Here is a 1,153,433-nt window from a genome sequence, read left to right as displayed (position 1 = left end):
GTGTGTGTGTGTGTGTGTGTGTGTGTGTGTGTGTGTGTGTGTGTGTGTGTGTGTGAGAGAGAGAGAGAGAGAGAGAGAGAGAGAGAGAGAGAGAGAGAGAGAGAGAGAATGTTTGTAGTTAGTCTGGAAGCTGAGTGATGGGAACTGGACTTCCCTCCTATTAGGTTGAAACTTTTCTCTACTTATCCAAGTAGCTTCTTCAGTCTGAAGAGAGTTGGTACAAGACCCCTGATATATCCTCCACACTGGTTTCACTCCCTCCTGCTCTGAATAGTCTCACTAGATGGACAAAGGACTTGGGGTGAGTGAAAATCCCACCTCTGCAGTCCTTCACCCATTGTCATGAGTCGTTAACAGTGGTATTTCTGATGTGTGGACCTGATCTTTCTGGGGACTGGTGAAAGGGCAGCATGATAAATAAGAGACAGATTATACCTAAGGCTTCCAATCCTGTTGAGTGAGGGATTTTCTATATACAAGAAAGACCACTGTTAACGACTCATGACAATGGGTGGAGGACTGGAATTTTCACTCAACCCCAGTCTTTTTTACATCTAACAAACCTATTCAGATCAGGGAGAAGTGAAACCAACATGGAGAATATATCGGGGGTCTCCTACCAACTCTCCTCAGACTGAAGAAGCTCCTTGGATGAGTTGTGAAACATTTCAAACTATTTATTTTATTTTATTTATTTTATTTTATTTATATGCCGCCCACTCTACCCAAAGGTCTCTAGTAGGAAGGAACTCCAGTTGCCATCATGCAACTTCCAGATAACTTCACCTGATGACTGAGAATCTTCATAGATACCTGTAGGTAATATTTTCAGTTACATAAGCAGTTGGGGCATCCCACTAAGGGGGAAATAGTTGGGACCTTTAAATGCACACGCTCACACACACTACCACCACATTGGGATTCCCACCACCACCATTCCAAGTGCTTTGCATCTTCAGCAGAAATTCAGATGATCATAAAGAGAGCCAAGGCACTCAGCCTACAAAGAGGGAGACGGATGAGAGTGGAGAATCCTAATGTGTTGTTTGTGCTTGCACGAATGTGCATTTCAAAGTCCAGATGTTTTCCATTTGTGAAATATTTTCTAATATTCTTTGGCCACCATTCCCATAATTCACATATCAGAACAGGTCAATAACAGGATCATCACTACTTCCCCTCACTTTCCAGGCTGTCATTTTCTCACAGAAAACCATAAATAAATCCCAGAAGTGGGACCAGATGAAGAAAGGGCAGGCAGAGGCAGGACCAGAGGAAGGAAGGGAAGGAGGGGCTGTGGACTGGAATGCTACTTCCATCACAATGAGTATGAATGATGAAATCACAAATCAGTCCTCAGCCACTTGTGAGCACTGAGATTTCAGACATAATACAGGCTACAAACCAAACTGCATCAAAGCTGAAATGTTCCAATTCAATTCTCCAATATAGTCACACCCTAAGAGCAGAAAGTCACTGCTTTAAGGCAAATTCTAGAAATTCTTTTTTTAGCATTTTATCTTTACAGCTGAAACTTTCCACCAAGTTTTAAGGCAATGTCTGAAGTTTTGCTGCAGGAATGGGGTATGGAGACCAGATGAAAAAAGAGGATAGGATTCCTATATCATCAATAGTTATGCAGAGGAAGAAATTTTAGTAGGTTCAACTTGCATTGAAAGCTGCACCTGTTGAAACTTCCTTGCCTAAGCAACTATGAAATATAGAGGAAACCTGCCCTTTCTTTCATTGGGTCTCCCTAGAAAGGAGACATGAGCATCTCCAGATTTTTCTATAAGTATCATGTCAGCCTGTTTTTATCAACAAACCATGGATGTTAGTGACAAAGGACAAAAAGGAAAGTTGTGTTACCTATCATTAACATATGTATATGATACTTGTTTGCCTATATTCCAGGCTGCTCTCCAGGATCATGATGTCTACACCATAAAGTGACTCACTCTCTCTCTCTCTCTCTCTCTCAACACACACACACACACACACACACACACACACACACACACGCACACACACACACTTCATTCTAATGGTATACACAACTCAGTGTAGCCATTTGTTATGGACAAGAGGTCAACATGAATCACAGTGCAATTTCTAAGCAGCAGTTTTACATCTTAAAAAGTCTCTCTCATTCTAAAATCATTATTACATGTATCAGTTTGTTTTTTAAAAAATATATTCTCAACTTCTGATGCAAAGTGGCTTGAACAAAAATATGCCACTTTATTTCAGGCTGAAAATAGGACAAGTCAGTGCATGTCCCTTCCACCCATTCTGCTACCATGTTAATCCTTTCATGTAGGGAGTTAGTAAAAAGCAATTTGAAATTCAAGAAAAGGAACTCAGTCCTTTTATATTATTAAGCCACCTATCATTGAAAAAGCAAAAGTATAGGTGAATGAAATTCCCTTCAATATTAGATATATCACATCCTAACCCCAAATTAAATACCCTAAGCATCAACAATATCCTATCCCCATTTCAGGTAATAGTTATCTAAGTAATTAGGATAAACTGTAATTCTCACAAGACTATGGAAGTTTTCAGTTCTGACTTGATCACCTGATTTAATGTAAAATTTCATTCCTTTAATGTCGTAGTAGTAAAGAGAGAAGATGTTCCCTGACAATAATTCCATGGATTCCAGTTCAGCATCTTGGCTCAGAACACCTTTTATTAGTGGTAATTCTTATTTATTTACTGTATTTATTAGATTTGTACCCCGCCCATCTAGACCAAAGGTCTACTCTGGGCGGCACATCCCCTACCTTTCCCTCCACAGTTTCATAGGGCTGAACCATAGTCTCTAGTCCCTTAGACACTACTTCCCAACTTGGTCCAGGAAGCACCCCTTTTAGGGAAGACTTGAATGGATGAGCAAAAGAGGTCAGGCCCTGAAGCTTGCCTCTCCAGGGCTGCAGAGATGTCCGGGCTAACATAGCCTTGTCCCCGCACTTGGCTGGAGGGTTATGTATCTGACTCCTGTCACAAGCAAACAAACCAGGTGAGGGTTCTCCTCTCTTGCATCTTCCTACACAACCCTCTCATTCAGAAATAGACAACAACCCTTTGCCTTCCCACTCCTGCCCTTTTATTCTTCTTGATCATGCCTCCCCTGGCTGTTTCCCATCAAGGAACTCTCACTCTTTCAGTTGCATGGACTCCCTCCCACCCAGCCTGATCCTGAAAAAAAACCTACCTTCCTCCTAGCTGCCCAATACCTGTGGGCTGGGGCCAGACAGCTCACCAGGGATGTATGCCTGCACCCACCCGCCTCCACAGGGACATACAGGACATTCTACTGAAACTTCCCTATCATATTTTCAGGAGACGGACAGGGCAGGAGAAAAATCAAATAAATAAATAAATAAATAGATAGATAGATAGATAGATAGATAGATAGATAGATAGATAGATAGATAGATAGATAGATAGATAGATAGATAGATAGATAGATAGATAGATAGATAGATAGATAGATAGATAGATAGATAGATAGATAGATAGATAGATAGATAGATAGATAGATAGATAGATAGGATGACTAATTTCTAAAGCACTATGCATTACCTTCTGCTCTATAGGTAAATGTTCCCCTTGACATTTAGTCCAGTCGTGTCCGACTCTAGGGTGCGATGCTCCTCCCCATCTCTAAGCCGTAGAGCCAGCGTTTGTCTGAAGACAGTTTCCATGGTCACGTGGCCAGAGGGACTAGACAGGGAACACCATTACCTTCCCACCGTAGGTAAGGTAATTTATCTACTCGCATCTTTACATGCTTTCGAACTGCAAGGTTGGCAGGTGCTGGGACAAGCAACAGGAGCTCACTCTGTCGCATGGATTCGATCTCATGACTGCTGGTCATCTGACCTTACAGCACAGAGGCTTCTGCGGTTTAACCTGCAGCGCCACCCCCCAGCGCTTTATAGACTGCAGCAAATGCTTTATGGACTACTGATTATAGCCTATATTTTATAGACTGTGGCCATTCTCATTCTAAAGAAGTGGGAGGAAGTTGTAGATGTTTAGGCATTAATTTCAGCGGCAATTGTTGTCTTTCCTTATAATGACATGGTTGCAGTTTTGTTTCTTTGTTTGTTTAGTTGGTTGAAGAGCATGCTGTCCAGAAATTTTCAAGGCTAAATCCAATTTTCGTCCCAAATAGAATGCATTAAAATAAATTAATGGGACTTGCCACTTAATACTAATGTATATTCAATTTATGTAAATAGTCTACTTGAGTTGGGATTAAAAGTAGATGTTCCTTCTCTTTAAAAAAAACAGCAAAAAAACCCAGCACTGCTTTTTTGCTTGTTTTCACAATAAATTTGGAGCACTTTCGTTTTGCATGGTTAGAGTAGCAGCCTTTTAATGCCACAAAAACAAGGGTGTGTGCTCAACATCCTTGGAAAGACACACAGGGAAATAGCAGGTAATTCCGCAAGGCATTTTAGCAGTTGGTAGATGACCTGACCTAAAAGTGCATAGAGTAATTCCCTCAATTAGCACGTCATTTTTCTGCCTTTGTCTGTTCATTGTTCTGAGGCCAACAAGGATTACAGGCCATGCATTCTCTGGCAATGTTTGTGCTGTGAATCACACAGAGGCATCCCTATTGGAACAAACTATGCAAGTAGATGGGGATCTGTTGAGACATAATACCATTGGGGTTGTTTGAGAATATTTCTAATGCCTCACAATGTGTTAAAGAAGGTGTTATTCACATAACAAGGATGTTTGGCGCTCCTGTGTTGGGCTTCCAGCATAATGCAAAGCATCCAGATGATTTACTCTACAATGTGGGCAAAGGCGTTCTTATCCAGCCTTGCTTGCCGCTTGTCTGCGGCTTGTTAATGTAGTTCTCTTGTAGCCCTGCAGCAGGTATGCTTACAGGGGACCTATCTAATAAGCTATAAACAAGGGTGCATGGCCATTTTCTTGTCTCATTTCCTCCTTTCATTATCTCCCCCCCCCCCCCCGGGGAAGTGTCTAGTTGCCTTAACTCAACAGTTCTGGCACCAAGCTGTTTTTAAAATGATTCAACACTCCTGGGCTGAAACTTGGCTCCATTCCCACCACAGTGCCATCGTGCCAACTGCCAGCACACACTTTTCTGCATTGGTTCAAACAGTCATGCCGCTTGAACCAATGTAAATGGATCTTTTAAAAAGAAAAGTAGAAACGCCAGTGTTTTAGACAAAAAATATTGGGGGGGGGGCTCTACTGGAAACAATGAGAATCAGCCCATCCTAGTCCTGTAGCATTTCCCTCATGTTTTGCCAATGTGGTCACAGCCTAGGTTCTACTGAAATACTATCCCTCCCACTTTTATGTATCCATTTGCCTACCTTTCCAATTTCAGTCATATTTATGCTGCGCAGATGACAGCAAACAGTCTTAGAGTACTGAATTATTGTGTGCCCTCTTTCTTCCTCTGGTCCTCAGTGCTGCTACAAGAAGAGGCCATCCCTGTTTTGCTCCCTTCTTCCCTTTCCGCTAATATATGCAACAAGATAAGTATGATAAGAGACACAAAAGTCGATTACATGTATTGAAAAGTTAAATGTCATAGTCTCCCCTTGTGGTAGAAGTCTGTGACTCAGAAGGCAATGCTGTGGCTCCCAGTCCAGAGAAATCCTTCTGTGGAGGACAAAAAGGCAGTTACCCAGGGATTAGTTAGTGACTGAGAGGTGAAAGTGTGCCCAACCATATCCTTAACAAGCACTTCCACCTTCAGTTTACTGCGGGCTATGTAGGTACTAGATTTTCATCTTCCAGTGCTCTTTATGCCTTGGACTTTCAAACTAGCCACCACAGCCATTGTGGCCATCCTCAGTCTGAAGAAGTTGGAGGAAGTCCTGTGCGAATATATATCTAATCCTGTGTGGCTCAACACAGCAGCCTTTTGAATGGGTAACATTTGGGTTAGCAGCCATCTTGGTGAAGAGTGAGGCCTGAATGGGCAGCCCTTCTGCCAAGAAATCAAAGAAAAAAATTGCACTTCCCCTGCAGAGTGCCACGTCCCTCCTTGTCTCCTGCTAACCTGTTAGGGATGAAGAAATGATGCTGTTCATGGCTCTCTGCCAAGGTTCCACAGCTGGTGTGAAGCAAAGGAGACACTGCCCTGGCATTCAGTTTGAATGTAAGGAAAATGGATCTTTCTTACTAAATGCAAAACAAAAAAATTGAAGAGCTCCTTGAACGTTTAGTCCTAAAGGATGCCAGCATAGCAACTGCACCTGTAGACGTAGGACGCCACAAGCCAGACCACAACAGGGAACCATGGTCTGAAAATGGGAAGTGCAGAGAAGCAAAGGAAAGCTTCTATACTAAAATACTGTCACAAGACCACATATGGCAGCAGCAGTGGCGTATCTGTGCAGGAAGACCAGTTCACCAACTAAGAAAGACTGGGAAGCAGTCAAAAGAGTGGCAAGGTATCGAAGGAGCACTGCATATCCCAAACTGAGATGGTCAGCAACTAAAAATCCCAGACTTGTAGGATATGTAAGTGCTGAATGGGCCAATGACATCACCAATTGCCAGCAGAAACATGCTTTTCTATGGAGGAGCAGTTGCCTGCCGAGCAACCTGAAAACAAGAGACAGTGGCCTTATTGTCACATCTTGCATGTGAAGCATGCAAGGAAGTATCCACTTGCTACTAAACATAGACAAAACTGAACCAGAGCCCATGAAGAAACTTGAAGGCAGTCCAGAATGCATGAAATTCAAACAGGAAGAAGAGGTGAGCTCATAAACAAAGCACATCATTATGAAGCGTCTCTTTGTGAAAGATATACGAAGCAAGGAACTCTTAGAAGACTTCAGAGTATTGACTGAATGGATGTCAGTCGAAGTGTTGACCAAACCATTGCGTAACACCTGGAGTTGCAAGACAAGATGAAACTCACAGACTGAGTGCAAACTTTGTTAAGAAGGGGTGTGGGAAGTACCTAGGTGCACTCAGAAGACAATTACATTAGTGAAATAACTAATATTTGAATCAGGGTTGGCTTCAATTAAACGGCTGTTTTAGGTGACTACACAATGCACATGGGATCCTGGATTTTTTTCCCCTGGACTCGTGTTTTTATGTTTCAGGAGCATGTTAGTTTAAGACCACTGCCAGGGACCATTTATTTTAACTCAGGTGTTGTATCGGGGTAAGGCATCCTTCAGTCTCGAAAGACTATGGTAACGTGCTCTGTATGGAGGACTTGGAACAGCGTCTAGTGTGGCTGAGGAGGCCAATTCGAGAGTGACAATCCCTTCCACACTGAAGACAAATCCAACCTGTCCCCTGTCCAGCTCCCTGGTTTTGCTGCTTTTGTGACTTCCTCTTTGCCTCAGCCTGCTGGGCAAGGGTCTCTTCAAATTGGGAGAGGCCGTGATGCAATGACTGCCTCCAGGCTGAACGCTCAGATGTCAGGGTTTCCCATCTGTTGAGGTCTATTCCTAAGGCCTTCAGATCTTGCTTGCGGATGTCCTTGTATCGTAGCTGTGGTCTCCCTCTGGGGCGCTTTCCCTGCACTAATTCTCCATACAGGATATCCTTTGGAATCCGACCATCAGCCATTCTCACGACGTGCCCAAGCCAACGTAGACGTCACTGTTTCACTAATGTATTCATGCTAAAAATCCCAGCTCGTTCTAGGACTACTCTGTTTGGAACTTTTTCCTGCCAGGTGATACCAGAAATCCGTCGGAGGCAACGTATATGGAACATGTTCAGCTTCCTCTCCTGCCGTGCACAAAGGGTCCAGGACTCACTGCAGTACAGGAGTGTACTCAGGACACAGGCTCTATAGACCTGGATCTTTGTATGTGTCGTCAGCTTCTTATTGAGCCATACTCTCTTTGTGAGTCTAGAGAACATGGTGGCTGTTATATCACTGTTTTACAAATCAACTTGCCCAATGTGCACTCCCATGTCAGGGGAAATTGCTCTCCACTTCTGTGTCACTGTGCTACTTCTCCATGTGGGTGTGCATGTGTTGGTCACTCCTCTGCCAGAGAGGGAGGAGAGGAGGAAAGCTTTTCGTCTGTCAGCCACTGCAAATGAAGGACAGGGAGGCAGGGGAGAGACCAACACAAACGTGCATGGCTCTTGGCATCTCCAACTTAGTTAGCTAAAACTAGTATTTCCATCACCTTTCCTATCCCAGAAATATTAGTGTATTTCTCTAATAAACCAAAGCATTCTTATTCTCCTAAAAAGGAGCATTGACATGATTCCTCTATAAAGGGAGAAGGGTACTCAGCTAATCATCCCAAGTTTCAAAGGGCTGGATCCACAAATTATTGTTGCTCCAGTATCCCTGAGTGTTCTGTTGTTGTTGTTGTTGTTGTTGTTGTTGTTGTTGTTGTTGTTGTTGTTGTTGTTGTTGTTGTTGTTGTGTGCTGTCAAGTCACCTTTGACTTACAGAATGAGTGATCTCCAAAATGTTCTGTCCTCAACAGCCCTGCTCAGCTCTTGTAAGTTCATATCTGTGGCTCCCTTTAGGGAGTCAATTCTCATATTTGATCTTCATCTTTCCCTGCTGCCTTCCACCATTCCCAGTGTTATTGTCTTTTCCAGACAATCTTGCCTTCTCATGGTGGACCCATGGTGGACCCAAAGTAGGACAGCCTCAGTTCCAACATTTTCAACAGAAATAGTTCAGACTTGATTTGATCTGGACCTCCTTGTTTGTCTTTCTGACACTTCAGAAATTCTGTAAATTCATCCATCAGAACTCAATATCACATCATTGCCAGACATTACACTATGCATTGATTGTGTAGCACTAGAAAGAAACTCGAGGGTTTCTAAGCAGAAGACCCCAGGTGTAATATGTGACATCTCCTGTCAAAAATATTAGATATAGATGAAGGAAAGGGCCTCTACTTGATAATGTAAAAAACCCACTGCCAATCAGAAGATTCTACAATAAGTTGTAAGTAAAATGCTATTTAGGTAAAGGTAAAGGTTCCCCTTGACAATTTGTTCAGTCGTGTCTGACTCTAGGGGGCAGTGTTCATCCCCGTTTCCAAGCTGTAGAGCCAGCGTTTGTAGACAGTTTCCGTGGTCATCTGGCCAGTGCGACTAAACACAGAACTCCATTACCTTCCCACTGTGGTGGTACCTATTTATCTACTTGCATTTTTCATTTTGCATGCTTTCAAAGCACTAGGTTGGCAGGAGCTGGGACAAGCCACGGGAGCTCACTCTGCCACATGGATTTGATCTTACAACTGCAGGTCATCTGACCTTGCAGCACAGAGACTTCTGTGGTTTAACCCACAGCACCTGTGAATAGTTTTTGGTGTAACTTACTCCCACCTGTGCAACCAGAAATTGCAGATGTAAGGAGCTTGTAATCTGCTGTGTTGTCCTATACATGTAAATGTATACATTTAAAAGGATTTTTGGAGATGCAGCCATCAATGGCTTCAGGACCACTTTATTAGCTTTATCAGCTTCAACACACCATCAGTGAGCTCTGAAATACAATCAGTATTTCTGCCTCTCCTAAAATATTACACTATCAGCTTGTTTGCTTATTTATTACTTCACATATCTAATTGGAAATTTCAACCTTTCATAGTTTTGAGTCAGTCTCTCTCTGTCACTCACTCTCTCACACACAAACATCCACCAACTCTCCCTCCTCCATCCATCCATTTTCTCCATCCATTTTATACATACTGTACATTTAAATAAGCTTGATGAAGCCCTCGGTTTCTCGCACCTTCCTTCCCTCCTTCCCTCGTTAACTTGATCCTTTCCCTCCTCCTACTTGCTAGCAGTCATCTCTGGCAGAAGCAGTCATTCAGAAGCCCCGGACTGATTGATTGCCTGAAGCTATTCCACAGCTGTAACCAATCAAGCAGGCTTATCTCTGATCTCTGAAAGAACGGAGGATTTACAAGTGCCCTGCTGCAACCAAGGAAGTAACAGGGAGAGGTAGTTTACAATTTGAGGTTTGGCTGCAGAGGGTGGGGGTGGGAGGGAAGGGGACAGTGCTCTGCTCCTTACCCCCAGGATTTTCACTTTTATTCCATTTGGGGTAATTTATTCTCCGACCACTGTACTAATAGAACCAATAGGTTAAAAAAAGTCACAACCGTTTTCAATGTGCAACATTCTCTATAGCCTTTATTTTCTAAACACTAAGGGAAAATGGACAGTAGTTACAAGAAGTGACCAAGAGCTTCACATTTTGCGCTTCTCTTGAGTCACTTTGCAGCTTCTTGAGGACCTTATTCTTCACTCACAATAACCTTCTTATGCACTTCTCGGGTCTTCGCCCGGAGCTTGTTCACTTGGGACTCAGCAATGTCGGCCCGCTCTTCGGCCTCTTCCAGCTCATGCTGAATCTTGCGGAACTTGGAGAGATTTGTATTGGATAGTTCCTCCTGTAAACAGACAAAGATATGAAACCTCTGAAGGCAAATGACTTCTTCAGATTGAGCTGCTCTCAACCATCTGGACAGTAGTTCACAATCATTCTTCTCAAATCGTTTTAAAATGCATAGAATCAATCTAAAAGCTCAAGGACTACAAGTGTATGGAGAAACCCATAACCTGAAAGAGAAGTAGCAACCCTTCAGACCCCACGTATACTTATGGCATGCTTCCAGCAATTCATTGGTAATGTAAGCACAATAGTGTGATCTGCTTAGAATCAGATTGGGAGTGTTTCCAAAAGGGGCTTTTACTGTACAGTGGGACAGCCTGAATAATGGAATATTATAGGGTGCTGCAGAAATCACTGTCTGTTAATTATATAATCTTCTCATACCTATCCTTTTCTTTCTTCCTATTGAAAAAAATTAATAAGGATTAATTATGAAAACTGAAGATTAATTTTCCCCTATTGGTAGCCTTAGGAGCAATCAATCTGGAAGAACCAATTATTATTCAAGAAATTTACATTGTTTACACAATACATAGTAACTGTCAAGGCAATGTGTTTCACTCTATTTGTACTTACAGCCTCCTCAGATTGTCGCTTGTATGCTTTTACTTTGAGTTGTAGTTTATCCACCAGATCCTGGAGCCTCAGAATATTCTTTCGATCTTCCTCAGCCTGAAGGAAGGAAGGAAGGAAAGAAGGAAGGAATGATTTAAAATGCAAGTTACCATTCCATTGTTCAATCTACTAAAACATGTGATTTTTTTCTGAAAGTGCCCATTCTTACCTGATAGGTCATTTCCTTTACTCTTCTCTCATACTTCCGCACGCCTTTGATAGCTTCAGCACTGCGCTTTTGTTCATTCTCACACTCAGATTCCAGCTCACGAACCTAAAATAGAAGAATGAATTTTTTGCACTTCATCTAATATTCTGGTACAAGAATATTACATCTTGTGAATGTGTGTGCAAGTCTTCTGAGATTCCATACCTAACCACATTGACAAAGTTGCTCAAGAGGAAAAAATGGGCACAACATTGGCACAAAATAGGCACAAAATAGACAGAAGTGGAGAATCATCAGGAGAATCATCATAGAGGATTTGAAATGGATACAGGCTATCCATAGAATAATCTTGTATGTACACTATGAGTTTTACTCACCCTGGCCTCCAGTTTCTGGATCTGTTTCTTCCCTCCTTTCAGTGCCAGCTGCTCTGCTTCATCAAGACGGTGCTGCAGGTCCTTCACAGTCTGGTCCAGGTTCTTCTTCATCCTCTCTAGGTGAGCACTGGTGTCTTGCTCCTTCTTTAATTCCTCTGCCATCATGGCTGCCTAATGATACAAGGCACCCAATTTAGAAAGCTATACATGTTAGGTGTAAACAGAGTAATCTTTTCTTAGGAAGTTTCTTCCGACTTACATCAGTGATGGCCTTCTTGGCCTTTTCTTCTGCATTGCGTGCTTCCTGAATTATCTCGTCCATTTCACTTTGGATTTGGGCTATATCTGTTTCCAATTTCTTCTTGGTGTTGATCAAGCTGGTATTCTGTTGGAAAATAACACAACCAAGGTTTTTGTATATTGCATTTGGTTGCTCCAAAATGCCACACATGAGCTTAATTTCTCCTCAGAGTAGCAGGGGGAACTATCCATTCCTGACTGAAACAGACAATAAGTTCGGTGAGGGGTGAGGAACATCAGGCCCCAGGCCTTCCAGAGTCCTTATCTAGACTGCTCAGTTTCCTAGTCACCCTGCCCTCTTCCCCATCACACCACTGTTTGATTGCTTCACACATTCCACAAGAAATTCTGATACATAATGTTTTGCTACTAGAAGGATGAGCTTTAACATGAAGTTCACTGGATTTTGATCCCATCATTTCAACCAGCACATAATGCAGCCTGAAAAAGATTTCCTACCCTTGGTGTAATTATGAAACTTCCTCAACACTCCTGACGAAGTCTTCATTAAGAATCTAATCATATAATTATAGTTAATAACAGCATCATAGTCCTCATTTAAAAGTGATATTGAAATGCTAGGAACATTTTAAATTTTACAATAAATTTTAATAATAAAATTTATTGTACAATAAATTTTAAATGTTCTGATGAAATTTATTGGTCATATAATGGAAATCCAGCTGATGAAATTTATTGTCATCAGGACAAGAAAATGTAGCCTGTCACATTCCAAAAAGGACTGAAGACTTGTACATCATTTGTTCTTAAGTAGAATAGATAATCCACAGCAGCTGTTTGTAGAACAAAGAAATAGTTACCTTCCATCTACTTATTTTGTGCAGTAATGGCTTACTCACATCTTCTTGGGAGATTTCATGAACCCATGAAAAAGCAGATGTTCAGTTACCTGTGTGTGGAGGAGCTGCACACGCTCGCTGGCGTCCAGCAGTTCCTGTTCAGCCACTTTCCTGCCCCTCTCTGTCTGTTCCAGAGCTGCCCGGAGTTCCTCTATCTCAGCTTGCATCAGGTTAGCCCTGCGCTCCACCATGGCCAACTGCTCTTTTAGATCTTCTTGACCACGGAGGGCATCATCCAAATGTAGTTGTGTGTCCTGGGAAAGTTGATTAAGATGTTATGGTCAGGGAGCCCTTGGCAAAGCAACAGTTGTAATTGTTCCCTGGATTGAGAACTAGATATATATCTACGTACTTTTAACAGTCCTTGTGTGTTCCTGAGGTTCTTCATGGCCTCAGCAGCTTGGCGGTTGGCATGGCTCAGCTGGATTTCCATTTCATTCAGATCCCCCTCCATCTTCTTCTTGAGCCGCATAGCCTCATTTCTGCTCCTGATCTCAGCATCCAGTGTGCTCTGCATGGTTTCTACCACCCTCAAGTGATTCCTCTTCAGCTGATCAATCTCTTCATCCTTCTCTGCAATTCTTCTGTCAATCTCAGCCTTCACCTGGGTGAGCTCTAGCTGGATGCGGAGGATCTTCCCTTCCTCATGTTCTAGTGAGGCCTTGAAAGCAAAGAATAAGAGGACACATGGTGGAAGTCTGTATATACTCTGTTTTTTTAATCCATTAGGGTAGCTCAGAGAACAGTGTTTAGGATAAATGCTTCCTGATTTATCCCCCAAAATAATTCCGTAATGATATATGTACCTCAGCTTCCTCTAGAGCAGTCTGGAGATCAATTTTCTCTTGTTCAATCTGCTTCTTCACTTTTTCCAGTTCATGGATAGCTTTTCCTCCTTCAGCAACCTGCTCCGTCAGGTCAGCAATCTCCTCTGTTGATTTACATATTAAAAAGTCAAATAGAAAGCCATTACAATCTCCTCTGCTTATTTACATATTAAAAAGTCAAATAGAAAGCTGCAATTACAAATATGGACCAGCTCTGCTGAATGCCTGTGTAAAGATGATGGCCTTACGTTGGAGATTCTTGTTCTCTCGCTTCAGAGTTTCCAGGTGGTCCAATGATTCCTCATAAGCATTCTTCATCTTAAAGAGCTCTGTGCTGAGAGAGCGAGACTCCTTCTGGGCAGCTTCCAGTTCAGACTGAGTTTCCTCATATTTTTGCTTCCAGTCAGCCAGAATCTACAAAACAAAAACAAAAACCCCAGCAAAAGATAGTTAATGAATTAGAGTGCGATCAAATGGCTGCAAAGGTGCATGCCTGATCACACAGGAAGTGATGCTGTGTGCTGGGGAATCATTCCAGCTCAGCCCCCAAATTTAGAAGCCCCACAGCATGGATCTTGAACAGAGTAGAATGTGTTTGTTTGTTTGTTTGTTTGTTTGTTTGTTTGTTTGTTTGTTTGTTTGTTTGTTTGTTTGTTTGTTTGAATTTATATCCCACACCATCTTGCAACGAAGCCAATCTGGGTGGCTAACAACAATATAAGGGGGGGGGGAATAAAAACATGATAAAAATAAATTAATACATAACAAATAGGGAAATTAAAACAGATGGCAGTAAAGGTAGTAGAAAGGGTGATGGAGAGGATGGTAAAAAGGGAGGGCAAGATCCTGGAGCTCCAGGAAAGCCTGGCGGAAGAGCCAGGTCTTCAGTGCTCTTTTGAACCCATCCAGCGAGGGTGCCAGGTGGATCTCAGTATCTATGGTTGTTCCATAGGCGGGGGCGAACCACCAAGAAGGTCCAGTTTCTTGTTCTTTCCCTCCGAGCTTCCTTCAAGGTAAAGGCCCTCAACTGCCCTGCCTGTAAAGAACGAGGATTCAGACAGATCTGGGAGGGAGCAGGCATTCTCAGAGGTACCTAGGTCTTAAACCTAGGGCTTTTAATGTTATCATCATAACCTTGAAGTCGATGTGGAAATGAACTGGTAGCCAATGAAGGGCGGCAAGAGTGGGGGAGATGTGCTGGAATTTCTTCACCCCAGTTATTAATCTGGCCACCGAATTCTGGACCAGTTGAAGTCTCCACATCAGCCTCAAGGGTAGCCCCATGTAGAGAGCACTGCAGTAGTCTATTCTTGAGATTACGAGGGCATGAATCAGTGTCATGAGTGTCCCCACGTCTAGATAGGGATGCAGCTGGGCAATCCTCCAAAGATGGAAATGGGCTGCCTGGACCACAGATGCCACCTTGGTTTCCATGGTGAGATCTAGGTCCAGGCAGATCACTCTCAGTGAAATATGAACCCTTTGTGCAATGTGCTGCTCTTTACTTATGATCAACAAGACCTTATCAAAGTTCTTCTGCTTCTTGTCTAGAGCTGCGCAGGCTGCATTGGACCTTTCCACATCAATCATCAGGTCCTCCACTTCATTCTGCAACCTCTGTTTTGTCTTCTCAAGAGAAGCACATTTGGAATTCACAGCTTCAACATGTTCTTCAGCTTCCTGGAGACGCTGGGCAAGCTTTTTCCTGAAAAAGTATAAGTACAGCACTCTTTATTGTATATATTTAAGTGTCCTGCATTCAATTACAATAAATCACTTCAACTTGAAAAATGGTGGGGCCAGCCCTAGCTTTAAGCTGATTGAAGTAGCTTAAACCCCAATAGTTTCAATGTGCTTGTTTGTTTGCTTGCTTGCTTGCTTGTTTGCTTATTTGCTTGTTTGTTCTGGGCTGAAAGAGTTGATCCACTGAACTAGACTAGAACTAGTAAAAATAGTAGGATGTGTTTGTCACTACTGATACAAGTCCCATTAATTTCAGTGGGTTTATTCTAGATGGGATTAACACTAGAGGTCCTTGTGCTTTTAGTGTAGCAATGGAAGAGATCCACTTGTGTGGGCCCTTCTGGCACATTTGGCTAACTTTGAGGATTGTTCACATTGATAAGGTGGGATGGGCCGTGGTATAGCCACCATTTGCTGCTCCATCTCTGGCAGCAAAATGTCTTCATTTACCTTGAGGAATGGCATGGTCAATACTCAGAAATCTCAGTAGAAAGAAGCATAATGGTCTTCTGCTCAACTAAACCCAGATTCAAAAATAGCCATTCCCATTCTTCCAGCAAGTACTGTATGTAGCTGTTCCTGTAAATGAATATATTTTCTAATCTTATCCACACAGTTATTTGGAAATCATTTGCCCACTCCTTGTTCCTTACTTGGCCTCTTCCAGTTCTTCAGTCCTTTGAATGGCATCCGTCTCATACTTGGTTCTCCACTGGGCCACTTCACTGTTGGCCTTGGACATGGCACGTTGCAGCTCAGCCTTGGCTTCCTGCTCTTCCTCATATTGTTCTCGAAGGAGGTCACAGTCATGGCGAGAAGACTGCAAGGCGTGGGCCAGGGCATTCTTGGCCTATAGAATTAATATGGTTTTACAGATTGCACCATTTTCAGAGTAGGCATTAGAAAATGGAATTTGTTCTACATAATTCTTAAGCACTCAACTAAGGGTAATCTTGTATGAGAGAGACTTGTTTTAACGAACTGGTAAGGGTCCTGGTAAAGGATGACACTTTTAAGGTGCTACAGTCAATATGCCAGCAAGTTTAGAAAACTCAGCAGTGGCCAGAGGACTGGAAAAGATCAGTCTACATCCCAATCCCAAAGAAGGACAGTGCCAAAGAATGCTCCAACTACCGTGCAATTGCACTCATTTCACACACTAGCAAGGTTATGCTCAAAATCCTTCAAGGCAGGCTTCAGCAGTATGTGGACCGAGAACTCCCAGAAGTACAAGCTGGATTTTGAAGAAGCAGAGGAACTAGAGACCAAATTGCTAACATGCGCTGGATTATAGAGAAAGCCAGAGAGTTCCAGAAAAACATCTACTTCTGCTTCATTGACTACGCAAAAGCCTTTGACTGTGTGGACCACAGCAAACTATGGCAAGTCCTTAAAGAAATGGGAGTGCCTGACCACCTTATCTATCTCCTGAGAAATCTATACGTGGGACAGGAAGCAACAGTTAGAATTGGATATGGAAGAAGTGATTGGTTCAAAATTGGGAAAGGAGTATGACAAGGCTGTATTTAACTTATATGCAGAATACATCATGCGATAGGCTGGACTGGAGGAATCCCAAACCGGAATTAAGATTGCTGGAAGAAATATCAACAACCTCAGATATGCAGACAATACCACTCTGATGGCAGAAAGTAAGGAGTAATTAAGGAACCTTGTAATGAGGGTGAAAAAAGAGAGTGCAAAAATGGTCTGAAGCTCAACATCAAAAAAACTAAGATCATGGCCACTGGTCCGACCACCTCCTGGCAAATAGAAGGGGAAGATATGGAGGCAGTGACAGAGTTTACTTTCTTGGGCTCCATGATCACTGCAGGTGGTTGTCAGCAGCAATGAAATTAAAAGATGTCTGCTTCTTGGGAGGAAAGTGATGACAAACCTAGACAGCATCTTAAAAAGCAGAGACATCACCTTGCCAACAAAAGTCTGCATAGTCAAGGCTATGGTTTTTCCAGTAGCAATGTATGGAAGTGAGAGCTGGACCATAAAGAAGGCTGACCACTGCAGAATCGATGCTTTTGAATGTGGTACTGGAGGGAACTCTTGAGAGTCCCCTGGACTGCAGGGAGAACAAACCTATCCATTCTAAAGGAAATCAACCCTGAGTGCTCACTGGAAGGATTCTTGTCCTTTGATTACATCTGCCGTTGCTGGATATCTATTGGAAATTTCTATTTTAACCCATAATCTATGATATTCCCCGTTGCTTTGAGAGTATTTTTCACCTTACTTTTCCCTTTGATTATTGTTTGTTTGTACCTATGTTTTCCTGTCGTCTGTTCATATGCCAATAAAGGTATCGAAATCGAATCGGAAGGACACATCCTGAAGCTGAGGCTCCAATACTTTGGCCATCTCATGAGAAGAGAAATTTCCCTGGAAAAGACCCTGATGATGGGAAAGTGTGACGACAAGAGGAGAAGGGGACGACAGAGGATGAGATGGTTGGACAGTGTCATCGAAGCTGCCAACATGAATTTGGCCCAACTCCGGGAGGCAGTGGAAGACAGGAGAAACTGGCGTGCTCTGGTCCATGAGGTCACAAAGTGTCAGACACGACTTAACAACTAAACAGTAACAAAGGGTCCCTCACACATGCTTCTGGTATTGTGAAAGACCATAAAAGAAAGCCTTGATTCAAAGTTCACACCTTTATCTCTTCCTCAAGTTGTCTCTTCAGTTCTTCCACTTGTTGAGTAAAAGCTTGCTTGCCTCTGGAAAGCTGGGAGATCAAACTGTCCCTTTCATCTACCTGTCGCGAGTATTCACCTGAAACAAGAATGTACCATAGCATTTGATAATTATGTTAGTATAATTTGTGAGAGTTTTCATTTATTCATCTTCTTTCACTCATGTGATCAGTTCAAGTTTAATACATATATCTTAATAATTATTAGTATCTATTATTATTAGTATTTATTATTATTATTATTTATTGATGATGATGATGATGATGATGATGTAACATCCTGCCAATTCTGACTTATGGCAACCACCTGCATTGTTTTCTGGTTACAGAATACACATAAGAGATTTACCATTCTCTTCTTCTGGGGGTATCCTGGGATTGTGCAACTTGACTACACAGGCTGGATCTTCTCCCAGGAGGCACACTAGGAAATTGACTTCCCAACCTCTGGCCCAAAGCCAGATATCTAAACCACTGAACTATTCAGTCAGCTAAATATTTAATTAAGCAATTCTTTTACATAGTCAAGGAGGCATATAAAGTAGGAGAAAAGATTGCTGTGTTTTTCAGAATCAGTAATATCCTCACAAAACTTTCAGAGTTCCTATTATTTACTTGACCCGTTTACCTGCTTCAGTCTGTAGGCGACCTCTTTGAGCACTCAGGTCATTAATCGTACGCTGATGCTCTTCGTCCTTTGTTTTAAACTCACTAAGCTGGTCTTCCAGGGTGCGGCACATTTTTTCAAGATTGGCCTAAATGTGTACAGGAATGAAAGAATAATGTGAGTTGATTTGTTCCACTAATAGAAGATGATTGGACAAACTGGTGAACCTCACTTCATCATTGCAAATAGAACAATGTCCACCATCTCATGTGAGGGTAAGGAATGAGATGTGCCGTTTGGATTTTATGGGCTCCACCTCTCAGAATTCTCCAATAATTCCCCAGAAAGAAACACCACCATTTTACTTAACTGGAGAACAGCATACCCTAAAGGTCCATGTAGTTTCCCGTTTAAAAAGAAAATTGCCCTCATGTTGCCTAGGTGGAGGCACCCACCACAGAGTCTAATCAGCAGCAAGACAACATCAATCTAAAATGTTGTTGTGGGTTTTTTGGGCTCTTTGGCCATGTTCTGAAGGTTATTCTTCCTGACATTTCACCAGTCTCTGCGGCCGGCATCTTCAGAGGACTGGAGTAGGAACTCTGTCCATGCTCCGTTGGTGTTTGTTGGATAGTATTTATAGCTGTGGGGACGGCTTTTGTCTTTTTTTTTTCAGGAGATAGGGTGATCAGCATGTTTTTGTTATGATGAGGGAGGGGGGGAGAGGGAGAGATTATCTGTCAGTGTGGTTGATTAGATCCCGGACGTGAAAGCCTTCGCGTATTCATTAAATCTAAAATGTCTTTTGTGCAGAGGCATTCCCATTAAAAGCTCAAACCATGTTGAAACACATCAACAATCACAATGGACAGAATCTAATCCAATATAACATTGTATAAATGTCTCTCAGGCATCTTTGTTTCCAATTTTTAAATGGCAGCAACATACCTTTGATTTGGAGACAGACTCCATGTTGCTAGCAAGGTCATCAATCTCCATCTTCAGCTCACTCTTCTCTTTCTCCAGCTTCTGTTTCACTCGCTGAAGGTTATCGATTTGTTCCCCAAGTTCAGCTACACTGTCTGCGTGCTTCTTGCGAAGGGCAGCGGCAGTGGCTTCATGCTGCAGAGTGGCCTCTTCAAGGTCGCGGCGCATTTTCTGGAATTCAGCCTCACGCTTCTTGTTCATCTCGATCTGAGCTGCTGTTGCCCCACCAGCTTCCTCCAGACGCTCACTGATTTCCTCCAGTTCCCTGGAGAGGTCAGCCCGCTGCTTCTCTGCTTTGGCCCGAGATGCACGCTCTGCCTCAATCTCTTCCTCCAGTTCCTCTATACGAGCCTAAAAGGAGAAAAGTAGCCATTTAGAGTCAAAATGTTTTCCGAGATGAACGGATTCATTGACTCACAAGGGAGCTTGACTTGCCTGCAACTCTTTGATCTTCTTCTGAAGCTGGGCACCCAAGGCCTGCTCATCTTCAATTTTGCTTTGGAACTGGCTGATTTCAAAATCTTTCCTTTATGCAAGAAGATATCAAGTGTTATTTTCCAGGTGAACTGCTAAGAGGGATGTGTAGCAGGGTAGCTTCCTAAGGGCTCTTGCACAGAACACGTTACTTACTTCTTAAGCTTCTCTTCCAGCTGCTGCTTATCATTTTCTAGATCCATTAGGGATTCCTGGGACAGTTTCAAATCTCCTTCCAGCTTCCTCTTGGCTCTTTCTAGATCCATCCTGATCTTCTTCTCTTGTTCCAAAGACCCTTCAAGCTGAAGAGAAAGAGATGATAAATATTTTGCTGCTCTAATACTTTACCTCAGAACTGTACTTCTCTGTGTTGTTTCACTCACATCATCCACTTGCTGCTCCAGCTTGGTCTTTGCTTTGGTCAGAGTATTCACTTTGTCTTCCTCTGCCTGCAGGTCATCCAAGGTCTGCTGATGGGCCTCTTGAAGGGCTTTCTTTTCCTTGGTCAGTTTGGCAATGGTCTCATCCAAGACGGCCATCTCTTCTGTGAGGTTTTTGACCTTTTAGAAGGGAATAAGTAGAGCCCACATTGTACTGTATTATCCTGTGCAAATGCCTTTTACCATTTGGCAAGTTTTTGTCAAACGGGGTGTATGTACCTTGTTTTCTGTGGCATGCTTCTCCTTTTCAACCTTGGCCAGAGTCAGCTCAAGGTCATCAATGTCTTTCTTCAGTTCTGAGCACTCATCCTCCAGTTTCCTCTTTTTGGCTGTCAGCTCAGCATTCATTTCCTCTTCATCTTCTGCCCGTTCAGTCAGTTCCTTAATTTTAGCTTCCAGCTGGATCTTGGTTTTGATCAGCTGGTCGCATCTCTCCTCAGCATCTGCCACAGCATCAGATTCCTGAAAAAAATCCATCAGGCTGTTTCCCCCTTTCTATTAGTCTCTTTCTTATTTCTAACAGTGAAGAATGGTTTTAGTAGTGTCTCTGGAAATAATGATACATTTCTTTAGTTTTTTAATGTCTCACTGCCTTTCCAAAATCCATTTCCTGAGTGGATTTTTGCACAGATAATCTTCAGATTCCAAACTGAAATTTATATAAAATATTTATCATTGTTAAAAATAACACAAAGTACTTTTATTAGCAAACTCCTTTATCAAAGCAAATATGATGTATATTAGGTGAACAGTACTGTTGTTTTGAGAAACCACCTTGGGAAATTTTTAATACTCTTTTCCCACAATGAGTACATTATTTTTTTTAATACTACCAGAACACCAGTTTTTACTCCATATCAGACACACCAGTTACAAACAGGCCAAACAAAATATATAAACAATATTCCCAAAAGGGTTTTGTGTATATATGGCCAGATGCATTATACTCACTGCCAGGAATGTGTAGCATATATATTTGAAGATTTATTATATTTATTACATGGAGCTGTAATTTTTAGAAAACCTAAAGGGCCCCAAATATTATCCATGCAACTTTCCTATATCAAAAAGGCAGAAAGTCAACAGAACAAGGATGTTCAGTGTCACAAAGTGTGCTTACAGACTGGACTTGGAGCTGCAGATCATTCTTCTCTTGCATCAGAGACACCAGTTTTTCTTCCAGCTGTTTCCGCTTGGCCTCTGACTTTGCAAGTTCATCCTTCGTTTTTGCAAACTCTTCTTTCATTGTGGCCATCTCTTTCTCTGCCTCGGCGCTCTTCAACAAAGGCTTTATCTTAAAGAACAACTTCATCCATGGCCAGTGCTTGACATTCATGAAGGAACGGATGTTGTATTGAATACTAAAGATGGCTTCTCTGTCAAGAAGAATAAGATATGTATTGAATGCTATGTAGCAGAATAGTCCAGTCAAATGAAACATTTATTATTTATGGCCAAAAGACTTTGCCAACTGTCAGATACATTAAAAAAAATACATGATACCAAAATGACGTTTGCAAATAAAATTCCAAGAATTGCTCTGGCTACAAAAAATTGTAAGAAAAATCCAAGGTAATAAAAAAAACTTGAAGAAGCAGCAAGAAAAAAAAGAATAAAGGAAATCAATGAAATAATAAAATTGTCAGTGAATTAGGGCAGCTCTGTGATAGTTTAAATATAAACTCTAATGACACTTTTACAGAGTCCCTTGAAGCAGGCAGTGCAAAAGGAGATTCCCTATTGATCATGTAATAAAATAAAATATTAAAGCTCCAATAATGGATATATATTACCTACTTTCTGATAGAATCCTAATACGATTGTATCTAGTAATCCTAATACGATTGTATCAAGTAAACAGGAAAAAATAGAATGTAAAATGGGAGATCTATTTTGAGGCCACAATGTTTCTATGTCAGAAGACTATATAATGGCAATTTTACATGTCAAAAGCTATTCAAAAGAATACTGAATTTAAGATTATTTCTCTGTCAGAAAATGCAAACAACCTCCCTCCTGAATTTAACTTCTATAGAAGAGAGAGCACAAAAAAAATAATGCGATCTGAAAAATGTATGGTTTTCAGAAGTCCAGTTTTTAACATTCTAACACTTGAGGTGACATAGTTTAGAAACATAAGGAAATCTGTTTTTAATAGTTAAGTATACCATTATGAATCCAAGCCACAACTGAAGGAAGAGCATATCATGTATGAGTTGAAGTTCACAGAGTGTCAGGAGACAGAACTGCTTTTTACACAAGCAAATGAAGACCCACAAAAACAAGTCATCTGATATTGCTTTTCTTAAAATAAGCACAGGGGTCATACCTTCTTTCCAACATTTTCTGGTATTCTACCCTTGCTAAGAACCCACGACACACAGCCTGTGTACGTGTTATCAGATGAGCCAACTTGTCATCTCTCATCTCTTCTAGAAGACCCAAAAGACCAGCTTTGAAAAACACCTGCAGAAAAGAAATGTTGTTGAATGTCACACTCAATCTCCACACAAGTTTACAAGTTGCTTGCTTGCTTTGGACATATGTTATACCTTAGTATGTCCAAATTTATACTGGGTGTGGTCAATATCAATGGATGCAAGAAGCTTCTCACTAGCTTTCTTGCTGTCAATGAACTGTCCCTCTGGGATGGCACTGGCATTTAAAACCTTGTACCTGCAGAGGAAATAAAAGATACAGATATCTTGTCACTGAATCACCTGCTTTACAAGGAGCAGTTTGTGAACATTATTCACCTTCAAAACAGTGTGAAGGGATTATTAGTACACAAAAATAAACTGCTTTAAAATAATGGTTTATTTCTGAAAACACATTGGGAATGATTGAGAACATATCGAAAAACCATGAATGCTTGATTCATTAGGGAAATCTTTTCTGCGATTCTCATCAAGACTAACAGTACAATCCTGTACATATTTACCCAGAACCAAATCCACCAATTTTGGTAGTGCTTTCTCCCTGTGAGTGGGTATAAGATCTAGTTAAATTCTGTTAGCTGTTTCTGCAATTAAAGCTTTTAAAAAATAACATATGCCATGTATAGCTCAAAGCATTATAGAAGGGCCAAGCTGACCTCTGTTTGAAATCACCATAAATGATTCTGCTGGGGAATCCTTTTCTGCAAATACGGATGCCTTCCAACACTCCATTACACCTCAGCTGGTGCAGCACAAGCTCGTGATCCATTGCACCTTTCAAACAAGGCAAAACAGTAATCAGCATCAAAGGCTGCAATCTGGAGAGGCAAACAATACCACACCTCTATCTGTCTTTACAACTCAAGGTCCTACCTGGTGTTTTGGTTTCATTGGGAATAATGCAGCGCACAAAATGCGGGTGAGTGCTTCTCAGATTGGTCATCAATTTGTTTAGGTTCTCCTGTAGAACAAGACATCAAATACATCAGTGCAACAAACCAAAGCAGGAATCTGTGCATGCGAAGGAGAAGTGTATACAAATAAGTTGGTGGGGAGGATAGCTCGATCCAACATTAGAGACATAGCATTTAGATTCCACTGAAGTTATTATAGTTCCTAATAGGTGCAGCTAATGCTTTATTAGAAGTTTGGGGTGTATAGTCTTCTGCACTTTCAGTGAATAAATAAGTTACTGGTCAGGTTTAGGGTTAGGGTTATCTCCATGTCAATGGGAACATCTGTGATAACAATGTCAAACAAAGGCCTATGTGAGCCATGAAAGAAAAATGGCAGGGGCACATTGCTTTTCGGATTTTATCCTTAACTATTAAGTAAAGTAGAAATACAGAGATGTGTCCTGGAAGTGAAGCCAAGTGTGACATATAAGGATTCAGATTTCTGTGGCTATTCAGTACTTAAGTTTTGATTCTTCCCCCGCACCACCACCACCACCAGTTTTTGACTATCCAAGAGTATTTCAGGGACTTGTATGTTTATTTGAATTATTATTCAAATTTTGCTGACAGGTGTGGACATGTTTTGATTTTAAGTGTGATCAAAAAAGAGACATGATCCATGAATTCAATCTGCCTTAGTATTTCAAGATTATTCAAAATAGCCTAGTATGTAAATACTGAGAAACGGGGGGAATTGGTATGTTTCAATCTTCAAAGAGGAAAAAAATATTTGTTTGTTTGTTTGTTACCCTGAAAAGAGCAGAGACAGTCTGGAAGGAGGAACCCTTCTTCTTTGCAGCTTTCTTGCCGCTGCCCTCTGAAATTGGAAAATTTTAACGAGATTTCAATTTACTAAAAAATTGATCTACTTAATTTCACAAAAAACCCTCCAAGTATTGATTTTACAGTCATTACCAGCATCCGCAGGGCGATCAGCAAACAGTAAAGCCAAAGTCTTCATAGAAGACTTCTGGTAAAGCCCCACCACTGTATCATTCAGGGGGTCCTTGTTCTTCTCCAGCCAGCCATTGATGTTATAGTCCACAGTGCCAGCATAATGCACCAGAGCGAAGTGAGCCTCAGCCTTGCCTTTGACAGGTTTGGGCTTCTGGAAATTAGGAGATTTGCCAATATGTTGATCATAGAGCTTGTTCTTGAAAGAAGTGTCTGTTGCCTTGGGGAACATGCACTCTTCTTCCAGGATGGAGAAAATGCCCATGGGCTGGAAAGAACAATAGAAAAAAAATAAGACTGCTTAGAAATTAGCTGTTTAGAAATACTCAACTATGAAAAAGCATGTCCATTAGTCAATGAACAGTCATTTTATTTTATTTTTTACTTTCATTTGTATACCACTCATATTAGTACCACAACACTACTCTGGGAGGTTTATAATAAAATATACTGTATAATCAAATTAGAAAATGTCATTAAATTAATATGACATTATAGCCAGATAAAAACTAAAGGTACAAGAGCAATGATGGACCTAAACATTAAATAAAAGCAAAAGTAAAAATATGTCACCATCCTTAGAAAATTTCTGCATCCACCCTATGCTGCTCTATGTAATAGTGCATTCATTGGAGTTTCCTGTCACCAAGCTCTGTGTTGGCAGTTGTCCTATAAGCAGAGTGGGGCACTTATGGGAGTACTGTGCATAACTAGTGATGATGCATATGTAACAGCAATGTGCTCTTTTTCCATGGATAGCTTAGCAACATAAAATAGTTCAGAGCATATTGAGCACATGTATTTGTACTGGAAAAATACCTTCTCAATAAGTTCAATGCAAGCAGCCAAATCCATGCCAAAGTCTATGAAAGTCCATTCAATTCCTTCTTTCTTGTACTCCTCTTGTTCCAGCACAAACATGTGGTGGTTGAAGAACTGTTGCAGTTTCTCATTGGTGAAGTTGATACAGAGCTGCTCTAAGCTGTTGAACTACAAGAAGAAGAGACAGATTTTTATTAATGCTCACACTTATACACCCAAGAATGTTTTAGTACCTCAATATCTGAAAACAGCTTTAATATGGTTCTTTGCTTTTTATGGTATATCTGTAACCTGATAACTAGACTGTTAATGAAATCTTTTCATGGTCTCATGTGGGTCTTTTCGCATTCATGATTCAGCAGAATTCTCTATATATTTGACCTAAATTCCAGAGTGGATGCTCCAGGGTTAGGTCTTTATTCTCCAATCACCCTGCCTCATTCATGGAATATTTACAGGTGTCCAGACAGTTTTGAACATCTGATTAATTGCAAAACTATTCATCAGAAGAAACTATTAATAAAGGGGAAATGAATACTTCTTAAATGCCTTTGATCACATTTTTTATTATGAGCTGTTGATCTAGAGGTACTCTGTGCATCTTCCAGTAATCAAGCCTATGCTAGCATTCTTTTAAGCCTCCAATATAGAGAATTATTTCCTTTAAGATTGATTCCAAACTAATACAAATGTTAAGGCATGTTCAAGTACTGTTTGTTTTAGAAAATGAAACCTATAATAGAATTTAGCAGTTAAATCAAAACTACAGCGACCCTATGGGGCTTCAGAAGTGATCACATTTTGATATAAAGTGATAAAGAATGGTGATCTTCTTTCATGCTAGGTAGCATATTGAGCAGCATAGTTTTGATATAGTAAAAAATAATAATAAATATATAAAGAGGAAAAGGCAACACATTACTTCTCCTGGTAATTATACATGTCTGTTGCATGAATCCTTACATCGAAAATCTCAAAGCCAGCGATGTCCAGGACACCAATGAAATATTGTCTGGACTGCTTAGTATCCAGCTGCTGGTTAATACGAACCACCATCCACAAGAACATCTTGTCGTAAACTGCTTTTGCAAGAGCACCCACGTTATTGTACACCTAGAGAGAAAATAATTGCATTATTTACCATACCAGGAGATGAAAAAAACAGAGAAAATTGTTACTACAGTCACTGACTGATTATTGCTGTGCCTGAATGCATTATTGATATTGTGCTGGCAGAGCAAATTAACATTCCGTAGGGCAGTTTTAAAAATGGGAGCAGTCCAAACGAAAACATACAGCTTTTAAATTGGGTTTCGGATCAGCATCAGATTTACGAGTAGCACAGATGTACCAGACAGTCTGCTCTTGCTCTGTGCCAAATTTGGGAACATTTGAGCAAAGGATTTCAATTTATAATTTTTTTAAAAGCAAAACTGTTTCTCCCATTCAGAAATATCCCAGTCATCCCTAGATCTAAAATAGCTCATATAAAATGAAAATACCAGTCCTACTTATCTTGAAAAGAAATGTTTGCTCACATCAACCTTTTTTATTTGGAAAGAAACCAGGGACTAAAAGATTGGTCCTCAAGAACAGCCTTTAAAATGTGAGAAACAGTGATGTTTTATCACACTAGGCATGCATGGGACAGGCTTTCCAGCAAGAGCTTTGCAAATAATTTACATATTTTTATCTTCATGAGCCAGAAAAGGAGATGTTTACAGACCTGCATGGCAATGAAAGATAACAGAAACTGTATCAAAAGACACATTTTCAATAATACTAATACTACTACATAATAAAATGCTGCTGCTGCTGCTGCTGCTGCTGATCATCATCATCATCATCATCATCATATGGGGAATGTTTGAAAGCAACAGAAAATTTGAGAATATTTTGAAAACAACAGAAATAAATAAAGGACCAACACCTGAGAAATATTGATAGAAAGCATGATAATAATTCAACATGGACATGGCTAAAACTGGAGACCCTTAAGAAAGAAACCGAAGGTTTGATTTATGCTGCCCAAGAACAAGCACTCCAAACCAATGTGATGAAAGTTAAGATCCAAGGAGTTAGTGCTGACAACAAATGTCAACTCTGCCAAGAAAAAGATGAAACTGTGTCATACCTCATCTGTGAATGTCCAAAGATTTCACAGACTATAAAACTAGACATGAGAGAATGGAAAAATTAGTGCACTGGGCATTATACAAAAAATATAACTTGCCAGCCTCCAAAAACCTGTAGTAGAGAATGTTTCAGAAAATGAGGAAATCAAGATCTTGTGGGATTTCCAGACCCAAACTGACAGACATCTGGAACATAACACACCAGACATAGTAGTAATAGAACAAAGAAATGTCTGGATCATTGACATTGCAATTCCAGAGGATGCCAGAGTTGAAAATAAAGAATTGGAAAAACTAACAAAGAACAGAGACCTGGCAATCAAAACATCTCGCTTCTGGATGAAACACACTTCAGTGGTCCCTGTAGTCATTGGGGCTTTGAGAACAATATCAAGAAATTTCATGCGGTACTATAAGCAGCTGCAGATCTCAGAAATAAAACTCTCAGAGCTACAAAATGGTAATATTAAGAACAGGATACATACTACACCAGTATTTAACAAATACTTTTAGGTTTTTGGTTAAAACTTTTATCTGTTATATAATACCAATCAATGTTTTTTATAGTTTTGATTGACTATGTCTGGTGTTTTTGAATAAATGAATGAATGAGTGAGTGAGTGAATGAGTGAATAACATACAGACATTAGCTACTTAAAACACTTTAAAGACTTGAAACTAAAAAACAAAAAAGTGAAAGCCAGACTATGCAAAGAATATGACCTAAAAAGGATAACAATTGTTGAAATTCTGGAAAAATTAAAACAATGTTACAGAAAAGAAAACTGAGATATATGATGAACGCTAGAAGCAATATAGAGAAAACACACGTTTTCCAAATAACCAATATTATTCTATAAATCACTAGGAAATGGAGAGCAATATTATTCTATAAATCACTAGAAAATGGAGAGCAAAAGAAATTAGGCCTATGTAAAGATGATGCTTTAAAATTTTGGGAAGAAATTTGAGAAAGCCCAACCACAGATAAGAAAAATGCCTCATGGATTAAAGACATTTGTAAAGAAACGCAAGGAAAACATATGGATGATATTGTAATAACATCTGAAATGATTAAGAGGCAAGTAAAAGTTGTGAAAAACTGGAATGTACTTGGATCAAATGAGCTGCACAGATTTTGGTTAGAGCATCTGACAAGTCTCCATCAACACATAGCAGTGCAATTTTATAACTTACTTCAAAATTCTACAACTGAAGCTGCACATTTCTGATTTAAAAGATCATAAAAATGGCAATGAACCCAGTAATTACTGACCAATTATGTTCAAGCTCCTCACAGTACTTGCAAGATATAATTACTTAATTGAAAACTCCCTATACCATCTGAACAGAAAGGGAACTTCAAAAAGTCAAGAGATCAGCTGTTTATTGATAAAATGATACTAAAGAATGCAAAAAAATGGAAAACAAACCTTAACATGCCTAGATAGACTATAAATAGGCATTTGACTCATTGTCACACAGCTGGATCAATACCTGCCTAAAATTTTTGGGATTAGTAAAAATATTCAGATGTTCTTCAAGAAAAACATGAGAAAATGGAAAACTGGCTTATAGTGATATTCCTAAAGAGGAATATTTCAAGGGGATTCTTTGTCACCAGTGCTGTTTAAAATCTCATTGATTCCTCATGTCAATAATTTTAAGTAAAACTGAATTGGGCTACCATATTTCAGAACAAGCAGGAAAAAATCAATCATCTGTTATACATGGATGACCTAAAGCTATGTGCAAAAAGCTCCGTGGAGATAGAATCACTGCTAAACAGAGTGCAAATATTTAGTGAAGAAATTAAAAAAAAAATGGAATTGACAAATGTGCAGCTCTATTGATACAACATGGCAAATGATGATATAAAACCACTATCAAGTGATGAAGATTATAAATACCTTGGAATACTAGAAGCAGATAACATTCTGCACACAAAAGTTAAAGATATGATGGAAAGAGAATCCACCAAAAAAAATGCAGAAAATTTGAATGGTGGAAATACAATCAAACTCATTCAAATTTGATTTTACTGATACTTATGTTGAATTATTGTCAAGCCTTCCACCAACATTTCTCAGATGTTGTCCATTTAGTGGTTTATTTTTTCCAACTATTTAATTTATGTTCAAATTGTTTCTTATATTGAGCCTTTGTTTCTATTGTTTTCAAAATAATCTCTATTTTCAATGTCTTAAGTAATTTTTCTCTACTCGTATTCATATAATTATTTAGGCTTTTTCCACCCTCCTCTACTACCTGCTGTATTTGCAGTAATCTATGGCCTCCAATTTAGTAAATATAAGATGTCCACATAACTTTTTGTATGTAGAATGTGATGTATGTCCATTAGTTTCCATGTTTTTCAATCCAGTTCTTGTAATTTATTTTGAGTCCAGCTTATTATTCCAGCTGGGTATCTAATTACTGAAACTACCCATGCTAAGTTTTCCTTTCTTCCTACTGCCCCCATCACCATTTTTCCCCACAATATTGTCTTTTCTGGTCAGTTTTTTATGGTTGAACTGCTGAAGAGCTCAGTGGTTTAGGCATCTGGCTGTGGAGCTAAATGTTGGGAGTTTGAGGTCACTGTGCCTCCTTTACACAGCTGTATGTGATGATCCATAGGGTACCTTCCAGCTGTACGGTTTTAAGATTACTGTTATTTGAACAAGGTAGAATAGCCTCAGTTTACAGTTTTTGCTCTAGTGAGAGTTTAGGCTTGACTTGATTGATCCTGCCATTTATCTGCCTTGTGTCCCTGTCTTTCTACAGTCTTTCTGTTAGATATTTTGACTTTGGTTTTCAGTGACAATCTTAGGTAACCCTAAGCCCTCCTTTTAAAATTGTTATTCAAAGGGTGAGGGGACATATTTTGGAAAACATACACACATGTTCATAGAACTTCTGGTCTGATATAGCTTTTTCTTCTCAGGTTGCCTATCACAAGGAAAGGGTTTAGAAGCTGGAATATAGCTTTTTGCTATTCTGTGAAGCAGGCATGGCAACATTAGTTTACTTGACAAGTTAAAGGGTGTGTATGTTTCTCTGTTGTATGTGCTGCCCTAACTTACACTTTTTCTTCACCATTTAAGTCCAAAACAGCCCCTTAAATATTTTGGCACAGCTAGACTGCAGCCACATTCTAGTTGTTTTTGGTTCTGTCCTCCCCCAATAATGTATGTGTACTTACACGTTTGTTTTATAAAGCCAGGAAAATCAGTTCATAGAATCATAGAATCACAGAATAATTGAATTAGAAGGGCTTTATAAGGCCATCGAGTCCAAACCCCCTGCTCAATGCAGTTATCCAAATCAAAGCAGATCTGACAGATGGTTGTCCAATTTTTTCTTGAATGCATCCACCATGAGGTAATTGGTTCCATTGTCATACTGCTCTAACAGTTAAGTTTTTCCTGATGTTCAGCCAAATATCAGGAAATTCTTCTAGGCATTTTGATTCCTTTGTGGCTCCAATTTATTTATTTATTTATTAGATTTCTACCCTGCCCCCCTAGACAGCGTCTACTCGCAATAGATATGTATTACAAGCAATAGATATCTAAAGAACTTGTTCAAGAACAATCCAGACAATTGCTTCATGTTTGGGTGAGAAGTGGTTAACTAGTGAAAACAAAACAAAACAAAAAAGAGCTAGGTCCTGTGACTTTCCCCTTCTTTGTGTCACTTTGTGATTGGCAATGAGCACAAGATCTTGTAGATCATCTTGACTGCTGCTATTAGTGCTGTCAACATTCAGGCTGGGCTTTGCTATGTAAAGTTTGGCATCCTTTTTCCCTGCTGGAAACATGAGCACTATATTGTGCAGCAATGTTTGTTTATATTTTTATCCCACCCAGCTAGTGGCAGAACCACTACTCTGGGTGGGAAGCAAATCATCATAACACAATACAAACAACCCCAATATCACCGACCTAATCAGTAAAAGTGAAATATAGTAACAAAAGATAAAATAACTAGTAAAAAAATAAAGAGTATAAAATATTAAAAATATTAAATACAATAATATTAGGCAGTGAGAACAGGGCAGGTACATAAACAGGGAGGAGCACCATCAATTCACAAGATTACTCTGGGGTAAGGCCATAGAAGGCTTGGGAGAAAAGCTAGGTCTTAACTTGTCTCTTGAAGCCAAGGGGGGATGAGGCTAATTGGACCACAGGTGGGAGCAAGTTCCAAAGTGATGGAGCGACCACCGAGAAGGCCCCGTTTTGAATGGCAGATTTTCAGGCCTCGTTCAGGGCCGCCACCTGCAATATCCCAATTTATGAGGTACGGATGGGACAAGTAGACAGTTTGAGGGAGAGGCACTCAGGTCCTAAACTGTAAAGGCTTTAAATGTTAGCATAAGCACATTGAATTTAGCCTGGAAGCATATCAGGCCATTTCCTAGTGTTTTGAATAACGGGTACGGGAGCATAAAATGCCACATTCATATAATGGAGGTTTTTGAAGAACTGGTTAAACATTACCTGCTGGACAGTTTGACCTTTGGTGACATACTCATTGCCGACTTTGACACGAGGAAAGCACAGAGCTTTCAGGAGATCTGCTGAATTGAGGTTCATGAGGTAGGCAGCCTTGTCAGCAACTGAACAGATATGAGAAAAGAAAGACTCTCACAATATAGAGATACTGATTAAGATCAATGTCAAATTGGATATCAATCTTACAGTATTCGTACAATGGGAAATCAAGGAAGAAATGAGCACCATACCTAGGATTTGTGTAAAATATTTAAAAGAGCTTGCCCAAATGGGGACGAGACAACATCTTGGAAACAGGATAATGTGCCTGAACCTTGGTGCCAATTCATAAACCTATCCTGTTCCACTAAAACATTAAAAATCCTGCACCTAACAAGAACCCATTTTAAGCTGTTTTTGAAATTATTTTTATTGTGGATCCTGGGGTGAAATTTCATCCTGAAATCTGTCAAGAGTTGTTCACCTGACTGTAATATTAAGCTGCCAGAACAGGATTGTTTCTAAGAGGGAGGACTTCACATCTCTCAAAACATTACGAAAGCCATACACTATGGTTTAGTTTCCTCTTTCTTTTGGAGTTTTAAATACACCCTTTTAGAAAATGAGAAATTTCTGATGTGTAAGAATTCTACAGCAAATCTTCTGAATACCTTCCGTGCCGTCTGGCTCAGCCTGCTCCTCACGCTGTTTCTGCTTGAACTTCATGTTCCCATAATGCATGACAGCCCCTGTCAGCTTGTAAATGGCTGTTCTTTCTTCAGGAGTAAAGCCCAGGATTTCAATGGCTTCCTGTCAATTGAATCAATAGTCAACATTCTCTCATAATTTGAGTCAAAACTGGCTCAAAATTAATCACTACTATATTTGGAGGCAGACATTTTAGCAAACTACTTCATTTAACTTAAGCCCCCGCTCCGAGAATGTGCTCCATCCAGAACAACTTTGTGTGACATCATTAGGGGCAATGTCTAGGACAAACATCAGCAAGGCTATTGGGGGAGGGGCAAAAAAACAAGAAAAAGAAAGAGTACCAGAGGGAAACTGCCACTGCTATTTTTAATTCACCCTGAACATTTGTGGAAAGTTTGTCCACACTCTTAAAATTAAAAAAAGGGTTCATCTCCCCAGGTGATGGCATCTGGCCTAGATGCCTTTAAAAGGGGACTGGACAGATTTCTGGAGGAAAAGTCCATCGCAAGTTACAAGCCATGATGGGGATGTACAATCTTCAGGCTTAGAAGAAAGGTACCTCCAAATGCCAGATGCAGGGGAGGGGGATATCAGAAGACAGCTATCTACTTGTCTCGTGTGCTCCCAGAGGTATCTGGTGGGGACACTGTGAGACACAGGGAGCTGGACTAGATGGGCCCTTGGCCTGATCCAGCAGGGCTCTTCTTATGTTCTAAGCCTCCCTTGTTTCTACTAAAAAAGACAGGGAAAAATCAATGCATTTCTCATCAAATTAATGTTCTTTGTGGTCAGTTCTACAGTTTACTTACATCAGTTGCCATCAGCTCTTCCTGATCATTAATGCTGGCAACACTGATCTCACCCTGACTCACAAAGTGATAGTCGTAGGGGTTGGTGGTGATCAGGAGCATCTCTGAATAGGAAGCAGAACCATGGTTTCAGTCTCATCCTTTGCCATTAGAATCTTAGCACCTATTGCCCCCTCCGAAAGAGATGCTTCTTACCAATCAGTTCTGGCTTCTTGTTAGACATGATCTGATAAAAGATGTGGTAGCTTCTTTCAGCTTTTAGCTGGAAAGTGACTCTGGACTTTTCCAGCAGATCTAGGAAAGAAGTGCAGTGTAATCAGCGAAGGAAGGAAGGAAGGAAGGAAGGAAGGAAGGAAGGAAGGAAGGAAGGAAGGAAGGAAGGAAGGAAGGAAGGAAGGAAGGAAGGAAGGAAGGAAGGAAGGAAGGAAGGAAGGAAGGAAGGAAGGGAGGGAGGGAGGGAGGGAGGGAGGGAGGGAGGAAGGGAAGGGAAAGGAAGGGAAAGGAAAGGAAAGGAAAGGAAAGGAAAGGAAAGGAAAGGAAAGGAAAGGAAAGGACAGACGGACTAGATGGATGGATGGACGGACAAGTAAAATCTCTTACATGTCTCAATGTCTGCAGAAGCAAGTTTGCCAGTAGCACCAAAATGGATTCTGATGAATTTACCCTGTAGGGGGAAAGGACGCATAATTAGTACAAAATGGATTTTACTGTAGATCTGCTGCACCATCCCACAATAACAGCAACCATAGGAGAATTATTTAGAGAACTTGGTGTGAGGAAGAAGGGACACATATTAGCAAGTGGAGAGAACTGTGAGGACACCCATCTCTAACATACAGCTCATAGGAGGATCCCTGTAAAGGAATGTGTCCCTTGGGAAGGAAAATTCCCACTGCTTTAGCAAATGCTCAGATGCTGTGTGCCAGCCTGTGGATGTACAGGAACCCTCTCGAACTGCTAAGATCATCAAGCTGCTCCTTCCTCTGCTCTTCCATTCCAGCCAACTACAATTCACTAGCCAATTCCTCTAGTCAACTAGCACTGAGATAGATAGACAGACAGACTTTCAAGGATCTTACCACTCTTTTCTGCCCACATTGTTTCACCTGCCAAAGATACATTCTCTAGCTTTCCTGTTTTGATTCAGGAAATGTAAATATTCACAGATATGTGATGCAACACTCTTTCTATACCTTCTAACATTTTTGGTAAATGCTTTTTCATCTATGGTTCCTAGACAAAACTAAACAGATGTGCTCACTGAAAATCATCATCATCATCATCATCATCATCATCATCATCATCATCATCATCATCATCATTATTATTATTATTATTATTATTATTATTATTATTATTATTATTATTATTATTATTATTATTATTATTATTATTATTATTATTATTATTATTATTATTAAATCCAGGCATTATTATATAAGACTGGTATTATATAACATACAAGTTACTGTAACTAAAAAACTATTTGTTAAATATTGACGCAGTATATGCTGTTCCTAATATTGCTGGTTTCTTGTAGCTCTGATGATATGATTTCTGAGATCTGCAACTCCTTATAGCACTGTGTGAAATTTCTTCATATTGTTCCCAAAGCCTCAATGACTATGGGGACCACTGAGGTGTGTTTCTTCCAGAGGTAAGAAGTTTCGATTGCCAGGTCCCTGTACTTTGTTAGTTTTTCCAATTCTTTATTTTCAACTCTGGCATCCCCTGGAATTGCAATGTCAATCATCCAGACATTTCTTTGTTCTAGAGTGTCTAGAGTGTTATGTTCAAGGTGTCTATCCATTTGGATCCAGAATATAATCTGTGCACATCGCTTTTTGGATTTAATGTGTGATGCATGTTCATTAGTTTCTGTGTTTTTTGATCCAATTCTTTGTTTTGAGTCCAGTCTATTATTCCAGCTGGTTATCTAATTACTGGAATGGCCCATGTGTTTATGGCTTTGATTGTATTTTCCCCCATTTAATTTTAATTTTAAAATTTTCCGCAGTATTTTGATATATTCTCTTTCTGACAGTTCTTTAACTTTTCTGTGCACAATGTTGTCTGCTTCTAGTTTTCCAAGGTTGTCGTGGTTGTTGTTGTTGCTCAAAAACACCAGGCACAGTCAAAAATAATAATAATAATAATAATAATAATAATAATAATAATAATAATAATAATAATAATAATAATAATAATAATAATAATAATAATAATAATAATAATAATAATAATAATAATAATAATAATAATAATAATAATAATAATAGTTGTCGCTGTTGTTGTTGTTGGAAAACACTAGGCACAATCAAATTTATAAAAACTTTGACTGATATTATATAACAGATACATGTTTTAACAAAAAAACTAAGTATCTGTTAAATATTGGTGCAGTATGTATGCTGTTCCTAATATTGCCATTTTTGTAGGTCTGATGGTGTGATTTGTGAGATCTGCAACTGCATATAGTACTGTGTGAAATTTCTTGATATTGTTCCCAAAGCCCCAATTCCATTATTTTAGCTTCTGTTACAAAATTTGTAATCAATTATTTCATTGTCCAGTTCCATTGTTCACTCTCAAATATCACTAAAAGTGCTATTTTAGGACATATTGCTATATTTTGCTTTAATATTTCACTTATCTCTTTAAAAACCAACTTCCAAAGCATATTCACATTCCCACCACATATGAAAGTAGGTTCCTATTTCCTGCTCACATGTCCACATACAGTATATTGGAATATTTTTTGTCCATGCAATCCAATTTAATACCAGTGAAATTGGATTGCATGGACAAAAAAATATTCCATCTCCAAACCAGTTTGTAAAACTTTTCCTTTATTCTTACAGATATATATTTTAAAATTATTTTGTTCCACATTTTCAGTACAGTACTTATTTCCTCTTCCAAATCAGCTTCTCATAACATTTTAATACCTCTTGTTGATTCTCTATTAAAATTGCATACATTTTACTTATCCTTCCTTTCATTCTTCTACTCCAATTTTCTGTTTTCTTTCTGTAATACCATTTCTTCAAATTTTGTAAACATTCAACATTCACCTTTTCTTTTTAACCATTCTCTAACCCAACATTCCAGCTGAATGACATTAAACCACAGCAACTTTTCCATTGCCGGCACCTCTATTTTTTGTTCTGTACTACTCATCTTCTCCATCCAATCTTTTATTTGGATGTTTCCCATGATATTTTGATTAACAAGCTAATTAGGTGTGAGCTGAATAGCACAAGGGCCAAGTGGATACATAGTTGGTCACAGAATCATACTCAGAGATTCTTATCAATGGCTCCTTCTCAAACTGGGAGGAGATAACAAGTCAGGTAGCACAAGGCTCAGTGATTTTCAACATTTTATTAATGACTTGGATGAGGGGGTGCAGGGAATACTTAACAAATGCAGATGACATAAAATTAGGTGGAATAACTAATACCTTGGAAGACAGGAACAAAACTCAAAAAAATCTTGATGGATTTGAGCACTGGTCTAAAAACAAAGAAATTTGACAGGGATAAAGTTCTACACCTAGGGGGGAAAACCCCAAATACACAGTTACAAGATGGGGGATACCTGGCTCAGCAGTACTACAAGGAAGAAGGGTCATGGAATTGTTGTAGATCACAAGCTGAATATGAGTCAACAGTGCAATGTGGCTGGGAAAAGGCAAACAGTATTTTAGGCTGCATTAATGAAAGTATAGTCTCCAAATCCTGTGAAGGACTAGTCCACCTCTATTTTGCACTGGTTAGGCCTCATTTAGATTACTGTGTCCAGTTATGGATACAGCACTTTAGGAAGGATGCCAACGAATGAACAAATTCAGAGGAGGGCACCCAGGATCATCAGGGTTCTGGAAACCTATGAGGAAAGCCTGAAAGAATTGTGAATGTTTATGCTTAAGAAAAGAAGACTGAGGGGAGATATGATAGCACTTTTCAAATACTTGAAAGGTAGTTATATAGAGGAGGGAAAGGATCTCTTCTCAATCATCCCAGAGTGCAGGACATGAAATAATGGGCACAAGCTACCAGAATTCAGATTTAGGCTGACTATCAGGAAAAACTTCTTAACTGTTAGAGCAGTACGACACCTCCCAGTACCTTGGGAGGTGGCGAGCATTCCAATGCTGGAGGCATTTAAGAGAAAATTGGACAACCAACTGTCAGATTTACTTTGATTTGGATTCCTGCATTGAACAAAGAGTTGGGCTCAATGGCCTTATAGGCTCCTTCTAACTCAGTTATTCTATTATTCTATTCTATGATTCATGAAATTAGAAGATTATACAGAGGGATATGATCCCAAGAGGAACAAATCTTGGCAGCTGATGGAGATGAGTGCTGAAGTTACAAGATCTTACTAAAACAAATATTGTTCTGGATGTATAAATTATTATTTCTACAGATGATCCCAAGGGTAGCAGATCATTGGCAGTTGTGGGAGATGGGATCTCCTTCTAGATTTTCATGGGATGTGAACTTTATGTGAGGAGCTGGGCTGAGGACATTGTCGCTTCCATGACAAAGGACAGTGGAGGCATGAAGGGATCCAAGCAAATCTCAGGTTTTCTGACGGCAGATGGCACAGCAAGCAGAGGTGAGAAGTCCTGTGAACTTGATCTATGCTCTTGCAATGGTAGCCAAGGGACAGGACCTGTCCCCCTGGTTAAGGAGAATTGCCTTTATGAAGTCAGTGAATAAAGAAAGGGGCAGAGGTTAGCCGGCCTAACTGGACACAGTTGCTTTTCGTCATTGTTAGAGTACCAGGAAAGGTGCCACGGAGTACAAAGGCATTCACGAATGGATGCTCTCTCAAACACATGAAACTCACAAAACGTGAAGAGTTGTCATTCCTCACAGTCTTGGCATTCCCAAAGGCCTCCAGCAAGGGGTTGGCACTGATGATTTGATCCTCAAGGGTGCCCTGCAGAAGTGTTATATAGTGTATCAAAGAGTTACCAATTTTAAACCAACAGTAATTAGCCAAAAGGAAAGTGTGGTCTTCCTCCAAACAAACAACTCACCTTTAGTTTGCCAGTTTGCTGTGGTTCTTCTTTCTTCTTATCGGAAGCTGCAGCAATTGTTGCAAAATACTGAATGACACGTTTCGTGTTCACAGTCTTTCCAGCACCAGATTCTCCACTTTCAGCAGAAACAGATGAGAAAAATTCGTCAGTCATCCATTGCACTTCACAGCAAAAGTTGCTCTGACTGGAAATTGACCAAAACATACTTACGTGATCAGGATGGACTGATTCTCACGATCTAGGAAAGCAAAGAAACAAGAATGTAACTGATATTGAAATGAAGCATATTCCATTTAAAAGGCACCTGGGAAAGCCTGAAAATCTTAAAAGGTAGTTATTTATCATCTGGATGGCCCATTTCTATTTCTTCTTCCGTTAGGAAATACTGGCCAAAATCCTTTTGAGGTTTTATACTAGAGTGATGGAATTGGCATCAATCTCCTTGGTGAATTGCTGAAAGTTAAGGCATTAGCATCGGCATATCCTGTTGCACACCAGATCATAAGACTCTGCAAGCCACATCAGGTGCCTAGGACACTTTCTTAATTTGGGCAATTTGTCAGTGAGGATGCGGGCCACTGGTTGAACACTTGCTCAGATTATTCTGCATCTATGAAAACTCCACACTCACCGGTTTATTACAAGTCATGTGTTCCAGCACACATCTAGTTCACATATCAGAAATCTGATTCTCACTTCTCCTCTCCACAATTCTTTTGGATTTTAAACCTCTTCCTTCCCTGCAAGACGCCACTGTATGCTGTACCAAACTATAAACTGATCTGAATGCAAATAGGCTAAAAGGGTCAATTAAGCAATAAAGAGCATTCGTAAATATGGTCAAGTGCAATTAGGAGTTAGTATGTTTTATGGGACAACTGAATTGATTTTCCTTTTCTTTGAGCTCTCAGTGTCCTCTAAGGCAACTGGTTATGCATGAAACTTTTTGGAAAGGATATTGAACCTGCCACTGTATAATGGCTTTGATATGGGTTGTGCTGCTCACCAGTTAGCATGAACTGATACGCGTTGTCAGAGATGGAGAAGATGTGGGGAGGGGCCTCTTGACGCTTTTTGCCCCTGTAGGCATTAACAACTTCTGGGTTGTACACTGGCAACCACTTGTAGGGGTTGACGGTGACACAGAAGAGTCCTGAATAGGTCTGTAAAGAAAGGATTAATTCTATATTGGCTTCCTTGTGAAAGAATTATTCTGCATTATGATAGTCAATGGTAAATCTCAAACTCTTCTCACATAGATCATCCAGGCTGCATAACGCTCTTTGAGGTTATACAGGACAGCAGGTTCATGGAGATGGGTCATCATGGCCATGTCTTCAATCTTATCAAATTTGGGAGGGTTCATAGGAAAGACTTGGTCATCCTTAACTGTCACAGTCTGTAAGAAAAGAAGACACCATTCAGCCAACAGCAGAAAGAAGAGAATCAAATGTGTTAACTTTTCTCTGTAAGCTACTCACGTCTCCACCGTCCTTTTTGACTGTGACCTTCCCTGTTTCCTTGCTCTGAATAGTGCCTTTCACAAAGGACTGCTTCGGGTCCACCACAAAGACTGCAGTTCTGGCATCGAATGGCTTATTCTGAGCCTCAATTCTCTCCTTTTCTGACTTTCGGAGATAAGGGGCAGCTTCCCCAAAGACTGCCATCTCAGAATCTGATGACATGGCTGCAGTTTATTTGATAACACTGGTGTAGGAGGAAGAAGAAGAAGAATTGACACAAAGATACCAATTTTTTTACTGACACCAGGCATAATATCCCAAATTGTATCCTAAGCATTTCTTCATTTGAAATGATTGTTTTCTTTGGTAACCCTAAGTCTTTTATTGCCATTTTATAGGCAAGTTATTTCAATCATCCCACTTACTTCCAACAGCATTTGTATGTCAGTAAATCCAGAGCATGCATTAAGCCTTCTTACACACACCAGCAAATAAACCCACACATATTTGGAGGTGCCTCTCAAATAAAATGAATGGGGCAGCCAGCATCCGCAAGGGACGTGCCTCCAAGTGATCAGGGTTTACTTTGGAAAGTGTTACATATAATTTAGCATCACAGAACATAATCACCTTCTCTAGTAACAAATCTGAGCTGTTTTATGCCAATGAAGCTGGAGTCAAAATTAAGCCACTGAGAAACGAAGAGGCATCCCCATTTAGAGGGAAAGCTTCTTATTTCTCAAAACAATTCAGATTCTTAACAGTTCTGAAAAATGAGGAGCTTTCCCTTTAAACCTTACTTGCCTTTGGAGGGGAAAGAGAAAGTTTTCCATTTTTCTTTAATAGTTATTAACTTTCAAAGCATCCCTGATACCTTAGCAACAATTAAAAAGAGATGTCCTGCCAACCAAACAAGAGCCCAGAGGAAGCTTCCAACTAAGTGGCTTCTCCAAAGGGATGGCCTTAATGATAATGAGAAAGCTTTCCTTTTAAAAGAAAGTAATATTCCCACTTAAAGTGAATGAAGATCTTGATCATGCTAAACTGGGTTGCTTGAGGGGCGCCTGACCCAAACCACCCAATCCTTTCATGTGAATGCATGAATCACATACCACACACCTTTACTTACCTTAAGCAACCCTATTTAGCCTGATCCTGTCCACTCCAATTTGGCCATTTAGGCAAAACCCTCTCCCTTTCTGCTTACAGTTGAGTCATCACAAGAAGCTGCCTACTACCGCATCAGAAATCCTAACCCTTTCTTTTGACAGAAGGAATTCCAAGCAGGGCCATCTTCAGCCCTTTCCATGGCACTGAGCCCTACAGAAACTGAATTCAGGGAGAATAAAACTGCTCTCTAAAACAGCACACAGGCTTGGTTTAAAAACTTTAGTCCCATTTGTTATGGTCTGTTGGTGCTAACATTATATAATAATGGAAATAAAAGGAAAAGCGAGTAAAATTTCAGCCATCGTTTAAATTATATACCACTAAAATAATACATAATGGAAGTGAAAAAAGAAGCCAGTTAGATTTTAGCCATCACTATTTCAACTAAAATAAACGAAGCCTCATATGATCACTGGTCCAACAGGCATTTCCAAAAACATCCCATCAGAAATAGTGATTAAAGAATGGTCAAGATCATTGGTATTGTGACGATAAGATCGTTTTCCAGTATGCTGTTTGGAGTACAAATAATGTCAGAGGTGGCAATTAAAAACTAGAATTCCTATCAGATGCTTAGAGAGGAGGAAAACATCCTTTGAGAGCTTGACACAATAGAACATCAATATCGAACACTGTGGACACCATGCAACAAGGAAACTGAATTGAATAAATGCTAAATATGTCATGCAGCACAAAAAACACATAGGATACAGCAACTGCCCCCACACATCAGGTCTGACAGAAGGCTTTTTTTTAAAATTACCCCATCTCCAAGAATTGGGCAAAATCAATCTTACCTCTTGATAATTGAAACGGGTAGTGTACAGGCACAACACTGGGCAGTACTGCAAAATAAAAAGGTTGACTCTCTTGTTGCTAATGCTTTTCATAATGACTTCCAGTGATGAATCAAACTGGCATGTTTGAAATCTACACTGGCAAAGTCAATCCCCTTGCATTGATGGCAAAGGTACTCCAAATGAACGGGCATGCGAGGAATTCAGGGGCATTGCTCCCATCCAGCCCCCCATAATCCCCCACCACTTACCTACTAACTATCTTAAGAAGGACAAGGCAGATTGGCCCTAGACCGTCTTTTATACTCCTGAGTGAGAAGTACCAGCCTCTGTCCTCCCTCCACCCCAAGCCATTCTTCCCTCAAGGCATTTTTGGCTAACCTTTCCCTGTAAAGCATTGTTTGGCAAAGTTGACTAAAGACATAATTGTCATTTGACATGTCTGGATATAATTAGAAATATTTGATGTCCTTCATACTATGTGTGTAAATGCCCTATAAATAATTTCACAACAGTCTTAAAGGAGAGAATCTGGACTATTCGAGAAAGCTAAAGAATGGCATATGGGCTCCTTTGAGTTCTATTGCTGATGTTGTCATTGCTGAATGACCTCCTGGACACTGCTTTTTAATATCACTATTCTGTTTAAGGATGGAGGGTAGATATTAAATGGGGTTAATAATATTACCCTCTAGTTATGAAGTGCTTGGAGAAAATATTTGAAATTAATCCTAAACCTAAAGACAAATTAACCATCCTATTGTCCTTCTAATTATGTCTTGAATTGCTCTTCCAGAATCTTGGCAGAACTGAACGCTGCCATTTAAAAGTTATGTGACTACTGTAATATAGAAGTGCCTGATGAAAACACATTTAGTACATCAGAAAATGCAGGTTTTAGTATACATGGAGCACAACATCACACAATACAACCTATGTATGTACCTATGGTGTAAAGAAAAGATAATGAAGTAGTTATGCACTTCATCAAACAATATAAGAAGTCTGCTGGCCTTTACATCATTACCACTTGCTTGAATGGCTCAGAAACGGGGGTACCAATGGAAGAGTGGGACAGCTGACATTCATCATAGTGTATGAGACAGGAGTAGAAGTATTTATAGGTCCTCCTTGCCCCACCATCATTTGTTTTTTAGCATCACTCATCCTGGCCATCCTATAGGTCCAATGTGAGTCTCACTAGTCAGATAGAGGCCAGATAGGAATATATGTTCTTGGTCAAAAAGAGGTCAAAATTTATTTGCCTATCCTACCTTGACTACCCATGGAACATATGGTTGAATCTGGGCTGGGGCTGTTTTAAGCAGGTCATCACAGCCAATAGACAGAGAATTTAGGGCGGTAGTGGTGAACTCTGCTGAACACCAAAAAATATTGGGAGTTCAATTAGAGGGTTCCTCAGATCAAGAGATTCAAAAGGTGACCAGGGAGGCAGTGTATTGAGGCCACTGTTTTGAGGCCAACTGATGAATCATGAGTTGACCAACTTATGTGCCTGGGAGGACCTCTCCAAGATGGACTGGCCAATGCATGGCTGTAAGCATACTGCAGGCCACAAAGGATTGGGACTCACCCTTACGAGATGGGAGAATTGGTCAGGGAGGATCCCTATGTCTCTCTTTATGATCTATTCTATGCTATTGGAAGGATCCACTGCAGACTGGGGAGTTTAAAATTGTAATTAAAATAATTTGTAGATCTAATTTACCCCACCATGAAATCCTTCCTTTTTATATTTTGGGGAGGGTGTAATTAAATTATTGTATGAGCTTGTGTGTCTGGCACACACAACATACCATGACACAACAGTGCACAGAGGAAAACAACTTTTGACACTATAAGTGTACAATTTAGCAAGAGGAGATTAGTGGTGTTTATTCAGAGTTACTAGCTTTCTCGATGGCTTTCATACCTGGAATGTATGTCTATGACCAGCTAGAAGGCCAAATAAATCATCTCATGGTAGCTGCATCACACTGCCTCTGTGTCAAAATGAACAGCAGAACAATGTTTCTGTAAGCCAAAGGAGGTATTATCAAGAGGAAAATCAAGATGGCAGCAGGGGAGCATGCAGGGGGGGATTTCCCTGTGAGATTTTTTTAAATCTTGTTTTTAGTGAAGGCTGCTGTGCTGTTAGGTTCTCTGAAGCTAATAAGATCATCAACCACTCACCATCTTAGTGTGGGAATGGGGCTTTTGCCTGTGTCTGGAGAATTAAAACTGTCCTTTATCTTATACCATTTTTCTGTTGAGAACCTGCAGAAGGTTTAGCTGAGGTGCTGGGTTAGAGCTGGGGATTGAATTTGTTATCAGAGCGGTGTCAGCAAGATGAATGGCCGCTCTTGGAAGAACGCCCAGCCTGGGACGGCTCCCTCTCTCTCCTCGGCCCAAGCTGCAGACCCCAAGTCAGAGGCCCTTGATTGTCAGAAGCTCTGTTTTTAAAGCTTTGCTGGTTTGATCTATCTTACCGGGTGAGAGACAATGAAATGGATATTTTTTGGAGATGATTCTTGTGGAAGGCAGAGAATGGCTGAGATTATTGTTGGCCGGGAAGCTGAATGGAGAGGATGGAGAAGAAGCTGTGCTGGAACCTCACCCTGCTTGTCTGCAATGGCGAGAGCATTTCAGACATGGGGGCTGCTTTGGATGGTGGCATCCCAGCTGGCTGAGGTTGCTTGGACGCTGAAGATGAGGACAGCTAAACTTATGACCAAGGCAACACCTGAATTTGTAAGACTTTTATCTGCTGTGTATTCCCTGGATCTGTTCGGCCTTGTTAACCTGGTGAACATTGAATGCTTGAAGATCCTCCCTCCCTCCGCTTCCTACAGTGGAGCAGGATGCCTGTTACTCCGGCGAGGGTGCTTCAAATGTACGGGTAATTACGGGCAGGGGGAGATATGGTGTTGGTGCAGTTTTACCTCTCTGAATAAGGATGATAATCTTTTTCAGCACTTCACAACACTGGGCAAGTTGAGAGAGAGGCCACAAGAGTAATCAAGCGGCTTAAGAAGCTCCAGTTTTACAAGCCACAAGACTCTGTTTGACCTGTCTTACCCAGGGATGTGAGAATTTCTGACAAGTTCTTTGAGGGGCAACGGCTAAACCTAAATAGGCAGCAAGACAAAGCTCTATAGTAAATGTATAGGCACATTGGTGGAAATATATTTTTTGCTTTTAGCAAGACAATGGTGGGAGTCAATTGCATTAATATAGAACAACACAGATTCAAATTAAGATATGCTATGATTTCTTTTTTAAACACTTCAGATTAAGGTAGGATACACTAAAATAGGATACACTCAAGCCCACTTAAATTGGTCTTGATGCTGGAGTGTTTGAAAATAATTGAGTAATTTTATTTTATGCAGGAGGCTTAGACAGAATAGTTGTTAGCATGCCTCCCAAAGTTCAAGATCTAGGAATAACCTATCAGTCTTAAAGTAGAACATGGCAAAAGCATGGGAAGTGGCTGAATGAAATATGTGATTCCAAAATGGAGTTTAATCCTACCAGAGCAAGGAGTGTAAACCAACACCTAAATGTAGATTATCCAGAGATCTCACCCAAATCCCCGTGAGATTATTGACTGCATGGTCTGACATCATTTGATACCTTTGCACAGCTCCATCAATCAGCCCAGCAAACAGCATGAGATCAATGCCATTTCCAAGATTCTTCTTAGGAGTGCTGAGAGTCACTGCATAGATCTGAGAGAACAGTAGCAACCCCAGAATTTTAGGATATTACGCTAGGGTTATAAGTGAATAAGAATGGAAGAGTCACAGGTCAGGTTTGCAGGTCAGCCAAATGCACAAAATCAAGAACAGTCAGATATAGAGGAATGTGCTTAAATCAATGTACAGTAATAGAGAAAGAGAGGAAGGAAGAGTGATATCACAACCTGATTCCTATGACAAGGGACTGAAGTTCAGCTTGGGGAAATCTATTGGTTTACTTTCTCTTAAAGGTAAAGGTAAAAGTTCCCCTTGACACTTTTTGTCCAGTCGTGTTCGACTCTAGGGGGCGGTGCTCATCCTTGTTTCCAAGCCATACAGCCAGCGTTTTGTCCGAAGACAATCTTCCGTGGTCACATGGCCAGTGCGACTTAGACACGGAACACTGTTACCTTCCCACTGTGGTGGTCCCTATTTATCTACTTGCAATTGTATGCTTTCGAACCGCTAGGTTGGCGGGAGCTGGGACAAGCGACGGGAGCTCACTCCATCACATGGATTCGATATTACAACTGCTGGTCTTCTGACCATGCAGCACAGGCTTCTGCGGTTTAGCCCGCAGCCCGTATTAACCAAATTCAGCAAACACAGCTGTTCTTGGTATGGAGAGAACTCTGTTGTCTCTGCTTATCAAAGAAGTGCCCGTTCTTTCCATTCTGAGGATGAAGAAATTTGGGGATTTTAGAAGATCCTTAAGAAAATTAATTGAATGGAATTTGTCCTTATCCCTAGCTGGGGCTTCATAAGGATTGATCTGTTGGAAGAGCATCTCACAGTGTAAGCATCCCTCAGTCTCGAGAGACTATGATAACATGCTCTGAATAGAGGTCTTGGAACAGTGTCTAGTGTGGCTGAGAAGACCAATTCAAGAGTGACAACCCCTTCCACACTGAAGGCAAATACTATGTGCCCCCCCCATCCAGCTCCCTGATTTTGCTGGTTTCGGGACTGCCTCTTTGCCTCAGCCCACTGAAGAAGTGTCTCTTCAAATTGGGAAAGGCCACGCTGCACCGCCTGCCTCCAGGCTGAACACTCATATGTCAAAATTTCCCATTTGTTGAGGTCCATTCCTGAGGCTTTCAGATCCTGCTTGCAGATATCCTTGTATCACAGCTGTGATCTCCCTCTGGGGCGATTTTCCTGTACTAATTCTCCATATAGGAGATCTTTTGGAATCCGACCGTCAGCCATTCTCACAACATGTCCAAGCCAATGTAGACGTCGCTGTTTCAGTAATGTATACATGCTAAAAATCCCAGCTCGTTCCAGGACTACTCTATTTGGAACTTTGTCCTGCCAAGTGATACCAAAAATGCGTCGGAGGCAACACATATGGAAGGTATTCAGCTTCCTCTCCTTCTGTGCACAAAGAGTCCAGGACTCACTGCAGTACAGGAGTGTACTCAGGACACAGGTTCTATAAACCTGGATCTTGGTATATGCCATCAGCTTCTTATTAAGCTATACTCTCTTTGTGAGTCTAGAGAACATGGTAGCTACTTTGCCAATACATTTATCCCACTCAACATCTAGGGAGAAAGTGTCAGAGATCATTGAGCCAAGGTACACAAAATCATGAACTGTGGCATCCAGCCTTGTGGCCCCTGCTTGTCCTTCTATCACAAAGGCTCACATCGTGTTTTCCTCTCACTGCCACCAGTAGATTACCTCAATCCACAATACAAACGATGTATATCAGAACACTTGTCTGTAAACAGGAACAGAACTTATTTATTGAAGTGAAGCAGATTGAATTATAACAGAGGTTTCTCAGAGAAACATTATACACAAGCAAATCATTAACAGTTCTCTCAGTACATACTTCTTTTCTCTAGCTATATCATTACCACCTTCCCTACCTATTTTCTTAACCAGCTTTATTTCTCAGTATTTGTTCCCTCTCTCTCTCTCTCTCTGACTAACCAGCCCTTATCTCTGACTCCTCCTTCTCCCACCAAACCTCATGTAGCTGCTGACTCCACTTCTCCAGTCCTCTCGTAGGCTCATGCAAATCAGTTCATGAATATGAATAGCATGAGTGACAATCATCACATGAAAAACCTCCAATTCTTGTGTGGAGATGGTAATAGAGGGAGGTGAGTCCATGCCCTGGCCCATGACTTGTGTTTTCTTCAGGCTGATTGTTAATCCAAAATCTCGGCAGGCCTTACTAAAACAATTCATACGTTGTTGGAGGTCTTCAGCAGAATGGGCAACAACAGTTGCATTATTGGTGAAGAGGAAGTCCCGCATGCATTTCAGCTGGACTTTGGTCTTCGCTCTCAATATAGAGAGATTAAAGAGCTTTCCATCTGATCTAGTCCGGAAATTGACACCTTTTGTTTCAGTTCCAAAAGCATGCTTCAGCATGATAGCAAAAAAGATCCCAAACAGAGTCAGTGTGAGGACACAGCTCTGTTTTACTCCACTTTGGATGCCAAAGGGATCTGATGTTGAGCCATCAAAAACTACAATGCCCTTCATATCCTCATGAAAGGACCTGATGATGTTAAGGAGTTGAGGTGGACATCCAATCTTGGGAAGTACTGTATTTTAAAAAGGCTGTCCCTGCTAATCAAGTCAAAGGCCTTTGTGAGATCTATGAAAGCCACAAAGAGTGGCTGTTGTTGTTCCCTGCATTTCTCCTGCAACTGTCTGAGGGAAAATACCATGTCGGTGGTGGATCTATTAGCTCGAAATCCACACTGTGATTCTGGATAGACTCTGTCTGCAAGCACCTGGAGTCTCTTCAGCACAACACGGGCCAGCAGCTTCCCTACAACGCTGAGAAGAGAGATACCACAGTAGTTATTGCAGTCGCCCCTGTCACCTTTGTTCTTATATAATGTGACGATGTTTGCATCCTTCATGTCCTGTGGTACTCCACCTTCCCTCCAGCAAAGACAAAAGAGTTCATACAGCTCAGTGCTGATGATCTCTTTACAGCACTTCAGTACTTACAATACTTCAGAAGGGAAGTTATCCTTCCCAGGTTTCTTCTGTAAAGACACAAGACTGCCAGTTATCAGTCTGTGAGTAACAATAGCATTGTTGACACAAGTGGCATACTTTGGAATCCATTTAGGATTTCACACTTAGTAATAAGTTAGGTACCCTTCAGTGATTCTTAATCCTATTGAATGAATCTTCAGCACCCATTTCTCATCCTACTCTAGTCCTGTAGTGTTTCCCTCCAACCTCCAAGACAGTCATTTTCAGATCATTCAAAGAGTGTCCAGGTAGACTGAAATGTTCTGAAACAGGTTTTGTGGGTTGCCATTTCTTATATCAGATTTATGACCATTAATTCTTTTGCATCGATATTGTCCATTGGGGGTGTGAATCATAGACTATCTATGGTCAGAGTGATGTACCCAGTAGATCTCTAGACCCTTTGTCATCTTCTGTCAGCTTTGTGAGAAAACCATTTCGGGAAGGACAAGATGATGATGGTCTAACACCGCAACGTGACCCTATGACGCAGAGATGGGCTGCATAGGTTGGAGGCTGCATGTGCCCCAACTGAACATTTGAGATGGTGCAGTCTTCCCCTGTTGCAGTTGCAGGCAACATCCCACCTACTTGTGAGGATTACAGAAGAAGCACAACAAGAAACTGAATGAGACATGACGGCAACAGAACCTCCTCTGACAGTATAATGCCTTGAAAATACAGAGCATCTCCTAGATTTCCAGAGAAATGACGACAAGATGGAAGAATGGAGGCTTTATGTAGTGTAGTGGATTGTGTTGGACTAAAAACTCAAGAGACCTTGGTTCAAATCCCCAGTGAGCCACGGACCCTCACTGATGGGTGGCAGCAATGGTGATGTGCCATGAAATCATTTCCGACACTGGCACTCTGCACACAGAGATTCACAGTGAACATCGGACGGGTTGCTGTGGTGCATGTTGTGACATCAGTGCATCTTCCAGTTCAACAGTTTCAAAATCTCCATTTTTGTCCCCTTCTTTTGGTATATTGCTCTCATCATGTGTGTCATCATCTCACTGCTTTCTGCTTGACTCAGTTTTTAAAGGCGTTAGCACTGCTGAGCTTGGCAGGAGCGGGGTTCAACATAGTGTCCTTGCCTTTCAGGGGTATCTGATGTTCGTCCCTTGTTTGACAGCTCTCCTTTGTTCATCAAAGTGAAACACATGCCTTATTCTGACTTCACCTGTTTTTAATTTCATTAATTTATAGCCTTTCCTGCCAGGACAAAGCCAAGTAAAATAAACTGTTCTGTTCTAGAGTCCAGTTTTGCCTTTTCTGTTTTCGTATAAATTAGGCTTTAGTACATAGCCATTCCATTCGGCTCAGGAGTCTTGTGCAAAATACCCTGCTCGTCCAGAAAGGCTTGTGTGTGGTGTGAAAGTGACTCATCCCCACGGATCATCTGAAATGCCTTTCAAACATATTGCTCACTGTGGCCGCATAATTCTTTAGCATCTCATGTGTCTTACTCTCCTCCTTCAGTACCTCAAGAAATCACCCTTAAATTAAAATATGTTAATATATATCTGCTGTGCCTTAGTGATGGCACATTAAGTGGCCCACACTGGTCACTGTGTATTAGATACAACATCTTACTGCTCCTTCTCTCTGTTCTTAGTGGGAATGAGGGGCTAACATCCTTTTCTGTAATACAGCTTATGTACTTACTTGTCTGTGCTATTTGCGTCACGGTTCACCTTGATACCTGTTGCAAAGTTGTGGTCCTGAAGCATTAGCATGCTGCTGTCCTTTCCAGTACTGAATCAAGAAGGCAAAGGCCTTCAGCACTAAGTACCCAATTAGTCTGGGGTTCGAGTCTTTCATCCACTGTAACCATTGCAAGGGCATGTGGTTGGTTACCAGCAAAAGGGGGGCACCCGACAGGTAGTAATGCAACAAGAAGGTGGTCCATTTGATAGTGAGGGCTTCCCTTTTTATTGCCATGTACTTCTGTTCCCATGGAGGCAGCTTGCAGCTCAGGAACAGGATGGGGTGTTCCCCATTCTCTGAATGCTGGGCCAAAACAGTCTCTAACCCCCTTTTTGAGGTATCTGTGAAGAGGATGAATGGCTTGCTGAAGTTGGTGGGGTGTCTTATGGAGGATGAGTGAAGTCTCCGTTTGAGTTAATCAGAGGCCAGCTGTTCCTTGGCATCCCAGTGCACCTCCCTTGGGACTCTTTTGTGGATGAGGTCTGTCAACAGAGTCGCAATCCCCACAAAGTGGGATATAAATTGTCTGGAGTAGCCAGCTAGGCCCAAGAACCGTTGCACTTCTTTCTTTGTCCAGGGTTGGGGCCAGGAGGAGACTTTGGATGTTTTGTCAGCTATGGGCCAGATTTCTCCTCCCCCTACAGTGATCTCCATCCAGGTTGGCCAAAACAAACATTTGGGCCAGGATGAAGTCTTCTGCTGCCAGGCTCAAACCTGGGTGCAAGTTATGCTGCCTAACTCCATTTACTTCTCAGCCTCCCCTACCACTGCTGTGGCTACCCTCAGGCCCTGCACTAACTTCTCTACGTGCTTCCAGACCTTCTGGAAAAACATGGAGCAAGAAAGCCCTGACCTTAAGCTGGTGCTTTTCTTTCCCTATAGTTACTCAGACATGAGTGGTGACGTAAGGCGTAATGCCCTAATCGACCCTTCCAGGGGCTTGCCAGGTTGGGGTCGTAGCAGGATGGTGCTGCAGCCAGTATTGGCCAAAGCCTTCACCTGTCATTCATCAACCAGCACATCAGCCTTCCAGCCCCTTCCCTACATTGGCCAAGATGCAGTCCATGACCAGGCAGTTTTTGTGAGAATGTCCCTCCTCGCTGCAGGTGAAACAAACTGGACTTTTATTGTTCTGGACTGGAGCAGTTCCTGGCAAGCCAGTTTCTGCTGGTATAGCCAGCAGGATCAGAGTGGGGGCAGCAACAGACCCAGACCAACCATGGTTTTGTTAGTGGGATGGGGCCTCACACTCCAGGGCACCCACTCATGTGGTTGTCATTTTTCAGGGCCTGCTAGAGCTCCCAGATTCCAGGTCTTCTCTATACCCCCAGTAAGCTTCCAGCATGCTGATTGTACTGTGGCCATTGCTACTCACTCAATGGTGATTAGAAAGGACTCCAGGTCATTGTCTGGGGGAATCTTCTGTATCCAAATAGAGGAGGGACTGGATCCATGACATGCATGGAGTAGCCATGGCTTGTAATAGTCCTGCCACTTGCTGCTGATCAAGTGTTCCTGCATGGCTCCGGCAAACCACAGCTTCAGTGTGAGCATCATGCCCTGCACCCCCTTCCATGACAACACTGGGAGTAGTTGCAGAAACAGGCTCCTTTATTGAGCAACAGCACTTTTAAAGGGACAGCAAGGGAAAGCAAACAATTCTAGGTGCCAGGGAGTTAACTTCACTTCTTTCTTCCTTTAGGCGCTGCTCCTGCATATTCATTACTGGGAGGTGTGGAGCCCTGTCTCCTCTACCAGGTCAAGGACCCTTTGCAGGTAAGCCAGGTGAGGGTGCTGGATGCCCACCATCAGGTGTCCGTGGAGGCAGGTGGCAAAAGCTTCCTGAATTACTACAGGTTCCCATTCTGTAACAAGGGAAAGAGACTTTCCTCTCCTTTTTAAAGGTAGGAAACAAAATGTTACACGAGATCTGAACTCTGGAGAAATATTCTTATAATTTAATTGGGAATAGAAATATTTCTCCAGTAATGAAACCTTAGCCCATGTATCCTAATTAAAATTAATTTTAATAGCAGAGCTCTTATCCTCACTGCCTCAGAAAATGTACATGGAATGAAAGGAATCAGATGGTCAGAAGCAATAAGACTTTTGTGATTCATCTGAACTCTAACCAGTATTTGGCTGAAGCAATTAGTCCTTTGGATTTAGAACTATGGCACTGGGAGAGGTCTAATGTTTGGCTGCTAATTCTTACCTCCTTAGTGCTGTGGCATTGATCCGAAGTGCTTGGGCTCAATTCCAAACCTCTGGAAGGGAAGGCAGGTATGTTGAATAATCTTGTTTGAAGAACATATGTACAGTTGAGTTCTATAGGGATGAACCCTTGGGTAGTGGCCATTTAGTGATTCATTGGTTTTGAGTATGTCAGCTAACCCTAGAGCCTCTTCTCTTAGTGCCTCTGTTCCCATTCTTTCTTCAGAAGTACTCCATCAGTGGGGAAAATGAAGCACAAACATCTCTTCAATAACATTTACTATTAGTTGTAAGCAACAAATAGTTGTAAGCTTCTCTGCAATCAGCCTTCACCATAGCCTAAACATTGTTGGTTTTCTGCCTTTGATATTCTGTTTAGTTTAAACACTTGTAAAATTGTTCAATAAAATGGATAAGCCAAATACTTTTCCTTTTATTTTTAATTAAACATTTTGAGTTTTTTGAACAGGTGCAGTCTATGATCACTAGAGTAATTTTTCCACTACTGTAAAGCACATTTATTCCCAAACTGTAAATGTAAGCCAAACAGTTGGTTAAAATTACACTCCCAAAGGTAAGAAAATTCAAACTGCTGCTCTACCCCCACTCCTCACTCAACAGAGGGGCACATTGATGCACTTTTTCTGTACTGTCTACCCCAAATAAATACAGAAGGTGAGCTCTACGATTTGATTCTCTAAAGAGAAGATAACTGTTTCACTTATCTAAAGCTAAGCCTAGTAAATGCAACAAGAATTCCTTCCTCCAAACAAAGTTCAGACACATAAGCTTCTGATGATTATAGAATGGATAGACACATGCTACAAATATGTTGTCCATAGATGTTGACACTGGCTATGCCTACATTTCAGTTCTTCTGCACCAGTAGTGATGCAATGTATAGGGAATGGGATGGCTAAGGGAATAATGTAGTGTTTCCTGAGGTGGAAGGTAAGATAAAAGAAATCAAAGCAAAGCAAAAGCAAAGCGTGCTGCTTATATACTGCCCCATAGTGCTTCAAGCACTCTCTGGGCAGTTTACAAGTTAATTATGCAGGCTGCACATTCCCCACCCACCCCCCGCAAGCTGGGTACTCATTTTACCGACCTCGAAAGGATAGAAGGCTGAGTCAACCTTGAGCCAGCTACCTGGGATTGAACCCCAGGTCGTGAGCACAGTTTTGGCTGCAGTACAGCAGTTTAGCCACTGTGCCACAAGGCTCTTCAACGAGTATCAATCTACTCATACTTTGACTGAGGAGGAGATGATCTGTATTCTGACCTGTAATTGAGGGACCTAACGCCTGTCATGAATTTGATTATGAAAATAGAATAGAATTGTATTTCATAAGATTTATTTCAGAGCTGCAACGAAAAAGCTAGAAATCTGCTTGTGTCCAGGTGCTAATTAGAGAGAAAAATGTGCAAGGTCAGTTCTTCTCCAGCTAAAGAAAAAAAAGTTAAGAAGAGCAAGCTGACCCTTATCTTATCTCAACTCCGATGGACAAGGACATAACTTCTTAATTTAAGAAAGATGGGCGAAGAGAGACAGCAGGAGAAGGAGGGGGACGGAGAAGAGATGGAGAGAGACGACACCGAGCGAAATGCAGCCGACAGAACTTTAATCAAAAGGATTGCGTAAGAATGCTTATTTAAGATCTAGTTAGAAATTTTATTGTTTTCGCTTTATAGAGGAAATGACTGGTGGCTAAGGCTGGGGGTTTATTTTGGAAATACTAATTGACGTTAAACTAAGCTTGTTGAAATGTTATCTTTTGTAATAAAATATAAAAAGACAAATTGTCTGTAAGCTGTCTCCTTGTTTAGACCATGCTACAGTAGTAAATTGGATATTTTTGACTAAGATTGTTTTGATCTGGCCACATTACCATATTACCAAAAGAGGGTCCTAAAGTAAACAAGAGGAAGAGCAGACCTTCCAGATGGTTTATTTAAAATCGAGACAGACTTGGGTGAAGGAGTGTGAAGTCGCCTAGAGCAAAATTACAGGACCCGATTTTGCTGGCATTAGGGACTAATCATTCTGAATCCCTCTCTGTCTCGTGTAAAGGCAGTTCTAAGGAACGCTTTTACCACATGGTGGCAGCGGTGGGATTTGGTTTGCGCTTTGCTCAAGGGCTGAATTAGCGCTTGTAATTGTTTTATGAAGGCAGATGTGTGAGCAAGCAGATACACACTGCTAAATAAAGGACAAGAGAAACTTCTCTGGCGTGAGCTTCAGAGCAAAGCAGGGAAGGTTGTAAATTATTGTGACTGGAGAAGACTCCTATGCAGAAAGCTCAGGCTAAAGTGATGCAAGGAGAGATTCTGCCAGTGGCTTAAGAGTTCTAAGGAACAAGCATTGCGCTGTTTAAAAAGTGCCAGCTCGATTCACTCAGGTGAAGAGTGGCAAAATTGTTTTGAGTGTAGCAGGAGTCTATAAGGAGCAGCCAGGATAATAAAAGTAATTTAAGAGTAATTAAATAAAATTAAAAAAGGAAAATTTCCTACCCCAAGCCAGAGCCAAAAGGATTTCCTGAAGGGAAAGTAGGATTAGTCAAGGCTGACAGTTTAATTGTTTTATTGCTCCTCCCGTGCTTCGGCTAAGGCTGCAGGGAGAGAAGAAAAAAAAAGGAAAAATGGCTTTTAGCAGTCGGTTTTCACTGCCTGAAGTATCAGTAGATAAGGAGATTTTGTCAGCAATGGAGCATAGTTCCTTACTGCAGAGTGGAGCAAGATCAACAACTATTAGTAGATCGCTACAGATACCCAAAGAATTTCATATGAGGAGTGCTGTCACAAGATTTACTGAAGAAGATGCCCAAAGGTTAATGGAAGCAAATCAAGAAGTAGTTAAACCTAAAGTAATGCCAAGAAGGGCACAGCAGTACACTGGGGCGGAGCAAGTTCCTATACAGCAGGACCTGCTAACAGAGAAGATTCTTGTGGATGGCCAGAAGTCAGTCATAGGAAGAGGAATTTTAAAACACACAGATGATCGATTTGGGGCTGAAAGAGCTGCTTCTTTCCAGTTACCAGGTGGATTGCAAACGGACAGATTGTTGACTCACCAAAGAGAAGACGCTGTCCTGAGAGTTTTGGCAAATGATCCAGATGACACATGGTCCAAATTACGGGAAGCAGGACTTCCAGAGGAGGAAGAAGAAATAGTAGAAGCAGTTCAAACGGGCCTGCCTGCCCAAGAAAAAATTCCTAATGAAGAAATAACCACACAGAGGGGAACAGCTGGAGCAGAGGCTGACATTAGTGGCAATGCTGCAGACCGGTCAACTCTAGAGAATAAGTTAGCTGAAGTGATGGCTGATTTATTAGCTTGCCAGAAACAATGGGTGAATGCACACACAGCTAATGAACTTCAAACAAGAAGATACCACGAAATGAAACTACAGATTTTAGAGAAGCAAATTGCTGAGAAACAACAAGCCAGAGACTCAATATCTAACATTGACAGGAGAAACCTACCATATTACCAAGAGGGCGATGACATTTTTTCATTTTTATCACTTTTTGAATCTTCGTGTGCTGATCTGAACGTGCCAACACAATTATATTTAAAACTTCTACGATCACAAGTTTCCGGGGAGTTAGCCACCATTTTAGCAAGAAGTTCCAGCCAAAATTTAACTTGGGAACAGTTTAAAATTTTGGTTTACCAAAGAGAAGGTTTTACACCAGAACTGCTAAGGCAACAGTTTAGAAAATTGAGGAAGACCCCTCAAATGAGTTATTCTGCCCTTGCTGATCAAATAGAGGTGTTAGGCGACCGTTGGTTAGAGGCTGCCAAGGTCAATACATTCAAGGACTTAAGAATGCTACTGTATACAGAACATTTTCTAAATTTAGTACCACCAGAGTTAAAGAGTAGCTTATTGGAGAAAAATTGCACAGACCTCCAAACGTTGGCGCTCAAAACCGATGAATTAATTTCCTTCAAGAAGAGTGAACCTATTACCAGAGGAAGGCCTATTCCAGAAGTGCTTAGAAGGCAGAGTCAATACGAATCCAAGAAGACAGGGGCTCCTGAACCAAGACAGTCTTTTGCTGGAGAGCGAAGAAGCATGGGCCCTAGCCAGACTAGGTCACCCTTGACTTGCTTTCAATGCGGAGGAGCCCATTTAAAAAGGGATTGTCCACGACTGGCGGGATCAACTAATCAAGAGGAGAAGCCAGTTGGCAAAACCCCGTTACCTGCCCCATGGAGATTTCAGCAGACACCCTTACCAGCACCAAGGAGATTCGAGAAGGCACCCATACCAACTCAACGGAAATACAAATCAACAACCCCGAAAGTCAATTATCTCAGTGCAACATCGCTAGAAATACCAGAACAACCAACAGAACCACATGTAATTAATCAACTATGTAATGTGCCACCCCAGAGACAAGGAGGAGTCAATCCAATTTTTTCTGAAACCAGTGAAATGCAAGCAACAGAGCCAAGGATTGTGCCAAGGATAATGGGCTTACAAGTAGCTCAAGTTTCAACGACAGTAAACCAACAGACATCCTCAGGGGAGAAATTTTCAGTGATAGAGCCCAGTAGCATCCTACCGGAAGAACAGTTTTATTGGTCACTGAAAAGTTTTTCGGAACCAGTAACCCTACATTTTGCTTCAGGAGATGTAACTATAAACGCCTCTCGAGATACCGCCGTGGACATTTCTTCGATTAACAAACGGTTTGTGGATCCGGCACTAATCTTAAATAACCTGAGATGTCCAGTAAAAACTTATGGATCCGGAGAAGTAATAGAGAGATTCGTACCATTAATCTACGTGCAAATTAGCTACAAAAATTGGAAAGGCGCAAAATATCTATTAGTGCATGAAGGTAAACCCGATTTCTTGATAGGCAACGACTTGGCGTTTCTTAACCACCAACACACTTTAAAATCAGCTTCCATACAAGCAGTGACACGTGCGCGAAGCAAGGCAATAGAGCAAGTCCCAACTGAAGATAACTCTGAGGAGCAATCAGATGGTCATGTAACGCAACATCAACCCCTTGCAGATGAAACGGATAGTACAACTGAGATAAAAACTGAACCAGAGGATCTACTAGTACCAATGGGATCAGAGGAATTCAAACGAAAACAGATGGAAGACCCTACATTGGATTCTTTGAGGTCTCAAGCCGACAGTTACGCGGTACAACCGGTACAACAAAAAGTAACCTTTTTGTGGGGACAAAATGGACTATTGTACCGAGAATATTTTCCCAAATCAAATGATCAAGCGGAACCAGTACAACAACTAGTCATTCCAAGAGAGTACAGGGAAAAAATTCTACAAATGGCTCACTATAATCCAAGTAGCGGACATCTGGGAATCCAAAAAACGTTAAGCCGGATTTCACAACATTTTTATTAGCCCGGCATTTCCAAAAACGTCAAGGACTATGTTAATTCCTGCAATTATTGTCAAAGAACAGGGAAACGGACTGATTGTACAAAACAAAAATACTATCATGACAAGAAGGCCCGTCACCAAGAGTTTGAAGTGGGTGATATGGTACTTGTACTAAACCCGCTCAGACCTTCAAAATTGGAAGTAGTCTGGGAAGGTCCAGGGGAAATCATACAAAAAGTGGGAAATGTGAATTATCTTGTGAAAATGTTAAATTCATCCAAGAAACCAGTTATGTATCATGCAAATAGTTTAAAAATGTATAGAGACAGATCGGCAATGGTGTATCAGTGTCATGTGGCATGTTTTAAACCAGATAATGATCCTATTGACATGGTAACTAAATGGGGTAAAAGTCAAAAGATTGTTCCTAATAATTCTAATTGTAACAATGTGGGGAGAAAAATCGAACGTAATGTAACAGATCGTTGAAAAATTGTATGCTGATGTAATATGGTTACCTTGAATTTATGGTTAAAATTAACTTGTTTTCTTTTTCTGTATTAGAGATGTATTTAGCCATAAGAAAAGATATATTACTGTTATGAATTTAATACTTTGTTAAGATAAATTTAAGTTCACATGTAGTCTTGTTAACTTTTCATAATCAAATGTTAAGTAAGTATAAAAATAAGAACTTTAATAGTCCTGTATTTTGTATATTTAAGGGGGGGCGTGTCATGAATTTGATTATGAAAATAGAATAGAATTGTATTTCATAAGATTTATTTCAGAGCTGCAACGAAAAAGCTAGAAATCTGCTTGTGTCCAGGTGCTAATTAGAGAGAAAAATGTGCAAGGTCAGTTCTTCTCCAGCTAAAGAAAAAAAAGTTAAGAAGAGCAAGCTGACCCTTATCTTATCTCAACTCCGATGGACAAGGACATAACTTCTTAATTTAAGAAAGATGGGCGAAGAGAGACAGCAGGAGAAGGAGGGGGACGGAGAAGAGATGGAGAGAGACGACACCGAGCGAAATGCAGCCGACAGAACTTTAATCAAAAGGATTGCGTAAGAATGCTTATTTAAGATCTAGTTAGAAATTTTATTGTTTTCGCTTTATAGAGGAAATGACTGGTGGCTAAGGCTGGGGGTTTATTTTGGAAATACTAATTGACGTTAAACTAAGCTTGTTGAAATGTTATCTTTTGTAATAAAATATAAAAAGACAAATTGTCTGTAAGCTGTCTCCTTGTTTAGACCATGCTACAGTAGTAAATTGGATATTTTTGACTAAGATTGTTTTGATCTGGCCACATTACCATATTACCAAAAGAGGGTCCTAAAGTAAACAAGAGGAAGAGCAGACCTTCCAGATGGTTTATTTAAAATCGAGACAGACTTGGGTGAAGGAGTGTGAAGTCGCCTAGAGCAAAATTACAGGACCCGATTTTGCTGGCATTAGGGACTAATCATTCTGAATCCCTCTCTGTCTCGTGTAAAGGCAGTTCTAAGGAACGCTTTTACCACAACGCCGAGAGAGGCCTGGAAAGAAAGAACAAGAAACTGGGCCTTCTCGGCAGTGGCCCCTCAACTATGGAATAGCCTTCCTACAGAGATCCGCCTGGCTCTCTCACTGGGTGTTTTTAAGAGCCATTTAAAAACTTGGCTCTTCAAGCAGGCCTTCCCTCCTGTCAATTCTTGAATTATATCTTTCTGTTATTTCATTCCCATCTTCATCATACTATATTATTGTTTAAATGTTTTATGATTATGATTGCCTACGATTGTGATTGCGATTGTGATATTTTTATTGTTGTTCAATGATATTTTATGATTTTTGTAAGCTGCCCCGAGTAGACGCTTGTATAAATCAAATGAATAAATAAAAATAAAATTAAAATAAATAAATTCTTACTTGGAGGACATTGCTTCTATGCTTTAAATCCAAAGGGTCTTGTTTGTTTGTTTGTTTTTCATTTAAAGATCTGTCCTTATCTGGAAATTCAACCATGGCAACTGGACTTCTTTGTTATTAGGCTGAAATGCTTCTCTACTTGTCCAAGTAGCTTCTTCAGTCTGATGAGAGTTGGTAGGAGACCTCTGATGTATTCTCCACATTGGTTTCACTGCCCCCTGGTCTGGATAGGCTCATTAAATGGACAAAGGACTGGGGGTAAGTGAAAATCCCACCTCTGCAGTCCTTCTCCACCCATTGTCATGAGTTGTTAATAGTGATCTTTCTGGTGTGTCGATGGATTTGAAGAACAAAGGACACTCATTTGATGACCGAGATATACTCATTTTGAGGGAGGGTTTGAAAGAGGGGTCCGGGAGGCCATACATGTGCATATAGAAAATCCCTCACTCAACAGGGGTGGAGGCCTTAGATACAATCTGTCTCCTATTTATCATATTGTCCTGTCTTGTGTTTCTCTATTGTTCAACTGGGTGTCTGCCTTGTGACATGACTTGTGCCAACAAATATTTGTTGTTATAAAAAGGTTTCCACAAAGTGGGCGAGTATAGTCTGTTTGTTTCTGCAGGGAAGACAATAGGACAATCAGTCATACAGCAATTATTGGTTGGCTGGATAGCTTAATTAGTTTGGTATCTGGCTGCAGAGCCAGAGGTTGGGAGTTCAATTCCCCTGTGCATCCTTGAAGCCCCGCAGCCTGGGTGGCTTTGGGCAAACTGCGCACTCCCAGAGTACCCTTGGTAGAAAAGAATGGCAACCCACTTCTGAGTATTCTCTACCTAGAAGACCCTGACAATGATTGCCAAAGGTCAGAATCTACTTGATCGCACAAAATTACTATTATAGAGCCCTTGTAAAATACAGCTGTAGCCATGGTTCATTCCTAGGACAGCGTGCTTGAGATTTTGGTGGTGTGAGAAGCCAGTTAGTGCAATTGCCAATCAGTGACTTAGCTTCCTTGGCATAGATCAGGTCATTGCCTTTTACATGTCATCTGATTAGACAACTGTAGCTAGTTCTGAGGTGACAAAAAACTCTTTAAGCCCTTCAGGCCATTCTGCAGTGAACACACCCTGGAGTAACAGAAGCTTTTAACATTTTCACCCCAGTGTGTAGCTTCCCCTTTGACAAGCTCAAGATATCAGGGTAAGGAGGGGGTGCATCAGGATTGGGAGGGAACTATGATACAGGAAGTTTATATTAGCAGTGGTGATATTTCCTCTCTCATTTTCACCTCAGAAGTACACAAGTTTGAGATTAACACTAAAGGTCTTGTTTGTGACTGATAAGAAGGGTGTCTATCCTTGCATCAGCTCAGTGTCAGGGAGACTGATATCCAGGAAGATATTATTTTCTTTCTTTCTTAAACTGTTGAAGCAGAGTCACACAAAGCAAGTTCTCATGTTAGCTGGGTAAGTTTATCTCTTATCAAGACACCAACTACAAAGTATTATCAAGTTGTTTAGCATATATAATGCCAAACAATTCATAGAATGGTTGTTCTGGGTTTTTCGGGCTCTTTGGCCATGTTCTGAAGGTTGTTCTTCCTGACGTTTCGCCAGTCTCTGTGGCCGGCATCTTCAGAGGACAGCAACCTGTAGAATCATAGCATAATAGAGTTGGAAAGGGCCTGTAAGTCCATAAACTCCAATCCATTGCTCAATGCAGGAATCTAAATCAAAGATCTGATAGACAGTTCTGTCACTTCCTCTTGAATGCCTCTAGTGTGGCAGGACTCACCACCTGGTTAGTTCCATAATTGGTTCCCTTGTAGTACGGTTCTAAAAGGAAGTTTTTCCTTATAATCGAAATCTGGCTTTCTGTAATTTGAACCCATTGTTATGTGTCCTGCACTCTGGAGTGACTGAGGACAGATCCTGCCCCTCTACGGTATGGCTATTTTTCAAGTATTTGAAAAGTGCAATCACATTTCCCCTGAGTCATCTTTTCTCAAAGCCAAACATGTGCAGTTCTTTCAATCTTTCCTCCTAGGGTTTGGTTTCCAGTCCTCTGATCATCCTTCTTGTTCTCCTCTGAACTTGCACCAGTTTGTGTGCATCCGTCTTAAAGTGCAATGTCCAGAGCTTGATACAGTTCTCAAGATGGGGCTTAGCAGAGGGGAACTACTGCTATACAAGATAGCCTTCAATTCTTAACAGCCTTGCAGACAACAAATTTTTCCAGAGGATAAGTTGCCTCAGTGTCATAATATGACACTGCCATATAAACCATATCCAGGACGTTGCTTCAGAATTCCTCATATCTGAGGAGAGTCTGGGTTCCATATCAGTTTTATACTCAGCTACAGGGTCTGTGCCTGAAATAACAGTAAGTACTAAACAGACTCATCTGTTCCGGCTTAAGTTCCTAACAGAGTAACTTTGCAGATCTGATTTCTAGCTCTCATCCTGAGTGATAATAGGTGTTAACAAACAGGGGCCTCCTTGAGATCGTTTTGGTTGATGTCCTTGGATCAGCCATAATTCCAAGAAATGAAACTCATACCATCATATTCCTGCTTCTAGCTCCCTTTTTATATATATTCTCATTCATTTTACCACTTTGAAAGTGCTGTTAATACCTATATATTGTGCATGATGAGAGAGTAAAAAAAGTAAAAATGTCTGGATACAGACGGTGCTTGAATACAGCAAGGGGTGCTATGTTCAAAACAACATTCAAATTAATAGGGGAAGAAAGTTATCCCTTTACTTTTTATGAGGTCTTCCCTTAGCTACTGTTTTTGTAAGGCCAGGAAGGAGAGACAATTTGCCTGGGAAGAGGGAGTCACTGATGGGGCTGAATTTCATTAAGTGTCTGATTATCCTTTTCTGAAAGTTCTCCCTCTGCTCAAACTTATTTTGAACGTGGTACTCCATACACAGTAGTAGTCTTGTGGCTTCAAATTAATTATGAAGGATCCAAAAACGTAAAAGCGTGAAGGGGAGTGGACACCATGTCTGGCATAATTCGTTAACCTTTGGAGCACCGCTCCAGTGTACATAACTTGACTCCATTCAGCTCTGAGAAGGTAGAGCAGTCACATCCGAGGCAGACTGGTGACCTAGAGAAGCACAGCAGAAACGTTTCCACTTGAAGCAGAGTTTCACAACTTCATCTCCTAACAGAAGAAACCCAGGATCGCTCCATCCTCTTTTGTGACATCAGGGAAGAGATCCCAAGACTCCATTTGTACTTGTAGATTCCTTTCCATTCTATTTTAGATGCTTATTGTTTGCCTTAGCAGTAAAACCCTATAAGTCTGAATTATGAAATTAGCTTCCAAATTAGTTTTGTAATGGCCGCCGATGCTGCCCTCCCTATTGAGACTGGGGACCCAAATGCTTTGCACCTCCTTTAGCTTCTTGCACATATATAGATACTTTCCAAAGGGCGAGCAATTCAGGAACCTGATACAGAGAGGCTGTAATCTCCACTGTGCAGCAAGCTTCTGTGCTAGTTAGACTGTAGCTAGAGACTCTAGAAAGCTCAGCTTCACTTCAAGAACTGAAATCACGGCTAGGAAGAATTTAATCATTCTCACCAGCTATACTTTCCTTCTGTTAAAGATAAGGATTTCATACTCTCATCTTTGCTAATCTAGCCAACACAGTGGGGTCTCTCACTTTTTTTAATACTTAGTATTCAGATTGCCGTGGGACATGGTGGCACTGTGGGTTAAACCACAGAAGCTTCTGTGCTGCAGAGTCAGAAGACCAGCAGTTGTAAGATCAAATCCACGCAACGGAGTGAGCTCCCGTTGCTTGTCCCACATCCTGCCAACCTAGCAATTTGAAAGCGAGTAGATAAATAGGTACCACTGCGGTGGGAAGGTAACAGCATTCTGTGTCTAGTCGCGCTGGCCACGTGACCACAGAAACTGTCTTCGGACAAACGCTGGTTCTGTGACTTGGAAATGGGAATGAGCACTGCGCCCTGGAGTCGGACATGTAAAGGTAAAGGTAAAGGTTCCCCTTGACAATTGTTGTCCAGTCGTGTTCAACTCTAAGGGGCGGTGCTCATCCCCGTTTCCAAGCCATAGAGCCAGCGTTTGTCCGAAGACAATCTTCTGTGGTCACATGGCCAGTGCGACTTAGACACGGAACGCTGTTACCTTCCCACCGAGGTGGTACCTATTTATCTACTCGCATTTGCATGCTTTCGAACCGCTAGGTTGGCGGGAGCTGGGACAAGCAACGGGAGCTCCCTCCATCGTGTGGATTCGATCTTATGACTGCTTGGTCTTCTGACCCTGCAGCACAGGCTTCTGCGGTTTAGCCCACAGCGCCACCATGTCCCACGGACACAACTGGACAAAATTTCAAGGGCACTCTTTACCTTTACCTATTCAGATTGCCATCCCCCCCAAGAACTGGCCTCCTATATGCCTTTCCCTTTTCTCACCTCGCAGTGCAGTGATGGAAATGGTTTTATCTATTGGATCTCTCCTTTTCTGTTAAAGGTGGAGGACAGGTCCTCCCTGAAAAGAGCCATAGTCCCATAGTCCAGCACATACTGTATTTTGCATGTGGAATCCCCTGGGTGCAATATGGCATCTCCAAGAAAGGCTGAGAAAGATTATAGAGATACACAGCCAGTTAATATGAGCAATACATAGCCAGAGAAACCAAGGGTCTGACTCAGGATGTGATTTATCTCGTGCTTTGGACCACCTTTGGCACAGTCAGGTTCGATTTGCTGGCAACTACACAATGTATAAACAATTGCAAACCAGCCCAATCCTTTTCCAAGGCAATCCACACCATTTTGTATCACTGGCAGGGGCTACTGTTTTTATAGCACTGGTAGGATCATTCCATTTGAGTTCAATTTCTGGCATGCAAGATCGCTGGGATCAAATCAAAGCAGAACAGGTGGGTGTTTCATGTCACTTGGATGGCAAGCTAGTTCAGTGGTATGCTGCTTTGCAATCAATCCATCAATCAATAATCCAGCATTTTCCTATGGTTGTCCTACCATGTCTTGGTTATGGATCTGCAATAAACTCTTGTCTGCCAAATAGAACATAGATGTAGTAGATCCATTCATACATAGTAATACAGTACATGGTCTCTCTGTTTAAAGATTCTTCTATTTTGTTTTCTCTGTGTCAGAATTCCAACAAAGCACCACTCCTTTACAGGAATATGAAATCAAAGGTCAAAGTGATATACAACTAAATAATGTAAGGATGTAATGTTTTGATGTCATATATATTATCCTTTTTGATCATAATCTATAATCCTGTCATTCTGTCAGGGATTATGCAGGGGTTTGCACAAATCTAATGGCCTCTCGTATAGCTCACAACTTCCAGGAAATGTCCCCAGACGTTTTCCTGGGCCCATGTTTGTTTGTTTGTTTGTTTATTTATTTATTGTATTTATATCCCGCTCATCTAGTCAATTGACCACTCTGGGCAGCTACCCATAAGTGTTACCTATTAGTATTGCTTTATATGGATTGTGTATTTTAACACACAGTTTGTACTTTTCCCTCTTTCACAACTGAAACAAGAATCTAGCAATGAGAAGAGTACTCAGCACATACACTATGTGTGCTTCTAATACCATACATGCTTCTATATGCAGGTGCACATAGAGGACCACTGACTGTCATTGACTTGAAGAAAGCATGTACTGTGTAAGCAGATTGTACAAGATATAAAAGATTGCCCTGTGCTTCTGCACTTGGTCTCACATACTGCTGTTCTGAAATTCTGGACCGACCCATTCAGCATGCCACAGTCATCATGGCTGTGTTTTTTCATCTTGCCCACCTTGTAAAGGTGAACCAGCATCATGCCAAAGAGAGGGTGTTCTCTGTGGTTTTGTAGTTTCTTTCCACAGATGGTCCTGATTTTCACAGGGAGCGACATGTTGAGTTGACCATAAATGATATATGGTTCTCTTCTTTTGTTCGGATACTACTAAGTAACCACTGAAGATACTTCCAGGCATGAGGCTTCTAGTGCTCGTATCAGTCAAAAGGCTTGAACAGCTATGTCCTCTTACCTTCTTTAACAGATTTACTGTGGTAAGAAAAAAGCTGAAAATACAAGGGGAAACCAGGAACGTTATTAACGCAATAAGAGATTGCCTATCCTGTGCCTTAAAATTGAGGGGATCAGGCAGGCAGTTGTACAAGAAAAGCCACACTGGGTGCTTCCAGGCAGGCTTGCTTTCACCTGTTGTTGTCCAACCTCAAGCAAGAACTTTTACTGCAATTCCAGACAACAATGTCTTCCATTTCCTACCCCCTTGTGTTTTCTCACTCCTTCTTTCATCTTTTTTTCTTATGGGGGTGGGAGAACAGTACAGGAAAAAAAGAAGGAAGAGGTGCTGTTGGGTTGATATTGCTGGGAGAGATACATTTGGAGGCACCAAGTCCTTGCTTAAGAAATCTTTTGCAAAAAGCAACGTGCTATCAGGGAGGAAACCTGATTTGGTATGAAAATGTGTGCTCCTAACCTGGGACCAACAGTTCCTTCACAAGCACGTCTCAAAGGAACCAGTTGAGCTATTTTTATGTGTGTTATTATCACTGCTCCCTAGGGTAAGGTTTCAGGCATAGGAAGCTTGTATTTCGCTGACATGTTATTACTTGTGGTGGGTGTTCGGAGCTCTCAAGAGAGTGAGTGAAGACACCATGTGTCTACCAGCTGCCAAGGGAATACGATCTGGGCCAAATATAAGAAGTCTGGGATTTATAATTTGTTGCAGGCATTACAGCTTCATTTAAAGAAATGGTATGCTCTCACAAACTCTCAACTGTGCTTACTCATTTCTCCTTTGAATAGATCCTGCTGTTGCCATATGATGCATAGGACCTTCTTTGGTCAGAAGTATCTTAATATATATTAGGTGTTGTCCTGATTGCATAAAAATAATGAATGCACATCATTTCAAACTAACGATGATGTCAGGCATCGGTCAAGATATTTGCGTTCCCGGTTCTTTTCTCACCTTGAATCCTGTAGGGCAATACCTGCAAAAGGGGTCTTTGAAATGTCATCTTTTGCAGCCTGTGTTCCTCTAAAGAGTAAGAATGAAACTCTATCTCTGGAAAATGTGTTGTTTAAAAACAGTGGTAGATCCTCAGCTCTCAAATGCCAAGCAGATTTGATTTCTTTGATTAAGAAAGGCTACAAATACCCTTTCTGCAATTTATCAGCAAGAGGTGTTGCTGGCAGATGATACTACTGTACACACATTTGAAAAATATTTTAGAATAATTGGAAAATTAGGATAATCATTGTTAAACATAATATTGCTATACTAGCTAATTCACTCTTCGAATCTGTTATTGTCAAGGGCTTTAGTTAAAGCTGAATAAGGATTTGGTGAATGAACTGAGAAAACGTTTTTATCCATAGCTTTGAGAGCCCTTTTTAGTGGAACTGTAGTTCATAAATCTGTCAAGCAATAATATAAATACATTAAATTTCCATAGGTTTTAATGGATCTGGGCTGTACTATTGACTCTGTGGAAATCTCATTCAGTCATCAATGGTTACACTTTATTGTGATATTCACTACTCAGCCAGTACCATTACCCCTGATTTTCTTTGGAAGAGCCAAAGCCTGCACAGCAATTAGCTAAATAAATCCATCCTCAACTCTATTCTACCCTAACCTGCTTGGGACCATTATGGCAGACTGAATTGCAGTGCAAATGAATGGTATCCTATATACCAGTGGTTCTTAACGTGGGCGATAATGCCCCCCAGGGGGCTATTTCATTTTTCAGGGGGGCGTTAGAACAAAAAGGGGCGGCGTGGGGGCGCTGGAGCAGAAGGGGGGCGGTAGGGGGGCACTGGAGCAAGCCAAATCTGTGAAGATGGCTGCAGCCTTTTTACAGTGTGCATGAATATATATTTTCCTCCAATTTTAATTTAGTTTCAGACTTTTTGTCTTGAAATTTTTAGTTCCTGCATTTGTTTTTATGCCCTTTTTATATTTCTTTTTGAGTCTTAAAATTCACTTGCAACTAAATCATTAAATGTTACTTTTTGGGGGGCATTTCATTTTCTTGGAATTTAATTTTGTTTTCAGGGGTCATTGGATTTAAGTGTCTTAAATAAATAAATAAATAAATAAATAAATAAATAAATAAATAAATAAATAAATAAATAAATAAATAAATAAATAAATAAATAAATAAATAAAGATATCATCACTGCGGGGAGGGGGGCGATGATAACTTCCTCAATGGGTCAAGGGGGCGTTTCTTTCAAAAAGGATAAGAACCATTGCTATATACTATATAGAACTTGCTTTGGGAAGACAGCCCTTTCTTTTCTTGTTTCTGTGACTGACATCCTGTAGCTATAATTTATGCCACATGAGGATGATGATGTCATCAGCAATGGTGATTTTTTAGACATTAAAGATTTGTCCTCCGTCCCATTATTCAGGCAGTGACTTTCTTCACCCCTACTCCATCTCCACTTTATTTTAATGGTATATACTACTCAGAGTAGCCATTCATTATGGGTAGGAAGTCAGCAAGCATCACAAGGAACTCTCTTATCAGTTTTATGTCTTAACATTTATTTCATTCTAAAACCATTATTACATGTATCAACTTGTTTTTGTTTTTTTAATCTTCTTAGCGGATGCAGACTGACTTAACAAAAGCTATGGCAGTTTGTTTCAGATTGAAAATAGGAAATAAGCCCATATATTATGTTCCTTATCTATTTTCTGTGAGCATGTTAACTCCTTCAAGCAGGGATTCAATGAGAAAGCAATCTTAAATTCAAGAAAAGCAAACTAACCCTTTCATATTGTTATCACTTGCAGTATCAGTAAAAAAAAAGCAAAAGCACTGGTGACATTGCCTTCATTGTTAGCTCTTTCACATCCTAACCCCATGTAAGGCTCACATATCTTGACAGATTTTGGATTTTTCCTTTAGAATGACTATTGGCCAGATGTAAGAAAGGCCACATACTGTTTCATAGAGAAGTAGTAGCAAATTGAATAAGGGGGCTTGCTATTAAAATAAAATAATATTTTGTTCTGTGTTGCATCTTTCATATTACAGCACATCTTTGTTCATGAAACATTGGCTGAAGTGCATTAGTAAATCACAACAAGAATAGGCCAATTGCATCAGTGCAACCTGTGGCTGAGTTGACTCTACAAATCCGTACTGATCCAGTGTGCTTACTGCTGTGATTTAATAATGGATTTCAGTCATTGCTTCAAAAGGGATTATATCTCACCTTGTTTTCATGTCCTTTCTCCCACTTCTTTTTCAGAGAGGAGACTATGGGAGTGATAAGACAGCAAAATAAAGATTGCATTGGATTGTGCAGGGAAGACTTGCTTCTAGGGTGCAATGTCTAAAATGACTCTTTAACGCAACCCTTCCATCTAAATGCAGTCTAGTCTCAATCGTTTCAGTCTGATCCAAAAAAAGAGCAGTCCTGCCACTGGAGCAAAAAGGTCCAGACTGGGCACAGAGCGGAGTTGTGCTGGTTCATGATCCTGAGAATGCTATTTGGCTCCCAGCAAATAGAGTCAACCAGACCATGCTGATCCCTGAGGGTGGTCTAAATAACTGTCTGATCACACCCTCAGCATCCTTTCTCCCTTCTCCACTCCCTTTCAAGATAAATTCCATGAATAGCAGCTTATTAAAATTAGCACTAAACTGCTTTAAACCAACTACGTCTGATTTAACACTAAATTGTCTGCATTCCATCTTAGGACCTCCTTATTAAATACCTCACCCATCAACAGTATCCCACCTCTATTTCATCTTGTAGTTGGAATAACTAGGATAAGCTGTAGTTCGCAAAAGACATGGAAGTTTTCAGTTCTGACTTGGTCATTAATCACTCAAACACTTGTTGTTGTTGATTAGTCGTTTAGTCGTGTCCAACTCTTCGTGACCCCATGGACCAAAGCACTTGATTTAATGTAAAGTTTCATCCCTTTAATGTAGCGATAAAGAGAGGAGAAGATGGGTGAGGGAGAAATTACAGGGACATACAGGACATTTTAGTGGGAATTTTCTGAAGCACTGTGCACTGGCCAGCATGAAACAGTTGGGCTCCTCCTTAATTTCCTAATTTTCACATAGCCTGCCCTACACTCCCAAACTGGTCAACTGTCTTTAGATGTGATGGAAGACCTTTTTCACACCAGTGTTGAAGTCAGGTTCAGCTGCCAGTCCAGCTCACTTCTGTACATGGAGTGGGAGGAACACTATGACTTTTGCCTCAGGCAGTAAAATATCCTGGGTGGATCCTGTCACTAAAATACACATTGCAGTAGCCAGCTAGAGAAATGGCGATTGATGTGAATTAATATGAATTCATGAAATGATTTGGAAATTATAATATCACTAACAGATTCTATTAATATATAGAAATTCCAGCCAAAATGTATTTATTGACTACAACAGTTTAGCACACAGGTCAGTCTGAAAGAAATATTTTAGTGCCCTCTTACATGAGAAGATGAGCCGCTAGTAACAAAGTATAGTTTCTGTTACCCAAATTGTGCTTGTTAGCATCTCCCAAATTCCAGGTTTAGGAAACGCAATAGGCCTCATGGAAGCAGACCTCATATCTCTTCTTATTTCATAACAGCAGTCCCTTGAAATGTGAGACTGATCGGGGCAGGCTGTGCAAAGGAAGCTGAAATGGAAGTGAGGGAATCCCCAAAAGTCTCCTTTTTTTCAACCGTAGCTCTGTAGTAGGGAGGTGACAGTATACACCAATTACAGCAAAGCTCAAATGTCTGGCTGTTCTAGAAGATCATGCTAAATTTAACTAATGTTCCAAAGCTGGTAGCATCCTGTCCCTTGATATTTCAGGGGCCAAACCCTGAGGCCGTGGACATGTCAATGGGCGGCTCACAAAGGCAACACAGACATTTATTGGGAAAGAAGCACAGGACTGTCTGTGTGCCACCTGATTGTGGAAATGGGCATCCAAGGGCTCTGGGTAAAACCCAACAAACTGATTAATATGGCAATCCAGAAGTAGGATGCAGACATTTTACACAGTCAGGTAGGCAGCAGAATGAATCCAGCAGCTGCAGTGGCTGCCTCAGTTAACACTGGAGCTTACCTGCCTTGTTTATAACATCTATGGGCACATAGAGATTTTTCCCAGCCTTATTCAATGCCATCCCATAAGAAGGAGGCTCCCCTGTAGGCCCTGCTCATGAAAAATGCTGCTCATGCCACAGTATTGGTGCGCCACTGGGCCCAACTGCAGACGTGGGTCAGCTCTCTCCACAGCCTGCCTCCCCTTGCCCCTTGTTTTTTTATCTGTCCTGACCTTGTGTGCAAGCGCAGCACATACACACATACCTTTCCTGCACAGCAGTAAGTGTGGCCGCTGGAAATCAATCAAGATGAGTACTTAGACTCTAAAGCTACCTCAAAACCAAACATCAAACTTTCTCCTCCTCCTGTACTGCTCTCCTTGAGATGTGTTCCTCTGCCTGGAGACATTGGGAAGCCTCGTCGTTGTTCAGTCGTTTAGTTGTGTCCGACTCTTCGTGACCCCATGGACCAGACCACGACAGGCCCTCCTATCTTGTACTGCCTCCCGTAGTTGTGTCAAATTCATATTGGTTGCTTCGCAGACACCGTCTAGCCATTTCATCCTCTGTCGTCCCCTTCTCCTCTTGCCCTCACACTTTCCCAACATCAAGGTCTTTTCCAAGGAGTCTTCTCTTCTCATGAGATGGCCAAAGTACTGGAGCCTCAGCTTCAGGATCTGTCCTTCCAGTGAGCACTCAGGGTTGATTTCCTTTAGAATTGACAGGTTTGTTCTCCTTGCAGTCCAGGGGACTTTCAAGAGCCTCCTCCAGCACCACAAATCAAAGGCATCAATTCTTTGGCAGTCTGCTTTCTTTATGGTCCAGCTCTCACTTCCATACATCACGACAGGAAAAACCATAGCTTTGACTATTCAGACTTTTGTTGGCAAGGTGATGTCTCTGCTTTTTAAGATGCTGTCGAGGTTTGTCATCACTTTCCTCCCAAGAAGCAGGCGTCTTTTAATTTCGTGGCTGCTGTCTCCATCTGCAGGGATCATGGAGCCCAAGAAAGTAAAATCTGTCACTGCCTCCATCTCTTCCCCTTCTATTTCCCAGGAGGTGATGGGACCAGTGGCCATGATCTTAGTTTTTTTGATGTTGAGTTTCAGACCGTTTTTTGCACTCTCCTCTTTCACCCTCATTACCAGGTTCTTTAATTCCTCCTCACTTTCTGCCATCAGAGTGGTATCATCTGCATACCTGAGGTTGTTGATATTTCTTAATTCCATTTTGGGATTCCTCCAGTCCAGCCTTCCGCATGATGTATTCTGCATATAAGTTAAATAAGCCGAGGGACAATATACAGCCTTGTCGTACTCCTTTCCCAATTTTGAACCAATCAGTTGTTCCATATCCAGTTCTTACTGTTGCTTCCTATCCCACATATAGATTTTTCAGGAGACAGATAAGGTGGTCAGGCACTCCCATTTCTTTAAGGACTTGCCATAGTTTGCTGTGGTCCACAGTCAAAGGCTTTTGCATAGTCAATGAAGCAGAAGTAGATATTTTTCTGGAACTCTCTGGCTTTCTCCATAATCCAGTGCATGTTAGCAATTTGGTCTCTAGTTCCTCTGCCCCTTCGGAATTCAGCTTGTACTTCTGGGAATTCTCGGTCCAAATACTGCTGAAGCCTACCTTGTAGGATTTTGAGTATAACCTTGCTAGTGTGTGAAATGAGTGCAATTGTACGGTAGTTGGAGCATTCTTTGGCACTGCCTTTCTTTAGGATTGGGATGTAGACTGATCTTTTCCAATCCTCTGGCCACTGTTGAGTTTTCCAAACTTGCTGGCATATTGGGAAGCCTAATGATTCCCTAAGATTTCAGCTGTTTCCCTTGGATATTAAAGAAGTTACTAATTAGGATAAACATTGATCACAGATACTAAAGATGTTCATTATTGTTTAGCTGCCTGCAACAGACTGAACCTTAAGATTCATCAGTAAGTTAAACTATCTTATTCCAGGGGAGGATATGTTCATATCCACACTTGTTACAGGTTTTTTCCAGGATTTCATATGAAAAAATAAGATGTTATGGATGTTTTGACATTAACCTGAGTGAAATGACTGAGTCATTTTAATGGGTCCACTTGAGTGGGGATTAAAAGTAGATGTTCCTTCTCTTTAAAAAAATATTTTCTTTCTTTTTCACAATAAATTAAGAGTATTTTCATTTCGCATGATAAGAGTAGCAGCCTTTTAATACCACAGAAACAAGGGGGAGGGTGTTCAACATTCTTGGAAAGGCAAACAGAGAAATGGCAGGCAATCTTTCCACACATTTTAGCAGTTGTTAGATGGCCTGACCTAAAAGTGCATAGAATTTTCCCCCCAATTAGCACGTCATTTTTCTGCCTTTGTCTGTTCATTGTTCTAAGGCCAACAAGGATTACAGGCCATGCATTCTCTGGCAATGTTCGTGCTGTGGATGACCCAGAGGCATTTCTATTGGAACAGACTATGCGTATAGATTTGGACCTAACCAGACATAAGACCATTGAGATTGTTTGAGGATATTTCTAATGCCTCACAATCTGTTAAAGAGGAAGTTATTCACATAACAAGGACGTTTGGCACTCCAGTGTTGCACTTCCAACATAATGCAAAACATCCAGATATTTCTGCTACAATGCTGGCAAAGGCAGCCTAAGCTTGTGAGTGTGCTTCCTATCCCGCACTGGAAACAAAAGTCCCATTGTACTTAGCATCTATATGATGTCTATTGACAATATTTTGTTGCATTCTTTAATTAGCACCTGTCTTATAGCTTTCTCTTCCATGTACAACCATTAGTTTTCCATATATTTGAACTATGAATCCGAAGCATTATTGCATTGGGACTTAATGTTTCTAATTAGCAAAATAATAAAGTTTTTACCTCACGTTTTGGATTTTGAATTTCATATTTTATTTTATTTTTTGAACAGCAAATGGCTGAATTTCCACAGTGTACATTTGGTTCTGTTTATGTTTTCTTTGAAGCCATTCTTTTAACCACATTTTTTCGTTAGATATATATCTCATTCTCTCTCCAAGCAGCTGAGATTGACATATTTAGTTGCTACCCAGTTTTATCTTCAAAGTAATCCTATGGAATAGATTTTAATTAAGGCTTAGGAATTTAGGGCCAGTCCATAAATGTCATAGCTAGTGAGAAGCTTGAATGGAATCTTTTGGATTCTATGTTGTGTCACTAAGCACTATAGTATACTGGCTCCAAATTCATCCACTGGAAATTCAAAGTACATACAGTATGAAGCTAAGAGCTTCTGATAGGGGAGCAAAACTGAGCCACCAGTTCTGCATCCCAGCTTCATAGTAGCAGATTGTGACACATCTATTTGCTTCCAAGGCTTCTGACAAAACAAAAATAAATAAAAATACATTCTTGGACTTGCTTTTCTATTTTAGTTCACACTGAAGCTTAAGATACACTACATAAATCAAAGGCTAAACTGAGTTAGGGGTTTTATGCTTCAGGATAGTTGATCCGAAGTGATATAATCATTACAGCGCTGATTACTTCACATAGGCAGCTTGTGGCTAGGGCAGAAGGATGCCACTCTTGAAACCAGAGGGGTAAGGCCTCCCCCATGAGCCTTGAGTCACTCCTACCACTTTTCTTTGAAACTCTTTGAGACTTTCAGGCCACAGCCTGACCTGCTTCTCAGAGTTGCTGTGAGATAAAGTGAGGAAGAGGAGAGTCATGCACAGAATCTTGAACTCATTGAAGGAAAGGCAAAATATAAATGTAAAAAAAGAAACAACAATAAATAGAAGCTTAGTTCTATTAAAAACACATACTTAAAATTGTAATGTTTGAACCATCATCTTAGGTAACCAAATGATAGTCAGTGTCAAGGGTAGGCAAGCCGATCCCATCCAGTTGTTTTGGACTAGAGTTTCCATTAGCACAACAAACATGGCCAGTGATCAGGGATTATGGAGGACACTGGAGTAATTGAGTAATGAATGAATTCTATTCACCTAGTTCTCTCTGTCCCCCCCCCTCTTACTCCTGATACTCTTTCAAGATAGCCTGATTTGAGAAGCTGGTTCTAGGTACTGAAAGTACCAGCTATCAAGGATGCTGGCAAATGTTTGGGTCCGAGTCCCAAGAACGAGTCTTTGGTACCAAGACCTGAGTCCCAACCCCCAAGCCCATAGCCCTATTATAAACAAGCTTTCTTCCCCAGAAAAAAAGGGAGGGATGGTTGGGTTCCAAGTTCTGAGTTGAGTCCGAGTCATTAAAAAGAAAAACTCAAGTCCATGTCAAACTACCGGTGTGACTTAAGTCCGACTTGACAGTGAGTCCCATGACTTGAGTCCCCATCCCTGCCCGCTATCTATTAGAAGAATGGGGTACCTGCACGTCAGCATTTTTCATAGCTCACTAAGGTGAGCATGGCTGGTCTGAGACATTTTGCTATCTGAAAAGAAGGACCAAATGGTGCCGCTCTCTACTATTCTTGCAGTTGATCAGATTGTCTGGTGAATCTTATTCCAACACTGGTGAAATGGCAGTGTCCTCCATTTCATCAGACATCAGTTTGCTATCTTGAGGGTGGCATGAGGCAGAGTGCGTGGCACATGTGCCTTTGTCTGCATTTTGTTCCCAGAATGGGGTAACTTCCTCTCTGTATAGTGATAGGACCAGCCCTGGGCTCTGACATACACATCCCTGTTCAAACCATAAACCATTTATTTATTTGTTTGTTTGTTTGTTTGTTTGTTTGTTTGTTTGTTTGTTTGTTTAATTTAATTTAATTTAATTTAATTTAATTTAACTTATATGCCACCCACTCTACACAAACGTCTCTGCAGGATGCTTGGAAACACTAAAGTGTTTGTATTTTATACCCGGGAAAAAGTGTATTGCTACCTGGGGACTCATAAGAATTTCAACATTCATTTTATTTCCTGTCAAAATGTGGGAGTCATGATCTGACAGTTAAAGAGTAAAACTCCTTTTGATAACACAGACACAAATGTTTACAGTAGAAACAGGCAGTAATTGGTTGTGTACAAATAAGTTAAAACTAAGAGTTACCAGGCCAAAGTCCCAAAATTATGTTGCTTAACATAATAAATCACACTAGAATAGGTCCATTAAATCAATGGGAGTTCACTGAGTCAATTCTTCAGTAAGTTCCGTTGATTTAAATGGGCCTAAATGTAAATCACAACTAGAGAAATCTCATTTGAATCAATGGAATTTATGGAGGAGTTGACTCAATGAATCCCCATTGATTTAGTGAGCCTACTGTAATGTGATTTATTATTCTAAACAACAGAATTTTGGCCTATATTTTTAAGAGTCTAGGGCCACCATGACTGGAGAAACACCTGTTTCACTTGTCCCTCACATCGGCTGCAATACAATTCAGGATATAAGAAGCCGGTCAAGGAAAGAGAGGGATCTGCTGGTTGGTGCCATTCAAGCTCTCTTCCTGTCTAGAAGGGTCCAGCAAAAAAAAAAAAATTGATGGAATTATTATATTTGTGTGTTATTTAGAAAAAATGAATCCCATTGTTTGTGGTATAATTGTGATTTAAAAATGGCCACCCAACCTTCTATTTAATGAGGCATTAATATGTTTCTAAAAAACATTCCCTCTGGGATTTGCAGCTTGCTTGAGTTGTGATCGGCCATGTTTCCAGTATTAGCAGAAATGCCTGCAGGGATCAAGCATTCCCAACAGCACGTGTGAAATGGAATGTACATCACTGGCCTTCACCCCCTTTCCCTGTAACTAGAGAATAACCAAGAATCTTGGCACTGGGTAAGCAAAAATGCTGGAGCCATACTCTTCCACGCTGAATGGCTCATCACTGCACACTTCTACTAAGATTCTTCTTCCAGCCTCCGCACCATGAAAATGGTAAGGCTAGGTTTTTCTGTGCTTAAAAAGCGGTTTAACTGACAGAGTGATGTTGGATTAGGTGACACAATTTGTGGGCATCTTTTCTTTTGCCAGGATGTTGTGGTACTTAGTTGGTAGTCTTGGAGATGGCCTTCTGCACAGTGGATGTTTTCATGGCCGCAATGGATAAGATGGATTTAGATGGAAAACATGGTGATATTCTAAATTGCATCAGTCTTTAATGAACTGTTGGCAAATCATGAGGGTCAGAACCTTGAAGGTAGTTTTTGACCATTTGACCACACCTGTGAGATTGCAGATGGACACATGGAGCTCAGCTGAGCTCTGGATATGTGCAGCATAGTGATGAGTTTGAGATTTTTAAGCAAGCCGTGCTTTCCATATGTTACTGGTGACAGCAAACCTAGCAGGAGATGGGTTTGAAGAGAAATGCATCATAGAAAACAGGTAAAATCAGGATAATGGGATTGTAGAAAGAATATGTCAAACAATTTACCATAGCTAGTAGATTAATAAACTGCTTCCATCTCTCTGCCCAGTATCAGGTATTTCGACACAGGGTCTGAAAAGAGCAGGATGAAGCTGAGACATGCTCACCCCTTATGCATCATGACAGCTGAAGGGTTCCTGTTACACAGCTGCTGAGTAATCTGACAAGGCTGAGACGTCCATGGTGTAAAGAGGAGAAAGGGGTTTAAGCAGCAGCATGGCAAAAAGGACAGGGGTTCCGGAACAAAACAAAGAGAGAGAGAGAGAGAGAGAGAGAGAGAGAGTTTAGCAACCATCCTTGTCTTTTCCATTTTTGCCATTTATTTTACAATGGAATGGAATCCATTTTGGGATGTAGGCAGACTGGTTTGGATTTTAGCTTTGTCTCTGGTTTCATTGGACATCAGTAAAATTATCTGAATCTTCCCATGCTCAAATTTTTGATGTATGTAAATTCCATTACTCCCATCTGACTGTGCAGATTAACTGTGTTAATCATTTCTTTCACCAACCTCCTTATCCTTTTCTAATTTAATCTATTTTGTTTGGGAAAACACACCCATGCCTCAAGACATATCCAAATAAAGGGCTGTCAGTGGTAATCTTTCCATGATATTTGAGGTCTAGAATAGCTTGTATCAGACCAGGTAGTTCTCTCTCTTCAGTTTGTCCACTTTAAAAATCCATTGCATTTGGAAACACCAGTATAATTTAGGCATATTTCTCTCCAAAATGTACTTGTGTTTTATTTCACCTTAAGCTGTCTGAACTTGGAAGAAAGGAATATATAGGAATTAATGGAAGATGTGGCAGAGGGAGAGAAAAAGATGGAAAGTATATCGTAAGAAGAGATGTGTTGTAGAGGTTGGGAGATCTACTCCTCAGACTATAGGAAGCCTTGTGCTGTTGCCTCTGGATCTCAGCTTTAAATAAATAAATAAATACATAACTCCCAGGGTGGGAGTGCTGGGAAGGTCCTCCTCGGTCATGGGTTCAAGTCAGGACTCTCTGTGTGCTGAAACTGGACTTTATTAAAGTAGAGGAATTGAGTACAATGGGAAGTGGTGTGTCTGGCACACCCTATCCTGAACCCAATGATGAGTTAACTTCACTAACTCCCTGCCAAGTCCAGCCCTTGCTAGAGTCCAGGTTCTGTCCACTAGGCTGGATCAGTCCACAGTCCATGGTTGAAGTCAGGTATTTCAGAAAGATCACAGCCAACCAATGTCCTTTAGGAAGGGCTTGTATTGCTAGACACTCACAGGCTCCCCATGTCCCCAAGCCTTTCCTGCCTTCATTGCAATTGCTCCTTGTAGTGCTTCTTGATCTAGCACCCAAAACTAGGTCAGGGTGGAACCTGGATTCCTCTGCAGCCTCCACGGGGACCGAGAGGGTTAGTATTGTTGGTGGGCTGAAGTTCAGCATCCCTTCCTCCCACAATCTTGTTCTATAACAACCTCAGCCTGGTACAGGGGTTTTCCATGCTATCCTCTCCTAGAGAACAAATGCAGGATCCAGCTCCTCCACCACCTCCCCTCACTCCTCTGACTTGAGGGAGATGAGCCCCCTTCTCTCCCTTTGCCTCCTCCTATTTAAGGGTGGCTCTACATCTGACGAGGGACGTGGTGGCGCTGTGGGCTAAACCGCAGAAGCCTGTGCTGCAGGGTCAGAAGACCAAGCAGTCGTAAGATCGAATCCACGCGACGGAGTGAGCGCCCGTTGCTTGTCCCAGCTCCCGCCAATCTAGCAGTTCAAAAGCATGCAAATGCGAGTAGATAAATAGGGACCACCTCGGTGGGAAGGTAAACAGTGTTCCGTGTCTAAGTCGCACTGGCCATGTGACCACGGAAAGATTGTCTTCGGACAAACGCTGGCTCTATGGCTTGAAGAGCGGGATGAGCGCCGCCCCCTAGAGTCGGACACGACTGGACAAAAATTGTCAAGGGGAACCTTTACCTTTACCTTTACCTACATCTGATACTTTCTAGTAGTCTAATTGGGATGTTACCAGAGCATGACCCACTGCAATGTAACTATTCCTGTGGAGGATCCGTTGTAGCTAATGAGGCACTCAAAGGTGGTGAAAGGCACAAAGCCATCAAAACCTCTTTAGGCTCATGCTGCAAAGCTGACCATGATCTGCCCACAAGCTATCATCATCACCATCCTCATGTGTTGTCATGTAGATTCTGACTTATGGCAACCCTTTTCAGAGCTTTCCAGGAGAATGCTCAGAAGTGATTTACCGTTGCCTTCTTCTGACAGCATCCTGGGACTGTAGCTTGCCCAAGACCCACTCAGGCTGGCTGTACTCACAGGAGGCACAGTGAGGAATCAAACTTGCAACCTCTGGCTCCACAGCCAGAAACCTAAACCACTGAGGTATCTAGCCAGCCCATAAACTATACATTATCCTATTTTAAGAAAAAAAGCAGGGTGCATGCCGCTTCCAAAGGTTGTTTTAGGGACCCTCCATTCTCTGTAGAACGGAGGGTCCCTAGAACAATCTTTGGAAGTTTTAGGGAGCAGTCCCCCTTTATCAGCCAAAAAAGGTGAACTGCAGCTCCTGGTAGACAGTAAGAGTGGCAATTCACTTTTAAAATAGATGGTACACACACACCCCACATGGTTTAATACCTCAAAATACCAGTTTTTCAAAACTGAAAGCTGACTTGTAGCCACTTCTGCTCTTTTGTTTTTGCCCATCTGTGAAGTCTCAGGAGTGCTCAGGTCCACTAGGACTACAGTCTTGTGGTTCTCAAATATGACACCAGAGATCAACCAAGACATGTAGGCAAGAGGGCATGATGGATGGAAGCATGGTTGGTACACCAGTGGAATATCTAATCTAACTTTCTGATCTAACACTGGATAAAGCTCCACAAGGATATTACTGCAATTTCCTTGGCCGCTAACTCCATGACTGCTGTGTGGCAATGGAAACCAGTTTTTGAAGCTCACATTATCACACAGATTGTTGTTCCTGTTTGATTTCCTTCTATTGTAGCATCTCCTTCCTCCACCTCTGGTCCATGGGGTCACGAAGAGTTTGACACGACTTAACGACTAAACAACAACAACAAAGAGACTGAATAGAGCTTGGATCTGGATTGAATCTACCCTATGACCTATGTAGGATTTCTGACAGACAAAGGATTTTATCTATTGAGTAATTTACTATCAGCTTCTGTGTTTTCAGAACTCCAGATATTATCTATATGTTTCTGATAGTTGATTGATGGTACAAAAGCCTGTTTCAGTTCAACAGTGAGCCCTGTTGTGCAAGCTGCTTGTGGCATGCGTAGTCAGTCACACCCTTAGGTTGCATAAATGGTTACACCCAGTCACATGACAGGCAGCCCCCAAAATGTGAAAAACACTTGTATAAGTTGCCTTTCTACATGTGGAAAACTGCAGCAGGATTCTGGTCTTCATATTTTAGCCTCCAACCTAGAGGGATGCTAGGACAAATGTGAGTCTCTATGATAAACTATGAGTCTCATGAGAGCTCAGAAATTAGATATATTTCCATGTACTGTGGTCTGAATCTGGACTTTCTCAAGCTAATATGTCTTATGAGAAGAAGATGAAGGAAAATTTGTTTGTTTGGGGGTTGTTGTTGTTGTTGCTTACATGGAAAATCCCTGAAATGAAGTTGAAGAGACCCTTATGATGGATATAATAAATTCATTCCTGATGTGAGGTTTTAACAGATAGGAAAGCATCCTGTGTCTCTTGATTTTATTGGGTGCAGAGTTTTGTTACAGCCACTGATCAAGGTGAGAGGCAATGCGCTGGGGAATATTAAGGGCACTTCCTAGTTCATAAGGGAGCGATTCTTGCACGAGAGACTACAACTCACATCACTCTTTTCTTTCAGCACTGGTACAAGAGTTTAAAACTGCTCCCAAACAGCTTTGGGTGCTTCACATTGACTGAATCTATTTTAAGCCTTCACCCAGTAATGTTCCTTTATGGTCGTTAGGGACCCATGTTGTTCTTGAGATCAGTTACCTTCATATCAACACTTACCAGCTGGCAGACAGGCCAAGTACAGAAATAGGGTGTCAATGCCGGGTGACTCCTGTCCTCCATGTATGGCAATGAAATTTATTTTCCATCCTGCCCTCATGAATGTTCCACTTGACCCTGATAATCCAACCACAGGTCTTCTACCCAAAGGCATAGCAACCTGAGACTACCAGCTATTCAACCTGGCATGACTTTCATGTTGAAAGAATACAAAGAAAATGGGTATCTCTCCCCACTCCCTCAAATTCCATGCCAAGGAACTAAACATATTATACGTCTCAGAGGAGGTCTCAAAATTGTATACATGCCACTCTATCATCCTAGATGGTTGTTGTAAGATGGTTCAAGCTTGAAGGAATTGCTTTAGCTCAGAGCATACTTCCTACAGTTTTGTGACTGTCACTGCTGTTTAGCTAATTAATCTGTTCATAGCAACAACCATGAAACAAAAGTGATCCCTCTCTCTCTCTTTGAAAAAATGTCTTTACTACCATGGTATTCTATTCCTCCTCCAAGGAGCAAAAGGCAATATATATTCTTCTTATTCTATCCTGTTTTAAACTGATGGGAGATATATTAATAGCTGCTGTGAGATGGTCACTTCAGCACACATTGGCCAAAATCCTGTTGTTTAGTAAATTGAACTAGAGCAGGCTCGTTGAATCAAGTGAGGAATTTGTGAGTAAATTCTTCCATAATTCCATTGATTCAAATGGGCCTGCTGTAACTGTGACTTATTTAATATAGTGAGTGAATGCTTCCTCAGCATAGGCTAAAGTTATTAGTTCTCAATGTAGGGTGTGCTTTCCTCACAGGGCCAGCACACATAGAATGATGTAGCGTGTGCTATATATTGAACAGGAGTGTATCCCTTCATGGATTGCTGCCTTGTCGTGGCGAAGGGGCTTGAGTAACTCAGAGAAGCTATGGGCTATGCCGTGCAGGGACACCCAAGACGGACAGGATATAGTGGAGAGTTCCGACTAAACGCAATCCACCTGGAGTAGGAAATGGCAAGCCACTCCAGTATCTTTGCCAAGAACGCCCCATGATCAGAAACAAAAGGCTAAAAGATATGACGCTGGAAGATGGGCCCCTCAGGTCGGAAGGCGTCCAACATGCTACTGAGGAAGAGCGGAGGACAAGTACAAGTAGCTCCAGAGCTAATGAAGTGGTTGGGCCAAAGCCGAAAGGACGCTCAGCTGTGGACGTGCCTGGAAGTGAAAGGAAAATCCAATGCTGCAAAGAAAAATACTGCATAGGAACCTGGAATGTAAGATCTATGAACATTGGGAAGCTGGAGGTGGTCAAACAGGAGATGGCAAGAATAAACATCGACATCCTGGGCATCAGTGAACTAAAATGGACAGGAATGGGCGAATTCAGCTCAGATGATTACCATATCTACTATTGTGGGCAAGAATCCCGTAGAAGGAATGGAGTAGCCCTCATAGTCAACAAAAGAGTGGGAAAAGCTGTAATGGGATACAATCTCAAAAATGATAGAATGATGTCAATACGAATCCAAGGCAGACCATTCAACATCACAATAATCCAAGTTTATGCACCAACCAGCATTGCTGAGGAGACTGAAATTGAACAATTCTATGAAGATTTACAACACCTTCTAGAACTGACACCAAAGAAAGATGTTCTTCTCATTCTAGGGGACTGGAATGCTAAAGTAGGGAGCCAAGAGATAAAAGGAACAACAGGGAAGTTTGGCCTTGGAGTTCAGAACGAAGCAGGACAAAGGCTAATAGAGTTTTGTCAAGAGAATAAGCTGGTCATCACAAACACTCTTTTCCAACAACACAAGAGGCGACTCTATACATGGAAATCACCAGATGAGCAATATCGAAATCAGATTGATTATATTCTCTGCAGCCAAAGATGGAGAAGCTCTATACAGTCAGCAAAAACAAGACCTGGAGCTGACTGTGGTTCTGATCATCAGCTTCTCATAGCAAAATTCAAGCTTAGACTGAAGAGAGTAGGAAAAACCACTGGGCCACTCAGGTATAATCTAAACCAAATCCCTTATGAATACACAGTGGAAGTAAAGAACAGATTTAAGGAACTAGATTTGGTGGACAGAGTGCCTGAAGAACTTTGGATAGAGGCTCGCAACATTGTCCAGGAGGCAGCAACGAAAACCATCCCAAAGAAAAGGAAATGCAAGAAAGCAAAGTGGCTGTCCAACGAGGCCTTAGAAATAGCAGAGAGGAGAAGGGAAACAAAATGCAAGGGAGATAGGGAAAGTTACAGAAAATTGAATGCAGACTTCCAAAGAATAGCAAGGAGAGACAAGAGGGCCTTCTTAAATGAACAATGCAAAGAAATAGAGGAAGATAACAGAAAAGGAAAGACCAGAGAGCTGTTCAGGAAAATTGGAGATATTAGAGGAACATTTTGCGCAAAGATGAACATGATAAAAGACAAAAATGGGAGGGACCTAACAGAAGCAGAAGACGTCAAGAAGAGGTGGCAAGAATACACAGAGGAATTATATCAGAAAGATTTGGATATCCCGGACAACCCAGACAATGTAGTTGCTGACCTTGAGCCAGACATCCTGGAGAGTGAAGTCAAGTGGGCCTTAGAAAGCCTGGCTAACAACAAGGCCAGTGGAGGTGATGGCATCCCAGTTGAACTATTTAAAATCTTGAAAGATGATGCTGTTAAGGTGCTACATTCAATATGCCAGCAAGTTTGGAAAACCCAACAGTGGCCAGAGGATTGGAAAAGATCAGTCTACATCCCAATCCCAAAGAAAGGCAGTGCCAAAGAATGCTCCAACTACCGAACAATTGCACTCATTTCGCACGCTAGCAAGGTTATGCTCAAAATCCTGCAAGGTAGGCTTCAGCAGTATGTGGACCGAGAACTCCCAGAAGTACAAGCTGGATTCCGAAGAGGCAGAGGAACTCGAGACCAAATTGCTAACTTGCGCTGGATTATGGAGAAAGCCAGAGAGTTCCAGAAAAATATCTACTTCTGCTTCATTGACTATGCGAAAGCCTTTGACTGTGTGGACCACAGCAAACTATGGCAAGTTCTTAAAGAAATGGGAGTGCCTGACCACTTTATCTGTCTCCTGAGAAACCTATATGTGGGACAGGAAGCAACAGTTAGAACTGGTCATGGAACAACTGAGTGGTTCAAAATTGGGAAAGGAGTACGGCAAGGCTGTATATTGTCCCCCAGCTTATTTAACTTATATGCAGAATACATCATGCGGAAGGCTGGACTGGAAGAAACCCAAGCCGGAATTAAGATTGCCGGAAGAAATATCAACAACCTCCGATATGCAGATGATACCACTCTGATGGCAGAAAGTGAGGAGGAATTAAAGAACCTTGTAATGAGAGTGAAAGAGGAGAGTGCAAAAAATGGTGTGAAACTCAACATCAAAAAAACTAAGATCATGGCCACTGGTCCCATCACCTCCTGGGAAATAGAAGGGGAAGATATGGAGGCAGTGTCAAATTTTATCTTCCTGGGCTCCATGATCACTGCAGATGGAGACAGCAGCCCTGAAATTAAAAGACGCCTTCTTCTTGGGAGGAAAGCGATGACAAATCTTGACAGCTTCTTGAAAAGCAGAGACATCACCTTGCCAACAAAAGTCCGAATAGTCAAAGCTATGGTTTTTCCTGTCGTGATGTATGGAAGTGAGAGCTGGACCATAAAGAAAGCAGACCGCCGAAGAATTGATGCCTTTGAATTGTGGTGCTGGAGGAGGCTCTTGAGAATCCCCTGGACTGCGAAGAGAACAAACCTATCAATTCTAAAGGAAATCAACCCTGAGTGCTCACTGGAAGGACAGATCCTGAAGCTGAGGCTCCAGTACTTTGGCCATCTCATGAGAAGAAAAGAGTCCTTGGAAAAAACCTTGATGTTAGGAAGGTGTGATGGCAAGAGGAGAAGGGGACGACCGAGGATGAGATGGCTGGACAGTGTCTGCGAAGCAACCAACATGAACCTGACACAACTCCGGGAGGCAGTAGAAGACAGGAGGGCCTGGCGTGCTCTGGTCCATGGGGTCACGAAGAGTCGGACACGACTAAACGACTAAACACACACGTATCCCTTATACTGAGCAATTAATCTAATAGTCACATGTAAAGAGGAAACCCATATAAGCAAATGAGCCAGCTAGAGGAAGAGGGACAGATCTTTCTGTCCCTACTCGCCCAATCCGCTTAGTACAAGGCGATTTGATAAGATGCTAGTATTGTGCATTTCCAAGCTGGCTGCAAAGAATGGGACTTGCTCTCCTCTGAAGTCAGCATGGAAACACAGAATACCAGCTTCTTAGCAGGTTAGTAAAAATAAATTAAAAATACAATTTCAATAAATAAATAAGAGCATTAGTAATGTCTGTGGACATTTACAAAACTGCATCACAGTCATAATGACAAATGCTTCCAGTTGCCTAGAATGAATTGTAGCAAATGTATCACATTCAGAAAGCGGACTGACCCCATAGGGTCGTTTAAAGTGATTATTTGGTTTTAAACAATCTGGTTTGGGAATACTACAAATCTTCTTATTTAGAATTATGTGATGTGAACTTTTGTAGAAAAGATTTGCATTATTTATGGCAGAAAGAGTAAGAGACATTTGTGTTACAAATCTCCAAGAAGGACTTGGTGGCTTACAGTGTGAAAAAGCAACGCTTTGGGGAAACAAGTTCAGTGGCAGGGTTGGGATTTGTGTGGAGATTGCAGCCTGAAAAAGTTCTGTGTTGGCAGGCAGCCGTCTCATGGGACCCTGTTCCCCTCTAGCGGTTAAGAAGGAGGGCTGTAGGAGTATTTCCGAGCTGTACAGAGTACAAGTGTTGTGCTGTGCAGAACCAACCCACAGGAAAACAGTCATCGGAGGACAAAAAAAAAAAAAAAAAGACAACTTTATGTATTCTGTGGTTTGCCCTGTATCTTCTAAGACAACTTGTTCACTGGTCTCAAAGTGAAATGCAACTGCCGGTCTGATCAGCTTCTGTATGTGGAGCAGAAAAGGGCTTCATCTAAAGCCACAAAACATTGTTCTAGGGGTGTGCACGCATACTTCCAGTATTGTATGTTTTCATTTTTTGGCTCTGTTTTTTTCCCCCATCAACAGAACGAGCATTATGTAAGTGTTTTTTTAAAAACAGAACTATGAAACTTTTTTTTATTATTGAATCAAACTTTTTTTCTGACATTCCACCTCATCCTAGTTAACGTTTCCAGACCCATTTTTCCAATAGAATATCTGGCCAGATAACAGAACTCCTTTTTTTAGTGATAAGATCAATATGAAAAAGGCTTCAAAGAATCATATAGAACTGTAGAAGTGGAGGGTTCGCCAAAGGTCTCCTAGCCCGACCCCTGCTAGTGGAGGCAACCCACAGGGAAAAGCTGTCAATCCTCTGCCTAAAAACCTCCAGGAAAGAAGACTCCACCACCTTCTGAAGCAGCCTGTTTCAACAAGGGTCTTCCTAATGTTTCATTGGAAGCTCATTGTAATTTGAATCTCTTGGTTCAGGTCCTACTCTCTGGAGCCTCAGAAACCAAACTAGCTCCGTCTTCCTGTCACCTTCTTTTCCATATATGAAGGGGGCTATCTTATGACCTCCGAACCTTTTCTTTGCCAAGCCAAACATACCCAGCTTCCTCAAACATTCCTAATACAGCTTGCTCCAAAACCTTTTGTCATCATGGTTGCCTCCCCCTGGACATGTTCCAGCTTGTCAGTATCCTTCTCAAATAGTGATGCCCAGAACTAGACACAGTACTCCAAGTGAGGAATGGTCAAAGCAGATTAGAATTATACTGTTACTTTTTACCTGGAAAATATAGCTCTATTGATGGCAGCTGACAATTGTGTTAGCTTGCTTTGATGCAACGTCACATTACTGACCTATGTTTAGTTTGTGCTCTGCTAAGCAACCACTAGATGCTTCTCACATTTATTATTAGTCTAAAAGGGGGAGTCACTCATCCTGTATGTATATCTGATTTTTCCTCTGAAAATGTAGAATTTTACATTGAACCTTGTTGAAATACATTTTTTTTGTTTTGGTCCAGTTCACCAGTCTGTTTCATCATGAACCCTGAGTCTGTCTCCTAAAAGAGTGGTTCCCAACCTTAGGTAACCTAGGTGTCCCTGGACTACAACTCCCAGAAACCCTGGCCAGCACAGCTGGTGGTGAAGGCTTCTGGGAATGCCAAGGTTGGGCACCACTGTCCTAAAATATTAGGTCTCTCTCCAGTTTGGTTTCATCTATAAATCTGACCAGAATCCTCTTTGTGTTTGTTAGTGTTAAATGTACATCTTTATAAAATTCATTCCATCTTAGAAAAGAATCAGATGCTCATTCAGTTTGATTTGGAATTGCTTTTTTATTTTGAAGTGACCAAGTATCTGGTGATGCTGAGTTATTATGTACCATCAAGTCGCCTCCAATTCATGACGACTCTATGAATGAGTGCTCTCCAAAATGTACTGTCCTCAGCTGCCCTGCTCAACACTTGCAGACTCAAGCCCATTGTCTCTTTTAGGGAGTCAGTCCATTTCATATTTGGTCTTCCTCTTTTCCTGCTGCCTTCCACCTTTCCCAGCATTATTGTGTTTTCGGGGGAATCCTGTCTTCTTATGATGTGCCCAAAGTAGGACAGCCTTTGTTTCAACATTTTTGCTTCTAGAGACAGTTCAAGACTTGATTTGCTTTAGGACCCAGTTGTTTGTCTTTCTGACAGTCCAAGGTATCTGCAAAGCTCTCCTCCAGCACCACATTTCAAATGAATCAATTTTTTTCCAGTCAGCTTTCACACCCATATATGGTGACAGGAAACACGGGAGTGTGGATGATCTTGGTCTCCTGTGATGCCTCCTTGATGATCTTTTTTAGTTCGTTCATTGCTGCCCTTCCTAGTCTCAGTCTTCTTCCAATTTCTTGGTTGCAGTCTCCCTTTAGATTGATGATTGAATCAAAGTGTACAACATCTCTACAATTTCAATTTTTTCATTGTCCATGTCATGAGAGGGGTGACGGCTGACCTGGCTAGCGCTCCTGTCGATGCTCTGGTTGACAACTGGTCTGCCGCTGCCACCAGGGCCATAGACACGATCACGCCTAAACGCCCTCTCCTTCGTAGACCTCAGCCAGCTCCCTGGTTTAACCAGGAGCTTTGAGTGATGAAGCGAATAAGGAGAAGGCTAGAGCGTAGATGGAGGAAGAACTCGACAGATCATAATTGGATAGCTGTTAAGGTCGCAACTAACCTTTATCTGAATAAGGTAAAGGCTGCATGTCGATCATTCTTCGCTAACTGGATAAGCAAAGCGTCCAACCAGCAGGCGGAGTTATTCCGTATAGTGCGTGACCTATCCGGAACTGATTCAGGTGATAGGCCTCCCCCTAGTTTCTCACCTGACCAGTTTGCAGCCTTTAAAAAATCTAAAGTGGAGGCCATCCGCCGGGAGTTCTCTCCTTTTTTAAATACAGTGAGTCGAACAGAGATGTCCAGCGCTCTGTCTTGCCCGGTGATTTTCAACTCCTTTCACCCTGTGATGCCTGATTCTGTGGACAAGGTGCTTGATCGCTGTCGAGCCACCACCTCCTCCCTTGACCCTTGCCCGGCCTGGCTAATCAAAGCAGCCAGGCCGAAAACAGAATGTGCCACAGCAATAATAAATGGGTCTTTCCTTGAGGGCAGGTTTCCATCTGCCCTCAAGGAGACGCTCATTAGGCCCATTACAAAGAAACTTAATATGGTGGCGGATGAGATTGGCAATTACAGGCCCGTCGCCAATGTTCCTTTCATGATCAAAGTGGTCGAGAGGGTGGTCGCTGATCAGCTTCAGGCCCACTTGGATGAGACAGATGCCCTGGATCCATTCCAGTCCGGCTTCAGGCTGCGCCACGGTACAGAGACGGCATTGGTCGCCCTGTACGATGACCTGATGAGGGAGGCTGACAGGGGCAAAGTGTCTCTGTTGGTCCTCCTTGACATCTCGGCGGCCTTTGATACCGTCGACCACGGTATCCTCCTGGGGAGGCTCTCCGAGTTGGGAATTGGTGGCTTGGCGTTAGCCTGGCTCCGTTCCTTCCTGGAGGACTGACCCCAGAGAGTACAGCTTGGGGAGAGTGTCTCGGCCCCATGGAGTCTCAATTGTGGAGTCCCACAGGGGTCAATTATCTCCCCAATGCTGTTTAACATCTATATGAGTCCGCTGGGTGGGGTCATCAGGGGGTGTGGAGCCTCGTGTCATCAGTATGCTGATGACACCCAGCTCTACATCTCCTTTTCACCAACTGCAGGTGATGCTGTCCTGTCCCTCCAGCACTGCCTGGAGGCCGTACTGCAGTGGATGCAGGAAAATGGGCTGAAGCTGAACCCAGACAAGACGGAAGTTCTGAGGGTGGGCTCCCTTGGGATTGGTGGCCTGGGTGGCTCTCTCACATTTGGGGGCGTGACCCTGGCTGCTAAGAGTGGGGTTCGCAGCCTGGGGTTACACCTGGACCCGACACTCACCATGGAAACCCAGGTGGCGTCAGTAGTCCGCACTGCTTTTTCCCACCTTTGCTGGATTGCCCGGCTGCAACCCTACCTTGACATGGGGGCGTTCATTACTTTGGTGCATGGGCTCGTAATCTCAATATTAGACCATTGTAACGCACTCTACGTGGGGCTGCCTTTGAGGCTAATGCGGAAACTTCAGGTGGTGCAGAATGCGACAGCCAGACTCCTTACTGGAGTGAGAAAACACCAACATATTTCTCCTGTTCTGGCCAAGCTGCATTGGCTGCCCATCTGTTTCCGCATTGACTTCAAAGTTCTAATGCTTACCTATAAGGCCCTAAACGGTTTAGGACCTCGATACTTGGTGGAGCGCCTGCTCCCACCAAGATCTACTTGGATCACCCGCATGAGTCAGGAGGTGAGGCTGAGGAGCCTGACACCGAGGGAGGCCTGGAGGGAAAAGACACAAAGCCGGGCCTTCTTGGCGGTGGCTCCTCGCCTTTGGAACAACCTTCCTCCGGAGATTCGTGAGGCCCCTACGCTGGGTACTTTCAAATGCCAACTGAAAACATGGATGTACATCCAGGCCTTCCCTCCTGTCAACTACTGATTTCTTTGCTTTGCTATTTATTATTTATTTATTCCTGCACTATTTGTTATTGATGTATGCTAACGTTTTTATGTTTTTTAACTGTTTTGATATTCTGCTTTGGATTCAGCTGCAATCCTGCTTTGGCCATTTCTTCTTTCACTGGAGTGAGAAAACACCAACATATTTCTCCTGTTCTGGCCAAGCTGCATTGGCTGCCCATCTGTTTCCGCATTATTTATTTATTCCTGCACTATTTGTTATTGATGTATGCTAACGTTTTTATGTTTTTTAACTGTTTTGATATTCTGTAAGCCGCCCAGAGTGGTAGAATATACCAGATGGGTGGGATATAAATCAATCAAACAAATAAATAAATAAAGCTGTGTAGTTCTTTTATGGTCATGTTTTTTGTGGTCATGATTCAGCTGCAATCCTGCTTTGGCCATTTCTTCTTTCACTGAGTAGTGCAGGTTCATAGCTCATAGTTAAAAGTGGAAAGTATCATAAACAGAAGGGCACAGAAACATTCGGCATGTATCCTACGTCTTCTTTGGCATAATATTTGAGCAGCCTCATCAGATCATGCCAAAGATCCATGACGGTCTCTAGAACACACAATTTGTTCCCTTTCATGCAGAACACAGAACATGTATATGGGTCCTTTTTGAAGAGAAAGGAGGGGATAGAAATGTTTTAAATGAATTAAATAATAAATATACCATGGATATATTTCAGCGCTGTCTACCTCATATCCACTAGAGCACTGGTTCTTAACCTTGGGTTACTCTGGAGTTTTGGACTGCAACTCCCAGAAGCCTTCACCACCAGCTGTCCTAACTGGGGTTTCTGGGAATTGCAGTTCAAAAGCATCCGAGTAACAAAGGTTAAAAACCACTGCACTAGAGTATGTTCTCAGATTCTGACAGTTGCATTAGAAATAAATCAAACTTGCTTCTAATTTCTTTCTTTCTTTCTTTCTTTCTTTCTTTCTTTCTTTCTTTCTTTCTTTCTTTCTTTCTTTCTTTCTTTCTTTCTTTCTAGAATGTCTATCCTTTTCACAGATCAAGCTCCCCTTATTCCCTTGCTGCTATGTGAACATGCTGGGAAAACATCACCTGCTAAATGTTAGTATATTGTGCACTTACTAGTGTGGACCCCTCTAAAAAGGACATTGACTACCTTATTTTGAATCAAATATTCTTAATCCCCCCCATGCCCTCAGTACTATTGCTTGCCACTATATGAGTGGGATACAAGCCTAAAAAATAGTTAAATATTTTGCAGGATTTGTCCTCAAGTTAGGAAAATAACATTTACCCACACAATATTGTGTAACTTGTGTTATGTATGTTACAAATAAACTGTGTATGGGCACCCTACCGTAGCCTGATCAACATGATACTTTACAGTTTCTCAGTAAACTATGAAATTTGAAGAAACACCCAATTTCAATTGATAGAAATGGAATCATGGGTATATATGCTGGTATATGATCAGGGTCTGCACACACAATAATCCCATGACGTCAAAGTCTTTTTAACAGAAAAGCACAGTCTGTGTAGCTCCTGTGGAATGCCTTGCATGTTTATTAAGGGATAGAATAACCACATCAAGGACACTCTTAAGGTGGCCTATAGTTAGACTACTGGCATGAACACATCCTTCTTAAGAGAGGTGGCATCCAGACCATGCCAAATGATTCAGGTTTCATTTTGCCCTCAGTCAGTTGTTTCTTTGCATGGCTATACTCAAGTAATCCAGGCTGCATCAGGGCCCCACTTTAACAGGGATTCCTGCTTCCTTCTCATACAACCAGAGCACAACCGTAACTGTCAGGGACTCTCAGAATAACTTGCAAGGGTGAAATGTTGCAAAAAAAAAAAAAAGATATTTGTTTTTTGTCTTTTCTTCTTTGACAGATGTTAGCAAAAGAGTTGAGTGTTAAAAAGGGTCTGGAGTGACAGAAAATTGTTCTGCCCCACAGACCTGCTGTGAAACACCCTAGTTTTCATATTTTGAACCTCCACATCCCTATTCCCATTTTGTAGGTGACCTCGTCCTGCGGCACGGTAGGGATAATGGAAAAGACTCTCGGGTCGTGAGCGATGTGAGGAGTATTGAGAAGCTGCCCAGGGATTATTCGTAACAGGACAACTACTGCTGGCATCATACACATAACATGTTCACAGGCAATGTTATCTCTCACATGTTGCCTTGGGGACCTAATAGATAGATAGCAATGTCTTTTTCTCCATGTTTTAACGTTAACGGTAACTTTTTTAAGAACATGTAACGAATAAGATTTACATGACTTTCAAAACATTGTTTTAAGGACCATGGAGGGGGCATGTGTTGGCTATTTTGGACCATCTTTTCTATCATTAAGATTTTTCTTAAAATAATAATACATGGATAAATACATTTATGAAATAATAATTTAGGTTTACTTATAAAATAATGAGTAACAGTAACAGTAATGTATTATTGTGGTGTGTTTTTTAAAGTCTACTACTAATCCTGTCCTATTTGGGGTTTTTTTAAATGACTGTTTCAAAATACCACATTTGGCTCCATAAATTAAAGCTCAGTGGAGAGAAAATGCGTGTTGGATCCCCTATGGGGAGAAAGGGGGCATATAAATAACTTAAATAAATAAACATTGTCTCTTTGTGGCAGAAGAGCTCCGCACCCCCCACCCAAGTGCTGGACTGTCCCGAGGGAGTTTGACAGAAGAATGGAGTCTATGGGGATGGAAGTTGGAAGTCCCTAAGTGTGTTCATCCATTTGCACGCCTGTTCTCACAAGACCTTGGCAGGAAGTAGGAAATGCCTAACTCCATAAAACTGGTCATCCGGTCTATTCCCCTGCGAAAGGTAGATTATTCTGGGTAGCTGAACCCTACACGGACGCCAAAATAATGAGAGGTAAATGTTACAGAATACTATTTCTGGAAAACTATTTCCTGCTGGAAGATATAGCATTGGTATAGTTCTGTATTTCATTTTTTGTTTGTTTTTCCTTTTTTTACTTCTAGCTGCATGTATTTGTATTAAAACTAGTGGACATCTAGTCCCTGAGTGAAAAGAGAAAAAAGAAAAACGCAAGGTAAAAAGGCAGTTCCCTCCTCTTGCCACCAGATGTCACTATGCATGGACATACGGTAGTTTTAGATGAGGTAGGCCTGTCAGTCTGTACTAGCATAGCAGGCAGAAAAAGGAAAGGAAAAGAAAAAAAGAAAAGAGACAAAAACATTGTGGCTCCTTGAAGACTGATATATTTTAATGTGAGCTTTTGTGGACAAGTCCACTTACTCAGACATAAGAGTGGGACCACATGGCAACTATTTTTATGTTTTTATACATGACCTCAAAACAAAGAGATTGTTTATTTCCTGGGCACAAATGGTTGATAATGTAGCATTTCACACCCGGATGTTGACAACCTGGAATGTGTCCAGAGGAGGTCAACCAGAATGGTCAAAGATCTGGAAGCCATGTCCTATGAGGAGCAGCTCAGGGAGCCGGGAATGTTTGTTGTTGTTTAGTCGTTTAGTCGTGTCCGACTCTTTGTGACCCCATGGACCAGAGCACGCCAGGCCCTCCTGTCCTCCACTGCCTCCCAGAGTTTGGTGAAATTCATGTTGGTCGCTTCGATGACACTGTCCAACCATCTCGTCCTCTGTCATCCCCTTCTCCTCTTGTCTCCACACTTTCCCAACATCAGGGTCTTTTCCAGGGAGTCTTCTCTTCTCATGAGATGGCCAAATGGGAATGTTTAGTCTTACAAAAAGAAGGTTAAGGGGGGACATGATAGCCATGTTTAAATATTTGAAGGGATGTCATGTTGAGGAAGGGACAGGTTTGTTTTCCACGGCTCCAGACACTAGGACAAGGAGCAACGGTTTCAAACTACAGGAAAAGAGATTCCACCTGAATCTCAGGAAGAATTTCCTGATGGTCAAAGCTGTCCAGCAGTGGAATAGGCTGCCTCGGAGTGTGGTGGAGTCTCCTTCTTTGGAGGTTTATAAGCAGAGGCTGGAGGACCATCTGTCAGGAGTGCTTTGATGGAGTTCCTGCATGGCAGGGCATTGGACTCCATGGCCCTTGTGGTCTCTTTCAACTGTAATTCTATGATTCTATGAAATCTCTGTTTCCAGTTGATAACCAGATGTTTCTGAGGCAGCTGACTATTCTATTTTACAGTATGGCATTCAAAGCACTTCCTTACAATATGACACACTGAATACTTTTATTCTTTCTTGCATCTTCTCTAGGTTCAATGACTGATATAAGAAAGGAAGCCAAATAAACCTAAAAGCATGTCCAAATTACTTCCACAAAGAAAATGAATCTGTTCAGGTACCTCTGTGTTTTTTTGTTTTTTTTTTGTGGGAGAAAAAATATTCCTACCAGCCATTTTGTAAGGCCAGGATTTTATTTATTTATTTCATTGATTGCTATCAGCTAAACTTTTGTTTCCTGTCATGAATGTATTATTTTCTTCATTTAGATAATTGCCAGGAAAAAGTCTAATGCTGGATGAAGTAGTCGATGCAAAACCTAGCTTTCCATTTCCACCTTTGCCAGGCCTGAGTTTCAGTGGGACGAAAATGAAATAGGTGAAGGAAGAGATAAGAGTTTCTCTGTGGCTTTCACCCTGGTACCATCAGAGTGTGAGTCCTATGTAGGCAAAGGTGTGTTTGTGTGAGATTGTGGGCCCAGAGATTTGAAGAAGGAACTAAAGTTTAAGCATTAAGAAGGAAAACAGACTTTCCCTTCACCGGCAACACATTTGGCCCTGACAGTCAAATTAGCCTTTATGGGATCACCCAGTAATTCTAAAGGAGTTTTGAGGTTTGGCGGGGGTTCTGTTCTAATTTCCCCAAAATTTGTGCTCCAATTCAACAACAGAAAAAAATAAACTGAGAAATGCTTCTCAAAAACCAAGCTGACTGTCAATAACTGGTTTTGAGCAGTTAATATATCTCTGGAAGGGACTGGCAAGTTAGGACAAGAAATTCCCAATCACGTTTGAATTATAATTACGAATTACAGTACATATTGATAACCTCACAAATAATTTGAGGTCTGCAAGAAACAGCCTCGCAAGTTTAGAATAGGAGTGCACTGAGCCAATATTACCTCTCTCATTCCCTGGAATGAGCTACGCTGTGGACACATAGAAGAGAAGAAATACTAGTGGCCTTACACACCAAAGAGTTCAAAATAACTAAACAGCCGCAAAAGCAACATATTTGGTCTTTTACCATTTACTTTGTGTGATGGCTTTCTTTGTGCCAAATGGAAAATTATTCTGTTCTTACTCAGAGGCACTGTAGTATTGAGTCGCTTCTATAATCTATAAAATCTGGGCGAAATGTAATGAACAGTGCAGCTAACCAAACCAGTTACAGCTAGGTGGCATCATTGTCCAGGGGGCTATTAACGCAGCGCTATTGCCTGTAGGTTTGCACATAGATTATAGCTGGTTCTTTGCTGCAGCTTTAGTAAAGAACAAATAGAACAAAGAGGATCTCTATAGCTTGCATATTATTCTTCCAAGAGATTGTTGCAGCCACTTGTATCGTTATTGGTAATCCCACCACTATATGGCTCTAATAGTTCAATGCTTAAATTTGTTTTTATTGCTTTTTACTGTTTCATGGTGATTGTAAGCCACCTTGAGCACTAACTAGCAGTAGAAAGCTGGGGTAAAGTTGTATATAAGAACAACGACACAGGAATAACATTCACAAAGCATTTATGCATAGCATAGTTTATTTTCTATCAGGATAGCTCAGGGAAGATTACAGGATTTCTATAGTTTTCCATCATCAACTTTGGGGAAATTATGCATTTTGCATACATTCCCGCCTTCAGTTCAGTGAACTCACTCTTCACTTTCTATTACCACCTGTCAAAAAAACCACAATCATTTAAGTAGTGAGAGAACAGCTACAGCCACTATCATTGTCCAAATGATTATAAGCTAAATGTAGAATTTGACATAACTTATCTACATATCACAGAAAGCCTTGCTTCATAAATTGCAGTGATGTGTGCTAATATTGTTCCCCTCACTTTAAAACACCAAAAGCAAACAAACAAAAGGCCTGGATAGAAACATACCCCACTACAGGAAAAGTATAGTACTGCTGTATTGATCGTGTATCAGTTTAGTAACCTGAGATATAAATGAGCTTTTTGCCCATCCACATGTTGTTCCCTGCTCCCTTCACACACTACCTTGCACATCTGAAGTTACCTGTAGTTTCCTCTTAGGTCCATACTGGAAAATCGTAGTTGAACAACCTTGGAACAAGCCAAGATTTGAAAGTTGATTTCAAATCCTGGATAACGCTATTTTTAATATTTTACAATTCAGACATAATGTTTGCACCAAAGGAGTGTAGTAGTTGCATGGCGACTGTGAGACTTGTTCTATTTAACAATACATCTCTAAAAAGTAAAAGACTTTTCATGGGTCCTGAAAATCATTAAGGAAGAACAAGCAGTTCCCCTCAGTTTTTCTATAGCTTCCAAAAGTTTGACATGGGGGCTTTTCCAGATTTTGCATGTGACTTTCCCATTTTACAGGGGTACCTCATGGATTGTGGTGAGGGGATAGCTCACCTCAAAAGTTTTGAGCCCCCTCACTGGGTTGTAAACCACTTCTGCCATATTATCTTAGTAGTGAAAGTGAAACTTAATTTTAAGCTAAAACACCATGATAAAGTAGGGAGAAGTGATCTGTCACTGAATTTTTGTGCATAGAAGCCAGGCTTCTGTAGAGGGTTAAAAATATGGTGGGGGAGCACTTCATCTGGTCATCTGGATAATACACCTTTACCATATGAGCACCAGTAGCAATTCCCATGAAAGCCTTGGCAGTCTCTTACATGTTTCCATTCATTGCCGCAGCCCTTATTACTAAATAAAAATTGCATCTTTCAGCTTGCAAATCGATTGCCATCTGACACAAGGGTGCACTCACCTTTGTGGATGTCATTTCTCTACTCCTTACTCGGAGCTTATTGACCTGAGATTCTGCAATATCCGCTCTTTCTTCAGCCTCTTCCAGCTCATGTTGTGCCTTCCTAAATTTAGAGAGGTGAACATTGGCCTGTTCATCCTATAGCCAAAAAAAAAAAAAAAAAAAAAAAACAGAACACGTAGGAAAAAGTAACTCAAAAGATCAAACTATAACTCCAGTTGCAGGCAATTGGGATTTTGTATTTCCTTTCAAAACCATGAATTAGGATGTTTAAACAACTCACAGACTCCTCTGCTTGTCTCTTGTAGGTTTTGACTTTCAGTTGAAGCTTATCCACCAGATCTTGTAGCCTAATCACATTCTTTCTGTCCTCTTCACCCTAGAAAAGTGGTGGCCTGTTAGCTGATATATATGTTTATGTCAAGGGAAGGAAGGCATGGGAGGGAGGCAGCCTGCTTTTCCTCACCTGGAAAGTCAGTTCTTTGACTCGCCGTTCATATTTGCGAATACCTTTGATGGCTTCGGTGGCTCGTTTCTGCTCTGCCTCTAGTTCAGCCTCGAGCTCTCGGATCTAGGAGATTTGAGACATGATGATCCGGCTAAACTGATATAGTAGAGGTCTTTAAAATATGCCCTCAGTCCCCATATTTACCCTGGCCTCCATTTTCTGGATCTGTTTCTTCCCTCCTTTCAGGGCCAACTGTTCTGCCTCATCCAGACGAAGCTGCAGATCCTTCACTGTCTGATCCAGATTCTTTTTCATTCTTTCCAGATGAGCACTAGTGTCTTGCTCTTTCTTCAGCTCCTCAGCCATCATGGCCGCCTTGAAATATATCAGGAGTAAATTAAAAGAAACAAATATTTAAAAGAGCACAGCCACCACAAAGGACAGTTCAGCAGAGTTAATAAAGTTGGAGTAATGCTTCTGAAGGATTAAATTAACACTTTGTCAAAGTACTGGCTTTTCAAAAAATAATGCATGGAATCATATGTGATTTTCCAATAACAATGGCACAGAGGAGATTGTTATAGTACTGTACGAACAGTACATACTTTACAGCAGAGGTCGTCAACCTCTGGTCCGCAACCCGGAGCAGGTCTGTGGCCTGAGCCGGACCAGGCCATGGAGACAGACTTCCTGCCCCCCAATGCACTCCCTTCCCCACAGCTGCTTTGCACATGCATGCATGTGCCAGCACCAGTGTGAGCGCTCCCCCACCCCTTCACACATGCATCCAGCACCTGCCCATGTGCCCGAGAGAGAGAGAGAGCGTGCGCTTGAGCGTGGGGGGGGGGGTAACCCACCTTCCTCAGAGGCTCAACCGGTCCGCGGTCCCAAAAAGATTGGGGACCGCTGCTGTACAGTATAATGTGTTTGAAAGACACCCTTCAGACACAGACACATGGGAATAGCTTTTTAGAGAGACAGCCTAAGTCGAGCGGAGTATGAATGTTATGACCATTGTTGTGACTACAGTGAAGAGCTGCTCAGAGAGGTATGTCCTCCCTGGACACATCAGATTTCATCTCACATTGGCAGCTAAGCAGAGCATGGCAGGATAGCACATGGATAGGACTCCACTAAGGAAGACCAGGTATCTCCAAAGAGGTCTATGAAAAGAATCCTTCCCAAAGACCTAGATAGCATCTGCCAGTCAGATTTCACAACATTGGCCTAAATGGAGCATTGGTCTGACTCAGTGGAAGGCCGCTTCCTATGACTTTTTGAATAGACCCAGTTAGGCCCACGGGGTACGAACATATCCATAACTGAGTAGGACATGGTTCGGGAAGGGGGTGGTGGCTTCTGTACAATTATAGTAGTGACTGAAGGGCATCTTGAGTAAAGCATACACATCTCCAACTGTTATATGATAATTACCTATAATGGCCACTAATTTTGCTTATAGACAATCTGTATTTTAAGTACTTGGCAAAATTCAATAGACACAACATGGGAAATTCACTGATGGGGAAACAGCATGATTTGTAAATGTCAAGACCAGGAGTTTAAGAAGTCTATCCTGTGAAATTATGATCCTGTGAAGCTATGTTTTGCCCCACATGTTCTGCCATATTCTACATAAAGTTTTATTATCCAGGATTTCTCACACTAAAAGGACAGCTGAACGCTTAAGAAGAGCTGAGGGAATGCAGCTGCAGAGGCAGAGGGGCACACTGATCAGAATGTAGCCAAGAGGGCATTGCCTCAGTGACAGGAGTCATTTTCTATCCATTCTGTTTTGCTTTTGCTTTTCTCCGAGGCTGCTGCTCATAAACTCCTTTATCAAACCTTTCCCCAAGATTATTGTGACTTATAAAAGTACTGGCTTTTAAAAATTATTTGTCTTCAAATTTGTCCATGTTCAACTTTATCTCCCATAGCATCATAATGTTGTCTGCCTTCATACAATAATAATACAACCTTACGCTGATTTTCCAAGGAAGAGCAAGATATACAATAAATGCATTGATCAAGGGTGAGGCACTTTAGGTTTCCTGCCAGATATATGGCTTGCCATGTGGAACACTGTGTCTTCCCTTGTCATCAGCCCTATTATTTCCTGTGTCTTTCTTCAGTAGAATACATTCAATAAAATAGTCTGTTAACATAAGTCCTCACTAATAGTAACAAAGATTTGTGGCAATAGTTAAGGAAAATAAAACATGTGCTTACATCTGTGATTGCTTTCTTTGCTTTCTCTTCTGCATTTCTGGCCTCTTTAATGGCGTCTTCCACTTCACCTTGAAGTTGAGCAATATCCACTTCCAGCTTTTTCTTTGTATTAATGAGACTTGTGTTCTAAAGAAGAGACAATGGAAATGTGTTTGCGTCCTTTCTGCTGCCATTGCTACAAATCAGAGTTGCTGTACCGCTAGTTACCACATGGTGGGACTAGTGAGCTACTTGTGAACTTTCCTGCAGCAGCTGGCTGGATTACTCCTGATCACAGAGCACTGGATAATAAGAATTTAATCCAGTAAAGCAAGTTCTCATTTGTTACAGTGACAGTCTAGGCCATACCTGTGTGTGGAGGAGCTGCACACGCTCAGTGGCATCAAGAAGCTCTTGTTCAGCAAGTTTCCTTCCTCTTTCTGTCTGTTCCAAAGCTGCCCGGAGCTCCTCTATCTCGGCCTGCATCAGGTTAGCCCTGCGCTCCACCATGGCCAGTTGTTCTTTCAGATCTTCTTGGCCACGGAGGGCTTCATCCAAATGCAGCTGTGTGTCCTGAGTACCCAGAAAATATGTTCCTAGTTGGATTATTTGTTAGGGCCATAATTTGTATTATTCATGTAAAGGATCAGTTGGCAGATACATACTTTGAGTTGCCCTTGGACATTTCGTAGTTGTTTCTGCGTTTCTGCCGCAAGGCGGTTGGCATGGCTCAGTTGAACTTCCATTTCATTGAGATCTCCCTCCATCTTCTTCTTAATCCGTATGGCCTCATTCCTGCTCCTTATTTCTGAATCTAAAGCCGTCTGCATTGTTTCCACCGTTCTGAGATGGTTCCTCTTCAACTGATCTATTTCTTCATCCTTTTCAGCAATCTTTCTGTCAATCTCAGATTTCACCTGAGTTAATTCGAGCTGAACACGAAGAATTTTGGCCTCCTCATGTTCAAGAGCTGCCTGTTGAAATGAACATTGGAGGATGAATGGAGAAATTCAGATATTTTGTTGCAGAAACAATAGTGTGGGCCTGTTGTTTGGACCATGGACCACTGCAGAGGTGGACTAATGTGTTCTTAAAGATGGCAGTTAGATGACATCTGTACTAGAGTGAACAAGGATGCCCACACAGCATTCCTACATACAACTTTTATGCCCCTATCAAGTGGCTTCTGCTTCTCTGATGTAAGTAGAATTGGTCTACTTTGGTTCGTCTCTATGATCTCTAGGAACGGATCAAAGGAAGCCTTCCTCTTTTGCCTCAAAATTTTGCCTCTCTTGTGAAGAAAGCTGCTTCATGATATAGTCAAATTAAATGTTTCCTCTGCTTCGTGGAAGTGTTTAATTTACAAAGGCAGTGTGAGGAGGCTGTGTTTAGAAAGCGGACCCCTCCAGTGCAACCACACCTCTCTCTCCCTCCCTCCCTCCCTCCCTCTCTTTGTATGTGTGTGTGTGTTCTCTCTCTCTCTCTCTCTCTCTGTGTGTGTGTGTGTTTGTGTGTGTGTGTGTGTAAGTGAGTGTGAGTGTCTGCCTGTCTGTGGCTTTGATTTTTAAAAGGGGTAAGCAAAGCAGCAGCGGTCACAGGAGGAGGATTTTTGTTTGCTTTTCTTGACTGGCTCTTTTAGAGAAAAGCAATCAAAAATCCCCTTCTGACAGCCAGCTGGTGGGAACAACATTTGAGTGAAGATCATACCAAATGGCATATCAGACCTCCTAGAAACCCCATTTAGCCAGATCCAGCCAGATCGAAAACGGGCATGTAGTCAAGCCCTAATATTTCTAAAGTTGTCTCCTCCTCACTCTTACCACAATGTAATAAAGCATACTGTACTTAGATGAGCACCTGTTGTACATATTAGCACTAGAGTAGAAGATAATTGGAGAGGTTTCCACAAACAGAGACCTTTGGGTAGAGTGGGCGGCATATAAATAAAATAAATAAATAAAATAAATAATGATAGAAGAGAATCACATCCCCTCTTCGTTTTTTGACTAAGGGTGTTGTTCCCATTGTGCTCCTTTTTCAAGCAAGTGGTTAGCTCCCCCTCCCAACACAAGATCTGTAGGAAAGCAAAATTTATTACTGTTTACATTCCCTCTCTCCTCCATTCTTGACATCTTACTTCTGCTTCCTCCAGAGCCATCTGCATGTCAGATTTTTCCACCTCTACCTGCTTCTTGGCCTTCTCGAGTTCATGAATATATTTGCCATTTTGAGCAATTTGTTCTGTAAGATCAGCTATTTCCTCTGGAAACATTTGAAACATAAAAAAATAGTTGATTAAGTGAAACCCAAAAGAACAGAATACTTCCAGCATTAAATATATTTTTACACACACACACACACACACACACACACACACACACTTACACTTGAAGATCTGTTACAATCAATCACAAACAGGCATGAATAGACCTAAGACTGATGCCACCTTCTGTCAGCTTCAGGAATATCTGCTGTCTCCCTTCTTGAGAAAAGAAGACGGAGGGGGTGATATGATAGCACTTTTCAAATATTTGAAAGGCTGTCATACAGAGGAGGGGCAAAATCTGTTCTCGATCATCCCAGAGTGCAGGACATGCAACAATGGGCTCAAGTTAAAGGAAGCCAGATTTTGGTTGAATATCAGGAAAAATTTCCTAACAGAGCAGTACGACAGTGGAACCAGATACCTCGGGAGTTGGTGAGTGCTCCAACATTGGAGGCATTCAAGAAAAACTTAGATAATCACCTGGCAGATACGCTTTGATTGTATTCCTGCATTGTGCAGGGATTTGGACTTGATGGCCTTGTAGGCCCCCTTCCAACTTCACTTTTCTATGATTCTATGATTCATAAAGCAGTTTTCTGTATGTACATACAAGATATACCAAACATCCACAAAACATAGTAAGAGAACTTTACAGGCACAGACATTCAACAGTAAATCCCATGTGCATGAAACTATTTTTCACAAGCACAGGAAATTCTGTCTAATCTATCCATAATGATCAACTAGTTTACCTGTTATAAGTGTCTGTGGAAGATATTGCTAAGGATGCCTAGAATTGTTTATATGGACAAATATGCACTGTGTGAAATGAATCCAGTCCATTATTGTTGCTAATACTTGCTATGAATCCTGTTTAAAGTAACTGGCATTTCTAAAAACAGAATCACTAAAGATGATTTCTCCAGGGAAGCACATTTGGCATTCACAGCTCCAACTTTAAGACACCTTCCATCTCTGACTGGTTCTTGAAGCCAGAGAAAAAAGACCTGACCACCCTAATTACTAAGATAACTACAAGGTCGGTAATTTCAGAATGTATGTTGTCTTGACTAAATAGCCCATATTCCTGCTTTGGTTGTCTCTTGGTTTTAAGCACACAGTTAAGCCAAGATGGGCAGTTATTTAATTAGTGCAGCTTTTCACAACATGGAGGTGCTGGGGTGATACAACTGCTAAAGGCACAGATGATAGCTAGCTACCTTTGCTTCCTCCTGAACCTCTCTGGTGCTTGCTAGAGTCAAAACACTAACTAATGAAAAAGAGCATGACACTTACGCTGTAAGTTCTTGTTTTCTCTCTTGATGGTTTCAAGCTGATCTAACGTTTCCTCATAAGCATTCTTCATTTTGAAGAGTTCTGTGCCTAAAGAACGTGATTCCTTTAAGGCACCTTCCAACTCTGACTGGGTCTCCTCATACTTGGTCTTCCATTCTGACAAAATCTTAAAATCCAGTGTGTTTAAGTTAGTGAATGGCCATATTTCTTGTGCTTCTATCTTTTCTTTGCTAAACCAACTGCGTGCTCTCCGTAGCATTTCTGAATGTCATTAGAAAACAAACTCTGACAGTTCATGTGGGGTTACTCTGCCTTCTCTGTCAGAGACAGACCAAAAATCCAGACAATCCCAGAAAGCCTTAGGACCCTCAAATAGCACAAAAGCAGCTTCTTTTTTTAACTGGAAGCTTGGCCAGAGGTAGGTCATGGAACCCTCAAGCTAGGTCCATCTCCCAGTGAGCAAAATGTAGGTGCATCTGAAGATGTAAATCTAGGTCTTTGGGCTGGAACCCCTAAAATTCTGTCTGGGGAATTCTTGGAGAGTTTTGGGATTTGGAGTCCAAAAAATCCAAATGATTTGGATTTGAATCTGGGTTGCAAGAAACTTCATTTCATTGCATATATCATTTTAGTGTGATATGTAATACATATAATTGTTTATATATATAAACAAGTGGTTGTTTATATTCGGAGAGTCAAATGTCCTTCCATTTCTCTTGGCTTAAGATGAAGCCATGGTGCATAGTTAACACTCTTTCTGCCGTCTCTAAGGCTGAAACTACTGACAGCCATGTAAAATCTACCTTGTCAAAATTCCTTTGCTTCTTGTCCAGAGCAGCTGCTTGTGCGTTTGCTCTCTCAACGTCCACCATCAAGTCTTCCACCTCACATTGCAACCTTTGCTTCGTTTTCTCCAGGGAAGCACATTTGGAATTCACAGCTTCAACTTGCTCTTCCGCTTCTTGAAGACGCTGAGCAAGTTTTTTCCTTAAAAAAAAGAGAGAGTAACAGAGATTTTCCATTAGCTAATTAGATGATCATCCATTTGTCTTGTGATATAGCTTAAACATCTACATTGTTCTAAAACTGATTGACTAGCAGAGCTTCAGAGATTCTAAGTTCCAGCAGTGAATAAATCCTCCATGCTAAGTAAATATGACTAAAGGCAAGGGTGGGTAATATCTTATTTATTTATTTATTTATTTATTTATTTATTTATTTATTTATTTATTTATTTATTTATTTATTTATTTATTTGTTTGTTTGTTTGTTTGTTTATTTATTTATTTATTTATTTATTTATTTATTTATTTATTTATTTATTTATTTATTTATTTATTTTTCTATCCTGCCCTTTTAGACAAAGTCTACTCCGGGTGGGTAATATCTTTATTAGACCACTAAAAACTCTAAGACATTGATTAGCTTTCTACCCTGTGTTGTTCTTCATCAGGCTGGGCACCACAGAGCTGTGGGTGAGGCAGAAAAAGGACAAAAGTTCCAAAAATCATGGCCAAAAAAGCACACCAAGCTCCTCTGTTAAAAGTGGGTTTCAAAATGGAGACCGTAGACTCAGAACAGAGATGCAGGTTTCAGATTCTGCCTCTAGTGCTGTTGATTGGGATCTGAATAAGGATCACAAAGCTTTTCTTCTTGTTAAATAGATCTAAAAACAATCACATGATTAAGATCTTTGAACAGAAAATCCAGCCCTCCAGGCCACTGATAGCACTGGGTAACTTAGATCATCCCACTGTTGTGAGGCAAAAGAAAAAAAAAAGACAAGGGACCAGAAAAAAGGAAGAAAATAATACTACACAGAACCCTGGTAGCTCTTTCTAGCTCCAAGCGGCCTCACCTATAATGGTGTGCCAATGCAATCATGATTCCTAAACACCTGCTACTCCCTTTTTGCTCTTTCATCCTAATCTCATTCCCCTCAAAATATATATTCTTGTTCAGCCTTAGCCATGGTGGATGTGAAATGTAAGATACAAGGTGCATTGATTTATACCCATTAACATTAGTATATCTGAACTCTTTTTATTCATGCTACTGTTTGGAGAAATTGTTAAATTCCCCTCCATTAGTTAAGTCAGTAGTTATTATGAGCAGTAGCAGAGAATGCTAAAGGGGGGTGGGGAGCAGACATACATACCAAGTTTTAAAGAAGAGTAGGCTTTTTTCAGGCTTTTTCAGTCAGTTTCCTCTTTCTAAACCTGAAGAAAGCTTTGCAAGCACCCCCAAAGGTTGATTTGAAGAAAACTCTCCCACTCCAGTGCCTTGGGGGAATGTGCCTTTATTGCACAATGTGCAATGATCTGTGCCTAATATTCTGTACAGTAGTAGAATTCCTGACTTTTCCTCAGTGGAGGCTTGTTTCCTCAGCAAATCATAGGCATACATCCAATCACTTGGACTGTGGAAGGTTAACACCTCCCTTCCTCTCCCATGCTAAGCTCTCAATTATTTATTTATTTATTTATTTATTTATTTATTTATTGGACTTATATACCGCCCCATAGCGCTACAAGCACTCTCCGGGCAGTTTACAATTTAATTATACAGGCTACACATTGCCCCCCCCCCAGCAAGCTGGGTACTCATTTTACCGACCTCAGAAGGATGGAAGGCTGAGTCAACCTTGAGCCGGCTACCTGGGATTTGAACCCCAGGTCGTGAGCACAGTTTCAGCTGCAGTACAGCGTTTTAACCACTGTGCCACGAGGCTCTTAGAACCTTAATTTTAAAAAGGGCCAACATTACTGCATGCTATGTATTGCAGTTAATGTGTAATGTGGCACTGAGGGAAATGTTCAACTTGACTTTCATCTGTGTGTTGTAAACTGGGAAGATGCATTTTCTGAATGTAATTATAATTGCAGCAATATCATTAAATGTTGGAAAGGCATTTTCATCCACCATCATATTCTAGTTTATTGTTACTAACAGGCCTCACATAAAACAGATGCCATCACTGAGAGGTGGATGAGCATGTTAGACCATAGGGATTAAATGGAATCTTAATGGAAGATGTAGCCATTTCTATGGACAAATAATACTTTCTACATGTGGTAACTAGAAGAGAGCAGCGTAGGGAAATGGGTACCAGATTGTCACTTCCCACCACAATACTTACTTAGCCTCTTCCAGCTCTTCTGTGCGTTGAATCGCATCCGTCTCATACTTGGTCCTCCACTGGGCCACTTCACTGTTGGCCTTGGAGAGGGCGCGCTGGAGCTCACTCTTGGCTTCCTGCTCCTCTTCAAACTGCTCCCGGAGCAAGTCACAGTCATGGCGAGCAGATTGCAAGGCATGGGCCAGGGCATTCTTTGCCTAAGAATTGACAGTACACCATGCATCCATTTGTAACTGAACCTGATTTCTTATACATGTCCCTCTCTCTCCATGGGACAGACTCTAGCAGTGCAAATCAAAGTATTGTCATGATGAGCTGGACTGGACTAATACTTTTTCCTACAGCTGTACTTGAAATATGTATAGTCCTATTGTTTACAACCACTAGCATAACTTGCAAGGGTGTAAAATACAGCAGCAACTTGCTGCTACTTAAGGGGTCACCAGTTGTATTCCTCATCACATGTCAATCTTAACATGCCATGCAGAATGCAAGTAGCAACTCCCTAACTAGCCTTGATCTTCTACTGTGATTTAGCCACAATAACAATCCCACTGGTATGTACCAATAGGTTTCTGGCCATAGATAAAATGAAAAAGAAGCAAACTGATGTTTGGCCAATACTGCAGCAGAAATTAAAAACTGGAAAAGCAATGCAGTGGCCACACAGCTACTCATGTCTACTCAAGAGTAATACCCATTGCATTCAGTTGAACTCCCTGCCAGCCCCACATATGGAACTTAGATCCAGGTCAATGTAGCTTGGATTAATGTTTAAAACCCAGGCTGCCAACATGTGTTCCAAACATGTCGCATGGTCTAGGCTGCTGATTAAGGGCAGAATTCCATCAACAAACACCCACTAACAGTTTATCATGATGTAGACTTTAGGTTCATCCTTGAAAAGGGTAGATTTGTTGAATAAACAAACATGTCAAATATGTTTGAAGTACAGTATAGAAAAGCTGCCCAAATTCTTCTTATGGTGCTGTACTCTTTTTAATTAAGAAAAATCAGTGTTCCACACCTCTCAACAACTGAATACCTTGGTTTCTTCCTCTAGCTGCCTCTTCAGTTCTTCTATTTGCTGAGTAAATGCTTGCTTGCTTCTGGAAAGCTGGGATATTATGCTTTCCTTCTCTTCAATTTGACGTGACAGTTCACCTTTGAAAACAAACGGTCAAGGTTTTCCTTATGGAATTTGGCATGCATAAACCATTTTTGTTGATACTGTTAGATTATTAGGCATGACCCCATATCTGGCACAGACATATTACAGAGTAAAAGTTGTTCTATCAATGAGGATTGTGCTTCAAACTCCATTTTTTTCCATACTCAACTGAAAGCACTGTATTTTCTACTCTGTTGTTACCGTACAATGCATTCCTCAATGTAGAAGCACTATCAAGGGATGCCGAAGCAAGGGTATTGCCACTTATCAAGTGGCAATCACTCTGAGTTTGCTAAAGGAAGTTTCAGACATGTTAGGTCATATGGAAGGAAACACACATCTTTTCCACTCACAGCTTCAATATATGGTGTACAAACAAATTCAGTGCGTCTCGCCAATGGTGAGATCCACATGATAAAATGCAAGGACATTTTACATGCATTTCACTGTGATGGAGAACTGTGTTCCCAGTTTGCAAGTTGCACCAGAAGGGTTAAATGAAGACATGCAAGTCTCTCCTATTTCCTCTGCCCTTCTTTCACAAGAGTATCTGTGGACTTCATCTTTTGTGAGACTTAGCATAAATTAAGACCTGGGAGCCTGCAACCAAGGTCACCCTCTTCCATTTTGTTTTCTTTTTAACTGTCATTACAACTGATCGTTTACTTTCTCCTGTCAACTAGTCTACAACAAGCTGTAGTCCTGTTCCCAAGATTCCTGCACAATAACTTTAAATTCTTCTTACTGAATTAAGCACCAGATTATCATCTGCACGCTCAAGCATCTGAAATACTTCAATTTAAACTGATTAGTGTCATGGAAATCTGCTTTCTGTTCCCCACTGTTGTCTCTTAGCTTCAGGCCTTAGACTAAATAATTTGTTGTAGATAAAGTTGCATTACATGGATTACAAAACCAAATCACAAGCATAATTTTCAATGTTTTCCTCTTAATAGTAAATGTTGGAAAGAAGATTCTAGTACAGTCGCTATTTGTATCTTTGACCATCCCAATTATTTTCCTTACCTGATTCAGCCTGTAAACGAGCTTTCTGAGTAGTTAAATCATTCACTGATCTCTGGTTTTCCTCTGATTTGGCCTTTAGTTCACTTAGCTGGTCCTCCAATGTTCGACACATTTTCTCTAGATTAGCCTATGATCAACAAGAAATAAATGCAAACTGTATGGATGTATTACATATGCATGTGTTTGCATTTACAGTGCATGAGTGACAATGCACACTTGTATGTCAGACTGTGAAGGATTTCTTTATTTTATTTTCAAATACCTTGGCCTTGGTAATAGTCTCCAGGTTACTAGCCAGGTCATCAATTTCCATTTTGAACTCGCTCTTTTCCTTCTCCAGCTTTTGTTTAACACGCTGTAGGTTATCAATTTGCTCTGAAAGTTCAGCCGTACTGTCTGCATGCTTCTTGCGGAGAGCTGCTATGGTAGCTTCATGCTGCAGAGCAGATTCCTCCAGATCACGCCTCATTTTCTGGAATTCTGCCTCCCGCTTCTTATTAATTTCAATCTGTGCTGAGGTAGCTCCTCCAGCCTCTTCAAGCCTTTCGCTGATTTCCTCCAGTTCACGTGCCAAATCTGCCCGTTGCTTCTCTGCCCTTGCCCGATTTGCTCTCTCAGACTCAATCTCCTCTTCCAGTTCCTCAATACGAGCCTACAAAGGAGAAAAGGCCACCATTATTATCATTACTAGTTCACACGCATCAATGAAGATGGTATTTTAAATATATTTATAAACTGAGGAGGAGACAGTGATGATGGTTGTGGCAACAAGGAGCTCACACCCTAAAATCAACTATGGGAAGGATCAGGGAAGGTTAAATAAATGTCTCGAATGTGCAAAGACATATATTTGGATTTGTGTGCAGTCAGGGATGATGATTATGGCTTTGTGAAGATAGTATATTTTGGAGGAGGAATTTTTTTTTCTTCAAGGAGATAGCACCATATAAATATGGAAGAAAAGAACTACAGTTTTCATTTGGCAAGGTTTCTGTTTTACAACAAGGAAATCACATGTGATTATATCTTTCATATACGGAACATGATTATTATTGTCACCGGTTAAAAATAAGGTGACAAGGTGAGAAGAAGACCAAAGTATGAAAAAAAAATTCATGCCTGCAGTTCTTTGATTTTCTTCTGCAGCTGAATATTCAAGTTTTGCTCATCCTCTATTTTACTCTGTTGCTGGCTGTACTCAAAGTCTTTCCTGTAAATGAACAAAAGTGGCAATAGTAAGAAGTCACCCTCTAAACGTAGCTTAATAATCATCTACAATTGACATATTCCATACTTCTTCAGTTTTTCTTCTAGCTGCTGCTTATCATTCTCTAGATCCATTAAAGATTCCTGGGCAAGCTTCAAGTCGCCTTCCAACTTCCTCTTGGCTCTTTCAAGATCCATGCGGATTTTCTTTTCCTGTTCCAAGGAGCCTTCCAGCTGCAATTCAAGCTTAATGTTAGTGTCAGTCTCACAGATGGTTTTTTTTTTAAGGGCAAATGGTATTTCTCCTCTATACTATTTCCTTCCACCTCAGGCAACACTAAGTGGTTGGGGTTCTCTTGTCCCTCCCCGCACTAATAAACTTTCTACCCAAGCCTGAGACAAAACTTCATGTCACCAGGACAGCCTTCTGTGTAAACTCCACTTGGGCACAAGCGTAACTCAAGCGCAAGTGTATTAACTCTGGAAGGGTTGCAATCAGCAGTTTGAGATTGCCCAGGACTGATTTCTCACATCATCAACTTGTTGTTCCAACTTTGTTTTGGCTTTAGTGAGAGTGTTGACTTTGTCTTCTTCAGCTTGTAGATCATCAAGAGCTTGCTGATGGGCCTCTTGGAGAGCTTTCTTTTCTTTCGTTAATTTCACAATAGTTTCATCCAAAACTGCCATTTCTTCTGTTAGGTTCTTAACCTATGGAATATAGCATAATATTGTCTTAGAACAATTGGGACTATTTGAGATATAGATTTAAAGTATCAGAGCAATAATGATTAAACTAGGATCACCAAATGCTCCAGCTAGCTACTGCGTCTCTTTACATTTGTCTTTAACCTACTATTATTAACTGTATAAATAAATGTATCAAAAAGGGAAGTCGTCTTACATTGAAGAGTGTCACTTCGTTACAGGAAAATGAAATATTTTCTAAAAATATTTTATAGTTTTGTATTGCCACTGCATGTTTACCTGTTTATGCCAGGAGAAGAATCTATGGCCGGAAATGTACTTTTAAAAGCAAAATTAAAGAGGCTACAAATACGTATTTACCTATTCATGCCAGGTAGAGATGGCCCATTCTTTGGCTGCATGGGGAGAATCCCGTCCTGCCTCCTTGTCAGAGTGGTTGGCTGCCTGAGGAGGCAGGGACAGGACAGCCAAGCTCCTGCCTGGATTGGAGCACTGCTGGAGGGGAAGGACCCCAGCAGCACTCCAAGAACGGTTAGTGGGCTAGCCAGCCGAGGGTGGGTGGGAGATGGGCCAGCACAACACCTGTGGTGCCACACTGACAGCTTTGTATGAAGCATTTTGTCGTGCTTCGTGCCCTTCTCAAGAGCCAGGAGAAAATGTACTTTTTAAAACAAAATCAAAGAAACTACCTTATTTTCTGTGGCATGCTTTTCTTTTTCAACCTTGGCCAATGTTAACTCAAGATCATCGATGTCTTTCTTTAGCTCTGAGCATTCATCTTCCAGTTTCCTTTTCTTGGCTGTCAGCTCTGCATTCAGCTCTTCTTCATCTTCTGCTCTTTCAGTCAGCTCCTTGATTTTAGTCTCCAGCTGGATTTTAGTTTTGATCAGTTGGTCACACCTTTCTTCGGCATCTGCCAAACTTTCACTTTCCTTATTGAAGAAAGAACCATGATATTCATTATCCTTCTACTCCAGCAGGCAATATTACAACACACCACATTCTAAATGTCTGCCTTTTATAATGGAGCAAAAAGCCTCAGCTTTTTCCTAGGCTTTTTATAGCTAAGATCAAGCAAGTTCTGCTTGATCAAGATATCTTAGCATTGTGTTTCTCAAATATCAGCTGAAGAAGGACAAGGGAAAGTAGAAGTACTTGAAACAAACAGAACATGAAAGAAAAACATTCTCATGATGCCTGAGAAAGAGTTTGTGTACTCTGGAAATGATTGAGATGTCCAATAATCATTCCTGGAAATGATTCAAACTGTGCTAACTCCTTGTCAGCTTGCCACTGTTCATGGAACTTGCCTGCTCTCTCTGTGGAAGGTCCTGTTTTGGGACCTATCATTAGGAACATCCCAAATCTTTTTGGTGGCACAAACAGTGCTGAATGGCATATGCTCCCTGTCCTGCTCAGTAAGTGAGACTCTCATACTGGAATTCTCTTGACCCCTTTTTAATTTGTATTGACTGCATCATTTTATATTACATTATGGTTTTATGCTATTTTAAGTCATTCTGAATGATGCATAAGCAATAAAAAGTGGGAGAGATGTCTATACATAAAAGTTAACACATATTTGAACAATTTGCTTACGACACCAATTATTCTGATGTTGGTGATGGGGGAGATATTTATGAATAACTTACAGATTGTACTTGTAGCTGCAGATCATTTTTCTCTTGCAACAGTGAAACCATTTTTTCCTCCAGTTCCTTTCGTTTGGCTTCAGATTTAGCAAGTTCATCCTTCGTTTTCGCAAACTCTTCTTTCATTGTAGCCATCTCTTTCTCTGCCTCTGCGCTCTTCAACAGTGGTTTAATCTTGAAGAATAGCTTCATCCAGGGCCAGTGTTTGACGTTCATGAATGAGCGAATGTTGTATTGAATGGTGAAGATAGCTTCCCTGGGGTGGAATCAATCCACAGAGTTACTCATTGTGGAAACTATGTGGTTCACCAAAAAATAAAATAAAAATCCACCAGGATTTCTGAAGCAGAGTTCTGCAATTTCATAATGTGTGACAAAACCAGAACAAAGGTCTAAACTACTTTTAAAACAAATTGATTGAATCTGTTAGTCTTAAAGGCACAAAAAGGTTGTGCTTTTGTTAGTCCATTATAGCTGCTGAAACCAACTAAGATGGCTCCCTCTCTGAAAAAAACTGCAATTCCTTGATGAAGCGGCAACTGCAGAATTTCAAACTATCCACTTGAAATCATGCCGCTGCAACTCAGAAGCAATATTCCAGTGTATTCAACATTAGGATTAAGTAAACACACAGGGAAGGGAGTGATGTAGCCCTGATCCCCACCCTAATGCTGCTTTGCATACATGAAGAGGAGAGATGTGTGAAAGATATAACATGAGCCAGAAATCAGATTTTTGAGGGCTGTGGTTGAGTTGAGGCACTCTACATGTAGAAGAGAATGGCATCTTATCAGAGCCATTGCTGTTCACATGAGCAAAATGAGAATATAAGTCATGGGGCTTGAGTGGTGTTTTCCTTGTGGGTTCCTTTAACCATAATGGTGTGCACTTGAACAGAGCTGAAGAAGAAAAGTAGAAACTAGATGAAGTGGTGCTTTGAATGGTCCCTGTTAGCACCTCTGTTACAGTCTATGGTCTGTAGCCACGGACCGTCTGTCCAACAGTAGAATGGATACATTTTGGGAACAGATTTCCCCTCCATCTTGATGTCCCTGCAAATTGCCTCTGGTGGCCTAGAGTCTCTAGAGTGAATTATAGAGTCATGCAGGAATGTGCAAAGCAAAAGAGAGGAAAGGGAATTCCTCTTACAGAAATCTGTTTCGTGACGTTGATATGGGGAAATATGTGCTGTAATACTTTTGGAGAAGCATAGTAGGTGGAAAGGCTCTAGTTCTATTATCCAAAGCCTGTTGCTTAGCATAGTAAATTGCACTAGAGTAGGCCACTGAATTAATGGGGATTTGGTAAGTCAACTTCTTGATATGTTACATTAATGCCAATGTGCCTACTCTAACTGCAACTCACTTTAGTGTAGTTGAAGAAACTCTGCATAAACTAACAAAGAAAACAAAAGACCTTACCTTCTCGCCACCATTTTCTGGTATTCCATTCTCATGAGGTATCCTCTGCACATAGCCTGTGTGCGAGTAATGAGCAATGCCAGACGATCATCTCTCATTTCTTCCAGAAGGCCCAGCAAGCCAGCTTTGAAAAACACCTGAAAAGAGAATGCCATCTAGTAGTGCCTCTTGGTATGTCTAACACTTATAACAGAGTTTTCACCACAGAAAAGTGCTTACTTTAGTGTGTCCAAATTTGTACTGAGTGTGATCAATATCAATGGATCCAAGCAGTTTCTCACAGGCTTTCCTGCTGTCCATAAACTGGCCTTCTGGGATAGCACTAGCGTTTAGAACACGGTATCTGTCCATTCAGCAAAGAAAGATAATCTCAGCATTGAAATTACTGGAGAAAGAAGAAGCTCTGTCTCAGTGGGACACTTCTAATGTCCGCTGATAGTTTGGGTCAGTTGTGGGCAACTTGAGACTCTCCCAAGTATTGTTGGACTGCATCTGCCAGCATCCTTCACTATTAAATCTGCTGTCTAGGGCTGATGGGAGGTGCAATTCAGCAACAGCTTGTGGACCACAGGCTGCCCACCCATGGCTTAGTTAATAACCAGTAAACAGTCAATAAGAACCACTTTGGCTATAGTTGTCAAAAGGGGTTGTGCTAATTTTATCTATACAGTATATTTTCCCAGATTGCACAAAATGTTGAAGGGAGAGTTCCACAGGCAAAATCAGGGTCAGTACAATTCCAATAAAAGTACATTGTATCACATCCAGCTAGAGTGGATCCACTGAAAGAAGAGGATTTGTCATGTCAACACTTACATAAATTCCATTGATTCAACAGACCTGCTCTAATTAGGACTAACAATTCGATACAGCCCACAGTTTCTCGCATACAACCACTGGTGAATTTAACATAGTTTATAACACAATGTTCAAACAAAAGTTTGCTTGCTTTTGGATTTAGATATGAATATCTGTTTCTGTTGAAAATGCTTTCCCAGCAAAAGCCTCCATGCAAATTGGCAAGATTACTGAAATTTAGCTGGCGAACCTTTGCTTGAAATCTCCATATAAGATTCTGTTTGGAAATCCCTTCCTGCAGATGCGAATGCCTTCAAGCACCCCATTACATCTCAGTTGATGTAAGACCAGCTTGTGGTCCATTGCACCTGTCAAGAGGAAATGAACAAACACACGCACAAAAAAAGAATGGCAACTTTTCCTTATGTTCAAGTGAATTCTTTCTGGAAATCTACATATCAGATTTAGTTCAGGTTACCTGGAGTTTTGGTTTCATTGGGGATGATGCAGCGCACAAAGTGTGGGTGAGTTGTACGCAAGTTGGACATCAGTTTATTCAGGTTTTCCTATGATATGGATAGAGCAATGTTAAAACTTGGTAGGTCTTTAAAATCTCCTTACAGAAACGTTTCTGCTTGTTTCTTTCATTCTTATGTAGCTCAGAATCTATATGATGGTGGCTGTTAAAATTATAGGCCTAAATCCAGTTTTAATCCCAATAAGAATGGACTCATTGGCTCCACAGAAGTTATGAAACTGAATGTCATCATGTACTCCATTATTTACCAAATATCCAGTGATTTCTGGTCTATGCAAAACAATGGTCTGTTTTTCTTATGACTAGCACTTGAATTTAGGCCGCAGTATTCCAGCAAAGACATAATTGTTCATTAACAGCTCTTCAGCTTTATTAAAGTGCATTTGGAGAAAGAAAAAATGAAGTTTGGGTTGATTAGATCTGTTCTTTCTATAGATATATGGCCAGTTTAGCTCAGCATCGAGTTTTCAGATCCCTGGGTGATATAAGTCTTGCTTTAGGCATACCGTGCCTAGATACAAACAATTACAGTCCTCTATCATTTGAACTATTTTAAAAAGTTTTTTATTAACTATGTCCAGGATACAGTACTGCATTTCCATCGACAGAACAGGGGAATCCAGCAGAACATGGAGAGGGTGGGTTCCCCTTCCCACTGCAGAACTCTATAGAACCCAGAAATTAGTTTCATTAGAGAAAGAAATTCTCTGGAACTGATTTTTTTTTCCAGGCATCTCTGCGAACTTCAGCAAGAATGGAGGCGATCCTGTTATGCTGGCAGGGCAGTGCCAATATGATGTTGGATTTGGGCCAGAACCTACACTGACTCAAAGGTCGGTCTGTCCAATTAGGGAGAATTTTCTTTATACAAAGAAATATTTCATGAATTAGACATCTCATACATATGAATATATGACCTGATCATCACAGTAGTGTGAGCTACTGTGGTCTGATATTTCTAGTACCGGCAAGTCTTACCCTGAAAAGTGCAGAAACAGTTTGGAAAGATGACCCCTTCTTCTTGGCTCCTTTCTTCTTAGCACCGCCACCTTCCGCTGGAAAGCAGGATGTAAGTACAGTCAGCTATCTTTTAATCAACTAAAATTCCAGTCCTGTGTGATATAAAAAATGGCAAAAGTGGTAGAGCAACTGGAAAGTAAAGCAAAAGGTTCCCATGACTTACCATCTTCTAAGGCTGCAAAGCTGGCATAAAGATTGGCCAGAATCTTAATTGACGATTTCTGATAGAGTGCCACCACCGTTTCATTCAAGGGGTCCTTGTTCTTCTCCAGCCAGCCACTGATGTTGTAGTCCACAACCCCTGCATAATGCACCAGGGAGAAGTGAGCTTCAGCCTTGCCTTTGACAGGCTTGGGTTTCTGGAAATTGGCAGATTTGCCAAGATGCTGATCATAGAGCTTGTTCTTGAAAGATTGGTCTGTTGCCTTGGGGAACATGCACTCTTCTTCCAGGATGGAGAAAATGCCCATGGGCTAAGTTGAAAAAAACATGTATAAATCTGTTATATCTAAAGGATATATTTACAAGGCGTATTTATTGACAAGACTCTATCCCAGAGTACCTTCTCAATAAGTTCAATGCAAGCAGCCAAATCCATGCCAAAGTCTATGAAAGTCCATTCAATTCCTTCTTTCTTGTACTCCTCTTGTTCCAGCACAAACATGTGGTGGTTGAAAAACTGTTGCAGTTTCTCATTGGTGAAGTTGATACAGAGCTGCTCCAAGCTGTTGTACTAAAGGGAATTAAAAGAGAAGACAGATTTTCCTAAGGTTCACAAAGTTGATGCACGACTTATCCTGGCTGCTGAAGGAATACTAGAATATCTTCACCTTGAAAATATCACTTTGACCTCAAAGATGCACAGGTAAACAATTTTAAAATTTATTTTTCTAGAGTTCTAAGCAAAGGGTACAAGAACATTGACAAGTAATGAAAGAAGTGCCTTAGGATCAGGATGGTCTAATCTGAATTATTTTCCATTGACTCCATGATGTATGCACTTTTACATCATGGAGCCTGGAGTTTTTTCTCCCTAATCTGTAGGTTTTCCCTTCACTGGGGAAAAACCATTTTGGAGTCGAAGGCATTTCTCATTGGTTCAGACAGCATTGTTGCTTGAGCCATAGTGAAGAGGTTTGAAGCCATTGTACTTAAAGCCATTTTAGCTGGTAACAGCAGTAATGAGGGAGGCAGGACTGCAAGAAATCCTCTCCTTATGCTTGGATGTGCTTTCATATTTCCCTTCCTTCCCTTCCATTTCTCTAGCACTAGGGCAGCTAGGTGATCAAAGGGGGAAAATGGAACTGGGAGAGAAACAGAGGAGGAAATTTCAAAGTACTTCTCCACTAACCATACCGCCTGCATATCTGGTTGGCCTGAGCACAGCTACCTTAACAAGCAGGAAACAAGGGTGAACTGAAAATTTCCTCCTGCCTCTCACTCCCCCCTCCCTTTGGTTACCTAGCTGTCTTAGCACTAGTCAGCAAGCGTTTAAAAGGAAATAAGGGAAAGGGGGAAAAGTAGACCCAGGCACTAGATATAAGAAGGAGAGGATTTGAATGATTAACAAGCTGCAAACAAGGCTGACTTCCTCTCCCCTCTTTTGACTCTTGTTGAGCCCTGCTGTGTAGTCCCACCCTTAAGGACTTGAAGCAAAGAGAGCGCTTAGACATTTTCTTTTTCTTGCTTTTTATTGTTGTTAATGCACTCTACACCAGTGTGCATTCTAATAAAATCAGTAATCTACACATTTAACCACAATCTTAATATTATGTGTATATATACTATGAATCTATACATCAACATAAAACTCCTCAAAATAAGCAGTAATCGAAAAGAATTAACCAACTGCTAAAAATCATCTAAAAAGCTCAAATAAAATACACCGGTCACCGACGTCTCTGCAAACCCAACACCTATGGCTCTAGGTTGAACAGATAGGTTTTCAAGCCTCATCTAAATATGTCCAGCTCTGGTTCCACGTGAAAGTACTGGGGGAGAGAAATCCAGAGCTTTGGAGCTACGCCTGGAATTTGCCACTTTAGTCCCAGGAACTGACAAAAGTCCAGAACATGCAGACCAAGTCCTAGTTTATTTGGAGATGGTGTAGAGCTGCAACTATTATTTCTTACAAGGGCAACTGAATGTACAACCCATTCTTTTGAATGCAGAGGGAAAAAGTTTTAAGCATGAGAACATGATTGTTAGTTAATGCCAACTACTCAGTTCAGGATTGCAGCCGTCTCCTGGGAAAAGAAAAGATTATTCATTACTATAGGATAGCAAGAAATATGTACCTCAAAGATTTCAAAGCCTGCGATGTCTAAGACGCCAATGAAGTGTTGTCTGGGCAATTTTGTATCAAGTTGTTGATTGATGCGAGCTACCATCCAGAAGAACAGTTTTTCATAGACAGATTTGGAGAGGGCATTGACAGCATGATGGACCTGGGGGAGCATACAGTTAAACCTTAGTGTTAGTAAAGCCAAGCCCTGTGTAAATTGAAGAATCACTGTCTGGTCTAGGGGATAAGGCTAAACCACAAATAATAGCACTAGTTAAAATGGAAGCTGGTGGATCATAGCCCAGATAAGGAGCTTTAAACATTACACTCTTCTACACTGAGTTCTTCCTTTGAAGGTGGGATGGGTAACACAGATTGCTTTATCGCAAGATAACCAAACATATTCCAGATTTTTACTGGAGTACAAAACAGAAGGATTGGCTGGGAGAAAATAAATGGGAATTGTGCTGGATGTCATGTAGGTGTTTTTACATTTCACTTAACAAATGGCGCCTTTTGTTCAAAGCTACTCCATGCTCCCACTTATACCCTGTTGATGTAAGCTATTCTAAGTGGCATTCCAGTGATCTTAACACATGTAGGGCTGATGTCACGAAATTGTGCCCAAACTGGTAATTCTATACTGCAGAGTGAAAAGAAGAAATGGACCCTCCATAGAGTTGTCTTGATTAGCTGGCCAATAATTTTGCCCTCTGGATTGTACTCACCTGGTCTACAGTTTGACCTTTAGTCACATATTCATTCCCCACTTTTACTCGAGGGAAGCACAGGCATTTCAATAGATCTGCAGAGTTTAAACCCATCAAGTAAGCTGCCTTGTCAGCCTCTATTTAGAAAAAAATATATGAGAAATAAATATTTTTGAACTACTTTCCGAGTAATCAGAGTCCTTTCAAAGTGGGATGGGTAACACAGTTGTCAGACCGGTCTGAAGTGAGAGAAGTCATCCAGATTTCCAGTAAGAGCACAACTTCTCTCACAATCTCAGAAGAGATTTCTAATTAACATGTAAACATTTTTTCTTAATATAAGATGTATTACAATGTCAAAAATAAACAGAAAGCAAATGACAAATGAGTTCCACATCACAAAAAGGAAGTCCACCTTCATTTCAAGCCCATCTTCTCTCTAAAATCCCATTTCTTACTTCTCACCCTGTCATCTCAATTCAAGAAGCAAAAATCAATTGATAAGGAGAAAAGAAGAAGCAATTAAGAATCATGGGAAGGAGTGTCATGGCAAACAGTTGTGAAGGCATACACAAGTCCTCTTCCCAGCATGAGGGTCAGTCTTTCGAGGGTTACTTTCTGTATCTTGCAATAAAATACATATGATCAACAAGATGTTTAAAAAATGACAGTTCTGCCTAGTGGGCACAGTAACTCAATTACCTTCAGTGCCATCTGGCTCTGCCTGTTCCTCTCGTGGTTTCTCCTTGAACTTCATATTCCCATAATGCATCACTGCTCCAGTCAGTTTGTAGATTCCAACTTTCTCTTCAGAAGTAAAGCCCAGGATATCTATAGCTGTCTGTAACATGGGGAAAAGATGGGTCACACAGTTAACTGAAATGATTAATCAGTAATTAAATAAGTAGTTTTATATGATATCAACATCATTTGTACTCACATCAGTAGCTATAAGCTCCTCTTGATCATCAATGCTTTGCACTGAGATCTCCCCTTGGCTTATAAATGGATAGTCATAAGGGTTGGTTGTGAGGAGAAGCATTTCTGAAATGCAAACAGAAGATTCAAATTGCCACAGAGCGCCCTGGCTTCAGGCAGAAATGGAGGCTGAAATCCTGTTGATTAGTATAGTAAGTTGCAACCAGAGTCAGCCCATGGAGTTAATGGAACTTGCGGAGAAGCAAATCCCCACTGATTCAGGGGGCCTATTCTAATTTCACTTTCCTGCAACAGGGTTTCAGCCAATGACTAACAGCATAATCCTATTCACAAGTACGTTATTCAGAACTAAGTCCCTTTACTCCCAGGTTAGTATTTATACAGCTGCTGTGTGAAAAGTCTTGAAAAAGAAATGTTAATTTTTCCCACATCTCTTAGCAGTTAATCATAGCAATTCAGAAATACAATAAATTGCATACAAATAGCTTACATATATAAATACAGCTTACATACCAATCAGTTCTGGCTTCTTGTTGGACAGAATCTGATAGAAGATATGATAACTTCTCTCAGCCTTCAACTGAAAAGTTACTCTGGATTTTTCCAGTAGATCTGCAAGAGATATTATATTAATGTTGGCAAACCCAGTCCAATACTGAAATAGACTATGTTCCAGTGGAAGTACTTACAAGTCTCAATATCTGCCGAAGCCAGCTTTCCAGTGGCACCAAAATGAATCCGAATGAATTTCCCCTGTGTAGCAGGAAGACAGAACCCAGAAATTATGTTCCAGAGACTTGGAACTTTAGGATTAAGTGTTTCCATCTTTTGATACCATTGCTGCTGCTCTTTTGATTCTTGCTGATTGTTTTTAAATGGCCGTTCTATGTTTCTGTTCTTGATGGAAGTTGTTAGTTATTTGGGAGAAAGGGCTGTCTCTTACATATCCAAAAGCTAGGAATTATAGAATATTTTTTTAAAATAAATAACTTTTCACTATTAAAAAGGACTAGAAATAGGCACAAACTAAAAAACAAACCAGGAAGTTCATCAAAAGTCGCTATTTCCAGAAGGGAAGCTCAACCACTGTCTCTCTAAGATGACAGCATCAGAGAAGGAGGACTAGGAAGAGGAAGAGGGGACAGGACCAGGTAGGGAGGCGATGGGAGCAATGGGATTGGGGTGGGGCAGGCTGTGGGAGTGGGGGGGTTAGTTTCCCCTCTCCCCTAGGCACAAACCTTTTTAAAAAGCAAACTGGTCCATGGTCCTTCTTAAAAAAATCAGATGGTTCATGTTTCTTGAGTAGTCACAAACCACAATTTTTGTGGTACATACAAAGGGACATAATTCAAATCAAACATCCTTTACAAAGGAATTTGCCAAGAGGTTTTTAGTATTTCACTGCATCGTGAAGAAAAGGGGAAAGACCTTGTGAAGGAGCCTGCATTTGTGCCCTGAATCTGCTGAATGTCAGCTTTTGGCTAGTATCTTTTGCACCCCTTCATAGGTACTGTACTGTTCTGCTCCTGTTCTTAAGTTGTCAAGAGCTCAAGGTTTCTTGAGACGGAATAAATTTAATGGATGAGAGAGGAGGACACTTAAGCAAATATGAAACTAAAACTGCAATACAAAAACACACACATCATGCTGGACTGCCCTGCTGAACTATGTGAATTTCTGTTGTGTCACCTGTTAAGCAGTTAACTTTTCTCTCCCCAGTGGCACTTTCTTCACAAGATGATGTAAACTTTGATCGGGACCCTGTTGGTGCAACTCCGCACATGTACAACTGATGGGACCTGGGGGAGGGAACTACAGGCAACAAGTTTTGGACACTAAAGGCTGGACCAGACCAGTCCAAGGCCTCCAGAAGCTTTGCCAGTTAGTCAAAAGGGTTTGCTAGGGATCCTCAGAACATGAGGGAGGAAATAGGGAACTTAATTAGCAATAAGTCCACAGCTGATGACATCATCAGAATGTTGTACTTAAGCTGCACAAAAGTCCACAGCTGATGACATCATCAGAATGTTGTACTTAAGTTGCACAACAGGGTTCTGGCCACTATTTCTTTAAAAATTGTGAAGCACAAGCAGAGAACTCAAGGCTTACATTCCCTTGTGGCTAACTCTCCAGAGCTGATTATCAAAGATAGACATCTCCAGCTCACTAGAAGAAAATGGGTGAGGTTGAAGTCTCATTAGGTTGCTCCACACACACTATCGTTACACAAAGTCACTCACTCATAACACACATTCCGACCACTTACATTTCCATTACAACACATGACATGTGATACACCCCACAGATTTAGCCTTAAGTCTTCCACTGGAGCCACTTCGGGGTTTTTTGGGGGGTTTTTTGTAAGAGGCGGCCACAGTACAGAAGAAGGGGATAATTAACCTATCCTTCCTCATTTATGATCCCCCAAATATCCGTGTGCTCTGATTAGACCAATTAATTTCATTGCATCCCATGGAAAGCATTTCTCACTCCTCACTCCCACCTGCTGAGAGTGGGAGTGAGGAGGGGTGAATCAATTACAGACGGCCAATGGACCAGAGATTCTTGGTCCTTAATGTATATGCCACTTACAAAGCGGGATGAGTTGTCATTCCTCACAGTCTTGGCATTTCCAAAGGCCTCCAGTAGGGGATTGGCACTGATGATTTGATCCTCCAGTGTTCCCTATAAATGTATTTGAAGAAATATTTGGAAAGAAACATAATGAATGCACTTGCAGATATATAGTTATGCATATAATTATATAATATAAAATTGTTTGATAAACAAGCCTTGTGAGAGAATCCCATGCATTTTTTTCTCAAATAAGCTGGTTGTCTTTTTTCCAGGCACACATGTGTAGAATGATTTATATATGGTTACTCAAAAAGTGCGATATAGTTAGGATAGGACGTGGTGCTGCTGTGGGTTAAACCACAAAAGCCTCTGGCCTGCAAGGTGGAAATATCAGCAATTCGAATCCACGCGGCGGAGTGAGCTCCCGTCACTCGTTCCAGCTCCTGCCAACCTAGCAGTTCGAAAGCATGTAAAAATGCAAGTAGATAAATAGGTACCACAATGGTGGGAAGGTAACGGTGTTCCGTGTCTAGTCACGCTGGCCACGTGACCACAGAAACTGTCTATGGACAAACACTGGCTCTATGGCTTGGAAATGGGGATGAGCACCACACCCTAGAGTCGGACATGACTGGACAAATTGTCAAAAAGAACCTTTACCTTTTTAAGAACATACAGGACTGTAGTCTTAATTTTGTTAGTTTTATTTTCTACGACACATCACAAAAACCGATTTCAAGCCTCCAGTGAACTCATTCAAAGTAACAAAGCCCTGACTAAAGTTTGCTTTCTTTATAGCTCAGACAATTTAGGTGCTAGCATATAACAAAAATTAAGTACCATGAAGAGCAATTATTCTCTCAGTAATAGATTTAGGTTTGCACTCTTAATTTCATGCATTTCTTTCATTACTTCTTTCTTTTATACCTAGTATGATGTTTGTATGTATGCTGGGATTAGAGCTGGGATGCCTGGATCCCAACATTAGGAGGCTCTCACTCTCACACTCTAAAAAAACAAAACAATACAACACTGGTTCAATTTAACTTGCTATTTTTGAGCTTAAGTTTCTTCGGAAGAAAATGATAACTAATTAGCACATAGCTAAATCAAAGCAACTTGTTCTCCCAAGTTCTGCCAGACGTTCATCATACCTTCATCTTAGATTGTCCTTCCTTTTTCTTGGCACCATCTCCAGTAGCTGCAATTGTTGCAAAATACTGGATGACACGCTTGGTGTTTACAGTCTTCCCAGCACCAGATTCTCCACTGTTTGGAATAGTTAAGCACAGGATGAAGAGAAATGGACGTTCATTTACTGTGCCAGAACTGAACATGGGCAAAATAAAGCAAGACAAACATAGGCTGCCAACTTACGTGATCAGGATAGACTGATTTTCACGATCTGCCGGAAGGGTGGGGGGGAGAGAAAATGTTGTGAATATCATACTACAGAGAATGATGCTAAGCCACAGTGCATTGATTTTATTCATACAGACATAAATAACTATAAATCAGCAGAGTTGGAGGGTGCACCAGGGGTCCTCTATTCCATACCCCACCAATGCACCATAGGTGGAACAAATGGATGGCCATTTATTCTCCATTTAAAAACCTTGAACAGAGGAGAGTCCACCATTTTCTCAGGCTATCTGAGAAAATGAATAGCTGAAGAGCTCTTATGAGCAGTTCTCTCTAATATTTCTCATAATTAGAATCTAATTGTTCAGGAGGACCTACCCTCTGTCGTACTGGCTTGTTCAGATTAATTTTCCCCATTGCACTTTTCTGTTTATGATGTCTAATTCTCCCTTTAGTTTTGAAGTGCACATACCAGTCAGCATGAACTGATAAGCATTATCAGAGATGGAGAAGATGTGAGGAGGTGCCTCTGATCGTTTCTTGCCCCGGTAGGCAACCACCACCTCTGGATTGTACACAGGAAGCCATTTGTATGGATTCACAGTGACACAGAAGAGGCCTGAGTAAGTCTGCATGAAAACCAAGAAAAGAATCATCACAATTTCTCCCTTTGGGAATTCTTTTGATCTATGCTAGATAACACCACTTACATAGATCATCCAGGAGCTGTAACGGTCTTTGAGGTTATACAAAACTGCAGGTTCATGTAAGTGTGTCAACATTGCCATGTCTTCAATTCTATCAAACTTAGGTGGGTTCATGGCATACACATCTTCTTGCTTAACAGTCAGTGTCTGAAATATGAAGAGGAAAAAAGTTTTGTGTAAGGAAAAATCAGGCTATAATGAAAGGTTCAGTAGGAATGTAAAGCTTTTAAAAGGGACATTATTGATCATCCCTGTTATTTGAATATTTTGCCAGCATTATGGACACTTTCTCCTTGGCCCTTTTTCTAACCTACTATGTAGTTTTGTAGGATTTTTTTTTCTCTAGTCAAACATCTAAACCTAACCTTCAAAACTTGGATTTCCGTGCCCAAACCCTCAATTGGCTCCAAAAATGAGGTGGGCTTTGAGTTTGACCCACTTCCTTATATTTTTGGAAAAACGTGAATATATGTATTGAAAATAAGGGACTCCCAACATCACACTGGAAATCCTACAAGATGCTCACCCTGCCATCATCTGTCTCCACTGTTACTTTTACACCTTCGGAGCTCTTGATTTTTCCTTTAGCGTATTCTTCCTTGGTATCAGCCACGTAACAGTAAGTCTTGGCATCGAAGGGTTGGTTCTGAGCCTCTATTCGCTCTTTCTCAGATTTGCGTAAGAAAGGGGCAGCCACCCCAAAAATCTCCATGTCCGCATCCCTGCTCATTGCTGCAGCTTAAAAGAGATCAAGAAGGCTCAGTCCATTGGATGCCACATTATGTTCAGACAGTACCAGACACAAATGGCTGTTGCTTTTAACCCTATTAAATTTTACAAAAATGCATTGAGTCCCATGAGCATGCATTCAGTCCCAGTGTAATAGGCACAGCTTTTCTATACACAACTTCTTTCTTTGTAACAACAGCTGTGTTTGAGAGATTCTAGGCAGAACCTTCAGTCCTATTCCTTGCTAGTTTACTTGACTCTTATTTTTATTATGTTGGCACAGAATTCATATAGCCACAGCAACAATGTACATAGTGTAGAAAATACTTGACTTGATATTATCTTTGGTAAGGTCATTCTTCTTTGTCAGACTTTATACCCCAACAATGATCAAATGTTTCCTTGAGAAATGACTGAATTTTGTAATCCAATGCCCTGTTGCTTGTTGTAAGGAGGCCTAAGATGAATGGGGGATGTGCCTTCACTCTACACATTGTTGCTGGAGAAGTGCCTCTACTGAGGGAGGCCTTCTGCTCCCCAATCCACAGTGTAATAGCTTAAACCTTATGAACAGCTGGACAAGTCAGCCAAGTAACAATAAATAAATAAATAAATAAATAAATAAATAAATAAATAAATAAATAAATAAATAAATAAATCAATCAATCAATCAATCAATCAATCAATCAATCAATCAATCAATCAATCAATCAATCAATCAATCAATCCTGCACAGGGCCAAGTGTTAGCGAATTTCCACTCCCTGTTTTTCTGTTCTCTGCATAAATAGAAACCCCTATTATTTAACAGAAACACAGTTTAAACCTGCTGAATCTCTGTTATGTCCCAGATGAGAAAGACAAGACGTGGATTTGTACAAAGCAGATAGCGTTTGGCACATAAAATACCACCTGTGCTCACCAGACCGTTAACTGGCTAGTCTGTGTGCAGAGTGGGTGTGTAAGTGGCATGTATCTGTAGTATTGTATGAGTCAGATAAGTAAAGAACCCACAGGCATCTCCTGCAAGCAGTTTCAGTTAAAAGAAGAACAGCTTCTGATGGGAGGTAGATCTCATCTGGGAATGTTGCATATTAAATAGTGGGAGTGATGGCAACAAAGGCTGTTGTTTCCAAGAGACAATCCATTTGTTCGTTCATTTACAATCCTGTCCCTTCACCCAAGGTTTGTAGGCATGATCATCAGATTACAAAGAGAGAGCATCCTCCTGTCTGCTCACAAACACAAGAGCACGGCAGTTCAGTATCAACTTGTAACAAATGAAACTACAGCACACAAAAGACCGTTTACAAGGGTGAAAGTGGGAGGACTCCACTACCACACTGAGACTTCTCACCTTTTTGTTGTTTACTCCCAACAGAAAGAAGAAGGAAACCAGATAAAACGTTTAACCTGCAAAAGAGCAGACAGTTTAAGTGTTGATGGTTCCACAATCCCCAACAATCCAACAGCTGAGAATGTATTGCAGTCTTCCCATATATAAGGGCTTAAACCGCACTGCAGAAATGAACCCTCTTCCCTCAGTATTTCCTCACTGAAACAAAAGTATCTTTGATATCAGTTATTCTGCAGCTGCCCTGTCTATTTTGACACTTGGTTATCTGGCACTGGGGGAATCTCTTTATATTAGTGCATTGCAACAGAGAAAAGGAAATTGGCATGGAGGGAAAGACAGATAATCAAACTTACCTCAGACCGTCTGTAGGCACCAAGAAACCTTTCATCTCTGTCAGCTTTTATACACTCCCATTCCTCTGTTAGATCAGCCCATCTCTATATTTGGGAATCATGGACCATCCCTATAACTTGCTTGCCACTTCCACACTTTTTCCCGTTCAATGTATTTATAGAAATGATCAGGTTCAGTTGTTATTTATTAATTCTGATAGTTTGGCATGGGGTAATAGTTGTAAGTTCTTTATTCCTTTGAAGGTAAGATCTCTGCTTGCAGAACTTGTCTGTGACAATTTTTTTTAATCTCACACAGTGATAGCCTGGGGGTTTTACTGGGCCAACTATTGGAAATATATATGTCCTTAATTATCCTGGGATTCGGTCTCCTTTTACCGTTGTATTTTAAGCATGTATGGTAGATACTAAAATGTATCAAAGCTTCAAATTAAATATATAAATGCTATCTGCACATAAATTTGGACATGGCTTCATGCAGCATAGACCTAAATAAGCAAACATACATTTTCTTTGCAGTGTGGGAGCATCTCCTATCAGCAAGAGTGGTTGCATTAAGAATGCTAATTATATGCCCAAGATAAGGATTAAGCAAAGTGAGAATATTTTTTTTTTAAAAAAGGACTCCTTTAAACTGATTTTTGTTGACCAAATATGATTATCTGCAGTTTGTGTATATACCCAGTGGTATGGGATAAGCCTCATGTGTGTGAGAAAGAGAGGATGAGAGAGAGAGAGGATAACAGAGAGAGAGAGAGAAATATCTCACCCTCCTGCATTGTGTGTATCGGCCATCTGGGTGAAGAAGGCAATGATGGAACCTTCTCTAGTTCCTCTTGGCCCCATCCATAGGGCTTAGGTAGTGTGAGACTCCAAGCTGCAAAGTGTCAGATCTTCTTTGGGAAAAGGAAGAGGGCGAGACAAAGTACTGAAGGGCAAATGTTGAAAGAGTAACTAAATTAAAAAGTAGACAACAAAGGAAGACATAGTTGGGAGCCATTTCGAAGAATTTGGTTGAAAAATGAGATACAAAGCAGCTGAAGTAATTAATTCGTTAATGAGGTCCCTGCAGGATGTTACTGTAGGTAAAGGGAACAGCTACATGACATCTAGTAGATATCTAGTTATTATCACTAACTATTTTATTCTTATCTTTACGGGCTTATTATTGACACACTACTCTCCTGAACAGGCACAACCTCCTAGTGAAATATGCCAAACAATCACAACTATATGACCAGCAAAGTGGTGTGGCTAGGTAATGAATGAATAACCCTAAGTGCAGGCAGTGCATCCCATAGTAGCCTGTCCATTAAAACTATTCTCTCAACTAGAAGTGGTGATTGTCCAGCCCCTCCCCCTATGTTGACAAACTGCTGCTCCCATCATCCTTCCTCATGGGGTAGGCTATCTCGGCCTGTTGGGAAGCTGCTGGATCAGTTCAGTCCCAGTTCATCACTGTTTGTTCTGGAGACGTTTTTCAGTATTTTTTTCCTTCCTTCCTTCCTTCCTTCCTTCCTTCCTTCCTTCCTTCCTTCCTTCCTTCCTTCCTTCCTTTGCCGTAATTTCAGGATGCTTCACAGTATTCCCACTGGCCACAACTGAAGAGTTGCCGGAAACGACTTGGCAGCACAAGAGAACAACCATGATTGATGAAATTAATAACTGCATGGTCTTAGGCAAGCTGCAAGGACTCAGTACCAACTGAAGGAGAAATTGGTAAATAACTACTGAGTACTTTATACAGTACCTAGAAAATCCTGGAAGATTTGCTGTAAGTGAGTTGACAGTGACCATCCTCTGCCCACCAGACAAGGATAAGAACTGTGGGTTTGTGGGGTTCATGCACTGCATCGTGCAAACAAAAAGGACAATGGCAGCAAGACCAATGTAAGCCACCTGTCCTTCCACAAGAGAAAGAGGAGAAGGACTTCCAGACCACTATCAGCAGTAGCTCTGTGTCCAAAATGCTTTATCTGAGGAATCTCAAAGCTAAACCTCCTGGGAAAAAATGTATATGAAAATCACCTGTACAGGTGATTTCCATGCTGGGAGGTTGCCTGTAGCCAGTCCTGTACTCTGGGAGAGGCTGTGTTTCCTTTCTCTAGTGGAGAACCAGCTAGAAGGAAGAGGAGAAAATTGGTGGGAAGGGGAACGGAAAGCTGCTCCTGGATGTTCTTGAGTCAGGGTAAGGAGGTGGGGGCGTGTGTTTCCCAACTGGAGTTGAAGGAGATGGGGGAAAAGGCAGGCAGCCAGCTAAAGACAAAGAGGAGAGAAAGGAATACATATTTTAGGGGAGATTCTATGAGCAAAAGAAAACAGGCCTTCTTCCATAGGGCAGTAATTTAAATAGAAAGAAGCAACTTGGTGACTGTAGTTGGGGAATAAAGAGGAGGAGGAGTGGCTAGAGGTGGGTTGGCCAGTTAGGGGCAGGAATCCTACTGAATTTGGGGTATTGTCGAGAAAGGAGGTGAAAGGTCTGAGGCAGGTAAAACAAAAGGTGGAGAAGAGGAGGGCTAGCTAACCAGGGACAGGGGGCAGGAAAGGCCCTTTCTGTTTCAGAACTTAGAACTCATGCAGAGTTCTGACCTCCAAGGGTGCTGTTTTTTCACCCATCAATCTCATAGTGTGAGCCCATGTATTATGAATGAGGGGCCCGAGTGGGCGATATCCCTCATCACTCCATCCAGGGGGCTTGGGGAAAGCTGTAGAAGCTGTCAGGGCCCTCAAAAGCAGGCATTTGGGAAATAGAGCTGCTGCTAGCAACAGGTGGCAGACTCTCCTCCTCCTCTTTTTGACTGGAAATATGGGACTGTTCCCTAATGTTGTCTTGACTGCTTACAGGATGCGTGTTCCTTCCTATTGTCTGGTGGGCAACAGATGGACATGATCTCATAATATCACCGTTTTTTATTTCAAAGTATAAACTTCCTTTTCCTTTTTTGGTGGCGGCACAACAATCTCCTCCTATTTTTTTTCCAGTGGAAGTCCATGCCCATGCTTCAGGGGCAGAGGGGGGTGGGAGATGATGCTGCATGCCCCGAGTGCCAAAACAGCTAGTTAAAAACTCTGAGCAAGATGATTTGTTTGTGAAACAAATGAAGGTGACAGAAGCTACAGATGGCAAGGCTACTTACTGCCAAGGAGTCCCCTCCATGTGTTTCTAGATATTATGAGCAGCATGCCGTCCTTTCTTATATTTAAGGTCAACCAAGAATGGTCATAAACAGTCGCATCTCTCATGAAAGATGAATTCTTAGAATCCCCTTTAAGCTAGGCGCATGAGCTCTGTCTTTTTTTAGCTGCAGTCTTCTGTGGTCAAGTGCCTTTTGAATGTAGTGCAGTTTTTGTATTGGGTGTCTCTGGAAAGCACAGACGTTCCACCAGAATCCGTTTTATGCTAAGCTTCAAAGGTGAGGGCAGCAGCTTTGCCAGGGCAATTTGGCGGTTAGAGAGGATAACAGGGGGATTGGGGCTATTGTTCTAGGCTCAAAAGACCTGCTTGCTGTGGCTAAAGATATCTCATTTTTCCTCCTTTCTGTAGCAATTTTGCTCACCAGTGGAGAGCAAAGACTAAAGAAGAAGTTTCAGCAAAAGATTTAAGCGAGTGTGAAGGGCGATCCCCTTTGTCACATTACAGTGAGTACAGAAGTGTACTTTGTCCATAACTGCTACATACTAGGTAATGACTGTTCACTTGCAAAGCTCTGTGAACAAACCGTGTGGTTAATCTACACCAGGGATGGCCAATTTCTGGATCCTGGAGTGAAGTGCAGCCTGCTGCATTGGATCACAAACTTTGTCATATCATAAACTTTTTGAACCCTGACATTAAGAACTTCACAGTGTTGTCTGTCAGGGGACAAATAAAATGGCTTCAGAAGCTGGATGTGAGCCCTGGATGGCCACTGGGTTACAAACAAATCAACTGTAGAGAAATAGATTTTTAAATATACCAAAAGCTATATGTTCAGAGAGGTGGTGATGCTAGTCTCGTTGTCTGTTGTAGTAAAAACAACAACAATTAAATCTTGTGGCATCTTAAGGACTAACAAACCTATTTGCATGATCACAAAAGAACTGAAAAAGTGTCCCAGGAAAGTTTATACCGGGAGAAACTTTTTAATCTTGAAGGTGCCACAAGACTTTGTTGTTTTTATTTATTTATTTTATTTTATGTTATTTTATTTATATCCCGACGACTCTGGGTGGCTTCCAATAAGGTGTATACGATAAAACATAAGAATTTTAGAAACAGTCCATAACACATACAATAATAAAACAAATAATAAATGAAAGAAAAAATAAAGAAAGAATTAAATATTGACAGGAGGGAAGGCCTGAACATACAACCATGTTTTTAGTTGACTCTTAAAAGTGAACAGCGTAGGGGCCGCACAAATAACCAGAGGAAGGTTATTCCAGAGGCAAGGAGCTACCGCTGAGAAGGCCCGGTTTCGTGTCCTTTCCTTCCGGGCCTCCCTCGGCCTTAGGCTCCTCAGCCTCACCTCCTGGCTCACGCGGGTGATCCGAGTAGATCTTGGTGGGAGCAGGCGTTCCGCCAAGTATCAGGGTCCTAAACCGTTTAGGGCCTTATATGTAAGCATTAACACTTTGAAGTCAATGCGGAAACGGATGGGCAGCCAGTGCAGCATGGCCAGAGCAGGAGAGATATGTTGGTATTTTCTCACTCCAGTAAGGAGTCTGGCCGCTGCATTCTGCACCACCTGAAGTTTCCACATCAGCTTCAAAGGGAGCCCCACGTAGAGTGCGTTACAGTAGTCTAGAGATTACGAGCGCATGTACTAAGGTAGTGAGCGCCCCCGTGTCTAGGTAAGGTCACAGCCGGGCAATCCGCCAAAGGTGGAAAAAGGCGGTGCGGACTACCGACGCCACCTGCGTTTCCATGGTGAGTGTCGGGCCCTAGGCTGACTCTTTGCAGCCAGGGCCACCCCCCCCAAACATGAGGGAGTTTCCCAAGCCACCATCCACAGGGCCACCCCCCCTCAGAACTTCTGTCTTGTCCGGGTTCAGCCTCAGCCCGTTCTCGTGCATCCATTGCAGTATGGCCCCCAGGCAGCCCTGGAGGGACAGGACGGCATCACCTGAAGTTGGTGAAAAGGAGATGTAGAGTCGGGTGTCATCAGCATATTGATGACATGATGCTCCACACCCCCTGATGACCCCACCCAGCGGCCTCATATAGATCTAAAACAGCATTGGGGAAATAGTCAAACCCTGTGGAACCCCACAGTTGAGACTCCACGGGGCTGAAATACTCTCCCCAAGCTGCACTCTCTGGGGTCGGTCCTCCAAGAAGGAATGGAACCAAGCCAGAGCCAAGCCACCGATACCTAACTCAGAGAGCCTCCCCAGGAGGATACCGTGGTCAACGGTATCGAAGGCCGCCAAGATGTCGAGGAGGACCAACAAAGATATTTTACCCGTGTCAGCCTCCCTCAACAAGTCATCGTACAGGGTGACCAATGCAGTCTCTGTACCGTGGCACGGCCTGAAGCCCGACTGAAATCCATCTAGGGCATCTGTTTCATCCAGATGTGCCTGAAGCTGGTCAGCCACCACCCTCTCGACCACTTTGCTCATGAAAAAAACATTGGCAACGGGCCTATAATTGCCAATTTTGTCCACCGCCAAATTAGATTTCTTTCTTATGGGCCTAATGAGTATCTCCTTGAGGGCAGAGGGAAATCTGCCCTCAAGGAAAGACCCATTTATTATTGCAGTGGCCCATTCTGTTGTTATCAGCCTGGCTGCTTTGATTAGCCAGGCCGGGCAAGGGTCCAAGGAGGAGGTGGTGGCTCGACAGCGGTCAAGCACCCTGGCCACAGAGTCAGGCGTGATAGGCTGAAAGGAGTCAAGGGTTACCGGGCAAGACAGAGCGCTGGACATCTCTGCTCAACTTACTGTGTTCAAAAAAGGAGAGAGGTCCCGTCAGATGGCCTCCACTTTAGATTTTTAAAAGGCTGCAAACTGGTCAGGTGAAAAACTAGGGGGAGTCTTATCATCCAGACCAGTTCCGGATAGGTCGCACACTATACGGAATAACTCCGCCTGCTGGTTGGACAATTCGCTTATCCGGTTAGCAAAGGAAGTTCAACAAGCAGCCTTTACCTTAGACAGGTAAAGGTTAGTTGCGACCCTGACAGCTCTCCTATTATAATCCGTTGGGTTCTTCCTCCACCTACGCTCTAGCCTTATCCTATGTCGCTTCAGCGCTAGAAGCTCCTGGTTAAACCAGGGCACTGGCCAAGCTCTACGACGGAGAGGGCGTTTAGGCGCGATCGTGTCTATAGCCCTGGTTGTGAAGGTGGACCAGCTATCAACCAGAATGTCGACAGGAGCGCTAGCCTTTTTGCCTTGTCAGATAAATATGGAACCAATTATTGAAGGCTATCATGGTTTTTGGATGAGAACATTTAGCTCTTATAACTGCAGCCATAAAATAATTATGAGGGATGTAAACCAGTTCAGGCCTGTTCGTTAAATAGGACTGGCACCCTTCAACAACATTAGTGTCAATGTCATGTGCTTGGAATTCTAATATTGGCATAAAAGGCTATTACACTGTGATGTTGCACTGGTACAGTGTTCAGCAAACCCTGTCTTAATCCCTTGGATAGCTCTCAAAAGCAGATATAAACCAGTTTAAATCATGAGTCTGCGTTCCAAGATAGAGGGACTCTGGGTTCATCTGCCACTCTTCTTTGTTTGTGAAACAGATGAAGGTGATGTGATTATATTCCATTGTAAAGAAAAAGGCAATGAAAAGATTGTAAAACACTGCAGCAATCCAAGCTCCCAAAAGAAAGAGTAAAGGTTTAAAAACAGACTAAGGTAACCTCAGGGTAAATTTTATGATAGTCCCTGTGTAGGCACTGATTCATGCCTGCCAAATGTCTTCATCGATAGAAGTTACTGTGAAATTCACAAGAAAATAATAATATATATATCAGGATATAAAGTCCCATAGAGTAAAATTGTGGATGTTACTGGGCTGAAGCTTACTTACTTCTGTGCTAGACTGTGAAGTGGGGTATAGATGCAAGCTGTACAGGAAACCTTGCAATAGCATATTATGATCTATATGTACGTTTCCTATTAACTCTTACATGGTACTGCCTATAGTGCTCAAATGGCACAATTTGTTGAACTATTTAGAGACGGCCATGTAATTAGGTCAAGGCAAACAGTGTTTGCATAATCCAGAAGTTTAGCAAAAGCACTCCAGATGGTTCAGGTTAATTAATTTGTGCGTCGTGGTATTAGATAGTCATAATATTTCCTTGAAAGTTACTGGAGATTTGCTGCACAGTTTCTCTGCAGGAAATCAGCTGTAACGGAATTAACTTTCATTTAGGCAAAACTGAGTCCAGATTATTTTTTACAAAGTGAACACATCTGTGATCTTTGAAAAAGATATTACATCTGAACACAGTTTCATCATTGAATACTCGTATATTGAGTTTGTTGAAGCTATTATTTTCTTTCAGTTGATAATAGATATGTATTTATGGGGCAGAGGTTAAAGGGAAATTACTTTAAAGTAGATGTGGAATTTTTGTATTCATCTCCTGGGGAGATGAATATGAATATCGGCACCACAGGTGCCTGGGTCATTTGGACCCTCCCCCCAGAACTGGCCGGTCCACTTAACTGGTCACCACATGGCACACACGGCTGTCATTGTTTGTGATGGACCAATCATGGAAGTAGCCCAGCCAGCACTTCCCTGCCTCCCTGCTCAGTTGACCACTCAGGAGCTGAACGGGAAGATTCACCATCTCATCTTCTTGCCAGAGTGGTCACCTGCCCAGGGAGGTGAGAAAGCACCGGCTGGGCTACTTCTGTGATTGGCCCATCTTGAACTATGACTGCCGCACACACTGCACGGTGACCAGTAAGTGGACTGGCCAGTTCTGGGGCAAGGGTCCAAATGTTCCAGGCACCTCTGGTGTGGATATTTGTATTTGTCTCCCCTGGATGAATAGGAATGCCCCATGTCTATTTTAAAGATTAGTTAGGCATCCCATGTTCTCTAGACTCACAAAGAGAGTATGGCTCAATAAGAAGCTGACGGCATATACCAAGATCCAGGTCTATAGAGCCTGTGTCCTGAGCACACTCCTGTACTGCAGCGAGTCCTGGACCCTTTGTGCCCGGCAGGAGAGGAAGCTGAACTCCTTCCATATGCATTGCCTCCGGCAGATTTTTGGTATCACCTGGCAGGACAAAGTTCCAAATAGAGTAGTCCTAGGACGAGCTGGAATTTTTAGCACGTATACATTACTGAAACAGCGATGTCTACGTTGGCTTGGGCATGTCATGAGAATGGCTGATTTTAAAGATATGGCCAGACAATAAACCTGTGTGTTCCTAATACAGTTATTGCTTGATCATGTATTTTGGATTTGTTTTGGTGGTCCAAGACTGGTTCATATGGCCCAGCATGGACTGCAACAGAGCACAGACAGAGTTCTGACTCCTGTCCTCTGAAGATGCCGGCCACAGAAACTGGTGAAATGTTGGGAAGAACGACCTTCAGAACACGGCCAAAGAGCCCAAAAAACCCACAACAACCACTCTTGAAGTGCTTCTGTGAAGAAAGTTCCATATTATTCTCAAGGATGCAGGAGATACAACAAAGTTGGAGGCAATGGCAATGTCTGCAGTTGCAATGCCACACGTGTTTAGATTTTGAGCAGGATGCTGGTCATTTATACACACATAAGTGGGTTTGTATGGGTGTGTTGTGACAGACAAGACCTAACAAGTAATATGTTACACTGGAGAGAGAAAATAATGTTGGAAATAGTTGAGGTAGGAACCTGCAAGGATCCAGCTAAATGTTTAGATCCACAATCCATGTCTGAAACTTCATAAGCTACACTAGCAACAGAAAACATGTTCCAGACCTCTTGAGGAAAATAGCATTCCAGTGTTCAGGTATCTTCCTCTCGTCTGCAAGATTGTATGTAGACAATCAATCTATTCCATCTTCATACTAGAAAAAATGATATCAAAATCAGGAGTCTGTCGCATGTTGCTGCAAAAAGCAGAGGTATGTCAACAATATGAGACATAATGGCTCTTGTATCTTAAACTGGAAGGTAAAAAATTCTCTGGGTCTAAAAACTGACTGGCAAACACAAGAAACCAAGAAATCTAATTTACTTTTTAGGATGTTTTAAAAGGAAGCTCAGAGAGATGGTACTCTGGGATCATTGAGGCCAACGTCAAGATTTTCCGGATGGTTGGTTAAATAGCTTACAGAATCACTACACTAGTGTCATGGATAACAGTTGGAAATGGGTGTTCCACTTGCTGCAGGATATTGTTTTTTCCTGTTATAAAACCCTGTTCATTGCAAATAAATAAACCACACTTACTTCCAATAAAGCTTCTATTACAGCAGCTTTTCTAAGTAATATTACTTAATTTAATTTACTTACCTTCTATTGAAAATGACACGCATGTGTCCTAGGTACCTGAAAGTGTTAACCCAGTGGACATTTGTTGTGTATCTTTTAGCCTTTCCCCCAGCCATATGTCATGGGAACATTAAGTACAGGTATCTCAAGATCAGAAAGGGTGTTTGCATTAAACATTTACAGATATACGTCGTCTACAATTGCTATCTCACACAACATGCAGTCTTGTAACGTCCAGGACCATGTCCTGTTATGGTCTGGCCTGCCCTAGCGCTGATCTTGCAATTAGACACAGCATAAAGCTCTGGATTCTTGCACACACACACCCCTCCCAAATCTCTTTAGACATTGCCATAAAAGTGTGTTTTCCTACTGCTTTTCCCTCTTTTGATTGGCTGGCTGCAGCGATGCCCACCTGTGCTGTCCTTCTCCTTTGGAATGTCTCAAGCCTTTAGTCTTGGGCTGGAGCATTGTCATTCCATTGGAGAAGGTCCTTTTTTTGGCTCTCTGCTGCATACCAGGAATGCAATCGCTTCTCAAGGAGACAAATGGAACTGCAACATCTCATTCCAGAGGAGCTTCAGTCATGATGCCCTGGCGTAGCATGGTATGGGCTAAACACGGAGGGAAACATAGGGAGGCAGCTTTTCTTAAGAGATGCTATTTTACACAAATATTTTTAAAGATTTCAAAATAGATTTTTTAAAAATAGATGGGAACGAGACAGCAGGGTGCACAGTCCCTTCTGTAGCACTCTAAAATCTAATACCACCATTTAGGCATTGTGTGAATAAAAAAAAGTTCCATGTCGGTGCCAGAATTGTTCATAGCAGTGAAATGAAGGCTACTTTCATAATCAAAATTCTTTCCTTTCTTGTAATTAGTCTTCAGCATGCCCCAGTGAGGATAGTAATCATCATTTTAGAACTGAGGAGCACGACGGGACCCTCTGGATCATCAAGTCCAGCCCCTGTCAAGTAAGAATCAAACTCCCAACCTCTGGCTCTGCAGTCAGATACCACAACCACTGAGCTACCAGAGGGTCAAAGTGCTTTAGAAAATAAACAAAACATTATTTTCCACCTGAGTCATCCTACCACTATTAACGAATTTTTAGTGAATTGTTGTTGTTGTTGTTTTGACTTCTATACTGCTTTATAGTACTAGAGCACCCTCTGGGTGGTTTACAACATAATTATACAAGAAACACATTGCACCCCAACCAGCTGGATACTCATTTTACCAACCTTGGAAGAATGGAAGGCTAAGTCAACCTTGAGCTGGCTACCATATTATACTTAAATATATGTGTATATTAACTAAACTAAGACTGTTCCTTGGATGGTATTTAGGGTTAATGTGTGCTGTGGGGGATGTCCTTATCTTTGGTTGCATTTGCAGGAGCCTCAGCAAGCGTGGTCCTTGTGTCAAGGAGTTACTAGAAGCTCCCTATTTCTTGTGCCTAACTCAGCCCTGGCATCAAATACAGCCTTTGCCTAGCATTTCTCAGGCACAGGGTCCAATTCGTTCTTCCAGCTGGTTATTCAACACGGTAAGTGCTGATTCCACATCCAATCAAGAAAGGATTAAATGCTTGAGCCATCTCTTTAATATAATTCTTTTATTTGTAAATCACTAAATATTTTCACTTGCCTTCTCCTTTGAATACCTTCTATTCATTGGAAAAGGCAAGCTAAAATTTTCCTCAGGCTGTCTCAACAGCCAAAGGATAAGAAGTATCTGTGACGCCTCCCTATGGGGAATGTGCTCCCATGTTCCTTTTCAATGCATGCCTAAATTTTGCAACTACCTATCATGGCAGTCTTCAGGTTTTATATGTCCTTCAGGTTGTACAGGCAGAGTTCACTCTAGTACAGTATCTGCAACAACAGAATTGTCCGTAAGCGTCTTTGTCCATTCTCATGTAATTGTGGGGCATCAAACTCGCCTCTGGTGCTCCAGATGATCCATTATGTGGATCATAAATAGACCAGAGTTTGAACAGGGGAGGACCCTTTGGAGGCAGGGGAGGGACCATCTGACCTAGATATGGAGTAGGAAGAGGAGCTGGCCAGGCAGATGGTTGTCTATCGAGATCACAGGGTAGGCAAAACCTCCCCTGTTCAAGGGCAGGTCTACACAGAGCTCCGTGACCACACCTCTGGCCTGGACCCTGAGCAGCAGGAGGCGGCATCCAGATGGACATTTGGTCCAACCAGACACCAGATATCCTAGCATGTTTACTCTCCCACATAAGAGAGACCATGTGGACTCATGGACCAAGTGGTAAAGTTTGCCACAGATGCAGCAAGATGGTTCTTGCCCTCTTTCACAGCGTAGCCAGTTCTCCTGCAACCATAATATCCATGATCCTGAAGACCAGCATTTTAGTAGCTTGAGCAAAATCAAAACAATGGTAATTTATGGAAGAAACCAATGAGGAAATTATCTGGACTCAAACAAAACTTTACATCCCATAGCCACTGCCATTCGACTAGGGCACAACTCAACTCAGTGTCCCGCATTCTCACACCTGAAACCTTGTAATCGCTTATTGCTGCAATTGAGTTTCCTTTCTCAATTTTTAAATTAATGTTCTCCTTTTCCCCTCTATCTTTCTATTTACTTGTCATAAACATTTTGACTCAGTGGGAATTATTCCATTCTAGACCACTGAAGCCTCCTATCCCTTTCTTCTTAAATGCAACATGTAAAGCAGATTCCTTCTTTCCAAGAACTAACTGGCTCCTATGCCGAAGCTACCGTAATTTCAGTTTGACCTTTATAACCCCAAAAGAAATCAGATCCAAGTCTTGAAAGAACTCTGAGGAAACTATAAAAAATTGACTGATTTGGTACCGTAGTACTGCTTCTTGAAAAAGGGGAAGGCAGAGATTTTGATAGTTTGGTGAAAAAAATCATCACACCCATCTTGTGTGAGTCTCATGGCACAGTGATTAAACTGCAGTACTGCAGCCAAGACCCTGCTCACAACCTGAATTTGATCCCATTAGACCCAAGTAGCCAGCTCAAGGCTGACTCAGCTTTTCATCCAGCTCATTGGGGGGGGGCAATGTGTAGCCTGCATAATTAAATTGTAAATTGCCCAGAGATTGCTTTAGGCACTATGGGGCAGTACATAAGCACCACATTTAGCTTTACTTTGTGTCTTTAATATTCCCATACTGGTATTTAAACTTTATTTAATTAGGAGTGTGTTTTGCAGCTCTATACTGCACATTCTCCTCCTCCAAATGTTCTTAGCAAACAGCCTTAAATCTATTCTTCACAGTTATATCATAAAGAATTAAATATAACCTGATAGATTGCCACTCCATCTATATCTCCACTATTCCCCCAAATTGCCTTTTTGTGATTCATAATACTTAATCAGTAAAAAGAATATGAACTGAACACAGAGTATCTAGTTTGATATTCTCTAACTTGTTTACTCAAGCAGATAACTTTTTCACTCAACCCTTCCCCAAGACCAAATTATAAAATAAAACATTTCATTATGGCATTTCCTACCCATATAAGATCCATCTAGAAAACAGGACACTTCTCAAAAATAGAGGGAGGGTGTGCTTGACAAATAACATCATCTGAAAATGTTTAGGTGGATCAACAAGCCAGATTAACAACAGCATCAATAATTTATGTGCTTAATGGAGAACTGATGCTGGACCTTCCATTATCCTGTAAAATTTTCAGTATCTTCCCTCTCTCTTATAATTGTCCACCCTAGTCAAGATAACTTCCTTCTTCCCTGCCTTCTCTTCTGTTTTACTAGTAACCAGTTGTACATTTATTCCTACTCTTATTACAAGAGTTGCAGTTTCAGGCTAGGGAGATTTTTAAAAAACAACCCAGATGAACAAAGCCAGACTTGTAACCAGGGAAAACATCTGGCCACACAAAAGGGGTTGGAAAAACAAAAGAGTGACATCACACTCCATACATTCATTAGGCTTCAACCGTATACCCACTGTCTTGGGAGTAAACTTCTGAGCCCACCTGCAGAAGATTATATTGCCCATATCATAAAGGGCTATAAAATAATGGAATGAAAATCATTTTCCCCAAGGTGGCAACTACATTAGTTTGCTGCAGCGAAAACAACAGTCTTATGGGGCTAGACAGGTTTTATTTGGCATAAGCTTTCAGGGGCAGACAGCCTATTTCTTCAGATGCATGGAATATAGCCTCAGTGGCTAACCACTCCATGCATCTGAAGAAGTGGGCTGCAGTCCCCCAAAGCTTGTGCCAAATAAAATCTATTTGTCTTAAAAGCATCACTGGACCCTGTTGTTTAATAAATAAGCAAGGCAGCATGGTCATGTCGTTTCATAAGAGAATTGTTCTCATTTTCTATGCTTCCCTCTCTCTCTCTCCTTTTATTAAAGAAAGGTAATCTAATGTGAGGATGGTGAGTACATTTGGGCTCCCCACCCCACCCTGGGCAAAGGCAGCACCCTATCGATCAATCGTTCCACTCTGGAAGCACCAATAGATTGTTTCCAACATGAACAAATAAGATATAGTTCAGTGGGAAGAAAACTCACAGCTATTTCTCTGGGGTTTTTGACACTTTTAATAGTCCTGTAGTCACATTTGATCCTGATTAATTAGGAGTGTCTGCTTGGTAGCTCTGCACTTCAAATTCTCATCCTCAGTGCCAGCTCAAGTGGCTAACACACTCCATAACCTTGCAGACACTTAAGACATTATAAACACCAAGTCTATTTGCTGCAAGGCTGAGAAAACAAGGTGCTGATACACAAGATGGCTTTGCAGCTACAGTGTAGATCCTGTTGATGCTAAGGTGAGAAGGGACCTTCAGTAATCACCTGTTTCCACAAAATAGCCTTACTTCTGTCCTCCTTAGTTCTTTGTGTTGTTACTCTCTTCTTTCTGCAGATGTTTCCAAACATTTCATTGAAGGGATTCAATCAGCTGTCATCTTTGCCCAGGACCTATTGTCTGGCCTTCCTTTTGTGTACAGTGTGCACAGATATATACATTTATGTGCCATTTTTCATGACATCCACTGCTAGGCATCGGAAAGCCTGCCTTCAACTCCCATAGGTTTTAATGCTTTTATAAGGACAAGCAAAATATTTATCCTCCAATGGGCTATTCGTAGTCCACAAGGTATTGCCAAAATACCCTGTAGTTTTTGCTCTAAGTATAGTTTTATGAAATACATTACCATTTCATATTTTCATTATTTGTAAGCTATCTTGAGTGCTATATAACTAAAAGATTTATGAAATGGCTAGACTATCTTTTAGGGTATTTGGCAATACCTTGCTGTCAGTTGATGAAAAACTAAAGAAGACAAAAATGTTGTGGCACTAACGGCTATATTTTAATGTGAACTTTTGTGAACAAGTCCACTTCCTCGGACACCTTTTCCTTTTACATACAGTATTTATATTGGATCTTGAATTCTTGCAAACACCAGAACCACATTTACAGTATGCTGTTCCTATTTCTCATTATCTCCAATAATCAGTCTCTAACTGTCTTCCCCCAAAAGTAGTTCTTGAGCTTTTTAAGAGACCCCAAATTGGCTAGGCAAGATAGCTGTCTCCTGATACCCCCTCCCCTGCACCTGCCATTTGGAGGTCCCTTCCTTTGAAGCCTGGAGATGATACCTCCCCATCATGGCTTGTAACCTGTGATGGACTTTTCCTCCAGCATCCCTTGAAGCTGACCAGAAACTTCAATTGGTACAGAATGCAGAAACCAGGTTGGTATCAAATGTGAATAAGTTTGATCACATAGCCCCAGTCCTGACCTGCCTACAGTGGCTGCCCATGTTGTACTGGGCCAGATTCAAGGTGTTGGTTCTTATATATAAAGCCCTTCACAGTTTGGGACGTCACTACTTTTCAGAGTGTTTTCCACTAAAAACATCCACCCATGCCATCTGATCCTCTCAGGCTGTGTTCCTCTGAGTTGCCACACTGAGGGAGGCCAGCAAGTCATCTACTAGAAACAGGGCCTTCGTGGTATTGGCCCCATCCCTTTGGAGTGCACGTCTACTGCAGCTATGCCTGGACTCCTCCCTGGCAGACTTTAGGAGGATGCTCAAAACAAGGCTGGTTACTGAAGCCTTTCAGATCATCCCTTCTTAATGTTTTATACATTGATAATTTTGATTATTCCGGTTTGCCATAATTTCAGTTCTTTTGTGATTAGATTATTGCTGTTGTATTGTCTAAGTGCATGAACCATTTTTTAATATAGCATTTGTGATTTATATTATTCTTATGTTACTTTGGAGGTAAACTATCCAGAATAGTGCCCTACACTGACTGGCATGGTATACAGGTAAAATTAATAAACAAACAAATAAACCCTTAACCTCTCTTCTAATCCCATCTGTCACAGGCCGTTCTTAAGATAGGGTGGAGTTCTGATGGGTGGATGTTCCCCAGTAATGATTTGATGCTTGCACACATAAGTTCTCCGTGGTTTGTCATTAACAAGTTCCCTGAACCATCCCAATACTTTTACAACTTCCCTTTTCTCCACCTCACCCACTCTTTCCTCTCATACCACTTGCTCTGTATCTCCTTCCTCTTTACTTTCTTGCACAAAGTCAGGTGTTTCTGTGACTAAGCAGTCAGTGGAAATTTTACACTGCATCACTTGGGTCTCCCAGGGTTTATAAGGCTTCAGCATGTTCACTTGTGCACCTTTTCCTTTTCCCTGCACCCCTTTGGAAATATACTGTAACAAGTGTATCCAGCTTGCCTGGGATCACTTACAGAACTTCCCAACTCACCTGCATTTTATTTTGCTGGTTAGATAAATATGCCATCACTGGATCTTCATGTTATACTATATTCTTCTGTTGCCACCTTTTGAGCTGCCTGTAGATTCTCCCTCACTATTGCTATCATTCCCTCCATTTTGTTTCTTAACCCCAACATGTACTCCTTATATTTGTTCTTCTAGTGCTTCCTCCCATGAACTTTTAACCAACTATACAGGACCTTGCACTGCTTTCCCAAGATTCATGATAGGAACAATAAAACAGTTCAGTTACTTGTCGCAATTATTTGGATGATCCTGAATGTATACCTTTATCACCTCCTTTAACACAACATTAAATCTCTCAGCCCATTCGTAGCTGAATAACATGATGGCTTTTGAGATGCTTGACCCCACAACACTTCCATAAAGACTGCATCACCTTTCCCATGAATATACTCCCCTGATCAGTTATGATTAGGGAGGGAAAACCCACTCATAAACACTTTTAACACAGCTTTCAGCCACAATTTAGGCAGCCACATTTCTTAACAGCTCCGCATCACAGAACCTAGCAATGTCATCTACCATAACAGTTAACATCATCTACCCTTCCTGGTAGTTCTGTTTATGGGTCCAGCTTGGTCCATAGCCACTCTATATCAGGCTTGACCCACTATAGGTAAAGGCTTTGGAGGTGCTTCAACCGTGTGTTCACTTTTCCCAGCTCTCTGACACACAGGACATGATAGGCAAAACCTAGAAATCTCTTCTGCCATTCCTGGCCAGTAACACTATATTGCCACCTTCCTCTTAGTTTTCTTTATACTTAAAATACCAGGACAAGTAACATTGTGTGCTCATTCTAATAATTTTCTTCTAAACTGCAGAGAGACCACTAGTTGTTCACATGGTTGATCATATTCTGACATTTTAAGAATCCATCTCTTTTTAAAAGACCCTTGTGCCAAATAAACAATATCCAGTACTTAGATATGACCTGGCATCATACCCTCTTAGAATGGCAATGTCAAAAGCCATAATCTGCCTTCTGAACTGTGTTATTTATGATCTCGCAATTAGCTAGTCAGTCTATGTTTTAAATATGGAGGGGGTGGATATCTGCGCCTTCAGCAGCTTCCCTTAGACTTCCACTTCTATCCATTCACACGTTACCCCATTGTCTTACATTAATTCTAGTAAGAACATACTGGCATACCCTCCCCACAGTGTTGAAGAAAAAAAAACAAACAGGAGCGAGGGTAGAGCATGCATTGTTAGCTCTCCTCCATCATAGAAATTACTATCTTTCTATTTTCCTCACTCACAATGCTTTACACAATGCATCTATCTAATGATTTTACAATTTATTTATTTATTTAAAATATTTCTATCCCAAAAGACCCAAGGTGGTTTTTAAATTCCTTAGGTGTGACCCAACGCTGCATCTTTTCACTGCCAGTGATGTCGGCACAGCAAGCATATGAACAAAAGTGTCAACCAAGAGAAGCATGAAGTGTTCTAAAGTTAGAGAGCAGTTGCCTCAAAAAGACACAACCAGCTTTCCTGCCACTAAGGATCCCATTCTAGACCCAACAGTAAGTCTGGATAGCAATGTAATGCAAAACAGGTAAAGTGAACTGAATCTACAACAAAACGTTGTAATATGGACTGGCTATTGTGTGTTTTATACATTCGGCCATGCTTTCTTTCAGGATGCTGCTTTCCATTCTCACCAAACACCCGTCTTCTACATACTTGACACCAAACATTCGGTGACTGCTGACCATGCACAGTTCTGATAGAACTGTTTGGCAATTAATGTCCCCTCAATTATTTTCATCTACAGATATTTTACACTTCTTTGAATTTCATGGGTTTAAGCAGCACAGTTTTGGTCAGACATGTATTTTCCCCCCAATAATATTCAATAAATACTGGGCTACTCTTTGTCTCCAGGAAGCAGCCTGAGCAAAGTGAGTCTTGGACCTACCGAGGCCCCTGCTGTTAGTAGGGTGACGGCCTCTAGTCTGGTGGTGGCAGCCCAAATACCCTCCTCTCCTGGCATGGCAGCTCCATGTAGCAGCCAGGGAAGGGTGGGAGACTGGTGTGGGCTGGGGGAAGCCACACTTTTGGTGGCCTAAGAGCTATAGACTGATTTTGAACTACACGGGGATCTGGCACACCTAATCCCAGTATTACTGAAGGAAGAAGTGTATATTTCCACAAATCTTGGAATTCATAGAAGAACCCTGGCACATTTCCTATGGTAGGTCCATTTTGATTGGGCAGCTGTAATATACCTCAGCAGCTGAATATTTTATTTGTGGATATGACAAACTCTTTTTTAGGAGATCAGCTTCTACATACTAAAAGCTTTAGGTTCAGTAAGAATTTTCCACCTTTGCTTGACAAAAAGGGATTCGTTCCATTAGAAACATGCACAAATTTAAGCCCATTTTATAGGTTTGAGGGAGAACTTGAAAAAAAATGTTTTAAAGGAAACACCCTAAGGTACTTTTATTAGCACAACATTTTAGCCATCACTGCCACTAACAATAGTCAGTTGTGCCTTCCCCCCCCCCACCTCTCCATAGTTTGGAGTGGCCTCTTCTGACTGCTTGGGGGATGACTAAAACAGATAAACAAAGAGCAAGGAAAGGAACAGTCTCCTTCTCGCTGACATTGACTCCCTAGTTATTTGCAGCACTTTTATGGAAAGTGGAAGGCCTGCCAGAAAGAATCCATTTTCCCCCTTGGAATGCAGCAGTTGTTCCTTAGTGTAAGGAGATCCCCCAAAGGCCTGAGCCAAGAAAGTGCTGACAAAAGTGAAATGCAAAAGGGCAAACAGGAGGAATGAATTCTCATCCTAACAAGCTTCCCTCCAGCTCCCTCCCCCCCCCGCACAAAAACAGCTATTCTTTATAAAGATAGACATACCATTGAGATCTTGCTTCTCTGAACCTTTTGGCAAGCACCCTTTTCTTCTTCTATTTCCACCACCTACCTGCTTCTTTTAAACCGTTCCATTATTCTGCACTTACCATAGTTCGACTGCTGCCTCAAGGAGAAAGGCAAACTTGGATGTTTCTTAATGGCATTCATGTCATATGAAGGTAGGACATCCCCAAAAATGGAGCTTGTTGAGTTACCATATTCTGCCTTCCTGCACCTGGCTTCATTTCCTATCCCAGCAGCTAAAGAGATTCCAGTTTCATATCCAGAATAAGTGACATCATAATGTTCTGAGATTATGTGTGGAATCTTGCTCCCAGCCATCAAAAATTCTGGCCACAGAAAGGATGACTCTGACACATATTTTCTCCTAAAAGCCCATGACCAGCCTCAATGGGCTTAAAAATGTGATTGAAACCCACACAGATGCACAAGGTATCCAGCTCTGTGCATTTTCCCTGTTCACTAACGGGAGACTGGGTGCCTCTACTACCTTGTGAAATATAAAGGAGGACACCATGAAGAATGCTGATGCGGCCACAGGTAGAAATTACAGAAACACTATCAGCATATGGAAAAACAGTACAGTGGACCCTCTACTTAAGGAATTAATCCATATTGGAATGGTGGCTGCAAGTGGAAAAGTCTGTAGGTCGAATCTCCATTGACCTACAATGCATTGAAAACCGATTAATCCCATAACCAGTGGTTTTTATTCTATTTTTGTTCCATTTTGGGTTTTTTTCTGGTCTGTAAGTCGATTCTCTGGCTGCAAGTCGAATCTAAATTTTGCAGCCAGAGGAGTCTGTAACTCGAAAAGTCTGTAAGTCGAGCCGTCTGTAAGTTGAGGGTCCACTGTACAGTAACTTTGTTTTTGCTGCCCTGGTACCCTAGTCACTTGTAAGCTGGAAACTGGTGAAATGTCCTTCTTGATTTCAACTGAGGCTGTGGTCACACTGGCAATTTGAATCATCTTCTGTTCAGACTTTTAAAAAATCAGGTTCAGGTCATGTGGTATTTAAACCAGTGGCCACGTCCATATGTAGTGAATGGATATAGATTTATTTCTGCTGACTCAAACTGTTTTTGCTGTCTACACCAGTGGTTCTTAACCTTGGGTTACTCAGGTGTTTTTGGACTACAACTCCCAGAAGCCTTCACCACCAGCTGTGCTGGCTGGGGTTTCTGGGAGTTGCAGTTCAAAAACACCTGAGTAACCCAAGGTTAAGAACCACTGGTCTACACGACTGAAATCTACTCATTTCCTTTTGTTTTAGGAACACACTGCACTTGAAGATTCCCCCTCCCCCCAAAAATCAGGTGTCTAGGAGGTGCCAGCTGGTGTCATAACAGTCGCTAGAAATCACAGGGGGAACACTGGAATGGTGATCACAGCTGTTTAATGATATAAAAATGAGAAGGGAGGGAAAGGCCACCAGCTACCCTGCAGGGCCATGCTCCTGGCACATGAACCATCCTCCATCTCCAGGGGTGCCCGCCGATCTTCTGCTTCTCTGCGGGCTCCTTCATTGACTGAATGGAAGTGATGCAGTGATAAACATCTTATACTAATTATTGTACATATAATATTTCTGGTCCCTAATTGGGAAGACAACTATTAAATCAAGCAGGGACAGGGCACTAGATAATTAAGTCCACTTGAAACATCACTAGTAATCTCAGAAAATAACCAGATTGATTTCAAAATTATATACAATCCTGACTGAATTCCATTATGGCTGTAAATTAGGTCTCAGAATGGTTTCGGAAAGCTTTGACCATATCAGATGAAAATTGTAGGCTCTATAGTACAACACTCTTCCAATTTTAAGTAACAATCTATTAAACTTCTTTACAGGTGGTATTTTATGCTACTCCATTTACACTTTTGAAGAAAACCTTGATCAGCAGGCCGAGGCAAAGAGGAAGTCACAAAGGCAGCAAAATCAGGGAGCTGGACAAGGGACAGATTGGATTTGTCCTCAGTGTGGAAGGGATTGTCACTCTCGAATCGGCCTCCTCAGCCACACTAGACACTGTTCCAAGTCCTCCATACAAAGCACGTTACCACAGTCTCTCGAGACTGAAGGATGCCTAACTAACCATTTACACTATATCAATAAAGAAATCAGTTTCACATGTTGGAGGAAATGTGGAAATACTGGTATTAACATGTGTTGCAGACATTCCCTCACACCCAGCTGTTCTGGTCCAGGGTTTTTACAGAAAGAGAATTAATCATAGGGCAAATAATGATAGGTCATCAGGTCTACGTCATTTTTCCTTAATTTTCAGGCAACAACAAAGAGTTAATTCAGAAACAGTTGGATCTTTTTCTGCAGGGCAGCATCTTTGGATATTGTGGCAAACTAGAAAGAAACTTGTAACTAAACTTTACAGGCATGGAAACAAAATATGGCATATGGCCCTAATGGAACAATAAATTTACCATATTAGATTAATTAAACAACCACAATCCCAAAATGACTTTTTTCAATAGATGTTTTCCTTTTATTAAGTATGTAAACAAGAATAACAATTTATTCTTCAGTAGCCTCCCATGTCAATCTTTGGCACAATACTGTACTTGAATCTGATACAGATTGCAATGGTGAGAACATTTATGGGTTTCTTAATTTTTGCTTTAAATTTATGGAGATGCTACACCAGATTATACATTCCTTGTGAAAGGCTTCTACTGTTATGGTTGTTGTGGGTTTTTTGGGCTCTGGCCGTGTTCTGAAGGTTGTTCTTCCTAACGTTTCGCCAGTCTCTGTGGCCGGCATCTTCAGAGGACAGCACTCTGTTCTACTGCTTCTACTGTTATTTTGTTTTACTATCTGATATCATCCAGTCAACAGAAGGTTGGTGGGAAATCATCAGTACTGTACCTATTCCTAAATACGTATGACATAATTTGTCTGCAGCCTCTTTTCACTTTTCATCTTAAAACCAGAACTATATTGTTGGTAAAAAGGTTTCTAGGAACTTGGTTATTCCAAATTTAGTTAGCAGATGATAAGGCAGAAGAACACAGGAACATGGTGAGATCACTTGTCTAAATAAACCCTCCCTTGCTTGCACGGAAAAACTAGCTCTCTCTCAAGTAAATGTCACTCTAGAGGCATCTTAAAGTAGAAAAGGTACCTTAACTTACAGTTACCATCTGTAGTAACTATCAGAATTTTAAAAGGGTGAAGTGGAGTCTCCAGCATGCAGGACTGGAGGATGGTCAGAGAAAGTTGGTCTACCAACTAAAAAAATGAAAGCAAACAAAAGAAAGAGGGTGGATTGCCTCAAACGCTGAAGATGGGGAAACTACTGATTAAGTTAGTGGCAAAGAACAGTCTCCTTAGGCTATAAAGCTCTGTCCCACTAATGCCCAATGTTAGCGCATGCAAGATCGTTATCCCAGGAGAAACCAACCATAGATGTGATGGCTTCAGCATCAGCCACTTTCATCTGCATTCCTTCTGCTTCATTTACCTTCTTCTCTTATGCCGAGTGCTGGACAACTTAGAAGCTTACACAGTATTTTCTCAGCTTTGTATTAGCCTAGCATAGACATTTCCTAATATGCATTTTAGGTCCTAACATGGATCTTTCACCTTGCCCAGGGCATACTTTGTAATTATGTACAGTGGTGCCTCGACTTACGAACATCCTGACTTATGACCATTTTGAGTTACGACCAGCTCCAACTGCAAAATTTTGCTTCGACTTGCAGCCGGAGCTTCCAGTTATGAACAGAAAAAGGCATGGAAAAAAGGCGGGAAATTCAAGTTGCTAACCGTTGGTAGGCAAAGAGGCTGCTTCTGTGTAGCTCTTTAGCCCCAACGGTTAGAGTGAGTGCGATCGGAGGAGGCTTTGGAGTGCCTGGTAAGGTAAGGTGCTGCTTTCTGCTTTTAAAAAACTGTTCCGGGTGGGTTTTGCAGCATGGTTTAGGGCTGGGGAGTTATGTTTCTGTGCTGTGGTGCATCTTGGGGGGTTTGTTTGCTTTTTAGGTTTTTCCCCGATTTCCAATGGTTCTTGGGGGGTTTGCTTGCTTTTGGAGGTTTTTCCCCATTTCCAATGGTTCTTGGGGGGGGGTTGCTTGCTTTTTTGGGTTTTCCCCCCATTTCCGATGGGTCTTGCATGCTTCACTTGCTTTCTGCTTTGCTTTTTTTTGCATTTCCAATGAGTCTTGCACACTTCGCTTGCTTTCTGCTTTGCTTTTTTTGCATTTCTGATGGGTCTTGCACGCTTTGCTTGCTTTTCTCCCCCCCCCCTTCGGCCGGAACGGATTAATCACCGTGGGGGGGGGGGTTTGGTGATGTTTTTTCTTTGGCCGGAACAGATTAATTGCATTTCAACACCTTTCAATGGGAAATGGTACTGCGACTTATGACCATTTTGAGTTACGACCGGAGTTCTGGAACCAATTAAGTTTGTAACTCAAGGCACCACTGTATTTTTACAACAGGAAAACTTTCTAAAGAAAGGTTTCAAAAAGGTTGTTGTAAGGAAAACACAAAGTTCCATCACTAATCAAGATTCTATTGACAAGATCTGCTATTTTATGTTAAAAGAATCACTCTTTCTGGCCTTGTCTATTTCAGTTTAGAAAATCACTTTAAGGAGGGAGTCATTTACAAAAAAAATAGCAACAAAATAATTTCATTTTCTAAACCCACTTCTCATGCCAGTCCTGAGCTGTAACTTTTACAATGTTCTCCGTGCAAAATGATCACAGCACCCTTATATAACCCACTGAAAATCCTATTGACTACACGACTCTCAGGAACCAATGCTTTGTGTTCTCAGAACAAAAGATCTGGAGACATGCTGGAAAGAATCTTCATGGATCAGGTGGAAAGGTGACAGTACACATCCTAAGAAGTCTAAAGAAAGCCCTGAATATGTTAAGGATGCAGCAACCTTTGAAGTGCACACAAAAAGCCAGACTTTTAGAGTTTTCATTTTATAATTTTGGCTGCAAGTGCTTGAATAGAAGAAACATAGTGACATATGTACTTTTCACCCAAAATGAAGTACTTTAAAACAAATTCTGGGACTTCCGGCTTGACGTCGCGACGAGACAGCAGCAGGAGGGCAGAGCTCTGTCCCCTGGGCTGAATTCTGACCCGTTTTGGGGCACCGTAGGGTGTCGGAACCACCCTGGAGGGGTGGTGAACTGGGGGAGAAAGCCTGTTGATCATGGGGGGTGGCGGCCACCCCGGTTCGATCCAGGAAACTCCCTAATCAGCCAATGGGCAGAAATAAGCAGCTTCGGCTAGCTTCCAAGTCGCTGACAGCCATCTGAGAGAAGCAAGGAACAGCACCTGGCATCACTGTTTTTCCATCGGGTGAGAATCTTTTTACAACTAATTGCCTACGTACCCCTACATATGGAAAAAAAGAATTGCTATCTTATCTCAGTAACTTTTTAAAGCGGCAGAAAATCTGGTGAGAGGGATAGCTGAAGAAAGTAACTTTTTAAAATTATACTTTAAGAATATTTACAACCTGGCGTTATAAGCTTAAGAGACCTTCCTGCAAATTAAGTGCGGACATTGTTTTGACTATCCAGAGCATTTGGAATGATTCCCAGAAGATGTGACCTTGAATATACTGTTGTTGCTTAAGTCTGAAAAACTGTTTATTTCCTCATGAGCTTCTGGCTGGAATTAACTCTAAAGTGGACTTCTCAAAAACTGTTCCTTGGGTCGAATTTGGTTCACCTTTACATAGCCAAAGCGGAACTCTTGAAATGACTCTGGAAATTTGGAATATCTGTTTATAAGCATCTAGGCAGCAGAAACAGAATGGCACAACAAGGACAATTTTGGAATGAAGTAAAATCTATGCTTCAAAAAATATTAACGACCGTGAAATCTCATTATCAAGAGGCAAAATTATCTAATCAACATCAGAAGGACTATAGTCCACAAGCAACAGGAAACAACAAGGAAGGAAATGGGAGTATCACAGATGATGTATGCCAAACCAAGCAGTAGCTTGAGAAAGTTAACCTAAGAGAAATATCAGTCTTGGACCAGAGGAGAGTACCAGGGGAAGACAAAAGGAAAAAAACAGCAAAATTAACCAAAAAAAGCCTGGAAGACTCATTGAAGATAGACCAAGTACAAAAGGAGTCAGTGGACATAAATCAGAACTACAAAATGGTTTCAGAGGACATGAAAGATGACAGAATGTTTAGAGATATAGCAGGGAATGAAAAATGAGGAATCAGAGAGGGAATTACCTAGAAAGATGAAAAAAGGGAAAACAAGGAAGGGCCCCTTAATATTGGAAACATGTTTATATTTATCATCTGGATCTGTAAAAGGGTATATTCTATATATTAAAAGGAGAACTAAATTGAAATAAGGGAGCCCGAATCAGGGTAAAGATGTAATGTGGTGATTTTTTATTTTAGGCAAACTAAACTAGATATAAAGCTGGGTCATGGATCTGGAACCACTTTCAATAAGAATGTTATTAGAAGATCCTGAGAACTTTATATAATATGAGAGTAATATTATGAGAGTAGTTATATTATATACTAAAATCTGTTTATGAATGGTTTGAAAGATGTTTGGAATTTGGGGGGATAATCGGGAAGACACTGAGATGTAAACAAATAATTGCAAGCAAGTATGTAACACGATGTTTGACAAGCACAAACAATGTGGATAGATTGGAAAATTAATAAAAAATGTTTAAAAAAAACACAAATTCTGGCACACACTCACAAATTAAAACACTAAAGATCAAACAGTTTAAAGCAAAGTCAAGCCCTTTCCTTAGCACCACTCAATGTAGTAAGGGGAAAAAGCTGTCTGTATGCAGAACAATCCATAACAGCTGAGAATGAAGGTTAAATTCTGCCAATGTCCCCAAAGCATTTGGTGTATATTGACCCATGGAAATTCTTGTTGGATGCTCGAAAAAAAGGCAATGTCTCCTTTAAGCTATCCGGCATCTCAGAAGCAGGGAATATATTTCAGTTCCATGGGAATCCTCTTATGTTACAGGACTCTATCAAGGCAGATTCCAAACAAGACAGGCAGCTCAAAACAAAACAGCCTCTAGAAGTTTAAATATCCTGTGAAGCTGGGGTGTCAGGAGATGCATAGCAGTCTGTAACCCACTGGCAGGCACCGCCATTCACTTGATGGATACAGCCTCGTTACTCAAACTGTATTTTCAACATGTCGTTTGTTCTTAATGAATAAAATGTATATTTCATATCTAACTGCAATGCTGACAAATACTGTTTCTCCTCCTTCAAAGCCAGTCTGAAAGATTGCCTGGACGTTTTAGTGTCCTGATCCAAAGGCTGAGTAACATTGTGGCACAATAAGCACTTCTGTCACTGACAGAGTCAATGTGCCCAGTATCTTGTAGCCGTGTTTTATCCATGTGCCACACCACTCCTTTTTATCTTAGTTAATGAGACTGAGAAATACAAAAGGTGCTGAAGTGAGGCTCTTTGTCCTTTCAAGAGATAAATTCATTTTATTAGTCTCTAAAGCCAGCATTGCCTTCACAAGATTTCAATCCTCTATTTGACGTGATGTGGAATCAATTTTTCTGTTACGCTTAAGATGTATAAAGCTGTTCTTCTATGCTCTATCAACATCATGCAAGAAAACCCAACCATTTGCATCTCAATTGTCTTCAGAAAATTCTCAACAGCAAATGACCTGACACTGAAGTCTTGGAGCGAACACAGCCACACATTTTTACAGCCTTGAAACAATTTCATGGGGTGCTCATGTCAACAGATATCAGATGACCATCTTCCAAAACATATCTTCTACTGAAAGCTTGTTGCTGGTGCTCAATTGGGGAGTGAACCAATGAAACAATTCAAGTACAACCTGGAGAGAATATTGATCGTGTCAACCAAGAAGTTCTCACTCAAAACCAAGACATCTGGAGAAGTGTTGTCTGCCAAGAGGGCAAAGAACTCAAAATAAAAAGAATCAAAGATAAAGGAAACGAGAAGTGAGAAAACTAAGATGTAACTTGGTGGGTGCTTCGCCGGACAGGATGGAGGGCCATTTCCCTGCCCTGAATGGGGTTACACTCCCCCTAAGGGACAGGGTCCGCAGCTTGGGGGTGCTCCTGGACCTCAGTCTAACTCTGGAAGCCCAGGTGGACTTGGTGGCCAGGGGCGCCTTCCTTCAGCTGCGGAAATTATACCAGCTATGGCCCTACCTGGACGAGCGGAGTCTCATGACAGTTACACACGCACTGGTAACATCTCGCATAGATTACTGCAATGCACTCTATGTGGGGCTGCCTTTGAAGATGGTCCGGCAACTGCAACTGGTCCAGAATCGAGCTGCAAGGCTGGTGAGTAGTGCAGCCACTAGGGAACATATCAAGCTGATTCTGTTTAAATTACATTGGCTCCCAGTTGCTGCCCGGGCCCAATTCAAAGTGCGTGTTTTGACATATAAAGCCCTAAACAGCTTTATCCCTGGATACCTGAAAGACCACCTTCTTCCATGTGAACCTACCTAGCAGTTAAGATCTAGCCATCCCTCAAGGAGGTAAGAGGGACGGCTTGTAGACAAAGGGCCTTTTTGGCAGCTGCCCCCAGACTATGGAACGCCATCCCAATTGAGACTCATCTGGTGCCGATGCTGATGACATTTCAGCACCAGGTCAAAACCTTCCTGTTCTAGAAGGCTTTTAATTGAAATAATATTAACTGTGGGTCCTGATGGGAATTTTTACAGTATATGTTTTAATTATATTCTAATTATCTTTTTTACTGTATTTTAATTGTTGTAATTAAGAAACCTTTGGGTAGTGTGGGCGGCATATAAGTTAGATAAACTTCTCAATAGCCCAACAAGCCCAGGATCAGCTAACCTGCCCCCAGCCACCTGCATGCCCATCAATATGCTACTGCTCAACTTCAACACTTCTCTTTTTCCCTAAATGGAGAATGTGATGGAGATGGTAATCAAAAACAAAGGATGAATTATTATCATAAACTCACTCTAACTGAAATGAAATTTCAAGTGTACAGTACAGATTCTAGACTTCTTCCACTTTATTTTAATATATTAAGATTGAATACAATTCTTTCCGTCAATGATCACTATATTTAAAAGATATACAAAAGACACTAGTCAACCAGGTCACTTAGTGCTCCAAAACCATGTCATAGCAACAGACAGAACTATCGTTGGCCTCCAGATCGTATTGTATTACAATTTTTTACCATTCCTAGGCATTGTATGTGGCAGCTGGAATGGATGAAAACTGCAGTCCAACAACATCTATAGGGCCACTGGTCTCATTTCTCCAGCTATACCATCCATTTTTTAAAAATGTAAAAGGCAGAGCCTATCGTTTGGAGGTGAGGCTAAAGTCTACTATAATAGCACTAAGACGTCAAGGAGGACTGGTCCCACAAGTTGTACCATCAGTGCTGTTCAGTTGAGCATTTTTTCATGTGCCTTCAATGTTGCAAAAAAAAAAAAAAGTGGGGAGAAGGGGACACAATTCATGTGTGGGATAAGATTCCAAGGCTCCTGTGACCAACGTTCAGAAGTGATTATCACTCCTTTAGGACCACCTCTGTGTTGCTTCCAAAGATGAAGTAACAGAAGTGAGGCATATTCTGAAAAACATGTTTGATCAAGTACTTTTTCTGAGTAGCCTGCTTTTTATTTAATTGATTTTGAGTCTCAGCCTGCAGCTATAGTCTTAGCTACAAATTCAAGCGCATAAGAAAAGTTCCAAGACTGATAACTGCTCATCATTTCATTCAACTGATCCAGTGTTTGTGGTGGTCCATGCCTGCTTGGTTGGCAGCTTGTTGGCCTCGTAGCTGGAAACCTTCGTTCCCTTAGCTCTTTTTGTATTGTCTGATGTAGCCACAAATTGAACCAATAATTTCCTCACTGGTCTTGTTTTGTCCAAAATATTCAACAAATTCGCCTTCTGGCCCAACAAGATACATTATGATGGTGTGATCTACCTGCAAGAAAACACAATATGCAAACTGTTGGTAAAATCTGGGTGGAGGACACTACTCTCTAGAGTAATTCTGCTCCTCGAACAATCATTTCAAATCTAGATTTCTTCATAAAGCCAGGGTTTGGGTAGACAGCCCAGAAATGCCTCAAATATGGTGACTGTTTAGCAAATGTGAGAACAAAACAAAAAACACAATACCAAACACACTCCATGAGAAAACAATAATCCAATGAAAGTCTGCACATGAATCCTCCTGAGCCAAAACTTTGATAGGTGACTTAGTTACATGCAACTGGCAGTAAATGACTGGCAGTAAATAATATAGCTACAAAGTTGTTTTTGGATGTAATAAGTTACTCTTAGTTTCAAATCCTACTTTAAAAGGCCATTTTAAACATTTGTACAGTGGTGCCTTGCTTTACAATTGCCCTGCATTACGACGAATCCACTTTACGACGATCTTTTTGCGATCGCAAAATGATGGTCTAAATGGGGAAATTTTGCTTTGCGATGATCGGTTCCCTGCTTCGGGAACCAATTCTTCACAAAACGATGATTTTTCAACAGCTGATCGGCGGTTTCAAAATGGCCGCCGGGTAAATAAAATGGCTCCCCACTGTGTATAGTGACAGATTCCTCGCTATACAGGCAGCAAAAATGGCTGCCGTATGGAGGATCTTCGCTGGACAGTGAGTTTTAAGCCCATTGTAACGCATTGAAATGGCCTTTTTATTTTCATTTTACGATGTTTTCGCTTAACGGCAATTTTCCTAGAACGGATTATCGCCGTTAAGCGAGGCACCACTGTAGAGGCATTTTCACAGGAATTTTTCAGCTTTCATGCACTTCCCTTACCAATCCAGGTGCAGTATTTTATATGTATTTCCAGATGTCATAGTATAATTGGCCACAAGAGGGAATGAGAGAGTATTCTGCTGCATTTGTGCAGCACAATAGGACTTAAGTCATTATAAAATGAGAGTGACAACTTCGCTGCAGAGGTATTGTAGTGAATAAATTCAAGGGGTTCCTTTCACAATGCAAAGTCCCAACCTCTGTCCAGACATAGCCTTTTGAGAAGGCATTGTGATGAAGAAAGAGGGCCACCTCTGCAAACCAAGCTTTCTGTGAATATTAATAGCAAGCTAGAAATTTCTAGGTATGGAGAACACTAATTCTGAAGCTCAGCATCCTCCATAACCTGCACAACACCTGTACAAGCAACACATTGTCTGAACCTATCTCCTTTCCCATTACTATACTTCAGTTTTGTCTTTTGATAAAAGAGTGACTCAGAACAAACTCTCTTTGTGGCATTTTCTTGTTTTGTCTCCTTTATACTGGGAATTGCCATAAGGAAAAATAAGTGCCATTCCCACTGGAAATCCATGACCATTCAGTGGAATCTCCCTGGGAAGGAGAATTATGCCAGAACCCCTTTTTGGCCTCCTGTTTCTGACAGCAGGCTCAGAAAGACTCAGTACCTATTTCATGACTTACCAGTCATGGAATGGGTACTCAAAATGATACCTGAAAATAAAAATACAAAAGAATGCTTGCTGAATCCCTCATTCCCATCCATGCAGTCTGCCTGAACTCAGTGAACTCTTGTTCTGCACAAAATAAGCAACCTTTCTGCTGGAAGAGCAAAGCAGGCAGAGAGAGCGCCCAGAAGGATGGGCTGACCGCTCCTAATTTTTTTTTAAAACAATATTTCTGGTGCTTCTAATCCTTAAAAGGCCAAGCAAGGAAACAGCGGCCCTCGTGGTTTTGTGCAACTTGTTTCAAAGCATAATTCATGCTTAATTTGTGTCAAAAAAAATTAGTCTCCCTCCTACTGTTGAGAGTCTTGCAAAATGTCTTGCTCTCTCACTGGACGAAGGCTATGCTTTTGCAGGCCTTCATTCTCATGTGCAAAGTTACAAGAAACAAAGATTTAGGTTCATAGTGTAGAGGTGCCACTTTAAATGTGCCCCTTAGTTTCAAAAGGAGATATAGACACCATACTTTGAGATGTGAAGAAGAATGAGAAGGCCCTTCCGGCATTACTTTCAATCCACAGATGACATGACAAGATTCACATAATGTCAGTTCCAAGGCGTTTTTTTAAATGCTATTGTATCAACGTGTTATTCTGCTCATCTTTTTGAAAGTAAAACCAGCACAAACTGGCATTTTGAAAGGTTTTTTAATCAAGGTGAGTAAAAGTGCTGTTTGAAACAGCCCAGACTAGCCAAATACAGCACAAGAATAAGGCATTTCTCATTTGCTGTATGCCTCCCTCTCCTGGCTAAATTATGTCAATGCTTACTAGCCTTAACCTGTATAAAATACATCTCCACAGTGAGGTGGTATCTTCATTATAATCAATTGTAAATTCAGAAAATATGCCAGTTTGGATTCTCCAGAATTATTCTTCAGAACAGATGATAAAAATCGGCATATTAATCTATGGGGATCTACAATAAAATGCAGTCCCAAAATGCAAAGTAGTCAGAGTCATGCAGCTATCACAACACCTCAGACAAAACCCTGTGGAAAAAAGACAATATGGAGATTCCCTTTCCCTGCAAACATAAAACAGTAACTCTGGTATCTGCATCTAGCTTTAGGTGAGGCACACACTTCTTTGGTGGTATAAAGAAGCCTCATAGAAATCCTTCCAGTAAGATAAAACTAAAGTACCTCCTATATTGCCTCCCATGACCATCATCTGCTTATTACATTTAATACCCTCCTCCATCTTGAGCTACTTAATTAATCTTTCTGAGGAACACCCTTCAACCCAACTACCCTCTACTCCCCAGAACCCTTCTGAATTTTCATTATCTGCAAGCATTTTTATACTCTCTTCCTGGTCCTCTGATAGCTTCTTAAGCAGAACCTTATTGAAGCAATTCCACTTAAACCTCCCTCATCTACTTCTAACAAAGCCACATTTAAATATCCTCTCTCTTTTTTCTTTTGCACAGCCAGCTTGTTTCAATAGAGCACTTCCCAGCCTCATAGTTCTAAACGATAATTGGAAAGAGACCATACTCACTATGTAATCATTATCTTCATCTTTTGGACCAGAGCTGTAATAGACACGATAGACACGAGCCACCTGATCAATTTGTTCTTTCGTACCCGTCAATCCAATCAACTTGGGTGAAAACTCTTAGAACAAAACAGAGTCAGTTAAGTCAGACTGCATTAAAGAAACAGACCCAGGTAAGGCCTGCCCACTGTTACAAAAGCTAAATTTTAGTCAGGGTTTTGGAGTAAAAGGAAGCCAGTGCAGTGCCAATTAAGAAAAGAGGCCAATGTTGTTACCTTTAATATATGCAGCAATAGCTTCTTTAGTGTCCCTCTCTGGATCAATGGTGATGAAGAGCGGGGTGATGTTCGGCAGAGATGGGATTTCATCTATCACCACAAAGCATGACAATTAACATCATAATCAGACCCAAGATTTCAGTTTAGCGTTCAGGCTCTATTACCCTGTATAGCCTATTTCTCCAACTTCCATATCTTATGCTCAAATAATCATTCTTCCAACAAATCAAGGTGATAAGCAATGCAAAACCTTTAATTTACATTTGATCAGGAGAGCATAGGTGTGGAAGACAGTTAAGGCACAACATTATAGAAAGATACCATTATGGGTAGCTCCCTTAGAAGTGTTATCTGATCCGACAAGAACATCTCAAGGGAGAAACGGGAGATATGCCGAGATATTAGATAGTGATTTTAATCTAAAGAACAAAGATGAACTGGCAGAACAAGGTATTATCTTAGAATAGTGGTCGATAAACTTGTTGAAATCAAGAGACATAAAAGATAAAGCTACAGAGTTTCAGAAAGACAAAACGCCTTTGGATAATGGGTTGCTGGACTCAGAGGAAAAACTGATTTAAGGCTTATATTGTATAATACTTTAATGGAGCAAAAAATTGAAGATGAAATTGTAAAGGATTGCATGGTAAAATGGGCTCAAAATATAGGTCATAATATAGAACTAAGTGCCTGGTCACAAATTTGGGAACAAAATAGTAAAATGACTACATCTATAAATCTAAAAGAAAATATATACAAAATGTTTTACAGATGGTATGTAACACCAGAGAAATTAACAAAAATGTATAAAAATGTTTCTAATAAGTGTTGGAAATGTGAAAAGAAAGTAGGGAGCTTCTATCATATGTGGTGGATCTGCAGTAGGGCCAAGGACTTTTGGGAAATGATTCTTGAAATGATAGAGAAAATTTTAAGAGTTAAAATTGCTTTGACACCAGAAATTCTTATTGAATATATTACCACTTACAATCGAAAAAACCAAGACTTACTTGACCTTACACCTGAGAACTGCAGCTAGAATTGTATATGCCAGTAAGTGTAAGACTACAAAGGTGCTGACAAAGAAGGAATTTATTGAGAAGATTTTGGAACTAGCAGAAATGGATATTTTGACAGATACACTAAATGGTAGACTGGATAATAATAAATGGGAACCTCTTTATACCTGGATGAACTCTACACCATTTAAGTAGAATAGATTAGATTAATATTATGTTAGAGAGTATAAGACAAGATGAAATGAAGGGAACACATTGTAATAAATCACTTTGGTTGCAACGGATAGAAAAGTAGAAAAAAATACAATAAAATGTTTCTTTTAAAAAAGAACCAAAAAAGGGAGAAAAATATTTAAATGTTGATTTTACTTATTCAATTTTTTTTCAGAATACTGTAAATGTTTGCCGTAAAACATAAAAAAATTAAAAATGCCTTGTCATGTGCATTGCTAGGAAACAGCCCCTGACTCTAGACAGGAGATTTCAGTTGTACACCAATGGCTGATCTAGCAATTATTCTAACAAATGGAAGAATTACTTTCGGGATAATGCAGGCTACAATGTGGTTTACTTACCAATTCCATTCACTACTTCAATCATTTTCTCCAGTTCTTCTGGACAAATATCAGGGCAGTGTGTAAAGCCAAAATAGATTAACACCCACTGTCCCAGGAAGTCCTGATCTGTCTTGGGCTCTCCATGGTGATCAACAAGTGAAAAATGCCCTCCCAGCAATGGCTTTCCAATAGATTTCATCCGTCCCTTCTCCAACTCTGAAATACAAACACAGTGGAAGATTATGTGGCTAGAACATTCCCAAGAAACCTGCAGCCACATGCTTCTGCCTCTCTCCATCCTCTCTTCTCTCCCATCTCCAACAGAATTTAGATTATACATCTCATTGGGACTGAAAACTGAATGAACATTGTTATCTTGTGTTCTGGGTAACCCCATGTACACCAGGTGGCCCAGAGATCATTTCTTTGGGTGCCTCACTCCAACCCCCCAAAAGAAATCACAGCCCAAATGGCAAATTGTGCCTCTAGTACAGGTAGCAGGATTTGGCATTTAAATGCAATTTTGAATCTCTGTTGTAGACCAGAAAAAGGTGTTTGTTTTTTTCAGAAAAAGTAAGTGATTTGCCAGAGAGGTCACACAGGGGATAACAGACCACAATTTGCTTTCATGGGATGTACTGTGAAAGTGCTTCTTTAGCTACAGTACCCTTTTCCACTCTGATCTGCCTGTACCTGCATATGCTGGAATGAGACTGCCATAACTGTAGCAGAGCTAATGGCCATTTAGGCTGGGGACAATGAAAGCTGTACTCTCCACCATAATTTATCATATTGGGAACAGCTGAACTATAGACACAATGGCTCAAATCCTATCAAATAAAGTACACTGGCTCGAAAGAGATGTCATCATCCAGTGGAGAAAACTGCTGGCAACTAAAGAATTCCTGCTTCCATTCTAAAGCTTACATGGCCTGTGTGTAATCAGTCTTATTGTGCATGACCCATGCAAGTCCCAGGACGGAAGCAGAAGCTCTTTAATTGCTGGCAACTCCCTCTGCTGCTTTATGTCATCTCCTTCATGCCACTGTACTTTGCTCAACAAAGTTTTGGCCATAATGGCAAAGACTGGCATCTCAGAAAAAATGTAAGTGTGAGACCCGAGGCGAGGCTATAGAAGCGCTCACCGCTGTGTCGTCCTCCTTTAAGAGAGAAAAGGAGACCCAAACGGATTCTACAGCTACCCGCGTCGCGGTCAGGCACCAGGGTATAGACACCTGTGACTTGAAACAGGGTTTGACAAGACTGTCGGTGGCCACCCAGACAGGGCTAGAAAAGGCGTTGGTAGAGGCGGGACATGGCGATATAAAAGGAGAGCGGGACAACATACCAGGGGGTTGGGAATTAATATGGGTGGAGGATCCCTGGACAGGGAGATGTGAGAAGGTTAGAGTGCCTCGAGAGGAGGCTGATTATAGGCGTAGAAGGGGTTTACCCCCTAAACCGTCTTATTGGGGGGAATCCAAAGCCAGAGAGTGGCGGAGGCACTTGAGGGAAGAGAAGGAGGCGGTGGAAAGGGAGGAACGAGAAAGAAGAGCATGGCGTCTGGAGGAGGCTCGCCGGAGGAGGTATTTACCGGACCCTGGGACCCCTATGCAGAGGGAAACGTCCCCTATGACCATGAGAGGGGAGATGAAGAGACACTACCCCTGATTGACATGGACATTGATACTAAGGACCAGGGTGAGACTAACCCGTTCTCCAAAGGACCCTGGTATGACCCAAGTTACAACCCCTTTTTACAAGATTTATGGACACCCTCAGTTTAATGTTGATACTTCTTTATTTGATGTTCCAATAAACCCCAGTTCTGTTTTTCAAAAAACTGAGCATCCTGTATTTGTGTCCAACAAGTCTGAGATTACTCGTGAACCCTCGCAGTAAGAGACAAAGAAAGGCTGAGGATTACAGGAAGAAGCAATGTTACCAAATAACAACTATGAAAGATGGTTATTAAGAGCTCACCAAATGGTTGCAAAATAAAAACAAACAACCTAAATAGACTTCAACATTCAAGCAGAATATGCACTAGGCTTCGGAAGTTTTATTCCACAAAACTTTAATTTAATGTGAACTATACTAAAGCAGTTAAAATTCTGAAAAAAACAATTCAGCATCTCTCAAAAATCCACACAGATAAAGCTTCAACTATTCCAATGTTATTCTTGCCCCTCTGTTATCACCCCTTTACCCAAAGACTTTAGCATACACTTTGGCACATATTTGAAACTGCATTAGTTGTGAATTTATTTTAATCCAATAATTTATTTAATACTGTCCTACTGTTTTGAAGTATAGTTTTCTTTTTTGAACTGAATCTTTCTTTTTTAAACATACATTGCAAGCTGCCTTAGGCAACACAAGGGAGATATGCAGGATAAAAAGTAAGAAATAAATAAGCAGTGACTGGAACTCTATTAGTTACACTTGCTAGGGTAACATCAGCAGAATTAACAGTGAACTACTGCAAGATAAGAAGTCAGCATAGGTATTTTTTGTTGTTCACCAATTGTGTCACTCTGGGTACATCAGAAACTTCCTCCTCTGACTTCTTATCTTGCAATATTACAAGGCTGGCAGCAATCTAGACTAGGACTCTGGTCAGTAAAAAGATTGGCTAATGAAAGAAAGTAGCTAAAAGGTCAGAAAAACATTTGTCTGTTTATTTATTTATTCTATTTATATCCCACCTATCTGGTAACATGACCACTCTCATGCAAGAAAGAAACCCCCAAGGTCCAATGCTTCTAGCACATGCTGGTAAAGAACTCTATAAACCAGACCTGGGCATCATCATCATCATCATCATCATCATCATCATCATCATCATACTTTATTACGATCAACAGATCAGATGTAAATAACGTAGAACAACTGCATAAGAATATACAGTATCAATGCAACTATAATATATGTTATGTGCGGCAGACTCTTAGGGAGACAAATTCCATAGATAGTTGTTAGAAGCATAACCCGACCCCCAATACATACATATTCATATATGCATACAGTACATACATGTATATATCTAGAGGGTTAAGGCACCATTTCTCGCCTGCAAACTAATCGTTACTGATGGACACTGGTCTGCCAGCAGATAACAGGTAGAGTACTCATCCTCTCTTCCGGGGATGCTTTGTAAAATTGGATGAATAAAAGTATCATGGAAACCAGTGTAAAAGGAGCAATACAACAGGACACGGCCAACCATCCCCACCACACCAGCCTCACAAGGACATAAGTGCTCTTCATAAGGAATGTTCTTGTATCTGCCTTCCAGCAGGGCTGACGGAAGTACACTAAACTTTGCAAATGTAAAAGCTTTTCTATATTTTGGAAGGGTCAGAGTATTCAGATAGCTTGCAGGTAAAAATGCCTGACCATAATCTCTAAAGCCAGGATGGGTCGTAGCTATGCTGACATGGTGTTGCAACTCATTGTCTGTGATGCGCTGATGTAGTTCCTGTTTTGCTTTTGTATAGCCCATTAACGAAATAGCACTTCTCGAGAGGCCCAAATTATTTAATTTCTCATTCATAGATCTTTTCCATGTGGACTGAAACTTATCAGTTAGCACTAGGGGGGTCAACCCCACAGGGGTGAAGAACATTTTTAGCCAAAAATTCAGCTTACTTATCCATGCCCGAGACTCTATCAACATCTGGCCTGTTTCTAATTGTAAAAGTGCATTTGGCACACAACTCGGGAGTCCAAGGATAGTTCTCAGAAATTTCACTTGAATGGACTTAATTGCAATAAAATTTCTGTAACTACACCATTGTGCACCATATAACATCTGTGCTAACACCTTGGCATTGAAGACCTGTATGGCTGATGGTATATGCTGACCTCCTTTTGCAAAGAAAAAACGTATGAGTGACTTAATACTTCCCTGAGCATTTGCAATAGTGTTGGATAATTGAGCCTTCCAAGATCCTGAGGACTGGAAGATCACACCCAGATATTTATAAGATAATTGAGCCTTCCAAGATCCTGAGGACTGGAAGATCACACCCAGATATTTATAAGATTTAACTTGCTCAATTGGATGGTCATTGATTTGCCATTTCTGTGATCCGTTTCCTAGTAAACACTAAGACTAAGATTCTTAAAGCCAATATTAATTGGTGGGCCCCAGTATTAGCAACACTATTTACATGCATCAACCAGCTTGCATGTATACCAGAGGACTGGGGACTTGCTATCATCACTCCAATTTATAAAAAAGGAAAAAGAGCAGACTTGGGCAAAGTGCAGCCCGAGGGCCACATATGTCTGGCCCGCGGACAGTTTTGAACATCAAAACCATTTAAAGCTTTTTGTCTAAAGTTGATCAGTTGCTTATCTTTAACATACCGCAAAAAACCTCTTTAGTATTTGTGAAGTTTAACAAGTTTAAAATAAAAACAATCATAACATCACTGTTTCATTTTATTTTTAAGTAAAGTGGTTCGGCCCCCGAACACAGTTCAGATTTTTGTGAACCCCCCCTTATAGAAATTAACTGCCCACCCCTGCTAGAAACAATACCATAGCCATGTCAGCCATGTGTGGACACACCATCAAGAAATATAACAATCTGGTTCCTTTAAAACGGTGCACTGGGGGCCATGGACACAAAACAGAAATAACTGTAAATAACACCAACCTTCTTCTTTTTTTTTCTTTAAAAGTTTTACTGCTGCTACGACTCCTCCTCCAATCACGAAGGTAAGTGCCAGATTCTTCCAAGTGACCGGGTACTGGGAAAGAGAAGGAGGAAGTGGCAAAGTAAATACAAGATCGTCTCACCTACGGATGACCGAGAATCTTCTCAGGCATCAAGACAACGATTTGCTCTCTCCGCCGGCCTTTAGCTTGTCCTAGGATTCCCTTCTTCTACCAGACCTCGATTTTAGATGCAAAAACTCCCCCCACCCGCCTACCTTCTCCTCCCCGGGGCCTGCGTTGAAACCCTACCCATCCCCTGGATGAGTCGCTGTCGTCTTGGGCCAAGCAGCCGGGACTGACTTCCAGGAAGGCGCCCGAAAAGGACTTTCCACAAGGTGAGCGAATGGAAAGGAAACTCGAAGGGGAGAGAGAGAGGCCTGATCCCCGCTCGGAGTTTCTCGGGCTGAGCAAGGAGGGGGCAAAACACCTCTCCTCGCCCCGTCCCGCTACCGGCTGCTACGCGGCACGGGAAACTCCCCGCTGAAGGGAAGGTCGGAGGAGGAGGAGGATTCCCAAACTGGCATCGGGGCAATGGAAGGAAGGAAGGACCTCAGATCTGGGGGGGGGGGGGGGGGAGGCCGCAGAGCCTCTTCCGAGGGCAGACTCCTAACAGGGCGGACGAGGGCTGGGCGCTTTTCAGCCGCCACAGGAAGGGAAGGAATCCGGTCAGGCGTCGCTCTGCGGCCCTGCAGGACGAGGACGAGGGGCAAAGGGACGCGGAGCCCTCCCCCCCCATTAACACACACACACACACACACACACACACACACACACACACAGTGTGTGTCTCTCTCCCTCCTCTCTGAGGTAAAGAGGCGCGGCCTCCCCCTCCCTCTGATCCCGGGGCGGTCTCCCGCAACCCATGAGCCCCGGCACCGAGCGCCCCTCTCTTTCCCTCCCCCCCCCAACCCGGTCCTTCCGCCGAGAGAAAGCGCGCTCGGCTCACCACCGTCCGCCCCGGCCCTCTCGCAGCCAAGGTGCGCGCAGAATAGCAGCCGCAGGTGGGACGCAGCCAAGAGGCGCGCCGCCCCGACACGGCCAGCCGCCGGAATAGGACCGCCGCCATTGGTTTCCCCCTTTTTCCCCACGGTTTAGGAACCCGCGAGCCGAGAGAGAGGTAGAGGTTGCCCTTCCGGAAGGGAAAGTTTGAAATCCGTCATCCTGACCGCGCTTCAATGGCATACACGTCATATAGGGTCCTAGAGTGGCGCCACTCTATCACTGCGGGGGGTGGTGGAAATGCGAGTGGTGCCGCTCTATCACTCTGCAGCTTTATGATCGAAGGGCAAGTGGCCGCCGCTCTATCCCTCGGCCGCTTTATAGTCGAAGGGCATAGAGGCGGAAGGATAGAACAGCGCCGCTCTGTAAGGTTCTTTTACGTAGGAATTTGTCACTTATGACCCGGGAAGCTTTGTTCCCCGTCCTGGTGTGTGCGCGCATCCCATGTTGGCGGCGGCCGCGGGTCCAAAACAGGAAGTTGATGCAGGAAACTGGGCTCAAGTTGAAGCCCTGAAGTGCCGGTGAGGAGAGGAGCTTCGCCACTCTCTCTCTCTGCAGTTCAATGGAAGGGAAGGATCCTTTCACAAGAGGCGCCCATTTACTCCTTTGGTTAATTTCAGCTCTGCCGGAAAGCCTTTTTAATACTTCAGTTTTCTAACCGTTAGATGATTTAACCACTAATAAGGTATTTATTTGTTTTTAATTAGGATTGCTTGCATGTAAATTTAGGGGACGTTTTCAGAAAAGGCGGCATACAAGTGCTGAAATAAATAAAATAAACGAAGAATGATAGAACAAAATGACTAGCTTTGTATAGCCTGTCCCACTGCAGTGTTCATTTTGAGAACTATTTTTTTAAATTCTGCCTGGATCAGCAGTGACAGCTTTCCGATGGAGAGAGCCAATATGTTAGCATAGTTGCGATTGGTATACTTTCTGTCTCCCAAGCCAAAGAAAACAGTAAGGCCAAGAATTTATGCTATTTCTGCCTTGTGTCTTGTTTTGAAAGGTGTGTTTAAAAAAAGAAATTAATTGGGCTGCTACCCAGTTCAGCCTATAGTAATTCATTACTTATCAAATGGAGCACTGAAGAAAATTCCTGCTTGAGGTGACAGAAAGACCCCTCTAGCCCAGACATCCTGTGTCCCATCACGGTTCATGCAGCTTGTCTCCATAAGGCCTGCCTTACAAGCAGATCAGTGCTCAGAGCAGTTAGGAGTAAAGCTCGGGAGACCTCCATTCACATTCCCACATGTCCATGAAGCTCTTTAGGAGATCTTCAACCAATCGCACTCCTGTTGACCTAGCCAGTCTCAGATTTGTCAAGAATGAGATGAAAAGGAGGAGGGCTAAGGCCATTGTTTAGAGCTCATTGAGAGAAAAGCACAGTATAAATGTAACAAATATATAACCAGTGTTGAGTCCGGGCTAGCCCCTAGACTTTCCAAGTCAAGATCAATTGTCAATAAATCTTGACTCGAGAGAGGGTTCAAGAAAAGGCTTTCGTTTATTTGATATATCAGATGAAGAAATAGTAACCCTGATGGGACAGCCTCTCCCAAGCAAGAGGTGAAATGCCCACACTGAAGAATGGTGGCAGGGGTTTTTATACCTTCTGTATTCCAGAATCAGGGGTTGGGATACAGCATAGGGACTAGGAAATAGTTAACAAAGAATTCTATAGGATGTACATACAAGTGGGGGGGAGTGGGAATGGATTCTAGACAAATGATTTGGGGTGTGGGAGGCTGGCACTATTCTATAAGTTGGGTGATATCATGGGGGAACATCTCCTGACAATAGGATTACTTGGGCACAGCTGTTAGGGGACATTATGGGGAAACATCTGCTCACAATAGGTCTGTGGTTAATGAACAATTCAGGAAGCTCATTAGCATAGAGGAACTGTTCCACTCTACCTGCCCAGGCACTCAGAGTGTGGAGTGTCCAGGAGGGAGGAATCTATGTAAATTTGAGTAAATACTGCTGTGACTGCCAGAACCAGTTCTTGTTGGGATGCAAATCAAAGCAGCAATCATGGTCCTCCCATTGTCTTGCTGGGGGTCATGTTAATTAAGGTCCCCACTGTCCTGGCCCGTTTTAGGAGGGAGGGGTGGAGAGGCATGTTCCCCTGCACTCCATGGTGCTGTTGGCCTTTCTAATTATTTTATTGGAACTATGTTTGCACCAGCCGTTCAACAAGCTCTATTTTAGAAACAAGCTTTCGCTAGGCAGTAGGAAATATTCCTACTATCAGAAGAGACTGCAAAGGTCACAGAAAATGTCAGTTGGCCCCAGTGCAAGCCTGCAATATGAACAGAAAATTGTAAATCTATGCTTGCTTTAAGATAACATCTCATTCTGCCGCTCCCATTGACATTTGGAAGACAATTTTTAAAAAAGAAATTTCAATTGCTTAAAAAAGCCACCATATTTTCACATTAGATAAGACCTGAACTGCAGATAGCATAATTTGTATCTTTTGCACTAGTTTTGGGTGGAGACATATAGCTGGGTGGGGACATTTATTTATTTATTTATTTATTTATTTATTTATTTATTTATTTATTTATTTATTTATTTATTTATTTATTTATTTATTTATACATACCCTGCCTATCTGGACAACTCGTCCATTTACACCTTCATTGTCCACAACTCGCAATTTTTCCATTGTTTTCCACATGTTGGGGAGAAAACAGTGTGAGGAAGTAACAGAGAGGTCTCCTTCAGATGACTACAATGTGGCTCTCTAGAGTGCCACTTTTTCTTCTATAAACTTGAAAAGTTTTTCTTACAGTGGATCTCCATAGCAGAGGGGCATGGCAAAAAGAATTGAAAATGAAGTGATATTTAAAGTTGCTTTTTATTCAAGAGGATAATGATGCTTTTATTTTATTATATTGTTTTTGTTTTATCTATTATTGTTAGCCACCCAGAGTACACTTCCGTCTAGATGGGCGGGGTATAAATTTAATAAATAAATAAATGCTTTTCCTTCAGAAAATTCTCCTAGGTAAAGATGGGGGGGGGAGGGAAACCTGGAGGATTTACAAAGAGATAAGTTGCTTTTGTCCTGTATCCAGGCTCTCTAAACAAATGCCTCATTTAGAAACAGGGTAGGTCCCAATGGAGACCTTTCTGACTATCAGAACAACAAAAATAATCTATCAAGAATGCATCCTGGCTCCAATGCTTTTTCATCTCATATCTGGAATACTTATGCCTAAAATTGGTGATTAAAAAAAACACAGTTGCATGCTAATGATATCTGGTATATTTAATGCAGGTTGGTCTGTGCTGCCTCCTTTGATATTTTAGAAATTATAAGAATGAGGGCTTACAACCCAATTATCAGAAGACCAAAGTGGTTATTTTTCGGATGAGATCCTGCAAGCATATATGGCGGTTGGATGGGAGGCATACTGAACAGATTTATGTAGAGCAGAACTCTCAATGATAAAAATTCAAACAGTAGCCTCTAAAATGATGTTAAGATCATATTTAGCAAATTCCCATTCCCTCCTTAGGAGTTCTTATGAGGAAGTGCATAATCAGTCCTGGAAGGGATTTATCGCCTCTCTTATTCTGAAGCTGGGTTTTTCAGAACATCACATAAAGAGCTTGGAGATACAAACCAGAAGAAAATACCCTGAGTCTAAAGATGATCTGATATACCTATAAAGACAAATAGTGCAACGATACAAACTTACAAAATAGCTCAGCTCTATAAGTGTTTCCCCTACATGCCTAGTGTGCTACCTTCCTGTCTAAAGCCATCTACACAAATGCAGAGAGAGGGTGTCTTGTACTAGAGCTCAGCTGAACCTGATGCCTTCGCTATTCTGGATAGAAGGTATGGGAATAGGCATTTATTCTGAATGTACCTGATCTTGTGAGTTAAGACAGCTTCAAGATCTGGTAGACATTATTGGCCATTGGGCCCCACCTACACCCCCCAGTATATGCAGGGCAAGACATCTGGCCCAGATCTTACAGCAGTAGGAACACAAATGAGGCAATTCTTTTATTGTGTGTTCAAGACAGGCTGGTCACCATAAGTTTATTTGTTTGTTTATATATTTATTTATTATGAAGCTTTCTTTTTTTTTTTTTAAAGGAGCAGTTTATGCCAGGAAAAAAAATCTAAATTATCATGCTATTTCCTGCCAGAGGGATGCTGATTTATGAAGTAATCCGCTTGTGTAAATTTTGACAGTATGAGTCACTATGTATGGTTACAGAGTTTTATATGTTTCTAATGGTCAGAAGACCATTTAAAGTGCCACAGCATCCTTTTGCTTTTGTTTTGTTTTTTGTTTCTTGTTGAAATGCTTGCACAGACTGACACGGCTACAACTCTGAAAACTATGACTATCAAATCAGAATACCTGCTTGTATAAAGGAGCTTAGCTCACTGCTACTGAAGCATTTAGTTTGGGGATGTTCCCTGACGTTAGTAGGGGTTTAAAGTAAGAGGTTGCCATGCAGCCTAAATGCATGTCTGTTCAAGAGCTGCATGGCGCTTCCTCCCAATCCAAGTACACATTCATAAAACTATAGGTTTCAAAAGTGTTGTTTCAAATACTATCATTTTATTATGCCACATAAATAATAGTGCACATGGCTGGACGACTTAGTGGCTTTGGTATCTGGCTAAGGATCCAGAGGTTGGAAGTCCAATTCCCCACTGTGGCTCCTGGAGGAAGGGCCAACATGTGCAGTCATGGGCAAACTGCACAGTCCCAGGGCACCTCCAGAAGAAGGGAAGAGTAAACCTGAGTATTCTCTACCTAGAAAACCTTGGAAAAAGTTGCTGTAAGTCAGAATTGACTTGATGGCACATTGTTGTTGTTGTTGTTGTTGCTGTTAAATAGAAGTGCAGCTTGCCCAAATTGCTAATTTTGGCCCATACAGTTTTGCCCTGCTAGATGCTTACCCGCTAAACGACGAAATTGCTTGACGGTGCCTTTTTGCGATCGCTATAGCGATCGCAAAATGATAGCTCCTATGTTTGTTTGGGTTTTTTTTGCTTTACGTCGATTCGGTCCCTGCTTCGGGAACCATTTTTTCCCCTGGAAGATGATTTAAAACAGCTGATTGGCGATTTGCAAAATGGCTCCCCGCTATTTTCCGGACCTATTTCGGCAAGACAAGGATCTCAAAATGCCCGCCCTATGGAGGATCTTTGCTGGACAAGCAGGTATTTCCCCCACTGGAACGCATTAACCAGTTTTCAATGCATTCCAATAGGGTTTTTATTTTCACATGATGATTTCTCTGTACAGCGATTTTAACGGAACACATTATCGTCGTCATGCAGGACACCACTATAGTTATATTTAAATAAAACTATCTTACATATTCTTCCTTTTCTCCATCTTCTCTAATACCTGATCTAAAGCCAGCTCTTTTCTCCTCTACTCCTGTTAGATTTTCGCAAGAGGTGTGGACAGGTATGGATGAAAGCACCACAACAACTGCAACTTCTGAAGCTCTCTTCTGTTTTGGAGTCGTAGCAGATATTCAATATGCCGATCTAGATGATGGCTATGATTTCCTGGGAATCCAGAAGAGATACTATAAACATAGCCTATGCCACCTCCAAAATGCAGTTGAAGATTGGAATAGAAGACAAGTTCAGTTTGTATTGCAGCTTGGGGACATCATTGATGGCTTCAACGCCCAATATAAGGTGTCAGAGAAAGCACTGGAAAAGGTCATGATGGAATTTCAGAAGCTCAAAGCCCCTGTCCACCATGTGTGGGGCAATCATGAACTATACAACTTCACAAGAGACCATCTAGTGCTGTCTGCACTCAATACTAAGTACTTAGAAGACCACACTTTAATTAGCAATTTTAACACAGATCTGAGCAACACTGGAGATACTGCATCAGAATTCTGCTATGCTTATCAATTTTGCCCAATGCCAACATTTCGATTCATTATCCTTGATGCTTATGATTTAAGTACTCTGGGGCGTGACACATCCAGCAAAAAATATCAAGATTCTCTACAGTTACTGCAAGGCAAAAATCGAAATGTAAATCTGAATAGTCCTTTAGGTATAGTATTATGCTGAGCTTAGCCATTGCATATTTCCACACATGCACAGCAGGTAACATCTGGCCTTGCACTAGACAGAGGAGTTTAACATGACATAGTTTTGAATGTGGTCCTGGGTTTAGCCTTGAGCTTGGGTTCTTAGATTTCTGTGAGACTAGGGGTGTATATTTGAACAGTTAACGATAGTGGACCAGCTATGACTAGGTCTGACAATGTGACACATGCCTTTGCTGTGCCCCATCTGGATTATGGTAGGTTGCTGTACTGGGGGGCATCCTTCAGAAAATGTTAAACTTCAGCTGGCCAAAAGGGTTGTTGCAAGACTGTTACTGGAGTAATTAAGATGATGTACAACATCAAGTATGTGTAGAAACAATTGCTATTAAAGCCTGCTCATCCCTTGATTTAAATAAGTTGAATTCCTACTGTGCTTATCTTCAAAGAAAAAAATGTTTTTACTGGTCTAAATTTTTTGCTTTAAATAGTTAAGTATCTATATTTTTAATGGTAATCAAAAGGCTCACAAGGAAAAAAAGCACAGAAACAAACAATGTGTAACTTATTTGGGGAGGTTTTAACCTCGCCTTTGTTTCCATCCCTACAGATCTTGATGAATGTCAGTTTGTACAATTCAATGGAGGTTTCAGTCAAGACCAGCTGGATTGGCTTGACAAAGTTCTTACATATGCTGACAAAAATAAAGAGAGAGTTGTAATTGCAGGTAAGCCTTTGCTATTGTTGTTGGTGAAATGTGTAGCAACTGCAGGTATGTTTGGTTTGAATGTGTGACAGTCTTAATATATGCAAAAAAGCTCCTGCTTTTACAGTTCTGTGCTTCCCAAAATGCCATTTCCCTGGCGTGATCCATATGGCCGAATACGAATTTTCGATTAATAGTTATATCTGGTTACAGAGGAAAAGCATTAGTCTCAGTTCTATCATCGTGTGGACCAGATTTTTAGGAATTGGTTGAAGTGCATGGGATCAGCTACTGCACACATCACCTGAACCTGGATTGTTGTGCAGTTTAAGAATTGTCCTTGTGAGAGAATAATTGGATCATTAGAATTAGAGAGGCCAGAATCAGGGAAAAAAGAGCATTCTTCCTCTCTTTCTCTTTTGTATTAGCCCATGTACGCAATGTTAAAGAGTTGATTTGATCACAACCCAAGAGTTGATTTGATCACAACACAATAAAGAAGACTAATTGCCAATTATTTATTTATTTATTTATTTATTTATTTATTTATTTATTTATTTATTTATTAAGAGGCTGTACTTCCTGTCAAAGTAAGGGAGAGGGAGATCTTGGTCAGGAAAGAACAGGTGCAGGGGGCTTGCCTCCTTACCTGCTGGGGGGGGGAAATACTTTATTCTGGCAGATTGTTGCCCTGGGGTGCCACAGCAGAAGGGAAGTATAATAATGATCCATGACTTAAGGCAGACCTGGACAAAGTGCGGCCCTCCAGATGTTCCTGAACTACAAATCCCAACATTCCTCACTGTGTGGGCTAGGCCCAACTCTCCTCACTATTGGCTATGTGAGCTAGGAATTACGGGAGTTGCAGTTCAGCAACATCTGGAGGGCCGCATTTTGCCCACCTCTGACTTAACGGCTACCCGTGTGTATGTTTGCTTTTTAAATACATATTGCTGGATCTGTCATAAGCTACCCAGAAGATGATCTAAGAGTTGAACCGAAGCCCTCCCATTCAGAACTTTCCACTCATTATGATACGACAGGCTTCACTTTGAAGACAATACTAAATTGAAGTACTGTATAGAGTAGTATTGATGTAACAACATTTCCTGATGATATTGCCAAATCCTGCATGACTTTATCTATTGTAACATTCCTGGAACAGAACAACTATTAAAATTGTATTTGTTTTTCAGGTCATATACCCATTCATCCTCATGCTACAAACAGTGTCTGCCTTGCTTGGAATTATGAAGATGCCCTTTCTGTCATTCATTCGCATCACTCTGTAGTATGTTTTCTTGCTGGCCACGTCCATTGTAGCGGGTACTGTTTAGATTCTCATGGAATCCATCATCTAACTCTTGAAGGGATTATATCATCTCCTCCAGAAAGCAATGCTTTTGGGACTATATATGTGTACAGTGACAGGCTAGTCTTAAAAGGTAGTGGAAGTGTCCCTGATCAAGAGATGCGTTACAAAGCTGATAATTACAATTCCTTGTTTTAATGCTGCTGCTTTTGATCTTAAAATGTTTTATTTTAATCATTCATTCATTTATTTGGGAACACTTGTTTTGTCTGTGTTACGTTGATCCTTAAATACAAACAATAGGCCTTAAAGCAATTAATGTACTATTCACTGTGCTAGTAACTCTGTCTAAAGCTCATTACAGTGTGTGTGCAGCCTATGGAATGGCACTTCTAAATTCAAATTCCGGTAGCCAAATTAAGATTTGGCACTCTTTGTTAAAGCGGAGGATGTAGAAGTAATCAGATATATTTATGTCAGCAAATGGGAAATAAAAAACATTGAATATATTGAATATGTTGTTTAAACTGTGAATATATATTCCACTGTGATAATTTTTACTGCCTTTTAAGACTGAACCTAAAATATGATTCATAATATTTTTATTCATTGTCCTTCTGTTGCATTAGTAACCAATAACTACCATAGGAAAGGGACTAGTCAGTTCCATCAGTGAATATGAATTTCATCCCTCTCCCACCTTTTTATCTTTGTTGCTCTCTTCAAGTTACACTGTAACTTTTGCTGAAAAAGAAAATTCCTTAAACAACAAATTACATTTTGTCCATATTTTTTATTTTTGGCAGAAATACAAAAATATATTTTTACAAACTGTAAAGGGAACCATATTTGCAAAGAGCAGATCAATGAGTATTGAGCCTATTCACCATAACATCTTCATCTTTTTCCATATTTCGTTTTCACATAGGATTTCAACAGTGTGAAAACATGAATTTTAGAATTAGGAAACTCTTAATTATGTAGTAGAGCAAGAAAAGAGTCTCAAGAGTAAGGGAGGGGTGGGGTGGGCAGCAGTACATATACCTAAGGGCTGGGGTGCCTCAGGATGGGTGGAAAGCAGATTGAGACCTACTAAGTAAATCTTGGATTTTCATTATACAAGAAGTTCTGATTCCCAAATGTTGAACAGTGACCAGAGCAAAATGTATATTTGGTACATTGAATGTTTTAAATTCTCCACATACACTGCATTAGGAGGTTGAAACTGGGGAATGGGTGGCACCAGAAGTGACTAAATTAAGTTCTGTTTCAAAAACAAACTTCCAGATTAAGCATGTGCTTAGAAGCACAGTGGCTCTTAATTCTCTTATCTTTCTCAGCCCATCTCTACCATTATTTTGCCCTTGGCTCTGGCTGGTGGAGCTGACAGTTGACCAAAGAACAATGCAGGCCCCACATTATAAAGTCTGCTCACTGCTGTCTTGTGTTATCGATTCTATTAAAGATCTCAGATTTCATGTACTGTATATCCAATGGGGTGAAAGCATTATTTGACTAAAACACTAGTAGCCCTCCAAAATCCTATCATGTCTGCATATGATTAAGTCTGAAGTTGCATCAGTTTCCATGGTCATGTCTTAAAAGAGACAACTGGGCCCATCACCATATCAAAAATTACCCTGGTCCAATACATCAAATGTTTACTTATGACTAAATAAATGAAAAATGCATCAAATGTGACATTCTGTAGATTAAAATCTCCTGTGCAGAAGATGCAGATGCAATGTGTAACTGGAATAAATGTCACAGCAAAAGACTGCAGATACCATTCAAAGACATCTTTCTCTGATTACTGGCAATTTTATTTCCATTCTCTGAACATGCATAGCCATCGCTGTCCATTTATACCTCATTGTCCTTCTTCAGCCACAATAGTTTCAGCATGAAGCTCAAACCACCGCTTAACTTCAGCTGTCCCCACAGCATCCTGTTTCATTCAATCCAATCCACTGTACATACATGGGCATGCACCTCACTTTAAGGCATTTTTATTATGTTCCTGAAATCTAGATCACAATCTGTAATCTTTCCCGCTGATTGTTCCCCCATCTAGTCTTTGGTAAGAGAAGAGTTAAATCAAATTATCTTGGAGACTAGTTTTAAATTATCTGAGACACAGATGTGGCTGTTGATTGGGGATTACTAAAGAATCAGTAATTGAGAACTGATCAGCAGAAGAGTAAGGGTTCATTCCATTATCCTAAATAACTGTTTTACAATGAGATGGCCAAGATGCTCGCATCTCTGCATTCATGTAGATGTACAGCCACATTACGAATGGAATAAGGGAGAGAGAAATCGCAAGGACCAAGCGAATTCCACCCAGGGAGTTTCTGGAAAGAAACAAACAGAAGAGGTTTTACTATAAATTAAATCCAGTTAAACAGAAAAAGAGCTACCCTTGGGTCCAATACAAAGAGCCAGAGATGACGTCTGAATCTGCAATAGTTTGATGTATTTCTTTGTCTTCTAGCTTAGAAATGACTAAAAGGCTGAACTGGGGGTGGGGGGGGCAGAAATGTAATTTACGCTAGATTGAACTTTCTGGAATATTTCAGCACCCTTATCAAATTTGAAAATTGCTCAGAAAGCAATGCTCAAGCATTCTTCAGGTTAGCTATAGTACAACAAGACACTGAACTATGGAACTTGATAAAGATGTACAGCAAATTAATACAACAATCAACAACAAACAATAAAGGGATTCATCAGTATTTGTGAACAAGATTTAATACCCATTAATTCAGAGCTTAGAAAGGCTGGCATTTTGAACTATAGTTCCAAGAATCTTCCAACTCGTCTAGATAGTGGCAGTGCTGACTGAAACAGTCTAACATTATGTAATACCTCTCTAAAACATTTTCCCCATCTGATTTTTTTAAAAAGTCTCAAGCCACATAAATTGTACCCAGTGGTGACTTTGCACTAGCTGAAAGTGTTGCTGCTCCAACAAGGTGAAACACCTGAGTTTTGCTGATCCTGCCTATCTAATTCAGCCCTCTACACAAGTGTTTCTTTCTTTTCGATAGGTTCTGTGCTACACAAAATTAGCTTTTGAGAGATGTGGGACTACAGTGGTATAAATTTGGAGACTGGCCTTGCTGAAGCAAATGGTTGCATTGGATACAGACCTATTTATTTCTGAATTAATATAAAACAATGATTCACCCTAAGATGGGAGCTGATTTTACCTGAACATTGATACAATGGTTGAGTTTTATAAAATACCAAGTTACATATATGAGAGCAGAATTCTGTACAGATGAAGCTAATGGAGAAAGAACATATCAAATGAGTGCACATGATGTCAGAAAAAGGTGCCACAAACTGTAAAGGGATGCTATTTTATGTTAATTAGCAGCTGTTACCAGCAAGCTGTACACCATTTTGAAAAATGAAGAGAGTATGGAATAATGATTAAACTGTTAAATGAGGACTTAGGAAATCTAGGTTCAAAATTTTCACTGAACCCTGAAAAGTGCTGGGTGTCCTTGGGCTAGCCACTCACTTTCTCAGCCTGATTTACCTCATAGCACTATTGTGAGGATGACGTTGAGCTACTGCATGTAAACATTAAAAAAAGAAGAAAATGATAGACAGACCAGAATGCCATTTGTATTTGTGGAAAGAATGTGTAATTTGCCATGGCTAGTTAGGGCTAACTGACAAGGCAACAGGGTGCATCTTGGTTTGCACAGTCAGGTCATGTGGCTAGGCACAGGACTGAGAAACACCCCATCAATTAGCCACAGCAAGTTACACAAACCTTAGGCAAACACAAATAGGACTCTGACGCAAAAGGGGACAGCACCTTAACTACTTGAAAAGTAGCAGCTTGTCTTTTTGACATTTCCTTGAGCCACTGTGCTCGGCCGCTGCCTCTTCTGTAAAGTGTGTCATTACAAAATTGCAAGAGGTTATGCACAAAGACTTTTCCCATCCCAAGTGCACCACTGATGTCTCTTAGCGAATTAAAGGTTGTTTGAGCACAGGGACAGTATCCTGGGTTTTAAAGTATGTGTAACTATGATAATGCCGTAAAATGTGGGTGATATGACATGTTTATGGCTTCAGATATATTTCTTATTGTGGGCTGCTGTTGTTATGTGCCATCCAGTTGCTTCTAACTTATAGCAAACTCGTGAGTTAATGAGCTCCCCAGTCTCCTATTGTTAACAGCCCTGCTCAGGTCTTTACATCTAAAGGCCATACAGGGACACACTGAGAACAAATGTAACTTCTTTCCTCTTCAAAATAATTCAAGAACTTCCATGTGTGAGGGGTCAGTAGAAGGACACTGATCTATAACAGGGCATCACAAAACCTTGTGGGGTGGGGGGAAACAATGCCTCTTACCAGAGGCAGCATATATTTGCAGGATCAGAAACGGTAAGATGAAATAAATATATAAAAGGACTCACTTGGCTGAACTACGACAAAGGCTCATCCAGACTGTAACAATCACCAGCCCAAATAGCTCCCTGTTTTTAAACAAACAAGGGGATATATTACACAAAGGTGTACAGTATTCATAAATCAAATCATCTGCAAGGAAGTTGAGCCGAGTTGGAAGAAATAAGCTTATCACAAAGAGCACTAGATGATCTTTTTATGTGGAGCAAGGCAAGCATGATCTTACCGCTACCACTTCTCTGAGGCTGATTCATCATCACTAGCTCAAGAACTGAATCAATGTAATAGGGACACAAGTGGAGTCCTATGCTAGGAATCATAATTTGCTATATTTTTGTTATGAGAAGTTGCCGCACCCTAGCCCCACCATTTGATGAGACTTCAAATAGCTTTCATAAGATAAGATATTTTCCTTGTCATTGACGCTATCCAAGTGATTCTGGTTACTGTAACATCAAAATGTACACATCTGTTGTAGGAAGACTGGCTACAGTTCAAAAGCCTGTTTTGACATTTACAGAATAAAGCATGAAACTATACAGAAATGCACAAAACCTGTGTAACAACAGACAAAGGTGGGATGTAAACAATGACCATGTGTCACAAAACAGTGATGGCACTCAAACATCAATGCTCAATGAGCCTCAATAAGATCAAATTGTAGGAAAACCATCTGAAGTCCTGGGATTTGCTCCCATCTCATTGATGCATGCCCACAGCTCTGTGAGATCTGCACCAGATATGTCAATGTTTCAAGTCCATGCTTGTGGGTCTGTCTGCTCACCTTACTGATTCTGGTTCTTCACACCTATCCTTTGGATCTCAGACAAATCTAGCTGCTATGCACTTCTAGTTACCATGAAAGGTTGATAGGATAAAACTGATGCAAAAAAGTCCTTACTTACCTGCCTTCCTCCTCATGCAAGATATTGTTTTGTGCACTAGCAAACAAAGACCACCCCAAGATGGCAGAGCCAATAACACAAGCAGCTGAATGTAGATCTGACACACTCCTCCACACAATGTTATCTAGGAAAAGCAATGTGTTTCGGGTACAAATTACAAAAGAAGTGACACATTGACCTCATTTTTTCTTTAATAATTTATTCAGAGGCCTTCAAACAATAAAAGAGAGCAAATAATTTATTTGGTTGACGTTTTACAAATCTCCAGATCATGAAAGATAGTAATTCTTCATGCAGGTATAAAATATATAAAATGAGGGAATGTGTCAAATCATTAATGTATATGAGTGACTGTGGTGCAAAAAGCAGAAATAGTAGCTAGGAGGCACATGAGATCTAGGTTATGACTTAAGGAAAATAACCAGTTAGGATGTGAAAGCTGGGAGACAGTAGCCAGGACCCTGTAGAACATGTTTCAAAGGAAAAGAGAGAACAATGACAGAATAAAAATCAAGTGTTTCAGAAGCAGATTTTTACTGACTTGGGTTAAGCTGGTAAACAAATACAATTCCACAGGCATTTTTAAGGACACAGAGAGGCTCAGGCCAGAATCATGTTGAATGTCAGCAGATCATAATGCTACGTGTGCATAGTTCTGCTTGGGTCCGCTACCTAATATTGTGCAAGCACGAACCACGCAGGTCAAAACTAATGAGGTTTTTGCCTGCTTAAGGAGATAGCAGATGCTTCCTTCCAGCAGCTCCTCAAATGCCAAACTTCTCATGCAAAGGCTCACTGAATGAGTAACTAAACTAGACCCTGGTCATGGCATTTTCTAAATGGCATAACAAAACATTTTAGTGTAACAGTGACAAAGTAATGACAAGCATCTCTTTTTAAAACCTGGACATTCAAGGAAAAATGTTTTTTAAAGAAAGGAATACTGAAAACATCTGACTACAAAATAGTACAAGTGTGAAGGCTGAAAAACAGGAAGGAACAGGCACAAGAGGAATTAAAATGAAGAAATAAAGTTTACAAAATTAGGAGTTTTCACCAAAATGTCAGGAATATAAAAATCTGGAACAAATATCCATTTTTACACTCAGCACCACAACATGTCAGAACCCCACTGGTGTTCCCATAGCATCCGTACAATTTATTGCAGCTAATAATGGTTAACTGACAAGGACGCAGTAGCACATCTCAAATACAGTCTAATGCATTACCAGGGATGTGACAGAGAAATGCCATGGCACCTTGTTAATTAATTACAGTTAGCCATTATGCAAACCATACACAAACACCAACAAGATTCTGACCAATCGTAAATTTAAAAAAAGGAGTAAGAATGTGATTTGTCTGGTCAACTGACACAAGCTACTAAGACACAGCTTAAAGGTTTATTTTTAATTATAACTATATTTTTTTTTAAAAAGCGGAAGAGATGTATGACCAAACTCTATTGGAGACCAGAAGAGAACATCTATTTGGGATACTGATACTCTACCTGCAATTGGTGGGTTGAGGCAAACAACCAATGTGAGAGCTGCAGGCACAGAGTACACAACCTGAGAGTGAGATATAACAGATTTGCTTAAGAGAAATCAAAGGCTGGAGTAAAGAAAGGGCAAAACACTCCATCTAGATTGCCAGAACAATGAAGTACCTGATCAAACAAAGAGAAGTGGTGTATAGATCTAAAATAACCTAATCAGGAAAGCAGAGTGTGCTTGTCTTACAAGAAGCAGTAGTACAAGACCCCAGAAAAGCAAAGAAACTTCATTTGCATATGTAAGGGGGGAAAAACAGATCATAATACAGTACTGCGCATAAAGGTAAAAGAACATGCTAAAGAAACTGCCCAAAAGATCACCATCAGTGTAGAATTATGCAACTTGATGTGACAACTGCAAGAGACATGATCACTGTTGCTGAGTGATTCACTTTTGAGAGGTGACACTGTGCAGCCTGTTTGTGTGGAGATAAAGCCCTCCGCCCTTGGAAGCTTTGCAGGTTGGCAGTTCTCTTCAATTCAGCTTTGTCGTTAGTGGTCCAAGTAGCTTCAGTGGCACAGAACCCTCTTTACTATTTGAAACTGGGATACTACCTGGCAATCAGACTGTCACCATGTATTGTATGTGGTGTTAACTTTCAAGATTACTCAAAAATGGCAGCTAATTTAAAGTAGAGCTGTTTGATATCAGTGGTGTGTAAGCAACTGCACTGGCCTCTTGCCATTTTCCTACACATGTCTTAAACTGCATTGAAGCTCTAGGCAACTCAAGGTCTAGGAAGCAAAAGAAACAGTTTTCCCAATACGTCTGCCCATACAATGAGGTAATCTTTGCAGACTCTCTTCCAGATGGCACATGAAATGTAGAAAATGATAATAGTAAGAAAAGGCCTTCTCAGCTGTGGTACCCTGCCTGTGCAATGCTCTAGTCAGGGATTCTCTGTTGATGTTAATTCCGGTTCCTGTCCCTCGCCAAGCAATTTTAATTTCACTGTGCTGATTTACTATCTTTTATCTGCTTCCTTTTGATTTTATTATTGTTTTGTTGCTTTTTCTATTGTTTTACTTGTCTTGAAATATAATCTGTTGGGAAACATTTACGTATACTAAAAATTTTTTTAAAGTATTAAACATAATAATAAAATAAATGCAGTTAAATGAAACAAAGCGTTAATCACCAAAAGCCCAAAACAAAATGAAAGGAACCTGAGTCAAGCATTAGAGAAGAGCTTCAGACAGATGAAAGGCTTGAGATTTTATAAGATTGCTTCATTACATTTACTTCTGCCAATGCCACACTCTCCAGCACTTGTGTTTGTCTCTGAATTTATACTCACTATCCAAAGTCCAGGATCAGGATCATTGACCTGCAACAAAGAAGGCAAGAAACAATGCAATAAATATTAACTTGTGCATAACATAAATATTCTTCAAACTCACCCACAAATCAATGGGATCCAAGTATTCATCTCCAAGTCTCCAATTTGAACAGTTTGACTTAGGGATATTACTTCTTCCCAGCCCAAAACAGTTAAAGCAGATACCTGAGAATTTTTGCAGATTTAATACATACACACATAGTATTTAGCCTTTTCATGCATACCATGCACGGAAGTCTGTACACACGCTCTTGAACAGCACAGTCCCCTTTGCCTCCCTCATCATTGTAAGAAATGCTTCCTCATTTAGGATGAATTGAGATAAACTGAGTAAGTATGAAAAATGGCTACAGTGTTATGACATGGTCTAGAGGGGTGAGGTAAAAATCAAATAAATAAATAAAATAAATGACAGCAATCATTCTAATCCAGTATTAGAAACCTGAAAACTGTACGGATGTCTACAGGACTGGAATGGTGGCTGAAGCTTTGTGTAGTAGTAAGAACCCTTTTGGCTTTTTTAAAAGTTCCACCTGGTCCTCAACCAGTGTACAAATCAAAAATGAAATAATTGGTTCTGGTCTAAGTCAATATAACCAAGAATTAGGCAAGGGAAAGGAGGATGCTCTTGGAGGTTTTGTGTGTGTTTGTATACATATTCTGGCCAGGAGATATCTACATATTGGTAGTAGTAGGCATCCTTCAGTCTCGAGAGACTATGGTATCGTGCTCTGTACAGAGGTCTTGGAACAGCGTCTGGTGTGGCTGAGAAGGCCAATTCGAGAGCGACAATCCCTTCCACACTGAAGACAAGTACAATCTGTTCCCTGTTCAGCTTCCTGGTTTTGCTGGCTTTGGGACTGCCTCTTTGCCTCGGCCTGCTGGACAAGTGTCACTTCAAACTGGGAGAGACTATGATGCACTGCCTGCCTCAAGGCTGAACGCTCAGATGTCAAGGTTTCCCATCTGTTGAGGTCTATTCCTAAGGCCTTCAGATCCCGCTTGCAGATATCCTTGTATCGCAGCTGTGGTCTCCCTCTGGGTCGATTTCCCTGCGCTAATTCTCCATACAGGAGATCTTTTGGAATCCGACCATCAGCCATTCTGACATGCCCGAGCCAACATAGACGACGCTGTTTCAGTAATGTATACATGCTAAAAATTCCAGCTCGTTCTAGGACTACTCTATTTGGAACTTTGTCCTGCCAGGTGATACCAAAAATGCGTCGGAGACAATGCATATAGGTGTTCAGCTTCCTCTCCTACCGTGCACAAAGGGTCCAGGACTTGCTGCAGTACAGGAGTGTGCTCAGGACACAGGCTCTATAGACCTGAATTTTAGTGTATGCCGTCAATTATACTGTGTATGCCCTCAAATATATAATTTAGTGTATGCCGTCAAATATATAATTATATTGATGGCATACACTATATTGGTATGCTGCAGCAAAACAACATTTATGACATCTTTAAATAAAACCAATTGTATTCTGGCATAAACTTTAGTGGATGTGGGACACTTCTTTATCTGACTTCGTAAAGCATAAGTAGTATTATAAACAAGTGCAGACTCCATTTTGGATCTAACAAGAAAGCCCGGCCTCAACATCTGGCCAAGATGGTTGTGGCACTTTTCCACCCCTCTCTGCTCTATAAGGCCCAAGCTGATGAGTCCTGCAGGGCTCAAAAACTAGCGGATTTGTTGAGATTTTAATCATCATCATGTGCCCTCAACCTCAATTTGTAGCAACCCTTTTGGGGGGTCTTCTAGGTAGAGTCCTCAGAAGTGGGTTACCGTTTCCCTTCTTCTGAGGACATCCCAAGATCATGCAGCTTCCCAAAGCCACACAAGCTGGCTCTGCCCACATGAGGCACCGTGGGGAAATCAAACTCCCTCCGGGCTCCACCTAAAATTGTGAAGCCTGCTGAGATGTTAGTAGCCTCCTCAAGGTATCAGCCACCCTTGTTTTTATTCTTAATGAATGGTCCTTTAGTTAGTGAGCACTGGGCCGGCCAGTGTCCTTGACCCCAACTGCCCCACGCATGCTGTCCAGCCCTCTTTCCACCTGCCCTGGGCTCAGGTGAGTACTAGAAGGGCAAAGGCAGGCAAGTATCCTCGTAAGACCGGCCCGAATGCGGCGCCTGGCCCCTCTTCGGACGCTTCCCAGGGGGATTTTTCTTGTGGTTGGGCGGCGAATGAGCGGAATGAAATCATCCAAAAACAAATACCCACTGCCCTTCCCGACTTCCCAGCCCCACTTCGCCTTGCTCGGCCCCGGGGACCGGCGACGGCTTGATTAGCCCCGCCGCCCTTCACTTTTCTGCGCTTGGGCTCTCCGCCTTGCGCCGCCCCGCCGGCTGAGAGGGGCGCAGCCCCTGCCCGGAGAGAGGCTTGCCTAGCCGCTCACCCTACGCCCAGCCCTGCGCGGCCGCCGACCTGCACGGCCCCGGCTAGCCCGAAGAAGAGGGCCATGAGCAAGTTGCTGAGCCTCCACAGTCGACTGGCCCCCGAGGAGGAGGAGGAGGAGGAGGAGGACATGGGCTCCCGCGTCTTCGCAGGCGCGCCATCCCCACGGCGTGATTCCTCCATGGCGGCCTTTGCCCCTGGGCCGGGCGCTTTCTCCCGAGGCCTCCTCTTCCGCCTCAAGCTCAGCCCCTGCCTACAAAACCTACCGCTCGCCCCGCGGCTTCCCCATTTCCCACCGAGGGGCAGGAGAGCCCCTCGGTTCCTCCCGCCTTCTGGGCGGGAAAAGTTCAGCGACTCAGCCACCCACGCCGCGGGCAAGTGGCGGAGGCGCCGCTCCCCCCTCGGCTTGTCGCGGCTTAGCGTCATGGAATCGGCTTGGGAATCTTCTGGCTACCTTGCGAAACCCTCCGCGGTGGAAGGGCGAAAGGTGTCCGGCGGGAGAGCTGCTCCGGCCACAACCTTTGCTTGAAAGGAAAGCGGGGAGCTGTCAGCAAGGGTTGCCCTGAGATCTCTCCAATTACACTGGAAAGAAGGCAACTGTAGGCAGATACAATAAATGCCGGGAGTAGCTGTTGTTGTTGTTTTGCTGGTATCTTGTGAGTCCCTCTGAAGAGGACCGAGTTGTATTATTTCGCTAGTAAAGCGCTCGACTCGCCTTTGCCGCCCAGTCCGCACCCGTTCTACAGTACGTTGTCAGAGCAAACATCGAAGCAAAATCCCTTCCCCGTCCCTTGCTCCACTGAAGCCAATGGAAGCTTGAATGTCAGGCGGAAGCACCTTATAAAAATACTTGTCAGTGTAGGCTTGGCTAGTAAGGTAAGTAAAACCCAGTGTAAAACATGCTTAAGCTACCCAGTTCGCCAGACTGTTCCTGCCCGCCTTATTACCAGAGACAGAAAGTCAAGGCCCTACCCCAGATCCCCTCCTGTTGTGTGTGTGTCAGTGCCTGTGTGAATAGTAACCCACTTTCTCCTGCTTGTCATCCCGGGCTCTATCACCAACCTGTTATACCAACAACAACAATAAGTGCCAGTCCCCCATAGCCTTTTGTGAAGGGTTGATTCATCTATTCCATACACAGCCACTAGCATACAATAAATTTAAATATTTACTCTGCCCACAACACGCTTCAGAAGGTGTGTGGTGAAAAAATTTAACTTGTTAACAACATCTTAATGCATCTTCCTAAAACTATACAGCTCAGTAGTGGAGCAGTGTTCAGTGAGTATAAGCATGCCCCCAAACCCAGTCTCTGGTAAAAATATTTTAGGGAGGCAGGGGAAAGCCCTGAAAGATGTTACCAGTCACAGTAGAAAATACAGAGCTAGACACAAAGGTGAACGTTATGTTTCATAAACCTTTTCACCTACCAGATTTTCAACTCCTTTCCTTATAATCCCTAACATTAAATTTTTAAATTGCTGTTGCACACACAGTTAACAATTCTTATTAACTATTCACTTGCAATCCCAAGGTGACTTTCCTGGTGAGTCATAGCTGAAAATATAGTGCACAATTATGAGAAACTCTTTAAACCACAGTTTCCATTTATTCAATATTATAATAACCAATAAGACATACATTGTACTCCCCATCCTCTCATGTCAACCTGTAGAGAGATGTTTTGACATGATGCTTAATATGTAACGTTTCTTGTCTATTATACTCTAAACATAGAGGAGACATAACACACAGATTTCCAATGTGAAATTAATAATTACTGTGGTTATTTACAGATACCAGATAAATTATTTTAACCGGCTCAGGCCAGAAAAGTCTCTCCATTCAAGCAAACTAGAGATGGCATACAAGGCTACAAACAAAAAGTCCAGCATAAACAACATTCTTTAGTCACAGTGTTATTTTAACAAAACCATATAAGTTCTGTCCAAGCTGAGTGGTGCTGAGTTGAACCTGAGGGCTAGAGGGTGTTATAAGGGCTTGAGTGAAAGAGAAAATATATACATATATATTTCTGAAGTTAAAGGTTGGTGGCAATGAAAGAGGAAGACAAGAAGTGAATATCGTCAAAGAAAATACTTTTATTCCTGTTATTATTTAAATATACTTTTTTTAGATTTAGGCAGCCTTCAGTCTCGAAAGACTATGGTAACATGCTCTGAATAGAGGACTTGGAACAGCATCTAGTGTGGCTGAGAAGGCCAATTCAAGAGTGACAATCCCTTCCACACTGAAGACAAATACAATCTGTCCCATCCAGCTCACTGATTTTGCTGGTTTGGGGACTGCCTCTTTGCCTTGGCCTGCTGGACAAGTGTCTCTTCAAATTGGGAGAGGCCATGATGCACCACTTGCCTCCAGGCTGAACGCTCAGATGTCAAGGTTTCCCATCTGTTGAGGTCCATTCCTAAGGCCTTCAGATCCCACTTGCAGACATCCTTGTATCACAGCCATGGTCTCCCTCTGGGGTGATTTCCCTTAAAAAAAACTATTACATAAAAATTCAAGTGACAAGACAATGAGTTTGACATCAGCATCAGAGAGAGGAATGTGACACCCCCCCCCCTTTTACCACTTCTCATTAGCTCTAACAAAAGGGTAATGGAAGATACGCTTACCCCTGACAATAAGGAAAAAACAGCCTTTGCGACCCCCAAGAGGCTGTACTATTTAACAGACACATCCTTTGAGTTGTATAGGACGATCGCCACTTTCCAACAGTTAATGAATGTAGTTCTAAAATCTATTTGGAACTTCACTGCAGCCTATAGAAATGACAGGATTATTTATACAGTAGTATGTCTTGAGAAGAATGTGTCCATCACCTGTGTGGGTTCTAGAGACCATGTGGCAGGCTGGGTTGAGTGCTAATCCAAAAAAATATTTAAAAAAATGCCCAGACCAAGTTACAATAACTCAACTCTTAATGGGGAATGTAGAAGTGAGACTTGTAAGAGACAAAGAAGATAGACCAGCCATTCTCAAACCCCTTGGGGGCCCCTGGCACATTTGAAGAGGGCTGCAGACAGGAAACAATGCTTCATGCACCACCTTATACAGTTTGTGACTTATGCAAACCTGATTTGGCCTATATTTTATGCTTTTGGCCAAGGCCCCAAAAAAGGTTGAGAATGGCTGAGTCAGAGTATCCCAATGGCCCCATTCCCAAACTAAGCACCAGATGCCTAGGGCTTGTTGACAGTGTATACCCCATTTCACTTCCCTCACAACCTCCTTTCTGACTTCATTTAAATTAAAAAAAACCCTCCTAGGCAAGTAAACCTTTTAACATCACAATAATCCACGTTTATGCACCAACCACCAGTGCTGAGGAGACTGAAATTGACCAATTCTATGAAGACTTACAACAACTTCTAGAACTGACACCAAAGAAAGATGTTCTTCTCATTCGAGGGGACTGGAATGCTAAAGCAGGGAGTCAAGATATAAAAGGAACAACAGGAAAGTTTGGCTTTGGAGTTCAGAACAAAGCAGGGCAAAGGCTAATAGAGTTTCATCAAGAGAACAAGCTGGTCATCACAAACACTCTTTTCCAACAACACAAGAGGCGACTCTACACATGGAAATCACCAGATGGGCAATATCGAAATCAGATTGACTATATTCTCTGCAGCCAAAGATGGAGAAGCTCTATACAGTCAGCAAAAACAAGACCTGGAGCTGATTGTGGCTCTGATCATCAGCTTCTCATAGCAAAATTCAAGCTTAAACTGAAGAGAGTTGGAAAAACCACTGGGCTCCTCAGGTATAATCAAAACCAAATCCCTTATGAATACACAGTGGAAGTCAAGAACAGATTTAAGGAACTCGATTTGGTGGACAGAGTGCCTGAAGAACTTTGGATAGAGGCTCGTAACATTGTACAGGAGGCAGCAACAAAAACCATCCCAAAGGAAATGCAAGAAAGCAAAGTGGCTGTCCAACGAGGCGTTACAAATAGCAGAGAAGAGAAGGGAATCAAAATGCAAGGGAGATAGGGAAAGTTACAGAAAATTGAGTGCTGACTTCCAAAGAATAGCAAGGAGAGACAAGAGGGCCTTCTTAAATGAACAATGCAAAGAAATAGAGGAAAATAATAGAAAAGGAACAACCAGAGATCTGTTCAGGAAAATCGGAGATATTAAAGGAACATTTTGTGCAAAGATGAACATGATAAAGGACAAAAATGGTAGGGACCTAACAGAAGCAGAAGACATCAAGAAGAGGTGGCAAGAATACACAGAGGAAATATACCAGAAAGATTTGGATATCCCGGACAACCCAGATAGTGTGGCTGCTGACCTAGAGTCAGACATCCTGGAGAGTGAAGTCAAGTGGGCCTTAGAAAGCTTCTCTAACAAGAAGGCCAGTGGAAGTGATGGCATCCCAGTGGAACTATTTAAAATCTTAAAATATGACGCTGTTAAAGTACTACATTCAATATGCCAGCAAGTTTGGAAAACTCAGCAGTGGCCAGAGGACTGGAAATGATCAGTCTACATCCCAATCCCAAAGAAGGACAGTGCAAAAGAATGCTCCAACTACCGTGCAATTGCACTCATTTCACACACTAGCAAGGTTATGCTCAAAATCCTCCAAGGCAGGCTTCAGCAGTATGTGGACCGAGAACTCCCATAAGTACAAGCTGGATTTTGAAGGAGCAGAGGAACTAGGGACCAAATTGTTATACGCGCTGGATTATGGAGAAAGCCAGAGAGTTCCAGAAAAACATCTACTTCTGCTTCATTGACTATGCAAAAGCCTTTGACTGTGTGGACCACAGCAAACTATGGCAAGTCCTTAAAGAAATGGGAGTGCATGATCACCTTATCTACCTCCTGAGAAACCTCTACTGTATGTGGGACAGGAAGCAACAGTTGGAACTGGATATGGAAACACTGACTGGTTCAAAATTGGGAAAGGAGTATGACAAGACTGTATATTGTCCCCCTGCATATTCAACTTATATGCAGAATACATCATGCGAAAGGCCGGACTGGAGGAATCCCAAGCCGGAATTAAGATTGCCAGAAGAAATATCAACAACCTCCGATATGCAGATGATACCACTCTGATGGCAGAAAGTGAGGAGGAATTAAGGAACCTTGTAATGAGGGTGAAATAGGAGAGTGCAAAAAACGGTCTGAAGCTCAACATCAAAAAAACTAAGATCATGGCCACTGGTCCCATCACCTCCTGGCAAATAGAAGGGGAAAATATGGAGGCAGTCCCAGATTTCACTTTCTGGGCTCCACAATCACTGTAGATGGTGACAGCAGCCCCAAAATTAAAATACTCCTGCTTCTTGGGAGGAAGGCGATGACAAACCTCGATAGCATCTTAAAAAGCAGAGGCATCACCTTGCCAACAAAAGTCCGAATAGTCAAAGCTATGTTTTTCCCTGTAGTGATGTACGGAAGTGAGAGCTGGACCATAAAGAATTGATGCTTTTGAATTGTGGTGCTGGAGGAGGCTCTTGAGAGTCCCCTGGACTGGAAGGAGAACAAACCTACTGTATCCATTCTAAAGGAAATCAACCCCGAGTGCTCACTGGAAGGACAGATCCTGAAGCTGAGGCTCCAATACTTTGGCCATCTCATGAGAAAAGAAGACTTCCTGGAAAAGATGCTGATGTTGGGAAAGTGTGAAGGCAGGAGGAGAAGGGGACGACAGAGAATGAGATGGTTGGACAGTGTCATCGAAGCGACCAACTTGAATTTAACCCAACTCCGGGAGGCAGTGGAAGACAGGAGGGCCTGGCGTGCTCTAGTCCATGGGGTCACAAAGAGTCAGGCACGACTAAACAACAACAATCCCTACAAAATGCATTCATAGCCATAGCCTTAAGACCCGTTTCACGCAGTATTTTATAACTACACAGATAGAAGTGTACACATAATACAAAGATAGCATGTGTGAAGATAGCACATAAGCATCCATAGGGGTATAACAACAGGAAGCTCACAGCATAAGGTGAAAGTATTTTCTGTGACTATACCTAGGTTCTAGCATTCTCTTCTGAGGAAGAGCCATATGAGTTCTTCCTCATTTAATGGCATTTTAGAAGCTCATTTCCTCTTTAGGAATCTTTTAATGGTTGAAATCCTGCTGCATAGTTATGCAAAACATGTAACTTTTTGAGGTGAATTGCTGTAAGTTAAGAAATTGCCATAGGCATTATCTGTCACATGCCAAATCAATGCATAAAAGGATATGAGCCCTTATGTAATGTTAACAAGCAATGTCAACTTGTCATTGTCTCTGAATATTTTAAATCTTTTGATTGCTGTTGTATGCTACTTGATTTTTTTCCTGTTGTATGACTTTGTGACTTTTCTTTCACATTCTAAGGATTTTTTTAAACTGACTACTGCTATTAAGGCATGATGAAAAGTAAAGTATACAAGCTTTAAAACACAGATAGTTACACACACATTGAAACAGTTATATGCAATGTAAACATTCCTCACAAAGATGGTTTTCATACCACTCTGGGGAATTTTAGCGGTCCTTGAATTGCAGAGTACTAGAAGTGGTTTGTCTTTTTATTATTTATTTATTTGATTCATAAAAGAGCCCCATTACAGTGGTTAAATTGTAGTACTGCAGTCAGGCCTCTGCTCACAACCTGAGTTCTATCCTGACAGATTCAGCTAGTCGGTTCAAGGCTGACTCAGTCTTCCATTCTTCCAAGGTTGGTAAAATGAGTACCCAGCTCACTTGGGGGGGGAGGCAAGTTGCTGTATGTATAATTATGTTATGTAGCGCCCCCACATAACAATGCATACAATATGGTGATTTTAAAAATAGAAAAAAAAGAGAGAAAAAGAAAATAATTAAAATATTAATGGCATCTGAGAGACTTGGTTATTGGAAGGCAGCTTTGAATAGTTCTGTTTCCAACAATTTCCTGAACTTTTTTTATATATATATTGGAAGAGGATTTTAATAATTCCTATTTTCTTCCTTTAAAAGGAATGTTTAGAACCATGCAGTTGACACATGTACTGGTGCCTGAAGACTTGCACTTAATTTTAAAGTGGAGGGAAGATATATTTGTTTTTTGTTGTTTTTAAATCCCCCCCCCTTTTTGATTTTATTTCTAAAGAATAAAAAGACAATTGAACATTTTACAAATATTAAATACAAAACTATTCCCCACTTTTCTCCAAATCACATATATATACCTTTACCCAGCACCTTTTTTAAAAAATTGACCAACAATCTAAGTTTCTTTTCAAACCACATGTCTCCATTTTATCGGCATATTTTAATAATGGCTTCCAGTTTTCCGTGAATTTACTATGGCTTATTTCGCCTCTCTGTACTCTAACTTTATTCGTCATTTTTTCCATCAACAATGTATGCCATATTTTACTTGTGAATGCTTGCAGTGAGAGATCTTGGGCTTTTTTCCTATTTTTAGCTATTTCAGATCTTGCGGTGCCTATGAGATTTGCAATTAATTCTTTATATTGTAGTTTCTCATTTCCCCCCGTGAATAATGAAAATAATAATAATGTTTCATTAATCTCTATTTTTTGATTAGTCAGTGTTTCTATCCATTTAATTACCTCCAGCCAAAAAGTTAAGGTGGGAAGGAGCCTCTCACATCTCCGTTGGTAACCTATTCCACAGACTGAGGCCATCACTGAGAAATTGTGATTAATTATCTTTGGCTTTTTGGAATCTTTCAGTGTGGCCACTTTTAACAACATCGATTAATAGAAGTGGGTGAAATGGCTAGTGATTTCTAGGGGAGATGTTCTGACAAGTTTTGAGGTCCTAAACCATTAAGGGCTTAATACGTCATAACCAGCACCTTGAATTGAATATTGAAACTGACAGGGAGCCAATGAAGATACACCAAGACTGAGGATATACTAATCTGGGATTTACTAATCCCAGAAATCAGTGTAGCTACAGCATTTTGGACCTGCCGAAGTTTCCATTCTGTTTTCAAGGGCAGCCTTACATAGACAGCATTCAAGTAGTTTATTTTTAACCTTTGGATTCTAGTGGATTTCCTCAAGTGTCTTCTATTTTTCTCCTCTTAATTCTAGCATGAAATTGTCTGGAAACCTGAGAGGGAGAGCCTAATGAAGAAATAAACATTTTGGCCAAACTTCATTGAAATACTGTCTAGCATCATTATCAATCTTCCCAGAGGGATATCCAGCTTTATCTGTTGCAGTGAAAACAACAAAAAGACTATAATCCTATTAGTGTTTGCATAAAGTTTGCATTATATAAACACCAATGGAATTCTGGCCAAAATCTTTGGTAACCCAAAACTAAGAGGTTTTGCCTGGCATAAACTTTTTTATGTGAACTGCAGTCCACATCTTCAAATGCATCAGAGTACATGGGCTGTAATCCACAAATAAAACATGTTAAACAAAATGTTAAAAGAGATATGAGATCTTTATTTACAATCAACGGATTAGATGCAAATGACTGGAATCAGCATGTGCTAGGCAAATGTAGACTTGACTGGGGCACCTATTGCTAAGAATGAAAATAACAATAAGTGTTCTTAATCCATATTGATACAAGTGTTCCACTCAAAGCCACCCTAGACAAGTGGCCTTGTGACGTCATCAAATAACCTATAAAAGGAGAAAATGTCACAGTGAAGAATAAAAACCTGTGCAATGTCACTCTAAAGTTTATTTTAAGGTATGCTTTATTCTCCCCATGGGGTCATTTTAAATGTTTAAAAGGTTAAATAAAACATGTTAGTTTTTAAGGTACCACTAGGAGTCTTTTCTCTTAATCCATCCTTCCCAATAACATGCCACCCATTACAAGTGTTGGCCTGTGTTTTAGGCCACACATAGGCTTATGCTGAGCAACAGTGAGAAGAGCACCTCTTCGTGTGCCTGTTTTGGGGCCTGTAGGGCATAGTCCCAATTAAGCAGTTTCTACTAAGCGATGAAAGCCCACCCCAATATCTCTCTTAAAATACAACATAGCTACCACCTTCACCGGTGAAATGTTACCAGATGATGACAGGGGCGAGGCAAGCGTCCTCGACCTGCTGATGGAGATCATGGCCCTGCCAAAGGAAAACAGAGCTTAAAACAGACCCGACACACCGCACACACGTTTTGAGGCACTAACAGAGCCTAGTTAGGGCTCAGGACAGACATGAGGAAGAGCCCTTGCTTGGACCCGAGGCGCCCGCTTGCCAAGGCGAAGCGTTCCCGCTTCTCCGCCAAGCAGGGCACCCCAGGGCGGGATGTGTGTGGAAACTTTGGCGGGCGGGCTGGCACCCCCAGCGCCTGGCTCCTTTTCCTTCCTTCCTTCGTCCCTCCCTCCCTTCCTCGTCTTTTTGGGCGAAGGAGTCACAGGCATCATCCGTTCCGCCCGCTGCCTGGGAGGGGTTATCCTTATGCCGCGCGGGTGGGAGGGGACGACGGAGGGAAACGGAGCCCTCACCAGCTCGGAGGGAAAGAGAAAGGGAAGGAGGGAGGGAGGAGAGGAAGGGAGGCTGGCTGGCGGTGGTTTGGGTCCATCGGGCCGGCCAGGGGAAGGCTGCGGCGCCTGTGCGAGTCCGGCCTCTGGGTGCCCCGCCAGCCGCCTGGGGCTGAGGCGGGTGGGCATAAGCGACCAGCCAAAGGGAGGGCGGGCAAGCGGGACGGGAGGGGGCCGGTCCGCTGCGCTGCCTCTGCTGCATTGCAGCCAGCCAGCCTCCCTCCCTCCCTCTCTCCCTCCCTCCCGCTGCCGCGTCCGTCCATCTCTCTCCCTCCCTCCCTCCGCGTCTGGCGCGCTGCACAATGGCGGCTCCCGGCCCCGGCTCTGGCTCTGGCCCCGCCGGCGGCGGGTCCCAGGCGGCGCACACGACGGTCAGCAGCATGCAGGGTAAGGGAGCGCGCCTCGGGAGCGGCCACCGGGTCCGGACCGGCAGCAGCAGCAGCAGCATCTCCCCGACCTCCCCACAGAGGCTGTAGTAGGCCGCGCTCGAAGCCTCTCCCCCCCCCCCCCGTTCTCTTCTTAATGAGCCGCCGGACTGACTGACTGACTGAGTGTGTGTGTATGTGAGTATGGTGGGGACGGGAGGGGAGCGCCTGAGCTGGGCTAAGGCGGACCAGGCCTCTCCCCGAGGGTGAGCGGCCTGCTAGCGAGCGCGCCGCGGGGAAGAGACGGTGGCGGCGGCGGCGGCTAAAGGGGAGGCGGAGGAGGAGGTTGAGTCGTTCGGCGAGACCCGTTTCGAATGAACGGCTCCATTGTGTGTGAACTCGGCGGGAAGGGTGTGTGGTGTGTAATGTGCACGTCGGGAGGGGGACCGTTCCGGGTGTAAACAGGCGCAAGACGAGGGGTGTGTGCCTGTGTGGCCGGTTCTAGGGAGCAAGAATAAGGGGATGAGCGAGGATAATGTGCTTTTGTGGGGGGGGCGGGCGGGGGGGGGAGAGAGGCGGTGTTATGGGCGCGCGTTTCGGAGCGACGTGTAAACACACGTAGAACCGGTGGAGGATGATCTCTAGGAACCCCCGGGGCCTCCTGGCACTCTGGAGCAGGCAGATGCGTGTAGGGAGTTATGGGTGATTTCCGGGTACGTGTGTGGAGGACGTTTGGGGACTCATCGCGGGCAGGGTGCCCAGTACGGGGAAGGAGAGTGGGTGTAGGGAGTGTAATCGCAGGGCTCGGATGATTGCTAGGGAGAAACCGGGTTAATGTGCAAAACACAAGGCGTGTGAGTGCAAAGGTGGAAGAAATCCAGCATTTGCCCGGAGTGTGACGTGGGGTTGACTGACAAGAATGTGTCAGAATACGCTTGTATTAGGGTCGGGAGGGGGCTATGGGAGCATGTCTTCTTCTACCAAGTGCATTTGTTGTTAGGAAGAGGGGTTTGGCTTAAAGCGTATTGGAAAAGCCCTGAGGACGCTTGTATGTAGGAGTGCGTACCTGAGTACTGTACATAGATGCAGTACATTATGCATGAGGTGTTCCCTTCTGAAACTGGATTTTAAATAGTGGTCTAGCAGCTCAAGGTGGAGTGCAGAAGGAATAGGGTTGGAGGCAGGGAATGCGTGGCCACCAAATTTTCGTCCTGTCAACTGTGTTCATTGGCCAGGATTTGTGGCCCTTGTGCTGGCTACTATTGGTGGGAATTGCAGTCAGCAACATCTGAGAGAACACACATTTCCTGTCCCTGCTGTAGAAAGATGTGAAGGAAGCCTAGAATAGGTGGCTAAGCATTAAGGATCTGCCCATGTGTGAAAAGGGAAGGGAGGATGAAAGAAGATTCTTTTCTCAGGGATTTTGTGTGTGTACTGCACAAATATTTGTAAGAAACTGATTTGGAGGTTTGTGTGTGTGTGTGTATAAATACATGAAATATACCTGGTTAAAGTCTTCACCCCCCCCCCCCCCGTTTTTAGGATTAATTCAGGGATGAGGAGCATGTGATTCTCCAGATATAGTTGGACTGCAGTTCCCATCATCCCTGTTTATTGGCCATGCTGATGTGGGTTGATGAAAGGTGCAACATAAGGAGAGCAAAGTATTCCCCACCCATGTCTTGCAGTAGAATTAGTTATTTCTAAGTGACATTCTAGGATGAGAAGGGAATTACAAAAAGGCCTTTTTTCCTGTTGTTTGTGTGGTAGAAAAAATAGTAATAGAGATGGGCACGAACCTCAGCTCAGGTTTGTACCATGGCAACATAGGTGCCATGCATTCCCTCCCTGGCCAATGATTCACTTACCTGTCACAGTGCGCTCCTCTCCTGTTCAGCTGCTTGACCAGTCCCCTTCAGGAGCATGGGTTTGCCTGCCCTGCCTCCTCCCTGGGGAGGCAATCAACCAAGGAGGCAGGACAAGGAAGCCTGTGCTCCTGCTGGAGACGGGTTGAATAGCCTAGGAAGAGGAGGAGAGCGCACACTGGCTGGTGAGTGACGAACCTCTGTACCAAGCATTATGCCCATCTCTAGTAGTAAAGGCACCTAAGATTTAAATTTCCCTAATTTCCTATTACTAACTCTCCTGTATGCCAGCATCTGGGTTCTTCTTGTCTACCTGTGTAAAGGGTGTTAGGTCCCCTAGGTGTTGGAAAACAGCCCACACTGAAGCACGGGATTTCAGACCACTTCCCCCATTACAAAGTTATTTTTGTGAAACGACTTTCAAGTTACTCTTGTTATCTATATCAATATGGGGTACATATTTGACTTGCTCATTGCAAGAAAAAGATTATTGCAGGCGTATGCAGAACCATACTGTGACATTCAGCTGTAACTTCATCTCGTTCATGATTAGACACACTTGGATCAACAGTGAGTGAGTTACAAGAATTCAGTCATGACAAAATAAAACAACATGAGAAGTGCTCACTGTTCATAATTATATCAAACACATTCTTTATACTTTACTACCGAATGTCCAGACTTGAGGGGAATCTGTCTTCTAGAAAGCCAACAATACAGTACATGCTATCTTTACCATGTGTGTGTTATCTTCAAGGCAAGAAACTTACATCTGAATACAATGCTGTCCATAATATAGTGTTCTCAAATGCTGTGATGAATGAAAACTAAGCAACTAGTATTTGCAGTAGATTACAGCTCCCATTTTCTGTAACCACTTACCATGCTGTCTGCAGTTGATGGGAACTATAATCCAACAATTTCTGGACACCCATTTCACATCCCAGTTGTAAGGAAGGGTGTATTTTCACTGTGGTTATGTAACTTTGAACATGGTGATTTAGAACTGAATAGGTCTTTTACATTTTATGTATCCAGAGTCATAATTCTGTACATCAGGATCTGTTTAGTCTCTTGTGCTTTTTTCAGTTGAAGAAATAATATTGAATGGAATTTTGTTATTTTAACTCTTTGTTCAGAATTTGTAGAAGGCTGCATAGGATAGGCAGCATGAACAGAAATATAAAGTCATATTCATGTAGAAAGCCTTTAAACTTGTGAAAACCTTTTCCCAATCACAGTACAATCTTATCAGCAGAGTATTAACAGATCAGTATAACTATTTGGATCTTGATTCATGTTTCTGAGATCTGCTGGTGGGTGTCCTGAGTATACAAGAGTCCTCCCTCTTTATTTCAGTGGCAAAGTGATATTCTATTGCACTCTTTGGAAGTGAGCAGGGAAGAATACACTTTTGGGACCCCAGTGTAAGCACTAAAGGCTTTGTGAATCTTTGGCTCTGAATCATAAGTTGTTGCTGAGGGTCAGGAACGGTCAAGAAGATCTTTCACGGTAAGAAGGTGGTATTGGAAGATAGGTTGGCATTAGCCATTGGGCCCTTTCAGGCAAGCCCTGTTTAAGTTAGAAATTATGTATCCACAGATCCATTAGTTCCCTAGATGTTTACTTGGAATATCTATATGAATGTTTCTAGGTTAGACAGCCTGTAAAATGCAATATACAGTACCACAAGTTTCTCACTTTGCCACCTTAGGGCTGGACCAGTCCAACCTATAATTACATTGTGGCTGCTTAGTTTTTAAGTTTTTTATTTATTTTATTTGTTGTGGGGCTAGTCTACTTTGTTTTTGTCCTGCATTTAAAATAAATGTTACAGGCATGCCATTTTCTAAAACTGTTCAAGAGAGAGAATAAGTCGCTGCTTCCAGTGATGGTTGTAGAGAAAATGTGATTTCCAAATAGTCATAGGATTATAATTCAGAGGAATCTCCTGCTAGAACCACAATTTCTGACGATGTTGCTTAACTGTTGTCCTAGAAAAATGCATGAGTACTTGTTAAAGGTTCAAAGCTTTTGAAGAATTGGATGCTATATTGGTATTGATTTAATGAACGCAATCCTTTCAGCTCATGGAACACATCGACAAATACATTATTTCTTTGCTAATACAGCCTTTACTTTCCCTGATATACTTTGTGAACCTTCTGTTTATCTTTTTGTTACAGTATTTTGGACCAAAACATCAGATTCTGTGACCTCTCCAAATATAAGATACAATTAAGATACAATTCAGAACAGAATCATTTGCAGAAATTTTCTTTGTTCCTGTCTTAGTGGAAGCTTATAACAGATGTGACCATTACCTCCTATAGATCTGAAAGATCCTTGGTTGTTATAAGAAAGTAGTGGTTCTGAAAGAATATCCACTACTTTACTGTGGGGCTGTCCTGGAAGTTCTGTTTTTCTCTGCTCTCCATACTACTTCCAGTCTAGCTATCTCTTGCCTGCCGGCCTGCCCTCCTTTCTTTCTGTTTGAAGTTGCCTCCTATGATACCATATCTTTTGAACTTCCTCTATGATAGTGCTTCACTCTTCCGTGAGAGACTTGGAGTGCAGATTTTATCTGTGTCAAATGTTTTTAGCCTGTGTCAAATGTTGAGCTGTGTAACTGGGCCCACTATGCTCCCAAACTGTTGTCAAATACCAGAGTAGATTCTTTCCTTTTGATTTGCATATCCCTTATTTTCCTCTTGCAACTGAATGTTTACATTGTTTTGGCTTGGTTTCTTGAGTGGATGGTTATGGAAACCCAACCGGAACCAATATTTTTTTATTTGTAAACTGTTGACAGCGGTATTGAAACTCGATGCTGTTAGCTAGATTTTGTTTCATAATGTCTGGAGGATACTTTGTATACTCCTGTTTTTTTTTTCAGAGATAAGTAAGAGTATTAGTACTGTAATCTGGTGTAGACAGTTTATTGAATTTTGGGTTTCCATGTGGATGGTAACAGAAATAACATGGACCTTGTTAAATATTAAATTGTATTATTTAATATGGGTAGATAATCGTGCAAGTCCTCAGATTTGTATATAGAGACATTTCAATTGGTGCAAATTGTCATTTAATGGGAAGACTTGGCTGTGAAGTCGGAGGGCTACCTCAAAGCTTTTGTTCTTAAAAAATGTTTGTTAAATGCCAGGAGAATTACAGGAGATGGTCTTAATAGCCCAAATCCTGTTGCTTAGTATAGGAAATCACAGCAGACTAGGTCCATTGAATCAATGAGGAAGTAGTGAGCCAGCTTCTTCATAAGTGCTGGTGATTCAAATGGCTGAACTCAAACTGTGACTTACTATGCTAAAGTCATGTCACAATTAAAGTAGGCCCATTTGAATCAATGGAACATGGAGGAGTTGACTTACTACATCCCTATTGATTCAGTGGTCCTCGTCCAGTGTGATTTTCTACACTAAGCCATATGATTTTTGCCAATGTGTATTTCTCCCCCATTTCTAAAGTAAGACTTACATGAGACTTAATATAAGATAAAGGCAACATAATGTTTTAGTACCCAAATCTAGTTAAAATTCTTTGTAAACTATTACAAAAAATGACCAGTTAGAACAGCACTGTAGCTGTTAAAAACCATCATTAAATAAAATACCCTTTCCTTACATGTACAAGATGACTGCTTTTTTTAAAAATTGTATTTACCTGCCACATAATATTGAGAAATAGCTTTGTCTCAGCTAAGCGTAGTCTCCATGATCAAGACAGTGAATTTCTAATTTCTGGCTTCTTGGGCAGATAGGGTGTAATTATTGTGTTAACACCCATAGGTTTCCTGTAGTGTCTAGGTAATTCTTGATAGAAAAAGCATTGAACTTGATAAATCATTGGTCTGTGGGGGCCAGATTGTTATTATGTTTTCACTGTTGTGGCTGAGGTCCCAGCGTCAATAGAGACAGGTGATGTTTTCTTCTGCTGTATTTACTATGACTTTGAATTCTTACCAGTGCATTCAGTGTGAGTGTACCTTCTCATTTGACTACTTGACTGTATGTAGTCTGGTGGTTTGAAATGAATTTACAGGTCGAGGTGCTGTAAATCTTCTTTGCCTTCAGCAGACGAGGACTATAAACTCAGTTCTATAAGTGGCAAAACTTATATAAATGAGCTATATAAAGAAACTTTTTTGTGCCTGCATTTTCCTGCATTTCGTACCAAACATGGGAAACTATTATTAGACATTGAACTTGAAAAGTTCAGGTTTCATTTTTATATAGCTGAAAAGCTATCCTTAAAATATGAAGAGAATACTTAAGAAAATTCTCAGAAATGGCAATATCAGTGAATATTAGCTTGAATATTTGCTTGTTCCCACAGGCATACATTTATGGTATAGAATAAACAAATTTGGTAAATAGATTTTATCTGAATAATTAATATACATTACAAACAATATTTGCCTCTATGTATTTGTCATGTAAAACTGAAGTCAGATATATATTGGTTGTGTGAACGGTACCGCTGTATATGTTGTGACAATGATGTTTACACATTAATATCCAGAATTAACAGTACCAATCCTTTAAAGTACATATCTTATCTTGAGGAAATAAGTCTCCAAAATGCATTTATTTTCATGTCTGTTCTTATAAACTTCAGTAACATTGACACAGAAGACATCATATAGGAACCTTACTAGTGAAATTTGCCATTTATCCTTCACATTATTTTTTTAAAAAGTTAACAATGAACTAATACTTAACCTCTGTAGCAGACCTGATTTGGAGACCAATCACACTCACTACTGATGTTTTGGGTGGTATGATATAACTCCAAATGGCTCTAACTGTTGACAAGTGAACTGAGATGATTAGAATTCTCTCTTTCGAACTCAGGCAGTCATTTTGCCTATGTTGAGCATTTTATTTGGTGTTTCATCTTTTTAAAAAATGAATTAAATGTGATTTTAAAGGTTATGCAAATCTGTAATTTCAGCAAATGAACTAGAACTTATCTTTTTTGCTTTAGGCTTTCAGATAAACTTCTGTGAAAAAGCACAAAGTAAGCTACATGTTTTATGGTATTCTGCTATTTTATTATTATTTTATTTTATTATCATTCTTGGTATTGGGAATGTGTCCACTATTGATCTTACTAACCAGCCATGCATTAATACATGGGCAGAGCTTCCATTTTTCATGTTGTTCTCAAAATCTGCTTCTACTTGTTTGTAAATGCTATTCTAAATCTGTGTACTGCATCTTGGATAATAAATTAGAGGGCCCCCAGGGATTGCTTCCACAAAATATAGCTGAATTGTAATACTAAGAAATCTTTATCGTCCATCAAATAAAAGGTAATTGTAATTTCTATAATAGAGAAATACTTGGCTTTAGATGGTGCCCAGTCATCATTGTTTAATAAAAACATGTTTATAACTATTTAAATTATTTTTTCTGTATTGACTGGTAACTTTTAATGAGCTGACTTATAATATCAAACCATCAGCACAGTACTCTCTGTTTTGGCATTCTCACTCCAAAGCAAGCAGAGAATATGTGCTCTTCCACTGAATCAGGCCATATGTTTTTATTTTAGATGATCCAGTATTGCTTTCTGGGTGCTTTTTGGGTGATACCTTTTTGAAATCACTGGGTATGTCCAGTGAAGCTGAAGTTTCTTTAAAGGTCATATTAGGGGTATGTGTATTCATTCTTACCCTATGGTTGGATGATTAATGGAAGTTCTGCACAATAATTTTTTTCATTATTTTATTATCTTACGGCTTTCATTTTTAATTACTATTTTCATTATATCGTTATGATTGCCTGCCATGTTTTAGTGGGAACTTTATTGTAGGCTGAAACTTAGTATTTCTAGCATTATTTTCTCCATTGCATAAACGTTATATAGTTAAATATGTCAATTTTGCATATCATTCAGACTGTACGTATTTTTTCATTTTTATTTGAAGTTAATGAATATGCATATTTAATTTAGAAGTGATAACAGTGCTCATTAAATGACTGTTGATGTGTCAGTAATTACAGTAACGTGTCAGGATTTAACATTTAGGGCTTCTAAAGATTGTGATCAAGAAGTGCAAAAGAGTTTGTGTGTACGTACTTTGTCACTACAGCATTTGGAACATAACAAACACTGTTTATCATTCATAATCCAGTTCTCTGTCTCCTCAGGAAAATCATATTTTCTAAACAATAGGAAATATTTTTCAGCAGTAAAAGAGATATACATGTGTGTGTTTCTGTGTATATATATTTATATAGTTCCCCCCATATATACTTGAAAAGATGCAAGAGATTACTGAGGGCTTGGGGGATCTTACATTTTCCCCATCATAACAAATCTGTTCTCGTGGAGAACACTCCTTTCTTCTCTTGGATCTTTTTGCAGACATGGATGATGAAATCCAGGTTCTTGGAAATGTTATCTCAGGCCATAACATTGTCAATGTTAATTGTGTGGGTAATTTTAAGATAGATGAGGGTTCTGGTAATATGGAGGTTTTAACCTATTGTCTGTGTGGCAGCCCAGTCCAAATGAGGGGATCAAGGGCTGCTGTTTGCACTGGGAGAAGGTTCTCTCCTGATGCAAAAGCAGCTGAGAGACTGAGGGATCCTGACTCAGATTGCAGTAGAGGTACAACTTCGAGACCTTTTTTCACTGTTCTACAGTCCTGATCTGGATTCCGCTCTGACCGTGTCTCCCATTTAATTTTAAAAACGTGACAAACATGGTGTCTGTTTCAGGCTTCAATTGTACTTCTTCCCAGAAAGATGCTTGAAAGAAATGTGAGGACTTCTACTAGTGCTTCCTTTTTCCTTTTGGCTTTTTGTATTCTACCCCTTGGTAGAATCTTTTGCCTTCTGAGCTCAAGAGTTCTTTCTGCAATTACTAGTTTGTTTCAGAGCCCTCTTTTCAGGTGCGGGATAAACAGTTGGCTTCTTAAATGCTTTAACAACAGTGTCCATAGTATAACAGTGGATAATTTGGCAGTGAAAGTTACAATAAATTATGTAACATGAGTAGGTAGATTAAAGTTTATTTTATATTCTTTATATATTATGAATACAGCACACACTGTACAGTAGTGCCTCGCTTTACGATGTTAATTCGTTCCAGCGAAATCGCTGTGGAACGAAAACATCGTAATGCGATTTTTAAAAGCCCATAGAAACGCATTAAAACCCAATTAATGTGTTCCTATGGGCTTGAAACTCACCGTCCAGCGAAGATCCTCCATAGCGTGGCCTTTTCGCTGCCCGTGCAGTGAGGAATCCAGAAAACAACGTGCGGCCATTTTTTTACCCAGCGCCCATTTTGAAACCACTGATCACTTGTGCGAAAATCTTCGTTTTGTGATAATCGGTTAGCGAAGCAGGTGACCGATCATCGCAAAGCGAAGAAACCGATAGGAAACATCGTTTTGCGATTTCTTCATTAAATGAAGTGCTCGTCTTGCGAGGCACCACTGTATGTGCTGTATTTTTGCATGGATGTTCTGACTTATGGACATATTACAACTCAGTGTTTCTGAAAACTAGGAACTTATATGGAAGTTAGCTTAGCTGCTTTCAATTTGAAATCCATGTAAGGAATTCATAACTTCACTGTATTGTAAGAATGGCAATATATTTGGCTTTTTTGGAGGTAGCTATCTGTTCATAAATATCTAAATCCTGGTGGTTAATGGCATAGTCTTTGCCTTTACACATATACTGTATTTTTCTTGGATATGAAATAATCAGTTGGTTTTGGAAGACAATTACTTGTGCATTATTGTTTGTTGTTGTTGTTTAGTCGTTAAGTCGTGTCTGACTGTTCGTGACCCCATGGACCAGAGCACGCCAGGCCCTCCTGTCTTCCACTGTCTTCCACAGAGTTTGGTCAGATTCATGTTGGTAGCTTCAATGACACTGTCCAACCATCTCGATCTCTGTAGTCCCCTTCTCCTCTTGCCTTCACACTTTTCCAACATCAGGGTTTTTTCCAGGGAGTCTTCTCATCTCATGAGATGGCCAAAGTATTGGAGCCTCAGTTTTAGGATCTGTCCTTCCAGTGAGCACTCAGGGTTGAGTTCCTTCAAAATGGATAGGTTTGTTCTCTTTCCAGGGGACTCTCAAGAGTCTCCTCCAGCACCACAATTCAAAAGCATCAATTCTTCGGCGGTCAGCCTTCCTTATGGTCCAGCTCTCACTTCCATACATCACTACTGGAAAAACCATAGCTTTGACTATGCCGACCTTTGTCGGCAAGGTGATGTCTCTGCTTTTTAAGATGTTGTCTAGGTTTGTCATCACCTTCCTCCCAGGAAGCAGGTGTCTTTTAATTTCATGGCTGCTGTCCCCATCTGCAGTGATCATGGAGCCCTGGAAAGTAAACTCTGTCACTGCCTCAATATCTTCCCCTTCTATTTCCCAGGAGGTAATGGGACCAGTGGCCATGATCTTAGTTTTTTTGATGTTGAGCTTCAGACCGTTTTTTGCGCTCTTCTCTTTCACCCTCATTACGAGGTTCTTTAATTCTTCCTCACTTTCTGCCATCAGAGTGGTATCATCTGCATATCTGACGTTGTTGATATTTCTTCTGGCGATCTTAATTCCGGTTTGGGATTCATCCAGTCCAGCCTTTCGCATGATGTTATTCTGCATGTAAGTTAAATAAGCATGAGAACAATATACAGCCTTGTTGTACTCCTTTCCCAATTTTGAACCAATCAGTTGTTTCATATCCAGTTCTATCTGTTGCTTCCTCTCCCACGTATAGGTTTCTCAGGAGGTAGATAAGGTGGTCAGGCATTCCCATTTCTTTAAGGACTTGCCGTAGTTTACTGTGGCTTTTGCATAGTCAATGAAGCAGAAGTAGATGTGTTTCTGGAACTCTCTGGCTTTCTCCATAATCCAGTGCATGTTAACAATTTGGTCTCTGCATTATTGTAAAACATAACAAAAACATCTCTCAGCAAAGGCATCTTATAGCCAGCTAGGTTGTGCTGAAAATTTATCATAAAGTCAAGAGATAGTATTAAAGTTACCAGTGTTGAAAAAGATAGCAAATAAATGGAAGCATATCAAATAGTGTCCAGATTTCATGAGGATGGGGGTGAGCTGGCAGGATGCATAGCCTTTTCCAAACATTGGAAGATGTATTAGTGGTGCCAGGGAGAAAAACTTTGAGAAGCAATCCAGCCTTGGCTGTGTATTTCAGTTTCTTCCTCTTTGACTGATAGAGTACTCAAATGTATAGTAATTGTAGCTGCTGTAATCTTTTAAAATACCAATTTAATAATATAGTGAACATTTCCCAGTCTTTGCAAAGTCAGTTTGGCTGGTGGCTTTTTCCTGTTCTTCCTATATGGACCATTTAAAAAAAACCCAGCCATTCTTGTTTTCACTATTATTGTTTTCTAAAAGAAATTAAAAGAAGTATCTCACTTATTAATGACATGTGTGTGATTTACACAAATTCTGGGATAATGGGTTCCTGGTTCTTCTTCTTTCACTTGCTTCCTGTACCAGGGAGATAGTGAATTACAATAGAATCTGTGCTGTCAAGCTGATCCTGCAAATTGAATCATAGCAATGACCTGATTGGCAGAGGTCTCTAAGGTGAAGTTATTCACTAATATGGTTCAATGGAAGTGTGCAGAGAACCCTAGTAGGAGTAACAATAGAGAGACAATAGCTGTAATGGGGAATGAGTTAGAATCTAGAACACAGGATTCAGAATTGGAGACTGCAATTTTTTGTTTGCTTGGAAATCTGATTTCAGTACTACTCACAATCCAAATGTGTCAGAATGTTAAAGAAACGCTTGTTGTAACAGGAAGTCAAAGGGATTGGTATTGTGTCCAGTACCTAGTGATTTTCAGTGTGCCTTTTGGTCTGCAATCCTTAGTTTACGCTGGTGGCACATGACTGAGCTTCTTTTGTTTTAAAATATCAGTGAAGGTGAAACTTTTAAAAATGACACATGGCTTCTGTTGATTTTCCCAAAGGGATGCAGTGTTTCATGGCCCATGAAAACAGGTGGGTAATAGTGAGATGATGTGAAGACCAGTTAATAATAAGTAAATAAGCCCAGTTCTTGAATTTTTGAGTTGTGAAATGTACTCTTTGGTCACATATAACAGGAATTTTGCTCAGAATTTTTTCTTTGAATTTCTACAGATACTTAAATACAGTGGTGCCTCGCTTAACGAGTACACCGTATAGCGATGTTTCCGTATAGCGATCCCTTTTTCGGGATCGCTATACGGAAACATCCCCGATCGTCGCAATGGGGAAAACCCGCATTGCGAAGATCGGGTATTGCGGCGGCCATTTTGGAGCCACCGAACAGCTGATCGGCGGTTCCAAAATGGCCGCCGGAAGCCCGGAAATGGCTGCCGGCAGCCGTTTTCGCGCCCTGCCCTCGCTTAGCGAAGGCGCGAAAATGGCTGCCGGCAATTGGAATCCTCGCTGAACGGGTAAGTAACAAAGGTATTTCCCCTACCCGTTTAGCGACGATTTCGCATAGCGAGGGTTAATCCGGAACGGATTAACCTCGCTATGCGGGGCACCACTGTATACTGACTTGCATTCAGATTTGCATTTCAGAAAGCAGGAGGGTCTTTCATCTTGAGGAGGCTCCTACTGATGGAAGGGTTGGAGGAATATGAACCCTGGACCATCTTCCCTGTGCCATTTCCTGACATTAACACTGATTAGTCCAGACAAGAGGGAGGTCCTGCAGGTGGCTGTCCCTAATGTCTGTGATCTGTTCCATCTATTTCCATCTTAGGTGAATTTCCCAGCTGTGTCCATACCTTGACACAAGGTCCCCCACTATGCTGGTCCATGCATTGGTAGTCTCAAGATTAAACTGCTGTAATGCTGTTTACGTGGGGCTGCCTATGAGGCTCCTATGGAAACTTCAGCAGGTCCAGACTACTGTGTGGAGTAAATAAATACCATCCTATCTGCCCTATTGTGGCCTCCTTGAATTGGTTGCCTATTCATTTCTGTTCCAGCTTCAGGGTGATGACATTGACATTCAAGGTCCTAAATGGTTTGGGACCGCGATACCTGGCAGAACGCCTTCTTCCAGTGAGATCTGCCTGATCTACATGATCATCCCAGGCTTTACAGTTTGAGGACGTTGACCCTGAGAGAGGCCCCCAAAGAGAAGATCAGGAATTGGGCCTTCTCAGGGGTTGTGCCACATCTTTGGAATAAACTCCCGCCTGAAATTCACCCGGCCCCTTCACTGGGGATTTTTAAGGAACTCTTGAAAACAGAGTCTATTTAGACAGACATTTCAAGATACTACATCAACAGAGCACAGAGGTTCTTTCTACTTTTAAGTTACCAATTCCACCACCTTACATTTATTAACTGTTTTCTGTGTTATTTTTTCTTTTTAATTTTAATTGATTGATGTATGTTTATTCAGATTTTTTATATTGTTATGTTTATGTGGGTATTATTTCATGTGCTATTGCTGTTTATTTTGTTGTATACCATCCAGAGTGGTCTTAGTAGCTAGATGGGCGGTATACAAATCGAATAAATAAATAGATAATAAATAAATTAGTCTCCCAGATTACTGGATTAGGGCTGCAGGGTGAAAAAGTGAAAAATCACCACCACCCCGCCTTTTAACCAGTGAGAACTGTAGAAGTGGAATTCTGTCCATAGAATCTTATGCTCAGGTGTCCATCACTGCTTCTGTCTCACATGGCCTTGCTGGAAACATTCAGAAATGTTCTTGGGAGGCACAGAGGAATTGGCTCATTGCTGTTCCACCTCAAGTGAGAGGGGGCAGAATCTAGAGTGTATACAGGTTTCCAAACAATTGCTTTGAACTTCATCCAGGAATGTGGGAAGAAATGATTATAAAGGAACATGCATGAATCTGGGTTGATCGTGCACAGAATTCCTTCTGCAGTCTCCAGGCTGGACTGTGTCATTTTGCTAGCTCCATTCATCTTTTAATATTGGTGGTAGTTAGATTTAGCATAGAAGTCAATCTTGTGAGTATGGAGATTCAAGAAGCGTCTTAAAATAAGGTGTTAGTTTTGTAGTGTTTTTTTTTTTCAAATGTAATAGACTGCTAGTAATTAGTATGTTCGCTGCTGGGCAGATTGAGTTTGTAAGGATATTACTGTTTTTATTGGGGGGGGGGAGACAAAGTTACCAAACTTCAATCTACTGTAATGGTTTGTTCACTAGTAGTTTACTGTACCTGCCATTGCTTATTAGCAGTTAGCTCATAAGGTGTACTGAGGATCAAGAAAATGAATCCAGCATTTCATCCGTCCCATATTTATTTTATTTATTTATTCTATTTATACCCTGCCTATCTGGTCGAAACGACCACTTTAGGCGGCTTCCAGACAGATAAAATGCAGACTTAAATACATATAACAAAAAATAAAAATATACAAAGTAAACAATTAAACAATAAACAATAAGGAAAAACAAAAAAACAATATCTCCCACTTGTCACAGTGTGGGAACATGCAAACCATGATAGGCTCGTTGTGCAGTGTAGTTTTTTTTTTGTCCAGTAGTATTTTTCTCTTTCAGATTTACATAAATAAAACAGTGTGTTATACAGTGGTTCAAATCCTGTGGCAAACAAGCATACCCTTTAGAAGTGAATTATTGTAAGTTAAGAAATCTGTGTAGACATTTGTTGCCAACTGAGTTGCATGACATAGTGTGCAACAAATTTTTGCTTAATAGCAAAATTTGTGTCTAAAAGTTATGCTATTTGCACTAACTACACAACGGGATTGCAGCCGGGGTTCTGGAATGTTTATATAAGCTTACTAGCTTTTCAGAACATATGCATCCCATGCCTTGCGAATAATTATTGGTGGTTCTCCTTTGTGGCCTCTGTGAATGCGCACAATTGGGTTTTACTGTGCTTGCACAGGACTTCACGGAATATTCTAGAGCTTAAAAAGACGAGATTAGTAGGACATTGCCCCATGGCATGCATGCTCTGCCCGCCCATAATACCTCAGTTCCTTTTAGCTGCTGCTGAAATTGGACTTCTGTAGCGATTACTAGAGTAATTTTCTGATTTTCTCAATCTTTTTTTGATCTTACGGACTGCCTTACGTTTTCAGTTCCTGGATTATGAACTTGATCAGTTTTTATTTACGGACATTTCCCTGTAAGTTATTTTTCTTCCACCTTCCCCCCTTCCCACCCTTTTTAATGGCCTCTTCAGGCCCATTCAAGTGTTGTACGACGTGTGCCAATAAAATTCCTTTTACTCATGGCCACGATTGTTGCTTGTTCTGTTTGGGCAAAAGTCACCAAACCCACTCCTGTCCAGATGGTAAAAAATTAACAAAGCCAGCTCTTAAACTCCGACTGCAATGACTTCGGTCCCATTTGAAAAAAAAAATCCTTAACATCCTCAAGCCGTCCAGCCAGCCCCACGATGGAACCTACCTCCACTCCAGTGCCTCGGTCTGAGCCTTCTCACCCACCGGCTCCAATTACTGCATTGCCGAAAGCCGCTACCAAGGCTTCCAAGCCAAAATCCCCCTCGGCATCGACATCGACCTCAGTGTCGAAATCCTTGGCTTCAGCTACAGTCTGAGCTGATAAGAGGCAAAAGGAGAAGGACAGGACTAAACAAAAGAAAGCTAAGCGGATTCCTAAGCCTCACCACCCTCCAGCCTGGCCTTGGCCCATTCTAGCCCTATTTCGACTGAGTGGACAACTGTCATCCATCTCTCGAACTCGGAGGCATTGGTCTCGCGGTCCCCTCAACATAAGAGGGCAGCGAAGCAGCACCATATTTCCCTGTCTTCTCAGTATCAGGAGGTAATCTTTGTCCCGCGTCCCTCTCTGAATATTGAGAGCCTGTTTAAGAGGTCGGCCGACGTGGTGAACGCTATTGATACTGCTTTGACAAGTTTGATCCGCAATTTGAACAGGATTACTGTGAGCATCCCAAGCGTGTTCGCTACGTTTATGCCCCATCTGAGTCCTCACCATCACCGTTCATTCGTTCGTTTAGTCGTGCCCGACTCTTCGTGACCCCATAGACCAGAGCACGCCAGGCCCTTCTATCTTCCACTGCCTCCCGGAGTTGTGTCAGATTCATGTTGGTTGCCTCGATGACACTGTCCAACCATCTCGTCCTCGGTCGTCCCCTTCTCCTCTTGCCTTCACATTTTCCCAACATCAAGGTCTTTTCCAGGGAGTCCTCTCTTCTCATGAGATGGCCAAAGTATTGGAGCCTCAGCTTCAGGATCTGTCCTTCCAGTGAGCACTCGGGGTTGATTTCCTTTAGAATTGATAGGTTTGTTCTCTTTGCAGTCCAGGGGACTCTCAAGAGCCTCCTCCAGCACCACAATTCAAAGGCATCAATTCTACGGCGGTCAGCTTTCTTTATGGTCCAGCTCTCACTTCCATACATCACTACAGGGAAAACCATAGCTTTGACTATTCAGACTTTTGTTGGCAAGGTGATATCTCTGCTTTTTAAGATGCTGTCGAGGTTTGTCATCGCTTTCCTCCCAAGAAGCAGGCGTCTTTTAATTTCGTGGCTGCTGTCTCCATCTGCAGTGATCATGGAGCCCAAGAAAGTAAAATCTGTCACTGCCTCCATATCTTCCCCTTCTATTTCCCAGGAGGTGATGGGGCCAGTGGCCATGATCTTAGTTTTTTTGATGTTGAGTTTCAGACCGTTTTTTGCACTCTCCTCTTTCACCCTCATTACAAGGTTCTTTAGTTCCTCCTCACTTTCTGCCATCAGAGTGGTATCATCTGCATATCGGAGGTTGTTGATATTTCTTCCGGAGATCTTAATTCCAGCTTGGGATTCCTCCAGTCCAGCCTTCCGCATGATGTATTCTGCATATAAATTGAATAAGCCGGGGGACAATATACAGCCTTGTTGTACTCCTTTCCCAATTTTGAACCAATCAGTTGTTCCATATCCAGTTCTAACTGTTGCTTCCTGTCCCACATCACCGTTGCCTCCTCCTATTCAGAGTTGGCATTGAGCCTATTATCAACCCGATCTTATGGTACCGAGTCGACTTCTAAGAAAGCTAAGCACCATCTATCTCAGCCAGATGTCCCTCGATGCAATCCAGTTTCTGCTCGACATGAGCCTGTTCCATCCAAGTGTTTGTGCGCTTCTTTGGTGCCCTCAGCTTCGACATTGCGCCCCACAACCGCTTCGTCTAGATCCCAATCTGCCTGTCATGTCCCGACACCAATCTCTTTTTCAGCTGCTCGGGCCTGTCAGTGTTCTCCTTCACCAACTCTCTCCATCTCTGGAAATTCCTCTTATTTCGGCAGCTTCTGAACATGATCCTCCCTCTGAAGCTTCTAGGGAGTCTCAGTTGAATTTACCGACACCGAATTCAGATGTTGCAGATGTTCCTCCTCCATCCCCCTCTGAAGACTTTACCTCTTATTCCCAACTCATTCTTCGGATGGCCATGTCGTTGGAGCTCAATATCGAGCAACCTCCTCCCCCTAAGCACAACTTTGTCTTCGATGATATAAATCAGGATAAATATCCTCCATTGAGTCTGGCTTTCATACCAGGGATGCTGGACCTTATTAAAGAATCATGGGACAAGCCATCCACCTCCCCCAAGTTTCCAGATGGATTGAGAATCACTATCGAACACATGGTCCCGACTTAGCTTTCCTTGTCAAACATCCTGCTCCAAATTCTATTATTGTCTAGTTTAATCAGTCTCGTGCTGGTAACCGGTCAACAGTCACCCCCACTAATCGAGAGGGCAGAAAGTTGGATGTTCTTGGCTGTCATTTATATTCTTTGGCCTCATTTGTAATGACAGTTTCCAACTATCAAGCGGCAATGGACGCTTATCACAGGCAGTTGTGAAACAAAATACTTCCTGTCCTTCAGTCTGCTCCCGAGGAGATCAGGACCGATGCACTCAGTACTCATCTAGAAGCCACTACTCTTGCTCAGCAGCAGCGTCTTGCATCTCGCCATACGACTGATGCTGCCTCAAAGGCTCTGGCTTCTGCCATCTCCCTCCAAAGACATGCTTGGCTGCGCTCTGCGGGAATCAGTGATGATGCTAGACCCCGCATTGAGGATCTTCCATTTGATGGAGTTGGGTTTTTTAACGAGAAGACCGATGAAGTGATGGATAATCTACACAAAATTTGCAAAATGGTCCGTTCGTACTCCATCCAGCAGCCTAGATACAATCGCACTCAGTGGTGCAGACCCTTCACTTTTTAACAATCATATCAGCAACCTTATCATTCTTACAAACATTTCACTCCATCTCCATAGAGGTCCAATCTTCAGCTGCTCCTTCTTTCCGCTCTCAGGCACCAGCTCAGCAGCATAGACAACCTTTCTGCCGACCTGCAATAAAGAATAAACAATATTATTTATTTATTTATTTATTTATTTATTTATTTATTTATTTATTTATTTATTTATTTATTTAATTTATATGCTGCCCACTCTACCCAGAGGTCTCTGGGCAGCTTACAATAAATAATTATTTTTGACTTGATCCCTCCAAATCTGTTCCCTGGCTGTCCCCGTCATTCCTGTCTGGCTCCCTTTCTTGACAAGTGGTCCATTATCACCAAAGACTCTTGGGTACTGTCTGTCATACAACACAGCTAGCTGTTAGAACTCACCGACTGACCTCCACTCGACTATCCCTGACATACGATTTACTCATCTGCCCTAGAGGATGAAATTTCTCTGCTCATCCAGAGATACACTATCCAATGAGTACCTTCCCAAGATGTTCTAAACGGTTTCTGTTCTATACTTTACCGTCCCCAAATGCGATGGAAGCCTTTGCCCCATCCTGGACCTGCGACTTCTCAACACCTACATCCATCCGAAGCGTTTTCACATGGTCTCCCTGGAATCCGTTATCCCACTGCTTTCTCCAGACGATTGGTTTGTGGTCATAGACCTACAAGATGCGTATTTCCATATTTCCATTCACGAATGTCACTTCAAATACCTTCGTTTCCTCTTCATGGACAGGGCTTACCAACTCTGTGCCCGCCCCTTTGGGCTGTCCACTGCTCCAAGAACTTTCACAAACTATATGGCTCCTGTAGCTGCCTATCTTCATCTGCACAACACCATGGTCTTTCTGTATATAGATGATTGGTTGATAGTAGCAAGGTCATACTCCACAGCCCGAAGGGAGTCTGCCTTTGTTCAGACCAACTCGAAATGCAGCAGCTACTGCTCTCGAGCGGGACATGGCATGAACTCCCTAGGCGACGCGTTCATGGTAGACTGGGGCAATGTCCTCCTCTACCTTCCCCCCCCCATTCCTCTTATCCAGCGGACAATAGTCAAGCTCCGCCAGCTGTGAGCCGATGCCATCTTAATAACACCATGGTGGCCTCAACAACCCTGGTTTACTCCTCTCAGGGCCATAGCAGCCGAAGTCCTGAGACTGCCTATTTGGCCACACCTGCTGACTCAGAATGACGGACATGTTTGTCACCCCGACCTGGAACCTTTACACCTCATGGCGTGTAGAATCCCCCTGTCATAGTGGAGGTACTGGACAAAGTTAGGAAACCCTCTACTAAATTGTTGTATTCCTATAAGTGGAATGTTTTCTCTAGATTTGTTGCATCAAGAGGTTTATCAGTGGTTCCTGTTTCCTGGTACCCTCCTCATGTTTCTTCGTCACCTGTTTGATCAAGGTTTGGCCCACTCCACATTGAAAGTTTATATTTCTTCAATAACATCCTGTCAGCCTATTGGATCTGAGGTCTCTCGTCTATTTTCCCATCCAACTCTCAAGATGTTTCTTAGAGGCTTGCGGAACATTCGCCTGCCTGTGCGACCTCCACTCCCTCAGTGGTCCCTCCAAGTTGTTCTCTGTGCTCTCGCTTGGCCTCCTTTCGAGCCCATGTCTTTGACACATCTTAAATTTTTCTCCCTCAAAACTTTTTCTTGTAGCTATAACGTCTGCATGTCGAGCAAGCAAACTGGCCGCCCTTCAGGTTAACACTCCTTATATTCAGTTTTATCCAGACAAAGTTGTCTTGTACCCAGATGTCACTTTCCTCCCTAAAGTGATTTCAGATTTCCATGTTAATCAGCCTTTGATTCTTCCAACGTTGTTTCCATCTCCCTCTTCTGATGTTGAGTGTATGCTGCACTCCCTCAATGTTCCTCGCGCTTTAGCATTTTGCATTTCCAGGACTAAGGATTTTTGAACTTCTCCCAGACGCTTTGTGTGCTTCTATGGCCCACGGAAAGGTTCTCTGGCCTCTTCACAGATAGTCTCGAGATGGATTGTCTCTGCCATTACTTTGGCTTATGACTTGGCAGGCAAGGCTCCGCCAGATGTGGTAAAAGCGCACTTTACAAGAGCAATGGCCACTTCCACTGCCTGGCTGTGTCTGGCGTTGAAGTCCCTGATATTTGTCAAGCAGCCATTTGGTCAACTTCCTCGACTTTCGTGATGCATTACTGTCTGGGTGTCAGGGCCAAGAAAGAAGCAAGTTTTGGAAGGGCTGTGCTGACTTCATTGTTAGTGTAACAGCCCTCCTTCTGGTAAGTGAGCTTGCTAGTCACCCATTTGTGTGTGTTCATAGAAGCCACGAAGAAGAAAGAGAGGTTACTTACCCGTAACCATAGTTCTTCGAGTGGTCCCCTGTGAATCCGCACATCCTGCCCATCCTCCCCGCTATCCATCACTTAGTATCTTGAGCTTTGTTTCGGTCAGAGCCTTGACAGCAACGGACATTTTCGGAACTGAGATATTACGGACGGGTGGAGCATGCGCGCCACAGGGCAACGTCCTCCTAATCACATCTTTTAAAGCTCTAGAATATTCTGAGAAGTCCTGCGCAGGTGCAGTAAAACCCATCTGTGTGGATTTACAGAGGACCACTCGAAGAACTATGGTTACAGGAAAGTAACCTCTCTGTCTCCTGGCTCAGAAGGCATCAGAATAGATCCTATATCCTGTCACTGTGAAATCATTTAGAAAATGTTGATAGTACATAACAATATTAAACCAGTAAAAGCTAGCCAACATTACTTTTAGGCTGTGCCCAATGGCTCAATTTTCAAAGCCTCTTTGATTTGAGTTTATAAATCAGGAGCCTTTGAGCCCCGTGGAGCTTTCCTGTTTGGCCCTCTGTTCCTTCTTACGCCTTGCACTTACTTCAGGGGGTAGTAGGGAGAGACCAACCCTTGTAACTGATTTCATTCCAGCAACAGGAAGTGTTCCTGTTTCAGACCGCAGTTCCAAGAATCTAAGCTAGCAGCTGTTGTCTGTCTCTGTTGTGGGTTTGTAAAACAAAAAGGTGGCGTTTCCTGTTTTCTCTTTCAGTTTGCAGGTTACCTTGCACTTCTCTAATGTAGGATCATTGTGTCTCACATAGGTAAAGGTAAAGGTTCCCCTTGGCATTTTAGTCAGTTGTATTCGACTCTAGGGGGCGGTGCTCATCCCCGTTTCCAAGCTGTAGAGCCAGCATTTGTCCAAAGACAGTTTCCATTATCACGTGGCCACGCGGCTATACACAGAATGCTCTTTACCTTCCCACCAAGGTAGTACCTATTTATCTACTCGCATTTACATGCTTTCAAACTGCTAGGTTGGCGAGGAGCTGGGACAAAGCGACGGGAGCTCACTCCGTCACGTGGATTCGATCTTATGACTGCTGGTCTTCTGACCCTGCAGCACACAAAGGCTTCTGTGGTTTAGCCCGCAGTGCCACCACGTCCCTCATGTCACATAGTGAGTCATATATAATGAACTTCATTCTCTTATTCTTTGTGCCTAGAAATCAAAAATTCTATAAGGTGTTACAAATTCATACTTGTCTTTGAAGAGATAGGTATGCTAGTCCATGCTAGCATATCAGGCAAAACCAAAATACAGTGGTGCCTCATTTAACGAGCGCACCGTTTAATGACGAATCCGCATAGCGACCCGTTTTTGGGGGTCGCTAATGCGATCGCATTGCGATGTTTGGATAGGCTAAACATTGCATTGCGATCATTTCTGCACCCGGCGGCCATTTTGGAAACAGCTGATCGGCAGTTCCAAAATGGCCGCTGGGTGCAGAAAATGGCGGCCCGCACCATTTTTGCGCCCTGCCCTCGCTTACCGGGCAGCGAAAATGGCGGCCGGATCCAGGATTCTTCGCTTACCGGTGAGTTTTTCCCTAATAGGAACGCATTAAACGGAGTTTATTTATTTTATTTATTTATTTAATTTATATCCCACCTATCTGAATCACATAGGACCACTTTAATGCGTTCCTATGGGTTTTCCCCGCCCGGATAGCGAAGAATCCGGATAGCGACGTTAATCCTGGAACGGATTAATGTCGCTATGCGGGGCACCACTGTATAAATAAAAAATAAAGAGAAAAACGTGGCACCGTAAATATTAACTGCTATATCTTAATGGGAGCTTTTGTGGACAGGTCTGAAGAAGTGGATGTATCTTTCAAATAGGCTTGAAAGCTCACATTGAAATTTAATGTAAGCTTTCAAGCCCACTTAAAAGACACATCCTTCCAATTTGTCAGATCTGTCCACGAAAGCTCCTATTAAAATACTGTATAGCAATTAGTCTTTATGGTGCCATAAAACTTCTGTCTTATTCATATACTAAAGGTAGGGGGGACAAAAATCACAGTACAGTGAAAAGTGGTGTTTTGTTCTGTTTTGAAGCATGGTATCTTAGGTAATTTGAATTATTGATTGTTTCCTTGCGAAGTTCAGTTTGAAACTTGGAAGTAAATATACAGTTCTCTGCATGCCTACTCAGAAATCATTGCCATTAGTTTGAATAGATTTTAATGTCAGGTAAGGATTGCACTCTAAATTTAGCAAGCAGGTCTCTGAAATAGCCATTTAATTAACCGGCAAAACCCAAAGGAACTAACAACAACAACAACAACAACAAACTATCAAGTGATGAAAATTATATATACCTTGGAATACTAGAAGTAGATAACATCCTGCACACAAAAGGTAAAGAACTGACAGAAAGGGAATACAACAAAAGATTGCGAAAAATCTTAAAATGAAAATTAAATGGTGGAAATACAATCAAAGCCATAAATGCATGCCAGTTCCAGTAATTACATCTCCAGCTGAAATAATAGATTGTACCCAAAATGAATTAGAAAAATTGGATTGAAAAACACGGAAAACTAAGGAACATGCATCACACACAACCTCCAAAAAATGATGTGCACAGATTATATTTACTATGAAAAATTGGAGGCTATGGTTTACTGCAAATACAGCAAGAAGAAGAGGAGGAAAAAAGAAGCTAAATGATTGTATTAGTATAAGTAGAAAAAAATTGCTTAAGGCAGTCAACATGAAGAGTATTTTGAAAGCAGCAGGGAAAAAAGCTCAATATAAGAAACAACCATTTAAAAATAAATTAAACAGTTGGAAAAATAAACCACTACATGGACAACACCTGAGAAATATTGATAGAAAGCATGATCATAATTCAATATGAGCATGGCTAAAACTCGGGACCATTAAGTAAGAAACTGAAGGTTTGATTTTTTTTTCTGCACAAGAGCAAGGAGTCCAGACCATCTATCTGATGAAAGCTAAGATCAGTGCTAACAGCAAATGTTAATTCTGCCATGAAAAAGTTGAAACTGCGTCATGCCTCATCTGCAAATGTTCAGATCTTGCACAAGCAGATTACAAAATTAGACATGATAGATTGGCAAAATTAATGCACTAGTCATTATGCAAAAGATATAACTTGCTAGCATCCAAACACCAATGGGAACATCAAGTAGAGAAGGTATCAGAAAATGACGAAGTCAAGATCTTGTGGGATTTCTGGATCCACACTGATAGAAACCTTGAGCACAACACATTAGACAGAGTAGTAACAGAACAAAGAAATGTCTCAATCATTGATGTTACAATTCCAGGAATACCAAGGTTGAAGATAAAGATTTGGAAAAACTAAAAAAATACAGAGACCTGGCTGAAACATGCCTTAGTGGTCCCCGTAGTCATCAGGGCTTTGGGAACTGTATCAAGAAATTTCACATAGTATTATATAAGCAGTTGCCGATCTCAGAAATAACATCATTACAAAAAAATGGCAATATTAGGAACAGCATATCTACTACCGTGGTGTCTCACTAGACGATAATCCGTTCCACTGAAATCGCTATTTAGCGAAATCATTGTCTAGCGAAAAGCATTTCCCCGTTGGGGGGAAACCTGTTTAATGCGTTCCAATGGGGAAGAATCGTCGTTGTCTAGCGAAGATCAGCCATAGGAAAGCCGCTTTGCGAACTGCCGATCAGCTGTTTAAATCGCTGTCTTGCGAAGCTTATGTCCTGAAAACACCCGTTTTGCGAGCACAGAAGGAGCTGTCAAAATTGTCGTCTAGTGAAAATTGGTTTGTGAAGCAGGGACCTAACATTGTCCAGCGAAATTCCCCCATAGGAATTACTGTTTTGCGAATCGCTATAGTGATCGCGAAAAGCCAATGTCTAGCGAAAAAACTGTCATGCGGGGTAACTGTCTAGCGAGGCACCACTGTATGTTTATTTTAAAAGATACTTGCATTTTTTTTGTTAAAACTTGTATCTGTTATATAATACCAGTCAATGTTTTTATAATTTTGATTGACTGTGCTTGATATTTTTGAATAATAATAATAATAAATAAATAATAATAAAGACAAAAATCCCTGGCACCTTAAAGGCGAAGTGTTATATTTTAATGTAAGCTTTCATGGACAGGTTCACTTCTTCAGATATTTCAGGTGTAATACAATAAAATATAGACTTTACAAGTAAAACATTCATGCTGGCTTTGAGAGTAAGTGATACCTGGTTGTATCTCATATGTGCAGTAATTTATGATCTGTGTTTGGTGTTCAGTTCTTTTGAAGTCTGGTTTGTAAACATTAGCATGTGATTGAAGTTTTAATCATTTTTGGTGTATTTTTTGAGAACAAAGTAACTGCACCTGTCAGAGAGCGAGTTTTCATCCTTAACAAAGATAACAGCTAGCTTTCATTTTGCAGAATTGTTTAAGATAATTCATATTATGAAGTAAATGCAATTCCCATTGTTTATAAAATGGATAGGGTGGATAGACAACAGGATGAAACAAACCCAGTAAAGGGGCTTCAGCTACATTCCTAAATGCACTTAGTTGACATTAAATCACTATCCAAGTATGTTTAGTATCAATATGGCAGATACCAGATATTGCTACTAAATCACAGTAATAATAATACATTATTTTTAAACCCAGATTATTCAGTTCTTACTCTAAAAGTACATTAATTTTAATAAGAATCAAACTTCTGATATATGTTTTGAGGCTAGTATTGTGTTAACATAACAGTTTTTATCCCTTTCTTTTCACTGTAAATGTTAGTTTGCTAAGTGGTAATTGTGGTGTAATTTCGCAGTTTATCTCCTTTATTTTTCAAACTGAGGCCTCCCTATTTCCTGCCATGAAGACTTGTTCTATGAGAGAGCGGGGTATGAAAAGGTTGTCAGACAACAGATATAATGTGGCACTGGCTAACTTCATTATACAGTTTCTGATAAAACATGAGCCTGTCAAGTATTTCAAGATGTTCCTCCTTAAGATAGTCAAAGTTTTTAATTGGCACATGCTGTGGACTGGAGATGGAACAAGCAAAATACATTTCTTTATGCAGTCCTACACTCAATGATAAGAGCTATTAAAGGCCAGCATACTATTACTAGTATTAACTAGAGAGTTGATGTATTGGATCAATTGCTAAATGGTAAGTCTACATATATGTAGGTCTCACTTAATCAGTGGATCTGCTTTAATTGGGAGTAGCATTAGGATACCAGCCAATGTATATCAGTATGCTGCATATTTTGTCATTTGTGGAAAAGAGAACTTTTTTGATTTGGAATTCTACACTTTTAAATCGGCCACCAGCAGAGCAAATAGTGCATATACATATTTGCTTTCTCATTTCTTATGAAGAAGTGCAAATGCATCCTCACTTTCTTGCCTTATTCACCTGCACATTCTAATATCATACTTTTAAGTATATGCACATTTATTCCTCTGCTGTACACAGATTGTCTGTCTAGAACAGCAATGGCAAACCTATGGCACGGGTGCAACAGCTGGCATGCAGGGCCCTTTCTGCGGGCATTCAAGCCATAAGTTGTCGGATCGCTACCCCCCCCCCACAGCCAAACCTGAGGAGGTGGCTGCAGCCACGGTGCTGGCGCTTTGACAGGCGGTGGGCCAGGATCCGGAGCAGCTGGCGCTGGTGGTGGATCCAGAGTGGGGTCTCGAGGCACCTCCATGCCTGGGATTCCCGCTTCTGCCGCCAATTCATCTTAGTGTTTCTGATGAGTGATGTAGGTTTGGGTTCTTTACTTTTATTAAGCCAGGTTACTAAAAACTAGAACAAATGAAATATCCTTTGTTGTTAACCTACTACATTTAGTTGTTCTCTGGTACAATTGTTATGAAGAGAAGGACGATATTTAGTACAGAAAATTGATCTCTCTGGTGGAGATTAGTTCAGTGAGTCAGTTTTGTGTTAAGGACAGGAGATCTGTCCTTTTTGATATTATGACTAATGCTATAATAGAAATTATTCAGATCTAATATGAAATGTTCTTCAGTGAGGTTATTAAGAGTTTTTTGTTTGCCCCCGGTTTATTCCAGATATTGATAATGTCATAATCTATGGCTTCTTGCCAACAAGAGTTCTCTTTTTGTATTTGTTTATCTCTCAGGTAAGCGCAGAGCACTGAAGCTGAATTTTGCAAACCCACCTTTCAAATCAACAGCACGATTTACATTGAACCCTGGAGTTCCTTTTCAGAATCCACACATGTGAGTATAGCTAGAGGTTCCACCAGATGGGACCATTTTGAAAATAAAACAATTTTTTTTGTCTGACATTTTGTAGGAAGTTCAAATAATTTGTAGTTTGGACTAAGACGTACAATATTCTGTTCACATTAACATTTTCACATGAATTTTGGTTGTTAGAATAATAATAAACTATTTTACCCACAGTCTTAAACTGAGACTACTGCTTTGAATTGAACTATACATAAAAGCCCTGTCATTTGTTGGTAAGTTATCCCCCTACAGTTAATCTCATTCAATGATTATCTTGACCAATGTTTGCTCCTTTCCAAGTAGGCTAGTTTTTGTTCTCATGTGTAACTTACTTTTAATAAAAACATCAGACTTGCAAAGCGTGGATTGCAGGTCATCACTAGACAAACTTTTCCAGGTAATGTGCTATATACATTGTTATACAGCGAATCATTATTAAGTGCAGTATAGAGTAGTTGGTGGTATCACATAATAGAATACCTTTTGAAAGATAAGCCTTGTGTCCTCAGATCCACCAATCTGGATTGACAGGTGACTTCTCCAGCTGCAAGTGTAGCAAAATTAAAAACTTGCTTTATTCCATTAAAAAGTTTAAGGAGTCTGTTCAGTGAAGCTCCTTAGCAGTTTGTGCCTGTTACTTTCCCCGGTGCTTGTAACTTCCTTTGTACAATGTTTCCTTGTGTCGTACATTATAGTATGCTTCTGCTTTTGCTGTACATATTGCTGCTCCATTTACATACCTGAGCATTTTTTGTCTCTATTGAATATATCAGCTTTATTTCTTCTTTTAGAAATTCTTCCTATCTTTGATTTTGAATCTATTCAAGTAATTATAGGAGGTCATAGAAAGGATTCCTGATATTGATATATCTGAACATAAGAAAATGGAAACATTTCAAACAGATATTCTTACCAAATTTCACATTCCTTATCTAAAAATAGGAATATCAACATTTGGTCAGCAGAAACTCTGGCATCCAGTAGGATCACCTTTCATAAAATGTCCAGTGATTTTTCAGGGCTCAGAACTTAAGTCTCCATGTTAGAATACAGAAACTGTCCATTCTTCATCTTTGTGCTCTGGTTGCACACTTCCTTTCTCTTTACAATAGCTTCTTACTCTTTTCTTCTGTCAGGTTTTCATCTTTGATCAGCTTTGCCTTTCTTCTTTATGGTTAGTTAATCCATTAAAGGCTTTCTTTACTATTATAATTTTTTTTTAGCAGTGACTTTCTAAATAGGAGATTCTCTAGATTATAACTATTTGAGTTCAGTTATTTCTTGCATCAAATATTAACCCCTACTTTCAAGCTCATAAATTTACTCCTGGTTTGGTGCCAATTTTGCTTTATGCATTTTGAGTATTTTTAATGAAGTACATTAAGCAAGTGGAGATAAAATGTAATTTATGTGAGAGCCAGTTGTCCAAGAATATTGTGAATTTCAGCTCACTCTAGGAGAGGTACTGCTTAGTGAATAATCATGTCCTGTATTTAGCATTGAAAATTCTATGTCAAGAGTAGGGATGGGTTTTTTTTGGAAAAAATGAACTCCTCGTTCCATAATTTGGCAGGAATTTCCCAGGCCAAAATATGGGACAGGAAGCTGTCAAATGGCAGGAGGTGGAGCAGCTCTCTTACCTCTATTGGCTTCTTTGCTTCCTCTGAAAAGCGTCCTGTTCCACCTTTGTGAGTTGCAAAGATTCCCTGTGACTCACAAGGGTGCATTGAGACACTGGTTCCAAGACAACTTGTTCCTCCATGCAGCCTTGCAAGTCACAGGGCATCCTAGCAACTCACAAAGATGTAGGTGGGCGCTTTTCAGAGGGAGCAAATAAGTGGCATACAAATGACATGGAGGTAAGAGCACTACTTCACCTTCTGCCATTTGAGAGCTCCCAGACCCTTTTTTCAGCCTGGGGGGGATCCCACTGAATTATATGGGACTAGGAGTTTGGTTTCTTTCAGGAAGTCTCATCTCTCATCAAGAGTACAGAATTAAGATCCTTTTCAGGAGCAAACATGGTTTGTAGCCTGTGAGAAGAATCCAGCTGCATTATGTAAATTGTATAAAAACAGCTGAAATGCATTATGAAACGTTGGAGGCTTGCTTTATCCATTCCCCTCCTCCTTTTTAAAATAATTTATTTTGTGTAATTTAGGCTATAGCCCTGTATCCCTTTCCTGGGGGGTAAGCCACAGCAAACACATTGGGACTTGCTTTTATAGAACTTGTAGAATTGCACTGGAGTCTCCCTTCAGATTTATTTTTAGAAGCTGGAATGTTAACAAATGGCTATACCATCTTTTTAAAAAGTTTGCATCCTTTTGGAAAAGTGGGGCTTCATCAGTAGCGTTCATCTTCTTTCATGGCACTTCTTCTTGAGTTGGATATTTAACTTACTTTGCTACCTGATGAGGTCGGTACATAATGTAGCTAAGGAAATTTATTGTTGCAAAATTGAATCCTGCTTTCTAATCATTGTGGGTTCTCTTTGTACAGTTATTTTAAATGGAAATTTAGCCTAAAAACAACTATTTTGATAGATTTTGTGATGCTGTTTGTTGTTTTATTCATCTGAGAAGATAAATCTTAAGCATCAGGAAGGATAATTTCCCTGTGAGGTTAGGTTTTTGAGTTTGGGATACACTGTTTTAGAGGCTTTACCAAATACCCCTCAAATATTCGAAACTGGTGAATAAGTTATTTCATATTTTTTCCTTGAAGGTAGTGTAAAGGGAAGTAGTGATACAGTATGTACAGTCCTCATGAAATTAATTGCCTATTAGGTATATTTTGCTTGGTTGACAGGTTGTGATCAGGGGGCTGGTCAGGCTGCACTGATGTTTTTTTTTTTTTCAGGTAAGAAAACAATGGCTTTCATTATATGCAGAATCAGGGAGGGATTGTTTCTCAAAGTGATTCATTGCCGGTTATGCTCTTTTCTGAAGCAGGTTGCCCCATCTGCAGTTGAGAATACAAGCATTTATATTGTAGATGGAAAACAGGAGTAAAATTCTTCAGATATATAAAGCTGTGTTTGCTGAATCCTCAGTTTAGAGAAAACTGGCTTTTAGCACGAATTGCTGGATAGCTCAGTGGTTTAGGTCTCTGGCTATGGAGCCAGAGGTTGAGAGTTGGATTACCCACCGTGCCTTCCTTAACAGTGGCTGAACTTGATGATCCATAGGGTCCTTTCCAGATCTGCAGTTCTAAGAGTATTCATTCATTCATTCATTTGGGGTCCAAGGTAGCTTTCCACAATTAAAATTATGTTTTTAAAATAATATTTAAATATTTAAAACTATATTAAAATTTAAACATTTGTCAATATTAAAACCAAGATTTAAAGGAATTTTAAAACATTCTTAAAACCTAAAAAAATTCTTAATGTAATAAATATAGCATTCTTCAGCTCTTCCTATTTTTCAGACTTCTACCTGCAAAGGAAGATATTTGTCTGATGACAGAGTTACAGTAGGACCCCTGCATCTGCAAGATGAATATCCACTGATTTGCTTATCCATGGTCCAAAAATACTAAAAGTATTAAAAGAAAAATCCTGTAAATATTTATTTCTAAATATGAAGTTACTAGAACTGGCCACTAGAGGTAGTCATAGACCATGCTGTGCATAGTGTCGACTAGAGAAATGCAGTATATTTCATGTCATGCTTTTTGTAGAGTTTGCTATTAAAATAGTGTTCACAGTTTTCAGCATCTCCTGGGTGGGGGCTTGGAACCACTCCTTTAAGGATACAGGGGTCTTAGTGTATATGTTCCCTGTAACCAGTGCCAGTTAGCAGTCTGTCTGAAATTTCTGACCAGTCTTCAAAGGCATCCCATGTAGAATGCATTGCAATAATCCAAATAAGTTGTAAACAAGGCATGTGTCACTGTGGCCAGATCAGTTATATCAAGGAACAGGTGCAGCTGATGCTTAGCTTTAACTGTGCAAAGGGAATCCAGGCCACCGCTGAGTTATGTGCATCCAAATTCAAGGTTTAATCCAAGAGCATACCTGAGCTGTAAACTTGACTTTCCAGGCAACCTCATCCAGTACAGGCTGAATCCTTATCCCATGATTTGCCTTCTGCCTGACCAGGACCACCTCTGATTTACATTTTGTTTTGCTAATCCTCATCCAGTCCATTACTGACAACTGATACTGATTTGGGCACAGAGTAGCTTCCTTGAAATTACACAGAAAGGAAAGATAGTGTTTGGTGTCATTAGCATACTTGATGGCACTGCATCCCAGAACTAGGGACAACTTGTCCCAGCTGTTTCATGTAGATGTTAAATAATATGGGGTCCGGACCACTATGGTGTCAGATAGGATTACCCCAACCCCATCTTCTGAATTCTTCCCTCCAGGAAGGATCAGAGCCATTGTGGAACATTGCCTCCAAGTCCCATCCCAGAAAAGTGCCACAGAAGGCTACTGTGGTCAGTGGTATTGAAAACCACTGAGATGTCCAGCAGAACCAGTAGGGACTGTCAGGTTCCTGGCATATATGACCAAAGCCATCTCTGTTCCATAACCAGGCTTGAAGCATTATTATACATTGCGGATTGTGGAATTTGTAGTCAATCACTTTGTTCAAGATGATTTAAGAGTTAGATGTAAACAAAGCATAACATTTTGTCAGGATAGAATTTAGTTGTTCTATCCTGCATCCACTTGAGTTTTCTTCTGCCATCTTGGCTAGTAGTAGGAGAGTTCTTCATTTAAGTTGCTGTCTTTGTTTCATAATCTTTTTTTGGTTAAAACACTGCAATATATATGCAATGTACAGTGGTGCCTCACTTAACGGGCGCCTCGTTTAACGACGAATCGGCATACCGAAGAAGTTTTGTGATCGCTTTTGCGATCGTATTGCGATGTTCTCTATGGGGAAAAATCGCTTTGCGATTTTTCCCCATACCTTCCCCCAGCTTACCAGCGGTGGCGACTGGGGTGGGGGGAAGCCGGGAGGGAGAGCAAACCCCAGCTGAGCTCCCTTCCCGGGATCGGGGACTGAGGTGGAGGGGAAGAAGGGAGGGAGAGCAAGCCCCGGGCGCGCTCTCCTCTGGGCATTGGGGACTGGGGTGGGGGGAAGCCGGGAGGGAGAGCAAGCCCCGGCTGTGTGCGCCTCCCAGCATTGGCGAGTGGGGTGGGGGCAAGCCGGGAGAGAGAGCAAGCCTTCGCTGCGCTCTCTTCCCGGCATCGGCGAGGGGGGTGGGTGGGAACCGGGAGGAAGACCAAGCCCCGGCTGTGCGCGCCTCCCAGCATCGGCGAGGAGGGTGGAGGCAAGCCGGGAGAGATAGCAAGCCCTGGCTGCACTCTCTTCCCGGCATCGGCGAGGAAGGTGGGGGCAAGCCAGGAGAGATAGCAAGCCCTGGCTGCACTCTCTTCCCGGCATCGGCGAAGGGGGTGGGGGGAGGCCGGGAGAGATAGCAAGCCCCGGCTGTGCGCGCCTCCCAGCATTGGGGACTGGGGTGGGTGGGAACTGGGTAGGGGGAAGCCAGCTGATCGGCGGTTTCAAAATGGCCGTCGCTGTTTTCTGGACGGATTCCTCGCTTAAGAGGCACCGAAAATGGCTGCCCCTATGGAGGATCTTCACTCAACGGTGAGTTTTAAGCCCATAGGAACGCAATAATCGTGTTTTAATGCGTTTCTATGGGCTTTTTAGTTCCGTTTAACGATGTTTCCGTATAGCGACATTAATCCTGAAACGGATTAACGTCACTATGCGGGACACCACTGTATCTTCATTTGTCCTAGAATTTCAGTTACAGGAATATAAGAATCTATTTTTATGTTTACTACCCTACATGAAATTTGAACATATCAGTAGTGTGAATATGTTGTCATCAAAGCATGGTTGTAAGTGAGCGTGTTAGTTCTCCTGAATTAGTAGTGCTGATGTCAAAAGTATAATTATTTTTGCTGCATAGAATGGATGGGCAGAGATTCCCAGTTCGTAGTCTGTACATAGTTCAGTGCCTTTGCATTGGTAGGTTTGCCAGTGAGTCTTAATGCAGATTCACTATCTCAGAGTTCACATGGCCTTTGATAGATCACTATTGTTACTTAGTGGTTCTTCTGTCTCTTTTGTGCTTCTGGTTTGTATTACATTTTTAAGATTATAGATGGAATGAGGGCCATAGTTTTCTGTAGGCTGTCAACAGATTCTTGTAATTGCTTACAAAGGTGCTGGATCAGTATATAATCTTCTATGAGCATGAATTTGTTTTTTAATTTTAAGTGGAATTTACAGAGTGGCAAGGAATACATGGTTATATATAAAGACTCTTGATAACAGACAAGTAAAACAGTAATGTGAGTTTGTGATATAAAACAGAACTCATCTCTTCCATTGCACCTGCTGTTGAGAATCATGAAGGATCTAGGAATACTGTATTACATAGTTCATAAGCTTTCTGTTTCTTGGTATAGGAATATTTTGGCATTTCTTTCCTGCACATTGCAAAGGATGAGGCATAAGAGACTTGCTTCCCCCATAAGGGCACACAAGGAGCTGGAACTCATTTCTGGCAGACCAGAAATGTGCCAGAAATGAGCTATTCCCACAGTATAGCAATGTTGAACAGTAACTGCAAAGAGCCAGAAAAATATGTATATGACTTTCTTGAAAGAAAAGGGCCAGCCTGAGGGGATATTCTCACATTGATAAAGGTAAAGGTTCCCCTTGGCATTTAGTCGAGTCATGTCCGACTCTAGGGCACGGTGCTCATCCCCATTTCCAAGCCATAGAGCCAGCATTTGTCCGAGGACAGTTTCCGTGGTCAAGTGGCCAGCGCGACTAGACACGAAATGCAGTTACCTTCCCACTGAAGTGGTACCTATTTATATACTTGCATTTACATGCTTTCGAACGGCTAGGTTGACAGGAGCTGGGACAAGCGACGGGAGCTCACTCCATCATGTGGATTTGATCTTACGACTGCTGGTCTTCTGACCTTGCAGCACAGAGGCTTCTGTGGTTTAACCCGCAGTGCCACCATGTCCCTCCTCAATGTGAGAGTCTCACATTGACTCTCTCATAATTACACAGGTTCAGTGGGACAGTTACAGTTCTTGACTCTAATATTAATTAGATCTCAGGATTGCCACATTTGTTCAGAACAACCCACACATAAGAAGAAAATTACATACTTGCATGTACTGCTGGATAGCTTTGCGGAGCCAGAGTTGTTTGATTCCGCACTGCTCCTCCATGACAGGGATTGAACTCAAGGTCCCTTCTAGCTCTGCATTTCTAAGATAATGGCAATGATTATAAACTGAAAAACAACTTGTCTTCATTCATATTTAGTCAGAAAGAATTTTGATCAGCTTGTGAGTATTAAGTCCCCTTTTCTAGAGCAGTAGTATAAAATTAATGCTAGTGGGAGAAAGAAAGAGACTCAGCAGGAGTAATAGGACCTTGATTTGGAAGTACTCTCAGTTGATATCCTTGCTTCTTGTGTTAAAGTCTCCATGTTCTTTTCAGATGTAGAATTTCCTGGAATATCCAAGTTGAAAAGGTTAATCACATGTGGTGCCATGTCTCTGAAGTTAGTGCTTGGCTTGCTAAAGTGTTTTGGCCACACTAATCTGAATTTCAAGGCATTCATTAGAAGATTAGGCTTCAGAACTTTATGAAATTGAACTAATTACTTGATGAGATTGCAGGACAATGGAAGAATTCTCAGATTGTTGGCTTAGTCTCTGTGGTTTCTCCCTTTGGTTTTGTGCCTGTGTGGAAGAGCAACAGAACATTCTAGAAGTATAGCCAGAGAATTAGCATTCATGTCCTGTTTCTTTGAGGAAAATTTGAAACTAACTTCTCCTGCATTAGAACCCTCCCATTCAGTTTTTGTTCTTGACAGAACTGACAAGAAGAATGAAGTAATGAAATAAGTTCTTCCATTTCACGTTTTTCAGGCAACATGCATATTACTGTTACATGCATGTTACTGAGAGAGCAAACAAATTGCATTAAAATGTTGGGTAGGAATTGAAGAATTACTGTGCTAAAATGATGGCTACTTCAATAGGAGAAACTGGCTTTTTTAATTTTTGTTTTGGTTTTTCACAGTAGAAGAGGGTGCTAGCCAGAATGCTTAAAATATTTGATAAGTTCATTTCCATTGACCTGTAATAAGTATCTTTGTTTTGATCTTTGGAAGAATGCTTCAGAATGTATGTAACATTAGAGAGTGTTGCCTAGGTTATTATGCATCTGCCTACCTCAATGTAGTGATCATAAGTTTATTATTTAGCAAGAGGCCTTCAGAAATGGAATTCTCTTTTTTAAAAAAATGAAACATGCCAGAAAGTGCCATTGCATCTTATTTTTTCCATATTCGTGTTACATATCTTAACATGATAGAGAAATCAGGAGAACTTATCTTCTTCTTCTTCATGAGCCTCTGAACTGGACTTTCTTTTGAAGAAACAGAATTCCCAATACAATAGGTATCTGTCTATGCTTGGAGAGCAGACGAGCTGATAGATTCTGCAATTTCCCTTTTTGTGTGTGCATCTTGTATTGACATTTGTTTTATTTCTGTGTGAATATATTGAGCCTTTCTCCCCCTTGATTGTCCTGACTCTGCATTAAATAAGTCATTTTTGTCAGAGCTAGAGTAGGAGATTTCTTACCTGGAAATATTTGAAAGAGTTGGATCCAGAAACTCTTACTTGTTCTTCAAGTTATCGCAGAGTGGACAGTGAAAGCTTGCCCATAACTCTTCTGGTTGTTCAAAGAAGAATTCTATTCACTCCCTCCTAGAAAATGGGGTAATAGCTACCACTCCTGATTGGTGGGTCCAAGACCACAAGCCTAGTTTTCAGGTAAGAAATTTTCCTTTATCAAAATGGTATGATGAAGTTACATCATGGGATAAACCAAAGTGTAACATTTGTTGTGAAGGCTTACATATTACTTCTAAATAGATTTATCTGTCAATAAGTCTTGAAATTCTGATTTCAGCAAGATTTAGTTCCAAGTAAGTCTGCTTCAGGTTGTAGCCTTGCACTACTTTTATACAATGCTCTGCATTAGCAACAGTGGTTATAAGACAAGTTTATAATATAATTCTATATTCTCTCTTTTATTTTCCAACAAGGAATACTATAATCTTCAGTAAGGAACTAAAGTATATTCATTTTGTATATTATCCAGTAGGTAGTCTGTCTTCTCAATGACTATGTGTGTATGTGTTACTGTGTTATGTGATAACAGCATTGTGTTTTCCTGTCATTTTTACAACTCTTTTCCTGGCTGAAGTGATACTCAAGCAACAATGGGTAGTAATCACATTGCCCCGTTCACTTTCAAAAGGAGAGAAGCGGAGATGATCGTGAAACTTTCCAGCAGGCTACAGTAAGCGTAACTGTCTGTTAGCCCCATTGTCAGATATTTTCATAATAGCCAAAAAAGCCATCAACACAATTATAGTACTTTGCAAAAAAATTGTCTTATTATGAATGAATGTACTAGTAAAAGTAATTATTTAGTATTTTCAGCATATACCTTCATTATTTTTGTATGATGAAACTGTCTGTTTACATCTGCAGTTCACAATGCTCTGTCTCTGTGTCCTTCCACTGGCACTATAAACATAGTGGCTTTTTTGAAAATAGCAATACTGGCATCTTCATGGTTGCTTGGGTGTTTACAAAAAATTCTTTTATTGTTAAAATAAAATTCTGGCTCATAATGGACAAGAAACATAAAACAAAAACAAAAAATTAAAGAAGACAGAAGCATTTTGACACCTCAAAGACTAACTGCTGTATTTTAATGTGAGCTGTTGTGGACCATGTCCACTTCCTCTGACATAAGTAGCATTGCATGGCAATCATTTGCACATGGTCTGAAGATAAAGAGACAACAGTTGGAAATTGTATAAGTCATGGTGACATTTCACACCTGGTAATGACTTAAGACCCCTTTTGATATTCAGTTCTTCTTCTTCTAAGATCTTTTGTAATAAGTGACAATAGTGGGTAAAGGAATCCCAGGCTATAAATAGCAACAGAAGAAGTAAGATAGTAGTTGAGGCCTGACACATTTGTAATGAGTTAAGAACCCTTGACTTTATCTTCAAAACTTTCTGTAAAGGGGCAGAGGTTAGTTGGGAAGGAACCTGGGCAGTAACAGCAGATAACAGCATAATTATTGTAGCATTTCACATTTTGTAATAATTGAAGAAACCTTGGCTAATATATCTTTTGAGATGGGTACCCAGCATATATTTATATTTTATCTCAGCTGTTTCTCTCTGAATTCTTATTCTGCAGTTTTGTCTCCAGGATTGCAGCTAGTGGAGCTGCTGTAACAGGGGATTCACATGTTCCCTATTGGATGTTAGAATGAAAGTTACTGAATTCCCAGTGAAATTTCTCCAAGGTTTCCTTTCCGTGAGTCCAGATTTTAAAAAGTCATCCATGTACCTCAAATAGAGGAATGGATTTTGGTACCACAGTTGAGAAAGCATTGAACTAGGCAATCCATAAATATATTCTCATATTGTGGATCCATATGAGTACCCCGGCAGTAGGTTTTATTGTCAAAGGTGAAATAGTTGTGTGTGAGCACGAAGTCGCAGAGGATGGTGTATATGTGGGCTTCATCCTTAATTTGAATGGTTTTACTGACACTGCTACAATAATTACGTTGTTATCTGCTGTTATTTTCCATAACCCAGGTTCCTTCCCAACTAACCATTGCTCTTTAGAGAAGAGGCTTGGAAAGATAAAGTCAAGGGTTTTTAACTCAATACCAAATGTGTCATCCCACAACCATTACGTTGCTTCTTCTGTAGTTGTTTGTAGCCTGGGGTTCTTTTACTCAACAATTATTGTCACTTTTACGAACAAAGCTTCAAAGAAAAGAACTGAATGTCAAATATATCTTAAGACATTATGAAGTGTGAAATGCCACATTGATTCATACAATTTCCAACTTGTGTCTACTAACCAACCATTGTTTCTTCATCTTGGGGCCATCTACGAATGATTGTCATGGAGAGGAAGTGAATTTGATCCATGAAAGCTCACATTAAAATATAGCAGATACTCTTTGAGTTGCAAAAACACTTTTACCTTCATTCATTCATCCATCTATCCATCCATCCATTCATTTTTTGTTTTGTGATGTTTCTTGTCTGATACACTTGCACAGACTAATACAGCTGTCATTTAAAAAACTACAGTTATAGTTGATGCATGTGCAGTAATCTGGAACATCCACCTATCTCCTTGTGTGGTAAACTGTAGCCATGCTGTGTGACATGAAGTTATGCCATTTGAAATATAGGGCTTGTCATGAGAAGTTGGAGAATATTGGTAAAAGTTGTAGTGCACACAGGAATAAAAAAAAAATTCTGGGATAGGATTGAAAATCCCTAAAGGTCTTAAATTTATGAATAGTGAATTGACTAGACAGATCTGGCACTCAAGTAATAACTTTCCAGATCTTTGTCTAATTCATTTGAAAAAGAATAAATAGATTTGAGCCTTTCATGGGTGTATTTCAGTTACACAGTGAATTGAATTAAAGTTTCTACTGTATAGTTAGTAACTGACAGCTGATAATTTCTATGGTGATTTCTTGCTTTGGGGTGATTTCCCTCCAAAGATTATGTCATAAGAGGATTTCAGCCATTATTTAAACAGTATAACCATTTTAAGGAAGCAGGAGAATGCGTGGAATACATTTTATACATGGGTGAAAGAAAGCTAAAATACTGTACTCAGAACACAAGTAGTTCCCAAATTGAGTCTAATTTATCTGAATTGATTTATCCTGTTTTGTGGCATGTGAACTGTTGGATAGCTCAGTGAGTTAGGTATCTGGCTGCGGAACCAGAGGTTGGGAGTTCAGTTCCCCACTGTGCACCAGCTGCCAGTGCACAGCCCGGATGGAGCTCTATGTGTGTGCATGCTGGTTAGAGGGACCATTGGCATAGAAGCTTTCAGAGGGCAGCACAGCTGGTGGTGAAGGTTTCTGGGAATTATAGTCCAAGAACACATGGATTATCCAAGGTGGGGAACCCACTTCATCACAGCTCATATAGCAATCCACCCAATGGTTGCTCCTCAGTTCTCTCTAACCGCCAGTGAGAGAGTGTTCAGAGACATAACTTTGTTGACAAAATAGTCAAAACTTTTTATCATCTTTTTTCTTACCTCCTATTTGTTTTTCTTTTATTTATTCTAAAATAATAATAATAACATAGTTGTTTGTCATCAGTTTGCTGTTGTTTATGGCCTCAAAGGCTCCATTTAAGTATTGTGTATCATGCAAAAGCAAGATATTGCTAATGACCAAATAACAGGAATTTATCCTATATCACAGGAGGTTGTGTTCCCCTTGAAAACTTTGGTTTCCAGTCTGGGCATGTTTAGAGATGGCTTCCCTTCTGGATGCCCAAGTGGCAGCTGGCATCAGACGTGTTTTTCCCTACCTAGGGTTTATATACCAGCTGCAGAAATTTCTAGAGAAGGCAGAACAGGACATGATAACACACATCCTAGTATTGCAGTCCACTTCTTGTAGGGCTGTCTGAAAAGTATCCAAAAATTTCAGCTGGCTCAAACAGAGACAACCAAAGTTTTGATTAATCTTCAAACACGTATGAATATGTGCTGTAATATCTCAGTGATCAATTCAAAGTGCTTACTTTCAAATTAAAAAAGAACTTTGTACCTAGATTTTTTAAAAAATGCTCCCTCTAACATTCTTACTACTATTTTTAATACTTCCTTCCACCTCCTTGGTCATCCAATCATTTCCCACAGTTTGCTCATTCAGAGAAAGCAATCTTACCGACAACTTAGCAGATGCCTAAGAAGACACGTGGGACAGTAGGACCCAACCTAAACCTTGGAGCTCCCTGTCAAAATAAGTCCAACTTGATCCAACTTGACTTTCAAACACCTTATGAAAATGGTTGTTGTGGGTTTTTCAGGCTCTCCTGAATAAAAAATTAATTGTTGGTAATATTTTCATTTTGATCATGGCAATTCTCCCAAACCACGATAGTTTCAATTTAGAATACTCCTGCAATTTATCTTTATTATCACTTTTAATTTATTAAAATTTTGCTCCTTTAATTTTTGAGTCACTTTAACTATATTTATACCTAAATATTTAATATAATTACACATTTTAAAACCATACTGTATTTATTTACAAACATTTCTTGTTTATATTTATTATAATTAAACATCATTATTTTTGTTTTTTGCCAGTTAATAGTTAGTCCTGTTGTTTCCCCAAATTTTTCTAAATGATTTTTAATATTATCCATACTTTCTAATGGGTTTTTAATGGTCAATAATGAGTCATCAGCAAATAAATTAATCTTAATTGTATAATTTTTACCTAATCCTTTAATTAATTCATCATTTCTCATTGCTTTAGCTAACAGTTCTATAACCATACAAAACAATATTGGTGAAAGTGGACAGCCTTGTCTTGTACTTCATCCTAGAAAAATCCGCTCTGTTAAACCGTCATTAACTATTAGTTCTGAAATAGTCATGGCAACTAGACTTCTTTCTTATTAGGTTGAAACATTTCAGTGTTCATCCAGGTAGCTTCTTCAGTCTAAGAAGAGTTGGTGGAGATCCCTGATATATCCTCCACTTTGGTTTCACTTCCCCCTCGTCTGAATAGGCTTTATTTATTTATTTTATTTATTTATTTAATTTATACCCCGCCTATCTGGTCAATTACTACCACTCTAGGCGGCTTGTTAGAAGGACAAAGGAGTCAGGGTGAGTGAAAATCCCTCTTCTGCAGTCCTTTCCCCCCATTGTCATGGGTCATTAACAGTCATTAACAGTGGTTTTTCTGGTGTGTGTTTCTAATCTTTCTAGGGACAGATGAAAGGGCAGCATGATAAATAGGATACAGATTGTGTCTAAAGCCGCCACCCCTGTTGAGTGAGGGATTGTCTATATGAACATGTATGGCCTCCCTGATCCCTCTCTCAAACCACCTGTCTTCTCGGTCCAAAATGAGTACATCTTGGTCATCAAATGAGTGCCCTTGTCCTTCAAATCAAGGAACACTGCTGGTTGTGGTCCTGAGCCATTGCCCCTCCTGTGCTGGGCCATTCTCCTATATAATGGCTGTTTGATTTCTCCAATGTAGAGTTCCGAACACTCCTCTTTGCAGTAGATTGCATATCCCATATTGCTCCTGTTGTATTTTGGTGTCTGGTCTTTTGGGTGGACGAGTTTCTACCTTAGTATGTTTGTGGGTTTGAAGTGCATGGGTATGTGGTGTTTACCAAAAATCCTTTTGAGCTTTTCAGACACATGTGCCATGTAAGGAATGGCCAGGTTCTTTGGTCGGCTCTCAGATTGTTGCATTGTCCTGCTAGGTCAGGACATTGCCTTGTTGAAGGCCCATTTTGGATCTCTACAGGCCTTAAGGACTGTCTTCAGATGTCTATCTTCCTTCTTCTTGACTTCTGTGGAGGTGGGGATGTTTCTTGCTCTGTGGTGGAGCATCCTGATGACCCATAGTTTGTGTTGCAATGAGTGATGAGAGTCAAATTTCAGGTATTGGTCAGTGTGTGTAGGTTTTCTGTAGATTTCTATCTTCCAGCTCACGGACCACATAAATGCAGTGGACCCAAATATCAAGTTCACCAGGGAAGACACTAGAGACAACCAGCTGACTTTCCTGGACTGTACAGTCATCATAGGATCCAATGAAAGCTTAGGAATAGAAACATGGAGGATATATATGGATATATGGAGGATATATCAGGGATCTCCTACCAACTCTTCTCAGACTGAAGAAGATACTTGGATGAGTAGTGAAACATTTTAACCTAATAAGAAAGAAATCCAGTTGCCATTACAGTACTGAACTTCCAGATAACCTCACTTGGATGACAGAGAAATTTCACAGATATATTCCTATCTTCCATGCATCACTTGGCAACAGAATTTACGGCTGTTAGAAAAGTGAAATGCTTTGCCCAACAGTACATTATTGTACAAGTGGACAATGAGGAAGAATGCAACAGTGTGCTGCTTTATACTGCCGCAGAAGTGTTTAAAGCATTCTGCTTTAAAGTTTACAGTTTAAACTGGGTTACAGTTTAATTATGGAGGCTATACATTGCGCGCCCCACCCCGACATGAGCTGGATACTCAATTGACCAACCTCAGAAGGATGGAAGGCTGAATTAACCTTGAGCTAGTTACCTGAGCTCATTGGGATTGAGCTCAGGTCATGAGCAGAGTCTTGGCTGCCTTACTGCAATTCAGCCACTGCACCACAAGGCTCTTTTGTTTATTTAAGCCTTCTTTTCTTTATTTAAGTTATTTATACCCAATCCTTAGAGGAATTCAAGTAAAATAACAGTAATAAAACCTCAGTAAGAAGAGGAAAGCATGCTCCCTCGGATGTTTCCTTCTGATAAGGGACTTGACGTCAGTTAGCTCTTGGGCAAATGAGAGATGGTTCATTCTCACCATGTGTCTGGTTTTCTCTTTGGCTTTTTTTTTTTTTTTTTTTTGGCTGTCCTGCCCCTTTCCACACAATGATTCCCAACCCTGGATTACCCAGTTTTTCTTAGATTAAAACTCCCAGAAGTCTTCACCACTAGCTGTGCTGGCCAGCAGTTCTGGAAGTTGTAGTCCAAGAACACCTGGGGACCCAAGGTTGGGAACCACTGCTTAGTGGTTGATGAGACCTTGATCTCCTGCCCATTTAGTAGTCAGTGGCCCTGGGGCAGATGGTGGACAGTATAGCTAGAGCAGGTGTTACCTTCACTTCCTTCCCTGCCTCCTCAGCTTTTGTCCTGCTGGAAGTACACTTTCATTTAAGGTAGCACTAACCACTCTTCTGAGTCTGTTAATAAACCCTCTGTTTTCATTAAGCAACAAAGAAGGGTAAACATATTGCAAAATTATTTGCTCTCATACCTCTGAGGATGCTGTCTACACCCTCCAGCTACAAAAAGATTCACTGAAAGTCTTCATATTGACTGTGTGCAGGCAAGATGGTATAAAAGTAAGATTTCTTTGTCATCTGTACCATGTAACAAGCCTTAAACATGGGATTCAGCTCATGTGTTGTCTTGTAATTATTCAGGCCATCCCAGCTTTGTAGTAGTTGGACAAAGATATAGTCTTATAGATTTTGAACATTCCAGATGACTTACTTGTAAGTGATTAAGTTTGAATTCCTCCGGAATGCTGAGTATTAGTTTGATTGTTGCCTTTGTTTGGCTGTCTGTTGCTTTCTTGTGCTGATGAAATGTAGTTCAGTGAAGCATTTCAGCAGATTGTAAATCCCTTGCTCTCATAGGGGTATTGATTCAAAGAGTTCTGCATTTCTGTGGAGAAGAGTAGGGCATGTTGAAAATAAGATTGTTTTAGCCTTATTTAAATGTAGCAGCCCGAAACAACCTGCTGATTTTTAGATATGTGTATAATTGTTCTTTGATTGTGCCTTTGATCTCTGTCTTCTTATCTTCCACATATGCTTGCAGACAAGCTTCTGATAGGTTAATATGTTGCTGAGAGTTCACATTCAGATCTGTTTGTAATGGGCATTATTAGGTAGATGTGATGAGTAGAACTAAATGAGCACTTCCCTTGGGTATCTGAACAAACTGAGAATTGGACCACAAAGTAAAACATGCTTGACTTTGACAGATATATTCCACTTAATATTTTGGTTAAACTTGCTGGATCTTGTTTTATGCATTGGTTTTAACAAGGATGAATCCAGATGAGTGACAGCTACTTAATTACCCCAGTCCGAAGATAATCGGAATGGGGACATGCCATTTGAATTCTCTGACACATCACAGATGCATAAGTAAGTTCTGAAAAACCAGGCAAATCTTTTCTTAGGTGATGGTGAACTATGTGCTTGTAACATGTCGGTGATGTATCAGAGCATTAAATAATTAGCTACCTTATAAAAAAGAAATCGTATTGTGACAGCATGGTTGTTTCTATCACCAGTTAGATAATTACTTGATTCTTCAATAGCCTAAGAGTAGCAGATTTAAGAACAAGATCTGCTCTTGTGAAGTTCTACCCTATTTCCATGAAAATAAGACCTACCCTGAAAATAAGCCCTAGATGATTTTTCAGAATGCTCGTAATATAAGCCCTATCCCCAGAATAAGTCCCAGTTAAGTGAAACCCCACCCTCCACCATTGTGCAGCAACCAGAAGAAGATGACGTGACTGTATTTGAATAGATGTAAATTGTTGTACATGGAAAAAAAATCCCCTGAAAATAAGCCCTAATGCATTTTTGGACCAAAAATTAATATTAGACTCTGTCTTCTTTTCGGGGAAGCACAGTATATTTTCATTCTCATAACTGCAAAGGGCAATTAGTAGGACACCAAGGCACCTGCTTGTATTATTAGGAATGTCTTATTCCCTGTAGGTTTTGTTATTGTTTTCTCAGTAGCATTTGACATCTGCTAGAGTCCTCCTAAAATATGGATGTTTTCATGTTACCAATGACGTGCAATATGCCAGTGGTTTACAAATAATTCCCAGCATCAGTGTGATGCTGTTTGCAAGGCAAATTATTCCATATAGCAATTGTAAGTGGAGATGGATTTTCTGAAATTAAACATCAGTGTTTAATTTCAATAATTCCTTTCTTATTGACTGACAGTTGTAGAAAAATCAACTATATTGTAAATCCTTGTGCTTGGTTAATTAAAATATGGAATACAGAGGTGCTAAAGAAATATTTTTTTGTCCTCAGTGTTGCATTATTGATGCAATATTGTTATTTGTGATATATACTTTAATCCTGTATTAGGGAATAAAATGTGTAGAGTTGGGTTGTTAGAGAAAGGGGAAGATTCTGGTATTATCAGAAACTGGAGTTTATCTGTGCCACCAAACCACATTTTGGCATTTGGCATGACAGAAATGAACCTGTTTCCTCTAGTATCTTTCTATATTTGCTCTTCCCTGGCAAATTATAGTTGGCAATCACAAGGAAATGGTGATTTGCAGGCAAATTGTAGTTTGTAGAAACCATAGTCTAGTTGTTCAGATATAACAGTGAAATGGTTTGCTGTGGATGAGGGTGTGTGACGGTGTGTAAAGAAGTAATGGAGCACATAAGCCCAATACTTGGTCAGATAATATATGGATTGAACTAGTACCTCAGGCCAACCTTAGGCCAGACTTTTGCCCCATCAAGTCGGTCAGTTTTAGCAGGCTTTTTCTTTGCTCTCTTTGATTTAGGGTAAGGAAAGACAATTTTAAAAATGCTAACTCTGAAGCACTTTCAGAGTAAAAGTTGGAGGGCCTGGAGCAGTCGAGTCCTGCTTTTGCAGAAGGAGATCCTAGGAAGTTTTGAAACTTGCCTCTTATTAAATATGCTTAGACTTCATATTTTGTAATGACAGAAATTATGGGTTGGAAGATCTGCGTACAAAATGCTAGAGAAATCCACGTCATGAGATAGTCACTGCTTATTGGGAAACAAAACTAGAAAATAATAAGCATTTCCTCATGCAAAGCCATTTACCAGCAAAAAGAACCTATATATATAAATCTGGTATTTTTCTGGTTTTAAAAATAGCCTACAGAAGAATCTATATACAGTGGGGTCTTGACTTAAGAACGGCTCGAGTTAAGAACATTTTGACTTAAGAACCACTCTCATAGGAAAATATTGACTTGACTTACATACTTAGATTTGAGTTAAGAACTGAAAAAAAAAACACATGGGAGGCAGGGAAAGTGCAAAATTTGAACTTTCAGTTAACTGTTGGCCAGTGAAAAGGGTGCCTGTCTGCTTCCTCACTCCTCCCAGCGTTTAGAGAGTGGATTGGGAGACAGTCTTCGGACTGCCTGGTACTGCCTGGACTGTATTTTCCCTGCCTTCCCTGAACCTTTCTTGACCTAAGAAACAAAATATCCCCCTCTAGTGGTCGAAGGCGGAATAGCAGCTTCCCATTAGTTTCTATGGACGGAAAAGAGCAGATACGGATCAAATGGTTTTCAATGCATTCCTATGGGAAATGCAGATTTGACCTGAGAACTTTTTGACTTGACAACCGCCTTCCAATACGGATTAAGTTCTCAAGTCAAGACCCCACTGTACTTTCTTACTCTTACAAATGTGCACAGTCATTTGACTTATTTCATACCATGACAAAATAGTGGTTTTACATGTATTTTGGAATTAAGTGAGGGGATCGTGCAAGTTTTCAGTTTTCCATTAAAACCAGTATTCCTGTTTAAAAACCCAGCAACCAGCAGGCATGAATGCTCTTTATGCAAGTAATAAAAAGAAGAACATTGTTTAGTCACCAGCCTATAACTCCAGAGGAATGAAGATGTCACACATTTCCTGACACAGCTGATTCTAGGGTCATAAGAATCTGATAATTTTATATAGGAATTTATAAACATCCACAGAATTGAAGCTGTAATGTAAGACATGGACTTGATTCTATTTAATTGCTGAGAAGTCTAGTTACTTTAATCCCGATCCCAGCCTCATACCTTCCGCCCCTTATTTAGCTCCTGCTTGGAGTTTGTTTGTGTTTGTTTGTTTGTTTATGCATTAGCCTTATGTACACTCCTTTATATAATGCTTTTAATTAGTGCTGATGAAACAAAGTTTCAAACTATTTAAATTGTGGAAAAATTCCTTCCCAAATTTTTTGACAGAGAGAGACTGAGAACACACAGCATTGAATCATCAGGAAAATTGAAGATTTCCCCTGAACAGCATTGGGATTTTACTGCAGAGGACTTGAAAGACCTTGGAGAAATTGGACGAGGCGCTTATGGTTCTGTCAACAAAATGGTCCACAAACCAAGTGGGCAAATTATGGCTGTAAAAGTAGGTGATGCCCATAATTATATTTGTATTTCCAGGCAGAAGGGACAGCTCACGATGGAGAATTTAATGTCTCTCCATCTGACACTCAGCAGTTGCTTTTTATTTTCCCTCTCCCTTAATTATGAAGTCTGTATTAGCTGACAATACTATGTTGATAATGGCTTATCTGGTGTAGTGAAGAGCTTTTAAATAAAGCACACACATACATTAAATGACAGGCAGAGCTTGAGAGACCATTGTTTTATAGTATCTGAGATCTTTCACCTCCAAGTCACTAGTTTAAATCCAGCTCATCCTACTAGGAAGCAAATTTCTGCAGTTGACCATTCAAGGTCCTATGTGAAACGGATTAGTCTCCCCCACACCTTTTTTTTTTAAAATAGTTTAAGCATGCTGCAGTAGTTGGTATCTTGAGGGTAGAGTTGGGGTGGATGACAGTTCTTGTTTCTGTGAGGTGCTGCTCTCGTTCATTATGTTTCTGGATATTATTAAAGCTCATGAGAGTTCTAATTTGTAATTTTTCATCTGCCTTGCACATAGACTAGATGTATTTTGTGCCTTTAAAAATATCATACAGTATTATCACAATCTGGCTGAATCCATTTGCAAAACTTTGTGTGTTGAGATAAATGTTATCAATGACTTTTACCTCCAGGAACCCACATTGCTTTGTTTTCATTAATAGTTACTTGATACTTCATTGCCCTCATTGGTGATAAGAATAATTAATAGTCAGTGATCACAGGGATTTTATTTCCTGCTTTTTTTCTGGTTACTACATTTTCTAAATAATTCCTGGCTGCAGAATAAATGGATGTCAAGAGCAGGTGTGAATGCCATGCCCAACTCAGGTGTCAGCAATGATACCTTCTGGAATATACTCTGCATATTCTAAGACTGTTATCTTAAATGAACAGAAAATTTTTAACAGGGAAGAACATTTCCCACATTCTGTATCCTGCTAATCATAAGATGATGGAGAAAAAAAAGGACTTGAGCTATACATTTGTGGAATCTTAGAAATTCTTCAATCAATTTTTTTCATCCCGCATCAGTGTTGATGTCTCCAAATTACACTACTGAACACTGTCTAGGAAGGAATTTGTTCTCTCTCATCCCTTCCTCTCCTACTAGTGGTGCCTCGACTTACAAACTTAATTGGTTCTGGAACTCTGGTCGTAACTTGAAATGGTCGTAACTCGAAGCACCATGTCCCATAGGAATGCATTGAAATGCAATTTTAAAAATCACAAAAAAATATATAAATAAATAAACCCAAAACACTGCAAGACCCATCGGAAACGTGATTAGTCCATTCTGGCTGAAGAGGGAGGGACAGAAAAGCAAACAAACACTGCAAGACCCATTGGAAACTTGATTGATCCGTTCCAGCCAAAGGGGAAAAAACTGAAAAGCAAACAAGAAATACAAAAAAAGAAAGCTAAAAATCAAACAGAGAGTACAAGACTCATTGGAAATGCAAGCAAAAAAACCCAAAAAGCAAACAGAACGTGGAAGATTCATCGGAAATGCAAACAAAAAATCCAAAAACCAAACAGAGTGCAAGACCCATTGGAAAAGGGGGAATAAAACACAACAAAAAACAAACAAATCCTCCAAGACCCATCACAGCGCAGAAACACAACCCCACCAGCCCAAAATCACGCTGCAAAACCCACCCAGAACAGTTTTTAAAAAGTAGAAAGCAGCACCGTATCAGGCAGTCTGAAGCCTCCTCTGATCGCACACTCACTAACTGCTGGGGCGAAAGAGCTACAAAGAAGCAGCCTCTTCGTCACCAACAGTTAGCAATTTGAATTGCCCACCTTTTTTCCCTGCCTTTTTCTCTTCGTAACTCGAAGCTCCGGTCAAAAGTAGAAGCAAAATTTTGCCGGAGCTGGTCGTAACTGGAAATGGTCCTATGTCGGGACGTTCGTAAGTCAAGGCACCACTGTACTAGGAGAATGCTAATTTACTTTTTTCTGTGTATCTATCCAGCTTCAGGCAGCACAACAGTAGAGCAGCTACAGATTAGAAAGGCAGTTTGAAGACAGTTCCAGGGTTCGAAACACAGGGTCAGCATGAGAAGCAAGTCTGAATACAGTCCAAAGACACAAACAGCAGAGGTCTAGTGGAACAGGTAGGTAGTTAGGAGCTGTACACACCAGAAACATTGTTCCAGCACTAAGTGCCTAGAGCTTGAAGGCTTTAAGTTGGAGCCTTCAGAGCCCCATCCATCCAAACATGCTGACCATCACAGTCAATGGGGAATTTTGCAAATGGCATCCTGATAAAAAGTAGCCTTTTACTCGCGAGGAAACCTTCAGACAGCCATTTCAAAACCAAGCAGCATACCGAGTCTGCACCTGGGGCAGAATGGCCTCTTGATTCCCCCCCCCCCCCCCCGATTCGCATAGAGGGCTGTTGCTTTCCCCTTTCCTGGTATTGCTATACTGTTGGCTGATAATTTCTGCCTGATTTTGAAATAGACCCTTACCCACTGTGCCAGGAAGGATTATGTAGACATGTTAGAGAAATGAAAATTGATGTGCATGTGTACGTAATTAGATTTTTTTCCCATAAAGCCAATTTAGGAAACCAATGAAGTCTAGCAAAACTTGTCTAGTCTGCAACTATAAAAGACATAATAAGAAATACTGTAGCCCTTCTCACCATCATCCTTTGCCTTCATGTGAAAACACTGATATTGTCTCACTCCCATAGAACCTGTAGTTACCTATAGGTGTTTGCTGATTTCCTTCATTGTGTTAATGGACAGTGACAGGACTTTCTCTGGTGGTAGTTGCTCACTTGGTGTTTGTTGTGGGAAAAGGGAATGCATTTCAGAAAGTTCTACTATAGAGGATCACTATAGCAAAATTCTAAGATGAAAGAGCAGCCATCTACATGAGCCTTCCTGGGAGTGTTTTAATTGCTGTATGGTAATAACCTATGGATGAGATGGTTGGACAGTGTCATCAAAGCTACCAACATGAATTTGACCCAAGTCCAGGGGGCAGTGGAAGACAGGAGGGCCTGGCGTGCAGTGGTCCATGGGGTCACGAAGAGTCGGACACGACTAAACGACTAAACAACAAGAATAACCAGTTAGTAGGGGATTTGCCATGCTGTAAAAAAATGGAATGGGCTTGGACTTTCCGTAGGCTTCATATTTCTCTTGTTGACATGCAGCATGCTTGGCTTAGTGATTTCTGTCTGTGTATACAGTACCTGCTGCTCATCAGATTTACGTTTGAGTGGCAGTGAGGGCAGTTGAGTGAAGGTGCTTACACTGCTGTCTAGTTTTCTGGTGCAATTGTAGATTGCACAGGCTTTTTGGATTCTGTTTAATAAGTCTTATAAAGTCCTCTTCTAGTGCTTTTCTGTCTGTATGGATGACTTCTTTCGTTCCTTCTCTTTCACGTAACATCCAAGGCTCTTTCTTACTTCCTTTCTAATATTCTACTTAATTCAAGGAAATAATTTCACTCTTTATTTCCAGAATGCCTATGTGCTTTTTTTATTATTATTATTTGCTTGAGATATCTTTCTATATGAAATTACTCCCTATCCCAGGGCAGCTATTGGGTAGGTGGAATGATGATAAGAAAAGAGGCTAAAGGGAGAAAACATTTTCAAGTGAAGTCTGTCTGTCTATCAGTCTGTGTCCGTATGTCTGTCTGTCTGTCTGGAATCTTAGTTTTCAAGGGCAAAATCTTATAGAAACTTGGGAGGCAACTTGGATACTGGAAACCATTGAAAATGGGTACCTATCCAATATATGAAAAAGGATCTTAAAGAAAATGGAGGCATAGTCAGAGCACTGCTGGAATAGTTGTGCATGGATAATGCAATCATTAGGGACGTGGTGGCGCTGTGGGCTAAACCGCAGAAGCCTGTGCTGCAGGGTCAGAAGACCAAGCAGTCGTAAGATCGAATCCACGTGACGGAGTGAGCACCCGTTGCTTGTCCCAGCTCCCGCCAACCTAGCGGTTCGAAAGCATGCAAATGCGAGTAGATAAATAGGTACCATCTCGGTGGGAAGGTAAACAGCGTTCCGTATCTAAATCACACTGGCCATGTGACCACGGAAAGATTGTCTTCGGACAAACGCTGGCTCTATGGCTTGAAGAGCGGGATGAGCGACGCCCCCTAGAGTCAGACACGACTGGACAAAAATTGTCAAGGGGAACCTTTACCTTTACCTTAATGCAATCAAGGAGAATATTGTGGATATGTTTTGCAGGCAGGGTCACTGGTTTACTTCAGAGCACGCATATCTGAGGATGACGTGCATTAATTAATTAATTTGGAAATTACCAGTAGAATTGTATCTTTAGAATAGATAGCAAAATCAGCCTTCTCTGTACAGACCATTGTAACTTTATCAAGCAATTTGTAAGGGGGGTGATGTAGAGGGGAAGGTTGAAACATTTCTACTACAGAATGTGTCAGCATATAAAGATTGGTAAGCAGATCAGGCTGATTCTGCTGTGGCAATCGAAATGTTTCTAGTACAGTGGTGCCTCGCATAGCGAGGTTAATCCGTTCCAGATTAACCTTCGCTATGCTGAAGCATCGCTGAACGGGGCAGGGATTTCCATTGGAACGCATTAAACATGGTTTAATGCGTTCCAAATGGGCCAAATACTCACCGTTCAGCGATGCTTCAGGATGGCCGGCAGCCATTTTCGCGCCCTCGCCTCGCTTAACGAGGGCATGAAAACGCTGCGTGCGGCCATTTTGGGCCATTTCCAGGCTTCCGGCGGCCATTTTGGCCGCCGAACAGCTGATCGTCGGGGTTCGTTTTGCGAAGATCGGTAAGCGAAACGCTTACCGGTCTTCGCAAAGCGAATTTTCCCCTATTGGAAAAATGTTGAGCGATCGCATTAGCAATCCGAAAAAACGGATCGCTATGTGATTTCATCGTTATACGGTGCGCTCGTTAAGCAAGGCACCACTGTATGTGATTGCTGGGTGCAGAAGTACACATCTCTTGTCAATAAATGTTCTTAATTAACATAGTCAAAATTGGCCATATCTCTTTCTTAAGAAAAGGCCACTTTGCACCCTTTGGATAAAGCTGTGAAATGTTAGCTCTTTGACTCCACTCTATTTAAAAATTGTCCTGGGAAGCAACTATTTGCCACACTAAGTGCTGCTTTCCTTCAGATAAGAACTTCATTGGGGAGGGGTTGGCTCAATAGTGGTTCCAGGTAAGAAAAGTTTAAAAACAAATAAACCAGAAAACAAGTAGGGAGAGCTGAAATTCTCTTTTGTAGAGAAACAGGAACAGGGTTAGAGAAGGGTGCTGAATTATTCAGATCCCTAGATCCGAATATCTCTGCGTGGCAGCATAGCTGCTGAGTGTCCGCTCAGCCCTCCCTTGGCCAGTTGATCCACTGACCTGTTTTCGTTTGCTGCTGGGGGTCCTCCTGCTCTGGTGGTGTGGCAGTCTGGGTAGGAACTCAGCCAGCCTAGCCTGCCACCTCTGTCAGCTGACCACCTCCTTCTCGGAGTGGTCAGCTGTTGGGGGAGGCTGGCTGGGCTGGCTGAGCTCCTGCCTGGATTGGCACACCACCAGAGCAGGAGGACCCCTGGTGGCTCATGACAACAGGTTAGAGAGCCAGCCAGTCTGGAGGAGGGCTGAGTAGACATTCGACAGCTGTGCTGCCACAGAGAGATATTCAGATCTAGGGATCCAAATAATTAAGTGTCTTTCTCTAGTTGTAGGCATTTTAGTTAAGGATGCTTTTAATGTAACATGTAGTTCAGGCCTTGAGAGACACTGTCATGTAATGAGTAGAGTGGTGGACTAGAATCCAGGAGACCAGAGTTCATATCCCCACTTGGGTCTGAAAACCCATTGAGAGCTTCATGACAATGGATAAACAACTCCTTGAACATTGCAGCATGTTAAAAATCCTATTAGGGTCACCGTTCATTGGAACACATAACCTCAACAGTTCAGTCCTTGATGCCAAATCAATTACAAACCTGCCATATTTTTAATAGCACGGAATGGCTGTCAGATGGGTTTCAGCCAGTGACCTGGAGGTGAACGGTTCTGTAGTTTGATATCTTGCTCCCCTGGGCCTTTAGCTCCGTTTTGATCCTGTGTGGGCTTTATCTGTGCCCACAATTGCAGAGCTGGGTTTACGGGATTGATTGATTGATTGATTGATTTGCAATTTGTAATTACACTTAACCAGATTTAAGAGGCGGAAGAGTAAATGGTGGTTAAAAGTTGTTGAAAACATTAAAACTGAACAATGAAGGTAAGATATGCAATACAATGTTACCACTTGTGGATCCGAATATAGTTTCAATATGTAGTTTTCAGATGGGAAATATTTGATTAGTTCTCATGTAGTATTGGTTATTTGAGCTAGAAAATGCTATCACTACCATCTGTGGGGGAAAAGATTGGGTAACAGATTCAAACTGATACCAGAAAATGGATTGCCAGATTATAATGCTGATATTAATATTTATGCCACAAAAAGGCACTCTTTGAAGGAGTTAGTGATCCCTGCATGCTCTGTACCAAGGAAGATGATTGTCAAACTTAGATGGAGGGATAGTACTTTACCATTTCATTGCTCTACTTTTCATTCTGCTTAATACCACTGTCATGATCTCCACGTGGCCCCTGCTTGTTTCACCAAACGAAGAGCTCACTCTACGTGCCCCTCAGCTCCCACCAGTTGATTCCATTAACAATACCTATTATTAATAATTGAGGTCCAGGCCATATGTAATTTTAAAACAATCAAATAGAAATTGTTTATTGATACTGGTGTTGACAGAACAAGCAATGTTGTTAACTCTTAAACATTCTCCTTTATTCACTCTCAACCACCTCTCTAGCCCAAACTTCAAAACTCTCTCAATCTCTTCAACTCCCTAACACTCTTGACTAAACTCTATCTCAAACTCCCTATCTAAACTCCTCCTGCTGCTGAGTCTCTTATACCTTGTGACTCCACCCCTCCAGCACTCCCATTGGTCTGTGCAGATAGCATATGAATATGCATGACCTGGGCGGATGCCACAACCACACCTTTGGAAGAATGTTCATTGCATGTTAATACATTTTTCCTGTAATATTCAGCATTTATTGAATATTTCTTAATGTTAAACTTGAATGTTACTTTGCACACATTTCATTGGCCAAATCCTGTTGATTAGTTAACATCCGTTTCTGTGCAGTGGCATAAATTTCCACAGTGAATCCTGCTAGTTTAAAAACTTGCATTCTTCACTGTGTACAAAAGCAATCTGTGTGTGACAAAAGACATAAATAGTGACTTGTTAACAAGCAACAATTTCCTCCTGCAGTTTCTGACATTGCATTTACCCAACTTAACTAACCAATACAGTTCTTGCCAAAGGAGCTCCAGCGATTTTGTTTTTGCATGTATTCTGTCTCTTTAATAAAATAACTTTTTTGCTATATTACTATTCCTGTGACCTGTTCAGGCAACAGCAATAATTGTCTATGCACTGAAATTTACTGAGGGGGATGTGTACTGTTTTAGACTCTACCCATGATGACAGAAAATTCATGACACACATTGTTTGAAATGCGTTTTCTTCTTATTTATGACTGATTTGTTTCCTCAAAGGATAAACCACTCCCCTTGTCTCCATTGGATGACATTTATTTACAAAACTGCATTATTAAAATCATATAACATTTTACATGACTTTCAAAATTATTATGGAAAATTTGCAAAAACTGATCTTCATCCAAGGAGATATTGTTGATCTCTTCCTTATTGTAAAAGGTGAACTACAGTTGTTTTCTAAAGTTTTTTTTAAAAGAGGAGGGGAGAGATTGAACAGACTGAAGAGCAAAATGACATTATTTAGAATGTGAGCATTACATAGGCTTAACTGCAGAGGGTGCTGCTAGTCAAGATATGAACCCTGAGAGGTCTCTTTGTCTGATACTAACAAGTAGCGTCACGGCTTGCCAAAAGTTCTTTTCTTTCGCAGTGGCAGGTGTTTATTACCTCTCTAAACGTTCTCAAACTTTTCCCAAGTTGTACCACTCGTGCCATGGAAAATGGATACATAGAAAATGATTTCCAGTAGCTTTGAAGGAGGGGGATTAATATGTATGGTTAGTGAATTGTTTTGCTTCTTAAATAAACATTTTCTTTATAAGGAATGTAGAAATCTGATCAACTTCATGGCATAAATTATTTGAGCTCCCAATAATTAGGATTTACACACAAATTTAATTTTTGAGTCCTCTTTCTACAAAATGATCAATTATTAAATTGTAGTATTTTGATTTAATTCAGCTGATGATGTTAAAAGAGTCGACATAATTCTGTTGGTGTTTGCCTTATGTCTTTGTAACTTGATTAGCTAATTGGGCTAATTGACAAGATGCTGTGTGCATCTCAATTGCACAGTCTGACACATCACTGCACATACACAGTCAGGATGCATCCCAGCAGTCCATGATTAGCTGTTATAAGTTACTAAACCTTAGATAAAACACTAATAGGATTCTGGCCACTGTTTTTAAGATGTTCACATTTCCACTACTGTGTTTAGCCTAGTACCTCTGTTTGGCTTGTAATCCATTACCTACTTGATTCTCTCTTGATTGGATTGGGTGAAATGGACAGTCATCTGTGCAGCCATTAGGAAGAAGGAAAAACATTAGAGCAATCAGCAGCACAATCTGTTGCATCCCCAATGTACTGAGCTACCCAGTTCTTCGTCAGTCAGTCAGTGCTGCTCTCCTTATTGTGGGGCTCTATGGGGCCTGGAAATGAAACAGCATGTTGTAACATAATACCCCACTGATCTATTAGACAGGCACCATTGTATTAAGATAACTAGCCTTTTAAACCCTTTGATAGTTCCTGTATTATTCCCATTGTTTGTGGAAGTAATTGTGCCTAATTGCTAATTAGAATGTGTTCAACTTAATTACTTTAAACAACTGTTTATATTTATCTGCTAGACCACTGTCTAACTAAAGTCTTTGGCAGCCTCGGATTTTTCTGTTTGAATATTTTATTGATACTGTAAAATACCTATCTAGCAACGACTTATTATCTCTGCCTTAGTGGGTGATAATATCTCTTCCCTTTTTATTCTTTCAGAGAATTCGATCAACAGTGGATGAAAAGGAGCAAAAACAGCTTTTAATGGATTTAGATGTAGTTATGCGAAGTAGTGACTGTCCATATATTGTTCAGTTTTATGGAGCACTCTTCAGAGAGGTAGGCACTCAAACATTGCTTAATTTGTAATATATAATTTGGTTAACTCCACAGGTTTTTCATGTGTGACAAAATCCATCTATCCAGGAGCCAGCAGATGGCAGTTTCCTGGGTAAACTCGCTGGGGAATGAGAGATACATGTAAAGAAAAAATTACCATTGCACCAGCTGTTAAGAGTAGAATACTGTCAGTTTTGGTTCCTGATTGATCCAAAACATTAATGAGATGTTATAGTGCTTTTTAAATTTGTCTTATTTTGTCCGTTGCACCTCTCCCCATGAGCCAGCGCATGAATAAATGGATTCCAGCTCTCCCAGATAACTTAAACAAATGCATCACACATCCTTTTTAAGTCTGTTGGAGTCGCATGTTCGACCAGACCAGATGGGCGGGATACAAATCAAATCAAATCAAATAAATAGATAAATAAATATGTTGAAAGTAATGATAGGAACAGGAGCAAGCACCCCCTCCCCCTCATTGTATGGCTCTCCATATTTTTCCAAATTCCTGAATTCAGTTCTTCTGTTCATTCAAGGAAGTTTAGCATAGTGTGTTCATCTTTGCATCTTCTTATCAGTTTGATCCTCACAACAACACTGTGAACTAGTAGATTAGACTAAACTGGTTTCTTGCCCACCATCACCCCCTGAGCTTCCTGGTTCTGAGTCTGAGACTCTTGAGTGGGGGACTCTTGCAGGCTGTTCAGGAAACAGTGTCCACTTCATTCTGAGAAGTGTTTTTGTCTGATCCCTGCATATTGCTGAGACATATTCTGGGACATATTTTGGAGCAGGGTATTGACTGAGGTGTTTTGGGCCATGGTGTCATGAAGCGAGACCTAGGAGTCGCCCAAGAACATGTGTGGTGTTCTCCACTGACAGTACATTGCAGAAAGAGTGTGGTGGTGCTGGTATCTAAAGTAATCAAAGGGTTATGAGGAACACAGTGCCATTGTTTATAACTTATTATTTTTATCTAAAGCTCTCTCTGTGTGCGTGCGTGCCTGCGTGCCTGCATACTTTGCCTGTGTGTAATTATAGAAAAAATAATAATATTGCCCATGACAAACTTAGTGGGAAAGTTTGACAAGATTAAATACAATCTGTTAGCAATTATTTGTTCTGATAGCTGATGTAGGACAAACAAGATGTGGAGCTCTTTTTATAGGAAAACTGGCTACATCTGTTGTAACGAAGGTTTGTGAAACTGCAAGCCAGCAAGCTTGGCATCAGGAATAGGCAATGTGTTTCTATGAAGTGTTTTATAAATGTCTGCAAGATCTATTTTCAGATTTGTAGTTGTTACTGTAATGAAGCAATATGTTCAGCAAAAGTAAAACAATCTTCTATTTAATGAGATAAATTGCCATTTGACAAAAGAGGGAACATAATATTTTGTCAGGATGAATTACTGAATTCTTTCGATGAAAGGTATATGCCAATTGTTCTGATTTCTCCAGATTAGTAAAATGGGATTTGCATCAATGCTGTGTGTAGCGCATGTCCTCTCTTGCCGTGCCAATCCATCAGAAAGGGGTACATATTGAGTATCCCAGGTTTTAATTCCACTTGACAACAGTGTAAAGATTTCTGTCTTTCCTTCTCCTTTTCTAGGGTGACTGTTGGATCTGTATGGAGCTCATGTCTACCTCGTTTGACAAATTTTACAAATATGTATATAGTGTATTAGATGACGTTATTCCAGAAGAAATTCTAGGCAAAATCACTTTAGCTGTAAGTGGTGTTATTTCTGTTATTTCTATGTGCTTCTTCCCTTTCTATGTACTTATCTGCTTTGCTTAAGGTTCTAGATAGGAGCTTATTTTCCTTAACTAAATTTTGCTGTTACACTGCGATTACAAGCTGACTTTTTTTTTCTGGGTTGCTACATGGCGAATAGATTTGGGGACTTAAAACATATGTTACACGTGAAACTGACATGTTTCAACTGTTTTCCACTTTAGAATAGACTAGACAGAAAAGAACTTCTGGAAAAAGTAGATTTTCTTGTGAATATAATTAGCAACAGCAGTCTTCAAAATACTAGTTGCTGAAAGCATCAGTTTCAGCAGAAGTTGTAGAAAAATCTGAAATATTAAGTATGTATTACTTGCCCCATATTCCCCCTTCTTCATTTAAGAGATTCAGCACATCCTAAATCTAAACAGGCTCATCTTAGAATAGGTGGAGATCTTGACTTGTCAGGAGCGAGGGGAAGTCTAGGCTTGGCAAGAGCAAGAATGCAGCGAGACATGGGTATGCCTCTTAAGTGGGGCAAGCTGGAAATAAAAGATTTGAAAGTCCTCTTGTATGAGCTTGGCCTGTTACATTCAGGTTTGGTGGAATGAGATTTGGTTTGCGGAATTTAGTCAAATACAATTCAGATTACAACCCTGGCTAGTGTAAAAAGAGAATGAAGCCGTTTATTCTCTGATATCACTAGTTTCTCCAGCATAGGCAAGTGCATATGTTGTCTCTGTCCTAAGTGGCGCTATTGCCTCACTTATCAATGCAGGCATGTGTCACCATAGTCAGAACAGATAGCTTCAGACACTGCACGGCATGCTTTTTGTGAATGAATGGAGTTCTGTCCAACACCATAACTTGGGTGTCCAGGCTCAAATCATAATCCAGGAATATACATCCAAACTTTGAACCTGGGTTTTCATGGGGAGCAGAACCCCACCTAACACAGGCTCTGTCTCTATTCCTTGATCTGCTTTTCAACTGATTCTGAGCACTTCTGTCTTGTCTGGATTAAGTTTCAGTTTGTTTGCCTTTACACAGTCCATTTCTGACATCAACATCTGAAACCAAAGCAGTTTTTTTGGAAGTTAGATGTCAAGGACAGAGAGAAGAGTTGGGTGTGTCAGTGTGGCTGCACTTAGGACAGAGACACCCCAACTCCAGAAGATTTTTCTCGGTGGTTTCCTGTGGATGTTAAATAGAATTGCAAGTCAGATATATCCTCTGAGTCTCTTTAGGCTACGTTACAGTAGTTGGACAGATATTTTAAAAAACAGATCTTTCTCATTCTTCAGATGCACATAGTGGGCTAACACCCACTTGGCTGTCTCTTTCTAATTTGTCTCTCAAGAGGCAGAAACTAGGGATGTGCATTTGGATTAGGAAATATTCAGAATTCACTGAATACTGCTGTATTTAGATATTTCTGAATATACCTGAATCCAAATTTGATAGTTCCAAACATCTGTAGTAATAATTCCTTATATTGGGACTCCTGTATATGAGAAAGCAAAAGACTGAATTTTTGCTTCCTAGAGGAAAGTGAAACCTCTCAGGCACCCTGTACAGTGGGGTCTCGACTTACGAACGGCTCGACATACGAACGTTTCGACTTACAAACCGCTCTCATAGGAATATATGGACTCAACTTACGAACTTAGATTCAAGTTACGAACTCATTTTTTTCCTTTTTTTAAAAGCTAAGTCATCTTAGGTTAAAAGGAAAAAAGAAAAAAATATCCCCCTCTAGTGGCAGAAGGCAGAATAGCAGCTTCCCATTAGTTTCTATGGACAAAAAGAGCAGATACGGATTAAATGGTTTTCAATCCATTCCTATGGGAAATGCAGATTCGACTTAAGAACTTTTCGACCTGAGAACTGCCTTCCAATACGGATTAAGTTCGTAAGTCGAGACCCCACTGTAGTGATTTCTTGAGAAATGAAGCTTAAAGATACTCTGTCACCAAGGCAGAGAACTCAGTCTCTCTTGATTGAGATTGCCATGAGTTTCCCAAGAGAGTGGTGCTGGGGTGAGAGCAAAACCTGTAAACGATATCTGTCTGCAGCAGTAAAGTCTATAAGCGTTGAGACTGCACCACAGGTCTGCAGTGGGGAGACAGCCATCCATAGGCAGGTGATCCCAATGTTCTAGGGCTTGGTTGGCATGGTGGAAGGCATAAATGAGGGGACAGTCTCAGTGGATGGGGGATTCCAGAGAGAGAGCGAGAGAGAGCAGCATTATTTTCCAGTTGGAAGTTGTGGCCCTGGCCAGTAGGCTCAAAGACCTCTTCCGCGACAGGTTTGCCTTCTTGTGGAAGAAGGAGGGTTCTAGGAACCCTCTTGAACCTCCAAATTTAACAGCTTGTCTTACTGGTCTGAGGAGGAGTCTAGCCAAAGTGGCAGTGGGGATGCTGTCTTGTCCCCTAGTCGGTGTGTGACCAGTGAGAGGGTGCTTTCTCATTGCCAGTCCACACTGCTCACACCTCCAAGCTTGCTGTCCAGAAAATCTTACTTTCCTCAAGGTTACTGGGCTTCCCTGAAGACCCCCTTTAAGTAAGAGAGACTGGTCCACTCTGCTCACAGTGCTTGGTATGCCATGCCTCAGTCTGATGCCTCTCCCTCTGCCTCTTTCATTCTTCCAATTGCTACTCCAATATTGTGCTCACTCACTCAACTCACTCAGCATGCTGTGCCCCATGCTGTTGGGACAATCCCCACCCACCACTGGCTGTCTGCTGCTCCAATCTACCTGCTACTGCTGCCCAGGGCATTTGCCCGCCCACCCCCAGCGCGACCTGTCCTTTGCCTCCTCCGTGCTGCTGGCTTTTCCTGCTGACATTCCCACTGTTCAGGGTTCAATCAGTATGCCTGTTACAGTCATTTCCTAATACCTGGGCACTGCTGGCTGTTGGATGGTTTGGCAAAATCACTGGGAAGATGTTGAAGACACAGGGAAATCCTTTAAAAATGTTTTCCTTGTGTGTATGTGTTTTTTAAAGGGGGAACTAATTGACTATATAGTATTAATATTGATTAAAACTGAGTTCTGGATATCTAGAAATTCTGAATTTTTAAAATTCCAAATCAAAATTCCACATTCCCCTAAATAACATTTCTGTTGCATTGTGTTTGTGTTAACTGCCTGTAACATTTTAGTACTGTTAAATGTTAAGGAGCATTTTCATTGTATGCCTTATAAGCTTTCTGAGATGCATCTTAGTTAACATTAATTGATTTTGAGTTGTGTAATAATGGGATGTATACTACCCTGTTTCCCCCAAAATAAGACCTAACCTGAAAATAAGCCCTAGTATGATTGTTCAGGATGCTCGTAATATAAGCCCAACCCCAAAAATAAGCCCTAGTTAAGTGAAACCCCACATTCCACCATTGTGCAACAACCAGAAGATGACGTTCATTCATTCATTCATTCATTCATTCATTCATTCATTCATTCATTCATTCATTCATTTATACCCCGCCCATCTAGACACAAGTCTACTCTGGGCGACATAACTCTATTTGAATAAATGTAGATAGTTGTAAATGAAAAAAAACCTCCCCTGAAAATAAGCCCTGATATGTTTTTGGAGCAAAAATTAATATAAGACCCTGTTTTATTTTTGGGGAAACACGGTATATATCTTACTCCGTAAAAACCTCTGCTTCTCTCCTAGACTGTGAAAGCACTAAACCACTTAAAAGAAAACTTGAAAATTATTCACAGAGGTAGGTTTGTCTGGATTTGTATTTTCTGTAAAGATAATTTCTCTTTTAAACCATAGAACATTTTGTATTGTAGCTTTATTTGTGAGGTTGACTGGAAGTATTCCCTTTTCCCATCCTTCAACCTGAAAAATTGTCTGCACGTAATTGACAGGCCTCCAGAAACAGTGCAGGGAATGGTTTACGGGGATGGAAGTTCAATGAAGATTCGTTTCCTCTTATTTTCTCAACCGATACCCCACCCAACCCAAACCCGAAGCCTAAATTTGTGTCAGCTTTCCTCATATCTAGCAGTGGTTGTGGACAAAGTCATCATTTTTAAAATACAGCTTTTATGCCAAGGAAATCGAGCAGAAGACTAGGAGGAACATCTGGGTGATGCAAAGGGGCTTGCCCGTGGCAGCTCTAGCCGGTTTAGCTTGTGGGATGGAATGGTCCACCTCATGTGGAAGGGCCATGTGTTGCCCCTCCCAGGATGATAATGTGCTTCATCCCTCAGCTCCTTTAAGTTCTGTAAAGCTAGCCTTCTGACAGTGATATTAAAATTTCCTTTTGCTAATGAATTTTATTTCCACAGCTCTTACAAATCAGTTCTTTCTCAGGGCTACAGGGCCAATTCAGATATGATGCTGTTTTGCAAAATGAAAAAGTAGAGCTGCTTTTTTTCAGCACTGCACCTCTCACACACACACACACACCAACCTGTTCTTAAGTCTAAAATAATAATGTTGGGCTGAGGAGTCACCAAATTTGTGTAATGTGTAGTTTGCCAGTTATTTTAGAAGTGTTCTTCAGATATACAGTAAGTGACATAAAACATAAGCACAGCTTATTTAAAAATTATTAATTGAGAAAGAAGGCTTAGCTGTGGACATCGTCTTCAGTCCTGATTTTTGTGCATTTTTTGTCATGTACCTTTCATTTGTTTGAAATTGAAGTATTTTGCCTGAAGCATAAATTCTTACGTTTGTGTCTGTTTGTGTCCGTATCCTTTGCAGATATTAAACCTTCCAATATTCTTCTGGACAGAAATGGAAATATTAAACTCTGTGATTTTGGCATCAGTGGACAACTCGTAGACTCCATTGCCAAAACCAGAGATGCTGGGTGCCGGCCCTACATGGCAGTAAGTGTGGTTTGAAAACTTACCCATGATGAGTGAGGTGAGAACGTGGGGCTGAGTGAAGCAAAGTATTCAGTAACAGGACTCCTAGCCAGCTTGGCACTGGGTAATGTTAAGGGCAGAACAAAACGATCTGTTGACAGGCTTCGCAGAGAAGGCAGGGATTATTTAAGGTAAAGGGATTCATTCTTATTGACTCGCTTCCAAATAATTAAATCCAGTAGTGGCCCAAGCTGTCCAGCCACTTGAGGCACGAGCAGAATACTGTCACTGCTCATTGCTGCTATCATCCTTGTAACCTCTGCTTTTTCGCCACACCTTTCCCACTTGCTTGCCTCTATATGGAAGGCAGCAGCACCTGCACAGACGAACTGGCACTTGCTCTCCACAGGCGCAGACATGGCAAGGCTCTGAACACCTGACCCCGAGGTGTTCCTAAAGCCCCAGGTTATGGGCCGGGTACTCTTGGAGAACAGCTCTGCTGGCAGCACACCGGGTCGGCCCAGGGGGGGCCTGCCTGGGGCACTTGGTTGTCTGGGCATCATGGGTAGTAGCAGCAGAGGAAACATCACAGCTTGCTTTGCCTAACATTTCACTGCCTGAAGTGGGTCTCCCAGTCTTCTTAATAGACTGGCCTCCTTTGGGTACATACATGTTGTATTTATTTATTTAATACATTTCCCCCTTACCTTTTAGTTTGGGGTATTTTGAAGATAGTTTCCTACTTAAAAGAAAGAAAGAAAGAAAGAAACAAGCAGTAGTGATGATGATGATGTTCTGTCAAATCAATTGCAATGTAAAGTAATCTTCCCAGGGTTTTTTTTTTAACCAGTCACCCCTTCCGCCGGTGCTCAGGGACTGAGCATCTTGGCCCAGTGCCACAGAGGTAGCAGGGCCCGTTGTTCCATCAGCGGCCCACACTCTAGGACGGTGATCTTGGCTGCCGCCTCTTTCTGGGAGGCACATTCAGGTTGTTTCAAATTCCTGGCTGTGCCAAATGAAACAGTAATCACAATCATAAAATCAAAATAAGAAGAACTTAAGCACCACCAGTAGGAAAACATAAAAACAGACAGCACCAGTGAAGAACAAAAAAGTCGTAATTTCTGTGATATTGATTCTTATAATAATTCATAAAATAGAATGTGGCTCTAAGTAAGGATGTAGTGCTTCCTTGAAATGATGGCTGTGTGACTCAATTGTTTGTTAGTTATTTACTAGCTACAGTTGTTCATCGCTTTCCTGCTGTGGTGCTCAAGGCAATGTGCATGGCCCCTCACCCCATTTTGTCCTCACAAGAGCACTGTGTGATAGCTTAGGCTAGGAGATAGTAAGTAGCCCAAGGTCACCCACTGAGTTTCATGGCCAGTCTTGTTGTGATCCCTGTGCATAACACATTTGTATTCTGTGCATGCTCAAGACATGCTTGAGGATCCTCCCATAGCTTAAGAGTTCTGGGAGGAACCCGACCCTGTTCCTGTACTGTGCAGGCTCCAGGTCAGTTCTGTTTCAGCCACCAGAGACATAACATGGGTATTGGCTCTTACTGAGTTGAAGCTAATCTTTCTTCCTCCCCACCCCTCGCAGAGCTTGTACATCTTGGCTACTGATTTTTTTTCCTTCTTTTTTCATGTTTTCATTTCTTCAAACATCTTTCTTGATTTTAATGTTTTAGTAGATTCACCATTATCTTTTTAAGGCCTATATTGAAAGGCTTTTCCAATAGGTGAGTGTCCTGTACTGGTGCCAAAACTGTCTCTTCCAGATGGGCAGGACATGCGTCCTTTGTCTAAGTGAGAAATGTTGCTTTCATTCTCTCAACATTGACCTACATTTACACACAAGACATACTGGAAGAGGGGCTGATGGGCTTAAAAGATTTTGCAGTGTGTGTGTGAAGGAGCCTCCCAACATTATGTTTGGTTCCTTTCTCTTTCTTTTTGGCTTCACCAGAGAGGCCAGTATCTGTCTCGGGTGCTTTGGCCCTGGGGGCAGCGTGTGTCAATAGTGAGACTTGGGAGTTGAGTATCTTTCCTCACCGGAATCTACGATTGTGACTACATTAGCCAAAGAGTTGTGTATAAGGGCAAATGGGCCCACTTTTCTGATTATGAGAAATGTGGAGAAGAAGCACCATCATTTTTAGTTGAGCTAAGACCTGCCTGCACTTGCCTGTGAATTGCAGTCCATGCTTTGGAGAAGTGCTTGCGTGGGGCAAAGAGTTAGAGAAGATCCAACACAAGAACAGTTTGGAACTGCAGCGGTGATTTGTCAGCACACCAACCCCATGCCTACAGGCCTCTGTAAATATATGACTGGGAGGAACCCGACAACACCTGTTGTGCAAGCTAGGAAAAAAAAAAAGAAGTGCTAAGGGAATTAATGGTTGGGATGAAGAATAAGGCTTGCATAACAACAGTGTGGTATTTTCTCTGTACTTTCACATTCTCTTTGTTTTGGGATCAGGACAGAAGCAAGACAGTGGGGAAGCAATCAGTTGATAATTACCACAATCTGTTTCATAAATCAAATATATTTATTGAATTAGCTTGGTGTGAGAGCTGTCAGTCTATATTGCAGCATGTCCAGCTCATGCTGACTAGCCATTGTTGCAGAACGCAAATCATATTTACACTTCAATAACCTAGCATCTCTACTGGTGAAAAGGACACTTAACATTTGGCTAGTTGTTTGCATGCAGACCCCATAACATGAGTTATATGACTGTAAAATTTTGATTTATTTCAACTAAGATATGTACAGTACTGCTGTGCAGTAGGCCAAAAATTGGAAAAGGGACAGGATGTATCAATAAATCCACATCCTGCTGCTTGAGTGTTCCCATCTTTTTTGTATATAACAGTTTGTTGTTGTCTAATTTCAGCCGGAAAGGATAGACCCTAGTGCATCCAGGCAAGGATATGATGTCCGCTCTGATGTTTGGAGCTTAGGGATTACATTGGTAAGTAAGAAGCATCTCAGGCATTGCATGGCACTGGAGATAAACCCTAAATCTGCTTATGGGTGGCTTTAGGGTTTGAAAAGTGTAAAAGCTAGATGGACATTATTCTTGTGGATGAATGCATTGTCATGACAGAGCTGTATGCCAGGCCGTCACTTTCTGATCTGCTTAGCCCTGTTCACACTAAATGAGGAAATACGGCCTTTGCTCTTCCTGCAGGCATAAGATAAGGCCCAGCAGTCTTCGATTTGGTCTACTTGTAGAAGCAGTTTAACATGGGGTTGCTGAAACATAGTGTTTCAGCAACCCCATCCTCCAGAGTGCTTGTAGACCTCCCCTCCCCCTCAAAAAATTGTATTGGCCAATACTGTATCTTGATTAATATTTACACTTGGGCAGATCCCCAACCACAGAAGCACTATAGCATTGATCTGTCACAGGGCAGGTTGCATGTGACCAGGGAGGGAAACAACTGGCATCTCATCAGATCACTGTGATGACTTCCAGAATTGGAGTTCCATACAAGTAAATATTCAGCAGAAGATCTACTGGCCATCTCATCAGGGCCTAGTTTGATCCTGGGGAAATGAAGATTTATTTATTCAAGATTTATTTATTCACCTTATTTACGATATTTTAATTTGCTCTTTAACTGATGTTATTTTGTTATTTTATGGTTTTGTTACTGTTGTAAATCGCCCAGCATGGCCCTGGCTGCCAGATGGGTGGTATAGAAAGAAAGATAGCAGATGCAACAATCTAAACTAACATTTCTCTTTTCATTGCTGGGCACTTTTTTCTCCCTTTAATTGAAAATGTGTGAGAAAGACAGTATTTGTGTATTACAGAGTGGTTCTGGCATCATCCCTAGTGAGTTTTTTTGGGGGGAACACAAGTACCCCTGCATTTGCCCAATCATGCTGGGTGCATACAGTTCATAGTTTATGGTAGGTATGGACCCACTAATCAGAGGGGAGAACAGGAAGAACAGGAGTGACCCACACACATTAAGTTGCTGTTTGCTACACAGATAAATGGAAATAACCTAATAATTATTGCTGGTTAGTAGAGGAAGAAGAACATACATTGAAACTAGGAACTGTGTCTGTTTCTGTCTAAATCATGATATGCAAACGTGTGAAAGAATGGGTCACAGAAAGGTAAATAAGTCACTGTTTTACTACTCTTCTGAGTGACAGACTTCTGTTATGCAGAATCTCCCATCAGTTCAATATGCTCAGAACTGTATCCTTTATGTCTGCTATTGCAACTGTGTGTTTTATGCAGTAGAAATGGAGTCAATTCTTGAACAGAATTGCAATGCCTTCTGCTTCAGGAATATGTGATTATTTTTATATTTTGCGTGTTAAATATGTGCTGAAGGATGGTTAGCATTTAAAAACCAGCGCAGAAACAACAGTCAAGCTAAGTATCAACAGCCTGATCAAAAAGCAACAACATACCTGCAGACACATATGCTGAGCAACTCATGGACATGATAACCCAGAACATAAAATACCGAAGTGTTATCTAAGATATGTGTCTTCAGCATATGTTCAAGAGTAGAAGTCATGTTTTCAGTGACTATCTAAAGATGCTGTAAAGTTTGAACACACTGTTTATTCCCAGGCTACCTGTTTGTGTACTCTGCCTTGACTAATTTAGGTCATATTGTTGCTCTCTCCTTGGTATAGTATGAGCTGGCCACAGGGCGGTTCCCCTATCCTAAATGGAATAGTGTATTCGATCAGCTGACACAAGTAGTCAAGGGAGACCCACCACAGCTGAGCAACTCAGAGGAACGGGAGTTCTCCCAAAGTTTTATCAACTTTGTCAACTTGTGGTGAGTATGTCTCAGCCTAGTCTACTCTGGGCATTGCTGCCAAGTAGCTGGTTCAAAATAGGGCTTACTGCTGCTTATATTGCATGTGGCAGCAACAACAGAATGTTCCCATGATGCTGGAGACAATGTGAAATACTGAACTTCCATCAAGTGGGTGGTTTTGCTAAGATAAATAACATAGAATTATACTACTCACACAAGTGTTACCATTGTGTAGGCAGATGTCTCCGTGAAGAAAATACACCCTCGGCTTATGCAATGGCAGTGCTAGTTCAAGTGGCTTAAGTCCACTTGAATGACACTGGTAGGACTTTCCACTCCTCAAAGGCTCAGTGCGATTGTTTATTGCATATTCACTCCTGGAATAGCCTGCCAATGTCAGGGAAAATATGTGTGGAAACCTAAGTGTCTTGAAAGACTTGCAGACCTTAACTTAATACTTAGTTATTTTGTTTCTATGAGGTTTGCATGCCACCTCATAACATGAAGTTCTCTGTACAAGAACCATGAAAACGATTAGATACAAAACAGAATCTAAAGCCATAAAACCAACATGAAACAGAACAGGAATACAGAGCTTTAAAACTGGAAAGCTTGAACCATGTAAATCATATAAAAGCCCTGAAATGTCTTCTAGCTTATGTTGAATTTGTCACAAGGACAGCACCAGGAAAACCTATTTTGGAAGGTATCATTATTGAAAGACCTTCTAGCTTGTGCTGCTTATGTGATATTGGCTCTGACAAAGATTTGGAAGCATGCCACCCTAGGTCTTAGTTCAGTTGCTGAAGTCCTGTTGCTTAGCATGGTAAGTCACACCGGAGTAGGCCCATTGAATCAGGGGATTTGGTGAATCAACTCTTCCATAAGTTCTAGCAATTTCAGTGGGCCTTCTCTAACTGAATTTAGCATAATACTCTAGCACCTAGTGTAGGCCCATTTGAGTCAATGGAACTTATGGAGGAGTTGACTCACCAAATCCCATGATTCAGTGGGCCTACTGCGGTGTGACTTACCATGCTAAGCAACAGGATTTCTACCTATATAAAACTACTTTACTGATGCCTCACATTTGACCACTAGCAGTAAGTGAAATGGAGTTGGAGAGGCCTCTCCTGAACAATTGTCTTTAATAAGAGCGACCTTTAGTAATTGATGCCTTAAGCCATACATGTTCAAATGCTCCAATGAATGAGGCTTCCCTGTTTTGGCATTGTTTCTTTGCTACGTACTCAGTGGAATAGTGCAGTGCTGGCTGCATCGAGTAGAGCACCCATCACCCTAGTGCCTGCTTCTGGGACTTTTGTTGACTTGCAGACTAGTAAATGCATTTTGTTGGCCAGAATTACTGCAGTGTAGTATGGACAAAAATAGAGATAGATTTGAGTCACTTGATCTCATTGCAGTTAGTACAACAGAAGGGGCTCAGGAGCAACAAACAAGCACTTAGAATATTGGATCTGCAGTATTTTTTCGCATATTAAGATGCACCCATGTATAAGACACCCCTCCACTTTTCTAACCCCAAATTAAGAAATCAATATTTTAAACATAAAACAGAATACATTTTTATTTAGTAACTAGGTAACATTTACATACCAGTACTGTCATATTATGCATCACATTTAGTTTTGAGCATATCATTTTATTCAGTCTCTGTGGTCAGAACACTTGGACATTACCAGTCTCGGTTGCATCTGAGCACTGCCTATATCCTCCACCTCCAACGAGGTTTGTTCCAGTTGGTTTGTTCAGAATCAGCTGATGTCATTTACATAAGGTTCATGATTGGAGGAAGCCAAGTCTCTAGACTGTAGGAAGCTAAGCCTCAGTGATTGGAGGAAGTCTGTTTGCAGAGTCAAGGTATGGACAGTTTTGCATTTGTGCAGTTCTCTCCTTGGCTTACTTCTGTGTATAAGACAACACTTGATTTTTAGTCTAAAGATTTTAGACAAAAGCGTTGTCTTATACACGGAAATAAACTGTACATCAGCGATAATTCCAGGAATTGGAGCATTTCAAGATATCTTCAAAATAAAAATAGCCTCAGAGCATCTTATGAGAATAGGACAAAGTAGAAGAGGAGCATTTTGAGGAAAAGAAACATACTGGCCAGGACTTTACAGGACTGATTAAAGCAGTAACTGTTTGTATCCTTGTGTAGAAACTTCTCAGCCTATCCTCTTCAATCATGGTTCAGTACTGTGGATTGTTTTTGAATATTCAGATCTTGGCTTGAGAAGCCAAGTTGTAAATACAGTATGCTGTTCCTTTGAAGGAAGTCAGGAGATTGTAGTATACTGTAACGGCCTGTTACATTCAGAGGAAGAACTTTGATTAACAGTTTCCAAGGTGGACAAGATACAGAATACAACTTTCAGCCATGATTTTGTGTTTTGGCTTGTTTTGAAATTGTGAAGCCCCTAATAATAGTTTACCAGTTTCACTGTAATGGGAATTAGCTGTGGCTTTCTAGTTCTTTCTTGGAGTGAGGATGCAAGACAGCATCTTTACTTATTCAATGCTTGCTTATGCAAACACAATCTTGGTATGGATTTGCTGCCATGCTGATTTGTTATAACGTTAATTTTGCTAGTGGAGTTAACAAGTGGCTCTTCATTTTAAAATGTATTTGTGCTCTAGAGCTAATTGCTTGCAAGTGTTGATATGCAAGATGGAGCTTGATGGCTTGAACTGAGAAATGCATTTCCCTTCTTAGAAGGGGAAAGTGGTCAGTGGGATTTCTTCTTGGCCTTCCCATGTGAATGCCTGTATTTACGATTAATTGCTATCCTGACAAGAAGCATTGGTGTAAGAATTATTTTTTAGAGTCTTGACCCAAGTCCAACCAGAGTGGACTCCTTGACTCAGTTGCTCAATGGCAAGTCGATATTTTTGTTAAATTCCCTTGGTTCTATGAGTCTGCTCTAGGATTTAGACCAATATTTTATAGTTAGAATGTAATTCTACACTGGCCTGTTGAAAGATGGAAGAAAGGACTTTTCTTGTGAAAGATGTAGGAAAGTCTGTAATCCCAGTGGTGAGAATTTATAAACAGACAACACAATGGTGAGGTGAAAGGACTACCCATGGGTTATAGTTACTAATGATGCTGAGTATTTTCATGTATACCCACTAAGAACAGTCTATTGAATAAATCATAAAGAAGAGAGGGCAGAGAGTCTTTGTGGCAGTTAGTATCTATACAAATAGATAACAGTATAATCATAACTTAACATTACTACGCTTTGACAATGCTCTTAACCTGTGTTGTCCAATATATAATTCTCTCTGGTTTTTAATTACTAGTTTTTCTTCTTTAATTCCTTTCTGATCTTTTTAGCCTTACGAAGGATGAGTCCAAAAGGCCAAAGTATAAGGAACTTCTGGTGAGTATGAAGAAATACATGGGGCAGGAAATGTATGAGAGCATGAAGCTAGATCTGGCTAAGAGCCTTAGGAGAGTGTTCTTGCCCAGTTACTTCAAAGGTGTGCATTAGGCTACAGTTAGATTTGTTCTGCAACAGCACTCCTGCTGCTTGTTAAGATTGTGAGTCACGTTCTACCTGTAGAGCACAAACAGGTAGGTAGGTTGAGGATTCTATCTCACTGTGGACTTTACGTAGAACATAAGAATTTACATTTATTCTGTACTGCAAAACTGCCAGGTTCCAAACCAAGATAATTGAAAGTCACGTTGTAGTTCAGAATAGAACTTCATGGCATATTTAATTAGTATTTGTTTGGATTCTGGAATTGGTGCACTTCATCCCGCTTCTCTAATTCTGCAAGGTGTAAGGGCAATTGTTATAAAGTGTCTCTACCCAGATTGATTCCTGTATGTATCTTGTATTTTGAATGTGAATTTTGAGGTATCATATTTTTATAAAGGGAAGATATTCAAACCTCTTAAAGTTGAAATCTGGTTTCTGTAAGATGGAATCATACACTCCCCAAAATACAGATTATGGATAGTCCCATGAAGCTGGGTTCTAATCCTGTGCATACATTTTAATACCCCAGAATTAGATTGGTGTGTTATTTATCAACATTTGCTATTTACAGTGTATATAGCAGTAGCAATTGTAGTGGGAGCAAAAGTTCCACGAGTAGATGCATAAGCAAGAGTAGATAACCTGTCCATTTAATGTGTTTCCAATGTCCTTGTTACTACTAACATAAATATTTGCTGAGAACTGGATTAAGCTCCAGTGGTGCAATAGAACCAGTAGTTTTGGGTACATTCCTTGATTTCAAGGAAGCCCCCTGAATCCCCTGCTTTATACCTATATTGTCACTTGCATATGTGCTGCCCTCTCTTGCTCCTAGATGTTTAAAATAAAAGAGGGAACCCAACCAGACAAGTATAGTAACTGTTATACCCAACTGTGTCTGTGCTGGATCTGGATTCCTCACAGCAATAGGGACTTGAGATAGTAGTCATTTTGATTTTGATTTTTTTATTGCACTTTAATGCTCCCTTCTTTCCCATTGATGGGATTCATGAAAGCATCCTTTTCCAAAAATGAGCATATTTTCATTCCTGTCTCTTCTCCAGAAACATCCATTCATCCTAATGTATGAGGAACGAACAGTGGATGTTGCGTGCTATGTTTGCAAAATCCTGGATCAAATGCCAGCAACGCCAAGCTCGCCAATGTACGTTGACTGATACTGCTGCTACATCAAAACTCTAGTGCAAGTGCTGAGAGAAAACAAGATGTACAGAATCTTCACCCCATATTGCCGTGTTTTAACGCTCGCCCAGACACCATGTGCAATAATGTTGGTGTTTTTCTTCCATTCTGTCTGTATATTATTGTCACTTATAAAGTGCAACCATTAATACCTGATCACACAGTGTTAGTGTTGGTCAAAGAGAGACGTCATTTTGCTCTTTTTGTGGACATATTCATGAAATGTGGAAATAAGTAACATTTTATTTGTTGACCATGATTGAATAGCGCCTAAGCTGAATTTCTAGATTCAGAGACTTCTCAGCAGCTACTGGAATGATTTTATTATCTCAAACTCTTCCAATTGTTACAGAAAATTTAAAAGAAAGGAAGTTAGGCATTGGTTTGTCTGATTCTGGACATAAAGACACTCTGCCTGGGGAAAAAAGAACTTGTGCAGCCAAATGAGCTACTTTTACCTTCTGGAGCCAGCAGAGGCAAACAGGGGATAATATATAAATATATATAAATATATATATATTTTCTTCACAAAGTGCAATAGATAACTGATTTGAAATTCTGTTGCTTTTCTGTCACAGTGAATGTTTTGAGGACAGTGTGGCTCAGCAGAACTTCATGTTTTGGGGATGGGGAGAAAGTGATCATGTAAAATGACTTTACCAAAAATGCATTGAAAGATGCCTACTAGTTAAAATCATGAGAGGTGGAGAATACTGTATTATTTCATTTTCCAAGCAAGCCATTCTTTGATAGAACTAGGTGTCCTGTAAATTGTTATCTGGTGAGATAAGACTTTGACCTGAAAAATTATTAAACACTCAACTGAATTTAACTGGCTTATGACCCCTGATTTCTAACTGTATCATGCTCATTAGCTGGCTAAACCTTTACATTTGAAGGATTTGAAATTGTGAAGAGCTGTATTACACACTATTAATCAGTGAATAGTTGTAATTCATCTCCATCCACCTGCCCATGATGCCCAAATGCATAGGCTAGACTCTTCCCAAAGAGCAGGTTTGACATGGATTTGTGCTTCTTGTCTGATATCCAGGATGAGATCAAATAAGCTTCCTTCATCCTCTTCAGCTGGATAGTTGGACTCCCAAAGCCACTGCAAAAAATAAAAATAAAAAAGGATACTAAGCATATTTTCTTTCTTCTGTCTTCTGAGATTTTCTACAAATGGTGTTTAGTTTTTAATGAAGGTTTTTCTAACAACATTTATAAATGAGAGAATTGAAATTTTAAATCTTTAAAAATACTTGAGAGAAAAAAAGGAGTGCTAGATTTTATTGTCAGATGAGAAAGAACCCTTTAGTTACTATCATTAAAGGCACCCCATCTGCATCCAGTGAGACATTGGCTGAAATCCTGCCATCATCAGTGACAAGTCACCCAGATTAATAATAATTTGAGAGTGTACGTGACTTGTACTTGATGCAAGAAAGTCACGTGCACCCCAAAATTGCCAAAGGAAGTCTCTACTCAGTGATGATTTGCTACTGATGATAAGGGCATGCGGAGGTCTGCAATAGGACATAAGCCATTCGCTTTTAAGTTAAAAACTGGGTGGAAGTGGTATTTTTAAGGTCCAATCCTATTTGGAATTCAGAAGGAGGTCAGGTATATGTGGTAGCAAGGCTGCATTACTGTTAAATTAATAGCTATTGCCAGCTGGTTGGGGAGGGGGGAGGGACCCATTGTATTTGCAAAAACACAGCTTGGATAATGCACTGGAATGGGAAGCTAGATGAATTTCAATAAAGCAATTTCATTTTCTAGTGCTCACAGGTGGAGCCTTCCAACCTGGACATGCTAAACTCCTGGGCATTCCTCCTTGTCTCTGTTAAAAATTCGACAGTTTTTGTAGTCCTTTCCTTGTTTCCCATTCAGCTGTCATGCATGTAAGCAGAATGTGTTTCAGTCAGGAAGAAAAGCTAGCTTCCCAGTCAGGCTCAGTATACGACTGTCAGAGAGAGAGGGAGACATGGACAAATCTAGCATATTAATAATAGATTGTTATAATATACTATTAGGGAGGTTCAGCATTTATATTACAGTGTATGTTTATAAAGATGTATAGTGTTCAGAAGCTGTGAAAATAGTGTAAGAACTGTACATTGTGAGCTCTGGTTAATTTTTTTTCTTCCTGTACCATAGAAAAAATGTATAAAGGTTTATTGAGAAGCTGATGTGCAGGGATATTGCCTTATCGTCTGTAAGTAAAATGGAGTTTTAACAACATAATGGCTTCTAAGAGCTTCCAACTATTTTATCCTCTCACAATTTGACTTCTTTTCCTTCTATTTAAAGTATTCTACATGGAATCAAAGTGTTAATGTAATAGTTCTATTTTTTTTTTCTGCCTGCAGGTCAGTTGTAATAAATCAAGGATGCAATGATGACCTTGTTTTTCTTGTTATGAGGTCAGATGTGATGGAGAAATCAATAAATGCAAATTGAAATCTCATCTTCCTCTGATCAGGCTTCCCAGTTTGCTGATTCTTACAAGACAAATCAAAATGAAAGGTGAAGTCCTGAGGCTTCTGTCCTCTTGTAAAGTGCAAGAGGCTCAGTGAATTTGAACCTGAACTGGCTCTTTAAACAAATCCTTTCTTCCTCGGCCACTTTTTGACTTTACCTGAATAACCAGCTTTGCACTTGAGGCCTAGCCATGCCTCTTGAACAGTTCAGGTGCTCCTCAAAGGTTGGAAATCATCCTCTTGCTCATGTGCCCAGAGTTGCATTTGCTCTTTGAACAAAAGCAGCTCCCTGCTGATGTCTATACTCCTAAGATCCTTCTTACCTCTATGATGACCTGCAATTTTACCTTTCTTTAGGGGTCCGTTTTTGTTGTGCCTGCCATATTTTCATGTTACTTGGTTCACAAAAATTCATTCAAACCATTCTGAATTCATTCTCAAGCATTACTGAGACCATGAACAGCTCTACCCTTTTTGTTACTACAGGCAGGGTGGGACTTTTCCCCCCTTTAATTTTAGTTCTATATGAATTTCAGGGAGAAACCACATTTTCCAATTCTCTGTTAGCTCTTACAGGGTTTAGCTGAATTGACAGCTAGAATTTGAATTTGCTCAGATTTGAAGCCAGATAGACAAGTCACTGTACCTCATTTTAATCTGCTGCACAAAATGATTTGCTAAACTGAAATGAGGTGTTATAACCCATCTTAAACCCTTGGGATAGACAATGGAAAAAAATCTGAATTTGTATAATAATTACATGCCATCAAGTCAACTATTAAGTCAGCACCAGCAAACTGAAATGTAATACCAGCTATTATAAAACATGCACATGACATAATAACTACAAAACCAGAGTTCAGAGTGACATCACAGGGATTCTTTTAATAAGTACAACAGTGCTTGTCTCAGACATAAGGCAGTGTGTTTATTTACAGTGTGATTTGTGTATGTGTGTAGTTGACAGCAACTCTTTAAATAAGGAGAATAAAGCGATCATCAAAGCCCTGTACCACATGACAGCATTGCACCTAAAACTATTCTGGATTCAAGTGCTATGAAAACGTTTCAATGGAATGACCTCTAACGTTGAATTTTAAAATTAAAATGGAAAATAAGCATGTGAAGGTTCTTTCTATTCCTACCAGTGCACTGTGAACATTTGTAAAATAGAAAAAAAAACATGCTTTAAATAGTGACCTTACCAAACACTTAACATTTTTATACAGCATGCAGCAATATTAAAGCCAGGTCTTTTTCCCCTACTTGAAGCCTCTGGAATTTAAACAGTTTTAACGAGGCTGGAATTTCATACACATTGAGGTCTGCAGAGATAGGTCTCCTGATCTTCAGCCAAGAAGACACTGGAGGGCACATAGTCCTGTTTCGTGTTGTCTTGATTGCCAGCAAATGCTCCTTCCAGTAATAAAAATATTAAATACACTCATTCTTAAGTACATCTGTAATGATCCTTTGTTGCAATAGTAACTTTTACAAAGTTTCAGGCAATGGCTAGATAGAAAACAATCAATGGCTGAGACACTCACACCCTCCCGCACACATGCACATATGTGTGGCCAATGTTTATGGACCTTTCTGAATTGGAGTACACAGAGATCTGCACAAGGAACAAGAACAGTTGTGGAATTGCTAATACTGCAGAGCATCCAACAAGCTCTTCCTTTTCATTTTGTCAATTCACAGCTGTAACCTAGAAAATCTTCCAAAAGATTTTTATCCAACTCTCCACACAAAGGGATACAATTTGACAAGAAATCTTGGGGGGTTGGGAGAATGGCCACATGGCGAAGGCACCAAGGTGTTCTGTACTCAAGTCTTATATATATGGCTGGTTTTTATTTCCCTATTGTAAATAGGGACAAGTTTATAAGGCTAGTGAAGAGAGGAAGATACTAAATGTGACTTCGTTTGGATGACTCATCACAGAATATATTTTCTTCAAACGTGCTGATGGACTCCCTGGCTATGACTGGTTCCAATCTGAAAGGCAGATGCAGTGGCATCTCTGTCATAGAAGATCTTGAGCTGGTATTGCTCATCAGCTGGATGGCTCAGTACTGTAGCTTTTTTATTGTTGGTCTTACTCTTTGAAGCTCAATTTGCCTTATCAAGCTGTAGCAGAATGTGTGTAGTGACTCTGAATTATAGCGTGCTATGGAATAGACATATTTCATTCATGCATTTTCTAGGGAATTCTACACGTATTCTGTCATCTCTTTATACCTTATTATACTTCTACACTTTATGAATTGAACAGAAGGAGAGTGTATTCATAAGTCTACATTGTGTTCGTGCTGTTCTTCTCTCCTTTTTAAGTCCTATAGTTTTGATATGTGCAGTAATGTATTCGACAGGTGAACCTACTGCCATATACCTACTTTGGTGTATTATCTTACACACATGCCATTATCTTTTAATTTGTACAAAAACACTTGTTGCTTATTTTTGAAGACTGAAATATTTATGTAAACGTGTGTTAATGTAGCCCACATTTTAAGTTGCTTTTAAAAAACCAACCACATCCTGCCTTTATAGTTACCACCCAATAAGCACCATAGGGTTGGTTGGTTGGCTGGTTTTATTTTGATTTGTTCATACATTGGCACTAATATCTTTTTTTAAAAAAAGCTGTAGAAGTAATTGCAATAGGACCTAAATGAAAAAGTGTCTTTGTACAATTTTAAAAGATGGTTGTAAAATATATTTTAAAAGATATACTCAAAATTGCCTAATCTCTAGGTGGCTTAGGAATGCCCGCTAGTGTCAGCAGAACAAGTGTTCATTATTAAGGTATTGCATCATATAGCACAGAAACAGATGAAGCCAATTGCAGCTGGAGGGCTGCAAACATCAGAGTATGATGTTATAAAGGCTTCCTCTTTGGCCTGATCAAAGGATGGTGCACAAGTAGCTGTCTGTTTCTTATTAGATTGACCACAGCTGCCTTGCAGTAGCTTTCAGGCTGCAAAGACAACAGTAGAGGTAGTTAGCATGGTTGGGAGAGGCACTCAGTGTGGACCATTCTGAGAAAGAAGTGCATAGTATGGGCTTGGTTACATTGTCCTATGAGGCTGTTCAGATTGCAATAAATAAGCCTACAGTTGTTTTTTATAATAAATACTTTTACTCAGAGTAAGAACTAAACCTTTACATGGATACCTCATCTGTGGCAGCTGCTCAGTAAGTCTTTTGATTCCAAAGCTCCAGCAATGAAGTGCTTTCTTTTTCTGTTAGTTCACTTGGTCCACATTCCCCTGCTCCCGCAAAACGAATCGCAGAAGTATCGCTTGGGCCACAGCCTTGCTTATGTACAGAAATTCACAGGAACAGAGTGCATGAATGGCAGTTTCAAATGGTTATATTTACTTTAAAAATTGTGAGAGACAGTCATAATATGTGAGTTATTCTTGAGATGTTTTCAGTCTGACTCATGGCATTTTTGGCAGGAAGGAGTGTCAGTAGATGGTTTAGTTTTCAAACAATTGGGGATTATTTTAAAATAAACATGTTATCCTGAGTTTTACGTTACTATGTATTTTGGGGTTGGGGGTTAGAGACAAACCAGCTGTATTTAAACCATCATTTAGTTTCAGGCAGCACATTAAGGCACTTGATGAACCCTGGAGGAGCCTTGGAGTTAATTACCATACCTGCACTGAATTACAGACTTTAAAAAAGAGGTGCAAGATAATGAATTATTATTCTCCACTGGCTACTTGAGGTGGCACACTTCTTGGCTGAATGGATTTCATGTAGAGAAGAAAACGTTAAGAGTTACCCAGGAAGATAAGCCAAGAGAAGGATTCAGTTAAAGTACCTGGAAATCACTGTCATATATTTTTGGTCTCTCTCTCTCCCCCCCCTTTCAGTATTTGTTCAATAAGTTACCCACTTATCTGTCACACACTGTTCAGTGGCTAAATTCTACTGTGCAGTTCCATCTGCACAATGGGAATGATACCTTCAGCAGCAACAGAGGGCTATTGATTAAAGGAGTTTTGCAATTTGAGGCTGTGTATGGCCTGTAAGTAATGTGACAAAATCACAACAGGAATTCTTTAATCAGTGGCAACTTTACTGTTGCAAATGACATCATTCCTGTTGTGCAGGTGGACACCAACCAACAGCACGTCAGACTTTAGCTGTTTCTTAATCAACTGATCCTCTTTAATAGGAATTTCATAAAATCATAATTTCTTGTATTACCCATGATTGCTTTTTATATGCATATTTTTAAATGCATGCTTTCTAGGTTTTTTTTTTAAACGTATGAATTTACTAATATTTAAAGCAGTATGCTAGGTTACTAAGACACCAAATGGTTAAAATACATTATTATATCTATTGGTAGATATTTAAGTAGCATTCTGGAAAGGAATTAAAATAAAAGGAAATTATTTCCCTTTTCTAATGGATAAAACCCAGACAAAAATCTAATTTTTTTCTTTTATAGAACTGTAGGTCATGAATTAGGAGACAAATTGAAAAGACAAGGGAAAGATACAAAAGAAAAGATTTACAGATGAATTCAGATCTTTTCAAAATACTACATCTGTAATGTTACAGGCAGACTTGGAAATAGAGAGGAGATTTCATATAAGATTCTCCATGAGGGGAGGAGAAGATGGAAAGAATAAGAGTTGGAAACTGAAGTAGAGATTTATATAGCTACAACTGAGTTTATGGACTAGCTAAGCAAATAAATGATCTGAAAAGCTGGATATAGCTCTCAACAAAATACAATTTCGACTTAAGTCTAAATCCAGTGTGCCGTTAATGAAGGAAAACAGTGCACTATGAAGGTCTATTAGATTTTCCAGTTGTTCACCAGCAGCACATGTATGTGGTCAGGGACAAGATAGTCCACCTCAGCTGTCTGCATAACTCCCACTGTCTCTACCTGTAAGAAAATTTCAGCACATGTTCATATATGAGTATATCAATTTCTTAAACAGTGGCTTAATGTTGCACAAGAAGGAAAAGGGTTGGATTCCACTGGCATATAATCGACAATGAGTACACTACTTTGGTGCATCCAGAGATGCTCCTGCTCAAATTCAGGGACAGACTCTGGAATGAGGACGGATAAGGTAGGGCGGCCTGCAGGAGATGCAGAAATCAGGGGAACAGGGCTGCCTTATTCAAGTGGAAATGCTTTTCTGCTCCCACAAGTTTTATTTATTTAAACCAGGGAGGAAATTGTATTAAAGATCTTGTAAGCTGGCAAAAATGTAACCCCTCATACTGTCGTTGGCAGTATGATTAAAAAATGTAGCTATATTTTACACCTGTGGAATTTCTCTGAGGAATTTCTGGATCTCAATTAAAAGCATTTCAAATATCAATCTTTCACTAGGTTTCCAAGCTCTGTATTAAACTTTTACATGAGGTGGCATCTTTATATTTACAATGGCTGTTATAAATTTGTTATTGGTGACCTGACTTGAATTTTAAAATTTTGTATACACACATTCATGGACAATATTAATATTTCAAATATGAAAAAAAAATTAACAAAGTGATTGAATTAAACGAAAGATGAATTATTCAATTGTGTTAAAATGCTCTAGATTTACATGTATATCATTATATGTTTATAGACCTTTTAATTTAATAAAATAAATAAATAAAGGAGGAATGTACCTGTAAAAAAGAAAATTGATGAGGGCCACAGGAACCCTGCTCTCAACCTACTTATTTCAATACTTGCTTCATTTGTATGACAGATTTCTTTCCAAGCTGAGTATCCATTGGGGGGGGAGGGGGAAGGCACTTTGTTTCAATTCTGTTGGAGATGCTTTTAAAACTGATGAGACAAGAGAAGGGTCAGGAAGTGTTGTTTGTTGAAATCCCAGGACAGGCACCACAACCGTCTGTGCTCAGAGAGCCACATTCAAACTCGTCAGAATGAAGGTGGGGCTGCACTGCTGCCAGATTTACTGCCACTCCTGAAGCTGCCATAGAAATTGGATGGCAATGGTAGCAGCCCTCTGTAGCGCAGGAGACTGCCAGAATATCCTGCACCGCAAGGCACATGGCACACATATTCACTTTCCTTCCAGAGGCAACCGGAAGGGAAGGAAACAGGAGGCTGCTGCATTTTCAACAGTTTGTACGCTGATGGCAGGGGCTGATGCAGCCCATAGTATTTCTATGGCAGTGCTATGGGCTGCACCATATGGCCTGCGCGCCACATGTTGCTTACCCTTGAAGCTTATTTGAACTGTCAACAACTAGAAGTAGCTTGCAAGTTACTGACCTGATGACACTTCCTGGCAAGCTTACCTTCTTAAAACAATAAACGGATTGTGTGTATCTGTTGATTACGGAGGGCAGCATCAACCAGTCAATGTACTGTATTGTGAATACCACGTAAATGAAATGTTTGCCCATAGCAGGTAGCAGGTATGTTTTAGCACAACAACCTGGTAAGACTATGATATGCTAGGGATAGTACTGATAGGCATGTACCAAATGCAGTTCCACTGCAAAGGGAGTCTTTCTTGGAAAATGTTTAGGAACTACAAAGCTAAGCTTCCTGAGGATTTAATTCTACTGAAGAGGAAGTGTTGAAGAAAGGTTTCACACTAGGGTGGAGGATTAGTTGGGTAAGCAGTAATTCTTTGGTGTTTCCACTGGTAACAGAAAGATACAGGTCTAGGAGAGGCGTCTCCAGTTCCATCTCCTTGGACGACATCAGTACTATCTAACATAGTAATTCAACCCTTACATGAATACTGTTTGTAGTTGATTGCCTTCCCGATCATAGCTGACTGTATTCACCACTGTTGTAAGTGCAGATCCATGGTGCTGTTCAAGTTGAGATCAGTAACATCTAAGAAATCAATGTTGAAGAGGCTGGGCCCTGTGGTGGTGAGGGACCCAAAACCATTGGCTGAGCTGGGTGGAGTGAGGTCCAGCCATTCCATTGTTTCCCACGGAGACTCTGTGAAACTCATGTGCAAACCAGATCCTTCACCAGACGAGGGAGACAGCTGGGCTTCCATGGGGGAGAGAGGGTTTGGAAGGATTTCATGAGGTGCCAGAAGTTCATCTGCAGCTTTGCTAGAAAACCCTTCCATCACCCCTTCGAAGTGAGGCTCCTCACCACCCACCTTCAGTAGGGTGATATCATTTGATCGCCCCATGGAGCTGTGTGAATTCAACAAGACTTCCAGATGACTATCATTGCTGCTAGGGCAATGTTCGAAGGAGAGCTGGCTTGAGGGGCCTTGCTCAAAGGAAGTCGATGCCTTTAGGAGTGAAGATGTTCCAGATGTCCCCGAAGACACTGTGATCTGAGGCACTTTTGGAAGACAAGCGCGCTCCTCTTTGGCATTTGCAGGCATTTCTGTGTGCAAACCAAAAACGTCAAACCCAAAAGCAGATCAACAACTTACATTTCCATGCTGTGAGCACAAGACTACCTCACCCTAACTTCAAATGTTACAAGACACAGACCACTCCAGTTTGTCACTGCTTCTTAAATATTTTTGGGAAAGCAGATTGCTTTAATTCTGTTGCCTGTCACAGATAAAGGGCATCTTTTTTGAGCTCCTGATGTTTTGGACTACGGCTCTCACAGTCTCTTCACACTGGTCTTGCGGGCTGGGAACAATGGCAGCTGTAGGCCAAACCACCAGGAGAGCCAAAATTTCCCCATTCCTGTTCAGAAGTATGGGAATGCTGAAAAGGGATCATAAAAGACCCTTCTAAAAGTCATAAGAGAACAGATGAAACACTGATGATGGGGAAAAAAACTTAACACATGAGAAGAGCTGTTACAGGTATTGTTCAGGGCACAGAGTATGTGCTTTGGCATCAATGAAAAATCTGCAGGTAATATTGGTGAAACTTTCACAAACTAAATGGGAAAGAGTGAGTGAACAAAGGTTAAAGCAAGGATTAGTTAAATGATTGTCAAGTTAAGCAGTGTGGAGATTTGGGCAGGTTGTAGACTATTGAGCATATTCTTGGAAGTTAGTGAACGCAAATGTATATGTTTCATTTGCACAAGACTCAATACAGTGTTGTTGATGTTAGTGCTCCTTTTAGGAAAAACTTCAATTTCATTTGCTGCTGGTCTTTTGTTTTTTCAATTTAAGTTGATGTTTTTATCTTGTTATCTACTAGTCTGTATGATATTATTAATTTTAAATTCCTCTCAGGCAGTCTCTGAGACATTGTGAGATACTATTCATTACATGCAAATAAAAATAATTTCTGCCATTGACAGTAGTCAGTGACTGACAGCATCCAACCCCCTCAACATGTAGTTCATGTTCTTTGGGTGCATGGTCACAAGCTTCACGTTCCATTAGGAGACAATAAGTACAGCTAAAATTGATAACTAGAAGGCAGCAACAGGGTATCTTTGTCACCCATACTGCATAGGGTGAGTGGGACGTGGTGGTGCTGTGGGTTAAACCACAAAAGCCTCTGTGCTGCAAGGTCAGAAGACCAGAAGTCGCAAGATTGAATCCACATGGCGGAGTGACCTCCCGTCACTTGTTCCAGCTCCTGCCAACCTAGCAGTTTTAAAGAATGTAAATGCAAGTAGATAATTAGGTACCACCTCAGTGGGAAGGTAATGGTGTTCCATGTCTATGGAAACTGTCTTCAGACAAACGCTGGCTCTATGGCTTGGAGACGGTGATGAGCACCGCACCCTAGAGTCAGACACAACTGGACTAAATGTCAAGGGGAACCTTTTCCTTACTGTATAGGGTGACCAATGCCTGTAAGGCAAATCATCTGCCACAACAGGTTCAGGCACTCCTATTGAGAGAGTGAATGGCAGTGGCCTGCGGTGGGTAACAATGTTCCCCTCTTTGGGCAGACAGAGATTTGGCACATATTTTCCTGAAACAAGAATCATCATCATCAACCACAACCTTAGAACTACAGAGATCCCTAACTCTGGGAGGCACTGTCAAGAACCTCCTCCACAGCATTACTTACCTCCAGTTTCAATAAGCACGTCCAAGAGCTCATCCATCTGCTGGCTACGGGTCATCTGCTGCAACAAGAAGAGAAAGGAGGATTTAAGAAGTGGGGATTGGAGACACCTGCAACTCGCCTATAAAAATAACCTTGGACTGATTGAGATCTTACTTTTTAAGGAGAAAACTGAAAACTCAGATCCACAGAGCAGGCGGAGCACTGAAAGAACATTGAATAACTTCCTCTCATAGATATTTAGGTAAACAACAATTCCCTAGTATAGTGACTGTGTGCATTTCAGAGGAGCATTATACATTGCAAGCAGCACAGTTTTAAATACAATTGATCCAGAGATGCCCTAGCCCCAAAAAATCAATCAATGTTCCTGTCAAGCTAGAAAGAAAAACCTTCCACCAGTTGGTTTCACTGCTCCAAATAATTTTTACACAGAATGAAACTGCACCATTTTGAATGGTATTTTGTTTTGATTGCTATCTCTCTACCGGTTTCTGTAAAAAATGAAAAAGAAACAACAGAGGGGGTTGGGGGGTAGGAGAAAGAGGTGGGGAGAGGGAGAAAGTGTGTGAGAGAGAATCAGACAGACAGCAAACTCCCTAATTGTACCTACATTGTACCTTCTAAGGCAATTACCTCCCTAAGAGATACGTTGCAATGTTCTCAAATATGATTACAAATGCTAGTTACTTATTGCAATGATGTGAAGCTACTTTATCAGATTTTGCATTTCTGGTGAAATACCTGTACTATTATTGTGGTGTTGTTTTTACATGTTCTTTCAATAGCTTTAAAAAAAACCCCAAAAAATCAAATTTAGTTACTTGAACAATGTATTCTCGGTTCTGCCAAGCACATCCACAGTTTATAGTCTTGAGTTATTTACAAAGCAGTGAGTTTGTTAATTAATTTTTTTATTCAAAATATTTCCAAATATTGTGTTTATTCTAAAATTCCACTCAAAATAAGGAACAGCCCTGCTTTCAGTTACTTCACAAGTGGGCAAAGTGCAGCCCGTATGTCACCTGCCAGAGGGTTCTGTGCAGTCCCCCACACCCTCTGTCACAGACAACCAACCCCAAAGGAACAATCACTCCCTCGGGGGGGGTTGCATTTTAAGGGAATCCTCCCCCTATCAATTTCCTATGGCCAAAAATAATGCTTTCCCTACAAAACCTACATAACTGTCTCTTTCCTTCCATTTTGAAGAAAGGGTGAATGCAGCCTGGACTCCACAGTCGTCCACTTGCAACTTATATGGTATCTTAACCCAGAAATGAAATGAGTCAAGAAGCTCTGCCAGTTCAACCTCCTGCCCATTCAATTTCTTATACATCCTCTTAACAAATCTGAGGTTGAATGAATCTGCTCTGGTATTTCTTTAATTCAGTTTTGCAACTCAGTATATGAACAAGGGTGAGTCCACTTTTCACACCGGTTGGAAGCCTTCTGGTTTAACTCACAAATATATACAATGTGCTGAAATCTCCAGGGGACTGCTCCATAATACTTCACCAAAGCAAACTCTGGCAGGCATTTCTCAACATCCACTGGACAGTTACCTGTTTCACAGCATCAGCATAGGGCGGTGGCTGCTTTCCCTCTGGGAGGGCAGTATTCGACTTGCAAAAGCTAGAGGACAGAACGGAATACTTCTGGCCTCCTTGTGGCGGCACCTGTACGGGAGCAAAACCAAATCAATCTATTCAGCGAATGCTGTAGTAAGCGATCCTTGGTGTCCAAAGCCATTCAACCTACAACCAGCATAAAGGGCCCAATTAGCATTCTAGGAGGCAACCTCTAAGTAAATACAATATACATTGGGGAGTTAAAATGAAGGCAATGGGAGCCGAGAGCCAATTCTACATACAGTGGTGCCCTGCATGACAACGATAATCCATTCCATTAAAATTGCTGTATAGCAAAATCATCATCATGCAAAAAAAAACCCAAAACCCCATTGAAATGCATTGAAAACCGGTTAATGTGATCCAATGGGAAATACCTCATCGTCCAGTGAAGATCGCCCATAGAGAACCGCTGATCAGCTGTTTAAAATCGCTGTTTTGCGAAGCTTCTGTACAGAAAACAGCCATTTTGCAAAGGGAAACCAGCCATTTTGCAAAGGGAAGCCATTTTGCGGAGCCGGAAAAATCATCGTTTTGCGAACAAATGGTTCGCAAAGCAAGGACCTAATCAACGTAAAGCGAAAATCCCCCATAGGAAACATCGTCAAGCAATTTTGTCGTTTAACGGGGCAAGCGTCTAGTGGGGCACCATTGTACTGTGGGAACAGATCATAGAGTCAGATAGCCCTGACTCTATAAAGTGTACACCCTATGCCAAAAAGGTGCAACCAACATGTGAAAGGCTTCTGATATTAAAGGCTGCCTTAACGTGGGGATTTTTTCTTTTGCAGGGCTAGGAGAGACTTCTTAAGAGCGACTTACTAACCTATGCAGGAGCAAATGTTGGTGACAAATGCCAGAAGTGTTAATTTTGTTAATATTCACCTGCATTCACTTATCACCATTTTTGAATATCAGTTACATAACCTGAATATAGATCAAGGCCTTATGCATTTTAAGAATGACGATCGAGCATTTAAAAGAGAGCCCTCCTTCCCTGCTTTTCAGATCAGTGACTGGAAAACAACAATGTCTGTATCAAGACAGCTCCTTAACATGTTACAGGGTCCCTTCGGATCACGGTGATGTTGAACGCTTTCCCCTGAGAGAGTATGTGACGAAATGTTCCACATACACTGCACAGCACATACTCCTCCCGAAAGGGCTTGGGAGCCTTCAGAGTAGGTGGCAGAGATAATGCTCTTAAAACCAGACTGGAAGAGTGATCTTCCCGTGGTGATGACTCTAAAAGTACACCCCTAGAATGGCAGAGTTATTCGATGAGAAAATTAAGACTGCAATTTGACAAAATTATACCCCATACCTCCAGATTTACATGTTTTCTTTCGACAACAGCACTTTTCCATACCCTTCTTCAGAATTTTACAGATGCTTTCCCCCAAAAGAGGATGAAGGGAAGGAGGGAGAACCACAGCTGGATAATTTGCAAAGGGCTGGGGGTTGTTGTGCTTCAAGGTAGGCCCTGCTTCCTGACTTTTTACAAGTCCCTGCTACTTTCCCTTCTTCTCATTCCCAGAGGCTTTAAGATGTTTGCTGCCTTGAGGCACAATGGCAAAAAGCCAAGATAGTTCTATATTTTGAGAAAACTGTCTCATTCTGCTCTAGGTACTGTGTTCGGCTGGCACACCACAGATCCCATGAGATTACCTTTACAGCACAGGATCAGAATTGGCACCTTGGTGCTGCAAACATCCATGAAGCCACCTATGCTTGTACAATGGTTTTAATCACCTAAAAAGCTGTGAAGATCGCTAGTACCAATACTTTAGCTACATTGCAAACTCCCAAGAAGAACAGGAGCCTGGGTAAATATAGCTTTGTTATTTTCTTGAGAACTTCCATCAGAACTGTTAGAAGATAGGAAAGTGCAGGATCTTCCTTTTCTTACTCACTACTCTTCCCAGTTCTATGGTCACATGGAAATTTTAATATGAATTTTCACCTTCACATAATCCATAATGACATTCCAATTTTCATTGGAAAATTTCAGCATCAAACAGGAAATGTCTTCCACTGTGCCATATAGGGCTGTACTCATTCTAAAGGGGGTAGGAACTAGAATTAGACACAGTATTGCTCTTAGAGGCCCAAGTCACTTTATTGGCATGCAGTTCCTTGCAGCTTAGGCCAATGTGCCAATGATGCCCCCTCCTGGTCAGAGATAGCTTGGCTATGCTAATCCATGCCCTGGTGTTACTCGGTTTGTATTACTGCAATATACTGTATGTGGCGCTGCCTTTGAAGACTTGTTCAGAAACTGCAGCTGATTTAAAATGCAGCAGCTAGACTGCTTACAGTGGGAAAGTGAATGGAATCTCACTGGCTATGAAACACCCCCACTAGCTACTTTTAACTTAAAAAGTCCTAAACAGGTTGGAACCTGAGTATCTTGGGAGCTTGGTTACCTCCTTATGCATTATGCTGTCCAGGTATTATAGCTTTAGAAACTTGTCCTCTATATCTTATCCTCTATAATTTATCCTCTCCTGCTACCTTTATTCCACCTTTTTATAATTGGACCAAGCTTCGCTTGCAATCACTGCCCCCATTAATGTAATTCTAACAGCCTCCTTGGAAAAGACAAGATCTACAGCAAAATTGCAATGGGACAGGACCTGGGTGTGGGGGAACATCTTGGTCTTATATTCTTTATTTTAATTTTTTTTGTACGCTATTTTATTTAATTCTATTTCACTTTACTCTGGTTCTTTTGTCCTTACTCATATTTATGAAACAAACTTACACTCTTACACTTAGAGGTGGGGTGGGCAGATGGGCTTTTCTTTACATATATGAACTATCTTACCCTACCCTAAGTTGCAATATTTATTTAAGTGGTATTGTTTTGCTCACTTTTATTAATTTTAATTTAATTTAATTAATAGTGTGTAATTTATTGTTTATGTTAATTTGTTACTGTTAATTATTGTGTACTTACTCTTACCTTAATTGAGTTTTCTGCTAATGTTACAATGTTTTGTGCTAGGAATGGAGAGGAAGGCCTGCCTACAGCGGGGGCTTCAAGAACATACGGGTGATTACGGGTAGGGGAAGATATGGCGCTGGTACAGCTGCTAGTCGTTCCAGAAGAAGGGTGAACAGATGCCTGAAAGCTGTCCATTGTTTTGGTGATGTTACCACTTGCCAGGCTCCAGGTGGTCAGCTCAGTCCTCCCTCCAATCTAACTTTGGTGCCTATTGAATGCCAGGTCTGTATCCAATAAAGCCCAGCTAACACAAGATCTTATTCTGGAAAAGGATGCAGATCTGGCTTGCATAACCGAGACGTGGATGGGTAGTGAAGGAGTGTACCCCTGTCTCTAGCCTGTCCCCCCAGTTATGCTATTCAGAACCAGGGTAAACCGGAGGATTGGGGGGGGAGTTGCCATTGTTTATAAGGACACCCTTGAGGTTGACAGGGTCTCTGTTATGATGATGCCAGGCCTAGAGGCCCTCCACGTGTCTATTGGGGCCAGCAACATTGACAACATTAGCAGTTATAGGACTGTTGCCAATATTTCTTTCCTCAGCAAGGATGTAGAGAGGGTGGTGGCCGACCAGCTTCAGGCTCTCTTAGATGAAACCGATGCCCTGGATCCATTTCAGTCAGGCTTCAGGCCGCGCCATGGCATGGAAACAGCATTGGTCGCCCTGCTGGATGACCTACTTAGGGAGGCCAACAGGGGCAAAATATCCTTGCTCGCCCTCCTTGATATCTCAGCCACTTTTTGATACCACCGACCATGGTATGCTCATGGTAAGTCTCTCTGAGTTGGGGATTGGGTGCCTTGCTCTCCCTTGGCTCTGGTCCTTCTTGGAGGGCCTTCCCCAGAGAGTGCAGCTTGGGGAAAATGTATCGGCCCATGGCCCCTCAGTTCTGGGGTCCTGCAGGGTTCGATCATCTCCTCAATGCTGTTTAACATCTATATGAGGCTGTTGGGGGGGTCATACAGGGATGTGGAGCTTTGTGTCACCAATATGCTGATGACACACAACTCTACATCTCCTTTTTTCCATCTGCAGTGGATGTGGTTCCATCCCTTGGGCCCTGCCTGGGGGCTGTTCTGCAATGGATGCAGCCGAATGGACTAAGGTTGAACCTGGACAAGACGGAGGTCCTGAGGGTGGGTGACCCCAATGTCAGTGGTATGGGGAACTCCTTTTCTTATGGGGGGGTGACTCTCACCATAAACAATTCAGTTTGCAGTCTGGGGGTCTGTCTTGACCTGGTGCTTACCATGGAGACCCAGGTAGCATCCGTGGTTCGGTTTGCCCATTTAGATCTCTGGCAGATCACCCAGTTGTGTCCCTATCTAGACACAGGTGCGCTCACCATGCTGGTCCATGCACTCATAGTTTCAAGAATAGACTACTGTAACACTCTCTATGTGGGGCTTCCTTTCGGACTGATGTGGAAGCTTCAGATGGTCCAGAACACGGCAGCCAGGCTATTAACAGGGGTGAAAAGATTTCACCATATTTCCCCCACCTTAGCCACCTTACATTGGCCATCTATCTGCTTCTGCATTGATTTCAAGGTGCTAACCATTACATATAAAGCCCTTAATGGTTTAGGGCCTTGATATCTGACAGAGCACCTTCTTCCTCCCAGTTCTACCTGTATCACCCACTCAAGTCAGGCTGGGCGGCTGAGGGGCCTAACGCCAAGAGAGGCCTGGTGGGAAAAAGATTGGAAATTGGGCCTTTTTGGCAGTGGCCCTTCGCCTGTGGAACAACCTACTGCTAACTGTAGAGATCTGCCTGGCTCCCTCACTGAGGGCCTTCAAGACTAACCTGAAGACATGGTTATACAGGCAAGCCTTCCCTACAGCCATTACCTAGCCCATCTCCCCCTTTCTTTCCCTTTTTCTCTCCTTCTTCTTTTTCTTTTTTCTTTTTTTTCCCTTTTCCATCTTGGACGAATCTGGATTTTATCTTAGTTTATTTTTATATTATATGTAAACCACCCAGAGTACACACGTTCTAGACTGGCAGGATATAAATCTAATTAATAAATAAATAGTAAAAAAATAAATATCTCCCCCCCCCCAGCAGCAGCGAGGTAGATAGAGCGAAATAAGGCCAACTTTGGAATGCTTCCCATTGGAATATTTGCTACCACATTTACAACGTTTCATTTGCCCTGTCTCTATGACTAGATTTGCTATTTACCCTCTAGATTATTTTCAGTGTTCTTATTGTATACCTCTCTTGGGGCCTTTTGGGCTTATGTATATAATGTATATCTATTACCATAAAGATGTTTCCTTACCGGAGCTGTGCACAGATGGCTGCTGGGCTGTGGAGAGCCACGCCCTTCTCCCTGAGTGCCAGGGGAGACTGAGAGGAGATAGTGGCTGTTTGGGGAGGGTGGCAGGCTGATGTGTTGCGGACTCTTGGCTGGCTCCAAGGGAGAATGCTGGGGAGAGCACTGGGGGCTCAGGAATGTGGAGGACAGGATTCCATTCGGTCCTGAAGATTCCATGCAGTGGCTATTTACACGGCAGGGCAGCTGAGGGGTCCCACAGTTGCTCAGGAGGTTTGAGTTGCTGACCTGGCCTTTCAAAGCAGCTTGCTTGGTGGCAAATGGACAGCTGGACGCTGCGTTTTCTTGCTTTATTGGGAAGGCAAAGAAATGTGATGAGTTCTGCTTCTCCTCCAATCCATGGCTTCTTTTACGCTTCTGCAGCTGCATTCTCAATTCTTCCACTTGCCTCTGCTCTTGCTGCAACTTCCAGGTTAGCTCATTGATGACCTTCTGTTTCTCCACAAGCATCTTGTCTTTCTCCGTATCAACCCTTTCCACATCCAACTGGATGCCAGGTCCGTTAGTGCTTCCCATAAGGCTCTCCTCACACCCACCTTGCACAGGAGAAGGGTGCAAGACAAATGGGGGGGAAGCCATTGGTCCTTCATTGAAACTGTCTGGCAAGGACCCATTCACTGACAGGTCAGAGGAAGCTGGGGAGATGGGTGGAGTAGAACTGGTGCTCCCAAAGTGGTAAAAGCCATTCGATAACAGACTGGCTGAGGACTGGGACTGATAGCTGGAGAGAGAGCTTGTGGGAGTCACTGGGAAGGTGACCGTAGTTATTTCACTGAAATTAGGCACTGAGCCCCCACTGCACTCCTGGAAGGGCCGCAGGCGCTCCATCAAGGCTGTTTTTGTACCTGACACAGGAAGGCCCCTTATTCGGAGCTGCTGTCTGAGTTCTGAGACCTGGAATGAAAACCATTCAGTTGGTGTCAACATTGCTCTCCTGTGCAGTTTTGTGGCAAAGTAGCCACTTATCTGGAACAAACTCTTGTCATACAAAACTAAACCTAGAATTATTCATGGCTAGCTTTGAGTGGTACCTTTGAAGCTTAGTAAGGTTTAGCCCCTTCAGTGCCTCTTTACATGGCTTTGGATGTCTGTCACTTCTAATCTGTGCTGCTTTTGTACACAATTATACCTAATGTTATGCTTCGATCGTCTTGGGTTGATTTGGGGATGTGGCCAAATCAGGCCTCGACAAATATGATAATTCAGATACAATAGTACTACAGTACTTTAGCAATCCTGACTAGACAAGGGGAGAAATAAAAAAATTAACTGCAATATTCTTAAGAAATTGCTGATTCATCTAATATTGGGCCCTTCATATTTGTCAGTTCCAGACACCCTGATAAATATGAAGGGATGAATATTTATAGTTTTTATTCGCCCCCAGAGAGGGAAGACTAGGCTGCTGGAACAGTGGCTTCCATTTGGGCAACCTAGCCTTCCTTTTCTGCCTACAAAGAGATGATCAGTGGGCCCATAGGTGAACAGGGAAGGCTCCACTGCCCTAAGGGAAGCCACTGTCACCATCTTTGCAAAGGACAGCCCAGTTTCCCTTTGGGCAGCGGAGCATGCCTTGTTTGACAGAGGGCCCACCAAACAGCTGATTGGCAGAGAGGGAGGACTCTGTTGCCCTAAGGGAAGCTGCAGCTGCCATCTTTGCAAAGATGGCAACGGTGGCAGCATGGGTGACAGAGGTGGAGAAGGTAAGGAAGGGACCGGGCAGTGGGAAGGGGTGTGGGGGAGGGCTGTGGCGGGGGGGGGGAAGAACTGCTTTTCTTTTTAGACAGCCACAGGCTATCTTAAAATGAACAGACAAACCAATTCATGGTTCGTCGGTCAAACATGGGGAAATTTGTGGTTCGTCAACCTTGATGAACCATGAACCAAGATGAACCGTCATTTTGGCAGTTTGTCCTCATCTCTAGTCTGGCTCATGATGAGATAGCAAAATTGATCTGTGTGTATACCTAACAGCAAATCTGTGAAAGGTGGCATAATTCCCACACACCAGAATCTGTTCCAATAGGTTTATGGTCACTAGGCCCACATTTGAGATGAGATGTAAAATCAATTCATCTTCAAATGTAGAATGTTACAAAACTGCGCTTAACGATGAAAATTCTGTATTTCAGAATCAAAATTACATTTTCATTATTATGTTTGAACTTTGAGTAATGATTAAAAAGTGAAAGATTTTTAACCATGTGCCAGCAGCGTACAAACTTTGCTCTCTCGCACAGCTGCAGGTACCACACAGAGAGTTTTACTCATTGCATCGTTAGAGAAAACACTCACTTTTAAATCATCCAGATTGGAGGGCAGAGGTGCTGGTTTAAGAGAAGAAATGCAGGATTGTCCTGAAAAGGTTCCCTTCACAGGAGAAAGAGGATTGTTGGTTGCTGTTGGGGAAGAGCTTGAGGTTTTGGCCATTTGCTCATTTGATTGTCTAAAAAGGCAAAAAGACAGAAAAGTTGCTTCTTTTTAAAAACAGCAAGTTTTTGGTTATCCACTTTTATGTTTTTAGTTATCCTCTTAAGATAATGACTGAAATCCCACTTACTTCAGTAAGCTGCAAAGAGCAGGCCTGTTGAATCAGTGGGGGTCAATTCCTCCATAAGTTCCATTGATTCAAATGGGTCTGTTCTAGTTTCAACTTACTACACAAAGCAACAAGATTTCAGCTAGTGCTATGGTTCTGAAGAACCCTTTTCCAACCAAGAACCTTTTTCCAACCAAGAGAATTTTGGAAGGCTTTGCCATGTTGTAAAGGAATGGACTGCATTTAAGAGAAGATATGGTTTCCAGTTTAAGCACTGAAAATTTGTTTCTAAAGAAAGGACATGAAATGAGCAGGATAGCTATAACACGTACCAGAAGCTGAAGATTCATCACACAAACTATCAGTGTCTTTGGAAACATTTGGAAAACAATTATCTAAACAAGGGATTTATGAATTATATGAACTGTGGAAAAGTGAAACATAACTATCAGTGCCTGTTGAAATATTTGGAAAAATTTTTTGTAAACAATGTATGTAGGAATCATATAAACTGTAAAAAATTGTATTGCGGTTGATTACAACCCTTTATAATTATGCTAGAATAAGGAGTGTTAATTACTGTAAAGAAGTTGAGTTGTAAGAGCCTTTGACATAGAATACATGTTTTGCTAAGTAAAATCAGATATTAATATACTGTATATCTGTTTGCAGCACTAGTAGTGGGAAAATGAATATTAAGAAAACATGAGAGTGAACTTAAAAAGCAAATAGTTTTATGATTATACACAGAGTTTTCTGTATTTGTAAAAATGGCTCCAGATACAAAGTGTACCAAAGCTGGCAGACACACAGAGCTTAGGATGCAATTATACTGGAAAGCTGAATCAGAATGTAATACAGCCTACAGAATTATTTGGCTTTGCTGTGATTTGATTCGCGACCTGTATTACATTTGAAATAGCAATCAACATTCATATGGGGCTGCAGATTGATTGGGGAGTTCACAATTCATCCTGGATATGAGATGAGATGCATTCCAGCCCACAGACCCCTCTCCCTTTCCTTCTTTCCTCTGGTCCCACCTCTGCTGATCCTTTTATGGTTTTCTGTAAAGCCACTTTCTCATTTAAAACTTCAGACTACTACATTTCTCAAAACCTTTTCTATAGAAAAATAACATGGAAAGGTACTTCACAGTCTGAGAATACAGAACCCCAAAGGTCTGAACAGTAGTTTTGCAAAATACATCATAATTCACACATCAGAATGACTCCACAATAGGGATCACCACATTCCTCTTCCCATCCATTACACTTTCCCCTTATTTTCAAGTAATGCATACAGGAATTGTAATGCATACAAAACTGGTCACAGTTTACCATGCCAATAGTTTAAAACCATATATGCAAGTGCAGCCTTTCTCAAACCAGTTGTTTCCACACAGTGTAAAATCTTTAAGTTTACAAAAATTCTGAGAATTTATAAACTGGATGGAGGAATAATTGTTCAAGTTATTTGGGAATATTTTGGATGTACACTAATTAATTTTTTGGGAAATAGCTTGGCTTATTTGTTGAATCAACCTCTCATGCATTTATGTGGGGAAGCAGGGAAATCCCCCATCTTTCTTTAAAATGCTGAGGAACTTGACACTGACTTTATTGTTTGAAAAAAAAAAGACCACTGTGAAGAAGATGTAACAATGGATGTGTCACACTGTTTGCCTATATCTAAAAAGCTACTATCCAGACCCAAACTACCAGAAAAATATAATACAGTCCACCAAACAGTAGCAGGTAGAAGTCAAGGTGGATGTTCATTCACTAAGTGTAAATACTGTGATTAAAGCTTTGCATAACATAATACATTTCAGGATCTTTGGCCAGATATACTACATAAAGACTTTTGATCTGAAGGGTACAATCCAGCCAAAACTAGACTGTCACTGGAAAAACTGCATGCACTAACAACTTAATAGCTGGAATCCTGTTGACACAGGTATGCATGTGTTAAGGCTGATGGTTTCATCAGCCATGGCATTTTATCCTTTATTTAAAGTTTCTGAATCCCACTCCCCTGAGGTTCCAAGGCTCTCATGCCTTTCAACATGGGAAAGTCTTTGTGGGGCTTCGGGATAGTTTTCAATCACCATCTCTGGAACTGGCAATTTTTAAACATTAAAGCTTCCACCACCATCCACCAACAGGCTCCCAAAGGCTTCCCCAAGTCAAAAGGGATCCATAAGAAAACTGAGCCAGGATAAGAACCTCTTAATAAAAGATGAATGAATTCTGCATGAATTCTGGCCAATGTAAGAGTCTTAGGTGCACACTTAACTGCTCTGTTGAGATCAACAGAACTTAACAGTGACTAATTTGCTAGAATCAAGGGATCGTGCCCTAAATTCATGGCCAACTGTATGATTCAGCCCAACCCATAAATAGAAGAAGGAATCCTTTAACTGCTCAGAATGTGTGATTGCTACTCCATTTGCAAGTATGACTTCTCAGTCATAAAGGTCTGAATGGAAGGGAATGCTAAAAGATTTCAGCTTCTAGTGATGAGTTATCTGTATTGTGTAAGCTTTGCCCTCGCATGTAATCCTTGTTTTATAAACAATAATGGGACAAAATGGTAAGATGACTTCAGGAGACATTTCCATTACCAACTCACTTCAGCTGAGAGGAATGTGATCCAGGGTAGTTGAAATGCTGCGGATGCCTGTGCTGCTGTTGCTGGCTGAGGATCTGGAGCTGCAGGAAAAGCTGCTGCTGCTGCAAGAGCCTGGCGTAGGCTGAGTCCATGGGAGGAGGTGACTTCTCCGCTTTCTGGTCTGGAGGAATGTACTGGTGGTATTTAAGCTTCTTCACTTTGGGCTTCATCTCCTTGGGCTTCTTGTGCCGATTCTTATTATCACTTGACGATTTTGACTATTGCGTTGCACAAATTAAAAAATAAACTCTGAAAGTCTGAGCCATTCAAAACCTATCACTTATTCAGTTTTCACATCTTAAAAGTTCACCAGCCTTCTTTTGAAAGCTCTCTCTTATTTTCAGAGCTCTGAATAAGCCCGTCCAAGCCAGTGGCTGCTCTTCTGGACATGGAGTCAACATCTGAGTGCAAGATTATAATAGAAGCCCACTCGACCTTTTGTACTCAGGTGTGGGCATGCACGTGTATATCGGCGCATGGGTGTGGCACACACTTCTCTAATGGTACATCAGCCTGATTCTTCTCCAGGTGCCTCGGCAAAAAAATATTGCAGGAACACACGCCTAAAAATACACAAATGCCTCCTTCACAAGTAACACAGCACAACATTTGTACCCGCCACACTATTTCAAATGAATGAGGCATTTCATTCAATCTCCTGTTTGCTGCCTGGATGGAAATAGATTTTTAAAAAACCGATTTCAAGCTATGCCCCACCAAAGTTATCTTTCTTCCTCCTTCACTAAAGTAATTCACCTAAAATGAAATCTGCACAGTTTTCTAAGTTGAAGAGGCACAGGCTAGAAAGATCTTAATAACTCCCATCTCCAAATACAGCCACTGCCAATGAATTCTTTTGCTTGCCTTCCTCAGACATTTCTAAAATCATATTTTCTCATTGCAGATCAGCACTAGTAGTTTTCCGGCCAGAAGGTAATAGTTATCATATGTCTTTCTACAGGGTAAGAGGGGAAGATCATACCTTTGCAGATGTGGTCATAGCAACAGGAGGCGTCTGCTGCCCATTTAGCTGTTTCGGACTTTCTGGCTGGCTATTCTGCAGAGCTGTTAAATCAGCAGGGTCATTTTCAGAGCCACGGGAACGCCCCTGAAATCAGAGAGCATACCATGATCTATGAATGACCATCAATAGAAATACCATCAAGAAGATTATCCAAAAGCAGATTTGTCTATTTTATTTGGATAAACTGGGTTTAAGCTCTCCTTCATCCCAAGATATCAGGACAGGGAAGAAATACGTAATAAAAATAATGTTTAAAACAGGAAAAACAGCAACAAAAAGGCAGCTAAAAATTTTGAAGACGCTTCAAATTCCCAGGTAAACAACAAACATCTGACAGCACCAAGGAGATGGTGTTGGTTGCACCTCCACTGAGAGGGTGTTCAACAGCTGGTGTGCCATAAGCAAGACACTTTCTCCCTAGCCACACTGTTGTGGAAAAGACACTTTGAAAAGCTCCCTTGTAGATCTTGAGGCATAGGTAGGTCAGAAAAGGCATTCCTTTAGGCATTTAGGTCCAAAACGCAGAAGGCTTCATAGGTAAACACGAGCACCTTGAATTGCACCGAGAAGCAAATAAGCAGCAAGCACAACTGCCTTGTTGAACTAAGCACAGAAATGCTGTATTTAAAGTAACCAACAGAGATGGACAAACAGATAACCACATGGAGGCTAGGGCATCTTGGTCTTTCTCAGCTTTCTGTAAGGGACCGTTTGCAGCTTTATGCCCTTGGGTCACTTGCTCCTTAGACCACTCCCCCTCCCTTCTGGAAGGAAACAGTTTTACTCCTTTGTTTTACTCCTTTGAACGAATGCTTCAACTTAAGAACAGCGCCTCAAGAACGAAAAACAGCAGATACGGATTAAATGGTTTTCAGTGCATCCCTATGGGAAATGGTGCTTCGACTTAAGAACGTTTTGACTTAAGAAAGCAGTCCCAGTACGGATTAAGTTCTTAAGTTGATGCACCACTGCATCTGCATACATAGAAGCCAGCTAGGTTTAATTCTGAATGGTTTTGTTGGAAAACCAAGTGTAAGATATCCTCTTCTACCATACTATAAGCATTCTGAGCTATTACTAATTAACTCATCTAAGCAAACCTCACTAGCCTGCTGCAGCTCTAAGACAATAGTCACAAATTCCTACATGCCTCAAGATCTGTGTATTGTGACCTCCTTGAGCCAGAATTCGGGTTCCAAGGTTCCAGCACTAGATGAACTTCCAGATCATCTTCAGTGGCAATACAAGAGAGTGACTCATTACTGTAGTCTTATCTAGAAGTTACCAGAGCAGGGACAGGGATAGTGGCGGCGTACGCCAATCCAGGAATCCAGGCATTTTGAACTATCAAGGCCAACAATGTCCAAGTTAGATTCACAGCACTCCCAAAATATACACCTGTTTTTTCAAGAGGAATGTGGCTCTATCTAGCACAGGCAACATATTTGATCCTAGCCATGGGAAACATCTAGCCACAACATTGCCAACTTGCCGGGTTTCAATTTCAGTTTACTAGAGCCCCCACACACACACACACTCAGGCCAACACTGAGTCCACACACCATTTCAGAGCTTGCATGGCTTCTGATGAGTCAGATGGCAAAAAAAGAATAAAGCTGGGTGTCATCACCATGAAGTGATCTCCCTCCAAATAACCTCTTGGTCTGCGACTTCATAGAGATGTTAAGCATAGAAGGCAATGTTCCCTCTAAATTTCTGGAGTGCTGGGTGTGTAAGTGGGGTTCTGGCTGCGACTGGAAGCAATTGGCCAGCAACGCTTGTGGGACCAGTTGGGCCTTTCATGCACAATCATACCTGAGCCAACCGGAGCCCTTGCACTGTTGAAATAGAGTATGCGGGAAGAAATGAAGCCACTGTATTAATGTGCCCCCTACACTTGAGCTTGCAGAAGTGTTCTAGCAAAGTATAGTCACGCAATGAGACCAGAGCTTTGACCAGCCACGTCAATCAGAAACTCCACAGGAGCAATCAGGAATACTTCCCCGACAGCATATTCATCAGTTCACTACCGCCGCACAAGTGACAATCTGAACATCACAGGAAATGATTCTGACAGAAACCCCTGAATCCCAAATACTTGACACCATGCTCAATTGAAAAGACCAAGTCAGGAACATGCCCTGATAAATATGAAGGGACACAGGCATATTGAGATAGCCCCGTGGTATACTGAAACAGTTATGATGAAAAGAGTAATACTGAAGTAGTTATCATGATATCATAATAGTGCAATAGTCGTCATGGAGGCCATGAGATCCTGAGCTAGTCCTCTTTCAACCTTGGCTTTAAAACTGAAATCTTCTAGTGCTCGTACCACATTTTCCAACACCACAGTGAAAATCATCTTACTTGCGTGAAAAGAGAAACTGCTAGGCAGCAAGTAGCACTCTTTAAAATATTTGTATACTTATTGTTCTTAGCATTAATATTGCCTTTTAATGATGCAAGGTGCCTTTTTATACTCATCAGCTTTAAATATTGTCTTTTAACCACTGTTGTACACTCATTATTTTCAACTAAGTATTGTCTTTCACTGTTGTAAATGCCGTGGGTCCTTTTCAAGGAGAAAGGTGGGGTAAAAATATTTTAAATAAATAAAATAAAATAAATAATGCTGTACTTTCCTTTAACTTGGACTAATTTAAAGGTTGACTTCCTTGATGTAGCGTGCTAGATATGATGATTCTCCAGAGCAATGGTTCTCAAACCGGGGTCCGCAGATGTTCTTGGACTGCAGTTCCCAGAAATCCTAGCCAGCAGAGCAAGTGGTGAAGGCTTCTGAGAAATGCAGTCCAAGAATATCTGGGGACCCCAGTTTGAGAACCATTGCTCTAGAGACAACTTGCTGTCTACTGCAGCATAGCATATGGAACACATGCGGTAGGATGGTTGTTGGTTGTTTTTGTCAGCGTCAGATGTTCCTAGAAACCTTCTATGCAATTAGGAGGATTGACATGGAAAGGTGAGGCAGGTCTAAAAACCCCAACATGGATTGTTGCCTAGCAAAAGCAACCATCCCTCGGTGATAAGGGTACATGCAGATGGGCCTAAAGCTGACATAGGAGAAAGTAGTGAAAGCAAGGGATTACACACTGCTGAACTCCTTTGAATTAAAAAAAATGGACAGCTAAATCCATTCTGCCAAGCAATAAATTAAAACTTCTCTGTCATGTACCATTTATGCACATGTATGCTTTTTTAAAAATCAATAACCTCTACCAATTTCTCAGCCTCTGCCATAATCAATCAACATTTTCTACGGGTGACTCAGGATTCCCCATCATAATGTTTCTACATAGCTGAGACCAATCGCATTTATTCGGCTGGTGTTAGTAGAGAAACCAAATGGATGATCGTTGGGCTCTTTGCCATAAGTGCTTGGAAAATGGAGGTGCCCCATGCCAAGTACACTGTGTAACAAAGCTGCTGGAATGGAGGAGGGCAAGCTGAGCCAAGAATATGTCACGTTCAGGTTAACAGTGGCTTGGGATCCTTTGCAGGATACCCCTGTGTTTTATGTAACCTCTAGAGGCTGACCTCCATCGGCTACGGTGCCCTCGGATAGATTTCGGCACAGACTGTATGTTTTTACCCCAAACGGGATCTGTTTTCACCCAAGGATCATTATTAATCCTACAATATTACATGGTGAACTTGGAGTGAAGGCAAATTCTGTTTGTCATGTGGCCAACCGTATGCCAATGGCCACCTCTAACACAAGACATGAGTGCAACAGCACCTTCTTCTTTACATTCCCCAGCAAATGGTAAACAGAAGCCCAATGTCATTGCTATTGGAAGTGAGACATAGCTAGTATGACTAGTAGCCACTGAGAGCCTTATTTCCCATAAACTTTCAGCCTATGTCTAGCTAATCAGAACTCGACATTGACAGATTCCACATTGCAACCCTAATACTGGAATCCCTGGGAATGCAGACAACAGGAGTGGGGAGCTGATGCCCCATGCAGAGCTAAGAAGCCATCAAACCAAATAGTACTTTTGTGCAAATACGTTTAAGATTTGTCGCTAAGGCTGTCATCAACACACATTGGCTAGAAAAAAAACTAGAAAACAGATAAAATTTCAACCAAAACTGTCAAATGTTTAATCTTAATGCGAAGCCTGAGAGTGAGGAACACTGAATACAAGGGGCATATCAGAAATAAGATAGCAAAGTTGGCATTATGGTCCTAAGCAAGTTGTCAAAGGGACGAGGGAGAGCAAATGGCAGGAGATCTAGGTGGAAACAACCAGCTGGTTGCTGCTGACTTGAAAATATTCTGCATGGTGGCTTTGACTGTGTAGGAAACTGGATGCCCCTAAACTCTATTATCACACCCAGAACATCTGGAAATGGGAGGGAAAAAGAGGATTCAGGTAACCCTCAATTCAGTCTGGCCAAAGTCTATAGACGATGCTACAAACTGTTGTCTGTTGATACAAATGAGCTTTCTCTTGTTTCCTTTGTACTAACTCAGAAATGGTCCAAATTCATCTTCTTCACCCATATCCCCAAACAGGCAAGGACTCAGCTCATTTTCCAGGCTAACTCCAGGCTCAGGATTGACACTTCCCAAAACTCAGGTAAATCCAGTGTCCCCTGGTATGATGCAAAGAGTTTTGTCTTCAGTTTTCCTGGTAGCAGCCTTCAGAACAGCCACTTAGACAAGGTAAACTGAGTTGTTTCCCTGTTGTTTGGCCTTGACTGGGATGGGCAAAGTTACCTCCAGCTGCATGTGCCCCTCACCCCCCCCCCGATCACGCCATGGAAAAAAGTGCATCAAAATAGCCAAGTGGCAACTGGCCATTTTAAGGCTATAGGGGTGGGGTGGGGGGTGGACACATTTTAGGTCACTTCTTCTTTTCCAATGATGAAAATAGGCCTGTTAGGGCCTTAATAGCCTCTAAAAGGCCAACTGATGTGTGCACTCACACAAATACACACCCAAGCAGGAGTGCTCTTGGGAAAGCAGGACCTGCTTTGAAGCACTTCTTCAAAGCAGCACCAAAGCTTGCTGCTTTTAGAAAGAATTAGAAGACACATCCTTTGACACTGACTTATAATAATGTTTAATTTACTCTAATAAAGTCACAACTGGAAGTTAAACTGATTTTTATGTTTGTTCTGGTTGTGTTTGGTTTTATTTCATTTTAATGATCTTATGATTACATTTGTTTTTATTTGCTGTTTTTTAAGTATGCATTATGCTGACTATAAATTGCCCTGAGTGCCGTCTACTATTGTAAAAGCAGGGTGAAGCTGTAATAAAGAGCAATAATAGTAACAATCTAGAAGCCCTCTTCTGATCTGAATCCTAAACTTTAGTGAACCCACAAATCAACAGCATGCCAAGTTGTCTGTTTCCATTGTATATTCAACTCTGCGCCGTAACTACACCAGTGTAGGCTTTAATTAGGCAAAGTCTCATGAATGTATGAACCATATGCAATGAAAAATACAGTTCTACCTGAGCTGATCCGGTCATGGATGGGAATGCTGCTTCTGAAATTTTGGTTCCTGCTGGTGATTCTGTGGATCCCTGGGAATCCTCACTTCTGACCTGCTCTGGAGACATCCCATCATTGCTGCTGTCTTCTTCAAATGCAAAGGCATCTGAAGATTTAGAATAGTTTGTCTGAGTACCTAAGGCAGGAGAAAGGGAAGGAAGATAGATTCAGCCATGGATTATCAAGTGGGACACGGCATTTCCAAGAAAAACTCACATGCAGAAAATCAGATATAAGATCCTTACATCAAAGAGCACTCATTTCACTGGCTTTTAAAAAAATCTTCTTGGTGTAGGTTTATTTTTGAGAACTGGATATAAGCCATTCTCTTTGTTTTAATTATGTTTAGTTATTTAAAAGTATAGATTCTTACAAAACATAACTCACTACAGATGAGAATAAGTTTACCATTGTAAACTTAGAATGTGCACTTGAAGGGTCATTGTTAAATAAACTTCCAATTCAACACTATGCATGTCTACCCTCAAGTAAGAAAAACCCGTTCAGTGAGGGTTACCCATGAGGAAAATAAACACAAGACTGAAGCCTTCTTTCTAGAGTGGTCCTTATTTTTGAAAAATCTGCCCTGCAACCTACTTAGAAAAAAGCATTGAAAGGGCTCTTTATGTACCCATTTTGCTTCTTCAAGAATCAGAGTGGCTTATGCCAGACAATGCTTCTTTGCCACTCAACATACTCAAGGAGCCCTGGAAAGTGTTCCATGCAATATCTTGCAATCTAACAGGCAAAAGTGCTTGACCCTTGGCTTCTGCTGATAAGTAGAGTGCTGGGAAAGACAGGCTGTATCACAAAAGCCCTGCAAGGCTGGAAGACGGAGGGTCAGCAGTGGAAGGAAGGAGGATTCCTGCTACGCACGGTAATCTTTCCAGGGCTATGTCTGGCTTTGATCAAGTGTCTTCCTGTTCAGTTAGCTAAGAGATATGTTAGGTTTGGGGAGTATAGACCAGTCACTAAGAAACCATTCCACGATACCAGTGTTCTGCTAGTTCTTCAACATGGAGCCACATTCCTTCATAGGAATGATGTCAACAGCATTCCCGAAAGAGGATGGATGAATAAAACCCTGAATTACATTGGAAATAGATCTCTTCACACTGACTCTTTGGTGTGCTGCGATTATACTTCTGCTGATATTACCTTTGATGGCCTCCTTCACAGCTGAGTCAACAGGAATGATATTCTTCTCCACCAGCTCCAGAGGACCTGGCCGAAGAGCAATCTTTTCATTCAAATTGTCTGCAAGACGGGCTCTTTTCAGTTTCATCTGAGTAGCTTGAATGGATTCTTCTGCAGCTGAATCTATAAAGCCAATGGTGAAAAATATAAATGATTGCATAAAATCCTATAAGTCCAGAATATGACATCTTCATTTTCTCTTATCACTTTAAAAAATACCCATAAACTAAATGTCATGTCCAGACAGTTTATACAGAGTGGAAATAGGCCAGTTCTTTCCTTAAAAATATGAACCTACATGTAACTGTAGTACAAAGCATTCAATTAGAAATACACCATGGCTCAAATCCACTATAAGTTGCAACCAGATTAGGCTTACTGAATCAATGGGAATTTGGTGAGTCAACACCTTTATAAATTCTAATGGCCCTACTCTAATTGCAACTTACTACTGAATTTCAGCTAGTAAAAACCACAGCTAGAGAAGAGCAAGGATTAATCATATGCCTGTACATTAGTATCTCCCATTGCTGATTTGATACCCGTCCAATTTAAACAAAATGGCAGGTTCACAATACATTTTATCTGCAAAAGATTCCCCATGACCTAAGAACATAATTCAGCTAACCCACATCATGAGAAGAATTTTTCTATCGTCATCATAACATCTGTGTGGACTGTGTAGATCATGGGCAGCCGCATGCTGTGCATAATACACTGAAAGTGATGCTGACAAACACGGTATCTTGTGCAGGTAGGTAAATTATATGTCTATTATCTTGTTTGAACTGGGTTTCAAGAACTACATCAGAAGTACAAGAAACATTTCTTAAATAAAGTTGAGAGCCAGTACATTTGGAAAAGGTACTTTTACAAATCAGCCATGAAGCAGGGCCCTTAGGCTTCCTTGGGATTTGATCAGCCCATGGTTTGCTGAAATAAGAACTGGATGCCATATTAAAAATACCTCCCACAGTTGAAAAAACACCTCCCATAGTTGAATTGGCACAACTACAAGAAGCTTCCAAATTAAAAACTGGAGGGAGCAATAAGGTTTGGGCCACATAAGGGGTCACAATACTGTGCAATCTCTTTGCACAAAAGAATGGTTCTTCTTACCCTTTAAAATATGCATATCACTGAGTTCGGCCTGCTCAGGTCTGTTGCGGATCTTGTGCTTTAAATACTCTTCAGTCTACAGAATGTAAAAACAGAGATCATAACTATACTAACTATAGGATGAAGAACTTATTTGAGAAGATGCAGTCAGATCTGGTCTAATCTACGTATCTAATTTTAAAAACATTTTAATACATTTGTTTGCTTCGTTCTTAGGCTGCCTTTCTTCTGGAGATCCAAGGCAGCTCACAATGATTAAAACAAGTCACACTAACAATTAACAGTTGAAAACAATTAATTGATTATACAATAATAATTAAAAGGCATTTTAAATCTTGGGGGGGATGACTTTAAAGAACAAAAAATCAGAATCTTGGAGGGACTCAAGTCATTAAAAGTCTGCCTAAAGAGACAGGTTTTAACTGTCAGTGAAATAATAAAACCTTTTTTTATTGAATATGGAATGTTTCATAGCTAAGACATGGCTATTTAAAAGGCTGCATTTTTTCTTTTTTTAAATCTCAGAATGAACATTACCTGTAATTGGTACAAGAGAAACACTGTGCTTACAATATGTACTAAATCCAGTTTAATTTGGTTTTTGCTTGTAATACATATGGTAAAAGGCTACTTTAGTCCTGTGCATAGCAACTAGAATGAATCGAATTCTAGCCCTGTGCTGCTTTCTATCTAGGTAAACACTGCTGTATTCGTTTAAATCCACAGTAATTAAATTGATGTACTTTCATGTTATGTGTGAACAAAGATTTTCAAACAACCTTCAACTAAACCACTTAAAAAATATTCTGATCCCGCACCTCACCCAGCCCACCCCACCGCCCAGCAATACTTTCAATAAAGGCTTAGAATACAATTTTGGTTCTACTTCTGCTCTCTGAACGCATTCAGTTTAAGGCCTTTGACTCATATAATCCGTTTTTCTTCCAGGCAACCAGCCAGTGAAAGCCTTTGAAGAGAGACAGTGAGATATTAACCTATGCCTGAACGTTGAAATATACAGCACTTCAAAGATACTTCAGGCTGCTTGAAGTCTCCCAAGCACATTAATTTTTCACAGGGGGCTATAGATCCTTCCTTACATTAGACATGTTTCTTTCTTTTTTTTTCAGGACACTCATACCAAGCCATGAAATATAGCCATTTTTCCTATATGTGGGTAAGTTTATTATCAATGGCTACATACAAACTACCTTAATTTTTGAAAAGGAGCTCCTATTCTTTCTGGTGTCTATATAATCGTTCAGATGATAAAGCATCAAATAAACTGGTATCCTGTCTTAAATAAGGTTCTTTTGCATATGCATCCATATAGATTAACCTGAATCTATTGTCCTACAAACAGAGTGAGGACAGGAAATAAGGCATAAAGTGCACCTGAGAGTCTAGTAAATGTGACTGGACAACAAGTCTATCATTTCTGAACAATTCAAGGCAACTGAGATTTCAAGAACTTCACGAAGTACTATGTACCAGTGGCCCAGATAGCCCACAAGTAACTTGTGGATGTAACCAGATGCTGTTTGGACTGCATTTCCAACATTCCTCCCTTTGGGATCTGCTGGCTAGGAGTGATGGTTGTCGCAACCCAACAATGCCTGGAAGAGCACAAATTGCTCAGCTTTGATCTCCTGTCAGGTAATCATTTCTCAGCATCTTTCTAGCTCTCTGTGGTAGCCTTTTAACTACATATACCAGTTAAACTTAAGACTTTTAAATGTGCAGTGGGCTTTTTCTTTCTTTCTTTCTTTCTTTCTTTCTTTCTTTCTTTCTTTCTTTCTTTCTTTCTTTCTTTCTTTCTTTCTTTCTTTCTTTCTTTCTTTCTTTCTTTCTTTCTTTTCTTTTCTTTTCTTTTCTTTGGATGAGTCATCATCCTTCCCTGCATCTGCTCTGCACAATACAGCTGGGTGTGCCTCCTCTGGTCAGTTCTCTAGCTGTCCTTCTGCTGTCAAGGAAAGACATTTTTATTCAGATAGGCGTTTGGCTGCCACTCAACTGATGAGGGCAAAAGGACCTTTGGGTATTGATTTTCTTCTGGTTGCTGTTCTTAGGTGCTTTTTAAACTGCACAAATTTAGCATTTGTTTCAATGTGACAATCTATTTAATACTGGCTGAAATCTCCAGTCCTACAACTGCAACATTTACTTTATTTTATTTATTTATTTTATTTATTTAACTTATATGCTGCCCACTCTACCCAAAGGTCTCTGGGCGGCTTACAACATTTTAAATACAGTAAAAAAGATAAAACAATTAAAATACAATTAAGATATATACTCTAAAAACTTCAATCAGGACCCACAGTTGATATTATTTCAATTAAAAGCCTTCTGGAACAGGAAGGTTTTGACCTGGCACCGAAATGTCATCAGTGTCGGCACGAGACAAATCTCAGTTGGGAGGGCATTCCATAGTCTGGGGGCAGTTGCCGAAAAGGCCCTTTGTCTACAAGCCATCCCTCTTACCTCCTTGAGGGATGGCTCTTTCAAAAGGGCCCCCTGGCTAGATCTTAACTGCCAGGTAGGCTCATATGGAAGGAGGCGGTCCTTCAGGTATCCAGGGCCCAAGCCGTTTAGGGCTTTATATGTCAAAACAAGTACTTTGAATTGGGCCCGGGCAGCAACTGGTAGCCAATGTAACTTAAACAGAATTGGCTTGATGTGATCTCTAGCAGCCCCACCACTCACCAGCTGCGCAGCTCGATTCTGGACCAGTTGCAGTCGCCGAACCGTCGTCAAAGGCAGCCCCACGTAGAACACGTTGCAATAATCTATACAAGATGTTACCAGTGCATGTGTAAGTGTCATGAGACTCCGCTCATTCAGCTAGGGCCGTAGCTGGTATAATTTCCACAGCTGAAGGAAGGCGCCTCTGGCCACCGAGTCCACCTGGGCTTCCAGAGTTAGACTGGGGTCCAGGAGCACCCCCAGGCTGTGGACCCTGTCCCTTGGAGGGCTGTAACCCCATTCAGGGCAGGGAAATGGCCCTCCAGCCTGTCTGGCAAAGCACCCACTAACAGCACTTCCGTCTTGTCTGGATTGAGTTTCAATTTATTGACCCTCATCCAGTCCATTATCAGGTCCAGACATGAGTTCAGCACAGAAACCGCCTCACCTGGATTGGTGGAAAACGAGAGGTAGAGCTGAGTGTCGTCAGCATATTGCTGACTCCTCAGCCCAAACCTCCTGATGACCTCTCCCAGCGGTTTCATGTAGATGTTAAACAGCATGGGGGACAGTATCGAGCCCTGAGGAACCCCATGACATGAATGCCATGGGGCAGAGCAACTGTCCCCCAGCACCACCCTCTGGACACAGTCAGCCAGGAAGGAGCGGAACCACCATAAAACAATGCCCCCAACTTCCAACTCAGCCAGCCTATCCAGAAGGACACCATGGTCAATGGTGTCGAAAGCCACTGAGAGGTCCAGGAGTATCAACAGGGTCACACTCCCCCTGTCTCTCTCCCGGCAAAGGTCATCACACAGGGCGACCAAGGCAGTCTCTGTACCAAAACCTGGCCTGAAACCCGATTGAAATGGATCCAGAAAATCAATTTCATCCAGCAGTGCCTGGAGTTGCCCGGCCACAACTCGCTCCAACACTTTGCCCAAATAAGGGAGGTTCACCCTGGTCAGTAGTTAACCACCAGCCTTGGGTCCAGGCTAGGCTTTTTTAAGGAGTGGCCGAATTGCCACCTGTTTCAAGGCGATAGGGACCACTCCCTCTCTCAAAGAGGCGTTCATAGCCTCCTAGACCCAGGTGTCAATCGCCCAGGTCATCTCCCTATTCCATAGGGTGACCTGAGCTTTGACAGGAGCGCCAACCATATCAGATAGATAATCCCCCAGAGCATTCAGGAAACCATCTGGATCCATTAGTCTCCAAGGGCGGATCACATTAAGAGATCACCTGCCCTTGCAGAGGGGAGAAGAAGCTAATAGACTAAACTTGACCAAGAAGTGGTCTGACCATGGCAATGGGGACACAACCAGCCCCTCCACATCCAAACCACCATCTTCCAGTCCTGTTGTGAAAACCAGGTCCAAGGTATGGTCCTTCTCATGTGTCGGGCTGATGACACATTGAGGCAGCCCCGTGGTTGTCATGGTGGACATGAAGTCCTTTACTTCAGTGATCCCCAATTCTGGGCCTCCCTATGTTCTTGGACTTCAACTCCCAGAAACCCCAGCCAGCACAGCTTGTGGTGAAGGCTTCTGGGAGTTGTAGTCAAAGAACATCTGGAGGCCCAAGGTTGGGGACCAATGCTTCCTAACCTCCCCTCTCCTTCAGGTTCTGAGGCTCCCGAAGGGCTTCCTTTTGCCCTTGGTAAGCCTCTGGGAGCCCTTTTTTTGATAGCCAACAATCACCACTGCTGACCTTACCACCAGGACTGGGTCCCCTGCCACTGACCCAGTGGCCATTTTTGGCTATTAAAGACTCCTCATCCCTTTCTCAAGGCTCCCAAAGGCTTCCCCAGCACAAAGGGGAGCCCTAAGGAGCCTCAGAACCTGAAAGGGGGGGGAGATAAACAGCTTTTAATTAAATTAAAATTAAATTATATTAAATATTACTGTTGTGGACTGGTGGTATCATCCTATTTGCATGATGCAAAGTTATGATTTCAGCCACTATTTTAATTTATTGTATTTTTTTTAACCTCAGCCTGTTTTGAAATTTATGTTGTCATCTGCTTTAGGTTCTGCAAGACAGGAAGACTGAATTTAAATTAAATGAATGAATTAATTGCACAGCAATTAATTAATTAATTGCCTTCACATCAACTCTGACTTATGGTGACGCTTATACACATATATTGTACAGAGAAATGGTTTATCATTCCCTTCTTTGGGGGGCTCTTCCCCGAGGACGCACAGTGGCAAAGAGAACTCCTGACCTCTGGCTCCTTAGCCAACCCAGCCCTCTGAGCTCTCCAGCCTGTTCTACACAGCAATGCAGGTGCTTCTATGGCTCAAGCACAGGAGCAACAGCTAGAGAAAGCTTTCTCAATTAAGAGCCCTGACAAGGATGATTAGAGAGTATGTAGCAAAGATGGCTTAGGAAGGTATTGCAGTTGTCCTAGATGAGACCTGATCACCAGTTTTTCTTCTTTTGGGGTGGTGGTGGTAAATGGCCTCTTAATCTTATCTTTGCCATTAGCGTTGATTAATGATGCCTAAACTCTGCTTGATAACTGGTGCCAGCTAGAGAAAGAACAATGGTTGATAGCCCAAAGCCACTTAACCGTGTCACAAGTAGACAAGGGCAATATGCAGACATTAGGTTTCACTCTGAGGGCTAAACTATACATTACAGATTATATGATCTGACCTTTTGTTTTGTGTCTGAGAAGTCAGGCCTGGAAACAAAGCTGTGTTTGGCTCCCAAAGATAAATTATGAAACAAAACCAACTAATTGGCAAGATAGAGATTTAAAAAAAATTGATTTTGCTGTGGCACTCAAATGTTTTGGCAGTTAAGGAATTATCTTTTCTAATAATAGATTATTTGTAATATTCAGTTTCACCCTTGGACTTTTTTCACAGCCTGTAAATTCGAGGATGTTTGGCTTCTTGTGTAATATGTCCTGGTTCCTATGTTTAGTACCTTACAGAAGTTTACTATATAACTCCCTTTCCTGTGAAATATATAGCAGTGAGATCTGCTTTTACATCCAGTGAGTATAGTAGTATTTCAATTGCATCCCCTCACAAGGTTTCCTTGAGATGCCAGTGTTCGAATCAGGTTGTAATCTAAAGCGATACTATTTTCATCCGCCCACTCAGATGCCTACCCAGGGTTACCTTGGCTCTCTCCAAACTCTTCTTTTGCTCATGGAAGGGAGAGGAGCTTTTCAGTGCTGCAATCAGAAGGAGACAGAAGCACAATGAGCAAAGCAAGAAACAGACATTGTCCTCACTGTAACAAGGTTCTACAGAAACAGCCACATAAAATCAGCCAGAAAACAAATGAAGAAAACTCACAGAAATAACCTGTCTCTTTACACAGGTCAGCTTGTGGCAGGAGAAATGGGGGAAGAGAGCGCGGAGCAGAGATGCACATGATCATCTAACTGGGGGGTGTGGGGTGAGGATGTGGAGATGGCTTAGAAATGACAGCTGAGTTAGGAGAAAAATGTGTGTGGGCTAGCTGAAAAGCACAGCCTGTCCAGTATCTGTGAGAAGCTCAGGAGATGATACAGACGCAGGAGCTGGCCTTGCGTATTGATCCTAAATGTGTTTATTCAGGACCAATGGATTTCAATGGAATGTTCTGGCACTTAAAGTGATTGGCCAAGGAGGATTCCAGTTTTGAGATCAACCACCGGTGAGGACCACTCATGTCCAGAGAACAAACCCTGGAAAAAACTCTTTTTTAAAAAGTGTAACTCAATATTTTCCTGCCAGCATGGTTAGTGGACCACATTGCCTGGGGAACTCTGGGAACTGTACACTAGAAATGTTTTAATCTTTGGATCCAGATGATATACTAACAAAACTTTGGCCTGAGTCATATTTTTGCCACACTGGAGCCAACAAAGAGACTGAATATGGGAGATGTCCACTCCTGTTTCACGACCCTCATCTCTGTTGAGGAGCCAATGCAGTAAAGTAGAGATGGGCTGGAACTTGACAGATTGAGGGCATGACTTTCTTTCACTAATTTTCAGCCGTGCACGTTTTCTCAGACTGACCTACCTCACATGGTGGACAAAGTGAGGAGAAGGAATCTTATACACCACATTGAGTTCACTGGCAGAAAGGCTGGACATAAACATTGCTTAAAAATGAAAATACTACTATCTGCATTGTTCCACTATGAAGTTCAATTCTGGATCGTATTAAAATGTGAAAGAATACTGAAAACTCTTCAAGGGAGGGGGCAACTGAAGTGGAAACTCATTCCTTTCTTCTTCCTTCAAAACCCCTTCTCCCTTTAGAGACTGACCTTCCAACAAGCACTTCTAGACTGGCATCCAAAGGAATTCTGACAAATAGGTTCCAGCCCACCTCTTTTCCTCCACCTTACTACAACTGGTAAGTCTGTCACCAGTAAATCTCTACTCTAATCATCTTGCCCATCAAAAGAGAGAAGCAGCCCTTGTTTTCATAGGCTTCAAAGAGACATCTAAGCTCAACTGCATCTCATTCTTTCTCTGGATCTTTTCTGAACCTCAGCATTCATACAATGCATCATGTGTTAAGGGCGTGAAAAGCAAAGCTCCAAGAACTTTATCTCGTGGCTAAAGTGTAGCCTAGTTATTTATAAATTGAAAGTTGTCCAGATTCCAAAAATAAAGGTTGTGGACAAAACTCAGGTCTCTCTATTTAGTAAGTGTCAAATCACTGTTTGTTATCTTTGAACAAAACACAACTGGAAGCACAGTTAAACTCTTCCACTGGAAAATCAAGGGCCAGGAGTGTTGCATTTTGAGTTACTACATTTATAGGTTTCATTTCCCCCCAATAGAACATAAAAAAGAGAAAACAACAAACAAACTGCTTTTAATTAATGACTTCTCCAGGCCCTGCATGCCAATTGTTACCTCCCTTCATCAAATGGATTTGTTGTGAGAGTCGTGAGTCATTTTGCATTTACGCAATTCAATGAACTAATTTATTAGTTGTTAACTGGATCCTGAAACAGGACAGATATTTGTCCTGAAGAGATGACACAAATCCCAAGCAACAACTCATGAAAAGCCCAACAGTCCAAAGAGAGAAGACACAAATGAGAAAGTAAGTGACGAAAGAAAACTATCAGAGCATCTAAAGCAACTGTTAAGAGACAGAGAAAATACAATTGGGCGGGAAGGCAAGGCAGGATATGAAATTGATTCTGGTTAAATTAATACATCCGAAGTTCTTTTCTGTTTTCAGATACTGTGAAAGTAGTCACAGAAGCCGGTACAATTACTGATGTGCAGCCAAATAAAACAAGTGCAAAAGGAAGGAAAAGGAACTTGTTACTCTACATCGTCCAATTTATATGGAACACGGAACCCTAAAATTCTGTGGGTTCTGCACCAAAAGATAATGAAAACAAGTATTCCTCCAGGGACAACCCCAAATCATCACATAACCTGACAACACATCATTTGAATATCTGCAGACCTGTCTTTGTCCTGGTACTGAGAAAATGCAAAGACTACAGTCATTTGGGTTTAGAATGAAGGACATGAAATTTGCAAGTTGTGGCTCAAGGAGAGTGTTGTGGTGGCTGTAGAGGGGTTTAGCAAATATGTGTCTTGCTGGCAGACAAACTCACCCCTCTGCTTATGCACTAAAAGGGTAGCAAATAAAAAAAAAAACAGAAATACTGAGGTATGTTGGTCAATTAAAGGAATCTTATTTAATTATTGATATTAAGTTTAGCTGATTGATTTAATCTGCCCATGTCCACAGTGCAAGGGGGGGGGAACCCTCAGTCATTCTGAACAGTTTTTCCTTCAACAAAGCCTATACAAGTGTAACCAAAAGAGCACTATTCTCTTTGACATAGGAGGGAATGCTACTTTTCAGGTTACCATCTGTAACTTTTACACAAATTTCTAAGAAAAGGAGATGATGATACAGATATCAAGACAGGTTGACAGACAAACACGCAGCTGCCAATTAATTGGGAATGCATAGTTGAGCAAAAATATTTAAACCTATCAACCTAAGTAGTCAACTGACTAAACACTGCAGGTCAAGTAACATCACTAATTTATTATATCCAGGTACACACCCAGTTTGCATTAATCATGTTACAACATGAGCTGTTTCCTTGTTATTTCCTATGCAGTGGCTACAAACAGGACATGGTTAGGTGTAAAATCTCTACCTCCCTCTCAGGGACACCATCCCTGATAAATATGTGAACACCAAAAAGATAGTGGTCAGCTATTAAAAGAACTGATGACCTTCCCCCACCCCTTAACAGGGATGGGGAAGCCTTGTATGTCTTCTAGGCTTTTAGAGGTGTTGTAGTTTCCTGGATACATTTGGAAAAGCCATATCAAATTTATATGTAGGGGGAAAAATGAACAAGGGTTTTTGATGTAGTTTATGAATCTCATGTTTCTGGTTAGTCTAACCTAGACAGGCAGACAGAGAGAGAGAGAGAGAAAGAGAGAGATATTTTTGAATACACATATTTTGCCCATTTCTTGGCTGCTTTCCTATATGCTTTTTCAAAATTTAACTACAAAAATGCAATTGCCCTTACTTCAACTGTGATGAAGACTTCATCTAAGTCAAGGCACTGGACCCTAGAAAAATAAATAACACTTGGAACTGTGGAGGACGGGAAAAATGAAGATCCATTGCTCAGGTCTTACAGATGGTGTAAGGCCGTTTGCCTCAAACTTATGCTATTATTCATGCTTCCTTAGTCCTTGTCACTTCCTTCCCTCCTCTCTTTCAGAAATAAAATGCCTTTTAGGGGGTAAACCAAAAACTTTTATGGGGTGACACAGCATCTCCTGACAGTTGGCAAACACCAGTGACACCTCATTTTTGCAGAACAAGACAGTTCATTCTGACAGTGGGAATAGGAATAAAACTGACAAGAACGTCGGGCAATGCATTAAATAAACAGTCTGTGTGGATCTACTCTGCCATGCTTCACATGCTGTACCTGTACCTGAAATGCCCTAGGAAAATGCCAAACGGCTGCATGCACCATTCGTAATGGAAGCAAAAGACATTCCGTGCCAACCATGTAGAGCCCTTTTGCAGGAAGTGGGCTTGAGAGGGAAGCAACAGCAGAGAAGCTCACAACATGCTGCGCCCAAAAGCTTAGGCTGTAACTGTGTGTGACTCAGAGTCAGAGTGATCCAGTAGAGAGGGTGCTGGGAGACCTTTATTCAGATCCTATTTTGACCATGGACTCACTGGGTGGCCTTGGGCAAGGTGTTATCTCTTTCACTCTCAGTTTCCCCATCTGCAAAAAATTGGAATAATAATGACCTACCTCATAGGGTGTTTTTTTGTGTGTGGTACCCTATGTACCCCAAAACTGGGCCATGCAATGGATTTTTAATAGGCTGCTTCAAGAATATGCTACCCAAAGCTCCCAAGGAGTTTTTGGGGAAGTCTATTGGCTCATTAGAATGCTATAGGCAGGGGGAAGGAGATGCAAGTAAACCATCTAGAACTTTGCTTAACTTTGTAATGGCAGGAACAAGCTGAGTAAGTGATGGCAAAAATTCCATGCAGTCTTTAGCGCTAACCAAGTTGTTCAACTTAACCCAGCTGATCTTCCTAACAGAAGGAGGAAGTCACCATCACACCATTACTGTCCCCTCAAAGTGGGCAGTGTGGAGGCAGATACATCTCTGCCACAGCTTTCTCCTCCCCAACTCCTTGCAGGAAAGTGGATTCCTTCAAGGGTAACACTGGAGCTGTGTTGGTGGGAGTGCTGCACCTGCCCTGCTTTAGAATCAGAAATCATCACCACAAGTGCAGAACTATATCAGTGATGTAGGCAGCATGGCCTTCACCTAAGGCTGCCTGGGCCCGAGAGAGAGAGAGGCAAGAGAGAGATGGCGAGAAAGGAAAATTACTCACGTGGCATGATTCGCTGGTTGGTGAGCTGCTCTCGGCTTCTTCGCTGCTGCAGCCGCAACTGTAAAACTGGGAGAGAGTGCATCTTTCAGGGAGGGAATTCAAACTTCAGCCACAAACAAACAACAAACCTTAGCTGTTACGGAAGGATGGTTCACATGTAGAAAGGAATCACGCTTTTCATAACAGCGATGTAGATCTTCCTTATTAATGGAATGTAGTTTTCTCATTCTCTGGCTAAAACTAAGCCAATTAACCTGCAGTTTGGTCAAATGACCACTTTCCCTTCTCCACCCTCCTCTCTCTCTCTCTCTCTCTCTCTCTTTCTCTCTCTCTCTCACACACACACACACCTCTCTCTCTCACACACACACACACACACACACACAGACACACACACCGATGTATAAATTCAAAACTTTATAGTGTAGCAGGGTGACAGCTAATTTTGCTAAGTTGGAGAAAAGCTATGAAATGGTACGGAGCTATTACATTTGTATCACTTAAGATTTTAGAGCTAACGGTTGTGTTTTGTTTGGCTCAACCACTTTGGTATAGTTTTATTTAGGTATCTAAGGTTTTCCCACCCCTTTTGTCTTTCCTTTTGTTTTCTGCAACAGTTTCCATTTTAAAGCTCATAGGAAGCAGGTCAGAACAGAGTAACAAAATATAGTCTCAAATCTGGAAAACTGGCCATCCTATCAGTTTTAACAAAAACAAACACATCAAAGAAAATAATCAAAGGAAGGTAAAGAAAACAAATGAGATAACCATGCTTTTCTATATGTTAATATGAAGAGAAATCCATCAATCTTGATTTATAAATAATGCATCTGATAGCAAAGTGATAGCTCGATTATACAAAGCCAACATAGGATTTAATGGATTCAAGTACTGTAAATAGATCAAATGAAGTCAATGAAAAAAAGGAAACATGTTTTTAAGTGCAATCTTATGCATATCTACACAGGAGCAAGTCCCACTAAGTTAAAGGAGTCTAGCTGTATGGTTCTATGGAGATGGCAGTTTCAAATTTTGCAGGACGCAAGCCACTTGATCATGGTGTTTAGGGATGGAATGGGTTGTTTTTAGCTTTGGACTATCCCAGTGGAAGAACAGCTGCAGCTCAAATTAAAGACTATCCAGGAACCTATGGACTTGTCTTACGCAGGATGTCCAACTCCAGTGATAAATAATTCAATTTAATCTTGAAAGCTCCAACATTTGTGAGGGCAGCCCATTCCCTACCTCTATCCCCAGTGAATAAGGCCAACTGCAGGGGGAATGAGGGATTTAAACAAACACGCCAACCCCAGTACAGGGGCCTAGGGACGGAAATATACCTCTAGCTAAGGATGAGCTAAATGTAGCTGTTCATTAATGTTAGTTGTATCTCTCTACAATATATCTGTACACTATATTTCTTAGTACAGTTTACTTTAAAATATGCTATTTTCCTTTTTAAAAATTACTTGTCCTTTTCTAAGACACTCATTTTATTATTCAGAAAAAACAGTTAAGTACCAACAAATGGGCAATGCTTCTTCTAAATATCTTTGCTGCACTTGTAAGTCCATTTATACACGACAAACTAGATAACTGAAGACTTGCTGTCCAACTTTAAAAAAAGTTGAATGGTCAAATAATTAACACTATACAACTTTCATTATTAACAAGAGGAAATGAAATGCTACACCTCAGTAAATTTTCTATGGTTTGTGGTTAGGATGGAAATTGGTCAAGCTGAGAATATCTTTAGCTAGAGAAATTAGGTCTGGCAATTAACGTTAATGGAGATATCAAGGTTGTAGTTTTATTTATTTATTTCATTTGTACCCTGCCTATCTGGTCTTGCAACCACTCTTGTAGGTTGCTAGAACAAATCACCAAGAAATAACTTCTACATGTTGTGGCATGCTTTCATTTGCTACAGTAAATGGAACAGTCCAGCCACTCCACTGTCTTGTGGTGACTTACAGGGAAATACTTTACACTGATATATAACTTCATCTCTCTGTCTAACCATCTTGATGCCAGATATGTTTCCCTCCCCTTTTTGATTTGTTAGGGGTTTTTATTTTATGGTGTGTTAATGACATATAATATCCTATTATATAACGATTATAATAAATAAAATTGAGGGACTTGATATTAGAGAAACTATAAAGCATTGCAGCCTTCTAATAAGCACACTCCTATGAAAAATGCACAGCTCTGCCCTTTTCACCAGAAACAGACCCTGAAAAAAAAATCCTTCCATTTCCACAAACAATCTCCAAGAAGTGAGTTCTGGAGACAAATGGCTTCCTCGGGGCACCAGCACCCTCTTGAAAAGCTCTCATGATTTGTTTATGCCTGCACGGGCTTAGCACTATAGAGGGATTAAAGCATCTGCTTGCGTGCAGCTTTAATCAGAACTAGTCAAGGAACTTGCACACTTAAGAGATGTCACTTCGGCAGGAGAACATGGGAGGAAAGAGATAGAGAGTCAGGGGAAGGCAGCTGCCAAAAGCTCTGGCCTTTTCGGAAAGCATGGCCTGTTTCATGTGGTCTCAAGGTCCAGATGCAAAGCTCTGACGGCACTAAAATATAACTGCACGTATGTCAAAGCACTTCCCTTTCAATGTAGTATCCTGTCCTGGAAGAACATTTTAGTCAAGCTCCTGCTCTCACGTAATTCAGTTACATTCTGTAATTCAAATGATATGATAAACGCCAGCTCTGGACACTGAGCCCATGCATTTGCTAGTAGGTCCCAACAATTTTTGTGGAATTTACTCATCCATGAGAGCCAAGGAGATGGAATATCTAAAATAATTATTTTAAAAGTATATCAATTTACAAAGAAGCTGCTACATATGATACAATTTATTACAAATAAAATCCAGTGTATGCTCTTGTGATTAGGAATTTGCACATTTTGGGGGGGTTTTGCTTTTAGTAATTGCATTTTCTATATTTTTAAAAGAACTGCAGCAACTGAAGAACTGACAAAAAGAAACAGAAATAACTGGATGAAACTAAACTTATTTCTTCCTTCTGCTCTGTCAGGATTTTAGCTAACTGACAGGCTGTCAGTCAACAGAATGGTCAAGTCTCACTTTTATACCTTGAAAATCAACATGCACTATGATTACGCACTGGCTCAGATGGAAGCGATGTTTGCCTATAGCAGAGCAAAATGCCAACAATATACTGTACCATAAACAGATGATGACTAAACCTTGTATTTCTATCTTACTATCTACTGTCTTACTCTATATATTATGTACTATTAACGTGCCTACATGAAAAAAGAAACTTTTGCCCTAACACTTTTCCCCAATAACTGTTTCAAACAAGTTCTGAACAATCAGATGGAACAAGTAGTAATGTTATTTTTTGGCTTTTTAAAATTTAAAATCCAAAGGTGGGCTAGAACAGGGAATGTGATGGACCATCAAACTGAGGCAATCATGAGAAATTTAGACAACCAGCTGGCAGATCTCCTTTGATTTCTATTCCTGCACTGAGTAGGGGGTTGGACTCGATGGCCTTATAGGCTCCTTCCAACTAGAAAAATTTTGGATTTAACAGCTGGATCTTACTTCAAGACTCACAACGAACCAGCGCCTTCTTTTGCACCTCAGGATATCAGGATAGCTCAGGGGGCTCAAGACTGCTCTCAGGCACACACAGCTCCATACCCCAGCACCTGCTGCCTGAGATGTCCACTGCATTCTGCTTAACAGAGTTGTCTGAACTGTCGGGACGGGAAATATATGAAGGCGATTTGCATGTAAATGTTATTCCTAAGAAACACAGCAGCAGTATAATTAGTCAAGTCCAATTATATTTAATTGTTCAGATTCACTGGAGGTCCATGATTCAGTCCCGTTAACTCACTTAATTTCATTCCATTGTGATCTTCCAGCTTTTTAGACTATAGATGTGGAGCTAATGTGCCTTAAGAAATTAGTATTGTGCCCCACAATTAGAACAAAACCTGCACAACTACTTGTATATATGGCTAGGTCAGCAGGAATGATCCCAAAGTCTCTGAAAGCCATAAAGGAAATTCTTGTTGAGTGGGAGGGATTGTGCTTTGGGGCAAGGAGGTTGCTTAGGCCTGATAACCTCCTGGTCCCTTGGAAACTGATAATTCTAGAATATACATTCCAGAGATACACACTGTCTGGCCCCAAACCTGATACCTCACTCAGGATGCTTTCTGCTATTATGAAAGATGTTAATTCATTTTTTTTTTATTTACTTGATTTGTATCCCGCCCATCTGGTCTATACGACCACTCAAGGCAGCTTCCAATATGACATAAAAACAATAAAATAACACAAAAACATTACATAAGACATCCAATAACAAATTAATACGAAATAGAGTAAGTAGTAAATAAAGAAAGAATAAAAGAAAAGTCAAGTATTGACAGGAGTGAAGGCCTGAATATACATCCATGTTTTTAATTGGTTTTTAAAGGTACCCTGCGTAGAAATATCAAAATTACAAGAGTTTACTTCTTAATTGGTCAGGTGGACACACATTAATGTGTGCAGATGTGAATGCTGCTTGTTTTGGCGGTACAAGTACAGTAATAAAAGGGTACAAAAATCGGTACTTAAACTCCGTATTTCTTTCACTTCCTTCACCATTTCATTTCTTCCCTCCACAATATTATACCACTGTCGAAATCACAATTCATGCAGTTGATGCACACCTTTCATCCTAAGTTATGCTATACCCTCGGGTGCTTACAAATTAATTTTTCTTTCCCTTTTGCATCCGTAACAACCCTGAAAAAAACCACTGTCTATAATAAATAGGGACAGGATCTGGAAATAAAAAACACAGCAAACTTCTGCCCATCGACAAAGGGACCAATTCAATGCATTTTCAATATGTCACACAAAAACAAACACACAAACAACAAAGTAACCATTCAGTATGTAAGGAAATACTTTTGCTTTCAAAAGACATGCAGTTCTGCAAACTCAAAACTGATAAGACTAACAGGGGAGGTAGAGGATTGGGGGTCCAAGTCAAGCAATACACCTGCCTATTCTTTTCACCACTAAGATTCTTACTCTCCAGCTACTGTTCTTTACTGATTCTTCCTTTCTACAATGAGATGGATGTTTTAATGCAAGCTGCCATTCCCTTTAAATGAAGCATCCCCTCAGTCCCAAATTCTTTTTCTTTAATACATCGCCTTGATAAAAACACGACTTTGTCCCTAGACAATGTATTTTATTCCCTAACTGTCCCGAAGGTGAACATGTTTCTGTTAACCTTTAGGCCAGTCTTTTACTGCTGAAACACACCATCCTCAGTTCCAATCACTAGAAGTGAGGAGGAGAATGGGTCAACTCTGCCATATTAGCAGATGCCTGGAATTTCACAGTTAAAGGTACATATTATACCAGAAGTAACAACTCAGGTGTAAGATCTTGCACTGCTTTGGACATCCCATCTCGCAATGGAAATGGTAATTGTACTCAATATCCTCTATTGTGAGTTTTATGATAAACTGCCCAGTCACTTGGAGATATACTCTCTCTAGGGCACAACCAACCTTGTAAGAGAGATTCATTGTGAGTGGCCAACCAAGCTTCAGGCACTGTCCAGTAATCCAAAACCTTACTCTCCCCTCCCCCCAAATACTGTTGTTCAGAAAGTCAAAGATCTCTGGTTCATCTGCAATCCATAATAAAGAGTCACCTTGAGAATTCAACTATTTTCACTAGAATATTTGAGATTCTCCAGCTGGCACAAAAAATGTGCTCTGGAGCCATCTCACTGATGTGACTCAATATGACTGAGCCAATGAATCAAGAATTCCACAGGTACCTGTGTAGTCAACTAGAATGCAGCAACTTACTCACCTGTCCTTTCTCAGCTGATGAGTGGACGAGAAGTGATTTCTTAGTGACCTTTCTGACTCACATCTTGCAGTTGCAACACTCTAATAATATTTGGATTCGTATTTCGTGGAGCAACGCCTTTATGGATAGTTTCCTCCACTTCCCTGGGAAGAGTTAAATGCTTAGGAGAAGAGTTTTTGGGCCAGCCCCTCATGCTTTGTCCCATTTGATTTAATGCAGTTCCATTGATATTTGGAGCCTGGCAGGAAGGCAAGCAGGCAAGCAAAAAGAATCATTGTTTCTATGGAATTTGTCAGGATGACCTCAGGTTTGTATATTTATCTGTGGCAAAATAGACAAAATAAACATGCACACAAATCCTTAGTCTCCTAACCCAAAAGATGTGGGAGTAGAGAAAGACTCCTTGGCTGCAAGGGGTTGCTGAATATTTCAGACATGTCAGATTTATACCACACTCAGAGCAGGGCTTTGTTTTGCCTTCAGTTTCATTCCAAGATGAGGTATCCATGTGCAAGACTCTCAGCTGCTTTTCCTTGACAGGCAACCCCCCCCCCCCTTCAAAATCCACCATTATATTTTCTGCTGCAAGGCATGTAAAACTGACTACTACAATAATAATTAAAACCATTGCCTACAACTTACAATAGAATTAAAATGTACTTAGAACAAAAATAACAGCTACGCAAGGGGTTAATGATCTATCTAAAGGTTTCAATACAAAAGATGTCAGTGAATTTATCTTACAAGAGAATTCTGTAATGCAGGTGCCACCACAGATAAATCCCTACATCTGGAAGAATACATATTTACAAAACATAAAAGTCATAAACCAACACAACAATCATAATATTTTTGGAAATATGATATAAATTAATATGAAACATATATAGGTGTGAGTGTCTACTTGGTAGTAGACGGACTAAGCCTGTGACATTACATACTTTCCACAGCTATGTAATAAGGAAGTTCTTCTGCACCTGTTACAATTATAATGATAGTGACAATGTTTTTACAAATTAAAGCTGCAATCCCCATCTAACACAGTGGAGATTATTTCCAAGCAAACATGCATAGGACAGTACGCTGTTGGAATGCCAGACTAAACTACTCTGGGTATTTTGAGCATTCTTTCTTAACAGTCAATGAAATTCTCCATCATAATTCATACCACCAATTCAGGGAAGGTTATATTTCCATTCTTCATATTTATTTTACATCGTACAAACAGGATATAATTTTTATTTTTAGCATTATCAACTATTACATCTCCCACCCTGCCCCCCAGTGCTAAAAGAACACATACATTGATTTGGAATGGTAACTGAGAAAGCACTGGAAATATTAAAGACTGCCTGGAGGGAAAACTGAAGGTAGAACACTCATCATTGTACTCTGAACTTGACCAATGCCAGTGCTATCATATAAAGAAAGATTCATTACGTACAACATATTCTGCTGCTTCCCTTTTACAACTAGAAAAATACGAAAATGCATTGCAACTTGTTGCCTCTATCCATCAGTTTATCATTCTATCTGTCACAGGGAGTTGATGGTGGCAGGAAAGCAGCCAGAATAGTTGTTATTTTCTCAGTAGATGCGCAAACAATTGTGTTTACAATATGGAATAGAAACAAGTTCAGTTACATTAGTATTTACATATTTATATATTTGATGTTCAAAACTCCCAATAGCCAAATTCATTTAGACAAACATAGAGCATATGTAAAATATATAAAATACATAGAAGTTAAGCACTCTTAGCTTCCATCAACTTCAACAGGAATGCCAAGTGTATGTTGCTGAAAGTTGAATGGTGGTTTGACTCTGCCTACTGCTCCTATTTTTTTCATTAACCTACTTGTAATCGATCCAACAAAAGCTCTATCTGGGTTGTACCATTCACACTGCAAGTGACAGCCCACACAACTGAATGATCTTCCTTACAAAAGTCTACTCGACACAGAAAAAAAAACCCCCACTAAGTAACAGGAATAAGGATTCCAGTCTACCTTTCTCTCAATGCTAATTTCCCAAGCACTGTCGTTTTCATTTATTTTAACATGGAGGAGCACTGTCACCCCACCTGAACTCTTGGGTGGTACAGCCCTGATTCAATATTATCACCCATATCAGAAATGGGCCACATTAATTGGATTTTATTTGATTTGATTATTTATTTGGTTCGCCAAACTATGGAGAAAGTCCTGTAGGTTTTTATTAACTGGGAGGAAAAGAAGTTCTATGAAACAGAGTCTACCCTTATATTTACACCAACTGCCTTCTTTACCCAGTCAAAAACAAAAGCACCTATATCATAGAGGTAATTACTGATCATTAACTTTAAAAGCAGATGTATAGGAATGCTGTCTCCTCAGTGTTCATCTTCTCCAAACAGAGCCAACTGGGTAAGGAATTTATCATTAATCAATACCCTTTGGCTACACTTCTTGAGCCAAGTACTGCATCTAACAGTCTGCCTATGCAGTGCTTTAACTCCATTTTAAAGAGGATGGCAAGTGACACAAGACTAGATAAGAGTGATTTGCTCCCAACTCATCTACTCTTACCATCACAAGAGTTTGATCTTGGTTTCATGAGAATAAAGTGGGAATATATAAGAGACTTCAAAAGAAAGAAGCTCTTTGTGATCAACTCCTTTATACACTATTTCTTCCTTGTACCAGTAGGTAAATCAACACCACAGCACCAGCTCTGCCATTAAACAGACTGGGGCAATCACCTTAAGCAAACAGGAAGCAGCCCACCGAGCTGTTCTTTTCTGTTGGAGGACAGAGCAACATATTCTATGCAGCTTGATCTGTGCCTTCTACCAAGAGTCTTGAGATGCCATTTGCCTCAGGCAGCAACATGTTTCGATGCTGACCCTGCCTATCTTCTGACTCTCAAACACATAATGACCACCAAACATCCCCCAGCAGGCTGTGAGATGTCCTTATAACTTTATATTTCCTGATACGCCTGTAATCCCATTTTCAGTCACATTCTAGAATATCAGCTTTAGTGAACACTACTCACAGGTATTTCCTTAAGCTATTCTTTCACCTTGTAGAACAGAGTTTCCATTGTCTGGCTCTAAAACAATATGGGCACAACTATGCTGCAATCATGTATGCCATCACACTAAGACAAGGAGGTGGTAATTGAATTGTGTGAGAGAAAACCTTGATTGGAAGCATGCCACTAAGAAAAACTAAAAGGAACAAAATTTATGGGACTCAAAAAGCCATAAAGTTTACTTTTAGCTTAGAATCATTTGAAAAATATGTTCTCCAATCCTACCATCAGGTCTATAATCTCTCTGCCCCTCAACACCCCCGTCTTTAAAAATAACACACAAATGAGTCTTAAAAACAATACTGGCTCACTGTAAAAGAATGCAGTGGTCCAGAGAGCTATCCCCTTGTGTCCTACTTGCTTCAGGAAGGTGGCAGTATTGCTTTTGGAATTACTGGGTTAAGCGAGTGAGCTGTCTTCTTTCCAGTGAATGTCTTGATACCATTACCATAACAAACTTAGGAATGACTTATTCTCATGAAAGAGGAAAATCATCTAGATGATGAGCAAGCAGGATTTCGATCATGACATCCTACAAGAGATCATGGTATAGTTTTACAACATCTGGTGGATAAATATTCATTTAAGACCAAAGGAGCACTATATACAGCCTTTATTGATTTCAAGTCCGCATTTGATATGATCCCACGAGACAGGCTTTGGCAGAAGTTGGAGACAACCAACATTGATAGGTGGCTGCTGCTCCTGATTCACTGCCTCCATGCAAAAACCAGGTTGAAGGTGAGATGCAACAGGGCAGGTCACCTCACCAAGGCCATCCCCACATAGGCTGGTGTCAAACAAGGCTGTGTATTGGCTCCCACTTTGTTCAACATCTATGTTAACTCCTTGGTTAGGAACTTAACTGGAAACAACTTTCACCCCCCCCAACCTAGCAGGTAGACTCCTATCTACTCTCTTATATGCAGATGATGTTGTACTTCTCTCATTAACCTGCGTTGGCCTATGACGGTTATTAAGAGCCCTGGGCAACTATTGTAAAACTGAGGAGTTAGTAATTAATTAAGATAAATCAAAAGGCTTAATGTTTACCAGGAAACTGATCACACATAAATGGCAAATAAATGACCACCTAATTGAGCAAGTCAAATCTTATAAATATCTGGGTGTGATCTTCCAGTCCTCAGGATCTTGGAAGGCTCAATTATCCAACGCTTTTGCAAATGCTCTGAGAAATATTAAGTCACTCATACATTTTTCTTCTTTGTAAAAAGAGGTCAGCATATACCCTGTTTCCCTGAAAATAAGACCTAACCTGAAAATAAGCCCTAGTATGATTTTTCAGGATGCTCATAATATAAGCCCTACCCCAAAAATAAGCCCTAGTTAAGTGAAAGCCCACCCGCCACCACTGTATAGCAACCAGAAGATGACATGACTGTATTTGAATAAATGTAGATTGTTGTACATGAAAAAAATAAAACATTCCCTGAAAATAAGCCCTACTGCGTTTTCTGGAACAAAAATTGATATAAGACCCTGTCTTATTTTCGGGGAAACACGGTACCATCAGCCATACAGGTCTTCAATGCCAAGATGTTAGCACAGATGTTATATGGTGCACAATGGTGTAGATACAGAAATTTTACTGCAATGGAGTCCATTCAAATGAAATTTCTGAGAACTATTCTTGGACTCCCGAGTTGTGTGCCAAAAGTACTTTTACAATTAGAAACAGGCCAGATGTTGATAGAATCTCGGGCATGGATACTTAAGTTAAATTTTTGGTTAAAAATGTTCTTCACCCCCGTGGGGTTGGCCCCTTTAGTGCTAACTGATAAGTTTCAGTTGAGATGGGAAAGATCTATGGATGAGAAATTAAATAATTTGGGCCTCTCTAGGAGTGCTATTTTGTTAATGGGCTATACAAAAGCAAAACAGGAACTACACCAGCGCATCACAGACAATGAGCTGCAACACCATGTCAGCATAGCTACGACCCATCCTGGCTTTAGAGATTATGGTCAGGTGATTTTACCTGCAAACTATCTGAATACTCTGACCCTTCCAAAATACAGAAAAGCTTTTACATTTGCAAAGTTTAGTGTACTTCCTTCAGCCCTGCTGGAAGGCAGATACAAGAACATTCCTTATGAAGAGCACTTATGTCCTTGTGAGGCTGGTGTGGTGGGGATGGTTGGCCGTGTTCTGTTGTATTGCTCCTTTTTCACTGGTTTCCGTGATACTTTTATTCATCCAATTTTACAAAGCATCCCCGGAAGAGAGGATGAGTACTCTACCTGTTATCTGCTGGCAGACCAGTGTCCATCAGTAACGATTAAAGTGGCCAGCTTCTGTGCAGTGGCACTAGTCTGCAGGTGAGAAATGGTGCCTTAACCCTCTAGATATATACATGTATGTACTGTATGCATATATGAATATGTATGTATTGGGGGTGGGATTATGCTTCTAACAACTATCTATGGAATTTGTCTCCCTAAGAGTCTGCCGCACATAACATACATTACAGTTGCATTGATACTGTTTATTCTTATGCAGTTGTTCTATGTTATTCACATCTGATCTGTTGATTGTATAAATAAAATCAATCTATCTCATGAAATGTAAGATCACTGTGATAGAAAAACCACAGCAAAGCACTAGCCTCAAACTGGGTAGATCCCCAGCCAGCCGGAGCTTCTTACATTTGTACACACAGCTCTAGAGTTTATAACTAGCTGCCAATTTTATATTTTCAAAGCAAACACAGTAATTGGCCACCCAGCTATCTCAAACGCCCGGACAATACCCAAGCGAATTACCATCAGGACGATAGACTTCTGATCTTTACGTTATCTTGGCTGTCCCAAAGATCAAACACTGCAGCCCTTACTCTCCCCCATGTTGAGTGGGTGATGATCTGGAATGGGTGCATGGTACAAACAAACTGCACCATCAGGATACAGAATGTGATCATGTAGGATGATCACTGGCTCACACAGGGGATTTCATTCTCAGATGGTGGGAATGCTCTTAAAAGTGGAAATTATGAGATCCCAGATCAGCAAGAAGGAAATATAAAGACAAGCGCAGTCACATACAAGAACCTTGCACTCTACTGTACCATATACTACAGTGAACTTATTTAAAGTTATTCTCATGACCCTATTCTTGTGACAGACAGAATTCAAAGGGACTATCTCCTGTCCTTTCTTGTTTGCCATCACTCACCTTGAGTTATGCTGGAAGTCCTCAAAGAAGTAGAAGCCCGCAATGGGGCTTCAGCCCTCTCTGGAGATCTGGTACACAGGTTTTTGTTTTGTTTGGGGTTTTTTTTTGCACAGCTTCAGAAAAGGGCAATCGGTCGTTTGGCTGTAGCTTTATTTCTCTGGTGATGTCATTTTAAATATTTTGCATGTTCCATTTGTTATTTGTACTTCTAAAAAAATTGATGCCTTTCTGCAAATTCATGTTTGTCCAATTAGTCACAACCCAAAAGGAACCAAGTTGGCTCTCTGGATGCTGGAGGGAAGCATCAAGGCCAGCATCTACAGAACAGTACCTGACGCGTGCTGATGGGAGGAGACAGACTGAATGTCACAACAACCCTTCTGGATTTCTAATCCAGTGGTCTCCCTTTCTCATTTTTATATATACATTAGGATAGCTCAGAACTGCAGAGGGATTTCTAAAGGAAAAGGCTAGATCACAGGCATAAATGTTAAGCAAGGGCAGGTAGTGAAAGAGCAGAAAGTGAGGGAGCAGACAGAAAGGAAAATGCATTTCTTCATTTTCAGAGTAGCCTCCGTAAGAACAAGCCCATGACAGCTTTATGAGTCCCTGGTTATTTTACTTGCATGCTGTTTAATGAGAAACAGCCTCCGGCCGAGGCTTGCCAGAGAGGAAAGTATTAAGAGAAAGGCTTGCTGTGTTAGTCCTACCTGATCTGAATTTGCTCCGAATCAGCATTGAATGCTCAGACCCCAACAGTGTCATGGTGATGCTGCCTTGTGATAATTCCCTGTGCCAGAAAAGCCCCTCAGCTCAAACCATTAACCGGCTCCAGGAAGAGAAGCTGATCGCGACCAATATATCACCATTCATCTAAGCCTCTCTGCAGTCTAGATGATTGCAGAAAGCAGCAGAAGAGTGTCTTAGGAAAGGTTCGGTCCCATCCAGCACTGACCCTCCACAGAAACCTACTGCATGCCCTTGCAGAGTGTCGAGCTAATTAACGTTTAGCTAGCAGACCCCTCCTTTCCATCTACCACCCTCCCCTCCTCTCTCAGAATTTACTATCTGCAACATCACCGGGTGTCCTGACTGATGTCATAGTCTAGTGGGGAGCCGACTATCCCTAAAGGGTCTTTAGGAAAGACAGAAGTTTGATATCTGATCCGTTATTACTACCAACAGGAACTTGGCCAATCAAGAGGCTCCCTCCCTCTGACTGCAGGGGTTCAGAGCAACTCCGAACTATCAACAGACTTCTGCTTAACTCTTTCCACTATAACTGAGCTGTAGCTACCAGGAATTCAAAGAGGAGGAAGGGCTTCCAGCAGCGCAGTACCGGCAGCAGATTTTAATAGCTCACATCCGAAGGACAGCATTTGGCTGACATCACTGGAGATTTTTAGATGACCTAAGGAACTATATGTCAAAGATTCTTTTTAACTTCAAGGTTCCTCTCATTTATAGGCAAATCTGCTGTTTATAAACCACAAAGATAAAGTACCTCTTCCCCCCCGCCCCCAAATGATCAGCAACTTGCAAAACTCAGTAGCCTTGCATGGACCTAACTTTGGTCCCCAAACTTACTTGTGGAAATCCTGAAAAAAGGCAATCACTGTTAGTTCAAAATGTCTATCTGTAACTTGAGAAGTTCTGGGTCTCTACCTGTTGCAAGCCCATATTTGCCCTGGTAAATTTCCATGAAAGGCTTCAATCCACACTGACAGACCATGAAAACAGGGGTGGGCTCTCCATATGTTGGATTGCAATTCTCATAATCTCTAACCATAAAACACAGTACAGTAGTTTAGGCCGATGTGAGCTGTACTCCAACATCTGGAGACTCACACACTTCCCGTCTCTGACTCACAAGGTACTGTACCACTGAACATAACTTTACTCTTACCCAAAAGAGGTGGTTTTGACAGCAACATGGGTCTTGCTCTTAGTTATTCTGAAAAAGGCTATACAACGTATTGTTACTGAAACATACACCCTATATTTCCCATATTAAGGGCTGTCCAAGGCACATGTAGGAGGCTTTTCAGAATCTTACAGTTTGGAGTTAAATGGCAAGATGATGCCCCTTCCTCAGTGTACAATACAAAAGCTAACTGGACTGGCAGTTGAATCTTACTTCGACCGTGGCCCATGGCACGCTGTCCTTCACTGCACCTGAATGAGCAGACTATTCAGGGAGTCCTGGATAGAGCTACAATGGAAGAGAACAGCAGGAGTCGGAGGGTTATCCTCAAATTGGCTGCTGGAGTAAATCGCCTCACTGTGCCTGCTGCTGGCACAGTCTCTCCCAGGCCCTTGCCGTGGCAGATGTCCACGTCGGCAGGAGGGCCTGTCTTCCACAGTTGGCACTATGAAGTTAAACAGAGCCCTGCCTACTTGTGGCTCTGAGGCATGACTTGTTGTGGCTATTACGGCAACTGTTTGCCTTCTTGAATCCCATGTTCGTTTAAGACATGGCTTGCAATTGCAGGAAATGGCTAGTCAGAAAAGCATGGCTTTGCTGAGTGGCTGACTGATTTATTTTGAAAGAGGTGAACCAAAATGGCCTCACTAATGTTAGCAAGATCAATAGGATCAACAGGATCATTTCAGACGTTTTCATTCACAACTCTGTAAAAAATTAAGAGGTCATTATTATTATTATCATTATGTGACATCAAAATGAAAACAATGTTTCTTCATATTTCTTGCTTTTGGGAGAGAAAAAAACACACACATTTTAACAGCAACTAGTTGCAAACAGTCATGTTTCCACTGCAAACCAGACAGAGCACAATAAAGGTGAGAGCCGGAGGACAGATTGGTCAACACAACCACTTGTTATCCCACCAAATTCAAGACAAAAGTTAATACTGCCAAGACAAAATTTTCAGCTCAGCCTTGCTATATTTATTTTAATAATTCTACTCTACTTCCTGCACAAGTATACAAATTCGTTTTAAAACACTGCCAAATTGCAGTGCTACTTAAAACACACATTTTTAAAGGATACAGACCACTCCTTTCAAAAGCCCATTTGCCAGCAGCCAATCAGTTGCTGCACGCTTGACTGTCTGAAAAGGCTTTATGGAAACATGTGGCAGATGATGAGTCTGAAGCAGAGATCCTCTGCTTATTCACAGCCTCTTCGTGTCAGTCAGAATCCTGGGAAATCATGACCCCAATTTGTGTGCACTCCCCTCCACCAAGGGCTTCTGCAGAAGTAATTCAGGTGGCAGGGGGACAAAGTTTATGGTCAACAATCCTGTAGTTTTTACACTATTACATTATTACTGCATGTATAAGGGTGTCTATATCTTAGAATACTTGTAGAAAGAACAGCATCATTAGACGAGAACTAAGCTCCCTGCAAGCTCAGTCAACCCTCCTCCTCAAGAACAGGGCAAATATTCCTTCTCTTACAGCTGGAAACTATTATTCTGCATTGATTTGACTGATCACTCTACCTATACTTCTTTCTGTCTAATCGGACTATGTGTGCTTGTCACCCCCATATAAAGCAGCATCAGATTTACAATTCAGGGGAACATGAACGCCAGAGGCACCCACAGGTATCAGGGCATCAGATTTGTTGCCGTACACATGCAGGAGAGTGATGAAACTCAAACTGAAGGGAGCAGGGTACTAAGTCAGTGGTGAACCTTCAGACTGAAACAGAGGCAGAAAAGCCTCCAGCATACACATGAATGGAGGCTTAGCACAAAGTAAAGCAAAAGTGTGCTGTTTATATACCGTCCCATAGTGTTTAAAGAACTTTCTAGGAGGTTCAGAATTTAATTATGCAGGCTACACATTGCCCCTGCCCCCACAAACTGGGTACTCTATTCACCAACCTCAGAAGGATGAAAGGTTGAGTCAACCTTGAGCTGGCTACCTGAATCTGCTGGGATCAAACTCAGGCCATGAGCAGAGTCTAGTACTGCAGTTTAACCATTATGCCATGGGTCACCAATGATGTTACCTCTGGATCTCACTGTGAAAATGCAGTGACCTCTGGTGCACCAAAGGCTTGATATTATCACTTTCATCAGTCCTGTACAAGCAGAAAGACCTTCAGCAAGATCACGGAAGGCACCACTGATCCTCTCATGTGGCAGCAAGGGCAGTGATGTAGCTATACAATACTTTTGTGTCCCTTACTCCCTCCACGAAATTATCATCATAATCACCCTTCCTGTTTGTAGTGTTCAGCAGTGGATACCATTGCCTATAGAGCTAAAACATGATCCATGCACAAGAGGACGGTTTTGACAGGCCTGAGGAGAAACAGAAAACTGAGTGGGAGAAGGAATGTAATCATGAGGAAGAGTACAGATGACTGAAATATGAAACAAGACAATTCCACACTGCAAAATTTTGTTGCAAGTCTAACTTGTCCCATTACAATAACCACTTGAGTTAAGATCCAGAGACTGTGCTTTATCCTGAATCTCACAATTGTCCAGGAACTATTCTCCCTCCAAGCAGGAACAGTGCACTTCTGATGACCCTCTGGTGGCATGGAAACATCTGCTGCCCATGCTATTCCTGCATTGCTTTGATTAACATTTAAACATCCAAGCCTATGGACTGCTGTGAGATGGGGAAACACCGGCATAGAAAAGTCTGTTCACACTGAAAGTTTTTCAGGCTCCTGCCTCATGACGCAAAGGGTTTCTGTGCCAATGGAGATGTCCATAAAGGACACAAGTGAAAAGAAGTCTCACACTGCAAAACGAACGTCTGACCAGGCTCTGAGACTAAATGGCTAGCGTTTATTACAGCTCTATGGCATTTAGATCACAAATATCAGGACAAAATCATTGCAAGCGCTGGTAGCCTATGGGATGTTTTGCAATTGACAGCACTACCAGAAAATGCTTTCTCCATTCCCTAAAGTCACTACTAAGCTGTCTGATGTGTTCATCATAATATTTACTTCTTAGTAAATAGGCTAAAAATCTTCACTTCTGATTCAGAACTGAAAGATTAGAGAATGAAAAGAACGAGATGACATGGCTGTTTAAAAGAACATGCAAAATGTTTTCTGCTTAGTGTAAATATTTAATTGTAAAAAAAATGGCAATCTGTTGTGTTTATTAAAGAAGGGATGCAAAATGTGAACTGAGTGCAGGGTGGGGCAGGCTGGCTTTGCTACCATGGATTCCATCCCTCTTGGAGATTCTATTGTGTGCATTCCCTAATCTTGCAGCCAACGTAACGCTGGTGGGCTCATCTGAAATGTCCTCATAAGAACTCCCTGGGACACACACTGAGAATAATCCAGTAGAGGCACATGGGGGGGGAGGCTGTTCAAATGTCAGCCAGGCTGTACCACCTTCCTCCATCCCCAGGGCACAGTATCAATTATCAGAGATGGGAAATGTACCTTTTTGGATTAAAATTCCCAGAATCTGCTGGACAGTGAGGTATAGCAATCTGAGTTTAGGACAAGGACTCAAGAAATCCAGGTTCAAAGCTCTTCTAGTTTTTGAAACTCACAGTCACACTGTCACAGTCCAGGGAGAAGAGCTGTGCACTTTTGCACTCATTGGGGATAAACAAATAGTCAAAGAATACCTTACCACCTGGAACAAGTTCAAATATCCAGGGCTGGATGAACTGCATCTGAGAGTACTGAAGAAACTGCCTGAAGAACTCTCAGAACCACTATCCATTCTTTTCTTGAAATCATGGGAAATGGGGGAAGTGCCAGAGGATTGGAGGAGGGCCAATGTTGCCCCTTTCTTCAAAAAGAACCTGGGAACTACAGGCCAGCCACCCTGACATCAATCCCAGGCAAAATTCTGATCGTAAAGCAGAAACAAGGCAGTAATAACTAGAACCCAACATGGATTTGTCAAGAACAAATCCTGCCAAACTAATTTGATCTCGTTTTTTGATCAGGTCACCTCTCTGACAGACTGAGGGAATGCTGTAGACATAGTATATCTTGACTTCAGCAAAGCTTTTGAAGAAGTGCCCCATGATATCCTGATTAGCAAGCTAACTAGGTGTGGGCTGGATAGATCCAGTGTCAGGTGGATACACAGTTGGTTACAGAATCGCACTCAGAGGGTGATGATTAATGTGTCCTTCTCTAACTGGGAGGAGGTCACAAGAGGGGTACCCCAAGGCTAAGTCCTGGGCCCCGTGCTCTTAAATATTTTTATTAATGACTTGGATGAGGGAGTGCAGGGAATGCTTGTCAAATTGGACGGAATAGCTAATACCCTAGAAGACAGAAACAAAATTCAAAATTACCTTGATAGGAGGGAGCACTGGGCCGAAAGCAACTGAATGAAATTCAACAGGGATAAGCGCAAAGTCCTGCACCTCAGAAAAAGAAACCAACTGGACAGATACAAGATGGGGGATACCTGCCTCAGCAAAATTACTAGTGAGAAGGATCTTGGAAATTTTGTAAATCATAAGCTAAAGATGAGCCGACAGTGTGATGTGGCTACAAAAAAGGCAAATGCTATTCTAGGCTGCATTAATACAGTGGTGCCTCGCATAGCGAGGTTAATCCATTCCGGATTAACCTTCGCTATGCGAAAACATCGCTGTACGGATGAAAAAAAGCCATTGGAACGCATTAAACATCGTTTAATGCGTTCCAAATTGGCAGAAAACTCACCGTACAGTGATGTTTTCTGGGTCCGACAGCCATTTTCGCACCCTCAGTAAGCGAGGGGAGGGCGCAAAAACGCTGCGCGCGGCCATTTCGGCCGCAGCGAGACCGCGGATCAGCTGTTCGGTGGGTCCAAAATGGCCGCTGGAACACCCGAAATGGCCGCGCACAGCGTTTTCGCACTCTCCCCTCGCTTACCAAGGGCGCGAAAACGCTGCCCGCGGCCATTTCAGGTGTTCCGGCGGCCATTTTGGACCCGATGAACAGCTGATCCGCGGGTCACAAAGCGAAGGTCGGTAAGGGAAACGCTTACCGATCTTCGCTATGCGAATTTCGCCCATTGGGGCCGACGCGATGCCTTCGCATTAGCGATCCCGGAAAAGGGATCGCTATGCGAATTCATCGCTGTACGGGGCACTCGTTAAGAGAGGCACCGCTGTAGAAGTACAGTGGTGCCCCGTTTGACGCTTACTCCGCATGACGTCAAAATCGCTTTACGATCGCAAAACAATGGTTCAATGGGTTTTTTTCACTTGACATCGATTAGGAGCCTGCTTCGCAAACCTTTTGTTCGCTAAACAATGATTTTTCCGTCTCTGCGAAATGGCTTATCTTCGTAAAATGGCGTCCCTCCCTTCTCAAAATGGCTTCTTTCTGGACAGAAGCTTCAGAAGACAGCGTTTTTAAACAGCTGATCAGCGGTTCTCTATGGGCAATCTTCACTGGATGATGAGGTATTTCCCCATTGAAATGCATTTACCAGTTTTTAATGCAATCCAATGTTTTGTTTTGTTTTGCTTGACGATGATTTCACTTAACAGCAATTTTCCTGGAATGTTTCCAAATGCCACATGATGCTAGTCCCCCTCTATTCAGCACCAATTAAGCCTCACCTTGAGTATTGTGTCCAGTTCTGGACGTCACACTTCAAGAAGGATGCTGAAAAACTCAAACAAGTTCAGAGGAGGGTGACAAGGATGATCAGGGCACTCGAAAGCAAGCCTTATGAGGAAAGGCTAAAAGAATTGGGCATGTTTAGTCTTGAGAAAAGAAGACTGAAGGGTGATATGATAGCACGCTTCAAATATTTTAAAAGGCTGTCATATAGAGGAGGGGCAAGATCTGTTCTCGATCATCCCAGAGTGCAGGACACACATCAATGGGCTCAAGTTAAAGGAAGCCAGATTTTGGTTGAAAATCAGGAAAAACTTCCTAACTGTTAGAGCAGTGTGACAGTGGAACCAGTTAATTTGGGAGTTGGTGAGTGCTCCAACACTGGAGGCATTCAAGAAAAACTTAGATAATCACCTGGCAGTTATGCTTTGATTGTATTCCTGCATTGAGCAGGGGGTTGGACTTGATGGCCTTTTAGGCCCCCTTTCAACTTCACTCTTCTTTGATTCTATGAAGGGAGGATATAACTGTAAAAAACCAACAACAACCCAAATAACAATTAACATATGGTTTTCTGTTCACATTTCATTTTTAATCTGTTCTTACCACTAAATAATGGTATTTCCTTATCTCACGTTCAAGTTAGTCATTATAGATATATACTCTCATATATTTATTTAAAATATTTTACCTTGCCTTTCTCCTTTAAAAGGACCAAAGCTGGCTTACATCATAAAAGACAGTATGTAAAGCTAACAACAGTGAGTATAGAAACACTAAAAAGGACCAAAGAAGTATCATACTAAAAAAAGAGTAAATAAAAGCATCACCAAAACCCATTCAAAGCAATAAGGTACAACAATCCATTTAAAAATCCCACTTAGGCAGTCACTCACTGAAGGAAAGCTTGCCTGAATGGAAAGTTCTTTTCGTGCTTACAGAAGAACAGCAAAGATGGGGGCAAGTCTGGCTTACTGTGGGAAGGAGTTCCAATGTCTGAGAGCAGCAGAAGAGAAGGCCCTCTCCCATGTCCCCACCAAGCATACCTGTGAGGGTAGTGGGACTGAGAGAAAGGCATCTCCTGATGATCTTAACACCCACACAGGCTCATAAAGAGAGGTAGCTTGGACCCAGGCTGCTTAGGGCTTTATAGGTTAGAACCAGTACTTTGAATTCTGTCCTTCTTCCCTCCCTTAAGGGGATTTCTTCAGAGATACATGTCTTCTGAATCAAGTTTGCAAATTAAGCCTTTATTTACCTTCCAGTGATCAATTACAAACCCAAGCACACTGAGTGCAAGATATGTAGCTGACAAAATTTCAGGCCATGACCAAGTCTTTCACCACTTGGGGGTGCTCCTCTGAAAAAGTGCTCGATGTTCTTGACTACTTTGGCCCTCAGTCATATTCATCAGTCTGTAAAAGTTAGCTACCACAACTCCATTAAACAGAATAAAAATATAGTCTGAGAGAGAATTATTTAACCCCAATTGCATGGCACGTCTACAGTATTCTTTGAGCTTAAAAGAAATTCAGCATCAACTGAACAAGAACTAGCAGCAGAATATATCTGCTACTTCAAAGCACTGTGCAAGCAAACACGCAAGCAATGAAATAATCACGACACAGACATAAGTAGCAGCAGTAAGTTCATAATTTTCAAGGTAGCAAGATCTCACTGACAAGCATAAGAGATGTTTGGGGGAAAATATTTGTTTAAATGGTCAAACAGTTCCTGGATTGGGTGGCAGCTTGGCTGTTGAAATGAGGACCTAACGAAAAGAACCAGGGTTGGGAAGGGAAGCACTCACCCAAAACAAAACAAAATGAAACCCCAAAAAACTATGACTCAATCTGAAAGCATTTATTAGCAGCCAATGAAGTGTGTAATTAAAAAAGGATACTGGGTTTGGATAACAGGTACCTGATTTCAAGTCCTTGTTGAGGCATAAAGCAAAGTGAATGATCTGGGACCAGTCGTTTGTCTCTAAAGCATACTTAGCAAACAGGGCTATACACAACATCCTATTTATCACCCAGAGTTCCTTGGAGGATAGGTGCAATTAAAAATATCTACCATTTAAATTAGACTGACCACATTACACATGCACAGTGCGTACATCAATGTCCCTTTTTTCCACCAAAAAGTCAAAGAGGAAAAGAAAGGGGACATGGTAAGCAAAGGGGAGATGTTAAATCTGCATAAGAGCAAAACCTATTTCTGACCTTAGTGTATATAATACCTATGCTGGGTTATAAGCATACGACTGAAGCTTCAGTCTGTAATCATTAGATGCTATAGCATATTCTGTGTATTGCTAACAGATGTTAAATCTATGCACTATACACAACTGTACGAATTATGACTACAGTACTTCACAGGTTGGTGACCCAACAAAGGTTCTCTCACCCAGAAGAAATGGCTTTCTTCTCAAAAGTGAGCAACATACCAAATGGGAAAGCAAGTACCCTTGCTATGCAAAATGGTTAGCTCAGAAAAACCACAAGGAAAGACATATTTTACCAGGATGAATCAACCTCAAGAAGAACTGCCCACTCCAGAAATTCCTGCATTCATTGTAAATTATTTTGTGGCAGATTTTCTTTGTGTCAAACTCTAATGTCATTTTAATGTCAAATCAAGAAAAAAAATATGAGTATACATGTATCCATTTACAAAATGCACTCATTCACAATTAAATTTTAATATATACCAATTAAATGGGCTATGTACACCTCATTGATCTAAACTGGTGTTTTTTTTTAGCTAACCCTTGCCCCTAGGCAACTGCAGTTCTATCAAGAGTACTGAGATCCGGAAACAGAAGTCTCAAAACTCACACTAAATGACAAAACCCAGAATCTGGGAACAGAAACAGGGAAACTTTACAGTCAAGCTATACCCTGAGACCGTATTTTTCTGAGCTAAGAAACCCCTTCAGCATTCAATCTCTTCGTCCTCGCTATGTTATCTTTCTGTGATCCAGTGCTTCAGTTTGTATCAACTCCTGATCCAAACACGAAACTATCTTTCTATATTCACTGGTAATAGGCAATCATGAGCGCGCCACATGGAATGAATGAACCATGTGAGCCCTATCACCTCAAGCATCACTTTCATGATGCAAAAAAGGACAATCTAATGAAGGAGAGCCTGCTCTACCTGTGAAAGCTTCTCCATGTGAGCCAGGAATCACGTTCCCCCCCCAAAAAAGGGCAGGGGGAGGGGAGAAGTAGTCTATATGGGTAGGACAGGCTGTCTCTTTTCAGCTGATTTCACCTGACAGAAGTGACTATGGATGGGGCAGGGCTAACACTCTTCAATTATTATGCGTGGAGAACATCCCGCTTTTCTAACAACTAAATAGGGCTATAGTCTTAGTGGCTGTCTGACAAACCTTGGTAGGATATCTCAAAGTCAAGCTACATTATTGTACATCAAAGAACTGTATAAAGGCAGACGCACACTGACTAAGTGAAGCGGGGCATAGTATCTTCTTGAAAAGCTTTCTGGTCTTTATTAAAATGAGACCCCGGTCAATCTCATAGAGCTCATGGACCAGGCTCTGGGCCAAGCACAAGTTCCTTCTGCAAATATTTATTTTATCATATCAATGACAAACTCCTTTCTATAAACATTTTCATTTAATCATAATTTACCAATTATTTTAAACCAATTGTTTGCTTGCTTTCTAAACACTAATCAAGAGGACCACATTAAAAGTTGGTCGGGCAGATAAGATGCATTATCTCACATTGGTTTTTCAGTCGTAATAGTCTGGCATGTTTCCTGGGGTGTGTCTGAAATAAGAAGAGGGCAGAGATTAAGGATGTCACACTCTGTGGAGCCTGAGGTACATTAGTTGGCAAATGATGTCTTTCACTGCTAGCCAAAGTGGGTGATAGGATCACGTTCATGCCCTAGATTCCTGAGACCACTTTGTCTTGGGTCCCTTTTCACCTCCCTAAGGTAAATAGTCAAGGCTGGCTATTTCAATCCTAGCTCCCTGTCGGAATGGAAGGAGTTTTATCCTAAGCTACCTGCTTTGAATCCCTGTTCCAAAGATCAATCCTGAAATCATTAACAGAGCAACAGGACTATTTAGCATAGAGCCATCACCTAATTAAAAAAGTACTTGGTTAATTAATCATGTAAATTTCAGCTGACTAATTCACTAATTCGTCATTTACATGTTGAAAGTCTATCCACTTGCATTTGAGTGAAAACTATCATTCTCAGCAACGAACATAATGTCTTTGTTTTCAAATGAAAGAAATATATGTGGATGGGTCTAACAGGCATCGCTTTAGAAGAGGCATTCCTTTTGCTATCTCAGTCTTGCTCGTTTTATTTGGATGAGGCCTGAGTTGTAAAGAGTCACTATGAGACTATCAAAATCATGCTTAGTTTAGCTCTGTTAAAGGAATAATAAAGGGGGGGCAGAGATACTATTTACTCTTACAACTGCTCCAGAGAGACTCTTTCAGCATTTTAGTCCTCTTATGGTTTGAATCTTTTTTGCGATTACTAACAGAACATTTTATTGAAGTGCTATATCCATCATATGTGATTAGTCAATCACAAAGTGAGTACAATCAAAGTTCGGCATCCGGCTCTGAGATAGTGGGATCTCTCATAGCTTTATAGAGTTCTTCTGTTACAAATGGTGTAACTTGTAAACAGGAGCTGCCAGATGTTTTATATTTTATATATCAACATATTGCACAGAATATAACATCCTTATTTTATTATGTAAGGCTATAAAGTCCACAGAACAGACGCTACAATTCTAATTACTTCCTTTAGAATGAGATAAAGCATGATCAATTATTTTGCTCAGAAAATAAATAATTTCTAAATAAATATTAATTTAATCTAAAGAGGATTCACTGAAATCAATAAAGTTTAGTTAGTCAGGACTATAAGATCCATGACATAAGTCTAGGTAGGACTTCCATTTCCCATGTTCCATTGCTGAAAATAAACTGCAGCACAACTCTGCAAAATTGCACAGGTATCTACTGGATACTGCACTCATTTCACACACTAGCAAGGTTATGCTCAAAATCCTCCAAGGCAGGCTTTAGCAGTATGCGGACTGAGAACTCCCAGAAGTACAAGCTGGATTTCCAAGGGGCACAGGAACTAGAGACCAAATTGCTAACATGCACTGGATTATGGAGAAAGCCAGAGAGTTCCAGAAAAACATCTACTTCTGCTTCATTGACTACGCAAAAGCCTTTGACTGTGTGGACGACAGCAAACTATGGCAAGTCCTTAAAGAAATGGGAGTGCCTGACCACCTTGTCTATCTCCTGAGGAACCTATACGTAGGACAGGAAGCAAGAGTTAGAACTGGATATGGAACAACTGATTGGTTCAAAATTGGGAAAGGAGTACGACAAGGCTGCATATTGTCCCCCGGCTTATTTAACTTATATGCAGAATACATCAGGCCAGACTGGAGGAATCCCAAGCAGGAATTAAGATTGCTGGAAGAAATATCAATAACCTCAGATAGGCAGACGATACCATTCTGATGGCAGAAAGTGAGGAGGAATTAAAGAACCTCTTAATGAGGGTGAAAGAGGAGAGAGCAAAAGTGATCTGAAGCTCAACATAAAAAAAACTAAGATCATGGCCACTGGCCCTATCACCTCCTGGCAAATAGAAGGGGAATATATGGAGGCAGTGACAGATTTTATTCTCTTGGGCTCCATGATCACTGCAGATGGGGATGGCAGCCACGAAATTAAAAGACACCTGCTTCTTGGGAGGAAAGTGATGACAAACCTAGACAGCAAAAGGCAGACACATCACCTTGCCGACAAAAGTTCTCCTCTCATAATACTTCTTTCAATCCACAATTCTTCTAGCTCATGGTTGACTGAATATTATTATACAAACTTGTTCTTTTCATGTTTAAATTCTTCAGGAATGTTATTTACATTACATTTTAGCATTGTGTTTTTTTGTTTTCTTCATCTTTACAATGATATTTGATATCAGCAGTTCATGAGCTATCAGTCCACTCCTGATCATATTTTTGTCCAGAGAACAGAGCTTTCCCATCTCCCAATTATATAGCCCACTTGATTTCTGTATTGACCATCTGATGATGTCTGTATGTAAATAAAGTGATTTGTTTATACAGGGAAAGCTATAGGCTAGTGCTTCCATGTTTTCCAGTGGACACCACCAGATTTTTTTAAAAAATCAATTGTCTCACTGCTTCCAAAAAACAGGTCCCCAATATATTTCTGTGACCTTTGGGTTGTGGGCTCTTGGGCTCCATGATCACTGCAGATGGTGAGAGCAACCACAAAATTAAAAGATGCCTGCTTCTTGGGAGGAAAGCAATGACAAACGTAGACAGCATCTTAAAAAGCAGAGACATCACCTTGCTAACAAAGGTCCGAATAGTCAAAGCTATGGTTTTTCCAGCAGCGATGAATGGAAGCGAGAGCTGGACCATAAAGAAAGCTGACCACTGAAGAATTGATGCTTTGAATTGTAGTGCTGGAGGAGGCTCTTGAGAGTCCCCAGGACAGCAAGGAGAACAAACCTATCCATTCTGAAGGAAATCAACCCTGAGTGCTCACTGGAAGGACAGATCCTGAAGATGAGGCTCCAATACTTTGGCTATCTCATGAGAAGAGAAGACTCCCTGGAAAAGACCCTGATGTTGGGAAAGTGTGAGGGCAAGAGGAGAAGGGGACGACAGAGTATGAGATGGTTGGGCAGTGTCATTGAAGCTACCAACATGAATTTGACCCAACTCCGGGAGGCAATGGAAGACAGGAGGGCCTGGCGTGCTCTGGTCCATAGGGTCACTAAGAGTTGGACACGACTAAACGACTAAACAGCAACAAATCTACTGGATAGAATGTGTGATATAATTAATAACAGATGAACTCTCCAATGTTCAACCAGAGGGACAATGGACAGCACTGTCAATAGGTATTTTTTATTGAGACTGGGCTCATTTGAAATACTCTGTTTTCCTGGAACCTCTTTCTTTTGCTTTTCCATTCTTTAGTGCCTTGCTATCAAACAATAGGACATCACATTGGCCATACTAAGTTTTGCAGATGTGTTCCCCCAGGTAGTGAAACATGCCTGTTCATCTTAAGAGCATGACTTTCCTCACCTACATCTCTTGCATTTAGCATGCTTTGTTCTGCAACTGTTCATTGGTAGGTATACACAGGCCTAATTTGCAAGTCTGATGGTTGAAGTACATACATCTGAAGAAATTGCATGGGGGGGGGAGAGAAAAACAGATTACATATTCATTGGCAATACATGTTCTCTGCAACGCCTAGCCCTCCAACTCTAACTGTGAGTCAAATTCTGAATTTTCTCACTAGCAAAACTTTAGTGAGAACACACTTATGGAATAGAACACAAACTCCAGTTCAGACTTTTAGTGAAGCTTGTAAATGGCAAATGGGCAGCTATTTGGGCTGCAACTCTTAGCACCCAGAAAAGATAATGGGGTTCAGGCATAGGTCATCTGCAGCAAGCCTTTACTTCACCAGAATTCTTACTGTGGAAATCAAAATAAAGATGACCTCAGGCTTGCCCACATTACTTCTATCCTCAAAATGCCAACATCTCAAGGTGCAACTATATAGGGAGGAACACCCGATTTGCTTCAAAATTATTTTAAAATCACATTCCTGCTGTTGAAATTGCTGTAGTCCACACCAGCACAATCAATTGCTGTATTCCACTGCAGAAGTCCACATCACACCTCCTAATTGGATCAATTTCCATTGGAAACACAGCAACACCCTGTTAACACTGCTCCGTTCCCCACCCCTTCCCTCGTCCCCCTTTTAATTTTATTTTTCAGGAGTAACAAAGTACTTTGAAAAGCATAATTTTTAAAACATAATTTTTAGTGAACAGACAAGCTGTAGAGGTGCTCAGAGTTACATGATGGCTTGAGGTAAGAGCAGGGAGCAATTGCATCCTCTTTCAAAACTAGCCAAATATTCACAGGGAATAAAGAGGAATTATCCAGCTGTAATACTGCAGCCCACTGTCAATGTTACCACAGGCACACACTTCTGACCATGTCTTTCACCACATGTTTCAAAACAGGCCACGTCTTTCATGACAGGCGACCACCCACACCAATAAACGGAGAAAAGTGATGCCAGCTGAAGAAGTGCAAGATAGACCACTTCCTGCTGGGTGAGCAAAAGAGAAAGAATTCCTCATAGAAAAAAATTGCAGTGCTTCCCCATGTTTAGCTTTACATCATGTAGTTGCTGGTATACTTTGATTTTCACTGTGTCAAATCCATTGGTTAAACTGGAAATACCCTTTACTAGGTCAGATACTTTTCACATCCTAGGTCTGGAAAAATCCCTCCTAAGACAATTGTACTCATTAGATTTAGCTTTTAATAGTGTGTAATGGCTTGCTGCAAACCATATTTTTACTGGGAAATCAAATGTGCAACTTAACAATGAGATCATTGAATCACAGAACCATTTGACTGTATTACAGACAGATGAAACAGAGATCAAGTATTTTATTACAACAGTAGTGACAGCTTCCAGAGTGATAAAGTCTCTCTCAAATACTTTAGGATAGGTTGAGAGGGGTGGGCTGAAAGGAAGAATACAGTATTTTAAAAGAGAGAGAGAAGTATATTCTTTTCTCCTTTTAAGGAGAAAGGTGGGGTATAAACAAACAAACAAATATTATGTGCTGAGAGGGTTTAGAGAAATCAGGTAATTGGATATGTGAGCTTGGTAAGTCAATTTCTTGAATATTCAGGGCACTAGATATGCCACTGTATATTAATAAAGGGCCTGCATAGTCTATTGAGAAACATTTACTCGCCAAAGTACCAATCTGAGCTGAACAAGATTTTTGGGATCTTCACCATGGAAATAGGACAAGTCACCAAGATTTATGTTTCTGAGCCAAAAATACTTCAACAATATCGTGAAATGGAACCCATTTAATTGTTTAGAAACTTCTGTTCTTGGTGGGTTACAATTAAAAAGAAAATTCCACCAGGAATAATCTTTTTTATTGCTATGCAGTTCCGTATATCACCATTTCCTAATGCCCAAAATTAGAGTCCTTCTGAAGTTTTCGGTATTAATGGGATATATGCAAATATCATTATATATATTTCTGATTTAAATAATCTGTTTTATTAATTGTATACAGTATTTGGGACCTGTACTGAAATACCCCCCCCCCCAAAAAAAAGCCGAGTAGGAAAGAGAGAAACAAAATCAACTCTTCTGCATGTTTGCCAATTTTTAGTTGCTCCTTCAAAGGAGCACTGAACAATTGCATGGCTACCCTCCCCACAGCAGAGCTATATTACTCCAATCTTTTACACATACAATATGGACAGGATATTTGGTCTTCTTACTAGATAAGCATCATGCTTCTGTTGCAGTGCTAAAATTTCTTTTTTGATAGATGCTTTCAGTGTCTACTGCTCAAAACATCTTAGCTTCTCTGTCTTTGCCAGAATCAGAGCTCCTTACTTCAATCGACATTGCTTCAATCGTATCTCTAGGGGAATTCTTTTCCCACACCCGTATCTGCCTCTCATCTACAGAACAGATTTTGATGTTTATTGTTTAAAAGATAAGGCTTCTGAGGCTCTGGCTTTCCCAGGAAGAGTACATGGTGGCTGTCTGTCCAGCACCCCTCTCTCTGTTTCCCAATCTAGTGAGCAGAGTTGGTAAAGCTCATGCTATTTCAGCACAAAATGGAACAAGTATCCAACCTTCCCATTAAATGCAGAATGGTTGCCAGCACTGATCTTTGTACCAAACACCCTTCCTGCTGCCAAAAGATCCTGGGCACCCTTCCTAGCTATAGGAAGAAATCATGGCTACTGTCAACACCAGAAACCTGAGATAATCCAGAGGAAGATATACACACTATACCCAGCCTTTGGAATCAATGAAGACTTCCTTTCAGTTTAGCGTTACATCCCACCTCTTCATCTGCAAAGAAAGAAAGAAAGAAAAATAGTCCACTTGATGTCTCCCTGATCATGTCCAGTTTTAGCTTTGTAGGACAGAAGAGTCAATCACCTGTCTCCAGAGTGCACACCCAAACTTGGTAACTTTTAAAACTACAAATCCAGAATCCTCTGCCAAGAAAGACCACTTTAACACGGCTGGAAACACTATGGGGATCTAATGAGTGCTTGGCCTAATCCAACAGAAGAGTTCTTACACTCCATACAGAGTTCCCTTCTTTTCTTGCATGACTGGCAGAAAAGCAATGGTTTCACTAGTGGACAAACCTCTTTGCCAATGTGTGAATTGCAAAATGGAGATGACATCACAGAAAGGGCACTAAACTACTATAAAGGCAGTTTATATCAAATAAAGCCTATTGGGATTATTTTAAATTAAAAGTGCTAATGTAAGAAAAGGCAAGCCTGGAGTGTCATCTTTAAAAAGTGTTTGCTGCTCATTACTTGTAACTGAGTTTTTAAAAACACTACAGCTCATTAGAGTTAGTTGTTATTTATTTTAATTTTAAGAACTAAATTTAAGATAACGTAACACATCCCAATGGCCAAAAATACTCCCAAACTGCCCCCCACAAAAAAATCAACACTTTAGGAGTAGTCAGTGAATATCACTTGTTGTACTAAAGAAATGTTAGAAATCATTTCATTGTTTTGCAAAAGAAACAACACCATGCCTTAGTTACCCTAAAAGTAAAGCATTAAAAGTAACATTGTTACTTGTAACACATTACTTCCAAGCTCTGGAGAAAATTAACAGTTATCTCAAGGGTTGTTTTTTGGGGCGGGATACAGACATTCATGCAACTTTCATGATGAATTGTTTGACTTGCATGTTGACGACTAACATAAGTGAGTCCTTGGAATAATATTTTATGTTGATTATCTACTGCATTATATTTGAACAGAAGATCAATTCCAGTAAACTCAGAATGAACATTACAGAGGGAAAATAATGTTTAAGGCAACAGAATGTGCTGAATAAATTATTCTTGAAGGCAATTCCTGGAGTGCTCACAACTGTAGGAAAAAAAATAGAAAATTAAAAATTAAATCAAACAAATAAACCATTTTTTCAGTGAAAGGAACAAAAGAGAAAGAGAACGGATTGGGCCAACAATTGGATTACTTTCCTTATGGGGTTATAGTAGATAATTTCATTATGCTGAACCGCTGAGATATTTAAAGGCCTCTTGCAAGTCACTTAATAAAACCATCTCGTTGTTTGCTTAGCTTCTCAAAAAAGAAAAAAAAATGAGGGGGGAGGGTTTGCTTCATTTTCCATGAAGACATTCAGAAGTGAAAGAGAGAGGAACTGTTTTGTTCTTGGAAGCAGTCCATTGGGCACAATTCTGCTGGTGAATGGAAAGAACCTCTTGGCTCACAGCTGAAGGCAGAGTTCAAAACCAAATGAGGCTACAGAAGATCAAGTTCACACTGGAGGCAGTAGTCAATGGCACAGATTTTGAAAGCACCATATAACATGCTATACCAGACCAGCTGTTTGGAACAACTTCTATCTGGGTTCTTCTAAGCCTCACTCCGGATTGGCAAGCATAGAAGGGGCACATTTATGCCACTATTCTCCCCTTTCCCAGAAGCATGTCAAGTCACTCCTCTCCGCTCCTTCCCTAATAAATTCCTCTGTGCTGGTAGCTGCTGTGGTGCATTCACACATCTTGATTGCCATGCCTAGCTTTGCCCAAGTACAAATGGGTATATAAGATACATATATGGGATATCAGCATGTCTGGACATCTGCTTGAACTGTCAGATGGCATGAATAGTTAAATGAACATATGCTGCCTTTCAAGATACAACCCTCAAAAGTGGCTTACATAAGTGGCCCTCAACCTTTGGCCTTCCACGTTTTAGACTTCAGTTCCCAAAATCCATATCTGGCAATGCTGGCTGAGGTTTGTGGGAGCTGAAGTGCAAAGCTTCTGAAGGTCCAGTGGTTGAGAAACATTGATGTAGGCCACTTTGGCTTGAAAGACAGCATGGTGTGAGTAAGAATATGTTTATTTAACTATTCATGCTATCTATCAGAGAAACACTGGATAGCAATAAAATACCTAAGCATAAAAAATTATTGAGGTAGAAATAGAAAGAATCACACAATACAGACAACAGCAGTTAAAACAATGCTTGGCCCAGTTTACAGTATTGGCATAAAAAGGCTGAAAAATCCATCTAAAACTTTAAAAGAAAGCCAAATACCAACCTTTATGAGCCCTGTGACACTCCACTAATCACTTCTCTCCAGGATGATGGCAACTATTGGCAAGCAGTCCTTGGGAACTGCCCGTCAGTCAGCTACAAATCCAATTAGTGGTAACATCACCTAACCCATGTTTCAGCAGCCTGGTCACAAGAATACTACAAGGGACCTTTCCAAAAACCAGGCTGAAGTCAAGACATACGACCTCTAGAGCATACCCTTTAATAGCTAAGATTGGATAGGCATCCTTCAGTCTCGAGAGACTATGGTAATGTGCTCTGTATGGAGAACTTGGAACAGCGTCTAGTGTGGCTGAGAAGGCCAATTCGAGAGTGACAGTCCCTTCCACACTGAAGACAAATCCAATCTGTCCCCTGTCTGGCTCCCTGCTTTTGCTGCTTTTGTGACTTCCTCTTTGCCTCGGCCTGCTGGGCAAGGGTCTCTTCGAATTGGGAGAGGCCGTGATGCAGTGCCTGCCTCCAGGCTGAACGCTCAGATGTCAGGTTTTCCCATCTGTTGAGGTCTATTCCTAAGGCCTTCAGATCTCGCTTGCTGATGTTCTTGTATCGCAATTGTGGTCTTCCTCTGGGGCGCTTTCCCTGCACTAATTCTCCATACAGGAGATCCTTTGGAATCCGACCATCAGTCATTCTCACGACGTGCCCCAGCCAACGTAGACGTCGCTGCTTCAGTAATGTATTCATGCTGAAAATTCCAGCTCGTTCTAGGACTACACTGTTTGGAACTTTGTCCTGCCAGGTGATACCAAAAATCCGTCGGAGGCAACGCATATGGAAGGTGTTCAGCTTCCTCTCCTGCCGTGCACGAAGGGTCCAGGACTCACTGCAGTACAGGAGTGTGCTTAGGACACATGCTCTATAGACCTGGATCTTCGTATGTGTCGTCAGCTTCTTATTGAGCCATACTCTCTTTGTGAGTCTAGAGAACATGGTGGCTGCTTTGCCAATGCGTTTATCCAGCTCGACATCCAGAGAGAGGGTGTCCGAGATGGTTGAGCCGAGGTACACAAAGTCATGAACAACCTCCAATTCTTTTGTGGAGATGGTAATAGAAGGAGGTGAGTCCACGCCCTGGCCCATGACTTGTGTTTTCTTCAGGCTGATTGTTAGTCCAAAGTCTTGGCAGGCCTTGCTGAAATGATTCATGAGTTGTTGGAGGTCTTCGGCAGAGTGGGCAACAATGGCTGCATCATCTGCGAAGACAAAGTCCCGCATGCATTTCAGTTGGACTTTGGTCTTTGCTCTCAATCTAGAGAGATTAAAGAGCTTTCCGTCTGATCTAGTCCGGAGATAGACGCCCTCGGTTGCAGTTCCAAAGGCATGCTTCAGCATGACAGCAAAAAAGATCCCAAAAAGTGTTGGTGCGAGGACACAGCCCTGTTTCACTCCGCTTCGAATGTCAAAGGGGTCTGATGTTGAGCCATCAAAAACTATATTGCCTTTCATTCCCTCATGGAAAGATCTGATGATGTTGAGGAGGCGAGGTGGACAACCAATCTTGGGAAGTATTTTAAAAAGGCCATCCCTGCTAACCAGATCAAATGCTTTTGTAAGGTCTATGAAGGCCACAAGGAGTGGCTGTTGTTGTTCCCTGCATTTCTCCTGCAGCTGTCTGAGGGAGAATACCATCTCAGTGGTGGATCTATTGGCTCGAAATCCACACTGTGATTCTGGATAGACTCTGTCTGCAAGCACCTGGAGCCTCTTCAGCACAACGCGGGCAAGCAGCTTCCCTACCACGCTAAGAAGAGAGATGCCACGGTAGTTATTGCAGTCGCCCCGTCTCCTTTGTTCTTGTACAATGTGACGATGTTTGCATCCTTCATGTCCTGTGGTACTCCACCTTCCCTCCAGCAGAGACGAAAGACTTCATACAGTTCGGTGGTGATGATCTCCTTACAGCATTTCAGCACTTCAACAGGGATGTTGTCCCTGTTGAAGTGCTAAGCTTATGACTCTGGTTAAAAAAACTCTGGTGAGTTTGGCATTACTTGTTTTTGAGAAACCTGTTCTGGGTCTTAGATATCACAATGTTCCTTTCTATGTGCTTACAGACTGGGGTAACTATCTGTTCTAGAATCTTTACTGCAGTCAGTGTCAAACTGACTAGTCAATAGTTGCCCAGTTCCTCTTCATTCTTTTTTGAGGAGTTAATAAATCTGAGTTCATTTTTCCTAAACTTCCTTCTACAAGTATTGGCTACTTGTTTTATACCTCCTATATGATACTCCTCTCCTTCCATTTACTGTACTGTACATGTCCTTTTAAAATCTTAGCTCATCTGCAAGCTTTTAATGCAGCCACCCTAGTTTCTTTAGTTGTCTTTCACTTTTTTCCACCACAGGAATTGTATGTGATTGTGCCTTCAGTATCTTGCTGTTGAGAACTTCCCATCCATTGAGTTACCCTTTCTCTTTGAGTATTCCTAGCCACAGGATCTCAGTATTTCTTTTGGCTTAATGGAATCAGCTTTCCTGTACTGTATTCTGGAGAGTAATGAGAACTGACCAACTCCCAGAGGCATAAACAGATATCCAGCCTCCTCACCATCACAAATTTGGAAGTGAGGCCTTCCCCTTCCATGGTTTCTTGAGCCATTCCATGTGGATGGCCATAGATTCCTCACTCTACCCCGGGGGCCTAGAAGAACAGAATGAAGGGAGCCATTGATTATGGAGTGAGAGGAAACAACCATCATTTCCTCCTTTCTTTACATTTAGATGATGCACATGCTTGGCAAGCAGAAGGTGCCACACTTATTCTGCCTCCACCTAAAATCCCCCCCCCCCAAATTGCTCTGATTCAGCCTATGAATCAGTTTTCTATACAGAATTTCTCTCTGTGTTAAAAAAAAAGTCACATTATCCTTGGAAAAAATAAGCCATTCAACAAGACTTTCTAGTCTTAAAGCGTCACCAAAACCTCTCACCATTTTGATCTCGTTAACAAAACTGGGAATGAAATTCCTTAACAGCATAGTCTAAACATACAGCAGCTCCAATTAATTACATTCAATTATGAGATTTAAATTTTAGCACCTATTTTATGACTAAATGAGAAACAAATGTTACACATTAAGTGCAAGCCAGCAGCCCAGTCCAGAGACTTAGCTCATTGTAACAGGGATGTCTTTTAAAAGATCTGTTCTGGAATGTTATTTTGAACTCTTTGAAATGGCAAAAGTGTTTTTAAACATTGCAGGTCTCTTGGGAATGTCAAGTTTAAACTTAGCAAAAGGTTTTTAATTTTAAACCATTCCTTAAAATAGTTGACATAAAATTTGGTGGGAATTCTTTTAAAAGCCCAAATCTGCTGAACTGGAAGTGACATTTGGAAACTTTTCTTTCCTTTTTCCCCCCTCCTGGAAAAAAGATACTTTTAAAAGATTTGCATTATTGTTAGTTTAATTACTGAATGTTAACATAAACTAAGGGGCCTAAAGGGATTGAGTGTTCTCCCCCTCCTCCTCCAATGCCCACGCTTATGCTGCTCCCCCATTCAGAGATTTTGTCAAGAGAAAGAGAGTAACAGGAGTCTATAACCACTTAGAATGTTATTGAAACGCTGTTTCCTGTAGTGACAACAGCACTTGCGTGGTTCAAGGGGCTATGCCACAGCAAAACTGAGCTGCATATAACTTTTTTTTCTTCAAAGTTTTTCCCCCTCTTTCCATGCAAGGTTTTTTCTCAAGTGATAAATACTTGCTGGGAAATGATAGAGGTGAGTGGGAATGACTTCTGAAAAAAGGAAAAGTAGATAAACTTATCCATTCCCCCACTGCACTGTCTGCAGATCTTTAAAGAGAATTTTGTTCTGAAGGGGAGAAATGGAGAAAAGTATATTTGAAACTTACCACCACATGCAGTTTAGTTTACAGAAGAGATGGAAAAGGTCTCTGCATATTACTCATATTACTGGCTTAGGAATTTCACTCTCTTTCTTTAGTTGGTGGCAGTTGTTTGTTTGCTGTTGATATGTTCAGTTGGTTGCTAAGTGTGTGTACAATAAAGAGAGCAGCACACTCAAGCCTGCAATTTCAAGCAAATGTAATTTCAAGCAATCTTTTTTTTCCTATTAATGTCTCAGAGTGACTTATTGAGACTTTAAATGCCAATTAATGAGAACGGGGAATGTGTTGCCATTCTCCTATGTGTATCTCTGTACTTCAACTGCATAGCAAAAGGAATTTTGACAGAAATTCAAAACTCTGCAAAAACTATTTCCCCAGCTCTCCAAACACACAATCCCCCTTCCCTTCACTTAGCTGGCACTGGCAAGCAGCAGGAGGGACAGAAACAGTGACGGCATAAGAACAACAGGGAAGCTTGTCCCTCCCACATTATTTCCAATGGTTATTGCAAAATGTACAAGAGCAACTGTCATTATTTTAGAGATCCTTAAGGGGAGAGTTGCATCTTTAATACTTTCCTAGGCTTTTTGCTGATGCTTGACTCAGTACACGAAAGAGATGAAGAGAGAGAAAGAAGAAGAAGAAAGTTAAGTTTCCATCCTTTCTTCTTCCTGCTCACCAGCTGCATGTGTTTGCCACTCTCAGCTAATTAAAAGGAAGAGGCATACAATGATGTTGAGAACAGCCAGGGACAGGTGTCAGGGAAGATGCGGTTTTGGAAGTGACGGCCGTGTTAATCTGTGCAACCATATCAGGCAAAATCCAAAGGAACAAAACGAAACAAGACAAAACAAAAATATGTGGCATGTTAAAGACTGTTATATTTTAATGTCAGCTTTTGTGGACTTGCCCAGTTCATCAGACATATGGAAAAAGCATGAGAAGTTGAATGGTACATGGAAGATGTGGACTCTTCCTTACTCTGACAGCAAGAAAAATCCTAGGATACACAAAGAACACATCTTTTTCTATGAGCCCCGAAACATGAACATCCTTTGTGTGTGTGTGTGTGTGTGTGTGTGTGCGTGCGTGCGTGCGTGCGTGCGTGTGTGTGTGTGTGTGTGTGTAAATGGGTTACAAATTTAATAAAGAAATGGTTCTATTTTGCTCAGAGAACTTAGTCAACATCCATGGGCACACAGAATCAATACATTTGATGCCCACAATCCAAAAAAATGATGCACTTCCCTGGGATCTCACTGTTCCCACCAATACTTATGACAACTGTTCCCTACGTAGTACCTTGTGCACTCTAAAAAACAGCTTTGGAGGAAGCCATCTCTCTGGAGCAGGTCTCTTGGGACTATGGAGGACTCAACAGGAAGAAGAACGGAAAGCAGTCCTTATTCCACTGGAGACCAAAGAACAACATTGGACTTTTGCCAAGGAATATAATCATCCCTTTTGTCACTGAGTCATCTTTATGTGAATTGTTCAAATGGTTTTAATGCACTCTCTCTTCCATGAATAATTTCTACATTTACAGAGAAGTAAATGCTGACTGAGTCATTCTTACACAGTAAAGAGGAAAACAAATATTTTTCACCTCTGTGTAAAATAGTAGGCTTGGGAGGTGAAGAATGCTGTCAGTGTAAGTGTGTGATTTCATGATTTATGGCTGTCCTTCTGTAAAATGTGCAGCACAGGAAAATGGTCTAACTGTTGTCATAGTAAGAGTAATAGTATCAGATGGGTTATTGGTGTGCTTATGATCACCTATTGTACTCTCTCTGTGTATGTGTGCATGTGTGTTGTGTGCACACTTAGCTCTAAAAGAGAAAAAGACGAGGAGTTTTAAGCAAAATGTATTTTGCACTAACTGCAGAAAGCATACTCCAATTCTTTTTTTAAAAAAATTGGTCTTATATCTCATTCCAACATAAAGATCTCTCAGGGGGGTTGCTGAATGCTTGCAATGCATACTGCCACACTGAGATAAGCATATTTCTCTGAAATCTTAGGAGCAGTGAGATTTTTCAACATCCCTGCAGCAAACCAACTGCATGTACCTATCACAGAAGTCTTGGAAATGATTCTGTGACATAATTTACAGTGCATATTAAATTCATTTGCAATACGGACTCCTGTCACGCTACACAACATTAGGTGCAAATAATCATAAGAAGAGCCCGAGAAAGCCACAACAACCATACAATCATGAGAAGGTTTAAAATAGCATTCCCACTGAAGAACTTCCAGTAAGGTTCCAGAGAAGCTCAAAGAACTAGAAAATAAGGCACACAAGCACTTATCCCAGAGAACTGGCATCCCAGGTGTTCTGCTCCTCCACACATCCAATAAGAAAACAATGTATGTTGCTACCATATTGTGTGTTTTTCAACTTGCCAGGAGTAGGCAATGAAGTGAGTCTAGAAGGGAACCATAGAGCACAGTGAGACCATGTCACACTTTTTGTATTATTTCACATTATCAGAAGAGAGAGGAATGAACTGATGCCATACATGCAAGCTATAAGGTACACTTCTGGCCTCAGTATTCTCTGGAACCATGACCAGGAAATTCCTGGATTAGTGGAACCAGCACAGGCAGCTAAATATGTGCCTGATACCTCTTGCAGGCAATCAACGTCCTTCTGACTTACAGCAACTCTGTGAGACAGTGATCTCCAAAAGGTTCTATCACTAGCAGCCGTGCTCAGGCCTTGAAAACCCAAGGCTGTTGTCTCCTTTATTGAGCCAATCCATCTCACATTATGTCTTCCTCTTTTCCTGCTGCCTTCTACATTTTGCAGCATTATTGCCTTTTATAATGAGATCTGTTTTCTCATGATGGCCCAAAAGTATAACAATCTCAGTCATTTCTGCTTCTGGAGAGAATTCAGGCTGGACTTGATCTAACATCCAGTTATTTGTCTTTATGACAGTCCGTGGTATCTATAAAGCTCTCTTCCAACACATTTGAAAATAAATAGCTCATTTTCCTGCCAACTTTCTTCACTGTCCAACTTTCACATTCCTACATGGCACTCAGGATTATCACAATATAGAAGATATTGGCTTCAGTCTCCAGTGACACATCCTTACACTTAAAAATCTTTCCTAGGTCCTTCACAGTTGCCCTTTGAAGTCTCACTCTTAGATATCTTTGCTGAAGTTTCCAATTGAATTGAGAATTGAATCTTAGACAGAGAGAATATTTTTAACAATTTTGATTTGATAATGTCAGTATTAGAGCTAAAGTTACAATTCTTCTATAGTCATTGTTTTTCTACTCTTAAAGTTCAACTGTAATCCTATTTTTGAACTTTCTTCTTTTCAGTCACTGCTAGTAATATGGTGTTATCTACACATCTTAAATTATCAATATCTCTTCCACTAATTTTCATTCTTTTTTATCTGAATCTTAATGCAACTTTTTGTATGATATTTTCTCCATGAAGATTAATCAGATAAGGAGAAAAAATATGTCCTATCTGACACCTTGGCCAATGAGAAACCCATTCTGCTCAACAGTAGCCTCTTGTCCAGAGTATATATCAATCAAATGTTGTGGCACACCCATTTAAGAATCCACAGCTTTTCTGAAACCACACAGTAGAAGGTTTTGCTGCAATTCACACAGAACTGACTGATTTTCCTCTGAAATTTTCTGAAATACTACAGTAACCAATATACATTTGCAATATGATCTGTAGTATCTCTTTGTTTCTGGTGTTTTTCACTCTATTCAGGGTGAAAGTCTTTACTGCAAAATCTTGAGCATAGGTAATTACTGTGTTGGTCATACAGTCAGGACATTCTATTGGTATTGCTTTTATTGGGGCTGGAGTGCATATTAAACCTTTACAGTTTGTGGGCCACTCTTCTGTTTCCATACTTTTGGCATATTCTTACTCAGATTTTTCAATTCTTATGGCTCAAAACTGTGTGGGTTTTTTGTTTTCCTTTGTGGTTGTTTGTTTGTAGAAAAGCTTTAATAATAAAATTATTTTTAAAATGTTTTTAAAAAGAGATTCTGACTTTTTTGTCATCTTTTATTTTTGCTTCTTGTATGTCATTGGACTTTAAAGAGTTGCTTGGGTTATCTCGTCGTCGCTTAGTCATTTAGTCATGTCCGACTCTTCGTGACCCCATGGACCAGAGCACGCCAGGCACTTCGCAGACACTGTCTAGCCATCTCATCCTCTGTCGTCCCCTTCTCCTCTTGCCATCACACTTTCCTAACATCAAGGTCTTTTCCAAGGAGTCTTCTCTTCTCATGAGATGGTCAAAATATCGGAGCCTCATCTTCAGGATCTGTCCTTCCAGTGAGTACTCAGGGTTGATTTCCTTTAGAATTGATAGGTTTGTTCTTCTTGCAGTCCAGGGGACTCTCAAGAGTCTCTTCCAGCACCACAATTCAAAGGCATCAATTCTTTGGCGATCTGCTTTCTTTATAGTCCAGCTTTCACTTGCATACATCACGACAGGAAAAACCATAGCTTTGACCATTTGGACTTTTGTTGGCAAGATGATGTCTCTGCTTTTTAAGATGCTGTCGAGGTTTGTCATCGCTTTCCTCCCAAGAAGCAGGCATCTTTTAATTTCGTGGCTGCTGTCTCCATCTGCAGTGATCATGGAGCCCAAGAAAGTAAAATCTGTCACTGCCTCCATATCTTCCCCTTCAATTTGGCAGAAGGTGATGGGACCAGTGGCCATGATCTTAGTTTTTTTTATGTTGAATTTCAGGCCGTTTTTTGCACTCTCCTCTTTCACCTTCATTACAAGGTTCTTTAATTCCTCCTCACTTTCTGCCATCAGAGTGGTATCATCTGCATATCGGAGGTTGTTGATATTTCTTCTGGCAATCTTAATTCCTGCTTGGGATTCCTCCAGTCTGGCCTTCGGCATGATGTATTCTGCATATAAGTTAAATAAGCAGGGGGACAATATACAGTCTTGTTGTACTGCTTTCCCAATTTTGAACCAATCAGTTGTTCCATATCCAGTTCTAACTGTTGCTTCCTGTCCCACATATAGGTTTCTCAGGAGATAGATAAGGTGGTGAGGCACTCCCATTTCTTTAAGGACTTGCCATAGTTTGCTGTGGTCCACACAGTCAAAGGCTTTTGCATAGTCAATGAAGCAGAAGTAGATATTTTTCTGGAACTATCTGGCTTTCTCCATAATCCAGCGCATGTTGGCAATTTGGTCTCTAGTTCCTCTGCTCCTTCGGAATCCAGCTTGTACTTCTGGGAGTTCTCGGTCCGCATACTGCTGAAGCCGGCCTTGTAGGATTTTGAGCATAACCTTGCTAGCGTGTTAAATGAGTGTGATTGTACGGTAGTTCCCTTTCTTTGGGATTGGGATTTAGACTGATATTTTCCAATCCTCTGGCCACTGTTGAGTTTTCCAAACTTGCTGGCATATTGAATGTAGCACCTTAACAGCATCATCTTTTAAGATTTTAAATAGTTCAAATCGAATGCCATCACCTCCACTGGCCTTGTTGTTAGCCAGGCTTTCTAAGGCCCACTTGACTTCACTCTCCAGGATGTCTGGCTCTAGGTCTGCAACTACATTGTCTGGGTTGTCTGGGATATCCAAATCTTTCTGATATAATTCCTCTGTGTATTATTGCCACCTCTTATTGATGTCTTCTGCTTCTGTTAGGTCCCTCCCATTTTTGTCCTTTATCATGTTCATCTTTGCACAATATGTTCCTCTAATATCTCCAATTTTCCTGAACAGGTCTCTGGTTTTTCCTTTTCTGTTATTTTCCTCTATTTCTTTGCATTGTTCGTTTAAGAAGGCCCTCTTGTCTCTCCTTGCTATTCTTTGGAAGTCTGCATTCAATTTTCTGTAACTTTCCCTATTTCCCTTGCATTTTTTTCCCTTCTCCTCTCTGCTATTTCTAAGGCCTCGTTGGACAGCCACTTTGCTTTCTTGCATTTCCTTTTCTTTGGGATGGTTTTTGTTGCTGCCTCCTGTACAATGTTACGAGCCTCTATCCAAAGTTCTTCAGGCACTCTGTCCACCAAATCGAGTTCCTTAAATCTGTTCTTTACTTCCACTGTGTATTCATAAGGGATTTGGTTCAGATTATACCTGAGTAGCCCAGTGGTTTTTCCTACTCTCTTCAGTTTAAGCTTGAATCTTGCTATGAGAAGCTGATGATCAGAGCCGCAGTCAACTCCAGGTCTTGCTTTTGCTGACTGTATAGAGCTTCTCCATCTTTCGCTGCAGAGATTATAATCAATCTGATTTCGATGTTGCACATCTGGTGATTTCCATGTATAGAGTCACCTCTTGTGTTGTTCGAAAAGAGTGTTTGTGATGACCAGCTTATTCTCTTGACAAAACTCTATTAGACTTTGTCTTGCTTCATTCTGAACTCCAAGGCCAAACTTCCCTGTTGTGCCTTTTATCTCTTGGCTCCCTACTTTAGCATTCCAGTCCCCTAGAATGAGAAGAACATCTTTCTTTAGTGTCACTTCTAGAAGGTGTTGTAAATCTTCATAAAATTGTTCAATTTCAGTCTCCTCAGCAATGGTGGTTGGTGCATAAACTTGGATTATTGTGATGTTGAAAGGTTTGCCTTGGATTCGTATTGACATCATTCTATCATTTTTGAGATTGTATCCCATTACAGCTTTTCCCACTCGTTTGTTGACTATGAAGGCTACTCCATTCCTTCTATGGGATTCTTGCCCACAATAGTAGATATGATAATAATCTGAGCTGAATTCGCCCATTCCTGTCCATTTTAGTTCACTGATGCCCAGGATGTCGATATTTATTCTTGCCATCTCCTGTTTGACCACATCCAACTTACCAAGGTTCATAGATCTTACATTCCAGGTTCCTATGCAGTATTTTTCTTTGCAGCATCAGACTTTCCTTTCACTTTCAGGCACGTCCACAGCTGAGCGTCCTTTCGTCTTTGGCCCAACCACTTCATTAGCTCTGGAGCTACTTGTACTTGTCCTCCGCTCTTCCTCAGTAGCATGTTGGGCGCCTTTCGACCTGAGGGGCCCATCTTCCCACGTCATATCTTTTAGCCTTTTGTTTCATGGGGCGTTCTTGGCAAAGATACTGGAGTGGCATTGCCATTTCCTACTCCAGGTGGATTGCGTTTAGTCAGAACTCTCCACTATGTCCTGTCCGTCTTGGGTGTCCCTGTACGGCATAGCCCATAGCTTCATTGAGTTACTCAAGCCCCTTTGCCACGACAAGGCAGCAATCCATGAAGGGGCCCGGGTTATCTATCTAGGCTTTTTTCTCTTCCATTGATTACAGGAATGCTTATTTTTCATTCTCCTCTCATAATACTTCTTTCAATCCACAATTCTTCTAGCTCATGGTTGACTAATATTGTTATACAAATCTGTTTTTTTCATGCTTAAAATCTTCAGGAATGTTATTTAGATTAAATTTTAGTATATTTTTGTTTTCTTCATCTTTACAATGCTATTTGATATCAGCAGTTCATGATATCAGCAGTCCACTCTTGATCATATTCTTGCACAGAGAACAGAGCTTTCCCATCTCCCACTTCCAATTATATAGCCTACTTAATTTCTGTATTGACCATATGATGATGTCTGTATGTCCAATTGTTCTGTATGTCCAATTGTTAAATTAGCTGCCTGTTAGAAGTTTTTCAACTCACATCACCACTGGAACAATCAACAACACCAGGGGAATGACCAAGGTAGAAACAGCATTTCATTTTCCATGAATCTGACACGAAGAAGTAGTGATTGTAAAACAACCCCTCTAAGCTGTTTTCAGACTTTGCATGATCCACTGTAATTATCAAGAATCATTCAATATTCAGTTCTTCAGAAATCAGATAAAATGCGCTGTTTCCATGAAGTTATGGCTCCATGGAGTTAAGAGACAATACCTTTAAAGCAACTAACATTAAAATCCTTTAAATTTGAAACAAGGGAATGAGTTTGTTATTGAAATAGAAATTGTGCACCATTAAGCCAGTTCTGACTTATGATGATCCTTCTCCAAGTTTTTTTAAAGGTATAAAGTACTCAGAAAGTTTAACCTTTGCAGCTTACCAAAGGCCCTGTAAATGGCAGGGCATGGAACTCCATCAAACACACACACTCAGATGATCTCAATTGGCCCCCTCCACAGAGCAGAGTGGGGATTCTAACTAACTAACTAACTAACTAACTAACTAACTAACTCACTCACTCACTCACTCACTCACTCACTCACTCACTCACTCACTCACTCACTCACTCACTCACTCACGTGTGTGTGTGTGTGTGTGTGTGTATGTATGTATGTATGTATGTATGTATGTATGTATGTATGTATGTATGTATGTATGTATGTATGTATGTATGCATTTGCCACCTTTCTCCTCAAAAGGATCCAAGGTGGGTTACATCATTAAAATAGTATTTAAAAGCTAAAACAGTAAGTATATAAATATCAGAAAAATTAAACAAGTACTATATTAAAATGGTAACAAATGGCTCTGAACCTTGGCTCAGCAGGCAAGCACTCCAGCAGCTTAAACTACACTAGAATATCTGATACTAAATACAAATGTAAAAAGTGAAGCAATACTGCTCATAAGGCAAGGTAAATGTTACATATGTTTCCTAACATTTACTGTCTGAGACTAGATCCCTAAAACCAGATTGGCATGCCTTAAGGTATGATCTTCTACTGGGGTCTTCTTAATAACATCAAAAACACTTGATATTTAAGTCAGTTTTCAAAATGAAGAGTTCTCTTACAGGCCTTTTCAGTAGTCCTCCCTAGGACAGACTTATGTCATCATCTCCCCTCTAGTTTTCCAAACTGATCTAAATTTCCACATCAACACTTAGACTTATTTAATTCAGCATCAACTACAACAAAGTATAACTGATGAAGAATCATAATGATGAGTGTGATACATGCCTTTCCTTCCAGACCTTATAAATACTGCACAGTGCGTGTGTGACCAGACTAAGGATAATGTTTTGATGTGGCATAGGGAGATGACATGTCAGAGTGAGACACCTCTCCAATTCCAACCACAAGCTACTTAAATCTGGAACTGAGTGTTAAAACAAAAGACAGAAATGTCAAGTTATTGTTTTTTTGTGTCCTGAAATAATCAGAGGAAAGCCTGGTCAAGACTTTGCTAGATGGTAAAATACAAGCAGAAGATGCTACAGCTCAGTCAGAGAGGTTCAAGAGTGCGTGCTGAAAATGAGATTTAATTTAAAATAGCTTGGCAGAAATTCAGTACTGGTTGGCTGAAATCAAGTTACACTAGAGGGGGGAGTCTTAGGACAAAATAGTGAAGAGACAGCATGAAACCTATGACAGTAAAATCTTCTGTGCTGAGGAAATAACAAAGAAAAGTCAGCTGGCTTATCAAGTGGAATGTGAGTTGTCAGATGAAAAAGGATTGGGCTAGCAGTCGAGAGGAAATGGCTTTGTCGATTCAAAGTGGAACAGTGGAGGTCTGGAGTGGGCCTGGGAGGGGGATTTCCCTATTTAGTCCCAGTTCAGTCCCTCCTTCCATCTCCCAGTGTAACTGCATGGCCCCAGATTGTCCCAGTAGCTTGTTTGGCCAAGGCTGTTTGTCACTTGCAGTGATAACACCACCTTCCCACACCTCAGGTTCCCCCACCCCCAGAGTTGCCGAACTAGCAGATAAGGGCAGGAGGCCTCGTTTCATTTGCCATAATAAAGCTGGAAGGATTTAAGGAGAGGCCTGTTTAGGAAGCTGCCACTGATATCTCTGTGACAGGTGTCAGCGTCACATGGACCTGCCAGCAGACGTTAATATGGAGATTAGCTGAGCCTTGCTCTTGCTGAGAGACACTTGGACAATGTGTGTGTGTGTGTGTCTGTGTGTGTACGTGCACACATATCTGGGCACATGCACATACAGGCCAGGAAACAATCTGACATACCACGAGAAAGAGACTTCATTAATAAACCCTCTGTCTGTCTGTGCTAATACTGTCATCTCTCTCTGTCCTGGCCCTGCCCTTTCCTCCTCCTTCATTCACAGTCTCTTCTACCATTCACAATTTTTAGAAGAGAGACTATTGTTTTATTTTGTTACTGTTGCTTGTTTACATTATTTTGAAAACTGCCATGTATATAATATAAATTGCCATATATATATACAGTATAGTAATAGTGTTATGCAGACATGCAAACACATAGAGTGACCAGAATCCTGTGGCTTCGTGTAGTAAACTGCACTCAACTAGTCCCACAGAATCAATGGGGATGTGGTGAGTCAACTCCTTTGTGAGTCCCACTGATTCAAATGGACCTACTTTAACTATGACTTACTCTACTAAAGTAAATCCATAACGGAAGTGACTCAATGGGAAGCTCAGTGGGAATGCGTGTGTGTGGAGGAAATGTAATATTTCCAAAAATTGTCACAGCTGATGACATGACCCTTATGCAGTGTTACTTACAAAAAAGTATTTCAGAATCAGTTTTTAAATTTTGAAGTATAATATACCATTTTATGTGCTATGAATCAGAATGAGAATTTGTATACATTTACTACTACACATTAAACATTTTATTCAATACTTTTTAAATAGAAAGTATAAGTGGTCAAAATAATTCTGGCAGATAGCCATAAACTATGCCAGATTTATAAACTATGGAAATATACAAGAATTTTCAAAACATGAGATTATTCAACCCCTGATTTTTTTCAAGAATTCAACTCGATTGTGTGAGACAAATTTTGATGTACACAAAAATTCCTTGATTAATTGGTTGGAAATTTTGTAGCTTTGTAACCGACTAAGATATTCTGTCTCTAAGGTTTGCCCCCTCCCCCAAAAAATCTTGTGTGATGAAAAACAGAGCCCTTCTAATGGGAGTCCTGAGGATGCCTTCTGTGTTGTGGAGGCAACACAGCTTGCAGTACTTGTGGTTTACACAGTATTGTGCTTCTTATCTCCAGATAAAGTGACATCACAGCTTTCTTTAGATTCCTTCTTTTAGCACCACTTAGCCATTAGAAAACATAGTATCAGGATGCAAAGTATTTTTCACATCCCTAGTGTGTCCACAGAAGAGCTCAGATGTGTCTGAAGTGAAGTGCTCTGCCCTTCATTCGTTTTATTTATACCCTGTCTTTCTTGCAATAAAGGGACTCAAGACAGATTGTGTCTTCTGTGCCATCATGTCAGAAACAACTTGCAGTGACCCTAATAGGGCTTTCAATCTGAGATATTAAAACAGTGGTTTTGCCAGTCTCATCCTTCCAGTAAGTCTCTATGGCCAACCGGACATTTGAACCCATGTCTCCTGAGTCCTGACTCTGTACACTACACCATGCTGGGCAATCTTTAAAAGGCAAACATGGCTAAAACAAAAAGGCCAGTATCCTATTGATAGTCCCAATCAGAGAAGACCCACTGACTTAATGGAATTTAAATACAGTACTTAGATCTTTGCTTGCTAATGGAAGGTCTACAGTGATGGGGCTAGCCCAGCTTCCTTTGGCAGAGAGTGCCACAACCTGAGAGTTTAGTCAATCAGTTATGTCCAGATATCTATAAAATATTCTCATTTAACAGATCTTTCTTGGCTTTACGATTACAAGTCGGTTTATCATTAATGGTTCTATTCAACTTTTCTTTATATTATTCATTTAATTGGAAACCATATTTTACTTCCCAATTCCTTGCTATTATTAATCTGCCTGTTGTTAATAAATTTGATAATAATTCTTTTGTAGTTCCATTTACTAACACTGTTGCAATGTTCTTTGGATATATTCCCTGTTACTCCCGCCTTAGTGGTATAAGACACAGCGGTGGAATGAACACTCTGCATCTCCTCCAATCAGATTATTCTAAAACTTCCTCAGCATTCCAGTGGCCTTTTGTTTGGCACAAACATCCGTTGTGTAGGACAAGGTGCTTTCACTGGCAAAGATCTAGTTTCATTAAACTCTCAACAGGATGTTATACATCCCTGTGCAACCAGATTCCGTTCTGTACCACTGGAGGCTGGCACACCAGCAGAGCACCCACGCTACTCAGCCAATCTAAACTTTCCTGTCCCTTCCAGAGTTATTTATAGATGAGAATTTTAACAAGAATGAGTTTCTGTTTTTGAAGGAATACTTTTACTTATTACAATTTCAGATTTTAGTTTCTGGTTGTCTAAACGGTAAACGTACAGTAACTGACAAAACTGGATGTATGTGTCTGTGTGTTTGAGCACCTACATGTGAGCATGTATATGTACTTAAAGAAACTACCAGGAGGGGAAGAGAAAGAGAATCCCCAAGAAAGATACAGGCCACGAGAAAATAGCAACATGGAAAAAATTAGCCCTTCCATTGCACCATCTCTTTATTTCCCAACATCTTTGCCAACCCAAGCAGAAGTACCGGGTTCTTTTAAGAATGCTAGACAAATAACACATTCCTGCAAATCCATTTAGCAACTTAATAAAATAAAAGGAAAAATTTCCTACAGTCAAAAACCTTATGTTCACTGCAAAGAAATAAAACTAATAAATGGTTTTAATACTTTGTGGTATGCACCGAATGCTGTTGTGCTCATTGTTGTTATTTGATGTGAAGAACTGTAGACAATACAAAGAATCACCGTCAATCACCTCATTTCTGGAATGCTGTGGAGAGTTTAAGATTCACAGTATTTTTCACACACAGGAAATTACGCTTTTAAAGGACAGCCAAGCTACAGCAATGTGTTCTCTTAGGAAATTAGACTGTATGAAATATAATTTTTGAGCCAGTTATAAAGGATTACTACTATACCATTTTGTACAGTTTTAGACAGAGTGGTTGGCAACTAATAGCCCTCTGGTTGTTGTTGGACTGAAAATCCTATGATGGCTAGTACTGATGAGGGCCGCATTCCAACAGCATCAGGAACCTCCCCTTTCCCAATTTAGTATCTTCAACCTAAAGATGACAGCTGCCATAAAGTTTTGGTGATATAGGGAACTGGTTTATGCTAATTATAGGGCAACTCTAAGCTTTTTGTTTTGCTTTGTTTTGTTTTCCTAGCTTCTGAGTTGGGGATCTGCTGTAACGCAAAAGGGCTCAAAGACAGCATATCATGAGTCAATTTCCCATATGACAGAGCCAATAATTTTACATTTTAAAAGGAAGTTGTTGCATTAGTCATTAATTTTCAGTGGCCTGGCTGCTCTGATTGTGCAACTAATTTGTTACAATCTGCATTATCCATGCTTTGTGTCATCATCAACATGCTAGAGAAATTGAGAAAAACATTACAGTACCTGGTTCCCTCTAGTGGCCAATTCTGATACTGCACCATGGAAATATTTATTAAAATACAATAAACAAATCAAAGAATGCTTCCTCTGCCACTTACAATTGACAAGAGAAAGCATTGACACCTTTAAAACTGTGTCAAAATGCTCTAAAATGTTTTTAACTGCTCTTTAAAAATAACTTGACCATAACCATAATTACTTAGTATAATTAGAAAGTAACATAGAAACTACTAGTTACAGGTATTTATATAATGTGCTATCGAGCTACTTCTGATTTATGGCAGCCCCTAAGATTTTCAAAGTACCTGAGATGTTCATGGAGTACGAGGGGGTGCTGATAGGTATTGAACCTTTCCCAGAAAAAATTGAGCTAGGAAGCTGTAACTGCCACACTATTCTACATATTCCCCCAAGAAGTCAATGCACTTGCAACATCTGTCCTGCAGCTTCTTTAAGTCCCTGCAAATAAAATTCTTCTGACTGCTGCTGTAACCACTCATTTGCAGCATTAGTTGCCCCCAGAACACTCCCAAATCATTGTCCCTTTAGGTGTTTTTTGAGTTTGGGGAACAGATAATAGTCAGAAGGAGTCAGGTCGGGAAAATAGGGTGGATGGGGCATCACTTGAAAGCCTAATGATGTCAGTTTTGCCATTGTTTCACCTGCAGTGTGTAACGAGGTGTTGTCATGCAACAGGATGACATATTTGGGGAGCTTTCCTTGACATTTTTCCTTGATGTTTTGCCTCAACTTCATCAATAAAGCACAGTAATATTTTGCATTGATGGTTGAACCCTGTTTGAGGTAGTCCACCAGCAGAACTCCCTTCTTATCCCAAAAAAACTGTTGCCATTTGCTTCTGCACCGACCTTTGCACTCGGAACTTCTTTGGCCTGGGGGAACCACTGTGCCTCCATTCTTCAGATTGTTACTTTGTCTCAGGATCATAACAGTAGATCTATGTCTCATCACCAGTTACCGGTTTGCCCAGGAAATCTGACTCATTTCTTGCAAAATGTTCCAAAACAGTCACCGATGACTCCACGTTTCCTCTTTTGTTCGACTGCCAAAAGTTTGGGGATCCACTTTGCTGCCAGCTTTCTCATTTCCAAGTCGTTGTGGATAATGGCACCAACTCTCTCATGTGATATTCTCAGATATATAGCAATACTTTTGGTTGATATTCGGCGGTCCTCAATGATCATGTCATGGATGGCTTTCACATTTGCAGGCCTTTCTGCAGAAGACAGAAAGAGGCCTTCCACTGGGTTTCTCACTTTCAACACCGAAATGGCCAACACAAACGTTAAAATTGAGAACCCAATGTTTAACTGTTGCATATGAACGGCCACTGTCACCCATTGTTGTTGTTTTGCCATTTAGTCGTGTCCGACTCTTCGTGACCCCATGGACCAGAGCACGCCAGGCCCTCCTGTCTTCCACTGCCTCCTGGAGTTGGGTTAAATTCATTTTGGCAGCTTTGATGACACTGTCCAACCATCTCGTCCTTTGTCATCCCCTTATTTTATTTATTTTATTTATTTTTATTTTATTCACATCCCCTTCTCCTCCTGCCTTCACACTTTCCCAACATCAGGGTCTTTTCCAGGGAGTCTTCTCTTCGCATGAGATGGCCAAAGTATTGGAGCCTCAGCTTCAGGATCTGTCCTTCCAGTGAACACTCAGGGTTGATTTCCTTTAGAATGGATAGGTTTGTTCTCCTTGCAATCCAGGGGACTCTCAAGGGCCTCCTCCAGCACCACAATTCAAAAGCATCAATTCTTTGGCGATCAGCTTTCTTTATGGTCCAGCTCTCGCTTCCATACGTCATACCCGTAATTTGTGACATTCCATCATAGATCTGCTTTGCACCTTTCCCTTGGAGAAACTGGAACTTGATTATGGTGCTATGCTCTTCCACACTGAACTTTTCTGGAGGTGCTGCCATGTTCACTTTGGACAGGAAAATGAAAGTTAACATAAAATCATAGGCAGTTGATTTTTGCACCATTGAATACAGACAAACTGGCCAAATACACCATGCAATTTATAGCTTCCTAGCTCAATGTTTTCTGGGTAAGGCTCAATATTTATCAGCACCCCCTCGTAGCTTACCATTGCACCCTCCAATGAGTTGCCATGACCAAGTGGGGATTTAAACTCTGATCTCCTGAATCCTAGCTGATAGTATTCCATCCACTACATAGCACCAGCTCTTTTAGCTCCATTACTCATTACTCAAAAACAACTAGTTGCAGATAACTACTTTTCTTGAAACTAGTTACCTTCAAGCTCTGTCAAGTGAACAGGCTGTATCAGAAATTTTCTTTTAAAGGTAAAATAGATCCTTTCTACATCTATACCCAGCTGGCTAGATAGCTCAGATACAGTACACCTTGTTACCAAGCCAGGAATTAGGGTTTTGATTCCCCAGTAAGGGAATCTCCGCCTCTCTGTTGCATGACTTCGCCCCCACATGCGTATGTAACTCGACACCCTTGCATGCAGGATTCCGCCACAACTGGAACCGAAGGGGCTGAAAACAATCACTGCACAGAGAGAGGTGGAGGCATGTGCCTTAAAGGGGACCCCCACTGTCCCTCCTGATCTTCAACAAGCTGCATGGTCTCAGAGTGGTACCAGAAGGAGCAAATCACTTCAGAGTACTCTGTATCTGGAAATCCCTGAAAGAGCTACCATAAGTCAAAATCAATTTGATGGCTCATAATTAATTATTAGAATGATCAACGTCCACATACCTATGCTATCTAGGCTTGGTTCTCACTCTGATACTCTGTTTCTTGAGGAGCCTACAGTCCTAATGAAGCTGAAATCCCGAAGTGCTTATATTAAAAAAAAAAACAATTAACCATTGTTTTAGTTTTGCTCCTATACAACTCAAAATGTTGATCCTGTATCTAGAAGCAGTGATCATTTAAGAAGAAAATACTGTCCATTTGTTCTAACACAAGCCTGCTTTAATCTAGATTTGACCAATAGTTTATGTCTGTCGGACAAATGCAAGAGCATTGTTAGCATTGTCAGTAGCGCTAACAGATTTGTGTTCCCTGGAGGGATTACTTTGTAAGAGGAGAAAAATATTTATCGATCCAAACTGCAGGTATTCTTTAGGGCAACCTTTTCCCAACTGCGGACCAGTTGGATGTGTGTGGCACACTTTGCAGGGAGGGTGGCACACTCGCCCGCATGTACACAGCACACTTGCAGGGGTAAAGCGTGCCTGCATGCGGGAGTGCTCACTTGCAGGGGTGGAGTACACTCGCACACAGCGGTGCTTGCAGGGGGGAGATCTGTGTCCATGGCCCTGTCCTGCCTAGCCCACGGACTGCTGCCAGGTCGCGGACCAGAGGTTGGAGACCCCTGCTTCATGGGAAAAGTGCTGTCTCACTTCCTGACCTGTTCAGTTTGAGGCAGAATATTATTAGTGTTTGAAGGAGAAGAGACCAATATTTCAGCTACAATTTGTTCAATACCAAAAATGACTGGTATGAAATGAAAAGCTGGCTCCTTTTTTCTGATTATGATTTATATAGTGATCTAGCCTCTCACTTTTTTCTTCATTTGTATCTTGCTTTCCCCTTTCCTGCACATATCAAGAGGTAAATGTATCTTTGTTCAGACGATACGGTGATGTGTGAACAGAAAATAGCACATATTGCTAGAGAAGACACAGATTGAAATCTCCATTTTGCTATAAATCACACTGAGTGAGCTTGTCTAAACATATGTAGCCTAACATATCAGGTTACTGTGAGGACAGGACAAGGGGAAAGTCATCTCTTTAATTTAGGACAGCTTCCAAAGATGGCAGCTACACATGCCTCCTTCCCATCCTCCTCCCCCATGTCTCTGAAAATAAAAGTACCCTGTGCCTTCAAGAGGTACAAAGGTAAATTTACAATTTTACTTGAAGTTGTAGTATTGTTTTAGACCTGGCGAGGAGCATTTTTCAAAAACACAAACCACTTCCACTTTTGAAATAGCTCTTCCCAATCTAAAAGAAGTCCAGTGGGGAAAAGATAGCAAAATTAAACACCTCCCTCCCAACGATGCCCACAGGAGAAGGAACGCAACACAGAGAAAGAAGGTTATCAGTTGATGGTATTAACATACAGGCAGGTTCATATGGAAGTAAGTCCCCTTTCAGGTACTGAGCCTCAGCACTCCCTGGGCCTCTGAAACTAAGAAGCAGTGACTGGTTTGGCCTTAGACAGACAGCAGAGCTCGTGCAGAACTGGTGACAGGTGGCTCAGAGCAAGCCATACTAATGAAAGTTATATTGCAACTGTACTCTGCACTGTCTGAGGTTTCTAAACCGTATTCAAGCACAGCCCATGGTATTATGCATCACAATAGTCCGACAGAGAAGTTGACAGGGCTTGAGTAGTTGTAACCTGCATTTCCAGAGAAAATGCATCTTAAAATATGAGAAATCAATTCAAAGTTGCTGTGGAGTCTCAGAGTTGACTGCCACTTGTGTAAAGAAAGATGGAGAATGATTTTTGCATGTATGGGTATATGGTGAAAAGTGGAGCTCCTGAATGGACTGTTCTCTTTGTCCAAATAGTATGTCTAATCATACATACATATATATGCACACCTATATATAAGGTACACATTTTAAAGAAAACTACTTATAGACTTTATAGTGTCATGTCATTCAGGTAAATATATTCTTGCTTCTAATTCCAAGCATAAGTTATTACAACATTATAAGAACTCACACCAGAGAAATGGCACTATGCTTCACATAATTATTTGTGTCTGTAGTGATATAATCTAATCGGTGATTGGATCTAATCAAAGCTGTTGTTACATGTAGTGCTTGCTGTAAATTTGTATTCTCATACTAAAGCCAAATCAGATAATTCCTAAGGGAGGCTTACTTATGGAAATATGTAAATATACTGAAGTTGCAGTGCTTCTGTTTTTCTAGATTTTTAATAATTTTTGTTGATAAGACTATAGAACCCAGATCAAATCAGAACTGACTTATACGACCCTAATAGGATTTTCAAGCTAAATGAGATATTTAATGAGTAGTTTTACCAGTGCCACATCTCCTCAGTGAGCTTCCATGACAATATGGAGATTGGAAAGCCGCCTGAATCCTAGCCCATCAATCTATTCACTATAGCAGGGGTCCCCAACCTTTTTCACCCCGCGGACTGGCTGGGGAAGGCAGAGCACCACCCGTGCTCATGCGCAAACAAGTGCTTACTCTCGCGAATGAGCGAGCGCTTGTGCGCATGCAAAAATGGTGGTGCAGTGCTTGTGTGGGTGCTCAGGCACTCGTGCACATGTGCAAACGATGGTGCATTGCTCACACAGGTGTGCTGGAATGTGCACGCATGCACAAATCAGCTGTGCAGGGGTGAGTGTGGGTGGGAGGTCTGTCTCCGCGGCCCGGTCCAGCTCAGGCCACAGACCAGCACCAGGCCACAGACCGGGGGATGACGACCTCTGCACACTGGCTCATGTTTTAATGGTACAGTGGACCCTTGACTTACAGACGGCTTGACTTACAGAGTTTTTGAGTTACAGACTTCTCTGGCCGCAAAATTTAGGTTTGACTTGCAGCCTGAGAATTGACTTACAGACCAGAAAAAAAACCAAAATGGAACAAAAACGGCCTGTTACGGGATTAATCGGTTTTCAATGCACTGTAGGTCAATGGAGACTTGACTTACAGACTTTTTAACTTGAGAACCGCCTTCCAATACGGATTAAGTTCTCAAGTCAAGACCCCACTGTAGTAGGTCCAAAATTCACCCATCATAAAACCTTAGAATTATTATTTAACCAAGTATGTATGTATGTATGTATGTATGTATGTATGTATGTATGTATGTATGTATTTATTTATTTATTTATTTATTTATTTATTTATTTATTTATTTATTTATTTAACTTCGGCACCGCCCATTTAGAACATATCTACTCTGGTTGATGTACACAAAATATAAAAAATAAACTATGAAAGTATAAATGTACTAAGAATAAAGCCCAAACTGACAGCAGAATCCAAGGTGGAAAAGCAAAAGGAAAAGGAAAGATAGGCTAGGTAATGGCTGTAGGGAAGGCCTTGACTTGTTCTTGCACTGTATATTTGTGGTACATACTTTCAAACAACTGTGGCAGATAAAAGATTATAAACTAAAACAATTTATACTGCTTTGACATTTCAAGTGGGAAGTTGGCCTATATGTTCACCAATAAATTTATTTATATAATGTTCTTTGAAGTTAAACTGACAACACCCATTATATTCAATCATTAACAAATATTTTTATGTTCTGATTATTTCTTCAATGCCCAGTTTAAATCAAAATTATCAATCTTATAAGGCTTTTATGTCTGGAGATAGTACCTTGCCCAGTTAGCTGCATCAACCAGTGAATTTGTGACTCATTTTAAAATGTGGTTGTCCATTCAGAGTGCGCCTGAGCCAAAGCAATTCATTTTCTTCTGCTTTAACCCTCAAGAGCACATTATGGGGATGCACAAGGGGTGAGGGAAGGCACTATTTGCACAGACAGATACCGTTCCACTGAATTCTGTCTCTGAACTTAATTGGAGCTGTACCCTATAAAAAGGTTCAGGGTCAATGGCACCTGTATAAGTAATCTAACTACACGTCTTAATTCACGGATGTGTTTTAAGATAACAGTTCAAATATTAAGAAAAATACCTCTCCTAAATTAAACAGTCTCAAAGTATCATAATCATTGGGGTGACATAATATTTATTTTAGTCAGTTAATGACTTGGTTAAAAGCGAAAAGAGAGTTACTCAAAAATCTTTCCACTTTAATTGCCAACAATGATGTTTTGTAGGTCAAGCTGAGCTACACTGAGCAATCTGGTTTCAAGACACAGATGCCCACTAAAGAAACATGAAAACAGTCTTTGGAGCAATGAAGAGGAAGAATCAAGCAACAAATAAAGTTACAGTCTTTACTTGCACCATTCCCTAATTTACAAGCAACAGAATTAAGGGACTTGATGCAAAGCACTGCAGGCTGAAAACCGGAGCTCAGAAAGCGAAAGACCACTCAAAATAGTTCACTGCTATTATAGCTGCAATCTTCTCAAAACTGATTAAATAGCTTCTTTTAAATACATACAGTTTGAAAGTCTCTAGTCGTGGGACTGTGGGAAAACACACACACTCCTCTTGTTCACTTCATCATCAACACCCAAAGCACAGCACAAACACAGCCCTTAAAGTTCTTCCCTATTTAATGATGTTATATTTGTACAACAAGCAGTAATCCTTCATTAAATAGTGATCACAATGTGTTGCAGTTATGCATTAGTTATTTGAAGAAGGAATTAATTATTAATAACCAGTTATTTTATGATTTGTTTCCTCTAATGGCCCAAATCCTGTTGCTTAATTGTATCTGCAGAATACATGTGACGTAACTTGCAGCATGTTCTCATGGGCAATTCACAAATTCCCACTTGGATTTTCAGGTGTGCTTGAACTCATCACCTTTGTTAAAGCCAGAAAAGTCAAGACAGGACTCATTAGCTGCTAGCAAAAAGCCATTGAAAGTTAATTTGCCTTCCATAAACAGGATTTAGACCAATATCTGCTGAAAACCCTTATTAACATTTTTTTCTGATTCTCTTGTATCATCTACAAGAAACTGATGTTATCTTATTTCCAATCAATATTAATTTTGCATGTGCTCATTCCTAAATTGGTTCTGTCTCACTTCCACATCAATCTGAAAATTGTTTTAATATCCACATGAACATTCATATTCAAATATGATTTTGCAACATTTTTGTTGCATTTTCAAAATATGCATTTCCAAAGTATTTTTTCACAAAAATGAATTTATAAACACATTCTCCTTTAAAATACATATGCCTACATACACTTTGGTATATCATCAATTTTGTGATGCGAACATCATCACAAAATCCAGAAAAAATGCAGAAGTTAATTATTTTCTAAACTGCAGATCAATAATCTGGGAGGTGCAAACAGGTCAGTCTACATCCATATTCACAAAGAAAGATTTTATCAAGTATCCTTAGCTATCTGCAATCTAAAATTGTGCTTTCTAAACTTTCTGAACAAATTTTGTAACTGAGTGCATGTGCTCAAAAACCATGCAAAATCTTTGGCTCAAATCCTCAGCTGAGCAGGTCAGAAATCCCCTGTGCACTTCTTACTTTGTCAAAATACTGACATTTTTATAGTTGCATTCCATAATATGCAAACTATCTTCAGGGCCTGAATTTTTATCCAGGTTCTATGAAAGCACTGGGAGCTTTTATTTTATTTTATTTGGTAGTGCTTTAGTAAGTCCTCCAAAAATTATAACCAAATTTTGTTATGAAAATGGGAACAAACCTATAATATTTTGAAGATAAAGGAATCTATCATGTTGGGGAGGGAAGGGGATTTCCAACTAATTAAATTTATGTCCTCTTTCTTTCCAAATAATTTTTCATGTGAATCCAGTTGTATTCATCATTATACTTTTGTGATGGCTAGACCAGATATTCATTTTTCTCAGCTCAACACAGTCTGGAAAGACAGCAATTCTACTAGATAGGTTTCAAAATACCTTATTGTACCAGTTAGGGGAGAAAGTAAACATCTCAGCAGGCCCTCTCAGTGCCAAAGCCCTATCTTAGAAATTTAACTCTACTTTGGAGAAAAAGACAACCCCTTATTGTCATGAAGATTGTGCATGGCAACCAGTTACATCTGACCTTTGCACAGAAGTCTTTACACATCCAGAAGGAAAGCAGATTATGCCACAATAATATGTCTTTATTGGTTCAAGAGGCACGATGTCTCCTTCTATAACTAATATTGAATGGCTTGAGAACCAGTATCGTGTAGTGGGTTAGAAAGACAGACTGAGATGTGGGAAATCTGAGTTCTAATTCCTACAGAACTATGAAAGTGAGTGACGGCCTTGGGCCAGACACTTTCTCTAAGTATGACTTCTGGACACCTCATATATGGGATGAAGAGCACCTCTACCCAAAATTTCAAGAGGGACCTTTCACCAGGAATATTGACAAGTCTTTGGGTTTGAATTCTGAGCCCGATTCTTTGGTACCAAGTCAAGTCCCAAGCCTGAAGTTTGAGTCCTTAGTAAAAATGAGCTCTTTATGCCAGTAAAAAAGGGAGGGGTTGGTGGGTCCCAAGTCATGATTCAGTCTGAGTTGTTGAAAATAAAACCCAGGTTGAATCTGAGTCAAGTCACTGGTGCGATTTAAGTCCAACTTGATAGCGGGTCCCATGATTGGAGTTCCCATTCCTGGCTGTCGCAAGTCATCGCTGGGCTGACCTTTTTCACAGAGTTGCTGTTATGAAGGTAAAGGTATGGGAGGAGAAACAATATAGCCCCCTTGAGCTCACTGGAGGAGAGGCAGCTGATAAATACATGCCACTGATAAATGAAATAAGTGACAAAAATCAGAGACCAGACTGTTCTATTTGCTGAAAAACATCTCACTCTTCCACTGCTATCTCTGGCCAAATAGACTGTGGAAGATGTCAACAACAAAATTAAACCAAATATGTCTGGCAGAGGTCAACAAGTAAATACACTATCAGCAACGTTTCTAATACTACCATAGAAGTAATTATTGCCTGATTCCAACCTAATTCATGTTCCACAAAGTCACACAGCACATTTCTCAATACTGTATTGTGTATGTTGCTGAGACAGATCTGGGTTGCTCATTTGGATAGAAACCGTCTTATGTGAACTGTCTGTATTAATTGGAATGAATCACAAAACATGAACGCATGACTCTTCAGGTTACATAAGGTGTTTCCTTCAACTGCTCTAAGAACAGAATGGACAAAAATTACCCATTGATGTAATGCCATGACTCCATTACTCAGCAACTGAAACTGGATATCAAGATGATCCAATTCACTGTCACCAAATGCAAAACAATTCGCATTTAAGAAATTGGTTTTTCTCTGACTTAGAACTCAGAGCAATCACAAAAGTTTGTCCTATCGTTTTTTAAATGGCCACATACTCTGCAACGACCTGCGTAGAACCCGAAGAGGGACTTTGCATTTTGAGCATACCGTTCCCTCTAGCAATTAGGTAATATTACACAATTCACCTTCACTTGACCTTCTTAATCCAGTGTAACACCAAACATTAATCTCTAGTTTTGCTAATATGAATGTTCCTCATTAGTTCTGCTGCTTGCCAACTTAGGAACCTACATGTTTTGCATAAGACACGAGACAGATTTGGCTTATAGCTGCCCTGAACTCCCAGGAACACCTTCTGCCACAGAATTTCACAGGTGTTATGGAAAAAAAACATGCTTTTGCACTATAAGAAGACACATGAGGAACATCAACTTTGTTTTAATGGAAAACTATGCTCCCAGTAACAATTGGAAAATGTGATTCATCTCTAAAACACAGTGTATACCTTATTTTAGTAGGAAAATGCAATTATGAGATCCCCCCCCCCACTTCTGACTGCTGCCACACTGTTGAATTTTAATGGCATGTAACAGGAAGTGTGTTTCTTACAGAAAAATAAGAGGGAGAGAATCTGAATCCCAGGGTACTCAAAGTTGGCACCATGTGCATTATGGAGACAGAGACTGCCTGTGTCCATGAATACTACTGGTTGATATATGCATTACCCCAATAGTTAGTTATGCTAAGCATTTCAGGGCAAAGGAAAAGCTAGCTTTTAGCTGTCCCTTAAAAACTATGTTTCAGAACTATCTGTGTGATATTGTATCAGAAGAAGGCAAGCAAAAAAATAATTGAAGGGATATTTATATGTTATGGTTGCTGCTTCCATTACGCCACTCCTCCCTAAATGTTCAAATGGTGGGTTTAAAAGTGAGCCCATCTCTAGGCTTGGCAATTATACTGAAAACTTGTCATCTAAAAAATCAAATATAATAGTAATTAGCATTAAATAAATTAGAGCTCACCTTGTGTTCTGGCATACAAGAGGGACTATGCTATGCACCTCAGCAAGCAGCTCTGATTGCCTTGCAAAGCAGCCAAGGCAGTAAAATGGATCTGACATGCCAGAGAGAGGAAAGGGCTGGTGCTCACATTGAGAACCAAGGCACAACGTAGACTAAGAGCACAGCTCAGATTCTCTGGAGTTGCCAGTCACTGATACTCTGCTGGAACTGGCAGAGCAGCACATATTCGCTCTAGCTGAAGAGTCGGCCAGCTCCATTCTTATTTCACTACTGTCATTCTTTGCAGCAATATAGGTATGATGCATCCAGCCTAATAAATTCTCCACAGGTGACCTGCACAGGATGGTTGACAGCAGTCATATCTTAACTATAGAGCTTGAAAATGTACAATAGTGCCTTGCAAGATGAATTTAATTCGTTCCACAGTTAATGTCATCTTGCAAAATGCGTTTTCCCATTGGAATGCATCGGAATCTAATTAATGCGTTCCTATGGGCAAAAAGTCAGAACAAAGTCAAATTTGGTTTACAAAGGGTTTATTAAGTGCTCTTTAAAGCCATACATATTGTGCAGATGATTTTTAAAAGTTTCAATCAAAAAACTTTAACTTTTTAAACATCATAGAAAAACATTTAAAAATCAGCAAACATGAGGCAGGAACAAAAAATGGAAAACATTTTTCTTGCGAAGCATGGCCATAGGAACATTCGTCTTGCAAGTCATCAACCCCCCTTGCCAAAACCATTTGTCTTGTGAGTTTTTTGTCCTGCAAGGCATTTGTCTTGCGAGGCACCACTGTATAGTGAAAAGAAATTCATTTTGTAACCTGCTGCAGAGCCCAGAAGTGGGACGTAGTGGCGCTGCGGGTTAAACTGCAGAAGCCTCTGTGCTGCAAGGTCAGAAGACCTGCAGTCGTAAGATCGAATCCATGCGATGGAGGGAGCTCCTGTCGCTTGTCCCAGCTCCTGCCAACCTAGCAGTTCAAAAGCATGCAAAATGCAAGTAGATAAATAGGTATACCACAGTGGGAAGGTAATGGCGTTCCGTGTCTAGTCGCGCTGGCCACGTGACCACGGAAACTGTCTTCGGACAAACGTTGGCTCTACGGATTGGAGACGGGGATGAGCAGTGCGCCCTAGAGTCAGACACGACCGGACTAAATGTCAAGGGGAAAGGTTATCTTTTTACAGAGACCAGAAAAATTAATGTATTAGTGTTAATATGGCAAAACCAAACCAATACAGTACCTTGTTCCATTGCTACCTAACTCTTTCTGTTAGTTGCTTAGGATACAAGGGGGAACTTATGATCGATAAGGGTATGAAAGAAAAATTTGGAAAAAAATACCAGTCAAAAGTTCTATTAGAATGCCTACAAATGTCCTTAGAGATAACTGAAAATTAACTAGGTGTTCCTAGTTGCCAGAAAAACAAAGGGTTTACATATTTCATTACTATTCCAACCATTATGGTTGTATCAGTCACAAATAAACAACATGTTTAAAAATAAATTCAAGTAGTAAAAGCACAATACAATGAACTGTACAACAAAACACTGCCTTTGTTAAAAAGCTTATCTGTTGTTCCTGCTTTGCCTGGTTTTTTTTTCAATGTGATTGCTACCATCCTCCGAAGACTTGCTATACAGGTAACAAGGGTGAATTTAAATCAAAATATGGATTTTTTTGACAAATTTTCAATCTCTAAAAATATCTATTTTCTAAATTTTAAATTGTGATTTAAATTTGATTATAATTTGCTAGCTTCTAGGCTATGTCTACAGAACTGAACCTATGGTGAATTTCGAATTATGGATTTTCCTTTGGCCATTCTCTTAGCTTAGTTTGAGTTTTCACACTTCTGAGCTGCAAGTATCAACTTGCCATTTTGTCATTTAGTGATGGAAGGAGGAAGAGGCAAGGATTGTTGGGTGGGTGGTAAGGGCAACTGCAGCTCTCAAATAATCCCTTCTTTGCTCAATGTTACAATCAAGATAACCAACTCTTTTTTTTTGCCGGAGATCCTCCAGTCATAGGCTACCCATGCCCGTCACAGACAAGAACAAGTCTTCCTGCAGTCAGTCAACGTGTGTGAGAAAGCTTGTGGAAAGTTCATTAAAAGTTCTATGGTTATCATACAATTTTCATTCCTGCTTCCCGCAGAAAGACACCATTCTCTTTGGTTCCCCATAACTAATCAACCTTTGCAAGGAAATACAGCAGATACAGAAGACCCAAGCAAACAACATTATAACAAACTGCCAGTATGCACGGACAGAGAGGGTGAATGGCCTTTTCCTGAAATTTACAAGCATGCGTCCTTTAGATTTTAGTCCTAGATACATGCGATTGTGCTCAAGCTGAGGCCACGGTATCAAAACAGGGCACTGACATGGTACTGGAAACAATGTAGGGTTATGGTACGGAAGACCAGAACAGATCCAGGAATTGAGATCTTGTCAGCTCCTTCAGCCCCCTGAATGCTGTCAGCAGCACTGACGAATACAAACGTTACATGGTTTTGGAAGGGCTCCCAACATCTTTGAGTGCTCTGTGTACTATTACGTTATCTTTGATCTAAACCCCTGTTAGGGATTTCATGCTTTCAGCCTTTGTTTTAGATTCAGCACATTTATCAGAGCGATCTTTCTGAGATGTGTCAACAAATTCAACTGGCTGTTCTGAGTTAGTCAGTTCGTTAGCTATTCAGAAAGAGAAATGGCATTGTGTGCTTGGAATAAAAAAATAGTGTTGCATGTGCAGGCTTCAAATCAATTCTGTTATTAGCGGATTGTGTGGGGTGGAAAAAAAACGGAGAAAGCTAATAATTTAGGCGACCTTTTAAAATCACTAACCACTTTTCAGCCTAATTGAGCTCACAGGATTGCTGTGATGACAACAATGAGGAGATAGAGCTATGTATGCCACCTTAATTTAATCTTAACTTGTAAGATATAATAGATAAATAAATCTTAACTGCAGGATATAATAGATAAATAAAACCAGAGACACATAAAAGAGACATTTAAAAGATACAGAGATTCCAGCAATGAAACACAGGAATAACTCTGGTGCGTCAGACCAAAGTCTTGTCTAGTTTACTACTCTCTTCTTACAGTGACCAACCAGTTACCCATGGAAAACACACAAGCAGGGGATGAGGGCAGCTGTTGCTTTCCAGAAACTGGAACTCAGAGGTAGGACACCACTTAGGCCAGAAGTAATATACTGTACAGCCACCACTACTAGTTACTCCTGACTGCACTTTGTCAAAAGCTTTGCTGAAGTCAAGATATACTATGTCTACAGCATTCCCTCTGTCTACCAGGGAGGTGACCTGATCAAAAAAATGAGATCAGATTAGTCTGACAGGATTTGTTCTTGACAAATCCATGATGGATTCTGGTTAGTACTGCACTGTTTTCTAGGTGCTTACACAATGACCGCTTTATGATCTGTTCCAAATTTTTCCTTGCAATTGATGTCAGGCTGACTGTAGTCTGTAGTTCCCAGGTGCCTCTTTTTTATCCTTTTTGAAGACAGGGACAGCATCAGCAACCATTACCTCAAGGTTTAAAAACCCTAAAGTACATCAAATACTTATTTAAAGTTCCTCATGAAGGGTTTTCAAATTTGTAGAGAAGGGAGAAATAAGTTAAATCTGTTAATGCACACACTCCTATAGAGATTGTAATTTTGATGGTTTCATGGCCGTGTTGGACAATATTTTGTAACACAACACACACTGTGTGATAGTTGCTTGTCTTTGGCACCTGTACATATGAAGCCAATCAACAGATATTCATTGCTACAACGTGACACTTTTAAAAATTACTGGAGGAAGCTTTAAGCAGGATGCACTCTCATCAACATAATCAGCACTTTTATGTTTCAAATTCAGCCAGTGATCCATTCTGAGGCTCAACCAAAATGTATTGTTATGAAATTCAAAGCAATAATATTGAAAAGTCACTTTACCTGACAATAGCCAAATGGCTTTATTTGGAGAAATCCAAGAAGAAACACGAGCGTGAAGTCCCTCCAAACACTCACTCACACTGACACTGACTGACTCCGACTTTTTTCCTATGGCTTCTGACTATCTGCACAGTAACAAGAAATGTCACATGCTTTCCGTCAGCATCATTCATTTAAATGTTCTCACTGTGTGCAGAAATATCAGTTACTTGTTATCAAACAATTATTTTCATAACCTATTTTTACTTTTGTTTGTTTTAATGCAGGCAGTAGGTCAGAAAAGCCAAAATTTACATAAACAAAGGAAATTAAGATTTTGTTTTACAATTCCTTTTCTTTCTTACTTTCATTCATTCTTTTTATTTTAACTGCAAAAGATCATAACATTTCTTCAATGTTTAGTGACCCCTTGTGAGGACACTGCAGCCCCCTGGGGGGGGTCCATGGACCGCAGATTAAGAACCTAGGCTTTAGAAAGCTGCCAAATGATCTTGCAGAATGAACAGAGGCACACTTTCCTCGCACTAGCACTAATAATATACTAAAATAAGGAAAGGAATCTCAATCCCATATTGAATAGCCTTTTTGTTAACTATCAGATAAGCAAGAAACTACTACTTTTGTGTAAAAGCCTTTTCTTTATCCACCTGCTCCTCCCCATGTATTATTTCAGAATCCATTTTCATATCCTCCCCTGCTCATGAGATGGAATTACAAATTTCTGCATTGTGGGGAATACATGGGTGGAGAGAAGTCTTTTTTTTTTCTTTTGTAATGGAAAATCCTAAATGTTGTGACCCTCCTTCCTAGAACATAAAGTCCTGAAGACAGGACCTAGTCAGAATCCCCAAGGAAATGCTGCAGTCATCAAAAATCTCCTGTTTCAGCTTCAGCAACAACTAAAACTTTCTGTAATTCCACCCATATCACAGCAAACTTACTGCTCTGCTCACAGGACTTGGAAAAGTATTTAGTGACTGCCTACTTTCCCATTGACCAACACATTATATTTTTGTCAAGGTGTAGGAGAAGATGTTGCTGTGTCTATCTCAGGGTTTGGAAAGCTATTTTTAAAAGCATTAATTACTGTCAAAGTTCTGAGGATCAGAAACCAGTTGGCTGCCAATTTAGAAAAACTTTTAGAAACCCCTTACTCTCATGCTACTATAAAGTAACTACACAAGTTACCTTTGGTTATCTTTTTACAACATCAGCATACTAGCAGCTGCAGCCTATGATACACATAACCTGTGAGCTATACACCGTCACCTACAGTGAAGTTAACATAAAACCAGCTAGTTACACTGCATATGGAGTGAACATTTGCAATGTAACTTACTTATCCCTTAGTCATAGCAAGAAAAGTGACTTATAAGTAACATGTGATTTGTAGTTTGATCCTCTCAGGCTTGATTTGCAACTTGTTCTTTCTCCTTTAAGGACAATTTCTTCAGGGGAAGAAACTGACAGGAGAAGTGAGAATGATCAATTATATGTGGTCAATTTGAAGACTGTTAGATTTTCAAGACCTTTGTTTAATGTTCAACAAGTGGAACTAATAGTAACATACAGACAATATTAAGAATTATGAGAAATATACTGTCGTCAAGTATGAGAATGGGTTGGGTGGCACATTTTGTGTGAAGCATAGGTAAGCGTATCCAAGTGTCAAAATGTCCAGATCACAAATTAATAACATTTGTACTCATTGTAGCACCTCCCTTGAATGTGATGGGGCGGGGGAGAGAAAAATTGTGTAATGCTGAAATACTAGTGATACCAGAGTAGTGACTGAGCATACAAATGTGAATAGATGTTGGTGAGAATAATATGTGACCATTATGGGGAGCATTTTGCAGGAGTATATGCACGTGTACAAAACCTGTGTCTTCTATTAGAGTTTCAGTACATAAAAGTATACATATATGAGCCTTTATGCAGATAAACAGAGTTGTTGTAGTTTAGTCATTAAGTCATGTCTGACTCTTTGTGAGCCCATGGACCAGAGCACGCCAGGCCCTCCTGTCTTCCACTGCCTCCCAGAGTTTGGTCAAATTCATGTTGGTAGCTTCGGTGACACTGTCTGCCCATCTCGTCCTCTGTCGTCCCCTTCTCCTCTTCCCTTCACACTTTCCCAACATCAGGGTCTTTTCCAGAGTGTCTTCTCTTCTCAGGAGTTGGCCAAAATATTGGAGCCTCAGCTTCAGGATCTGTCCCTCCAGTGACAGAGTAGCCCTAAGATAAACAGTGGTACCCTCTCCAAGAACCCATGAATATGTGTACAAAGCTGCATCTGAATGCAAAGGCAGGAATTACTATACAACTCTAGTACATGTGTGAACTGGATAGCTCAGTGAATTAGGTCTCTGGCTGCAGAGCTAGAGGTGGCAATTTGTGCATCTCAGAAGAGCCAGCCTATTCAGCCTTTGGGAAGCCACACAGTCCCAAGGGGTTCCCAGAAGAAGACAATGGTAAACCACTTATTAGTATTTTCTACCTAGAAAACCCTGGAAAGGGTCACCATAAGTCTGAATTGAGTTGATGACATGTAATTACTACCGACTTCTTATCAAGCAGTATAATCAATGTGCTTAATTTTTTCCTACACCGGAAGAAGGGAATTGGAATCAGGGTATCCTCCTGAGTACTTCCCCAAATTCCAACCCAATCTGGCAGAGGTCTAGACTCACAAAGAGAGTATGGCTTAATAAGAAGCTGACGGCATATACCAAGATCCAGGTCTATACAGCTTGTGTCCTGAGTACACTCCTGTACCGCACTGAGTCCTGGACTCTTTGTGCACAGAAGGAGAGGAAGCTGAACATGTTCCAGATGCGTTGTCTCCGATACATTTTTGGTATCACCTGGCAGGACAAAGTTCCAAATAGAGGAGTCCTAGAATGAGCTGGAATTTTTAGCATGTATACATTACTGAAACAGTGACATCTACATTGGCTTGGGCATGTTCTGAGAATGGCTGACAGTCAGATTCCAAAAGCTTTCCTGTATGGAGAATTCATGCAGGGAAAGCACCCCAGAGGGAGACCACAGCTGCAATACAAGGATAACTGCAAGTGGGATCTGAAGGTCTTAGGAATGGACCTCAACAGATGGGAAACTTTGACATCTGTGTGTTCAGCCTGGAGGCAGGCAGTGCAGCGTGGCCTTCCCCATTTTGAAGAGACACTTGTCCAGCAGGCCGAGGCAAAGAGGCAGTCCCGAAACCAGCAAAATCAGGGAGCTGGACAGTGGACAGACTGTACGGTAGTGCCTTGACTTATGAACTTAATCTGTTCCAGAATGATGGTCGTAATTCGAAATGGTCATAAGTCGAAGCACCATTTCCCATAGGAATGCATTGAAACCCCATTGGTCTGTTCTGGCTGGGGGGGAAAGTATCACACAAAAAAGGAAAGGAAAAAAAACCATAGAGCAAGCCCCATCAGAATGTGCTGGGGCTGAAAATAAAATCACCAAAAAAGAAACAAACAATGCAAGCCCCATCGCAACGCAGGGCTTCCTTATGGTACAGCAGCAGATCCCACTAATAAAGAGACCTTCCTCTTGCTTCTCAGCAGTCATGGATAATATTCCAGAAAGCCTAGGCTTGAATGAGGATAAATGAATCGTTTAACTTTTCCCTTACCTGCCTGAATACACACCAGTGCTTTACACACATAAAATTGTGCACAATATTTACCTCATCACAGTGAAAGACAGTTGCCTTTATATCATTATTACACATTGAATTGCACCATCAACTCACACTCAAATATATCATGAACTCTTTTAACAAAAAAGCTTTAAACAAAAATTGAAACAGTATTCTGGTGGGCAATAGGGGATGTGCAATAGTCAAGACAATAGCCAGTGGTGCGCAGAAGAAATACAGTGGGGCTATCTTGCTTGGTAAGGACTTGAGGCAAATTGCTCTGAGTGCCCACCCCTGCAGCCGAACAGATTTCACAATTTCAAAACAGGGCAATTCAACAAACCCTGCTCCTCTCCCCCACCTGGTGTGTATGAAAAGGGCGCAGAATAAGCTACCTCTCTTACTTCCTACCGTGTTTCACCAAAAATGACAGGGTCTTATATTAATTTTTGCTCCAAAAAACGCATTAGGGCTTATTTTCAGGGGATGTTTTATTTTACAGACATGACATCTTCTGGTTGCTGCACAATGGTGGAGGCCGGGGCTTCACTTATTTGGGGCTTATTTTTGGGGTAGGGCTTATATTACGGGCATCCTGAAAAATTATACTAGGGCTTATTTTCCAGTTAGGTTTTATTATCAGGGAAACAGTGTACCTCTGCTCTGTTTTCAGTGCACGGCTGCTCCCGCCCAAGGATCACATGGGAGCTTCTGTCATGTATTGTGGGCGGCTCTCAAATTATCACTCTGGGAGAGCTGCAAGTCTCATTTCCTTCCTTATGTGCAGCACACACAAACACACATAATGGCTTCCTTCACAGGTATAAGAAGTAGGCCCTCTGCTGGGATGGTATGATTAGTCTTAAAGAGACAGTGTCACCAGGGGCCCTAGTCTCCTGGATAGTCTTCCTTTGTCTCTCTTTGCTAGTGTTTTTAACTTGGAATATTAGCATTAGTGCAAAACATAGAGCTGTAGTAACCAGATGATCAAGTCTAGCTTTGTATGCCAACCAGTTTGTATGCCAACCAGTTTGGGGTCCAGAAAAATTGCTACCCTTGCTCACTGGAGATTGTACACTAAAAAAGTCACAAAGGTCAGCTTGAGACCTATTGCCCTCTCAGTTCAACACTCTTTTGGGGGGCCCAGGTAAATGCCCAAGACGCTCACAGCAAGCCTTGCAAGTGAATCTTCTTCGTTGGCCTGATCTCATCTGCAGTACTGTGTCCACTTTGGGGGAGCACCATTGAAGCCTATTGACAAGGGGGAATGTGTCCAAAAAACAGAGAACAAGATGGTAAAGAATCTAAAAACCAAGCCCTGTGAGTAATGGTGGAAGAAGTCGGCTTGGAGAAGACTAACAAGTGATGTGGCAGCCATCTCCAGGTAGCTTAAGGACTGTCACAGGGAAGACGGAGCAAGCTCATTTCCTGCTGCTCCAGAGGACCCAAACTAAAGATTTCAAATTAACAGGAGGGCAATTTCTACTACCTTTTAGCAAGAAAGAAATTCCTGATGATAAGAAGCATTCAGTAGCGGAATGGACAAATGAAGAAGACAGTGGCTGGGGGTTCCCTTTTGTTGGAGGTTTTTAATAGAGATTGAATGGCCATCTGTTGGGGATGTTTTGTCTTTGTATCTTCTGTATTGTCAGCGGGTTGGACTAGATCACTCTTGAAACCCCTCTCAACTCTAGCATTCATGGATTATGTTATTCTGTGGATAGAGAACTAACAGTTTGTGGCACATAGTAGTTTGTGTGTGAGTTTGCATATGCACATAGTTTGCACATGCACAAATGCAGGTATGTCAGTGTTTCTATAATTATTTTTCAGGAATCCTATGTGGAAGAATATGATTAAAAAGTGTGTGTGTGTGTATGTGTGTGTGTGTTTGCATTTGCAGAGAAAAAGGTTTCCAGCTGATGTGATGTTGGGTTCCATTTCCTTTATAATGAAATCCAGGTCTGGAGACCATCCATCTTCAGTCCGGCGTGCTGCTCAGCCCTGCAGCGTGTGCTGGAAATCAAGTCCAGAAGGTTAATTATTCTCTCAGTTGACCAACATTTTTGAGACAATAGAATGAGGGAAATTAATTGCAGAGCTCAGTCTTCTAAAAGCTAATGGCAAGGATATCCTTTGCCAAAACTTGGCTTCAGTTGGAGCAAGAGGAAAATGTGGAGAAAACAGAGGCAGGGTCACTAGAGAGGTTAGTTTTTAACCCTCTGATTCCAGGTAAAATAGGATTTCAAACTGTACTGTAGTTTAGTGCTTTGCTTAATCCTGCCCTACTCTGATAATCGGTAGAACTGTAGACGTAAATGAAAAACAGGTTGGATACTTCGAGCAGTTATTTACAAGGGAGAAGAATGAAAAGCTCTAATGGTTGTATGCCTAATGAAAACAAAAAACAAACAAACAAAAAGTTTCTTCCCACAACTAATCTGTTTTCCTGTTTCTCAGTATCAAGCAACTTCAGATGTATACAGAGTGAATATAAGCCACTTTTGCCACCTTTTCCCTCCCAACCATATTCATTACTCCATAACAATAAATAGAGAGGTTACCTACCTGCAACCATGGTTCTTTGAGTGGTCCTCTGTGAATCCACACAATTGGGTTATACTGCGCCTGCGCAGGGCCTCTCGGAAACTTCTAGAGCTTGAAGATATGTAATTAGTGGGATGTTCCCTCGTGGAGCACATGCTCCGCCTGGCAAAGACCTCCTCAGTTCCCATAAGTACGCCGCTGTCAGATATAAATTGAGACGACAAATGACCGACAGAGGGGAGGATGGGCGGGATGTGTGGATTCACAGAGGACCACTCAAAGAACCATGGTTACAGGTAGGTAACCTCTCTTTCTTCTTTGTGGCCTCTGTGAATGCACACAATTGGGTGACTAGCAAGCTCACTTACCGGTTGGGGGGGGGGATTGGACCATGCAGCACATGTGATGCTGCTACGACAATCTAGGATGATCTGACAATCCGGATTTATGTCTATCCCTAGTTCTAGGAACTTCTACTTCTTTTCTCTGTAGCCAAAGAAGCTTTCCCATTTGATAGAATGTGAATGGAAAGAGAAAGGCTAATTTATTTAAAATATTATTACCTCACCTTTCTACTTAAAAAGGTTGCATGGTGGCTTACATTGCTAAAATGCAATATTTAAATTTAAAAGCAATTAGTATACAAAGGTGGTTTACATCATTAAAATATAGTGTATAAGCTAAAAACAATAAGGATACAAATAGTAAAAAGGATCAAACAAGTACCACACTGAGAAATAGTAAACGAAATCCATACTAAAAACACATTCAAAGCAGTAAGGCATAACAATCTATTTAGAAATTCAACTCAGGCAGGCAGTCACTGAGAGAAAGGTTGTCTTTGCCTGCTTGAGGAAGGACAGCAAAGATGGGGCCAGTCTGTCCTCCTGTGGGAGGGATTTCCAAAGTACGAGAACAGCAACAGAGAAGGCCCTCTCCTGTGTCCCCACCAAACGCATGCGTGAAGGTGGTGGGACTAAGAGAAAGGCCTCTCCAATCATTTTAACACCCAAGCAGACTCAAAATGGGAGCTGCAGTCTCTGAGACAGCTTGGACTTTAGGCCTTTAGAGGTTAGAACCAGCACTTTGAATTGTGCCCAGAAATGGATCAGCAGCAAGTGGAGCTAAAGACTGCTCAGGATTAGCAAGGGCATTCAAGAGAGAATGGGAATGAAAACTGGCACCTAATATTCTCAGCCCCTGCGTTCTAATCACCAAGCCCAGTCTCCCCAAAAAGATTAATGTAATTAGCGGATACATGATAATCTGAAATATCCTATTTCCTCCATAATTTAATGAAAGTGTAATAGCTAAAGTCCAATCATGTTGTATTCAAATATTAGAATAGTTATTCCAAATATGGTTGTGTTGCAATTGTATAATAAACATGAAAGCAGGAATGCAATTATTTATGTCCTCAATCTTATGTTTAAGTTTGGCGAATTTGAGCTCTTCCACCCAGCTGCCTGACTTTATCAATTCCCGTAAAACTTGTCACCAGGGACTGTGCCAGGGGAACAGCACATCACAACCGGCTGCAGTCATCTCCCTTCTCACCCTCCTAGGTCTCTGTGAATTACGGGGATACTCTGCATCTACGCATCTTGTTACGTGCTCACACAAGGTGCACTTTGCAGTGTAAAAAACATATATTCAAGGGAAACCAGCCTAAAACGACAGCTGAAATAGCTTCAACTACAATCCTACTGAAGGAGCAGGGCTGTTCTAGTTCAGTAGAAGAAAGGGTACACTGTGAACACGGAAAAGTGATCAAAAGCAGAACACTCCTTTAACCTCACTGGGGTGGGTGAGGGGACGTAAGTATGAATAATACGGAATTATTATACATCTGCATTACTTTTGAAATAATTTTAAGCTTATTTTTTTAAAAAAACAGCATGCCAGTGGACGCCTATCTGAATATATGGGCAGACAACATTTCCCAGACAGTTGCAGGTTTTTCTTTTGTTACCCCTCTGCTGCCTTCTATTTAATCTTTTTTTTTAAAAAAAATTAAACCTCACCTTTCTCCCACAACTGGATTAAACAAATTATAATACTAAAACACTACTGAGTTAAAAATATTAAAACACACCAATAATAATATCAGTAAACTTATAGCACCGGTTTATTAAATCCCCTTTCTTAACAGCTGTTAGGGATGTGGTGGCGCTGCGGGCTAAACCGCAGAAGCCTGTGCTGCAGGGTCAGAAGACCAAGCAGTTGTAAGATCGAATCCACGCGATGGAGTGAGCTCCCGTCGCTTGTCCCAGCTCCCGCCAACCTAGCGGTTTGAAAGCATGCAAATGCAAGTAGATCAATAGGGACCACCTCGGTGGGAAGGTAACAGCGTTCCGTGTCTAAGTCGCACTGGCCATGTGACCACGGAAGATTGTCTTCGGACAAAACGCTGGCTCTATGGCTTGGAAACGGGGATGAGCACCGCCCTCTAGAGTCGAACACGACTGGACAAAAATTGTCAAGGGGAACCTTTACCTTTACCTTTACCTTCTTAACAGCTGGCCAATTGCCAAAAGCCGGCCTGAAGACAAAGGACCTTTCCCTGCTGGCAAGAAAGACAGTAGAGAGGGTGCTAGTCTAGCCTCCCTTGGAAAGGAGTTCCCTCTTATATCCTCACCAAACATAGCACCTCTGAGCCCAGGCAGACAATTAGTCTTAACATACTAAATCGAGCTGCACAGCTGGTGAGTGGTGGGGCCGCTAGGGGACACATCAAGCCAATTCTGTTTAAATTACATTGGCTACCAGTTGCTGCCTGGGCTCAATTCAAAGTGCTTGTTTTGACAGATAAAGCCCTAAACGGCTTGGCCCCTGGATACCTGAAGGACCGCCTCCTTCCATATGAGCTTACCCGGCAGTTAAGATCTAGCCAGGGGGCCCTTTTGAAAGAGCCCTCCCTCAAGGAGGTAAGAGGGATGGCTTGTAGGCAAAGGGCCTTTTCGGCAGCTGCCCCCAGACTATGGAACGCCATCACAAGTCAGATTCATCTGGTGCCAATGTTGATGACGTTTCGGCACCAGGTCAAAACCTTCCTATTCCAGAAAGTTTTTAATTGAAATAAAAAAAACTGTAGGTCCGGATGGCAATTTTTAGAGTATATATTTTAATGGTATTTTAATTGTTTTATCTTTTTTTTTACTGTATTTAAATTGTTGTAAGCCGCCCAGAGACCTTTGGGTAGTGTGGGTGGCATATAAGTTAAATAAATAAATAAATAAATAAATAAATAAATAAATAAATAAATAAATAAATAAATAAATAAATAAATAAATAAATAAATAATCTCTGACCACATTCCTGGATCACTTGAAGTTTCTGAACACTCTTCAGAAGTACCCCTAATGCACAGATCCATGCATCTGGGGGGGAAAGTACAACCAGCATGCACATACTAGTTTAACAGTTCATACCATATCATTTCTGTCTTTATGAATGTGGTCCTTGTAGCCATACATACAATCATGGGCACATACTAGTACCAGCCAGGAGTCACTTGATCTATACCAAATTGTTCTATTAGAACTTTCCTGCGTCTTAGATAAAGATAAAGTGGCAGGGAAATTGTGGCTTCCCTTGTGGCTGCTGTGGGCTTCCTGAGGCAAAAACAAGTACTGTAAGGGGAAACAAGGAATGGTTGGCACCATCTTACAATGAAGTCTGCAAAAAGAAGATTACAGATAAAACTATGGAGGAAACCTTAGAATTAAGATGTTTAAATGTGTTTTCAGTCTCCTTATTTTACTGCATACATGCAGCTTTGCAAACACGGTGAAAAGGATCAAACAACCATGTTAAATAAAGAAGGCATTGTGTAGTGGTTCTGCCCACAAGTGACCCTTAAGAGATAATCAGGTTATGGGATTTCTATACATTCACTTATTTCTAGTTATGCAGGTACCAAAGAAAAGTTTAAAATGGACAAAAGGGCTCCTTCCATCTACACAGGGCTTCCAATGTATTGTAGGAGTCCCACTAGCAGAAGGGGAAAGACTTGTCATTTTCCCCTCTTCCAAAAATCTGCTCTGGATTTTTAAAGGACTTTCTGGGAAGTTGCAGAGGAAAGGGGGCTGGCAAAACATTCCTCCACCTTCCTGCTGGGTGGGAACGTTTTGAGTGGACTCCCATTCAGAGGCTGCTCCCACAGGCAGAAGAAAAGCTGGATCTAAACCACAACATTTGTAGTCATTCTGCAGCAACGAAATACACCTCAGTGCTAATTCCCAAATATTTCAAGCCAAATTATACAGGTTGATAATGCACAATAATAATATAAAAGACCTTAATCAATGCTGTAACAGTACTGCAAATAAGGCTCAACTAATTTAAAGGACACTGCATTTTACAAGGCTGTTGGCAAGGGCTCTTGACTCATTAAAGAGTTGGATGTGCAACTAATTTGTGTCAGCATCTGAAGCACTTGGAGTCTTTGTAGAGCCCTGTAGACAGAGGAATGCTGTGAAGAACTGTGACGGACAGATTGCTCAGTTCAGGTTGCACAACCACTGCCAGGCCCTGGAGCTAGAAGGTATTGCACAGCCAGTTTTTCATTACCCAGATCCTCTCGGTAATCAGAATGCTGCCTCCAGGTTCTCTGGACAACAGTTTGTCAACAGTAGCAGTAGGATCCTCAGCTTCCTGGTGGAGCTGGAGGTTATTCATATCAACACAACAGCTGAGTTGGAGCCAGCACACCTTGGAAAGAACGGTTGATGCCGTCTTGATTAAAAACACAGGGAAAAGCTACAGGGATAGCGAGAGCAGCCTTGTAACTTAGGGAGCCAAGAAGGAATAGTGTTAATCCAAGTAACTGATATCATTATGCTTTCTTGGATCCTAACCAGAATGGACATGGAAAGCTATTGAATAGGAGACTCCAAGAAGCTCTCGGGCAAATACGAAATATCTGCCTGCTTCTACTTATTTTACAGAACAGGAGTTGTTCTGTCTGACATGGCTAAGAGAAAACATTTAAGATTCTCACTGTCAGAACCTAAACATGTTGTATGAAGCGCACTGCAGTGATTTCACCAGGTTCAAATAAACATGTACAAATTATTCTCTGGACTCTATGATACAATAAATCTTTATTGGCATTAAACAGTGTGGACAGGGAAATAAACAGGAAAAAAATCAGGACAAATAGACACAAGCAACATTGATGAGGAAGTGCAAAATGATGGGAAGTAATACATACTAGTCGGAAAATGGGGTAAAAGAAAGTTCAACACTGTAAGGCTGAACTACACTGAGCACTGATTCCCATGGTGCTCATCTACTTGTCACAAAAACTCCTATCCTGATTTCATTAAAAATGTGAGAATATATGTTGATTGAGAAGATGTTTATGCCTATATCAAATGCTCAGGTAAACAATACTGCTGGGGACGAGACTCCTGAAACACCTCCCTAAAGCCCTCACTTCAAATATTCCCCTCATCCTGTTCATGGTCTTAAATGGGAACGGAGGGTGAAGAGAGAGTTCCCCTGTTATTTTTACTACAGAGAGTATGGAAGGTACATAGGATATCTAGAAACTCAGGACCTTTATGAACTAGCAATGCCCTCTTCCCCCATCTCCCTCCTTCCTCCCCCACAAACACCCAGACACCCAGAGAGAGAGAGAGAGAGAGAGAGAGAAGGAATCAAATTTGACATTAAGGGGAACTTGTGTTCCTCATGATTATCTCCAGCATCAAGATTTCCTTACAGCTAAATACACAGAGCAGAATCAGACTTGCAAATAAAACCCATATTTACATTCTAATCACAAATCCTAAAGCTATCCACACTGGAAAGAAAGATATGGGGTAAGGAAAAGCACAAACTAGGAAGATCAGATGTACTAGTAGGCATCCTTCAGTCTCGAAAGACTATGGTAGCGTGCTCTGTATGGAGGACTTGGAACAGCGTCTAGTGTGGCTGAGGAGGCCAATTCGAGAGTTACAATCTCTTCCACACTGAAGACAAATCCAATCTGTCCCCTGTCCAGCTCCCTGGTTTTGCTTCCTTTGTGACTTCCTCTTTGCCTCGGCCTGCTGGACAAGGGTCTCTTCAAATTGGGAGAGGCCGTGATGTACCACCTGCCTCCAGGCTGAACGATCAGATGTCAGAGTTTCCCATCTGTTGAGGTCTATTCCTAAGGCCTTCAGATCCCGCTTGCAGATATCCTTGTATCGCAGCTGTGGTCTCCCTCTGGGGCGATTTCCCTGCACTAATTCTCCATATAGGAGATCCTTTGGAATCCGACCATCAGCCATTCTCACAACGTACCCAAGCCAGTGTAGACGTCGTAGGAAGATCAGATTTATTCCAGCACTTAAGGGAGTGCCACTTCTAATGGCATGCTATCTTGACCCGTTGTCGTTTAGTCGTGTCCGACTCTTCGTGACCCCATGGACCACAGCACGCCAGGCCCTCCTATCTTCCACTGCCTCCCGTAGTTGTGTCAAATTCATGTTGGTTGCTTCAATGAGACTGTCCAACCATCTCATTCTCTGTCATACCCTTCTCCTCTTGCCGTCACACTTTCCTAACATCAAGGTCTTTTCCAAGGAGTCTTCTCTTCTCATGAGATGGACAAAGTACTGGAGCCTCAGCTTCAGGATCTGTCCTTCCAGTGAGCACTCAGGGTTGATTTCCTTTAGAATTGATAGGTTTGTTCTCCTTGCAGTCCAGGGGACTCTCAAGAGCCTCCTCCAGCACTACAATTTAAAGGCATCAATTCTTCGGCGGTCAGCTTTCTTTATGGTCCAGCTCTCACTTCCATACATCATTACAGGAAAAACCATAGCTTTGACTATGCGGACTTTTGTTGGCAAGGTGATATCTCTGCTCTTTAAGATGCTGTCAAGGTTTGTCATCGCTTTCCTCCCAGGAAGCAGACGTCTTTTAATTTCAGGGCTGCTGTCTCCATCTGCAGTGATCATGGAGCCCAAGAAAGTAAAATCTGTCATTGACTCCATATCTTTCTCTTCTATTTCCCAGGAGGTGATTGGACCAGTGGCCATGATCTTAGTTTTTTTGATGTTGAGTTGCAAACCATTTTTTGCACTCTCCTCTTTCACCCTCATTACAAGGTTCTTTAATTCCTCCTCACTTTCTGCCATCAGAGTGGTATCATCTGCATATTGGAGGTTGTTGATATTTCTTCCAGCAATCTTAATTCCGGTTTGGGATTCCTCCAGTCCAGCCTTCCACATGATGTATTCTGCATATAAGTTAAATAAGCCGGGGGACAATATACAGCCTTGTGTTCTCCCTTCCCAAATTTGAACCAATCAGTTGTTCCATATCCAGTTCTAACTGTTGCTTCCTGTCCCACATATAGGTTTCTCAGGAGATAGATAAGGTGGTCAGGCACTCCCATTTCTTTAAGGACTTGCCGTAGTTTGCTGTGGTCCAAACAGTCAAAGGCTTTTGCGTAATCAATGAAGCAGAAGTAGATGTTTTTCTGGAACTCTCTGGCTTTCTCCATAATCCAGCGCATGTTAGCAATTTGGTCTCTAGTTCCTCTGCCCCTTTGAAATCCAACTTGTACTTCCGGGAGTTCTCGGTCAACATAATGCTGAAGCCTGCCTTGGAGGATTTTGAGCATAACCTTCCTAGCGTGTGAAATGAGTGCAATTGTACGGTAGTTGGAGCATTCTTTGGCACTGCCCTTCTTTGGGATTGGGATGTAGACTGATCTTTTCCAGTCCTCTGGCCACTGTTGAGTTTTCCAAACTTGCTGGCATATTGAATGTAGCACCTTAACAGCATCATCTTTTAAGATTTTAAATAGTTCAGTCTTGACCCACCTACCCGCAAATGAACATAGGTACAGACTTCTCAAAACTTCCCCCAAGATCCAGTGAATGCAAAAGTGAAATAGCTACACCTTAATAGTAGGGCTTTTGTGGGCTTAGACCAGTATACTGAAGACCAAGGGCAACACTTTATTAAGTGGAAAGAGGAAGAGGTTTACTTTAGAGAAAACTGGAAGGGCACATTAAATTAGGAAAAGAAACCTAGAATGTATATTGGCTAACTCTGCAGCCATGCCGAGGATTTGGGTAAATGTGCTTATTACTAACAGGTACTGTTAACTTATTTATGCCAGAACAGATAGGCCATGGTTTGTGAACATGGGATCATATGATTCTTTTTTTATTTCAAGCATAACATCTCCATTTCTGTTTAGTGCCAAATATAAATCAAACTGGCAAGTAATAGTTACTGCCATGATTTCTAAGTTATGATGCTAATCATGGTCTGCCAGTTTGGATGGAATAACAAATTATGATTAACACTAAAGTGAAATGGACAAGGAAAACCATATGTGGTAGGAACGAATGGCAGGAGTGGGGACAGGAAGTGCAAAAGACCATGGTTTTTTTTCCCAAGCTCTGAAGGCATGATCAGAAACAGAGCATGGAGCTGTGTCTTTAGACTACAGCTCTCGCAGCCTCCATCCGGCATAGCACTGGCCATGCATCCTTGGAGATCTTGGGAGACATAGTTCAGAAAACATTTTTTTTTCCTACTCTGATTCAAAATATCATTTTAACTGGCCTGTCATGTTGGGAGAGGGCAGCCATGTCTCTTGCCCAGTGAAGATCTCAGCTGCTAAGGTGAGCATATCATATGCCTTTCTATGAGGGATGGAGGTATAAAGCAGTGGTTCTTAACCTGGGTGATATCGCCCCCCCGGGGGGCGATTTTGTTCTTCAGGGCGGCAATGGAACAAAAAGGGGCAACACAGGGTTGAAGGAACAGAAGGGGCCGATGGAGCGAGCCAAACCTGAGAAGGCAGCTGCAGCCACGGTACTAGCAGCGGATCCAGCAGGCAGATCCAGAGCAGCTGGTGCTGGCAGCGGATCTGGCAGGTGGATCCAAAGCAGCTAGTGCAGGCAGCAGATCCAGCAGGCGGATCCAGAGCAGCTGGTGCTGGCAGCGGATCCGGCAGGCGGATCCAAAGCAGCTAGTGCAGGCAGCAGATCCAGCAGGCAGATCCAGAGCAGCTGGTGCTGGCAGCGGATCCGGCAGGCGGATCCAAAGCAGCTAGTGCTGGCAGCAGATCCAGCAGGCGGATCCAGAGCAGCTGGTGCTGGCAGCGGATCCGGCAGGCGGATCCAAAGCAGCTAGTGCTGGCAGCACATCCGGCAGGCGGATCCAAAGCAGCTAGTGCAGGCAGCAGATCCAGCAGGCGGATCCAGAGCAGCTGGTGCTGGCAGCGGATCCAGCAGGCGGATCCAAAGCAGCTGGTGCTGGCAGCAGATCCGGCAGGCGGATCCAGAGCAGCTGGTGCTGGCCGCGGATCTGGCAGGCGGATCCAGAGCAGCTGGTGCTGGCAGCAGATCCGGCAGGCGGATCCAGAGCAGCTAGTGCTGGCAGCAGATCCGGCAGGCAGATCCAAAGCAGCTGGTGCTGGCAGCAGATCCAGCAGGTGGATCCAAAGCAGCTAGTGCTGGCAGCAGATCCAGCAGGCGGATCCAAAGCAGCTGGTGCTGGCAGCAGATCCGGCAGGCAGATCCAAAGCAGCTGGTGCTGGCAGCAGATCCAGCAGGTGGATCCAAAGCAGCTAGTGCAGGCAGCAGATCCAGCAGGCGGATCCAGAGCAGCTGGTGCTGGCAGCGGATCCAGCAGGCAGATCCAGAGCAGCTGGTGCTGGCAGCGGATCTGGCAGGCGGATCCAGAGCAGCTGGTGCTGGCAGCAGATCCAGCAGGCGGATCCAGAGCAGCTGGTGCTGGCAGCGGATCTGGCAGGCGGATCCAGAGCAGCTGGTGCTGGCAGCGGATCCGGCAGGTGGATCCAAAGCAGCTAGTGCAGGCAGCAGATCCAGCAGGCGGATCCAGAGCAGCTGGTGCTGGCAGCGGATCCAGCAGGCGGATCCAGAGCAGCTGGTGCTGGCAGCGGATCCGGCAGGCGGATCCAGAGCAGCTGGTGCTGGCAGCGGATCCAGCAGGCGGATCCAGAGCAGCTGGTGCTGGCAGCGGATCTGGCAGGCGGATCCAGAGCAGCTGGTGCTGGCAGCGGATCCGGTGCCGCCGCCACGCTGCCATTATGTTGGGGGAGGTGGGCCATGATAACTTCCTCAATGGCACAAGGGGGCAATTCTTTCAAAAAGGCAAAGAACCACTGACATAAAGGACTGCTGCAAAAGGACAGTGGAGATTTGATCCCTAAAATAAATATAGGACCTTCACAGAATAAACATTTCCTCTCTGTTCATTACCCCAGAATCTCTCATACATTATCTCATGTCACTCAGAAGGGCTCCCTCTAATCCTCCAGACAGGTTTTTGGGGTATAATACATGGATGCATCAGAAAATAAGGCATTTTCATCTATTAACTCCACAGATATTCTTGGACCACAGGTCCCAGAAATCCTGGCCAGCACAGCTAGTGGTGAAAGCTTCTGGAAGTTTTCGTTCAAGAACATCTGGATGCCCAAGGTTGGGAACCAGTGATCTAGACAATAATCTCTTGGTCTCATTGACTTGTCTGGATATTTCACAACTAACATAGCCCAAGGAGAAGAAATGAGAATGGCATTAGTAAAACCCACTGTGTCTAAGAAGTTGTAGGACATCATTCATTTGCACATTAGCCTTTACCTTTTTCTTTGTACCAGCCATTCTTACGTATTCATTTATTTTGGCTGATTAGGTGGAGTCCATTTAGTTCATGACCCCCAGAAGAACCACTGTTTATGTATATACGCCTCCTGGAGGACATTAGTCTGATGAGAAATAACCCAATTATCTTCTTCATTTGTTCATGTTTCCCTCAACAGTGCACCCTCAACGATCCACTGTTTTCTTGCAGCTGGCCGCTCTGAAGGTTTTATTTTCCTTTGGGAGGTCCCAGTCGTTCAAGACTTCAGCAGTTGACAGCTCCTTGGAACGCACTACAAAAGGACTCATAGCCAGCAGCGTTTCTATCTCTTCATCGCTCTAGCCCTAGACTGGATCAAGTCTCTGGCCGCTACTTGTGGCTGCTATTCATGACATAGCTGGTGTTGTTGTGACCTTTTTCTCTGTTGTTGCTTTATCTGATGCTTGCAGGACAGTGTATAATTGAAGGCTTGTGTGCAACAATGTATCTGGGTCACTTTCCCTTTTAGGCTGGAATGGGTTTATAGCAGATGGGAGGTGCTAGCATGACAGCTCTGCAAGGCAAACAGTCTTTCCAATTAGCCTGGGTTCTGAATCTTTGCCCCTCCAGGTGTTTTGTACTGCAACACCCATAACATCTGTATTGTTGTTGATTATGATGAGGGCTTCTGGGAGTGGAAGTCTGAAACATCTGAAGGTCAGAGGAGACCCACTCCTGAATTAATCTATGGCTGTTACGCCAACCAGATTTTGCTCCCTATCTGTGCCCATAGAGAGGAGAACAGAATAATGAGACTTGTAGAAAAGGAAAGAGGCCTATATTCTGCAGCAAGGCTGGTTTTTCTTAGGTTTAATGCCATTAAGGCTTCTCAGGAAGCAGAGTCAAGTGGTCAAACTGATTGACATTTGCAGAAGTAATACGAATATAAATCTACCCCATCACTGGGTCAAATTGCATGTTGTTTGTACTATTGATCCAAGGTTTATATGTTACTAGGTTATGTATCAGTGAACTAAAATACAGGTATTTGAAACAATATTAATTTACAACTAAAAATGAAAGACAAAACTAAAAATTTAGCATCTCACCCTCATTGTGCAGAATTCTGGGGCAATCCATCCACCTATCAAGGGATCCAATGAACTTCTTCTTAACCAGAATCCTTCTGTTACTACCCTCTTTCTATCAGAGCTTGCAAGTATTAACTGGAGTCTGGGTAGAGGTGGGATGAATGGAAAATGGACTGCTGTTTCTGTTTAACTCCAGGAATCATTCCAGAGAGGATAATATCCCAAGATTTCTGTTTGCCATGTCAAACATGCAGGTACTTTGCTGTATTAAAAACTGATGCCCTGTTCTTTAAACTGGCCCTTTATGATTACTATAAGGCAAAGTTGCCCATAAACAATATTTTATTTCTTATTTAATGCAACTTCTTGGGCAAAAGGAGTCAATCAATTTTTCATAAAGTCTAAAAGAAAGATAAATGCCAGGGATCATTTTCTGAGTCACCATCAAACAGAATTGATATGGGTATGAGACAGAATAGGGAGGGTTTGACAATTACGGTCTGAGCGACCTTTTCATTATTTTGTTTTAAGCCATTAATCTCTCTGTATTCCCCCTCATTATAAGCTATTTTAGGTAGTATTATGTAGCCTACACATTTCAGATCATTTCTGTCCTGCAAAATGGCCAGGAGGGCTTGGTTTATGTTAAGAATCCAGAATGTATTTCCAAGCTATTGCAGTCTGCAGGGAGAACATCAACAAGGAAAGCACTAGCAGACAGCAGAGCAGACTTGACTCTACTCAACCTGTCTACAGCAGTATAAGAAAGGCAAGACAGAAAAACCTTAGGGGCTATTTTGCCCCCTGACCCCTCCAAAAAGGACAAGAAATATTAGGTGATTCATTAAGACAATGGTTCCCAACCATGAGTAACCCGTATGCTCTTGGATTACAATTCCCAGAAGCCTTCACCACCAGCTCTGCTGGCTGGAGTTTCTGGGAGTTGCAGTCCAAGAACACTTGGGTTATCCAAGGTTGGCAACCACTGCCTTAATGTATTGTTCAGCTATTTAGATCCAAGCTAAGCAGTATTTAAAGAAGTAACCATGCCAGTCTATGCAAGCAAATCAGACAAAAACACGAGCAAACAAACAAACAAAAATGAAAGAATATGAAGCAAATAAAACAAAATAAATATGTCATACTTAAAGACTATTATATTTCAGTGTGAGCTTTTGTGGCTCAAGTCCATTTCCTCAGATGCTCAGAAGTATAACTATTAATCTTTTAAGTGCTGCAACATTTTTGTTTGCTTTTTTTGTCTCATAAGCTAAGTAGTATATTTCTCTCTTTTTTTCCCTCCCCCCCCCAACCTCAGAGCTACCTCCCAGCTGGTGAAAGATTATCCTCATTTATTCAGTGTGCTCTGTTTTGTGCCTGGTCATCAGAAGACGAAGGTAGGCATAATTTGAAAGTTTGATTAAAGGAAACACCCATTCCCTTTAACATGTACTGTAGTTTGACTCTAGGTTGTCTTTCTATGAAAATTTCTGCAGTATAACTTCTGTGCAATATGAGTGCAAGACCTTAATGGGTATTAAAGCAAAGCCACCCTTGACTCCTACCTGGACAAAACAAACATTGTAAGAAGAATGGGAAGTGAAAATAGGTGAAGCCAATTCTTTTGCCTCTAAGAACAAAATATGGGGCTGCTCTTTAGGGAAGGATTTTCATCCTTGGTCTCTGTTACAACACTGCATGAAAAAAGGGATCTTTAATTGAGCTTAAAGATCTTTATGGCTTTACAGTTTGGGTTTTTTTTTCCACTGTAAAGTCCTGGTTATTAGGTCTGGGCATCTTAAGCAAATAATTATTTAATATAAAAGAGAACAAAGAAGACTCTATTTAGTACATTTACTTGTCAGCTTGCAAATGAACGATTCCAGATCCAACATGCTGGCTGTCAAGACAAGAATTCAAGTTCATCCAGGAAGTACTTACAATGTATGCAGCTTCTCCCCGGGGTTTTAGCAGACAAAGGCACAGCGAGTTTAATTCAGAGACACTTACAATAACAAATGTTTCCTGAATACATAGTAGTGATGGAAAATAAATGTATATATATAAAACCAAGCCCATATATATTTACGAATGTACCAATTCATGATCTGCCATTCTGTTAACAAAAGCACAAGCTTTCTGTTTCCTTTCATTGGGAGGAAACATCAGATCCTCCCCTTTTTTGAATTATATGTAATTAAATGAGGACAAATAACAAAATATATACCTTCTAGAAATGTGTACAAACATACTTTAGCTGAGAGGGAACTGTATAAGAATGCACATATCAGGAAGGATGCATAAAATGTATACATTAAGAGAAGAGGCACAAAAAATGCAGACTAACATTCGCCAGGGAAGGAGAAACAAATCTCACAAACCAATACAGAACTTGGATTGGATGCAAATTCTGAGAAATGCCATGAAAATGAAATGACAGATTTTCAGCATATAGCAAAGAAACATCCTCAGCTTATAGGAAAGAAATAGAAATTCCCCCATGGAATATTCTCATACGAAATAAAAAGAACTATCAAACATATTTTAGTCTTTCAAAAATGGAAACTAAAAAAGAAAAGCAAACCAGCAATCAAGCCTATCCTTGAACCACTAAATAATATCTCAGGAGTGCATTGGCTTTCCACATTGCACCTCTGCACTAAATATTATCATTTTAATGATGTAATTTGCCTTGGGTCCTTTTGAGGAAAAAGGTGGGGGTAAAAATATTTTAAATGAATAAACAAATACAATAAGTGCATTTTGCTACACTTTGTTCTGGAGGAGGACCAGGTGGACAACACAGAAGAAATACTTTTCAAATACTTGAGAGGTAGTCACACAGAGGAGGGGCAGGATCTATTCTTGATCATCTCAGAGTACAGGCCTGTAATAATGAGCTCAAACTACAGGAAGCCAGATTTAGGCTGAATATCAGGAAAAACTACTTAAATGTTAGAACAGCATGACAATAAAACCAATTACCCTGGGAGGTGGTGAGTGCTCCAATGCTGGAGGCACTAAAGAGAAAACTGGGCAACCATCTGTCAGATCAGTGAAGATTCTCAGTCATTCAGCCCCTCCTGTGCTGGGCCATTCTCCTGTTTAGTGGCTGTTTCGTTTCTCCAGTGCAGAGTTCTGAACACTCCTTTTGGCATTGGACCACGTGTACTATAGTGCTCCTTTTGTGTTTCGGTGTCCACTCTTTTTGGGGAGAAGAGAGTCTCTGCCTTAGTGTGTTTCTGGGTTTGAAGTGCATGGGTATGTGGTGTTTACCAAAAATCCTTTTGAGGATGTAAGGAATGACCAGGTTCTTCCATTGGTTTTGGGTCAGGACACTGCCTTCTTAAAGGCCCCTTTCGGATATCCACAGGCTCATTTTGGACCAAGAAGACAGGTGGAAGATGGGTGGAGAAGGGCTGCAGGGTGGAGATGGGTGGAGAAGGGCTGTCCATTGTCAATCTAACAAGCCTATTCAGATCAGGCGGATGTGAAACCAATGGGGAGCAATCACCTACCAACTCTCCTTAGACTGAAGAAGTTACTTCAATGAATAGTGAAATGTTTCAACCTAATAAGAAAGAAGTCCAGTTACCATGACTCAACTTCCAGACATCTGTCAGATCTGCTTTGATTTAGATTGAGCAGGGGGTTGGATTTATAGGCCCCTTCCAACTCAATTATTCTATGATTCTAAGAAATGGAAGACCATGGATTGCAGCATTGCAGCTAGATTCTTCATAAAAAGCGGGTGTGAAGGATGGTAGTTCCAGATAAACCATGAGTGTGGAAGCAGCAGAAGTCAGATTTCACAGCTGTCTTGAACTTAATGGGATAAATTCAAATGTCATGCCAACTAGGTTGGCAATTGACTAGGGGCAAATGAATAGGGCTTGCTGCGAACTCTTAACATAAGTTGCGCTTTCTAAGTGCCATTGATTGAACAGGTCTCCTCTAGTTGGGGCCACCCTCTGGATTTATGCCTCTAGACACCACACTTGCAAAAGTCTTCTGACTAGGTGGATGTAATAAATCACAATACTCCTTCGCAGGTATTCCTACCAAGTCCTGCTGTGGAGAGATGCCAGAGGAAAGGGTCCTGAATATCCCAATCCATGTCCATCCCAAGGCATTCTGTACTGTTACTATTCTGACATCACCTTTTCCACAATCAACCTTTCTCATTTGCCCAGAACACTAGCATACTCAGACACAATTGTCTACTAGGATTCCGCCGAAGACTTCAAACAAACGGGCCATTTAGGCTGTGTATATGATTAGAATTAAAGATTTCTGAGCCAGCTCACTCACACTAGACCTCATCCAAGCTAAATATCAATAAACATATTTCTACTCCATTTTTCTCCCTGAGAGGAATCCTACCAAACACAATGCATTGTGCAGTATGCATTGTGTATGTATTGGACATATGGACATGATCATATTGTTCAGACTATTGTGGCTGCTACAAATCAATGGAAATGTAAATCATTAGTGTGACTTTGCACTGATAGCTGATCTCTGTGAGGCATTAGACAAAATATCTAAAATACAGCAGTTACACATATATTAGACATGGATAGAGCAATATATTTCCCTTAGACAGATGAACAGCTGCCATTCTGCTCTCCGCTGTCCACGAAGAATGGCATGACATAGACACATCAGTTATAAGGAGAATTCCTTTCTAGCCTCTATGATGTGGAAAATGCAACTGCGAGTAAGAGACAAAATATGACCTCCAAAATATCTAAGACAACCCTCTTCAGTATTTGGGATCAACACATATCCATATCTATACCCAGAGTTTTAAAACTTCCCTGGACACAAAATGTTCCATGCCATTCGTTTCTATTTACAGAAACATCAGATAATACATTTATTGTGCATGGGTCATAGCTGAGCAAACACCAGCCCTAGTTAACCACACAACACATCTCTGTCAGCCTTACAGCTAAACATCTTATGGCTTTGTGATGCCAAAGACAACTGAATCTGGAACGTGGACTAATCCATTGTTAAATGTCACAGCATTCAGCAGGGGATCTCCAACAAAGCACTAGCATGTTGTGCAATACAGTATTTGAAAAATGTACATTGTGCACAGAACAGTTGCAACTGTGAGACAAAATAAAATAACTCCACAATTTGTTTGATTTTCCATTGTGGAAAGCAAGCATCTGAGAAAGAGAGAGCAAGATATTTTATAGAGAACTCTTTGTGTCTAAGGGAGAGAATAGTGAGGTTCTAAGTATCTTCCAAATATTGGCCTGCCATCTCCAGTGATTTACAGTACCTGTATTGCTAATCTATTTTTATTTCTAGTTTTTTTTCTCCTAAGGTATAAAAAACAAAATTCTTAGCAGAATCTGGAACACTGGAGCTCAAGCATATACCAAAAAGATTCTAGGCCCCTTGAGAAGTGCAAGGAATCTTGGAAGGTATGAGCATGCCATCATGCTCAGCTCTCAAATTCACATTATAGTGTACTGTATGCAAAAATATTTAGCTAACTAACCAAGCTCTCTATTATTCTAAAAAGCCTTTAGGGAAAGTGAAAAGAGAATCACAGAGAGTGATTTAGAATAATCGGACTCAATGGCCACTTCCATACTGCTCCCTGAATTGCATATTATATTGGCAGATGTCACCAACCTGTTTGAAAATGATCTACGCTCACCGGTCATCTCCTGGCGAACAATGTGTAAACTGCCCACACCATCTCCTTCTAGTATTCACTGATCAAATGCAGCCTGCAAGAGTATCTGTCGGAGGTAAGTTTATAGAGTGGACATGTCCTGAATGTTGGATGTTTGCTCCTGGCTGTGCTCCTGGGATACTCTCCAAATCCACACATAGCACAAGTTTAAATTATCTACGGGATGGTGCAGACAGAACAATGAGGCTCTAGTTACCCCATAGAGAAGTTTTCAAAGCAAAACAGGATATATATTTTAAGTAGCAGTAGGTTTCCAGCTGATTTTTTTCTCCATGCTTCAGTTTTATTTATTTGGATCACGACAAATAATAGTACGAACAACTGCAAATGAGGATGCTCAGCCTACAGAGACCCTTCTCTTTTCATTTAGAGCATGGCCCTGTCATCACACCCTTACTCTCCATCATTCAACACCTGGTTCCAATTTGCATGCTCCTAAATTAATAACGGCACTATATTAGTTTACACTTGTTTGATTGCCTTCTTGCTTTTAGACGTTCAGGCTGCATACAGTATATAGTACTAAAAGGTTATTCATAGTAACAGATGAAAGTGGAGAGTGCCCCTGAAGGCTTTGCTTTCACTTTCTATCCAATTCAGTTCTCTCGTGTTCTTCAGAGAGTTCTCTTGCCATTCAGAATCATTTGTTCACAACCAGTGCATAGTTATAAACACACACAAAGGGGGGAAAAAAGAGAAAATTTAGAAAAGTCAAAACAAATAGAAGCACTGGAAAAGAAACAATCTAAATGTTAAATGTGCAAAGCTGGTAAATGTTCATACTCATGCAATTAAACATCCCAATTAAATCATAGAAAAGTGAAGTTGGAAGGGGCCGACGAGGCCATCAAGTCCAACCCCCTGCTCAGTGTAGGAGTTAAAGATTGATACTTCCACAAACGCAACTAAAAATCCCACTTCTGACCTTGTTTCTGCAAAACAAGGGACAGTAACAAGGTGTCTAAGCTACTCAGCAATCTGTTGTTGTTGTCGTCATTGTCATTTTTGTTGTTGTTATGTACTGTATCCCGTCCTTAGCAGCCCTGTTTACCTCTTGCAAACTCAAGGCTATATCTTCCTTTATGAAGTCAATCCATCTCAAATTTTGTCTGCCTCTTTTCCTGCTGCTTTCCTAGCTTTATGGTTTTTTCCCAAAAAGTTTTGTTGCTTTGTTGTAAGCAATCTCCCTTAAAATGACCCTTGCATTTGTGGGAAGCGCTTCAGTCCTGCCCCCCAAAAAGAGAGTAGCCTTTGGGCTCATTTGTGATGCCCCATACATCTTGAGATTTCTGGAAAATATCATTGCAAGCTATTTCCCAGTCAGATCACACCTTTAGTTTGGTCATATTTTCTCCAGAGATAGTTCAGGCTTGATTTGTTCTAAGACACACTTGTTTATCTTTATTCACTGTCCAGCTTTCACACCCATACATAGTAATTGATGATGTAATAGTGTGGGTGATTTTGACCTTGTTCTCCAGTGATATATCCGTATGCTTGATGATCTTTTCTAGTTCCTTCATTGCTGCCCTTCTGATTCTGATTCTGAGTCATCTTCTGATTTCTTGGCTGCAATATCCATTTGGACTGATGACTGAATCAAGGTATACAAAATATGTAACAATTACAATGACTTCATTCTCAACATTAAAGTTGTATAGTTCTTCTATAGCTGTGATTTCTTTCTTCTTAATATTCAACTGCAGTCCTGCTTTTGCACTTTGTTCTTTCACTTTCATTAGGAGTTCTTTCAAACCATTGCTCCTTTCTGCCAGTTATCTGCATGTCTTAAATAATAGATGTTTCTTCCACCAATTTTCACTTCTCTTTCATGTGAATCTAGCCCAGCCTTCCTTATGATATCTTCTGACTGCAGACTGAACAGAGAGTGGAAGTGAAAGGCAGTGGACTATTATTTTACAATGCTGCTATGAAACATTCTTTAGCTGAAGCAACAAGGTATTTTGTTCTTGCAGCCTGAGGTCTGGTCTTAGAAGAGGAAAGGCTTGTAAGTAAAACTCTCCTTTAATTTCTCCAAAATTATTCTGGTTCCACAGATTCACAAGGTGCATATTTCCAAAACTTAAAGTAAACAAGTATTTTAATGGGACAACAAATAAAAGAAAGGACCCCATGTCAGGTCAGTCTAGACTGAGCAGGTTGCAGGAAGTTGTACTCAAATTGATTTATTTCAGCACTCAACTCTCCCAAAAGAAACCCAGCCGACATCCATTCCTAGAATAGTCACACAACCAACATCTTAAGGATATAACTGAATTGCATTAAAATGGAAACAACAGGCACTGTTGCTGCAACAGTTCATTCAATGACCAAGTCAGCACTGTGCCATCCCCTGAGTCTCAGGGCCAGAACTTGAGGTCAGGGGATGGATCTTTGTGATAGTACATCAAAGGGCTGTAGTCATGCCATAAGCCAGATTCGTGTGATGTCACAGTGTGGGGCAGGGAAGGGTTAGGAAGGGAGCAAGAGCTGTTTCTGGAAATGGGCAGGAAGAGAATCAGGGTAAAACTTGAGTAACTAGATAACACACCAGCAAATATACGTAGTTTGCAGTCAAGCAGACATCAAAACACAAAGACACTTGTGGGGTTGCTTTTCTGTGTATGTTTCAGTTTCGGTTTGGGGTTTTTTTCCCCTGGGGGCGGCAAGAATTGGCCCTATGCTTCTGCTGTGTCTTATGGAAACATCACCACCAGGTCACTTGGGTGTTTCTCCAGGTCCAGCACTTTTGCTGTCAGGGCTTGTGCAACAAAAAGGCTCACAAAGTGTAACACTGGTGCTTAGCTCCCTGCCTTAGTCCAAATGGAAAAACGGGTCCCAGTGTGATGGATCTCATGGCACAGTACTGCAGTCAAGACTCTGTTCATGACCTGAGTTCGATTCTGACTCAGGTAGCCAGCTCAAAGTTGACTCAGCCTTCCAAGGTCAGTATATTGAGTACCAAGCTCACCCAGAGAGTGCTTTAAGCTCCACCAGGAGGTATATAAGCAGCACACTTTGTACAGGCTGTGTGTCTTCCTCATCTCCTCTGCTTATTTCTGGCATTTCAGTACACTAACTTGGTACAAATGCCACACAGAGAAATCTTTGTACTGATACAAGCCCTGGTACTACACCTACCCATCAACAGAGATGGGTGCCTTGGCTTTAAAGCCAACTCACATATCAAAATCCATTTTCACTTCTCATCCTGAGATTTATCTCCCCACCTAGAGATCCGGATAATCCCTGAGACTTAAACTGGCACACTGAGATCTGGGAATAGCACCCGTTCACTACGCTCAGTTATTAGTCCCAAAAGTCTTTGATTCAAGTGCTTCTTGTTTTTGTTCATGACCAGATTCACTATTTCTAGCCATTGATCAGTTACAGCTTTCAGTGTTAACAAAGGGGTCCCCATTAAATGATCTACGCGCATACAATCACACAAAGGCAGAGCAAGGTTAAAAAGCATCCATATAAACCACCCTTTGGCGGCACAGACATTTCATAACTAATTGCTCTGCACTGATCACAGATATCAGCCATATCTTCCAAAAGGCTAGTTGAGTCTATATATGGTCAGAAGATTGCAGGGCCAGAATATTTGTTTTGTTCTGCTAGAATCAGATAGCTTTGTGCCCATCTCTTACTCCAGTGGGTTGGAGTTAGATCACTCAGCAGAAGGTTGATTTGTGGCAGAAGTAAAAACCTACAAGTTCTCTTCGTTGCTTTTGTCAATGATTAAAGCCAAAAGAAATGGATAAGGAAGAGTGGCTACAAAGAAACAACAAGTTACCTCCTGTTTCCAGAGGAGGCGCTAAACAAATCCACCTTAGCCAGAGAGCTGATGGCACTGTACCTCTTTCTATCAAATCAATGCCTTTCTCCTTAAAGTCTCAACTCTACACATAGTCCTTTACACCTTTTCCTGGCATTACAGGTACAAAATTGTAAAACAGATTAACCTGTGTGTCTGTCTTCTCGGGGATGGTAGTATACAATTAGCCTTAGATCCCCCTTCCTCAAGACCATTTATAAATTGTGTTTGAAAGATGTGTGTATATGACTGGGGCACGTGGTCCCTATCTAATGGCAATGTGTGCCTTCTACCCTTCAAGTTCACTTTGGATTTCTCTCTTTCTCGCTGCCTTTTCTCATCTCTAACTACACAGATGCCAATCTTTACACCTCCTTTTCTTTTCCAATAATTTTAATTATACAATTGCTTTTCTTTTTCTATTCCCCAAATGTTTATTATTTATTTTATAGCCTGTGCTATAGTTAGTGTACTCAAGCCATCTTACAACAACAATAAAATAGTTAAGAAATAGTCCAACAAGACAAAATAGTGCTGCTAAATAAGGCCTAACAGGAGCCACACATCTGTATCTTAGAGGTATGATAGAAAGAATTCTCCCACTCTTTACAATTCTGATATGTCTTTAATTCCAAAATTCTGCACAAGAAATCCCCAGCAATAACTCTCCTACAACAGAAGAAAGACAGAACTTGGGGTGTCTTCCTTGTTTGTGATCTTTCATAGTTGCAACTGAAACTGCACTATAGCTGCCATCACTTCTCAATGTTTGCTATGGCAGCTAGGGATGACAGAATTTGGGATTTTAAAATTGAGCAAGACTGCGCCTGTTTAGTCTCTGGATTGAATACCCACCTTGTACTACCAGATATTTCTGGGTAAGGCATGGGAAGAATCCTCCCTGAAACCTAGGAGAGCTGCTGCCAATCAGAGTTGACCATACTGTGCTTTGCTGTTGTTGTTGTTTTTTAGTCGTTAAGTCATGTCCAACTCTTTGTGACCCCATGGACCACAGCACGCCAGGCCCTCCTGTCTTCCACTGCCTCCCGGAGTTGGGTCAATTTCATGTTAGTAGCTTCAGTGACACTAACCATCTTGTCCTCTGTTGTCCTTTCTCCTCTTGCCTTCACACTTTCCCAACATCAGGGTCTTTTCCAGGGAGTCTTCTCTTCTCATGAGATGGCCAACGTATTGGAGCCTCAGCTTCAGGATCTGTCCTTCCAGTGAGCACTCGGGTTGATTTTTTTCTAAATGTATAGGTTTGTTCTCCTTGCAGTCCAGGGGACTCTCAAGAGTCTCCTCCAGCACCACAATTCAAAAGCATCAATTCTTCGATGGTCAGCCTTCTTTATGGTCCAGCTCTGACTTCCATACATCACTACTGGAAAAACCATAGCTTTGACTATGCGGACCTTTGTCAGCAAGGTGATGTCTCTGCTTTTTAAGATGCTGTTAAGGTTTGTCATCGCTTTCCTCCCAAGAAGCAGGTGTCTTTTAATTTTGTGGCTGTTGTCACCATCTGCAGTGATCATGGAGCCCAAGAAAGTAAAATCTGTCTCTGCCTCCACATCTTCCCCTTCTATTTGCCAGGAGCTGATGGGACCAGTGGTCATGATCTTAGTTTTTTTGATGTTGAGCTTCAGACCATTTTTGCACTCTCTTCTTTCACCCTCATTACGAGGTTCCTTAATTCCTCCTCACTTTCTGCCATCAGAGTGGTATCATCTGCATATTTGAGGTTCTTGCTAGTTGTATTGTTGCACAGTATTGGTCATACTGTGCTAGACCAATAGTTTGATGCAATACAAGGCCTGTATTCAGTACAAGACTGCTTCCTATATACTAGTGATCCTAGGAAGTTGCTGTCCAAGGATAACAGGAAGGCCACATTTCCCTCAGTCCTAATTTATGCAGCTCCTTCAGTTATCCCTTTCTACAGAACAGATCAGACTACTTTGCTATTACAGACCTGTCCAAAGCAGAACATTTCTTGATGCTATCTTTCCCAATGTTTGTCTAAACACCACTTGGTTGTTGTTGTTTTTTAAAGTGGTGCCATAGAAAGCTAAGCAACAAGGAATCACTGGACCCTGTGTTATATGGAAAAGAATAAATGAAATATGTGACACAATGATTAGAGTATTTATGGCTTGGAGATCATTTGCACATCGGAAAGACTCCCAGGGAGCACTGGGGCGGCTTCCTTCTTGCAGTATAGGCCACGAAACCTTCGTGCTTGGTCTTTCTCCAGGTGAACAAAATTTAGGTATGGATTTGTCAGGTGGAAAAATTTGAATGGCACATCCCTCTAAATTGCATATATGTATGTGCAGGACAATTAAATGGACAAACTGAGCTCTTTTTTTTCCTTATATTTTTTATGTTTTTTATGTTGTAAGCCACCTAGAGTGGTCGCAATGACCAAATAGGCGGGGTATAAATAGAATAAATGAAGATAAATAAATAAATAAATAAATAAATAAATAAATAAATAAATAAATAAATAAATAAATAAATAAATAAATAAATATTTGCATAATTTATTCTAACTGCAGAATCAAAGGGTCCGTGACACTGATCATGGCGTGCCAACTACTAGGGGTTCATTTGGACATCAACTCCTGGAATTCTCCAGGCAGAATTCTGGAAGCTCCAGCCCACAGATCCATATCTGCAGACACCTTCATTACACTAATCTGAACAAGGACAAGTCCTCCAGGGCTATACAGCATTATAGGTGTCATTTCCTGCTGCCAAGCTTCCAGGTAGCTCTTTAAGATAAGTCCTGTCATGCTCGGGAACGACTATAGTAGGAAATGAGGCTTCGAATGCTATCATGCCTCAAAGGCATCCATTTTTTCCCCAGCTGAATAAAATTAAGGTGTTTGCAGTTCTGGGTCTGTGAGCTGGAACTCCCAGAACCCTAGCTGTGGAATTCTTGGAGAATTCTGGGAGTTGAAGACCGACCCAAAAAAGAATGGCACATCCCTATCAATTACTACATAGTTCTACCATCGTTCCTCTACTTTCTTACACTTCTCAGATATCAGTGGGATTCTGCTGCTGAATGTGCAAGAGATTCAGCAACATAAGGCAGTGTTCATAAATCTTAGGAAGAGAAGCAAATATGAATTCTCTTTTTATCAGAAAACAGTCAAGGAATCCTTGTTCCTTATTCAAAATCCTTTCTTTACCCACAACCGCCCTCTGCTCCGTTGTCACAAATTCCTAGCAGGCTGTTTGTGCTCTGTAGTCAGGCTCCATGTTCTATCCAGCGTAAAGCAATTAGGTCCAACTGCACTGATAAGAAGTCATAGTAAAATGCTCTGGAGAACATCTTTCATCCCCTTGGAACTGACTTTTCTGCTTGACTGAAAAGGGTAAGCCCAAAAATCTAGCTGCCCTGTAACCTCATTTTCATTTAACTGGAGCAAAAGCCTTAACAATGCAAAATAACTTTTATTGAATTGGACAAGAGACATGCAAGTAAAAATCTTACGTTATAACTTTTTTTTAACAAAATGCCTTAAATAATAGAACCGTGTGCTTTCTTCCCTCCAAAATATCCCTTTATTGATTTCCATCAGTATTGCATGAAATCACCATATTAGCTTTCCCCTATTAATGGGATCAGACACACAAGTCTTGTTACATTAGTGATTTTCACAGTGTAACTTAGTAAGCTATTTTTAATGCTGTGTCGGAGGCTTGCCAGGGTGATCGTATTTTGACATTTGATAGCAGAGGCACACTCAGTTTGGCCCAGTTCGCTTGATTTGCAATTGTTAGAAGTGCAAAGGAATGTGACCCATCTAGAAGAACAAGGCTAAGAGAGAAGAGCTGATGGGAAAAGAAAAAAAAGAATCAAAGTCTTATTTCAGGCTTTGCTGGGACAAAATAGTACAGCAAGGCAGCGGAACTCTCTATGCTTAAACCTAGTCGGCCAAATACCTTGAGGCTGCTAAGAAGAGATGCGTTTTTAATATCTTGGCTTCTTTGCAGGCTTCAGCTGCCATACCATTTATCCTGTTAGCATAATATCTTTTTCCTAAGTGCGCATGAAGGTGGGTGAAGCATGGAGTCTCAGTTTCCCAAGGCTTCCATCCATCTTGCCAAAAAATTGCACAACAAGTGATTCCTGATGGGGGCCTGCCTAATATAAAATGTTTTACACAGAGAGGGAAACCTGAAGGTAAGGCTTTGGGGGCCAAGGACACACGGTCAGCAGCACAAGAGTGAAACCGAACAGTTCTATCCTGACAAAGCAGGGGGAAAAGGGCAAAGGGGGCCATAGGCACATAGGAGGCAGGTCAGTTTTGTTTGTTCATGTAGCCTAGTATTTTTATGTGTGTGTGACTAGTAGCAATTCTCAAGCCTCAGACAGATTTTTCTCATCACCACAGCCAGCTTTCTTGAACTGGAGATAGAAGCCAGAGAAACTCTGGATTTTGGTCTTTTTGCATCAAAAGCCTGTGAATAGCTATACCTGAAGGCAAAGCAGTACAAGCCAAATGTGGATGAGGTAGACAAGGTGCTAGGATGTGGAAAGCAGCAGCGAGTCTGCTTCTCTGTCTAGTCTGAAGGATCTGGGTCTGATTGCTGAAGGTTCATGGTGAAGAGTGTCATCACATGATTACATGTTTGCATTTAGACCAGTAGTTCCATCTGTTTTCATTTGCAGGTGGTTTTGAACGATAACACCCATGCTTCCTGATGTCAAGATCTGAAGATCCAAGTTTGGGAACAACTGGTTTTGACAGACAGATTTTTGAACTAAGTTTTTTTTTTTTTTTACAGCTCCAAATTTTGGACTCAGTTCCCTGGGGCTGAATCTTCACCTGACATCCCTAACATTCAAGTTGCTTGAGGAACAAATCTTTCAAAGAACTTCATATATTGGCATACATGTTGTTGTTGTTTAGTCGTTAAGTCGTGCCCGACTCTTCGTGACCCCATGGACCAGAGCACGCCAGGCCCTCCTGTCTTCCACCATACATAAATGAGATTAATAAAAAGATATGCATAATCTTCTACTGAACTTTCCACTAACCCTTCCCCACGACTTCAAGCAAGAGGAAAGGCCTTTGCCTCCAGTCAGGTAAGCCAAAAGCAGGCACAGGGATGCAAACCTACAAAGAAACCTAAAAACAGGCTACTTCCACTTTTGCCATAGGCATCCTTAAAATGAACTCTAAGTCAAGTAGGACTCAGAGCCATTCCACTCTTAACATCTGGCAATTCATCAGTATTTTAAGGCTTACAACAGGACTGAGAAAACTGCTGCGGATCTCCTGTCATACACAGCAGCCTTCTGCCTCCAGTTGGATTACAATCTCCATTAATCTTGCAATGGCTTAATGTATAGTCTAGTGGTCCTAAATTGTGTGGAACATTAAAGAATCCCAGAGCAAAAACCAGCATGTATATGATAAGTGTGCCTTCCAGAAGGAAATATTTTTACACAATTGAACTCCAGTTTGGTTAGTGTGGACCGCATTAGCATCATAGTTAATCCAAATTGTTACACAAGTAAATATTGTTTAAAGTGTATTTTCTGTAATTACACTGATGTAGCCTCCCTGACAGTTTGGGCAGAGAGAAAAGAGGAGAGGGAGATTCCCTGATTTGAACCTGATTGAGGCCTTAGTTCCAGAATCAGTTTTCAGTGCCAAAATTAACCCCTGGGATCTGTGAATATTTTAAAAACAATAATATATCTGCACATGTACAGGGTGTTTTCCCTTTACCACTAAAGTCTCAAGCAGGCCCATGGATTCACAGAGCTGGAAGAGCAGGGGAAATCATTCAAGCCAGAGGGCATGACATGTTCAAGTATCTCTCATCTTAGAAATTATGCGCAGGGTTGCTTGCAGAAAAAGGAGGCAGCTATTTCTTCTCCAATGGAAGGAGCCACTGAACTCAAGGCCACCTCCTGTGCTTTTTGCCAGCAGCAGGTCTTCAATTGCAAACAGCTGGATGCTGCTCTCCAGCCCCACCCCCAACAACAACTTCCACAGTAAGGTTGCAGTTTGCTTCAAAACACCTTCAGGAATTCTGGCCCAAGCCCTGTGGCGACCACGATGTTTATGGGATGTTTGCGATCATCAGGAAGGAATCTGTCATGTTTGCGCTATTATTATAATTCTTCCCGCTTTATTAACATCCTTGTTAGTAACCACAAGCCTTTCGGAAAGCAGGCTTGGCAGCTCCCAAGCCCAGCCTGCAGCACAGATTGTGCTCGGCTCTGAAGCAGCGTGGAAAGACGCGACATTCGCCGTACTTCCATCCTGATGTTTTGGGGAGGGGAGGGAGAGGAGAAATCGCTGTCACCGTGGCAAATCCCCAAGTCAGTTAGGGCTCCATCGCTGTCAGCCTACGGCAAATCACGGTCCGCCACAGATCCGGGCACAGTCCTCTGCCAGTATTTCTGCAGCCACAGCACAGAGGTCAATTGCTCTGCCCAAAAACGGACACCAAAGAAAAGCCAGGAAGAAGAAACTGGACTGTCCTTCCCCCCCAATCCCCCTCCAACTGGTTATACACAGGAAGCATTTCAGAAGATTGGCTTGCACTAATATCCCATTCAGTAACTATCCGAATAGACCAGATACGATCCTAAACCACAATCAAGTATAACCTGTTGGCTCCGGTGCTCCACTTCCTCCATCTTGGTCATAAGGATCCAGGAAGTTTGCACTTTACTTTTTTAGTTAACTGCTGTTTAGCTTTACATCCAAACCCTAAACAGCGCTTAATCTAAACTCTAGTTTACTGAAGAATTTACATTACGCTGCAGTTGTAATGTATCATTAACACTTTTTTCCAATGCAACAGTAACTGTTAACTATTCTAGTTACAAGAATGGGGCCTGAGGAAATGGTGGAGGACAAATACTGCAAGGCTTAAGTGCTGGCTCAAGATATGCCTTTTGCTGCTACTTCACTCTGTCTTGCAGGTACTGAGGCAATGCTGAGGTGGACAAAAGGAGAGGTTGTTTTTATACTACAGGCCAGCAACTTGGAGCATTCAGATGCTTTTTTAAAAAAATGTACTGTACTACAGTAATTATGCAAGCCTGATGTAAAGATCAGTTGGCTGCAAGGTGTTTCTAATAGGCAAACATTTCTTTTGCTGGCCCAAATCCCCTTAGGCTCTTCTGGTGGCAGAAGTGCCTTCTGCCAGCTGCTGTCTAAAAGATCTGCCAGCACAACTCTTCTGTATGGAATTAAAAAATAGAACAATATATTGTCAGTTACTGATTAGGTTCTTTAAAAAAACGTTTAGCATCCATAAAAGTGTATGTATGTCAATTTTCATACTTTTAATCCAAAGTGCATGATCTTAAGCCTCCAGTAATAATATCTGGAAAGATGAAGAAGCAAGGGAACTGGCTCAGACAAACACAGCTGTTTGTTTGTTTGTTGCTCATAAAAATTCCAGAGAAATTATGGAAATGAGAGATGGAATCTTATTTTTAAATAAGGAATGCCTAGGTTGCATTATAATGGAAGGTTTCAAACCTGTCCTGATGTGAGAGATAACCCACTTTTATCAAAGTTGGCTGTTTCTGGATAAAAGGTAACAGCAAATTTAGGGCTTATTTTGCTCCATTATTAAAGGGCTTTTAATTATATTTTTAAACACCACCTATCTAAGCGCAGAGGGACGTGGTGGCGCTGTGGGCTAAACCGCAGAAGCCTGTGCTGCAAGGTCAGAAGACCAAGCAGTCGTAAGATCGAATCCACGCGACGGAGTGAGCTCCCGTCGCTTGTCCCAGCTCCCGCCAACCTAGCGGTTCGAAAGCATGCAAATGCAAGTAGATAAATAGGGACCACCTCGGTGGGAAGGTAACAGCGTTCCGTGTCTAAGTCGCACTGGCCATGTGACCACGGAAGATTGTCTTCGGACAAAACGCTGGCTCTACGGCTTGGAAACGGGGATGAGCACCGCCCCCCCTAGAGTCGAACACGACTGGACAAAAGTTGTCAAGGGGAACCTTTACCTTTACCTATCTAAGCGCAGGTGAGGAAAGGACAAAGCTGGGAATGTTTCTTTTGAAAAGGAACTTGCATTACTTATTACTTTTGAACATATTGTAATTATCTTTGTCATTTTTTTGCACAAGAAATTTCTTGTGGTATGAGCTGTTATATCCTATGTCATCCGTGTCAACAGACTAGGGGGAAAAGACAGGGGGATACTCTTTAGTTCCCCCAGTGGCCAATTCTTATACTGCATCTTGCAAATATTTGCAAAAATTCAAGACAAAATCAGTGACTACTTCCATTGCCACTTAGGATGAGAGATGTAAATTTTTGCTTAGTTTGTTCTAGCAGATGAGAATGAAAAATGTAAAAACTTTCATCTCACCTCACCTCTTTTTTACATTATAGTACTTTTTAAAACTGTAAAACATTTGCAAGAAGTGTTCTTTGCACAGAAAAACTTACATTTTGCACAGAAAGCCACCTTTAGAGAAATAGGCTTAGTCTTCTAAAGTAGAGGTGAATGAACTTAACACATCTAATATCAGACTTCCGAAAACTGTTGAGAATGTTCTGACCCTGCTTTTTCTTCCTCCAAACACTTATCCCCACATCCACTGACATTTGAAATTATGCCCCTGGGGAAACTGAATGTATTGTTTGTTTTTCTGTTCACAAATGTTTTCTTTATAAGATCTGTGTGCATTCTTTCAAGTTGCTTTCTACTGTTTCAATCACCCAGTTAGAAGCAAGATTATTCTGCATGACAGGAACATGCCACACACAGCCACTAACTCATCCCTGTCCTGGAGGCCAGTACAGAATAACAGATCACTAGAAGTGTGCCAGAGTTAATTCAATTCTTTTTTTTAAACTCCAATTAATGAATGTGGGATATTGTGCTTTTGTACCCACAATTTAAAAGTCCAGGAGATGGCTCAATACTGCTGCACAATATCAGGTCCACGTTGCCAGCTGTAAAAAGGATGCCAAGTTTTACATAGGAAAGAGCAGCCTGGATGTTGACAACATAAATAGCAGTAGTCAAGATAGTCTACAGGATACCCTCTTGGGCTCACTACCATTCACACTTGTAACACCATGCAAGGGAAAATCCCAGAAGGTGACTTAGGTTTTCATCAGTTAACCACTTCTTACCCAAACATAAAGCAATTGTCAAGGCTGTTTTTCAACAAATGTGAATGGTAGAGGCTGGGATTATAATGTATCATTAACTCTTTCTGTAGTGTAACAGTAACTAAGTTTTAAAGCTATGTTTTTTTGTTTGGTATGACCCCATTTTTTTACTTGCCTTGTGGAACGCTGATTTGCTCTGTTGCACATTATCTATTGCTACTCTTACGTTATAATTCTCCTGTGATTCTCCAAATTAAATGATCTAAAATGGATGATTTCTGCTTAGAGACCTAAGAAGAGTATGGAGGTGGGATAGAGAAGACCATGTGTGACAATACAGCCTGCTTGTCATCCTGACTCAAGAGGGAAAAACAAAAAGAAAAGTTAAACAAAGCCACACAAACCATAATTACTTCCATCCTTTGCTTGTTTAACTTCAGGCAAGGCTACAAAGGAAGGAGTAAAGAATCAAAACTCAGTGCTGAGTACTAAAAGTTGTAGATGGATGTATGGAGACAGCAATGGAAAGTGAGTTTACCATTAATATGGTCGTCATCATCAGTTCTGTGCATGATTACAGCAAATTGACATATTAGAATTGCCAAGTTAAGCATTCAGCTACAAGGTATATGTACAGTACTGAGAAGAAGAGTTGGATCTATGGAAAAGTTAAATTCTCCTACTTGCAGCATGCAGGACTCAAGATGGATGCCTTCAAAAGCAAAAGATTAATTTTTAACCAATTTATGTTAATCTAGGACAATATCTCAGTTTTTAATCACCATGGACTGAAAACACTTGTGACACAAGTCTTATTTATTTATTATATTTTAATCCATTCCCCCCCTCCCAAAGGGACCTGGTGCAACAAACATGTTTTCACACACTTCACAATACTATCACACCCTAATGACCTTTTTGTGAGGATAGGATAGGATAGGATACGATGACTCTACACTATTGAAGCAATGTCCACAGTTGAAGAAAGATCTGAGTGTGGCTTTTCCTAGACTCAAGTCTAACATTGCACAGGCGTGCATATTCTTGGGACGTGGTGGCGCTGCGGGCTAAACCGCAGAAGCCTGTGCTGCAGGGTCAGAAGACCAGCAGTCGTAAGATTGAATCCACGCAATGGAGTGAGCTCCTGTCGCTTGTCCCAGCTCCCGCCAACCTAGCGGTTCGAAAGCATGCAAATGCAAGTAGATAAATATGGACCACCTCGGTGGGAAGGTAACAGCATTCCGTGTCTAAGTCGCACTGGCCATGTGACCACGGAAGATTGTCTTTGGACAAAAACGCTGGCTCTATGGCTTGGAAATGGGGATGAGCACTGCCCCCTAGAGTCAAACACGACTGGACAAAAATTGTCAAGGGGAACCTTTACCTTTACCTTACATATTCTTATGACTTGAAAATTCAAAATGTTTCTTCATGTTTTCAAAGATGGTGAGATATTTTTCTGTCAGAATCAAGGAAAGTTTTTGTACTTTTAAGAAAAATATTTGTGCAATAATTGCACTTAACCACATTCATTTCTAAACGTTAATGGATTGCTTGCATATTTTTAAATTAATCACCCAGTCCTTCTGCAACTGCTTTGGGCATCTGGAGTTCTTCAAAATGGGAAAACACACTTGTGCAAAACATTTTGCACAATTTACAAAAACCTCAGCCATAAAAAAGGTTTGTTTTCTTCTCAGGATGAAAGTGAGAAATCTTGCAGGGCTCAGTGGTTTCTCAATGATTTCGTGGGGTTTTTTTCCTTCATAGCCTGATTTCTCAGTAAGCTGTCTTGAGCTATCCAGAAACCTGTCTTTCCAAGAATTAGTAATTTGGAAGGAATCCTTCATATTCCTAACATACTAGTTCACTGGCTTAAAAAAGAAGAACCCAGCCATTCAGCATGCAGCTTCAAACTCCCATCTGGACTCTAATTTTCCAATATATGACATTAGAGCATGCAATTATGAGGAATCTGCCAAGCTAGGCCCCTAAGAGATATACTGCTTTTTGTTATTGATCCTGTCCTCTGAACAGGACCATCAGATATCTGCCACAGAATCAGGATGGCCCAGAACAGGATGCTAAATCACTATGCATTGGAAACTGAAAGGGAGAAATATAGTTCTGAATCAAGAAGAGAAGGGGAATGCTCTGGTGGTCTTTAGTATAGACATTGTGTACCAACTGGAAAATTATAAACCATGTAACTGATGTTTCTTGCTTATGCTGTAGCATGTCAATTCTGTGCCAATGAAATGTAGTTTGAAATTGTGGTGTATTATGGATATGTTTTCCGGCGACAAAATATGCAATGAATGACTTGATTTGAAACCTTGCCAGCCTATGTGTGCTGCTGTAGCAACATGAAATGACTTTTACTTTGGGTGAAAGTTCTTGTGATAAATCATGGAAAAACTGACTTGTGCTATCTTTAGTCACTGTGCAGTTTTGCTCTCACAAGTCATTCACAGCTCTAAAAATACAGTTTATATCACCACATTCCTGGAATTCTTTTAGTTCTTACGTTCTGATTTAAGTGGCATTAAAGTCCCGGCAGCAAAGTTCAAGGCTGTGGGTTGATATCTCATCAGGGGATTAGCTGTCACCTGAGTTCAATACATTTTTTGCAATATTTATTTGCTCGGAGCTCCAGAGCTAACATGGAAAATCTCTCTCTACATACATCTACTACCTGGTTATATGGAACAAAGGCTAAAATGATCTTTGGACAAGATAATCATTTAATAAGCATGTTCTGACTGCAATATAGGTTTAAATTGAAACACATGCATGCAACAGAGACTGCTTGCCCAGGGAATAGGCAATGTGGGGCTCAGGTTTACTCTTGAAACCCACTAGGATCAAAATGTTATGGATCCAGTGAGATAACATGTAGGTGTTGTTCTGTATTCCCACATCTCTGCCATATTTCTCTTGATTTATTTATTAGATTTTTAAAGGTACTTATTAATCTAAGGACACCACCAAGTCTAACACATGTTTTCTGGATTTAATTACAACTTTCTCCAGTGTTTCATAGTTTAAGCAGAACTGAATGCTTTCTAATTTTCCTTGATAGGGACCACGAGGCACGTTGTGTTCTTTATCCCAACTGGCAGCTCAACAAAGCTGAGCAATAAAAAGCTCCATTTGTGTAATAAACTGCGGTACAATCTACTACTTAGGCACAAGGTCCTTGAAAACATGCAACCTTTCCTGCGCATTACTTTAAACTCAAACCAGATGGACATGTACAATTCATTTTCTTTCATTCAAGTGAGTCAGGGACCTGTAGTTGGAGGGAGAGATCTCTTTCACCACATTCCTATCTTTCATTTTACCCCAGCAGCTCAACAGGCTACGGGGCCCAGATATTAAAATATTGGCTCATGGTCCATTCCCAGATGTTTGGTTTGCTCTAGTATTAATGTTTAGAAAAAGGTAGTTCACATTGACGGGATTAATGACATACTTGCTTCCCACACTGGCATTGCCACAGAGGGTGCACCATGATTCAGTAGGAACCATGTTGACATCCCTATCCACCCAGATCATGTTCTTCTTTACACCACTTCTAGACTGGCAGGAGATGGAGCCACAAGGAAGAAGTACTGTAAGTAGTCCATTCTTGCAACATAAGAAAAACTCAGTTCTGTAAATATTTCTGTAAATACTTCCAATAAGTTCAGTGAGAGAAACTACTAGATAAATGTATCTAGAATTGCAGCTAAAATGGCATGGTAAAGGGTCAATGATTGCATATTTTAATAAGAGATTTCTAAAATGGCAATTAATGTCTTTTTGGTATAGCATTCGATTCCTCTCAATTTCCTGCATTTTCCATACTGTGTTTTGTGACTGGTCACTGGAAGGTAAATGCATGCTTAATTTGCAAGTCTGATAATTAAGGCACATATTTTGGAGGAAATTGCATTGTAAGAAAGCAAATGGGTTAACTGGAGGGAATGAATAGACATGAATGTCTACTTTGACTCAAAGTCAAGAAATGAATGTGATTTCCCACACCCAAATCTGTGTTCACCATTATTAAGATATACTCCACAAATACTTTCATTTATTAAGGTCTCTTTAAAAAGATAAGAAAAAAGCACATATGGGCAGCAATAGGGAGAATTTCATTCATCTCATTTTGATGCAAACTTATCAAATTTGCACTTTTCTAAGTTAAACAAAACACTGGCCATAATCTTGCAGCTTGTTTAACTTTTGTCCAATCAGCCTCATTGTGCTCAAACCATGTGAACCCTGGAGTGGAAGTAGGAGCTGTGTAATTCTTTGTACAAATGATGGACATAGAAATGCATGTATTGGCATTTTACAGTACAGAAAAGTATTGCTTAAGGAAATATTTCTTTCAGATGCGCGCGCGCACACACACACACACACACACACACACACACACACAAAGTATATAAAATATTTGCATTAGGAGAAATGTCATATAAAATAGAAACAGAAAACAACAAGCTAAAAATTGATAGAATTAGAAACTGATATTAATTGATTTGTTCATATATGCACTCAAACATTATATGCTTGTAAATGTTAAGTGATATTCAAACCCACAAGACACAGAGGCAAAACTGATAAACTTTAAACTTTCATTTGGAAAGAATATGAATATAATTTTGTCAATTGCTCACTTAATCTTATTGTCGCCTCAGAGAGGAAATATTGTGCTGAGGTTCACCATCAAAAATATGCTGAAACGTCTGGATTCCAGGGCACACTGAATCTCTTACACTGAAAACACTGTTGATGCTTAATGTAAAACTTTATTTGTTTTAAGAATGTTTAGCTGACTTCAGTTGTAAGTACGCCAAAGTAACTAAGAAAAACTAACAATTAAAACAGTTAAATTGCTAGAACAATAACATGAAAACAGCAAAAGGCAGCAGGAATAAAAATACTAACAAGAAAATAGTAGATAAAATACGAATAAGAAAACAGTAGATAAATGGAATCAGGAAAAAAGGTGGCAGGGAAAACCAAGAACATCACAAATAAACAGCAAGCCAGCATCAAAGGCAACCCAAAGATCCAAACGTCTGCTGAAAAGTAAATAAATGATGGTGCGAGGTAGTGTCTCTTCCAGATGTAAGGTGCTACCATGAAAACGCCCTGTTTTCCATTATTATATGCCATATTTTAAGTCTACATGGAAAGATGGAGCTGGACATACAGTGATGAGAAAGGGCAAAGATATATAAGAGGAAATGGCTTTATTACACAGGATTTAGGATTTTAAAGTTAAGGGTCAGCAACATGAATTGTGCCTGGAAAGAGAGAGGTAGCAAATGTAGATCAAACAAGAACAGAATTAAACCAAGAATGAAATTACAGCACAATAAGAAATAGTAAAAACAAAAAACTTCAATAAAGTACTGATCAACTGATATATGTTCAGCCAATTAAATGTGTTTTTAGAGGCAATGAAATGAAGGCTGGCATCTCTGACATGAGAGAATTCAAAAGGTGGAGTGCTGCAACAGTAAAGGTGGTCTCTGTCTGCCACAGGGAGACGTGGTGGCGCTGTGGGCTAAACTGCAGAAGCCTGTGCTGCAGGGTCAGAAGACCAGCAGTCGTAAGATTGAATCCACGTGACGGAGTGAGCTCCCATCGCTTGTCCCAGCTCCCGCCAACCTAGCGGTTCGAAAGCATGCAAATGCAAGTAGATCAATAGGGACCACCTCGGTGGGAAGGTAACAGCATTCCGTGTCTAAGTCGCACTGGCCATGTGACCACGGAAGATTGTCTTCAGACAAACGCTGGCTCTATGGCTTGGAAATGCGGATGAGCACCGCCCCCTAGAGTCGAACACGACTGGACAAAAATTGTCAAGGGGAACCTTTACCTTTACCTTTATCTGCCACAGATGCCTAGGCAATAAAAAAATGAGGACAACTCCAAACAAGTAAAATGGGCACCTTCAAATAATTTGATCCTAGGCTGTGCAAGGCTTTAATATTTGAATAGCATCAGTATGGCTTAATCGGAGCCTCACAGCTCATTGGTCGCTAGTGCGGTATGTTTAAAAAAGGTATAAAGTGCTGATTATAGTGTCCTACTCAGCAATTTGTCTATGTGTTACAGTTTGTGGACCAGTCTCAAAGGAAGCCCCATACAATGCTCACTGCACTAATCCAGTCACAAGACTGTCAATGTAGGAATCGCTGTGGTATGCTACAACAAAAGCACCAGGAGTTAATATACGACTCATTGAAACCTTTCCTGGCATTAAGCGTGGGTCCACTACAAAACAGCCCTTCCCATTTCTTTGCTACTTACTAGCTCAGGAAGTCTAACAGTTATGACTGAGGGCCAAACAATTGTATTCTGTTCTTCTATCCCTTTATGATTCACCAAGACAGGACAGTAAGAAATTACTTCCCTCCTTAGAAACCGCAGAAGGCCATAATCTACTACAGGATGAACTCAAACAGCAGCCATCTCAGAACCTTTCTTTTACTTTTTTTAAGTCTCTAAGGGAAAGGACCCACTGTTCTTTTCTGCAACAAAGGTAGGAATCTGGACACATGTCTGGATGGATGAATTTCTCACTTCAGTGTAAATGCTATCATTTTGGAACATTTCTGTATTTCCACGGGGAGCATTTTTCTGGCCCAAAAGCTCCTGTTTAATCCCACTATTCCTCACCAGGTCTGAATAGGCTTGTCAAGCTCCTGGTCCTGAACTCTGAAGACTCCATGCATCCAAAGGACTAAGAGAAAGCAGCAAACATTGCTCAATGTGCAAAGGAAGGAAGGAAGGAAAGAAGGAAGGAATCTGTCTTGGGGGTTTATTCATTCTGTTTCCCTGAAGCATGGGAGTTGCCTGAGACTACACTTTTACACTGCATGATTTTATTTACTTTAATGGCAGCCGGTTAGTAAAGATTATTGTCCACTCCTACCCATACTCCTTTATCTAGCCTGGATTCAGCAATTCATTTATTCATTTAGTCGTGTCCGACTCTTCGTGACCCCATGGACCAGAGCACGCCAGGCCCTCCTGTCTTCCACTGCCTCCCGTAGTTGTGTCAAATTCATGTTGGTTGCTTCAATGAGACTGTCCAACCATCTCATTCTCTGTCATCCCCTTCGCCTCTTGCCGTCACACTTTCCTAACATCAAGGTCTTTTCCAAGGGGTCTTCTCTTCTCATGAGATGGCCAAAGTACTGGAGCCTCAGCTTCAGGATCTGTCCTTCCAGTGAGCACTCAGGTTTGATTTCCTTTCGAATTGATAGGTTTGTTCTCCTTGCAGTCCAGGGGACTCTCAAGAGCCTCCTCCAGCACTACAATTCAAAGGCATCAATTCTTCGGCGGTCAGCTTTCTTTATGGTCCGGCTCTCACTTCCATACATCACTACAGGAAAAACCATAGCTTTGACTATGCGGACTTTTGTTGGCAAGGTGATGTCTCTGCTCTTTAAGATGCTGTCAAGGTTTGTCATCGCTTTCCTCCCAGGAAGCAGACGTCTTTTAATTTCAGGGCTGCTGTCTCCATCTGCAGTGATCATGGAGCCCAAGAAAGTAAAATCTGTCATTGCCTCCATATCTTTCTCTTCTATTTCCCAGGAGGTGATTGGACCAGTGGCCATGATCTTAGTTTTTTTGATGTTGAGTTGCAAACCGTTTTTTGCACTCTCCTCTTTCACCCTCATTACAAGGTTCTTTAATTCCTCCTCACTTTCTGCCATCAGAGTGGTATCATCTGCATATTGGAGGTTGTTGATATTTCTTCCGGCAATCTTAATTCTGGTTTGGGATTCCTCCAGTCCAGCCTTCCACATGATGTATTCTGCATATAAGTTAAATAAGCCGGGGGACAATATACAGCCTTGTGTTCTCCCTTCCCAAATTTGAACCAATCAGTTGTTCCATATCCAGTTCTAACTGTTGCTTCCTGTCCCACATATAGGTTTCTCAGGAGATAGATAAGGTGGTCAGGCACTCCCATTTCTTTAAGGACTTGCCATAGTTTGCTGTGGTCCAAACAGTCAAAGGCTTTTGCGTAATCAATGAAGCAGAAGCAGATGTTTTTCTGGAACTCTCTGGCTTTCTCCATAATCCAGCGCATGTTAGCAATTTGGTCTCTAGTTCCTCTGCCCCTTCGAAATCCAACTTGTACTTCCGGGAGTTCTCGGTCAACATAATGCTGAAGCCTGCCTTGGAGGATTTTGAGCATAACCTTGCTAGTGTGTGAAATGAGTGCAACTGTACGGTAGTTGAACCATTCTTTGGCATTGCCTTCTTTGGGATTGGGATGTAGACTGATCTTATTATGTGCAGCTGTGAATATGGCCTAAGCATATAAAATCCAACATGCATAGATGAACTCAAACAACTGATTGCTGGATTGTTCTGAGACTTATGAGTAGATTATGAGTAGAAAATCATGAATGAACATAAAGATGTGTGCATATCCTGCAAAGATTTCAAAGAGAACTGCATAGCAAAAGAGTTAAAGATAGGACAACATTCACAAGAGACCTTTCTTTGAACAGACAATGGACTGCTGCTACAGAGTTTAATCATGTTTGTGTAAATAAAGCAAGCAAGTCAGACTTGACTTTCTGACTGGGAGCAAAGTGAAAGGTCAGGAAGAAACACTGAGCTCTATAACATGTAGAGAACCATCCCATGAACCTCACAAGGTTCTAACATAAGAGGAGCTGGAGTAGTTCCTTCCAAACCAGGTGTTGTTTTGTTGCTGTCAAGTCACTTTTGACTTATAGTGAGTCAGTTCCAAATTGACACTGCAGAACAGATACACAAGCATATGGTTTGCCCTGCACTCTCTAAGTTAGCCTGTGGCTTGCAGGCATGTTGGAGAACACTGTTTTGTCATCCTGGCTGAAGCCAGGGGAAGGTCATGGACTAAGCAGGAGGGTGTCTTAATTCAAAGTTTCATGTAAGTGACTACTTCAGTAATTATCCACCTATAGCTGAAGTATCATTCATTTGCCAGTCCAGTCAGATTCATTGTGTAGAACTGGGAAGTGGATATTGCTCTTTGCCCACAAATCTGGTAAACTTTGTTGTAAATACTTGTTTTACCCACCTTTTTTTAGTATGACCATCTTCTGCCCTGAATACTTGCCTCCCTTGATAAGGATTCCTGAAGAACCTCACAAGTTCTCAAAAAGTATATCTCTGTATGTACATATATCTTGTCTTCTGACTCCCAGGAATTGTGCCCTATATGTTCTCTTGTTGCAAAACCCAACAGATTGCAGAAAAACATTTGTAAACACTACAGAGTTGAATACATAAGCCCAGGGTCTCCACACCATGTAGTAATGAATGCAGAGATTTTTCATTAGACAAAACCTGAGGTTCTCGACTTGCATAGCATGTACGAAGGTAAGAGTGAGGATATTATATGTATATATGTTAAAACAAAAGGAGAAAAACAACAAAATAATTTTCATTGGTTATGAAAGAATCAGGTAACTAGTTCTCTATAGAAATACGTCTTTATCATCATCCTTCTTTGGATCTGTTGGGTTATTTGTCAGCATAATTCTCCATCCTGATCAAGATTTCCACTGCCACAATTTTGGCATACAGCATAGCAATCCATCCACAGCTGTATTCACAACATCCAAAATCCTTTCCTTTTTTGTAATTCATAAGCAGCAAATAACTGGTGATAACTGTTTATTCCTGTGTTTTCAAATATTCATCTTCCTTTGAATTTTAGAGCTGTTGAAGCGAAGCAGCTTTCCGATGAAACGTTGTTGGTAATGATAGGACAATCCCGGAAACTGCATTAGCTTACAAACACACACACACAAACGTACACTCACCCCGCCAAGTAACTGTGTGGCTGAACATTAAATCTTTGACGAATTACACCCAGGGCTTTGGTGACGTCTGTGCTGAACCAATATGACAGTTTTATACGGATTATGATTATTTATGTTTGTGAAAATTAGTGGAGAAGAGCCAGCAAAGCAACGTTGATGCTCCGAGACCACCAGCATCGGTGCTCTCCTCAGGAAGGCTTTTTATACTACTAGAGTATGGTTGTATCGGGTCTTGAAGCATTTGCAACGTTTTAATTTTCACTAACTGTAGCAGGGTCCTTCACTGAAAGTCCAGGGGTCACAGTGTGCACTTAGAGACGCCTGCTTTCACAACAGACTCAAGTAGCACTGGAGTACTGTTTCTCCCCCTCCCTGCTCGCCCCCATGTCAGATTTGGCCTCAAAACATTCCACACTGTTCCCTCGCTTCAGCCTGAACTTAACATATTTACAAAGCTTAAGTATACTTGTGAGCTTCAGAACGCATCTCCCATCATACACTGCTGCCAACATATAAATTGCAAGACTATACACAGAACAGGACGTGTCCTGTCTGTTCTCTGCCTATAAATATTAAGACCCATAAAGTCTCATTACAATGGTAGCTTTACATGGCCTCTTCCAAGCAAGACAAAATCTCTTGAGTAAAATTTCAGACAACTCTGCTCCAGTGTTTCTGATTCTGCTTAATACCAAGATGTAAAGAGGGGCCATAAATGTTTGAGGAAAAAAACGGGGTAAAGAGCATTTTCTACTATAGACCCAAGCAACAGCACTGGTGTAACACGGGCAACTCCATTATAGCACTGGCATGCTAGCCAGGCTTCTGTGAGTGATTTCCATGTGTGTATATGAAATGGTTTAATTCACTATGGTGAACTATTGCTAATTAAAGAAGCACCAGTTGCCTCACTGGATGCACAACTCTTGTACAACAGAACCCTGAGAGACTCCACAGGTCAGTGGCCAGGGGGTCGAATAGGAATCCCCTAGCACCACCTTCTGAGTTCTTTCCTCCAGGAAGGACTGGAGCCATCATAAAAGAGTTTCCCCAAATCTCATTCCAGAGAGATAGGTGAGGAGGATGCTATAGCTGATAATATGAGGGGTCCTGCAAAACCCACAGGGACACAGATCCCCTATTCAGTTTGCAGCGTAGGTCATCCACCAAGGCAACCAAAGCCTTCTCTGTTTCATAACCAAGCCTGAAGCCAGATTGAAATGGATCCAGATAATCTGTCTCATTCAGAAACCTCTGGACCTCAGAGGCCACAACCCACTCTAGTACTTTCCCCGAGAATGGGATATTAGATACTGGTTGGTAATTATTCAGTATTGTGAGGTCCAAAGAAGACTTTTAAAACAATGGTATTACTATTGCTTCCTGTTGCAATGATGCATTCACCACTCCTCCTACCAAATCAACCAGTGCCTTTCTGGCAGCTTCTATAAGCCAGGAAGGGCAATGATCCAGCAGGCACGTGATAGCTCTCATCTCCCCCAGAGTCCTGACCACATAATTAGGCTGCAGAAACTGAAATTCATCCATTAACACAGGGCAAGGAGGGGCTACAGTTACATTCACATGATCTGAATCAACTACAGCATCCAAGTCAGAGCGGATCTGAGCTATTTTGCCTGCAGTATTAAAGTGTTGTGCAAATTCTTCACAGTGAGCTACAGTGTGGTCTGCATTATATATATATACTGCAGCACACGCAACACATTCAGTGGTCCTTGTGATTAAGCATCAGAAACAGAGGGGATCCAGATTGCCACTTCAGATATGAATCTACCTGACTGTGTCATTCAGTACCTGGGGCCATGCTTCAAGTCCCTTATTGTTCAGAGGTGTGATGGGTCTGAATAGGAGAAGACACAACAGCAGCTCTTTCCAGCTGTGTTGCCTCCACTGTAGAATTCCTCCCTTTTTGGAGAGGTTCAGTTGGCCCCAATACTAACAATTTTCAGATTAACTGCTAAGATGTTTTTGTTTTGCAAGGCTTTTGGCCTATGTTAAATTCCCTTTCCCTCCCTGCTTTGTGTGTGGTGTTTTTTAATGGGTTGGCTCCTGTTTTGAATTTTTTTTGTCCTGTGTGCTCAGATTTTGATTGTATTAATTGTGTACACTTGTATTTTTAATTGTAAACTACCTTGGACAGTCCTTTTTTGACAGCAAAGAGAGGAGGTAGATTTTTTTTTAAGGAAATAAACTACTTTTTGGCTTTCATTATAGTAGAGTCACAGATAATCTCACTTACTGAACTGTTGTTGGCCAGATTTATATAGAGATGTAATATTTCCTATTTACACTGCATGTGGTGCTGGAGGAGACTCTTGAGAATCCCCTGGACTGCAAAGAGAACAAACCTATCCATTTTGAAAGAAATCAACCCTGAGAGCTCACTGGAAGGACAGATCCTGAAGCTGAGGCGCCAATACTTTGGCCATCTCATGAGAAGAGAAGACTCCCTGGAAAAGCCCCTGATGTTGGGAAAGTGTGAGGGCAAGAGGAGTAGGGGACGACAGAGTATGAGATGGTTGGGCAGTGTCATCGAAACTACCAAAATGAATTTGACCCAACTCCGGGAGGCAGTGGAAGACAGGAGGGCCTGGCGTGCTCTGGTCCATGGGGTCATGAAGAGTCGGACACGACTTAAGGACTAAACAACAACAACAACAAAGTAAAATCAATTTTTGTATATTGACATCCCCTACTTTGTCAACCATTTTAAATCCATAGTTTGATCTTTCCTTGCCTGTCTTTTCCATCTTAAAGGACACTCTCTGATATGTAAAGGGAAAGCTTATGGGGTTTGTAGTATTCTGTGGCCATTGTCTTCTGGTCTCTGTATTTCCTACTTCCAGAGTTATTCAGTCAGCTTGTACATAAATTGTGACTTAACAACTAAACAACAACAAAAATATTTCCAAAAATCTTGAAGTAACTGTTAAAACACACACACACACACACACACACACACACACACACACACACACACACACACACACACACACACACACAACTGAGGTGAGATGAAAATATACTGCATATTTTTTTGCTTTGGAAAATTACTTTTTTTATATTTTAGAAATACAGTGTATTTATAAACAGCCTGATTACGGCTAGACCTTGGAATTAATTAATTAGAATATTGACTTGCAATTATTTCCTTTTCCCAACAGCAAAGGCTTAACTAAATTACACTATACTTATAATGTGACATGGGATGAGCTGATTCCTTTTCCAGTGTAATTTTTTTTTTGTGGTTACACTGCACATGGCCTCACTAAATCGTGTACAACACGATAGAATGGCCAGCCTGCTTTATGCTTCGCATTGCTTCATGCTTTGTTTTTTAGGGTGTTGAAGATGTTAGGAAGTGTATGGAACACAATGTACTCTGTACCAAAAGGTCAGAGACTCCTAGTATTCGAAAGTCAGAAACTTCTACTATTCTCTCAAGGGATTTATCCTCTCACAATTTCTAAAGGCCAGTGTGCAACCATTTCTTCTTTCCCTCTTTATTGTATTTTTGGGGGTTAAGAAAAAAGATGGAAAAAGAAGCTCTATGAATTCAAGAAGGTTACAAATGGAAGATGACGACCAATGAATAGTAATTAAAAACTTGAATGTTTTCAAATAACTAGCTAAAAAGCAACTAATGTAATTATTATTCACTCCTTATCATCTTCCATTTGTAACCTTCTTGTGTTCTCAGAGCACTTCCTCCATCTTTTCCCTTACCTCCAAAAGTACATTAAAGAGGGAAAGAAGAAATACTTGCACAGTGGCCTTTAGAAATTGTGAGAGGATAAATCCCTTGAGAGAAGTGCTGGGTTGCATGCATGACATGCTAAAGATGAAACCTAGTGTGACTGAATCAGTAAGAAAAGGTAGATTTTAAACAAATACATGTATTTCAAGCATTCAGAGCTGGCAAGTAAACAAACAAACAAACTATTAAACACTATTGTTAGTCCCTGTTAGAACTGACCAACTGAAGTAATGAGACTTTTTAACCAAGATTTATGAGTCAATAGGACTAGTCTAGGTGGAACTGACAACTTTGTCTCCCATCTTTGAAATTCCTCCCAACATACAAACTGTTTTTCCTAGCTCTCCTTCATCCAAATAGGCAGGGTATGTCATAACCGGTACCCATCAATATTAATTAAATACTGTTACAGAGTAAGAGGCTTTGAGGATACATATTTAGCCAAATTAAATGGAATACTGTACTGTATTAGTAATCATGCAATCTTCTCACAAGGCACTGATTATAACAGTGTACATAAAAGACTTTTTTAGCCTTATGTGAACGCATTTCACATATAGAATTATTAAAATGACTGAGATAATGTTTAGGTTAGCTATTATTAGGTTGCTAATATCATAATCTCTATACTGCAGATAAGCCTGAGACATTAGTTTACCCAAGCCTATGTAATGAGTTCACAGCTGAATAACTGACATTTGAGCTGAGGACACTTAGCTCCTGTGTAAAATAAGCTACACCAAGGGCAATCTATCCTTTTTTGCTTTGTCTTTACTATCTTGTTCAGCAACCCGTTCTGCAGCATTGCCCAAGTATGTTACAGCCTTTGTTGCCTGATAGATTAAACTTCAAAGGGATTTAATTTCCTGATTTCTTCCCTAGGAGCTTTTCTGCCTTCCTAGTGGGATGATTGCAAAATCACCATCGGGATATACAAGCATATGGCTTCCCTGATGAATGGCCATTCCTCCTTTTGGCCAGTCATATTGGACACAAAGAGGATTTTTGGACTAAAATGTCAGCAGGAACAGAATATGCTGATGCTACAGAGATTTTTCTTGGAATAAATGACAGTAGTTGCCCTCACAGATGAAAGAGACAAATCTCCAGAAAATGAGGGTGCGGTTAGCTAGTACAGTCTGATCACACTCAAAAGGGTCCCTTTAATGGGAGTGACCTCTTATGAAATGATCCTTCTGTCTGCCGGGGAATTGGTTCAGTTTAGTCCCGCAAAGTAAAAGCCATTGCAATTCCCTGGAAATAGATTGCACCCCATTGCTCCACTCCACAAGCAGTTCAAACTGCAGTCTATTTCCCTGTGTGATCATATCCTGATACTGCTCATCCATGCAATATAAGAAATGAAAGAGAAATAGGTTAGAGATAAGAATAATGTGCTGAATCAAAAAAGAGTACACACACTAAAACAACAAACTCATCCATTCAATGGGTCTACTTGAATTGTGATTAACAATTTGATTTAATCCTATAAATTTATAATCTGAACAGATTTTAAATATTTTAAACTACAGACTCATATTTTAAATAAGCCCATGTAAAACCATAAATTATGTTTTTAATACTTTTATCCATTTATCTTTCAATTCCATTTATTCTGATAAATGAATTGTCATAAATCCCATTCTTGGGGGAAAGGCAGAATATAACTATAGAATGCTGCACTTTGGTCTGATCCACCATAGCTGTTCTTATATCATCATGAATGAGTGAGAGAGTGAATGAACTAATGAATAATTATTTCATGCTGATGATGCCATTACTTATCCCACTCCCCATTTCCAAACTATCAATGCTTAAAGCTATGCCGGATAATTATTTCTGGATATGCCATCAGTTCGTAGAATATATTAGAATTAATCAGGCTCTGAACGAATATGTTAAAACATATCGTATCATAATAAGTCCCTTGATATATCATGAGGCGTGAGTGAAAAAGCATTATGCCAATTAATACAAGGCCTTTGATTTGGTTAGCAGGGATGGCCGTTTTAAAATACTTCCCAAGACTGTATGTCCACCTTGACTCCTTAAGATCATCAGGTCCTTTCATGAGGAAATGAAGGGCACTGGCTCAACATCAGATCCCTTTGACATCCAAAGCGAAGTGAAACAGGGCTGTGTCCTCGCGCTGATGCTGTTTGGGATCTTTTTTGCCATCATGCTGAAGTACGCCTTTGGAACTGCAACAGAAGGTGTCTATCTCCAGACTAGATCAGATGGAAAGTTCTTTAATCTCTCTAGATTGACAGCAAAGACCAAAGTCCAGCTGAAATCCATGCAGGACTTCCTCTTTGCCGATGATGCAGCTTTTTTGCCCATTCTGCTGAAGAACTGCAACAGCTTATGTATTGTTTTAGTAAGGCCTGCCAAGATATTGGATTAACAATCAACCTGAAGAAAACACAAGTTATCGGCCAGGGCATGGACTCACCTCCCTCTATTACCATCTCTGCACAAGAATTGGAGGTTGATTTCATGTACCTTGGCTTAACGATCTCCGACACTCTCTCCCTAGATGTCAAGCTGGATAAACGCATTGGCAAAGTAGCTACCATGTTCTCTGGACTCACAAAGAGAGTATGGCGTAATAAGATGCTGACAGCATATACCAAGATCCAGGTCTATAGAGCCTGTGTCCTGAGTACACTCCTGTACTGCAGTGAGTCCTGGACCCTTTGTGCACAGCAGGAGAGGAAGCTGAACACGTTCCAGATGTTGTCTCCGACACATTTTTGGTATCACCTGGCAGGACAAAGTTCCAAATAGAGTAGTCCTAGAACGAGCTGCATTTTTTAGCAGGTATACATTACTGAAACAGTGACATCTATGTTGGCTTGGGCATGTCATGAGAATGGCTGGCGGTTGGATTCCAAAAGATCTCCTGTATGGAGAATTAGTGCAGGGAAAGTGCCCCAGAAGGAAACCACAGCTGTGATACAAGGATATCTGCAAGCGGGATCTGAAGGCCTTAGGAATGGATGGGAAACTTTGACATCTGAGCGTTCAGCCTGGAGGCAGGTGGTGCATCATGGCCTCTCCCAATTCGAAGAGACCCTTGTCCAGCAGGCCGAGGCAAAGAGGTAATCATGAAAGCAGCAAAATCAGGGAGCTGGACTGGGGACAAATTGGATTTGTTTTCAGTGTGGAAGGGATTGCCTTCTCAGCCACACTATACACTGTTCCAAGACCTCTATTCAGCGCATGTTACCATTGTCTCTTGAGACTGAAGGATGTTTAAAATGGATACAATACGCAGTTTGCGTCTACGCAGCCTCACTCTTTCTTCAGCCTTTTAGAAACAGAATAAAATAATCCATACAATGTGGTGGAATCCACAACATTCAAGGATTGTGGTAGCTGCCTAAGTATATGGAAGCTTCACGGCCCAAAAGCACATCCCACTCCAGTTACTCTTTGCATACATTAAACTTTATGGAGTTCAATGGTCCAGCCTTATCTTCCAAAAAAGAATGCACAGGAATATGTTGTTTAGTTACTTTCTTTCTTTCTTTGCTTGATCCTCAGATATAGATGGAGGGAGGTAATGACTGACCAGTCTCTGGGATGAATCACACTGAAGCAGATTTTATTAACACTGATTCTTGGAATTCCTGTTTTCGCTTCTCTGCACTGAAATGTTCTCTGTTTATTAGCTTCTACAGTGGAAACTTCCTGAGCAATTTGGAAAAGGCTAGCGACAATATGGATAAAGGCATACATTAAAAACCTTCAACTGTAATTATAAGAGCAGCATCACTTGCTTATTCGTTCCTTGGAATGTATAGGCTCATGAAGGCATGCCATTGGAACAATTTGGTGGTTGAAGAAGACCTTACACTTCGTTTTGCAGATCTGAAGTTTAAATACTCACTTCCTCCAGAAACCGAGTAGGAATATTTACAACTGGTGCAGCTTATGGAATTATCCAGATGCTTGTAAAACAACCTGAGATATTTCATAATCTGGAAAAAATGAATATACTACCAGACATTCTATTCCTTGGATATGTCAAAGAGTTGTTGGAATTGTGGCATGCAAGCACGCACACACACACACACACACACACACACACACACACACACACACACACAGAGAGAGAGAGAGAGAGAGAGAGAGAGAGAGAGAGAGAGAGAGAGAGAGAGAGAGCCCAGAGGAAGGGGAAGGGAAACACAAAAGAAAGTTACAAGACTTTCTTTCCCTTTCTATTCGTATAGATTAGGTTTAGAGGGCAGCTTTTCCTTTTAAAAAACTATAACTCTTAGAATCCTTGAGCGAGCACAACCACTTGTCATGGTGGCTGGGGAATTCTGGGAATTAGAATGCTACTGCCTCACCTCTTTGCCCTCCCCCACCTCCCCCATCCCTTGCCTAGGCTTATCATAGGTCTTAACCCGACAATCCTCAGTTGGAAGGTGCATTGCCTGTTTAATGCACTTTCCAATTCAAGGCCCAGTTTAAAAACTGTCAAAGAGAGCTGGAGCCTTGTTACTCCCCATCAACAGTTGGACAGAAGACTAAGCAGATTTGTAGGTCTCCTAGTCGCACAGACCTCTGCATAATGGTAGGGTTGCTGCATTACTATTTAAATCATAACTCTAATTTCTAATTTTGCATCCATGCATATATATGCTGGGACCCCTGGAACACTTTGGGCCCTCCCTCACAGCTGATTATGGTAGTGAATCTATTGTCCCTCCATATTTCAACAGCAAAAATGCTGTTTTTCCAAGAAAATAAGGCTGTGCACCTTGTTTCGAAGGATGACTGCATTCCTAAAAGCCTGCAGGCAGTGCAACTTGAAGCTGCAAAGAATGCAGCTCATGTGAAAAACGTAGTGATTTTGCCAATACCATTGAATGTGTAAAAATCACGGGTTTTCCATACAAACACTGTATGGGTGGTATTACACCTTGTTTTTAGAGTGCAATGTGCTTTCCAGAAGCTTCCAAGAGCATGCTCCATCTAAAAACAAATGGCACAGTCCCTGAATGCATTAAGAGAAAAAAGAATGATTTACCCAGCCATTGTGCTGCCAAACTGCCGTAGTGTGGCTGTAGGGCTCCTACAAAAACTGTTGAGGGGTGTGCAATGTGTTGCCCATCCCTGCTCTGCAGACAAAGTATGGGGCTGCCATTCTGTGGATGTGTGCCCCAATAAAATTGGCAAGGCTCGCTTCCCAGCGACATACATATGATTATGCCGCAAGCATTGTATCTTGGTCATCTGAAAGTGTTCACTCCTGACTCGAAACACAAATTGCCCACAGAGAGGCTTCGATGCTGCTGCCACAACAGCATCAGAGGAGCCAAATGGGTCCTTGGACATTTGCTGGAATCATTTGCACTCACAAGGCACAGCCAAAGTTAAGTCCTATACTCGACTTCACTGGAAGTGTATTATGAATGTGTGCTTAAACACTTCCCTGTGAAATTAGTGGGACTTGGATGATTTACTTTGGCTGGATTCTGTATATGCGTTTCCACATCTTTATCTTATCTTTCCAACTTTCTTTGCTGAGTCAAAATGAACCCAATGCAAATCTAGATGGTTCTTTCATCCACTTGTCTCCCATATTTTTCCTGTTTGTCTTAGCAGAGGTTCAAGGAGAAGTAAACATGTCCCCTGCTATTGTATGGTGAGCGTCTGCGGAGGAATTGTTCTCTGTCACAAACCTTAAAAACCCAAAGAGAAAAACCAGGAGGGAAAAGGGGGATGGAGAGAGAGATTGGTGCAGACTTATCACATTCTTTGCGTGTTTATCGTAGCATGTTTGTATTCCTGGGTTTCTACTTGCAAGAATGTTGCTGATAAAATACATGGGTATTTATGCTTTTTCTAGGGTTTTTTTTCTGTTTGCTGCTGTTGTTAGTATAGCAGACAGTAAGGGCACTTCCAGATAATCTAAAGAGTTGCCAGATGTATTTTCCCCATGACAACGATTCTCAGCAAGACAACCAGTTCCCGCCAGATACGTTTGGGGGAGGGTGGGGTCCAAACATTTCTGCGTCGATATCTTTTATTACCTAGAATAATAAATGTAACCCTTTGAAAGCACATCCTACAGCTGTTATGGAATCTATGTGAAACTGTGGGTTATCTGTTTTTCCTCTGTACATAATATTCAACTTTGGAAGGTTCTGTTCATTGAACTCCCTAGTGCCTCCGCTGAGAAGCAGGCTGCTTGGTCAAACAGGACTGTTTCATGTAGAGGTTACAGTCCACATTCCCATGGAGCTGCAGATTCCTTCTGTGCCCTAGAGAAGTGGCCTACCCACCTCTGCAGCTGCTGCCAAAGAACAAGCAATTTGGGATGATTTCCTGGAGGCGAAGAAAAGGCAGTTGACAAATCTTCCTGACAGATTAGAGGTGTTTCGGTTGTGGACCTTCCTCCTGCCTATGCTGACTTCCCACACCAGCTTTCAGCACTCATTCACCTTCCACTCGCAGCTGCTCTGAGTGCTCTATCGCTGAAAGCACCATCAAATATTTCATGGGGAAAGTCTTATAACAGAGGGAATGCTGCTGCAATGAGATTTAAATTCCATAAGAGGGAAGTATAAGGAGTCACGGCTTCAAAAGGGCTACATTCTGTTAAAGTGTCATTGCCATTTTAGTTCTTGTTTCATAAGGGGGGAAAACAGGTTGAGAAATATCCCTTACTGGTTCAACATCTGTTAGTCTAGAAATATGCTGCTTTTGCATGACACAGAGAGAGCAGTTCATCCTTCATGCGACTACATGTTAGCTATTTATAATCTCAAGCAATAACAGCAGCAGGAGCTTCAGTCACACATGAGGATGAGAGTCTCTGATCAATAACATTGTAGAGTGATTTGACCACTCTCTTATCACCACATGGAATATAAAGGGCATAGTAAGCTTGGTTGCAGACAGCCACACTCACTATAGATGTCTACCTGCCTAAGTGCAGATGAAGACACAGAATGAACAGGTAGCCATGTGAACCTATGCTGTCTGAATCCACTATAAACTCTGCATCGAAAAATCCAAATCATGCATTAGCAACATAATTTCCATTTTTCCCCAGCTGGGAGAATATGAATTAGGATGATTAAGATATACATGATTGTTTCCTGCAATTTATTTTTTGGGAGACTAATTATTATTGGTTATTTTTATAAAGTTTTTTTTAAAAAAACACACCCCAAGAGCAAAGCTGAAGAAGCTGTTGCTACTGCTGTTGTTATTGTGCTGTCATGTTGCTCCTGACTTTGGCAACCCTATGAATAAGTTACCTCCACAAGGTCCACCAAGTCCTATTCTCAATAGCCCCTGCTAACTGTACCCTCACTAACTGTAGCCTGACTTATTTTATTGAGTCAAAAAAAGGTACATAAATCAGATAGCCTTTTTTGTGTGACAGCGCACCCATGAAAGCGAGGCCTGACTTTGTTTAATATTTTGCACAGAAACTGAAATCATCTGCCCAGTGAACTAACTTCCCTACCCAGCTACCCAAATTTAATCTAGAGCAGTGCTTTCCAATTTTGGGTAATCCAGGCATTCTTGGACTGCAACTCCCAGAAACCCTCACCACTAGCTGGGCTGGCCAAGATTTCTAGGAGTTGCTATCCAAGAACACCTGAGTTACCCAAGATTGAGAAGTACTGCTCTAGAGGACTAGAGAATTTTTTTTGGAACAAACTTTCAATGCATGCAGGACAGCACCAAAGAAAATGGAAGGGAAATTCCCTTGCATGAACAGATGTCCATTCAGATACTACTGGTTGTCATCATGGCAGCTGGGTCACCATTATCATAGAATCATTAAAAAGTGAACTCGGAAGGAGGCTACAAGGCCATCATGTCCAGCCCCCTGCTCAGTGCAGGAATACAATCAAACCTATCTGCCAGGTGATTATCTAAGGTTTTTGGGGGTTTTTTTGAATGCCTCCAGTGTTGGAGCACTCACCAACTCCGGAGGGTACTGGTTCCACTGTCGTACTGCTCTAACAGTTAGGAGGTTTTTCTTGATATTCAACCAATATCTGGCTTCCTTTAGGTAAAGGTCTGCCTTGACATTTAGTCCAGTCGTGTCCGACTCTAGTGCTCATCCCCATTTCCAAGCCGTAGAGCCAGCGTTTTGTCCATAGACAGTTTCCGTGGTCACGTGGCCAGCACGACTAGACACGGAATGCCGTTACCTTCCCACCGAGATGGTCCCTATTTATCTACTTGCATTTGCATGGTTTAGAACAGCTAGGTTGGCAGGAGCTGGGACAAGTGACGGAAGCTCACTCTGTTGCGTAGAGTCGATCTTACGACTGCTGGTCTTCTGACCTTGCAGCACAGAAGCCTCTGTGGTTTAAACCACATCGCCACCATGTCCCTTTAACTTCAGCCCATTGTTGCATGTTCTGCACTCTGGGATGATCAAGAACAAATCTTGCCCCTCCTCTGTATGACAGCCTTTCAAATATTTGAAGCGTGCTATTATATCACCCCTCAGTCTTCTTTTCTCAAGGCTAAACATGCCCAGTTCTTTCAGCCTTTTCTCATAAGGCTTGGTTTCCAGCCCCCTGATCATCCTTGTCACCCTGCTCTGAACTTGTTCCAGTTTGTTAGCATCATTCTTGAATTGTGCTGTCCAGAACTGGATACAGTACTCAAGGTGAGGCCTAACCAGTGCTGAATAGAGGGAGACTAGCACCTTGTAGGATTTGGAAACTATACTTCTGTTGATGCAGCTTAAAATAGCATTTGCCTTTTTTGTAGCCACATCATACTGTTGGCTCATCTTTAGCTTGTGACCTACGACAATTCCAAGATCTGTCTTGCTCATAGTTTTGGTGAGACAGGTATCCCCCATCTTGTAACTGCAATTGGTTTATTTTTCCGAGGTTCAGGACTTTGCACTTATCCCTGTTGAATTTCATTCTGTTGCTTTCAGCCCAGTGCTCCATCCTATTAAGGTCATTTTGAATTTTGTTTCTGTCTTCTAGGGTATTAGCTATTCCATCCAATTTGATGTCATCTGCAAATTTGACAAGCATTCCCTGCACTCCTTCATCTAAGCCATTAATTAAAAATGTTGAAGAGCACCGGGCCCAGGACTGAGCCTTGGGGTATCCCACTTGTGACCTCCTCCCAGTTAGAGAAGGACTCCTTAATCATCACCCTCTGAGTACGATTCTGTAGCCAATTGTGTATCCACTGACACTTGGTCTATCCAGCTTCCACACCTAGTTAGCTTGCTAATCAGGATATCATGGGGCACTTTGCTGGAATCAAGATATACTACATCTACAGCATTCCCTCTGTCTATCAGGGAGGTGACCTGATAAAAAAAAACAAGATCAAATTAGTTTGGCAGGATTTATTCTTGACCAATCCGTGTTGGTTTCTTCTTATTACTACATTGTTTTCTAGGTGCTTGCACAACTGCCGCTTTACTATTTGTTCCAGAATTTTGCCTGGGATTGATGTCAGGTTGACTGGCCTGTAGTTCCCAGGTTCCTCTTTTTTGCCCTTTTTGAAGATAGGGACAACATTGGCCCTCCTCCAATCCTCTGACACCTCACCCATTTCTCGTGATTTCAAGAAAAGTATCACTATAATTGCTCCCATTACACAAGTAACAACAAGACTGTTAGAACTGCAGAGCTGAAAGGAATCCTATGGATCACTGAGTCCAGCCCCTGTCAAGGAGGCACAGTGGAGAATCAAACTCCCCACCTCTGGCTCTGCAGCTAGATACCTAAACCACTGAGCTATGCATTGTGACTTTATCAGCAGTCCAGAGAAAGGAGGGGCATATTCCTTGGTCCCATCTTGCAGCCACTTCTAATACTGAACTTTGAAAATATGTATTAAATTAACGATAGATAAAATCAGAGACCGGATTTACAAGTTCATAATTTATGCCAACATGTTAGACCTGAATCTAAATCTAGATTAGACCAACTGAAACAATGGGAATGTGGCAAGTCAACACTTGTATAAATTATGTTGATTCTGTGGATCTACTCTAGCTGGAAGACATTTTAGAAGTGACAGGTAGACCTAGTCAGATCAGAGCTGGATAACATGTGACCCTCCAAATATCACTGGACTGCAACTCCCAGCATGCCTCCTCTTTATCTATGATGGCCAGATTTGATGGGAGCTGCAGTCAAATGACAGCTGAAGAACCAGAAACTGTACATGTATCTAAACTACACATGTGCACAGCACAAATAAAACTACTAGCATGCAGCAGACACCAGATTAATTCTGATGGTAGTCCATTCCTATGCAGAAAGGTGAAATCCAAGAAAACTGCAGGCATTCAGCCTACAGTGTCCCATCTTGAGGATCCAAGAAAGCCTCATCAGAGCTCAGCAGTTCTTTTTGCGATTGCCTTTGTGCTTGCTAGCTGGTTTGGTTTATGAAGGTGTTTTTTTTTAACTACAACAAAAGTATTTTTTAGAAGAAGGGGAAGGAAAAGAAGGAAAACATGGCAGGGACTTGAAACGGAAAATTAATGCAAATCAAGCCTACACCAGGCCAGAAGGAGAGGAAGAAACAAAAGCCACAATGACAAACCTGATTAATAAAATAATGAAAAAGATTCGGAAAGCACCAGAAAGTCTGGAAATAAAAAGAGACCCAACCTTGGGCTGAAGACATAGCTTCTCTTAGGGGATGTTCAGTTCATCTCTGGGAGCACTATATATATACGCCTTTTACATAGGCGCAAGCTGAGTGGAAAACACCTACAGCTCCCTTAAGAATCTATATATTTCTCAGACATCATCAGGCTTAACCAGAACATGACAAGTGCATTCATTCAAATTGAATGCAGCAGAATACTGAAAAACGATGGCCATCTCTGACCAGACATACCACAACCCAATACCTCACCAGCAGGGATTCTCTTTAGCAAACAGGGTCCCATATTCTGATTTTTTTTTTAAAAAAAATATGTTTGTGAAGATATATCTTATCTGCCTTTCAGGGCATAAGGGCCCTTGCAACACGGTGTGTACGTTTTTAATTAAAGCACATCAGTAGTTAGTTCAAAACATATTCAGCTCCCCAGTTACAAGAAAACATCAATCCAAAACATAGGAATTAATATAATGCAGATTGAAATAGAAATGGCTAGATAGTTTTTAAAAAGAAAAAAATGATAATAATGGAGGCCTGATGTGGCTTCCAGAGGCTCTCTGGTGAAAGGAAGAATCACAAAAAGGAAAAGAAAGAAAGAAAGAAAGAAAGAAAGAAAGAAAGAAAGAAAGAAAGAAAGAAAGAAAGAAAGAAAGAAAGAAAGAAAGAAAGAAAGAAAGAAAGAAAGAAAGAAAGAAAGAAAGAAAGAAAGAAAGAAAGAAAGAAAGAAAGAAAGAAAGAAGAAGCCTGGTTCCTATCAGTCTCTAGTGGGTTTTAGTAAGAGGCTGTACAGCAGGGCCTTAGACACTGATCCTAATGGATAGACAGACCCAGAAGAGCCTTGTGGCGCAGTGGTTAAACTGCTGTCCCGCAGCCAAAACTGTGCTGATGACCTGGGGTTCAAATCCCAGGTAGCCAGTTCAAGGTTCACTCAGCCGTCTATCCTTCTGATGTCGGTAAAATGAGTACCCAGCTCGCTGGGGCGGGGGGGGGGCAATGTGTAGCCTGCATAATTAACTTGTAAACCAGAGAGTGCTTGAAGCACTATGGGGCGGTATATAAGCAGCACGCTTTGCTTTTTGCTTTTTACAAGAGAGGACAATCCCTCAGCCAGTCTGTTCTCCAAACATTTAGGTCAAGCTGAGCATTTACTTTTCAATGTAAATCCCATCATCCCTGGTCACTGGCCCTACGTATATTTTTTGTATTATCTTTTAATGTTGTTAGCCGCCTAGAGTGGTCCTGACACAACCAGATAGGTGGGATATAAATAAAATAAATAAATAATAATAATAAAATAAATACTGGCGAAGGGCTGAAAGTAAATGTTGTCTCTAATGTCTGGAAATCTCGGGAGTGGGAAAGGCGAACTGAGGCTTTGGTAGCCAAATCCATAGCTTTCAATAGTGCCCCAAAACAAAAAGGCAATTCAGACAAGGGTAGAAGGTTATGAGAAAGTTAGTTCATCAAAGTTTGAGAGGGGCAGACACAGGTTCCCCTTCCCTGTAGGGCATATTCATACAGAGGACGTTGGGGTGGTCTGATTCGGACTTAAAAGATTCTTATCTTCCATGAGATTTATTTTATCTCACACTGATCAACATGTTTCCTCCTGTAAGAAGGCTCCACACAGGTCTTTGGATTGCTCCAATTTCTCTCTCTTTCGATCAATGGCACACACCCCTTCCCTACCCTTTTTTTTTCCACCGCCATCCTTCAGCAGGCTGAGGCCACATTCTTTTTTGTTGTTAAACAAAGTAAGTGACATAGAAAAACAGCAATGCATCTACCTAACAGCATGGTACACCACTAAGGTATATCATTTATCTAGAGCAGTGGTTCTTAACCTTGGGTTACTCAGGTGTTTTTGAACTGCAACTCCCAGAAACCCCAGCCAGCAGAGGTGGTGGTGAAGGCCTCTGGGAGTTGCAGTCCAAAAACACCTGAGCAACCCAAGGTTAAGAACCACTGATCTAGAGTACACTAAATTGATTAGGAAAATGCATATTTTTAAAAAAAATATCAACGTTAGAGTAAATGAAAACAGAGAAGGGTTATTTTTCCCTCTGTTATCTCTTTCAATGCCACAACCCACCAAAGATAACACAGGGTTGTCACCTCAGATAACACTGCCCACAGCTCTATTTGGGTGTGAACTAACCATCCAAATGGGCTACAGATCAGAACAATCAGGGGTCTCCAAATTATGGCAAAACAACAACAACAACCCTGTAGCCCTAGCACTGTGCCACAAAGGAGTGTGACAGTCTACGAAGAGGAAACGTGTGGATGCCATATTTTTATTCAAACTAAACAGAACTAAAGGTGATCCAAATAGCAAGCTATATGCCCATCTGGACTTTGTCTTTTCACTGAAGCAGCCTTGCGGCCTGGAAGATTCTAAGCATTATAATCCAAAAATCCAACTTTCCAAAGCCTGCAAGTCAGCAAAGAAGTCTGTATTCACATTTGCACCCAATCTCAGATGGTTTTTCATGCAGAGAAAATGTATAGAAGACAGAAAAGTATGCAATAGGAGTGCCTAATTCACAAGAGGACTTTAAAAACTGGGCACTTGAGATTCCATCTGTCTTAGTTCCATCATGCCAGGTGGAACATAGTTGCATATTTGTCTTCTTTCTTCCATGTCTCCTGATCAAGGGAATACGTATGCAGTGCTCAGCACACCACCAGTGCTCAGCTTATGAATAAAAACAGACTCACAATGACAGCCGATAATGATTCAGCCCCCAAGGTACATGAGCGCATGGATATATTTGCTTCTTTGCATCAGTGACTTTCTAAATCATTTCAATGCTGAGAAGGTTCGCTGGAAACAGCCTGTTACTGTGCTGTTGATAAAATAAGATACTCAACAGGCCAATGCTATGGAAGCTTCTCTGGTGTTTCATTATGTACACAGAAGAGTTTCCGTTTGCTGTGCTCATCTCATGCATTCTTTGTACCTCAGAGACATCTCTGCACATAGTGAACACATGCATCTACCTTACCCCATTTGTACCTGCATCTGATACAAGATCATTCTTCTTCCCATTTGGCAGAACAGTACAGGTAGCATATGTTGACAGTCAAACCAGGGCCAGCTCTATCACCAGGCAGAGTGAGGGGATACCCTCAGGCAGCAGGTGCTGTGAGGCCACAATAAGGTCAGATGAAGATACTGTCCCATTACCTGGGAAAGAAAGAATTGGCAGCTCGTCCAGTAAGTTGGAAGAGGCAGCGTCTCATTCTTCACATCAGACACAAGATATCTTGGGTTAGCCCTGCAGGAAAACACCCTAGGATGGGTTCTTTGTGATCACCTGCCCAGATAACCAGAATACCAAGGGGGTAATGTCAGTATAAGCACCTTGAACTTGAGGCATACCAGCAGCCAGCGCAAATGTGTTAGGGCAGGTGATATATGATCATATTTTGATGTATCCCAGCCTGGCTGTTGCATTTTTATTTGCTGCAGCTTCTGAAATGCCTTTTGGCTTCTTTCTCCTGCTGCCTTCGGATTCCTTCTCTTTTTTGGGCTTCCTTCTCTTTTTTGGTATGGAAGTCAACCTCAAGGTCAAAGGGCTATCCTTGGTAGTGAGGGAAGGGGTCTGTTAAGTAAGTTCCATTGACTGAGGTAGGGAACATTCATGAATATTCACACAGTTTTTAGATGAAAGGCTCAAGAATGCTCCAAGAGAGATGTTTCCTCAGTGGTGGCTGAAAGAGGATCCTATGGGGGAGCATGCGCAATACAAGGCATTGGCTTAACAGACCTTTAGGCTCTAGACTGTTTTGAGCAATTTATGTGATTTACAGAGCCCATGAAGAAGAAGAAGGAGGAGGAGGAGGAGGAGGAGGAGGAGAAGAAGAAGAAGAGGAAGAGGAAGAGGAAGAAGAAGAAGAAGAAGAAGAAGAAGAAGAAGAAGAAGAAGAAGAAGAAGAAGAAGAAGAAGAAGAAGAAGAAGAAGAAGAAGAAGAAGAAGAAGAAGAAGAAGAAGAAGAAGAAGAAGAAGAAGAATCTATGGCTCCTCAAACTTCTAGGAACCATTTGAAGTCTAGAGAGCACACTGCAGTTTAGCTTCATTGCAGAGGAGAAGAAACTTAGGTCCCAGAATCCCCCAGGTTTAAACCTCTATGTTCAGATAAGTTGTTATGCAGGAGTGCTTGGCCCAAGCCCCTGTCAGTACGATAGACTTCCAGCAAGCTAGGGAGATAGAAATCATTCCATACCATATGTCCACAACAAAATCAACATTCACAAGAATTTTCAAGCACCCTCTGCTTATTACCCTTTCCTGCTGTCGCCAAAAGGCATTGCAGAAAGCTACTTATAAATATTGATTTTTAAAAATCTGCCCATTTGCGGCAGAATGTATTAAACAGAAAGAAAGAAAAATTTTAAAAATATACCATTAAAATTAACCAAATTATACACTGGTCTAAAACAAAAGCAGCCCAGTGTTGCCAGATTTAAAATGATATCAAATGCTTTTTAATGTGACTCAGATAAATACTTTACAATTACGAGATGGAACACTGCTGCCCTGGGGGAAATGGAGAACAATATATTTCAGAGGCCAGAAACCCAGGGGATTAAGGATTTACACTCCACTAATCTTACACTAATCCATGTACAGCAAACATGGAATGAAGAACACCGCAAAGGCAAATTACATCCTCAACATGCAGATGGGCTGTCCCTGGGGAGAGAGAGCTGGGTGGCTAAAAGATGTTCAGATAAATGGATGCAGAAGGAATAACAAAGACATGCTGCTTCCTGGAAAAGAAGCCGCTTTATAATATTGCCCCCACCTCCACTTCAATCACCCAAACATACGCACAAGAGAGAAAGAGCTGAAACTTGTCTGTTCTTTTCTGCACATTAGCACAGACCAGGAGGGACATTTCATAGCAGAGTTCATTCCTCCTCCCAGTTATGATGTTGTATTGAAACATCTCTTCTTGTATTTAAAGATTAAGCTCTTTTTGGCCAACGGAAGCAGCTTACAACTAGAGCCAGCTCTGCTATGAAGCAGGATGAGGCAGGCACCTCAGACAGCAAATTTGTGATATCACAGAAAAGGCAACACATTTTAAATTGTTGATACTGTTTTTATTCCTTATTTCAACACCAGAGAGGGGAAGAGAAACTTTTTTGCCTCGTAATAATTTCATCGGTGTTAGGTACTATCAACCACAAACAGGATGAAGTGGGGTACTGCGGCGTTCACACCTCATGGCCCCTGCCTGACTCTCCAAACACAGAACACGCGAAGGCAAACTAATACTCCTTTTCCACCGCTGCCACCAGTTGATCACTAAATCAACATTACTTATGGAAGGATGAAGATGAAGGTCCAAACTTCTTTTATATAAAACTTGTTTATTGATTACAGATGTTTGATTATTAATCATAGGTAACTTCTACAGGTTTATTTATCATCAATCTCAACCTTCTATTGGTTATCACAGTTCTTATTCACTCTTCACTCTAATCACACCTCAGATATCCCAAATACCACACTCTATCTCCTTCTCCACTCTCACTGACTGACTCTTTCCGACTCCACCTCTTTATTACATATCTCTTGGCTCCACCTCTTAGCAACGTCAGCCTGCAACATGAATATGCATGACTACTTAACATAATAAGGGCAAACACTACAGGTAGTACTTGTTGCTCAGTCACAGGCAGCAAAAATGTCTTGGGCTGGCTGTTCACAGATGAGAGCCTTACACATGCCCATCTTTCCAGTGCTAGTTACAGAAAAAAAGGTGACTACACGCACATCTCCATTCACCCTTGTGGCAGATCAAACTACCTAACTTTTCTCCAAGTCAGTATTGTCAATTCTAACAAGCCATGGCTCCCCAATGTCATAGGAGCCTGGTCCTTCTACATGGAGATGTCAGGGACAGATCACCCCAGGACTTTGGCTGCTTTGACTGAAGAAAACATATGCTCTACCAACTGGAAAAAAATCTCTCCCTCAAAGTATGTAAAGTCCTCTACATGCTTCGAATCACACACTTCTCCTGGCATTTCTGGGGTGTTTAGAAGCTAGAGTGGCCACACCAGAGTTGCTTTTCGGAACAGGACCTTATAGAAGAAAGCAGATCCACAGTTGCTATACAATATACAAGAAGAAAGGATCAACAATCACATGAAAAATGAACACCCTAAGATTTCTACTGCTCAAAATATGACAATGCTGAAGATAGCTGTATTAGATTGACAAGTGAATGCAGGAAGATACAGTTCCCAACTTTCATTTTATTTATCTCATTGCTATCTCATTCATTCTCCCAAGGAACTGGACCAAGCCTCAAGAAAACCCTAGAGGGTTACCTGGAAGTCTTTCATGCAGGCACTGTGGCTTCAGGTCATATCCTGGGATCTCATATATGGATGAAAGTCCCATCAATTTCCCTCCCAACAAAACTCTATTTATGGCTATCTACTCAATAAAAAGGAGGAATCTAATAACGTCATGCTAAACTTTTCTTTATGTGCTATGTGTCCAGCAAGTCAGAACTTGTTGTGACCCTAATAGGGCATTCAAGGTGAGATATCGAATGAGAGGTTTGTCATTCTATCCAGTACACATGCTGGGTATTCCAAAAATGTCACACACACACAACTTTGTCCTCCAATATCTTACTGCCACTCCTTGTCACCTAGCATTTGTTGCCTGGGCCACTTTATTTTCTTCTTCCTAATGGTGGGGTCAGTCTTGCTACCAGCATCTTTTAATAGGTGTCTGACCAGTTCTTGCTTGTGTGAAGAGATAAAGAGGGACCTAAACAATACCTTAGGGTGGCTATAAGTTGGAGGTGACATGACAGTGGGGATTTAAACCCAGGTGTTCTGAGTTCTAGTTATTCACTCTATCCACTACAGCACACATTGCTATTCATAAGCAGATGACCAGCATTATACTTCAATCAATTAAAAGTTGTTCAAGCTTTGAGAATATTATTATCAAGATCTTGTAAGGTCATCACTCTTGCTGTTTGGGACACTGGACAGTCTCAGGTGAGGACAGTGTAGTTTGAAATGACTCACTCTTCGATTAACAAGGAGCAGCTCTTCAAGTAGACTGTGTCAACAAACAATCCAATTTTGCCTAATGGGCATGCTCTTCTTCATTAAAAAGCCATGACTTTCAAGTAGGTAGGTAGGTAGGGAATATAGGTAGTTAATATAGTGTCAACTTTGTAATGCCTGACTGAATGCTCTTACAAACTGGGGGGGGGGGGGAGTGTCTCTGAGAGAGAAGGACAAATGGTCACTGTTTTAATATGTAAAAGCAGAGGGAATTGAACTTTTCTTCCAAGTAAAATGGGGGCAGGGTGGGGAAGAGGGCTAAGGGATCATCAGATATTTTGTAGGGAGAATGTTGGGCTATCTAGTAAGATAATTTTTAAATTAGAATACACTTTTAGAGAAAAGATAACTGAAAGAAAATTTCAAATTTCCCTTCACTGCAAAGTTTTTAAAAATAGCCCAGAGCATCTGCAGAGATGATTTAAGTATAATTAATCTTGCTTTCCTGAAAGAGTATGGATAAGACAATCTACCAGGGTCCCAATATTTAATTCCACAAAGTGCTTCTAATGCACAATCTGTAGATCCATTATTAAGTATTATTGCCCTTATCATTAATATCGGAATACAATAAGGAGAGAAATGTCAGTTACCTTAGAAACCCACAAAGAAGTAATTTTTTTTCTGATTCGTATCAGCTGCGGGAACCGATGTTCTAAAATTGCACACAGACCTGCAGCTCCAGCTGCATAAGCAGAAGCAGATGTTAGAAGGCAGAAGGCAGGGTGAAGTCTACACACAGCTCAACACAAAAGAAGAGCTAACTTAAGGAGAATATTTTCTTGCTACCTAAACTACCGCCCAAACTCAGAACGTGTATGTTACTGCCACTGCTACATGCACCAGACTCTCGTTAACCACACAAACAGCTGTGCTGCTTTCTCTTTCAAGCTGTCAAATCTGTTGTTTGATGTGTTTGCCAGTCAACATGCCTTCACTAAAAGAGCTTCCATGTTTAGCCACCCTTTCCCCTCACACCATTCCATGCTTTGACTGGTATTCATAGCAAGGAAGTAATGAATGCTTACATTTTTTTTCATCCACATGAAGGCACCCCATCATAAAAATTACCAACTATTCTAAGAGCTGGACTTTTCTTACTAGAAGCCTTTCAAATATATATATGCAATATATGCGACTCTGCCCAAGGTTTTTTTTTTACACAAAATGTGTTTGTCATGCAATATATATATATATATATATATTGCATGACAAACACATTTTGTGTAAAAAAAAAACCTTGGGCAGAGTTGCACTGGTTTTTTACACAGGTGCAGCAGGAATCACGGAAACCAAAACGGTCAATGGCATGCCTTGTCATATGTAAATCACCATTAACCACTGCAACTTTTGTGATTCCTCCTGTGTGTACCTAACATTATTCTGCCCATGTGTTTAGCAGTTTTGAGCGGCAAAATACACTTCTATTTCAACTATATAACTACAGTTGCTCGTTAAGAAAAAAAAAACCCAAAAGATCCTCAAACATACTTGAGTAAACTGACCATTATGAAGGTACATTTATAATCCCTTAATATTTCTCCGTTTTCTTCAATTTCTTCCATATGTGTTCTAGCAACAAACAGCCAAATAAGGTTTAATAAAGCTGGAGCAAGACAGAAAACAATAACATCTTTTAAAAAAACAGTTTTACTTGAAAGGTGATCCTGGCTATATAGCTCAGTGGTTTAGGTATCTGGCTACAGAGGTTGGGAGTTTGATTTCCCCCCACTGGACCTCCTAGCCAGTCTGTGTGGCCTTGGGCAAGCTGCACAGTCCCCAAGGGCCCCCCAGAAGAAGGGAATGATAAACCACTTCTATGTATTATCTTCTTGGAAAATCCTAAAGAGAGTTGCCATAAGTCAGATTAACTGGAAGGCATATTATGATAATGGTGATGATGATTATGATGATCATCATTATCATCATCCATGGCACAGCAAAAAATGCAAGGAATTGAAATGTGTCTCACAAAATAAGAAATATTTAAATATGCTGAAAGAGACATAATATTCCAAAACATTCTTGGAGGATAACTTCTTTTAACACCTGAAAAACACGGAGATAGTCCGGGAATCTCAAAATACTGCATTTATTGCATCTGTTTTGGCCACCTGCATATATAAGGAAGTGAGTATCTCTTGCAGTCTGCCTCTTCCTTGCAACCAAAGTCGACCATAATACCAAGCAAATACTCACAGAAATTGCCAGAATCCTACTAGCAGTTTATGTGTTTGTAAGTTAAACTGCATAACTCACCATGATAAATGGCCACTAACTAATGAGGCACTGATTATATAACCATACGCAACAGACACACATCCAGTAATGCAACTGGTACCTCATTAGTTTAGGTTATTTACTGTAGTCAGTTATACAATGTAACTTACTTACACTGAAATCACAAACAGGATTCTGGCTAATATATCTAATATTTGTGTATACATATAATGGTTGGAAACCTGTTGCATAGCTGTGTAAACGTAACTCAGTGTTATGCTTGTGGTAGTTACAATAGTACCAAAGTAGAGGTATTACCCACAAAGCAATCCTGCTGGCGCATTGTGCTATCAGTCACAATGAGAACCACATAAATGACTGCACAAGGAAACTGCATAATTTTTGTTGGCTGGGCATAATGCCTGTCAAAGCTATGTGTGTACAATTTATGTTACACAGTGACAAACTGGATTCCGGCCACTATAAGCAGTGGCCTGTCAAACAATACCCCCAATATATTATCTACAAGTAGTATCATCTTACTTTCTAACTCCAGATAGTCATATGAACACCTGAAAAACATGGATAGGGTTCCCTACTTACCTGTACGCTTGCATTTAGGAAATTGTTAATAGATGTCACTGATAGGCAAAATCCACAAGTTATGGATAGCTGCATTTGAGCTTGCTATTATATGCTCCCTTAAGCATGCAAAATAATCAAGATACTATGGGAGACAGTGAGAAATTATGCTTATTAAATCACTGTGCTCGCTCACAAAGTTTAGTCTTAACATTTAAGCTTAAACCTAATCAGATTATTTGCAAGGGGAAAAACAATAATTTAGAATTAATACAATTTCCTTTTGCATAAGATGTGATACATCATACAATGTCCTTTCTATATCAGTAACATACTGAAATGTTCCAAGATGAGCAATGGAAAAGTAGAAACAAGTATCCATCTAACCTGCAGTCTCTCCCAGGAATTATGTTTTATTTTGAGACTTAGTACACTGTCCACCCCCCCACCTCACCCCAACCCTCTGCCACCTACACCAAGGGAACTTAAAGTATCACAGCCAGTCCCTGGCCCTCCTCTTTTTAAACTCTCATGCTTTGGCTCTTCTTCATTCTTTAACTTTGCTCTGTTTTCTAAACAAAGCTGTGGAGGGGCAGAGGAAAAGGCTGGTGCTTATTCAGTGGAAAGTCCATTGATTACTCTGTGTGGTACCTTTCTGACATCAAGGACACCTTTGGAACAGGGGAAAATCTGGGTTCTATCAGCTCTTATAAGCAAGTGTTTCGAAAGGTTTACAGAAAAGTAAAGTAAACATAGCTTTGAGTAACAAAAGAGTCCCGTTTATGCATTCTTTGATTCACTGTAAAGGATGGTGTAAACTGACTTTTTAACCAAGCATTAGGCAAGCATTTGGGCTCACGCCATTCCATAATAAACAGTGACATGGCTATATTAAAATATTTACTTAATGCACGGCCGTGACTTATAGTATGAGTGGCTACTCAATAGAATGTCCTGAGTGCTAAGGCGTCAGGTGCCACTGCCTGTATAAATATTCTGTGTGCACTTGTTTATAGGAAAACCCCATCTGGATTTGGCTAGAAACAGCAGACACCCTGGTGACCCCAGTTTTTGCTATTGGAAAATATAACACAAATGTTCGTTCACCCAGAATAACGGCAGCAGTTAAGTGCCATCTGACAAACTGAAGGGTATTGGCTTTTCTCAATCAGGAGCAAGACCTGTAACGGAAATGTTTTTGCCCTAACAGCTCCTGGGGAATTGGAATTTTCCTTAGAATTGTTGCGCCAGGCATCCTCATATCCCCCAAGGACTGGTTGTTAGAATAGATTGTTTGGGGAAGGCACACAGAAGCTGTGCACACACAAATCTCACAAAAGATAATAGGTGGGAGGAATCTTACTGGAGCTAGAACTAGTCTTAAGTTCTTCTGTCTGATGTTCCTCTATTCTTAATGTTTTCATCATGAACATTAAGATGAGCCCAGTTGGATCACGCTTGCCTACGTCAACATTCTATTCACACCATGGCCAGCTGGATGCCCACTAGAAGACCACAAGCAGAATAACAAGGGTGCAGTGAAATCCTTCCACTTGCATTCCTGAGTAACAGCTATTGAGAAGCATGTGGCCTCTGATCCTTTAAAGTACTCCAATACTTGCAGATTTCCTGGTTACCTCCCAAGTGCCCATCACTCTCAAGAGGAAGGAGAACAGTGGAAGAAAAAAAGAAAAATGAATTTTAAAAAATATAAAAAAGTCATTCAGGTAGAGATAAGGCTGATGGCTAACTGACAGGAAATGTGTCTGTAATAATATGAAATGGTACGTGGAGAAAAAGAGACTTATAGTCATCCTGGAAGTCTCTGGGCTCTAAATTTAAAAAGGAAGGAAGGAAGGAAGGAAGGAAGGAAGGAAGGAAGGAAGGAAGGAAGGAAGGAAGGAAGGAAGGAAGGAAGGAAGGAAGGAAGGAAGGAAGGAAGGAAGGAAGGAAGGAAGGAAGGAAGGAAGGAAGGAAGGAAGGAAGGAAGGAAGGAAGGATGCCAAGACCAGCTTTTAAATAATATTTTACATCTCTCTTTTTTTGGAAAATTTTAAATGTATTTTTAATAATTTTAACCTATCACAAATCACTTTGAGATCCCAACTGGGCAGAAAGGTGATAAACATGCTTTAAACGGATTGTATCAACAAACTTGGGTATGTGCTATCATCCAGGCTGCTAGCTTTTACATTGGTTAAAAATCAGTTACACGGCAAAATGCTTGAGGGCAAAGCAACAGAGTCCAATGGTACTTATGTGCTGCACATATAGAAGCAGCATAAACAGATGCAGTAACGCTCGATGAAGTTTTACTAGTTTTCATACTTTATTTTTATTACCCATCACATTTTTATCCTGCTGATCTTAGATTTTATTATTACACAAACCCTACGAGGCACATTTAGGTTGAGAGACAGTGACTGGATCAAAGTCATCTTGTGTTTCCCATGACAGAGCAGCAGACTGAGCCCAGGTCTCTCTCTTTCAAAAGGTGAAACATTATCAACTACAGCACACAGGGTCTTTGGGTATGTAGGACTTCTACGCATACATTCATTAAGGTGCTATTTAAATAAATGGAGTAAACATAGGCATGGGATTGCACTCTAAGTGTATCAGTCATACAGAGACTTAATTTAAAGTAAATCTGGCTGAATTCTAGGGCCTTACTTCTGAATAAATATACACCATTGTGTTATTTTTAAAACTGTGCAAGTCTAAATCATGCTAATTCAACCTTGTGCTTAACCCTCTCAGTGAAATCAATGGGACTTCCGTGGTCAGTGAATTTACTGCCACTAAAAGTGATTTATTGTGTAATCTAATTCAGTATCTAAAGGAAGTGGAAATAGCCTCTATCACTTCAGCTTAAACTCTTCTCTATTTATCAGCCAAAGTGTTCCCCCCCCCAAAAAAAAAGCTTGAAAAGATTTTGTTAATCTCTTACACAATGGAAAGGATCATGGTAATATGAAAGCTGTGATCCTATGCATGCTTACCAAAGAGTAAGCTCCACTGAATACACTAGGACTTGTTTCCAAGTAAATAGGTATGAAATTGTGTTGTACATCTCTGCCTCTGAATGCACAGCTTTGAAAAAGAAAGCAACAAATGCTGCAGTTTACAAAAAACTGTTTCATCTGATGTAAGGCCTCTCCGCTCCCTTCCCCACATGTACACTCTTCACTATTCCTTTCACTTTTCTCTCCAGGCTTTTAATTATATAACAAACCCACACAGTATAAATACAATCCAGCTCTCATATCCTGTCAGACAACTTAGTATTGCAAACCTGACTGAAAAATGCTGGCCACACATTTCAGCCGTGTGTTGCTCTATCTTTATGAGTAGCATAGTTTAGTCTACAGCCTTTCTGTTGAATAAGATGAGCACAATCAAGTCCAAGGCACCAGTCTGATAGCAGCCTTACCTTCTTTTTTCTTTGCGTGTGCATACATGTGTGCATGTGTTTGTGTACATGTTGAGACTGTGCATTCAGGTATTTAATGAGCTCCTGGGTGCAAAAGATGCTTAATATTTGGTTCTGAGAATTGCATGACACCAGAGATGTGACTTCTGGCACCCACACAAACGCTCAGTGTTCCTTTGCCAGCAAGGTCACTTTGGAATGACAGAGGCCTTTCCGATTACTGTTCCCCTTAATCCAGCAAACAGAACAAGGAAAGAGACAGCATCAACGGTGGACACTAAACAGGTCTGGTGACTCATCTGCAGTCAAAGACCAAGTTGTGGCGTTTTGCCACTAACATTAGGTGGGGGGTGGGTACTGGGGCAGTGTGGATGTGTTGCAAGACAGTTCTGCAGTATCTCAGTATGAAAGCAGAGTGTGCATGGTCATGCTAGGACCCTCATAAAGAATGCTTCTCTCTCCCAGTCATGCTCATATATTACATCAAAGCATAAATCCTCCAAAACAACTTTGGGCATCGAGCAGGAGATTCTTCTTCCCCAGATCATGAGTCTCTGACTAGATTTGAAATGCTCAGGGGAAATCTATCAACACCACTAACTTACAGGAATTATATCTCATAGTTACCATTGTTGCTTCCAACCAATTTTAGTGTGATGAAACTTGTTCACAGAGGTTTCTCTGGTCTTGCCTAAAATGAAGATTGCCATGGCTCCCAGATGGGATGATCACATATTAGAAACCATTTGAACCTTTCATATATAAAGGACCCACAGGGCAAGTTTTCTGTATCTCACAGAAGTCTTCTCTCAAATAAGTAGCCACACACAACAAATAACACTTCAAAGCTTAAGAATTTTACTTCAGTGTGGGTTTTCATGGATTAAACTGAGAAGACTTTGTGCACTGGCCACTGTTAGAAATTACGCTCTTTTCCCCCCTAGCTAATTTCTTGAGGATAAAGCCAAAACAAGCATTCAGGTGTGCTCCAGAGCAAGAAAATGATTCAGCATTTGTTCTTCCATAAGCCTTCATTGCCAGAGTTGCTCTGAAGGATGCTTGCCCTGTACTTCTCCATTAGTTAGTGATCAGGAGACCCTAGCACAGCCAGCACAAATGATTTGCTACCCGTTCATGTTTAGACGAATCAGACTTGGCCGTATGCCACAGTGTTCTTGTGGGAGTGAGGTAATGGCTCAGACACAGAAGCTCGCTGACTTGGATGTCTCAAGCTAATGAGCTCTTTATAACCCAGCTTGCTGTTACAAACCCACAGGCCTGATGATGTTGGTCAGAATAAGGCTATCAGAAGAACTGTCGTCTTTTGCAGATACACATCACTAACATTCTCTTAGTGAGGGAACTGAAGTTCGGACCTAGAGCTCGGAAAACATACTTTTCAGACTGCAACTCTCAGAGTCAACGCGATGTGGGGCTGAATTATTCATTCTAGATAACCCATATTTAGAACAGAGAATTCCTTGAATGCATATAATTGTTCAAAACAGGAACTTTGTCCACTTCCTGTGGTTGGCAAGTTCATTTGCTTTGTTTTTAGCCCATAGGCTCACTCACGGATGGAAGGTGGGAAAGCACTGGCCCTCTTGCTTAGATAATATAGATACCCAGTTCTTTGTCTGCAGTGTTCCTTCTGCATTTCTTCCTGTAACAACATGCCAACAACAACATCCAGCCTTCTCCCCCAGCCGTTTCCATCCTGTTGCTTTTTTACATCTTATATGATGAAGAGGGTGTCCTCTCAAAACCTTGCAGTCTTTGCACACATTTTTGCACATTTGTCTTCTAGTACTATGGTGATACCTAATAAAGGTATCATCGCACTAAATATCAGGGACAAATTGTGGTTATACAGTAGTGAGGAGAGAGAGTATGCGTTTCTTTCTGCAAAGGTCTTGCTCCCATCAGCTGTGTACAACTCATTTCTTTACAAACACACATCCGCCATGGATACAGTGCTATGGTATCCTTGGGTCACTGACTTCAGAACATGTTTAAAATAATGCAAGAACAAAACACTAATAAATGTTTTTATATTCCCCATTCTTTAGCTGTGACTTCTATAAAAGAGAAAAGGAGGAGCTCTCTAAGAACCCAGCTCAGCTGCTTATCTCCTTTTTGAATAGTAAAATGCCGGCATAGTTATTACTCATGCTATCAACTAATGAAGTATCTTCCTGGTGCAGAGACTCCTGTACTGAATAAGCTGAGCACATTAGACACCCAGCATAGTTATGCAGAACTCTTGCCAAGAAGGTGCATATCTTCCTCCCTCCGCTTTCCATCTAAGTGTCCAGCTGCTGTCCCTTTCTTCCACCCTGCTCGCAGATGCTATAGTATGACACAATGCATGCTTCGAGACAGTTGGGAAGAAAGTGAGCTGTTTTTGAGAAAGTAGCAGAAGCCTCTCACGACAATGATTTCATAATAACTAAAAACTTTAGTTAGGCTGCCCAGAGCTTGGAAGTAATGCATTAACAAGTAACTTGTAATACTGTCCTTTTGGGGGGAGGGGTAACAAAGGCATAATGATTTTATTTGGTTTGCAAATAACAGACAATGTTAAAACTGGTAATATTGTTTGAGATTTCCACCTTAAAAAAATAACATTTAATTTTTTTTCCCCTCATTGCTTTTGGGGACTAAGAAGGCTTTTTAAAGGCATTTTAAAGGGTCATTCCCATATCCAAATAATAGGCCATTTTCTACCCTTTTTTTATATGCAACTAAAAGTACATTAAAAAACAACAAGCAACGGAAGAAGTAGCATGATTTAATAAAACAAGCTAAGTAACAAGTTACCAATAACAACAGCAAAACAGTAACATGCTATGGAAATTGTAACAAATTACCATTCATTATTAAAAAGTAACTTCCTTCCATATTATGGTGCGGAGAATTTTGTTTAGCCTTCTAGACAAGCATTCAGGGCAGAGACCTTTTTGTTTTTCATGCTGAGGGCTGCCGTTCCTTGGAGAAAATCTGTGTGTGGGTTGCATGTCAGGAGTGGGCTGGGCCAATATTGAAACTGGGGCCATTCAAGTTCTCTCTCTTCCTGCTCCACCCTGCAAGCTGTCCTGCCACATATACAAAAGAAGATCTATCAAATGGCTGAGATAATGATTGAAATAGCCCGCAGGTGCTCAAAAATTATCTAATTATCATAAGATTTTGATTCCACCTGTATATATCACATACTTCTGTAATTTTAAATTCAACTCTCTGATTTTAATAAAGAAAGAAAGCTGTCAGGGGAAGGGAGGTTTTGCCTCTTGCATAGGGCTCTGGAAATTTAACTGTGGTTGTACATAATAAAGAAGAATGGGAAGAAAGGGATATGAAGGCGGATTCCACAGTGGTCATATATACTGAGTGGTAGGCTCTATGTATATGGAACAACTGATTGGTTCAAAATTGGGAAAGGAGTACGACAACGCTGTATATTGTCTCCCAGCTTATTCAACTTATATGCAGAATACATCATGCGGAAGGCTGGACTGGAGGAATCCCAAGACGGAATTAAGATTGCCGGAAGAAATATCAACAACCTCCGATATGCAGATGACACCACTCTGTTGGCAGAAAGTGAGGAGGAATTAAAGAACCTTGTAATGAGGGTGAAAGAAGAGAGTGCAAAAAATGGTCTGAAACTCAACATCAAAAAAACTAAGATCATGGCCACTGGTCCCATCACCTCCTGGGAAATAGAAGGAGAAGATATGGAGGCAGTGACAGATTTTATTTTCCTGGGCTCTATGATCACTGCAGATGGAGACAGCAGCCACGAAATTAAAAGATGCCTGCTGCTTGGGAGGAAAGCGATGACAAATCTTAACAGCATGTTAAAAAGCAGATACATCACCTTGCCAACAAAAGTCCGAATAGTCAAAGCTATGGTTTTTCCTGTCGTGATGTATGGAAGTGAGAGCTGGACCATAAAGAAAGCAGACCGCCGACGAATTGATGCCTTTGAATTGTGGTGCTGGAGGATACTCTTGAGAATCCCCTGGACTGCAAGGAGAACAAACCTATCAATTCTAAAGGAAATCAACCCTGAGTGCTCACTGGAAGGACAGATTCTGAAGCTGAGGCTCCAGTACTTTGGCCATCTAATGAGAAGAAAAGACTCCCTGGAAAAGACCCTGATGTTGGGAAAGTGTGATGGCAAGAGGAGAAGGGGACGACCAAGGATGAGATGGCTGGACAGTGTCTGCGAAGCAACCAGCATGAATTTGACACAACTCCGGGAGGCAGTAGAAGATAGGAGGGCCTGGCGTGCTCTGGTCCATGGGGTCACGAAGAGTCGGACACGACTAAACGACTAAACGAGGCTCTATGAAAAGAGAAGAAAGTCATTCTCTTTGTATGGTTTCCTTGTATTTTGCACTCACCTGTACAGGTCCTTTGGAGCTTTATATTTCCTAATTGGAAATTACTGTTGCTCTGGAACGCCCTTTCTATGACAGGAGGAATGTACAGTGGGGTCTTGACTTAAGAACGGCTCAAGTTAAGAACATTTTGACTTAAGAACCACTCTCATAGGAAAATATTGACTTGACTTACATACTTAGATTTGAGTTAAGAACTGAAAAAAAAACCACGTGGGAGGCAGGGAAAGTGCAAAATGTGAACTTTCAGTTAACTGTTGGCCAGTGAAAAGGGTGCCTGTCTGCTTCCTCACTCCTCCCAGCGTTTAGAGAGTGGATTGGGAGACAGTCTTCGGACTGCCTGGTACTGCCTGGACTGTATTTTCCCTGCCTTCCCTGAACCTTTCTTGACCTAACAAAAAAAGAAACAAAATATCCCCCTCTAGTGGTCGAAGGCGGAATAGCAGCTTCCCATTAGTTTCTATGGACGGAAAAGAGCAGATACGGATCAAATGGTTTTCAATGCATTCCTATGGGAAATGCAGATTTGACCTGAGAACTTTTTGACTTGAGAACCACCTTCCAATACAGATTAAGTTCTCAAGTCAAGACCCCACTGTAATGGAACATTTCTCCAAGGCATGTGCATTATGCAGTACTGAGCTTGTTGGAAGACCAGTTCTTAAGCTTTTGGGGAATATTACCAAAATTATTGTGCTTTCAGCTAAGTGTTGAATTCTGGTTCCATAATAATGATCTTATTTTTCTGCTGGTTCTGTAGCATAAACTAGAATCTTGTTTCAGAGGGAAATAGGCTTGGGTTCCTTCTCTGTGATGTTGATATGCAGATCACCTGTCAAGTTGCGAAATTCTGTGTAGCAATACTTCGATTGCAAAAGTGAAATACCAATTAGATAGTAGTTCCTAGATAGAATATCTAATATTGTAATGGAATATTGAAAGTTAGAAATTACTGTATAAGGTTTTATGCTTATGTGACTGGTCTAAGGACCATAAATAAACTATTCTATAAAGAATCTTGTTTACATTTGTGTACTTACAATGGCATCAAACAGAGGTGAATTACTGGCCATTGAAGAACTATCATCTGTATTCTTCCTTGTGCAAAGTCTTGTAACTGGTGTGTGATGAGGAATACAAGCAGTGACCTGTTAACTAGCAACAAATCACCATTACGATTTACCCCACCGCTCATGACAGCAAAAATAATTGATAAGATGCTGGCATAACTAACATACAGTAAGCTAACTACAGGTAACACCGGAAACCATGTTTAGAGGAAATAATAGACTGAAATAGCAGGAGAGTAATTTTAGCTCATTAAATAAACAATAAGAAATGTAGAAGGTTAGTTTTGAGAAATCTACATGCTAGTAAACGATGGTCTAACTGATTTCATAAATTGTCTTGATCCAGAGTCTAGCTATGACTGAGACATGAAGTCAAAGTCTGAGGGACAGTAGTTCCTACAGAGGATGTACTGAGCCTGTGCACTGTGGTGTTGAACGAGATGATCTGGAGCCCAAGATGTTAAAGATGCCTAGCCCAAGATCCTTGAGTTTGGACCATCACCAGCAGCAGCTCCTGGCACCAGGTTCTATACTGGGTCATGTCAAGCACTTTAGCATCTATGAATGTATTGTACCAGAATAACTGCTCACCAAGCACAAGCTCTTCCAGAGATGGAGCAGCACAAAGCTCCAGGCCAAAGGCCTTCCTTTGAAAGGCTCTCCACTTTGTGGGAAGGGGTCTGAAGATTTTAATGAGTGAAATCTAAAAGCCTTCACTCTGGCCTCTGATCTTGATACAGCACCTTGGTCATGTAGAGCACTGGTTCTTAACCATGGGTTACTCAGGAGTTTTGGACTGCAACTCCCAGAAGCCTTCACCACCAACTGTGCTGGCTGGGGTTTCTGGGAGTTGCAGTTCAAAAACATCTGAGTAACAAAGGTTAAGAACCACTGGTGTAGAGCTTTCCCCAGGTGCCACAGCACCTTGGTGTCTTGTGTCACGTGGGCCTGTGCTACAGGTATGAACACATGCTTCAATCAGAAAAAAACGAACCTACCAATTACAGTCTACTTCATGATACCTTTTTTTCCCTCAGAAACCTCAGACTGGGCAAATAATTATTTTCCAGTTAATTAGCAAATTGAGCTTTTGAGCTATATGCTGGATAGTGGAGTTCAAGGAGTCCAGAAGTCCTTTAAAATTACTGTACTAAATTGCTAGCCTGACCATCCAATAAATAAAGATCAATAGTGCTGCTTTGGCTTAATAATCTGAAATCCAAAGAGAACTTAAACATGCTAGTAAAAGGATGAGTTATAGGAAAAATAGCAGGACTGCCCCTTGACTGGGTCATCTAGAAGACTCTTTTAGTAAGTAAACTTCATGTATAGCACTTGAATTCCCCTAACATCAATTACTTCCTGTGTTCAGTTCACTCTGTTCAACCTTGTGTAGCTGACCATTGATCATAGTAGTCCACAGTTTTCCGACAGTAGCTGAGAACATAAACAGCTTTCTCAGCTGCTGAAACAGACAGCTGGACACCATCAGCATCCAATCCAAGTAAATAAATAAAACAAATGGTCCTTTATTTCTCCCCAGATATTCCAGATTATTCGGCAGGGATGCACCATTTGTTTATGTTTGTTGGACTACAAATGCCAAAATTCTCCATGCACTAGGTAAGCTTCCTTTTTCAACAGGCTGCTTAGCAGAGCAAGGCCTATGCTAAGCCACAAAGCCTTCCCGTTTACACATTTAGGTGTCTGTAGGCATCTCTCAGGTGCGACTCACAGAATGAAGAACTCTGGGATTTGTAGTAAAAAAATAGCACCCAACCCTGGCTGGTTGGCAGGCTGACAGCTGCTCCACGTTCTGTTTTCATGCGAGGAATTGCATTAAAACGGGATATGTAGAGGCAGTTGTGCACCTGTTTGCAGATAACCTGCCGTAAAAAGCTTACTGCAAGTTATTTGAAACGTGTAGTTCCTGCCAATGCTGGCTATGGCTGTGGTCAGATGAGAGAAATGCCCCCCTTCTTTCTCACGTCTTCTACGTTTTTTTAACTGTTCTGCTTTTTTTGAGTAAATTTGTCTACATGCCTTGAGCGGGACATATTCTTGTGCCTTTCTCTTCCCCACTTCTCTTTTTTAAAAAAAATGTGTGGGTACATTGCTGTGTTGGCAAAACAACCTTGCTGGCCATGTACAGATCTGGACCATTTCTTCCTATTCTGTGCTTCATTACAGTGGTACCTCGACTTATGAACGTCTCCACTTGTGAACGTTTTGAGTTACAAACGACTCCGTTCTTAAAATGTTGCTTCGACTTACAAACAGAGCCTCGACTTACGAACCAACCCCCCCCCCCCAAAAAAAACCTTTCCTGCCCTTTTTTGTCCTAAGTTCATCTTAGGTCAAAAGAAGAAAAAAAATTAAATTTTTCCCTCTAGTGGTAGAGTACGGATTAACCGGCTTTGCATTAGTTCCTATGGGAACTAATGCCTCTACCTACGAATAGCGCCTTGACATATGAACGAAAAACAGCAGGTACAGATTAAATGGTTTTCGATGCATTCCTATGGAAAGGTTTGCCTCGACTTACAAACTTTTCGACATGCGAATGCCATTCCAATATGGATTAAGTTCGTAAGTCGAGGTACCACTGTACCTCCTTTATGGAGGAGAATCCACAGTGCGCTGCAATGGTGGTCGAAAGACAGTAGGGGGACTGATGCTCCGTATATGACAGAAATATACCAACATGCCGACATTCCTGTTTGAAAATTAATTTTAAAAAGTTAAGGGAGTCGAACAACAGCAGGTGAGGGAGGTGGGACCGCATGCCAGATGCATAGGAAATGAATCGTTTTTGGAGTACACACTCAACGGGATGTCAGTTGTACTGTATGATGAAATGAAGAAAAAATATAGTAGCAGTGGGCTGGATCTGAGGCAGAGGTAGCATGGAGAGGAAACAAAAGAATCTATAATGGCCTTACGTCATCTGAACCCCCAAAAAGTGTTTAAATTCATGAGGAGTAACTTAGAAACATTTTGCTGGAGCTACCAGCATATAATATCTACAGAGTCACACATTTTTCACCTCTATTCTAGATGTAGAGATTTGACATCATACACTAGACAAGTGTGCTAGTCAAACATATCTAAAACCTTGAGGCCAAAAGCTTGCTATTCTGCAACTCCATAATTCAAACAGAATTTGGCATTTAAAGAAGAATGTCTCGAGAAAATGACTCTTGGCGGAGAATTTAAAACTTGAGAAAAAAGAAGGCCTTCTTAGTAACTGCTTTCAGGTTTTGGAATGCACTACCCCAAGAAATCAGGTTGGTCTCTTGCTATTCTGACATCAGGCAAAGACTTTCCTTTCCAGGAATTGGGGGTCTCAGGAATGCTATATTTTTAAAATTAAAGATCTGTAAATGATTTTTAAAATGTTTTTTAAAATTATTTTAATAGAATTTCTTTATATTTTAAACCTGTTGTCACTGTATAGTTTAATTGTTGTGAGCCGCCTTGGATCTTTTATGGGGAGAAAGCCAACATATCAATACTAGATAGATAGATAGATAGATAGATAGATAGATAGATAGATAGATAGATAGATAGATAGATAGATAGATAGATAGATAGATAGATAGATAGATAGATAGATAGATAGATAGATAGATAGATAGATTTTTTTTAAAAAGAGAATAGTGAGATGTAGTGATAGGAGTGTTGGATTTAGGAAATGGATGTGATACAGTGGATGAGCTACATAATAATTTCAAGTGAATCGTGGAATTTCCTGAACTTAATAAAACAAACCATCAATCAGCATTTTGTGATATAAGATTCTAGTGGTTTATAATGCATGTTCTGAAATTGATGTACAGCAGAAATGGTTTCTATCTCACAATAAAAAAATATTAACCAATAAAGCAGAAGGGTTTTTCTTTAAGCCCTTCACCTCGTCTCCATTTCTATAAAGTTTCTACAGGACTTTCATAAAATCTGGTCCCTGTTCAGGCTCATCTGATCCAGCCAAGCTATTCTTATCACAGGAAACCAACTGTCTGCCGCCATGTTCATATTTGGCTCCGGTACAAACTTCTTCTCTTGAAAGAGCACACCTGTGGAGGTTACTTTCAGACCTAAACAACCTGCTCACTACTCCTTTCTCACAGCAACAAAAAGCAAGTTCTCTTTTTGCAGCCTCTCTGGGCAGATTCTACAAAATATTCACACAGTCTTTAACACTATACACATGTCCAATTAGTTCGGCTAGTTTATTTAGAGGTTGTATTTTGATTTAAAGACATTTAACACAGTAGGAAATGCACAGGATATGTGAATGACCTTCCCTTGCTTGCACAGTTATAGGACAGCCCTTAGAACTCCAGCTTTGCAAATAATTCTTCCTTCACCTACATACAAGACCTGCTCCTACAGAGCAGACCTGGAAATCTTCCTTTTATTGCCCATTGTTCAAGGAGCTTGGGAGAAAAGGAGACCTGTGCATTGAGTATAACTAAAACTGTGTACTGTCTGTAACTTAAAAAATCCAATGCACCTAACTGATGAATACAGTATTAAGTAACCCAGTGGTTCTTAACCTTTTTGAAAGAAACGCCCCCTTGAGCCATTGAGGAAGTTATCATCGCCCCCCTCCCTGAGATGATATCTTACCTACCTACCTACCTAGCTAACTACCTACCTACCTTGTCTCCCTCCCCACCCGGGTGCGAGGCAGCGCTTCACGGGGCGAGGATGAGGACCCAAGAGACCCTTTCCTTCCACCTGATCCACACTCAGTGCTCCCCTAAAGGAGAAAGGCGAGACATGGCAGGTAGAAAGAGCTGGATCATCTGGCGGCAGCAGCAGCACCAGATCTACTGCCAGCACTGCAGCTGCAGTTGCCTTCACAAGTTTGGCTCGCTCCAGCGCCCCCCTACCGCCCCCCTTCTGTTCTTTCGCCCCCACACCGCCCCTTTTCGTTCTACCGCCCCCCCTGAAAAATGAAATCGCCCCCTGGGGGGCATTATTGCCCACGTTAAGAACCACTGAAGTAACCTCTGGTGTAGGAAAGAGACAAAGCATGCAGATATTCACGTTTACATCAGTGAGATAAGTGACTGGCATTGTTCTATTCCACTGAAACAGGAAGCTTCTCCCTACATCTAAGAGTGGCAGAACAGCAACCACCTATTGTCTCCAGAGTATGAGCATGCTTCTGAATCTATTATGGTTCTGCTAATTGTCATATAGCAGAAATTATGGAGGAAATCCTGTCTGATCAGCGCTATGTACCCACAGTGTTAACAGGCAGAATGATCACTCCATAAATTATGAGATAGTTTAAAGGTGGAAATGCACAATGATGGGCAGGTATGATTAAAATTGCTGTGAAGCAGGGAACCCAAAACAGGGCAAGAAGGTGTTCAAAGGAGAATATATCAAGCTTCTATTTCATTGCTATGGATAATTTTCAATATGAAGCTTGAAATGCAGAGCTCTGTGGAATTTCAGTACAAACTCTACTCATGAGCCCCTCTGCCACTCTTGACCATCAAGGAGGATGACATGAAGCACATTACAAGAATATAAAAGCCATGTTAGATCAGTCAAAGGGTTTATTTAGTACAGCTTCTTTTCTATGGTGGCAAACCTGATTGCTCAAGGGAGGGCTTGTAGAGAAACGGCCTTTTTGGCAGCTGCCCCCAGACTATGGCATGCCCTCCCAACTGAGATTCGTCTGGCGCCGACGCTGATGACATTTCGGTGCCAGAAGTCTTTTAATTGTAATAATATTAGCTGTGCGTCTCATGGCAATTTTTAGAGTATATATTTTTAATTGCATTTTAATTATTTTGCCCTTTTATTTTGCCTTTTTATTGTATTTTAAATGTAAGCCGCCCCGAGATCGTCGGGTAGTGTGAGCAGCATATAAGATAGATAGATAGATAGATAGATAGATAGATAGATAGATAGATAGATAGATAGATAGATAGATAGATAGATAGATAGATAGATAGATAGATAGATAGATAGATAGATAGATAGATAGATAGATAAATAAATAAATAAATAAATAAATAAATAAATAAATAAATAAATGGCTGGTTGACCGAATAATCACACTTTTAAATAGCCTTGCAACCCAGGTTTTCTGAGGAGTGTACAGTTTGTTTAAAATATAAAATCAAACAGTAACAAACATTTTTAAAATGACAACAGAAAAAGAACATAAAACCAAGGTCAAACTAGCACCGGACAATAAAATCACTGCAGCCCATTAAACCCATTCATACCGAGCAGAAAGATGAAAGTAAAGAGCTGTAGAGGCTCAAATGCAGCTCCTAAAGTACATAGAAGAATAGAAAATGTCCCCCTGTGGCACCCAAAAGACCATCATGTAGGCAATAGGTGAACCTTTCCAGGGAAGAGATTCCACAGAGAAGGTGCAACCACTGAAATGGTCCTCTCCGTGGTAACTGCTTGTCTTGTCTCCCCTTGGCAGGAGTATCCAGAAGGCGGCCTCAGGTGATGACTGTAGAATCTAAGTAGGTAAGTCTCAGAAAAGGAAAAGAGATTCCTTCAAAACAGTGTGGGCGAGGAACTATGGCTAATGTTTTATAAATAGAGCACTGAGAGCTGATTTGAGGCCATGGCATGATGGTGACAGACACTGGACGTGAGCTTGAATCTCTAAAATCAAATGAAATACACTGCCACAGCAAAGTCTGGAGTAGAAAGATCCATATCGAGGCATATTCATGGTGTTTCATGTCAAATCCCATAGCCAGGCATGTGGGACTCTTAAGAATTCTGAAGTGTGGACCAGCACTGCATCCTGCAAACAAGATAGGAAGTAGTTTTGATACCATAGAGGCCATTATCCCAACCCCTCATTTTCTAAGGGAAATTTCCCAGGTCAGATAAGGACCAGTATCATGCATATTTATCTAGTTATGGAATGGGCCAAATAGGATAGGGTGTCGGCTGGTTATCCTACTATTAGAGGTCTGCTAGTAAGAACACATATGGCTAGAAAAATATGCAGACCATTTGAAGCCTCAATTGTGGAGTTCTGCAGGGTTCGATCCTCTCCCCAATGCTGTTTAATATCTATATGAGGCCGCTGGGTGGGGTTATCAGGGGGTGTGGTGCATCATGCCATCAATATGCTGATGACACTCAGCTCTACATCTCCTTTTCTCCAACCACAGTGGATGCCATTCTGTCCCTTCAGTGCTGTTTGGAGTCTGTACTGAAATGGAATCAGGAAAATGGGCTGAGGCTGAACCCTGACAAGATGGACGTCCTGAGGGTGGCTGGACCCACCATCAGTGCTTTGGGAAACTACCTCTCTTTTGGGGGGGGGTGACTCTCACTGTGAAGAGTGAGGTTCGCAGCTTGGGTATACACCTGGATCCGGTGCTCACCATGGAAACTCAGGTGGCATCAGTGGTCCGCTCCACCTATTTCCATCTTTGGCGGATTGCCCAGTTGCGACCCTATCTTGATGTTGGGGCGCTCACCACTCTGGTCCACGCGCTTGTAATCTCGAGATTAGACCACTCCAATGCGCTGTACGTGGGGCTACCTTTGAGATTGAGGCAGAAGCTCCAAATGGTGCAGAACACAGCGGCTAGACTCCTCGGTGGGGTGAGGAAACATCAACATATCACTCTCACCCTGGCCACCTTGCACTGGCTGCTCGTTCGCTTCCGCATTGATTTCAAAGTGTTAATGATGACATATAAAGCCCTAAATGGTTTAGGACCTCGATACTTGGCGGAACGCCTCCTCCCACCTAGATCTACTCGTATCACGCATTCTAGCCAGGAGGGGCGACTGAGGAGCTTAACACCGAGGGAGGTCAGGAAAGAAAAAACAAGAAACTGGGCCTTCTCAGCAGTGGTTCCCTGTCTTTGGAACAATCTCCTCTCCGAGATCTGTTTGGCCTCCTCGCTGGGCATTTTCAAAAACCATCTTAAGACCTGGCTATTTAGACAGGCCTTCCCTCCAGGCACCACTTAATTTATCTTTGGTTTCTTCATCTTGAATGATTAATTGCTGTAAATTGTTGTAAAATTATTATTATATATCAATTGTTTTATACTTTGCTTGTTGTGAGCCACTCAGAGTAGACAATGTCTAGATGGACGGCATATAAATCCAATAAATAAATAAATAAATAAAATTTTTGAAAAGTGCACCTGGAACAGAAGTCACAGTGTTAAATTCCTTATGTTTTCAGAACAATTTACATAATTAGTTTTTTTACTACTAAGAAATCTAGTGTAGTGTAGTGGACCTATTGCTGGACTGAGGATACTTGAGTTAAAATCGCTGCCAGGCCACAGAAACTCACTGGGGAGCGGGCATTGGTAAAAGCAAACATCTCACATATCCTGGAAACCCTACTAGGGTTGCCAAAAATTGCCGTAAGTCAGAATCCACTTGATAGCCTAACACATACAGTACACAAATTTAGCAACCTAAGTTTCATATTCCTAAAAATATCTATTGAAAAATGCCATCTTGCCTGATTTTCTTAACTGTGAGCATCTGTGGGATCATGCTCTGTATCTGCTTCCCCCCATCTCAGTCTTTGAGATGGCCCCTTTCTCCTACTTTCACTGTTAGTCATCTCCTTTCACTGTTAGTCATCTCTCTCTCTTCCATTTTCTGCTCTCTGAAAATAGGCATGTGGAGATGTAGCTCCACACCATATATCCAGAAGAAAAAACATGAAGAATTCCTAAAAGGTTTTCTTTTACTTCAACCAAGTAGCATCCTTTATTGTTTTTTTAGGTGAGGGGTGAGATTGGTAGATCTCTCCATGCTTTTCTCTGCACTAAAAAAGCAAATAGCCAAATTCCAAATCCTTCCAACATCTATTTCTTGAAAATGGAGGATACCCTCAATGAATCAAGTTTCCTTAATCAGTCACTCCTTTAGTCAGGATACATTTGTCCTTTTTAGCTGGCTTTTCCCCCCTTCAAACTCTCTCTCCCTATTTCACCTCTGTTGATCAGACAAGGTGGGTCCAGCTGACATCACCCTTCACATGTTGAAGAAGAAACTTCCCTGCCAACTTTTCACAGGCAAGGCCCAGACAAGTCTCTCCTCTGCTCCTCAAAGACCCCGTACTAACTGTCCACAAGTTGGATGAACTGTTTTCCCTTTAGACTTTTCACCCTGCTGTTGTAAATCCCATTGGCATCCAGCCAAAGCCTATGCTAGACACAGCCATAATAGAGTCATTTTTCTTCTGCCCTTTTGCACGAGGAAACAGCAGAAATGCTCTCCTTTCAAATTGTTTAACAAAGTGCAGATCCCGATTGAAGGTGACTCTGTAACCTCTCTAGCACAAACCCTTGGCTCCATTGCCCTGTGCTCACCTCACCAGGAAGCAGAGGCCAACATAGAACATTTAAAGGGAAGTGTGTGTATTAGGAACAACGTTTGTTGCAGCCATAATGGGGAGATAACAGCTGCTCCTCCGAGAAAAGAGCAAATGAATGAAATAGTTGCTAACAATGGGGATCAGTTGGAATTGCCCTATGGCATTGGGAGAAAATTGTAGAGAAAATTGTAGAGCAAAATGTGTTAGTTTGCTTCACCAAAGCCAATAACGGCTCGTGGTATCTTAAAGACTAACAAACACATTTAGTGTGGCTTTCAGTGGAACTATTTAAAATCTTAAAAGATGATGCAGTTAAGGTGCTACATTCAATATGCCAGCAAGTTTGGAAAACTCAACAGTGGCCAGAGGAAACACTGCAAAAGATCAGTCTACATCCCAATCCCAAAGAAGGGCAGTGCTAAAGGATGCTCCAACTACCGTACAATTGCACTCATTTCCCACGCTAGCAAGGTTATGCTCAAAATCCTCCAAGGAAGGCTTCAACAGTATGTGGACTGAGAACTCCCAGAAGTACAAGTTGGATTTCAAAGGGGCAAAGGAACTAGAGACCAAATTGCTAATATGCGCTGGATTATGGAGAAAGCCAGAGAGTTCCAGAAAAACATCTACTTCTGCTTCATTGAATATGCAAAAGCCTTTGACTGTGTCGACCACAACAAACTATGGCAAGTCCTTAAAGAAATGGGAGTGCCTGATCACCTTATCTACCTCCTGAGAAACCTATATGTGGGACAGGAAGCAACAGTTAGAACTAGATATGGAAACATTGATTGGTTCAAAATTGGGAAAGGAGTATGACAGGGCTATATATTGTCCCCCTGCTTATTTAACTTATATGCAGAATACATCATGTGAAAGGCTGGACTGGAGGAATCCCAAACCGGAATTAAGATTGCCGGAAAAAATATCAATAACCTCTGATATGCAGATGATACCACTCTGATGGCTGAAAGTGAGAAGGAATTAAAGAACCTTGTAATGAGGGTGAAAGAGGAGAGTGCAAAAAACGGTCTGAAGCTCAACATCAAAAAACTAAGATCATGGCCACTGGTCCCTTCACCTCATGGCAAATAGAAGGGGAAGATATGGAGGCAGTGACAGATTTCACTTTCTTGGGCTCCATGATCACTGCAGATGGAGACAGCAGCCCCTAAATTAAAAGACGCCTGCTTCTTGGGAGGAAAGTGATGACAAACCTTGACAGCATCTTAAAAAGCAGAGACATCACCTTGCCAACAAAAGTCCGAATAGTCAAAGCTATGGTTTTTCCTGTAGTGATGTATGGAAGTGAGAGCCGGACCATAAAGAAAGCTGACCGTCGAAGAATTGATGCTTTTGAATTGTGGTGCTGGAGGAGACTCTTGAGAGTCCCCTGGACTGCAAGGAGAACAAACCTATCAATTCTAAAGGAAATCAACCCTGAGTGTTCACTGGAAGGACAAATCCTGAAGCTGAGGCTCCAATACTTTGGCCATCTCATGAGAAGAGAAGACTCCTTAGAAAAGACCTTGATGTTAGGAAAGTGTGAAGGCAGGAGGAGAAGGGGACGACAGTGGATGAGATGGTTGGACGGTGTCATCAAAGCGATCAACATGAATTTAACCCAACTCCGGGAGGCAGTGGAAGACAGGAGGGCATGGTGTGCTCTGGTCCATGGGGTCACGAAGAGTCCGACATGACTAAACGACTAAACAACAAGCTTTCATGGACCACAACCTTACTTGCATCACATTAACTATGCTGTAGTCTATGAAAGCTCAAGCTGAATAAAACTTGTCTAACTTTAAGGTACCACACAACTCTTTGACATTTTGAAGGGAAAATTAATTAACTTTCTAGGTGATGTTTGCACAGGGATGATGTTACTGACATGTTTTGCAGGCAATCTAGATGTCATTCCTCCAGTTATTGGACAGAATTATATTCATATTAAAAGCCCCAGCACAGATGGCCAGACTGTTGTCTCACCCTGAGTTACTTTTGTCAACAAAATTATATTTCTGAGTAGCATAGAAAATTTTACCTCATAACAAGCTTAGATTTCCAGGAAAAGGTCATCTCCAAGTGCTTGGATTCTCTCAGCTGTCCATTATGTTTGTCATGACACTGAATTCATATGTGTCATTTTGTGGCAATGTAAATATACAAACAAACAGCTGTTCTACATGATACAGGGTTGCAGCATATCAGGAAAGTGCTAAATTCAGGAGAAAAGTGGTTCAGTGATGTCTTGCCTTTTATGTGAAAAGAGGGGCTGGTGATAGTTTTTCTGTTGAGTAAGTTAAGTAAGACTTTTCGTCTGCTCACCAAAGCATGGGTGTTGTCCATTGCAATTCACCTTACCTATAAATTGTAGGTGTATGTTTCTAACTGTTGGACATCAGGTCCCATCATCCCTCATCTTTGGCTATGCTAATTAAGGCTTATGGGAGTTGCAGTCAAATTCATATGGAACACCACATGAAGACTACCCCACCCAAGCCTCTTCGATTCTTCTTCACTTGTTTTCAGTCCTTGCCTCTCCTTCTCTAAGGCCTTCATTGTCTAAATTTAGACTGTGTAAATTATTTCGGGTGAAGATTTACTTTTTTATTTCCATTCTTTTGCAAGATGTCAAGTATGCTGAAGATACAGTGGAAGTAAGCAAAACAACCATCACATTAGCCTAGACATTCTCATGCAAACTGCTTCTTTGTTTGTTTGTTTGTTTATATTTTTACCCTGCCTTTCTTCTACAACTAGAAAGGGAACTGAGCAGGGTAGACTTTGAACTCACTAATTCTTAATGGCCTGGATACACAGTAGACCAAGACAGAGACCGAGAGAACAGTCCATGTAGGCAAGAGGCTGGTCTTCAGAAATGGAGTTGCTTGACAGCTCTGCTGCTGAATTTTTCCAGATTTCTGCCACGGATAAACAAGTTATCCCCCCACCATTCATTTTCTAACACTTAATGGAACAATGGTCAAGGATATGGATGATCTTTTGCTGCATATGATGCCTGCTTACCACCATGCCTCTCAAGAAAAAGGGGTAGTGTACAGGGAACAGAAATCTATTTTAGTATTTTTCTTGGACATGTGGACACTACTCCATGCACTGAAGCTATAATTAATGCTTAAATGTGCATCTTGTTGAAATAGTACAAAATTGTTCCCTAATCTTTCTTGAGTCATTCAAATGCCAGTCCCTATCTCTCCAGTCCATTACTTGTGTTCTTGTTATGTTTCCTCAGAGTTAATGAACTCCAAATGGCTTCTTTTTCTGGTGTAGAGTTTGTGTTGTCACTGAGAACTTGTGGGATTTTTTTCCACCTCACTATGCTCAAGGATGATGACTCACATGAATTACACATCCCTAATAGCTAGCAGAGCTGTAACGGCATCCACAACAAAATGGCAATTATATCACTGAGGAAGCATGAGACCTCCTGGAGTTCCAGGAAATAAGAACACAGTCATGTTTCTAGGGGATGCTGGGAAATGTGGAAAACATGGAGTCATCACTAAGTGGACATAACTCAAAGAAAACTGATAGTATCCAACTATTCTCCTAAGATTTTTTTTTTTAAATCTGCAAATGTGATAATAGCATGGAGCACTTACTGATAAAATTTGAAACTTATATTTGTATTTACCAGTCTCCATGACAACAAAGGATAGTTATCTGTGCAGAGGAAATGGATATAAGAAAGCAACATGTTTGCTTAACAGTGCCATTATGAGCTGGGTGATATTTCTGAGGAACTAGAAGATGGATTAGAGTCTCACATGTCCTGTAGTGTCTTCCAATTACTTTGCCAATGCCAACATTTTCACAAAAGGCTCACAAGCCATGGGGGTATCTTTCTCAGCACCATGGTAAGGTGAAATCTCTCTCTCCCAATTTCTCTGGATCAGAAAGTATATGTGTTTGGGTGGGTAGGAGGATCTTCTGGAAGTGGTGGACTAATTGCCTGGTTAATCATCCATTTTACTCAACTGGTGGCTGAAGAAGTAACTTTTGAGGCTCTCTAAATATTCCACCTAAAATGGCCAGTCATTCTTCCAAGCTCTGCAATTAATACCTGTCCATTTCTCCCCATTTCCTAAATTCATTCATTCATTCATTCACTCACTCATTCATTCATTCATTTAAAGTATTTTTACCCCACCTTTTCCTTAAAAATGATGCAAGGCAGCTTACATCACTAGAAGAGAGCATTAAAGCTGACAACAGTAAGTATATCAATACTTAAAAGGATCAAACAAATACAGTACCACATTTAATAAAATGGCAAACAAAAACAACTCCAAAACACATTGACAGCAGTGAAGTACAACAATCTATTTAAAAATTCCATTCAGACAGCCAGTCACTAAAGGTCAAGTGAGATGAAAAGTGGCTTTGGCAATTAGAAGCTGGCTTCACGTTTTCCATCTAAGCATGCAGTTCTTTCAGACGACATCCATGTTCACTTCCCAATGGCCAATACAAAACAACATCGAGCTAATTTGGAACATGCAGAGTCATCTAGGATAAACAGGCACCTTTTAGTTCTGGAGGGAGCTCTGCTTTTAACCATCTTCTAACTGTATAATCTATTCTGATCTTTATTTATGTGTCTTATTTATCTGCCCTTTTGCTTAAAGTATACAGATTTTTAAGTGTTCAGATTGCAGTATATCGCACAGGGAAAAATACACGTTTCCATTTGTTGGCACATGTATTTATAGTATGATTGATAAGGAACAGGATTTTTGGAGTTCTTCAACTGCATATCCCACGAGTCTCCATTCTGGGAGCTCCACCAGACAGAAAGACACCTAAATGTGGCTCACCTGGGAGGAGGACCTAAATTGGAAGCTTTTATGGCTGACTAGGCCTAACTATATCCACACTTTCTATTCCTGCCCCACTGCTAGGTGGGAACTTTCTTTATTAACAGGAAATTAGGAAGGATTAAGCCTAGCACAGCCTCAAAGTCTTCCAATTGAGACCTTTCTTCCAGGTGAACCACATTTATATTTATTTAAAATATAAAAGAAACACTGCCAGTTGGGTTGTCATAAGTAGACCTTTGGTCTAGATGGGCGGGACAGAAATCCAATAAATAAATATAATGTTCACACTGTTCAGTTAATTAAATATGTGCCATCAAGTTGCAAGTGACTTACGGAGACTCTAATAGTGCTTTCAAGGTAAATGAAAAATGTAAGGAATGGTTTAAACAGTTCCACTCCCACAGTGAGTTTCCATGTGTTTTTTTAAAATATATTTTTTACTGTGAGCTATTTTGATCATTTCACACAGATAAGAAACATTTAATAAAAGTAACTGACCAATAAATCTACCCATCCACATTTGCTATTAATCACAGAAGTCTGGCAGTCACAGCTCTCTTTGCAAAGTATAGCTACATAACCGTCGGTGTTAATAAAATTTCTGGAAGTGCTTTTCTATCTCTTTTCACGCAACTTATAGATCTCCTCACAGAGCCAAGCAGTTGCCTGCACTTGCTTAAAACATTGTGAAAGGCACCCTCATTTTTTAGAATTATGATTTAGGTCCATTAACAGGAGTAAACAGAAAATGAGTTCCTCTTTTCTTCCAAGTGCAGTGTGTCACCAGGATGTCCTAAATGTCCCTTTCTGTGACCGACTTTTCAAAGCCAAACAGAAAACTGGAAATACAACCAGCATGCTGTGTTTCCCTGCTTTTACTCCTAATTTTTCCCTTTCTACCAAAACCTATTTAGAGTAAAGTGAAACCAATCTAGTCAGCATCAAGGACAAAAAAATAACAAAGGAAACTGATGCAGTCCCATCCTCAGACTGGAGACTTTGGATGTGTGAGTTCTCGGCTTCAGTCCCTGGTGTCTCTAGGTACAGCTAGGAAAGAATCCTTTCTGAAACTTTAAGAGAGGCTCTGCTACTCAGTGTCAAAAATCCTGGGGCAAATGAATAAGGGAGTGATTAGATGGATATTTGTCCTGCTGTTTGTACCTTGTTTCTCACTGTTACTTTAGATATTTCTTCCATCAACTAAACAACGTTATTGCTAATTACAAGTAGATGCAATGTTTTGGCATGAATATCTGGTATGTTTTGTTGGGCTAGCAGAGCTTCTGGTTTTTTTGTTTTTTGTTTTTAGCATTTTCATTACGTTGTCTTGCTTTGGGGCTTGTCTAAACACTTGGGGCAGTTTCTGTGCACATCCAGATGACCTTACACCTTTTGCTTGCTTTCCGCTCCCACTGGCAAGGACTAACAATGCAGTGCGATTTGTAAGCAATATTTTTAAAACATATTTCTCTCCTAGTTTAGCACTGATTCAAATGTTTACCATGTCTTGTCAGCACTATTTCATTTGCTAAACATTGAATTTAAATCCAATACCATATCTTTGGGCTACGGTGTCGCAAGGCTTCTTACTGGAAGCTGCTGAAAAAATAAAGATAAGAAAATACCTTTTGGAACACAACTATGATGAGGATGAGGATGAGGATGAGGATGAGGATTGCCTCAAGATGATGGGCACTCACTTCTCATATACTAGTGATCATTATTATGAGAATAAGCCAGACATTTTCTTTGGCTAGGTGCTGTTTCCCTCCCCCACCCTGCTTTGTTTTTCTTCCTGGGAAATAAAGATTGTCTGAAAGAAACTCTGAGGAGTCTGAAATCTGCCAGCAGACTCTGAAGACTCCTGAGCAAGACATGGTAGCTTTGCAGAAATGGGAGATATTTGTTTTGAAATAACAATCTACTGGACATTTAAAAACAGTGCCCTGAATCTCTACAGTCTAGCACAGGGGTCAGGGAACTTTTTTACCTTCCCCCCCCCAAAAAAAAATTATATATGCTGACATTACCCCCTTGACTCAAAAGGAAGGGAATCATACATTATTTGAATTTAAAATATTATTGAATCACAGGCTGTGTATTGAACTAGCAGGATGCACTAAATTTGATAAAGATGTGCACTATTTTTGCTGGAACACATTGCACTCCAGCCATGGTGTGGTATAGGGAGTAGTAAGGTGTCCAACGTTCCTAGCAAGTTGCATTAAATTTTTGCTAGCTCGCAGAGGATTTAATCATCACCAGAGTGGTGCTAGCAATGACATGCTTGCTAGAGACAGCCAATGCAGAATTGGGGGGGGGGGGCTTTCCCTACCACTTTAATCATTCTATGTGTAGTGTGCAAAAAGGAACAAACCAGGCTAAAGGTCATGTCACCCATCCTGGTGCCACAGCCCAATATCAAAGGACCAGTGTGCTTTTTTTTTATCATCATCAATGGAAAACGTAGCAGTCTACATCCCAATCCCATCCTAGAGAGCCAGACATCCTAGAGAGCCAGACATCCTAGAGAGTGAAGTCAAGTGGGCCTTAGAAAGCCTGGCTAACAACAAGGCCAGTGGAGATGATGGCATTCCAGTTGATGCTGTTAAGGTGCTACATTCAATATACCAGCAAGTTTGGAAAACTCAACAGTGGCCAGAGGACTGGAAAAGATCAATCTACATCCCAATCCTAAAGAAGGGCAGTGCCAAAGAATGCTCCAACTACCGTACAATTGCACTCATTTCACACGCTAGCAAGGTTATGTTCAAAATCCTCCAAGGTAGGCTTCAGCAGTATGTGGACCGAGAACCCCCAGAAGTACAAGCTGGATTCCGAAGGGGCAGAGGAACTACAGACCAAATTGCTAACATGCGCTGGATTATGAAGAAAGCCAGAGAGTTCCAGAAAAACATCTACTTCTGCTTTATTGACTATGCAAAAGCCTTTGACTGTGTGGACCACAGCAAACTATGGCAAGTCCTTAAAGAAATGGAAGTGCCTCACCACCTTATCTATCTCCTGAGAAATCTATATGTGGGACAGGAAGCAACAGTTAGAACTGGATATGGAACAACTGATTGGTTCAAAATTGGGAAAGCAGTACGACGTATATTGTATATTGTACTGTATATTGTCTCCCTGCTTATTTAACTTATATGCAGAATACATCATGCGGAAGGCTGGACTGGAGGAATCCCAAAGCGGAATTAAGATTGCCGGAAGAAATATCAACAACCTGCGATATGCAGATGATACCACTCTGATGGCAGAAAGTGAGGAGGAATTAAAGAACCTTGTAATGAGGGTGAAAGAGGAGAGCGCGAAAAACGGTCTGAAACTCAACATCAAAAAAACTAAGATCATGGCCACTGGTCCCATCACCTCCTGGGAAACAGAAGGGGAAGATATGGAGGCAGTGACAGATTTCACTTTCTTGGGCTCCATGATCACTGCAGATGGGGACAGCAGCCCTGAAATTAAAAGACGCCTGCTTCTTGGGAGGAAAGCGATGACAAACCTTGACAGCATCTTAAAAAGCAGAGACATCACCTTGCCAACAAAAGTCCGAATAGTCAAAGCTATGGTTTTTCCTGTAGTGATGTATGGAAGTGAGAGCCGGACCATAAAGAAAGCTGACCGCCGAAGAATTGATGCCTTTGAATTGTGATTCTGGAGGAGGCTCTTGAGAGTCCCCTGGACTGCAAGGAGAACAAACCTATCAGTTCTAAAGGAAATCAAACCAGAGTGCTCACTGGAAGGACAGATTCTGAAGCTGAGGCTCCAGTAATTTGGCCATCTCATGAGAAGAGAAAACTCCTTGGAAAAGACCTTGATGTTGGGAAAGTGTGAGGGCAAGAGGAGAAGGGGACGACAGAGGATGAGATGGTTGGACAGTGTCATCGAAGCAACCAACATGAATTTGACACAACTATGGAAGGCAGTGGAAGATAGGAAGGCTTGGCGTGCTCTGGTCCATGGGGTCACGAAGAGTCGGACACGACTAAACAAGTAGACAACAACATCTCCCGATCTACTGAAACAACAGAGCATTTAGAAGTGCCCTGCTGCAACTAAGGAAGTAGGCTAAAAATTTGAGCTTTGGATGCAGAGGGCGGGGGTGGGAGGGAGCAGTCTGCTCATTACCCCCAGAATTTTCACTTTTACCCAATTTGGGGTAATTTATCCCTGTTTCCCAACCTATGGTCTAGCATGTCCTGTCATGGGTTTATGCACCCCAGGATATTAAGTTATTTGCTAAGCACACCTGCAATTCCCCGATGAGTCAACCAGATTGAGGGGGTTCCAGCTGATATAATACACGTGAATGACATGCACAGCAAAAGGAGCAGAGAGTCTAAAGCACACTCTTGAAGTCTCAAATTTTAATAGGAAAAAAGAGGGTGTTTTTTAAAACAATGTCCATTGCAGCAATAGGCCTCCAATCTTTTTCAGACAGACCCTGAAGGCACTAATGGAGAGTGGTAATTACCAGCCTCTTTTAAATGACGTGTCAAGTTTGACTTCAATGATATTGTTATAGTACAGTTTGTTTCCCTATCTTATAATATTCTTATATATTTGACTCTTAAGTTTAACATTCTTAGATCTTTAAGCAAAGGTTTTTTTAAAAACTCAGAATCAAGCTGGGCCTCAATGGTCAGAGCAGATGCTCATTTTCTGTTAAGGAAGTAAGAAAGTATGTGTTACAGACCTGGGCAAAATGCAGCCCTCCAGATGTTGCTGAACTGCAACTCCCAGCAATCCTCACTATTGGCTATGGGGGCTAGGATTGCTGGGAGTTGCAGTTCAGCAACATCTGGAGGGCCGCATTTTGCCCAGGTCTGGTATACAAGAAAATCTCTATCTCTCTCTCTCCTGCCCAATACCCCCATTTCTAGTAGGAACTCAAAATCTGGTATCCTCTCAAAACCTATGCCACAGTTTTGTAATTCTGCAATGTTTTGTAGCACAAACCACAAGTTTTGCAGCTCACCCCCCAGCTATGTAATTGGAACTGGGGTTCCTGTTAACTGTTAACTGTTCCCAAATCTAGTATTTTCTTTTCCTCTGAAAACCTATGCTAAAGTTTTCTTTATTTTCTTATTTACTTATTTATTTATAATTTAGGTTTGTGTACCACTCCCGTTAGTGCTGAAGTACTACTCTGGGCGGTTTATAATATTAAACAAAACAAACCCAAGACCAAACTAAAACTGTTTTAAACCAATTTTTAACACCTAACCAATAAAAATAGAGGGTGCTAGAACAAAAAAGCAGAGAACTCGTGGACAAAAGGCAGTCAGCTAGGGTCAATGTGGAGAGCCTCCCTGAAAAGATTTGTTGTAGTTCTGTGGTATTTTAAGCCTTAATTTTGTTGCATAACTTTAATTAACCATGAACCAATTTGAGTTTCTTATACAGAAAAAGATGGCATATGAATTATAGACCATCTAACTAACTAAATAAAAGCATCACCACAACTGTAATATTCACAGATCAAACCAGTTTTTCCAGATGAGATATGTTAATTATCTGTTGTGGAAGCGCTACAAAACTTGGGTTGTAATAGAAAACCATAATACAAAAGTTGTCATAAGTTTTGAGTGAAAAAGAAAATGTTGAACTGTCCATTACACCATTATGAAAACTGTCCCCCACAAAAAAGGCAGTAAATGTGAAAATTTGTTATATCCTTGCTTCATATCTAGACAACAAAAAGAAACAGATTAAAAATTAAGTTATCTATGCACAAAAACACATAGCCAAATAGACCTCACCTAGTCTTTGGCTTTTATTGTTACAGCATTCACCAGTGAGAAGTTATGAACAAAACCAACTGGTTTTCTTCTTCTTCAAAGACTTCAAACCACTGATCTTTTATAGCCACCAGCCCAAAATCAAGATGGCCATATGGTCCATCTACATCATGATATAAACATCTATGCAGTACATGCATCCATATTTGGGTAAACATCAATTACTTAAACCAATTAACTATTTATTTATAGCAACCATTCTCAACTCTTTTTGGCCGTGGCCCTTTAGGAATGCTTCTCAGGTTCCAGGCCCCCCTGTCAAACAAGGATACATCACAGAAAGATGAATAGAAAACCCCCTTCTCGCATTTTTCAATCTGTGGCCAGTGCCACCTTCAAATGTGCCAGGCCCCCTGGGGGGGCATATGGTCCCCATTGAGAATGGCTGATTTATAGCATCTCTCTGCGTGGTACTTTGCATAGAGGTCTAATCAGACCTGTGAATGTGGGATTTTCCATTTCATCAGTGGGGAGGTTTCTTTTTGCATCAGATGGATTCACAAAAATGCACAGCTACAACAAGAATCAAATCCCATATAAAGACTGGACAATGATTTCTTATCCATCCAAAACATTCAGAGAATGACTACATGCACATTGAAACCCACTCTTTCATCCATTGCAAGGGCTGGTCTGCTCCTAAAGATGACAATCAAATGACATCTTTGGTGGGGCAAATCATTCTGTCCCCAGAGCAGTCCTACCAACAACTTTCAGGCTTCTGCCAGGGGTTTCTCTACTTTCTTTTGGTGCAGGTAAGATTGCTCTGCTTGGGTTCATTTCCAGCATATGTGATTGTTGGGGATGAACCAAAAGCTTTCCTTCTTTTGATTTCACAATATGATGAAGGGGCTTAATATAGCCACTTCAGGAAATTGGCTAATTAAAGACTTCTGCTACTTGGTGGTGGGGCAGAGGAAGTGAAAAAGCTGGCTTTTAGCTCACTGTGCAATACAAAGAAACATAAGTAATAAAGTAGTTCAGGTGCATAGTTATTGATACTGTCTTCAAGCTTCACTTGTGTGTCAAATTCCAGACAACCGTTTAAATGAAAAAATATAGTCAAACAGAAAGTTAAAAGTAGAGTGGTAGAGGTAATAACTAGTATGTATATTTCAAAGGGGGACACACCAAAGAGCGAGAAGGCCAAATTGTCAGATATATGAACTGCTGCCTTTAGAGAAATGAAGAGAACTCTTCATTGGAATAGCAGGAGGCTGTTGATGTGTTACAGAAACATCTAACTATACAGATAAGTCTTCATAAGAACTTGTTATTTCCTTCCCTTTCAAAGTAGGAGACTGCTTTACCAGAACTGTGTAATAGCTGCCATAGACTGTCCTGGCACATCTGCTTTTTGAGATGAGAACAGAAAATGTCTGCAAGCCAGAGGGTAGGAAGGAACAGGTGTGCTTCCAGTTTTGTTAGATTCCAGCTTCCAGCTACCCACCAGTCAGCATACCAAAGGAAGATAGAAGATGCAGACAGCTGGGAAGAACTGCTGTAAAGATGGTTGAACTGTAACAATGATTGACAAGGTACGTTATAGAGTCTCCTTTACTAATCTTATAGGAACAAACGCAAAATAACTCTTATTTTCACATAACCTAAAGATGATCAGCCTTTCAACATTAGCATTCCTGCAGCTTTAACAATTACATCAATGAAAAATATGGCAGCTGCAGCTTTTCTAATATTGGTGGCACTGAGGCATGACATCCTGAAATAATTTGTAAAACACCACTGACTTTGTCTTAAAAATCCTAGATTTGTACAAACCGAAAGAGCCTATAACTTTGTTTCATCATTGCCATTATTGTCAAGGGATCTTAAAACATATAACTGTAATGCAGAACCTCTTTATACGTATACTGTATATTAAAAACATCTTTAAAAATCTATTATTTTCATATGAAGTTCCCAGACCCTGAAGGAAGAGGGGGGGAAAAGCTTAAAACACCTTTTTCTAAAAACCGAGATAATAAAAAGTGTTGTGGTGGAGCTTCAAATAGTCACAGACATATTTACTTCACACAACTTTCCCCCTATTTGTGCTTCCATGTACCTACTGTTTTTCATTGTTCAAGGCAGCAACCTTTTGTAACAACAAAACTGAGAAAAGGTTTCATTTTTTTCCAAATGTGTAACCAGAAACATAGCATGGCTACAGCATAAAATTATATAACCTAATGATAAAAGCTTAGCTGATTCATACCACACCGTTCTAGAATTCCTTTCTGACACTTCTCTTGATGACTTCCTGACACGCCTGCCACTTCAAGGAGCCATGCATTCATTAATGCCTTCCTTACATCCATAAGCTGTCCTTGACAGAATGGCTTCTGAGTCATTAAGTAGCGTATTCTGTAGTAAACACAAGCCCTTTATTTCCTCTGTGCTATACAATTTTTGACCTGCCCTTATCAGCCCCTACACCTGCCCTGCCAGGAGATCTTTATTTAGCACTAGCATTCATCACTCCAAGAAAGCACATAAATAATGCCATTAGCTACTCAGAGCTGTGATAAAATTAGCAGTGTAAACAGAGAAAGTGAATGACCTTAGTGGAAAACCATTGTTGATTCTGACCCAACACTTACAAAGGAGATTAGTCAGAGAAGAGCAGGGCAGGATGACAAGGTCTCCTGGGGACTGTTTAAATACCTGAACTGTGGAATGTTATTGTTAGGAAGAGATCTTATTCACTTTGTGAATTTTATAAGATTTGTGGCTCTCAAAATGGGATGTGCTGAAGCTGAGGTCTTTCCAGATGTGTGCCAGATAAGGTATGGTGAATCCTTAACTATCCATTGGTTATTAACTCCATCTCCTCATCCACAGCAACTTCTCAAATTAGCAAACTGGATGTGGAGAAAACGTTTTCCTTTTACATTGTTTGTTTCTTGAGCATTTCTGCCATCTGAAATTCCTACCACTACCACCACCCATAAGAAGAAATCTATCCAGAATTTTCATTACTATAAAAATGAATTGCCCTGGATCTGGGTTAATGACCCTTATACGTGGGGAAGTTTACTCCCGTGCCTTCATCTTGAACCCAGAGGCTTCCTGTGAGAATCAGGGTCATAACAAGCAATTTCTATTGTTCTGCTGTGGCAATGGAACAGAACTGCTCAAAGAAGGATACCGCGAATGTCTCTTCACACACACACACCCCGTAGCAGCTATTTCACTGTGTCTAACTGAAGGGGCTACCCTTTTCTGTATTCAGAATTTGTACAAATAGACTTCAGGCTTCAACTGTGTTTTGTTCCCAGAGATGATAGTAAGAGTGGTATGAAATTAGCTGCCAAGGTGTGTTGGTCAGTTAAAGCACGTCCATCTTCTTTAGTAAGGAGGGAGAACTTAGGGTTAGGCAATTCAATCTGTCAAATTTCGAACCATTTATCACTGTTAGATTTGAAATAGAACTGCCTCTAAATCCAGTGAAACCAAAATAAATATCAGCTTGACTCTTCAAAGACTACATCCTACATCTGTTCTAAACTGGGGCCATGCCAGCTGTTTCCACTCTTGTATGCAGCAAGCTGATTCCCAGAGAATCCCCATGCCCTATTTCTGGTATCTGCCATTCAGAATATGAGAAAACAGAGAAATATTCACTTAGCCTCTCAGTGTGATTCTCTCCCAGCTTCCAAAGCGTGGGGCATGCTAGCCTACTTTCTGTCAACTGAGTATTGTTCTTCCTATTCTTGGTCTCTCTTTGTCTGAGTTATATGCATCTCGGCATTAAATATCCTCAACATTTGCCAATCACCCATCTTCCCCTTAGGTTTGTGCTCTTCACTGCCCCCTCTGTTCTACTTCCTTCAACCAGGCAGTCCACAAGATTCTTTGAAAACTACCATCCAATTAAAAATTTCCTCTTCTTACATTAGATTAATTTAATTCGGAAGGAAAGTAAGGGATGCCCACCAAATCAAATTGGCTGCACAGCGAATCCTTTAGGCCTGTCATAAGCCAGGTTAAGTCACAACAGCACTGGACCTAGAATACAACAAGTGCCTGTGTCACACTTTTTATACTTATATTTTGAAGGGAGAGGACAGTAGGGAGAACTTGCAACCTCTGATGGAGGCTAAGATGCTGCTGTGATGGCCATCTGTACTCTGTGCACATGTGCTCTGGGTCTGGAACTGTGGGGACTCCATGTAATGCGGTTCCTGGCATATCTTGATACGGCAGCACATAGGCATGAAATTATCTATACTGATTTCTGCAAATCTTGCATTCTTTCACTTTTAGTAAATTTGATAAGAGAGGGCACAAATGAATGATTTTCAGATTATCATTATCTTTCCCCTCTCACTTTCAAACACAAAGTCACTGCTGTTTTTCAGTTTCCACAGTAAATATGTGCAGATGTATATTTTCTTCCCCAGGCAGAATAGCCACCCTTCCCTCTATGGCCCCTGTCATTCTAGACTGCCACTACACAACTCCCCCGTACTAGCTACCTCCAAAATACTTGGCTCTGAGTTGTGTAGTGCTCAGCTGCGCAATGGGCAATGACACCGCTTATCACATTTGTCATATTTTACTATGGCTACCAACATACAAATAGAGTTGATTTATTCAAAATACTTAGTTTGTGAAACAAACCGCTATGACACTGATACTGTACACGGTGAATAATTATCCCCTCACCCTTAAACTGGGGGCTCACTCACCATTTTCAAATATAAAGTGGTCTAAGGAACCCATGTTCTTCCACAAATAACAGTTCTTGGCACTATAAATCTTCAAGCTGGCTCCCAGTGATGATATCCTGTCCCGTTAAAGTAACTTAATACACTAATTATTGTCTGTTTTGCTTTATTAGTACTTTTATAGTCCAAATGGGGTTTTCTCTTGCCACATTAAATACTCCTTGGAGGTTTTTAGAGTTTACAGTTCTTGCTGATGAACCGTTTCCAGCAGTGGTGGTGGGCTTTTACAAGTGCTAACCAAAGCCACCACCAGCTGGTTCTTAATTTGTGCCAGGACCACTGCATTTATTTCTTAGATCATTGCCAGGATCTCGAGGCACCCAGATGATAGAAAAGAATAAACAAGAAAGTTTGTTTGAAAATTTGTAAAATTGCCTCCCTTCAGAACTGATTATCCATAGTCAGCCCTTTTTAGGTGAAGACTTCTAGATAGGAGACTCAGCTGAAGATTGAGGAAGGCATGACTTTGGATGTCCCTCATTTAAAAAATAAAATAAAAATAAAATCAACATCTCTTAGGAGCTGTGCTACAGAAAAGTTCCTCTAGAAACTACATCTCATTATATAATTCCAGAACACAGAAAGGACATACTGAAAAGATGAGCTCTCCAGTGAAACACTCATCCACCATACCATCTTAAATATCAGTCTTGTCTCGTTTGGGAAGTTAATCAGCATTGGACCTGGTTAACACATATGTGGAAAATCACCAGGTAATGTTAGGCTTCTCTAGGCAGATCTATGGAAAGAATCCTGCCTGAAACCCTAGAAAGTCACTGCCAGTCAGACGTGACAATACTGGATCATCTGGCTTGGCAGTCTGACCTGACAAGCATGAACATGAGTTCACCTCTCTAACCTTAACATGTGTCTAGGCTGTCTCTAATGTTTATTTTTGGCCTTAGAGAAAAAGGTAAAAGTTCTGCATTCAGATGGGGGAAATCAGACGCACAAACATAGGAGGAGTGACAGCTGCTTTGGCAGTAGTATGTGTGAAAAGGTTCTACAGGTCTTAGCATACCAGAAGCTATACATGAGCCAACGTTATGATGCAGTAGCAAAAAAAAAAAAAAAAAAAAAAAAAAAAAAAAAGCTAATTCAGTAATGGATTGTATTCACAAAAGTGTGCTGTCTAGATGAAGGGAATTAATATTATCATCCAGTGGTGGGATTCAAATAAATTAACAACAGGTTCTATGTCCTAATGATAAATAAATAAATAAATAAATAAATAAATAAATAAATAAATAAATAAATAAATAAATAAATGCCCAGGACAGTGGGATCCGATGAGGGTTTCTTCCACAGTGGTCTCCCAGCGGTATGCCCAAACAGTGTACTGTATCTGTTTGGGCATACCGCTGCTGTTACCCTCACCGTGGGCATGTGCCAAACACACACACACAAACGAACACACACCACACAGTGGGTGCTTATGACCAAGTTTGACAGAGAACTGACACATCTCTCCTTCCCTTTACCTCCTATTTCGCCCTATAGCTCACCAGTAAAAATTGCTTCCCTCCCCTTTCCTGCTCCTGAAATGACTGATAGCCCTGGAGGCCGTCTTTGCGCACCTGTTGTGGAGTTATTCTCTCGCCCCCCCCGCTTCCTTCTGGCTTGGAAGGTATGGTCTCTTTTCTGACACGACCAGATAGGCGGGATATAAATAAAATAAATAACAACAACAATAATAATAATAATTCAATCTGTCGCCACTCCACCTCAACCCCACCACCTCAATCGGTCCTTCAGTTACTGACTCCTCTGAGGTCTCCTCCTCCTCCATCTTTCCCCTCCACCCCGCAGCCACCGCTTCTCCTTGCCAGTCACTTTGAGGGGTGTTGGTGGTGGCGCTGGTGGTGATTATGGCTTCCCTCAGAGCCCTGGCAGGCTCCACCTCCCCCATTCACCTCGGTGGCCACTTCCGAGAGAAGAGTTTCGATTCCCCTTATCTATTGATAAGTTTATGTGTTTTCCTTTCTTGGACCTGGATATATGGCCTTCAAGAATAGTAAATCTTACTAGTGTTAAAATACTGATAGCTGTCTTCCTCCTTCTAACAGAGTGGGCCATATGTGTGCCATTTGTCTCCCGAAATGGTCAGTTTTGGGGCAGGAGGAAAAGTTCTTTGTTATTCTAAATGAGGCTTGGAGGTTTGATCTCTTTGTGGTGTGAGTGATTTTCTATTGCATACCTTGCTTGAGTGGATCAGTGAGACCATCACCGGTTCATGCATTGGATAGTCTCTGAGATTTAAAAAAACCTGTTTCTAGGCAGAGCAAGTCTTATGTGGTACCTTTAACTTGAAAAAAATCATAGTAAAACGAGGACAGTTGTGTGTTTGACTGAAGCAGTCTCACTCCAAAACTTTTTCCCTCTGTGTCCTGCCCTCATGCCTTGCCAATCACCCCCCCTCAAGGAGTCATCCTCCCCCCCTTTCCCCCAGTGATGCCTCTACTCTTTCCAGGGCTCTATCTCTCTCACCCCCACCCCACCTCAGACGGCTCAGTGTGGCACGGGAAGGGAGGCAGCTAATTGTGCCCTCTTCCCCCCCCGCTCGTCGCTGGTCACCTGGCCCCTCCTCCTTCATTCATCTCAGGCCAGCAAACGGTTCTAAGAACCAATAGTACATTTAGAAATCGGTTCTATAGAATAGATGCGAACCTGCCGAATCCCACCTCTGTTATCATCCTATTCTCCTTTGGTCAGACCTTGCTTAGCATACTGTGTCTAGTTCTGGGCTACATAGTTAAAGGATATCAGTGGGCTAGAATGTGTCCTGAGAAGGTTAACTGACATGGTGAAGGTTCTGGAAAACAATCCCTTTAAGGAATAGTCAGGAAAGCTGAATATATTTAGCCTGGCGAAGAGAAGATGTACATGTGATACCATCTTCATTTGTATGAAAGGCACTCCCATGAAAGATGGAGCAAGCTTGTTTTCTGTGGCTCCAGAGGATAGGACCCAAACTAATAAATTACAAATTACAAAAAAAAAAAAAAAAAAAAAAAAAAAAAGGAGAGGGATGTTTCAGTTAAATATTAGAATGTATTTTGTGAGAGCGAGAGCTGTTCAGCAGTGAAATGGCCTCCCTTGGAAGATGGTACACTCTCCTTCATTGGAAGCTGAAGGTGAATTGCCAACTATCAGGGATGCTTTGGCTCTGATTTCCTGATTTGGCAAGACACAGTATCCAGCTCTACATCTCTTTGATTCTGTGAAGCAAAATGATAAAGCTCTGGGTCAAGGAAATGGAACAGTGGGAGACTCAAGGCAAACCAAAACAGACTGTGTGATACATGAAGTATTTCTTCATGTATCACACAGTCTAACTGGCCAATTCACTATCACAAGATGTTGGCCACCAACTTGGATTATTTTAAAAGGAGATTAAACAAATACAGAGGATGATAATGGCTACTAAACATGATGGCCATATTCAGAGAAAATATATATCTCAACCAAGAGGTGCCAGAGAACACAAAAGGGTGTTATTGCTCTCATATTCTGCTTCTGGGTTTCCCACAGGCACCTGCTTTAATCTTTATTTTGTGGGTAGGGAATTCAGGACTAGAGAGGTTTCTGGACTAACCCAGCACAGGCCATCTTATTTCTCTGTATTAACATAGACCATGGACTGGTTTGTTTACATGCAATCTTATACTTTTCACCTATAACCTTCTTTCTACACTACACTAAAATAAGGGGAGATGGGTTCATACCTGGCCAATCTTCTTAGTCCTTTTCAGCTGCTATGATTGTATGTTATAAACCCAGAATAGCTGTTTGGATATTCTACAGCCGGATTCATTCAACAATTGCCCCAACATCTGCTTTTCTATTTTTCCCCTGGAACTGATTGCAAATACTGTAGATGGTTAAGATCTGCTTCTTAATTATAAGCACATGGGAGGCTGGCTGCGCCTGAGAGCATGGTGAGAGCTGTCTCAGGAAATTCAAGCAAGCTGTGACGCGTGTACATGTCACATTCATTTTCCTGATGTGTTACTGATTAGGGCGCTTGCTCCAAAACAAACACTACCTAGTATACAGAATTTGGAGCCTGCTTCCTTCTCTTGCAAGTGTTAGGGCCTGGACAAAAGTTTCATTGTAGATACAGTGATGCTACTCTGAGAAAATGGTGGCAGAAGGAGAAATAACACTGGAAAAAGCAGATCAGTTTTTGTCCCTTCTGAAGTTCCAGACCTGGTTCCATGTTCTGCAGAGACCATGGGCAAGATCGTACTAATAGGCTCCTCCCTTGCTGCTGTTGCCATTGCCCATTGGTTTGCCCCTCCCTTTGGACAGATGGGCATCTTCTGGACAGAGGACAAGGCATATAGATCAGAATGAAGATAAGCAGAACCAGAAGGCGTTGGGGCTTGGCAGTGAGCCCTCGTAAGAGAGTGGGCATTGGCAGAGGCCTTATGATACTCATCCCTGATTATGTCTTCAATTGTTCCTAATTTATTCTGTACTTCAGAACTATTTATGCAGCTTGTTGTAAAATGATGGGTAGCAACGTTTGAAGTGGTAAAAAAAAAAGACTAGTGTTACTCTATCCATTTCCTCAGGGAAGAACTACCTGAAGTGATCCATTTTCCTATCCCCATTATTCTGTACCAAGGGCTTGGCTCATTGGTTTAGCTCTGGTGTAGACCAGGGATTGGGGACATTCATCCTCTCTCAGCTTGAATGTTAGAGATTGAGGAAGTCATGATCTCAAATGTCTATATGGCTGAAGTACCTCCACCTTTAATGTTGGGTATCCCATTTATTCATGTGACACATTCTGTTCTGGATCATGTGGATTACTTGGTAGAATGGTTTGCTGTGTGGAAAGCAGCTGGATTGCTCACCTGTGGAGACACTTTCACTTGATTTCATGGTGCAGCAAACTGGTCATCAGAATGTTAGCGAGGGCAGAAAGAGAAAGGGGCAGGACTACCCTTTGCAACTTAGTAACAGAAGTAGGATGATGTTCTGCACTACCAATCTAGGATTAATTCACTCTTCTGCCCCAGAATTGTTCTACCACAATGTGCTTTGGCATGAAACTGGCAGACAGTTGTCTTGACAAGGTAAGTTTGATACCTGTAAGAGATTGAGCTAGTACAGCTGATGGTTCTGAAGAAAAGAAAGATGCAAGCAGGTACATCATCTTATCTCATACCATGGCCAAAATCATCTTACATAGATACATGAATTGCATTACATTTGCAGACAAATTGCCCCAAATGAAGAAATCAAGCTGAGCCCACCCAACTTAAACCGCAACAGAGAATGTGATTTCTTAGCTTAAGGCCATTAGCTTCCAAAAGGCTCACCATTTGTGTTATGCCAGCGTAACGAAGCAAGGACATTTTGGCCTAATTTCCCTGAAGTGGGTGAGAGGGAGGACTGGATCCCCACCACAGAAAAAAAGCAAGAATGCCACAGCAATGCCCTCTTCATTAGGCATCACCACACTTTGCTTTCTGCTTCAGGAAGCCTCTATTTTCCATCTGCCATGGAGGCTGATACTCCTTGTTTCCATTACAGCTAGAAGGAAATCGTCAGACATGATGGCCATCTCTGCTTTTGTTGCACCGTCTCCTGTTGCAGACATTGAACATCACCTCTCAGCACTACCTTGCTTACGCTTGGCTCCAAAGCAGAGTCTGCATATGAGGAGCCGACATCCTCTGAGGATATTTCCAAACACTCATTTCTCGCTCCAGTCTAAATTACCCTGTAGTTAGACACTGATCTGGCTCAGATAAAATAACTGCAAGATCGCTTTGAAGCTCTTATTCCCAATGAACGTTTTGATCCTTGCTGGCTGCCTCATGCTTGGCTATTTGGGACATTGTCTGGAAAAGAAGCAAAACACTTAAGTATTCCAATTGCTGGTCTTATTCACCTTATTCACAAGGAGCTGCGGCCCTCGTACCCTGGCAGTTCACTGAAACAAGATACTACAGCTCTCTCCCTCTTCCCCCTTATTATCCATTGCCTATTTTTAAGGTGAAATACGTACACTGCAAAGAAAGACCCTGCAGTGTGACAAATAAGATTCTCAAAGATCAAGCTTTCTATCTGCACATCCAACGCTGAAATTCTACCTATATTTGAAAAAGGAAGAAAATGCTTCTGGTCTGAAGACCAATCACAAAACAAACCAGTTGCTTTGCAATTTACAGGAAGCTCCTTCTGTGACAATCACACATAACCAGCACTTAAGGAATTCCCTATTGTAATGACAGATACCTGTAATGTATACTGTTACAGAGTAGTGGCATGACACAACATGTGTTGAGGATGGATGTGGAAGTCCAAGACACAAAGCCCTGTTTAGCAATGGAGGCTATGATGTGATTTTGCTGGATGATGATCAGTTTACTGAAATAACCTCACTGGGCTGCAGGGAGCTAAGTGGGAGAAGTATATGCTGCCTGGGCTCCTTGAAAAGAATGAGTGGAACATACAAAGGTGACATGTAGATGTATTATTCAGTGCAGCTGGTTCACTAGCCTTTGCATGAAGTTGATGGTAAGCCCTCTTTGAAGCCTATTTGGAGGACACAACAACAACAGTTATTTCCATTGCTCATACATGGGGAAAATGGGCTCTTGGGCTTGTTTGCAGAAGAAATCAGGCTGGCCTTCTGTCTGTCACAAAGCCCCTGCTCCTATTCAAAGAAGAGCTGTACTGCACATGGCTTTGACTGGCAGCCCTCAAGTTAATCATCAATCTCTTACAGATAGGTTTTAAAACTTAAAAATACACATTGGACATACAGAAATGTTGGGGCAAAGTAATACACAAAGTACATCAGAAAAAGGAAGAAAGACAAAAGAGGATGAGCACTTGATCTGGATGTATTTCTTTTGAGAAAATAATAAAATGAAATAAAACCCTTCATCCACTCCTACTTCTATTTGTGGGTATATCTTGTTGCAGCTCACCCTCTTGTTGTATATAAATTCAGGCAACCTGTCACTCAGCACATAAGTGTTTTGTGACCTGTCATGACCGTTAAATAGGGGCAGCAGCACTTGACAATTCATGAAACTTCAGAGCTAGTCGGAAATAATTATACAACAAAATCAACACTTGGTACAATTTCACGTGACATAGGTTGGGGGCTGAATTCTCAGTTTGGGGCACGAGGAATTCAAAAATAAAATTATGAAGCTCAAAAGGCTGCCCTCAAATCTCTAAGCTTTCAAATAATAATGCAAATGTATGCCAGTTTATGCACGTTTTCTATATGATGCTTAAGCAGCAAACCTGTGAAAATATTAGATAACCAGAATGACCCTATTTCAGCAAAGAAACACACATTTGTTCTACTGCATACAAAGTCTTACATATTAGTGTTATAGTGCATACAAAAAAATTTTTAGCACATGAAACAATTGACTGAGCATGGGCAAGAAGTGATTGTGGCCCACAGCACCACTTAGTACCTTATTCTTCTTCCAAGAAATACCGTGTTGTGTTGTAAACCAACACACTGGACAATGTTGTCTACTGTTTAGTAATAAATTGCACATCTTTAATGGCAATGTAATTTTGGATGACTCTTGGGAGGGGAAGATAAGTCTCCTTTTAACTCCTCAGGTTTGCTTGTTGGTGTTCTTGAACAAAGAGCGCAGTGACTAATACTGTTTGTGCTCCCTGACCACCAGGGGCTCTAGGTAACAGGTACTCATTCAGTGCAAAAAGTCCTCTCAGAGGTTTAACATTGTTCCTGCCATCTCTGTATCAAGGTAGCAGCTTTTGTAGAATGAACATTATGTACGTAAAATCAGACTATTAGCCCACGTAGCTTAATGTCATCTACATTTAATGCAGTGGTTCTACACATTGTCAGCTATGTAGGAGTATTTCTTTCTCCTGCCTGGAGATGCTAGGACTTGGTCCAGGGCATTCTGCATACAACATACATCACTGAGGTGTAATCCCTTCCTTCACACACATTTCCTTTTTTCCTAATATGTCTGTAAAATATGTAGGCACAGATTACATGGCTAAGATTTCCAGGCAAGCCTGGCATGGCGGGGAATGCTAACTAAAGAATATTTTTTCCTAATATCTACTGTCTGTTTTTGCAAACACCTTCAATAAAAGTGCAGAAATAGGCTTTGCCGGATTGATAGAAACAAAAGACAGTGTGATTACTCCTTGCCACATGAATAAACAAGTACTGTATACATTTATAGAGCTAATAAGTCAATCCTATATGTTTCTGGGAATAGAACATAAACTACTACCATCATATCTCCAGCTCTTCAGAAGGAAGAGAGGGCACTAATTGTTTTACACTTTTAAAATTCAACAAACATTGTGCACTTGGGGAAGCACTGTCCAGCAGAAAAGTGTCAAGAGGTTTATTTTTGTTGAGACCTGTGAAAGGGCTTGAGCTTGAAGCTTTCAGATTCTGCCTTCCTGCCTGCAGCTACAGCATGTAAACAGTTTATTTAACATGATTTTTTGGCATGCCTTCAATAAACCCCTATAATAATTCCCCTGGCAGACCAAACATATTGCAGATTAACAGACATGGCTGCAGTAAAACACCCAAAGGGCCCCTCCTCTGCTTTCCTGTTTGTGCACAATGTAAAAAGGCAGTACTTAGCTATGTTTATGCCTCTGCTTTAGCCATTTTAGTGGGACACAGAGTTGCTCCAACTGACGAGCTGCTTTAGACTAAATCCAGTAAGACCAACAACAAAAAAATTCTGCATGCCCTATAAACAAGGTTCCTAATGTTCTTGGTTCTAGCTTATACAGTAAAATATGTTAGGTGTTGACTGTTGTTTATCTGGGATGGTTTACTGCCTTGATCTAGGCTGGGGAAAATTCTGAACTAATGCTAAAGTCACCTATTGTTTACATTTCATTTTAATGTGCTGGAGTTCATTAAAAGTTTATCATATCCATTAAACAACAAAAAAGTGCCTATAGATGCTGATTTAATATTCTTAATACTGCAAGCTGATGCAAGAAACTGAACCAAGAGATGTTGGCTGAATACTGTTGCCTTTTAAATCATAAACCCAAGCTTAGTAAAGTTACTTGTTTGAACTAGAATTCCCAGAAACCTCCAGGCAAATTCTGTAGGAGATATAGTCTCCAAAAGTAATTTTTGTACTCTCTGGTAGAAATTAGACAAAACCCAGCAGCCTTGATTGGGGTCAGCAGCAGCACAGAGAGATGGTGTCACCTGCATTGCTAGCATAGTATTGTTCGGCCAGTGCACTTTGCTATGCAAGGGGCTGGCAGCAGGCCATATCACAGCACAACGAAAAGCCTGCCAGAGCAGTTTCAGGATAGAGTTGCTCAATGTCATGGCTTCAACACTCCTTGAGAGGCCATGAATTGTGCGATATTTGAATAAACAAATGTCATGTGCAAGGGTGATGGTAGAAAGTGTACTGGCAACAATACAGTCCAGGCCAAAGCCTTGGCTTTGTCTTCCCTTGTCTGGGAATATTCCGTCTTCATTAGGAATACAACCCCACTTTGATCATGGCCTTCAGCCTGAGATTTCTTTGAGCAATCACTCAGCAAGAATCAAAACTTGAAGAGTCACCTTTTGGACCAAAACTACCAGAATCCCCAGCCCAGTAGTCCTGCTGCCTGAGGGATTTTGGAAGTTGTCGTGTGAAAAAGAAACTTTTCCATATTCTGCCAGAGTTGATCCTGGAACCAGTTTGTAAAAGTTCAACTCTGCAAGACTTTGCTATTGGTCAACTTGACAGAGTTCATCAGAGCATATAAAAATGCAGATCCTCATCCACTGAGTATCCATGATTTGATTTCATCTATCTGGGATTAGTAGCTACCCCACTACTGCAAGAATGGAATTAATTGGGCTAACATCTTCCACCCACTAAAGCCTATGTGGAAGTATAAGGACAAGGTGGATATAAAAGCAGATGCCAGCCATGTAGCCAGATTTGAATTATGGAATCTGGAGCCTGGGGCAAACCATCCTGAGTCTTGACTGGCACTCTTGTGTTTCAACACATTCTACATCCAGAATGTAGAACTGGGCACAGTGGTGCTAAATTCAGAGGGCAAAGAGGGGCTAGCTGATGTGGGACTATTAAAGACAAATATTTACAGCTTCTCCAAGTGATAGCTAAGAAGGGACATGATAACTGTTGGTAAATATTTGAAGGCTCTAAACTCAGTGAGAGATAAAAATTACTTTGTGATACACTTGCGGAAATGGCTGATAGTGATTAGGTCAAACCTAAGGGCAAAGATCAAAAACTAAGATCATGGCCACTTGTCCCATCACCTTCTGGCAAATAGAAGGGGAAGATATGGAGGCAGTGACAGACTTTATCTTCTTGGGCTCCATGATCACTGCAAATGGAGACAGCAGCCATGAAATTAAAATACAGCTGCTTCTTGGGAGAAAAGCAAAGACAAACCTAGACAGCATCTTAAAAAGCAGAGACATCACCTTGCCAACAAAGGTTCACATAGTCAAAGCTATGGTTTTTCCTGTCGTGATGTATGGAAGTGAGAGCTGGACCATAAAGAAAGCTGACCGCCGAAGAATTGATGCCTTTGAATTGTGGTGCTGGAGGAGGCTCTTGAGAGTTCTCTAGACTGCAAGGAGAACAAACCTATCCATTCTTAAGGGAAATCAACCCTGAGTGCTCCCTGGAAGGACAGATCCTGAAGCTGAGGCTCCAATACCTTGGCCATCTCATGAGAAGAGAAGACTTCTGAAAAAGACCCTGATGTTGGGAAAGTGTGAAGGCAAGAGGAGAAGGGGGCGACAGAAGACGGGATAGTTAGACAGTGTCATCAAAGCTACCAACATAAATCTGACCAAACTCCAGAAGGCAGTGGAAGACAGAAGGGCCTGGTGTGCTCTGGTCCATGTGATCACAAAGAGTCGGACACAACTTAATGACTAAACAACAACAAAGGGCAAAAGAAAGATGAGTTGAAATGTAACATGTCCTGGGATCAGGAGATGGATATCTTTTAAAGAGAAGCAGGTAACAGTTAATCGCTGAGTATATTTAAAGCCAGCAGACATCTGCCACTGACTCCAGGCAGTTTGACTAACATGTTAAACATTATGGTCAAGAATAATTACTGCATCTGACAAGTAGAAACAACAATACACTAATCCTGTATGTTCTAAAATATCTTAATAAGTATTAGTTATTCCATATTGTGGGATAACATAGCCTGTTAATGTTACATCTTAAACTATAGTCATGGTATTTCATCTTCATCATAAAACTAGTTTAGTGCAAGATACTGAGATATAAAGAAGAAGTCCCTACCTCAGATCTTGCCTTTGCCATACATGTGAAAGGATGTTAAGCAACCCCCTATTTCAGTCCACCCTTTGCCCTCTGCAATATGGGAACAATAAATAAAACTGCCCTATTTTACATATAGCTTTCTACGATGATATACAAGTGGTGCCTCGCTTAACGAGCGCCTCGCTGAGCGATGAAATCACTTAACGAGGGGCTCTGGGCCATTGCTGGAGCTTTCGCTCAGCGATGGCCCCTATGGCGTTTTTTCGCTTTGCGATATTCGCTAAGCGATTCGCTTAGCGAATATCGCATAACGAAGCGGGGAGAACAGCTGATTGGCGGTTCCAAAATGGCCGCCGGAAGGTCCGCACCGCATTTTCGCACCCTGCCCTCGCTTACCGAGGGCGCGAAAATGGCGGCGCTATGGAGGAACATCGCTTAACTGTGAGTTCAATGCGTTTCTATGGCTTTTTAAATTCCGTTTAGTGATGTTTCGCTATAGCGAAGGTTAATCCGGAACGGATTAACCTCGCTATGCGAGGCACCACTGTATTTGAAATACTTTAACTGTTCTAAAGTATTATATTAATGCCTATTTTAGTTCTCATTAAAATTGCTAATGATTCACTGGATGGACTGGAACAGGAGAAGTTTAAGACTAGAGAGTTCAACTTTTCCAGAGACATGTGCAGATGTCAATATAGCCATCCTTAAGGGGGAGAAATGAGAATGCAATCTGAATAAGAGGGATCTGTAACAATTTATTGAAGGGTTTTCCTTAAAGGAATGTTCCTTCTTCAGAGTTCTAGCCACCCAATCTCTCCAAGCATGACATACTAGTTCTCCCCTACTCACCTAGATCCAGCCCCATACGTCACTTTCTTTGTACAGCTTATGTACCTTGAAAACCTTACTTGGGTTGTCATAAATTGGAAGCAACTTGATTAAGGGCTGAGATTCAGTAATTGGATTATTTTCACAAAAAGTAGGAATCACTTTGCAGGACCAGCACAAGGCCCATTTATACTTGCATTTGGTTTCAAACGGTTGACACCGAGACCTTTCTGGATGTTCACAGGGCTTCTCTTATTGTTTGTTCCATAGTCTCTGGTATTCAGAGGAACACTGTGTTTGTGTAAATGCATTTCATCTAGCTGTGAAGCAATAACTTGTACAAAAGTTTGGGATCGAGATCTAAAGCACAAGCCTGAAGACTTCATAATGGTATATTTTAAGAGCATTGTGCAGATGTAAATCTTTCTGTACACCTTTAAGAGTCAATCTTAGGATGCACTCCTTAATGCACTTACTTGGATGTATGCTCTACTGAATGCATTGGGACTTAACTTCTGAGTGAACATATATATATAGGGTTGCTCTGTAATCTAATTTTCTGCTGATCTCTTATAAAACATATCCCATCTTGAAGAGGAGTTAAACTTTTGCAAGAAGGTTTGATTTGATCTGATTTGACAAATTCCAGATGGGTAGCCACATTCATTTATTGCTACAAATATTTTTAAATCTGTCCTTTGGTTATCTGTTAAAGATTAACAGCTTTGTTGTTGCATTGGCTTGGTGGACCAGAATATCAAATGAAATAGGCTTTAAACCACAAAAGCTTGTGCCATGATAAATCTATTAAATTTTAAATGCCATGAGACTCTTTTGATTGGTTCTGTCTGTGAACAAAACTCACAATAATAGACACACCAAAGGAGTTTAGTCACTATGTTTGACATCTGCCCTTCACAGAACTGGATTATTTTTCTGCTTGTCTTTTGTAGACTCTTCAGTGAATTTGAATTGGTGGCCTCTTTCCAAACTTCCACTATTGCAGTGCTTCCCAACCTTGGGTCTCCAAATGTTCTTGGACTACAACTCCCAAAAATCCTGACTGGCACAGCTAGTGGTAAAGGCTCCTGGGAGTTTTTGCCTTCTGACTCTCACTGTCTCCTACTCCATTCTCTTCCTGTTCTTGACTGCTAAGCTCTCTCAATCACTGGATTACTCTGCAAAGGCAAACTGACCAGCTTTTCATGCAGTAGCCATGCTGGCTAGGGGTGTCCAAGTGTTTTAATACCAAAAAAGCAATTTTCCAAGCATTGGTTACTCTGTAACAATGAGTCTGCTTATAGAAAGTAAGTACAAAGGTTGATACTTTGGTGTAAAGAAAATCATCTCACACTTAACATCAAAAAAACTAAAGAACTCATAATTGATTTTAGGAGGAAGAGAAATGTACATTTACCACTGTACATAAACGGTGAGGAAGTGGAGAGAGTTGGTAGCTTTAAATTTCTGGGTACTTACATCTCAGAGGACCTCTCATGGACTATAAATGCCAACATGCTAATGAAGAAGGCACAGAAGAGGCTGTATTTCCTGAGAATGCTCGGCAAGTTAAATTTATCTCAGCATTTACTTCTGTCATACTATCGTAGCACCATTGAGAGTGTCCTAACCTATGGCATTCTGGCATGGTTTGGGAGTAGCTCTGTAGCGGACAAAAAAGCTCTACAGAGAACCATTAAAATTGCCCAGAATATCATCGGGCTCCAGCTACCAACCCTGGATGACATCTTCACATCCCGCTGTCTGAGGAAGTCACACAGCATCCTGAGAGACTCTTCCCATCCTGCTTATAACTTTTTTGAACTGTTACTGTCTGGCAGAAGATATAGAACAATTAAGACTCGGACCACACATTTTCTAAATAGTTTTTATCCCAGAGCTATAATTGCAATTAATAATGAGCTTAAAGACCACCAGTAGTGAACAATTAGTTGGACTGTGTTACTTGGCCTGCGGTGTAGATGTTTGTATTTTTAGTGGAGGACTTTTAGTGGGTGGGGAGTGTTTCGGGAATTTTATGTGTGTGCATGTGTCTGGTCTCTGGGTGTCTGTGAATTTCGTTGTATGGGTATATTGTGTATATACTTACAATGACAATAAATAAATAAATAAATAAATAAATAAATAAATAAATCATCATCATCATCATCATCATCATCATCATCATCATCATAGCACTTCCATTGCTGGATGACAAATCTAGACAACGACTGGCAGCTTTGACTTGGATTCCTGCATTGAGTAAGAGGTTGAACTCAATGGTCTTGTAGACCCCTTCCAACTTCATGATTCTATGATTATCACAGTGATTCATGTTCAACTCTCCAGTCCTCTGGCTGGCCCTTCTTGTCCTAGCCAGCCTGCCCCTACCTACCTGCCCCTATTGATGCAATTGTCTTTCAGCTGGAAAGACCCACTAATTACAAGAACTTCATCTCTTACCACTCTGACAGATAAGTACAATTCAACTCCCCACACAAGCATTTAAGTTTTCTACTGAACGCCTTACATTACAGGCAAGATAATTGCCTATGGAGAGGGCATTGCAGTGCTGTTCACCTTCAGCCTGGTATTTGGGGATTTGTAGCAACCCCAGGAATAATCAAGAACACATAGAACTAGTGGAAGATTAGGGACTAGCAGGATTGCCCTTTCCTGAGGACTTGTAGTTGCCATTGTGTTGTTTTAGCACTTCTGCTGGCCCTAAATACATGGTTGGAGGTCCTTGTAAGACATTTTGAACAGGCTTAGGCATTCTGTAGTTATAAAGGCAGTGTTGTGCTTTGACTCTCAGTAACAATTAAACTTCCTGCTGACAAAACACTTTTTAGTTGAGGCTGCCTAAGCTTCTTTACTGAAGCTAGTAAGAAAGATTTAAAATCTTCACCATGAATAGAAGTCAGGGTCAACAACTGACACGCAAGTGCAATATTTCCCAAAAGCGCAGCCATTATACTGCAAGAGACTTCCCAGACTCCTCCCTTCCTGAGAGATTGCCATATTATTGCTCATGGTCTTAAAGTAGGCGTACCAATTACAGCCTGGACAACTTCACAAAAGGGCCTCAGCAGCTTGTTCCCCTCTCTCAAATGACTGCCTGTGTACACCACTTCAGAGGAAAATAATGAGCATGAAATCAAATTATACGGGAACCCACTTAAACATTTGAACCATAACTGCTTCCCTTAATCTTTATTTTGAGGACAAGGTAGAAGCCACTGTAGTTATGACAAGATTTTATTCCATCTATTGCTTGGGAAATTAATTCTTTGTTGGCCTCTGAGGCACACTGCAGTCTAACTTATTACTTAGAATCATTTCAAGACCAGTTTGGCCACCGCAAAGAAACCTCCTGTACTTGCATCAGTAGTTCTGAGTGCCTTGATGCCTGTTTAGATAATGCAACAATGTGATTTCATTAGATGGATTTTGAAGCTTACCACATCTGCAGCCAAGCACAGTGAGAGAATTGAATACTGCACCCCACATTGAATACCATCACAAATTCACCAGAGTCACCTCACTGTAAAAAATATGTGCACAAATCCATATCTATTCAGTGTTAACTGCTTGCACTGACACATTTTAAGCAGATTGGTTATTACAAATCACTTAAGAACATCTAATGGAGAAATGTCATAGAAATAGCAAAAACTTTGACAAATAGATTTATCGTATGGTGGAAGAAAAGAAAAGAATAATGAAATAATAAAAATGAAAAAGAAACCCCCCATTAAAGGATAACAAATTTAAAGTGTACTCTATGAAAGCTTATGCTATAATACATTTATTCATCTTTATGGTGCCAAATGACTTTGTTGCTTTTCCTGCAAGAGTATAACAAAACTGTTGTTATTGTTACATGCTGTTAAGTTGCCTCTGAAGTATGGCAGCCCCATGAATGAGTGATCTCCAAAACGTCCAAAATGAACACTCCAAAGAGAGCTATCCTTCTGAAAACAGCAGCTATGGATTCTTGCCAACATGCAGCCATTAAATACTTGTGCAAAGACTATGAAAAGTTTTAGTGTATTTGTGTTAACTGAAGAATTGTACAACTATAATAAAACTGAATATTTCTTAATAGTTTGGGAGATATCAGTGACTTCTGAGTATTTAGAAATTCTGAAATATAACAGTATTTCCTGCGATTATAGAAAACTAGATATTAAGGGGAAGTCATATTCCCAATTATCAACCCACTTTCCCTCTCAGAATGGAATTTCTTCAGAGATATGTGCCTCTATAAGCAGACTTGCAAATTAAGTGCTGACCAGTTTTTAAAAAAACCCACTAACAAATAGAACAAGAGCAACTTTTTAAAAAGCTTGGTGGCTGAAAGTCCTTTGCTTTAATTAAGCTGTGAAAGGCTGATGACATCATCAACCACTGTAATTTTTTTTAGAAATAAAAAATTCTGATTCTCCTCCTGAAAGTCCAGATCTCCTTTTGTTGTGGGGAAGTAACTGGGTTCCCAGGATGGGGGAAAATCTTTAATTTCCAAAAATTACCACTACCATCCATGGTGGCAGGTTTGAGAAATAAAAATGTTCATCTTCTGGTCCCCTACAGCTTACCCATGGCGGGGGGTGTTAGAAGTTTTTAATTTCTGGAAAATTGCTACACTTTATGGCACCATCAGCTTTATGCAGTGTTAATTGTGCATTACAGACAATGTATGTTAAATGTGAGAGGTGGCAGTAATGAAAAAAATCACAAGCTATGGCAAACATCTTTTACTACCTGAATAAGCACCGCTTCTGAAAATATGCTAATTATATCCTCTTGTATGACTCTAGGATGTGCTATGTATTTGAATAAGTAGCTTTGAATCATAATAAAAATCATCTAACTTCAGTAATTTCTAGACCACAAAAACATACATGACATAAATCAAATAATTATTAGAAGGTAGCAGATTCCCTCTATTAAGCTGGGCTGTAGGATCCACTTGCTTTCTTATTTGGCAACATTTTGCCCAAAGTGCTTCTTGCCCAGGTATCACCATTTACATAGCTAGCTGGCATTGCAGTGTCATTTCCATTATCAACAGACCTGTGTTTGGCAACAAGGAAAGATGTGCTGGCCCAGCCATATCTGAGGCATCATGCCTCCATGAAAAAAAAAACGGTCAAATTAAGTGATTTGATTTTTTGGTGTGTGTTCAAATGCTATTCTTCACATTCTGCAAAGAAAGGCAATGGCTGGGCTCTTGTTTTGGAAACCAAGAAACTCTTCGAGTTTCTCAAAGCGTTTGAAGTTGTTCAGAACAGGCCATCTGACACGATTTAATACTTCACAGCACTGACGGCAGAAAGGTGCCTCCGTCACAATGCATTACTTTCCAAGCCACTTTGAACAGCACTGCTGTGAGCACTAATTTGATTAAAATAATACTATTTTCCTTTTAGATCTACTCCTGAATGCAAATCTTTGAGGCAGGTCCCAAAGCCAGATGCCAGAAGCATTACACAGGGAGGTGTACTCTAAGATGCACTCTTCTGCACTAGCACCCCCTGCTGGTGGAGAAAATTTTTATTCTTTCTGCAATCAAGTCTCTTTATTGTCTAATCCAGACGCATTGCCTCCAAAGCTATATATTGCTGTTGGAATACATATAATCCTGCTCCTCTTTTTTGCAGTTAATTTATTAGGAACAACTCTTCCCACCATCCCAGTTGCACAGCCAAAAGTATCTCTACTGTCAGAGTCAGTACACCTGTGAAATGTGGAGACTGAGGAACAATAGGTTTTAATTGCTGTTCTCACAGCCTCTTGGATGCTTCTCATGGGCATTCGGTTGCCATTGTGGGATCAGAGTGCTGGACTAAACAGGTCTTTCTCTGACCCAGCAGGATTTTTCTCACATTCTAAATACACATCCTGACATAACTTCTTCCACATATTGTTGGCTTTGTGTAAAAGGGCACCTTGATACTGGTATCAATGGCCACCTTAATTGAAGCGAAAGTATTTATTAAGGAATTACATGACTGGAAGGCAGAGCAGGAAGATGTCTGCTCCCTATGGAAGAAGAGGAGTGTGAGGAACTGGAATCAGACCTGAGAAAAGTAAATCAACAGCAAGGAATCAACAAAACAGAAGGGACAAAAGGGGAGACAATTCAAGGGACCCTCACTACCAGGCGGTCTCTGTATCAGTTGCCCCTTGCAGGCATATAGTTGCTTGTGCAAATGTTATTGAACTTCATTTTCAGTACATCTACAATGAAAAATATAGATACAGTTTTAAAACTCATAATTTAGGTCACTGTGACTCAGCCTTCCGGTGAACTAAAAAGAAAGATTGGTAAAACTATTGGACTTTATATGTTCTTGAATATGCACAGCTGGAAAAGGATGTCACTGAAGAGCATGAGGAAGGCAATAGCTGGTGAATAATGTAAGTGTAACCTATGCAAAACAATGGCTGAAATCCTGTTGCTTTATTACCCATGTTAAGCAAATGGTGTAACATTCAGTCACTTCTCGCTGGCAATTAATGAGTTGCTGCTGGGGTTCTTGGTCATGCCTTCAGGGTCGCCCATGCCTGCCACGTGCTCAAGAATCCCAGTGAGTGCTTATTAAGTATCAGCTACAAGTAACTGAATGCTATGCAATTTGTCTTCTGCATGTGTAACAAAGCAACAGGATTTCAGCCAATAGGTAATATATCAAGATTTGTCTTGATATATTTACATGTCACTTTTGTATCCTATCTTTCAACGGGCCTGGCTTAGTTCATAACTGTAATCTAAATCATTATTGGAGCCACAGCTAGAGCCTCCATATATTTTTGACTCAGTGGAAATCTTATTCCCATAACTACCTTGTGAATTTCCCAGTTTGTCAAAATAATTCTTGAACAGTGATGTCTTGAGCTGAACACAACATTTCAGTTTTACAATGAGAACTTTTGCCAGTTCTAAAGAGACTGGTCATGTTTCTTTCCCCAAATCTGGAAATGACATTTGGCCTTTTGTGCTAGCTGAACACATGGCGTATACCCTTTCAGTTATTCTACTTTCACTATAACCTCTAAATCAGTTTCCATGATGCCACTGCCTGTCTGATGGTGAAATGCCATTTTTTCAACCAAACACATTCCTATTTTTGTATGAAAACCACTTTTTTTAGCCTGCAGTTTTCTTACCATGATTACCAGTAATTAAATCCCCATATCTGTTTACCTTTGAGCAAGTACTATTGAACACATGACCTACATATATATATATATGGATCGGATCAGCCTTGCTGAAATCTAAAAATATCACATCCACTAGACCCCTTCTGCCACCTAAACAACTTTGTTCATCAGAGAAAACCAGCTGTTTGTTCTGCCATGATTTACTCTTAGCACATCCATGTCCAGATGCTTAGGCTGGAAGAAAATAAAGTAAAATATGCCTTGGCAGTGACGTGAGGCACTCCAATGTGTCTGATCTACTTCTTTACTAGGTTGTGTGTGTATATGTGTGTGTGTGTGTGTGTGTGTGTGTGTGTGTGTGTCTGTATAAATCATCCTTTGCAACCCCTCTCAACTATCCCTCAAATAATACTATTTTTGACCTGACTCTTCATGCAGAGCTTCCAACATATGACATCAGGATAGTGACATGAATATATCATTAAAGCAACCCCACGGCAGAAGCATATTATTCTACATATCTAGTTCACCAAGGTCAGAGGGGGAAAATGAAATAAAGACAGGCCTGTCTGCTGCTAGAAGGAAGAATTAACAGCTCCTAGACTGAGTAGATTTGCAAAAGGCTTGTGGGTTTTAGGATAAAAGCATGAAATTTGCCACAATCTTATGGCATGTCCAAATAAAGATTTTCAGATATGAAGCCATCACCAACCCATGCCCCAACTACTCTAGCAAGCGTTATAAATGCTGAGTGCATTTTTCCCCAACTGATGTTTTGCAGATAGCGATTGCTCATGGGCTTAAGCCCATACCAGCAGAGTTATTTTTTTCAGTTTTATGTTTGTACATTTATATTTCAGTTGACCTAGGTATGTTTAAAAACCATGACAATCAATTTAAGATGCCATGAAATAGTACAAAAATATTTTCTGAAATCTACCTCACTCTCTTGTGCCACTTGGGAATAGTTACTAAAATATTAATTCAAGAACAGGGAGGAAAATACTACACAATACGTTTCCAAGTGTCTTTTCATTAGGTTGCATTTCCCATTGGTAATTATCCTCTTTCCAGACTGATCAAGGGTGAAGAAGAGAGTATCCCTGCAGTTGTTCAAATTATAGAACTTTTCAAAAACAGAAAAAAGCCTTCTACCTACATGAAGCATCCGTATAGCCTAAAATGAATTAAGCAGGAGGAAATATTTAAAATATATTTTTCCTATTGTAATTGTACAGGACAGGACACAATGGCATCGGTTTTGCCACTGAATGGAAAAATGAACAGATTGTTAGACCCAAACATGTCTTATTAATCAGACCGAGTGATCTGTCATGGCTCTTTCATAAAAATCCACTAGAGTCCTTGGGGCTTCAAGAGAGCAACCATCCAAGACAAAGCAACAATGGTGATGCAAACCACGATGAGAGGGTCACAGGGGAAGGCAAGAGAACGGGATGGGGTTTTTGTCTTTGCCCCAGTGACGTCCCACCACCGCCACCCATCCTTTCAAATCCTTAGAACCCTACTCTGATGACACCCTCTTTCTCTGCCCTACTGCTTGAGGGGTAGCGAGGGGAAGTTCCAGCCTGTGTCCATCTCTCCATTACTAAACTTCTAATGAGTTTCCATCAGCATATAGAAAACTCAAACTTTAGTGGCTACAGACCTGGATTAAGAACAGGAAGACCTTGGTTAAAAAAACCCACTTGGCTCTGAAGCTTACTGGGTGACTTCACTGGTCACTATTTCCTAGGATGATCAGGGGGCTGGAAACCAAGCCTTATGAGGAAAAGCCGAAATAATTGGGCATGTTTTGCCTTGAGAAAAGACAACTGAGGGGAGAGCAGAAAGCACATTTTAAATACAATGGTGCCTTGCATAGCGAGGTTAATCCGTTCCGGATTAACCCTCGCTATGTGAAAACATCGCTAAACGGAACGTAAAAACCCATTGGGCCCTAAACTTACAGTTCAGCGAAGTTTCCTCCATAGTGGCAGCCATTTTCGTGCCCTCGGTAAGCGAGGGGAGGGCGTGAAAACGCTGCATGCGGCCATTTCGGGTGTCCGGCGGCCATTTTAAAACTGCTGAACAGCTGATCCACGGGCATTGCAAAGCGAAGATTGGTAAGCAAAACGCTTACCGATCGTCGCTATGCGAGTTTTGCCCATTGGAACGATCGGTATGCCTCCGCATTAGCGATCCCGAAAAAGGGATCGCTATGCGGACTCGTCGTTATACGGTGCACTCGTTATGCAAGGCACCACTGTACTTGAAAGTTAGACATACAGAGGAGGGGCACAATCTGTTCTCAGTCATCTCAGAGTGCAGGACACATAATAATGAGCTCAAGTTACAGGAAGTCAGATTTAGGGTGAATATCAGGAAAATCATTCCACCTGTCAGAGCAGTACAAGGAAATCAATTAGCTCGAGAGATGGTGAGCACTCCAACACTGGAGTCATATTCCAATAAGTATGTATACATTATTATTTTCTCATTAGTGTAGATCCATAATCCATCCACCTGGACTTTCCCCTCAAAATAGCAAATAATTTTATCCTTTTTATATCTCGATTCTAATTTCAGCATTGACCACCAATCTATAGCTAGGCCCAGTTTCTCTAGATCTTGTTTGTCTTTTATATTCTGATCTTTAGTTAATAAATCTTTGTATGTGAGTAGCGCTCCCTTCTGATTCAATACTTTCAAAGTAAAAGCTTCTATTGGAGCAATCCATATTGGAATTTTCTTGTAAGTTTGTGTTTGAAATTTTTGCCATACTAAGCATAGGGCCTCCCTCAGAATATGTTCTGCAAAATGTGATTGTTCTTTGTATTTCCTATACCACACATACGCATGACAACCTATTTTTAGATCATGACCCTCCAATTTCAATAATCTTTGCTTTTCTAATGTTATCCATTATTTTATCCAGACCATAGCACATGCCTTATAATATAATAGCCAATTTGGTAGTCCTGAACCCCCTCTTTCTTTTAAATCTTGCAATATTCTAAGTTTTATTCATGGTTTCTTGGCTTTCCATATAAATTTCGAAGTCAGACTGTCCAGATCCTTGCAGTATTTATAATTAAATAAAATTGGTAAATTTTGAAATGGAAATAACAGTTTTGGTAGTATCATCATTTTTATTGTTGAGATTCTTCCCATCACGGAGGTTTGTAGCTTATTCCATTCTTCCAAGTCTTTCTGAATTTCCTTCTGTGTTATAAGATAATTTTCTTTCATCAGATTACTTGGTTTTTTGTAATAATAACTCCCAAATATTTTGCTTTCTATACCTCCTCAAAGTTGATTTTCCTTACCAGTTTTTCCACATCTTCTTTCTTTATGTTTTTAGTCATGAATTTTTTTGGTTAATTTTATTTTAAGACCTGCCACAGCTCTGAATTCTCCTATAGTTCTCATTAATTTTTCCAAACTATCCAGAGGGTTTTCTAGTATTATTGCTAAATCATCAGCATATGCTTGCAGCTTAAATTCTTCTCCCCTGATTCTGAGACCCTTAATTTCAGCACTCCCTCTTATTTGTCTGTTTAGAATTTCTAATGTTAGAATAAATAATAGCGGTGAGAGTGGACAATCCTGCCTTGTGCCTTGTTCAATTTGAATATTTTCTGTTACTTGGCCATTGATTTTGGTCCTGGCCTTCTGTTTAGTATATATTGCTTTAATTGTTTGTAGAAAAGTTCCTTCTGCTCCCATCTTCTTTAATTGCAGCAATACAAACTCCCAGTTGACATTATCGAAGGCCTTTTCTGCATCTAAAAAGATTAACACCATTTGATTTTCTGGATGCATTTCATAATATTCCAAAATGTTTATTATTGATCTTATATTTGATGATAGTTTCCTTTTGGGGATGAAACCTGTTTGATCTTTGTGTATCATTTCTTCAAGTACCTCCTTTAGCCTTGTTGCCCAGATGGTTGCATATATCTTATAATCAACATTCAGGAGAGAGATTGGTCTGTAATTTTTAATTTGATTTTTCGCTGTCCCCTCTTTATGTATTAAGGAGATATGTGCCTCTTTCCATGTATCTGGGATTTCCCCTCTAGTTTCAATGTCTTCTATTAGTTCCTTGAAGTGTGGACTTAAAATTTCTTCAAATGCTTTATAGTATTCAGCTGGGAGTCCATCTGGTCCAGGGGCTTTCCCATTTTTCTGTTTTTTCCGTGCTTCTCCAATTTCACTCATCGTAATTGGTTTATTTAGTTTTTCCAATTGTTGAGAGCTAAATCTCCAAACTGGAAGGTTATTTAAATAATTCCATTGTGGCAGCCCATCTAGGAGAAGGAAAACTCCAATTTCAAACCTCCACTGCCTTGCGGCTATATCCACTCATGGAAAACACTTCAGGAGTTAACCTTGAGGCAAAATCTGGAGCTGGAGTCCTGAAGGCAGCATGTGTCGTTCTGCCAACTCCTGCGACATTGCTGGAACCAGTTGTATTGGCTCTTGCCTTTCCATTGGACCATTTCAGCAATGTGGAGAGGGGGGATCTGCTGCTTGGGTAACAGCCTATCCTCCATATTACCTTACCCGGGCTTTATGCTCTGGAGAGGGCACTCCTCGATTCAGAGCATGTTACCATAGTCTCTCGAGACTGAAAGATGCCTATGCCTATGCCTATTGTCTCTCCTGTTCAAACTCTTTCTTTTTATAGAGATTGGTATAAAAGTTTTTAATTTCTTTTTCAATTTCCTTTGTTTGTACATTTCTTTTCCTTCCTTATCCAATATTCGATTAATCTTTGTTTTTTCCCTCTTTCTTTTTATTGTATATGCTAACCATCTTCCTGGTTTGTTGGCATTTTCAAAAAGGTTTTGCCTTGCAAATTTATTTTTTCCCCATTTCTTTTTGTTCTAATAGGTTACTTTTATGTTGTAGAATATTTATCTTGTTTATTAGGTACTTGTCAGTAGGGGTTTTCTTTAATTCCTTTTTAAGGGATGTTATTAGAATTTGGTATTGTTTGATTCTCTCTTTTTTCTTTTGTGCATTGAATTTTAATAGGCTTTCGCAACATCCCATATCATTGTCATCCCTGTATCCTGGTGTTTATTAATTTGAAAAAACAATTTTATCTCTTTTTAAATTTTGGTCAACAAGGTCTCCTCTCTCAATAAGTGGCTATTTAGTCTCCAGCATCCTCTTCTTACTGCTTGTCAGGCCGGGTAGGTGGGGCTCGTCAGCCCTGGAAGGCAGCCCATCTAGGAGAAGGACCACTCCGAATTTAAACCTCCACTGCCTTGTGGCTATATCCACTTATGGAAAGGGCTTCAGGAGATAACCTCGAGGCAAAATCCGGAGCCGGAGTCCCGGAGGCATTTTCTTTCATTCTGCCAACTCCTGCGACGTTGCTGGAACCAGTTGTATTGGCTCTTGCCTTTCCACTGGACCATTTCAGCGATGTGGAGAGGGGGGATTTGCTGCTTGGGTAACAGCCTATCCTCCATACTATTTTACCCAGGCTTCGTGCTCTGGAGAGGACACTCCAGCTTCGCATACAGCGTCGAAACAACACGGGAAGTAGCAGTTACCGGTTATAAGTCTCTGCTCAATTGGCGTAGAGCAGGACGCCAGGGGCTACTTCTGATGGTGGGAGAGGTCATTGCACCTCACTAGGTAGATACCGCCCGCCTTAAGCTGGGCAGCCCCCAGCCAGTAAGGTGCTACCTCGCCACGGTCTGTTAACCTCACGGGGTGCGTGGGGTTTAGGGTGAAACCCGACAAGCAGATCGACAACCGTGCACCATGCAACAATCATAAGAAAACTTCTGCCCTAAAGCTGGGCACCTGGAATGTACGGTCTCCAGTGTGGAAGGGATTGTCACTCTCGAATTGGCCTCCTCAGCCACACTAGACGCTGTTCCAAGTCCTCCATACAGAGCACGATACCATAGTCTTTCGAGACTGAAGGATGCCTACTACTAATGTCATCAATATTGGGTGGTGATCTGCATATGTATTCGGTAGTATTTCAATTTCTTCCACTTGAAGTGTCATTTCTGCTGAAATCCAGCAGTTATCTATTCTTGACCATGAATTGTGTCTATTTGAGTAAAATGTATAATTTCTTCTCTGAGGATAAGTGGTTCTCCATATATCACTTAAGTGTAATTCTTCTGCCATTTCCAGAAACACCTTGGGAATCAGATTTCTTATTCTTTTCCTTCCGTTTCCATTCGTCGTCGAGGTATCCTTTTGTTTATCAATTATTGCGTTAAAATCTCCTATTATGCACACTTTCTGTTCTGGCCTTTGTATCAGCTAGTTCTTCAATAGCTGATAAAATTTTGTTGCGTTTCATTTGGTGCATATATGTTCACCAGCAGTATTTCTTCTCCCTCTTTGGAGATTTCCACCATTAATAATTGTCCATCTCCTGATGCATATACTGTACCAATTTCGGTTCTAGCTGCTTTTTTATGTACATTGCTATTCCTTTCTTCTTTTGTTGATTTGAGGCTATAAAGGTCTTACCCAATTTTGGATTTTCTAAGAGTTTTTGTCTGTTTCCTTAATGTGAGTCTCTTGAATGGATATAATTTCTACCTTGGCTTAAAAAAGTTTATTAAAAAAATTTCTTCTTTTCTGGGGGGAATTCATCACTTTGACATTCACTGATAGTAATTTGATTTGTTTAGACATCTGCATGGCTTTTACTACCAATTTTATCTCTCGCTTCTTTGCCTCTGGTTCTTCTCGGTAAAGGAGGAGTTTTTGGTTTTTTGCCTTCTACTTCTTCTTGTTCTTCTTCTGATTCCTCACTGGAAAACTGTAGATATTCTTCTGTCAGCTTAAGTTTATGTCTCATTTCTTTCATGAAATTCCTAGCCTTCATTTTGCTGTTCAGATTATATCTTCTTGTCTCCCAGTTTAGAAATTCTCCTTCAGGTGTTTACCATGTGAATGGAATTTTTCTATCTATTAATATTTTAGTAAGGAAAGAATATTCTTGTCTTTTTTTCACATGCTCCAAGGCACCTGTTTCAAAACATTAATCTTAGTCTCTCTGATTGTCAAATCCTTTTCTCTGTTGACTTTCAATATTTTCTCTTTCACTGATCTTCTTAAAAATTTAATGTGAATCTGCTTTGGTAGCTTATTCCGACTCGTGAAAGCATTCCCCATATGATAAATTCTCTCAATTGATTGTTCCAGATCTGACTGATCTATCCCTGTTTGCGTGGCCAATTCTTCTGAAATCAATTTCAATAAATCTCCTTGTTCCTCTTGTTCCACTACAAAATCACTTTTTAAGTCTACTGACTTTATTTATTTATTTATTTATTTATTTATTTATTTATTTATTTATTTATTTATTTATTTATTGCGTTTATATGCCGCCCATCTAGACATGGTCTACTCTGGGTGGCTCACAACATACAATATAATCAACATTATCAAACATTTTAAAGGGTATTTAAGAGAAATTTAAGCAGAAAATTGCCAGGCTTTGTACCATTCTTCTGGCTATGCTTAGTGGCAACAGAAGTACTTTCGTGTTTGTCTTTATGATATTTCCAAGGTGCAGTATCACAATTAGCTACTAGAGGAAACCAGAGAGTGTTCTGGAACTGCCAACGCAACATGTTAATGTGCAATGTAATGAATTACTCACAGGATTGGACCAATAGTAGCAGCAAACTCTCTGTGTGTGTGTGTGTGTGTGTGTGTGTGTGTGTGTGTGTGTGAGAGAGAGAGAGAGAGAGAGAGAGAGAGAGAGAGAGAGAGAGAGAGAGAGAGATGGCGGGTTATTTTAAAATCTTATGGCTCAAGCTCTGTGTATGAGTGTTTGAAAAGGTAGATTTGATTGAATTTAAATGAGGTATACTCCTTACAGAAAATGAAGTGGTCCAATGTACTGTCTCAGGGCAGCCAAGGACCTTTGGGAAGCCCGCACAAGGATATTATCCCTCTCCGTCTGTTCTCAAGCACCTTCTGTTCAGAGGCCTGTTGCCTGTGATACCTGAAGTAGCATACAACCAGTAGGACTACTAGCCACATCATCCTTGAATTTGTTTATGAAAATTGAAGAACAGTCTTGCTGGATCAGACCAAATACTATTTTTAATTACACTGGAATGGAATATGTATAGACAGGACCTTATGCATTGCTGTCATATCCCCACTGGTTCATTGAAGAGAAAAGCTGAGAATGGAGCAGACAGAAAAAGAGGGTAAAGTATGATTAAATTATAACAAACCATAGCATTTTGTGACTTCACCGAGACATGATGACTTTGTGCAGAAGTGATAAAATATGTGGCTGCCACATTCAGTTACGTGACATTCCCTCCCAATTTAGTGTGATATAGATAGAAATGTACCATCATAGTGAGCATTAGCCCAGAGAAAGGGCAATTTAATGTAAAGTATTGACCCCTCTGGAAATCTTTGTCCTTTGGATTAATAGTATGGACTTTGGGGCTTGAAAAGCAAAGTATAAATTTTCCCTCATTTCATCTTTTCGACACTGTGAAGTACATTAGACTAAAAGTTGAAAATAATCATGAAGACGGTTAATGTCTACCAATTAGTCACTTCTTCCCTGTCACAACAACAGGATTTTCTCAGAGATAATGCCCAGAAATTAGATTGGCAAAATAAGCTCATATTGTATTTACCTTTCAATGACCAGTAACAAAACATAGCATATTAAATGTGAGGTATGTAACTGTCAAAAATCATATACTGTAGTCCCCTATTATATACATTTGTCTGATGGTGAACAGGGAGTCCTTACTCACTCAGCACTTAGTATTGAGGAAAATAGCATACCTGCTTTGATCATGGTGAAGAAAAACCAAGAAATCATCCCATGTATGCCCAACTACCAAACAACATTTGAAACCATTTTAAAAAAATGTTATAGATATCAATAAACCTGCCTACCATTATCTGGAGAAAAAGCTATTTGCCCTTATCAGGAATATATTATGCCATTGCCCCATACACAGATACATTTCATGTTTTTAGCACAAACCCCAGAATGTGTTGGCAAAAATATATTCACCCAAAGAACTTAAAAACACTGGAGAGAACATAAAGCACATAGGTATGCTTGCTCAGACACAAACTCTACAATGGGATTTGCTTCCAAGTAAGTATATATAGGATTACACTCCAAATTTATGTTTCTTTCCCAGGAAAGAGGGGAGGTTCTTGTTTCCCACTGGGTGGGGCAAACAAAACTGCTTGCTAACAAAGCCCCTGACCAAAGAAAAGGTGAAGCAGGAGAAACAGCACTTGTCAAGCTCATCCTAAAATAGTAGACATACAAGTAGGGCTACCCAGAGAAAGTGATTCATAAGGAAGCAAACCCTGAATGCTGTTTTCTAGTTGTGTCCCACCCAGCACACAACTCTAGGATTTCAGGTCAAGACAAGAACCAATCTACAGGGTTTGGACCTTGAGTCTCCCTGGGAGAAAGAACCCACTTGTGAGGAGACCACTCACTTAGAAGGAGATCTCCCTTTCATCTGATATTTTAGGATTTCAAGTTGGGCCTGAGCATTCACTTTTCTTTGCTTCTGAGTGTTAGGTAGTCATCACGCCACCTCCTCAGATTCAGCTCCTGCGTCCCATAGACTCAAGTTCCTAGGTCCCTGAAGATCCAGGATCTGTGAGCTCAGATCTCTGGTTTTCTGAGGGTCCAGGATCTCCAGAGTCATGCATACCCACCATTCAACCAGGTTTTGGAGCCCCAAATTCCTCAGGGTCATTCTTCCTCTGCTGCGGTCATGACAGGAGGGAGACAAAGGCAGGTACAAACTGAAATTGAAATCACATTGAACGCTACAGCTTTCAGTTTATGTACAAGCTGACAATAATTCTGGAAGTAGGAAGTATGGAGACCAGAAGACAATAGCCACAGAATACTACAAACCCCATAAGCTTTCCCTTTACATATCAATTAGAGAGTGTCCCTTAAGATGGAAAAGACAGGCAAGGAAAGATTAAACTATGGATTTAAAATGGTTGACAAAGTAGGGAATGTCAATATAAAAAAATGTATTTTACTAATCTACCTAAATATTACAGTGGGACAACCTTATCCATGGGATCTGTATCTACTGATTCACTTATCCATGGTCTGAAAATATTAAAAATATTAAAAGAAGAAAATCTAGCAAAAACTGTTTTCACCTGTATTACCAAAACTGGCCGTTAGAGGGACCCAGAGCTCGTGCTATGAATACTTGTTAGTGGTCGCTGGTGCCTTTTAGTGGCCAGTTCTGGTATCCACGGCGTACTGAAATGAAACAATCCCAAGCAGATATGGGGGTCCTACTGTATGTTCAAACATGTCCCTTTCATTTCACGGCATATATCATGTCTCCTTAAGGACCTGACATTGGTATAGAATAAGTATAAGTATACAGTATAATAACTAACCCTGTAATCCGCAGCCTTAACCTTAGCCCAACCAACAATGACTCTCTCCCAGATGAGGACCCCAAGGATCACAATCGCTTAATCACATCATTGACCAAAAGATCTAGAGAGAAACCTCAGGAGCTTCAGAATAAGCTCACATGTGACAAATAAGTCAGACCACCTGCTAGTCCCAGAGAGTACATAGGACAGAAAGTACAAGATCAGGCGGCCACCTCTTGAAGATGTATGCACCCCAGAACCCAAAGTAACAGAGGTATCCATAAGCATGGGCCCTCTGCAGGTTATTTTTTTTTCAGAGCTGGTGCAACTATACACCAGGCTGAAGCAATCATGATGGGAAAGGGATGTCTGAATGGCACACCAAGGCTTGAGAAGGCTTTGGATGCCGATGTTAATGGTATCTGTCAAATAGCTACATTATCATGCCTTGCACCACAGGAAATTCTCAACTATGTGGGTTTTGGTTCCATCTTTGTCAAGCTAATCAGACCCAGATCCCATTTCTCTCACCCTGACTGTGAACCTAAATCACACATGTATATGCATACTAAAAGAAACACATTCTAAGATACTTAATATGACCATATTTAAAAACTCCTTCATCTCCCATTCATCACTGTCTGCAAAGATCCTGTGATTTAATCTGTAGCTTTTCTCTCGAAAGATTTAACTAGTTTATTTTAATTAGTCATTGTTTAGGAAACTTCGGCAAAGAAATAAACACTCTGCAGCATGTGAGTTGAAAGTGACCTGGATAAAACAAAAGCAGGAGGTGGTAGATAAAATTAAAAAGTGATAGGTCACGTCTAAGGGTGAAGACAGATTATACCATTAAAAATGTGGTCATTGTACATCATCATACTTTGCAGAACCAACTTGTCCAGCTGGAAGAAAAAATATGTTATCTGCTGCCAGCCTCATCCCCACTCTTATGAGCTAAGCATCGTGCCTTTTTAAAAGTGACACACACATATATACAAAACAATACAAACAAAGTGAAGTTATAAAATTATCCCAGATCTTATAGAGGAGGAATGAGACTCGCAGTCTCAAAGCAAGCCCATTTCCAAAAGTAGATCTTCCTCCTTTTTGTGCTGGCGGCCCCAATCCAACTTGGCAATAATAAGGACTGTAATAGCACTCTTGGACAGTCTTCAGGAAAAAAGCTGTCAGCCTTATCTCTCATCCACTTGGGCACTACTTAGTTAAAAGCCACAAAGGAATACTGCCACCCATTAGTCAACAGGAGTTTGGTTAGCCTTGTAAAACTTCCTCAAGCTTATATCCTCATTTTGTACAACACTGCTGACTGATAGTTACTTTGGAGAGTCCTGTTTTATGCATCATCTGCTTCCTTTAACTCTACACATCCCTCTGACCCTTTTGATCTCCACTTGCTGTTCTGGACTTTGATGTACTTTATGCACATGTGTACACATGTTCACATATGTGTGTCTGCATGTGCATGCACGTGCACATGCACACACACACATGCATGGCACTGAATATCATGGTGCAAAGATGAGATCATATTTAAGAAAAGCATATATGGATAATACAAAACACACACAAATAAGCATAATATTTGCTGGGGGTAAATAAAAGTTGCAGTTTTTGAGATCTCTTTTAGCTGCTTACTGGGCTGTTATATAAAGTTTGAGATCAAGGCCAGCAAGCTACTGGTTGAGTTGTTAGCATGTCATGGTATGTTCATGGACATTTTAACCAAAACAGCTGGGTGTTTTCATTGATCAGCACAGATGAACTGTGAAAGACAACACTGTTTTTGGAGGTGGCAGCACAACATGGGAGAAAAAGTCTGGCATCCATTTCTGCACAGTTTATCACTTCATCACAGTTTATCACTTCATCATTCTATACTCTGCCGTCATCAGGTCTACTGACGATTGTAACAGAGCTTGGAAAAGTTATTTTTTTAAAACAACATATCCTGAAGTCCCCCAGCTAGCAAGGCCACACTGGATGGAGGATTCTGAGACAGTAACTTCGCAGGCTTTGGATAACAATGTTTGGTTTGTGAGATTACCTCTAAAAAAAATTCAGGAGATCTAGAAACTTTTGTTTTGAATGTGGTTGCAAGAACTGGGTAAAGTCAACATATCAGACCAATGCTTTGACATCTGTGCTGATTCTGCTTCTGATCCTCACGAGGTGGTAGTTTTAATGTTTAAAGTACTGTACTTCATAGAACCAGCAGACCTTCAGAAGGAGGAAGCTCCCATTTTTCCTCCAACGACCTGCAAATCTGTGTAACTTGTTCAGCTGAAACCACAAGGAATGGTTTAGATTTTTTTTTCCTTGACAGGATCTCTGTAAAATGGACAAACACTGATAAAGAGGGTTTTCCTTGGAATACCACTGTGCTTGGGCTGTTATTTTGATGCTGTGACTCAGTCGGCCGGTGCCAGCCAAGGCACGATCGGGTTGAAACAGAAAGGCATCTTTCAAGTTACGTCCAAGGCAGGTCTCTTTGCCTGATACCAATAAGAGCCCAGGCCCTCAAATGTTAGTTTTGATTAGCTTAATGGTTCCTGCCACAGAACACAGCTGTGTACATTTTTCAAGAGAGGAGTTTATAAATGCACACCAGGGCAGATAGGAAAATGTAGGTACTTATGTTCAGCTTCCTAGAGGGTGAACATGCAGAAGAAGGAACACAGGTTTTTTGCAAGTCAGACTCAGGACATGCTACTTGAAAAAAAGTCTGTGCTGGTGGAAATGAAGGCAGTAAGAAAGAAAGAAAGGAGTTTTTGACTTCCAGCCACAACTACTTGGCTCTCTGTGTGCTGTTGTAAAATGAAAAGGAGGGGCAAGCCAGAGAGGCTTGGCTTTCTTCCCTCCCTCAATAAGAGAGTGTGCCAAGAGCAGTGCACAGGGAAACATGTCCAAACAAATCTGTAGCCTATTGCCATCCACCACACTCGCCATTTAGGGAGGTAAAATTGCCTTCATCTGGATTTCAGGCCACTTGTGGTTATTCCTAAAGGGAGTACTCTGGTTATGAAGCGGTGCAGAAATAACATCAAGATTAGCTCTCAACAGTCCAAAGTTTTTGTGATAAAACCCCAAGCAGATCTAAGAGCAGAACATTGAATCTTCTCTGGAAGTTGAGTCATGGCAACCGGACTTCTTTCTTATTAGGTTGAAACATTTCTCTACTCATCCAGGTAGCCTTTTCAGTCTGAGGAGAGTTGGTAGGAGAACGCTGTGTGGAGCCCCAGAGCAGAGACAGGAGGCGTTTTTAGGAGTGCCGTCGCTCCCCGCGGTTAATAGGGAGACCCAGACCACCCCACCACCCTCTCCTCCTAAGAAAGAACACCGAAGTACAGACACCAAGGAGTTGGAGGAAATCACCAGAAGTAAAGGGTAGAAACATCAGGGGGTAGACAAATGGGATCTGGCAGTGGAAAAGAGAGGGTTAAATGTAGCTACCCAGACAGACTGGGAAAGGGCGGGAAAGGAACAACGATCGGCAGTGGAGGCGGGAGTGGGGGATATAAAAGCAGCCCGGGATGAGATCCCGGGGGTTGGGAGATGATTTGGGTCCAAGATCCTTGGACTGGAAAATGGGAGCAGGTGCGGGTGCCTCATGAGGAGGCTGAGAAACGAAGGCGCCAGGGCATACCTCAGAGACCTTCTTACTGGGGTGAGTCTGAAACTAAGGAGTGGCGGAGAAAGATAAGGGAAGAAAAGGAAAGGATTGCCCACGAACAAGAAGCTAAGCGGGCATGGCATTTGGAGGAGCTCCGGAAGATGGGTTGCTTCCCGGTCCGTGGCTTGACCCCCAAGGAGAGGGATCCCCGCTATGGGGGTGGACCGGAGATGAGGAGACCCTCCCCCTTCTGACTCCAGATGAAGAAGAAGGTGAATCCCAAGAACCCGAAAAGGTGTTGGCTGGACCGTGGGATTTGAAAGACGTTAATCCGTTTTGTAACAGTTCATGGACACCCTTGCATGCTACGTTTCAGCCGCAAGAGAAGTTAGAAGTTCAGCATGTTGTTGTTTCTATACCCGTTCCTAAGTTAATAAATCAAGAACACTTGTTTGAGTTTAAACAGTGTCATGGTTTATTTGGGGAGAAGGAAAGCCTCATGAACGAACCTTCACACCCTGACATATCCTTCACTGTTGGTTTCACTTCTCCTTCACTTCAGTCTTCAGACTGAAGAAGCTACTTGGATGAGTAGCGAAACATTTCAACCTAGTAAGAAAGAAGTCCAAGTTGCCATGACTCATCTTCCAGATAACCTCACCTGAATGTCTGAGAATCTTCACAGAAACATTGAATCTTGTTGCAGGAAGAGGCAGAGGCAGAAATGGTATTATCTGGTACCCATGTTGAGTATTCTTACAGAATTGAGCTGTATAGGACTTAACTGAAATTCAAGTTGTGTCAGCTTATACAGTGGAGCCTTGACTTACGAACGCCCTGACCTATGAACAATTTGACTTACGAACAGCTCCGGGCACTAAATATTACTTTGAGTTACGAACAGAGCTTTGACTTATGAACGAAAAAAACCTTTCCTGCCCTTTTTTTGACCTAAGTTCATTTTAGGTCAAAAGAAGAAAAAAAAATCGCCCCCTAGTGGTAGAGTACGGATTAACTGGCTTTGCATTAGTTCATAGGGCAGTGGTGTCGAACTGTGGCCCTCCAGATGTTCTTGGACTTCAACTCCCAGAAGCCTTCACCACCACCTCTGCTGGCCAGGATTTCTGGGAGTTGAAGGCCAAGAACATCTGGAGGGCCACAGTTCGACACCACTGTCATAGGGGAACTAATGCTTTGACGTATGAACTGTGCCTTGACAAATGACAAAAAACAGCTGGAACGGATTAATCGGTTTTCAATGCATTCCTATGGGAAATGGTACGGATTAAGTTTGTAAGTCAAGGCACCACTGCAGTTCATGCTCTACGAGCTCATTTTCTGCAACGAAAAGACCAAAGCCCATCTCAGGCTGAGGACCATTGCACAACCACACACAGAAATATGCCAAGTATACTGACTACCGTGTGTTTTATGTGCTGTCACACTGGAACCAGTTAGAACTGGTCATGGAACAACTGAGTGGTTCAAAATTGGGAAAGGAGTACGGCAAGGCTGTATATTGTCCCCCAGCTTATTTAACTTATATGCAGAATACATCATGCGGAAGGCTGGACTGGAAGAAACCCAAGCCGGAATTAAGATTGCCGGAAGAAATATCAACAACCTCCGATATGCAGATGATACCACTCTGATGGCAGAAAGTGAGGAGGAATTAAAGAACCTTGTGATGAGAGTGAAAGAGGAGAGTGCAAAAAACGGTCTGAAACTCAACATCAAAAAAACTAAGATCATGGCCACTGGTCCCATCACCTCCTGGGCAATAGAAGGGGAAGATATGGAGGCAGTGTCAAATTTTATCTTCCTGGGCTCCATGATCACTGCAGATGGAGACAGCAGCCCTGAAATTAAAAGGCGCCTTCTTCTTGGGAGGAAAGCGATGACAAATCTGGACAGCATCTTGAAAAGCAGAGACATCACCTTGCCAACAAAAGTCCGAATAGTCAAAGCTATGGTTTTTCCTGTCGTGATGTATGGAAGTGAGAGCTGGACCATAAAGAAAGCAGACCGCCGAAGAATTGATGCCTTTGAATTGTGGTGCTGGAGGAGGCTCTTGAGAATCCCCTGGACTGCAAGGAGAACAAACCTATCAGTTGTAAAGGAAATCAACCCTGAGTGCTCACTGGAAGGACAGATTCTGAAGCTGAGGCTCCAGTACTTTGGCCATCTAATGAGAAGAAAAGACTCCCTGGAAAAGACCCTGATGTTGGGAAAGTGTGATGGCAAGAGGAGAAGGGGACGACCGAGGATGAGATGGCTGGACAGTGTCTGCGAAGCAACCAGCATGAATTTGACACAACTCCGGGAGGCAGTAGAAGACAGGAGGGCCTGGCGTGCTCTGGTCCATGGGGTCACGAAGAGTCGGACACGACTAAACGACTAAACACACACACACACACTGGAACCAAATGATAGTGGCCCTAATAGGGCTTTGAAAGTAAGTGAGATATTAAAGAAGTGATTTTACCAGGAAGAGGAGGAGGAGGAGGGGTGCGCGAGCCCTCCTCGCCGGCCACAACCCCCTCCGGCTCCTTCTTTACTACCACTGCCAGCAACAGCAGGACGAAGAAGTGGAGAAGGGAGGGAGCGCAGGGGACTGCCTAGCCGGGGGAGGGGAGGAGGGCACAACATAAAAATTGAAAAACCCCTCACAGAATTGCCCTGCCAAAGGAGAAAAGCCCCCATCGGTACCTGCGAAATTAAACAGAATGGGACAGGGCCCCCTCAGGTGCACGCAGGCGTGCATGCATGCACAAAAACACACACACACAGAGGTCCGGCACCTTTCCTCTGAGGGGCCCCCTCAAAAAAAGGCGCACTCAGCCACAGCAGCTACCCCCACCACGACAGAGGAGCAAACTTTGCGAGGTGAGCCCAGGCAGCCACCAGAGCCGAGGCAGCTGAAGCAGGATGAAGAAGAGGAGGAGGAAGCACTCCTGAGTGTTGAGGTGGCCGCTGGCCAGGCTGGTGCTGGGGGTGCCAAGAGAGAAAGAGAGCCTGAGAGTCGCTTCCCTGGAAGAGGCGGCAGCTGCTGTTGGCGGCTTGGAGGCGCTCTTCGAGGGCAGGCTGGGAGCGAGCTCCACTCTCAGGCATCGCTCGGCGGTGGCTCAGGCACTCAGGGAAAAGGGCTGGCAGCATGCCTCACTCGCTGGCTCTCCTCCAAGACAGCGCCTCTTGCACCCTCCATCCGGAACAGCAGCCTGCCAGCCGGCAGACAGGTGGGCCAGTTGGCAGGCTGCAGTTCCGGATGGAGGGTGCAAGAGGCGCTGTCTTGGGGGAGAGCCACTGAGTGAGGTGAGGCTTTTTTTTTTTACTCTTGACAGCAGAGGATGTGTAGGCGCTTCGGGGGGGGGCAGGAAAGCCAGGGGCCGCAAACTATCATCCGGCAGGCCGCAAATAGCTCCCAGGCCACATGTTTGAGACCCCTGGCCTAGGAATATGCACAGCCTTCATCTTATGCTCAGCTTCCATGCTCTACTTTATGTCGCAGTGCTCCTATCTAAGCAAATTGAAGCCTAGGCAATGGCTGGAACCTTTGAAACTTCTCAACACTCGGTAGTGCGGTGTATACATCAGAAATTATACACACATGCCAAATTCATGCAACTCTTGCCTCACAAAGGGAGGAGGCTGAACATGCAACACGAGTTAAATGTATAGTCCATGTTATCGCCCATTCCACAAATTACATTGCACAAGTAGTAAGGTGCATATGCAGGTACAGAATTACTAACATTACAAGAGTTTGAACCAGGCAGTTCAGCATTATCCTGTCTGATGCCCCGTCATGGGGAGAGGTGATACTTTTGTATAAATGTGTGGAATGGGGCTGTTCATTTAACCATTTGGGAATTTTCACAAACTGGCAAGCATGCAACAAATGGAATTCAGTTTGGTAGATCATTCAGGCATAGGGCTTTCTAAAATTAAATTCCTTGCCTGTGTGCAGCCCCTATTAATCCATGTCTTCAACTTGTTATCCTTTTGTACAGGGACCACACATCACTTCTATGTAATGTATAGTGCCTAAGCAAACAGCTATCCAAGAAATATATGATAAACAGCAGTAGTAATGAATGTTAAATTGGTTGTATATCACTGGCCTTTGCACACCACCTTTCGCATAAGTTGGGGAGGAGGCAGGGCCCCTTCAGGGGTCTACCTTGCTGTTTCTTCACTTCTGGCTTCCTTGATGCACAGACTGATTCAGGAGCTCCCTTCAGTGCCTATTCAATTCAAGAAGAAACCCATTAAGGAACATATAAAGCCAGTAGTAAGAGAGCAGCACACTTGTTCCAGACAAAAGATCATGCTACATATGTCATAAAGAGACAAAGATGTCTTCCAGATGTTTTATCGTGTTGGGTCTGCACAGATGTTTTCTGTGTCTGCCCATAAATGTTAGAAATGTAAAACATTTGTGGTCCCACAGATGCAAAGATTAAATTATGCAAGAGATCGGTTAAATCCCTGTGTAACAAGAGAAGACCATGAATTGCTCACATATATTGTTTTTAGTAAAATCTTTTCCATTTTTTTCCAGTGTGTGCCTATGAAGGAGACTTTTATTGTTATTAAATGGGATTAAACATTACATCTGATGTTGAAAAGCAGCACACACAGGGCCATTAAAATATCCCACTAATTCATCACAAAACAAAGCTGAGACCTCCTGATCTTAGTGTGGATCGTATAAAAAGCAACAAGAATACTGAGCCACCAAGGATGAGAGAACTCCCTTATGCCTCCCCAGCATTCTGATCCAAGTTTGGAATTCTCTGTCGCTAGGTGGTATTTTCAGCATCAGCCTAATGTGTATTTCCTTTAAGTCCTAATCTGAGACTTAGGTTTTGATCTATTTACTTCTACTTGGAAAAAAGATGCCTGCCAGCCTGCCTGCAGTTCTACACAGGTATCTACCTCCTGCTGAACAGACTCACAGGAGGAGGGAGAGGGTGTCTGGATTCAGCCTCTCAGCCATTGATCCTGCAGACCAATGTTGCCACTGACCCTCTTATTTATTGTGTTGGGTGCAGGAATGGCAAACAGGTACCACTGCTGCTTATGAGATTTGGGAGATATCCTATTTTATTTTATTCTATTTTGCATAAGAGGAACTTACTCATAAGCACTGTCCTTGCTCAGAGGGAAATGTTTTCATGAACTAGATCAGGAAGAATGCCTGATAGTCCTCACTCTACGATGTCTGACAAAGGGGACTGATCCATGAAGTCTCACAGTGGAAAACTTTAAGACCCCGCTGTGGAATGAGCGGGTGGGAGATTTGGATATATTCTCAGAGATAGCTGCCTTAGTCTGTCAGAATCTCTGTGTTGTCCCCTTTGAATGTAGAAAGCAAGTGACATGTTCTGCTCCTCTGTGGTTTTTGTTGTTGTTTAGTTGTTAAGTCGTGTCTGACTCTTCACGTGACCCCGTGGACCAGAGCACGCCAGGCCCTCTGGTTTTTAGCCTGACTTTAAGCTACATCTTGACCCTTTAGCCAATATGCATGAAAAATCCCTTTCTTTTCATCACTGAAATGAACTGAAAATGTTGTTTCAAATAAATCTGTAAAAGTACTGTGCTTTTTAGAACCAGTTGCCATCTCCTTGGCCATCCATCCAGCACCAGGCCAAGGAGCTGGCAAGGCCGGGAGTCACCTGGCTGGGAGGCCACGCTTGGGGAGGTGATCCAAGTTGGTCTGAGGGAGCGTCAAGCTGAGAGGAGTGGCCACAATTTCATAATATAGTGTTTGCTGTATGCTTCAAAGGAGAAGAACTGCTCCCAAACTAAAAAATACTAAAAGTAAAAGAATAATAGTTTCCCTGGGTTGTACAGTGCACTGCTACTGGTCTATGGAGGCCCCCATTTCAGTGCCTATGCATACCACTCACCTGTGCTCTGACCCAGTCATGTCAAGAACAGGGCCCAGGGTATTCTTGCTATTCTGTTTAAAAGGGGAAGCAGTGGAAGACATTCAAGTGTAAGACGCTGAATCCCAAGGTATAATTATGACCTAAGGTGACGAGTCTCCTCTCATGAGGAGAGAAACATTGCACAGAAGCTGTGTGAGAAACAGAATCGGTGTCCATTGGAGGTTTAGGTGATTATTTAAAGCACCAGTTTTTTAAAAAATTGTTCTTTTGGTCAAATTTAAGATGTCAGTAAAGGGTATATTTGGAAGGCTGGATGGGAGTGGCCTGTTTATTAGCAGGCCAAACTGTGAGAGACTCTCAGCCTCTGGTAGTTGGGGGAAAAGCTTTCGAGGCTTTTGGGCCCTGTTGGCAGAGCTGTGGGGGAGGGGGGAAGCTGCTTTTGCCACAGAAAGAACTGCCATTGCACAGAAGGAACCGTTCAGTCAGACCACGAGCCAGGGAAGCATTGCCTATGTTTTCCAGGCAAGGTGCTGCTACTGGAGAATAATATTCCCTGGCAGTAACCGCAGAGAAGGCCATAAAGTCAGGCCTTAAACGTGAGGAATCCTTCCTAAACAGGTACCAGAAGAGGCAAGGCCACCAAACCACAATGGGAAGACACGTGAGACTGGGCCTTGGGAGGAAGAAAGACGCTCTGCCAGAAGGAGTACTCGGGAGAGATACAACCCCAATCTCTGCTACCTTATTCCCAGGTAAGAAAAAGCGAAGCATACTTATTATTCTGTTTATTTCTTAGCACAAGGAAGAGCTGCATGTCAGAATCCTTGCACACAATCCAGGAATCATACACATAGGAAGGGGGCAGCAGGCCTGCCAAATTCACAGCTGCTCCAGACAAATTCCCTGGGTGTTCCTGCAAAGCTGACCATGGAGGAAGGGTGCTCACCCAGAGCAGTATTTATTCCAGGGCTAGCCCTGCATAAATCAACATTACCATACTTAGCTTCAATAACACTGGAGTCAGGTGCCTCACTGAGAGGAGTACTCCGGATTGCAGTCACGTGCTTCTCGTACATGTGCTGGGCCATTTTTTTTTTAAAAAAGCATCATCTTACTTCCCCTGTGTGTTTTATGGCCTTACTTAACCAACAGGTTACTTTGACTCTGGAATTTCCAAGCAACTAGCTGTGTTAGTCTGTTCCAGCAAAATAAAAATGTCAAAGAATCCTATGGCAGCATAAAGCCCAGCAAAGCTTGCGCTTGGCATAAGCTTTTGCACACTGTCACGCGCTGCTTCCTGTGTAGTTTCAGAACTGTAGGCATTTAAAGCAGGTTTTTATAGCTTCCTAGGATTTGTTTTGATTCTTGAACATTAGGTACTGGCTTTGTTTGGATTATTTTGTCCCCCCTCTTACGTTCCAGAGGCTACAACCCCACTCACTCCCAGCTTCTATCAAAAACTGAAAGCAAGAAAGAAGGGCTAGTGCTAATGCATCTTATCTTGTTGACATCTGCATTCAGCGCGGAACCCCTGGAACACTGTGTGTATAGCCACAAGGTCTCCAGGGGGTTCTGGCAGTCTAGGGAGGAAGGGCCTCTTCTCCTTCCCAGGGAGTCAGCCCTGAGAGACCATTAGAATAGATACTGCAGAGAAGCACAGAGAGACAGAAAATATAGATCTCGTCATCACTCCCTTTCCACTCTCCGCCACGTATCCTTTCATGACCTTTGCTTGTCTCAAGGGAAATGTCTTGGAGATGGGCTTTAGATTGTCAATTGGGAATGGGCTTTCTATTAAATTACAAATGGGATGGGGATGGGATTAAGAGCCTTGAAGGGAAAGGAATTCGGTGGGTCTCTTTGGTACATTTCAAGAGCAACAGGCTTCGGCAGCTGCCTACAACCGCAGCTAAAATAGATCTGGATTGTTGAGTGCAGACCAGAGTTTCATAATCTACAGTTCTGTGTGTCATTATGGAATCAGGACTTAAATTGATCTGTGATGTTGCAGAGTTATGTTACAGCCATCATGGCATCGTGAAAATGTCAGCTGGTCATATAATGTTTTTTTGTTCTTGTGCGGATTATGGTAATCTAGCTCCTATGTATCTAGTGTGCATCTTTTTCCTGCCTGTTTTTGCCACATTCAAAAGGCTGCACGTTACATGTGTTGTGTTTCATTTTTTGCATGAGCCTCCTCCATTTTATGCTTAAAACCATGCTTTGCAGCTGAGAGCAAATGAATCTGATGTCTTAACACTACCTTGAATTGAAAACATTTAGATTAAGATGAAAAACACTACAGAATGCTCCTCTAAGCATTTGTAAAAAAAAATTCTATCACACAAAGGGGTGTGTGTGCATTTGCAGTGCCACATACAAGCATGGGGCGCATAGCTTTCCACAGCATAAATTGAAATAAGGAGTAGCAGCTTTTGGCCTGCCAGAGGCTGCTATTCTTCAAATCCCAGCAGCTCTACTGAGCACAGCTAGTGGTGAGACATCATGGGATCGCCCACTCCTATTCTACATGGCATGAGAAATCAGGTCATTTTGTAGTGGACTGAGAAACAGCAGTGGCCACATGTCACTTCTGTACGTTGAGCAAATTCAGTTCCCAACAGTACAGTATATAAAATCATCTTCTACAAGATCCAATTAAAAATACAGTAATGATCATTCTGTTCACCAAGTGAGTAAGTCCTTCAAATGCACTTCTCAGTTGTGAATACATGATGACTATCTGCAGCCAGTAATATTGTTGGGGTGGGGTAAGAATTGTTCTTATATTAAATAAATATAGTTGGGAGCAGAGCTTGTTTTCTCACACAGAGGCTCTGAAGCCTAAGCTTGCTTTTAAAAAATCCATGCTATTTGCCCTTGAAGTGTAAGGGAAGAACTCAGAGCTAAGAAAGCAATGCAAATACTCAGAAAGCTTCTTCATCATTGTTGCTTCCCATACTCCTAGACTCAATCTTAGTGTTTGAAAACAGATCCTTGAGCTGCAGTCAAGGACTGCACTAACAGTCCTTCTTGGTTGGAAGGCATGTATTGCAATGATTGCATTGCATGATGCAATGGCCACTATGAAGTCTATGGCACTTCCTTGACTGCCTCTTTCTAAACAGTAATAGATAATGGATGGCAGTGGGACCAGTATCTATTGGTTTTACAGTTTTGGTGAATGTAGCAAATTAAATACTGGAATGCCGTGTTTAAATAAATTAACAAGATGCATGTGTCATAACAGTCCCATAAGTGCTGAAGAGAGAACTGTGGCAACACATGGTTCCTGTTTAAACAGGAATAGAAGAACACATCGGCAACTCTTTGCCAACACTTCTCTTGACAGCTTCCAGCTATGCAGACTGAACATTGCCCATGTTTGCAAAGAGGACACAAATGTGGTTTTCTATGGTGTGTTGACTCAGTCCCAAGCATATCAGTATGTATTAGATGCACATGGGACTGAAGATTTGCCCCCAAAGTAGAACAACCTGAATTTGCCTTGCAAACCCATGTCTAATTTTTAAAAAATCACAAAAAAACCTTGGTTATTTAGGCAGGCATTTGAAAATGTGAACTCAGCTGAACTTAGCTAGCCTACCTGCTTAATTCTGACATCTTAAATGTTTTAAATATTTTGATTTTTTATGTTATGTATTTTTTATGCTTTGACGATATTCTTTATTTGCATTTTATTTTTATTTTTATTATTATTATTATTATTATTATTATTATTATTATTATTATTATTATTATTATTATTATTGTTGTTGTTGTTGTTGTTGTTGTTGTTGTTGTTGTTGTTGTTGTTATTATTATTATTGTTATTATTGTTGTTGTTGTTGTTGTTATTATTATTATTATTATTATTATTATTATTATTATTATTATTATTATTATTATTATTATTATTATTATTATTATTATTATTATTATTAGTTCTGTTGATTGTATTTTGTCATGTCGTTTTATATATGTTGTAAACTGCCCAGAGGGGCCCTCAGCCAGATAGATAGCATAAAAATAAATAAATAAATAGATTTAATTTCAAGAAGAAGTTTGGCCTCAGAATGTGCACAATGACAAATTACAAGAATACGTAAACCAGGGATGGAGAAGGCTAGATCGGTACTCCGGATGTTGTTGGGTTGAAATCGCATCCGCCCTAGATCAGTGGTCCCCAACCTTGGGTTTCCAGATGTTCTTGGACTTCAACTCCCAGAAATCCTGGCCAGCAGAGGTGATGGTGAAGGCTTCTGGGAGTTGTAGTCCAAGAACATCTGGAAGCCCAAGGTTGGGGACCACTGCCCTAGAGAACATATAGGTATTGGTGAGGAACCATGGGAACTACAGTCCAGTCCAGCAACTTCTGGAAAGTCACACATTTCCACCCCCCAAGTGTGAAAGGACCTAAACTGTTGCACTAAGCTCATGCAATCACTGTTATGCTTTCTAGCCCCAAAGTATTTTGCTGATGAAGGACAAGGTGCCATCCTTGCTTTTAGACTGGTGAGAGGATTGTATCTCATACATTAGGAGGATACTAACTAAGAGGGAGGAGGGAAAGCTGCATGGCACACATACACATCCCTTTGTCACCAACATCTTATTGCTACTTACTCCCCACTTCATATGGCACGCTGTTGCTTTCCTGATCAAACTGAAACACAGAAGTCATGGTGAAAACATTGGGCCATGCGTGCAGAGCAGCAGGATGACAGAACAGAGAATAGAGAAGATTTTTCTGTTAATAAAATTAAAACTCTCAAACTACGAGACTATCTCAACGCAGATAACTTTTATTAAAGAGTAAGCTCTAATTGCACTTAGAGGCCAAATGCACCAGGACACTAACAGAATCTCCTGTGGCAGAAAGCAATTTGATCATTCAATGTCATGCATTTTATAGCTTTGAGGAGCCTCGTGGCTCAGTGGTTAAACTGCTGTACTGCAGCCAAAACTGCTCACGATTTGGGGTGGGTGGGTGAGTTCAATCCCAGGTAGTCAGCTCAAGATTGACTCAGCCTTCTATCCTTCTGAGGTCAGTAAATGAGTACCCAGCGCATGGTGTGTGTGTGTGCAGCCTGCATAATTAACTTGTAAACCACCCAGAGAGTGCCATAAGCGCTATTGGGTGGTATATAAGCAGCCTGCTTTGCTTTGATACAAATTTATGTATGCCCTTTGCAGTTTCCACTATCCCAGGAGTAAACTAGGACTTCCCACCTGCGGTCACCATATTGCCCAACATAACGTTGCCCTGGACCGTACCTCTTTCTGGATACCTTCTTCATCATATACTCTTCTTAATTGATGGCAATTAATCACAATTTAAAATAAGTTTTTAAAAAATATATAAAATAAAACCTTTCTAAAGCCCCTTCTCCCCCCCCAGCCATGTGGCTCATGTTGAGAGGGAGGTGAGGCAGCCATGAGCAGCAGGGCCCAGTCCTGCAGAAGCAGAGGGAGGCTGAGCCAGCTCCCTTGAAAAAGAGCTGGCAATCGGCAGGGGCCCAACCACAGTTCCACTGCCTCTCACACAGTGGGCTGTGACCAGCAGATAGTCTCTGGCTCCCTCTGAATGCAGGCACGCTGGTCTGGTGAGGTGGTGCTGGCAGCCATTGAGGTGGTGCTGGGTAGGGGAAGGAATGGCCGCGGGGGTAGAACATGCCACATAGGAGAAGAGAGGTTAGATATCTTACATCTATCCCCTCTTCTAGTCCTACCCCCAACCAGATGGTATCAGGTGACCATATCAGCAAACCCTCGAGCCACACAGTGCTGTTGATGAATGCCAGATCAGTACAAAATAAAACTGCCCTCATCCATGATGTAATTCTGGATGAGGGTGCCGACCTGGCGTGCATTACTGAGACCTGCGTGGGAGAAGAGGGTGGTGTTCCCCTCTCCCAGCTGTGTCCCCCTGGGTACTCAGTCCAGCACCAATGTCGCTCGGAGGATCGGGGAGGGGAAGTTGCGATAGTCTATAGGAGTTCTATCTCCTTGACCAGGCTTCCTATCCCTTTGAGAGGAGGTCTTGACGGCCTGTATTGTGTGTTGGGCTTGCGAGACAGATTAGGGATTCTGTTGGTGTACCGCCCACCCTGCTGCGTACCAACAGTCTCCCTGCCTGAGCTGATAGAGGTAGTCTCAGACCTGGTGTTGGGGAGTCCCAGGCTGTTGGTGCTGGGGGACCTCAACATCCGTGCCGAGGCTGCCTTGACTGGGGCGGCTCAGGACTTCATGGCCACCATGACAACCATGGGGCTGTCTCAGTGTGTCATCGGCCCGAATGAATTTCGTCTTGCAAGGCACCACTGTATCTTGTTAATCATAGGCCCCAGCTAACATTCCCTGTATTTGATTATAAGGGTGATGAGGTCTAATAAAGAGGAAGGTTTTGAAGCCATTAAAAAATCCAGTCCACTCACCTCAGTGTTCCCATGTCAGGATACTCTGGGTGAGTGATGTGCAGCCTACATTTATAACTAAGACTCCAACCTCTTTTAAAGGAGGCTGAACCAAAACCATGTGTGAACAATTAAAATGCCATAATGCACTGGTGCCATAACAAGGCCATGTGCACCACCAGTAGAAAGCATCAGGGCTCCCTCCTGTCCTCATAATCTTCCATGATTTTAGTCAAGTTATCCTTATAGGGGCCTTCGCAGGGCCCTTAATCCCCCTCTTCTTTTCTATTACTGCAGGTGGCCAGTACCATCTAGTTTGAAGGTGAATTGTGTACTTGCATTTGCCGTGTCCCAGTTGGATCATGGTTCTGAACTTGGAGGTTTGTCCAATGCTTTGAAAATGAAACTCATCCTATGAGACCCCAGCCAGAGTGATATAACTAGTGAGGCACTGGACCTAATGTGGATCCTTAAGGATATCCCAATAGTTCTTGAGGTCCCATCCAGACATGGGATATTATGGGTTGCCTGAACATGTATGGCCCCAACATGAAGTTTATAGCCATATATTGTAGTGCCAGGAATAGCACATGGGTTTATCATACATGGGGAGGGCCATACTGGCTGATTTGGCCGCATAGGCACAGATTCAACAACCGGTGAGGTTATCAGTATTGTGAGTCTGTTGGTAGGCATCAGTCATTCCCGAAAACTGACTACCTATTATGTGTTAGTGCAGGCTGGATGATGGAACACTTTCAGCTGGACTAGAAGCGAGATTAAATACATCATGCTTAGCCCTTAGAGGCAATTTAGTAATGGTCAAGTTACATCTCACTTGAAGCAATACTTCAAAATAGAATCGTGCACTCTCAAAATGGTGAATAGCAAGATTGTGAGGTATAGAAATCACACACAAGGCACCTCTGTATAGCAGTTCTTTCTCAGAGTCTTTTGACTGCTTCCATCATGGCCCAAGACCACTGAAGAAACCTACCGGTGGGTGACAAGCAGAATGTGCAAAAGTTTGTCTGGCACAGTCATAGCCAAATGTTGATCAGCAGGTGATTGAATGGCCACGGGCCTCAGATGATAGTACCAATGGCAGCCCCACAGTCCATCCAGACCTCGCCTGCATTTACTATCAGCTTGGAGTTGATGCTGTGGTGGTGTAGAGAAGGTGGAAGTGAAGGAAAGCGAAGGTTATCAGCACATGCTTCCCCAGACAACATGGGTTTAGAATCAGGTTGGTGGGGGTACCTTCTTGCAGTGAGAAGTGTGAATCCACAAGTGGTAGCCTTGACACTTAACAGCTGTGTTGGTGACCAGCAGAACTTGATACAATCCTTTCTACCGGGGTGGGAAACAGTTCTTCTTGTGGAAGACCATAACTTCCACCCAGTCACCGGTTTGAAAGGAATGGCAGAGATGAAGTGGCTCCCTAGGGAGTGCAGCAGCAACCTGCAAATTATAACCTCTGATACAGTTTATAAGTGTCAAGCAATATGCAGATATGATGTTATCTAGCTGGCACATGGATGTCATGTAGATATGCCATGGAAGCTGGTGAGGATGGAGTTTGCGTGGGATGCTCCATCAGAATCTCATGCGGAAACTAGCCATTGGACAAGCTAGGAGTGGCATGTATGGACATTAAGGCGATGCCTAGGCTATCAAGTGATTTTAGTCCAGTCTCTTGGCAGAACCCGGCCATCTTGTTCTTTAAGGTATCACCGTAACATTCTGCTTTTCCAGAGGACTGGGGATGATTGGCACAGTGTAACTTCTGATCAGTTTGGAGAACTTTGCATACTTCTTTGAGGAATTGATGGGCAAAGTGCAGACCCTTATCTGACACTAGGGTAAAGGGCACACCAAAACAAGGTATTAGTTTTTAAAGAACTTTCTTAGCCACAGTCATAGTGTTAGCCTTGACACAAGGGAAGGCTTCAATCCATTCGACAAATGGGCCTCAGGATGGAGAATGTGAGGCTTGCTGGGTAGGCGAAACTTTACCCACATTAAAAAGTTTGGCACATAGCACATGTGGAATACACCTAGTGGGCCACAGAGGACATGCCAGGGGCAAATCATTCCTTATGAATGATGACAAGTACTCCCTGCTGTCCAGCGTGGGAAGGCCTATGTTGGAGGTGAACTAAGTATGGTAAAAGCGAACGTGGAGACACAATACAGCCATCAGGGCTCCGCCAAATGGCATTGGGGCTAGAAGCGCACCCAGTCTCTACCCAAATGTGCTTTTCATTGTGGGGGGGAGTAGTGGCCTGATGATGGGCCAAATCATCCATGGGAGAGGCAGGGGAACAAGTTCTGGATAGAAATAGGTGCACAACAGGGTCTGTAGCAGAGGAAAGGGCCGCAGCCTGGACAGAAGAGTCTGCCAGGGCATTTCCTTTAGCAATATCATCATCAGAAGATTGGTGGCAGCACAGTTGAGAACAGCTAATTGTTTGGGAAGATGGATGGCCTCTAGAAGGACCTCCACATAAGGGCAATTTTTAATTGGCATACCTTGGGCCATAAGAAACTCGCAGAGATGCCATTATTGACTGTAACCATGGGCGATGCCAAAAGCATAGCTGCTGTCCGTGTAGATATTCACAGAGCAGCCTGCAGTCAAATGGCAAGCAGATGTAAGAGCAACTAGTTCAGAAATTTGGGCACAGTGGACACCCAGAAGGGCCCTACTCTCAACAACATCGAATTGTGAGCAGACAGCATAACCAAAAACAAATTTGCCGTTCGGGTCCCCAGAAGCAGAAAACATCAACATGAAAGACTAAATCAAGGTTGGAGAGAGGAATGTCAAAGAGGTTGATGCAAGATGGACAGCATAGAGCAAAGCTGCCTGCAGTCATGGGGATCACCATCAAAGAGAAGGGGCAACAAAGAAGCTGGGTTCAAAATGAGACAGTGTTCCAAGGTGATATGGGGAGAGGACAAAAGAAGAGCCTCATATTTACGTAGATAAGGTAGTTCAGACAATAGAAGATGTTCAGAAGAGTTGAGGGGCGAACAGGCAGGGATGCGGCTGTCAGAGAGAGACTTAAAAGAATAGAAAAGCTGGAAATAGATAAGCCAGCTGCAGGTGGGGCAGAACCAAATATTATACAGTACAATGTCGAGGCTAAAATGATCATAGAAGCAGAACAAACCTACAGCAGATGGCAATTTTATAAAAACACTTTTGTCAAAAGAACAACCCAGACATAGCGGTCCAGGCAGGACACTATTCTTGTGGTAAAACAACGACGACTATACAGGTAATTACCCCCATCCAGCCAATTTCTTGGGGCACCCCTGAATGTTGGGCCAGGCCCAACAGTTCCTTAAATCACAAATTTTACACAAACTTACTATTGAAAGAAAGCTTGTTACAAAAACTTAAAATAAGAAAAGTGAGAAAGGAAACTTCCTCCAGTCTGTGCTGAGAGAGCTCTTTTAGGAAGAGAGCAGCTGCATAAGCAATGGGAAGCAGAGATACACATGTAAAGCAGCCAGCCTTTGGCAGTGAAGGGCTGGCCACTAAAAAAAGGGCCCTAGAGATGGTGTAGTCCACACAGAACCTCATTGAGCGCCTCCCAATGTTCTTTTTGCAGCGTGTCCCTTCCCTGCCAACAGACCATTTCTGTTAATAAAATTAAAACTCTCAAACTCAGAGACTATCTCAATACAGATAACTTTTGGAAGTTGAGTGATGGCAACTGGACTTATTTCTTATTAGGCTGAAACGTTTCGCTACTCATCCGAGTAGCTAGAAAGAAGTCCAGTTGCCACGACTCAACTTCCAGATAACCTCAACTGGGTGACTGAGAATCTTCACAGATATGGAGATAACTTTTATTAAAGAATGCAATCTAATTGCAATTAGAGGCACAAAGCACCAGGACAGTAACAATAGTCTCCTGTGGCAGAAGGAAATTTGATCATACAATATCAAGCATTTTATAGCCTTTATACAAACTTGCATATGCTCTTTTCGGTTTCCACTGTCCCAGGAGTAAGCTGGGACTTTCCATCTGTGGTCACCTTATTGCTGTCCTGGACATGAGTAATGATACTGTTCCTCTTTCTGGATACCTTTCTCATCATATCATATTTTTTCTTTGACCTTTGTGAGGTCTAGTGTCTGAACCAAAGTTTTACGCCTGATTTAGGCCTACATGCTTTTCTCAGTTGTAACCATTTTATATTCTGTATATTTTTCCTCACAGGTACAAAACCAATGCCCTGGATCCATTTCAGTCGAGCTTCAGGCTGCGCTACGGCACAGAGACGGCACTGGTCGCACTGTTGGATGACCTGCTGAGGGAGGCTGACAGGGGCAATATGTCCTTGTTGGTCCTCCTCAATATCTCAGCTGCCTTCGATACCGTTGACCACGATATCCTCCTGGGGAGGCTCTCCGAGCTGGGAATTGGGGGCCTGTTGCTTGCCTGGCTCCGATCCTTCTTGGAGGACCGTCCCCAGAGAGTGCAGCTTGGAGAGAGCGTTTTGGCTCCGTGGAGTCTCAGTTGTGGGGTTCTGCAGGGGTCGATCATCTCCCCAATGCTGTTTAATATCTATATGAGGCCGCTGGGCGGGGTCATCAGGGGATGTGGGGCTTCGTGTCACCAGTATGCCGATGACACGCAGCTTTACAGTACATCTCCTTTTCATCTACCTCAGTGGATGCTGTTCTGTCCCTTCAGCGCTGCCTGGAGACTATACTGCAATGGATGTGGCTGAATGGGTTGAGGCTGAACCCGGACAAAACGGAGGTCTTGAGGGTGGGTGGTTCCTCCGTCAGCGGTCTGGGTGATTCCCTCTCTTTTGGGGGGACGACCCTCACTGCAAAGAGCAAAGTTCGCAGCTTGGGGATACACCTGGACCTGGCGCTTTCAATGGAAACCCAGGTGGCGTCAGTGGCCCACTCCGCCTATTTCCATCTATGGCAGATTGCCCAGCTGCGACCGTATCTTGATGGGGGGCCCCTCACCACTCTAGTCCACACGCTCGTAATCTCGAGATTAGACCATTGTAATGCACTCTAAGTGGGGCTGCCTTTGATTTTGACGCGGAAACTTCAAATGGTTCAGAATGCAGCAGCCAGGCTCCTTAGTGGGGTGAGGAAATATCAGCATATCTCCTCCACCCTGGCTGCTCTGCATTGGCTGCCCATTCGTGCATTGACTTCAAAGTATTAACGATGACGTACAAAGCCCTAAATGGTTTGGGACCTCGATACCTGGCAGAGTGTCTTCTCCCACCTAGTTCTACCCGAATCACCCGACAAAGCCAGCAGGGACGGCTGAGGGGCCTAACGCCGAGAGAGCCCCTGAAAGAAAGAACAAGAAACCGGGCCTTCTCGGCAGTGGCCCCTCGGCTTTGGAACAGCCTCCCGACAGAAATTTGACTGGCACCCTCGCTGGATGTTTTTAAAAACCACTTGAAAACATCGTATTTTAGGCAGGCTTTCCCTCCAGTCAATTAAACTGCCTTCACTTTTTCTTTAATCTTTCCATCTTGGCAAGGCTTTTATATAATTGTTAAAATTCTGATATTTTAATGCTTTTAATGTTTTAAGACTTTGTTTGTAATGTTTTTATGTATGTAAGCCGCCCCGAGTAGACCTGGTCTAGAGGGGCGGGGTATAAATCTAAGTAAAGTAAAGTAAAGTACTTTCTACATTTCAGACACAAGTCTTTCCTGGCCCTACTGCAAAATGCCATGGATTGACTCTGTGAGTTTTTACATGCAATGCATGTACTCAGACTCTGGCCCTCCCAATGCATGCAACATGGATGGGTAGGCTGTCCCACTGCCTGCTTGTTCATCTTGGAAGAAAGCAATTAGGCAAAATGGACAAATACTGTAGTCCGGGCCAATCACAAGCAACCATGGCTGCTACTGCAGTGCAATCTCTCAAGAGAGCTTACACAAGCCACCACACTCTTCTTAATGTCCTGTCTTTCATGGTCATCTCTCATTCCTGGTTTTATTACTATTCCGCATTTGGCAGGCTCCATTTGCTGTATTAAGGCAAGCAGAGTCCACCTTATTACTAAAGTTCACTTTCTGCCTGGGATAGGCCAATACATAATACGACCATTTTATTTTGGGTTGGAAATCCATAGTGTTAACTGAGTTAATGGAGCAATCAGTCAGGGAATGCTGGTTGTTTTCATTTCATACAGAATGAATAATATGAATACTATCTAACCATACACAAATGACATCAATATATTGCAAATAAGCATTTGGCTTTCCTGGAATGATGACTCATGAGCATAAATATCTTCCTCTACACAACCTTTCAATCCCTTAATGCCAGGCAGATCAGAGGGAGCCTGGGTTTGGCTTGGCTCTTCTCACAGCAATGCTGTGAACCTCATGTATACATGAACAATATTTCAGATTGTGTCATTTTACACAGTGCATGTGGAAAAGACAAGAAGGCTGAACATGTTACTAAGGTCTTTCTTCTCCTAGGATCAGTTAGTAACAGTTCACACATTATGACTTTTGTCTTTCTCCTTCATCCAGATTATTTCCTATTGGGCAAATATTATGTACAGTATCATCCTGGAGGTGCATTTGTTTAATGAGCTATACATCTACTTCATCCCTATAGAAAGAAAACCTGTGGCCTTCCAGCTATTGAGAAAACACATTTCCCTTCACTGGCCAGGCTGGCTGAGTCTAAAGCTGGAGTACAAGGGAAGACCAAAGGTCACCATGCTCTTTTATATTACACAGACCAAGCGTATTTGAGTAGCTAAAATAACAAAATGGACAGTACCAAGTAGAACCTACTTCTGCTATGAACATTTTTTGTGGAGAATGGAGTGAATCCATTTTGCTCTGCAGGAACTCCAGACATTTTAGAGTCTATGCAAAAAGCGACTGAAATGTGTTTCTTAAGTGTCACGTATGAAAATATCCTCAGTCTCTGTTTCTCTCTCTCTCTCTGTGGCCAAAGTTTTGCCTCCATCTCTGGTTTAATGAAAGTTTAGTCTGTACAAAGCCAGGGAAATGCTCCAACCAAGACAATGGAAAACTGTCACACTGAAGACAAGAAGAACACTGTTCTGAACAAGAAAAATCCTCAAACATTTGTCAAGGAAGGTTTAGGTACAATTAATCCTCCTTGAGTGGAGGGGATTTGGAATAGATGACCCTGAGGTCCTACCCAACCTTATGACTCTCAACATGAAACAAATAGTGGGGAAATATATATGACTCAAAGAACGGTTCCAGGGTTTTTTCCTCCCCCTCCCCCATCCTAGGGCAGCTGAAAGGGCATGAGACCATTTGTAGGCTCTGTTAATGGTCTTGGCTGATGAGTGAGACTGCCAACATAGGCCATATTACGTAGGATGCAACCACTCTCCCCCCCCCAAAATACCTCATAGTTCTCCCCCTTCATACCTTGTAGTCACATAACACAAGCTATCCTGATAAATATGAGACATACGATTTATTTATCTTTTGCTAAGAATGTCCCCTGCTCCCATTTTAGCTTTTTTATAGCAGAAAGTTTTCTCGTCCCTGTGAGCAGCAGTTTAAAAAACAGAGTACTCAGTTTAGTGTTAGTCCCGACCAGACAATACCTTCTGGAATCAGCAGAACTTATATTACTTGTGACTTACAAGTCCAGTTTATAACAATGGTTCAGAATGTTTGCAGTAAGGTAAAGGAGAAAATGTGTATTTATTGTTAAGAACATCAATGTATGATAAAACAAGATACAAATCAGACTTGAGTACAGACGTTCCCTAGAGCTGGGTTCTATGAGTGCAAGAGTGCTAAAGGCCTACATGGGAGCACCTTTATGGACATCCTTCCATTGCAGAGGAATAAACAAAGGAGTAAACTATTTCCTTAAAGAAGGCAGAATAGGTCTAAGGAGGAAGTGACTTAAAGTCACAATATACAAACCATAATTTACACAAAACCAAAAAATGTCAAAATGCTCAATCCCAGCTGGCTATCTGACCATCATCCTGCTTCCTTTCTTTAAGTGACCATTTTAAATACAGGGACTCAAATTGTGTTGGAGATTTACACATGTGTAAATTAAACTGAGTAACCCAATGTAATAAAGGCAACAATCGCATTACAAGGCACACACCCAATTGCACAAGTGGTACTTGTTATGTACCTTAATAGTGGAACTGGCACTTTTTTAGTGCCAATTTGCCATGGTGAGTTAAGTTATGTAAGTGTACATCATCAACAGGATTCTGACTTACATTGCTGCATTTATTCTAACAGAAGAGGGAAAGAAACAGGAAGGCATTATATTAGTATATATGGAAGAAAGAAATTATATTTGTTCCTCACTTCCAAAGTAAATGTCCTATAAATTTCGGGATCCCGGTATTATGTGGAGAGCTGAAGACTACAAATCACTAACATTAGAAAAACAAATAAATGAATTATTGAAAATCTACATTTTTGCACAATCAAAGGCTCTATGATTTTTAGAACAGGAGGACTAGTGTACCTGTATTATATTAAGCATATGCTGGCCTTTGGGATTTAGATTATACCATCTGAGTAGACTTCAGCATGTACAGGAAAACACTAACATGCTGCTGAATCATTTTGACTACTCAAGAGAAACTACCACAAATGTTAGTGGTTAGCTCTTATTTCTACATTACTCTGTCCCTGCTGTTCTGAGGTGTCTTCCCACACACTCCATTCCATCAAGCTGACCCTGCTGCTGTTTCCTGGGGTGTTTATAGCATGATAATGGCATTTTCCTCTGCTCAAACGTGATATCAGACCACAGTTGGCATGCAGCATGCATGCACTGTAGAAGGATTGCACAGATATGTAGATCTGGCAGAGAGCTGTTGGACAGTTGCTAGCAAGTGACAATCCCACAGATCCTGAGGGAAAGACATAACTTATTTCACTGGTGAACAAAATAGAAAATAACAGTTGTACTTCACTCATTTCAATAACACAGTAAAAGTGTCTACTGCAAGACAAGGGCAGCCTCCATCCTGTGCACATTCATACAAAGGAAGACTTCCTTATTCAGAAGCATCTACCATTTGGAGACTGTTGTGGTAGAATTAAGCATTTAACATCACAGGCTTCAGGTGTCTCCATATTTGGTCTCACATATTGTGAATTTTTCCCCATGTATTCCTATTTTGGGCTCCCTCCCTCCACCATTAGGCTTATTTCGTATCTAAGACTGTGGTTTCCTAGGTGGGACTTGTGACAATTGCAAAGGACACTCCACTCTTATTAGAGACTGGTATAAAGCAACAGAAAGAAAAGTTTGTTTTATACATCCAAGGAATAGTATAATAGAAAAGATTTGTCTAAAAAGATTTAGACAAAGAATAGCTCCTGCTGGCTTCCATGCCTGCAGGTCTGATCAAGCAACTGGTATAATGAATAGAGAAGCAGAAGCAGAAAATAACCTGAGAGAGAAGGAGAAAGGAAGAGTGCCCCAGAATAGCAGTCTAAACACAAATCTGGAAAAAAAAAGGGGGGGGGACACAGATAGACTATTCATTCGCTTATTGCCTCCCCACTGGTTCATATAATTTGGTACACATGTACACACAACACATGCACACAAGTCAATACATCAGGCAGTGCCCCTTCTGGACCTACTACTAACATTTTTACTTTCCTGGAGCAGAAATTCTTTCCTGCTGTGGCTCCTGGGACAATAAAGAAGCTGTGCATCCCTGTGGGAAAACATCTTTCAAGCAAGGGTGTGCCTAAAGAAGCCAAACTGTTTGAGAGGCATAACTGTTTCTGGGAATAGTGCTTTGAAACTGAGAGGGAAACAGTATGGGTGCCTCTTAATTGTCAACAAAGTGGTGGAAGAGTTAGTTGTGGAAGGTTCCTCTCCATTCAGAGGCTCCCAAACCAATGTTAATCCAAGCCTGTGTGGCTGTTGCAGCATACCCTGGATGTAGGAATGTAGATTCAGCCTCTGTTGCACTCTGAAGCCAGAGAAAAATAATGCAAGAGCAAAGTAGATGAGAAGGAAGCTGAACAGTTGAGTCCCCAATAACTCCTCGTTCACTTACACAGGACCCCTGCTTGCCTGTCCATCAGAATTCTGCCTCCAACCTATTCTGATTAAACTACAGAGCACCGAGTTGAATACTCCAGACCTCTGCAGATTTATGTAAGTTTGTATTCACTCATTACAATTATTTACTTATTTCTTTATTATACTTCTATCTTGTGTTTCTGCTAAAAAGCTCAAGTCAGTATGTATATAGCTATCCTCCTTGCCACTCTAGTCTCACAACAGTCTTAGAAAGTAGGTGAGGTTTCAGCTTGCCCAGGGAGTTCTATGGCTCAGTGGGGACCTGTACCTGGATCATCTAAATCCCAGTCCGGCGCTTTGTCCACTGCCCAATTCTCCTCTTCCTTTCCCTCTGCCACGTAGACCAATTCAGCTTTATAGCAAGGAGGAGGAGGAGGAAGAGCAGCAGCAAGGTTTGTGTAGTGTCAGGAACAACGACATCTCCCTGACAAGCCTGGTGTCTGCAGTCTGTAAGCCCCAGCAGTGCCCAGCTTTGTTGAGAGCAGACACCCAGCCTAGTCTAGCTGAAAGGAACCCAGGGCTATAGCTGGCAGCTGCCTTTCTCCTGGATTAGCCAGTTTCTGACAAATGTAGAGCCTTTGTGCGGCTGTTTAGATTGAGATGAGTGAGGAATTTATTAATGGTTTGAGAATGCAGAGAGCTTTCTGTACTTTAGTCTGTGTGAGTTGTCTGCTTTGGGGAGCAAAACACTTCACTTTTTCCATTTGCTCCAGGGCTGCTTTTACATTAGCCATCCACTTGCTGCTTCTGTGCAGGCTGGCTCTCTCAACCAAAAGAGGGCCTTCTAATAAGCAGGAAGGGCAGACCCATCCCCATTTCTTTCTTTCTGCCTTGGTGATGTCAGCTTTAAATAAATGGAGGCTTATATGCCAAGTTGTGTACCTTCAGATTTTATAACTTCACGGCCACCCACAGAGACAATACAGCCAACCTGCCATTGTGCCCTTTATTTCCAAACCAAATGTCTTTATGTAGCCAAAATTGTATAATCCATCCAAAAGTGGGAAATAAGATCAACAATGTTGGATAATCTCAATGGTTGTAACAGCACAATTCTTTGGAGAGAATTGAGGGTGGGGTGGGGGTGATGATGATGCAAAACATACCCATGATGTCTTGAGTGTGCTTAGTGACCATTGATTGCTAAGAGTGAAAACCATATAGGAAACTGAATGGAAAATTGTACAGGAGAGCATGACTGACCGACTGGAACAATGAAAAGAATGGGTGCTCCACACGGCCATGTTTTGTTACCAGTTCCACTTCTAAAGGTAAAAATTAAGACCTTAGGCTTCAGCAGATTTCCCTCTGACATGAAGTTCTGGTCTTGTGCACTAATGTCTTATAACCCTCCATGGACTGAGACGCATGGCTTCTTTTATGATAATATGACAGGAGCTATTGCTACATGATGCCATCCCATAGAACTGGGGAGTATATAACAACATGATCACCATGGGGATAGGTGGATAACATGGGAATTCAGTTGGTGGACTGTGAGACAGAGGGTGTTTCCTGAGTGGAAACAACCCCTCTGATTTACCCTGCCTATGGGGATGTTTGGATTTAATGAAGAGAACTGGGTTAAGTTCTCTGCGTGTTGGGTTCCCCTCCAGCTCTGATGGAGGGCCAGCGTTCTTTCCCTTTGTGTTTGAATGTTTCAGTTTTCTTCATCTGTCTTCAGCCTGTATATATTTACATATAAATGGAAATACTGTAAAAAGCCAATAAACTGCCACTGACCTCACTTCAAGGAGAAGCCAACCTGATGAAGCCCTGCACCAACTGTGGGAGAAGCATAACAACCTCGTGCATTGAAGCGGATTCTCTTGATCTAAACATAAAGAACTTTTTGCATTTGATAACACCCACTCTTATTTATATTTATTTGTAAGATGAATACCCTACATTTTATTTTGAGAAGGAAAAACAGCATATATGGGTGTCCTCCCTGCATTATCCTCAGAATCAGGCTGTGGAATAGGTCAGTCTGAGTGTGTGTGGCTGGTAAGTACAAGGTTACCCAGTGTGCTTCATGGCCAAGTTGGGATCTGAACCAAATCCTGGTCCAACACCCTGACCCATTTCTACATGACAGCCATTCTTCACAAGGCAGAATACATTCTGAAAATTTCTGTGAAATTCAAAAGCCTACACAGGCATCGCATTAATCAAGGATGCTTCAATACAAACAGGTCACGTTATCCTGCATCTTGACATTTCTGTGCTTCCAGCCTTTTATAATTTCATCTGCTGAATCACAGCTATAGTAGAAAAAGAGAATGGATTGTCCCCCAAACCTGTGTTGATATTTTCCCTGTGCCAGCAGGGAGAAGCAGACAGTGTGGAATTCTGAAACCCAGCAGTGCAGAACTTGAGGTCCTCTCAAGTCCCTCAGAAGCCTGCCTGGTCTATCGTCCACTTGTTCCCCTTCTCTCCCATTGATGAAAATCAGGCTTGAAGGATTTGCCAAAGCATCTTGTTTAAGTTACAAAGGCTCCTCTTGCACTGAGGATTGAGCTGCCTGCCAGGATTCTTTCTTTAACACAGCAATTGATTTACAATATAATTAGAAGCAAAGAGGCATCCTGCGGAGACGCTTATCCATCCTTAATTTTCCATAAGCAAAGGGTCTATTTTTAAATCTGGAAGAGTCTTCGTTTCCAGAGGAGGGAACAAGCAATAGCAGCCCTTGTGGCAGGCAGGCAGGCAGGCAGGCACCATACACCACCTTATACCCTGCTCTTATAGGGCTCCTGCTCTATAGAGGAGTGCGTCTTCTTTCTTCTTTTTGTCAGAAAGATGGATTAGTCACTGTCCTACAACCATGCAATGCATGTTCCCTGTTACTGTTGTTACACAAGACAAGTCACCTCCGACTTATGGTGACCTTATAAATGAGTGATCTCCAGAACGCCCTGTTTTCAGCAGCCCTGCTCAGATCTTGTAAACTCAAGCCTGTGGCTTTCGGTCCATCTTGTGTTTGGTCTTCCTCTTTTCCTGCTTCCTTCAGCCTTTCCTAGCGTTATTGCTTTGTCTAGAGAATCTTGCCTTCTCGTGATATGCCCAAAGTGAGACAGCCTCAGTGTCGACACTTTTTCCAACAGAGATTTATTAGTTATTTAAAATATTTTTACCCCACCTTTCTCCTTAAAAGAATTCATTTAAAGGCTTGATTTAGTCTAGGACCCACCTGTTCATCTTTCTGGCAATCCAGGTATCTGCAAAATTCTCCTCCATCACCACATTAAAAATGAATCCGATTTTTTTTTTGCCTGTCACCTTTCTTACTTTCCAGCTTTCATATAAATACGATAGTGTAGATGATCTTGTTCTTGATCTGTAGTGACACATACTTACATTTGATGATCTTTTCCAAATCTTTCATAGCTGACCTTCCAAGTCTCAGTCTTCTTCTGATATCTTGGCTGGAGTCTCCCTTTGGATTGATAACTGAACCAAGGGATACAAAATCTTTTTCAATTTAAATTTCTTCATTAACAACATTAAAGTTGTGTAGTTCTGCAGTCATGATTTCTGTCTTAATGTTAAGCTGCAGTTCTGCTTTGGCAATTTCTTCTTTTACTTTCACTAAAAGTTGTTTCAAGCCATTGCTGCTTTCTGCCAGTAAGATATTGTCATCCTCATATCTTGAATTATTGATGTTTCTTCCACTAATTTTAACTCTTCCTTCATATGAATCAGCTCTGACTTTCAGTATGAGGTGTTTTGCATACAGGTTGAACAGATAAGGGGATACAGTGGTTCAGTTTCACAGAACTCCATGAGTCATTCTCTTCATTTCTGATCCCTAGGCCAGATTTTCCAATGACATTTGGTTTTGCTTTGTTCCCTACTTTTGCATTCCATTCACCTATGATTGTAAACATGTCTTGGTATGTGATCAGTTTCCTCCTGGATGCTTGCATAAAAGATTTCAGTGTCATCTTTGTCAGCATCTATAGTTGGAGGATTTCCTTTCACTTCTCTGTACATCAGCCCCTAGATGTCTTTAAGGCTTTAATCCAGTTGCAACAGCACTATTCACACTTGTCCTTTGCTCTTCCCCAGTACCTGGCTGAGTGCTTTGTGAGATGGGAGTCTCATCTTCCAGCACTATTTGTGGTTTCATTTTGAACTGTCCCATGGTAAGGAAAATTCAGTAGTGGTTTACAACTGCCACTTTCTGCACAATGCTAACAAAAGTTATTTTGAATGTCACCACCACTGCCTCCTCCACCAGTGTCACCTTCAGCTGCTGCTGCTGCCCAGTAGCCTCTGCTACATCACCATTGGAACTATCCATTTTCTTCTGCTGATGTAGCTGTTGTTCCAGAAGACGGTAAATGCGTTTTAGTATGGTGTCTTAGCTGTGAACATTCTGCCTTGGATTACCCTACTAGGACTTCAAGATAGAAATGGAGTCTAGCTCTCAGTTTCACTGACACACTCAAATCCCTTCATCACATTAATATGTACATCCAAGATGGGGCACACATCTTACCTTTCAACAAAAAAATGAAGTAGAGTGACAAAGGATTTCTGACCCCAAGAGCAAGGGAGCCAGTACTCTGGAAGCAACAGGAACCAAGGGAATTGTGCCATTGTCAAAATGAACAAACATGTGGCCACAGCCAAATTCTTGACAATTTACATGCACACTGAGACTCTGATAGGTAGCTGGATGTTCATGCATATGAAATCCCTGATGCTGAGAAATACTTGGGTCTTTCCATGCTAAGTCTTTCCAAGACCTGCTGTCTACTCGCTCTTTTACCTGGCATAACAAGTAAAACTACAGGTGTGCCAGGTAAAAGAGGTGGGGGAAAAGAAACAAAAGGTATGAATAGATACAGCTAATTCAGCCTCTTACAAACACTTCAAGCACTGTTCTAACTGCTGCACTACATTTAATAATGGAATGGTGGATGTGTTCAGAATTCAAACAAAAATCACACACACATATACAAATAAAGGGGCCTTTATGAAGGAAGGACTAATAAAGTAAGGTTTTATTTTCTAAATGCCAATTTTATTCACCAGATTAAAATTTTGCCTTATTTTTCTTTTTTATTTGCTATTGAAAACTTGTAGACATTCTGAGGCTGCTGAGAGCTCATTAGCATACTCATCAAACTAAATGAACATTGCTTGAACAGAAAAAATAGATCACCATTAAAAAAAAGACAGCAGTGGGATCCTTGCATAATTATCACAAACTGTATATCTTATCCTAAAGCTGAAGGCTGTCTTTACCAGATCTGTAACGTATGCACACGAGAGAATCACACACAACATTTAGAGGCTGCAGAATTCTTTGGTTGAATTGGAAGTGAAGATGCTGAGGCCAAATCCAGGCAAGTTAGAAGTGCTTTGAGTTGGAAATCCCATGCTGTGGATTGAGGTATACAATCAGTTGTAGGAGGGGTTGAACTTGTCTTAATGATCTAAATATGCAGTTTGGAATTCTTTTGGGATCTAAGCAGACTGGAAAATCAGGTAGAGTAGGTGGCCAGGACAGAGCTGGAACATTTACGTTTGGAGACTACAACACCAGTAATCTGCAAACAGTACTCCATTCATCATACCAGCTGGGGGATTCTGCGAGCTACAGCCCCAAAAGTGAAATTTGCCTATGCTCTAGTATGGTGTGTCAGATAAGGTCAGAGAAATCTGACCTTGCTTCAGTATCCTGTCCTCCAGTGATGTATAATAGACTACTATGCTGCCCTCTCTGTGGGGCTGTGTTTAAAGCCTGTTGTGAAACTTCAGCTGGTACAGATTGTGAGCCCCAGATCACTGGTAGAGCCCAGGCCATTGGATTGTGTGACATCCATCTTGTCCAGGCTGCACTGCTTTGTTTTGAAGCCCAACCTAAAATATTGATTTTGGCCTTTAAAACTTTGAACAGTTTTAGGACATGGTTATAGGAAGGTCATCCTTCATGTGGGCTGTACAAATTTTAAAGTCAGCAACTTCAGCCAATCTTGTTTGCTTGCCATGAAAACAATAAATTTGGTGAGCATGAGGGGAAGGCCTTTTTTCAGCCGTGATCTTATGGCTGCCGAGCACACATCCAACAGGTTCTTAAGAAGACCTTTGTTCCCCACAACTTGTAAGAGAGGTTTTATTGAGTTGCTGTTGGCAATGTTATTTGTATTTGTTTACTGACATGAGTATTTTTCCACGCTGCATTGACAGGACAGACGATTGTACTGCAGCGTGAAAATCATGTTCTGAGTGGAGCCTTCCTTCAAATGTTGCAGTGTCTTTCTTTGCATAACGTTGTTTTGGATATCATATTTTTTTAATTTACTGAACTCTTCATTTGTGTTTGTTTTATTGTATGTGTAAAGGAAGAAGGGTGGAATGGTATGTTCCACTGACAGCCCTGTTGTGGCAGTTAGAATGAAATGGTATGGAGGCTGAGTAGGAGGGAAAGCTGATAGGTGGTGGGGATTAGTTGAAGACCAGAACTAGTATAGTTATTATATTTTATTTTGAGTTCACAGTATCTATGAAAAAACAAATTTTATTTAAAGATAAGCAATCATGTATGTTACAATTTTACACCTTAGTTATTCCCTCTCTCTTTTCTTTCACTTCTGAGGTCTTACATTTCTGGAAACCCCAGAGAATAGCAAGCTCATAGAGTGTTGATTCTTTTCTGCCCAAAATGACACTATCAGCACAATAAAAGCAGGCATGGGGATGTCTAAAGTCTGCAATTGTATGAAAAAACCCTTTTGAACTAATGAAAATTGAGCAACTCAGTGGGCACAGCAGATTGTGGAGAAAGACAAAGACTGTGAGGAAGGTTGAATGAAACAGAGCATCTTGGAAAAATGCATGATTGGCAAGCTGGAACCTTGGAAAGAGTGTTCCATATGGCAACATTTTGTGGAAGAATACTCACTTGTATTCACTCCATAACTCAGAGGGAGGGGAACGTGTTGTTCTCCAGATGTTGCTGGAGTTACTCCCATAATCCCTCACCATTGTCTGCGCTGGCTGATGCTGATGGACTCAGTCCAACAACATTCAAAGGGTGTGACATTCTCCATGCCTACCATAATTGATAGATGCTGATGCAGACTGCACAGATCAGCTGCAGTCTTGAGATGCTGAGCTACCCGGATGCTTCCAGACCTTACAGCTGTTCTTATATTATTTTCTGACATAATTCCATGGAAGTTACCGAAGTTCCATCCACTGTGAACTTTGCCCATTAGAACCAAGTTCCCTGACCCAACGTTCTCAGCCTCAAACAAAACCACCCCCAAGCGCTATAAAAATACATGCCTGTCTGGTAAACAGTTATTTTCTAAACCAGCTAGATTTTCACACAGACACAGCATCACTGATTTTCTTCCTGTAACAAATTCCCAAGCCCCTCTCTCCAATTTTAAACTATGCCAGTAATGGGGATTCCTCACATCCCCTGGGAGATTACTCCACAGATTCATAGATGTTGTTGCCAGGAAGGCAGGATTTCCTTCTATCTGTCCTCCATTAGCCAGCTATTGCATTAACAATAACTCTGCTATTCCTAACCAGTTTCTCTCCCTCATAATATTGAAGTGGTTGTTCCTGTCTTGGCTTGTTGTCATTTAACATAACAGCCTTATATCCTCCTCATGAGGGGAAGTGGTATCCCATGTTATCCAGCATTTCTCTGTTTCTTATGAATTCCCATCAATCTACTGGCAACATAAATATTCAGCATTCCTCATAAGATCTCACGGTACATGCTGCTATCTAAACCAGTGGTTCCCAAACATGCTATTTTCCCTAGGGCCAGTTATCCAGTTGAGATATAATGCCATGTCAAAATCTCACTGCCGTCTATGTAGCATTTACATGAGCCAGTCCCATAGCTGGGCTAAGGAGGGTATGTTTAATTAAAAAACATGTTTCTGGTATTGCGCTCACGCAAGACCCTCAGTCATCTCTAAAGAGATCTTCTGTTAGTCTTAACCCACCCACCCCCAAATCTGATTGTGGGTTTGGGTATGCTCAAAGGAGGCCCATCTCTGGCCTACACTACATGCTAGAATGAGATGCCAGAATAGACAGCACCACCTCAGGTTGAAGGGGGTAGATGGGGAAGATATCAAGTTTCTGAACATTCACTTGTGCTAAAACTACCAGCCACTTTAAAAAAACAAACAAACCTTGCAACACACCAGGCACATAAGACAAGCTTTGCTCTTGTCACATGCCATTTCTTATGAAGAACTCTCTCTTTTCTTAATGTCAGGAAGCTTTCAAAAGTGGCATCCATCTCCTCAAGGTAAGCAAAATATTTTGCGTCCTCCAGAGGAAAAATAAACAGCAACTTCAAAACCTGCCCCTGGAACTGGTCAAGTGATTTTGACATGTAAAGCTGAACATCCCATGAACATCTGCCAATCTCTCATTCATACAGAAAAAAAGAATCTGTAATATTTAAATAACCAATTATTGATTTCATTTTCATGATATCAAAAATCAGCTGTGTGAAGTAGCCACTTTCACTCAGCCTCAAGCCCATGCCCTGCATCTTGATTAAACAGTCCTACCACCCTAACCCATAGTGCAGCACAGACCCTTATTGGAACCACTGGAAATTCTTCTCCCTTCTCATTAGGAGTGTAAACTCTTGCCGACACTGTTGTCTCATGACCTCCACCACTGCCACTTTCTCCTGTGGCCACTGGAAGGTCCAAACACACCTATCTTTGCAGAGAATATACCAGCAGCTCACCCTGGTATATCCAGTTTTTCCACTAAAACTTTGCATGTTAAAGTCTCTTATTTGTTTGACCAGAGGTCATCACAGAATAGCACATACTGCATTATCCAAACAAGTGCCAGCAACATTTACCTCCTGCAAAGGTTGGCTCTGGCAGCAGAATATTGCTCCCGCTGGGCACTGCTTCCCAATCTCCATCGCAAGGCTGTGGGGAGCCAAACCACTTTGCCATGCTAGGCTGGGGTGACGTAGAGGCCTCCAAGGCACCGCTTTGCCAAGAACCCATTATGTTCTCCAGATGTTGCTTGTTTCTTTTGACAAAGGGCAGTGTTTGACACAATAAACCAACTATTTGTGAAATTCTTCTGGAGGGGCAAAGCAGACCACAATAAATAGAAACATCTTTACCGCCTCAAAACATGTAGTGTAGAGGGGAAGCATTCCCAGATTCTGATGTTATACCACTGGGCACGTGCATGGCAGTGCGCACGAGAATCCATTTTCTGGATGAATGTTTTATCCCCAAGAAACCCAGAGCAAAATTTATTCAGACAAGTAGAAGTCATTTGTGTCTTTGCCACAGAAAGCAGTCAAGTCAGCTCTTAAAGTTCTCTAATTTGGATATGACAGCAGTACTGAGAAGGATTTGAAGGCTATCCTAACATTATGCATTGAGATGTGGTCTCTCCATACTCAACTATTCTTATCTATTTTATGTTCTATTACATTGGGGAACGTCTTTCCCCAATGTCAACTGCCCAACCCACCAGATTATTGGAGATGAGGCACCTCAGGGTTGCTACCCTGAGGGAGGCACATAAATCTACAAGAGGTAGGCCCTTCTTCACAGTGGCTCCATCTTTGTGGAACCAGCTCCCGGAGGAGCTGCACCTGGCCCCCTCCCTGTTTACCTTCAAGAGGCAATTGAAGACATGGCTCTCCAGGGAGGCATTCCACTCCAACCCTAGTTGAGATAATCTTACATCCCTGTCCAGTTACTGTCTTCATGTGGTTAGGAGTGTTATATGGCTTTTATTATTTTATTTTATTATGATTGTATATTTTAATGTGAACCACCCAGATTAATGCTGCGACACTAATGGGAGCAGTATATAAATTGAAGGAAGGAAGGAAGGAAGGAAGGAAGGAAGGAAGGAAGGAAGGAAGGAAGGAAGGAAGGAAGGAAGGAAGGACGGACGGACGGACGGACGGACGGACGGACGGACGGACGGACGGACGGACGGACGGACGTATATTGAACGTCCACATTATCACCTGCCACAAACAAGAAGCAGCAGGATTTTATCAGCACAGTAATCTAGAGCTTTCTCATAAAGATTTAACAAATCTAGTGTTTAGAAACACTCAGGTGGCTGAGTTGGGTATCTGGCGGCAGAACCAGTGCTTGGGAGTTGGACTCCTCACTGTGCCTCCCGGGACAATAGTGATCCTGTGCAGCCTTGGGCAAGAAGCACAGTCCAAGGACACCCCCAGAAGAAAGGAATGGTACACAGTATAGAGTGCTTGTGAGTACCTTGTAATTAGAAATCCCAGAGAAGTGGTGCAGTAAGTCAGAATTGACTTGATGGCACATTATCATCTTAACATTTAAATTGGTCAAGAACATAGCTACACTATTTGTCTTCTCATCAGAGTGCTTATCAATGGCTTCTTCTCAAACTGGGAAGAGATCACAAGCGGGTTACCACAAGGCTAAGTCCAGTTTCTTAATCAGCCTTTTTTTGCATGCAGTGCAGGGAATGCTTATCAAATTTGTAGATGACACAAAATCATGTGTACTAGTTCTTGTTTCTTCACACTGGTTAGGCCTCATCTTGAGTTCTGTGTTCAGTTCTGGACACTGCACTGTAAGAGGATGCCAACAAACTGGGACAAGTTCGGAGGAGGGCAACAAGGATGATCAGGGGACTAGAAAACAAGCCCTTTGAGGAAAGACAGAAAGAACTGGGCATGTTTAGCCTTGAGAAAAGACAACTGAGGGGAGCTAGGACAACACTTTTCAGATAATTGAAACAGTCATACAGAGGAGGGGCATGATCTGTTCTCAATAATTCCAGGGCGCAGGACACGTAATAATGGGCTCAAATTAAAGGAAGCCAAATTTTGATGGAATATCAGGGAAAACGTCCCGTTAGAGCAATACAACAATGGAATCAATTATCATGGGAGATGGTGAGTGCTCCAATGCTGGAGTCATTCAAAAGAAAATTGGACAACCATCTGTCAGATTTGCCTTATTTTGGATGCCTGCCCTTCCAAGTCTACTGTTCTATGATTCTGAAAATGCTGTGTCCTAGTAAGTATACAGTATTCCAGGTGAGGTAAAATTAGAGCAGAATGAAGTGGACTGTTATTTTGTGACCTGGAAATTACCTGATCTGTTCCTAAGACTGCATTAGATGTCTTTGCACCTGTATTGCAGTGCCGACTCATGCTAATCTTGTAATCAAATATTTTCCCGAAATCTTTTCACGGGTACAGCTGCCAGATCAGCTTTAGTCCTGCAGTCCATCTCCCCGTTCCACACACACTCAGTGCAGAATTCTGTCTCTGTCTCTATTAATTTTTACTTTTTAAAAATTGTACTTTTTCAGTTAATGTCATTTGGAATTTTATTTCTACCTTCTGCAGTGTTATCTACTTCCCAGTTTTGTGCAAACAAAGTTGAGAAAGATTCCTTACCCTTCCAAGTAATGGCTTGAGATCAAATATTCTTATCAGGAGTGGGAAGAAGGTGGTTAGCATGTGATAGTAATAGATTGCAGGTGGGGTAATTTTTGCCATGGCTATTCCAGGCAAAAATAATTGTAATCATCTTTAGCTGGCCTATAGAAAACTATTTGCAAATCTTGGGCTACCTTAATTTTCAGTGGAGGTCATAGTAAGAACTACATTTGATCTAGCAACCCAGCTTTTGCTTAACTTACTTAAGCCTGGTCTTATTGTACAGTAAATAATAACTGCATGTGTCAACTCAGCTCTGATCTATGGAAACCCTCTTCAGAGTTTTGAAGTAGAAAATACTCAAAAGTGGTTTGCCATTCACTTATTCTGTGCAGTTTGCTCAACACCACACAGACAGGCTCAAGTGGGATGCACAGCAGGGAATTGAACTCCCAGCTTCTAACTCTGCAACCAGATACCTAAACCACTGAGCTATGCAGTCAGCTATTGTACAATACGGAATGTTGAAGTAGGGATTTCCTCTACTCCCTGGCCCCCGTCACAGAAAAACAGGGATACAGAAGGAGCCTCCCTAAAGACTGTGTACAGATTTAGGTGTCCCCTTGACAACAACAATGTCCTATTGGATGACCCTTCCACTCCAGAAGCACCACTTCTTCAAATGAAGAAGAAAGATGCCAGGTAAACGAGAATGAACCTAGCCTTTTCTTGGACATAGGTGTTTTAACCTACATAGTTTTATTTTATTCCATGCAGGAGGTTTCAAATATGCAATCTTCCACAAACAGCTTGATCCAAGAACACTTCTGCTACATGATGAACCACTTATCTAGACTGAACCTTATAAGAGCATCAAGTGAAAACAGAAGAGACAAAAGTACAGTAGGAAATAATCAATAGACCTAATATGATCCAAAAGATTTATAACTTGTAAACTGGTCCCACCAAGTTCCACCAGGTATAAACTACAAAACTTCAGCTACTTTACAGTAATCTTTAGAGGAAATTCACAGATGGCTGAGAAACAGGCAGTTCTGATGCTTTCCCTTTTTAAAGATTGAAGCATCCCATCATGAGAAATGAAGAGAGCCTTGAAAGCGAACAGCCATAATTTGGAAAAGTACATTGTTATTCCTGGAGAGTGTTCTATTGCTTGCAGTTTACAACCTCTGTGAAAAGCTTCATCTATTTACACAATCCCAGTCTTGAATTGGCAGCTGTGATGTGCTTGTTCTTGTTTTCCTTGCAAGCTCATGTAGCACAATGACGTGCAAATGCTGAACTGCTCTCTGCCTTCTGCACTATACTGGGCTTTACGTTATGTGCGCTGGTCAAGTTTGTGTTGGAAAGTCTTTGCAAAAGTCCATTTCCTTTCTGAAACTGGTAAGTACACATCTGTACATTAATACACAGAATACAGTAGAAGCATTTCTATTTCATGATGATTGTCTTAAAGTGGTTTTTAATATAGAATAGACAATGAATCACTTAAATAATTTGCTTAAAATAATTAACCACTTACATTACATATGAGGATTTTTCACACTTTGTTGGAAATATAATATGGAAATTGGATACTCAGTGGGGCTGGCTGGATGATAAGCTAACTTTTTATCTTGAGAAGAACATGCATTATTTTCAGGATCAAATTCTGTTTTGATGAAGGAGAATACAAGTAATTTCATCCAGGTCAGACTGACTAGTGCTTGGAGAGGTTTCACTTTCTTCTTCTTATCATTCCAATGTTTACTGCCAGGACATCTGGAGGACTTTCCTGAAACTTGGATAGCTCATCCATACATGTTGATGGCCTAATGGAATCACATGAAATAGCCTCAATTTGTGGTATAGTTCAGCCAGGGCTGGCAGGGACAAAGCCCAAGAACATTCTGACTAGTACAGGCTACTAACATTATCTTCCACCATCACCCCACTCCTGCTTCCCACTTCCTTCTGTGCTTAACTCCTCTAGTTACGTCACAGTAACTACAGTAGAGGAGAAATAGATTTTCCCAGGAAAAGTATATTGATGCAGGCTGTCCCTAGTGTAGTGTAAAGTATTTAAGGATGATTGGTCTAGAATGGGCCAATAATTAAGAGTCATTAACTTTACAAACTATCGGATCTTCATTTGTTGATATGGACCAGTCCAGCTCCCCTTATGGTGTATGGGTTTACTATATGGGTCACTAATGATGAGCATCTGCACTTTCAAATTTACCACTACACCACTGGCCTCTACACTGTAAAACAGCATCTTGCCACATAGGTCATCACCAGTACATGCCGAATTTCCAAGCTACCATCAGGTACTTCTTGGTGGGTAAAATGGACATTCACTCTAAATATGGAGCAAGAAAACCAAAAAAATCCTACTTTTTCTGGTCTCCAGATAGTGAGAACCCATTTCAGGACCTAGGAATTCCAAGTGCAACCTTAAGATAACATCAGTACACTGTTTGGGCTGCTCAACATTCTGCTTATATGGGACAATATTTCATACTTAAAGGGGTAAATTGGGCTAAGCGCACAAAATATTTACTTTTTTTCTCTCCTAAATAAATGGCCCTTTAGTAGAATATATTTCAAGTTGTAAAGGAACAGCACATTGATTTTTCCTGGGCTGAGACATGTACTATTTAGAGTCTCTGCAAAAACAAATAAAATGGCCATTACAAAACAAGTACTTAGAAGAAAATGCTGTGGAAAACACTCGGGAGAACACTGTGTTTTAATATGGTCTGTGTACAGTGCGCATCATTGCTGGTCTGCTGAAAACTGTGCTCTAACAGAGCAAAAATGCATCTGCATTCCTTCAGGGTAAAAATATTCATGTGCAGACATCATAGAGCAATCACAGTCAGCTTTTGTTGTCCTTTTCCCTTCTAGAGCTTCTAAAAGCTGCTTAAACTTGTATGCTGATGTTCATAGTTACTATTCTTATTATGAAAAGTACCTGCTGGCACATATTTTCCTGGATCAGAGGTATCGCCACAACTACAGTACTTAATCACTTTCATACATTAGCTGCCTTACATCAAGCCAAAATGTTGAGCAGTTCAGCTCTGTAATGGTCTGCACAGGGCAACCTGCAGGCAACCTGCCCCCAATGTCCTGATCTAATGAAGTCCTCTCTCTGAATACAGAAGTTCCCTGTAAGTGACCAGTTCAGGTCTCAATCCACTAAACAGAGAGAAGAGATGGAGAAGGTAGACCTGACTGAGGGGCAATGGAGAGAGAGCCAGGGGGGATAAGGTTACCTACTTGTCCACTGCTAGCATGTGAAAACTGTGAAAGAGATGCAGTCCTTAAGAGCCATTCTCTATGACATAGACTAACAGTAGAATGGCTCCCCAAAATCTTAGGGCCATAGCCCAAGTTTAAAGAAATCCGTTTCTAGAAGAGTGCTCCCCAAGTGGTAAAGAAAGTACAGTACTTTAAATGTGAAAGCCAGGTGAAAAGAAGCAGTGTGGTATCATCTGGGTCAGTGGTTCTTAACCTTTGTTACTCGGATGCTTTTGAACTGCAACTCCCAGAAACCCCAGCCAGCACAGTTGGTGGTGAAGGCTTCTGGGAGTTGCAGTCCAAAACTCCTGAGTAACCCAAGGTTAAGAACCAGTGATCTGGGTTACCTCTTGAATTTAAACAGAGGCTTCCTATGCATGTCTAACTCCAGAGACACCCAAAACAAAGCAGAGCATTTTATTTGTTTGTTTGTTTAAAATATTTTAACCCACAGGCAAACGGACCCAAGGCAACTCGGCTTACAACAATTTTGCTGGGAGAAAAAATTGTAAGACTAGAAAAGACCCATTTCTATGAATGTGTGCTTTAGCTCTCTCATAGAGATCAAGCTTGAAGACTGTCAAACAGTAAGAACAATATTACTGGGCCACAACAATTGATGACACCGTTATCTAGTTGTTGATGTTAACTGAGAGCCAACTGGTTCTTCTTTATTCATGTCAAAAGCGATCTAGTGGTGCTTCCAGAGTGGGAGGATCACCTGACAGGATGCTATCAAGGGGATGCTTGAATATGTTCACAGGCCTCACACTCTTCAGGGAGGCTTCTATGTTCTCCACCAGTGTGGTATAGTAGATAGATAACATATTAGTCCTCAGGAGGTTCTGGTTCAAATTCTCATTCAGCTGTGGAAACTCACTGGGTGTGTCTGGAGGCTTGGTCTCACAATTATCTTTTGAGCAGTTTGTTGTTTATGAATTTACCTTCCATCTATAGAAAGTCTTCTCATAAGGTAGCTTACCATATATTAGTAATATTTTTTACCTCTAGTAGCTGCAAGAGAACCATCCTGAGGTCACTTTTTTAGTGGATGCACATATTAATGCAGGAAGTTTATTTCCTTCCTTCCTTCTTTCCTATCTTTTAAAAGGGATCTTATCTTCCTACTAGTTGTTAAGATTATTTGGTTTAAACATAAGCCAGTTAGTGTAGTTCTGAATAGCAAAGTGGAAAACACATTTCAAAGATACTCAAAAATGCAATAGTTTTCAGAAAGCTCTAAAAATGCAAAAGTATACCTCAAAATAAATAAATAAATTACACAGTACATATAGTATGAATCATGTTTGCTGTCCCTTGTATCATTAAATCTGAAGCCCCTCTGCATCTTAAAGTAAGGAGATAATGGATTGATACTACTCTCTCTCTCAGTCTCTCAGTTTTAAGAAATAATTTGCTCCTGTGCCTGAAATCAGCATATAATGTGCAAGAATGCCTCTTCATCTTCTACAGTTTGTAGTTTTTTTTTCCTTAAGGCAAGTAGAAAAAAATTGGGTTATATCTTTACTAGAATGTATCTGACGTGTTTTTAATAACAACAGCATCCTTCATTTCCTCTCCCTCCAAAAAAGCCTTACAAATATGTTTAAAATTTAAATACAATGAGCCAATACAACATCATTTCATAATTCCAGGAATATGCCAAGCCGAGAATGACTAAACATTGCACAAAAAGACAAGACACCACAAAGCTTGGGTTTTAAATTGCCACAGTGAGCATTTCAACTTAAACAGAAAACAGATTGTCAGTGTGAAATATTTTGTGAACAGTTACAAGATGGTAGGATATGTACCTCTCTTTCTGCCTGCATGTCACCAGATTGCAAAATCATTGGCACACAGCAGCCAAAGTCTTGTTTCTTGAATTAGTCCTTGTGAAAATTTCTAAGTTTAACAGACAAATAGAGTTGAGATGAATTCTGACATCTCTTGCGCTTTTGCAGGCTCTTATTGCTTTGCTGCGGTGACTGGGAATTAATGCAGGCTTAGCAGTGGAGCCTGTCTGCTATACTGATGGCATTTTGGGACAAGCTGCAGAGAAGGCCAGGAGTTGATTCAGAATCTTTCAGAAGAGGGGAGGCTTCAGCAAGTATCTGCTCTTCAGTTACCCGTTCAGTCCAGGGGCTAAACTGTACATGACAGACAACCTATCATTAGAGCTAAAATCATGGAAATGTCTCAACGTCAGAATCCACACGGACTTTCAAGTCTAAGAAACAAGATTTTGTGTGCTTATGTCCTGAAGACCAATTACAAAATAAGCCAGTCTTATTTGTAACTCCTAGAGGTACAAACAGGCCCTGCTGCACCAATGAGGCACAAGCAACACATTAACAAGTCCCCTCTCCTGGTCTGCAACACAGCTTGGCCGTAGCTGATTCAGAAAGGGAGTCTGCGCCCCTGAACCTTTGCATCTGATCTGTCCAGTGGAAGAAAGTACCACTCCTCCACTGGCGGTCACAAGGCAGGCTGCCAGAGAGTCTTGTTTGGACAGAATATGAGCCCAAGGTGAGGCGAGGTGATGAGAACAGGACCCTAGGATTCTCCAGCCAAAGCAGAACATGAGTTGGTTGTTGAAGTCTTGCACAAAACGCCATCGCTACTCAACGATTAATGGGAAGAAAAGATCACATTTATTGCAAGAAAACAAAATTTGTGATTGCTACGGCAATGACATCATTGGTTGTGCTGCCAGTATAAATAGCATTTGGAGAATTCGTTTGTTTTGTGCTATTTAAATTATACTGTGGGAGCCTCTTTCACGCGAGGGAGGGGGGCTCTCTCCAAAGCATACGAACAACGAGGTAGCCATGTTAATGTTTATCTTACATGTTTATTTATAAAACCGGTGTCCTCTGCACCTAAAAAGGACATTTTTTCTACATTAAAATGTAATTTAATTATGGAAAAAAGTATTTTATATATTGCCATTTCTCTCCCTATTTTTATAAGGATGTTTATAAACAAGCACACAAATATATATTCAAGGACAGAATGGAGAATAGTTTTTGGTAAAGAACTGAGGTTGTTCCATTAAAAATATTACTCAATAATTAAAAAACAAACAAACCTAGAAACAATATAGGGCACTGGCTAAAGTTGCAGGGAATTGCTAAGCTTCTCCATATCTACGAGTGGGAAGAACATTTGACTATGTGTGTGTGGTGGAGGTGCCTCCACCTACTCTCAGCTGGTGCATGTCTCATTGGCTCAGCATGAAATACGTGAAGCAAGTATTTATGTATGCTTATTGCTCCAGATGACACAATGGGGTATATACCTACTAGCTCTCACCCCTCGCTTCTGCTTTTTGGAATAATGATAATGGACCTTGTCAGCTGGAGCAAGATATCAGGTGGAGTATCAGAACTCAGGAGTTTTCTTCTTGCACAATTTGAGCAGCAGGAGGAGAGAATTTAAATACATAAAGTCTCAGAAGTCTTTCGTTAAGGTCTTCATGTTATATAGTTTGAAGACCATGTCACAGACATATTTATCATTGTAAAAGAACATTTTCCACATTCCATTTTTCCTAGGTTTTCTGAAAAACAAAAAATAGCTTTGGAAAAATCCTATTTTCCCCCAGGTTTTCTGCTTCCCCCCCCTTCCCATCTCTAAGCAGTAACAGCAGTAAGCGGGATAAGGGGCATCTCAACTCTAAGCCTATCCTACCTCTGTGCCATCACAAACACATGCTTTGTGGTCTCGGGTTTTGACCCATAAAATTCAAAAAAATGGGATGTGACCTAACACCCTCCATGTAACATCATCATTCTAAAACATCTTTATTCAGAAATCAATCCCAAGGTATTTTTAAACAAACAAACAAACAAACAAACAAACAAACAAATAAATAAAGGTATTCATTTGGACTTCTACCCCAGTGAGTGTGTTTAGGATTGCAGCTTCATATCTCTTAAATACAGGATGCATACTTGCTTCTTGACTCTATACGTAGACTTTGGGGACTTGCTTGCTTTACATTACATTTCATGCCCCAGACCTGAGCCCTGGGATCAGAGATGGTCTCTAGTGCTAATTTCAGAGCTTTGAAAAGTTACTGTTTTGGACTACAACTCCATTATCCTCTCAGCCTGCACTGCTAGTGACCATGATGGGTGCAGGATTATGGGACCTATAGTTCATAAAAATTAACTTTTCCAGGTCTAGCTCTTTGCATATGAGCCCATGTTCAGAGGAATCTTTGAATACATCAAGACCCTGAGCAGTCAAGCCAAGGGCCAATTTGCAAGGTTCCTTTGCTACAAAAATAGGATTGTGTTTGAATAAATTGCCTCCATCTTGAGCTTGATAACTCACTTTATCTCTTAAGAACCAGAAGTTTATGTGCTGTGGTGGTGGTTGTTATTTAAAAGCTGTTTACAGTGCTTTTTGTCCAATACAAACACCTCAAGGACAGCAAACAATTGCAGGACAGAAGAGAAAAGAGGGGGAGTTAGCCCACAGACCTACATCAGCTTCTGCTCTTTGGCTGCTCACCTAATCCTGCAGCCACAAGAGACTAGAACGATCCAGCAGCTCTGTAGCCAAGAACGTGGCGTTACCTTGATCCTTGCACCGGGTGCATAGCTGGACAGCAGTGCTACCACAACCAGGATTGCTATCAGCCTTGTACTTCCCTGAGCTGCAGGGTGTGGTGCTTAAAATCCAAAGCAAGGCAAGTATGCCTAACTGAAGTCCACATATTATGCAGCAAGCCTGTCTGGTCAGAGACAAAGCACTGTAATTTCCTCTGCAGTTAAAAGAGCTGCTAAAATTACTTGGTATCTTACTGGCAAAGCACAGTGGCCTACTACTGGACTTGTAACTATTCAAATGGAATGATTAGTCTGGAGATTGGTAGGAAGACCCACGACCCAATGGAGTATATGCTTATTAATTCAGAGAACCCATTTGTGGAGAGTGAAAAAGATCACTGTTAACCTTGGTAATGCAACAGAACACCCTGTCTTCAATGTGTGCAAGTCTGCCTGGAATGAAGGAGCAAGAAAAAATAGGAAATCAACTCAGAGAGAAAAAGAGAAAATAAAGACTAAGCAACAATCTTGCCTATTGCCTCCCTTTTAGATCACTTGCTACGAATTTTGGCGTTCTCTTCCAACAAGAAGTATTTAAAATCCTTATTACTGCTGTGTCCACACATAGATTGGAAAGAGCTTCTTGGTGGACATGCTTGTGATACGACTATTTGCTACATTTGTGAACTGTGGATTCAGAAAGCAGTCATACAAACAAATTGTCTGCCTTGAGCTCAGGTTGGCTTCTTGTGGATAATCTGTGTAGCAGAAGGGAACTGTAATGGTGTCAGCACAGAACAGTGATACACGAATACAGGAATACAGAATACAAAGCAAGGCATTAGCTTGTGATTCTCCCAAAGCACAGAACTGATATAAACATAATCCTCACTGTGGAAAAGTTGTGAAAAATAGGGAGAGGAAAAGGATGTAAAGGGGCAGTGAAGGGACCAGGAAGTTATTTGGCAGCACTGTGGGTGCTGAGAAGTGAGAGAGGTGGGAGAGAAAAAGAATAGGGGATGCTTGACGGATGATGAGATGAAATTACAACTTCTTGGCATGGACTGGTGGTTGACTGATGATTGACATCGTTGTTAAGTACTTTAAAAAGGCTTGGTGTTAAATTCATTAGTACAGTTGTTCTCAACTGGTGGTACATGTTCCACTGGTGGGACACAGAAACAGTCTAGGTGGGACTTGGGGATTTCATGAAAATGTTACTTGAAATATACAGTGTTCTCATTTTGTTTTAGTGTAGCAGTGAAATTTATGCTTGGCAGTATTATTAAAATTATACCTACCAGTGGAATTACTATGTCTGTTTGTGTAGATTTACTTCCAAAAATACTACTGCAGTGCCTTATAAGTAATATATATGAGAAAGTCTGTAAACATAGGCAGCTCATAACCAAAACAAGGGGTGCTCCTCCTCCAGAAATGTTGGGGTTATGAGCACCTCCCTGCTTGGTCCATGAGCTGCCCTTGCCTATAATCCTATAAACATCCCTGGAAAAGTGGGTTTCCTATGTCTGCCATAATGGGACTCAGATTTTTTAGCAGAGTGATTATCAGGATGTAATAAATTAAAGACTGAAAACCACTGGCATTATTGGGTTCAGTTTCTTCATTGTCACACTTTTTCACTCAGCTGTGTTGCATTTACTGTGCTAATATTTCTCATGTAAAAGTTTTCACCAATCCAGAAATGAAGAGTTTCTCCTTATATTTGTAGTTGGCGTGACAATATGTTTTCCATTAGGAATTAGGAAAATCCCTGACTGGATGTGCCCAGAGATTATTAACTGTTAAAAGCGGAGTATTTGCTGTTAACCATACCCATAAAGTGCCTCACATCCTCATCCTCTGACCTTGGAGGGCTGCTCCTGCTCCCATAACTCTCTTATTTTTTATTTAAAATGAGGGCACACAGAAAACCTTCCTTGCACCCTCTGGTGGCTGATTCTTTAAAAAAAAAAGCTGGGGTAGGGTTAGGGTGCTGCCCCCCCCTCAAAACACAGCAACAATGCCTTCATTCCCCCTAAATGGCCCAAAGAATCTTTTTGAGTCACTCTGCTGCTCCATTTATATTTTTAAAAAACCCTTTGGTGTGTGTGTGTGTGTGTGTGTGTGTGTGTGTGAAGGATTGAGTGGTCAGATTTGGACCCCTGCAGGTTGCATGTGGTCAATGGGGCTGAAAGTGTGTATCTGAATTCCCTGAGAATTCAGGGTCAGATCCTAGTACTATGGTATAGGTCACTGTAATAGCAGTGTGGAGGCCTGTGGGCAGGGAAGGGTTGGGGGCCTGGAACTGTTTCTGGACTAAATGTTTGTGAAAATCTAGAAAAATGAGCCTAGAAATTTGGGTTAAGATCAGTTAACATGGTAATGATATGACAACCCAGAGTTGACGTGGTAAAACATTTCTTAGCAGCTACCCAAGTGGCAAGATATGACCAGCAGCATCAACTGCTTGGCTATTCCCTGCTTTCATAACTGGGTACACAACTGGACTCACAAAGAACAGCCAGCAAAGGACACAAACCACTTGAACTAGAGCTCTTCAATTGCTGAGAATCTCCTACTGAAGACAAACACAACAGGCAAGGAAAATAAAAAAGAACAGAAAGCTGGGAAATTAAAAATAAACTATGGCAGATATTTGCATGATGCAATACAATGAAGTGGCAAATGTAATACAATGAACTAACACTGAGATGCCAAAGAAACAGATCTAGCTAGAACTAAAACATAAAAAGGTGTCCAGTCCTTGTTCATATTTAGAGATGTCACCCCTCTTTAAAAGGTGCATGAGCACAGTCCAATGCAAAAAGATCACAGCAGCAGCACAGTATTTATTTTAAAAAAAATTATCCCACCTTTCTCCTTAAAAAGGGCTTACATCATTAAAAACAACAACATTAAAGCTAAAAACAGTAAGTATACAAATACTACTGGGCTATTAAGCCTTTGAATAGAGCTCAAATGGCAGAATGATCATCTGCTCTACAAGGACAAACCAAGCTAAGCATGGAGAAGCCTGCCAACAAAAGCCGTTCACTAGGTGACAAGTTGGCCATAGCAATTATGAATGGGACAGCTGTGATCTGCATGGATAGAGGGGCTACCTGCATCTGTGAAGCGGCAGATCTTCAAGTACAAGAACAACCAGTAGTATTGCATGACTCAGATTGCACAACTGTCCTTGAGATGGGGTTATCAATTCCAAACTACTAGCTGAGGAGGGGCTTGAAACCACCCCCTTCTCCCTCTATAGGCCCTTTGCAGACTGTACCCATTTCCAACTAAGAAGTGGACGTGGCCTCAACATCAGCCATATGAATTTGGGACATTAATAACAGCATATAATTTTGGAGCTATCCACAAAAACCTGATGCACAGCCTTGAAGAAGATTATTTATCACCAAAAGCCTGTTGTTTGTTTTTTGGGGGGTTTTTTGTTTGTTTTACATTCTTAATGGTCAATTAAAGGTACCACCTCTTCCCGCATTTGTAGTTTCTATGACCATGCAGCCTTTTCCTGATTTTTAGAGAAATATTGTGGCATTTTCAAGGTGAAGGGCAGAATGTCTTGGGGGGGGGGGAGACAATAATCATGCAAATGATTTCCCTTTTGCAGATGTCCATCACACAACTGATGAAACATCTACTATGCAGTCAGTCATGAAACAGACACAGTGCAAAAGGAAGGATGCATAATTACGATTACAGTATATGCAGAGTTTTTTCCAATAGGATGCTAGCCTAACAAACTTATTTGAGTGAAAGCTTTTGTGGATTCCTTAGAAACGTGAATACAGTATAGTATTTAGCCGCAATGTTATATAGATAGTGTCCATGGTTGTTGGAGTGGAGACAAATGAAGAGTGATACTGCTGCAGATATTGAACTTTCAAAATAACAATACCATTCTAACATACGTAATGAACTTTGTGTTGATCACATGCCTCACAATATGTGAACTAAAAGAATCTATGGCCTCCTTTAAAGTACAAAAGAATTTTGTTGCAAGAAGTGTCCAGTTCTTTCTGAATCAACTTTTGATTCAGAATCCACATTTTGCTGAAGACAATAATGTTCATTTCTATGCATGGCTGTAAAGAAAACTAGCTTGTTAAGGTATCTCTATCATTATCTCTATCAAGCTAAAAAGACTTGGTCTTTATTTAAGCCTTCAAATGTACACTAAAATCAATGTATGTAACCCCCCTCAGCTGTCCCCCTCTCTTATTTTCCTTTATGATTCCTTTTTTCTGCGTTATCCAATTTGAAATCAGTGATACAATAGGAAATTTAAGATCGGTCCTGCACGGCTGAAATGTTCTGAAATTGGATTTTTTGTGTTACCATTTCTGATGTCAGATTTGTGTTCATTTATTCTCTTGTGTAGAGACTGCCCTTTGTAGAATGCAGAGTGGTATTGCTACCAATAGATAACATTAACAGATATCATGTACATTAACTCCTACTGTTGTGGTTGACATTGGTAAGGCCCATAATTGTTCTGCCAAAGTGAATGTGTGGAAATAATTTGCTCAGTGCAAATACTAACACAGTGATTCCAGAAGCAATATTGTAGACTGCACAAACTTGTTGAATAATTAACTTGCAACAGCACATTCATTTGGCACTTGGTTTATGGATTTAGAGTTCCATGGATATTAACAGCAGAGCTTGGAAACATTAATTTTGAAACTGCAGCTCCCAGAATCCTCCAGCCATCACGACTATTGGTCATGTTGGTTAGATAGTTTGTGAGTTGTAGTTCAAAAAAGGAACTTTTTCAGTAGCTGATTATCCACTACTTCATGAGAACACAATTTAATGACAAAGTATACAGTAGCCGAGACTCATTCTGCTTTGTTTTTCTATTTGCCATAGAGTTGCAAAAACATTTCTTGTATTCCTTCTCCCCCCTCATGGAAACATTACTTGCTCTCTCTGTTTTCCATCCAGTTCCATCCTCCGCATACCAGATGTTCCCAGTATCCAGATATTTGTAATCCTCTTCCACCTTGCTTGTCAAACCTAATGCTTGATACCTACAAGAGTTTTAAAACTGATGCAAGACCAATAAAAATAGGAAGTGGGATATGAGGAGCAACATTCGTACTTTTGTCAGATGGAGACTTTAAAGCACATTCCTCCATAAAAGATTAGAAAATGTTTAGAGAAGTTTATCAGGGAAGCTGCAGCTGCTGTATTGTTCATTTCCGCCTCCCCACACCAAACACCTTCTGTTTCACCTTGACTAAGAACAACTATGCAGTGTTATGGTGGCGCTGTGGATTAAACCGTAGAAGCCTCTGTGCTGGAAGGTCAGAAGACCTGCAGTCGTAAGATCAAATCCATGCAATGGAGTGAGCTCCTGTCACTTGTCCCAGCTCCTGCCAACCTAGCAGTTCGAAAGCATGTAAAAATGTGAGTAGATAAATAGGGACCACCACGGTGGGAAGGTAACGGCATTCCATGTCTAGTCGCGCTGGCCACGTGACCATGGAAACTGTCTACGGACAAAATGCTGGCTCTGTGGCTTGGAAATGGGGATGAGCACCGCCCCCTAGAGTTGGACATGAATGGACTAAATGTCAAAGGGAACCTTTACCTAAGAAATGCTCAGCATACTGTTGAGAAGAATCGGCAGATATATGACAGTAACGGATCTTGTGTAGTGGTAGAAACTGTGATGGTAAAGTATAAAGTCTGAGAATGAGTGCATAACCCAGATATGCCGTATCCCTTAAGCCAGCATGGTGTAGCTATGAAGTTGACACACCCAGATTGAGAAATCCCCATTTAACCACAAAGCTCCCTGGATGACTTGGAATAGTCTTCACTACTCCATGGGAGGAACCATGAATGCTTTCTTTTGCTCTTTGGAGGACAGGTGAAATATAAATGCAGTAAATAAGATAATGGTTATAAAATAAAACAAAATGCCATTTCTACCACTACACAAGAACTAGGATATGTGGGGAACTAGTTGAGGTGAAGAGATGATTAGTTGAGTGTGAGCACTCCTAGAGTATCCAAACTGTGCAGTTAGTGGCAGGGATGTTGGCAAGTCTTTGGGTCCCCAAGCCTCAAGTCAGAGTCCCTATTAAAAACAAGCTTTTTCCCCCAGAAAAAAGGAAGGGGAGGCTGGGTTCTAAGCCAGGAGTCCAAGTCATGGGGGGAGGGGGAGAGCTGAGCCTGAGCTGAGTCACCAGTGACTTGAGTCCAACTTGACAGCGAGCCCCGTGACTCAAGTCCCCATCCCCAGTTCGTGGCACAGATGAAGAGCAGAACATTAACTAGAATGTCTAGCAGAAGAGACTAGTTATGCTGTCCTCTCCTCTCTGCAATTCCGTCGGGGTCTAGGCATGTTATCACGCCCCCCCCATATATATATACTGTATATACTGTATAGCACATATATATATAACTCCCATACTCCCCCATATATATAACATGTGCTATACAGTATATACCACCTTTCTCCCAATTTGGAGTGAGGGGAGCTCAAGGCTGCTCGCACTATTAAAAAAAATAAAATAAAAACACAATAAATTAAGCATTACACACACAAGCAGATATGAAGAAAAATAAAATTTAAAACAATATACATTATATATTTTAAAAAGCATAAATACACACTGCAAGTTTCAGGCACTTCAAAATGCAAAAGCTCCATGTAACTCTCCAGCACTTCTGTCCAGGTGTGGGCACATTTATTTATTTTTTCATTACAGTTTCGTTGGTTCCCCATCCTCTGTTGCTCAACCTGCGAAGCAATAAACCGAAACTGGAGTATTTCTGCATGGCATATTCAAGAAAATTACAGTAGATTTTCCCACTTCTGCAGTGCAGACATAAGGGCTGTCTTATGGGGCTTCTTGCCAAGAAAGCCAGGCCTATGCAGAGTTATGGGAAATCCTGGGCATCTCAGCATTCCTACTTCTCCCAGATTCACTTCTTCCTGATTCGCCAAAGTAGACAACAGAAGAATGGTGAAGGGGTTCTCAGCCTGTTATTTGTTAGTGTTCGATTGCTCACAACTCAAACGCACACTGACTTTACTTAAGAGATTGTTGAGTAGGTAGCGTTACAAAAGTGGTGACTGTAGAATCTTCCTTACGTGGCTCTTTCACACATGCCAGCTACTGCTTGATTCTGCACTGTGCTTGTTATAAATGTACACTAGCAATAAGAAAATTACAACCAATAAATGGGTTGCTCTAAGCAATCAACATGCATATTACTCCCTGTGTATAATTGCACTCATTCTGCAAGATAAATATATAATCAGGATGGCTCCTTTGCCTCAAAGGGTCTCATTTGCCATGCCTGTATCTCTTTGAATTACACTATATCCTTTTTCATTACTCTACAGCATTTGGCCTTGCAGAGCTCAGCTCATGTGTCTGTAAAACAGAGAATAACACCATGTACTGCTGAATTATCATGCAGAGATAATCTGTCATTAAGTATCAGATTCTAAAGACCCAAGTGGTAGGAAATAGAGTCTGTGCTCTGCACATTTAAAGAAGATGGGAAAATCTTTATCCTTCCAAATTAGAACCATTTGATCCAGCGTTTTCAGTCCGAGCCAAAGACATTGTGGAACACTTGCAACAAACTCTGTTCTCTTTACGAGTTTCCCGCACTTCTCCCTGCACTGGTGCTCTGTGGAAGCAGCCCTTTACTGTATATTTCTCAGTAGGGTAATGTTCATTAGGCTCAAGAGGCTGCTGAGAAACTGCCTTTGCACAATCTGCCTCAGAAATAGAGAAGAGAAAAAGATTCACAATTATGATAAAAAAAATAGTTCCACTTATTCCCAGCATATCTTACTTTACGGTGCTCACAGCCCATTCATTCCTACTGTACCTTTCATGGGGACAGATATAATGGATTAGGAAGCATGACCTTTTTGTGACAGCCAAATATGGGGTCCTGGTTTGTAGAGGTCTCCAGGTTTGGGCTCAAAGATAAACTATGCCCTCCTAGATTGTTTTATGCATGCATGCAAAGGGATGGCATGCCACCAGGACATTGCTTGGTCATGAAATGTATAAATGCTGGCTTATCATGTGCAAATACAACCATGTTCTATCAGTCCCATTACTGCTGGACAACCCTGTCTTATCCCTGCTTTTGATCATTTTTATTCATTTTATTTATTTATTTTATTAGATTTATACCCCACTCATCTAGACCAAAGGTCTACTAGATCACTAATGCAGTTTCAGTGTTCCTATATTTACTTGCCTTTTTCTCCTGATATTTTATTTTATTTTTATTTATATCGCATCTTTCTCCCAGCAGAGGCACCTAAGGCAGCTCAGGACGAATTAACAAAAGCACAAATATTAAAGCATTGAAAACATACAGTGGGGTCTTGACTTAAGAACGGCTTGAGTTAAGAACATTTTGACTTAAGAACCACTCTCATATGAAAATATTGACTTGACTTAAGTACTTAGATTTGAGTTAAGAACTGAAAAAAAGCACGTGGGAGGCAGGGAAAGTGCAAAATTTGAACTTTCAGTTAACTGTTGGCCAGTGAAAAGTTGTCTGCTTCCTGTTGTCTGCTTCCTCACTCCTCCCAGCGTTTAGAGAGTGGATTGGGAGACAGTCTTCGGACTGCCTGGTACTGTACTGCCTGGACTGTATTTTCCCTGCCTTCCCTGAACCTTTCTTGACCTAAGAAAAAAAGAAACAAAATAACCCCCCCTCTAGTGGTCGAAGGCGGAATAGCAGCTTCCCATTAGTTTCTATGGACGGAAAAGAGCAGATACGGATCAAATGGTTTTCAATGCATTCCTATGGGAAATGCAGATTTGACTTGAGAACTTTTTGACCTGAGAACCGCCTTCCAATACGGATTAAGTTCTCAAGTCAAGACCCCACTGTACACAGTTTCAATACTGAAAATTATAGACTGTCCCATGCTTCTCCCTTGCCTGCCTTGGCTATCTTTGCTGCTGCACAGTCCAGCTCTTCTCATCCAGACATGAGACAGGCTGAATTTATGGACATCTTCAGGAACTGGTCAGGGCACTGCACCACCTCTGCCACCAGGGCTTGCCTTGCCTTGCCTTGCCAAATGACTAACTACAAGTAGAATTCATCTCCACCAAGATCAGGGATTGTATCCAGGCCTTCCCTGATAAACCCAACTTATTTAGCTGATAATGTATAAACAGTTTATCAGCTTTTGAGCATTCTCTGTGCAACAGGATGGCTGTTGTTCTTGGAATCTTGTTTGGTCATAATATTTAGAAGAGGGCTCTGATAGCTGAGATAAGCTGCTCACCCGCAACAGATGGCTCTGGAGACGCACAGCTGGGCCAACATTCTGCAGGGAATGAATAAACTTGTAAGTAATGCACATTATTTGTGAGTGGTTTGGGTGAAATGTCACATATAAGACTGCACAGGCGTACTCTGTTCAAGGTGTCTGAATTTATAGATTCAGTGACAATAAAAGAGGGCTGCTTTGGCTTTAAGCTTCCTTAAACAACCATATAGCTCACCAGAAGCCTTTTTGCCAAAGCCTGTTCCCCCCGCCCCGAGTGACTCCCTCTGATTCTATATTTGGCTGGCATATTGTGTTGCTAACCCAGGACTGGACATGGGAATATAATGACCAATCGGGAAGGTTTTCTGCTGTCACTATTCCTCTCAGATGTGCCTTGTTTACACCCGGAAGAAAATCCCACCAACTTTGATGGACCTTTCTTCCTAGTAAGTATGCTTTGAACTGCAGTCCAATACGTCTTGTAGGGTTCCACAGAATTTCTGTGGAAGACATTCTCCAAGTTCCATGGAATCTCATGAGACAGATACATCTTGAGTGTCCATGGCACTAGTCTCCATATATTTGTGTAGATATTTAGTGAGAAGAGGGAAAGCAAACCTGTGCATGCTGATCTCACCCACCCCTGCCAGCCAAAGCCCCATTCTGTCTATGTTTCAGGTGTCATTTACATTTCAAGGGGCAAGCTTGAAGAAGGGGATCCTGCTTTGCACATGAGTCAGAATCCTAGTTTTTATCCTCATTTTGACTTTCATGGGGAGCCTACATGCCAGAGCAGTTTCTCCCTCTTTAGACAGTTGCAAATCGTAACAGTGAGAACAACTCAAGCTTTCTCTCTCTCACTCTGTGTGATCTTTGCACACTTAATGACTGAATAGAGCTTCCATCTCCTACTCATTGTTCCCGGTCACCAGATACTTGATCTGGTACATGACGTGTAGGTCATCTATAATATTGTAATTCTGATCTGCATGACCTGCCTCTCATATGAAAATGTAGGGTATCTCAGGTTGACAAGGCTAACAATTTATTTTTTCCTAATTACAATTCCCAGAATATCCAAGCTGGCATAGCTGCTAGGCACATTAGTTATTCTGGGAGATATAATGTCAAAATGTAACTTTTCCAAGGTGTGCAATCTTGCTCTTTTAATTATAGTATTTTACTACAGGTCCAAATGACATCCTCTTTGTCTCGTGGCTCTTCTGCATTTTCTCAATACTTATTCAAATACTTCTCTTCATTAACAGGAATATTTTAAAGTTAAGGAAAAAGGGAAGGTAACCTAGTTATATGATCCAAAAGCAGAAGAGGTGATACCTTTATTTGGACCACTAAAAATCAAATATTCACTGTACACTTTTGTGCATAAATTCACTTCCTCAGGCATAGAGTAGAAAAAGTATGAATCAAATTCTCAAAATTTTCATGCAGCTTGATGCTGTCTAAAGTTCATCAGACCATATAGTATCCCTGGTGTTGCTGATACTGCTTTTTCTAGCCATACAATGACCTTGGATTGTAAGCAAGAAAAAGCTCTCCATCTACAGAAACCCGGAGAATGCAAAGGTGAGGAAAAGCAAAAGATCAAATCACTGCTGATAAGAAAGAGGATGTCAAATAGTATTGTTCTCATATATAGAGGGTTTTCTCACATGCAGAGTTTTACAATTGAGTGACAGTGATTGTTTAGTGAGTATGTCCTATACTACAGAAATAACCTCGTTTCATCAGTAATCTCTCTATGGAACACTGGAAATTGTCATTCAGAGGGAGCTAACGTTTCTATCAGAGACTCTCACAGCACAGAATCATGTTTACTCAGAACATGTCTACAGAGTTCCGCTGTGGTCAATGAAACTTTTGTTGTTGTTTAGTCGTTAAGTTGTGTCCGACTCTTTGTGATCCCATGGACCAGAGCATGCCAGGCCCTCCTGTCTTCCACTGCCTCCCAGAGTTGGGTCAAATTCATGTTGGTAACTTACACCCTAGTTAACTGTGTGTAGAATTGCTGTCCCAGTGCCCTGCCAAAATTCAGGGAAGCCATACCCATTAGTGGTACAAACCTATTACACACTTGAGGGATATATGGAGCTCCAAAATCTGTTATATTACACCTTAAATACTGTAATGTGAAGTAAATCCCTTCTTGTGCCAGTCTCTAGTGAGCTCAGAAACCGGCATAAATTTCAGTTTGTACAATCCTTCTGCTGAACTATATGACAATAAAAGGGATGGTGGCATATTTCTCAATATCATCCCACAAATGTAAAATTTAGTTCAGTCAAATGTGTCCTTATCAAGATCAGTTTGTGCCAGACATGGCATGTATTCCACCCCCTGTGACAGGCAGGGTTAAGGTCTCAATTTTCCTGGCAAGTACAAATAAGCTGCCTCTGAAGTGGCAAAGCCTTCCTTATCCCCAATCTTTCCTGGATTGAAATCCCTTGACATTATAACTGCTCAAAAGATGGCCCTATTTATTTCACACTTGGAATGGTAAACTACTTTTGAGTACTCTGAGTATTCTACACCTAGAAAATCCTTGAAAGAGTAACCAGTAGGCAAAGACACATTTCTGGCCTAATGTGGCTGCTTTTCAGGAGAGCTCTGGGTTCAAAGTTGCATGTTTCTGCTGCTCCCGCTTCACATCGAGATATATTGGGGTTAGCTTGCTTTACTGCATGTCCTAATTGTTTAGATTTATGAGTCATCCAGCGTAACCTTTTATGACAGCATTTAAAATCCCAGAGCTCATGTTCTGGTTAATTAATTCCTTTTTGCCTGGAGTTTATGGTTCCAACTCAGCAGGTGTAAATGCATAGTTGCCAACATTCCATCAACAGGTTGGGATTTTATTCTTCTTTTTAAAAGTTATTGATGTTTGTGTTCTGCGGTCTATTCCATAAGCCTTTCTGAGGTGAGGAGGGTTTGCTTACTCCTTTAGATTCTTGTGTCATTGATCCTGGATAGTTATGTAAGTACAAAACTACTGTTTCAAGGGTTAATCACAGTGTTGCCTAACTCTGGATCTCAACTCAGCAACTATTAAGCCAATACAGTACTCTTTATGTGTGGTGTGCAGCTTCTTATAGAATTGACATAAAAGTATGATGGAAAAGAAGCAGAATTTGGATTTCTATTTAAAACATTTCTTTACTTTCCAGTCTTTCGCAGTCTTGGATCTGCAGATGTTCTTGGACTAAAACTCCCACTAGCTGTGCTAGCCAGGATTTCTGAGCATTGCAGTCCAAGAACATCTGGGGACCCACAACTGGGACCCACTGTGTTAGACCCACTTGGGTAGCCTTGCACAATTGACTACAGGTATCTAGTTGTCTTGTGTGCTCCCAGAGGCACCTGTTGGGGCCACTGTGAGATACAGGAAGCTGGACTAGATGGGCCTTTGGACTGATCCAGCAGGGCTCTTCTTATGTTCTTATCTTACGTACTTTCCAAACATCAAATATCTAGCTTTTTAAAAAAAAGAATAACAACATAGAAGTGCAAAAAGAGATGGGATATGATAATGGCATTTCTCATATAGGAAAAAGAAGATATATAAGTAATTGTGTGAGAAGACAAAACTCTCTGAAAAAGACAATAATGCTTAAAAAGTTGAAGGCAGCAGGAAAAGAGGAAGACCAAACATGAGATGCATTGACTCTGTAAAGAAAAGAACAGTCTTTACAAGAGCTGAGCAGGGCTGTGGAGGACAGGATATTTGGAGGTTGCTCAGTCACAAGGTTAGCATCATAAATAATCATGACATCCAGACTTTCAAATCAGTAGGTTAACTTCTGCTTAACTGATTGATCTTGCTGTTCCACACAGAAATAATCTCAGCCAAAGGTCCGACTAGCTTTAAAGTGGCTACAGCTGGTTTGGTCCATCTAGCTAAATATTGATTAACAACAGCCTTTTTGGCATTCTCTCCTGAATGCCTAGTACATTTGGGAACTACATTGCTTGTTCAAGGTGATTAAGCAAATGTGTGTTGTTCATCCAGGATTTGAATCTGGGCAGAGCAGTGTGTCCTAGTTCTCCATGACACCCCATGCAGTGGCACAGTTCTTTTACCTTTTCCCTGTAGCTGAGTTTTCTCCCTTATCCCTTAGTTCTCTTCCTTGCTTTCAGGTAGATTACCAAAGCTACACTGAAGGTTGCAATCATAGAGGCCACCTGGCAATCCACTTTTGGAAAGTCTCATTCCAGACTTGCAGAGTCAGCTCTAGAGTCCTTCATTACCTGCAGTCCATTTTCTACAGCCTCTGACATCTTTGGAGAACAAGGAAGTAACATGACCACACTTAGATCTCATATTTGGCCAGTCTGAAACCTAGCAAGAGGCCTGAGTTCAAAACTAATTAGGAACTGTTTTTCTTCTTTCTCCCTTAGACAGAACTGGCAGGTCTCGTCGATCTGGCCTTTTGTTTAGAAATATATTGTATTGCCTAGACCAGTGGTTCTTAACCTTTGTTACTCAGATGCTTTTGAACTGCAACTCCCAGAAACCCCAGTCAGCACAGCGGGTGGTGAAGGCTTCTGGGAGTTGCAGTCCAAAACTCCTGAGTAACCCGAGGTTAAGAATCAGTGGCCTAGACCAGTGGCTCCCAACTTTGGGTCCTCCAATGTTCTTTAACTACAACTCAAAGAAATCCTAGTCAGCTCAGCTAGTGGTGAAGGCTTCTGGGAGTTTTAGTTTGAGAACATCTGGGGTCCCAAGGTTGGGAACACTGGCCTAGAAGATGACATGGAACATTACACATGTCTAACAGAGAGACAGGAGGGAATATATCCTCCCAGTGTCACTCCACCCTTGATCCCACCTTTCTGCCTCCCAATCAGAGCTCTTGTTTTTGTCCAGAGGAGATAAGGGGCAGGAGAAGTTGTGGTTTTTGCAGCCAATAGAAGTGCCAACACAATCAATCTTTTGCAAGATGGCAGCCTTCCTTGAGGGGATATGAGGTGCTGCTACCACCACCTCTGTTTGCTGCTCAGACACTGAGAAACTGCAGATCACTATTTATGACTCTGCACCCTAGCCCTGACATTTAGACGCTGCCAGGGCTCAGAGACGCTTGTTTTCTGGCTTAATTTATAGAATAGATTCATTTGATGAGTCATGCTGCAACTTGATGCATTCTGTCTAGATAAAAGATATTTAGCCCTGTGATAAAAAAAGGGGATGCATGTGATGTCAAAATAAAAGAATGTTTTCTCAGCCGAATAAAAGTTGAAGTTGACGAAAAAGTTTCCTAAGAAAGCATAAGTTTGGTCTCTTTACCATTTATAGTGAAAAATATAAAATGGCCTGGTATTTTCTCTTTCTGTTCTCCCAAACATAATACCAGCACCGTGTGTCACCTTGGCTGAGAACGGTCAATACTTCACAGTATTGCTGGCCTCACGTATGCACTAACGTTCATTCCATGCCCATGCCCAATTGTTGTGACCTGCCAATCCTCTGGAAGAGAGGCCAGAGTGCTCTGAAAACTTCAGCTCTGGCTGCTGCTGTTGTGGAGAAAGGCACATGTCCGCACCGAAGACCACTAGGAGCAGGACAGAAAATTGCTAGGCCAATCGTTCTAACATCCCCTTGTCGGCAGCATTCACTAAGCTTTGGTGGTTGTGATTAACTCAGGTTATTTGGTCCCACTCCAAATTGAGAGGGTAGGATAGAAGTAAGAGGAGGGAAAGCTAATTAACTGGAAAAACCTCAAAAACTGAAATGTCTCCCAAGAGAGTTGACAAAGGAGATGGAGCACTTTTGCTGATTTATAGCCTGGGGATGCTTCAGATGGGCCTTTTACTATGCATTTTGTACCATTCATTTGGCAGTTACATGGAGCATGCAAACATCATCCTTTAGTCAACAGCTCTTACTTTATCTTCCGTTTGTTGTATTTTCTTTTAATGATCTGGCTGGCTCTTTTGGGATGCCTGGTGGGGAACTGAACTCTCAACTTCCAGCTCTACAGCCAGATGCCTAACTCCAGCCAGCTTTACCACCCTATAGTTTCATCTTTCAACTTCAGAGTAGGAGATGCATTGTCTTTTATATGCAGCTCATGGACTAGAATAGGGAAGGGGTGCCTCACTCCAGATTTGGGGTGGGTGGGTCATCTGTCTGCAGATCTGCAAATACTAAATACTTTCTGAGTTCCATGAAGAGTTGCCAAATGTAGAAGAGGTTCTCCTCTTCAGAAAGATTCTTTCTGTACAAGGAGGATGAGCAACAGGAATGTGAAAGGTTAATATATCCCCCCTCCTTGTGTTTTTGTTCTACCCAGATTCAAAAACCTCCAAAACAGAGCCGCAAATTGGTTGTCAGCATCAGAAGAACTGACTGATCTTCTGTGCCCTGTTGAGCAATGTTTTCAGAAGTATGGATGCCAACCTTTGGATGAGCAGTCCATAACGGAGCAATAGTAGGACTCTAAATGGGTTAGGGGAAGAGGTGGAGCAAATGTTAACATGGCGTATGAGGGAGAGACTCCAGTGGTCCCCAGTGGGTTGTCTGCCTTGGAACTGTGCCCCCAGCAGATCATATGGAGACCCTGATGGCAAAGCAGTCTAAGGGTGCAGGAGATAGGAACAGTGAGAGTAAGGATGCAGATGAACTGATCCTGGAGAGGAGGATAGAGATTGGGGCAGGTTTGTAGGAGGAATATGAGAAGGACAAGGCTGAGGCTTCAGAGGAGCCTCTTCCCATCTTCTTCACCTTTGGTGAATTCTGGCTGCTGCAGGATCCATGGAGGGGCAAAGGGTACTGCTTCCTTGCAGGTAAAGCATGTGGAAGAAGTGCAGTAGTTGTGATCCAGTCTTAGTTTCCACAATATAGCACAGACACCCAGCCACTGGATCCACCACAACTCAAAGGTGGTTTTGGTGTAGGAAGCACCACAATAAGCACCTATAGCAGTCCTCCAGATATTAAACATACTGTTGGGACTTGGCAACCTGCATCAGTACAAATAAGGACATCAGCTGGCTAGGGTCAGTGTTGAGAGTTAGACTGGAGGTACAGGGGCTTTGGTGAATGGAACTTGGGCCCGCTGGAATCTGAAGGCAGCAAGGAGTTAGTGGAGTTAAATAAGCCCTGTGGACTCTTGGGATGGTGAAAATCAGGCACCGAACCAACTTTTGTATCCCCTTCCCCTATTTTAATAAAGACCAGTTTGAGTAACAACAAGAGTCTGGAATTCATGGAGCCTATGGCCAAGGGTGAGTGTCAATACTGTATATTTTTACAGTTTAGTGTTCCTTGTCAGTTTGTTGAAGGTGTTTGTTTGCACAGCTATACAAAGCACTTGTATGGATGCTCACAACAACTGGTGTGTTCAGGACGAGGCCAGAAATTTTTTGTGTGTTTGGCCTACAACTCCCATTAGCCCCACAGAGCAGGGTCGATGGTAAGGAACTGTGGAAGTTGGAGGTCAAAACATCTGGAGGATCAAAGACTCCCCACATCTTATGGAGGGGAGGAAGAAGGAAGAGGAGATGGAAGCTTCACCTCTGTGAGGTTGTTGTCAACTTACTAAGACCCTCCAGATGTTGAATGGCAACTCCCATCAAACCTTCCCAACAAATCAAGTGGAATTAATGGGAGTTGTAGCCCTTCAAGAACATCTGGAGGGCTAACTGTTCTCCAACTCTGGTTTCAGCATTTTCTATGGTCTTTCACTATGGCTTTTGGGGTAATGCAGTGCACGTTACTGGTCAAGACTGACTGACTTCTCTAGGCTGACCCTACTAGGAAGGCATCATACACTTCAGGTCATCTGGTTTTTCCCCACTTATGCTCATGTACACCATTCTCTGTATCTCAAAGTCAGTAGGTCCATGGTAGCATGGACCTCAATATTTGGCAGATCGCCTCTTCCCACCCAGATCTACCCGAGTCACCCGACATAGCCAGCAGGGACGGCTGAGGGGACTGACGCCGAGGGAGGCCCGGAAGGAGAAAACAAGAAACCGGGCCTTCTCGGCAGTTGCCCCTCAGCTGTGGAACACACTTCCCACTGAAATTCGGCTGGCACCCTCGCTGGGTGTGTTCAAAAACCAACTTAAAACATGGTTATTCAGACAGGCCTTCCCCCCAGTCACCTAAGTTCCTTCCCCTTTTTTTTCTGGTTCTTAATGTTGCCATCTTGGATAATATTAATTATAATAATTATGTTAGTTATTTTTCTACATTGTTTTAATGTGTTTTAATGTTTGTAAGCCGCCCCGAGTAGACGCTGTCTAGAGGGGCGGGGTAGAAATTGAATAAATAAATAAAATAAATAAATAGCATGGTTCTCATAACCAGATCCAATTTTGAAATCATCTCACTACTTTTCAAATTGACAACCAGTTTATTATATCTAATATTGGAGTGCACCAGACTCTGAGGTCCACATGTCGAACTCCTGCATGGGGCAGAAAGGGATACTGTGGCTGCTATTTAGCTCTGCCTCTCTCTCTATGGACATGCTATGTCATTTTGTGGCCAGTGCTATAACCCCACAAACAGAAGAATATGAACAAGAAAGAGGCATTTGCGGCAGAGTTACCTATAAGACAACACAAATCAACAGATCCTTATCTTGAGCTAAACATTCCGGTATATGTGCCACATCTTAGGAGAGGAAGTGGCAAACAACTCCAGCCATCAAGTACAATAACTGGCCAGGCCCTGAACTTGAAAGCAAAACAAATGAATGGATCCACCCATGGAAAAGGTTCCTCTTTTGTTAGCAACACTGGTCTGCTTTCACCATCTCTGCCTATTGCTAAGTCCAAGGGGCAAAACCCTTCCTTCCTTCCTTCCTTCCTTCCTTCCTTCCTTCCTTCCTTCCTTCCTTCCTTCCTTCCTTCCTTCCTTCCTTCCTTCCTTCCTTCCTTCCTTCCCTCCCTCCCTCCCTCCCTCCCTCCCTTCCTTCCTTCCTTCCTTCCTTCCTTCCTTCCTTCCTTCCTTCCTTCCTTCCTACGTGACTAAAAGAGGAGCAGTTCTGTAGACAGCTAGTACAGCCCAGTAATAGGGAGAGCTGGAGATAAGCTGAAGGGCTATCCTAAAGGAGCACTAATGGCCCCAGGTAACAGGAATGTCTGCACAAGCCCTGATAAGACATGCTTGGAACTGCAAATCCTGAGTGCCGGAGCCCCCAAAAGATGGAAGCAGACTGTACCAAACAGACTCTCCCCATTAGAGATAACTCCCTTCTCCAAAGATCCCACGGACCAGTATTTGCTAGCCAAATCCCTGGCGCGCAGACATTCATAAACCCAGCACCCCCACACTTCCCTAGTCTATCCTGCAGAATTCCTGTAAAGCTATTGGATTAAGATTCAAAGATGAAGGCAGTAGGGGCAATGCTTTGATAGTGCCTGGATGGCCAACAGAGGAATGTTATGGGCTTTTTCCATAGCTGTTTCTTCTCAAGTCTGCTTACAACAGCAGGGTGATGCAACCACACCAGCCAAAGCCCTCAGCTGCTCCAGGCAAGGGCAGGTAAACCCAACAGCAATTAGGAAACTCCTGACCCGTCATTCATGCTGTAAAATAGCTGGCACATACTGTTGTTCAGCTAAAACGGGGGCCCAACAGAACACAAGGGAGGCCTCTGCTGAAACTGGGAGCTTGTGTGACAGCAGGACAGACTCCTTGCCTGACTCTGCTCTCTAACTTCAGATTTCAAAATCAGGACTTGTTTACAGTTCTGGTTTATTGGAGGTCACGGCTAAGGGGAAGTTTCTCTAATGTGTGATTGTGTCAGTGATATGCAAAGCGCTCCACCAAACCTCCACCCCTCAAAAAAACCCAACCACTTATTACTGGCAGATAACAACCTTGCATTGTTATGGTTCAAGTAATGCTACCCTGTTTTCCCTAAAATAAAACCTAACTTGAAAATAAACCCTAGTATGTTTTTTTCAGGACGCTCATAATATAAGCCCTACCCCAAAAACAAGCCCGAGTTGAGTGAAACCCTGCCCTCTACCATTGTGCAACAACCAGAAGATGACAGGACTGTATTTGAACCAATGTAGAGTGCTGTACATGAAAAAAATAAGATATCCCCTGATAAATAAGCCCTAACACATTTTTGGAGCAAAAATTGAGACCCTGTCTTATTTTGGGAGAAACAGGGTATTTTGATAATGGAAGCATTCTGTACTATACCTTGCTGTAAAACAAACCTGTGCATAGAATCCAGATGGAGATCAAAGAATCAGTGATCAAGGTTATTTTTTACAGATGGCACCACACAACCTTCTTTCAATGGATTTTATGCCCTCAGTTGTTTTCCTATTGATCCTGTCCATTCCTCTGACATACATGGAGAATCCTGTTGTTGGTTTTCTTATTGTTCTAGAATACAGGTGGGCAACTACAGCCTTCCATGTTTTTGAATGGCCACTTTCGTATTTCTTCACCAATGACCAACCGGTCTAGGGCTGACTGAAATTGTATTTCTAAGTGATTTGGAGGACCATGGTTACCTGCAACTGTTTTAGGGGTCTTTGAGTGATTTCTCAGAGATGAAAAATACTTTTGAACAATTGTTCTATTTCAGGAAAAGATAAAAACACACAACTGTCATGTTTCTCATGATGTTGCATTATTGCTTAAACAAAAATACTAAAGCCCTTTTCAGGAATTATCTATCCATTTATCATGGATAGAGGTTAGACCTCTCTCTCCGTTTCTTCCAATGTCCATCTCTACAAGTAAAGAATGGTGAGTCTAAAGAGAGAGAACCTCCATGAAGTTTTGGGGACACTGGAAAATCAGTACTCTAAATCAGGAATCTTTTGCAGAAAGCTCCCAAGGATGACAGAGGATCAAGTCTTCAGAGACTTTATCTTCCACATAAGTTACAACTTTGGAAACAGAAGGGGTGGGGCTAGAATGCATCCCTCTGTCTGTGGTTGCTCTAAATTGACAGGTAGCACCTGAATAAGAATTGTATCCAAGATCAGTACATTGATAAATCCAGTTCATGTCATCTTGTGTTATCTTAGCATACCTCTTAACCTCAGTGGACACTGAAGAAAAAGTAATAGATAGATAACACATTATCATTTTTAGGCCATCATGGTTCCATGCAGACATTTGATGCATCCATTGGTGATCAGATTTCTGTTAGTGTCTCATTCTGCCATAAAAGCAGGGTTGAAATATACGTTTTGACCCAGGGAGCCCTTGATTAATTCTCTTGTGGCTTAGGCAACTCACTCTATCTCAAGTCTTCAGTCTACAATAGAAGGTTTAGTACTGACCCTCCTCACAGCTTTATTGTAAAGACTGCAAAGGCAATACAAATTAAGGCCTAAAATGCACTGTGTTATTATGGAGTTCAGCTCTCATGACATGTCTGTGCAAGTGCTGCTCCCACTTTCAGTTGAACCTTGCAGCAGCTCTGAACTGTACAACTGAGGTTCCCGGAAAATGATAGGCCTAATGTGATGCATGAACTAACATGATGGCATACCCTTAATCCAGTTTAGAGTTGCACCAGTTAAGCAGGAAGAGATGGTTTTGCTTATCTTGATATGTTCCATTTTGAGGGCTCCAGGGCACAAATAATAAGGGAGGCTATGGAAATAGGAAGTTGCAGAGCTTTGGGTTTCCTTGTTCCTTTTTGTGAAAAGAACAAGAAAAAAGATAGGGAACATTGCAACTAAGAATTCACCACTGTTTCTACTTGCCTATTACTGTGGCTTTAGTGACACCTGAATGATCAGGCAAACCTTTTTTGTTGTTGCCTGGTGGAAGATAAAGGAATGTAAACGCTTCCTCTGCTTTGTTCCTGCTAACGGTCTAGCAGCAGTGCAAGTGAAATAAGAAGGCAAGTAAACTACAGTTTGTCAGTCTTCAATTTTCAAAAGGATTTACTGGACTCTTTGAAATACTGGCCCAAATCATCTGAACTGGATTGCTGGAAAGGGACCCTATGGATCATCAAGTCCAGTCCTTGTCAAGGAGGCCCATTGGGGAATTGAACTCCCACCATCTGCAGCCAGAGTCCTAAACCACTGAGCTATCCAGCAACACCATGATGCTCTGCCATGGTAGAAGGGTAATGAAGCATAATTACTTCAAGTTGGAGTGAGTAGAGTTGGGAAAGGTTACTTGGACTACAGCTCCAGGGCAGGGCAGCCACTGGCCATGTTGCTGGAGGTATTTTGAGAATAATGGCCCCTTCCCAAGTAACTTTCCCCATCTTTGGTTTTGGTTCTGCAGCTAGCCAGTAACCCGGAAATGGCATTTGCTCCTGAGGTTCCTGCTGACCAAAATGTTTTGACAGCTCACACATTTGCCTCCTTGGAGAGGGCAGGCAGCCTAGCCCTGACAACTGTGTGCAGCTGGTCTTTATCCCTGAGGAAAGCAGCTGGCCAGCTGCTGCCTTCACTAGGGACCATGCCTTCAGAAACCCTACTGGACATGACCCATGCTGGCTTCATAAAATAAGAACAAGAATAATCCAGTGTCCAGAATATCTAACACAGACAAATAAAGATAACATGGGGAGTCGTCAGGAGATATCCTATCACAGAAGGTTTTAAGGTTTTATAACTCTGAAGACTAAGAGCAGTGAGTTCTGGACCTGTGAGCTGAGACTCCTTTCAGCAAAACAGTTATATGCCTCTGATTATGGTAGCCTCTTTTCAAGGCATTGAGAAGATGAGCTATTTGGCTCTCTCCCTACTGGCAGGCACCTCCCATCCTAGTCACCAGCCATGCAGGCAGTGCTGAGGTTACTCAGGTGTTTGCCAAAAAACTCAAAGTCTGGAAGATTAGCTTCAGAAGGGCCTTTGCTCCCACACAAAACCACTCTTCTTGCCAATTCAGGGCATGCTGGGTATTCCATCATGGCAAGACATAATGAGGTGTAAGACACTGCATACCATATCTTCACATGATGTCCCATTACCGTCATTCACACACCTCTGCTGCATGCACCATGTAGAGTGGGGGGGGGATGGAGGAGGAGAGGGGCTGGTACACAGTCTAATTAACAATGTCTGGAGTGCAAAAGCCAGAGTTTTCCTTCAGGGAACTCAAAACATTTATTCTGGATGACTCCAGAGGCTGGCGGTTAAAGGCAATAAATACAGATTGGATTTCATCGTGTGTAGAGTAAAATTCTCATTTTTTAATAATATCACTGCTTGTGATCTGACATTACCAGAATGAGAGGTTGCAACACAATATCTGAGTAATGGAGGGATAACAGTACAGTATTTTCTTCAGTCCAGGCTGGGAGGAGAACTGGATGTGTTAATCAGTCCTGGGGATAAAAGAAACAAGTGAGCTAGATTGTTTTCTAAAGATAGTTCAAGAAGCCCATGCCCTATGTCTATTGGTTAGTGCCCTAGGAGAGAAGAAGAGTTTCCACCAGACACATAAGTGATCAAGTGTGAGCACCACTAGGCAAGCACTTTTGTCACATGATAGATTATATATTTATTTAAAATATTTTTATTCTGGCTTTCTTCTTAAAAAGAACCCAAGGCAGCTAGCAGTATATTCCTTATCACTCTGCAACAGGGCTTCAGAAAGCAACTTTCTGGACTATAGTTCCCAGAACAACCCCCACTCCACCATTGACTGGAAGATTCGGGGAACTGTAATCCAAAAATGTAACTTCACCCAGGTTTGTCTTTAAAGGTACACACAACCTCTGCTCCCAAATAACACAGGCAGCCATGCCCTTCCCTGCTTCTTCCCAATCCTGCACTGTGTAGGAGCAGATGCAAAGGAGGAATCCTGGATTTAGTTCAGTTTAAAAGAATATCAGAAAACAAAAAACAGAGTGATTCAGTGTTGGTTGTATGGGTTACTATCCCATTACCCCTGCTTACTCTTCTTCCATTAGCTGGATTCAGTCTTGTATGAAATGGCAGCTGCTCTTTGTTGCTTTTGACACAGTGCTGCCTTGCTTATCCCTTTTGTGATAGCCCCCTGGTCCCCCAGCAGGGAAGGCCCAAGCCAAGTGTTTTGCATTGCTTTTGTTTTTGCTTCCTCTGATGTACGTCGGGTTGGGGTGTGTGTGTGAGAGAAGCATCGTCTCTGGGGATGACGTCTGTGGAATCCTTGGCCAGGCAGCTCCCACCATTTGTCTGCATCTTGTGTGGAGAAACAAAGCTGGAAGCAGAGCCAGGAAACAATCCACTTAATTATCTACAATTTATCTAGTAGAAGCAGTTCGACTTGTGCCGTGCTCAGGGCGGCTAGTCTCTGCCACAGGGATCATTATGGTGAAATATTTGGGGGTAAGGAACCAGCTCTGCTGGCAGCAGATGTTTTATTTCATTTCCTCTCGGCTTCCAACTTTTTCTCGGTAAGAGATCAACAGTTCTCTCTCCCTCCACTGGTGACCAATCCCGCCCCCCCCTCATGTAACAACACTCTGCCTAGGCAAGGCTTCATTTAACAGGTTACAGACCATTCTATAAAACGCTGCCATGTACAAGCAGAAAGGTTTGCTTGGATTTGAAGGCAGCGCTTTTGTGCCAACTTCCTCCAACATGTTTTACAACTGACCTGCAAAGAATGTGTGTCACTGAATAGGATATACAGCCCTGGAGAGCATAAAATACAGCTGCATTGTTTAATAATCTCTCATGGGCAAGATTGGCGAGACAAGGGAAAGGTGATCTCAGTGAGATAACTCCATCTAGTGTGTTAGAAGGAACAGTTTTGCTAGCTTCTCCACTGGAAGATTCTTATAAATTCATTCGGCTTGTCAAAGCGGCACACAAAGGGTCACTGGATGTCCTGAAGACAGCCGTGTGGAAATACCTCAGGCTTTGGCCACATGCTAAGTGAGCACTCTGGATAGCTTCACCGTCAGATTAAAATTGCCAGAGCAACCAGCGGTGGTGCACTTGAAATGGGCCCGCTAATTTATTAAGTTTATTCTTAGCAAGCTTGGAGACATTAGAAAGCTGAATTTCTCAATGACAAAGGAGACGGTGGGTGTATAAAGCTTCAAACCAGGACAACCACCCTAGAGAAGTAGTACAAAAACAAACACATTATGAGAGAAATGTCCTAATTTAAAGGACCTTCTTTGACAATAGGTGTAAGAGCACAAGAGTGCGCCTCCTATCAAGTTGCTGTTCCACATTGTCCATCTTAGTATCCAGTTTACGAGCACATGCTTGGGATTCAGTTACAGGAGAGTACAAAAACAAGGAAGGACTGCGCAGTTCGAAAGCATCTTCCAAGCCAATCATTCCTTCTGGATCAATCCACATAATGTACTGTTTTACCCTATTTGGTGATCAAAACCTCTGCCTGTCCTTCTGCAAGGCCACCTCCTCAGCAAAAGCTAGATTGCTTTAAAGGAATGTCATGTCATTATGATTCATTTTACCTGCCGAACAGAGTTGTCAGCTATGGAATGTTTCTGATCAGTCCAATTTGGGTTCAAAATGGATCTGTCACGCCACACGTATACTTTGGCTCATCGACGTAATGTAGCAATTTACATATTTGTAAGAAAAAGTAGGAGAGAACAACCCAAGTTAAGAAACATACCACTGGAACAAGAGCTTAAATATTTGTTGATTAACAAATCAGTTAATTTCAGCTCTTTCCTGATTTTCATCTCTCAAATGAAAGATGTTTCATTGTTTCCAAATTGGTTGCATTTTAAAAAAATCTTCAGGAAAATTAAATGTGCATCCTCATATGTTTCTCCTAGTATATGCTCCTTTGTACATTATTTGCCCTGATACATGCACTTTGTGCACATTCTCCTATTATAATCATTTGTATTTTTTTTTAAAGCTGGCTGGATAGCTCAGTGAGTTATATATCTGGTTGGGGAGTCAGAAGTTGAGAGTTCAATTCCCCACTGTGTGTCCCAGGAGGAGAGCAAGGCCTGTGTGGCCTTGGGCAAGCTGCGCAGTCCCAGGGCACCCCCAGAAGGAGGGTGTGGTAAACCACTTCTGAGTATTCTCTGCCTAGGAAACCCTGAAAAAGGCCAACCACATGTCAGAATTTACACAAGAGCAATATAAGATATAATAATATATACTTATTTTTTCTGGAGCTGCCTGGAGAGCTCAGTGGTTCAGTTATCTGGTTGTGAGTTCGATTCCCCACTGTGAAAAAGAGCCAGCCTTTGTGGCCTTGGGCATGTTGCACAGTTACAGGACGCCCCCAGGAGATGGGAATGATCAACTACTTATGAGCTTTCTCTACCTGAAAAAGGGTTGTGATAAGTCACAAATAACTTGACAGCACATGAATATGAGGAGGAGGAGGAGGACAATTATTTTTATTGGAGAATTGCACTGTAAAATTTAGAGAAATGCAAATGCTGAAGGATAATTTTGTTTGTGAATGTGAACTAGGCTGGGAAATGTGACTTTGATAAATTTATATTAAAGCACAAATGAAAAGAGTTTCTCCTCAAGTTCCCATTAATTTAAAACAAGTTAACTGCTTATTCTGAAATAACTTTTTACTGTTCCAATGGATGTAGCTCTGCCGAGAAAGTGTACTCCTATCCCTTTTTGTTAGCTTAGAATTGTACATTAAATATACTTTTACTTCATCTTTTTAACCCACAGTGCATCTTTTAAAAACAGCATTTAGGAGTATTATCAGAGTATTATGCAAACAACAGGCAAGTTTTTCTTTAGTGACCTAAGAGGGGTTTATTAAATGGATTTTAGAGCTCTGTTGTTTTTAAATGTATTTTTAGTATTTATTTTTAACCAATTTTAATATAATGCTTATTTAATTATTTCAAAAGTATTGGTACACTTACTATTTTTAGCTCTTAAATATTGTCGGGGGGGAAGTAAAAATATTATACATACATACATACATGCATGCATGCATGCATGCATGCATGTACCATAGATCAGTGAAGATTTTCCCCAAAGCCTTCTGAAGCAAAACTATTTACACTCTCTTGTAAAAGGCTATTAGGACTGGAGCATGCCAAGTCATTAAAAAGGCTCCTCTCCCACTGATCATACCTCTGACAGTGAGGATAACATGAAGTGATATGTCCTCAGACACTGTTGATCATGATGTTGGAAGAGGCCTATAAACCCATTGAGTCCAATCCCCTGCTCAGTGTAGGAATACAAATCAAACGATGTCTGCCAGGTGGGAGTCTACATTTCTCTTGCATGCCTCCAGTGTTGGTAATTGGTTCCACTATTGTACTGCTCTAATAGTTTACAGGTTTTTCTGATATTCAACTGAAACCTGGCTTCCTGTAACTTGAGCCCATTATTGTATGTCCTGCGCTCTGAGATGATTGACAGCAGGTCCTGCCCCTCCTCTGTATGACAGCCTTTCAAGCATTTGAAAAGTGCTATCTTATCTCCCCTCAGTCTTCCTTTTTTCAAGGTGAAATGTGCCCAGTTCTTTCAGTCTTTCCTCATAAGACTTGGTTTCCAGCCCCCTGATCATCCTTGTTGCTCTCCTTTGAACATCCTTCTTGCAGTGTCCAGAATGGGACATGGTACTCAAGATGAGGCCTAACAAATGCTGAATAGTAGGGAACTAATATAGTGGTGCCTCAATTTACGAACGTTCTGACATACTGTACAACCATTTCGAGTTACAACCAGCTCTGGCTGCAAAATTTTGCTTCGATTTGCAACCAGAGCTTCGAGTTGCAACCAGAAAAATGCAGGGGAAAAAGTCGGGGAATTCAGATTGCTAACTGCTTCTTTGTAGCTCATTCCCCCCAGCAGTTAGAGACTGCGCAATTGGAGGAGGCTTCAGACTGCCTGGTAAAGTAAGGTGCTGCTTGTTACTTTCTAAACACTGTTCTGGGTGGGTTTTTCAGCATGCTTTTGGGCGGGGTGGTGGGATTATGTTTCTATGCTGTGATGGGTCTTGCAAAGTTTGTTTGTTTTCTGCTCCCCCCCCCCCAATTTCCAATGGGTCTTGCAGGTTTGTTTGCTTTTTGGGGTTTTGTTCCCCCCATTTCTGATGGGTCTTGTAGGGTTTGTTTTTTGTTTTGCTTTTTTGCATTTCCGAAGGGTCTTGCACAGTTTGTTTGCTTTGCTTTGCTTTTCCTTTGGCTGGAACGGATTAATCGTGTTTCCGATGGGTTTTGCAGGGTTTGTTTGCGTTTTGGGTCCCCCCAATTTCTGATGGGTCTTACATGGTTGGTTTGCTTTCTGCTTTGCTTTTTTTGCATTTCCAAAGGGTCTTGCATGGTTTGTTTGCTTTTCTTTTCTTTTTTTCCTTCAGCCGGAACGGATTAATCACATTTCCGATGGGTCTCACAGTGGTTTGTTTGTTTGTTTGGTGATTTTTTCTTTGGCCGGAACAGACTGATTGCATTTCAGTGCATTCCTATGGGAAATGGTGCTTTGACTTAACGGCCATTTCGAGTTACGACCGGAGTTCCAGAACCAATTAAGTTTGTAAGTCGAGGCACCACTGGACCTCATAGATGTGGAGACTCTACTTCTGTTAATGCATCCTAAAGTAGCACGTGCCTTTTTTACAGCCACATCACACTGTTGGCTCGTATTCAGCTTGTGATCTACGATGACTCTAAGATCCAATATCCTTCTTGTGGTATTACTGAGCCAGATATCCCCTATCTTGTAACTGTGTGTTTGGTTTATGATCACAGTTTTGAAGTAACTAAAGACATGCCACGGTTATCTGTAATTAGTTACTTTTTGATGTAACATGGTATAATTAAGCTACATTTAAAAAGCAATAAAATAAGTAATTACGAAGTTACTTTTTGGTGTAACAAGTAATGACAGAAATCTAGTAGGGAGTTACCACTAAAATAGGCTGACTGAATGAACAGGGATTTAGTAAGTTATAACATACACGAGTTCCATTGAATGAGTCTATTCTAACTGCAGCTTACTACAATTCAGCCATTGTTTTCTAGTTGCTTACAAAAATATAAAAGAACATTTTAGGGGGTTTAAATGGGAATTTTTCAAGTTTTGTGACATTCTCTTATTATTCCTAAGTGACAAGATATTATTTTGTATCATATTTTATATTTTTAAGTATTTTAAGGTATAATGCTGGACTTACATACTACAAAGAAATGGGACTTATTTCCCTGCATTTCTCCAGATAACAAGGTGCATTAACAACATGCCATATAACAGATTGCATCTGCCAGTTGGGAGTAATAGTGATTATCTGACTGTAAAGAAATTAGTAACTCAAGAAGTCATTTTAAAAAGTCATGCTCCAAGCTCTGGTACTGACTCCTGAATAATCCTACAGAGGCAGCTATCGCTGTAGATATTTGATTTATATTAGTGAATCCTAATATTATCCCAGTGAGCTCAGCTAGCAGTTTAAGGCTAGATTTATTTTAGCTTTTAATTGTGTGTGTAGGCGTGTGTGCGTGCGTGCACACACACAAATGCATACGTGCATGCACAGACACAAACAAGCTCATCCTTTCCCCTCTGAAATCTTTGGGAAGACCTCTGTATACAGTAAGTTGACTGGATGAGTTCCATTGACCGCTGACCTCTTTCCCCAGAACCTTTCACAGTCAACCTATAGGAGAAAGGTTCATTATCCTCATATAGGCAGAGCATAATTTCATTCTCAGTCACTCACTACAGGGGTGGATTACTCAATTCTACATTGCCAGAGCAAACTGTGCAGGGCTAATCCTAGCAGGAAACAGGAAAGGTCTTGCTGCCCAAGATAAGCCTGCCTATAGTGCTGTAAATAAGGCAAAAGCACACAATGTATATTTTTGTCTTCAGTTGCCACATAAATCAGGAAGAGATACACTGTGGACAGGCCCTAACCAGGCACAAGGAAGTTCAGTAAAGCCCATGTCAGCTCATGTAGCACAAGCTGATACTGTAATCCTACATGTTCAAAAACTTTGCACTGTAAGGACTTATATAATAGACTTAACAACAAAGCCATTAGCAAAGGATGACCATTGTTGGGTGTCTGCTGAGTCCCACACCCAAGCGGGAGACCTGCTGCCAACCCTTGGAGCAGCTTCTTGCTGTCGCAGACTATTCATTTCCCTTCCTTCAGGTGCAGCCATTGGCAAAGCAAAAAACCAAACCAAACAAACAAACCAACCAAAATGGTTTACAGCAGGCTCAGGACTTGGCACGTCCTGTTACTAGGCAAAATGATATGGGAAGACAGCAATGGTGGCTCACCCAGATTTTCTTCATGAGCCCTCCAGAAGTTTCCATAAGATCAAGGAAAGTCTTGTAAATGCCGTATTACCCTAAATTAGCCTGCTACTTCAAATGTGATGGAAGATGCTAATCCAGACTCTTGGCTTGGGGCAGAAAACTGCACTATCATCCTGACAAAATGCATGCCCAAACAGCCTTCTCATATACTCCCTGAGCTATGGATTCTACCCTCTCCAGAATATGCAACCCATTGCTCAAGGTTTTCATGTTCAAATTTCCAGCCTTACCTGCCAGTGCTTCCTCTGCTAAACCTGTGTTGACACTATTGTTCCCTGCAGTGGCTGAAAAACCAACAATCCCATTATCCTGTTCATTAAACTGAGCCTGCATTCTCCTCTCATGCATCAAGTCTGGAGAATAAATCTGATCACACAGTGCCTCCATCTGACTCATCGAACCCCTAGTAATACTTGCACAAGTGCTTCTATCTAGACATCATGCTTTCCCCTTATTACAAGCTGCACACACAGGACTGGAATGGGCTGGCCGGATCCCGCCCATTGGCCTCCTGTTTCTGCATGAGGGCTTACTGGGAGAAACAGTACCTGCTTTTCAACTGGTCTGTCAAGTCCAATGTATAGGTTAAGGTATCATAAGGGCATAGCTTTAATTACTGTACTTTGATCGGAAATACTGTATCTGGCACTGTATAAACAACAATAGAATTATTGCTGTCTACAGTACACATATTTTACTACTATTTTTCTTCCTGTAATGATTTATAACCAAACACAATTTACCGCATTTTTTCGTGCATAAGATGACCCCCACTTTTCTAACCCAAAATTAAGAAATCTAAGTGGGGCTTAGCAAGTATAGTGGGAAAAGGATCAAAGTGCTGCAGGATCACTTTGATCCCTGCTTTCTCCCTTTGTGCTAAGCCCCGCGGGGCTTAGCAAAAGGAGGGGGAAAGGGATCAAAGCAATCCTGCAACTGTACGATCGTTTTGATCCCTTTCCCCATTATACAGCCATGGGATTGCCTTGATTCTTTCCCCCCTCCTTTTGTTAAGCCCCACAAGATTTAGCAAGCAGAGGGGAAAGCAGGAATCAAAGTGATCCTGCAGTGCTTTGATCCCTGCTTTCCTTTTGCTAAGGATTAGCATATGGAGGGGAAAGCAGGGATCAAAGCCCTGGAGGAACAATTTGATTCCTACTTTCCCCTCCACTTGTTTTTGTACTCTCCCCACCTTACTTCCGTGTATAAGATGGCCCTCAATTTTTAGTCTAAAATTTTTAGACAAAAGTATAGTTTTATACACAGAAAAATATGGTATAGACTTTTCAGTATTCCAAAAACCTGGAAATCCTATGTGACCAAGAACTGTGGTGGAATTGAAACAATACCTATATAGTTACGCCACAGGCTATTGGCACTGTCTTCACATCTGAAAATTATTTTCTGGGCACACCCTTAGGAAGTACCCAAGCGATAAGCAGTTATATCGCATTATTTTAATTTAAGCCAAGGTTCTTGGCATATTGTTACATTTCAGACTTTTAGAATACACTATTGTAATCTCAACATTCCAGTTTAGTATTAGCTGGACTTTTTCATGACTCTGCCTCTGATAGCCAGTGTGGTGTAATGGTGAGAAGTCATGCTAGGACCAGAGAGACCCAGGTTCAAATCCCTTCTCGGTAATGAAACTTGCTGGGTAACTTTGGATTGTCATGGTATCACAGCCCAAACTACCTCACAAGTCATTGTGAGAATAAAATAGAGAAAGATCATACAGTATATACCTCTTTGAATTCCCTGCAAAGGCAGATTGTATTATACCACTAATGTGGTATAATACAACAACATAAACAAATACAGCAATTTTAGGTGGTCAGAGACAAATGCCCATTGTCTTCTTTGTAGTGTCCCCCCTCATTGCTACTAATGGCTTAATGACAGAGTTGCATGCAGAGACAGCGTCTAGAAAATATAAAGTGATATAATAAATAATAAAATTGAGCTCTCTCAGGTGAATGAGACAATTTTGAACTGGAGGAATGCATCTCAGTGGTCTAGTATAAGCTTAAATTCTTTTAGTCAATATTTCTTTGCCTTGGTTCCATGGAAAAAAGAGGGAGAGACTCATTGAATCACTGGTGAGGTGCTGTTTGTCCAAGTAGCCCATAGTAGGTAAGAAAGACATCTGTCTACTGTTGATCAAACACTTGACACTTCACAATTCAATCCCTACATCTCCAGACAGATAACTTTAGGTAGCAGTAGAGGTGATGGCAATCCAGTGGACATATGAAAATCTTAGAAGATGACACTGTTAAGGTGCTACACTCAATATGCCAACAAGTTTGGAAAACTCAGCAGTGGCCAGAGAATTGGAAAAGATCAGTCTACATCCCAATCCCAAAGAAAGGCAGTGCCAAAGAATGCTACAACTACCGCACAATTGCACTCATTTCACATGCTAGCAAGATTATGCTCAAAATCCTCCAAGGTAGGCTTCAGCAGTATGTGGACCGAGAACTCCCAGAAGTACAAGCTGGATTCCGAAGAGGCAGAGGAACTAGAGACCAAATTGCTAACTTGCGCTGGATTATGGAGAAAGCCAGAGAGTTCCAGAAAAACATCTACTTCTGCTTCATTGACTATGCAAAAGCCTTTGACTGTGTGGACCACAGCAAACTATGGCAAGTTCTTAAAGAAATGGGAATGCCTGACCACCTTATCTGTCTCCTGAAAAATCTATATGTGGGACAGGAAGCAACAGTTGGAACTGGATATGGAACAACTGATTGGTTCAAAATTGGGAAAGGAGTACGACAAGGCTGTATATTGTCTCCCTGCATATTTAACTTACCGTATATGCAGAATACATCATGCGAAAGGCAGGACTGGATGAATCCCAAGCCGGAATTAAGATTGTCGGAAGAAATATCAACAACCTTAGATATGCAGATGATACCATTCTGATGGCAGAAAGTGAGGAGGAATTAAAGAACCTCTTAATGAGGGTGAACGAGGAGAGCGCAAAAATGGTCTGAAGCTCAACATAAAAAAAACTAAGATCATGGCCACTGGTCCCATCACCTCCTGGCAAATCGAAGGGGAAGATATGGAGGCAGTGACAGATTTTACCTTCTCGGGCTCCATGATCACTGCAGATGGTGACAGCAGCCACTAAATTAATAGACACCTGCTTCTTCAGAGGAAAGCGATGACAAACCTAGACAGCATCTTTAAAAGCAGAGACATCACCTTACTGACAAAGGTCCGCATAGTCAAAGTTATGGTTTTTCCAGTAGCAATGTATGGAGGTGAGAGCTGGACTATAAAGAAGGCTGAGCACCAAAGAATTGATGCTTTTGAATTGTGGTGCTGGAGGAGACTCTTGAGAGTCCCCTGGACTGCAAAGAGAACAAACCTATCCATTTTAAAGGAAATCAACCCTGAATGCTGACTGGAAGGAGAGATCCTGAAGCTGAGGCTCCAATACTTTGGCCATCTCATGAGAAGAGAAGACTCCCTGGAAAAGACCCTGATGTTGGGCAAGTGTGAAGGCAGGAGGAGAAGGGGACGACAGAGGACGAGATGGTTGGACAGTGTCATCGAAGGTACGAACATGAATCTGACCCAACTCTGGGAGGCAGGGGAAAACAGGAGGCCCTGGCATGCTCTGGTCCATGGGGTCATGAAGAGACAGACATGACTTAACGGCTGAACAACAACAATAAAGCAGAAATAAGACTAATAATTGTGTGTCATCAAGTCAATCCTAACTTATGGCAGCTCCTTTCAGGGATTTCTATGTATGGAGTTCTCAAAATTGGTTTATTATTTCCTTCTTCCGGGAATATCGCAGGACTGTGCAGCTTGTTCAAGGCCACATAGGTTGACTCTTTCCCCAGGAGACGCATCCCAGGAAACAGTACCCAACTCACTGAGCTACAACAGAAATCACCATATTTGAAGACACACACCCCCAAGAGCCATTGCCAGTCAGAGTTTACTAACCAGATTCACGGTCATCCAGTTTGTTGCCACCAGGAAGATGGTTTGTGGATTTCTGTTGGCCCCAAGATCTGGCCTGAAATTTTTAACCTAGACAACAAGATTCCATTCTATTAACAAAAAATAAAAAATAAAAAAACACCTTACTTTCCTGTTCTTTAGTTACGGCTTGTTATGTTTTTTCAAAAAGCTGATTCAAGGCTGTCCTTTGATTTTATATTTATTTTGGAATGTCTGCATACAGCTGAGGTGGGGCTGGCAAGAGATAACTTGGTCAAAGCAGAGAAACTTGGGAAAGCAACAATGTGACCTGTAACCTTTCATTTCCTGCCTTTTTGGACAGAGTGGCCAATACAGACAGATTGGTGGAAAGAAGAACAGGGGAGATTCTTCGGTGTGCTGCTACTGCAGATAGTAAGGAGTATCTATAGTGGCAAAGATAGAAAAGGTTTGAGGCTCTTAAGTCTCCTCAGCAAAATGGGTGCAGCTACTTTATTAACAACAGAAAGTGAGGAGGAATTAAAGAACCTCTTAATGAGGGTGAAAGAGGAGAGTGCAAAAAATAGTCTGAAGCTCAACATAAAAAAAAAAGATCATGGCCTGACCCCATCACCTCCTGGCAAATAGAAAGGGAACATATGGAGTGACAGATTTTACTTTACTTGGGCTGCAGATGGTGACAGCAGCCATGGAATTACTATGGTTTTTCCAGTAGCAATGTATGGAAGTGAGAGCTGGACCGTAAAGAAGGCTGACCGCTGAAGAATTGATGCTTTTGAATTGTGGTGCTGGAGGAGGATTTTGAGAGTCCCCTGGACTGCAAGGAGAACCTATCCATTCTGAAGGAAATCAACCCTGAGTGCTCACTGGAAGGACAGATCCTGGAAATGAGGCTCCAAAACTTTGACCATTTCATGAGAAGAGAAGACTCCCTGGAAAAGACCTTGATGTTGGAAAAGTGTGAAGGCAGGACGAGAAGGGGACGACAGAGAACGAGACAGTTGGACAGTGTCATTGAAGCTACCAACATGAATTTGACCCAACTCCGGGAGGCAGTGGAAGACAGGAGGGCCTGGCGTGCTCTGGTCCATGGGGTTACAAAGAGTAACCAACGACTAAGCAACAACAACACATTATTAACAAACAAGCTATCTCCTTTGGGGAACAAATGCACAACACTGAGAAACATCCATTCCCAACCATTTCCATTTATATAAGTAGTGCTGTCTATATTTTAAATATTTGTACTTCTGTCATCTGCAGGGACATATAATGGCACATGAGGTTCTTCTGAGCAGAAACAAAAAGAGAATGAGTGAACATGATGAATGAGCATGTGCACCTCACTGAAAAAAGCAAAGCTATGCTCTTGGAACTGTGTGCTTTGCCCACGAGAAAGCCCTGACAGTTTAAGAGAAGAGGCCTAACTGGATGTGTATCTGTTTGTGTATACCAAAATAAATACATTTTGGATTGGGGGCATTTGCATGCCCTTCCATGGATAGCCATCCTCCCACCAAAATTATGCTTCACCTTTGAATATACAGTTGGAACAAGGGTTTCAACTCTGAGGTGGATAAAATGGATGAAAAATTACCCTTTGCAATTGGATCTAGCTCTGGTATCTGTCCATGGGCTTCTGCTTAACACAGGGCTGACTTATGTATCTCATCATCATAACTACAACCCTGCAAACCAGCTTTACAAGTTACTTGAGGCCTGATCCAAAAAGCATGAGCTGGACCTTACTAAAATACCAGCTCAACCATACTCAGTCAATAGTTATGGCCAAAGGACAAGTACCCTCTCTTACTCCTCAGAGATAACAGTAACAATGACTTTAGCCTATTTATAGTATGCAGGGATTCAATGAGAGTGGGTACAGGCCTTCAAGACATACTGTACCTTCAAGACATGAAGGCATGCCTACTCTTGATGGATTAGGAGGTCATTTTATATGATCTCTTAATCCATCTAGTCCAGCATTTTGGTTGCACAGGGGCCACGTAGACCATCAGAAAGCCACAAGCATGGAATGGGTGTAACAACACCTTCTTGTTTATGTTTCCTAGCAGCTCAGAAGAGACATGCTACTTCTGATACTGGATGCGAGGTCTATACATCCGGATGACCTTAAGCTCTATTAATTTATCCATTCCCATTTTGTACATAGGGGAAGCAGGCTACTGAACAATGAACAAGTATATATAACAATGAATCAAAAACCAAAATAAAACAAAATACAAAAAAGTAGAATTTATTTCAGACTGAGCATTTGTTGATTATGGTGTACTTCCTCAGCCACAGTAGCCTGTTCAATGTTCCCATGCATGCAGAATTCCAACTGTGGAAGCTGCTGTAGCGTTTTTACATTGTGCCAATCGTGTACAACCAGGCAGATGCCCACAACTCATCAGTTCACCCCAGCAGCTTCCACAGTTGGAGCTCCCTGTGTGCAAATATTGAACAGGACACTAGTCACTGCTTTTTCATGCTGTATTTATATACATAGTGCATATGGTCTGAGGGACAAGAGAGATGGGATACAGAAAATGACAGTGGTATTATATGCACAGGTAACAAACTTTCAAAGTGTTGATTGCACAGACCAGTGGCTCCCAACCTTCTTCTAGTTGCCCCCCTTTAAAATAGCCAAGTAACCTTCAACCCCTCTGCCACATTTGCATAAATAGGCTGTCATCATTATTTGTCAACATGGTGGCACCATTGCTGCTGATGCCGCTTGTCCTCCTACTGTCCTCCTACTGCTCCTTCCACCAACTGTGCCACCTCTACTTCAAAATTGGGTAAGGAACAGGCTGGGGGAGGTTTAAGGTAGAGAGAATAGAAGGCAAAGGACTTCAAAGATGGGTCACGAGGGTGGAAGTGTACTGCAGTACCCAGCAGCTTGGTTACTCTAGCACCAGGCAGCAAACTAGGAAATAAAACAGATATGTTCTGAAATTGTGTGGAAGCCAAAACATGGCATGATTTTTTTTTACATGACCTCAGCATACAGCTGTAAGAGTTTGGAATTTGAACTTCCTATGCCAGACAAGATATGCTTACAATGCAACTCAAGAGACTCAGATCGTGCTCTAAATCTAGATCTCATGAAGGACAAGGATCTCAGAGAGTGCCATATCAAGGGGCAGACAGAACAACTGCTTTGAAGTGTTGTGTTCTACAAAATCATAAAAGGGCCTTAATGTGTTGTTGCATTGTTATGTGGAGGCTGTGGGACACAAGAATATAGGTTTAGAGTGGATAGAGTTAAGCTAGACTCTGAAATTTCTGTGTTCTATTCAGCAAGGTCATAGGCTGAACAGCAGAAATCCATGCTAACTGAAAGACATGCACATTGGATGAAGGGGGCAAGAACTTCCAGAACAAGAACTCTGGAAACTAGGACAAGATGTATATAGTAATCAGGTTCTGTCACAGCACTGATATCAACTGCTGTTTAGTCATAGCCAGATATCCATCAAGTAAGTTAGCCTCATCTTCAATCTCTGATGTGGTTCTAACACTGGAAACTACAATATACTAACCTCTCTAGCAGCCCTGGGGAGAAAATGTGTGTAAAGTGCCTTGTGTAACATTGCCATTAATCATTATTGCCGGGCATGTTTGGGTGCTTTGTCCTTGCAAAGGACAAATAATTTCCCAAAGGCCTCCACTAATCTTTTCTTTGCTGACTTCTGCGAGATTTCTGATCAGACCATTTAACTGAGTAAACTAAACAGTTAAAAAAAGTCACTGAATTGCAGCTGAGACAAACCTAGAGTGCAGAGACACATGATTAAGAATAAAGGAGTTTGTTGACAACAACAACAACAAACACTCCCTCCCCCCAATGGATTGGTCCTACATGCTTGGAACAAAGACAGAGAGAGAAGATTCACGTGACCAATGCTTAAGGTTTCATTTCTGCTTCTGACGAGCCATAGTTGGATGAGTAGGAACTTATAAATTCCTATAGTTACATACATGAAGCCACATACAGATAGGATTGGATTTCTCCAATGTGGTTCACACCATAAATGGTGTGTACGTGTGCCTTTTTGTGATTGTCTCTGTCTCCTTCTTAGTCTAAGTGGACTGAGGCCTAGTGGCAGTAGGCAGCCCTATAAGCAATGAGGAAATGCTCTGGCATGGTGCACAGCACAGCCCCAACGCCCAGAACAGTATGTTTTATCCTCATTACATGTTTTATGAAATGTTGCTGGCAAAAATATGAAATTATTTGGCTGTGCATTCATAGTGCTGGCAAAACAAAAACTATAAGTTTAGCATCTCCCCTTCAGAAAGTAAAATGAAGTCAGATATTTTTAGCTACTCATTGTTAATGGGAGAACAAAGCCATAACTAAGACATTTAGTCTCTTAGTGTTTCTGTGGCTGTCAAATCCCTCTATGGTTTATAGTTATTTGTTAACCCAGAAAACCCTAGAGGGCAAGAACATCCCTATAGGCAACCCACCAACACAATTAAATATCAAATGCCAACTAGCAGTTTCCATACACTGTACAAGAATTCTTGGGCCAGGCCAGTAGCTGTACTTACTTGCCAGCAGACTGCTTTTATATAGGCTGGCAAACACTAGCTGCTCTCAATGACTCTGTATAGGAATTAGAATGATGAGGACTTGATTTAAGCCTGGGGCAAAACACATCTGATCTTGATAGATCTCATGTAGTCAGGCCCAAGATGACACAAACATTATCAACTGTGTTGCAAGATGAACTGGAACCAGAGGATCTCTCAGAAGAAAAGAATGTACTACTTATGCCACATTCTCACGATCCCATAAATACAGATTAGTAACCCTTGAGATGCTCTTATTCACACAGCCATACTGGAAAGGCACTTGAAATTCTAGGGCAGCAGACTTTAATTAGCTTAGTCAATAGACTAGATTAATCAATTAGAACTTCAGTTGATTAAGTGTATAAGGGAAAGGTTCCCAGATGAAACTTAACTGCTGTTAGATAAGGCTTCCTCAGGACAAAAAGGACCTTGGAAGGGAGCCTTGAAACCTAAAACAAGGGTATAGAAACATGTTACTAGTGCTAGCTATTGACCTCATCAACACTGCATACACATATGCTAACAAGATTTAGCCCAATGGATGATAAGGTAAAGGTAAAGGTAAAGGTTCCCCTTGACAATTTTTGGCCAGTCGTGTTCGACTCTAGGGGGCGGTGCTCATCCCCGTTTCCAAGCCATAGAGCCAGTGTTTTGTCCGAAGACAATCTTCCGTGGTCACATGGCCAGTGCGACTTAGACACGGAACGCTGTTACCTTCCCACCGAGGTGGTCCCTATTTATCTACTCGCATTTGCATGCTTTCGAACCGCTAAGTTGGCGGGAGCTGGGACAAGCGATGGGCGCTCACTCCGTCGCGTGGATTCGATCTTACGACTGCTTGGTCTTCTGCAGCACAGGCTTCTGCGGTTTAGCCCGCAGCGCCACCACGTCCCTCAATGGATGATAGTTACTGTTTATTTAGTTCACATACTTCATCGTCTGGGAAAGGCAAGGTTTTTTGATGGCTGCAGTAAGTAAAAGTTGACTACTAGGGCTGTAACTAGGGCAGAGAAACTGGGGCTTTGGCCAGGACACCAGCATCTAGGGGTGCATCTACTGATGAATGTTAGGAAAATAAATCACAACACCTCCCTTTCACTTTGAAAGTATAATTCTCTTTCGGTTGAGAGACATTACATTCCCAGAATTACAGCCATAGAATTGTAGAGCTGGAAGAGACTCTAAGACTCTAAGGCCCTTTGCCGAAAAATCTCGAGCGAAGGAGAGTCCACCATTCTCCAAGGCAGTAGATTCCAAGGCAGTAGACGTTTTTTCTAATGTTTAGTTAAAATTCTGCTCCTTCTTTTTCTTGGGGGAGGGGGAGGAATTGGGCCCATCCCTCAGGCAGTGCTGCTTGCTCTGCAGGTGCCAAAATTGACAGGTATGGCTCCGTTAAAGCTCTTAGTAATTTGCCCATCCTCTTAAACATCTTCAAAGAATAGAACAGAGGAAATAAATCCCTAGAACAAATTCACCACTACTAATATAAATTTAAACCAGCCTGAACCCCCCTTCAGTTGTTACTGGTTTCTCAAAATAGATGTGGCTATTTCAGTACTCGCTGGATGCACTGAGTTCTCTCTTCATTTCAGCATAGTACCTGCTTAAAAATGTTTAGAACAACTATTTCCAGGATCCTTGGTTGGCTACTGTGACAAAAAGAAAAGAAAAAAGAAAAAGAAAAGAAAGCTGCTTTTAAGAATGACTATAAATATATGCTGAAATATCAACTTTCTGTTGCTTAGTTATTGATGGCTTCTGCCTGCCATATTTTATATATATCTCTATCTCTATCTCTATCTCTATGTCTGTCTGTCTGTCTGTCTGTCTGTCTGTCTGTCTGTCTGTCTATCTATCTATCTATCTATCTATCTATCTATCTATCTATCTATCTATCTATCTATCTATCTATCTATCTATCTATCTATCTAAAAATAATGGCAGGCAGAAGCCATTAATTAATTAATTATGGAAAGTAACTTACCAAGCCCTGCAATTCCAAATAGAGCACCTGTTCTTCTAGAGATACTTGATTCTGTACTAATGTTACCAGTATTTTTCCCCGATGTCCATGTGACATTTTCTTGTCATAGTACAATTATATTTTGGTGACATTCTGCATTCTTCGTCCTCCCTTGCAGGCATAATTTATTTAAATCTTGATTTGTTTTGCAAGTTTAGTGCTATGGTGTTTCCCATTTTATGTTCATTTCCTTGCTGAGTCTCTCAGTCAGAAGATTTCATTAAACTTTCAATAAGCACATAAAAATACCCTTCCTCTCCTTGCCAAAATTCCAGAAGAAGAACTACAGCAGGGGAAAGGGTTACTAATGTCTTGAGAGATTTCAAAGATACTCCTAGGTAGAAGGAATGTTCAGAGATGTGTTTTAAACCCATAATTCGGACGCACATTCCGGCTAAGATCCATGTTCCTTCATTACTAACTGAGACCAACCAGGAGAAAGGGAAGGGTGAAATATTTGCACAATTTGAAAGAGTTCTAAGGTGTAAAACTAGTTTACTTTGGTAGTTTAAAGAGACCTGGAATAATAGTTAAAACACTTCAGGCTTAATTATCCCAAATGTGATACCAAATTGTGGGAGACTATCCATAAATGTGTTGAGAAGACTTAATACCTGTATAGAAATAAATAAATGATGAAGAAAAACAAGGGTGTATCTCAAGCCTTCTAAAAATACACTAAAACAGCTGGCTGGATAGCTCAGTGGTTTATGTATCTGGCTGAGGAGCCAAAGGTTGGGAGTTTGATTCTCCACTGTTCCTCCTATGAATAGAACCAGTCTGTGTGGACATTGGGCAAGCTGCACAGTCCAGGAGGCCCCCAGACTACCTGGAAAACCCTGAAAAGGGTCGCTGTAAGTCACAGTTGACTTGACGTTACATGATGACAATAATTATGTTAAGAACATTATGCCATATTTTTTTTCTGTGAGGACTCCAGTCTGTAACAATGTTCATAAAAAGACAACCAAAGGGTGCTGCCAATTTCAAGTCAATAACACTGAAAGAAAACTATTCACAGTATTCAGACAAATCACTGCCCGTGAATGAGAGCCACCAAAGAATCTTGCTTATATGTCTGCGAGAGCAGAAATCAGAACTCCTGGTAATTTAAAGGTAGAGTTTTTACCTTTTAGGTACAGAATTGTACAAAATTTGCCAACTCCATAAAAGCCCCTCTGAAAGAAAGAAGAACAGGGCTATGATGCGAAGCAGATACTGTGCACCGGACAACCTAACCCAGTCTTGGAGCACTGCTCCATACCCTAAATGTGTATCTTTTTGTAAAGTACAAATATTGTACTTTACAAAATACTGTCTAAACAGTATCTTCGAAAATACAAATCCTGCAACAACAACCCGCATCCTATTCTTCCCTGAACTATTAACAGTATACAATTGTCTTTGTGTAATGTTATTTTTTTTCTTAATCAAAATCAGGGATAGCCTTGTTCTGGCAAGCCATTGACAAAGCATAAATGGGGATGATAGTAAAACAAAATGGTTGCCAGACACAATGGATTTGGAAGTAGCGTCAGGAGCAGTTTCTGAATATCCGGAGTGACTTCCTAGGCAGGGCTATGCAGGATTTCTGTGTATGCAGATGGACATCATGAAGACAGCAATAAATTAATGACAAAATGCTGCCCTGAGTCTATGAGTATGAGAAACGAAAGAGCATTGAGCTTCTTGGTAATTCTGAGCATGCACAGTGTGTGGCTGTTTTTAGAATGGCCAGTACTGGTGAGAGAGAAGCCATAATTTTTATTCAACAAGAAAACAATTTATTTTGTTCTGTTGACCATAAGAAATGTTGTTATAGCTTATTAAATCCACTTGAATGATCAAGTTCACATAAATACAGAATATTCTTAGTTTAGTGCCATTAGAATAACTTGCATATGTTTTAGCAGTTCATGTGTAGACCTACATAATTCATAAACTATTCACTTATATATGCAATATATTTTCATATGCATGTACATACTTTCTATGCATGTGCGCCCACACAATCTTACATGCTGATATATTTATATATATATATATACTCTCTCACACACTTATATGCTCTATGGATGTGTGTACCCAATCCATTTATTCATTTGCATACATAGAAGCCACACCTCTTGTTGCTATAGTAATCACTGTAGACGGAGCTAATGCACAAGCCATACTCGCACAAGTACAGGATATTCACTCTGATAGACGGATTAAGTTGATCAGACTTTCAAGGGGAGACGAAGCCACCAATAAGTTAAGTACAGTATCCAGTATAAATTTCCTAATCTCTCTGATGCAGAAAAACCAGATGATTTAGGTACAGCATGAATGTACGACTCCATCAGAATGTGGACAAAGAAACAAGTGGACAGAAAAACAAACTAATAGGAAGCATAAATTACCTGCACTTTGAGATGAACTATAGCTTTTTCAGCCACTCTCCTGGAACTGACGTTTCTGTTTCTCTGAGGAGTATGCCCATGTTTAATAGAAATCAGTGATACTTGAAAGGACTGGTTTCAGAAAGAGTGAAAGAGCTGGTGCAGAAGGAATTAGGCACACTCGGGGAGCTGTTTTTCCAAAAATAACTTTTAACTTTTTGCAACCCACATCGGAAGGAAGATAAAAGTGAATACCAGACTGGCTTTCTATGTACGCACTCCTTACCCGTGGCAGGAGGTGGCAGTGGCCCTCATCTGCTGTTCCTGCCCTCGGTTACCTCACCAGGTGATGGAGAGCATCTCCAAATTGACTTGTGCACAAAAGAAGGCCACAGTCTGTTTACTACACACCACAGTGAGAACCCATGCCACCCTCAACAAGGATGCAGAGTCTGAATTCACAGCATCCACCATTCTCATGCCCTGGCAAAGGCTGCTCTTAACCAAGAAAGAAGGTTGGGGAATAATTGTCTACCTTGCTTGCATAGAAAGTCTAGACTGCAGACAGCGGCACTTCAGTTCACCAAGTTGCAGCTCTTTAGCCTCTGGAAGAGTTAAGGAGGAGAAAGAGGAGGGGCTTCGTTTCCCAAAGCTCAGATAACAGCAAAAGCCACAATGTTTTGCTTCAGATGTGCTCCAGGCCCTTTCAGAATGCTGTAACTCTTTTTTCTTGAGGTTGGCAAATGATCCTCCTTCATGGGGGGGGCACCTAAGAGCCACCAGGGCTGCCAGCCTAAGCATGCTTCCCTGGGTCATAATCCCATTAAGTGCAACTTATGCAGAATATTTTCCAGGGAAAGGCTATGTAAACCAAATGAGTCTAAAGACCTGCCTTACAGACTAATGAGGTTTATTTGGCATAAGCTTTAGTGTATTGTAGCCCATTTCAACGGCAACTCATTGGCTCCCTCAGCTCCACCTGGTCTCTCCACACACACACACACACACACCCAATGTGTTGTACATGTTGCTAAAGTAACTGACTAGGACAGCAATGTACATGCTGACAGAAGGCACTTAGAAGCACAAGTAGCTAACATATTGCAAATTAGCCTTCAAGAAGAAATGGAGGAGAGAGACAGAAAAGGGCATGGCATTCCTCAGAGACAGGTGGTTGCAGGTGCTGAGGGTGGAGTTTAATTTTGCTACTAAACTGCAAGGCCAGTAATGCAAGGAGGACTGTGGGGCGACCTATTGAAAATGTCCAGAAACTTCAGTGGGTCCAAAATGCATCAGCCAGATTGCTGACTGAGGATGGTTATGGGGATCACATAACACCTGGTTACAGCACCTCCACTTGCTGCCAGTCTGTTTCTGGGCAGAATTCAAAGTGTTGGTTCTAACCTATACAGCTCTAAACAGCTTGGGTCCAAGCTACCTCAAGGACTGCATCTCCCTTTATGAGAACTTCTGGATAGCTCAGGGGTTTAGGTCTCTGGCAGAGGTTGGTAGTTCGGTTCCCCACTGTGCCTCCTGGGCAGGGGCTGGACTTGATGACTCATAGTGCTCCTTCCAGCTCTGCAGTTCCAAGATGATGAGAAGAATATAAGAGATGAGCCTGCTTGGGTGTTAAGATCATCAGGAGAGGCCTTTCTCTCAGTCCCACCACCTTCACATATACCGTATTTTTCGCTCTATAAGACGCACCTTTCCATAAGATGCACCGATTTTTTAGGAGAAGAAAACAGGAAAATATAATCTGTTTTCTTCGCTCCATAAGATGCACAGACTTTCCACCCCCCTGTTTTGTGGGGAAAAAGTGAGTCTTATGGTGCAAAAAATACAGTACTTTTGGTAGATACATGGGAGAGGGCCTTATCTGCTGCTGTTCAGAGACTTCAGAACTCACTCCCACAGGAAGCTAGCCTAGCCCCATCTTTACTGTCCTGCAAGCAGGCAAATACCTTTCTCTTCAGGCAGACTTTGCCTCAGTGACTGGCTGTCTGAGTGTGGTTTTTAATTGATTGCTGTACCTTTCTGCTTTGAATGTGTTTTGGTGTTGCTTATATATATATTTTTAGTAAGGTATTTGTTTGATCCTCTCTAGTATTTCTATTCTCACTGTTAGCTTTTATATTGTCTTTTCATGATGTAAGTTGCCTTGGGTCCTTTTTAGGTTGTGATAATGTGGTGTAGTAGATAGAGTGATGGACTAGGACTCTGGAGTACAGGGTTCAAATCCCCATTTGGCCATGGAAGCACATTAGAGGAGTGGAACTGGTAAAAACACTCCTTAAATTTCTCACTTACCTTGAAAGCCTTATTACGATCACTATAAGTCAGTTCTGACTTGACAGCACAGAAAGTGCTTGACACACACACAAATAAATAGTCACCTCTCCTGATGTTGCAAACACCAAATGTTTGAGTCCTAATGTTCAGTTGTATCCTCTTGATACCTGAACAATGGTGATACTAGCACAAACTAGTACTAGTGACTGATGCCACAGTGAAATTATTTTTTACTCTTGTGCAATATAGGACATGTTTAGTTCAAAGGTAATCAAAAGGTATGAGCCATATTCCACATGTGTGTCTGTGCACACTTCTTATGGTCTTGTGGACTACTCAGTTGTGAGGGGATTGTGGTATTTTGCCACATCTCTAATGTCTTTGAATTCAAATGTCATTTCATTTCATGCCAGGCTCTCACTTTAATTCTGATTCTCTCTCTCTCTCTCTCTCTCTCTCTCACACACACACACACACACACACACACACACGCACGCACGCACGCACACACACACACACACACACACACACACACACACACACACACACAGAGAGTAAATGATGACTCAGTCTGTTCAACTGAAGAAATTAAAGCTAGATCTCCCCCAGAGCACATTATTCTCCTGGCAAAAAGAAACAAGATATCCGCTCTACAATGCTGTCCCTGCAAAGCTGCATTTGTTAAACTCCCAGTGCTGTATCATCAACCTGCAGATGAATGCATGCTTATCCTATCATCACTTAACAATATCAGGTTAATTTGCAGCTTGATGATCTCTGAAACTTTCTGGTAGGAACAATAAGTACTGTATCCTTAAATCTTGAGCAAGCTCCACTTCTCACTGTGAAGCTAGCATCTTTCACCCATGTCTGTCCTGAATTCCTGGATAAAGAATCCAGTGTGACTTGAACAGCTATAGCCCAATGAGCAAGAAACAGTTTGGAACAGACTTCATTCTACCTGTCTAAAGCTTTACGCACAAATTGAGATGAAAAAAAAATGGCCTCACTCTCTTGGGGCTTGAGACACGTTTAAATATTTAAACAACATTGTGCCCAAACATTTAGAGGGGTCAGGTAGTCTAGCCCCTCTGTATCTAACAAGATTCTTCCATATTCCATGTATACACAGAAAGTGATTCCTGTGGAAGGGGAAAAAACTTCCAGCCAGAAGGCATGATTGTGAACATGAACAATCAGGGAGATGTTCAAACAAAACCAAATGGAACTTCATAGTATAAACACATTCAGAATCATGAAGAGAATACTGAGGCAACAGAAATATTTCAAAATGCAAGTTAGAGCTTGGAGCACTCCTTAAAAATTGGAGCAAACATCTGTCTGGAATTCCTGACCGAGTTTGTGGAAGATACTGTGAGAGCCTCCCCTGCTCTCTTTCTTAGTGACAAAATGCAGAACCTGTCGAATTTCTAAAATTACATTTTTTGGAAGGAAGAACTCTGGAATCTCACTATTCAGAAGGAAAACAAAGCAAATGAAAAGGGACCCTTCCCTCTCAGCCTTATGTTGAAGTCTGACCACAGAGGCATGTCTCAAGAGTACCCCCTTTCTCAGTGATGAGCCAAGCAAAAGTTGAAAGAGGGCAGTGAGCAATTCTATATCAAAATTAGGAAGCAAGAGGTTTTTTTTAAAACATATAATTTTGGAAAACTCCTATAAAGCATCTTTTTTTCCAAGTTCTGTATCCTTTTATTTATATCCTTTAACAGCAATAGCACAAAGGTGACTTGAGAGGCATTGCATTGTAAGGAAACCAGAATGCTGAGAAGCGTAGACTAAAATAGGGCAAGAGACCTGTGGCTTTCCTTTTGCAGCTGGCTTCTACAGACATCAGCTCTAGCAAGCATGATCAGTGGCCAGGTACAATGGGGCTAATCGTTCATCAGTATCTGGACAGAGTCCCTGACATGGGCAAAACAAGGTTGACTGAAGGGTTGGAGGAAAGTCATAGTCAACAGCAGGAAAAGTGTCAAACTCTGTTGGATCCTTTGAAAGCAAGGTACTCTACAAAACCAAAGCTGGGACAGTATGAGAATGTGGTGGTCTATTTAGCCTCAGACCAAGAGGAGCTGTATTTTATCTCATCTCTAAAGTATCAGTGCATTTAAGGGTCAATGTAGACTCTCCACATATTTTTTACAGTGCTGCCCCTCCCCAAGAGGTTGAAAGCCAGGCTTGTCATAACCTGTGCTTTTCTTCACCTGTATACCCTGTATACTGTATGTTGCATTCAGTGTGTTTGTTTTTGCGACTAACCATTAGAAAATAAGCATGGTTGTAACTCGCTGAATATCTGTTTGCTAAAGAATATATTTCTGAGGAAATCGCATTGTGGGAAAGAAATTCCCACATTCCATTATTTGAAATGTGAGATAAAGGTAAAGTTTCCACTTAACATTTAGTCCAGCCATGTCCAACTCTAGGGCGCGGTGCTCATCCCTGTCTCCAAGCTGTAGAGCCAGTGTTTGTCTGTAGACAGTTTCTGTGGTCACGTGGCCAGCGCGACTAGACACAGAACACCGTTACCTTCCCACCATGGTGGTACCTATTTATGTACTTGCATTTACATGCTTTCGAACTGCTGGGCTGGCAGGAGCTGGGACAAGCGATGGGAGCTCACTCTGTCACGTGGATTCAATCTTACGACTGCTGGTCTTCTGACCTTGCAGCACAAAGGCTTCTGCAGTTTTACCCGCTTCGCCACCACATCCCTTTATGTCTACCTGGACCCTTATATTTGTTGTATCTGAGGAAGAAAATCTCACAAACATCTCTTCATGGCAGTAGAAGTAAGCAATAAATAAGGAACGAAAAATAACCAACCATTTGCTGCCCTGTCATGACATTCAAAATCTGTTTCTTGTAACAGAGTGTGATTGGGTTCTATATCTAAGGTAGGCGGGCCAAGGGATTCGGCGGGAATGACAGCCGGAGTAGACGTTACAGTCAAAAAAGGATTTGTTTTATTAACTTTGCCATCCAACAACTCCAAACCAAACGGGTCCGGCAACTCTTCATTTGTTAACAAGTTATACTTCTTGGGTTTAGTCCCAGGTCCCACATCTTTAACTTTCACTGTTTCTTCACCCCAAAGTGAGTGATTACATTCTGATTCATGGCTGGCACACTCAGCACCGAGCAGGTAGTCCTGCAACACGGGTGGACCACGACCGAACCCTCTAATCTGGGCAAGAATGGGCTGGCTCCACCAAGGGTCCCGCTGTCCACCGCTGGGAGAATAGTCGAACCCACTCCCTGCCTCCATTCCCTTTGCTGCTCACCTGCTCCGAGCTTTCCTATTTCTTTAGGTAGCGGTAGCAAACCATCTTCCTTCATCAAGTTTGGGAAACTCTTTACCAGCGTTGCAATCCTCTCCCTCTCCGCACCTGTCTCTTTGGTCTGTGTGCCTTTTTCTTCCTTCAACGGATTCCCTTCCTTCCTTTCTCCCTCCTCTTTTATAATCTCATCCCATCTCCACTTCTCTGGCTCCTCCCCCCAGGCTCTAGTCCTCTCTGCCAGAAACACCTCTATCGCTTTGTTGGTCACACTTTCATCATCGTCCAATTTGATTAATTCCCCCACTGCGCATCCTTCACTTTCTTCTCTCTTTGGCATCTGTGAGGACGGCTCACTTCCTTGCCTCCACTCACACAGAGGTCTCGTCCTATCCAATAACAGGACCAACCCTGGCTCTTCTGACTATCTCCTCATTCTTTATTAAAAGCAGCAACACAGCATCTCAGACTCTTGCTATGCCTACTGGGCTAATGTAAAGTTTCACCAATGTCTTCCTCCTATCCCCAAGTTTTGGTTTCCTCAAGACTTGATCCATTTAAGATAAATAAGCATTTGGGAAAACTGAACAGTCCGCATTACTTAGTCTAAAAGTCTAAACTGCCAACTTCAGAGCCAATTCTTGAAATTTATAGAGCTTTATTTGATCTAACTGCCTGCATTAAGGCAGACAAGCCTTTTATATGATTTTTATCTCTCCCCCCCCCCTTTTCTTTTAAAATAAGTGCCGGCTATGTCAGTGCCAAATGATCCTGAGGAAACCAGCACCAACAATGTACAAACACGGAAGTGTCCCACCTGGATAACAGCCAGGTGGTACAGGTTTCATCAATACACTGATCTATCTTTGTCAAACCTGCCTCCATGAGCTATGCATGTATGATGAGCTTGCACACAAGAAGGAAGGGCACAACTTCTGAAAAGGAAGAGAGTAAAGAAGAGCTGCAATTGGATAACTTGGCAACGGACTTGGCCAACGAGAGAGACAGATAAGCACTCATTGAAAGGCATGCCAGCTTGTCATATATGGAAACCAGCTGCTGGAGATCTGTTGTGTTTAACTACAGCTCCATCCATTATTATCTCAGCAAGGAAGGGTGAAAGGGATGCAGGTAACAGGCAGAGGCTGGTTGAAGAGAACACTGTTCAAGGCCATACACATGCAAAAGGAGGAAACAGTCCTAAAACTGTGGACACGGAAGAAATTCCTGTAGTTTTTTCAAGATGACACAAGTTGCATGCTCAGGAATCATGTGACTGAGCCGCAGCTTGGGGTTGAATTTACATGCAGCTTTCCAGATGCTGTTAAACTACAGCTCTCAACATCCCACATCATTGGCTATATTTACTAGAAATGGGAAGAGGTACTGTCTGACAACATTTGGAGCACCAAACCCACACATTGCCTATTCTATTACTGGAGGTCTACGGTCTGGCCATACTGGTTCCACTGTGTATCATGGAAGGAGGTGGCTGTGTGAGCAACCTGCTATGACCTGAATCAAGTCACGCTATATCAACTGTTTATCTGTCTTATAATACTTTGTGAAAGTCAACAGAGGCACAACAGAGGGCAATCTTCACAGAGGTTTCTCAAACCATGGTGACTCAGCTAAGTTTTAATTGTTTAATCTTGGTGGTTGAATGGTTATTTGATTGAACTCTCTATTAACAATGGAGCTTTTTTTAAAATAAATTAATATATATATATTTTGCAAATGTAAGTGGCCAACCTAACCTCTCAATTAGTTTCTCTGGCCAAAAAAGGAAACTAGAGGCTTTGGTTGGTAAATGTGTCTAATCAGCACTCGCTCTTTTTTTAAAGTAAAATGACTGCAAGGGGAGGTTATTTTATAAGAAAAGGGACAAACCACACGCAGTGACATAACTACTGATGAATGTCAGGAAGGGCGTGGAATGGCATGCCAATTCTGTATGAACTTCAGATGTGAAGTCAGTCTCAGAAGTGTGGATTCTGAAAGCACTGTTCAGATTATTCCTTGGAAACAACTCATGGTTGTCTAGCTAGATATTTCAACACAATTTCAGTGCACTTTGTTTATTTTCTTTCTCTATATATTCATTGTCAGTACAATGCAGAAGATACAAAGCATAAGACATTTCAGAGTTATCAAATACTATCTATCTATCTATCTATCTATCTATCTATCTATCTATCTATCTATCTATCTATCTATCTATCTATCTATCTATCTATCTATCTATCTATCTATCTATCTATCTATCTATCTGTCTGTCTGTCTGTCTGTCTGTCTGTCTGTCTGTCTGTCTGTCTGTCTGTCTGTCTGTCTGTCTGTCTGTTTATTTCTGCTCTATCCTTATCTCTATGCTATGTCCCAAGGTGGTTACTAGTCATAATTTTGTACCATATGGTAAGTACTAGTGTATTTCCACTTAAATGATAATAATAATGTCTGTTTGATATATCTGCATCTGTTAGCTCAAATTAGACTCCAGATTTAATGCAAAATGCATTATTTTGTGAAGAATAGTGTACCTTCTTTTCGGTGATCCTTGGCCTCCATACCCTCCTTTTCAGTGATGGAGCAGTGGCCACACTAAACATGCTCCTCAACTCAGTGAAATGTACTCCTCAGTCAACTTGTGTAGGATTACACTGTTAAAGTATGTTTGCTTACTTTATAGCTTTGCAAAAAGTATTTATTTGAAGAAAAGGAGTGAAAGAAGGTAAGCTGTGAAGCATTTTAGAACTAAAGGGAAGGAATGTTCATATCGGTAATGTTGCTTACATTCTAGCAGAAGGCCTTTAATATTGATAATGTCTTGAAGTTTCAGGAAAATCTCCCTACGTACTTTAGTACGTTGAAAAAACTAAACTGGAATATGCAGCCTTCCCAATGTTGTTAGCCTGCAGCTCCCTTTCAGAATTTGTTAGCCAGCATGGCCAATGCTAAGGGAAAGAAATGCCCCATTTGTGCCCCAGAAAAGTAACTGAAATGAAAATAACCACTTTTATGCTAGAGTGTTTGGCCTACTTGTATCCTTGGTACCTTAGTTGTTCAAAAAACAAAACAAAAAGTGCAGTTCTTCAGCTTTTTAAAAAAATATTCACATGAAAAGCATACAAGCAAGGTTCCCTCTAATGCACACACGACTCCACCTCCCTCTGCACAGCTATCATTTTCAACCTCTTTGGCTCCACTTGCCACAGAACCCCACATGTGCTTGGGGGTGGAGTTGCACATGGAAGAGGTGGAGCCCAAACCAGCAGGGCTGAAAATTAGAGGATACCTTGCATACAAGACAAAGCTCTGTGAACAAGCACATCCAATGAATACAATATGAGATCCATTTATCAGGTGCAATCTCTGGTGGAGATGGTCTGTTTAAAACATAACTTACAAGGAGCAGTTTGTGTATGGCTTTTGCAATTTGGTCTCTAGTTCCTCTGCCTCTTCGGAATCCAGCTTGTATGTCTGAAAGAGGGTGAAAGAGGAGAGCGCAAAAATGGTCTGAAGCTCAACATCAAAAAAACTAATACCATGGCCACTGGTCCCATCACCTCATGGCAAATAGAAGTGGAAGATATGGAGGCAGTGACAGATTTTACTTTCTTGGGCTCCATGATCACGGGGACAGCAGCCACGAAATTAAAAGACTCCTGCTTCTTGGGAGGAAAGCGATGACAAACCTAGATAGCATCTTAAAAAGCAGAGACCTCACCTTGCCGACAATGGTCCGAGAATGAACAGTGCCTCTCTTTCAGGGACTTTTTGATAGTATCTGCCAGATCATCATAGAATTTGTGTTTCACTTCTGTAGTGGATGACATTGTTGGTGCATATGCACTAATGAGGGTTACTGGTCCTGCGCCTTCTGGCAAATCGAAGGGAAAGTTATGGAGGCAGTGACAGATTTTACCTGCTCGGGCTCCATGATCATTGCAGATGGTGACAACAGCCACAAAATTAAAAGATGCCTGCTTCTTGGGAGGAAAGCGATGACAAACCTAGACAGCATCTTAAAAAGCAGAGAGATCACCTTGCTGACAAAGGTCCACATAGTCTAAGCTATGGTTTTTATAGTAACCATGTATGGAAGTGAAAGCTGGACCATGAAGAAGGCTGAGCACCAAAGAATTGATGCTTTTGAATTGTGGTGCTGGAGGAGACTCTTGAGAGTCCCTTGGGCTGCAAGGAGAACAAACCTATCCATTTTGAAGGAAATCAACCCTGAGTGCTCACTGGAAGGACAGATACTGAAGCTGAGGCTCCAATATTTTGGCAATCTCATGAGAAGAGACGACTCCCTGGAAAAGACCCTGATGTTGGGAAAGTGTGAAGGGAAGAGGAGAAGGGGATGACAGAGGACGAGATGGTTGGACAGTGTCATCGAAGCTACCAACATGAATTTGACCCACCTCTGGGAGGCAATGGAAGACAGGAGGGCCTGGTGTGCTCTGGTCCATGGGGTCACAAAGAGTCAGACATGACTTAACGACTCAACAACCATAGTCATTAAACTGCCATACCACCAACAAATTCACCTATTAGAGCATATACAAGGCTTAGAACACCATCAGGAAGCAATACACGTTCTTTATTAGATCCCAAAACAGACAATGTGTTGTTAACTGTATTTAAGTCATGTGGTTTTTTAAAAATATATATTAATTTTTGTAAAATGGCAGCTACAAAGCAGCTGGGCAACAGATTTAGTTTTGGGGTTTGTGTGTGTCATAAAAGCGATTGTAGGCTGTCTTTTTCCTCTCCTTCTCCTTTCAGTAGAACCTGTTGCAGTGGGTGTAAGCAGCATTCCTGCAGCCTTCACCAAGTGCCTACTTCTAGCACACACACATTTCATACTGCCTGCAGGTTCTACACAAAGAAGAACTGCTATAGCAGAATACATACCCTTCCAATGAAAATCACACATAAACACACAATCTAGGAACTTTATTTCTGTCTTGATATAACAAAATCTTATTTCCCTGCCTCACATATCCCTAAGGAGCCTAAACTTAATATCAATCAGTCAATCAGTCAGTCAGTCAGTCAGTCAGTCAGTCAGTCAGTCAGTCAGTCAGTCAATCAATCAATCAATCAATCAATCAATCAATCAATCAATCAATCAACTTAATATATTTCCCTGTTGATTTATAATGTAGGAATCTATGCATCTACTAATCCTAAATCTTATTCCTAACTATACTAAGTAAGCAATATATAATGAGATGTAAATGTGAATGTAAATTGAATGTAAGGTTCAGAGAAGGACACAGTACAGGCATATCCTAACAGCAAATGTTGAGGAGTATTATAAACAGCTATGCCCACTTTAATCAATGTGAAAAAATGCCTTCTGGTGTAATCTATCTGTTTTTAGATTTGATTGGTGCAAACAGATATCATGTATGGGTTTTGATCTCATCCCAGTTCCCCTCCCCTGAGAAACCCATGGCAACCCCAATCAAAAGACACTGAGTTCTTTGCCTCCACTACAAATATTATTACAGATATTCAGAACTAACAAATTTGAATTTGGATATATTTGGAACTATCCCAATATAGCATTCTTTGATTAATTTTGAATATTTCTGAATACACATCCCTAATTATTTCCTCTTTACTGGCACGGGTAGGTGGGACTCGTCAGCCATGTAAGGCAGCCCATCTAGGAGAAGGAAAACTCTGATTTCAAACCTCCACTGCCTTGTGGCTATATCCACTCATGGAAAAGGCTTCAGGAGATAACCTCGAGGCAAAATCCGGAGCCGGAGTCCCGTAGACAGTTCGTGTTGTTCTGCCAACTCCTGCGACGTCGCTGGAACCAGTTGTATTGGCTCTTGCCTCTCCATTGGACTATTTCAGTGACGTGGAGAGGGGGGATTTTCTGCTTGGGTAACAGCCTATCCTCCATATTATTCTACCCAGGCTTCGTGCTCTGGAGAGGACACTCCAGCTTTGCATACAGTGTCGAAATAACACAGGAACTAGCAGTTACTGGTTATACGTTTTGCTCGATTGGCACAGAGCATGATGCCAGGGACTACTTCTGATGGTCAGAGAGCCGAAAAACAGATCAATAACCATGCACCACGCAACAATCAAAAGAAAACATCTGCCCTAAAGTTGGGAACCTGGAATGTTCGGACAATGACCCCTGGCTTTTCTGACAACCTGCAGGAAATAGACGACGTGCGCAAGACAGCTGTTATCGACATTGAACTGAGTAGACTGCAGATGGACATTGTTGCCCTGCAAGAGACGAGATTGCCAGACATGGGATCTGTCAAAGAAAAAAACTTCTCATTCTTCTGGCAGGGAAAACCATTGAACGAGACTAGGGAATATGGTGTTGGCTTTGCGGTCAGAAATACTCTGCTGAGATCCATTGTTCCACCTACTGTGGGGAGTGAAAGAATCCTGTCTCTGCAGCTCCACTCATCAGCGGGACTGGTCACCCTCATCAGTGCATATGCACCAACACTGTCATCCACAACAGAAGTCAAAGACAAATTCTATGACGATTTGGCAGCTACTATCAAAAACGTCCCTGAGAGAGAGCCGCTGTTCATTCTCGGAGACTTTAATGCTAGAGTTGGTGCTGATCACAACTCTTGGCCCACCTGTCTAGGCCGTTTTGGCATTGGGAAGATGAATGAAAATGGCCAACGTTTGCTGGAGTTTTGCTGTTATTATGGTCTTTGTGTCACCAACACATTCTTTAATACAAAGCCTCAACACAAAGTTTCCTGGAGACATCCAAGATCGAAGCATTGGCATCAGCTTGATTTGATCCTCACTAGACGTTCTAGCTTATCTAGTATTACGATCACACGCAGTTACCAGAGTGCTGATTGTGACACTGATCATTCCCTGGTGTGTAGCAGAATAAAACTGCAAACAAAGAGATTGTATCACACTAAAAAGGAAGGAAAACCACGTATAGATATCAACAAGATTCGCAATCAAAGAAAAGTGGAGGAATTTGCCCAAGCGCTTCAGGAAACCCTTCCAGGCCCGGCTGATGCGAATGCACCTGAACGATGGGAACACTTCAAGAACGCTGTTTATAACACTGCCTTGTCCACATTTGGCAAGAAGACCAAAAAGACGGCTGACTGGTTCGAAGCCCATTCAGAGGAGCTGATTCCAGCCATCGAGGATAAGAGGAGAGCTCTAGCAGCATACAAAGCCTGTCCTAGTGAGTACAACTTGCAGGCTCTTCGAGCTGCTCGTAGCCAAGTCCAACAGACTGCCAGGAGATGTTCCAATGATTATTGGCTTCAGCTCTGCTCTCAGATACAGATAGCAGCGGACACAGGTAACATCAAGGGAATGTATGATGGTATCAAGCAGGCTTTAGGTCCAATACAGAAGAAATCTGCTCCCTTGAAGTCTACTACAGGCGTGATCATCCAGGATCGAGCACAGCAGATGGAACGCTGGGTACAGCACTACTCTGAGCTATATTCTAAAGAGAATGTAGTAACGGAAGAGGCACTAAATAACATTGAGTGCCTGCCTCTCTTGGAAGAGCTGGACAGTGAACCAACTTTAGCAGAAATAAAAGCAGCCTTGGATTCCCTTGCCTCTGGCAAGGCACCTGGAAAGGACAACATCCCCGTTGAAGTTTTGAAGTGTTGTAAAGAGATCATCACCACTGAGCTGTATGAACTCTTTTCTCTTTGCTGGAGAGAAGGTGGAGTACCACAGGACATGAAGGACGCAAACATCGTCACATTGTATAAGAACAAAGGCGACAGGGGCGACTGCAATAACTACCGTGGTATCTCTCTTCTCAGCGTTGTAGGGAAGCTGCTGGCCCGTGTTGTGCTGAAGAGACTTCAGGTGCTTGCAGACAGAGTGTATCCAGAATCACAGTGTGGTTTTCGAGCTAACAGATCCACCACTGACATGGTATTCTCTCTCCGACAGCTGCAGGAGAAATGCAGGGAACAACAACAGCCACTCTTTGTGGCCTTCATAGATCTCACAAAGGCCTTTGACTTGGTTAGCAGGGACGGACTTTTTAAAATACTTCCCAAGATTGGATGTCCACCTCAACTCCTTAATATCATCAGGTCCTTTCATGAGGAAATGAAGGGCACTGTAGTTTTTGATGGCTCAACATCAGATCCCTTTGACATCCGAAGCGGAGTAAAACAAGGCTGTGTCCTTGCGCCAACCCTGTTTGGGATCTTCTTTGCTGTCATGCTGAAGCAGGCCTTTGGAACTGCAACAGAAGGTGTCTATCTCCGGACTAGATCAGATGGAAAGCTTTTTAATCTCACTAGATTGAGAGCGAAGACCAAAGTCCAAATGAAATGTATGCGGGACTTCCTCTTTGCTGATGATGCAGCCATTGTTGCCCACTCTGCTGAAGACCTCCAACAACTCATAAATCATTTTAGCAAGGCCTGCCAAGACTTTGGACTAACTATCAGCCTGAAGAAAACACAAGTCATGTGCCAGGGCGTGGACTCACCTCCCTCTATTACTATCTCCATGCAAGAACTGGAGGTTGTTCATGAATTTGTGTACCTTGGGTCAACAATCTCTGACACTCTCTCCCTAGATGTCGAGCTGGATAAACGCATTGGGAAAGCAGCTACCATGTTCTCTAGACTCACAAAGAGAGTATGGCTTAACAAGAAGTTGACGGCATACACCAAAATCCAGGTCTATAGAGCCTGTGTCCTGAGCACACTCCTATACTGCAGTGAGTCCTGGACCCTTTGTGCACGGCAGGAGAGGAAGCTGAACACCTTCCATATGCGTTGTCTCCGACGGATTTTTGGTATCACCTGGCAGGACAAAGTTCCAAATAGAGTAGTCCTAGAACGAGCTGGAATTTTCAGCATGTATACAATATTGAAACAGCGCCGTCTACGTTGGCTTGGGCACGTCGTGAGAATGGCTGATGGTCGGATTCCAAAAGATCTCCTGTATGGAGAATTAGTGCAGGGAAGCCGCCCCCGAGGGAGACCACAGCTGCGTTACAAGGACATCTGCAAGCGGGATCTGAAGGCCTTAGGAATGGACCTCAACAGATGGGAAACCTTGACGTCTGAGCGTTCAGCCTGGAGGCAGGCGGTGCATCATGGCCTCTCCCAATTTGAAGAGACACTTGTACAGCAGACCGAGGCAAAGAGGCAGTCCCGTAACCAGCCAAACCAGGGAGCTGGACAGGGGACAGATTGGATTTGTCTCCAGTGTGGAAGGGATTGTCACTCTCGAATTGGCCTTCTCAGCCACACAAGACACTGTTCCAAGACCTCCATACAGAGCACGATACCATAGTCTCTTGAGACTGAAGGATGCCTACAACTGGCACGGGAGTTACCTCATGCAGAACCTGGCTATTGGATCAGAGTAATCACTTTATGGATTAGTAATGAGGCAAAAAGAACAAAGGAAAAAAGGAACACATTTATTGTTTTTGTGTTACAGAACATATATTCATGGATGGTGCAGCGGGGGGAAATCCTGTAAAGTACATAAGGAAGCCCCGAATGCTGGTTTCTATGCATGCAGGTCTCTGAAGCCATTTCTCTAAACGGCATGAAGTTAATATTGTGAGCTGCCTTGGGTCCCCTTGTCAGAAGAAAGGTGGCTTATAAACAAACAAATAAACAAGGGCCAAGGGGGGAAAAAAGAGGAATTGCCTAAGAAAAGGAGGAGGGAATTAAGAATGTGAGCCTCAACATAGATATAAAAAGGTAAAGGGGGGGGGGAATAGTGAGACCAATCTATCTTGTTTACTGTCTCCAGAGGATAGGACCTGAGGCAATGGATTCAAATGACAAGAAAAGTGATGTGATGTGAACATCAGGAGAACAGCAAGAACTGCTTGACAGAGGGATGGACTACCTGATTAGGTGGTGAACTGCAGATGTTTTTAAAAGTGAGGTTGGATGGCAGCTTGTTTCTTCAGAGGGTCGGAATTGATGAGCCTTGGGTTCTCTTCCATCTTGGCTCTATGATTCTATGTTTCAGTGTTCTATGACAACAACTATCACAAAATAATTCCTACACAGAGCCTTTATATGTTTGAGGTCCCATGTAAGGCCTAAAAGGGAACAGAAGGACATAACGTATTTCCTGAGACTCTAAGTATGAAATAACTTGCATCTAGTATTTCCCTAAACGATTTTGAATTGTTCCCTAAATGTGCTTGATGTCTTTCTCACATGGAATAGCGTCAGCCGCTGTCGATGAATGCACATAATTTCCTTGGGGGACATGAATAGGATGGTGCCATTGCATCTTTTAGGCTTCCCGTGACAACTGGTTTGCTGCTGTGGTAACAAAATGCTAGAAAAGAGAGACTTTTGGTCTAGTTTGGCACGTGTCTTCTTGTGTGAATGCCCTTTGCCTTTGTGATTTGTCACGACCTTGCCTGGAGGAACCAGTGTCTGGAAGTGGTCTAACACTTCTGCGGCCACCCAGTTAACAATGGAGTCAAAGAAAACCACCACCACCACATAAATGTGCTGAGAATATTTTTAGTAAAGGCAGACCTAGGTTTCTTCTGCTGAAGTGTTTCCTTTCTCTTTCAAACACTCAGGCCTACGGTCCTCATTCTTCTGTTCCGGCCTCCGGGCCAACTGTGCAACAGGGCTGTTCCAAACTCACTCCTTGGACCTTGTGGCGGGAGAGACATGGTCTCTTGTTGCAGTCATTTACCAGATATTTCTTCTTCCTATGGCCAGGTCTATAAATAGCAAAAATGTCAGAAAAGGCCAAGACAGCTATGCAGGGTGTACATAGTAAGAAAGCAAACCCTGCCTTACATACAATATTAGGAAACCTGTTTTTCCCCATGTGACAGCCCTGGATTGTAGGCATGGAAAAACAAGCTAGCCACCTCATTGCTTTTTCAAAACATATACAAATGTGAGTTTTGCTTGAGAAGGGGCTGGAGCACCTCTAAAAGTCAAGATAAATCAGCTTCTACACACACATGGCATAGTTCGGAGTGAAGGGAAGGTTTACACAAGAAATTGAAGCTTTAAACCTCAAGTACCATAAATAGTATATTTTAAGGGCTTCATGTCGGTTGTCGGCTTGCGGCCAGACCTCTTATTTGGCAGCTGTCATTGTTTCATGATTTATTAAAGTGAGGTAACAAAGCGAGACATATCTATTAGCAAGGGTGTTTGCAGCATCAGTGGAGTATTCCAAAAGCTGATTTCTTTGCTTTTAATCTTCAGAATCTTGATAGGAAAACAGCATTTGCTTTTGCTGGGTGAAGACGAACAATCCGCAGCCCCCATCTCCTCTGGTAGCAGGAGACGGGTGACCAGTAGGCTCAGCTTTATCTTTATCGTTTCTATTTCTTCCAACAAAAGGGAAATGCTTTACAAAGATTTTACTTGTGTTTTTAAAAAATGTATAAGATTTTTGAAAAAAAAATTTTAAATGGGCATTTCAGTGCAGCAGATATTCAGGCTGAAAGCTAGCCCTTTGATAGCTTGACAAAATGCCAAAATCCATTAGGAAAAGTTTATTCCATTTCTGGAAGTCAAATGCCTTATCCTTTTGCAATTGTATTCGGTACAAGATAATTGAGTACATCATCTTGGGTGTGGGTGTTCTCTGAGAAAAGAGAAAATCTGTTCCTCCGCTGGGCCCATGACATGGGCCAGTCTCTCTCTCTCTCTCTCTCTCTCTCTCTCTCTCTCTCTCTCTCTCTCTCTGCATGGTCTACTTGACACAATTGTTGTGAAGGTTCTATAGGGAGGATGACAACCCTGTACCCTGCTTTGTCTCCTTCGAGGAAAAGCAGGATATAACTCCTCTTCTGCTTCCTCCCCCTATATGATAACTAATGTAACCAGTGAGCACTACTGACCTTGTACTACGGTGGCAAAGGAGTGTGGAAGAAAATATTTGTGAACTAGCAGAATCTCCTGATTTTGTCTGTTGAGTATCTTTATTAACTTAAAAGGATAATTCTGCACCCTTTTATAATTGAGACAAAATGTGTATTGGCATACCTTGCCTATTTCTTCAGTGCCAATGCCCATGTGCAATATTCCAGGTCATGTCTGCCAGATGTCTGTCTAAGAAAGCAAGGTTCACTTACTTTGGGAAACAGGTTTCAAAGCTCATAGGTGTATATCAAGTTTATAATTCCACCATCAGAAGGTAGGGAAGATAATTTTTTACATGGTAATAATGAGAAGTACACAAACATGGCCAAATGCCGAAGATTCATTGTTGCTGGTGGGTGTTTCCTAGCATGCAGGTGTTGGGAGGAATTAGACTTGAAAATATGGAATAATGAGCAGTAGTTACACTAATCCTGCATGGCCCCCTTTAAAAAAAATTGTAGAGTTCATCTTAAGGCCAATACTGGCATGAGGCAGCCTTGAGAAGTGGCACCATGACTTACCAGTATCTGGTTCTACAAGGCAGCAGTGCAGCAGCCTGGAAACAGTACATCTACAGCAACAGAAATTGCCCTCAGAGTTGACTTGGCCATCAAACGAATCCTCCTGAGGCCCACTGCAGACCTTGGAAATCTGAAGCAGATATGCATGTTATGTCCTCTCTGAACTAAGTACACTTCTCCCTTGAATTGCAGAGGTCTGCACAGCAGGGTTTTGGTTATACTGTACATGGATTTTCCCCCCCAATAAATAAATAAATAAATATTCGAATAAATAAATACTCCAATAAATAAATAAATATTCAATAAACTGTGCCTCTGACCACTCTGAACTCTAGGTGTTTAACACTGAAGGTGTCAAAGGGGTCTTCTTGCCCTCAGACACAGCATCTCTAATTCAACATCTAGTTCGGGGATCATGAGGACCTTTAAGGCTTGCTATATGCTGTACTGAATGGAAAGAATAGTCAACATTATGGAAGAGAACCCCAATAGAAAGAACTGCGCTTTCTCTCTCTCTCTCTCTCTCCCTCTCGTGTGTGTGTGTGTGTGTGTGTGTGTGTGTGTGTGTGTGTGTGTGTGTGTGAGAGAGAGAGAGAGAGAGAGAGAGAGAGAGAGAGAGAGAGAGAGAGAGAATCAACTATTTATGCTTTATAGTTATGTTTTTGGGAGCTTAAGGGAGCAAAATACATGGGTTTTTAACTACTTTGGGGTCCAGAACCCCCCAGCATTGTTGAAGGGAGAAGTGTACATTATTTACTGTTACATATCTGAAAAGAGAACCAGGCAAACCTTCTGAATTAAGGGCCCGTACATTAGATTTCTTCCTTAACTTCTTCCCCTATATATTTTCAGAATGGGGAGCAGTCACTTGGCTTCTTACTAGCCTTGCTGCTCATTTCTCAACTTTTAACATTTTCCTTGGTTTGAACATGTCATTCTGACAACCATGCAACCATGGGCTCTTCTAGACAGGCGACCATTTTCTTCCCATTTTCTTTGAGTTCTCCCCTGTTTGTCACAGAGGAGCGCAGGGTCTGTCACGGTTCCTGACCACCCTGTAATTTTAATTCTCCTCTCCCACCTCCTCTGTGCTCTCACCCATTCCCCGGGAGAGGCATGCTTCCCTTGCCGCCGCCTCAGGGCAACTGCCCACACAGCCATCGCAGCATGCGCTTCCTTCCTCTGCCTCTTCTGGCAGCTGCCCACTCAGATAAGGAAGCCTGCAGTGCTCCCTTTGATAGCTTCGTGCCCATCTGTATTCAGGAATAAAGAAGCCTCCTTTATGCAGGATGCTTCACAGATACAGTACCAGGAGAGCAGCTTCTTGTCTCTTTACATTAATCAACTTTCTCCTTTCTAAAATGGCAATCATTAGTTAACTCCCCATATAATGTACCAATATCAGATTATACTCCAGTTGGCTCTTTCCAGTAGGCTATACTGTCAATTCATGAAGAACGGTCATACACATGTGTACACAGACACATAAACACATACATAGACATGCATATATAGACACAGACACACACACACAGACACACACACACAGACACACACACAGACACACACACACACACACACACACACATTTTGAACAGTACCTAGGTGGTTTATCATAGGGAAATTTGTCCACTTGATAGAATAGATCTATCAAGCTCGATTCTTTGTGTGTATGTCTCTCTGTGTGTGTGTATATAAGGAAGGGGGGGGAGAGGGATGAAGACAGGTTCACCCTCCTCATGGCCCCAGAGAGTTAGCCACTTGGGAAAACACCCAATTCTTATGAGAAGGAAAAGCAGACCAAAATAGTTTAGTCTTGTTTTATTTTATTCTTTCCCTTTGCATTGGCTTGCAGACAGGGTGGGAGTCTTTGGTTGTGTCTGAGCTAAAATTACAGTAAATAGTGTATGGCTGGAAAGCCTTGTGTTTGGGATAAGAGCAACTTGAACAAATTGGAGAAAGAAGTAGATCAGGGATAAAAAGCCCATAAGGAAAACTTCAGAGGTGTGTCTTCCAGAAACAACTGTGCATGCCAAATTTACCCTTTTCTAGCCCTTGTACCATGAACCCAGGGTACTGTTGTTGCTGCTGATAAAACTGCAAAATTGTGAGAAGTGGGGAAGCATGCTTTGTCCAGTTAAGCAAGTTGTTTGGGTTCAGGCTCTGTATGAAAGCTTCCAGCTACTGTACCCACAAATCAAATGTAATTAAATTTTAAAATGTTACCCCACAGATCTGTCAATTATGCAATTGAAGCAACAAAAATCACCCTGAATTGTTTGTTAGGAGGGAAGAAGAACAGGAGGAGGGGAGGGGAGGGGGAAAAAACAAAACAAATGTCATTCTTTTGAATAACTTTGATCCTTGGGGTATAAGTTGCAGAATCTAAAGTACTTCTGCAAGTATGTGAACTGAGGAATGGGTCTGATGGGGGAGGAGTGGCAATGAATGAAACCTATGATAAAACTAAGGGGTTTGATCACACACTTTGCTTCACTTAAAAAAATGAATAAATCTTCTTGGAAGTCAGAGGAAGTCACAGAGGGATCATAAATAAATGGATATGTAAAAATCAAAATAATAACTGCATGCCATCAAGTTGACTTTGTCTTATAGTGACCCTTTCTAGGGTTTTCTAGGTAGACAGTACTCAGAAGTGGTTTACCAGTTTCTTCTTCTGGGGGTGCCTTGGGATAGTGCCATTTGCCCAAGGTGACATAGGCTGGCTCTTCACCTCCAGGAAGCACAGTGGGGAATCAAACTCCTAGCCAGATATCTAAACCACTGAGTTATCCAGCCAGCAAAACAAAAATGGCTATTATTTATAAGTACAGTTACCAGTGAGTTGACAAACTGAATTAGTAAGTCTCCTGCCGTGCACAAAGGGTCCAGGACTCACTGCAGTACAGGACTTAGGACATAGGCTCTATAGACCTGGAGCTTGGTATATGCCGTCAACTTCTTATTAAGCCATGCTCTCTTTGTGAGTCTAGAGAACATGGTAGCTGCTTTGAGAAATGTGTTTATCCAGCTGGACATCTGTGTCAGAGATCGTTGAGCCAAGGTACGCGAAATAATGAACAGCCTCCAATTGTTGTTTAGAGGTGGTAATAGAGGGAGATGAGTCCATGCCCTGGCCCATGACTTTTAAGGGTGATTGTTAGTTCTAAATCTTGGCAGACCTTACTGAAATTATTCCTAAATTGTTGGAGCTCTTCAGCAGAGTGAGCAACAATGGCTGCGTCATCGGTGAAGAGGAAATCCCGCATGCATTTCAGCTGGACGTTGGTCTTCGCTCTCAATCTAGAGCAAGGGTCAGGGAACTTTTCTACCTTTTACCCCCCAAAAAGTTTATATACACTGACATTACCCCCCTGATTTGAAAGGAAGGAAATCATACATTATTTGAATTCAAAATATTGAATCTACAGGCTGTGTACTGAACTAGCAGCATATATCATAAGTATCAATGGCTGCCAGGCTATATACCGAACTAGCAGGATGCACCAAATTTAATAAAGATGTGCACTATTTTTGCTGGAACACATTGGACTCCGGCCATGGGGTGGTATAGGGAGTAGTAAGGTGTCCAACGTGCCTAGCAAGTTGCATTACATTTTTGCTAGCTTGTAGAGGATTTAATCATCATTAATGGCTTCCAGAGTGGTGCTAGCAATGACATGCTTGCTAGAGACAGCCAACACAGAGTTGGGTGTGGGCGTTTCCTACCACTTTAATCATTCTGTGTGGTGTGCAAAAAGGAACAAACCAGGCTAAAGGTCATGTCATCCACCCTGGTGCCACAGCCCAATATCAAAGACCAGTGCACTATTTTTTATCATTGTTAATGGAAAACTCAGCAGTGGCCAGAGGATTGGAAAAGATCAGTCTACATCCCAATCCCAAAGAAGGGATGTGCCAAAGAATGTTCCAACTACGGTACAATTGCACTCATTTCAAACGCTAGCAAGGTTATGCTCAAAATCCTACACGGTAGGCTCTGCCCATTACCCCCAGGATTTTCATTTTTACCCCATTTGGGGTAATTTACCCCTGTTCCCAGACCACTGATCTAGAGAGATCAAAGAGGTTTCCGTCTGATCTAGTCCGGAGATAGACACCTTCTGTTGCAGTTCCAAAGGCGTGCTTCAGCATGACAGCCAAAAAGATCCCAAACAGAGTCGGCGCGAGGACACAGCCCTGTTTCACTCCGCTTCAGAATGATGATAATACTCATTTAAAAAACACAGATCCTCATCCCTTCCCCGCTAGATTGGAGCCAGGCTGTAGCTCCTTCAGCAGATTTAAAATGGAAAATCCAGCCCCAATAACTAGAAACCTGTATTCTCAGAGCTTCTAATTCTTCACTTGTCATGATGACCCTCAGTCGCCCCAATAATTTTCAACTGTAAGCAGTGAAAATGGGTTAGATTTCATCTCCTCTCTTTTGTCTCTCACTACTTCCAAACCACATGTACTTTGAACATTTCTTCCATCTGGGTTAACTGTTGATTTCCAACTCCAGTGTCCTGGTCAGCTTCATCTGAGTTGCCCAGCAGGGGAGTGAAACTGACCAGGATTGGAGACACCTAAGACCAGGGTTTAAGTGCTAAGGGTGTTAAAAGCAATGCTGTTTTATATTTACTTTATTAATTAAGAGTTAGTGTTCTAGCATCCACACTCCTCCCCCTGTTGCTGCATTTTAATTTCTGGCCTAAGTGTCTCTGTGTGTAGATGCTTGGGTTGTTTTTAATGTGTGGAACTTATGCACCAGAAGAGTTTGTGAAAATAAAGAATAAAACTGGTTCTGGAGCATGCCGTCTTACTTTGACTTAAAATAAAATAAAATTTCTGTGTGTTTTTGTGTGTGTGTTTGTGTGTGCGTGCGTGTGCACGTGTGTGCTTTTTCTTGCAAGAAATAGACATACATTTGAGATGTTCATATATTTTGCATTATAGCAGGAATACTTGCCACAATATACTATTCCTGGAAAGATCAGTTTCTCACTGTCTTGCTGTGATGATTGCAGCCAGGTCCAAAGAAAACAGGGAAGTCTGAGTGTTGTAGGTGTGTGCATGATATCATAGTCCCTGCTACTCAGAAAACTCCTGTGGTTCAACCCTGCAAGCCCTGGCTTCACTATACCACTGCTATTAATATACACAAGACATTGCAGTGTTTAGGCATGGAACATTTGGTACAGGATGAATGAAAACCACAAAAGAGGCAACCAGATTTGTTTTTCTCATCTTCTATCACTTTCTGGGAGAAAACTTCAGAATTACTAAAGATCCATTAGACAAATGTGAGGGACATGGTGGATCATCTGTCATTTGCTGGAATAATTAACAATATTTCATGCAACCTAGCACTGGTTTTGTGAGAGGAGGAAGCTTTCACAGACTAACATAACTGTCTTCCCCACGAATCAATTAGCAGAGTTTCTTTTTTTTCGGCTTGAGACTTGCCCCTCCCCTTTTCCTGCTTATTTCTGCTTCCACCTGACTGTTTTTGCTTACTCTTCTTATTCCCTGACATGATATATCTCAACTCCTGACCTTGCACCCTGTAGCTGCAATGAGGAACTGAGCGATTGGTTGAGGCTGGAATTCTTTTCTTTTATTCTTCCTTACTCTTCTGATTGTAACTGAAGAATTAAATGCAAATAGAAGATATTCTTTTTTAATTCTTTCTACCTTAAGCTAGTTGTAGTGTGGTTTTTTATTTAACAAACAAAGGGTGCTGAATTGGAAGCTGGCTTTTTAGCTACATTCTTTCCATGTTTCCCTGTGCTGTAGCTGGTTTCTTTTGTACTTTATGCTCTGTAAACAAAGAGATTCAACTAAATTCCTGGGTGGGGGTGGGGGGATCATTATCCCTCTCTCCATCATTCATCACCTTAATTTACCCCATGTACATAAAATTACTTCACACTGTTCAAATAGCCATGCTCTCTCCCCTCCTCTGCCTAACCATTTGTGCTGCTGTGGGCTTCCCTTACTTGCCCAGCCAGACCCAATACTCTGTTTTTCCCCCTCCTTCTTGCTGCCACAGCATGCTTCCTTACTTTGTAGAGAAGCCAGCCTCCTTTTTCCCCTCTTTCATGCCATCATGCACATCACCTTGCTGAGCTAGCACTGTAGGGTTGGGGGAAATGAAGCAAAAAGACCTGAAAGAGACACCCACCCCCTTTCATGAGAAAAGAAAAAGGTGGTGCAGTGAAGAAACAAAAATGTAAGAGAACTGAACATGAAATTAAAATTTCTGCTGTACACATCCCTAGTTATGACAGTGATTAGAAAAGTTTCTCTGTGGGATTTTCTCCTTTACTTCTTTGTCATCTCAAAGACTTTCTAATTAATTTAGCTGCCCAAACCACACTCTACTTTACATATACTGTATAGCCCTGATTTCAAACACTCTATGCTGATTCAGCTACTCTGTGTATGTAAGAACTCTCTACACAATTCCTTCATCCTAAATCATTAAGAACTTGTTTGCTACAGGTATTGTTAGCTGTCTAATGAACTATTCAGAATTGAAATTCTCAGTGCTGGTTTTTTGAATTTTACTAGAACATGTGAATGGAGGTCATAGTAGATTTTATGGGGAGTGTGTATTCCCTGGGACTTACATATTTTCCTTCCAGTTATGAGATTTTTTCAGAGATGTGTACCTTAGCAATTAGACTTGCAAAATAAGCTCATGTTTGCCTTTCAGTAACCAATCACAAAACAAAGTACAGGTAAATGTAATATATAGAGGTAAGGAAATGTGTGTGCCACACCAAACAGGCACTTCAACCACTTAAAGGAGCATGGTTCTTCATATGTACTATCTAGTTCAACCCTGTGAAAGTGTAACTATCCTTAAAATTGGCCGCCTACCTATGTACATCAACTTGTGTGTGACTATGAATTAATAACTACATAACTCTGGGAAATAATGTTGCTGTAAATAGCTAGACTGTGGGGAAAATATTCCCCTCGTCTTGCAGATCCCGACACTAGACTGTTAGAAGTCATAAGTGCTTCACACAGTGGGATAGTTATATAAAAGAATCCACATAAAAGAATCCTTTGAATGTGTTTGTATCTTCCACTTGACTGCCTAATGATATCTCTGAGTAATATCAGAATTCAGACTCTGTTACTGCCTAAGTTTTATAGATCTTAACTGACGATGAACTTTTAAGTTATTTACAAATGCTATAGATTTGTTTCACCCTGTAGTAGTGTTAAGCTACCATGTAGTGCTTTGTTTCCTATGCCTAATGCTGGTGCCTTTTTTCTCTTCTGTCAGTGATTTAAGAAGCCACTGATTGCTAAGGTTTTACACTGTCCTTTTTGTAAGTCTTAACATTGCAGAAGAATAGGGAAACAGAGGGAGCCTAAAGAAGTAAACAGGCTTATTAAAATGGAGTGAGGAGGATGAATAAGTGGAGCTAGGAAAGGGCACAGGCAGTGTAACAAAGGAGCAAGATTGCGGTTGGACCAAGATGATATGCATGTGGATAAAATAAATTCAAGGAATGTGCATGGTACACATATGGAGCACATCATACCCTTGACCAAGCAGAGTGATGTTCAAGGCAGATCCAGTGTGGGCAACTCCTGGTCTTTCAGATGGTGGTTGACTGAACTCAGTTTGGCTCTAGCCAGCATAACTACAGCTGGTGGATTATGGGAACTGCACTCCAACAATACCTGGAGAACCACAAGTTGTTCATTCCTAAGGTAGATAGATTCTCATAGCGGGCAGCGATGACCTGACTGACCTCTGCTTCCACCAGGCTTATTATAAAGATGAACAATGATGAATTTATGGTCATCCCACTGTTGGTTCCATTTTGGTGGCTGCTGCCTCTCTTGAGCGAAGTTTTGCACATGGTGACTCTACAGCAGATGACTTTGAATAAATCTGTTCCAGAAGCTGCCTTCACCCACTAAGGAATCACTAAAGACATGTTATGAGGTGCCAGTGGGTCAGGCAATATAAACATGATCATACCCCTTCAGATATTGTTGGAACTTTTGCATAACCGTGGAACAGAATTTTGGCCACTACCTGTTATTAATGAGTTTGCAAGGTAATAGTGCCTGCTTCATGTGTTTTCACTCTTTTCCATCTATACATATTTTAACGATACACTGCCGTAGAACAATGGCTTATATTCTGAGATTAAGGACCTTATCTGGCTGCTGTCAGAGCAGAGATGGAACTTGCCAGATTTCCTACTTCAGGTTGTCTCCACAAGATGAGACATGTCCACAAACTTTTACAGCATTTCTTTTAATATTTTTAACATTTTCAGGCTGTGGATAAGTAAATCAGCAGATATCGATCCCGTGGATAAGGGGATCCCACTATAATCTCAAAAAGGTTAAAGCACAGCCTATATTTTCCTGACCAACTTGTTTCTTTCCGGCTATTAGAATTAACAATTTGCTTTTGTTCTTGCTTAATCCCATCAGTTCCTACTACATCCACAAATGTAGTTTGTGGTCCTACACCAGCTTGTATAGGAATACCTCAGTGGGATGTATTTATAAGTACTGTAGATGTAAAAGTTGACATTGCAATCCTCTTACAGTCTTCTTCTACATGTGTTTACTGGGCAAAAGTGTAGCGATTCTGCTTAACTCGTCTACCCACTTTGAAGAGTGAGCAATCAATCAGATATATATCAAACCTGAGTTCTACAGTGAATAATTATACCCTTCTTATTCCACATAAGAAGATTCATTTCACTATTATCAACTATGCAATTCCCCCTATTCCAGAGGACTTGTGACTGTGTAATGGTGTATTCTACCTAACTGGTTCTCAAAGTTTACTCCTCCAGATATTTTGTATTTCGGCTCTACCACTATGTAGGAACACTTTGGGGGCCAAGAGAGTGAGTGTGCAACTACATTGGAAAATACCTCTCAGTTTACTCCAGAATTGGCAAGAGTGAATTCGATTCCACCCCACCCCAAATGATCACACAGTGTAAAGGTCAATCCAAATCCTTTCTCCCTTCCAATCCAAAAAAGAGAGCTGAAGATCAGCAAGAGGGCGGTATCAAAGGAAGGGAGGCTGTGGATGTATTTTCCTTCCTTCCTATACCACTTTTCCCCCCATAGAGGAAACACTAATGTGGCTCATAATCACTAAAATGATATTTTTTAAAAAACTAACAGTTTTAGAAATACGATATAGTGTATTAAAAAAATTAAACACACATTAAAATAAAAAAACAAGATTAAAAACAGTGTTAAAACATTTAAAAATCTGTAAGTTAATAAACAGGTGTCCCTGAGACACTTATGGCTTAAACGCCTGCCTGAATAGGCAGGTTATTGTCTAATGACAGATATTTGGGCTGTGCTCAAACAACAATAAATGAAAACTATAAAGCAACATTTCTGTGTGTTTGTGGTAATGGGATGATGCTGAAAACTCTTGCTAGGACTCAGAAAAACTGTGCTTAGTTTTGTGCAAACAAATATGATGCTTTTGAACTGCGTTTATTGGGATTCTCCGGATGGGTCATATGTTTTTAAAAAATGCACCTGATTTGCCCTCCTCACTCCCCCTCCCGATTGCCCTACTATTGTGATGATGCAAGGCTTGGTTTAGTACAGCTAACAGCGCAGTGCCTCTTCTGGAAAGGAAGTGTCTTTCTTTCCCTGATCATCCTGGGATGGAGTGTAGCTCCTTGATACATTTCAGTTGTTTCCAAGCTCAGAGAAATGAACCACAAAAGATGTTGGTATTCAGAGAGATGTTCCCCTTGCCTCTTTTCTCCAGAACCTTTATGTATGGGTTTGTTTTTTAATTATGGCATGACCCTGCCTGCCTATCTCCAAAATGGGTGGGGTACTAGAGGACAGAGAATCCCTTCCTTCTCCCTTCCTATGTTTGGATCATTTTCTGGGTGTGGATATCAGCAGAGCCACAAGTAGCAATTTGGCACCTGGAGCATGAGTTTTACCTATTCTGCCCTGAAGCCTGGGTGTGAGCCCCCCTCAAAAGGAGAAGTAGGACACCCTTACAAAAGGAAGATAAAACATATGGTTAAGAAAAAGAAAGTTCATAGGGCCAGGGGGTGTTGCAGTTTATTTTTCTAATATTCATCAGGAGATTCACCTCTAAATCATGGCACCCTCTAAATTTTGGTGCCTTGGGGCAAAGCCTCAATTGCTCCTAGTTCTGGCTCTGGAGGTACATAAACTTTACATAAGGAGAGCAAGTGGAATACTGGGAGCCATCTCCCACCCTCTGAAAACAGCAGCAGCAACAAGAACAAAAAACCATTAGACGCCACTAATAATATTTTTTAAAAAAATCATACCATATGCAAACTTTTGCGGGTAAATCCCACTCCTTTAAAGCAATGAAAGGTTTGCAAAGTTATGATCAGTAATCCAGAAGAATCACTGATATGACCACAAGCATCTATTGAGCCCTGAATGAACAAAGCAGGCTCACCACAAGCATGGCAATTGCCTAGACAGGCCCTGAGGCTTTCACAACCTCATGGACGCTTCCAAATTCTGCACTCTCTGTCGAGCTCATTAGGATCAGTGAACCATTTCCTATGGGTCCATCACAGAACTCCCTGAACTGTGATCCTGTCCTGAGGAGTGATCCACTTCTTCATGTTTTCCATATCTGTCTTTGCCCAGCAGCCCCAGCGCAGGTGTATTCCAGCTTGACCAAGAGGCATGCTGTGTTAGAGCTCTAATAAGTATTTTTAAGCCAACAGGTAGTAAATGCTGCCATCTAGAGAAAAAACAAACCAAAAGTGCTTCTGAGCAATTCAGGTTCCTTTCAGAGAGAAGGCTCTCTCTCTCTCTCTCTCTTTTTGAAACAGAGTGCAAATTTACAGATCTGAACTGCTTTAACAGCTGTTTCTTCTACTCCAAAAATCCTTGTAATCATCATTCTGTGAGAGAGGGGGGCAGGGATCTCAGACAATATTCTGTATTCTTACCAAACTTCAAGGTCTAAGATTCTTTGGTGGAAACCAAGAAAATTAAATAAGTATGTAGCTGATGAAATGCCATACTCCGTGGTGAGAGTGCTGAAAAAGCTGGCCCAAAGAAGTAAACTGCCTGAATCCTGTTGTCTTTTTTTAAAGTAAATTAGTGAACTGGGTAATGTGATCTCTTATTGCACACTAGTGAATAGTGTTTTTCTTTCCAAAATGAGAGGTGTTGGTGAGCAACCCCACCTGGATGTTATGTTTGTGGCTTGGAAGGCCCTTTTCTAAATTCCATAAGTGGAGGGACGGTGTTAAGGATGAACATAGATTGCTCATGCTCAGAGGCACTTTTCTGAACTTTTTTGGGGGAGGGGGCAGATCTTGTTTCTGCTACCCATTATACTGTTCACTCTTTCCTCTTTATGCACCACTGTTACCCCTTAAATGTTTTAAAACAGTTTGTTACATTTCTTGTTTGTTCCTTCGTTACTTTTTATTGCTTCAAGAAAAATAAACCTTAGGATAACAAAAGCATAAAACTTAACAAGTCAACATCCTTATAATGCCTAAAAATTATTCTTGGAAAATAATTTTTAAAAGGATTTGAAATGCTACTTGTTAAGAAAATAGCTTTGTTCTCATGTGTTGGATTATTTTGGGCTTAATTTTGCCTATATTTTGGCATATAACGTCATCATCTTCCTTCCTTCCAACTGTGCTAGTTGTGACTCTTCACTTCCAAGTTTGGGCGTTACAGCCCCCATAGGTGATTCCACCATGTTCAAGGTTTTGTCCAACTCTGGTGATGGAATTAGAATGGAACGGTTACATAACAGTTTATCTCATTTCTCATATGGCTGCAGACTCTTGGATACAGAATCACTTCTCTGGAGCAGTGGCTACATGATGGCCATTTTGTTTGTTTGTCAGGAATTAAGGTTGACAATGATTCCCCCACTCAACCTGTTACCGTTCTCTCTTTTTCCCTGCACCTTCCCCTTCACTTAAAGGGTAGCTCACGTGTGCCATTTGTACACCTGTTTTGTCTTCATGCAAATGGAAGAGCGCAGAGGAAAAAGAAGACTATGGCTGACCAAACGGTGGAGGCATCACTTTAAGACACCCATAGATGTGAATGTAATCAATGTGGTTGGTGATTGTCTTTATTTCCCAGGATCTTCTGGTTGCTGGGGACTGACCTGATTTTGCAGTCAACCATTTTCAGTTCCCTGGCTCGTGTCACCTCACAGGTATGACAAGAGAGCCCCGTCTTTTAGGCATTATAAGGATGTTGACTTGTTAAGTGATATCAGCCTAGTAGAGCTGTCAGGTAAGAGCTGTAGTTGCCATGTGAACGACACCATCCCCCTTCTGCAAAATGCAGTGACAGGGAGAAGCTATTTGTGAGATCTGTGGACGGGGGCCTTCCCTTTATGATGGATGTCTGCATACCAGAGATTATGCGAAGCACAACAGCCTCAGGATTGCTTATCTGACCCACATTGCTCTGGCTCTGTCCCCAGCCAGCCCAGCAGGCTCAGGTCTGCCTTGCCCTTTCCCACTCGCTGCACGTTTCACGTGCATTGGCTGGTTTCTCAGCTCACAGCTGGCAAAGGCAAGCAGGGCGTGTTCTCAGAGTCCTGGGTTTTTGGAGAAAAGATTCTTTCCCAGGGTAAACCCTACACGAGGAATGGTCTGGAATCTGAGTTGTTGCTGTGAGCCGTGGTGGGTAAGGGTAGACCAGAGCTGGGAAGGAAGCAGCGGGATGGATCCATAGCCTCAGGAGGGTGATGGCTCCACAATCAAATGCTGTCTCTACGTCGTGCTTCAAAAGGTTATTTTGAGTTTCACATATTTCTCTGCAAGCAAAAATGTCTATTTCTAGATTGGTTGTCCCTGACTTGGTTGGGATTCAGGCTGGGGAATGCAAGTCTGCCTGCCAGCCCTGGAATGAAGCAAATGCTTTGGTTGACATGGCACAAGCAGGACAGACATCCAAATGCTGCTGCAAGGAAAAGGTGGCTGGATCAGAACTTGGAACGGTTACTTTCTAGACAACATCCCCCAGGATCCCCCAGCCAGCATGAAGATGATGTGGCCGCTGCTGTCTACAGTGTAGGCATCCTTCAGTCTCAAGAGACTATGGTAATGTGCTCAGTATGAAGGACTTGGAACAGTGTCTAGTGTGACTGAGAAGGCTAATACGAGAGTGACAATCTCTTCCACACTGAAGACAAATCCAATCTGTCCCCTGTCCAGCTCCTTGATTTTGCTGGTTTCGGGACTGCCTCTTTGCCTTGGCCTGCTGGACAAGGGTCTCTTCAAATTGGGAGAGGCCGTGCTGCACCGCCTGCCTCCAGGCTGAATGCTCAGAGGTCAAGGTTTCCCATCTGTTGAGGTCCATTCCTAAGGCCTTCAGATCCTGCTTGCAGATAACCTTGTATCGCAGGTGTGGTCTCCCTCTGGGGTGATTTTCCTGCACTAATTCTCCATGCAGAACTTTTGGAATCTGACCATCAGCCATTCTCACGACATGCCCAAATGTTACATGGAAAAATATATGCAACTCAAGTTGCACAGGGGGAAGGATAGTAAGTTTCAATCTTTGTGGCAAAGCCAGGCAAATTGCGTAGCACAAATGATTCTTCCAGTGTGTCTGATTTTGCTAATACGAAATTCAGTAGTAATTCGCAACTAGAGTAAGACAATAGCATGAATGGAGCTGACTCACCAAATCCCCATTGATTCAATGGGCCTGCACTACTAGTTGCTTACTACACCAAGCAACAGGATTTTAGTCAATGAGCTTTAATAATTAATTTACACTCCCAGTAACAAGGTTAGCATTAACCAACAATCTCTTAAACAAGGGTAGTTTCACTCGTTTTCTAGAGTAACATTTTATTTCCTTTTACTCTTAAGAGAATGTGGCCTCACTAAATGGTGGAGGAAGAATACCGCATGGTTCAATACGTGCTCATGCTGTGCTTTATGCTCTATTGTGGACACCAAGGTAGACATAGAAGAATTTGCTTTGTACCACAAGTCTGTGGCTTCTGAGAAACAGAAAAAACAAAGGGTTGTTTTAAAATATGACCATAATGGCAACTAACTACTACCCTGTTTCCCCGAAAATAAGACCTAACTTGAAATAAGCCCTAGTATGATTTTTCAGGATGCTCGTAATGTAAGCCCTACTCCAAAAATAAGCCCCAGTTAAGTGAAACTCAGCCCTCCACTATTGTGCACTATTGTGCACTATTGTGCAGCATTGTGCAGCAACCAGAAGAAGATGTGTGTGTGTGTTTAGTCGTTTAGTCGTGTCCGACTCTTCGTGACCCCATGGACCAGAGCACGCCAGGCCCTCCTGTCTTCTACTGCCTCCCGGAGTTGTGTCAGGTTCATGTTGGTTGCTTCGCAGACACTGTCCAGCCATCTCATCCTCGGTCGTCCCCTTCTCCTCTTGCCGTCACACCTTCCTAACATCAGGGTTTTTTCCAAGGACTCTTTTCTTCTCATGAGATGGCCAAAGTACTGGAGCCTCAGCTTCAGGATCTGTCCTTCCAGTGAGCACTCAGGGTTGATTTCCTTTAGAACTGATACGTTTGTTCTCCTTGCAGTCCAGGGGATTCTCAAGAGCCTCCTCCAGCACCACAATTCAAAGGCATCAATTCTTTGGTGGTCTGCTTTCTTTATGGTCCAGCTCTCACTTCCATACATCACGACAGGAAAAACCATAGCTTTGACTATTCGGACTTTTGTTGGCAAGGTGATGTCTCTGCTTTTCAAGATGCTGTCAAGATTTGTCATCGCTTTCCTCCCAAGAAGAAGGCGTCTTTTAATTTCAGGGCTGCTGTCTCCATCTGCAGTGATCATGGAGCCTAGGAAGATAAAATTTGACACTGCCTCCATATCTTCCCCTTCTATTTCCCAGGAGGTGATGGGACCAGTGGCCATGATCTTAGTTTTTTTGATGTTGAGTTTCAGACCGTTTTTTGCACTCTCCTCTTTCACTCTCATTACAAGGTTCTTTAATTCCTCCTCACTTTCTGCCATCAGAGTGGTATCATCTGCATATCGGAGGTTGTTGATATTTCTTCCGGCAATCTTAATTCCAGCTTGGGTTTCTTCCAGTCCAGCCTTCCGCATGATGTATTCTGCATAAAAGTTAAATAAGCTGGGGGACAGTATACAGCCTTGCCATACTCCTTTCCCAATTTTGAACCACTCAGTTGTTCCATGACCAGTTCTGACTGTTGCTTCCTGTCCCACATATAGGTTTCTCAGGAGACAGATAAAGTGGACAGGCACTCCCATTTCTTTAAGAACTTGCCATAGTTTGCTGTGGTCCACACAGTCAAAGGCTTTCGCATAGTCAATGAAGCAGAAGTAGATATTTTTCTGGAACTCTCTGGCTTTCTCCATAATCCAGCGCAAGTTAGCAATTTGGTCTCGAGTTCCTCTGGTCTCGAGTTCCTCTGCCTCTTTGGAATCCAGCTTGTACTTCTGGGAGTTCTCGGTCCACATACTGCTGAAGCCTACCTTGGAGGATTTTGAGCATAACCTTGCTAGCGTGTGAAATGAGTGCAATTGTATGGTAGTTGGAGCATTCTTTGGCACTGCCTTTCTTTGGGATTGGGATGTAGACTGATCTTTTCCAATCCTCTGGCCACTGTTGAGTTTTCCAAACTTGCTGGAATATTGAATGTAGCACCTTAACACATCATCTTTTAAGATTTTAAATAGTTCAACTGGAATGCCATCACCTCCACTGGCCTTGTTGTTAGCCAGGCTTTCTAAGGCCCACTTGACTTCGCTCTCCAGGATGTCTGGCTCAAGGTCAGCAACTACATTGTCTGGGTTGTCCGGGATATCCAAATCTTTCTGATATACCATATTTTTTGCTCCATAAGACGCACCAGACGTTAAGACGCACTTAATTTTTAAATACTGAAAATTAAAATAAAATAAAAATATATAAACAGAGCAAGTCCCACACTGGGACTGCCAAAAAAAATCACCAAAAAACAAAGCAACATAGAAACATGCCCCCCAGCCCAAATCTACCCTCCAAAACCCACCCAGAACATTTTTTAAAAAGTAAAAAGAAGCAACTAATTTTTAAATACCAAAAAATGAAGTAAAAATAAATAAACAGAGCAAGTCTCATGCTGGGACTGCAAAAAAATCACCAAAACACAAATCAACATAGAAACATACCCCCAGCCCAAATCTACCCTCCAAAACCCACCCAGAACATTTTTTAAAAAGTAAAAAGCAGCAACTAATTTTTAAATACCAAAAAATAAAGTAAAAATAAATAAACAGAGCAAGTCCCATGCTGGGACTGCAGAAAAATCACCAAAACACAAAGCAACATAGAAACATACCCCCAGCCCAAATCTACCCTCCAAAACCCACCCAGAACATTTTTTAAAAAGTAAAAAGCAGCACCTTACCGGTCAAAAGCCTCCTGGAGGTCCTCAGAAGCCAGCGATGGTGGTGGTGGGGGACTCCCCACGGGGCCTGCTGAGGCCTCCGGAGGCCTAGGAAGCCAGCGATGGTGCCTGGGGGAGGCCCCCACGGGGCCTGCTGAGGCCTCCGGAGGCCTGGGAAGCCAGCGATGGTGCCTGGGGGAGGCCCCCACGGGGCCTGCTGAGGCCTCCGGAGGCCTGGGAAGCCAGCGATGGTGCCTGGGGGAGGCCCCCACGGGGCCTGCTGAGGTCTCCGGAGGCCTGGGAAGCCAGCGATGGTGCCTGGGGGAGGCCCCCACGGGGCCTGCTGAGGCCTCCGGAGGCCTGGGAAACCAGCGATGGTGGCATGGAGGGGACAGTATTCGCTCCATAAGACACATGCACTTTCCCCCCCAGTTTTTTTGGGAGAAAAAGTGTGTCTTATGGTGCAAAAAATACGGTAATTCCTCTGTGTATTCTTGCCACCTCTTCTTGACGTCTTCTGCTTCTGTTAGGTCCCTCCCATTTTTGTCTTTTATCGTGTTCATCTTTGCGCAAAATGTTCCTCTAATATCTCCAATTTTCCTGAACAGATCTCTGGTCTTTCCTTTTCTGTTATCTTCCTCTATTTCTTTGCATTGTTCATTTAAGAAGGCCCTCTTGTCTCTCCTTGCTCCTTGGAAGTCTGCATTCAATTTTCTGTAACTTTCCCTATCTCCCTTGCATTTTGCTTCCCTTCTCCTCTCTGCTATTTCTAAGGCCTCGTTGGACAGCCACTTTGCTTTCTTGCATTTCCTTTTCTTTGGGATGGTTTTCGTTGCTGCCTCCTGGACAATGTTACGAGCCTCTATCCAAAGTTCTTCAGGCACTCTGTCCACCAAATCTAGTTCCTTAAATCTGTTCTTTACTTCCACTGTGTATTCATAAGGGATTTGGTTTAGATTATACCTGAGTGGCCCAGTGGTTTTTCCTACTCTCTTCAGTCTAAGCTTGAATTTTGCTATGAGAAGCTGATGATCAGAACCGCAGTCAGCTCCAGGTCTTGTTTTTGCTGACTGTATAGAGCTTCTCCATCTTTGGCTGCAGAGAATATAATCAATCTGATTTCGATATTGCCCATCTGGTGATTTCCATGTACAGTATAGAGTCGCCTCTTGTGTTGTTGGAAAAGAGTGTTTGTGATGACCAGCTTATTCTCTTGACAAAACTCTATTAGCCTTTGTCCTGCTTCATTCTGAACTCCAAGGCCAAACTTCCCTGTTGTTCCTTTTATCTCTTGGCTCCCTACTTTAGCATTCCAGTCTCCTAGAATGAGAAGAACATCTTTCTTTGGTGTCAGTTCTAGAAGGTGTTGTAAATCTTCATAGAATTGTTCAATTTCAGTCTCCTCAGCAATGCTGGTTGGTGCATAAACTTGGATTATTGTGATGTTGAATGGTCTGCCTTGGATTCGTATTGACATCATTCTATCATTTTTGTTGACTGTGAGGGCTACTCCATTCCTTCTACGGGATTCTTGCCCACAGTAGTAGATATGATAATCATCTGAGCTGAATTCACCCATTCCTGTCCATTTTAGTTCACTGATGCCCAGGATGTCGATGTTTATTCTTGCCATCTCCTGTTTGACCACCTCCAGCTTCCCAAGGTTCATAGATCTTACATTCCAGGTTCCTATGCAGTATTTTTCTTTACAGCATTGGACTTTCCTTTCACTTCCAGGCACGTCCACAGCTGAGCGTCCTTTCAGCTTTGGCCCAACCACTTCATTAGCTCTGGAGCTACTTGTACTTGTCCTCCACTCTTCCTCAGTAGCATGTTGGACGCCTTCCGACCTGAGGGGCCCATCTTCCAGCGTCATATCTATTAGCCTTTTGTTTCTGATCATGGGGCGTTCTTGGCAAAGATACTGGAGTGGCTTGCCATTTCCTACTCCAGGTGGATTGCGTTTAGTCGGAACCCTCCACTATGTCCTGTCCGTCTTGGGTGTCCCTGCACGGCATAGCCCATAGCTTCTCTCAGTTACTCAAGCCCCTTCGCCACGACAAGGCAGCAATCCATGAAGGAGAGAAGAAGATATGACTGTGAAATAAAATGCATTAGGACTTATTTTCAGGGGATGTTTTATTTCACAGAAGAAGATATGACTGTGAAATAAAACATCCCCTGAAAATAAGTCCTAATGCATTTTTTGGAGCAAAAATTAATATAATACCCTGTCTTATTTTTGGGGAAACACAGTAGCTGGTGTTCAGAACTATAATGTGACTAATTACATAAAACAACAACAGCAACAACAACCCAGTTTAGAAGTGATGGGGTCCTGATGATTTCTTATTATGAACCTACCAGATGGACTATCAAATTCTGCCAAACATTAAAAGTTTATGGAAACCTAAATAGAAGAATCTGTTAACTCCACATTCATTCATAGTAATCCTCCATTACCTATGAATCAAGGGGGCGGGGGAACAGGACCAAGAAATAGTGACAAGGACGCTTGTGGGTAATTGTCACAATGTCTTTCTGTGTATTTCTGTGTATTACTTTTAAGTGCAATGCACTTGGACTAACATTCCACGTTTTTTCCAGATTGGCTCCATTTTGTATGGAAACCATACTGAAGGATCTGGGCACTAAACAAATAGCATTGATCAAAGGATAAATCCTATATATGCCTACCTGGGAGTGAAATTATTAGAAAAATGTCTCAGCAGGTCTAAGCTTCTGCCCAAGATTTTAATTACTTTAGTTCTGAGGTTGCCCATACCCCTGTAAAGCAGTTGGCTAGTAGCAGCATTGAAGAGAGGAAGATTTGTTATCTACTGCTTCTTTAGGATCTACCAACAGTTTAAGGAGCTTTTAAAAGTTACTAATCATAGGTTACTTTTCATGACATGATTTATCATGTTACATGTTACCTCTGTGGTGTGTACTTCTTTGTACTTTGCAGAGTGTGAAGTTTCTAGACAGAAATATTTAACTGCTTGAATGTATAATGCATGAAAATACATTCTTGAAGTGTTATGTTTCTACTTCTAATGAAATAAATGAATGACCAGGACATTTCAAGGTGCACACATATATGCTAACTGTGAACATCCTCTTTCCCAAACGTGTAACTTTTGAATCAGTCCTCGGGCGCACGTAGGAACATGAAACACACTCCTTGTTGTGTTTTTTTTTATATTAATCTTGAAAGGGCTCCAGTGTACCAATGATAACACAGGCTAATGCAGAGTGGGAGGAAAGCTGAAGGAATGTGTCTGGAGAGAAAAGTCTAGACGTTCAGTTAAAGCAGAGACATCGTCCCTGCATGCTCCCATCTCTGAAATGTTACGCTGAAGATTCTTGATGACATTTAGAGACATAAGACTAAGTTCAGGAAGCGTAGGGAGGGAAAAGCAAGGAAGTATGGGGAAATTAGCTGAACAGAGGCACTTAGTATTTTCTGTTTATTAAACAATAAAATCGCATCAGGATGGAACAAGGCATCTAAGACAATTTTATTACTACATAATAATAAAAACGATATATGTTTACAAATAGCTAGTGAGTTCTAAAGAATACTCGCACCCTCTCGTACTGCTGTCCATGTTTACCAAAAGTGATTTTTACATATTTGGGAGTAAAGAGATGTCTGCAACTGCTTTAGTGCATGAGAGGAAAATAGAAAGACAATGGCCTTTCCAGTCTTTGCAGACCCTTGTTCAAGTTCTTTTTCAGAGACCGCAACTGCAGATGTCTTACCACTTAGCAATTTTTGTATCTGCTGCAGAAAGTGTACAGCACCTTCTAGTGGTCCTGGGGTTTTCTAGTTGTTACAGAGAGGAGTTTTGAGTCACCAACCGAAAAAAGAAAGGCAGATCTGTGGGCACATAATCAGAGAGCTTACAAGAGAATTAATGCCATTGGTTGAAAGTTCAGGGACAGGACAGATCTGTGCTGGAAAAGGCAATCTAAATAGCATATTAGCCTTTGGATAGGAAACCTCCTTTTAGCCTTTTCTGTGTTTTCATAGAATACATATTTCTTTGCCGGACCTGCCACGTATTATGTAAACAGACCTTTGGGTAATTCTTTATAGCTGACACACTTTTGCTAACAAATGTCAAAGTCTATTTGTCTCACAAGAAAGGTTCCCTCCATGCAAAACTGCATTATCCGATGTAGCAAAGGGGTGTGTGTCTGTCTGTGCATAACAGTGGGATTTTCACTCTTCGCCCCCATCCATTGTTCATCTAAGGAACCAATTCAGACCAGGGGGAAATTGAAACCAACGTGGAGGATATATCAGGGGTCTCCTATCAACTCTCCTCAGACTGAAGAAGCTACTTGGATGAGTAGTGAAATATTTCAGCCTAATAAGAAAGAAGTTCAGTTGCCATGACTCAACTTCTAGATAATTATAAACAATATTTAAATAAATTAGAACATGCAAATTGGTAATGACCTTTTCTGTAGCATGAGTGACAGACTGAATACCAGTGAAGCTTTGAAACACTGTGAACCTTGTATGGTAAACACATATCACAAAGGTCCTGAACTATGCATATAAACCACAAGGTTCAATGGAAGTTCAACCAGGCCTCCTAAATGAGAGGCATTTTGACCTCATACATACATAATCACTATGTGACATATTGTATGTTGGTGGGACAGACTTTGAAATGAATCAGCAGCTTTGGAAACCTGAAAGTTAGGGGTGAAATATCCCAGGCCCTTGTTAACAAGGAAGAACTGGTCAATGAATTGGAAGTAATGGGAACTTTGAGGAAAGAGGCCCTGACTTCATTCGATCTGTTATACTGTGCAAAAAGAAAGCTGAGGATAGTATAATGCACATTCTGAGAAAGCTGATTTCCATTAGCGTAAAGAAACATTGGAGGAGATCTCATAATCAAAAACACTCTAAGTGAAGGCACTTCATGATAGATAGCAGTTTTTTGATGATGAGCTATTGAAGGCACAATCAAACAAATTCTAGTAAGAAATTAGTGTGGAAGCATCTAAAAAAAACTGAATTGGCTTCATAAGGGAATTCAGGCAAACTGAGATTTTAAAAATGTGTAGGAAATGGCAGGAGGGGCCATTCACCAAGGATGAGTACAGATACGTAGCCAGCATTTGGAGGGACAAGGTCAGTGGGGATATTTTTCCCTTCCGAGGCTTGCCAAAGGCTGGAGAAAAAGGAAGGAACTTTTAAAAGGTTTTCGGACAAGCCTCTGCAAATGCCGATCGCTGTGCAGAGGGTCCTGGGCGAGTCCTCCCATGGTGCAAGGTAAGCCCCGGGGGACCCCCAAAGCCGGGGCATGTGGTTTTGGGGCACCCCCACCAGGGTTCTGATGACTTCTCCTACACCATTAGAGCCCTGGCGGGGGTGCCCCAAAACCACCCGCGCAGGCTCTAGAGCGCTTTGGAGGCTTTTCCTGCACCATCAGAGGACTGGCGGGGGACTTCCAAAGCTGGTGATTGCAGCGAGGGGACCCCCCGCCAGTCCTCTCATGGTGCTTGCCCAGCTCCCTACCCCTTAAGGTCCTTTTTTAAAAAAATTTCCCCTAGGAACGCATTAATTAATTTTCAATGCATTCCTATGGGAAATTTGGTTTCGCAAGACGATGTTTTCACAAGACAGTGATTTCCGCGAGGCACCACTTATATATAAGCGGCCACCTCAGGCAGTCCTTGAACAGTGTTCAGTGAGCAAATCCTTCCGGGTCCTCCGTAATGTATTTACTTGAATTCATTGTGTCTTTTGATTTTTGAGTGCAAATATATTGTCTCTTCACCATATTATTCCACTGCTTTTTAATCCCATTATTGGGCTACTAATTTACAGTTACAACGTATACATTGAAATAACAGCAACCATATACAGGTTGCTGTCCTCTGAAGATGCTGGCCACAGAGACTGGCGAAACGTCAGGAAGAACAACCTTCAGAACACGGCCAAAGAGCCCGAAAAACCCAGAACAACCAGCAACCATATTGATTGCAAACATTTTGTTAATACGGAGGTACAATTTATAGAAATGGGCTGCCAAGAGGTACACAGTAAAAAAGCACTGGAAACCACTGCTTGAAGGTTTGAAGCTTGGGCAATTCCTAACATTATCTCCCCACAGATTTCCTCAGTCATCCTACCACCAGGAGAAGGCACAATCTGTTTTGCTGATTAGGACATACTCTGTTCTCTTGAGGACAAGATATCTGGTGCAGCCAACATCATATTGCCAGACAAGAGATCTCTGCAGGGGCAGAGAGAGAGAGAGAGAGAACATACAACAGTTGGAATAGTTGAACAATAACAGCAGCATTCACAACCAGAGCAAGAATGAAGTTGTCTTTCTCGTACAGACTTCATCAGACACCACTGTTTTTTTAAAAAAAACAAGGTTTATATCCTACTGCATAATTTTATGAAAAATCAGTGCCTAAATTGGCTTATTTTCCTTCTAGATGCAGTCAAAATCTCATTCCTTCTTTGTATTGCAGTATGTCTATGTTTTATGCCTATATATTATGTTTCCATTTTGACTGCATGTAGAAGACTTTAGGCATCTTTAATACCAGCAGGGAGGCAGTATAGAAATGCAAAATAAATACTTTAAAGGGACGTAAATGTTACGATGCTGGTCCCCTTCGTGGGTTTTTTTTCTGAGGTCCAAAAACACAATAGGAAAGCAGACTCTTCTTTAGGTGAATGGGCCCTCAGTGCCAGATGCCTGTTGTAGGGCAAAAAAGGCCATCTCAATGAAATGACACTCCCTTTGATCTTTGTCCCACTGGGTGTGTGTGTTTGTCCTTTTCCTGCTCTTCCTTTGCTTAGTGAATATGCCTAAAGTCTAACTCCAGGGATTTGTTTTCTTTTTTCATCTGCTTATCCCACTGTCCTGATCAATTCCTCTTCTGAAAAAAACTAGTTTTATAAGCAATTTAGCTACTCCCTCGGCACCTCCTAATCCTTTTATATTGGCCAGCATTTTATCTACTTTACTTATAACCGTGCTTTGTAATAAAATCTTAAACTATAGGGGATATTGGATAATTATTGTTATACAAAAGGTTTGGGCTTAGCAACCCTATTTCAATATAAGTATCATCAGTCGGGCAAAAGTAGATGGAGTCACTGGGATAATCTGCATCAATGTGTATTTTAATTTATCTAGCGGGATATTGCTTTTATATCTCTATGATATACCTGATGCTATCTCTCAAATTCAATTAGTTAACCAAACTAGGCATTACTGTTGCTTATGGTACAGATGAAACCAGATGTGGCTTATGTTAGCTTCCGTGTTTAGACCTGGGACTACATCTGGACAGTGATTCCATAATCACTCTCTAATCTAGGATTCATTACCACAGTTGATGTATATGAGCTCCTAAGATAAGACATTAAGGGGAACTTAGACTAGAGTTGACCACATCAAACAATAAAGAAATGACTCAGCATCTGTACAGTACGTGTCTTACTCTCCTCTGGCCATGAACTAGTCAGCATTGCAATTTCCAGACAAAGTGAGGGGTGATTATGGACTCAACCTTGTGGCAACCACAGAAAGCAGGACCCGTCAACTGTGGAAGGAACACTCTGTTTTGGTGTACATCGGAGAGTAAGATAGAAAAATGAAATGGAATGTTGCCTTAAAATAAGTCCGGCTCATCTGTCTGAGGACTGCACGGTCTGACCGGTATGGATTTTTTCACAATATGAGATGGATGGAGCCAATAAAGGAATCCATGGCCATTAACTTTGTAAGCCCCGGGTAAGGCTGTTAATGACAGTACATTTTGGAGTTATTGGTTCAGATGGTGGTCATAAACTGGGAACGACCTCACGGCACATCATAACAAGGTCTTTTCAGGGCCTCGGCCAGAGCCTTTTCTGGCCCTCCCAGGTTAAGACAGATGCACAGTTCACCATCTCAGCAGCAAGTCTGGTGTGGACGCACACACCCCGATATCATACATCCAGCAACATGTATATTTTTCTGTCTTGGCTTGAGCTCAGTGGGATGGAGGTCGTTTATCCAATTCAGAGTTCATCAGAAAGAGATTTGACCGGTGGAGATCAGGCAGCGTTTCTGCCAGTAATGAATGAATGTACACGCACACCATTCTGTTTCCCCCAGAATTGGATTGTGTATAGTCCTGGCAGACTGTTTCCTGTTACCTTTGAGGCATGTGTCTCCTCGTCCCCTACTCTGGTTTAAGGAAAAGATAAGAGGTTAAGGGGCGGGAGGGGGGCAGAAAGACTACGCAAAATTGGCCTACCACTCCCGTTGGTACGATTTATATTCGAGTTAATGATTTCTGTTAAAGAAAGATTAGTAAGTTAAAAAGAAACTATTCACCTGCTGTGGGAATCAACCCAATACCAGTGCACAAGAAATCTTGATTGACAACCATAGCCTTTCCCCCCCCCAAGTGGGAAGATTCAGCAACCCTCACTTCTAACTACTTTTTAATAACAGGACTTGGAACTACATTACTCAACTGCTGTTGCTGTTGTTGCCAACAGTGCAGAAAGAGAGGGCCATTCTAAACAGACATTAATCTAGCCAGAGACAGCTTGTACCAATTATGCAGGGAAGTGCACAAATGGAAATATGCTTTCCTCGCAAAGCTAAAGCTGTTTTGAAGGTCTGCTTCTCCAGCTTCGTCCTCGCTGTTTGAATGTACATGTCTCCTGCGCGTGCGCGCGCATACACCCCCCCCCTTACCCTCCCTCCCGGGCAACACAACGGGTTGCAAGCTCGATCCGCAGACAAGTTCTCGGAGGCCTTGGAACGGTGGTTTATAAGTTGAGGAGGGCTCCACCTAGCGGTGTGCTTTTAGCACGTCATCTATAATTATGGGATGACCGCAGGAGGACACGCGACAGCGGCGGGCAGGGGGCGCGAGTCAAAAGCGCGTGAGGGGGGGGGTGAAATCAGGCTGGCGAACTACAAGTACCAGAATCTCTCAGGGCAGCCTCCGAAGGCCCCCGAGACGGACTTGGCAATCGTGTTGACTTTGATACCATCCGATATTTTGCAATTTATTTTTTAGCATAATTAAGCTTTCCTCCGACATAGGTGAGGGCGCCATTCTCCTGAATCGGCGTTCCTTTTACTAGCGCGCAGTTTTGCAAACGCACCCCCCCTCCTCGCTCCTGTGGGCTGCCTGTCAGCTTGCATATAATCTCTCTCTCTCTCTCTCTCTCTCTCTCTGTGAGTGTGTGTATGTTTATTTATTTATTTTTAAACCCGGGAAGAGATAAGGCTCGCCTGTCCCACAGAGGCCGAAGGACTGGGATCCTGCAACGTTTGGACCAGCCATGGAAAAACTCCTGAAAGCCGAATTGAAAACCACCGTGCTGAAGGCATTTGGCAGCTCGGGCGGAGGGTGCATTAGCCACGGGCAGAGCTATGAAACCGACCACGGGCGAGTGTTTGTTAAAGTCAACAGCAAACCTCAGGTTAACGACCCTCTTGACAGCCCTCCCGTCACTGGTCGCTTGCAAAGCTGCAGGGTTTGTGGGGCGGGAGAGGCTTGAAAGCTGCAAGGGCGGGAAGCGGTGGGGGTGCCTTTGACCTTGCAGACTTCTCATATGTTGGGGGGGGGGAGGCGTGAAGACGAATCGCCCTGGCGAGGAGAGAGGTCTTGCAAAGAGCTTCTAGGCCCCTTGGCTAGCGACTCCCCGGTTCAGCGGCGTTTGGATACCAGAACCAGGGGACATCCACTCCAATTGAGTGTTGGGAGAGTGAGAAGAGACAAAGGGAAATATTTCTTGACCCAGCGTGTTGTTAGTCTGTGAAACTCCTTGCCACAGGAGGTGGTGATGGCCTCTGGCCTAGATGCCTTTAAAAGGGGATTGGACAGGTTTCTGGAAGAAAAGTCCATTGCAGGTTATGAGCCATGATGGAAGGAAGGTACCTTAACATGCCAGATGCAGGGGAGGGGTATCAGGAGACAGGTATCTAGTTGTCTTGTGTGCTCCCAGAGGCATCTGGTGGGGCCACTGTGAGACACGGGGAGCTGGACTAGATGGACCCTTGGCCTGATCCAGCAGGGCTCTTATCTTCTTTAGTTATTTGAGGACAACTGTGGGGGATGGGTTTGATGCTGTCTAAATAGGGATGCACATCTAGATTAACTGTCTAACTGGGTCATCTGCTCCCAGTGGCCAGAAGATTTTATATCAGTGTGTGATCAAATCAAAACATGCACATTTTGGATTACATGTTGCAAGATCTTTATGTTTTTATTATGCTTTAAAGAGAGTCTCCTGTCTTGTGCCACACCAACCTGGCATTCCTTTTTCCAAGCACTTGGTATGATGTTAATTGACATCTGAAGTGGAGTAAAACTATCATTCATGAGTTGGTCTGTCTTATTCTAAGACAGTAAGCAAAACCCTGTTGCTTTGTGTAGTACATTGCCCTATAGCAGACCCACTGAATCAATGGGGATTTTGTGAGTCAACTCTCCATAAGTTCCACTGATTCAAATGGGTTTACACTAACTGCAGCTTGTTGCTACAGTAAGTCACAGTTAAAGTAGTCCCATTGATTCAGTGGGTCTGCTCTGGGTAATGTACTATACTAAGGAACAGGGTTTTGGCCCTTTTCTCCCTTGTTCTCATAGGCCCTGTGTGAGCAAGTGTGCAGATCCATTTCAGAGAATGTTTGTATCTCCAATAACATGTCAAAGTTCTGATTGCTAGCAAATATTTCCCAATATTGTGCAAAAGGCAAGTGGATTACTTATCTATTAGCACAGCAGTCCCCAACCTTTTTGGGGCCACGGACCAGTTGGGGGAAGCAAGCTCCATGCGCGGGGGCATCCCCCCAAACTCATGCGATGGGCATGTTGCACCTGCAGGGGGCATGTCACACACAAGCATGACACACCCACTGCACAAGCATGACACACCCACCGTGAGTGCAACACGTCACCCCCGTGAGCTTGACACACTTCCCCGTGTGCATGCCCGCAGACTGGCACCGGGTTGCAGACCGGGGTTGACGACCCGTGTTATCGTATCCACACGTTATGGAAGTCTGTTTCTTCCCAACGGTGGATTCTATTTCAGCATTTAGTATTATTCCTTGGGCTAGTCCAGGATACAACCCTAAAGAAGTTATATGTCTGCCTGACGTGCACAGGGCTACTGAAACCCACCTACTGAAACACATCAAGTTGTGGTTCCCAACCTTGAGTCCCCAGAGGTTCCTGGACTGCAGCTCCCAGAAGCCTTCACCAATAGCTGTGCTGGCCCGGATTTCTGGGAGGTGTAGTCCCAGAACCTCTGGGGAGCCCAGGTTGGGAGCCATTGGCTTAAAGTGTTGGGGTGGAACATGTGATATCCAGATGTAGGTTCCCATTCAGCCATGAAACTCACCCAGTCACCAGACCGGGAGGAGGGGGGCAGTACTTGCTGCTCCTGAGCTAGATCTACTTCACAGGATTGTTCTGAGGATTAAAGTGAAGAGGAAGACAGAGATGTATAAATCTTTGAGCTCAGTGGAAGACAAGTGGGATATAAATAAACGTTTAAGAACTCTAAATGTATGGTTTAAAGAATACACAGATGCCCACAGTCCCAAAACAAGCTAGCTAAGCATCTGCTATCCACATGTGCAGCTAAAGATATATTTAAAGTTGTGTTCTTTCTGACCAGGCGAGGACAATGTTTGAGGGAGAAATGGCTAGCTTAATAGCCATTCAGCAGACCAACACTGTGCGGGTTCCAAAACCAATTAAAGTGATCGACCTTCCTGGAGGCGGAGCTGTGTTTGCTATGGAGCACCTAAAGATGAAGAGTCTCAATAAGTATGTTTCAACACCACCCTCTCCTCATAACGTCTTGCTTCGCTAGATATCTGTGTTCTGTTGTTTCTCTGTGGCAAGTCTGAAAGAGGGATCAGTTTTATTGCTTGTAAATAACATCTCCTGGAAGTGAAATAAATTTTAGGAAATTAACAAGCTCACATCCATATCATGTTGTGAAACGAATCCAATGAAGTTGCGCCAGGAGGGAATTTCTCTCTTTACTTCCTTTGACATGTATCTCTGTGTCTTGACAATTATATGTAGCTATCAGAGGTTTGAGAATGTCCATTCTGTTTAGTACGAAAATGTTTTGGCTGCAGTGGTGAGCAGCTTACGAGGCCAATGACTAGCTTTCAAACTTCACAAGGTTCTTAATAGTTATAAAGATCTTAAAACTTTGATCTGGTTTGCCATTCCATCTTGAATTAAGTATGGACGCATATCTGTTCAGAGGCCATTTCTGCACCAGCTATAGCTATGTAAGGACTTTCTCACTCAGACATTTGCAACAGTTCCACTTTGACAGGGTAGCTCGAAACAGGAACGTGTGTGTGTGTGTTTGTGTGTGCGTGTGCGTGTGTGTGTGTGTGTGTGTGTTTATTTTCCATAAGAAAAGAGCTGGCTGCATGTACCCCATGGCCTAGTTTTAAAAGCTCTCTGCATGTGACATTTCATATTTTTTGGCAGGAAGGATTTGTCCCTCTCCCAGAAAGCTCACTTGGGGGGAGGGAGGGAAGAAACAAGAGATACAGAGAAAAGAGTGTCAGAAAGAGAGGTGCCAGAAACAAAGAGAAGGGCAGAAAGAGAGAGAGAAAAACATTCCTATTCACTTTTGGCTCTGGCCACACCTATGTACCTCCTGACAGATAAACCTAAAGGATTATCATTGCAAAATGTGTCTCAGAAAAGAAGAGGTTTCTCAGCCATCCCAGAAGATTTTACCTATTCCTTCATGATACAGATGGCCTCTGCCAAGATTTATTTCCATAGATAGGTATAGGTTGCAATTTTATTGACTTTCAAATTTCTGCTTGAGTCTTTTTAAGGATCGATTACTTGGACATTTTTGTACTTAACTGCTAAACATTAAAATGCTATGTGATATACAGAATTACTACTTACGCATTTTTGTATTCTGTAGGAGCTGTTTTGGTGATTTACATTTCTGAATAAAGCTAATTCAAAATCCACTCATTCCAGACCTTCCCATTTATCCTTAAAGTAAACGTTAGTTTGATTTTCAGGTTCTTCTATAATGTGCATTTATATGTGAAATCTATTGCTGTGATAAATCGAGTGTGTGTTTTCAGGAGGACATTGAAACCCACTGACCCATCATGTCTTTTTTAATTTCTTCTAGATACTCTGCAAAACTTGGAGAGCAGATAGCCGATCTTCACCTCTATAACAAAAAACTTGGCGAAAAATTAAAGAAGGAAGAAAACACAGTTGGTAGAGTATTGGTAGAGTATAAATTCACCCTAACACTAATTTATTTATTTATTAGATTTATACCCTGCACCATCTGGCAGCCATGCCACTCACTCCTACCTCAGCTGATAATTTCTACCAAGAAAAGTTAAGCCCTTTTCAGTTGTTCATCAGTCATCATGAGTATTAAGCACTCCTTCCCGTCCAGTGTGCTTTTCTCCTCCCATCTTGCTTTCAACATGTGAAAGTAAGAGTCTGAAGACAGGGAGTTACTGTACCCTTGTAGGCTCTCAGTGTGAGACAAAATGCATACAAAAATGGGTTTCTGACTCATATGGAGAGCCTTACCTGGTTACAGAAGCCTCCTCTTGGAAATAATGGCAGAAAAGAAGGGATTAGTATGCTCACCTTATTCCATATGGAAGCTATGAGCTTACAAAACACAGAAATGGGGTTTCAGTTGCAATTGCAAGTAAATTAACTAGACCTAAGCACAACCTTTTTAGATGAAATCTGAGATGCTTTTTAGATAGCAATGTATTAAAACTATTAAAATAAGAAATATAGTCTTCCTTTGGTTACTACCACAATGTATGCTCCTCTTAACAGATAGAGATTTTTTCATTTTGAGATTACTGTCAAGCATTTCTTCCATATAATATTTTGCATTTATTCCTTCTTCTCCATTTTGGTCAAAAGCACAACTGTGTTGCAATTAATGATGCACAAACCTAACGAATATTCCTTGTATGTCTACTCGGAAGCAAGCACTAACGTGGGGAATTATTCACAGAAAAGTGTATGCAGCTTTCTCTACTTTAGATGTAACAGGACTTTCTTATGACTAGACACAGACAGGATTGTTCTGAAAACAAGGCAAAGGTGTATTATTTGTTTTTAACGCATTTAATCTTTTATTTGGCTTGCTTGGTTTGACAGGGAAAGGTGCAGGCCAGATAGAACCGTGCCATGTGGATAAATTTGGATTCCATATCGTTACTTGCTGTGGTTTTATAACTCAGGTAGGTTCTGGATTTGCACAGAATGACATGAGATACAAAGATGACTAATGGATTTCATTTTTAAGAACAAGACGTTGCAATTTCTTGGGTTTAAGTTAGTTGTTTCATTTTCCACTCACTATTAACAGGGACTTTTGGTTCCACTAATTTAAATACTTATTCTACAACAAAATATTTCAACTAGCTCTCATTAAATAGAGGGGTTATCTTCTCCCAAGTCATATCTGAAATCAAACAGAACTTCATTTTCCTTATGTCTTGGGTACATTGATAAAGGCTAATTTTGTGCAGCACAAGAAGTGGATCATTACATTATTTACTATATGGGAATGTTACATTCTTTGCGATATGGATACAAGTATTATAGAACCACAGGCTCATAGAAGACTAGGGCTGGAAATGGCTGCAGCAATTGAATCCAGCCCCTTGTCAAAGCAGGAAACCTCGATTTAAAGCACCCCTATCAGGTGGTCACCCAACCTCTGTTTAAATACCTCCAGTGAAGGATAAGACACCACCTCTATAAGGCATCCCAGGCTATTGTCAAAACAGCTCTCATTTTTAGGAAGTTCTTCCTAACATGTGAAAATCTCCTTTCCTGTAATTTAAACAAGTTCACTCTTCCATTTGACTTTCTGTATTAGAGTATATCTGATGAAGTAACTGAGCTCCCCAGTGGAAAATGTCTGTATTAAAATACAGTCGTGCCCTGCTTTACGATTGTCCCGCATTACGACGAAACCACATTATGACATTTTTGTGATCGCAAAACGATAGTCCGAATAGGGGTTTTTCGCTTTGCAATGATCGGTTCCCTGCTTTGGGAACCGATTCTTCGCAAAACGATGATTTTCGGATAGCTGATCGGCAGTTTCAAAATGGCCGCTGGGTAAATAAAATGGCTCCCCACTGCTTTCTGGGACGGATTCCTTGCTGCACAGGCACCGAAAATGGCCGCCCTATGGAGGAACTTCGCTGGACGGTGAGTTTCCAGCCCATTGGAACGCATTGAAGGGGTTTCAATACGTTTCAATGGGCTTTTTATTTTCGCATTACAATGTTTTCTTTCTACAGTGATTTCGCTGGAATGAATTAACATCGTAATGCGAGGCACCGCTGTAGAACCTGGCATTTATGAGGTGGTAAACCTATTTTAACCCCTTATAGTGTTTTCTGTATCAACATCTGTATTATTATCGGAAATACAGATTTTTTTTTCTGGTAATACAATCGACAGTGCGCAGATTACTTTTTCCCCTTTGGGATATCGTGGCTGTAAAAAGAGTTGAAAAAATATTAGCTGAATTGGCTGTGGAAAGTGATGACAGGGATGCCATGTTGCACTCCGTGGCATTCTTTTACGGTGATTTCCTAAATCTTGATTTGTTTTAGGTGAACGAATGGCAAAGTGACTGGCCTACGTTCTTTACCCGCCACCGCCTTCAAGCCCAAATGGATCTGATTGAAAGAGATTATGGAGACAGAGAAGCAAGAGAACTGTGGTCTCAGCTGAAGGTAAGGCGGTGGACATAGTGCATTGTCACACTGAGAAAGTAGCGCCGAAGGGTCAGTGGACTGAGCTGCTGCACAGCAGGACAGGAACATCTCTCAGTATCCGTCTCACTACATTTCTCAGCATCCCACTGGCATTCCTCTTCCACCCCAGTTCTGGACTGGAGTGTTAAAAGCATTATTTTTCTTCCCACGTGAACATCTGATTGCAATTTTGTAAGCATTTTAAGAATTATGAATTGCGGAATGCAATATGCTAACATACATTTTATGCACATTTTCCATTGACTAAATCATGCTTGAGCACTTTCCCCCTGAATGTATAGTTTTAGCTGTACACATTTTTGAAATCTATGCATGGATCTGTGTGCATTTTGTTCTCTCGAAAATTTTGGAAAAGGCACAGATTTTTGAGGTATGCTTCATTCCAGTGCTAGTGATAGGAACTGTAGAAATGCTTATTTCCATAGGAAGCCCAGCTAATATATTTTCTAACCCTATTTCCACAGGCCAGGAGTCTGGTATAGTGGCCAGAGTGCGGGACTGGGACTTGGGAGACTTCTAGGCCATGGTGTCCTTGGGCCACTTAATTCTTTCTCAGCCTAGGGATGGTTGCGGGGACAATAAAGTAGGCAAAAAGAGTGCAGCCACATGTAGCACCTTTCACTCACACAGTCAGAATAGAAATATAACTAATTAAGACCAAACAAAACCTGTTTTGTGCCAGATTCAGCACTGATCTTATGGATATAAGGCTTGACTCAGCTTCTAGTTACTACAAATGCACACACAAACACACATACAAAATGGCCTCAGAAAGAAAGTAACAGCAAGGAAAATGGGAGTCAGTAGTAGTCCTTGCCTATCTACTGCAAAGAAGTCACAGATGCAGCTGTACATAAGCAGTACGTAAATACTGACTGTAGATCTTCATAAATGACCTGCATGAGGGGATTGAAGGAGCACTCATCAGATTTGCTGATGACACAAAGCTGGAGGGATTTCCTAATGCTTTGGAAGATAGACTCAACATTCAGAAGGATCTAGATAGACTTGAACACTGGGCCCTATCCAATAAGATGCAGTTCAGTGGTGGGAAAAGTAAGGTCCTGCACTTAGACAGGAGAAACCAGATGCACAGGTACAGGATACGTGGTACCTGGCTTGACAGTAGTATCTGTGAGAGGGATTTAGGTGTCCTGGTGGACCACTGCCTAAGGATGGGTCAGCAGTGTGCTGGGCAGGGCAAGTTGCATGCTGTCTGCCAGGAGCTCAAATATGGTTCCCCCAACCCCTCTATCCAGAGTGGAGATGGTGCTCAGCAAATATGCTTTTGCCCTCAAATAGATGCCATATTTTAGGGACCCTTTTTACAGGTTAAAAAAATACCACTGTAGAGCAAAAGGGAGCTTTTTCAATTAAAAATCTTTTTGAACTAAGAATACTTTCAGGGTGGGTAAGCCCTCTGAAAGCTAGAGGCCGATCTCTGCACCCTTGGACTTCTGGAGGCTGTCCACTCCACTTTAAATCTGGAGGCTGTCCACTCCACTTTAAATCAACCAGAGTTGTGGGAGAGAAGCCCCACAGATCCCATAGATTCAAAGAGTCTATTCAGCTGATTGAATTAATTTTTGATGTACTGTGTACAATTTATAGATTAGGATTCAAACAACTAAAAATACAACATTCAGGAATTCACGTATGTTCTGGTTTATATGTTTTGAAGCCATGTTACTTCTTAAATAACAACATCTTGCTTCTTTCTTATAGATAGCATTTACACATTTTCATTACATTTTTCACAGCCCAAGATTCCTGAGATGTTTCATGATGTGGAGATCATTCCTGCTCTCGTGCATGGGGACCTGTGGGCAGGAAATGTAGCTGAAGATGAGTCTGGCCCTATTCTCTTTGATCCTGCTTGCTTCTATGGTCATTCAGAATTTGAACTTGCCATTTCTATGATGTTTGGTGGTTTCAGCAGCTCTTTCTTCACTGCATATCACAGCAAAATCCCCAGGGCTCCAGGGTTTGAAAAACGTAACAAACTTTATCAGCTATTTAATTATATTAACCACTGGAACCATTTTGGTACAGGATATCGGGGATCTACTCTTAATGTAATGCGGAAGCTCTTAAAGTAATCCTTGAGCATCCATCCTAAGTAAGTAATTCCTGATTTTGATGTCAGAATAACATCAAATACAGTGTATCAGAGATTGTGGAGAGTCACCTAAAGTTACAAAAAGCAAAGGTTAAGGTGATATTTGTACACTTTTGATTCCTCTCAAAATGCTTGCAGTGGTTTTGTAATTTTTGCACCCTGTAATTGTCAACCAGCATACTAATAACCACTTGAATAAGTTAGGGAATCTAGGGACACGGTGTATAGTTTGACATCCCAAGAAGTGACTTCTGTCTCAGTATGAAAACATCTAATCCAACAGGTCACCCAATGTTTCATTATGGTAGGGATCTACATCTAGTAGACAATAATGAAAGACTGGGAGGGTCAGTCTTCAATTTTCACTGTCTTGATATACTGAGAATTCTGCAAGTGTTATTACATTCCATAGGAGTGGCTGTAAAAATACGAAGCATGTAAACCTGAAAGCCAATTTAAAAGTGCAATAGCTTGTGTGTATGAAACAACTCCCTCCCTCCCACAGTTGCTTCAGGCAACAGATATTGAGCGGCTAAGATTGAACTGCCAGTCTGGTCAACAGCTGAACATAGAATGTGGGAGGTGCCATCTTGTACTTTGCCTCAAACGACAATACGCATTGAGCTGGCCTTAAGGACCATAGCTCCTTATGCTTCACTATATTTTTGAATCTACCAACATTTGGGGGATGAAGTGCCCACCCCATAGTTTACTGTGTAAGTCTCATTATCACAAATATAAGTAGCAATGCACTTTACAGCCTGAGTTGTGATTCTGTGAGCACTTACCTGGGTGAGAATCCCATTAAACATAGTAAAAAGTTATTGTTAGATAAGCAAGTGAACGTTCTCCTGTGCAAGTGATTATTGTGAATTTAGCTTTTATAGATCAAGTAAAGATCAAGCATATTTCATTTTGTTTATACTTCCCTAGTTAAGCATCGTCATTATCACTAATTATCACAATTGTGAGTTAAAGCAGAATTTTGGAAAGTTCAATTTCTGACAGGAAAGCAGATATTGGAATTATCTGTTTAGAACTATCAGCCAAGTGATCCAGGGTTTCATGAGGCATAATCTGAATGACAGTTGCTGTGCTGGACTTTGGATGTAGTATGAAATCTAAATAAAATCTTGACATTGGTAAATTAATTTGCAATTATAATTCTTTCTAACAATCACAATTATCACTTTGGAAGTAAAATTGGGCTGACTTCCAGCAGTGGTCTGCAGTCCAGGTGAGAGAGGAGGCTTGTCTCCAAATTTTGAGCCCCTTCCTTGCTCAGAGTACAAGTCACTCCTTTTGGTTTCTGTGTACTCAGGAACCTGTATCTATAGCAGAAGTCTATAATAGTATAAAGGGAAGAATGGGTGGCTGAATGGCTCAGTGAGTTGGAGCCCCAGGAGTGGGGAGTTCAATTCTCCACAGTGCTTCACAGGAGAAGAGCCAGGTTGTGCAGTCTTGACAAGCTACATGGTCTCAGGGTGTATCAGAAAGAAAGAGGGAACAGTACAATAGTGCCTCGCGTTACGATGACAATTCATTCCAACGAAATTGCTGTAGAACGAAAACGTCGTAAAGCGAAAATAAAAAAGCCATTGAAACGCATTAAAACCTGGTTAATGCATTCCAATTGGCTAAGAACTCACCGTCCAGCAAAGATCCTCCATAGGGGCAGCCATTTTCGGGTGCCTGTGCAGCGAAAAATGGCTGCTAAACACAGCGGGGAGCCATTTTGAGCACCCGGTGGCCATTTTGAAAACCCGATAATCAGCTGTTTTTATCGTCGGGAAGCGAAAATCGGTTCCTGAAACAGGGAATCAATCATTGCGCAGCGAAATTCCCCCATCAAAATGTCGTTTTGCGATCGCAAAAACCTCGTAATGTGGATTCGTCGTTAAACAGAGCGCCCGTCTTGCGAGGCACCACTGTAAATTGATTTATGAGTCCTTTTAACCTAGAAAACCCTGCAAAGGATAACCATAGATTAGGATCGTATAATTATATGGCAGCATATAATTATTACTAGATAGAAGAATATTTTTTAAAAATAATCTTTATATGGTCTGATAAGGATCTATTTGCTTTCCAGAAGTGTGTCAGTTGAAAAGGTAATTGTGACAGACAGCTCTCAGAAAACTCCTGTCAGTCAGTTCAGAGCTGATATGAGAGCCAATGACATGACAGAAGGGGTGGAATCAGGGAAATAAAAGGAAAAAGACAGACAGTTAAAGACAGTTTAGGCAGTTAGGGCCGTGGTTGTGTTAGAGGGAAGAGTAATAGAGAGATAAAGAGATAGGAATAGGAGAAGTGTTGGAAAGTTTATATGGTTAAGAATGGAAAGAATTAAAGGTGCTAAGAAATAAATAAATAGTTGAATAATACCTTGATTAAAGTGAATCTACATATGCAAATTTAAATGTAATCAAAGCAGCGTTTATTGAATGAATAATAAAAGGCCATCCATGATTTTCTTTATATGATTTACCTACAAACCCATAAATAAACATTGTTATATTTGACAGCACTGATCTAATAGTTATATTTGGTACAGAGAGGAACACACCCTCTGGTGGCAGCGAAAAAGGGTGAAAAGTACATGTCATGCCTGAAAGGGAACCTGGGTGTGTAGAAAAACAAACAGGGGAACTGGGGGTGCGTGACAGTAATCAAAAAGGGAAGAAAATTGGTGGTGGTGGAATAGAGAATTGTTGTTAAGTGAGGCTTTTTCCAAGCCTAATTGTAGTGATTTGGTAAAATACAGAGGGGAGGCTATGGGGTGGCTGTGGAAGATCCTCAGGCCAACATCTGGGCTATTGTAACAGCTTCGAACAGTATAAACATCGAGGTTTAAGAAGAATAAGTTAAAACTGTGCAGTGGTTAAATTGCAGTACTGCAGCCAACACTTTGCTCACAACTTGAGTTCAATCCTGGACTCAGGTAGCTGGCTCAGTTTGCTAATCCTTCCGAGATCAGTGAATTGTGTTGCCTGCACACTTAAACTATAAACTGCCCACAGTGTGTTTTCAACACTTCAGGAACAGTATATAAGCAGCACACTTTGCAACATGCCTAGTTTGGGACTATTGTTTACAAGTGATATAGAAACAAAAGAAACTACCCAAAACTGGTTCAGACAAATTGTTCATCTTTTAAGCCACAATTTTCTACATGGAATTGGAGTCTTTCCATGCCAGTCAGCTCTGTGCCATGAGGCAAACCCTACCTCCACACCCTTGGCCTCTGTACCTGGGAACAAATGCCGTGTCAGTTCCATCAACCTCTGTGCCTGCAGACAAACTGAAGTATGGCTTTTTCCAACACCCTTTCGATATCGGGGGTGGGGGGAACCAAACTAACTCAATATCTTTGCCAAAGCTAGAGGAAACTTATCGGGTATATGAGGGAGAGAGGGGCCACTATCAAGAGAAGGGGTGGTTTAGGATCCAGGTGGCAGCCAGAAGGTGCCCTGCTTGGATTGGGAACTGGGGATCCCAGAGCTCTGGGACATAAACTCTCCCATGCATCAAAACCTCTGGTAGTTGGTTGTGCGGAAGAGCTTTGAACTGATGGGTGGTATATTGTTTGAAAAACAATGTTCTTTTATAATACCTTCTATCAGAACGGTTACAATTCCTTATCTGCTTTTCAGTTGGCAGTGTCTCGAAATTTTCCTGCTCTCTGACTTTTAAGCTTGCTTTGCTTTCCATGCCAGTTCTGGGGGTAAGGACAGATGTAAATCAAAAAATAAGATTTTTACTAGGCCACGAATTTGCTATGATTAAGAAACATTTTGGGTTCTTGTTCATTTCATGAAGATTATTTCCCTATGATTTTTTAATTTCCTTTTTAAAATATGGTTTAAATTTTATTGTGATGATGCATCATTTAGTGGTTGATTTAAAACCTCAAATCCATTTCTGGAATCAGTTTAAATCAGTCAAATGCGGAGAGTCCCGGCCTTTCTCTCACCACCTCGGGTGTGTCTGAAGAGTTCAAGCAAGACAAGGGACCTCTTCAGCCTGATCTACCTCTATGGAAAATATGAGCGTTGCAGGATGGCAACAGCCAAGGAGCGTTGACTCAAGACATGCAGGCACTGAACATCTGGACTCCAATGGACTCTGAGGTTTGTACACTTTACATGCTCCTACACAAGACCCCCCCAAAGCCACACAGATTTGCATCTTCATAAACATACATCACAAAAAAGGTTTTGATGGAAATAGATCAGTGGTTAACATGTGATTACTGTAGGAACGCAATCTCTTATCAAGTAACTATAATAGTAATGATAATAATAATAAAACCATATGGATTTGGCTCAATGTTCTGTGTAATTTTTGTCCCCACTGCAAGGGAACCTCACTCCGTGTGCACACAGGGGAAGGGGGTCATCCCAAACTGGAACTAAATGGGCATCAAGAGCGACTCCTGGTGTGCAGCCCTGATGGAGATTTTCACAGACGCACACATGCAGCACAGAGAGAAGGTGGATGTGCACCTCCCAATGATGGTGTGAGAAGCAGCCTCGCTCGAAGTGATGAAGTGTCAGCCCGGAGGAGCCGATTTTAATTTCCATCTGCACTCCCTGCGTTTGGAGGTTGATGGCATCTGTGACGTACACCGTGTCCCTGTTTGTTTCTCTCAACCCAAGGGTCCATGCTGGTGACGTTCCTTCTTTCTCTCGCTGCCACCAGTGGATTTCTTTTATCCACGCTGTAAAGAACTTTTTTAAATTAAAACTTGTTTTATTAAAGGGTATAAAAGGGTAACTCAGAATCTCAGATGGTCTTTATTCATTTTCATTAGATCATAATCATTGAAATATTATATTTTATGTTCCACACTAGATCACTTCTTGTTCACTCATTTTCAATTTAACCAGTTTATATTTATTAGTAACAATTCTCTTTCTATCTCTGACTATCTATCTATCTCTGCAAACCTCTCTAACTCTCAACTGACTAACTGACAAAACTCTGCCTCTGCCTCTCCTGTCCTCTCATTGGCTTATGCACATGAGGTTCCACTGTGATTGACAGGAGCGACTTGGGCATCCGTTACAGCATCCTTTGCTGTTTCCCATGATCTGGCTTTCCTCTAACCTGGGGACCTCTCCCCCACTGGTCATCCTACTGCCCTGACTGACCCTATGGTGGATTGATGGGGTGTTTCCAGAAAGCTGTTGTTTCAGAAGTTTCTCTGTGGCCTGGCCTATATGGGCTTCTCCCACGGGCTGCTTACATTGGCCTTCTTCATACCCAGGGGCCTTTGCCTCTCTGGTGACATCAAACACTTGGCTGGGTCCACCATGGATGAATGGGACTTTGCCTGAAAAATGGGTTTTGATGGATTCCTCTTTTGCTCCGGTACTTAGGTCTTCTTTGTTTTTCCTAGAAACTGAATCATCTCCAGCTGGAGTCTCCAGTGTGGAGGGCTCTCCAACAACAGTTCTTGGAGACCTTTTCTTCCTCAATGGCAGCTGAAACACCCCTTTCCTTCTGACACTTCCCATCTTTCTTCAAATGAACGTTGAGATTCCTTGTTTACCCCTCCATTCTTCCATTCAACGCAGGAGATGCAGTTTCCTATCCAGGATGCTGGTACTGGCCACCATTTCTTCATTGTGACCTCTCCATTCTGAGATTCGTGGCCTTCTCCCACTCTCCGAAAACCGTCTTTCCTCCCAAACACTGAATGCTCTCCTTTCTGAAGCCTCAAACTGTGTCTCTCATGGAACAAAGTCACTTTCTCCCATTCTGCTTTCTTCATCCCAGGAGGCCTTGGAGGTGTAATGTTTTTTCATGCCTGCAAATAATGATGGCAATAGCTTGAATAGGTCCTTTACCTGCTTGGCTTTCTCCTTTTTTCCCCACGGGCTCCATGAGTTGGCGTTCCTCAAATCTCCCCCTCTGGTGACCCAGAATGAATGGTAGTAATCATTTTTGATAAAGGGGCCTTGGCCTGCAGCATCTTCTTTCAGGGATTCCTGTGTTTCTAAACAATCTCAGGTTGGATAAGCCAAGAAAGGCAGAGAACAGGAGCCTTCTTCCATCTTCTTTGAGGAACCATAGTGGAGAACATCATTGTCCCCAGAGGGACAATATGAGAAACAATTGATTGAGCCAGAGTTCTGTGGTTTGCTGACCTCTGAGAGCAAAGAAGAGCCTTCCTTCCCTTGCTTTGCTGAAACCGAGTGAGAGATTTCACTTTCTTTTGAGAATAAAATGGAGTATCTCTCCTCTGGTTCTTTAGCCTTTCTGTTGGCCTTCCAACTTGGTGGCAAAGAGAAGAGCTGGTGAGAAGCAACAGTGGCTTCCTTGAATTGCCAATGGTTCTTGGACCCGGCTCTCACTTCTCCCGGGGATAGCTTTGTTTGTACTTTGTCTTTGGCACTAGCTCTCACCTCTCCTGAGGATAGACTTGTGTTTGGTGTGTTGTGCTCTTGCTCTCTTTCCCCTCTGCAGGTTGGATCCTCTTCCAGTGGGCCTTCGTGGTCACCATCTTCCCATCTGACCCATAACCACGCAAAAAGATTTCCTATGGGAAGGAAGGCATGGGTGTGTTTGTTCCATCTGCACACTGAAAGGGGCTCTGGGAGGCAGAAAAACGGTGGAGAACTGCAGAACCCATTTGGGAAGTCCCCCGCTCCACTGGGGAATATACAGTTCTCTTCAAGTTACCTGCCAGGTCTTCTTTGGTGCTGAGTCTCAGTAATGGAGAATGCCAGACTTCAATGGGGGTGGAGAGACTTGTCCTCTGTTCTTTTCTCCCAAATCCTTGCACCCTCAGGAACTTGCCCCTTTGCTGACAATAAAGAAAGATGAGGAGAAAGAAAAACTATGTTCCCATGTCTTTTTAGCAAATGCCCCAGTTTTCCAATTTTCTCTTTGTAGAGAAGAAACACCAGATATGTTTCCTGTGTCTATGTATTTTGTTTACATATGGAAAGCAAGCCAATTACACTAATGCAACAACCCACCTTTGCTTGGGCGCTGGAAAGCTGGGGTGGCATTTCACGGACAGCAAAGAGGCACCTGAAACATCTCTTGGTTGATTCACAGATTTTTTTTAATAAAAGTGAAACTCTGTAGGAGTTTTAAGAGGATAACAATATAACATAATGTTGTGAACAAGAGAATAAGAGTAAAGATGAGGCATCAGAGTTGAAAGGCTTCCTTGGGAGCATCCGGAACCCTGTGCTGGATCTTCTCCATCCTTGGATCAACTCAACTGCTAGAGCGCGGGTGACCCACCAAATAGATGGTTGTAGCAAAGTGCCTCCTCATGGATTCAAACGTGTTATGAACCAAAGGAAAAGTCTGCAGAAGTTTCAAAAGGATAACAATATGAAAACATGTTATCAAAGTGATAACAAGAAGAAAGATGAGATATCTGATTGGGACTGCCAACATTTTCCTGAAAGCAACCAGGAGCTTGCGCTGGGTCTTCTCCATCACTGGATCAACACAGCTGACTGAGTGCTGGTCACCCACCAGGTGGATGGTTGCTGTCCTGGACCAGAGGTTTATGAAGGTGATGAATTGCATCACAAAGTGACATCACAAAGAGTGGTCAAGGTACTGTTGCCCCTGTACCTGAAACATGGGAGGCCTGCCTTGTTTTCCTTACTGGTCGCAAATTGGAAACAAGGACACAAGAATACAGAAAGCACTTGTCTTCGCTTTGGAACCATCGTTTTTTTTTAAAAAATTCTTTGCACAATTGCAATGGAAACGTGGGTCAGGCCAGGTTGTGGGTGGTCTCTGAAAGAGGAGTCCAGGAAATGTTTGTAACCAAAATCACAGTAAAGACATATTTTTTTAGTTATTTTAAATATTGTTACTTTGCCTTCCTTCTGAAAAGGGCCGTTGGTGGCTTACAAAATTAAACGACTGCTTGTTTGTGTGCATGTGGTCCCACTAGGGTTCACATAGATATGTAGAAAGTTCTTATGCTATCAATAAAAATTGATTAAAAAACCCAGCATCCATATAATGGGATACCTACAAAGCTTTTTGACTATGCAGGGATCTCAACATGTATCCTCCTCTTCCAAATCCAATATTCAAACAATTATACTCTACACTGGCTCAGTCAGAATTTACATGTGATTCTATAGCCAGAACATCTTGGCACATATCCTGTTACAAAGCTATACAGATAACGCTGGAAGAACATTGACAGCACCGGTAGACTTTCACTGAAAAAAGTCCCTACTTCTGTAGGTACATTCAGCTACATCTCATTGCACGCACTCTGTGCTCATCCTAAAAGTGAAGGAGCTACTAGTTCATTAATAGCAAGTTAGTCAGAAGTTGGGAGTTGGATTCTCCACTGTGCTTCATTGACGGGGTGGGACTCCATGATTCATAGGGTTCCTTTCAGTTCTACAGTTGAAAGAAGAAGAAGAAGATGATGATGATGAAATGGTAACAAGCTGTACTTAACATCTGCTATGCTTATGTTCAGATGCTGGTAGCCACTTTTCACATTGTGCATGACACCAAAAAATTGTTTTGTAAACTCATCAGGTGTTAATTACCTTCATTTGTTCTTTCGTTCATTCATTTGTTGATTCATTCATTCGATTTCTGTACTGCCCATCTGACCGATGGTCACTCTGAGTGGTTTACCTGATTCTTCAAGGTCAATTTCTAGTAGCTGAAGTAAATATAATCTACAAGCCTGTTCTGACAACAAACATATTTGCACAGAAGTCACTTGAGAACACTATTTCTTAGTGAAGACATAGTATAGAAATGGAATACATTAATCAGGAAAACTGCCAACAAAACTAACTCAAGATATATTGGCCAACCTGCCTTGTTGGTCTGGCACCAGGCAGGGGTAGGTGGGTATGTATCTCAAAAGGAGAGTTGTACTAGCATTGATGAACAAAGGAAGGAAGGTTTTCCAAAGAGGATCCTCTCCATTTAGCTTTTCCATACATACAGCATCACCCCATATTATCTCTGGATGTTTCCAGTCTTCAATGAAACATGCCTATCTTAATGCAAAGCAAAACCTAGGCTATAAAGCTTGAAAAGGTATACAGTGGTGCCTCAACTTATGACCATAATTCATTCCAGAAGATGGAACGTAAGTCAAAATGGTCGTAAGTCCAAGCATGCGTTAATCCGTTCCGCCCCCCCCCCCCCAAAATATACCTCAAAAAAATAAAATAAAAATACAGAGCAAGTCTCACGTTGGGACTGCAAAAACACATACAACAAAAAACAAACAACACACCACAGAATCATAACCCCCCCAGCCCTGCAAAACCGACTCAGGACAGTTTTTAAAAACCAGCACCTAACCTTACCAGGTGGTCCCAAGCTGCTGCTGCCGCTGCTGCTGGTGCCCAATGCCACCTCCAGGTATGGAACTGGCACCAGTGGTGGTCCAGTGCCGGGAGGCTTAGCCTGGCCAGGGTGCTCCACCCGCTTGCCTCACAGCCATGGCGTCTGAGTGCCGGGAGGCTGAGCCTGGCCGGGGTGCTCCTCGCCGCCCTCCGCCATTTGAATTTCCCACCATCGCCCCTGATTGCTCCAACGATTTAAGCTGCTCTTAACTCTCCCACAAAGGCTGGGTTCCCTTGAGAACTATACCTACAATTCAACGGGAGCTCTTTCAGGGCAGATGTTCTGCCTCTAGTGCATCTCCCCTTCCCCAGCAGCACTTCTGGTCAAGAGGCCACACCAGAGGTGGTGTTGGCAATCTCTACTCCCAGACTGTGGAATGATTTTTCAAAGCAGACTAAGTTCTCCCTTTTGTTCTCTGCTGTGGCTGCAGGTTTAGGGTACTTAGCAAGCTGGGGGTGCTGCAGAAAGGCCACTTATCAAGAGGAACAATTTTTTTGCCTCATCTATAAGCTTTATTTGCATTTTGGTCTTGTTTATATTTTTATTTTATCTGCGTTTTAAAATGTGGTAACACAGGGACAAGGAAGCCAACTTTTACTGAGTTAGGCGACTTGTTCACCGGGCTAAGTACAGTACTGCCAATTCTAACTCACAAAGCTCTTCCACTTGGCAGTCTCCCCTCCAATTACTAATTGGGCCCAATCCTGTTTAGCATTCAAAATTAGTTGAGATTGGGTATACAGAGAGTAGCAGGGCAATTTTTAAAATGTTATTGTTCCCATTATGGAGAAAGGCTGCTTGCATAACCTAATCCTGAAGCTACAGACTGAAGATAAAGTTGCATCCAGTTCCAGGTTCTTTGGAAGCAAAAAAAAGAATAAGAATGAATGATAAAAAGGAATAAATTTTTCTACTGGACTAATAATTCCTATTTAGTAGCATAGTTTTATGCTAGTATATGGGAATTATTTTATTTATTAACCGCCTTTAGAAGCTTTCAAGACAGTCCGCACATTAAAGATTTTAAAAACATTATTTGCATTTCACAAAAATTTTAGCCTTGAATGCTTGATCAATGATTCGTTAATTCACACCTCACACCCCCAATTCCTTTCAATGTAACGCGCACCGAGATGTTTGGTGCAGAGAAACGTAACTTTGCTGCTCCAGATTCCGTTCAGAGGTGTTTTTTTTTAAAGGAAAAACAGCTACAGTATTTCCTCCTAAAAGAACCCATCTTTTGGAGGAGAACATCCGATTGGGCTCTCTTGGCGACAGCATCCAGACGACGGCCCGCCCAAGCCCACGCCCAAAGCCATATTTTTCCCCTTTCCGAATCTATCTCCTCCCTCTCGCGAGGAGTCGGAGCGCCGCCGCCATCTCGAGGTATTTTGGCCTAGGCGAGGAGCCGTACTGGGAAGGCCCGGTTCCCGCAGGCGCCAACCCTGAGTCTCGTTTTGGAAAGGTAAAAGGGAAACCTTCTCGGACCTTTGTGGGGTCGGGTGGGCGCTTGTGGTGGAGGTGGTGTGCGCGCGTATAGGCAGCAGTCTTTGGGGGGACGTTAGTATTTCGAGGAGACGGAAAGTGGGGGTGGGGTTGGGGATCTGTGTCAGGAGAAAGAGAAGGGCTGGTCGTTGGGCGGAGGACGCTGAGGCGTTTCCCTCCCTTTAATTGGAGGCAGGGACCCCTGTGCGAGGCTCTCTGGGTAGGAATGACCCCCATGACGAGGAGGACGCAAGGAGTCCTGCATCTCCCATGGTCGTGTGGAAGGGGAAACGTTGGCAGTTGTAGCCCGGATAAAAAAAATTTCACGTGCTGAAATCATTAAAGGTATTTAAAAAAAAAAAACCAAACCAAAACACCGTATCTCCTCACCACCACCACCCCCGTCCCTCCTCAGAAAGGAGCTTGGGTTCACAATAGCATACGTTTAAATGAATTAAAATCCAGCTTTACCTACTGCCTTTGTCTCAGAACCCGTAGTTAATGCCGTGCTAACACGCAGGCACAGAATGACTTTCTGTTAGTCCTAAATAATAGTGAATATTATCTCAGCGTTGAGGAACTTGCAGTCATAGCAGATAGTCGCACCTGGAGTCAAAGGGCGGGTTTGGAAAATAGGGGGTGTCCCGTCCAGTTAAAAATCAGGGCAGTCCATTGTGCACTTTAGCTCGTTCTGATAGGGAAGGGGGAGCAATTGTTATATTGTATAAAATGGTGTTTTTATATCAATTACAAGTGGCACTATGTTTTAACAAGGAGTAGAAAATGTTCCTTTGGCAAACTGCTTGAATTGGAAAAGGAGTGGAAGTGACTCCTTTTTTTCATAGGAAGAACAACCTTCCGAACACGGCCAAAGAGCCCGAAAAACCCACAACAACCATGAGTGGAAGTGACTTTGGCAAAATACATCTAAGGCATGATGGAAATAACTTTTGTGCATTTTCCATGATTATTTTCTTCTGGTGACAGAATGGGCCCAGTCCAAAACATGAAGCCTTCTGAAATTATGGGCAAAAGTGCTTCCATCTACTGGGTTGTGACAATTGTGTGTGAGGACTCAGACAAATTCAGTGGTTTCCTTTAATTGTGATTTTAAACTAGTTTGCTTTTTGTTAAGGAGCAATTTGTCAGAGTGCAAGATGGTGTTAAATGAAATGAATGATGATGGGCCTGAGCAAGAAGATAGCAGAGGCCCAGAGCCTGATGTCATTGCCAAGGGAAACATACTTGAGAGTTTCACAGAGAGTCAAGAAACACAGGAGTTGATTAATAACCTTAAACTGGTGCATGAAGACCTCATATTGCAAGAATCAGCACTTGAAAAATTCAAAGGTATGAGTTTTCGTTTTTGGTATGTAAAGTAGGTTTATGTACAAGTAATCTGTGTAGGGATAAGCTGCACATCTTTCGTTCTTCATTTAACCTGTAACATTTTGCATAATAATATATTGCATTATTGAACTGCTAGTGAGACAAACGTCCTAACTATCCCTGAAGAGTCTGAGTTACTTGTGACCAAGAAAGGGATCCTGGAGATGTCATGGCTAGGCCCATGAAAATGTTGAGCAGCTATGAGACAGGAAAATTCCATGTTGAAAAATAACCAGTTTGGAAAATAATTAAAAATTAGCTGCTAGTATCACAATGCCTTTATACAAACCTATGATGCGACCCCATTTGACACCATACCAGCAATTCTGTGAGAAAAGAACTCAATATTTGGTAATGCCTCAGCTTAGGAAGAAGATGAATTGAAGGAAGAAATGTAAATGTACATAAAATTATGCATTGTGTGGCATGAAAGGAAAGGAATGGTTTTTTCCTCCCTTTTAATACCAGACACTGGTGAGAAAAAGTACTTTTTCATACATGTTTAGCGTGCAGTTCACTACTGCTTAGATTATGTTGCCTGTTGGAGGTATTTGTTGGCTTTGGACAGCCACCATTTAGTGTAATATTATTGTATATTATGACAGCATGCTCTCATTTATTCACTGGTTGCCTTTACATCCTGCTTTTCTTCCAGTGAGATCAAATTAGTGAACAACTCTCTCCTTCTCTTGAAACATCATTATGACATGATCCAGAATGGAAGAGAATGTGTTTAGTCCCAGATTCATGGGTCATATCTAGGATCTTGATCTTCCAAGTCCCAGAATAGAGCACATCAATAAAAACTTAAACTCATATCAAACATGAAAGATGACTTGTATTCTTGACGTTTGCTATCCAAGTGCATAATAAGGGGAATATAAGTGTGGATTTGGAAGGAAGTATGGGGTGGCGACTGGGGAGATGTAGAAGGACTAGGGAATTGTTCTGGAGAAGAGTCCTATGGTCCCATATAGCAGCATGTGTAGGGTGACTGCACACTCTTTACTGAGACAGATTACTCCTCACATTCTGAGATACTTGGAAAAAACTAAGAAGAGGTGGAGTTGACCCTAAGCAACATGGGACCTGGGTATTTGAAGGAGCTCCTCCTGTATAAACCTGCCAGACCACTAAGATCTTTTAAAGAAGGCCTCTTCCATATCCCAGCAGTTCGTTATGTGGAAAAATGGGGGAGGACTTTGTGGATCCTCAGAGTGCAGAAATAATTAATCATTGAATCACAGAACAATGGAGTTGGAGGAGCCATCAAGTCCAACTCCCCCTGTTCAGTGCAGGAATCCTAATCAAAGTATATCTGTCAGATGACTGTCAAATAGTCAACTGTTAGAGATGCAACTTTTTATTGCAAGCCACTAGCGTTGAAGCACTCACCATTTCCATAGGTGATTGGTTCCATTGTAATGCTCTAATAGTTAGGAAATTTCTGTGCCAAAAGTCAGAGCTTTTCAAAATACGTACAGTGCTACATTTGGGGGAAAGTTACATTGGTGTACTTAGATAAAGCATAATCAATAATTAATTAACAATTAACTTAGCATAGCATGAATTTACTATTATAATGGAATAATCTTGACTTAATACAGTTACAAACAAGCACAAAAATAAAGTTTTAGCAGGATAAAAACAAAAAGATAGTAAGCTAAGCCCCACAGCACTAATTCCCATTATGAGTAGTACTGTGACTGTAATATGAAAGGCTAACATAGTGTGTCTTAACTACAGTTCAGGAGTCTTGGAATAGGATCTTTTCTGTTGATTATATGATTCATAGGTTGACCTAGCAACATAAGAATGTTAATTGATTATTTCAACTGAATACGATTTTCTATTTTAGGCATAATGGATAAGTATCAAGAACAACCTCACCTTTTGGATCCCCATTTAGGTAAATGATGCTTTGGTTTGTTATAGAAAATATTGATAGAATCCAGTTATGAGCCAAGAATGGCAAGTGTCCAGTACATGTGAGGTGTTTTTCACCTCCCCAGGGAGCCTACTTTGAAAGCAGGATCAGTGTGTGGCTATTCTCTGAAAAGGCACTTCCCTTTCCCTTGTTGGATTTTGATCTAGCTTGGGACCTGCTTCTTACTTTGTAATGTGCCTGTTTCCCATTGCACAGTGGATCGAGAGTGTGAGGTACAGCATCTCTTCTTATGTTGCTGATACTTCTGAAAAAGGAAGGTGGCCTGGTCATACAGTAACTGTTAATGCACACAAGTTCTGAGCAGATGATATGTAGGGGGGCAGCATGTTAAAATCTGTGTGAGTCCTAGAGCACTGGTTCTTAACCTTGGGTTACTCAGGAGTTTTGGACTGCAACTCCCAGAAGCCTTCACCACCAGCTGTGCTGACTGGGGTTTCTGGGAGTTGCAGTTCAAAAGCATCTGAGTAACAAAGGTTAAGAACCACTGTCCTAGAGGACTGCTGAGTGAAAATGGAGATTGTAGTTAGAATATGGGGCAATGTCACACATGATTTCTGTATAAGGCAAATTGACTGTTCTGCAGTTTCATGTAATCACTATCCAGGTTTTTTTGTTCTTTACAAAGCGATTTATAAAGTTGAACCAAAAAACTGAAGATCAATTATGTGTACATGGCTGCACATTAATATTCTTCTCACTGCCTCTGTTTTCTCTAGAGTCCATGTTGAATTCTCTACTTAGTATTATCCGGGATGAAGCATCTCCACCTTCTTTAATTCATCTGAGCTTTCAATTTCTCTACATCATTTCAAAGGTGGATATGAATTGTGATTAGATGTGGATTTAAGCATTGCAATCAAATTCTGTAAAGCTTTGAGGTATTCTAAAGCAGCAGTTGTATGAACAGTTGTTGGTGTAAAGAACCTATGTTTCGTGTTGTGTGTTTAGTCGTTTAGTCGTGTCCGACTCTTCGTGACCCCATGGACCAGAGCACGCCAGGCCCTCCTGTCTTCTACTGCCTCCCGGAGTTGTGTCAGGTTCATGTTGGTTGCTTCGCAGACACTGTCCAGCCATCTCATCCTCGGTCGTCCCCTTCTCCTCTTGCCATCACACTTTCCCAACATCAGGGTCTTTTCCAGGGAGTCTTTTCTTCTCATTAGATGGCCAAAGTACTGGAGCCTCAGCTTCAGGATCTGTCCTTCCAGTGAGCACTCAGGGTTGATTTCCTTTAGAACTGATAGGTTTGTTCTCCTTGCAGTCCAGGGGATTCTCAAGAGCCTCCTCCAGCACCACAATTCAAAGGCATCAATTCTTCGGCGGTCTGCTTTCTTTATGGTCCAGCTCTCACTTCCATACATCACGACAGGAAAAACCATAGGTTTGACTATTCGGACTTTTGTTGGCAAGGTGATGTCTCTGCTTTTCAAGATGCTGTCCAGATTTGTCATCGCTTTCCTTCCAAGAAGAAGGCGCCTTTTAATTTCAGGGCTGCTGTCTCCATCTGCAGTGATCATGGAGCCCAGGAAGATAAAATTTGACACTGCCTCCATATCTTCCCCTTCTATTTCCCAGGAGGTGATGGGACCAGTGGCCATGATCTTAGTTTTTTTGATGTTGAGTTTCAGACCGTTTTTTGCACTCTCCTCTTTCACTCTCATTACAAGGTTCTTTAATTCCTCCTCACTTTCTGCCATCAGAGTGGTATCATCTGCATATCGGAGGTTGTTGATATTTCTTCCGGCAATCTTAATTCCGGCTTGGGTTTCTTCCAGTCCAGCCTTCCGCATGATGTATTCTGCATATAAGTTAAATAAGCTGGGGGACAATATACAGCCTTGCCGTACTCCTTTCCCAATTTTGAACCACTCAGTTGTTCCATGACCAGTTCTAACTGTTGCTTCCTGTCCCACATATAGGTTTCTCAGGAGACAGATAAAGTGGTCAGGCACTCCCATTTCTTTAAGAACTTGCCATAGTTTGCTGTGGTCCACACAGTCAAAGGCTTTCGCATAGTCAATGAAGCAGAAGTAGATATTTTTCTGGAACTCTCTGGCTTTCTCCATAATCCAGCGCAAGTTAGCAATTTGGTCTCGAGTTCCTCTGCCTCTTCGGAATCCAGCTTGTACTTCTGGGAGTTCTCGGTCCACATACTGCTGAAGCCTACCTTGTAGGATTTTGAGCATAACCTTGCTAGCGTGGGAAATGAGTGCAATTGTACGGTAGTTGGAGCATTCTTTGGCACTGCCTTTCTTTGGGATTGGGATGTAGACTGATCTTTTCCAATCCTCTGGCCACTGTTGAGTTTTCCAAACTTGCTGGCATATTGAATGTAGCACCTTAACAGCATCATCTTTCAAGATTTTAAATAGTTCAACTGGAATGCCATCACCTCCACTGGCCTTGTTGTTAGCCAGGCTTTCTAAGGCCCACTTGACTTCGCTCTCCAGGATGTCTGGCTCAAGGTCAGCAACTACATTGTCTGGGTTGTCCGGGATATCCACATCTTTCTGATATAATTCCTCCGTGTATTCTTGCCACCTCTTCTTGACGTCTTCTGCTTCTGTTAGGTCCCTTCCATTTTTGTCTTTTATCATGTTCATCTTTGCGCAAAATGTTCCTCTAATATGTCCAATTTTCCTGAACAGATCTCTGGTCTTTCCTTTTCTGTTATCTTCCTCTATTTCTTTGCATTGTTCATTTACGAAGGCCCTCTTGTCTCTCCTTGCTATTCTTTGGAAGTCTGAATTCAAGTTTCTGTAGCTTTCCCTATCTCCCTTGCATTTTGCTTCCCTTCTCCTCTCTGCTATTTCTAAGGCCTCGTTGGACAGCCACTTTGCTTTCTTGAACAGTTGTTGGTGTAAAGAACCTATGTTTCAGCATCATCTATTTCTTCCCAGGGATATGTGTAGAAGCTACTACAGGAACATGGTAGTCTGACCTTATCATAGATAGAAGTTTGTCAGAATGGTTCCTGTAGTTAATGGTTCCTCTTTCAGAGTTTACAGAAGGCTCCATAGATCAGACATCCCTCTAACATGCTTAATGCATAGACATCAGGAGCAAAAATTACCTCTACAGGTTTCTTGCTTGAAAGAGTTTTTGCTGACTTATTTATTTTGTTAGTATTTGTCTTATTAGTTTAATATTAAAAAATAAAGCAACCTTCCTTCTGCCTGTTTGAAAATTAACCAACCCCCCCTGCTTCCAGCATCTTAAATAAGGAGAATATATATAACAATTTGAATGAATTATTAAAGTAACAAACTTTTTGTTTGCTAGGTACGGGGATATAAAACTTTCCTGCGGCTATTTCCTCACGAAGTTGCTGATGTACAACCTGTTTTAGATATGCTTGTATATCAGAATCCTAAAGACTACAAGGTAAATTCACTGTCTTTCTTCTGAAATAAATTATTGTTTCAAAACGTATATAAATGAAAACTTGAGCAGATAGATGTAGTGTAGCTATTAAAATGTTTTTGGTTTGAAGAGCAGATTGGTACTTTAGCACTGGGCAATAGGCAGCATTGACAGATGTGCCCACCTGGTCAGGTGAGTGAGTGCAGAATGGTATCTTAGCTCAGTGGTAGAGCAAATCCTTATATGCAGAAAATCCCAAGTTACATTCCTGGCATCTCTAAGAAGAGTTGGGGAAATGACCTCTGTGTGAAACCCAGGAGAGACCCTGACAATAAAGCAGCTTTCTTAAGTATCTGATATTGTTCCCAATAAGTTGTAATAGTAATTCTTTTTATGTTATACAGCCCTTGAAGAAGGCTGATTATTTCTTTATTTATTTAAAATATGTTTACCCTGCCTTTCTCCCGAAAAAGACCCAAGGTGGCTTACAACATTGAAAGACAGTATTTAAAGATTAAAATAATGAGTAGACAATGATGGTTAACATCATTAAAAGACAATATTTAAAACTAAGAACAATGAATGTAAAGAGGCATCTTGAATCATTAAAAGGCAATAGTAAAACTAGGAACAATATGTATACAAATATTAAAAAGAAAAGTTAGTCTGAGAAATGGAAAACCCAAAAATGAAAATCATAATAACAATCCCTCTAAAAATCACACAGAGGTAGCTGGTTGCTGAGGGAAGGCTTGCCTGAAGAGAAAGGTCTTTGCCTGCTTTCAGAAGGATAGCAAAGATGGGGGCAAGTCTGGCCTCCTGTGAGAGGGAGTTCCAAAGTCTGGGAGCAGCAACAGGGAAGGTTCTCTCCTGTGTCCCCATCAGGTGCAGCTGTGAAGGTGGTGGGACCTAGAGAAAGGCCTCTTCTAATGATCTTAATGCCTGCGCCAGCTCTTAATGGGAGATACAGTTTTTGAGATAGCTTGAACCCAGGTCATTTAGGGCTTTATAGTTGAGAACCTAAATGAACCTATATGAATTGTACCTGGAAACTGATCAGCAGCCAGTGGAGCTGCTGTAACAGGAGGGTTTTGTGATCCCTGTAACCATCCCCAGCAGCAATCTGGCTGCTGCATTTTGGACCCATTGAAGTTTCTTGACAGCCTTACATAGAATGTGTTGAAATAATCCAGCCTGGGGCGTGTATGAGAGTGGCCAGATATCTCAAGAAATGATCCCAGGTGACACAGTAATTTTAATTGTGCAAATGCACTCCTAGCCGCTGCTGAGACTTGGCCATTCAGGCTCAGGGATAAGTCCAGGAGCACCCCCAGCCTGTGCGCCTGTTTTTTAAGTGGGAGTGTAATCTCATCCAGTACAGGCTGCATCCCTATTCCTTGATCTGCCTTTTGGCTGACCAGAGACACATCTGTCTAGTCTGGATTAAGTTTCAGTTTATTTACCCTCATCCAGTCCGTTATTGATACTAAACACTGATCTAGAACTGAAACAACTTCCTTGGATTTGGTTAAAACGCTGTACTGCAGCTAAAACTGTGCTCACGACCTGGGGTTCAAATCCCAGGTAGCCGGCTCAAGGTTGACTCAGCCTTCCATCCTTCCGAGGTCGGTAAAATGAGTACCCAGCTTGCTGGGGGGGGGGCAATGTGTAGCCTGTATAATTAAAAATTGTAAACCGCCCGGAGAGTGCTTGTAGCGCTATGGGGCGGTATATAAGTCAAATGAATGAATGAATGAATGAATGAATGAATGAATGAATGAATGAATGAATGAATGAATGAATGAATGAATGAATGAATGAATGAATGAATGAATGAATGAATGAATGAATGAATGAATAAATAAATAAATAAATAAATAAATAAATAAATAAATAAATAAATAAATAAATAAATAAATAAATAAATAAATAAATAAATAAATAAATAAATAAATAAATAAATAAATAAATAAATAAATAAATAAATAAATAAATAAATAAATAAATAAATAAATAGAATTAGGTGTCATCTGCATACTAGTGACACGAACCCCAAAACTCCAGATAATCTCTTTCAGTGGTTTCATGTAGATGTTAAATACCATAGGAGGCAAAACAAATCCTGAGAGACCTTACAGGTCTGCAGCCAGAGTGTCAAACAATCCCCCAGCACCACCTTCTGAGTTCTTTCCTCCGGGAAGGACTGGAGCCATCTTAAAACAGTACCACCATGTCCTATTCTAGAGAGATGGGTCAGGAGGGTACTGTGGTTGATAGTATTGAAACTCGCTGAGAGGTCCCACAAAACCAACAGGGACACAGATCCCCCATCTAGTTTGAGATGTAGGTCATCCATCAAGGTGACCAAAGCCTTCTCTGTTTCATAACTAGGCCTGAAGCCAGATTGAAATGGATCTAGATAATCTGTTTTATCCAGAAATCTCTGGAGTTTAGGAAGAGAGTGCAACAGTTTTGGAGGCATGCCTTTCTGTATGGGGCAAAATTTAGAGGTCTGCAGATTGGTGTTGTGGGCTACAACTTCCAGAATACTTCCTGGGGAATTCTCTGATAATTTAGGGTGTTGAAGTCCAAAAGCATGAAATAACACATCCCATGTTGTAAGCTTTCTGGGGAGCATAGATTATGTATATTGTAACATGTTTTTGTGATTAAAATAGTGTCTTTTCTATGCCCTATTAGACCTGGGAGACTCGGTATATGCTCTTGCTGTGGTTGTCTGTAACGTGCCTGATCCCATTTGATTTGGCACGGTTAGATGGAAATATCTCTTCCTCAGAAGGATCCCCTCGAGTGTCAACAATGGATCGTGTCCTCGCAATAGCAAAAGTGAGTATTGATAATAATGCCATCATGATCTATAAGAATGTTCTTCATCTTCTGAAAACTGAACATGTCTTTTACATATTGTTCTCTTTTAATCAGCCAGGGGCTGATGGGCATGGGAAGGCTCCATTTAGAGGCTGGCTGCATAAACATTTAGCCTGCAAGTTTGGTCTGCTGTGGGGATGGGCTACTTTGCTCCAAAAGACAGTGATCAAGGCAACGTATTTGCTGGAGCAAACCAGCCTGCCCTTAGAGTGTTCCTACTCTCTTCTTTCTGACCCATGTCAGGTGCTTCTATTTTTGTGTGTGTGTCGGACTGCTTGTTTTGGTTTATTTGGTCAATTTGTGTGATTGCTGAAAATGAACCAAAAGCGAGACTTCTGCTGTAAATTTGCCATATTGTGAAGTGGTTTAAGAAAATAGCCACTTCAGGACACTATTAAATCAAACACTTCCTTGGTTTGATGGAGGGGCTGAGAGAAGTGAGAAAAATATTTTTAAGTATATAATGGCAGTACTTATGCATTGCATCACTTTTAAAAAATAAAAGACAAATGGAAAACTTCCTCTGGGCAGCAGGAGGGGGCAATGAGGGGGATTTTTGGTTGCTTTTCTTTTACAGATCTATTTGAGATCCTGCTTGCAGCTGAAACACGCAATTTCTTTTGTGATAAAAGCACAGCCTTAGTTATATTTCTACTAGATATTCTTCCACTTTCACACACAGGAAGACATTTCTTCTTAAATCAGCACATTGGAGTACTTAATCTGTAAACACTTAAATATTTTCTGACTCCCAAACCCCATCAGCCCCACCTAGCATGGGAACTGATCTGGGATCATGTGGGAAATGATACAATATCTGATTTTCCAACTCTGTCTTAAGAATGATTGATGTGTGAAAACCTTTATTATTGCAGTGTAACATAGTCTCACTTATTTCCTGTTTCCTGAATTATGGAAATCAGGCAGCCATCTTATATACACATTATTTGAGAATAAATCCCACTGGATTCATTTCTGAAGAAGCTCGGGGTTCAAGAAAGATGCATCAGCAGACCAATTCACTTTGTGAATTGATGTAATTTAGTTTCCGTGTGTCAGTTTTGGGTCACATGAATGCTAGATATACTCTTTGCATGGATTCTCACACCTGCTTCCTAGAGAAGTGAGGAATATGGATGCAAGCTTTGTGTACAATCTGTTTTAATATGGTAAACCTCTAACAACATGATTATTTCTTTTTTTTTAGTCTTACCTTACTGTAAGCGATAAGTCTCGAGATGCAGCTGCAGTCTTAGTCTCAAAGTAAGCTTTTGTCTATTAATACATTAAATATAGTAAGAATGTTGTGCTTTTAAATTGATTTTGACATATTTCTCTTTTTTTGAATACAGTGAGTTGAGCAGAGATGTTCAGCGCTCCGTCTTGTCCGGTGATTTTTGACTCCTTTCAGCCTGTCATGCCTGACTCTGTGGCCAGGGCGCTTGACCACTGTCGTGCCACCACCTCCTCCCTTGACCCTTGCCCGGCCTGGCTAATCAAAGCAGCCAGGGTGATAACAACAGAATGGGCCACTGTAATAATTAATGGGTCTTTCCTTGAGGGCAGATTTCCATCTGCCCTCAAGGACACACTCATTAGGCCCATTAGGAAGAAACCTAGTTTGGCGGTGGACGAAATTGGCAACTATAGGCCCGTCGCCAATGTTTCTTTCTTAAGCAAGGTGGTTGAGAGGGTGGTGGCCGACCAGCTTCAGGCGCTCTTGGATGAAACAGAAGCCCTGGATCCATTTCACTCGGGCTTCAGGCCGCGCCATGGTACAGAAACGGCATTGGTCGCCCTGTGTGATGACCTATTGAGGGAGACTGACAGGGGCAAAGTGTCTCTGCTGGTCCTCCTTGATATCTCAGCAGCCTTTGATACCATTGACCACGGTATTCTCCTGGGGAGGCTCTCTGAGTTGGGAATAGGTGGCCTGGCATTGGCCTGGCTCCGTTCCTTCTTGGAGGACCGTCCCCAGAGAGTGCAGCTTGGGGAGAGTGTCTCGGCCCCGTGGAGTCTCAATTGTGGGGTTCCACAGGGGTTGATTATCTACCCAATGCTGTTCAACATCTACATGAGGCCGCTGGGTGGGGTCATCAGGGGGTGTGGAGCCTTGTGTCATCAGTATGCTGACAACACTCAGCTCTACATCTCCTTTTCACCAACTGCAGGAGATGCCGTTCTGTCCCTTCAGCGCTGCCTGGAGACTGTACTGCAATGGATGCAGGAGAATGGGCTAAGGCTGAACCCGGACAAGATGGAGGTACTGAGGGTGGGTGCCCCCACAGTTGGGGGTTTGGGAAGCTCCCTCTCTTTTGGGGGGTGACTGCCCGCCAGGGATGGGGTCCGCAGCTTGGGGATCCATCTGGACCCGGCGCTTACTATGGAATTCCAGGTGGCGTCGGTGGTCCGTACTGCCTTTTTTCACCTTAGGCGGATAGCCCAGCTGCGGTCCTACCTTGATGTTGGGGTGCTCACTACCTTGGTGCATGCGCTCAAGATTAGACTACTGTAATGCGCTCTACATGGGGCTACCTTTGAGGCTGCTGCGGAAACTACAGGTGGTGCAGAACGCGGCGGCCAGATTACTTAGTGGAGTGAAAAAATTCCAACATATCTCACCCACTCTGGCCGCACTGCACTGGCTGCCCATTCAATTCCGCATCGACTTCAAAGTGTTGATGCTTACGTACAAAGCCCTAAACGGTTTAGGGCCTCGATACTTGGTGGAACGCCTGCTCCCACCAAGATCTACCCGTGTCACTTGTGCAAGCCAGGAGGTGAGGCTGAGGAGCCTAACGCCGAAGGAGGCCCGGAAGGAAAAGACAAGAAATCGGGCCTTCTCAACTGGCTCCTCGCTTCTGGAACAACTTACCCCCTGAGATCCGCGTGGCCCCCTTGCTGGGTATCTTTAAGAATCAATTAAAAACATGGCTGTTTAGGCAGGCCTTCCCATCAGATAATCCCTGACGCCCCTTGACGCCCTTTTTTCCCCTCTTACTGTTCCTCCCACTTTGTGTAATGTTTTACTATTTTAATAATTGTTTTATTTGTCAATTTTATTGTACTGTATATGTTGTTAGCAGCCTAGAGTGGTCCTGATCCGACCAGATAGGCGGAATATAAATAAATAAATAAATAAATAAATAAATAAATAAATAAATAAATAAATAAATAAATAAATAAATAATAATAATAATAATAATAATAATAATAATAATAATAATAATAATAATAATAATAATAATAATAATAATAATAATAATAATAATAATAATATAGTGATCCTTTCCCGATATAAATTCCAAGATATAACTTGCTCAGAACTGGCCCCTCTTCTGGGGATATTCTGGAATGCATAACTTGCCCAAAGCAATACAGCCTAACTGCTCTCCTGCAAATCACAGTATAGAATCAATTCCTGATGCTCTGATTCAGTGTGGTATCTGGCCAGCCAGCAAAAATATACTACCTGTTAAATCTTTATTAGAGGTATGTATGCATGGCTCTCCTAGCCACTGATGATGAGCAAATTAGATAAAATAATAGTAGGTGGGAAAAAGAAGTGAAATTCTGAGACAAAAAAACCTCTTTACAGACATGGTGGTGCAAGGCGACTGGACCCAGAGCACCCCTAATTTGTTTGTGTCATTTCTAGCTTGCAGTTATGCAAAATGGATATTATCCCATTGAAAACATCAGAAATTTCTACTTACATAAAAGGGTTAGTGAATTCCCTTGCAGAGGTGGCAATTGAAGAGTAACTGCATGCAGAATGGATCAACCCAAGAGAATATTAGGCAAAAGATTCCATAAAATCCATAAAATAGGTCCAGAGATTTTTTATGATAGAGAGAACACCCTGAACATTACACATTTTGTTTGAAGCATGAAAGGGGAGGGGCTAATCTAGCCTCCCTAGGAAGCTGGTTCTATATTTGAGAAAAGCAAAGGCTGTATTTTACATACCCACTAGCTTAAGAACATAAGAAGAGCCCTGCTGGATCAAGCCACGGGCCCATCTAGTTCAACTTCATGTATCTCACAGTGGCCCCACCAGATGCCTCTGGGAGCACTCGAGACCACTAGATAACTGTCTCCTGATACCCCTTGCCTGCATCTGGTATTTTGAAGGACCTTCCTTTTAAATCTGGAGATGATACATCTCCATCATAGCTTGTAACCTGCGATGGACTTTTCCTCCAGGAATCTGTCCAATCCCCCTTTAAAGGCATTTAGGCCAGATGCCATCACCACATCCTGTGGCAAGGAGTCCCACAGACTAACACACTGGGTCAAGAAATGTTTTCTTTTGTCTGTTCTCACTCTCCAAACACTTAATTTCAGTGGATGTCCCCTAGTTCTGGTATTGTGTGAGAGGGAAAAGAGCTTCCCTCTATCCACTTTATCCAGCCCCTGCATTATTTTATACGTCTGAGTCATGTCCCGCCTCACGCGCGTTTTCTCTAGACTAAAGAGCCCCAAACACTGTAGCCTTTCCTCATAAGGGAGGAACCCCAGCCGAGTCATCATTTTAGTTGCTCTCTTCTGCACCTTTTCCAGTTCCACAATGTCTTTTTTAAGGTGCGGGAACCAGGACTGTACGCAGTACTCCAGGAGTGGCCTTACCAGCATTTTGTACAATGGCATCATGTTTTATGTTGAATCCCTTTTTTAATGATACCTAACATGGAATTGGCCTTCTTCACTGTTGTCGCACACTGAGTTGACACTTCCATTGAGCTGTCCACCAGCCCACCAAGATCTCTTTCCTGATCCGTCACAGATAGCTCAGAACCCATTAAATAATAAATAAAGTATTGATGTTTCGCCCAAGTGTGCATTACTTTACATTTTCATATATTGAAACACATTTTTCAATATAGGCAACTTATCCCTTATATGTACAATCAGTGCTTTAATGATGACTGTAAGTTATGAACAGTCTGAGACAAGAGGACATGTTCTTTAAGATATCATGGCCCAGGCCATTTAAGGCTATGTTAATAAGAACAGCACCTTGATGTAGCCACAGAAACAAGTGCAGTTGATCAGACACTGGTGTTATGTGGCCTCTGTAACACACATAAGGCAGTAATCTTGCCACCACATTGTGGAATGGCTTTAGTTATTTTTTAAGGTCAATCCCTTGTGGAGTGTGCTATTTTTCTATACCTGTTATATTTCTGCTATGTCAAGTATTACCGTTTAGGGTTAGTATGCAGAGCCGTGAGACCTATAACAAACTCTGTTCTTGTTTGCTAACGGGGCTGCATCTGTTCTGAGTGCCTGCTAGATAGTTGTGTCCCAACTATGGTGCTATATGCTGTAAGGGGTTCAAGAAGCCAATTCATCCTTCACATTCTTGTTCTCAATTTTCTTGTTTAAAAGATACTCAACAATTCCATGTTTATGGAGCTGTTTTTAAATCTCCCCCCCCCCCCAATATTTTGGTTTCTGAAGCATGCTAATATCTCCATTTTTCCTAATATCACAGTTTTGTTTTAGCCTTCTTGACAGTCAGTAACCTGAATGTTAGAAGGAATAGTTATAACTGAGTCCTTTTACTATCATGACTATTAAATAGACAGTTTTACATGAGTACATCTATTTTACCTGTCTTTAGGAACACAGTAGTTGCAATGTACAGTGAGAACATATTAAAACCATAACTGTGATAGAACTGTGATAGAGAATGTATTTTCAGCCATCATAGAAACCCTGTTTTTTGTGTTAAGTGGCAACAAAGTACAATATTGGAGTAACAGAAATAAATGTTGGTTGCTTTATAGTGACCTCTGGTGGAAATCCTGGGACATCTGTGTAAACCAACTTATATTTATTTTGTATTGATCCAAAGTGAATCTTTTGCTCATTGTTGCATTTTTAAAAGTAATGATAAGCTAGACCAAATCTTCTTGTTTGGTTACTTTGGTGTAACACAAGTGGTGAAGCTTTTGGAGGCAAATTGTCTTAAATTAAGAAATCGCCGTAGATATGACCTGGTACGTACCAAGTTGTATCACTTCGAGCCTGTAAATATAATGTCTACACAGTGATTTATTAATTTGGTACAATTTGCATCCGATTGTTGTGCCACTTCCATGATTACAGAAGTGGATTTTGGTGGCTGTATTTGGAAATAAGGCATGAGCCACCTTCACTGTTCCAAATATTTGCTGTTCTTGATGAAGAAATGGGGAACATATTGTTCATGAATAGGAGACAGTGCTTTCAAGTTTCTGTTAATGCTAATTTGGAAGAAAAGCAGAAGTTCATCTTTACTCCTGGGACTTTTTTGCTTCCTTCTCTCTTTCTGGTAATTGCATATTGTCCTAATGACCATGGAGGAGAAAATAGTCTTCCAAACCCTGATTTTGCTTGATTGGCTATCAGCTTTTCAGCTTGCATAATGTTGAGGCATACAGAAGATTATGTCTTACTTGAAAATAAAGTGTTGTAGAGAGACAATTCTTTTTCAAAATTCTCAACTACTGTTTCTGTTGTACAGTATTTAATGTATTTTTGATCCCCTTTCCTCCTCTCCCCCTATATGTCAAATATATTTTGAGTGTGCCCCATAGCAGTTTAAATTTCTGGGTTATGGCCTTTAAAAAGCTGACAGCTGGAATGTTCACAACCAGAATATGTTTGAAGGCATCCATTGGGCAATTGCCTTTAGGAATGAAAACCGTTTTGGCTGAAAAGAAGAATGAATTATCCAATGAATTGATCTGAATAGTTAACCTGCAGTGGTTTTTTCCCCTTCCTTTTGATAGGTTTATTACCCGTCCTGATGTCAAACAAAAAAGAATGGCAGACTTCCTGGACTGGACCCTTTCAACCTTATCTAAATCCTCTTTTCAGACTATGGAGGGAGCTATTGTAATGGATGGTATGCTTCAAGCTCTGGTAAACAATATTTTTCTCTTACTTTTTTTTCACACACACACCCCCTTTAAATGCTCTTGGCTGGCAGAAACTCAGTAGTTGGCATTCAGTTAGTTTTTGGTGCCATAAGCTTTTGAGTCATTTGTAAGTACAGCTTTGTGAATTATATGTGATTGCCTGATGCAATATAGAACACAATTTATTTTCTAGAAACAGTCAAATGGCAGAGGAGATTTCAGCAACTGCAACTTTTTTCAGGCTTTACGCACCATGATAGAAGAGGTTGCTCCTGCTTCTATGTAATTATTAAAGATACTGAAACTTTGCTGCTTAAGATTAAATGTGTCAAAACTACCAAGTTCCCCATTGTTTTCTTTTCTGATCTTACTGTTTTGAATTGTGTGATTTTGACTGTGCTAGTGAAGGACTTGCTGAAAATTAGATGGTAAAGAACAATTTTTTGCATAAGAATCAAATTCAGTTTCAAAGATGTTCTCTGGGCTACATTGCCAAAGACAGAAAGACAAGACCCCAGAATACCAGTGTATTTTAACATAAAGTTCTTAACTGCCAATAACTAAGCATTGGGAGAAGTGTTAGAATTATAGAAATCTATACAAAATCCGAGAAACCATTACTGTCATGAAAAGGGATGCGTGGCTGTCTAGAGAACCCTATAGGAGAACCCTGTTTGGCCTACAGGAGAGTTGGATGATCTGTTCACCTGGGTTAGGTTGTGCTACTTCATATGAAGCTTAATCACTGACCAACCGATGCAAATATTCAGCTTTAAGGCCAAGTTCAGATTCCAATCTCAGCATAGTAAACCATTTGGTTTGAGAGTGATCCATGAGCCCATGTGATCCAACCTTCTTTTCCCCCTGATCTTTCTTAAGATACCCAGCAGTACTATTTCTGCCCTGTTTCTGTACAGTTTTTTTAAAAGAACTGCTGCTGGTTGTGTCAGAGCTATATATTATGTATAGTAGTAACTGGCTTGTCAAATGTTACAGGCATGCCACCTCATACATCTAGTGAACAACGCCTTGCTTTCTGTGTTGCAGTGAACTCGTGATGAAATTGTTTGCAAAATTCTGTAGTCACATACCTGTTCCTTATTAAAACAATTGCCCTGAAGTTCAATGCTCTGTTTTTCTGTATAGAAACAAATAGCAGCCATTGAGTGTTTTTGGAGAATGTAAAAGACTGTATATACAGACTCTGAGTGGGATCCTAAATTGCAGACTGTTTATTTCTAGGGGTAGAAAGTGAGCTGTTTTTGCAACTCCCCCCAATGTTTTTCTTCTTAAGACATGAGGAATTGTGACCCAAGAAGCTTCCAGGATTTATGTTTAAAATAGGGCATTTGATCCCTGTGCACTTTGTTTTAATAAAAGATAAGATTTCTTTGAAACAAGATATGGGTTGTCAGTCAGTTCTAGATTTTGTGGTGGTGATGGTGCAGCCCATGTTGGGTTCAATAAGTAGGAAAACTAAGGTGCTGAGAACTAAGCTTTCTTCTATTTTCCTAGTTCTATCTCTTTATCTTCACAAGTTCCATTTCTTGGTCACATAGATGTCTAATTCTAGTGTACACTTCTCTTCAGTTAAAGTGAATACTGTATAAACATTTTTCCCTATTACTAATAGCTTTTGTGTGTGTGTGTATCTGAAAGCTTTTTCTTGTGTGTCTGTGTGTGTATCCTTGCTTAAAACAAGAGGAAAGAGAAAAGCTTTGGGGTTTTGTGTTGCAAGATTTGAGAGTTAAGTCTTTGTCATCACCTTAACAAAAGCTTCTGTTGCATGATGAAACATGTAGGATGTGTATTACTTCAATGTTAGTCATAATTTCTTTGAATTCAGTTCTATTCCACCTGTTATTAATGTGTGTTAAGTGAAACAGGTGAAAACCTAACAAGTTGAATCGAAACTAAGGATGATATGTCCTTTTCTTTGAATGAGGAGCTTAAGCCTGCCTGTCATTTGGATTTTTTTCTTTACTAGAACAGAATGAGTTCCTGTAAATCAGCCTTTTTTATTTGGTTGTTTCTCCTTGTGTAAATTCAGAATGTTAATGTATAGATTCAGGGTGTTTGTACTATTCAATGTTTTCAGTGGATTTTTCCTTTTGTATTAAAAGCTTTGGTTATAAACAACAGGGAAATAATATTGCAAAATCTAGAACTGACTGACAGACCACTTCTTGTTTCAAATAAACCTTAACTTTTATTAAAACAGTGAATATTAGAAGAGAAAATGAACAACTTCCAGTGTTGTGGTTATTGAATAGGTTTTATATAAAGATGATAGATAAAATCAGCATTTGTATAACTTAGATTAATTCAGCTGTTTCATATGAATAGTATTTTGCTTACCAGGCTAATTTATTAAGATTTTTTTGCATCTTAAAACCCAATGGCAAATGTCTTTAGATAGTATACAGGTCTTCTTTTATGCAGCCTTTTCTTAATGAAGTTCTCTAGATTCCTGGAAAAAAAAATCTTTAAAAGGGGTAACAGTCTGGCTCTTCCATTTTTGTCTTGGGCCAGAGTTTGTGGTTTTGTAATAATGCAGTGTGATAGAAATGGAGAAGCCATTAGGGATGTAAGAAGTGTGGTTCATTTCTTCCTTTCCAACAATACGTCTTTCTTTGATCTTTCATTGGTTTCTACATTCCAGGCCTGGAAAGAACATAGAAGACAGAGAGTGTCCACTGTCTAGTATTTTTAGTTGCAACAGAAATCAATTCAAACTTACTATATCTAGGAAGAATATAGAAAATATGGCTGAAATAAGGAGTGTGTGAAAATTTGTAAGGCAGGCACACGAAGTATTATATCCTGCATGTATCTTATATTGTAGTTTTCATGGGCATGGCCAATGGCCAGGAGTTACTGGAGATGCCATTTAGTAGATCTGCAGTATATGGGCTAATGGTGAAAGGGTAAGAAGTCATTTCTGCTGTCTTCAGAAAAAGTCTTCACTTCATCCTTCTATGAAATTTCATAGATCTTTCATTAATTAGAGTATGTAGTACATGGAAAAGAGTGGTTTATGATTTGCATTTAACTGTTCTTAAACAATTACAATAACTCTCTAATAAATGTGGTTGGGGTTGATAGTTGCAGCTAGGCCCCTAGCTACAAGTCTGTTCAGATGTGATTTCTTCATTCTGTGGAGCTACATGTGTCAAGGTGGATGTGAATCTTGATTTTATACGCTGTATCTCTGGTGCCTTATGACTTGTAGAAGATAATTATTTCGTTGGACATTCTGCAATTGTTTGTATGTTGGACCTATTCTTCCAGACTTTATTACATAGACATCACTAGAAAATCAGGTTTTACTTCCTGGATTAAAGGGAGCATACATTTAAATAAATGCAAGACCAGCCTTTGTAATCACCGTATTATCCACTTAGTGGGATGGAATGTGCAGCCCTGAGAGTCACTCTGCTCCATTTTCACCATATGTTTAGGTTTAGCAAGAAGAGAGAGTTGGGGGAAAGAAGTAGCACTCAAACAGAATCTTGAGTTCTGAAAGATTTCTTAAATTTGCCAGAGCAAACTGGCATGTTGCTATTTAATTCTTCATTTAATATACAGTGGTTAAGACTGACAGTTCTTGTTGGAACATGTGCTGCGTATTACACAACCTGATTCCAATTATGGGCCTGTTCTGCTGCACCTGTTGGTAGGACACCTGTTGTGAAATTATATGTTGCCAACAGGGAGCACAACTTGATCCCTTTCAGCTACAGGTTTGAAATATGGCACTAAAAGGCAGAATTGCATGTGTATTGTATGCTAAAGAGATTTACATTAAATGCCTTGGTTATTTATTTGTAACTAGCTGGTTGCTTGGTATCGGTGGGGAATTTCTGCTCAGTGTTCAGAGGAGTTTCATCAGGATTACTGTTCCAGGGCAGGAATGGATTCATATCCTCTCCATTTCTTCTTTGATCCTGTTATTTCTCAGTCCTTTGGTTGGTGCCATTTAGACATAGGAAAACACTTAAGATACGGAGATGCCTTTAACTTCTGTGTGGTTTGACACTGATATTCTGATAGATGAAATTTACATGTAAAAATCTTTGAATGACTGAAAAGAGCATTGATGCAAAATGAGTGAAAAAACTACTATTTTTCTGTAATTGTAGGAAACATCTGTTTGAGAACTCTGTAGCATTAACTCAATAGGCCAGCAAGTTTGCTTTTAAACCTGCCCCTATGTAACCAGCAAATGTTTTGTTAGCCCTGCAGGGTGTTAGCACATCAGGCTCTTGCGTGACAGCAGCGTGTCCTCATCTTGGAATAGCCTGGGGCATAGAAACTTACTAAGCTGTGTTTAATTTCTTTTATAAGAGGTACGGTATACAAATACGAGTTATGAATTTAAATAAACTTCCTGGCTAGAATTCTTTATCAGAATGGGCTACCTTAACTACTGTTTTTATGTGTGTCTTAAGAAAAGGGCATTTCCCTGAACACTCCCTATCTTTTTCAGTATTGTCTGGAAAAACCTCTGTGTTGTGGTAGATTAAGCCCCAGGTGAGAGATATCCAGATTATTAATGTTTTAAGTCTTGGGGCACAAAAGCAGAAGTGTAGGTCACTGTGGCCCCTGTACTTATTTTTTGACATGAATCAAGTTTTTAACCTGTTCGAGTAGGCACAATTTTAAAATCTGTTAACCCAAGGTTTTGTGGCCACTTTTCTATTGTGTTATCTGTCTCGTCTATTAAAAGGTTTTGAGTCTTCTAAGCTGCCTTCTCTGCCCCACCCCACCACTAGAAGCCTAGACAATCCCCCCTCCCTTTAATTTCAGGCTGCTTTCAAAGTTTAATTGCAGTTTGTACTTTAATCCTATTTATGGTTTTTCATTTAGGGCTTAATTTTAGTTCACTCAAAACTGCTAATGCATATTTTAATAAGGGATCGAGGGAGATGCCTTATACTGAGTCAGATAATCATTTCAGTTGACTCAGTACTGTCTATCAGCAGCTGTCCATGGTTTCAGACAGTCTTTCCCAGCCTTATCTTGAGATGCTTATGGCTGAATATGGAGTTTTCATACATATGAAAAGCATATGTACAACCACTGGATATTTTAAGTGGGGCATCTCAGAGACTTCAGTTTATTTGGAAGGGCATCCAACTAGATCATTGTTTTGCCTCCAAATAACTGGGTGATTCTTTGGATCATATGCTGACCTATAAGAAACACTGCCAGAATACAAAGCAAAAGGTCTCCACAAGGAACAATGTTGTTCAGATTATGTCAGGAATCAATTGGAGTGCACAACCACAAACAGTAAGTGTTACAGCCTTGACCCTATGCTGCTCTGCAGGCAAATACACCAGCCTTGTGTGGTATAGTTCAGCCCATGCAAAACAGGTAGACATAGCATTCCAGGAAATATGTAGAATGATTACTGGAGCCAACCCCTATTGATAAAAGCAGTTACCTAGCAGGCATTGCATCCAGTGACATAGACTGAGAGGTAGCAGCTGACCATGAAAGACTCAAAGCATGTACATCAAACGTGCATCTACTCTTTGGCTACCATCCCATCCCTTCCTTGATTCAAATAAAGGAAATGTGTTTTCAGAATGTTCATGAATCTCAAGGGAATGGCAGTGAATATCAGGACTATAATGTGGAAAGAAAGAACTCAATGTAGGCATCCTTCAGTCTTGAGAAAGAACTACCCACCTTCTAAAATGAATGGAACCCCAGAAATGTCACATGGAGAATTGGTTTATATGGAAGTCATTTAACAGGCTACAGACTAGAGGTGGCAGAACCTAGGTGAACTTAAAAAAAAATCAGGTTTTCACATTGACATAGTCCTTTCCAGGTGCAGAGAAGAACTGGAAACTTTACACTTATGCCAGTGTACTCTGTGCCCCTCACCATGTACCATGGAAGATGTTAGCTGCCCCCAATGTCTGCTATTGGGCAAAAAATATTAGATATATTTGTTTACATTAATGCTTCTGACATGAACAAAGAATGAAAGTGTCGAACTGTTCATCCAAAATGTGGAACTTTGTGTGAGTAAATAATTTAAAAATGATGATGGAACCAGTGGTTTGGATCTCAAGAGAAGAACTTCAGAGCCTTTGTAGAATTTCAGCGGCCCACCCGAAAGAGTGGGGTGATGGAAGATATTGGTCAGAAGAGGGCAGTGGCATGTTGTTCAAACTGAATTATGTTTAAAGAAGATGTCCCTGCTTGCTTTTGCACAATTTCACCACCTCTTACCTAGCAACAGCCCATTCCACACTATTAATGATCATCTGATGACTATCCAGAGAGGAGAGTTATATAGCATAGGGTTTCAGAAGGGAGGAACGGAATGGAAAGCTCTTTCTGTAAGTTTCCTTTTGTTCATAGCTCTTGGAATAAAATCTTATATTGTATATTGGGGAATTTTATCTGTCACCCCACCCACCTTGCCCAGTTTCACACCTTTACATGGATTACTACACACTTTTGAATTAAATATCAAGAATAAGATTGTCAAAAAGATGAAAATGAAAACTTGAGAGTCTAAATGACTTAGTGGTTGTGTGCATCCTGTAGGCTATATGTTTCTTTTCCTAAACTGTATGTAGATTTATTCCTTTTCCAACATATGCAGCATACCCACTTGAGAGCTGTTTGTCATTTGTTGTGCTTTTGGTAAAATATGATCCTGGGGACAGCAAATTGTTTGAACTCTGAGTGGAGCTAAAGAGCAATTTTCTGTGCTCTTTCCAATTTTCCCTTAAGGTTGGGCATATCCCATTGCTCATAGTTTACTGGAGCCAGAGGGTAACTTCAAATTATTGCATGTTTGGCTGCAAGATGTACGGACTGCCAAACAGTCATGCCACCCTTAATAGTGATGATTTATATAGCTTGGGGAATATGTCCCAGAGGTAACGCTGATTCTTACATCTTACAAAGGTGAAGCTGAAGTGGGTTATGCAGACAATTAGGAGGTGTGTCAGGTTCTTCCCTGATTACTAAGAAACTAGTTTTTGTTTGTACTTTGCACCATGTTATTTCAAAAGCAACAAAACCAGATCTGACACTTCTATTGCTAGGATACACCAATGGTTTTCTCTAATTTGTAGGTGGTGCAATTATTTAAAGGAGAGGCATTCCTTTCAACAGGTTGGTTAGTTTAGCACATACTATGTGTCCCGATTAATATCAAAGGAACGTGGAGTAACTTAGGAATGCCCAAGGCACACAATATACACCTTCCCTCCTTCTGGCTTTATCTACTGTGGACTCTTAATTTCTTTTAATGAGGCAAAGCAAACATATTATTGAGCTCCTACTGGGTAGAATTTTGGACTTAAACCTGGGTTTAAATCCTTCCTTAGCCATAGAGGCTTCTGGGGGGAGAAATACATACCGTGAAAATCCTAGTAGGGTTGCCATAAATCAGATGCTACTTGATTAGGAAAATAATAGCAAACAATTAAAATGAGTTTCTCCTTTTTATGGGTCTTCTGTCTTACTTTAGTTATGAAAATAGTTATTGTTCTCATGTTTCTCTGTAACATTGCTATTCACATTTGGTTTTCAATCCCATTGCATTATTTTGATTGCGGTGATTTTGCCTTTTTAATTAGGCAAATAAAATTTGCACAATATTATTTAACGTAATTGGGGACATTGATTGTAGCTTACCATTTAGAAATCCAATTGAACATATTTAAAAACTATAACCAGTATGAAATTAAATACCTTTGTAGGATTAAGTCTTGTTCAACCAGATAGGATGTAGTTTGAGTAAAATGGCAAAATGTTGTATAACAAGCACATAACATGATTTCTGTATATTATATATATGTTTCCAATTCCTCCTTTGAGTATGAATAAGGAGCCTATCTATGCCTTACGGTTGTTATGCACCTAAATACTTTTTAAACAATGGGGGCTTCAGATTAAAAATGAATAGTAGAATTACTAATGCCCTATCTTGTTGTTATTTTCAGAAGTAACCAAATTATGTGTATAAGTCATTTATTGTCTTTATTGGATTTGCCTTCTCTGGAACCTTGTGAAAGGTCACCACTGCTTTCATTTTACTGGTGGTAAGGTGAGGCACAGTGAACGATTTGGCCAATAAATTTGTGGTTGAAGTGAAATGTATGCTCAGGCTTAGCAGATCCAAATCCTGAAATCTATATTCTCTGAATTACATTGAGCTTATTTGTTTGTTTATAACACAAATGCTGCTAGATAAACAGAACGGGGTGTGCAGTTAGCTTGTTGCTCTTTGTGTGCAATTTATACTTCAGCAAGCAGTGTTGTCAAACTAAAATAAGTTGAAAGGTCAGTTCACCTACCTAGCCAAGGTTTTGTAAGCCGCTCCGAGTAGACGCTGTCTAGGGGGGCGGGGTATAAATCGAATGAATGAATGAATAAATAAATAGCCAATATTCATAAAGTCGTTTGTTTTCATAGAAAAAAAATTAGATTGCCCCAGTGTTAATAACCCTTTATTTCTTTACATAAACTTCTGTAGTCAACTTTTCTGCAAAAAGCTCAAGATACAAACATATAATTGAAAGCCAATGAAAAAATGCTGAACAAAAAGTAATTGAGAGTGATATGATTAATTCAATAAGAAGATAAAACACATGTGACACCAATTTATTTTCCCTCTCCAGAGTAGTGACAACAATAAAAATACAGACCTGCCTGTATAGTATGAAATTAAAAAGTTCCCTAAAAACCCATTCTCCTTTATTTTTTTAAGGAAGGTTGTCACAATGTGGTGAAAGGCCATGAAATAAGGAGCAAGTTGTGCTCCTTATGTACTGGGTTCTGAAGGCAAAGAGTAGCCATCAAGAAGGCTTGCTTCTATATCCTTTCTAGGGGCATGTCAGATGGTATGAGAGCCTACATGATGGCCTCAGCTGAATGTTTCAGTAAACAGGTAAGCTTATGTTAGAGAAGGCCTGATACTAAAACCTGATGATGGTTGAATAATTTGTATGGTTTATGGAGTAATGTAGACCAATTTACAGGCTCTTAGACAGCTTGGCTTGTAGTCTTGAAGCCAGGATACACATTGCCTTCTTGAAAGAAGGAACATGAAATACTTCCCAACACTCTGTAAGGTCCTTCATGCTGTTGGTTTACACAGTCAAGCCCTTTGCTTACTCGAAAGAGTTTCTTGAATTAACACTATCTAGTTATTTCCTTTTTTCTCCCTTTCCCCCTCCTTTATTTTATATTTGTAATTGCTACAATACAGTAATCATAACTTTTCTATTGAACAATGACTTTTATAGCTTGTACCAAAAACAACAAAAAAAGTAACAGGCATCTTTTATTTTGTCAGTCCTGTCTGTTTAACTTCTCGGGGATTTTTGTGACAGGCTAAATCCCAATGTAGAAAATATGCCTGCCTCGCTCTGTGTGTGTCTCTGTCTCTCCCTCCCTCCCTCTCTCTGTCTTTTAACACAACAGTATTTATACCATAAGCATTTTTCCAAAGAGTCAAGAGAGATTCTGGAGGGCAACTCTTGAAAGGTAGTACTTCAAATTTCATATTACAGGTCTCTGCAGTATTCCTCATATAAACATTTCTTTCTGATGTCGGGAGTTTAACACCAGAATTTGTTAGAGAAGAATTAAGGCTTCTTGAGGATCTTACGCTGATCCCAATCCACACTGTTCTTCATGCATTGCAGTGCCCTGTTCATTAAAGCTGTGTTTAAGATTGTGAAGTGCAGTTCATTGGATTCCAAAACAAAGCAGGTGTATAGCCTCAGGGAGTTTTTGTTGCATATAAGCCATAGCTGAAATTATTGAAGTCTGTAAATAGCCACTGAATATGTGCAAACATTTCTAGGGTTGGGCTATGTTCCTTTAACTTTAACTCCTGGCCACATTTATCTAGAAGGCTTCCTTCCTACTGGAGTGATGAAATATAAAGTTGAAATAAAGTGCTGAGTTTGGTGTCTGGCTGAGTGTTTAAATGGGCTTAAAATAAATTTATTAATATTCTTTGCATAATTTTAGTCTTTTTTTTGGTCTTCAGCCATGGACACTATCTAGTTTTGTTCCTGAGTTAAATGAAAGAACTGGTTGTTCGGGCATCAACTTCACTTGAGTTCCTGTTTCTAGATCTGGGTGAAGAACCATTTTGTAGCGGGGGACTAGATCACTGCTGTAGCTCAATGTCGGCTGACTCAGTGGTTCTCAATTTTAGGTAACCCAGGTGTTTTTGGACTGCAACTCCCAGAAGCCTTCACCACCTGTTGTGCTGGCGAAGGTTTCTGGGAGTTGTAGTCCAAGAATACCTGGGTAACCCAAGGTTGAGAACCACAGGGCTGACTGATGCCAGGGGCCATAGAGCCTAAAAACAACTGGAAGACTTACTGACATATCAAGTGGATCTTTTACCTCAGTGCATAATGGAGGAACAGGGCTTTGTTCCTCCAGGGGGGAAAGGGAGAAAACCTGTCAGCCAGCTCTTCCAGGTACAGATGGCTGTGTTGCCTGCTTCAGCACTTTGCTTATTTGCTAAGTAATGAAGCCAGATCCCATCAGCTTCTGTGTCCAGGAGTTCCTGGAAGTTCTGACTAATAATAACATTGTTTCTCTGGAAATGAATTATGAGAGGAGTTTGCTACTCTGATCACCACTTGTAGATAATGAAGACTTCCTTTCTGGCTAAAGACACACAGATTCATTAGTGGGGGAATATTACAAAAATGTCTCTTATAACCCCATTGTCCTGAGACTGATACATGATAATGTGTTTGTAGATAAGCTTGCTAAGTAACTTACTAGTAGAGATGGGGGTATTCGTATTTGTATATGAATACCCCCCCACAGGTGGACATAACGAGGGTCCAGCCCCCTGGGGCCGGACCGTCCACTCATCTTCCGCTGTTGCCGCGGGCTCGGCACTCCCTAGCGCTCTGGAGCTTGTAGTCTGCGAGCCACTCTTAGACCTTGCAGGGAGGCTCGTCCTCCTGCCAGGAGTGGCTCGCAGACCGAAAGCTCCAGAGGAATAGGATGGGAATGTGGAGCCCGCGGCAACAGCAGAAGGTGAGTGGACAGTCTGGCCCCAGGAGGCTAGACCTTAGTTATGTCCACCTGTGGAGGGGGATTCATATTTGTATACGAATACAAATACTCCCATCTCTACTTACTAGCCCGAATCCCTTTGATGTTTGTATAAAGTTAGCATAACTTGCCACAACTAATTGCAGCTAACTGACCGGTTGCCAGGATGACTCTTGGCTGTATAATTTAGTAGGCATATTACTGTGAGCTGTCCAGGTATCTCATCAATTATCTGTGGCAGGTTGCACAAATCTTGTACAAATACAATAGAGTAGAATTGCACTGTGTTTTTTTCATACATGAGAGGAACTTTCTTTAATTATTCATCCAAGGAAGAAAGTTTTGGAGTAGGCATTCCCTTTTGATTGTGTTGTATCATAGATACTTGGTTGTGCATCCAGAAGGAGGTCAGTCAACATTTAGGAGAACAAGACAGCTTTCTCTGTGATGTTCTCATCTATGGTGCTGTTGACTATAAGCTACTTTACATATTATGTGCCTGGGAAGGGGTCACAGCAAGCACTCCTGGTGGGTCTACTGCCCCGCCCTTGAAAATGTTGCCGCCAATCCCATCCCTGCAGAGGCCTCGACATCTGGCAGTGTACCTGGCTCCCACCACACACAGAGGAGGTGCAAGCACCAATGGGAGCGGTGACAGTAAGAAGTGCTGAGGATCTATCCTTATTTCTGTGCAGCCAGCACTACAAGCCCTCTATGGAGGGAGTGGGGTGGCTTGGGGCTGTATTGTAGTCCCAATGCCCCATATTGACTGAGAATCCCCCAACCCCAGTGATGAAATTAGGAATTGGGAAGAGTTTGAATTGTTTGGTGGGCACGTGATGGGAACTTGCCTTTTGGGAGGTTTGGTGGAAGAATGTATAGCTCGTGTGCACCAGTATTTTGTACTCTATGTACCCTGCTGCTTTGGTGTCATAAAATCTAGTTAAAGCAGGTCAGATAGCCTGGACTTCAGGGAAGCCCTTGCAAATGATGGTTGGACTGTCATTGTCATCAGTGGTAGCCCTCTCAGTGCCTCTGAAATTAAGGAGATGTTTAGAAAATGGAAAGGATATTTTAAGCATAATGAGAAGGTGGTTATGGTAAGAGAGTTGATTAATTCCAGTTGGGGTTGAGCAATAAGGATGGAAGTCCATAAAATAAGTGAAGAGTCTTATGCAGAAACATGACATCCTAAACTGTTTCAAGTTCAGTGCTGTTCTTAAAAGGAAATAATTCAAGAAGAAGGCAGTCTAGCTGTCTTGCAGTCACGGATTGTATTTTTTGAATAATAAACATTTTTGTTGTTCTTTCTATACACCCAAGTATCACTTTAAAGAACTGAATTATCCCTCCTTTTTTCTTCAGAAACAGGTTGTGATGAATTTTCCTTAATGTACCTCTAACTTTTCTGTGATGTTTCATTAATGAATAGTGGTCCATGTAAAATTAAATAGGTCTATGTTAGAGAGAAAATTCTGGGAATTCACAAACATAAATATGCAGAATGGGCTATGTAATCAAAATCACATTGTAAAGGCATAGATGATATTAGAATTCAGTTATTCAAAAACAAATACAGAACCTGCTCTCATTTATGAATATGGGATGTTGCTTCTGTGCAATTCAAAACACCAAGATATGGTACCTTTCAGTACAGTACAGTACAGAAACCTTTATTGGCATGCTGCATAAATAAAACGATAAAACAATAAAATACCGGGGAAAGATTCATTACTGGGGGGAGGAGGAACCAGAACATCAAAGTTGGAGCCCCTCGTTTTGGGGGAACATGTTGCGGCGTCTCTGGATAATGGCCTGGACGTATCTGGCGGTTGATAGAGTGACTTCCTTGCTAAGGTCACCTAGAAGGTATTGTATTTTCCTCAGGTCTGCCCATCCGGAATGAAGGGGGAGAAAGACCATCTGATGTGACAGGCGGATATCCTTGTAGAGTGTACAATAAAATAGCATGTGCTGCAGGGATTCAGTCTTTCCCTGCCCACATGGGCAGATTCTCAATTCTGGTACCTTTCAATATCCTACCCTCATAGTCAACCAAGAATAAGGATGCAAAACTTTACATAGCAAAGGCCAGCCTGAATGTTGATGGCACCAGTGTCAACAGTCATCATAGTCTATAACAGTGATGGCAGACCTTTTTGAGCCTGAGTGCCCGAACTGCGCCAAAAAACAAAACAAAACCCAAAAAACAACTCAGCGGGGAATCCCAGGCCCAAAGGGGGGCCTCCACATGCCACTCCAGATCTGCCTCCAGTCATGCCCTACCCCGCCACTACCTATAGCTTGGCCAGCTCGCCAGCGCCAGCTGCTCCAGAATCTGGCCCGCTTCCTGTTGGGTTGCTAGCCCTGTGGCTTTAGCCACCTCAGGTTTGGCTGCTAGGGGTAGCCATCTGGTGACTTCCGACTCACATGCCCACAGAGAGGGCTCTGTGTGCCAGCTGTGGCACATGTGCCATAGGTTCGCCATTGCTGGTCTATAAGATCCCCTCTTGTGGTCATTACCATTTACAGAAAGATACCCGACAACGGAATATCCCAGAATCCAGCTTTTTTAAATCAGCTGATCACTTCTCCCAGTGATAAACCAAATGTCATGGATGTCTTTTTTCTAACAAATTCTGTAGGTAATTAATAGGGACACAATACAATCTGAATGCCTAAAAGAAATCTTTTGAAGTATGGGCATCTGAATTAACATCAAGTGCTGTGATGAAACTTCTGCTCATAGTGACTGAATGTCAGTGGCTCATTTGTGCAGTTGTACATATATGTGAACTGGCTTTGATCTGACTCCTGTGGTGGCTTAGACTTAAAATTTCTGTTCTTGGGCATAGTGGATGCATAGAACAAAAGCTTTCCTGCTTTCTTCTCCCCATTTGCACGAGAGACCTTTCTCCTCTCAGCTGGCCAAAGGTAGCAACAGAAGGTAATTTTGCTAGCTGCTGGTTGGTAGCTACTGCTACTGCTTTCATTGTTTAATGTGAAATGCTGTCTCTATGCCAGAGACAAGGTGATGATAAATCCCTGTATTAAGGAGGAGGCCAGGAGAACAGTTCACATTATTTGCTGTTCCATGAGTCTAACCATGGAACAGTAAAGGGTAGATGAGGAAGGCGTGAGGGTGCAAGTCTCTGTTGGATTAAAGAGCCTTATGTTAGCAGTGGGACAGCATTTGAGACAACCAAATATATTAAAGCATACTTTTAAAGAAATGAAGTAAATTGGCTTTAGTAAAGGTAAAGGGAAAGGTTCCCCTTGACATTTTAGTCAGTTGTGTTCAACTCTAGGGGGCGGTGCTCATCCCCATTTCCAAGCCGTGGAGCCAGTGTTTGTCCGAAAACAGTTTCCGTTGTCACGTGGCCAGCACAACTTAGATTCGAAACACTGTTTACCTTCCCACCAAGATGGTACCTATTTATCTACTCGCATTTACATGCTTTTGAACTGCTAGGTTGGCAGGAGCTGGGACAAGGGATGAGAGCTCACTCTGTTGCGTGGATTCGATCTTACGACTGCTGGTCTTCTGACCCTGCAGCACACAAAGGCTTCTGCGGTTTAGCCCGCAACACCACCACACTTTATCTTTATCTTAGATTAAATCAGTGCTCTTGTCGTTACGAATATCTTGGATACAGTTTTAAAAATGATTACCTTTTTGTAAAGAAAGAAGAAGATAAAAGCATCTGTATTTGTCTATATTTTATTCCCAGCAAGATTCAGTAGGATATGTAGAATCTTCAGCTACAACTGAAGCATTACTTGAGATCTAACTTCATTTTGCTTCATTTTTATAGATTTTATTTTTTCTCTAATTGGAGAGGGGGTTATTTTAAACTTTCATAGTTTTATCTCTGCTTCTGTTTTCAATCTACCATAGGACATTTGAGTCCGAGAGTAGCAGGGTCCAGATAGCACCTGGATTTTTTGAGACATATAGGATTAGCCTTTGTTTGTTTGTTCATCTCAGATTAACTTTAGGGAGAATAGAACCTGAAGCCACCATAGCATTTAGATTAGACTAATTTGAGTGTCTGCCACCTCCTCCCTTATTCTGTGTTAACTGAAAGCAAACTATACAGTTCCAGCATCCATCGGCTTTTTCCCCCTTCTCCCTCCACCTCGGTTTGTTTACCATCTAGTCTGATAAAAGTTTCTGATGAAACCAAATGCTTGCAAAATATTTTGTGGTATGTTAGCTGATGTAATAAATGTATAGCCCCAGTTTAAATTTTCAAATTATAGATTATGGCTAGTATCTATATTAAAAGGAAAAAATTAGAACAATTTAGCATTTTGCTACAGATAGAAATTATAGAGAAATTTAGAACTTGCCATCTGTTTCAGCTCTAGATATATTATTAATTCACATTAGTGTACTCTGGACTTCAGGAAAGCTCATTTGAGTACCTTGAGAAAATACTAAGTGCATTTTCATGGTTAGAAATGCTCAGGTAGAACATTTCAATATGCTTGGGAGTTTCTTAAAATGAAGGTACTGAATTGCAAAAAATTCTAATGAGCAAGAAAAATGGAAGACATAAAAAGAAATAAAGGTTTTTATGTATGTTTTCTGTTGTGCTCAGATATAAAAAGGAAATGCATAAGAAATGAAAGGAGGGGAACTGAGGATGAGTGCACACAAGTAGCTGAAGCTGCTAACAAAACAGATTTAAACAAATATTTGTATAGAATTCTGGATCTGACAAGGGGAAATTGATGCACAAGTAGATAATGAGATGCTTGTTTCAAGAGCAGTACATTTGGGAGAATATTGAGCCAAATGTATTCAGCAATGCAGTGTGGAGAATGAAAAGTTTGATGTAGTATTTCTGCACAGGATAAACAGAAGTCTGTTGTCAGAATTACACTGTTTGATAGGACATCACTTGGTGTGCTCTATTTCATTTTAGACACCACAGTTTAAGTACAATGTTGACAAAGAGATAATTAAAAAGAGATATGATAGCCATATTCCTAGGGCTGTCACATGGTGGAACCTGTTTGTTTTCTGTTCTAGGCTAGCACCCAAATTAACAGGTTGAAATTAAATGGGTTTTTGTCCAAATATTAGAACCATTCTTTTGATATGCATTATTTAGCAGCAAAACAGATTTTCTTGGAAGGTGATGAATTATTCTGCATTTAAGCTTTAGAAATCAAAGGCTACTTATCACCCATTAGGGATGCTACAGTAGTAGGTTTTCTGTTTCTGATATGGGGTTGGACTAGATTACCTTTGAAGTCTGTTCAAATTCTGTAATTGTGTATAGTATGTCTCAAGAAGAGAAAACTAATAGGATTAAGTATAAGTTACTTTTTAGCAACTGTTTGCATGTCAGGCTTCATGTGGAACACTAAAAAAAGACTGCCATCTATGGTTTTCATTTTTTTGATGAGGTCTTGAATCACAGGATCTATCAGGTTTTTCAGTTTTTTCTTTACAAATAACACAGTTCCCCCTGCCAGAATTCCAAGTTTTTAAAGCTGTTTCAGTATATACACCTGAGGCCTGACATGTTCTTTTCTTCAACCATTGCAAAGGGAGAGAGTGGGCGGTAGTTTTTTTAGGAATCATCATGTATAGGAGTGTAAAGAACAGAGAGACTACCAGTCTCACAATGCCTTTTAGTTCCCCTGGAGTTTAACAGTTATTTGTTACAACTACCATAAGCATATGAAAGTCTGCTTGGCCTCAGGTGTGTGCCCTTCCTGTAGTTGTTGTAAAACAAAAGCCCATGTCTAGCATCTGTTAGGATTGTACATGGAACTATGGTTTTTGGGCAGTTAGAAATAAAGCTTTTGGAGGGTTTTGGAAGAAGCTACTCTTTTTTTCCTTACAGTAAATGTTTGGTGTGGTTTCTGCGTGCAAAACAAGTTTTAATTGGCTTTAAAATAAAACAACAAAAATAATTTGAAAGCTGTGCTATGCTTATGGATCATGACTTAACTAGCAGCAGTTCATCACACAATTTATGCCGTTGCCGTTATTGGGGGTATTACTGACCAATGCCATTCTAGCCAATAATTTGTTTCCAGGTTGATTTAATTTAGATCACATTGATTGAAATAACAATATATAATTTTAAAAAGTACATTTTGACAATTTAAAAGTCAAAAAATATCATTTTTTAGATTTCAATTGTGATTTAAATCAATTTGATTTTTTAAAAAATTGTTGATTTTAATTCACTCTGTTTCATAGTATTTCGATAATAACATCTGTCCTCTTTTTTTACAGGCAAAACTTTTTAAACATGGAAAGAGGGAAGACTGTTTACCATATGGTAATATTCTTCATAGTGTTATAAATATCTCAAGTATTCATTTTTACCCAGCTTCTACTGTAGAAGGAAGACTGTCTTGAATAACATAAGTTTTATAGCAAAGTTTTACTGAAAAGGAAAATTCACCCCAAAATGAAGTGAAAATAACTTGTGCAAACAGGCTCCTTCCAATTCGGGTTTAGTTTATCTTGCTGCTCCCTGTGTCTGATTCTTCTCCCTCTGGAGAACCTTTTTTGGTTGGAAACGGGGAATGAGTGAATGAATATCAAGAAAAAATTCTTAACTGTTAGAGCAGTACGACAATGAGACCAATTACCTCAGGAGGTGATGAGTGCTCCTTTGCTGGAGATAGTCAAACGAAAATTAAACAAACATCCGGCAGTTCTGCTTTGATTGGATTCCTGCAGTGAGCAGGGTGTTGGTCTTGATGGCTTTATAGGCCCCTCCCTTCTGACTCAACTATTCTGTTTAAGAACTGCCAGATAGCTCAGTGGTTTAGGTCTGTGGTTGCGGAGCCAGAGCATGGGAGTTAGATTCCCCACTGTGCTTCCTTGACAGGGGCAGAATTTGATGATCCATAAGGGTCCCTTATTATAATGATTTTATGAAGTGGGGATAGAGGAGTCTCCTGCTGCTGGTTTTCTTCTTGTAGAGTCCAGAATTGAAGTCTGCGGTCTCAAAAATGCTTCACATTGACTGAATTGTTCCTATTTTTTTCTCAGCTGTTATTGTAGATTGATAATTGCTACCTATGTTGCTTTCTTTTTCTGTGTTTATTGATTTGTCATACATATAAGCATGCATGTCTGAGGGTGCATCAAATTGGATTGGATGTATGAGTTCATTTATATTACTCTTTTCAGTCAGATCAGCATGTTTTCAGCATTCTGAAATCAATTTTGTCCCAATAGGTTCTGGACATCTTTTCAGTCACAGCATTTATATCTAGTCATGTCCTAAAATACACATTTATGTATGTATTTTGATGAATGTATTAGCTGAGAAGTACAGTCTGAAAAATGACTTCATTTGATCTGCACTTTAGCTTGAATTTGTGCATCTGATCAGGTTCCTCAGGAATTTGTTAAGAACAGATTTCATAAATGTCTCTAATGTCATGTTGTCAATACATACACATGCTCAATAAAAAAGCACTGACAAATCCAACCATATGCGTCAGTATATGCCTTGTTAAAGTAAAGAGATGAAACCAACGGCCCTGTTACACTGGTGCAACAGAAATGGTGTAACTTCTGGAGGCAGATTGTGTTAAATTAAGAAATCACTTATAGACAGTATCTGTTGCATGCTGAGTTGTGTGGAATTGATCAAGTCTGTAGTGATTTCTTAACTTGGGACTATTTGTCTCCGAATGTGTAGGTATACAAGAGGATTTGGGGCAGTTTATGAATCCACCCTCATTTCTGGATACTAGCATTATTCTAATTCTTCAATTAGCACCTTTCCATTTCTTTACTATTGCTAAAGTGGAGATTATGAACCTTTGTGTTTAACCTCCAACAAATATTTAGAGTTCTGTTGTGTCTAAGCAAAACAATAGTAGCTTTTAAAATCAGTGTGTAATATTCTATATTCCCCACCTACCTACTCACCAAAGAAAATGGTTGTTAAATTTCAAAACTATGCAGGCTTACTGGTTCTTCTATTAATATAGTAGCCTTAGGGACATTCTTTAAAATGCTTGAGCATTGCTTCAGGTGACAAATACAGTATAATCATCTGCTTCTTTGGCTATTAATAATATTTCCTTTTAATTCCTTAATTTTTAAAGGCTATGTCTAGTCATTTTACACAAATTGTAACTGCTACCTTGTTTCCCCTAAAATAGGACCTAACCTGAAAATAAGCTGTAGTATGATTTTTCAGGATGCTAGTAATATAAGTCCTACTCCAAAAATAAGCCCTAGTTAAGCCCGCCCTCTACCATTGTGCAGCAACCAGAAGATGACATGACTGCATTTGAATAAATGTAGATGGTTGTACATGACAAAAATAAATCATCCCCTGAAAATAAGCCCTAATGCGTTTTGCGTTATTTTCAGGGAAATGGGCAAAAAATAAATGTCCTGGGAATGAGCAAGTGTGCTTAGGCATGGTCTTGATCACTCTATTAACTTCTCTTGACAAGCAGAAAAGATTAAAGAACCAGGAAGCCTTCATCTGTGGCTTGTTTGAAGTTATATCCAAATAGGGATGTCTCGCATATTGCTTTCCTAGCAAGCTAGAGTCATGAGTCAGGAATTATGGCATACTCAAGACTATTTTACCACTTTAATCTCATTGGTTCTACATGAAGTATAAGTAAAGCTGGATCTGATCAATTATATTTTAGTATACTTTCTCATGCATAGTATATGCTAAAAATAAGATGGACAGTACTAATGTGGTACACTTACTTATGGAGAAATTTGTTCCTTCCAGCTAGTACAGTGCTTGAATGCCTTGATAACTGCAAACTCTCTGAAAGTAACCAAACTCTTCTTCGGAAGCTGGGAGTGAAACTTGTTCAACGACTCGGCCTGACATTTCTTAAGCCAAAGGTGGCAAAGTGGAGGTTTGTTCTGCTTACCATCATGTCTTAGCTTGCCTTTCTCTTCTAACCTCAGCGGTAAAATCTATTGTTGCTAGAAATAGATGAGTAATCAGTGGTCATTTGGTGACAAAAATATATTTGTATAAGAACTTTAATATTCCTTCTACTTTTGTATTACATCGCTAGTTCATGTTTCTGGTGTTTTGTAATGCATTTATACACACCTTCCAAAAGTAGGTGTAGGATGATGTAAAAACAAAGCACTATTTCCCTTCCAAAGGAAACAGTGCTCATGGTGGAAAACGTTGTGGTTTATATTTAGGAAATCAGATGTATGCAGTGTAATATAGTACAAATCTCTAATTTTACAGAATTTCCAATCACTCTTATATTTGTGTTAGGTTAAAAAGAAATATCTTATATTTTTATCATTCAAAGTCTCAGACTTTAAAAAAAGTTTATTACTGATGGACAAGTCCCTCTACAATGAATATGTATTAGGATCTTAATTTAAGGGCTGCCTTGCCAATTATCATTCTTACAAGGGGTATTAAGAAAAGTCTTCCTTGTTATAGTTTGTTTCTTTTTTGCTTCCAGACCTTGGTTCCAATTTGATAGCCAGTAGACATTCTGGGTTGCATTATGTGGTTTTTTGTTAGTTTTTGCACTATTTAGACATAAGGAGTTATTGAACACTGACTTGAAGGTCTTCATGGCTCTTCATAAGCCTTAAAGATAGTCATAGGCCTAAAAGATAAATGTGACTGTTGCTGCATGACTGAAGAAACTTGGACTTGATTTTCTGAGATGGGTCACTTGCTCTTTGTCACATGATAAACCTTATTTTTGGAACTCAAGGATCTTCAAAAACACTTTGTGATACAGCATGGAGGTATACAGTTTGAATGTAAAAAACTGAATATTCTATGTGGCATGCATTCGTCCTAGGACATATATAGAGTTGTGCTTTGGCTTGAGCTAGAAATACTTTAAATATATCTAAACGTTTTATCATACCTTCTGATAAACTGAACTGGGTTTATTATGTATGAGGCTGTACAGTTTATCCAAAATCTTTGAAATTTATGTCACCAGAGGAATGCACAATGTCTGGAGAAAAACATGTGTTTTTTGAAACTAGCAAAACACTTCTGGTGATATAGCTGCCAGCAAGCAACAACTGCCCACTAAGTGGAAGGCAGCTTGCTTAAGAAGTACTGAGGAACTTTACTTTTTTAAAAAATTGTAGTTTTAGAAGAAGTAGCTGTGTTAGTCTGTGTTGGCATGTCAGGCAAAAACAAAACAAAAATGAAAAAATAAAGAAGACAAAAATGTTGTGGCACCTTAAAGACTAAATGCTATGTTTTAATGTGAGCTTTCATGGTTAATGTGAGATTTCTTACGTGTTGTGATCTATACTCACACTTCAGTTTTTGCTAGATACCCTTTTGTAAAGAAAAAATACTTTTGAGAATCAATGCTTTATATATACTTTTAAGCATATCTCAGAAATATTGTGAAGTGTGCCTATATCTGAGATAAGCTTTTAACATACGAACAATGTGGTAAAGTTACATAATTGTCTTACTAGGTATAAGCGGGGTTTCCGATCTCTAGCTGAAAATCTGCAGTGTTCTACTGGCAGTGCTGCTGCACAGAAAGTTTCAAAGGCAGTTCCTGCCGTGGAAGAGGAGGAGGAGGAAGAGGAATATGACATTCCAGGAGAGGTTGAAAATGTTGTAGGTATGTTTAATGCAAAAAGATAGCAACACAAGCTCTGAAAGTGCAACTAATATGATTTGTGAATGTTTTCTTTTACTTCTTATCCAACCTGGGAAGCAAGAGACATTGGTTTCATTTACATTTTGTTTATAATATTAGGAGAAATATTACAGCTTTCTGTGTACTCCTGGCTCTATTATTTCCCCCATCTTCCCAGCCAATCAGTTCTTCAGTCATAGTGTTACTGTTTTTTAACTTGAAAGTAGGGCAGAGATTAACTGCCAGAGACCAGAGATCGGGCCTTCTTGACAGTCACTCCTCAACTTTGGAATAACTTCCCTCCCAAAATTTGCCTGGCCCCATCAATGGGAATTTTCAAACAATTGTTAAAAATATGTTTTTTTCACTGACAGACCTTCCCTGACCTTATAACACCTTGATATAGTGATTGGTCTTAACGCTTATAATATTAGTCCTCCCATCTTGCTTTTATATTATTTAATTATTTTTACTTGAATTTGTCAGTTGTTTGATTTTGATTTTAAAATTCTTATGTTTATTGTTTTGAATTGTTCTTGTTTAATATGTAAACTGCCCATAGTGACCTTGGCTGCCAGATGGGTGGTATACAAGTTGAATGAATGAATGAATGAATGAATGAATGTGGTCTTGCAGGACAGCTGTAGGTATACCAAGGACTGCACAAAAGGCAAAAGAGTGGGTTGGGGCTTAGGAAGCAGTGATCAAAGGGCTGTAGGATCAAAGGGCTGCGATCCTGCAGCCCTTTGATCCCTTTTCCCTTATTCCCATGTATAAGACGACACTCAATTTTAGTCTAAAGATTTTTGATAAAAAGTATCATACACAGAAAAATAAGGTATGTTGCAAGGCTCTCCCCACCTTTCTACACTATTTTCAACTTTTTGTCATTATTCTTTTAAAAAAGATTTGTCCTCAGTTTCCTTCAATGAAATGTGAAGAGGAAGCAGCTGTTTTTTTCCTTTGGGAAGGAATGAGATATAAAAAGAGAGAGCTGCAAATATAGTGTCCTAGATATTTTTCAGCTTGTGTGCCTATTATGATTTGTATTTTGCACTACTCTTTATATTTTCACAGAGCAGTTGTTGATCGGACTGAAAGATAAGGACACTGTTGTCAGATGGTCTGCAGCAAAAGGGTAGGTGTCATATGGGCTTTTCCAAAGATTAATATTTTAGTATCTCTAACTAGAGCCTTGAAACCACAAAGTTGATTGGTTATGTCAAACCCGTATATATATAATTCACTGTATTTGTTTTATGTTTCAAAAAAACATAATAAAATATTTAAACACATTGAATATAAATTTGATCACCACATCAGTGTTCCCTACACTTGTTAGTCCACAGGCCTATCTTATCTGCCTACCTTACCCTGAAGCATTAGATGGCAATCAGATTTGAGTTACAGTCGTGCCTCGCTTTATGATTGCCCCGCATTACGACAAATCCGCTTTACGACAATCTTTTCGCGATCACAATTGCAAAACAATGGTCTAAATGGGGAATTCCGCTTTGCGATGATCAGTTCCCTGCTTCGGGAACCGATTCTTCGCAAAATGACGATTTTAAAACAGCTGATTGGCAGTTTCAAAATGGCCACCGGGTAAACAAAATGGCTCCCCGCTGTTTTCTGGGACGGATTCCTCGCAAGACAGGCAGCGAAAACGGCTGCCCTATGGAGGATCTTCGCTGGACGGTGAGTTTTGACCCCACTGTTTCAATGGGGTTTTTTTGCTTTACGATGTTTTCACTCAACGGCGATTTTCCTGGAACAGATTGTTGCTGTTAAGCGAGGCACCACTGTACTGATTCTAAAGCTGCCATTAATTCTCTCACCTTCAGTATCATCTTCTTTGTTTCATTAAAGACAAATTATCTCCAGTTTACCACAGGAATACATCAGTGTAGGCATCCTTCAGTTTCAAGAGACTATGGGTAATGTGCTCTGAATAGAGGTCTTGGAACAATGTCTGGTGTGGCTGAGAAGGCCAATTCGAGAGTGACAATCCCTTCCACACTGAAGACAAATACAATCTGTCCCCTGTCCAACTCCCTGATTTTGCTGATTTTGGGACTGCCTCTTTGCCTCGGCCTGCTGTATATGTCTCTTCAAATTGGGAGAGGCCATGATGCACTGTCTGCCTCCAGGCTGAGTTCTCTGATGTCAAGGTTTCCCATCTGTTGAGGTCCTTTCCTAAGGCCTTCAGATCCCGCTTGCCGGTATCCTTGTATCGCAGCTGTGGTCTCCCTTTGGGGCGATTTCCCTGCACTAATTCTCCACACAGGAGATCTTTTGGAATCTGAACGTCAGCTGAAAGATGAAGTTTCTCCTCATGTTCAGCTTTCTAGCAGAAGCCTGAAGGATTGGTGTCAGTATTGACTGGTAATTTGGAACTGTTCATAATTCCCCTCTACTTTGACTAAGGTCCTGTCCCAGCTGAAGAAAAACAGGTCCAAAGCATGATGCTGCTATCACCATGCTTCACTGTGGGTATAGTGTTCTTTTGGTGATATGTAGTGTTGTTTTTGCGCCAAACATATCTTGAAATTAGGGCTGAAAAGTTCAAGCTTGGTTTCATCAGACCATAACACTTTTTCCTCACATACTTTTGGGAGACTTCAGGTATGTTTTTGCAAAATTTAGCCGGGCTTGGATGTTTTTCTTTGTAAGAAAAAGCTTCCATCTTGCCACTCTACCCCATAGACTAGACATATGAAGAATACGGGAGATTGTTGTCACATGTACCACACAGCTAGTACTTGCCAGATATTCCTGCAGCTCCTTTTATGTTGCTGTAGGCCTCTTGGAAGCCTCCCTGACCAATTTTCTTCTAGTCTTTTCATCAATTTTGCAGGGACATCTAGTTCTTGGTAGTGTTGCTGTTGTGTCATATTTTCTGCACTTAATGATGATTGTCTTCACTGTGTTCCATGGTATATCTAATGCCTTGGAAATTCTTTTATAATCTTCTCCTGACTGATATCTTTTAACAATGAGATCCCTCGGATGCTTTGGAAGCTTTTTGTGGACCATGGCTTCTGCTGTAGGATGTGACTAAGAAGATGTCAGGAAAGACCTACTAGTACAGCTGATCTTTATTTGGGATTGCTCAGAGGCACTTTAAATGATGGCAGGGGTGTACTGACTCCTACTTAACATGAGTTTGAATGTGATTGTTTACTGCTGAACACAGCTACATCCCCAGTTATAAGAGGGTATGCACACAGATGTAACTATAGTATTTCAGTTTTTTATTTTTACAGTGGTGCCCCGCATAGTGACGATAATCCACGCAGCAAAAATCATTGCAAGGCGATTTTGCCGTTATTCGAAATTAAAAAGCCCACAGGAATGCATTGAAACCCCTTCAATGCGTTCCTATGGGCTTAAAACTTGCCTTTTAAGCGAAAATCCTCCATATGGCGGCCATTTTAGCTGCCCGGTACGCAAGGAATCCGGCCCTGTTTTACCCGGCGGCCATTTTGGAACCGCCAATCAGCTGGGGAAAAATCGCTATGCGAAAATTGGTAAGCGAAACAGCTTACTGATCATCGCAAAGTGATTTCCCCCCATAGGAAACATCGTTATGCGATCGCAAAAGTGATTGCAAAAACATCGTCGCTATGCGGATTTGTTGTTAAATGGGGTGCCCGTTATGCGAGGCACCACTGTAATTCCCTTCATCTAAAAGATTTCCGTTTGTTGTTCAACTGAGTTGTACAGTTCATAGGTTTCATTAAAGATGGAAAATGTTCTGAAATGATTTATCTTTGTCTCATTTTTTTTACATCACAGACACTTGACATTTTAACAGGGGTGTGTAAACTTTTTATATCCATTGTAAATGATTATATCAGTAGAAGCAGAGAAAAATTACTGAAAGCAGTGAGAATGGAGAATATTTGAAAACAACAGAAACAAAGGCTCAATATAAGAAAGAACAATTTGAAAATAAACAGCTGGAAAAAATAAACCACTACATGGACAACACCTGAGAAATACTGATGGAAAGCATGGTAATAATTCAGCATGAGCATGGCTAAAACTGGGGACCCTTAAGAAATAAATCGAAGGCTTGATTTTTGCTGCCCAAGAGCAAGCACTCCAAACCGACGTGTTGAAAGCTAAGATCCAAGGAATTAGTGCTAACAGCAAATACCAACTCTGCCAAGAAAAATATGAAACTGTATCATACCTCATCTGTGAATGTCCAAAGATTGCACAAACAAATTACAAAGTTAGACATGATAAAGTGGCAAAGTTAGTGCACTGGTCATTATGCAAACAAACAAAAAAGAATCCAAAAGAAAACAAAAAACCAAAAAAAACCTTGCTAGCCTCCAAAAACCCGTGGGAACATCAGGTAGTAAAGGTGTCAGAAAATGAGGAAGTCAAGATCTGTGGGATTTCCATATACAAACAGATAGACACCTTGAACATAATATGCCAGACATAGTAGTAATAGAACAAAGAAATGTCCGGATCATTGACGTTGCAATTCGAGGGGATGCCAGAGTTGAAAATAAAGAATTGAAAAAACTAACGAAGTATAGAGACCTGGCCATTGAAACATCTCGCTTTAGGAAGATACACACTTCATTGGTCCCTGTAGTCATTGGGGCTTTGGGAACAATATCAAGAAATTTCATACAGTACTACAGTATAAGCAGTTTCAGATCTCAGAAATCAAACCATCTGAACTACAGAAAGCAGCAATATTAGGAACAGCAATCATACTGCTCTGATATTTAACAGATACTTGCTTTTGGTGAAAACTTGGATCTGTTATAGAATACCAGTCTGTGTTTTCATAATTTTGACTGTGCCTGGTGTTTTTAAATAATGACAACAGCCAATGCCGCCACCACCACCTGTGCCGCCTTAAAGACTAACTCATACATTGTAATGTGAACTTTCATGGGCAGGCCCACTTCTTTGGATATATCGAGTGAAATATGGTAAAATATAGAGATCACAGGTAAAACATCCATGTCGGCTTTGAGAGTCAGTGGTGTATGGTTGCATCTCACATTGCAGTATTTTATAACCTGTGCTTGGTATTCAGTTCTTTTGAGGTCTGGTTGTAAACATCCCACAAGAGAAATAAAACAGAACACAGGAGAAGAGCAAAAAAAGGGACGGGGGTGTTAGTGAGCAGTATCATAGTTAAAGGAGACATCAGAGGAATAATGTGTGTTAATATAGAGGATATTAGCAGTTTTTACCTTTGAATCTTTGTACTGAAAGATGGGGCCAATAGTTGTGGAGGAAAATAACAGTAGATAGTAATCCTGTTTCTTACTGTAGTAAACAACACTAGAGTTGACCCATTGAATCAATGGGGATTTGATAAGTAAACTCCTTCATAGCCTACTTTAACTGTCACTTATTCTGGCACCATAAGTTGCAGTTAGAGTAGTCCCCTTTGAATCATTGAAACTTCTGGAGGAGTTGACTCTTTAAATTATGCCCAGAAGCTGATAGGTAGCCATAGAAGCTGTCATAAGAAGGGAATGGATGTTCCTCATAATTGGCTGCAGCCAACCAGTCTGGCTGCAGCATTTTGAACCAACTAAACTTGCCAAACACTTTTCAAAGACATTCTTGTTCCCTGATCTTGGGAATGTGGTGTGCATGATATGTTCTTTTCCACCCTGTTTGTTGTGACTTTTTGTGTGTGTGATGACACGTCTTTCTTTGTTTCTCCTTTTTAGCTGAGTAGATTGTTCAGAAACTGCCACAATCAGAGGCATTGGACTATTAAATTAATTAGTTCTTTGAGCAAAGTGTCACTTAGAGGCTGAAGTAATACAAGTTCATCCATGTGCATTGCAAACAAGACTTTTAAATTACTTTCAGAACCAAAGCAATTACAGGAACAAAGAAGTGAATCTGCTCAGAGAATTCAGAGTTTGAGTGCTTCTTTCTACTTACTTCTTAGCAGGAGCAGAAGTATAAGCAAAGTTATAATCGCAAGCATCCTATCGGTGTTTGTGGCTAATTGATGTTGCCAAACCATGTCTTGGTCTCCTGTGTGGTCATGTGCCTAATTCTGCAACTGAGATTAGCTCTAGCAAGTTATGCAGATACTAGTAGGATCCCAACCATCCTCTGTTGGAATTGCAAATAATACTGATTGACACATTCAAAAACTAGTAATATACTTTTGAAATAGTAGAGTTTTGACAGCTTAATTGTAAAATGTGACCAGCAGCGCACTAATATGCACAACTTCTGTTGTGTCTTGCAGGATTGGTAGACTGACTGGAAGATTACCGAAAGAGCTGGCTGATGATGTGGTTGGATCCGTCTTAGATTGTTTCAGGTAGTACTTTGCATTGTATAAAACATTTTTGGAAATTTCAGCTGAAATTTCAGCTGAAAGGCAGATGTCAGCTGTAAAACATTCCATAGCAGATGCATGGGGGTTAAGGAGCACAAATAGAAATTCTGCTAAGAAGAGTTTTTAAAAAAAGAGGGGGAAAGGGAGAAGAGAAAGGGGAAAGAAAAGTAAAGATTGATCCTAATTTATTTTAAAGAGAATCTGTATATAATAATGAAATAAAATACTTAAGCCTCTGTTTCATGAAGAATTGCATTTTAAATCTCACAGATACATACTAAGATCTGATCCCTTAAAATGGACCTGATGCTTTAGGAGAAAAGTTGGATAAAATATTTTAAATAAATAAAGAAATCTTATACAGTGGTGCCTCGCAAGACGAACGCCTCACGGGATGAAAAACCCGGAAGACGAATGTTTTTTGTGATCGCTGTGGTGCCTCGCAAGACAGCTGCTTCTATGGCCGTGCTTCGCAAGACGAATGTCATTCGCAAGATCAATGCCTTGCAAGACAAATGAATTATTTTCGTCTTGTGAGGTTCCCATCCTCGCTTTTCGCAAGATGAAAATTTCACAAGACAGCACTACTCGCGGAACGAATTACATTCGTCTTGCAAGGCACCACTGTATAAGATTTGGAAAATGTAGTCTGGTTCTGAAGTCTCCGTTTGAGAATGCTTATCATTGAAGTAGGAAAGGTCCAGAAAAGAGGAACAAAACAGTGGTTGGAAGACCTTTTTTTACAAGGAAGGGCTTGTGATGCTGATTTATGAATTATTCATGGTTTAGAGTCAGTGGATAAATACATTTTTTCCTGTCCCAGAACATTAGAATGCAGGGTCATTGGAACAACAGGACAAGTGGCCATTTGCATAGGTCAATTGAAAAGGTGATGCATTCAGGGAGGACTGATTTAGCAGCGGCTATTAGTTAGGAAAGCTAAATGTACCTTTAAAGGTCACAGGTCATATACCTCTGGCTGATAGTTGAATGTATAGATATTATGGAAATACTGCTTTGCTTCTGAAGAGGCATTTGGCTGGATGCTCTGGGTAGTTGAATACTGAATGGCCTGTTGATCTGTTCTAGCAGTGCTATTGTCATGATTGCTGTAGTTGACAATGACAGTTTGGGTCACTGTGGTATATCTTCATGCTCAAAGTCCAGCCATCCCACAAAGATTGTCATGAACTGCTGTAGAGTTGCCTTTTCTGTTTAGCATGCTACTGGTTAAGGTTCACTCTTGCTATTCTTGCTACTCCAGTATGAACTCTAGTAATTTGCCTTGTCGTCAAAGAAATACAAGTGAAAGATAGGTGTTTGGGTAGGTTTTCTTCCCCCTCAACAGCTGGCATTAAAATAATATTCAGTAATGGGGAGTGTAGCACTGGGAATGTGATAATGACAATGTGGCTTCAAGTAAAAATTCAGATTATGGTAGAATTGTATGAGGGTAAAATATGAAGGTTTGAAAGGTCTCCCAAAATAATCCATTACTGTCAGTTGGATTGTTCTAGAATTCAAAATGTATGCTAGTTATTGTATAAATCATCAATTAATTTTTTACAAATATTTATTTTGTTCTTCAGTTGAAAGAATTGAAAATTCTGATGAACTGTGTTTTCTCATTGTTAACATTTAACACTTCTAAGGGGAAATAATTTTTGTGTGCTAGTGTATGTAGGCCATGCTCAGATGATAATGTTTTGGCTTATTTAATACAATGTGCAGACAAATTGTTCACATATCTTGATTTACTTAATAAGGCAGAAACTTTTGTCCATGCATCCATTCACCTTGCTTCACTCTTTATGGAGCAAATGATCAGAGCCTCAAGTTTCTAGCTACAGTATAGTTTTACCTTTAGCCCAATTTAGGAGAATATTACTGTATTTACTTTGGAGCAACACTTGATATTACACCATAGTTTGAAGTTTGTTTAGTATCCTTCTGTTTTACAAAGCTGGCAACCATGTCTTCCTATTTTTGGACAAAAAGTGATTAATTAGAAACATAGAGAACTGCTGGATAGCTCAGTTGCTTAGGCATATGACTGTAGAATGGGAGGTTGGGATTTTATTCTTCTTAGTTGCATCTTTCATTAACAGAGCTGCGAAGGGACTGGGTACATGGAGAAATAGCTAGTAAGCCATTGAACTGAACCAACTGAGAAAGCTTTCCTCCTATGTTTGCTTACCAGTGGCTTTCCATTTTGAGCTATATTTTGCTGTTCTTGGGTTAATTTATTTTATTAAGGATTGCAAGCTATATTTGTGTATGCCTGGAATGTTCGTCTTAATTCACTGTATGGGCTAAGTTGACTTGAAGCACATATAATGCTTATTTTTCTTCACAACATTAAAGACAGGTGGTTTAATTAACTGGGCATTTTATTTTATTTTATTTTATTTTATTAACTCAGTGGTTTAGGTATCTGGTTGCAGAGGCAGGAAGTTCAATTCCTCACTGAACTTTCTTGACAGGTGCTGGACTCAGTGATCCATAGGGTTTCTTCCAGTTCTAAGATGATGATGATGATAATAATGATGATGATAATTTTAAACGTCAGCCTATAAGTAGAAAAGGGTTGGGAAAGAAAAGCAATAGATAGACGCACCTGTTTTCAGCACTTCACCAAACCTTGGGAACAATGAACTTGATTTTGTGCTATGACATTGCAGAGTAACAGTGCATAACTTGTCTCTTTTTTGACAAAGATGTTTGATAAACACTATGAATATTAAAACTCTGGAAAATGAGCTCAAGTGCAACTTTTGTTTTCTAAAATTATAGTTTCCAGGAAACTGACAATGCTTGGCATGGTGGATGTTTAGCTCTCGCTGAATTAGGAAGAAGAGGGTTGCTGTTGCCCTCCCGGCTCTCCAGTGGTAAGTATCTTGTGGTGTGAGTAGGGTCTATAAACGTTGAATAAAACAAAAGGAATGACACATTGGGAAAGTATGCTTATAATGGTAAGCTAGAATTCCTGCAGAACCTTTGGTTATTTTTCATGAGTAGTATGCAAGAGTATATGGTTCAGTGGCTGCTCCTTGGCAAGTGGTGATAACTAAAGAAATCCTGGGTTTATTATTGTTATATGTGGACCACAGAATTCTAGATATCTCTGCTGGAGGCTTGCTGCCGGACTTTTGAAGACACAACCCAATGTTTTCTGGTCCACATATTCTGATGAAATAAACCACTGACAGAAAAGCCTTATGCTGTCAGGAAAGGGTTCTTTTGAAAACAAGGACAGGAGGAGTTCAAGCTCTGTCCCCCACCTGTTGTCATTGGCGATAGGAATGTAAGAAGGAGAAAGCGTCTGCTATACGTGGAACCTCCCCACACAGTCGGAGATCCTGAAAAATCAGGCTTTCTTCTTTGCCTGGAAAAGCTCCTCATGTAGCAGACTATCTCCTCTTCAGACTGTCCTTTTCTGAGGGGAGACAGTGCCAGCTCAGGGAGTGGGTCTAGAACTCTGTTTTCCCACACACTCTGCTTAAACCTTGTCTGAACTCCTGAATTGGCTAAAGTCTGTTGTTTGTTTAGGTATTCCTGTATCTAATAACAGTCAAGGGACAACCATCTAGCAACTGAAACCCTGGCTTACGATTAGATGTAAAGCATCCTGTTCATATGCCTTACTAGTGACTCTTTAGTTCCTTTCTCCCATATTCTAGTACAGTGGTGCCTCGCTTAGCGAGCGCACCGTACAACGACGAATCCGTATAGCGATCCCCTTTTTCGGGATCGCTATACGGAGCACCCAATCGCCGCACCTCGCTTTGCGACGATTGGGTGTCCCGTGGCCATTTTGGAGCCGCCGATCAGCTGATCGGCGGCTCCAAAATGGGCGCTGGAGGACCCGAAATGTCCCCACGCTGTGTTTTCGCGCCCTCGGCAAGCGAGGGGAGGGCGCGAAAATGGCTGCCCGGGGCCAGGAAACTTCTCTAAGTGGGAAGTTTAGGGCCGATTTGGAACGCATTAAATGAAGTTTAATGCGTTCCAATGGCTTTTTACTTCCCGCTTAGCGAAGATTTCGTATAGCGAAGGTTAATCCGGAACGGATTAACCTCGCTATACGGGGCACCACTGTATTTGCCAAAAGTTGATGCTTTTTTCAACATCTTCAAAGTTTTAGATGTTGTTATGTACTTTACAAGGGGCTGTTTTGGGAAGTCGTTGGAAACTGAAGTTCATCCAAAAATGCTGCTTTGAATCAGATTAAACAGAATTCCCTTGTTGCAATTATTGTATTGGTTTCCATTCCACCTCTCAGTTTGTTTTGACCTTCAGAAACTGTACCTGGCTTCGTACTAGGGTTCTAAAGTATCTTCTGCTCCAACGTGAGCCTCACTGGAAATTTAAATAGGCTGTTTTCTGTATCATGTCAGTGTTTTATGTGTACATTTGTTTGGAAAAGATGAGAGAGGCTTTTCAGTAGCTGGGCATAAAATGGGAACTTCCTTCACTTGGTAAGTTTGGTCCATCCTTTCTGTAATGGAATGTTGATTGGTTTGATTTATGGCTTGGCATTTGGTTCATTTTAATCAGGCATTTTTAATTCCTGCAGCTTATATGTTCAGAATTACCTTTGTTTTTAGTCCTGTTAATTTAATTTTAATTTTTATTATTTTTATTTTTGATGTTTGGCTTTTTGGTCTGTTCGATATGTTCTGGCAAGGATGGGGACTTGAGTCGCAGGACTTCCTATCAGGACTTAAGTTACACTGGTGATTTGAATTGGACTGGACTTGACTTGCAACTTGGAACCACCCTCCCCTCCCGTTTTTCTAGAGGAAAAAGCTTGTTTTTAATAGGGACTTGGGCTTGAGACTTGGGACTTGGTATCAAAGACTCAGACTTGGGATTTGGTACCAAAGATTTGCCAACATCCCTGTGTTTTAGCTACTGTTTATGTGGAGAGGGAAGTCTCCATTGGTGCGAAACAGTGCTGAATGTCTAAATTTGGCCCTTAACATTCTTGAACATTGCCATCTTTTCCTGCATTTCTGTGCAGTAGACTGGTGGGAGAGAAAGAAGAGGGTACCCCAGAAAAGGAATGACTGCCTGAGTGGAAAAATGAAGAAAAGCACATCATACAGCAAGGTTTTGTGGCAGGTCCACCTAGCTCTACTTGTGTCACTTGATCTAGCCAGGCTGGGCAGTTGAGGGCCTTGACCCCAAGAGAGGGCCAGAAGGAGAGAACTAGAAACCGGGCCTTCTCGGCGGTGGCCCCTCACCTCTGGAACATCTTGCCTCCTGAGATTCACCTGGCACCCTCACTGGGAGTTTTTAAAAACAAGCTGAAGACTTGGTTCTTCAGGCAAGCCTTCCCCCCCCCCTTCCATCACTTAGTTCCTTGTGTTTCCCAGTCTTGGACTTTGCTTACTTTTCTTTTTTGTTTGTTTAGATATTGTCTTTTATAATTCTTGTTGTTTATTGCTTGGACTGTAAGCTGCCCAGAGTAGATTTGTTTGAATCTAGATTGGCAGGGTGAAAGCCAAATAAAGAAATAGATAGATAGATAGATAGATAGATAGATAGATAGATAGATAGATAGATAGATAGATAGATAGATAGATAGATAGATAGATAGATAGATAGATAGATAGATAGATAGATAGATAGATAGATAAAAATTAATATATTATATTTACTGTAATTATATATATATTAGTGGCAAAATACCATAGTACACAAGGCATCGTATTAAGAGTTCTATCACCCTGGCTCTGCACATGAAAACTCTCTGAGATAATTTTATAGTTCATGCTTCCTTGACTTTTGCAATGCAGAAAAAACAGAAACAAAACCTCCTGGAAAACAAAAACGTGTTGAGGAAATACACTTATAACTATATATTTTGTGTGTGGGGTGGGATTTTTAAAATATTTTATATGTTTGTGTATCAATTTCTAGGCCAGTTTTAAAGTTTAAAATTGCACACAATTTGGGAACAAAATGATGTGACTGGACAAATGCAAAATAGTTGTGTTTCAAAAATAGATTCATGTGTCCATCCCTACCCAAAATTAAATGATGTAACTAATATTTCATGAGCCTGTAGCTTTTTGAGAAATATGATTAATTGGTCTTTGATACTTGCATATTAAAAAATCAATTTTTATCATCTGTTGTGGATTTTGTTGTTCTATGCAAGACACATAATAAAGCAGAAACAAACACTTTTATTTTGTGTCATAATTTTCTTTGCAAGTATAATACATTGCATTTACTGTAAAATTAGGAAAATCTGCTTTGCTTATAGCTCTGGAAACAGAAAATGGCTTTGAATAAGTTCACAAAACCTGTTTTCTGCCCTCCACCCACCCCAGCAACAAAGTGTGACATACCAATATTTTAATACTTACAAATTTGTATGGATGCAAAATGTAGAAATAATACCTTCACCAACATTGTGCTAACATGAATTAAGTTGGGTGCCTGCTGTCCAGAGATGCAATCAGGCAACCATGAAAGCATTTGTGTGAAGCATAACTTCACCTGTACTATTTGAAACTCCTTTGAGAATTCGCAGCTTGAGTCTTAAATTAGTTTTAATTTTAGTACAAGTCATCCTTGTACTAAAAATGACCTTAGTGGCTGAACCAAGCACCATTGTGCTAAAGAAGAACATGATTATTCACATTACAGTTTAAATACAAATACAGTGTTGTCAGGCGAATCATGCTGTTCAAGCGACTGATGGACTTATAAATAAGTTTTAAGTATGGTCTACCAGTGCTGTGCCAGCACAGCTTCATACAGTTTTATTACTGGCAATTGCAGAAAGGCTGACCCAAACATATTTTAGGGTGAGCTTGTTAAACCATTGTCATGTAAGTTTATGTTTTTCTTACATAAGGCACTGAAAAGTTTCACTGTATCATTTGATTATGGAAAAAATTTATGCAAATCTGCAAGGAGAATATGAATGCTCCTAACCCCAGGTTCTTCTTTGTGGTCTCTGTAAATGTACACAATTGGGTTTCAGTTCGCATATTTTCATTCAGAACACACAAACTACTGAGTTTTAAAGAGTAGGTGGGGATTTTAAAGCTCAGATCAATTGTGGCAAAATAACAAAAACATATTAAATAAGAAAAATAAAGCTAAAATAAAAAGATAAGAAAACAAGGTAAGTTAGAGGAATGGTGTGACATGATTTCATGAATAAGGTTTACACTCTTATAGATTACATCTTTGTTAATAAATGTTTTATGTAGAAGTCATTCTGCCATAGTGCACTTTAAAAATGTATCATTCACTTTACATTTAATTGTTTGCTCAGAGAATCAGTTTACAGTCCAGAGATAACTTGTATTGCTCTGAAATAAAAATACAAAATTAAAGACATTTTATATTTACATGGGTCAACCTGAACAGATCAGATGAATCTTTCATATTTAAAAATAGGAATTGGTACTAAAAAGCTTGGCTTTCCGTATGATAGAGCCGTTGACAACTTCTGTTTTGTGTAGTTGGTGGTGCATTAGAAAGTGAAATATTATGAAACCCTGGTTCTCTTTCTCAGAGTAAACACTCTACTGCAATCATTTGTTCGTACTCTTTTTGTTCCTTGCTGCCCTTTTGCTGCTTCTCTTTGACTAGCCCTTTTTTGTCCTTTTGTTTTTTGACTGCAGTGATTGTCTGGTACATCTGATGGTTCAGGAGCAGAATCTGTACACTGAGAATTGCTCTCCTGATTACTATTCTCTGTATTGCCTGTTTGGAGTTTATTAGGGCTATATGCAGCTAATTGGCAAAGAGCAACAGCTGCAGTTTGTTTCTGCTCATCACAACTGTCAATTGTTGTGAGTTCCTGCGGTTCTTTCCTTTGCGTTGCATTAAGAGACTTATCGAAGGCAGTCCTCTTGGAGTTGCATTCATCTGTTCCCATATTGTGATTTTCTGTTTTTAGAGATTCTCCGTCTTCAGCTCCTTGTGATGGGCTCTGCAGGAATACTTTTCTGTTATGGTTGTCTTTTACTGAGAGATTCAGAGGCACTTCCTGCTGTTCCATAAAGTTCTGATTTTCCAGCTGGAAAGTGTTTTTGTACATATGTTCATGAATTGTGCTTCCTTGTGGCTTCTTGGAAAGGTTAAGTGGTGCTATCCCTGTATCATCTTCAGAATTGGACAGAGGCTCTTCATGATTATCCTTTGATTGCTCTGTATTTTCATTTTCACTATGGACGTCACTACTGGGGAGAAAAAAAATCATTGGAAATTTTTATTAAATCTTTATCAAATAATAAGAGTTACAGCACCTTTATGATCTTTCATGGATTACAGTCCACTTCCTCAGACAAATGGAGCATAATTGTTAGGCCAAGGGTGTGTGTGTGTACAGAGTACATTTTTTTAAAAAAAGCCCATTAGATATATAATTGTCATCCTTTTTCTCCATCTCACTTTGGGGGCATCTACATTAGTTGTCCACAATTTGCATTGGATTTGGCATGGATGAAATCAAATTAAAATCCAGCGATTATACACACACACGCGCGCACGCACACGCACACAGAGAGAGATCGGATTCAAGGTGAGTGCTTCTTGTCTCCAAACAGTTTTTTAAAAGTTTTTAAAAGTTACTAAATTGCCAATTAGTACCTTGTCAGATCAAAGGTGCTGTTGGTTAGAGTGGAAAAAATTACCCTTATTCTAGTCATCGGGATTACTACAGCAGTTTTAGTACCAGAAGCCAGCATGGATCTGCTTTGAAGAGCTGTGGATCATATTGGATCTAGGTGTATTTCCCTTGCTGTGTAGAGTCGCATCATTGGTTTCTAACCCTTTGCCATGCACTCTGTATATATAAACCCTACATAAACTTTTTTTCTTTTGCTTTATGTGCTGAAAGTGACGGGCCATTGAAACAAATAATTCTTATTTATGTTTAATCATCATGATAAGATTGTTATGTAATGAAATAAAATAAAATATTGTTACCCACCCAGGTTATATTGGAGCGTAAAGTTTACGTTACATTAGTGATAGTTTAAAGGCTATGATTAGAGATCATGATGAGATAAGCATGTTTCTGATACTGCACTCTGTAACATAAATGTCCCCAGGTTAATCCTGGATTTAAGATTGTTGCCTGGATTTAAGATTGTTGCAGGTAGAATTAAGAAACGTGTCTTCCTTGGAGGCCTTGTTTGGAAACATACAATATAAAAATTCAAAATAAAGTAATGAATGTTTATTGGAAGATGTGAAAGTACAGTACCTCCTGTCCTTTAAAAAATGTTAGGTTTAAAGTTCCAGTCTCAGAATAACTAAAAGCAGTATTACAGAACACTGTTTCTTTTATAATAACCTGCCTACCACTGATATCACTTGTAGACATCCTTGTACTTTTGTCAAGGCTACAATTGAGGACACAAGTCCAGGTTCAGTGGTTCAGTCTTCATAATCTAGTCCCCTCTTTGTAGTTACTGGGAAATCAGTTTAATCCTGAATTTATTGGAATTTCAGTAAATTGAAATTATGATGTTATGGTTGAAGTAGGAGTGAAATAGATTTGCTTTCTGGTGTATTCCTTTTGTCTTGGCTATTTTATATTGTGTTTTTATAATATATTTCCTCTGTCACACTTTTGTCTCGGGTTAAAATAATCATATTATTACAATGTTGCTTCGCGTTTTGGTTATCCTATAACCAATAGTGCCATATTGCTGAACATCTGTTGATTTAAGTTTGCAATCCTATATTCATTTATTTTGGCATGAGCCTATATAAATCTTTTGGACATATTTCTTAGTCAGTATGCAGAGGATTAGGATGTTTATGAAATAGCGAAATTCAGTGAAGCATGAAACAAAGATATGGGTAAGTCAAATATGGCAATATTGGTGTGAAATTAACGAAACTAATAATCATTTCACCCACAATAATAATCAGTCACTTCCATATTAGACCTCCTCCACCTCCATATGTCTTATTCAGTGCAGATTCGCTCTATTTTTCTCTAGACTCAAAACACATACCTGAATGTGCATACCTGCTGAGACGCTGGCCACACTAAGAACAGGGGTACTTACTCCCTGCTAAGTGTATACAGCAGGGATGGTGAACAGTCAGCCTGCTTTTCTTTTGGATGTCATGCCTTCTTTTGTCACCCGCAAGTCTCACCATGTTCCTGTGCGGGGTTTGTAGGGAGGAGAGAAATCTATTTTTCTCTACATAGTGAGATAGCTATTTGAGTTGCCAGGCTAGAGGTAGAGCAAAAGATACTAATGTAGTATTGTTGTGAGAGCAAGTGAGCAGAGGTGACACTAACTGCAAACCACTCCAGTATATTGGCCTTCACTGATTACTGTAAGGGAATGCACCTTTAATCATATGCATGTTTATTTCATGCCTTGTGAATGCCAGCCTGACATGTAATGAACTTTCTTCTCTAATTAGCTGTGTGATATATACCAAGGGCCCGTTTTCTGTAGAATTTTAAAAACTATCGCTTGTGATTTTATTTATTTATTTACCTTCTTGGTGAGTTTCCTCTGTCTTCTTTTGATAGAGTGAGGATAGAGTGGTCCGTACGTTTCCTCACAGGTCTGAATGCTGTAAAGCCTTCCTCAGGTTGATCGTACTGGTTTATGTTAATGGAAGATGACCTACTAGAAAGATCAAAAATTCCTTCACAGCTATGGCTTGTTTGAGTGAAATTTGTTGGGCTGGGTCTACCAGGGGACCCTGTTGCTGCACTTCCAGCACGAGGACTCATTTTGGCATTTTCTCTCTCGATTTGATCCTCTTTAGTATGACTTTTGGTATGCTGTAAAGAGATTTCTTTTTCATAATCAGCCGTTTTCTTCTGAGAATTCAGTGACTGTATCCTAGCAGGATTTGAGGAAGCTGGATACAACAAAGTTGTTTCCTCCATTAAATGAGAACATGGATCTCTGTTAATACTTGTAATATGTGGTAGTCTGTAAAATGCTGATTCTGTTGGTCTACAGAATCCATATGGTACTGTGGGATTAGGATGATATTGCTGGAATAAACGGTAGTGTTCATAAGTTGCTGGATTTATTGGTTTAGGAAGCGGTCCAGGGTGAGGAAGGAAATGCCTTTGATCTTGTGAGCTGTAAACAGAGAGCACTGAACTTTCACAATCATGGGAGTTTCCTGATAGGAAATAAGGTGCATAGATCGCCAATCCGTGCTCATACAATGAAGGTGAATATTCAGGAATCATAGGCTGAATATAAGGTGGAATGGAGGTGAAGCCTTTTGCAGATGGAATTTTGTTAGTAAAATCTGGTGCCATAAATGTGGAACCTGTTTTCCAAGGGCTGGTTGGAGCATGGAATGCTGATTTTGCATGAAAGGAGGAGGCTTTGTTTGAATCAGAAAGAGATGTCAACTGCGATGTATCATTAGTGTCTTTGGTGTGCACCCGGTGTTCTCCTACTGGGACAAAAGCAGAGGGTCTTACAATGGCTTCAAGAGTAGGCTGTATGGTAACCGAGTCTTCTTCATTGCTAGTTAACTCCTTGTAAATTGATGTTTTTTGCCCATTTAATGATTTATTTGTTTCTTGGTTCTGTACTTCTATGTTTTCCTTGGCATCCTCTTTGACAAAAGCATATTGAGGTTTAGAATCAAGATTTGAGACAGATTTAGAGGAAGTTGGTTTGGCAGCAGAGTCTGCCTGGTTGAGCTGCTTAGGCTCCAAGGAATTTGATTTTGAACACTTAATAACACGATCCTGTTCAGACACTAAAGTAATTGAGTTTTTGCACAGCCCATACTTCATATGGTTAAAAAGGTGTGATTTCTCATTGCAGGTGAAGGGGCATTGAAAACACTTATATTTAAATGGTTTTCCTGGAGGTCTTGGGATATAATGAGGTTTTTTTGGCTTTCGCTCTTTGAGGAGGCTCATTTTTCTGCTTTGATGATTAGTCCGAGGATTTCTCTTATAACTATTTGTCAAGGTGGGTGTTGTTTAATTTAAATTAAGGATGAGCTTTTGAATCTTCCTTGTAAGTCAAAGAAGATATTCTCAAAGATCTTATGTGAAGCCAGTTCTGGAAAGCATCAGGAGAAGACAGGGCTTGCAACAGGAAACTGCAAGGCAGAAATAAATGTAAGAAATATTAGAATATTAGTACTGAAAAATGATTTTCCTTCAGGTATCAAGATCAAAGCATCCACAGAGTTTGTTAATCTGTTTCCATCATCTTCTCATAAGCTAAAGAGAAGGGCATGACTATTGAATGTGTCCACCATTCGGCATTAGTGTATTGCCTTTGAGGTTCCATTTATCGCAAGACCAGATAGGCGGGGTATAAATAAAATAAATAAAAATAAATGGAACCTCATCAGGGACTATCAGATAGTTTTCTTATCTGATAGTCCCTGGAAGACCTAATCTATCTGAATTTGCCTAAATTCCTTTCAAAATATCTACTTGTCAGTGATCATTACTGCATCTGGGGTGGCCATGACACATATATATGTCATGGCTGACCTAGATGCAGTAATGGCCACTAACAAAGGCATTACAATATGGGCACTTGTTCTTGGACGAGTCATAACAAATTGAGAAAAACCAGATTGGTTTATATATGAAGTGGGATTCTTCAACCCAGTAGACATCACTAATTGTATTAAATCTCATTTGCCATTTATTGTACCTTCACTCACCATGGAAAGTTATTAACAATTTAACTTTATCTTCATGATATTGTATAGTTTGGTGCCATTTCCAGACTTCATGACTTCATGCTCATGCCTAAATTCATGAACTACAACTAGTATGAGAAAAGTGCAGCTAATACTGAAAGCTAAGAATGTAGAAGCCTTTACAAACATGAATGCACTGGGAGGAAGCACTGGTATATTTAGGTAGAGCCCTAATTAACTGACCTGAAGTTCAGGGTTGCTGACTACCTGAAATTCCTGTTGAATTAATTAAAGAGAATTCATTCAAGCAACAGTGGAGGAACTTCTATCTACTCAGGATGTGATTGGAGAAAGATGAAAGCAGAGGAGGAGAGAATTGTAGGTGGATGAGGCAAGCAGGACAGAAGGCAGGGCCTGGTTATAGAATCAGAAGCTTGAGCATAATCCAGTCTAGCCAGTTGGGGAAAGAGGAAGAGATTCCTTACTGGGGAGAAGTCGGGTGGAGTGAAATTGACTCCATCCTGGAGTGCTGACCTAGATCTACTAGAGAGCAAACAAACATTTGAGCAGCCTAAGCAAATATTTAAGTACTAACCAGTGCGAATAATGTGCAGCACCCCTTAATAAGCCCAGCATTAGGTGCTTAAAAGGGCATCCTTTCACCAGCTTTTTTGTTGGTTATCTGTGTGTACTGGTTCATCATCTTACCATATTACTACTTAAATGATTTTGCACACTATTGTCTAGTTAGTTTAAGTATGCTATTACTATACAGTCAAGTATAGAGCTGGGTTGAGCATCCATTGATTTATAGGGGCACAGTATGCTCGGTTTCTCTTAGGAATAAAACAAGTGGATACTCTTAATACAAGCTAGTGATTTTCTCCACAGATAAGTCAGATGGGCTTGTATTGACTTGTTCCATTATGTTTGCTGATTCTGAAGGCGTGAGAAGCTCTCAGAGTCATGTTCTCATGATTTTATAGGATGTGTTATGGCAGAGATCTAAAAACTGATGATTTCATCATGAACTGTAAGCACCATTATCAAAATGATGACTGTTGCAAAACCACATACTGTATCTGAGTTACCCGAAACTACAGTAATACTACCTGTTAATTTAAGAGGGAAGTCTGATGGCTTTTATTTTTAAAGAAGCCCTTCTCAGTGCAGTTTTCATTATGAACAAATGTAAATGAAAAGCATTCTGTATCGTCATTATAACATATTCAGTTTGAAGGAAATGGTTAGTAAGAGAATAAGAGATCTATGACACTTTTAAAATAAATTTGATTTTCTGCAGCAATATCAGACTATTAGAATTTCATTTAAAATACCAATATACTCATTTTTAGTTATTCATTTTTGTTTAGTATTTATGCATATTAACAGAAGTATAGGAATCCATTTCTATATGCAAGGCTAAGGAGGTTTCAGTGGTTTCTGATATAGGCTGGGATGAAAAAAAAGGATGCTCAGGAGAAATTTTTGTCTTTTTTTTTTTTTACAGAGGACTCCCATAAATTCAAGAGTCCCATCTGTTTCAGAGTAGTTGCCATTTACTGTGTTGAGGAGGCTGCTGTCTGGAAAACAGACCCCCTTTGCATCCCAGCCCTCAGAATTATACAAAAAGCAATAATGTATTATGTTTAACAGCTCTTAATTCACTACTTGTGCAGCATTTTTGGTTGAGTTAGTTTCTGTATACTCATACAATTGTTTGGACACTAGCATTTGAATAAATATTACCAAACAACAGCACATCCTAAAAGATCATAGTATGACAGTCTGCTCTGAAAGACCATGGTTTGGATTTTGGGTGATGATATATAACCAATGTGCAAGACTTGGTGAGTTCAGTTTGTTTGTACCTATTGTACTTAAGTGCTGGCTGCTATGTCTCAGTGCAAATAATATTCAAAGGTTCTGTTGTCACAACAAACCATCTCCTAGGTTTACCAAGCTGATACACAGCAATAGTATTAATTTATATCTTCAGGAAAGCAAGCAAGCAAGCAAATAAATAAATAATGGTTTCATTTTCATGAACCAAGTTTATTGTTTGAAATACATTTTTATTTATTCTCCTATGTAATATTTTTATGGAGTGAAGAGTCACATTTTAAGGACTTAACTTCTGCACTTTAACGTCCCAATATTGTTTGGGAACCTGAAGATAACTGAGCTGTGCTCATTTCCTGAACTGTACTTATTCATGTAAAACGTATAGAAAGCAACACTGGAAGATTTCTCTGCCACATTAATAGGCGTATAGGTGTTTGCAAAGGACAATTATCTTCCCTTCAGCTTAGTTCCCCAGACTGGACTGTAATATATATTTTCCAGCAATAGAAAACTCACATTTCCCTTTTGAATTAATTTTCTTCATCAGTTAAACAAAACAGCAAAGAAGAAAACTGAACACAAAGTAATTGGTGAAGTGCATAGATAAATTTACCAAGAAGTTGTAAATCACATTGTTTTAAGTGGGGCTTCTGAATAAGTTTAGAAAGGATTGCATACTTAAGATGTATTTCCATGCATACATAATTGGATATAAGCCAAGTTGAATAGTATATATACTTGAGGAATAATAACAGTAGGATCAGGGATTTGTATGTTAAAAAATGGATTGTCCCTTTGAATTTCAAAGTGAAAGTTTCATCAGAATTTGTTAGAGAGGTTTTAGAAATATACAGAAGTATACTGTCATTTTTGTGAGACCAAGCAACATGAGCTGAAAATGCAGTTAGAGATTTTTGTATAAATATGACCCCTTTCCTGGTTGTTGTAGTTAGTTTCACACTGTGCTGAAGATGGCAGTACTTTTTTGTGTAGCAAGACTTGCAGATATTCACATTTGCACAAGGAAGTACAGAATTTCATTTGGCCATATGGTCTCTTTTGTACTTTAAAAAAATGCAGTATCAGGACAAGATTTATGTTTTCTGTGCTTAGAATAAAATAAGGGTCAGTTCTGTTTTACACTGTATACTAATTCGAGCATTGTCTTAATACACACTATTTGGAAAAAAATTAAAAGGGACAGTTTTAAAAGTATTCTTCATTGCAGACTGTGGTATAATTATCTTGCTTCATAGCACGTAGCTATGAATGGCTATGCAAATGTTTTTAAAGGACGTTAATACACACAGTCAGCTACTATTGCAGCATTCTTTTTAGTGATATTGATCTGACTGACGAGTCCTCACTAGGGTGGAGCATTTAGAAGAGCATGCTGTGATTAAAATATTGTGATGTGGCATTACTGCATAATATAAGATCATGCCATTGTCACCTAACTAGCATTTTGCAAGAACAAAACTTCTGGATTGTGTTTCAGTCTAGATTTTCTAATGACTAGGTGCTCCTCCCTTCTGGATTTTTTATAGCTGAAACTAAAATGTAAAAACAAATTTTTGTGTATGATAGAGAGTATAGATAAAAGAAACAAAGATCCATTCTATAGCAATTCAGATGGCCTAATGAGGAATGGGTTAAGATTTGTAAAACATGACTAGCATTTGAGACCGATAGTAAAAATGAATTTGTTTTAAAAAACTAAAAAATTATTTTCAGTTAATGAGATTGCTCATTTATTCACCTTTGAATGTCTAACATGCAGTAGAAAGTTAGTACTGAAGTTATACTTTTTCATTTCCCCATGCATAAAATATGCTTAGTATTAGACGAAGTGATTTGCAGCCAGACAATACTATACCGTGCTTCAGTAAAATTAACAGAGCTCCCTGCCATTTTAGAGGCTAGAAAAATTATCATAGCATAAGTTTTTATGGACGATATTCCACTTCATGAGAAGGAATGTGCTATAGTCTACGAAAGCTTGTGCCATAATGTATTTGTTCGTCTTTAAGATACCACGGGATTCTTTTGGTTTCGCAACCACAAACTAGAACAATGAAATGTGAAATTTTGCAAAATGTTCTATGTTTTTTTCATTTAAATCTTTACATCAGCTATCAATACTTCAATATAATGGAACATAACAATTTAAGCAAGGAAGCCAAAATACACTTTTTAAAATATGGTTTTCAATTTGAAAACGTCCATAACCGTGATTGAAAATTGAAGAAAAGAAGTACAGTAAATAAGAAGCTACTCTTCGTACAGTTTAAAATAATGTTTGCACCTCTTTCTTGTTTAATTTGTAAACTTTGTGAAGTAATGCACCTGTTCTAGAAGAGGACTTGCCTTTCTTGCCAGGACAATAAAGTGCATGAGGAAGCAAACGAATACAGCTAATTAGTATTCTTTCAGTTAGTTGATTAAACCTTTTTCATCTGTGGCTGAAAAGTCCACTTACCTGTGAATTTGGGAGCTTATGTCCAAATCGTTCAGGATTCTTAAACTGTTGCTGTCAGTGTTGAGAGAGAAGTACCTGTCCGCTGCTTGATTAAGTGAAACTGAAGGAGGTTGTTTCAATGGGAGGGACTTAAACGTGTAGGAGTTAAGCCCTGAGGGTGTAGAGATGCACCTGATATTACTTCAGCCTGAAGCTACAGTTCATGTGTTTCCATCTACTGCTTTCATTTGATGTTACCTCAGCATCTGAGCTATCGAGCAGAACTCTCATCGTGTTCGTGCCCTGTAACAAGCAAGTTTTTTGTTTCTCCCGCTGACTTAATAATCTCCTGTCAAGAGAGTGGAACATGGTATGGACATGTTTTTCAGTTTAAGATCTTTCAGACCATTCTAAGTGAGAGGCAGAGCCTAATGAAGACTCTACTTGGTCATAAAACGATAGAAATTGTGGGCTGAAACACATGAAGTTTTTTTGATTTGAATGTGGAAGGTCTTGTCATTCTGTTGCAAATACCTATGTGCTGCCAGATTTCTCTCCTTCGCTCTGTGTTCCTCCCCCCCCCCGTACATTTGTCCTCATACTAACTTGTCTGGGAATAATGAGACAGAATAAACTCAGAGCTTACTTACTGTACAAACCTGCCAAAGCTTGCCAGTACAGTAATCAGCAGCCAAATGCATTGTAAATGGAATAGAGTGATCTCAGTAGGAGATCGATGATCAGATCCTTGTTTCTCCCTTCACTGTGACTTACTAGTCACTTAGTATACTAAATGGCATGGTTGGCTTATTTTGTGGAGCATGTATGGCAGTGCATGTTCACTCTTAGAAAAAATTATTTGGGGTTTTGGCATCCCTCTCTTGCTTCAGTGAGCCTTCCCCCCCCTTCCCTCATGTTGTTGGCTTCTTCTCCCTACCAGTGTAACTCAGGGGATGCCCAGCTACCCTTCAGAACAGAGCTGCACAGATAGGGTCCACAATGGAACCTTATAGTAAACAGGCAGCCTGTATATGAGGTACTCTGCCATTTATCTATCTTTCAAGAACCTTTACCGCCTTCAGAGTAGAAAGAGACAGCTATACAGTGGTACCTCGAGAATGTCCCTACATAAGAACGATTTGAGTTAAGAACGGCTCCATTCGCAAAAAGTTGCTTCGACTTGAGAACGGAGCCATGACTTAAGAACCAAAAGAAAAGAAAAGAAGAGAAAAAAATCTTTCCTGCCCTTTTTTTGACCTAAGTTCACCTTAGGTCAAAAGAAGAAAAAAAATTGCCCCCTAGTAGTAGATCCGAATTAACCAGCTTAGCATTAGTTCCTGTGGGAACTAATGCTTCGACTTAAGAACAGTGCCTCGACTTAAGAACGAAAAACAGCAGATACGGATTAAATGGTTTTCCGTGCATTCCTATGGGAAATGGTGCTTTGATTTAAGAACGCAGTCCCAATACGGATTAAATTTTTAAGTCGAGGTACTAGTGTACAGTACTGTGAAACCAGTATGCATTGCGTTTGGGGACTATGCACCAGGCGCCATTCTCATGGAACTGATGAAGAGCTTGGATGCAATTATTACTTGACCATTTTGACTTAACTGAATGTTAAATTACAAGACTGCTGCTGTGACTAATTAAGACTAGGTGTTTTGTTTGATTTTCTGATAATTCAATGGCTTTTAGCTCAACCTACAGTTGAGATAGAAATCTGTACTTCTATTTTGATGAGCATTCACAAAGCTTTTTTTTATTTGAAAGTGTTTCATTTTTCAGTGATATAAATAAGATGTTTCTTATCCTTTGTTTTTTAAAAGCATGTTGCTTACGAGACTGACCTCCACGCATATATGAAAGACACTCTGTTTAACAGTGGCTTGCTCCTCTGTGCTGTTTTTTCAAAGGGAGTTGGGTTATGTGCTTATACATGTCTTTGTGTGTGTGGGGGGGAGGCTGCTTCAATGCAAATGGCCAGGTAGTCTGCTGATAAAGGTCAAGACTACATTTCCTTGGACTGCAAATGCTGCCAAATAAAAATGCCACATTACCTGGCTGCTAATTTTAAATGGATTAGGAAGGGGGTTGACGTTTAGGCAAGTATGAGTTTATATTAGTAGGATAGTTCCTTTGGCCTACTGTAGACCGTCCCTTTCTATCCCTTTCAGTAACACTTGATGATATTTCAGTGTGGATAGTTGAAAAATTTGGGGGGCTACGTTGAGGTGACTGTTGCCTGTGTCTGAGAGCCAAAGGGCCAGGTAGGCTTTGGCAGCTTTGATGTATGATCTTTGAAAGTTGGTTTCTTCTAGTACTATTTTTCTGCACTGGTAAATCTGAGGGGAACCAGGCTAGTCATGTTGCCCTTTGGGCATGATCTCGGTGAAGTAAAGAGCTTATTAAAAGCCAGCCGCTCCCTGGAAGTGCTGCTAGGCAGACCTGCTCAACTGGGCTGTCGCTAAAGTAGAGCAGAACGTGCAGGTGCAGCAGGTGCTGTATTAAACTGGAGGCAATAGAATAAAATACCTGGGTAGGCATGTTTAGAGACCAGAGCCTTGGAGACAGGATGCATCTTGTTTTCTTCATTAATGGATATAACTGGTCCTTGTAAAACTGACCCAGGAAAGCTGGCAGCTATTTTTCATTGTTGAGGTGAATTTATTCTACTCTCGTCTACTGTTGTATAATTATTACATACAAGTAGACCGGTCACCTGACAGGTGCCACCCTTAAAAAGAGTGCAACAGTCACAATGGAGGCAATGTAATTCCAAGTTTGATGCAATACTGATTGCTATCATTGTTATGCTTTAACAATGTTTTATATATGGTGATTGGTACGAATTGATGTTAGTGCACTTTTGAATTTATTTGAACAAGTGGTGTCATATTTTAGTTGTTTTCTTCAAAGCTGACATACTTGAAAAAAAGATATTTAGCATATGTGTTTTCAGGAGATTATAGATAGTTGCTAAGATTTCATTTTACACTAACCAAACTGTAACTTCTGAGATGTAATATACTTTGAGAAAACATATCTACAATGTTGTAGTAATCCCTGTATCTCCAATTTAGATTTGCCTGAGGGGTTGAAGTGTCATAAAAAAGGTTTTAGTAGTATACATTTCTAGAGACGTATTGTCACAGACAAAGAATGTCCATTTCTATACCTAGCCTTGCCCAGTTTGTGCATTTTCACTCTTTACACTCTCAGCAATCTATTTTGAGTGACAGTGTCACACAAGATGACTAGGAAGAACTATTTTAAGACAAACTGTACCCCTCAAACCTGTGATAAATGTGTATAGTCTCTAATTTGGTTCTGCTTGCACCATTGCTGAATCACATTTAATGCCATTTGCGGCACTGTTTTGTCCTTCTTAATAACTTCTAATGTCCTATGGTGCCAAGCTACATGTTTGAACAAGCTGACTATACAGCTGAAATTTCTAGATGGGCTTGGGGGCAGAATAGAGCAGTTTGAAGCTTACACATCTTAAATGTCTGACTCACAGAAGATAAAAATTAGTAGCACATTCTGGATCATTTTTCCATATATCTAGGGCTTCCTGCCGGCTAGTAGAGAGTTGGCACAGTGGCCTACTGTTTATTATAATTTAGCAACAGTGTGTTATGTGCTACAAGGGCATTAAGATCTTAAAAAGAGTTATAAGGCATTCCAAAAGCAATGGCTATATGTAGTCAGATCATTAGTGTCATGGAATTTCAAAAAGTTAATGTTTGTAGAGGTCCAGATTTTGGTTTATTGCTGGTTAATAAACCATAACTTTATATCAGAGTTGGAGTCACACAAGATAAAAAGTTACTGTCAGGAATTAGAAGGAAAATGGGACTTGTAGTCAGACAAAGATGGAGTCTGTTAGGTTCAGTATAGTTTGGATTTAAACCACTGAAATGTTCTAATGGAATTGTTGTTCCAAGTTTGCTCTGCCTGGCACCAAGATAACGAGCAAGATTTAAGGAAAAGACCAAACACCACATTCCTCTTAATTGGGATAAGATAAGACACCTGCAAGATCTCATGTGAAATAGGGGTGGTGAACTGTGTTACGCCCTCATGATCTTAATTGGTTGACAGCTTGGAAGTGTCAGAAAGAAGGTGGTTCAGAGACATGTAGAAAAATGGTGTTTCATGCATGTGAATGTTGATGTCATGGTGTTGTGGAATGTTACAAGAGAGAGGTTTGTCTTTTTGAAGGAGAGGAGGGAGAGATTCGCCCAGCTTCTCTATACAGTGGACCCTTAACTTACAGACAGCTTGACTTACAGACTTTTTGAGTTACAGACTTTTCTGGCCACAAAATTTAGGTTTGACTTGCAGCCTGAGAATTGACTTACAGACCAGAAAAAAACCAAAATGGAACAAAAACGGCCTGTTACTGGATTAATCGGTTTTCAATGCACTGTAGGTCAATGGAGACTTGACCTACAGAATTTTTGACTTGAGAACCGCCTTCCAATACAGATTAAGTTCTCAAGTCAAGACCCCACTGTATGCTAAGGGTAGGACTTATATTACAAGTTGCCAAAATGGTTACTTAGCTTAGTTTAGCTTTTATTATTTTAACCTAGGAATAGTAAGCTTACAGTGGTGCATCGCATAGCGATTGCTCCGTGTAGCGACGAAATCGCTTTGTGATGGACTTTTTGCCATCACAAAAGCGATTGCTTTGCGATGGTCCCTAGGGGGGAAAATTGCTTTGTGATGATCGCAGGGAAGCGATCATCGCAAAGCCCCCATTTTTGGCCAGCTGATCGGTGGTTTCAGAATGGCCGCTGGGTAAACAAAATGGCCACCCGCTGTTTTCAGGCATGGATACCTCGCTTTAGAGGCACCAAAAATGGCGGCGTTATGGAGGATCTTCGCTTAAAGGTGAGTTTTTAGCCCATAGGAACGCATTAATCGCATTTTAATGCGTTTCTATGGGCGTTTTATTTTCGCTTAGCGATGTTGTCGCTTAGCAGCGATTTTTTCTGCATGGATTAACATCGCTAAGCGAGGCACCACTGTATTTGAATCATGGTGGAACTATTTTTTTTCTTAATAAAACAATTATTTTCAACAAAGGGCTTGTCTCCTGAACAGCAGGATTGTACCTAAATCCAGTGGAGAGTGGAAAGGTCACTAATTGCTATTCTACATGTCACTAATTACTACTATACATAGAGGTCCTACCTAGCCAATCTGTTGTGCTATCTAAGGAAGCACTCAGTCAATGGTTGATTGCCTTGTAAGCAGGCAAGAGGCTCTATTTCAGGTTGAGCTTGTCCATAGGGCAAGGACTACGCACTTCTGAGGCTAAAGGACCTGTCTCAGGTAAGGAAAGTGGTGGTTGCTTGTGCCTATAGTGATTCCTCACCCAAGACACATTCTTTTTAGGGAGAAGTAATTCTGACAGTTACATTTTAGCAAATCATTCTATACTGTTTTCCCTCGAAAATAAGACGGTCTTATATTAATTTTTGCTCCAAAAAATGCATTAGGGCTTAGTGTATTTTCAAGGGAAGTTTTATTTTATCGTCATGTCACCTTCTGATTTCTGCACAATGCTGCACAATGGTGGAGGGTGGGGGCTCACTTAACTGGGGCTTATTTTTAGGGTAGAACTTATATTACAAGCATCCTGAAAAAACATACTAGGGCTTATTTTCAGGTTAGGTCTTCTTTTAGGGGAAACAGGGTAGCTTGCTGCAGTGTGCACATGCAATCATAATATGAATGAGAGAGGAGCTATGATAGGCCTCCATAGGAATGTAAAGGTAAAGGTTCCCCTTGACACTTTTTGTCCAGTCGTGTTCGACTCTAGGGGGCGGTGCTCATCCCCGTTTCCAAGCCATAGAGCCAGCGTTTGTCCAAAGACAATCTTCTGTGGTCACATGACAGTGTGACTTAGACACGGAATGCTCTAACCTTCCCACTGAGGTGGTCCCTATTCTACTCGCATTTGCATGCTTTTGAACCGCTAGGTTGGCGGGAGCTGGGACAAGCGACGGGCGCTCACTCCATCACATGGATTCGATCTTATAGCTGAAGATCTACAGACCTTACAGCACAGAGGCTTCTGCGGTTTAACCTGCAGCGCCACCGCGTTCCCCGCATAGGAATGTAGGGTATTACAAATGAAGTCATAAGGTGGACAGGTGTGGGATTACATTAATTTAGAATTGTCCCTACAAATTTTCTTCCTCTTCTTCTAATATTGATTATGATGAAGAGCTAAAACTTGGTACAAAATTTTGGATTCTGTCTTCTTTTTTCCTATTTCCTCGCCATCTATGAACAGGTTTTTTTAAAAAGCAAGAAATTAGTATCAATGGACAAGTTAAAGAAGAGAATCAAGAAGGGATTATGTGTCCTTAGGTGGGCTAGGCAGCCTGATAACTTTTAGAGGTTTTGGGCTATGACTCCAACCCAGGGCATAAGGGCTGTGGGAGTAGCAGTAAAAAAAATCTGGAGGGTTCAGAAATGCTAATATAAAAATGCTTGTTGGAAAGCAGTGTTTAACAATTCTGCATTGGCTTTTCTAGACAAGTAATGAAGTACATACACTAATGAAATGGGGCTGGGAAGGGAAGGTAAACAAAGAGGATGATTTATCTTTGGGTTAGATGGAGACACTGATCAGGCAAGCTTATTTTCTTCTGGGGATGGCAAATTGCAGGGATGGGAATGAGAATGCTTCTTCGCACTGCTTTATTTATGATGGTGTCAAATAAATAGGTGGGGGTATTTAACACATATTGTTTCAAGTAAGTGAAGCAGTGCTTCAGGATACAATAGGTATCTTTCTTTTTGAGATGTGCTAACATGGATTTTAGTATTTACAGTTGCATATTCAGCAGTTCTGAAAATAAGTCTGTCTGCGGGAAGGTGCCCAAACATGGACTTCATTCCTTTGATTTAGGTGCCATTATTAGAATATTCTTTAACAGTAATTACATTTGTATTATAATCAGTGCACGGTCTTAAAGCTTAATAGGCTTAAACTCTCACAAAAAGGCTAGTTTTTTTTTACATTTTCTAGGATTCTTTATCAGAGCTGAGTGTGGAGGCAGGAAACATAGAAATTCTCGAAGCCATGTATTCGCGAAGGCTTTCACGGCCGGGATCTAATGGTTGTTGTGGGTTTTTCGGGCTTCTTGGCCGTGTTCTGAAAGTGGTTCTTCCTAACGTTTCGCCAGTCTCTGTGGCCGACATCTTTAGAGGATAGCAAATCTTCAGAGCACAGTTTGCTGTCCTCTGAAGATGCCGGCCACAGAGACTGGCGAAACGTTAGGAAGAACCACTTTCAGAACACGGCCAAGAAGCCCGAAAAACCCACAACAACCATCTCGAAGCCATCTTTGCCAGATGTTTAAGCTGTCACTGTTGCTTAAAGTGAGTTACAGAATGAAATCTGTGGCCTTTTAGAATCAGCTTGAGGTAGCAGGTTTCATCTCAGGGAATGTGGATTCCATTATCCCCATAGACATAGTGCTGCCAATCATGTGGCAAGGCCGTATCCGAAAAGTTGGGGATTAAATTTAGTCTACATACTAGGTCAGTGGTGGCGAACCTTTTTGAGCCCGAGTGCCCAAACTCCAACACAAAACCAACAAATTTATTTCAATGTACCAGCATTGTAATTAAACCTGAATACTGAGATTTTAATTTAGAAAAAAACAACTGCCCCTGCACTGCAAAGGTTAAATGCTTGTTTTTTTCCCCTAGGGGTGGTATTAACAAAGAAATACTTACCAGTTCTCCAATCCCCTGTTGGGTTAGAACGGTAATGGCCGTCATTGCACCCCTCCTCTGGACCACTGTACCAGCAGAGGGGAATGCCGAGATCGGGAATTGGAGGATGAGTAAGTATTTCACAATGGTGACTTATGGCTAGTGTGCCCACAGAGAGGGCTCTGTGTGCCAGCTGTGGTATGTGTGCTATAGGTTCGCCATCGCTGTACTAGACAAAGAAACAGTAACTGAAATCTTGTCACCATAACTTAATGCCACATATGACTGACATTATCAGCAGTGATAGTTTTTCAGAAATTAAACATCTCAAAATTCTCTTCTGAAGGTCTTTAGGCTCCCGTGTAGTAACTTGTGTCTCAGGAAGCCATGGAGGCCCTGGGATAGATAGGGGAACTCTTTAATTACCAAAGGTTACTGTCACTGGTAAACTACTTCATAAGTTACAGCAACAGGATTTCAGCCAGTCCATTGCAGCAAAATTAAGAACTGGAGGAAGATACAAAAGTCTGTTCAGGAGATCTTAGGAGTTCAATAAAGATGTCAGTCCTCATTATTTCAGCACTATCATGTAGTGGATATACTCTGTCCTGTTTTATACAGCAAAGATTAGAGTTTCCTATCCTGTGGGTCCCCAGATATTGCTGGATGACAGCTCACAGAAACCTTGACCACTGCCTATGTTTGCTGGTAGTTCTAGGATTTGAAGTCCAGCAACATCTGAAGATCATAGATTGGGAATAATGTATATAAATACCTGTATATTGTACACACTGGCATCATTTAGATGCAAATTATGATGTGAACATACTGCTGTAAGTTTTGGACTGTTTCTCCTCCCTGCTTCTTTATGGACATTTAGAAGCTTCCATTTATAGTTTGCAACAAACTGTAGCTTCCTGTTTTGTTTGTATATGGGAAATTGTGGCTTGTACCAACTAAATATTGTATCCTGGTTTCTTATCTGATTGTGGTTAGATGAAACAACAGAATGCCACTTGTCCCAAACTGTGGATTGATGTATTCATTACCTCACCTTACATATTATTGAGGGAGGAAGCAGAGGGAAAGGTGAATATTAGCTTAGAGTTCCCTGTCATGTGTTCTTGTCTCAAAAAATCATGGTTTGTTGTGGCACCTGAAAGCTATCACCGGTTGAAAAAAAGAACATTCAGTTTTGTGATGTGTTGACGGCTACTGTTTGCATTGCTCTTGAACATCTATTATCTCCTATTTACTAGTATCTGATGTATAGGTAGAGTAGACCTGCCAAACCTGTGATCCCTAAGCTAAATATGACACCTTGGCCAAGTGTGCTGACTAGAAATGGATGTATTCGTATATGAATACTAATATCCCCCCAGAGGTGGAAATAACGGGGCCAGACTGTCCACTCACCATTCTGCCACTGACACAAGCTCGACAAAGCCTTTCTATCGTGCTGTTATCTGCAGTAGATTAGCCACACCTGGCAGGAGGTGGGATGGCAAGCCTCTCTCCCAGGTCACAGAGTGGCTAATCCATTGCGAACAATGGTGCAATAAGAAGGCTTCATTGAGCTCCCATCAGTGGCAGAATGGTGAGTGGGAAATAACCCTAATTATTTCCACCTGTGGGGGGATATTCGTATACGTATATGAATACGAATACCTCCATCTTTAGTTCTGACCTTTGGGACTCTCCCTGTTTTTGTATCTTTGAAAAAGAAGTTTTATTCCTGCCTTAGTGGCCTGTTGTACCTGGCTGATGGGCTACATTATCCTGGTGTGTTCCAGGTTGTACAGATGCAGAGGAAATTCTGTACTTCTAACTGATGGGATAAATGACTGTACAGGGAATGATTTAGCCAGAACATGTTAGCACACTCTTTAAATGCTACAGTTTGGGTGGCTTTAATAATTTCCTTTCAGAAATGTTACTGTACTCATGGTTGATTATTGTTCAGAAACTGACTTAAAGAACATAATAGGATGGTTTCCTTGTTAGTTTAAAAAAGAGCCTTCTCAACTCCAGACTTGTGGGAAGATTTTTCCATGTTTTCACAGGACTTAGAGCAAAGTGTTCTGTTGCAACCTGTAGCTAATGTTGTTAAGAAGGGTGGGTTAGGACAGGTGCTCATTAGTACCTCTAGGCTACAGCTACAGGTGACTGTGTTAAAAAAATAATCTGCAGAAATTCAGCAGGTGGATCTGGATTGTGCTGTTTTTCTAAGTGCATGAGCTACAAATTACATAGCAATTCCTTTACTTTGAAAATGTGCAGTGATTTGCATTTGGTTACTGAAAATTGATTCTGTATCTCTCACTTCATATCTAAATCCAATGCTACAATTTTGAGAGGAATGAATATTCATTGAAGAATAACTAAAACAGCCTTTAATTTATAAATGTTTTGTAGGGATAGGATATATTTTTATTTCTTGGATTATAAATCCCATAATTCTCCGTTCTGGGAGTTCTAGAGAACGGCACATACTCTACAGACACCTAAATGTAGCTCATCTGGGAGAAAAGGCCTAAATTGGAAGGCTTTGAGGCTTAGTTAGGCCTAGCTCCACCCAAGCTTCCTGTTCCTACCTTGGGGCTAGTTGACAGCTTTCTTTCTGAACAGGAAACTAGGTGGAACTTGGCTTAGTTAAGTGTGAAGGCGAGAAGGCTAGTGTGCCGTCCTCGGTAGAGCAGAAACCCGAAGAGAACCAAGGTTGTGTAGAGGGAGTGTTGGTTGAGATAGAATCAAGTGACACGGCAATGAAAGGGTCTGTGGAGGTGTGTTTGGCAGAGGATAAGGGGGAGGAGCAGGATCTAATTGTGTGAGAGGAGGTTATAAATATTGGGGGAAATGCGCGGGAATTTAGTATTGTGACTGGTGGGGAAGTGCCAGAGAAGAAGGAACGTGCGGTGCAAACTGAACTGAGTGGAGATTTGGGGGAGTGGCATGGACTGGCAAAGGACTTTCCTAATCTCCAGCTTGGAGGTGGGTTGCTGCCAGATTTGAAAGATTACCGCGCGAGAGGAGAAGGGCTTGAACCCTTAGAATGGACCGTGGTTGTGTACCCACACAATCAGCATGGGGGACGGAGGGTGATCCGTCCCTCGTTTCCCCACCAGCTGCGCAAGGGGGACTGGGAGAGGCACCCCTGTTGTGGGACAGCTTGTGCCGTGAGGAGTACTCCACTGAGGCCAATAACGGACAGAGAGCGGTTTGGTCCGCTGTGAGGAGTGACTTAATAACTCCTGGTGTTAAAGTTAAAAGTTATAGAATAGTTAAGTTTGATGGATCCCTTTGAAACCGTTGAATTAAGTTTGTTGAATAATAAAAAGAAGAATATTCAATCTTCAGAAATGCCTTCAACTCTTTTTCCCGCCAAAACTCCGGGGCCGCCTGAGCAAGAACAAGAAACTGATCACATTAAGCCTTAAAGCTTTTTAGTTTAGGCCTGCATTTCAAAGCAGGTGATCTTAGAATCAGCCCTTCCTTCAGCAAAAGCACTGGTCGGCTGCTGAAGAATGTTTTGGGCCCAGACAAACTCAATATTAGTAACAGAACCAAAATGCTGTTCCAGCTGGAAGCATTTTGGAGTTTGTCTCAGTTTTTGCTTCTGTCTCCCTTATTTTCTGATCCTATTAGCAGTTTATATCCAGATGTTGAAAATATATAATTTGTCTTGTTAATCATATTTTCTAATATGAGCCCTGCCATTAAAATTATTATACCACCTGACCATGGGGGGGAAAGTCTTCTTTCATCAGTTAATAGGTGAGAATTCCCTCCAAAGTAATTGGTTGGATACAGTTCTTCCCCATGTCTTCTTTTTTACGTGCACAGCATTCAAACTGAGGAATATATCTCCATGGAAAATTCTATTTGTGACTTCCTTCACAATATGTGTTAAATGAAATAACGTTTCTTATAGAGTTTCCAACATATAAACATGAGAGAAATGCTGTTTTTTTTCTTGAAATACTAGCTAACAGGTGATTGTTAATTAACATCTGATGTGTATTTATTAACTAACAATATCTCACTTACTTTGAAAACCCTATTAGGGTTGCTGTATGTTGAGGGCATGTAACTATTATCAGCTCAAATTAATTTCCAGTGAGCCAGGTTGCTCTGTAATGCCCTGTTTTTTCTCTCTCTTTCTGTTCCTAAGAGGTAGAGAAGAAGAAAAAAGTACATGTAATCTTGGTCAGACATCACAGTGTTGGTTACTTTCTTCCTTTTTTCCTTTACATAAGTGTTCCTAAATACTATGTGTCTTGGACTGCACTATTATAATCAGTAAGTGGCAAACTTTTATTCTCGGGTGGAATTGCTTCTCTTGATATGAGAGACCTTGACATTTGCTAGAAAATCTCAGCAGCTGCTCACTGGCACCTCTTTTATATTTCCTAAAGGTAAAGAGCTCTGGGATGATAGATATAGTATTTATTTCCACACTTTATACAAAACCAGCATTTTCTCTGATTATATTTAGGTTTGAATGGAAAGAAGAACATAAGCAGTACTATCAGTAGCAGGAATTTTTAATCTTCACAAAAAAAGAAACCTATGACAGATTTTCAAAAACTGCCTCCAGGGACTTTTTCTGTGTTCCTGTATAACCAGTTAAATCTATTTTTTTTTCACGTTTATTCAACACACTTGGAAACAGGTTAGGCTACATTTTTAAAGAATCTGTTACTGCTGTAGGTTTTTTTTTCTGTCACAAAATGTAGAAGAGAATACCAAGCTATTAGTTCTGCTCTGTGGCTTTCCCATGTAGTTTTTAAACTTATAAAAAGTGAAATTCTTACATCTAGGGCTTCAGATTTTACAATGGACATTTCTTGATGCCCCCTCCCTAGAAAAAGTAGAACAAGGAAGAGGAGAAGATTTGCTCTGATTTTGTTCTAGCCTTTTTGAAATAGTGCATTAAATAGTTCATTCTTTAATTGTAGTGCAAAACACAGAGTTGTTGAGGAAACTATCGTTCTTCATTTGATAATCTTGCTGGTTGCTGTAGAAACAGTGTCAGCAGTTGCTTAAGTCAAAAGATATTGTTATTCCTCAAAGAAGCTGTCTTTGCACCAATGTTAGAGTGCAGTAAACTACTTTAAAATATAATTAGATGCAACATGGACCACTCTTCTACTTTTAGTGAAATGATAAGCTGTTTGCACTTGAAATCCACGTGGTCCTATTGCACAGTAAACACAAAGGATTTGCTAAAAACCAACACCTTTAAAACTGGGAAAAGAACAGGGAAATCAGGAGGATGTAAGGACTAGGTTGGAACTCTGCATTCTCAGTTACAAATTACGTGAATGAATTTTGTTAAGAGGTGAAAAGAATGGATATTTATGTCTTAGTTCACATTTGTACAGGACTTCTAAGTGTTCTGAGAGCTTCACATGTATTTTCTGAGTCAGGATTCTTACCTTCTGATTGCTTCTTATTGCAGATGGGGGTGAGCTGAAGCTGTGTACTTTGACTAAGGCCAGTCAATAAGTTTATGGCTGAACTGAAATTCAAAGAAGGGTCTTCTCACAAATGGCTCAGCCAGTCAACTGCACCATGCCAGCTGTTTGTAGAAGTGCCTATTTTAATGAAATGTGTTAGAGCATCTGTTACATACCTACTAAAACTGTAATATTTAAAATGTCCTTTCTTATTCCCCACCTTTTGTACGCCAGAGAACAAAATTTGAAAATTATGTATATTTGTAAATCTTGACAAAGAAAGAGAAGTGGTAAGTGTTAAGTGATTTCACTTTCCTCAGTAGGCTTTTGTTTCTCTAGGCTACATCAGTTTATTAAATTACGTACAGATCAGTAAGCAGTATGTTTAAACTATATTAATTGACTGACAGATACCAAGAGGAAGCCTTTTTGGAAACCTGTACAGTTGGTTGGTTTTGGCAGCACAACCCTGGAACTGTGGAACATTTCATTCAGAGACCTGCCACGTGCAAAAGTGGTAATACTGTAGAGATACAGTTTTGGTACTGCTAAAACATTTGTCCTACCTTATCTTTCGGTGAATGCATTTTGTGGAATATCAACAATCTTCTTATCTTAGTGTTGCCCATTTCTTTAGAGCTGAAGTATCCTTACCATTGCATCACTGTGTGTGCAGTTAGCTACAACTCAGAATAATTTGACAAATGAAGTGTGTAAACTAGCTGAGGAAGTCCATTTTTAACTTGAATTGTATATCAGATTGTGAGAACACGTGTGAGATATTAATCACGTGCACATAAATCAATAGCATTATTCAAGTATTTATTTAATCATGTGTGGAGCTAAACTCAACTCATGATTTCAGACTCTGGCTTGTCAAAATAGCTAACTACTACTTAAAACTATAAATGAAAAAGCATGAAAGTGAGAATAGTTTCCATTAAGCATAGGTGATATTTCTGTATACTGTAATAATAAAACTGGTATTTAAAGCCTTACCTTATGAATATTGCTGTTCCCAAAAGTTTTGCAAAAAGTGGAGATACTCTAGTGGGCAATGAAAAAATCACATCATTTCAAGGAATGTTTATAGATTTTTTTTTTTGGAAGATTGGCTTGCCAAAACCAGTATGAGATTCTGATGGTGAAAGAAGAAGTCACTCAATAATGGCCAAAGGGACTGAGTTCAACTAAGTGCAGGACACACTAACTCTCCCTATACCTGAATGTTTATGCTCTAGTTGTGGAGATCAGAGTGACATGTGTCCAGATTACTGTGTGCCATGAGCAAAGAGCATGAAAGAATAAAATGTACCATAGATCATGGTGTTGATAGGAAAAAGATTGACTTAAATAAAGGAAAATCTATTTTGTTGCAGAGATAGCATCTGTTTGAAGAGAAGGTTAAAACTAGGGATGGGACTTTCAGGTTAATCTGTATGGATGGAAAACCTGAAAGAGGCTAATTCTTTTCTTTTCAGGGTTTTTTTCCCGAATCCCCCAAACCAGCCCTCTTAAACTGGGGGCATGAAAATTTCATGTTTTTCAATGTTTCTTTAAATCTTTGCCAAATTATTTGGCAAATTTTCCTTTTCTTACTTTGCTACTACCACTGGGCACCTTCTTGCCCTGCTCTCAACTCTGCTAGCTACACCCTATCTCCTTCCTTCACTTCTTCCACACTTTTTTCTGCTTCTCTTTCCACAGCCATCTGCAATCATACAGATGTAAAGCTATACAGGACTCTGGGGGTCATCTAATACAAATAGTGTACAGTGGTGCCTCGCTTTACAATTGCCCCGCATTATGACGAATCTGCTTAATGACGATCTTTTTGCGATCGCAAAACGATGGTCTAAATGGGGGAATTTCACTTTACGATATTGGTTCCCTGCTTTGGGAACCGATTCTTCGCAAAATGACGTTTCTGAACAGCTGATCGGCGGTTTCAAAATGGCTCCCCACTGTGTTTAGGGATGGATTCCTATACAGGCAGCGAAAATGGCCACCGTATGGAGGGTCCTCGCTGGACGGTGAGTTTTTACCCCATTGGAACGCATTGAACGGGTTTCAATGCATTTCAATTGGGTTTTTATTTTCGCTTTACGATGTTTTTGCTTATCGGCAATTTTCCTGGAATGGATCATCGTCGCGTGTTCAGGGTGGTATGGCCGTAGGCTTTAAGCGAGGCACCACTGTAGTTCTGGAGTTACATTGGACAATATCCTGTTGCTGTACATTAGGTACAGTATCTCCGTAGGCATTATCTGTTGCATATCAATTTGCTCATCTTGGCATGCAACATATAATGTCTATGGAAATTAATTTAAGGCAATTCACCCTAAAAGTTAACTGCTTTTGCATAATTGTACAACAGGATTTTGGCTAGTATCTACTGTGCCCCAAGTTTTGTAATCCAGTACACAACAAGTAGTATCTACAGTGATTTCTTAACTTGAGCCTCTTGGTCTCCATAAATTATACCTTTCGCACACAGATGTAATTAACAGGATTTGGCGCTTTTTTTTGAACGACACCTTCAAAGTATGAATTATGGCACCTACTTATTTCAAACAGCACATACTTAAGATTTATCTCAGTGTGAGGATCAGAAGTAATGCTCAACCTGCACTGGTTGCCAATTGCTTTCTGGGCTCAATTCAAGGTGTTGGTTCTAACCTTTAAAGCCTTAAACAGTTTGGGTTCTGGCTATCTAAGGGGCTCCCTGTTATGAGACTTTCTGGACTGCAGGAGAGGAACTCGTAAACATACCAACACTTTCACAGGCCCACCTAACGAATGCACAGGAGGGCCTTCTGAGTTATGATCTATTTCTACTATGACTAATTTTAAGAAACAAATAAAAGACATCTTCTTAGACTGGCATATGGTGTTTCGCTTGCCCACAATATTGTTTTAACTATATCCTTTGTTGATTTTTAATATATTTGCTTGGTTTTAATGGTTTTACAGTGGGGGTTGGTTAGACAGTTTTATGATTATTACCCAAGTGTAGTTTTAAATTTTTTAAATCTTTTTCTATTCTTTTCTATTATTTAAATAATATGTAAGTTGTTTTGAGGGTTATTTTTTTCACAGAAAGATAAGGTAAAAATGAAGGGAAGGAAGAAGGGAAAAAGACCACATTTCTTATGAAGGAACCAAGTTTCAATGAATTTCAGGAGTGCATACTCCCATCATCAACATTCTTTTCCAGAATGTTTGCAAGATGATCACAAGGGTTCTGCTCTGTTTTGGGTTAACTATAGTTTTTCAGTATAGGGGTCATATGATTATAGTACTGTGTACCAGTTAACAACTTATTTGCTGCATGTTGCACCAATTGAAGAACCTAGACCTTCAAGGATGTCTGGAGGCAGCCACTGGGTCTTTTTTTCTTGCAAAATTATGGTTCTCACTATTGTATCTGCCACTTCGTTTTTGAAAAGTCTATAATGAATGGATATCTGTGGCATAATTTATCACTGTGTTGTTATCTATGTTGACCTTTGAGTATGGCTTCTGTTTCAGGAAGCCCAAGCATTCTCGCTGCGCCTTGCATTGATTGTTCTGTGGTATCTCATGTAAGCACTCATACAGCCTTTTAAGGTGACCATAGATTAAAATGGTGTGCAGGGTTTCCCCCTCAATCTCTTATTTCAATCCTTAGTCATTTACACAACTTATTTTTCCTTCAAAGACAAAGTTTACTTTGAAAATGTAAACTTCCTTCTTTGAAGAATGAGAATATGTGTTTCATTATTAAGTGTTTTTGTTTTTACAAAAATTGAGCAAAGTTTCCCTTCTTCACAAAAACTAACCTTCCTACCTTTTTCTTTTTGTTAATGTTTGTACTATCTCACAGTGTGAGAATTGCCCCAGAGCTACAAAAACAATTCCAAACTAAAAGCTATTCTTTGCCTGCCTTTGTTCCTCTAATTCACACAATCACTTCACACACAGTTAATGTTTATTATCTCATTTTCTCCTCCACAGTTGTTCCTGTGATTTTAAAAGGACTGACCTATGATGAGAAGCGGGGAGCCTGCAGTGTTGGTTCTAACGTACGGGATTCTGCATGTTATGTATGTTGGGCTTTTGCTCGTGCCTACGACCCCTTAGAACTGAGGCCGTTCGTTAATCAGATTGCAAGGTAAGGTACCACGGAATTAAAAAAAAAGAACTCTCAACTGAATTAGATTTCAGAAAATGAATGATGGAATAAAATGGCATTTAATTGTCATAAATAAGTCAAGTATAAATCATACAAAACAAGCAGAAATAATCCAACTTCTTGTCACCATCTGTTGTGGTACCTGTTGGTGCATTTCTGCTGTGAATGGAGTAGTCAAGCTGATGTTGTGGACTCTATTTTCTTCAAGAAAAATCTAAACTTTTAAAAGGAAGGGGGAAGAATGCACTTGAAAATATTTTATTTTCAACCAAAACTATCAGCGATGAGCTGTTGTGTTCCAAATAAATGAATGAATACACAAGTCTTATATCACCTTTAGATGTACATATAAATAATCTTCAAAAGATTATAGAGTTAAATTTTAGGCTTAAATCCAATTTCTAGTCCCAGCTAGAATAAACTAATTGGATGGAATCATATTGGTGATTGTGTAATATTTGCATAACATGCTGTGGTTAATTGCAGCTGGTCAACAAGGTGCCAGTTCATACCTTGGTTACACAATCAGGCATGTGACCAGACACCACATACATTAGCCATAGCAGGTTAAGCAGACATTATTAAAACACCACTAACATGGCCTGGCCAGAAGAAACAGAACTGACAAGTTGTAAAAATTATTAGAGGATACAACAGAGAAGGGAATGTCAGGATAGTTTGAAGTACAGATGAGGAGGGTGGAAAGCTTAGAGAAGAGGAGGTGCAAAATGAAAGTTGGGAAAAAGTGAAGGAAGGAGTCTGAAAGAGTGTCAGCTCAGATACCTACTGTTCGTAGACATCTGGCCTCTAGCTGTGGAAGTGGACAAGGAAGACTTTCAGAAACAATAGCTTTTTTCCCCTTACCCACCTGTCTGTTATGCTGGCCTACATGTATTTCAAGCAGAATGTATCTTCAGTTGTCCACAGGTGGAGAAGGAGGAGCTCTTCAGGAAGCAATTCACTTGAAACTTATCTAATTATCTAAAACTGTAACTCCCTTTCTTAGGAAAAGAAAGTCTGACAGTGGGAGCTGCTTTAAGTTGGTACTTTAATAAACTTGAACTGATAGCATCCCATACTTCACTTTTGACAGTTCCTTGTGAATATGATGAAAGATGTGGATTTCATCATGTTCTTTCTAGAAAAGAGGCAGATAAATGTTGCCTCTTTTAAACTCCCAAGTAGTTTAAAACATGGGTCGGGGAATGGGTAAATTACCCCAAATGGGGTAAAAGTGAAAATCCTGGGGGTAATGAGCTGGCTGCTACCCCCTCCCTCCCACCCACCCACCCCCACCCTCTGCAGCCCAAGCTTTAATTGTAAACCACCTCGCTCTGTTACTTTCTTCGTTGCAGCAGGGCACTTCTAAATGCAGTGGACCCTTGACCTACAGACGGCTTGACTTACAGACTTTTTGACTTACAGACTTCTCTGGCCGCAAAATTTAGGTTTGACTTGCAGCCTGAGAATTGACTTACAGACCAGAAAAAAACCAAAATGGAACAAAAACGGCCTGTTACGGGATTAATCAGTTTTCAATGCACTGTAGGACAATGGAGACTTGACCTACAGACTTTTTGACTTGAGAACTGCCTTCCAATACGGATTAAGTTCTCAAGTCAAGACCCCACTATGCTCCGTTCTGTTAGAGATTGGAGAGATAAGCCTAATCGGTTGCATCTGGGGATTAGCCCCGGGCAATCAGCCAATCCGGGGCTTCTGAATGACTGTTTCCTCCGGAAGTGACTGCAAAGAAGCAGCAGGGAAAGGAGCAAGCAAGGGAAGGAGGGAAGAAAGAAAAGTGCGAGAGACTGAGGACTTCATCAAGCTTATTTAAATATACAAAATGGATGGTGTGTCGTGTGTGTGTGTGTGTGTGTGTGTGTGTGTGTGTGTGTGTGTGTGTGTGAGAGAGAGAGAGAGAGAGAGAGAGAGAGAGAGACTACTCAGAACTGAAAATGAACAGGCAGGCAAGTAAAAGAAAAACTGAATTAAGGCGGGGGGGAGGGTGGCTTTTAAAGGTGCTGTCTAGGTTTATCATTGCTTTCCTCCCAAGAGGCAGGCATCTTTGAATTTTGTGGCTGCTGTCTCCATCTGCAATGATCATGGAGCCCAAGAAAGTGAAATATGTCACTGCCTCCATATCTTCCCCTTCTATTTCCCAGGAGGTGATGGGACCAGTGGCCATAATCTTCCTTTTTTGATGTTGAGCTTCAGACCATTTTTTGCACTCTCCTCTTTCACCCTCATTAAGAGGTTCTTTAATTCCTCCTCACTTTCTGCCATGCTTTTGCATAGTCAATGAAACAGAAGTAGATGCTTTTCTGGAACTCTCTGGCTTTCTCCATAATCCAGCGCATGTTAGCAATTTGGTCTCTAGTTCCTCTGCGCCTTCGGAATCCAGCTTGTACTTGTGGGAGTTCTCGGTCCATGTACTGCTGAAGCCTGCCTTGGAGGATTTTGAGCATAACCTTGCTAGTGTGTAAAATGAGTGCAATTGTATGGTAGTTAGAGCATTCTTTGGCACTGCCCTTCTTTGGGACTGGGATGTAGACTAATCTTTTCCAATCCTCTGACCACTGCTGAGTTTTCCATTGATGATGATAAAAAAAAGCACACTGGTCCTTTGATATTGGGCTGTGGCACTAGGGTGGGTGACATGACCTTTAGCCTGGTTTGTTCCTTTTTGCACACCACACATGGAATGATTAAAGTGGTAGGGAAACACACACACACACCCAATTCTGCGTTGGCTGTCTCTAGCAAGCATGTCATTGCTAGCACCACTCTGGCAGCCACTAATGATCCTCTGCAAGCTAGCAAAAATTTAATGCAACTTGCTAGGCACATTGGACACCTTACTACTCCCTATACCACATCATGGCTGGAGTGCAATGTGTTCTAGCAAAAATAGTGCACATCTTTATCAAATTTGGTGCATCCTGCTAGTTCGGTACACAGCCTGTGTAGATTCAATAATATTTTTAATTCAAATAATGTATGATTTCCTTCCTTTCGAATCAAGGGTGTAATGTCGGCGTGTATAATTTTTTTGCGGGGTAAAAGGTAAAAAAGTTCCCTGACCCCTGGTTTAAAACAATATAATCACAATTCCTCTAACCTGAAGAAATTTAACAAGATTTCCAAATCAATAAAATAAACATGACACCTTTTTGGTCTAGCCATGGCTTTAGTTAAAGATATTGTTGGCAACTTGAGACTATGCCCACCAAGGTTTTCTCTGAGACATTACCTACTGTCTTTATGGAGTCCAGCATGGCAGAGCATTGCATGAAAAAGATTTAGTACATTCTGTTTTGGAAAAACATATTGTTTCCAAGAGTACACTTCATCTTTGTTTTGATCTTTTCCAGTTCTAATAACGCGGTGTGGGAATTCAACAGTAAATCTCTGTATTGAGAAGCAGGAACCCTTGCAACATAACATACAGTTTCACCTGTATTAGCACATCTTGGTTTTCAGCCAATAACTGCATTCACATGCCTTTTCTTTCCTGCCTCTAAGCTCTAGCCTTAGGTGTGTCATTTTTTCTGTCTGAGAAAGAATCATCTAGCTGCAATTTTGGTTATCTTTTTAAAAACTTAGTAGTTTGGTTTTGGAACAAACCTCTTGAAGTACACAGTTTAAGTGAATTTATTTTAGTTTCTCCCAGTTGCTATCAGGTGGTGGTTTAAGTCCAAAATATTATTGATTTCTCATCTCGTGTCACCTGTTTGTGTCAACTTTGAGGTGCCCACATGAAGTACTGTTTTGCTCACAGTCAGAGCCTTTGTGTCAGTGCAATCTGTGTCCTGAAGTTGTTTCTCCCTCCCTTGTAATCCAGCTGTGAAATTTTATCCAGTTGCATTTGGATTGACTGATTAGGTGAATAGCAACAGTCAAGGGTAGTACTTACAGAAAACACTACAGAACTGTAAGGAAGATATTGCTCAAATGTTAAACTAAATCTAAATATTTGTTCTACTTAGAATGAATATAACTTCTTAAGCCTATGCTTTTGAAAGTTGTTTTGATTCAGTGGTCCACTCTGTCTGGACTCCAGATTACTTTAGCTCTTAGAATGCTATCTAACTAATAGTAGTAATAAAATGGGTTAAATGTTTGACCAGTATTTTTTTTTAAAAAAGCATTAAGCATCATATATTTGGAAATAAAAAATCCAAACTTGCTGAATCTCTGAAATTAAAATAAATCCAGAAACATTTTGTAAATAACTTTATATCTTTTGCCTCCCTAATATGTTGAAAGGCCATGCTTATCTGGATAGAATTTGTGTCTGGCACTATAATCTTCCACAGTATGAAAATTCAAAGGATGAATTTGAAAATTGATTTCAAAATTCTTGCTTTGTGACTCTTGTTTTTCTTGAAAATATCTTTCAACTCTTCTTTAAGTCTTTTTTAAAATTAGAATAATACAAATAGGGATACAGGAGGTAATTTCATTCAGGTTTCAGTGCTTTGAAATTTCCCTTCCAATTCAATTATTCTATGATTCTATGAAAACCAATATTTTAACACAAAACAATTATGCGTAATGGTTGTTCTGGGTTTTTCGGGCTCTTTGGCCGTGTTCTGAAGGTTGTTCTTCCTGACGTTTCGCCAGTCTCTGTGGCCGGCATCTTCAGAGGACAGCAGCCTGTAAGATAGTATAATTTTGTTATACACAGATTATGTGTAAGATAGTATAATTTTTTAATGGTTCACTAAAAGGCTTCAGTTCAAAAAGTTAGTTAGCAATAAACTCTCATCCATTGTGTCCTGGGTGTCTGTAATTCTTAAATGTTATCAGTTCCTAATTTAAAAAAAAGTTGCTCAGTGGTTTGAGGGTGTTATGCTTTTGTTACTTCTCAGGAAAATTACAGGAGACAGTAATAATAGAGAAGTAAGGTTTATTCATGGGAAGACCAGAAGTCTCTTCCTTTTCCAGTCCAGAACAATACAATTTTCAAAGCAATGCATTTTTTTCAACCTGAAAAAATTGATGATAGTGTGGGAGTACAAGCAATTTCAGCTTCCCTGGAGTACTTGCATGGTGAGAATTCTTTTGGTGAGAGATGTAAGTTGAGCCACTTGGCTCGAGGGCAAGTTTACCCTGAAAAATCAGGAAATACTGAATATTGCTCACAGCTACATCTTATGTTCTGATGAAATGCTGAGAATTTCTACATGAAGGATATGTTTGTTCCCTGACTAGTTCATTTTGAAGAGCAACTGTCTGTAATGTGTTGGGTAATACTTGCACTGTGTAACTCCATTTTCTATTTCTGCCTATCTAGCATTTGTAACATAAAGAATTTTGTAGATCATTCACAGTCATGCTTACCCATAGCTTTCTCATAAAGACTTAGGCACCCCTGTGACTCATTTCAACCAGCAAAGAGGGAAAAGGGAAAGATTTTTGACCTGTGACATACACATATCTTCCTGCTTTGTCTGAAGAATGTTTGAGGACAGTTATGCCTCCACTAGGCACATTATAGCAGTGGTTCTCAAACTTGGGTCCCCAGATGTTCCTGGGACTGCAACTCTTAGAAATTTTGGTCAGCACAGCAAGTCTTCTGAGAATTCCAGTCCAAGAACATCTGTAGATCCCAGTTTGAGAACTACTGCACTGTAGTATGAATGATTACCAAAAGAGAGAAAGGGGCACTCTTCTGTACAAGTATTAATGACTAGAAGTGTTATGCTAGGAATAACTGATGTAACTTGTATTGATGTTCTCCTAATATACAAGTGGAATTCCGAATGTTTTAGTTTGTATGCAGTGCTCAACAAGAGTAATCTGTTTAGGTGCTCCTTTTTACCACTGTCTTGCTGTGCAATGATAAAAGCTCAGAGTTTGCTTATCAGTATTAAAGAATCAAAAAATGGGGACAACAATGCCAACTTTTTTGTTAAAGACAAAAGGTATGGTTCCTGAAAGATTTCAGTAGAAAATGATTTCCTATAATTTGACTGTTACTTTGCAGTATCATCTCTAATGTTTAACAATAATGACAACAATTTGCAATTGGCTTTCATATCTAGTTTCTATTGCATAATTTGAATATACTGCAACATCATCACAGATCAATTGTACGAGTTCCTTCTTGTTAGGTGAACCTTTCAGCCGTTTCGAGTATCTCAAAGTTTAACTTCATTGTGCAAACCCATGTTGTCATAACATTATGACCACCGTATTCCTTCAAGGAGTCACAGTACCACTATTACACATCTAAACCTTTTTTTTTGCCCTTGTATGTTAAGACTGGGTTTTAAAATTGTGGTATTTGAAATTCTTTAGGACCCAGCACCTTGAGTTTTGTGGGGTTTTTTAACCATAGACCTGAGCATTACAGATTCATTAAAAAAGTTGATTTTTCAGTATTGTAATTAGAGATGGGGACGAATATTAAAAATGGATCGGCTTTTTCAACAAAAATAGCTGATTGGTTAAATATTCATCACTTCATATTCGTGGGTTCCAGAGACCCCCATGAATATGAAGGGATGAATATTTACCCGTTTTTATTAATCCTTCATATTACAAAAAAACCTCACAACAACACCATTCTGCCTACCGGCCACTGATCAGCTGATCACCAGCAGATAGGCAGCCCCCTCACAGCCTATCTCCCTTCCTTTCCCTACCTTAGCCCTCCACCATCCCCACCTACACCCCCTTCCTATTAGAAAAAGAAACAAAAACACCATTCTACCTACCGGCTGCCAATCAGCTCAGATAGGTAGCCACCTTCCCAGCCACACAACTGCACAGACTACCCCCCATAATTTCCTCTCTCTACAGCCCCCCACCGACACCCCCTTACTATAAAAAAAACTCCACCATTCTGCCTACTGGCTGCCGATCAGTTAATAGGTAACAGATAAGCAGCCGCCGCCCCCAGCCACCCAACCCCACAGTCTACCCCACCACAGTCGTCCTCTCCCTACCTTAGCCTCCACCCCATCCCCACCGACACCCCCTTACCTTAATGACTGCTACCAAGGTCTTCTGGCCTCCCAGCCATAGTATTTAAAAAGGAGACTGTCTACCCTTTGCAAAGATGGTGGCTGTGGTTTCATTTAGGGTAGGGAAGCTGCAGCTGCCATCTTTGCAAAAGACAGCCTAAATTCCCTTAGTCTGCCTTAAGGGAATCCAGGTTGCCATTTGCAAAGATGGCAGCTGCAGATTCCCTACTGCAAATGAAGCCGCAGCTGCCATCTTTGCAAAGGGCAGACAGTCTTCCTTTTTACATGCCGTGGCTGGGAGATCAGAAGGTAAGGGGTTGTCAGTGGGGGCAGGAGCTAAGGTAGGGAGAGGGAGGGAGGGAATGGTGGGGTAGACTGTGGGGTTGGGTGGCTGTGAGAGGGGGGCTGCCTATATGCCAGTGATTATTTGACAACGGCCAGTAGGCAGAATGGTGGTTTGTTTTTCTTTTTTGTAATAGGAAGGGGGGGTGTCACACATCCATTCCCCTGTTTATTTTTCCACACAACCCAGGTTCACTTTCGGGTGTGACATTTATTTTTTAACCCTTTTTTCCACTGCCACCAGAGGAGATATTCCTCACTATATCAAATAAACTCTTCATTCAGTGTTATTCAATAAAACAATGTTTATTAAAGTGTTCACAAGTAAATCATGTAAAGTAAATCATGGATGGTCTTATTTTATTCATGCAATCTACTGTGCTTTTATAATATTTCTAATTTGCTTAGATAGAACCATGTTACTTCAAGTATTTATTCATTTCTTATTCCCTATCTCTCTATTACTCTTCTTTAACACAAGGCTGGTCCTAACTGCTTAAACTGCTTTTGTCTAACACCAGTCCCTAACTCATCCCTAACTCTAAATGAAATCCTCTCTAACTCCAAACTGCTCTTTAACTTTCATCCATTCTCTTATATATCCCTAGTCTCGCCTTTTCTGTGCAGCCACTGGCTCCTGAATCAGAGTTCCATTGTGATGGATAGGAGTGGTTACTGACTTGTCCGTCACAGGGGGTGACGGCAGGTGTTTTTTTAATACCCCCCCCCACGAATCGACAAATAACTTTGTTATTCATCACTTCATGGGGGCAATTTCGTGCTTCATTAGTCATCAACTTTTGACGACTCATGAAGCGGGACGACTCGCCAAAATGGTGAGTCGTCCCCATCTCTAAATGTAATATATCTTTTAAGAGTTATTTAACGTAAATAGGTAAAGGTAAAGGTTCCCCTTGACAATTTTTGTCCAGTCGTGTTCGACTCTAGGGGGCAGTGCTCATCCCCGTTTCCAAGCCATAGAGCCAGCGTTTGTCCGAAGACAATCTTCCGTGGTCACATGGCCAGTGCGACTTAGCCACGGAACGCTGTTACCTTCCCACCGAAGTGGTCCCTATTTATCTACTTGCATTTGCATGCTTTCGAACCGCTAGGTTGGCGGGAGCTGGGACAAGCGACGGGAGCTCACTCCATCGCGTGGATTCGATCTTACGACTGCTTGGTCTTCTGACCCTGCAGCACAGGCTTCTGCGGTTTAGCCCGCAGCGCCACCATGTCCCTCAACATAACGTAAATAACTGGTAGTAAATTGTAAAGTTGGCCTATTGAATCCATGGAACTTATATAGGAGTTAATGAGCCAGACCCCCTTTGATTCAGTGGGGGCTGCTTTAGTTATTGGTTACTACTGAATTTCAGCTACAGTGTCACAACAAAATATTTAATGTGCTTTAAAACACTAAAAAAGATGTCCCTTTAATTGTTTAAGACGTGAGCTATTCTTTGCTGTACCTATTAGAGGTTCATGTGCAATTAACTGTAAATATGTCAAAACATGTTTCATTTTTTTCATTTAAAAAGAAATCCTAATTTGGTTATTCCTTTCTGTTGGGAAATCCTAGTGGTATATCATACAAATTCCTATAGTAAAAATAAACCATAAAAGATACTTGAGTTGGCTACTCTTACTAGTGAAGTGGGCATCTGCTGATCTATGCATTACCTGTGTATCACTGTTGGCCAGTCTGTATTGGGAACAAGGGACTGCTCACCCTTGCTTTGGGGAAGCAAGTTACTGTACCTGCCCAGGGGGCAGTTCTAAAATAATATAAAATTGGTAAACTAATGCATTCGTTCGTTTGTTTAGTCGTATAGTCGTGTCCGACTCTTCGTGACCCCATGGACCAGAGCATGCCAGGCCCTCCTCTATCTTCCACTGCCTCCCGGAGTTGTGTCAATTTCATGTTGGTTGCTTCGCAGACACTGTCCAGCCATCTCATTCTCTGTCGTCCCGTTCTCCTCTTGCCGTCACACTTTCCTAACATCAAGGAGTCTTCTCTTCTCATGAGCTGGCCAAAGTATTGGAGCCTCAGCTTCAGGATCTGTCCTTCCAGTGAGCACTCAGGGTTGATTTCCTTTAGAATTGATAGGTTTGTTCTCCTTGCAGTCCAGGGGACTCTCAAGAGCCTCCTCCAGCACCACAGTTTAAAAGCATCCATTCTTCGGCGGTCTGCTTTCTTTATGGTCCAGCTGTCACTTCCATACATCACGACAGGAAAAACCATGGCTTTGACTATTTGGACTTTTGTTGGCAAGGTGATGTCTCTGCTTTTTAAGATGCTGTCGAGGTTTGTCATCGCTTTCCTCCCAAGAAGCAGGCGTCTTTTAATTTCAGGGCTGCTGTCACCATCTGCAGTGATGATGGAGCCCAAGAAAGTAAAATCTGTCACTGCCTCCATATCTTCCCCTTCTATTTGCCAGGAGGTGATGGGACCAGTGTCCATGATCTTAGTTTTTTTGATGTTGAGCTTCAGGCCGTTTTTTGCACTCTCCTCTTTCACCCTCATTACAAGGTTCTTTAATTCCTCCTCACTTTCTGCCATCAGAGTGGTATCATCTGCATATCGGAGGTTGTTGATATTTCTTCCGGCAATCTTAATTCCGGCTTGGGATTCCTCCAGTCCAGCCTTTTGCATGATGTATTCTGCATATAAGTTAAATAAGCCGGGGGACAATATATAGCCTTGTAGTACTCCTTTCCCAATTTTGAACCAATCAGTTGTTCCATATCCAGCTCTAACTGTTGCTTCCTGTCCCACATATAGGTTTCTCAGGAGATAGACAAGGTGGTCAGGCACGCCCATTTCTTTAAGGACTTGCCATAGTTTGCTGTGGTCCACACAGTCAAAGGCTTTTGCATAGTCAATGAAGCAGAAGTAGATGTTTTTCTGGAGCTCTCTGGTTTTCTCTATAATCCAGCGCATGTTTGCAATTTGGTCTCTAGTTCCTCTGCCCCTTCGGAATCCAGCTTGTACTTCTGGGAGTTATCGGTCCACATACTGTTGAAGCCTACCTTGGAGGATTTTGAGCATAATCTTGCTAGCATGTGAAATGAGTGCAATTGTACGGTAGTTGGAGCATTCTTTGGCACTGCCCTTCTTTCGGATTGGGATGTAGACTGATCTTTTCCAGTCCTCTGACCACTGTTGAATTTTCCAAATTTGCTGGCATATTGAATGTATCACCTTAACAGCATCATCTTTCAAGATTTTAAATAGTTCAACTGGAATGTCATCACCTCCACTGGCCTTGTTGTTAGCCAGGCTTTCTAAGGCCCACTTGACTTCACTCTCCAGGATGTCTGGCTCAAGGTCAACAACTACATTGTCTGGGTTGTCCGGGATATCCAAATCTTTCTGATATAATTCCTCTGTGTATTCTTGCCACCTCTTCTTGATGTCTTCTGCTTCTGTTAGGTCCCTCCCATTTTTCTCCTTTATCATGTCCATCTTTGCACAAAATGTTCCTCTAATATCTGCAATTTTCCTGAACAGATCTCTGGTTTTTCCTTTTCTGTTATTTTCCTCTATTTCTTTGCATTGTTCGTTTAAGAAGGCCCTCTTGTCTCTCCTTGCTATTCTTTGGAAGTCTGCATTCAATTTTCTGTAGCTTTCCCTATCTCCCTTGCATTTTGTTTCCCTTCTCCTCTCTGCTATTTCTAAGGCCTCACTGGACAGCCACTTTGCTTTCTTGCATTTCCTTTTCTTTGGAATGGTTTTTGTTGCTGCCTCCTGTACAATGTTACGAGCCTCTATCCAAAGTTCTTCAGGCACTCTGTCCACCAAATCCAGTTCCTTAAATCTGTTCTTCACTTCCGCGGTGTATTCATAAGGGATTTGGTTTAGATTATACCTGAGTGGCCCAGTGGTTTTTCCTACTCTCTTCAATTTAAGTTTGAATTTTGCTATGAGAAGCTGATGATCAGAGTCAACTCCAGGTCTTGTTTTTGCTGACTGTATAGAGCTTCTCCATCTTTGGCTGCAGAGAATATAATCAATCTGATTTCGATATTGCCCATCTGGTGATTTCCATGTATAGAGTCGCCTCTTGTGTTGTTGGAAAAGAGTGTTTGTGATGACCAGCTTGTTCTCTTGACAAAACTCTATTAGCCTTTGCCCTGCTTCATTCTGAACTCCAAGGCCAAACTTCCCTATTGTTCCTTTTATCTCTTGGTTCCCTACTTTAGCATTCCAGTCCCCTAGAATGAGAAGAACATCTTTCTTTGGTGTCAGTTCTAGAAGGTGTTGTAAATCTTCATAAAATTGTTCATTTTCAGTGTCCTCAGCAATGGTGGTTGGTGCATAAACTTGGATTATTGTGATGTTGAAAGGTCTGCCTTGGATTCGTATTGACATCATTCTATCATTTTTGAGATTGTATCCCATTACAGCTTTTCCCACTCTTTTGTTGACTATGAAGGCTACTCCATTCCTTCTACGGGATTCTTGCCCACAATAGTAGATATGATAATCATCTGAGCTGAATTCGCCCTGTCCTGTCCATTTTAGTTCACTGATGCCCAGGATGTCGATGTTTATTCTTGCCATCTTCTGTTTGACTACCTCCAGCTTCCCAAGGTTCATAGATCTTACATTCCAGGTTCCTATGCAGTATGTTTCTTTGCAGCATTGGACTTTCCTTTCACTTCCAGGCACGCCCACAGCTGACCGTCCTTTCGGCTTTGGCCCAACCACTTCATTAGCTCTGGAGCTACTTGTACTTGTCCTCTGCTCTTCATCAGTAGTATGTTGGACGCCTTTCAACCTGAGGGTCCCATCTTTCAGCGTCATATCTTTTAGCCTTTTGTTTCTAATCATGGGGCGTTCTTGGCAAAGATACTGGAGTGGCATTGCCATTTCCTACTCCAGGTGGATTGCGTTTAGTCGGAACTCTCCACTATGTCCTGTCCGCCTTGGGTGTCCCTGCATGGCATAGCCCATAGCTTCTCTGAGTTACTCAAGCCCCTTCGCCGCAACAAGGCAGCAATCCATGAAGGGGAACCTAATGCATTACTTATTCCTTAAAAGCTTTGATATGAGGTAGCTTTGGTCTTTCCCCAAATTTGAACTGCTGTTAAATTCCTTTTCTGCTTCATTGATTAGCAGCCAGCATAGGCTGCTAATCAATGAAGCCCCCATAATTTATTAATTATGATGAGAAGCAGCAAACTGACTTTTTCTGGATCTGATGTACTGAAGGCAGACTGGAAACAATAGCCTGAATCTACAAGTGGTAGTATGCTTCTGCAAATCCCAGCAGTTGCACATTTTCAAAGAGTGTGCAATGATAGCGACAGTGCCCCATTCCACAAGTAGTTCTCTCTGTTCTCTGCTTTGGTCATCTAGATCAGTGGTTCCCAACGTTGGGTCCCCAGATGTTCTTGGATTACAATTCCCAGAAGCCTTCATTACTAGGTGTGCTGGCCAGGATTTCTAGGGATTGTAGTCCAAGAACATCTGGTGACGCAAGATTGGGAACCACCAAGTTAGTGCAATAAATCCATTCATGTACCAGTTGGCCACCCAGGTGCAGCTTAGCATTGCCCATAATCCAGGATAGTCACTGGTTGCCCCACTATGGGACTGCAGAAGCCCCCAGCTGGCTCTGTGAATGGAGGAATACCTCCTGTTATAAGCTGCCAGCTTGCTAAAACAAAGTACCCAACATACTTACCGTATCTGCCGGCGTATATGATGACTGGGCGTATAAGACTGCCCCCCCCCCAACATTTCCACTCAAAATATAGGTATTTCTGAAGGGAAATAGTGGGAGTTTAGAAAGATAAGGGAGAGGAGGAGGGCAAGAGGCCAGGCAGGTGGCAGCGGAGGAGGAGGAGGGCGAGGAGGAGGGCAAGTGGCCAGGTGGGTGGCAATGAGGAGGGCGAGGAGGGCAAGCGGCCAGGCGGGGGGCAGAGGAGGAGGAAGAGGAGGGTGAGGAGGAGGGCAAGTGGCCAGGCGGGCAGCAGAGGAGGAAGAGGAGGGCGAGGAGGAGGGCAAGTGGTCGGGCGGGTGGTGGCGGAGGAGGAAGAGGAGGGCAAGCGGCTCTTGGGGCAGGCGGGTGAGCAGGCAGCTGGCTCAGCGGCGCGGGGCGGTGGGCTTTGGCTGCTCAGGCACGGCTGGCTCTGCTTCCCTCTCTCCGTCCAGACCATCGTCTGCCCACCTGCCTTCCTCCCCGGCCAGCGCGGCCCCGCATCACTCACGGCGGCGGCTCCTTCTGAAGTGCACCCGGCATATAAGACGACCCTTCTGTTACATACAGCACTGATGTTACCTGTCTGTCATGGGTTTGGAGGGAAAGTTCCAGCCTATGGGGAGTGGAAGGCGGGACATCAGGAGGAGGGGCTGTACCGTATATATATGTGGAGCGTGTGTGAGGGAGGTAGAGAAGCTGAGAAGAGCTGAGAGAAGAAGCTTGAGTGGGAGTCTGTGTGTCAGACAGGGTACTACTGTGTGTCAGTCAGTACCAACCTGATAGGTTCAGGTGTCTGTATGGTTAGCCAGAACTGATAGGTTCAGGGTCTGTGCTTCAAGTTAAGTGTTCTGTGTGAACCAAACTGTGTGTATGTATGATTGAGACTAAGCCACGTTACTGTATCTTATTCACCTGATCATTTTATGTTTCCCTGTGTGTTATTTAATAAACCTTGTTCTTTTATTTGTTAAAAATCCATCCCTGGTCTGTGTGACTTCTTAAAGGGAATGGTTGGTGGCAGCTTAGTGAAACTGTGGCATATCCCAGTAGGTCTGGGTTTGTCACATTGATTGGTGGCAGCGGTGGGATACGACTGGTCCAGTTGTCCAGTGGTACAGCAAAGCCTTGGCAAGTGTGCCCAGAGCAAGGGGGGTCTAGTCAGGGACAATCTGAGAGCACGTAGGTAATCTTCTAGGTGTACCTCACGGGGAGGTGCGCTAGTAGAAGAACGTGTAACCTCAGATTGGGGACTAGATTAGGGAGCTCTGAGGCAACTTGTTTTGGCGGGAAAAAAGCTGAGGCAAAACTGTGTAGTAGCAGTGATCTAGCCTGCCTGCTGCGAGGCCTAGCAGAGGGGGGTAGACTCTGGCTCGCAACTGTTGCAAGTTAGTGCTGAAGAACAGCAGTAATCTATAGAAAGCTGGTTCTGAGGCAAAAGAAAAAAAAAAGTGGTCGCTTTATTTTGAGGCTTGACTTTTGAAAGCAGCCTGTTCTGGGGGTGGGATTATGCCCTTGACTCGAAGCCAAATGGCAGAAATGGGTGAAGTGAAAGACCCCCAGGTAGACCAAGGTTCTGAGGATGAATTTGGCTCAGTGCAAGGTGACAGCACGGGAGAACAGAACCCAGAACTCAGAAAAATACCCCTAGCCCAACAGCATGAACTGAGGGTGAGGGAAATGGAGGAAGTGAGAGAACCACAGGGAAACCGAAATCTGTGGCCGAAGCGGCCGAGATCGCAGATTTTATTTATCAAATAAGAAAACCCTTAGGTGCTGAGTGGAAATCTGTAGATAAACCCAAAGAAACCTACAGCAAGTACTCTCAGGGACCAGGGAAAAGCCAGCAAGGGGGAGGGGCCCATGGTGAAGGGAAGCCCTCAGACATGAAACCAAGACCTCAGATTTTGGAGGGAAAACTAAAACCAGAGGAGAAAGACTCCAAGTACAGCAGAAAATGTTATTTCTGTCAGGGAAAGGGCCATCTAATCTCAGGGTGTGAGAAATGGAAGCAGATAAAGGGAAATGTGCCTCAGGATTCGAGTGGAACCAAGCCAAAAGCTGTGTTCTGTGTCCAGAAAGAGCAAAGCTCCTTGTCACTGAGGGAGCCTGTTGCCATGGCTACTCAATCTGGAACAGTTACATCTGCTGATCAGGCTGAGGAAAATGGTCCTCTTGTGGAGGTCAGGCGCTGCTTGCTCGTGAGAACAGATTCTCAGTTGTTTGAAACCGCAGGGGTGGACGTAGGAATACTTGACCATCAGTATCGGGGGCTGAGGGACACTTGTTCCCAGGTGACCCTGTGCCATCCAGATATTATTCCTAGGGAATATATAATCCCAAATGAGAGCATGAAGGTGGCAGGGATTGAGGGGCAGGTGATCTCACTGCCAGTAGCGGAGGTACCTGTGAACTTTCAAGGCTGGAGGGGAGTTTGGCGGCTAGCGATTTCATCGACTCTGCCAGCAGCCGTGCTCGTGGGAAATGACCTGGCTGAACATGTGAAACGGGTGCTAGTGATTACACGTTCACAAGCCACCACGGGGACAGTTCAGGGGGGTACTGATGAGCCAGAGACGGAAGCAGAGGGGAGTTCAGAAGCTGTGGTGGAAACCTTAACCACAGACAGCCGATTTGGCCAAGAGCAAAAGGCAGACGCCACTCTCCAAAAGTGTTTTGAACAGGTGACTGACGCCCAGCTAACACCTGAAACCCCAGTGAGATTTCTAGAGAAAAAGGGGATTTTGTATAGAGAGACCCTGAGGAATATCTCAAAAGGGGGAGATGGGATCCGAAGTCAGCTAGTGGTACCTGAAAAGTATCGCCCCATGATCTTACAAAGGGGGCACTCTGACATGTTTGCTGCGCACTTAGGGGTGAACAAAACACAGCAGAGAATCACACAGAATTTTTACTGGCCTGACATAGGGAAGCAGATCAAAGAATTCTGTAAACAATGTGATGTGTGTCAAAGGCAGGGGAATAGCCGCGACAGGACCAAAGCAAAGTTGTGCCCTTTGCCTGTGATTGACACTCCGTTCAAATGCATAGGGGTGGATATTGTGGGACCTTTGCCCAAGGCCACAAAGAGGGGGAACAGGTTCATTCTCACCATTGTGGACCATGCCACGAGGTACCCTGAAGCCATACCCTTGACTAACATTGAAACTAACACAGTGGCAGATGCCTTGGTGGGGTATATGTCCAGGATGGGATTTGCCTCAGAAATAATCACAGATTTGGGCGCATCGTTCACATCGAAGCTCATGAAACGGTTATGGCAAATCTGTGGAATTAAGCCCAAGGAAACCACTGCCTATCACCCTGAAAGTAATGGGTTAACTGAGAAGTTCAATGGGACTCTAATGCGCATGATTAGGGCTTACTTGGCAGAGAATCCAAACAATTGGGACCAGAAGCTGCAATCCCTTTTGTTTGCTTATCGATCAGTGCCACAAGCCAGTACCGGGTTCAGTCCGTTTGAACTTTTATTTGGGAGAAGGGTGAAAGGGCCCCTTGATTTAATCAAGCAAGATTGGGAGCAGATCACCCAGGATGACCCACAAGACGTTGTGACATATATAGACACCTTAAGGAATGACCTAAAGAGAAACCTAGAGCTAGCAGCAGAGACCCTGCAAGCTCAAAAGGTCAGAAAGAAAGCTTGGGATGACCAGGAAGGCAGGGAGAGGCGCTTTAACCCAGGGGAGGGAGTGCTTTGGCCTAGGCCCTGCAGAGAGAACAAACTGCAGCTGGGTAGCCCAGAACGAAAATACTTGGGTCACATAGTAGGGGGAGGAGTGATAAAACCCCTAGAGGCCAAGATAGAAGCAGTTCGTGATTGGCCCAGACCCAACACCAAGAAAAAAGTCAAATCATTTCTTGGGTTGGTGGGCTACTACAGAAAGTTCATCCCGAGGTTTAGCGAGATTGCGGCTCCGCTGACCGATCTGACGAGGAAGAAGGCTGATGACCGCATCCCGTGGACCAGCGACTGTGAGGAGGCGTTCCAGAGGTTGAAGCAGGCGCTCATCAACTATCCAGTGCTGCGTGCTCCAGACTTCGACCGGGAGTTCGTCATCTACACCGATGCGTCTAACAGCGAGGTAGGAGCAGTTCTTTGCCAGGAGGATGAAAATGGTGACCAGCATCCAGTGTCCTACCTGAGTAGGAAACTCCAGAAAGGTGAGAGACATTTGGCAACCGTGGAGAAGGAGTGCCTGGCCATAGTCTACGCGATCCAGAAGGCCAAGCCTTACATCTGGGGAAGACATTTTATTCTGTGCACTGACCATTCACCACTGCAATGGTTAAAGACAATGAAAACCCACAATAGTAAACTTATGAGGTGGGCTTTAAATCTGCAAGACTATGACTTTGAAGTGAAGGTGGTCAGAGGGTCAGTGAACTGTGTTGCTGACGCCTTGTCAAGAAGACCTGAAGAATGAAGACGGCGAAAGAAACATGGACTATGTATATATTTTGATGACAAAAAGTCAAATGTGTAAGTATAAGTAAGTATGATATTGTATGTATAACTGGTTTTGTGTGTTTTATCCAGGTTGTTTTTTTGGTGAAAAGCACCTTAGCTTTCCCCCTACAAAACAACTTATAAAGAGGGGAGGTGTTACATACAGCACTGATGTTACCTGTCTGTCATGGGTTTGGAGGGAAAGTTCCAGCCTATGGGGAGTGGAAGGCGGGACATCAGGAGGAGGGGCTGTACCGTATATATATGTGGAGCGTGTGTGAGGGAGGTAGAGAAGCTGAGAAGAGCTGAGAGAAGAAGCTTGAGTGGGAGTCTGTGTGTCAGACAGGGTACTACTGTGTGTCAGTCAGTACCAACCTGATAGGTTCAGGTGTCTGTATGGTTAGCCAGAACTGATAGGTTCAGGGTCTGTGCTTCAAGTTAAGTGTTCTGTGTGAACCAAACTGTGTGTATGTATGATTGAGACTAAGCCACGTTACTGTATCTTATTCACCTGATCATTTTATGTTTCCCTGTGTGTTATTTAATAAACCTTGTTCTTTTATTTGTTAAAAATCCATCCCTGGTCTGTGTGACTTCTTAAAGGGAATGGTTGGTGGCAGCTTAGTGAAACTGTGGCATATCCCAGTAGGTCTGGGTTTGTCACACCTTCCACTTGGAGGCATGTTTTTCAAGGCAAAAAAGTCATCTTATACGCCGGCAAATGCGGTATTTTGCAATGTCAGGAGCAGAGATAGGAAGAGAAAGTGTCTCTGTGGGGGGAATGTGTATGTGAGAATCAGGTTGAACACATCTTTCCTATTTCTGAATACAAGTATGTCAGTGCAGCATTTGGGTCCAGCAGCTTTATATTGGAACTTGTCCAGTTTTTATTTTGGCCCATTGTGTCGCTTCGCCCACAATCAGCTAGCATCATGTGGGCCCGCTGAGGTATCAGGATGTCCTAGTGCATATATTATTTTAGCAATAAGCTCTCAGATTTGTATAAACTTCTCCCCTTTTGTCATTTTGCCCCCTCACCTGCTGCTGGCTAAATAAAGATGGGAAATACTGTATATAGTATACAGTGGTGCCTCGCATAGCGACGATAATTGGTGCAGCAAAAATCGCTGCAAAGCGATTTCGTCGCTATGTGATATTAAAAAGCCCATAGGAATGTATTGCAACCCCTTCAGTGCGTTCCTATGGGCTTCAGACTCACCTTTAAGCGAAAATCCTCCATACGGCGGCCATTTTCGCTGTCCGGTAAGCGAGGAATCCCTCCCAGAAAACAGCGGGCGGCCATTTTTTTACCCGGTGGCCATTTTGGAACCGCCAATCAGCAAAAGCGATCGCAAAAAGTTAATCGCTATGCGATTTCATCGTTAAACGGGGCGCTCGTTAAGCGAGGCACCACTGTATCAGGTCTGTTAGTAAAGCTTCAGAGACATAGCACATGAACCGCCCTCACCTCCCCTGCAAATTATCGGTTGAAATGGCCCATGGTTAAAATAAACACTGAAGTATTAGAACAATGTCTTGAAGGAGCTTTTTCAGTGCTGCTGTAATATGCCTTCTGCTGAGTACAGAGTGACACTTATTGCAGGTTAATCTCAGTCAGGTATTGAATGTACCCTCAAAATACCATGGATATGCCAATGACACAAAAATGCTAACATTTCCCCTACCTTTTAAAGTTGTTTTAGTAGCCTGGTTTCTGCAAAAACATATATTCAGAAGTGCTTTAAAATTGTGTAATTTTTTTATTGACAATTTTTATGTTCTCCTTTCTATCGTTAGTGCTCTGGTTATAGCTGCCGTGTTTGATCGTGATATTAATTGTAGGAGAGCTGCCTCGGTAAGTTAAGTTGTAATCTTAAATTTTGAGTAACAGTAGTAATATAGGACCACAAGGGTACAGCTTTCCCTAATATGTAATATCATTTTGTTAAATATTTTCATTATGACTTTTCTGCACAGACCAAATTGATTGCCTGCACCTAATCTCATGTATTGCTTGTGCAAATCTTACATAGATTAGGAATAGAGATGGCCATGAATCAGAAAAATGGTGATTAGTTTTGATTTGTCAAACAAATTATGAATTTCTGATTTTTCCCCCTGACAAATCAATGAATCAATTTAATGTATTTTTTTTACTTTAAACCCCTATAGAACGGCCACCCAAGGACCTAGATTCACCAGATTCACAGGGAAGCTTCTCCTGACTCTCCTCTACAGACCCTCCAAGTTTGGTGAAGATTGGGTTTTAGACATCCAAGTTATATACCCACAAAATAGGTTCCCCCCAGAAAGTGCCCTTTAGTAGCTGGCTTGGGGGGACCGAATCTTCACCAAACTTGGAGAAATTGTAGAAGAGAGTCGGTAAAAGCTTCTCTGTAGTTTGGGTATCTGTAGCTGCCTGGGGGGAACTTTCCTGGGTGGGTCCTCTTTGTGGATGTATAACTCAGACATCTGAAACCCAATATTCACCAAACATGGAGGGATTGTAGAGCAACGTCAGAACAAGCTTCCTTGCAATTTTGGTGTCTCTAGGTGCCTGGGGTGTGTGTGTCATATTATAGTCAAACAAATCAAAAATTGCTAAAAATCCATTGATTTGTATTCGTCGGGGCATTGATTCATATGAATAGAAATTGATGAATTGGCAATTTTGGAATGAATTTGGTGATTCCTTTTAAAAATTTGTGCCCATCTCTAATTAGGAATCTTCATCTAATACATGGTTTTAATATTTCCACTTCTTCACATCTGTCCTGTGTAGATATTTTATATTTAGTTGAACTGTTTTAATCTCTTCCTGATAGCAGGTTGTGACTGTCACAGGGATGTATGTGAAAAATCAAATGGTCTTTTGTAGGCCATACTTTTTGATTATAGCTTTAGAATGGGATAGTTGTATTCAATGCTATTACAATATTTTGTGTTATCAATCATGATAATTTTTCCAGAATGGGTTGTGTTATAATCTTCCCTCCAAGGTAACTTGAATACAGTCTGCTTTACATGTCCAGCCCTACTGATACATTTTTTTTTGCAACAATGAGTTGTACCATACTGAATACAACCTGCTTGGGAAGAGAAGTCAGTGAAGAATTCACTGGTACAAATCCTGTTGCTGCACATAGTAAATGACAATAAAATAGACTCACCGAATCATTGAGGATCTGGTGAGCCAGCTCCTCTGTAAGTTCCATTGATTCAGATGGAACTAGTGGTGCCTCGCTTAACAGGCGCCCTGTTTAACGACAAATCCGCATAGCGATGGCTTTTTTGTGATTGCTTTTGCCGCTCAGCTGGGCGAAAATGCCGGCGGTGGCCCAAGGGCCCCATTTTCGCACAGCTGATCGGCAGTTCCAAAATGGCCGCCCGCTGTGTTGCCTCGCTTTAGAGGCACCAAAAATGGCCGCCCCTATGGAGGCTCTTCGCATAACAGTGAGTTCCCCCCCCCCATAGGAATGCATTAAACAGGATTTAGTGCAGGGGTCTCAAATGTGCGGCCCGGGGGCCATTTGCAGCCCCCCAGATGATAGTTCTTCATCGTGGTCTTCTGTGAATGCACACAAAGGGTTAATACCAGCGCCAGCGTTGGGCCTCTCGGAACGTTTTCTAGCTGCAAGAGAAAAGTAACAATGTTTAGGACTACCCCTACTGCGCACGCCCAGCCTAACCGTCCCTCAGTTCCATTTTTCCGCCTAGCGGTTTGGAGCCTCTCGTCTTAGCTGCGTTTATTGCTGCGTTATTGCGATCTATCTGATTTTTGGCTTTGACCTTTGCTTCGCTCACGGACTACCCTAGCGCTTTTTCCCTTCAACTTGACGACCCGGTGTATATTCTGGCTTACTCGGACTGTGTTTGGACTGCTCTGCCTTATCCTTGGACTTGTCGTTTCGGTTTCCTTACTACCCTATGTCCCCTTCAGGGCCGTTCAGCAGGTGTGTGGTGTGCGACCGCAAAATCCCCCATCAAGACGGCCACGATACTTGCCTGTATTGTTTGGGCGAGTCGCACAATCCCAAAGCTTGCCCACACTGCAAAGCCTTCACTAAGGCCGCTCTCAAGGCTCGCCAACAGCGCCTTAAACTTCATCTGTGGGAGTCAACGTTGTCTTCCACGGCGCCCTCTGAGGGGGAAATGGCTTCCACCTCTCGAGCAGCTCCTGTTCACTCAGTCGTCTCCAAAGTTTCCAAAATGTCGAAGAAATCCGCGTCGTCGAAATCGGCCGCTCCTGCTTCACCCGAGCCTCCGGCTCCGAAAGCTAAGCCGTCGAAATCGTCCAAAGCTAAGGCGGCTGCCCAGCTTAAAATGACATCTATTCCACTTTCTCCGAGCTCGGGTTCCATCCCATCGCCAATTCTTGAGGAGTTGTCGAGGCGCTTCGGGGCCTCGGCCGAGGCACCCGCACCTCCTCCTGCTCGACGTACTGAAGTGATACCGCCTTCGGGAAGGTCTTCCCCGACGCCGAGCCAGTTAGTCGCCGTCACTACTGGCCTCGCTTCTGCCCCACATAGCCCTTTTCCTGCGGGCCAGGGGTCGCCTCCCGTGTCGATCTCGTCCGTACACTCGGACTCGAGATCTCCTCGAGAGAAGATACCTCGATCACCTGTGCGCTCGAGGTCTAAATCTCCTCGAGGCAAACGTTCTCGCACGGAGAAGCATGGCTCCCCGAGTCGGTCCCCGTCCTCCGGCCGCTCGAGGTCGAAGTCTCCTCGACAGAAACGATCGAAGAAGAGGCATCGAGCTTCCACTCAGTCCGACTCTAGCGATCGCTCGGACTCGAAATCCTCTAAGCGTAAACGCTCTAAGAAGAAGCACCATTCTCATCGACGTCGTACCAAGCACCGACGTCGGTCCTCTTCTTCCCGTTCGGCGGATTCCGACCGCCCTAAGCGTCGTAAGCACCATCGACGTCGACGCGGCCGTTCGCGGTCTCCTCCTTCGTCGTCGACATCCGCCTCTCGAGACCGGTACCGCAAAAAGATCCGGTACATATATGTCTCTTCTTCTTCGGAGTCGACCCGACCTCGACGCCGACGCCGGGCCATTCGAGCCAAAGACCACCCTCTTCCGGTACCGGTTGCCCCTCCACCGCAACCGGCCCCTCCCACCTCGGCACCGACCGTGGTCCCCGTTCGACCCCCGACAACGCAGGTCGACGTCGAGAAGCCCCCTCCAAGGAAGAAGAGGGACGTCTTCTCCTCTGATCCAGATGAGGTGTCCACGGAGCGGTCTTCTGACTCCGATCAGGAGCCACCCCCACCCTTACCACCGCATGATTTACCTCCGGGTGATCTGGTGCTTTCCGATACTGGCGATACTCACGCTCCTTCTCCATCTGAGGATTTTTCTTCTTACTCTCAGATGATGTCCAGGCTTGCCAAGACGCTTAAATTGGACTTGAATCTCCCTTCCCCTCCGGGAGAGGACTTGTTCTTTGGAGACATAAAACGAGACAGTACCGCTCCCCCCAGTATAGCCTTTGTGCCTGTAGTTATGGAGGCCATCAAGGAATTCTGGGCTCAGCCTGCGGCTACACCTAATGTCCCTCGTCGCACAGAACACTTCTACAAGATTCATGGGGCCGATACTCATTTTCTGCTCAAGCATCCCATTCCAAACTCACTCATTGTTGAAACAAGCTGTTCAAGGCCTTCGGCCAAGGCTCATGTTACTCCAGTCGACAAGGAGGGTAAAAAGCTGGAACTCATCGGCAGGAAAATCTACTCCCTTGTCACCTTGCTACTTCGAGTCATAAATTATCAAACTGTTTTGGGAGCTTATCACAAACAATTGTGGCTCAAACTTTTGCCTGGGTTGAAAATGATACCTGAAGACACCAGGCAAGCTTTTCTCAACTCATATGAGGAAGCTCAGACGGTATCCAAGTATGAACGTCTTTCCATCAGACATGCAGCAGAAATCTCTGCCAGAGTCCTCATGTCTGCCATCTCTATCCGGCGCCATGCTTGGCTCCGTTCTGCGGACATAATGGAGGACGTCAAATCAAAAGTTGAAAGCCTCGCCTTCGACGCTACCGGGCTGTTCAACGAAAAGACCGACTCCCATTTGGAGGACCTTCATAAGGCTAAGAGAACTGCTAAGTCTTATTCTGTTCAGTCTCAATCTAGACAGCGACGCCCTCAATGGCGTAAATCTTATGGACAGTATCAATCTTCCCAACAATACCGTCCTTACAAACACCTTCCTCAGCAGCGCTCTGGCCAGTCCTCTTCTTCTGTCCAGGGCTATCAGGGATACCGCCCTCGTCCGCCCCATCGCCGCCAACCTTTTAAGCCACCTGGCAGAAAACAAAAACAGTATCTTTGACTTTCGGCCCCCCGTTTTCACCCACTCACCACCTACCACCCGCCTTCAACCGTTTCTTCACAACTGGTCTGTCATCACAAACGACACTTGGGCTCTAAAAATTATTCAGCACGGTTACCAGCTGGAGTTTATAAGATCTCCTCCGCTAGGTTTCATAACTCATTCTCCCTTCGACTCCTCGCTAGAGGAAGAAATATCATCTCTCTTAGAAAAAGAGGCCATCTCTACAGTACCACCTCACGACGTACAATGCGGGTTTTACTCCCGCTACTTCGCCGTCTCAAAAAGCGGAGGAGGCATAAGACCCATCCTCGATCTAAGACTCCTCAATACTTACCTGCGACCCAGACGGTTTCGGATGCTTACCTTAGAGTCCATCATGCACTTGCTGAAAAAGAGCAACTGGTTCGTCCTTATAGATCTAAAGGACGCATACTTTCACGTCACTATTCACCCCGACCACCGCAGGTTCCTTCGGTTCATCTTTCAGGACACGGTCTACGAATTCCAGGCCCTGCCATTCGGTCTGTCCACAGCTCCCCGGACCTTCACCAAGGTTATGGCTCCGGTGGCGGCTTACCTTCGTCTCAGGGGCATTCACGTTTACCCTTACCTGGACGATTGGCTCGTAGTCTCCACCTCGAGAAGGCAATCCCTGAAAGACACAAGATTCATTCTGTATCTTCTTTCCAATCTCGGTCTCACTGTCAACAATCAGAAATCCCGGCTCATTCCCTCCAAGACAGTTCAATACATAGGGGTCTGCTTGGACGCTGTAAAGGGTCGAGTCTTTCTTCCCCCGGAAAGAATACACAAGATTCGACGAGCCATCAGGAAATTTTTCCCCGGTGCTCGGGTGACAGCCCACCATGCCCAGCACCTCCTCGGCCTGATGTCTTCTACGACGCCGGCGCTAGCGCACGCTCGCCTCAAACTCCGGTCGCTCCAATCTTGGTTTCTCACCCTTTTCGACCCCATGATCGACAGTCAAAGGAAACGCCTTCGTGTCACCCCGGAGCTCACCAGACAACTCCAGTGGTGGATGTACACACCCCATCTCACGGTTGGCCGGCCCTTTCGTCCACTCCGTCTCACCGTTCAAGTTACAACGGACGCCAGTCCGTCCGGCTGGGGGGCGCACTGCGGGCGCCGCACCATTCACGCCCTCTGGACGCCTCAAGAAGCCATGTTCCACATCAATTACCTGGAACTGCTGGCGGTTATCAAGGCCTTCAAGTCCTTCCTCCCTCTCCTCCGCGGCCGCGGAGTTCAGCTAGTGACGGACAACACTACCACAATGCACTATGTCAACAAGCAGGGAGGAACCCGCTCTCATTCACTCCTGTATCTCTCCATCCTCCTTTGGGAATGGTGTTACCGTCATCATATCTACCCGGTGGCCATCCATGTAGCCACGGAGGACAACACACTTGCCGACACTCTGAGCAGGCTTCACTATCAGACTCACGAATGGGAGTTGAACCCTCTGGTCTTCCAGGACCTTTGCAACCAGTGGGGGACCCCAGTGCTGGACGTGTTCGCATCCCCTCACAACGCAAAATGCTCCCGCTATGCCTCCCGGGCAGGTCTCGGTCACCACTCGCTCGGCGACGCATTCATGATTCCATGGAACCAGGGTCTCTTGTACATGTTTCCACCGATCCCGTTAATACAGAGATCCTTGATCAAACTCCGACGCTCGATGACTCCGGCCATCTTCATCGCACCCTTTTGGCCTCGCCAAGTGTGGTTTCCCACTCTAGTCAGCATGGCTGTGGACTCAGTAACCCTTCCAATGTGGCCAGACCTACTGACCCAGGAAGCAGGCAAAGTCCTTCACCCCGACCTCGACACGCTCCATCTGACGGCGTGGAGGATCGTCCAGAAATTCAGGAGGTCTTGACCAATGCCATCAAACCCTCCACGTCTCGCTTGTATGCCTACAAATGGAACAGCTTTCTGAAATTTACCCAGCAGAGGGATCTCACCTCCTCACCTGTGTCTCTTTCCACACTTCTGCAGTATCTCCGTTACCTGTTTGATTTCCACCTGTCTATCTCTACTATCAAGGTGTACCTGGCTGCGGTTGTCTTCTTTCAGCCCAGAGCTTCTCCCTCATCCCGCTTTTTCTCCCATCCTACCGTCAGGATGTTTTTGAGGGGTCTCTCTAACCTCCGACCTCCCGTTCGTCCTCCACTCCCTCAGTGGTCCCTCCATTTGGTTCTGCATGCCCTATCCAGACCCCCATTTGAACCTATGGCTACCTGTGACCTCAAAATGCTCTCTTTAAAAACGCTATTCCTAGTGGCTATTACCTCTGCTCGTCGAGCTAGCGAGTTGGCAGCTCTCCGCCATGACCAACCTTTTCTTCAGTTCTTTAAGGACAAGGTTATGCTTTACCTGGACGTCTCCTTTCTTCCTAAGGTGGTCTCCGACTTCCACGTCAACCAGCCACTTATTCTGCCGACTTTGTTTCCGTCTCCGACGACTGATGTTGAACGCATGCTCCACATGCTCGATGTTCGACGGTCCTTAGCTTTTTACGTATCCAGGACCAAAGACTTTCGCCTGGCCAACAGACTCTTCCTTTGCCACTTTGGCCCTAAGAAGGGTTGCCCGGCCTCGCCGTCCACGCTCTCTCGGTGGCTCGTGTCTACCATCGCCCTTGCCTACGAGCTCAACCACAGAGATCCTCCACAGGGACTTAAAGCCCATTCCACCCGGGCTGTTGCCTCCTCCACTGCCTTACTTCGTGGCGTCGACCTGCCCGACATCTGCCGGTCCGCTACGTGGTCTAATGCCTCTACCTTCATAACCCACTACAGATTGGACGTGAGGGCAAAAGAGGAGACCAAATTCGGGAGGGCAGTGCTAGCATCGGCTCTTCAGTGACAGCCCACCATCCGGTTAGTAAGCGTGCTAATCACCCTTTGTGTGCATTCACAGAAGACCACGATGAAGAAAGAAAGGTTACTTACCTGTAACGATGGTTCTTCAAGTGGTCATTCTGTGAATTCACACAATCCCGCCCGGCCTCCCCTCTGTCTGTCTGTCACTGGCATCTCTCTGACTCGAGGGCCTATGGCGGACAAATGGAACTGAGGGACGGTTAGGCTGGGCGTGCGCAGTAGGGGTAGTCCTAAACATTGTTACTTTTCTCTTGCAGCTAGAAAACGTTCCGAGAGGCCCAACGCTGGCGCTGGTATTAACCCTTTGTGTGAATTCACAGAATGACCACTTGAAGAACCATCGTTACAGGTAAGTAACCTTTCTTTTGTGGCCCTCACCTTGCCTGCCCTCCCAAAGCGCCCACACATTCTCTGCTGTCAAGAGTTAAAAAAAAAAAGCCTTGCCTCGCTCGCCGGCTCTCTCCCAAGACAGCACCTCTTGCACCCTCCATCCAGAACTGCAGCCTGCCAGCCAGCCCACCTGTCTGTGGGCTAAGGAAACTCCTGGATGGCTTCCTCAGGCTCTTGCTCCGCTTGGCGGAAAATCTGATGCAGCCCAGCCTCACCCAGACTCTGCCTCCAGCGGCCCCCAGGTAAAGTGAGTTTGAGACCCCTGGTTTAATGCATTCCTATGGGGTTTTTTGCCCCGTATAGCGACGAATCCGGATAGCGACGATTTATCCGGAATGGATTATCGTTGCTATGCGGGGCACAACTGTATTCTAACTGTGACTTGTGCTAAGCAACAGGTTTTGGGCCATTACAAAATGATTTGTAATGATACAGTACCATATTTTAAGATGCTTGACTTTAAATATTGACAGATTTAATGGTAACTAATACATTTTTCCTTATTTATTTATTTATTTATTTATTTATTTATTTATTTATTTATTTGATTTATTTGATTTATTTGATTTATTTGATTTATTTGATTTATATCCCGTCCATCTGGTCTCTTCGACCACTCTGGGCGGCTTCCGATAAGGTGTATACGACAAAACATAAGAATTTTACAAACAGTCCATAACACATACAATAATAAAACAAATAATAAATGGAAAAAAAAGAAAGAAAGAATTAAATATTGACAGGAGGGAACGCCTGAACATACAACCATGTTTTTAGTTGACTCTTAAAAGTACCCAGCGTAGGGGCCGCACGAATAACCGGAGGAAGGTTATTCCAGAGGCGAGGAGCCACTGCCGAGAAGGCCCGGTTTCGTGTCCTTTCCTTCCGGGCCTCTCTCGGCGTTAGGCTCCTCAGCCTCACCTCCTGGCTCGTGGGGGTGATCCGAGTAGATCTAGGTGGGAGCAGGCGTTCCGCCAAGTATCAGGGTCCTAAACCGTTTAGGGCCTTATATGTAAGCATTAACACTTTGAAGTCAATGCGGAAACGGATGGGCAGCCCGTGCAGCATGGCCAGAGTAGGAGAGATATGTTGGTATTTTCTCACTCGAGTAAGGAGTCTGGCCGCTGCATTCTGCACCACCTGAAGTGCATGTTCTAAGGTAGTGAGCGCCCCCATGTCTAGGTAAGGTCGCAGCCGGGCAATCCACCAAAGGTGGAAAAAGGCGGTGTGGACTATCGACGCCACCTGCGTTTCCATGGTGAGTGTCGGGTCCAGGTGTACCCCTAGGCTGCGGACCCCACTCTTCGCAGCCAAGGCCACCACCACCCCCAAACATGAGGGAGTTTCCCAAGCCACCATCCACAGGGCCACCCACCCTCAGAACTTCCATCTTGTCCGGGCTCAGCCTCAGCCCGTTCTCCTGCATCCACTGCTGTACGGCCCCCAGGCAGCGCTGAAGGGACAGGACGGCATCACCTGAAGTTGGTGAAAAGGAGATGTAGAGCTGGGTATCATCAGCATATTGATGACACGATGCTCCACACCCCCTGATGACCCCACCCAGCGGCCTCATATAGATGTTAAACAGCATTGGGGAACTAGTCGACCCCTGTAGAACCCCACATGAGACTCCACGGGGCCGAAATACTCTCCCCAAGCTGCACTCTCTGGGGGCGGTCGTCCAAGAAGGAACGGAGCCAGGCTAGAGCCAAGCCACCGATACCCAACTCAGAGCGCCTCCCCAGGAGGATACCGTGGTCAACGGTATCGAAGGCCATCGAAATGTCGAGGAGGACCAACAAAGATATTTTATCCATGTCGGCCTCCCTCAACATGTCATCGTACAGGGTGACCAATGCCGTCTCCGTACCGTGGCACGGCCTGAAGCCCGACTGAAATGGATCTAGGGCATGAATGAGTGGAAAGTTAGGATAAATGTACATAAATAAATGGAGAGTGGTTGTGTGCATGTATCTTCATATGCAGTTGTCTAGTATTCATTGTGGCGAGAATCCATGTTGGTTAGTTACACAAGAAGAAATGTAATGAAGTAAATTGCAGCAACAAATTGGGCTAGTCAGCAAGTTGGTGCTTGTATCCCTTATTGAACACCAGCACATGGGAGTGGTGTGTAATAAGGGATACGAATGATGACTTGCGAACTCAGGGCAATTTGCTGCTACAGTTTATGCCATTGCACTTATACTCAGATAACTAACCAGCAGGATTCTGGCCATTATGTGCAATTGTTTGCATATTTTATAACCCCTGCACTTCTAATTCTCATGGATCCTTATTTATCCATAGCAAATGTTAACTGCTGGCTCAGCAGCAACTCAGCTCACATCTGTCTTGGAGTTTTAGACTATCCTGCTCAATATCGTGAGACAATAACTGTTAGAGAGGGGTGCTGAAAGTGTAGCATACTGTAAGTGGCCCCCATGAGTTTATCAAGCCCCTCAATGTCTTTGTGCCCTTTTTTAAATACAAAAAATGGAGTTCTGTTCCTGTTCACTCCTGTTCAGAGTGGTGAGGGTTTTTTTCATAAAACAGGTCAACCTGTTCTCAGGGTGGTGGGAAAAATCCTGAAACCTTACAAATTAAACCCAGAAGTGGATGTCCTGCTACTTCTGGTTTTGAATTTTTGCACTTTTTCTGGCATTTCTGGGCTGGATGTAGCAGATTCTAGAGACAAACATTTGGCTCCCTGACTTTCCACGGTTGCCCACTCCTGTTTTAAGAGGAAAAGTACCCCCGATGTAAAGTTATGCAATTTACACCACCACATGCAGGTAGTTCACAAAATATTGTTTCATAGGTATCTTACAATAGGTAAACTAAAGAATGATCTAAAAAGCTAGTATGTCTATTTCTACAGCCATGGCCAAAAATATTGGCTCCCTTGCAATTCTGTCAGAAAATGCAACCCTTCTCTCAGAAAATTGTTGCAGTTGCAAATGTTTTGGTACTCACATGTTCATTTCACTGGTTTGCGTTGGAACAACACACACACACACATACACACACACACACACACACACACACACACACACACACACACACACACACACAGAAGAAAAGTCAAATCTGATACAATCCCACACAGAAACACACACACACACACACACACACACAGAAGAAAAGTCACATCTGATACAATCCCACACAGAAACCCAAAAACGCACTGGTCAAAATTATTGGCATTCTGTCTAAATTGTAAGAAATAATTGCTTTTCAAGCATGTGATGCTCCTTTAATTTGTATTTAGACACAGTTGTCACATGTAAGAAGTGTGAGCAATATAGTAATCACAGTTGCAGCCAGTTAAGATGGAGAAAAACTGACTCAACCTTTGTGTTGTGTGTGACACTGAGCATGGAGAAAAGAATAAAGTGTAAAGAGTTGTCTGTGGATTTGAGAGAAAAAATTGTGGTAAAACATTGACTATCTCAAGGCTACAAGTCCATCTCCAGAAATCTTAATGTTCCTGTGTCCACTGTGTGCAACATCATCAAGAGGTTTACAGCCCATGGCACTGTAGCTAACCTCCCTGTACATGGACGGAAGAGCCAAATTACTGAAAAATTACAATGAAGGGTTGTTTGAATGGTGGATATAGTACCCAGATTAATTTCCCAACAAATTCAAGCTGATCTGCATACACAGGGTACAACAGTGTGAGCTCACACTATCCGCTGCTATTTGAATGAAAAGGGACGCTATGGTAGGAGACCCAGGAGGACACCACTGCTGACACAAAGGCATAAAAAAAAGCAAGACTGGAGTATGCCAAAATGTATGTGACAAAACCACAATCCTTCTGGGAGAATGTACTGTGGACAGATGAGATGAAAGTAGAGCTTTTTGGTCAAGGACATCATGGCACTGTTTACAGAAAAGGAAACAAGGCATTCAAAGAAAAGAACAAAGTCCCTACAGTCTAACATGGTGGAGGCTCAAAGATTTTTGGCGTTGCTTTGCTGCTTCCGGCACTGGATGCCTTGACTGTGTGAATTTTGGGGCTTAACATAGTGGCCAGTGTCAGAAAGCTGCGTCTCCACCAGAGGTCATGGGTGTTCCAGCAGGACAATGGCCCGAAACACAGTTCAAAAACCACTCAGAAATGGTTACAAACAAAGCTCTGGAGAGTTCTGAAATGGCCAGCAATGAGTCCAGATCTGAATCCCATAGAACACCTGTGGAGAGATCTCAAAACTACAGTTGGCCAAGATTGCTTTGTTATCAGTATTTGAGAATGTGGAATATGATAAGATGAGTAAAGAATTGATAACCAATTTATTAACAGCAGCTAGACTGATAATAGCTAGGCAATGGAAATCTGAATTTCAAATGGATGAATGGTATAGTGAAATATGGAATATAGCTATAAATGATAAACTAACTTGTAATTTAAAGGTTAAGAAAGGAGAGTTGAAAAAGAATAATTTTTTATGAAATATGGGGCAGATTTTTGGAATATGTGTTAACAAGAGGAAAGGGAAAGCGCCAAATCAAGAATCAATGCAGTTCTGGAGATGAGGACAATAGAAGAAGAAAAAATATATAGATGGAGGAAGAAGATGACAGCAAGAATCTTTGGTGGTGGGGAGCATAGTTAAATTGTATTTTGGTTTGTGTATGTCATGTTTATGTTTTACAGATAGTTATAAAAATAATTTAAAAATGTAACAAAAAACCTACAGTTGGGAAAAGGCATCCTTCAGATCTGAAGGCCCTGGAGCAGTTTGCAAAAGAAGAGTGGTCCAAAATTCCAGTAGAGAGGTGTAAGAAACTCATTCATGGTTACAGGAAGCAATTGATTTCAGTTATTTTTTTTTTCAAAGGAGGTTCTACCAAATATTAAGGGTGCCAATAATTTTGGCCAGTGCATTTTTGGGTTTCTGTGAGGAATTTTATCAGATTTAACTTTTCTTCTCTGTTTGTTGTTGTTGTTTTTCCAACGCAAACCAAAGAAATGAGCATGTGAGTACCAAAACATCTGCAACTGCAACAGTTTCTGAGAGAAGGGTTGCATTTTCTGACAGAATTGCAAGGGTGCCAATATTTTTGGCCATGACTGTATAATAAGATACTGTGATACGTATATATAGCTTATAAATTTGATTTATAGGTAGACCCTGTCTCTTTCTGTTAGCAATGATTAAATAATTTTTTACATCAGGAATCAGTAACTTAAAGGGTTGCTATTATTCAGATTAGTTTAAATTAATGTTCCATTTTCCCATGACATAACACAAGATAGAAAGCAGAAATGAGTAGCCACTAGCATTTTGGATATCTACCAGGAGTTCAAGCTAAGACATATTTAACATGACTCGACACTAAAAAGAAAGAAAGATTAATTTAGTAACCCAAGTTCCTTATTCACCTTTTCAATGAAGTCATGGTTTCATTCAAATTTAATCTACATATTGGAATAGATTTGTATGTTTGCTGAATTCCTTTTTCTTTAAAAGTTATTTTCAGAGAGTAGAACAAATTAATGAGTATAATTCATGTAATTTAAGGCTGGTTGATTTGAAATAGTGGGCATGCTGTATTATGAAATTAAAAATATATTGAACTGCCCCAAGATATGTGCCCAGTTTACTTTTGAAGTTTGTGGGAATTGTACTAACTTTATGAAGATGTAGAAGTAGGTTAAGCTTGTCATCTTTGCAGTACCTTTTAATGGTAGAAAATGTTTATACGAAAGCAGTTTGCATTGTTTGGTGTAAATTATGTGTGTCATTTACTCTTACTATGGCAAGCTTAATAGGTAAGTACAGTTGACTATAATTTAGTTACCTCAGTTCTTAAGACAGCGATATTTTTATTTGTCATTGTTCAGACTTTTTAAAATTATAGTGCAAGGAGTTAGTGCAAAAATCTTTCAGTTTTTACCATCAACCACAAACTGGTAGTAGAAATACTTCCTTTGCATTTGTGTGTGCATGTAAATTTGTAGATTAAGTCCTTAAAAAATCCTCCATTTTATTATTGTGGGATATTGTGCTTCTGTATCCACAATTCAAAACAATAGGAAATGACCCTATATTACTGTATAATATCATGACAAGGTTTCCAGAAAACAAAAGAATACCAGATTTTAAATAGCAAAGGACAAACTGTCAGCAATCAAGGAGTGGTTCCCAACCTTTGGTCTCCAGGTGTTCTTGGACTACAATTTCTAGAAATGTTGGCCAGCATATTTAGCGGTAAAGGCTTCTGTGCGTTGTAATCAAAGAACATCTGGGGACCCAGGAATGGGAAACCACTGGACACCCTAAACAGGATACCTTCTTACGCTCACTACCATTTCTTTTATGCATTTTGATACTTTGTGGCTCCAAGCAATAGATACCTAGAAAACTTGTTGAACAATAGCCCAGACAATTACTTGGTGTTTGGGTGAGAAGTGGTTAATTGATGGGAAAAAGGATTCTGGGATTTTCCCATGCTTGATGTATCTTTGTACAGTGGTGTCCCGCATAGCAACGTTAATCCATTCCAGGAAAAACGTTGCTATCCGGAAACATCGCTAAACGGAACGTAAAACTCCATAGGAACGCATTAAACTCTGTTTAATGCGTTCCTATGGGGGGAAAACTCACTGGTAAGCGAAGATTCCTCATCCGGCCGCCATTTTTGCCGCCTCGGTAAGCGAGGGCAGGGCGCGAAAACACTGCGGGTGGCCATTTTCTTGATCCAGCGGCCATTTTGGAACAGCCGATCAGCTGTTTCCCTAACATTGGAATGCAAAGATTGGTAAGCGAAACGCTTACCGATCATCGCAATGCAATGTTTAGCCTATTAAAACATCGCAATGTGATCGTAAAAACGATCGCAAAAAAGCGTCGCTATGCGGATTCGTCGTTAAACGGTGCACTCGTTATGTGAGGCACCACCCTTATATGGTATTGAGTACAAGAGGACATCCTGTATATTTTATTCTGTATTTTTTTAAAATTATTTTTTGTGTCTCCGTTTATACAACCAGACACAGAATCCCCTGGTAAGCATGATTCTGATAAGTCTGTTTGGCCAGGAAGGAGTTAAAAAGCTAGCTAAGAGTTAGCTAATGGTTCAGATTGACCCATAAGTGGAGCTAAGTTTCCCTTTTGAAAATTTATGCAGAGAACTGTTTGATCTCTAAAATCCTGAGATTACTAGGACATAAAAAGAGCCCTCTTGGATCAGGCCAAGGGCCCATCTAGTCCAGCTTCCTGTATCTTAGGGTGGAGATTCTACATCCCCATCATGGCTTGTTACTTGCAATAGACTTTTCCTCCAGGAATCTATCCAATCCCCTTTTAAAGGTATCTAGGCATGATGCCATCAGTGCATTGTATGGCAAGGAGTTCCACAGACTAACACCATGCTGGGTGTTTGTTCTCACTCTCCCAAAACTCAGTTTGAGTGGATGTCCCCTGGTTCTGGTAGATACATGACAAAATATTCCTCTTTCTGTAGGACTGTCACTTCATTACCTTTTGTAAAGCAAACATGTTTTTTAACTCTTTAAAGAAAACCTGTCTTTTCAGTCTGCTCTGTGACCTTTCTCTCTAAACGTCTTTTTCCCCCACCCCCATATATACGGTGTTTCATTTAGCAAAGCTCGTACTAGCTAGCCTGTATGCTCAGTCTTATGACAGAGTAGTGATTTTTCCTTTTTGAATGGCCTTTTTTTGAGAATGGCCTTTGCAGCTTGGATTCTTTCTACCCCAAAAATGTGTGAGGCCAACCAGTCTCTTTCAGGATAAGCAAATGATCTTTTTAATTCATGTGATCTGTTTTAAATCTGAGGATATTTAGGATTGCCTACCCTGTTTCCCCGAAAATAAGACAGAGTCTTATATTAATTTTTGCTCCAAAACATGCATTAGGGCTTATTTTCAGGGGATGTTTTATTTTTTTCATGTACAACTACATTTATTCAAATACAGTCCTCTCATTTTCTTCTGGTTGCTGCACAATGGTGGAGGGTGGAGTTTCACTTAACTGGAGCTTATTTTTGGGGTAGGGCTTATATTGCAAGCATCCTGAAAAATCATACTAGGGCTTATTTTCAGGTTAGGTCTTAATTTTGGAGAAACATGGTATTTCTGAATTGAGGGAGGGGTAAAACGGTTTTACTTATAAAAAACATTTAAAAACCCTTTGCTCAGCCAGCACAAGATCATTGCTGCAGTCTCATTCAGCAATAATCACTCAAGAGACACATTTTTACACAACCTTTAGATCATGTAAGCTTTACTGAGGTCAGTGGGAGTGCTCATGAATCCAGTATATTTAGTGTAAACTGTCCGTTATGTTTTGGTATGTTTGCAGTATTTTTCTAAATAATTGTATTTAGCATTAAAGGCATTCTCTCCAGGTGTAAGCACAATTTATTAGATAGTTTTATCTTCACAAAGATTGGACAAATGCAAGAAATAGTAGTTCAGTCTGTTTTTAAAATGTTTCCCAGTCAGTTTTCTATAGGGAATGAGATAATAAGTTAATGTCAGCTCTCAGTATTGGTCCATGCCTTGACTGTATATTTAAGAAGGTCCTCCGATGATCTTAGAAATAAAATATCACAGACCCTGTTGTATTTGGGGTTTGACAAAAGCAAAACATGCAAAAAAAAGAGTCAAAGCTGTACATGAAGAACTTCTTAAATTGTTTATGGATTAGAATGTAATGGATGCCTGCTAATAAAAATACATGTACAGTATATCAATATGGCTCCAACTTCTGTATCATCAGTAGTTATCTGCCTTGTTCATGATCATATCAGAGACTAGATCTGGAACTATCAGCATTAACAAAATTACTGTCCTTTGGGCCCATTAACATAACGATACATAATCAAGTGTGCAGAAGTTATGTAAATAAAAAATTATGGTAACTAATCAGATGTTTCAAATTCACATGTTCAGAGAAAGCAAAGGTTTTTCTTTACTACTACTGCATCCTGAGACCTCATCATGACTGGAAAATTCACTTACATTGTAAAGAGTCCTCACTTCTAGTCTACTTCTGTGCTATTCTTCTTTCCGTGTCATGTTTTCTTTCTGAATAATAACAGTAAAAAGGGAACCATTCAGCCTGGCAGTTTAGCACAGGTTTACATAAAAACATTTTGCATAAACATAGTATGAAAGTACAAATGGTATAGGAAAACCATTCCAGTTGGACAATTGCCAGTAGCTTCTGTACAGTTTATGAAAGGAGGAGAAGCAGATTACAAATCTGCAGAATTTCAAGTTTAGCACAAGGCAACTTCCCAGAAGCAGCATCATAGAAAACCACTCTCTCAGTACTTACATTCTAAGGGCATTGCCTTTTCTTTTCTAGTAGGAAGCCTTGTGTGAGCAATAAAGGGCACTGTTGTGGGTGGGTCTGTTTTTAATAAACACACATTCTTAAATTGTTGGCGTGTAAGATATAGATTTAAAAGAGCATTAGCACATAGAGCAGCAGTGACAACTCCTTGAGGGCACAAGCACCCAACAAAGCTGACTTTACATTTTTAAAATAAAGCCCATGGGTCATTTATATTGCTGCATGTTTGTTTTGAATTCATGATCTGCTGTTTATCTGCAAGCAAACCTGACTCATTTTTGTGTGTTTGTTCTCTCTGTTCTTAGGCTGCCTTCCAGGAGAATGTTGGTAGACAGGTACGGTAACTAAGAAAAAAACACAAGCCTTTTCATCATTTAATTTCTTGTAAATCTACTGTAGCATAAAATTAAGTGTAGGCATTTTGTCATTTGTAGAAGTGAGGGAAGGTTTGGCAAATTTGAATAAATAATTTCAAAATGATTATGATATATTTCTTGTGTACCTATTAAAACATAATTGTGATAGTTTGATGTATCTTGGGAACGAACCTCCAGCTTAATGTTCTTCTACAAATCAGCACAGTCCTAAAGGTGGTAGTAGATTAATTTAGAAACTTGCATGTACACAGTTATTTCTGAACAGCAGTAGAAGCAATATCTCCATTATTCTTACTATGGGTCTTGCCATTCTCCAGTAGAGGTAACTTTGTAAAATTATAAATGCAATGGAGGTCGAGAAAATGGGAGGGCGCAACTTGGTGGCTAATGTAAAGTTCTTTTTCCTCTAATTTTCAGCAACACTTACTTTCCTTGTCTCTTGCCAGTCAGTGGAGTTGTGCACCTGACTAGTATGCAGTACCACAGCTTTCTAGATTAATCAGTTTTACTCTTCAGGAAATCTCAGGAACCAAACGGAAAGCTCTTTGTTACTGTGGGTGGAGAGGTACACGTTGCTGAAAAAAATAGATTTAGAAAATAAAAGAAACTTATTTAAATGGTGTGAGGTTTGATAGCCTTGTACTATTTTCTTTTTACATTCTTTCTTTCTGAAGAGCTCAGTGATAACTGGTGACTATGCACATATACACACTGAGTTTGAGGCCTGCATTCATTGTCTGCCCTGAGTGCTCCTATTGGTGGAAGTTGTGGCATTCACATTGGAAGCCCACCATGGCAGTAAAACTTGTCCTCTCCCCCCAAAAAAGAACAGAAAAATTATCTGCCTTGTGGTGTGGGAGGACATTCTGTCCACTTCTTGTGTGTCGTGATAGTGGGAATCTTGGCAGCATTTGCAGAATTTTTATAGTGGCCGTGGAGCTCTTAATGGGTAGATGAGGTTTCTAGCACAAGGCCAAGCCACAATCTACCTTGCACATTTGGCTACTGAAACGTTTTAGAGATAATATTAAACATTTTTCTGAGCAACAGGCAGCATTGTCTCCCACTGTTCATAGGTATTACAGGCCGTCTGTTTAAAAAAACATACAGTAGTAAAAATACAAATGCACTAAGTATGCATTATGTTTCATTCTCTGTTATGTTGGAAGAACCTTTAGAATTTGTGGTGGGTCCTTTTAAATATGTGGGGTAAACGTATTTTAAATAAAAAAATAAATTAAACAAATTAATAGTGTTTTAGGTGACTTTCCCCCCTCTGTATGTTTTCTGCTAAAAACAGATGGTTGTTGGTCTAGTCAAGTTGTCTCATAAACTAGCATGTTTATCAAAATGTAAAGGGGCAGCATTTGTAATCTTAGGAACATTAGTCTAGGTCAGTGGTTCCTAGCCTTGGGTAACCCAAATGTACTTGGACTGCAATTCCCAGAAACCTTCATGATCAGCTATGCTGGCCAGGTTTTAGGGGACTTGCAGTCCAAGAATACCTGGGCTATCCAATGTTGGGAACCACTGGTCTAGGTAATACAGAGGACTGTGAAAGGTATTAGGGGAGTGATAAATAGACCAAACTTGTCAAGAAAATGAGATTTTTATTGCTAAATTGAAATAGAAGGCAGGTTGTACTTTCTCTACTGAAGCCTGCCCCTTAGTTAGGATGTGTGTAGGGGACATAGGAAGCTATAGACCCTTAGTCTAGTTAACCCAAGATTTCCAACACTGCCTAGCTGACTCTCCAGTGTTTCATGTAATGTTTGTTCCTAGCTTTATCTGAAGTTACTATGGATTAAATCGTGGATCTTCTGCACCTAAAGTCTGTTCTCTACCACTGAGCTGCAGCCCCTCCCCTCATTCAGAAAGTGAGAAATGAGTCAGTTGCAAATTCAAAAGGCTGTGTGGTGATGCCTTCTTATATGTCAATAGGAAACTAAGACCAGTTATTATCTGAGAAAAGGAAAAAACAAACAAAAGACTGAATGGCATATCTGAAAAGTGAGCAAATGAAGAACGTCCATCCTTTAAAAAAATAATAAAGGGGAAAACTTCACCCTAGATGGGTGTGGTGTTTTGGTTTAGTTGGAAGGTCATACAAGAATTCAGGGCTTTAACCAGATCTAGTCATTCAATTGAATTAGGAAACAGTGGAGATTTAGCTTTGTACTTTCAAGAATTCACAGGCCATCTTAAAGAGTTCTGAAACTCTATATCCCAATTCAGAAAAGTGTCAGTGGAAGTTCAGAAATAAATAACATATTGATTTTGCCACTCAGGCAAAAATTAGAACTTTCAAGATGTAGAGTGCAAATGGAAAAATGTTCAAAGGTTAAAGTCGCCTAGAGTGGTCTTAGCCGACTAGATAGGCGGGATATAAATCAATCAAACAAACAAACAAACAAACAAACAAACAAACAAACAAATAAATAAATAAATAAATAAATAAATAAATAAATAAATAAATAAATAAATAAATAAATAAATAGAGGGCCACTTTTGCAGCACATTTAATAGCTGAACAACGAATTTAGTCCTTAAATGGCAAATTGCACTCCCAGAAGCCTCTATGGGTGCAGTTTCCCCTCTAAATGTAATCACTCTACCCTGTTTTGGGCCTGAATAGGCCCTTTTTAGAAATAGAAAGTGACTGGTTATGGCTGCCAGTGGCACAATTTGTCGTTCTAGGGACTGCTTTCTCTCTCTCTCTCTCTCTCTCTCTCTCTCTCACACACACACACACACAGAGAAAGTAGAAATTAACACAAAGGATTACAGTACAATGAAGTTAAACTCTCCTGTCCTCAAATTGGGAACCTATCGTTTTCACTATCTGTATGGCATTCTCATTACTAGTACTATTCAATTTGAATTCCCTTCTGAAGCTTTGCAAGTAGCGTTAATTTTTAAGTGGACATATTTTAGGCCAGGAGGACAATGTGAATCTACTCATTTTGCTAGGTTTTTTTCCCCTTTGTTATGCCTCAGAAGTGTACCAATTTGGTAGCAGCAGCTATACCTCCCTATGGGTTATGGGGAGAATTGTATTTTATCACCCTTGTTTTAAACTTATAAAATCTACTTCACTTTTACTAGAATCTCAAGATTCAGTAGCCAGAATCAGATGCAAAATAGGAATTCAAGAAAATGTACAGAAAATTGATAAATCAGTGCCTCTGGGTATAAACTTAAGTTCAGGAATCTGCCTTCATTTCCAAAACCACAGTGTGTGCACAAATCCTTTCATATACAAATCCTTTACTTTCTAACATTTCTTGTTTCACCAGCCGATTCAGGAGGAGAAAAGACTCTTTGCTAAAATTGTTCAAAAATGCCGACCTACTACAAATCATTTGAAATTTCTAGTAGATCTTGAAATCCCCTTTGCTCACCTGTGCTGTAATTGACTAATTATCTCTTAGCTTGAAGAAAGATTATTTGAACAAAGTTGAAACTTTGAAATGGGGTGGGAAGAGATAAAACATTTCTCCCTGCCAGCTGAGTTCCTGGTGGTATTCAGCAACAATTATGGTTGGCAAATGGCAATAGAAAATGACAACATACATTGTTAAACCATATGTTTAACTTTACTAGTAGGTGGACCCATCTTTCACAGCTAATATCTGTGTGTGAAAAAGAGAATAATCTCTTTAAATGAAGTTGTCTGGAGGCAAGGAGGCAAAACCTTGTTGCGGAGAATAGGCATAATCTGTGTGTTGACTATAAAGAAAAAATGAGAGCTAGAATATTCTGTACAGTACACCCAGTAAAACTGATACTTTACAGCACTGGTTCTTAACCTTGGGTTACTCAGGAGTTTTGGACTGCAACTCCCAGAAGCCTTCACCACCAGCTGTCCTGACTGGGGTTTCTGGGAGTTGCAGTTCAAAAGCATCCGAGTAACAAAGGTTAAGAACCACTGCTTTACAGCATCCAAGAAACATCCTTCATAGAAAGACTTTCTCACATTTTCCAATGTCAGTGCATTTGTCCAGCATGAAACTATGGGGATTTAGACAGAATTCTAACTCTTGTCCTCCAAAGATGCCGGCCACAAAGACTGGCTAAATGTTAGGAAGAAAAACCTCCGGAATACAGCCAAAGAGCCTAAAAAACCTACAGCAACCGTATGGGGATTTACACTGAAATTTTGGCAATATGTAATTGCTAACTTGTCCTAGATAACATAGATCATAGAATAGAATCATAGAAAAGTGAAGTTGGGAGGGGCCTACAAGGCCATCAAGTCCAGCCCCCTGCTCAACGCAGGAATACAATCAAAGCATATCTGCCAGGTGATTATCCAAGTTTTTCTTGAATGCCTCCAGTGTTGGAGCACCCACCAACTCCTGAGGTAATTGGTTCCACTGTTGTACTGCTCTAACAGTTAGGAATTTTTTCCTGATATTCAACTGAAATCTGGCTTCTTTTAATTTGAACCCATTGTTGTTTGTCCTGCACTCTGGGATGATTGAGAACAGATCCTGCCCCTCTGTATGACAGCCTTTCAAATATTTGAAAAGTGCTATCATATCACTTCCTCTCTTTTCTCAAGGCTAAACATGCCCAGTTCTTTCAGCCTTTCCTTATAAGGCTTGGTTTCCAGACCCTTATAATCCTTGTTGCCCTCCTCTGAACTTGTTCCAAATTGTTAGCATCCTTCTTGAAGTCTGGCGTCCAGAACTGGACACAATACTCAAGGTCAGGCCTAACAAGTGCTGAATAGAGAGGGACTAGCACCTCATGGGATTTGGAAACTATACTTCTATTAATGGAGCCTAAAATAGCATTTGCCTTTTTTGTAGCCACATCACACTGTTGGCTTATCTTTAGCTTGTGATCTATGACAGTTCCAAGATCCTTCTCACTTGTAATTTTGCTGAGCCAGGTATCCCCCATCTTGTAACTGTGCAATTGGTTTCTTTTTCTGAGGTGTAGTACTTTGCACTTATCCCTGCAGATTTCTGGGTACTATTCAGTACCCTCAGCATTTGCTGGTTTACTGACAAAAAATATGTTAGCCAAAACACTGTAAAGAAGACACATAGTAGTGTAAAACTAAATTCATAGTTCTGTGTACCAGAGCTCTCCTATTGTTATCTACAACCACATTTGACCATAGATTTGGTCCTTGTTTTCCTTTTCTCTCTAAAATATCCAGTACTTGTTCGTGTTGGGGTGTTCAATCATTGCTCCCTTAGGGTTTGCCAACTTTTGCATTTAATATCAGCTCTGACTCCCACAGGGTCTGAAACTAAAACCGCTCCCTTAAATGTCTCTGCACCCTGAGGTGGCTTTTACCACACCCTCCATTGACTGTTTCTTACTGAGATGGCAAAATAATCCAGTTCAGCCAGTGAACATGCTCATGCTAGTTAGGATGCTATATTCTGTGAGAAAGGACTGCTTAAAGGTACAATTTTGCCTAGTTTTTATTCTGTGAATACAACCTCATTTCTCATTTTTAGCAGAGCAGTTTAACCCCTACAGTGGATGTACGTATAGTTTGTGGGGTGCCCACTGTTTCTGACTTACTAGTAAACTGGCATCCACCAAGTGTAGTCTGATGAAATAATAATTAGAATTAAAAAATTCTCAACTTAGGAATTTGTATTCCATACCAGAAATGAACATGAATGTCCAGAATCATTCCACACAAAAATCCATTCTTGGCTAGCACAAGCTTTCTTCATTTCAACAATATTTTTTGGGAGAAGAGTGAGGTTTGTCATTTTTTACAAATCTGAACATTAGAAATCTTTCCATGGGTCTGTTGGAAAATTCATACTATCTTCTTCCCATCAGTGTCATAATCTGTTCACCTCATGGTTACAGATATTTCTTTGGGTACATTGTTGTTGTTGTTTAGTTGTTAAGTTGTGTCCGACTCCTCGTGACCCCATGGACCAGAGCACACCAGACCCTCCTGTCTTCCACTGCGTACCAGAGTTGGGTCAATTTCATGTTGGTTGCTTCGATGACACTGTCCAACCATCTCGTCCTCTGTTCTCCCCTTCTCCTCTTGCCTTCACACTTTCCCAATATCAGGGTTTTTGCCAGGGAGTCTTCTCTTCTCATGAGATGGCCAAAGTATTGGAGCCTCAGCTTCAGGATCTGTCCTTTCCATGAGCACTTAGGGTTGATTTCCTTTAAAACGGATAGCTTTGTTCTCTTTGCAGTCCAGGGGATTTTCTTTGGCTGTTCCTGACAGTATATCATTCAGATAATTTTTTAACCAATTTTATTGTAAGAGGCTACACTATGCCAGCTGATTGAATTTTCTATCTAGGCTCTCATCTTACTCAAATTGTGATACTCAATATTTAACTAGGATGTAATGCTTAGCCTGTGTCTCTAATTATAAATTATCATCAACAAATAAAAAACGTTGTTGTGCTTCTTCAAAATATAGCTTATACATAGAAAGGTATGGTAAAGGAAACTTTTGAATCAGGATAGTGAGTGTACAAAATCTGGCAACTGTGTAGGAGGTTCAGATCCCTCTGGGTATTCTTACGCCAGAGATTTTAGTAACAGCAAAGCTACCCATCATCTAGTAAACACCCTGGTGTGACTTCATCGTATTTCAGGTAAGTGGTGTTGTTAACACCCAAACTTCCAGCTTTGATTAGCTGGTCTTCCAGAAATTTATTGGAAATACATGTGTTAATGTCCCCATGAAAATGTCTTTGAACTAATTAAATAGTAGCTATAAATTGGGAGGGTTATGGCATAAAATATATGACAGCCTGTTTTATATGTTGAGTATATGTTTTATTTATATAAAGTACATACCCTACTCTTGCCAGATACCTCTCTGTTGCGTACATTTAAAAAGTGTTACAGTGACAATCTAGGACTCTGGAGACCAGAGTTCGAATCCCTGCTCGGACATGGAAATTCATTGGGAAGTACAACGGGTAAAACAACTCCTTAAATATCTCACTTGCCTTGAAAGCCCTGTTAAGTTGCCCTAAGTTATTTCCAACTGGACAGCACATAAAACTGTTCTCTATAAGTACAGTCATGTTACAGTATACTGTAGATATGGGGGGGGGGCTGCAAGAAACAGTCCATGTTTCAGCCCAGGAAAAGGAGGGAAAGAGAGAGGTGTCATTACAAAATGGTTGTCCTTCTCTTTCTTGTGCTAGTACTTCCAAATGCATGGGACGCTAGTATAATGTACAGAAGACATCAGGACTGTACCCTTAGCTTGGATAAGATGGGAATAAACTCCTTGTAGTGTACTTCAGAGTTAGAGACCTGTCCCCCCCCCCAGTGATTCAGAAATGCTGCCTATAATTGCATTTATCGGTGTTGAAAAAACAGGGAAGGGAGAGTGAGCATTAAATTTCTTATTCTGTGGGGCAGCAATGAAAGAAAGAAGAAATGAACAGTAATAAATTCCAGGAGGGCCAAATATTTGATGTCATGAGGAAGGGGGGATAAATAGAAGAGACAATAACTTTGTGGTGTGTATAAAGACAAGAAGAGAAATTAGTTTCAAAAGGAGAGGGTGATCAGGGAAGAAGTAATTAATTGTTGGCAAGTATGCCCTTTAAGCCAGAGGTCCCCAACCCCTAGTCCATGGCCTGGTGCCAGTCTGTGGTCCAGTGCCTTGTCCGTGGCCTGAGCTCTTACAGCACCTTGAAGTCTAACAAGTTTTATTTATCAAGAGATTTTGTAGATGTGGCTGGATGGATATGTCAGTGAGGTAGGCATTAATTGGGAGTCTGATTCCCCACTTTTGTGCCCCAGGAGAAGAGCCAGCCTGTGTGATCTTGGACAAACTGCACAGTCCCAAAACATGCTCAGAAGAAGGGACTGGTAAACCAGATCTGAGTATTCTCATCACATAATTATTATTTGTCTTGGGGACACAGCTCCCATCTTCTGACTATGGCGTACACTATTCAAGTCACACGTTTATATGCTACTCATCAGGATTATAGGGAGGAAGCAGAGTGAAGTGGGCTGCAGAAAATGTCAGTTGGGCATAAATGTTCAAAGTCATTGTTAGCATAAACGTAAGACCAGAGACTCTGTGCATCTGAAGTAGGTATGCTGTGTCTGCAGAGCTTGTGCCAAATGAAACTTGTTATGCTTGAAGGTGCCACAAGACTCTGTTGTTTTTGCTGCAATAATCTAAAAGCCTTTGGAAATTTCCTTAAGAATTTAGGAATTAATTTCAGTGTTGCTTTTTCACAGAAATATTGAAAAAGAGTACAATGTTACTCTAGTTAGAAGTGGTAAGAACTTGTCAGATCATTTTTATGAAGTAGCATGTTAAGATTTTTTTTCTTCTTTCCATAGGGTACTTTCCCACACGGAATTGACATTTTGACTGCTGCTGATTATTTTGCAGTTGGTAACAGAGCTAACTGCTTCCTAAATATAAGGTGAAAAATCTCTTATATATAAACTAAAAACCATGTTTTACCTGATTTATAATGCATATGTTAGTCATTTTTTTTCACAACGCCTTTCATAATGCTACCTATGGGTAATCTTTGAAGAATGTAATACATCTTCCTGAGAAAACTGTTAGAAGACATTGGATATAATTCCAATGTTCTTTGTTGAACTACAAAATGAAATGCATTTTTCCCTGAAGGTTCTTTTGGTTTTGTTTCTGTATTTGTATTTTTTTTATTTTTTTTTTGTGAGGAGATCGGCTAGAAGTTCGTTATCCAGTTTCTAGTTCATCACATTCAGAATATTGATTCAGGAAATGTAAGGCTAGATGTAAAAGAAGTATTTATCTATACGAAGAAGTGGTGAGAGACAGAGAAATGGAAAGGGAGGGAGTTTTAACATAGCCCTCTTCTGGATATCTTAATTTACTGCATTCAAGGATGGTAACTTTGTTTGTTTTAGATGAGGGGCAGTCAAAAATATGGTCCTTTTTTTTCATTCTCAAATGGTACTGCCCAGAATTCTGCCAACTGTATATGTGTGAAGTATAGGTCAGGAAGGAAGACCACGTATTGACATCAGCAAGACTCACGATCAAAGAAAAGTGGAGGAATTTGCCCACGCGCTTGAGGAAACCCTTCCAGGTCCAGCTGATGCAAATGCACCTGAACGATGGGAACATTTCAAGAATGCTGTGTATAACATTGCCTTGTCCACCTTTGGCAAGAAGACCAAAAAGATGGCCAACTGGTTTGAAGCCCATTTGGAGGAGTTGATGCCAGCCATCGAGGATAAGAGGAGAGCTCTTGCAGCATACAAAGCCTGTCCTAGCGAGTACAATTTACAAGCTCTTCAAAGCTGCTCGTAGCCAAGTTCAACAGCCAGGAGATGTTCCAACAATTATTGACTTCAGCTCTGCTCTCAGATACAGATAGTAGTGGACACAGGTAACATCAAAGGAATGTATGATGGTATCAAGCAAGCTTTAAGTCCAATACAGAAGAAATCTGCTCCCTTGAAGTCTGCTACAGGTGTGATCATCCAGGACCAAGCACAGCAGATGGACTGCTGGGTGCAGCACTACTCTGAGCTATATTCCAGAGAGAATGTAGTAATTGAAGAATCATTAAATAACACTGAGTGCCTGCCTGTCTTGGAAGAGCTGGACAGCGAACCAACCTTAGCAAAAATAAAAGCAGCCTTGGATTCCCTCATCTCCGGCAAGGCACCTGGCAAGGATAACATCCCTGTTGAAGTGCTGAAGTGGTGTAAAGAGATCATCACCACTGAACTGTATGAAGTCTTTTGTCTTTGCTGGAGGGAAGGTGGAATACCCCAGGACATGAAGGATACAAACATCGTCACACTGTACAAGAACAAAGGAGACAGGGTGACTGCAATAACTACCGTGGCATCTCTCTTCTTAATGTTGTAGGGAAGCTGCTTGCCTGTGTTGTGCTGAAGAGGCTCCAGGTGCTTGCAGACAGAGTCTATCCAGAATCACCGTGTGGATTTTGAGCAAATAGAGCAAATAGATCCACCATTGACCTGGTATTCTGCCTCAGACAGTTGCGGGAGAAATGCAGGGAACAACAGCCATTCTTTGTGGCCTTCATAGATCTCACAAAGACCTTTGATTTGGTTAGCAGGAATGGCCTTTTAAAAATACTTCCCAAGATTGGATATCCACCTCAACTCCTTAACATTGTCAGGTCCTTCCATGAGGGAATGAAAGGCACTGTAGTTTTTGATGGCTCAAAATCAGATCCCTTTGACATCCGAAGTGGAGTGAAACAGGGCTGTGTCCTCGCACCAACCCTTTTGGGGATCTTTTTTGCTGTCATGCTGAAGCACACTTTTGGAACTGCAACAGAAGATGTCTACCTCCGGACTAGATCAGATGGAAAGCTCTTTAATCTCTCTAGATTGAGAGCGAGGACCAAAGTCCAACTGAAATGCATATGGGACTTCCTCTTCGCCGATGATGCAGCCATTGTTGTCCACTCTGCTGAAGACCTCCAACAACTCATGAATCGTTTTAGCAAGGCCTGCCAAGACTTTGGACTAACAATCAGCCTGAAGAAAACAGAAGTCATGGTTCAGGGCGTGGACTCACCTCCCTCTATTACCATCTCCACACAAGAATTGGAGGTTGTTCATGACTTTGTGTACCTTGGCTCAACGATCTCTGACACCCTCTCTCTAGATGTCGAGCTGGATAAATGCATTGGCAAAGCAGCTACCATGTTCTCTAGACTCACAAAGAGAGTATGACACAATAAGAAGCTGATGACATATACCAAGATCCAGGTCTATAGAGCCTGTGTCCTGAGCACACTCCTGTACTGCAGTGAGTCCTGGACCCTTTGTGCACGGCAGGAGAGGAAGCTGAATACCTTCCATATGCGTTGCCTCCGACGCATTTTTTGTATCACCTGGCAGAACAAAGTTCCAAATAGATTAGTCCTAGAACAATCTGGAATTTTAAGCATATATGCATTACTGAAACAGCGATGTCTACGTTGGCTTGGGCATGTCGTGAGAATGGCTGATGGTCGGATTCCAAAGGATTTCCTGTATGGAGAATTAGTACAGGGAAATTGCCCCAGAGGGAGACCACAGCTGTGATACAAGGATATCTGCAAGTGGGATCTGAAGGTCTTAGGAATGGTCCTCAACAAATAGGAAACCTTGACATCTGAGTGTTCAACCTGGAGGCAGGCAGTGCATCACAGCCTCTCCCAATTTGAAGAGACCTTGTCCAGCAGGCCGAGGCAAAGAGGAAGTCACAAAAGCAGCAAAACCAGGGAGCTGGACAGGGGACAGATTGTATTTGTCTTTAGTGTAGGAGGGATTGTCACTCTCGAATTGGCCTCCTCAGCCACACTAGACGCTGTTCCAAGTCCTCCATACAGAGCATGTTACCATAGTCTTTTGAGACTGAAGGATGCCTAATGATAAAGGGGATGGTTTTAGGTATCTGTGGTGGGAAAAGATGTCCCTTTGTTCTTGCTTCTCAGCTCTTGATTTATCTTATTTTTTTATTGCTTTTTTCATCTTTAAGATGCTCAACCTACACTCCATCACATTCCACCCTTCATTTACTCTTTGTTTTCCTTTGTGCGCACCTTACTCTTACATACAGGCAATTTCTCAACTCCTTTTTTGTAGCTAAACAAAAACAAGAAAGTATGATGAGTCAGGAAAGCAACAGCCCCCCCCTTCCCCTTATATGTGGAGATACTAAAGAAGGTAGTCACAATGATTTGGAATCCTGTACTGAGCACGGGGTTGGACTTGATCTTCTTTAAATGTCCCTTTAATGGTCTTGTTGCATTCATAGTATTGAATCTGATTAATGAAATACCTTTTGCTAAGAACTGCACTTCCACTAGAAATTTAATAACAAAAGCATATAATGGATTCCTTTGTTTGGTTGCCAGGGTTGACATGGCAACCCAATAAGAGTGTCTGTGTATTTCTGTTATTACATTTCTAATGAAGATTAGAAATCACCTGAAATTTAGGGTCAAAACCTAAAACTGGGAAGGGTCCCAGTGATGTCGCGGGGTGAATCTTTGTATATCATGTAAGAGGGGGTAGGCAATGGTTGGAAGACCGCTAGAACAACTTCTGGACAAGCTGATTGCATGAGAAGACTCCAACTAAATTGGCCTTGAATTGTGGTACAACTGGACCTATCAGATAATGTGGCAAACATGACCTGGAAATAAGAGCAAATTTGAGCAACTTAAGTAAGTAAATTTTCAAGTAAGCAGTAACATGTGCCCAGCAGCAGCTGCCCTCATTGCCACTATGTGAATCTAGTGTGGCCTCACCTATAACATACCTGACATTTGCTGAGTTTTTCCAGACTGTTGGTGTTTGAGGAGGTCCATTGCCACCTGACACAGAGCTTTATTCTAGGGCCTGAACCCTTGATGCCAGAATTTGTGCACACGAAAAGCTCACAAGTTGTAATGCTTGTAATTTTTGCCTTGCTCGTAATGGCATGTGTTACATAACAGCACTGATGTTACCTGTCTGTCATGGGTTTGGAGGGAAAGTTCCATCCTATGGGGAGTGGAAGGCGGGACATCAGGAGGAGGGGCTGTACTGTATAAATATGTGATGCCTGTGTGGTGAAGGGAGATGCTGAGACAGACTGTGAGACACTGGGTTGGGACGAAGCAGCAGCTGGGGAAGAAGAAGCTGTTGTGGGAGTCTGGGTGTCTGACAGGGTACTACTGTGTGTCAGAGTACCAACCTGATAAGTTCAGGTGTCTGTGGGTTAGCCAGAACTGATGGGTTCAGGGTCTGTGCTTTAAGTTAAAGGTTCTAGGTGAACCAAACTGTATGCTTGTGTGTGTGAGAATAAGCCACGTTACTTTATTTTATTCACCTGATTGTTTTATTTACCCTGTTTGTATTTAAAATAAACCTTATTCTTTTATTGTTTAAAAATCCATCCCTGGTCTATGTGACTTATTATAGGGAATGGTTGGTGGCAGCTTAGTAACTGTGTGATAGATCCCAGTAGGTCTGGGTTTGTCACATTGATTGGTGTCCAGCGTGTGGGATACGACTGGTCCAGTTGTCCAGCGGTCCAGCAAAGCCTTGGCAAGTGTGCCCAGAGCAAGGGGGGTCTAGTCAGGGACAGTCTGAGGCGCGTAGGTAATCTTCTAGGTGTACCTCACGGGGAGGTGCACTAGTAGAAGAACGTGCCAACTGGGGAGACTTAGATTTAGGTGCTCTGAGGCAGCCTAGTTTTGGCGGGAAAAGCTGAGGCAAATCTGCGTAGCAACAGTGAGCTAGCTTGCCAGCTGAGAGGCCCAGCAGAGGGGGGTAGGCTCTGACTCGATACTGTTGCAACTTTAGTGCTGAAGAACAGCAGCAATCTCTAGGGAGAGCTGGTTCTGAGGTAAAAGGAAAAAAAGTGGTCGTTTTATTTTGAGGCTTGACTTTTTAAAGCAGCCTGTTCTGAGGGGGGGTATGCCCTTGACTCGAAGCCAAGTAGCAGACATGAGTGAGGTGAAAGACCCCCAGATTGACCAAGGTTCTGAGGATGAATTTGGCTCAGTGCAAGGTGACAGCACAGGAGAGCAGGACCCAGAACTCAGAAAAATACTCCTAGCCCAACAGCATGAACTGAGGGTGAGGGAAATGGAGGAAAGATTAGAGAGAGAAAGAAGAGAGGAAAGGGAGAAACAAAGGCAATTTGAATTAGAGAGAGAGAGAGAGAGAATGGAGAGGGAAGAAAGAATGGAGAGAGAGAAAATTGCTCTGGAAAAAGAAAGGATGGCGTATGAGTTAAGAAAACTGGAAATGATGAACCAGAACAATAATAATAATAGGGATTCTGAGGGAGGCCAACTGTCTAAGGCTGACCTGAAGAAATTCCCTGTGTACCACAAGGGAGATTGTCCTGAGGTGTTCTTTTCCTTAGTGGAAAGAGCGTTTGTGGACTTCTCAGTGAGGGAAACTGAGAAGATGACCATCATGCGTTCTTTAATCAGTGGTAGCCTGGCTGAGGTTTATGCCGAGATGCCTGAGGAACGGATGAAAGATTTTGCAGAGTTTAAAAAACTGGTGTTCGCAAGACATGGGATAAATGCAGAGCAGCTGAGACAAAGGTTCAGGTCCCTCACCAAGAAGCCAGAACAGACTTTTACCCAAGTGGGGGCCCAATTGGTGAGGCTGCTTGAGAAATGGCTATCGCAGGAGGGAATAGAGACCTATGAGCAGCTTAAAGACTTGATAGCCCTGGAACAGTTCTATTCAGTCCTGCAGGGGGAATTGAAATTCCAGGTGAGGGAAAGGAAACCGAAATCTGTGGCAGCAGCCGCAGAAATCGCGGATTTTATCTCCCAAATAAGAAAGCCCTTGGGTGAGGGGAAATCTGTAGGTAAACCCAAAGAAACCTACAGCAAGTACTCTCAGGGACCAGGGAAAAGCCAGCAAGGGGGAGGGGCCCATGGTGAAGGGAAGCCCTCAGGCATGAAACCAAGCCCTCAGAATTTGGAGGGAAAACCGAAACAAGAGGAGAGAGAATCCAAATACACTAGAAAATGTTATTTCTGTCAGGGAAAGGGTCATCTAATCTCAGAGTGTGAAAAATTAAAGCAGCTAAAAGGAATGGTGCCTCAGAATTCTAGTGGGACCAAGCCAAAAGCTGTGTTCTGTGTCCAGAAAGAGCAAGGCTCAGTGTCACAGAGGGAGCCTGTTGCCATGGCTACTCAGTCTGGGACAGCTGCCTCTGCTGATCAGGCTGAGGAAAATGGTCCTCTTCTGGAGGTAAAGCGCTGCTTGCTGATAAAAACAGATTCTCAGTTGTTTGAGACAGCAGGGGTGGACGTAGGAATACTTGACCGTCAGTATAGGGGGCTGCGGGACACTTGTTCCCAAGTAACCCTATGCCATCCAGATATCATCCCTAGGGAGTTTATAATCCCAAATGAGAGCATGAAGGTGGCAGGGATTGAGGGGCAGATAATCTCTCTGCCAGTAGCAGAGGTACCTGTCAACTTTCAAGGCTGGAGGGGAGATTGGCGGATAGCGATTTCATCGACTCTGCCAGCAGCCGTGCTCGTGGGAAATGACCTGGCTGAACATGTGAAACGGGTGCTAGTGATTACACGCTCACAAACCACCACAGGGACAGTTCAGGGGGGTAATGATGAGCCAGAGACGGAAGCAGGTGGGGGGAGTTCAGAAGCTGTGGTGGAAACCTTAACCACAGACAGCAGATTTGGACAGGAGCAGAAGGCAGACGCCACTCTCCAAAAGTGTTTTGAACAGGTGACTGACGCCCAGCTAACACCTGAAACCCCAGTGAGATTTCTGGAGGAAAAGGGGATTTTATATAGAGAAACCCTGAGGAATATCTCAAAAGGGGGAGATGGGATCAGAAGTCAGCTGGTGGTACCTGAAAAGTATCGCCCTATGATCTTACAAAGGGGGCACTCTGACATGTTTGCTGCACACTTAGGAGTGAACAAAACACAGCAGAGAATCACACAGAATTTCTACTGGCCTGACATAGGGAAGCAGATCAGGGAGTTCTGTAAACAATGTGATGTGTGTCAAAGGCAGGGGAATAACCGCGACAGGACCAAAGCAAAGTTGTGCCCTTTGCCTGTGATTGACACTCCGTTCAAATGCATAGGGGTGGATATAGTGGGACCTTTGCCCAAGGCCACAAAGAGGGGGAACAGGTTCATCCTAACAATTGTGGACCATGCCACAAGGTATCCTGAAGCCATACCCTTGACTAACATTGAGACTAACACAGTGGCCGATGCTTTGGTGGGGTATATGTCCAGGATGGGATTTGCCTCAGAGATAATCACAGATTTGGGAGCATCGTTCACATCAAAGCTCATGAAACGCTTATGGCAGATCTGTGGAATTAAGCACAAGGAAACCACTGCCTATCATCCTGAAAGTAATGGGTTAACTGAGAAGTTCAATGGGACTCTAATGCGCATGATTAGGGCTTACTTGGCAGAGAATCCAAACAATTGGGACCAGAAGCTGCAATCCCTTTTGTTTGCTTATCGATCAGTGCCACAAGCCAGTACCGGGTTTAGTCCATTTGAACTTCTATTTGGGAGACGGGTGAAAGGGCCCCTTGATTTGATCAAACAAAATTGGGAGCAGATCACCCAGGATGACCCACAAGACGTTGTGACATACATAGACACCTTGATGAATGACCTAAGGAGAAATCTAGAGCTGGCAGCAGAAAACCTGCAAGCTCAGAAGGTCAGACAGAAAACATGGTATGACCACAAAGCTAGAGAGAGGCACTTTGACCCAGGGGAGGAAGTGCTTTGGCTTAGGCCCTGCAGAGAGAATAAACTGCAGCTCAAATGGGCAGGACCATATAGGGTCATTTCCAAGATGTCAGATCTGAACTACCTAATAGAGCAGGAGGAGAACCAAGCAAGGAGGGTGGTTCATGTGAATGCCCTAAAACCCTACTACAGAGGGGAACAGAGGGTTCTATTTGCTATAAAAGCAGCTGAGAGTGAGGAAGCTGAATTACCCTTCTGGGAGGGTAGAGGGGAAGTAAAATACAACCCAGAGGAGGTAAAGATCAGTCCTGCACTCACCCAAGACCAGCAGCAAGAACTAAAAATGCTGCTTAGCAAATATCAACAGGTGTTTTCCAACAAGCCGGGGATAGTGAAGGGAGTGATGCATCGGATCCACACAGGGGATGCACCCCCGCAGGCAGTATCCCCATACCGAGTAACGGGACCCTATAGGGACAAGGTGCGGAAGGAGCTGGACGAAATGCTGAGGGAGAACATAATCGTCCCCTCTTCTAGTCCTTGGTCCTCTCCGATAGTCCTTGTGGACAAGCCTGATGGGAGCATTAGGTTTTGTGTTGATTACAGGAAATTAAACCGTGTAACCACTCCTGATGCCTACCCAATGCCCAGGCTAGACAACCTGATTGAAACCATAGGGGGTTGTCGGTTCATCTCATCATTGGACCTGGTGAAGGGATATTGGCAATTAAGAATTGATCCCAGGGATCAAGAAAAGACTGCCTTTTGCAGCCCTTTTGGTCTCTATGAGTTTCGAGTCCTGAGCTTTGGTCTCAGAAATGCACCAGCCACATTCCAAAGGCTGATGGACCAGACCTTGGCAGGGCTCAGTGACTTTACAGTGGCCTACATTGACGACATAGGGATCTTCAGTAATACCTGGGAAGATCACCTGATACACCTGGAGTTAGTGCTGCAGAGGTTAAGTGCAGCAGGACTAACAGTAAAGGCCAGCAAGTGTCAGCTGGGTAGCCCAGAAATAAAATACTTGGGTCACATGGTAGGGGGAGGAATGATAAAACCCCTGGAGGCCAAAATAGAAGCAGTTCGTGATTGGCCTAGACCCAACACCAAGAAAAAGGTCAAATCATTTCTTGGGTTGGTGGGCTACTACAGAAAGTTCATCCCGAGGTTTAGCGAGATTGCGGCTCCGCTGACCGATCTGACGAGGAAGAAGGCTGATGACCGCATCCCGTGGACCAGCGACTGTGAGGCGGCGTTCCAGAGGTTGAAGGAGGCGTTAATCAACTATCCTGTCCTGCGTGCTCCAGACTTCGACCGGGAGTTCATCATCTACACCGATGCGTCTAACAGCGGGGTAGGAGCAGTTCTGTGCCAAGAGGATGAGAATGGTGACCAGCATCCAGTGTCCTACCAGAGTAGGAAACTCCAAAAAGGTGAGAGACATTTGGCAACCGTGGAGAAGGAGTGTTTGGCCATAGTCTACGCGATCCAGAAGGCCAAGCCTTACATCTGGGGAAGACATTTTATTCTGTGTACTGACCATTCACCATTGCAATGGTTAAAGACGATGAAAACCCACAATAGCAAACTTATGAGGTGGGCTTTGAACTTACAGGACTATGACTTTGAAGTGAAGGTGGTCAGAGGGTCAGTGAACTGTGTTGCTGACGCCTTATCAAGAAGACCTGAAGACTGAAGACGGCGAAAGAACATGGACTATATGTATATAATGAAAACAAAAAGTTAAAATGTACCTGGTTTTGAATTTGGTTGGTATTAATAAAGGTAAATTGATGTACTGTATATGGTAAAATGTTTAAATGCATATTTGCTATGGTTAACTTGGAGTGTAAGTATATGTAAGTATTATCTGGTATGTATAAATGTTGTTGTGTATTTTATGCAGGTTGTTTTTTTGGTGAAAAGCACTTTTAGCTTTCCCCCTACAAAACAACTTTTAAAGAGGGGAGGTGTTACATAACAGCACTGATGTTACCTGTCTGTCATGGGTTTGGAGGGAAAGTTCCATCCTATGGGGAGTGGAAGGCGGGACATCAGGAGGAGGGGCTGTACTGTATAAATATGTGATGCCTGTGTGGTGAAGGGAGATGCTGAGACAGACTGTGAGACACTGGGTTGGGACGAAGCAGCAGCTGGGGAAGAAGAAGCTGTTGTGGGAGTCTGGGTGTCTGACAGGGTACTACTGTGTGTCAGAGTACCAACCTGATAAGTTCAGGTGTCTGTGGGTTAGCCAGAACTGATGGGTTCAGGGTCTGTGCTTTAAGTTAAAGGTTCTAGGTGAACCAAACTGTATGCTTGTGTGTGTGAGAATAAGCCACGTTACTTTATTTTATTCACCTGATTGTTTTATTTACCCTGTTTGTATTTAAAATAAACCTTATTCTTTTATTGTTTAAAAATCCATCCCTGGTCTATGTGACTTATTATAGGGAATGGTTGGTGGCAGCTTAGTAACTGTGTGATAGATCCCAGTAGGTCTGGGTTTGTCACAGCATGGTGGGCCCAAATGCTTGTAACAATTGACTTATTTTCTATGCAGTCATTCCAGTTAGTTTTTCTCCATGGCTGAGAAGCATACTGGTTCCCTGAGACTTCAGCCAGCATCCTAAGAGCTGCAATTCGTATTTTCGTACATGATTATGTTCCACCAAAATGAGAGGAACTGCATTCAGTGGCTTCAGTGTTACTAATTTTTCCTGCTAATCAAGTTTTAATTATTTTAGCAGTAATCCAATGATAATACTTCGTCTACGGAAATGTAATATTCCATATTTTTACACAGTTTGTCTTCAGTGTCCCACTTATTAGCACTCACTTTTGTATTAGCACGATGGCACAAAAGACCAGTTGTTTGTATGTTTCAGGGTATGAGAATGGGACAATCTTATTAGTTAATTTGGGGGAGAGGTGCTCTACTTCATACTCTGCCAGCTTTTGGTGTGCTGCAAAGTTATAGTCCAGATAGGCGGGATATAAATTCAATAAATAAATAAATAAATAAATAAATAAAGTTCTATCATCTCTCTGAAACTGTATCATGTTTACATAAACCTACTGAGGGAAGTCACCTGAAGGTTTCAGCTTAAGTACCATCGGTCAGGACGTGAATGACAGACAGCGCTGCCTCTTGTTTTCATCTGCTAATTCCAGAGAGGCTTGAACAAATGTTTGGAGGCAGTTTCAGAATGGATGGGAAAAATAAGCTCAAGTGTAATCTGGGAGAGATAGATGTATTGTGGGTGGGGGAATCAGCTGGCCTGGATGGAAAGGTACAGCTGCTTCTAAATGGAGTTGTATTTCTTCTGAAAGATCAAGTTTGCAGCTTGGAGTCCTCCTGAATTCATTACTGAGACCACAGTTGTACCTTCCGTAGATTGAAGTTTGTCAGCTGTGACCTTGTCTACAAACAAACTTTATCCCAGTTACACTTCCCTGGTTGTATATGGACTACCTTGTGAGAGTGCATTCTGTGTGGGGCTGCCCTGAAAAATAGGACAGAAGGTACAGCATGCTACTGCACAGAGGTGTGGACCACACTGATCTAATTCTGTTTCTGAGACTATGATTATTTGTTTAATTCCAACTTGGTTTAAAATTGTGGTCTAAGTCTTTACAATTAATTGTCCTTAAAATATGGGACCAGGTTATTTGGTAGGGGTGAGGCTATAGTCATGTAAGTTTAACTTGGTGATAAGATTAGCTACTGAGGCCCTTGTGCACTCACTATCAAGATTTGTAAAATTGATAGGTACCTTTATGCTAGTCTGGTTTACTGTCAGACATTCAGTTTCTGTTACAAGTTGTATGTCTTCCAATCTTTCTCTGAACTTCCTCATTGCTCCCTTTACACCAGCGGTCCCCAACCTTTTTTGGACCGCAGACTGGTTGGGGGGCATGGGCTCTGTGCGCGGCGGGCAGGGCACCCCACGCTCGTGGGTGGGCATGTCACGCTTGCGGGTGGGTGTTGTGCTTGTGAGTGGGTGTGTTGCACTTGCAGGGGGATGTCACATTTGTGAGCATGCGCGCAAGCTCAACACACCGACCTGCAAGTGCAACATGCCCACCCACAAGCGCAACGTCCCCATGCATGCATGCATGGGGGTGTGGAGATCCGTGTCCATGGCCCAGTTCAAGGAAGCCCACAGACTGACACCGGGCCGCAGACTGGTGTTTGGGGACCACTGCTTTACACTAAATAATGCAATCCCCCTGTCTCTCCTTCTCTCAGTCCTCAACAACTAACACTTCTCCCCTCTTTGCAACGGCCAGTCCACTCTTCAACTTTCTTCCACAGTGTTCCAAGCCTGTGACGGGCTAGGTCTAAGAGAGGGCAGATATCATTCATTCATTCATTCATTCATTCATTCATTCATTCATTCATTCATTCATTCATTCATTCATTCATTCATTCATTCATTGTCTTTGCCAAAAAAAAAATAGTTCAACAGCTAAGGGTGAAAATTTGTCCCTGTCACTTACTGTAGCTGCATGATGTTCCAGAAAAGGTCTATAACAGTTAAACCTTGGATAGTCTTGGGGAGGGTATTGCTATTGCAGAAGATGGGCAAAAATATTTCAGTTTGTGTGTAAGGGCTATTGGTCATATCTTTGCAATAATTTTTGGATTGGTTCTTTTTTTCTGTTTGTAAATGTTGTGCATCTTTCTTATCTCAGTGTATATATTGCTGGGTTTCCTGAGTATACACAACCCATGATTGATCACCTGGTTAACATGAAGATCAACCACTGGGATGGGTAGGTTTAATTACATTAACTTTTGGAGATTTAGTACTTGTACACTTATTAAATGTGACTGTCTTTTGAAATTTGGCTGTCAGGCAAAGAGTTGACTAACACTAACCTCCTTCCTCCAATCTTCCAGTGTTATTCGAGAATTCTCAACCAAGGCTCTGCATAATCTCACTCCACAGGCCCCTGAATATATGGCAAATGTCGGTGAGTTTCAAAAACCTGAGCTCTAAAATCTCTGGAACTAATGCCATAAGAACTTGATGTTACGAATGCAGAAGAGAGACTGCTAGAGAATATTTGTATGTTAGAGACTGCGGCAAACTTTCTGTAGCAGAGCAAAATAGGTAAATTGTACCCTCCTTTTCCCTTCTCTCTTCTGCCTCCATGTTCCTCCTTGATTTTTTTTTCTTAACCTCTCAGCCATCCTCTCTCTTCTCCTACCCGTGTTCTGCTGTTTGCTGGGTCCTTCTCCCCTACTTAGCTGTATCTGTCACCTCCAATTTATTTTGTTGTTGCACCTCCTGTTGTCAGTGAGCTGGTTACAGAGGTTGTAAAACTGAGTTTTGGATGTTGGCAGCAGAGGACATTGGATAACACTGGGTCTGCAGAGCAAGTTCTAGGTTGGGGTCTGCGGTATCTAATATGATAGTGAGATATAAATAATAATTAAATAATTGTTGTCATCACTTTGTTAAACATCCTGCTTTTGTACTTCTGGAGAGGATTTGGTGATTAGTTAAATTTATTGCATGTTTTTCAAATGCGGTTGTTGTTTAGGGATCTTTAATACCAATGCTACTCTTTAATTTTAGCAACATGGAGGGGATTGTAGTAATGCCAATTGTCGTTACATATGTTAACTTCGTTGCAGTTCTGCCAAAACTGCTTCCATTGGCAGTTGGCACAGACCTTCATACACGCCATGGCGCTATTCTGGCCTGTGCTGAGATTACCCTTGCCTTGAAGGAACTAGCAGAAAAAAATAAGAGGTAAACAGACAAAAATACATGTTTTGTTGTGCTTTTTATGTTGTATATTTTTGTTTCTTTTCTAGTTAGAACATCTTAAATAAAACTAATGTTCTGTGGAAATGTTTTTGTTTTCACTTCTATTGGAAGTAGTTATTTTGTTTTATTTTATATGAAATTCTGTGTGATGGTCATATGCTCAGTATCATTTAACATTAATCTTATTAGTAGATTGGACTGATTGATGTGAATAAAATTAGTATATTGAAATAAACAAATGATATTACGTATGTTTTAACGTAATTTCTTTCGATTTTCTGTAGAGTGTAGTGGCATAGCTCCTCCAGCAACAAACTTAGATTTTTGAGAGTTGGGTGCCAGTAAGGGAACAAAGGTTAAGTTCCCTAACAGACTGTTCGTATCCCAAGGCATAATGGCAGAGTGCACTGTGTTTTTCCTGGAGCTACTGTGTAAGAAAGTTAAGAAGTGATGCAATAATAGAAGAAAAACCAACACTGTAGCCTCATTTAATTCACTGTCATTTAGCATGTAAGCAGGGTTTATCCATGTGTCCTGACTGATATTGAAAAAATATGTATAAATGGGTTCATATAGAGCTGCTGTTTTCAGAACTTTTTTAAATGACTTTGTTATATAACTTGTCACACCCTTCCTAAAGTAATTCATTGCTGTTAACATTTCAAATTTGCGAGGGTAACTTCCTGTTTGTTGCTTGATCCATTACTTGTTATTTTTTTAAAAAATGGCTAGTGTGTTTTATGTATATATTCCTTATCACCCAGTCACTTTTTTGCTAGAATTGCAGTGTTTATTCCAATGATTTGATGAAACACATTCATAATCTGAATCTTCCTGCAGCTCTTTAGAAAGGCAGCCAAACAATCAGAGCTTTATATATCTATTAATCTGGGTGGTACACATGTAACCTTTTCTGATAACCACTGTATTTTCTTATTCTTGTGTTCATCAGAAGGGTAGAGTTACCATATTTGCCGGCGTATAAGATGACTTTTTTGGCCCAAAAAACATGCCCCCCAAGTGGGGAGGTCGTCTTATACGCCGGGTGCACTTCAGTTGGGCCAGGAAGGAGCCGGCGGTGGCGGCGTTGAGTGAGTGATGCACGGCTGCGCCGGCCGGGGAGGAAGGCAGGTGGGCAGGCAGGTGGTCGGTCCAGACAGAGGGAGGGAAGCAGAGCCCGCCATGCCTGAGCGGCCAGAGCCCGCCGCCGGGCTGCCCGCTGCCCTGCATCGCTGAGCCAGCTGCCCGCTCGCCCACCCGCCGCCCGAAAGCCGGTTCCCCTCCTCCGCTGCTACTGCTCGCCCAGCCGCTTCCCCTCCTCCTCGCCCTCCTCCTCGCCAGCCATAAACTTCCAGGGCGGGCTCCAGGCAGCCACTGCCAGCGCCACAGCAGAGCCATCCACTCTATATTTTGAGTGGAAATGTTGGGAGGTCGTCTTATACGCCCAGTCATCTTGTATGCCGGCAAATACAGTATTGATTATAATAGATTAGCACACAGTATTTGGCTCCACAGCCATCTGGATGATAATGCCAAAAGCCATGGAATTTAATCTTTAAAAGTTTCCTAACCACCACCTCTGGATCCTGTTTGACCTGGGGAAGTCTTTCGGGTTTTCAGGATTTCAGGGGAGAATTTAATGCCTACAAATCTATATTACAGGGGGAATAGGAAACTATTAATAAAAGTTCGTGGATGTTGTAATCTTCAGCTTTACATGAGTCAAGTTACACAAACAGGGTTCCGGCCAATTATTCTTTTTAAATACTTTTTAAAAGAGCAGTTTTCTTAGTTGTTATTCATGTTTCTTTCCTTTTCTCTGTCTTAACTTTCTTAAACTAGCTATATTTATATTATTGCTTTTAGTCAACAAACTAAGACTTATCTGCTTGCAGTCTTAATTGGCATCTGCCAGGACTGTACTATTGTTGAAAAAAGGTGCTTGTACAGCAGTAATCTAAACAAATCTCAGCAGTACTGGCTGTTAATCAGAATCTCTTTATCTTTCCTGAAAAGCACATTACTTGCTGACTGGTATCTTGCATAGCATATACACTATAAAACTTTATTTTCAGAGATTTAGCATAAATAAGCAGTTTATCTTTATATGCTTCCTTATCCAAAGTTAAGGAAATATAAACTTATTCTATATAGTTGCCACTCAAGCAGATTTACCAGTGCTACAAACTGAAGTATAAACAAAATAAAAGACAAGCGAAATAGAAGAAAATATTGCTGCCATCTAGAATTGGAATATCATCAGTTCCAAAAAAGGCCAGCTTTGACAGCGAAGTTTCCATTTGTATGATGGCTCTCTTTGCAAGCAAGAACCTAGATTTTTTCTTCATACTTAGTCATCATCCCATGAGGAAAGCACTGATGATCTAGGGTCCAGGTGCTCCTTTCTATCCATCTTGAACAGAATTCACTGAGAGCTAAACATGTAAACAATGGGTTGTATTTATGAGAAAATAATAAGCAGAATCTGTTGATTGATTGGTATGTTCAGGATATCTGTTTAATGGACAATTTTTTAAAAAAATTCTAGAAGGCTGTAATACAGAATTCAGTATAGTTGTATTGACTGAAACCCTTTTATACATCCACAGATCTATTACATCATATTTGGATGAAAGAGCCTTGGAAGGACTTAAGCAGATCCATGTGGAGGTTGGTGTAAATTCTTTTGAACTGACTAATATGTTTTGATTGAAATCCTTTTGTTTAGCACAGTAAGCTGCAACTGGAATAGGCCTATTGCATCAGCAGAACATGGAGTTGAGTTATCAAATTCCCTCTCATTCAGTGGGCCTTCTCTAGTTGCGACTTACTGTGTTAAGCAACAGGATGGCAGCTTCTATTTTTTTAATGTTCTATTTAAATAGGAAACCCTTGCATATTAAAAGCCAATCTTTATTTAGATATGGCCATGGTACATGTCTGGTATTGGAGGCCACTTAGCTTTCCTGACCTAGTAGTAGCCCATGATTCTGAAATTCCCACTAACCTTTAATACTGCATGAAGAATGAAAAGTAAAGTCTGCACAACAGCTTGTATTAGGAGAGGAAGAGAATTGTTTTGAATGCAGGATTTGTAACAAGTATATTTACTCTTATTTGTACAATATTGTATTGTGAGGAGGTAAGATCTCCTGTGGGAGCTTCCTAGAGAATACCAGTATTAATTATTATAATTATGATGGAAACAGATATCGGCTGAAATTTTTCTTTCTTATGCAAATTGAAGGCAAAAGGTATAATTTACATCTTTTGCATCTCATCAGTAATAAATGAGCTCCCACACCAAGACAGCATGCATGTGTACCACCCAGAATCACTGTGGTGTTTATTAATTGCCAGCTAGAAGCAAGTGAATATTACGCCTTTTGATTTCTACTTGCATAATAAAGCCACAGGATTTTAGCCATCATTTTGATTGCTGCACTACAGTAAAAGTGTGCTGCCAGCTTGTTGGGAAAGAGAAGCCCTTGGAAATGGAAATAAAGAAACACCAAACTTTATTGTTCAGCGCATCCAGGAATGTATTCAGACCTATCTGTAAGTCATGTGTGGTTTGAAAAGTGCTGGATTCATTGAAAATACAGTTTGCAAATATCGCCTTTCTTTTGCAGCTTTGCCATCGCCAGTTGTATAGGTAAGACCATTAATGCTAAGTAGATGGTTTCTGTTGTGGGAATTGGTTCTTGGGAGGAGGGAAATAAAATTAATTATAAAAGCCTAACACCGAGGAAAGTCCGGAAGGAAAGAATGAGAAACTGGGTCTTCTTGGCAGTGGTCCCTCTGCCTATGGAGATTCACCTGGCTCCCTCTCTGGGTGTCTTCAGGAATAAATTTAAAACTTGGCTATTCAGGCAGGCTTTCCCTCCTGCCATATCGTAATTTCTTATACTTTCACCACCTTGGATTTAGAACATATGCTTATTGGTTTCATTGGTTTTAAATTTGTAACCACCCAGAGTAGACCTTTGGTCTAGATGGACAGGATATAAATCAAATCAAATCAAATCAAATCAAATCAATCAATCAATCAATCAATCAATCAATCAATCAATCAATCAATCAATCAATCAATCAATCAATCAATACATACATACATACATACATACATATATACATACATGCATGCATGCATACATGCATGCATGCATGCATGCATACATGCATAAAAAAACCCACAATGAGAAACGGAGCCCTTCTCTTGGTCTCCCTCTGGAAGCATGAAATCTTGTAGAGGTCAGCGAATATTTCACTTGGCTTTTTCAATATGTGAAAAGTGCCTTTTTCATCAAGAATGAGTAATTTCCTGATAGTTCCTTACATTTCTCATTTTAAAATACCAGTTTGGCACTAGCTGTGACAAATCACAGGCTCATACACATTGTACACACATAAAGAACACTTACTAGAAAGTGTGGCAGTCTCTCGGAGGGATCTCTATTGGCTTTCTATTACACAACTGCTTGATGTGTAGCTGTAGGATGCCACAAGGAAACCATGATCAGCTTAAGGTACTTTGTCACCTACAGAAACATCCATATTTGTCATCAGCCTCCATCACTGCTCATCGTCTTTTACATTAGATAATAGTGAATGAAAAAGCATGTGATATCCTAACATATATCATTCATCTTGCCTTCTTTCTGTAGCTTTCAGTCTCCAGGGTCGTTTATAAATGGCTGTTCAGTAGCCATCATTCATTAATTTTAAGTATTCTTATTTTTTTTTTGCTTTTCAAATGCAATCTTTATTTCATTTCTCAACGTTTAAAACTTAAGACATCTATTTACAAGTTGAATATGTGCTTATCAAGTTAGAAAAAAAGATCCAGTGTGAAATGCTCTGTCCATCCATCTAAAAATACTGTGTTTCCCCGAAAATAAGACAGGGTCTTATATTAATTTTTGCTCCAAAAACGCATTAGGGCTTATTTTCTGAGGATGTTTATTTTACAGTCGTGTCATCTTCTGATTGCTGCACAATGCTGCACAATGGTGGAGGGCGGGATTTCACTTAACTAGGGCTTATTTTTGGGATAGGGCTTATGTTACAAACATCCTGAAAAATCATACTAGGGCTTATTTTCAGGTTAGGGCTTATTTTCTGGGAAATAGGGTAGATGGAAGAGATCTGTGCTAAAAAAGTATTCAAAAACTTACTGTTTGTAACCTCATAAAGCAATTCTAGGTCAGTATATAAACATAAAATAAATACATCAGCAGTGAAGCACATGAAGACATCAGTTTGCAGAACTAAGTGGTATCGAACAGACTGTTAAATTGGAGACAAAATAAAATGTTTTATTTTGATGTCTAAAAAAGTACAATATTGGTGGGAAAATAATGTCCCTCATTCTAGACTTGGGTGTCACAAAAAAAAAGGCCCTTTCCTTTGTGTTTTCGTAATTTATTTTGCCCACTGAGGGTAATTAGAGAAGAGCCTTAATCAATGCAATGAGAGCAAAAAAGTCTGTTTTAATATGAGGGAGAACGAAGATCTTAGCTTCATACAGCAGATTGATTAATCTGCCTGAGTTCATAGTATTTTTGCTAAAGAGTTTGAAATTTCTGATAAAATAATACTTTTGCTACACAGAAGAAATAGAGATTCACAAAGTTCCCCATAGTCCATCCTTTTCTCATTAACTGGCACTTAAAGTCTCAATCTCATTCTGGGACATTTGTAGGAGAAATAATAAAAATGTTTATTTACTTACAATGGCTTGAAGCAAATTTATACAAATTTATGTATGCTGCTTTCTTTACTGCACACATACTAGCAACCAACTGACCAGATCATCAGCAACAAACAACTGCCTCCAACCAACAAAAGAGAGGGGTGGGACACTCGGCAGAGAGGCAGGTCTCTTTGAATTTCAAAGCAGGAAGGAATCATTGGTTAGATAATCTTCCCAGCTCAGAAAAGTCCCTCCCAGTCCCTCAAACTACAAACAGTGGTTATAAATAAAACTTCAACAATTTTGAGGTTTATAGTGGCAATTTACATTGTTTGTTGCAGTATAGTATCCTTTTTTGTTTCAGAATGGGAGCTTGCTTTACTAGTGTTGTAAAATGCTTAGTAAAGTGTTCTTGTTATCTGTAGACTACAAATGTGCATCATGCTTCTCTCCTCAAATTAATGCTTTAAATAACACAGTAGTTAGAGGGTATTGAAATACTTTTGGATGGTGTATAAAGTCCTTTTGATCATTTTATAGTAGCCTACCGCTTTTAGGGTTTTTAGTAGGCAAGTACTGTGTTAAACAAGCTGAACTAGTTTTTCTGAAGAGTGGTGAAGGCATGGTGCCCTGAAGGTTCCTGACTGAGAAATGGTTTCTTGGAATTTTGAAAAAACAGAAGCGCCCATTTGCCAAATGACACCAGAAAATGAATTATTCCCCCCCCCCATGATTCTGTTTACCATGACACTCGGAAGAAGCAGCTCATTCTCAAAATATTAAGTGACTGTCTTAGCTGGAGTTTGGTTTATTTAGTTGTATAAGTAAGTGACTTCACCAAAAGCAGTGAAAATGAAAATGAGCTATGCCTGCTGTAAAGAGACCAGTAGAAGTTATTCTCTCTATGACTGAAAACATCAAGGTAATTCAGTGAAATAGATTTGCAGGGCACTACAAGGTACAGAACATTAGGCAAAATCCAAGGGAACAAAACAAAACAAAAACATGTGGCACCTTAAAGTCTAACTGTTATATTTTAATGTGAGCTGTAAGACTCGCAGGATTGACTGATTGATTGGGGGTGGAAGTGTTGGGGTATAAAAGAGAGCTTGCTGTGTTACCTTTCTTTCTCTGTCCGTGTGCTTCTGAAAGTGCTCACTCCCATCTCTGTTACCCTTTTGTTCTCTTGATTTTGTTTCATCAGTCACAGGCCTTTTAGCAAATCCATCATTGCCCCACCAGATGACTATAGCATAAGACCTATGACTGAGGGAGTCTGGGCTTAATCATTCCTGAGCCATGATGCCATTGAGCATTCCAGATTACAATATTTCAGCTCCACCCATCTCCCATTGTTTTTGCAAGGATAAAATGTGGGAAGAACAATGTATGCTCCCTTTAGCTCTTTGGAGCAAGGCAACATATCAGTGCAGTACACAGATTAAAAATGATCCAAGGGAACAAATCAATGAACAAATCATGTTGTTCAGCTCTGGTTGCCCCTAAGAAAAATATCTGCTCGAGACTCCAGGCATCTTGAAGGAAAAATCAGGGGCCTCATCTTCTAATGAAACCCCTGATTTTTCCAAGCTCTGGCTCCTTTCATGTTTGTGAACAAGGAGGTTTTGTTAGCTGTGGCTTCTCCTCCCCTCTAGTATGGTGTGTCTTGTTAACCCAGTTAAGCAGGAATTGAAAGCTACTGGAACCTATGTGATGGTGTCTTACTTTTCTAGTCACACCCAGGTGACAGCAAAATAAATACTCCTACACAGGCTTCCAAAAGCCGTGTCTGTCATCTGCATTTTTACTGCAAATTGCTCTTTCTCAGTTTGATTATTAAGCTATGTGGGATAGAGCTATAGTGTAGCACAGAAGTTGGCAATCCCCGGTCCGTGGCCCGTTACTGGTCTGTGGCCTGAGCCAGACCGGGCCGCAGAGAAAGACCATTCTGCCCGCCCCTGCATGCACTCCCCTCCCCACAGCTGCTTTGCGCAAGCATGCCAGCGCTGGCGTGCGTGGTCCCCCACCCCTTCACACATGCGCCCGAGTGAAAGGGTGGGTGGGCGCGTGGACGGGCACGCAGGCGCTCCTGCACTTGTGCGAAGGAGTGAGGGAGCACTCATGGCAGCGCTGGCACACGCGCACTGCACCACCACTTCACGCATGCACCTGAGAGTGCACACACATGCGCCAAAGAGTGCCCACGTGAGCACAGGGGGTGTCCGGCCTTCCTCAGAGGCTCAGCCGGCCCGCGGTCCCAAAAAGGTTGGGGACCGCTGGTGTAGCATGCATGGCTTTTCTTTAGTCAGTCTGAAAAGAAAATGATTCAGGACCCAACTTCATGTTACAGTAGAAATAGTGTGGCATTTTAAAATGGCTACTACATCTTTTCTTCAACCTTATCACCAATAACATGTATTTATACTTACTTGAGATGCAATGTTGTCATGTGATGAATCTCCCTTCTTTAAATTATTTGTAATTTTATACCTACCAATTCTTCCAAGCCCTCTTCCGTTATCCCGCTATCCCCAATTTGTTTAATCAAACGTAGTGTAACACCCGACGCTTTTCTCCTGGTTGATGCTCTTACTCAAGACCCTCCCCCTTTAAAGTTTGATTTAGTCAATCCCAAACTTACATTTAATAGCACAAAACCCTGTAGGGATTCAAATTGTTCTTCCTCTTTAGGTATTTGTCATACTATGCCCTTAATTTCCTTACCACAATCTAGCCCCAGCCCACCCCAGATAACTTCCCCTCGCCTCCAATCTGCTTGTTCCCCCCCCTTTCCCATTCCATCCACCCCTAATCCTAGATTTCCAGCCTCTTCATGACTGGATGATACTTCTCAGTTGCCCCCTAATTCCCCTTTTCATATTAAATTCCTCTCCTGGAATATTTCTGGGTGGCAGAGAAAAGCCTTAGATAAGGATTTAACCAGTTTTCTATCCGGCTATGATATTCTTCTTCTTCAAGAAACCTGGTCATTAACACCTCCGTTTATTCCGGGTTTCTCTACGTTTCATATACCCGCTATTAAACTTAACCCTAAGGGTCGCCCTGCAGCTGGACTATGTTGTCTTTTTCAATCCTCTTCCTTGTTTACACTATCTTCTATCCCTTCCCATTCCAATTATATTCAGATTCTGTTATTGCAGTGTAACAAATTTACTATTTTACTTTTCAATTTATACATACCACCTTCTGCTCCTTCCCCGAATAATTACTGGACCGAGATTGAGAATCTTGCAAATCTCCATTTAAGGACTCACTCCACAGCTTCTGTTCTTCTCATGGGTGATCTAAATACCAGAATAGGACCTAATAACATCAAACTGGCTAGCCATTTGAAGTGGGATCTTGAAACATCAACCCCTCCTTGGTTCAACCTTGCAAGATCCTCTAAAGACCATTCTATCAATGCGTATGCTGCCTTGTTAGCCAACCTTAGTCTCAGTCTCCAAGTTGTTATATTAAATGGAACTGTGGGGAGAGACATTCCTGGGGGTTATACTCATTTTTCTGTCAAGGGCCCCAGTGTAATCGATTATGCCCTTGCCTCCCCTATTCTCCTTCCATTTATATCTGATTTCTTTGTTGAATCACGAACTGACAGTGACCACCTGCCTCTTCGACTATCCTTAAATCTCCCAGTCCGTCCCCCTCCTATTACTCCCCCCCCTCTCAGCCCCACACCACGCCTTAAATGGTCCCCTCAAACTGACACTGACTTTTTATCATGGTCACAATTGCCAGAGACTATTGACCTTATTAATACTATAGGTTCAACCAACTCTACCCCCCAGGCTATAGACACTTACGACTGCCTCTTGGCCTCCTTGGTTCAAGCTCTTAGTAGGCCTTATCGGTCTTCTTCCCACAATCGAGCTAATTCTTGGTTCGACTCCGATTGTTGGCTGGCAAAGAAACAGGTCAGATCCCTTTTTCATTCTATTCGAGCCTACCCTTCCCCTAATGCTCTTAAAATTTACTTCGAAGCCAGAAGGTCTTGTACCACCCTTCTGGATATGAAACAACATCTACACGCCCAACGCAAATGGACCAATCTGCTGCAAGCCATTCTTTCTCGGAATTTTAAGGTTTTTTGGTCCCTTGTTTCCCGTACAAACTTATCTTATGCTCTCTCTCCGTACTCTCCAATACCCTCTGATTCTTGGGTTACCCATTTTTCAAAAATCTTCTCCTCCTTGTGCTCTCCCCATTATTCTATCAATCCCTCTCAAAACTTCCCAGATTGGCCCCCGGTTACCTCCGATGAGGTACTAGAGTTAATTTCCACCCTTAAACCTGGCAAATCCCCAGGGTCTGATCATGTTATCTCAGAGATTCTGTCTAACAATCCTCTTTGGTGGTCCCATCTGCTTGCCAAATTATTTACCATAGTTAATCACTCCGGTGTATTTCCGGACTCTTGGCTATCTTCTATTCTGATACCAATCTTTAAAAAGGGCGACCCTTCTCTTCCTAGTAACTATCGCCCAATCAGCCTATTGTCTCATATAGGCAAACTTTATTCTAAATTTCTCTTATCAAAACTATCAGCTTGGGCCTCTTCTAAAAACCTCCCTGGGAAGGAACAGATAGGCTTCCGCTCTGAAGCCTCGACTCTGGATCATGTTCTGCTTTTGTATCACCTTGCCGAAAAATACTCAATTTATCACAAAGCTAGACTTTTTGCCGCCTTCGTCGATCTACGAGGAGCCTTTGATTCAGTTAATAGGAATTTACTGTGGGATAAACTTAACAACTGGGGTATTGAACCCCGACTGCTTTTTTTGCTTAGGCGTCTCCACTCCTCCAATATATGTCAGATTCGGCTGCCAAATTCCTATGAGCTCTCTGACAAATTATTAGTTGACAAAGGTGTTCGGCAGGGATGTGTCTTAGCCCCACTACTTTTTAATTTATTTTTAGCGGACCTGCCTTCCTCTCTTTCTGCTTCTACTAATGCTGCACCCTCTCTTAATGGTTCCCCAATTTCTGTGCTTTTGTACGCGGACGACGCAGTCCTATTATCTCTAACAAAAGCTGGTCTCCGTCGTACCCTATCCAAATTTCAAACTTTTTGTTCAGCTAACGACCTGGTTATAAATGCCGACAAGACTAAAATAATTAACTTTTCCAACTCTGTATCACTATCTCCCTGGACAATCGGAGCACAAACCTTTCAGCAGGTTTTATCCTTTAAATATCTAGGTATCACTCTGCATCATAAACTCAGTTGGCGTCCCCACAAAAAATTGGTTCTATCTTCCTCTAGCCTCCATCTTAATGCCATCTCAAAATTTCACTACTCATCTGGCAATCAATTTGTGCCTGCAGCGTTGCTTATTTTTCGGACTAAATTGCTTTCCCACTTACTATATGGAGCTCCTATTTGGATTGAGGCCATAGATCACGATGTTGACACTTTGGCAGCCGCCTTCTTCAGGAAAATCTTAGGAGTCCCCAACATGATTCGTCTTTCAACTTTAGTTTTGGAATTGGGTACCCATCTCCCTTCTACCCTTGCTTGGTCCACCACATTTAAATATTGGCTTCGTTTACATTTAAACTCTAAGCCCAATTCCTTACTATACGATCTACTCAGAGACAATTTCCTTTCCAAGTGGCTGAAGTTGATTGAGATTAAACTTCAATCCCTTGATTTGAATCTAGAATCCCTAAATGATTTAGGAATTCAACAGGCCCATGCTCTTATTAAATCTAAACTCTGGCAGCATGAGTTTGAGGTTCTCGCAGCCAAACTGAATCCTACCTGTTCCCCGCTTTCTTTTGATGTTTTCCCTTCACTTGGTTATCATCCAAATTATTTTTCCTCACTTATCAACCCCAGGTTAAGAAGAGCATTTATGTTAGCCCGATTTAACATTTTTCCCTCAGCGAACCATACCGGTCGATTTGCAAATATTCCTAAAGAGGATCGATTATGCCTGTTTTGCCATTTGGTTCCGGATACACTTGACCATATATTGTTTTTCTGCTCAGTTCATTTTTCCATTCGTAAGGCACTACTAGAACCCTGGTTATCTTCCCTGCCGAACACCCCTGAGATTTTTCTGAATGATTCTTCCTCCCGTATCACTGAAGCTGTCGCTATTTTTCTGCTTGAGATTCTTAAATTAACTTTCAAATTATAACCCGTTGTGTTTATTGTTAGTAATCCCAGCTGTATTTATGCCAATAAAGGTTTGGAGAAAGTATTAATTATTTGTCATTATTGAAAGGGAAATACATAAAAGTCTGGATGCATAGCTCAAGTTAAGTCGTAACTAAGGAAACTGCATGGTGCAGAGAAAGACGCAACAGAACAAATCATCTGGGATACTGTATGTTCTCTGTTTACCAGAACAGTTCTTTTTGGTGCCCGTGTGGTATAGTGGCTAGAATGTTGGACTAGGGCTCAGGAATCTGAATTCAAATCCCTGCTGAGCAATGGAAGCTCATTAAAGGTTGGGAATAGCAAAAACACTTCTTAAGTGCCGTATTTTTCGCACCATAAGATGCACTTTTTTCCCACAAAACAGGGGGTGGAAAGTCTGTGCGTCTTATGGAGCGAAGAAAACAGATTATTTCTTCAACGTGGTTCTCTATGAATCCACACTGGTGGGTTAAACAGCGCCTGCGCTGGTTCCCCTCGAATTTTCTAGAGCTATGAGGAAAAAGATACAAAGTTTAGGTTGCCCTGCACTGCGCAAGTGCAGCCCGCCAAAAATCCCCAGTTCCATTTATCCGCCCGCGGAGTTGGAACCTCTCGGATAGAGCTCTTGAGATTTTTTCTCTCCTTTCGCTATTTTGAGAAATTTTCAGCTTGACCTGGCTTGTTTTTCGTCTACCCGTCACTCCGTTGCCCTGAAATTGGACTGGCTGACCTTTCTTTGCCTCTGGCGTTCTGATTGCAAGTACTTTCGCTTACCGCTTGATCCTAATTGCGGCCTATTACCCCCTTTTGCGGCGCCACGCACCTGCAGGACTTCTTCAATTACTGACTCTCTCTGTTGTTCCTCACCACCTGGCTTATGTCAGCGAAGAAAGGACCTTTTTGTCGCTGTTCTGCCTGCTCTGGGAAACTTCCCTTCCAGGATCATCATTCCCTCTGCCTTTTCTGCCTAGGCGAGACCCATTCGCCTACGAATTGCAGGCATTGCAAAGAATTCACCAAAGCCACCCTAAAATCCTGTCAGCAACGTCTCAAGTATTTCCTTTGGAATCGGACTCTCTCTGCTTCCCAACCGTCGGACATGGAATCTGTCCAGTCAGTCTCCACCGTCCATTCGGAGGTGACTTTAGTTTCCTCTTCCCCTCCTTCGACATCCAAGGAGGTGCCTAAGAAGACTTCAAAAGGGAAATCCAAAAAACTCCCTGCAGGGAAGAAGTCATCTACCGATGTTCCGGCTTCTTCCGCCTCGGGACCGACTAAAAAGGCTCCATCCACGACTGCGTCGAAGGTCAAATCGAAGACCAAAGAGATCACTTTGGTTGTCCCGCCTGTTTCGACGTCGGTGCCTTCTCCCTTCCTCGAGGACTCCTCTCGGGACCAGGATTCAGTCTCCGATTTAGGCGCCCCCATTCCACCTCGTCAGCCTCCACCGGTGGACTTGGGAAGATCGCCTACGGTTAGCCAGCTCGACAAGCTCGTTGCCGGCGCCGAGAGCGTTCCGCTCAGCCCGATACTTACCGGGCGAACAACCCGATCTCCTTCGCTCCTCTCGGAGTCGGGGCGTTCTAGGTCTCCTCCCCCTCCACGGGGTCGACCTACCAAGCCGCTTGAGGAACCAGTCCCTCGGCGCCCAGCTTCTCACTCCGCCGATGACGAACCATCGGCGAAGAAGCGCCATCACCGACGGAGGCACCGACGAGGCCACCGACGCCGAAGGGACTCCTCACCGTCCGACTCAGATTACAGTCGGGGTCGGAAGAGGTCCCACTGGAGACGGCGAAGAAGGGATTCTTCTACCAAGTCCTCCTCGACCTCGAGGGAAAGGAGACATAGGAGAAAGAGATCTAAGTACTCCTATTCGTCATCCTCTCGATCGCATTCTCCGCGTCGAAGCCTGTCCCCGAACAGACCATTGGACACGGGCTCCGGCAAACCCACGGCGCCGAAGGATGCCCTGATTGTACCTCCTGTCTTGCCACCTCGACAGCCTGAAGAGGGGTGTCCTCCGGGCCCGAAAAAGGCGCCTTCGGGGCCGAAGGTACCTCGTCCTCCATCCTCGCCATACCACTCAGAGGAGGAGCATCCTAGGGAGGAATCTTCCGATGCGGAAGATGACGACGAGTCGGAAGTGTCCTTAGAAGTCCCAATCCCTGGGGAACCTTTGCCCCCAGAGGCGGCCAACTTAAAACCATCCTCTCCTTCGGAAGATTTTTCTTCCTACACTCAAATGGTTGGTTGTATGGCCCAAGCTTTAAAGCTGGCGATTGAGCAGTCACCAAGAAGAGAGGAAAATCTCATCTTTGGGGACATCGAGGCTGAAAGGACACATCCAGTCAGTTTGTCCTTCATACCTGAACTGATGGACCTTATTAAAGAATTCTGGGAGCATCCTGCTAATGCTACCTCGATTTCAAAAAGGACTAAAAATCTTTATAGAATCCATGGCGACAATACCTCTTTCCTCCTCATGCACCCGGCACCTAACTCTTTGATAGTAGAATCTAGTTCTACTAAGACTCCTACAAAGGGTCACCCTACCCCAACCAACAAAGAGGGAAGGAAGCTTGAGATCTTGGCACATCGAATGTACTCCATGACCACCTTCATTCTTCGTGCAGTTAACTATCTAGTGGCCATGGGTGCCTACCAAAAACAACTTTGGTCCAGGGTTCTTCCAGCCCTTCAGATGGCTCCAGACGATATAAGACAGCTCTGTCTGGATACTCATTCTGAAGCTCTCACCGTATCCAAGTATCAACGGCTTGCGGCCCGCCATGTGGCCGAGGCCACATCTAAGAATTTTGCCTCTATTATCACCCTGAGGAGACATGCTTGGCTCCGCTCAGCTAACATAGTTGAGGACATCAAAACTAGAGTGGAAAATCTGCCTTTTGATGCTTCAGGCCTCTTCAGCCAAAACACTGATGAGAACCTGGAAAACTTGCACAAGAGTAAGAAGACAGCCAAATCATATTCGGTGCTACCTCCACCTAAACAATTCAAATCACAGTGGCGTTCCAGATACACCACACAATCTTACCAACAGCCATCCACTAGCACTTACCGTCCTTACAGTGGCAATTCTTCGCAACGTCCTCCTCAGGCTTCATCTTCTTCATCTGCTGCCTTCAGACCCCAACCACCTCGTAAGAAGCAGTCTTACAAAGCACCTGGGAAAAAAGCAGAAACAGTGCCTTTGACTTTCTGCCCATTCCGGTACCACCCTCCCACACCACCCGCCTCTCTCCTTACCTTCACAACTGGACTCTCATAACCAACGACATCTGGGTCCTGAATATTATAAGCTCCGGCTACCACCTGGAGTTTATAAGGTTGCCTCCTCTAGGACAGGTAAACCCTACATCATTCGATCCCGTCCTGGAGGAGGAGATTTTGACTCTTCTTCGCAAAGGGGCCATCCAGAAGGTACCATCAGAGGAGGTCCTCAACGGTTTTTACTCCCGATATTTCTTGGTCCCCAAGAAGGATGGGGGCTTAAGGCCCATCCTGGATCTGAGAGGCCTCAACAAGTTTCTCAAAGCACGCAAGTTCAAGATGGTGACCTTAGAATCCATCATTCACCTTCTGAGACAGGGAGACTGGTTTGTGGTACTGGATCTCAAGGACGCATATTTCCATATCACCATACACAGGAGCCACAGGAAATATCTGCGTCTACTCTTCAACAACACCATATATCAATTTGTGGCCTTGCCCTTCGGCCTTTCCACGGCACCCAGAACTTTCACCAAGTGCATGGCTCCGGTGGCAGCATACCTGCGCCTTCATGGGATTCAGTTGTTCCCCTACATAGACGATTGGCTGATTGTCTCCAAGTCCAAACATCAGGCATTAAAGGACACTCAGTATGTGCTCCAGACATTGCAGTCACTGGGTCTCACTGTAAATCACAAAAAGTCCAAACTGGATCCCTCTCAGGTGGTGGACTACATCGGAGCGAGAATAGATTCAGTACACGCTCGGATGTTCATGCCTCCAGAACGCATCCAGAAATTGAACAAAGCCATAAAAAGATTCAGGCCCAAAGCAAGAGTAAAAGCAAGTCTTGCACAACACCTGTTAGGCCTTATGGCTTCTACAACGGCGACTCTGTCTCATGCTCGCCTCAAGATGCGTTCCCTTCAAACTTGGATGCTGTCCCTCTTCAATCCACTCCTCGACAGTCAAAACAAGCTCCTCACTGTCACCCCGGAGCTGTCACAACAGCTGCAGTGGTGGACTTTCCGACCTCACCTCTTAGTAGGATGCCCTTTCCGCCCTCTCCATCTGACAGCGCAGGTCACTACAGACGCAAGTCCTCTAGGATGGGGCGCTCATTGCGAGGAGCACCAGATCAACTCTCTGTGGTCCCCTCAGGAGAAACAGCTACACATAAACCATGTGGAACTGTTAGCCATCATAAAGGCCTTGAAGTCCTTCCTACCTCTGGTGAGAGGCAAGGCGGTTCAGCTTGTCACAGACAGCACCACAGCAATGTTCTATGTGAACAAGCAAGGAGGAACGAAATCAAAGTCCCTCCTACTTCTCTCGGTACATCTCTGGGAGTGGTGCTACCAGCAGCACATTTACCCGGTAGCCATCCACATAGCCACTACAGACAACCTCATTGCAGACGAGTTCAGTCGCCGCTCCACTCAGAACCACGAGTGGGAGCTGGACTCAGAGATTTTTCAGGAACTCTGCCACAGGTGGGGAACACCGACGGTCAACATGTTCGCCACGGTCTCCAACAAGAAATGTCCCCACTATGCATCCAGGGCAGGGAGAGGCACCAGGTCATTGGGGGGTGCTTTCATGATCCCTTGGCACAAGGGCCTTGTGTACCTGTTTCCTCCCATTCCCATGGTTCAGGGGTCAGTTGTCAGAGCACTCCAAATGAGAGCAGAGGCAATCTTGATTGCACCCTGGTGGCCCAGACAACCTTGGTTCTCTCTACTTCTGCAGACAGCGGTTGACAAGGTGAAGCTTCCCCTCGTCCCACACCTAATCACTCAGGACTCGGGGTCGATCTTCCACCCCGATGTGGACTCCCTCCAATTGACAGCGTGGAGGATATCCCATCGATAAAAGAAGTGCTCGACAAGGCAAGGAAACCTTCTATCTTGCGACTCTACCAACACAAGTGGCAAGGTTTCCTTAAGTTTGCTGCAGAGCGGGGTTTGCAAGCATCTCCCGTCTCTTTATCCACCTTACTACTGTATCTCAGACACCTTTTTGACCTAGGACTAACTAAGTCTACTTTAAAGGTGTATATGTCTGCGATAGTTACTTTTCAGCCTATGGGATCACAGTCCTCCAAATGGTTTTCCCATCCAACTGTGAAAGCCTTTTTCAGAGGTCTATCCAACATGAGATCTCCTGTGAGACGACCTTTGCCCCAGTGGTCTTTACAAGCTGTGCTACATTCTCTGGTTCGTCCTCCCTTTGAACCTATGGCTACCTGTGACTTAAAGTTTCTCTCCCTTAAGACTTTATTCCTTGTAGCTATCACTTCGGCCCGCAGAGCCAGTGAACTGGCTGCTTTCCGTGCTGATTCACCTTACCTTCAATTTTTCAAGGACAAGGTGGTGTTACACCCAGATGTTTCTTTCCTCCCCAAGGTTGTGTCGGATTTTCATGTCAATCAACCCCTGTTGTTGCCTACCCTCTTTTCCGAACCTTCTTCAGATGTTGAACGCCCGCTCCACTGTTTGGATGTTCGTCGTGCATTATCCTTTTATGTCTCCAGGACCAAAGACTTTAGGAAGGTCCAAAGGCTCTTCTTATGCTACTATGGCCAACGCAAAGGGACGGCTGCTTCAACTTCCACTTTGTCCAGGTGGCTAGTTTCCACTATCTCTTTGGCTTATGAGTTACAGCATAAACCTCTCCCTGAAAACCTGCGTGCTCATTCTACCAGAGCTGTTGCCACATCCACGGCCCTGCTGCGAGGGGTAGACGTCCCCGACATATGTAGAGCAGGTACCTGGTCCAGTGTATCTACCTTCATCAAGCACTACAGACTGGACCTCAGGGCCAAGAATGAAACCAGATTCGGGAGGGCTGTACTTACTTCACTGCTGCAGTGACGGCCCACCATCCTGAAAGTAGCTTGGTAGTCACCCACCAGTGTGGATTCATAGAGAACCACGTTGAAGAAGAACAAGTTACTTACCTGTAAACATGGTTCTTCAAGTGGATTCTCTATGAATACACACGACCCGCCCAATCTCCCCACGTGCCCGTCACTGCTGATTGAGTTCCAACTCTCTCTATGTGCGGGCATATGGAACTGGGGATTTTTGGCGGGCTGCACTTGCGCAGTGTAGGGCAACATAAACTTTGTATCTTTTTCCTCATAGCTCTAGAAAATTCCGAGGGGAACCAGCGCAGGCGCTGTTTAACCCACCAGTGTGTATTCATAGAGAATCCACTTGAAGAACCATGTTTACAGGTAAGTAACCTGTTCATTTTCCTGTTTTCTCCTCCTAAAAAATTGATGCGTCTTATGGAAAGGTGTGTCTTACGGAGCGAAAAATACGCTACCTCACATACCTTGAAAACCTAGTTAGGGTCACGAAGTCAGATGCAACTTGATAGAACATAACACACACATAGAATAAAGTGTATTGTCATTTTGGATAGGTCACGGATAGAAAAGAATAAATGCAAAAGAAATTTAAAATGAACATTTTACTTTTATGAAAGTGAAAGTAAGAAAGGCTAGTGAAAGTGTCTCTCTTTCAGTCATATGTTGTTATGTGTTGTCAAGTTATATCCAACTTAGGGTGACTCTCTGAATGAGAGATCTCCAAAACGTCCTTGTCTTTAACAGCCCTGCTGAGCCTTTGCAAACGCAAGCGTGTGGTTTCCTTTAGAGAGTCAGTCCATCTTGTATTCAGGCTTCCTTGCCTCCTGCTACCTTAAACCTTTTCCAGCATTATTTTCTTTTCCAGAGAATCCTAGTTTTTCATGATGTGCCAATAGCAGGATTGCCTCAATTTCATTTTTTTTTATTTCCAGAGCTGGTTTAGGCTTGATTTGATCTAGGACTCACTTGTTTATCTTTCTGGCAGTCCAAAGTATCTGCAAAGATGTCTTCCAGCACCACATTTCAAACCAATAAGTTTTCTTCCTGTCAGCTTTCTTGTCCTGTTTCACACTTGTACATAGTGATTGGGAATAGTGTGGATGATCTTGGTCTTTGTCTCCGGTGACACATCCTTACATTTGGTGATCTTTTATAGTTCCTTCATGGCTACACTCTCTAATCATATGAGCATATCATTATTGGTTATTATTATAGATGAACTGGCACATGACTTGTCCATCTTGGGCTGGCAAGTATAAACTCTTGGTCAGCTGAAAAAAGTACTTATTTGAAATCTATGTTTATTTCAGATGAGTCAATGTGCAGGGTTAGCAGTTTTCAGTCCTTCATATCTTTCATTGCACCAATCACTCTGTTGAGGAATCTTGGACCCACAATAAAAGAAAACAGAAGCCTGCTTTTTCCAAGGAGGACATTTATAGGCATTTTGTAATTATATCCATCATGTATTGTATATCTGTTATTTATAGCATTTTCTAAGCATGCTAAAAAAATAATAGTGTTGTTGGGAAAAAACAGAAAAAAATAGTTGAAAATTGTAATACTACTGCAAGAGATTGCTACAGTAACTGTAAAACATAGAGAATTATTTTTAAAAAAACTGCACTGGCAGGAACTTGCCAATGGCTGAGCGAATGGAGGATTAGAATCTTTGAACTTACTACTAACATGTCAGAGGTTCCAACAAGGCAGGAGATGGTGTTTTACTCTTCCGGGTGGCAGTGAGGATTGATGGAAACCAAGGCTTCGTCTAAGGCACACAAGCACACAGTGGTTGTGTGCATCCAAGCGTTTTTTCACCCATGATCACAGATGGAATCCCACAGGCAAGGGATGGTGCCTCCATGCAGCGCGACAGGAAATTAGAGGAAACGTTTATGGAAACTGATTATTGTTAAAAGATTGCATCCTTCCTAGACGCTTTCTGCATCTCACTGGTGCTTTCTGTTCCATCAGTTTGAGAACCAGTACTTTGAGATGCTGGAAAAAGAAGCAACTGTAAATTCGGTAAAATATCCAGATTAGCAAGAATACTTGGAGAGCTGTGGTATGTATTCTAAAGGATTGTTTCCAGGTGGCTCTGTTTCTGCTCCTGCTGCTCACCAGGAACAGAGCTGGACACTATACCAGTTGAATAACATTGAGTCCAGCTTGTAAGACACCAGCATACAAATAAAACACCACTTTTTATTCCACAGGCAAAGGGTTTAAAGCAGGGGTGTCCAACCTTCCCTGGGTCACATTAAAAGATGAAAATTTGGTTTGGGCAGCACATAAATTTGGTTTGGACCGCATGGGGGGGGGCAACCCTAGCCATCCTCTGCAGCCCAGCTCCAAGCACGCTTACCGACAGCTGCGATCTCAGACAGCAGAGGCTGCCAGCTTCAATTCCAGTGGCATTATGGGGCCGGGAGGGGTCCACCTATTGACGGGGACGGCACAATGCAGTCACACAGCCCCCTTCTCCCCTCCCCTCCCTCTCCTTCCTTCCTTCCTTCCCTCTCCCCCCACCCACCATTGTGACATGCCCCAGCCGCATTCAGGCCGCAAGTGCCGGCAGTGTAACTTGAAACTTTGGAATTTCTTTAAAAATAAAAAATCGCACTGGGCCGCATTATGAGCCGATCTGGGCCGCATGAAGCCCTCGGGCTGCAGGTTGGACAAGCCTGGTTTAAAGCAGTGGTTCTTAACCTTTTTGAAAGAAACGCCCCCTGGAGCCATTGAGGAAGTTATCATCGCCCCCCTCCCCGCGGTGATATCTCTTTTATTTATTTATTTATTTGTTTATTTGTTTATTTGTTTATTTATTTACTTATTTACTTAATTACTTATTTATTTATTTATTTATTTATTTATTTATTTATTTATTTATTTATTTATTTATTTATTTATTTATTTATTTATGACACTTAAATCCAATGACCCCTGAAAACAAAATTCAATTCCAAGAAAATGAAATGCCCCCCAAAAAGGAACATTTAATGATTTAGTTGCAAGTGAATTTTAAGATGCAAAAAGAAATATAAAAAGAGCATAAAAACAAACTGCAGTGCAGGAACTAAAAATTTCAAGACGAAAATTCTGAAACTAAATTAAGATTGGAGGAAAATATATATTCATACACACTGTAAAAAGGATGCAGCCATCTTCACAGGTTTAGCTTGCTCCAGCGCCCCCCTACCGCCCCCTTCTGCTCCAGCGCCCCCACGCCGCCCCTTTTCGTTTTACCGCTCCCCTGAAAAATGAAATCGCCTCCTGGGGGGCATTATTGCCCACGTTAAGAACCACTGGTTTAAAGGATAATGCTTATGGCTCCTATCTCACAAATTATTTTTAAAAAAGCAAGAGAGCAAAATTTGGAAAGTAACTTCTCCAGTGCTTTGAAATCCTTTATGGCAAGGATGGAACAGTTTTTGAGCCCCTCTACCACTGAATTTGCTAGTGGCATCAAAAACATGTTAATTCACCTTTAAAGCACAGAATGAGAATCCACCTGGTTTTTAAAGTTGCTAGCTTCAGCTATGAGCACTCCTGAGTTGACTTGACTTGGCAAAAGTAATCCATGCCTTAGTTACATACCTTGAGTACTGCAGTGTGGGTCTAACTTCGGGGTGATCCAAGATCTTCAGTTAATTCAACATGTGATAGCTAGGCTGCTATGTAGTGCACAATACAGTATCAAGGCCATATGGCTTGATACCGAAAGACTTGCACTGGTTCCCAGTTGCTTATTGGACCCAGTTTAAGGGTAGCTGTTTTAGTCTTCAAAGCTGTAGTGGCATGAGGATCTGACTATCTAAAACATTTCCTATTTCATTATGCACCTGTCTGAGAGAGAGGTCTTCTTAAAAACACCAGTAGCTCCAAAGGTCAGCTGGACAGACATGAGGGAGAAAAATTTCTCTTGTGTGCCTTCCAGATTTTAAAAAGTGGTCCTTTCTCAGTTGTGATCTGTGTCCACTCCCACTGCTTTCAGCAAGGGTGTGAAGACACAACATTCAAAACTAGTTCATGATAATACTCAGTGTATTTGGATATTTTTAGTTGCTTATAGCTAATTAGCCTCACGGGAATCAAATTAATGATTATTTAGGAGTTAGTCATTATTTGGTTTTAATGACTATTGCTGAATCTAGCTTTGCTGTTGTTTTTATTGTGCTTTATGATTTTAAGCTGCCTTGAGCATTATCTATTTATGGAAATATGTGGAGTATAAATGGACTTGAAGAAACCGAAAAAGTGGAAGATTTTGTATATCTTGGTGCAATCATCAATCCAAATGAAGACTGAAGCCAAGAAATCAGAGGAAGACTGACACTTGGAAGGGCAGCAATGAAAGAATTAGAAAAAAATTATCAAGTGAAAATATGCATTACTAGAAATCAAGACCAAGATCATCCACACTGTTGTGTTCCTAATCACTATATATGGGTGTGAAAAGTGGACAGTGAAGAATGCTGAGAGAAAAATGGATTAAATTGAAATTTGGTGCTAGAGACAGTTTTCCAAATACCCTGGACTGTCAGAAAGATAAATAAGTCGATCCTAGAGCAAATCAAGCCTGAACTATTTCTGGAGGCAGCACGAAAAGAGGAAGACCAAGCATGAGAAAAATCGACTCCATAGTTTACAAGAGCTGAACAAGTTGGAGGTGAATTGATGACCCATAACATCAGCATAATAATTATGATTAGAGATGGAGGTATTCATATTTGTATACAAATACAAATGTCCCCATGCAGCTGGACGTAACAAGGCCCCTGTGGCTGGCCTGTGCACTCATGCATCCAGCAGTGGCAGCAGCTTCGCTCTTCCTTTCAATCAATCCCGGAGCTTCGCTCTTTTCCTGCTTGCCTGGCCACTCCAAGCAGTGGGAGGGAGGGCGAGTCTCCCTGATGGCTGCTGAGTGGCCAGGCGAGCAGGAAGAAAGTTGAGCTCTGGGAGCAGTTGGAAGGATGAGCGAGGCTGCTGCTGGATGCGTGACTGGATGGGCCGGCCACAGCGGCCAGCCCCTCGTTAGGTCCAGCTGCACAGGGATATTCGTAGACGAATACCCACATCTCTAATTATGATAATAGGATTTTATATAAAGCATACAGTATAATGAGAGAAGAATTGGTTCCAGATTGCACATAATGCTTTTGCTTTGATTGCTTGTCAAAGTAAATATCCCTGCTGGCTTGAACCATGAGCTAATAAAAGACCACTCTTATGTGAGAGAGCTGCACTTAGGTATAACACAATGTTGCATTATACATGAGCCAGAGACCATAGTTAATTCCTCCAAACAAGCAAGAGTTTTAATTTTATTGTGGCCCAGATTTGTTTATGATTGTAAAACTTAAACATTGTTCTGTCTTTAGTTTGTTTAGAGAAATTTGGTTATTGCTATTCATTTAAAGGAAGAAGCAAAACAGTAGGAAACAGTTTATGAGTGCACTCTGTTCATGGACACCCTGGTTTATTAAGCCAAGATCTTCTTAACTATTTTTTTCTGTGTGATGTATTAGTGCTTTTTTTAAAAAAAAGGATGCATATAAATGTTTTTCATTTTTAAAATAGGAAACAACAGTTAATTTATATTATATATAATAAATACATTGCAACAATATACCATAATTACTAGCAAGAAATTGTAAGAAGACATACAATGTGTGTTTCAAATGGTGAGAAGAGATGAGATGTAGCTAGCCTTAATCATATATATCGTTTCATAAAGTAGGGGACTGAGGGATACACAATATCTTGTTGCTCTTAATAAAATTAATAGATATATGCGAAAACAAAAAATAAATTATCTGTAAATTTCTGAAGTTTTGGATTCTGTAGCTTGGCCTTCCTGTGAGAACAAGGTTGACTTTTTGTGAAGCATGTCAGTTTAAATTATTTTATTTTTGTTTTTATTTGTCATTCAGTGTATATTTTGCTCTTGCTTTCTAGGGGTTTAGGTGGAGAACTAATGAGACCAGCTGGTATGTTAAATTACATATATTTGTTGGCCTTTGCTCCAAGGACATGAGTTCATTATGTGTTTTCTGATCAATCTTACACATCTTTGTTTTATTCTAATACAGTAGGACTGCTGTATCTGTAGATCAGTACCTGCAGTTACCCTTATCCATTGCCTGAAAATATTAAATTCCCCTGCCCACAGAAATATGCATTACCAATACGTATTACCAGAAGTGACCCCTAGAGGGAACCAGACTATGCTATATATAGGTTTCCTCTAGCCATAATTTCCAGCTTCTGCAAGAGGGTTGCTTGGAATCAATTCCCTGCAGATACCACTTATTTCCAAAATACACTTATTACAGTAGTGTAATAAGTGTATTTTGGAAATAAGTTCTGTATGCTCTTGGAATCTGAACTCAGCTTTTCAGCTGGTCTGCCTTTCCTTCAGTTTGTACTCATTGTCATTACTTTGTCATAATTTGTGACTTGACCGGTCTTCTTAACCTAAAGAACTTTCTGTCCAAAAAGATTATTTTGTTTCAGGTGAAAATTAATGCTCATATAAAACATAAATAAGTTCCAGCATGGTGGTATTCTTTAGCAACCTTCAGTAAATCATAACAACCTTGAATAAACAAGTTGTCTCTCTTGGATGGGTCTAGAGCAGTGGTTCTTAACCTTTGTTACTCAGATGCTTTTGAACTGCAACTCCCAGAAACCCCAGTCAGGACAGCTGGTGGTGAAGGCGTCTGGGAGTTGCAGTCCAAAACTCCTGAGTAACCCAAGGTTAAGAACCAGTGGTCTAGAGAGTTACAAGTACTTCAGCAGTATTTGGATGTATTATGAAGGCCTTTGTTATAGGCTAAAGAAGTGAGCTCAGTGTCTCTTTGTAATAAAAAGATGTCATTGTCTCATCCAGGTTTGTCTGCAGTTAAAAGTTTGTCTGAAATTAAAAGTTTCAGAAGTCAGGTTGTTTCCTGGTGTATTTGAAATACATATGTCAGACAAAACCAAAAGAAAAAAAAGAAGATAAAAACATTTTGAGACGTTAAAGACTAACTGCTGTATTTTAATGTGAGCTTTTGTGGCCAAGTCCACTTCCTCAGAAAGAAGAATGGGATTACACAGACACCTTACTCCAGAAGACTGTCAGCATTGATCTGGATTTTGGCTGTGCCCTGTTCTTCGTAAAATCTTGTCCTCCTATTGGTCCAGAAGCTGGAGCAATAGGAGGATGGAAAGAGTAGTGTGTGATGTTGCCTGTTTTATGAAGCACGTGATCGTGGAGACTATGCTTCCCATCATTCTTTGTTTCAAAGCACCTTCCCAGGAAAAGGAGCAGATACTGCAAAGAGCCAGCTCTTCATTCAGAAAGTGTAGCTCCCTCTGTTTAATTATAAGTAACTTAAGTGTTGGCGAGTCCAACAGTTGTATTGAATCAGCGAGTGAAATCTGTCTCATTTATTTTCTTTTTGTTTAAGTAGTTTTGCAGTACATTTAAGGATTAAATGCTATTTAATGAATTAAAAATAAAATATTTTTAAACAACAGTTAATTCATTATGAGCAGTGATTGCATTTATAGCTTAATACTCAACAATCTTACTGTAATGAAATTAAAATATTAATCCCCGTATATTCATATTTAGTAAACTACAGAAAAATGTCCTCCTTTTAAAGGTTATTTTTGTCCTCAGTGCCCTCCATTTTAGTGCTGCCAGTCCTCCTTTTTAATGATATGTCAGTAGCCCTCCTACTCAAAAAAAAAAGTTTATTCTGCTATAGTGCACATATGTAGGCTCCTGCTGAAAAGATACATTTGTAGAAGTAGAAATTTTCCCTGACAATCAAAGACAACGTATGTAGAAAGCTGAGGAGTCTCAGTTTCGACCTCTGTATGCCACTTCAACAGACTGCTCCATTGACAAGTTCTGTATAACACGGGACTAGATTTCACTATACAATAGCATACAGCTTCCAGAGACCTTATTTTGTGCCATGATATTTGTTATAATGTTTTTATGCTAGTTAGTAAATATATTTCCTGTATCCTACTACGTAGCGATTTTAATAAGATTGTTCTCACAGTGTTTGCTGAAGTTATGACTCTGTGTTTGAATACATATTGGTTGTCCTGTTCCTGTTTAGTGCACCATGTTAACACAGAATTATACTTTTTCCCTGTGTTTTAGTCTGCACTTTGATTGAAAAGTTGTCGCTTTCCAAAATGCCGTTTAGGAAAGATCCCATAATTGGTATGTTATGTTTCTAATGTTCTACATTTTCTTGTCTTTTAAATAATGCGTTTTCATTTAAATTCACAGTTCTATTTATCTCATTTGCAAAGAGTATGGCTATCTCTCTCTGTGTGTGTGTATTTGTGTGTGTGTTTGTGTGTTTCTGTGTCATCAAATCGGAACAGACTTATAGCAGCCCTATAGAAATAGGGCTTTCAAGGTAAGTGAGATGTTTAAGGAGTGGTTTTATCAGTTCTGCTTCCCCAGTCAGTTTCGATGGCCAAGTGAGCATTCAGACTCTGTTCTCCAGAGTCCTAGTCCATCACTCTATCCACTGAGAATCATGGCTTTTTCCCTCTTAACACTGAATGTTCCTTAGAGCTGTATAATTTCTTCTATGTTGTATAAGTTCTTACAGTGCTGTATAAGTTCTTCTGATACTAATCATCTTAGTATTTTAGTTGTTACTTCCTGCTGTCAAAGGCATCATGATGCTGTGATTGCATTTTATTTGCCACATTCAGTATAATTGAAAGTACTATTATCAAAAGGATGCAGAACTGGAATCAAGGGGTGGTGGAAGAAATGAAGATGGTGTAAGGTATTAGAAAGGTGTAAGAAGTAGTGCAATTCTGCTCACATTTCTTGAAGGTACTGTGCATGATCCTACACTTCCTACTGCCTTTATGTCTTGGGACATGATTGATGGAAGCTACTTTTCTATAACACTTAATGGCCAAAATCCTGTTGCTTGGCATAGCAAAGCACACAACAATAGAACCACTGATTCTGTGGGGTTTTAGTAAGTGAATTCCTCTAAGTTCTGTTAATTCTGATGGGACTGCTCTGTAACTTAATTTAGCACAGTAAGTCACAATTAGTGTAGACTTATTTGAATCAATGGAACTGATGGAGGAGTCGACTCAATAAAAGTATTACATTTTATGTAACTATTGTACTAACAAATGCACTTTCTTTTCCATCAGATGGCTGGCAGTGGCTGATAAATGACAGTTTACGGTGTCTCCATCTGGTTTCAAGCAATGCAAGGCATCAAATAAAAGTATAGTCACTTAATCAGTTTTCTTCTTTATTTTATTGATCAAAATGTGAGGAGCCATTTCAGGAAGAAGAGCACTAGGAACAAGGCAACAGGAGCAGATGAGTTTCACCAAATAATTTACACAGTGGTAGAACCTGTATTGTTCCAGGAGTAGAAGTACCAGAACTGAAGCTTTATGTAACCTGGTCCTCTGAATATTTCCTGAAATCCACTGTAAACATTTGGGAAAATCATTAGCATTTCTTCTGTTTGAGGAGATCCCCACTTTAAAAGTGTGTGCTTATGTGAAGAGCCTGAGGTCTTTGCTTCTTATATGTGTAACCAACAAGAGGCAGCTTGGTGTTCTGAGGCCAACACCCTCTTAAATGGGTGGTCTTTCAGCTTCTTTCACCAGTTCATGAGCAGGGCATGTTCCTTAGTGGTCTTCTCTACGGAGGGCAACTCATCTGTTGCTGAGGGACCAAGTCTGCTAGCTGCAGGAATGTATATGGTGACTACATGGAGAGTTCTGCTTCAGAATTGTTCTCTGAGGATGTGACTTCTGACTCTGGCACAGATATTACAGATGTGAGTGCTGGGATACCCTGAAAATCTGTGCTGGTTTTGTGGCTTTTTTAAACTTGTCTATAAATGATCTGGAATTAGGGATGAAAAGGCAGGTGAACTAGTTCAAAAGAATTTTTCCAGTCTGGAGGAATGGTGATTACAATGGCAAGTGCATTTTAGTCTCACAAGTGTAAAAATATGCCCAGTGGAATTTAAAACATGCTTCATATGTAAACTGATGAGAGTCTGAACTGGTGGCTGATTCAGTAGCTGAAATCCTGCTGGCGTAAATTTATTCCATGCAAGCCGGATGACCTCAACATCTGGCAATGGACATCCTTTGATTAAATTAAAAACCTCCTATCCCCTGCTTCAGGTTCTAAAGCTCCCTAGCAATCCTTTCTTCTTTGTGGTCTCTGTGAATCCACACAAATGGATTTTACTGCACCTGTGCAGGACTTCTCAGAATATTCTAGAGCTTAAAAAGACGTGATTAGTAGGACATTGTCCCGTGGCTCCGCCTGTCCATAATATCTCTGTTCCTTTTAGCTGCCGCTGAATTTGGACTTCTGTAGCGATTATTAGAGCGATTTTCTCACTTTCTCAATCTTTTTTTTTTTTTTAATCTTACGGACTGCCTTACGTTTTTGATTCCTGGATTACAGACTTGATCAGTTTTTAATTTACAGACGTTTCCCTGTGAGTTATTTTTTTCATCTTCCCACCCACCTTCATGACCTTTTTATGGCCTCTTCAGGCCCATCCAAGCATTGTATGACGTGTGCCAATAAAATAACTTTTTCCGATGGCCACGATCGTTGTTTGTTCTGCCTCGGCAAAAGTCATCAGACCCACTCCTGTCCGGAGTGTAAAAAATTAACAAAGCTGCCTCTTAAACTCTGACTGCAATGACTTTGGTCCCATTTGTGGGGAAAATCCTTAACACCCTCAAGGCACCCAACCAGCCCCATGATGGAGCCTACCTCCACTCCAGTGCCTCAGTCTGAGTCTTCTCACCCACCGGCTCCAATTACTCCATTACCAAAGGCCTCTACCAAGGCTTCCAAGCTGAAATTCCCCTTGGCATCGACCTCGGTGTTGAAGTTGTATTTGGCTTCGGCTATGGCCAGACCTAATAAGAAGCAAAAGGATAAAGACAGAGCTAAGCAAAAGAAAGCTAAGCAGATTTCTAAGCCTCACCACCCTTGAGAGCCTCTGGTCGTTCAGATTTCTCTCCCATCTCAGAGGAGACGTCTACATATACCAGACCAGGACTACATTTCAGAAGCGGGAGAGTCAGTACCATTTACTCTGCTATCCCCATCATCCCCGTCTGGCTCCCTTTCTCGACAAGTGGTCCATTGTCACCAAGGACGCTTGGGTACTCTCTATCATACAACACGGCTACCTGTTAGAATTCACCAACCTCCCTCCATTTGGCTCTCTCCAATATACGACTTACTCACCTACCCTAGAGTATGAAATTTCTCTTCTCATCCAGAAATACACTATCCAACAAGTACCTTCCCAAGATGTTCTAAATGGTTTCTATTCTATACATTACCATCCCCAAACGTGATAGAGGCCTTTGCCCCATCCTGAACCAGCAACTTCTCAACACCTACATCCATCCAAAGTGCTTTTGCATGGTCACCCTGGAATCCATTATCCCACTGCTTTTTCTAGACGATTGGTTTGTGATCGTATTTCCGTATCTCCATTCACGAACGTCACTTCAAATACCTTTGTTTCTTCTTTCATGGACAGGACTTACCAATTCTGTGCCCTCCCCTTTGGGCTGTCCACCACTCCAAGAACTTTCACAAAGTGTATGGCTCCTGTGGCTGCCTACCTTTGCCTGCACAACACCACAGTATTTCCATATACAGTATAAACAATTGGTTGATAGTAGCAGGGTCATACTCCGCAGCCCGAAGGGACTCTGCCTTTGTTCTTCAGACTGTGGCAGAACTCGGTTTGCAAGTCAATTTCAAGAAGTCTCATCTCAAACCATCGCAGACCATAGACTGCATTGGGGTGCATCTCGATTCAATCAAGGCCAGAGTTTTTATCCCTCCCTGATGGATATCCAAATTGACAAGTGCTATTCGACATTTCCAACCTCATGCCATGGTTTCTGCTTGGCACGCACAACATCTCCTAGGCTTGATGGCCTCAACCACTTCCACGCTCCAACATGGGAGACTCAAGATTTATTTATTTATTTATTTATTTATTTGATTTATACCCCGCCTATCTGGTCCAAACGGACCACTCTAGGCGGCTAACAACCATAAAGATAATATAAACAACGGAGACAGACAATTCTAAAAAAAAAAGAAAGCACTACATTAAATCATATAATACACAAAACAAAAAACAAAGCAAAAAAGAAGGGGGTCAAGAGGAATATGATGGAAAGGCCTGCCGGAACAACCAAGTCTTCAATTGCTTCTTGAAGACACCCAGCGAGGGAGACCTGCGGATCACAGGAGGTAAGTTGTTCCAGAGGCGAGGAGCCACCGCCGAGAAGGCCCGATTTCTTGTCTTCTCCTTCCGGGCCTCCCTCGGCGTTAGGCTCCTCAACCTCACCTCCTGGCTTGTGCGGGTGACACGGGTAGATCTTGGCGGGAGAAGGCGTTCCGCCAAGTATCGAGGCCCTAAACCGTTTAGGGCTTTATACGTGAGCATCAACACTTTGAAGTCGATGCGGAAACGGATGGGCAGCCAATGCAAGGCGGCCAGAGTGGGTGAAATATGTTGGTATTTTTTCACACCACTGATTAATCTGGCCGCCGCATTCTGCACCACCTGTAGTTTCCGCAGCAACCCCAAAGGTAGCCCCACGTAGAGCGCATTACAGTGGTCTAATCTGGAGATTACGAGCGCATGTACCAAGGTAGTGAGCGCCCCCACATCAAGGTAGGCAAAGATGCAATCTTTGCAAGCCTGGTTCCTGTCCCTGTTCAACCCCCTGTTAGATCATCCTTTAAAACATCTTGTCACTCTGGAGTTCACTTGCCAACTCACTTGGTGGACCTTCGTCCCACACCTTCTTGTAGGCCGTCCTTTTTGACCTTTTCAACTGACTGTACAGGTCATGATGGATGCCAGCCCAATAGGATGGGGCACACACTGTGGCAATCACGAAATTCATGCTCTGTGGTTCAACTCAGAAAAGTTACTGCATATCAACCACCTAGAAATGCTGGCAGTCATCAAGGCTTTCCACTCTTTCCACCTCCTCATAGCTGGTTGCGAAATCCAGGTTACCACATATAATATCACTCTGTATTATGTAAACAAACAAGGGGGTACTCATTTACTGGCTCTCCTATACCTTGCAGTCCAGCTATGGGAATGATGCTATGACCGCCACATCTTCCCTGTGGCTATTCATATATCTACAGAGGACAGCGACGTTGCTGACCGTTTGAGCCATCTGACCATCCAAACCCACGAGTGGGTTCTTGATGACGCTGCCTTCCACCATTTCTGCAACCAATGGGGAACACCAGATCTCAACATTTTTGCTATCCAGACCAACTCGAAATGCAGCAGCTACTGCTCTTGAGCGGGACGCGGCGTGAACTCCCTAGGCGACGCCTTCATGGTAGACTGGGGCAATGTCCTGCTCTACCTTTCCCCCCCAATTCCTCTTATCCAGCAGACAATAGTCAAGCTCTGCCAGCTATCAGCCAATGCCATCTTAATAGCACCATGGTGGCCTTGACAACCCTGGTTTACTCCTCTCAGGGCCATGGCAGCCGAAGTCCTGAGACTGCCTTTTCGGCCACACTTACTGACTCAGAACGATGGCCGTGTTTGTCAGCCCGACCTGGAATCTTTACACCTCATGGCGTGGAGAATCCCCCCCCCCCCGGTCATAGCACAGGTACTGGACAAAGCTAGGAAACCCTCTACTGAATTGTTGTATTCCTATAAGTGGAATGTTTTCTCTAGATTTGTTGCATCAAGAGGTTTATCAGTGGTTCCTGTTTCCTGGTACCCTCCTCATGTTTCTTCGTCACCTGTTTGATCAAGGTTTGGCCCACTCCATGTTAAAAGTTTATATTTCTTCAATAATATCTGTCACATACAGCACTGATGGTACCTGTCTGTCATGGGTTTGGAGGGAAAGTTCCATCCTATGGGGAGTGGAAGGCGGGACATCAGGGAGGAGGGGCTGTACTGTATATATATTTAGAGCTGGTGTGGAGAGAGGAGTTGGAGTCTGTGTGTCAGACTGGGTACAACTGTGTGTCAGTTAGTACATACCTGATAGGTTCAGGTTTCTATATAGGTAGCCAGAACTGATAGGTTCAGGGTCTGTGCTTTACTTTAAAGTGTTCTGTGGGAGCTAATCGGTTGTATGTATATGGCTGGGACTTTGCCACGTTACCTTATCCTATTTACCTGATCTTTTTATTTACCCTGTTTGTCTTTTCAATAAACCTTGTTCTTTTGTTTAGTAAAATCCATTCCTGGTCTGTGTGACTCCTTATAGGGAATGGTTGGTGGCAGCATATTTATAGTGTGGCATACTCCAGTAGGTCTGGGGTTGCCACATCGATTGGTGTCCAGCGTGTGGGATATGACTGGTCCAGTTGTCTAGTGGTCCAGCAAAGCCTTGGCAAGTGTGCCCAGAGCAAGGGGGGTCTAGTCAGGGAAAATCTGAGGGCGCGTAGGTAATCTTCTAGGCTTACCTCACGGGGAGGTAGGCTAGTGGAAGAACGTGCGCACTCAGATTGGGGACTAGATTAGGGAGCTCTGAGGCAACCCGTTTTGGCGGGAAAGAGCTGAGGCAAAGCTGTGTGAAGTAACAGTGATCTAGCCTGTCTGCTGAGAGGCCTAGCAGAGGGGGTGAATTCTGCCTGGCAACAGTTGCAAGTTGGTGCTGAAGGAACAGCAGCAATCTATAGAAGGCTGTTTCTGAGGCAAAAGGAAAAAAGTCGTCGCTTTATTTTGAGGCTTGACTTTTGAAGGCAGCCTGTTCTGGGGGGGATTATGCCCTTGACTCGAAGCCAAATGGCAGAAATGGGTGAAGTGAGAGAACCACAGGTAGACCAAGGTTCTGAGGAGGAATTTGGCTCAGTGCAGGATGAGAACACGGGAGAACAGAACCCAGAACTCAGAAAAATGCTCCTAGCCCAACAGCATGAACTGAGGGTGAGGGAAATGGAGGAAAGATTAGAGAGAGAAAGAATGGAGGAAAGGGAGAAACAGAGACAATTTGAAATGGAATTGGAGAGAGAGAAAATGGCGTTTGAGCTGAAGAAGCTGGAGATAATGAGTAGAAATAGTAATAACAATAATAATGAGGGGAACCCAGGGAATGGGGAAGGCAGCCTGTCTAAAACTGACCTGAAGAAATTCCCTGTGTACCACAAGGGAGATTGCCCTGAGGTGTTCTTTTCCCTCGTGGAAAGAGCGTTTGTGGACTTCTCAGTAAGGGAAACTGAGAAGATGACCATTATGCGATCTTTAATCAGTGGCAGCCTGGCAGAAGTCTATGCAGAGATGCCAGTGGAACTGCTGAAAGACTTCGCTGAGTTTAAAAAACTGGTGTTTGCCAGACATGGGATAAATGCGGAACAGCTGAGGCAAAGATTCAGGTCACTCACAAAGAAACCAGAGCAGACTTTTACCCAAGTGGGGGCCCAACTGGTGAGGTTGCTAGAGAAATGGCTGTCTCAGGAGGGGACAGAGACCTTCCAGCAGCTCAAAGACCTGATAGCGCTGGAACAGTTTTATTCAGTCCTGCATGGGGAACTGAAGTTCCAGGTGAGGGAAAGGAAACCTAAATCTGTGGCAGAAGCGGCAGAGATCGCAGATTTTATTTCCCAAATAAGGAAGCCCTTAGGTGCTGAGGGGAAAACTGTGGGTAAGCCCAAAGAAACCTACAGCAGGTACTCTCAGGGACCAGGGAAAAACCAGCAAGGGGGAGGGGCCCATGTTGAAGGGAAGCCCTCAGACATGAAACCACCAAGACCTCAGATTTTGGAGGGAAAACCAAAACCAGAGGAGAAAGACTCCAAGTACAGCAGAAAATGTTATTTCTGTCAAGGAAAGGGCCATCTAATCTCAGAGTGTGAGAAATTAAAGCAGCTAAAGGGAAATTTGCCTCATGATTTGAGTGGAACCAAGCCAAAAGCTGTGTTCTGTGTCCAGAAAGAGCAAAGCTCCTTGCCACTGAGGGAGCCTGTTACCATGGCTACTCAATCTGGAACAGATACATCTGCTGATCAGGCTGGGGAAAATGGTCCTCTTGTGGAGGTCAAGCGCTGCTTACTAGTGAGGACAGATTCACAATTGTTTGAGACCGCAGGGGTGGACGTAGGAATACTTGACCATCAGTATAGGGGGCTAAGGGATACTTGTTCCCAGGTGACCCTATGCCATCCAGACATTATTCCTAGGAAGTATATAATCCCAAATGAGAGCCTGAAGGTGGCACGGATTGAGGGACAGGTGATCTCACTGCCAGTAGCTGAGGTACCTGTGAGCTTTCAAGGCTGGAGGGGAGTTTGGCGGCTAGCGATTTCATCGACTCTGCCAGCAGCCGTGCTCGTGGGAAATGACCTGGCTGAACATGTGAAACGGGTGCTAGTGATTACACGCTCACAAGCTACCACGGGGACAGTTCAGGGGGGTACTGTAGAGCCCGAGGCGGAAGCAGATGAGGGGAGTTCCGAAGCTGTGGTAGAAACCTTAACCACAGACAGCAAATTTGGCCAAGAGCAAAAGGCAGACACCACTCTCCAAAAGTGTTTTGAAAAGGTGACAGACGCCCAGCTAACGCCTGAAACCCCAGTGAGATTTCGTGAGGAAAAGGGAATTTTATATAGAGAGACCCTGAGGAATATCTCAAAAGGGGGAGATGGGATCAGAAGTCAGCTAGTGGTACCTGAAAAGTATCGCCCTGTGATCTTACAAAGGGGGCACTCTGACATGTTTGCTGCGCACTTAGGGGTGAACAAAACCCAGCAGAGAATCACACAAAATTTTTACTGGCCTGAAATAGGGAAGCAGATCAAGGAGTTCTGTAAACAATGTGATGTGTGTCAGAGGCAGGGGAATAACCGTGACAGGACCAAAGCGAAGTTGTGCCCTTTGCCTGTGATTGACACCCCGTTTAAATGTATAGGAGTGGATATTGTGGGACCTTTGCCCAAGGCCACAAAAAGGGGGAACCGGTTCATTCTCACCATTGTGGACCATGCCACGAGGTACCCCGAAGCCATTCCCTTGACTAACATTGAAACTAACACAGTGGCAGATGCCTTGGTGGGGTATATGTCCAGGATGGGATTTGCCTCAGAAATAATCACAGATTTGGGCACATCGTTTACATCAAAGCTCATGAAACGGTTATGGCAAATCTGTGGAATTAAACACAAGGAAACCACTGCCTATCACCCCGAAAGTAATGGGTTAACGGAGAAGTTCAATGGGACTCTGATGCGCATGATTAGGGCTTACTTGGCAGAGAATCCAAACAATTGGGACCAGAAGCTGCAATCCCTTTTGTTTGCTTATCGATCAGTGCCACAAGCCAGTACCGGGTTCAGTCCGTTTGAACTTTTGTTTGGGAGAAGGGTGAAAGGTCCACTAGATTTAATCAAACAAAATTGGGAACAGATCACCCAGGATGACCCACAAGATGTTGTGACATATATAGACTCTTTAATGAATGACCTAAAGAGAAACCTAGAGCTAGCAGCAGAGAACCTGCAAGCTCAGAAGGTTAGACAGAAAACCTGGTATGACCAGAAAGCCAGGGAGAGGCACTTTAACCCAGGGGAGGAAGTGCTTTGGCTTAGGCCCTGCAAAGAGAACAAACTGCAGCTCAAATGGGCAGGACCATATAGGGTCATTTCCAAGATGTCGGACCTGAACTACCTTATAGAGCAGGAGGAACACCAAGCAAGGAGGGTGGTACATGTGAATGCCCTGAAACCCTACTACAGAGGGGAACAGAGGGTTTTATTTGCAATAAAAGCAGCTGAGAGTGAGGAAGCTGAATTACCCTTCTGGGAGGGTAGAGGGGAAGTAAAATACAACCCAGATGAGGTAAAGATCAGTCCTGCACTCACCCAAGACCAGCAGCAGGAACTAAAAGTGCTGCTCACCAAATATCAAAAGGTTTTTTCAAGTAAGCCGGGGACAGTGAAGGGAGTGATGCATCGGATCCACACAGGGGATGCACCCCCGCAAGCAGTATCCCCATACCGAGTGACGGGACCCTATAGGGACAAGGTGCGGAAGGAGCTGGACGAGATGCTTAGGGAGAACATAATCGTCCCCTCTTCTAGTCCTTGGTCCTCTCCGATAGTCCTGGTAGACAAGCCTGATGGGAGCATTAGGTTTTGTGTAGATTACCGGAAATTAAACCGCGTAACCACTCCTGATGCCTACCCAATGCCCAGGCTAGACAACCTGATTGAAACCATAGGGGGTTGTCGGTTCATTTCATCATTGGACCTAGTAAAGGGATACTGGCAATTAAGGATTGATCCCAGGGATCAAGAAAAGACCGCATTTTGCAGCCCTTTCGGTCTCTATGAGTTTAGAGTCCTGAGTTTTGGTCTCAGAAATGCACCAGCCACATTCCAAAGGCTGATGGACCAGACCTTAGCAGGGCTCAGTGACTTTACTGTGGCCTACATTGACGATATAGGGATCTTCAGTAATACCTGGGAAGATCACCTGAAACACCTGGAGATAGTGCTGCAGAGGTTAAGTGCAGCAGGGCTAACGGTAAAGGCAAGCAAGTGTCAGCTGGGTAGCCCAGAAATAAAATACTTGGGTCACATAGTAGGGGGAGGAGTGATCAAACCCCTAGAGGCCAAGATAGAAGCCGTTCGTGATTGGCCCAGACCCAACACCAAGAAAAAAGTCAAATCATTTCTTGGGTTGGTGGGCTACTACAGAAAGTTCATCCCGAGGTTTAGCGAGATAGCGAGTCCGCTGACCGATCTGACGCGGAAGAAGACTGATGACCGCATCCCGTGGACCAGCGACTGTGAGGAGGCGTTCCGGAGGCTGAAGGGGGCGCTCATCCATTATCCAGTGCTGCGTGCTCCCGACTTCGACCGGGAGTTCATCATCTACACCGATGCGTCTAACAGCGGGGTAGGAGCAGTTCTTTGCCAGGAGGATGAAAATGGTGACCAGCATCCAGTGTCCTACCTGAGTAGGAAACTCCAGAAAGGTGAGAGACATTTGGCAACCGTGGAAAAGGAGTGCCTGGCCATAGTATACGCGATTCAGAAGGCCAAACCTTACATCTGGGGAAGACATTTTGTTCTGTGCACTGACCACTCACCACTGCAGTGGTTAAAGACAATGAAAACCCACAATAGTAAACTTATGAGGTGGGCTTTAAACCTGCAAGATTATGACTTTGAAGTGAAGGTGGTCAGAGGGTCAATGAACTGTGTTGCTGACGCCTTGTCAAGAAGACCCGAAGAGTGAAGACGGCGAAGAAACCATGGACTATGTATATGTTGGTGACCAAAAGTTAAATGTACCTGTTTTTTTTTTTTTTGAACAGGCTTGGTTTGTATTAATAAAGGTAACTTAATGTATTGCAAATGTTAATATTTAAATGCCTAAGTGTTATGTTTAACCTAGAGTGTAAGTATGGGTTATGGTATTGTGTTATAATGTATAACTGTTTTGTGTTTTGATCCTGGTTGTTTTTTGGAGAAAAGCACTTTAGCTTTTCCCCTGCAAAACAACTTATAAAGAGGGGAGGTGTCACATACAGCACTGATGGTACCTGTCTGTCATGGGTTTGGAGGGAAAGTTCCATCCTATGGGGAGTGGAAGGCGGGACATCAGGGAGGAGGGGCTGTACTGTATATATATTTAGAGCTGGTGTGGAGAGAGGAGTTGGAGTCTGTGTGTCAGACTGAGTACAACTGTGTGTCAGTTAGTACATACCTGATAGGTTCAGGTTTCTATATAGGTAGCCAGAACTGATAGGTTCAGGGTCTGTGCTTTACTTTAAAGTGTTCTGTGGGAGCTAATCTGTTGTATGTATATGGTTGGGACTTTGCCACGTTACCTTATCCTATTTACCTGATCTTTTTATTTACCCTGTTTGTCTTTTCAATAAACCTTGTTCTTTTGTTTAGTAAAATCCATTCCTGGTCTGTGTGACTCCTTATAGGGAATGGTTGGTGGCAGCATATTTATAGTGTGGCATACTCCAGTAGGTCTGGGGTTGTCACAATATCCTATCAGCCTATTGGATCTGAGGTCTCTCGTCTATTTTCCCATCCAACTCTCAAGATATTTCTTAGAGGCTTGCGGAACATTCGCCCGCCTGTGTGACCTCCACTCCCTCAGTGGTCCCTCCAAGTTGTTCTCTGTGCTCTCGCTTGGCCTCCTTTCGAGCCCATGTCTTTGACACATCTTAAATTTTTCTCCCTCAAAACTCTTTTTCTTGTAGCTGTAATGTCTGCATGTCGAGCAAGCAAACTGGCTGCCCTTCGGGTTAACACTCCTTATATTCAGTTTTATCCAGACAAAGTTGTCTTGTACCCAGATGTCGCTTTCCTCCCTAAAGTGATTTCAGATTTCCATGTTAATCAGCCTTTGATTCTTCCGACGTTGTTTCCATCTCCCTCTTCTGATGTTGAGTGTATGCTGCACTCCCTCAATGTTCCTCGCGCTTTAGCATTTTGCATTTCCAGGACTAAGGATTTTCAAACTTCTCCCAGACTCTTTGTGTGTTTCCATGGCTCACAGAAAGGTTCTCTGGCCTCTTCACAGATAGTCTCGAGATGGATTGTCTCTGCCATTACTTTGGCTTATGACTTGGCAGGCAAGGCTCCACCAGATGTGCTAAAAGCGCACTTTACGAGAGTAATGGCCACTTCCACTGCCTGGCTGTGTGGCGTTGAAGTCCCTGATATTTGTCAAGCAGCCACTTGGTCAACTTCCTCGACTTTCGTGATGCATTACTGTCTGGGCTTCAGGGCCAAGAAAGAAGCAAGTTTTGGAAGGGCTGTGCTGACTTCATTGTTAGTGTAACAGCCCTCCTTCTGGTAAGTGAGCTTGCTAGTCACCCATTTTTGTGTGTTCATAGAAGCCACGAAGAAGAAAGAGAGGTTACTTACCCGTAACCATAGTTCTTCGAGTGGTCCCCTGTGAATCCACACATCCTGCCCATCCACCCCGCTTTCCATCACTTAGTGTCTTGAGCTTTGTTTCGGTCAGAGACTTGACAGCAAGGGACATTTTCGGAACTGAGATATTACGGACGGGTGGAGCATGCGCGCCACAGGGCAATGTCCTAATCACATCTTTTTAAGCTCTAGAATATTCTGAGAAGTCCTGCGCAGGTGCAGTAAAACCCATCTGTGTGGATTCACAGAGGACCACTCAAAGAACTATGATTACAGGTAAGTAACCTCTCTTTTTGGCTTGGGAAGCCTTTGGCAACCTTGAGACAGGAAAGAGCCTGTAAAGAAAATCTTTGCTGTAGGTAAAGTGTTTTTGCCAATTCAACAAAAATGTAATGTGTAATGATCGTTCCTTCCCTGAGTCTGTAGGAGAGATGGGAGGGTCTAACAAGCTCTGCAGCTTGTATCTCCAGCTTGTATCTGGAAGCACAGGCATTGGCAAGCTGCTAGAAATGCAACCACACCCAAACTTAGTAAGTCCTACCCAATATCCGGTCTGCCCCCGTGGACCATTCTGAATGGGATTATTCTCAGGGTATGTGTTTGTACTCAACACCTAGATCCCTTCAGTTGATATGAATGTCTGCAGCTGTTATTATTGCTTTGGAAGGTGTAGAAGGCAGTATTATGTACTTAATATATCTATTTGTGTATTATGTACTTAATATATTTATTTGTGAACCAAGCTGTTATTTTCAGAGAAAAATAAGAAGAATCAAATAACTGTAGAGTTGGAATGGTAAAGTCCAACTCTGCCAATACCGAAAAGAACAACAAAAATATCTTGTGTCCAATGCCCATCCAAGCTCTGCTTGAGCTCTTTTTCATCTACTAATACTGAATCTGATGTTGCTAGTTTAGAATCAAGAAAGAGACACTGAGAACTTTGAAAGAAATTAGAAATTATACATTGTTGGTTATGGTGTTTTCAGGTTCCAGTACTAAATGGATAATACGATCCATGATTTTTGAATGGAGAATAAAATCTGTGTAGTTTTACCTGCTTGTAGTTTCTGAAGTACCACAATCAACTCCTGTTGATTCTTCTTTTTAAATTTTTTAAATCATATTAATGTTTCATACACATTAATCTTCTACCTCTGGCAGCTGCGTTTTTCTAAAGCACATGGAAGCTCCTTTTGAGAAGAAATGGGTTACCCGATATTGTCATGGCAGTTTTATGAAATGATCCTGATAAATAAATATAGTGCAGATTTTAGCAATTACCCTTGGGATTTTCCTCCAACAGAACTGTTTGCTTCTTTTAGAGTGCAATTGAAAGACAAGATGTTTTATGTTTACAGAGCTTTCCCTTTGCCTTAGGAATCAGCTGTCTCTGCCTTAGCTGCTTTGTGTAATGAATATTACTGCACTGAAGGAGGAGAAGCAAATCCAGCTCAACAAGGTAATGATTCGCAAGGTTTGTCTTTGTTTTAATTGAGGGACACCTTTGATGGAGGATCTTGCAAACTAAAAAAATTCCAGCAGGAACTAAATCAACAACTTGTTGATTAGGAGTTTTCAGGACCAGCCCAGTTATGTAGGTTAATTGTTCTTATTTGGAGGCGACAGCAGTTACTATGGATTGTCCATTCTGGAGAAATGCCTTGGAGAAATAAAACACTTCTAATCCACACATGTATGGGACAGTGTTGTTTATAATACCTCCAGTTAAATTACCACTTTCAATTGCCAGTTGAGATAAATGTAATTAAATAAGCACTTCTGAATCAGCTACCTTTACTGTTTTTTTTAACTGCACAGGGTGAAAATGTGCTTTTTAAATAACTATTGTTTTAAAATATTCTTACTAATATTTCACTAAAGTGGGGAAAATTCCAGTAAAATCATTGGAAGAAAGGAGAAAGATTGAGGGGGATACGTATAAATTGAATATAAAGTGAGGCTGTACATACATGAACTAGCAAATATCAGCAAGTACAGCCTTTTGAGCTCTTAATATATAGCAGTGACTTCCCCCCTCCTCCACTGTCCCACAGAAACAAGAACCAGAAAGTGAATTAGAGCAGCGGGCTTGGTTACAGACAGATTGCAGATAGATATTTGTATCCCAATTACTGTACTTTCATTTGGAAAGAATTATAGTTGCTCCACTGACTAAGAAAAAGCCATGCCTCCCCTACAAATAAATATGCTTGGGTCTTGTATATAGCTAGGCATGATCATTTAGCTGCAGAGCTTCCTGTGCTGGGATATGACCATAGACTGAAGACAAAGCTTATTCTTTCAAGTTGCAGGCTTCACACATCACTCTCTTGTATTTAAGAATCATTTGTATGTATGGTTTCATGTGTTCTTTTATCTTCCCCACCTACCTTGTTGCTCCATTTGTAGAATCAATTCTATTAAATTTACATTGCAGACTTAATGCATTGTGTTATGTTGCTATCTGTACATTCACAAGGGTTCCTCCTCTGTTATTTTCCCATAATCATTGTTGATTTTTATCAAGATGTAGCCCCTAGTTATCCATCTGCTTCTTTTTAATTTAGTACCATTTTGCAACAAAATGTGAGTTGCAACATCTGAAGTCAGAGAAACTTTGATGATGTCCATCCTCTGGTAGAGAAACAAGAAGGAGGAGGAGCCAATGAAGTGTCTTAAAATTAAATAAAAATTAGCAGTGGTTCACATTAATATTTTGATTGTTACTGCAAAACATACTGTAAAGCAAAAGTAAAAGGTGACATAAATTGGCTCAGAATTCTGAATGCAGATTTTCTGTTCCTGTCATGTAAAAACAAAGAGAACTATTAAAATAACCAGTGCAAAGATTTGGACGAGAATGCAAAAAAGAAAAAAAGAGAGATTTCTTCCATAAGATCCAAGGGAAATTTAAACCTAGATTAGAAATGCTGAAAGACCAACAATGAAACACACTATCTAAACAGGAGAAAATAAAGAGAAGGTTAAAGCAGCATACTGAAGACTTACACATAAGAGATAAAAGGATGAGATTTATGTGAAGAAGAATCCTATTAATGAAGATCCTGCTTTTCTAGAAAAGTGAAGTAAAAGCTGCTCCAAAAGCACTGGTAAGAAATAAATCTGCAGGGGTTGATGGAATACTGATAGAATTATATCATGCTATAGAAACTGAAACTTTAAAAATCCTAACAAGAATATGCCAGCAAATATGGAAAACAAAAGAGTGGCCCACAAACTGGAGACATTCAATATATATTCCACTCTCTAAGAAAGGAGATACCAAGGAGTACTGTAAATGTAGGTCTATTGTTCTATAGGAGTGCTGTAAGTATAGGACCATTGCTCTTAATTTCCTATGCAAGCAAAGTGATTTTTCAAGGTGTTGCCACAAAGGCTTGTACCTTGTATGTAGTGAGAAGTGTGAAGATCAAGGTGGATTCTGAAAAGGAAGAGGGCTCAAGATTTTATTGCAGATATTCATTAGCTACTGGAGCACACCAAAGAATTTCAAAAGAAGATAAATCTATATTTTATAGACTATTCCAAAGTCTTTGACAGTGTAGGTCATGATAAACTATGGGCTGTTCTAAAAGAAATGGGTGTACCTTGGCACTTGATTGTCTTGATAAGTAACCTATATTGTGGACAAGAAGTTAGAGTTAGGACAAAATATGGAGAGACAGAATGGTTTCCTACAGGCAAAGTCTGGGGGTCAGACAAGTCTGGGGTCAGACAAAAGTGTATCCCCTTATGTCTTCGATCTGTATGCAGAACATGTCATATAGAAAGCCAGGCTAGATTCAGATGAAGAAAGAGTTAAAATTGGTAGACAAAACGACAGTAATTTAAGATACAGTGGAACCTTGACTTACGAACTTAATCTATATTGGAACGGTGTTCGTATGTCGAAACGTTCATAAGTCGAAGCAAAATTCCCCATAGGAATGCACTGAAAATATTTAATCCATTCTGGCTGTTTTTGGTTCTTATGTAGAGGCGCCGTTTGCAAGTAGAGACGTTAGTTCCCATAGGAACTAATGCAAAGCTGGTTAATCCGTACTCTACCACTGGGGGAGAATTTTTTCTTTTTTCTTCTTTTGATCTAAGATGAACTTAGGTTAAAAAAAAGGCAGAAAAGGAAGGAGGGGGGAGGGAACACCTTCTAAACACAAGACCTTTTAACCTAAGCAGCTTTTAAACAAAACCCAGCACCTTTTAGCTTAAAAAAGGGGAAGGAGACTACCTTTTAAACAGTACACTTTTTTCTGTTCGTAAGTCGAAGCGGCATTCGCAAGTCAAAGCAAAATTTTGCAAATGGAGTGGTTCATAAGTCGAAATGTTCATAGGTAGGGATGTTCGTAAGTCAAGGTTCCACTGTATACAGATGATACCATCTTACTGGCAGAAAGCAGCAATGGCTTGAAACAACTTTTAGTGAAAGTAAAAGAAAAAAAATGACAAAGCGCAAAGAACTGCAGTTTAACATTGAGACAGAAATCATAATTTTAGAACAACTACACAACTTCAATGTTGTCAGAAATTGAAATTGTTAAAGATTTTCATCAATTCAGACTGCAGCCAAGAAATCAGAAGACTGAGACTTGGAAAGGGCATCAATGAAGGAATTAGAAAAGATAATCAAATATCACTGGAGGCAAAGACCAAGATCATTCACATGCTTGTATTTCCTGTCACCATGTATGGGTGTGAAAGCTGAATAGTAAAGAAGGCTGAGAGAAAGTAAATGAATTCATTTGAAATGTGGTGCTGGAGGAGAGCTTTGCAGATATTGTAGACTACCAGAAGGATGAACAAGTGGATCCTAGATCAAATCAAGCTTGAACCAGCTCTGGAAGCAAAACACGTTGAAACTAAGGCAATCCTTCTTTGGGCACATTATGAGAAAACAGGATTTTCTGGAAAAGAAAATACTGAGAAAGCTTTAAGGTAGCAGGAGGCAAGGAAGCCCAACTACAAGATGGAGTGACTCCCTAAAGGAAGCCACAGGTTTGCATTTGCAAAAGCTGAGCACAGCTGTTGAGGACAGGGCATTTTGGAGACCTCTCATTCTCACCATAAGTCAGAGATGACTTGACTGTACACAACAACAACAACAACAACCACAACCACAACCACAACAACCAGCAGGGTAGGGATACTTGTAGGATTTGTGATTTGCAAGTTCTGACAAAAACAGATCCAATCTGAATTTCCAGGACCAATGTGTGAATCACAATATGGGTTATCCTTATTTTTCACTTTGCAATTTGAAGAGTGGTTCTCAGCTGAAAAGATACATGTTTGGAATCACAGTCATGCTTTGGCATAAAATAGTCATGCTTTGGCATAAAATTGCCCAAATCTTGTTATATATATAACAAATTCCCACTGATTCATTGGGCCTGCTCTAGCATATCTTATTATGTTAAGTAATATAATATAAAATTGCCCAAATCTTGTTTTATATATATAGCAGTTTTATATATATTTTTATATATATAAAAAACAAGATTTGGGCATATATAACATAATATATTATAATATATATAATATATAATTATATTATTATTTGGGCATATATTAACATAATAAGATATGCTAGAGCAGGCCCAATGAATCAGTGGGAATTTGTTTCATTGCTTTGAATGGGTCTTCCCTTAACAGACTTTTAGCATAGTAAATCAGTTAAGAACAGACACAATAGAATTTTAGAGGAATTGACTTAGCAGATGTCCATTGATTCAGTGGGCCTGTTTTAGTGTGATTTACTACACTAAGCAACAGGATTTCAACCACTGTTTGAGATGTGTTTTAAAGAGAATATATGTATAGAAATGGGACTGAATTTTTTCCTACAACATATATTAACATTTCTGTGCAGATTTTTAAAAGGATTTTTGTTGCTTTTCTTCTATTATTATTTATAGGTCATTTATATATTGCTATGTATTGTACTATCAAGGCAGTGTGTCTCTTTATCAATTAAAAAACTGTCTTATTGCACCAAGCCCATGTAATAAACACCTGTCTGTGAATGGACTTTTGTCAAATGTTATCTGATAGATCATTTTTGATGGGAAGGGACAAACAAAAATATTTAGCTGTTTTTTGTGTAACGTGTGTAAGAACTGGTTCATACAGTTAATTAAAATACATTGAATGCTTGAAGTGGCATATAGGACTCCCTAGTTGGGCGCACCAGGGATTCCCAGCTGCCATAGCATCGAAATCAGGGGCCACCTGTATGTGGATATAGGATCACGTGTGAGCCATTTAGTTCTGAGTATTGCAGATTACTGAGTTGTCAGTGCTATGGAGCAGCTATGGATTCACATGTACTCAGAGATCATGTGAATCTTTACTTAGAATGAGTGTGCAATAATGTGGTTTTTTTGGGGGGCGGGGTGGGGGGTACATTTACCAGAACAGATGCCCGTGCATATACACAGTGACTGATACCTTCTCTTCATGCATATACAAAGTGAATGACACCTCTTCATGCATACACATAGGGACTGGTATCTCCATTTCTATTAGTTTACTTCCTCTTTGACCTTCTTTGTTATTTATCCCAGTCTTCTTTTTAAAGACTTTTGTGGCTTTGATGGAGAACTAGCTTGACAATGGTCATATGAGTTAAAATATGCTCAACATTGGAAATTAGAGTTAAGATTTCTGATTAAACATTAAACATTTTTATCTATACCATACTAACATGCTTTGGTTCAGCATCTTTTTGGCTTAATTTCCAATTAACTTGTCTGCATAATTTTTATTAGACATGTCTTTATGTTTCTGTTTGCTGGGGCCAAGCTGTAAAGAAAGCATTACTCCAGTTAAGGACATTTTCACACTCATCCAAAAGGAACATAGCACATGCTGCTTAGAGGTAAAAGTATTTAAAATGTGCCAAAGCACCCGCAACTGGTGATCTCACATATTAAAACAACAATGTTTTTCAGTTTTTGGTTGATTTATGCTCTTCTAATGCTTTCAGACACATCTTCCAAAAATTGGTCAAAATGCCATTCTAGAAATCATAAGCCTGTGTCATCATGCTGACTTCTTAATTGTTCTGCTTTCTAACACAGCATTGCTGCAGTAGATGCTTTCAGTAACTCAGGGCAGAACCACTGTATGAGAAACAATGCTTTGAAGTCAATGGCTTTTTCCCTCTCCCTCCCTCTGGAAATGGTTTATGCTTATGCACGTGTTTGTGAACACTAGAGTAACAGCAGCACTCTATCCTCTGTACTTGCTTCTGTCTAGCTGTAATTAATGATATTACTGTGTTAATTAAAAATGAATTACTGTTGTGTTTTCTAGATGAGCTGGTGAATCAATACATCTCAAGTCTTCAAAGCCATGAGGAAATGATTCGATGTGGCTTTTCTCTAGCCCTGGGTGCCCTTCCTAAGTTTCTTCTAAAAGGCAAGCTGAAGGAGGTGAGCTAGAATTCAAGTCTTAGGCTGGCAGGTTAATAGTTTTGTAAGTGTTTCAAGGAATATTTGGAGCTATAAGTGACTGCATAATTAAACATATGATGCTGGATAGCAGTTGTATTTGCTATTTTCAGTTTTATAATCAAACCTCTGTAATGTTTTGTTTGATTTCCATTGACACACAAGATTAACAGTCTTTGAAGTCACAGAGGAAATTTGTATTTCACATTTATGTCAGGATAATTTTAGGCATGTTTAAGCTTATATGTTTTTGGCTGATGGACAGATACTGCATCAATGGGGAGAGAACGAATAAGTAATGGATAATGACTGTTGACACCAGAGATGATGGAGGGGAATGGTTTGCCTTTGTATGGTCCTCGAGCAACCATCTTGAATATTCCACACCAATGGGCAATGGGGAGCTCTTCGTGTGTGGTTTGATGTTTTCTTTTATGGCAAGAAAAGTCAGGGAACTGTTACACCAGATCTAAAAATTGGGTCAGCAAAAGTTGAAAAAATAGTTTGAAGGAAAAAAATATACTGTGTTTGTCCAGAAGTTGCAGCTGGTGAGGAAAAATAACCAATGGTGGTAAGGACTAGATGGAAGGATAATAATAATAATAATAATAATAATAATAATAATAATAATAATAATAATAATAATAATAATAATAATAATAATAATAATAATAATAATAATAATAGTTGTTGTTGTTGTTGTTGTTGTTATTATTATTATTATTATTATTATTATTATTATTATTATTATTATTATTATTATTATTATTATTATTATTATTATTATTATTATTATTATTATTATTATTATTATTATTATTATATACGCAAATGATGTCCTCACTAGTGAAGAAAGTAAATGGGGCAGTATCAAGAGGTTTGTGTTAGACAACCCCTGTATCCTAAATCTATCACTTAGATAAAATTATACTTTTAGGTTGGAACTACAGTAGATACGTAGCAGCAAAAGGAGGCTTCCGGTCCATCATTACTTTGTGACCCCTTCTTTCTGGTAACATTAGGGTGGTTGTTTTTTTTCTAGGTAACATCTCACAAGAAGTGTTGCGCAGGTCTAATAGCATAATGAGGTTGTGGCATGCCATCTTTGTTTTGTTTTGCTCCAGGTTTTGGAAGGTTTAAAGAGAGTCACTTTCATTTCCCCTGAAACTGTGAGCTTTGCTGAATCCAGACGAGATGCGTTAAAAGCTATTGCACAGTATGTACAACCAACTGTACAACCTTTGTTGGCCTTTGTTTAGTTCCCCCCCATTAAAATATGAAAGTAGTGAATGCTGACTTTTAAATATTCGTCCTGGTGGGATTGTTTTGCTGCAGTTTTGAACTGTGAAGCAAAGGAACAACGCTTACATGTTTAACTGAAGGTTTTGTATCCGTATGGGACAATAAAGGGCTATTTTTAAATTCCTCCGAGATAATTTTTCTATGATGTGGTGTTGTTCTTGTGGAACAGGTTTTTATTTTTTGTTAGGATGATAGAGTATTGTGGTTGAGTAATTAATGATACAGTCTTTAACAAAATCAATCCCACTTTCATTATGATGTTTTTATTTCTATATCCCAGCTGTTTTTAATTTATTTAGGTAAATTCCTATTGTTGAAATGGCATAATGTGTCTTATGTCATTTTCATTTCTTTCATGCTAAGATGTCAGAGAATTCAGCGTTGTTCCCTTTAAAAAACCCTGTGTTTTACAGTTCTCTTACCTTGTTTCTGCATAACTAGGAATTTTTAATGGTAAAATATCTGAAACCAGAAGAATGTTGTAATAAAGAACAAACCGCTGAACTTTAATTTATTCACATCTTTATATGGACCGTGTAACTTGTAAGAAAGTTATATAACACAAAAACATCCAGTGCAACGTGCCAGATTTACAACTGCAATGGAAATCAGTATTTTAGTCTCTAAATGCATGAACTTTGGACACAGGAGCTTGCAAGATGAAGGAGCTCTTTGATCACAGTAGTGCTATTTCACTATGGATGGCTTAATGATGTACAGAGGAAACATAAAGAGCCAGTAAAATGCCATCTGCCTCTGTAAACTAACTTATTTTGACCTGGTTTCTCAATCTGAGTAAGTTGCTCCTCAGGAGCAGTTAAGAGTCGTTCATAGACTGACTCCATATTTGGTTCCCTCCTCTGTACATGAGCTGCCCCATGTTCCCTGCTGTGTCATATACTTGTCCTCAAGACTATAAGCCATGACAGTATTTATGCTGAGAGATCATAAAACTAGCTGCATAGTTCATCTCCCTCTTCCTGTGTAACCAGCAATTAGTCCTTATAGAGTGAGTGTGCAATAGCAAAAGGTCATAATAAGTATTTTCAGCCTTTTGTCAATGCAAAACAGTTTTAGAATAACATCAGTACAAGACACATTTTCTCTGTTTTGGTAATTTGGCTCAGATACTGACAGCTTTTGTGCATGTTTTAGTACACAAATGTTGTGTCATTTTGTATGTATCTATCTTCCTGCAGGGTTTCTCTGACAGTTGGTGTGAAAGGAGAAGGGTCACCTGCTGAATTTGTCTGCAAAAATAATATTGGGCAGATATACAGCATTCTGCTGGATGGTCTGAATGATTACACAACAGACAGTCGAGGTGATGTTGGAGCATGGTATGTCCAGTGTCTCTGTTCTACAGAATAAGGCCCCCTCCAAAAGAAAACCCATCCAGTTTGGCAAAAACAAAGAGAGAAACGTTGGGATAGTAGTAAAATAGGTATAATTGATCTAACTCTTACCCATGCCCAAAAGTCATCCATTCATTTGTTCAGTACTTTTATTCTGTCCATTAACAAAAGTTCTCTAGGCATGTTACAAGAAGCTAAACCACTAAGATGGAGTGCAATTTTTTTAAAAAAACTGTAGGGAAAAATAAAAATAAAGGGAAAAAATCAGTCCTAAAATTTTGAATACCCTGGGGAGAAAAGAAGGTTTTTCACCAGGTACCTGCTAAACATAGGGTAGGAAAGCCTCCTTGGGAGGAGCGTGAACTCCATAGTTTTGTTGCCTTACTCTGCAAGATAACTGGGCCACACTATAGACCACCTAATTATGATCTAGATCCCCACTGTTAACAAAGGGGAGGCTATAGAAAAAGGACAGAAAGTAGGTGGCTCAGCAAACCAGTGTTTATACAGTACATGGCAGGTAGCTGGAGACTACAGAATTTGTACCCACTGGATTTGCCTATGTAGGTATTAGTGGTGTGGCTTCTGCTAATTTTGTATTGGAAGCTAGTCAAGTTCCATTCTTGTTCTTACTGTTGTTGTTGCTGCTGCTCTTCTCCCACTCCTTCATGAGAAGAACATCTCACACTGAATAAAAAAAAAGTTGATTTAAAATATTAACGCATGATATCCTCTTTCCTAGGCTTTTTCACATTTCTTGGTAATGACTACCAGTCACAGGAGATAGACTGTACACTTCTAAATATATCTCTGCAGACTAGAAAGGCAACTTGTCTTAGACTGTTTTCTGTATGCTTTCACCCTTTCCTTTCTTTAATTTTAATCTGAACGTTGCCTTAGTCATGCCTCTGTCTCAAAGGACGGATTGACTGCTTTGCCTTCACATTTTGGTGACTGGACAGCAGAGGGGGCAGTTGTATCAATAGTTGGAGGATCTTTGTCTTGTAGTTGTTGCTACATCTTACAAACAACAGGTTAAGAGCATTTTTAATTATTGTTTTTATTTTTTATTATCAACATGCCCTGTGGAAGGAGTGGGGAAGCCGTGGCTTTCAAGATGTAATTGGACTTCCACTCTTTCAGCCCTTGTCAGCATGGCCAGTGGTCTGTAATGATGGACAATGTAGTCCAGTAACATCTAGAAGATCAAAGGCGCGGCCTCCGCTGTGTGTTCATTGTTAATTCAACATGAACACAAGATCACTAACATATACCCTTCTGAACATTAGCAAAAGGGAGCTAATTTGATAATGCTGTCTTTTAATTCTGATTGGTTGAGATGTGTAATGTTCATTCTCCTGCTGTTATACTGATGTAGAATGAGAATTACCGTATTTTTCGCTCCATAAGACGCACCTTTCCATAAGACGCGCAGACTTTCCACCCCCCTGTTTTGTGGGAAAAAAGTGCGTCTTATGGTGCAAAAAATACGGTATATACTGTATAAAGGAGATAATAAATTGTAATTTGAGATAAAGGAAATATTAGTCTCAGTACCATTGAATATGGGCTTTCTTTTCATTGCAGCTATTTGAGTAGAGAAGTGAGTGCATGAGAAGCTCCTTGTTACAAGTTGACCAATTCTTGACCAACTATTTTTAAAATAGTATGTTTAGTTCTTGTATATTAAAGGAACCTTTAGCTAAAAGAGAGAGAGAGAGAGAAATGAGTCTACTATTCAGTGTATTTATTCAAAAGGAATGAAAAAGAAGATGGTATATAACAAGGGTTTTAAACTCAATTTACCTGGGGGCCACTGGAGGCAGAGTCTGGCTGAGGCTGGGCTGCATCAAATTTTCTGCCAAGCGGAGCAAGAGCCCGAGGAAGCCGCCCAGGAGTTTCCTTAGCCCGGCTGTGGCTCTGAGGAGGAGGAGGAGGGGCGCACAAGCCCTAGTTGCTGGCCACGACCCCCTCCAGATCTTTCTTCATTACCACCACCACCAGCAGCAGCAGCAGGACGAAGAAGTGGAGAAGGGAGGGAGCAACGGCGACTGCCTAGCCGGGGGGGGGGAGGGCAGGACATAAAATTTAAAAAAAAAACCCTCACAGAATCGCCTTGCCAAAGGAGAAAAGCCCCCGTCGGTACCCGCGAAACAAAACAGAATGGGGCGCCCCCCCACAGGTGCATGTGGGCGCACACGCACGCACAAAAATACACAAACACAGAAGTCCAGCAGCCTTCCTCTGAGGGCCCCCATCAAAAAAAGGTGCACTCAGCAGCAGCAGCTACCCCCACCATGACAGAGGAGCAAACTTTGCGAGGCGAGCCCAGGTAGCCAAGGCAGCTGAAGTAGGACGAAGCACCACCGGGCACTGAGGCGGCTGCTGGCCGGGCTGGTGCTGGGGGTGCTGAGAGAGAGAGAGAGAGCCAGACAGCTGCTTCCCTGGAAGAAGTGGTTATGGCATCTGGTGTTAGCGGCGCTGTTGGAGGCGCTCTTCGAGGACAGACTGGGAGTGAGCTCCACTCTCGGGCATCGCGCGGTGGCGGCTCAGGCGCTTGGAAAAGGGCTGGCAGCGCATCTCGCTTGCCGACTCTCCCCCAAGGCAGCGCCTCTTGCACCCTCCATCCGGAACTGCAGCCTGCCAGCCGGCAGACAGGTGGGCTGGCTGGCAGGCTGCAGTTCCAGATGGAGGGTGCAAGAGGCGCTGTCTTGGGGGAGAGCCGGCGAGTGAGGCGAGGCTTTTTTTGACTCGACAGCAGAGGATGCGTGGGCGCTTCAGGCGTAGGCAGGCAAGGCGGGGGCCGCAAACTATCATCCGGTGGGCCGCAAATGGCCCTCGGGCCGCATGTTTGAGACCTCTGGTATATAATGTCATTAACGTTTCTTAGGAATGATTAGAGGCCAACAAAGCAAAGTGCAGGAAGATTCATGAATCCCCCCTCCCCATTTTAAAATGAATTTTTGACTTGAGGGTCACCTAAAGCAGATTCTGGCAATGATTCTTTTCCTTGTGCTGTTCTGTTAATAAAAACTTGTTCACAAAACTCTGCCCTGATCTGCTGTTTGCTCAACTGAGGAAAGCTTAAAGGTAAAGGTAAAGGTTCCCCTTGACAATTTTTGTCCAGTCGTGTTCAAATCTAGGGGACGGTGCTCATCCGCGTTTCCAAGCCATAGAGCCAGCGTTTGTCCGAAGACAATCTTCCATGGTCACATGGCCAATACGACTTAGACACGGAACGCTGTTACCTTCCCACCGAAGTGGTCCCTATTTATCTACTTGCATTTGCACGCTAGGTTGGCAGGAGCTGGGACAAGTGACGGGAGCTCACTCCGTCACGTGGATTCGATCTTACGACTGCTTGGTCTTCTGACCCTGCAGCACAGGCTTCTGCGGTTTAGCCCGCAGCGCCACCATGTCCCGAGGAAAGCTTAGACAGAGCTTTAGGTGGACTTTTTAATTTTAATTAGGAAAATAGCTTTTTTAGAAATAATTATTTCCTTTTGTCTTCCTTATACTTGCATTTAGGTTTGGTAAAAATAATCAGGAAGTCTGGGAGGAGATTTACAGTATTATATTTAGTGTAAAATGGGTATTCTTCAGAAATATGAAGTCTTAAATACGTATTTTGCGTACAAGTTTTTTTTGTTGTGCATTCTCAACTGTCTGTTGACTACAAGGTATTTTATTCTAATCATAAAAAGTGTGAATGCAGCTTGCCTCAAATGTAACACTAGCAACTCTTGTGCTTCCTTCACCAGGGTGAGAGAAGCTGCTATGACCAGTTTAATGAAAATAACCCTGTTGTTAACTCAGACTGAGCCAGAGTTAATCGACGCAAAGGTGTACGTAGTTTGCTACATATGTGTGTACGTGCTGTATGGTTTGCTAAATCAATCTCTTCTATGAACAGCCTCTTCAGTAGTAGTAGTAGTAGTAGTAGTAGTAGTAGTAGTAAAAGGGTGCTGTCAAGTCCTGAATTATGTGACAATTTTCAGAGTTTTCTAGGTAGAAAGTTCTCAGAAGAGGTCTACTGAACCCTTATTCTGGGGGTATCCTGAAGCTGTGCAGCTTGCCCCTGGCTACACAGACTGACTCTTATGGGATGCACAGTGGGGGACTGAACTACCAACTTCTGGCTCCACTGCCAGATACTTAACACACTGAGCTCTCCACTCATGAATGGGATTCAGATAGTCCTCCCACAATTCTCAGTTAGGAACTCAAGCAAAACTATCTTGGCTTCTGTTATTATGAAGACAGATTATAGTTTTCATTATCACTTCCTGCTTTCACAGTTAGTAGAAATTTCTGCTTAAATTGTACAGTACTGCATCCTGCATATAAATCCTGAATTTCTGTTCCTAGAATTTATTTAATTTTGGGCCTGAAAGTCACAACTATTGACAGAAATAGAGAATCAAGATAGGAAAATCAGTGACAGCAGCTTTTCTGCCTAGCTTGTGAAAAGACAATCTGAGTAAATGTGCTTCATATTTCTTTTCCTGGAGCTTGGGGCAAAGTAAAGGTACTGTTTGTTTGCACAGCTTTTCATAGACCTGTTGCTTGATGAATTCTTAGCAAGGCCTGACTAGATGATTATAATGGGAATGTAAAGTGGAACCTGCAAATATGCAGATCCCAACAAATGTGTTTCCTGTGCACTTAATTACAGCTCAGAGCAAATCATGTGCTGTGTGGCTCAACAAGCAGCTGAAAAAATTGACCGATTTCGAGCCCATGCAGGATCTGTGTTCCTCAAGATGCTCTACTTTGACAACCCTCCTGTCCCACACATACCCCACAGGGAAGATTTAGAGAGAATATTTCCAAGGTAATTGGTATCTGATTGTCTCTGATACACTTGTCCAGAAGCATGAAAGGAATGTCTCACCCGGAACATTTTAGCTTAATTCTGATTAAGTTCATGGTTTGTATTTGGCTTTATTGCAAGAAAAGAACAAAAGGCATTTAATATTAATTTTTTGCCTGAATCTATAGATTATAGCTGTTTTGAGTATGCAGCATTTTCCATTGTCAGTTGGTACTTCAGTTCAGTAGATCAACATTGAACAGGATGTGAATATCAGCAGTTTCAAAGAAAAAGAAACCGTGCAATACTTGGTTACTGATATACGAAAAACAGAATTAAAGATTACGTGCAAACATGTGTAAAATACCTTGACATTCTGTTTTGATTGTGCAAACCACTCCACTTGTAGAAAAGCAGTGGTGGCTACATTTACTTTTCCTCATTTAATATTTCTTTCTCTGCTCCAAATTCTAGCCCCACCATAGGCTGATCTCTTGAGAGTTTATCAATTTTACATTTTTATATCACAGCTAATTGAGGCCTTACTAACTGATGTATGAAAATCTTACTTCATGCATGCAGTTGTAACTCATGCATAATTTATTCTACATTTTAAGTAAAACAAGTAAAACAATATATTAGTTTGGGTTGTGTGTAATCTGGTTGAAGTAATATCATAGGATATTAAAATGACACAGTATAAAATACTTGTTCTACTGTACAAATAAAGTTTCCAAATGTTGCTAAAAACGTTTTTCTGCTTTGAATTTAGTGGCTGTTGATTTGATTTTTGGGAAAAATCCAAACAACAGATAGGCAAGTGTTTGGTGAAATAAGACAGAAGTAACAATTATTCTTGTTTCCAAAAGCACCATCTTTATTTCCTATTTTTCACAGGTCAGAGGCAGTGACTTTCAACTGGAATGCACCATCACAAGCCTTTCCCAGAATCACACAGCTTTTGGGCTTAGCACCCTACCGCTACCATGTTCTAACAGGTCTGACTGTATCTGTTGGTGGACTGACCGAATCCACAGTAAGTGAATATAACCCATCTTTGTGGTAAGAAGAGCTCCTTATCATTTTAGGTATAGGCTGTGTATTCTAGCGACACTGTAGTAACTGCATGGACAAAGAATCCCTAGAATTTGGTTCACCATTCTACTTTCTCATTCCATCCCTACAATGCTTTGCCCATTTTTGACTCATTCAAAACTTTGCAAAATGCAAAACTCCTTGTTGCCTTCCATAATAGACCATTGCCATTGGGCTGTTGGTGCTACAAATATGTTGAACTTTCCTATCTGTGAAAAGTTATAAATGCTCAGTCTGTGATGCCAAGCTCTTTGGTATGTTATAATAACTAGGAGATTACATTGAATTTCGCATTAGGGAGTGGTTTTAAATACCAGGTCTTCTCTTATCTAGATTTTCTGAGAAAGAAAAATCATTGCTCAAAGAGGTTGAACAGGCTCATTTCCAGTATGTTTGTACTGGCTTTTTAGAACTAATTAGACTTAGTTTTTAAGAAATGTAAGTCATTTGATTGCTGCTGTTCATGTCCTTACTGTCGGCTTTGCTGTTTATTTAAGAACTTTGGCTTCTAATTTTATGTTGCATAAATTTTATATCTTAAATTTTTTCAGTAGTTTAGCTTGGCTAAATTAGTAAATGTTTGTTGTGAGAGAATTGCTAGTGTGCCTCCAGATCAGCATCGATTAAATAAATAAAACGTTCTAATTAGTTGAAAATGCTTTCCCAGAAATTAGGCTGATTATTGAAAATGTGAGTGATTTACTGATTTGGCATTGCCTTCTTTTGGTTAGCTTTTGTTGGGACCCAGTAATCCTTTCTTGTCTTTATACTGATTGAATCACTCTCCCGTTATGGAGACCGAAAGTGCTGCTTCACACAATGCCTAAAGCAGTGGTCCCCGACCTTGGGCCTCCAGATGTTCTTGGATTACAACTCCCAGAACCCTTCACCACCACCTCTGCTGGCCAGGATTTCTGGGAGTTGAAGTCCAATAACATCTGGAGGCCCAAGGTTGGGGACCACTGGCCTAAAGAACTTACGGAATTTACTAAAATGAGAGTTGGTGAGAGCTACTAGCTTTGCAGACTTTTAAGATTGTTAGACAAATTTATGGAGAAGTATATCAGTAGCTGTTAGGAGTAACTGGGAGTTGGATTTAGTTTCTCAAGTACCAATAAAGAAAGCTAAAATGGCTTTCCTCTTGTCTCATATAGCACAGATTTTTCAGTGGCTTTGCGAAACAAAAATTTCTGTAGGAAAGACAAAACAGTTTAGTCAAGTTAAAAATGATTGTGGATTTATATGCTTCTTCGGGTTGAGACTGTTTTATTGGGAATTCTCTTGTAGGTGCGATGCTCATCACAAAGCCTGTTTGACTATCTGAAGGACATTCAGAATGACACGGATGCCATGAACAGTTTTTGTGAGACACTGCTGCAAGTTTTTGAGAACAACTTGCAGAATGACAGGTAAATTGGATATTTCTATAAAACGTTGTTACACATTGGCCAAAATCCTGGTTGTACAGTAAGTTATGATTGTGGATGGGTGATGATGTCATCAGCAGGGGAGGATTTTTGGAAACAAAGGACTTCCTTCTTCTGTCCCATGGCTCCCATGGAATAAAACTGATAACTAAAGTTGGAGAAGACACAGGACCCAGAAGTCTTTCATTACTGAAAATCTCCCTGTGGTATTGACATCTTTAGATTTTTACAGGTATAACTACACTCTTGGCCATATTTTTACTGGGAGATGATTTAGACAAATTCATGGAGATTAAGGTTATTAGCAGCCGCTAATCACAGTAGTTATATGTTATTTTCAATATGTGCCAATGCACCTCTGAAACTAAGTTGCTGGGGAAGAGGAGGGTACTAATATACTAATATCCTTCTGCTTGGCGACTTCTCAGCCACTATTGGAATAAAGGCTTGCAGTAGCTTAATACAGCTCTTCTGTTCTTACTTATTAATTTTCATCTATGTTTTCAGGGAAGTCAGTAGGAATGCATGTTTCTGTCCAGAAATTTTGGCTTGGAATGCAGAAATGTGAAATGGCATCATGGTATTCTAAAACTGCAAGTCATCCAATATGAACCTATTTTTGATTTTCCAGAGATAGGAAAGTGCCACAAGTTGACTGAGCAAACTGTATTTGATCCATTTATTTTCTGAACTGTATACAGTCATTATTCAAATGATTGTACAGTATACAGTTCTTCTTCCTCCTTTTTTTTCTATGCAGCCAGATCATAACAGTCTCTATCAAGACCCGTTACCAATTTATGTTCATCTTTTATGGTTAGTGGGGCACCACTTAGCTAGGAGTAAAAAAACCCAATCCCTGCCTCTGCATATGAATGTAATTCAGTTTCACTTCATGCACCCCATGTGCGGTACTGCTTGTTTCCCAGCTGTGCCTGCCAGAGAACTGTTGGAAAGGCTTCTGAGCATGCCCCTTCTAGGAACACACCCAGTGCACCACATACCAGCCATCTGCTTGTACTATCTAAGTATATTTCCCAACTTTGAGCACGTGCACAGGGCAAGACACTCAGGACATTTGCAGCTGCGTCAAAACTATTCTGAGCATGCAAGGTCAAGAGGCAACTCTTTCACCAGACTTTTGTGGCTTCTATGAAAGGAAATAATTCATTCTCTAGGAAGCTCAAGATCAGACAGAATGGACCTGGAGCCAATGGGCTCCAAATCTTTTCCCTCCCAACCTCTTTGGTTGTAACCCAGCTTTTCTCATTGTTTCCTCTACCTCCACTTCTCCCTTCGAGAACAGAGGGCAGGAGTACACTGGCCTTTGTCCTCCTGACGTGACTTGTGCTGCGTCTTCAAAAGAGACGTTTGGTGGTGGGGGAGAGAGAGTAAGGGTGTTGAGTACATGTATATGACTGAAAAAAGGAAGGTGGGTCATCATATGGGAAGCAACTGCTGGACTAGCTGCTGTGTGTTGATAAATGACTGGCACTGTCACCAAAGCCAATGGCAAGGGAATAAGACGTAAAAGGGGAGAGGGTGCTCTATTCTACTTTCCTGGTCTATTTCCTTTCTGAAGTCATGTGGTTTAACCTAAGCTTTATACTAAACCTTTTTTACAGGCAGTCTTTTCCCATGGTAAAGCCTGCTCCTTTCTTTATTGTACACTTGGTGTTTCTTTGCATTTTACCATGCCCCTCCCGTGGTCAAGATTCTGTGCCTTGAAAGCAGCATAATGGGCAGTGCTTTAATGGGTGTTCTGCTTCTTCGGTCTGCCTATATTCCTGCATCATCAAGGAATGAGGTAGAACCTATTTTAGAATCTTATGAGCCAGCCAGTCTCCTGTGAGCTGTGGGAGTCCTGCTGCAGTGTTACTTCTAAAAAAGTATTAAAGGTGTGTACCATCTGTCTCTTCAAGCAGTAACACCAAGGGAGACCTCTCTATCATAATAGGAGATTTACAGGTATTGTGTTTTGTATAAAGAGACACCAAAGGGTGCCATTTTGGCGGGAAAGACAGAGGGGATAAAAGGAAGGAAGGAGGAGGGGGAGGGGCAGTTGGAGATAGAAGATGAGGAGGCTTGTTGGGTACAAGAGGAAGAGGAAGTTGACAAAAAAGAAGATTGGGTAGAGATAGTGCAGAAAGACCGCCAAGCACAGGGATTGAACAGAGTTCAAAATCCCAAGAGAGTATGCAGAAAAAGAGTAGAAGAGACAAGTCTATAGAAAGCCACCCTATTGGAGGAAAACTGAAGAGAGAGAAAGGAGAAAGCAGTTCAAAGCCTGGCAGCAGCGGGAGACCCAGAGGAGATAACACAGATAATGTACGGAGACTCCTGGGAAACCCCATAGGGCCAGTTCATTCAGACCGAGGTTGAGGCAAAACCTGGGCAAAAAGGTATGGGAGCCACAGGTGGGCTGGGTTTTCCACCCCCTCAATGACACTTAACAAGGCTCGAGCTTATTGCCAAAGTGGTATGACAAAGTTTGGAGTTCATCACCCTTAACATTAAAGGGAAATATGTTAGCGTTTGAAGACGATAAATGTTACGAAGCAAGAGACGGGGAACTCTGTTAACTTTGATAAGTTGTCAAAGAATGAAGATGTTTTATTAGAAGACCCATGATTCGTCCTTGCCTCACAATGTGTCAGAGGGAGATAAATGGGCTGAAGAGGATCTCGGATGTGTGAGAGACAATTCTGCTCTACTTAAAGGCTGCAAAATCAGCAGATCAACTTAGGCAAGCCACTGTTATCTGACTCCCATCACAACAACATGATGGCAGCAGTGTACTGGCTTATTGTTTGGATTGTTGAAATAGTGCTTGTGAAGTACTCTAAATGTTTAAGAACAGATACAGTGGTGCCTCGCTTAACAGGCGCCTCGTTTAATGACGAATCTGCATAGCGACAATTTTTTGCAGTCGTTTTTTCGATCGCATAACGATGTTTCTAATGGGAAAATATTGCTTTGCGATGATCGGTAAGCTGTTTCACTTTCCGATTTTCGCATAACGATGTTTTCCCAACAGCTGATCGGCGGTTCCAAAATGGCCACCGGTTTAAAAAAATGACCACCCGCTGTGTTTTTGCGCCCATTCCTTGCTTACCGGGCAGCGAAAATGGCAGCCGTATGGAGGATTTTTGCATAAAGGTTATTTTTTTTTTGCCCATAGGAACGCATTAAACGGGTTTTAATGCATTCCTATGGGCTTTTTTATTTCGCATAGCGACGAATCCGTATATCGATGATTTTGGCTGCACGTATTATCGTCGTTATGTGGGGCACCACTGTATATAAATGCTGTTACAGTGTGGAAAATGTTGGGTGATAATGAACCTCAATTCTTAGTTGAGAAATTGAGTTAGATTGCTTTTAGCTTCTAATTCTTGCTGTACAGCTTTACTAGAATTTCTCGTCCCAGTATGAACCTATCAGCATTACTTCGGTATTGTTCCCCCCCCCCTCCCCATATTTGAGAGAAAGCATTGTTGTTGTTATTACTTACATTTATATCCCACCTTTCTTCCAGTGAGTTCTAGGCATCATCATAACAACCCTGTGAAGTAGGTAAAGGTGAGAGAATATGACAGGCTCAAGGTCATCCAGTAGGCTTCATGGCCAAATGAGGGTTTGAACCCTAGCCTCTTAAGTCAGAATTGAATAAATACTGTACTCATTACACCACCCTGGCCACATCAAATTAAGTGGCAATAACAAATTTTCATCCTCTTCTTTATTTCACTTTACAACCAGGTTGCCACTTTTTCATTCAAATACCTGTGGCTCATCTCCTTCTCTCTCTTCTGCTCCTGTGGGTTCCTCTCTCTCTCTCCCCCCCCTTTGGTTTCTCTCTCTTCCTATTTACTCACCGCCACCTGTGTGGCTCCTCCCTCTGTCCTCCACAGCTTCATTCTCTGTCACTTCTGAGATGATTCAGAACCCTTGGGGAGAAAATGAAAATTTCTTGGGTTGGTAGAATCATTAGACGGGGGAAATTAAGTGCATCCCGTTGTTTATCATCTAGTCTGATGGTACAAATACCATGGTGAGTGTACTAGCTCCTCTGTGGTCAGGTTGACTTTAGTTGGAAGATACAACATAATGAAGTCTGGTAAGAAAATTAAAAATATAAAATTCTTTTTCATTGGACACTGACACCATATTTTGGAATATATTCTTACCACTTTTTCCTCTCTTTCTTTACTAGGATATCCGTGCCACTGCTAAAGATGCTGGACCAGCTATTGGCCAGTGGCTGCTTTGATATCTTCCTATCTGAAGAAAAGTAAGTGATTATCTTTCTAGCTTAAGAAAAATGATTTTCCCCATTTGCTGGAAATGTTCAAATGAGAAAATTCCATTCTCCTTAATTTTTATTACTTGTGAAGGATAGTTCTGGAAACAAAATAATTTTTTAAATATATTGACATAAGATTTCTCTGGGGCAGTTTTTTATTTTGAAATAAAATAAAATCAGTACTGAGAATAGAGTTGTGAATCCTGTTAGTTGCCCACACACAGTAAAAATAATGGTTTTTAAGTTCTTCAGACAGTAATGTCTCCTGTGTTATATATTTGGAAGTATTACTGCTTAAATTTCCCGGTGCTGGCATGATTCCAGGTAGCCTGTTGCTAAGATTAATGGGAGTATCTTTATTTTGGCCAGTGTATCTTGAGTAGAGCATTCCAGGTTTCTGCATAGTATCACATTGGTGCACTGACTGGCATCTGATGTAATATGGCCTCTCTGAGAGTGAAGGAAGGAAGGGAGGAAAAGGCATTGTGTTAGAAGATTGTGACATGCCATTCTTGACCCCGCAAATACTACAAGTGAGAGTGGGTGGGTTTAAAGTTCTCATTGTTCTCCTTACCAAAGGTAAGAGAAGGAGGTTGAGTCCCCTCTGCTTTTCTAACTCAACTAAGCATTTGTATGCAAGTGCCAATGTAGTTCTACCTTTTCTGCAGATTATACAAAGCAGATATAGGCCATTTGCTGAAGGCAATTTAATGTGCCATCAGGGGGTGTCTGTCACTACAGACTTTAAGAAACAAGCCTGTGTCTATTTGCCTTTGCCTTAAGACAGAGGGTGGTAATGTTGTTTCTCCTCAGGCTATCCCTGAGGGGGGAAACGGTGTCCTGCTCTTGACTTAGGGACCACCCCGAGGGTTGACATGATTGATCTGGTCAAAATGCAAGCTCACCTTTGTAAACAGCTTCATTTTCAGGAAGACGTGTGCCGGATTTGCATAACATTGAATCTTTTTGGACAGATCCCTTTCCCCTAGACACAGATTTTGTTTCTGCTGGAGTGCTGCCCGTACAGGAGAAAGAATTTGCTCAATTTCCTTTGGAGAGGCCGTGCTATTTTGAGATCACCAGTAGGTTAGACTTCGTAATAACTAATGCGGAACTGGCAGATGACAGCATGTGAAGCAGGTCTATTTCAAATGCTGAATCCTACGCACAAAACCTACATAGGCTAAATTTTTTCCAGATGCTCAGCTGCAACTGGCCTCTTTGCTGAATGCCTGTATTGTCATTTCCTTTGGAAATCACACCTCATTCCTCGCATTGCCATTGCCCTGTGTTGAAAAGCAGCAAGCACTCCCATTAACAGAATTAATCTCTAATAAATTCCATCCAGTCTAGGAACAGCCTGGCATAATTGTGAAGGACATTAAGCAGACTAGAGTCAAGTGATGCAGAGAACCTTCGTCACATAACTTTTGCAGCTATATTATGTATAATATATAGTTATGTTATATATAGGTTGTGTGCTTTTGTGACAGTAGTTCACGCACATACAATTTTCTGCAGTCTTCTACGTACCCATACTTTCGCCCCAAAATATGTGTGCATACTTACATTTGGTGTGCATCAACTGTTTGGAAAAAAACGAAACCAACTTCTGGAATACTTAAAAAAAAACCAGGCAAAATACAAACACAGCACATTCTTAATTATATACAAAACGTTAGTGTATATGTAATGGTTTGTATTACTGGTGTGGGATTTCTGGGCCAAAGCTACCATACATCTAATTATTCTCTCTCTAAAAAGGTACTAATTAATGTTTTGGATAGATCTGTGTTGCTGTATTGTGCCAGCTTAGTGTTTGGGAGCTACTTTTATAATTCTCAGTACATCTCATAAAACTTGAGATAATGGTTTATCTTTTTTTTAAAAAAAGGCTAGATTTGTTTTCTTTTTTTCCTCAGTCACCCATTTCCTGTAACTTTACTTAAACTGTGTAAAGAAGAGAGCAGGAGATCTAAAGATATCCAGAAGCTTCGCTCCAGCATTGCAGTGTAAGTTCAGAAAATGAAGTGTAAGCATAAAAAAGCAGAGAATAAATCACAATGAGGGAGACATCATTGTATTCATATGATGTTCGGCGGAAGACCCACGAAGAATGTAGCAAAAATTGCTGTCAGTTATAATGTATGTTCTGCTCTCTGCACAAAGAGTTTATTCTGCTATTTTGTTATAAGAGTAAAAGTGTTTTATTGCTGTGAATTTGATAGAACTGGGTATTAGTACTGATTTGAAAGCAAATGGAGCTAAGTGAACAATCTTAAATGGGGATGCTGGCAGATTATTCATTATTTCCAAAGCAGGTAAATGAGAGCATTTCCCTTACTGAACATGTCACCAGCAATTTTTCTTTTAAAAAAAAAAAAATCCCTTGTGTGTGTTTCAGGGTTAGAAAGAGCATAGATTACAGCACTAGCCCATTTATACAACCCTAACCATTTGTATGTTGATATTCCAGGTATTTACTCAAAGTCTGCTATGAAACTAAGTAGAGTGAGAGAAATTACTAGTCTATGCTACAGATACATTGTTAGGATCAATGGCAAAACATATCTCTGTTGATTATATGATAAAGTCACAATTGAAATAAAAAACTATTTTCTTTTCCTAGGTTTTGTGGTCTGATTCAATTTCCAGGTGACATGAGAAAACAAGTTCTGTTTCAACTTTTCCTGCTTCTCTGCCATCCATTTCCTGTTGTAAGTACTGGAGATACTGGTTGAGGTTTTGGAGGTAGTTGCAATGTTTCTGGCTTGTAGGGAATCTACTGCATGTTAGTTTAAAGGCCATTTAAAATACTATTTGCATTCCCCCCTCCACATACTATTAAAAATATCCCTAAAGATTTAATGTTATTATTCTTCAGTTCTGTTCATTCAAAACACAGAAAACAGTCAATTCTTCTGTCTTTCGCTGTGAGCTGGTGTGTGAGTCTAAACAGTTTAAAGATATGGCTATGTAAATTTTGGACTATATGCTGGTTGGCTTTGCAATGATGTAGAGCAAAAATGTGCATACAAATGAGAGCAGCAAATCAAGTTACTCTGCCCTATAGTTTGAGAGGCTCTGGTTTTCTGATAGGAATGTGGGTTTTTTGAACTACAGGTGCCATATTTTTTTTCTGGGAGTCCCACCTGCAGGATCCAGACCTGACAGACACCTGAAGTGAGCTTGCTTGGAGAGACTTCGTATCTTGGATAGACCTAACTTCTTGTTTGAGAAAGAAACTGTTCCAGTGGTTGTGGAACTAATGAACATCTTCCACTATTTGCCTAACTCCCTTCTAAAGCTCTTGCCGCTCACTGCCTTCTGTGATTAAAATTTGCAGTTACACTATGTGCTTGTGGAGAAGTACTTGTCCAGAATCTCTCACAATTCATTGTTTGATCCAAGTTTCTAATATCATGAGAGGAAGGAGTCTGGTCACTTTGCCTGCTACGCACCTCTATCACATTCTGCCACCTTCTTGCTTGCTTGCATTTCCTAAATTCCAAACACTGTAATCTTGCCTCATTGCATTCCTGTGATAGACCTTAATCAGAATTATACACAGTGCTCCAGTTGCGGCCACACCATGACTTTTTCTAATGGTATTGTGATGCTGGTAGTCATCTTTTCAATTCCTTCCATAATTATTTGGAACATGGACTTTCTTCTTCACAGGTGCATACTTGGTTTGTGTTTTCCTTTCATTGTCTACCACACTCCAAAGTTTAGTCAATCACTCCCAGCTCAGAACTCATTAGTCCTCATTGAAATTTTGGATTTTTCTACCCCACCGCATATCCTTTTATACTTGCATGTACTGCAGAACATTTTAATGTCTATCCTCCTAGTTGATCTCCTTTAGTTTTTCCTCCTTGGTCACCTACACCAGTGGTTCTTAACCTTTGTTACTCGGATGCTTTTGAACTGCAACTCCCAGAAACCCCAGTCAGGACAGCTGGTGGTGAAAGCTTCTGGGAGTTGCAGTCCAAAACTCCTGTAACCCAAGGTTAAGAACCAGTGACCTACCCCTTCCAGGAAATGCCTGCTGCAAATCTAGATTCACACACCTTTTTGAAATTCCTGCAATAAATCTATATTTCAAAGGCTTCTGTATATTTATAGTTGCTTGAGTTAAAGTCCATAATACTGTGCTTTACAATACAACTAGGAATACATAGAACAACATCCGTTGCCAAAGCTAGGATTTTTGTTGTTGCATATTGTATTGTCCATCTTAAGGCAGCAGCTCTGGATCACATCTGTTAAGATTTTAATTGAATGGCTATGGTGGACCTGGGAATAACTTATCTATTTTTTTTTCCTAGATAAGGAAGACAACAGCCAGCCAGGTTTATGAAATGCTGTTAACATACAGTGATGTCGCTGAACCTGAGGTTATAGATGAGGTCATGACGATTCTAAGTGACACTAACTGGTGAGTTAAGTTAGCTATGCTGCCAACCTTGTCCTGAATCACTGCACTGTATTTAATCATCTGTGACATAAAATGGATGAGGGAGGGTTTACATGTTTGTTACAGCTTGTTAGAATCGTGAGAGATTTAACATAAAACAAAACTAGCATGAATCAAAAGCAAACCTGCATAAACTAGGGCCATATTGATTGATGTAGTGATTGTAAAGATCTATGCCTCTCTAGGCTTTTAATCTAAATGACTCCCAAGGCCCTCCCGATACATTGTACAATTGAATACAGAGCTATTAAATCTTCCCGTTTGGCGGATGTTAGCAGAGTTGAGAGATGTGATGTTCAAGCCTCTTCCCAGCTTTCTGTGTTTTTGCAATCAGGGTAAATTTAAAAAAACATGCTGAACTGCCCCATAGCACTTAAAGCACTCTCTGGGGGATTTACAATTTAATTGTGCAGGCTACACATTGCTTCCCGCCCTCAGTGAGCTAGGTAGTCAATTTACCAACCTTGGAAGACTTGTCACCCTTGAGCCGGTTAACTGGGGTCGAACTTAGATTGTGTGGAGAGTCTTGGTTGCAGTGCTGCCATTGAACAACTGTGCCACAAAGCTCAGGTGTTACTCCTGCGTGGAGCTGTTTCTCATATAATTGAGTTCATGATAGATAAAAATAATGATTCTTTTGAAAAATGTTTTAAAATATTTCTTTTAATAATAATAATAATAATAATTTTTATTGTCATTGTAAGTATATACACAGTATACCCATACAACGAAATTCACAGACACCCAGAGACCAGACACATGCACACACATAAAATTCCCCAAACACTCCCCACCCACCAAAAATCCCCCACTAAAAATACAAACATCTACACCTCAGGCCAAGTAACACAGTCCAACTAATTATTCACTACTGGTGGTCTTTAAGCTCATTATTAATTGCAATTATAGCTCTGGGATAAAAACTATTGAGAAAACGTGTGGTCCGAGTCTTAATTGTTCTATATCTTCTGCCAGACGGTAACAGTTCAAAAAAGTTATAAGCAGGATGGGAAGAGTCTCTCAGGATGCTGTGTGACTTCCTCAGACAGCGGGATGTGAAGATGTCATCCAGGGTTGGTAGCTGGAACCCGATGATATTCTGGGCAATTTTAATGGTTCTCTGTAGAGCTTTTTTGTCCGCTACAGAGCTACTCCCAAACCATGCCAGAATGCCATAGGTTAGGACACTCTCAATGGTGCTACGATAATATGACAGAAGTAAATGCTGAGATAAATTTAACTTTTGTCATTTAAATCATTTTTAAAAATTCTTTATTATTAAAATACATTTTTAATTCTGACATAATTTTCATTTAAAACTTATAATTTTATAAATATAGTCCAACAGTTCTTGGATTGAAGCATTATATTTGCTAAATTTCTGTATAGATTATTTAGATGAATCTTTCCCTCTCCTCAAGGAGTCTAGAAGAGACCATGACAATTTTCTGGAGTTCTCAGACTGGCTTTGTCTCTCTAGAGGTGTATAGCTGCTTACAGTACATAGAGAAGTAACGAACCTGATTAGCTTTCTTTCTTTATCTGACTTAAAGTTATCCAAATCCTGGAGTTCCCGCACCCCCACCCTGCTCCCAATGTGATAAATGTTAGAAAGCTACTGAAAATTCCAGACTCGCTTGCAACATTTTTCTTGAGTGATGCTGATTCTTTCAGAGTGGCAATTATAGCTGTTGCCCCTCTGCAACTTTAGTTTAAAAATAATTTTGATGCCAAAATATCTAGAACTTCTAAATGTTAAACTGATTTTTAAAAAAGCTTGTTAAATATTGCATGTTTACTGCTGATGAAAAAAATCCACCATAAAGTATTATTTTAATTAAATGAAACCGTTTCAGTGTCTGTCTTGAGTTGATCATTGTCCTGATAGTGTAATCAATATTCATGACTAATCTGTTCAACTCAAAATTGTTGACCTTCCAGTGCTTTCATAAATATTTCCAGCAACCTCTGGTAACTGAAATAACTATTCATTTTGTAATATAACTGCAAAACTAATCAGAATGTTTTTCAAAATAAACCATGTTTCTGACTTGTGTAGAATATGCATACATATTGAGGTTAGAGCAAGGAAAATGTACCTGGGGAAATCACATGATCGGATCTAGTTTTTCTGAGCAGTAGTTTTAAATCACTCTGGAGTAGGTGGAAAGACGCTCACAGTTTATTGTCTGGGGGTGTTAGAGCCCAGAGATTTTGAGAAAGATGTGATGTTTCTTATGCTGCTGACCAGATAGGGCCTGTGGCTAGTGCAGAGTAACAGCCACTAGCTAGCTGTTTGAATTTCATCCCTCTACTTGCTTGCCTCATTTGTAGACTCTAGCCATAACAACTTGCATATTATGACTCTTTGTGCCAAACTACTGACACCATACCAGAACTTCACCTAAAGAGAATTCTCTGATGGAATAAGCCATTTTACGCTAAATTATTTAATGCAGCTTCAGATCTGCTGAGCTAATATTGTATTTCATGTTATTTTTGCTCTCCAAACAGGGATGCAGATTTGCCATTTCTGAGGACGCAGCGTAACCATCTCTGTGATTTAATGAAAGTGCCCAAACCTCAATTGGTAACCAAGGTACATTTCATAAAGATCTATTTATTTTGATCTGAATGCCTTTGGGATCCTTTCAGGAATGCCAAATGTTTACTGAAGTTCAATATTTGAGGGGGGGGGGATATTCAGCTATGTCCCAAGCTCTTTTCAATATGTGCAGGCTTAGAGCTGCCAGAAAGCAAGTGCTATATAACTGTCTCCCATCCCTTTCCTTGAAAACATTCCAGACTTCTGGTGCTCAGCTACTAGACAGCAAGCATGAATTAATACAGTGCAGCTGGCTCTAAGAGTGTGCTTTATGAAAAGGAGCAAGTAGAATTTCCATTTTGAGTGTTAACAGGAAAATGTAGATACCATTGCTTCTTTTTAGTCCCTAGTTAACTTTTACAGAGAAACATTTTACCAGACAGAAAGTTGAGTATACTATTAGTTCCCAACTGTGGAAATACTATGAAGATTTCAAGTGTGGTTGTGGATAAAGTCTTATTAATACCAAGTTATCAACAGCATTGCAAAAAATATTTTCATCTTTAGCAAGAGAATATAGATATTTCAAAAGATGCTCCCCCACCTGAAGTATGAAGTCTTCTAAATGGGTGTGGTTCAGCCCTCAGCCTGAGACCCAGCAATTTATTTCATATTACTTTGTGCTAATATTTGTACTGTTTTCAGAGGACTAATGTCCAGACAACTGAAGTTAAAAGGCCACTGGGATAGAAATGCATTACTGTACCTTATTCACACACAAATTTTTTTTTTAAAAAAATCTTGCTATAGGAGGTCAGTGGCATAGTATTGAATTAGCATTCTTGGAAGGCAAAAAGGGAGCAGAGCTTATGCAGCAGCCTATTCAGAGGTACCTGCACTGAGGAGCTGGTACCTCAATTCAGAGCTGGGCTGCTTTGTCCTCTGCGGGAAAAGCTGGTGCTGATGGTTTCAAGTATTGTTCTGTCTGTTGGTGCTTTTGCCTCCCCACACCCCACTTCCTATTCCCACTCTATTTGCTTCTACTAGAAAGGCACATTAGGGATACTGAAGTGCTAATAGGATGCTAATTACAAAGAAAGTATTATGGTGAAGTTTTGCTAGAGCAAAAAATGCACAGTCATAAAAGCAGTTTTGCATTTCCTTGATGTGAAAGAGATCTGAAGACAGTCTTGTGGCAGCTCTCTGATCTAAGAGTGACAGCCACATCTGCATCCCTTTACACTTTAGCGAAGGACCTCCTCTCCACAAGCCAGAGGAATTTCTCACAGCAGTTTGATTTCCTACTGCCCTGTTTTTCAAAAGGGGCTATATGAAAATATGCAGCACTATCCAGGTTTGGGAGCTCATATTTCACAAGGGCATATGGAGAAATATACAGTGCCTTGTTAAAACTGGGACAGGGGAGGGATTTGAAGTATGGATCTTTTATCAGTGCTCTTGATCTTGATATGCTGGAAAAAGTTCAGAGTTGCTTTCATAAATAATCTTGTGCTCATGAATGCTATTCCTGTCTCCACACAACTGAAAAAGAAATGACCAGAAAGACTGGCATAAATATCGAAGTGTTTAAAAACAAAGAGTATATTTAAATTAAGTGCCCTATTTTGGAAAGGCAAGAGGCTGCTGTGGGGGGGGGCAGGGGAGTGCCCATGTGTAACCCCTGTGCACTGTCTGACTTGTACCCATGTGGAAGGCTTACATAAGGCATGGCTTCTCTACACATGCAGATCTGATACTCTGGATTTGACTAGTAGATTGTTTGCAACAATATCCTTGCCCCAAACCATGTTTCATAAAAAAAAGCAATGTTATACATTCACATTTGAAATCAATGAACAAAAAAATAACAATGTAGTCAGACAATGTAGTCAGTTATTTCTATAGAAAAGTTTACTTTCACTTTAAGACAAGATCTTAACTATGCTGCCACTCATTCTCTTCTTATTTTCTGCATCTCTCCTGTAGAGCACACAACGGAGAACTCCTTAATATGAAAACAACAATTCTTGGGCCCTTTGGAGCCAAAAGAGTGTCAATGTAACAACTAATGTAGCCTGGAAAAAGCTGAAGAAGAGAGACTAAGACGACTAAAAGCCTGCCTTTGGATGCTGCATATGTACCAAGATTGTTTTGTTAAGCCAAATGTTTTGTTTTGTTTGGGTAACATAAACTTGTTTTGCTCACTCCATGATCTGTAACCACAAGATGGCAGGTTGGCCACAGGATCTTCTCTTGTGTTTCATATTCAATATGAAAGCTGATTGCAAATGTTGTGCTTTTTTCAAAACTGAATTAAAGTAACTACTGAACAGCTGAAACCACCACAATATTCACTCTTCCTAGCTGTTTCCCCCTGTTCCGATGACATATTTCTACTTGCTAAGGGGAAGTTCTGCTGTCATGCATCACTTAGCACACTATTCTGTAGGAATTTGCAACTCCGGTTGCTGTGTGCACACAAGCGTAGTGGCTTTCTCTCTGAAAACAAGAGGGGCTGGCAGGCAGAAATGTATTTCAATTCTAATATGTCAACTGGACAAAGTGACACAGTGAGGTTCAGGAAAAAACTGTTGATGTTCTTGGCTTATATGGAGGGCACCAAGACAATGGGATTACAACAGATACACTGTGTGTTTTCAATTATCCCCTCCCACACAACTAACTCTTTTGCTATGTGAAAGAAGGGTTATTGCTAGGCCAAAAATAAGCATAATTCTCCTCTTCCTTCACTGAAAGTCTTCAATCTGTGAAATAGTTTTAATTGTGTACTATTGCCTTGAATGTTTATAGTTAAGGTCATTGTATGGAGAGGATTCACTAGTAAGATCATGTTCTTACAGCAAACAGCAGAAGCCGAGAGGCGTACCTTACATAAAGAGTTAATCTGTAGGCTGTCAGAGCAAAAGCTTCATGAAGACTGTTTTCAACTATCTGAACACGGAGGTTTTACAACAGAAGTACCATTTATCTCTCATTCTGCCCCAGAATGTTATAATGCAGGGGCCACTTTAATCCTTGCGTATGAAGCACTTGTATCACAAAGCGTAACAGATTCAGAGGGACAGCCCAGCTGTTCCTGCCGATGCTGGGGAAGGGCCAGGGCCTGTTTTCCTTGACTCACTGAAGGTTGTTACAGTACCACTAGAAACTGGTGGAGCTGCAGTTTTTTTCTGGGAAACAGTGTACAGAAAACTGACTGTGTCTCCCACAAAACTATCCGTCCGAAGAATGAAAATTAAGAAATATATTTCATGTTGTTCCTAAACTGAGGTGGCCATGGCAGGTATTATTTATTTAATTTATATGCCGCCCACACTACCCAAAGGTCTCTGAGGTGTCTGAGCCTGCCAAATAACTGCCACAGCTTCCTCACTAAACAGATGATAACTTACCTGTTCCACTCCCCACCCCGAGACACAGATGGTACAAGATCTGCTACTGGCAAAATCTGATTCCTTAAAACGGGGAATGATGATAATCTTTCTCGTCTAGCTGTTTTGGGCTACAACTCTACTGATTCCTTGCCACTGGTCACAGTGTCTAGGGCTTCCAGAAGGTGAGGGCCAAAGGTTCCTTACGTGTGAGGAGGCCAAAGGGCCCTTGAGATTCCATCCGTTCTCCCTGTGACTGTTTAGAGTGGCTCCGTACAAAGCAGAAAATAAAGGCTTGAGCCCTACTGGTTTGGAAATTTGGCTGTCATCCCGCCTCCTGATTATCTCTTTCACATTGCTTTTTCCCTCGCCATCACAACCAAAATGAAGGAAATGTAATTTAAAATGTATTAATACTTGCTTTGGAAGATCATAGCATTTATGATCGAGGCAGAGTTTTTATGCTAGCCCTGTCATTACTGTGTATAACTCAACCTTTACAAATAATGTATTCCCTTTTCTTTCTCCTGTGAAAGTCCTTCCAGTGTAACATACATATCAGTTAAAGTGAAAATAGTCGACACCTTCCTTCAGTTTCAACATGTTCAAATTGTCTTCAAATTGTCCGTCTGTTAGATCCTGAGGAATAAATAAATAGATCACTTTCAGTGAAGCCTGTTTGTTTTAATCAATGAGATCAAACAACTGAGATTTTAAAAAAATAGGCATTGTAATTAGCGTATTTGAAATCTATATTTGACCAGTTTTTCCATGAGAGCTGGCTGGATAGCTCCCGTGAGTTGGATGCCTAGCTGCAAAGCAAGGAATTTTGAGAGCTTGATTTCTTAACTGTGCCTCCCATGAGTAAAGTCAGCCTATGTGGCCTTGGGCAAGTTGCAGAATCCCAGGGCACTCCCAGAAGAGAACTGGTAAACCACCAACCAAGAAAACCCTGGACGGGGCCACTGTACGTTAGAATCAATGGCACATAGAAATAATTATTAATCATCATATGACAGAGCTGTTTCCTTGCTGGTAGTGTTTACAGACCCTGCTTGACTGCAGTGAGTTCCCTCACATAATATAATGAAGCATTTCTTTTCAATATGCGAAGAAACTAGGTTGAGAGGTGTTATTAATACTTTGATTAATTTTCCCTCTAATGGTTTCCTTATTTCTTTTCTCTGCCTTGAGAATCTATAAAATCTCTGGGTTGGAACCATATTACTTTCCAGGCACTATCAGCTAAGTTTGACATGGGTGTGCAGAATTCTCTTCCTAAAATGCTGACCTTGCAGGAGTGGATAATTCTGATACAACTTCATTTCCAGCAACTGTTCACTTTATCAGTAAAGTCTATTAATCTAAAAGCTTATGCAGAAAAGGAGTACTAATGTTTAATACATAGCGAATACAGTGATTTCCTATCTCTTCTGACACATGTCAGTGACATGGTTCATTGGTACATGAACATAAGAGATTCTTATTTGTGTTGTGACCTACCCAGCCTTGGTTAGGTTTATCCTACATTCTCCACAGAGCCAGGCAGGGGGAGAGTATACATTCAACATAAATGTTATGATTTATCTGATTAAATTTCAACTCAGCATCAGGATCTGTAGACTGCGAAATACATATCACCCCCATCACAACCCTGGAATAAACTGACTCAGGAAATCATGAGCTGTGCAGAGAATAAAAGAACAGATTCTAAGTTCTCTGCATTCTCCCATGCCTCTGACAGTGATGGATTCAGTATGGGTTGTCTGTTCAGTCATACAAAGAGTTAATTCATAAGCTCCCAAACTCTTAGAAGGAGATGATTAGTTGAAACCCTTAAGAGGATTGTAAAAATAACTGTAAAATAATAAAAAGAATGTAATAAGGTGGCAAAAGCAGGTGATAGGTACACAAACTACTCAGGGAGTTTTAAAATAGAGTGATATGGGGAAAAGATGAAATGAAAGTTGCCCATCAGCGTTGTTCTTGCCCAACATAAGCCAGTTGGTACTAGTGATTGATTGGACACGTAAGTGAGGCATGGATCTACAGTGGTGCCTCGCTTGACTAGGATAACTCCAGCGAAATCGCTGTAGAGCAAAATCCTCGTCAAGCAAAATAAAAAAGCCCATTGAAATGCATTGAAAACCAGTTCAATGTGTTCCAATGGGCTAAATACCTCAGCGTCCAGCCAAGATCCTCCATAGGACGGCCATTTTCGAGTGCCTGTAAAGTGAAAAATCCGTCCTAAAGCACAGCGGGGAGTCATTTTACACAGTGGGCAGCCATTTCGAAACCCAACAATCAGCTGTTTTGATTGTCGTAATGCGAAGAATCGGTTCCCGAAGCACGGAACCGATCATTGGGAAGCAAAAAAAGCCCTTTGAAACATCATTTTGCAATCGTTAAGCGAGCCACCACTGTACTTGAAGAAAACAAGCAAAAAAGAGGTTATCTACCTGTAACTGGTTCTTCGAGTAGTCCTCTGTGAATTCACCCTAATGGGTTAATCTGCGGCTGAGCAGAGCAGTCTTCGGTAACTTCCACAGCTTTAAGCACTTAGTGCTGGGACCTCCCCTACACCTGGCTATATAACTCCGCCTCCGGCCCAGTGCTTCAGTTCTTAAAGAACCGACCGCCGCTGCCCAATAAGCCACGGCACACGTGACGGACAGCGGGGAGGGCGGGACGTGTGAATTCAAAGAGGACTACTCGAAGAACAAGAGTTACAGATAGGTAACCTCTTTTCTCTTTCGTGTTCTCTGTGAATACACACTAATGGGTGACTAGCAAGCTGACTAACCCAGAGGAGGGTCGTCACGAAAGTGCAGAAGCCAGGACAGCTCGCCCTACTGCAGCCTGAACCTTAAGCTGGGCAACCAGGCGGTAGGGCGAGATGAAGGGAGACGGAGTGGCACACGTGTCAGCGCGGCAGACATGCATGACATCCACGTGACAGAGAAAGGCCATTGAGGAGGCTACCACTCTAGTAGAGTGAGCTCTCATTGATCTTGGAAGAAGAGTCTGTGCCAGATGGTGTGGGGAAGAAACCAGGGAGGAAAGCTGGCTGGTTCAAATGGAAGACAGAAAAATACCATAGGCAAGGTAAGGGCTGGCTGCTACTGAAGCTAGTCCTCCAGCCCTGCAAGTTAAGGGTACTGCCAGGAGAAAGGCAGCCTTGAGGGTTGCCAAAGAACTAACTGGAGGGACCACTGAGGTGTCAGTGGCCCATAGGCAGGGCACATATTCTCCAGGCCACGGAGAAATAGCTTGCAGGTAGAACGGGCCAGAGCCAGGCAAAACAAGTGAAGGAGAAACTGAAGGAGAGCGTCCAGAGACAGTGGCCTAGTAGGCCAATGTCATCTTGATGCAAAGGGATAGAACACCTGCCCATATCAGGAGTAGGTCAAGGTGGTAGAATGTATGCCAAGATGATGGTGCACGTCCATTACTGTAGGGGAAGACTCCCAGCCAACAGGTAAGGGAAACCGACACTCGGTTGAACCAACTACCCGTGTCCTGAGAATGTGAGGGACCATGTTCAGTGTGATGTATCCTGCAGGTCCCAGGAGCAGGATCTAGCAACACAACCAAGCAAGATGGTTGCGTACCCATGGCGGGCCCGAATGACTGACCCTGAAGAGGGGAAGGGCGAAATCTATGTAGGGGCCCCCATGCCCCTAGGTTAGGGAGGCACCTCCTAAGGAGGTGCAGCCAACACCAGCTCAGAAGCCAAACACGGCACACTAAGAGCCTTGTGGCGCAGTGGCTAAACCACTGTACTGCAGCCAAAACTGTGCTCACGACCCGGGGCCCAACCCTATGCAGCGGCCCAAGGCCAACACAGCTGTCCACCCCTCCGAGGCTGGCAAAATGAGTACCCAGCTCGCCGGGGGGGGCAATGTGCAGCCCGCATAACCAACCTGTAAACCGCCCAGAGAGTGCCCGAAGCACCACAGGATGGCACACAAGCAGCACACTCTGCTTTGCTTTTGCTTTACTACTAGTTCGATCGAGATGCGAAAGCATCCCTGTCTGGAGAACCCCATCAAAGACAAAGGAAAAGAAAGATGCAACAGTCAAGGGCCCGCTTGTATACAGCCACTGGATAAATGCGGCGACCATAACACAATTCCGAAGAAGGCGTAACTAGAGAGTGCCGCCCTGCGTGTTCGTACAGGAAACTGCAGTGGTTTAGACTGATGTGACCTGCCGGTCAGGGCACTGCCTGCCCACATGTCTAGGGGCGGCGGCTGGTAACTTTGGGGTTGAGACTTTAAATGTTCCCGGAATGTCGAAGGCTGATCGGAACATCTTCAGGCTCTTGTAGTTGTTACAGCGCAAAAGACTGTGTCGCTTCCTAGAGCCTGAGCAGGTTATCAAGAATAGCAACCTTTTCTTGACTAAAAGCCGTACACCAACAAACGGCAGGTCCAAACCCTTCAATTGCTTAAATGCTGGTTTTAAGGCATGTAGAGCAGCAGTGCACTCGTAACACACCTGCAACAATGCCTCCCAGTGATGCGGAAGGCCTGAACTGTAAGCGTGCACATGAGCTACCTGCAGGGTGGGCAGAACCAAACTCCATAAGTGGTGATAAGCCCCCATGGCAGAAGAGTACATGGCTACACGGCGGCTAAAAACAAATAACAACGCTGATCAGAGAACTCCTCATCTGTTAACGGTAAAGGAGTGTGACCATCTGCAACAACCGAGAGGGGTGTAGGAAGATTGGTTGGAAACTCTTCCACCCCCCCCCCCAGCGATTCATGTGAGTCCCAAACCTGAATGGGTTAACAGCAGGTTCGGTCAAAGCTGCAAACATTATGCTACCGGAGCCGAGTTCGAGGGAGCACTACACCTGTGAAGCATATGTGGAGGCATAAAGCACTCCATAGCCCATGGCTCAGAATGATGCCAGGTAGAGAGGATTGGCGATGGTGACCGAGAGCTCATAGCTCCTATCCCAAACAAAAGGGACTGGTTCTATGCAACCTTGTCAGTGAGATAGGACCTACCTGAGGAAAATTATCCAGGCTTACCTGACAGCGGCAGGGTTCTCAGATGGACCCTTGTGAGTCCTTTCCTTATGAGCCTATGCGGGCACTGGCAGCTGAGACAGGGCCGCAGGCTACTTTGTGAGCCAGCCCATTGATATAGAGGGCTGTTTTGTGCCAAATTAACAGACACCAGCAGGTGCTACTCCAGGCAGAAAGATCACCAACCAGCAGGGCTAGTGGTGGGAGTTGCAGCCCCCCCTTTCAAAGGCAAACTAGAAGCTTTTGCCTCGGCACCTGGTATTGGAAATAGCAGCCACGCGAATGAGCCCTCTGATAAATCAGAGGACTGTTCCGCGCCAGCCTCCGAAGAGGCTGTAGCCCACTGAAGTGGGGGGCAGGAGCTAGGAAGCCCTCTTTTCAGGGCTGCCCGCTCACTGCAACAGCTGTAAGAACGAGCCCCTTGAAAGAAGAGGGCTGTTCTGTGCCAAACTCCGGAGAGGTTGTAGCTCAGGCAAGCTGAGAAGCTGTCCTCTTCTATCCTGCTAAGAGAGAAAATTGCAAACAGACAAAACAAACCTGTTGCTTTCCAGCCTGGGAGTAGTTATAAAGAAGGTAAAGAGATATTATTTAAGAGAAAAGCCTTTAGGGATGAAACGCAGGCTTTCTAAAGGCTTTGTAAAGCCTCAACAAAGAACAACTAATGCCGGCTAGTATTGTATCCCCCAGGCAAAAGAAACAAAATGTTACAAATAACAATGGGAGGTGAAGGGAAAGAAAGAAAAGGCATGGAAAAGATTTGTTTCTACTTGCGAAGTTCCAACAAAGCTGCTGCTACAGCAGTGGTCAGAAAAAGAACTGAAGCACTGGGCTGGAGGCGTAGTTATATATCACTAAATGCTTAAAGCTGTGGAAGTTACCGAAGACTGCTCTGCTCAGCCGCAGATTAACCCATTAGTGTGTATTCACAGAGGATACGAAGGAGAAACATCCCTTCAAAAACACTAACGATCTTGAGTCACAATGCTCAGAATCTGAAGTAACTTAAACATAAAATAAAATACGATAACATTAATTTTATTATTAATGATTTGGTGGATTTGCACAGTGACTGGTCATGTACTCTTGAAGTCTTTCATCAAACAACCAGACTATTAAAACTGGTAACAAATGATCCCTTAAATTTTGTTTACTGAATGAAGAAGCACTTTGTGCCTAGTTGCACATCTTTTACCTTATAAGATGATGAGATATCTCTAATGCACACCCACAGTTGTGACTGGAAAGTAAGGGAGGTGACATCATTGTGAATTTCAGCACTTACTTTGAGACTTTAATTTCAGTGAACTAGTAATTTATGTTTCCAGAGATAATAACCTCCAACAATACTCCCATCATTTAGAATAGTGACAACAAAGAAGCTATTGCTTCAGTGCATGGGGAGAGAAGAACATTGTAACATTTACTGTTTATACAATGCATTTGCTAAATGTTCAAAACACTTCGTCTGCAGTCTGTCAGTAATCCTTAAACTAATCCTATATAAGAAGCCAGTATTATTATTCCTGCTGAAGACTGGGTACTGGGGCAGAAAGTAGCTTGACAGTGAGGGGATGACTGTGGTAAGATATGAATCATGGATTTCTGGCTCTTGCAATGAACCCACAGACTGCACTGATTATAGTGCTAGACTTGATACCATTCTCTATTGGAGAATATTTTTGAGTTAGAAATGCTGCTGTCTATGAGAATTAATTAAATTAAAAGCAAACCATGTTTAAAAACAAACTAAATGTAACCTTGCATACTTTTACGACCTCAACATGGAGGTTGAGAACACAGAAAGAAGAAAATCTCACAGTGAACACCAAACACTGGAATTGCAACCCACTGGTCTTGAATAGTGGTGGAGAGACCACACTGCTGTTGCCTAAGCACGTGTCTGCTATCATAAAGGATGCAATCATTATTTTGTACAGGCAAATCTCATGAGTGGAGGAAAAGTATGAGGAAACTGAGGTTCTACTAACTGCATGATCCTGATCAATGATGTATGATTAGCAAAAGTTGAGGGCACTTTAGCTGAGGGATGCTGAAAATATGAGAAGCACAAGAAAATGGAAGAAGAGGGAGGAAATTGACCTTCCTGAGCCCATAACTGTTTACGGTATCCTTGAGATACTGCATGAAAGATCCGAAGGACTGATACAGGTGCATGAAGCTCAAAAGCTTTCTGTTGCTCTTCTCCAGTAAAGAACAATTAAGTGTTTGGTTTCAGAGCTAAGCCCTCTAGTTCTATATTGGCATAGGAGGGTATGGGGAGCATCTCCTGTGGCCCAGTAACTCCAGGCCTTGTTCTCTGAATTATGAGCTTCTGGTAGCACTGTAGCATTTGCTCCATTTCCTAAAGCTCAAATTTTATCTTAGTCCTAATGCACACACAAATTCCTCTACAGTCTGTTGGTCACAGACATCAGAATCTACTCAGATCTGGATTGTGTCTTGTATCTGAAAAATCATATAGCAACTCCTATCACATAATAAAATAAATAATTATGAAAAAAAAGAACAAATATTTCTACTATTTCCATGTGGAAGTAGAATTTGGGTCTTCACACATTCCTATATAGTTTTTCCCTCAACCTGCAATCTTGTGAATCACACAAGAATTTCGAAGACATTATGTTACAAGCTTTACAGACGGCGTGAAAGGATCTCTCTAGTCCAGTGACTCTTGACTGAAAAAGCTCAGGAAAACGCTTAAGCTCAAAAGTGGTTTGGCCATGTCACATGAATGGTGTTCAGCTGAAACTCTGTGAAAACCTTCAGTCCTCCACCTAGCCAGGGGAAAGGGGAGCAAGCTGAGCCTTCAGTTTTGCATGTAGAGAGAGATGACACTGTTCAGAGAACAAGCTAGAGAACTTACTGAAGAAAAATCTGGGGCACAGTAGCTATTGTTAATGCTGTACACTCGCACCGATGTTCAACCTGTATATTTAAATATTTCCATTTATATACAAAGCACCATCAAGTTTTCAGTGGCCAACTTCAAAGGAAACCCAAAGCAGGGAAGCACCGGAATCCTCAAAACCTCATCAACTGGGTTGCGGCAAGCGAAATCGAAAGAAGTTTGTGCAAAAGAAGAACTTATCCAGAGTGATCTGCAGATGGTGTCCTTCTCTCCCTGAATCTGATCAATAAGAAAGGCTATCGAAGCTCAGTGGTAGGACAGGCTCGCATTGAATTACAGGCTGACAATAGATGAAATTCTTTTTCTCTACAAGGTTTTACAGAAAAATACACAATGAAACATAAGAGAGCGACATTCTTTGTCTGGTCCAGTTGATGCCTTTTGCCTCCACGTGCTGGATCAGTTTTATTGAAATGCCCAGTAGGGAGCATACTGGGCAATTATTTCATCCCATGAAGTCTGACTTTAAAGAGAATGCCAAAACAAGCTAGCCAGGAGCTGCTTGCAGGAGGGAAGGTGCACCGCACAGCTGGCAACCGCAGAAGTTCCACCCAAGGGTTTCAAGTGGTTCCAAAGCAAACAGCCAAGCTCTTCCAACCACGCAAAGTTAAAGAAAGCCTGCTTCTTGCATCCTCACACATCTCCTCACATGACAGACCAAGCATTTTAAAGATGTGGGCGTGGGGAGTGCAAAAGAGAAACCTTTGCTTTATATGCAGAATGCAGACACTTGTTTCTGGAGGGTTTGCCAGAAAAGCAAGGCTCTCCAAAGCCTGACTCCTATTCAGTCTCCCATGCTAACTGCATCATTCGCATACACAACAGACCCCACAACTGAGCAGAACACATCCTTCTAGTCAAGCATGGCATGAGACACCAACAGTGGCTTCTTCCTCCTCAGGGTGCATACCTTCTGTCACACAAGCCGTACCGTGATTTATTAGACTTACATACCTCGTTTCTCTTCATAAGAGACCAAAGGTAGGTCACAACAATTATTGATTTTTTTGAATGATTAGGCATCCTTCAGTCTCGAGAGACTATGGTAACTGTATGGAGGACTTGGAACAGCATCTAGTGTAGCTGAGAAGGCTAATTCGAGAGGAACAATCCCTTCCACACTGAAGACAAATACAATATGTCCCCTGTCCAGTTCCCTAATTTTGCTGCTTTCGTGACTGCCTCATTGCCTCGGCCTGCTGTACAAGGGTCTCTTCAAATTGGGAGAGGCCATGATGCACCGCCTGCCTCCAGGCTGAACGCTCAGATGTCAGAGTTTCCCATCTGTTGAGGTCTAGTCCTAAGGCCTTCAGATCCCGCTTGCAGATATCTTTGTATCGCAGCTGTGGTCTCCCTCTGGGGCGATTTCTCTGCACTAATTCTCCATACAGGAGATCCTTTGGAATCCGACCATCAGCCATTCTCACGACACACCCAAGCCAACGTAGATGTCACTGTTTCAGTAATGTATACAAGCTAACAATTCCAGCTCGTTCTAGGACTACTCTATTTGGAACTTTGTCCTGCCAGGTGATACCATAAATGCGTCGGAGGCAACGCATATGGAAGGTGTTCAGCTTCCTCTCCTGCTGTGCACAAAGGGTCCAAGACTCACTGCAGTACAGGAGTGTGCTCAGGACACAGGCTCTATAGACTTGGCTCTTGGTATATGCCACAACAATTAAAAGTATACAAAAAAACCCCCAGCTCTAATATACCGTAGAAATACCATCATAAAAATGCAATTAAACATTTATCAAGATTAAAACAAAGATTTTTTTTTAAAAAAATAAAAAACATTTCTTAAAAATTTAAAAATCTCTAAGTTGAATAAATATAGTATTCCTGAGACACTTATTGTTCTGTGCTGGTGCTTGCCAGGGGGCAGAGCCACATCAATGCTCAGTAACTTTCAAAGAGCATCTCACCCTCCCTTCTCTGCCTAGTGATAATTTCCCTGCCTTGGTATCTCCCTGATGGTTATCTTCCCTTTTCTAAGTCACTGAAAATGTTTTTGTTGGCCTCTGCATGGCAAACATAACACTGGAGATGACCTAGTGTTTGGAGAATGAGTTATGCGTTTGCCACTGTGCAATTATACAACCGCAATATTTTCATCAGCCTCAGCTGGCATTGCATTTATAATTTATAAATCAACACAATCTTATACATGACCTTTTTCTAGTTTACACCTTTATTACTAAGTGACAGCTAACTCAGCTTCCTCTTCTGAACAATAAGCAAAAGTCTGTCCATTCCTTGATTTAAGTGTCTACTGTAACTTAGGAGTCCCAATACATATGCAAGGAGACTGAATTTGCAAATGGTTGGAGACAAAACTCCCAGACAGTCAGACTTTACTGAACCTTCCATTTTCAAGTCTAGCCTAAGAATTGTGAACAAAAGCTGATCCTGATGAATCCAATATTCCCTTCCCTTTTATATCATACATTAGGTAGGGATCTAGTTGCTTCTCCCATTTTCCTGGTAATCAGAATGAAAACATTTATCTTAGAAGAGCATAGACCTATAAATGCTGTTCTTTGCAACAATCCTTCTGCTTTGGAACTCTTCTTAATTCGACCCATCTTTCTGTTCCACCCTATGAAATTCCTTCCTCTACTCCATAAACCCCACCTTTTCCATCACACTTGTTATTTTTAAGTCCTAAGTCTCTAAAGTTTGGAGCCATCCTAAAATGCTACCTAGATCCCCTTCTTTCTTATTTAACTTGTTGAATCCTATCCTGTGTCTTCCTCAAGTTTCATTTCTGTTCCCTACAACCTTCCTGTCCACGTCAGTCAGTTTAGTGTATATATTAGTATTCTACACACTTTGCTGTGAACATGACTACTTTGAAACCACTACCCCCTCCTCATTTAGCACAGGCAAACAGCTGTTTCAACTCATTTGTTTCTGTATGGTTGATCATTCTTTTTAAAAACTGCTGTCAACTCCCTTATGGGGCTAATTTTTCAAGAGCGATTTATGTTCAGCTTTAAAAAATTTCTCACATACAGTGGGGTCTTGACTTAAGAACGGCTCGAGTTAAGAACATTTTAAGAACCGCTCTCATAGGAAAATATTGACTTGACTTACATACTTAGATTTGAGTTAAGAACTGAAAAAAAAAACACGTGGGAGGCAGGGAAAGTGCAAAATGTGAACTTTCAGTTAACTGTTGGCCAGTGAAAAGGGTGCCTGTCTGCTTCCTCACTCCTCCCAGCGTTTAGAGAGTGGATTGGGAGACAGTCTTCAGACTGCCTGGTACTGCCTGGACTGTATTTTCCTTGCCTTCCCTGAACCTTTCTTGACCTAAGAAACAAAAGAAACAAAATATCCCCCTCTAGTGGTCAAAGGCGGAATAGCAGCTTCCCATTAGTTTCTATGGACGGAAAAGAGCAGATACGGATCAAATGGTTTTCAATGCATTCCTATGGGAAATGCAGATTTGACCTGAGAACTTTTTGACTTGAGAACCGCCTTCCAATACGGATTAAGTTCTCAAGTCAAGACCCCACTGTATACCAGAGATGCATGTCAGTAAGTGTGCATTGGTATGTCAGCCAAGAGGATATGGTATCACCAGGTAAAAGGTTCAGGAAAGCAAATGTGTCAGATGACCCAAACAAGGTACAGTGGTGCCTCGCTTAACAATGTTAATTGGTTAAAAAAAAACATTGCTATGGGAAAACATCGCTAAGCGAAACACCATTTCCCATAGGAATGCATTGAAAACCGGTTAATCTGTTCCAATGGGAACGGATTACCGTCCTTAAGCGAAAATTGCCATAGGAAACATCGCTAAGCGAAACAATGTTTCCCCCACTGGAATGCCGCCTAGAGTAATCTTAATTGATTAGATAGGCGGGATAGAAATCAAATAAATAAATAAAAATAAATAAATAAATTGAAGCCTATTCAATGAATTCCAATGGTTTTGCGATGTCCGTTTTCACTATTTTTAAAATGTCTTAAAATGTTCAAAAACTGTAGGTTTGACAGCTGTCAGGTTTAAAACCCAGGGACCCTTTTGTTCCTGTGTTTCATCTTGTGCTCCTCTTATCAGTGTTTCACAATTTCCTCTTGATCATCAGGCCACAATACTGTCAATCAGCAATACACTAGACGAATCAATTCCAGTCCTATTGCAGGATAGGCCATACCTTTTTCAGACCACTAAAAAATTTTTTTTTGTTAATTAGTGAGCCTTTGCGGGATCTTCCATGCAGCTCTTCAAACAAAGAGCCGGCAAATCATCTGCACACCTCTCTCCACCCTCACACCTGCCACCACACAGCTACTTGGGAAATACAAAGTTCCTCTTTGGCTGAGGTTGGGGAAATGCCAGCCAAGTGGGACCAGGGATGATGTCTGAACCCGCCTCCTACTCTTGATAAGGCTCTTTGCAGCCAGCCTTTGAACTCACCTGAAGAAGCAGACCTGAATTTTTCAGACCCTTTTAAAAAACTTTTCGGTAATATCGAGGCAAGGTGTGAGAAGTGGACTTGACTCCGAAAGCTCACTGATGGCTTGATTTGTGTTTAGGGTCTAATAAAAGCATCCCTTCTCCTGCATTTGTATGGTGTAAGAGCACCAAACGGCTTTCAGTGTTTTTTTAACAGCCCTCTCAGTTTGCCATCTCATGGGTCCTTTGCGGATGCTTAATATGATCCCTAGCAGCATGGATCACAGTGCTGACTCTAACATGAGGGCTGCTTGGGAGATCTTTCCCTCTCTCCCTGCAGCAACTGGCTGTCCCCATTCATTCCTCTGCTCGGCTTCGTAGAACGCATCTCCCCTTAGCTGAGTGAGTGAGGAGGAGGAGGGTTTGTCTTGCAGGGAAATTAAATACACAGCAATGTGGTAGGTTTGTTTTTCATCTCCTCTTTCAGATGTGGCCTGTGCAGAAATGAAAGTTCAAGAGGCCGAGAAATACATCTGAATCCTTGGGTTTGTCCTCAGTCTGCATAATATCACCTCAGAGCAGCAAGAGTTCAACTCCTCTCAGCAAGTTCTAACCAGTTTAGAAGCCATTTCCTCTGCCATCAAGCCTGCCTGCAATGAGACGATTCACCCAACCACTGGAAACCACCGTATAATTTTTCTTGGTGGTGAGGGGTTGCTGAAGAGAGGCTGGATGAGGTTTTCCGCTCAAGCTTGATGCAAAGCAAACCACTGTCTGCTTCATGCAAAGGGAAAGTGGAGGAGATACAGAAGAAAGGCATTTCCACTTGGCAAGTCGTTCAGAAGCTCTGGAGTATTTTTAAAAGTGGGATTTACTGACGTGACATGCCAAAGGTAGTTCTAGGCGCTTCAGAAGATTTAAGATGCTATTAGACTGCTGCTATATTGTTATATGATCTCTGGCTAACTTCTGTTCCTCTCCAAGGCATTTAAACATTGTCCAATAGCCACATGCACACCAGCATACTGCTGTTGACGCTGCCCACATATTTACACCATTTAGGAACATATTTACTCCCCAGTGGTTGATATCTGGAAGCAAAACCTGATTTTTGCTTACTTTGCAATACAGCATCTAGTTCACCTTTATTCCAAGTATATGTTGTAAAAGGTAAAGGTAAAGGTTCCCCTTGACAATTTTTGTCCAGTTGTGTTCGACTCTAGGGGGCGGTGCTCATCCGCGTTTCCAAGCCATAGAGCCAGCGTTTGTCCGAAGACAATCTTCCATGGTCACATGGCCAGTGCAACTTAGACACGGAACGCTGTTACCTTCCCACCGAGGTGGTCCCTATTTATCTACTCGCATTTGCATGCTTTCGAACCACTAGGTTGGCGGGAGCTGGGACAAAGTGACAGGCGCTCACTCCGTCGCGTGGATTCGATCTTACGACTGCTGGTCTTCTGACCCTGCAGCACAGGCTTCTGCGGTTTAGCCCACAGCACCACCACATCCCTACATATGTTGTAAATAATGCCCCAAATCTGAGCTATTTCCACCAAAGTTGATAGTCTAATTAATGGATCCTCTCTTAAGATTCCTCATTAGAGCACTAGCTGAGTGGCTTGGTACACAACCATGAATCCAAGCGGGGACACATTAATTAGGGGTTATTTGCCACTGTGAATTATGCTATTTCTTTTTCAGTGGTGTAATTACACAACTGGATTTGGCCCAATATTAGCTGATGTTGATACACAGTTTCAATGTTCAATGTGCTTCCCTAAAGGCACCCATCATTATCTCCCACCTAACTAGAAAGTAGATCTCTGCACTCAGTATCCTCCCAAATACAGATCGGAGACTGTGGCTAAGAGATTGTTGCATTTCTCAAATAAGCACAGGGTGTCTGTGGCAGATGTAAGCCTTTAAGTAATGATTTTAAAGCTGATATTAAGTATGGCTCATTAAACATCAACTCTTGCCTGGAATAGGGAATTTCAGATTTTTCAACACAACACCAGAGCAGATGCAACACAGGCTATGATGCTGTGTACCTGATGATAAATTTGTTTTTTTTTCCCTTCACTGCTGCTAATATGCTGAAGCTCTGATAAGCCTCTTTACAAACATTCAATTCTAACATTTGCTGCTTCATGGTGGGGAGGACACCTTGTAAGGTAGAAAAGGTGTGTACAAAATGGCCACGCCAAAATGACTTTGAAATAATTGCAGTTTGTAGCAACAAAAATGGTGTGTACCTGAGGGAAGGGATTCTGAAATAGTGTTTTTCAAATGTACTTTAAAATTGTAGCACATGTAGTTTGGTTTCATGAGTATCATGAAATGTTTGTACAGGCATCATTTTAGGAGAGGACTGGGCAAATCTGACAAATTTGAGACCAGTCTCCTACCTCAGAGACTGCCACCAGAAAAACTATGAAAATGAGCACTTTCTGCGTGTTGCATAGGAGACTCCCAGTGTGAGACTGCATTTTGCGTTGGGGTAAAACCAGGTTTTATTGGGAGGGCATGTTGCCTGCGCTTATTCTAAGATAATAATATCCTGAATGGCTCACTCGTAAACTTAAGGTCAAGAGTCTTCCAGTCCGTGTCCAAACCCCAATTTTTGTATTTTTATTTACCAAAATAAAGACCAACAATGTCCTGAGCCATGATAAAAAAGTGACATGATGAATGATTGTTTAAAACGTACTGTTTCAGAAATGAAATCACAGTTCTTTAACCCGTTCTGGATTTTACACATTTGGCTTAGACTTGAAATTATACTCACCAACTTCATGCAAATAATGAAAGGTGGGGATGCATCTTTGAAGTGCAGGATTGGGATCTTGGGTTTGGGATTTTCCTAGAGAGAAACAAGCACATTTTCTGTTGCATTTTGGGGCTGCCTTTTAAAGCCAATTGTTCTGAATGATATCATTGCCCAACAGTGCTCCCTTATGCTCATGCCCTTTCTTGGTCCATTGCTCACATGCAACAGGTTAATTATGTTGTCTGGTTCATCTTCACTGGAGATGAATGAAATACCAGTATGTCTAGCAATACTGATAGGACAGCAAAGGGCATATAGGGCTGCTAAACCGACACAAAGAGAGAATAAATTATACCCCCATAGATCTCCCACTTCCTTTGGCATATAGTCTGGATTCTTCATGCAAGGATCAAAATTCCTAGTTCCTTGCAAGTAGCAAAATTCCCACTGATGTCAGCAGGAGCAATGTCCAGGCCCAGATATATCATCCCCCCCTTTTACTGACATAATTTACTGACCCAGGAGAAGTTAATTCACAAAAACCCTGCACCATTTTGTTTTCCCTCCCCATGCTATATTCATTTTATAGCCTGATTCAAGATTGCTGTTTGGGAGAAGGAAGTAAAAAATCAGCATGGACTGGGTTTCCAAGAGGATAATGTTTGTTTGAAAATTCAGTATAATTTCTAACCCTTTTCTTCCCCATTCTGTACTTCTACGACAAATCCTTTCAAAAAGACAACCTTTTGTTTCAAAAAGTTTATTTTCTTCTGCCAGCGTTCTCTCACAAACAAGGCGATAGCCTTCCCAAGGAAACTGAAGGAGGCCACCTACTGCCTAGGGATGGAACAGAGCCATAAACTATTCTGTGGGGCATAAATCTGGTCCCAACCCAACATTTCCATTTCACTGGGAAGCTATTTAGCAAATGGCAGTAGGCCAGCCATTAATCTCCAAACAATTTTCATATTTTCTGGCAGAGATGCCTTCCTTGCTGGTTAATGTGGTATGGAATGAATGTCTCTCCCTCTTGTTGCATATGTTGATATTCTGAGGTTCCGGCTCATGTGTGTGAGATCTCGTGGGCTAAGAATCTTCAGTAGCCAAACAACTCTTAGAAAGTAAGCAAACATCCCAACATGTTTTTAAGCCAGGAAGTCCAGGAAGATCAGCTTGCAAAGGCTAGGAAGAAAAGTCATTGCCCCACTTAGCCCACCAACTGGCTACCAATGATCAGGAGACTCCCTTGTCACATTCCACACCCACAACTATGCCACTGACAAATGGATCCAGACAGAACAGTAATTTCAAATATGCGGTAGAAATTAAAGAGGCTACAAAGATAATTTCAAACTAAATTTGATAACCAGAAATTTAAGGTTTAAATAGATGACATTTTTGGCTCCAAACAGTTAACCTTTTCCATTTGGAATCTGTGACTTCTTTCACAACTTCCACACTATCAAGAGCTGATGAGAATCACAGAACCAACTATAGAATCGCAGCCCACATGTAGAATTTCCAACCATGACTTGATCAGAACCATTACCAACCTTGGATTCTTCATAAGTGTAAAATCCTTTTGCAATTTTATTTTCATCCACATCACAAAATGCTTCTACCTAAAAGAAAAAGGAAGAAAATAATTATTAGTGAATTCTAGTGATTTTGTTGTAGCTGCTGGAGATACGGAGCCTATTCATATAAACTCTTGCCCTCTGTACATGCATGCCCATGTGCACATATGCTTACAGTCCGGTCTACAGAGGTAAAACAAAACATACGCGCTGCAATAAGTGACCGTGCACCAGAATGGCTGCCGATGATTATAGGTATGAACTATGCAATAATGAACACATTTACTCAGACAACTTTGAAAAGGTCTAGAGGGTGTGGGCACGCATGTTTTAAATCACAACAAAGAACACTAGGTTCTGAATGAAGCTAATCCCTCTATGGAACTGGCAAGTCATGAACAAAGAAAATGCAATATATAACAAAGTACATTTTAGACCACTTGTTCTTAACCTTTGTTACTCAGATGTTTTTGGACTGCAACTCCCAGAAACCTTCACCATCAGCTGTGCTAGCTGGGGTTTCTGGGTGTTGCAGTTCAAAAACAACTGAGTAACAAAGGTTAAGAACCACTGTTTTAGACTACAGTGGTGGTCACTGTGGAGAAAAACAGCTCATTCTCTGTACTCTCTGGCTTTTTTCTTTCTGTTGCCCAAATACTGGAGACCACAGCCCTGCACACCACATGAATAAAGATGCTCAGACAGGACTGGCATCAACACAAACTCCAGCATAGGATTCCTAAATTCCTCTATGCGCAAACTGAAACAACTTCACCTTTAGGAGCTTAAATCACTTAGTTAGATGAACATGGATTCTATATAAAAATTTCAATAAAGAAAGCAAAACAGAGAGACAGAGAAAGAAGAGACTATGGTAACGTGCTCTGTATGGAGGACTTCAAACAGTGTCTAGTGTGGCTGAGAAAGCCAATTTGAGAGGGACAATCCTTTCCACAATAAAGACAAATACAATCTGTCCCCTGTCCAGCTCCCTGATTTTTCTGGTTTCAGGGCTGCCTCTTTGCCTCGGCCTGCTGAACAAGTGTCTATTCAAAATGGGAGAGGCTATGCTGTACCGCCTGTCTCCAGGCTGAACGCTCAGATGTCAAGATTTCCCATCTGTTGAGGTCCATTACAGTGGGGTCTTGACTTGAGAACTTAATCTGTATTGGAAGGCGGTTCTCAAGTCAAAAAATTCTCAGGTCAAATCTGCATTTTTCATAGGAATGCATTGAAAACCATTTGATTCGTATCTGCTCTTTTCCGTCCATAGAAACAAATGGGAAGCTGCTATTCCGCCTTCGACCACTAGAGGGGGATATTTTGTTTCTTTTTTTCTTAGGTCAAGAAAGGTTCAGGGAAGGCAGGGAAAATACAGTCCAGGCAGTACCAGGCAGTCTGAAGACTGTCTCCCAATCCACTCTCTAAACGCTGGGAGGAGTGAGGAAGCAGACAGGCACCCTTTTCACTGGCCAACAGTTAACTGAAAGTTCACATTTTGCACTTTCCCTGCCTCCCATGTGTTTTTTTTTCAGTTCTTAACTCAAATCTAAGTACTTAAGTCAAGTCAATATTTTCCTATGAGCGTGGTTCTTAAGTCAAAATGTTCTTAACTCAAGCCGTTCTTAAGTCAAGACCCCACTGTACTAAGGCCTTCAGATCCCACTTGCAGATATCCTTGTATCGCAACTGTGGTCTCCCTCTGGGGTGCTTTCCCTGCACTAATTCTCCATACAGGAGATCTTTTGGAATCCGACTGTCAGCCATTCTCACGACATGCCCAAGCCGATAGAGAAAGACACAGCACATAACAAACATATTTACACAATCACATTATTTGTGATTGTTACATCATCACAATCACCATTTTCAGCAGTCTTATTTTTTGCACTTGTTGAGATCATTTACACTCCTGTTAGTTTGTTTCATTGTTAATATTTGCCCTTATAATACCCAGGTGGCAAAGTATAAAGCAAAACTTAAAAATAATTAAAATACATCAACTCAGCAGGAAAATATATTGCACAACCATTATGGACTGGATCCTGGATCCACCTTCCATGGGCTGAAGGGTTCTCCTCCCAAAAGGCTCCTCTGCCAGCTGGTGAGGAACCTTCTCCTCTACACCAGAGCTCATTCCATTCTCTGGCATCATCTGATTCCCTGGGTAGAATTTTCAGGGACCTGTTGTGTAGCTGATGAGGAAGAGTTGGTCTCTTTTAACCACTTTAGCTGTACAAACTGGCATCTGAACCCAACACTACAGAAATGGCCAACAAGTTGACAAGGTTTGACATCTGCTATTCATGAGTCTTACGCAACTCAGATGTAATGTGGCCCACATTTAGCCAAATGCTGCAACACTATTGAAATCTGGGCCATGTCTGCATTTTAGGCATGACCATAGGGCAAAGAGCCCAGTGGTACACACAGGGTAGAGGAGTATCCCCGCCCAGAGGACCCTCATATTAAATAATTAAATTAGAAGTGGGGGAAGAGAATCAGAGTTAAATACCTTATGAGCTATCACAAATGGAAGAGTACATTGGTAATTTACTATTTACTTTGCAAAAGATCCTTCCTTCCCTTTTCTTGCTGCAAAGTTATTGAGTAAATCATCAAAATCTATATGTTCTTAGTACTTATAAGATTTCTTTCTGCAGTCATTTGGTATCCACACCCTTTTTGCCAAACAGCAGCATCAGATTCAGGAACAAGTAAGAAGAGGAAGCAGGAGAGAGATAAATAAAGAACAGAAAGTGTAGTGATAGGTTTGGAACTTTCTTCTACTTTTTTTCCCAACAAAAATAAACTGTTAAATCCCCACCGCCATGAATAAACCTACTAGCTGTTCTGATGAATATAAAAAGAGAGGTTGAGAAAGGGAACAAGTTGTGTGTAGGAAGAGCAGGCTGCCCCCATGGCCCTTTCAAAAAGGCATCTTTTAAAAGTCTGTCACTCATTCCTTTCTCTGCGACTGCCTTAGGAAGCGTCTCTGCTCACTGGTGAGATTGCTGTTTTTCTCCTGCAGTCTAGGGGGAAAAAAAGAACAGGAAAAAGAAAGCAGAGCATCTAGCTCAAACGACGGGGTGTTCTGGCCAGAAGCATTTCTTCCCCCCCCCCAGCCCTCTCCCACTCTGAGGCCTGGTGCCTTTGTGCTATTGGCTCCACCTTGCAATTTGCATTTCCCTATTTGTGTGACTGTCTTCTTCTCCCTGGAGTTTTGGAAACTTACAAATGTAGAAGCAGACAAGAAGCTTAGTTATCTTAGAACTGCAGAGCTGGAAAGGACCGTCCAGATTATCCGGTCCAGACCCTGCCAAGGAACCACAGCGGAGGACTGAACTACCAACTTCTGGCTCCACAGCCAGAGACTTAAACCGCAGTTCTAGCAGAGTATCTCCAGATCACATCACATTATCTGCAAATTGTTTCAGAGCATCTCCAGAAGGGCAAAAGGCGGTTCAGACACCCATCTGTATGTCCTTATCTGGCCACAGACCAGGCTGGGGTGGGGTGGGGGAGTGCACACTCCCAAATCTCAGCACGTTTGGCATTGCTACTGTCTGAACTGTAAGTTGATACACAGAACATTTAGAAAAGACAAAACTCGGAAATAAACACAAACACCCTGGGGCCTTAGTTGACTTTGGAGCTGCCAGAAAACATACACAGGAGCTAAGCACAGGTATTCTTACTTAGCTCAGGACCAGCAAGGCTACAGTTTGGATGCTGCTACACACAAGATAAGAAAGTTGTAGGTTAACATTTTGCTTCAGTCTGGAAAATGGAGAACAACTAAGATAAGACAAGCATGCAATACCAAGAGGACCTTCCGGAAAATGCTACTTGATATGCATATTCTGAAAAGAATGCAACATGAGAAATTATCTAAAGTATCTGGCAAGGCAAGATCTATAAACCACACTGCAATAAAAGCAAATCTTTCCATGTGACTGGCTGAAATTCCAGTTTAAGGACACCTTCTCATTTACAATGTATCAGATCAAGCCGTGAGCAAGTGCAACTAGGTTGGTCCAAGTGTGTTCCTTGTCTCATTGTTGTCATGGCAGTCCATTCAACTTCCAGGAAATGGAACACACAGGGTCTGGAGATGCTCCTGGTGGGGCAAACTGTGGTGCAGGGGAAGAGGTAGATCCCCCCCTTCCCCAAAAAATATCAGGGAGAAGCATTTTCCATCAGCAGAGCATTTCTGCCCTACTAGGCAAGTACATTCCAGATTAAACCCATAATGCAGATCTTTAAAATACGACAGTGAACTTAAAGAAATCGTATCACTGAGATGGGAGCGTTTGTGTTCTCAGTCATTTACCCCACTGTAACATGGACGAGGAAAGGACTACTCATGACCGTTTTCCCACAGATCAAGAACTTTAGATAAGAAAAGCATCCTAATGTGCTTAATACATGGGATGTGATGTTTGTTCAGATTCTAAAAGCACGCAGTCACACAAGGAATACAGTATTTATTGTATAGTGGTACGTGGACTTACGAACGTCCCTAGTTGTGAACGATTCAAGTTACAAACGGCTCCATTCGCAAAAAGTTGCTTCGACCTGCGAACGGAGCCTCGACTTACAAACCAAAAAAAGAGGAAAAAAAACCTTTCCTGCCCTAAGTTCACCTTAGGTCAAAAGAAGAAGAAAAATCAACCCCTAGTGGTAGATACGGATTAACCAGCTTTGCATTAGTTCCTATGGGAAACTAATGCTTCAACTTAAGAACAGCGCCTCGACTTAAGAACGAAAAACAGCAGGTACCGATTAAATGGTTTTCAATGCATTCCTATGGAAAAGTTTGCCTCGACTTACGAACTTTTTGACGTACGAACGCTGTTTCAATATGGATCAAGTTTGTAAGTCAAGGTACCACTGTATATATCTTTCAATGGCATGCATCCATTTTATTTCTTAAAAAACCGCTGGCTATGAAAAGACAGTAATGAATGATCTTATAAGGTGTTGTTGAAGCCTTCCCTGGACACCTAGTCTGTAAACCTTTTATTTATTCAATTGCTCGGTTTTACCCTATTTGGTGGTGTAGGCCAAGTCCATAAGATGGCAACCATGAAGATGTCAGCACTAATAACAACGACTACTATTATTAATCATTGATAAAAGTCCTATTAGTTATATTCACAAGCATAACACAAATGGCGTAACTTTTCATAGTATGCTACTGCAAGTTAAAAACAGGCACTATCTGTTGTGTGCCAAGTTGTTCAATTTGGGGCACAACAAACAACATCCATGTAGCCTTCCTAACTTGTGGCAAATTGTCACTAAAAACTTTAATAGTTTGTATTATACCAGCATAAAATGACCATAAATGGCCATTTATCATCATAAACATCAATTGCCAAAGCATGCATTTATGTAAGATTTGTAGCATTTGAATAAACTTGAGCTCTTTTTTGAAGCAGGTAAATAAAAGGCTCCCATTCTCTGAAAAGATATTGCTTTGTAGCAATTTCTCCAAGATGTATGGTGTTTTTTTTTTAAAAAAAAGCCCAGCACTTCTATCAACATAGTAATCTGAATTTCATGAGCTCCATCTTTGGCATATCAACTTCATTCTTGCACAAATCAATTATAAGTTTGCTAGCTTTGGTACCATTAAATTGATTAACACCAGTTTCGAAAGAAGAAAATGTGAAAACTCAAAACAGCTGTATTTATCTGTTTTAGATTTATAGCTTGCCCTGTTCCTAAAGGTTTATCAGAACGGATAAGCTTTGGAGATAGGTTATTGCTATTCTCAACTTTCACAGAACTGAGTTAGAAAGTGACTTCGTCTCAAACAGTTTGAATTGACACTGAGATCCAAATTATCCAAATCCAATTTTAAAAATCAGAGCAAAAAGTAACATTTAAATCCATATCACATTTTAAAAACGTTAGTACCCTGAGAATACCTCAGCCGCAAAAAAACAGGAAGAATCCAACATGTGTTTCACAAAGAAGTCCAACTATTTAGCTCTGGGGACCTCTATGTACAATTCTTACTCTTCTTCCTACCTTAAATAGTTTAGAGTAGTACAGAATGCAAACACAGGTCAGGGTAACACAAATGTCTTGAAATAGGTACTTCCTGCATTAACCTATATTCACATGGGTGGTCTAGTCTTAAGTTGCTTATTTTTGTGTCATCATTATTTACCTTTTAATTAAAAAAGAAAGAAGGATGTATTCAGAAACCGGACAGAAAATTTCTGCCTAATTGTTTATATAACATTCTGTAAGACACTCACACAAACTGCTTACTTTAGAATATTAAAACATTAATTTACATCTCTTCTTTATTTGTCACACACATACACACCCATCAAAAGACCTTCATAGCTGGCTTCTTATAAAAACTGTGTGAAACCACATACACATCCCAGAAAGTCCCTTATTCAAAGGGGAATGTTCAGTATACAGTACACTTGTTTTGTATGTTTAACATTTTAACTCCATGGTTCAAAATCTACAAAGGGCTGAGGGAAAAGATAAGACTAATGTCTGACACACAGGAGGCAATACTTGTTATGGCAGATATCATGAGGTTGATCAATTATAGACTCTGGCACGACTATTAAAAACCATTTTAGCACGACTAGAAAAATCACTTTGTGAAACAGCCTCTTTACTGGGGAGACACAGAGGGCAAGCAAAGCTCCTCATTTTTGTTTTAAAAATATAGCGTTTTAGTGATTGTGAGAAATTGGAAATTGAAACGTAAGTTTCAATTAACTGAATGGTCTAATGAAGTCTGAAAAATAGCAGTTAATGATAAGTCAACATGGGATATAAATTTTTTAAAAGGACTGGTAAAAGAGTTTTCAAAATATGGCAGGACTTCTTGAACTTTGTATTATTGGAAGGTGAAGGCCATCTACTCAAACAAGAGATAACATAATTTTGAAAGGGTTATGGGGCATCATAATCAAAACTATGAAGGAAACGTATCTCTGCTGGTCCAGGTGATGGGTGCACTAATTTTAGATAAGCTTTTTTGAGTTTTAGTAAGATATGTGGTTCCCCCCCTTACGTCGTGTGCGCATACTGTCGAAATGTTAGTTTTTAAAATGACAAACAATGGCAATATTTTTGTTTTGTTTGGAGAAGTTTCCAAGTTCTGAATACTAGTTCATTAATTAGAGGGCCAGGGTACCTCATTCACAATGCACATCTTGTAGATGTACATGTAAAAGTAAAGCACTGTGTGAAGCAGCCCACTTCATACTTATTAATTTGTCAGAACCCACAGGACAAACTTTCAGCATGTCTAAAAGATACAGTGGTGCCTCGCTTAACGAGTGCCCCATTTAACGAAAAAATCGCATAGCGATGGCTTTGTTGCCATCGCTTTTGCGATCGCACAACGATCTTGCCTATGGGGAAAAATCGCTTTGCGATTTTTCCCCATAGGCACCATTTTCCCCCAGCTGAGCGGCGGGAGCTTTGAAGCCCCGCTGCTCAGCTGGGGGAAAATGTCGGCAGGACCCCGAAGCCACCGTCCCCTGCCGACAATTCCCTTCCGAGCTCCGGGGACAGGCTGGGGGGTGGACCGGGAAGCTTGAAGCCTCTCCGCGCCGCCTACCCCGGCCGTTCCCGGACTTCCAGAAGTCCGGGAACAGCCTGGGTAAGCAGCGCGGGAAGGCTTCAAGCTTCCCGATTCACCCCCCAGCCTGTCCCCGCTGCTTAAAGCCTCCTTGCGCCGCCTACCCAGCCCGTTCTCGGACACCTAGGTGTCCGAGAACGGGCTGGGTAGGCGGCGGGGGAGGCTACCGGCATCGGGGACAGGCTGGGGGGTGGATCGGGAAGCTTGAAGCCTCCCAGCGCTGCTTACCCAGGTCGTTCCCGGACTTCCAGAAGTCCGGGAACGACCTGGGAAGGCGGCGCGGAGAGGCTTCAAGCTCCCCGATCCACCCCCCAGCCTGTCTCCGCCGCTTAAAGGGTAACCGCAGCGGCTACCCCAGCCATGGCCGGACTCTAGGGAGTCCAGCCATGCCTGAGGTAGCCGCCATGGGTCAGATCCAAGCCGGAGGGAAAAAACCGGATAATCCGTTCCAGTTGGAACGGATTAACCGGTTTTCAATGCATTCCTATGGGAAATGGTGCTTCCCATAACGATGTTTTCACATAACGTTTTTTTTTCTGGAACCAATTAACATCGTTATGCGAGGCACCACTGTACCTACTTGTACAATCTCTCTAGTGCAGAGACATTTTATAGACCTGCACACTTCCATATGTGCAGTCTACAATGTACATCACTTGATGCACCATCACTAGCCCAGCAAGGATTTCAGGTCTATCTGTGCTTTCCTCATTAAAACTGCTTGAGCTGCATTGATGGGGGAATAAATGCGTAACAACAGCCCTAATATGCTTATTCCTGAGGCTCAACTGACAAGCATAAAACAGACCCATATGGCATTCCATAAAATGGTTGATTTCTATGTACAGGTGCAAGCTCAAGGTGAATCGGATGTTTTTTTAAACAAAAAGAGTCTGCTCAGTTTCACTCTGAGGAAACACTATAACAATGTCCTGTCAAGCCCTTAAATCCGAGAAAAATAAAGCGGGAAAGCTGTTCCTCCTTAAAACTGTTTGGGCGAATGCAAAATGGCTCTTGTAGCAAAAGGGAAGCCCTTGAAATACTTTTGACTTTCTTCCAAAATCAGCAGATTTTGGTATCTTTTGCAAAAAAAAGAAAAAAAGAAAGAGAGAGAGAGAGAGAGCGAGAGAGAGAGAGAGAGAGAGAGAGAGAGAGCCCCACACATTTAAGAAGGAAACAAAATATTTGCTAGATCAGCGGAAGCAACTGTGTATAAGAAGTCAAGGAAAATGTACTCCTTTAGCACACTACTAGACTCTTGCAGAGAGGTGAGGGGGCTTCAGGCTGCAAGGGCATTTTGTCTCCAGTCCATAGGGCAGGAGATAGAGTGACATGAATGACAGAAGGAAAAAGCGTAGGCCTGGCTTTTTACCACAGTCAGGGCTTATGAGTTCAGCAACCCCCTCTCGGACAGTTTCACAAAGTTATTCAGCTTGCGATTCTCATGGCACTCATGCCATCAGCTTGGCAGCTGGGCCATATTATTCATAAGGCTGACTAAGGACTAGGGGCCCGTCAATTGACCATGATCTAAACTGGGGGCTCCCAAAGTTACCAGATGTTGCTAGGCTTCAGTTCCCAGAAACCCCAGACAGTAAAGTCAATAACTTTGGAGAGTTTGGAGAGTTCAGTTTCTCCAAAATCTAGACAGCCAAGGGCCACCCCTGAATTGGAAGGTTAGACTCTGGAAATAGAAGAGGCATGAGGTTGGAGAGGCAACAGCCATAAGCAAGGAAATACATTCATAATGATGAGACTCCTAAGAGCTCCCATAATAAATAGAAGAGCTTTATGCTTGGTGTTGATTGGAAGCTACTTTTAAAAACGGATCAGAGGTTTCACGTCGCCTGAGCCATGAGACAGATGAATGTTTTCCGTAGCAAAGATCTGGGAGGAAGTAAGAGAACAGAGGTAGAAGGAAATACCAAAGAAGAAGAAAAATGAGTCACTGGAGTAGGAAAAGGACCAAATAGGTGTGATGTGCCCCTCATATGTCCCCAGATTATTTCACTCGCCTGAGGCCCGCAACACGTTCTCTTCTTTACGCTGCCACCAGCTGACCTCTGTCAACACCTTTTAATTAGAAAGACTGAAGTCCAAGCTAAGCATAAAGTTGAACAGAACAGATTTATTGGTTACAGTTCGGTTAAACAGGTTATCACAGACTTTAAAGCAGAGGTCCCCAACTCCCAGTTCATGGCCTCAGCTGGACCAGGCCATGGAGACAGACTCCTCCCCCCCACTCCAGCATGCAATCCCCACACACAGCCTGTTCGCGCCTGCATGCAAGCGCCCACATGAGTGCTGCACCACTCTGCGCATGTGCACAAGTGAGCGCACACCTGCACGAGCACCCATGCACCTTTGCGCATGCACCTGAAAACCTGCACAAGAGCATGCATGCTCCTTCACACATGGTTGTGCAGGGGAGTGACCCGCCTTCCCCAGCCAGTCTGTGGGGCTGTGGGGACCGCTGCTTTAAAGTACTCATTAGATTAGTAATAACTTGTTTCATTCTGAACCCTCTTAGCTCTCTATAAGTTCCACACTCGTAACTGCCTACCTTAACTCCTCACTATACCACGCTCTCTAACTCCCACAGACCAACTTCTTCATACTCTCATCTCTGACTCTAACTGGCTAACTGACTCACTCCCAAAAGTCTTCTTCTCTGCCTCACCCCTCCCTTCTGGTTTCTCTGGGTCCACCTCCCAACATCTCCCATTGGTAAATGCAAATAATCTCCTACATGAGCCAAAAGCAGGGTGATCACCACAGTAGGTTTCACAGGAATGGATTCCCATCCTGCAAGCGGTCAAGCAGGGTGTAGTTGGGGGGAAGACAGACATTTTGAGCTCTTTACTTTTTGTAAAGGTTTTGGCTTTTTGGGAGGGGGTGATGGTATTGTGAGATGGCCCTTTGCAATCATGTGACGGAGGGGGTTGAAAACCCACCTCTGTTTGGAGCTCAGCTAGGGGAAATATACTGGGTCCAAGTAGAACTGGAATGGGGAATGCATGGTCTTCCAGATGTTACTGGACTGCCTCTCCCAGCAACTTAAGGCAGCATAGCCAATGGTGAGGATGATGTGAGTTGTAATCTAAAAACATATGAAAGGCTACATATTCCCCACTCCTAAACTACAGACCAACTTGGGCTGGCAGCATCCCATTTCTAACAAGGGCCAGATTGTTCTAACACCTTAAGCATGTGCCAGACCTCCATCACGAACACTAAAATGCTATCTCAGTAGGAAGAAAGCACTGAATAACAATCTAGTGAATCATTACAACACACACACACACTTTAAGCCAGGCACAGCACATGGGGTGTCTCTCTGTGAGAGAGAACGCTGCAATAAATATAAAATTTAGTACCAATAGGGATAATGCTCCCATCTGTTTTTCAACAGCAAAATAAAGCAGAAAAGGAGTATGTCTAATTGCAACCTCGATAGAAGCAAACTAATATCCTGGCCTACAGTGTTGCCAAAGCAAATGTTATGCAAAGGTCAGCTTGGAAGAATGTCAGCATCTCAGTTAATCAGAGCCACACCAGGAGTGGGAAGGGCTTCTTCATGCTGCAATACAAAGAAAAGCTGTCTGGCTTGATGGCAAGAGACTGTAGACAGACAGCTGCTTGATTTTTGTGTGTGTTGCACCAGTGTTTCTCTCGGTGGGTGGCAACAAAGGACACAAATGTATACTGGAGACCACCAAGTTAAGGTAGGTTTAGAAACCTTTACCTCAGCAAGGTAAAGCAAGAAACGTTTTCAACTAGTAAGCGAAGAGCTAAACAAATACTGCACTGCAAAAGAGGGACTGGCTACTGCATTTCATTTCAGAAGTCTTTCCTTTTACAAGGACATCAGGCTGAACCCCCATCCTTACCCACCACATCTCTAAAACAGTTTCATCAGCTGGAAACCAAGATAAACGAAAGCAAACAGGGGATTTCACAGAGCACATTGCCCAACAATGGAGGAAAATGATGAAATTTCCATAGCAACATCAAATACGTTTGCAAACTGCACTCAAGTGACTCAGATGACTCAACATTTTGGAGTAGACCCGTCTGTCAGCTTTGAAAGAAATAATCATTTGCATGTGTCCTGCACCTAAGCTTCTCATGCTGGCAATAATCCATTCACATCTCTATTTGCCAAAACAGAAAGAGAGAGAGAGAAAAGAAAGAAAGAAAGAAAGAAAGAAAGAAAGAAAGAAAGAAAGAAAGAAAGAAAGAAAGAAAGAAAAGAAAAGAAAAGAAAAGAAAAGAAAAGAAAAGAAAAGAAAAGAAAAGAAAAGAAAGGAAGGAAGGAAGGAAGGAAGGAAGGAAGGAAGGAAGGAAGGCCTTGAAGATACAGCACTGGACATGAATTCAGCAGATCTGTGCAACTGATGGGCAACATTCACAGACTATAAATTAAATACCAGTCAAATGACACTCTGTTCTTTCTGCTCTTTATCTCTGTCCCCTTCTCTCCGTTTTCTGTCTGTGTATTTTGGGCTGCTGGCACAAAAAAGATATAAATCCACATGCTTTGTCATGGTCAGAGACTACAATTTCTCCTAAGAGATATGTGACTCTTTCTATAAAAGAAAGTCCCTCACCACGTGTTTTGTATTCTGGACTATGGAAATTGTGAGTCACCTTGAGCTTACAGGAGACAGAAAATGAATTACATGTGTATGGGTGTGTTTATTTCTTTGTTGTTGTTGTTTAGTCATGTCTGACTCTTCATGACCCCACGGACCAGATCACACCAGGCCCTCCTGTCTTCCACTGCCTCCTGGAGTTGGGTCAAATTCATGTTGGTAGCTTCGGTGGTGCTGTCCAGCCATCTTGTCCTCTGTCGTCCCCTTCTCCTCTTGCCCTCACACTTTCCTAACATCAAGGTCTTTTCCAAGGAGTCTTCTCTTCTCATGAGATGGCCAAAGTATTGGAGCCTCAGCTTCAGGATCTGTCCTTCCATATTTCTTACATAACACCAACTCCGCATCTGAAATATGTCCATGGGGCATGCTAGTACTATGGTTTTCTGACTTTACTATATGCATTTTCATACTAGAAGTTATCATGGATCCTAAGGGCTATTTGGAATTTTTTTTAATTTGTTATATTTCGGTATCAAATTAAAACACAGAATCCAAAATTAACCCAGTTCAGAAGACTTCTATATTCCTGTAGAATTTTCTAAATCCATAGGGCATGAGCCATCAGTGAGATGTGGCAGCAAAAGCTAATCCAAGATTAGGCTAGACCAACTGGGTCCAGATCAAAGTGTGTAACAGTCACGGTCCATTCTGCTTTGGTCAGATCTCAATTGGAATACTGTGTCCAAAAGGATATTGACAAGCTGGAATGTGCCCAGAAGAGGGCAACGAAAATGGCAGAGGCTCTGGAAACCAAGCTGTGAGAGAAAGACTTCGAGTCAGCAGGATACATTTGGCCTGGAAAAGTCTGAGAAGTGATAAGATAGCCATCTTCAAATATTGAAGAGCTATTATGTGGAACAGGGAGCTAAGCTTTCTATGTCTCCAGTGGATAAGATGCCAACGAATAAATTGAAATTACAAGCAAGAAAACTTTGACTAAAACATTATGAAGAACTTCCCATGAGCAAGAGCTGTTTAGCCAGAGAATGGACAACCTTGGAAGGCGAAGAGCTCTCCCTTCATGGATGTGTTAGCTAGTCTCAAATTTATGGGAGAGGAAACTCTGCAAAATTGATTTATGAACTCTGTGTAATGGTACAGCATATAGAGATCATATTTTCCTACGTGCTGTATATGATATCAGACTGACACAATTCTTGACGAGGTATGACAAAGGTTGAGAAGAGATGAAATCAGCAGCAGGACAGTAGAAATTGGTTGTTGTGGGTTTTTCGGGCTCTTTGGCTGTTGTTCTTCTTAATGTTTCGCCAGTCTCTGTGGCCGGTATCTTCAGAGGATAGGAGTAGCACTCTGTGCTAGAAATTGCTGGCAAAGTAGAAATTGCTGGCAAAAAAGGGTACAGTTACATATATTTTCAGACAAAAGAAAAGATCAATCAGGGAAAAGACTGTCGGTTATGTTTTAAATTAGTACGAAACAAAATTTTGATTTCAATATGATTTTCATGTATGCATATACATTCAGAGGGAGAAGATGACAGATTAAGCTATCTTTATTAAAAATCTGCTCAGGTGATGTATCTTAAAAGCATATAAAATGAGTTAAGATTATGATGATGCTCAAAACAGTGAGTTATATCCAAACAAGTTACTAACAGAAAGCTGCTTGCATATGACTCGCTCCCATCCCATCAGCATCAAAAAGGCTCTCTAGAGTGCTGGAGGCCTTACAAACAGAATGAGCTGTTTTGTGGTAACGTAGGCATCAAACATTCCCAGTGTGGGGTAGTGGGTAGAGTGATGGACTAAGATGCTGGAGAACAGGGTTCAAATCCCTCCTCAGCTATAGAAACTGACTGAGGGAGTGGTCGACGAAATGACTAGATAGGCGGGGTAGAAATACAATAAATAAAATAAATAAATAAACTTGTAAAACCATTCCTTAAATATTTCATTTACTTTGAAAGACCTATTAGAGTCGCTATACGTTGGTTCTGAATTGATGGCACAGAACACACACATACACAAACACAGGGACTGAAAATCAATAAACACTACCATGCACAACTGTTTTTTTCTTTCTTTAGGTAGCGAGAAACTCTAGTGGTTAAGAACCATTCTACATAAAAATATGCATCTTCCAAAGAGGTTCACATTATGTCTCCACCTGATTTCACTACAGATAAGCAAAGTCTTCAGGCCAGTCTTCTGTGTTTTAAAACAGCCAGAATCCTATTATTTATGCCTGCCTGTGTGGTTCAATTGATGTACATCTTGGTGGCAAATTGCCACCCATTAAGAAGTCAGCATAGGCATTTGCTGTAGTGTTACTTTTCAACTTGTCACAATTCACTGCTGAGATGTACAGTTATTGTGTTATGCCGACATAAAAACCTAACAGGATTCTTGCCAAGGTTTTATAAAGCACTGAGCATCTTCATGACACTTGAGAGTAATTGCTCTCAAAGAAATAATTGATTACAGAACATTGCTATCTTCTTCTTCTTTAGATCTTAATTCAAGTAGTTAAGGCAGACACCTCTCTGTTAAACAGATATGCCTTTAGGAAACAGAACTGTTGCTAGTGAGCTATCTGTGAGTGCACCTTTCATTTTCTGTACGGGTGGTCTCCTGCTAAACAGGTTAATATGTCTTCTTTCCCAAACCTTCTCAATGTTTCTGTTCTTAACAAGAAAACTTGCTCAGGAATACTTTACTGTTACAACCCTGGTTATAGAAAAAAGCCATTTGATGCTAGCTAGGCTCTGATCTTTTATTTTTCAGCACTGAGATAAAACAAAATGGACAATTAGAGGTTCCTCTGCTCCTTCTGCACAGAATCCTAACACCCAAAATGAATACTATGTATTTTGTAATCCAGGGACAGGCAGTTTCTGAAGGCTTTGGGCCAAATTCAAGATAGCATGGGCTGCAATAGGTCCCAAAATGACCATTAAAAAAAAAACAAGCAAGACATGTCCGGACAGGTACATTTTTGTAATGGGTCTTGGGGAATCTCCTTAAGCCCCATAAGCAAAAACGAAATAAAATAAAATCCTAGAGATCCCCCCCAAAAAACATAGGTGGCTTCTTAACATAATTTTTTCTTTTTTCTTTGCTGTTTGGAACTTAGGAGGGGCTCTCAGGGGTGGCTAAAATGACAAGGGGCCACATGTGGCCCATTTGCCCATACCTGCTTTAAGCCAAGGTAATAAACATTGTGGAATGTTCTCTTCTGAATGTAAAGGGCATGAACAGAGACAGCAGTACTACATTAAAGTGGCCCCTGCTTGTGGATTTTTCTTGGAAAACTCACTTTTTTCTGATTAGCTGAAGACAAACTCCTAAAAAGCTTCCGCCCTTGCTTTCCAGCATTCCAAATGGTGAAACCGGTCCAGTGATTGAGAATTCTTTCTTCCAGAAACAAGACACGGTGTGTCCATATGGTGCTCCTGAAAGATTGAAAGGGGGGGGGAGAAACAGAAGTGAGACAGCAAGCCTCAACTTTTCTTAGGCACAGCACATTCCTAAGAGACATGCAAAGAAATCACGATAGCAACACTGCTGGAGGAGATTAAAACTGTCACTGGGAAAACAGTTTCCTGTGCTAATATTAAACTTCTCATCTCTGAGAGGAAAAAACTCTCAAAATGTGGGCATTAAGACACTTTCAGTCCATGAGAGTCAAACCCAGGTTGTGTTAACACCGACTGCTCTGGCACAGAGGATGGCCTCAAGAGAAATCAGAAACATGGAAGGCAAGTAGCTATGCTAGTCTGTGGTAGCAGAAACCGGACTAGCAGAGTCACTCTGGTTCTGTGCAGTGCCTGGATGTAGGGGAAGATAAAAAAAAAAGGTAGGGATCCACTTTTAGCACTTAGATTAGGCATCCCTCAGTCTCGAAAGACTATGGTTTCGTGCTCTGTATGGAGGACTTGGAACAGCGTCTAGTGTGGCTGAGGAGGCCAATTAGAGAGTGACAATCCCTTTCACACTGAAGACAAATCCAATCTGTCCCCTGTCCAGCTCCCTAATTTTGCTGCTTTCGGGACTTCCTCTTTGCCTCGGCCTGCTGGACAAGTGTCTCTTCAAATTGGGAGAGGCTGTGATGCACCACCTGCCTCCAGGCTGAATGCTCGGATGTCAGGGTTTCCCATCTGCTGAGATCCATTCCTAAGGCCTTCAACTGTCATTGGACAAACTGCCCACTTAATGGTTCAAACAACTCTGGATTCTTGCTTACTAGTGGAAGGGATCCCTGCTTGCCCCCACTCTAGGCCCTAAAAGGGGGGGGAAATGCATACACATAGCTGGTGGCAAGGTGAGCTGACCTGTTATGGGCCCAACAAGACTATGAATTTTGTCAAGAGCTTCTAGAAGCCATACTGGCTTTCAGTTCACCTTCCTCATTGCCAGTGCTATGGGAATATTTGGGAAAAATTGGCATCAGTGCCCATTCAACAGTTAGGGCAGCTTGAAAACATGTAGGGCTCAAGGGGTGAAACTCATGTGGGAACACGGTAAGGCTTGCTCGTACACACATCTCCACTCCAAAGTCCTACAGAACTTCACAGATTAAGCATGAAAAACTTCACAGATCACTCTAAGCACCTTCATCTATAGACTTGTTTTGAGGAAAGATGGCAAATGTTTTTTTGTTTTGCACAAAAATGTATTTTTCTTACATCTTTACAATTGTAAAAGACATTTTTACAGAAAATGCAAGAGGATTTTATGTGAAATACAAGGATCTTTGCTACAAAAAAACACAATGTTTTGTGCAAAGTCAGCAGTATATGCTAGAATTGTTGAAAAAGCACTGGCATCTTCTCATGCAGGAAGTCATCGAAGTTCACAATTTGTTCAAGGTGGTTCTCAATATGTCATGATGCTCTTTTTCATTGAACAGAGGAAAAACTATGAATATTCATTACATCACTATCTATTGTGAAGATAACATGAAATTGGGAAGAGTCACATGCCTAGCAATTCCTGGCAGGCAGGAACGGATAGGGAATAATAAAAATCTCATTCTGAAGAAATTCCCATGGCTGCAAGGCTACCTTCATGCAATATAGCGTGGATACTAATTGCATTTCCTGAAAAGGCTGATACATGTGAGGTAGAGAGGTACATGTTCAGATGTTAAGATTATGTTAAAATTAAGAGACAACCAAGTCAAAAGACAGGCCTTCTTTTTTAAAATCAAGTTTGGTACAAGTTGTATTTCGGAAGGCTTACTGATTATTCCACAGGCACGTGGAAGATGGTACACTATGAGTTCCTCTTACTCTCTGCCTGCAGGTAAACTATTAATCAGATTTCAGAAACTCAATGTTATTAGAAGTTGAAACACACAGAAACAGGTGCTTCAGTGATAGTAACTAGATAACATTTGAACACATTCTAGAGCTAGGATTTTTCGATTTCATAAAACTAGTGAAGGGCCATACACAATAACAGTCACTCTTATGGCACAAATGAGACACTACACATAATTTGTATATTTCTGCAAATTTCACAATTTCAGGAGCTATGACTTTTTACCAACAGTTTCAGAGTGTCAAACACCATCTCTAGTCTAGCAATCAATACCAGAAGCTTCTGATCATCTTCTCAGCTCTCTTGCTGCACAACACATGTATGTATGTATGTATGTATGTATGTATGTATGTATGTGTGTGTGTGTGTGTGTGTGTGTGTGTGTGTGTGTGTGTGTGTGTGTGTGTGTGTGTGTGTGTATGTGTGTATGTATGTATGTATGTATGTATGTATGTATGTATGTATTTAATATATTGAGCTACACTTTGGACTAGACAGAAGACCACACTGTGCCAGTCATTTTGAGGTGGGGAGAATGTATGATAGCTTTACTTGATGCTGTGGAGTGAGTGAGAAGGATTTTCTATGTTTTCTTACATTTCAGAGGTATTATTGTGAAACTGTCAATTCAAAACTCTTGATCAGCCTATAATGGACGGATGTGTCATAACAATGTATGTAAATTAGTCCAAAAGCATTTTTGACCTTTTTAAAAGAGACAGAACTTCAATTTCTTTTAAAAACAACAACAAACCCAAAACTCAAATACACCATGAATTAAACCCTTAAAAATAGAACCCAAGGAAGAGGTTGTAATGGAAAGTCAACCGATAAAGTTGTAAACTTGACAGTACTGCTAAAATGGGAACTTTATAGCAAAGGCAGCAGCAAGCTGGCAGATGTCTTTTTGTTCAAGTGCATTTTTATGTCTTTGCTCTCAAAATAAAATTCCAGTATGTCATTTATAAACATCAGATAACATAAGCAAGTACTAGACTCATTTGAAATGTTGATTCCACATGGCTCTGCAGTCGTAACAAGGAAACATCTGCAGAGGGAGAGAATAGGTTAGGATTAGCCATTTCAAGCACACTCAACAAATCCAGGACTGCCCCTCACCCTAGTTATTTCATCTCATTTGGTAAAATCAGTTCTGTTTGGCTTGAAGCAATTTATGTTCCTTTTGTTTAGATTTATTTCTCACCATCTTCAATGATATTTTTCTTAAATAATCATTCCCACCATAAAAGTAATATTTCAGAATGTTATTGCCTAGTACAACATGAAGAAAAATTGTCACAGCCAAGTATATTAGTTTACATTGAGGAATTTTTCACTGTATTTTAACTAGGTTTCCAAATTGTCCTTAAAAATAACCTAGGTAGATTGAATGGATTTCCAGTTAATTTAGTGCTCATGTACTGGACATTACGTTTGGCTCTAGGTTTTTACGTGTATTAAGTCATACAGACTTGGTGAACAATCTTTGACTTTTTCTTAATGAAGAATGAGGCACAAAATACTGAGGGAAACTTTACTTTCCTGTAAGATTGCCATGTTTTTACGTATCTATGGCATCATAACAAGAAGGTTATAAATTTTAGTTAGGTCTAAATAAATATTTGAATGAAAGTTCTTTTGCTTTAATTCAGCGGCTGAAATCCTGTTGTGCATTTATACAAAGTATGTAACTTTTGGAAGCAAATCGCTGTACATTAAGAAATCTCCGTATACATTACCTGTTGCATACAGAGACATAAAACCCCCTCTGCAATTGGTAAGATCTATGGAGATTTCATAATGTACAGCAATTTGTGTTTACAGGTTATGACACTCATGTGATATAAGGCCTATTGAAAGTGCTAATGATGGCATAACACTTATCTTGTAGAGAGGGTTGGAAGAATCTGCCCCACTGTGGCTTTGCAGGAACAAAGCCTGTGGATGGCAAGGGATTTTGAAGACTTTTGAGAGGAAGGGGGCCGTTAGAAGAAAAACCTTTCTTTTTCCTCCTCCTCTTCAACAGATGAATTATTGCCACATGGCTTCAGGGCAACAAAGGTGTGAAATCAACTTTCTTCAACTATTTACATTCTGTTGCAACCACTTAAAACAGAGATGGACCTTCCATAAGCAGTAGCAGCAGTGGTAACAAGCTAGTGGTTGTTACTGAAAATGGCAAGTGCAAATCTTCACTTATTTCATTCTTGCAAATACGAACCAAAATGTTGACACCTTTCCTCCCAGTCAGGTAAGATTACTGGGGGTTAGTAAGTTGGTAAACTGTTTGCATTTCAGGACTCTTTTTTTGGAAACAAATATAATTTTTGTAACTTGTGCAGAAAGCTTGCATTTTGCACAAAATACAGAAGTTATTTAAAGCAAAATGCAAGGTTTATTTTGCAATATGGTGTTGTCGTTGCTATTGCTGCTGCTGCTCGTGAGACATATAGCCCTGGTCTCTCCATTCTGATGGAGGAGCAAAAAAATAAATCGATAGTCTTAGGACAACACTCTTAGCCTAATTTCAAGAGCCCTCTGAAAGGAATAAATTCACTCTGGCTGCTCACTGGGTTTAATGTAAGATGGGGAAGGAAGGAGCACAGGAGGAAACAAAAGAAGGGGTTTAGAAAACTGAAAGAAGTGATCACAACAACTGACTGTTGATTCACTGCTGGCTCTGGCTTACTAGATCACCTATGAACAATGTCCCCTCTAATTTTCTACCAATGCTGGGTGGGTGCCCCCCCCCCCCATGCACGAGGTTCTGGCCATGACTGGAAGAATGGGCAGCAACACTGGCTGCAGGTGCACAGCACCAACGCAGCACTGCACGGCCACACACTCACGCAGTTTAGAGGCAACGTTGCCTGTTAGGCTCTAGGGCCACTGATACGAACTGGAATTAGGTGAAAAGGCTGCTCACTCAACCCAATACATCTGAATTTAAGGAACACAAAGGAATGATATCTTTTTAAGGTAACAAATAAGAAAAAAATCATTGAAAAAAAGGGCAAACAATGATCAAGGGCCGGGAGCACCTTTCCTGCAAGGACGGAATAACTGGGTGGGAAGAAAACATACCTCTGAATGCCAGAAGTTGGAGGACAAAAGACAAGGGAAAGCTGTTGCCTTCAGGCACTGCTTAGAAGCTTCCCAGGGGGCTTCTGGCCAGCCCTTGTTGGAAACAGAATGCTGGACTGGGTAGGCTTCAGCCTGATCTACTGGCATCCTGCATTTCTGTAGTCTAAAGGTGCATATTGGCTTAGGATAACACACACAAAAAGTCATTCTGCTGGAAGCATTCGCACAGCCTGGAGACCACTGTATTTCTGTCACCGTAGGATCAACAGAGCTAGTGAGCTGCAGAAATGACATGTCCAAGCTAGCACACTTACTGCTGTCAAGATACTTTGATTCTGAACAGGAATTTTCCCCACTGTTCCAGATTTGGGCCTCCCGTAACAAAAGACTGTGGCTTGTGCCAAACTGTTCAATGTGGGAAAATGGGAACTGGGATGAGACCAACTAATCAAATTCTTCAACTTTTCACCTAAAGTAAGATTTGTAGCAGTCTGGTCTCCAGACACGAAAGATTGATTATTGTACTGTTGGCTAGCCAAGCCCAGCTTTAAAACAGCTCCTCTAGAGCTGAAAAGATAGAACAAAAGACAAGCTCAAAAGTTTTAGTAAACTCATGTATGGTTACTAAAGCAGCATTCCCAACTCCATATCTCCTCTTAATTTGGTAAAATACAATGTCCAAGTCATTAATCACAACTAAGCCTTTGTTTACACTACAAAAGGTCTGTGTAAAATAGCCTAATGTGGTTAAGAGTTATGTGACTTTTAAAATTATTTGGTAACTGTTAATAAATCTTATTAATATGCTGTCCACTGAAATATAATTCCAGGCTAGGAGGTTCACTTGTATTGTCAGTTCAAAGCTCTGTTCAGCACAGAACCACTGCAGGGATGGTGTTTTGCTATAAAATGGGACTAAGGTAGCGGATAGCAGCCGAATTGTCACCCACGCCTACCTACTGCAGCGCAACCATTTCCCCATGCAATCATTGCATAAGAAACAGAATGAATAAGAAGCGCCCATAAAGAAGAGAACTAATCAAAGATGTATAAACCAGGCTTCTACACTAAAGTTTAAAGACTCACTCACTTCTATTTGTACCTCTAGCTGAGCTGTTGAATGAAGATGAATCCACATAGTCACTGGTCCTGAGCAAGTTCTTGTTAAAGTACTAGTTATTATGTTGTGACGGAATCGACAGGCATTTGTTGTAATAAAACCTTACCTCAGGATATGTCTTAAATCATGTTTTGTAGGGAAACAGGCGAAGGGACTATTTTTCTCCTTCCTAAATATCTCCTGGGTGCATCTGCTGTTTCATTAATGTACTTATAAATAGAATTTAAGAACTGCAACATACCGGTTGAAATTCTCTTGTTTAATGTAGTGAGTTGCAACTACAGCAGGCCCACTGAATCAATGGAACTTACTGAAGTGCTGATTGACCAAACCACTACTGATTAAATGGCCCTACTCTAGTTTTCACTTTCAATGCTAACCTACAGGATTTCAACCACTAAACATCTTCGGCACCTGTAAACGGGAAGGTTAAATGTGTGATTGTGCACCATCGCGTATCCAACAGATGTCAAGTGAGTAAAATCACTAAGAGAAACAACTGGTGATGGGCTAAGTCTGTTGAGAGCAACCAGCAAAAAGAGACATACAAAAAATGAACACTTCAGGCTGAACCAGCTTCTGTTCTCCAAACGTAATGTGCCACCTTGTCTCACACAACCTGACTGTTATCTTGCTCTGTCATAAATCCCTTTTATTTCAATTTCAATTCCACACACACAACCAAATGTGGGAAAGAGGCACCAAGTGAAATAACTCTAGCTATAGCAATGTTTTAAAAATAAATCCTGCTGAAAGTTCCTAATGTTATTAGCTCATTTAAGGAATCTCTCTTTCCAGGCAATCCTGAAGCCAGGCAATAATGATTTTTTTTTAAACTGTACATAGCACCTTCATTTTGAAGCCAAATTTTGAAAATGCCTTTAATGGAAAAAAGTTAGTTTCAAGCAAGCCATTCTTCTAAACGCAAGTACTGAAGACATCTGTACTTATTTTACGAGTCATGATTTCACATTTCTCTAATTATAACAAAACAATCATAAAGGCAGGAACAATAAGTGAAACATGAAGGTGTGATGATTTCTGGTGGGAATTATTAGGTGGATCTCAGGAGCTGAGTGAACATTCACTTATTTGCATCTGTGAGTGCAGCCAGTCCCGTTTACAGCACTTCAGCACTTCATCACCATAGCGGGTGTCACAACTTGGACATTCTTCCTAAATAAATGCAGCCAATTGGAACAGCCAGCCCACATGAAATTTCGACAGTCTCTGGAGATCCTGGGTTGTAACGTTTATGGCCCCTGCAGCTAACAATGGAATTTTGGTTTTGAGGCAAAAAATATTGTTAATATAACCACAGACCAGCAAGATCTTCTGATCTGGAGCTGAGCCCCTGCTTGCATCTTTTGACAAACGTCTGTTAATCAGACTTCACAGGATATAATATTCCCAGAAGGAAGAGTCAATACAAAAGATTACAAATGTTGCATAAGATTCCAAAACTATACAGCAGTGGGAATTCTAGAGTGTTCTTCTTCTAAGTCCGCAAAAGGTGCCTTTTAAACACACACACACACACACACACACACACACACACACACACACACACACACACACACACACACACACACACACACACACACACACACACACACACACACACACACACACAAAGATCAATGCTTCCGCCTACTTTCTCAAGATCAAAAGGGTTATTACACAATTGCTCTGCTCCAAAAAGAACTGTCACTTCTGAATGTGAGAATTTAGAGCTGAAAAAAAAAACTGATTTATTTACTTTTCCACTGACTTAGGAGTAAAACCTACTGAATGTATGTAGATATGTACAGGACTGCAGTCTCTTTGCCATTATTTCCTCTACCAACAATGTTTTGTTCAGGGGGAAAAGGAGTAGTCCAACTTACTCATCATGTTTACAGGGAATTTAGTAAATATTTTGCAGAACAGCTGTCACTGTGTAGTTTTGCACTGAGAAAGTAACTGCATTGCTATTCCTTGAAATCGCCTTGGTTACTGGGAACAGAAGATGATGCAGAGAAAATTCCTAGACAACAGGAGGGAGAAACAACTGGCAAAATTCATCATCAGTTTTTTTTTTGGGGGGAGAGGACTTTCTCCCAAATAAATGTCCACAGCAGGGAATGGGCAACTTCACTGGGACTTCCAGATTTGAAAAACTGATATTGGGGTTTTAACTAATGTGGGTGGGTGGAGGTGCAACCTATTTATAAGACAAATTTGCTGCTCTTGGAGTCTTTCCAGGTGTAGCACTTTTGGGCAGACTTTTTTGGGTGCTGGAAGTCTGATGGGTCCAGTGGCTTCAAAAACTTGGGGGGGGGTATATGTAGCCTTAGGACTATACTTTGCCCACTATGAGATTCTAGCCTGAGCTCAAAACCAGGATTGTGGTGAAGGGTATGAAGAACCTGAGGAATAAAAAGAGCAATCCTAGTCTTTTTTTTAATTGAGGAGAAGGAGATTTTTTTTTAAATTAGGGCTTCAAGACTAGACTATGAGGCATCTGACCTAAACTATTCTCTGAAACCAGGCAGGAAAGGCAACAAATAATGCTGACCAAAACTCTTTAAGGAGAAAAAAATGGCAGTAATTTACATTCTATTTAATTTCTTTTAAAGAACCTTTTCCACTTTCCTCTCCTTGTGTTAAAACAATTAACAGCAACTACTCAGTCCAGACTCATAGTAAGGTCCAATATAGCAGCAACGTGAGCCAAAGGCTACCCTGATTGGTCCATCCATGAGCAAATTGTTTTTGACTGATCTCATATATAACAATTATACTGATACAATGCCAATTATGTTTTCATAAAAATAAATTATGGAACTCCAGTATTCTATGCTTCACAGCCAACACATTCTCTGTACACATGTCCACCAGATTTTTCCAGTCTCTTGAAAGAAAAGCAAAAACAAAAAGGCCTGCTCATTATGATTCGAAAAACGCAGTAAAACTCTTTTAATACACTACCAGATCTCAAAAATACATCCCAGAGCTAAGTTGAATACCAAATTCGTTTTATATTTAAAACTCTTGCAAATCAAAGCACAGCCACCTCAAAATTATACTTGGCAGGTAGACACAATCACACTCTTTAAGGAAATTGGGGGAAACTCCAGACATAAAATAGCAGCAATGTCTTAGGCCTCGAGAATGGGTATTTCCTATCATTGTTCTCTAGAATCTTTACCCTCAATATGAAAGAAGACTGCTCAGTTCCCTGGTTCAGGGGATGCCCTCCCATCCTCAGCACAACAGTCCAAGATACTGGGTACTATCCACCATGGCTTCCTATGCTGTACAGTTTCTGTGGTTCCATGACACAATAAGCCAGGCAAACATTGTATCTGGCTTATTGGTCACAAGCAGCATGCTTGTGATGTCTTTCATGTGCAGTGGAAGGAGCTGAACAAACCCCATGAGCTGCATTTTGTGGTCTGCTTCGTCTGTTGTCTGAAAGAAAGTTCTCTTCCCTGATGCATTTCTTTCCCAGCAAGTCAGATTCAGAAACCAGGTTCTGTTTTAGGTTTATTTATCTCCTTTGCTGGGGGAAGAGAACTCCAGAGATGAACAGTACCTGCCTTTGGATGACACACCAAAGAAGTGGGAGTAAGGAGGCAGCAGAAACCAGGAAGCTTATTGTACAGGACATGTCTGAGATGCTATGGTTCCCTGGCTCGTGGAGACATGCAACCATGGCCAACATGTAGGGGGTCTATTCTCATGTCTGGCCACCAGACTTCACTACGACCCTGAAAAAAAAACCCACAAATCAGTTTTGCCAAAACGAAGCAGTGACCTTTTTTTCCACCCGGTGCTTTGTTTTGCTTCAGCCCACCCTTTCCCCTGCCCCTGCCAACTTCAGAGGCAATGGGAGGGGAAGCCAGGCTTGCTGTCTCTGTGCATGTGCCAACCTATCATCTCTCATGCACAGAGGAGACCAGCAAGACTGGATCCCAGACGTGATGTCGGGCCACTGTCTCTGAAGATGGAGGCCACAGAGGAGGAGGAGGAAGAGGAGGCAGCAGCCATGGCAGGAGCAGGTGGGGAGATGACAAAGGCTGGAGATAGGGAGTAGTGGTGGGGGCAAGCATTGGCTCTCCTCCCCCCAGGCACAAACCTGAAGAAATGAATTGTGAATTGGTTCATTTTTCAAGGTTCAGGGGTGGTTTCATGGGTAGCCACAAACCACCCCAATTTGTCATTTCCCCCCCCAGTTTGTGTCCATCTCTAATCACCATCTCTATACTGGAGTCTTAACTCAATCAATGGTGCGGTTTTAAAAGCAGCTTCATATTATGTATTAATTATCACTTATTATCAGCTGTCTCGGAGGCTTGTTATCAGATAGAAAGGAGAGAGAGAAATACTTTAAATAAATAGGAAAAGTGTGAAGTGTTATGCACACAGAGACACACACTGCAACTCTGATTGCCTACAAAACTCTAATTTTCCCGATAAACCCTAGTTACTAAAAGGGATATGCATATTAGCTGAGCCATTCATAATAAATAGTAAACTACCCTTTTTTACATCACTAAACTGGCACCGACTTGATTGGAAGAGAGTCATGTACATCCCCATGTCCCCATTACCCTTTTAGCCCACTACATACTTTTACTCATAGCTGGACAGGACTAGAGTCCCAAAGGCTGAGATCCCTGTGGGCCTGGTTCATAGTTTGCCTGGGCTAAGCATGGCTAAGCAAGGGTTAAATGTGAACACAGATAGTATAGGTGCACAAGCCTTGCCTCCAACCTCCCATGCATGCAAGATCTCTGCACCATCAACGCACTTAGAAGCTTTGCTTTACGACAACTAGAAACTGCAATCATGAAATAACCTAGAGACCCTCACGAGATAAATCTCGGGGGATGAAGATAGTAGACATTCAGCAAACACATTATTATTGCAAATTGTTGGTTGGCTCTTGTGCACTTGGGAAATCAGTAAGGCTCCAATGTACTGATTTCTGAATGACAAGGCTGGGAAGACTCGAGCTTCTACAGGCCCCTTTGGGAAAGTCTGCACTGTGGAGCTTCCCCTTGGGAATACTTTCATAGCTTCAGGTTGTGTCATAAGGACAAACAGTGGGTGGATGTTGGGTTCATGCAGAGAAGCGTGTGACTGTGCCTCCAAGCTAATTATATGAAAATTACAGATGTGGGCTTTCTGAAAACCTGTAATGAACACAATTTAACATTACTAGTACAGGTTTTAAAAATGTAGCTTAAGGAGTGTCAAAAAGGGAGATGTTTTTTCGGTCCCTCCTGTGCCAGGTTTCCGGTTCACCTAGGTTGCCTTATATGTCGGGACGTTCCCAGGGCCAGTACCTGGGATTCCTGCCTGAGGGGATAAGGGAATGCCTTTTTCCCAGACTCCCAGCGCCAAGGCAGGTGCAAGGGAGAGAAACTGCCGCAACTTGCAAACAGCAATTAAGAAACTGCCTGAAACAAATGAAACTAAAAGCAGTTCTTAAAAGTTACATAAACCGCCTCCCACAACAGATTCTCACTGGTTAATTTCAGCCTTCACATTAAGTACAAGTTCATAGCCAGAAGCAATGTGAATGCCTCACAGGAATAAGGGAGTGCCAACGCGGGGCTCTGTATCCCACAGCCCTGATGAACAGGGATTTAAATTTCAATGAAAGAAGAACTATTATTTCTCTCCCCTAAAATAGCAGTTACTTCATTTTATTTTATATTGTTAACAACAGGTTTGGTTTTAGTCATTAAGAATTTTAGACAAATGTTCAGGATATATATTTTTTTTTAAATTAAGATTCTTTCCTGGTTCACACAGTGCCTTCTTTCATAGTAGAATCACTAATAGTTAAAACTCTTGAATACCACCAGCTCCTTTCTCCTTGTCTAGTGTAGCTGACAACAGAGAGGAAACAGAAGCATGTTCCCTTCTACAAAACAAAACAAAAAGTTCCATACTCTTCTGGCTTAATAATCTTTTTTGTCGCAGACCTTTTGGACACGGCACATGGAAAAAGGAGAAATACAGCTGCAAAGATGATAAAAGATGTAGCGACTGCTAGTACGACTGACTAGCAAGAACAAGAAAAACAAAAATTGCTGTCCGTGAGGGGGCCAAACTCACAATCGATGAACAAATTGAGCAGAACCGACACTTCTAAGTTCATCAGACCTTGCCCTGACCAACACACATATCATACTGTGACATGTAAGCTATCCGGTCATCTGTGAAATGTGCCAAAGTGTTCTAGTTTGCTCATCGCCTCTGAATCTGACTGGCCTGAAGACCCAGACCAGGAATGGCAATGAATTGTGATGCTTTTGAGATTCTCGCCTTCCCTCAACACATCTATGGAGCTTGCCTATAAGTTTTAGAAAAACAAAACGTACACAAAACTATACAATAATAATATAGCTACAAATACATACATTGGGGGGGACATGTCTTTCCTCTCCCCTCCCGTCAGTTAACCCAGGAAAATTTGCAGAAAAATGTATAAATTAGAAGACGTATGTAAGTATATGTACACACACACACACACACACACACACACACACACACACACAATGTCCATGTGTGAGAAAAAAAATAAGTCTGTAATTTGATATGAACAAAGAAAAGATAGGAATAGGATGGGGGGGGGAATGCAACTAAATTAGGATTTTTTTTTCATCCATCAAATCCAAACCTATATTTTCCATACCTTTAGGTGACAACATAAAACATCTGTAAATGCCAAACGGCTTGTAAGTGCCAAGCCTTTTACCACCAAAATGTTCCTAATCGAGATGCATACGCTACGTCATTCAGATCCTATCATCACAGAGAACATGCTATTTAAACACGACTCCCTTGCCCTCTAGCAGAGGAGACTATGAGAGTGCGGCTGTTTCCTACTTCACAGATTCCTTTTGCCTTCCAGTGATCTATTCTGTGGCATAAATTAGTTGTGGGAATTACCCAGAAGGGAAACATAATAATTAATCCCTACATTTTTGTCACCAAATGTATTGAATTTATAGAGGCTCCAAATGTATAGACCTAACTTCCTCCCCACTCCACCCACAATGGGAGTTATAAAATTAGGTGAATACCGCTTAGTTTCTGCCTCTGGGGCATGCAGTCTATGACAAACTGTGATCAGCACACCAATGATTTAGAGTGATTGCTACTTTTGGCGAGATTAGATGACACGCCTTTGTTTAAACAACCCGTTTTTTAAAAAAAGTTTCATGAAGTCTGATTTCTTGAGTTAATTGTCGTAAAAGGCACACCTTTAACTTAGCTGTGATTTCAGCTATATTATCTATATCTATTCCAATCTCAATGTATACATGTGTATCTCTCAGTAGTACCTGTGATTTCTTGGGATGATCTGTAGCTTCTAGTTCAAAATTCAGATCTTTTTCTACTAGTAAATGGGCTGGTGGCAGAATATTTCAAATGACTATTAAGAAGAAAGGAAACTAGTTGATCAGGAGCTGGTTGGTTATGTGACTTGACTTGAGAAGGGACTTCATCTCTGTTCTCTCTTCACAAAATCTGGTATATACGTTTCTCTGGAAGGTTGCCTCAGGCCATTTCTCATATAGGTTCCTAGGTCAAACCCTGCCCACATGCAGACAAAAGCTGAGCTGAAGAAACATGGAATAATCAGCGGGTCCTTTAAATTGCTCACTCTCACAGACCACCAATAACAAATGCCAACCGGGTTCTGCCAATCATTATTTTAAAACATATCAGAAAGACTTTGATATGGAACCATCAGAGAGCCATACAACTGTGCTCATTATAGGTTTCCACAAAGCCTACATCTGGAATTTTTTATATAATTAGCTTGAAGAAATATAGCCACACACTTCCCTGGGAGTTAATTCTTACTTCTTATTAAGCATATTTTTTGGCCTTCTTAACTGTTTAGTTGCAGCTCCAGAATTCTCCAGAGTTTAGATACAATGGGAATAAGTGTTCCCATTCAGTTCATTCGGTATCTCTTCTGAAAACCTTTCCTTCTGGCAAGCAGATCCTAGTGTTGTTATGTTCCATCAAGTCACCCCCCCCTACTTATGATGACCCTATAAATGAGCGATCTCCAAAATGCAGTGTCCTCAACTGCCCTGCTCAGCTCATGTAAACTCAAGTCTGCAGTTTCCTTTAGGGAGTCAGTCCATCTCATATTTGGTCTTCCTCTTTCCTTCTTTCCTTATCCATCAATCTTTCCCAGCATTATTGTTTTTTTTCCAGAGAATCCTGCCTTCTCTTAAGGTGATCTAGGAAAGACAGCCTTTCTAGGACTCACTTGTCTGTCTTTCTGGCCATCCGGGGTATCTGCAAAGCTCTCCCCCAGTACAACATTTCAAACAAATCATTTTTCCCCTGTTAGGTTTATTTACTGTCCAGTTTTCATACCCCCTACAGGAAACTGGGACGTGGTGGCGCTGCGGGCTAAACCGCAGAAGCCTGTGCTGCAGGGTCAGAAGACCAAGCAGTCGTAAGATCGAATCCACGCAACGGAGTGAGAGCCCATTGCTTGTCCCAGCTCCCACCAACCTAGCGGTTCGAAAGCATGCAAATGCGAGTAGATCAATAGGGACCACCTTGGTGGGAAGGTAACAGCGTTCTGTGTCTAAGTCGCACTGGCCATGTGACCACGGAAGATTGTCTTCGGACAAACGCTGGCTCTATGGCTTGGAAACGGGGATGAGCACTGCCCCCTAGAGTCGAACATGACTGGACAAAAATTGTCAAGGGAAACCTTTACCTTTTACCTTACAGGAAACTGGAAATATAAGAGAGTGAATGGTCTTGGTCTTGCTCTCCTTACACTTCGTGATCTTTTCTGATTCCTTCATTGCTGCCTGTTCTAGTCTCATTCTCCTTCTGATTTCTTGTCTACAGTCTTCGATTGAACCAAGTACACAAATTCTCTAACATTTCAATTTGTTCATCATCAACATTAAGTTGTGTAGTTCTTCTGTAGTTATGCAGACCATAGTGAGACCTCAAAATAGGTTTGGAAAAGTCCAGTAATTTTGATTAAATATAGTAATTCTGATTAAAGGCCTATGATTCTGGCCAGTCGATTAATTCTGAGAAAGAAATGCGTAAGAGAAAGTAAGACATGACCTGCCCTCATTCTTTCAGCAGCAGCATTATCCAACTCAAATTTTCTTTTAGGTAAAATGTGTGTATGTGTGTGTGTGTTTTTTTTTCTTTGTTTAATTATGCACAGATTCTTGTTCCAGAACTTTACCCTCTGGACTGCAGACAGGTCCAGTAGAGATGATCTTTTCTAGATATCAGCGACACCTTGCCCTCCTAGAACAAATTGGGGAAAAACCACCCAGCCTTCCAACAAAGAGACAAGAAAGACAACTCTAATACAGAAAACAGTGAAACTCACAGATTAGCATTATGACAGGGAAGAACTATTCTTGGCCACCCATGTATGATGAAACATAAGCCTATGAGAAGATGGAATGTTCAGAGAAGATTCAGAGAAAAGATATCCACAGTAGGAAAGGTCACTTTCTCCTATATTATATTATATATATTATGTGAGAAGGTACCATCATCCCATATGCTCCAGTATTGAACTGAAAATGAAGGAACATACACCTTTGTGCTGAAGGCTCAGTTGCAAAAGAGAAACATCTCTTTCACAAAAACACTGCCTTGAAAAGAAGTGGTAGAAATCAGCTACCACCCTAGCTGTTCTTTATGAGGAATCGTCTGTGTTCCTTGAGGACAATGTCCAATGATCATACATCACTCTCTCAACGATCATGGAGACTGATCCAGTTCACAAGATTTCCTCTCATATGACAAAAATAAGAGCTCTGATTTCATAATAGCAATCTCATCTAAATAGAGATGGACTGTTCTTTCAAAAACATCATTTAGAAATGACCAGGATTGGAGCAAAGCAACGACCAAGCTATTTCCTTTTAATATTTGGCATACAGGGGGCATCACTCCCAAGATGTATTTTGTCCTCATGCAACACACAAAGCTGAAGATGTGAAGACAGAGCCTTAAATTCTGACATATCCCTATCCAAATTGATGACTTTCAGGATACAGAAACATATGTTAATGCCTCTTAAGACTATTCCCTTTAAGGGGATACTTAGCTAATGGCTCAGAGGGAAGGGTCATAAGATCTTTAAATAATCAGTTCAGATTCCAAGTGCATGAAATAGTGGGATGATTGAGGAGTGCTTTCCTCAAAGAAATGGTGGCTATGAAGATAGCTAACTAGGTTCTTCATGTATACTGGGCTACTGTAGAGTATTAGCACTTGTCTTTACAGAAAACTCCATCTTAGCTTACTCTAGAAGAACTCCAGAATTTCCTGCAAATAACCTTTCAAAGGACTTTGTCCAACTCTTCACACTAGATAACATAACTTAAAAACATATTCACTTGTTTTCCTTCCCCCACACTCATGTCTTTGTATGCACACACAAACACAGGGGGGAGGAGCTGGAGAGAGAAAAGTTTCTTGTTTTCATATCATATTTCCTGTGGAACGGCTCTGTATCATTTCCACATTCTCCAAGTTATTTCATAATCCGGGAGGGTCTGTGCCACACAACCTTGTAAATTGGAATCAGTGACGGCTTGGCTGTTGACTCAGAACAAATTCCCTTCCAAAAATATGTTTTTTCCCACAGCAAATAGCAATCCTTTCCCAAAAAGGTTTTAATAAATCATTATAGAGGATTTGAAAAAATCCTAATAACTGACAAAAATACAGTACTCTATTTAACTAAACAACAGAGAAATATTTTTCTATTTTCTTCCTATATTTTATTCATATTATGGCTCTTTTTAAAAAATGTCTACGGAAATCCAATTGCTTTTTTTAATAATCTCTCTTTGACAGTCTTACCCCAGAAAAAATGATGCCACTCGTAGAAACACTTAAAACCAGAGCACAAAAGTTATTTTGTAGCTATAGTTGCATTTATACTTACAGTTATTATTATATTTATAGGTACAATTATAGTTACTATCATATTTTGACCAACAATTGCCATCAGCCTTCCCCCAATAATGGCCAGCCCTCTTAAAGCTGATGCTATACACCCTATACTGCCCGATATGTAAGGCTACATCTTTCTACATCACCAACTGGTACAGCACGTGTCTTACCAGCTGTGGCTGATGGAAATGGTAGCCCATAATATTTGGAGGGCGCTACATTGACAAAGTTGCTTCATATCCTGTGTAGATCTTCCTATCAGTCCATGTTGAGGGAAACAGCCCTGAGATACCATCCATTTCGGTCCTGCCTGGACTAAAAATTTAAGATGAAAAACCACCGACAATGGATGTGCCACAGCTAAGGAAACAGTTAATTCAAAAGTTATACCTAGCCAATAATCTGAATAAAATGGTTCAACAAAAAGCACCATTAGTGAAAAATCATGCTCTGTGTCCCATATCCAACATACTGGGCCCACTGTGAAACTTTGTGTGAAGAGGAGTTCAACAAGAGAACAAATTTTAAGAACCGATACAAAGGCTGCTGAAATCACATCAATACCAAATTCAACTAACTATGCCATTGAATAGTAGTTCTCCAAATCCACCCTTAGGGATTGTATAGAAGATATTTCAAGATCTATTGCAACTTCTTGGCACAGAACTATGGGCTGGGAAAGAGAGGAAAATAGATTCAATGCACCATCCTACATATTTGTCTGAACATGGCTTGAGTGTGCAAGCAAATTACTGACAATTGCATATATTATTACAAAAAGAATGGCTTATCAACTAGCTCCCACCCAATGCCCCAAGAAAATTGATACAAAAAAATGGCTTACTCTAAAACTGAGTGAGTTGCTGCTTGCAGATGATAACGGTAGAGAAGAAGGCACTTGTTGACTCGAAAAACTCCACCACCTTTTCGAATATGTTCATAGAAGAATAGCAGGTCTTCAGGAGTGCCCTGCAACAGAGCATACCTTATTCAAATCATATATAGCTAACAATTGTGTTCAAAAGCAACCAAAAATACACGTGCTACTACACAAGACTATCTAACACATCTTTGGAGAATTTCTTAGAGATTAGTGGAAAACAGGGTACAATTGTAGGATATTTGGGAATGAGAGTGCTGGAAAATCTTTTCAAAATTGCTGCACAAACAACATCATACATCAGCCAGAGTCCTGTTCTGCAAATAGCGCAACTTCGATGATATCATTCACTATGGCTGTTTTGGCAGAATTAAGTTTCCTATTCCCATCCCAGGTTCTGGGAATTCCTAAGCATCCTGTTCATCTTAGGGAAGCTTTTGGGAAGTGTAGAACAGAGGTGGAAGTGGTAGTCAACAACAGTCACTGCCCATGGCACGACAAAGACCTATAGCAATTGTTTTGGGGGCATTAAAATAATCTCAAGGGAGCATGGGAGGAGGAAATAGGAAACCTTTTATGCCCCCAAAATGGCCATGGTTGATGCTATTACCTGAGTTACATGGAGTAAAGCTGCACAAAAGGATTCTGACTATGAAAAGATAGATTTGGACACCAATATCTGAATGCACCAAATACTTGGATTTATAGGTTTGAACACAGCATTATGTAAAGAGCTACCTTTCCTTGGCTAATATTTACATAAAGATTCAAAGCTAAACTGAGTATAGCAATTTATACTGCATTCTTTACATCTAAACCAGTAGGGTCAGTGTCATCCATTTCTGAATTTTTGTACATATCTCCACATGTTATATTTAGTATCCTAGAGTTAATGGTTCTTAGGACAAATCAGAAATGGAAATTCCTTCGTCAAGCAGACTGAAAGATCTAGGATGCACTGCCTAACATCATTTGAAGATCATATTTCTTCTCAGTCAATCTGGAAGTGGCATCTCTTTTCTAAATCAGGGCACTGAGGTCAAGACTGACCATTAAATTAAAGTTGTATCTCATAATATTAAAGTGATGCTACTTGCACAGATAACATTCGAAAAATTTATTGCCTCTTTCTAAATCTAGTAGGGCAGAGATGAAGAGGAGAACAGAAGGCAATGATATAAGGCACAGGCACAATCTGTAAAGTGTTAGGGTTCTTTAGCTACTTATATATTGAACAAGCCTGTTCTTAATATCTGTTCTTATGCAGACTGCCCATTTCTGTAAAAGTGATATAAAGAAAACAACCTCGAGTTGGGAATTGGGGGCCTTGCGCTGGCTTGGCTCCGCTCCTTCTTGGAGGACTGCCCCCAGAGAGTACAGCTTGGGGAGAGTTTCTCGGCTCCGTGGAGTCTCAATTGCAGGGTTCCACAGGGGTCGATCATCTCCCCAATGCTATTTAACATCTATATGAGGCCGCTGGGAGGGGTCATCCGGGGGTGTGGAGCTCGATGTCATCAGTATGCTGATGATACCCAGCTCTACATCTCCTTTCCACCTTCTGCAGGAGATGCTGTTCTGTCCCTTCAGCGCTGCCTGGCGACCGTACTGCGATGGATGCAGGAGAACGGGCTGAGGCTGAACCCAGACAAGATGGAGGTGCTGAGGGTGGGCACCCCCACAGTGGGGGGTTTGGGAAACTCCCTCTCTTTTGGGGGGGGTGACCCTCCCTGCCAAGGATGGGGTCCGCAGTTTGGGGATCCATCTGGACCCGGCGCTCACTACGGAATCCCAGGTGGCGTCTGTGGTCCGAACCGCCTTCTATCATCTTAGGCGGATAGCCCAGCTGCGGCCCTATCTCGATGTGGGGGCCCTCACTACCTTAGTACATGCGCTCGTAATCTCAAGATTAGACCACTGCAACGCGCTCTACGTGGGGTTGCCTTTGAGGCTGCTGCGGAAATTACAGGTGGTGCAGAATGCTGCGGCCAGACTCCTTAGTGGTGTGAAAAAATACCAACATATCTCACCCACTCTGGCCGCAATGCATTGGCTTGCCCATCCGGTTCTGCATCGACTTCAAAGTGTTGATGCTTACGTATAAAGCCCTAAACGGCTTAGGGCCTTGATACTTGGCAGAACGCCTACTTCCACCAAGTTCTACCCGTGTCACGCGCGCGAGTCAGGAGGTGAGGCTGAGGAGCCTAACGCCGAGGGAGGCCCGGAAAGAAAAGACAAGAAATCGGGCCTTCTCGGCGGTGGCTCCTCGCCTCTGGAACAACCTTCCCCCTGACATTCGCGCAGCTCCCCCGCTGGGTATTTTAAAGAAACAACTGGAAACATAGATGTTCAGGCAGGCCTTCCCCTCAGCTAATTCCTGATTTTCCCTTTTCTCCTCTCCTAGTGTTTGCCCCATCTTGTTTAATGTTTTTCCCTTTATTTAAAATTGTTTTAGTTATATTGTTATATGTCTGTTGTAAGCCGCCTAGAGTGGTCCTGAGGGACTAGATAGGTGGGATATAAATAAAATAAATAAAATAATAAATAAATAAATAAACTTAGAGAAATGTGCCTTGGCTATATGATGCCCTTTCAAACAAGGCAAACCTGTGTGAAGGATGATAAAAAAAGCCCATCGCCTGCAAAATGGCACCACCTTAGAAAAGAAACCAGCCATTCCCTAGATACCCTTTGCAATCCATTGTGATTTGCCTTGGTTATGACATTTGGAAAAAACTGTAATAATTAGACATTTGCAGTATTTGGTTATAATATTGTTCTACATATTCAATATTTTTATTTGCTCTTATTTTTATTGTTGCCTATTCATACTTCTATAAAACAGCTACAATAAAATTGTAAAGATGAATGGACTAATTTACTAAGCAGTCAAAATAAGAGTTCAGCGGCCCTGTGTCTCCTGCACTGAATAATCACAGTTCTACAGACATTTTCCTGTACTTTGTCACTTTCAAAAACACACCTGTCGGCTCCTAGTTAAACAAAATGAAAGGAAGAAAATATTGTGAACAGTAAACCTTTCAGATTTCTAGTTGCTCTCTGAACAATTGCTAAAAAGCAGATGACACACTCCCAAAACATTCATACAAGACAATACAGACAGTGACTTCACTACAAGAACTATCAGAAACGAGCAATGGAGCATTAGGAAATAATCAAAAGTGTCATCTTAGCCTGCAGCAGTTATTTTGATAGGGGAAGGGGGGCAGTAGCCTCCTAGTTTTTAAAGACCGCTTGAGGATGTGAGATGCAGCATCCATGGCATGAGATGGCTATACAGTGGTGCCTCGCTTAACGGACGCTCCGTTTAGCGATGAAACCGCATAGCGACGAAGATTTTGAGATTGCAAAAGATTGCGATGTTTTAAATGGGTTTTTTCGCTTTGCGATGATCGGTTCCCTGTTTCGCTTACCGATCATCGCAAGGCGATGATTTTTTAACAGCTGATCGGCAGTTCAAAAATGGCCACCGGGCAAAAAATATGGCTGCTGCTGTGTGTAGGGACGGATTCCTCGCTTAAGAGGCAGTGAAAATGGCCGCCATATGGAGGATCTTCGCTTTAAGGTCAGGTTTTTGCCCATAGGAATGCATTAAACAGGTTTTAATGCGTTTCTATGGGCTTTTTTAAATCGTATAGCGACGAAATCACTTAGCAGTGATTTTTGCTGCACAGATTGTCGCTATGCGAGGCACCACTGTATATTAGCTCATACAGCTATTTTAAAAAAAAAAACTTAAAATTCTGTCCCCTTCTGTAATGTAACTGAAGGTGATGACTGTTGACTAACAACATCTGTTTGAATTTAGCAATACTGCAGCCCCTTGAGAATGTAAAACAACCCATATAATTGTCAGATGTTCTCAAAATAGTGTTTGTTTCTCACCCCAGTTCTCTGTTACCAAGCTGTTACAAACCATGCTATGTAAATAAATAACTGATTTTACACACCAGGACATTAAGCATTATGGCCTCCCTCATGCTGAAAATGAATCATAAGACAAAGATACATGGCAGGTGGCTAGAAAAATAACATTTCAATGGATAACGGCATGTTGTTTTCATATTACAGCGAATTAGAGCAGGGGGAGGTAGGGAACAGAGCCATTGCATTGGCTGTGTTGAAAGACCTGTTGAAAGGCCAGTTCCATCAAGCTCATCTTTTTCTGAATTTTTTAGAAGCAATCATGTTAAGAACCACTATTTATATTTAATAGACCTAGCACTTACATTTATTTCCACCTCCCTCTATAGTTTTTCACACCTTTTGTACCACACCTTTTACAGGTATGAACTACCCCGTTTTCATGAACTGCCTATAAGCTGTTTATAAATCCTTTTCAGTTGAAGATCTGCAGCTGTCTGAATAGAAAAAAACTGAATCTACAATCTCTTGAATATAAACATGCTCCCTACTACTGATGTACAGTCCCTTTCTCTACACACACACACACATACACACACACACTGAGAGAGACAGAGAGAGAGAGAGAAGTGTTATGATAGTTTACATTGCACCTTGTTACTTAATTTTTGGAGGCTCTGCATTAAAGACAAAGTGATGATATTAAATTAATCCCCCCCCTTTTCTCCCCTTTCCTACTTCTTATGAGTATATATATGATCCTCAGCCATTGTGAAACAGAACCTTTGAAGATGAAGCAAAGGGCACATACCAATTTCAAACAGATTTCTCACTGAACTCCTTCAATGTTGCATTCTACATCCAGCTTTGAGTTCAGTGCTTATATAAAAAATAGTCAGCCCCACTTTGACATTAACAACAGTCTCAATTTAGAACAAAGGAAGTCTGTGGTCACACTTGGAAACATCCTCCCAAGATGACATCCCAACACTATCAAGCCTCTACTAAAGATCCAGATGCCATTTCCTTATTTTTAGAATAATCCCCGTCCCCACTTTCCTACCCTATGCTTAACTGAGACATTTCTTGACTCAGCTGGATGCCTGGCCTCTTTCAAATCCAATTAAAGAAAAAATAATGCAGACTCCTTTCCTCTAAAAAGACAGTGAAGCGGCTGCAATTACCCTACACATTATGGCTGAATAACACTTCTAGTTATGTTATGAAGCCTGACTCTGGGTATATCCAATCAATTTCTGAAAGGTGCTGTGAAAGCCCAGGTGGTAGAGCAGAGCCCATTTTGCAGCAGCCACATTACTATTTCAGTTTGTTATACAGTGGTGCCCCGCATGACGATAATCCGTCCCGTGGAAATCACTGTTTAGCGAAATCGTTGTCATGCAGAAACCCTTTCCCCATTGGAATGCATTGAAACCCAGTTTAATGCATTCCAATGGGGAAAATACCTCGTCATCCAGAGAAGATCGCTCATAGGGAAGCCATTTTGCGAGCACCGAACAGCTGTAAAAATGGCTGCCCTGCGAAGCATGCATCGGGAAAACACAGGGCAGCCATTTTGCGAAGCCGAAAAAATTGTCTTGCAAACAAATGGTTCGCGAAGCATAGACCTAACTGACGTCCAGCAAAAATCCCCCATTGGAATGACTGTTTTTGCAAATCGCTATAGTGATTGCAAAAAGTCATCGTTATGCGTATTCGTCGTTTAGTGGGGTTGTCGTTTAGCGCAGTACCAGTGTATTTTATATGTCACCTAACAGAAGTATCCGGCTTCATTTAGGTCACAAGCCCCTCAGTACTTTCTAGCGCTTTCACCGTCCCATGTATTTAGATAGTTTCCCCCCTCCCTCAAAGGAAGTGTCCTTCTCTGTCCTCACACATTCACGTATGCTCTGCTTCCCCTTACGTACCAAATCCCCATGAATAAAACACAGAACTAGACTGGTCTTCAGTCTGATACAGCATGACTTTTCTTACATTTTCATGCCCCCACCATTTCCTCCCTCAGCCTGCCGTCTAGATGATCTTTATCTACTGTTCAACTTGTGTTCTCTCTTTTTCCATTACCTTCACCTCTCTTTATTTTTTCTAACCAGAAATCTTCTCCCTCTACTTTGGTACTTGCTGGGCCTTTTCCTCTGCTCTCTCTATCCGCTTCTCACAAAAAAGATAGTCATTCCTTAATTTTTATTTCGTAAGAATTTAGTAGTGGCACTGCACACATTCACTGTGGTTCTTCAGCTTAAGGTTGGGATTAGCTGTGGGTGCCAATCTGGATATGTGATTTTTGAGGAGTCCTTCATAAGAAAAAATGCTGACATTCTGTAATGGCATTTTCACACTATTATTTAGGCATGGATATCTAGGTCTCAGAAAAGACTAAATCAGAGCCAGTTTCTCTTGGATCAACCTGGACAATATGTGCTTATGCATTTTAAACATCAGGATGGATAGTATAGGTAGCTATACTATATAAGATCTACTTCCATGAGGCATATATCCGCAGGCTTTTCCGCATATCCACTTTTACCTCAGCCCCACTTTAATATGTTAAGACTAGGGAGAAAGTTTTTACATAGTAACTTTTTGTAATTTGTGTTAATATTCTTGTAGGCATCCTTCAGTCTCGAGAGACTATGGTAGCGTGCTCTGTATGGAGGACTTTGAACAAATTCTAGTGTGGCTCAGAAGGCCAATTCGAGAGTGACAATCCCTTCCACACTGAAGACAATACAATCTGTCCCCTGTCCAGCTCCCTGATTTTACTGGTTTCGGGACTGCCTCATTGCCTCGGCCTGCTGGACAAGGGTCTCTTCAAATTGGGAGAGGCCATGATGCACTGTCTGCCTCCAGGCTGAACGCTCAGAGGTCAAGGTTTCCCATCTGTTGAGGTCCATTCCTAAGGCCTTCAGATCCCGCTTGCAGATATCCTTGTATCGCAGCTGTGGTCTCCCTCTGGGGCGCTTTCCCTGCACTAATTCTCCATACAGGAGATCTTTTGGAATCCAACCATCAGCCATTCTCATGACATGCTCGAGCCAATGCAGATGTCGCTGTTTCAGTCATGTATACATGCTAAAAATTCCAGCTCTTTCTAGGACTACTCTATTTGGAACTTTGTCCTGCCAGTAACGGCGTTCCATGTCTAGTCGCACTGGTCACATGACCACGGAAGATTGTCTTTGGACAAAACGCTAGCTCTATGGGTTGGAAAGGGAGATGAGCACCTCCCCCTAGAGTCAGACATGACTGAACAAATTGTCAAGGGGAACATTTACTTTTACCTTTACCCTACCAAAAATGCATTGGAACAATGCATATGTTCAGCTTCCTCTCATGCTGTGCAAAAAGGGTCCAGGACTCACTGCAGTACAGGAGTGTACTCAGGACACAGGCTCTATAGACCTGGTTTTTGGTATATGATGGTTTTTGGTATATTAAGCCATACTCTCTTTGTGAGTCTAGAGAACATGGTAGCTGCTTTGCCAGTACATTTATCCAGCTCGATATCTAGGGAGAGAGTGTCAGAGATCGTTGAGCCAAGGTACACAAAGTCATGAACAACCTCCAATTCTTGTGTAGAGATGGTAATAGAGGGAGGTGAGTTCACGCCCTGGCCCATGATTTGTGTTTTCTTCAGGCTGATAGTCCAAAGTCTTGGCAGGCTTTACTAAAATGATTCATAAGTTGTTGGAGGTCTTCAGCAGAATGGCAACAACAGATGCATCATCGGCAAAGGGGAAGTCCTGCAGACATTTCAGCTGGAATTTTGTCTTTGCTCTCAATCTAGAGAGATTAAAGAGCTTTCCATCTGATCTAGTCCAAAGAGAGACACCTTCTGTTGCAGTTCCAAAGGCCTGCTTCAGCATGAAAGCAAAAAAGATCCCAAACAGAACTGGCGCAAGGACACAGCCCTGTTTCACTCTGCTTTGGATGTCAAAGGGATTTGATGTTGAGCCATCAAAACCTACAGTGCCCTTCATTCCCTCATGAAAGGACCTGATGATGTCAAGGAGACGAGGTGGACATCCAATCCTGGGAAGTAGTTTAAAAAGGCCATCCCTGCTAACCAAATCAAAAGCCTTTGCAAGATCTATGAAGGCCACAAAGAGTGGCTGTCGTCATTCCCTACATTTCTCTTGCAACTGTCTAAAGCAAAATACCATGTCGGTGGTGGATCTATTAGCTCAAAATCCACACTGTGATTCTAGACTCTGTCTGCAGGCACCTGGAGTCTCTTCAGCACAACATGGGCAAGCAGCTTCCCTACAATGCTGAGAAGAGAGATGCAGTTAGCTACTGCAATCGCCCATCTCCTTTGTTCTTGTACAATGTGACGATGTTGGCATCCTTCACGTCCACCTTCCCTCCAGCAAAGACAAATGATTTCATACAGCTAAGTGTTGATTATCTCTTTACAGCACTTCAGCACTTCAACAGGGATGTTATCCTTGCCAGGTGCCTTGTCGGAGGCGAGAGAACACAAGGCCGCATTTATTTCTGCTAAAGTTGGTTCGCTGTCCGACTCTTCCAAGACAGGCAGGCACTCAATGTTATTTAGTGCCTCTTTGGTTACTACATTCTCTCTGGAAAATGGCTCAGAATAGTGCTGCACCCAGCATTCCATCTGCTGTGCTCAGTCCTGGATGATCACGCCTGTAGCAGTCTTCAAAGGAGCAGATTTCTTCTGTATTTGACCTAAAGCCTGCTTGATACCATCATACATTCCCGAGATGTTACCTGTGTCCGCTGCTGTCTGTATCTGAGAGCAGAGCGGAAGCCAATAATCATTAGAACATCTCCCGGCAGCCTGTTGAACTTTGCTATGAGCAACTCGAAGACCCTGCAGGTTGTAATCACTAGGACAGGTTTTGTATGCTGCTAGAGTTCTCCTGTTTTCCTCGATGGCTGGCATCAACTCCTCCAAATGGGCTTCAAACCAGTCTGCCATCTTTTCGGTCTTCTTGCCAAATATGGACAAGGCGGTGTTATAAACAGAATTCCTGAAATGTTCCCATCGTTCAGGTGCATTTGCATCAGCTGGGCCTGGAAGAGTTTCCTCAAGCGCTCAGGCAAATTCCTCCACTTTTCTTTGATTGCGCGTCTTGCTGATGTCAATATGACATCAGCAAGATGCTGATCTTCCTTCCTGTTTTGTGTGATATAATCTCTTTGTTCACAGTTTTACTCTACTACACACCAGGGAGTGTCCGCATCGCAATCAGCACCCTGATAACTGTGCGTGAGCATAATACTAGGAAGACTAGAGTGTCTAGTGAGGATCAAATCAAGCTGATGCCAATGCTCCGATCTTGGGTGTCTCCAGGAAACTCTGTGTTGAAGCTTCGTATTAAAGAACATGTTGCTGACACAAAGACAATAATAACAGCAAAATTCCAGCAATTGTTGGCCATTTTCATTCATCTTCCCAACACCAAAACAGCCTAGACAAGTGGGCCAAGAACTGTGATCAGCACCAACTCTAGCCTTAAAGTCTCTAAGAATAAACAGGGGCTCTCTCCAGGGGATTTTTTTATAGTAGCTGCCAGATCGTCATAGAATTTGTCTATGACTTCTGTTGTGGACGACAGTATTGGTGCATATGCACTGATGAGGGTGACTGGTCCTGCTGATGAGTGGAGCTGCAGAGAAAGAATTATTTCACTCCACACAGTAGGTGGAACAATGGATCTCAGCAGAGTATTTCTGACTGCAAAGCCAACACCATATTCCCTGGTCTCATTCAATGGTTTTCCCTGCCAGAATAATGAGAATTTCTTTTTTGTTTGACAGATCCCGAGTCTGGCAATCTCGTCTCTTACAGGGCAACAATGTCCATCTGTAGCCTACTCAGATTCATGTTGATGACAGCTATTGTGCAAGCATCATCTATTTCCTGCAGGTCATCAGAAAAGCCAGGGGTCATTGTCTGAACATTCCATGTGCCCAATTTTAGGGCAGAAGTTTTCTTATGATTGTTGCATGGTGCAGGGTTATCAATCAGTTTGTCGGCTTTCACCCTAAACCCCACACATCCCGTGAGGTTAACAGACCATGGCATGACAGCACCTTACTGGCTGGAGGGTGTTCAGCTTAAGGTGGGTGGTAGCTGCCTAGTGAGGTGCAATGACCTCTCCCACCATCAGAAGTAGCCCCTGGTGTCACACTGTATGCCAATTGAGCACAGACTTGTAAGCAGTAACCGCTACTTCCCGTGTTATTTCGATGATGTATGTGAAGCTGGAGCATCTTCTCCAGAGCACATATTTGTGTTAATATATTTGTATTAAATAATGGACAGATAATAATGGATCTAGTGCAGGGGGAAAGTGAAAGGTAGCATAACAAAATGGGGTGGGGGGACTAGAATTACATAAATCTACCATCTTAGCTAGATTTATCCATCCCTTGAGCTCAATTCTACAGTATTGCTTTGTGTCAACTGCAGAATACAAATCTGCTTCTGTTCTTCATGTCACACTCCAAGCTAAAGCAGGTTAGCCACATGGTTTTAATTATCCAGCAGTCCGCTGCCTGGAGGGTCACATGCCTATTTGTACATTTCATTGCATTATATACTATACCCAGTGCTTAAAGCTGTGCCCTTCCTGCTTCTGAAGCAGTATTTTAATCAGGCTGCATGATTAAGAATATTATGACTTAAATAGTCAATAATCTGTTTCACCACCAACAGATTCTAAAAGTACTACTTTAAATATGTTTGCCTTAGCATGCCAAAATGAGTGGCTGCCTGCTTCAGAACAAAAGGCAAATTCAAAACACAAGACTACCGAATCCCCAAAGTGAAAGAAGTCTTTGATGTTGCCTGGTAGACACTCTCAGTTAAACAGAAATCAAACTGTACTGCACATTGACTGGTGTGCTGCTGAGTGTGATTAAGGACAAATACTGATCGAGAGGAGTTGTAGGAACTGCTTAAAATGAACAGGCCTAAGGGGGGGAAAATGCATAAGGAAAATAAATGACCACAAAGTGACACAAAAAGAGTGCTGTAGTTGCAGACATGAATAGATTATTGTTCCTATTCCAGGACTAGGTTAAGGATTACCAATTTAATATGTGTGAAGCAGTCTGAACACTCCAAAACACTAGCCCTGTGTCATCCATTCCGAAGCACAAAGAAGGCCGGAAGTGGAGAGCAAAACAAGGTTGCTCATGATTGAGTCCACTCTTGAATTTACGGGCCTCCTTTCTTTGAAGAGATAAACGTGAATGGAAGTTCTATGCATGTTCAGTCACTTGTTCAGGGTACTTGACTTCATGCAACGTCCACATTGAGCATTTGGTCTGTGCTCCTACATCCACGATACTGGTATTTTCCTCGTATCCACATGATACAGGATGAACCCCTGTTCTGTATACCCCTAACTCACAACAGCCAGATTAGCAAATCAAGGGTGAGAGCCCTGGTATATACATGGGGAAGTTTGGAGCTGAGACAGAATAAATTTTATTTATTTAACTTATATGCTGCCCACACTACTCAAAGGTCTCTGAATACTCCCGTCCCTGTTCCTACTCAGCCCTCATATGCTTTTCAGAATGTAGTTAAACAAAAATGGGATGGGGCTGAACTAAATATTTGGAAGAATCCTCCAACAGCTGGACGCTGAATGCCATAACGTGTCCACTGAAAGGGAAAGGTCTAGACAAGTTCCTGATAAGTGAGATCTGGCTCCGGAATTCCTGTTTCAGCAGAGAATGACACAATTCAAGATTCTGCATCCCAATGCCGATTTGCACCCCAATCTGTCCTTCTACATATGACTGTCAGAGAAATGGTGTAGCATGGCACCTATGAACCAGTTCAAATCCCACCCACCCTCTCTCATGATCCCTCCCCCAAACTGGACTACAGGGACGGCACTTCTGACATCCCGGTAACAGGAAGTTAAATCTATCTTGGTTCTAAAATTCTATGGCCACAATGAGTTGAAATGTTCAGATGGACTCCCAGGGAATTCTGTTGACAAGACATCCCAGTGACAGGCCAGGCTATCTGGGGCAAGGGAACTGGAAGTGGTGAGACTTAGGCTACTTTTGATCTTTTTTGGGGCAGAGAGTTGTTCTCTATCTCTCTCAGAGCTTGTTCACATTGAACATTTGTTCATTTCTCCGGCATCCTTGATACTGTTAGTTTTCCTGGTGTTCACATGACATAGGGCTGAACTGCTGTCAACAGAATGAAAGCAGGACTTTCCATGCTGTTATTTTTTAAATACCCCGCTCCAAGAACACAGATCTATGTGGGGTATGTTTCTACTGGTCAATCTTCACCCCTCCATGTCTCAGCCCATTCTCAAGTGTTTGTTTTGTTTAATTTTCTTGGGATATCCTGCCTTTAGCTTTTTTCTGTTTCGTTTCTTCTTTTGCATAGCATAAATTTAGCACAGAATACTGGAATGGCAGAATACATTACAGAAAATCATCAACAGCTCACCATGATAGTTTCTCTCTTTTTAACAAAAATTCTGTTTTCTTAACATCTAATAAATTTCCCCATATTCTTCTCTCCTTCCATCAAATCCTCATACAGATTTCCTGCTCTTCCCATGTGGAGAGAAAATGATATATTCAAATCTGCAGTTGTTGTTGTTGTTTTTTAAAGCTAGAATGATTCAGAACAACCCAGGACAATATCACTGTGTGAACTCTTAGCAGCTGGTGGAGTTTCCTGGGGATCTGGTAAATGTTGGTAGTGGTGGCTATAACAAGTGCCTGACTGGTTTCATTGGTTTCCGGCAGTGCTATTTATTACAAAGAAAACTGCTGTATTGGTGTGGAAAATGTTTGGCAAAGTTGTGGGGAAAGCCATTGGATTGCTCCTCTACTTGCCTCTCTCTTCACAACAATACACCCACAACAAAAAACACGCTGATCACCATGATCACCCAATCTCCTGAAAAGGACAAAAAGTTGATCTCACAGCTATACATATTCAACTATCCCACAAACTGCACCAGAACACAGACGGAGTTCTGACTCCTGTCCTCTGAAGATGCCAGCCACAGAGACTGGCAAAACGTTAGGAAGAAAAACCTTAAGAACACGGCAAATGGCCCGAAAAACCTACAACCACCATCAACTCCAATATAATTAAGGTTGCAGAAGATACTTTTCTTGATAGCTACATGCAGTGATTGAGAAAGGTCTGATAATATAATCATATTATTCTACATTATAAAGAGGGTTCAGAAACAGACCTGTTCAGTTCTGACCCTTAACACAGAGCAAGATTGTTTTATTTTCTAGTCAAGTTAACTCCACATTGATAATGGCTGGTGACAGAGCAATGGAAGACCATGTATAACCGCTGTGAAAATAGTTGTAGAAAACAAAGCCAGAAAGTTGCCAAATGGCCAGAAATCTGGGGCTGATGACTAGGCATCTATCCCCTACCCCTGCCTGTAAGTTGACACTTGAATGGAAGCAGGAGGTTCATGATGTTGACTAGAACTGCATGCAGGACCAATTCACTTTTCCTTCTTCTAAAACTAAGTGCAAAAGGAAATGGCTACAACCTGTGCATTCACTCTTGGCCAGTTATTCATTAGTTTATGTCATGGTTTTCCAGCTGAACATCAAACTTCCAGTTGTGTTTACAAAAGAAGAAGAAGAAGAAGAAGCTACAGCAGCAACAGAGCCTCTTCATTGCTTGTGGACAGGACTGACCAGATGAACAAATCAGAAAATAAATAACGGGCAGCACAGCAACATAATAACACTGCATAAACTGGATTCATACCAAAAGTACTTCAAAAGATAGACATTACAAACTGGAAGTTCATTTTAACGCACTACAGCTGTAATCATAAGCATGCTTACTTGGGAGAAGGCCTCACTAGGGCCCACCTTTGAATAAACATGAACAGGATTGGACTGTTTGACTTAAACAATTAAGTCCAATATTGACTCTCAGAAAAGGTCAAAAGTGTTCTGGAGAGTGTATGCTAAATCCAGAAAAACAATAACAGCACGCGAACTGGAAAGAAAAAGATGCATAGGTCAATGTGTATCTGGCAGAGAACACATCCGACCTAAAAAGAAAATTGGCTCAATCTGCAGCAACACACTATAAATTGAACATTTAAGCATCTCTGAGCCAGAACAGCCCTCTGACAATAGCCTGCTGCCATTATCGTCAGGGGGTTGATCTTGAGGGCTCTCACAGTCATAGTGCCATATGCAAAGCCACCAATGACCACCTACACAGCAATCATAGATGTTTCAAATCACACTGCTCTTCCAAAAGCCGTTGCGAAAGACGTGTTTGAGGACGTGTTAGAACTCAACACATTAATGTCTAGGCCATTTAAAAAACAGCTTTCCTCAGAATTACACAAATCCAGTTAAGCCTCTTGCTAGCCGTGTGACCAAATGCCATGGTTATGTTCTGAAAGGCCTTTAAATCATCTTGACCCACTCCAAAAACAGGAAATCTGTGATGAAATTATAATTCCCCATTGTTTGGGAAATAAAGTTAAAGGATTACTCTTCTGAAACAGAAATATGCAAGCAGCCTTTAAACATGGAAGGGGTGTAATTAATTAAACATGGAAGGGGTGAAAATCCAATAATAGGATTGGGGTGATTACCTCAGCATGCTGAGTAACATGCTATCAAGGTTTGCTGTCAAGAATGCTTTTTTTAAAGGGGTTTGTCAACCTAATTTATTCGGGTCCAGCACTTCCTTTCTTGGACAAAAATCAAGCACTGATCTCTGTTCAATTTTACCCATAATGTGCCAAGAATATTCGAGTCTGCATTTTGTCTTGATTTTTCCCTAGAGGGCCTTGACAAATCATATGACAACTTTACAGTAATTTAATTCGGCTTCTCAAAAAACCAAAGCCAGACGCAAATGTCTTCCCATTTCAAATCTTTTAAAAAGCAACCAAAAATCCTCTTCCCACTTAAGCAAAATCAAGTTAACTTCATTTGCTAACTTCAGAAGAGTTTGAATAATCCTTACCACGACCTTGTTTGATGTGTGTCCTATACCTCATTCCTCCTGTTTTCTTCTTCTAGTTTCTCTTTCCTTATCAGTTGGGAGTCTTATTCCTCACTGTGCCTCTGTATACTATTGAGCAATCTGCACAGTCCCAGAGCAGAGTCAGAAGAAAGGGATGGCAAACTGCTTCTGAGTGTTCTATACTTAGAAAATCCTGGAAAGGTTCTCCATACAGTATATTGAAATCAATTTGATGGCACATAATTATTATTTATTTTTCTTCGTAAGGCTGCACTGAGGGGAGGCGGAGGGGAGGAGCGTTGCCTCATGGGAGATCACATCACAAAATTGTTACTTTTAGCTCTAGAATCTTCCGAGATCGTCAGCGCAGGCGCGGACTTTATCCATATGTGTGCATTCACAGAGGCCACGATGAAGAATTATTATTTATTTTTCTTCGTAAGGCTGGAGTGCTAAAGATGGAATCAGCATGTCGTACAATGATGCCCTAAACATTCAGAGTCTTTTAGATAAAGAAAAGTAAAGGCCAGAGATTTCAGTACATAGAATCGCAGAATTGAATCACAGAATTATGCAGCTAGAAGAAACCCAAAGGTCCTTGAGCTCAACTCCCTGCAGAAGGAAATCCCTGCTATAGTAAACCCTGACATATGGATACCCAACCTCCACTTAAAAACCTTCACTGAAGGAGACTCCACCGCCTCCTGAGTCAGTCTGTTTTCATTGCCAAACTGCTCTTCCTGTTAGGAAGTTCATCCCAACATTTCATCAATATTGCTTCTCTTGAAATTTCGTTTCATCACTTTGAGTCCTACCCTCTGGAGTTGGACAAAACAAGTTTGCTTCATCTTTAACATGATAGCTTTTCAAATACTTGAAGATGGCTTTCATGACACCTTTCATTCTTCTCTTCTCTGGGCCAAATAAGTCCATTCCCCTCAACCGTGCTTCACAGCATGGTTCATTTTGAGACCTTTGGTCTGGTAATGTACCTGCCCTTCTTTAGACATGTTCCAATTTCTCTATATTCTTCTTAAACTCTGGTGCCCAGAACTAGATAAAGTATTCCAGGTAAGATCCAAGCCGAGTATAAAATTATATCTTTCTTATCATCAGATGAATCCATCCCATGATCTGTGTGTGTGTGTCTTGATTTAGAGGAGGCAAGACTAGAACAGTGATTCAAATTGGGTTAAACTGGATGCCTCCTCTGACAGTGGGAAGTTCCTTTGGTCCCCTGTGTCACTCACAATTGTATTAGTGGAGACTGACTGGTAGAAGACCAGGCAAGAACTGTGAATCATTCAGAGAAGTTATAGACAATTTGGTTTTGGCACACAGAAGTTTCCATTAATTTCTCATGGCACACACTTTAGAAAATACCATTACTGTACACACAAACCTCTTCATTCTGCCCTATCTTAACATAGCCTCTTGAGCATTTAAGGCTGCTGAGCATATTTTGCATTAAAAGAAAAACTAATGCGTGCCCAAGAACCAAAATGTTACCATTCACCTAGATCATGCAAATATGCATTTATTTTGCCTATTACACACAATTCACTGTTTTTTAAAACTACTTGAGGAGGGAAAAAGAGCTTATTCAGAACCTTAAGTCCATTCTCCCCAATACAGTAAATGTTGGGCAGAATCCTGGTCATAAATAGGGAGTGTAACAGAGCCATACCCAGAGCATTCCACATATCCTCCAATGATCTCCAACTTGGAAATCGCTCTGTTCAAAATAAAAGGAATTTCCACTTGCATAAGTGTTAGTGGATTCCCCTCATGTGAGCAGCAGCAAAGGAGGTAACAAGTGCAAAACCAACAGTTGTGTGTAAGAGAAAGGAGGTGCATAATTCTGGCTTTAACGTTTAGTGGCTATGCAAAGTATAATTACTGTACTAAAAACTTGTTTTACAAAAATGGTCTTGAAAAGAAAAGCATAGAGATCTCAACAGACTGCATTATAAAGGAATTTAACAAAACCAGGCTCTTTTGGAATTGACCCAAATAACCCTGGACTAGAAATGGGCCAAAATTATATAAATACATACTCTATGTAAATATTACGCAGTGACCACTGTTATTTTCTTATGTCTGCATGTAAAGTTCAATTCCTCAATTGGCAAAATTCTCACAAGAAAAGTAGCAAAAGGTCCCTACCACTACCACAGTACATGTTCCGCAAAGGCTTGGAGACATGGAGAAATCTTCCACTGATATATATATTTGACTATTTCTGGACATATAATGGCCATTTGTTATAGGTATACTTTGAATCATGGACACAAACAACAAATAAACTTGTGGCACTTTATAGATGAACAAACAGCTTTGTCGCAGAATAAACATTTTTAGAGCAGAAACTGCTTGAGCAGCCCATGAAAGATTCTGCACAATAAACTGATTTGCCCCCACAATGGTGCTACAAAACTATTTCAATAAAAACAACAAAGGGACTAATGGACGTATGTGGCTTGGATACTTTCTTATATGCAGTATAGCATAATCCATTACAGTCCCTTTTTTTAAATGGGGAGATTCTATCAAAGCGCTGTGGAAAAGCTTTTGACTATGCATTCTAAGTGTATTATGTAATAAGATCCTCCATTCATGTCTCTAGTGTATGCCTTGTATTCCAACATTGGAAGAGCAGGTGTACAGATTTAGTCACAAATGAGAAATCCAGGTTGCTGCTATGGAAACTATTTGGTGCACAGAATTACTGGAATGTAGACACTTCAGTCTGTTTCTCTATTTACTGGCAGCAACAGAACACCTACAAGTTACTCCACTACATACTAAAGGAGAGAATGGAGGTAATCACTTAACATAGCACATTAAGCCAGTTCCGTCCCTATTATAGTTATGGTTCCTCTTCTTTTGTAATGTTCTTCCTAGTCTTAAGGACATAGGAAGTTGCATTATACTCAAACTGTTGATCTGTGCAGAGCAGTTCTGCCAACATTGATGGGCAGCGGCTCTCAAGGTTTTTGACCAAGATTTTCCCCCCAGCAGTACCAGGAAACAACTCAGATTGAATCTTGGATCTTCTGCACAAAAACAGGTGTTCTACTGCTGAGTTAGAGTCACTCCACAAATCATTCTTCTTTGCGCCTTGTTTCAAGCTCATTGCTGCACTGCCAACTCAGCCACTATTCTGTTTTTAGAACAATAATGGCCAATATTATTAATTTTACCTTGCTGTATCTCAGGACATACTGTACATTTCTAGAATAGAAGCTGTCTGATCAGCCCCTGAAAGGCATCCATCCATCCATCCATCCATCCATCCATCCATCCATCCATCCATCCATCCATCCATCCATCCATCCATCTTCACCCCACGTTTCTCCTTGAAAAGGACCCAAGGCAGTTTACAACATTGAAAAATAATATTTAAAGCTGAAAACAATGAGTATATAACGGTGATTAACATCATTAAAAGACAATATTTGAAGCTAAAAACAATGAGTATAAAGAGGCATCTTATATCATTAAAAGTCAATATTAAGACAGAGATCAATAAGTATACAAATATTTTTTAAATGCCACTGAGAAATGGAAAACACAAATATGAAAAAATCAAGTACTACTAAACATCCAGTCAAAGCAGTAATACATAACAATCCATTGAAAAATCACACACAAGTAAGTAGTTACTGAGGAAAGGCCTGCCTGAAGAGAAAAGTCTTTGCCCGCTTGCGGAAGGACAGCAAAGATGGGTCCAGCCTGGACTCCTGTGGGAGGGAATTCCAAAGGAGCAGCAATAGAGAAGGTCCTCTCCCATGTCCTCATCAGATGCACTTGTGAAGGTGGCGGGACTGAGAGAAAGGCCTCTCCTGGTGATCTTAACACCCAAGCCAGCTCATAATGGGAGATACAGTCTTTAAGAAAGTTTGGACCCAGGCCATTTAGGGCTTTATAAGTTAAAACCAGCACATTAAATTGTGCCCGGTAACTGATTGGCAACCAGCAGAACTGCTGTTAACAAGGGGTTTATGTGATCCCTGTACCCAGAGCCAGTCAGCACTCTGGCTGTTGCATTTTGAAGTTTCCTGACACTTTCCTTCAGCAGCCTCACACAGAGCATGTTACAGTAATCCAGCTGGAAAGTAACTAGGGTATGTGCCACAGTGGCCAAATCGGAACAAGGCAACAAGGCCCACAATAGTACTCTTGCTGGGGCTTTGTGTTTCTCAGAACTGTGACCATCAGCAGCCATTCTATTCAATCATACGTGTGTGTGTGTGTGTGTGTGTGTGTGTGTGTGTGTGTGTGTGTGTGTGTGTGTGTGTGTGTGTGTGTGTGTGTGTGTGTGTGTGTGTGTGTGAGAGAGAGAGAGAGAGAGAGAGAGAGAGAGAGAGAGAGAGAGAGAGAGAGAGAGGTGCCTCTTCCATCAACTTGGCTGGGTTCACGTGTCATTTATTGCTTTCAGTGGCCCCTTCTGCCTACTACTTTCACACAGAATAGAAGTTAAACTTACAAAATTAAAGCCACTAGCTTTAAAAGGAGAGTAGATGAAATTGGTGAGAACAGGTTTGACAATGACTATGAATCCTTGTATTGTGAGCCTCGAGGGGACAGAACCTATTACTACTGAGATGACTGCTGTAAAGCTACTCAGACCTCACACGGTAGAATGGCTTCTAAATCAAACAGTCAGCCAGCCAGTCAGTCAAACAATGACAAAACCCTATTGCTTAGAGTATGCACGTTGAATCAATGAGGATTTGGGGAATCAACCCTTCCATAAGTCCCATTGAATCAAATGGCCCTACTCTAACTGCAGCTTAGTTTAGTATAATGTGTAACAGTTCCTAAACACAACTGCCATTTCCTAGCAAAAACAAGAAAGCACTAGTGTAGTTACATCAGGCTGTATATAAGCTGCAACAGTACTGGACTAGGGATAGCTTGGACACAGCTGTTAACCTCTCTTAACTACCGGAATGCACTCTGAGATGGACTGACTCATTACCACAACCATATGCAACTGGAACAATATTTTCTTGTTTTCATTTTTGCTACGAAATGCCATCTGTACTCTACAGGTATCTGTGTGATGCAGCACACTCAAGGTTAGGTTCTCCTTCACAGTACTTACCTTTCCTCCCTCATCAAATCTGCCCAAGTGACAAAACCACTCTCGGGAACAGAACCAAGTTGGCATAATTACTGTTGGTCCATGGGAAGTAAAAATCTGGAAACAGCAAAAAAAAAAAAAATACCCACATGGTTACAAAGAAATATATGCAATTCCTAATAAGTATATACTGTACTCCAAACAAAAAGCCCTTTCCTGCAAATATTCAGAGCCACTTTGTGCATTATAATTTCCATCACAAATGTTTATCTCCATTTTATAAACCAGGCTGGACAGTGTAGGGATCATTTTTTTAAAGATGGTGAGATTTTATTTTTCTGAGTTCAAGGCCACAGAAGGGTAGGGAACAGACTAAGACTGGTGATGTAGTGTGAGAGAAGGTTTTGACTCCTTTTCTCATGGTTTCTCCTGTATGTTTCCTACTAAGCAAATAAAAACCTTTTAGAAGGTGCAGTGAGGGGATTCAGACAAAGTACTTCTTTCTTTTTATTTTAAATCACAGTTCCTTAGTATTATTCTTCTAATTTAGCAAGCCGCACATTTCCATGGCCGTTTCAAACTGAATACACACAGAGAAAAGAAAAACAAACCTCAGGATCTATAAACTCCCTGAGACTTGCTTAGTTTGGACCTCAAGTATGGGTACGCTCAAGGCACAAAATCCCCAAGCATTATGATAGATAGGATGCTGTGCAAATACTAATAGTTTACAGGGATTAATTTACATTTCATACACATAATTTCATCACTGCATACTATGTTTAATTTATGAAGCAGCCCTCAGACATCAGCTTTACAGTGGGGTTCTCCAGAAGGTCTGAACTTGACCAGTTACAAACAAACCAGAACTAACCACCAACAAAATGCTGTTTTACAGACAAACCAAGCAGAAGGTACTGAACGTGTTTAGTGCTACACAACAATAAATGTTGACAACTGCTTACCTTATTTTTATATAATATCTATAAAAATTAGGAAAATTAGGAAAAAAGTTTTGAACAGTTTAGTGTAAACATAAGGAAATAAGAGGAGGGAAAAAAAGAGGGGAGGCAGAGAGAGTCCAGATTTACTGTTGATTACTTACGTCAGCTTAAGAGCAACTGCATAACTGGCATGGCCAACGGCTGCTGGTTAACACATCATGAGTAGTGCATGGCAGGCAAAAGTGACCACTTGTTAATTAGGACCAGTTTGCCAATGCAGTTTATGCTACTGCACGGATGTCAGCGTAATTAACCTATAGGGTTCTAGTCAGAGAATGAGAGTCTGTCTGATTGACTGACTTTTGATATAGGGTAAGAATGAATCTGACTGACATTAGCATATGGGGATATTAAATGAACGAGACCCCTGATTTTTGTCATTTTGACTGATGACAGCTTCTGTAACACCAACAAAATCAGAAAGGTTTATAACCATGCTTTTCTGCTTTAAACAAATATATCTCAAACCTAGCACTGAGAGAAACCAGAATATCCAGATTATGTAAGGTAAACTTATTGTTTCTATTAATACAAGACAAAATGCTAGCATGTTTGCAAGTTAATCTTGTTGGGGGGAAAGCTAAAGAAGCATTTGCACCCTGCCTTAAGTACTACACATACAGGCACTTATTCAAGGCGGTTGTTAAGACCAGTGGTTCTTAACCTTTGTTACTCGGATGCTTTTGAACTGCAACTCCCAGAAACCCCAGTCAGGACAACTGGTGGTGAAGGCTTCTGGGAGTTACAGTCCAAAACTCCTGAGTAACCCAAGGTTAAGAACCAGTGGTTTAGACAAAGAAAGACTGAAAAAGTGGTACTGCCTTCTCTTCATTCTTCAATGAAAATATTCCATCATAATTTATAGGAGCATCAAACCATTATGCAAAATGTTTAAATCCTGACTACAATACACCTTCATAAAACTCTAGTAACGTACTTAAATTTCAAGAGGTATGAAGTACACAGTATCACTGAAGTTGCTTGCGTTTTATCATCATCCTGAGCAAGCAGGAGGCTGGATACTATTGTTGTTGTGTTGTGTGCCATTAAGTCGCTTCCAATTTACAGAGACTTTAAGTATTTGCCTACCATTAAAGTTTAGTTTTCATATATTTTTATATTTTCTTACAGTTTTTTTTTGTAGTTGTAAGATCTTTGTATTTTCACAACAACTTTGAAGTATTTTTGTGCTTATGGAACACAGAAGTAGTGTAGAATTAAACAAGCTTATGTTGCCTGGAATTACTGCAACAGGGAGAAGATTTATACCATGATGTATTTAGATATGATTGGCAATTATTGTTTTATTTCATACTGGAGTTAACCTTTTTGTGGTATAATTGCCAGCTGTGATGAACATGGGCTTCTGATTTTTCCCTAGAGGTCTATAAATTTTATTAAGGGCTATTAAGGAGATGTCCAGGCTTCAGAATCCCTGATGTAACAAACCCACCTCAAGCACTATGTGATAGTGGAAAGGTGGAGCAGAAAGATGATGATGATAACAGTACAAGAAATGAAATTTTTAAAAGAACAAATAAAATGAGTAGTATTTACAAAAACACCAAAATACTAGGAAATGTCTTAAAATAAAACTTAAATTCTGAAACGACAGTAAAACAATAAATATATATGCCAATATACTGTTGGCATGAAGAACACAAAAACTAATTTTAAAAAAATAAAAAGACATTGCTGATTTGAATTTTAAGAGATTCTCTTATCTGTTTTGTCTGATTCAACATTGCTGATTTGAATTTTAAGAGATCCTCTTATCTGTTTTGTCTGATTCAACATTGCTGATTTGAATTTTAAGAGATTCTCTTATCTGTTTTGTCTGATTCAACATATCAAAAGGCATAATTAAGAAAAAACAACAACAGCCTGGCCTCCTTCAGCTGAAGATTTCAGCTGAAATCTTGTTGCTTAGTGCAGTAAATCAGACCAGAGTAGATAACTGAATCAGTGCGGATTTACTGAGTCACCTCCTCTGCATCTTTCATTGATTCAAGTGGGCTTAATCTAGGATGCAGTTTACTACGCTGTAGTAAAACAGCTAAAGTAGACCCAAGTGCATTAACAGAGGAGATGACTCAGCAAATCTTCACTCATTTAATGAGTGCAGTTTACAATGCAATTCACTCTAGTGCAATTGACTATGCTGAGCAACAGGATTTCAGCCTTTAGGTGTCCTGGGAGTAAAGGAAATTGTTAGTTACTTGCTTTGTTCTCACAGCATTTTGCAGCTATGGACTGGGAAAGGTGTTTGTTGGATGTTCTGTCTCATGTATGAACTGAAATGGCTCTGGATATTATGCACCTTGACCTGGAGAGTTAGAGAATTCAATTTGTTGTGCCATTTCAGGGAGCACATTACTCTAATGGATCACAAGATTGAAACTTACATGAAATGTACATGCTTTTATGGTGCTGCTGACTCTCTCCCCATGCCCCATCCCACAGCTTTTGATAGTCTCAGTAAAAACCACTCTTATATTAAAAATACCTATTTGAATGAAATAATAACAAAGCAGAATATTACTACAACATGAGGGCAATAAAAGTTTCAGCTTTCTAAATCCAAAACATTTTGTTCCACTATGTTTTAAACCTATAAGATATATTTAAGCTGCCTGATTACCTAACATTGACTCAAATGATAGGGTAAAATACAGTATTTCACAGAATCTTAAAATTATAGTACACTCGCTCCAACAAAAGGCATGGTAAAATGAACAGCCTATAAACTCCAACATATTATTTAAAAGGAATTCTGTAACTTCTGATTGGCAGGATGATTATATTTATGTGTTAAAAATATACAAACACCACTTTCTTTTTTACTTAAAACAAGCCAAGTCCATCGACAAGGGCTCATATTCCAGATTTAGATGACATTCTTACAACTCTGCTTCAGATGACATCACAATACATTTCACAAAATGCAAGGCAGAATTTTCCACCCTCCCTTGCCCCAAGGAGTACTTACAATTCATAAATAAGTCTCTTGGGGGGGGGGACTGATTATTCATAATCAAGTCAGAGGTTACACCACTTGTTTTCCATTGGAACAGCAGGAGTGAAGCGGACACAGGATCTACATACTGTATCAACATTTTCCCCAGAAAATTAACTCTTGACCGAAGCATTGGTGGATGCAGATGTGTGTGTGCTGATAGTGGCTTTTAAAACTCATACTAAGAGTATTCACACTTTCTCTGCAAAGCACAGTGTTTGCAGGTACACGTTTTCCTACAACACACACAAGAAAGGTTCCCCACAACATGTATATCATAAAATACTTGGCGTCACAAATCTGGAAAATGTATTGGTCAAGGGACCCCAAGGCAGTTTAAAGGACATGTTCATTTCAGGTCATACATCGTGTGTTCACTAGAACAAACAGCAGTGTTTAACAATGGCATTTATATATAACACTAAATACCATAATTATATTTGCAGGATGAGGTGTGAGATAAGAGTGTGCATGGCAAAAATAGTTCATATTTCTTTTGTATTGGAGTCTTTGGGGGCTACTCTTTCATTTTCATTAAAACTCATTTTCATTAAAATGAAATCGAAAACCTCTTTTGTTTTACATGAAAGGGAAAAGCCTCTTTTGGGGTTTCTGCTTGTGTCCCCCAATTGGGCTTTCTGCCACTTCAACCTACAGAGGCAAGGCAACAGAGAATGAGACACTTCCAAAAGTGGCCAACAGTACATGAAGAAGAAAAATCAATAACAATTCACTGCCATCCACCTTGGACAACAGAAACCTTTTGGCTTAGGGAGCAAAAGAGCCAAAAAGCAAGGAAGCAGCAGATTTCTTTGTGTCTAGCAAGCACCAAAAATGATCCAGGAAAGGAAAGGATTTTTTTAAAAAGCGTGTTGGCAGGAATCCCCAAAGATATGTGGAGGATTTTAAATATAATTCCAAGGAGTGAACGAGCACATGGAGCAAAAACAATCCAAAGAAATGGAGACCTCCCAAAAAACCCAAGAGAAAAAGAGCAAAAAACCAAAAGATTGAAAGTACAGTAGGTAGGTAGACAGGCAGGCAGGCAACAATCCAAGATGGAAGGCATCAGAAACACAGCACACAAGTAATCCCACAAGGAACCAGTTAAGCAAAAATAACTCCTTACTGGGTTCCAGGCTCTTGGGCAGATTCAAAATCGCTGCTTCCCTCAGATATTTTGATTGGTTGCTAACAAGGCTTGGAATGCTATTAGACGAAAAAAATTCTTAGGCAATATGAATTGACATTATTCCTACTGCACAGACAGATCCGACCCAACAGGATTTTGGCTACTGTAAAACAGGACATTTTATATTGTATGGAAACTTCAACATTACTGTATATGGATGTTTCAATACTGTAACCTGTATGGATGGGGAACAATTCATTTAGAAATTTTTGATTTTCTGAGACTGTTGTGTATTTTGGCAAGGATACACATTCAGTTTCCTGAATTACTTAAAGTTCCAACTTGTGATTAATGCACAAAACAATGTGGACTAATTAGCTGCAGTTGGACCCTAGGAAACAAAAGTCTCATTGTCAGCAGATCCCAAATCATGCTGAAGATGCAGTTCCCACTTGCTGAGAAGCATCCGGATCTTGAGACCATTTATACAGCAAATGGCATTCTGGTGCAAAATAACTAGGTCAGGGATACCACATCCCTGACATTGAAGACACATGACAGGAGATGCATCTCAGAGCACGGGAACTATTTCTCAAAATGCCCAAACCCAATCATATTCAGAGCCTAAGAGCAAGGACTTCTCTCATGCACTCTCGTGGCAAAGGTAGCAGGCAGAGATTAATTTCCGCTACCATTCAAGCTTTTCTGAAACCCATGCACATGGAAGCTTTTGAGACATGGGGTCTTTATTATCTTTTTAAAATATGCACACGGAAGCAGAGTTACACCACCCCACACTTCACCCTTTAGCCCAATGATGGTTGGGTCCTTCTTTCCACAACCATGCCACTCCACAAGCTTCCACAACCACATAAAAGAGATCCGAGCCATGGTCTGCAAAAACTGTATTATTAACATATGGAAGATCCTGGAATTGCCCCCCCCCTTTCAAACCCATTTTGGACTCAGTTCCAAACCCAAACAGAACAGGACAGTTTCTACCCACTAATTAAGGTTTAAATTTCTAGGGGACACTATCTGGAGTTTCGGAGTTTGGTCAAATCACCATGTCAACCGATACCCAGTTCTTCCTCTCTCTTCTTTCCCCCAATTGATGTTAAAGAGGATGTGGAAGTCCTCAATTGCTGTCCAGATGCAATTCATTTGGTGAGGGAAGAAATTCAGGGTTAATCCAGACAAGACAGAATTCCCAGTCTCTGCAGAAGAACCAATCTGGGTTTGGGACTACAACCTGTTCTGGGTGGCGCTCTGAATGACCAGGTATGCAGCTTGGAGGTACTGTTCAATCCTGCATTGCTTCTATGAGGCAACTGTGGCTAGTCATACCGTATCTTTGCCTGATTCAGGTGTTGCATCAGCTGTACCCTTCCTAAATTACACGTATTGGACCACAGTGACTCACAACTTAAATTATCTCTTAAAAATATACTGCCCATGAAAGGTGCTTGGAAGCCGTGGCTAGTCCAAAATGTGGTAGCTAGGCTGCCGCCTGATGCGCACTTAAGACACCTTGTACCACCCGTCCTGAACTAATTATATTGAGTTTTAATTTATTTTCAAGCTCAATTGAAGCTATGGGTTTTGACAGACAAACCCTGAAATAGCTTGGAACACAGCTATCGAAAAGGATGTCTCCTCCTTTTCTGCCTGCCAGAATTTGAGCTCTCCAACAGAAGCAAGTCCCATCAATTTGAAGAAGGAAGGCTGGGAAGGTCCATGAGATAACAGCATTCTTTTTAACAGTACTTCTATTGTGGAATTCACACTTTCCCAAAGGAAGTCAAACAAACTCTATTCCTTATGAGCATTCATACGGCAGCCATAACTACATTGCATTATACAACCTTTTACCATGTAAGAGTGGTTTTATGGATGAATTTCAAGGATAATCTGTTTTATCTATACAGTATTTAAGGAATCATATGTTGTCAGTGTTGTCTGTGCACTGCTTGGGGGTGGGCATGCAGGCTGAAGCAATAAAGACTTCTAAAAATACTAAAACAATAACTCCAGATTCCAAATCCACCCATAATAAGTAAAATAAAGATGCAAGTTTATGCATCAGCAGAGATGTGACAAGGAATGTTAAAAGGACAAGGAGATGGTTCAATATCACTTGTCCCATCCACAGTCCCCTTCTGTTGTTGTTGTTTAGTCGTTAAGTTGTGTCCGACTCTTCGTGACCCCATGGACCAGAGCACGCCAGGCCCTCCTGTCTTCCACTGCCTCCCAGAGTTGGGTCAAATTCATGTTGGTAGCTTTGCCCTCACACTATCCCAATATCAGGGTCTTTTCCAAGGAGTCTTCTCTTCTCATGAGATGGCCAAAGTACTGGAGCCTCAGCTTCAGGATCTGTCCTTCCAGTGAGCACTCAGGGTTGATTTCCTTCAAAATGGATAGGTTTGTTTTCCTTGCAGTCCAGGGGACTCTCAAGAGCCTCCTCCAGCACCACAATTCAAAGGCATCAATTCTTCAGCGATCAGCCTTCTTTATGGTCCAGCTCTCATTTCCACATATTGCTACTGGAAAAACCATAGCTTTGACTATGCGGACCTTTGTCGGCAAGGTGATGTATTTGCTTTTAAAGATGCTATAGAGGTTTGTCATCACTTTCCTCCGAAGAAGCAGGCGTGTTTTAATTTCGTGGCTGCTGCAGTGATCATGGAACCCAAGAAGGTAAAATCTGTCATTGCCTCCATACCTTCCCTTTCTATTTGCCAGGAGGTGATGGGACCAGTGGCCATGATCTTAGTGTTTTTTTTTAAGCTTCAGACCATTTTTGGCGCTTTCCTCTTTCACCCTCATTAAGAAGTTCGTTAATTCCTCCTCACTTTCTGCCATCAGAGTGGTATCATCTGCATATCAGAGGTTGTTATTTCTTTCGGCAATCTTAATTCTGGCTTGGGATTCCTCCAGTCCCGACTTTCGCATGATGTATTCTGCATATAAGTTAAATAAGCAGGGAGACAGCCTTGTCATACTACTTTCCCAATTTTGAACCAATCAGCTGTTCCATATCCAGTTCTAACTGTTGCTTCCTGTCCCACATATAGATTTCTCAGGAGATAGATACGGTGGTCAGGCACTCCCATTTCTTTAAGAACTTGCCATAGTTTGTTGTGGTCAATACAGTCAAAGACTTTTGCATAGTCAATGAAGCAGAAGTAGATGTTCTTCTGGAACTCTCTGGCTTTCTCCATAATCCAGCGCATGTTAGCAATTTGGTCTCTAGTTCCTCTGCCCCTTTGAAATCCAGCTGGTACTTCTGAGAGTTCTTGGTCCATATACTGCTGAAGCCTATCTTGTAGGATTTTGAGCATAACCTTGCTAGCGTGGGAAATGAGTGCAATTGTATGGTAGATGGAGCATTCTTTGGCACTGCCCTTCTTTGGGACTGGGATGTAGACTGATCTTTTCCAATCCTCTGGCCACTGCTGAGTTTTCCAAACTTGCTGGCATATTGAGTGTAGCACCTTAACAGCGTCATCTTTTAAGATTTTAAATAGTTCGACTGGAATGCCATCACCTCCACTGGCCTTGTTAGCCATGCTTTCTAAGGCCTGCTTGACTTCCCTCTCCAGGATGTCTGGCTCAAGGTCAGCAACCACACTATCTGCGTTGTCCAAGACATCCAGATCTTTCTGGTATAATTCCTCTGTGTATTCTTGCCACCTCTCCTTGATGTCTTCTACTTCTGTGAGGTCCGTCCCACTTTTGTCCTCAATCATGTCCATCTTTGTACAAAAGGTTCCTTTAACATCTCCAATTTTCTTGAACAGATCTCTGGTTTCTCCCTCTTTATTATTTTCCTCTATTTCTTTGCATTGTTCATTTAAGAAGGCCCTCTTGTCTTTCCTTGCTATTCTTTGGAAGTCTGCATTCAATTTTCTGTAACTTTCCCTATCTCCCTTGCATTTTGTTTCCCTTCTTTTCTCTGCTATTTCTAAGGCCTCACTGGATAGCCACTTTGCTTTCTTGCATTTCCTTTTCTTTGGGATGGTTTTTGTTGCTGTCTCCTGTATAATGTCACAAGCCTCCATTCATAGTTCTTCAGGCACTCTGTCCACCAAATCGAGTTCCTTAAATCTGTTCTTCACTTCCACTGTGTATTCATAAGGGATTTGGTTTAGATTATACCTGAGGAGCCCAGTGGTTTTTCCTACTCTCTTCAGTTTAAGCTTGAATACTGCTATGAGAAGCTAATGATCAGAGCCACAGTCAGCTCCAGGTCTTGTTTTTGCTGAGTGTATAGAATTTCTCTGCAGATAGCATAATCAATCTGATTTTGGTATTGCTCATCTGGTGATGTCCATGTGTAGAGTCGCCTCTTGAGTTGTTGGAAAAGAGTGTTTGAGATGACCAGCTTGTTCTCTTGACAAAACTCTATTAGCCTTTGCCCTGCTTCGTTTTGAACTCCAAGGCCAAACTTTCCTGATGTTCCTTTTATCTCTTGTCTCCCTACTTTAGCATTCTAATCCCCTATAATGAGAAGAACATCTTTCTATGGTGTCAGTTCTAGAAGGTGTTGTAATTCTTCATAGAACTGATCAATTTCAGCCTCTTCAGCATTGGTGGTTGGTGCATAAACTTGGATTACTGTGATGTTGAAACATCTGCCTTGGATTCGTATTGAAATCATTGTATCATTTTTAAAGATATACCCCATTACAGCTTTTCCCACTCTTTTGTTGACTATGAGGGCTACTCCATTCCTTCTATGGGATTCTTGCCCACAATAGTAGATATGATAATCGTCTGAACTGAATTTGCCCATTCCTGTCCATTTTAGTTAACTGATGCCCAAGATGTCAATGTTGATTCTTGTCATCTCCTGTTTGACCACATCCAGCTTACCAAGATTCATGGATCTTACATTCCAGGTTCCTATGCAATATTTTTCTTTACCGCATCGGACTTTCCTTTCACTTCCAGGCGCATCCACAGCTGAGCGTCCTTTCAGCTTTGGCCCAACCACTTCATTAGTTCTGGAGCTACTTGTACTTGTCCTCCGCTCTTCCTCATTAGCATGTTGGACGCCTTCCGACCTGAGGGACTCATCTTCCAGCTTCATATCTTTTAGCCTTTTGTTTCTGTTCGTGGGGTTTTCTTGGTAAAGACACTGGAGTGGCTTGCCAGTTCCTGCTCCAGGTGGATCATATTTAGTCAGAACTGTCCACTATGACCTGTCTGTCTTGGTTGTCCCTGCATGGCATAGCCCATAGCTTCTCTGAATTACTCAAGCCCCTTCGCTATGACATGGCAGCAATACACGAAGGACCGCCCCTGCCTACCTTGTTTCAAAACCTTTTTTTAAAAAAAAGACAAGGAATGTAAAACAGTTTATCCTGAGGACCTCCACACTGGATGTCACACTCTGCACATTGCAAAGCATCTATAAACACTCGGTGCTCTTGTGGATTCACAAGGTCAGTAGCTTTGTCCACAAATGTGAAGTGGAGAGAAGGGCCGGCTGCTCTTCACTTCCTGATTATGGCCAAAGTGCTGTTCATTGCAATCCTTCTAGACTGCCACAGACATCCTCTGCAGCTGGACGTCTGTAAAGTGGCAAGACAAATCTTCGCAAGAAAATGACCAAATTGGCAGACCAATCTAACAACTTAAGGCTGTGATCAGTTCAATCATTTAGCCCTAACAATCTCATAGTGTCAGTGTATTTCTTTCTTGTGAGGAAACAGCAGTTCTCGCTTTATGATTTTAGACAGCCGGTAGTCACTAATCATTCTTATTAGAATCAATAAAAATCCTTAACAGAGGATTTTCAGACCTTCAGATGAAAAAGACACCAATTGCATTAATCTTAAAAGGCCCATTGAGAGGGGAAAGGCCTTGTTATATGTGCCTCAGGACAATTAGTAACACACATACATTTGAGGCCACACAGGTGTATCTCCCGAGGCAATCTTCTCGCACAAAAAATATTGCTTAGCCATAGAAAGTGATGTTCATCTGCTTGTATTTAATTTCCATGGAGATTAAATTAAAGTAACACAGTAAATACAGATAATGTATTTACAATGTGATCAGATTTCATTCATCACACTGGGGGGGGGGAAGCAATTCCCCACACTATAGGAACATAACACTGGTTGAGCAGGCAACAGATGCAAATATGGGAATGTGGAGTTGTTGGTAAATACAGTATGCACAGTTATCTTTATTAGTGAAAATAAGGAGAAATGTATTAGCAAAGGCTTTCACGGCCGGGATCTAATGGTTGTTGTGGGTTTTTCGAGGACCTCTGAAGATGCCGGCCACAGAGACTGACGAAACGTTAGGAAGAACAACCTTCAGAACACGGCCAAAGAGCCCGAAAAACCCACAACAACCATAAGGAGAAATCTTTTTGGCTTTCCTTGCAAATGATAGGACACTTGCTGGTCTCCAAGAGTATTACCAGCTTGGAACGAAAAGTGAAATGAAGAATAGGCTAAATCAACAGCAATCTATAGTGCAGGGTGGGGGTAGGTGGTGTCAGAAAATGCATTATTATTATTATTATTATTATTATTATTATTATTATTATTATTATTATTATTATTATTATTATTAGTAGTAGTAGTAGTAGTAGTAGTAGTAGTAGTAGTAGTAGTAGTAGTAGTAGTAGTAGTAGTAGTAGTAGTATTAGTATTAGTATTTATTAGTATTTATTAGTATTTATTTTATTTATATCCTGCCTATCTAGTCAATTAAGACCACTCTAGGCGGCTTACAACAAGAATATTACAATATAATTAGAAACAATTTTAAAATAAGGGGAAAACTTTAGGCAAGATGGGAGAGACACTAGGAGAAGGAAAGAAGGGAAAATCAGGAATTGGCTAAGGGGAAGGCCTGCCGAAACATGAGTGTTTTTAGTTGATAATTAAAAATACCCAGCGAGGGAGCCACGCGAATATCAGGGGGTAGATTATTCCAGAGGCGAGGAGCCACCGCCGAGAAGGCCCAATTTCTTGTCTTTTCTTTCCGGGCCTCCCTCGGCGTTAGGCTCCTCAGCCTCACCTCCTGACTCGCACAAGTGACACAGGTAGATCTTGGTGGAAGTAGGCATTCCGCCAAGTATCGAGGCCCTAAACCGTTTAGGGCTTTATATGTTAGCATCAACACTTTGAAGTCAATGCGGAATCGGATGAGCAGCCAATGCAATGCGACCAGAGTGGGTGAAATGTGTTGATATTTTTTCACACCACTGAGGAGTTTGGCCGCGGCATTCTGCACCACCTGAAGTTTCCACAGCAGCCTCAAAGGCAGCCCCACCTAGAGCGCGTTACAGTGGTCTAATCTTGAGATTACGAGCGCATGCACCAAGGTAGTGAGGGCCCCAACGTCTAGATAGGGCCACAGCTGGGCTATCCGCCTGAGATGGTAAAAGGCGGTTTGGACCATGGACGCTACCTGGGATTCCATAGTGAGTGCCGGGTCCAGATGGATCCCCAAACTGTGAACCCCGTCCTTGGCAGGGAGGGTCATCCCCCCCCCGAAAGAGAGGGAGTTTCCCAAGCCCCCCACTGTGGGGACACCCAACCTTAGTACTTCCGTCTTGTCCGGGTTCAGCCTCAGCCCGTTCTCCTGCATCCATTGCAGTACGGTCCCCAGGCAGCGCTGAAGGGACAGAACGGCATCTCCTGCGGTAGGTGGAAAGGAGATGTAGAGCTGAGTTATCATCAGCGTACTGATGACACTGAGCTCCGCATCCCCAGATGACCCCTCCCAGCGGCCTCATATAGATGCTAAATAGCATTGGGGAGATAATCGACCCCTGTGGAACCCCACAGTTGAGGTTCCACGGGGCCGAAACGCTCTCCCCAAGCGTTTCAGAAATCATGAATGTACTGCCTATAGGGCTCCGATTCTGGGATCAATTTTCAGCTTACTCCACACACTATGAGAGTCATGGCACCAGTTCTAAGGGGACCAACAGAAAACAGGTCATTTAATGTTTTTGCACTCCAGATTGAAAATGTATGAATTCTGCCTTGCTTTGACAACCAAAATTTTGGGGCTCCTGATTAAACAGGTGATCTAAATTCCTTTAAATTTATTACATATATATCCTACATATATTACATTTATATCCTAACCAATAAAAAAATTGATTAACAAACCTGAATTTCCCCAAAAAGGCAGTACAGTGGTGCCTTGCTTAATGATTACCTCATTAAACGACGAATCCACTTGACGATTAGGTTTTTGCGATCGCTTTTGCGATCGCAAAATGATGTTTTAATAGGCAAAATTTGCTTCCCGATTATAGGTTCCCTGCTTCAGGAACCGACTGTTCACATTATGACAACCAAAACAGCTGATTGTCAGGTTTCAAAATGGCTGACTGCTGTGTAAAATGGCTCCCCACTGTGCTTTAGGACGGATTTTTCGCTGCATAAGCATCGGAAAATGGCCGCCCTATGGAGGATCTTCGCTGGACATTGAAGTATTCAGCCCATTGGAATGCATTGAGCGGCTTTCAATGCGTTTCAATTGGCTTTTTTATTTCTCTCGACAAGGATTTTGCTATACAGCGATTTTGCTGGAACAGATTATCCTTGTCAAGCAAGGCACCACTGTATCTTGCTCTGGATGTTACACAGTACACCTAAAATATAACCTAGTTTCATAAACACTGCTGTGTGCCCCAACTCAGTCCAAAGTTGGGGGAATCACTGGTTGAGGGATTATGTTGGGAATGCAGCTGCATAGAAACAGCATGAGTGGGAAAAGGTCATTCCAGCTCATGATTTTAATGCTGCCTTCTGAATCACTTGGGACTGCCTTGGGTAACAGCACATAACATATGGGAAGAGGAAAGTGGCAGGGTTGGTTCACACCCTTGTGTCAAGGCCTCCAAAGTATAGTATCGCTGCAATGATCTCTGCCAAGGCCAAGGAATAAACTCTGGGGCGAGTGCTTTCCAGACGATGATGGGGGGCCCTGAATTCTTGGTACAGTAAGAGAAGACTCGATATCTAATGCTATACATCTTTCAGTGGTTTCACATCAGCCAACATTCAGGTTAGGTTTCATCTGCAAGCACGAGGGAAAGCAAGCAGGCTTGGCCTGCCTTGTGTCATGGCTTTCTTCAGGTGGAAAGGAATCACCAAAGAGGACACCATCCTCTAAGCCTGCAGCCTGTCCATGTGGTCTGAACCTCTGAGCCACAGATGTTCTCCTTTTTATAGTATACCTCTCTAGGTGAAGAGAGCTAAGAAAATGGGTTGGGTTATGTTGCTTCCTTTTTTTTTTGGTCACATTTACAGGTTAACTACATACTAAATGACTGACTAGGGCTCCTCCTAAATGAGGGACACCAAAAATTACAGATTGAAATAAACCAATTTCTATTTTGACATGTAGAAAAAATTGTGAAACAACAAACTAATCAGGCAAAGAAGGAATAAGCAACTTCAGAGACAGATGGCAAAGAAAAAACTTCAGAGAGAGAGAGAATTCTTTAAAATGGACAGAAAAAACACCTATCCAAAGAAATAGAAGCACACCACAAAAGGAAATATAGTCAGAAACCACAATCACATTTTCTTTTTCTCTTTTTAATTAGCTTGATTTGATTTATATCTTACCTTCCTCTCAGAAATTGGGGCCCAAGGTGACTTTTTTCGCAATCTAAAAAATGGATTCTGACAGCGCACCATAAGGGAACATTATATAGGATTCTACCTTCACACACACCGATTAAACTACTGATAACTCAGTTCTGATCATAATCAAAGTCTGCTACCATGCAATTCTAAGACTCTGGTGTTACAAAACTGTAAAATTATTTCAACCTCAGGAAAAATTACAGCCTTAGAAATAAATGCCTGTTACAAAACAGAAGAGGGAGTAGTTCTACCAACCAGACATACTGTGAACCATGAATGACAGTGTCATTCAGTGGAACCAATGGAACCATTCTTAGCATGTTTAGCCTATAATGACATGGACAGAAGACTACATTTTTATCAGTATATTCAATTTTTTAAAAAATAGAGAAATGTAAGAAATCTGTAAATTAAGATAAACGCATCCCATAAACCAGCATAAAATACGAAACCCAATTCATAGTTATTCATTCAGTACCTTGCTTCCACCAGTACTATCACATCCTGCCCTGTCTGCCCTGTAAGTCCTAAATTCCACCATTAAACAACCTTCCCAACAACACTTACCCCTTTGAGTCTTCTCACATGCCAGGATAAATGATTCCCCAGGCCCTTTCTGTGAGAATAAACATTTCACCCTCCCTTCTTTCATTCCCTTTATACTATAGACATCTATTTCACAAATTTTCTCCTTTCGTGCAAATGTGAGCAAACTGCATATTCCATACAGCTCTGTCTAAATGCTTGGCACTCCATTCTTTTTCACATCCATATTATTAAAGGCAACAAGATCAGGGTCAGATACTTGTGTGAGATTCAATATTTGCCTGTGGTGATATAACTAAGGGCATCAGCTTCCTAGGTGTAAAGATGATACAATAAATTGTACATTATTAAGGATCTCACTGGTTACCTGATGAGGCCCTGTTTGATAGTCCACTGTCAGTCATGCCTCCTTGCAACCAAAAGGTCTTGTGTATTACCACAAAACTGCATAACTGATGTCCACTGCAAGCCAATGAGTTCTTATTCCAACAACTAATGAGAGAAATCTATCAGCCAACAAGTTTATTGCTTGTTGCTGTTTGATAGATTTTATACAGAAGAAATCTGCTCCCTTGGTCTGCTACAGGCATGATCATCCAGGACTGAGCACAGCAGATGGAACGCTGGGTGCAGCACCACTCTGAGCTATATTCTAGAGAGAATGTAGTAACTGAAGAGGCATTAAATAATATTGAGTGCCTGCCTCTCTTGGAAGAGCTGGACAGTGAACCAACTTTAGCAGAAATAAAAGCGGCCCTGGATTCCCTTGCCTCTGGCAAGGCACCTGGAAAGGATAACATCCCCATTGAAGTGTTGAAGTGCTGTAAAGAGATCATCACCACCGAGCTGTATGAAGTCTTTTGTCTTTGCTGGAGAGAAGGTGGAGTACCACAGGACATGAAGGACGCAAACATCATCACATTGTAGAAGAACAAAGGCGACAGGGGCGACTGCAATAACTACCGTGGTATCTCTCTTCCCAGCGTTGTAGGGAAGCTGCTGGCCCGTGTTGTGCTGAAGAGACTTCAGGTGCCTGCAGACAGAGCCTATCCAGAATCACAGTGTGGATTTCGAGCTAACATATCTACCACCGACATGGTATTTTCCCTCAGACAGTTGCAGGAGAAATGCAGGGAACAACAACAGCCACTCTTTTTGGCTTTCATAGATCTCACATAGGCCTTTGACTTGATTAGCAGGGATGAACTTTTTAAAATACTTCCCAAGATTGGATGTCCACCTCAACTCCATAATATCATCAGGTCCTTTCATGAGGATATGAAGGGCACTGTAGTTTTTGATGGCTCAACATCAGATCCCTTTGACATCCAAAGTGGAGTAAAACAAGGCTGTGTCCTCGCGCCGACCCTGTTTGGAATCTTCTTTGCTGTCATGCTGAAGCAGGCCTTTGGAACTGCAACAGAAGGTGTCTATCTCCGGACTAGATCAGATGGAAAGCTCTTTAATCTCTCTAGATTGAGAGCAAAGACCAAAGTCCAATTGAAATGCATGCGGGACTTCCTCTTTGCCGATGATGCAGCCATTGTTGCCCACTCTGCTGAAGACCTCCAACAACTCATAAATCGTTTTAGCAAGGCCTGCCAAGACTTTGGACTAACTATCAGCCTGAAGAAAACACAAGTCATGTGCCAGGGGGTGGACTCACCTCCCTCTATTACTATCTCCATGCAAGAATTGAAAGTTGTTCATGACTTTGTGTACCTTGGCTCAACAATCTCTGACACTCTCTCCCTAGATGTTGAGCTGGATAAGTGCATTGGGAAAGCAGCTACCATGTTCTCTAGACTCACAAAAAGATTATGGCTTAATAAGAAGTTGACGGCATATACCAAAATCCAGGTCTATAGAGCCTGCTTCCTGAGCACACTCCTATACTGCAGCGAGTCCTGGACCCTTTGTGCACGGCAGGAGAGGAAGTTGAACACCTTCCATATGCGTTGCCTCCGACGGATTTTTGGTATCACCTGGCAGGACAAAGTTCCAAATAGAGTAGTCCTAGAACGAGCTGGAATTTTCAGCATTATACATTATTGAAGCAGCGTCATCTACGTTGGCTTGGGCACGTCGCGAGAATGGCTGATGGTCAGATTCCAAAAGATTTCCTGTATGGAGAATTAATGCAGGGAAACCGCCCCTGAGGGAGACCACAGCTGCGATACAAGGACATCTGCAAGAGGGATCTGAAGGCCTTAGGAATGGACCTCAACAGATGGGAAACCTTGACCTCTGAGCATTCAGCCTGGAGGCAGGAGGTGCATCATGGCTTCTCCCAATTTGAAGAGGCACTTGTACAGCACGCCAAGGCAGAGAGGCAGTCCTGAAACCAGCCAAACCAGGGAGCTGGACAGGGGACAGATTGTATTTATCTTCAATGTGGAAGAGATTGTCACTCTCAAATTGGCCTTCTCAGCCACACAAGACACTGTTCCAAGACCTCCATACAGAGCATATTACCATAGTCTCTCGAGACTAAAGGATGCCTACTACTATAGATTAACCAACAAAAACCTGCAGCACCTATAACATGGAACCAGTATAAAAACATGAATAAAACACTAAGCAAAACTTTCAAATTCAAAACCTATTTACATACCATAAACAAGAAGGTCATACATATTTTCCAGGGTGTTTTGGCTAGATCTCAGAGACCAGCAAGCTTCATATGAGTACACGCAGTTACTTCACTAACATCATTCCAAACTACTCAAATGTTCAAAGCTCAGCACTAGCAATTTAAATAGAGCCTAGAAATTGACAGATAACCAATGCAATGGGTGGAGAACTGTTTTAACCTGTTCCAAATGCAGTTCTGCTGCTGTATTCTGTACCACATGGTAGCCAGAATTTTATTGCCAAACACCATGTGTATAAGGAATACCGCCAAAGCAGTTTTCGCAACTTTCTAATCATTTGTCACACACTGGGAACACAACGGAGTGTATGACCTCAGTATGTGGCATACACTGCAGACAGCTAGAACAATCACACATACAGTATTGATTATGCAGTTGGAGGTTTCAGCTGCACTAACATTTAGACAACATTATAGTAATCTACAATGGATGTACAGTGGTACCTCGCATTATGATGTTAACTCGTTCCAGCGAAATCGCTGTAGAACGAAAACATCGTAAAGCGATTTTTAAAAGCCCATAGAAATGCATTAAAACCTGATTAATGCATTCCTATGAGCTTGAAACTCACCGTCCAGCGAAGATCCTCCATAGCGCGGCCATTTTCGCTGCCCGTGCAGTGAGAATCCGTCCCAGAAAACAGCGGGCAGCTATTTGTTTTACCCAGTGGCCATTTTGAAACCACCGATCAGCTGTGCAAAAATCATCGTTTTGCGATAATCAGTTAGTGAAGCAGGGAACCGATCATCACAAAGTGAAAAAAACCCATAGGAAACATCGTTTTGCGATCACTTTTGCAATCACAAAAACTTTGTCGTTATGCGATTTCGTCGTAAAACGAAACGCTCGCTTTGCGAGGCACCACTGTACATCTGAATATAACAGGTCACAGAGGTAGATTTGGTTTCTTAGTTTACATAGATTGTGAATCAGTCTGAGTTGTCACAAAGCATTTCTAGGTACCAAAGTCACCGATACCTGCATAAATAACATTAGAGTCACATTAAATTCTGTATACTGTCCCACATTGGTGACAAACCTCCTTCCAGATCAACTGTCATCCTAGTCATCACCTCCATCTGATCTGGATCAAGCGCCAAACTGCTTATCCTTATTCTTCCTAAAACTTACTCTAGATTCTAGCTCAAGATTTTCACCAACTCAGTGGTATTAACATATGGAAAAGACAAATCGGGTTTTGTGCTGATGACACTGCATTCCAAACCTCTATACAGTATAATCTGTACCCTGCAATTTCATGTAGCTCTTCAAAAGCAGCGGGAAACAAGTTAGAACTTCAAAATACCCCACAGCCAGCCAGCACTACATTTTGGAAGTATTTTTCTAGACAAACTGGAGCAATCATATTACTGCATACTCAATTTGAAGAGTAGTCCAGAAGCAGCCTGTAGCACCTTGTAGAGCAGCACCTCTCTCCAAAATGTGGGGGAGGATCTTATCTGCTCAGCCCACAAGTTGCCTTAATGAATCACACTAAGTGGGCAGGAGAAGCGCAAGGATGCACTATCTGTTGCAGGGTAGATTTAATTTAAATCAATTTGATTTAAACCGCAATTAAGTCATGATTTAAATGTAAAACTCAGATTTTTTTGACAGTGTATATTTAAATATTGATTATTTTGATTTAAATCATGTTTTAAATAAATTTCAATTTAAAAAGATCATTGATTTTTATCCACTCTGCTTTGTTGTAAACGCTGATCAGAGACAACATTAAAACCACTGACAGGCGAAGTGAGTAACATTGATTACATTGATTACTGGTACCTGTCAAGGGGTGGGGTATATTAGGCAGTAAGTGGACAGTCAGTTCTTGAATTTCATGTATTAGAAGCATGAAATATGGGCATCTGAAAAGGTCTGAGTGACTCTGACAAGGGCCAAATAGTGATGGCTAGACGACTGGGTGAGAGCATTTCCAAAATGGCAAGTCTTGTGGTGTTCCGAGTGTGCAGTGATTAGTACCTATCAAAAGTGGGGTAAGGAAGGACAACTAGTGAACTGGTGTCAGGGTCTTGGGCACCCAAGCTCATTGATGCACATGGGGAACAAAGGCTAGCTTGTCTGGTCCAATCACACAGAAGAGCGACTGTAGCTCAAACTGCTGAAAAACGTAATGATGGCCATGATAGAAAGGTGTCAGAACACACAGTGCATTGAAGTTGGCTGCGTATGGGGCTGCGAAGCTGCAGACTAGTCAGAGTGCCCATTATGACCCCTGTCTACTGCTGAAAGTGCCTACAATGGGAACATGAGTGTCAGGATTGGACCATGAAACAATGGAAGACAGTTGCCTGGTCTGATGAACATGAGAGAGTTCAAGGCCTTGGCCTCCATATGCCCCAGATTGCCAGTCCAATTGAACATCTCTGGGATGTGCTGGAACACCAAATTCAATCCATGGAGGCCACATCTCGCAACCTGCAAGACTTCAAAGATCTACTGCTAATGTCTTGGAGCGAGATACCACAGGAGACATTCAGAGGTCTTGTGGAGTCCATGACTCGATGCATCAGAGCTGTTTTGGCAGCATAAGGGTGCCCTACATAAGATTAGGCAGGTGGCTTTAATGTTGTGGCTCATCTGTATATTTTGCAATGTATGTAACCAGCACAGCCAAGAACATCTATACCCCAGAACCAATTTAAAAGCAATACAGTACTGGAATTGATCCAAATAATCAGTGTCATATAAAACCATTTAGAGTTGAAATCATTAAATCTTACTGAATGACAAATTTGACACATAGAGATAATTACTCAAGTCGACACAGTCTGCAGCAAATTTCTTTTATATTTTTCTAAGTGGAAATACTACACTTCCTATTCTGTATGTGCTCATAAATTCTTCCTATCTGTTTCGAAACCCCACAAAATACAAGGATCTCATATCTCTGCACAGGAAAGGGCCACTTCAATAACTTGAATCCACTGTAAAGGTCAATGCAATAGAAGCATATACCGTAGTCACTCTCCTTCTTGAACAAGGGAAGTAGACATTTCTCTCTGCTCCCATAAGCACTGCAATAGGTAGCTCTGGCTGTACTAATGCCTAGTACGACAGAATTGCCCCCTATCATTACCCTGCATAGAACAGGGAGTTATGAAAAAGCTTTGAAACATCAAATCTTAGAAACAGAGGGACCTTTTGTTTGGTTGCACTGCGTAGCATAACTTACTTTTCTGTTATGCACTGCCCAGTTAGGGTTTGTGTAACATGGGGTTTCCTACACCAATAAAAGAGTTGATTACCTCTGTTGAATAGATACGGAAAGGTAATGGAGTAAGTATGCCTTTTACTTGTCATTCTGTCTGGGCAGGAGCCAGATTTGGAGTGTGAGCTCTTCCCAACCACTTCTTTTTTCAGTGGAGACCTTGAGAGAGAGGTAGTTGGAAACCAATAGCCTAGCATTAAAGGTGCCCTAACGAATCCAGCACCCCAACAGATCTAAATTCACTGTCACTACTGTCTATGGTCAAACTAGAGTATTTCTGATAGAAATGGTCAACTATACTGCATGTTCCTTATTTTAAAAAGTTTGGCCATGTTTACTACTGCTGCAAGAACGAAATTCGTACTACTCACAGAAACCTCATAAATTATCTTTATTCCATTGCTGCTAAAAACATGCTTCCTCATTTGGAACTTGAAAGGTCCTTCTTAATTTATTTTTAAAAATTATTTCTGAAGTTATAATCTGGCAATTTAGATCCAGCCTGAGAAATAAAAGGAATTTACCCTTGCACATATACCCTGTTTCCCCCAAAATAAGACCTAACCTGAAAATAAGCCCTAGTATGATTTTTCAGGATGTTCATAATATAAGACCTACCCCCAAAATAAGCCCTAGTTAAGTGAAACCCCACCCTCCGCCATTGTGCAGCAAATGAAGAAGATAACATGGCTGTATTTGAATAAATGTAGATTGTTGCACATGAAAATAAAATAAAACATCCCTGAAAATAAGTCCTAATGCATTTTAGAGCAAAAATTAATATAAGACCCTGTCTTATTTTCGGGGAAACACAGTATAGAAAAACAACAGCTCACTAGACCTAAACCTACTACAGTGGTGCCTTGCACAGCAAGGTTAATCCGTTCCGGATTAACCCTCGCTGTGTGAAAGCATCGTTGAACGGGGCAAGAAAAGCCCATTGAAACGCATTAAATATGGTTTAATGCGTTCCAATTGGGCCGAATATTCACCGTTCCACGATGCTTCCCTATGGTCGGCAGCCATTTTTGTGCCCTCCCCTCGCTTTACGAGGGCACAAAAACGCTGCGCACGGCCATTTTGGGGCTTCCAGCGGCCATTTTGTAGCCGCCGAACAGCTGATCGGCGGGTCGCAAAGCGAAGGTCGGTAAGCGAACCGCTTACCAACCTTCGCTCTGTGATTTTCACCCTATGCGGGCACCATTTTGCGATCGCATTTGCGATCGCAAAAACCGCCTTGTAGAGCGAATTCATCGCTCTACGAGGTGCCCGCTGTGCGAGGCACCACTGTATTCACAAACTCTCTAAGTCAAAGTTTTAATTGTATTTTTCCCATGTACATGAATTAGCCCAAGATTCCAATTATCACATTTACCTTCAATCACATTAACACCCAACAAAGTACTACTGGAACAACTTCACCTCTCTCCTTGGCTTCTTTCTAACACTAAATGATGTTTTTCCTTCTCAAAATAGCTGGGAATGGCCCTTCCCCCCGCATCTCAAAGTTCTACACATTTATTTACCTTTAGCTACTGCCAAACCCTAGAGCAATGGGAACTCTGTAGTTTTGTGTGATGATCATGAGAAGTAGCTAAGACAGTCGTACACACGTAAACTATGCCAAGTTCTGCAGTCAGCAAGACAAACTGGTAAAACTGCATTATGAAATAGTTTGTGAATTAATCTGTAGGTGTAGATTTGGCTTCTGCTGTGAGATAATGAGTTTATTCTTCATCTTCTGTCATGCCTCAGGGAAGCTTAAGTCATATTTTTAGCAAACTATGACTTGGTCAGCCAAGCCAACTTCATTTCCTAGATCTTAAGATAGAAAAAAACTCCAACTGACTGTGTTTCAGAGCATTCTTGACTACATGAATAAACTGACTTATGTCTTTGAAAGAAGTGTGTGGGTGTCTTTATTCAGCGACACTGGGCAGCATATATTAGTTGACTAGGTTTGCTTTGCTGTGCAGAAATGACTGTGTAACAAAAGGTCCTTCCATCATTTCACAATTCTCTTGGGTCTGCTAGATTCATGGTAATCCAGATAAAAAATGACACATTATAGTCAGCATGCATGCCGAATTCTTGCTTGGACACCGAAGCAGGAAGATTAAGACTCCTTTATTCACACTAGGTCTTTCTTAATAACTCCAAAGATCAAGCCACTGCTATAAAACTAGTATTGACACGAAACCAGTGACTGTGAAGCTTCATGGCTTCACATAAATGATTTCTCCAGATAATCACTCTATTAGGTATCAGGTACAGCAACCCATCACCACTTATCAACAGCTGGATATTCTGGGCTATAACCCCCATAACTCCCATGAAGGAGTTGCATCTATAACAAACTAGTATTTCTCCACTTCAGTTCTATCAGGTAGGACAAGCTGTAAGATACACTTTGTCTATTCCTCAGAAGTGCTGTGAAGGAGTAGGACCCAGTGTGCCGTCCCCAGAAGAAGAGAGCCCGAAAGACAAGAGTGGCTGTACTGAAGGGATTCTGGTAGAAATAGAGAGTGAGGAGGAGCTGCAAAGGAGACCTACCGAAGTGTGCTTGGTGGATGAGGGCGGAGCCGAGATGGACTTGATCATGTGGGAGGAGGTGAAAGGAGAGGGAGAAATTGCGCGGGAGTTTAGTGGGCTGGGGGAAGGTGAGCTGGGCAGATGTATGAACAGAGGGGTGCAGACAGATTGGCTAAAAGACGCAAGGAGCCAAACGGACGGGACTCCAGGTTTTCCAAACCTACTGAAAGAAGGAGGATTGCTGTCAGAGCCTCCTTCGGCTAGCGGTCGCGGTAGGACATATGAACCTTTGGAATGGAGGGTCTCGGTCTTCCCAGTGGGCTACCATGGTGGGGGACGGAGAGTTATCCGCCCGGGCCCCGAGTTCCAGCAGAAGCCCCCGGAGGGGGATTGGGCCCGCCACCCCTGTTGTGGGACCATATGCGCCGTCCGGAGTGCGCCTTTAAGACCTTTGACGGACCGCGAGCGGTTTGGCCCGGCCCCTTGGTAGACGAAGAAGCAGGTCCACCAGTTGTTAGACCTAAGAAGTATACTCTGTTAACAGATGAAGTATTGAAGGATCCGTTTGATCCAGTGGAGTTAAGTGTACACACGAATAAAGTTGTTATTTCTCAAGAATCGGATTCGCCTCCGCGCCTTTTTCCCGCCTTTACAACACAACCCCCCCCCCGGCCAAAGATGAACCTTGTCAAAAGTGCCAATCAGCATTTGCATTTGAAAACTCTTATGCTCAGATACAAAAGAATTCGGACTTATATACATACAGAGAAAGACAAATTACTTTTCAGACCTTCCTTAAGCTCCTTAGCATGCATTTACCGATATAATTTCTTAAGTGAAGCCAGACTTTATTGCTGTAACGCACTCTTTTGGGCCTCACATAATCGCCAGCATCATAATAGGGATCGAGGTCGAAGTCATCCTCATAGTACCAACGTCGATCACTCTTTCGATTGACCTCCACATACAAAGGCTCCCCGTAATGCTCGACATTGAGAGGGATGAGGAAGAACCACAACCTCCCAATTTTGAGGATACTGTCGGGCTGGAGAAATGTGCTGACATTTAGCCATTCGTTTACATGGAGGAGACCGTTGTGGAGACACCTCCGAGTTTGATAGCCAAATTAATGTTGCCCGTTTGAGAGACATAGGGCTCGAATGGGCTGAGTATCCCAATTAGTATCCCAATTGATCAGTATTCCCTCCGGCAGTAGCCATTTGAAATTTATTTTTTTCTTATTAAGCTTATTTGTTAATAATTGATATTGTTTCCTTACATCTCTTATATTCCACAGTATTTGTTTCATTACTATTATATCTGGAGCTTGACATCTCAATGATTTGTCATTTGTTAATATCATATCTCTCATCGATTTTCTCAAAAATTTCATTTGCATGTCCCAAGGCGTTTTCTTCCTCTTTGAGAAGCTGGAGTTGACTCTGTAAATTTGATCTATTTCTTTTGCCATCTCCAGAAATTCGAGGCCTACTGCCTCCGCCAATACTTCATTCACTTGCGTGAATGGATCCATCTCTATTTTCAGGAATATTTCAAAGCCTCAAAATATATTATGCTCTTTCCATTTCCAAAGTTACAGGCTGCCTGTGTTTTCTCTCTCTCTTTTCTAAGCTCCTGTATCTCTTCCTCAGTTTTTAGTGTTGATTCTTCAATTTTCTCAATGTGTTCTTTATTTTCTTTAACACTTTCTTGAATTTGTGTTAGTTGTATTCCCAGCTGGGTTAACTGCAAATCAATCTGGTCGATTTTCCCCTCCATTTTCTGTTGACTCTCCTCTATTTTTGTTGTGTTAATTTCATCCCTTCTTCAGTTTTCTGTTGATCCATTCTAATTTCCAGAACCATATCTTGAATAAGTTTGGTAAGGATCTGTAGGTCTTTATTTGATTTACCTTTAAGGTCAGGCTTATTCTAGACGCAAAGGCTACACACTGGCTACACACTTGCCCCAGAGTAAAAGGTGGTAGATTTGAGGCTGAGGAATTCCCTGACCAAAGGATCCATGCTCCTTAGGGAGATTCTGTCCTGACACAAAGTTGGTAGCTTTCATGTCTTAACACAGAAGTCCCCAACCCCCAGTCCGTGACCCAGCAGTGGTCCACGGCCTATCCAGGACTGGGCCACAGACACAGATCTCCTACCCCCCTGCGAGTGCATTCCACCCCCTGTGAGTGTGACATGCACATGTGTGCAAGCAAGCTTTGCCACCCTGCAGGCGCACCACACACACCCAACCAGTCTGCTGTTGGGAAAAGGTTGGGGACCACTGTCTTAACATGTTCCCCTACTGTTTGGAATGTACCAAGATTGAAAGTTTCAAGGGATTTTTATAAGTGGGTATTTTCTCATCCAATAAAGTTAGGAACTAAGTAACTTGAGTGTTCCCTGTGTTTTAAAAACTGATTTTTGTAGGATAATTGCAATTAAAAGTGATTTTAAAATCAATCAATCAATCAGACCTTTATTGGCATAGACAAGACAACGTATAAAAGGAAAAATTAAAAGAAGAGTACGGTTTGCTGGTCTTTGTTGCACAGGGTTGTAACATAGTGTAAAAAGGATGCTACGTTCGCAGATACATCCTGTAGAGAGTCACTCAACATAAAATAAACCTTATCAGCTTCGGAAAGGCCTGATTTGTTTTTTAAAATTGGTTCTAAAAGTTGGATACGAGGGGCAGTATACTTGGGACACCCTAGTAGGATATGGGAAATTGAATCGATACAATTTTGTTTGCATGAACAAAGCCTATCAGCGTAGGGGGTCCTTAAAAATCTGCCAGTCAGGACTGCAGATGGCATCACATTAAACCGGGCCAATGAAAACGCCCTCCGGTGCTGGGGGTTACTTAGTGCAGAAAGATATGAAGCTATATGTCCAAATTTGCAAGGAAGAGACAATTTCGCTGGTGAACAAGTCTTGTTAGCCGCATTATAGAGATTTTGTTGCTCAATATCCAGGACTCTTCGTTTAATTATTTGAAACGTTTCAGAGGCAGGCAGCATATAAAAAGAGTCCAAGCATAGACCCAAAGCGCTAATTTTTTTCTCGATGATGGCAAGCCAGTTGGAGGGGAACAAATCTTGAAGTAATTGAAAAATGAGACTATTTGGATCAGGGTCGTTATGAAGTCTCAGCCAGTATTTGAAGGTAATCAACCAGGCTCTAGATTCGATTGAAGTCTGTCCAGTTTCCAGGCAAAGAGCAGCGTAAGGAATGCAATTAGGCAGCCCTAAAATTTTACGGAGAAATTTTGACTGGATACACTCAATAGAATGGTCGAATGAGCTAATCCATATAGGGCAACCATATAAAATTTGGGCCTGAACTTTAGCGTTAAAGACCTTTATGGCTGCAGGGATGAGTTGGTTGCCAGTCTTGTAGAAAAACCGGGAGACTGCAAAGGCGCTGGAAGTGGCTAGATTTATAACAGAATTACGGTGTTGTGTCCAAAATAGGTTATATTGAAAGTTGATACCAAGGTATTTGTAATGCTTAACCTGTTCTATTATGTTTCCATTGATTACCCATTTTAAGGGTCGCCAGGATTTGGAGAAAACAAGAATTTTTGATTTTTCGCAGTTTAGTAGAAGCTTGTTTTGGTTGAGATATTCGAGGCACCTGGTAAGTAGGCGTTTCAAACCCACACGGGTGCGGGAAATTAGAATGGCATCATCCGCGTAAAGGAGCAGAGGGACTTGTAGGGAGCCGATTTTAGGAGAGTGAGCATCTGTTTCAGCCAAGAAAGGAGCCATATCATTGAGGAACAGGTTAAATAAAGCGGGCGCTAGGATGCAGCCCTGTTTGACACCTTTATTAACCGGGATCTTTAATGTTAGTGTTCCAGTGGGGGAGCACTTGACTTGACTTTCTACTAAAGATTTTAAAAACTTTAAATAAGAGAACTAATTCCTACAGAATTAAATCTCTACCCAGCCACAAGGACCGGGGATCACTACACACAAAAGACCAGTTAATGACACCCATCAATCACAGTGACAGATAATCTCTTCTCCTTATCACAACAATACACCCACAACAAGACACACTAATCACCCATCTCCCGAATAGGACAAAAGCCTGTCTCACAGCCATAAATACTCCACTCTCGGGCAAACTACACCAGAGCACAGTGCGCTGTCCTCTGAATATGCCGGCCACAGAGACTGGTGAAACGTTAGGAAGAACAACCTTCAGAACACGGCCAAAGAGCACGAAAAACCCACAACAACCATTAGATCCCGGCTGTGAAAGCCTTCGCGAATACATTAAATCTCAATACTTTATTTCTTATGTTTTCTCCCTCTCAGTCATGTCACTTGTATTTTCAGTTATGAATATGTTTAGAGAATGCTTGGGTGAAGAGATTAAAATATAATATAGAATTATTAAACAGTATACTTAGTGACAGTTAGACAACAATGAGGCTGCAGTGGTCCATGCAATATTCAAATTGGGCAAATCACATGCTTTCTTTTTCCCCTTGAACTTTTCCAAAGGTGGTAATGAAGAGAGAAAGAAACCTCTTGAGCAGCCAAAGGGGTGTGCTATTTTATGTTTCTGGACTCCAACTCACAGAATTCTCCAAGAATTCCCCAGGCAGAATTCTGTGAGTTCAAGCCCACAAACACAAATCTTCAGACCCCTAGATTTTACCTACTCAGAGAAGGGCTTACCTCCAAGACTTCATCGGCTTCTATGACTTTTGCCACTTGTTATTTTCTTTTTTTTAAAAAAATGAAGTGGCCACCGTGCTTCATAGTTCTGTGGGAGGTGCCCTCTGCAGAGGCTAAAGAACAGTGGGACTACAACTTTTGGTATCCTATCTACCCAAGAGAGTCTAGTCCCTGCTGGTTGGTTGTGTGATGGCAAAAACGGTTGACCTCTTGGGCACACAGAATGCTGCAACTGCAATCAGAGGAAGAGCTGTCTAAGTTGTGGGCTGAAAAACAAAGACAGGATTCTGATACTGAGCCATTTCCTAGATTCCTATCTGCACTTTTCCCAAGTGGCAAAATATCTCTGACAATCTGCCCAGTAGTAAAAGGAATATAACAAAAAGAAAGATCACCAAGCAGGAAAGAACCCCTAAATCCCCAAGCCCAACTTCTGGACCTTTAAGAGTCTTCATTCTTCACATAGCAGAACAGAACTTGAGGTGGGTGTGGACAACAGAGTTTAGGCCCCACTCTCCTTCCAGCCCCAGCAGAGACATTTCCTCATTGCTGTGTTATTGCATTGCTACGTTATTGCATTATGTTGTTCTTGGAGGTGAAAACAAAATAAAACAAATCCATATCATTCTACTTGCTAATTGAAATTATGAGAGGTTTTCTCCATTTATTGCATTTTGACTAGACATGGGGATGAATAAAAAAATGAATTGAAATATTCATAAGAAATCGCTGATTTGTCAAACAGTCATCATTTTGTATTCATCAAGTCCAGAGAACTGGCTAAGCTGCTGGAAGCATTCTGGCAGCCTAGCCTTCCCTCTCTCCCTATGCAGCCACTGAACAGCTGATTGGTGGGTCCATAGGAAGAAAGGGAAGGACCAGGTTGCTGGAATGGAAGCTGCTGCTGCCATCTGCAAATACGGCAGTGGTGGCAGTGGTGGCAGCGCAGAGGCAGCAGCACAAGGTAGAGAGGTGACGGGGCAGTGGAAAGCGGGCAGGGGTCAAACTGTGGAGGGGTGATCTCAGGGTTTGTTTGTTTTCTGATAGCCATGGGCTGTTAAAAAAAAGTACTAATGAACCAATTTGTGGTTCATTGGTAAAGCATTAGTTTGTCAACCTTGACAAACCATGAACCAAGATTAACTGCTGTTTTGGTGGTCTGTCCCCATCTCTAATTTAGACATGGGAGGAGTAAAATGCGTGGAAGCTCTTTCTGACTGAAAAGCCATATATTTTGTGCAAAACCCAATCTCTTTCAGCAATAAAACCCACATTGTTTTAGTGCTGCTGCTGATCAAAAGACATATCTTCATACTTGTGTTTGAATGAAAAAAATCTTGAAGCGGTTGGCCTTTTTTGTAAGTGGGAGTCTTAATGTGCCCAGGCACCTTTTTTCATCAAGGAGAAGAAAATGTGAAATTATCTGTTTTGTCCTCACTACAAGCACAGACCTGTCTTGCCTTGCTCTGTGAGTGGTGGATATAGATGGACTACTATACAACAGTGTTACAAAAGGCAGACCACCGATCCAGCTCCATACAGCTGTTAAGAACAACTGCTTTTTGTATTAAGTTACACAATTGTGAGCCCATACAACAGCCCCTTGGCATGACAACCACTAGTATCCACTTCATTATATTCCTGTCTTCCCATTCTTTTTCTGCTCATGCCACCTACAGCTCATGGCTAATGAGCTGCCTTTTTTTGTTTTGGACCTTCATCTGTTCACCTCTTGATAGGAACATTGGTAACTCCTGTCCATAATAGCCAGGAACTGGAACCTAGAAGAACTATATACTGTACAAAGTACATACACATACATCTGGCTGACAGCTGGTTCGCCGCTGCGGTCAGGGCTGTAGACATGATCGCACCTAAACGCCCTCTCCGACGCAGAGCCCGCCCGGTGTCATGGATTTGATTATGAAAATAGAATAGAAGTGTATTTCATAGGATTTATTTCAGAGCTGCAACGAAAAAGCTAGAAATCTGCTTGTGTCCAGGTGCTAATTAGAGAGAAAAATGTACAAGGTCAGTTCTTCTCCAGCTAAAGAAAAAAAAAGTTAAGAAGAGCAAGCTGACCCTTATCTTATCTCAGCTCCGATGGACAAGGACATAACTTCTTAATTTAAGGAAGATGGGCGAGAAGAAGGAGAAGGACGGAGAAGAGATGACATACCGAGAGAAATGCAGCCGACAGAACTTTAATCAAAAGGATTGCGTAAGAATGCTTATTTAAGATCTAGTTAGACATTTTATTGTTTTCATTTTATAGAGGAAATAACTGGTGGCTAAGGCTGGGGGTTATTTTGGAAATACTAAATGACGTTAAACTAAGCTTGTTGAAATGTTATCTTTTGTAATAAAATATAAAAAGACAAATTGTCTGTAAGCTGTCTCCTTGTTTAGACCATGCTACAGTAGTAAATTGGATATTTTTGACTAAGATTGTTTTGATCTGGCCACATTACCATATTACCAAAAGAGGGTCCTAAAGTAAAAAGAGGAAGAGCAGACCTTCCAGATTGTTTATTTAAAATCGAGACAGACTTGGGTGAAGGAGTGTGAAGTCGCCTAGAGCAAAATTACCGGACCCGGTTTTGCTGGCATTAGGGACTAATCATTCTGAATCCCTCTCTGTCTCGTGTAAAGGCAGTTCTAAGGAACGCTTTTACCACACCCGGCACCCTGGTTTAACCAGGACCTCCGGGCGCTGAAGCGGGTCAGGAGACGGCTAGAGCGCAAATGGAGAAAGGACCCGACGGATTATAATTGGATAGCTGTTAAGGTCGCCACTAACCTTTACCTGGCTAAGGTAAAGGCTGCCAGTCGAGCATACTTCGCTAACCGGATAAGCGAAGCGTCCAACCAGCAGGCGGAATTATTCCGTATAGTGCGCGACCTATCCGGAATTGGCCCGGGTGATGGGCCTCCCCCTAGTTTTACACCGGACCAATTTGCAGCATTTTTTAAATCTAAAGTGGAGGCCATCCGCCGGGACCTGTCTCCTTTTTTGAATACAGTTAGTCGAGCTGAGATGTCCTGCGCTCCGTCTTGCCCGGCAATTTTTGACTCCTTTCAGCCTGTCACGCCTGACACTGTCGCCAGGGCGCTTGATCGCTGTCGCGCCACCACCTCCTCCCTGGACCCCTGTCCGGCCTGGCTAATCAAAGCAGCCAGGCCTACAACAACGGAATGGGCCACCGTAATAATTAATGGGTCTTTCCTTGAGGGCAGATTTCCATCTGCCCTCAAGGAGACACTCATTAGGCCCATCAGGAAGAAACCAAGTTTGGCGGCGGACGAGATTGGCAATTACAGGCCCGTCGCCAATGTTTCTTTCCTAAGTAAGGTGGTGGAGAGGGTGGTGGCCGATCAGCTTCAAGCGCACCTGGATGAAACAGATGCCCTGGATCCATTTCAGTCGGGCTTCAGGCCGCGCCATGGCACAGAAACGGCATTGGTCGCCCTGTGTGATGACCTACTGAGGGAGGCTGACAGGGGCAAAGTGTCCCTGCTGGTCCTCCTCGACATCTCAGCGGCCTTTGATACCATTGACCACGGTATCCTCCTGGGGAGGCTCTCCGAGTTGGGAACTGGTGGCCTCGCATTGGCTTGGCTCCGTTCCTTCTTGGAGGACCGCCCCCAGAGAGTGCAGCTTGGGGAGAGCGTCTCGGCCCCGTGGATCCTCAATTGTGGGGTTCCACAGGGGTTGATTATCTCCCCAATGCTATTTAACTCCTACATGAGGCCGCTGGGTGGGGTCATCAGGGGGTGTGGAGCCCGGTGTCATCAGTATGCCGATGATACTCAGCTCTACATCTCCTTTCCACCTACCGCAGGAGAAGCCGTTCTGTCCCTTCAGCGCTGCCTGGGGACCGTACTGCAATGGATGCAGGAGAACGGGCTGAGGCTGAACCCGGACAAGACGGAGGTACTAAGGGTGGGTGCCCCCACAGTCGGGAACTTGGGAAACTCCCTCTCTTTTGGGGGGGTGACCCTTCCCGCTAAGGATGGGGTCTGCAGCTTGGGAATCCATCTTGACCCGGCGCTCACTATGGAATTCCAGGTGACGTCGGTGGTCCGAACCGCCTTTTACCATCTCAGGCGGGTGGCCCAGCTGCGGCCCTATCTTGATGTTGGGGCGCTCACCACTTTGGTGCACGCGCTCGTAATCTCAAGATTAGACTACTGTAATGCGTTCTACGTGGGACTACCTTTGAGGCTGCTGCGGAAACTTCAGGTGGTGCAGAACGCGGCGGCCAGACTCCTTAGTGGGGTGAAAAAATTCCAACATATCTCACCCACTCTGGCCGCATTGCACTGGCTGCCCATCCGATTCCGCATCGACTTCAAGGTGTTGATGCTCACGTACAAAGCCCTAAACGGTTTAGGTCCTCGATATTTGGCGGAACGCCTTCTACCACCAAGTTCTACCCGTGTCACTCGCGCGAGCCAGGAGGTGAGGTTGAGGAGCCTAACGCCGAGGGAGGCCCGGAAGGAGAAGACAAGAAATCGGGCCTTCTCAGCGGTGACTCCTCGCCTCTGGAACAACCTTCCCCCGGCCCCCTCGCTGGGTATTTTTAAAAAGCAATTAAAGACAATGATGTTTCGGCAGGCCTTCCCCCCCACCCCCCTTAGCTAATCCTGATTTTCCTCTTTTCTTTTTCTTAGTTTATAATTTTATGGTTGAAAGTTTTCTTCTTTGTAAATTCGTTTTTAGTCATTGTTGTACCCCTGTTGTGAGCCGCCTAGAGTGGTCTATTGACTAGATAGGCGGGATATAAATAAAATAAATAATAATAATAATAATTAGAACTCATGCAGAAGATCATTGATTTGCACTTTTAACTAAGCCAACAGAACTGTCTGTTAACTAAAAATATATACACTCTATTTAAAATTTAAAACACTAGCCTAATTGTGTCATATGTAGGCACAGTTCCACTCACAACTCAGCTTTAAATACTCTTCATCTCACTACGGACAAGAGAATCTGTTACTATCAAAGCCATATGTATGTACTTCGAATTCCCAGCTCACCGAAATCCACTTAATTATGTCTCAATAAAGGAATTCAATCCATATAAGGAAATAGAAAGAATTCCAAAAATCTCCACCAAGACTAGGAACATTGCCTAAAGCCATTGTGGTTTTATAGGAAGCAGAAATCTGCAGAGCAGCACCTTTGACTAAGATTCAATGCAATGGGCTTGATAATTTCTTCCTGTTTTAAACACTACCCTCTACTGAAGACGCAGACCCAATCTTCTGAGACACTAAATCAGACAGTGGACCTTAAGACTCTTGACATGTTCCATTTAAAAACTCAACAATTTGTACATAATTAAAGCTGACTGTTTTCCTTCTGCTTACTATCATTTCCCCCTACGGTACCATAGGATTATGACACAACAAACACAGAGATAAATTTAGATTTACAGATAGAACACTGATGTCAAAACAATGGCAAAATGTCTATTTTAAACACAACGGTTCTATAACCTGAATATTCTTAACAATGCACAAAAATCAAGCTACTAAAGTGAAATGCCACCATGTGTGATCTCTAAATTCATTCTTGGGTCCTAAGAATCTGTAATGCTTGACTTTTCAACACCTGCCACAAATGCTTCTATAAACCATGTAACTGGAAGAAAAAATACTAAGCTGTTAAATAAGGTCTGAGAAAGTAACAGACCTTCCTAGATAGTTAATACAGCTTGGTGAGAATGGCAGTTGCTAAGATTTATGTGATTAGTATTACAGTTCACCAGTTAAGTCCTAATGCCAACCACCTAATTCCTTTGTTAGCATCACCTCTTTAAAAGATTCACGCTGGACAAGAAAGACACGGAGTGAAGCTTTGGATACAGCTGTGCTGGTATTGTGGAAGAACTGCACGACGGCTTGCTGGCAACAGGAAGCTACTCCTTTCTGAATGCTGACCTGTTGAAAAATGTTATGCTTTGGTTTGAGTTCACAGTTTCTGTTACAAACATACAGATGAAACATATTTTCTCTCACTCATACTTCAAAAGCATTAAAATGCATACCTGTCTCTTCGGGCGTGAATTTTTTTCATTTCTAGAACTGCAAAATACACATCACGGAAAGGACTGTAGTATCACAATGGAAACAAAATGTTCAAGTTCAGTCACAATTGTTTTGCTAACGCAATATAGTCACCAGAGGTGCTCTGTTGGCATTTTTAAGTTGACTGAATGCAGGATACTGTCACAGCAGCTGGGCCAGTGTTGTTCCATCAAAGTTGCCAAAAGACAGAAGATCATGAAATATTTATCTACCTGGCACCAAATATAACACTAAACACCAAGTAATATCAATACAGTCTATTTGCATAAGAAAGTTTTTCTCACTGAGATTGCATAATGTTACTTTCAGGGCAGCTGGTATTAATTCAGCTGCATACTTTACTTGCAACATTCTCCTCATACATTATCACAAAACAATATTCTGTGCCATATATTTTGGGATGAGTATGTCTCTGGAAAATTTAATAACTTCTGAACATGTGTACATCTGTCAGACTAGATACAGGATGACGATAGACAGAGCAGCTCTTAGCATAACAAGAAATAAGCAATACGCTTGACTAATTCAAAATATCAACCCAAGCTGTATCAACCCACTAACAGGTGTTTCTTGGAAGGTCTGCGTGACTCTGTGGACCAGAGTGCTCAACTGACTAGTTCATGCACATCCTCATTCACATGGTGCAAAGGGATCTTGGAGGGTTGCACTGTCGGGCCAACTCCATGCCTTCCACACCTCAAGGTGATCTCACCAGGGACACGTTACCTCTGAAAGGTAGATGCATCTTCAGACAGTGAAGCTGACAACTGACAACCGCCAGAGTTGCCTGTGGAAATGGAAGACATGACAGCACTGCGAGTGCCTTGCTCTGAGTGCCCAAAGGGTGAGGAACCGTCCAGAAGCAGAGAGGCTCAATCTGAGATACCAAGGGTCAGAAAGATCTAAAAGGAAGAAGGAGGACCCATAGGGGTATAAAAGGGGAAGGAGAAGGTGAAAAGGGGAAAGACTAAGGGTAACAGACCGTTGAGGAGGAGGCAGAAAAAGATGAGGAGGATGAGAACTGAGTGGAAATGCTAATCCCTTCATTTGGCTGAGGGATACCATAGAGCAAGGAAGGCACAACATGTTGAGATGTTGATATGAAAATGTATTAAATATTAATGTTGTATAATTAAATGTAAAATGGCTGATTTTACCTGAGTCACTGTACTGATTGCATTCAGATGTGGGTACCAAGGATTAAGGCTTAATGTTGTACAGCTGTGTACATGATGAAACTTGGTGTAACAGAAAATGAAGTAATGTATTTTCTGATTGGTCACAGAACTGTACATAAGTCAAGTGTAAAATGAACATCTTTATCTGCTGTAAGTTACATCATGTTTTCCTATGCTGTGTGTTGCTTCATGTCCTGTTATGCTGCCAGAGGAATGTCTATTCTCTATGTATATATGTAAATTAGACTAAGTTGTTGGTTTTGCTCTCTTAGTGTCATAAGTATCTCTGCTAACCAATATTCTCCTTACTCTGCTGATGTTATGAGAATACACGTTATAATCAAAATTCTCAACACAACAAACCTCTGCTGATTTCATGCTGACGACCCCTACGCCAATGCAGATACAGCAGTGGAGGAAGCAGTGTCAGTTTGACTGACTCTCATAACTGAAAGCAGATGTGCAGGTCATCCAGAGGATGACAACTCCCTCCCATGGTAGAGACTTGTAGCAAGTCTTGTATCTTCTTTTAGATAATTTTTTGGGGGGGAGGGTGAGGTGGCTACTCCCCATCTAGGGACATAAATGCAGCCCAGAATCAGACTGCCTTGGGTGGGCCAAATGAGGACTTGCATAGTTAGGATACTACTGACTTATCTCATTGGTTTGATTAATATAGCTGTGTTGGAAAGAAGCTTCAGTTCCTCCCTTATGTCTGGAACCTGTAGGCATCTCTGATGCCTCCTCCCTGTGGAAGACTTGGGGCATGCACATATGGACATACAACTTTTCTGTATACATATGCAACAATCAGATAGGTCTAAGGGTTTTAACTAGAGGTGTGGTGGGCACACAGGGTGGATTTGATTGATTTATATTTTAAAAATCATATTTTTTATTATTTTTATTATTTAAATCTCTCTCTCTCTCTCTCACACACACACACACACACACACACACAAACACACACACACAAAAAAACCTGGTTTTCAAACACACATGTGCACATTCATTACCAAAAAAAATTTAAAAGCTTGGTTTGTATCTCTGTTCTGTAGCATGTATACAAGTAATGCAGTATGGCATCAGTGCTTGCTTTGCCAGGATTGATAGAAATCCCTCCTTGGATGCATAAGCAACAGATCACTCTGGGTGCACGTAAAGAAATCTCAGAGGAAGACTGTGGACGTGGAAATGTAAACTTGGCACCAGAATGGAAGAGAGATTTCTGCTAGGAAAGATTTACAGGACACAAAAATAAAAATTGGTTAAAAGCCTAGGTTATATCAGTGTATGTGATGCTTGGGTGGGTGGGAGGATAAACTAAGGCTTACTACATTCCAAGGAAGTTACATGGTCAAAACAATCAGCACAAAGCTCAGGTGACTGACCCAGGATGGGTTAAAACAAAAGGAACAAATTCTATGTTCTGGCAACTAAAAGTTATTTCCCTCTTGATTTATTTATATTTAGCTAATTATACAGAGTTGTCTACCACAATAAAATATATTATCAAGGGTACTCAGGTAATGGTGGACCTGGTTGTCCCAGTATGGAGGCAGGATACTCATAGTTCAGGACTGGAGCAATTCACCACCCATGGTGCTTCTGGCTGCTAACTCAGAGATTACTCAACTGGGCAATGAGGTAGGCACTTGAATATTTCTGCAAACACAGGGAACTATTTCCTTTAATCTAATCAAGGTGGAAGCTCATACATACTATAGCTGTAACATTCCAGAGTTTTAACATTACTTCTGGTTGATTTTCAGACTGGATATCCAGGTAAAGCATATGATATATGTGTCAGAGAGTCAACACATCTGAGGTTCCTCTGCAACAAGATGTAAATATTGTTTACATTCAATGTACTATATTTTTTTAAAAAAAAACTCTTCCTAAATTTATATATTCTATCAAATTTTGAGAAACCGGAATGATACCATAATATGGCCTTTCAAACATTTTGGAAGATTTCCAAGCAACCACTGAAAAATCTAGCCTTTATGTTCATTGACAGAACAGGAGAAAAAATAAGGAGCGGGGAAGGGGTGTGAGCAGGGAGAGAAAGGATTCAAGACAAAAGGGTTATACTTGTATAAACTGGGGAGCTAAAGATGGCTAATACTCAACATTCATACATCACAATGACTATAACATGGAATTGTAGCTGACCCTTTTACTCTGAGGCTAGGATAACTTTGAAAAACATATAGTAAGTGTGCTTGAAACCCTAGCATGTTTGCCTAAATGTTCAGTTGAAAGTTAATTGTGTCCAGATGTTTATTCTTAATGAAAATAAAAAAAGAACAGAGAAGGAGGAGGGGTGAGTCATAGGGAATCAGATACTAAAATTAGCAAAATCTGAAGACAATAGAAAGAATATCAACAATGCAACTGATATTCTTAAATCAAAACAGAAAGCATGTAAGAGAGGAAGACCCAACAGAGATCACAGCTGCTGAAGAGTGAACTCGGGAGACTATGTATTTATTCAATTGAATTTAACATATAATGAATTGTTTAATACCATTTTAAGTACCCTGTAATGCTAAGTGAAAGAATTCTACCAAAACCCACTAAACTGAATGAGTATAGTTTAACTTGCTTGCACAGGGAATAGCCCCAGTGGGTTGTTTGTAATTTTGGTGACTGCTGGTTACTTAAAAATATATATTCAACAGTGAATACAGGTTAATTTAAAATATACAATCGATTATAGATTTCTCTTTGGTAACAGAGGCTGGCTGAGCTTTCTCACTGTATGCTTCCAGTTGACTTTCTTTCTCTTCTTCTTCTTCACACTGCTATGACTGCTTGATCTCTATCTACCGTTCTTTTCTCCGTTTAATGTATTCCTGATTTATTATTAGGCACTACTACATGCTCTAAATCCTACAAGGTAGCCTTCAGCAGTATGTGGACCGAAACTCCCAGAAGTGCAAGCTGGATTCCGAAGGGGCAGAGAAACTAGAGACAAATTGCTAACATGCGCTGGATTATGGAGAAAGCCAGAGAGTTCCAGAAAAATATCTACTTCTGCTTCATTGACTATGCGAAAACCTTTGACTGTGTGGACCACAGCAAACTATGGCAAGTTCTTAAAGAAATGGGAGTGCCTGACCACTTTAGAACTGGATATGGAACAACTAATCGGTTCAAAATTGGGAAAGGAGTACGACAAGGCTGTATATAGTCCCCCAGCTTATTCAATTTATATGCGAAAGGCTGGACTGGATGAATCCCAAGCTGGAATTAAGATTGCTGGAAGAAATATCAACAACCTCGGATATGCAGATGATATCACTCTGATGGCTGAACGTGAGGAGAAATTGAAACCTCGTAATGAGGGTGAAAGAGGAGAGTGGAAAAAGCGGTCTGAAACTCAACATCAAAAAAACTAAGATCATGGCCACTGGTCCCATCACCTCCTGGCAAATAGAAGGGGAAGATATGGAGGCAGTGACAGATTTTACCTACTTGGGCTCTATGATCACTGCAGATGGAGACAGCAGCCACAAAATTAAAAGACACCTGCTTCTTGGGAGGAAAGCGATGTAAAACCTTGATAGCGTCTTAAAAAGCAGAGACATCACCTTGCCAACAAAAGTCCGAATAGTCAAAATATGGTTTTTCCTGTAGTGATTTATGGAGGTGAGAGCTGGACCATAAAGAAAGCTGACTGCCAAAGAATTGATGCCTTTGAATTGTGGTGCTGGAGGAGACTCTTGAGAGTCCCCTGGACTGCAGGGAGAACAAACCTATACATTTTGAAGGAAATCAAGACTGAGTACTCACTGGAAGGACAGATCCTGAAGCTAAGGCTACAATACTTTGGCCATCTCATGAGAGGGGAAGACTCCTTGGAAAAGACCTTGATGCTGGCAAAGTGTGAGGGCAAGAGGAGAAGGGGACGACAGAGGACGAGACGGTTGGACAGTGTCATTGAACCTACCAACATGAATTTGACACAACTCCGGGAGGCAGTGAAAGACAAGAGGGCCTGGCGTGCTCTGGTCCATGGGGTCATGAAGAGTCAGACACTACTTAACGACTAAATGACGACGATGATGACTGCTACATCATCTTTATATGCGTTTATATATTGGCTCTTTTTTCCTTCTCTTCTCTTCCCTTTACCCCTTCTTCTACAACTCAGGAAGGGGTATTGTCTTTAATTTAGGTAGGATACGCTCTTTCAACTCCATTCTCTAGCTCTGCCTACTGTGACTCGGTATCTCTCAGCATTGCTCAATATTATAAAAAATGCTGGAAAATATCTATTCACTTCTGCGCTTTCTAGATTGTGCTGCCTTATGTCTGCCTTTTCATTGCTTCTTTCACTATCTCATACACTCTAGCCCTTTGCCTTTAAATCTCAGCTAACTAAAAATGAGTGAAAACCAGTAATTTTTGATTGGTTGTCTACACACAATTAGATATTTGCCTGTTTCTCATTTCCCCCAAAATAAATCATATTCTTTGTACTAGTACACATTTTTGCATCACATGTAAACCATTAAGATGCTTTAGAGACTACATAGCTATATAATACACAGTAACTTTCATTTTACTGAAGATGTATTAATACAGACCTATGCACTGTGTTCAGAAAATCTACAGGCACCAGTAAATTCTTATAATAATAATCTTTGAACTGCAGAGCTGGACGGGACCCTATGGATCATCGAGTCCAGCCCCTGTTAAGAAGGCCCAGTGGGGAATCGAACTCCCAACCTTTGGCTCCACAGCCAGCCATCTAAATCTCTGAGATATCCATCAGATTCCTCAGCTAATAAAATCTTCAAGGGAATAAACAAGAGTTGTGTAATATAAAAGCATAGTCTTCTCTAAAACTATCAAACTAAGCAAAAAAAAAAAGACTCAAGCTATTTCAATTGCTCTGAGTTCTAGAGAGTACTCAAGTTTAAAATTAATCCCTTAATCCCATAATATTAAGTGTAATTTATGGGAACAACAATCATGTACATATTTTATGCCATGGTATCAGTTCTGGCAAGTCTCTAGGAAATACCTCCAAAAATTTCTGTAACTGTGTCTATGGTTCCCACTTTACGAATTATTAAAATATGTCAGACTACACTCTGAATTAGTTATCTCACATGAGTTCATCTAGACCTTACACAAATAAGCACTAAAAGTCACAAAATGTGTGGAATCTAAGCTGATATTTTTGAGTGGCAGGGGAAACAATAACCTTAGTTGGATGTCTTTTGTACAAGAATAATTTTCCAGTCAAAACTGTTCATACATTTATACTATTTCATCTTGCCAATAACAGCGTGATCTCTGAACGTGCCCAAAATTCACTATACCTTCCCTATATCATGTAGGCTATTACTGGCTAGTGAACTTGATACAATTTAGTTTCTTTCTTACTTTCTTTCTTCCTTGATATCTATTCCATAATGAATCAGCTCATGAATTCCAGTAAGATGGTAAAATCGTAAGCCTAAATTTCAATTTTCATATCTATGTAAAAATATAGTATCCAGACATGTTGAGACTAAATATTTATTTACAGTATATCCATGTCTACCCAGACTCCAGATGGAGCCTGCAGCCAAAAAATCAGAAGACAACTAGCTATGAAGGAACTAGAGAAGATCATCAAGTGTATCACTTGGAGACTAAGGCCTCCATATTGTATTTCCAATTACTATGTACAGATGTGAAAGCTGAGCAGTAAAGAAAGCTGACAGGAAAATATCAATTCATTAGAAATATGGTTCTGGAAAAGAGCTTTGTGGATACCCTGGATTGTCAGAAAGATAATCAAGTAGGTGTTACATCAAATCAAGCCTAAACTCTCTAGAAGCCAAGGAAAGAGGAAAGGGAAGGGAAGGAAAAAGGAAAAGGAAAAAGGAAAGGAAAAGAATGGAACTAAGGCTGCTATGCTTTGAGCACATCATGGGAAAGGATGAATCTCTCGAACAGACAATAATGCTAGGAAGAGCTGAAGACAGCAGGAAAAGAGGAAGACCAGATATGAGGTGGATTAACTACTGTACATAAAGAAATCTACAACCTTGAGTTTCCAAGAAAGTGAGCAGATATGTACGTTTTGGAGGTCACTCATTCATAGGCTCACCATAAATCACAGGTAACTTGATGGTACATAATAACAAATTACACTGAGGTCTAACTGAATTACATGGGAATTTCTTCCAGGTAGGTGCATATAGGACTATTATTTACTTAAAATATTTATATTCCACCCCGGTATCCAGAGTTTGGAATGTTAGGTTTAAAAATTAAATATTTTAATTAGTTAAAATTAAATTTTAGAGATTTGGAACTTGTTGCTATTAGTATCTAAAACTGAGAATATTTAACTTGTTAATTTAACATTATAAAACGCTAATTTTTGTACACTTTCTGCCCAAGGCACAAATCATTCCATGTTCCCTCTTTGTTACATCCTCTCTGGATTACTAAAATGCACTCTATATGGGACTGACCTTGGACAGTGTTTTGAAACACCAGGAGGTCCAAGATTCTGCAGCTAGATTGCTGACTGGAGTTGTTTACAAAGACAACTCAAATCCCTTGTTACAACAGCTTCACTGGCAACCCGGTACGTTTCCAGGCACACTTCAAAGTACTGGTTTTGATTTGTAAACTCCTAAATGACTTGGATCCAGCCCATCTGGAAGACTACCTCTCCACATGTGACCCCCCACCCCCAAGTTTAAAGATCTTTGGGGAAATCATTGGCCAATCGGTCACAATGGGAACTGTGCAACGATTTCAAAACTGAACTGCACTATCCTTGTTGACTGGGCATAACTCCCAGCAACTTTACGTCAGCAAAACTTTACATTATGCAGAGACAAACAAGTTTCCAGCTACAATGTAATTCTAGACAGATGTCGAAACTATTAAAACCTGCATTTGGGTTTTACTTCAGCAACGTAAGTAATGATGTGACCTAGCGTGGCAAGCAGCATTATGTTGCAGTGTTTACTTGGGATGGAAGGTACAAAAAAAGGAGCATCAATGTGCCAGTATTCTGGAGGAAAAGTGGCTAATCTAAGGTCTGGATTTCTTTGCTTTCTATGGTATATGCCCAGCTATAACTTTTTGCTTTAAATAAAATACTTTTGGTACTTTGAGAATAATGATAATTTTGTCAAATGAAAATAAATTATAAGGAATAGCATGTTTTAAAAAGTTCTGACTGATGTGGCTCCTACTATTAATCAGGCACTCAACAAGTCTTATCTTTGCTGTCCTTCCACAAAGACCTTTCTCTTCAGACAGGCTTTCCCTGAGTGACTGGTTGTTTGAAATGGTTTTTAAAATGGTTTGGTGTGCCTTCCTGCTTTGAATGTCTTCTGGTACTGCTTTTGTTTTTTAGTGTGCTGTGGTGGCACTGCGGGTTAAACCACAGAAGCCTCTGTGCTGCAGGGTCAGAAGACCAGCAGTTGTAAGATCAAATCCATGTGACGGAGTGAGCTCCCGTCGCTTGTCCCAGCTCCTCGCCAACCTAGCAGTTTGAAAGCATGTAAAAATGTGAGTAGATAAATAGGTGCCACCACGGTGGGAAGGTAACGGTGTTCCGTGTCTAGTCGTGTTGGCCACGTGACCATGGAAACTGTCTTCGGACAAACGCTGGCTCTATGGCTTAGAGACAGGGATGAGCATCGGGCCCTAGAGTCGGACATGACTGTACTAAATGTCAAGGGGAACCTTTGCCTTTGCTTATAGCTTTCTATGTATTTGTGATGTTGGTTTTGTTTACCATTTTAGAGTGGCATTTGTTTGATTCTTTTTAAATATTTGTATACTTATTGTCTATAGATTTTAAATACTGTCTTCTACTGATGTTAGCTACATTGCATCCTTTTCAAGGAGAGAAGCAAGATAAAAATTTTAAATAAATAAAAATAAATAAGTTATTAATGATGCAAGTAATAAGCACTCTAATTAGATTTTATCTTATAATTTTAACTGGTTTTCATATCATACAACAGATTTCTCTTTAATTCAAACAAATTACACCTCTTAGTCTACACAGTTATTATAAGAGCAAGAGGTCTTTATCATTCATTCATTTGGGTATAAATACACACAGTAATACACACCTTAATGCTGCCCCCTTTACCACTGTTTTGTTATAATGCACCTTTACCATCCCGTTCAAGAGTCAGTCACTCAGCCGTTCTTTGGTTGAACCAAACTGTCCCCCTCCTGGCCCCTTCTCTCTGTCTCTCTCTCTCTGTTAGCTCCCTCTCACATGCACTCTCCCAGATCGAAATGCATATACAATATCCACACATAAACACACAGGCACAAGGGCAGGCAAAAAAGCAAGCAGTCAGTCAGTTGAGAGCTCTTCCACAGCTCCTACCTGTTGGCCATTCCCCCTCCCCCGCATGGTTAAGGCAGCAAAGATACCAGGTGTGTGAGGTGACCGCAGCTTTTTTGCCCACTTTCTCCCTCTCACATACTCTCTTTCGTATTTCTCCTTCCACCCTTTCCCCACTCATTCTCTTCTTCCTCTTCTTCCGACTTCTCTAGTGTCATTGGCTCATAATTGTCATGTGTATTTTCAACCATCCAATAAAGTACAGTGGTGCCTCGCATTACGACGTCAATTCGTTCCAGTGAAATCGCTGTAGAACGAAAACGTCGTAATGCGAAATTTAAAAGCCCATAGAAACACATTAAAACCCGATTAATGCATTCCTAGGGGCTTGAAACTCACCATCCAGTGAAGATCCTCCATAGGGAGGCCATTTTCGCTGCCTGTGTAGCGAGGAATCTGTCCCAGAAAAGAGCGGGGAGCCATGTTTTTTACCCGGGAGCCATTTTGAAACCGCCAATCAGCTGGCCGAAAATCATTGCTTTGCGAGAATCGGTGTCCAAAGCAGGGAACTGATCATCGCAAAGCGAAATTCCCCCATAGGAAACATCATTTTGCAATCGCTTTTGCGATAGCAAAACCTTCAACGTAAAGCAATTTCGTCGTAAAACGGAGCACTCGTAATGCGAGGCTCCACTGTACAGTAAAATGCTCTAATGACCCAGTTTACTCATGTTTCTGTTAGTGCTCCAGTTCTAGGAACATATCCTAAGCACCAGACAGGGCATTTTTGTCTTATATGTACATATGTCAAGCATGAAAAAGCCATTTAATGAAGGAATTGCAACTCTGTGGGAGGGGGGTATGTGACTAATACTTTTCAATCTGACATTTTCTGCCCGCAGATCTCACCCTAACTTTCTTCTTTTCTTGCTTTTCTCCATTCAGAACTGTGAATATATCTTTGTAACTGTTACCATAAAAGAGATAGCAATGTAACTCTACTTAGTTCTATATAACATTCATACTTCTGGCCTTTGTTCTGAGAGATGTGGAATTCTACCAAAAAATAAAAGGGAGCTTAAAATATCTGTTCTTCAGCTCAAAAGTCCAAATAACATCACTCAGCTCTGGATAAGTGCCACCCCAACTATATTATTCTGAAGCAAAATCCAGCCAAGAGGAACCAGTATTTCCCGGTGAGGAAAATGCTACTATTCCTAAAGAACAAAGCACTGGTTTTGTCCTTTCCCCAAACTGCACAATTGCCATCAGCTTCCTAGAAACTCTGCAAGGGCCTTGATTATTTCAAACCACAAGGTTTCTTCTACAGCTATCCAACAATTTTGAATGGTATGATTTCTAGCTTTTCCAAGAACAGAAAATAACATTGTACTGAACTCATTTTCTTCTTTGGAACATCCTCCTCATATAATGTTTGCTTAGTATAACTTGTTCAGGCCTCTCCCTTTGTATGATTACGTGAGATGTTCAAAAATGCTTGAAAAACTGAACTCTTTAAAAAAGCTAACCTTGCTTGCATGGTATTTTCAGCTCCATGAGAGTGAAATGATCAACATTCAGCTGATGGGGCTTTTAAATTGACACAAGAGGACATAATTCAACACCACACACCTCAAGAATTCTATTTCCATGCCATAGGTTCTTATTTAACTAAAAATACGAGACAGTGCAGATTTGATCCAGATATATACAAAAAGTTTCCCCAAAAAAGAAAAGAAATATGCTATTTCTGCTCTCAATAGTTCTGATGAAGTATTATTAAAAGACTAGCATACTATGACAATTAGTCTTTAAAGAATGGTTCATTATTGAAAAAAATTTAAGGTATTTCTAAGCCATATATTAAATTTATATCTACAGTAGATGACTGTGCAAAACAAAAACTAAAAAGAAAAACGAAAAACATGTATCATATAGTGTGCATTGCTAACAAAAGACTAAAGGACACAATATGCTCACTCAGAATTTTTTCTTGCAATGCTAATATTACACTCCCCCATCCCATTCAAAAATAAAAAACAAAACAAACAAAAAAACACAACCCTAAGAGATGTCTGTGGGCAGTAGTGTGGCTTTTGTTGCAATCCTTTCCTGTGGAAGATCATATTAATTAGTGATCAGACCTGGAATGTTTTGTTTACTAAACTCTTGTTTTCGTTGTTCTGCTGAGTTTCTACATAAGTCCTAAACAGCCATTCTCCTGTTCACATACAGGGCTTAAAAAGGTGGTGTGTCCCATGCTCAAACATTTGTACACTGAATATATGTGGAGGGCTTTGTGAACACGTTCAGCTGCAAATGGTTACAGATGGCAGCCCTATTTTTCCAAGGTTTTCCAATATGGTTTAAAATTCCTCTGCAGACCTTTCTACAGCTATGACACAACTGGGTATGCAACAATCTTTGAGAGTACAGTACTCATGTTTTTCCCACCTATTTAACCCTACATGCATTCAGGTAAATTCTTGAACGCAGCTATAATGTCCTTCATTCTGCTCTAAACAGCTTGGTCCTCTTGGTGTGGGACAAAGAGCTTCTTTGGAAAGGAGGCTTCTGACAAGCTGGGCATTTATAAGAACCCTTACAAAACTGTCTTCACAGCTGGTAGATGTGTGGTTTAGAGATGGGCACAAATCGCTGGTTTGGCAGTTTACACGGGTTCATTTATCATTTGAAGAGGTGTTCAGCATGTCAAAGCCCTGCCTCCTTTGGCAGGCACCCACTCTGAGGCAGCATCTGGAGGAGGTGGAGCAGGGAAGCCAGGCCACTGCCTCCAAGTGGGTGTCCACCAGAAGAGTTGGAGCTTTGAAGCGCAGAACACCTGTTCGGTCACTTAAATGAACTGGCACAAACCGGCAGTTCATGCCCATCTCTTGTGTGGTTAAAGAACTGTACAGCAGAGCTTGTTTGTCTGTCTCCCAAAGACTCCAGAATTTGTAAATAAAGCTCCAATACTAATTTGTGATTTAGACTTGCATGGGGTACAAAAAATCCTGACTGGTGCTGGTTGCAAGGAGCCTATGACGCCTTTATTTACCACAGCTTCACTGGCTGTCAGTCGGCTACCGGGCCCAATCCAAAGTATTGGTTATGACATATAAAGGCCTATATGGCTTAGGCCCAGGCCATCTGAAGGACCATCACTTTCAGATGAAACTTTCTAGCTTTTAAGATCTTCTGGAGAGGCCCTTCTCCATTCCACCACCTTCCCAATCTTATTTTGTGAGGATACGAGAGAAGCTTTGGAGAGGCTGCTCGCAGGCTTCAGAATGTGCCGCCCGAGAAACCAGGTTGGTCTCTTCCCTCTTGTTCTTCCATTGGCGGGCAAAGGCCTTCCTTTCAGGCAGGCTCCTAAGCAATAAGTGGGGGTTTCAGGAATGTTGTATTTATTGAATTCAAAGATGTTTAAATGTTTTGCCAAATGTTTTCGGAATGCTTTTAATGATGGTTTCCATACTGATAGATGTTTCATTGGGTGTTTTTTTAAGAAGAAACAAAAGAAAAGAAAAGGCATTTCATGCCCATCTCTAATCAAGACCTGTTAATTCCCCAACTTTCTCCCTCTTTCAAAAGATACACAAGGTCTATCATAATAAATATTTTTGCTTTTTTTGAGGAACCCATCTCTCCTTTACCCTGTTGGTGTTACATTCTATCAAGTCATAACCAACTTATAGTGATCCTAATAAGGCTTTCAATGAAAGTGAAGTGTTTATGGAGTGATTTTACCATTTTCACACACTCAGTGAGTTTACATGGCTGAGCAGGGATTTGAACCCAGGGCTTTTGAGTTCTAGTCCATCTCTCTATCAACTATACTGCACTGACTCTCCTTTACTCTAGTCCTCTATTAGTAGTGAAGTATTAGTTTTATTGCAGAAAGTAACATTTTTTAAAGAAAAATGCAATTTAGTTAACCATGCATGTTAACTTTATGGAGCTTACATTTTGCCTTCTCGGCAGTGGCCCCTTGCCTCTGGAACAATTTGCCCATGGAGATCTGCCTGGCTCTCTCTTTGGATGTTTTCAGGAGTAAAGTTAAGACCTGGCTATTTAGGCAGGCTTTCCCCCCTGCCGTATCTTAAATTTTGTCATTTTTGCTATCTTGGATTTATGGTATATGTTTATTGGGTTTACTGTTTTTAAAAATTGTAATGCCGTCCAGAGTAGACTTTTGGTCTAGATGGGCGGGGTAGAATTCTAAATAAAATAAATAAATTACCCCTTTTTCTAAGTTTTTCACATGTTCTATGTCTGCAGCTCAGATTAATATATATGACTCAGCAGTTCTCCCCCCCCCCAATATACTTCCTCATATAAAAATGGTAACATTTCTTAAACAACTCTTAACAGTGCTAAGTCAATCTGCTCCCAGGCCAGTCTTACTTCAGTTATTAAAAAAGATATGCTCTCCAAAACAAACAGCAGAATGCTAAGACTTTACCACAATTTTTCTCATAAAAATGCTAAACTTGTTCAATCTCACTTATTTAAATTCCAGCACAAGATATGAGAAAGTTCTAATTATTCTGAACTTTGGAAAAAAAGAATTCTGTTTTCAAAGTAGTGTCATGCTGACAGAGGGAATCACTAGATACATAATAAATTCGAGTATTTCGGATAATGAACTGGGATTCTCTAAGATGCCCACCCTCCAAAACGCAGATTTTGTCAAGAGGCCTTAAATAATGAGGTATTATAACATGCAAGGAAAGGAGATAGGAGAATACAGTACAAAAAAGCCCAACCATCTGTACTGATGATCAAAAACGATGTCAAACAATGGTGTGTTACTACCCTGTTTACCCCCCCCCCCAAAAAATACAGGGTCTTACATTAATTTTTGGTCCAAAAAACACACTAGGGCTTATTTTCAGGGGATGCTTTATTTTTTTTCATGTACAATCTACGTTTATTCAAATACAGTCACATCTTCTTCTGGTTGCTGCACAATGGTAGAGGGCGGGCTTTCACTTAACTAGGGCTTATGTTTGGGGTAGGGCTTATATTACAAGCATCCTGAAAAATCATACTAGGGCTTATTTTCAGGTTAGGTCTTATTTTCAGGGAAACAGGGTATGTATGAAACAGTTGAGTGATTTTAACTTCTTAGATCTTTTGCCATAAGAACCACTAAGTAGTTCATTATTTTAACTGGCAATGGTACAACAAAAGGCATTACAGTGGGGTCTTGACTTGAGAACTTAATCCGTATTGGAAGGCGGTTCTCAAGTCAAAAAGTTCTCAGGTCAAATCTGCATTTCCCATAGGAATGCATTGAGAACCATTTGATCCGTATCTGCTCTTTTCCGTCCATAGAAACTAATGGGAAGCTGCTATTCCGCCTTCCACCACTAGAGGGGGATATTTTGTTTCTTTTTTTCTTAGGTCAAGAAAGGTTCAGAGAAGGCAGGGAAAATACAGTCCAGGCAGTACCAGGCAGTGCGAAGACTGTCTCCCAATCCACTCTCTAAACGCTGGGAGGAGTGAGGAAGCAGACAGGCACCCTTTTCACTGGCCAACAGTTAACTGAAAGTTCACATTTTGCACTTTCCCTGCCTCCCACGTGGTTTTTTTCAGTTCTTAACTCAACTCTAAGTATGTAAGTCAAGTCAATATTTTCCTATGAGAGTGGTTCTTAACTCAAAATGTTCTTAACTCGAGCCGTTCTTAAGTCAAGACCCCACTGTAATATTGTTACTGTGCCCCATTTTTATTATGAAATGAGTGAAATCTACCAGACTTCCCTGTTCACTATACACTATCTACAAGACTGCTCTGTTCACTATTAGAGATGGAACAGAATTTTGTTTAGCCCACTAAAAATGCACACCTTATGGGAAATGCATACAAAAAATACATACTGTACATAGGGGGTGGGAAGCATATGGAAAATACATCCAAACTTCCCTACAGGACAGAAAGCCTCACTATCTGATATAAACAAAAGAAAGGATGAATATAGGTGGGATTTGGAAGAAAGACAATGAAATGAAGTTTTAAGGGTTTTTCCACATCCTTATTCAATATTTGCGACTCCATACATCTTAACCATTTGTTTTCAGTCACTTTATTTTCGCGGCCCTATTTTGAACATGCAGACATATGTTTCTCTTTAAGCTACTGCTGGTTTTGACACTGTGCTAGACCATAAACACTGAAAACCACACATTAATATTTCTATTATATAACCTCCAAAGCATACACAGACAAACGTTTTGGAATAAATCGTATAAACAGGGCTTGCACAAAATATAGGATAGAAACTAGCTTCTGACCACAAACTATTAAAACATTTCAGGAGTCTAAGAGAAATGCAAGCATTGTTAACCGATTCAAGAAATGCTCTGTTTGTCTATGGCAACAGAATGCAACTTGTAGTCCATCACAGAAGGCAATCCAGTTTCGAACAGACATCAGAAAAACAAACATGCTTCTCATATATAAAATCAGAGTTTAAAACATCTTTGTTTCCTTCCATGTTTCTTCTGTTCACTATTTCTTGTACAATATCTAAATGCAGTGGTCTTGGAGGGCACAACAGCAAATTTAATGTAGACTGTTAATACAGTGATCACATCAAATTTAGCATAATTCAAGGTTTGCAGCCCCCCTTTTAAACCAAGGTTATAAATTATGCCTTGGAGTCCATGGCTTATCAATTCATCAAATCATGGTTTTGTACAGTATCTAAATGACACCTCTGTCTGCTGCTGATCAATATGCTCAATGTTCTCATTCTACCTCTCCCACAATTAATGCATTAGGTTATTTAACATTAGGGCTACTTCCAGAACTGGCCATGCCTGCGTTACTTGGCATGTCAGCTTCTGGAATATTATGTAATTCTTTACTTAATATAATTTTTGGACATGATGTTTCTATTTATTACTAGGCAAACTGCATTGAAATTAATTTAAATACCATAGCTAGAGACTAGTATCAAGTCAATTACAGAATGTCAAATGATTGATTAATATTTTTATCACCTCTTTCTCCTGATCCAAAACAGCTTTCATCAATTAAAAAACATTTAAAGCTAATAGCAGTAAGTATACAAAGACTAAAATCGATCAAATACCACACTAAAAAGACTGAACAAAAGCAACATCAAAAACACATTCAAAGCAGTAAGGTACAATAACCCATTTAAAAATCAGATGGGCATTCAGTCATTGAAAGAAAGCTTGTCTGAAGAGAAAAGTCTTTACCTGCTTGCAGAAAGACAGCGAAGATGGGGCCAGTCTGGCCTCCTGTGGGAGGGAGTTCCAATATCTGGGAGAGCAACAGAGAAGGCCCTCTCCTGTGTACCCAACAAATGTACCTGTGAAGATGGTGGGACTGAGAGGAAGGTCTCTACTGATGATCAGGCTAATAAAGAGAGATGTGGTCCTTGAGATAGCTTGGGCTCAAGCCACTTAGGGTTTCATAGGATTACAACCAGCACTTTGAATTGTACCCAGAAATGGATCAGCAGCCAATGGAGCTGCTGTAACAAGGGGGTTCTCTGTTCCCTGCAACGCCCGGAGTACCTTGCCCACGACCGAATCCGCATCAGGAAGTCTATGAATCTCTACTCTAGCTTTAGGCACACTTATCTCTACCAGCCTCCGCAATACAAATGGATAATAACGCCAACTGACCGTATGTAGTTCCTGTGGGATCACAAGCTAAACATTTTGAACACCTGAAAGTGCTATACAAATGTAAATGTTGAATTGCTGTAAGCTTTGGATATATTCCTGGCTTGATATTACCGCATATCTTACTCAAAATAAGGTAAAAATGGGAAGAGGGATTGGTTAGCAAAAACACTTGCTGATTTATTGACTAAAACATTCCATTTCATCTTTAACATGAAGGCTCCTAAATGCAGCTGTAATTGTTATGAGAGCATACTTGGCTATGCTTATCAGAAAAAGTAAACTTTCAGGCTGAGATTTGTAGCAAATAAGTCAATATGATATACCAATGAAGAAAATAAATACCATTTTTTCTGTTTAAGATACAGAGGAGATTGGCTTTCTTTTAAACAGCTGCATTTATTTTCATAAACATATCATTATTGAACACAGGGTGTGTGTTGTATTATAATCCCAAAACGCTTTTTGAGGCAAGTTAATTTTTAACCACAAGAATCAGAGTGTCAGCAGTTTCTTGCTTAAAAGTTTTCCTTTTGAGCACATAACACATGACAAGGTATTATTAGGAAGGAGTGTTGCTTCTCCTCCTTAATACTTTAAAATTAAATCTCAGCAGTAAATGACTTAAGTAAAAAGCAGGTCTTTTAAATTTTAAAAATGGCCTTCTATGTAACATAAAATAAAAAGTGCAATAGAAAATACACAACTGTTTATATATAAACTACAGTGTATGAAACATCCATACTTGACAGCCACTTGTAGCTTCTTTAGTTTATATATTAAATTAGCTCTATCAAAATACATACTGAATACCATGGGAGGAGAAAACCCTATGGGAAGAAACCAAACATCTCAACAAAGGGATTTTTTGTCAGTGGGGAGAGGACACAATTTATGCCAAGAACACTCTGATCTGTTACAACGGGCTTGTTCTGCAACAGGGCAAGAGGTGAAGCTTTACAAGTCTTTTTTCATGGCTGTGAATGAACAGGAAATAAATATAAAGTGTCCATTAGTTTGCAACCGGCTAAGAAAAGCTAGGACTGAGAGGAGTAAAAAGCCCATCAACATTCCCCTGTGTCAACCTCTTTAACAACCTTCAGTGGGTTTACTCTCACAGGATTAGCTTTCCAGCTTCATTCACTATTATTTGCTCAGAAGTAAGTAAGGCTGCAAATTTTTGTTTTGTTTACTTGGTCTGCCAAAAGAAGAAATCCTCCTCTCTCTAACAGCTAATAGATAGCATTTTCTACAGAGAAGAAAAGGAAAATAAACATCAGGCTTTCAATTAAAGTAAACTAGCTATGTTTGTTCCAGCTTTCGGCCCTTTTTGCCCTTAGCACTCCCCACAAAAGGCCCGGAAATATTTAACAATCATTCATCAGATTAAAACTGCTAAATATTTTTCTCAACTCCTAATATCCTGAAATAGAAAGGGGGGGGAGGAAGAGAGAGAGAGAGAAGTGGCCTTGGAGATAAAGCACTGGACAGGAATTCATCTGTGCATCTGATAGGCAACATCCACAGACTATAGGCTAAATACCAGTCAAATGACACTCTCTAGGTGTTTCTCAGTAGAAGGTTGGTAAAAATCAGTTTACATCTTGATATTTCAAACCAGTGTTTCCCCACTTAAGGGTCATGAGCCCCCAAGGCGGTCACAAAGTAATTCGGGGGGGGGGGTTATGGGTCACCCTATATGTGCTGCTGCTGTTGTTATTTAGTCATTAAATCATGTCTGACTCTTCGTGACACCATGGACCAGAGCACGCCAGGCCCTCCTGTCTTCCACTGCTCCCAGAGTTGGGTCAAATTCATGTTGGTAGCTTCAATGACACTGTCCAACCATCCCATCCTCTGTCGTCCCCTTCTCCTCTTGCCGTCACACTTTCCCAACATCAGGTTCTTTTCCAGGGAGCCTTCTTTTCTCATGAGATGGCCAAAGTATTGGGGCCTCAGCTTCAGGATCTGTGCTGTAGTCCTTGTTAAATAATTTCTTCCTAGACCTTTTGGAGCCAGATATCAAAGTTAGCATGTATGTATGAGAAACAGGCGCTTTGGGAGAGAAAGACTCTGAAGGGCTCTATCCTAACCAGTATAGAAGGTGCAAGGTACCCACCCTTCTCCCTTGTTGCTTCCAATGGGCAGAAACAACTTTGCACATGTGGGGGACTCTGTGCCTCGTCATTCAAGTTAACAGAAAGGGAAGCTTAGAGACTTGAGTGCGCCTGCACATGGGACCCCTGGAACCTCACAGGCATATCCCAATCCTGCCCACTCCAGATTCTCTTGGACTACAATGGCCATCATACCAGCCAGCGTGGCCATGGGGGTACAGTGTCTGCAGCCCCCACCCACCCACCTGGAGTGAGAGGAAGGACACCACCAGAGAAACAACCGGCTAGAGGAACCCAGACAGAGAAGCACTTCTGGAGACTGCTGGGTGCCCCCTTGAGGCTCCATTTTTTCCAGCTCCCTTTTGCAATCCAACAGCAAAAAGCTCCCTTGTCATTAAGACCATAATAAATACAGGGGAGGAAGAGGGAGGAGGAAAGACAAAGAATTAACAACAACAAAAAGAGAGCCAGAGGAGAGGAAATGGTCAAAGGACAGGAGGGGGTGGAGAGAAAAAAAAGAGTTTGTCCTCACCTAACTTTGCCCCCCATGTCTAGAAGGTGATGCAGAGAAGGCATCGGGACCTTACTCATGATAAAGAGTATGACCTGTGATAAAGAGCATGACCTTCGACATCTGATAGGTGGGCAGGGTGCTAGCAAAGGCACCTGAGGAAAAGACAGCAGGAAGAGCATGCAAAGAAAGTCTAGCGGGAGGAGCAGGAGGAGGAGTGGGGGGCACAGAGGCTGCCTGAGAGCCTGAGCCCAGGAAGTGGAGGACACATCCCTTTCAAGCAGGAGGCGAAGGCCGACATCTCCCCGAAACAGGGACTCCGTTTTCCCACCTCAAGAAGCCACCTTGATCCTACCACATTTGAGCCTCTCAGGCAGGAATGGGGACCCCCCCTTCCCATTCGGGGGGCCAAATCCAGGGATGCCCCTTTGCAATAGCATCTGTCTTCCCGCCCCCGCCCCCTGTTCTAAAGGTCTTAAATGCTTCCACCAGGACAGTTCTGAACAGAACCTGGACCCAAAGGAGTCCAGAGATGAGATTGCCAGACTCAGGATCTGTCAAAGAAAACCATTTCTCATTCTTCTGACAGGGAAAACCATTGAATGAGACCAGGGAATATGGTGTTGACTTTGTAGTTAGAAATACTCTGCTGAGATCCATTGTTCCACCTACTGCGGGGACTGAAAGAATCCTGTCCCTGCAGCTCCACTCATCAGCAGGACTCATTTGCAGCTCCACTCATCACCCTCATTAGTGCATATGCACCAACACTGTCATCCACATCAGAAGTCAAAGACAAATTCTATGACGATCTGGGAGCTGCTATCAAAAAAATCCCAGAGAGAGAGAGTCACTGTTTATTTTCAGAGACTTTAAGACTAGAGCTGGTGCTGATCACAATTCTTGGTCCACTTGTTTAGACTGTTTTGGCATAGGGAAGATGAACGAAAATAGCCAACTCTTGCCGGAGTTTTACTGTTATTATGGTCTTCGTGTCAGCAACACGTTCTTTAATATGAAGCTTCAACAGAGTTTCTTGGATCCAAGCATTGGCATCAGCTCGATTTGATCCTCACTACATGCTCTAGTCTTCCTAGTATTATGATCACATGCAGTTATCAGGGTGCTGATTGCGATACTGATCACTCCCTGGTGTGTAGCAGAGGAAAATTGAGAATAAAGAGATTGTATCACACGAAAAAGGAAGGAAGATCATGTATTGACATCAGCAAGACTTGCAATCAAAGAAAAGTGGAGGAATCTGCCCGAGCGCTTGAGGAAACTCTTCCAGGCCCAGCTGATGCAAATACAACTGAATGATGGGAACATTTCAAGAATGCTGTTTATGACACAGCCTTGTCCACATTTGGCAAGAAGACCAGAAAGATGACAGACTGGTTTGAAGCCTATTCAGAGGAGTTGATGCCAGCCATTGAGGAAAAGAGAAATTTAGCGGCTAAAAAATATTGTAAATAAATAAATAAATAAATAAATAAATAAATAAATAAATAAATAAATAAATAAATAAATAAATAAATAAATAAATAAATAAATAAATAAATAAATAAATAAATAAATAAATAAATAAATAAATAAAATCACAGGTTATTTCAAGATGTCTCCTTGCCCCCTGCCCCCTTCATCACCTCCCCTGAAAAGTGAGCTCCTTTTCCAATCATGCTCACAGCAAGATTCCATTTCTGCTTTGCCGCAACCAGGAAGAAGAGCAGCAACCAACCACCACCACAGCATTCCCACAGATGGATAGCCATGCAGAAACAGACCTTCCTGTTTTGTCAGAGGTATGAAGGAACAACGTTACTTTTGGGCCACAGTATCAGATGCTACAGCATTCCATGTCTAGCCATGCCGGCCACGTGACCACGGAAAGTGTCCACAGACAAACGCTGGCTCTTCAGCTTACAAATGGGGATGAGCACCAGCCCTTAGAGTCAGACACGACTGGATTTAATTGTCAAGGGTAATGTATTCTCGAAGGCTTTCACAGCCAGGATCCGATGGTTGTTGTACTTTTTTTGGGCTGTCTGGCCGTGTTCTTGAGGTTTGACCTCAAGAACATGGCCAGAGAGCCTGAAAAACCTACAACCACCATCTGTCAAGGGGGACCTTTACCTTTATCAGATACTACAGACCATGGGAAGCCTGCATTCACACACCTCTGACCAATCAGAATCAAGATTATGAATTACAGCAGTTCTGGCACAGCAAAATGAAGAAATATGGCTGGACAGTGATGGAAACATCTGTGGACTTTGAAAATTTTAGCCATTGACATACATGTCTTATATGTCCCTGTGGATTATGCCCAACCCTATTCTCAAAGTCACATGGCATTTAATTTCCCACCATTGTACATTTTAAGAAACTAATATGTCCTTTCATGACTGAAATCTAAATTTTAAATGAAATGAATGGTATGGCTGCTTGGTGGGGGAAGGAGCTCTCTTTGCAAAATTGGGGAAAAACAATGGTGGTAGTGGTGGGAAGACTTGCATAAAAGAAAGAAGAGGAAAGAAGGGGAAAACGGAAAATAACTCAAACTGAAAACATTCAGAATGACCTAGCTATGAATACATTTCATCACATGTTCATACAAGAGTCTGAAAGTCCAGAATAATTTAATGCATACGGTCTGAAAAAACTTCTGCACTTTGGTCATTTCACTTCCATAGCAGAAATAAAGTACACTTCTCCCTTCAACAACACTGGGTCTAAGGGCGCTGGGCCAATGTGTAGTTCAAAAGCTATATATAGTAACTGTTATTCCCCAAAACCCTAACTATAAAGCCTAAACAACTAATTCACACACACACACACCTCTCCTCCGACCTGAGTCAGCCTCCAGGTGTGCCCCAGCACCCTTCCCTGATGCCACATGGAGCAGCCATGACAAGAGAGGTGGCCAGCCGAGCCACCACTATCACACTGGGGGGGGGCAGTGCACTATCAGTAAAAGGGCCCTAGGCAAGCCCAAGACTAGAATGTAAAATTTCCCAAAATTATGAAGCCATATAAGACGGTTTGGGGGGGGAAACAGGAAAAAAAGTTCCCCAGTTTTTCTGTATTTTTCCCCAGGCCTTCCATCTCCACCCAAGACCCATCTTTCTCAGGCCGCTTTCTGGAGGTAAATAGCAGCACACTATTTATTGACTTTCTGTCTGTCTGTCTGCCAGCCAACCAACCAACCTACCTACCTACTGGAGGAAGAAAATGTGTATAATCAAAATCATGCTGTTCAGATCTATACAATTCAAGGGAGCAGTGTACAGCCAATTCAATTGGCTGCTATGTAGGTAGTACAATATATACTGGTTATTATAAAGGTCTACAAACAGAGTCTTGCGTTGTCTCTTGTAACATTAACCAGTCCTCTAGAACAGGGCTCCCCAACCCCCAGTCTGCAGCCCCGTGCTGGTCCATGGCCTTGGCAGGACTAGGCTGGAAAGACAGATCTCCCGCCCAACCCCACTCCCCTATGCATGCACAGCCTGCCCACCCGCACGCACGGCTGCCCGCCACAAGCACGGCCCACCCATCCACGCAAGCACGGACTGTCCCCCGTGAGCATACCCCACCTGTCCACAAGCACGGGGAGTGTACTGCCCCCCCAACGGACCCTGCCCCCCCTCAACCGGTCTGCGGTTCAGATAAGGTTGGGGACCACTGCTCTTGAACAAAGCAAGCCGAGGTATATAGTGGACTGTGGGGTTTTTCCCTTCACAACTTTTCAGTAGCCTCACGCTATAGAAGGAGGCATTTGCTTTAATAGCCAGGGGAGGTAAAACTGAGAATAGGACTCAACTCTTTTTTGTATACTTTTCAAGATCTTTTGACTGCAGAAAAGATTTGAGGGGGGCACATTAAATAAAAGTTTTGGTACAAAATATACTTCCATGATTTTTTCTTGGTGGGGGGATTATAAAACACTTTGCCCAATGGGGAAAAACCTCAATATTTTCAATTCTCATCTGCAAGATCAAGTGACAACTCCTCAAGCTGTCATGGACTCTACAAAGGAGTTCTCAGATGTTATTTTCTTCACACAATTCAAGATATATATACTTCAAAATAATTCTAGATATATTCTATATTACTACTTTTTCCCACCCTTAAAAAAACCCCAGAAATGCTACCACTTTATTTTCCCAGTTGTTGTTTTTATGTCCAGTAGTACTAAATTCAAAATTAAGTATTACTTGCCAAGGCCTGTCAAGTTTTCTAATATCAACATATAAAGGTGTCTATGAAGTTTAATTTAAAAAATGCCAACTTCTTTGAAATCACTGCCTGGGGAGGAATAGCCTTCTGTTTAAAATATCCAGTTTTGTTTCATATAAACATGTCTGTCAGCAGATATGTAAATAACTTAACAGCCATTGCTCAGAGAGAGGCCATGAAGGTTTTGCATCTTTTGTCTCAAAGACACCAAGAGAACTTATGTCCACAAACAAATCCTTACTGAATGGGCAAGTGTACAGGGCCAACCCCAGAGAGCAAGCAGATCCTCTTTGCTGATTTCAAACTCAACTAAAAATTTGACATTCTAAAACAAGGAAGGATCTAAAGGACCAGAACTGTTGCACTCTCTTTCGTCTCATGAGGAAGCCTTATACGGATTTAGCATTGGATTCTCAGAGCAAGGACAGCTATATTTGCTCATTTAACATCCAATTTGTACTTGTTTTAATAATGCACTAACTACAATAGATACTGAGTTTGACTATACATGCCTGATGCATTGAAATGCAGTTCTTTCAATGTTCTAAACCTCAAACAGAATTTGTGATTCTTTCTTTGTTCTAATTCCTCTCTTTCTATATATACATTCAGAAGGATTCAAATTGTGAAATGCACATAGTTAACAGTGCAGTCTTATACATACTTGCCTTAAAGCTGCTAATTTGGTCATATTTTGTTGACCATTGCTTTGCACAGGCACAAAATCTGGACCAATTAAGCTCAAAGCACTTGGATTTTAGCAACACCACATTCAAAATGATGAAATGACACAAAGGACTCAAAATTAAACAGGGATTGAATAAAGACTTTATTTAACAAAGTTATAGAATCCAACAGTTAGCATCATGGTTTACTTGAGCATAGATCAAAAGTTCTCCTGTGATTATATTATCAGCAGCACAGATTAGACATAACATAAATCTGAACCTAATTAAGAGTTATGCCATTGAAAATGGCAGCAGTAGCTAACTAGGGGACTAGAGGTTTAAACAATATGACTCCTACACATTGCATTCCAGCACTTTATTTGTATTTCACAGCTAGCAGTCTCATGTATCCTTCTTGCACACTAAATGAATATAAAAATACAGTGACTTGAGAAACGTGAAGGGTTAAGTATCCCAGTAAGCTAGAATTCTGAAAGAACAAAAAGGGTAAACACCGAGCTTTTTCCCAATATAGTTCCCAACCTGAGGCAGAAACCCCAAGTCCCAAGCTTAAAACAATAGGCTATATCTGAATTTCTGAAAACAAAGGGTTTAAATTAGGTAGGGAAAAGACTGAGTCTTCACATCCAAAGATTCTAGAGTTACAACAAAGTCAAGAAGGAAAGAAAAGAACAAGAGACATACCTGCTTTGGAATGGGCTGCAATGGGCTAAAAAGAGTCACAAGGAGGGTCTGGTAAGCCACTTGGTGCACTTGGTGTCTCCTCCTTCCCATGCCCCTGCTCTGCTTCACACTTTTTAAAAAGCCAAGACACACAAACATACAAACACACACAGACACAGGAAGGTTTGGTTTTCCAAAGGCCATGCGAGAAAAACACTTCCATGGAGCTGAGGAAGTGTTTAATATGACTATATCATGAAGCGGTGCTCTTATTAAGCTACTTCACAATATTGCCAAATGGAAAGAGGAAGACTTTTTTGGTCCATTCCAAGCAGCCACATGTACTGGAGGCAAACTAAAGTAGAGTGATCCTACCCACATCCAAAATAGTAGAAGCCCCTTGAAAGGGGACAGAAAGGTACAGGTAGGAACACTCACGAGGGGGGGGGGGCGTAGTTCACGCTAGCAAAGATGTCATCTGCTCACTCTCTTTTAGAGTGTGTCAGAGTGACCCTGCAGCAGTCCAAACAGTAGGCTAAACACCTGTCTGATCTGGTCCCTGAATGGTGGGGGTCATAACAGTAACAAATCAAACTGCAATCATAATGTATTTAGGAAACCCTCCTTGCATATTTTCTCTTGGAGTCCTTTAACACCTCCATAGGTTTTCTAATAGTACTCTGAAACCAAACTGATTTCAATCACAATTAAAATCGGAAAAAATGGATTAAAAAGGATTTAAATTTAAAAAAATCAATTTTTAAAATTTAAATGATGGTTTAAATCCATTTGGCTTTTAAAAAATCATTTACAGTATTTTTAATCACCCTGCCTGAAACTGTTAGAAAGCTCTTTCTTATCAGGGCAATTCACCTTCTTGACACTTTCTCCCTGTATATCACACTAAATTCAAGGTTGCTGAGACCCAATTCCAGCTATTGTTTGCATTGTTATGATCTCTCAATCAGCAGGCATCAAGCAAAGAAATTCTCTGACTCCTTATCATCGCAGGTGCTGGCCATGAACTGCTCATTAGAGTCTCAGCATGCACTGAAGCTGGTCTCTTCTTTCTAATCAACAGCTGTGAAGTTCCTACCCTCTGAACCTCTGCTGTTCTTTCTGCATCTCTACACAATGCAAAACAAGCACACTGTTCTATTCTAATACCTCAGCTTCTCAGAGCCTTTATTTTAGAGATGTCATACTAGCTTAGATTGAAAACATTATAAATTACAAGTCAAGGGCCTTTATTTGCTTATGAGACTGGAGCTAAGAATACAATTCTACAGTATTTCTAAATATTCTTCCAGGGTATTTGTTTGGTCTTTGACAAACCTATTTAACCCTTTCAGTAGCAGATAAATAGGTGGAAACTCCACTTACTTGGATTTATTTCAAAGTAGATATTGACAGATTTGCATTGTAAGTTCTGACCAAGAGTTGAAAAGTTCATCTGTAAATCTTCTAAGTATAGCAAAATGTCTCAGAAAATCTACAATTCCATCTGTATCTTGAAAAATACAGTACAGTACATGTCAGCATTACTACAGTACTACAATGCAGCCTATAGACTGTATCAATCTGACTGCCAGCCTGCTGCATCTGTAACACTAGCACACTCATTAGTGGAAAAATGTTCAGATTTATAGTATCCTCCTCTCATCAAAAGCACTTTATTAATAAATGGACAATATTACAGATTAGAGCAATATTTTCACTTCTCCATAATGAACTCTATTGAAGTGTATACCCAAAGGCACAACAACTGTCATTATGTACTAATTGTTCAGTTTTGGGCTTGCATGTTCTCCCCTACCCCACCCCACCCTGGTGTTCTTCCTTTCATGGGGACTCAATGATCCTGAAACCATTTGCGTCTTTTTCGATCAACGCCATGTTTTCTGGAAAAGATAAATTACTTCAATAATGATCTGTTTAAACAAGCCAACTTCAAGTTATGGGCGTCAAGGCTCGTTTATTTCAGCAAAATAACCAACAGACACAAAAGTTTATGATCACCTTCTAAATGCAACAGAGAAGGGTAAAGAGCATAAGAGTGAAACTCACATAGACTCACTCCATTACAATAAACTATAATTTCCTGCAGCCAAAAATCTGTCTTTCATTTCACTAGAGCAAATCCCTTCTATCTTCCTTTAGATTAACATCCAAGCTGAAGTCAGAAGACTAAAGGGATATCTTCTCTTACATGGGGAAAATTAATACATTAATATCATTTCTAAAAATAGGAGAAGTGTGGGAACAATTTCATGTCAGTTGGAAGCCAGTTACAAATGCCAAACAATGGCACATTTCAGAAGCAAGAAAGATATGCTTTGTTGGCCACAATACAGATTTAAGATGTAAAACATATGCACCCCAAAGAGGCATATGAAAGTTCCCATATTACATGTGCTCCCACTCACTGCTGGTCACTGGAACTGACATTCTAACCCTTCGAAGTAACTAACTTGGGGGAAACACAGGAGTTTAGAATATGTAACACACTTTATATTCTTACTAGAATTATGCTTATGTTGGCCATCAGCCCAGATTTAGCAGCAAAATCATTTACATATTCACTCACATAACTTCAGTAGTCACAACTGAATTCTCCAATAATTCCTCTCATACAAAGACAAATATAATTCTACTCAAATCTATGAGATGAACTTGCAGGCTGTATTCGTAATCAAATGTGAAGTCTTCTTTGTATCACAGACATTAAACAAACTTTTTTAAAAGGTTCTATAAGAGCAAACAGAAGTGACCATTCATGCAGAAGTATTGATGTGGTACTGGCCTCATCACACATGGCAATTATAGTAATTGCATAAGGACAACAACTACAGATTCCATAAGTGAATTTGACATGAGTGAATTTGACACAGTCCTCACAAAAACTGCCCTGTGCCACACTTAATTACAGTACATCACACACTTTGTCTAATCACAGATCAACTAGACATCTTGGTCTTTATATTACAATTAGGAAGACCCATTGTTATTAGAACAGGACCTCAGCTCTCTTTGAAAGCAGATTACTTTCAATGTGAAGGGCAACTGGAATGTAGGCACATGCATACTTTAAAAAGGAGGAATTATTAAAAATATTGGTGCCTTGAGGAATCTTAACCAATGATTTTTCATACTAACAAAGGTAAGAATTTCTGTGCCCTATGGTCTGTATCCTCTTAAGTGTTACTGGCACAGAGCTAAAGTCACAAAAGGGGTTGAAGCCATATGGCACAATAAAGCCCAAGAGGGTAGTAGCTTCCCTCATATTTTCTCATTGTCCCTGCTGGCTGTTTCTGGCTAAGAACTGCAGTACCCTAAACACGTATGATTGGAAGTTGCTAGGAGCAGCACAATGGAGGGCAAGTCTTCCATTATAAAAAATTGCTACTGTCAGTAAAGTCATCCAGCCACTGTGGCCCCAACAGCTTCTCAACAATGAAAGGGAATCTATAGGAACCTTGGGGCCTTCAGAAGGGAAATCAGAAATGGTTGTTGTGGGTTTTTTGGGCTCTTTGGCCATGTTTTGAAGTTTTTCGGGCCAAAGAGCCCGAAAAACCCACAACAACCATTAGGTCCCAGCCATGAAAGCCTTCGCGAATACATTGAAATCAGAAATGCTTTATTTCTGAAAAATCATGATGTGATTACACCATGATATTCTGAAAAATCATGGCCTAACATACATAATAGGATTTCAGGCAATGATTATGGGAATAGTGTTTACTTGGAACTGTTCTTCTGATTGATCCATAAAACTTCCATGGTGCAGAGATTTGCTCTTTTCTTCATACCTTGTGTTTTCCTTGATTAAAGCAAAAAAAAAATTAATCTTGAATATGTTTGCTTGAATCATTTCAGCATGTTCTTCAAATTAGCAAAAACAATCTATGCAAGAATATTTACCTCAAAGCATAAGTAGAGGATAAACATCTTTTATACTTCAGATCAATTAAACCCACATGCACACAAAAATAAGTTCTGCCAGTGACTATAAATAAAGCAGCCATACATCAAAAATGGGAAGGAAAAAAAAAAGGCATTCAGCTGGTGAAAAAGGAGCTATTGGCCACTGGTTAAGAATTTAATTGGTAGAAATTAGAAAGGCAAAATTTGTCTTTAAAATATGATACACTTTGTGTATCAAAAAAGCTCCCAAACATCTCTACAACTGAACTTGCATCCAACTCCATACTGTACCACTCCCAAGTTATGCACATATGTGTCGCTTTGTCTGTAAGCAGACAAGGGGAGGGGGCAGAGAGAAACCCAGAGGAATGTGAGGTTTTATTTTTTCTGTTTTGAGGGTTTTCTTTTTTTGTGGGGGGGAAGGCTGCAAGATAATTGTGCAATATTTCATCAGAAAACATACTGGTTACTTCATCATTATGTCTGAAGAAGTGGACTGCAAACCACGAAACCTCATACTGAAATAAATGTGTTAGTCTTAAAAGTGCTGCAATGTTTGTTTTTTTGTTCTTGCACAACAGTTGCGTGACTGCTGAGTATTGTGTATCTGTACAAGGGCTAGAAATAACAACAAATTATACTACTTCCCTCAGTTACCTCTTGGTTTTAATAGAGAACAGCCGGAAAATGCCAATTCTTAATAGTATCAATAAAGCCACGGAAAAGTTATACCTGGAAGTGGCTCCGCTCGCCTGACAATGTAATACTGTAATAAGCTGTCAGCTAATGTCAAGTCAACAGAAGGATGTAGCAAAATAACCCCACTGCACAACAAGAAAACAATTTTGAAGTGACAAGCCAAAATGTACCACTCACCAAACATGTGGGTTTATACATCAAGGAAATATAAGCATTTCCTTATGAGAAGTTTATTTGTGCTTCATGCATTTCTCCATAAAGAACTGTAACACAATAATTGTACCATATTTGTAATGCATGTAAAGAAATAGAAAAAGGAGGGGAAAAGGAGGTAAAGAAACGGCTTTCTTCTGATTTCAAGACTGTTCTTCCACAGATATGTCCTGTATTTCCTAAAAGATAGAGCCATTGGGGAAAAGTTATCTGGATCCTTCTGTCTGGCCTATTCCTTGTCTTTGACTCTCTTTTTTTTACCAATAAAGGATGAAGAAAAAGAATGAAGTTGGTATTTTTTTAATACCTGCTGCCTCACCCAGTAGAACAACTGCAGAGTTGGAAGAGATGCCAGGAGTCATCTATTTCAACGCTTTGTCAATACAGAAACCCCCACGTCTAAACCATCACTGACCGATGGCCCCACAAGCTCTGTTTAAAAACCTCCAACAAAGGACAGACTGGCACCTTCTAAGGTAACCCATTCCAACGGTGAACAGTCCCTACCACCAAGATGTTCTTCATTTTTCCCCCCTTCTAATATGAATATACTGGTACAGATTCTGCCTCTAGAGCTGAAGGGAAAAAAAAACTCCAACCCGACAATCTTCAACTGTTTCATGACAGTCATTGCCTCATAATTCTTCTCTTTCCCAGATAAACAGTACCTAGTTCCCTTGTGATATGTATCAATTGGTATTTTTCTGGGAAGCTCTGTTGTAAAGCCAGAAGCAAAAGCAGCTCTGCCCGAAACAACGGTGGGAACGTAAACAGAGAATCACATACTCCTCTTGAGAAGTTTCATAAAAGGAAAAAGCTGAAGATATTCCTCAACAATAATGGGGTACATTGGAATTAGGGAAAGCATACAGCAGCTGTGACCTTCCCTTAAATCCAATCTAACCTATTCACAACCAGCACTCAGCAAATGAAGCCTACATATCACTTGCCAAATAATGAACCAAGCATTCATCTGAGGATACCTGCCTATGTAAAATATGGGGAAAGGTTTCCTGCCCCCAGCTCCTACATTTCTTCATCAGGCCATGTATAGATGTTTAGGGTTCATCTCTTAGAAGCTCTACCTATCCTGGCAAAAGGAAAGAGTTGTGGAAGCGATAGTTGAAAACAGCTGGAGAATCAAATGTTCTTTCCATCCACAATGCAGTCTTTATGAAAAAAAAAAAACACACACACACAGATGTGCAAATTGAAGCATTTTGTTTCAACAGGGTTGTTTGTTTACTACAAGGTTTCAGATCTTCTAACTGAATATACAATAAATTAAATGTTCATTTAATTGATAATTACCTATTACATTCTATTATCTCCAAGCCCTCACTATTCTCTTTCATCATTTTGTCTCTTCTCTCCCAACTAGAGATGGGAATGAACCGGCGGTTCGGTGGCTTGTGCCAGATTGTTTATCAGCCAAACAGGTGTTTGGCACCTCCTCCAGGAGGCGCCCACTCAGAGGCAGCACCCAGAGGAGGTGGGACAGGGAAGCTGGGCTGCTACCCCCCGAAATGGGTGCTCACCAGAGGAGGCGGGGCTCTGAAGTGTCAGACACCTGTTCAGCCAATAAATGAACCGGCACGAACTGGCAGTCCATGCCCATCTCTACTCCCAACCTACCCTCTTTAATCTAATTGTAATCTGTAAATTTGTTATCATATAGTATAAAAGTTAAACAAGATTAGCTCATGCCTGATTCTTTCAACTGCAGCAAAAAAAGAAGATGGGTTACCCACTGCTGGTGAAAGAGAATTCAAGGGGGGAAAAAGAGGCTCTAGAATGTCCATTCAAATTAAGCAAAACTAAATGCAACGTACAATTGATATTCTTACTAACAGCTTTCCAACTTATGATAAATATATTGTTCATTTATTTCTTATATTTTGGAATTTGGAAGGGTTAAAACAGAGAGCTCTATTGATGAATATTATAAGTTCAAAAGCACCCCTACTTCCTAAATCATACGGAAACTTACTAGCCTGTAAAAATTCCTGATACATTCATTACTAATTCACATGAAATACTAAAGAAATAACTGATATGTTTTCTTTTTACGAACTGATATATGTGGATGTCATTTTGTAAAAAGGCATTTACTGTGGTGTTTTTACCATATTCTTTGTCATCATTCATAAAAAGTTAACCGTATTTTATTATTGCATCTCATTTGCAATCTGTGAATATGAGAGCTCCAAAATACATTATAAAAAACTTAAACATTGGAAACATTAACATTAGCTGGGAAATAAAAGTTCTGGCCCAATCTGGAAAATAGTGCTTGTATTAGGTCAAAATCTTGGCTAACGGTGTTAGAGTACGATTTTTATTTTATGTTGTTTTGTTTTGGAAGCAGCAACAGTAACAAACTGCTGAAGAGCGAACAAAAGTCTTTTTGTTTCACCTTTGGCACCCCTCTGTGGTTTGAATTTCATAGAACATTTATCCTTTCGATTGACTGAAAGATAGAAATGTCTTGACCGGAACCCTTCTGGAATCTGCATAAACTTCAAGAAAGGGCATAAATAAGACTTTAAGTGAACTGAAAAGTCCTGCTTTGCAGTATCCCTTAACCTCAGAACAGCTACAAATCACAGAAGACTGAATAATCTTCTACCCCCAAAGTGTAAACATTTTTAGCAAACCATCCTCAACGGCACTCAAAAGAGGCAAGTATCGTATGCTCTCATATTATATGTGCCTTTCTGCAGCACTGAAAATAAAGGAACTGTTTCATATCATTATGGCAACCATTCTCAAAGGAATGTCTTTAATTTATGTATTGCAAATACATGAAGGGTTTTCTCGTGTCCTGAAAGTGAACAACTTAAACATCCAAAATACTCTTAACATCCAAAACACAAAGGAACAAAGTGAGGCCCTTTTTTAAAAAAAAAATCTGGATCTCAACTTATACCACATGATTTCAAATTATAAGATACTAGAAACTATGCAAGAAATAAAACAAAATACTTCTCTACTTGATCAACTCATAATTTAGAACAATCAACACATAGGCTACCAGAACATTATTCTATATCACATTGTCACTGGGGTCTATATACTTCCTACCTGGGCTTCTTCACATTAGAAGCTCTCCCCATGATCCACCTGAGGGGGGGGGCAGTTGCTAGGAGCGGTCAAGAGGCAGCATTGCCGTGCCAGCTCTCTCAAAACTAGCACAGGGAGAAGGGCACAGGCCTAATGACACATACATTGCAAGGTTTCTAGCCCAAATTCATGAGATGCCAAATCTTATGAACACCTCCTCCCTCCCTCTTGGGTCGTATGTAAAGGATAGCCAGCATGGGTTTGGCCTCTTTTTCACTGAGCAGTCAAGAACAAGATGGCATTGTTGCCCATTCAGAGGATATTCTGCTTCTCAGTGGCAGGTTTTTCGGCAAGATCTACTAAAAAGGTAAAGCCCATTGCTTCTAAGCATCTAGATGGCAGTCTTGACACTAGGGACAGCAGCACCTGGTAGAGAAGGAAGAAGACTCAACTCAACATTCTTGGACTTACTGAGGAAGGGGGCTTTGTAACAGACCCTAGCATCCTTAGGTCCACAGCTACATTGTAGCCACACCACTCTCAGGACTGTACTGCTTCCCTAAACCCTAAATGTAACAATTAGTCACCTAGGATTGTACTCTTAAAAAACTGTATTGGTCAACTCACATTCTTCTCTCCTCTCATGGTAGGAAAGTTTTGGGTGGTCTGATTGTATGCACAAAATACATGGGGTTCTATCATCCATCCCTGAGCAGGGACTAGCTATATTACTCAATAGTGGACTGACCGACCTTGGAAGACAGTACATTCATGATAAGCATTTTTTTAAAAAAAAATCTGAAAAGAAGTCTTTACATTTGAAATACATAAAAACATTACTAGCTGGACTAGTAGAGGCTCTCTCTCAAAGGTTCCTGTGGCCACTCTGAACTTCTCTTGAAGGAGCCTTCCCCTCTGGCATACGGAAATGATTTTTTATTCTGTCACTCAACTAAAGATGCACTGAGTAGCTTGTCAGAAAACTTTAAAAGGCCAAGAGATCAGAAGTCCAAGGTTCATTTTTCATTTAGTCGTTTAGTTGTGTCCGACTCTTTGTGACCCCATGGACCAGAGCACGCCAGGCCCTCCTATCTTCCACTGCCTCCCAGAGTTAGGTCAAATTCATGTTGGTCGCTTTGATGACACTGTCCAGCCATCTCATCCTCTGTCGTCCCCTTCTTCTCTTGCCCTCACACTTTCCTAACATCAAGGTCTTTTCCAAGGAGTCTTCTTTTGTCATGAGATGGCCAAAGTATTGGAGCCTCGGCTTCAGGATCTGTCCTTCCAGTGAGCACTCAGGGTTGATTTCCTTTAGAATGGATAGGTTTGTTCTCCTTGCAGTCCAGGGGATTCTCAAGAGCCTCCTCCAGCACCACAATTCAAAGGCATCAATTCTTCAGCGGTCTGCTTTCTTTATGGTCCAGCTCTCACTTCCATACATCACAACAGGAAAAACTATAGCTTTGACTATTTGGACTTTTTTCGGCAAGGTGATGTCTCTGCTTTTTAAGATGCTGTCGAGGGTTGTCATCGCTTTCCTCCCAAGAAGAAGGTGTCTTTTAATTTCGGGGCTGCTGTCCCCATCTGCAGTGATCATGGAGCCCAAGAAAGTAAAATCTGTCACTGCCTCCATATCTTCCCCTTCTATTTCCCAGGAGGTGATGGGACCAGTGGCCATGATCTTAGTTTTTTTGATGTTGAGTTTCAGGCCGGTTTTTGCACTCTCCTCTTTCACCCTCATTACAAGGTTCTTTACTTCCTCCTCACTTTCTGCCATCAGAGTGGTATCATCTGCATATCGGAGGTTGTTGATAGTTCTTCCGGCAGTCTTAATTACGGCTTGGGATTCCTCCAGTCCAGCCTTCCGCATAATGTATTTTGCATATAAGTTAAATAAGCTGGGGGACAGTATACAGCCTTGTCGTACTCCTTTCCCAATTTTGAACCAATCAGTTGTTCCATATCCAGTTCTAACTGTTGCTTCTTGTTCCACGTATAAGTTTCTCAAGAGATAGATAAGGTGGTCAGGCACTCCCATTTCTTTAAGGACTTGCCATAGTTTGCTGTGGTCCACACAGTCAAAGGCTTTTGCATAGTCAATGAAGCAGAAGTAGATATTTTTCTGGAACTCTCTGGCTTTCTCCATAATCCAGCGCATGTTAGCAATTTGGTTTCAAGTTCCTCTGCCCCTTCGGAATTCAGCTTGTACTTCTGGGAGTTCTCAGTCCACATACTGATGAAGCCTACCTTGGAGGATTTTGAGCATAACCTTGCTAGCATGTGAAATGAGTGCAATTGTACGGTAATTGGAGCATTCTTTGGCACTGCCTTTCTTTGGGATTGGGATTATTATTATTATTATTATTATTATTTATTTAATTTATACCCCGCCTATCTGGTCGGTGAGGACCACTCTAGGCGGCTAACAACAATAAAATACAGTAACAATATAAATAAGCAATTCTAATTAATAAAAACACTACAATACATTACATAGAGTGCAAAACAGAAACAGTAAAGAGGGAAGAAGGAGGTCAAGAGGAATATGATGGAAAGGCCTGCCCAAACATCCATGTCTTCAATTGTTTCCGCGAATCTCAGGAGGGAGATTGTTCCAGAGGCGAGGAGCCACCACCGAGAAGGCCCGATTTCTTGTCTTCTCCTTCCGGGCCTCCCTCGGCTTTAGGCTCCTCAACCTCACCTCCTGGCTCGCACGAGTGACACGGGTAGAACTTGGTGGGAGTAGGCGTTCCGCCAAGTATCGAGGCCCTAAACCGTTTAGGGCTTTGTACGTAAGCGACAGCACTTTGAAGTCGATGCGGAATCGTATGGGCAGCCAATGCAATGTGGCCAGAGTGGGTGAGATATGTTGGAATTTCCTCACTCCACTAAGTAATCTGGCCGCCGCATTCTGCACCACCTGTAGTTTCCGCAGCAGCCTCAAAGGGAGCCCCACGTAGAGCGCATTACAGTGGTCTAATCTTGAGATTACGAGCGCATGTACCAAGATGGTGAGCGACCCCAAATCAAGGTAGGGCCGCAGCTGGGCTATCCGCCTAAGATGAAAAAAGGCGGAGCGGACTACCGACGCCACCTGTGATTCCATGGTGAGCGCCGGGTCCAGGTGGATCCCCAAGCTGCGACCCCCGTCCTTGGCAGGCAGGGTCACTCCGTCAAAAAAGAGGGAGTTTCCCAAATCCCCAACTGTGGGAGGGCCCACCCTCAGTACCTCCGTCTTGTCCGGGTTCAGCCTCAGCCCGTTCTCCTGCATCCATTGCAGTACGGTCCCCAGGCAGCGCTGAAGGGACAGAACGGCATCTCCTGCAGTTGGTGAAAAGGAGATGGAGAGCTGAGTATCATCAGCGTACTGATGACACCAAGCTCCACACCCCCTGATGACCCCACCCAGCGGCCTCATGTAGAAGTTAAATAGCATTGGGGAGATAATCGACCCCTGTGGAACCCCACAATTGAGGATCCACGGGGCCGAGATGTTCTCCCCAAGCTGCACTCTATGGGGACGGTCCTCCAAGAAGGAACGGAGCCAGGCCAATGCCCGATCACCCATTCCCAACTCGGAAAGCCTCCCCAGGAGGATACCGTGGTCAATGGTATCAAAGGCCACTGAGATGTCGAGGAGAACCAACAGGGACACTTTGCCCCCGTCGGCCTCCCTCAGTAGGTCATCGCACAGGGCGACCAATGCCGTTTCTGTACCATGGCGCGGCCTGAAGCCCGACTGAAATGGATCCAGGGCATCTGTTTCATCCAGGAGCGCTTGAAGCTGATCGGCCACCACCCTCTCGACCACCTTGCTTAAGAAAGAAACATTGGCGACGGGTCTATAATTGCCAGTTTCATCCGCTGCCAAACTAGGTTTCTTCCTAATGGGCCTAATGAGTGTCTCCTTGAGGGCAGATGGGAATCTGCCCTCAAGGAGAGATCCACTGATTATTACCGTGGCCCATTCCGTTGTTAAAGGCCTGGCTGCTTTGATTAGCCAGGCCGGGCAAGGGTCCAAGGAGGAGGTGGTGGCACGGCAGCGATCAATCACCCTGGCCACAGAGTCAGGCGTGACAGGCTGAAAAGAGTCAAGTGTCACCGGGCAGGACGGAGCGCTGGACATCTCAGCTCGACTCACTGTATTCAAAAAAGGAGAGAGGTCCCGGCGGATGGCCTGCACTTTTGATTTTAAAAATGCTGCAAATTGGTCTGGCGAAAAGCTAGGGGGAGGCCCATCACCCAGACCAATTCCGGATAGATCGCGTACTATGCGGAATAATTCCACCTGCTGATTGAACGCCTCGCTTATCCGGTTAGCGAGGAATGATCTACTGGCAGCCTTTACCTTGGCAAGGTAAAGGTTAGTAGCGACCTTGACAGCTATCCGATTAAAATCCGTCGGGTCCTTTCTCCACTTGCGCTCTAGCCGTCTCCTAACCCGCTTCAACGCCAGAAGATCCTGATTAAACCAGGGCTCCGGGCAGTCTCTGCGGCGGAGAGGGCGTTCAGGAGCGATCGTGTCAACGGCCCTAGTTGCTGCGGCAAACCAGCCGTCGACCAGAGCCTCGACAGGAGCGCCAGCCAGGTCAGCCGGTACACCTCTCATGGCTTCCTGGAATCCAATCGGATCCAGTAGCCTTCGAGGGTGGACCATAACAATAGGTCCCTGCTCCCTGCGAGGGGGGAGAGCCATTTTAAGGGTGCATTTTATTAGGTGGTGGTCCGACCATGACAAGGGTACCGACTCAAGGTCAGTCACCATCGGACCGCTCTCGCTCCCATTAGTGGAAAAAACCAAGTCAAGTGTGTGGCCACCCACGTGGGTGGGGCCGTTAACATGTTGGGACATGTTCAAGAAGGCCATGGTCTCCAAGAACTCAAGAGCTGGCCCAGAGGTCTCTGCCCCCGCATGCACGTTGAAATCCCCCAAAACCAATAGGTTTGGGGAACTCAGCAGTGCCGCGGAGACAAAGTCCACCAGCTCCGGTAAGGAAATGGCTGGGTCACAGGGAGCTCGGTAACCCAGCAAGATCCCAATACCATCCCTGGCCCGAATCGACACGTGGAGGGCCTCAAGACCCAGCTTTACCACTGAGGAGCGCCTAGCGACCTCCAAGTTGGATTTGTGGACAATGGCTACTCCCCCCCCGACCCTCCAGTCTACCCTGGTGTTGGACAGCATAACCGGGTGGACAGATGAGTGCTAGAGGGGGACCCCCCTCTCCGCCGATCCATGTTTCGGTTATGCAAGCCAGGTCTGCATCCTCCTCCAAGATAAGGTCGTAGATTACCTGGGCCTTATTGGATACAGACCTGGCATTCAACAACACCAGGCGTAGGGTGGAAGGCTAATTGGTCGGGCTGCCTCGATACTGTGGGCTGGTCACGGTCTCAGAACAATGTACAACCTTCAGACATCTGTTCATAGTTCTTCTTGCACGAGTGGGGACCGTGCCAACGCCATAACGCCCTCTACCCGTGACCACAGAGATGTTTTGGGGTCCCTCGCTGGGAGGGCAGGCCGTCCATTCCATGTCAGAGGGGGAAGGAAGGGAGGGAAAAAGGAGGGGGGGAAAGCAGGAAAGGAGGGGAAAAGGAGAAAAGAAAATTTTAAAAAAGATTAACTTAATACAACTAGGTCAAGTAACAAAAAAGAAGATTAACCATATACAGTAAGACAGTGCATAAAAATGATATACATAAAGTAAATAAACATAAATTGAATACAATTAATAATAATACAAATAAATCAAATAATAAAAGAAAAAAAAACATATACAGTGCATACAAATAATATACATGGCATACCACCCAGGGCCAGGCTTCCGGCTTTTATGGCCTCCCTCCCCTCCCAGCCAGGTGGCTGGTGTTGTGGAAGGGGGTGGGGTGGCCTGAAGCAGCATCAGCAGTAGCAGCAGGGTCCCAGTCCTGAAAAAGGCCGAGAGAGCGCAGGCCAGAAATTCTCCCAGACACAGTCACTCACCCCGTGCCTGGGGATGGCAGATATTATAGGCAGCTCCCCCGACGTCAGGAACGCTGGTCTGTGAGGGCCCTGGCACAAGCTTCCGGTTTTTATGGCCTCCCTCCCCTCCCAGCCAGGTGGCTGATGTTATGGAAGGGGGTGGGGTGGCCTGAAGCAGCAGGAGCAGTAGCAACAGGGTCCCAGTCCTGAAAAAGGCCGGGGAGTGCAGGCCAGAAATTCTCCCAGACACAGTCACTCACCCCGTGCCTGGGGATGGCAGATATTGCAGGCAACTCCCCCGACGTCAGGAACGCTGGTCTGTAGACTGATCTTTTCCAATCCTCTGGCCAATGTTGAGTTTTCCAAACTTGCTGGCATATTGAATGTAGCACCTTAACAGCATTATCTTTTAAGATTTTAAATAGTTCAACTGGAATGTCATCACCTCCACTGGCCTTGTTGTTAGCCAGGCTTTCTAAGGACCACTTGACTTCACTCTCCACAATGTTTGGCTCCAAGTCAGCATTCACACTATCTGGGTTGTCCAGGACATCCAGATCTTTCTGGTATAAGTCCTCTTCGTATTCTTGACACCTCTCCTTGATGTCTTCTACTTCTGTGCGGTCCCTCCCACTTTTGTCCTTTATCTTTGCACAAAATGTTCCTCTAATATCTCCAATTTTCCTGAACAGATCGCTGGTTTTTCCTTTTATGTTATTTTCCTCTATTTCTTTGCATTGTTCATTTAAGAAGGCCCTCTTGTCTCTCCTTGCTATTCTTTGAAAGTCAGCATTCAATTTTCTGTAGCTTTCCCTATCTCCCTTGCATTTTGTTTCCCTTCTCCTCTCTGCCATTTTTAAGGCCTCATTGGACAGCCACTTTGCTTTCTTGCATTTCCTTTTCTTTGGGATGGTTTTTGTTGCTGCCTCCTGTACAATGTCACGAGCCTCTATCCAAAGTTCTTCAGGCACTCTGCCCACCTTAAATCTGTTCTTTACTTCCACTGTGTATTCATAAGGGATTTGGTTTAGATTATACAGTACCTGAGGAGCCCAGTGGTTTTTCCTACTCTCTTCAGTTTAAGCTTGAATTTTGCTATGAGAAGCTGATGATCAGAGCCGCAGTCAGCTCCAGGTCTTGTTTTTGCTGACTGTATAGAGCTTCTCCATCTTTGGCTACAGAGAATATAATTAATCGGATTTCGATATTGCCCATCTGGTGATTTCCATGTATAACAGTCGCCTCTTGTGTTGTTGGAAAAGAGTGTTTGTGATCGCCAGCTTGTTCTCTTGACAAAACTCTATTAGCCTTTGCCCTGCTTCGTTCTGAACTCCAAGGCCAAACTTCCCTGTTGTTCCTTTTATCTTTTGGCTCCCTACTTTAGCATTCCAGTCCCCTAGAATGAGAAGAACATCTTTCTTTGGTGTCAGTTCTAGAAGGTGTTGTAAATCTTCATAAAATTGTTCAATTTCAGTCTCCTCAGCAATGATGGTTGCTGCATAAACTTGGGTTATTGTGATGTTGAAAGGTCTGCCTTGGATTCATATTGACATCATTCTATCATTTTTGAGATTGTATCCCATTAAAGCTTTTCCCACTCTTTTGTTGACTATGAGGGCTACTTCACTCCTTCTACGTGATTCTTGCCCGCAATAGTAGATATGATAATCATCTGAATTGAATTTGCGCATTCCTGTCCGTTTTAGTCCACTAATGCCCAGGATGTCGATGTTTATTCTTGCCATCTCCTGTTTGACCACATCCAGCTTCCCAAAGTTCATAGAACTTACATTTCAGGTACCTATGCAGTATTTTTCCTTGCAGCATTGGACTTTCCTTTCACTTCCTTTCACTTCCACAGCTAAGCATCCTTTCGGCTTTGGCACAACCACTTCATTAGCTCTGGAGCTACTTGTACTTGTCCTCCGCTCTTCCTCAGTAGCATGTTGGACGCCTTTCAACCTGAGGGGCCCATCTTCCAGCGACATATCTTTTAGCCTTTTGTTTCTGATCATGGGGCATTCTTGGCAAAGATACTGGAGTGGCACTGCCATTTCCTACTCCAGGTGGATTGCGTTTAGTCGGAACTCTCCAGTATGTCCTGTCGGTCTTGGGTATCCCTGCACGGCATAGCTCATAGCTTCTCTGAGTTACTCAAGCCCCTTCGCCACGACAAGGCAGCAATCCATGAAGGGGAGGCAGCAATCCATGAAGTCCAAGGTTACCGACTTCTTAATGCTCTGACCAATTAGAAATGCAAAGCCTTTCTTTCCTGTACCTTGTACCATTCCCATTCTGAGAAGGACTGGGCGAATAAAGATTTGGCAACATTAATTTCTGAGTTTATGTGGGGGCAGGGAAGAGTTTAAATGGCTGAATGGGTGAATGACACATGAGGACCACCTTCTCTTTAGGGAAAATACTAGTTAACTATTTAGCAGTCATTATACTCAAAGATAACATACTGATGGAGTAGCTATTGAAGATCTTCAATGTAGTTCACTTGTGTCAAACTCAAGGCTCACGGGCCGAATCCAGCCCACCAGGCCGTTTCATGTGGCCCTCGCAGCATTGGCTGCTACGCAGGCGCTTACTCGATCACCCATAATGCTCCTCTAGGATGCTGGGAATCCACCCAGTGGGACTTCTAATCCCAGCATTCCAAGCAGTGCAGAGTCAGAAAGTGCAGCCACTTGGGCGGGGTACAGCACCTTGGGAAATGTAGTCCTCACTATATAATATGATAAAAAGTAGATACATTTATATAGTCTTACAGATACAACTGGCCCTTTGAGGGCAACCATAATGTAGATATGGCCCAAGAGGAAATTGAATTTGACACCTCTGATGTAGCTGGTCTCAGAGATCACAGCTTGATGACAGAGCAGATGCTTTTACATGCAAAACATCCAAATTTCACTGCTGCCTAATGCTTCTAACTGAACTGTCATTAGCTGGTCTTTTGTGTGCAGTGATCACAAAAGCTCAACGAACTCTAACCAGCCATATGGACCAGTGATCACTGTACACAAAAGACCAGCTAACGACATCCATCAATCACAGTGACAGATTATCTCTCCCCCTTATCACAACAATACAGCCACAACAAAAAACATGCTGATCACCATAACCACACATCTCCTGAAAAGGACAAAAGCTGATCCCACAGCTATAAATACTCAACTATCCAAACAAAATGCACCAGAACACAGACAGAGTTCTGACTCCTGTCCTCTGAATATGCAGGCCACAGAGACTGACGAAATGTTAGGTAGAAGAAAAGCGTTAAGAACACGGCCAAACAACCCGGAAAACCCACAACAACCATCAGATCCTGGCCGTGAAAGCCTTTGAGAATAGAATTCCTGTCTATTCTGCTCATCATCTTTTTCCAATGTATCTGCTTAGACTAGTCAGCAAAAAAAATCTTCCATTAATAACCTTTCAAGATCAGGGTCTCTTCTAAGAGAAAATAAGTGGCTACATGCTACACAAAGGAATGCACTGCTCCACAGCACTCACTTCTACACGGGGAGCAGGCAGTTTTCTTTACTTCTTTTTTAATGCTGCAAAATGCTGCAAATTAGCTGTAGAATAGAAACAGAAGAGCACCCATACAGTATACAGTGGTGCCTTGCATAGCGATAGCTCCGTTTAGCGATGAAATCGCTTAGCGACACATTTTTTGCGATTGCTTTGCGATGGCCCCTATGGGTTTTTTTCGCTTTGCAATGATTGTGGGGAAGTGATCATGGCAAAGCGACCCTTTTTTAACAGCTGAACGGCGGTTTCAAAATGGCCGCCCGCTGAGGGGGGAGGCCGCAGCGGCGGTGGCTCCAGCCCTGGACTCTCTCCCAAAGCGGGTGCCACCATCGTGGCGCAGCCAGTCCCCACAAAGGTAGCCCGACTCGTCTCCCTGCCGCCCTGCATGCGTGGGTCAGTGAGATGGCGGGCCCCCCTCATTCCCTCCATCCCGCCCGCTCAGCCTGCTCGTTTCTCTTCATCTCGCCCGCCACAGCCACTCACTTGCATCAAGCCTGCTGAGGGAGGAGGAGGCGGCGGCTCCAGTCCCGGGGTCTCTCCCAAAGCAGGCGCCGCCACTGTGGCGCAGCCAGTCCCCACAAGGGAAGCCCAACTCATCTCCCCACTGCCCTGCATGCGTGGGTCAGTGAGGCGGCGGCCCCCCTCATTCGCTCCATCCTGCCTGCTCAGCCTGCTCACTTCTCTTCCTCTCGCCCGCCGCAGCCACTCGCATCAAGCCCGCTGAGGGGGGAGGCGGCGGTGGCAGTGGCTCCAGCCTCGGGCTCTCTCCCAAAGCGGGTGGCACCATCGTGGCGCAGCCTCTTCCTGCCAGAGGAGGAGCCGCGGTCAAGCACCAACCAGGCGCCTTTGCAGCCCGCTCGGCTCTGGCTCCCTGCCCGCCCGCCTACCGGCTCCTTCGGGCGGCCACTCCTTTTCCTGCCTCCCCTGCCCGAAAGTCGTCTCCAGGCCGCTGGGGGTGGGGAGGCGGGCAGCGAGGCAAGGCCAGCTCTGGTGTGGCGGAGCAAAAACGGAGCCTCGCCACAGGGTTCTCCCTAGAAGCCAGCTGTGTTCCCCTGGGGCCTTGAAATCGCCCTATCGCTCGACCGTGAAACAGATTCCTCACTTAAGAGGCACCAGAAATGGCACCGCTATGGAGGATCTTCGCTCAACGGTGAGTTTTAAGCCCATAGGAACACATTAATTGGGGTTTAATGCATTTTTATGGGCTTTTTTATTTCGCTTAGTGATGTTTTCGTTTAGCAACGATTTTTTAGGAACGAATTAACATCGCTAAGCGAGGCACCACTGTATTCCCCCCATCTTCTAGAACTAAGAACAGCTGGAACAGGAGATTTAACTTGGGGGGGGAGAGTATGGGAAACCTTTTAAGAGGCATTTAGTATCTCAGATACACACAACCTCACAAAGTGAATGAAGGAAAAGACACTGGGTGATTTGACCTGTACAGTATTTGCTACACTGTGCCTGTTTGGATACATAGATCTGGCTGCCAAGGAAGAAGTGGTACAAAACAAGAGAGAGAAACATGAAGAAGCTGAACCTGTGGACCACCGAGCCTTTTCCCTCTCCAGTTTTTGTGCTCCTTCTCACTCACCTTTTGCTTCCCAGAATACTAACCAAATCTATCAACATGTTTACCATTTCATCCACCCTAACCTACCCCACTCTCATGTTTTTTTCTCCTGTCCAGCCATTTCATTCTAATTCCTCTCACTATCAAAGGCAGTCTTTGCCATTATCATTCCATATTCACCACACACACAGATTCCCACTACTTGCATCTCCGTCCATCTTAGGCTACTATGAATAACTTCCCATTACTTTCTTCCCAGAAATAAAGCCAAGCACTGTAGAATCCCTTCACCTTCCTTGACCTCAACTTGGCCTCATGTTCCTGTCTCATTAGTGCCCCTGCCAATCTTCTCTGTTTTTGGTGGTCGATCCCTGAGAGAGTTCTTTGTGATGCTGCCTTTCACCACTCATTTTAAGACATCTTCTGTACTGGCCTCCATGACACACCAAGAAATTTGTGAATGAGCATCCTCTCATATATCCCTATTACCTAAAGATCAAGCTGAGGCAATTCCGCATCATTGACCATGTTATGGTTCTCCATTGTACCTTGTTGGTACCTTATCAATATATGACACGCCTTCATAAACATTACAAACAGGATTAGGAAAACAGGATTCTCCCAGACAAAATAAACAGAAAGAATAACCATCTGTTAAGGGATGTGGTGGCGCTGCGGGCTAAACCACAGAAGCAGGGTCAGAAGACCAAGCAGTCGTAAGATCGAATCCACGCGACGGAGTGAGCGCCTGTCGCTTGTCCCAGCTCCCGCCAACCTAGCGATTTGAAAGCATGCAAATGCAAGTAGATAAATAGGGACCACCTTGGTGGGAAGGCAACAGCATTCTGTGTCTAAGTCGCACTGGCCATGTGACCACGGAAGATTGCCTTCAGACAAAACGCTGGCTCTATGGCTTGGAAACAGAGATGAGCACCGCTCCCTAGAGTCGAACACGACTGGACAAAAATTGTCAAGGGGAACCTTTACCTTTAACCATCTGTTGGAGCAATTTTACTCCCAGTAAACAGAACACTTTTTGAAAAGAGCCCCAGAAGTCAAGAGAGTGGGAAACTCCTATGAAACAAGGGACAGATAAGGCAAAATAAAAGGGATGAACAAATAAAACAAACAAAGGAAAGAAGCATGAGCTCAGGCACATATACACATGAATGGTGGAGGAAAGTTCCTGTGTAGATTGCTCAGCTCTGGGACGTTCTAAAAGACGTTTTGTGCCAGAACAGAAAGCAAGTTGTGTGAATCACCAAGGCCATGAAAAGGAACATTTAAATTTTTCCCTTTCTAAGAAATATTAATGCACAATGATGACCATATAGCCAGGCAGTGAGTGAAATGGCCTACAATTCAGAACATGAAATTAGTTTACTACTATTGTATTTGCATTTTTAATTAGATGGGTTTGATGAATTAAGGTCTGGATATTAAAGGATTAGCTGTATAATACTTAATGTTTGAACTGTAAGCGTTATTCAGAAATATAATTGGCCATTCAGTTGTGGAACAGAGCCCAAAAGGGTGGATGTATCAATCTTCAATACATATATTTCATATTAAAATATTGGCATAAGAAGTGTAATGGAATATAGAAACTAAACACTGTCAAACCCCAGAAACTCTGAGTCAGTCCTACTTTCCCCTCTGGGAAATATTTATGCTGATGATTCAGCTGTACCTATCATCCCTGGTATACATATATACAACCTGCTTCAAAAATACCTTTCATTATTTTATTTTATTTTTTAATCAGAGGCCCAGCTCCCAGCACCTATTTTAGTAAGTAGCTGTTGAAGTTAGTAGACAAATATTTCCAGTATCTCAACTGGTTATTTTAACATGTCTCCTGAAGAAGAAGAAGAAGAAGAAGAAGAAAAAGAAGAAGAAGAAGAAGAAGAAGAAGAAGAAGAAGATTATAAAACAAAGCTGGAGCATAATACATATGTCTTAAGTTAGAATAAACCATTTAAATTTGCATATTTTCCAGCATCTTGATACGTACTCTCTCTTTATCTGAGGGGGACCTACTTGATATCATTTGAACATAATGTTAATCATATTTATTTTAAGGTCCATCTGTTTCAATGAATCTACTCTAGGAACAATTAAGTCTAGATACAATCCCATATGTAAAATACCAAGGTATAGAAACATCCTTCTCTAAGTCCTCATGAACAGTGTGGTTCAACTCTGGATCAAATCATTGTTATTTAATACAAGAAGAATTGCTGTAAAACCCAGCTCTCAATAAATTTTTATCTTTGCACATACCAGCAGAAATATACATTCTGATCTTTGTCTGGTTTTGTAGGCAATCATGCGAATGGATGCATTATTATTATTATTATTATTATTATTATTATTATTATTATTATTATTATTATTATTATTATTATTATTATTATTATTATTATTATTATTATTATTATCATCATCATCATCATCATCATCATCATCATCATCATCATCATCATCATCATCAGCATTATTTCAGTTAACTGTGCAAATGATTTTTTTTTCTACTGATAAAGGCACGGATTCAAGGCAGGACAGAATCCTCAAGTTCTGGCAGTTTGCAGAATAATATGTATGGAGAGACCATTCTTGCAAAAGATGAATAAAGACTCTTATTCAAGGAAGTTCTGAAACTGCAGTTGGTTCAAAAAGCAGCTGCCACGTTGCTAGAGTGAACAAGCTATTCAAGTTAACAATATATAGATCTTACACAAACAATAAAGATTACCAGTTTGTGTCTACTGATGGGGGGGGGTGCTCAGGTGAAAAAACCTCAATGAAACCTTATTAGAAATTCTAGAAGCCTTTGTTAACCTTCTCATAAATTCTAGAAATCTTGGTATTTCTAACAAGAACACAAGGAAGGATAAAAAGGCTCAGTGTCAGGAGAGGGTATGTCTGAGACTTCGTGGGCATAGATATGTAAGTTGCTGCCATGTTGTGTGCATGAAAAAAGAGAGAGAGAATGTAAAACCAATAGTACTATTTTCACCTTTTCAAATAGAAAACAAAAAAGTAAAAGTAAAAATACCAAATAGGAACAGACTGGCTGCCAGGAAGAACAAAGTAAAAAAAAACTTTTAAGATACTCAGGTGTGGATTAATTCTACAAATTCCTATATTCTCTAAAAAGGCCATACACCGAAAAAAGTGAAGAAAACGTAATGTATCTTCTTTGAAAATGCAAGACCTGCTCATAAGAACAACACAAGCAATTCTGATGCCTTGGAAAGCCCATGAAAGTTCACTAATATAGAAATACGGGTTGCTTTTTGTAACATTTGTTTTCCAAAGGATTATCTGTGCATTCACATTAGCACCGCTGCCCAGCCATCCCTTTGGAATCTTTTAGATGGAATGAGAATACTGGTGATAGCCTTTCTCCTCCCATTGACAATGCAGCCATTGTCATGCAACCTCTTTGTTCTATAAATTTAGATGACACAGTAGCAAAAAAATTTCATTACCAATAGATGCCAAAGATGGAAGAGCACACAGATGCCTACTTGAAAGAACAAATGTTACAAAAACAATTTTCTGGATCAATTTCAGTTGGGTCTCAAGCCAGGTTTTGGTACGGAGACTGCCTTGGTCGCCCTGTACGATGACCTTTGCCAAGAGAGAATCTGTTGATAATCGTGGACCTCTCAGTGGCTTTCAACACCATCGACCATGGTGTCCTTCTAGATAGGCTAGCTGGGTTGGGAGTTGGGGGCACCGCTTTACGATGGTTCTGCTCCTTCCTGGCTGATCATGTCCAGAGGGTGGTGCTGGGGGACAGTGCTCTGCCCCATGACACTTATGTCATGGGGTTCCTCAGGGCTCAATACTGTCCCCCATGCTGTTTAACATCTACATGGAACCACTGGGAGAGGTCATCAGGAGGTTTGGGCTGAGGAGTCAGCAATATGCTGACGATACTCAGCTCTACCTCTCATTTTCCACCAATCCAAGTGAGGCGGTTTCTGTGCTGAACTCGTGTCTGGACTTGATAATGGACTGGATGAGGGTTAATAAATTGAAACTCAATCCAGACAAGACGGAAGTGCAGTTAGTGGGTGCTTCACCAGACAGGCTGGAGGGCCATTTCCCTGCCCTGAATGGGGATGCACTCCCCCTAAGGGACAGGGTCCACAGCCTGGGGGTGCTCCCGGACCCCAGTCTAACTCTAGAAGCCCAGGTGGACTCGGTAGCCAGGGGCGCCTTCCTTCAGCTGTGGAAATTTTACCAGCTGCCTACCTGGACGAGCGGAGTATCATGACAGTTACACACGCACTGGTAACATCTCGTATAGATTACTGCAATGCACTCTACGTGGGGCTTCCTTTGAAGACGGTCCGGCGACTGCAAATGGTCCAGAATTGAGCTGTGTGGCTGGTGAGTGGTGGGGCCACTAGGGGACACATCAAGCCAATTCTGTTTAAATTACATTGGCTCCCAGTTGCTGCCCTGGCCCAATTCAAAGTGCTTGTTTTGACATATAAAGCCGTAAACGGCTTGAGCCCTGGATATGTGAAGGACCACCTCTTTCCATATGAACCTACCCGGCAGTTAAGATCTAGCCAGGGGGCCCTTTTGAAACAGCCATCCCTCAAGGAGGTAAGAGGGAGGGCTTGTAGACAAAAGGCCTTTATGGCAGCTGCCCCCGACTATGGAACACCATCCTGAGTCAGATTCGTCTGGCGCCGACGCTTATGACATTTCAGTGCCAGGTCAAAACCTTCCTGTTCCAGAAGGCTTTTAATTGAAATAATACCAACTGTGGGTCCTGATGACAAGTTTTAAAGTATATATTTTAATTATATTTTAATTGTTTTATCTTTTTTACTGTAGTTAAATTGCTGTAAGCCACCCAGAGACCTTTGGGTAGTGTGGACAGCATACAGGTTAAATAAATAAATAAATAAATAAATAAATAAATAAATAAATAAATAAATAAATAAATAAATAAATAAATAAATAAATAAATAAATAAATAAAGAGCTGTTTTTCTTCATGATGCCATCTATGTATACACGCTAATGGGAGAAGACTAGTGAGCAAACATCCAAAAACACAGTAGTAAAAACCGGAGAGTAGGCATCTACAGTCATGGTAGCACGGGAGAGAAGAGCCATTCCAAAGGAAGCAATTTCTGGAACCAAGTGTCTAGACTGTAATGCCATGTTACAATGGACAGTTGTCCTAGCTTGGCACAAATCAGGTAAAAAGACCTCTCATAAAAATGCAGTGGAAGCAGCTACAGCCCTAGCAGAATGGAGAAAACATCTGTCCAACACAAGTGTTAGTCTCTTTTCGGTACACAGTATTTGAAAAAGATACCTGGAACCATATGTTCAGAAGGACATAATGACCAACAGAAATATTTATTTATTTATTACATTAAATTTATATACAACTCATCTAACAGCAATCCACTATTCACAAGCCATAGAATGGTGGGTTATGTGCCGATGTGTGCACAGGAGATGGGAGGGGAGGTGCTACTATGAAAACCCTCTGTCCATCTAAAAGCCTCCAGAAACCTTGGGAGAATCATTTGCCGCTTAAATACAACACATGCACCACAATTAGACAGAAATAGGAAGTGACAGGCTGGTCTCTTTCCAATTTCTATAAAAGGCTAAGTCTGGCTTAAACGAGGGCCTGAAGACAAAATTACATTTAAATAGCATATTTCATTCCTTGTAGGTCCTATGGTGAAATGGGGGGGCGGCGGCTGGGTACTACATAGTGTGGCCTGAGAGAAGGACCTCCTGGAAATTCTTTAAAAACAGATGGAGTTGGGTGTCATCAGCACACTGGTGGTACCAGACCACAAAATTCTGGACAGCTTCTTATAGATTTTTCATGCATATATGAATAATATGAGAAGTCATGGAACCCTGAGACACTCCACAGGCTAATTGTCAAGGTGTTGAACAGGAATCCCCCAGCACCACTACCATTCACAAAATGACACCATGTAAGGGAAAATCCCAGAAACTGACTCCTTTTTTCATCAGTTAACCATTTCTCACCTAAACACAAAGCAATTGTCAGGGTTATTTTTCAGTAAGTCTGAATGGTAGTGAACAGAAAAGGTTATCCTGCAGACCATCTTGACTGGTGACAATGGTGTTGTCAACATTCAGGCTGCCCTTTGTTATGTAAAGTTTCACATCTTTTTTCCTGTGCAGCAATATTGGGCCATTTCCTGGATTTCTGAATCATGGGTACCAATGCACAATATTCCACATTCATAAGCTGGAGGGTTTTTTAATATTCATAAACTGGAGATCATCACCAGTCACAGAACAAAACAAAAACAAAAAAACACAGTAGTACATCTATTTAATTATTTAAAATAGTTTTTACTCACTCTTCTCTTTTAAAAAGACTCAAGATGGCTTACCACAATTAAAAGACAGTGTTTAAGATTACAGTGGTGGCCCGCATAACAAGTGATTCGTTTAACGATGAATCCGCATAGCGATGAGTTTTTTGCGATCGCAAAAGTGATCGCATAACGATGTTTTCAATGGCATAACGATGTTTTAAAAACAGCTGATCGGCAGTTCCAAAATGGCTGCCGGGGAAAATGGCTGCCCGCAGTGTTTTTGCGCCCTTTCCTCGCTTACTGGGCAGCGAAAATGGCGGCCGCATGGAGGATTTCCACAGAACGGTGAGTTTTTTGCCCATAGGAATGCATTGAAGGGGTTTCAATGCGTTTCTATGGGCTTTTTTGCCTCACATAGCGACGAATCCGTATAGCGATGATTTTTTTTAACGTATTATCGTCGCTATGCGGGGCACCACTGTATTAACAATGAGTGTGTACTACTAGAAGGCTCAATGAATGCAATACCAAAAAACATAAACAGCCTGCTTGAGGAAGGATAGGAAAGATGGAGCCAGTCTTTCCTCCTGTGGAAGAAACTTCCAGCATCTAGGGGGAGGCAGTACAGGAACAAGTCTTTCTGTTTGACCTTGAGTATTTTTTTAACTGATCTTCAGTACTATCACCTTCTGGTACTTTTGAGAATACACAAAACACTAGCCTGCTTTTATAATTTCCAATATTCACTCATTTGCATACTTGACATAAAAGATACAGAGAAGTAACTGAATGGACATGTACAGGAATCCAATATTCCTTTAAAATCCTGTAAAGGCTGAAAACCTATGACTTCAAAATTATCTTCCATCAATCATATTTACAAAGCCAGAGCAAACAAGTTTTATATAAGTTAACGTTTCAGTTCACTTTTGCCTGTAAAATAAAACTACACTTTAAATTCTCAAATTCAACTCAGCATATAACGTTCCCCATCATCACTCACTCTAGTTTCCATTTCACATTAATAAACAAAATAATAAAACAAGGAAAGTTGTTAAAAAGCTGTAAAAACAAGTCAAGGAGAACTGTTACATCTGATGTACTCCTGGGGACCCATTTGCAGGCTTGGTGGTCCTGCCCTGGGTCACATATTTGTTGGGAGCAGAGTAAGGGGTGAATGAATTTCTTACACATCTCAGACCCCATATACTTTTCATCACAGGTTGTTCCTATTAGAATGGAGAGCTGATCAAGGATCACAGCCATACATATGGATCAACACTTGACAAAGAACTCTTAAGTGGCAGCAGTGTTGACAAATACCCCGAGGATGATTTAGCAAAACCTCATAGACTTGGCCCTGTTGAAATTGTGAAAGAGCTCATTCCTCCGATGAGAGATCAAAATCCTAAGTAAAGCGAAAATGTAATGCTTTGGCACAGACCATGAAGACCAACTTCTGTACAATTAACATTTCCCTCAAAGGATTATCTGGAGAAATTGTTCCCTTTCTCATATGGCTTATGCTGTGATAGTTTTCAATGTCTAAATATGACGAAAGAGATAGGGAAAGACCAATCAATCTCAAAAAGTGCTGAGGTGGAAGCAACTATGTTGCAAACAATTTATACGACACCAGAATTCCTTCCCTGCTTGTTGTTTCAAACCGACTCTCTCTTTTTTTTTGTCGTGGGAAAAAGACACTTACAAAAGGAATAGAAATGAAATAAAGATAAACACATAGTTACAAACGTATCATTTCATCCCGACAATCAAAACACTCTTTTATATGATCTGTAGTTCCTGCAGTTATGAATACGGGTTCTGAAAGTGATTTAGGATTGGGCATTCTGTTCTTAGGGTGTTACAGGACACAAAAATAAAATGTGCCACCCAGAAGTTCCATAACAGAATGCTGAAGATCCAACACATACTCTGTATTTGTATGAACAGTCAAGCTCATAGCTCAGTGGCAGGACATTTGTTTTGCATGCAAAAGGTCCCAAGTTTCATTCTTGGCATCTCCATTTAGGGCTGTGAAATCTTCAAGAGACATAACCAACTAGAGTGAACAATACTGGACTGCATGGTTCAACTTGGTAGAAGGCAGGATTCCGTGTCCCAGTTTCAAATGATTGTGAGGTAGAGCTATGGGATTTCAATCTTCCCTTGAGTCCTCCCCTCCTATGAATTAAATTCCCTCCTTTGTCATCTCCAGTCATGATTAGCCAACACGCCTGCACACATTTTAACAGGAACAGTGGTTCGAATTTTGAACTGTTGGACTTGAGAGACCCAGATCATAGTCCTTGCAGAACCATAAAACCCAGTGGTTCACCATAAGCCATTCACTAGCTTTCAGTCTAGCCCACCAAACATGGTTCTTGTAACGTAAAAAAAAAGGTAGGAAAAAAGCCATGCACTTGTAGGAAAGGCAGGATACAAATAAATAAATGGTAACCCAAGAAATTAGTGACCTCCCAAAGGTCCTTTTATATATATGTTCAGTTAAATTATTGATCGCATTGTGTCTACATTCAGCAAATAAATGTGATTAATCTCAGAAGGGTCTTATTAATAGCTTCTCTAGATACCACTCAGGAGAAAAGACTAGGATAGAAATCTAATAATTATTTTAAAATATGAAGTTTTGAGGGCACATTCTATTCCATAGAATTCAATATTTATTTTAAGCAGCACTTTATATTCACTGTGAAATATGAGCACCACTATGTACTGTACAGCATCAGGGTCATTTTTCTGCTTCAAGCTTGATTTCAGACATTTTTACAGATACACACATTTACCAACAATCCTAAGCGCACAAGCATTCTGAACACCACAAAGCACCAGTTCCCTTAACAAACCTCCTGCTGTTGCACGCTATATAGCCTTTAGCAACATTTGTATGTCACACTGTTATAAGCACTGCTGGCAAGTTCAATATGGAGACAGGAAGAGAGATCAGAAATGACAAGTCTTTTGCAAAGTTGGCAAATTTATGTCACAACCAGCCAGTTGCCTACAAAAAGCTTAATGTAAAAGTTCCTGCATTAAGCAACTCTGGAATATTTTGTTGTGGAAATTCTTCCCCTCCCCTACACCTAATCAAGAGTTTATAAACCTCAAGCAAATTTTAAAAGTTTAGCAAGAACATCGTAATCTGCAATATTTAGCTTCTCATTGTGCTAGCATTTTAGTAAAACAAAGCATAAATCTTTTTCTTCCTACTCCATGTTGTTCTGTTTATCTGTTATGCATTTTAAAATGAACTTTTTCTATTTTAATACATTTAATATACTTTAATAATTATTTTTATTTTGCATTTCTCTTTTTAGCTCTGCTGTATTTTGTATTTTAATTCTGTTATTGCATGTTCTTTATTGTAAACTGTCCAGGGTGGTCTCTGGCCAGAGAGAATGCAATCAACATATCAGTATAAAAATGCAATCATACTAGGCTTCCTTCAGTCCCGAGAGACTATGGTAACGTGCTCTGAACAGAGGTCCTGGAACAGCATCTAGTGTGGCTGAGAAGGCCAATTCGAGAGTGACAATCCCTTCCACACTGAAGGCAAATACAATCTGTCCCCTGTCCAGCTCCCTGATTTTACTGGTTTTGGGACTGCCTCTTTGCCTCGGCCTGCTGGACAAGTGTCTCTTCAAAATGGGAGAGGCCATGCTGCACTGCCTACCTCCAGGCTGAGCACTCAGATGTCAAAGTTTCCCATCTGTAGAGGTTCATTCCTAAGGCCTTCAGATCCCGCTTGCAGATATCCTTGTATCACAGCTGTGGTCTCCCTCTGGGGCGGTTTCCCTGCACTAATTCTCCATACAGGATGGCACAGGGAGGGAGGCAAATGATGACTGCACCATTCACTAACTATTGCCTTACAGCAGTGGTTCTTAACGTGGGCGATAATGCCCCCCAGGGGGCGATTTCATTTTTCAGGGGGGTGGTAGAACGAAAAGGGGTGGCGTGGGGGTGCTGGAGCAGAAGGGAGTGGTAGGGGGGCGCTGGAGCAAGCCAAACCTGTTAAGATGGCTGCAGCCTTTTTACAGTGTGCATGAATATATATTTTCCTCCAATCTTAATTTAGCTTCAGAGTTTTCGTCTTGAAATTGTTAGTTCCTGCATTGTGGTTTGTTTTTATACCCTTTTTATATTTCTTTTTGCGTCTTAAAATTCGCTTGCAAATAAATCATTAAATGTTACTTTTGGGGGGCATTTCATTTTCTTGGAATTGAATTTTGTTTTCAGGGGTCATTGGATTTAAATAAATAAATAAATAAATAAATAAATAAATAAATAAATAAATAAATAAATAAGAAAGAAAGAAAGAAAGAAAGAAAGAAAGAAAGAAAGAAAGAAAGAAAGAAAGAAAGAAAGAAAGAAAGATATCATCACCGTGGGGAGAGGGGGTGATAATAACTTCCTCAATGGCTCAAGGGGGCGTTTCTTTCAAAAGCGTTAAGAACCACTGCCTTACAAGAACTATCACTTCCCCTAAATTAAAGTGACAAAGTGGGAGAAGAGCCATTAGCCATAGTTATAGTTTTGTTACTTACAACCAAAGCATAAACATCTGCCTCTGACAACAACTCATGTAATGATCTGCATGGCTAATGTAAAAGGATGCCTCCAGGTTACAGGCTTATTGACAACCCTACTTGAGCAAATATGCCCCTTAGAAATGTAACTTTTAGTGTGACAGAACTGCAGCTTGTACAAAAGTGTGGAGTGTGTTTAAATAGGATGGCCCTTCAGAAGCTTAAGTCTTAGAGTATTATCAAATAAACTAGAAGATCCATGATGGATCAAACCAAAGCCCTCTCCAGTCTAACCCTTTCTTCTAATAGTGGAGAACCAGAAGCCCTTGAGAAGACTCCATGAGCATCAAAGCATGATGTGAAAAATAGCACCCTCTTTCTTGTCTTCTCCTGTAACCAATAGTCCCTGCAATGCCACAGTAATTCACACACTAATATTAACTGAAGGTCTTTGTTGTTGCTGCTGTGCGCCGTTAAGTTACTTCTGACTTATGCTATCTCCATGAACAGATGCTCTACAAAAAAAGTCCTGTGTCATTAACAGCTCTGGACAGAGCTATCAACTTTTTCTAACATGATCGTCTTTTCCACTGAATCTTGACTTCTGTCTTTAGCTCACTCTAATTCCAAGTCAGAGACAAAATTCTAGACGTTTTCAGCAATAATTCATAAACACTGTTGAAAAGGAATGATTTATGAATTGTCCACAATAGCTCTGAAATTGTTTTTGTCATGCATTATGAAACTTTTAATAAAATTTGAAAGGAGACCTTTTGTACCTAGACATTAACTTGTCTGTGCAAAACATAAATTCTATCTCAACCTATATTACCTCACCCCTATAATTCTGTTTTTATGCTCTAAAAACATTAATTCATTTGGGTGGTTTCATATCCAGTGTCCTTGACTACCAACCCACTCAAATACTTCCATTATAGATATGGATGGAAATCTAACCCCACAGGTAGTCCCAACTAGAGCAGACGTATTGAACCAACTGCTGAATAGTATGCCAGCACTTACATAAATCCCTTTGATTGGGTGGATTTACTCTAATTGAGACTAGCAAGAAGAGTAGGACCAAACAGCCTAAACAGCATTCTTTGTTACAGGGGTGCCTCGCATAGCAATCGCTCCGTTTAGCGATGAAATCGCTTTGCGATGCATTTTTTGCGATTGCAAAAGCAATCGCTTTGCGACGTTCCCTATAGGGGAATTTCCCTTTGCGATGATCGGTTCCCTGCTTCGGGAACCAAGCATCACAAAGCGATGATTTTAAAACAGCTGATTGGCGGTTTCAAAATGGCCGCCGGGTAAACAAAATGGCTGCCCGCTGTTTTCTGGGACGGATTACTCGCTTACCAGGCAGCGAAAATGGCTGCACTATGGAGGATCTTCGCTGAACTGTAAGTTTTAAGCCCACAGGAACGCATTAATCAGGTTTTAATGCGTTTCTATGGGCTTTTTAATATCGCATAGCGATGTTTTCGTTCTGCAGCGATTTTTGCGGAACAAATTAACGTCACACTGTGAGGCACCACTGTACTTCCCTTCAGTATCTAATGTTGTCACTAGCCAGTGTGTGTGCTGTTTGCTTCAATTCTACTTTGCTATCAATTCTAGTCCCTCATAATAATTTATTTATTTATTTATTTATTTATTTATTTATTTAATATGCCGCCCAGAGGTCTCTGGGCGGCTTACAATAATTAAAATTCAATACAATAAAATGATTAAAATACAATTAAAATACAATTAAAATACAATTAGAATTGCCATCATCAGGACCCACAGTTGTTATTTCAATTAAAAGCCTTCTGGAACAGGAAGGTTTTGACCTGGCGCCGAAATGTCATCAACGTCGGCGCCAGACGAATTTCAGTTGGGAGGGCGTTCCATAGTCTAGGGGCAGCTGCCGAGAAGGCCCTTTGTCTACAAGCCATCCCTCTTACCTCTTTGAGGGATGGCTCTTTCAAAAGGGCCCCCTGGCTAGATCTTAACTGCCGGGCAGGCTCATATGGAAGGAGGCGGTCCTTCAAGTATCCAGGGCCCAGATTCTTAATTATCCTATAAAAATATTCCATCAAACTGAAACAACTTCTGATCCCATTTCTTTCTATTTAAAATAATTATTTTATTATATTCATTGATCCAAATTGACTACATACCTGGCTTAACAAAAGAGTTTTAAGTCCACTCATTCCCTTGTATTTGTTCAAGCACATGAAGACATTCTCCGGAAATCTGTGAGCTCTTCCCAGCCTTTATGACCAGGCTATAAGCAAATCATAAAGAAAATTAGAATTTGCCATGGGATTTTTAGATTGGCCATTATGCCTTTCTTTCCATGGACAGCAGGATTCATGCACAGCTAGTATATGCGGGGAGAACAGGTTTCATTATAGCAAGATCCAAGCAGGTATGGCATGGTCTATAGGTTTCAGGTAATTGAATGTGAACACAACTAGTTTTCAAAACAGGCTACTCTACAGAAGCACTCCCCAAAAACTGCCAATGCTGCAATACTGAAGTGAGAGGGACAACACTGCAAGACTTGTATTGGTCAAGACACAGAAAAGGGGTCTCAATCATTACAGAAAATTTACACCAAAGGATAAGATGAACCCTGATGCTTCCTCTAAATTTGCAAAAACAATTTTGTTATTTTATTCAAAATCTCAACATTCAACTATACAAAGTGTTACAAAAACCTCATTGATATTCACTAGACAGATCACATATGCATCAAAGAAGACTTCATCCACTATAAAAGCATTTTATAAGAACCTACTGGTAATTACAAGACAGAGGGACCATCAAACTGTAATTTTAGTTTCAAAATGCACTCAGAAAAGCTGGCAGATCTTCCTGAATAGCTGTAAAATATACAGCTGGCTTATTTATTTCACTTCTAAAATATCAAACAACTGGCATTCTCTGGGCAGTGTCCAGGTAAATTAGAAATCTAAAATGCACAACAGCATGCAATGATTAAAACTGCACATAATAAAACAAAGAAAAAACAATAAAATGTGTAATAAAGTAAAAAAAAAAATAGAATAAAAGAGTGCAAAGATCTAAAAGTGCAAGAATAGTTCCTAAATAATATTAAATAACTGCATTAGAATCACATAGTGAAGCTGTAAATACTAAAACTACTATGTAATAATTTGGCCAGCAAAAAAATAATCATCCAGTGAAATCACAAGAAAAGCATCTGGGTTTGCAAGAGGCCTGTAATCTACGCTATCCATCATCTTTATTTTGCATGGCTAATTCTACTATAGTCCTCAATTTATTTCTTCTTTATAAATAAACCAATTTAATGGATTCAGGTCAACATGACCTTCATTTAGTATAGAAATCTGTACTCAAACATATATTGCATATTAACAGTGCCTTGAATGTTCACCTAAGTGCTGGGTATTTTTTTTAATTATACAAATATTTGTATACTTAATCTGCAAAATATTAAAGACAATGGGCAAAATACTGTTGGCTCAATTCCACCAGCGTAAACTGGATAAGGGTGCTGAAAATATTTTATTTAAATTAATTTAAAGCCCGGGGAAGCCTTTGTGAGCCTCTGGTTGGGGAAGGAGGGCCTTTTAATTATCAAAAAAATGTTGTAGGGTCAGCAACAGCAGTTCTGATCCTGGTGGCAGTAATCTAGTGGGGCCTGTGACTAGTAAAAACATCCTCCCAGAGTCCTGAAGCTCCCAAGGGTAAAAGAGAACCCTAGTGAGCCTCTGAAGCTGAAACAGGGAGATATGAGGCTTTAAATTAATTTAAATTAACTATTTCTGGCACCTCGATTGGGTTTACGCTAGCAAAATTACTCCAACAGGATTTAACCCAGTGATAACAAAGCATGATACTATGATGCAAACGGTCCCTTGACCTAAAGATGTGGGGTAGGGCATAGCCAATGCAAACATTCTGTAATGTTCTACTTCCAAACTCCAGCAATATACAAACACAAACTATTTACTACTGATTTTAATTGATTCATACTCTACTTGTCACATTTGAAACAATGGCTGAAATCCTGTTGCTTTATGTTACAACTTGTACCTGAAGCCTGGAAAAGGCTTCAGGAGTTAACCTTGAGGCAAAATCCGGAGCTGGAGTCCCGAAGGCAGCATGTGTCGTTCTGCCAACTCCTGCGACGTTGCTGGAACCAGTTGTATTGGCTCTTGCCTTTCCATTGGACCATTTCAGCAACGTGGAGAGGAGGGATCTGCTGCTTGGGTAACAGCCTATCCTCCATACTACTTTACCCAGGCTTCATGCTCTGGAGAGGACACTTTTCAATACAGAGCATGTTACCATAGTCTCTTGAGACTGAAGGGTGCCTATGATGATATTATGTACCACTTATGACATCATCAGCTGTGCCAATTTTTTTCAGAAATTAAGCATTTCCAGTTTCTCCTCCCACATCCCAAGGCTGCCCATGTAATCACTTTTATCATCAGGAAAACGGTGAGGGCCACAGGGTGGGGGAGAAGAATCTTTAATTAGTGAAAATCACCACCTTTTGGATGATAGCAGTGATGTTCAAAAATTGAAAACTTCCCCCTCCCATCACGCAGCCCTCAGTGACTTCACAATGATCAAAGTGGTTACAAAGGAACTCAAGACCTTCAGGGAGAAACTGGAAACCTTTAATTTCTGAAAATTTGCCCTGTTTGATAATATCATCAGTATTACGCAATGCAATATACACAACAGGATTTCAGCCACTATTTCAAAAAGGTACACAAAAGCACACAAAAACATTTTTAAAAGAAACTGCCTTGTGGCCATATATGTTAGGTGACAAGCAGATGCAAATGAGCATAAGAAACAGAACTGATTTCGGGTGACCCTTTCCAGGGTTTTCTAGGTAGAGAGTACTCAGAAGTGATTAACCAGTTCCTTCTTCTGGGGCTGGCCTGGGACTGTGCAGCTTGGCCAAGGTCTCACAAGCTGGCTTTTCTAGGATACACAGTGGGGGGAACTGCATTCGTAACCTCTGGCTCTGCTACCAGATACCTAAGTTACTGAGCTAGCCAGACAGAGAAGGGATACTGCATATTAAATTTGCAAAGGTCTACACGGTTCCCATTAACTTTACAAAACAAAATAAAAAGTCTATAATCTTGGGGTTGTGAGGAACAAGGCAGAAAGGGATAATTTCTCTGCCCATACTTGCTATTCTCACAGTGTGTCACAAGGAGCAAAAACATTTCTCATCACTTAATTGTAGCAAGCGTCCCCCTCCTTTTTTCCTAAAAAAGGGGGGGTTTAAGGAATTTAATACTTCATATGCTGCTCTGTTTTTCTTCCCCACATATGAGAACTCCCCCACCTCAAGTTAGGATTCTGGATAACAATACATGGCTATCTCCTATCACAAAGACTAACGAACTGTAACTTTATTTGATTTTGAACACTGGGTGTGTGGGTTTTTTAAAAAAAAAACATAATTCAGGTTTTACCACTTGTCTTCCTCATCATACACAAATAAAGCTTGACTTGCACCAGTAGCATTTGCAAGGGATTTTGAAAACAAAGGATTGCTGATAGATTTCATTCAGTGAGGATGACGTTAACTTTCAACAAAATGAAGGCCAAGAATGAATTAGGATTCCTTGATTTGATTAAAAGCCTTTAATTACACAATTATTTCTTGTTAGGACAAGCCTCTCATACAGCTTCTGTCATCAACTGATAATCAGCTGTGGCCACCTGAAAATTGGGATGATCTGGTTGTAATAAAGAGAGAATAGCACATGAGTCTGTTCTTTGTCTGCATCAATGCTGTAACATCCAGGTTAAATGAAAGGCATGGAAGAGTCCAAGACGCTAGGTCATCTTCCTAACTGACTACTTTGCATCTACTTTTTGAAAACAACAATACGCAGGAGTACTGTCCCGGGGCATTTACTAGAAGGATTGAACCATTCCATCCAGTGAAAATAAACCACCAATATTTATTGAATATTACAGATTGCCATTTAACTATGTGAGAAGCACAGCAGAACGTTAAAGTTGATGGCCTTTGACTAAATGACAGAGAAGGCTCAGTGTCGTGTCTTGATATCTAGTCAACATTATTTCATTCAACATACATGTCTACAACATTCATAACACAACATGTTAATTGAACTGTCTAATTTCTTTTTAAAAACATTACATCATGACTTTATGTCACTAGCTTAGTGAGTTATGCCATCAGGCTCCAGACCCAGAGCTTGGGAATCGCATTTCCCTTTGTGTCTCCCAAGAGAAGAGCTAGCCTATCTGGCCTTGGCAAGCTGCATAGTCCCAGGGCGCCTCCAGAAGAAGGGAATGGGAAATCACTCCTATATATTCTATATCTAGAAAATCCTGGAAAGAGTTGCCCTAAGTTGGAATTGACTTAACAGCACTTTATTATTATGCAACTACACCACTGGCATGACCAGCCCACTAGAGTTTCAGCTGTTTTGTCTTTGCTTGTGCTCCTTATCATCCTGACCCAATGAGGAAAAAAAAAATTCACAAATACTTTCATTCTGTGTTGTTTATAGAAGCCATGCACATTCAGTCTTCACAGCAGGAAACGGGCACAGAGAACACCAATCTACAGCAACAGAAATTTGTATTTTTAAAAAGGCACTCCACAGCTGAAAAACCAAATGCATCATAGAAGTGAATGCTTCCCAACAGAAATAAAATCCTCAGCTACATTCTTATAAAGAACTCATGGTTTAGTAACTTTAACTCTTGGCTTGTCAGATTTTAGAACTGCCTCTTGAATGCTTATGAAAGAGATATTGTTTTGTAACTGAAAACTACATACAAAAACAGCATCTGCTATGATATTCTGAAGACAAGACAAATTCACCCAAACACTTATTTGCATCTTTTACTGCTGGCGTACAATCACGCATACAAAAAACCTAATGCATTCATCAAACTATGAGAATTCTAGCCTTTATTTTCATATATGATGTATTTATTTCCAGTGTGCAGTGGGCAATCCATGGTTAACATTAAACGTAGTAGAAATCAAATGCTTCAGCTCATTTCAAAACTGAAGGGAATGGGAATAAATATGCAAAGGGAAAAAAAACAAGAAGACTGAGGGCTGTCTCAGATATACAACTGTGGCAAGTAATGTGGATTTTGTTATATCCATAGTGAGCCAGGAAGAAGCAAAACTTTTTTGTGACTGAATGGTAATTACATTTATTGTGCAACTTCTGGATCTTCTGTCTCTTTAACTTCACATGTGAAAAACTCCCAGTCATATTTTCTGGTGTATCTATCATTCTTCAGACACGCTTATTTGAAAAAAAGACAGCCAGTGGAAACAGCTGCACTAGGCAATTTCACAGGATACACTCTGGCTCTTAAGTCTGTTGCCCTATCACTTTGTCCTTGCCTGAGGCCTTGGCTAGATGAACGGTGGAAGGAATATGAAACACTTCTTAACTTTATGAGCACAGAGAACAAAACATTCCAACCAGATAAATCAATAAGAAATTTCTCATTTTATTTCTGATTTTAAATGCTTCTTTTGATCAGAACAAAGGGAAAACACAGACTTGTCTTATAACTATGCTAAACAGTTTAAAAGGAACAGCAAAAGAAGGTAACTGTTGTATAATACCCACTTAAATAGCTGGAAAGGAGGTGCTTTTTTTCAATTATATGGGAACATTGTGAAAAAGTAACAGGATGAAAACATGCACAGCAAAGTAATCATATGAAAAATACACGCCTAAAATGCATTTTTTAAAAAATACACAATGTTTTTTTCTGCAGACCAAAAACATAATATGTAATCCAAGGCAAGATTTAGAAGAAAACTGAGAACCTAGGTGAAATCAAGATCAAGTCTGATATTTGACATTCTGTTAATGAATGCTTCATACTCAACAGTAGGTTTAATACCCAATGGCTGAAATACTGTTGCTCAGGCTTGTCCAACCCCGCGGCCCGTGGGCCACATACAGCCCAGGGCAGCTTGTAATGCGGCCCAGTGCTTAGGGCAGGAAAACTCTGGCTTTCCCCCAGAGCACCACTTGCACCCAGCGAGGCAAAAGGGCTGTGCCACTGGCCGTGGGTGTCCAAACGGCCGGTCAGGCTCCGCAGCCCTTTGAGGAGCTGGGTAGCTGCCAGGAGGACCGACGCTTCAGCCTGTGCCTCCTTCCCTGGTGCTCCGTCCACTCGGCGGGTGTCACTCCAGCAAGTATTTACACACCCCGAAAAGGCTGGGGGAAGGCAGAGCCTCCACTTCGTCGCCCTGCTTTCGGGGCTGAGGCGCTTCTGAGAGCGAGGGGGCGGCCTGGGTGTCGGGGGGGCCACCGTCACTGAATCTTCCTCGCCCTTTCTTGAGGAGAAAAAAAGGTGGTGCCCCCCCTGCATGCTCATTGCACCCGGGCCAGTGGGGCATTCCCTTCCCATCTCCCTCAGCCGTGGCAGCTGCTTTTCGCTCCCTCTGGCAAGACCGGCCCGGGGGGGCTCGGCGAAGCACGCAAGGAACCTCCAAGGCGCAGGGCTGCCCTCCGCCCTGCTCCACACGCTGCTGTTGCTGGGTGTGGTGTTGGGGCACCCACAGTGTCTGGACTTCAAGCCACCGCACCCGCTCACCTTCTGCGTGCAATACTTGGCTGCTGCAACATGCAGCGTGACTCTGCCCTCCTGGAGCGCTACTACAGTATCAGCGGGCACCTCAACCAGGCTGCCTACGCCGCCTGCGCCAGCCACCTGCAGGACCTTCTCTGCCAGGTGAGCCACAGCTGGGGGGTGGGGTGGGGTTGGCTGCCAGCCTTCCTCCCTCCCTCCCTCCCTCCCCTATGCTGAGCCTTCAAGTGATGCCGACTTGGCTCCTTGGTTTCAGAGTTTGGGCACGTTTCTCTTCCGGACTACAACACCCACAATCCCTAGGCAGCCTTAGCCTTGCTGCGCCTCTTCTGACCTAAACTTGCCACTCTTGGGATAAATGGATGGTGTGGATGGCTAGGTAGCTCAGTGGTTTAGGAAAAGGTAGGGGTTCAGTTCCTCGCTGTGCCTTCTGTGAGAAGAGCCAGCCTCGATTGCCTTGGGCAAGCTGCACAGTCCCAGGGCACCCCCAGAAGAAGGGAAGGGTAAACCACCTCTGAGTACTGTCTACCTGGAAAACAGTGAAAAGGGCTGCCATAAGTCAGAATGCACCTGACCACAGATGTTGTTACTGGAGGGCTATAACTCGGGGTGCGTGAAAGAGCAGTAATATGGAAAGTTTTTTGTTTGTTTTTAAGTTACTTTTGTAACTTAAAAACAAACTTGCATCTCTTTCTTTGATTGCTTGCTAGTGATACCACATACACGTACACAAAAAAATAGTGGCTTCTTAACCTTGTTGGAATGCCATTGCTAGAACGACAGCTGCTTTTTGATTACTTCTTCATTCCTTGGTTTTTAAAATTTTTTAAATTTTTTAAAATAGCCTAAATGTGGGTGAGAAAATTCAAAAGGAACATCTTTACACTTCTTTGTGTTCCAAAAAGTAACCATTGCAGGCAATGTAACAAAACATATATTAAAAAAAAAAGTAAAATGTAGACAAATGGAAAGCATCATCCCACTGTTGTTCAGAATTAAAGTCTCTTTCTCTCTTTGAAACATGTAAGAGATGACCTGTCGGATTGGATCCAAGTCTAGAATCTTGCTTATTCATTAGTCAAGTGGTTCTGAGAAGCAAGAAATGTGCAACCTCAGGAATAGCAGTAGGCTTGGATAGATCTGTGCTCCAAAAACTGATAGGTCAATCCTAAACACACCTCTGTGAACACGGAAAAATATGCAGCCTTGCTTTTCAATTTGGCACAGGAATTTCAGAACAGGTTTCAAGATTTTAGAAAAAATCAGCCATCTTTTCTGATATTTGCAACCTCATTTTCAGTGGACATTAATATATTACCTGCCAATTTGCAAATGGAATGCATAGAGCTCCAGTCTGACATTCAACTGAAAGAAAAATTTGACCATGTCTCTTTAATGGACTTCTATAAGATATATCTTCCCAGAGAAAATTATCCTTCATTTCACAATCATGCCTTATTCATGTCGTCGCTATTTGGAAGCACCTACATTTGTGAGCAGCTATTTTCAAGGATGAAGCACACAAAGAATAGAACTAGAACCAAAATATCTGATGAGCACCTTGAGCACTCACTGAGAATTGCAACAAGTTCCATCAAAGCAAATATGGATGCTTTGGTGGCTGAGAAACAATGTCAAACATCTCACTAAATTCATTTCCAAGTAAGTTTAATATGTTAACTATGTCTTCTATGGTTTTTTGGATGATCAGGCATCGTTACTGTTATTTTATTTTATGTGCAGCCCAAACCAAATTTTCATCTTCTAATGTGGCCCAGGGAAGGTGAAAGGTTGGACACCCCTGATGTTGCTTAACATATCAAGTTGCAACTAGATGCCCACTGAATCAGTAGGAATTTGGTGAGTCAACAGAAGTTCCACTGATTCCCTAAACCTAATCTAGCTGCAATTTACTATATTAAGTAACAAGATTTCAGCCAGTATCTTGGTCCTTGATTCAAACACAACCGATTACCCACTTTTTTTACAGATTAAAAAAAGGGTTCAGAATCCATCTAAAGCCTTCTAAATTACAACAGAAAACCAATATAGCATCTACATTAATCTTAAGATTCACTTTCACAAAATTAAACTGATCTTGAGATTCACAAATGCAGAAAAGTGGCTCCTTTATAAAAACACATCCCCTCTGTGTAATTCATGTCTTCTGTGGGAAACGTTTTAAGTATGAAAACATATATTCATCTAAGACCCTTTGTTACATGGACGTCCTAATCAGGAACCCAATGTATCTGTGGTCTTGTTTAAATATGCAGTTTACATACTTTCTTTTGCAGGACAATATACTGCACAATATTTGTACCAGACAGAGCAAGCTTCATCCAACGACACAAGAAAAGCTTCAACTATACATAAGCAATCTGATTCCTAAATGTCTGATGAACTGTTCTTCAGACAACATACCTTCCTCTCTGCTAAGGGAAATGAATGGAAGCTCTGACTTGTTTGCAGAGACAGACAAAAATTTGTCCAAGTTAAATTAAAAATCCCAACTATGTTTGAAGCAGGAGCTTAATACAGCAGAAACACTGAAAAAGTAAAGCAACCCACCTCCTACTTAGTTAGTTTTATGGTCCTTAAAGAAAGGGTGCATGATCCCACTGAGACGCCTACAGGAAAAATCACTATAAGAAAAAACCCTGAGCACAATTTGCAGCCTCTCCAAGGCTGGGGTCTATATCTGTCATGTGCCCCAAAGTAGTTGGGAGCAGAGTTACCAGCTGCTAGATCTCCTGCTGTTTTCTCAGCCACCATGAGCTCATAAGCACCAGCTTGTGAACAGGGTGGGTACTTGTGTGGGCGGTATCTCCTACCAGTGCCTGCCATCTGCCACTCAGGTGCAAGAATTATCTAGAACCGAAGCAAAGCTTGGGCCCTGCTTCCTTCCTAAGGTATGTTACAGAGAGCCAACTTGGACCTTTAGGCTATGCTGGTAGGCTGGTAGTAGGCTGCAGCAAAAGAACTGTGTGCTCCCCGTGCGAAAGCTCCCAAAGCACACTGCTTCGAGCCAGTTTCCCCATTAGAATGAAGAACATAGGCTTTCACTATGTTCCATATTCTTACTAGAGATGGGAGTATTCATATACGAATATCCCCCCCAAAGGTGGAAATAACGAGGGTCCCGCCCTATGGGGCTAAACTGTCCACTCACCATTTCGCCGCTAATGTGAGCTCGACAAAACCTTCCTATTGCACCGTTGTCCACAACAGATTAGCCATTCCTGGCAGGAGGTGGGATGACAATCCTCTCTGCCAGGTTGCAGAGTGGCTAAACCCTCGTTATTTCCACCTGTTGGGGGGGGGGATATTCATATTCGTACCATTCAGGTACTTCATGAGCCAGCCAAAAAGATGCTGTTGCTTGCTAATGTCATGAAAAAAGAACTTACTTGCGAGCAACCATTGTGAGTTTGGATTCATGTGGTGTGAGTTGAGCTCTTGAGATCTGTGCTGTCATCGTCTGTATGCAATGGTAAGTAGAGCCAGTCTTGAGTATAACCTTGAGTATAATCGTTGAACCTTGTGAAGTTGTCCACAAGGAGAAAAGCCTACTCCTCAAGACTTTGGCTCCTTCCAAGAGCTGGGAATGGACACTAGTGTAGAGGCAGCACTCATGTTTCCATGTAAAGTGTAGAACTGCTTTAAGAACCTCACATATATCTCCCCCATCATTATGAAATACACCATCACACAGAGTTTTCTTTTTGGGAAAAGTTTCAGTAGCATTAGGTCATTTTAAATGCCGTCAGTTTATTTACACAAGCAGTAAGAAACCATTAATTAATGAACAGGAGATAACTAAGCTCTCCCACTACAGTTGAAATCTCTCCCAAGAGAGATCAAAGTCTTTGAAAGCATTACGCCATTTCAAAACAGCAACATTATTATTTGCAGTTATTTCACTCAAATCTTGACAACATAGCAGTCTTCTATTATGTTCAAACAGACTGTTAAAAGAAAGCTTATTTATTGCTACTGCTTGACTGAATCTATTTCACTTGATGCTCTTTTTCATGATTTGTTAACTCCCATTGCTCTGCAAGATTTTATGGGAAATAACTTTAAAAGAACTTACTAAAAGTCTCTACTTTAATGCATATGTAATTTATGTATGAACAGATTCCTTCATATTTAAGTACACTCCACACCTACATGATCCTTGCAAAGTGGGAAGACCCACAACAATGTCACTCAATAAACCTTAATATCAGATTCTAGCAAAGTATTTTCCCCACCGAGTGCTGTCCTCTGAAGATACCAGCCACAGAGACTGGTGAAACGTTAGGAAGAACAACCTTCAGAACATGGCCGAAGAGCCCGAAAAACCCACAACAACTATTTTCCCCTTTGGACCCGAAGAGCCCCTTTCCTGTTAACGAAGAAGAAAAAAGGAACCAGGATGCATGACAGACTGCTGGGTTTTTTTTTACATGTTCTCCTTTTCTTTGTCAAATCTGAATCATCCTTTCACTTTAAAATGTATGCTTATACACTATATTATTAAAGAAAGACGACCTATCAGTATAGTATGCTACAAAGAAGTCATGAAATCCTTCAACATTTCAAGGGGGAAAGCATTAAGCCACTAGAAACAGGAACACAGGTTGACTGGGAGTAAAATCTACTTCCACCACCAGACAATAGCTCCTCTGTTATGTAGGGGAGGGTTTAATCTCAATAGCATTATCAAAAATTACTCTTCAGGTCCACTCCAGAATTATAGTCCTTTTAGTTTCTGCTGTAGAACTAGATGACTAGTGCTCATTTATGTGAGAGGACATAATGCAGGTGCAGCTTTCTCCTCCAACATTAAAACATATAATTACTGCCTCCAGGCTGCAGGCTTTCAGTCAATGCCAATCAGCTGAGCTCTTTCTGGAAACTTTCAGTGAATAGTTAATTGACCTCAAACAATTGACAATTATTGCTTATTGTGTAGAGTATGCAGATTGGTTCAACTTCTGCTACATATGGATATTCAACTCAGTTGAACTACTTTATGAGGTGCCTATGACTCATTTGCACATCTGTATATGATGAGGCTAGTGATCTAGAGCTTAGCACATCGATTGATGGTGTACCCACATAGTCTTTTCCTAACCGTCCCATCACACATTCCTCTTGTTTTCTAGACACATAAAGTATTTTGCAACTTTCTTTGGACAATATAAAATGTCAAATCCCCCACCGTTGATGAAACAAGCACTACTGGCTAGATAGCTCAGCGGTTTAGGTCTGTAGCTACGAACCCAGAGGTTAGGAGTTCAAATCTCCACTGAGCCTCCTTGTTAGGGACTGGACTTGATGATCCATAGGGTCCCTACCAGCTCTGCAGTTCTACGGTGGTGGTGGTGGTGATGATTCTGCAAAAATACCAGACACAGTCAATCAAAATTATAAAAACCATTGACTGGTATTATATAACATACACATTTTAATGAAAAACCTAAGAATCTGTTAAATCTTGACATAGTATATATGCTGCTCCTAATACTGCTGGTTTTTGTAGCTCTAATTACAGTGGAGTCTCGACTTATGGTCGGCTCCACTTACGAACTTTTCAAGATACGTACTTCTCCGGCCTCAAAGTTTCACTTCGACTTCTGGCTGGAGAATCGACCTATGGACCAGAAGACGGAGGCGGGGAAAGCACCAAATTCAAATTTTGCGCTTTCCCTGCCTCCCCCTTCCAGTTCGTAGGCCGCGGATCTGCGAAGCACTATCGGCGGTGGGGGGGGACCTCCAAGAAGCCTCTCATGGTGGCGGAGAAGTCCTGGAAGGCATCTGGAGGTCCCCCACTGCAGCCGCCGCTGCGGGGAGCCGAGCCGCGCTGAGCAATCCCGGCCATGCTCGGACTCCTGGATGGCTGGGATCGCCCGGCGCGGTGCGGCTCCCAGCAGTGGCAGTGGGGGTGGGGAGACCTCCGGATGCCTTCCAGGTGGAGAAGCCCGGGAAGGCATCTGGAGGTCCGCCACCGCTGCTGCTGGGAGTCCGAGCATGGCTGGGATCGCCCGGCGCGGCGCAACTCCCAGCAGCGGCAGCAGTGGCGCAGGAATCTCCAGAGGCCTTCCCTGTCGCCATGGGAGGCCTCTTGGAGGTTCCCCCCCACCGCCGATAGTGCCTCCAAAACACTATTGACAGTGGGGGGACCTCCAAGAGGCCTCCCATGGCAGCGGAGAAAGCATCCGGAGGATCCCTCCGCCAATGCAGGCTTTTCCGGGCAGTAGACCAGGCCTACCAGGGGAAGCCCTCCCCCGGTAGGACTGGTCCACCCTGGAAAAGCCTGCGTCAGCAGGGGGGACCTCTGAGAGGCCTCTGGCAGCAGCAGAGAAGCCCTTGGAGGGCTTGGGCAGCGGCGATGGCGGCAATGGGAGACCCCTGGAAGGCTTCAGAAAGGTAGGTTTAATTTTTTATTAATTTTATTAATTTTTATTAATTTTTTGTGTGGGAGAGCGGTTCTCGGGCCAGGTACGGATTAAATGGTTTTCATGTATCGACTTGAGGACTTTTCAACCTACGGACCCCATTCAAATATGGATTAATTCTGTAGGTCGAGACCTCACTGTATCTTATTTCTGAGATCTTTTTGTTCTTTTATTACTGTATCTGGTGTGTTATGTTCAAGATGTCTGTTTGGATCCAGAAATCCCACAAGATCTTGACTTCCTCATTTTCTGACACCTGATGTTCCCACAGGTTTTTGGAGGCTGGCAATTTATATTTTTTACATAATGCCCAGTGCACTAATGTTGCCACCCTATCATGTCTAATTTTGTAATCTGTTTATGCAATCTTTGGGCATTCACAGATGAGGTGTGACACAGTTCCATCTCTTTCTTGGCAGAATTGACATTTGCTTGAATCGTATCCTTCATCACATTGGTCTGGAATGCTTATTCTTGTGCAGCAAAAATTTAGCCTTTGGTTTCATTCTTAATGGTTCCCAGTTTTATCCATGCCCTGTTGAATTATGATCATGCTTTCCATCAATATTTCTCAGGTGTTGTTCATGTAGTGGTTTTTTCCCAGCTGTTTAATTTATTTTCAAATTGTTGTTTCTTATATTGAGCCTTTGTTTCTGTTATTTTCAATATATTCTCCATTTTCGCCGCCTTAATTTTTCTCTACTTCTATAATTTAGGCTTCTTTTTTCCCCTCCTCTACTACCTGCTGTACTTACAGTAATCTACAGTTTCCAATTTTTCATGATAAAAATAATCAGTCCATGTCACTTTTTGGGTGTACCACATGATGCATGTTCATTGGTTTCCATGTTTTTCTATCCAATTTTTCTAATTTATTTTGGGTCCAATCTATTATTACCGCTGGGTATCTAATTACTGGTACTGCCCATGTGTTTGTGCCTTTAATTGTATTTCCACCATTTAATGTTTACTTTAAGGTTTTCTGCAGTTTTTTGTTGTATTCCCTTTCTATCAGTTCTTTAACTTTTGTGTGCAGGATATTATCTGTTTCTAGTATTCCAAGGTATTTATACTTTTCATCACTTGATAGTGATTTTATAACATTGCCATTTTAAACTTCATTCCATCTAATGGCAGCAGCAGTAGTTGCTGTTGTTGCTGCTATTGTTGTTGTTAGGACCTTAGATGTATGGGCACTCCCAGTACACAAGCAGGGGAATCCCCATCTATCTTTTCTACATCATTACATTCTTCACATGGAGAGTGACATGTCTTCAGAGGAGAAATTTTTGATGAAGAGTTGTCTCACAAGGAATAACTTATCTGCAGATAAATCACCTTCCATGTGGAGAAAAGGATGAAGGCAGGAAGGTTAGGTGTTCCATTACTCCTGTGTTAGAGAAAAGCCAGGTAAATAATGTCTGAGAAGGGCTACACAGACATACTGTATAAACATGAGACTACATTAGAAACAGTAATGTGCATATTGGGCATTTTTAATTCTGCCTCAAAATGGGGTCCAAAATGATAAAGGGAACCTCTAAAAAGTAAATTGTAGTTTTGCATATTATTTGCATTACAATACTGCTGCCCTAAGTTTCCCTTCACAGAATGCTATAATGACAGTAGATTAGCCAAAGAATAAAAAGAGTAAAATAATGTAGCACTTTAAAGACTTTTATTTTGGTTGTCCAAATTCACTTTCTCCGGTACATAAAGGCTCACAATAAAATAAAACTGTTTGACTTAATGATGCTCCATTATGCAGTGATATTATTGTGCTGGCACAGCAAATCAACATTCTACAAGGCAATTCTAAAAATGGGGCAGCCGAGACAAAAAATGTGAAAATCAACTTCAGATCAGAACCAAATTTGGCACAGATATAGCAGACAGCCTGCTCTTGCTCTGTGCCATATTTGAGGAAGTCTGAGCATAGGGTTTTTGAGTCATGATCTTTTAAACCTGTTTTTACCACCTCTGTGCAAAAACAATCAACCTTTAAATGTCCCCATATTTAAAACAGATAAAATAAACTGGTAGGGGCAAGACAGTCATTTAATAACAAGATGCTGATTGTGTTCCTGAACATGCACCTTGTGATACAATCAACCCTACACCTAGCCATGCAACCAGCACTTCATTAATAAGGGGCTATTTGGGATGAAGATGTACATTTCTCCCTTGAATTGCACAAGTTTGAGCAGCACGGTTTCGGTTATATGTGGGATTTTTTTTCAATAAAAATGTTTTAATAAATAGATAATTAAATATTTAAACAAATGAATATTCAATAAATGCTGTGCTATTATTCATCTCTAGGAAGTGGCCTGAGTAAGGTGGGTCTCAGATGTTGCCAGTGAGGTGGCCCTCGGTCCAATGGCAGCAGCCTGGCTAGCGCCCCCCCTCCCGGCAAGGCGACTTCAAAAAGTGGCTGGAGCACAAAACATAACACACTCTTTTTAGAAAATATACAAGAGGAATACAAAGATTTAGACAATTTAAAAAAAAAAAAGACAGGAGAGGAGCTCAGCACTCCTGGAAGCATGTTGTACAGTTAATACAATAAATTAATTTGTTCTGTGAATGTGTGTGTGAGAGAGAGAGAGAGGAGGGAGAGAGAATCAACTGTTTATACTTTTTAGTTATGTTTTTAGGGGCATAAGAGTTATACACTGCTTTTGAACTACAGTATATGGGAGTCCAGCACCCCTAATCCTAGCAAGAAGCGTAACATGGTTTCTGTTATTTACACATAAATCAGCAACAGGATTCTGTCCTAGACATTTATTTAAATATTCCCATGGGTCACGTTGGCCATTTCCTGGCTACACAGTCATGGGAGGGAAGAAGAGGTATGTATGCCAGCATACAGCAAAAGAGCATTATTTTCACTAGACACACAACATATCAAACCAAAACAGAAAACTAATATTTTAATTTAAAATGCTGATTTTACCAACATGGCCTGTACTGATAAAATGCACCCATACCTAGCTTCCTATAAACATGGGAAGAGAAAAGTACAAGACAGTCTTCAGCTAAGAAGCAGAACACAACACGAGGCTCTTGGCGCAGAATCAACAGGATAGTCTTTAATGCCCACAGAGTCCGGAACCTTTCATGGAATGCCAGAAAAAGCAAGTGTCCACCCTGAAAAGCAAACTCCTTGAGTATGAAGCTTTGGCAAACAGCCCATCACTGTGCTCCTTTTGCATTGTTAAAGCAGATTATTCCACACTGCAATAACAGAAATCTCCTTCAGATTTCAAATGCAACAGTAAGGTACACAAATACAACACAATCTTTTCAGAAAAGGTAGAAGACGAACACAAAGATTTGGGATTTTTTTAAAGTAAGGAAGAGAAGCTGAGCACTGCATTACACTGACCTCAGACATGCATCCTCAGATTACTGCGCAGACCACAGAGATTACATTTCAAAGAAAAAGTACCACACAGAGCACCAAAATCAGTCAGTGTTGAAACATGTCAAACATTTATGGAAGGCATATTTTGAAAGCTACCACAGATAGCTGTGGCACAAAAGAGCATTTGTAGAATATACCTGAATAAGAAGAAAATAACAAATTGAAATGTGACATCATTATAGCTCTGCTTGTAATAATAATAATACTTCTATGCGGTCAACCTAATTCTAACATATGGTGATGCTTCCCAGAGTTCTCTAGTATGAAGTACAGTGGGGTCTTGACTTGAGAACTTAATCCGTATTGGAAGGCGGTTCTCAAGTCAAAAAGTCTGTAAGTCAAGTCTCCATTGACCTACAGTGCATTGAAAACCGATTAATCCCGTAACAGGCTGTTTTTGTTCCATTTTGGTTTTTTTCTGGTCTGTAAGTCAAATCTCAGTCTGCAAGTCAAACCTAAATTTTGCAGCCAGAGAAGTCTGTAACTCAATAAGTCTGTAAGTCAAGCCATCTGTAAGTCAAGGGTCCACTGTACTCAGACATGTCCTACCTTTTGGTGGCACTCTGGGACCATGCAACGTGCCCATGGCCATACCAGTAGTAACATTAAAAAAACGTTAACACTTAACATTAAAAAAACTAAAGAACTCATAATTGATTTTAGGAGGAAGAGAAATGTACATTTACCACTGTACATAAATGGCGAGGAAGTGAAGAGAGTTGGGAGCTTGAAATTTCTGGGTACTTACATCTCAGAGGACCTCTCATGGACTATAAATGCCAACATGCTAATGAAGAAGGCACAGAAGAGGCTGTATTTCCTGAGAATGCTCAGCAAGTTAAATTTATCTCAGCGTTTACTTCTGTCATACTATCGTAGCACCATTGAGAGTGTCCTGACCTATGGCATTCTGGCATGGTTTGGGAGTAGCTCCGTAGCAGACAAAAAAGCTCTACAGAAAACCATTAAAATTGCCCAGAATATTATCGGGCTCTAGCTACCAACCCTGGATGACATCTTCACATCCCGCTGTCTGAGGAAGTCACACAGCATCCTGAGAGACTCTTCCCATCCTGCTTATAACTTTTTTGAACTGTTGCCGTCTGGCAGAAGATACAGAACAATTAAGACTCGGACCACACGTTTTCTGAATAGTTTTTATCCCAGAGCTATAATTGCACTTAATAATGAGCTTAAAGACCACCAGTAGTGAATAGTTAGTTGCACTGTGTTACTTGGCCTGCGGTGTAGATGTTTGTATTTTTAGTGGGGGACTTTAAATGGGTGGGGAGTGTTGGGGGATTTTTTTTTTAGTGGGTGGGAGTGTTTGGGGAATTTTACATGTGTGCATGTGTCTGGTCTCTGGATGTTTGTGAATTTCATTGTATGGTACACAGTACTGTATATATACTTACAATGACAATAAATAAATAAAATAACAAAAATAAATATAATGCCATCAGGGACACACAGTCTAGATGCTATTGGCTAGTCCATTTCCTGGTAGGCACAGTGGGGACAATGATTCCAATGGGGTTTTTTTGTTTTACGACGATCAGTTCCCTGCTTCACGAACTGTTTGCAATGTGTAGCCTGCATAATTAACTTGTAAAACGCCCAGAGAGTGCTTGAAGCACTATTGGGTGGTATATAAGCAGCACGCTTTGCACACTTTTGCATTACGATGATTAAAAAAAGCTGATCATTAGGTTTTCAAAATGGCTCCCTGCTGTTTTCCGGACCTATTTCCAGAAGACAGCAATGCAAAATGGCTTCTCCTATGGAGGATCTTCGCTGGATGAGGAGGTATTTCCCCCATTGGATCGGTTTTCAATGCATTTCAATGGGGTTTTTACTTTCGCTTGACGATGATTTCGCTTAACAGCGATTTTAACGGAACACATTATCGTCATCAAGTGGGGCACCACTGTATGAACAAGTACAATTGAGAACTGAGTAGATCTCTCTCCTAACAATAAATGGCATGATGTCTGGCAAAAACGGGCACAGTAAAATTCTTAAAAGACATATTCAGGAAATGAAGTTTACAAAATAGCTAGAATGATAAAGTACAATTTTCAAGATGTGATAAACATTCAGAACTGTGTCAAGAGCCTCAAAAACTTTGCAGCAATCAGAAAAGTGAACTTAAACAGTTAAATCAACTATTGTAATTAGATGGAGAAACACACAAATGCATTCACACACCCTGGAGGTTTCTTGGCAAATTCACATACTAGAAATCGAGCCCGAAATTAAAAAGAATCTTTGCACACCCTAACTTACAAAGAATTTTTGCTTTAAATTATATCAGGATGGCTGGTTTTGAGACAAATCACATGAATCTGAGAAATATGACAACACCCAGTTTTTAGTATTGTCAAACAGAAATGTGGAACACTAGAAAAGTTGTTAGCAGTGAGCCAAAAACAGGAATTGTGAGCCAGACACAGAGTTTTAAAACTTTATCTCTCTCTTCCTTCAACCAGTTGTCACACAACACTACTCCCTGCTTTTTTTGGCTCAGCTCCTTCCGGAAGACAAAGTCAAAACTTTCAAAAAAGATGAAAAGTTTCCTATTCCATTGATAGGCCTTAACAGTTTTCTATAAGCACAGATCTATGCAGGTATTCTTTCCTAATTATTTCTTGATGTTTCATCATTAAAAAACCAACAACTTATAATGAAATATTTGCTTTGTGGCAGGTGGACTAAAGAGCGGAAATCCTTTTGTGTATTTCTGTATTTGTAACATAGTGTACAGTAACTGGCCCGTTGCCTATGCCACAAACAAAATCTTAATTAATCTACCTCACAATAAGTCCTGTGCTTGAACGTGGCCAAACCCTAGCATGGAACTCTATGATAATACAAACTGCTCTATTTTAGTCTTCAACTGCCACTGGAATAGGAATGAAGCAGCATGCTCGTTTACCAGAAAACGGTATCACAAAACAGAACAAGCCCCCTGCAGTCTTAAAATTCATTGTATCTCGAAATTGGCCTTGAATTCTTTGCAGCTGGCAGAAAGAAGAACAAACATTACCACATGTAGAGTGCTGACACCCACAGCACTGAGTAGGCTGATCTCATGTGCCTACATAATACGGCAATCCCCAATGGCATTTTCATCTTCGAAACTCCAAAGAGTTTCTTAACTGTTAACTACTGAGGGCCCTTATTCATGAGGGACTCTTATTCTGAGCAGTGCCCGGAAAGCACAACCTGTATTCTTCCTATAGGTAGAACCCTATTATTCTGTACAGATTTATTACTTATACTTCTCAAGAGAATTTACATTCAGTATCTACACAAAAGCAAAATAGGATAAAGGAAATGGAATCAAAATACTGTAGAATATACTGATTAGTATAATAATTTTATCTTGCTTCTCCACCTCACACAAATCCTTTCTAATATTCATACTGAAGTCAAAGTCTACTGCTTTTACCAACTTCCAAATTGCAAGTAAGATCTGTCCCATCCCACTATCTTTCTTTTGAGAATCATCCAGCTAAACATATGTAAAATTCTAATATTATGTTTAGTGATATGGGTATAATTTTTTTTTGCATATTCCTGCCTCATGTCAGACAGCAGTTGAAATAACAAGAGTGAAGAATTTAATAGTAAGATTTGTTCAACACTTTTTCAAACTTTTTCTGTGTCTTTTTGCAAAATGCTCTTTTCAAAGATAAAACACTAGGATCAAGAATGGAGATTATGCCAAACAGATATGGTACAAGATTCTAGTTTTATTTTCTTCTTTGCTTTTGTCTAAAAGAACAACATGGAAGGCCCAAATGGATTCTTGATGAAGCTTCCCTTAGCAATTGTTCAGAGGCTCCTTCCTCCCTAGGAAAGGTAAGAATTTACAAAAAAGAAACATACACAATATTTTCAACAAGTATTTTGTCCCACATTTTGTTTCCATTAAGGAAGGAAGCCAACAGAGAACACATTCTAATTTAAACAATGTTTTTGGAAACATTACTTGAAATAACATGGATAGATGTGATAGTGACAATTGTAAAGATATATGTACTGCACTTTCTTAATGGTTAATGCATCTGTAACCCTCCCTAAAATTTATAAGCAAGGCAATTCACAAACTGATTCTCTCTCTCAGACACACACACTCACAGACACACAAACACACATACACACACACACGTGCGCACACATACACACACACACACACACACACACACACACACACACACCTAATTTCTTTTATTTCAGGAGTTAAAATATAGTTAAGGACCCTATTTCCTGCAAGTTCTAATACTGTACATTCAAATAGATGTGTAAGGAAAAAAGGAGTTATGTTCATTGAGCTGGACAAACTAGCTACCGTCAGAAGATTGCTTTAGCCATGCAAATGATAGTCTCATTATTCCTACATGGCTTCCTGTTCAGTTGTCTTACTAGAGTACTAGAGAATTCAAAACTACAACTCTGTCAAATTTTCCCACTCGGCATACTTCATCTCCCTTACATTAAGAGACGCCTAACAAAACGATCTGGATAGAGAAGCACACACCACAACACTGAAGCAAGCATTCCCTGCTAATTACCACAGTGAGATATGCTGCATGACACATAGTTTCTCCTGGGTTTACATGTTATTCTGATACGTCGTAAATAAAGCAACCATACAAGTAGCAACAAGATGGCTGCATATATTCACACTTGCCTCTCTTCCTTATGCTCGTTCCTTGTACTGGCTGAGCCAGCATGTACTAAATTTCTTCTCTTTAAGCACTTCTGGTTCTTTAAAAAATAGGTGGGAAAACCACTGAACTGAAGGTTGTCTCCAGCACAAAATCCCACAGCACTGGAACCACAGGCAGGGCCTTGTTCTAAGTCTCTATGCCGAAGGATGGAGGAGGACAGTGACTGTAATCTAGTCACAGAGAAAGCTACTCAAGGCTGCCGCTCCACACTTCCTTCACTTTACTGAACACGGAAGGTAAGGGAATAATGAAACTATTCATTTATATTTCGTTTATTTCTATTTTTCCTTCAAAGGGACTGAAAGCTGCTTTGCACCTCGCTTCACTTTGCTCTGCCAAGATTCCCCCTTGTGAAGAAGGCCCAGCTCCTTGACTTGATAAGCCTTTGTCCAGCCTGCAATTCACAAAACCAGATGATGTCACACCTTCCCCCTTCTGAACGATAAGAGGTGCTGGGGGAAGGGGGTATCCTGGTCCAGTTCTCACTCCAACGGTAAGCATGTGCAATAAGAACAGCTACTACAGCAATGTAATAAAATTACATCCGCTGTGACTTCCAACTGTATTTGCAAAACCTCTATCAATCATGCAGAATTAGGGCCTAGGATAGCACAGAAGGTGGGCAGCATTCTGTGAAAGCACAGAACACTCCTATCAATGCAGATCACATCCCTGTGGTTAGCACCCATTTGCTACCTTTCTTTGTGCACACATAATTAATAATGTTTTCATCACATCTACATCAGCTCTGTTATATACTGAACTCTAGTCTTGCTAGAGAGAGATCAGTTTCTCTAATTATTATGACCAATGCAGAATTTACAAAGACTGGCTCCAGCACTAGGCTCTATCAAATGTTCCCGGAGTGGGGGGTCCTCCCAATCTTTTCTAGCAGGAGATCACATCCAGAGTTACATCTGAAATTCTAAGGTGCATTATGAGTACTTATGTCTGAGTCTCTGTACTGACGGATTATAGATAACCCAGAAGCTCTACAAGTACAAGGTCCTAGTCTTACTGATTCCACAATTTAGCTACCTACACGAATATAACTGGCACTCATGCAAATGCGAGTTCAATACTAATGTCCTAGAATTACACTATTTCTCAAATACTGTAACCATCATTGTCACTCTTAAATATGGCATGCACACTGTTCACTCCTGAAAAATATTTAGACAATTTTTGGCATCAAGCAGTCCTGCTGTCCAGCAGTCATAGTGAATTCATCTATTCAAATAAAGTATGCTCTAGGGCAGAAGTCCCCAACCCCTGGTCCGCGGCCCGGTGCCAGTCTGTAGCCTGAGATGGACCAGGCCGCGGAGACAGACCCCCCCCCACCTCCCCGCACTGCCCCTTTGTGCTTGTGCCCAGGTGGGACTTCCCCACCCCTTTGTACATGCACACAAATCCCCTTGAGTGCTGCATTACCCTTTGCACATGCGCACAAACACGCACACCCGCATGAGCGCCCTCCCACTCCTTCACGCATGCACATGAGTGCAAGTGCATGCGGATGAGCATGAGCATGACCACGTGAGAGAGCACCCGCTCCTTTGTGCATACGCACAAGCGTGGGGTTGCCCCACCTTCCCCAACCAGTCTGCAGGGTTAAAAAGGTTGGGGACTGCTGCTCTAGGGAATCCATTACAAGTGTCTAAGTGTGTTATATGTGTGCCTATTAAAATCCTAATAAATGAAATTTGCTCAGAAAACCCTTACACTGTAAACAGGAAGGCAGGAAGTAAGATGGGACTCTGCAATCTAAGTTTTCCATTTCAAATTCAGTAAGCTACCTTCAGAGTCAATTGATTCACAGAATCTGCACCTCTGTTAGATTATAATCAAAACCATAGTCCCGCTGTCAACACTGTTTTACCTTGTAATTTCTTGCTAAAACAGTCAATCATAGTATCAGTAGAAATAGCTAAATTAGTACTAACTGAATTATTTAGATCATTAACTGATACCAATAAAAAGATACAGAAGGAGGTGGGTGTTAGGAAAAGTTAACTAAGAACAAAACGTTGCTTCCTGAAATGGAAAAAGAGACCCGGGGGGGGGGGGGGAGGAAGGAAGACTGAAAAAAAGGTAGTTTTTTAAAATTGGGAACATAACACTGAATTTCTCAAAATCAAGAAGGAAGTGCCTATTGTGGACAGCATGGCATGGGAAATCCCAGACAACTGAGCAAAAACACAATGTAGTAAGTTGTAAATCCCCCATTTTTCCCCAGCTGGTTTTTAATACACATTGCCAAAAAACTCACTTATAGATAACTCTTACCTAGAGCTGAATCTTAAGCTTGTTCCAAATTCTAGATAAAAGTTCTAGTGCCAACTGTGGATAACACCAGTAAATTGAAACTGTCCTTCATTCTGAAGCAGCCCTCAATTTCACATTTCTTGCCCTCTAATTGCCTACGCTACTTTTTACAGTGGGGTCTTGACTTAAGAACTTAATCCGTATTGGAAGGCGGTTCTCAAATCAAAAAGTCTGTAAGTCAAGTCTCCATAGACCTACAGTGCATTGAAAACCGATTAATCCCGTAACAGGCTGTTTTTGTTCCATTTTGTTTTTTTTCTGGTCTGTAAGTCAAATCTCAGTCTGCAAGTCAAACCTAAATTTTGCGGCCAGAGAAGTCTGTAACTCAAAATGTCTGTAAGTCAAGCCGTCTGTATGTCAAGGGTCCACTGTAGTTCATAACCTGCACACCTCCAAAGCTACCAGCTCCCACTTAGAAGTTTCTTGCTCCACAATACAGCACAACCCCATGGTTGTCTCTACGTCATGAGAATAACTTCCTCCCTGGTTATGCACAGAAAGAATTTTCTGAGAGGGGCTTGACTCCCATTTCATTTGGTCTGAGAGAAACTGTAGGAAAGGAGAGCATAGCAGAAGCATCCACAAAATGCTCAGCCATGTCACAAAAGCATAAAACTACGTACTACCTAAGTTACAACTGCATGAATGGGGATAGGAACGAAATAACAGAAGGGGCTGAGATTTATTATTGTAAACATAATAGTTCTGAATAAAGGTAAAATACATTATCCTGCAAAGCCAGGATAATGTCATTGCTATTTCTGTACTTTAAGATCATGCATGGCAATATGGAGAAAATTCTACAACACTTGGCATTGATAGTCCCTCATAGGCTTGAATACAAAGAGAAAGGCCGCCCTGTAGGACCCTTCTATAGTTTTGTGCAGATAAGATTCTTGTTTGTTCTGTGATAACAAACACATGACTCAGTGACGTTATTTCCATAAGGAGGAGAAGGAAAAACATTTGGCTGCTTGATTTGAAAAGTAGAAGACTAACCAAATCATAAAGCTGGCTATCATTCACTAGTCTGGCCTGAACAGATATTCTCTAAAGATATTCTAAAACATGTGTCATGGCCAGGGTTCAAACGCAAAACATCTTCACCTTCACCCCTCATTTCCTACTCTTCTAAGAAGAGCAATAGAAAATACCCAATTACACAGTTAACCTGTTGCCTAGAGTTCTAGACTGGGTAGACACATATTCCTTTATTTATCTATGTACTGTACTTCTAGACTGTAGAGTTCTCTGGGCAATTTACAATACAATGCAAATATAAGATATAAACACACAAACACACACACACAAACAGTAACAAGGAGTAAGACACTGCCATGCTAAGCCCTCCAAACCCAAAACCCTAATTGGGAGATCTGGGGGGGGGGGTTGCAGCTAGGTCCAGGAGGCCGTGAACGCCTCTTTGAGAGAGGGAGTGGTCCCTACTGCCTTGAAAGAGGCAGTAATTCAGCCACTCCTTAAAAAGTCTAACCAGGACTCGGGGCTGGTGGTTAACTACCGACCAGCGGCAAACCTCCCTTATTTGGGCAAAGTGTTGGAGCGGGTTGTGGCCGGGCAACTCCAGGCACTGCTGGATGAAATGGATTTTCTGGATCCATTTCAATCAGGTTTCAGGCCAGGTTTTGGTACGGAGACTGCCTTGGTTGCCCTGGTAATGAATTGAAACTCAGTCCAGACAAGACGGAAGTGCTGTTAGTGGGTGCTTCGCCAGACAGGCTGGAGGGACATTTCCCTGCCTTGAATGGGGTTACACTCCCCCTAAGGGACAGGGTCTGCAGCCTGGAGGTGCTCCTGGACCCCAGTCTAAATCTGGAAGCCCAGGTGGACTCGGTGGCCAGGGGCACCTTCCTTCAGGGGCTGCGGAAACTGTACCAGCTACAACCCCACCTGGACGAGCGGAGTCTCATGACAGTTACACACGCACTGGTAACATCTCGCATACATTACTGCAATGCGCTCTACGTGGGGCTGCCTTTGAAGACGGTCCGGTGACTGCAACTGGTCCAGAATCGAGCTGTGCGGCTGGTGAGTGGTGGGGCTGCTAGAGAACACATCAAGCCGATTCTGTTTAAATTACATTGGCTCCCAGTTTATTTATTTATTTATTTATTTCATTTATACCCCGCCTATCTAGTCAATTGTGACCACTCTAGGCAGCTTACAACATGCATTTAAAAAAGAAACATATTACAAACCACATCACAAATAATAATTTACATAAATTAAGATAGAATAAAAAAAAATTTTTTCCCAAAGATGGCGAGAAACGGGATATATTATAACAGAAAAAGAAAGTGTTAGGTAGAAAGGGGGAAGGCCTGCCTAAACATCCATGTTTTCAGTTGTTTCTTGAAAATACCCAGCGAGGGAGCTGCGCGAATGTCAGGAGGTAAGTTGTTCCAGAGGCGAGGAGCCACCGCCGAGAAGGCCCGGTTTCTTGTCTTTTCCTTCCGGGCCTCCCTCAGCGTCAGGCTCCTCAGCCTCACCTCCTGACTCGCTCGGGTGACACGGGTAGAACTGGGTGGGAGTAAGCGTTCCGCCAAGTATCGAGGCCCTAAACCGTTTAGGGCTTTAAACGTAAGCGTCAGAACTTTGAAGTCAACGCGGAACCGAATGGGCAGCCAATGCAGCGCGGCCAGAATAGGAGAAATGTGACGGTATCTTCGAGCTCCACTTAGGAGTCTGGCCGCCGCATTCTGCACCACTTGGAGTTTCCGCGTCAGCCTCAAAGGTAGCCCCACGTAGAGCGCGTTACAGTGGTCTAATCTTGAGATTACGAGCGCATGGACCAGGGTGGTGAGCGCCCCCACATCGAGATAGGGTCGCAGCCGGGCTATCCGCCAAAGATGAAAAAAGGCGGTGCGGACCACGGACGCCACCTGAGTCTCCATGGAGAGCGCCGGGTCCAGGTGGATCCCCAGACTGCGAACCCCATTCTTTGCGGCAAGAGTCACCCCCCCAAACGAGAGGGAGTCACCCAAGCCGCCAACAGTGGGGGCACCCACCCTCAAGACCTCCGTCTTGTCCGTGTTCAGCCTCAGCCCATTCTCCTGCATCCATTCCAGTACGGTCCCCAGGCAGCACTGGAGGGACAGGACGGCATCACCTGCAGTTGGAGTAAAGGAGATGTAGAGCTGGGTGTCATCCGCATACTGATGACACGACGCTCCACATCCCCTGATGACCCCACCCAGCGGCCTCATAAAGATATTAAACAGCATTGGGGAGATAATCGACCCCTGTGGAACCCCACAATTGAGGCTCCACGGGGCCGAGACACTCTCCCCAAGCTGTACTCTCTGGGGACGGTCCTCCAAGAAGGAACGGAGCCAGGCAAGCGCCAGGCCACCAATTCCCAGCTCGGAGAGCCTCCCCAGGAGGATACCGTGGTCGACGGTATCGAAGGCCGCTGAGATGTCGAGAAGGACTAACAGAGAAATTTTTCCCCTGTCAGCCTCCCTCAGTAGGTCATCGTACAGGGCGACCAATGCCGTCTCTGTTCCGTGGAGCGGCCTGAAGCCCGACTGAAATGGATCCAGGGCATCCGTTTCTTCCAAGTGAGTTTGAAGCTGGTCGGCCACCACCCTCTCCACCACCTTGCTCATGAAAGAAACGTTGGCGACGGGCCTATAATTGCCAATTTCGTCCGCCGCCAAACTAGGTTTCTTTCTTATGGGCCTAATGAGTGTTTCCTTGAGGGCAGAAGGAAACCTGCCCTCAAGGAAAGACCCATTTATTATTACAGTGGCCCATTCAGTTGTTATCGGCCTGGCTGCTTTGATTAGCCAGGCCGGGCAAGGGTCAAGGGAGGAGGTGGTGGCACGGCAGCGATCAAGCACCTTGGCCACCGAATCAGGCGTGACAGGCTGAAAGGTGTCAAAAATCACTGGGCAAGACGGAGCGCTGGACATCTCTGCTCGACTCACTGTGTTCAAAAAAAGGAGAGAGGTCCCGGCGGATGGCCTCCACTTTAGATTTTAAAAAGGCTGCAAACTGGTCAGGTGAGAAACTAGGGGGAGGCCTATCACCAAGACCAGTTCCGGATAGGTCGCGCACTATACGGAATAACTCCGCCTGCTGATTGGACGCTTCACTTATCCGGTTAGCGAAGTAAGTTCGACAAGCAGCCTTCACCTTAGAGAGGTAAAGGTTAGTTGCGACCCTGACAGCTATCCAATTATAATCCGTCGGGTCCTTCCTCCACTTACGCTCTAGCCTTCTCCTATGTCGCTTCAGCGCTCGGAGCTCCTGGTTAAACCAAGGCGCCGGGCGCATTCTGCAACGGAGAGGGCGTTTAGGCGCGATCATGTCTACGGCCCTGGTGGCAGCCATGGTCCAGCTGTCAACCAGAGCGTCAACAGGAGCGCTAGCCAGGTCAGCCGTGACCCCTCTCATGGCATCCTGGAATCCAACCGGATCCAGTAGCCTTCGAGGGCGGACCATGAAAATAGGTCCCTGCTCCCTGCGAGGGGGGAGAGCCACGGAAACCTTACATTTTACCAGATGGTGATCTGACCATGACAAGGGGAGCGACACAAGGTCGGTCACCACCAGACCACACTCGCTCCAATTGGTGGAAAAGACCAGGTCCAACGTATGGCCACCCACGTGGGTGGGGCCATTTACATGTTGGGACATGTTCAAGGAAGCCATGGTTTCCAGGAACTCAAGAGCTGGCCCGGTAACCTCTGCCCCCGCATGCACGTTGAAATCACCCAAGACCAGAAGCCTTGGGGATCCCAACAGTGCCGCGGAGACAAAGTCGGCCAGCTCCGGAAGGGAAATCGCTGGGTTACAGGGAGCGCGATAACACAGCAAAATCCCAATTCCATCCCTGGCCCCAACCGACACGTGGAGTGCCTCTAGACCCGGCCTTACCACCGAGGAGCGTCTGGTAACCTGTAAGCTGGGTTTATACACAATGGCTACTCCCCCCCCTCGCCCCTCCAGTCTACCCTGGTGCTGGACGGCATAACCGGGCGGACAGATGAGAGCCAGGGGAGGACCCCCCTCCCCGCCAATCCACGTCTCGGTTATGCATGCCAGGTCTGCGTCCTCCTCCAGGATAAGGTCACAAATTACCTGGGATTTATTGGACACAGACCTGGCATTCAACAGCAGCAGGGATAGAGTGGAAGGCTGGCTGAACTGGTTACCTCGATATTGGGGGTTGGTCACAGTCTCAGAACAATGAACAGCCTTCAAACATCTGTTCCTTGTTCTTCTAACACGAGTAGGGACTGCGCCGACGCTATACCTCCCATTACCCGTAGTCACAGAGATCTTAAAAGGCCCCTCGCTGGGGGGGCAGGCCTTCCAATCCATATCAGGGAAAAAGAAGGGAAAAAGAACAAAGAAAAAAAGAAAAGGGGAAAAAATAGAAGGGAAAAAAAACAATTAAGAAATAAATACAAAATCAAAATATCAAAATTAGCAGAAAATGATGCAATCAAATTATACAAATTACTTAATAAGCATATAATAAAAATGCATAACCCAATTGTAATATGAACTTAATACCAATTAAATTAAAGGATTACATATTAACAATAAAAGGAAGAGAAAAAGGGAAAAAACAATTATAAAAATCCAACAGTGATTGTCCCCCAACATATATTTCTGAACTGTCTTCCTTTACTATGTAATCTTGTCCTTTTTGATGTTAATCGTCCTGGTGGTATTAATGGTGATGTTGGTATACGAGTCTTAGAGCAAGAGCAAGGCTCCCAGATCTTAATGGTGGATACAGCGTTCGCAAAGAAACCCATAGACAGAATCAGAGTCACTACTGCCGAAGCTGGAAGAAAGCCTGCCATTGTCCAACCTTGAGAGCCAGCTGTGATAACTTCGTCATTGAGGCACCAAAAACAGATTGAGGAGAGGGAAGGTGAAGAAAGGGTTACTCTCCGGGTGTTAAACATGGCGCAGCGTTCCAACGCTCCTCGCAGACACCCTCAGCAACCACAGTTTCCAGGCATACAGTCCAGACCTACTGCAGCAGTCTCTAGTCCCCAGTTCACAGAAACTCCTCTAAGTTACCTCCAGATGAAACAAGGTTAGTCGGAGTCTCTGCAAAGGTGCCTCCAAATGGAAATAAAGCTGAAGCGATAGCCTCTGAGCACTGACGAGCAGTCTAGAAGCGACCCCCGCCTTCTGAGCTCCGGCTCCGCCTGACTCAGCTCACCGTGTTTGCTCTTGTGTTGCTGCCTGGGCCCAATTCAAAGTGCTTGTTTTGACATATAAAGCCCTAAACGGCTTGGGTCCTGGATACCTGGACTGCCTCCTTCCATATGAACCTACCTGGCAATTAAGAATTAGCCAGGGAGGCCTTTTGAAAGAACCGTCCCTCAAGGAGGTAAGAGGGATGGTTTGTAGACAAAGGGCCTTTTCGGAAGCTGCCCCCTGACTATGGAATGCCCTCCCGACTGAGATTTGTCTGGCGTCGACGCTGATGACATTTCGGTGCCAGGTCAAAACCTTCCTGTTCCAGAAGACTTTTAATTTAAATAATATCAACTGTGGGTTCTGATGGCAATTGTTAGAGTATATATTTTAACAATTTTAATTGTTTTGTCTTTTTTACATTTTAATTGTTGTAAGCTACCCAGAGACCTTTGTGTAGAGTGGGTGGCATACAAGTTAAATAAATAAATAAATAAATAAATAAATAAATAAATAAATAAATAAATAAATAAATAAATAAATAAATAAATAAAAACCTGAGCACGCACACACACAAACAAGCCAAAGCAAAATCAGTAGCAATCCATAAAAATGTGCTGAGCTTCACACAATCTGGTTCTATATTATTTAGGCTTTGAAGGTTGAAACCAGCATTCTGACCTGGTCCCAAAAAATGAGACTTATAATCAGTGCTCATGGCAAAGTAGTTGCGTTTTGTAATCATGTGTTACTATGATCTAAAAGTAAATCACAATCACTTTTTCTTATCATCTGGGATGCCACAATAAAATCCTGTATTACAGATCTACCTATATTCATGCTTGCTTATTCGTATCCCATTTTTTAGGGTAAAACATTTATAAGGCAAAGTAATTACTAGATATGAATTTTTTCTTTTAAAAAATCACCAAGAAACTAACATTTAGACAGGAAGAAACAAAACATCAAGTCAAATAAACCCATCAACAAAAATGTAAGCGGAATTTTAAAAAGCATTAATGAGACGCCACAGACACCTGACTAAGGGGAAGGAACTTCCATGTAGTAAGGTCAAGACAGAAAAGGTCCTTCTCTAAGCTCCAACCAATCTGATGGTTTTTAGTGGTCTGATTAGGAAGCAGCCTCCAAGTGTCAGCACTTACTTACTTACTTACTTACTTACTTACTTACTTACTTACTTACTTACTTACTTACTTACTTACTTACTTACTTACTTACTTACTTACTTACTGTCCCATTAGTACACAGCACTTCTTGGGGCAGTTTACATAAACAGAAAAATGGATAAAATGCCTGAGCAATCAGCAGAACCCTGATGGTGCAAGGCATTTGAATAGAGGAACAAAGGAGGAAAAATTTCAAAAGAGGTTCGGGTACTGAGAGACTTTCACCAGTTGCATGGATATATAATCTGGTCCCCTTTTTAAACATAATGCCTCAAAGCAGGCTTAAGTGTTGGGCACAGATTCCACAGGTCCAGCTACTTTCACTCCAAGATCAAGCTACTGTGCTGGATTGATGAATTTCGTCGTCGTCGTTTAGTCGTGTCCAACTCTTCGTGACCCCATGGACCAGAGAATGCCAGGCCCTCCTATCTTCCACTGCCTCCCGGAGTTGTGTCAAATTCATGTTGGTTGCTTCGCAGACATTGTCCAGCCATCTCATCCTCGGTCGTCCCCTTCTCCTCTTGCCCTCACACTTTCCTAACATCAAGGTTTTTTCCAAGGAGTCTTCTCTTCTCATGAGATGGCCAAAGTATTGGAGCCTCAGCTTCAGGATCTGTGCTTCCAGTGAGCACTCAGGGTTGATTTCCTTTAGAACTGATAGGTTTTAGAAATGAAATAGCAATAAAATAAACACTTGCTGAGAAAGTTCATAATTACTAAATCAATTCCTGATCAAGCCAAACATGTCCATCCATCATTAATCACAAGCATGTAGGCAACTCCGCTGTACATAAAGCATAATACAGTATCACTAATAAAAATGACACCGGTATTTATTTTGGAAATTCTTACATTAGTCTTGAATCCTTACAAACAAAACTGGAAAAGCATTGATTTCCTGAGCAAAACTAATGATCCATACTGATGAATTCTGGCAGCCTGAAGAGAGGAAAACAAGAAGATGCCAGTGTAAAGTCTAATGTCTGGATTATATCTGTGGCTCCATCCCAGAGAATTTTTAAAATTTTATTATTGCCCAAAAGCCACTTAGGCCTTGCAGATACACAAAAATTAAAATCACTCTTAGAAACCAAAAATTGATACCTCACTTTTAAGTAAATATAAACAATCACCAAGGAGATAAAATAAACACTCTCATAAAAAGACCAGATAATAAAATTAAAATATAAAATTTTCTGAAGCAAACAGTGAATTCCATCTTTCCCTAGCCAGTGTAATAAATCTGGCAGTCCTACAAGATATTCAGTAATCTATGACAGCTAGTAAAAATACTACGATTCGTAGTGGAGAATTGTTTCTAATCCCAATTGTTAAAGGTTCAAGACATTGATCCCTCACGTCAGCACACAGGGCCCATCATTTAAGAAATGTATTATGTCCCCCACTTTGGAACAACCTGCCGAGCAACGTCCACTTATAGCATTGGTCCATGTAATGTCCTGAACCTCTCTTAAATGCAGGGAGTTCGATCTGCATTTGGTCAAAGGCCACCTCAATTTGTGTAAAATAACAGATTTTAGGTACAAAGGGACGTTCCCAAAAGGGAAAAACACGACTTGTTACAAGTGATGCAGTAGTTTGGATACTGATCTTATAAAATCTTTTAATACTATCCTCCTGAGGAGTTAGGCTACAGAATAGCCCAGCCCAGATATAAATGCAGACATCTTAGCTGCTGAGGAGTCCCCATAGTCTCATAGACTGAGGTGAGACCAGCTTGGAAGACTATCTTAAGCCAAAACAAAATGGCTGACTTCTGGATGAGGATACCTACAGAACAGCAAAAAGTCTCCATTTGAACTATAGCTTTGCAGGTACATTTCGGTACCCATAATGCCCAAGTTAAATTTTTATTTTGAACAGTTTCTAATATTGTGACATTTAAAAAGGCCCATACTGGGGTTCTGTAGAGCATCAGATGGAGTAATTTGTCCTTGTAAACCTGTACTAAGGATGCCACCCTTTTCCTGCCTGGTGCAAAAAATAAGTGATGGACACAGCATTGGCAGTAAACCCAGAGAACTGTTTGTCAGGTCTTTGAATAGTCTTGACCTTGTTTTTCAAAAACCAGACTTATCTAGTATATTGTATTGCATCTGAAAACTAGAGTGAAAAAGGAGCATTTCAGAAACACCTTCTGGTACCGTATGCCTAAATAACAGTAAAAAGGGCCAGTGGGAGATCTGTAATGAGAGCTATGAGAGCACCTGAAGTAATATTCTAGCAGAACTGTTTACCAAAGGTCACAGGAAGTATCTCTTGACATTAGCTGTGGTCAGAAAACATGACAACCTAGGGAAATGTGGGAGCTCTGACTTATCATTTATTAAAAATGATTTGGTGAATGTTGCCCAAGTGCTCTCAGCTGCAGTGGGGGCAGCTTTAAAAAAACCTTTACTCTTTGCTTATGGACACATTTTCTTCTCCAGTTTGTCTCTCATGAGGGCAGAGAAAGAACAGAAGATTTGCTGGGAGACAAATGAACTATTCAGACAGCACAATAAGAAAACTACAGCGCAAAGCTCCCTTACTTGTTTTGCCAGTGCTCTTAGAAGTAGGAGCAATGAGTAACCTGTGGCAGCACACTGTCGTTACGCAAACCAGGGTTCCTGTGGTTCTTTGGCTTGTCATGTCATCCCAACTCACCCCCTGTTTGAAGAATTTTGAGTCATTTCTTAAAATATATTTAAAATCTTACACAGAAAAAAAGGGCTAGAAAGGATAGAAGGAGTACAGGGCATAACCAAAAAGAAAATGACCCTAAACGAAATACAGACTGTTCTAGGGTGCCTTAATTTTGCACATCAGGTGGTATCTCTGGTGAGAGCCTTTCAGACTGTCCTTGTGAGAGCTATAGCTGGGATCAAGGCACAGTGTTGTCACATTTGGAGTACAAAGAGGATGCAGGTTGGTTTAAGAGTGTGTGAGAGTTTCTTGCCTTTTTCAATGGAACCATACTGACAGCCTCCACTTAAAAGTTGGTGAAATGCTATAAGTTCATTACAAGTTCAATCTGATGCAGCTGGGGGCTGCGTCATACAACACTTATATGAGAGGTGGGATACCAACTCACAAATAGTTCTATGTTGTTCAGTTTTAGCTCAAAGGAGGTGGGTATGGATCTGGGGACACAGCATCATGTACTGGATTGGTGTTCATGCAGCATCAACAGAATGGTGAACCCATTTTGGGCTGGGAGACAGACTGCAATTGCACTGAATAGGTTGGAGAAGAGATGGAGATCCCTAATGCCAATGTTGAGGAGGAAAGCCAAAGAGGGCCAACCACCTGACATGCTCATAATCCAAGTACAGAAGCATGACTTTGCAAAGAGGAAATGCTTTTACACCATGTATGAGGCCAAACAAGACTTCAGATCTGCCCACACTAACATTTGATATGATTTGGTTGGTGCTTAAAAGGCTCTTGTCTTCCGTGCAATTTATTTTAACCCATCCATGATTCCCAGTATGGTGTAGTGGTATGGAGTGATGGACTAGGACTCTGGAGATTAGGGTTTGAATCCCGGTTTAGCCATGGAAATTGACTAGGGCAGGGGTGGGCAATTAATTTCTATAGGGGGGCCACATGAAAAATCTGAACTGTTTTGGGGGCTGAACCAACTTTACTTAAAAATAAAATGAAAGAGTGATATTATGATTGTTTTTATTTTAAACTTTTTAATCTTCACAAATATTAAAGAGGTTTTTTGCGGTATATTAAAGATAAGCAACTGATCAACTTTAGACAAAAAGCTATAAATGGTTTTGATGTTCAAAACTGCCTGGGGGCCGGACAGGAGTGGCTCACAGGCCGTATGTGGCCCTTGGGCCACATTTTGCCCAGGTCTGGACTCCTTAAATATCTCACTTGCCTTGAAAATCCTATTAGGGTTGCTATAAGTGGGTTCTAACTTGACGGCACAACACACACTTAAAGGCAGAATAAAGAGCTATTTTGCATCTCAATGAATCATCCCAAAAAGATTGTATGCACTAGCTCTGTACCAGAAAGATACGAGCCAGCTCTTAAGAGGGAAGGATGGATAGTTTTAAGTAGAAACACAAACAGATGAAGTCTTTTTTTTTCCATGCCAAACAGTGCTATCAGGAAACCATATATCATAACTATACGTCAGTACGGCCAGGCTCTTGAGCTGAAATAATTGTTTCTGAAGCTGGTTATTGTGTGGTCAGCTGGCTTGAGAAGAGGCAGTTGCAAGGAGTGGTGGATCCAGGGGAAATGGACATTGCCAGAAGGAAAATAACAAGATTGGACAATTTGTGTTGGAATGAGAGGAGATGACTAGACATCCAGAACTGTCATTCCTGAGGTTTTTGTCCAGATGGTGTTCATCTTTTGGAGTAGAGAATGAATTTTTGGTTGCATGGCGCACAGAGAGAGCTGTCTGGTTGGTTGCAGCTGTGATAGTTCTGGTGGAAGCCAAAAGTTCTTAACCCATCATGCCCCTTGCGGTTCTTTTTTGAAGCACAAGGACAGATCTAGGTGGTATTGGGAGGCCCCTGTGGTGCAGGGTTCCCTCAGAGGGGGACACCTTTGGTGGGGTAAAGGGGTAAGATCATATACATGCCTAGCTTGAGGGCTGTGGCACATTCTCCATCCCATTAGAGCATAGCCATGCAGTGGATTGAACCCATGTGCTTAACCCTGACTATGTCTCCTTGGGCAGCATCAGGCACCAGGCAGGGTGGCTGATGGGAATCTATCCTCTTTGCTAATGCCAGGGCTACTGGCAGATGTAAACAATCAAGTTGTGGCCATATTTTATGCCAAAAATATGTTGTTTGTGGGTGGTTATTTTTAATCGAGCCCTGGACCATCAATAGGCTCATTGACAATGAGTCCACATTATTTAAAAGATGAGATACAGGAATATAGCCTGTTCAACTTTCACAAAGCATTTCAGGCAAATGAAATTCTTCAGGCTAGCATCCCTTGAAATTTCAACCCTCACATCTTCACCATATTATTCCCAATATTACTTTTACGTAGTCTTAAAAAAATCCTGGAAAGGGTTTCGATAAGTTGAAATCAACTTGACTGCATGTTATGGTGGCAGTGGTAGTGGTTACCGAAGTCCAAATATTATCTATACATCCCCATCAATATGCACAGGACTACATTTTAATCTTTAACATGCTGGCTCATTTCAGAACATTAGCCTCGAAGAACCAACAAATATATGAAGGTATAAGAATGAATCTATGTAAGAAGCCAGAAAGACCAACCTTTAAAATGCAGAACTTCCATATCACAATTTTTATAAAACAGTGGATTGGGGACCTTTAATCCCTTCTTACCTACCAACAGAAAAAGGAATTACAAAAGTGACTTTGTATGAGTTAACTGGGCTATTGCCCACACAGACTGCTCACACTGTTGCCCAGCATGCTATGAGGAAATAGTTGCTGCCTTGAGCCCTTGATCTGCCCACGTGAAACGAAGCATGCTGGCTGACCACAGAATGGCCTCTGTTCCCTTTGCAATTGCCAACATCTGCTGGGCAGATCTATGAATAATTTCATAATGAAAAGCTCTCTTGCTCCAAACCAAACTTTTTTTTATTGCCCTGCCTATGTAATCCAAGGCAGACTTCAATTAGGGCCCTGTTATTGGGCCCTAATTGTTATTAAAGACCTTTTTTTTTTCCTGGAAAGGAGTGGTGCAAGGTAGGTTAGAAGAACAACCTTGTTTAGACTGTCAAGTAAATTAGACTGTAAATATTTCTGAAGTAGTGAAAGATCCATCAAACAATATTTTTTTGAAATCTGAAACAGGGTTCAATAATTGTTCAGCAGGGAATTTTCAAATACGTGAAGAGATCCTGAGGAGAGGATTAGTTTACTGGCCACCAATATTAATATAGCCCTCAGTTGTGCACAAAATATCCTCGTATTCCCAGGTGGATACTGCAGCTCCAAGACTGTATTCCAGAGAAAAGGACTACAAGATCCCTAACATCATGCTTTCACTTTCATGTAATTCTCAGTTTTCTGACAGTTTCTCCTCCCAGTGTCAAAGGAACCGTTTGCTGAAACATTATTATGTAAGACAACTAGCAGTACAGCCGCTTTGGAGGATCTGACATCTTCCAGCCAAGATCAAACAATGACCTTTGGTATCCAAGACTTCCTCTCCTCCTTTGACTGAAGCCATGAATGCAAAAAAAAAAAAAAAGAAGAAGACTTGGGTTTATAGTTAATTCAGAAAAAAAAGTTTTAGACTTTTTTTAAAGACAAACCTGCATTCAATAAACTCCAAGAATTCAACTCATAGGATCACCCTTGAAAAACTGTGGCAGACAACACCTTTCAACATTAACAAAGACTCCTGTGGCAACTGCAAGATTAACACAGTTGTATGGCATAAGCTGTCAGAGTCCGCCTCACAAATTTGTACGCCTTTAGAAAAAGATTAATTTTGCAGCACCTTAAAATTACCAACCACTAATAAAGAAATCAAGCCTCCTTGTGAGCTGTATTTGTGATGACTTTGTGGTTGTTCCAGTGGTAAGACAACGACACATCCTGCTACAAGGAAATAAATGTAAATTCTGGAAAGAAAAGGGTGAATGAAAAAGCCTTCTACTGTCATTTGCACGTGGACCCATAGAACACAAGCCACTGGTCTAAGAAGTATGTCCAACATTTCACCATCAAGTGCAAAGAACTACAAAGACTCATTTGCAAAGGATGGAAACAATGATTAAAATGTTCTAAAAAGGCTTCCAGTCCTCCATAACAAGATACTAGGCAAAAATGGAACTGAGAAGCACAAAACCTGCTTTGTGGTTTTAACATGTAGAATAGAACATTTCATGCTTTCTGACCACAGAGGAAGCCTCAAATGTGAGTTGAAAGATTACTTAACAAAGTATAGAGAAAGGTTTGTTTCCTGGGTCATACCCCATCTTATTTCTGCATTCCCTTATTGCTCCATTACCTCCTCAATTTCCTCTATGAAAAACAATTACATATCAATTTTCAAAAGAAATATTTGTGAATGACAGTTTCCTTCTGCTTATCGTTAGCCAAACGAGAGCACAGTGACATATGATTGCAACAAGAAAAACACAAATACTAAATTTAAACAGCTCTGAGTGTACAGTATACACAATTTAATAGCAGTATATCACACACAGTACATCACACACATATAGGTAAACAAATATAAACAGATGTACACACAAAACAGATACAATAATCTGAATCTGTTGTACTGCATGGGTATACAGACACTGCAGTTCCTATTACAGAAGACCACAACAGAATAAAACAAGAGGCATAAGATGATGAGCACCAGGGTAAATGGTTGCACAGAAAGCCTAGTGGTCTCCATATTAATTGACTGAGTGAGTTTAGCTGTAAATGAAGAAGTGATGTGGAACCATATATTCGGGATCCTTTCAATTACATGATCGTTAGGGTTTTCAACCCTGGAACTGATAACTGGGCTTGAGCGGCCTGAGGCGCTTTCTTACCTCCTGGCCTAATGTTTAAGAAATTAGTCTCTACTCATTGGTGCAGGATTCTCAATCAAGTTCCACTGAGTTTAGTAAAATACAGAAAATACAGTACATTAAATATTTTCCTCTAACCTTATTTTCACTCATTAATTACTATAAAAGGTAAAATTAGGGCAGTATCTGGGGAGTAAAACTAGAATCTAAAACTTCCTTAGGTTTTCCAATGGTCTGTATTCTTCTCCTCTACAGTCTTCTTTCCTCAGCAGTCCTCCAACCCATATTGTAGAATGTTTTTGGAATTCCCATGCCTGGAACATTTTGGAGACATGTTTTTTGCTTAGGGAAATGAGTATTCAAAAGATGTACGTAGGTACAGGAATAGTTCTTAAGCTTCAACTAGAGATGGTTTCGGACTAGCCTATCCCACACTGTTGCCCACCAGAGGAGGTGGCAATGCAGCTCTCCTCATTTCTTGCTGTGGGAAGATGGGAACCTGCAGCCCGACACACCTGGCAAGCACAAAGGTACAGGAGGTATTTCTGGAAGACAGCACTCAAAAAGCTATGCTGCATAATTCAGGCATGAGGCAACGCTCAGGGTGCATAGCTTTTCTAATGAACAGGCATCGTTTTTATTCTGTCACAGAGACCTAATAAAAATGCACTGAATCTGACAAAGAAAATAGGGGTGTGTGCGTGCATGTGTATATTTATTTCATTTTTAAAATAAATTTACTTCATAACAGGAGATTATATAGTATCTTCCTGGGAAGCAAAGGACAAAAGACAAAATAAAACCAAAATTCTCAATAAGACTGCTCACTAGGAGAGGCTTTCCTCATCTGACACCATTATATAGAACTGATAGGAATCCAGAACGTTTCAGGGAATTCTTGGATTCTGTTAAGTCCACCAAGCCACCATTGACTGAAATAATAATTTGGCGCCTAAATGTTCTGGGGATTTTGAAAGTGTTTTTATAAGCCTATTTTCCTTCTAATAACAGGTGCACATTGTAACTGTGAAGTCATTTAAATGTGGGCTAGCATGGAAAATTGGAGAAAATTCCCCTTGAAGAACAAAACCCTCCACCCATTTGCCAGGTTTCAGTTTCAATAATGAACCCTTTTTAAAGGCAGAAGAAAGTCATCTGTGGCATTTCGTTTCATACTGTTGGATGTAGCCATTTCACTATGACAGGATATTTTGAAGTGTGCCTACTGAATGCTCCTCTGCAAGATCTGATGCAAAGGTTACAATTCGCCCACATCAGAGAAGCCAGCTCATCCACAGAGAGGGCAGAGGCCCGGCAGCTCCCCAGCAGCTTCCTGCAGACCACTTCCTCCTTCTTCGCATACCGGATGCCTTACAACCACTCACCATTTCCTCTTGGGCTAGGGCCTGGCTAACATTCTGCTAACCACAGAAGCCATGTGCACCCGACCGCCCTTCACTTTTGACTGTGCTGCTTCTCAAACTGTATTGTACCCACAAGGGGTGCACTTTTTAGAATAATAATGTAAAACTATTTAGAACAACATTCTGAAAAGCAGAGTTTCAATTGTCACGAAACACGGATCTTACCAAGGGAAGGAGGTACTCATCCTTTGGCAAATGGGGTATATGGTTTCTTAAGGCCACGGAAAAGTTCATTTTACTCCAGTATTTCACACCCCTATGCTTTGTATTCAAATCTGTAAATTTAGATGTTCCTCTAATCCAGTAACTGACTGGCATAGTTCACCTTGCCACTTTTAGTCCATTTAGGACAGATCCTCTTTATGAATTCTTCACTAAACTGCTGACAGTAAATCCACCATTATATTTACTACTCTCAAAGGAAAACCAGATTTCAAACACCTGGACCACAGTTTGAATCCTCTTTGATCCATAAGATCTATCAATGGCCCTGTATAGCATGGACTGAGCGCCACACCTGTAAAATGCCAGTGCCAATAAGTAATCTACTGTATGTCACTGTTGTTACAGAATACAGATCAACAAAAGGTTAAAGTGATCCCCCTCCCCCTGATAACCTTATGCCTGTCTCCTTCCACAAGCTATATTCCATGACAGGATGAGTACTTCTTACTACAGCAATAGTCAGAAACAGCTTCCCATCCAGAGAGGGAGACCAAAACATCAACAGTGAAACTAACACCAAAGTTTAACTTCTCTAGCACAGAGTGGAAACCTATGTTAACTTGTGGTAAAGCAGGGGGGAAACTCGGGAAGCCCGAAATGATTGATAAAAGTGTCCCCAGACAAGCATCCTTGAATCTGATAAAGTAATAATGTTCCATCAAGTCAATTCTTACTTTTGGCAACCCTTTTTCAAAACCAAAAGCTGTTTCTGTTCATCTGTCTGGTCAATAATGTTTCACCACATATTTCCAAACTGCCACATGGATTTCTCCCTGCCTTACAATTACTATCCTGTATCTTGCAAGTTTGCCAGCAACCTTAGAGCAGTAAGGAAATGAAACCAAGATTTTAAAGAATGAATAACACAGAAGCATTCCTCTCCTCAGCAACTTAAACCCAATAAAAGAAAAATGTCTTCCTGCTACAATACCACAAAATCTAAGCTCAAAATATGTGCCTCTTAAAGAATGCTGGGGTGATCTGCCACTAACCAGCCATTATATCCCTCATCACACTCATCATTTTCCTGCAACCAGGGCAGGTTTCCTCTGTAACTTGTTTTTGCCAAAGACTCTCTTTATTCATTGGTGGTGTTAAGCCAAATATGTCTGTTTTAAATCATGCAAGATGCAGCTCTTAAATGCAGCATGCCCTGAGTTGTAGAGTTTTGGGGTACTTTATATATCTCAATTAATGAAAAAGAAGTTAATTTATATAAACTAATCTCTTATCACAGCACTGAAACAGCTGACAAAGGCTTGGATTTCTTTTTAAATTAGAAGTATATAGAAATACAGGATGCACTATTATTTATTTATTTATTGCATTTATACCATGCCCATCTAGTCAACTGACTACTCTGGACAGCTTCCAACATATATAATAAAACAATATAAAATATAACAAATTATAGACATCAGTAATCAAATTATTCAAGATGGAAAGAGATAAGCGAAAGTAAACCAAATAATAACTGAAGGGAAGGCCTGCCTAAACAGCCAGGTTTTCAATTGGCTTTAAAGATGCCCAGCGAATGGGCCACACGGATCTCAGGAGGAAGGTTATTCCCTCAGCGTCAGGTTCCTCAACCTCACCTCCTAACTAGATCGGGTGATACGGGTAGATTTTGGTGGGAGTAGGCATTCCGCCAAGTATCGAGGCCCTAAAATGTTTAGGGCTTTGTACATAAGCATTAAAACTTTGAAGTAAACACGGAACCGAATGGGCAGCCAGTGCAAAGTGGCCAGAGTAGGAGAGATATGATGATATTTTCTCACTCCACTAAGGAATCTGGCTGCCGCATTCTGCACCATTTGGAGTTTCCGCATCAGCCTCAAAGGTAGTCCCACGTAGAGCACATTACAGTGGTCTAATCTTGAAATTACAAGCGCATGTACCAAAGTGGTGAGCGCCCCAACATCAAGATAGGGACGCAGCTGGGCTATCCACCAAAGATGAAAAAAGGCGGTACAGACCACTGACGCCACCTGAGTTTCCATGGTGAACGCTGGGTCCAGGTTCCCCCAAGCTGTGAACCTCACTCTTTGCGGTAAAAGTAACCCCTCCAAATGAGAGTTTCCCAGACCGCTGAAGGTGGGGGTACCCACCCTCAGGACCTCTGTCTTGTCCAGGTTCAGCCTCAGCCCATTTTCCTGCATCCATTGCAGCACAGACTCCAAACAGCGCTGAAGGGACAGAACAGCATCCACTGCAGTTGGTGAAAAGGAGATGTAGAGCTGAGTGTCATCAGGGTACTGATGGCACAATGCCCCACACCCTCTGATGACCCCACCCAGCAGCCTCATGTAGATGTTAAACAGCATTGTGTAGATGATTGAACCCTGCAGAACCCCACAACTGAGGCTCCACGGGGCCGATATCCTCTCCCCAAGCTGTACTCTCTGAGGACGGTCCCCGAGGAAGGATTGGAGCCAGGCAAATGCCAGGCCACCAATTCCTAACTCGGAGAGCCTCCTCAGGAGGATACCACGGTCGACGGTATCAAAGGCCGCCAAGATATCGAGGTGGACCAACAGAGATGTTTTGCCCCTGTCAGCCTCCCTCAGTAGGTCATCATACAGGGTGACCAATGCCGCTTCTGTACCATGGCGTGGCCTGAAACCCGACTGGAATGGATCCAGGGCATTTGTTTAATCCAAATGAGCCTGAAGCTGATTGGCCACCACCCTCTCCATCACTTTGCTAATGAAAGAAACCTTGGCGACGGGCCTATAATTGCCAATTTCGTCCACTGCCAAATTGTGCTTCTTCCTTCTGGGCCTAATGAGTGTCTCCTTGACGGCAGGAGGTACCCTGTCCTCAAGGAAAGACCCATTAATTATTGCTGTGGCCCATTCAGTTGTTATAGGCCTGGCTACTTTGATTAGCCAGGCCGGGCAAGGGTCAAGGGAGGAGGAGGAGGCCCGACAGCGATCAAGCACTTTTTTCACAATATCTGGCGTCACAGCCTGAAAGAGATCAAGAGTCACTGGGCAAGGCAGAGCGCTGGACATCTCTTCTCGACTCAATATATCCAAAAAAGGAGAGAGCTCCCAGTGGATGGCCTCCACTTTAGATAATGCTGCAAATTGGTCCAATGAGATACTAGGGGGAGGCCCGTCACTTAGACCAATTCCAGATAGGTTGCGCACTATACGGAAAAGCTCCGCCTGCTGGTTTGAAGCTTCACTTATCCATTTAGCGAGATGTACTTGGCTAGCAGCCTTTACCTTGGCCAGGTAAAGGTTAATCGTGACCCTGGCAGCTATCTAATTATCATCCATCGGGTTCTTTCTCCACTTGCGCTCTAGCCTTCTCCTAGTTCGTAGGTCCTGATTAAACCAGGATGCAGGCCAAGCTCTGCGTTGGATAGGGCATTTAGGAGCAATCGTGTCTACAGCCCTGGTAGCAGCAGTAAACCAGCCACCAGCCAGAGCCTCAACAGGAGCACCAGCCAGATCAGCCGAAACACCGCTCATGGCATCCTGGAATCCTATAGGATCCAGTAGCCTTCAAGGGTGGACCACAGGAATAGGTGCTTGCTCCCTGCAAGGGGAAGAGCCGCTGAGAGGTTACATTTTATCAGGTGGTGATCTGACCATGACAAGTGGACCAACACAAGGTCAGTCATCATCAGACCACACTCACTCCAATTGGTGGGAAAAACCAGGTCTAGCATATGACCACCCACGTGGGTGGGGCCATTGACATGTTGGGACATGTTCAAGGAAGCCATGGTTTCCAAGAATTCAAGAGCTGGCCCAGAAGTCACTGCCTCTGCGTGAATGTTGAAGTCACCCAAAACCAATTTGATTTAATTTGCTGGGACAGACAATGAAAAGAAGCAAACAAAACACCATGTTTGTGTCTTTACCAAAACACCATGTTTGTGTCTCTTCCAGAAAATCCAGAATTGGCTATCATGTAGTACTTTTTCTTTTCTCACCAAGTGCATATGTCTGTGTAAGATTAATTCAATTTTTAAATATTACAATATACAGAATCTAGAATATAAGCCATGGCAAAACCTATACTACAGTAGCAAACCCCCATTCTAATACTGTCCTGTAAAATTTACATAAATACACACAACCATGTTAAGACACTTTAAAAGGTTGGTTCTTACATTTGAAAGATGGGATACAAAATATGTGTACAGAAAATATCAAACCACCAATCATACTCAATAAGCAGTCCCTCCCTCCCCAATTCCAGATATAGCCAAGACTCGGAGAATTTATGAGTGCAACAGAAAAGGAGAGAGCAGGGGAGATAGCACCTTCATTAGTTTTAAATATATTTAAAAGCAGATGGTGAGAGAGGAAAGAATGGACATTGCTGTTTCTAACATTCAGAAGGAAAGGGAGGGGATACACTGATGTCAGACAAGTCCTGGAGCACCTCCCTGGCTCTATAGAACTTGAGGTACATTCCATCCTACCCCACTTCCCTAAAATCACAACACATTAGGAGTCTATTCCTTGCAATTTACCACTGGAATCAAGTTATTGGAACAGGTGGGCATTTGCCTATGTAAACTCACATTCCATGATAATCCTTTAACTTAAAACAGAAATATCTCAGGATTACTGGATATTTTTTTTTTTACATATGGAGAAAAAGAAGTAACTTCTTTGTGGAATATTTGTGGCTAGGCTAGTCACCTCCTTGTTGTTTTTTCCACAGGCAGACAAAGAACTTTCTATCCAAACAGGCTTCCTGCAGCTAATTGGCTGCTAAAAATGGGGCACTGGCAGGTGCTGCATTCATCATCATCATTATCATCTATACGGATGTGCTTTTAAAACTGTTTTTAATCCAAATGTATTTTAATTTACTTAATTGTCCTTTAATATTAGAACTCAATAGTCTGTTTATTTGTATCTATTTGTTTAATTATATTGTGAGTCGCTTTGGGGTCCAATTCTGAGAAAGGTAGGCTATAAATCAAATAAATCAGTCAAATAAGGCTATTGAAGTTCAAGGATCAGTGACTATAAAGTTACATATTTACTTATGGTCTGGGATAAGAAATATGTGAACTAAAACCACTTTAATTCAAGTGCGAGAATCTCTCTCACCTTGAAATGCATATTAATATATTCAGATATATTCAAACTACGCTATACCAACAGCTGTACATGATTATCCTTCCACTTTCCAAGTGCTTAGAACAAATACCTAATTAGTATAAGATAGCAAAAATATATGAAAACTAACCTGTGGCACCTTAAGAGGAAGAGATATATATAACCTATTACCTGAGTAAGAAGTTGCTCCTCTGTTAGACTGTTGATCCACCTTGTGTATCGCTCAGTCGCCTCCACTGGCTCTCTCCTAATCTGGCAACCTATAATCTAAAAGTAGAAACAAACATTACATTTAAGAAGTCCAGGTAACATAGAACTAGAACATAAAATTATTTCAGAGATTCTCATAAGAGAGAAAAAGTTAAAAGTAGCTTCAACTTCCTAAGATGAGCTTTTTTCTTTCTCTTTTAACTGGACTAACACTGAAGTTATATTGTCCGTAGCTGCATTTTACAGAAATTTTAAATTCTGTGTTATATATTATTATTCAATTCTTTTAAAAACTCCAGCATATGAATATTGTGCTTCTCTATCCACAACTCAAAATGACAGGAAATGGCCCTGTACTGCTGCTCAGTCTCGTGCCCATGTTGACAGCAGGAAATAGGATACCAAACTTGACATAGCAAAGGGCAGTCTGAATGTTGGCAGCACCAACGACAACAGTCAAGAAGATGGTCTAAAACAGTGGTTCCCAACCTTGGGCCTCCAGCTGTTCTTAGACTACAACTCCCAGAAGCCTTCACCACCACCTCTGCTGGCCAGGATTTCTCAGATTAGAAGTCCAAGAACACCTAGAAGCTCAAGGTTGGGGACTACTGGTCTACAAGAGAGCTTCTTGTGCTCATTACCATTCACAAAGTGACACAACACACAAGAAAATCCCAGAACCTGACTCCTCTTCTCACTCAAACACAAAGCAACTCTCAAGTCTGTGTATTCTCAAAGGCTTTCACGGCCGGGATCTGATAGTTGTAGGTTTTTCAGGCTGTTTGGCCATGTTCATAAGGTTTTCCTTCCTAACATTTCACCAGTCTCTGTGGCCGGCATCTTCAGAGGACAGGAGTCAGAACTCTGTATTCTGGTGTAGTGTATGGGATAGTTGAGTATTTGTAGCTGTGATATCAGCTTTTTCTATTTTCCAGGAGACTGGGTGATTATGGTGATCAGCATGTTTTTTTTGTTATGGGTGTATTGTTGTGATAAGGGGGGGAGAGATGATCTACCACTGTGATTGATGGGTGTCGTTAGCTAATCTTTTGTGTGCAGTGATCACCAGTCCTTGCGGCTGGGTAGAGTTCATCAACCTTTTGTATTTCTCAGTGCTGGGAGCCAGGCTTTGTTGAGTTTTAAACATTCTTTTTTGTTGAAGCTCTGATAGTGTTTGTGGATTTCAATAGTTTCTCTGCGTATAACATATTGATTGCTAGTGTTGTCTAGTACTTCTGTATTTTGAAATAGAATTTTGTGTCCAGCTTGTTTAACAGCATACTGCCAATTTTCAGCTACTGCCAATTTTTCCAGTTGTTTTAGTCTGCAGTGCCTTTCATGTTCTTAGATTCTGGTGTGGATGTTGCTTTTTGTGGTCCCAATATATATCTTATCACAACTGTAAGGGATTGGGTCACCATAATCACTCAATCTCCCAAATAGGACAAAAAGCTGATCCTACAGTTATAAATATTCAACTATCCCACACACTACACCAAAACGCAGACAGAGTTCTGACTCCTGTCCTCTGAAGATGCCGGCCACAGAGACTGGCAAAACTTTAGGAAGAAAAACCTTCAGAACATGGCCAAACAGCCCGAAAAACCTACAACAACCATCAAATCTCAAGTCTGTTTTGACAATTAAGAGAAAAATCTTGACTGGAAGAACTACACAACTCCAATACTGACAATGATGAAACTGAAGTTGTTAAAGGTTTTGTATAGCTTATTTCAATCATCATTCCAAATCGGGACTGTTGCCAAGACAAAGATCATCCACGCTCTTGTAGTCCCAATCACTATGTATGGGTGAGAAAGCCACACAATAAAGAATCTGACAAGAAAAAAATGATTCATATAAAATATGTTGCTTTAGGAGAGATTTCCAGATACCCTGGACTGTAAGAAAAATGGACAAAAATATCAAGCCTGTACTATCTCTGGAGGCAAAAGTGATGAAACTGAGGCTGTCCTACTTTAAGAACATCATAAGACAAGATTCTCTGAAAACAGCATAAATGCTGGGAAGAAATAAGGGCAGCAGGAAAAGAGGAAGACCAAATATGAGACAGATCGACTCCCTAAAGAAAGCCACAGGCTTGAATTTGGAAGAGCTAAGCAGGGCTGGTAAGGACAGGCCATTTTGGAAATTGTTCATTCACAAGTTTGCCATAAGTCATAGGCAACATGATGGCATGTAACCACTACCACCACTAAGTCAAGCCTGAATTCTCACTACAGCAAAAATGAATAAACTGAGACAAACTTGCCTATCTAATGAGAATATAGAACTGACCCGAAAAGAAAAGATTGCTGAAAAAAGTGGGGGCAGGGGTAGAAAAAGAAGATCTGTGGATAAAGGAATACACAGCTGTTAGTTTGCAAGACCCATAATTGCCCTATAGAGTGTTGATTTGCTCTGCTGCACAACATCATTCATGCTAGACCTAAAGTATTTCATAATTATATCTGGCAAGTAAACTGTTCTTAATATTGCATGGTTGAGTGGCTAGAAAGACATAAATGCTTTTTGGGCACGTTTAGAATGACAAGATTACTTTTCACAAACTAGTAATAATATATGACTTAGCTAGTTATAACAACGTACTGTAGTTGGAGACTAAGCAGATGGCCACACCTACCCCATTTGTATGAGTCTCCTTCCAAATATAGAGTGCTTTTTTAGAGGACCTGGTCATGACCTAACCAAAGTCTTTCAGTCCACGCTCTTAAGTGATTTGAATAGGCATAGCAGTAGTGATGACAGCTTTCACAATGGCAGCAAAGTCAACCTGATAACTATTTAGCATGTTAACATTCAAATGTTACCAAAACTATGAAGGCCCAAATCCAATTGTCAGTCCTAAGCAGAGCAACAAATCCAACTACTCATATCACCTCAACGCTTGTGTAAATCACATCGCTTCATTGGGTCTACTCTAGCTGGATCTCTCAACCAGATTTCCATCTAAGATTAATGCCTTATGAATATTCAGTTTTAGGAATGCAGACATAATTATTCATAGAACATATTAATTAAAAAACATTTAGTTGCAAATGTACAAGACACACATGACTTGTGATCCATGACACTGAACATAGGCTATCAACAACAGATTTTGCACTAATCAGGAATGTGATAGACTTCTTCTCTTGCTATCTTTCTGGAATTATAAATATAGAAAAGTTAGCAGGCCTCTGGCTGGCAACAATGTAAGGTCACAGATTTTTTTAAGCATTTGCTGGCTTAAATACTGTTGCACAGCTATGTAAACAGAGTAACCTTTGGAAGCCGCCTTGGATCTTTTTTAAGGAGAAAGGTAGGATAAAATATTTTAAATAAATAAATAAATAAATAAATAAATAAATAAATAAATAAATAAATACATACATACATACATACATACATACATACATACATACATAAATAAATAAATAAATAAATAGGCAACCAAATTACTGTAAATCAAAAAATCTCCATAGACATATCTGCTGCTTACTGCCTGAAATCCTGTGCCTTAGTGTAGTAAATCACATTAGAGTAAGCCTACTGAACCATTGGGGATTTGGTGAGTCAACCCCTCCATATATGTCACTGGTTCAAATAGGCCTATCTCATCATCATTTACTACACTAAAGGAAGCCATAACTAGAGTAGGCCTATTTGAATCAATGGAACTCATTAAAGAATTGACGTACTAAATCCATGATACAATGGGCCTCCTGTATTGCAACTTACTAAATAAAGCAACAGGACTTGAGCCACTGCATAGCACAATGCATTGTGCAACAGATAACGTATATGGAGGTTTCTTAACTTAAAGCAATTCACCTCTAAAAGTTACACCGTTTGTATAATTCTGCAACAGGATTTCTGACATTTATTAAAATGTTATACCACTTATTCTAAATGTATTGTACAATCCTGCAGCATTAGCAAACCAAGAAATAGAAAAAAATAAAGAATTTATAGCTCCCAAACAATAAAATTATAAAATATTTCACTACAATCACCAAGACTAGCTGATCAGCTCAGCAATCAGGAAGATGGCCTATCTTGCCTGAAACATTCCACACCGTCGGCTCCACAGTGGAGATATGAATGCCTGATAGACTATGAAGCAAATTGGTGTGTGTTTTGTATGTGCAGTGGTGCCTCTCAAGACAATGTTAATTATTTCTGCGAAAATTGCTGTCTTGCGAAAACATCGTCTTGCGAAACGCATTCCCCATTGGAATGCATTGAAATCTATTTAATGCGTTCCAATGGGGGGGAACCGTCTTGCGATGCATCGGTCTTAAAAAAAACTGTCTTGCAAAACGCGGTTCCCTATTGGAATGCACTGAAATCTATTTAATGCATTCCAATGGGGAGAAAAACCCATTCTGCGAAGCATAGACCCAAACATTGTCTTGCGAAAATCATCCATAGGAAAAACCGTCTTGCGAAGCGCAACAGCGATCGCAAAAACCCATAGTCTTGTGGATTAATCGTCCCACGAGGCAATCATCTTGTGAGGCACCACTGTATATGAAAAACTGCCAAGGCTCATGTGAGACAGAGGCATTCATACAATTTTTTTTTATCAACTTGAACATTTTTTTAAATTTTCCTTTTTCATTCAACCAAATTAATGCATCATTTTAACTAGTTCAGTGTTTATTTTAAATTACAAATTAATTTTGTTGCTGTTCTAGTTAAAAAGGCATGTCATGATGTTAAAGGACAGGCAGTGAAGCATACGGGCTCCTTAAAAATAAACAAATAACAAAACATGGCGCCAAAAGGTTTGGGAACCACTGCTCTGAGGGGTCAAATATAAAAATCGGAAAGTTCTTAAAACCAAATATGGTTTGCTCCACAAGTATGAGCTGATACAATTCAATTAACTGTCTACTAACAACTGATCTGAGTGGTAGAGGAAAGGAGAAGGAAAACAAAAGAACAACATTACTATGTTTTTATAACCAGGACACATGTCTTCCTAATAATCCATTTTTTTAGTCCAGAATTGGGAAAAGCAATATTCTGAAACACTGTCCATGGTAAACAAATGGTAGATAGGTTATTTTCACTTAAGAACAGGGCATTACACTGGGATTCATTTGTATACATAAGCAAGAGAGACTCTCTCACCCATTCATTTCATGGGTTTTACAAAATAAGCCTTATATACACAATAAGAATTTTGTGGGGGTAAAATTCAGAGCCATAGGTGAAAGCAGATGTGAAATGCTGGGCAAATACAATTCTGCTGGTCTGAAAGGCATTCCATAACAAAAAGATAAGAAAGCTTAGTTTCTGAATGCAAAGCAGACTAACCAAGCTAAAGCTATACAAATATAAATTAATGAACAGCTGCCAGGAGGTGACAGATTACTCTTAGACTGGTTTTCTGATGGCCAGATTTCCAATAAGAACCAAATGTGTTAGCTGTTCCATTTCAAACTCTGAAAAGCAGTAAAGTAAAATAACCAGGTTGTAGCTATGCCCAGAACTTTGCACAACACTAGTCAAATGCAAGATACTTTTAACTCTTTCTGAGGCACACAGTGCTCTGAAGTAAAGACACTAACAGTCTAATCCATGGTTCAATTAAAATAGCGTAATTGAGACTGAACACTGGCTAATACCAATGACTTAAGTCCAAGTGTTCCAGCTATTCTGCTTCTAGATGGCAAACTACTTAGAAGCAAAGCTGATAAAGCATCCAGTTCAAAGATAAACATGGAATAAGAGCTCAAATAGCAATATAAATTATACCTTAAACTTCAGAGCATTACTTTCAATTCTTTTCCCAATTCAGCCTTAAAAGAAAAGAAAAACAGGTGCTGTGTACTGTGTCAACATTTTCATGGAGCTGCCCACCATAATCTCAAAATCTACTCAATGTATATGAGCATTTGTGTTTATTTATTTTTTAATCTCTATGTACACCATTTCATATTTCTTTACACTGAATATAATTCGTTAGCTTAATTGAGTGCGTGCACACACATGTGCACACCTTTATGGAGCTTGTTCAGCCCATTTTTCTTCACCCTACTCAACAATCTGGCATCATCATCAAGCTCTGACATCACTATTCATTCCTAACTCTAGATCAGCAGCTCCCAAACTTCGACAGCAACCCCCAGAAGTCTTCGCCCACTAGCTGTGCTGGACAGGGTTACTGGGAGTTGCAGTCCAAGAATACTTGGGTTACCCCAGCTTGGGAACCACTGCTCTAGATCATTTATGGACTTTAGCCAGGAGTGAAGTGAACCCCTCCAGTACAAATGCAGTGCACACAGTCCTTGACACACAGATAAAATTCTTGCACACAGATAAAGTGCAATCAGCTTGTCTTTTAAAGCCTTGTATTTCCTTATGATGCAAGTGAAAGTCATATCCCAGTAACAGGGACCTCTGTCTGTTTACCGGCAACATAAGCAGAAGTGGGAGATTCCCATATTCGTGTGCCAGTGGAGCATTACATGCCACCAGTACACAATGGAATCCAAGCCAGGATATTCAGAATCTTCGTGCATCCACACAGACTCCTTTTGTTTCTTTCTTTATATAAGCAGACCTTATTGCGCTATTGTTGTTGTTTAGTCGTTTAGTCATGTCCAACTCTTCATGACCCCATGGACCAGAGCACACCAGGGCCTCCTGTCTTCCACTGCCTCAGGGAGCTGGGCCAAATTCATGTTGGTTACTTCAATGACACTGTCCAACCATCTCATCCTGTCGTCCCCTACTCTTACCCTCACACTTTCCTAACATCTGGGTCTTTTTCAGGGAGTCTTCTCTTCTCATGAGAGTATTGGAGCCTCAGCTTCAGGATCTGTCCTTCCAGTGAGCACTCAGGCTTGGTTTCTTTCATTTATAACCATGGCAATTGGCTCTCTTGAAAAATCAAGCCTAAGAATAAAGAGATTCATGGCTCCTACTAAATTAGAAAATACTATGGCAATTAAGAAATCTAGGCACAAAGATGTCAGTCCCTTAGCGCCTTAAAAATAGTGATTAAAACAACTCTCATTCTTTCATATGCTACTAGAGAAAGGAAACACAAATGAATCCAAAAATTATTCTGATTATTGTTCTTCCCTGACTTTCAAATATAAAGTCAACAAATATCTAAAGGAGCATATTAAACAAAGTTGCTAAATCGTAGGAGTTTCTGACTTAATGAAATACTACTCCAAAACCAAATTGCTTGCATAAATTCACTCTTTGTATAAGTATGCAGAAAATCAATATTGGATTTCCTGTTAGAAGCATGAAGCAAACACCGGGAGGGAGTTTAAGAAAATATATGAAGCAGCAATTAAGCAGCAGCCCTAAAGTAAGACCAACCTTTCCATACACCCTGCCACTATGTTACCATTGTAAAAGCAAAATCCTGCTTGCAGTTTATGCCTGCTGGGCAGGGATAGGATTATTCCTCAATTAATCTGAAAAAGCATAACTGAAAGGTTCACTGCGAGCACATAAGAGAAGAAGAAAGCAGAGCAAGGATATGGTAGAAGAGAAAATAGCCTAGAGGAACCCTAAACTCCTCTACATTGACATAACATTACATCAGTAAAACGATACAAAATTCAAAAATTCTTAAAGACATGGGGGGGGGAGCAAATAATGCCTCTCCTGGTCCTTGCCCCAACAGAGAATAGGGTATTTCATGATGACACCACAATTTTACAATTAAGACCATACATATGAATTCTGGAGAATGTGTAACGTGTCATATCACCTACCTTTAGGGAGGTGAGAAGACCACCTAATAAGGCTAATGGGGGAGGGGGGATTCCATATCTATTTTCTTACAGCCCTTACATATGCCTTGTCCTGCTGCCACTAGAGTACAGTGGTGCCTCACTAGACGACTGCCTCGTGGGACGAAAAACCCACAAGACGACTGGTTTTTGCAATCACTATGGTGCCTTGCAAGACTTTTTTTCTATGACCATGCTTCGCAAGACTTTTTTTTTTTTTTTGAGACGGATGCTTTGCAAGACTTTTTTTTGAGACCGATGCATAGGGAATCTCGCAAGACAATTTTTTCACAAGATGACGATTTTCGCGGAATGTATTAAAATCGTCTTGCGAGGCACCACTGTATTTATTTATTCAATTTATACCCTGTCCTTCTAGACCAAAGTCTACTCTGGGCGGCTAACAATAATTCATAAAAATAAAAACAATATAATAAAGACAACTGAATTATATGAGCCACAAGAACAAGGAAGTCCACACAAGTAAGGTAAAAATGAGTCTTCATGAGTGACCATTTTAGTTTGCTTTAGTAATTTTGATACCTAAAAAGGTAAAGGTAAAGGTTCCCCTTGACATTTTTAGTCCAGTCGTGTCTGACTCTAGGGGGCGGTGCTCATCCCGTTTTCAAGCCGTAGAGCCAGCGCTTGTCCGAAGACAGTTTCCATTGTCAGCGTGACTAGGGAGCACCGTTTTACCTTCCCACCGAGGTGGTACCTATTTATCTACTCGCATTTGCATGCTTTTGAACTACTAAGTTGGCGAGGAGCTGGGACAAAGCGAGGGGAGCTCACTCCATCGTGTGGATTCGATATTATGAATGCTTGGTCTTCTGACCCTGCAGCACACAAAGGCTTCTGCGGTTTAGCCTGCAGCACCACCACGTCCCGTTTTAATACCTAGTCATCAATAAATAGTATTTTTCAACAATTTACCTTCCCCCCACAACTATTTCCCCATTCTGTTCTTTTCTCTCTGCACTTCTAAGCACAGTTGTTTGAAATCCAATTTGAAACATTTGAGGACACCGAGCTTCCAAGAAAACAAACTGATGTACGTACATACTATTCAATCTATTCTGAATAGTATGTACGTACTAGCACTACAGAGTTAGCAGCTTATGAAATCTATTAATTAGCCACTTTTCAGGGAAATACCTTCTCAAAGTGAGGTACAAGAAGGTTGGGAACCACTGCTCTAGATAAGTACAATTTACTGTTTGTACAATTTACAAATGAATACACTAGAATTTATGTCCGCAATTACCCTGCTAACATGCTACACGAATGTTCCCCAACCTTATGTAGCCTAGATGTTCTTGGACTAGAACTCCCAAAAGCCTTCACTACTAGATATGTTGGGCAGGGTTTCTGGGAGTTGCAGTCCAAAAATAACTGGATTACCCAAGGTTGAGAACCACTGTGCTATACAATCAGTCAAAGAAGACTTAGCTGTCTTTAAGGACCACCTAAAGCAGGCTTGTCCAACCTGCGGCCCGAGGGCCACATGCGGCCAGGTCAGCTCGTAATGCAGCCCAGTGCAATTTTTTATTTTTAAAGAAATTCCAAAGTTTCAAGTTACACTGCCGGCACCTGTGGCCGGAATGTGGCCGGGGCATGTCACAACAGTAGAGGGGGAGAGAGGGAAGGAAGGAAGGAATGGGAGGGGAGGCAACAGGGGGGCTGCGTGACTGCATCGAGCCAGCCCCGTCAATAGGTGGACTCCCTCCCGGCCCCATAAAGCTGCTGGAGTCGAAGCTGGCAGCCTCTGCTGTCTGAGATCGCAGCTGTCGGTAAGTGCGCTTGGAGCGGGGCTGCGGAGGACAGCTAGGGCTGCCCCCCCATGTGGCCTAAACCAAATGTATGTGCGGCCCAAACCAAATTTTCATCTTCTAATGTGGCCCAGGGAAGGTGAAAGGTTGGACACCCCTGACCTAAAGACTAGTGTAGAAGAGGGAAGGCCTAGGCTTATAATAAGCACATACCAAAAATGGATGCCCAGCAAGAAGGATCTGTCTCTGCTACTGTACATGGCAAACTCAATTATCTTAAACAGGCACTGAAGAAGTACATCTAATGCAAGCCTTACCATACAAATAGGATTGCATAGATTTCTTCAATCAAAGAATGTAGACAAACTACGTCAAATTTGTGTATCAGCCACTTGTTCCCTCAACCTTAGCCCACTATGGCCAGTGAAAGTATCTAGAGGCTGGATGCTACAAAAAAAATGTTGAGAGCTGAGAAGAATTAAGTGCGCACACTTACTCTACTTCAGAACATTTCATATTTAGTCTCTCTAACTCTCCAGCAATATTTTTGTTCATATTTTTCTGTTTCTCTTCCATTTGCCTTTAAAATGTATCACTGAAGTACAGGTCAAGGGCACAGGAAGTGGCAGTCAGCACCCTAAAAATCGATTCCAAACAGTTGAATAGGACCATGTTTCACCTTCTTCCCTTTTCAGGAAAAAAACTGGAATTACATGATTTGGAGTGTGGGGAATCTGCAGGGTGAAACCTGTATCCTGTTTTGCAAAGTATGGAGTGGTTTTGCACCAAGAAGTGGGGTCAAATGAACCTCGGAACAACAACATGAAATATCTGTTGACTCCCCTAGCAAAACAACACTGGATATCATAACTTTACAAGGAACTGTGCATGAAAGCCACATTGTGCCTTTCACTGTGAATTATATTTTCAGTAAAAGAACATCACTTTCATAGAACAGGATAATTAAATTGGAAGGGGCCTATACGACTGCTTTTATATATATATATACCTGGAGTACTTGGCGTATGCTCTTCTCTAGTTTTCAATCAGTTTTAATTCAGTGGAGCTACAATGCAAATCAGACTCCTAAACCATATAATCACAGCTCACAGTTTTCCACAAAAACATCCAAAATAAGCTAGGTCCAGCAGTTATGCAGCCTATTTCACATGTATTTAGGATACTGTCTTAAAGATACAGTACTGTATCTGAGATCTATAAAATGACAGAGTCTCTACTTCCTAAAACCAGATTTCTCACACAGTTTCAAATGAACACCTAAAGGCAGAATTAACTTTCTGTAAAGCTGTATTAAATACCTAAATAAAGAACAGATTGTTAGATGTGTTCCTCAGTCATAAATAAATACTGTGCTCTTTTGAAGTCCTGACTACTCTCTTTGATGTTCTAAAGGGATCCAGTGCCTTTTGAAATCCTGACCTTCAACCATGGGCACTGAACTCCTTTGAAATTACCACTCTTGGTGCCCAATACATGCAACATACAAAGACGCTTTAAGATTTTAAAAAGAGGGCTACCCAGTTGTTTTAAGTTTGAAAGTCTCTATCTTCTATTGTCTATACATCCAAAGCCTAGTAGCAATGACAATGCTAATGGCTTAAAGCAATGGCAGTAAAGGTGCTCATTACGGATCACGCCATCATGTCACTTATTTCCTCTTATGGGCAGGGCTGTTCTGACAATGAATGGTGAGGATATCAAATAAGTGAAAGATCCTATCGCCTCCCTTCCCCTGTGACACCACTGCCTTGACCACAATTCCCTTTGGCTTGAAGGTAATGCTGATGAATGCCATTGTAGCCAAAGTAAAGATGCTAACTATCTGACATATCTACATGGGCTCACAGATGTAGGAGCTCATGTCTACATTGGCACTGCTGTACTGTTGCTAGTTTTCTTCTTGCAACATCCCAATAACCTGAGATCTGTAAACAAAAATATCACAAAACAAAGTATATTGGGGATGGGAGCTTTCTTATGTCACAACAGCACGAGCAAACTGGTTGCAGTCACAGGAAGCGTTAACAGCAACAACCTAGTCTCAGCCCAGCCACAGCCAGAATTTATCACTGTATTTTGATCCCACCCTTTTTTTATCCAGAAACTCAGGGCTGGACCAGTCTTTCCAAAAGTACAGTACATCAGAAAGTATGTTGCAGCTTTTGTGCAAGTTCACCCAAATGTAAATGCCTCTGTCCTCTGAATGATGAAATTCTAAGGAAGGAAGTGACAGTCTGGGCAGGATGAATTAAGAAAGGACAGCTGTGGGAGGACAGGTGTGATGGAAAGCAATAGCAGGAGAAGCAAGAACTAGGCTGGGAACTGCATCTAAGGAAAAGGGATCCTCTCAAAAGAGCAGCTGCTCTTGTAGAGGCAGGCATTTAAGCAAATCTCATTTGTTGTCAATAGCGAAGTACCACAGAATGCTTTTTTTTCTGAATAGCAATTCTGATGGTGTCCAGATGCTATGATTTATTTTGGAACACTAATTCCCAGGGATATTTCCCAGATAATCACTTTCAATGTTATTAAAGTGATTCTGGAGACATTCTTGGATTTGCACAGATGGGCATCTTTAAACAAGGCAGACATATTCAAAATGAGTATCATCCCTTGGATTATAGATGTCCTCCAAGCTATTCTTTTTCATATACAGTGGTGCCTCGCTTAACAAGCGCACCGTTTAATGAAGAATCCACATAGCGATGTGTTTTTTGCGATCGCTAATGTGATCACATTGCAACGTTTTTAATGGCAAAACATCGCATTGCGATGATCGGTAAGTGTTTCGCTTACCGATCTTCACATTGCGATGTTCTAAAAACAGCTGATCGGCTGTTCCAAAATGGCCGCCGGAAGGAAAAATGGCCACCCGCTCCATTTTTGCACCCTGCCCTCGCTTATCGGGCAGCGAAAATGGCGGCCGGATGGCGGAATCCTCGCATAGCGGTGAGTTTTCGCCCCTATGGGTTTTCCCCCCCACATAGCGACAAATCCGATTAGCAACGTTAATCCTGGAACGGATTAATGTCGCTATGCGGGGCACCACTGTACCTAGCAGATGATCCCATAAAATCAATATTGTGTTTCAGAAATGTATATGAGTTCCATACCACCTTGAGTTTCTATGGAGAGAATGCACTCTGCATTCAGTGAAGGTGGATTTGGTTCTCCTGATCTTAGTTTATGTTGTCAGACCTATTTGCCAACTTGTACTAATTACTGGAAGTATGTTTCACATTTAACTTACCCATTTTAGGGCTTTTTGGAAACTTCCTGTCCAGCACCCGTCTCCAAGCGGATGGTCTTGTGGTCTACATATGTTAAAACAAACTCTATCCCCCTGAGAATCTCTGCAGCAAGAGCAGATGCAGTAAGGCCATTTCCAAACTATTCACAAAGGTTCCTTGAACAGAAAGGCAATTTTTTCTAATATGAGAAAAAGAAAGACCCCTTTTTTTCTTACAAACATTGAACTGCCTGTTTTTACTTTTAACTCTGATTTTAGTCTTCTTCAACCCATTGGCAAAAACTAAAATGTAGTTGGGTATATGAAGGACTGGAACATCTGAACACTAGAACTCTTTTTAATTATTGTTTGACTAAAATGAAAGCATCACCACAAAAAACTTTACAAAAATGCCCAATGGTACTATTTTTTTGTCTATGAAGTAAAATTCTTGTAATATGTATCATGTTCTTGAAACAGTAGTTTTGATCTAATGAAAAAATAACTACTGTGTTTCCCTGAAAATAAGACAGGGTCTTATATTAATTTTTGCTCCAAAAACGCATTGGGGCTTATTTTCAAGGGATGTTTTATTTTACAGTCGTCATATTCTTGTTGCTGCATAATGCTGTACAATGGTGGAGGGCGGGGTTTCACTTAACGAGGGCTTATCTTTACATTACGAGCATCCTGAAAAAATCATACTAGGGCTTAATTTTCAGGTTAGGTCTTATTCTCAGTGAAACAGGGTATTGAATGAAATTTCATTCCCTCCATCACATCAGAGCAAAATAATAGAGAACTATCTAATAAGTACAAACTTTCCTATTTTCTTAGACTGAAGTAAGGGTGCAAGTTCTTACAGAAAGGAAAGTGTGCTTAGGTAATTCCAAGTTTCAAAGGACTGAATATCCAAGGTAACAGTGCCCCTGTACTGCTGCGTCCATAGTCTGTAACCATCAAAAGGAAGTAGCAGATAGAACAAACCTACCCAGTCTTATACACTAGGGATCTGAGACAAAATGATGGCTCTGCTTGTGATCAACAATTCAGGAGTGGTTTTTCATAGCCAGAAGATAAAAGTGAACACAAGTGGAGGGATCTTCTTAACGGTCCTGTCACTAATGTGCACATGAAATTGAATCACACTATTACTTACTGTGACTTAAGGACAGGTCTCTTTTCCTTCCAGCTAAGGATCTAGATCCATATTTCCCAACCTCAGGTCCCCAGATATTCTTGGATTACAATTCCCAAAAGCCTTCATTACTAGCTGTGCTGTGGAGGATATCTGGGAGTTGCAGTCCAGGAACATCTGGAGACCCAAGGTTGGGAAACATGGCTTGAGATGCCTTGCAGTGCAGTGGTTAAACTGCTGTACTGCAGCCAAAACTGTGCTCACAAGCCGGGGTACAATCCCAGGTAGCCGGCTCAAGGTTGACTCAGCCTTCTAACCTTCCAAGGTCAGTACCCAGCTGGGGGGGGGGGGCAGTGCAATGTGTAGCCTGCATAATTAACTTGTAAACTGCCCAGAGAGTGCTTTAAGTGCAATGGGGCAGTATATAAGCAGTACATTTGCTTTTTTTTTACAATACAGTTTTACATTTCATCTGCTGCAACTGGAAAACAGAAAACATAACAAGATGCCCAAAAGTTTTTATAAGCAAACTCAAGGAAGAGGCAAAAATATCTCCAGAAAATAGAAATGTTACTCAAATGAGAAGAACACAGACTTTGGAAAAAGCAATGCAGGCAGACAAATTTGAATCCAGATGTTTGAACTAAACTCCTATCATCCTTTAACACTGGCACTACCAGCTAGAGCTGAAGGGAGTTGCAGCTCATCTATATCTGGTGATCACTCATTCCTTAAACACATCATATGGCTAAGAATATTAACTAGAGCCAACAATTTTTAAAATTCAGACATCATCTCAAATATGAATTGTTTTACCTCCTGACAAAAACACGCAACATGTTCCCAAGATCTTCTTCCATACTTCAATGTTCTAAACAAATTAGTGAAAACATTATTAAATATAATTTCACCTAAAATATGGAAGAACAAGTGTTGTGGGAAACACTGCAAGTCCTCATTCTCCATGAAAATTCAGCAAGTCGTCCAAGTGGGAAGAGAGCAGTTGTTCCATATTTAAGCAGCGTTAGTAGACATTACAGGTGGGACTAAGGAGAGTGGCCACTGAATGGGTGGGGACCCATCACAGCTTTACAATTCACTCCTCCTCCGTTATAGACTTCAGCCTGCCTTATAAATGTGTTCTTGTCCTCAGGCCAAAGTGACGTTTCAACCACATCTTAACTGATAACCTTCTTTCGCCTTTCACAGAAGTAAATATACCAACAGCATTATTTTCTGGGCAGCTGGAAAAAAATGCATACACATTCTGCACTATCACACAACCTCATAGGTTTCCCTGTTACATATAAGGAACACAACACTCTTTTAAATACCCTACATGAAAAGCATTGAAAGAAGACCATGGGTACACTTCAGAATAGGATTTGTACCACTTCTCCTTTGATTAAAGCAGCAGCCATGTCTTCGCTGTCGAAGGCAGCCATTTCTTCGCCAAACACACTTCCCAGGTTTACAGTCTGGTTGCTGTACTAGATCCATGTATCTGCTCTGAGTGCCAGCCTGAGAACTTGCAAAGCAATAGGAAGCATCTGAATTTTGTGTGCAGAAGGCTTGCCACAACTATAATCAAAGCCACACTTGCAAAGCTCCACAACACACTAGGACTGGTGTAGCACAGATATAGTAGATATAGATATACTGTATAGATATAGATAACAGGTACAAAATCAATACCCATTTTCTACTGTAGCCGGCTAGGCTCAAATATTTTCATTAACCTATAGGACCTCCTGACAAAATTAAACATAAAGAGACTTGCCCTTTCCAAACCAAAGAGTGAAGCATGAACTATGTTGCAGCTAACTAGGCTGGAAAGTTTCTAGAAGAAACCCTGGAAAACACAAGTTTCCCAAACAAGACTGAAAGGCCTTCTGACAGAAGCAGCAGTGGTATAATAATCAATGCCCATTTCTTACACAGGAAAAGCTGATTCAAACAAAAGAACCTGGTGTATACTTGAAATCTGGGACAGTATTTTTTCACCAGAAGAGAATTCAAAGTGGCTTCACGCAAGTAGACAACTACGAAATTATTATAAATACTGTATGTTTGGTCCATATATTCCATAAAATTTGCAAATATTTTGGAGAAATATGTATAAACATCGCTACATATTTTGTGGACAAAGTCCATTTCATGTTATCTGTGGAGGTGCCTGACATTCTGGAAAGAATTGCAGATTTCATCAACTCAAACTGTGAGAAAGCGAAGCCTCACTTTCAATTAGATGTTTTCGAAAGATTTGGTTTTCTGCTTTCCTACCTCCTGGATTTTGTATGTGTGGGGCACTTAATGAACCAGTTTGGTTATGTTTTATTCTCTTTATGCCAATAAAGGTTTTGTCTTGTCTTGCCTATAAACATCGCTTAGTAGATATTTCAAGCACATGAACAGTGAATATGGCAAGTCTTCGTCAACCTGCAATGAACCTTAGTATATAAATCCACTATAAAAGCTCACTACTGAAAGCTATTAAAAGACACTAAAGAGCTTTATTTCCTGTTTCATAATTTAATACATCACACATGTGTAACAGAAAATGTTACACTTTGATAGAAGTCAAGAGGTACCTGGAACAACAAATTTTCAAAGGAATATCATAAAAGTAATATGTAAAACACATTCCAGACTGAGCTGGAATGGAGAAGTAGCAAGCTGTATTAGATTATAATGGAATGCAAATTAAATGAATTTCAGAAGTGCTGCCGCAGGTAAAAACAAAAGGAAAATTAGAAGGAAGTTCTAAGATTTCACCAACAAGCTGCCCTCTCCTATTTTGCTTTGAAGAAAAGTCATGTTTTCATGTGTTCATGATTATAACTAATGACTGCTGTAGAGATGGGCCTGTGCCAAAGCGATGTATCTGAACAGCTCCAAAACTCCAGGAGAGATCTGGCCTGAAAACAATTTCCTACGCCTCAGGTCTATGTGCAAAACACGGAAAACTTGCTGCTACTTCTGAGGATTTCATCTCAAACGGCTTGCATGGATAAGAAGCCCCTCACCTTCACAAATGGCTTAACAGATACTGTATCAGATACGATGTGAAGTGGGACGACTGCCGTTTTATGCAGGGCAAATGTAAAGCTATTTGTGGTTTTTATTCTGTACATAAAAAACTCTACTCAAGGGAATAAGAGAAGTGGATCTACTCTTTTGCCAAATGGCTCAACAAAAGGTTGCTGAAGAGCTTAGACCAAACATCTATGGTATCCATACCTACATTCTGAGACTCCGGCATAGCAGGAACTCCAACAGTTTCTTCTGCATTGCCAAAGCAAAAGGGAGTGATTTCCTTCAACACACTATGGGGCATCCACATCAGCGTGGTACATCCAAAGAGCATCAAAATTAAATTGTTTACTGGGGAGCCAGTGATAGCTACAGTAAATTTCCATCTGTGTGAAACTGTCCACACACAAAGTCTGGATTTTACAACAGTTCCAACAATACTTCTTTATTCTCCATGAGAAGACAAAACTTCCTGGAAAAGACAATTTTTCTGGAAAACGTTTTAGGTAGCAGAAAAAGAGGAAGACCAAAAATCAGATGGATTAACTCCATAAATGAAGTCACGGGCTTGAGTTTACAAGAGCTGAGGAGGGGTGCTGAGGACAGGCCATTTTGAAGGTTGCTCATTCACAGTCACCGTAGGTCAGAGGTGACTTGATGACATGCAACAACAAGAAGACCATAAACTAGTTTATAAAAACCACTAGGTATAATTGACATGGGGTAAGGAAACAGAGATAAAACTCTGAGTTCAGGGAGCCACAGAATACTCTACAGTGACAGTCTGCCTTATTTCAGTGGGGAAGATTTAGCATATACAAAACTGCCTTAATGTGACATCTCTAGTAAAACCTTCTTTTTTGATATTCAGGTGGTACAAACACAAAAGTGCCTTGCTGACACCTCCCAATTGCTGATCACGGTGCTACTCAAAACTGAATTTTACTGTTCTGCAATCATTTTGTACCAACCCCTTTGTCTGAGAAACAGAGGAGAAAGTTCAGGTAAAATGGAGGAAAACTATTTCTCCTCCAAACACAGCAGCAGCAACAAAATGTATAGTTGCCTAGCCTAAGCAGGAGGAGAACAGCTAACTGGGGAACAGATTAATGGAAAAGCATGTGGAACTTTCACTTGAGCATATTAACTGCAATACTCAAGCTTCTGTAAAGCTTCCAGGGCCATCCTTAGTGGTGAATGGCCTAAAAGCTGTTGAAACAAGAACCCAGTCCATGAACTTCCACTACAAAGAGACAACTATTTTGCTGGAAAGCTGAGGGCAAGATTATTATTTTTCACTGTTCCTACAGAAACATTCCAACAGTAAGCATACATATGGCTTCTATAAAAGATATCACATCTCATGCAATGGCCATGGCTGGTTGCCTGGCACATGAGGAAGATAAAACGATCCTTTCACTATTTAGCAACTCCACCCCAGGTTTTTGTACAAAAATGTAAAATTTGGTCATGAAATTAGCATTTATACTATCTTGAACTGTAACAGTGTAAGTAACAGAACCACTGTTAGATGTGGTTATTGACATGTGGAGGACATACTGGGTATAAATTTAATTACAAAGTTGTATCAGTAGGGATGGTTTCCATTTGTGACGTTTCATTAAATGTAGAACAGACTTGAACTAACACTTGCTTTGAAAATCCACTGTGGTTTTTCAGAAACACTAAATCAGAAGGATTTCTAAAGGACCTGTTTAATGAAAAACAAGCACACTGCTTAATTTAAGCATGTTTCAAACAATGTATGTGAAAAGACACAATTAATGCTGTCATAAACACTGCTTCTCCAGTATCAATCAGCTCCGCCATTTACAATGAAATGTTTGTGTGCCCATTTTATTCATAATACTACCTGTTTTAACTGTTCAGGCTTACTGTTCTAGTTTTCTCCTTGACCTCCTAATTTTGGACACCCTTCACTTTTTCACATTCTCTGACCACCACATCCAAGTTCCTCCAGGCAGTCCTACATCTGTCTCTGACCACCTTGAGTTAAAAGGAAATCAAATTCATTCATTCATTCACTCACTCACTCATTCATTCATTCATCTTCTATATCGCCTCATTAGTGTGAATACTCTGAGCAGTTCACAATTCATCAAAAGCATAATTACAAATCATATAAAAATACTATACAGTGGTGCCTCGCATAACGAGCGCACCGTTTAACGATGAATCTGCATAGCGATCTATTTTTTGACATGCTAATGCGATCGCATTGCGATGTTTTAATGGGCAAAACATCGCATTGCAATGATCAGTAAGCGTTTCGCTTACCGATCTTCGCATTGCGATGTTTCTAAAACAGCTGATCGGCAGTTCCAAAATGGCCACCGCAACCATTTTCGCGCGATTTCCTCGCTTACCGAGGCGGCGAAAATGGTAGCGCTATGGAGGATCTTCGCATAACGGTGAGTTTGGGCCCCATAGGAACGCATTAAACAAAGTTTAATGCATTTCTATGGGGTTTTCCCACCCGCATTGCGATGTTTCCGGGTAGCGACGATTAATCCGGAATGGATTAACGTCGCTATGTGGGGCACCACTGTATATATAAATACAATAAAAACCCTGCCACTAGCTGGAACAAAACCTGCATTTAAATAGAATTAAACAAATTTAAAACCAATTTGAACATCTCAGATCGGCAGTCTTATATAATTCCATTTTAACTGAATTCCAAAAAACTCAGAGGGATAGTGTTCGACAAACATCTGTAGGAAGCTTATTTCAGAGGGAAGAGGCCACAACCTAGAAAGCATTGTTCCTTTGGGCCTCTTAGGTGTCACAATTTTTAGCGTCAAGAATTGTAAGGAGTGGATGAGATGGGTAGTCGTTTTGTGAGAGAGACAAGTATGGAGATCCTAAACCATTAAGGACCTTATAAATCATGATCAGCACCTTGAATTGGACATGTAAACTAACAGAGAGACAATGAAGGTGTGCCAGGATACCTGGGGATATGTGCCCATATCTTCCAGTACCTGTAATTGGTCTGGCAGTCACATTTTAGACCTGACAAAGTTCCCATACTGACTTCAAGGGCAGCCCTACATAGACATACAGTAAGAAGCAGAACATTTTTCAGGGTTTTTTTATTTATTGTACCATTACATTTTTCACGTCTGACAATATAATCTACTTGGGCAGAACTGCCTAAAACAGATTAATAAAAGTGCACCTCACGCTTATCAACTAAAAAAGAAAAAGCTGTTTAGAATTTGTCTTAAGCAGAAAGAATAGTTAAAATAAAAGTTCCCTTCTAACTAACATGTGTTTACATAACGAAAACCTGCTGACATTGTCTGGAACTATTTATGGAACAGGCTTGTAATTACTCTTTTTTCCCCTAAGGGTCTAGAAGGTTACTTACAATAGGGTTAGGAAAGTTATTCATACTTCGTTTTATTTGACACTGAGATAAAGGGAAAAAAGCAAAGGAGGCAGGAGGAGAGAGGCTTTTTATGCCGTAGTTTCATCAAGTCTTCTGGAAGAAAGGACTGTTGATTCTATTATAATCTAAGCTGCTTGTGACTTTGAGTTCTGTAACTTCAGTGAGTCACAACAATATTCAGTAAGTGGTGTTTTTGTGGGTGTTCTTATTAGGAATGCTACAGTTTTCATCTGTCATCAGCCGTGGGGAACTGTCTATGACTTCATGCACTTGAAGTCTTCCTTCCAGTGAACTGCAACTGAGCCTGGCAACTATACTGAAAGAGACAACAATCCCAGTAATCATCTATGCACCAATGGTCAAGACCAACTAACTCGGATACCATGGTTTCCTTCTATGAAAACAAGCAGCAAGAAATGGCTCATGTACTTCCTTCTCTCCTCTTCCCCCCTACCCAACTCGGAGTAAGAGATCAGAAGATTCTGCTTCTGAGTTTAAACTGATCACATTTACATTATGTCTGAACACACATTTAGATCCTGGTTTATTATTACTAACCATAGTTTTAAACAAACAATAGTTCCAGTTCACACATCAAGGGGAACTGTTTGAAAACATAAAGTGACGCTTCCAATCTCCCCTTTTGGTGAAGAAAAGATGACGAGAGAGAAGAAGCAAACAAAAGCCTAAATTTCATCACAGGACATTCTCATAACAGGTAACCACAGCATCACGTCTGAGCCTCACCAACAGCCAGACTGAAGTGGTTTTATATGGTCCATAATTCAAATCATAAGGCACACATTTTGCCTTCAAGAGTAGCCCACTTCTAATCTCAAAATTCTGTCCCATGGGTGCAGCCTCTAGGGCAGACCCCTCCAAATCATGAGGGGACAAACCACAACAAAATGAGCAGTAAATCCCAAGTTTTTGGCATGACCAGCAAAGCAACCAGTGTTGCAAAAGTTATTTACATCATACACTTTTAAAAAGCAAAATTTGGAAAATAAATCATGGTCTTGTTTGTCTCTCACTTTTTTCTGACTCCTCACACAAAAATAAGGAAGTTATCTCCCAAACTACTCAATATGACAGAGGAGTAATGAGTAATGGATAAGAGTAATACATGTGCATTCTCAGTGCTTCATCTTCAGGACTGACAACTAAGCAGTATTAGTGATATCATCAAGAGCAGAACTGTACGGGTAGAAGCGGAAAGATTACTTGGCGACGTAGACTCTAGCTAGGATATTATTTTTAATGGGCATTTATTTGATAGGAATTTCCTTAAGTATCAAATGTACTAGAGCAAGAGTACAAAAACTTTCTATAGCACAAAGTAAACTACTACAGTAGTACATCAGGTCAAAAGTCTTATGTTTATACGCGCAACTCGGGTGTAGCAGATCCAGGAAGAGGAGAACACCTCCCCGCTAAAAAACACAAAGCAAAATAGCTTTCCATTTGTTTTAAACTTCATTTATAAAACTATTCTAACATTGAACAAGATTATGACAGCAACCAAATCATTCTAACTTGGGTCTGGGAAAATGAAATTTAGCAACCCTATGAATGTATGTCAGCAAAATCTGTAGCAATTTTAAGTAAAATTTTAACCTTGATTACAGTGTAACATTGCATGCAACACTGCAAATAACAGAAAACTCCCAAAGCACAAACTTGCATCATACTGTGTTCCACTAGATGTGGCCTCCAAATGTCACAATATCTTACACCATTTCAGACCTGAGACAGAACTATAGCGTTTCTCCTTGTTTAGTGCCTCAAAAATAGGCAGAAGGAAAAGAAATTTTCATTGCACATCCATATATATTACCTCTTTTTGTGTAATATAGCAGATAATGGGGGAAGGGGGAAAACCCAAAACATTCAACATGGCACTCTTGGTAAAATACAAAACAAGACATAGGTCAACAGTAAGGGACTGCCTCCCCAAGTGAACAGCACACACTGCCAATGCATCAGTAGCACAGCTGAAGATATTGCAGAATTGTGAACAAAGCATGCATTTGTACTTATTGTCATCTCACTATCATGCAACATGTCCAAGCAAGTGAAATTTGGGGGGAAGGGATAAGCTCATGCATGTCTACTGTAGCATCTACTAACTATTTATTTATTTAATGTATACACCGCTTCATTAGCATAAAGCCCTGTTCTGGGTACTTTACAAAATCAAATTAAATTAAAACACAACCAAAAGCAATAACATCACCAATAGAAACAGTCTACCAATCAAACACAGCATACCACAGGAGGCATAATTTCCTACTAAGAGGCAGAGCAGAAGGCCTAAAAGTCAAGTAGGGGTTGCACAGAAAGGCCTTTCTGAAAAGCAACTTTTTCAGTAGCCTTCTAAAAATGGGTGAGGGAGGGAGCCAGGCCCAGGTCAGCTGGGAGCTGATTCCAAAGTATTGGTGCCATAGCAGAGAAGGCCCAGCTTCCTGTGTAGATGATGTCCTGCCCTCCTTTGGAGCAGCTACTTGAAGGAATGTGTCCTGGGAGGATCTGGTGGTGTGGGTAGATAACCCTGGGAATAGGTGCTCTAATAAGTAACATGGCCCCAAACTGCGGAGGGCTTTATAAGTCAGCATCAAAACTTTGAACCTAACGAGGGACACAACAGGTAACCACTGCAGGCGAGATGAAACTAGGGAGACATAATGAAACTTGCTCACACCCACCACCAGCCTGTCTGTCTCATTCTGGACCTGCTGCAGCCTCCGGGTCAGCCTCAAGAGAAGCCCCACGTAGAGAGCACTGCAGTAGCAGATAAGCAAAGCATGCATCAGCATCCTTGTTAAGAAACAAATACACTTATCAAACTCTTTTTAAAACTTAGTCATCTGTGGGCCTCTTTAACAAAGCGACTTGCCAAGTTTATGCATGGCAAGACTGTGGGGGGGGGATTAATGCCTAAAAATTAAAATCAAAACCATTTTGTTTCTCCAGTTTCCACTGCAGCTCAAATAAAAGGAGAATGACTGACATCCATCTGGCACTATCCCTTTACTGACTCACGAACAGCTCCTTCCTGTTACTGTTTTTGAAAGAGCACCACACCAAGAAAAAAACAAGGACCAATCACTTTCACTTCTAGCTATTTTTAAAGCATGAAACTGACAACCAGAGTTTGTCCCCAAGTCACTCAGTTTAAAAGCACTTTGCATGGAAATTAAACAGCTGCTTGAACGCTTGGAACAGAAACATACTAGCAGATTGGGAGCTGCGCAGGGCATGCGGGTGACAAAACTAAAGAATGCATCATATTATAGTACAGTTCCTGCAATCAATGGCTCTCTCTGATTGATTTCTGTTTACTCAGTATGGCTGCTTAATACTCAGGTAGCCCAATTTAGCCAGTTCATCCTTCTCTCTCTTGTGTTCAAAGTTTTTTCTCTTTTTATCCTCTCTCAACCCGAATCTTGAAGTGATTGCTCCTCTTACATCACCCCACATTTCTCCAAATAACAGTTCTATGAAACTGGCAAATAGCTCTGAGAGCTGCAGAGTTCCACAATGATCCAGCTTGCCTTTTCCAGAGAGCTGCTTCAAACTGCACCCCAAATCTGAAGCAACATTCAAGAAGAGTGCCAGATTCTAGAAATATGTGTATACCACCTGAGAAGTTGGGATTTCTGGTCGCAGATGGCCTCCCTACACCAGCAAAATATAGAACTCTGATACTGCATCACCACTCGATTTGCTGATTGAGCAATATTTCTTTGGAAGTTTCCAAAAGCCAAATAAATAGACTCATCCTATTTCGCTAGTTACTTTGTGGTTAGCTCAATCAGCACAGTTGCAGACAACCAACAAACCACTCATTCGTTTTAATACAGTAAAACCACAATGTTCGAGAACAGCCTTCAGCATTACAGGCTTTTCTTTCAATCCTAACTATCACTTTTGGTGAACCTCTGGTATTCCAGCTGCAAAATAATGTTTGGTTCTTTGACAGAAACAAAAGCACTTGCTTTCTATCCATTGTACAGTAAGAAGATTCAAGACGCAGCCTGGAAGAACCCGCCACATACAAAAATCCCACAAAACTGCAAAATTCAGTATCTGAGCCGATTAGCTTCTCTAGGGTTCTCCTTCCAAAAACTGCTTCCATAGATGTACAGGAAAATATCTTGCTATGTCTAAGGATGAATGCAAAGATGACTATTCAGTTGTTAAAGATCTCCAGCAGAAAGATTTTTCAAAGGGAAATGTTAAGTTTGCAACATTCCAAGGCAAAGTAACTCTTCTGTGCCAAGACACTTTTACCTTTTCTGAAGGTAAGAAAAGACCAGTCAACATTGGCAATGATCCCCCAAATCTTTTCCATTAAATTCTGGCAAGATTCCTTAGACCCACTGTACACCTTAAAGCAGTTACAACAGTTAAAAGAAATTATTAAATTTTAGAAGAATTTATTAGCAATCCCAACCTACTTAACCAGTTAAATGGAGTCTTCAGAAGTATGCAATAAAGGAAAATATATAGCGTTTTTCTCCTCTAGTGTCTGAATTTAATAAAATTTAATAAAAACTGGGTCTATTAGTTTTCCTTTCCATCACTGAAGCAGCATGAATCTCACATTTTGCACTGCTCTCATCACAGGGAGAAATCAGTGCTCTGCAGCAGAAAAATTCTCAAAATTTTCTGAATGCAATATCCCACTGAACTCTACACTACAAGACTTGATCAAGTTCAATACTGCTGAACCAGGGAGCTTTTCAAGTTCAAATAACTACCATGACAGCCTGGCTTCAAATCTGAGCCAATCCATAAATCTGCTGGATGAACACATTTCTACAGCTCATCAATCTTACTATTTCTTTTAGAATACTGAGATATAACATACTCACCTTAAAGAAATGCATTATTATTATTATTATTATTATTATTATTATTATTATTATTATTATTATTATTATTATTATTATTATTATTAGTAGTAGTAGTAGTAGTAGTAGTAGTAGTAGTAGTAGTAGTAGTAGTAGTAGTAGTAGTAGTAGTACTATTGAACCACTAAAAAGTGACACAAATTGCAAACTTTCATGGATAAATATCCCACTTTAGTAGTTCAATAAAGTCTCACCCTACTCTTGCATTTGTGTAATTCTGAACCACATTGCTTTTTTCCTAATTATCTCAAAGAGCTTGGTAAATAACAATGAAATAAAATATACAAAGCAATTAAGAAAAACACTATGAATACTAAGTTAGCATTATTTGTTAATGCTTTCAAAAGGCTACTATACTGATGAATCATAAACTCCTTCATTAACCACAGTGATCACTTCCCCTCCCCCACTTCCATTAAGTACTGTATAATACTTTTTTAATCAACGGGCTTTTAGTGGAGGCTGTGTAACACAAAACTTTGAGGCAAGATAGCCAGCAAGAGAAGCTACTTCAGAAGAAGCTCCAGAAACATTTTCTTTAAAAATCAGTTATGAATTTGAATATCACCACCACAATCACCTACGTACCAGTAACATAACATTTTCTACTATAATGTACTGTAACATCATTCAAGTCCTCCTGTTAAAAGGAATGGTATCATAATCATCACCATCTTAAAACTGCAGAGGTGGAATATGCCAAAAAAGAGAGACAAAGTGAAATACTCACACATTTTGGATGCTGAATAGCAGCTTCCCATTGCAGCCTTATTCTCTGGGGCATCATCACATCATCCTTTAATAAATGACACACAGTTAGTGAATAAGGAATAGACTCTATTGCTGTTCTCAGATAATAGTAGAGACTGTTGCCAAAATAACTGGTCATTATATTAACCAGTAGACAGAACTGTAAGACAAACAATACTGCAAATACAGTGGCACCTCGCAAGACAAATGCCTCGCAGGACAAAAAAATCACAAGACAAATGGTTTTGGCTGATGACTCGCAAGACAAATGTTCCTATGGCCGTGCTTCGCAAGAAGAATGTTTTCCGTTTTTTGTTCCTGCCTCATGTTTGCTGATTTTTAAATGTTTTTCTATGCTGTTTAAAAAGTTAACTTTTTTGATTGAAATTTTTAAAATCATCTGCACGATATGTATGGCTTTAAAGAGCACTTAATAAACCCTTTGTAAACCAAATTTGACTTTGTTCTGACTTTTTTGGCCCATAGGAACGCATTAATTAGATTTCAATGCATTCCTATGGGAAAATGCATTTCACAAGATGAATTTTTCGCAAGAAAACATTAATCGCAGAACAAATTAAATTTGTCTTGCGAGGCACGACTCTATTCAAAAAAACCTCAGCTATTACATTTTTTCAATTATTCCTATATAGAGCATTTAACACTAAAGATAATTAACATGAATTAAAGAACAAAACCAGGACTTTTTATAGCAGCATCTAGTTTATATTAGACCAAATACAGTAAGTTTCACTCACCTCAACATCATGCTCTTAAAATAATTTCATCCAAGAATAAACACACACAAATATCAAATTGCATGAAAAAGTATGAGATAAACAGAGACAGAAGACAAGGGGAAAGAACCCAGTGGCTAAAATCATACATTCTCTAGAACAGAGGAAGCTCTCTTGAACTCTAGGTGGTTAATTATTCCTTGGATTGTGTTACAGATAACTTGACATAGTTCTTAAATCTGTTACCACCATATTTTTAAACACACGATAAAACTAGAAGTGACCTTGAACAAAAACTAATTATCCCGTGTTATATCAGTATGCAACACCTGAAGCAAGAAGAATCACTTTTGTTATCACAATTTTAGAAGCATCTATCTCCTAAAGAATAATATGGGATAGCAGTTCAGAGCTTGTATTTTGCATGCTCACATCTAGCCAACTTATTCTGGCTTTAGACTACAAACCAATTTATTTTTCAGAGTTTCCTCCTCCCCCTAAATTACAGTTCTTTGGTATAATGCTATTAAGATTCTTCACTGTTTGTACAGAACACTTTATGTATAGAGCACTTTAAAAGTACTGTACCGTACTCTTCTTGAGGAGAAAAGCGGATATAAATATTTTAAGTAAATTAGATAATAAAAATCCTTTCCCAAGCAACTCTTGTGATGCATATGTTTCTGACTTTCAGTCTGTAAAAGGTTAAAAGTGGATCTTTGCTTCAATTAAACCACAATATTTAATTGGCATCCAAAAGCACCTGTTTCACTCTCTTACTTAGGTACTTGCGGATTAAATCAAACTTTAGCCTGTTAACATTAGTTGCTGACCACAGAATCTGAGATCCTAACACTGCTACCAAGCAAGGTTAAAGAGTCAGTAACACTAGATTAAACAAAAGTGCTGTTTTACCCATTTCCTGGCCTAAAACAACAGAGCTGTTAATCGAATTGTCACCTTATTATAACCCTATTGTCACCACTCACATTCATACTGTATATGAGCTACTGATTCAAGTTACAAGAAATGTGGTGACAGGCAATGAGAGTCAACTTGTCAAACATTATTCTTCGCAACAGTAGAAACAACATTACAGTATAGTCTTTTTCTTTTTAAACAGTTTTTTTTAAAAAGGTCAAAGCTAAAATGACACACACAAAAAAGAAAACACTGGCCTAAATAACACACACTGACTATTCTATATATCACAGATCCTGCATATAGTTTAAAATAATTGCTTTTGGATTTGCATTTATTTTATATATTATAACCAATTATCATTTTTTTAACCAGTGCCTTCACTCTTCCAGAAAAAGAACTGCACATTTGATGGAAGATGCTCCGTGGACTCTATGTAAATGGAAGTTGTATTTCTGAATGCTCCCACATGCAAAAAAATTATTTGAGGAAGTGGCACGTTCTAGAATTCTATCGCTTCATTTTACACGGCTTGCAGAATGTAAAAGATTTAAGATCCTCCTGTCTAACTTTCCCATGAAACCAATGGAAAGTCTGACAATAGTTTTATGTTATGCCTTTGCCAATGACTTACACACTTATATGTACCCTTCTTGTCTGTCCCCTTTGCCTGTACGCCCTCATTGCCATGCAGATGAATCTTTGGAATGAGATCAACTCAGAGGAGCATTCTGTCAAAATATCTGGTCTTGCTCACATGGGAGGGGTATAGGCTTAAAATCCTTTGCTTGTGCAAAAAAAGGCATCCAAGACGCGTAAAAGGGTGATCCCTAGAATTGAATCCTGTTATTTGATAAGGAGGGTTAAGAAGTTATTGAGGCCTAGGACTAACCCACCAGTTACCTCTTTGTTTTCTAAGATCTGCATAATTTTAATACTAACCCAATATTACAGTTTATCAAATCTGTGATAAGGCTAAAAATCTGTGCCAATAACCCCATCTAATTAGCTTAAAAATAAACAAAAATATGGAAAGCAAAACTGCTTATCTGACGCAGAGGAAAGCTAGTAACACAGTCACAACTTAAATTCCTAACGTTGTACATAAATATTTTCTTAAAGTTATCTGAGGAAGAAGATGAGGTATTATTCTCAGCATATACCTGGACAGTCTCGGCTGGATGGGATATTATTACAGAAGTGCACAACAGAGCCAGTGTGATAAATGATCAGGGCGCTGGGCTGGGATTCAACCGATCCAAGTCCTAATACACAATGAGTGACAAAATACAGTGGTGCCTCGCTTAACGGCGATAATCCGTTCCAGGAAAATCACCGTTAAGCAAAAACATCGTAAAGCGGGGGGGGGAAACCATTGAAACACATTGAAACCCCTTCAATGCGTTCCAATGGGGTCAAAACTCACCGTCCAGCGAAGATCCTCCATAGGGCAGTTGTTTTTGCTGCCTGTCTTGCAAGGAATCCGTTCCAGAAAACAGCAGGGAGCCATTTTGTTTACCCAGGGGCCATTTTGAAACCGCCGATCAGCTGTTTTAAAATCGCGTTTTGTGAAGAATCGGTTCCCGAAGCAGGGAACCGATCATCGCAAAGCGAAAAAACCCCATTTAGACCATCGTTTTGCGACCGCAATTGCAATCACAAAAAGATCGTCGTAATGCGGTTTCGTCGTAATGTGGGGCAATTGTAAAGCGAGGCACGACTGTACACTGAATTGACCTTGGGCCAGTTAATCTCTCTCAGCCTCCTCTATGCCTCTGTGACATTGTGACAAAAAGACGTGGAAATAGTTCCTTTAAAAAACTAGTAAGAGGTCAAAAAAGAAAAATATTGGAAACAGGAGGTATACCTAACCTACAGCAATTTGAGCCAGCAATTGATCAAAGCCTCATGCAAAAGAAATTCATATACTGTATATATATTTAGATTTCTCTACCATATCATGCTATTAAAAAGTGTGCCCCCAAAACCAAACGAAAGGGAATTCAAATATTTTGTCATTAAGCAGCCACTAAACCAGAAAATGTATTTCATAACCTACTGCCAAAATAATACAGATGGAATTTGATGGGTAACCATACACTTCTTGATCCCCAAAGTCCATTTGGAGTAGGTATGCAATTTATTGAAAGAAGAAAGAGTGAAGAGATCTTTATTTCACATAAAAAGTCATCAGGGATTTCTAAACAAGCCCAGATGTACTTCTGATACAGTACTGGGAGGCCTGCAAGTTATACAGCCATGTACTAGGAAGGAACACATTCAAGTCGACATTCACGTGCCTCACGTTTACTCTCTCAGTAATTGTACAGTAATTTTACAGTAATTGTACTAGGGAAAAGTAACTAGGAATCATTCCCTCTGCTTCAAGTACTGAACAAAATAAAATTATATAATATACATATCTATTTTTATTTGTCAACATATTATTTCCCATGATTAAAAAAAATCTTAATTACAAATTCTACGGAGTGAATTCAGATGACTTCAAGCCAAAGTTACTTGGTAACTTGCTGATGCATTAGACAGTAATTGCAGCCATGCTATGGAAATGCAACGACTTGCAGTAGTGGCACAGGGAGAGGCCACACACACTCTTCATGCAAAGTTAGGGCTTTAAAGCTGCTACTGGATTATCCCTGGCCATCAGAACTTATATTATAAACAGCTAGTGGACAAAAGGCCTATCAACAGACATGGATATGAAAAAAGAGAGAGATATTACCTACCTGTAACCATGGTTCTTCGAGTGGTCCTCTATAAATCCATACAAATGGGCTGTTCTGTACCTGCGCAGGACGTCTCCGAAGTTTCTAGAGCTTAAAAACACGTGGCTAGTAAGACATTCGCCCATGGAGTATATGCTTTGCCCGCCCAAGGTCCTCTGAGTTCCCAAAATCTGCCGCTGTCAAAAAGGTTAGATAAAGACAACTGAGTGTCAGACAGAGCAGAGGATGGGCGGGATGTGTGGATTCACAGAGGACCACTTGAAGAATTATGGTTACAGGCAGTTAACCTCTCTTTCTTCTTCGTGGCCTCTGTGAATGCACACAATTGGGTGACTAGCAAGCTCACTTACCGGTTGGTGGGCTGTCACTGAAGAAAGGATGTCAATATAGCTTTCCCAAACTGGGCATCATTCTTTGCTCGAACATCCAGTCTGTAGTGTGAGGTGATGGCGGATGGATTGGACCATGTGGCCACCTGACAAATGTTGGAAATGTCCATGCCATCTGAAATGCAGCTGAGGCAGCCATAGCTCTTGTGGAGTGGGCCTTAATGGTGTCAGGAGGTTCTTTCCCTGCGAGCTCATAAGCCAGGGAGATGGCTTGAACTCTCCATCGAGACAAGGTCTGTGGTGATGCTGGAGAGCCTTTATGAGGTCCACAAAAACAAATGAAGAGCTGAGGAGATGCCCTGAAAGTTTTTATTCTATGTATAATGAAGCATGCGCTCAAGATCAGAAGTCACTGAAGGAAAGAGAGATGGTAAGATGATAGGTTGATTCAAATGAAAATTGGATACTACCTTTGGCAGGAATGAGACATCTGGATAAAACGTGACTTTGTTAAGATGGAACTGTATGTATGGAGAGTCAGATCTGAGAGCAGAAAGCTCACTCGCTCGACAAGCTGAAGTGGTGCCTACCAGGAAAAGAGTCTTCAATGAAAGAAGTTTGAAGTTAGTGGAAGCCATGGGTTCAAATGGTGGTTTGGTGAGAGCATTCAGAACAGTTTGGAGACACCACTGAGAAAGTGGAAGCTGCTGTGGAGGGCAAATATTGCGAAGTCCTTTCAAAAATCTTTTCAAGGTTGGATGAGAGAAAATTTTTGCTGATTCCACATCCGGTGGTTGATGAGCTATAATTGCAATGATATAAACTCTGAGAGTGGCTTGAGAGAGTCCCAGGTTGAAAAGGTGTAAAATTAAGCAATGTATTTAGAGAAGCGTGGGGTTGGAAGTGTCGAACTGCTAATTTTAACTTTTTTAGCTGGTCTGGAGGAAGGAAGGCTTGGGCTTTGGTGGAATCGAGGTAGGCACCAATTTATTTGGCTGTTTGTGAAGGCTCGAGATAAGACTTGGAGAAGTTGACTTTGAGACCAAGGGGCTGTAAGGTATCTAGAGTGATATGAGTAGCGTCGATAGCAGCTTGGTAAGAGTAGGAAACGATGAGCCAGTCATCAATGTAAGGGAATATGGTAATTCCCTGTAGACGAAGATATGTTGCAACTGGTGCTAGGCATTTCGTAAAAGTTCTTGGTGTTGTGGACAAATTGAATGGGAGTGAACAGAATTGGTAGGCAATGCCATTGAAATGAAAACAAAGGTATTTGTGATGTTTCAGATGAATGGAAATGTGGAAGCAGGCATCCTTGAGGTTGATGAGAACAAACCAGTCTCCCTGTGAAAGGAGGGGAATAGCAGTGTCCAATGTGATCATTTGGGTTGGATGAATTTATTTAGGTATCTAAGATCAAGAATAGGACAGAGTCCTCTGTCTTTCTTGGGTACTGTAAAATGTGAGCAGAAACCGTTATGAAGGTTCTCCGTTGGGGCAGGAATGATAGCATGTTTGCGTAGAAGAAGGGGAACTTCTTCTTCCAGGGCGTAAGAGTAGGAGATATATTTAATTTGACCAAGAGGTAGTATATGGTGGAATTCTATATAATAGCCATGTTCAACTATAGATAGGACCCAACAGTCATTAGTGATACGAGTCAAAAATTGGAGAAAAGGGTATAGACGAGTTTGGGTAAATGTTGGATGTGTAAAGGACAAATTTAGAAAATTATCGGTATTGCTTACCCCTCTTTTGATTGTACCAAAAGGCTTGTCGACGTTGATGTCGGGCCTGAGCTCAAAAAGGTAGAGTGGTGGAAGTAGTCTGATTCGGAAATGGTTGTTCAGTCATCAGAGGCTTGTAAGGCTTGTATTGTTGCTGGTATGGTTGATAAGGCTGTTGTATGAATTGCTGTCTGCGCCACTGAGGTCATTGGAATCGATAAGGTTGTTGAATAAGAGCGAGCAGTTTTCCTGATTTTATGCAAATTATCCATGACCTCAACTGTCTTTTGGTTAAAAAGGTCAGCACCATTGAATGGTAAATCTTCGATTCGAAATCTGGTGTCATCAGAGATACCTGCAGATCTGAGTCAAGCATGGCATCGAAGAGCAACTGATGTGGCCATGGCTTTGGAGCGGCATCAGCAGCGTGTCGGGATGCAATTCTTTGTTGTTTAGCAAGCGTAGAAACTTCGGTATGGATGTTAAGAGTTTCCCCTTTAGATGCTTCAGGGACCGTCTAAAGAATAAGGAGAACCTCATTCCATAATTGACAATTGTATGTGTCCATCAACACTTGATAATTTGCTACTCTCATCAGGAAAGAGGTGAGAGAGTAGTGTCGTCTTCCAAGAATGTCTAGTTTTCTACCTTCCCTGTTTTTTGGGGCGACTGATGATTCGTTCTGAGCCCTGGATTGGTTTGATTCCACAATAATAGAATTGGGAGTAGGGTGCTTTGTTAGGAAAGATGTGTCAGTACCGTGTGTTTTATAATGATTCTCCACTCTCCTTGAAATTTGTAGAGATGAAGGAGGCTTGTCCCAGGACTCCTTGACCAAATCTAGCATTGCAGGGATGAAGGCGAGGCTAAGCAGGGGTATTTCATTCTAATTTATATCACCCAATCTTGCTTGGGTGGTGGTGGTACTTTGATGTCGAGTTCCAGGGCTTTGGCCATCCTCATAACGAGTTGGGAACAGGAGGTGAAATCCTCTGAGGGTGGTTGTCAGCCACATCCAATCCAGGGGTAGGTATGTTAGATGGAGATTCTTGAGAGACATTGGAATGAGAAACTTGATCTGTTGAAGATGATGTGGAGGGAGAGGCAGGTTGGGGAGATCTGATTGGTTGTGATCTGCCGGATCAGAGGGAGGAGGAGGAGGCCCCTTGTAAGTAGTGGTGGCTTGAACTGAGGGTTGATGATGTTGCATTACCGATGGTGGTACAGGCTCATGTCGAGACTGTTTCGCTTTTGAATGTTCTGGCCGTTTTGATGTTGGCTGTTCTGGTAAGATGTCATGACGTTTACAAGATGGTTTTGAGGAAGCAATTTGTTCAGAAGGAGGAGCGTGTGAAGAAGGTTTATGATGTCCGTGTTGAGGTGGAGAGGGGATGCCAACGGAGAATGTCATGCCTGGTATGGTATTGTGTAGTGCACCCTCTTAGGCTTGCCATAGGGGACGTGTTTTGGTATGTCCTCTTGAATATATGCATCGTAGGATGGGTAATATGGAACACTGTAGTCACCTCATTTGTGATACCGAGGTTGGTAGTGTTATCAAGGGAGTTTGTCATGGTAACGAGCTGGCTCCTGATAACAGATGACTTCTCCATATGGGGGATCATAACGTGGAGAGAGGTGTCTCGGCTTAGATGTGTGTTTTCTGGGAGATCGTCAGGGAGAATCAGAATCAGAAAGTAGTATCGGTATCACCCGTCCTGTTGATGCAGAACTAGAATGGGTAGAGGCCTGGCTGGAGTGATCATCAGTCACAGAAAGGCCAAGAGTGGGAGCAAGGCTACTTGCTGCTATGGAGGCCCATGCAGGAGGTATAGAGTGGTCATCTCTCAGTAAAGGAGAATCATGAGTGTCCCTGGATGATTCTTCCAAGATTGGAGAAGGAAGTGATGGAGGAGGTTGCTCCATAAGGAGGGCCTTGGAGAGGTTTTTAGATTTTTGGGGTTTGCTCTTTTCCTTTCTTCTTTTAGGAGAGCTTTTAGCCTGGGAAGCAGAGGTTTCTGACCTCAATAGTGACTTTGGTCTCGATGTTGACTTGGATTGTTCCTTTTGCCCTGGTGATGGCAGCGTCGGGCTCAACATTGACTTGGATGGCTAGGAGCGTGGAACCGGTGATGAGGTAGGTTCCATCAATGTGGATGGATGGTGAAGAGATTTCTCCTGGAGAAGAGATCTAAATCTCTGAAGCCGAAGTTTCAAGCTGGTTTAGTGAACCTCTTGCACACAGAACAAGATTGTGCCTGGTGCTCTTCACCCAAACAGAAAAGACAGTGATTGGGTCCATCCGATTGTGGGATCTTATTAGTGTAAAGCACACACCGCTTGAATGGCGCTAGAGAGGCCATAAAAGGCAGGAAGGGAAGGGGAAAGACAGGGGAGGGAGGATAGGTTGGGGAGTGAAGGAGAGAACAAAAAGGGATAAAATTCAATGGGCAAAAGAAAAACAACTCATGGGAGAACGTTGATTGAAAACAGAAAGGTAGATGAGAAAAAAAGGGTAAGGTACAGAGTACCAATTTGAAAGAAGTTGCTCTAGCCGTCCGATATACGTCTAACCTACGCGGCGGCTAAAAGGAACTGAGAGGACCTTGGGCAGGCAGAGCATGTGCTCCACAGGGGAACATCCTACTAATCATGTGTTTTTAAGCTCTAGAAACTTCCAAGACATCCTGCACAGGTGCAGAACAACACATTTGTGTGCATTCATAGAGGCCACGAAGAAGAACTTTGGATTCCACCCACCTCCAAGTCTTAAATCCACAGATGTCACTCTCCCCCAGTACACATATAAAAAGCTCATAAGGCACAGATATAATTGAAAATAGCAGTATGACTTCTTAACACATTCAGCACAGAGTAGGAGCTGAACAAGCACCAAGACCAACATATACTTGTGTGACTAATTGTGAACTAACTTTCAAGTAGGGCACCGCAAAGTCTTCCTACTGGAGCGGGGTGGAGAATCTGCATCCCTCCACAGTTTCTGCACCCTTATATTAGAGAATAAAACCAATGAGCTCTTTTTAAGGACTTTAAAGGGGTTTTTAATACTGCACTGTAGGGGGAAAATGCACTTTGAAAGTTTATTATTGAATTAACATCTATTGCACCATGGCCAATTTTACAAGAATGGAGACGTCTCCAATTCATGTAAAGAAATCTCAATAAAGCATGTCCTCAGAAAGCCAGCTTGAACCGTGAGCAAATAAACAAACTATGGCCAGTTTCTTTTTTAAAAAAAATCATAGCAATAACATCTTTGAACTTCTTTTTGAAAAAAGATGCTGAAATTGATACCTTACAATACGCTGTTGAAGGTCCGTTGCATTCCCACATCCCTTTATTCTTGCATGTTTTGATTGGTAGATTAGGATTTTGAATTACTATCATGTTTTTTGGATTTATTTTGTGAAATAACATTAAAATCTGGTATGCTGATAAATATATTAATTTTCTGTGAATTGCCCTGCCCATTTTTAACAGTATACAGAGTAAAGAACAATTTGTGAGATTAATGTGCATCTAGGAATGATTTGGTATTCTCATTGGAAGCAGTTTCTTTGTGCTATGCAATTATTTGCTCTGTATAAAAGCAAATATAATCAATTCCATAAACAGATTGGGAAGCAAGACCTACTTTTGCACCCAATTTCTGATATCTGAGTGAAGAATACAAGATACACTGGACCATCATTTTATCTACTTCAGAGGTAAAAAACTAAACCACGCATGTACGATATATACATACTACTCCAATGAGTGTGCCATCACAGAAATAACTTGCTGTTTCTTCAGCTTCATAGCCCAGGTTTGCTACCTCTTATTGCCAAGGAAGCAAGAGAAACATTGCAATACGGCATCCAAGCTGTTCAAATAATTTCTGTATGTTCAAATGTGTGTCATGCATGTTACATCTGTGCAAGTCTAACATGCAGAAAAAAATACTGAATCAACCTGGGGGCGGAGCTACAAAGTGCAAGTACATTTATTTTTCCTGAATTGTAGATTTTTTGGCAATATTCAGACACATTCCATATAACTGACTCTCAAAAATTCAGTGCTGAGTTAATGAACCAAAACCAAGAATGAAGAATGGATATGGAGGCAGTTATAGACAATGTGGTCACACAGCTGGTACCATCTGTTTTTCAGCCATTACTGCATAGCACTAAGAAACTGCTTTTAATGAGAATACCAAATCATTCCTAGATGCACACTGATCTCACAAATTGTTCTTTACTCTGTATACTGCTAAAAATGGGCAGGGCAATTCACAGAAAATTAATATATTTATCAGCATACCAGATGTTAATGTTATTTCACAAAATAAATCCAAAAACATGATGGTAATTCAAAATCCTAATCTACCAATCAAAACATGCAAGAATAAAGGGATGTGGGAATGCAACAGACCCCCTACTGAATATTTTTCCAGATTCAGCTGTACTGTAGCAGATCATAAACATTTTACTGGGAATAATTTCAAAGGACTTGACTAGTAAAATATGTATATTTGTGCCAAAAGACATTGTACCCGATGTTGGAAACATACCTATTTGAACACTACGGAAAGAAAACATTCCACCTCTGTATTTTGTATTGTTGGATACTGGACTATATCCAGGAAAAAAAGAAAGTAAGGAAGAAAAAAAGGAAATGCTGCTGCATCATTGTTGGCACATTAACTATAATGGCAATAGCTGTGTTATATCAGTTTTTCTCAATCTAAAAACGTGGACACTCAAAGGCCAACTCAGATATTATCAATGCAACGCATGCTTAGCCTCACCATTTATTTCATAAACCAAAATAAAAGAACAAAACAAAAGAACAAAAAGAGATTCAATATCATGGAGGTCAGAAAGAAACTGAGCAAGAACATCAGGGAGATTCCCCCATGTGGGCACGTACAATGGGAAGCAGGGGGTGAATTTACATCTAAATTGCTCACCTTTAGAATGTTCCCTGACAGGTCCTACACAAGCGTGCTTCTGCAAAACAGAGCACTAGTCCATGTACATCTTGATAGATTTGGAGGGGGGCATTCATATTGGTGCACTGATTGCTTATGTCTTAAATCTCCATTTAACTTGTTCACACAACACAGCCCTATTATCAACCACTGTGGGTAGAATAAACTCTGCTAATCACAATGAAACAGAGCTTTTATGTTTGTGCTATCACAGATACAGCTGAGAATCTACAAAACAAAGAGTCAAAATCAATGAAGCCTCTCAGCTTCAGTGCCTCCACCGGGTTGGCGAGGGTGCTGGGTGCCCCTCCAGTTGCTGAGAGGGGTGGGTGCTGGAGCCAGGGATTCTAGTGGACTCAATAAAAGTACTCTGCTGCCATTTCCTCCCCTCTTGGGCACTGGAACGTCCTCTCAAACCTTTGTCCATGGGTTCTGAACCAGCACCTCCCATGAGGCACAGAAGACCCCAACTCCTCCTCTGCTTTATCCTACTCTTCTCTTCAGAATCAGCTGACAGCATCAGGCACAAGACCCCTCTTCTTCCTTCTGCCATTCCTTTATACTTGGCTCCTGCCAAGTGGGTCATATCAACCTTTACCTCCTCTCCTCCACCTACAACCTGCATCTCCTTGTCTGTGCCCCATGTGCCACACATTCTAGCAGGCCAATAAGGGCCCAATACAGGATCTGGGGCAAGGGTAGGCAGCCTGCTAAAGGCACCAGAAGCAGCCCCCTCACATATATCTATGCAATAAAAGCTTGTAAACATTGAATTAAGGTTTTATATCTTTCCAATGAAAGAAGAGCAAGAGAGAAGTTCATATAGGACTATATTAAAGGGCACAACAAGTAATCATACTTCCTATATAAAAGGTGTTCTTTCAAAATGGACTTCTTTGGGGTTCTTTTGGGAGGAAAGCAACCAGGAAGCTTCATGAACATATTGTGATGTATAAACCACTAAAGGAAAAGCTTAGGTGTACCCAAAAGCCACATACACTGGATGGTCTGCATTGAAAAATGTTTTTAAAAGAGACATATATGATTAGGACTATACTGCTAGGGAGAAGCCGCATTTGCTCTGTGGGGCAAAACAGATAGTCCTTACCAGGTAAATAAATTTCCTTCTTAATTTATTGCAGGGTTATTTAACTTTTCTAACATTCCTGTTTCAGTTTTAGCTTCAAGGAACAAGAAGACCTTATCATTTTTGGAGGTTTTGCTTCTTTAGAGCACATTGGCAATATTTTCTTTCTTTGGCTCCTACAAAAAAAAAATGGTCCTCAAAGAGTCTGACTCCAAGGGTGCCAGATCAGCTTTGAATTCATCATCCATACACTGCTGCTAAAACCCATGAATTTTATCTGACAATATCAATAGGTAAAGGTAAAGGTTCCCCTTGGCATTTAGGTCAGTCGTGTCTGACTTGAGGGGGTGGTGCTCATACCAGTTTCCAAGCTGTAGAACCAGTGTTTGTCTGAAGACAGTTTCCATGGTCACGTGGCCAGCGTGACTAGACACAGATCGCCATTACCTTCCCACCCTGGTGAGTATCTATTTATCTACTCACATTTGCATGCTTTCGAGCTGCTAGGTTGGCAGGAGCTGAGACAAAGCAACGGGAGCTGACTCTGTCGCGTGGATTCGATCTTACGACTGCTGGTCTTCTGACCTTGCAACACAGAGGCTTATGGGGTTTAACCCACAGCGTCACCACATCGCTTATACAATATCACTGGATTTCATTAAAAAGACAGTGCATAACATATTGGTATTTGTCATAAAGTCCTTCCCCATGCCTGTCTGCATCATGAGACATCTTCCATAGGGCAAAGTCCTCTTGTGTTAACCTTGCAACAGCATAACCCAGTGAGGGCACTGGAAAGATTTCATTTAAACTCATGGAAAGTTTCTTAACCTCCCCATCTCAAGTTCCAAGGCTCCCTAGGCAAACCTTTGGAGCCCTCAGAATGGAAGGGATCTTTTAACAGTTAAAAAAAAATGTTGCCGGATTGTTGTCGTTGATGGGATTGGGACTGCTAGCAATGAATTTTTCACTATTAAAGACCTCCCCCTACCAACCATCCCCAGAGTAAAAGTGAACTCTAGAGAGCCTCAGGATCTGAAAGGGTGGATAGAAAACCTTCAGTGAATTTAAATTAAATCTTTCTAGTGCCCAAGCCAGATGACACCGGTGCAGTTATATCAACAGGATTTTGACCAATAACTGCCCGGTCCAAAATATAAAACATTCTTGTAAATATAAAAATGACTGAAAGTGTTCATGTCAGATGCAATTTATAAATGGCCAATTTTTTAACAGCCCCCCTCCTCCACCAAACATTTCGAGAGGGACTAAAGCAAGCAACTGAGACATTTACTCAAAGTAACTTTAGTCTTCCCACAGTTGCAAGACAGAATGTCTTGCCTATCATGAGAAGAGAAAGACTATACAGTGTAAAAGAATGAGCCACTCAATGTAATTACCTCCTCAAAAACACAGGGAATGGCATGGAAAGGTCTTAGTCCCTTGCAAACACTATCAAAACTCTCAGAAGTTACTCGGACATCTTGCCATGGGTAAAGCTAACATCCTCTACGCTGTTTCACCCAGAGCCCTTTTGATAGGAGCAATTATCTTCTAGGCTGTTTCATTCAGAACAACACTTAAATTTCCTTGTTTTTCCAGGAAGCTGTCACTCTCCCCTGACTAACAGGACTGGAGCAAAACTGGCAACAGAGCAGGAACACACTGTCTTAAACTCTTGGACCCATAAAGTATCATTTCATAAAACACAGGCTTAAGATTTCATTTCCTTCTACTCTCCTTATTACTTAATGCCTGTGTTCCTCTGTTTCCTCAGTCATTGGTTTGGAACTAATAGCAAGTACAGTGGTGCCTCGCATAGAGAGGTTAATCCGTTCCGGATTAACCTTCGCTATAGCGAAACATCGCTAAACGGAAATAAAAAAGCCATAGAAACGCATTGAACTTTGTTCAATGCATTCCTATGGCTTTAAAACTCACCGTTAAGCGATCTTCCTCCATAGCGCCGCCATTTTCGCGCCCTCGGTAAGCGAGGGCAGGGCGCGAAAATGCGGCGCGGACCTTCCGGCGGCCATTTTGGAACCGCCGATCAGCTGTTCTCCCCCGCTTTGTTATGCAATATTCGCTAAGCGAATCGCTTAGCAAATATCGCAAACCGAAAAAATGCCATAGGGGCCATCGCTGAGCGAATGCTCCAGCGATGGGCCAGAGCCCCTCGTTAAGCGATTTAATTGCTCAACGGGGCGCTCGTTAAGTGAGGCACCACTGTATACCTATCACCACCACTCCATTCTAAAAATATTTCGTTGATTCACCTCCTACCCCAGCTAGGGACCAGAAAAGATACCAGAGAATTTGTGCACTGCTAAGAGCCTTGCTACTATACAACAAGCACACACAAAAAACAAACCAAAAAAAACCAAAAAAAAATAGGAGGGTCCTCTCACATTTAGAAACTACATTGTCTACAACTATTTTCAATAGCAGCAAGAAAGATCTATTCTAGATCTCAAAAAGATCTAAAAATTAACTATTGTAACACTCTCTACATAGAGCTACCTCTGAAGATGGTACAGAAACTCCAGCAGGTTCAAAACATGGTAGACAGATTGATTTCAGGTGCAGGTAAATTTGATTACAGTAGACAGTATCTCCCTGATCCTGACCTGTTTGCATTTGCTCCCTGTCTGTTTCCGTTCCACATTCAAGGTACTGACATATAAAGCTCTGAACAGATTGGGACCTCATTAACTGGCAGAGTGCCTCTCCCAAAGAGCAACTACCGAGTCACCTGCTCCTCCCAGGCCATGTTCCTCAAGGTGGCCACCCTGAGAGAGCCCAAGAAACCAGGCCTTCTTAGCGGTGGCCACTTCATTGTGGAATGTCCTTCCTCTGAAGATGTGCCAGGCCCCCTCCCTTGATACATTTACAAGACTGGTCAAGGCAGAACTCCACAAAAAGGCATTTAAAAACTTTCTTCCACTGAGGGAATAGTCATAGACCCATGTTTGACTGTCACTATATGTGTTTTTAATGCTCCTCCTCTTTTTCTTCTTTGGTTGATAATTACGTACTTGTGCTATTCATTTTGCATTTCTATTACTGTATTTTGTTTATTGAGATTTTCTGTTTCTTTGTACATCACCCAGAGTCGTGAACTGTCACTAAGTCAGGCTGTATAAAAACTAAATAAATAAAATTAAACATATTCTGCTACTGAAAAGAAATAAAAACTTCTAGTTTTGTTGCAGCATGCTTCCAATAAGAAAGAAGCTTAGCTTTAAGTCAGTTTCAGGAATCAATGTTTAAAAAACATGTTTGTAATGTAATTACACATATTATACAAAAAGGGGAGAATAGAATCACCAAAAGAAGCCAGAACTCACTTCTAACTGCAACATACTCAGATAAGAGGTATGAGTTCATACAAGATCTTGGGGTAGCTCCTCTCAACCTTCATCAGCCTTTAGCATTCAGCAGCCTTTCCCTTTCTGGCATTATTGGACATGCAGGCTAGAGTGGTGAGGTTATAGGGTAACATGTCTCAAAGTCACCAGACTGGGGCACACCATAAACTTTGCTACATTGCAAAGCTTATGTCTGAAAGAAATGGCCCATCATGTTATACACAGCATGACCTTTGGTCCAAGTGAATGGAATCTGGGCATTAAACTGCCAACATTTTTAGGTCTAAATATGGAGATATAGTATTCTCGACATGGACAGAGTTTCTACTCCTGTTCCTCTGAAGATGCCAGCCACAGAGACTGGTGAAACGTTAGGAAGAACAACCTTCAGAACACGGCCATATGGAGATATAGATTTAAAATTCATTAAGGCTTATTACAAAATTGGACTAATCACCATAACCACATGAAATACTTACATAACAAAATTTGGAAACCAGCCACCATCAGACAATTGTCAAAAGTGGGACAAGCGGGCCATTTCACAATGGTATACTTCATATAAACTAGTTGGCAGCAAAAAACAAAGTTCACTTACGGAATCCAGAAAGCAGAGATACATCCCAGAACTCTGATCTACTGCATGATTTTTAGCAAAGCCCACTGTTGATAAAGTAAAAGGAAAGAGTATTAAATGAATATAATTACAATGTGTTTTTTTTTTCCTATTCAATGTTCGTAACATTAAGGGGAAAAATATCTCGAAATCCACACATAAACCGACTTCCTTGCCAATCTGAATTTTGAGAAGCATATCCCCCATTAAGCAAACACCCACAGAGGTTTGATTTGTGCACCTATGGGACAGAGCCCCTTTCAGCTATCTTGGCCTACTCCAACAAATCATCACACATCAGTGAGTGACGGATGACCTTCGCCCCCCTTCCCCTCTTTCTTTCCATGTGCTCAACTAGCTTAGAATCCTGATATGGATGGAGACAAGTGTCATGGGAAAAACAGGGTTCAAGGCAGAGACAAGCAGAAATAAGATCATAGTACATCTCTAGGTAATTTTCAATACTGTATATCATCCAGAAATCCCAATTCCCAGCAATTTAACAGCAGCAGCAGCAGTAGCAAAAATGCCATCCCCAATTTTTTCTTAAACTAGAAAATCAAGAAAAACAAAAATTACCATATGAGAGGTTTTGTCTGGCAGCTCTAGTTCTGGCACAGAAAAGGAATTCCTGGATTGAGCATTAAAGATGGCATTTTTTGATTTCTTGGACTCCCAATGTCAGAATTTGTCTGGAACCCTCCAGGTAGAATTCTGGAAGGGAGAGAGCTAAACCAGAAGGCAAAAGAGATGTTTCCCTACCGCCATATATGCCACATTCCATGTGATTTTGCTTTGAAGAGGAAGAAGATGGCCCCAGTGGTCACTGAGAGTCCCAATGCTTCCTGGGAATTGTTGCAAGCTTCAGAGGATGGGTTCCACAAAAAGCTCCCACTATAGATCCTAATGGGTGGCAGGGTAGGATTCCAGGCAAATTCTGGGAGCAGAAGTCCTAGAAATCCAAAATCCTGATCCTAATTGAGCAAGCATTCAGAGGCATCTTGTTGTGCAATTCAACATCTGACTTCCTGAACTCTCTTTTGCATCTGTCTGGAAGTCTAAACTCTATCCACACCTGTTTAAGTATTCTCTACAGACAGGATATGAAATAAGGAAAAGGAACAGTGCACTTTCAAGCTCTCCCTTTTTTTTTTTTTTTTGGTGAGAAAACAAGCCATAGTTTGGTGGAGCAGCCTATTACGTCTTAACTGGGGAACAGGTTAACAGGTCCTAAGTCTGTGATAACTTCTATAAAAAATTTTGCACCATTCTAAGTTAACCTGTAGGATTATTGTGCTGAAGACAAGAATGGCAAAAACAAAACATGTAAGCTGCACTGAGCTTTTTGAATAAAAACAGATGGGACATACAAAGGAGAAACAAAACAAACAACGTCTCCATTTTCTACAGGATCAATACACAATAACAATACAAAAAAAATTATTCAAACTGCATACAACTTTGCAGTGTGTTATTTTTCCAGAATTCATACTACATGCAATAAAATGACCAAATCTTTTAAATAAGCAAAATAATGAAATCATTTCTCATGTTTATTATCCAAAATACTTCCATATAAAATAAAAAGGACAAAATATTCATCTGACTGAAAAGAAGCTAATGGACAAAAAAACAGAAGCAACGACAGAAGTCCCACGAAGAGATGTTGTAAAAGGTCTAGTTTTACAATCAGAACATAAACCTCTAGGTAGAGTAGATGCTAAGAGGCAAATAATACGCACATTAAACTCTTTATCAACCGTAAGATCATGATGTCTGGTGACTGTGGGGCATCTCCAGACTGCTTTCATTTAACACTCTGAGGTCCCAATCCTATTTCTTGATACCAAGATTAACTTGAACTGAAGCATTGCTTCTTCCTTCAAGTAAGTTCATGACAATACAGACACAACACAGCGAAGTTTCAAGTACCTTGCATGCCACTACCACGTTTTTAGAATCTTACTATCATACATTATGGTCGTTCTCCACCCTACTTCATTTACACTTTTATATTCTGAGAGGGTTTTTTAAATGGATTGTTACGGTCTGTTGTTTAAACGTGTTTTGGTATTGATTTTATTTACCATTTTAACTTGTTGAATTATTTACTTGTTGAATTCTTGTTAAATATTTGTGTGCCTACTGTTTTTAGCTTTTAAATATTATCTTTTTAATTCTATAAGCCATCTTGGGTCACTTTTAAGGAGAAAGGCAGGCTGAAAATATTTTAAATAAATAAATATTCTAGAACACGCTTTTTAAAAGTACATTTTAACCCATCCCCTCTGAGCATCTCTCGTGCATTACAGACATACGAGATATAAAGGAGAACTTGGCAACAAAATAGTACAGGGTAAAGCACTCCAGTTCCTTGCATTCATTCTATTTCCACTAACACAGTATCAGTAGATATTGAGTGTGCTCAGTCCTCATTAGGGTTTGAAGACAGTGCTACAAACTAAATGTAAATGTTTGACAAGCTCAGCAAAACACAATCACATCCTCAGATGATTTAGCTTGTTTGGAAAGATTATATCCTACAGTAGAAATTACAGAGACTAGAGTGGAGCAACAAATTCTTCCCCAGGAAAAAAAAATGTTTAATCAAAAAATACAAGTATTCTGGGGCTTTTAAAATAAATACATTTGATTTTTCATGGATTTCTATACATTCATTTTCCATAACGTATTTAATGCTATCAATGTTTTTTATATTGTTTAATTACAGTGCTTCCCTGTTTTACTGGGAGAGCTTGAAGTAGAAACATGACTCCTGGCAGGATAAAGGATTTAATCATTACTATTTCTTTTAACACTGATAGCTGCATTATGTCCCACTGCTTTAATTTTACTTTAAACCAATTTTAATAACACTGTGAGAATCACCATTCAGGAGCTCGGGGCTCACGAGACTGATTTCAAAACTCTGTTCAGCCATGGAAATTGACTTGGGGCAGATCACAATGATAAATCATTCCTTCAACACCTAACACAACCCAAATACTCTATTAGGGTCTCCACAAGACTTGATGGCACCCAAAAGCATCATCAATAACAACACTGTGTAATTTCTGCATATTTCTTATGGTGTTTTTGTTGAAATTCCCAGACACTTCAAGCTTGAAAAGCAAAGTTTGATTGTTATTGTTGTTGTTATTTATTAATTTATTAATTTCAGGTTGCATTTGTGATGGATTGTTCAGGCAGAATAATTCATTTCAAGTCCTGTGTATTTTGTGAACTCTTCTAAAATTAGTTTAAGAGCTATTGTGGCCATTTTTGGTTCTTCTAAGAAATATATTGTCACTTACATGGTCCTGAGTATTTATTTTTATTCCTTTGATATTTGGGTTAAGTCTAATCTGCTCTGCAAGTGATTCCACTTCTACTGTTAACAAGAGAGGAGAAAGTACGAAGACTTGCTTTCTCTCCAGCTGAAGTTTTTCCGTTGTGTACAATTCTTGCTATGGAATCTTTGCAGAGCTTGTCTACAAGTCTGATTTATTTCTAACCCATATTCTGATTTCCTAGAGAGCCCAAGTAACTATGACCATTCTATATGGTTGAATGCTTTAAGGTATCAAGGGACAGAAGGGCTGCTCTTTTTCATTTTGTTACAATGCTGTATTGTGCTCAATGCTCGAATCAGTGTGGGACCTAAGAAGTGCCAAGCAGGTATGAACATTACTTGAGCTGCGTTTTTCTAAACTGTTATAAATTTGTTCTACCATTGGGCAAGTATTGCTATCAGTATTTGGGGGGAGGGGGCTTGGTACACCAATGTCAACTTCTTGTTGCCACATCTGGGATATGCAGCTCAAAACATAAGTGTGGAATTTTGCTCCTCTGCCAGGTATTAGTGAATAATTTCTGGAGTGGCTATATTGTTACATTCTACTGTATATTGTTTTACATAATTCTCCAGAAAATCCATCTACTCCAAGGGATTTCCAGTTCTTTAGCGATAACCACAGAGCAAGAAACATCCCCACCTCCACAGAAGCCAAAAATGGAAAATGGACATTTGAAGACAGCCCTTAAGAGCTGTGGATATCTAAAACAGGCCTTTAACAAAACAATGTCCCAACCTAGCAGGACAATGGAACAGTCTGAGACCCAGAACGTGGTCATTCCTTACATGGCAAGTGTGTCTTAAAAGCTCGAAAGGATTTTTGGTAAACACCACATACCTGTGCACTGCAAACCCACATACACACTAAGGCAAAGACTCATCCACTCAAAACAGATGGGTATTCTAGGAGTGGAGGGACAAGACAGTCTTACTGTTGTTGTTTTTTTGCCAGTTCTGCTCTGCTCTTTTCCACTTCAAGTTGGTGCTATGTGTAAACTCTGGACATATCTAATTCCAATTAAGTCTCCAGGTAGCCATCTTACACGTAGCCCATCCTGATGCAGAAATATTGGCTGGATGCTAATCTCTCTCACACTGGTTGAAGTCAAGATGCTGGCAGAACTATAACTAACTCTGTTCAGTATTAAAAGTATTTCCAGCAAAAGTAAACAATCTTTCTTTAAGGATATGGTTTCTCAGCAGTTTCATGTAATCCTCATCTTAGTTTCGACTTCCTTAGTGTGGTCCTGCATAGCCACAAGGTGTTTAGGAATGGGTTGGTGAGAGCTTCCCCAAGTTCTGCCACTTGCTGAATCATGCAGATAACAGCAGCCTCGTTATTATGATGAACCACCAGCTTAAATGAGTATCCCCAATGAAAGAGAATTTGTTCTTGCCTAGGGAATTAGGTAAAGAGCTTTAATCTTTTCTTTTATCTTTTATGAAATGTTTCAGAAGAATGATCCTGATAAACAAGGATTTCTCCTCCCTTTATATTCTAGCAAGACAGCTAAAAACAAAACAAAACAAAAAAATAAAGACAGCAAAAACATAGTGGCACCTTAAAGACTGCTATATGTATTTTAAACTGAGTTTTTGTGGACAAGTCCATTTCTTCAGACATAAAAGTGGGACTGCAGGGCAGATATCTACTTCTTTATTTTTATTTTTTGCCTGACATGGTTTCGTTTAGTTTCGTTTAGTCGTTTAGCCGTGTCCGACTCTTCGTGACCCCATGGACCAGAGCACGCCAGGCCCTCCTATCTTCCACTGCCTCCCAGAGTTGTGTCAAATTCATTCTGGTAGCTTCGATGACATTGTCCAACCATCTCATCCTCTGTCGTCCCCTTCTCCTCTTGCCGTCACACTTTCCTAACAGCAAGGTCTTTTCCAAGGTGTCCTCTCTTCTCATGAGATGGCCAAAGTATTGGAGCCTCAGCTTCAGGATCTGTCCTTCCAGTGAACACTCAGGGTTGATTTCCTTCAAAATGGATAGGTTTGTTCTCCTTGCAGTCCAGGGGACTCTCAAGAGCCTCCTCCAGCACCACAGTTCAAAGGCATCAATTCTTCGGCGGTCTGCTTTCTTTATGGTCCAGCTCTCACTTCCATACATCACTACAGGAAAAACCATAGCTTTGACTATTCGGACTTTTGTTGGCAAGGTGATTCTCTGCTTTTTAAGATGCTGTCAAGATTTGTCATCGCTTTCCTCCCAAGAAGCAGGCGTCTTTTAATTTCGTGGCTGCTGTCTCCATCTGCAGTGATCATGGAGCCCAAGAAAGTAAAATCTGTCACTGCCTCCATATCGTCCCCTTCTATTTGCCAGATGATGGGACCATTGGCTATGATGTTAGGTTTTTTTATGTTGAGTTTCAGGACGTTTTTTGCACTCTCCTCTTTCACCCTCATTGCAAGGTTCTTTAATTCCTCCTCACTTTCTGCCATCAGAATGGTATCATCTGCATATCGGAGGTTGTTGATATTTCTTCCGGCAATCTTAATTCCAGCTTGGGATTCCTCCAGTCCAGCCTTCCGCATAATGTATTTTGCATATAAGTTAAATAAGCTGGGGGACAGTATACAGCCTTGTCGTACTCCTTTCCCAATTTTGAACCAATCAGTTGTTCCATATCCAGTTCTAACTGTTGCTTCTTGTTCCACGTATAAGTTTCTCAGGAGATAAATAAGGTGTTGAGGCACTCCCATTTCTTTAAGGACTTGCCATAATTTGCTGTGGTCCACACAGTCAAAGGCTTTTGCATAGTCAATGAAGCAGAAGTAGATGTTTTTCTGGAACTCTCTGGCTTTCTCTATAAATCAGCGCATGTTTGCAATTTGGTGTCTAGTTCCTCTGCCCCTTCGGAATCCAGCTGACATGGTAACACCAACTAACACAGCTACCTCTTCTAAAACAATTCTAGCAAGAGTGACTAGGGACCTTAATATCTGAATTTTTTCCAGAGCACCCTGCAAAGCTTACAATTAGATACCTGATGAAGCAGTTTGATGGTTTGTATAGGCTACACATTCTGTGTATTCTGTTAATGTCATTTTCTGCAAATTTCACAGCAGAGCAGATACTGCTGATCTAGGTCAACATAAATGAAGTTATATTGTTGCCTTCTTAATTTTCTTCCAACACTCCAAATATGTTTACCCTTTGTTTTATTTTGCCCATGTTTTCAAACTTATTTTGCACTTGTAAGGTAGAGCCCTTTAGGTCTCATTCAAACCGTTTTCCAAGCACCTCTTCCTCTGTTCAACATGTTTTAACTCCATACCAACTGCTGTCAGGTTCCTGTTTAGTGGCGCTAATTCTGTCTTATGATAATCTTAAAGGTCTCAGTTGCTGCAGCCTTTCTTATCCTGTCTCATCAGTTTCTTTCTCACCTTTGGTTTCTGTGCTCTTTGCTCCCTTCACATACCTGGGTGCCAAGCAAAGACCATCTATCATGCAGCTGGAACTAGATGTCTCCAATGACACAATTCATGTGGTGAAGGCACATTCCACAACCACTTTCACATCCTGGTAGTCAGTTTTTAATGACTGACAGTCATTGTCAGTGGTTTGGAGAACTCCCTCTCTTTTTTGGGGGGGGTGACTCTCACCATGAAGAATTTGGTACAAAGTGTGGGGGGTCCATCTTGACCCGGTGCTTACCATGAAGACCCAAGTAGCGTCTGTGGTTCGGTCTGCCCACTTACATCTTTGGCGGATCGCCCAGCTGTGTCCCTATCTAGACACCGGGGTGCTCACCATGCTGGTCCATGCACTCGTAGTCTGAAGAATAGACTACTGTAACACTCTCTATGTGGGGCTTCAAGACTGATGCGGAAGCTTCAGCTGGTCCAGAACACGGCAGCCAGGCTATTAACAGGGGTGAAAAGATTTCAACATATTTCCCCCACCTTGGTCGCCTTAAACCAAGTAAGTGGTCGCACTTACTATCTATCCACTTTCGCACTGATTTCAAGGTGCTAACCATTACATATAAAGCTCTTAATGGTTTGCGCCCTCGATACCTGACAGAGTGCCTTCTTCCAGCCAGTTCTACCCATATCACCTGCTCCAGTCAGGCTGGGCGGCTGAGGGGCCTAACACCAAGAGAGGCCCGGTGGGAAAAAACTAGAAATCGGGCCTTCTCAGCAGTGGCCCCTCACCTCTGGAACAACTTACCTGTAGAAATCTACCTGGCTCCCTCGCTGAGGGCCTTCAAGACTAACCTGAAGACATGGTTATACAGACAGGCCTTCCCTACAGCCATTACCTAGCCCATCTCCCCTTTTCTTTTTTCTTTTCCTCTCCTCTTCTTTTTTACTTTCCCATCTTGGACTAATCAGGATTTTATCGTAGTTTATTGCTATATTATATGTAAACTGCCCAGACACATTCTAGATGGGCGGTATATAAATCTAATCAATCAATAAATAAAATAGATTATCCTCAAACAAGTTTTATATGGGAACTGAACAAAGCTCCTTGATTACACTCCCTGGAATGTTCCTAAATTATAATAATCTTACAAATACTTAAAGGCTACTTCTCAAATATATATCTCTTGTGATAGCAAGAAACATCAGCCATGGGGGAAAACAGCATTATTTCTTCACATGCTGATAAAATCAAATACTTAAATTAAAAACCAGAAACCAAACAACCTGGCGGTCAGCTCCTTGTCACAAAGCCTTTTTATATAGCAACATAATTGATTCCAATGATTCCAAGAAGCTTTCATTCTGCGTAGAAACCGGGTATTAAAAATGGACTCATGCAATGAATCCTGTGTTTGGCATAAGCAAAGTATTCGCTGTGATATTGCTACACTGATGAGACTCAAATGTTTGTGCCAAGGCTTTGCATTTTGTAAGGCCTGCTTACTTAGTGAAAAGAGCCTGTTACCATGGTCACAAGAGTAAAAACCTAAGACCCCGTGAGATATTAACATTCCTTGCTCTTGGAAAGAAGTAGTTTTGTGGTAGTTTCTTTAAAGCCACTGACCCTTTCTTTTGTGTTGAGTTTTCTCTTTTCTTTTCCCTTTTCCTCTTCCATGACAGAAAAGAATCAGAAATGAATCTTAATCCAGTGTAAACAGTTTAAGATGTGAAGACGGTCACATTGTTTCATTATTGGGGCTGCTTTTTACAAAGGAATTACTCTGTACAAGTTTTAACTATTCCTAACCACGGGAAGGCAAATCACTAAAGCACAAAGGACCTGCAAAGAATTCAAACTAACCTGGCCTCCCGAATGTAAATATCAATGAGCTGTTCCCTACTAAAAAAATGATTACTGCACAAATACCTGCCTTCAAGCAAGCACCATCTAACATTGCATGCCTTTACCCTTCCTGTTTACCAATGGCTGGGAACAATGTATACAGAAAAAGCATACATTTTTACATTGCTATGTCTATCAATATTCAATCTAGTCTACTTCATCATATATATACAGATCCTAAAACAGTAACCATTTCTAATCCAAACCATGTTAACTCAAAAATCAAGTACCCCATGCAAAAATCCAAATTAATCAGGATCAAGATACAGTGGTGCCTCGTTTGACAAGGATAATCCGTTCCAGCGAAATCGCTGTAGAGCGAAATCCTCATCAAGCAAAATAAAAAAGCCCACTGAAATGCATTGAAAAATGGTTCAATGCGTTCCAATGGGCGAAATACCTCAGCGTCCAGCAAAGATCCTCTATAGGGCGGCCATTATCCGATGCCTGTGCAGCGAAAAATCCATCCTGAACACAGCGGGGAGCCATTTTGAACAGCCGGCAGCCATTTTGAAAACCCGACAATCAGCGGTTTTGATCGTCGTAATGCGAAGAATCGGTTCCCAAAGCAGGGAACCAATCGTTGTAAAGCGGATTTTGCCCATTAAAATATCATTTTGCGATCGTAATAGAAAAACATCATCGTGAAGCGGATTCATCATCAAGCGGGGTAATCATTAAGTGGGGCACCACTGTATATGCTATATACTTAGTTAATATGGTTATCAAATATACTCAGACCCTAAGATGTTGGCTGAAATCGTGTTACTTAGTACAGTACAAGAAAATTCATAATTTTCAATCCTGTACAAATGATAAATAAAATGTTCCTGTCATGACTGTGGGGGTGCATGTACACCCTGACTTAAGTTTGTGCCTGCTCCATCATGGCAGAGACTTTTTATTTGTCAGCTGGGAATGGAAGTTATGAACATTACAATAGAATTAAAATCATTATGCCATTAAAGTACAATAAAAAACTCTTTAAAAACTCTTGATTAATATACACATACTAGAGTATTTTACTCTTTAAAAGGGAAAAAACACATGTCAACTAGCAGTTTGAAGCGTTAGCTGCCAAAGGCCTGCAAAGGTCTTTGCCTATCAGCTACAGAACAATATTTATTTGAAACAAGCACTCTGAATGGAGGTGAAACTGAGCAGACTATTTGCATCATCCAAAATCATATATCCCGTTGGACTTATGATAACCTACAATCTGCCAGCAGGTTTTTGCACATCCCAAAGTCTGCGTACCACTGGGGCCAGCTTGCAATAAAACATGTAATCAATGAGACACTTCAATTTTTCTGACAAGAGCAAACAGAATAAGAGTAGGTCTACACTCAAATATACAACTGTTTAAATCTAACCTCATGGAATAACAGGACTTCCTGCTTCTCAGCTGTTTCTCATTTGTTTTCTCACAGAACTGAATTATACCAAGAAGCAATGCACACACCACCATAGGAGCAAGACAATTGGCAGCCTGGGTTGTAGTTTTCAGAATCAGCTGACACAAGGTGGAGAATCTGTGGATGACGTTGGTGTCCTATTCCTCTCAATGTCAGCCAGCAAAGCATACGGCCAAGAATGATGTAGTCCTACATCATCAGGAAGACTACAGATTCCACTATCTGGGCTATTATATTGAAAAAAATTATGAAGTACCACACAGGAAATTAAGCTCTTAAATTTACTACACACTGTTATAAAATCCTGTTGACAACATTATTCTTAGTATTTTAAAAAATAATCACCTACATCAAGGTTATTTTATCATCTTAAAACAGAACTGCAGATTACAAAGACAAATGTAATCCCCCAAAACTTTCTCATAAAGGAACATTATTTCTTTATAAAGCCCTAAATGGCATGGGCAGAGGGACATCGGAGAGGGCTTTCTCTGTTCCTGCTCTCAGACTTTGGAACTCTCTCCCACAGGAGCTAGACGGGCTCCATCTGGCTCCATACTCACTGTCTTTAAATTATGTAAGCTGCCTTGTGTCCTTTTTACGGAGAAGGTAAGGTAAAGGTTCCCCTTGACATTTAGTCCAGTCGTGTCCAACTCAAGGGGGCAGTGCTTATCCCCATTTTCAAGCCGTAGAGCCAGCATTTGTTTGTAGACAGTTTCTGTGGTCACGTGGCCAGTGCGACTAGACATGAAACACCATTACCTTCCCACCCTGGTGGTACCTATTTATCTACTTGCATTTGCATGCTTTTAAACTGCTAGGTTGGCAGGAGCTGGGACAAGTGATGGGAGCTCACTCCACTGCGTGGATTCAATCTTACGTCTGCTTGTCTTCTAACCTTGCAGCACACAAAGGCTTCTGCGGTTTAACCTGCAGCGCCACCATGTCCCTTTTTTTAAGGAGAAAGGCAGAGCAAAAACGTTTCAAATAAATTAATATGGCAAAGGAATTTTGGGAGGCAGCACTTTACTGTGGAAAAGTAAGAGATAAAAAAATACTGTTTACAAGGTGAAAAGCAACAAGAAGTGTAGCTTGGGATGGACCTGGAGATACAGGTGGCAAAAAGGTTAGACATTTCCTCTTGCCACTTTTAAACTCCAAATTCTGGGAAAGGATTGCTGTAAAGATTGTTACACTTACTTGTGCGTAACATGTAATTTACTCTTATATAAAATGAGCAAAAAAATACACATTTTTGCCAGCTATATATGTGAAATTTTTCCTGTTTTCCCTTACCTACAGTTTCTAAATATTCACAAATAAGACTGAACCACAACACTGAAAAGGAAAAAAACCAATGCTAGGTACTTATTATGTGAGATGACTATAGACTTACTGGAATAAGGGAGGAAAGAACAAATTAAAACTTTCTAAATAGAAGTACACAGGAAACTTGCTCTGGAAAACACATGAGGCAATCACCATTATATTTTTGTTTTATTTTTCAAAAAGTTTTACTTTCCTTCTTTCTGACAAAACTGTCCCTTTTCACAGCCTTCCCACTGAGTTGATCTTCATTCTAGAGTTGTCACACTTGGCAATTCAAATTGAGTTTGTTACTTTCGACCCTATTACAACACCTCCCAAATTATTTATTTTGGCTTGAATCACAAATTTAACCTTACTCATATTTTCAGTCCAGCAGACAACAGACCTGGCTTTTTCCCAGTCTGCAACAAAGGTGATGACTTTCTCAATCCATACAACTTTTTTTCCTTTTTCATTGCAATCAAGTTACAGTACAGGATAAACTATCTTGTCTTCAAAGCACACTGAAAACCAGACTGGAAAACTCAGAAAAAGCAAGCATTAACTTCTAGCAATATATGATTCAGAACATATAATGTTTCCAGAAAAATCATGGTAACATACCAAGGGATTCTTTGCCCATTAAACCATTGTTTTTCAGACAGATTTCCACATCCATACATTTCCACATCCATATTTAAATGGGAATATGTCCAATGATATTCAATGGAGCTTACTCTTTAATAAGTGTTGTTAGAGACACAGCCATAATCTATTTAACTTTAGACCAAATACTACTACAACTAAAAAGAAACCTCAAGATGTCATTAACACTTGACATTTATTAGGGAGGAGTCTCTGAACACAATTTAATAACAAAATGGTAATGATCACACAGAGTAGACTTCTCTGGAATTCTAGTTTATCTTAAACTTTCTGTGTTTTAATGCAAACAAACCAACTCTCTCACTTTGCTCTACCTAGCTTGTCATAAAAACAATGTGCGCCCTCAAGATGCTGTCGCTAACTGGATCTCTCATCATCCCACCAGCCTCACAACTGTGTTTGGTGAGGACATGTTGCTGCTCCCATGCTGTGAAACCCCCTCTCATGAGAGGCCAGGCTGGCCTCCTATATGCTGTCCTTCTGGCAACAAGCAGAGACCTTTCTCTTCCAGCAGGCTTTTTTCAATAACTGGTTGCTTACGAGGGAACTTTCAAAATGGAGTTGCTATGCCTTTTTATTTTTTGATGTGCTTCTAAAATTGCTTTACTCTGGTTTTTTGTACTAGTTTTTAACGGGAAATTAGACTGCCTTTTAAAATTTTAACAATCTATTGATTCTTTAGCTTCAAATGTTATTTGTTTTGATATTGTAAACCATCCTGGGGACTCTTGGGGAGAAAGGTACAGTGCAAATTATGAATGAATGAGCCTGCTAGCTAGGGCTAATGGGAGTTACAATCCAAAACATCAGGAGGATTTGCCCCTTCTTTCCTCACCTCTGGGTCAGCATGTCATCTGAACCATGATTCACTTGTCATCCTCTAACAAACCAGATTTGCAAGACCAGAAAAAACCTAGCTTGTGAATCTTACATGTCAAGGGAAGGAAAAGGCAGGAATTGCAGTTCAACACAATGAATAAATAATTCCTGACTCATTAATATTCACTGTAGCAGGGCGGCAGAAGAGGTGAGGCAGGGATCCTGTTCATTACCATACAGCCCATTCACAATATGTCTGAATTCTAGAGACATCTGTCCTATTATACCATAAGAAATGCAGCTAGAATGGACTCTGAACCTACACTAAGCTGCCATGCTGCAAAAAGAATTGGCTACATTTTTTTAAAGTACTTACCGCCACGTGGCTGAGATGAGTAGTTTCCTCCCAACACTACCCGAATGCCAGCTTCTTCCAAATGGACTTTCCATTTCTGTATCATATGCACTGAATTATCCTGGTAAAAAGAAATATCACTGAAGAATTAATGTTTCAAGCAGGGTGGCAAAAAATTCACAGAATTAGTATTCAAATACAGTGGTGCCTCGCTTAACAAGCGCCCCGTTTAACGACGAATCCACATAGCGATGTGGATTTTGTGATCGCAAAAGCAATCGCATTGCGATGTTTTAAATGGCCAAAAAATTGCATTGCGATGATCGGTAAGCGTTTTGCTTACCGATTTTCACATTGCGATGTTTTAAAAACAGCTGATCGGCAGTTCCAAAATGGCCACCGGGAAAAAATCACCACCTGCAGCGTTTTCATGTGGTTTCCTTGCATACCGGGTGGCGAAAATGGCGGCCGTATGGAGGATTTCCGCATAGCGGTGAGTTTTTCCCCCATAAGAACTCATTAAACGTGTTTTAATGCATTCCTATGGGCTTTTTAGTCCCGCACAGCGACGAATCTGGATAGCGACGATTTTTTCAGAACGGATTATCATCGCTATGCGGGGCACCACTGTATAGTAGAAGTAAAAAGAGTTGAGTGTAAGTATACATACTGTACTAGCGTCATTAAAAACAGAGAGTTCAATGGAGCCTTGGAAGTCTTGGTCCAGAACAGACTGCAAACATTCATCCAACCAGCTCTCAGCATTGTAAACTGGCAGAATTACAGACTGAAATGAAGAAAAATATATAGCATAGTGTTGCCAACCAAGATGCATTGTTGCAGTCCTTCTACAGTAACAATAAACAGCAACTACAACAATAATACACAGGCCTAAATGCAATTGCCAGTTCCAGCCACGAGTTTCCTCCACTCAGGATTAGCAATCAGATTCAGGCCACAGTACTTTTACTGTACCCACATAATCAAACATATACAATAACCTCTGAGGATAAGATACGTATAAGATACTATTCTTCTTTCTACAATAAGCTTTTTTTGGGGGGGAGGGGAGTTTGGATGCTTCTACAGTATTGTTGTTATATTGATACAATATCTTATACTATGGGTACAAGTTGTTATCCACTTTAGGAAATGTATTATCTGTACACCAATACTATTAAAAGCCATCATACTCTTCTCGAAATGTTCATGCTTGAAGATACAATAAGGCATAAATAGAAAAGGGAATGCATGCCAGACTTACATATTAGTATATCTTGCCCTTGAAGAGCTCAGACTTTCCCCCAAATGAGGACAGATTATTCCTACAGTTGTTCTGAAGAGGTCCTCTGAACAATTCCAAAAGCTAACCTGAAACAAGTCCCACCTTACTCATGAGCTTTCAGCAGGTACTGCTTGCTAGGTGAGTGTGGATATGTATATTGGGGAGAGGGATCTCCTTGACGTCATGCTTCTCCTTCAAAGAGGCTTCCAGGGATTCTCAAGATAAATATGACATCAAAAGATAATGCCCTATCCCTCCCCCAAATCAGATGGAAGAGTAGGGTCATAGCAAAACCAAAGGTTTTGATTGGCTACCAAGGCCAATGTTTCAGGATCTTATGTACTACCTTGTTCTTTTTTTCTCCCAGAGAAGCAGCAACATTATACAAACTCACTTAAGCTAAAAACAGACATTAGAGCTAGAGCTAGCCTATGACTGCAAAAAAGGAAATCCTTAACTAATGTGAGCATCTGAGTACCACATGATCAGCTTCTCTCAACTCTGGGATTATGCAAATACACTTTATTTGGTGACTGCTTTTCAGTACAGTATTTAAGTACAGGATTCCTCCACACTCTGATTTTGCAAACACTGCAAAATCTGCTCACTTGTCTCCCTATAACATTAACTTACTTTCAGCTCAAATTACAGGCTATCTCTAATATCTGCTTCTGGCTATACTTCTTCACAGGAATCCAGCATGTTTTTAAACCAGGAAAGATTTATATAATTAGCATCTTTTAAAAATAGTGTAAAAGTTAAGCAATACGTTTATGAGAAACAGCTTCTGAACCAGACTTTTTAGAAATATACAAAACAAAATTCCACATAAGATCTAAAATTGTTGTTACAATTACACCATGAAAAGTAGCCATTAAAAAGGTAAGTTAAGAAGAAATCTAACTAGGGCCTAACATTGCATATGCCTGTATGTGAACAATCTCTTTCTAAGAACGAACAAAAAAAGCTCTGGGAGAGGAAACATAAAAGTAGATAAGAAGGGAAGAAGGGGTTTTCAGTTCCAGAGAACCCTCATCTGAAGTGAGTTTACCCTTTTTAAAATATGCATGCCAATCTATTGTTACAGGCATTTCTATATAACACTTAGTTCACCTAAACAGTATACCACTGTGTGTGCTTCTGTTTTAAATGTACAAGTCCGTGGGAAAAGGCAAAATGATTGCTGTAGTATCTACACCATTATCAATCATCATGTCAGAAATAAGGGGGAACGGGGCTGTTGCAGCTTACAGTCCTAACGATCCTGGAACCAAGTATGCCAAACAATTTCTGACTGTTTAACACACCACAGGACTACATTCACCATCCACATGCAGACTTGCTAGCTGCAAACAAACAATCAGGAGTGTAAGCAAAATATGATGTGACCTACCACCTGAATCCTACTGTTTTCTCTGACTTCCCTACTCAAGGGTGCAAAGGGCAGCAACTCAGGTCTGTCCAAAGAGGGAGTGGCTGGATTCTTGCTCTTGGGCAGGGCAGGATCACCAGCATAGATGTCCTCTCCCAAAAAGAGAGGCCGACTAGCAGGAGCCTCAGAGACCATTTCTGTGCCCTCCATTGTTGCTTACACACTCAGGACAACACAGGGACCAGGAAAAAGCACACAAAGAAAGAGCACACAGCCTGTCAGAGGGAAAGGACAGAGTCATACACGTTGTGGTACAGGGAGACTTAAAAAAAACTTTCCTGCTTTGGGTATGTCGCAGCTCCCAGTCCACAGCTTTTATGCAGAAAAGTGTAAGAGGGAGGGTTTAATACGGCGCGACTTCTTAAAAAACGAAGTCGACAAAAAAGGAAGCAGCAGCTGAAGGATACCTGGGAGGGGTGGGGAGACGGTGGTGGAATAGGTGGGAAGAGCCGAAATAATATCGTTGCAGCAAGAAGCAGTAAATGAGAGGGAAAGCCCCAGATGTAAAGAGCAACATTCGAGAAAATGGGAAAATCAGCAGGAAAAATAAAGGGGAAGTAGGGAAATTGGGAGAGGGAAGGTAGAGACCACCCAGATAGGAAGAAACGCTGGTAAATACAAAGGTCGCATCCAGTGTCTCTCTCTCTCCCCCTTTTCCCATCTCCTTCCTCCTCCCCCCCCCCCGCTGCCCCTTCACCGCCTCCACCAGCTTTCTCAACCCTGCAGCCGCCCAGACCAAGGAGTCGCGTGGGCAGCGCGTCCTCCTGTGCCTCCCACGCTTTCCGGCGTCGGAGGAGTAGAGAGTGGAGGAGGCTAGAGCGGTCGCAGGGCGGTGCTAAGAAAACTCGCGCTCGTTCCTCGCGAAAGCCTTCAGAAGAGCTTTTTTGGGGGGGGAGCGTCGTCACGTTGACCGGGCTCAGGAAGTCGGCGGCTAGGGATGAGGTGGTGGCTGGCTGGCTGGCGAGATTGCCATCCTCCAAACCACGGAGAGGGACGCCCGCTCTCGTTTATTATTGCACTCATTTTTTTCTTACAAGGTTTTTCGGGGGGGGGGGGGAAGCATTCCTACATATTTTTTTTATTTGCACGTGCGGCATGGTGCCATTCGCCTTTTAGATACGGTGTCTGGTTGGTGCCCTCTGCGTAAGCACTGAGAGACCTTCGGTTTAGTTTCTTTTAACACGGTTTTTGTTTTCCTCCCAGCATCTTTATGTATGTTGAGAAGCGTGCTGCTTGAGGTAACGAACTAATTTGGTAGACGTTTAACGTGCAGTGGCACCTTCCCCACAGCCCAACACAATTAATTCCCTGTCTAGAATCGTCTCTTTCGGCTTGTCTCCCGACCTGTGTGATGGTTCCATCATCACCTACTTGGTAAAGGATGAGAAGGAACTGACATGTAAAGCCAAGCAAAATAACAACAACAAAGCATTGGGGTGACTTGAAGATTAACAGACATATCTAAACTCTTGTGATTTACTGTCCACTTCCTCATGAAGTAGTCAGGCCCTCAATGTATATAGTAGTTGTGGGGTTTGGGTGGAGATGAGGATTTAGTGAAACAGGATAAGTATTATTCCGCAGATAATGAACTTTCCAAGTGTTTGTTGCATAAAGATTCCTTCAGTGTGTGGAGAAAGTAGCTAATGTAGATCATTAGACAACAGTCCAACTGTTGTCTTCACTGCTGAGGCCAATGAATTTTGCCAAAGAAAATAAAGTCATGATGTTACAATCATAGAATAATGGAGTTAGAAAGAGCCTATAAGGCCATCGAATTCAACCCCCTGCACGATGCAGGAATCCAAATAAAAGCAGATCTGACAGAAGCTTGTCCAATTTTCTCTTGAACTCCTCCTGCATTGGAATGCTCACCACCTCTCAAGGTAATTGGTTCCATTGTTGTACTGCTCTAACAGTTCAGACGTTTTCCCCGATAAATCTGGCTTCCTATAGCTTGAGCCCATTATTACATGCTCTGCACTCTGGGATGATTGAGAGTGGATTCTGCTCCTCCTCTTTATGAATACCTTTCAAGTATTTGAAAAGTGCTATCATATCTCCTCTCAGTCTTCTTTTCTCAAGGCTAAACATGCCCAGTTTTTTCAGTCTTTACTCATAGAAAATGCTGTAAAGAAACCCGGGCTGTGAACGCACAATTAATAGCAATGTGGTATAGATTGCAATAGAAGGTAGCATGGCAAGGAGACAAGAACCGCCAACACAAATGACCTCATACAGAACTTGTGCTTGTAAATACATTTCGTTCAGGGCACCACATCCAAACCATATAACTTGGAACAGCCTTTTGAGAGATTACTAGGTTATCCTGAAGTACTGTATTGTCCAATCTAACATTTTGTTCACTAAAATTTCTTAATGCTACTTTGGACAAATATTTTTTATCACTTATATTTTATTTTTCTACACACAGCCCAGGTTCTCTGTATTGTAGCTTAGCCCTCTGCAGTTTTGCATGACAACTAAATACTTAACAACAAAAATATGTATACAGTGGTATCTCGACTTGAGAACACCCCTACATGCGAACTATTCGAGTTAAGAATGGCTCCGTTCACAAAAAGTTGCTTCGACTTGAGAACAGAGCCTCGACTGAAGAACAAAAAAAACAAACACCCTTTCCTGCCCTTTTTTTGACCTAAGTTCACTTTAGGTCAAAAGAAGAAGAAAAAATTCATCCCCTAGTGCAGAGGTCCCCAACCTTGGGCCTCCAGATGTTCTTGGACTTCAACTCCCAGAAATCTTGGCCAGCCAAGGTGGTGCTGAAGGCTTCTGGGAGTTGTAGTCTAAGAACATCTGGAGGCCCATGGTTGGGGACCATTGCCCTAGTGGTAGATACGGATTAACCGGCTTTGCATTAGTTCCTATGAGAACTAATGCTTCGACTTAAGAACAGTGCCTCGACTTAAGAATGAAAAACAGCAGATATGGATTAAATGGTTTTCAATGCATTCCTATGGGAAATGGTGCTTCGACTTCAGAACATTTCAATTTAAGAATGCAGTCCCAATACGGATTAATTTCCTAAATCGAGGTACCACTGTATTGTCTTCCTCCTTATTTAACTTATATGCAGAATGTATCATGTGAAAGGCAGGACTGGATGAATCCCAAACCGGAATTAAGACTGCCGGAAGAAATATCAACAACCTCAGATATGCAGATGATACCACTCTGATGGCAGAAAGTGAGGAGGAATTAAGGAACCTTGTAATGAGGGGTGAAAGAGGAGAGTGCACAGTCTGAAGCTCAATATATAAAAAAAGATCATGGCCACGGGTCCCGTCACCTGGCAAATAGAAGGGGAAGATATGGAGGCACTGATGGATTTAAGTTTCTTGGGCACCATGATCACTGCAGATGGGGACAGCAGCCATGAAATTCAAAGACACTTGCTTCTTGGGAGGAAAGCGATGACAAAACTAGACAACATGTTAAAAAGCAGAAACACACCCTTGCAAACAAAGGTCCGCATACTAAAAGCTATGGTTTTTCATGTATGGAAATGAGAGCTGTACCATAAAGAAGTCTGACCACCGAAGAATTGATGCTTTTGAATGGTGGTGTTGGAGGAGACTTGAGAGAATCCCCTGGATTGCAAAGAGAACAAACCTATCCATTTTGAAGGAAATCAACTCGTTAAGAGAGGGAGTGGTTCCTGCCCCATTAAAGGAGGCAGTGATTCGCCCGCTCCTAAAAAAACCTAATCTGGATCCAGGTCTAGTGAACAACTATCGTCCAATAGCAAACCTCCCTTTTCTGGGCAAGGTGTTGGAACGTGTGGTGGCTGAGCAGCTCCAGGCTCTCCTGGATGAAACGGATTATCTAGATCCATTTCAATCGGGTTTCAGGCCGGGTTATGGGACGGAAACTGCCTTGGTCGCCCTGTATGACGACCTTTGCCGGGAGAAAGACAGGGGTAATGCGTCCCTGTTGATTCTCCTGGACCTCTCAGCGGCTTTCGACACCATCGACCATGGTGTCCTTCTGGACAGACTGGCTGGGATGGGAATTGGAGGCACTGTTTTACAGTGGTTCCGTTCCTACCTGGCTGATCGAGTCCAGAAGGTGGTGCTGGGGGACAGTAGCTCTGACCCATGGCGGTTGCGTCATGGGGTTCCTCAGGGCTCTATACTGTCCCCCATGCTGTTCAATATCTACATGAAACCGCTGGGGGAGGTCGTTAGGAGGTTTGGGCTGAGGAGTCAGCAATATGCTGACGACACCCAGCTCTACCTCTCATTTTCTACCAATCCAGGTGTGGCAGTCACCGTTCTGAACTCGTGCCTGGACTCGATAATGGTCTGGATGAGGGTCAATAAACTGAGGCTCAATCCAGACAAGTCTGAAGTGCTGCTGGTAGGTGCCCCGCCAGATAGGTTAAAGGGCCATCTCCCTACCTTAGACGGGATCACACTCCCCCTAAAGGATAGGGTCCGCAGCTTGGGGGTGCTCCTTGACCCCAGTCTGACCTTGGAAGCCCAGGTGGACTCGGTGTCCAGGGGTGCCTTCTTACAGCTGCGGAGAATATATCAACTTCGCCCTTACCTGGATGAGCGGAGCCTGGCAGCAGTCACTCATGCACTGGTAACAACCAGACTGGATTACTGCAATGCGCTATACGTGGGGCAGCCTTTGAAGATGGTCCGACGACTGCAACTGGCACAGAACCGGGCTGCGCGGCTGGTAAGTGGTGCCGCCGCACGGACTCATATCACGCCGGTTCTGAAAAATTTACACTGGCTGCCGGTTGCTGCTCGGGCCCAATTCAAAGTGCTTACTCTGACATATAAAGCCCTAAACGGCTTAGGACCTGGTTACCTAAAGGACCGCCTTCTTCCATATGTGCCTGCCCGTCCTCTAAGATCAGGCCAGGAGGCCCTTCTGAAGGTGCCATCCCTGAAAGAGGTGAAGGGGATGGCATGTCGGAATAGGGCCTTCTCGGTTGTTGCCCCCCAACTTTGGAACACCCTCCCTAGAGAGATCCGCCTGGCTCCGACACTCTTGGCCTTTCGGCGCCAGGCAAAGACCTTTCTGTTCACCCAGCATTTTAATTAATTACTTTTAATGTTTTAATTGTTTTAAGAAATATTTTAATATATGGTATTTTATACTGGTTCTTAAAATGTTTTTAATGTTTTTAGGTTTTGATGTTGTACGCCGCCCAGAAGCCACTGGCAATGGTGCGGCTGAAAAATATTGTAAATAAATAAATAAAATAAACCCTGAGTGCTCACTGGAAGGGCAGATCCTGAAGCTGAGGCTCCAATACTTTGCCTATCTCATGAGAAGAGAAGACTCCCTGGAAAAGACCCTGATGTTGGGAAAGTGTGAAGGCAAGAGGAGAAGGGGACGACAGAGAACGAGGTGGTTGGACAGTGTCATCGAAGCTACCAACATGAATTTAACCAAAATCTGGGAGGCAGTGGAAGACAGGAGGGCTTGGCGTGCTCTGGTCCATGGGGTCACAAAGAGTCATACACGACTTAACAACTAAACAATAACAAACTTGCTGTGGATTTTAATAACATCTTTTACAGTCTTTGGTACTTCCAGGCCCAAGACTTCTAGGCACACATGAGTGTTTGCGCAAATGCATACTTTTAAATTTAAATCCTCATTGAAGTGTACTTAAATATTTTTACCACTGTGTGTATTAAAGTAAACCTGAAGTATTCATCAGCACACACATAATGCTGGGTACAATATTCTGTGTTGAGTAACTTAATCTAGCTAATTGCTTTTCCACTTCTTCTTTTCTGTTAGGAATTCACTTAAGTGTATTTACATTCTATCATAATGTGGGTGTACCTACATGTATTTTCTCACACTGGTTATCAGAAAGTAAAATTGACATTTGTTTTTATGACTTTTTACTTTCAATGTTGGAAACCGTAATGATATGGTTGTAATCTTGCACATTATTCATAAGTACTATTACTTTTAGCAGGAAAAAGCCTAGAAGTAAATCTGTTTCCAGATATAATGTTTTAACCCTTTAAAGTTTCTTAATTATATGAGATAGTTAACCGTAAAAAGACACTGGGCAGATTTCAAAGAACCATAGATCCAATTCTATAAATCCAAGAAAGTTTTAGACAGAAACTAATTTCCCCCATCCCTTATGCCATGCTTCATGGCACCCTCCAATGAAATTGGTCTGGAGGTTGTTCAAAAACATTTTGTGATACAATTAAACGGGAACTATTTAAAACACACACACACCACACACACACACACACACACACACACACACACACAAATTCAAACTGTTATGTAGGATCTTTAACATTGCTATTTTGTAGACAATGTTCTATAAAATGAGCAAAGTAATCAGCTAATAAGCACATAGGGTTTGATATGGTGGAATGAAAGTAAATAAATAAGAAATATTCATATTATAAATATAAGTATTAATATAAATAATTATATGAATATATTTGTATGTAATATGAACATTCTCCTTGACCTGATCCTTCAAGCATCCCACTCTATCAATAATGTAACACAAGCCAAATGTTTAAAGTCTAAACAACCGATTTCGCAATTCTGTATGGGAAAGATTGTTTCACATATGGCTTTTAAGTACTGTATATGAATAAATGCATTTGGATTTGGAAGTTTTCAAACTTTCCTGATGCCATATTTGGATAGTTTTGAATATATCCAAATATGATAGTTCTGAATATCAATAGTAATAATAATCTTCAAAGTCCCATGTACTCCTATATATAGAAAGCAAAAGGCTAGCTTTCTGCTTGCCGGAGGAATAACTGAAAGTTAAACCTATTTCTCAGGCATCTTGGATTGATTTCTTGATAAATGAAGATTAAAGACACTTTGGCAGTAGTGGTGATAGAGAACTCAGTGTTTCCTGATTGAGGTTGCCATTGTTTTCCCAAAACCTGTACATGATATTTGTTTGTACCCATGAAATCTAGAAGCAGGCAGAGACACAAGAAAGTAATTTTTTTTCACATTGGTTCTTTCCAATTGAAAGAAGCAGCTGGCTGCTTCTAAATCCTGTGAGAAGTTACTATTAGGACATGCTGTGGTGCAAGCCTGCACTGTAGCAGTTTTCTCTGTGTCCTTTTCTGAATGCTCAACTTACATTCTTTACATCTCATTATTCATTGTTTACTTAATATATTTAGGAATAAGATTTAGGAGTATAGATTTATAGATCAATACATTATAAATTAACAGGGAAAGATTATGTTCTGTGGCCTTTGGCAAAGGAATACAATATCATAAGATATCAGGCAAAGGAATAAGATATTGTTATACTGTATAGAGACTGATATATTAAGTTAGTAAATGTTGTGTCTCTGTGTGTGCATGTGTGATTTTCCTTGGAAGGGTTTGTGTTCTGCTGCAGCAGAATTAGATACAGTTCTTTGGTAGAGTCTGCAGCCAGTGTTAAACATGCCCACTCTAACTACAATTTATTATGCTAAAGTAAGTAACAACTATAGTAGACCCATTTGAAATACAGGAACTAATGGAGGAGTTAACAAATCTCCATTGATTCATTGGCCTACTCTAGTGCAATTAACTACAATAAACAATATAATTTTAACTTTTCATTGTATTGTTGCCTTTAGAAGGCTTGCAGGCATTAATCCCTCTGTGGAGTAGCATAGTGTACTTTTATGTCAATGTATTTGTTTAAAAACTTTCATCATGGCCTTCACCATAAAATTGTCCAAGGCAGTCATAATGCGCAATGCATCATAATAAAATCTAGTAGGAATACTCAACAATCCGTCACCATCAAATTCAATATAAATTGCTCTTGTCATTATTTCCATAGCAGGTGAAAAGTGGGGGAGGAAGCATAGTTGACTTTTTGCTGTAACTCTCTGAATTTGGGCAGATGGGAGGGAAAAATAAAGCAAACAAGGCCGCTGTTAGGCCCTAAAATAAGACCTAACCTGAAAATAAACCCTACAGCAGTATGATTTTTCAGGATGCTTGTAATAGGAGCCCTACCCCCCAAATAAGCCCCAGTTAAGTAATGACCTTCCACCATTGTGCAGCAACCAGAAGAAGATGACATGTCTGTATTTGAATAAACGTAGATTGCTGTACATGAAAAAAAATAAAACATCCCCTGAAAATAAGCCCTAATGCTAATTTTAGTTTTTTTGGAGGAAAAATTAATATAAGACCTTGTCTTATTTTCAGGGAAACAGGGTAATTTCTGGTGTTTTAAATTTGTTCACATGTTTTCATTCTTTGAATTTGGTTCAGTTTCAGAGCTTGTCCTTGATTTTTATGTCACTGTTACTGATTATGACAAATTATGTTGCTTGCACAGAAAGAGTTTCAAGCCTCATTCTTCTACTTTGAAGGTCATTGTGAACTGCATTGTAGCACAGCTGATAACAAAAGGAATGCTAACATTAAACATAATCTCTGAAAAGAGCAGGAAAGGTCAGCTTGGTCTTAAATGAATTTAAATGGAACAGTCATAATACTTTAGCAATGGAAACTGGATGTTGTGTGTTAATATCGCTTACTCTTATGTTATCAGTAGTTATCACCAGCGGTACATTTGGCCTTGTATGGGTTATAGCATTGTTTGTGTGGCTCATGCCACATGATCAGGACTAGAGTAAGACATGCGGAGTGATACCTTGACTTATGTTCTGTTGAAGAGGCCACATGTGCACTGCCTAGCCATTTGTACAACTCTGGAAACTCACCAACAGTAATATTTTCCCTGCCACTAAAATCCTAGTGATTCTGCTGGGGAATATAATCCATGAGGATTCACTGTGGTTTTAGTGGCAGCTGCAACAGAAGATTGCATCTCCTGATGGGCTTTAGGTGGACCGTATGGCCCACTAACTAAATGAAGTTACTAACCCTACTGTTATGAACAAAACCAAAAGAAGCCTGTGTCCATTAGTTTGATCCAAAAGAAGTCCGCATGTCCCAAAGTTTCATTCTTTAATTCAGTCTAAAAACAACTTTAAATAAGTAAATAAAACCAAGCATGTACCAATTTCATGTTACTCCTGAAGAAAGGAGTAACCATTTCAAACTGTTAGTAGGCAACAGATAACTTTTTCTTTAGCAAAGTCCTCAAACTTGTCATTGCTCTGCAACTGTAGTTGTGTTGTAGTGGTAAATTTGGAAGTGCAGGCTCTCATAACGAAAGACCCTCTAGTCAGCCTCCTCCCCAAGATGCCAAAAATGTGGCTAGATCAATCTGTATTTGGGATGGGGTTGGGGAAGGAGGCTAGTATTTTGTATGTTCATGATTCTTAGCTGAAGGTTCTTGGAATGATCCCTAGTTCAATATCAGACTACAGTACCTTCAAATCCTTGGCAAGACATCAGGGATAGCTTACAATGATATACCAGGATGAATAAAAGTTTATGATTGCTATCAACTGATAGAAGGTCAATATTCTCTCCTCCACTGTGTCCTTTGCACCCTCAAAATCTGTTGTAGAAGGCTAGGAAATTTTCAAGCAGTACAAATACCTCAAGGAGGCAGGAAAACAGTAGGAAATCTCATTGCACAATGTGCAACACTGGATTTTTAACAGCTATGGCACACTGTCTCAATGCTCTCGCCAAGGAGCCTTGCCTTGTGCCAGTAAAGTTTTCTTCATCACCAGACGAAAAAAGCCTTGATTTCACAGGATTTTTCAGCTCTGGTTTTTGTTGCTGGAGTTATACTTTCCTGATGTTACTGTTCATCTTGCCTTTTGTTCTTGGTGCTTTGTATTATATTGATGAAATTGCTTTCATTTGTTAGTATTATTATATATTATTTTCAGTCACCCAGGAACTGGCAATATTGGTGGATAGAATGTAAATTAAATGCATCTTTTCTACTGACTATTGAAAATTAACTTAGATAAATATTGTATTATTAAGACTGTGGAAGTTACTTCTGAGCAGATACATGTAGGATGAGTAGAGGGCCCCTTAGGTCAGTGGTCCCAGATCTTCTTGGACTAAAACTTCCAAAAACCTTCACCACTAGCTGTGTTGGCTAAGATTTCTGGGAGTTGCTGTTCAAGAACATGTGGGAACCACAGGTAGGAAACCACTGCCTTAGAGCAAGTGGGGCACAGTTTGAGGGTTCCCCATGCTGAATGCTTTTCCTCCAGTGTGTAGGTGAACGCCTGCCTACCTCTCCTGTATGTTAGAGAGAGAGGAAAAATAGAATGTGTCTCTGTCCCTCTGAGTGTGCATGAATTCCTCCACACACACCCTCAGCCCTTCTTTGCCCTTTTCACTTTGACTTTGCCCACCATTTTACCATGATGCCCTCCACCACACCATCCACAGTGGTCAGCCACCAGCATGGCATATAATCAACTTTGAATAATCTGAAACAGCAAATGTAATTTCTTCTGTTTACTATACTGTATAATGACATCTTCTGAAGAGGCAACCCAAATAGCAGTCACTTATGCTGGAAGACAGGAGGGCCTGGCGTGCTCTGGTCCATGGGGTCACGAAAAGTCTGACACGACTAAACAACAAACAATGCTGAAGGCAGGTGAATTAACCTTTAATTTCATTTCCCGGCTTTTGACAGTATCCTGTAACCACAGAAAAATCAAAGGTGGAACAGATTAAATCTGTTGCTGTTCTCCCCACCCTGCACCCCCACCATCTCAAATGCAAGTCACTGATAAAATGGTGGAAACTGCTCAGAATTTTTTTGCATGCCTTCGAAAACTGAGCAGTGAGGTGAGATACAGGTGAATGGTTCAGTTCATCTTCCTCCTGCCCATATCTGAGAGGACAGAATAACTGCAGTGGGGCATCTGTGTGGTTCAGCACTGCTGCTTCAGAATTCTGCTTTTACACTACATTTGAAAGGCTAAACATTTTAGCATATAAGTACAGGAAACATCTGACATCTTAAACTTGGAAAGTGCTTATAGAAATAAATCATAATCTGACAAAGGAATGTACACACAACTGGAAGGAAATTACAGTAGAAGTTCACCAGCTCCAGATGGATTGCACACACATATTTATATATTACACAGGAAGGAAGATAAATTAAGAAGAGACTTCAAAGGGTCGGACCTACAAATAGATCATTTCACTGGACTTGGCACTAATTAAGTGCTATGAGGATTGTGAGAGGCAATGATTGAATGAATCAGTAACATCTGATCTCCCTTTGCCTAAAAAGAGAATAATCCATACACTATTGTCCACACAAAAAAAGACTATGACTTCTGTTTGTGTAATAACAACCATGTTAGCTCTCACACGGTTCCTCGGTCATTCAAACCCATTCCTAATTTTAATTGCTAACACAACAAAAGCAGCCCACAATCCTAAAGTCGAGTGCTGGTATTTCTAGATTCAGCTGAAGCGCTAAGTTAAATCTTTGCAGCTGAAACCAAAATACTAAGAAAATGGAAAGAAATTGGAGATAGGCCAGCAGTTCCCAAATTCCAAAATCATCTTGGAACACAGCTCTTGGGTGCCCCAGGTAACACAACCAATGGCCAGATCTTCCAGGACTTGTATGTAGGCTAAAGACACCTGGGGCCCCAAGTTTGAGAACCTCTGAAATAGCTTTTGGAGTATTTATTTTATTTATTTATTAGATTTGTACCCTGCTCCATCTGGAAGCCAGGCCACTCTGTAAAATACAGGCCAAGAGAATCTGCATGATGGAAAATAAAACATAAAATCTATTGACAATGGGTAAATGGACAGAAAGCATTCTGTTATTCTCTACACCACGGAAGGATTTCTGGTTCTCCAGATTAGTATCTATTTACAGAAAAGAGAGAAAGAGGAACTGAGGTTAGGTGAAGGGGTGCCAACGATGAGGGAGAACCTCCCTTTGCCAGTAAGATCAGGGGCATCCCATGTTCTCTGAGTCTGTAAGCCTGTAGAAAGGAGTTCAGCTCCCATCATGGCCCCCTACCATATTGCCAGGATTTGGTTTGAACTGGATTGCAACAGCATCTGGAGTGGCACAGGTGCCTCAACTTGCCTCAATACAAAAAGATAACCATTCAAAATGCATCTCAGAATCAGCTTACAGTATTTATTTCATTTATTTAAGACAAGACAATTAAATGGCATACGTGCATTGAAATACAAGCAAAGAGTCAGCCAGTTATGACACATGTTGCAGAGTTTTGAATTTCTGCTAGAATTCTCTTTTTGATGCACAGTAGAAGTACAAAGGCCCACAGAGGAGAATAGCTTCTCCAAAGTCTCCCCTTTGTTAAAGTCTCAATAATTCACTCTGAAACATTTGTAGATGAAAAAAATCTTTACTTACCGTTGCTAGAAAGTACAGATTTGTGTTTATTGCTTTCTTTACTGCACACATACTAGCAACCAAGCAAGCAGATCAACAGTAGAAACAATTGCCGCAAACTGATGTAAGAGAAAGATCGAACACTCAGCAGAAATGTGGGGCTCTCTGAATTTCTAAAGCTGTAAGAAACACCCCAGCCCAGAAAGGTCCTTCCCAGTCAGTCAGACTACAAACAGCATGCAAGACTGTAAATAATAGCAATCAAAGAACTTGTTCACACAGTATAGAAAGGGGGTGCGGGGAGAGGGGAGGAGAGAGCTGTTTTTGGACTGGGTGCCAGCTTCTTGTCAGCATAGGGTTTTGGTTTGCCTTTTGAAAACAATAAATAAAGAACACATTTAAGATGCCTGCTTATCAAAATCAAAATGGGAGTCAAGCAACCCTGTGCAAGTCAACCAGTTACCTTTTTGCCCATGCTGTTTCACATGTCTGACCACATCCAAGCATGTTTGTTTGGAAATAAATGTCTACCTCTCTAGGCATTGCTTTTAGGCATTGTACCAGCAGCCCTGCCTTTCCCTCTTTCTCCACACAATGAAGACCAAAAGGCAATATTTATTTTGTATAAAGCATTTTTACTTCACCCTCAAGTGAGAAAAAGGGCTCCCAAGGCAGCTTATAGTAACAAGACAACTCCTTTCTACAGGCTTACAGACTCAAAGAACACGGGATGCCCCTGATCTTACTGGCAAAGGGAGGTTCTCCCTCATTGTTGCTACCCCTTCACCTAACCTCAGTTCCTCTGTCTTTTCTGTAAATAGATGTCCTCGTCTTAATCTGAAACCTTGGAGCAGTAGGGAAACACCCAGCAAGTTCTGTTCTGTACCATGAAATCATGTAGGTGCTGCAGCTCCTTGACATGTTTTTGAGTAAAAAACAAAGTAAAAACAAAATCATCCTCAGCAGTAGCAGCTGAGTGTACCACACAGCCACCGGCCCCAATGTGTACCAAGGGATTTCGAGCTGCCACATCCTCCAGTGCCAAATCTAGTGGCAACAAGCTTGTGGCCTGTCATGCCATAGGAGGCAACCAACTGAGCCATATTTAGTCAGAGGAGCCTGCTTCTGGTACAAGACTGAATACAGTAAATGCTGAGATCATAACAGACCCAATCTGCTCTGCTTTCATCACTGTCAGTTTGCATTCTGCTACATGGGTACATAATATCAGTTTTTTTGTGTGTTGTATAGAAATCCTTCGGCAATTTGAATTACAATCTGGTTCTCCCATCTTCTCAGAAATCTGGCTACCTGGGACTATGTGCCTGGGAGCTAATACTTTTTGAGGACTGAGTGCTTTCTCTCTGAGATTTATTTCTGACCCCTTCCCAGTTCTGTGACATTTCACACCTAGCTCCCACATTTCTCAGTGTCTAACCTCTTTGATTCATTCACTGTGATATCCTGAACTTGCTCTGTTGACTATGGCTTGCTCATTCATTGCTTGTTGGCTCAGCTGGGCATTAGGAAAACAAGCCTTTTGTCATGCCTTCTGAGCATCTGAAATCATGATACTGAAGCAGCACAAGGCCTACCTCCTTTGCAACTATCCTTTTACACAATTCCTTTCTTCTACAGTTCCTTAATAAATGAACAGTCACATAGGGAGTCTTAAAAAGGGGAGGCATGGTTCCTATGAACATTCTTCTTGTACATAGCTGTCTGCTGAGAAATGCTTTTCTTCCTGCTGAACCAGAGAAATTCAGGCAACAACATACAATTTAGGTTGCCAAGAATGCTGCTATTACATTTTCTCAACTGGTCCATGGAAAGAACCAATTTGTTTATTTTGTACAGATTATGACTTCAGGTCCTGTTTAGCAATGCCTTGCATGGAGGTTGGAGGTATTTAACAAGTTATCTTTGTTTTCTGATCTTTTCGCTTCATTTGTTTCTTTTGTTTCAAACACATGGAGTTTTCTCTTTTTTAGACTCACGAAGCAAGTGAGACAATAGCCAGTGACTGGTGGAATGCAAAGGTACTCCTTGCTCCCAAATGCATTTCAATTTGAAAATGAAATTCTGTTTAGCAAGCAGAAATACCATAGCTTGCACAGCGTTTCCTGACTCCCATTTTGATTTTGATAAACAGGCATCTTAAATCTGTTCTGTTTCATTGTCTTGTCTTCCCCTCCCCACTTTCTCCTGTATCTAACCTTTTCCAATTAAACTTTCAATTCATGATGGACAAATGGTCTTTGCTTACTCCAAAAGTTACCCCCCAAGTTGTTGTTCAAAAGTCATCATCCTTTACCACTGGTTATGCTAGCAAGGGCTGATGGGGATTACAGTCCAATAACAGCATACAAAGCCTGTCCTAGTGAGTACAACTTGCAGGCTTTTCGAGCTGCTAGTAGCCAAGTCCAACAGACTGCCAGAAGATGTTCCAACCATTATTGGCTTCAGCTCTGCTCTCAGATACAGATAGCAGCAGACACAGGGAATGTATGACGGTATCAAGCAGGCTTTAGATCCAATATAGAAGAAATCTGCTCCCTTGGTCTGCTACAGGCATAATCATCCAGGACCGAGCACAGCAAATGGAATGCTGGGTGCAGCACTACTCTGAGTTATATTCTAGAGAGAATGTAGTAACCGAAGAGGCATTAAATAACATAGAGTGCCTGCCTGTCTTGGAAGAGCTGGACAGCGAACCGACTTTAGCAGAAATAAAAGCGGCCTTGGATTCCCTTGTCTCTGGCAAGGCACCTGGAAAGGATAACATCCCTGTTGAAGTGCTGTAAAGAGATTATCACCACCAAGCTGTATGAAGACTTTTGTCTTTGCTGGAGGGAAGGTGGAGTACCACAGGACATGAAGGATGCAAACATCGTTACATTATATAAGAACAAAGGTGACAGGGGCGACTGGAATAACTACTGTGGTATCTCTCTTCTCAGCGTTGTAGGGAAGCTGCTGGCCCGTGTTGTGCTGAAGAGACTCCAGGTGCTTGCAGACAGAGTCTATCCAGAATCACAGTGTGGATTTCGAGCTAATAGATCCACCACCGACATGGTATTTTCCCTCAGACAGTTGCAGGAGAAATGCAGGGAACAACAACAGCCACTCTTTGTGGCTTTCATAGATCTCACAAAGGCCTTTGACTTGATTAGCAGGGACAGCCTTTTTAAAATACAGTACTTCCCAAGATTGGATGTCCACCTCAACTCCTTAATATCATCAGGTACTTTCATGAGGATATGAAGGGCATTGTAGTTTTTGATGGCTCAACATCAGATCCCTTTGGCATCCAAAGTGGAGTAAAACAAGGCTGTGTCCTTGCCCGGACCCTGTTTGGGATCTTTTTTGCTGTCATGCTGAAGCAGGCCTTCGGAACTGCAACAGAAGGTGTCTATCTGCGGACTAGATCGGAAGGAAAGCTCTTTAATCTCTCTAGATTGAGAGCAAAGACCAAAGTCCAACTGAAATGCATGCGGGACTTTCTCTTCGCTGATGATGCAGCCATAGATCTTCAGGCACTCTATCCACAAAATCTAGTTCCTTAAATCTGTTCTTCACTTCCACTGTGTATTCATAAGGGATTTGGTTTAGATTATACCTGACTAGCCCAGTGTTTTTTCCTACTTTCTTCAGTTTAAGGCTGAAGCTGGTGATCCGAACCACAATCAGCTCCAGGTCTTGTTTTTCCTGACTGTATAGAGCTTCTCCATCTTTGGCTGCAGATAACATAACCAATCTGATTTTACTATTGCCCATCTGGTGATGTCCAAGTGTAGAATCGCCTCTTGTGTTGTTGGAAAAGAGTGTTTGTGATGACCAGCTTGTTCTCTTGACAAAACTCTATTAGCCTTTGCCCTGCTTTGTTTTAAACTCCAAGGCCAAACTTTCCTGTTGTTCCTTTTATCTCTTATCTCCCTACTTTAGCATTCAATCCCCTGGAATGAGAATAACATCTTTCTTTGGTGTCAGTTCTAGACGGTGTTGTAAGTCTTCATAGAACTGGTCAATTTCAGCCTCTTCAGCATCGGTGGTTGGTGCATAAACATGGATTGCTGTGATGTTGAAAGGTCTGCCTTGGATTCGTATTGAAATAATTTTTGAGATTGTATCCCATTACATCTTTTCCCACTCTTTTGTTGGCTATCACGGCTATACCATTTCTTCTGTGGGATTTGTGTCCACAATAGTATATATGATAATTGTCTGAATTGAATTTGCCCATTCCTGTCCATTTTAGTTCACTGACGCCCAGGATGTCAATGTTTATTCTTGCCATCTCCTGTTTGACCACATCCAGCTTCCCAAGGTCTTATATTCCAGGTTCCTATGCAGTATTTTTCTTTGCAGCATCAGAAATTCCTTTCACTTCCAGGCGCGTCCACAGCTGAACGTCCTTTCAGCTTTGGCCCAACCACTTCATTAGCTCTGGAGCTACCTGTACTTGTCCTCCGCTCTTCCTCAGTAGCATGTTGGACACCTTCTGATCTGAAGGGCTCATCTTCCAGCATCATATCTTTTATCCTTTTGTTTCTGTTCATGCGGTTTTCTTGGCAAAGATCCTCGAGTGGCTTGCCAGTTCCTACTCCAGGTGGATTGCATTTATTTATTTATTTATTTATTTATTTATTTATTTATTTATTTATTTATTTATTTATTTATTTATTTATTTATTTATTTATTTATTCATTTATTCATTCATTCATTCATTCATTTATTTATTTATTTATTTATTTATTTATTTATTTATTTATTTATTTATTTATTTATTTATTTATTTATTTATGCCCCACCTATCTAGTCATTTCGACCACTCTAGGCGGCTTACAACATAAGGATAAAAAGTTCTTAAAAATTTGTAACAATTAAATGATTCTATAAGATGAGAAAATTAAAAATAAATCAAATAAAGAGAAAAAGAAGGAAAGAGGACAGGAATTAACTGGAAGGGAAGGCCTGCCTATACATCTATGTTTTTAGTTGGTTCTTAGTCAGAACTCTCCGCTATGACCTGTCCGTCTCGGGTGTCCCTGCACTGCATAGCCCATGGCTTCTCTGAATTACTCAGACCTCTTCACCACAACAAGGCAGCAGTCCGTGAAGGGGATAAGTTAATTAATTCATGTCTATTGGTCATGACAAGCAGTTTTTAATAAGCAGTATTCCAGAGCCTCAGCCCACACTTTTGCATTAGACACTATACAACCATATTCCATCAGCATCCAATTTCTCAATTCAATTAGAAGTTAATTACATTCCATGAAACAGGTACCTTGGGAGAGAAATTCCCATATCCACCTGATGTACTGATGACTGTTTCAGATTGTAGTCTTGCCTTTGAAATACATTCAGGAATCCTTTAATCTCTCTCTCTGAATGGGGCATTATTTAATAGGCCACGTAACATGGCACTACCACCCTCCCTCTACTCCTGGTGCCTTGCTTAGTAAATACCTTTGAATGAGTCACAGAGTTTAATGTTAAATTAAAACATCAGTGCAACTGATAGTATGCTGAGTGCACCTTTTAAAGTTCTTGTTTCTTCAGCCAGCATACCCAGAAAAAGGTGCTCTGTGTGCAAACACCAGTTGCAAGGCAACTTCAAATGTAAGTCTTCTGCTTCCATAAGCGTGTGAGCCTCTGCCAGCACTTGGGCACACATCCTGCCCACTTTTGCACTCAGTTGCTTCGTCACACTGAGAAAGATTGACTGCCTGGTAGGAGAACAGAGGAAGGGGATAATGTGAAAGACACAGCTTTGCTGAAACAGTCGCCATTCCATATAACTGTCTGGAAAAATGGAAGCGAAATCTAATTTGAACCACGGCCCCTCAGTATCTATACAAGTGAGCAAGCAGGATACTGCCCTCTAAATGTTTTACAGCCCAGCCCAGAAACATTACTTCTTAAGGACTATTACTACTCCAGGAATCCCCCCCAGTCGGGGCGGCACAATCTCTCTACATGACCCAATGCAAACTTCAGATA

General features: G+C 41.4%; 11 protein-coding genes and 4 long non-coding RNA genes across 52 annotated transcripts; 5 read left to right on the top strand and 10 right to left on the bottom strand.

Moving 5' to 3' along the window:
- Positions 1-10,129: 10,129 nt before the first annotated feature.
- Positions 10,130-42,625, bottom strand: LOC110075059 (myosin-4). The gene is made up of 40 exons (XM_072990423.2): positions 42,585-42,625; positions 42,334-42,381; positions 40,385-40,610; positions 40,159-40,302; positions 39,910-40,066; positions 39,114-39,141; positions 38,901-39,018; positions 38,708-38,800; positions 34,448-34,511; positions 34,043-34,141; positions 33,848-33,951; positions 32,999-33,137; positions 32,334-32,452; positions 26,660-26,809; positions 25,694-25,864; positions 24,836-25,142; positions 24,670-24,737; positions 23,838-23,925; positions 23,621-23,738; positions 23,079-23,202; positions 22,856-22,992; positions 21,647-21,902; positions 20,746-20,988; positions 20,470-20,646; positions 20,243-20,388; positions 20,048-20,138; positions 19,574-19,963; positions 18,647-18,773; positions 17,980-18,098; positions 15,965-16,161; positions 15,090-15,273; positions 13,817-13,982; positions 13,548-13,672; positions 13,094-13,402; positions 12,792-12,995; positions 11,841-11,966; positions 11,582-11,752; positions 11,205-11,309; positions 10,997-11,092; positions 10,130-10,418 (listed from the first exon to the last, which is right to left on the bottom strand). Exons 3-40 carry the CDS (start codon positions 40,586-40,588, stop codon positions 10,263-10,265), a joined length of 5,820 nt encoding a protein of 1,939 aa, XP_072846524.1. The 5' UTR covers positions 40,589-40,610; positions 42,334-42,381; positions 42,585-42,625; the 3' UTR covers positions 10,130-10,262.
- A 22,276-nt stretch (positions 42,626-64,901) lies between these two features.
- On the top strand, positions 64,902-95,544 carry LOC110075073 (uncharacterized). 7 transcript variants are annotated; one of them, XR_013541999.1, is made up of 7 exons: positions 81,176-81,264; positions 91,968-92,050; positions 92,975-93,196; positions 93,603-93,850; positions 93,961-94,031; positions 95,200-95,284; positions 95,436-95,515. It is a non-coding gene; the product is annotated as an uncharacterized LOC110075073 (long non-coding RNA). The 7 variants fall into 7 exon arrangements; XR_013541997.1 differs by lacking the exon at positions 93,961-94,031 and having other exon boundaries at positions 95,436-95,544; XR_013541995.1 differs by lacking the exons at positions 81,176-81,264; positions 95,200-95,284; positions 95,436-95,515 and adding an exon at positions 64,902-77,300 and having other exon boundaries at positions 93,603-94,025.
- A 1,141-nt stretch (positions 95,545-96,685) lies between these two features.
- On the bottom strand, positions 96,686-127,912 carry LOC110075072 (myosin-3). Its single transcript, XM_072990422.2, has 41 exons — positions 127,831-127,912; positions 127,478-127,533; positions 125,919-126,130; positions 125,396-125,539; positions 125,158-125,314; positions 124,701-124,728; positions 124,478-124,592; positions 123,339-123,431; positions 121,436-121,499; positions 121,260-121,358; positions 120,748-120,851; positions 120,510-120,648; positions 119,826-119,944; positions 119,111-119,260; positions 117,376-117,546; positions 116,977-117,286; positions 116,772-116,848; positions 115,734-115,821; positions 115,506-115,623; positions 114,677-114,800; positions 114,458-114,594; positions 113,037-113,292; positions 112,074-112,316; positions 111,211-111,387; positions 110,768-110,913; positions 110,593-110,683; positions 109,736-110,125; positions 109,474-109,600; positions 108,322-108,440; positions 107,277-107,473; positions 104,941-105,124; positions 104,138-104,303; positions 102,713-102,837; positions 101,241-101,549; positions 100,945-101,148; positions 100,597-100,722; positions 98,572-98,742; positions 98,386-98,490; positions 98,203-98,298; positions 97,920-98,057; positions 96,686-96,839 (listed from the first exon to the last, which is right to left on the bottom strand). The coding sequence occupies exons 1-41, from the start codon at positions 127,863-127,865 to the stop codon at positions 96,816-96,818; spliced, it is 5,934 nt and encodes a 1,977-aa protein (XP_072846523.2). The 5' UTR covers positions 127,866-127,912; the 3' UTR covers positions 96,686-96,815.
- A 28,121-nt stretch (positions 127,913-156,033) lies between these two features.
- Positions 156,034-167,812, bottom strand: SCO1 (synthesis of cytochrome C oxidase 1). The gene is made up of 6 exons (XM_020785893.3): positions 167,552-167,812; positions 166,544-166,637; positions 161,896-162,093; positions 160,299-160,391; positions 160,027-160,142; positions 156,034-156,984 (listed from the first exon to the last, which is right to left on the bottom strand). Exons 1-6 carry the CDS (start codon positions 167,669-167,671, stop codon positions 156,853-156,855), a joined length of 753 nt encoding a protein of 250 aa, XP_020641552.2. The 5' UTR covers positions 167,672-167,812; the 3' UTR covers positions 156,034-156,852.
- On the top strand, positions 166,621-182,652 carry ADPRM (ADP-ribose/CDP-alcohol diphosphatase, manganese dependent). Of its 5 annotated transcripts, none has more exons than XM_020785891.3 (4): positions 166,621-166,940; positions 173,038-173,672; positions 174,278-174,394; positions 175,570-176,199. In XM_020785891.3, the coding sequence occupies exons 2-4, from the start codon at positions 173,063-173,065 to the stop codon at positions 175,881-175,883; spliced, it is 1,041 nt and encodes a 346-aa protein (XP_020641550.3). In that variant the 5' UTR covers positions 166,621-166,940; positions 173,038-173,062; the 3' UTR covers positions 175,884-176,199. The 5 variants fall into 5 exon arrangements, with proteins under 5 accessions (XP_020641550.3, XP_078242079.1, XP_020641548.3 ...); XM_078385953.1 differs by lacking the exon at positions 166,621-166,940 and adding an exon at positions 167,949-167,969; XM_020785889.3 differs by lacking the exon at positions 166,621-166,940 and adding an exon at positions 167,991-168,125.
- Positions 176,459-186,569, bottom strand: TMEM220 (transmembrane protein 220). Its single transcript, XM_020785894.3, has 6 exons — positions 186,357-186,569; positions 183,878-183,907; positions 182,535-182,595; positions 181,025-181,148; positions 180,128-180,187; positions 176,459-178,039 (listed from the first exon to the last, which is right to left on the bottom strand). The coding sequence occupies exons 1-6, from the start codon at positions 186,507-186,509 to the stop codon at positions 177,907-177,909; spliced, it is 561 nt and encodes a 186-aa protein (XP_020641553.3). The 5' UTR covers positions 186,510-186,569; the 3' UTR covers positions 176,459-177,906.
- A 9,157-nt stretch (positions 186,570-195,726) lies between these two features.
- Positions 195,727-270,610, top strand: MAP2K4 (mitogen-activated protein kinase kinase 4). Of its 14 annotated transcripts, XM_078385947.1 has the most exons (14): positions 196,177-196,211; positions 203,056-203,088; positions 208,046-208,076; positions 222,810-222,909; positions 232,203-232,298; positions 242,615-242,789; positions 251,918-252,037; positions 253,655-253,774; positions 257,464-257,515; positions 258,511-258,638; positions 261,520-261,597; positions 263,292-263,440; positions 266,784-266,829; positions 267,999-270,610. In XM_078385947.1, the coding sequence occupies exons 3-14, from the start codon at positions 208,067-208,069 to the stop codon at positions 268,110-268,112; spliced, it is 1,188 nt and encodes a 395-aa protein (XP_078242073.1). In that variant the 5' UTR covers positions 196,177-196,211; positions 203,056-203,088; positions 208,046-208,066; the 3' UTR covers positions 268,113-270,610. The 14 variants fall into 14 exon arrangements, with proteins under 14 accessions (XP_078242070.1, XP_072846529.1, XP_072846530.1 ...); XM_072990426.2 differs by lacking the exon at positions 208,046-208,076 and having other exon boundaries at positions 196,045-196,211; XM_078385948.1 differs by lacking the exon at positions 232,203-232,298.
- Positions 270,611-271,481: 871 nt separating this feature from the next.
- MYOCD (myocardin) lies at positions 271,482-324,533 on the bottom strand. 4 transcript variants are annotated; one of them, XM_020785945.3, is made up of 13 exons: positions 323,371-324,533; positions 311,231-311,296; positions 306,482-306,537; positions 300,660-300,735; positions 299,502-299,663; positions 298,304-298,479; positions 292,771-292,896; positions 291,750-292,006; positions 288,872-289,022; positions 286,523-287,470; positions 281,165-281,278; positions 279,606-279,663; positions 271,482-277,995 (listed from the first exon to the last, which is right to left on the bottom strand). In XM_020785945.3, the coding sequence occupies exons 2-13, from the start codon at positions 311,235-311,237 to the stop codon at positions 277,424-277,426; spliced, it is 2,703 nt and encodes a 900-aa protein (XP_020641604.3). In that variant the 5' UTR covers positions 311,238-311,296; positions 323,371-324,533; the 3' UTR covers positions 271,482-277,423. The 4 variants fall into 4 exon arrangements, with proteins under 4 accessions (XP_020641604.3, XP_020641601.3, XP_078242069.1 ...); XM_020785942.3 differs by having other exon boundaries at positions 324,081-324,521; XM_078385943.1 differs by having other exon boundaries at positions 306,472-306,537; positions 324,081-324,515.
- A 248,256-nt stretch (positions 324,534-572,789) lies between these two features.
- LOC144586904 (uncharacterized) lies at positions 572,790-597,699 on the bottom strand. The gene is made up of 2 exons (XR_013541993.1): positions 597,651-597,699; positions 572,790-578,099 (listed from the first exon to the last, which is right to left on the bottom strand). It is a non-coding gene; the product is annotated as an uncharacterized LOC144586904 (long non-coding RNA).
- Positions 597,700-640,475: 42,776 nt separating this feature from the next.
- LOC110075083 (fructosamine-3-kinase) lies at positions 640,476-650,628 on the top strand. The gene is made up of 7 exons (XM_072990419.2): positions 640,476-640,612; positions 640,753-640,995; positions 643,201-643,352; positions 644,713-644,804; positions 645,723-645,805; positions 647,198-647,320; positions 649,123-650,628. The coding sequence occupies exons 2-7, from the start codon at positions 640,855-640,857 to the stop codon at positions 649,459-649,461; spliced, it is 930 nt and encodes a 309-aa protein (XP_072846520.2). The 5' UTR covers positions 640,476-640,612; positions 640,753-640,854; the 3' UTR covers positions 649,462-650,628.
- A 5,910-nt stretch (positions 650,629-656,538) lies between these two features.
- Positions 656,539-658,676, bottom strand: LOC144586903 (uncharacterized). The gene is made up of 2 exons (XR_013541992.1): positions 658,031-658,676; positions 656,539-657,875 (listed from the first exon to the last, which is right to left on the bottom strand). It is a non-coding gene; the product is annotated as an uncharacterized LOC144586903 (long non-coding RNA).
- Positions 658,677-659,940: 1,264 nt separating this feature from the next.
- On the top strand, positions 659,941-869,821 carry TBCD (tubulin folding cofactor D). Of its 2 annotated transcripts, none has more exons than XM_020785911.3 (40): positions 659,941-660,315; positions 661,471-661,685; positions 663,583-663,633; positions 664,389-664,486; positions 666,952-667,053; positions 669,733-669,879; positions 671,129-671,184; positions 676,701-676,833; positions 694,159-694,204; positions 696,647-696,779; positions 698,350-698,501; positions 699,597-699,657; positions 704,773-704,847; positions 707,659-707,753; positions 739,012-739,168; positions 758,479-758,536; positions 775,961-775,990; positions 784,355-784,440; positions 796,951-797,031; positions 797,159-797,232; positions 797,900-798,017; positions 800,645-800,705; positions 801,668-801,690; positions 821,967-821,998; positions 824,173-824,235; positions 825,204-825,280; positions 838,345-838,426; positions 844,297-844,415; positions 845,558-845,649; positions 846,935-847,075; positions 850,852-850,935; positions 851,766-851,924; positions 852,801-852,939; positions 854,286-854,407; positions 858,642-858,719; positions 860,654-860,743; positions 861,361-861,448; positions 863,063-863,172; positions 865,726-865,810; positions 867,743-869,821. In XM_020785911.3, exons 2-40 carry the CDS (start codon positions 661,493-661,495, stop codon positions 867,764-867,766), a joined length of 3,615 nt encoding a protein of 1,204 aa, XP_020641570.2. In that variant the 5' UTR covers positions 659,941-660,315; positions 661,471-661,492; the 3' UTR covers positions 867,767-869,821. The 2 variants fall into 2 exon arrangements, with proteins under 2 accessions (XP_020641570.2, XP_020641572.2); XM_020785913.3 differs by lacking the exon at positions 659,941-660,315 and adding an exon at positions 660,355-660,680.
- LOC144586902 (uncharacterized) lies at positions 664,077-668,811 on the bottom strand. The gene is made up of 2 exons (XR_013541991.1): positions 666,539-668,811; positions 664,077-664,596 (listed from the first exon to the last, which is right to left on the bottom strand). It is a non-coding gene; the product is annotated as an uncharacterized LOC144586902 (long non-coding RNA).
- ZNF750 (zinc finger protein 750) lies at positions 711,039-721,947 on the bottom strand. The gene is made up of 3 exons (XM_020785914.3): positions 721,832-721,947; positions 715,359-716,949; positions 711,039-713,072 (listed from the first exon to the last, which is right to left on the bottom strand). Exons 2-3 carry the CDS (start codon positions 716,762-716,764, stop codon positions 712,376-712,378), a joined length of 2,103 nt encoding a protein of 700 aa, XP_020641573.3. The 5' UTR covers positions 716,765-716,949; positions 721,832-721,947; the 3' UTR covers positions 711,039-712,375.
- Positions 867,646-1,135,906, bottom strand: QTGAL (queuosine-tRNA galactosyltransferase). Of its 11 annotated transcripts, none has more exons than XM_020785917.3 (13): positions 1,135,103-1,135,878; positions 1,133,095-1,133,211; positions 1,132,446-1,132,545; positions 1,119,211-1,119,275; positions 1,102,687-1,102,752; positions 1,076,631-1,076,726; positions 1,003,160-1,003,237; positions 939,500-939,595; positions 919,461-919,585; positions 901,433-901,568; positions 885,851-885,919; positions 884,316-884,390; positions 867,646-869,787 (listed from the first exon to the last, which is right to left on the bottom strand). In XM_020785917.3, exons 1-13 carry the CDS (start codon positions 1,135,289-1,135,291, stop codon positions 869,707-869,709), a joined length of 1,293 nt encoding a protein of 430 aa, XP_020641576.3. In that variant the 5' UTR covers positions 1,135,292-1,135,878; the 3' UTR covers positions 867,646-869,706. The 11 variants fall into 11 exon arrangements, with proteins under 11 accessions (XP_020641576.3, XP_078242057.1, XP_078242061.1 ...); XM_078385928.1 differs by lacking the exon at positions 867,646-869,787 and adding an exon at positions 875,258-875,424; XM_078385931.1 differs by lacking the exon at positions 1,003,160-1,003,237 and having other exon boundaries at positions 1,135,103-1,135,906.
- Positions 1,135,907-1,153,433: the final 17,527 nt, after the last annotated feature.

This window comes from Pogona vitticeps, chromosome 2, assembly GCF_051106095.1.
Source record: "Pogona vitticeps strain Pit_001003342236 chromosome 2, PviZW2.1, whole genome shotgun sequence".
Taxonomy (NCBI): domain Eukaryota; kingdom Metazoa; phylum Chordata; class Lepidosauria; order Squamata; family Agamidae; genus Pogona; species Pogona vitticeps.
The sequence above is the reverse complement of the archived record's forward strand: the minus strand, read 5'-3'. Positions and strand labels throughout refer to the sequence as shown.

Coding starts and splice junctions, on each gene's coding strand:
- LOC110075059 (XM_072990423.2), bottom strand. CDS start 40,588: ATGTCATCAGATTCTGAGATGGCAGTCTTTGGGGAAGCTGCCCCTTAT. Junction 20,989..21,646: donor TGCAGCTCCAAGTCCAGTCT/GTAAGCACACTT, acceptor GATTTTTTTCAG/GAATCTGATGCTGTGGCAGA. Junction 11,753..11,840: donor CCAAGAAGGCCATCACTGAT/GTAAGTCGGAAG, acceptor TTGTATCATTAG/GCAGCCATGATGGCAGAGGA.
- LOC110075072 (XM_072990422.2), bottom strand. CDS start 127,865: ATGAAAGGTTTCTTGGTGCCTACAGACGGTCTGAG. Junction 125,540..125,918: donor TGGAGACAGATGATGGCAGG/GTGAGCATCTTG, acceptor TTCATATTTCAG/ACACTGACTGTTAAGCAAGA. Junction 101,550..102,712: donor TGGCTCTGGAGGAAGCAGAA/GTAAGATGTCAA, acceptor TCATTTCAACAG/GCAGCTCTTGAACATGAGGA.
- SCO1 (XM_020785893.3), bottom strand. CDS start 167,671: ATGGCGGCGGTCCTATTCCGGCGGCTGGCCGTGTCGGGGCGGCGCGCC. Junction 166,638..167,551: donor GAGGGCCGGGGCGGACGGTG/GTGAGCCGAGCG, acceptor TCTCTTTCCCAG/TACCCGGTCACTTGGAAGAA. Junction 162,094..166,543: donor AAAGAAAAAAAAAGAAGAAG/GTTGGTGTTATT, acceptor TTTGTATTTCAG/AGTTGGAGAAGGGACGGATG.
- ADPRM (XM_020785889.3), top strand. CDS start 168,049: ATGTTGGCGGCGGCCGCGGGTCCAAAACAGGAAGTTGATGCAGGAAAC. Junction 168,126..173,037: donor GTTGAAGCCCTGAAGTGCCG/GTGAGGAGAGGA, acceptor TACTCCTGTTAG/ATTTTCGCAAGAGGTGTGGA. Junction 174,395..175,569: donor AGAGAGAGTTGTAATTGCAG/GTAAGCCTTTGC, acceptor TTTGTTTTTCAG/GTCATATACCCATTCATCCT.
- TMEM220 (XM_020785894.3), bottom strand. CDS start 186,509: ATGGAGGAATCACGCCGTGGGGATGGCGCGCCTGCGAAGACGCGGGAG. Junction 182,596..183,877: donor CTGATCCTGGACTTTGGATA/GTGAGTATAAAT, acceptor TCTCACTCTCAG/GTTGTGTACTCTGTGCCTGC. Junction 178,040..180,127: donor CTTTGTCGTAGTTCAGCCAA/GTGAGTCCTTTT, acceptor GTTTCTTTCCAG/AAACTCCCTGGGTGGAATTC.
- MAP2K4 (XM_078385944.1), top strand. CDS start 195,742: ATGCCGCGCGGGTGGGAGGGGACGACGGAGGGAAACGGAGCCCTCACC. Junction 257,516..258,510: donor CTTGAAAATTATTCACAGAG/GTAGGTTTGTCT, acceptor TATCCTTTGCAG/ATATTAAACCTTCCAATATT. Junction 263,441..266,783: donor ATCAACTTTGTCAACTTGTG/GTGAGTATGTCT, acceptor TGATCTTTTTAG/CCTTACGAAGGATGAGTCCA.
- MYOCD (XM_020785942.3), bottom strand. CDS start 324,135: ATGACACTGTTGGGGTCTGAGCATTCAATGCTGATTCGGAGCAAATTC. Junction 292,897..298,303: donor CCATGACCGGATCAGCTCAG/GTAGAACTGTAT, acceptor CTCTGATTTCAG/GGGCGTTCCCGTGGCTCTGA. Junction 277,996..279,605: donor CGTGCTTATTGAAACTGGAG/GTAAGTAATGCT, acceptor GTTTGCACACAG/AAATGCCTGCAAATGCCAAA.
- LOC110075083 (XM_072990419.2), top strand. CDS start 640,855: ATGGAAAAACTCCTGAAAGCCGAATTGAAAACCACCGTGCTGAAGGCA. Junction 640,996..643,200: donor AAGTCAACAGCAAACCTCAG/GTTAACGACCCT, acceptor CTTTCTGACCAG/GCGAGGACAATGTTTGAGGG. Junction 645,806..647,197: donor GCTGTGGTTTTATAACTCAG/GTAGGTTCTGGA, acceptor GATTTGTTTTAG/GTGAACGAATGGCAAAGTGA.
- TBCD (XM_020785911.3), top strand. CDS start 661,493: ATGGTGTTAAATGAAATGAATGATGATGGGCCTGAGCAAGAAGATAGC. Junction 696,780..698,349: donor CCAAAGGTGGCAAAGTGGAG/GTTTGTTCTGCT, acceptor TTGTCTTACTAG/GTATAAGCGGGGTTTCCGAT. Junction 851,925..852,800: donor TTAGAGAGAATATTTCCAAG/GTAATTGGTATC, acceptor TATTTTTCACAG/GTCAGAGGCAGTGACTTTCA.
- ZNF750 (XM_020785914.3), bottom strand. CDS start 716,764: ATGAGCCTCCTCAAAGAGCGAAAGCCAAAAAAACCTCATTATATCCCA. Junction 713,073..715,358: donor AGAGGAAACTCACCAAGAAG/GTAAATAAATAA, acceptor TTTTCTCCCCAG/TAGTGACGTCCATAGTGAAA.
- QTGAL (XM_078385928.1), bottom strand. CDS start 1,135,291: ATGGAGGGCACAGAAATGGTCTCTGAGGCTCCTGCTAGTCGGCCTCTC. Junction 1,003,238..1,076,630: donor AGGAGCAACTTCTTACTCAG/GTAATAGGTTAT, acceptor GCTTTAATCAAG/GAAAACACAAGGTATGAAGA. Junction 939,596..1,003,159: donor AATCAGAAGAACAGTTCCAA/GTAAACACTATT, acceptor TGCTGTTTCCAG/ATTTTTACTTCCCATGGACC.